At 41.5% G+C, this 1,153,433-nt stretch overlaps 5 protein-coding genes and 3 long non-coding RNA genes across 12 annotated transcripts in view; 4 read left to right on the forward strand and 4 right to left on the reverse strand.

Annotated features, from left to right (window-relative positions):
* Positions 1-4,753: 4,753 nt before the first annotated feature.
* Positions 4,754-9,697, reverse strand: LOC129703956 (uncharacterized). Of its 2 annotated transcripts, XR_008724663.1 has the most exons (3): positions 8,949-9,661; positions 7,194-7,263; positions 4,754-5,443 (listed from the first exon to the last, which is right to left on the reverse strand). It is a non-coding gene; the product is annotated as an uncharacterized LOC129703956 (long non-coding RNA). The 2 variants fall into 2 exon arrangements; XR_008724662.1 differs by lacking the exon at positions 7,194-7,263 and having other exon boundaries at positions 8,949-9,697.
* Positions 9,698-10,566: 869 nt separating this feature from the next.
* Positions 10,567-13,300, reverse strand: foxi1 (forkhead box i1). The gene is made up of 2 exons (XM_055646704.1): positions 12,582-13,300; positions 10,567-11,763 (listed from the first exon to the last, which is right to left on the reverse strand). The coding sequence occupies exons 1-2, from the start codon at positions 13,165-13,167 to the stop codon at positions 11,204-11,206; spliced, it is 1,146 nt and encodes a 381-aa protein (XP_055502679.1). The 5' UTR covers positions 13,168-13,300; the 3' UTR covers positions 10,567-11,203.
* A 452-nt stretch (positions 13,301-13,752) lies between these two features.
* LOC129703959 (uncharacterized) lies at positions 13,753-35,936 on the forward strand. The gene is made up of 3 exons (XR_008724664.1): positions 13,753-14,034; positions 14,575-14,630; positions 34,973-35,936. It is a non-coding gene; the product is annotated as an uncharacterized LOC129703959 (long non-coding RNA).
* Positions 35,937-219,295: 183,359 nt separating this feature from the next.
* Positions 219,296-663,149, reverse strand: dock1 (dedicator of cytokinesis 1). Its single transcript, XM_055646705.1, has 52 exons — positions 662,969-663,149; positions 623,041-623,124; positions 607,198-607,238; positions 603,737-603,792; positions 595,370-595,466; positions 594,349-594,497; positions 591,211-591,346; positions 579,424-579,581; positions 573,058-573,139; positions 570,768-570,903; positions 569,183-569,255; positions 563,687-563,766; positions 561,889-562,014; positions 557,590-557,714; positions 557,335-557,433; positions 557,167-557,239; positions 555,746-555,849; positions 555,449-555,632; positions 552,186-552,283; positions 547,995-548,084; positions 547,460-547,560; positions 544,881-545,015; positions 535,615-535,723; positions 532,501-532,571; positions 531,776-531,882; positions 529,061-529,188; positions 527,592-527,687; positions 438,583-438,684; positions 435,433-435,527; positions 380,462-380,540; positions 363,170-363,270; positions 349,885-349,943; positions 343,819-343,967; positions 336,075-336,160; positions 335,750-335,906; positions 333,048-333,088; positions 331,462-331,552; positions 327,728-327,847; positions 319,508-319,597; positions 319,309-319,413; positions 303,829-303,970; positions 295,628-295,709; positions 279,537-279,621; positions 275,163-275,249; positions 267,584-267,760; positions 265,475-265,558; positions 244,987-245,124; positions 235,743-235,888; positions 230,808-231,006; positions 227,693-227,831; positions 223,867-224,012; positions 219,296-220,244 (listed from the first exon to the last, which is right to left on the reverse strand). The coding sequence occupies exons 1-52, from the start codon at positions 663,009-663,011 to the stop codon at positions 220,152-220,154; spliced, it is 5,574 nt and encodes a 1,857-aa protein (XP_055502680.1). The 5' UTR covers positions 663,012-663,149; the 3' UTR covers positions 219,296-220,151.
* On the forward strand, positions 472,114-517,719 carry LOC129703962 (inhibitory synaptic factor 2A). The gene is made up of 4 exons (XM_055646709.1): positions 472,114-472,818; positions 482,899-484,065; positions 500,034-500,105; positions 510,155-517,719. Exons 2-4 carry the CDS (start codon positions 482,906-482,908, stop codon positions 510,342-510,344), a joined length of 1,422 nt encoding a protein of 473 aa, XP_055502684.1. The 5' UTR covers positions 472,114-472,818; positions 482,899-482,905; the 3' UTR covers positions 510,345-517,719.
* Positions 663,141-944,082, forward strand: LOC129703961 ((E2-independent) E3 ubiquitin-conjugating enzyme FATS-like). Of its 2 annotated transcripts, XM_055646707.1 has the most exons (12): positions 663,141-663,270; positions 678,813-678,886; positions 741,887-741,994; positions 776,929-777,711; positions 780,297-780,387; positions 878,465-878,544; positions 886,895-888,029; positions 905,811-906,016; positions 925,094-925,298; positions 935,126-935,189; positions 942,392-942,491; positions 942,588-944,082. In XM_055646707.1, exons 4-12 carry the CDS (start codon positions 777,094-777,096, stop codon positions 942,618-942,620), a joined length of 2,532 nt encoding a protein of 843 aa, XP_055502682.1. In that variant the 5' UTR covers positions 663,141-663,270; positions 678,813-678,886; positions 741,887-741,994; positions 776,929-777,093; the 3' UTR covers positions 942,621-944,082. The 2 variants fall into 2 exon arrangements, with proteins under 2 accessions (XP_055502682.1, XP_055502683.1); XM_055646708.1 differs by lacking the exons at positions 663,141-663,270; positions 678,813-678,886; positions 741,887-741,994 and adding an exon at positions 776,611-776,786.
* Positions 944,083-953,777: 9,695 nt separating this feature from the next.
* Positions 953,778-963,542, reverse strand: LOC129703963 (uncharacterized). The gene is made up of 2 exons (XR_008724665.1): positions 963,130-963,542; positions 953,778-954,434 (listed from the first exon to the last, which is right to left on the reverse strand). It is a non-coding gene; the product is annotated as an uncharacterized LOC129703963 (long non-coding RNA).
* An 8,450-nt stretch (positions 963,543-971,992) lies between these two features.
* adam12b (ADAM metallopeptidase domain 12b) overlaps positions 971,993-1,153,433 on the forward strand; it is a 328,163-nt gene continuing 146,722 nt past the window's right edge. The window contains exons 1-3 of one of the 3 annotated variants that reach the window (XM_055646711.1): positions 971,993-972,398; positions 1,023,610-1,023,743; positions 1,034,738-1,034,811. In XM_055646711.1, coding sequence (XP_055502686.1) covers positions 972,236-972,398; positions 1,023,610-1,023,743; positions 1,034,738-1,034,811 — 371 coding nt within the window. In that variant the 5' untranslated portion in view covers positions 971,993-972,235. The remainder of the gene's footprint in view (positions 972,399-1,023,609; positions 1,023,744-1,034,737; positions 1,034,812-1,153,433) is intronic. The other 2 variants (XM_055646710.1, XM_055646712.1) reach the window with 2 other exon arrangements.

Here is a 1,153,433-nt window from a genome sequence, read left to right on the forward strand (position 1 = left end):
TGTTTGCAAAGTAGAGAAGGGGAATAATTGGAGAATTGGGATAATGATTTTAATATCTAGTTGCTGAAGAAAAAAAGACAATATAGTCCCTCAGGGACTGGAATAATTGATAAACAAGGTTTTATGTGATGTAAATTTGTTCCATGTAAAGAGGTTTTCGTCCAATTTTGAGACTTGAGGGCAATGAAAAATGTACTAAAATTGCATGAATAAGGATGAATAGAGGGACTGGGTATTTTCTGAAGTGGGTGATTTTGGTGACTGGTCAGATGTTGAAGCTCAGATCAGGGCAGAGCCATCGTCCAAAACTACATACCAGTTAATTGAGAATTAACATGAATATAACATTATGATCATTTTGATTGAGTCAAACCAAAATAAAATAATTAAAGTAAATCAAACAATAATTTCATGCAATATCTATCATTCCATTTGTATTAAGTTGGCTCTCAAGAACATTGTTCAAGCCTCATGCCAGCATTAGAGTGTTCAGTCTGTGTTGATACTCTAATATGGTTCTCAGGAAGAACATACTGTAAGTGGCACATTAGTAACTCTGGTCTAACTATCTGTTGTTCGCCCAACAGCCTGCCTCTTCCATTTCTTCTTTTTCTGTTTTGGTCTGTGTTTACTAGTATGATTTTAGTGTACCATTAGTTTTAGTATGATGTGAGGGTGGGGCATTGTTGGGGGAAACCTTTTTTATCTCTTTCCTCGACGGAGATGCAACTTTTTCATCGTATCTCCGTCTGCACTGTGGCTTTAACCATGGAGCTGGTGGTCCCTTTGTTAGGGATCGACTGCGGGAGCTCCAACCGCAGGAGCTTCGACTGCCCTGATGCGGGAGCTTCGATCGCCCGACTGCGGAAGTTTCGATCACCCCGACTGCGGGAGAAAAGGAGGAAAGAAGGTATAATTTATTTGCCTTCCATCACAATGGGGAATGTGAGGTCGCCGGAAAAACAAGATGGATGTGCTGCCTGCGCTGGTGAGGACTCGGAGGGAGTGCCGTGAGTGCAGTGATCTCGGTGTTTTGCGAGGACATGGCTCCATGAGGACATCCTCATGGGCGAGTGTGGGTGGTTTGCTGACTGTTCAGGCGGACAAGGGACTGCAGAGAGAGTGATAGCGGTCAGTACAACTCTGGTCACATCACAGTGAATGTGCTGTCCCACTGCAGCGACCTAATCTGCGAGTTTAGAAGAGTTTTCCCTTGACTCAAACTCGCAGCATGGTCGACACGTGGTCCTAGGAACTCTCCTTCATGCTCGAGGGAAGTTCCCGCATAATCGCAGCCTCAGCTAGGTCGCGGAAAATTTGTCACCATGTTGAAACATTTTCCGCAAGTAAAAATTGGTCTGCATGGTTCTTTTTAACTCGTAGTGCAGTGGAGTGGGGTCGCTATGTAGTTACAGGCAGTCGAGGACAGCCGTAGGCAATCTCCTTCGCTGACCTGGCATTTTAATTGGCTCATTGAAGTTTTCAGGATCAAGGAAAACCGACCAGTAAGTAAAATGTCCGCTAAACTTTATTGAACTGTCTGACTTCCTAAAAGTGTCTCCACTCCTTCTCCCCCCTTTCTCTTTCTCTCTCCTTCTCTCTCCTTCTCTCCCCCTTCTTCTCTCCCCCCCTCTTCCCTTCTCCCACCCCCCCCCCCTCTCTCCCCCCCCCCCCCCCCCCCCCCCCCCCCCCCCCCCCCCCCCCCCCCCTCACTAAAGCACTACCATACCTGTGCAGCCATATTTTTACCTTCCTCTTCATGTAAATTTCGGACAGCGCTCCCCTGCTTTCCCTGGCCCCCGGTCAATCCAGCTAGCTGTTTCATTGCTGACAGTCGATCCAGCTCAAGATTTTCCAGGCGAGTGGCCCCGACCTTGAAGGTCGAAGCCATTCTTCTTAGCTCGCGGATTAGGTCGCCGCTGTGGGGCAGCCACTTTTAGGAGCGCGTGTGTGTGGCCCTGGACATTGAAATGATGGCTGTGGGTCTCCGGCTTTGCTGTGTGGCCTGAGGATTCTCACATGCCATTGTGGTGGCTGTTTAAGTCTATGTTTAATTTTTATGTGGCTATGTATTTTGGTCCTTTTTTGTAAGACTGTTGGCAAATCAAATTCCTTGTATGTTTGCATACTTGGCTAATAAATTAATTACATAGAAACATAGAAAATAGGTGCAGGAGGAGGCCATTCGGCCCTTCGAGCCAGCACCGCCATTCATTGTGATCATGGCTGATCGTCCCCTATCAATAACCCATGCCTGCCTTCTCCCCATACCCCTTAACTCCACTAGCCCCTAGAGCTCTATCTAACTCTCTCCTAAATCCATCCAGTGATTTGGCCTCCACTGCCCTCTGTGGCAGGGAATTACATAAATTGACAACTCTCTGGGTTAAAAAGTTTTTTCGCACCTCAGTCTTAAATGACCTCCCCTTTATTCTAAGACTGTGGCCCCTGGTTCTGGACTCGCCCAACATTGGGACCATTTTTCCGGCATCTAACTTGCCCAGTCCTTTTATAATTTTATATGTTTTTATAAGATACCCCCTCATCCTTCTAAACTCCAATGAATACAAGCCTAGTCTTTTCAATCTTTCCTCATATGACAGTCCCGCCATCCCAGGGATCAATCTCGTGAACCTGCGCTGCACTGGAATCACAAGGATGTCCTTCCTCAAATTAGGAGACCAAAACTGTACACAATACTCCAGATGTGGTCTCACCAGAGCCCTATACAACTGCAGTAGAACCTCTTTATTCCTATACTGAAATCCTCTTGTTATGAAGGCCAACATTCCATTAGCTTTCTTCACTGCCTGCTGTACCTGCACGCCGACTTTCAGTGACCGGTGTACAAGGACACCCAGGTCTCGAAAGACAAGGGTAAGATAACATCTTGGTATGGACTCAGTTGTTGCTGTTTCTGACAATTAAATAGATTTGCTCCGGTTTCATTTACATATTTATTTCAGTCTTTGATACTTTGCTTTAGTTTAACAAATAATTAATGTAGACTGGGGAAAGACCAGTTGCAAACAGAGCAGACACAGATTATCATGATCTTCCTCATGTGAACAACCCAGTTCAAGCTTGGCTGAATCATATGGGCAATACACATTAACCAGTGGTACAGCCGACTAATATTTTTCAGTGAATTCTATTTGATTTCTGAGTATCTCAGCTGGATGAGAGCAGGTAGCCAGAGCAATCTATAAATATATCCTAGAATGACTTCTGAGAGTGTTCTTGTTCACTTACAGCCCATCTCCACATTTTACTACACTGCAATATCTGACATGCTCCGTTATTGGACAATTTAGGTGAAGTGCGCTGGACTTCCTTTAGCTTTGTCAGCGAAGCAATATAACGTGGTACAATGAAATAACATGAACGATAAATACGATGAGGGACGACATGCCAGTGGCATAATTCAGTCAGGTGGGGTGGGAGATTGCAACCTTCACGTGGTCCACCCTGTTTCGACGAATGCAATCAACCTGGCGTCCACAAATGGAAGATCAAACAGAACAAGTTGTCTTACAAATTTAGCCTGTGCACGCCATACGCAAGAAGATTTAGTCAGGTTATTAAATCTCTTCCTCCCGTGACAACAGCCGCTAACGATGGGTCTTGCAATGCTCTTGGGCTTTCATTTTTGGTACCGAATTCTGATTTATAGAACTGGTGTATGTGACACGTTCCTCTTGTCAAGGTGGATATTGTCGAGGAAAATGCTTCTCCCCCTGTCGAAAATTCGAATATCAGGCTGTGGGAATGCGATTGTTCTCAAGTTTCATGTCTTGTGAACGTCTAGTGCTCGCCCAGAGCAGTTAAAGTTGAAAATAGAAACGTTCAGGACTCGCATTTATGGCGAATGTCATTCTTATAGTCACATGGATAATTAGCACGAACGGCTTATTCAAAGCATTAATTGACTTTGGCTAACTGGCGATTTCTGCAGTTTCAGTTGATCTTTAAGTGCATTCATACAGTAAATTAGAAATGCGCGTTTAACTATTTACTGCTGGTTTGTCTATTGGCTGCTGAAAGAATGAAAGTAAGCCCCGCTGACGATATAAATTGTCGACGCTTCATCTTTTCGTCTTAGAGAGGGATGCTTCTATTCGTTCAGTCAGTCCTTTAGGGTGGACATACTGCACATGCTGTCATGTTTCGTGTTTCCTTACGGCCATGGAGGAAGGGATTCGAGCAGCTGTCAGAACAATCCCATTAATCCCATTCCCCACGTCTCCATATCTGCAAGTCCAATTCACAGTTTGTGTTATGATACAGCAGAAAAAGCACAACTTTGGTACTTTTTCCACCTTTAAATAATTATTTCTTCATATATTTGAGGGAAACGCGTTTTTAAACTTTTTCAATGTTGGCGCTATATGTCACGACAAACACTTTATCTTGATGATACGTAAAGAGACACATCGCAACCTCTCTGCATTGGACGTAATATGTTCTTGCTTACGAGAAAACAAATTGCATGGCAATATTTGAAGGGCTGACTGGACCCTTATTCCTGGTGATTGCATCGGAGGGGGGGGGGGGGGGGGGGGGGGGGGGTGAGTGAGTGTTTAATTCGTTTCGCAGACGAAAGGGAAGGAGTTTTGGCTTGAATCGTTGGAATAACTCCCCGATGCGCGCACTCATGCAGAGATATTCTGTGAGATTGGAACAAACCACGGCCCCGCTCCGTTTCACCCCGCCATACAATATGCTTCTTGAGAGAACGGTCATTCAAACAATCCAGCGTAGAAGCAACTTTATTCGCGTGTAAAGAACAACGTTTGATCGATATAGTTTACAATAGTTGTCCCTCGATTTTTTTGACAACGAGATCGAAAGAATATCTGCATTCTGTGACCGCGAATACTGAAACTGAAAGACTACCCCTCTCTAGAGGCAGAGAGCCCAGGTTGTTCGTTCCGCCGCCCTCGCCGCAAACTTCCAAAAGTAACATGCAGGACGGATAAAACGCCGTTTTAACATGACTTTATTGGGTAACATTTCTTTTAACAGATGATGTGACATGTCTGACATTTCGATGTGTAAACTTGACCCACTTACTTCACAAGGATATTTAAATTAATTAAAACTTTTAACATATAATAACGTCATAATATAAAGCACATTAAAATAATATGGGTCGATTATCAAATCATTACAGAGGTTAGAATAATTTGTCTTCAGACTGCACTTGCTCGATTTCTATTATTTTTCTGCAAATCTCCATAAATTAATCCGTGTCTACTGCCACCACGGTTCCATTTCCAGCGTTTCCCAGTGTGTGAAGATTTGTGTTTGCGCCGAGATGGTTCACATGGACGCTCTGTTTGTTGATCGCTGTCGCTTGTTTTATAATTACTCTGAAACGGCCTCTTAGCCGGCAAGCAAAAAAAAGGGCTGTGTCCTTAATTAGTAGAAGGGATGGCAAGCTCTGAAATGAACCCAAATAATCCAATCAATTTGCAAGAAAACAAAATATGTGTGTATAAAGCATATACATATCGGTAGCCAAGGGTTGAGCTGAACTTTCGAACCGGGCTTTTGAGTTGTCGCTTCGCACCCGCTTTATCCGAAGTGACAAGTAGATAGTACACCAGTGTACTTTCTGTCCTGCAGCGTGCAGCGGACACGTGAGGCCATTGATTCCCTGACTGGGAGAGGTGGGAACAATCGAGACATTAAACGCCACAAGAAGTTTCAAGAGAAATCGTAGTTATCGATTCCAATATTTAGTATCGCCACATATTCCCCCTCGTTTGAAATATTGGGGCATTACCGTTCTGTTATTTTTTTAAGAAATGAAGTGAATCGTAAAATGGCAGTAAGACTTTCATCGCATCTGTCGATGACAACTCATCCATATGAACACAGTAAGTTAAACTCCAAACTGAATGAATCATTACTTAGTTCAATTGAATCATACTCTAAAGTGAAATTCATAAGAACGCATTGAGTGTCAAATACAATAAAGCAAATATGTACTGATAGAATTGTCACTGAGAACCGTGTGTATTATTTTAGATACATGAAATAATATTTTTAAGTGACGAGAATCAATCTGTTTCTGCGAAACGTGTAATTAATGACCCGCGCTGCAGGGGCTCCGATTAGATGAGACGCATGATTAAACTTTTCAAAATGTGTAGCTGAAGGCAGCAGCTGATGTGCTGCCCCAGCAAAAGACCAGTTTCCCCAAAGACGACAATTAACGCCCGAGCACATGCAGGCTGTGTTCCAGCGCACATATGGTACTGCGGATGAAAGACTTACCTGGGCCCTGCACCTTGTCCCACTCCCAGCACTTCTCCAACGCTTCACCTCGCTTCCCTCCGTATACCCACCTCTCTAACCACGCATTGGGTATCTATCCTAATATCTCAATATCCTTAGGTACACAAAAATGCTGGAGAAACTCAGCGGGTGCAGCAGCATCTATGGAGCGAAGGAAATAGGCGACGTTTCGGGCCGAAACCCTTCATATCCTTGCTCGAAGTGAAATGGTAGTTCACGAGGGGCTCAAGAAAGGTTCCGACCCAAATCGCCACCTATTTTTTTTCTCCAGAGATGCTATCCGACCCGCTGAATTGTTCCAGCATTTTCTGTCTATTTTTGGTGGTTGACCGGGTTCACCTGAAGTGTTTAAGAAGGAACTGCAGATGCTGGAAAATCGAAGGTACACAAAAATGCTGGAAAATCTCAGCGGGTGCAGCAGCATCTATGGAGCGAAGGAGATCGGCAACGTTTCGGGCCGAAACATGAAGTTTCTCCAGCATTTTTGTGTACCTTCACCTAAAGTGTGCTGGGCCTTTTTTTAAACTGAAAAGTATCATAAAATGAATTGTGTCTTGTTTTCATTTGTACTTCAGCCGATGGTTGAATAAACCGGGTCCGGTGTGTTTGTTTAGCAAGTTGTCGCTTGCTGGCCCGTGTAATTATCTCTCTGCATCACCGTCTATATCTCCCGTTTCCCTTTCCCCTTGACTCTGGTCTGAAGAAGGGTCTCGACCCGAAACGTCACCCATTCCTTCTCTCCAGAGATGCTGCCAGGCCCGCTGAGTTACGCTGTCCAGCTGGGTTACTCCAGCATTTCGGTATAAACCAGCATCTGCAGTTCCTTCCCACAAATTAAATTAATTGTTTCAATGTACAGTAAACTTCGTCGTTTCATCGAATATATTTACCTGCATCCATTTATGTTCTGTTATATAAAATATAACGTATCACCTTTCATTTCTCGTTATTCATCGGTGTCTATAAGGACTCCGATTAAAATATTGCACATACATTGATAAATAATCCATTGAAATATTATGCATTAATCCGTACAATCAGAACTCATGTCTGTATAATTGAGAATGTGGTAATTCATTTAAAGACTTCAAATCTCTTAAACGCCTCTGTCTGTCTGTCTGTCTGAGGTTGTCTATAATATTCTGATAGATTACACAAATCCAAGTTGTTGGTTTTAGTTTCAGTCATGCATGTAACAAAGTGTGTCCGAAGATAGACTGGAGTAACTCAGCGGGAAGTGAAGAAAGCTAATGGCATGTTGGCCTTCATAACAAGAGGAGTTGAGTATAGGAGCAAAGAGGTCCTTCTGCAGTTGTACCGGGCCCTGGTGAGACCACACCTGGAGTATTGTGTGCAGTTTTGGTCTCCAAATTTGAGCAAGGACATTCTTGCTATTGAGGGAATGCAGCGTAGGTTCACCAGGTTAATTCCCGGGATGGCGGGACTGTCATATGTTGAAATAATGGAGCGGCTGGGCTTATATACACTGGAATTTAGAAGGATGAGAGGGAATCTTATTGAAGCATATAAGATTAATAAGGGATTGGACACGCTAGAGGCAGAAAACATGTTCCCGATGTTGCGGGAGTCCAGAACCAGGGGCCACAGTTTAAGAAACGGAGATGAGGGGAAACTTTTTTCACCCAGAGCGTTGTGAATCTGTGGAATTCTCTGCCTCAGAAGGCAGTGGAAACCAATGCTCTTGACGCTTTCAAGACAGAGTTAGATTGAGCTCTTAATCGTAGCGGAGTCAAGGGATATGGTGAGAAGGCAGCAACGGGGTACTGATTGTGGATGAACAGCCATGATCACAGTGAATGGCGGTGCTGGCATGAAGGACCGAATGACCTACTCCTGCACCTATTATCTATTGTCTATAAACCAGCATCTGTAATTTCTTTGCACACGTTGATAAGTTCTTGATTCGTAAGGGTGTCAAAGATTACGGAGAAAAAGGCAGGACAATGGGGTTAAGAATAATAAATCAGCCTTGATCTCAAGATGGAGCAGAATCGGCTGATTGAATGGCCTTTCTGCTCCCATGTCTTATGAACATGATCTTATAAATGATAGCAGTGGAGGGAAAGAAAATTGCTAGATCTGCGAGTTATAGAAGATTATTAAGGGATTGGACACACTAGAGGCAGGAAACTTGTTTCCGATGTTGGGGGAGTCCAGAACCAGTGGGCCACAGTTTAATAATAAGGGGTATGGCATTTAGAACGGAGATGAGGAAACAATTTTTCACCCAGAGAGTTGTAAATCTGTGGAATTCTCTGCCTCAGAAGGCAGCGGAGGCCGATTCTCTGGATGCTTTCAAGAGAGATAGGGCTCTTAAAGATAGCTGAGTCAATGGATATAGGGGGAGAAGGCAGGAATGGGGTACTGATTGGGGATGATCAGCCATGATCACAACGAATGACGGTGCTGGCTCGAAGGGCCGAATGGCCTAATCCTGCCCCTATTGTCTATTGAATTGGAACAGGTAGCATCTCTGGATAGAAGGAATGGATGAAGTTTCTGGTCAAGGCCCTTCTTCAGACTGATCCGGACTGATTCAGACATTTAACAACAACACTTCGCAAATTGAAACTCGATCAAAGATTAATAAATATTGATCATAAGTAGCGATTCGTCGTATTTACCAAGAAGCCAACGCATGGGTTCCAATATTCGGGACGCGGGTAACTCCAACGCCTTCAAGTATTTAGCCTTTGTCCAAACAGGAGAGGTTAATCTGAGTTTTTCTTCATCTTAAAACGTGTACTTCCACTGCAATTCTAGTTTTATTCGTTCTAAGATACAGGTTGACAACTGTAGCGTCGGTAAAGCGGCGATTACATTTGCGTGAGTCGATGCACAACGCCGCAAGGTGAAAGAAACCCGAAGCTTCTGCTTGTCCTGAGTCGGGCTCTCTCCAAAAGATTCGGTTTCAATTTCTGTTTATTTGCTTCGTCCAAAGTAAACACACCCAGTTCCGGGTAATTTCACCAGACTGATACATCCTCCTTCATCAACCCAAATAACTAATTTAATTGACGATGACGTGATCTGTGGAATTTAACAAATACAACTTGCCACATTTATCACTATTAAATTATTGCACTAATATCAATATTAGACGGGTACAAATAAATATGAGAAATATTATGCAGTCTATGGACAGTGCGAATGTGCCTTGGTTAATCGCTGAGGGACCAGAAAAACGCCAGGCTTACTGTTTGACGGGTCAGATCCCAAAAGGATAAAGGTGGCACAACTTCAAAGCTGTCCCTCCCTCTCCACTTTTAACATTCTCAAACTTCGGGTAGTCTTTCAGTAGGAAATCACCATTCCCGTTTTAGTAATTTGCAGTTAATCCGCTTTCAAGCAACGGAGCATCCCATCTCCCCGGGTCTGTCTCTCGTTCTCACGCTGTGGTTAACCGGCGAACATTCACTGACTGAGAGACGGTGGGTGGTTCGTATAAAGTAAATTATTCTCCTTCGTTGGGCAAGGATACTTCAAAAACAGTTTCTTCTTACTCAATAAAATTACATTTGTGAATCAAACCTATCGTGTCAAAATAGAAACCAATGTTAGGGATTAAAATAATTAAAAACATAAACTGTGTACAAGCATATATATGTTGGCGAGAGTTATCTGTCTATCGTTGTTGCTCAAGAGGTAAATAACTAGATGACCGGCTTCAAGTAATTGTGTCATGTTTCATATGCGAAGAATTCATATCGTGTATATATCCAATTTAACAAAAATAACAACATTTTGCCCACAATAATTACAGATGCTAGAATATTGAGCATAAACAAACAGCGGGGGGGGTTACTGGTCAGCCTGGGTCTGTGAAGGGAAATGGGCAGGAGGGAAAGAAAACGGAGGGCAACATTTTGGCCATGCATATTCCAACGACAAACATAAAGTCTCCCTCCATATCTATAATCAGAAATTTATCACAATCATATCAATTAACTTTGGTCAAAGCCCGAGTATAAACTTGCTGATACCTTTCAGAATTATTACACTATCCAGTCTAGTTCAAGATATATATTTTTGAAACAAGGATTCAGGATTCGTCACGCAACATCTATAACTTCCATATTATAATGTGTAAGAGTCTGAAGAAGGGTCTCGACCCGAAACGTCACCCATTCCTTCTCTCCAGAGATGCTGCCTGCCCCGCCAAGTTACTCCAGCTTTTTCTGTCTATCTTCCATATTTCAATTCAAGTTTCTAAACTGTGTTCGACAGAAAACTACAAGATGCTTGTTTAAATAAGGTAAACTGTTTAATTGGTAAATCGAAAAGAAAAGAATGTGAGCTTCAATACAGTAGATACAAGTGACATGTTGCGACATAACTTTAGCAGGACGGTGTCAAATTATCAGACAAAACAAAATCACAGTGCTAAACATACACAGGTCACTTAAGTTGTTTAGTGAACGCAAGGTCTAATAAGTACATCCGTAAATATTAATTCGGAAAATTAGTATTTCAGCATTAGAAAAAAACAGATGTACCCCTCCGTTAGCGACAATGAGAAGATTTTCGCCCCTAAAATTGTGACTGCCGGAGACATAACGCATTAATCTGCAAAATTAATGTATGTATGTGCTACGGTGCATTTTTTGCCATCCATATGTTTGAAACAGTATTCGCTTGACAATCCAGCCTTTTAAAATCATTCTGCATAGTTTCTTGTGTAAACAAATGATTTGAGACGAAAGGCCAGTTAAAGGTAAACTTAGTTGTATTAATCCTCCACGTTAATAATAAGGGCACTTAACACACGAGAACAATTCATTCGTACCAAACTACACTAACCATCTTAGTTACATGTTATTATAGTCTTTTCGCTGTTTCTATCAAGATTCTCAACGTTATGTATCTCAATTTTTTCGGGTTAAACCTCTGTTCCCTCTCTGCTGTAGATAAGATTATTGACGCTGAAATTGCATAGAGGGGCGCTTAGTCCACTTTGTTGATTTGGAACAGTAGATTGATAGTAATTCAGTCGATTGTGGATGTCGACGGTGTTGTGTATTGAACTCTGCGAAGGTGAATATGAATTGAGTCTGGATAGACTTTGCCTGCCTTGTGATAAGTCTCCCATCAGTCCGCCCGAGGAAACCGGCCTGTTCATCCCATTGCTTCCGCTTATCATGGAACTCATATGAGTCCCAAAGTTGGTGAAGCAGGAATTGGATTGTACGCTTGGTGGAGGAGAGGGTTTGGAATCGCTCGCAGTGCCGGGGGAGTTCTCCAGTCCAGGGGTAGTGCATCCCAAGACACTGACTGTGTCTGAAGGTCCAATGATCCCACCATTGGCGTCGTCAGTCTTATCGCCAGCGACGTGACCACTGGAACCTGTGGGGTCAGATCTGCGTTTCCTCTTCCTCCTGAAATTCCCATTGTCAAACATTTTTTCACAATTGGGATCCAAGGTCCAGTAGTTACCTTTACCTGGAATTACAAACAATGAGAGTCAACGTTTAAACCGTGCGACCTGCTAAGAGGTTGCTGAACATAAAACAAAACTTTCACGCCCGTCCCATCCTTAGTTTCCTGAATGCAGAGGCAGAAATGTAATTTGAACCAAGTTGTGGGGATAAAGGTAAGCGTGAACACTGTAAGATTGCAGCTGATTAGATCAAAGAGTCCCCACTGCCCTCTCCCATTAACACACACACACACACACACACACACCAACTATCCCCACCGCACCCCACTACAGCCCGGGAAGAACAAACTTCATCTAAAATAAGTAAGAAGGGACGGCAGCTGCTGGTTTAAACGGAAATAGGTTTATTTCATCTGAAATAGGTTTTGTTTTGATAAGTAGCTTTTCCAGTTTTTGTAGTACCAGATTTTGTAAAAAAAAAACCCCATCATCATAGCAATCGCAAATCTACCTCGAAATAGTTGTATTAGCTTCACTTCCCTCACCGTATTTGAGGCGCGCTGTAAACGATTGGTGGTAACCCCGCTTTATCCCCTTAAAACAACAAGTGTGTGTGTGTGTGTGTGTGTGTGTGTGTGTATCAAGCATAACAACAGCATATATATATATATACACACACACATATATATATATATACTGTTGTTATTATATATATATATATTGTTATATATATATGATATTGTTATTATATACACACACACACATAATAACAGCATTTAAAACGATAGTTTGTCACGATTCTGTCGGATTGTTGCCGCGTTTTCACTCAATACATTCAGAGTTGAAGAGCCATCCAGTCCAAGCTAGCAGCAGACTGTACCTGGATCATCCTCGTCCCGAGGAACTTTCTTGAAGCAGTCGTTTAAGGAGAGATTGTGGCGGATGGAGTTTTGCCAGCCCGCTTTACTCTTCTTGTAAAAGGGGAAATTCTCAGCCACGTACTGGTAGATCTGACTCAGCGTCAGCTTCTTGTCGCCGGCGTTCTGGATGGCCATGGCGATGAGCGCCGAGTAGGAGTAAGGAGGGCGAACCATTTTGAAAAGCTCTTGCTGGCTTGGCAGGGACAACCAGCCCAGCTCGGCTGTCCCGAACCCAGCGGGGGACGGCAGGAATTGGCGCTGGCCCGTCCCGTACCCGTAAGCCGATCCATGGCTCCCTGGAAGATAAGGAGGAGAGTTAATGGCCGGTCCGTTGAGCCAGAGGTAAGGGTTGGTGGTCGGGGAAGTGTAGTCCGCCAGCCCATAGCCCGATGGGTGGGCAGAGTTTCGCTGAGGATGGTGATGGTGCAGATTTTGCGGGTACATGCTGAAGTTGTCGCAGTACAGAGCCATGTCCAATATCTCCTGTGCGTTGGGGAGCTGGTGGGGGGAAGCATTCGGCGGAGCCTGCTGTCCAAAGGCGTTCATAATCCGCTGGGGACGCTGGCTCGGGCTTTCCAGATTGTTGGACGGGCGTGTTGTTACATCAAACTCTGATCCCTCGCAGCAGAAGACTGGCAGGCAGCGCCAAGTGTGGTATTTAAATAATGACTAGGTGCATCGCCTGCAGTCTCAACTCGAACAGGTATATCAATCTGACTGCTCCTCCCCCTCCCCCTCCCCTCCACTCCCCACAGACCTCACTGTCCCGCACACTTCAGGCCAGCAACTGGAGAGAGAGGGTTTCCCAACAGCAAAAGAGCAGAAACTTCAAAAGTCCCACGGCCTTACAAATGGTCACGTATACAATGCAAACTTTGATGCACTTTTGGCAAAATTCTATTCACATTTAGCTTACAATGATAAACATATTTAGCTAACAATGTAATGTAAGCTAAAAGGGCATTGCAACTTTATTGCTTGACATAGTTATTAGATATTTCATACTTTATGAATTGAAGTCATTTATCACCTGAAGTCACCTTTCCATATGAATTGAATTTAAAATTGAAGCCGATTTACATAGCAGAATAATACACCCTGCTCTTAGTTTAAAGATTTCGTTCGATTTACCTGTGCAACTCCTATTACATAAATACTTCGAAAGTGGGACGGCGGCCTTGCCTCTTCTAAGAGTGCTCCCAGCCAGTCATTCCCCCTCCACAGAATGAGGTGCAGTGAAATGACTTGCAGTGTTTAAATAACGAAATGCGAGCAATCTTTTTTGAAATTACCGTAAACAGAACAGTGTGTGTGTGCAAACTCGGTCTGAGTTGAATTACTTCATAATAAGCAACTGCTGTTGCAGAAATAAACAACACACATTTTGATCAACACACGCCGACAAGGGCCGAAGTAAGTAGGATAGTATGTTACTTTGTATTACCGGAGGCAAAACACTGAGAGCAGCTTTCGGTATTTATCAGCAAACGTCTTAGTGTATGATGTGTGGTGACTTACAGTATTTATAGTAATATTTAAACCATGCATCGTTTTATTAAACATATACAAATATGTCTGTATCAACGAAAAAAAAAAACCCAAAGCACTAAATCCTATAAGCATATTAATGGAAACCTTCAACGAGGACGCATGCCCTTGTTAAAGTCACAGTTTAAAAGTTGCTGATTTTTGTCGCCTGGTTTTAGCTCGTAAGCCAAGTGGCTGCAGGTACCTGTATCGGATGTGCAGGGAAATCGCATGGACATCGATACATGGTCCCGCCGGGATAGATTTCTCTTACTGATCGTACAAATGCCTGAAAAAGACAGCTGTGGCGAGCAGCAGCCGCTGTTACGTAGGCAATAGATGCTTCCCAATACGTTTCCACAACTGGTAATGAGGCAGATGATTAGTTATTGTGAGTTTTCTTTCTTATTTTATATTCAAACACAGGTTGGGGGCATTGCCGGTGTATGAAGCAGTGGTGGTGGTGAAGGCACATATGTGAGGTAAGGAAAATAGACCGGAATAACAGCGAGACAGGCAGCATCTTTGGAGAGCAGGAATGAGTGACGTTTCAGGCCGCGACCTTTCTTTCTCTCGGATGTGAGGTTAGGAGTTTGTAGGTGTAAGCCATGGATGATAGGAGCAATGAGTTCACACTGGTAAAAAAAAAACCCAGCTCTAAGAACTTAAACCGCTGTCCCACGTACGAGTTAATTCCAAAAGATCTCCAGAGTTTGCCCTGATTCGAACTCGGAGATTTACGGTAATGGCCACTCGTCGATACTCGGGGCTCTCGTGGACATTTTTCAACATGTTTAAAAATCTTCACGATTCTTCCCGTGCTTACCTGCCGTTAGCGAGTCTTCCCGAGTACCTGCCGTTAGCGCCAAGAGACGTCCCCGAGCTCTGACGTACCCGTTACGTTCCTTCTTCGTGCTTACCACGAGTTTGATTTTTTTTAAACTCGGGAGAGTTCTTGGAATGAACTCGTACCGTGGGACAAGGCGCCAAGCAGCATCATGGAGTCAAGGGGATGGGTGGTAAATATTTTGGCTTAAAAACCTGCATCAGGACTGAGAGATTAGAGGACAGATAGTCAGTACAAGGAATGAGAGGGAATTTGACGACAGTGTTTGGTAGGTGATTGGTGTGAGGGGTTGGGGGGGGGGGGGGGGGGGGGGGGGTTGATTAGCTAAATGGAGAAGTAGAAGGAAGAGTGTTAAGAAAACTTCTGGAGTTGGAGACATAAAATAAAAATTAAGCAGGCTGAGCCGGGTTGAGTTGGGGAGGGGGGAAAGATAGCAAAAGATTGGGTTGAATACGTAGGAAGTGAAAAACCTGCCCCTACTCCTCCCTGAACACCATCCAGGGACATAACCTGGCCTTCCCAGGTAAGGCAGAGATTCATGTAGCAATGTTACAAAATTGTGAGATTTTAAAAATCAAGTCGGCAATTTTCCCCTTCAGATAAAGCATAAAAAGAAGTAATTTGACACCTAATTCACTTTCATATCTTCAGTATTAAAAAAGTTTGAAAATATTTTTTTTTTTATTGGAGATAGGTACATAATCTATTACATCATTACTGTCTTACATTTTTAAATTGATAATATTGTCGGTTATTATTACATTGTCTCCAATACTTTTTGCCTTTTTCTTCATTTTTTAAAAACTAGATAGAACTAAAGAGATAGATGAAATAGAGGAAGAAAAGAAAGGAAACAAAAACAAAAACAAAAAAAAAAAAAAAAAAAAAAAAAAAAAAGGGGGAAAGAGATAGTTAAAGAAGAATGGAAAAATTTATTCAAAATAAAAAACATCGTTCGAGATATGTTCGTACATTTCAGAGTGTAGCATTTCATCCAATCTTTAGCCCGAGTGCTAGTCAGGTTCCTGTGCTGAACTATTCTGACCCTTTAAGTAATCAATAAAAGGAGACCATGTTCCAACGAATAATTCCTGTTTGTCCAACAGGGAAAATCTGATTCTTTCCACGTTTAAGGTCTCCGTCATTTCTATAATCCACATTTTGATTGTGGGGGCCGTAGGGCCTTTCCAAAATTTTAGAATTAATTTTTTTCCTGTTATTAAACTATAATCAATAAAGTTTCTTTGTGTTATTCTAAATGTTTGATTTACTTCTAAAATTCCGAGTATTATTAATTTTGGATTTGGTTCCAATTGTGTGTTGGTTACTTTGGATATTATACTAAAAATATTTACCCAGAATTTTTTAATTTTTGTACAGTTTGCAAACATATGCGACAATGTAGCTTCTAAATGTTGACATTTATCACATATAGGTGAGATATGTTGAAAAATTTTATGTAATTTTGTTTTTGAATAATGTAACCTATGTATTACTTTAAATTGTATTAGAGAATGTCTGGCGTTTAGTGAACACTGATGTATGTGTTGTAAACTTTCTTCCCAAGTGTCTTTCGTTATTACTTGATTTAATTCTTTTTCCCATGTTTGTCTGTGTAAGTCCGTCGAAGGAATGTCACTGTCTAATAAGATATTATATATATAAGATATTAATTTTTCTGTATTAGGATGTTTGTTCCAACATTCATCAAGGATTTCTGAGTTTCTAATTCAAAAATTTTGAGAATTCGATTTTACATAATCTCTAAGTTGAAGATATCTGAAATAATCATTTCCTCGAAGTCCATAAGTCTGTTGCAACTCCTGAAATGTCAGAAAGGTGCCTTCCTTGTAAAGTTGTCCCATATTTTTAATTCCATAATTCTTCCATTGTGCAAAACCCCCGTCTAACCATGAAGGCTTAAACAAAGGATTATTCACAATTGGAAGAAAAAGTGATACGTTATCTAATTTTAATGTCTTTTTTAATTGTTTCCAAATTCTTATAGCACTAAATATTATAGGGTTTTCCCTATAAATTTTTTTGTTTAATTTAGACGTAGCAAATAATATCGAACCAATATCAAAAGGTAGACAATCTTCCTTTTCCATTTTTAACCAGTCTGGTTGCTGGTCTATTTCTTCCAACCAAAAGTTCATATTTTTAATATTAACTGCCCAGAAATAAAACAAAAAGTTAGGTAAAACCAAGCCTCCATTACTTTTTGATTTACACAGGTGTCTTTTGTTTATCCTGTGATTCTTATAATCCCAGATAAAATCATTAACAATAGAGTCCAATTTAAAAAAAAAGTTTTTTGCCAGGTATATCAGAATCGTCTGAAAAAGGTATAATATTTGCGGTAAAAAAATCATTTTTATGGCATTAATTTTGCCAACCATTGAAATAGGTAGTGTTTTCCAGTATTGGATATTCTTATGTAGTTTATTCAATAATGGGGGGAAATTTGCTTTAAATAATGATGTATATATCTTAGTTACATAGATACCTAGATATTTAAATTTTTCATTTACTACTTTAAATGGAAATTGTTGTATTATCTGTTTGTTATGTTCCCTTATTGGCATAATTTCACTTTTATTCCAATTTATTCTGTATCCTGAAAGTGCACCGAATTGGTTTATTAGCTTTAATAAGTTTGGGATACTAATTTCTGGTTTTGTAATGTATATTAATACGTCATCTGCGTATAGAGAAATTTTATTCACTGTGTCCTTAGTGTTATACCCGTGTATTTCCGGATGCCCCCTAATTCTTTCTGCCAGTGGCTCAATAGCAAGTGCAAATAATAATGGAGATAACGGGCATCCTTGTCTACAACCTCTAGATAGACTAAATTTAGATGACAACCTTTGGCTAGTAAGTATTCTAGCCGTGGGATTTGTATATAACAGTTTTATCCATGTACAAAATTTCTCCCCTAGCTGCATCTTTTCCATCACCGAAAATAAATAAGGCCATTCGACCTGATCAAATGCTTTTTCAGCGTCAAGTGAGATTATTGCTAGATCTTCATTAATAATTCTCTTGGAATATATAATATTAAATAATCTTCTTAGATTATAATATGAATACCGTTTCTGAATAAAACCTGTTTGGTCAGGGTGTATTAATTTATTCATCACTGTACTTAATCTACGCGCTAGTATTTTAGTTAATATTTTCTGATCTGTATTCAGAAGTGCAATTGCTCTGTATGATCCCGGGTCTTCCGGATCTTTATCAGCTTTAGGAATAAGTGTTATTATAGATTCATTTAAAGTGTCTGGAAGTTTCTGTTGAGTATAGATATACTCATACAGTCTTTGTAAGCGTGGGCAAAGCAAATCATAAATTTTTTTGTAAAATTCGGAACCTAAATCATCTGGTCCTACTGCTTTACCATTTTTTAGAGAGCCAATAGACTCCTCAATATCCTTTATCGTAATTTCCCTTTCTAATAGTTCTCTATCGTTTGAATCTAAACCTTTTAGATTACATTTTATTAAAAAATCTGCTATTCCTTCTGATTGTGCTACGGTTTTAGTTGAATAAAGGTTATGATAGTATTGGAGAAATCTATCATTTATATCCTTGGGCATTTTTAATAATTCTCCTGTCTCTGTTCTAATTTTATGAATTATTTTTTCCCCTTCCATTTTTCGTAACTGGCGTGCTAATAATTTTTGTGGTTTGTCTCCAAATTCAAAATGTAATTGTTTAGTTTTTTGATAAAGTTTTATTACTTGTTCTGAATACATTTTATTTAATTTATATTTCAATACAGCAATTTTATTATGTTTTAACGTAGATGGTATTCTCGCATTTTCTATATCTAGTTGCTTGATTTCACTTTCCAGTGCTTGTTGTTTAATCCTGTTTTCTTTATTATAAAATGCTTGGGCGGAAATTAATGTACCTCGAACATACGCTTTGAACGTTTCCCACATAAGAGAAATAGGTGTGTCAGGGTTGTCATTTACCTCAAAAAATATTTGAATCTGTTTAATAATATATTCCTGGCATGATCTTTCGTTCAAAATTTGTGGGTTAAATCTCCAATATGCTTGTTTCTCGGACATTCCATTTAATTTAATCATGAATGTTACCGGTGCGTGATCTGAGATTATAATGTTATGGTATTTTGAATTATAAGTAAATGGGATAAACGTAGAGTCAACTAAAAAATAATCTATTCTTGAGTATGTTTTGTGTACTGGTGAGTAAAATGAATATTCCCGTCCGGTTGGGTTTTCTATTCTCCAGATATCCTTAATATTAGTGGTATTAATAAATGAATTTAAAAATACACTTGATTGAGATGTTGCTTTTTTTTGCCTTGATGATCTATCTAAGTATGTGTCTAATGTACAATTGAAGTCTCCTTCAATTATTAATTTATATTGTGTAAATTCAGGAATTTTATTAAATGTTTTGTTAAAAAAAGTGGGGTTATCGAAATTAGGCCCGTAAACATTAAGAAGGATCACTTTTTCTCCATTTAACTCTCCAACTAATATAATATATCTACCATCAATATCCACTATTGTTGAAGAGATCGTAAAAGGTATTCCTTTACGAATTACTATTGCAACTCCTCTGGACTTGTGGGAAAAAGAGGAATGATATGATTCAGCGATCCACTTAGCTTTAAGTCTATGTTGAGATTCCTTTTTAAGGTGTGTTTCTTGAAGAAATATTATATCTGTTTTGATTAAATTTAGGTGTGCCAAAACTTTACTTCTCTTAATTGGTTCATTGAGTCCCTTGACATTCCAACTACAAAATGTTATTCCCTGACCCCTTCTTGTCATGTTAGCATCTTGCATATTGCTTCTAAGGTGGTCTATAACCGAGCAGAAGGTACAACACATAGAACCTGACCCTGCTCCCGAACCTCAAATAGATGAATTTAAAATCGATTACATCGTTCTTCCGATCACATCTCCTTGTATTAGTCTTATTTTTCCATTCAAACATTAAGTTATAAAAATATTTAAAGTGAGAAAAGTGATAGAGTTGGTTAGTGTAGGGTGAAGGAAAAAGAACTACATCTACAATTAGTGTAGTTAGTGATAGCCACACTAACGTGGCTAGAATTCTAAAGACTTCCGTAGCCTTTGTAAAAAGAAAAAATTCCCAGCTCCGTGCCCGAAGAAGAGAAAAAAAAAGATTATTTCTAACATTCAATCAACTTCTTTGGGAGTAACAAATTTATTTACCTAGCCATACATACACACACACAATATATATACACATATATATATATACATACATATATATATATATATACCCATATGCATACATATATTAACACGTAACCCTGCAGAAAGGTTCAAGAACAGCAAAACAATTTTAAATTGAAAAATAAAGCAAAAAAAAACCGTCAAACTTTATTATGATATAGGTTAATTTACCACTTACATATCTTCCTATATAATATAAGTATGTAATTCATTTCTACGTTAATCGAAGACTATTGATTATTGATCATTGTTATCAATCATATACAATATTAACTTTTTATAAGAAATGTTAATGTTAATAATTTTAGTGGAAATATGGATATTTAATAAGTATTAGTTGTTACCTATATAGTTAGATATGAATATATATATGATACTAATGATTAGTAAACAAAAAAGCCAAAACAAAAAGAGAAAAATTAAAAAAGTTTTAACAGTTAAAAAAGTTATGGCCATTTTCATACTTGGAAATGAGCATCTTGTTCCCTATTGTCTTCGCACAAAAGCTGTGATCGAGGACAGTCAAAAGCCCATAATTTTCTAAAAGATTATGAGAACTGAATGAAATTTTCAGTTATTATAGATTGAAGCATTCTGAAACAAATATACAACATCTTACTTGGATGACCTGAAATTAAAGCATATAATTAGTTAATTACCTAATTGCAGCTAATTACAAAATTGACCGTTGTGACGGAAATAGTAACAGACTGCCTTGAAAATTCAAAAATGTGATATTCTCAAGATCAGAACTTTAATATTATTGTATTATATGCTGTAAGTCCATAACAGATAGGTAAATAAATCACAATTCTAGCAATAGACCAAATCTTTATGTTGAAGATCAGTTGCTAGCTGGTACATTGGCATATCATAATCAGTAGCATCATCATACTCCTCAGATTGTAACCAATAAGCAACTCTGTACACCTTGTTTTTCCTCAACGTTTCAATTTTGGCAATGTAAACTACAAGTTTTTACTCTTCAAACCATGCATCACATGCCTTTCTGCCCACTTCTGCCTTTCCCATTAAGAAAATCCTGTAGATTCCATTTCTTAAGAAAATGATATATTTTTTTAAATAGCCGTTATCCAAATAACAAACTAATCCCACAAACAAGAATTCACTATATAACATGATTTTTAAATCTCACTGTCATGAATTTATATGCCAGATGGAAGGAATTTAATGTTTAATTCCCATAAATTAATCCAGAAACATCCACTCAAAATATAATCAAAATTATTGTTTTTTTGCACAATACATATTTTGCTCAAACTGTTGTGAATATTTAGGTTAAAAATAATGATCATGGAGAAAGAATAAAACAAAATATAGACAATTTAGATGGTTTATGACATGACTGTCCAAAAAAAAGAGAATTTTTATCATCTTGCCAGTGGGTGTTTCCCCCCCCCCCCCCCCCCCCCTCCCTCCTCCCTCCTCGTACTCAGGGTCTGAAGCACGTTCGGGGACCAGACCCAACGGGTCTGCACTTGGTCTAGTATAATATAAAACCGGTTTCCCTTTGGATTGAGTTAAACAACAGGGCCAGAAAGTATTGCTAGGAATTATTTATTGGCCACCACACAGTAATTATAATATTGTGTGCATCATAAATTGGGAAATTACAAAGTGTGCAACAAATATAATATTACAATCCTGGGAGATTTTAATAAACAGACAGACCAGGTCAATTTACCATTAATGATTTGGAATACGTGTTGGTGGAATGTATGTGCGATGGTTTCTTCATTTATTCTTGAGGAACTAACTAGGAAAAGGCTATTTTACATCTTGTTTTATACAACGAGAAAGGGTTAATTGATAATCTTATTGCAAGTGGATCTTTAGGGAAGAGTAACAATAATATGATAGAATTTTACATAGTTTGAAAGTAATGCAGTTCAACCTGAAACTTGATCTTAAATCTAAACAAAGAAAACTGTGGAGGTGTGAGTGGAGTTGTCTGTGGTTGATTGTGAAAATACGTTGAAAGATTTGACAGCAAACAAACAAGAGATCACATTTGAAGAAGTAATGCATAATTAGGAAAAAATATATATGTTAAGGCACAAAAGTTCAACAGGACAAGAAGTCTACTAATTTCTGACAGGAAAAATGAAAGATAGTATTAAATATAAGGAAGAGCCTTATAAAGTTGCCAAATTAGCAGTAGATCTGAGGATCAGAAATATTTTAGAACTCAGCAAGGGAATACCAAGAAATTATTTAAAGAAAGGCAAGATATAATACGAGAACAATTTGTTCAATTTTCTGGACAGGACACATGGATTCCCTGTTTGTTGTTTAATTGTCCATTGGCAGCAGGACTGCATGACTTTGATTTATCATTTGCTTGTGAGATGGCCTGTAGCATGTTTCTTCTGCAGGCTCACAGAAATGCAGTGGAACCTTCACACCTTTTCAAGTAGGTCTTGTGCTGCTGGTGGACTGTTTTTTTCTTACTCTCCTCAATGAACAATTTGCGTGTTGGCCTGATGATAATGGTCTAATGAGAGATATACAATGAGCTCACAAATTGTGGTGGGATACATTTCTTGTGTTCCTAATGGGCCATAGCATTTCCCAATGCCCAGCTCAGAGATGCCAGAAAACACACACACAGTGCCGGAGTAACTCAGCGGGTCAGGCTGCATCCCTGGAGAACATGGATAGGTGATGTTCCGGGTCGTCCTGCCTGGCCCGTTGAGTTACTCCAACACTTTGTGTCTGTTTTTTTGTAAACCAGTATCAGCATCTGCAGGTTCCTTGTTTCTACATTTCAGAGATGCCAGATCTGTTCTGAGTCTATTCCATCCACCACGATGGTAGTTCCACACTGTGTAATGAAGGTGTGGCTTAGGACTTTGTTTCCATAAGAATGCAGCAGTTATTATTACTGCCACTGCCACCATAGGCAGGTGCATTGGCAAAAGTTGTCGAGGTTAAGGTTAAGGTAAAGGTAGGTCTAACCCTTCATTCTTCACCACCTGCTGCAGACTTTGTCTAAACATTTTGGATGGCTTGATTGTAATCATGTGTAGTCTTTTCGCTGACTGGATAGCACGCAACAAAAAAGCATCTCAATGTACCTCGGTACACGTGACAATAGTAAACTAAGCTAATTATTAATGCCATCCAGACTTCAATCAGGATGGCTTTGTCATGCTATCATGCCCATCTTGTCAGTGGGCAATAAAAGTCCCCATTTTCCATACACATCTAGGCTTTTGATCATTTCTTTCAAATAGTGTTCACGGGTGGGATTGCTGATACATCAGCAGTGGGAGGGAAGTAAGTTTCAGCATTAGATTCCTTGGCCATGTCTGCCTTGATGCCATGAAACATCAAGGTCTGGAATCAATTCTAAGAACCATGACTGGTGGATCCGTCAGGACTGTAGCCTGTGCCCGCCAAGAACCAGGGTCATCATCTGAAGGGTGTGGCTCTGTAGGTATCATTGTCAGGACGTTATGTATTTCCTCTGTGGGACAGTTCTCTCAATCATTAGGGCACCATCCCTTAAAAAAGAGTATTAACGAAAATACCAGCACGGATGGCTTCTATTCTCCCTGACCTCAGAAGCAGACTGAGTACTAGAAGGAGATATGCAAAGTCTGAATGAAGGAGAGCCGGCATGAGGTCATCCCTGGCCATAATTGGGAACCTGACCCAGGCAATAGATACTTAACCCATAATCCTTCTTTGTTGCCCACTTTCTGTATCCCTCAACCCCAACCCCTCCAATCATCCACCACCAAATCTGGAGCAATTCTAATTACCCTTCCCAACCTTGCAACCTGACCCTCACCTAACATATCTCCCACACATTGATCAACTTATTCAATTCTACTCCATCCTCGCCCGCCTGCCCCTTGATGGCTCCATCACTGATTACACCCGAAGAATATCCAGTCTCCTCTCTGATCACCAACCCATACTCCAGCATCAAGACCATTGATTCTTCTGCATCAAGACCATTGATCCTTCTGAGCCCAACATCTTCCTGGCAATTGTTTGTACCCTCTGTCTATCTAATCCCTTGGTCACAAAATAACAAAGTGACCAACACATTTCTATTTTAAGTACTGATCACACTCCACAGCCACTGATTACTTCATGTCCATATACTGCTCCGACACTTTGAGGTTCTTAAAATAAACTTCCTTGCACTGATCGACTGCTGTCTGCAATCCAACTTCCTCCAGAAATCCCATATCCCTCCCCTGTGATACTCATGAATCAAGGTGCTTCCTTTGCACATTAACGTAGGATCTAAGAGCCTTACAGCACATAAGCAAGCCGTAAGGCTCAACATGTCCATGCCACTCACTGTACCTCCCTACACTAATCCCATTTTCCCATGCTAGGTCTGTAGCCTTTATGTTTAGGTGATTCAAGTACTTATGTTGAGGGCAATGCTTTTTTTGGAATGGTATGCGCCTGTACGGTGTACCAGTATCTCTAAAAAGTTAAACACCATTACTTTGTTTTCTGGCTACATGACATATATGTTTCTTCATTGTGCATGCCACACCTTTTTGTCAACAAAAAAAATATTGCCCAAGCGTAACTGCCCCCACCACCTCTTCCAGACTTCATACTTTTCCTTGTGTGAAAAAATGTATATAATACTAAAACTCTCATCTTGTTTGTTTGTATGCATGCATGCGTTCATGTGCAAGATATTCCAAAACCCCGCTAAAACAGTCCACGATAGCTTTACAAATTTTGGCCCACCTTACTCACCATTATCTTGGGATGTAAAAGAAACAAGTTATGTTCGGATTTATGTTATATTTTACGAGTTATTGACATTTAAAACTTTACAAAAACTACTTTATAAACCACTTGCCCTGCCCATCAACAACATTCAATGTCACAATGATGTCACAATGGGATCCTGAATCTCATTTACATAGAAAATCGTGATATTCATCAAATTCTTCCGTTTTCATTAAAAGCTAACATTGTGCTTAGGTTATTTTAAATAAAAAACACGATATTCATTGTGGGGGGGTCATTTAAAAACAAATCATGATTTTCATTGTGGGGTGTGGGATGGGGGGAGTTTCATATTTTTTTTAAACATTGTGATTTTCATTGTGAGAGCAGGGGGATAGAGGGAGAGGAGGGGGTGGGGAGTGGAGAGGGGTTATGGAGGGAGGGAATGACAGGGTAGGGGATAGGAGAGGGAGGAAGAGGTGAGGGAGGGAGTGGGGGAGGGGAGGAATGGAGAGGGAGGGGAAAGAAGAGAGAGTGCTGGGGATGAGGGGGAATGGAGGAGGATAGGGGTCAGAAGAGGGATGGCGAGGTGCAGTTCGGGGAGTGTAGCCGTAACTTGCATCACAATGGAGATCACTGGAGTCACAATGGGAACCCTTCAGCCGTGCCTGCGCAGTTGGGGGCTAAGGGTGAGTAGTGGAATATTGCGTTGGCAGAACGGGGCCCAATGGGTCCCACTTGGTCTAGTATATATTCCTAAAACAGTCATCTTGTTGGGTTGTTTGCATGCATGCACGTGAGATTCCAAAACCCTACTGAAACGGTACACGATAGCGCTACAATTTTTGGCCCACCTTACTCAACATTGTCCTGTGATGTAAATCAAACAAGTTTAACATAGATATATTTTACAAATTATTCACATTTTATTCTTGACAAAAATCACTTAACTTCAAATAACAATGACGTCACAATGGGATCCCGTTTTATTCAAATTCTTCCGTTTTCATTAACAGCTGACTGTATTTAGGTTATTTTAAAGAAAAATTGCGATTTTCTTTGTGGGGGGGTGATAGGGGGAGGTTTCATTTTTAAAAATCATCGCAATTTTTATTGTGGGAGTGGGTGAGCAGGGGGATAGAGGGAGAGGAGGGGGGTAGGGAGGGGAACGTGGGGGAGGTGAGGAGTGGTGAGCAGGGGGATAGAGGAGAGGAGGGGGAGGGAGTGGAAAGTGGGGGAGGTGAGGATAGAGAATGGGGGAGGAGAGGGAAAGAGTGAGAGTGGGGGTGGTGGTGAGGGAGGTTGGGAGTGGGGGATAGAGTGAGAGGAGGGCAGTGGGGGAGGCGAGGAGGAAAAGTGGGGGAGTGGGATAGGGGGTGAAGAGTGGGGGAGCAGGAAGATAGAGGGAGAGGAGGGGGGTAGGGAGGCGAGAAGGGTTATGGAGAAAGTTTTCCCTCATCTCCCTTCTAAATAGCATACCCCTCATTCTTAAACTGTGGCCCCTTGTTCCGGACTCCCCCAACATCGGGAATATGTTTCCTGCCTCTAGCATGTCCGATCCCTTAATAATCTTATATGTTTCAATAAGATCCCCTCTCATCGAAATTCCAGTGTATACAAGCCCAGTCGCTCCATTCTTTCAACATATGACAGTCCCACCATCCCAGGAATTCGGTTTATACTGAAGATAGTCAAAAAATGTTGGATTAACTCAGTGGGTCAGGCAGCATCTCAAGAGAAAAAGGATGGTTGATGTTTCGGGTCACTTTAACAATACCCAATGACTTGGCCTCCAGTGTTGTCTGTGGCAATGAATTCCACAGATTCACTGTGGCTAATGAAATTCCTCCTCACCTCCATTCTAAAAGTACATCCTTTTATTCTGAGGCTATCATCCTCTGTTTACAATGCTTCAGATAGACCAGTTGCGATTAACAAGTCTTCACCACCCGCTTTTGGAAGGAGAACAGCTTTTCCATCTACTGGAGTATCATGGTCATTATTTTATTTTAGACATTCCAAACATTCTCTCTGTTCCTCCCTTGTCTCCCACTCCAAATTATTTGTTCTCATTTTTCTAATTCGGGTGAAAGACATTACCCGGAAACATTATCTCTGTTTCTCTTCCCACAGGTGCTGTCTAATCTGTTCATCATTATTTTACAAATCTGTGCAGGTTTTTTTTGCTTTTTAGCGTCATTGAATAATTCGTGTTGCTGTTGTTTGAACAAGAAATGTTACCTGGACATTGGGAGAGAATTTCCTTTTGTTAATTGTTTATTGCTGTTAAAGTTTTACTTCTATCTGATGCAATCTGCTGCATCACCAAGAAAAGCAAGGTTCCGGGCACTGTGTTACAGGAAAGATGGTGTCAAGCTGGAAAGCGTACAGAGAAGATTTACGAGGATGTTGCCAGGACTAGAGGGTCCGAGCTATAGGGAGAGGTTGAGTAGGCTGGGACTATACTTCGGAGTGCAGGAAGATGAGGGGTGATCTTATAGATCTTATAAGATCATGAGAGGAATAGACCGGCTAGATGCACAGAGTCTCACAGATTTAATAGGAATCTGAGGGGTAACTTTTTCACACAAAGGGTGACAGATGTATGGAACAAGCTGCCCGAGGAGGAGTTGAGGCAGGGACTATCCCAACATTTAAGAAACAGTTAGACAGGTACATGGATAGGACAGGTTTGGAGGGATATGGACCAAATGCGGGCAGGCGCGACTATTGTAGCTGGGAAATGTTGACCGGTGTGGGCAAGTTGTCCGATGGGCCTGTTTCCACACTGTATTGGGCCAGTCCCACTTAGGCGACTTTTTAGGCAACTGCAGGAGACTATGCGGTCGCCACATGCTTGCGGGTGGTTGACGGGGAGTCGCCTTTATGGTCGTGAGGAGTTCCCGCATTCTGAGAACTAGTCGCGGCCTCATTATGGTCGTCGCAAAATTTTCAACATGTTGAACAATTAACGGCGACTACAATTAAGCTGACATGGAGAGTAGCGAGAATTCCCGTGCCATCAGTGGGTCTCCAAGAGGTACTAGTGCGTTGCCAGGAGGTCGAAGGTTCTAGTAGGTTGTAGTCGGTGCTGACCAGTGAATTTCATTGGCTCATTGGGAGAAAAAAAATGTAAGCAGTACATTTCAGAACCAAGGATAACCGACTGGTAATGTTAACAGCCATGTATCTCCGGCTTCTTACAAGTTGGCCTCACTCCTACTCCCCACTTCTCCCCACTTCTCCCCCTCTCTCCACTCTCTCCTCCCTCGCCCTCCCCCCCACCCCCCTGTCTTTTAAAGGACTTACGTGACCCTTCCCTTACACTGTGCTTTCACCACCTTAATTATAGCGCCAACCTTCCTGTTCATCGCGGTGTGTGTCTGTATCACATTGGCTTTGCACCGTGTGAATTTCACTCAGACAGCGCTCCCCCTGCTTGCCCTGTCCCCCACCTGCATAACGGCCTGGTGAAGGGATAGAAACATAGAAACATAGAAATTAGGTGCAGGAGTAGGCCATTCGGCCCTTCGAACCTGCACCGCCATTCAATATGATCATGGCTGATCATCCAACTCAGTATCCCGTACCTGCCTTCTCTCCATACCCCCTGATCCCCTTAGCCACAAGGGCCACATCTAACTCCCTCTTAAATATAGCCAATGAACTGGCCTCAACTACCCTCTGTGGCAGAGAGTTCCAGAGATTCACCACTCTCTGTGTGAAAAAAGTTCTTCTCATCTCGGTTTTAAAGGATTTCCCCCTTATCCTTAAGCTGTGACCCCTTGTCCTGGACTTCCCTAACATCGGGAACAATCTTCCTGCATCTAGCCTGTCCAACCCCTTAAGAATTTTGTAAGTTTCTATAAGATCCCCTCTCAATCTCCTAAGTTCTAGAGAGTATAAACCAAGTCTATCCAGTCTTTCTTCATAAGGCGGTCCTGACATCCCAGGAATCAGTCTGGTATGTGTGTGTGTTCCACTCTGACAGTCGCCGGCAGTCGCCTGAAAAATCGCCTAAGTGGGACAGGCCCATTTCACTCTATGATTCTATGACTCTATGTTATAACTCCTATTTTTAAAATATTTTTTTCCTTTAGCTAAGATATGTGAATAGCTGTTTTTGTTAACCGGCTAACATGCAATTGCTGTTTTATTGCTGAATGATTCAGAAAACTTATTCCCAAGATCTAGGGGATCGTACTTTGGATTAATTTAATGCGTTTACCTGATTATTCTGTAAACATTGATTTTATTGGGGCTGTTAGGCTGTGGTAACATTAAAATAAAATTCCCAGTTAGAAAGTAAATCAGTGGTTGGAGCTCAGCAGGAGACCTGGCACATGTGGTTCTGTATTATTTGCCTAAAAAGATATTATCTCAGTTGCAGCAGATTCACAAATATAATCATTGGGTGTTTTTAGGAGATCTTTATAACAATGTGCATGCTTTGAAGACTGTCTGAAGTAGGGCCTTGACCCGAAACATCACCTATTCCTTTTCACCAGAGATGCTGCTTAACCTTCTGAGTTAATCCAGCATTTTGTGTCTATCTTCAGTTTAAATCAGCATCTGCAGATCCTTCCTACACTGCATGCTTTGATGATGGGCTGAATCGTGCTTGCTCTGGCTGATGTCTCCAAAGTGAATCACTGACAATCAGACTTCACGAGTTACAACTGTGAAGCTGAGTCTTGCTGGGATTGATCACAGCGGTTTGATGGGTCAGATCAGGCCACGAATTTGAAATCTCATTCATGTAAATCGGGATTCTCAGCCTGTCATGGGAAAATTAAATTATTATTATAATTTATTTTGCTTTAATGATATAAAAAGTTGGAAGTGCTTTAGTGTCTTCCAATGTAATTTTTAGACTGTTCGAAAGAATTACAGCACGGACGTAGTTCCACTTTGCCCACTAAGTTTACGCTGACCATAAAACACCAGTTAAAACAAAGCCTACCTCAATCTATTTTATTCTCTCCACATTACCATCAATTCCCGCAGATATGAAGCAGCTAAATATGAAGCAGCCAATTAATTTACCATCCTGGGTATTTTATCGGATGTGGGAGGAAACCAAAAGCACCAAGTGGAAGCCCATATATTCATCAAAATTAATGGGTTTTGAATCTGGAATTTCATCTATCATATCTATATACTTTTAAAAGTGTGTGTGTGTGTGTGTGTGTGTGTGTGTGTGTGTGTGTGTGTGTGTGTGTGTGTGTGTGTGTGTGTGTGTGTGTGTGTGTGTGTGTGTGTGTGTGTGTGTGTGTGTGTGTGTGTGTGTGTGTGTGTGTGTGTGTGTGTGTGTGTGTGTGTGTGTGTGTGTGTGTGTGTGTGTGTGTGTGTGTGTGTGTCATTTTGCCTTTGAAACGTATCTCCTCGGATGCAAAAACAGGGAGCTTTTTACATATTTCGGTAAGGATTTACCGTATGATTTCAGAAATCCACTCCTCTCTAAATTTCATCAATTATTTCCCCAGATTTTGAATACAATTTTTCACAAAACTCACTTTTTAAACAATAATCGCCACTTGCCAGCTGCTGATGTCACAATGCCCGCATGCCCGCCAGTTGAGGTCCATCTGCCTCCTGCCCCCCCCCCCCCCCCCCCCCCCCCCCCGCCGCTGTGGATTAATGCAGCTGCTGTCAACGTGCATGCACAGTTTTCCACGAGGTACGTTACTCCATGCACCCTCCGTTCTTCAAAAGGCGCAGAAAGAATGAGAAAGTTCTGCAGCAAAGATCACGCGCTGAAGGAGGTTCTCCTCACTGTCGGCGCAGCTTGTGAGCCCCGCCCCCGCCTCAGCCGCCCGTATCCCTCGAGACCACTCACTCAAGCTCTCGGGCCCTACACCCCCCCCCCCTCCTCTTCTCGCTGAATTCACAGTCCTCTCTCCCTCTTGGTCTCCCGCCACCCAGCACAGGGGACCACCGCCCTTTCGTACCTGTGTCCGCGGCCCAAAACGTCTGTACCCCCCTCCCCACTGCTTTCTCCTCTCAAAGAGCCTATACCCCCACCCCTCCCGCTCTGCACACCCCGCTAACTCTCAGAGATGAAGCCCCCTACACTGAAGCCCTGATCACAGTCGTCTCTGCCCCCCATCCCGCTTCGTCTCTGACCCCACCCCCCCCCCTGCTCCCTCTCTGCAGCCCCCTAACTCTCTGCCCCCTTCTGCCCTCTGCCTCCCCACTTCATCTCTGACCCCCCCCCCCTCTTCCCTCTCTGCCCCCCGCCCCTTCTGCCTCTCTCCCTCTGCCCTCTGCCTCTGCCCTCCTGCCCCTGCCCTCTTCTGCCCCTGCCCTCTTCCCTCTCCCTCTCTAGCTGCGCCTGCGAGTTGTGTGGATAGGACGGGGATGGGGTAAAAGGAGCAAATTATTAATATTATTATAATATCAAGGGGGGTAGAGTGAGTGTGTGTGTGTGTGGGTGTGTGTGTGTGTGTGTGTGTGACGCCGCAGGCCACTGACGCCGCCCCCCTCCCCCCCCCCCCCCCCCCCCCCCCACAACCGCGCATGGAGGGGACGGACCCAACGGGTCCCACTTGATCTAGTATACTTAAAAAACTCTGTTCTTGGATGTGTATCTATTTGTGTGTGTGTTTGTGTGTAATCACATCTTCATGAAAAACAATGCGGTAATGGTAACATTTTTATATATTCCGGTAGACATTTTTTCCCCTGGTCCAAAATCGCCTTACCTGACAATTTCATGTTTTATTTCTCGTGTTATTACTGAAAATGTTCAAAAATCTGACAAAACTTTGATTTTAAAAACGACTGTCTTTCGCTGATGATGTCATAATCGGTGTGCATGCCTTTCTTCCACGCACTGCAAGTGACATCACCCCCCCCCCTCCCCGTTATTCAAAAGACGCAGAAAGAATGAGCAAATTGGGCCCAGTGCTGAAGCCACCAAGTTCTTGGGTCGCTTGGTCGACTCTTCTCTCTCCCCGCCAGGCCTCTCTCACTCAAGACCAGAGCCAATGATGAAGTCCTGAGCTACATTAACTAGATCCCATCAAGGTCCCTTGCACTGAAGTAGGGACTGGGTTACTGCTGCACAATATTCCCACTGTTTGCTTGTGGTTTTCTTTGGTATTACATTCGATATTTGTGAGAAATGTGTTGAATAACAGCTTCAATGAGGGTAAGTTTTCCGCATCTCCCTTGCTGCTCAATGAATGCCTTTTGGTAACTTGCACTGCATCTTCAGCATGACCAATAGGCATTGTTGATCAGCAACAGTTATGCGACAGTGATTGGAACACAAATGCGATTGTTTCAGAAGTAGGAAGTCAATTTATGTATCAAAGATCCACAATCATTCTAGCAGGCAATGCCTCAGCAAGTTTAGTAATCTGTTACAGGATAACTGATGGAGTTCATAATATGATGTGAACTCCACCAATCTCCTGTTAAGCATTAGATGCACTTCAGTGATCGGAACAAAAATGCTATTGTATCAGAAATATAAATTCATGTATTAAGGATCCATCGATCATCGCCTCAGCAAGTTTAGTAATCTGTTACATGACAGCCTGGTATAGATGGCTATGGCTGCAATCCATGTTGCCTTGATAGCAAGTGTAGTTTGGATGGCAGAATCCGAACTCACATTGAATTACTTCTGTCTTGTGGTACAATTGAGGATAAAACCACAGCCATTTGGTGCTGTATTACTGTTGGGTTTGCAGGCTACAACTTTAATACTGGAAAAGATGGGAACTTCCCCATGCTCACAAACATTTCATTCAGGCCTGCCAATAACTCAAGCATCTTGATGTGCATATCCATCAGCCTCTGTCTATAAGTGGTCCTCCTGCAAGTCCTCAAGAGCAAGATGTGCACAACCTCACCCTGAAGGGATCATGCCTCATTGCAAGACTGATACTTCCCCCCCCCCCTCCCCCCGCAGCTAAATAACACTCTAAGTGATATGAAGTCAGCTAGTAGGCCTGGAATGGGAGATGGGATGTGACCAGCAGGATTAGTAATAAAATACCATTATTTTGGATTGAGTGATAAAACACCATTTTTTCAATGGTCTTTCTACCACTGCTGTTCACAAACTCTGTCGCACCGAATATTCTATACTCTGTCTGTCCGGGTGATATGCCTGTCATGTTTGAATGGCTGGGATTGTATATAAACCGATATGTTAACACCACTCACTGCTGGGTCAATGCCATTGTGTGAGTGAAGATGGAGTGACTTATGCAAATATTAGGTATGAATTCTGATCAGTTTAAATTGCTGTTAAGTGATTGATAGGTGCTTATTGCATGGAGAACTGCAAAAGGCTTACTAGGTGGAGTACTTACTAGGAAATGAGTTCTGAAATGTTTAATTATCTCTGGTGTGAGGTTAGTAAACCTTTTTCAGCTTTACATTCAGAACCTGGTATTTATCTTCTAATCATTTTGACCTCGTTAGTTATATAATCTGCCAGTATGGTTTCCAACCCGACTTGGAATTCTTCTTGTGCCTCTATCACAGAGAACATTTTTCCTTCCTGCCTCATCGACTGAGGATCCCCAGGCTGATTCACAAAGTTAAGATGTCTTCCCTCTTGCATTCGTCCATAACTTACTCCATCCATTTCCAAATCTCTGGCAAACAGTGGCACAGATGGTAGACAGGCTGTTTAATCGCACTAGAGTCCCGTGGTTCAGTCGTGGCTTCCAGTGCGATCTGTGCAGTTTGAATGTTCTCATTGGGACTATGTGGGTTCCCTTCAGGTGATCTGGTTTCCTCCCACATCTCAAAGATGTGCAGGTAGGCACAGTATGTTAATTCCCTCTGTAAATTGCTCCCAGTCTGTTGATGAAACTGGGGGGTGATGGGGGCTATTGGGTGGGGGGGGGGGGGGGGGGGGATGGGGGGGGAGGGGTGTTCAGGGGGGGGGGGTGATGCTACAGTTGTGATGAGAAGCCCGAGTGCAAATTTCACAAACCATTGTTCCAGCATACGTTTTCCAGTCCAATTCAATTTCTCCCCAATGTTTTTAGACAGCATTCATTCCTTTTGATGTCTTTTTCAGTCTCACACAAACTAAGACGAGGCACCCTCAATCCTCAGTGGCAGAAAATGATATATTTTCATGCAATTGGAAATCAGATATAGAAATGACCGTGATGAAAAGTGAAGTAATAAATCAAAGTGGTGGAACAATAAATCCTTTTCTTCCACGGAAGTTTAAACAAATTGCAGAAGACAACTTTTTACACTGTAGATAACGCGGAGAGCATCTGACCATGAGCATTTGATTGAACTTACTTTGCAGAACTTTACAGAGACTTTTCTATTTAAATGGCATGCTATAAAATAAAATGTTCTGTTACGGCAAGCATAGAGCCCAAAATTGTAATAGAACCCTTTTTTGTAACTTAGAGATGTACAGCCAGACTTGACGACAACTTATTTTTTTAAACATACCGCATTTCTGTATTTTTATGAAGTCACAATGATGAACACTCATAAGGAATAATCCTAAGACGTAAATCTATAACATTAATAACATTCCTGTGATATATTCCTTTTGCAGCTGATGCAGTACTTTTATTCCATGAATTAACCTCTATCCTAGAACCTTTTTTAAATGCAGCAGTACAATACTGTACACATATCATTCAACTATAACAAATGATATTTTCAGATTTCAAGAATGAATTCATTCAAATATAAATTAGATTTTTAAGACAGCTGCAGTCAATCATGCAGGAATTACAGCAACTTGCAGACTGTAAAAGATCATGAGATATATCTGATTTGTCTCCAGTACAAGACAGTTACATTCCATTTCTTAAATTCCTCAATTGCTCATCTCACTTAAGAAAAATTGAGATCCAATTAAATCCCCAATGACACGGTGCCGACGGTGGGTTTGTGAAGCTGCTTTTTTATGGAAAGCTCATGATTCATTCTACTAATCGAAGACAAATTCTTCACATTCATTTTCTAATGACGACTGCTGTAATTAATTTTTATTTTGAAGATAGACACAAATTGGTGGCGTAACTCAGCGGGACAGGCAGCATCTCTGGAGAGAAGGAATGGGCGACGTTTCGGGTCAATACCCTTCTTCAGACCTTTATTTTGTTTTATTTGGTTTCCTGTATACTCTGACAGTCCCCACGCCAAAAGTTTTTTTTACATTTAGATGGCACCAGTCAGCAGCAAAAAGGTTATCGTGCACATGGTATATAATGCAGGGCAGTGAAAATGAATTTATATTCTGTAGCTAAACACCATACATCTGAGTATGAGTATCTGATTGAATTGGGATGGATGAGTGCAGTTGGATAAGTGCAACTGTAACAACACTCAAAAAGTTGAGCAGTAACTTCGACAAAGAAGTCTGATGATTTATCCTGTATTCACCATCATGAACATTCATCTCCGCCACCGCATTTGCAACTTGAACTGCAGTGTCTTCCATCTAAATGATGCAGAACACAAGCACATCAAGCTAACTTCAGCAGTACCTCCTCATTCTACAACCTCCATCATCTTGAAGCCTCTCGATAGTAGGTGTGTGAGAACACCACTACATCCAAGATCTGTCTGTGTCACACTCCATCCTTAATGCTGATCCTGCTGTGGGGGGGCATTCATGTTAAATTCTATAGTGTGTTGTGTCTTTTCTCTTTTTTATTTTATACGGATGTATGGAAACCTAATTTATTCTATGTAAATCACTTTGGTTTCAACGCGAGTTGATTTAAATGTGCTATATGAACAAAAATTTACTTACTTGTAAACATATAACTGTATTTCCTCATTACTGCCTGGGCAAAATGCTGGTACTCACTTCCAGCACTGTGGCGGGACATTAATCATTTGGCTGGGATAGTTCAACAGAATTTGACTGTCACATTCACAACGACAATTAATAAGTAAAATATGCTAGTAATGCCTACATATCTTTATCTCGTGAATTAATAAACAGAATGATAACATTATTGAGAGAATCGCAGTCTGTAGAAATCTTCTAACAAACCACACTTTTAAGCCGCAACTTAGTTCCTTATGGAAAATTTGCCTCTAGTTATTGTTGTTGTCATCAAACGACTTCTTTTTGATTCCGCATTCTATGACAAAATACTATATTACTCATTGAGCTGCAGCTATTTTGAAGCACAAGATTTTTCACTGAATGAAGGTGCTGCCCTCAAGTGGTTTGTGGAGGATTCCACGACGAGACTGATAAACTGTACACAATTTCTTACCTGGTTCTTCACAAGATTTCAATTAGTCTGAATATAATTATTTTAAATGATACGAGATGTTATTTCAAATATTAGTGCTTTTCTCCAGTTGCCTCGACAACCCCATTGAATCCGTGCTTGCATTTTATAACTCTAATCAATATACTTGATACAGTTTTATATGCAGTATTTTAGATCAATATTTTCTTTTTAAATGTAGAATGACCATCTTATTTGCATAGAATTTACCATGCAAACTTGTAAGAGCCCACACAAAGAACTTCCAAATATCCCAGACATGGGTAAATACATAATGCATTTCTGATTAGGATACCTCCTTGATACAATAATATGAGCTTTATCAACTTCACTGAACCAGGCAAATTCTATATAGAACATAATGCTGAAATACGCAACAGTGGTGAGAAGATAGAATTATTGCTTAATGACAATGACTTTCTCCAGAACCAAGAAAAATAGAAATCAAACAAGTCTTACAATTGAGAGAATGGTGAGGCCAAGAGAATAAAGATGTTGGCTTTATCAAATTGTCACTACCAAAGATTGAATGACATACTGTATGTGGTAGAGATACTGGATGCCAGAGTGTGATGAACAGTAGTTAATTGCAGATCATATGTCTGGAGGCGAAGTAAATAGGTGAAGGAGAGAGAAAGAGAAAGAAAGACACATGACACAGAAAGGCAGTGGTAGAGTTGCAGCCGCACAGTACCAGAGAGCCGGGTTTGTTCCTGACTGCGGGTGCTCTCTGTAACAGAGTTTGTACCTTCTCCCTGTGACTGCACGGGTTTTCTCTGGATGCTCCGGTTTCCTCCCAGACTACAGGTCTGTGGGTTAATTGGCTTCTGTAAAATTGTAAATTGTCCCCAGTGTGTAGGGTAGTGCTAGTGTACGGGGTGATTGCGGACTCAGTGGGCCGAAGGGCCTGTATGCCACGCTGTATATCTAAAGTCAATATCGCTAAAGTTTACAAATGCTGGAACTATATGATACCAAAGCACAAGCAAAAAATGGCGGATGTTGGAAGAGTTCAGCCAGTCAAGCAGAGTCCCCGGAGAGAGAAAATTAGAGGTGATGTGACGGACTGATGATCTTTCAGTAGAAATGGTCAGTTCTCAGAGTCTGCTATAAACTGCAAAAGCTGTCAGCCTAAAATTGTTGAATTTATTTTTAAATCTGAGGATTAAACGTGGCCAGTCAGATGATGGTGTGATGTTCATTGTGCTTACATCTTGCTTAATTGGTAATCAAACACACAGAAGTCGGATTGGGAGAATTAAAGTTACAGACATCTGGAAACTCAGGATTAAGAGAGGTGTTCTGTCAAGATGTCACCCAATTTGCGTTGAGTTTACTCAAGATGGAAGGAAGGATGATAGAGTGCAAGTCCATAGCTCCTTGAAAGTGACAATATAAATAGATAGGGTGGCAAAGAAGGCATATGGCCTTCATTAGTTGAGATTGGAAATGATGGGTATAAAAATCAAGAAGCCATATAGCAGCTATATGAAACTTTGCTTAAGCACATTTGGAATACTGCATGCAGTTCTGGTTGCTGCATTCCGAGGATTGATGAAGAGGTTTTGGAGAAGGTGCAATTAAAATGAGATTAGAGAGTATTACCGACAGTATAAAGAGTGATTGCACAAACGGAGATTGCTTTCTCTAGAGTGACGGAGGCTGCAGTGTGATCTAATAGATATGTATAAAATTATGGAAGGCATAAACAGGTTAGATAGTCAGAGCCTTTCCCCCCTAGGGTGGAAATGGACATAGCTTTTAGGTGAGCAGGGGACAGTTTAAAAGAGATTTATGTGGGAATTTTTACAAAGTGAGCCATGGAACATGCTGCCAGGAGAAGTGATGAAATCACATATGATAGTAACTTTTTAGAGACATTTTGACAGAGAATTGAGGGACAGGAACAGACAAGGAATTGAAGGATATAAACCACATGCAGGCAGATGTGCAGTGTTCGTTTGCATCAAGTTGGAACAGACATCGTGGATGAAAGTGCCTGGTCTTGCAGTTTACTGTTCTATGTAATATGTAGGAGGCCACGTTGTGGGCACTAAAAGCAGTGACTAAATTGGTGCTTCTAGCCCCCACCCTTCATCCCTCTATCTTGATGCCTCCCCTCATCTTGCCCATTCTTTCTCCTCTGCTAACTACCCCATCTCTCTTGGCCCCTACCTCTCCCCAACAGTAGTCAAACAGCCATTTTTTTGACACTTGTGGGATTTGTTCTGCAGAAATATTCCTGTTCAAGTTCAGATCAATTCAGTTTAGCTTATTGTCATGTGTACCGAGTACTTTTGTTGCGTGCTAACCAACCAGCGGAAAGACAATACATGATTACAATCGAGCCATTCGCAGTGTACAGATACTTGATAAGGGAATAATGTTTAGTAGGTTTCGGGCAATTCCTTCCAGCAGTTGCTGGTTAGATCACTCCAGGGTGAGATCCGGTTTATTTTGGGTTGGCAAGTTGGCATTGCTCACTGATGATTAAAGGATGTGCCTGCCGGATGACAACGGAATGGGAAAATAGAGCTATCACTTCTCCTTCTGAAAACTGAATGAAACGTCCCAACCCTAAACATTGCCAATCCATGTCCTCCAATAAGATAAATTCAAACATCAGGCCATTCTTGAGGGGGGATCGCCGTCTGGAGCCCGGAGACCCTGGACCTGCTGCACCACCAACATTTGACGGGTCTCCGTTGTGCGTTTGGGGCTACAACGCGGGCGGCCGCCAACAGGACAGACCGGGGACTCTGGTGCCGACGACTGCCCTCACCGTCGCCTGCGGACTCGGGAGCTGCGGACTCGGTGGTGGAGGCGCCTGATCTGAAGGTCCCGCCGCTGAGGAGGAGGAGGCTGCAACTGTCGGGTCTGGCGGACGGCAGTTCCACCAGCCCGGCGTGAGGGCCTGAACATCGAGCCACCTTTTTCGGGGCTGCGGGCAATCGGAAGGCCCCGACCGCCCGATGAACATGGAGGAAGAGCTGGCTGGAGCTATGGTGCCATCCTCCCCGCGCGGCATTTATGGTGCGGGACTGTGTCGTGCACTTTCTGGGCTCTAACACCTTTTTTTTTTTTTAAAGTCGCACCATTTTTAATTCAATTTCAATTTTATTTTTAATATGTTGCCGCGGGACAATCGCCATCGCCAGCCTGGGATTTTGTTTTTGACTCTGACATCGGGGGGGGGGGAGAGTCTGCAAATTGAGAGATGACAATTTTTTTGGCTTTCCATCACAGCAATGTGATGGTTGTTTATGTAAATTATGTTGTGTCTTGGGTCTATTTATTTGTAATGTATGTCTGCATAAACGGCATTTTGTTTGGACCTCAAGGGTCCAAATGACAATTTGAATCTTGAGTCTTGAATCTTGAATCTTGAATCTTATAGAAACATATAAAATTATAAAAGGACTGGACAAGCTAGATGAAGGAAAAATGCTCCCAATGTTGGGCGAGTCCAGAACCAGGGGCCACAGTCTTAGAATAAATTTAAGACTGAGGTGGGAAAAAACATTTTCACACAGAGAGTTGTGAATTTGTGGAATTCCCTGTCACAGAGGGCAGTGGAGGCCAAGTCACTGGATGGATTTAAGAGAGAGTTACGTAGAGCTCTAGGGGTTAGTGGAATCAAGAGATGTGGGGAGAAGGCAGACACGGGTTATTGATGGGGGGCGATCAGCCATGATCATAATGAATAGCGGTGCTGGTTTGAAGTGCCGAATGGCCTCCTCCTGCACCTATTTTCTATGTTTCTATGAAGAAGGGTCTTGACCCGAAACATCACCCATTCCTTCTTTCCAGAATTGTTGCATGTCCTGCTAAGTTATTCCAGCATTTTGTGTCTATCTTCAATTTAAACCAGCATCTTCAGTTCTTTTCTACACATTTAAAATAAATATTCATTTCATTGATTTCAATTTGTACTTGTACTGTTATTTTCTCACCACAAGAGGATGCAGCTCTTTCATGGCTACGTTCTGAAATTATTTGCAAATGTAAGTTTAAAGCAGCCAAGCAAAGCATGTAGATGAAGTTCTTTAGTAAATTGAAGCATCCAGACAGCGTAGGTGTTTGCAAATCAGTGTAGCTGGATACCAGGCTATCATAAAATAATAAAAATGCTAAATACAAAATATACAAAATACAAGTAAACTGAAGTATGAAGAATATCTTCTCAGGATCCAACTAGATAAATGTATCAGATATGGCGAGAAGAAACAACTTTAATCATTCCCTAGCTAAAGTATAGACTGTCCAAATTAGCCAGTGGTGATACAATCCGACTGTGGGTCTCATTTTTCTATAAAACAAATAGAAACAGTGGGCTTCATACAAGACTTTAAATCTTCAATAAGTTCCCATTACTATCACTTTTTCTGATCAAGATAGGAAAAGCATTACAAGTGTAGTATATGTAATTGTATGACAGATTGTGAACAACTGCAGCAGTGGCAGCTGCATGGACTAACAGCAGAAAATGCCAAGAATATTCAGCAGGTCAGGCAGCATCTGTGGAGAGAGAAACAGATCATCTTCTTCTTCTTGCGTATGGCATGCACAGCCTAAAGTTGCAGGACAACTTGTTCTATTTGATCCTATTTGATTGTGTACACCGGGTTGATTGCATTTGTCGAAACAGGGGGGACTATGTGAAGGTTGCAATCTTCCACCCCAGAGAAACAGATAATTACATTTGATGGAGATTTTACTGAGTAACACAATATTATTGTATGGTTTTTGCCCCAGACGTTCTCCCACACCACATTGCCACTGACCATGCACCAATGAAAAGCATAAAGCTTTTCAATATACCCCAGTATACCTGACTTGGTAAGATTTTACAGTCTATTATTGAATAGGAAATTTCTGAGTATTTAGACAGCTGAGGTCAGCATGGTTTTGTGAAAAGGAGATCTTGCCTGAACAATCTGTAGGGATTCTTGGAGGAAGTAAATAGCAGGAGAGACAAAGGAGTGTCAGAGGATGTTGTTTTCTTGAAATTCCTTTGATAAAGTGCCACTTGCGAGGCTGCTAAACAAGATGAGAGCTCATGGTATTAGAGGGAAGATACTAGAATGGAAAGAAGATTGGCTGAATGGCCGAAGGCAAAGAGGGGGAATGAAAGGGGCTTTTTCTGGCTGGTTGTAATGACTTGTGGTGTTCTGCAGGGCTCGGTGTTGGGCCCGCTTCCTTTTACATTATATAATAATGATTTGAATAATGGTATTAATGGCTTTGTCACCAGGTTTGCAGATGATACAAAGATAAGTGCAGGACAGATAGTATAGAGGAAGCAGGGAGTCTGTGGAAGGACTTGGATAGGTTGGGAGCATAGACAAAGAAGTGGCAGATGGAAGACAGCATAACAAATTCAGCAGTCATGCACTTTGGTAGTAGGAATAAAGGCATAGACTATTTTCTAAGTTTCCATAGAAGGATGAGGGGGACCTCATTGAAACTTGATAAATATTGAAAGGACTGGAGAGAGTGGATGTGGAGAAGATGTTTCCACCAGGGGAGAGTCCATGACCAGGCAGCATAGACGTACCTTTAGAAAGGAGATGAGGAGGAATTCCTTTAGTCAGAGGGTGGTGAATCTGTGGAATTTATTGCCACTGATGGCTGTGGATGCCAAGTCTTTGGGAATTTTTAAAGCGGAGATTGACAGGTTCTTGATTAGTATGCATGTCAAAGGTCATGGGGAGAAATCAGGAGAATTGGGTTGAGAGGGAAAGATAGATTGAATGACCTAATTCTGCTCCTTTGACATATGACATAACCATATTAACCTAAGCCTAAACATCTTCTCACAACCTCGATTCCTGGCCAACACTCTTCAAACTCTAGATCAATCATGTGTGGCCGGGAGATAATCTTGCTTTTGCTGCACCTACTAACCTTGATGGAGTCCTGCTAGAGGTACTGCCTCAAAGTACCAGAGACCTGGATTCAATGCTGATCTCTTTGCTGCTTGTGTGGAGTGTAACGTTCTCCGTAACCATGTGGGTTTCCTCAGAATGCCTCTGTTTCCACCCACAACCTAAAAATGTGCGGGTTTGTAGGTTAACTGGTTTCTGTAAACTGCCTCTAGTGTGTAAGGAGTGGATGCAAAAGAGGTATAATATAGAACTAGATGGGTAATTGATGGTTGGCATGGTCTCACTGGGGCGGATGGCCCGTTTCCTTGCTGTATCTATAAACTAAACTTTGTTTGCTTGTGTGTCAGACAGCGTTCTGCCATCGCTTTGCCACAGCCAGTGCCACATCTGTGCCACTGCCGAGATCGTCCACAGTGCATGCCTCTCAGCTGCAAGTCATTAGGTGGGCCATTGTCTGTGCCTCTCCACAGCTGCACTTGTCAGAGTTCGAGAAGCCCCATTTCGTCAGGTCCCACTCCAGTGTGGAGGTGTTTTAGGGCTTTCCAGGTGGTATAAGGCAGGTGGTGTCCTGGTGCCATCTGTTGTTTGGTTTTGGTGCCTGGAACAGTTGGCTCTTGTTCCATGAAGCTGTTCCGACTCTTCAGGCGTTTCTTGGCATGTTGGTCATTGTGCAAGGGGTGGCGGGGGTCTGTGTCCGCATTGAAGTGTTCTACTGCAGCAGCCCGATCACGTCTTCGAGATGGTTTGTCGATGCCAGCCAGCTCGTACAGATCTAAAGTCAACCTTTGTCGGCTTCAGGCATCCTGTGGATTTCCTGCAGGCAGTGTTCAATGCAGAGTCCACCTTACGTGCATGTTTAGAACGGCTCCAGACGGGGCTTGCATGTTCAGCCACTGAGAAACAGAGAACCAGGGCCACAGTGCGGATTGTTGTTGGGTAACTTCCAAATGAGCTGTTTGCCAATTGTTCCATGACATTGTTCCGGGTGTTAACCTTTGCCTTGGTTTTCTGAACATATTAGAGATATGATAACGTGCGATCGAGGACCAAACCTAGGTATTTTGGGGCTTTACAGTGTTCCAACAGGACATCATTCCATCGCACCTGCAGTTGACGTTCCGCATCCAGGTACCAGAGGTGGAAAGCTGCGCTTTGCGTTTTTGTTGGGTTTGGGCGCAGAGCGTTCTGTTGGTAGTATGTTGTCATATTCTGCAGAGCAGCCTCTAGTACGGTCTCAATCTGGTTGAAGTCTGAGGATTACGTTGCGATGCATAATTCATCAGCATACAGAAGCAACCTAGTTTTCGGGGTGATGGGTTGTTTATTGGTGTATATATTGATCAACGTTGGGGCAAGAACACTGCCCTGAGGTAGACCATACTTTTGGCTTCTCCAATGGCTGGTCTGACCATTCAGGCATATGAAGAAGCAACGGTTCTCCGTCATTTTCATGATGAACTGGACAAGATGAGAGTCCTGTAGTGTTTGTTGCAGTTTGGCTTTCATGGTACTGTGGTTTAGTGTCATATGCTGCAGACAAGTCTACAAATACTGCAACTAAACTAAACTAAACTTCAAATATTGATGTTCTAGTTATTACAAATTTCAGGCTCCGGTGTGTTGCAAAGATTTGATTGTTTGCTGCAATGCAATTTGTAGATCGCACACACAGAAGCCACAGTGCTGTGCTGATGACATGAGTTATTTCTCAGAGTGGAGGACTGGGTATAAACAGAAATGTTGTTTTTTTGTAGATTGTTTTCAGATTATGGAGAGTTTATTGATGTTAGATTCATCCAGGTTAGTAGAAAGAATTTCATCAAACTCTTGAACTACCCTACAGATGGAGGAAGTGCTGGTAGGATTCAGCAATGCACCCGTCCTTTGATCTGCTCTTGTAGGCACAGACTATTGAAGTGACCAGTCTAGTTAGGTTTATGATGAATGATGCCCTCTCGGAAACTTGTCGGTGAAGGTAATATATTGAATGTAACACCTGCAGTATTGCGTACAGTTTTGGTCTCCTAATCTGAGGAAGGACATGCTTGCCATAGAGGGAGTACAGAGAAGGTTCACCAGACTGATTCCTGGGATGTCAGGACTTTCATATGAAGAAAGACTGGATAGACTCAGCTTGTACTCGCTAGAATTTAGAAGATTGAGGGGGGATCTTATAGAAACTTACAACATTCTTAAGGGGTTGGACAGGCTAGATGCAGGAATATTGTTCCCGATGTTGGGGAAGTCCAGAACAAGGGGTCACAGTTTAAGGATAAAGGGGAAATATTTTAGGACTGAGATGAGAAAAAAAAATGTCACGGACAGTGGTGAATCTCTGGAAATCTCTGCCACAGAATGTAGTTGAGGCAAGTTCATTGGCTATATTTAAGAGGGAGTTAGATGTGGCCCTTATGGCTAAAGGGATCAGGGGGTATGGAGAGAAGGCAGGTACAGGATACTGAGTTGGATATTCAGCCATGATCATATTGAATGGCGGTGCAGGCACGAAGGGCCGAATGGCCTACTCTTGCACGTATTTTCTATGTCTCTATGTTTCTATGTAAAGATTGGTGCTTAGAATCTTTCTTATTGAAGATTGTCATGGAATGGAAGTTTTACAATGCAGATGCCATTTGCCTTGTTAGCTATGCTTAAATGTAGCACGTCTTGCTTCATGCAGGCACTAACTGCTTCTTTAATTATGTGGGGAGCTGCAAATGGAAGTGGAAGTTACACAATTATTAATAAATATTTCCAATTCTCACCTTTTGAAAGAGCTGTTTAATTAGTTCATCTTCCATACTTTTGTTTTACAAAAAACACACCCATTTTCTTTACGTCCCATTCTAACACTCATACTCTGTTGAATATTTTGTTGTGTTCTATCTATCTTAAGAAATAATGTATTCTCCTCATCTCGTCTCAAATTATTTTGCTGGCTCAGGTTTGCACCAATGGACAACTTTCTCATTATAAATGCTGTCAAGACATTTGAAAATGGTGAACATTTCTATTAAATATCTTCTTTGCCTTGTCTTCCCTAAAGAGAACAATTTTGTCTTCCCCAATGTCACTTTTTAACTGGCCATTTATTCTTTACAATTCAATCTCTCCTGCATGCTCTCCAAGATTGTGATATGTCTCCTCAGGCAAGTTTTCAAGGTTAGCCTGACCCTTAATTAATAAAGATTTAACATAACTTGCTTTTGAACTCAATATTTTTATTTATTAATACATGAATTTCATGCTCAGTATGAAATGGTATATTTTAATTCAAAAACTGTGTAAACAAACCATTTGTTTCATTTGTCAACACCGTCTTCATGGCTGATCATCTAAAATCAGTACCCCTTTCCAGCTTTTTCCCCATATTCCTTGATTCCTTGATTCCGTTAGCCCTAAGAGCTCTCCCTTGAAAACATCCAGTGAATTAGCCTCCACTGCCCTCTGCGGCAGAAAATTCCACAGATTCACAACTCTCTGGGTGAAGAAGTTTTTCCTATTTCATTCTTAAAATGTGACCCCTGGTTCTGTACTCCCCCAACATCGGGAACATGGTTCCTGCATCTAGCCTGGCCAATCCTTTAAGAATTTTACATGTTTCTATAAGATCCCCTCTCATTCTTCTAAATTCCAGTGCATACAAGCCCAGTCGACCCATTCTTTCCTCATATGTCAGCCCCGCTATCCCAAGAATTAACCCGGTGAACGTACGTTGCTCTCCCTCGATAGCAATAATGTCCTTCCCCAAATTAGGAGACGAAAATTGCACACAATAGTCTCAACAGTGCCCTGTACAATTGCAGTAGGTCTTCCTTGTTCCTAAACTCAAATCCTCCACAATGAAGGCCAACATGCCATTAGCTTTCTTCACTGCCTGCTTACTTTCAAGCACACCCAGGTCTCGTTGCACCTCCACTTTTCCGAATCTGATACGAGTCAGATAATAATCTGCCCTCCTGTTCTTGCCACCAAAGTGGATAACCTCACATTTATCCACATTATACTGCATCTGCCATGCATTTGCCCACTCACCCAACCTAACCATGTCACCCTGCAGCGTCTTAGCATCCTCATCGCAGCTCACACTGCCACCCAGCTTTGTGTCATCCGCAAATTTGGAGATGTCACATTTAATTTCCTTGTCTAAATCATTAATATATATTGTAAATAACTGGGGTCCCAGCATCGAGCCTTGCGGCACCCCGCTAGTCACTGCCTGCCATTCTTAAAAGGACCTGTTAATTCCTACTCTTTAGTTCCTGTCTGCCAACCAGTTCTCTATCCATGTCAATACCCTACCCCCAATACAATATGCTCTAATTTTCCACACGGGGTCAGGGTTGGGGTCGGGGTCAGTTTGGGGTTGGGGTCAAGGTCGGGGTCGGGAGAAACATTTTTTCAATTTCTTACCTTGACGGAGATGCAATTGTTTTCTGGATCGTATCTCCGGTCGCTCTGCAGCCTAACATCATGGAGCTGGAGGCCTTGCTCGAGACAGACTTTGAGCCCCACCGTGGGTCGTTGACTTACCATTGAAGCTGATCCCTTGCCTGGGATCGACGCTCCAACCGCGGCCTGCGGATTTCAACATCGAGGAGCTCGCAGTCTCGGGTAGAGACTGATGTCGGGATGCTCCAAAGTCACAAAAGGTTCGACTAGCCCCGACCTGGGGTCCAATCGCCCGGCGCGAGGGAGCTGAGGTCCCCCCATTGCGGGAGCTTGGCCGCCCCGAAGCGGAGGGCCTGACTGCCTGCTACGGGAGCCACCATCAACAGAAGGTTCGAGTGCCCCGACCGCGGGAGAACAAAGAAGGGAAGAGATTTCACTTTTTTTTTGCCTTCCATTACAGTGAGGAATGTGGAGGAGTAACTGTGGTGGATGTTTATGTTAAAATGTATTTTGTGTGTTCTGTTGCTTTTTATTAATGTGACTGTATGGCAAATCAAATTCCTCGTATGTTGCAAAACATACGGCTAATAAAGTATGATTACTATTATGATTATGATGTAACTAAGTTACAGAGATAGGTTGAATAAGTTAGGTCTTTATTCTTGGGAGCGTTGAAGGTTAAGGGGGGACTTGATAGAGGTCTTTAAAATGATGAGAGGGATAGACAGAGTTGATGTGGACAAGCTTTTCCCTTTCAGAATAGGGAAGATTCAAACAAGAGGACATGACTTCAGAATTAAGGGACAGAAGTTTAGGGGTAATATGAGGGGGAACTTCTTTACTCGGAGAGTGGTAGTGGTGTGGAATGAGCTTCCAGTGGAAGTGGTGGAGGCAGGTTCATTGGTATCATTTAAAAATAAATTGGATAGGCATATGGATGAGAAGGGAATGGAGGGTTATGATATGAGTGCAGGCAGGTGGGACTAAGGGGAAAAAAAGTTGTTCGGCACGGACTTGCAGGGCCGAGATGGCCTGTTTCCGTGCTGTAATTGTTATATGGTTATATGGTTATATGTGCGATTTCACACTTCATGCAAGAGGTACAGAAATCAGGCAACTGAAACATCCTAACAACTAGAGAGCGGTCCTGAGCTACCATCTACCCTATTGGAAACATTCGATCTATCTTTAATTAGACTTTACAGGACTTTATCTTACACTGAACATTATTCCCTTTATCCTGTATCTGAACACTGTGGACGGCTCAAATGTAATCATGTATAGTCTTGCCGCTGACTGGATAACAAGCAACAAAAAGCTTTTCACCGTACCTCGGAACTTGTTAAATTATGGTAAACTAAACTAAAACAAAACTATTTAATGTTATTGAGAGGTCTGGCAAAAGCGCTCTCACCCATGGCTAATATGCCCATTATTTCTGCAAAAATATAAGAACGGCTTAGAACTTGTGGCTTCCTTTGGCCCTTTGAAATAATTGCAAGATTCAAATCTTCAATTTATGTTTCAATGACAGGATCACTCCCAAATCTGACACGTTGGGCCGAAGGGCCTGTTTCAATGCTGTCGAACTCAATAACTCTATCAGTGCTTCCTCCATATCTCTATTTGTGCAACCCTTGAATCTTTGACATGGGGCTATTTTGCCCTTCCTTGCATGCTTTTACATGAGCATTAGTATTTAATTATATTTTCTTTGTTACTATTGGTGCACCTTAGAGTTACTGCCTTACTGCACCAGAGACACAAGTTCGAACCTGACTACAGGTGCTGTCTGTATAGAGTTTGTACATTCTTCCCGTGACCTGCATGGGTTTTCTCCGGTATCTCCGGTTTCCTCCCACACACCAAAGACGTACAGTTGGCTTAGTATAATTGAAAATTGTCCCAAGTGAGTGCGGGATAGTGTTAGCGTGCAGGGATTGCTGGTTGGAGCAGACTCGGTGGGCCAAAGGGTCTGTTTCTGCGTTGTATCTCTAAACTAAACAAAACTAAAATTTTCAAAACAGAGGTGTTCCAAACTATGGCCAGTCAGGTCAAGCAGCTCAAGAGAGCTCAAGAGACACCCCAGGGCAGTGTAGCATTGGCCTTTACATTTGCCAGCTTCTGGAGGCACACATGCACTCATTGTAATGTTATTGGGTAAGTGGGTGGAAGCGTGCCTGTCACTCCACATTTTATGTACTTTTTAGATATTTTTCGCAGGGCCTATGCCTGTTGTCCTACCTTGCAGAAACACAGTTGTACCATTTGCCAGTCCTCATACCTGTACATCTGTAGCCACTATAGAAAATGTGACATTCGTTAGTAAATTATTAGTGGCTGCTAAATCAATGCTCACTTTCTTCTCTCCTCTTCCCAAATACAATAGTATCATTTCATAAATGACTATGAGATGCTTCTTGGAGATTCATTCCAATCACAGGCCAAGGCATTTTTCAATGAAAACGGAGAGAAATCCATTCCAATTTTTTTGGAGAAAACAGAGAGAACCATTCTCACATTATGATAGGCAATGCTTTAGAAACGGCAATCGCAGCTTTTTCCAAATGAATCTGCACAAACTAAGCAATAATTTCCATAATCTCCCAGCACTACGAGTGCTCCCAAATAAGTGGTTCCCTGGCTAGCAGAGATCTCTCAGTGAATGGCAAGATATGGTATAAATGCATGCACCCAATGGCAGACAGTCAATGGGACATTGGCCATTGAAGATGGACACACAGGTAGACATGTTATGATTGAGATTATCAGGAAAAGAGAGGTGGGAAGTACCAGGATGAAAGACAACAACAGAATCATCATGGCAGAATCTTTATTAGCGGTTTCCTTGGTGGCAGTCCTTGAAGAAAGATGTCACCTGGATAAAACCTGATCCTGCAGTTCATTTTGATGTCCTATCCCCAAGGCCAACTTAACTGAGTTCCTCATCGTACATAAGATATATAAGGAGGATTGTGATTTAATGTATGCACATGTGGATCCCCAGGGCCCTATTCCTTTTCTCCAGATATGCTGCCTGTCCCGCTGAGTTACTCCAGCATTTTTGTCTATCTTCTGTGTAAACCAGCATCTGCAGTTCCTTCCTACACACTTTCTCTATAAAGTTTCACTCCATGACTCTTCCACTGATGAAATGCCTACACTGGTTCTCATGAGACTGTGTGCAGAAACATGATTTGAGTGATCTAGTTTAGTTTAGTTTAGTATAAAGATAAGTGCCGGAACAGGCCCTTCAGCCCACCGAGTCCGCATCGACCAGCGGTCCCCGACACATTAACACTACCCTGCTCACACTAGGGACAATTTACATTTATACTGAGCCAATTAACCTACAAACCTGTACGCCTTCGGAGTGTATTAGTATTCTAATATTTATATAGTATTCAATGGTCAAGAGAGAGTCAAGAGTGTTTTATTGTCATAGATATTGAAACGGAACAGTTAAATTATTATCTGCAGCAGCACAGCGGGTTTGTAAACACAGTACTCAATAACCATCAATGGAAATAAGACATTCCAACTTCCCCTTCGTCTTTTTCATAGCAGTCTTTTTCTCATTCTCATTCTCAGGGCGATTCCCTGAAAGATACTTTATTTCTGCCTTTCCTGAGAAGTGTTGTAATTGCAAGTTCTCTCCAAATCACCTTTACCCTTGTACTTGTAATGCAACTGGAATGTTGCTATACGGGGTCAATATATGAGAATGAGCCAATGCTAATGGAAAGAAAAACAGCAAAATGCTATGATGATGTTAAGGGGAATCCTTCAGCAACTGGAAGCAAGAGTTTGCAGTAGATGATGCTGTCACACTGGGCAAGTTCCTTTAAGTCTACCTTGCAAGAAATACGACCAAGACTGAGCATGGAAATTAATTGCATTATTAACAATTCTGTCTGAACCTCAGCAAGCAAGTGATAGATACTCCACCATACACTTGATTTGAGAATTAGCAAACCATTTCATTCATGACCTTGCACTCAAGGGAAAGTCAACTGATGAAACAGTTAAGTGTGATTGGGCGGAGGATAGCTCCCTCAGAAACATGTCCAGTCGTACTGGGGACTAAACGTTGACTGTCCTTCTCCTTATTAGTATGATTCCAAGCATGATTTTCTTTTTGGCATCTATTGATTTCATCTTTATCCTTGCTGCTACATTCTGTCAAATACTGCCTTGATGTTCAAGGCATTTATTTATCCCCTGGCTTTTAGATCTTATGATCAATCCTGGGTCGAGCTCAGAGCATGTTATTAGCAAGCAATTAGTGTTTGATTCCCTTTCATCATTTTGCTCAAAATCGAGAGATGGGCCGTTAGGCCATTAATTGCCTGCTTGGATTCTTTTAACTTTCATGAGCAAGGACATTTGGACAAATGTCCACATTGTTGGATAAATACTAGTGTCATATGGCTCTTTTTGTGGTCTACCCTTTCCAATGCACAGATCTTCAGCATTGTGACCAAAGTTATGTACAGACATAGCTTTTGTCGTGCATAAGAAATGTTGCAACTTCTAAGAATCCCTTGGAATTATCTCACTTGCCTGGGAACTGATATCCATGAATCAGGAGTCCTCAGCAGAAGGCTGAATGGGACTGTTCACTTTGGTCAATTGATGGAAACAAGTTGCAAACAAGAAGAGTCTCGACCAGAAACGTCATCCATTCCTTCAATCCAGAGATGCTATGCGCATGCAGATCCCCAGTGACCTATTCCTTCTCTCCAGAGATACTGCCTGCCCCGCTGAGTTACTCCAGCATTTTGTTTCTATCTTTGGTGTAAACCAGCATCCACAATTCCTTCCTACACTAAGCAAATATTTTAGCTTCTTGTCAAGTCAAGAGTGTTTATTGTCATGTGGCCCAGATAGGACATTGAAATTATCTTGTCTCCTCTCCTCAAATGCTGAGCTTCACCAACATTGAAAATACGTGAATGGAATCTGATCCCCCCACAGGGTTTCCAATTCCCATATTGTTCTTGGATTTTGAGAACCCAAATCCCAAACTCGTGACAGACTTGCACACTTTTTGATTGTGCTTCTTGATTACCGCTCAAGCAACAGCCACTGTTGTTAGTTGATAATTACTTTTTCAGACACATGCTCATTATTTGGCAAAATTATGGAACTGAATTTCACAACATGTGGCACAGTGGCATAGCAGAAGAGTTGCTGCCTTACAGCACTTTCAGCGCCAGAGACCAATGTTCGATCACGACTACGGGTGCTGTCTATACAGAGTTTGTACGTTTTCCCCATGACCTCATAGGTTTTCCCTGACATCTTTGGTTTCCTCCCAAAGACATACAGGTTTGTATGTTAATTGACTTGGTGTATATGTAAATGATCCCCAGTGTGTGCAGGAATCGCTGGTCGGCGTGGACTCGGTGGGCCGAAGGGCCTGTTTCTGTGCTGTATCTCTAAACTAAATTACACTAAATTAAACACCCTGCAGTATAATTTGTAGTTATTATTGTAAGTACCAAAAGTATTATTGGCTTAAATCAGTGCCCTTTATTTACCAAACGACTAAACAGTTAAACACGTATAGTTAAGATAAGGTAATAGGAAATAGATTTTATCTACATATACTTTAAACAAATCTTATAACCTTACAGTAAGTATATTATTGTAAACTGAGAATTTATTAAAATTGAATTAACTGTATTTTTGGAGTCTGCTCTAGTTTTGAAGTGTGTTTACTGTATTGAGTTGCCTCAAATGCAGTTCCCTTCATAGCCTGCCCCATACACTTCATTACCTGCATTTCTGAAAGGCTTCATCACTGATTACAGGTACATCAGATGATGCACGTACATATGAGAAAGAGGAAAGCAAATTACTATCTCACACCATTTCCTACTGTAGAATAAATCATCGAATGGGAAACACTCTGCCACCATTACACACTACATGCCACTAATTGTTAAGAACTTAGCCGATGTCAATAAAATGCTCGGAATAAATTGCAGAGAATTGATTCAGCATTTCTGACACTGCAGTTTCAAGATAATGTAGAATGGAATAATGTGAAAGCTGAACACACAAATATTCATAAATAAACATCACAAAATATAGAACCTTCCAGACTATTCAAATACTTCACCCAAGATTGATGCTTTCTTGCAAATTATACATGCAAGGCAGCATTCAATATATCAAAGCCTATCAACATAATTAAACACGCGGTGCTAGCCCCTGTGAAATGTTTCATGAGTGATTTCACTGGTGACTTCAAGAGGCTTGTAATAATTAAGTTTTACTATGTGTAAAAGCCATGATGGTTAATGGTGCTTTATTGTTACGTGTCACTAAGTACAGCAAAATTATTTGTTTGCATACAGTTTGATGATAAGCCTACTATACATTAGGCACAATCATACTAAGTATAAAAGTGTAAGTTAGTAGATCACACTGATACTACTCCTGGGATGTCCTGAGATGTCAGGATTTTCATATGAAGAAAGACTGGATAGACTTGGTTTGTACTCGTTAGAATTTAGAAAATTGAGGGCGGATCTTATAGAAACTTACAAAATTCTTAAGGTGATGGACAGGCTAAATGCAGGAAGACTGTTCCCGATGTTGGGGAAGTCCAGAACAAGGGGTCACAGTTTAAGAATAAGGGGGAAATCTTTTAGGACTGAGATGAGAAAAACATTTTTCACACAGAGAGTGGTGAATCTCTGGAATTATCTGCCACAGAAGGTAGTTGAGGCCAGTTCATTGGCTATATTTAAGAGGGTGTTAGATGTGGCCCTTGCGGCTAAAGGTATGGAGAGAAGGCAGGTACGGGATTATGAGTTGGATGATCAGCCATGATCATATTGAATGGCGGTGCAGGCTTGAAGGGCCGAATGGCCTACTCCTGCACCTATTTTCTATGTTTCTATGTTTCTACACTGAGTCAGTGCACGTCACCTTGTTTCAGGCAACATCTTTACCCTTCATGTCCGAGTTTTTTTTTAATGTTTGTCTTAACTTGGCCATAAATGCCTGTTGTCTTCACGGTGGCACTGGGTTGGTGTAGCAGGGGTTGCCCTGGACAGGCAGACGTGCCAATGTCCTCGATCATTACTCCATGCCTCTGCAGGCCACGTCCATTCATGTGCTGGGCCACTTGGAGCAGCTCCCAATTTAATGGAGCCCCTGGCTGCTTCAGGGCCTTGAGCGGCCCACTCGACCCCTCCAACACCACCTCAACATCAGTCTGTGAAGGTCATAAGGTCACAAGTGATAGGAGTAGAATTTGGTCATTCGGACCATCGAGCCTACTCCGCCATTCAATCATGGCTGACCAATCTCTCCCCATTGAAGTGGCCTCCTCCCCATGACCCCTGTATGCTCTGTCTGCCACTGATGGCCCAGGGCACCTCCCACAGCTGAGCCAGAGTGCCTCCAAGGGCATGGGAGGTAACCCCCCCCCCACCCCTCACTGGCATCATTTATTTTATCCATCAGTTGCCATCATCTTGAAGGGTTTCATGAGGTACAAGGCGTATGTTTTGTCAACTTCAGGATATATTTGAGAAAATGGCTGTTATGCCATAACATAATGAGTTATCACAGTTCCTTGGAGATTAGTTATTTGTTGTCATACATACAGAGATACAGCGAAATGCCTGCTCTGCTTGCTTTTCAGTCAAATATACTATACATGAGTGCAAAATACCCGCTTCTGCAAAAGCATGCAGAGAGTCGTTTCGTTCCAGCACTATCTTGCAACTTTCAAGTCTCTGAAATGTCTGATCGTGGTTCAGAGATATGCAATGGCTTATTTTCTCACTTTAAGGCTGGTGTTCTGGCATGATGACTGGAACGATGACGTAAGGATTGGCCTGACCTAGTGCAATCTGCTCCTTCCAACATCAATGAGCAGTTGGCGTAGGCTCGTTCCACTCGCTCGCCCAGCTGCTGTGGGAGTGTTGAGAGGGTGCAGGAGGCACGTTAGAAACACAGAAACATAGAAACATGAAAATAGGGTCAGGAGTAGGCCTAGTATTTCTTGGGGTTTCTCGGTCCCCTAGTATTTCTAGAGTTCACGGACCATTCACACCCATTGACTTTCCCATTCACCTTCCACTGCTGTCTTCTTGAAGGAAGTCATAAGGCCATCTGTTCGCTAATCCATTTTGTGCGACTCAGCTGTTGTTGCAGCGTATCTGAACTTCTCCAAGTTTGGATATATAAAGGATGCCACACCTTCTCAATAGCAAGAGGCCATAAATGCCGACTGATATCTACTCCTGGAACCTGGGCTGCTGGGCTTCTGGGGTGCTGGCTATGAAGAACTGGCTTCAGTCCCCATCTTGGTCCCTACACTGCTACAGAATATATTAAAAGGGTAAAATGCAATAATGGACTTTCACCTACACCAAATCCTGTCTAAAGCTGCATGCACTTCAGAAACTACTTGGAATATATAAACAACATCAAAAATTAACCAGGCGTACCACCGTCTTTGGTGCTTACAGTTTATAGTGTACATGAAGGATGTGTATATAAATACTTACTAAAAATATAATTTTCACAATCTATTCATTGTCCACTATCACCAAGTTATTTTGGCTATTGCTGTGTGCTTCAAGCAGATGTCCACTATCTAACATCTGGTCAGGAAAGGTACACTGTCAATGGATTATAACAACAGATGAAAATCACAATGTGTATGAACGGCAGGAGAGGTTTAACAGGTATATTAAGAGTAAAAGAATGACTGGGGAAATAATAGGTAATCTGTCACTGTATAGAACCAAAAGAAATGGGGGTGATATTGAATGAATACTTCTCAATCATTTTACTTAGAAGTTCAAGCTAAGGAATAAAAGCATATGAGTTGTGACACAGTAGATCATTTATGAATTACCAAAGAAGAGGTATTGACAGTTTTAAAGTACATTAAAGTGAATAAATCTCCTGGGCCTGACCAAATGCATTCTTGGTCCTTGTGGGAATCTAGGGAGAAAATTACATAGGCTCTTGTTGAGATATTTCTCGGCTCATAGTCAATAGCCACAGGTGAAGTTCCTGATGACTGGAGGATGACTATTGTTGTACCGCTATTTGAGGAGCAGTAAGGACAAGCCAGGGAATAACAGGCCGGTGAGCCGGACATCAGTGATGGCAAAGTTGTTGGAGAGATTTCTTAGGGACTCGATCTACCGGCATTTGGATAAGCACGGATTATTAGGGATAGTGAGCATTACTTTGTGCATGGGGACATGCATCTCCCAAATCTGACACCGTTTTTTTGAAGGTCACCATGATAACACCACAGGAGTGCAGGGCAGTGGCTGTTTATATATATATATTAGCAAGGACTTTTTTTTCAAAGTAGGTTAGTGTGGAAGGTTACTTTAAATGGAATCCAAGATGAGCCAACCATCGCAATGCAAAATTGGATTGGAGGAGGAACTCAAAGGGTGGGCGTGGAAGGTTGTTTTTCAGATTGAAGACCCCTGGCTAGTAGAGCACCACAGGGATTGGTGCTGGGTCCGTGTTGTCTACATTGACAATTTGGATGAGAATGTAGTTAACATTTGCAGTTGGTACCAACATTGATGGCACAGTGGACAATGAGGGAGGATATCCAAGTTTACAACAGGGTTTAGATCAGTTGGGAAGGCAGGCCAAGGAATGGCAAGTGGAATGTAATTCTGAGGTGTTGCACTGTCGTATGCCAAACCAGGGTAGGAATTATATAGTAAACAATAGAGCCTTGGAGAGTGTTGCAGAACAGAGAGATCTAGAAGTACAAATGCATGGTTCCTTGAAAGTGAAGAATCAGAAAGATTGGGTGGTGAAGATGGCATTTAACATGCTTGCCCTCATTGGAAAGGGTACTTGGTACAAAAGGTGGGGCATCTTGATGCAGCCATTCAAGTCGTGGGCGAGACCACACTTATGTACTGTGTGCAGTCCCTGTCACCTAACTCTAAGAAGTGTCATTAATTTGGAAAAGGCGCAGCAGTGATTCGGGCCTCAACCCGAAATGTCACCCATTCCTTCTCTCCAGAGAAGCTGCCTGTCCCGCTGAGTTACTCCAGCTTTTTGTGTCTATCACCGGGTTGTTACCTGGACTTGCGGGCTTGGGTTACAGGGAGAGGTTGAATTGGCTAGGACCTTCCTTGGAACATCAGATGCTGAAGGCTGACCTTATTGAGATGTACAGGATCATGAGGGATAAAGTAAACACTTAGTTTTTTTCCCAGATAAAGGATTCTGTAGTGCCACAATTCCAAAATTAGAGGCATAGGATTAAGGTGACAAGGGCGAAATTTTAAAGGGACCTCGATGACAACTTTTTCACCCAGAGAGTGGTCCATATCTGGAATAAGCCGCTAGAGAAAGCTGTAGAAGCAACTAATACTTTCAAAGGACATTTGGACAAATGGATTGAAAGGTTTAGATGAATATGGGGCCAAATGCAGGCAAATGGGACTAGCATAGGATGCCAATGTGGCTGGCGTGCACAAGTTGGGCCAAAGGGCCTAACTCCATTCTGTATAACTCTATCTATGACTCTAAGTGGTGGGAGAGTTTCAGAGTCAAGTTCAGGTGACTTACAGAGAACATGAAAGAAAGAGAGAACAGAACAGTTATATGAAGAGAAGGGATGCAGACAAAGAGGATGCTGACTCTTCCTGGACGTAATATGGTTGGATGTTTTTCCAGTTCAGTGGCAGAATTTACTATCTCCATTTTACATGTGTTGATATCTTTTATTAGTCTATTTTGTGCATTTAAATGCAACCTTTCATTGCTTGCAAATTCATCATAATTCAATTATTGGCATCAATGATGCATGTAAAACTCATTTTAATTTGAGGCAAGACAAGAGTGTACGTGTGAGGGGTTATTTTATCATCGTGCTAAGTGTTAGGCAACAAGAGCACACACTTTTTTTAGATTAAGAGGACACTTATTTTACACTGACCATATTGCAAAACATTTCCGAGAAAATACTTTCAGTTAATCTTTGCCTGTTTAAAAGGCATAATATTTTAAAGAAACAGGATATAAAACATGTGCTGTTGTCATTTAATAAGGTCAATTTCCTTTATCTTTTTCAGCTTTGTTCCCAAGTCACAGAAAACTTACCTTCACATGAAATCCTCTCTATTCAGATTCAGATTCAGATTCAATTTAATTGTCATTGTCAGTGTACAGTACAGAGACAACAAAATGCATTGCATCTCCTTGAAGAGCAGAAAACTTACCTTCATTTGAAATCCTCTCTATAATCACTTTGGGGAGGGGGCGTACCTGCAGTCAAATGCTGCCTTGTTGAACAGAATACAGCCGCCGAATCCCGACCTGATTGTTTATTCATCGACAACAATGGTAACGCCTCCCGGATGGTAGGGAGGGTAAACATCTCCAAGAGCATTCCATGCTGAGCGCCCTCCGCAGACAGCGCCTTTGGACAGACTCAATGGAGGGGGAGAAAATGGGCAAACCATACTTGCCTTTTCGGAGACAGAGCACTGCCATTCTACTGTGATGCAGTTGGAGGATGCTTTCCATCACTTTGTCTCCAGCGTACTTAAATGCTGCCTTGTTAACAAATAAAATCCCAGATTGTTTATTCATCGGCAACAATGGTAACATCTCCAAAATAACATCTCCAAAATAAATTCCAGGACATACCAAAGCCCTTTAGAGAAAATAAAATACTTCCTTTTCTGCAGACTCTTCTATGTGATGGAGTTTCCATCAGTCAGTTACAAGCCCAGCCATGGTAGCAGATCAGGCAAAGGTCCTGAACAAGTTTGATTTTCCCACTCCCGTAAGTGGTTTAATGCCAAATACGGAGTCTAATGGTGAAGAGAAGAAATGAGCTTCAATGAGAGAGTGCTTATAAGTAATCCATCCTCCTGAAGATTGTCAGCCATGGAGGAAAATATTTCTACCAACTTTCAAATTGGCAACAGATGGTAGCTGCGGACCAGTGTTTCCAGCAGTGCTACGTAGGATGGGGGTTCCATGACACGTCAAATGGAGCAAGGATGTCCTTTGTGAATGAGGTTCTTTCACCATGATCCTACAAACTCCAACATAGTCAGAATTGGAGATTACCCACAAAGATGATGCCCAAGCCACTGCCAAAATAATATCATTTACACTTTGGGCTTGTTTTCTTGCACATTAATTAATAACAGAAAATGCCGGAAATCCTTAATGTTATTAGCATCCATGGTGTTTGAATCAGGGTTAACATATCGGGCTGATTACTCTTCATCAGAAAGGGTGCCTCTTATGCCCCTGTCCCGCTTAGGAAACCTGAACGGAAACCTCAGCAGACTTTGCGCCCCGCCCAAGGTTTCCGTGTGGTTCCCGGAGGTTGCAGGTGGTTGCCGGAGGTTGCAGGTAGTGGAAGCAGGTAGGGAGACTGATAAAAACCTTCGGGAACCTCCGGGAACCGCACGGAAACCTTGCGTGGGGCACAAAGTCTCCAGAGGTTTCCGTTCAGGATTCCTAAGTGAGACAGGGGCATAAGGAAGCAGACAGGATGCCAAAAGAGGGGCTGTGGGGGAAGATGTGGGAACTCTTCCATGAATGTTTCTACTTAAATCACATGATGGCCAATCATCAGGTTGATTACATTTCACAAGGCTTTGTGATTAGAGGTTATTCACCAAAAATTAACTTGTTTCTCTCTCCATAGATGGTGCCTGACTTGCTGAATATTCCCAGTATTCTCTGCCCATGTCTGCAATTTCCAGCAGTATTTTGGTTTCTTGAGTATTTTTCAGCTTTAGTGTAGTATCAGACTATAACCATATTTTTATTATCACATTGACTATAGTATTTTGTACTCAGTTATACGTTGGCAATGATTTGGTTCTGATAAGGCTTAAAGGACCTGTCCCACTTAGGCGATTTTTTTCGGCGACAGTCGTAGCAGCTCACCAAAAAACAGGCGATTGGCCCCCCTACGCCAATGTCTATGAGAAACCTACCTAGTCGACAATGTCTATGACAACAAACCTAGTCGACGTCAAGCTATGGCAAGCTACCGACAACCGACAATGACCCATTAGGACATCCACCTGTGACCACACCTACGACAACCTACGACCACACGGGCGACAACCTATGACAACCAAAGTCAACCTACGTCCACCCGCGACAAGCTATGACAAGCTACGACCCTGTCAGCGACAACTGAAGACAATTCAGTTGCTGGTACCTGTCGCCGGTTGACATAGGTTGACGTAGGTAGTCGCCAATGTAATTCACCGAAGTCATCGCCCGGCGACCTACATCATCCTGGCGACAACCTACAACAGCACCTACGACAGGAGAAGACAAGCTACGTCAAGCCAACAGTCGCCGAAAGGTTTTGAACATTTCAAAACCCAGCGGCAACAAGAAAAAAGTTACAACTATTTCGACAACTTGAGGAGGCAACTCACAACCATACATGCGTCACCCCACGACCATGTGGCGGCAGCCTAGTCACCGGAAAAAATCGCCTAAATGGGACAGGCCCTTAAGAAACTCATTTGGACACGGAATGTGGTTATTCCTCTCTTTCAAATACACATTGTATTTCAGCTATGAGCAGCTCAAGATAATTAATTAAAATATTTACTAGCACTGTGTAAAGAGAAGAATTGTACCTTACCCTAATTTTAACATGATCGATGACACATTTACTGGTCAGCTAAATCATTGAGAAGAGTTTGTTTTAATGGTGGTATTATAGTTAACAGTAATAGTTTCTTCATTAAGAACTATGTGGTTTTAATACAATTTGGCCTGACAGAGTTCAATCTATCATTAAAAAGCATCAAAATTGTGTTTTTATTTTCCTAATGTTTGTGCTTGAATATCTACATCCCCACTTCTACAAATATTTGATTAAAATGCTGATGTACATGACAAAGATATGTTCAAACTACTTAAAAATCAATTGGCAAACATTAAATGGATTAAGTCATTAAGAAGGTGATAAGGCTATTACAAAAATCAATTGGCAAACTTTAATTAGAACAAACTCATTAGAGAGGTGATGATAATGATTTGCATGGGCTGGCTCTATTTATGGGGAAAAGTAATTATGAGATTGGTGGGTTGTCCTAGAAACCCATCTGTTCCACCACTGACCTTGAACAAATGAAATCTGCTGTTTTTACCTGACCTGGCCCATTGATGACACAGACCCAAGGCAATGCAATCAACATTGTGAGGATAGAAATCAAAGTTTAAATCATGGAACTGGTAACAAATAAAAAGAAAGTACTGAAACCTGAAAGATTTGAAATAAACGTTTATCTGCCTTCTGTAATTCTCTAACAAATCATCAGTAAGCAGCAGGATGCTCACCCCGATGGTGCCTTCATTGTTGCAGAGACTTTAATCAGGTCGACCTACGAGCCGCGCTCTGCAAATTCCACCAGCATGTGCAGTGCCCTACCAGGGGTTCAAACACGCTGGATAAAGTGTACACCAACATCAAGGACGCTTACAGAGCTCTCCCCTGCCCATCCCTGGGACAATTCGATCACCTCTCACTGTTTCTACTGCCTGCATACAAACCCCTCATCCGCAAGACCAAACGTGCAATAAGGACGGTCAAAATAAGGCCCGAGGACGCCACCCTACAACTCCAGGAATGCTTTGATTGCACCGACTGGGACCTGTTTGCACAACAGGCAACCAGTGGTACAGAGGTAGACTTGGAGGAGTACACATCCACTGTGCTCTCCTACATCAACTGCTGTGTGGAGACTGTCACAGTGGACAAGCAAATGAAGATGTTCCCAAACTGGAAACCCTGGATGAACAAGGAGGTTCGGAATCTGCTAAGGGCACACAACAATGCCTTTAAATCCAGGGACACTTCTGCCTACAGTGCGGCCAGGTCGAACCTGAACAAAAGCATAAAAAAGGCCAAAGACATCCACAGGCAAAGAGTGGAAGACCACTTCAATACCGCGGACACCAGAAGCATGTGGCAGGGTGTCAGGGACATCACTGACTACAAGAGCAGCCCAGCCTACCCCTACGGTGATATCACACTGGCCAATGAACTAAATACCTTCTTTGCCTGCTTCGAAACTGGCAACACCACCAGGAGTGGAATAACCCCGGCCATGGCGGGGCCTTAACACTGAGCACTCAGGAGGTACAGTGCGCTCTGCATAGGATTATTCCACGCAAGGCTGCAGGCCCGGATGGAGTCCAGGGAAGGGTACTAAAGGACTGTGCTGTACAGCTGGTGGAGATATTCACGCGAATCTTTAATCTGTCTCTATCTCTGGCAACGGACCCCAAGTGCCTGATAACAGCCACCATAGTGCCGGTGCCGAAAAAGTCTAAAGTCACCAACCTGAATGACTACCGCCCGGTTGCCCTAACTCCAATCCCAATGAAGTGCTTCGAAAGGCTGGTCCTCTCCCACATCAAATCCAGCATCCCTGCCTCACTGGACTCTCATCAATTTGCATACAGGGCAAATAGATCGACAGAGGATGCCATCTCTCTGGCTCTTCACACTGTCCTGACTCACCTGGACAGACAGGGCACATACGTGAGGATGCTCTTCATAGACTATAGCTCTGCATTCAATACGGTCATCCCCACCAAGCTCACCACCAAACTCCACCAGCTAGGCCTCAGCTCGCCGATATGCGATTGGATCCTGAACTTTCTGACGGAGCAACCGCAGGCAGTGAGACTGGGTCCGCACCTGTCCTCCACTATCACCCTGAGCACCGGCACACCACAGGGATGTGTACTAAGCCCCATGCTCTACTCCCTCTTCACTCACGAATGTGTTCCTGCATTCAACACCAACGCCATCGTGAAGTTTGGGCTGATCACCAACGGTGATGAAACAAAATACAGAGCGGAGGTGCAGAACCTGGCGGACTGGTGCGATCGTAACAACTTGTCACTAAACACCTCCAAGACCAAGGAGCTGATTATTGACTTCAGGAGGTCCCATAATGGAGAATACGCCCCAATCTCCATTTACGGGGAAAGTGTGGAGAGAGTGTCCAGCTTTAAGTTTCTGGGCACTCACATTTCAGAGGACCTCACATGGTCCACCAACACCGCTGCGCTGGTCAAGAAGGCACAGCAACGACTGTTCTTCCTGAGGACATTAAAAAAGACTGGTCTGCCCCAACAGCTGCTGACAACGTTCTACCGCTGCACCACAGAGAGCATATTAACGTATGGCATCTCTGTGTGGTATCTCAGCTGCACGGAGGCGGAGAGGAGAGCTCTTCAGCGCGTCATCCACAGAGCGCAGAGGATTATTGGGACACAGCTACCAGCCTTGGAGGGCATCTACCACACACGGTGCCTCAGGAAGGCCGTCAGCATCCATAAAGACTCCTCACACCCTTGTAACGGACTGTTCGAACTACTTCCCTCCGGCAGACGTTACAAGGCCTTCTACGCCCAAACCTCCAGACTCAGAAACAGCTTTATTCCCAGAGCTATAGCGGCTCTGAACCGGCCCTGCTGAGTGCCCCCCATCCCCCCTGGACTGTCTCCCTCAGATGGTCACGTCACACAGCTTATTTATTTATTTTACTTTTCTTTTACATCGGTTGGAAGCTGCATACTAAATCTCGTTGCACTGATGTGCAATGACAATAAAAGATATTATTATATTATTATTATATTATTATTATTATTATTATTATTATTATTATTATTATTATTATTATTATCATCACTTTCTTAAAAGCCAACGGGATAGTATTAACTGGCCACATTACATGAAATAAAAAACTAGTCTGGCAGTTGAATGCAAGAGAACTTTGTTCATGATTCACACAACTTAGGAGACCTCTGCCCTATTGTCTATATGATGCCACACAGAACCATCTCATCAGTCATTCATCCATTCCTTTCCTTATTACCTATTCTCCATCACATGCCCATCAATTCTATACTGATTTTCCTACCACTCATTGATGCCAATAACCTACCAAATAGCGCGTGTTTGGGATGTGGGGGAGAAATTAGTGTATCTGGGGTAACCTGTGCAGTCACAGGGAGAATGAGCAAACTCCATTAAGACATCCCCAGTCAGAATTGAACCCGGGTTGCTGAACTGTGAGGCAGCAACTTTACCTGCTGGTACACTGAGTTGCCCTTTTGATATCAAGCAAAATGGAATGTCTGCGCTTTTTATTTCTGGACCAGTGAAGGTAAACTAGAGCAGAAACCCTGAATAAATGTATTGTGGCAGATCCCAAGGGTCGGGCCATTCCACTATGGAACCCCTCGGCACGAGAATGGACTAGTCCGGGAGCAGCTCTTAGCTACAGGGATAAAGGACAGGGGTTTAGGCACGATCTTTCTCTTGCAGACCCGACAGGACAAGAGAACAACACGTAATAAAAGTCTTCCCGAAATACCTGGCTCCTCGCCTTCACTTCAGGCTTATCGATGCGCCACAATATTATATTCATGAATTCATCAACATTGGCCCTCATATTTTTTCAAACATTTTTGTGAAAGAATAGCCTCCTCAGTGGTCAACACTGTCCCTATTACTGTGCCTGAATATTGTAGTCACCACTGAGCCCAGGATGACTGTGGGCATTATCCTGATGCTAGGAACCTGAAACATACTGGTTCTACATCAGCCTGGATGCAAAAATGGAAAATTATGGATAGTCCAGGGAAGAGGCCTCAGAACTGCTGCCCGAGGGCTTGAACCACTTACAGACTGCTCAACCCTGTGGGACAGGAGCAGCAAAGGTTTGCAGTCATCTGGAGCCATACACTCACAGAGAAATAAATGTACTCAAGGAATAACGCAGGGAGTACATTTACTGCACCATCAATGCCAGCCTCTTCTGCATCTTATCCAATAAAATCATATATTTGCTATAATTCAGAGACTAGAATTATCACAGTCAACCCATTAAACTCTGCGCATTTGATCTTATTCTGCATGATTATACTGAAGGCAAAATACCATGCTTAATGCATTTGGCCAGTTCATAAATAATATCTTGGCAGTTGATTATACATGCAGATAGCCAGTTATCTGAAGCAAACTATGCTTCCCGTTGGCACTTATTCAAACATCTGCAAGCTGTTTTGCATACATTCTTCTTGCAATTTAATGAAAGCAAAATCTGGTTCTTAATTGAACGCCTAATTAAAAATAGCTACTAAATCATTTTGGATTCTCACAGGAACCTATGATTTTAATATTAAACTCCACAATTGTACAGTGTTGCTGAGTTTATACAATTTTTAGCAACGTTCAAATTCTGTCCAAATCTAGAATTAGTCCTCAATAATTAGTCCTCACTGAAATAAAGTGCTAAATGAAACTCTCTGCAGGAGGAGGTGGTTATAGATACAGGTTAGCCCAGAGTATGAATTGATAAATTGGACAAGAACTTGCTGGGTTGAAATGCAGCATTTACCCTCAATAAGTGTCAGCATGGCCAAGATTCTTGCCGAAGCACGGATGATCAATATGTTTTGGCCAGGTTATATTGGCAGGTTTCCGGCTGCTTTTTGATATTGTACACCACATGAAGTCTCGGAGGGGAGTACAAAATTGTTGCCACAGCCCTTGCCCTTGCTTACATCCCTGCCCTTGAGAGCGTATCAGGTGAGGAAGCAACCAGCGTGATCTTTTGAATGGACAAAGAAGATTCAGAATTAACATTTTTGCATTTTGGAGGTGGTGGAGGCAGAGATAATGGTTGCATTTAAGAAGCTTTTGGATGGGCGCATGAATATGCAGGGTTGGAGGGATAAGGATCATGTGCAGACAGAGAGCAGTTTAAGTTGGCATCATGTTTGGCACGGACATAGTGGGCTGAAGGGCCTGTTCCTGTACTCTTCCATTGGGCAGCACTTTGAGATCAATGAGAAAGATAGGACTGGTCCACAAGTTAAGGTCCTAAATAAGAGAAAGGCAACCTTTGGAGGCATGAGGCAGGATTTTGCATGTCAACTGGGTGAGACTGTTTGCAGATAAAGGGAAGTTGGAGGCGTTTAACAGTAAGGCAGCAAGAGTTCGAAGTAACATATTCCTCTTTGAGAAGTCAAACCTTGGTAGGACATTTTTTAATTTTTTTATTTTATATTAGTTATTTATTTCGGACAGAATAAAAGAATAAAAAGCAAATGTGAAACAGCATACAAAAAAACAAAACAAAAATATTTATAAAGTGTCATAAACAATATCTATAAATAAATGAAATCATATGTGTCCGAAAAGGAGCAGGAAGAAGCCAAAGCTTATTAATTCCCACCCCTTATTCAACTGCTTGTAGTTATCTCAGTGAATGTGGGGGACCTGGGAGTGTTTTAGAACAGAGGGTCTTAGGAATACAAGTACATATTTCCCTGAACATGGTGTCAAAGGGTAATTATCTGTACAGGTGCACAACCTTTTATCCGGTGTTCCAGAAACCGAAAACCTCCGAAAACCGGCCATTTTTTCCAGATGTCGTCTGCGCACCAAAGCTCGCGTTTGGCGCCAAACTTGACCCGAAACGACCCACGGTCAACCCAGGTCTGTACTACGGTAGCGGCTGCCTCCTCCCTGGAGACCGGGAGACGCTTAAACATCTGTAAATCATTGCTTAAATGTTAGTCAGTTAGTTTGGAGGGCTTTTATGTGAAGGGGGGTGAAGGGGTAAACTTTAATTCTTAGTCCCCTACCTGGTCGGAGAGGCGGGGAGCGGTCAATGCCTTACCGGGTCGCTGTGCAGTAAGCTCCGCAGCGCTGTGGCCGCGGGCGGCGCCGGTTGTAGCTCCGACCCCGGCAACTCTACCCCTGGCTGCGAGGCGCTCCAAATCCAGCGCCGCCCGCGGCCGGACGCCCCAGCTCCGCGAATGTCGGGAGTCGGCAGCGTCGCAGCGCTGGGATAGCAGCGGGGAGCGGGCAATGCCTTACCGGGTCGCCGTGCGGCAAGCTCCGGAGCGCTGTGGCCGCCGACCCAACATTCGCGGAGCGTCGCTGGATTTGGAGCCGCGCAGCCAGGGGTAGAGTTGCCGGGGTTGTAGCTCCAACCGGCGCCGCCCGCGGCCGGACGGAGCCCCCAGCTCCGCGGCTCCAAATCTAGCGACGCTCCGCGAACGTTGGGTCGGCGGCCACAGCGCTCCGGAGCTTGCCGCACGGCGACCCGGTAAGGCATTGCCCGCTCCCCGCTGGTATCCCAGCGCTGCGATGCCGCCGACTCCCGACATTCTCGGAGCTGGGACGTCTGGCCGCGGGCCGCGCTGGATTTGGAGCGCCTCGCAGCCAGGGGTAGAGTTGCCGGGGTCGGAGCTACAACCGGCGCCGCCCGCGGCCGGACGGAGCCCCCAGCTCCGCGAGGTTGGGAGTCGCCGACCAGGTAGGTAGGGGACTAAGAATTAAAGTTTCCCCCTTCACCCCTACACCACCATCCACCACATAAAATCCCTCCAAACTAACTGACTAACATTTATGCAATGATTCTCCCGGTCTCCGGGGAGGAGGCAGCTGCTCCAGACTTTTCAAGCCGCCCGCGCTACCTACCTAATCTACGCTAAAAATCTTCCATTCTGAAATCCGAAAATGTCCGAAATCCGACAAGTGTCTGGTCCCAAGGCTTTCGGATAAAAGGTTGTGCACCTGTACTAACTTGTTTTTCTCTGCAAGGTCTGCATGGCCCTCATCTGAGATGTAAACCATTTTCTCACTCTCCATAGACGCTACCCGATCTGCTTAGAATTTCCTGCGTTTTCTATTTTTATATTATGTTGCCTCAGTATTTCTTGACTGTTGTTTTGCTTTCCACAGATGCTATCTGATCTGCTAAGATTTTCCAGCATTTTCTATACAGTACTTCCAACAGTCAAAAAACTATGAAGTGACAACATAAAAACAAACTTTAATCATCTAGCCAAGCAGAGAAATGGTAAGCATGTGCTCAATAATTGTGACCTCTGAAGTTTACTGAGAATAAAAAACTAATCTCAGACCCGTAACTCAGGCTCCTTAAACCATTTTAATCACGCACTTTTAATACACCCTTAAAATTGAACATACAGGAAATGTATACAAACTGTAGCCAGAATGCATAAGTCTTATGTAAATATTTCTTTCATCTGATAGTGATAGTTTATTTGTTTTGTTGGAATACATGAGTTAAGAGCAATCTGTACAAACCTTGGTAGGACAGTCACAGTGAATGGGGAGTACCTGGGAGTGTTTTAGAACACAGGGTCTTAGGAATACAAGTACATATTTCCCTGAATATATAACAAATAACCAGATAAATCTTACAACGCCCAATTAATCAATGAGATTAAAATAGAAGACAGCTAGATGATGAATTCATTGTAGACATGTCACTGACACCTTAATTACAAATTTTCACTGGACAAGTTGGAGTTAAAATTGTCCTAGGCTTTTGTGTATCTTTTTGCTTTCCTTCCATATTTTGAACCCACCCTGCTCTTAGTCATGAAAGGGAAAGACTGTTAGATGCAAGAAAGCAATGGAGCTAATACTTACCTCAATTCCCTGCAGCAGGTTTTTCTGAGCCACGTTATTACATTCATAACATTTCCACTAACATAAAATAATTTGTTGTTCACACTGCAAAAGAAGAAATGCATTGTTATTTATAGCGAATACTCTGGTACACTTGGTCTATCGGGATGCCAAAACAATTCTGTCATACAAAGTTCAAAAAGGCTAAGACATAAGCATTTCAGTTAATGTATTACGTTTGCATTAAAGTCCAGAATATCTGAAGACTCCCAGCTCCACTGAGACATACTGCACAGCTGAACATTTTCTAAATTTTTAAAAAGTGAAACTTTGGGCTTATTTCTCGACATTTCCATCAACATTTCCCAAAGGAAAGATAAATGTAAAGATCAAACTGTCTAATCATTTTGAGAGTTGACTCCTTTATCAGGAGGTGAATCTTAGGTGAAACTATTCATACACTGATGATATCTTTATGCTTCACTAAAATCATTCTAATCTCAAGAGAAAACCTTGCGTAGTGGTACATCATGCCGAGGAACTAGACAAATCACAGAGTTTCTTATTAAACCCAGTACAAACAATAAAATTTAAACACAGGCTAGAGACTATTTTTATGCTCTGATCATGTGTATACCCGTGAAATGTTTGGGACCAATAATGAATGCAGTACATACTCTATGTCAGCATGTTGCAGTATCTTCTCCATTCATAAGGAGTTGGCTTCTGCACCTTACAGTATAAAAGCACATTTGGTGAGCACCTGATGAAAATATGTTTTATACTGGAATAAACAATGAAGTTGATATTAATTAAGCATAAAATGAGTAGGAATGTCACAAAGATATGAAAGGATTTAAGTTTTCTTTATGTACAACTAAAACCTGTGTTCCACCCTCCTGTATAACCTGTACATATTATAATTCACTTTAAAACATTGCCGTTCATTTGTACTGAACGGAGAGCCCAATTGTTTTGAATGCAGTAATAAAATGAAGTATAGAAAAAGCAAATGTACGAGCAGTATTCACATCGTGTACTCACATAGAACAATTCAAAAGAGTCATTTGTTTCCATTAGTATGTTCTGTCCATTTGGAGAATTGCGAGCAATTTTGGGCACCATATCTGAGGAAGGATGTGCTGGCTCTGGAAAGGGTCCAGAGGACTGGGCCTGTACTCACTGGAGTTTAGAAGAATGAGGGAGGGCCTCATTGAAACTTATCAAATGGTGAAAGGCTTGGATAGGGTGGATGTGGAGAGGATGTTTCCACTAGCGGGAGATTCTAGGACTAGAGGTCATACCCTCAAAATTAAAGGACATTCCTTTAAGAAGGAGATGAGGAATTTCTTTTGTCAGGGGGTGGTGAATTTGTGGAATTCTTTGCCACAGAAGGCTGTGGAGGCAAGGTCAATTGATGTTTTTAAGGCAGAGATGGATAGATTCTTGATTAGTGCGGGTGTCAGGGGTTATGGGGAGAAGGCAGGAGAATGGGGTTAGGAGGAACAGATAGATCAGCCATGATTGAATGGCGGAGTAGACTGGATGGGCCGAATGGCCTAATTCTGCTCCTATCACATGACCTTATGACCTTTTGACTATAATTATTTTATTTACTTGCAACTTAATTGAGTACACAGCACTTGACTGGTGTAAGTATTATGATCTGATAATTAAATAGGACTACAGTAAAACCTTGAGAAAAATACGTTGCCTCTGTCAGGCTAAAATTAAGGCTTAAAATATGTTCCTTTATTCATATTCCTTGATTTTGCTTAGATGATTCACATACCTCAGGAATGCAGCAAAGAAATTGAAACAAATATTCTACGTTATTAAATAATTTCCTCAAATTAATCAAATTTTGAATTAGAACAGCATTTCAAGGATCCAGACAGGAACATGGAAAATGAAAGATTTAGAGGGATATGGGCCAAACATAGGCAAATGGGACCAGCTCAGATAGAACATCTTGGTCAGCATGAATGAGCTACACCAAAGGGCCTGTTTCTGTTATGTATGCCTTTGACTAGATTGAACGTAAAAACTAGCAGGTTTAAATCAAAAAGAAAACAAATATGTTTTCCATAATTGATAATAAACAGTATTTAAACCAAGCAAATTGTGTATGGTTGATTTAACCTTAAATTTACAAATAACAGAATTTTTATCACGTTATCTCACTGCAAAAATTTGTGATTGCCTTCTCTGCAGTGCTGGCAAATAGCAATATTAAGCAATTATCAAAACCCATTTTGGTAATTTAAATTTTGTCTGAAAGGTAACAATAATAACTTTTTCCTTAACCTTTCAGAACTGGCCTGGTGGCCCTCGTGAATATGGAGGTTTATTTTAAGCGCAATAAAAAGGCCCCACACCACCCACTTCAACTCACCACATCAGAGAGGTCAAACCATGGCTTGTTTTCTATCATCAAAAAACAAAGCAGGTAATTTGAGGGAAAGGCAAAATTTGTTCACCTGAACATATGCGACAGACTGCAAAGCGGTTCTGTGGTTCTCAGATGCTTAAGTGGCATCAGTTGAGGAAATGAATAGAAAAGTTATTTGTCTATTGAGTTTTGTTGATAGGTCACCACTTCTTTGCTGCAGCTTCAGGGCAAGACGTAAAAGCAGAGCGTTTGACAACTCACAACCTCAGGGAAGCAGGTGAAACAACTTATAAAGCACTTTACTGAGCCAGACGGGGCCCAAACATGTGCAAAAAAGAACTCTGTGCACAATGGGAGGCATCCACACTGAAGCAGGCACCGTCTCAGACAGAATGTAACTCTATATTCCCTGTGTCACTATTATTGATGAAACAGGAGCTGAGACTGAGAGCTTTTTAACACTTTGAATAGTTCTGGGCATTCAACCATCCCACATCCTTGCTATCAGACTCCGAGATGGAAGACTGTGATTTTTCCTGTCACATCTTTTGCTGTGAAGATTCTGTTCCCATCTATAAATCACCTACAGTTTTGGATAATAATAGCACCCATTAGGGCTATGTCCAGACCAAGCCATAACTCTTTCCTTTTTTTTCCTTTAAAACAAAGTGCATGATCTTGGGCCTCCATATGTCAGGGCTTCAAGGCTCACTTTGTCAAACTACTTACAATCGCATTTTTATCCGAGTCAAATACCAAGAACAGTGAGCACAGAAGTTAAAATAAAACCTTCAGATAGAAAAAAAAAGAAATTAATCTCCGAATTTGCATTTAGCTGCCTGAAGGCCTCGAGCAATCAAGTGTTCAAAACCTGCCACACAGACTAGAACCTGGCATTCATACTTTCATTACCTAGTTTTAGAATTCATTATTAGCCCCAGAGTTTCTATTTAATGAGAATCATAAAGGCGCTGTCCCACTGCGGCGACCTAATTGCCGAGTTTAGAAGAGTTTAGGAGAGTGTGAAAAAGTGTCATGTTGAAGACCTCCTTCAACTATGTTGAAGACTATCTACAACTACCTTCGACTACCTTTGATTATCTTTGACTACGCTCGATTACCTACGAATAACATGCCGACCCCTACTACGACCTACCTCGACTAAACCTACGAGCACAAAAAATATTGATTTTTTTTCATGGCAACCTTTTTTATTCGCAGGCATTTTTCAGCATGTTGAAAAAAACACCGCGACCTAGCTGAGGCCTCGAGTATGCGGGGACTACTCTCGAGCATAAAGGAGAGTTACAAGGAGCTCTTAGGACGTTGTGTCGACCATGCTGCGAGTATGAGTCGAGGGCAAACTCTTCTAAACTCGCGAATTAGGTCGCCGCAGTGGGACAGGCCCTTAAGTCATATACCATCACCTATCATTCAACCGACAAACTTCCATTACTGAAAATATTACCATCTAGAGAACACGGGAAAAAATAGTAAGATTAAACGAGAACTTACCAGTTCGAAGTTTGATCTGTATTTTATGAGGAGTTATGATGAGGGATTATGTGAAGAACCCGTCCGGCACGCATGCGCGACATGGGTGGCTTATGCCTGAAACTGGGTGAGTTGATAAGTCTGGACTGCTGGGAAAATCATTAGGGTTTTTAAATGACCATGTCGAGGACCACTGGGAACCATGACTGTGGGTTTAGTCGGGTACTATCAAAATACCTGAAGCAGAGGCCATCTGTATTTTGCTTAGTACCCGACTGATGAGGCCGTAGTACCTGACTGATGAGGTAGAAAAGGGGAGAACATAGAGATTAGATTCACCCCCCAGTTCAGCGGGAATGTATCCATTGCCGCTGCCTCAAAGTTTGGTTTCATGCGACATACACCGGTATGTGGTGATTAAATTGGAATACAAGGAAATTGATATCTGGTGTTCCATATTGCTTTGTAATTTCAGCAAATACTTTGGTTTAATATGTCTGTTTACAGTATTTAGCTCACCTGGTAGGTATGTTGCTGATGGTCAAATATGTTTGACGACATACGGTTACCAATTGTTAAATAAATTGTCACATGATATCGATTTTACTTCGGAGTCACGTGAGTGACTACGTGAAGAACCCACCCAGCGCGCAGGCGCGGCATTACGTCAGCAGTGCAACAGCGGCAGCAGCTGGAGCCAGGCTCTCCAGCGGCAGCATAAAGTCAAGACCTCAGGTAAGTGCCTTTTTTGTGTTACAGAGTCGCTCAACGGTGGAGAATTATGGCCACCCGAAAGCGACCAGCCAGAAGGACTGCCTGCCCTACTCCACCCGAGGAGGGGTCCATAGCTGGGCGGCAGCCACTCGTAGCGGAGGAGCCATTTCAACGCTCCCGCTCACCCGACGCCGAGCCGCCCCCTGTGCTGCCGATATCGACGCCCCGCACAGGGAGGAAGGCTACCCATAAAACGGACCGGCCGGTGTCCTCCGATTCGTCGGAGGAACGGGAACGCTCTCCACCGCCGAAACGGGGGGACGCCCGCATCAGCTGCATGAGGCAGCTGTTGGAACAAATGATTGATGAGGAGATGCAGGCTAGGCATCTCCCAGGAGGACGGGCTTTGGCCTCCTCCTTACCATCACCACACCCTTCTGTACCCTCTATGTTCGAGGGCAGTAAGGGAGGCCAGGACTGGGCTGGCCTATCCCAAGGGCAGGCGGACGACAACATCAGTATGCCGGGCGTGCTGGAAGAAGAGCTACTGGGTGTAGTGGGTCGGTACGCTGCGCCCCCAACGACCGGGATGGTACTACCACCTAGACTGGCGGCCAGCATCAATAGGCTTTCCAACAAGCCGCTGCTGGAGAAGGTCGTCCAGCAGGCCCTTGAAACCTATACAGCGCCAGAGAATTGCGAGGCGCTGCGGGTGAAAACAGTCAACGGGCAAATATGGAACCAGCTGGGGCAGCAGATCAGGACTCACGAAGTAAAAATGCAGCGGGTCCTGAAGCTCCACTCTGCAGCCATCACCGCCTTTGCTCAGTCCGTCGGGAACGAAGAGCTTTCCATACCCCAGCAGGATGCACTGGCGTTGATGTGCAACACCACGTACGAGCTCAACAGCCTACGGCGGGATAACATCAGGCCTGCCCTCAATCCAAAATACGCAGGCCTCTGCAAAGCTCCAGCGCCGGAACGGGAGGCGCTGCTATTTGGTGCAGACCTGGCCAAAAAACTAAAAGAGTTGGAAGAGGCGGCCAAACCTGTAGGCCTCATGAGGGCAGCGCCAGGACCGAGCAGGGTGAAGACACCCAGTTGGCAGCACGCCTCAGCATCCACCAGCAGGTACCGAGCTGGTGAAAGCCTGGTGACCGCCTCCCACTACCCCCAGAGCTCTTTTTTAGAGCGGGGCCCAGGGCGGAGCCGTGGGAAGATGCGCCGCCCCACCGCAGCACCAACACGGACAACCTTGGGCCAAACCTATCCGGAAACGCCCCCACAAATAAACATGGAGGTAGGTGGGTCTGGTTCCTGCCAACATGCACAGACAAAGGGTGTTGTATTAACAGGAGGACGTTTGAGGTTCTTCAAGCATGTTTGGTGCTCCCTTACTAACAATAAGTTTATACTCAACAGTATCAGTGGATACAAAATTGAATTCAAACCAGGCATAGAACCACCAGTTCAGCACATGCCCCAAAGGGTATTCCTTCCCTCAGCAGTTGAGAAGGTAGAAGGACAAGCTGAACTAGATCGGCTCGTGTCTAAAGGCATCATAGAAATGACCACACACGAGCCGCAAGAATTTGTATCAAATATTTTTCTCAAATCCAAAAAAGATGGTGGATGTCGCATTATTATTGATCTGACGTCACTTAATCAGTCTGTTGAGTATCAACATTTCAAAATGGAGACATTTGTCACTGCCAGACAACTGATCTCCAAGGGATACTACATGGCAAGCATAGATATCAAGGATGCTTACTATTTAGTACCCATTCATAGGGATTATTACAAATATCTGAAATTTATCTGGATGGGCCAGCTATGGCAGTACAGAGCCTTGCCCAATGGTTTAACGACAGCTCCCAGATTATTTACAAAAATTCTCAAAGTGGCCATGAAAAAATTGAGAGAACAAAAACATTTAGTCGTGGCCTATCTGGACGATGTTCTCATATTAGGGAGAACAAGGGAACTAGCTGTCGCAGGAGTTTTAGCCACTAAACAACTCCTTGAAACTTTGGGATTCATCCTACACCCAGATAAATCAATATTGGAGCCTACTACTAACATGGATTACCTAGGCTTCACTATTGACACTATCCATATGACTGTCACTCTGCCCAGAGACAAAAAAGTTTCACTCATCGAAGCTTGTAACCATTTAATTACTACACCGCAACCAAGGATACGGCACGTAGCCAGAGTTATTGGCTCTATAGTAGCAGCATTCCCGGCTGCCCAACATGGGCCCTTGCATTATCAAAATTTGCAAAGAGCAAGGACTCATGCATTACGTCTTAATAGGGGGCATTATGACCGCAAAATGGAGTTACCCACTGAAGCCAAATCAGAACTTCAGTGGTGGATCGATAATATTTGGCACAGTCACAGTCCTATCGCCGTAACCAATCCTAACATAACCATTACAACGGATGCCAGTGCTTTAGGCTGGGGAGCTACTAACTCCATAGACAGCACAGGTGGCAGATGGACTAACTCAGAGGCATCGCTACTACAATCACTGGGCATTAACTTCTTGGAAATGCTCGCCGCCTTTTATGGGCTAAAAGCATATACATCTGATATGCGGCATGTGCATGTTAGGATTATGATTGACAACACTACGGCGGTATCTTATATCCAGCACATGGGTGGCATAAAATCAGTATCATGCGACAAATTCACTACTATAATCTGGCAATGGTGTGTCGCGAGACATATTTGGCTATCAGCTGCCTATTTACCAGGCAAGCTAAATTTAGTGGCGGACACCAGGTCACGAAAATTCAATGACAACATCGAATGGATGTTGGACCCAAAACTATTTGCTAGAATTGTCAAGCAATATGGTACGCCAGATATAGATTTGTTTGCGTCTAGACTAAATCACCAACTACCCATGTATGTGGCTTGGGAACCAGACCCAGAGGCAGCAGCGGTAGATGCCTTCACGCTGGATTGGGGAAATTTCTTTTTCTATGCTTTCCCTCCCTTCTGCCTCATCAGTCGGGTACTCCAGAAAATTCAGGCAGACTCAGCCTCCGGCATTCTGGTCGTGCCCGACTGGCCTACCCAACCATGGTTCCCAATGTTCCACGACATGGTGGTAGAGACACCTATGGTCCTTCACAACCACCCCCAATTATTGACTCACCCGGTAACTGGCATTAGTCATCCATGCCACCAAAAATTGAACCTCCTGGTTTCCAGATTCTGAACAGACCTTACCGGGGATTGGGGTTATCAGAGAGAACAATCACCACCATGTCGGCATCCCTGCGAGTTTCCACCAAGAAACAGTACCTGACCTACATCAGGAAGTGGGAACAGTACTGTCTGGAAGCAGGGACATCCTACAAGACGGCTTCGATCTCGGATGTGCTGGAGTTCCTGGCCCACCTGCACCATGACCTAAAGATGAGCTACAGTGCCATCAATGCAGCTCGGAGCGCCCTGTCCGCATACCTTATGCCCATAGGACAGCATAGTGTTGGATCCCACCCTCTGGTTATCAAACTCCTTAAAGGGATCTATAACACAAAACCCCCTACACCTAGATACACCCATATGTGGGATGTTAGTGTAGTATTGTCACACCTTCGAGGTTGGCCTCCGGTGGGATCCCTGAGCCTGGAACAGTCCACTTATAAGACCCTCATGCTCATGGCGCTTGTGTCAGCTCAGAGGGTTCAGTCGCTGCATCAGTTAAATCTGGACCACATGGTGACCACCCCAGATACTATTACGTTTACCATGCCGGGGTTGGTCAAACAGAGCAGACCAGGTACATCCAACTCCCCGTTGATCTTCCGGGCATACCCTCCAGAACCTAGGCTGTGTGTGGTGACCCACCTTTATAATTATATAGACACAACCCAAACTCTTAGAGGGGGAGAGAAAGCCTTATGGGTCAGCCATAAAAAGCCTTTTGGACGGGTTACCAGCCAGACAATATCCAGATGGTTGAAACAGGTCCTTAATATGGCAGGGATTAACACAGATGTTTTTAAATCCCATTCAACCAGGGCAGCGTCCACGTCAGCGGCGGATCGGATGCAGGTTCCCCTAGACCACATCCTCAGTGCAGCGGGATGGTCAAGGGAATCGACATTCCAAAAATTCTACCGCAAACCGCTGATGCAGAAGGACGTCTTTGCGGAGAGAATTTTAGAAACCGCAAATTTATAATTTAAAGCCCAGGGGAGCTATTTTTTGTTGTTCTTAATAAACATTTGTTTTTTAAAACTAACAAACTCGTTGGTCTTTAGCTACCACTTCCTCCCTCGATGATCTTTCGGCAGTGAGTGATAAAACTGTTACACGGTTTGAAATCACAGACCTTTGAAGTCTTCACGTAGTCACTCACGTGACTCCGAAGTAAAATAGTGAGATTAAACGAGTACTTACCAGTACGAAGTTTGATCTGTATTTTATGAGGAGTTACGATGAGGGATTACGTGCCCTCCGCTCCCACCCTCATTGTATAGATCAAACTCGGACTGATGTCTCATTAATCTTTACTATCTTTACTTCAATTTGTGTCTATCTGTGATTCCACACCGCTGCTTGGAAGTATGCCGCGCCTGCGCGCTGGGTGGGTTCTTCACGTAATCCCTCATCGTAACTCCTCATAAAATACAGATCAAACTTCGTACTGGTAAGTACTCGTTTAATCTCACTATTTTATTCCACCCAAGTGGTTTGGTATATGCCACCACTGTGATGTTATTAATTTATAAACGAACATGCAAAATGGTGCACTACTGAACAATATGCTTTTACCCAAAGAAACGTACTCAATATTTCCAACTAGGTTTTATGCCCAGTGTCTATAGTGATGACGACTCCAGATTAGTCCATTTGCCACCATGTTCTGGGTATGGGTTATTTTGTTCAAACGCTAGCACCTTAGCTCTAATGGAAAGGTTCAAGTTAAGTAGCTGGTAATGCTGCTACTAATTCCCAATTATTCTTGCCACTTTGTTGAATGGTTGGTTGATTGTTACCATTAATTGTTACAGGTTGTGCCATACGCTGACTCTCCTTATGGCAATGTTATAGATGAGTGGATATAGTTAATTGAATACCAGATAGTCAATAGTTGTGGATGGTGTCAACGTAGATTTATCTGGATTGTATGACAGAGCCCAGGATACAGTTACAAGTTTCCATAAAGTGTGTATACCTGGTGAAAATACTCAAGTGGTTAAGTCAATGATGGTGCGACATTCACCATCTTTGGGTTTTTTGGTACCAAAGGTTCATATTAGACTTCTTTATGACCCCTTTGTATATCTTCTCCAGTTAGCTAGTCCCTCATGTTCTTTTTTAGTGGGAGGGTAGACCCCTTTGGGGTGCATGCTGAACTGGTGGCAAGTTTCATAATTCAATTTTATCCTTGAATACTTTTGGTATATAACTACCAAGTGTGATAGATCTTCATGTTTCCAACCCATGTTTCCCCCCCCCGTTAGTACAAACCCTTCACCTTTTATGTGATGGTAGGAACCATACTTATCTGCCTTCACTGTTGTTTAGTGGTGTGTTCATTTCTTTGGTTTCTGGTTCCTTGTCTGTAGGGATGGTGTTGTTGGGGGGTGGCACATTTTCCATGGGGCCCGCTCTTGACCCTGACCTGAAAAGGGTTACGGGGGCTGGCATGCGGGCCCTGAGCTTTCACCAGTACCATTAAGTAGACGCCTACCGGTGGACACGTGGAGGTACTGCTGTCTGGTTTTGTGTGGTTTGCTCATTCCAGGCCCTGCCCTCTTGATGCCGAATATCTTGGACACTTTGTCCAGTTTTTTAGGCTTGGTTTGGTAACTTTGCCAGATAGCAGGATCTGTGGTTGTGAGGTCGGCGTTCTCACAGTCCTGTGACTTTTTTAGGTTGAGGGCAGGTTTTATGACTTCCTTCGAGAAGTTGCGGAGCATATTGTGTTGAACAGTACGGTTAGGTGTTTTGCCATACTACCCTGCCCCTCTGGAATGAGCATGCGAAAATGATAGCCGACGTCAGGGGTATCAAATACAATTTAAGATATTTGGGTTTTTAAATGCCCTGCTCAATGTACCCCCCAATAATGGTAGGCACTTTGAGTAAATGCAATTTTGGGGAGGTGTGATAAAATCCAACGCCTCATGACTACCTGTATTGGAGAGATTTTTTGGAAAAAACAGGTAGTAAACTGGCCATCAGTTTAGACTGAAAAGGCCATCTCGCTCGTGGTGTAGCCACGTAGCGGCCCACACCCAGCAGCTCTTCCTGATCCTGTACCTCAAGCATACTCCCGTTGTTCAGCCAGTGACCCCTCTTCTTGACCAGCCCAGCCCTGGTCGCCATCGATCCCTCGATAAGGGAGATGGCCAGTGCTGTTAGTGCACTGGAGCGGGAGTGTTTGCTCCCTTGGCGAGCTTGCCCCAGCTCCTGAGGCAAGTCTCGCTGGAGTTTTTTACTTCATGACCTTACTCTAGGCTTGGAGAACAGACACTTACTTGCTCTCGGGCGGTAGTTTGAAGTGCCGGTTCCATCTTCCGTGTCTGTCTCCAGCCCAAGGTTTGGTTGCTGACTTTGCTCTGGAGGCTGCCTGCCGTTTTTGGGCAGCATTTCTGTGGTTCTCTGGCGGCGAGTCTCCTTGTCGGGAGTATGCAGGGATTACCGGCCGGTTTTTCAGTTTTCCTCCAGTCCGCTGCTGTTGGTCAGACAGCTGTTAGCGGACTGGGCATCGGCTCGGTATCCGTGACTGTGGACCGCAGCGTGTGCGGTCCAGGTGCCTCCTCTCCCCCCTCCACTGACGGAACGCTCCTTCCCTGGAGTCGAACGGGGGCCGTTTCCCTCTGTGCTGCTTTGCTCTCTCCAGTTTCCCCTGGAGCAACAAAGAGGAGCAAAGTTTGTAAAATTGAACCTGTGGGTAAGTACTTACCTAACGGTCCGTTCTTTCAGGTTTGTAGCGGGAGCGCCTGTACTCCCGTTCGTCGCTGTTGCATCTGCGTGAACGCTTATGTCGCACATGCATGCTGGACGGGTTCTTCACGTAGTCACTCATGTGACTCCGAAGTAAAATCACTGCTTTTAACAGCTCATTCACAGCTCATTTTATAAATCCAGAGATCCAACATCTGAGAAACAATGTTAAATTTAGCAGTTACAAATTAGACTACCTTTGATGTATGCTGGCACCTTTCATTTCAAATATTGTTCAATAGACCAGTAGGCCATTCGGCCCTTCGAGCCAGCACTTTTGGCCCAATTCATCTCGGCCAACCAAGATGTCTATCTGAGCTAGTCCCATTTACGTGGTCCATACCCCTTTTAACGTTACCTTTCCAAGTACGTGTCCAAATGTCTTTGTAATTGTAGCAATCTCTATTACTTCCTCCGGCAGCTCATTCCATATACCCACCACACTCCATGCAAAACCCTGCCTCTCACACCTTTTTTCAAAACCTTCCCCTCTTACTTAAAACCTATGCTCTCTAGTTTTAGGCTCCCCTACTCTGGGGAATAAAATGTTTACAACCCATCTTACCTATGCTCTTTACGATTTTATAAACCTCTGTAAAGTCATCGTTCAGCTTCCTTCATTCCAGGGAAACTGTCCTAGCCTATCCGTCAGCAGTTGATCATTGATTTTGATGATATCAGTTGCGTAATCAGTTATGTCATCTTTGTTGGGTGAGACTGGGTGTGGCACGAAACCTGGGAATAGAGAGGGCACAGGAAAGACACTGTGGTAGGTGGAGATGGTCTGGCCTTCCTGTGTTCTCTGCCTTTGGTAACCCATCACCTCCTTTCAAAGTTCTTATAGACCATTTGTTCAAAGCACACCAGCCTATATTAGCCTGATAACAAGACTCCAGTTTCCTTGCAGGAATCCCACCTGGTTTGAAGCCATCTTTGTTACAATACTTGCATTGATATCTTGGATATCCCTGTACAGAGTGGATACCGCTGTGCAAGAACTTCATAAAAGGTGCAGGAGTGGCAAATGGGAGCTCTTGTTATGGTGTGTCCAGTGCATCTAAGCCCTCAAGATCATGGCCTCAATGCTGACTGGGCCAGCCCTGTCCAGAACTTGCAACATTTGTAACCTTGTCCTGACATTTCACACCCAAGAGTGACCTGACTTGGAGCACTCGAGCTGCCTGATGTGTTTCCTGTAAAGCATACTGGTTTCACAGCCCTAATACAACTGCTTCATACACTTTGATCTTGCTTCACAGGTGCTTCTGTGGTTCATTATATAAGAGTGCAGGCGACCAAGCAACTGACTGATCTAGCTGAATTAAATTGCCATTTTCTCAGCAAGGCTTCAGAAGAGATGACATTTCCCAGTTATTTGAAGCAATTGAATGTCTTCAGCTAAGTGTCATTGGTGCTTCTACTGAAAGGGCACATCACAGAGCTTGATGCAGGATGGTGCAGGACTCAGTCTTGTTGAGCCTGACTGTAAGGATGACGAACCTTATGTCACAATCTATGTTTTGACCTTCAAGTCATCTATGACAAGTTTGCCAAACAGCAACAGTGCTTCCAAGCTTCTTGGTCCCTGGTTTATGTCTCCTGAGGTCAAAGAGCAAGCTCTTCAGTCTGTATTTTCAAGTATACTCCTCTTTTACAAGGTCATGCTGAGTATTGTTCAGGAGACGTGAAATACAGGTTGAACAGGACTGGAGCAAGTACACAACCCTGTTGCACACATTGGAAATGTCAAATGCTGTTGAAGTACCACGACATGAGAAGCCAAGACCTGCCATACAGTCATGAAAGAGGCGAATGATCCTGATGAATTTCCTGCCCCTAGAGTGCTTCAGTCTTAATGGTGCTGAAAGCCTTTATCAAACTGATGAAGTGTAGAGTTCCTTGCAATCCTAGCGTCAGCTACAAAAATAAGAAATAACATTGTTCCTAGATGAAGGAGCCTTTAAGGACTGGACAGGTAGAATGTAGGGCAGGCCAACAGAGTAAATAGGAAGGGAAAGAGAAATATCCACAGCAGAATATTCCAGAAGCCATTTCCCCAAGATGTTAGGGATTTGCTTCAGCAAGGAAGATACTATTGGAAAAATGCACGACAGCCACACAGCCAGGCCCAAACAATTTCTCAGTGGCAAAGAAGGTGAGGATGGTCATCACTGATGACAAAGTGGTGAGAGCTTCAAGTTCCTTGTCGTTAATTTTACCAACGATCTGTCGTGGACCAACCACATTGATGTGACAGTTAAGAAGGCACATCGACACCTCTACTTCCTGAGGAGACTGAGATAATTTGGCATGTCTCCAATTACTCGTACATACTTCTACAAACGCGGCACTGTTGAACTCGCCTGGGCTCGCCTGCAGTCTGTCTGTTTTTACTTTTTTTTGTTGTTATTTTTGTCTTGTTTAGTTAAATTTTTAGTTATTAGGCTGTGTTATGTGTGTGGGGGTGGGGGGGGGGGGCTGAAACAAGGCTTTCTGTCTCTCCCTTCGGGGGAATGCGACTTTTTCTTGTCGTATCCCCCTTCTCCGCCTCCGTCTGCGCTGAGGCCTAATGGCGGAGCTGGCGGCCTCTAACCTGGGACCGACCTCGAGGCTCCGGAGGCAGAGCCAGCCAGGACTCACCAACGCGAGGCTGGCCGTCTTCGAGCTGTGACGGCGTTCGGGCGCTTCAGTGGCAGCGGCACGGTGCGGCGCTCCGGTGAGGGCGACACGGTGCGGGGCTGGGACGGTGCTGGCTGAGACGCTCCGGAGGCAGCGGCACGACTCGGGGCTGGGACGGCGCTCCCATGAGGGCGGCCCGGCGCGGGGCTGAGACGGTGCTCCAGTGGCTGAGGCGACTTTCTGGCGGCGGCGACCTGTATCCGGGGCTCGGCCGTGGGCCAGTGGACGACATCATCGGGAGCTCGCAGGTCACAGGCTGGTGCCTGTTTTCCGGAGCTCCCGTGGCAACAGCTGCGTCCGCTGGACTGGAGAGTGGCAGCTTCGACCACCCCGAGCCGCGGGACTGATACCGGTGAGCCGCGGGACTGATACCATCGCTCTGTGGGGTATCGTCTCAGCGCAGAGGGAGAATGAGGAGGGAAGAACCCTATGATTTTTGCCTCCATCACAGTGAGGAGGTGCCTGGTGAACTCACTGTGGTGGATGTTAATTTGTGTTTATTGTGTGTTTTGTTGTTTATTATTACATGTATGGCTGCAGGCAACGACATTTCGTTCAGACCAAAAGGTCTGAATGACAAATAAAGTATCTAAGTAAGTCTAAGTCTAAGCATAGAAAAGATAATGTTGGATTGCATCAGTTGGTTTTGGAACAGCTCTGCCCAAGACCATAAGAAATTGTGAGAAAACTATTTTCTGCACTCTGCAGACTGTAGAGTCTGAAGAAGGGTTTCGGCCCAAAACGTTGCCTATTTCTTTCGCTCCATAGATGCTGCTGTACCCGCTGAGTTTCTCCAGCACTTTTGTCTACGCTCTACACTAGCACTATCCAACACACTAGAGACAATTTACAATTTACAGAAGCCAATTAACCCATATGTCTTTGGAGTATGGGAGGAAACTGGAGCACCCAGAGAAAACCCACGTGGTCACAGGGAGAACGAGCAAACTCCGTACAGACAGCACTTGTAGTCAGGATTGAACCCGGGTCTCCGGCGCTGTAATGTGGCAACTCTACCGCTGTGCTGCTGTGCCACCCCAAACTATAAACTATACACAAATGTATTGTATTGTATTGTATTGTATTCAATTTATTGTCATTGTCTCAATTTGAGACAACGAAATGAATTTTCCTTACAGGCAGTATCATTAAAAAAAATCACAAAGAAATTATAAAAATAAATAATAAATAAATAATAAAACATATTAAAAATAAAATTGAAATTGAATTAAAATTTAAAAAAAAAGCACAAATACAGAAGTCCACGACACAACATAACATAAATGGCACCCAGGTGAGGACGGCACCATAGTCCAGCCAGCCTCCCCTCCGTGTTCATCCGTGGACGGGGCCTTCCAAGCACCCGCAGTCGCCGCCCCGGGTGGCCCGATGTTCAGGCCCTCACGCCGGGCTGGTGGAACGCCGACGCCGAACCCCGACGGTGAGCAGCCTCCTCCTCAGCGGCCCGGACCTCCTGATCAGCCGCCTCCCGCTGCCGGAGTCTGCAGCTCCCGAGTCCGCAGGTCGAGCCGGGCAGAGTCGCAGGACCCCGCGTTGATTAGTCAGCGCCGCCCGCGTTGGGAGCTCTGCAAACCGCAGCTCCATGATGTTGGTGCAGCAGGTCCAGCACTCCGGGCTCCAAACGGCGACCCCCGGTAAGGCATCACCAGCCCCGCGATGTTCCAGCGCTGTCCCGCTGCTGCTGGAGCTCCGGTCGATCCCGGCAGGAAAGGCCGCGCCAATCCAGGTAGGTAGGCTGCTGTGGGGAGGGGGGGGGGGGGGGGGGGGAGGACGCGACTCGAAAAATAGTCGCGCCCCTCACCAGGAAGCGGCTAAAGGACGGTATCCCCCGCACCGTGCCCTCTTCCCCCACATAAAAACACCAAAAAAACACAAAAAAACACACTTTTACATAACTAAATAAACAAAAAAACAAAAAGATACCGGGCTGTAGGTGGAGGCTGCTAGCACCAGCGCCACCGGAAATACAATACCGATGTAATCGTCAAAGTCAAGTACAATAGATACAGCAAAGGGGAAGATGCAGAGTGCAGAATATAGTTTTTAGCATTACAGCAGATCAATTCAATAGACAAAGTCCAATATCCACAACTAGGGAGAGGTGAATCGGAAAGTACCCTAACATAGAGAAGCCTGATACAGAGGGAAGAAGCCATTCTTGAGTCTGGTGATTCAAACATCTCCAGATAGGAGCCGGGGTAAGAAGGAACGACCAGGGGTGGGATGTCTTTAATTATGTTGATTGCTTTTCCAAGGTGGTGTGACCTGGATGGAGTAAATGAAGGGAAACCCGGTCTGTGTGATGGACTGGGCTACATCTACCACTCCCTCACAATTTCTCATGGTCTTGGGCAGAGCTGTTCCCAAACCAAGGTGTGATGCAAACCAACGTTATGTTTTCTATGCTGCATCTGTAGAAGTATGTACGAGTAATTGGAGACATGCCAAATTATCTCAGTCTCCTCAGGAAGTATTGTTGTTATGCCTTCTTAACTGTCACATCAATGTGGTTGGTCCACGACAGATCATTGGTAAAATTAACAACAAGGATTGACGTTGCCTATTTCCTTCGCTCCATAGATGCTGCTGCACCCGCTGAGTTTCTCCAGCACTTTAGTGTACCTTCAATTTTCCAGCATCTGCAGTTCCTTCTTAAACACTAGTGTACAGGGTGATAGCTGGTCAGCACGGACTCTGTGGGCCAAACTCTGTTTTACCACGCTGTATTTCTAAAGTATAATGTCTCTATCTGATCTATTTGGATAGCATGTCAACAAAGCTTTTCATTATACCTCGGTTCACATGACAATAAAAGCCTAAGTTTTGTTTCCACAACTGTGTCTTCCCAGGTTTTGGAGGAGAGACAAACAGAATGTCACAAACTACAGCACACTACTGCTTTAGAAGGGACATAAAAGCTCTCTCTGCTGGGAGAGCAGGAAAACATTCATGATTCTGAAATAAATAAAGTGAATCAGTGTATCAAAATAAATTGTTATAGACAATAGCTAAATGGAAAATGAAAGTGCAACAGAACAAATGCATCTGGTAAATGGATCACATGGTCTAAGTGCACAAAAACTGCACTTTGCATAGGTTTAGCGTGACATTTGCCATTTTCAGCGAAAATCCATTTTGTTAGGGAAGTAGACTGGACATTTCCAGGAATAATTTAGTAATGATTTACTGAGCCAGGTTTAGTTCACATCAATGTAATGTTCACATAAAATAAATATAGAGCCACTATAGAAGTTGTAGATTTGAGCAAGGCAGACTTCCATGCAATATGACATTCACTGTTCACAGTTAACTGGAACAATATGCTTTCAGGTAAAATAGCATTGGATCTGTAGAAGATTTCATGAAAGATTTAATGTGTCACCTACAATGGTAACGAGGAGGATGAAGAGCTCTACATGCCGATCAACTAAAGTGGTAACTGACAGTAAAAAAATACAAAATGTCAAAACCTAGCAGAGATCCTGATGATTTGGGGAGATTAAAAATAGGGACGAAATTGACCAAGGTAGACAAAAATGCGTGAGAAACTCAGCGGGTGAGGCAGCATCTATGGAGCGAAGGAAATAGGCAACGTTTTGGCCTGAAACGTTGCCTATTTCCTTCGCTGCATAAATGCTGCCTCACCCGCTGAGTTTCTCACGCATTTTTGTCTACCTTCGATTTTCCGGCATCTGCAGTTCCTTCTTAAACATGAAATTGACCAATGTTGATGGAGATCCAAGTTGGGCTGCATGCATTGGATGCTTATGCTGACTCTCCAAAGAAGGTGCACAAGGATACATAAGTCTCCATAGCAAGTAGGCCTCAAGTAGCATTGCACATGTCCCTGCTCCTCAAATGGCCAAAGGCCTTTGATGGAACCTAATTTTGCGGATAGACCATCTCTTGTCATATCTACACTGCGTTTTTTTTTTAATATATCTGACATATAAAGTCTTTTAAAAACTAATGATGGGAAAGGATTTAAAATAATTCTAACAGTCTTAAAAAAACAAAACATTAAAACACTATGATATAATAGAAAAAGTCATATTGTGTAAAATTAACTAGCCCCCACTATTTTCCAACCCTGGGATCCCCATGCAAATTAATGGTGATTAATTAACTCAATCTGGCATGACCAGAAACATTTTCTGCCCATGTCCTCCTCATCTCCTTCAAAAAAAGAACATCCTTTAATTCTGAGGCAATGACCTCTAGTCCGAGACTCTCCCACTAGTGGAAACATCCTCTCCACATCCACTCTACATCCACTCTTTCACTGTTCTGTACGTTTCAATAAGAACCCCCCTCATTCTTCTAAATTCCAGCGAATACAGGCCCAGTGCCATCAGATGCTGCCTGACCCGCTGGGTTACTCCAGCGTTTTGTGCTTTTCTTAGTAAAGCAGCATCTGCGGTTCCATGTGTCTCCACAGAATGAGAGAAATAGTTTCTCAAGTATGCTGCAAAGACGTGGCGTGCACTCCATCCAACAATCAACATCATCCGGGCATGTACAAGAAATATATTTCTTGGCAAACAGCTGAATTGAGAAGTTCCACTACCAACCGCAGCCTGTGCCACTTGGCTCAGGAGGAACAACAAACTGTGATAAATTGGATAAGAGTGACAAAATATAAGATGACTTGCAGGGGTTATTAAAACCAATTTTATTCCTATTTCTTTTCTCACGGGCAATTAGAGATGAGCAAATGCTGGCTCAGCCTGCAAAGCCCACATCCCTTGAATACATAAAAAGAGACAGCAACATTTTGCAAGGTTCCAACAAAACCATAATGTTGACGTAATCAGCCAAATTAATCCAAGGTGTATCAAAAGTCTAAAAATCCAACTATAAGTGGACAAATATATTTCTCCTAGAATATTATCATAAAAAAGGGTCCTGAAAATTTGTAACCATTTACAATAATTATAATTTACTGCTTTTATGCATTACCTGGTGCACATCATAGATACATTACAGTTCCAGAAGGCTTCTTCACGCAAAAGATAAATAATTTAGTTCAATGCTAATTAAAATGAATGTGTGAATAACTAATGAGCTGAGACAGGATAAAAACAGTCATGTTCCCCAACTATAGTGCCATAATGACTCCTTGAATCTGTGCCTAATATATACTTCATGGATTTACTAATTTTGTAATGGAGTGAAAGAAGTTTGAAGTTAATCAAGCTTCAGCTATCATGGGTCACAAAATGCTGGAGTAACTCAGCGGGACAGGCAGCATCTCTGGATAGGAGTGATGGGTGACGTTTTGGGTCGAGACCCTTCTTCAGACTCTCCAGCATTTTGTGTCTATCTTTGGTTTAAACCAGAATTTGCAGTTCCCTCCCACAACATGGGTCATGGTTAAGGGGCTGTCCCACTGCGGCAACTTAATCCGCAAGTTTAGAAGAGTTTGCTCTGGACTCAAACTCGCAGCATTGTTTGACACGTGGTCCTAGGAGGTCCTATGAGGTCATTGGAACTCTCCTTCGAGGGAAGTTCCCGCATACCCGCGGCCTCAGCTAGGTCGCGGAAAATTTTTCAGCATGTTGAAAAATTTTCCGCGAGTAAAAATTGGTCGGCGTGGTTCTTTTTAACTCATAGTGCAGCGGAGTGGGGTCGCTATTTAGTTACAGGCAGTCGAGGGCAGCCATAGGCAATCTCCTTCGCTGAACGGGCATTTTAATTGGCTCATTGGAGTTTTCAGGACCAAGGAAAACCAACCGGTAGGTTAAATGCCTGCTAAACTTTATTAAACATTGTCTGACTTCTTAAAAGTGTTTCCACTCCTTCTCCCCCCCTTCTCCCCCATCTCTCCACCCCCCCATCCCCCCCCCCCCCCCCCCCCCCGTGCCTCTAAAGGACTTACCGTACCTGTGCAGCCTCTTTTATCATCCTCTTCATCACTGGTGTGAATTTCAGACACTGTCCCCCTGGCCCCGCCTTTTATGTGTGTGTGTGTGTGTCACTGGTGTGAATTTGTGTGACACCGTGTGTGTGTGTGTGTGTGTGTGTGTGTGTGTGTGTGTGTGTGTGTGTGTGTGTGTGTGTGTGTGTGTGTGTGTGTGTGGTGTGTGTGTGTGTGTGTGTGTGTGTGTGTGTGGGTGTGTGTGTGGTGTGTGTGTGTGTGTGTGTGTGTGTGTGTGTGTGTGTGTGTGTGTGTGTGTGTGTGTGTGTGTGTGTGGGGTGTGTGTGTGTGTGTGTGTGTGCGTGCGTGCGTGCGTGCGTGCGTGCGTGCGTGCGTGCGTGCGTGCGTGTGTGATGTGTGTGGTCGGTCGATCCAACTCGCAGTTTCAACGTTGACGGTCAATCCAGCTCGAGGTTTTCCAGGCGAGTGCCCTCGAGCTTGAAGGTCCAAGACACTCTTCTGAACTCGCGGATTAGGTCGCCGCAGTGGGACAGCCCCTTGAGACTCCACTGTGAGCAATTCTTGATGCCACGTCTTCGGAAGAATATTTTGATTTTGGAGGTGGTGCAGCAAAGTAAGGGTAGATTAGACAAGGGTGTAGTATCTGGCATTATAGAGTTAATGGGCAATTTGACTGAGGTTTGCAGTGCATAGAGAAGAATTAGAAGGGTAGATGGGGAGTAATTATTGCCAATTGAGGATAAGAGGGTTAAAAATTAGAACCAGATCTTTCAGGAGTGAAATTTGGAAATACTTACACAGGCAAAGGTTGGTAAACATTTGAAACAGTCTTTTACTGACAGCAACTGATCCAAGATCAATTGTTAAGTTAAACATCTGAAATTATAGGTTTTAGTAACCATTGAAGCACATGGGTCAAAAGATTAACATGTAAATTACAATCACAAATTAGCTTTGATTTCTTTGAATAGTCCCTTTTAGTAGGAGAATGTACAAGGGTGGCACACTTATGCCAAATGAGGCTTTAAAATGTTTGAGATGAGGGGATTGGGATGTGTAAAGGACCATCAGACAGAAGCATAATCTTCAATGGTCTCTGTGATGCTGCTGCACTTCACGTCCAAAAGCCATTACAATAATGGCCAGTACTTTCCACTCAGGGACTGAACTACTGGTGCGGAATTCACTGTTCCTGGTTTGCTGCCAAATCTATTGGGTGCTACTTTCTTCAGGGAACGTATCAGTAAATGTCTTCTCATGTGTCTGCAATGATTACATAATGTCTGCAAGTTGCCAGAAGCGAGTATGAGACTTGAAGTCAAGTGATGTAAAATTTGTGTGGAAAATACGAAGAGCTGAAAGAACTCATTGGTCAGGCAGCATCTGTGGAGAAATGGACGGGGATTTGATTGGCAGACAGCCATCGGGTGGTGCCAGCAATGGCTGCCATGCCAACAGTCTGTCTGTCCCTTCCTTCTTTGTTGTTTGATAGTATGTGTTAAATGTATGTTTTAGTGTTCTTTACCTTGTTTTAAGTGGGGGTTGGGGGAAACATTTTCTGGACTCTTACCTCGACGGAGATGCGATTTTTTTCCGTATCATATCTTCGTTCGCACTGCGGCCTAACATCTAGGAGTTGGCGGCCTCTGGGAGACTGACTTAACATCATGGAGCTGGCAGTCCCTGGTCAGAGACCGGCTTCGTGAGTGCCAATCTGCAGCAGTTTAGACTGCCCCAATCGCGGGAGCTTCAATCGCCCCAACTGCCCCGACCATGGGAGAAGAGGGAGAAGATTAGACTTTATTGCCTTCTATCATGGTGAGGAATGTGGGGAATCTGCTGTGGTGGATATTTATGTTAACGTTTATGTAGTTGTGTGTCTTGTTGCTTTTTTTAAAAGTATGGCTGCATGGTACATCGAATTTCAGTGTACTTTAATTGATACATGTGACAATAAACTGACTTTGAAACTTTGGTACCTTGAATCCTTGAGATGGGTGGAGTAAACAACAAAAGGTAGAGGTGCTAAAAACAAAAGGTGACACATGAAGAGAGAAGGGGTGAAATAAAAAGACAAAGGGAGGAATACAGGTGCAAGGGGCAGAGGGAGAGGACAGATGGGACTCGGCAATGAGATATGATGAGATGAGATGAGATGAGATGAGAAGAAGTGCAAGGAAACAGAATGACTAGGAGGGTGGAAGACAGTGGGATAAATGGGTGCACACCGGGAAGGGAGAGGGGGAAGGATGTCCGATGTGCTACTTTGAAGTCAACAGCAACCAGATGGGTTTTTTTTAACAATTGGTAATTTCCATGACTATGAGTAGCTTTTTAATAAAAATTACACATTGCACAGTTACTGAATGCCAACTTTTCCAACCAGTGGTCTGTAGATCAATTGCCTTGATCTCTGCCTGCTTGCCCAGTAACTTACCCAGTATACTTCCATACTCATTGCTATCGTGATTTGTTACACCATACAAGTGAAGCACTCAGTGGCTAAGCAGTAAAAGCCTTGCTGTTTAAGAGAAATTCACTGCTCGTCTGTGATTTAGTGACTCAAATTGAACCACCTGCAGAGCTGCAGACATATTTTCTGCTTGATTTCAAGGGTTTTCTTGGTTCTAGATAACACTAGACTGTGGGACCTGTTGGGTCCCATGTTCACACGGAAGGCTGGTCCCCCAATGCAATATTCCACCTCTCCACCAATTCCAGTAATAATTCCAGCACAGTCACTCAGACCTGTCAAAGGGCGGATGAGCTCCTAGCGAGCCAACCACACTTCAGTAGAAGTTGCGATCACTGTCGTACATAGCATTGTAAGGAATGATGATAAAGCACATGAACCAAAATCCTGTACTTCCAGCGCCGGAAGTCTGCAGGAACTGGAGGACAGAGATGTGCGGTGTGTCCGTCACCGTTCCCGTCCAAAACCAGCACCACTATGTTGCTAGGTACACAAAATTGCTGGAGAAACTCAGCGGGTGCAGCAGCATCTAGGAGCGAAGGAATAGGCAACGCTTTAGGGCTGCTGCAACCCTTCTTCAGACTAATGGGGGGTACCTTCGGGGGGGGGGCATCTGAAGTTCCTTCTTGAGGACTATGTTGCTAGGAGCCCGAGGATGATGCGGATAGGAGGGTCATTTCTGATAGCTCGAGGCCTAAGGAAGGGGAGGGAATAGCGTGAAGGGCTATAAAATTGGGAGAATTCAATGTTAAAATGCCATCCTACTGCCCTTTCCCCAGCGGAATATGAGGTGCTGTTCCTCCAATTTCCGCTGTTGCTCACTCTGGCAATGGAGGAGACCCAGGACAGAGAAGTTGGATTGGGAATGGGAGGGGGAGTTGAAGTGCTGAGCCACCGGGAGTTCAGGTAGGTTATTGCGGACTGAGCGGAGGCGTTCGGCGAAACGATCGCCCAACCTCCGCTTAGTCTCCCCGATATAAATCAGCTGACACCTAGAGCAGAGGATGCAGTAGATGAGGTTGGAGGAGATGCAGGTGAACCTTTGTCGCACCTGTTAGACCCAAGCAATCGTTCCAGGTGCGACAAAGGTTCACCTGCATCTCCTCCAACCTCATCCCCTTTTCCTTCCTTCTTTCCCACCCCCCCCCCACACCCCCATCAGTCTGAAGAAGGGTTTCGGCCCGAAACGTTGCCTATTTCCTTCGCTCCTAGATGCTGCTGCACCCGCTGAGTTTCTCCAACAATTTTGTGTACCTTCGATTTTCCAGCATCTGCAGTTCCTTCTTGAACACCACTATGTTGCTAATGTTTTCAACGATGATGAATGAATGAATCATTTCTGATAGACATGGCCTATGCTAACATAATAAAAATAGCGTGATGCATCGAATATAAGAGTTAAAATGTTAAGAGTTAAAATGAAATAATTACCTACTCCCTTTCTGTCAGAGGAAACGCAAGTGTCAACTACAAGTGTCATCTTAACCTGAATCTCAGAGGAATAGCAGATAAAGTCAGAAAAGATGCAGGAATATTCAATTTATGTTTATTTTGATATTTAGCTGTATGTTACCACTTGTCTCTTCAACCTGGCAGTATTTCAACCTATGTGTCAACTAACTAACAAATTGAAGCATAAGGCAATAAAACTTTATTTCCCAGAAGTGGAGGTTATTGATTACAATCAATTGAATTGGTTGGGTGATTGCCTGAGGCCATCGGAAACAATTAACCTGCCATAACTTTCAGTGTATATTGAGAGAGTATTTTCAGATGGGTTAATAGTTTTCATAATGTTCACTTTGTTTTTACTTCAACAAAAAATTAAATATAACAGTTAGGCACTTGAAGTACATCTTATAAAATTATAATATTATTCCCAGAACAGCCTGAACATAACCACCAACTATCATTTATGATAGCTTCAGTTTATCAAAAGCATTTTTAGATGTTTATTTGAAATGTTCCTGGTAAATTGGCATCATGAAACTTCAGAAGATTTGGAAGGAGTTTATTGAAAAACATATAGGAAACTACTGGTCCCAAGTGAAATATTTGATTGATTTTGCCATCTTGCCTTGAATCCAACAAATTATTTCTCTTTACAGTTGATAAATTTGATGAGGTCTTATAGTTGTTTGCCACAGTGTTTAGAATGAAGTAGGGTATCTATGCAATTAATATTTTCTGATTTTGAGACAGGCTGTAATAGAAGGACAAGCCATGGCAGAAGAACTCAGTCAGATTGGGCACTCACCCTGTGCAACGTGGGAACCCAGAGCCAACCTATGTCTGAGGCTAAATGTGTGCATACAATATGTCTCAGCTACAGCAGCTGGAGGTCCACCATTTGGAGTGGATGGAATGGCAGAAATCAATACGGAGTTCTGACTGAGCTCATCATGCATGGTATGTTTTGAGAGGTTGTCATATTCCAGATTAAGACTGCGCACCAGTAGAACAGGAATAGCTGACAATCATGAGGAGACAATTAGTAATAGAGTCACCTGGGGACACCCCCTTGAGCAGGTACACCCATTTTGATACAATTGGAGGAGACAGCTTTTTAGGGGTAGAATCAAGAGCGCGGCACCTCAACTGCATAGGAATGGAGGCGAAAGAATGGAAATAGCTACAGTGAAAAGAGATTTAGTAGCAAAGGGAAGAGACAGGCAATACTGCAGCCACAATAATGACTCCAAGATGCTGTGCTGTTATCCTGGTAGCATGGTCAACGATACCATGAACTGGCTGTGACAATCTGAAGGGGCGGATAAACTTCTAGTGATCATTGTACTATTAGCACCAGTTACATAAGTTTAGAAAGATAGGGCATTCAAGGTGAAAAGGGAGTTGGAAGGCAAATTGGAAATTTGGAGAGTGTGGTTTTACTGAACTTGAGGCCCTTAATGTGGTTTGAAAATGAAAATGTGGTTGGCTTGAAATAAAGCACAGCAAATGGTTGGTGGTGGTTGGTTTGAAATGGCAAATGATTTAAAGTCTAAACTTGACAACTTCCTGTTTGCACTCTATATTGATTTTTGATAAAATGCTACCAGTTAATGCTATGATTTTTGGCCATCTTACTCAGTCCCCCTCCGCTCATCAGGTGCAGAGAATTCTTCCCATCAATGAAAAATAAAAGTGTTATTAGCATTTAAAAAATGTTGAGAATCTCTCTCCTGTCAATCACGCCATGAAGGCCACGCACCTTCTGATGGGAGAGGGGAGGGATTATAAAACCTGGATGTGGCTCAGTCTCTGTAAGATGGGGGACGGAGAGGTCATGACAGTCTGAGTTGTGAATCAACTAAACACACTGAATGTCTACTGAACTGTGAGTGTGGTGTTAATGAGGTGTTTTGTAGTGTTTTGTGTGATTTAATGGTGGTTTTATGGTGGTTTCACCCTGCATGAAATGGTATGTAACTGCATTTGAATTTGGTGTCCTTGCACCCAGCTTGAAATGGTATGAAACTGCATTTAAATGTGGTAGCCTTGCACCCTGCTTGAAATGGTATGAAACTGCACTTGAGTTTGGTGGCCTTGCACCCTGCTTGAAGTGGCATGATACTACACTTGAATTTGGTGGCCTTGCCCCCTGCTTGAAATGGTATGAAACTGCACTTGAATTTGGTGGCCTTGCACCCTGCTTGAAATGGTATGAAACTGCACTTGAATTTGTTGGCCTTGCACCTTGCCTGAAGTGGTAGGAAACTGCACTTGAATTCAGTGGCCTTGCACTCTGCTTGAAATGGTAGAAAACTGCATTTTGTAGGAAACTGCACTTGAATTCGGTGGCCCTGCACCCTGCTTGAAGTGGCAGGAAACTGCACTTGAATTTGATGGCCTTGCACCCTGCTTGAAATGGTAGGAAACTGCATTTGGTAGGAAACTGCACTTGAATTTGGTGGCCTTGCACCCTGCTTGATATTGAAGTGGTAGGAAACTGCACTTGAATTTAGTGGCCTTGCACCCTGCTTGAAATGGTAGGAAACTGCATTTGAATTAGGTAGCCTTGCACCCTGCTTGAAATGGAATTTCAAGGAATAGCCATGTCAACTGCCAGCACACCAGCCGTGAGTGAGCTGCCAGCACATCAGGCTTGAGTGACTGAGCTGTCACCCCAAGAATCCATTCAGCCCACAATGTCCATACTGTCCATGGAAACCAGTCACTTCAGCCCACAACACCCATACTAGTGCTCCAGAAAGCCCCCCCCCCACACGCACACATTGGCCACCAATATTGGAATTGGTGGAAAGGTGGAATATTGCATTGGGGGACCAGCCCTCCCTTGTGAACATGGGACCCAACGGGTCCCACTTAGTCTAGTATGTTACTAAAACTATCTTGTCTGTGAGTGAGTGAATTTGTGTGTTTTCTTGCATGCATTTCATCGCATGAACTATGCCAAAATGGTACACGATAGCGCTGCAATATTTGCACCACCTTACTCACCACTGTCCTGTGGTGTGGTGTGTCAAGTTTTGTTCAGATTTATGTTATAGTTTACAAGTTATTCACATTTTGAGAACAATTTCTTCCCTCTGCACCGGCAGTTACAGCTATGGCATCACAATGAGATTGTCGCCCTATCCGCTACAATGTTGCAATCCTAGGACACTAAAACCTGGCAGCCCTAGCAAGAGCAATTGCATTTTTTTTTTCATTTAAAATGAAGGAGGGGAATAAGGGGAAATGAGCAGCCCCTGCGCACTTTGGGGGCTTTGGGTGAATGGTGGAATATTGCGTTGGGGAATGGGTTACATTGGGGAAACGGGTGAGTGGTGGAATATTGCGTTGGGTAACAGATTGCGTTGGGGGCCAGGCCTCCTGTGGGGGTTATGGTTGAGTGGTCGAATATCGCGTTGGGGGAATGGGTTGTGTTGGGGGACCAGGCCTCCCATGTGACAGGGACCCAACCAGTCCCACTTGGTCTAGTAGTCGATAAAATTAGTATAGAGTAGCTATAAAAAACATAATTGCCTAGGAGTCTATTTGAGTGGAAATAAAAATATCAATTGAAAGAAGACAGTGGTAGGAATGGTATATTAGCCCTTGGACTTTAATCTGCATATAGATTGGGTCAATAAAATTGAAAATGGAAGCCATGGGAATGAATTCAGATGCATTCCAGATATTTTCCTAAAGCAATATGTTATTAAACCTAACAGGGAGCAGGCTATTTTCGATCTGGCAATGTGTAATAAGACAAGTTTAATAAATGATTTCAGAGTTGAGTTTATTGTCACTAAAGTTTATTGTACTAAGTCACATTGAATGAGGCTAGGGAAGTAGTTACATTATGAGAAACAAGATAATGGCAGAGGAGTTTGTTTTTTTAAAGAGCCTTTTAGATTATTTTATTTTAAAGATACAGCATGGAAACAGGCCCTTCAGCCCAAGTCCATGCTGACCATCGATCACCCACACACTAGTTCTCTCCTTCACACAGGGGTCAATTTTACAAAAAACAATTAACCCTACAAACCCGCATGTGCACTTGCAATATAAATGATTTGTTAGCCCTTAATGAAAATGAAATTAGTTGTTTGGCCTGTCCTGTGCTTGAAACTGCAAAGTGAGCTGTTTGGCCTGCCTTATGCTTGAAACTGCAGTGGAAATGAAATGAAAATGCAATGAGCTGTTTGGCCTGCCCTGTGCTTGAAACTGCAATGGAAATGGAAATGAAATGAAAATGCAATGAGCTATTTGGCCTGCCCTGTGCTTGAAGCTGCAAAATGAGCTGTTTGGCCTTCCCAGTGCTTGAAACTGCAATGGAAATGGAAATGAAATGAAAATGCAATGAGCTGTTTGGGCATGCCCTGTGCTTGAAACTGCAGTAGAAATAGAAATTAAATGGAAATGAAATGAAAATGCAATGAGCTGTTTGGCCTGCCCTGTGCTTGAAATTGCAGTGGAAATGGAAATGAAATGAAAATGCAATGAGCTGTTTGACCTGCCCTGTGCTTGAAACTGCAATGGAAATGGAAATGAAAATGAAAATGCAATGAGCTGTTTGGCCTGCCCTGTGCTTGAAACTGCAATGGAAATGGAAAAGAAATGAAATGAAAATGCAATAAGCTGTTTGGCCTGCCCTGTGCTTGGAACTGCATTGGAAATGGAAATGAAATGAAAATGCAATGAGCTGTTTGGCCTGCCCTGCGCTTGAAATTGCAATGGAAATGGAAATGCAATGAAAATGGAAATGGAAATGAAATGAGCAATGAGCTGTTTGGTGTGCCCTGTGCTTGAAACTGCAATGGAAATGGAACTGAAATGAAAAGAAAATGGAATGAGTTGTTTGGCCTGCCATGTGCTTGAAACTCCAATGGAAATGAAATGAAAAGAAAATGGAGTTGTTTGGCCTGCCCTGTGCTTGATACTGAAATGGAAATGAAATTAGTTGTTTGTGCTTGAAATTGAAATGAAATGCGTTGTTTGGCCTGCCCTGTGCTTGAAATTGAAAGGGAAATGGAATTAGAAATGGAAATTAAATTAGTTCTTTGGCCTGCCCTATGCTTGAAATTGAAATGGAAATATAATGAAATGAGTTGTTTGGCCTGCCTGAAACCACTAATTTCGGCCCACAAGGCCCCTATTAGCCGAGAAACCAGTTCCTTTTGCCCAAAATGCCCGTATTAGCCCAGGAGGAGCATTTTGGCACAAAAGGCCCATGCCAGGCCAGGAAAAGTCCACAAAAAGTGCCTTTCTCTGAGATTTCACTGACATTTTTTTTTTAAAAGAGACCCTTCGGCGCATCATGCCTGTACTAGCCCAGGAGGAGTCCATTTGGCTTATCAGTAAGTATTCCCCTGCAAGTATTAAACCTCGCCTCAGTATTTTTCTCCGTCCCTTCATTGGCTCCCTGTGAGATCCAGGCCAGGATAGACTTTCCTATTTCATTGCTGTGATCTGCAGAAAAAGATGAAAAATGTAAAAAAAATGATTCTCCACCCTCTCCCCTTTCTCTCTCACAGTCTCTCACCTGTTTTGGGCAGAATTTCCTGCAGTTTCTGAGCTGCCAGCCTACCAGCCTGAGCTGCCAGCCCTGAGTGACACCAGCCCACCAGCCCTGAGTGACTGCCAGCCCACCAGGCCTGAGTGACTGAGCTGCCAGCCCACCAGGCCTGAGTGACTGTGCTGCCAGCGCACCAGGCCTGAGTGACTGAGCTGCCAGCTCACCAGGCCTGAGTGACTGAGCTTCGAGCCCAGCAGGCCTGAGTGACTAAGCTGCCAGCCCACCAGGCCTGAGTGACTGAGCTGCCAGTCCACCAGGCCTGAGTGACTGAGCAGTCAGCCCAAGTATCCATTCGGCCCACAATGTCCATACTAGCCCTCTGGAAATCTATCCCTTCAGCCCACAGCACCGATATTTGCGCACAAGAAAGCTTTCCCACCCACTGGCCACCAATATTGGAATTGGTGGAGAGGTGGAATATTGCTTTGGGGGACCAGCCCTCCCGTGTGTACATGGGACCCAACGGGTCCTACTTAGTCAAGTATCTCATAAAATTCCCTTCACTAGTATGAGTGAATCATGTCATGGTCATAAGGAACATTAAGAACAGGTTTTCAGTCCATTTCACAAAACTTCGGCAGAAGCACCAATGGACCAATTTTAATCTTGTCCCTATGGTGTAATCAAGCATACTTGATTTGGCACCACTGTATGTTGCAGTTCAGCCGGAATAGCTATTGATGCATAGGAGCATATGTGCTTTATGCATCACACCAAGATCTTGGGCAAGAAGCGAAGAGTGAGACTGAATGATTGAAATATTGTCAAAATAAACATCTTGTTAAAAACAAAAATGCACCGAAAAATAATTTAGCACACTGGAATGTATTAACAGGATATATTGATAAATACAGGTTAGAAATAAGAATATTAAAATATCTTACAGGGGCTCAAAGGTATTGTGTCATCACAATCATTAAAAAGATAAATACTTTAAGGAATGAGCCCAAGGACATACACAACTTATTATTTTACCTTTTGGAATCTCAATTTAATTTTAGCCATTTGATTGTTATCGATTGGAATTTTCAGGATTGTACAAGGTTGAGAGAGTGAGGTAGACAATTTATAAATGAAATTGCACCATAAAAACCATTGTCAAAATATGAAAATAGGCATAAATCACTAATACAAACATAAACAACATTCAATCGTAACATTAATTTGGAAGTTGCACATTGAATTAATTGAAGAAAAACAAATTCTACTATCCTTGTTCGACTTTACGCTTCCTCTGATACTTGATTATTAACAGTAGAATATTCTTTGTTATTTGTGGAATTCCCTGCCACAGAGGGCAGTGGAGGCCAAGTCACTGGATGGAATTAAGAGAGAGTTAGATGGAGCTCTAGTGGAATCAAGGGATATGGGGAGAAGGCAGGCACGGGTTATTGATTGGGGATGATCAACCATGATCACAATTAATGGCGGTGCTGGCTTGAAGGGACAAATGGCCTCCTCCTGCACCTATTTTCTATGTTTCCATCTGTGAGTGTGAGGGGAAATGAACATTTAACGATTTTTCAATGCAAATACCATCTGCCCAAGCTATTTACAATTTGAAGATGAGCTCAAAGGTGAAAAGCAACTATCTCCAGCAAGTTGTGAAATGTGTGCAGAAAATTCTATTTACCATTTAAACAAACCATAGAATTGATTTTGAAGGTTAATATCACACAATTCATTATCCCCTTAATATGTTAGCTAAGATCCTCTTAAATATTACTACTTTGGATGCATGCACCATGCATCTTTCTAATTTAAAGTTTGTAACCATATCCTCAACGTTTAGTATTGGTGATGATTTCAAACTTACTTTTGGTGCTCTGTGTGTCTCTTCCCTAATGAACCGTAAACATTCGCATGTTTTGATTCGTGTCTTCACCTGTCTACGATTCCCAGGTATGAACACTCACATATTTGATTAACACAGCTCATTTATTTTGACAAATTCAGACATTGCTCACATATTCAGGGAATGTGATCAGCCAGATGGATGGATAATTAAAGTTAATGCATGCTATCTGCTCCCATGGTGTGCATCACCCTATCGGGCAGCGCACACTGAGGTGACTCAGGCTGCAACAGGGGGGTTATGAAGAGCACGTGAACAGCTGCTCGGGCAAATCTGACAGCATATTTCCAAACTAATGCTCAGAATTATTATGTTTAAGAAGGAACTGCAGATGCTGGAAAATTGAAGGTAGACAAAAATGCTGGAGAAACTTAACGGGTGAGGCAGCATCTATGGAGTGAAGGGAATAGGCAACGTTTCGGGTCAAAACCTTTCGAGGTGGAGCAAGTGGGCTGAGGGAAATGTTGTGCCTGAAGAATCTGTGCTAATGTACAACAGTTTGATAAACGGTTGCTCTCACTCATCTTGCATATCACAGCATAATGGCCCCCTTCTGTGTACTGAGAACTGGAGATAAAGTTATTTACAAAAAATCAAAGTGCATATGTTACAAATTCAAATATTTGAATGTTAATGTTAAAATAATGTCATTTTATAGTTCAAAAATATAACTAATTTAATTCATTTTTTTGGCTTTGTTATAAAAAATATTGCTCTTAATTTTGTGTTGAGACTTTATAATGGAAGAATACAAACATATTTCAACAACATTGAATACATTTTGGAAGTTCAATGATTATTTAGTGGTGTAAGAATACATTCTGGCATTTTTCAAAAATGTAGCATTTAGAATGAAATTGACTACCAGTATTCACATCTTTAAACGTGGAGGCAACATTTTAATCACTCTCTGCTAACTCACCCTTGAGTAACAAGAGATAGAGTTGATGACAGAGGTAGCAGGGTCAACCCACCAGAAAGGGCAGCACTAAGACATGCAGGCAAGAGGAGAGGTTTCATTATTGGCCTAAATCCTTGAAATCTCGTTACATCAGGGCAAATAAATCTCCTGCTGATTCTGCTTAGGTAGCCTATAGACCAACGGTATAAACAATTAATTCTCCAATTTTAAGTAACTGACCTCCCCCTCTTTCCCTGCCCTCTCTCTCTCACACCTCACTCCTCCCTTTCCCCCCCCCCCCCTTTCCCCCCTTCTCCCCCCCTCTCTCCCCCCCCCTGTCTCCACCCCCCTCTCTCCCCCTCTCGTTTCCCTCTACTCTCCCCCCCTCTCTCCCCCCTCTCTCCTCCCCCCCTCTCTCTCTCTCTCTCTCCACCGCTCCCTCTCCCCTCTCTCTCTCTCCCCCTCCCTCTCTGCCCCCCCCTTCCTCCCCCCCCCTCTCTCTCCTGCCCCCACGCCTCCCGTGGGGGCTACGGGTAGGGGACGGGTACGTTGGGGGAGCAGATCCAACGGGTCTGCACTTGGTCTAGTATATAGATATCTGACCTATATATACAGTGGCTTGCAAAAGTTTTCATACCCCTTGAACGTAGGGGGCACAATGGGCCAAGGTTCGGCTGGCGGGTGCGTTGGGGGAGCAGATCCAACTTGGGTGTCTGTCGTTGTGTCCTGGGCAAGATACTTCACCCACCTTTGCCTGTAATGGAATGTTACGGCGGCAGGCGCGGGCACACCGCGACGCCCTGTGTCTCCCTTTCAAGGGAGATGCTAAAAATGCATTTCGTTGTCTCTGTACTGTACACTGACAATGACAATAAATTGAATCATTTCATTTTTTTTCATTTCAACTTTTCCACATTTTGTCACGTTACAACCACAAACGCAAATGTATTTGATTGGGATTTTATGTGATAGATCAACACAAAGTGGCGCATAATTGTGAAGTGGAAGGAAAATGATACATGGTTTTCAAATTTTTTTACAAATAAAAAACTGAAAAGTTTGGTGTGCAAAAGTATTCAGCCCCCTTTACTCTGATACCCCTAAATAAAATCCAGTGCAACCAATTGCCTTCAAAAGTCACCTAATTAGTAAATAGAGTCCACTTGTGTGTAATCTAATCTCAGTATAAATACTGCTGTTCTGTGAAGGCCTCAGAGGTTTGTTAGAGAACATTAGTGAACAAACAGCATCATGAAGCCCAAGGAACACACCAGACAGGTCAGGGATAAAGTTGTGGAGAAGTTTAAAGCAGGGTTAGGTTATAAAAAAATATCCCATGCTTATGTGCCTGCTTAATGAGTCTGTAGTATAAGACTTCAGGGGGAGGTGGTGTACAACCTTGGTGAATGGGCAAGGACACAACAGATGAAATATAACATGTAAGATCATTAATTTTGGTAGGAAGAAATAAAATTAGAGTACATTTTTTAATTAAAGATATTGGTGTTAGGAGGAACCTGGTTGACCTTGAACATGAATCATTGTAAGTTTTCATGGAAGTACATAAAGCAGTTATTAAAACAAGTACGTTAACTTTTCTTCCAAAATGGTTTTCAAGAACACTGGACAGACTGGGAAGCAATCTCATTAAAAATATACAGTTCTTGAGGGATTTGACAGGTTAGAAGCAGAGTTAATATTTCATCAGTGTCTAGAACAAAGAGCCATTGTCTCAATGTAAAGGGCCTGTCCCACTGTACGAGGTAATTCAAGAGTTCTCCCAAGTTTTCCCCTGATTCAAACTCGGAGAATGTCCGTAGCGGGTCCGTAGGAGTTCGTGGATGTCTCATAGTGGCTCATACGAGTAACGGTAGGTACTCGGGAAATCTGGTAAACCCGTGACGTTTTTTCAACATTGTGAAAAATGTCCACGAGTGAAGAAATACTCGTCATGAAAATTTCTTTTACTTTTTACTCGTACGAGCCACTACGAGACATCCACAAACTCCTATAGGCTCGCTACGGACATTATCCGAGTTCGAATCAGGGGAAAACTCGGGAGAACTCTTGAATTACCTCGTGGGACAAGCCCTTTAGGGGCTAGTGGCTCAGGATAGAGGTAGCCAATCATTAACATTTTCCAGAGGTAGCCAATCATTAAAATTTACCACCCAGCAAAGTCATAAAGCCTCGGTCATTCAGCACATCCAAAGCAGACGGATTTTTAGGTATTAAGGGACTCAAAGGATGTAGGGTTAGTACACAGAAGTGGCAGGCGTAAATAAATGGCTTTCTTCTGCTATATTCTTAAATTCTTAAATACACATGGAGATGATAGAAGGAGAGAAGATGAGGCAATAGAACCCATTTTACTGTAGCTTTTATAGAATCACTACATCAAATAAATCAGTGATGCTACTCCCTTATCATCAATAATCCCACAGCCCTTGCATCTATTCTTACAACAACCATTTAATTACTTTCCTGCACTCCAAACGTATTGCCCTCTCTTAATTAAGAAGACAATCATAAACATCAAATCCTGAGTAAACAATATACCTAAAAGCAAGATAGAGCTTCACATCTAAATAATGCAAGCTTTTTATTGGGATTTACAGCAGTCAGTAAGTCAATGAATACTTGATTAGATTTATGTACTTTCAACATCGGTTCGTGCAATCTTCACAAATAAAATTAGTTTTACGTGTCTATTTGAAATATGAATAGTCCTGGCTTAATATTTTAAAAACTTGCAAAAGTTATGGTTATTGAAGATATGAGTTTACACAGTAACCCCTTCATAGTAATTTTCCAAATCCGGTGCCTTCCAGTTGAATCCTCAGTGGCTATAATGTTGAAGTTGAAAGCTTTTTAGTATTTTCTAAGGACTCAGTGTATGAAGATTATTCTGAGTTGTCCGAATTTACGGGGGCAAGGTGTAGACTACAGCATTTCTCCGTGACCTGTAGTCTAGAACTTCCTGCCTAACAACATTGTGGAGGTATCTACAACAGAAAAATAGCAGCATTTCAAAAATGTGGATCATCATTACATTATTGTGGATAGTTTGCAACAGGCAATACATTTTGGCCAGGCTGGTAACACACACATTGCACAATAAATAAGGGGGAAAACAAGAGCAGTGTTGGAAATCGTTAGCAACTGAATCATTGGATTACCAAAAACAACAAAAGCTTTTCACTGTACCTCAGTACACGTGACAATAAAGCAAACTAAACTAAACTAAACTAAACTAAAAAAATGCTCCTGCAGCCCAGGTTTAGGTGGAAATTTGCCAAAAAAAACCCCACATTGTGATGTAAAAAATTGCATTAATGCTAAGTATGATTTAATGCAAGTTTTTGGTGTCTTAGTGATAGTTAACTCTGACAGCATGAACATAGAATACTGGAAATGGGAGCATGAGAGCTATTCAGCCACATAAGCCTGCTCCGCCATTCAGCAAAATAGAAACATAGAAACATAGAATTAGGTGCAGGAGTAGGCCATTCGGCCCTTCGAGCCTGCACCGCCATTTAATATGATCATGGCTGATCATCCAACTCAGTATCCGGTACCTGCCTTCTCTCCATACCCTCTGATCCCCTTGGCCACAAGGGCCACATCTAACTCCCTCTTAAATATAGCCAATGAACTGGCCTCAACTACCCTCTGTGGCAGAGAGTTCCAGAGATTCACCACTCTCTGTGTGAAAAAAGTTCTCCTCATCTCGGTTTTAAAGGATTTCCCCCTTATCCTTAAGCTGTGACCCCTTGTCCTGGACTTCCCCAACATCGGGAACAATCTTCCTGCATCTAGCCTGTCCAACCCCTTAAGAATTTTGTAAGTTTCTATAAGATCCCCTCTCAATCTCCTAAATTCTAGAGAGTATAAACCAAGTCTATCCAGTCTTTCTTCATAAGACAGTCCTGACATCCCAGGAATCAGTCTGGTGAACCTTCTCTGCACTCCCTCTATGGCAATAATGTCCTTCCTCAGATTTGGAGACCAAAACTGCACGCAATACTCCAGGTGTGGTCTCACCAAGACCCTATACAACTGCAGTAGAACCTCCCTGCTCCTATACTCAAATCCTCTTGCTATGAAAGCCAACATGCCATTCGCTTTCTTTACTGCCTGCTGCACCTGCATGCCTACCTTCAATGACTGGTGTACCATGACACCCAGGTCTCGCTGCATCTCCCCCTTTCCCAATCGGCCACCGTTTAGATAATAATCTGCTTTCCCGTTTTTGCCACCAAAATGGATAACCTCACATTTATCCACATTAAACTGCATCTGCCAAACATTTGCCCACTCACCCAGCCTATCCAAGTCACCTTGCAGTCTCCTAGCATCCTCCTCACACCTAACACTGCCCCCCAGCTTAGTGTCATCCGCAAACTTGGAGATATTGCCTTCAATTCCCTCATCCAGATCATTAATATATATTGTAAATAGCTGGGGTCCCAGTACTGAGCCTTGCGGTACCCCACTAGTCACTGCCTGCCATTGTGAAAAGGACCCGTTTACTCCTACTCTTTGCTTCCTGTTTGCCAGCCAGTTCTCTATCCACATCAATACTGAACCCCCAATGCCATGTGCTTTAAGTTTGTATACTAATCTCTTATGTGGGACCTTGTCGAAAGCCTTCTGGAAGTCCAGATACACCACATCCACTGGTTCTCCCCTATCCACGCTACTAGTTACATCCTCGAAAAATTCTATAAGATTCGTCAGACATGATTTACCTTTCGTAAATCCATGCTGACTTTGTCCAATGATTTCACCACTTTCCAAATGTGCTGCTATCCCATCTTTAATAACTGACTCTAGCAGTTTCCCCACTACCGATGTTAGGCTAACTGGTCTGTAATTCCCCGTTTTCTCTCTCCCTCCCTTCTTAAAAAGTGGGGTTACGTTTGCTACCCGCCAATCCTCTGGAACTACTCCAGAATCTAAAGAGTTAGCTGATCTTTTGCCTCAATGCTTTCTATTCCTTTTCTAATCTCCAGAAATTTGTCGGTCTCTGTTTGAACGAACTCCGTGACTAAGCCGCCCCTTATTTTGAGATTGACTCCTAGTTCTAGACTCTTCAGCCAGTGGTAACATTCTCCATGTGTCTATCTTGTAGATCCTGCAAATAGTTTTTTTAATATTTATGGCCACCTGTAACTCTTCTAAGTTTCAGAGTTTAGAAGCCTCGTCTGTTCAGTTTCTTCATGTGACAAACCAGCTATTCCTGTTACCAGTTTGGAATCAGTGCTGCAATCCTTTATATCTTGTTTCAGTAAAGGGAACAACATTGTATATGCACTCCAGGTATAGTTTCACTAAGCCTTTACTTAAATGTACTTAGAAATCTTTACTTTTGCACTTAAATCCAATACAATAAAAGCCAACATGCCATTTGCCTTCCTGATTGCTTATGACACTTGCATATTTGTTTTAGTGATTAGCATACAACAGCATGTTGGTATGAAATTAAACAATCTTTCCCATTCCAAAAAATAGCTCTGCCTATTGTACAAAATGGATAACCCAACATTTGTCCAGATCATGCTCCATCTGCCAATTTCCTGTGTTGAGCCTTATCAAAGGATTTATGAAATTCCAAGAAATCACTGGTTTCTGCTTTATCTACTATCCTCAAATAATTCAGTAAGATTGATTAAACCTTCACATTCTTCTATAAATCCATGTTGACTTTGCTCAATCATATTATTTTAAGTGTGTCGATATCACATTTTTAATATAGACTAAAATATTCCCCCATTATCAAAGTCAGGCTAATAAAGTCGGTGTCCTCTTTTGTTTTCCTCACCCTCACCATCTAAGGTGCACTCCAAGAATTCATCCTCTACATTGTTAATGTTAAATTGCCTGGGCTATAGGTAGATTCATGCCCCTGTAATTAGTGTATTATCCTTGTTACATGCACCTTTAATTTTCTAATTTATGCCGTGTTCTACATCTCAGCTGCTATATAAACAACTCCCACTCATGTTATGTAGCTGCATTCAAAATGATTCTAATTCTAAACCACAATCTGCTGAGCTGAGATTGTTTCTAATTACTCTACCAATGTTATCCCTTGTCAAAAGCGCTAATTTTTCATTTTGTTTTGCCTGTTCAAGAATCAAGTCATAAGTCGTGTCAAGTGATATGAGCAGAATTAGGCCATTCGGCCCATCAAGTCTACTCCATCATTCAATCATGGCTGATCTATCTTTCCCTCCTAACCCCATTCTCCTGCCTTCTCCCCATATTCCCTGACACCCACACTAATCAAGAATCTAGCTATCTCTGCATTAAAAATATCGATTGATTTGGCCTCCACATCGCCTGTGGCAAATAATTCAGGGTGGTTCCGGCTGGAGGCCGCCGCCGGCTCCACGATGTTAGGCCCAACGACATCGGAGATGCGACAAAGTCAGGGAAAAAGTCAGGTCCCTGTACAGGGAAGAGATTAATGGTTTCCCCCACAGTCCCACCCCCACCTATACACAGCTAAAAAAATAATAAAAAATAGACTCAAGACATACATTTAACAAGACAAAAAAAAATACAGATGGACTGTAGTCGAGCCGCTGCCGATAGGCGCTGCCGCACTATCATGAGCGTGTGGCCAGGGTGGTGTCGATCCCTGATGATGCTGGCTGCCTTTATGAGACAGCAACTCTTGACGATCCCTTTGATCTTGGGGAGGTCAGTATCCGTGATGGACTGGGCAGTGTTCACCACTTTATGCAATCTTCTTTATTCTTGGCTGTTCGAGTTGTCGAACCAGGCTATGATCTGTTTAGTATAATCTGTTAATATGCTCTCTACTGCACACTTCTAGATGTTCAAGAGAGAATTAATTGACATACCAAATCTCCTCAATATTCTAAGGAAGTAGAGGTGTTGAAGGGCTTTCTTTAACATTGCATCAATGTGCTGGGTCCAGCACAGACCTTCAGAGATGTGCAAGTCCAGGAATTTGACATTTTCACTCTCCCCGCCACCGTCCCGTTGATGAAGACAGGTTTGTGGATCCTCGGCCTTCCTGTCTGAAGCCAACAGTCAGTTCCTTGGTTTACTGATCTAAATCTAAATCTTAAAACATACATTATGTCCTCACATGCACTGAAATTTGCAAATAAACTGCACTCTCTTGTATTCGATACAACATAAATTTGCACATGGAACCCAGCAACACTTTTTTTAAATGGCTCTTTTGAGTATTGCTAACATTTAGGAGCTTTTTAGGATTAGTACGACATCTATCAAAGGTTTAGCACCAAATAAACAGTGCATATTAATTAATAGGCTTGTTTATTTAACAGAAGAAATAATACTTAAACTCACAACCTTTTTGTTCCATGGCAAGAATATAACCAGCTGATCACCTGTAACATTCATTCCAATTATTCCACAGACACTTGTATATAAAATAAACTGGGGGAATTTGCATAGAATTTGAATTTTATTCCATACATCTGTGGAAGAGTTTATTAACACTTTTTGATCAGGAACATAAAGATTGATTTCACAATAATATATTCTGGACTCTTAGCAGTTTAGCATATATCATGAGGCATGATTAGTCTGCATTTCAGTCTCTATTTCTGAGGGAATATTCCTTTGCAAATGTCATTGTTTTTGGGATTAACTTTGTCATTGTCATGCTACACCATTGTGCGTTTGACTCACTGGGTATTGACTGATTGGAAATTTACTGACTTCATCAAAACAAAATGATTCAAAACACATCTCTCTTTTCTGACACTACCAACAGAAAGGTGTTTGTTTCATCTAAATTACCACAGATGGAATAGCATGCAAACAATCTATTTTCACATCACATTGTACATCACTTGCATTGACTTTTCACCTCTTTCTAGAAAATATTTTATCACTCCATGTGAAAATTAAATTGGAAAAAATGTTATTGACTGAATAATAAAAATACAAGAGATGCTTAACACATCTGAAATATATAGTATACCAGAATATAAGAATACCAGAACTCTGTAGTTGCAATAATAATGAGTGAATATATGTACCTATTATTAGTCATCACTAAAGAGATCTTTAGAAAGTAAATCATGGTAATTCATTGCATTAAACTTACTTCAACATTTAAAATGTCAGGAAATTGTGCAGCCATCCACCAAAATATACTATAATGCTTTAACGTAACACTTTAGTACTATCTTTAATATCACTTAGCTGTGCCTCGTCTGGAAGTAACCAGAGAAAAATGTGGAGAAAAGTGGATATGATGTGGAATCATGACAGTGAGAAGATGGCTGTGTGATGAATGTTTAATGTAATGTGCACTGTCTGTAAACTATTCACACAAAAACCATTTACAACGTAATGACTCAGAACCAGTAATATGGCCGTAACTACGTGAAATTTGAAGGGCTTTTGTTACTTTCACTATAGCTACATACTTTCTATCATTTGGCTTTTTAAATTTCCATTGTGGGTTATACTGAACACAAATGGATACATTTGATGAAATTGGGCACCAATATCATTTCATAAAAGCCAGGCATTACAGTTTTTCAATGTATTATTATAGTCCAGAAATATTATTCCAATTGACATGTTTGATTTGCAAGTAATCTTAATATTGACCCTGAACATATTAAGTATACTTTTAACCTATTGTTGATATATTATTGGTGTATAATTGAGGGTTAATTAGTTGCTAATAATTGCTACGACATATTGAATTTTAGTTTTAATAAAAAATAAAATTCATTTTGGGCTAAATGTCCTGCTCAGTAGAGCCCCACAGAATATGTTGAAGTTTTAAAACATAGCTAACAGTTCATTGGCAATGCACTCACTGAGTGTTTAGATAGAGGTTTCTCTCATGGTTTCTGGATGCAAAAAATTACAATTTCAACTATGACATCTGGATGAAGCACTGAATGTTTGCTAGATGTCTTTCTTTGAGAAAAGATAAGTTGGATAGTGCATCACCTGGGGTACTTGGAACTGTTCTTGGTGGCATGTTTAGAGGCAACATTGCTGAAAAGTTTGGGTCACGTGTTCATCAATAAACTACTTCATGAAACAATGGATTAATGAGAATGGATTAAAAATTAAAAGAATAATTATCAAATGAAGTATATTAAAAAAAATCTGACATTACTCTCTTTGCAGAAGATGTTATTTTCTGTAACGATTCCTATGAGCGTTCCTGAAGTGAACAACTTCTCACTCATAAAATAAAAACAGTATAATATTTCAATGTTTTTAAGTATAATTGTACAAATTGAGACTACCATTTTTCGATCTGAACCGAGCTGAGTTTAAATAGAGGTTATTCTGTAAAATATCAACATTTATAAACATTGACTTCAGATCTGCATTGGATCCATCATTAGTTTTATATTTGCTAAGACTGAAGTTGGCTTATGTTGAAAATATGCATCTCATCAAATTTCCAGTGGTTCCCTAGTTTTAAAGTGAAATCTTAAACATATTCACTGATATCATTTTTAAAACGATGCATTAACCCAATAGTCAATGGTACCCACAGTCCACTGAATTTCAAACTTGGATCAAAAGAGACTTTTACATTAATTATTTATCTGGTAGGACATTCTTGATGATATGGCTCTTCTAAACAAGCTACTTGAATTATGTATTTAGTAACGGTTTTAGACTGAAAATGGTATTGTGCTTGAAATGGTTCATTAAAACAATGCCGTGCAGAGTGCTGAACCAGCTTTGTTTGATGGCCCGAGCATTGAGAGAGCATTTCATCCAACAAGATCTTTCTTGGTGGCGACTATGGAGAAAATTAGTTAAGTAGTGGATTGGGGGCAATATAGGTGGCAGGCAGAGGCTTGGAGATGCAGAGAGGATGGAAGTTTCAAATATCACAGAGAGTTTGATCGAGTATGGTGAGTGACTGGGAACGATTAAAGAATCGGGGTGTTGCGATTGTAAACTGGGGGATGACGTATAAAGGATCAGGAAATTGTAAATTGGGGAGGGGGGAGCTGGAGAGGATTGGGAATAGAGATGGTTAGCATGGGTAAAGAGAATAAGAGAGGGTCGGGTTTTATTGAGTGGAAGAGTAAAGAGAGGCAGTAGTTTGAGAGGGGGAGAGATAATGGCAGTTGATAAAATGGTCAGAAAGTTTGGACAAGAGTGCAGAGGTTAAAGGAAGATCATGGAGAGAGATGCTCTGGGCTAATATTATCAAGTTGTTTGGGATGGCGACTGGGACCTTAGGATATCAATCCTAACGTAATGGTGATGTAATGGAGAAAAAGTCTCAGTTCTCAAATGTGCCATACAGTTTTGTACAAGTAATATAATATATTGCATGGCTTCTCAATGTTTTGAACATGCCCAGCAGTCTTTCTCTGTATGGGAATTATTTAATGGAAAGAAAGTTTACGTGAACTAACAGCATTACAATGATTAGAGTTGTGATGAAATGTCATCATAGTGAACATATGCAATGTGGTATCCAATATCTTTCCATTATAAGTAGCATCATCATAATTAGTAACTAGTTCTTCATTTTGATAAGACTGGGCTGTCAATAGTATACATCAAACAATGTATATTTTTCACACTGAAGTCTGGCTCAGCCAATGGCACCTAGGAATAGTCTGGGTGACAACCAAGAATAGTTTGGTGACTACTGGAGAGATAGGTGACGGCACGGAAAGACAGCACCCGGGAACGGCTGGGTTAGCACCCCAGTCTGTGTCTTTCGTGAGAAAGTCACCCAATAAAGCTACGGAAAGGCCTAATGAACCACCATGGTCTAAAAATCCATCAAGCGAGAATGAAATGCTCGTAGAAGGTGAAAGAGGTGAAGCGCACAGGCCTTGAACCTGGTGAGACACAGGAGGAGCCCAGCCAGGACTCACCCCACAGAGCCCAGTCCCTCCACGCATTAGAATCTCCCAACCCCTGCAGAGTAGTTATTAAGATGGCTGATCCGTGGGCGGTTGCTGCTGGAACGCTTATTAAGATGGCTGATCCGTGGGCGGATGCTGCTGGGACGCAAGTCGGGGCCTGATCAACCCCGGCTGGGTCGCCTGGGCGAGGGTGTCTGATGTTGTGAGACCCGAAACACCCAATGACCCCAGATCACATCACTGAGGATGCGTCCCAGCGCATCTAGAAGGTATATTTTTCACACTTTCAAACAACCTTGATGTTATATTTCTTTTGTTATATTTCTCGCTAGTGATTAGTAAAATCCGAAAAGCATTAACTGGCTGCTAATAAATTATGGCTAAGTCTATCAAACCCAATGTTTGAAAGCATATAAACTTCATTAGCTCAAGATCAATATGAAAACTTGCCAAATTATATTCTAAAGTTTTCATTGTATATCTATGTTTTTTTTTAATGTTTCTCTCTGTGCTATTTATGATTTGTTTCTCTCTGCAATCTCAATGTTCCAAATTGGTTAAAGGGCTTTTTGTGCAGCAGTCATTCATTTCTACTGCAAGTTCAGACCAGCTGTACATGGTTCATCCTTGCAGGATTTCCCAATTTATTAGTCTTTGTGAGTACTAAAGGTGCAGCTTTGAGCCCACATGTAATTACTGAGTTTTCTTGGTGTCCATGTGGAGTCATATTGGTGTGTGAAGGTGCATATAGGATGCACCAGGTATTATTTGCTGTGTGCCCTGTGGAGCAGGTCATGGGAGTTTCTTCTTCAGGCAGGGAAGGTATTGCATGGTATTTTTGACCATCATCATCATTTGTCATGAGAAAAGACCTGACATAATTAGAAAGGGTGTCTGGCAGATTTTCAGTTCTGGATTGTAATTGAGAATCATGATGGCAAAGCTTTATCAGTTCAGTCCATTATTATCTGCGACTTGTCAGATGACATAATTAATGGGCATTGCCATTGCCTCTAACTTCTCTAACCCAAATAGAGTGGGTTTTTTCCAGATCCCAACATCTTATCAAGCGTAACAATGGAAAATCATCCATCGTGTTCCACGCTCGTGTCATAACCTGGAAATTAATTGATGCCAGTCCATGCACAGGGAAACCTGCAATGCTTTGACCTGTTCCTCAACTCTTCCTATGAACTGCCATGCTTTCACACCTGCTCTAAGTCTAAAGAAGGATTCCAACCCAAAACATCACAAATCTATGTTCTCCAGGGATGCTACATGACCTGCTGACTTGCTGTCTTTCCTTGATGCCAGGACAAATTGGCAATTCATGTACTCAATAATTCAAGCAACATCCATGTGAGAGAAACTAAGTTCTGGGTCAATGATGGTTCATTCACAAGGAGTAAAAAGGAGTCGGTGAGAAAGGGAAAATGACACTGAGGCCAAGATTGGATCAGCGAGGAGGAGTACGTTGAAGGGAATGACCAGATAGTCATAGGTACCAAAGTGCGACATAGTTCTTTGTTAGCATGAAGCTCATTGAGTAAACAGTATATAACAGAATGATAAGCACAACAATAGATACAAATCCAAAAGAACAGAATGGTGCAAAGATTATCAGGTAATCTGAGGTTTTACAGTAAAAACTAAATTGCAGTTTCACAATAACCGAATGAGGTAGAGTTAAGGGCCCGTCCCACTTGGCCGTCATTTGCACATCACGCAGATGGTGCGCAAAGATTTTATACATCAAAAATCCTGGGACGCCGAGCGCGGCTGCACGTCACTGCCTATGTCACCACACACCATGCGTGCATCACGTGCATGTCACGACACGTAATTGATGTTGCGTAAATTATACCAAGTGGGACAGGCCCTTTAAGATAAATAAATACGGGGTAGCACCTCTGGAAAGGGGGTGTGAACCGGTGATTGGTTCAGGAGTCCGATAGTTGTGGGGGACAAACTGTTAAGACTGGCCATCTGGGCTTTCAGGCACCTATATCTTCTCCCAGTAGATAGGTGAGCAAAGGGAAAAGCCAGGGTACAGGCATCCTTGACTATATTCCCAGCCTTCCTGATACAACGCACTGTGGAAATAGGCTGGATGGAAGGAAGGGGGTGTTACCCACTATCTGCAGGTAGAGACAGTCAAGAACAAGTAGTTGCCATAGCTGGCTGAGATGCTTCCCGTCAGAATACGATCTATACTACATTTGTTAGAAAGAATCATTGTACACATGCCTAATCTTCTCCGATGCTTTGAAAAGTAAATACGCTGCTGACTTTCTTGATCATACATCAGTGTGAAGGGTTAGATTGCTGGTGAAATTGATGCCTAGGAAAAAGAAGCTGTTGACTATCTTTACAGCAGCGTTTCTGGTGATGAGGACAGAATTGTGTTTAAACTCCCACACTCCACAACTTTCTTAAGTCAACAGCCAACTCTTTCATCTTGTTGACTTTAACAGCTGAGTTGTTGATACCATGACTCGAGATTCATTCTCTTTCCTGTACTCCGTCTCATCATGGTTGTGAATCCAACTGATAACAGTGATATAATTCAACCAACTTCAATACCGAGTTGGCGCTGTGCTTGGCCACATAGGCATGATGTAGGAGGATGTTGCTGGGGACCGTGCATGCAACCTTGAGGATGACCAGTGTTGAGGGGTAGGGTGGAGGAAATTTAATGACCAAATGTAAAGCAGCCAGCCACTTTCTGAAAGTTCACCTTTGTGAAAGCATCCAGGCGTATGCGACTGAGCCAGTTGGAAATACGGGGATGTATCTTGATGGAACATTATTTGCCTATGTAATGCGTGCACAGTGCAGAATTATCTTCCTGAAAGCTGTGGACTTCAACAGAGAATGAATCTGTTCATCCAAGGTGTCTGGTTAGGTTAGATCCTAATTATTTTTGTCAAAACATCGTTGCCAATCCATATTTTGATGAAACCGGTGATGAGCGAGGTAAACTCATTCAGGTTGGATGAACATGCCCTCATCTACCTACTCAAGGCTCCACAGACCAGTGCTGTGTTCATTTTCTCATTGGCGTTTCGCACTTCAATGTCTGTAAGCCATTAGGTATGGAGCGATAGGCATCTTTGATGGTGGTGTACCAGTGGCCTAGTATGTTTACCTTCCCCCCTTGCCCGATTGCTTGGGGCTAGAGACATGCTGATGTTATTATAGAGATTGAGCTGGTGTAGGCTGACTAGTATATTCCTGGCTGGTCGAACCACCCCAATCTTTCCGTAATCTCCCTTGATGTAGAAGTCCGCGACAGCGATGGTCTGGAATCGCGTATGTGCCAGATTAGGACAGGTTTTAAGAGTTCCCACATCAAGGGGTATTGGGCGATTCTGTTACATATATTATTGCAGGATTATTTAATTGCTAAATTTCAAACCACATCTCCAAATCAGTAATCGGGGACTCTTGATTCTTTAGTAATAATAATAATAACTACAGGAAATGCTGGAAATACTCACGTGCATGTCACGACGCGTAATTGATGTTGCGTAAATTATACCAAGTGGGACAGGCCCTTTAAGAGAAATAAATACGGGGTAGCACCTCTGGAAAGGGGGTGTGAACCGGTGATTGGTTCAGGACTCCGATAGTTGTGGGGGACAAACTGTTAAGACTGGCCATCTGGGCTTTCAGGCACCTATATCTTCTCCCAGTAAATAGGTGAGCAAATGTAAAAGCCAGGGTGCAGGCATCCTTGACTATATTCCCAGCCTTCCTGATACAACGCACTGTGGAAATAGGCTGGATGGAAGGAAGGGGGTGTTACCCACTCTCTGCAGGTAGAGACAGTCAAGAACAAGTAGTTGCCATAGCTGGCTGAGATGCTTCCCGTCAGAATACGATCTATACTACATTTGTTAGAAAGAATCATTGTACACATGCCTAATCTTCTCCGATGCTTTGAAAAGTAAATACGCTGCTGACTTTCTTGATCATACATCAGTGTGAAGGGTTAGATTGCTGGTGAAATTGATGCCTAGGAAAAAGAAGCTGTTGACTATCTTTACAGCAGCGTTTCTGGTGATGAGGACAGAATTGTGTTTAAACTCCCACACTCCACAACTTTCTTAAGTCAACAGCCAACTCTTTCATCTTGTTGACTCTAACAGCTGAGTTGTTGATACCATGACTCGAGATTCATTCTCTTTCCTGTACTCCGTCTCATCATGGTTGTGAATCCAACAGATAACAGTGATATAATTCAACAAACTTCAATATCGAGTTGGCGCCGTGCTTGGCCACATAGGCATGATGTAGGAGGATGTTGCTGGGGACCGTGCATGCAACCTTGAGGATGACCAGTGTTGAGGGGTAGGGTGGAGGAAATTTAATGACCAAATGTAAAGCAGCCAGCCACTTTCTGAAAGTTCACCTTTGTGAAAGCATCCAGGCGTATGCGACTGAGCCAGTTGGACATACGGGGATGTATCTTGATGGAACATTATTTGCCTATGTAATTCGTGCACAGTGCAGAATTATCTTCCTGAAAGCTGTGGACTTCAGCAGAGAATGAATCTCCCTGTTCATCCAATGTGTCTGGTTAGGTTAGATCCTAATTATTTTTGTCAAAACATCATTGCCAATCCATATTTTGATGAAACCGGTGATGAGTGAGGTATACTCATTCAGGCTGGATGAACATGCTCTCATCTACCTACTCAAGGCTCCACAGACCAGTGCTGTGTTCATTTTCTCATTGGCGTTTCGCACTTCAATGTCTGTAAGCCATTAGATATGGAGCGATAGGCATCTTTGATGGTGGTGTACCAGTGGCCTAGTATGTTTACCTTCCCCCTTGCCCAATTGCTTGGGGCTAGAGACATGCTGATGTTATTATAGAGATTGAGCTGGTGTAGGGTGACTGGTATATTCCTGGCTGGTCAAACCACCCCAATCTTTCCGTAATCTCCCTTGATGTAGAAGTCCGCGACAGCGATGGTCTGGAATCACGTATGTGCCAGATTAGGACAGGTTTTAAGAGTTCCCACATCAAGGGATATTGGGCGATTCTGTTACATATATTATTGCAGGATTATTTAATTGCTAAATTTCAAACCACATCTCCAAATCAGTAATCGGGGACTCTTGATTCTTTAGTAATAATAATAATAACTACAGGAAATGCTGGAAATACTGTGGAGATGAGGCAACATCTGTGGAAAGAGAAACAGTTAATGTTTGAGACTGAAGGCACTTCATCAGTCGCATCCTTTTCATTTAATAATAATAATAATAATAATGTTTATTTATATAGCACTTTTCAACAAAACCAGTATTTGAACCAAAGTGCTTTACAGAGATTGATTAAATTAATTGAACAGATCAATGCAATAAATCCATACAAATCAAAAAAAGAGAAAAAGAAAAAAGACACAGAAACAGTACACTATAGAAATCAACATGAAACGTCCCCCCCACAGCAGAATTCACTGTGAGGGAAGGCACTAAAAATATCCAGTTCTCCCCTTCATAGTCCACCCGAGGTCGGGGCCTATATCTGGCCTCCTCAGCCAACCCGGTGTTTTCAGGCCCTCTTGCCGCGAAGCTGGATCATCGGCATCGGTGAACTTTAACCACAATGCTGCTGTACCCAATAGATTCATCTGACAGATGGTATTTGTGTTTCTGATAACATGCCATTGATTTTAATTGCAAGTATAGACCTTTATTAATAAGATGACATTTTGTTAGCACTGTGATATTGAATGTATGCTTCAAATAATAACAAAATATTTATTGGACTACAGAAAAATGATAGCAATTATTTCCTATTGAGCAAATTTCTGTGACATTTTAGAAGTGTTTCATCGCTTCCCGGTTTCTATGGAATAATGTAGAAGTGTAAATCTACAGGGATATTGTAGCATACAGTGATAAGAGTGGGTTGCCTGCCAAGATGCTGAATTCATTTAATAATTTATCGCTATCTTCTGCATTGACAATCACCTAAATTATTAAATGCATTGATATTATTAACGTGCCACATGCATCAAGCAAGAAAAATAATTTGCTATTAAACCCTGTGGTTTAGAAGTCACATTTTTAATTACAAAGCAATGTTCCGGTGTTAATAAATTGTTTTGAATTTTCTGAGCAACTCGTCAACCTTTTAATTTTCAAAACTCAGAAGGGTTCTTCCATATGTTTTGCAAATACATTAAAACAACTGAACCTTTGCCAAACATGATGTTAATTCCAATAAATATCTCCGACAGATTCCGTAACACAGGCTTTAATTAAGGTACTATAGATCATCGTTATCAAGCGGTAGATTCCAATGGGAATTGTTTTTCTCTTCATGATATAGTGGGTAATTCAAATTGTCAACCAATTGGTGGCAGTATTTTCAAGAGTAAAATTTATTTCTCGATCAGATTGTAATCTGCAACCATCGCAGCGTTTTGTTTGTGAAGTATGCATGTGTTTAATTGGAGATAAAGAGGTTCCTTCAAAATTAAAAATGTGATAGCTCGAGCATCATATTCAAATTTTCAGCATTATATTATCTACCATTGTGTGTTCTGCAACAACTCACACATGAAATGGAAACTCGTTTAAAAAAAAACAGTACGGTGATCAGTGAGAGATGCAATCTACCAAATTCTTACACAAGCTCTATTCTATTCTTTTAATTTCTCTTTCTCTGTGGAATTGGTTCTGACAATCCCATCTTTCATTCCCAATCTTCCAACACGGCTTTCTTCTTTCTCAAACAAGGATTCCCCTGCACTGTGGTTGACAGAGCTGTACCCCTCTCTCCTAAAACCTCAGTAGGATACCATTTATCCTAGCTTTCCCGCTCCACCCTAATGCCATCTCATCTGTGTGTTACTACCACTAAGTACATATTATCTACTCTCATCTTTCAGTATTCCGAATAAACTATTTCCAAGGTTACAACTTCAATAACTCCTAAAATATTCTCATGATATACAACAGCTGCCCTTTTAAAATACTCTCTTCACGCCATAGAATACCATAAAGATCCTTCCGGATTAAACTATGATTTGGGAAAGCCAAGTTCAGATGGGGGATCAGCCTCTCAAAGCCCTTTGACTTTACTTTAGACTTTAGGGATATAAAGTGGAAACAGGCCCTTTGGCCGACCGAGTCGGCGCCAACCAGTGGTCACCCCGTACACTAGCACTATCCTACATACTAGGGCAATTTACAATTTACAGAAGCCAAATAACCTACAAACCTGTACATCTTTGGAGTGTAGGAGGAAACCAGAGCACCTGCAGAAACCCCACGTGGTCACAGGGAGAACGTACAAATTCCATAAAGGCAGCGCCCATAGTCAGGATCGAACCTGAGTTTTGGGTGCTGTAAGGCAGCAACTCTACAGCTGCGCCACTGTGCCACACCATCACTTCATGACGGTGGATGTTAGAGCCACTGGGTGATAGCCAATAAGGCATGTTACTTTATTTATTTTGAACCTCAATTCTTGGTCTCATTACAGATAAGAGCCATTTATAGAAATTCTGCTACTACTATTTATAATTCTAGACACATCTTTTGACTTTTTTTTTGTCCTTTATGTCTCCTTTTACCTTGCACCATCATCATCTTTATCATTTAGATTCTTATCTTCCACCATTTCCTGGCCTTTAACAGAATCTTCACTTCATGAAAATCCAATCACATGAAGTGGAGGCATAAGGTCAATACAAATCCTAACCATGAAACTGCTGTAAACAACCTTTATTTAATTTAGTTTTAGTTTATAGTTTAGAGATACAGCGCAGAAACAGGTACTTCGGCCCACCGAGTCCGCGCTGACCAGTGATTAACACTATCCTACACATTAACACTATCCTACACATTAACACTATCCTACACACACTCGGGACAATTTACACATACATCAAGCCAATTAACCGACACACTAGTATATCTTTGGAGTGTGGGAGGAAACCGAAGATCTTGGAGAAAACCCACGCAGTCACAGGGAGAACGTACAAACTTCGTACAGACATCACCCGTATTCGGGATCGAACCTGGGTCTCCGGCACTGCAAGCACTGTAAAGCAATAACTCTACCATCATGCCACCTGGGCTGCACGGAGAAGCCTGGGAGCTACAGGCCAGTGAACCTTGCATCAGTGGTGGGCGAGTTAGTGGAGGGGATTCTGAGGGGCAGGATTGACCAGCATTTTTGATAGGTGTAGCCTGATTGGGGATAGTCAGCGTAGCTTTGTGCGTTGGTAATCATATCTCACAAATTTGGTGGAACTTTTTGAAGAGGTCACCAAGAGGATCGACAAAGGCGAGGCTGTGGACATTTTCTGTAAGGACATTATCACGGATGGTGACAAGGTCCCTCCCACAAGGTTAGACCACGTGGGATCGAGAATGAGCTAGCCAATGGATTCAAAGTTGGCTTGGTGGAAGAAGTCAGAGGATGGTCATAGATGGTGGATTTTTTTCAGATTGGGGGCCAGTGATCATTGCTGTGCAACAGGGACCTGCGCTGTGCCACTGTGTTTATTGTGTATATTGATGGCAATGTTTTCATGTAGTGAGTAAATTTACAGATGATATTAAAGTTGGTGGAATAGGGGACAGTGAGGAAGGCTATCCAAGGATTTGGATCAACTAAGGAAGTACGCCAGGGAATGATGGCAGATGGAATTTAATCCAGACAAGTGTAAGGAAATAGCAGAATAGCATTTACACAATAAATGGTAGAGCCTCGGAGAGCGTTGGAGAACAGAGCGACAGAGAGGTACAGTTTCCTGAACGACATGACACAAGTGAACAGGGTGGTGAAGAAGGATTTCACATGTTGTTTTTATCAGTAAGGTATTGACTGCAGGAGTTGGGATGTCATGCTACAGCTGTACAAGACTTTGATGAGACCGTATTTGGAATACTATGTGGAGCTCTGGTTGCCCGGTTATAAGGAGGAGGTCTTTCAGCTGGAAATGATGCAGAAAATATTCACCGGGATGTTACCAAGTCAGAGAGCTTAAGTTAGAAGGATAGGCTGGAACCTTTTTCCATGGAGTGTAGGAGACTGAGGCCTAAGCTTGCATACTGTAGTAAAGGCAATTGGTCACAATCGTTTGTACAGAATGGAGGAGTACAGAATTAAAGGGCATAGATTTAAGGTGAGAGGGGAAAGTTGACCAGCTTTTTATAACTGAGCTAGTCCCACTGGTCTGTGTTTGGTCCATGTCTCGCTAAAGGACCTGTCCCACTTTCCCGACCTAATTCACGACCTTTTTTACTCGTGGACATTTTTCACCATGTTGAAAAAACGCCCCGACCTACTTGATGCCACGAGTACCTACAACTAGCATCACAAACCTGCTACGACCTACCTACGACCTCCTACGACCTCCTACGACCTACCTACGACCTACCCTACCTACGACCTCCTACGACCTACCTACAACCTCGTGACGACCAAATGCTGAGGCAACACTTGGAGTATTGTGTTCTGATCACCCTAGTATTGGAAGGATGTCATTAAGCTGGAAAGAGTGCAGAGAACATTTACGAGATGTTGAGAGGCTGATCTAAAGGGCAAGGTTGGGCAAGCTAGGACTTTATTCCTTGGAGTGCAGGAAGCGGATGAGTGATCATACAGAGGTGTATAAAATAATATAAAATCAAAGGGGAATAGATGGAGTAAATACACAGTCTTTTATCCATGGTAGGGGAATCAAAACCAGAGGACATGGGTTTAAGATGAGAGGGGTAATATTTATTAGGAACCTGTGGAGCAACATTTTGTAGGGTATATGGCATGAGCTGCCAGATGAGGTAGTTGAGGCAGGAATTATAAACAGTATTTAAAAGATACTAGGACAGGTACATGGATAGAAGAGGTTTAGAGGAACTTGGGCTAAACGCTTGCAAATGGACTAGCACAGATGGGGCATCTTGGTCGGGCATCTTGGTCGTTGCTGTGGAGTTGCCACTGTTCCCCTCTCTGCTGTTAGTTGTCATGTAGAGTCTAGTAAGGGGGTGCCTTCGGAAAATGTTGGTCATCGGCTGCCAGCAAATTCAGGACTTCTATCTTTGTATAAACATTATTGGAAATTTCGAACGTTATCTCTTCCACGAGCAAATTCTGCACAACATCCACCCTGTTAATTATCTTTCCCTTCCTGGAGTTATATTTGTCCTGTGGAATATTTCCAGAACGTTTTGTTTTTAATTTGGATTCCTACATATGCTTCTGTATTATTTGCACGATTTGCTATTCCATATTTAAAACAAAAAATGATTGTTTCATCAGTGCTTTCCAATGCAAAAACAGGACGAGGCAGAAAGGTCAGAAAGATTTAGTGAAAAGGCTAGTAAAGCATAGGCACAGAATACAGAGGGTAAACCTACACTATTGAACTGCACACAGAAAGCCTTCATAGTCAAGCTGCTCAGTGGATTCCAAATTCAAAACACATCCGATGCAAGCAAGAAGTAAAATTATGCAAGATTAGTTCCAATTAATTCTAATCAGTTAGCTCAGCACTATATCTCATTAAAGCCTTGGTCTGAACATGGCCAAAAGAGTTGAATTTCTGAGTTGAGGTGACAGTGCCTGTCCTTGACATGAAGGCTGCACTTGGTTGAAAGTGGCATCAAAGAATCCTTGTAAAACTGAAGCTCATTAGAACCAAGGGGGGGAATGCACATTGGCTTCCAAACCCAGCAAAAAGGCAGTTGTGGCAACTGAATATCAATCATCACAAAGGTCTGAAGGGGCAAACTGAACAGATGATTGCATAATAGTTAATTTCATTTGTAGTTCATCCTGTACATAATAAGGTGTGGACTGCAGTCAGGCATGTAGCAAGTGACATTCACAGTGTACACGCTGGTGTTAGACAATGCCTATTTCCAACAAGAGTAACCGCAATCACCTTTGCATGTTATGTAATGACATTACATACTTACAACGCTTTAGTACTTGGGGCAGTGGGGAAGCATTTCCACCTCTGTCTGTTTCTGGCTAGTCCTTCAATAAGTTAGCTCCATAGATTTTCAGCATACTTTTTTCTGACCTTTTTATGAGGATGTTGCCAGAGCTACAGGGAAACCTTGGGCAGGCTGGGGCATTATTCCGTGGAGCACAGCACTAGGTTGAAGGGCGAACTTAGAGATGTGTAAAATCATGAGGGGAATAGATGGAGTGAATGCACAGACTATTTTTCCCAGGGTAGCCGAATCAAAAACCAGAGAACATAGGTGTCAGGTGAGAGGGGCAAAATTTAAGAGGAACCTGAGGGGCAAATCTTTCAAGGGGTGATGGGCATATGGGACAAACTGCCCAAGGAGATCATTAAGGCAAGTACTATAAACAACATTTACAAGATACTTGGGCAGATACATGCTTAGGAAAGGTTTAGAGGGATATGGTCCAAACACAAGCAAATGGAACTAGCTTAAATGGGCCATTTTGGTAGTATGGATGTGTTGCACAAAGGGATCTATTTCTGTTCTGTATGACTGTGACTCTATAAGCTCTTACTGATGTTAATTATTGGAAAGGGATTCCTAATTGTTCAACAGGGTGGCACCGAGACACAGTGGTTAGCACTGGTGCCTCTCAGCTCACAATCAGTGGATTTTACTTATTTTTCTGTCACAACATGGGTTACCTCAGTACTTCAGCTCGCTACACACCTTTGCTCAGTCCGCCTAAACCTACCTGATCTTCCGGTTGTTGAACACTTTAACCCCCCTCCCATTCCCATACTGACCTTTCTGCCCTGGACTTTCTATCCTGTCCACTGTCCACTGCACCTCATATTTCACTTGGGCAGCTTACACCCCAGCGGTATGAATATTGACTTCTCTAACTTTAAGTAACCTTTGCTTTCCCTCTCTCTCCATCCCTCCTCCTTCCTGGTTCTCCGACCAGTCTGACTGCCCCACTGATTAAATTTTATCTCTGTATACTTCATTGTCACCATCTCTTGGTTAACAATGAAGTATTCTACATTTTCCTTGAACTGCATTCCCTTTGATGTCTCATTTTCACACCTTACACTTCCTTATCCCTGTGTCTCACACTCCCCTGACTCTCAGTTTGAAGAAGGGTCTCAACCCGAAACATCACCCATTCATTCCTTCCTTCCTAAATTCCACTGGTTTACTCCAGCAATTTGTGTCAATCTTTGGTGCAAACCAGCATCTGCGGCTCCTCCCTATACAGTAATTATATCCCTTTCTTCGGTACTCTGGCTTCCTCTCACATGCCAAAGACATGTTGGTAAATTAATTGATTATTGTAAATTACCCCTCTTTGGCAAAAATAATAAGTTACAGAATAGAGACAGGAGGAATGTGAAATGCCTCTGCTCGGAACTAGCAGCAATCTAATGGGCTGAGTGGTATATTTCTGTAACATGAAAAATGAGTTGGGTAATCAAATCAATGATTGAACTTGTGAGTGCTGTCAAAGTATATCACGAACTCTTTGGATTCTATGTATAGTTGCTGTTGTCATTTCTGGGAATTGTCCTTTTATGCTTCGTCAAGTAAAAACCTAATCTATGCATCACCTTACTTTCAGAAAGCCGGCTTACTCCTTACTGAGAAGGCTTTCAGCTGCCGTTGATTTATACTGCACTGTGATCTTACAGCTGCCTTGCCAGGCACTAATAAAAATGTAATATCACAACAGCTTTAAAAGCAATGAGTGTTCCTTTCTTGGGTATCTTCACCATAACCCTTTTGGTCCACGATGTTTTCTCTTATCGTAAACTGATCTGGGCCAGAATAAATGTTGCAAGCTCAGTATTTTCTTGAACAACACGGCATTGAAGTTGTCCTTGCCAGGAGCCTTGCTTTTTTTTGTAAGGGTTCGCTAGCTTGGAAGATCTGTTCCTTTGTTGAATGTAAATGTGTTGATATCAAGAACTTGTTCCATCTCTTAGATGTTTGCTTCCATTTCAGGTGATGTTCTGTTCAGTAAGTCTTTGAAGTGCTCTACCCAAAAAATGTCTTGTTCTTTTCTCTGTTGTCAGTCGATGATTTTGCTTGTCTTTGAGTATATGTGCTGATGTCTGCCATTTGCCACTGATGAGTCGCATCACATTATAGACGGTTCCTTGTTTGCCACAGGCAGCTGTAACTTCTGCTTCTGTTACCAGTGCATCAATATAATATATCTTGCCTACTCCTGCAACTTGCCCCCTGTTATACTGCTCATGGTTATTCTTCTTTAATCTTTGAGATCTTTTATCTAAACTATTTTTCTTCACAACTCCGTGTACTGTGTGTACAAAATGGTAGGTACTGCTGCCTCGCGAATTTGGGGACCTAAGTTTAATCCTGACCTCAGGCGTTGTAGCCTGTCTGATGTCCGTTGTAGCCATCTGACAGGCTAGATGCAGGAAGATTATTCCCCATGTTGGGGAAGTCCAGAACTAGGGGTCACAGTTTAAGGATAAGAGGGAAATCTTTTAGGACCGAGATGAGAAAATCATTTTTTACACAGAGAGTGGTGAATCTGTGGAATTCTCTGCCACAGAAGGTAGTTGAGGCCAGTTCATTGGCTATATTTAAGAGGGAGTTAGATGTGGCCCTTGTGGCTAAAGGGATCAGGGGGTATGGAGAGAAGGCAGGGATGGGATACTGAGTTGGATGATCAGCCATATCATATCGAATGGCGGTGCAGGCTCGAAGGGCCGAATGGCCTACTCCTGCACCTATTTTCTATGTTTCTATGTTGTCTGAACTGAATTAGTCTGTTCTCACCGTGACGTGAGTTTTTCCAATAGCTCCGGATTGTGCCCACATACCAGAGACACACTGGTCTGTGAATTTACCCATTGTGCAGGGTAAGGATTGGAGTTGTGGGAGGGATCTAAGAAAGAGCTTTTCCATCAGTGGGTGGTTGGAATCTGGAGCACTATCTGAGTGGGTGGTGGAGCCTCAGGCCCTCAGAACATTTAAGATGTAAATAGGAGAGTCATAGTCATACGGCGTGGAAACAGGCCCTTCAGCCCGACTAGTTCGTGCTCGGACCACTGTCTGGTGCGAGTGGACTTTAATCCAGCGCGCACACGGGCTGGGTCCACATACTGGCACTTTAATAGCTGGCTGCTGGAGGATTGGTGTGTCTGGGAATCATTCAGTCGGTTTTGGGTGAAGTGGAGAGAGAGGCAGTGGAACTTCCCTTCCCTTAGGCAGTGGTGGGATGTGGGAAAGGCTCACATCCGTCTCTTTTGTCAGGAATACTCGTGGGGGTCGACGGGAAGGCGTGACTCGGCAGTCGAGAGGCTCGAGAGGGAGTTACTCGACACAGAGTCTCACCTGGGTCGGATTGGTGAGGACTCCTGTGAGTGGGGAGAATATCAGGAAAGGAAGGAAGCTTTGAGGAACCTGCTGCTTGAGCGGTCCCAAGGCATTTACGCGAGGTCACGGGTCCAGATGCTGCACAATCTGGACTGTGCATCACCTTTTTGTTCTCTCTGGAGAAAGGGCGGGGAGCCCGCAAACAGCTCGTTGAGCTGCTCGTGGACGATGGCTCTTCTGTCACAGAGAGGATCAGTGCTTTATGGGTCCCTGTTCTCCGCAGATGGATTCAGCGGGTCCTGTGGGAGGGTGTACCGACTGTTGATAGAGAGGTGTCCGAACTTCTTGATGACCCATTATCATTGGAGGAGTTGACTTGTGCCCTGCACCAGCTCAGGAGGGGCAAGTCCCCTGGGCTGGATGGGTTGACAGTAGAGTTTGTTAGAGCCTTCTGGGATATCCTGGGGGGTGACTACATGAAGGTTCTGGGGGAGAGCCTGGTGACCGGGGAGATGCCCCTCTCGTGGCGTAGGGCAGTCGTTGTCCTGCTGTCGAAGAAGGGCGAACGCCTGTTGAAGAACTGGCGCCCAGTCTCTCTCCTATGTACAGAGCATAAAGTTTTTGCTCCGTGCTGTCCCAACTAATCCACCCGGACCAGTCCTATACAGTCCCTGGCCGGTCCATTCAGGTAAACATCCACCTGTTTAGGGACCTGATTCCTCTATCTCAGAGTATTGGTCAGTCAGCTGCTTTTCTGTCCCTTGATCAGGAGAAGGCTTTTGACAGGGATAGCGTTTGGATTTGGACCGCATTTTGTGGTCAGGGTCCAGCTTTTATACGCTGCAGTGGAATGTTTCATGAAGGTTTATTGGTGTGTTCTAGGCTCCCATTCACTTTGGGAGGGGGGTTTGGCAATGTTGCCCTATGTCTGGTCAGTTGTACTCGGTCTGTGTGGAGCCGTTACTGTGTCTTCTTCGGAGGCGGTTGACAGGTCTGGCTCTACCAGGTCCGGGGGTGGAGGTGGTTCTTTCGGAGTATGCCAATGATGTACTTACGTACACTGACCCTGGTGACCTGCGGAGGAAGCGTGATTGCCAGCAGGCTGCATCATCCGCCAGGATTAACTGGATTAAGTGTTCTTGACTTTTAATGGGTCAGTGGCAGATAGACTCCCTGCTGGACGAGATGGCATTGTATGTGTGGAGAACCACGCACCTCCTCTGTCTGTGGTTTACCCGAGTCCCACTGAGGATGCTTGCCCAGACAACTTGAGTCGCCTTTCCGAGATGCCCAGCTTGCCGTTTTGTGATGCGAGGGGACCCATACTCTACAGGATGCTCCTTCACATTCTGCACCTCCTTGCCTTCATCTTCCATCCGGACACGCCTTGGCGCTCCGTGTTACCAGCTGAAGGCGGGGGCGGTCCCTAGTGGAGGTCTCTCTACAAGGGAGTTGTCACCCGGTGGCGGGAAATAAACTTTTGAATCGGTTCACGGGCTCGCTGGCCGCCTATATTTTCTGTGTTGAGGAAGAGACTGTGATCCACGCGTATATGGAGTGTGTGAGGTTGCTGCCCCTGTACCAATATCTGAAGGGGTTGTTCCTCAAGTTTTGGTTGCATTTTACTCCCACGATTCTAGTGTTTGGGCACAGGGCAGGGAGTAAGTAGAGCCGATCGGGAGGGTGCATGGAGTCCGTTCGGGTTTGTATCCTTTCGGCGTCGTGTCTTTTCGGTTATTTGGCTTTTCAGCGTAATTTCCATTCGGTATCTTGGCTTCCACTTCTTCGCTTTGGCTTCTCGTCCTTCAACGTCCCATCCGCACATGTAGACTTTGTAGGCTAAATGGTCTGTTACTGTGCCACATTACTCTGACCACATATTCAAATAGCGCATTGAAAGTGTGTGAAGAAGTCTTGACTCCTATAAGACCTTGGTCTGAGATGTCTTCTAGATGGTTAGGCCGCTAGCTAACAGCCAGATTACAATAGATTAATGGGAAATTATTTAGGAGTGCGTGTGATTTTAGACAAAGTGTCTTTATTTTGTGTATGTGTCACTGCTATATTATCATTAAATTAATAGAAGCATAAAGAGGAGGGAGTGGCTGATTACCCAGACCCAATATAAAGTACTAGACTAAGTGAGACCCGTTGGGTCCCATGTTCACACGGGAGGGCTGGTCCCCCAACGCAATATTCCACCTCTCCACCAATTCCAATATTGGTAGCCAGTGGGAGGGCTTTCTGGAGTGCTGGTATGGGTTCTCGAGGAGGCAGGTCAGTCCCTCAAGCCTCTCCCTCTGCTGGCAGCTCACTCACGGCTGGTGGGCTGGCAGTTGACTCATGACTATTCCTTGAAATTCCATTTCAAGCAGTGTGCAAGGCCATCAAATTCAAGTGCAGTTTCTTATCACTATGAGCAGGGTGCAAGGCCACCGAATTCAAGTGCAGTTTCCAACCACTTCAAGCAGGGTGCAAGGACACAAAATTCAAGTGCAGTTTCATACCACTTTCAGCAGGGTGCAAGGCCACCAAATTCAAATGCAGCTTCATACCATTTCGTGCAGGGTGAAACCACCATAAAACCACACAAAACAACCATTTGCAGGCTGTGCCTTTTTACTTCAATGAAACCATATTTTCATTTTCAAACCACATTAAGGGTACTCACAGTTGTGTAGACATTTGTTCAGTGTTATTCAGAGTTCATAGAGACGTGACCCATGGCTTCATCCACCTTGCAGAGACTGTGAGGCACACCACTTCCTGGTTTTATAGTCCCTCGCCCGCCCTCCAGCAGGGGCAGCAGAGAGAATGGTGATTTTTTTAAAAACATTAATATCTTTCTGATTTGTCATCAATGGGAAAAATCCTCCACACCCGTAAAGCGGAGGGTGGCTCTGAGCGAGGTAGCCAAAAATGACGGCCGTAGGTGGCACCGTCCTGTCGGAAATCGCAGCACAGTGGGCCAAAAGCGGTCAAGATCAGAGATTTAGTAATATAGATAGATTACAGCTCTATATCAATGGATTGAAGTTTTATTTGCAGTGAGATTTGTACACTGCCTTGTAATCATTTGTGTAAGATTAATTTAACATATTAGAGAGTGGCATGTGGTATATCTTTTGAGTTTGTCACTATCCACATTCTATGCCCTGTGTACAGTTATAAATGGCTGAACCATTATGACTAATGACACTATAACTTCCTTCATGCCTGATGGGGAATCAACACTTGGATCTTATGCCATGTTATACCTACCACAAGATCAGCAACGTATTTGATTTGAATGGAGTTTCTAGAAGTGGATTAGGAGGCAAAGAAATGTATGTTTGTTAAAAATTATTTGCCATTAGTTTAACGCTTGGGACATTTGACCTATTTAAAAAGTCAATCACAGCTTTTGAAACCAGAGGCACGGCCTTGTTGAATTTAAATATTTTTGGTGCGGGTGGGGTTGGGGGGGGGGGGGGGGGGGGGGATGATTTGAAACCAGAGGCAGGCTTTTCTCACTATTCCATAGGTCAGGCCATATTGCTGTAATACTCAATGTATCCAGACAACTTGGTTTTCAAAAAAACAAAGTGCTGGAGGAACTCAGCATGCCAGGCAGCATCTATGGAGGGGAATGGACATATGAGATTTTGGGTCACGAGTCTTCTTCGGGGTGGGTTTGGGACCGAAACAGGTGCTACTTGACCTGCTTTGTTCCTCCAGCACTGTCTTTTTGCTTATGGTTCCACTATCTGCAGTCTCTTGTGTCTTCATATGTTGGTTTTGACATGGGAGAGGAGGGGGGAGGGGGGGGGTGCAGGTGGTGATTCATGGTAGGGTGGCCATCAGGTCAGCGAGATCTGGTCTATTGCTTATGGTAACTCACCTGTCTGTGCTACAAATTTCCATATAAATGTTGCAGTAAATGTTAAGAAAATGGCCTTCCAAATTTGTTTTCAATTTATAAACCTCCATAACACATCTTAAAAGCAATTTCTTCTGCAGCTGAAAAAGAAAAGTAGAAATTGGTTTGTGATGTATCTTTCTGATTGTGATGTAATGCATCGTTACTGTTGTATGGCTCTGAGGGATCAATGAGCAGCAATTACCTTATCCCAATGTCAGATGAGATTCTTCAGTTAAAGTGTTCCACAGACTGATCACGGCAGCAGGTACCAGATGGCTAAGAATCACTGAGGCTTAAAAGTGACAGTGGACCAATGTCAAATGAGATTTTATACTCTTTATCATGATGTTTTATACACTTTATCCCACAAACCAATATCCGACTAAAATAAAAATTGTACCAAGAGAAAGTGACATAAATCTTTTGATTGATCGGGATTTTGCAATTGATCAATTAAGCGGCTACTAGAGCCCACAATACACAAACGGTCATCTTATTATGTAAAATCCGTAGTATAATTATCACGAGCAGCAAAAATTGCTTCAAGAACAATTCTCGTGCGTGGCTGTATTTCGTGTTATATCCAACAAATAAAGAGATTTTCATTCTATTGATCAGAGCTGAATTCCGATCCTAGTCACAGAAGTAAATCGAGAATGCATGCTGCCAAAAGGTCATCAATCAAATCCTTAGAGGGCTTGGATGACAGAGTCAGCTGTTTGGTATTCATGATCTTTTCTTGTCCTTTCATTCTTATGTCAGGATTAATTTTGGTGTGATCTTAAGTAGTTCTTTTTAAAGGACAAAGTGTGCTGGGCAGAATTGCATTATACTCTAAGTACTACTGTATATCAAACTCATTGTTTTAAATTTACTTGCTTCGTGTAAGATGCTGCGGGAGATCTGTTTTTTCCTTTTGTCAGCATCACGAAAAAAATAGTTACGGCCGATTAACTGAATAATTGGTGGAATTATACTAAAGTGCCAATGAAAACTAAGAAGAAAATGAATATGTGAAACATTAAATAAGGTTAGCAAATGATATAGTGTCAGGAAAAGATGCAGTTTAAATAATAGAGCATGACTATTTTTACAGACTATGCTATGTTTTCTTATTTTGCTCAATCCATACAATATTTTGGTTGTTTTCATGAAAATGTGCTGCTCCCTCACCAGCTGTTTCTTAGCAAACCACAGATGCACTGCACTGATGCAATTACATTCTGTCATTTTGCGTCTATATCATTAATCAATATGTAGGTTAATCTGTATCTGTGTCTTTTTAATTTATATAGATAAGTAAATTCAGAAATTATTTTCATTCAGTTCCTTTTAGAATAATGAAAACTTCTTTATCTTCACTGATTAAAATATGTATATTAAGTATTTAAGTTTTAATTATGAAACATCAGGACTTATTAAGATAGTGCAATAATCACTCTATAGTTCACTATCATCAAGATAAGTTGCCTGACATTGGTATATGCAAAGTCCAAGGGGTTGGCAAAGGCACAGGTGGTACTGGAAGCTCATGCATAAAACATCAATGATGCCTGAGGTCTAACTTCTGCTGTCCTGCTGTGGCCTGGTATATACGTGACTCCAGTTCCACATCAATGTTGTTGATTCTTACCTACGCTCGGAAATGCCCACTGAAAAGAAACAATTCAATAATTCCAAACCATTCCAATGAATTGCTAACGTTGAAGTAGACCGACTCAACCACCTTGTCTGCAATCACCTCTAAACTATTTTTTCTGCCTCCTGTAATCCTGTTAGCTCCCCATTAAAAATTATTTACTTCTTGTTGTCTCTTGTATCCCCTTTACCAACAAGATACGGGGCATCAATTTGTTTCTACCTGCTTAGTTTGGTTTAGTTTAGAGATACAGCGCAGAAATATGCCCTTCGGGCAACCGAGTCCACGCCAACGAGCGATCCCCGCACACTTACACTATCCTATACACACTGGGGACAATTTACAATTATACCAAGCCAATTAACCTACAAACTAGTATGCCTTTGCTTTAAGAATGCCTTTGTTAACAATAAAGCAATCAAAATACGTGTTAGCTAATCACAAAATATTTGGCAAAGAGTTGAAAAGACATCTAGGAATGAATGTGGAATATTTTAAAAATCTAGAATAGATAGCAATTAGCTGACATAAAACAGCTGCCTGAAATATTTGAGGATGAATAGTGGCTATAATTAAGTTAAAGAGTTAAATTAATTTAATTCTCAATGACTAGAAATGTTTAGGATATTGGTGTAATGTAATCAAATTGGTAAACCAAGATGTGCAAAGTGATTGATATATTCTGCCCTGATCAATTGAGATAAATGACTCAGCTCCCTTTAAGGAAAACTTAAATACATATAAAGAGACCTATGATAATGGGGATAGATAAAATAAGGTGGGAGCAGTCTCTTGTGGACCATAACTGTTAACACAAACCATTTAGGCCAATTAACCCGATTCTCTGCTGTATATTTTATGTCTTTCTATATAATTTAAGAAAGGCTCATTTAGGGCAAGCTCTAATGCAAAATAACTGGCAGCAGACTTCCACTGCATGCAAAATAAGCAGTTGTAAAGACCGAGTTAAGGGACATGACACCACTTGTCCTTTCTTAGCTCATCTGTTATTCATATATTCAGCTTCAATTAGTTATTAAATTACTCATTATTTATCTTGTTTGTGAATAAGCCTTCTGGAAATACATTATTTCCATTAAGTAATCACTTGTGGCCACAACTCATAATTACTGCAATACTGTTTAGGATCCTACTTGTGACATTTATTTGGAAGAAGTTGATTAACCCTCCTATTGTGTTGGACTTATTTTTTTGTTTGTTTGAGATGACATCCTCTTCTGCTAAATAGGTTTTGCAAAACAATTATTTTACAGATCCATATTTTTTCTCATAATGGTGGGATTCTAAAAAGCACACTCTGCTGCCTCGAGTGCGAATTAACTTTTTTTTGTCAGAACCTTAGTTTAACGTTTCAATCAAAAAAATCTATCCTTATCGAAGAATCACTCTCTCAATACTGCACTGGAGGTTAAAAAAAAATGTTGCTCAATTTTCTGGAGTGGGTCATGATTGCACATTTTTCTTGACGACTGGAGTGCAAACAATTGAACCATAGCTGACTGCACACTAGGCAAGTGGAATAGGAACAGGGAAATACTAGGGGACCATTTGGTACGAACCTGCTCCTATTTTAGACACTTATATGTAATAAGGAAGGTGTTAAAACAATGACCCAGATATTCCATTGTGGAATATGTCAATGATCTATGGTTTTATTTCATATTGCTCCAATATTCAAGGTACAGTGTAATATATTGCACATATAAAATACAGCTAAACGATGGCAAGCTAATAAGAGTAAGGTCAAATCAAGGGGACTTTAAGAATCAATGCAAACTGAAAAACAAAGCTGAATGTACACTGATATTGATGTGATTCTAGTCAAGTGAGAACATTGGAAAATGATCCTGGGATCACAATGACATCATAACCAATTTTAAATATACATGTTTTTATTATCCCATGAAAATAATTGTATCCATAGATGGTTGAAAGTCAAAAACTAGATATTCAGAAGAACTGCTTAACATAACAGTTAGATTATTGAGTTAAATATCCTTTAACTCGCTCTGATTATGTTCCATGGAGAATCAAGCAAGTTGCCAAAATCAATAAAAATGTAATGTAGAAGCACTATTTTTATTTTACAAATAACCCTTTTTTGAATAAAAAACCCAAAGATTTATTTCATTTTATTTATTTTTTTCCGTCAGGCCAGATATTTTATTCAGAGATGACATCCACCAAAAAAAAATCCAACTGAGAAATGTGGACTTTCTGAATAAATCAATTATCTACAATAATTTGCACCTGGATATGATTGGAAGTGCACTGGTACCTGGAACATGGTGAATTAGAGCTATATTTATTACATCCTCCTTGACTACAGCATCTGTATGTCCCGGATTTATAGAGGACAACTCATACGTGTACATAAATATTGATTTTCAATTTAAATTTAGCTGTTGTCCTTGTGAAGCCCAGCAAACATTAACAGAACCCTCTCTGGAAACTGTGAAACTGAAACTGCTATGTTCCTACCTACATTTATTATTAAGTGTCTGCTCCAAAGTCAATTAAACAGCGTTGTGTTGTTTTTGGTTCTCCTGATTTAATTAGTAAATCACAATTCCATATTTTTAGTGCCACTTGAAATACTTGTAATGTTGAATAGGAGCAGGGTTTTTTGCTATTATTGTCCAATTGATTATTCAAGGACACGTTCCCTGATGTTCAGAGTACCTGTTTTAGACATGATCTTTGTATTAAAATCAAGACATAATGTTATTCTGTTCCATGTCAAACTTATCAGTCCAACATACAAATCCAGATGTTAGCAACCAACACTGGGTGGTTATACAGTATATAAAACGAATGAAAGACTTTCTTAAACGTCTGGTATGGAAGGCCTTCCAAATGCCACGAAGGACGATCCTGAGTTATTTCGGCTCCAGATAGTTTGGATTGCACCATTTCAGAGCATATACCTGCAGTCTGGGCTTGCTGGTCGACAGACCATAAAAAGTGTACCAGTGAAGCATATGTATAGGATTACAAATGCTGTCATCTTGAGTAGAAAATCACTTGTACTCCAATGGTTTAGGTTCATAATTGCACCAGTGAAACACTTTGCTTTGCATGCTATCCAAACAGATCAGATATTCCAGACATAAACACAATTTGGTCAAACCCAAATATAATAGAAAGAGCAAAGGAGAAGGCATAGAGTGCAGAGTATAGTTCTCAGCATTGTAGTGCAGCAGTGCCACAGACAAATGACAATGTCCACAATACACAATACAATTTATTTGTCACTTGAACCTCATAGAGGCTCAAATGAAATGTTGTTTCTACAGTCATACACACAAGAAAAAAAGACCCAAGACACAACACAATTTACACAGGCATCCATCACAGCGCATCTCCTCCTCGCTGTGATGGAAGGCAAAAAAACTTATCTCAATAGGGTAGAGATGAATCGGTCAGTACACTTAGCTTATGAAAAGACTATTCAAAAGCCTGATAACAGAGGAGAAGAACCTGTTTCTGAGTCTGTAAGTGAATGCTTTCCAGCTTCTGCCGGGTTGGAATAACCGGGGTGGGAGAGGTTTTTGATTATGTTGGCTGCTTTTCCAAAGCAGTGTGATGTGTAGAGAGAGTCAATGGTGGGAAATCTGGTCTGTGTGATAGACTGGGCTACATGGACAACTCTCTGTAATTTCTTGCAGTCTTGAGCAGAGCTATTCCCAAACCCAAGCAGTGATGCAACCAGACGTGCTTTCTTTGCAGCATCTGTAGTACAACGCATTGTGTCTCCTCCAGACAGCAACTCCGCATCCATTGTGATCCTGAAAGAAGGATCATTGGAGTGTCACGTTATCAAGCCATTTGTGTATTACATCGTTTCTGCCTGCAATACAACATAAGAAGAAACTTTGACTTGTTGTGTCTATCTTCGGTGTAAACCAGCATCTGCCATTCCTTCCTACACATTAAATGCTGTAAAATGGTTGAGTTCACAACAATGAGATTGGCCATCATTTTCATTTTGACAAAGAAGAGTTGCAAGCTCTGGACATTCCCCTTTGCAATAATTGAGCTGGGATACCCCAGGCTGCTGAACATGTAGGATTCAAGACCCTTCTAATACCCCTTGCATCTCTTGCGACTCCATCTTTTATCTATTATTTGGCCCATCACAGTCCTCATCAGCATCTTTCAGAGCTGAATTTGTGCACGACTTCACTCCCTAGAGCTGTCGGATCTGAGCTACCCTTCACCTTTATGATTGTGGGTACAGATTGAGTGATGGACAGTCGTCTTCAATCACTGTGACTCAGTAGCTGAGGACTGGATTGGAGTGATGTTGTTGACTACAAGAAAGAAACAAATGTAAGTGATCACAAACAGGAGGAAGCAGGTAAGAAATGTAAATGCATCTCTTTATACCGGCTACCTCTCCTCTATATTCTCGGTCCTGATGCAGGGTCTCAACCCAATACTTCAACCATCCCTCTACCTGGTCATTTGTCTGATGTCCTCAGCAGCTATTTTTGTCTCTTCCTCTGCTCTTTGGATTATTGCTTAAATCAGCAGTTTAAATTAGAAAAGAAAACTTTAGCTCGAAATTCATATTTAAAAATATCTACACAAAAGTAATTTCAAAAGGATTTTGAATTATTTGTGGTTTATGAATAATTCACATAAATTAAACTACTTAAACCATGGATCTTTTACCAATCTTGTCAGCAAATGTGGAGGTGTTTGGATGAAAGTTTAATCATGTACAATAGACCAGCTGATCTGTCAGTTAACAGTCATTGTGAAGTTATCACAGATTCTTTGCACCACATGCATTTGTCAAAGTCCGTGTGAAACTGTTTAAAAATAACTTGAAGTGGAAATTTTAGTTGCTGCATGAAATTTGTTGTGAAAATTCACACATAGTCATTGAAGCATTATGTGATTGGACTAAGAGCTCACAACATGATAATTAATATTGGTGACACTGCCATTAATGCTGATTTTTTTTTCTGACTAAAGAAATTCTTAATGCCTGAAATATGTATTTGAGATTACACTCCTGATCATGTCTTTGACTACTAACCTATCATTATAACTTTTTTTATTTTTTATTTTTTAACATTCATCAAGACAGGGATATAATTACTGGGTAGGAAGGAACTGCAGATGCTGGGTTACACCAAAGATAGACACAAATTGCTGGAGTAACTCAGCAGGACAGGCATCATCTCTGGATAGAAGGAATGGGTGACGTTTCGGGTCGAGATCCTTCTTCTGTCTGAAGAGTCAGAAGAAGGGTCTCATCCCGAAACATTACCCATTCCTTCTATCCAGAGATGCTGTCTGTCCTGCTGAGTTACTCCAGCAATTTGTGCCTATATGATTACTGGGGATCTGAATACCATCAGGCACAGAGTGTTAACATCTAACACCTACTTATTGCATGCCAGATGTAGGATAAAACTCACATTGTAGTGTTCCAAAATGACATTGTTCCAACATCAGAAGATAACACCCATGTGCACCTTTGTGTCATTTTTGTCCATTTTCATCTTAAAATGATACTGAGAATACATGCAAATGTGTTTTATTTAAACGTATGATTGGAAATGTGATATTTGGCACATTTTGTGCTATGGGCCTACAGGGATCTGAACTGAAATTGCCTCAAGTTCACTCATTGTTTTTTTTAGTCAAAAGGTAAATTTTATCCTCTCACTTAGGATTACAATCTTTGAAACTGACTACCAAACCACTCAGATCCCTTCAAATATCCTTTACCTTCAACTCTTTGAGAACCACAGCAGCATTAAATAGCACATTTCAAAATGCTCAGGAACCTCTAATGTGCAAGCCCTGACGTTTCTTCCTTGCAAATACAAGAAGTTGCAACGTAAACAACATGCCAAAGGTTGGCCTAATTTTGCTGATATCAAGCTCTGTCTAATTGTCTTCAGTCCCATTACAGTGCATCTTAAATTAACATGGGTATAAATAAGTATATACAATTAGGATCCAAAGAAAACTCTGGAGTATTATTTGCCCTCAGTCGGCGGGGCTAGCAGGTAATGAAGCAATGCTGAGTTTTTCATGTTATTTCATTCCATTGAAGTCAAAGAAACAAATTTAAAAGCAGTAGAGTACAACATGTGTTGTGCTATATAACATGTTTGACATTGATAGAGGTCAAATTTCACCTAGCATTCCTCAATCTTTACTATCATCTTGCTTATGGTCCAGGCACAGTATTTATAATGTATTTAATAACCTACAACCCAGAAATGATTTTAATTTTTAACCTTAATTTAATTTTTAACCTTAACAAAAATAACATATTTTAAACAGAAAATATGCGATGCTAGCTTCAAGTAGAATACTGCTGCAAATAAATGTCCAGAAAAATAAAACAATAATGGGATTTAACTGAACTAGAGCATTTGGAACACACCTTCTCTACAGACATATGTACCGAGATACATGGAATTGAAGATTCAGGGTTAGCCCAATTTTGAAAACAGGGAATTTGACAAATGGATATTAAGGATGAAGGAGATTTGGGTGCAATGGATGGTTCCCTTGTTTACTATTTCAGAAGGTTATATGTTCAAATCCCATTAGAGCGCTTAGGGCAAATATCTTGGCTGGTACACTGGTACGGTATTGAAGGAATGTTGTACCGTGACCTGTCTGTTTTGTCATGGTAGAAGCAAAGGGCCCTTTAACTTTCTTCTGAAAAATATCAGAGAGAGATCGTAATATCTTGAAAATGTACATCCCTTGATGAGTGGTATTCTTACACAGCTACTTGTTAAATGCATTTCAACAGTGAATGTACATCATTGGCTGCAGTGCCAAGGGCATCCAGACATTGTGGGAGATGCCTCCTAAATGAAAATGTAAGTGAAAAATGTACATCTATTTGCAAACGTTGAAGAAAATACTGGACTATTAGCTGGTAAAATTGCTGAAATGGGTTCTAATAAACTCCCAAGGTAGACACAAAATGCTGGAGTAACTCAGCGGTATCTCTGGAACAAAGAAATGGGTGACGTTTCCGGTCAAGACCCTTCTTCAAACAGACTCCCCACTGAATGTCCAGTTCAGACCAACTTTATCATTATGGCAATACATTGTGGGTTTGTCTGGGGACGTGGAAAGCTTTCTAATAATATGTTTACTTTCCTGGCTCTTGTTAGAAAATATCTTATAAAGTCTTTGTATAGCTGTTTTGTTCATATTCTTACCAATACATTGAATTCAAGAGACTTCCATCTGACTGGCTGATGTTTTAATCATGTGCAAATTCCTTATCAGGGAGAAATTAAACAAATTAAATATACCATTATTATTTTTCCTTCTTCAATTTTCTTCCCCACGCATTTAATTAGCACTCGGAACCTGATATCTAATGTAATATTAACATTTAAAAGTTACACATTTCACGCTAAAATGATTAGATCACCCATAGAATTGTCTTTTGTTTCAATGAGTAGCTTGAATAATATTTATACCCGGGGGCATGGGCCTCTCTCAAAACTTGAAACTGGAGTTGATCCTCCCAGAGCTTCCAAACAAATGGAAGTTTAAGGGACTGTGAGGCAGCAATTGCCAGACACTGCAGTCTGAGCCAGGTATGATTCTCATTGTGGGATTAGATGATCATTTTCCACAGGTCTCACAATTTGAGTCTGTTCACAATCAACATGGAAAATACACACTTTTTACCATGAGGAAATGTTTTACTTAAAAGCAACAAGAAGCTGCTTTATTTTTTCACTTCATTGTAAAATAGAGAATTGCACATAAAATGATAAAGGGAAGGAAAGAAATATTGAATAGTATATTTTATATGCGGATTTTTTCTAATGCAGATGAAGTGGGTGGAGGAAATATTGGGTTCTCTCTGTTTTTGATAGCAAATGTTGGCCTTTGCCTGTTTAACCGAGCAGAGGTATGGGGCTTCTGAGCAAAGGTGAAAATCCCAAATTTCTACTCAGCTGACAAATGCATTATGCTGTTGAACTCCTCATGAGGAACAGCAAGGGGCCATAAGCTTTTGTGTATTTCGCAAAACCAAATGTGCAAACCATTCACTGAACTGAGGCAGAATGTTCAGTTGGGGCAGAATTAAAAAGTCAAGGCAAAATCCTTTTTTCCCCATTTAAATATTAATTTAAATGGATGTTTATAAAAATTGTTTCCAATTGTCATTAGTATGTCACAAAGTCACAAATAAAGGACATGAAGGAATCTGCTGCCAGACTTAGTCAGGTAAAATGCCAGGACCTGATTAGCATGTGATGGAAAAACATAAGGTGCATTGTCTGTATCTGGATTAGCAAATGTGTAGTTATATGATCTTTACACTTTTAATTCAAAGAATATATTCCATTTAATAATTAGGCAGGTTTTACGAAGTCAGCAGAATTCCATTCACATTTGTGTAAAATGCAGATGATCGACATTTATGTTAATATATGTAAAATGCATTTCTGTCTGAATATTACATTTCATCTTTGAATATCTACACTTCACTGAATAAATAAGTGCTGGAAATCTTGAAGTTTTACTGATGTACAATTCCGGCTCCAAAATAATTTGTTTGCATTTTGCTTATTAACTCAAATATTATCTAATAAAATGCAATATCGCATTTCATGTATTCTGCGTTTGATTTACAGAATTTGGACAAGAATAAATTAAGTTTTAGAAGCTCAGCTTAATATAAAATATCCCCAGTTTAACAACATCTAACCTACAGCCTTTCGTCTGAGGTTCTGTGCTTGCAGCTGAGAAGGAGTCAGCCTTTTTATAGCCTCCATCGTACCACATTAGTAAAGCGTCGTTAAAACTCAGATGAATTGCAGAGCTGATGGAAACCATGGACTTATGAAAGGTGACTGAGATTTATTCTTATAATGCATTTTAGCTGTAAACTTTATAATTTGCATGTTCACAAACCCAGATGGAATTAAATTAAGAAATGCATGAAAGAATTATGCATCTAGGAAATAAATCTTATTAATTTCATTACATGAGGCATGTTCCTAATCTATATTCCGACAGCTGATTTGTATTTTCCACTTCTTCAGTTTTCTGTCTGGGGAGGTTCATCTGATTAAGAATTAGTTGCCGTGATATCATTAAATTGATTTTAACCTTCTTTCTTGTACTAATCCGTCAGGAAGAAGTAGGTAAAGAGATGCTGGGTAATGCTCAGAACTTTTGAGCCAAACACCACATGATAAGAATAAAAGATTGAAAGAAGGTCATTTTTAAATATGTAGCTCAGGACTGGATGACATACCTAATGAGCAGATGCCAAGCCTAGGAGAATCCCAGTAAATCCAACCCTGGGTATTGTGTGGATAGTAATAGTGAGGTGGTGAGCAGTCACAATTACAAAATAATGTTAAATCAAAACATTGGGGATTCTGAAGATGGGACTGAAGAAGGGTCTCGACCCCGAAACCTCACCTATTCATTTTCTCTAGAGATGCCGTCTTACCCTCTGAGTTACTCCAGCTTTTTGTGTCTATGTTCGGGGATTCATGCAGTTAAATGTAAAAACTCTGGGAGCTGTTATGTGAGGTATCCATTTATTTCAAAGGAGATACTATAACAATCCTTCTGATAAACTAGTTAAAACCAGCAGCATGGGAGTACTGGGCTTGACCATTGGTTTCCTTGGGAAAATGCCACCTGAAAAATTAGGGGTCTTATTTTCAATAGTTAGTGAAATATCATACGGCTGTAAAGTGTTAACTAGTGTCGTGTGCAGAAACTAATTACGATTTTTTTCTCCTCATCCCATCTCTACTTCCCAATATTTATTTCATTTTTGTACTTGCTTTGTATCTCTGTAACAGCGATATGGACATGATAAGCCAAATAACCTACTCCTGTGCAGGAACCATTCTATAATTTTCTGATTTATATTATCTGTTTTAGATTCCTTATTTGTTTGAAGATACACAGTGTTTTTGTGTCATGCTTTCCATTTTCTAGCTGCTTATAAATGGCAACACACTGGATTAGACACAGCTTTAGAACATTCAGATTCAGATGAGTTTATTGTCTTGTACACCAGATGGGAATGGGATTCATTGTACACATGAAGCATGAAACTCACAGAGCAAACAATATACATGGTAATGATAGATATAACAATGAATGCAATGGCAAATGCAAAACAACAGAATGATACAAAGGATTGTTGTGCAATCTGAAATAGTGACAACAGAAAATGAATGCGATCACAGAATAACCAAATGAGGTAGAGTTAAGATTACGGGTACGTGACAACACCTTTTGGAAGGTGGTGTTAAAGAGGGGATTGGTTCAGTGGAAAGTTCTCAAGTCAGGCTTTCAAGCTCCTGTGTCTTTTCCCGGAGGATAGAAAAAAGAAAAGGAAATGGCTAGTGGCAGGCGTCCTTGACGATACTTCCAGTCTTCCTGATGCAATGCACAATGGGCTGAATGGAAGGAAGTGACAAGCCCATGATGGTCTGTTTCTGCTCAAAGATCTGCAAGGTAAACTTGCTATTGTAACGGGTATAGCTTGGACCCAATAGCAGCACAGAATCAGGCAGGTATAATTGGTCATGAACTTTATTACGATACTGTAACACAGAGTAGTAACACAGGAATGGGTACACCGTACTCACACAGAGGCTCAGGATTGAGCGAGGGTTCCGAAGAGGGGCAGGCAGGAAACGTAGTCGGGGTAGCGGAAGGTCCGGTAACCAGGAGATCCAACACACGATGCAAACAAACCAGCGAGGGACAGACGAAAGGAGAGTCGAAGCCAGGCAGGAAGTCGAGGAGCCGTTGCAGGGATACAGCAAACAGCCCAGGAGAGAGGCAGACAGAAACCAGGAGGTACGGGACGAAGGCCGTGGACAGAAGGCTGAGTTGATATCCGGGAAGACGACAGGACGGAATGGTCAGGGGCAGGCAGGTTCGAATCCGTGTAGTCAGTCGGGAAATCGCTGGAGAGTCTTGCATGAATGCTGAGAACAATCTGGCACTGTGTGAACGGTGAAGAGAGTCTATATACCGGGTTAATTGGTGATCAGAGGCAATGGAGTGCAACATGTGAGGAGAGTTGGGCTGATGAGAGGAGAGTGGCAGGCAGGCAGTTGAGGAGAAGGAGGGACCGGTGGAAAAGTACTGGGAGGTGAAGTGGATGAGAATGAGGAGAGGGCAGACTGTGACAGCTATAGTGTTTCCTCACATCTAGTACCAACATCCAGGTGTCCTGTCATGGTCCTCCAGGATGATTCCATGCAACAATCCCTTGACTCGGGCGATGTTCCGCTGGATTGGAGGAAGGCTAACATCACTCCTCTCTTTAAGAAGGGTTCAACCACCAACCCAGCAAATTATCGTCCTATTTCACTAACAAGTACTTGCTGCAAATTGCTGGAGCATATCATTGATAGTGATCTGATGCGTCACGTGAGAAAACATAATATTCTTGCCGACAACCAACATGCATTTAGGAGGCATAGATCATGCGAGTCTCAGCTTATCCTGACGACAAATGACCTGGCCAAGCACCTTGACAGTAACGTCATCATGGATTTAGTTGTGCTGGACTTTTCTAAAGCATTTGATGTCATCCCACACCAGAGACTGCTTCTAAAGCTTGACTTCTATGGTATTCGTTCCAACACGAAACGATGGATTTCCAGTTTCCTGACAAAACGTCTTCAGCGTGTGTGTGTGAATGGAAAGTGCTCCAATTGGCATCCAGTGTTGAGTGGTACACCACAGGGCACAGTACTTGGCCCACACCTATTTTTGCTTTACATAAATGACATCCATGAAAAAGTCGCAAGTACGACCAGACTATTCGCTGATGATTGTTTGCTGTACCGTCCAATTAAGTCAACTGATGATGAAGATGCTCTCCAAAAGGATCTCGATACTATGGTCGAGTGGTCACAACAATGGGGCATGCAATTCACCCCTTTCCAAATGTGAAACCATGCATGTCACCACAAAGAGGAATCCAGGCGTCACATCCTACAACATGGTGTCACCCTTGAAGAATCCAAACAAACCAAGTATCTTGGCATCAAATTGCAGAATGATCTGCGTTGGAATGGTCAGACTCATCATGCAACAGTGAAAGCAAAAGGTGTCCTAAACTTCCTGAGGCACAACTTTCATCATTGTTCAGCTTCTGTCAAGGAGAAGCTGTATTTCACCCTCGTTAGACCTCATTTGGACTACGCAGTTGCAGCTTGGGACCCATACACAGATAAAAACATTTCATCCATCGAATGTGTCCAAAGACAGGCCGCTCGATTTGTTACTAACACCTATGAGAGAGAAGCGAGTGTCACCAAACTTCTGAATTCTCTGGGGTGGACCTGTTTGACCTGTTTGACCTGTTTTTACAAAATGTTAAATGGTCAGCTAGACATAGATCACAAGACCTACACCAACCCCAAACCAATTAGGAGCAGACGAGGGCATTTGATCCAATTTGTGATCCCAGCTACAAAGACAGATGTGTACAGCAATTCGTTCTTCCCACGCACAATTAAAGCATGGAATAATCTCCACCAAACTATAGTTACCCAACCAGATGCAACTAAATTTAAAGTAGCACTTTCTTCCCAATAACCCTTTCTGGCTTAATCCCTCCCTTCACCACCTCCAGTTTAAATTCCAGTTGGAATATTTTGGAGGACCAAGTAACCAAGAACCAAGAACCAAGAACCCAGTTTTAACAATGGCAGTTCAATTCCTGTCAGCAAACATTTTTGTTAAGAATTCAGAAAGTGTCCATTTCATAAGGGTCGTCCATTAAAATCACCCCATTGTTCCCACATCTGGATAGACCAAACACATGTTCTACCACGTCATTTAAGATCCTCTCTTCATACCTTAATCCGCAATGATAATGGTCCATTATTCAAGTGTCCTTTGAAGGAGTTTGGGTCAATTCTACCATAAAGTTTAATTACTATATAATTGGGCAAAAATTGGACTAATTTAAATTATTTCAGATAAAAAATGAAAATGAAACGATTGATTAAAATCAGATATTAACACTCACTCTCTTATAAAATTGAAAGATTGATTGAAAGATGCAACATGGAAATAGACTATTCAGTCCACCGTGTCAAACCATCGATCACCGGTACACACTAGTTTTATGCTATCCCACTTTAGCATCCAATCCCTCCGCTCTCGTGGCAATTGGTAGAGGCCAATCCACCGATAAACCTACATATCTTTGGAATGTGGGAGGGAACCGGACCACCTAGAGGAAACCCACACGGGGGGGGGGGGGGGGGGGGGGGGGAAACATGTAAACTCCATGTAGACAGAACCCAAGGTCAGGATCGCACCTGGGTCTCTGGCGCTGTGAGGCAGCAGCTCTACCAGCTGCCCCACTGTGTTGCCCTAAGTTATGTAACTTTGCTCATAATTGCACGAATATTCGGTGGAAGGTCACAAAATCTTTCTTCATCAAGAATAATTTTATGTACTACCATAACAGTTTTAGTCAGAACAGTAATAGCCCTTACAGTTTTGAATGGCAAATGAGATTGTCATATCAGTACCAATTAGTCCTGACGTATAGACACTTTTATGTGGCTCCGTGTCTATTAAGCACTGGATGGATACAATCCAAATCTAATTAATAATTGCCTCATGAATGAATGTAAGAAAAGATTTTCCTCCTGTTAATTTGAGATAGGTTCAATTCTAATTTCAGTTCTGAAATACAGAATTGACTCATATCTAAATATTTCTTAATTTGACTGATTATAGTTCAAAAGCCATTTCCACTGATGACTATGATTTATTATCATATCTGTTCCATACTTAAGTATAACTGTTGTATATTTCATAATAGTGGTGTTTCTATTCTTGACATTGGAAGACGCATTTAATTGGAAGACAAGTTTATGTCTTTTTTTTCTCCTTTTTTTTCACTTGCCATTTGATTTACTTCATCAGAAGCGAAGGACATTTTCTATGTCTCAAATGTCTTTGGAATTTCTACAGAACCACATGGAAAGCGTCCTATCAAGATGCATCACGACTTGATTTGGGAAATGTTCTGCTGAAGACCATGAGAAATGGCAGAGTTGTCGACCATGCAAACCAATCTCCTCCCCGTTGAGTCCATCAATTCTTCATGCTGCCTCGAGAAAGCAGCCAAGAGAATCAAGCACCACTCACACTCATTCCCTCTTCACTCAACTCCCTTTGGGCAGAAGATACTAAAGCTTGAAAGCACATAACACCCGGATTCAAAAATAGCCTTTTCACTGCTTATCCCCATTGTTGTCAGACTCTTGAATGGGCCTCTCATAATGTAAGGATGTTTTCCAGGTCTCGCAATCTAGCTCGTTGTGACCCTTGCACCTTTTTTATCTGCACTTTCTCTGTAGCTGTAACATTAATATTGCATGCTGTTTGCTCTCTCTATCTGCATGAGGTGTTGTACTCGTGTATGGTTCGGTTATATTCATGTACAGTATGACTTGTCTGGATAGCCCGCAAAACAATGTTTTTTACTGTATCTTAGTACAGGTGACAATAATAAATAAATGCCCGTGATTGCAAAATGTATTTAGTTCCTTAGTAGTCAATAAAGCATGCACATAAAGCAAGCTTATACGTGGTAATCAAAGAAATTCTTCACTGAAGATTTCTATTCCTCCACAGTCTCTACTATGGGAACAGCCGATCGTTCTCCATCACCACCCACGCTGTCACCAGCAAAGCAATAGATGACTCACTGGAAGGAAATCCCAAATTCATCTTCATTCAGGATATTTCTTGTGGAATGGATCCAAGTATTTACTTCAGAACTATTAAGAGAATTTTCATTTTATTGATGTTCTTTGCATCCTATGATTTTGGATGGTGCTTTGTTCCCATAAAGAATTAAATATCAATTGTAAATAATGTCAAGGATCAAGCTCACCTGCAGCCCAGAGAGAAACAGCCAACCAACTGCAGTTTAAGGTTCTGCTCATCTCAAATTCCAGCATATGTTTTGTCAAATGCGAGTGTCCCAGCTACTGACTTCCCTGTCCATCACTCGATTCACCACTGAGTATTATAAGCTGAGCTTTACGCCGACTCTGTCTGGTGTGAGGAGGAAGATGACTGATCTTTATTACCTTCCATCACAGTGAGGAATGTTGATTCCACTGTGGTGGATGTTTTTGTTAAATTTATTGTGTATGACTGTATGGTAACTCAAATATCACTGTATCTTATTGGTGCGCGTGATAATAAATGTGAACTTGAACTTGAACGTGAACTTGAACCCCATTCGTTTGGATAGGATCACATAGTCTGTGAAAAGGCCTATGGACAAAGTACCCTCAGAATGACGTTCCACATGGGGGGAGGGGGAGGGGGGGGGGAGGTGTCCATTATTGCCGATTGTTCACTATAACCGTGTGAGGGGGGTAAAGTTTAACCCAAGGCTGGGAGGGAGGGCAGAAATGTGGCATTTGGGGAGATATACAGGGGGGGGAATTCACAGGCCGGGGAGCTGCACAGCTTCTGACCCCACATGTGGTGCTCACTCTCTCCACCACCACAATCGGAAACACGCCACGGTGATGCCAGCTCAATGGGTAACTGGCAGAAGTTGGGGAGTAGGGGGTGTAGTGCTATGGGAACCTCGATCCACTGTAAGGGAAATCCATTACAAAGAGGTCAATATTATGAGGGTTCACTATATGTTCATCATTTACTTTATTCTAATATTTTCCATAATGCTGTCACTTTAACATGTTGCTAATGGTTTTCTATAAATTCTCTTTATATTAATTTTATCTTTTCTGGGACATCGTTGGGATTGGGTCAAAATGGATCACAGGGATCCAATACCAGATGTCTGCCTAAAGTACTGAGCCCTCCTCTCCTAACAAGCTACCTTTCAAGTTCAGAGCAAAATATAGTGTTGGGGGATCTCAATTGGTCAGGCAACCTCTGTTGAGGGAATGAACAGACGACATTTCAGGTTGAGACCCTTCTTCAGACCCAAAATGTTGTCTATCCATTCCCTCCAATGATGCTGCCTGACCCTCCAGCACTTTGTGTTATGCTCAAGATTCCAGATCTTTTCTCATGTCTCAAGATTACCTTGACCACCTCTCTGTGTCAGGAACATATTAACGAGGGATTACCGAGTAATACTATCCTGTAGGTGGAGGGTTTGCACAAATATCAGATCCAGAATAATCCAACCCATTGTTCTCACAGCATAACATCATAAGCAGAAAGCAAAAACAGAAACATTTTAAACTTATAAATGTCCAAAAATATTTCATCTGGCAGGGCAGCAATTTTAAATTGGGAAGCTTATTACAGTGATTAATTTTACATCTCTCACTGCTCTATATATTAGTGACAGAAGGTTTGAGGTTAATAATTTAAATTGTGCTTTTTTAGAAAAGTGGTTCTTGATTAATTATTGGGAATAGTGAAGACCTGGCTGCGGGTAGGCAGGTTGGCTCTTCTGCATTTGACTCACATATAGTTGCCCTCATTAATAATTTTCCAATTTTCATTCTTGCATAATTCATTTCATACAGTCTCTTATTCTAATTAGTAGATTAGCAGGCAGCAGCTATATAATCAATATGCTCGCAACAACTTGGAAACTGGCAATGTGAAAAAAAGCTAATAGGTAGTGTTTGTGGGCCAAACAACTGAACTGTGATACTGAAAAATTAGCTGCTTGAAATCGCAGAGGAGACGACAGGGTTGAGCAAAGTGTTTATCTTGGAATTAATTTCCTTCAATATTATTCTGTTACCTCAGCCATATGTAAAAGTATTAAGCACAGTAGTTGGTTAGTGAGATGAACCATGCAAACAAGCCCTCTGGACATATTAAATTTGTATCCATTAAAAAACTTAATACATTCCTCATTTCATGCAAAACCAGCAAAAGTTATTGATTTCAAAAACTGTTTAAAAATATTTGCAATGTATTTTCATTTTCATTGTATGTTAAATGAAAATGGTAGAAATATGTATGAAACAAACTAAAGATATGGTTACATAAATCTCACACATTAGAATAACTACTTTCAACATGTTTGATACTTGAAATACTTGAATGTTCATAGTATGAAATGTGGCTTTTTAAATTTACAAGAGCAATTGATTCTGTCGTTTTGGAAACTCATTTTTGCAATTAGGATTTAACATGGTGACTCCTTCATCACTGAAGTAGACGTTCCTATATTAAGAAGTAGCAAGTAAAATAAAATGAACTCAGAGGAAATCTACAATGTTGTAAAATGTCCCAAGGTCCTTCACAGAAGCAATTATCAATTGATGTTTAACAATGTCACAAAAAGGAATATTGTTAAAGTTAATAGAACTGTTGGTTTTCAGCAGTAACATAAACATGGGAAGATAGAGATGCTGCAATCTAAACAAAAAAATGCTGGGAAGGTTCAACACATCAAGCAGAAACTGATCAGAGAGAAAAAATGAGATGAAAAATGACCTGTGCAATACCAATAAAATGTTTTGATGAAAACACTGGTTCTTCCATGAGATGTAGTAAATGAGAATTTAAATCAAGGGCGAGAACAGTCAAACACGGTGAGATATTAAAAAGCCAAAAGCAGCTAGCAATACGACAGGTGTGGGGGGGGAGAGAGGAGAGAGCAGGGGGTGGATTGTTATAAGGCAGCAGTACTCAGAACTGTTAAAGTGCTGGAATGTATCAGCAAGTGGGAACATTTCAGTAAAGGGAAAGTTGTCATCACTTACAGTAAGTTTGCATTAAACCTTCTTCCATATTATTGCTCGTGGATGGTGCACAATTTGCTCGAGTGACTTGATATTCTGGTGAAAGATGAGGATAAGGGTAATGATAATTAATCCAGTGGCAAAGACCAGACAACAGGGACCTGCATAGGTGAATGACAGAGGAAGCTGATAAGTCTACCTTCCAGCTGAATGGGAATGCAAACAGAGAATAGGGTAAAGCAGTTGAGATTGTTTGTTGTAAGGAGGCAGCGTGTGGCTTTTGGACAGAAGGAAATAGTCATCTAAATTAACAGATTCTGTAATCCGGCCAGAATTTCAGGTTTGACTATGTTCACTAAAATTCAAGAAATCTCAGATAGTGAAGTGAGACATGTACAACATCCAATCATATACTGAAAAATGGCAGCTAATGTTCACCAAATCAAATGTTTAATGTTCACCATTAATCCCTTTGAGTCTATTCAATCAAGGCTGATCTATCTTTCCATCTCAACCCTGGACTACTGCCTTTTCCCTGTAACACTTGACACCCATACTAATCAAGAATCTGTCAATCTCCGCTGTAATAGTACCCAATGGCTTGGCTTGCACAGCCGTCCATGGCAATGAATTCCGCAGATTCACCACCCTCGGGCTAAAGAAATTCCTCCTCATCTCCTTTCTATGGGCACGTCATTTTATTCTGAGGCTGTGCCCTCGGGTTCCAGACTCTTCTACTCGTGGAAACATCAGGAAAACGTGGAAAATAACAATTTTCAACAAAAGAATTTAACAATTAGCAGAATTACCTCAAATTCCCTGCCATCATAATCCTGGGAAGCCGGAGGGGGGAGTAGCCTTCATTTGCCAACATACTAGCTTGATGTGGATGAATGCAGCTTCAACAATACACATTCAAGCCAACGCATCTTGATTAATAGGTACCCATTCTACCAAACATCGAGTCTTTTATTGTCATATGTACCAAAATTGAACAATTAAATTCAGCAGAGCAGGTTTGTAAAAAAAAAGTTTAATAAATAGAAAAAATACCAATTTAGTGCAAAAAAAACAAAACAAAGCTCAAAGTCCTTTGTGCAACCAAAGCATTTTGTAGTTTTGTTGGAGTTTGTAATGTTTAATAGCTGCTGGGAAGAAGCTACTCCTGAACCTGGGCATTACAGTTTTCAGACTGCTATCCCTTCTTCCCAATGGCAAGAGTGAAATGAGAGCGTGGCCAGGGTGATGTAGGCCCTTGATGATGCAAGCTGCCTTTTTGAGAAAAGTCTTTGCACCACCTACAGATCCCTTTAATGGTAAGGAGATCATTACCCATTATGGAACGGGCAGTGTTCACCACTGTGAGTCACCTCCTTTGTTCCTGGGTGTTTGAGTTGCCGAACCAGGCCATGATGCAGCTTATGATATAATTCGTCGAAGAACGGTGGTGTTGTTAACAAATTTAAAGATGGCATTGGAATGGTGACTGGCTACATAGTTTTAGGTATACAGTGAGTGTAGAAGAGGACTGAGCACACAGCCCAATTTGTTGTGTTTTCCCAATTTGGACCACTTGTGTTTTGTCGATGAGCAAGTCGAGGATCCAGTTGCAAAAGGATGCACAGAGATCCAGTTCCTTGAGCTTGGTAACAGATTTGCGGGGACGATGGTGTTGAATGCTGAGCTGCAGTCTATGAACAACAGCCTGAAGTACGTGTTTTTATTGTGCAGGTGGTCCAGTGCAGGGTGGAGATCTGGCAAGATTGCATCATAACTAACTTCACAAAGCACTTCATCAGGGCAGATGTTAGTGCCACCGATTGCTAGTCACTTTACTCTTCTTGGGTACCAGTATTATTGAGGGCCATTGTGTTAAAGTCCAATTTGCTTCAAACAGAAAACAATACAAAAGTTAGTAATACAGTAATGTCTTTATTTTGCCAGGCGGGTGTGGGAGGACAGCTCTCACAGTATGTAAACAAAGACTACAGACCCTCTTTCTCCACACACAGAGGTAATGTTCAATGAGATATATGTATACCATAATAACCAGCAATTCAGCAATTCTTTATCTTACAATGCATTGTACAGCCTCTTGCCTTGTCCATATATGGTTAAAATCAGAGGATTGACAGGTTCTTCCGATAGAGGAAAGATTAGTCCCTATATGGTTATGCTGAACGAGCTATTCTTTGCAGATTCAAGCACTCTTGGTTTTTTGACCTTGTTGATTAATTGTTTGTACATTACAATCTGTAGAGCATAGGGTATGAACCAAGTTGTCTGAACATTTTGCTGATTGTTTATATCATAGAGCAAACTATCGAGTGTTATTGTGCTGAAATCTCACTTGTGCAAGAGAAGAAAGGAAAAAGACTCATGTTATTCTGTTGTAATCTCACTAGTGTTTATATTATAGGACAAGACACTTAGTGTTTTTGCAGAACTCTCTCTAGTGTAGTAGGAAAAAAGGTTAGGCATTAATTTTCTAACTTTTAAATCTACAGCAGAATCCATTTTGTAACTTCTAAATCTTTAAACGTTTTCAATTGCACTTGGCAACTCTGGAAAACCTATGCCAGTGTGCACTTTCCATAAGAACCAATGGAGCAACGCATTAAGACTTCTGCCAATACTTTCCTAACCTGTAACCTTGGAAGGCTTGGGAAGCAGTAAATTGAGATCAGTATTACCTCCAAGTTCCCCTTCAATATATAACCCATCCTGACTTGGAAATACATTATACTTCATTGCTAATGGGTCAACATTTTGGAATTTACCCTTGAGCAGTGTTGCTCAAGTATTCACAGACATGAGATTAAGACAATTTGGAATTGGCTTTGCGTTGCTTGTCAGTGCTGCCCCATCCCACAAACTAGTAAAAAAAACAAGGAAGTTTATATAAAAATACAATTCTACTCCTCTGTTTTTCTTTCAAATTTGATTAACCAGTTGCTTCAAAGCAGATTATTTTATTACCATACCACGTGGTGCTTTGTGCGAAACTATTTACTGACAATTTTATTCCTACTCAATAGCATTAAATATGGCTCACAGTTATGCCTGCACATTGATCCCAACCTTTGAAATTCAATTCCATTGACTTCCATTTATTGCCACCAACTAGGGATTAATTTTGAGATACATGTCTATTTGATGTAAAATCTATTGTTCAACAGCTCTGCCAAGTCCAGAATGTGCACAACTTCATTGCTTGCAGTAGATGAAACTAATACATGAATGTGTAACTCTCTGCACTGTTATAAACCTGTGATTCAATGCTGGATGAGGTCATAAAAGAGTACTTTGACAACAGCAAACGTCTGATGCTCCGATTGTAAATGATATATTATAATATTAATTATGTTAGAGCTAAAGGAGATGCAATTATTTCTCCATTTGGCTGTCAAATCAACTCTACATTGATGGGTGGCATAGGTTATAAGGGATTTACAGAACAAAAAAATGTCTAAAGGTGTCCAGAGCTTCATGACACATTTTTCCCAAGCTCATACATGAAGAATAGTCATTTCATTTCACGGAATAGAATAATCAAGGAACAATGGAGGACCCGGCATGGGGAAACCGCCATGAGGGAGGAGGGAGGGTGAGGGGGGAGAACAAAGGGGGACCAGGCGCAGGGGTACTTTGTAACTTTGTAAGTGCCCTCTGTGGCAACTATTTGCATACCTTGAGTATGCAAGCAAAGAATTTCACTGTGACCTGTCACATGTGACTGTAAAGTATTCATTCATTCATTGAATTGGATGATGCGTGTTCCGTGGAACTTTTTCCGAGTGCGTTCCCTGCCTGCAGGACAGAGTAGAAGAAAATAGGAAAGATATATTTCATTTCACTCTGTTCTTCAAATATATATTTCATTTAACTCTCTTCAAATAAATCACTGAAGCAACAAAACAGCTCTGAGCATGAAATAGAATAATTTCATCATTAATCACGGTAATGATAGTCATCTATAGAAAGGTAAGGTTGTGAGTTTTGCTTTCTATATTTTGATGCAAGAGAGATCATGAGATTCATATTTACATTCGAAAAGTATAAATTCCCTTATTTGGATGTCTTCCATTAACATTCCTCCATGGGGTGCATTCAGTGACAAAAGGTAGTAGATTATATTTGACACAGATCAATGCATCCCTTCTAAATGATGCCTCCGGTTAGTTAATCATGAAGGAGTAATATTTTCAATGAAGGAGTCTGTAACTTTAAGATGTATCCCAGCATCAGGAAATCATGACATGGTTGTAGTAAAGCACAAGTAAGGAACAACCTCAAAATTAAATAGGAGAGAAATATAAAGGCAAATAAAAATGGCACTGCTTTAGTGAACAAAAAACAGAAAATTAGTGTGCAGTGTGTATTCAACATATGTTGCAGGGCACCGGTACTTGTTCATTGTATGATATACGCTAGGAATATCAATTATATGATGGCCTGAGTAAAGAGGTCTGTGTAAGAATAAACCTTTTGCCAGGAAGGTAATTGAACAACTTGTTCAGTTATTACATCAGAGTCTCCCGTCAAGGAGGTTGGTTCACACTTTCCCAGTGTCAATGAGAGTGACTTTCAGTGTCAATGAGAGTGACTTTCAGACGGAACTTTTATGGTGCAGTCTCATTGCAGATAGCCATGAGGGATTTCTGAAATATCAGAATACTGCAGCTGGGCAAGTATTTGTCAGGCAACTAATGTTCTTTCAGGAAGACAAAGAAGTCATTACCTTTGAAAAATATATTCCATTGAACTACACTCTTCAAATAAATCTATGAAGCATCATAGCATTGCAGGGACACAAGCTTCACAAGACCGTAGCTTGCCAGGTTCCAATGGGCAATCAATCGAATCTATTTTGCTTTATCAGCTCCTTTTCAACTTCTTCAACCAGAAGTGCTTAAATTTGCATAATGTGCAGAATATGCAAAGGATCAGACAAGCTGAAAGTTGTCACAATCGATCCTCTGGAATTCTAACTGCTCTGATTTTCTTTAGGAAGAGATACAATTGCCGTGAAGCATAGCTTTGCAGTAACAAACTTCACTCCCTGCTTCCCCAAAATAACCAAAAATCATCACTTTAATGAAGAAGGGTCCTGATCAGAAACATTGTCTGTCCATTTCCCTCCATAGATGCTGCCTGATCCACTGAATTCCTCCACACTTTGTTCTTTGCTAAAGAACAAACACCAACACCTTCTGCACCATCATCGCAACCAATTTCATCTCCAAACTCCTGGACCTAGGAATCAGCATACCCTCTGCCACTGGATCTTTGACTTCCTGAATCGGAGACCACAAACAACGATGATAGGTGACAAAACATTTCCCACAATCATTGTCAACACCAGTGCCTCGCAAGGATGCGATCTCAGCCCCTTACTATTCTCCCCATACACTCATGACTGTGCGGCCAAATTCTGTTCTAATTCTATTCACACGTTTGAAGATGATACCACTGTACTGAGCTGTATCTCAAACAATAATAAGACGGAGAACGAGAAGGAGATAAAGAGCTTAATGACATAGTGTCAAGACAACAACCTGTCCCTCAATGTCAGCAAGGTTAAGACATTAGTTATTGACTTAAGGATGCAAGGTGAAGTACATGCCCCAGTCAGCATCTCCAGTGATAATGTAGAGATGGTCGAGAGTTTTGAGGCATAAATAGTGAAGATATGGCCAGGAAAGCACACCAACACCTCTACTTCCTAGGAGGAGTAAGGAAGTTTGGTATGTCTCCAACGACACTTACCAACTTCTACATGCACCGTGAAAAGCATATTATTGGGATACATTATAACTTGGTTTTGCCACAGCCCTGCCCAAGACCAATTCATGACACAAACCAGCCTTCCCGTCATCAATTTAATCTACGCTTTATACTGCCTTGGGAAAGCAGCCAACTTTTTCACCCCTCTTTCGTTTCCTCTTCTCCCCTCTCCTGTTGAGCAGAAGATACAATAGCTTGAAAGCTACCACTAGATTAGGGAATCGCTTCTTCCCAACTGTTATCAGACTACTGAACAGTCCTCCCATAAGGTAAGATGTAGGCCCAATCTTCCAACATACCTCATTGCAGACCTCAAACTTTTTCTCTCTAACATTATACTGCTGTAACACTAGAACACTGTAACACTATTTTCTGCATTCAGGTATATTTCTCTTTGCACTACTTTTATGTGGCTTGGTTGTACTCATGTACAGTATAATTTGATTTGACTGAATAGCATGCAAATAAATCTTTTCATTGTATCTCGGCAGAATAATGAACCAATATCAACACTATCAATTATCTAACATATTCACAAAGACTCTGCAATGTGCTTCAGATCACATCATAATTAGTTGTAGCTTGCACTACAGTGCACACATTCATCATTCAAAACTCACTGCACTTCAAAACAGCTGAAAGATTAATGCAAGCTTTATTGGAGCCAGAAATACATAGAGAAACTTTTGGGAGGAATCACTTCAAAACCATCAGTACTTTTAAGAGCACTAAAGGAAATCTGCAAGGTCAGAAAACCGCACCTCCAGACTGTGACATGACTTTTGTCATTTGCCCCGAATTTCAAATAAAGGAACATTCTCCAACTGAAAGATGTGCTTGGTTTGTTAATCGATTGAAATCTTGGAATTTACCAGTGAGCAGTGTTGCTCAAGTATTCACAGACATGAGATTAAGACAATTTGGAATTGGCTTTGCGGTGCTTGTCAGTGCTGCCCCAATCCCACAAACTAGTAAAAAATAGAAAGTTGAATAAAAATTAAATTGTATTCCTCTGTTTTACTTTCAAATTTGATTAACCAGTTGCTTCGAAGCAGATTATATTATTATCATATCACATGGTGTTTTGTGAGAAACTTACTCACAATTGTATTCCTACTCAATAGCATTAAACATGGCTCACAGTAATGTCTGCATATTGATCTCTGCCTCTGAGATTCAATTCCAAATTGTCTTGATGTCATGTCTGTGAATACTTGAGCAATGCTGCTCATGGGTAAATTCCAAGATTTTGACCCATTAACAATGAAGTACAATGTGTTTCCAAGTCAGGATGGGTTTTATATTGAAGGGGAACTTGGAGGTAATACTGATCTCAATTTACTGCTTCCCAAGCCTTTTAAAGTTTAAAAGCTTAAATGCAAAAGAGGAAGAGCTGACTAAGGGAAAAAACTTCATAGTTTTGAAGTTTTCAGAAGTTAGACAACCATGGTGAGCGTGATGGGAGTTTGCAATCAGCAGTGCAGAATGCAAACTGTGATTTTCATCTTAGAAATTCTAGTAAGTCTCAGATTTCAAAGAGAGTACTGCTGGAAACAGAAATCCCAGACCCACTGAGTGGCAGATGATGCTGCAGCTGTCTCCATCCTCTCAGCTGCACCACATAAAGATTCCAATGGTGGTTTCAGTTCACTGGAAGTTCTCAGAACTAGTCTAGGAATCACCTCTCCAATCTTTAGATTCAGATATCCCATTCATTTCAGTAAAGAAATCAGACCTGCGGTTCAGGAGATATTGCATCTGAAACCTAAATACATTTCAGATCCAACCTTCACTGAAGCCAAGTTAGCAGTTCATATACCACAGTAGAGTAGCTCAAATCAATTAGTAAGGTTAGGTGACATGGCACCATTTATTGTCCATACTATAACTTGTTAACACAATGCAATAATAGGTGCATTTAAATCAGTTGACTCAAGTGGCGATTACAGTTAAATTTTTCTAGGCTCTGATGTCCTGTTAGAGTTTATTTACATTCATGTATACTGACCTTTGCTTTCCCGTGAATGTATAGCTCCATTTATCTTATCAATCAATATTTTCCCATTATAAATAGCATTTTGCAGCCACACCACATTAACCCATCTTGCTTCTTTCCTTGGAGACTCAAGAGTGAATAAAGAAGGGTCCATACCTGATACATTGTCTATTTCCCTCCACAGATGTTGCCTGGCTTTCTGAATTTTTCCAGCCGTTTGTTTACTCTTATTTTAGGACATTTGAAGTGGAGTCTCCTTGTTTCTTTGTCTCAAAGTCTGGAGATGTCTAAAGGGCCTGTCCCACTTTCACGACCTAATTCACGACCTCTGCCGAGTTTGCCTTTGGCTCATACTCGCAGCATGGTCATCACAAAGTCGTAGGAGGTCGTAGGTAGGTCGTAGGAGGTCGATGGTAGGTCGTAGCAGGTTGTGATGCTAGTCGTAGGTACTTGTGGCATCAAGTAGGTCGGGCGTTTTTTCAACATGATGAAAAATGTCCACGATAAAAAAGGTCGTGAATTAGGTCGTGAAAGTGAGACAGGCCCTTAACTTTTCTGATGTGAGAGTGTTCACATAATTCCTCACCATCAATTGCCTGGGAATAATTTCAGACATCTGGTTGCATGATGGTTTGGGCTGCGTCCACAATTCCCTGCAATTTATTGAGGTCTTGGATGGAGCTGTTCTAAAACCATGCTGTGATGCATATTGATAAAATGGTTTCCACGGCAGATCTGTAAAGGTTGGTGGGAGTTGTAGGGGACCGTCCGAACTTCCTAAGCCTGCTAAGGAAGAGGAGACATGGGTGTGCTTTCCTGACCAATGCTTTGATATGGATGGTCCAGGACAAGTTGCAGGTGAAATTTTCTCCCAGGAACTTGAAGCTTTCAACCATCTCCACTTTGGTGCCATCGATGTAAACCAGGGTATGTGTACCACTTCACTTCTTGACGTCGATCACAATCTCCATTATCTTGCTGAATTTCAGGGTAAGGTTTCATACTGCCACTTCATGAAGATGAATAAATCTGAAAGCTGATCTGGGGTTGATTGTATAGAGGAAGGAGTCATTGGTGCTGGTGAAGAATTGTACATGTATTGGGAACAATCCAGTCTGAAAAAGGGTCTCGACCCGAAAGGTCACCCATTCCTTCTCTCCAGTGATGCTGCCCATCTCGATAGGTTACTCCAACATTTTGAGTCCACCTTCTATTGGGAACAATCTCTGCCTAAGAATGAGATGTGTATATCACATACACATTGCAGAACAATTAGAATGTTAGGTCGTAATAATTATTTATGAATTACATTTTAAATTTGCTAAGCGAAATTAGGCAGGATGTTGCAGCAGGCAAATTATAACAAGAGAAGAATGAACATTAATGAAACATATTTTAATTACACTTAACATAGGGTCTTATTGAACTGTCTTTTACTCACTGATTCTTAACGTAAGTTGCATTTTTCTTCTGTGAGATTGCCCCTGAGGTCTAAAATCTTAATTAGCTTATGCTTACACCAATCATCACTGATCCTTTTTCATTGCGGAGGCATTAAAATTATTAAGATCAGTGCTGAAAGGGATGAAAACTCTGAACATTGTCAGATTTGGATTCTTAAGTTATCATCTCTAATCGCAATGATCAACCTCGAGGCTTTCTCCATATACTGTCCAAAATGAATGACTCTGCCCTGAGGTCAGCAGCCTTGAAGCTTACTGGCACATTGACTCATATTGATGCTGTTAATCTGATCACTGTTACTCCCATAACACAATGTGCATACATCATAATTATTGCCTCAGACCTGAGTTCCCGGTCCATTTTACCTGCAGTATTTTGCTTTACCGCAACTCCCTCTTCTCCCTTTCTCTCTCTGCCTTGCTGATCAATATCTTAACACCAATACCACTCTCCATCTCAGATCCATCAGCAACTGCTGAGGCGGCATGGTGGCGCAGCAGTAGAGTTGCTGCCTTACAGTGCCAGAAACCCGGGACCCTGACTACGGATGCTGTTTGTACGGTGTTTCTAAATTCTCCCCGTGACCTGTGTGGGTTTTCCCCAGGTGCTCAGGTTTTCTCCCACACTCCAAAGACGTACAGGGTTGCAGGTTAATCGGCTTGGTAAAATTGTAAATTGTCCCTAGTGTGTGTAGAATAGTGTTAATGTGTGGGGATTGCTGATTGGCAGACTCGGTGGGCCAAATGGCTTGTTTCCGCACTGTATCTCTAAATTAAACTTAACTACTTCCTCCAGCCTGTTGGGTTAATTACATTGAAATATGCTGCATGGCCCACCTGCTCTTTGACCTCTTCCTGCATTACAATGAATATTCATTCACCCTCACACCCCATCATCTTTTCAATTTGCAGTACCCTGCAATGTGTCAAATCTCACAAAAGACACCTGCCTAACATGATTTGACTTGGCCTGAATGAATCAGTTCCATATACCCGTCTCAATTTTACTGCTTCTCTGAGAAGTCTCCTCAACCTATGCCTTCTTTAAAAAAGTTCTCCTCGCAGTCTGAAGTTGGGTCCCAACCCAAAACACCACTTATCCATGTTCTCCAGAGATGCTGCCTGACCTGTTGAGTTAATCCAGCACTTTGTGTCTTTTAGTAATCAGCATCTGCAGATCCTTGTCTCTATCTCTCACTGTCTTCATATACAACCTTTCTTCCTCATTCCCTGCTCAATTCCACATTGCTCCATTTTCCTGCCTAAACTGTATCACAAAGCAACAGGCCCACATTGTCCTTGCTGAACATGATGCCAATTGAATTCTCCTCTGCCTGCATGTGATCCATATCCCGCCAATCCCTACACATTCATGTGGCCATCCAAACGTCTCTTGAAGGCCGCTATCGTATCTGGCTCCACCGCCACTCTGGCAGAACATTCCAGGCACCCACCACTTGTGTAATAAAACTTGCACCGCACATCTCCTTTAAATGTAGCCCCTCTCACCTTAAACCCAGGCCCTCTAGTCATTGACATTTTCACCTTGGGTAAAATGTTTGGCCTTTCAACCCTACCGATGCCCCTCATGATTTAATATATGTCTATTAGGTCTCCCATCAGCCTTCAGCATTCCAGAGAAAGCAATTCAAGTTTGTCCAATCTCCCCTTATAGTCAATACTCTCTAATCCAGGCAGTGTACTAGTAATCCTCTTCTGCGCCTTCTGCTAAGCCCCCATATCCTTCATGTTATAGGGTGACCAGAAGTGTGCACAATATTCTAAAGGCAGCCTAACCAAAGTCCTATAAGGCTTCAATATAACTTCCTGACTCTTATACTCAATTTCATTCAAGTATGTTATAAGCCAACAATATTTTTTCAGTCTGCAGTCTGAAATACTCCCAAATCCCCATATCGTGATTTCTCCAGCAGTCAGTAATTTATCAGTCACTACCTAGATAGTATTTTTCTATGTGCGTTGACATCCTTTTCTTCCATGCATCAATAAATCATATTCTTGGCAATGCTCTTTCCAGAGACAAAACCACACTATGGACAATAAACTAGGTAAGTCTGACCAACCATTTTATAATAGAGATATACATCAGGAACGCTGACAATTCAAAAATGACCCAGGCACAGCCATTCTTCACAGAGTCACAGAGACACACAGCAACTTCAAGCAACTGTTGTGTTGTGCATCTCACATTTCCAGTTTTTGGTTAACTTTTTACTGTCCCCATTGACCTCCCTATATGTATACTGTCATGCATATCAGCTGAGATTAACATATCCATTACTCTCTCCCCCAATGATTTGTGGCAGGTATCCAAACTTAGTCAGTACCCCCTCAGACATTCCCTCTGCTCTCTCGATCTCTTCCCCCACTCCATACTCTGCAACTTATGATGCACTTGTTATCTCTGTTCTCCAGTTCCAATGGGACACCATTAACCTGAAATGTTAAACTTTGAATCTTTCTCCACCAGATGCTGCCAGACCTACTGCGAATCTCCAACATTATGTGTGTGTGTATTTTTATTGAAGTTGCAGCATAAGTAGTTTTTTTACTTTACAATTTATTTTTAAATGGATGTGCAAGGAGTATGTTATTTAGTGCAGCCAATATAACGCATTGAGAGCTGGGAAGGTTTTGGCAGATAGGTTGAAAACTATTGGAATAGCATTTAAAATACCAGCAGCTCTCATCCTATTTCCATTATTTCTAGGCTTGGGATTTCTTCAGCTGCACTTGCAAAATGCCAAGGAAATTGTGACAATTGGAGCCTTCAAGACTGATAAAAACAGGTTTTGTTAAGTGAAATCCTAAGGTTACGAAGCTTGCACAGGTTGATGGAATTGAAGCAAATACAACTATAAGATAATTAAGTTGTTAATCAAGCTCAAGGGGCTGAATAAACTTCTGCTGTCTTCACAGAAGCCATTTGTTCATCATAAGACATTTTCACCCTGCATGTGTGCATCCAGAAGTTAGAGAAAGTAGTATCTAATTGACTGCCTCTGCAGGCTTGCAAAACTGCCCTTCAAATTATCTACGCTATTCATATTGATTGCAAAGAAAGTAGCTGATATTTCCGTGAAGAAACTGTCACGTGTGCTAAAATGTTGCTGGTCAGCATTTTAACATAACAACTGGCAGAAAATCCTTGATCTCATCATATGCAACGTTGGTGCAGATTTTCCGAGTGTGCAGTCCTTGCAAATACTTGAAAGCTTGGGAAATGCCAAATGCAGTTCTCTCCATTAGTGTGCATCAAGCAAAAGTAATTTCAGTAGTTCTGGAGCATCAGTCGAGACGGACTTGTGCTAATTCACATCCTGTCTGCATCTCTTTAAGGCTGAGATGAGCCTTGAATCAAGTAGCAGATGAAAGTCTCTATAGGTTTGGAAGGTGGTTAGCGAAGGATGGCAGCACAAATGATCCCTGTGCTGTCTGCTACCATGCTGCTGAGGTCCTAATTGAGGGAAGAATATCTAGAGAGAGATCCTGCCTACAGGGGTTCCAAGGCTTCAAAATGGCAGTGGTGAAGACCAAGGAGAGGATGAGCAGGCTGTTGGTTTGCCTTCTGTCCCCTAGGAGGCACTCTGGGGGGTTCTGAGCTCAGCTGCAGGCAGTACTCAGTTGCATGGTGGTGCGGCAATGGCTACAGGGGGTGAGGGGACAACCCATTCAGTGGTCGAGGAGTCGGCAGAGTGGGCTGCTGGAGGCCTTGCAGCAGTCAGGAAATCACATGGATCGGGCACCACTGGGGACTACACAGAGGCCACCCATGTAGATCAGATGCGGCTTGTTGTGGCACACCCAATGGAGCAGCCATGGAGAACATTAATGGCAACTTGTGTCAGGTCAAACATTGCAACACTGACTTAATGCTGCCATTAGGACAATGGGTCTTTAAGGCCAAGATTTGAGAAATGGAATCATAAAAGTGTTATAACCATAAGCATTGTACTTATATACAGTATGATCATACTGCATTGTATACACAACAAACACTTTTACTGTACCTTGGTACATATGACTATAAAGTACCATCAAACTATCGATTGGAATCTATCAACAGCTGAAATGAAGTTTCACTGGGAGGAAGTGACTGTGGGGGGATTTGTGTGGTTGGCCTGCTCGCTGAATCTGGCTTTCACCAGTCACACTCTTAACTATTCAGGCTTTGACACAGTATATTCAGGGAGAGGGTTTGATTATAATTGAGGACAAAAAGCGATGGAGTAACTCGGCGGGTCATGCAGCATCTCTGGAGAACATGGATGGGTTACATTTCAGATGGTGACCGTTTTTCAAACTGATTGCGGTGGGGGGGGGGCAGAGAAAAGAGAGGCAGAAAGAAGCATGGCAGGTAGTAGGTGAACACAGGCCAGGGGGATTTGATAGGCAGATGGTTGGACAAAGGCCAGAGATTAGAATAGAAGGTGAGGGATGAACGGATGGAAGAATTGCAATTTGTGAAACAAGGGGATAGGTGGGGGTGGGGTGGGGGCTGGAGAGGGAGGTCTGAGGAGAAAGGGGAGAGAGGGGGAGAGAGGGGTTGTTAGAAGTTACCTAAAATTGGAGAATTCATTGTTTAGATTGTAAGGTTGCATGCTACTACCCAAGTAGAATATTAGATGCTGTTCCTCCAGTTTGCATGTGGCCTAACTGTGGCAATGGAAGATGCCTACGCCAGAACCGTAAGTATGGGAATAGGAAGGGGAGTTAAAATGGTTAGCAACTGGAAGATCCACTTGGCCATGGAGGACCCAGCACAAATGTTCAGCGAAGCAATCATTGAGTCTTTGCCTGGTCTATACAGGAGGCCACATTGGGAACACTGGATGAGGTAGATGAGGTTGGAGGAAGTGCATGCATACCTGTGTCTCACCTGGAAGAATTTCTGGGATCTCTGGATGGAGGCGATGGAGGTTACATCTCCTGCAGCTGCAAGGCAAAGTACCTGGGGAAGGGTTGATTTGGGTGGGAAGGGATGAGTAAACCATGGCGTTGTGGAGGGAATGGTGTTTGCAGAATGCAGAAAGGGGTGGAGATGGGAAGATGTGGCTGGTGGTGGGATCACATTGGAGGTGGTGGAAATATCAGATGTGTTGGATGTGGAGGCTGATGGGGTGAAAGGTGAGGACCTGGGGTACTCTCTCCTTGTTCTGTCTGGGTAGAGGGGGAGCGAGAGCAGAACCAAGGGACCCGGAGATGTAGGTGAGAGATCCATCTACGACAGAAAGACTATAACAAAACAAAAAACTAAAAAACTAAAACTAAAAAAAGAGGACATCTCGGATAGTCCTTGAATGGAAAGCCTTGTCTTGGGAGCAGATGTGGCAGAGACAAAGAAATTGAGAGCAAGAACATTTTACCGACTCAAACAATTCCAGCAATTTGTAGTATTCATGATACAATGGTTTAATGTGGATTTTACCTTTTTTATGATAATTCACCAGTAACCGTCTTTTCTTTGTAGTCTTTGATCATTGTTTTGATCTTTGCCGGGAGTTGCTTCCATTTGTCTCACAGTTCGTTCATGTATTCCTTTCCCTAACGGTCAATTTCCCCATTTGCTCTCTAAATGGATTTATGATTTACAGCCAAGTCTTGCCACTCCACTACTCTTATGATCAATTCTACTGCACTCAGCCTGATTTACAAACACGTTATGTTTGTTTTTTGCTCCAGCTAGCTATGCCTTGCAATATAAACACTTCCCTAATTTGATTACGGCCTCTTCTAACATGATCTTTAAGTTACCTTCACTATTACCTTCACTAATCTTTCATCTTTTTATCTAAGGCTCTTAGGTTAACCATATTATAATATTGCAAAATGTTCATAATTTCTAGAAATCTCTTCATCAGCAAGGAATAGTGTGAATGGTGTCAGAAGTGATTCCCCAAGGAGCATGAGCTGGAAAATGTTCACTGTTTTCACCTGTGTTTAAGAAGGAACTGCAGATGCTGGAAAATCGAAGGTACTCAAAAATGCTGGAGAAACTCAGCGGATGCAGCAGCATCTATGGAGCGAAGGAAACTGTTTTCACCTGTCTGTTGAAAGTAATTGAAAACTGCACCAAACCTCATCTGCAATGAACCACATTATGACGAAGAAGAAGAATTGAAAAACACCACCTCACTGCATCTGACTCATGCCCATGTACCTCAGGTCCTGGCACCTGGTGGGCAGTAGAGTTTAATTAGGACACATGTTCTGCACATGGTGACTCATCTAGAATGAATCAATTTCCGCTAAACCAGGGAAAAAGAGCAGTGTATGTTGTCATCTCCTTAGAACACAAGGCACATACCAGTTCTACCCAAGAGGTGAGAACTACAACGTCCATTATTGAAGACTGATGAATATAAACTTGGAGGTGCTTAAACATCATGCTTATTTGCACTATTATTAAAGCACGTTTTTGACTTCACTATTCAGATGAGGTTTCTTGTTTGTGGTATATCTTATATGGATATTCCAATATTTGTATCAATTTCAGAGTGAAGGCACTGTGCAGGGATTGACATCATCCTAGTGATCTGAGTGCTTCATCTATGGGCACAAGAACTGTATAAATGAAACTTGTATTTTGAGCTATGAATCTTATGAGGTCTCAGGCATGTTTTGACAATTGATTTTATGATACACTGAAATCACAGAGCACACTAAAAATGTTCCACATAATTGAATTTCTCGGCCAAAGTCTCCAAAAATTGTTTCTCTTCAAGTGATCTACGAGAAAACAGTGAGCAATTTTTGAGTTTAAAACACAGAAATATGGGAGTTCCTCGTGGACCACTTGTATCCCACTCAATTTACCTTCTCATCGACTATCTCTAAAAGAGGTTTCAATACATTTTCATTTGCGGCAAAAGCCTATTCAATGCTTTACTCAAGTGAAAACAAGTATTGACAAGGTACATAACCACAGGGGAGATACAAACCAACTTTTGCCCTGTTCTCCTGCTTCACGCACGAGTAGCGTGAAGCAGAGGAAACTAAATATCAATCATGGGCAGGATCATCGAGCTGTGCTTAACCGAACAATCCTAACAGCAGGTGCAATTCTCCCACTTGATATTACTTTTATTGCCTGTTTTTTTCTGACGCTGACTTTGTCATTTTATCTTTGGCTCACTGTGATTCCAAGATTTGTGGCTAATTTAGAGCAATTTTTCAGCGTAACCCTTGGATGTTAAAATTGAAGAAAATGTAATTTACTTATTTGGAATAAAGTTTTCTCCAACTCCTGAGTCCAAGATTGTTATTTCTGCCCTATTTTAGGAACACAGCAGGAGAAGACATTTATTCATGCTAGAAATCTTGCAGCATTCAGCCAACAGTCCCATTTGCTTGGGCACAATGCAGAGTTTTTTTGGACTTGCTCGATCTTTGTTGCAGCTAATTGTGATTATGTGAAGCCATAACTGAAGCTGTCAAAGGGAAGGCGGTCATCAACTGGGGCCACTGTTGGATATTATTGTGTTGTGCAGAGGGTGGTAGGTATATGAAATGAGCTGCCAAAGGAGATAGTTAAGGCAGGTACTATAACAGCATTTAGAAGACACTTCGAAGGTAGATGGTTAGGAAAGGTTTAGATGCAGGCAAATGGGACTAGCTTAGATGGGGCATCTTAGTCGACATGGATGAGTTGGGCCAAAGGGCCTATTTCCGTATGGCTTTATGAAGGTGCTTTCAAATTTAAATCAAGTAAGGACCAGAACTAGCACTTAGATTTTGCTATGTTTTTAAAGCTTTATTTATGAGGTGGGAAGACATGTTTTACAGCTGGGGACTCAGAAAAGCATTTTCATCATGAAAAACCATTGACAAAAGGTGATAAAGTACCAAGGATGCAATGCCAGAAAATATTTAATGACCCCACAAGGTTATTGAACATGTCAGTAAATTCCAGCTCACAATAACTACATTGCAAGCTTGACATTAATCTATACCATACAACTCCAGCAGTCATCTAATCACAATCCTCATTCAACGCAACCTCCACTTAATATTTGTATACATACCAAACAGTCCTCAGATCCTGGTGAACTTCTACCGCTGCACCATCGAGAGCATCCTTACCAACTGCATCACAGTATGGTATGGCAACTGCTCTGTCTCCGACCGGAAGGCATTGCAGAGGGTGGTGAAAATTGCCCAACGCATCACCGGTTCCACGCTCCCCTCCATTGAGTCTGTCCAAAGCAAGCGCTGTCTGCGGAGGGCGCTCAGCATCGCCAAGGACTGCTCTCACCCCCCCCCCACTTATTATTATTATTATTACCCCCCCCCCGGACACTTATTATTATTTATTCAAATCGTTTGCTATGTCGCTCTTCCAGGGAGATGCTAAATGCATTTCGTTGTCTCTGTACTGTCCACTGACAATGACAATTAAAATTGAATCTGAATCTGAATCTGAATCTGACATAATCTGTAGTTCAGGCTGTATCTGTGGAGAGAGATTTGGGGTCAGCTAGATATTGGAACTATCAGCAACTAAGGGAAACGGAGATGGGACCACTAGCATAATAGTGGATTCTTCTTCCCTTATGGTTGTTATAACACTCATGGGAGTATGGGTATTGTATGCAGGTCGCCATTTAGAAACATAGAAACATAGAAACATAGAACATAGAAAATAGGTGCAGGAGTAGGCCATTCGGCCCTTCGAGCCTGCACCGCCATTCAATATGATCATGGCTGATCATCCAACTCAGTATCCTGAACCAGCCTTCTCTCCATACCCCCTGATCCCTTTAGCCACAAGGGCCACATCTAACTCCCTCTTAAATATAGCCAATGAACTGGCCTCAACTACCTTCTGCGGGAGAGAATTCCAGAGATTCACCACTCTCTGTGTGTTAATGATGCCATCTAACTTTCCATGGGGAAATAGTGAGAATGGATTTCTCGTCCATCTGTTGTGATTGTGGTGATGTTACAAGGAATGCAATGTTAGGTAGATCGTCAAGTATTCCAAATCTGGTGCAGCTGTATTTATTTTAAATAATGATAGTGTGCAATTTGTTGGGTAACTTTCAGATAATAGTGGATAGTTATTGTTGTTCTTCCAGATGGTGGAATATATGGGGTTTCCAGGTGTTGATGAGGAAAATTTGGTGAATTGCTGACAACCATTTTGTAGATGGTACACACGGCAGGCACAGTGCATTAGCACCGTTGGTGAAGGTGCCAATTGAATGTACTGCTTTACACCATTGTCAAACTTCCTAAGTTTGATTTTAGCTGCATTCATCCAGCCAAAGGAAAATGCTTTTCAGTGTTGGTTGAAACCTGAATGCAACTAGGAGCTTTAAACTGGGACATAGTGTTTCTGCTATAGCGCTCTCAAATGAACCAGAGGTCAAGAATTTTATGGCTAGGAAGGAACTGTAGATGCAAGTTTACACTGAAGATAGGCACTAAATGCTGGAGTAGCTCAGGCAGCATCTCTGGAGAGAAGGAACGGGTGACATTTTGGGTCAAAGGATACAAAGGATACAAAGGAGATGTATTATCACATACACCAAATGGTGTAGTGAAATTTGACGCCAATGCAGCACACGAATAAAGATAATACACAACATTAAAGAATTTAACAATAAACATAAAAATATCCCCCCCACAATGGTTCACACTGTGGGGAAAGGCAGCAAAGTCCAGTCCCATCAAGACCCTTTTTCAGAATGTTATGGTCACCTTCATGCCTACAGACAGAACAGTCCAGAGGGGCGACATTTTTTCCGTCTGTATGGGGATCTATGGGGGGGGGGGGGGGGGGGGGGGGGGGGGGGGGGGGGGGGGGGGCTCCATCTTAAGTGGAAAAGTGTGTCAGTGTTTACTCCACATCTTACCCACCACACACCTCTGTGAGAAGGATATATGACCATCATTTTCAAATGATCATGGAGGATAGATATGTGTTTTTCAACAGAGACCTTTTTTCCCTTGTCCTTTGACTTTCTCCAGAAGCAAGCATTCAGAATGTTTCATTACCTTGCGCTCACCCTCAATTTCTGATGTATTTGTTTCTTTAATGATTAATCGCAGGCTCAGCTACTATTGATTTTTTTCTCTTTTCTGCTTGATGCCACTTAGCAGGTTTCTGGATCCCCTCCCTATTGATCCCTGGCCTTTTTCTCTGCAGGATTTGTAAAGGTTACTTTCTCTCTTCATATCAACTTAAATTTATGAAACAATTTTGGGTCACATTTGTTTTTAGTCTGTACTTATTGACTTATGGGTACGTATTTATCCTGCATATTCAGCATGATGCCTTGAAACTCCACTGGTCTTCCACTGAGTCCAGGACCAGGGGCCACAGTCAAATAACTCATCAATTATAAAGGGCTGACGAGGAGAAATTCCAGACAGTAGTGAATCCTTCATCAGGAACAACACTTGAATCCAAAATATCAAAAAAGGAGAAAGTTGCAGGTTACAATTATCCTAAAGCAACGGATATGGGAGAAAGTGGGAACAGGGTACTGAATTTAGATGATCAGCCAGGAATGAGGGACTGAATGGCCTCCTCCTGCTGCTGTTCCATGTTTCTATATTAAACACGATCGCTGATAATGGCTTGTTCTACTAATAAAAAAATAATGACTTTTGCTTTTCTATTAACATATGCATACCTTCTGGTCCTGAATACATTTGATTCCTAAACCATAAAACTTATTAAAATATTATCACTTTTTGCCATGCATTCCCTGCAGATTATCTGGAGCATCTGCAAGAGGATACTAGAGGAGTATCTTTGATCTGAATCTTGTTTCCTTGCCCCTAAAGTACAAGGGATTTAAATGTTTGGTGGAATGAAGTATAGCAATCATTCTTTTCATTTTTTTTAAAAAAGAGGTCTAATTATCATGTTCCCTTGAAGCCAAAGTAGATTTTCATGCAGAGTTGTGAATTTAGAATTAAACATGTTTAAAAGGACCGTCAAACAAATAATAAACAATTGTGATTAATTGCACAATTTAAAGGGGGAAAAAAACGAATTGTGAATTAATTGCATTTTAATCACATTGTTGAACAACCCTTGAATACCAATATTTTTGTCTGGTCCAAACGAAAATTGGCTTTATATTCTCGAATTAAGTGTTGATAAAAGTTTGAAAATCGCCGTTTCAGGTCGCTCGCTCAAAGTGTTGAGTGCCACACCCGTCAGCAGGTGATGTGTAAACTCTGCTGAAGATCATCCCTCGTTTAAAAAAAAAAAAAAATCCTATCTACATTAAAATTTTACGCAGCCATCAAATACCACATTAATATTTCATGTAAAATAGTTTGAGATGTTTAGTGCCGGTAGCCTCCGGTGATGTGTTGGATTTGACTCAACCACTTGAGGATCAGGTGGAGTTTAAGACCCAGCAGGGGAGGGGGGATCCGGCACATGTCGGTATCTGCTGCTGAAGCCGAGGTGGCGACCAGGTGAGTGGCGATGGGACTTTAAGTCCTAAAAAAAAATGCGTGACGTTATTTTCCAGTGCCGACTGGTGTGTTAGTCGCGACTGTTAGCTGCGGTTGAGTGGCTTCCCCCGACTACGCCCTGGACTTTGTCTCAGGCTCATTCATGTGGAATCCCCTGGAAACTAACCGCCCCTCTCCTGCCCAGCGCCACACTGACCTTACCTGTAGCTGAATGGAAAGCGCTTGCAGGGCTAAGTATGGGCAAAGGGCTGTATGGAGGTGGGATGGGGTGGTTTGGATCTGCATGGAGTCGGGATGGGCTGGTTTGGATTTGCACTGAGTTGGGCTGGGCTGGTTTGGACCTGCATGTAGTCGGGATGGATTCGCAGTAAAATGGAGCAGTAGTGCCCACCTGCCATTTGCCACTTTTTGCCTCAGCCCCACCTCAGCCTTCTTCTCCCCCTTACTCCATCGGTTTTTAAGAAAGGTCTCGATCTGAAATGTCATCTCCCCATTCCCCTCCATGGATGCTGCCTGACCCGCTGAGTTCCTCCAGCAGTGTGTTTATTTATCTGGATCTGGGATGGGCTTGATGGGCTGAATGGCCTCCTGTGCTGCCACCATTATGTGGTTGACCAGATCCGACTGTACTTTCAGTGTAACTGCTTATCCGAATGTGAAACTTGGGCACAACTGATAGGGTTCATGCTCTTGCTGAACATAATTTCTATTTCCAGGTTCTGCCAACAACACAATTATGCTGATATCCTGTTTTACAGGTTGGCAGCTTAATTTTTATTGCATGTATCACTGGCAGTGGCCTTGAAGTCCTAAAAGCTGGTGAATTTAGAATGTAATCAGTTTGGAAATATTTTAAATTCAAGCCATTTTTACCTTTACTAATTGAATTGCTTTTTCTGGCTGGCCGCTCCACAGATGGTTCTTCAGATCACTAACTCTGGCTGGCCATTCTGGAGTATTTTGAGCCAAGCAGGAGATGAGCCAGGCCAAGTGTTGCTTAGCAGGGAGTGGAGGAGGTGGTTCGTAAGGTGAATACTGATTTATATTTAGGCAATGCCTGGGGTTTGGTCCAGGGGAGGAGGAGGGAAATTTGGTAAAGCAGCCCAGAGTGAGTGGGGAGCCTAAGTTGAGTGTGCTTTGGATTTGGGCCTCTGGCCCTCCGGCAAAAGAACTATCAAAGGCAACCTGTGCGTTATCCTCATTTATCCAGGGCCAGCGTGATCCTGAAGAACAAAACTGCCTGCAGATGCTGGAATCTGGCACAAAAACAGGAAAGCGTGGAAGAACTCAGACAATCGGCAGCATCTGCGGAAGGACAAACCAGTCAATATAGCAGGTCAGAGATCCTTCATCAAATGAAGTTGGCACATGAATTTAAAATATTTTAAGATGAATTACAACAGCCTGGAATTGTCAGCTTTTGGGTAACATGCCCTTCTAGGTCTTTGCTGGCAACAGATTGAATGAATATTAGGCTGCCATTCCATAATACAAGATTAGTTCAGGAGATGTTTGTGCTGCAGCCTGCACTGAATAAGCCATGCCAAAGTCATTCTAGATGATGACTATGCCCGAGCCAAAGTAAGAGTCATATTAAGATGGATGGCAAAGCAACATATGGGATCATAGTGTGGCAGAACAAAATGTTGGCTCCAATCTCTTTGCCTTCACGTCCATGTTTCCTTACAACATAGAAGGGAGTAATTTGCCATATACGGTCAGTGCTGGCTGTAAAGAGTAATCTCAACAATCCAATTCCTCCATTATTTCCCCAGATCATGTTCTCTGACACATGCCCATATACTACCCCTTGATTCTCCCACCAGCACCTCTATGTGTATCACCAATTGAATCACCAACGAGCTTGTGTTTGGGATGTGAGAGGAACTTGAGCACTCATGGGAAATCCAGCTGTTTGCAAGGAGAATATGTAAATTCCACACAGATGGCTGTGGGAAGGGGAATGAACCTGGGTTGCTGCAGCAATAGGATAGCTGTCCTACCTGCTGTGTCTCAGTTTCACTGTTTATGTGTGCAGTGTGATGGTCCCATTTGCTACTTCCCCACAGCCATCAGGCTATTAAACCTGGCTCGGACAAAACTCTGATTATTAATAACCACTTTCTGCTATTTGCACTTTATCAGTTTATTTATTCATGTGTGTATATATTTATATCATGGTATATGGACACATTTATCTGTTTTGTAGTAAATGCGTACTATTTTCTGTGTGCTTAAGCAAAGCAATAATTTCATTGTCCTATACAGGGACACATGACAATAAACTCACTTGACTTGACTTGACTTGCTAGATGACTTTAGATTTTTACTAAATCATGATAATGGTGTTGGCAGTAAAGCATTGAGATTGAGAGTATTGGATTATATTTGATTCACGTTTGCAAGGTAATGTAAGCCAGTGTGCGTTTGTGTGTATTTCTGGACCACTTTATATATGGTGAGTTTTGACATTACCTCTTCAAAAATTACAATTGGTTTCACAATGTCACTTCCATTGACATAAGAAGATGCAATTTAAAAGAATAGATGTAAGTTTGAGCAATTAGAGATCCACTGGTTTGACCAGCCTAAGGTGAAGGATTTATCTTGAGCACGAGTCTTTGTAATGTTGGTTGTGGATACAGTTTTAGCTGGGAATCACCTGACCCTGGGAATTAATCACCGTCTCTTATATAAGTCAGTGGAGGCCTTGGGTTGTGCTTAGCACGATTCATGTATTTCAAGAGAATTCTTGAGTCACCTTGAAACAAAAGTGCCTTTAAAGCACACTGGCTTCAAAACTTGGAATTTTTGATGACTTTGTATTTGAATTTACCTTTAGCGTTCTCTTTGTAGAATGAAAATGTAAGATATGAAAGCATCCAGCCTATGCTCAGCAGGTTCAAAATAAAATGTTCACCAAAAATCAATGGGAGAAAGAAAGAATATTTCATAGTGAATAATGGAAATCTGCAACTTTGCTTTTTGAAAATCCTGACGCACTTTTCCTTTGTAGATTGAAATGTTTGAGTTGATACCTGCACCTTAAAAACATTTTATGAAGATGACTTATTTTGCTGTTTCATTTCTTGCCTGGATGCTTATTTAATTCTTGGGAATCTGGTAGAAATGCGATTTCCTACATCTATTGGGATTGTTCGATGCCCAGAATGCTCTCACATTGTAGTTAATTAGTTTTGAATCTCATTCATGTCTTTAGTTATCAAATGCTGCCAGTTGTTTGGTTATTTTGCCACTTGCTTAACTGATGGATAATTCATGGTAACCACTTAACTGACCATCATGTCTCTAGGATTTGTGAGGAAAGTAGAGCATCCAGTTGAGATCCTAGAATTCCCAGATTTCAACTGGATTTCACGGATATCCGCCGGATATCCATTGGCAAGATGGCGCCTGCCTGCGGCGACTTTTGCGGAGCTCCGGAAAATAAAAGGCTCAACTACAACTTCCAACAACTTACCTAGATCAGAGAAACGGCAGAAATCGGTGCCGTTTCGGACAAGCTGCTGAAGCACCTCAAGGCTCTCGCAATTTTGCGATCTCCCGCAACTGCGGGAAATCCGGACTTTAAATTTTCCCACGCTGGCTGTGGAACTCCCGACCCGACTGCGGATCACAGGTACTGTACCTTGAAACCCCGGGATGACCCCCAGAGCCGACGGGCTGGATCTTCCAGGAACAACGGAGCTGGAGCTGCCGTCTGTGAGGGAACCCCCAATCGTAACGGAGCTGGAGCTCCCCGTTCCAGCGCAGGTCTGCAGAAACAGCCGGTACAGCAAGCACAGTACCTGGGAACAAAGGGGAAGCCTCCATTGTGTCCGGAAACGTGGCCGTCGGGCAGGACTTCAGGTCAGAATGAAGCACAGGGGCCTTTGGCCCCCTCTCCCTCTATCCTACTGGCTAATGTACAGTCTCTTGAAAATAAAGTGGAGGACTTAAGGGCAAGACTGCTTTATCAAAGGGAGCTGAAGAACAACTACAGGACTATTTGGAGTCTGTAGACTGGGCAATGTTCAAGGACTCGGCAACGGACTTGAACGAATACGCCACAGTCGTTACAGACTTCATAAATAAATGTGTGGAGGACTGCATCCCTACAAAAACCTTCCGAGTGTTTCCCAATCAGAAACCTTGGATGAACTTTGAGATCCACAGTCTCCTGAAGTCCAGACACAGGGCATTCACCTCCAATGATACAGTGGCCTACATGAAGACCAGATACGACCTTGGTAAGGCCATCAAAAAGGCCAAAAGGGACTTCTGCTCCAAACTGGAGGATGAGACAGATGTTCGGCAGCTGTGGCGGGGCCTGAATGCAATCACCTCCTACAAGGCAAAACCAGGAGGCAGCTCGAATGTCGGTAAAACATCACTCCCTGACGAGCTCAATGCGTTTTACGCACGCTTTGACAGGGAGAATACTGATGTGCCTTCCCGATCCCCCATTCGCTGTGATGGCATTTCAGTCTCAGTCACAGAGGCCGATGTCAGGAAATCCTTCAGAGGGGTGAACCCCCGAAAAGCACCTGGTCCTGATGGTATACCCGGTCGTGTTCTAAAAACCTGTGCGGACCAACTGGCGGGAGTTTTTACGGACATTTTCAACCTCTCACTTCTGAGGTCTGAGGTCCCCACCTGCTTTAAAAGGGCATCAATTATACCGGTGCCCAAGAAGAGTAAGGTGACGTGCCTCAATGACTATCGACCAGTGGCACTAACGCCAGTGGTGATGAAGTGCTTTGAGAGGTTGATCATGGAGCAAATCAACTCCTACCTCGACAAAAACCTGGACCCACTGCAGTTCGCGTACCGCCACAACAGATCAACGGTGGATGCGATCTCGCTGGCCCTCCACTCCGCACTGGACCACTTGGACAACAAAAACTCATATGTCAGGCTGTTATTCATTGATTACAGCTCGGCATTTAACACAATCATCCCCTCCAAACTGGTTACCAAACTCGCAGAACTGGGTCTCTGCGCATCCCTCTGCAACTGGATCCTCGACTTCCTCGTCCACAGACCACAGTCTGTTCGTATTGGTGGAAATGTGTCAGCCTCGATAACAATCAGCACGGGAGCACCTCAAGGCTGCGTGCTCAGCCCCCTGCTGTACTCACTCTATACCCATGACTGCGTAGCGAACCACAGTGCGAACTCCATCATCAAGTTCGCTGACGACACCACTATTGTGGGGCGTATCACTGATGGGGATGAGTCAGAGTACAGAAGAGAGATCGAGCAACTGTCCATATGGTGCCAGCGCAATAACCTGGCCCTCAACACCAGCAAAACCAAGGAACTGATTGTGGACTTTGGAAGGAGTAGGAGGGGGACCCACAGCCCCATTTATATCAACGGGTCGATGGTTGAAAGGGTCAAGAACTTCAAATTCCTGGGCGTGCACATCTCTGAAGATCTTTCCTGGTCCGAGAACACTAACACAATTATCAAAAAAGCTCATCAGCGCCTCTACTTCCTGAGAAGATTACGGAGAGTCGGATTGTCAAGGAAGACTCTCTCTAACTTCTACAGGTGCACAGTCGAGAGCATGCTGACCGGTTGCATCGTGGCTTGGTTCGGCAATTTGAGCGCCCTGGAGAGGAAAAGACTACAAAAAGTAGTAAACACTGCCCAGTCCATCATCGGCTCTGACCTTCCTTCCATCGAGGGGATTTATCGCAGTCGCTGCCTCAAAAAGGCTGGCAGTATCATCAAAGACCCACACCATCCTGGCCACACACTCATCTCCCTGCTACCTTCAGGTAGAAGGTACAGGAGCCTGAAGACTGCAACAACCAGGTTCAGGAATAGCTACTTCCCCACAGCCATCAGGCTATTAAACCTGGCTCGGACAAAACTCTGATTATTAATAACCACTTTCTGTTATTTGCACTTTACCAGTTATTTATTCATGTGTGTATATATTTAGATCAGGGTACATGGACACATTTATCTGTTTTGTAGTAAATGCCTACTATTTTCTGTGTGCTTAAGCAAAGCAAGAATTTCATTGTCCTATACAGGGACACATGACAATAAACTCACTTGAACTTGATATCAAACAATGATGAGACGGAGTAGAGGAAGGGGATTGAGAACCTGGTGTCGAGACAACAACCTTTCGCTTAATGTCAGCAAGACAAAGGAGATAGTGATCGAATTCAGAAAGTAACGCAGTACACATACCCTGGTTTGCCTCATTGTCAGAGTGAGGCCCAGCATAAAATTGGCGGATCTGCACCTCATATTTCGCTTGGGTAGCTTGCACCCCAGTGGTTTGAGGCCTCCTCATCATCAGAGTGAGGCCTAGTGCAAATTGGCGGATCTGCACCTCATATTTCGCTTACACCCCAGCGCTATGAACATTGATTTCTCCAACTTCAAATAGCTATATACCACAATGACATGCAGAAAAATTACAATACAGTATCTCATCTCTTTCGTGTTGCAATTAATGCAATTTCTGTTGTGTCTTTCCACTTCCAAACAAAAATCTAGTTGGATTATTCAGCGTATGATCAACCTCGGTGAGACCAAGTGTAGGCTTGGCGATCGCTTCGCACAACACCTCCAGTTAGTTTGCAATAACCAACCTGATCTCCTGGTGGCTCAGCACTTCAACTCCCCCTCCGAATCCGACCGTTCCGTCCTGTGCCTCCTCCATGGCCAGTGTGACGCCCACTGCAAATTGGAGGAACAGCACTTCCTAGTTCGCTTGGGTACTTTACACCCCAGCGGTTTGAACATTGGCTTCTCCAATTTCAGGTAGTCCCTGCTTTCTCCCTCCTTTCCCTCCCATTCCCAGTTCTCCCACAGCCTACTGTCTCCGCCTCTTCCTTTTTCCCCACCCTTTTGTATTTGTTGTTAACTGTTATTCATTCATTGACAATGGTATCATTGGTGAATTTAAGCATGCCTTTGGAGCCATGGCTGGCAATACAGTCACGGGTTTAGAATAGAACTTGGCCCTCAGGTTCTTATTAAATCTACCCCCTCTCATTTCTGTTTCTTGATTTCCCGCTATCTATTCTCATGATTTAATGCACCTTTTAAGATCACCACTCTGCCTCCTGTGCTCCAAGGAATAAAATCCTTGTCTGCCCAACCTTTGTACCTCAGGCTCTCGAGTCCTGTCAACATCGTCCTAATTCTGCTCTACCCTCAGCTTGATGGCATCCTTCCAAAAGAAGGGTGATTAAAACTGAACACAGTACACCAAATGCAGCCTCGCTAACATCTTGTACAACAATAACATCATGTCCCAACTGCTATACTCAATATCTTTGACTGATGAAGGCCAATATACCAAAAGCCTTCCTTTATCACCGTTTCTACCTGTGACACCACTTTCGGGAAACTATGTACCTGTACTTCCAGTGGCTCAGTGCTTCAACTCCCCCTCCCATTCTGAATCTGTCCTAGGCCTCCTCCATGGCCAGAGTGAGTCCCACCGCAAATCGGAGGAGCAGCACTTTATATTTCGCTTGGGTAGTTTATACAATAGCGGTAAGAACATTGACTTCTCCAATTTTAGGTAGTCCTTGCTTTCTCCCTCCTTCCCCTTCCCTGTTCTCTCACAGCCTCCCTCCCACCGCATCAGCCTGAAGCATGGGCCGCGGAACCGGGGGGCTTTAGCCCCCCCCCACTTTTTTGGCTAGACATGTTTCAATGTCTCCGGCTTTGGATGAGGTGCTGCTGTGCTCTGAGCAACCTGGTCGTGGGGGTTGGAGAGCCGGGGTGGAGGGAGGGATGGAAGCAGAAGCAGTGGCGGGAGTAGAGGTAGACGGTGAGCCGGGGCTGGTGAGTGTTTGCCGGGCTGCCGGGCGAGTTGCTCGTTCCAGCTCCAGTCATGGAGCAGCCTCAGTGCAAGAGTCGCGGGCCGTCGGAGGCACGGCACATCCTGGAGGACAACCGGTGGCTGCTGGAAGTAGGTACCAAACACTGGGTTGAAGCGGTGGAAGATAGTGACCTTCAAATGGGGGTGGTTGGAGAAAGCGTCCTGCTTGCCTGCTAGATTTTCACTTGCTGTAACTGCAGGAAAAATATTCCTGATGTTGGTGGAGTTCAGAACCTGGGGTCACAGTTTAAGAATAAGGGGTAGACCATTTAGGACTGAGATGAGGACAAACTTTCTTCACCCAGAGAGTCGTGAATCTGGAATTCTCTGCCACAGAAGACAGTGGAGGCCAATTCACTGGATGTTTTCAGGAGAGTTACATTGAGCTCGGGGCTAGTGAAATCAAGGGATATGGGGGGGAAAAAACAGGAAAGGGGTACTGATTTTAGATGAACAACCGTAATCATATTGAATGGCAGTGCTGGCTCAAAGGGTCGAATGGCCTATTCCTGCACCTATTTTCTATGTTTCTATGCTTGAGTATATGGCAATAAAACTAGATCACTTGATTTTGAAGCATTCATTCATGGTGGAGGTATAATGTAGTCATAGAGTGATACAGTGTGAAAACAGGCCCTTCGGCCCAACTTGCCACACACCCGCCAACATGTCCCAGCTACACTACCTGCTTTTGGTCCATATCCCTCCAAACCTGTCCAATCCATGTATCAGTCTAACTGTTTCTTAAATCTTGGGATAGTCCCTGCCTCAACTACCTCCTCTGGCAGCTTGTTCCATACACCCACCACCCTTTGTGTGGAAAATGTTACTCCTCAGATTCCTATGAAATCTTTTCCCCTTCACCTTAAATGTGTCCTCTGGTCCTCAATTCACCAACTCTGGTATATTTCTAATGCATTTTAGATTTCTCGAAATTCTTACTTTAAAAAAAGATCATTTCCACAAACATTTACCCCCGTTATTAATGTCATGATTTGATGTTTCTAAATTCAAAATGAAATATACGTCAAAAGGAGAATGCACACCCCCCCCCCCCCCCCCCCCCCCCCCCCCCCCCCCCCCCCCCCCCGGACAGTGATCAGTCGATCGCTCAGCCCCCCCTCCCTCAAAAAGGCTCCGTGGCCCCTGTGATAAAGGATCTCAACCCAATACGTCGCCTATTCCTTCACTCCATAGATGCTGCCTCATCCGCTGAGTTTCTCCAACATTTTTGTCTACCTGTACTCCAAGCTCTCTCTGGTCTAAAATGTTCCCTCGGGCGCTCCCATTCAGGGTGAATGTCCTGCCCTGGTTTGACTTCCCAAAATACAACATCTCGTATGTATTGCATTAAACTCCATTAGCCATCCCTCAGTCCATTTGCCCAGCTGATCAAGATCCTGCTGTAATGTTTGATAATCATCGTCATTGTATACAATATCACCTGCAGTATAACCATAAAACAATTACTGCACGGAAAACAGGCCATCTCGGCCCATCAAGTCCGTGCCGAACACGTATTCTCCCCTAGTCCCATCTACCCGCACTCAGACCATAACCCTCCATTCCTTTCCCAATTTATTTTTTAATGAGAAAATCGAACCTGCCTCCACCACTTCCACTGGAAGCTCATTCCACACAGCTACCACTCTCTGAGTAAAGAAATCCCCCCTCATGTTACCCCTAAACTTCCATCCCTTAATTCTCGTCATGTCCTCTTGTTTGAATCTTCCCTACTCTTAATGGGGGAAAAGCTTATCCACGTCAAATCTGTCTATCCCTCTCATCAATTTAAAGACCTCTATCAAGTCCCCCCTTAACCTTCGGCGCTCCAAAGAATAAAGACCTAACTTGTACTTTAGTGTCAACTAAAAACTTACTAATCATGCCTTGTACATTACCATCCAAATCATGGATATAAACTACAATGGACTCGGAACAGATTCCTGATGTACACCACATGTCACAGGCCTCCAGTCTAAAAAACGACATTCCATTACTAACCTCTGCTTCTTTCCATGAAGCCAATTCTGTATCCATTTTGTTGACTCTCCCTGGATCCCAGGCAACAGTTAATTCTGTTTATTCCCGCTGAGTGTTTCTAACACTTTCTGTTTTATTCGTGTGTAACTGATACATGTGCTCAATTCACCCACTGTGCATTAGGCTGAAAATAAGCTGCAATGTTCAGTAAGACGTCACGTGAAATAGATAAATAAAACCACATTGCGTCATAGAGGATCTGGTAATTTAGCTTGGGTTAAATTATAGTAAATATTTGAGTTGCTTCACATGTTTGCAGCTGTGGTAACGTACTTTGCCATTTTTTTTAAAAAACATTTCTGGTGAATCTAATTTGACAGTTTTCTCATACAATTTATAATATTTTGCGCTGCCATTTAAAACATGATTTTATGGCAAAGTTGAGGGATTTGTGTAAACCTTCATAGCTAAATTATACAGGTTGAAACCTTCTTATCTAGCACCTTCGTGTGACTGGTGCCTACCCACAAAAAAAATCCTGATCATAGAAACGGCCCTTTGATGATGGTCTTCAGGGCAGGAGAACTGTTTTGTTTTAAGCTTGGATGCTCTTGATTAAAGTTAGGGAAAACTGTCTGAAAACTGTCCGTAACTCATTGTCTGTGTCCCTAAGTTGGAAACGCTGTGGGCTGAAATTGCAAAGGTTATTCTAGTAGGTTAATTAATTGAAAGGTTAGTATGGAGTTTGGTTAATTTTGCATTGTAATTAGATCTTAATTAGAATTAGTTGGTATAGATCTGAGCTGCAGATTCAAAACGTGTTGGACCAGGGGAGTTACCGAAGCATAATGTCAGACTGGAATATTTCATCGTGTACTTCCATTATTGGAATGCAGTTCAGTGCATAGGACTCTTTTTAAAAAAAAAAAAAATTTTACCCTCCAATTCTTGACAGTTAATTTCCACAGTGTGACATTAATTTTAGTGTATAAATAAAAATTAATGTATAGTTTCACTATAATATTCTTCTTTGGTGGCCCAGGATCCCACTTTCCTTGTTTTATTAATCCCGGCAGAGCAGCCGATGTACAAATACTGTTGTGGTTTCATACTTAAATAAATGAAATGAAAACTAAGGAAAGTCTCAATCCAACATTTTGAATCGACTTCAACTACAGGTTCATTTATTGCAAAGGTCAGTAGAGGGCTTGTTGACACTTCAGAACACTTCATTGAGTTATTTACTGTAACCGGTGAAAGTTGGTGCTGTGGAGAGGTGAGCTGGAGGTTTGGGTCTCCTATAGGTGAACAGGTCAGCAAATTTAATAATAATAATAATCTTATTTATATAGCACATTGACCCCAAAGTGCTTCACATAATTACATTACATTTACACAGAGGCAAAGGTGGGTGAAGTGTCTTGCCCCAAGGACACAACGCCAGTATGCACTCCAAGCGGGATTTGAACCGGCTACCTTCCGGTCGCCAGCCGAACACTTAGCCCATTGCGCCATCTGTCGTCCCATTAAAGGGGAATTATTTGAAATGGGATCTTGGACTAGTAACTAGTCACAGAGATCCCCTTTAAATTGCCTGCTTGTAGGGCTATGCATTCAACAATCATGCATGTGGTTTGCAACCATATGAGTTAACTTGTCTTTGCTATGGTGTTCTATGTATTTGAAGACCTGCACCATAGAATCAATGCTGCGTCCATTTACCCTTCCTGAATAATCCAGCTCTACTGCAGATTCCAGGTCCTAGCTTCCAGCTTTTCATTTTGTTTCACATCTCCTTGCTGCACTCCTCGTTCCAGCCACACTAACGACATCGTACCCTGCAAATTAATATTTAGAAACAATGTGTTAAGCTGAAGGGGTATTCAGTCCATTCTTCCACCTTTTCAAGTGTCCTTTAAACACTCCCTGTGAGAATTGTTAGCCCTATTCCAACCAAATAATTAATTACATTTCCCATTTTTAGTTTTTATAATCCTTTAAGTTTTTGATTAATGATGGAATCAAGGGAGAGAAAACCGCAGGTAATAATAATAATAATAATAATGTTTATTTATATAGCACTTTTCAACAAAACTAGTATTTGAACCAAAGTGCTTTACAGAGATTGATTAAATTAATTGAACAGATCAATTGCAATAAATCCATACAAAACAAAAAAGAGAAAAAGAAAAAAAAAAGACACAGAACCGTACAATACATCATTCATTTATGACTCTTTCTCTGCTGAAGCCAGTACTTGTCAATACAGCAGCATGGATATAGACAAGGTCAGTTGTGTATAAATATGACTGAAATTGTAAAACATACGTGAGCTGGTGGATGATTGCACGCTTCCTTGAGAAGTCCAGAGCCATAAGGGCAATGAAAATTCTGATTAAAGTTAGAGTGAATTTCCTCTGATTGCATTTCAAAAATCAACTTGAAGTGGAAAAAACTCAAATTAACTATTCCGAAAAAGAGCAGTGAGAGTTCTCTTGATGCTTTGGTCAATGTCTTACTCATGAATTCCTTAAATAGATTGCCAGAAAGCAGGATCATAAGATCACAAGTGGTAGGAGTAGAATTAGGCCATTCGGCCCATCAAGTCCACTCCTCCATTCAATCATGGCTGATTTATCTCTCCCTCCTAACCCCATTCTCCCCATAAACTCTGACACCTGTACTAATCAAGAATCTATCTATCTCTGCCTTAAAAAATATCCGCTGACTTTACCTCCACAGCCTTCTGTGGCAAAGAATTCTACAGATTCACCACTCGTGAATTAAAGAAATTCCCCCTCGTCACCTTCCTAAAAGAACGTCCTTTAATTCTGAGGCAATGACCTGTAGTCCTGGACTCTCCCACTAGTGGAAACATCCTGTCCACATTCACTCTATCCAAGCCTTTCACTATTCTGTATGTTTCAATGAGGCCCCCCTTCATTCTTCTAAACGCCAGCAAGCATAGACCCAGTGCTGTCAAATGCTCATATGTTAACCCATTCATTCCTGGGATAATTCTTGTAAACCTCCACTGGACCCTCTTCAGAGCCAGAATATTCTGCTTTGCTCATTTCTTGTGCAATCCTGTAATATTGGCAAATAGTGATAGTCTTGAAATATCTCTATCAATGCCTCCACAATCTCTGATGCCATCTCCTTCAGAACCCTAGGGTGCAGTCCATCTATCTACCTTCAGCCCTTTCAGCTTCCCAAGTACCTTCTCCCTAGTAATAGCCACTTCATTAACTTCCAACCGCTGGCTCTCTTGAATTTCTACTAATCTTTGCAATGTTATATGCCTTCTCTTTTAGTTTTATACTGTCCTTGACTTTGCTTGTCAGCCATGGTCACCTCATTCTCCCCCTGGATTCTTTCTTCCTCTTTGGAATGAAAAAATCTTGCATCTTACAAATTGTACTCAGAAATTCCTGCCATTGCTGTTCCACCATCATCCCTGCCAGGGTCCCTTTCCAAACAACTTTGGCCAGCTCCTCCATCATACCTCTGTGTGCTCAGCTTCAATACCGACACATCCAATTTCACCTACTCCCCCTCAAATTGCAGATTAAAACTTACTATGTTGTGGTCGCTGCCTCACATTGGTTTGTTTACCTTAAGTTCCCTTATCAATCCAGTTCATTACAATGCATTACATTACATTACAATTGGTTAACAAAAATTATCTGGTCTATTGCTGACTATTTGAATGTCAAATCCAGGAGCCGTGTTTACATCCTCAGACAATCCAAATGACTCCATGTATGAATCAATCAATGTTCCACCCTCAGCGGCAATGTTAGTACCTGCCACTGCCTAGTGATTAGAAATGTTGCCTGGGTCTTGAAATTGCTCATCGTCCTATTGGCAATCAATTAAAAGCACCAGGCAATTAATAATATTTATTTGATCTTAACCAGACCTATCGAAAAAGTGACAGTGTAATAGCGTATTTTTACAACAGTCCTTTGTTAATTTGATATACAGCACTCTCCATAATGTTTGGGGCAAAGACCCATTATTTATTTATTTGCCACTGTATTCCACAATTTGAGATTTGTAATAGAAAAAAAATCAAGTGGTTAAAGTGCACATTGGCAGATTTTTATAAAGGGTATTTCTATACATTTTGGTTTCACTATGTAGAAATTACAACTGTGTTCATAAATAGTCCCCCGATTTCAGGGCACCATAATGTTTGGGACACATGGCTTCACAGGTGTTTGTAATTGCTCGGGTGTGTTTAATTCCCTCCTGAATGCAGATATAAGAGAGCTCTCAGCGCCTAGTCTTTCCTCCAGTCTTTCCATCACCTTTGGAAACTTTTATTGCTGTTTATCAACATGAGGACCAAAGTTGTGCCAATGAAAGTCAAATAAGCCATTATTAGACTGAGAAACAAGAATAAACCTGTTAGAGACATCAGCCAAACCATAGGTTTACCAAAATCAACTGTTTGGAACATCATTAAGAAGAAAGAGAGCACTGGTGAGCGTGCTAATGGCAAAGGGACTGGCAGGAAAACCTGCACATCTAATGACAGAAAAATTATCTCAATAATAAAGAAAAATCCCCAAACACCTGTCCGACAGATCAGAAACACTCTTCAGGAGCCGCGTGTGGATTTGTCAATGACCACTGTCTGCAGAAGACTTCATAAACAGAAATACAGAGGCTACACTGCAAGATGCAAACCACTGGTTAGCTGCAAAAATAGGATGGCCAGGTTACAGTTTGCAAAGAAGTGCTTAAAAGAGCAACCACAATTCTGGAAAAAGGTCTTGTGGACAGATGAGACGGAGATTAACTTGTATCAGAGTGATGGCAAGAGCAAAGTATGGAGGAGAGAAGGAACTGCCCAAGATCCAAAACATACCACCTCATCTGTGAAGCACAGTGGTGGGGGTGTTATGGCCTGGGCATGTATGGCTGCTGAAGGTACTGGCTCACTTATCTTCATTGATGATACAACTACTGATGGTAGTAGCATAATGAATTCTGAAGTGCATAGACACAGCCTATCTGCTCAAGTTCAAACAAATGCCTCAATACTCATTGGCCAGCGGTTCATTCCACAGCAAGCCAATGATCCCAAACGCACTGCTAAAGCAACAAAGGAGTTTTTCAAAGCTAAAAATGGTCAATTCTTGAGTGGCCAAATCAATCACCCGATCTGAACTCAATTGAGCAGGCCTTTTATATGCTGAAGAGAAAACTGAAGGGGGCTAGCCCCCAAAACAAGCATAAGCTAAATATGGCTGCAATACAGGCCTGGCAGAGCATCACCAGAGAAGACACCCAGCAACTGGTGATGTCCATGAATCGCAGACTTCAAGCAATCATTGCATGCAAAGGATATGCAACAAAATACTAAACAGGACTACTTTCATTTACATGCCATTGCTGTGTCCCAAACATTATGGTGCCCTGGAATGGGGGAACTATGTGTAACTGCTATGTATTTCTACATGGTGAAACTAAAATTTCAAACATGGCCTGTTAAAACCAAAATGTCCCAACAATATGGCCTTCAATTTTCAAAAATCTCAACAAATAATGTCCCAGTAAACAATAGTTTTGCGAGGGCACTGTACATAAAGAAAAACGTCAAAGGGGTATATCAGGAAATGAATGATTAAACAAAGGGGACGGAGGAACCAGAGAAATCTATTGTCAGGACTCCGAGTTCAGCAGAGTTCAAACAATATGGAGGGCACTGTACATTTTAACGTCAAAGGTATAATGTTCTCCAGTGAAACCAAGGTTGGACAATCTAGCTGTCAATTTCTTCATGCTTATATTTATATATTTATTATATTCACTTCTAAACATCTTTTCCAAGATGAAAATCTTTTCTATATATTAATACCACAGATTTACCCAAGCTAATTTATAGGTCCTCAGTGACTTCTGCTCTTTGGTAAGCCTTTGCGAATACTAGTATACAGTTTTAAGGAAACATATCTTTAATAATGAATGTACACTACAGTATTTTATTGTTTTCAATGTTTTAGCAATTGTATTAGTGGCTATTTCATTAATGTTCAACATTTTACAGCCACTAGCAGAAGGAACAAGTAGTTACAAGAACCTAATATGAATAGTTCAGGCTCGCAGAACAAGAGGGTGTCAGTTTTGACTATGAAATGGCCTTTCTTTAGAAATACAGAGCCACTGCTTTGCGGCATCAGAGACCCATATTTGATCCTGACTACAGCAGCTTGTCTGTACGGAGTTTGTACGTTCTACCCGTGACCAGCATGGATTTTTGCCGAGATCTTCGGTTTCCTCCCACACTCCAAAGACGTACAGGTTTGTGGGTTAATTGGCTTGGTATGAATATAAAATTGTCCCTAGTGTGTGTTGGGTAGTGTTAATGTGCGGGGATCGCTGGTCGGTGTGGACTCGGTGGGCCGAAGGGCCTGTTTCTGCGCTTTTTCCTCTAAAACTAAAAAAAAAACAAAAATAAACCTAGCTATCTCCTATCTCTACAGTAGTTTCATTAATGTGGACAGGATAGTTTTCACCACATCCTCCCACCTCGCCATGTTTCCTTTGGTCAACAACCAAATAAAATTATCCTCTGCTGAATTAATTGTGATACCAGCCATGCCATGTTTAAAAGAAAAAACGGTTCTAGTATTAAATCAATACCTTTATTGATTTAGTGAAGGACATACTGAGTATTAGGAAAAACATAACAGGATAAAATGCTGCAACTTTTGCAGATCTGTTTGTTTTGTTCTGGTCAAATCCATATGATTTAGTTCATGAAACCATGAAACTTCAGCATCTGAACATATGAACTTAATTTTAATGATCCTTAGAATTTACATCAACACCTCGATTATTTTTGTTTTTAGTGAACCTTGAAATTAATGTTATTATATGTAGTACATTATATGTAGTACATAATGGGAGAGAAAAAAAAGGCCAACCTCCAGAGTGTTTTACCAAAATACCATCAGTATGTCTCCTTCCCAACCAGAGGCCCAAACACCCGTGATTACTGCTGCACACCAAAGATGCCTCCCACTCTATCCCCCGACTGCACTTCCTGTGAACCTGACCACCTGGCTGTGTTTCTACTCCCTAGTTACAAGCAGAAATTGAAAAAGGATCCAGTACAGAACGTCATGCAGAGCTGGTCTGAGGCAAAAGATGAGATCTTTCACGACTGCTTTGAGTCGGTGTATGGCCCATATTCAAGGTCTCTGTGGCTAATCTAATTGTGAATGCCACTGCTGCCACAGACTACAACAGTAAGTGTGTACAGGACGGTGTGCCAAAGACGACGATATATGCCCCCCCCCCCCCCCCCCCCCCCCCCCCCACCACAAGAAACCATGGATGAATTGGGAGGTCGACACACAGGTGAAGTCCAAGACTGCAGCGTACAAGTCAAATGACTGAGCATTAAATCCATGACTTTTGCGTAGCCATTAAGGATGTCAAGAGGGAATTAAATGCAAGAGGTAGAGTGAAGCTGTTCCCAAAGGCCATAGGTTACTTTGTTTCAATACTTGTAGTGGCAGTGTGTAGTTCCCTAAGTGCAAGCTTAGCATCAGCATGGGGTGGGATTTAGACTGCTGACAGGATTTCGGCAACAGGTAGTAGGGACGACACTTCACTGTAGGATCTTCTTCTTAATTTGTGTGGCGTGCACTGCCTGAAGTTGTAGGACAACTTGGTCTATTTGATCTTGCGTTTGTGCACGTCGAGTTGATTGCATTAGTCGAAACTGGGCGGACCACTTGAAGGTTGCAATCTTCCACCCCGTAGGTTATTCCAGGTGTGGGGAGCAGGAATTTGCTGGGACTGTTATGTCCAAGCACCACATGGATCAATTAGGAAGCAGCCCCTCCACCTTTAACCTTGCCCAAAGATGTTGTGGGTCCATTGATTGATTGATACTTTATTGTCGCGTGTAATTGGTACAGTCGGATTTGTTGTTTGCATACAGTACTGGTTGCAAGAGTTGACATGTAAAGAGCAGCGACTGAGTTACAAAAGAATGCAATATAGTCCCTCTTCCTTCTAGTTTCCCCCCCCCCCCCCCCCCCCCCCCTTCTCAGCACCCTCCCCCCACACCTAGTCCCTTCTTGTTCTCATGTACTGATGAAGTCTGTGGCAGCAGTGGTGCGTTCTCCACCGACCTCCGGGCCTCACGTGGGCGATGACTCTCCACTCTCACCAAGGGTCCTGCTCGCTAGCCAACAACCCTCTCGCTCCCCGACATCTCTCCTCACTCTGCCGGTGGCTGGGCCTGGTCCTGGTCAGCTCCGCGCCGGCGGGTCCATCTGGTTTAGCAAGAAGCCCTTGGGTTGTATGGCACTGTGAGGTGAGGCAGGGGTGAGCCATGTCTCTGTGATCACACAGATCAGTTCTCTAAGGTAGCTCAGTCTAACTTTATGTTCATCCAGTTTGTTGCCAATAGCTTGGACATTTACCAGCAGTAAGTTGAGGAGGGAGGGCTTGAAGCCCCACTGTTTCAGTCTCGCCTGCAGGCCCAGCATTTCTTCCCCATTTCCTAGGTGGGTGGCTGCTCCTCGTCAGGCCCAGGAGTTGGTGTGTGGAGCACTATAGTCACTGTGGTAGGTGGATGTATTCAGTGGGGTCTGGGTGTCTTGTTACGGCACCAACCATTCTAAATTGAATTTTTATGCTTATTATGATTATATCATTTTTCAAATAGGAGAACACTGAGGAAATGTGCAAAGGTGCATTTATGTGTCAAGTATAACTTATGCAGTAGGTAATTACAATATTTGAGTCATTTGGTTTATCCATCCTGAAATGCACTACAGTACCTGATTGTTTCTTACATGTATTGAAGATCTACTCCTACACCATTGCATGGGATGGTATTAAGAATCTGTAAATGACCTAATATAGAAGACATCAAGAATAGCTGAAGAGTATCAGTGCTTTTGCCAATATTGTCCATTATCGAATTTGGCCACAGGATTATCACATGCAAGCTATAGGAAATCATGTATTCCTTTGTGAAATAACGTCAGGTTGAAAATCCCATCAACTAGAAGTTTCCTTGACGCACTGATTTATGGCATTTCCCCATATTTTCTCTGACACCTGAATGCTTCTGTATATTTTGATAACTATAATGTGACTTAGCACTCGCAGTGCGATCTGACCAATGCATTGTACAATTTGATAATGATTCCCTCTGACGTATTCAAATGGATGGACTATGCAGTTCAGCATTTTATTGGCTCTAGAGAGACATAAAATGCTGAAGTAACTGAGCGGGACAGGCAGTATCTCTGGAGAGAAGGAATGGGTGATGTTTCGTGTCGAGACCCTGCTTCAAACTTCTCTCCAAAGATGCTGCCTATCCCGCTTAGTTACTCCAATATTTTATGTATATGGTTTAAACCAGCATCTGCAGTTCCTTCCTACACATTCTATTGGCTGTGTTGATAGCTGCTCCACATTATTTAAACATGTTTAGTGTTAAATCGACTTAGATTTCCTGGTCTCTTTGTGTCATTTACAGTTATTTCAGCATTTAAACATGCAAGAAGAAAAAAAATGATATCGGACAGCGAGAGACAGAATGGGTGATGTTTAGGGTTGTGACCCTTCTTCAGTCTGAAACATTACCCATTTGTTCTCTCCAGAGATGTTGCCTGACTCGCTGAGTTACTCCAGCATTTTCACAAGTTATAGGAGTAGAATTAGGACATTCGGCCCATCGAGTCTACTCTGCCATACGATCATGGCTGATCGCGGCCTCCTAATCCCATTTTCCTTCCTTCTCCCCATATCTTTGACAGCCGTTCTAATAAAGAATTTGTTTATCTCTTAAAAATATCCACAGTTCCTTCCTATACATGTTATCCAGCAAGATTGCTTCATGTTATATTAACTTGGGAAACAATTGACTTTTCTCACCAACGTTCCTATAAAGATAGAGCATAGGACAGAATTAAAAAAAAACACATAACTTATGGAATGAACATGGAAAATTTCTCTAAACTCTCATAATCAATTGCAATCTCAGCAGGAGACCATATTGAACAATGTTCTACAAATATATGATTTCTTAAATTTGAGGAATATTAAATTGGATGTATAATTCTGGCTGTTTTCAAGGAGAAAACTAACAGTTCTGTCACCTCAAGAGTATGCCTTTTCATCGCTCAGAATCTTAATGCAATTATGTGGCTGAAATCAGCAGTTCATCTATCTAGAAAATCATTCGGACAATAATTACATTGAGAAACTGAGATAGCCCATCGTAATTCATGCTTAAATGACCATTTAGACCACTGATTAATTGTTGCTTCAATGATTATAGGATTTCAATTTCTACTGTCTGGAAGTCTATTACATATGTTGATTACTTTATATAAGAAAATCTTCCTCATGATTGGCCCTAAATTCACATTTACTATTGCATGAAATGAAAATAAGATTAGGTTAAACTGTGAATCATGCCTACACTTCCAACATGAATACATTAAGTCTTATTGTTGGTCTTATTGATGATCTAGGAGTACAAGTGAATGGTTCCTTGAAGGTCGAGTAGCAGGTAGATAAGGTGGCCACTTTGGCCTTCATTAGTCAGAGTATTGAGTTTAGAAGTTGGGAGGTCATATTGTATATGTATAAGACGTTGGTGAGACTGCATGTAGAATATTGTGTTCAGTTCTGGGCACCATGTTATAGGAAAGACATTGTCAAGCTTGACATGGTTCAGAAAAGATTTATGAGGATGTTGCCAGGACTAGAGGGTGTGAGCTATAGGGAGAGGTTGAATAGGCTAGGACTCTATTCCATGGAGTGCAGGAGGATGAGTGGGGATCATATAGAGGTGGATAAAATCATGGGAGGAATAGATCGGGTAGATGGACAGGATCTCTTTCCCAGAGTTGGGGAATCGAGGACCAGAAGACATAGGTTCACTGAGAAGGGGAAACTATTTAATAGGAATCTGAGGAGTAACTTTTTCACACAAAGGGTGGTGGGCGTATGGAACAAACTGCCAGATGAGGTAGTTGAGGCTGGGAATATCCCATTGTTTAAGAAACAGCTAGACGGGTACATGGATCGGGCTGGTTTGGAGGGATATGGACCAAGCGCAGGCAAGTAGGACTAGTATAGCTGAGACATTGTTGGCTGGTGTCGGCAAGTTGGGCCGAAGGGCCTGTTTCTACACTGTTTCACTCCGACTATGACTTAAAAATAAATCATAAAGATTTGCCCATCAATTTGTATGGTTTGATAGTGTGTAAAACCAATATTTTTGTCTGCTGAGGATCGAATGGTTGATCAGAAAGAGGGAGAAACATAGAACTCACCGTTTACTTTGTATGTCAACGAAATTCCACGCTAAATGCTGCTGAAAGTAAAAACAGTGTCAATCCCAAATTCAGCATTTTTGCCCAAAAGGAAGCATGATATAACCTAAGACAAAACTGTTCATTCGAGTAATCGTGCAGTCTTTCCTGATTGTTGATTTCCATATTTGTAGAGTCGGGAATCTATTATATATCCAGGTGGCACCCTACTTCATGTGGGAATCTACATTGAATTTTTTGTTTTGGTTTGGGCCATCTCTTCATATTAAACTGTAATGTTGCAGAGCAGGTTTCCCAAATTAGATTTCTATCGATACAGAGATTGCACAAGGATGAACGGTAAAAATACAAACAATAATTGGAGGATTGATTTTTTTCAACACTTCTGCATGAGGCTACCATTTTCCAACATCAATTATGTTGTTTGAGCATTTCCCTGTATATGTCAGGGTTGTGGACTTTCCAGCTAAGGACCAGTGGCCATTGTGCAACTGTACCTCATTGCTGGACACTGCTTGTAGCTCAGTGATAGAACACAAGTTTGCTGATGTGCTGTATTTCCTCAATGCTTCTATTGTTATACCTTCTGGGGAAGCTAATTATAATAATTTCCAACTATATGTAAAGATGTTACTCTTGCTCTTAATTCTAAATCTCTTAGTTAATCTCACAGCTGAGGCAACATGTTCTAGACTCCTCATGTTGATTGCATGCTCATTCTTGCATAAGGCTAATAATTAATTTTGTGTTTGCCAATTCAGCCTATTCCAGTTCATTACATTCAATGCAAGACTGGGATAAAAGGAGGGCAGATCATTAATTACCTTATCACAGGGTGATCATGAGTATTTAAACGTAGAGGTGGCACTTATGGCCATTCACCCCATGTGACCACTTAATATAATACAAGCCAAAAGTCATTTATCTGCTTAATGTTCAATTAAAGTGTAATTATAGACATGGTCTTGTGCATTTTGATGCTCAGCTTTCAGGGAATCTCTGTAGTTCATTCATCCTGTAGTCATTTCTATCTCTATTCAGAATTAAATATGCAGAGCTGGCTACTTTTATGGAGGCACTGGGTTCGGGATCTCCTGTAACTCTTTCCTAAGTTACTGGGTCGCATGATAATTTACGCTGTGAAAGACCATAAACACATTAATCCTGAGAGATGCAAGCAACGCCATTGTAAAATCCAATTGTTTCTCAAATGATTGTGAGGATTTTGTGCTTGAGAAAATAATTCTTGTGGCTTTCAAGCGCAGCTGGTTTATTTGCTAACTGTTGGAGAACTAATTTCTCTTCTTCATTGAGAAATTGATTTTTCAAAGGGCATACGTGCCATTCAGAAGTCTCTCTGGGGATAAAAACCTGAAGTTACAAGTCTGTGGAATTCTCTGCCTCAGAGGGCGGTGGAGGCTGGTTATCTGGATGCTTTCAAGAGAGAGCCAGATAGGGCTCTTAAAGATAGCGGAGTCAGGGGATACGGGGAGAAGGCAGGAACGGGGTACTGATTGGGGATGATCAGCCATGATCACATTGAATGGCGGTGCTGGCTTGAAGGGCCGAATGACCTACTCCTGCATCTATTATCTTGTTTATTTAAGTGCCAATTAAATATATTGCTTATTAAACAAAAGCTCTAGTCGTGGTGTTGTCCTACAGCCCTGGGAACCTGGGTTTAAAACTGGTGTTTTGTGCTGTGTGTGAACTGTGTGTGTTCTCCCTCTCGCTCTCTCTCGCTCTCTCTCGCTCTCTGACTATGGATTTTATATGTGGGCTCCAATTTTCGCAAGTATCTAACTAGTTGGTAGACTAATGGTATAGGTTATCTTGGGTGTTTTATTGTACGTTGTCCTGTAAATTGTATAACTTGAGGGCAAAAAAGGGAATTTAATGACCATGTGTGAGAGAGAATCGGTGGAACTAAGGAGAGGAGAAATGGGCCCACAGGTTTGTTCTCCCGAGAGCTGGCGTTTACATGATGTGCTGATTGTGTTACAACGTGTGTGTGGAGGTGGCGTCAAAGGACGAGATACTGAATCGAAGAAGTGGAAGCCAAATAACCAAACGGAAACAACGCCAAAAAGCCAAATAACCAAAAGGAAGCGAGGCCGAAAAGCCAACTAACAGAAAGGGCGGATCGCTGAAAAGCCAACTCACCGAACATATGCATCACCGAAAACACAAATAGCGGACATGATGTCGTCGGGGGGCAGGACTTGTCAGCGATTGGTCCAGACCCCCGCCAGTTCCGCGGCCCCTGACTCGTATCACTGAACCGACTCGGAGCTAAGATATACCTTAAAAAAAGTATTTTTTTCGACTGGTTCTCGATTCACACACAAAAGAACCACTGGTCTTCACGATGCACAGTAGTGTATGTAAATGTATTGTGGTAATCAAAATATAATTGTTGCAGTTGGTGTAAATATCTATGGAACCAATTTAGAATATTATTTTGTTGAATCAACCGAAAGTTCCAATCACATGGGGTTTTATTTTATATTCAGGAACGTCCAAATGCAGCGAAGGAAAATTAAAAATGACCCCCACCCTCCCATCTCCCCCGGCCACTGATGTGATGGACTTGGGGGTCTGGACCACTCGCTGAGGATTCCCGCCCCCCTGGCAAAGTCATGTCCGTTATATGTGTTTTCGGCGATGTGTCCGTTTGGCGAGTTGGCTTTTCGGCGATCCGCCCTTTCGGTTAGTTGGCTTTATGGCGTTGTTTCCATTCGGTTATTTGGCTTCCATTTCTTCATTTCGGCATCTTGTCCTTCGATGCCACGTCGGGATCTGTTATAACATATGCGTTATATTTTCCCCCTATGTTTCCACGTGCTCTTAACACGTTTCAGTAACGGTAATCTCCACTGAATGCCACTTCTGTTATCATGATGCTATTTACTGATTCTGAGTTATGAAGTGTTGGCTGTCTCTCAGGGATACTGTGCTTCAAAGGGATGAGTGCAGATTTCAATAGGGAGGCGCAGTCACAGTTACATGATCTCTCATTACTAATCAATTATTTTGAGCATCTGTTGAATAGGACGCCGACTACAACCCTTGAGAGTGGCAAATGCTGAGCACCAGGACATGCAAGATATTTAGCATATGCCACTAATTGATTGGAGAAAGGACCAAATGGTTTTATTCAAACTGAATATTCATTACTAGTGCTTCAATTGATGGTATGCTTACAGACTTCACATCAATACTTTGAGCCGTCCTCGTGCAAGCAGAAGTTGCTGATTAAATATAATTTATTGAGATCCCTGAATGTCCTCTGGGAAAACCCAACCTGTTTGAGGTAAGCAACAGCAAAGGGAAATTCTCCACTGATGCAGGCAGTGGATTTCTTCAGACAACCAAGTAGCTTAAGCATTCCTTGAAACACAGTATTAGCATTTATTTAGCAGGGCCCGTGACATTTGTGTGTAGAAGTATCTCATTGATCAAAAAATGGTCTTGCAGCTTTCAAGATCATAAGAAACAAGGAGCAGAAGAAGGAACGCTGGTCCCTCAAGACTCTCCTCTCACTTAATATGATCATGGCTGACACGTGCTGGCCTCGACTCCTCTTCTGTGTTGGTTCCCCATGACCCTTGGTTCCTTTCAAATATTTATCTATCTTGCCTAAAATATATTGAATGATCTGGCTTCACCATCCTCGGGACAAAGAATTCCAGTGATTCACTACCCTCTTGACTGGAAATTTGGAGCTGTTTGGAAGTCTCGATCATCCTATTTAAGCTTCAAGCATGTCTTCAATTACTCAGCAGCACCTTACCAGCTGCTGCCAAAGGCAAATTCAGCCAATAATTAGCAAGTGATCAGTGGGATTACACTTATCCTCTTGTCCAACCACCAGAATCATGACTCTGTTCATTGGCGGACACCTGGCGTTGCACTGAGATTTGTGGGAAAGAGCTGTTTATCTGACTTTATCCAAAAATAGTGCCAATAGAACAGAACTAGGTACATTTCTTGTGCATTTTGCCTCTGCCTTGGAACAAGGAAAACATTCCTGTTTCAAAAGAAACTAAATGGAGCTTATTGCCATATACAGCAAGGGGCATTGAAATTCCTTGTTTGCATGAAGCTCAGAGTATACAAGATAATGATAGATACAGATAGATTTAATGGCGGCACTGTGGCACAGCAGTGGAGTTGCAGCCTTGCAGTGCTTTCAGTGCCGGAGACCTGGGTTCAATCCCGACTATGGGTTCTGTCTATAGGGAGTTTGTACGTTCTCCCCGTGACCGCTTGGGTTTTCTCCGAGATCTTCAGTTTCCTCTCACACTCCAAAGACGTACAGGTAAGGCGGTAAATTGGCTTGGTAAATGTAAAAGATTGTCCCTAGTGTGTGTAGGATAGTGTTAATATGCGGGGATTGCTGGTCAGTGTGCGACCTGGGTGGGCCACAGGGCCTGTTTCCGCACTGAATCTCTAAACTAAGCAACAATGAATGCTAAACTGCAGATTGGTGCAGAAGTTATGGTACATTCTGAAGTAGTGCAACTACTAAAGCACAGTGTGGAATAAATAAATGTGGTAGAGTTGAGAGTAAGATTACATGGCTGCATCTCCGGGAGGGAGAGGGAGGGGAGGGGGGGGGGGGGGGGGGGGATACAAGAGATGATTGGTTAAGAACTCCGTCACAAAGCACAGAAACAGGCCCTTCACGCTGACCAGATGCTCCATCTAAGCTAGTCCCATTTGCCCACATTTGGTTTAAAACCTTCTAAGCCATTCTTATCCACGTACCTGTCCAAGTTTAACACCCGCTGTAAGTTCAAACACCGCTGTAATGCCTACATGGTGAAACCAAAATGTATAGAAATACCCTTTAATAAAATCTGACAAAGTGCACTTGAACCACATGTGATTTTTATTTTTTTTATTTTTTATATTACACATCTCAAATTGTGGAGTACAGAGGCAAATAAATAAATGATGGGTCTTTGTCCCAAACATTATTTGTCCCAAACATCCCAACTTCTATCGTCAATATGAAATAAAAAGGAACTGCATATGCTAGTTTATACTTACAATGAAAACAAATTGCTGTTTGAAGATGATGTCTGAACCGCTGAGTTACTCCAGCATTTGGTCTAGCTCTTGTTAATATTTGATAAGCCCCCACATAGGAGATTAGTGGGCAAAGTTAGGGCACATGGTATTGGGGGTAGAATGCTGACATGGATAGAAAACTGGTTGGCAGATAGGAAACAAAGAGTAGGGATTAATGGGTCCCTTTCAGAATGGCAGGCAGCGACTAGTGGGGTACCACAAGGCTCGGTGCTGGGACCGCAGCTATTTGCAATATATATTAATAATAATAATAATATAATAATAATCTTATTTATATAGCACATTTTCAGTCAACTTGCATTGACCCCAAAGTGCTTCACATAATTACATTACATTACACACAGGCAAAGGTGGGTGAAGTGTCTTGCCCCAAGGACACAACGACAGTATGCACTCCAAGCGGGATTCGAACCGGCTACCTTCCGGTCGCCAGCCGAACACTTAGCCCATTGTGCCATCTGTCGTAAGGGATTACGTAACATTAGTAAATTTGCAGATGACACAAAGCTGGGTGGCAGTGTAAACTGGGAGGAGGATGCTATGAGAATGCAGGGTGACTTGGACATGTTGGATGAGTGGGCACATGCATGGCAGATACAGTTTAATGTGGATAAATGTGAGGTTATCCACTTTTTGGTAGCAAAACCAGGAAGGAAGATTATCATCGAAATGGTGTCAAGTTGGGAAAAGGGGATGTACAACGGGATCCGGGGGTCCTTGTTCATCAGTCAATGAAATTAAGCATGCAGGTACAGCAGGCAGTGAAGAAAGTGAATAACAAGAGGAGTTGAGTGTAGGAGCAAAGGGGTCCTTCTGCAGTTGGACAGGGCCCTATTCAGACCACACCTGGAGTATTGTGTGCAGTTTTGGTCTCCAAATTTGAGGGACATTCTTGCTATTGAGGGAGTGCAGCGTAGATTTACAAGGTTAATTCCCGGGATGGCGGAACTATCATATGCTGAGAGAATGGAGCGGCTGGGCTTGTATACTCTGGAATTTAGAAGGGTGAGAGGGATCTTATATGAGATCATTAAGGGTTTGGACATGCTAGAGGCAGGAAACATGTTCCCGATGTTGGGGAAGTCCAGAACCAGGGGCCACAGTTTAAGAATAAGTGGTAAGCCATTTACAACGGAGATGAGGAAACATTTTTTCACACGGAGAGTTGTGATTCCATGGAAGCCGGTTCTCTGGATACTTTCAAGAGAGCTAGATAAGGCTCTTAGATATGGGGAGAAGGCAGGAACGGGGTACAGATTGTGGATGATGAGCCATGATCACATTGAATGGCGATGCTGGCTCGAAGGGCCGAATGGCCTACTCCTGCACCTATTGTCTATTGATTGATGAAGACCAACATACCAAAAGCCTTTTTTTTAACCACCCTATCCACCTGTGCCACCATTTTCTGGGAACTATATACCTGTATTCCTTGGTCCCTCTGCTCCACAACACCCCCCATGACATTCCCATTCACTGTGAAGGTCCTGCCCTGGTTTGAGTTCCCCAATGAAACACCTCACAGTTATCTGCGTTAAACTCCATTAGCTATTCCTCAGTTCACTGACCTGAGCAAGAGCCTGCTGTAATTTTTGAAAACCATCTATTTTAGTGTCATCTGCAAAGTTATTAATTGTGGCTTGTATATTCTCACCTAAATTGGTGATATAAAACCACAACAACAATGGGCCCAGCACAGATCATTGAGACACACCACTCTCCACATACCTGTAGTCTGAAATGCACCCTTGCACTTCCACCCTCTGCTTTCTTTCATGAAGTAATTCTGTATCTAGTTAGCTGGCGCTCCCTAGAAGCCATGCAATCCAACCTTCCAGAGCAGTCCACTATGCGAAGCTTATCAAAGGACATGCTGAAACCCAAGTAGACAATGTGTTCTCGTCCTCGTCCTCAACCAATTCGCAGTAGAGAAGAAGCTACAGTATTAATTCTGGATGTCGACGATTTCAGGCTCCTGTATCTTGTGGTAGAAGGGAGAAAAGGGAATGGCCAGGGTGGCGGGCATCGTCAGAATGCTTCCAGCTATGATACAACACACCGTGAAGATGGAGGAAGTGATGAATGTTTGAACGTGGCTGTGCTCACCACTCTCGGGTTCAGGCAGTCGGGAGCAGAGCCATGCTAGGCGGAGATGCATCCCATCCAAATACTGTAACAGATGTGCATAGGTTTGAGGAGAACCCTTGTAGACATGTCGAAATGTCTCAGATGTAAAGAAACTCGGTACACGGATGCACTTTCTTTATCACTACACTGGTCGAGGTGGTGGGGATGCTAAGGAACTTGAAACTATCGACAATCTCTACAGTAGTTTCATTAATGAGGACAGGATGGTTTTCACGATGTTCTCCCGCCCCTCCATGTTTCCTGTGGTCAACTACCAATGCTTTCATCTTAGGTACACAAAAATGCTGGAGAAACTCGGCGGGTGCAGCAGCATCTATGGAGCGAAGGAAATAGGCAACGTTTCGGGCCGAAACCCTTCTTCAGATGCTTTCATCTTGCTAGTGTTAAGGGCTAGGCACTTTGCCAGACGCAAGGTTCCTGATTAATACAATTTTTGCAAATATAAAACAGTTGAATGCATAAGTTAACTTTCTTGTAAGTTTCTTAATCTAATTTGATTGAACAACTGATAAAAGACTTGCATGCTAAATGTTCGCTGTTGCAAATCTATTTTCACAGGAAACTAGTTTGAGAACAGATTAACTTTGTTTCATCAAGCATTTGATTTGTGGAAGAAGTCTAGTAAATTAACTAAATTATTGAGTGAGTGTGGCACTGTTCCCTTTCCAGAGGTTTCACACAGTCTTGTGTTGCTTTCAGTGTGTCATAAAAGATGTTGAGGCGCGATTTTGTTAAAATCTCTATCAATGTTATGAAAACAAAATGGTTAAAAATTCAATTGCCCTTTAAAAACATGTGGCATTATGTTGCAGTCCCGGGCACCAGTGACAGTTTGTACTACAATTATTAGCACCTGATTTGCATGTACGTGGGTTATACAAGGACTTTAGTAATTGGGTGGTGCCAACTGTGTAGTTCTCTCTATTGACGTAGGTGGACGTGCAAGTCATTTCAGGAGACACACACCAGACCAGACTGGTGCAATCCATTGTGCATCTTGAGAAGTACTGAAAAGGAAACTGGCATCCCATCTAATTGGAGTAGTTATGGTTGTCCTGTTCAAGGGCTGGATAGTGGGAAAGACAATCCGGTGTCCCAGAAATTCATGCAACTAATATGAAGTGACACTGGGAAGATGTGACACTACCAAGGGCTTGCTGACTACCATAAATCATCATCTGTGTAGATAGATGGCAGGGGAATGGGAAGGGGAGTTAAAATAGTTAGCAACTGCGAGATCCAACAGGTCTGGAAGACTGTTTCACTGAACATTTGTGTTTGGTCTGCCAAGGTCTGCTGGACCTTGCATGTAAGAAGGAACTGTAGATGCCCATATTGACCTTTCTGTTCTGGGCCATCTCAATTGCCTGAGTGAGTCCACAAGCAAACTAGAAGAATGGCACCTCGCATTCAACTTGGGTACCTTACAGACTGGTTGAATTGTCCAATTTTAGGTAACCTTGCCTCTCTCCTGTCACCTCAAAAGTAAGGATAAATGTTTGATGCTTCTGTTGACCATTCCCAATGAACTCTGATGAATTAATTCCCAACAAACATGCAAGAAATTGATGATCTCTTTAAACAGCACACACGCAGGGCTTCTTCCTGCATTTCAGCCTCATGTTTTCCTCTGTGTGGCAATTGCCTACTTCACAGCGAGGTTTCAGTTGTGTTGTGGACAAGGAGTTATTTCATCCCTTCGAGCTCAGTGTGCTTCCGTGTGCAATACATGCAAGGAAATGCATTATATAAATTCTCATTTTTCCTTGTAAATTCCCAATCATGTTTACTGATCATTTTTATACCACAGTTTAGTCTGGTGATGCTTAAACAAATTATATAAAATTTTGAGTCAATATTTGGTAATTACCAATGCACCGTTTGTAAAATGTTTCTCTGTAGAAATTGATTTCCTTACAGTCTACACCATATAACTTTTCAGATTCAATTAAATATGAAGAGTTTGAGTTTCCTGAGGTCATGAACAGCACTAAAACAAAGTTCTTGCTTTTTCACACATTTTCCATTAAATAATTACATTTCTATTTTAAACCAATAAAGTTGCTGAGGGTTAGTATCTGCTCAGTAAATTGGATTTACCTTTCTCAAAAGTCTCTACTTATTTGTAGTTTGGAATTAAAAAAAATAATTTCTGATACCGCGCATTGTGTAAATTCATGGGGTTACACAGCATGGAAACAGGCCCTTCAGCCCAACCCATCCATGTTGACTATGGTGCCCATCTACCCTATTTCCATTTGCCTGTTGGCCGTTGGCCCATATCCCTCTAAACATTAGCTATCATGTTCTTGCACTTGTCTCTACCACCTTCTCTGATAGCTCGTTCCATATACCCAGCACTATCTTTATGAGTGACTTCCCCTTGAGAACCCCTTTCCTCCTCTCACCATGAATATGTGCCCTCCAGTTTTAGACTTCCCTACCCTGGGAAAAATACTGTGACTATCTACCCTATCTATGCCTTTAATCATGTTAGAAACGTCTATATGGAGGCTTCAGCCTTCTTCACTGCAGGGCAGTGACAACCTATCCAATATCTCCATGTAGCTCAGGATACTTTCCTGTGAATCTTTTCTACGCCTTTTTTGGCTTGATCAAATTTTTTCCACCAATTTTTTCTATTGCACACAATATTCCAAGTGCGGTCTATCCAATGACTTGTACAAACATAGCATTATGTCCCTACTCCTACGCCTAATACTTCAGCCAGTGAAGATGAGCATGCCTTCATCACCGTTCCTTGAACGTACCGTCACAAAGTCTCACTGTTCAATAACAATTCCCAGGGCCTGACATTCACTGTATATTGTCTTGGCCTGTTTTAACTTCCCAAAATGCATCACTTCTTCAGACTCGCCCAAGTTAAATTTTATCAGCCAGTCCCTCGCTTGCTTTTACAGTTGAACCAGAGTCTGTGGTAACCAAGGCGAGATGGCGAATTGGATACAAAATTAGCCTGCAGTAGAAGGGATTGCTTTCCAGTATTGTGGCTATGGGGAAACATGCATGTACCAGTACCAGTATTGTACCACCTATGGGCAATACCAATCCCCCTACATTCCCCCCCCCCCCCCCTCACCCCATATTTTCCCCCCCCCCCCCCCCCCATAATGTCGAAACATAACTTAAGCCTGTTCTATGGCCCCTTTAGTGCTCCCACCCACCACGGAAGGAAGCTAACGCTACTCTCTTCCCAATTAAGCCAGTGCTAACTGTAATTACCGTATCATGCTAACGTACATACATGCGCGTGCATCAGGGGTCTCCAAACTATGGCCTATGGGCCACACCCAGCCCGCAACGAGATTTTATCCGGCCCGTGGGAAGCTCAGCGCAGGACGGAGCGCGTGTCAGTTAGGCGTCGAGTCAATTCGAGTTGGGGAGCATGGCGGCCCGGAGCTGCTCTTAGTGTTGTTACCGGGTAGGTCCCTCGAAATGTCTGAGCCGAGCCGTCTTCTGGGCTGCCATGTAGAAGGGTGCAATGTTGGGGGGGGCGGGATTGTTTGGCAACGGCCGAAATGAGTCGGCGGCGGAGGGGCTGTGTTCGGTGGCGGCAGCTGTCAGAATGGGTCGATGGCGCGTTATAACGTGCGATCGCCCCTCTCTGCCATCTCTCTCTCTCCCCTCTACGCCCTCTCTCTTTGTGTCCCCCCCCCCATGTTTTAAAAGCAATTTCCACCCATGCCGTAGCACGATACTGGTTACGTGGTTCCAATCTGAAAAGCAACCCACCTACTGCAAGCTAATTTTGTATCCAATCTGCTATCTCACCTTGGATCCTATGTATTCTAACCCAGATTATTCGGCCATGCGGGACATATCTAAAATCCAGTCTTGCCCTGGCCAATCCACTTGGTGCCTCAGAAAAATATCTCTCACAAATCTGCAAGCATTACATAATCTTCTGTAAGATTTTGGAGCTTTCTGCAATCCATATTGTATTACTTGTCATTTTAAGATGTCAGTGCCAAAATACCATGTTTTTGTAGGTTCCACTTGAAAGGCTAATTGGCACAATTCCAATTTCGGATAGCCAACCTATATGCAAGAAAAGCACATTTGATAATTGAAAAGGCCAGGAGGAGAAGGTGGCATAGAACTCATTTGGTTTGTTTCCAGCAACATATTAAATGGCCTGAGTTTGGAACCAAATTCGATAACCTCTGAGAAAGGGTGTGGGGATTGTGAGACGTGATTAGCCTGCACCCATTGGATGCCAGCATGTAATGTCTGCTGAGAGTATCCACTCTGTGTATTGTATTGATCACCAGGGGTCAATATCGGGAGTGAAAGGCTGTTGACAGATGGAGTGGCTGGGCTTGTACACGCTGGAATTTAGAGGGATCTTATTGAAACGTATAAGATTATTAAGGGTTTGGACACGCTAGAGGCAGGAAACATGTTCCAGATGTTGGAGGAGTCCAGAACCATGGGCCACAGTTTAAGAATACGGGTTAAGTCATTTAGAATGGAGATGAGGAAATACTTTTTCACACAGAGAGTTGTGAGTCTGTGGAATTCTCTGCCACAGAGGCAGTGGAGGCCAATTCACTGGATGTTTTCAAGAGAGAGTTAGATTTAGCTCTTGGGGCTAACAGAATCAATGGATATGGGGAGAAAGCAGAAATGGGGTACTGATTTTGGATGACCAGCCATGATCATATTGAATGGCGGCGCTGGCTCAAAGGACTGAATGGCCTACTCCTGCACCTAGTTTCAATGTTTGTATGCTCCAGTTAAAGCTCATCAATGCTACTTATTGCTGGCCTGAAGATCTTAAAAGGGAGGTACATCGAGGCTGGTGCGGGAAGTGAATCTGACCCAGGAAACATTGAAGAATCAAATAATATGGAAAAGATTAGCTCCAAGGTCTTTAGGTGCTACTTTATAGACGCCGTGCATTCAGAAAGTATTCAGACCCCTTCACTTTTCCCACATTTTGTTACGTTACAACCTTTTTCTAAAATGGATTAAATTTGTTCTTTTTTTATCGTCAATCAACACACAATACCCCATTTTTTTTAAAAAAGCGAAAACAGGTATTTGGAAATTTTTGCAAAGTAATTACAAAAAAATAACTGAAATATCACATTTACATAAGTATTCAGACCCTTAACTCAGTACTTTGTTGAGGCACCTTTGGCAGCGATTACAGCCTCAAGTCTTCTTGGGTGTGATGCTACAAGCTTGGCACACCTGTATTTGGGTAATTGCTCCCATTCTTCTCTGCAGATCCTCTCAAGCTCTGTCAGGTTGGATGGGGATCGTCGATGCACAGCTATTTTCAGGTCCCTCCAGAGATGTTCGATCGTGTTCAAGTTCGGGCTCTGGCTGGGCCATTCAAGGACATTCACAGAATTGTCATGAAGCCACTCCTGCATTGTCTTGGCTGTGTGCTTAGGGTCGTTGTCCTGTTTGGAAGGTGAACCTCCGCCCCAGTCTGAGGTCCAGAACGCTCTGGAGCAGGTTTTCATCAAATATCTCTCTGTACTTTGCTCCGTTCATCTTTCCCCTCGATCCTGACTAGTCTCCCAGTTCCTGCGGCTGAAAAACATCCACACAGCATGATGCTGCCACCACCATGCTTCACCGTAGGTATGGTATTGGCCAGGTGATGAACGATGCCTGGTTTCTTCCAGATGTGACGCTTGGCATTCAGGCCAAAGAGTTCAATCTTGGTTTCATCAGACCAGAGCACCAGAGAAAGCAACCCTTTTGGCAAACTCCAAGCGGGCTGTCATGTGCCTTTTACTGGGGAGTGGCTTCCATCCGGCCACTCTACCATAAAGGCTTGATTGGTGGAGTGCCACAGATATAGTTGTCCATCTGGAAGTTTCTTCCATCTTCACAGAGGAACTCTGGAGCACTGTCCGAGTGACCATATGGTTCTTGGTCACCTCCCTGACCAAGGCCCTTCTCCCCCGATTGCTCAGTTTGGCCGGGCGGCCAGCTCTATGAAGAGACCTGGTGGTTCCAAAGTTCTTCCATTGATGAATGACGGAGGCCACTGTGCTCTTTGGGACCTGCAATGCTGCAGAAATTGTTTTATACCCTTCCCCAGATCTGTGTCTCAACACAATCCTGTCTCGGAGGTCTGCAGACAATTCCTTTGTCTTGATTTTTGCTCTGATGTACTGTCAACTGTGGGACCTTATATAGACAGGTGTGTGCCTTTCCAAATCATGCCCAGTCAATTTAATTTACCACTGGTGGACTCCAATCAGGTTGTAGAACCATCATAAGGATAATCAATGGAAACAGGATGAACCTAAGCTCAATTTTTAGTGTCATAGCAAAGGGTCTGAATATTTATGTAAATGTGATATTTCAGTTATTTTTAATTACTTTGCAAAAATTTCTAAACGCCTGCTTTTGATCTTCATTCTGGGCTATTGTGTGTAGCTTGATGATTAAAAAAAAATGTAATCCATATTAAAATAAGGCTGTAACGTAACAAAATGTGGAAGAAGTGAAAGGGTCTGATTACTTTCTGAATGCAAAACAAGGAGGATGTCCAATGTACACAGCAAGGTTCTGAGACCCTGCAGAGATACATTTGGAGGGGAGAGTTCCACATGGTCAATGGGATTGTGATCAGAGAACTCTCTCTTTTTGCAATGGGGGCACTCTAACATAACAAATGAGCCAGAGTACAGCACAGGAGAGGGTTATTGTCTGTGAATGTGTGGCTTGGCGTCCACTTTGCAGGAATTAGCATTTTCAGCATCCATCTTCACCTGAAGAAAATGTATTAATCGCATGATTCACTGCCATTTCCACTGCAGTAGCAACATTCTTGCCTTTTCAGCAATAAGATCTGAAGCATCGAAGAACTCTCTGTTCGTACATCAGTTACAATCTGCATGCTAATCTAACCCTCAACATTCGGTCCAAGAACCTCTTGAAATCAGGATGCACTTGCAGGTTTCCTCCTCTGCTGTGGTCATTATCTGATTCCACAATGTCTTTAAATCTCAAGTTCCCAATGCAATCACTGATTGTATCCTCATGTATCTAATTACATGTACAAAAATTGAAGCCTTGAAATATTTTACTTGCTGCTGATCTGACTTTAATTTTGAACACCTCATCAAATAGAACGTCAGCCACACAGGTATTCATTGTGACAATAAATTAGCGAACATTGTCTAAGTATTTGAGTTTGCATCAAATTTATTTATTTATTTGCTTGCAGATCATTGCATTTTGTTCCTTGGCAATTTTCTTTGTAACTTCTATAAGGCTATTGGCTTTGAAAGGCCTAGCCAGTCATTCTGAAAGGCCTAGCCAGTGCCAGATGGCCGTTGCATTTTGTCCTGTGTACTAAGTTTCTCCTGGTAACACATTTTGAATTGGAGAGATAGATGGAACTGCAAATGCTGGTTTAGAAAAAAAAAAGTCACAGAGTGCTGAGGTAACTCAACGGGCCAGGCAGCATCTCTGGAGAACATGAATAGGTAATGTTTCGGGTTGAGACCTTTCTTCAGACTGATTTTGCGGGGTGAGAGGCAAAAAGGTCAGAAGAGAGGGGCAGGACAAAGCCTTGCAGGTAATGAGTTGATGCAGGTGGAGGGGACATGGAAATGCTGGATAAAGGCCAGAGATGAAAAGACACATGTGAGACAAAAGCATTGAGTTGTGAATTGTAACGCAATTGGGACCCTCCTTCCCCCACCCCCATCCCTCCCCCAATCTTACCCCACCTGGACTTGCACCTATTTCCCCCACATTAATTCCTCCAGCTTTACAATTCTCAACTCTTCACTCCTTTTATTTCGTGCATTCTGTTTTTTTTTCATTTCTGGCCTTTGTCTATCAAATATCCCATCCGTATCAATCTATTACTTGCCAGTCTTTTTCTTGCCACTCCTCTCTCTCTCTCAGTTTTCTCCGCCCCCACTACAAACAATATGAAGAAGATAGGTCAAATGACACCTATCCATGTACTCGAGAAATGCTGCCTGACCCGTTGAGTTGCTCCAGCACTTTGAGTCCATCTCCAATCATTCCCGCCTTCTTACCTTGAGCCATGCTGCTGTTTCAATACGAGCAAAGCTTGTGTTATGGGTATTCAGGTAATGCATATTTGTCCTTACAAAATTCACAAATCGCAACATAAAAATTTGAACTACGGAATAAAATTAACTCTCTCAGAATTCATGTGGTAAAATAAAGTAATCAGTTTCTTTGTTCAGTTGATGTGGTTTTGCATGATGGTAAATCTCAATGTGGACTTTTTTCAGGGAATGTAATCTCCATGTAACACGCTGGTCACCCATGACTTGATTTTGCTGCACTTTCTTTAAGTCATAGTTTCAGCACTCACGTCACCAGTGCAGTGTTTTGGAGTCTTTCAATTGTGTTACGGGTATAAAGTAATCTAATTGACTTTGCCTTTTATTATTGTTGTTGATTCTTTAAATTGAACTGAAATATTGTTGCATAATTCTGATAAATTAATCACGTGGCCATGTGCCTTGTTAATAGCAACCTCACCAACTTTGACAGTAAAATACACTGCAAATGCACAAAGATGTTGACAAAAATATCATTGTAAGGCCAGTTCTGCATTCCCACCTTCCCCTGATAATTCCTCATTCTTGGTATGGCAAGAATCTATATATCTTTGCTTCATGTCTGACTTAAATGGTTAACCTCTTGCTTTTAAATACTGATTCCTAGCTCTAGGAATCCAAAAGGAATAATCCCCACTACATCCACAAGACAACTCCGAATCCTACATATTTCAACCGTTATCTCTCTCTCTTTAATAACTAATGCCCATTGCAGGTATGCAGTTGGCCGTAGACAGACACTGGTGTAGTACAGTACAAACTAACTTGCTGCCTTTTATCCCATAGTCTGCGGTTGTGTCCAAATACAGTGTTCTCGGGGGAACCACGGGGCTGTAAAGTTGCTTGGAGAGCGGGACAGGCAGCATCCAGAGGAACGGGTGGCGTTTCCTCGAGAGCCTCCTCCTGAAAGTTCCTCCAAGATAAAATGACTGATGTGAGACAGTCTTTGTCCCAAAATAAAAAGACGACCCATATTGAAAAGGTGTCACACCCATTCCTTCTCTCCAGAGATGTGTGCCTGTCCTGCTGAGTTACTCCGGGAGCGGACTTTTGTGTCTATGCAGAGTTCGGTTTACCTCCCGCTAACCAGCACTTGCAGTTCACTTCCTACACATACTGGTTCCTTAACCTGGCAGGGGAGAGACCGTGATCACAAAGGCAGTTCTCCCAGGACCAGTCTATCTCTTTGCCCTTCGGGTGTGCTGACGGGTGCCATGCCCCCCAATGCGGGATATTTGACTACAAAATCTGTGGGAGTGGGGGACAGCATTTGTGCTAAAAAAATTTGGGCGGCAGAGACCCGGATTCCATCCCGATTACGGGTGCTGTCTGTACGGAGTTTGTACGTTCTCCCTATGACAGCGTGGGTTTTATCCGATATCTTCGGCTTCCTCCAACACCACAAAGACAAGCAGGTTTGTAGGTTAATTGGTTTGGTAAATTGTCCCTAGAGTGTGTAGGATAGAGTTAATATGCAGGAATGGCTGGTCGATGCGGACTCGGTGGGCCGAAGGGCCTATTTCCACGCTGTGTCTCTCAACTAAACTAAAGGCCTCTGCTCTCATTATGGAAGAAAGTAACGTTAAATCTTCAGGTTGATGACCTCGCATCAGAAAGGAAGGGGTGGAAAAGATAAATGTATATTGGTATAACACTAATGATGTTGGTGCTGGCAGGGAAGGTAATGAAAGCTTGTTAATGGCAGATGGCTGGAGGGGATATAAATAGGGGATGAAAGGAAACAGGAAAATGAAATTGAAAAACATGTTGGAACTGATATGCAAAACATTGCAACTGGAAAACTGGTATAAAAACAGAATTATGGAAATATTAAGTAGATAAGGTCATCATGGTGGGGGGGGGGGAGAAAGAGAGAGATCAGCATGCAGAATATGATGTAATTATTCTAATTTCCTCTGCCTGCATGTCATCCATATTCCTCCATTCCCTGTATATCCATGTGCCTATGTAAACACATCTTAAATGCCCTTATCATCTACCTCCAGCACCACCACTGGCAGCACAGTGCAGGCGCCCACTACTCTCTGTGTAAAACAAAATGTTGCCATGCACATCTCCTTTAAACTTTGCCCCTCTCACATTTCCACTGTGAGGGGGAAATAAGTTCTGATTACCCTGTAAATGACTTTTATAATTTAGTATATCTCTACTAGCTTTCCTCTCAGCCTCCAAAGCTGCAGAAAATAACAACCCAAGTTTGTCCAACCCATCCATACTTCTAAACAAATTCCCATCAAACTCTTCAGGTGTGGCTTTGTCAATGACCACTGTCCGCAGAAGACTTCATGAACAGAAATACGGAGACTACACTGCAAGATGCAAATCACTGGTTAGTCGCAAAAATAGGATGGCCAGGTTACAGTTTGCCAAAAAGTACTTAAAAGAGCAACCACAGTTCTGGAAAAAGATATTGTGGACAGATGAGACGAAGATTAACGTACATGAGAGTGATGGCAAGAGCACAGTATGGAGGAGAGAAGGAACTGCCCACGACCCAAAGTGTACCGCTTCATCTGTGAAACACGGTGGTGGGGGTGTTATGGCCTGGGCATGTATGGTTGCTGAAGGTACTGGCTCACTTAACTTCATTGATGATACAACTGCTGATGGTAGTAGCATAATGAATTCTGAAGTGTATAGACACATCCTATCTGCTCAAGTTCAAACAAATGCCTCAAAACATTGGCTGGCGGTTTATTCTACAGCAAGATAATGATCCCAAACATACTGCTAAAGCAACAAAGGAGTTTTACAAAGCTAAAAAATGCTCAATTCTTGAGTGGCCAAATCAATCACCCGATCTGAACCCAATTGAGCATGCCTTTTAAATGCTGAAGAGAAAGCTGAAAGGGACTAGCCCCCCCAAAACAAGCATAAGCTAAAGATGGCTGCAATACAGGCCTGGCAGAGCATCACCAGAGAAGACACCCGGCAACTGGTGATGTCAATGAATCGCAGACTTCAAGCAGTCATTGCATGCAAAGGATATGCAACAAAATACTAAACATGACTACTTTAATTTACATGACATTGCTGTGTTCCAAACATTATGGTTCCCTGAAATGGGGGGACTATGCATAAACACTGCTGTAATTTCTACATGGTGAAACGAAAATGTATAGAAATGGCCTTTGTTAAAATCTGTCAAGGTGCACTTTAACCATGTGATTTTTTTCTATTACGAATCTCAAATTGTGGAGTACAGAGGCAAATAAATAGATGATGGGTCTTTGTCCCAAACATTATGGAGGGCACTGTATAAGGAAGACGGCAGTCATCTCAGGAGCCCTGATGTAAAACGTGTTGTTATCAGAACTACGTGACCCATTCTGGTGTTACTGCTGCAAACTCTTAAACAATGCAAACAGTAGCATGTCATTCTCCACGGAGCTTTTTGTGTGGTTCATGGTTCATAAGGGCCAGGAGAACAGACTGGCGTCAATCAGCAAGGATAGGAGCTACATTGCTCTCCTTGCAAATCCAACACAACAACTGAAAATGGGTAGGCACGGCAGACTGCCTTAGGATAGGTCTTGAAGTCCTGAAGGAGTTGAGCATAACGATTTATAATTGGGACTTGGACAAAATGCATACTTTCAGGGAATGACACTCCATGTAATTAGTTGCAAGCTCTGAGCCTGGAGCACCACCTTTTCCTGAATCTTTGGCAATTCTGCTGTCCTGAAAGCTGTTGTTCACTCTTTAAGCAGAAGTAGCAGTTCCCTGGCACGCAGGGCAACAATGACATCCTGCAGACTGGGGTAAACATCAAACTGTGAACTGTGGCATAAATCACCAGCCACATCCTGGGATGGTCCAGGTGCAAAAAGGTTAAAGTGACAGTAACTTCCACTTGCATAGGTGGAGCCATCAATGGCATTTTCATTTTTCACATCATCTTTTCTGAAAGCTGATATTTCTGAGATCTGTGCCAATTACTTTCAAGTGTGGAAGCAATTTAGTTTAGTGTGATTGCAGCAGGAGAACTGGGAATGTGCAAATTATTTTTTTAAAAGCTGCTCTAATAATTGCCAGAAAGAGATCTATTATCCAGCTGGGAACTTTGCTCCCCACAGACAAAGGATAATGTTCACGCACTGCACCACCTACTCCCTGAAATTATTGATCATAAGCTGTTACTTGTACCTTGCACCACCTCATAGCAGGAGCTCTGCCTTCAGAAGTTGGCAGACATCTCCCACTCTCACCACTGCCATGGAAAACCTTTTATATTTGAATGTATTGCTTTGTAAAAGGTAGTTGGTTGGTGTAAGGGTAGCCAGCAGTGCAACACAAAATGCTGCTTTGTAGGGCCAGGATTTGATACTGGTCTCAAGTGCTGTCTGTGAGGAGTTTGCGTTTTCTCGGTGACTGCCTGCATTTCACCCAGGTGCACAGGTTTCTTTCCAACATCCCAAGGATGTGCAAATAAATGTAAAGTTATCCTGGGTGGAGATAAGTGGCAGAAGAGTTGGGAGAATTGATGGGCATGCGAGAGAGAATAAGCTGCAGAGAAACACGTATGAGGATGGGACTGATAGGAATGCTCTGAGCTGGTTATTTCTGGTCGCCGTTTATTTTACTATAGCTTGGGGATAAAGCATGGAAACAGGCCCTTCGGCCCACTGAATCCTCGTCGACCAGCGATTACCCCTACGCTCCTTCTATCTTGCACACTAGGGACAATTTACGGAAGCCAACTAACCTACAAACTGCACGTCATTGGAACGTGGGAGGGAACCCACGCGGTCACAGGGAGAACGTACAAACTCGGTACTGACAGCACCCGTGGTCAGGATCGAACCCTGGTCTCTGGCGCTGTAAGGCAGCAACTCTACTGTTGCACCACCAAGCTGCCCGTTATCTCGTAAGAAGGTATGAGAAATAATAATGAGAAACCGGACACCTGGAAGAGACTTGGTGGGTCAATGCCTTTGCTCGGGTCGTCTGTCTTGCTTCTTTCGTCACCTCTGGCAAGTTCTCTTTAGCTCTTCCCCTATTCCTCTTCAAAATGTCCAGTAAGACTGCTGTGCTGTCCCAGATTCCCACAGTCTTCAGTCCTGTTGTCCTCCAGATCAATCCCAAACAAACACACAAGTAATTACACAATATTGTACAGGCATAGATATGCCCCTCCACCCACCCTCCTCCTCACTCCTGGCAACCTACAATCCTGCATTTGGAGCACACTGGATTCTAATTGTATATTTGTGATTTAACATCACAGGGGAATCACCCGTTGTATGTTCCACCAACATTGTTGTCACCACTGCATGCTCAATATAAATTGTGTAGGTGTGTCAAAAAGAGTAAAACTTGTAGCTGGAAGCCCTTGAGAATTTCACTCTCCTCCCTACAATTGCATTTTGAGATTGGTTTTCCACCCGTAATCTATTGAGCAACAGTTTTGCTTTGTGATTGAATTCCTCAGTCATTACGTTTGATGAATAGAACAAGTGCATTCAGACACAAATGGACAATTTGTCCATGAAGTTTGATACTTTGTGTACTCCCTCAATTTGTTGTAGAGTTGACTAACTGCATGGCAAATTACACAAATGGTAAACTTTAAAAATTCCCCTTTGTTATTGAGCAAATTCCAGATATCCATTCAGATCCCATCTGAAGGAAGTAGTCAGCACCACTGTGACTAGGTTGCCGTTTATATATCCACTGTTTCAAAGGGAGGAATAAGAAAATGAGCTATAAACATTTTATTTTTTCATTTCAAATATGATTTTGGTTTGTTAAATTTTATACTTCTATGCGCTCAGTCTCAAATAGCGCAGAATAAATAACCTGCTTATTTCTATGTTAATATCTGTCAGCGTGTTAAATGCTCAGATCACAATCTGCCCACGATTTATTTAAATAAAAAGCATTCAGAATTACTTTCATGTTTACTTATAATCAGACTACCTTTTTTTCCATTTGAATGAACTAAAGAAAATGTACAATCTGGGTGCTTTTTGCATGTGAATGCAAGCTGCTGCACCAATATTTTACATTTCAAGTCTATTATAATTGTTACAATACATTGGCAAAATCACATTCAGTGCGTTGCAAACATGGTTAAATATAATTGTAAGGTTGTAGAACTGATGGAGCGTTACTGATGGTTACCCAACTGCAAACACTGGTGACTGATTTTGAGTAATAGCATATATATTGAGTACTGCTGTGCTTGTTCACTGCTCCAGCCTCTAATGAGGTTTGGTGCAGCAGCACAGCACTGATAGTTATTTTGTTAAACTTGTTCATGTTCTGCAGTCCTGCACCGGTCAAGCTTCGGCTGTGGATCTGTCAAATGGTTCAGACTTTAATGATACTCACTTTCTTGAGGCCACATCAGCAGTGGGTTCATCAACACAGCAGGTGGCTTATAAGGATGCTGTATATTGATTAGATTTGATTTTCTATTTGTTGCTGATAATGAATGGAACCTCTCCTGCTTCTTGATGCCTTTGAATGCCAATGCAAAGTGTTTCTTCTTGTTGGCAATGGGCATTGGCAGATGCAACGGAAACTTCTCGCTAATCATTACATTGCTGATTGTTGGCTAAGCCTTGCATTGCCTGCTGTCTCTGTCACAGAAGGAGATCCATATCAGTCGCTGAAGAGAGAACCACCAGCAAGTGCAAAACATAAAAGATCGGCTCTACTTACAAAAGATGGAACCTTTCCCTCGTATGATCTCTTAGTGATGAAATAAATATTCTGTCATCTTGTTTTGGTGATCCAGTCTGGCAGGAGAAGCATCACGTTAGTGTTGCTGACAGTTGATATTCTGCAGGTATTAATGCATTTTGCACAGAAATGCAGTTGGAAATGCAGTTCAAAACTGCAGTTGGAAAGATATTGAGATAAAGAAGTTGGGGGGTCTTTTGCTACTTTCATTATTGCAGGCACGAAGGTGCCAGCTGTTACATAAAATTGTGACCTTTTTTGCAGTCTCTTTGCAACTCTAGAACGCCTAAGGTGGAGGACTCTCCATGTCATTTAAAGACTTGATCAGGACAAGTCAAATGGACAGGATAAGTTTGCTGTGTTTGTTCATCTCCTGGCATGTATTACATCAGTTACATTTCTGGTAGAGCCTCAGCCGTTGGTGCTCTTCCCCCACTTGCAGTTGGAACGATGTCTCTGCTTGGTAGAAGCATAAGATCCAGATCCTTACAGGGTAGATGTGGAAAGTATGTTGTATCTCATTGGAGAATCTGCTTACCACCACTCTTTAAAAATAATGGGTTACCTCCCTGAGTGTCATGATTTTTTATTTTGGAACAACGTTCCTCAAAGGATGGAGCAAGCAGAATTTTTAATATTTTCAAGTCAGAATTAGAAACTTCCTAAGGAGGGGGAAGGATGGGAATGTAGAACAGAGGTTACAGTCAGATCATCGTGTTCTTATTAAATGCCAGAGCGGTCCCAATAGCCAGTCGGTTCATTTTTGCTCTAATTTCATATCTTCAAAATGTTTTCCTTGTAAAATGAAGATGTGCAAATTGACAATGTTTTGCAAATTCAACAGACTATACTGAATGAGGCTCTCTTATTGGCCCTTGCATCTGAAGTAGTCTTTAAATGACATGGTTTCCCCATTGATGCCTCTGGAAGATGAAGAGGCCTAGTAGTTAAAATTGTATCTGGCTGGCTCACGGAAAGTATTCAAGTACTCTGTTTTTGGCCTTGATTTTTAAACATTCATCTTGATACTTGAGTTTCTAAAGTAAATAGCGGTGAACCTTCTTTTAAAAAAAAGAACAGCAGCAGCTTCTAAAATATAAACATGTGCCTGAAAGCAGAGGCAGGAGTAATTCTTCTCCATAAGTGTAGCAGGTTACTTTGACTATTGAGTTATGTGCTTGGTATAGATTTTCATCAATCCACACTTGAAATGTTCAGAAATAAAAAGCGTTCTGCAAGGTAACAGCATCTGAAGTTGGATTAATGGCATATAAATGTATTGAGGTGCAGAACCACTAGAATAGTGTTGATTTTACTGGCCAATTGTTTTTTCAGTGCATTGGATTTATTGGAAATTCCTTAGGTTTTACAACCAAAGTCTGAGGATTGCATATGCTACAATCACGTGCTATAATCAGCATTTTACTGGAGGATCCCGATGGCATTGAATGCAAAGAAAATGAAAATATCGATTAAAATATAAAATATACATAAGCGAGTTTGGTATTCTGAAAAACGCAAGGAATCATTGGATTTGTCAAAGGTCACAAGCGATTAAAACTCTTGGCAGCCGTGCCGTGGCAAGGACCCAGACCTGCCCCTCATCTGCAGCCAGGATCGATCCCGGTTCTCCGTCGCCACAATTGCTGCCGAACCGCCACTGGACCATCCCCGTCCCCCCACTTGGGAGGGACGAGGAGACGGGGATGGTCCAGTGGTGGTTCGGCAGCGATTGCAGAGCTATGACCTGTGACCTGGGCATACGCAGTCGGAATACCGAACTTGCTTATTGTGGATCTGTCCTTATGGGAAATTGAATGTGTATTTTGCAATAAAATGGAGGAATTGTAATTGTCAGCATTATTATTGGCACATTTTATGCATTACTGAAATAAAGGAGACAGTGCAAAAAGTAAAGTGAAATGAAAAACAGACAAAAATTAAATTTTATAAGAAAACTTATTATGTTGGAAAGTACTAAATTATTATTCATGAGCAAGAAGAATTAAAAAAAAAAGAAATATGAATATGCAACTGCAAATAATGTGTAATTATATTTTAAGTGTATTCAGTGTAATGGAATGGGCTATTTTGGCATGGACAGCAGAGAAATTATTTTTCATATCGAAGAATATTTGTATCTTAAGCAATGCTTGGAATGAAAAGTTAAGGGGAAATGATGAAAGATTAGAGAGAATGGAATGAAGGAAGGTGGGGGGATGACCTGATAGTGTTAAATGTGAATAAATAAGTGTGAATATTATATAGTCATAAACTTAAATTATTGCAAAGATGACTTTTGATATTGTGGATATCTTTGCGAAACATTTTGTAATAGTCATGAGCAGATATAATTTGCAGTACTTGATCGTGAATTGAAATGTTTATATAATGTTGCACCAAAGCTTGTTAATTTAGCATATTTCTGTCATTCTATCTTCTTTCGAAGGTCAGTGGCAATGATCATTACCACATGCCTATTAGCTTTGGTATCTATGTGCTCACATTTCCTGAATGTTGAGCAAACTGAACGTAAGTTGTGGGCAGTTAAATCTGTTGACAGTTGTAGGGCTATTGATGTTCTAATAAATGAATGGTGTTGCACAGCTGGATATTTGATAGAAGTTTTGAAATAATCATCATTAAATTGATTCTCGTTGCTCTAGACAAGAACTTCTGAAAATATTGAATTGGTCATTTCTATGCAATCAAAGAATCAAGAAAAATTCTAACTGTTTCATGATGAGAAATCCAAGAATTTTGACAATAGTTATTCAGGTTTTATATACGCTCGTACCAATTTACAGCGTTAAATATTACATTGGTGACTATTGGCTTTCCAACTAGAATATTTGATATATTTTCTACGGATGTAATTATCTATATTAAGTGGAGAGTAAAATAAAATTCTGTAGGATTTTTCTACTTTCAATTTTGTTTCATTTAAGAAAAACACTCCAATAAGCCAAGCCACTTGAGTAGGCAAAATGAATGCACAGCTGGAGGTCAAAAGCAGACAGTGAGGTGTGATTACAAAATGGGGACAAGTTCAGAGCCTTGGTGGTCGTTAGAGGTGATCCAGGTTACTCTGAGTTGATCGATATGGAAATTTATAAATCATTTCATAGGAAAGGTGTTAAAATTAGATGGCAGGATAAGCACCAAGCAGAACTAAAACTGCATCCTGCTGAAATTGGAACAGCTTCAACAAAATTAGCATTCCCGAGACAAAGCTAAGCAGTTCCACAAGGAACAGATCCAGTTAAAGCTTTTACTGCATGAATGGATGTTGGATAATTAAGAATCTAATCAGAGGAGGAAATGACTTAAAGAACATGTTCATGCTTGTTATTGGAAGTGCCCAGCATGTTTATTTATGTACAACCATGTTTAGAAGTTCTCGCAGAATGATGCACCTACCTCCACTTGAGATTACCCTACTGCAACAGAAACTGGCCCTTAGCCAATTAACTTCACTTGCACACGGTATCAAGAGAAGGCTGTTAGCAGTGGATACAGTAAAACTATGGGACCGGCTGCAGAGGCATTAGGTTGCCTTCTTGACTGTCACATCAATATGGTTGGTCCATGACCGGTAATATTAACACCAAGGAACTTGAAACACACAATCACTTCCACTTTGGCATCACTGAAGCCGATTGGGGTGTGTACTCTACCATGTGTACTTCCTGAAGTCGATAACTAGCCCTCTCATCTTACTGACCATTGAGCAAAAGGTTGTTGTCCTGACACCATGTTACTAAGGTTATTATCTCCTTCCTGTACTCCACCTTGTCATTTGTACATGACCCGGCTCGCCTCAGTTGTGTCATCTGTAAACCTGTAGATAGAATTGGAGCAGAATTTGGCTGCACAGTTGTAAATGTATATGAAGTATATATAGTAGGGGACAGAGTGCATCCTGTAGGGCACTAGTGTTGGGAATTATTGTAGAGGGGGTGTTGTCATCTATCCTTGCTGATTGGGGACTGTGGTCAGGGAGACAAAGATCCAGTGGCAGACTGGGTTGCTTGATGGTATTACAATGTTGAAGGTGGAGCTATAGTTGATAGATAGGCGTATAATGAAAGAGCCTTGTCATCTAGGTGTCCTAGAGATGAGTTTAGGGCCAAGGAGATGGTGACTGCTGTGTACCTGTTGTGATGGTATACAAACTGCAGTGGATCATGACTGGCTAGAGTTAATGTCCACCATGACTTCATGATAGTGCAGTGAGAGGTTAAATATGTCTGTGAATACTTCTGCCAGCTAATCTGCACAGTACTGAGGATGGAGCCAGTGACTCCATGCGGGCCTCTTGCTTTCCATAGATTTTTTTTCTCAGGAAGACCGCTTTTTCTTTCATACTGCTGGGCTGGGGGACATTCCTCCACTGACTATCTATTCAAAGCAGGCATAGAATGCATTGAGGGACCCACTGTTGGCAGTGATACTGCCTGCCTTCACTTTATAGCCCATTTGTAGCATGCAAGTCTTTCCATAATCTAAGGGTATCTGTATCGTTGCCTCGGAATTCCAGCTTGGTGCAGAATTTCCTTTTGACATCTTTAATGGTTTTGCAAAGATGATAACTGTATTTCTTGCACTGCTCTAGATTTTTTTTTTACTTAAATGCCACGATCTTTGACTTCACGTGGGAGTGAACCGAGGCATTCATCCATGGTTTCTGGTTGGGAAACACGCGTATCATTTTGTTTAGTACACAGTCCTCGACGCATTTGCTGATGAAGTCTGTGACGGCAGTGGCATATTCATCTAGGTTAGCCGCAGTCAAAAAGGATCCCATCTGTTTCCTTGGACCAGCACTGCACGACTTTCTGTACCGGATTCTCCCACTTCAGTTCCTGCCTGGAAGCAATGTGTAAACGCACAGCCAGGTGATCAGATTCACCAAAGTTCGGTCGGGGAATGGAGCAGTGTGCATTTTTGGCAATGGTCGAGGATGTTTGTGCTTCTGGTTGGGCAGGAAATGTGCTTATAATATTTTGGCACCACGCTGTTGAGGTGTGATTGAAGATCCTTGCTATTATAAACGAGGGCTTGGGGTGCTTTTTGAAGGCTATTGGGGAGGGTGTGTAGCTCTTCAAGTGCAACCTAATCATCAGCCTAGGCTATAGATTGCTGTGTGGATAGCCAAAGTGAATTCCTGCAGCCGTTAGTTGGGGGACACTTCATTGTATAATAGACCAGGCCTGGGGAGCAGGGGCTTTCTAGGACTGCCAAGTACGAGCACCAAGTGAAGTTAACAGATAGCAGACCCTTCACATTGAGGGAGAAATCCAGGGATCATTGTGAATATTATACATTTGCAAAGAGGCTGAGATGAATTGTCTTACGATTCACAATTTTTACCGCAATACTCTTTCATATATGATTGCTTCACCAGAGAATCATGGCCTTTGGCTGCTTAGGAAGACGGATTAAGACATTTTCCACAATTTTGTTATATCTTGTATTCAAAGTATTGTCAGATTGGACATGATATTCCAAAACCTTGATCATTCCACACTATTGTCGAAGCTTCTTTGTGTTACTTCCTTTATCAGCTTTTCATTTTCAATTTCGTCGGGTTCCAGATGCCATGGCACTACTCTCAGCAATCTATCCTGCCACTATTAACCATACATAATTCTAAAATCCTGGAGAAGTTACCTTTTATCTTTAACTCCTGTGATTTTTGTCACAATGTTTTAGCAAATTTGCCTGCCTTTCATTCTGCAGGTTTGACTGATCAATAGTTCTATGAAACATTGCTTTGGACATTGCTCAGTAATGTTGTAAAGATTCACAACCCTGCAGCATTTCTTGCTACTATATTTTCTTGATAACTGTTTTTGTAAATTTTGTAAATTTTGAACATCTGTTGAAACATCTCGTTGTCTCAGCACCAAATTTATGTAAAAATCAAAACAACTTTCCTCCATTTCTGCCTCATTCCACCATTCCATACTTTTTGTCTCATTTGATATAATTTTTACATGCTAACTGCAATTTAGCAAATAATTTGTCGAAATACTGAACTAGATACTGATTTACAAAGTCCAGTGGTGCTGGCCCACTGAGATACTCCACCACTTTGTGACTTCATCTGAGGTAATAATTTGAAATTTTCACCTTTGCCTTTTATGAAATAGTTGGGTCAAGTTGTGCGGTAACTGCTTTTTTCCAATGGATTGGAATGAATGAGTGGATCCATGTAATCTTGAATTCCTCCCTAATCTTTAATATTATTTATAATTTGCAGTTACACGTGTACAGTATATCAGTAAAGCTGGCTTTGGAATTGAGAAAAAATCATTTTGTCAATATATTTGTAAGTGAACAATGATAAAACTGCAGGTACCCAGACCCAATGACAAAACTGCAAACATTTTATATTTGGATTTTCAAATTGTAAGTTTTTCTAGTTTGCAAGTAACAGTGATACTTATTTTACCGCTTAATACATAAATATTGTCTACTTAATAAATAAATATTTCACTCAAGCTATTACAATTTTTGTTTTTATTTATCAGTTGTGAGTTATGAATAATCTACATTCATGGATATCATGATTACAGAAAATGTTAAAATGTTTCAGAAATGACAAAATTATTTAAAAAAAAACTGTAGTTAGTTGATATATTCCATTTCCCATGTTTGACCCTATTAAATAAATCTAAAACATGATCTTTAGCAAAAAAGTAACCAATAGTTTACAATCAGTAAGCCTTAATATATCTAAAAGCAATTAGTATAAGTAATTCATTTGCAGAATTATACTAAGCCAATGTAATAAAAGCTGACACCATAGAACAAGTTTTAAAATTTTCAGCATCATATATATATACAAACTTCTGTACATAATGATTACACCCCATAAACAAAGCTGCAATTTGATTCAAAGATCACTTTACCCGTCTTATTTGGAAGTAAGCAAAGTATCTGAGAATGAAGTAACTGTCAAAAAGCTATTTAAACTGAAAGCAAGAAAAGTAATATATTCATGTGCTTCTAATACAAGAGTGATTTTAAATCAGTCTCCAAACAAGTGGCAGGAATTTCATCCACTTGGCAACCTTCTCAATCATTTACTCCACAAAAGCAGTTTAGCATTTATAAGCCCACTCTACTTATGAATTAATATTTTATACTACAGCAGAATCTGCTGGCTAAGTAACTGTTTTTGTCTCCTTGTTGCAGTAAAGAGGATTATTCAGATGCTGACATTGTATGTGTAAATGAGGTAAATCATTTAGTATCATATCATGGATGGAAAGGAAAAATAATGAAACTGACGGAAATCTCTGCCTTTTGGAAGGAAACTGCATGGACCAGAATTGGTAGTGGATACAGTGTCAGAACATCACTGTACAATCCCGGAATCCACCGATGCTTGCCTTCGAGCTGTCTTTGGAGGAGGAGGCGGCGGTGTCTTGCTCGGCAAAGGCGGAGGAGCCTATTGGGGGAAAAAAATAATAATTTTGGTGAGTTACTATTTCTGTGTCATGTTGAATTTCCAGCAGCGACCTAGGGTCTTAAATTGAATCATGACCGGTGAATGGACTAACATACACTTAATGCCGGCAAAACAGATTATTAATAATTATTTCTAAATCATTAATTGCTCTTTTACAATGGACCAGAATTTGTTGTGAAAGTAAAGAGTTATTTATATACAAACGTTACCACAACTACAGGCCCTGAGAGGATGGACTTAAATGTACAGATCCAAAAAATGCTTTCTGAATTATGCTGCACATGGAATTGTCAAAAGCAGCATTGTGCTCTTTATCTCATCATTCAAACTGGTAGCACTAATCCTGCTATGTATTACTTGTGGAGACAAACTAACAGCTGCCATTCTGTCAGTGAGTCAATGATTAGAGTTTCATTCCCATACATTTAAAAAATGTGACGTTTTTAAGATACCTATTCCTTTCTTCTCTGAATTCAGTCTTTCAATTCTCCTCCTTGTACCTGATTTGGCACAATTTTGCCAGAATCTTTGCTTTGTTTTATTTGCATTATTTCATTTTCTTGGTTTAGCAGGATATATACAATTGCTGGTATTCACTCAAGTCCCAGACTTGAGCTAATTGGAAATCAGGAATATAACCATATAACAATTACAGCACGGAAACAGGCCATCTCGGCCCTACAAGTCCATGCCGAACAAATTTTTTTCCCTTTAGTCCCACCTGCCTGCACTCATACCATAACCCTCCATTCCCTTCTCATCCATATGCCTATCCAATTTATTTTTAAATGATACCAATGAACCTGCCTCCACCACTTCCACTGGGAGCTCATTCCACACCGCTACCACTCTCTGCGTAAATGTTTAAAATCTTAACGTTTAATGATTGGCAGGCAAACTTTGATATTCTGCTTTTGTTAGATACTATTTTGGAAGGATAGTGGTAACACTACAGATTAATCGACTGAATGGTTTTGCTACTTTTCTCATGTCGTTCAATCATACAGTAATTGAGCACTGAAACGGGACCTTTGGCCAACTACAGTGGTCCCATCTGCATGCATTTGACACACATTGCTCTCAATCTTTCATATTCATGTACTTGTCCAAATGACTTCTAAAATGATGCTTTTATACCTGTCCCAATCTCAAGCAGTTCCTTTGTACCATTCTGTGAAAACATTGCCTCTCAGATCGCTATTACTGAAGCAACCCCAAGTCTCGATGAGTATATGGACACTGTATCATCATATGTCAGCGTTTGCGAGGACAGTTGCATTCCAACTATGACTCGGTCATGGTTCAACAACAACAAGCCCTGGTTCACCGCAGAACTCGGACAGCTCTGACGGTCTAAAGAGGAGGGAGAGGAGGCCTACAGGAGCGGGGATTCAGACCTCCACAGGCAGGCCAAGTACATGCTGAGAAGAGGAATCAGAGCTACCAAGGAAAGGTACTCTGAGAAGTTGAGGAGCAAGTTCTTAGCTAGTGACTCTTCTTCAGTTTGGAAGGGCTTGCAAGAAATTACCAGCTACAAGAGGAAAGCCCCCCGCTCTTTGGACAATCGTCAGCTGACCAACGACCTGAATGAGTTTTACTGCAGGTTTGAAAATCCCCCCCCTCCCCAAACAACACAGCCAGACCCCAGTCTACAAAGAATGGACCCTGCACCCTCTCCTTCCCATTCACCACTTCACACCCACTTAAGGCAAGGCTCCAGTATGAAAAGACTGGACCATTTCCCACCCCAGCCAACACTTCACACCCACTCACAGCCTGACCTCAGTCTGCAAAGACTGGGCCCTTCTACACCCACCCCCCTCCAATCACCACTTCATACCCAATCACCTATACCCTCTGTGCTGCACAACATCACTTATCCAAGATATCAAGATCAACAATTAATTGTCAGGTTGGACCCCTTGAGGTCCAAACGAAATGCCGTTTCTGCAGCCATACATTACAAACAAATAGACCCAAGACACAACATAATGTACATAAACATCCATCACATCGCTGTGATGGAAGGCCAAAAAAACTTATCTCTCCACTGCACTCTCCCCCCCCCCCCCCCCCCCCCCCGATGTCAAAGTCAAGCCTCCGGCTGGCGATGGCGATTGTCCCGCGGCCATTAAAGCCACGCCGGGTGGTGCGAGGCCGCACACCGGGTCTTGATGTTAGAGCCCCCGGCGTGCGCTCGCAGAGTCCCGCGGCCATTCCAAGTCGCGCGGGGTGGTGCTGTAGGCCCCGCTCCAGGAGCTCTTCGACCCCGCAACTCGTGCGGGAGAAGCCGCCGTTGCGAGAGCCCTGAAAAGCGGTCTCCCTCCAGGGACCCGCGGGCTCCCGGTGCCGCCGTCCGTAGACCCGCAGTTGCAGCCTCCGAATCTCCGGAGGTCGGGCCGCAGCAGCAGCAGCGCTCCACCACCGCTCCACCCGCTCTGGACTCGGCCAGCTCCGCGACGGTGAGGTGAGTCGTCGGCACCAGAGTCCCCGGTCTTCTCCTGTTGGAGGCCGCTCCTCGTTGCAGCCCCAACGACAATGGAGACCCGACAAGAAAAGGTCGGGTCTCCCGTGCAGGGAGAGATTTAAAAGTTCCTGATAAACAGGAAGCAGCATGTGAGGCTGGGAAAGCACATCTCGAACCCACAAACACTCAGCATAGGAGCACCGCAAGGCTGCGTACTCACTCCTCTCCTCTACTCTCTCTACATCAACGACTTCTCAAGTTTGCGGACGACCCAACCCTGATTGGACTGATCCAGGATGGGAAGGAATCTGCCGACAGACAGGAAGTGTCACAGCTGCCGTCCTGGTGCCGTCGCAACAACCTAGAGCTCAATGCTCTTAAGACAGTGGAATTGATTCTAGACTTTAGGAGAGCTCCCCCTCTCCTCACCCCACTCACCATCAAAACACCACAGTCACATCTGTGGAGTATTTTAAGTTCCTGGGAACCATCATCTCCAAGGACCTTAAGAGGGGGGGCTTTGCATTCTTTGTATTCACACCACCTATCTCCCTCATGTTTCACTTCCATAAGAGCACTTCTCAGTCCATGCTTCAAGGACTAAAGTCCTATCCTGCCCAACCTGTCCTCGCAATGAAGTCCCTTGAGTCCTAGCAATATCCTCATCAATCTTTTCTGTTCTCCTGCCAGCTTAATGGCATATTTTGTGTTGCAGGTGACCAAATTGAACACATTACTCTGTGCAACATTATCACCTCAAGTACAACTGTAACATATCATCTCAACTTCTATACTCAATGCCAGCATGTAAAATGCTTTCTTTATACCATGTCTACCTGTGTCACCACTTTCAGGGATTGTTGCACTTGTATTCCTAAATCGCTCTGTTCTACAACACTCCCCTGGGCCCTATCCTATCTTAGGTAACCCACTCCTATTTTATTGTGTAAAGTTAGTTTGGAATGTTCAGTTATTTTGCATCAGTTTACTGGGAAAGGTGGGAGGAGCGCCGAAAGCTGTCAATGTGTTTAAAATAACCAGCTGAAAACTTACCAGAAAGTATTCAATTCCTATACAAAGACTATAATTATGAAAGAGAAAAATCTTGTGAGTTAACTTTAGGCATACAATTACCCTGAATTGATGAGGGAGTGATGTGGTGGGAACGCCGGATTCTTGGTTGTCAGGCAGAATTCCATAATCACCAGTGTTGCCTTTAATAGGAAGAGGAGGTGGTATTCCGGTCAGCTCAGAAGTAACAGCACCATTCAGCTCCATTGCTAGAAATGGATAGATTGGAATAATGGTGGAATTTTATCAGGGTGCATTCAATTTATAACATTTTGTGCTATATGTTGAAATGTATTGTAAAACAAAACTTGGGTGAAGTTTCTTGTCTTTAAGCAGAAAACTGACATTTATAAATGGCATTCGCAATGACAATACATCGATCAACCAAGATAGTGCAGTATTCTGTGAAAATGTTAGTTACAATAGAGAATCAATATAATAATTAAATATTCCTTATATCTTTCTGCAATTGATAAATTGCTAATCTTGTCAGCCAAACCCTGGTCTGCATGCATGGTGTTCTGCATCTAATAACCTCAGAGCTGGGAGAAATTATTTTAATCAAAATGTTCAGATTGTCTTAATTTGATTAATTATGACATTCATTTTACGTGGATGATTATACTGAGTATATAACAAAATAATCTTGTTTTGCTTTACACAACAAAAATTACCATTTGCAGTCGCTTGGAATTTTACTTTTCTTATCACATAAAATTAAAGAAACATTCTTCTGCACATGTTTGACATGTGTAGCTGAAAAATAAACCTATATTGAATCCACTTGTTATCTTACCATAAAAAGAATAGTATAGCCATTTTTCGTTGTATTGGCTCCAGCTATGAAGATACTCCAAATGGAAATAATTTCCAATAAATGCAAGCAGATTATATTTCTTAATAGCAGGTGAGCCAGCAAAGGATCATCCAGATGTTTTGAGAACAGGGCCTGTCCCACTTGGCAGTCATTTGCGCACCATTTACACGGCCTGCACGTGGGTAGCACGGGACGGGCGCATGGAGTGGTGTGGAGGAGTGTGGAGTGGTGTGGAGGAGTGTGGACTTCATCCTGCACTAAATCTTCGCGCGCCACCGGCCTGTCGCGTAACTGACGACCAAAGTGGGACAGGCCCAAGACCCTGGCGCGGCGCAACGTCTCACCTCCAACAGCAGCAGAAGCAGGCAAACAATCGCCGAGCTCGGCCTGGGGCTCACGGCCGTTGCGGATCCGGATCCGCCCCCACTCCTACTCCCAGAGTGGGGCCAAGACGATTGAAGATAGACACAAAATGCAGGAGTAACTCAGTGGGACCGGCAGCATCTCTGGAGAGAAGCAATGGGTGATGTTTCGGGTCGAGACCCTTCTTCAGACTGAAGAAGAGTCTCGACCCGTCGCTCGTCAGTCACTACCGGCCTTTCGCGTAAATGACGGCCAAGTGGGACAGGCCCTTTAGGATCCACTGCTCGAGGCCTAGTCACCACTACCTTGGATAAAAATGTCATGGCATCTATACCTCCAAGACAAATGTTAACAATTGGCCACAAAGTGAGGCTGTGAAGTATTGCAGGGAATGGTTGTGGTGGGACATATTGAGCACAATCTAATGGATTTATGATTTTCAAGTTAAATTCCAAACACACAAATAATACACTTATTGGTAAAATAGTAAGGAAATAACATACTTATTATCATAACTGACTAACATTTCCATCAAATGCTAATTCTAGCTACCCAATGAACAAAACTCAAACATAATAGTATCAGTGACATATAGATAGCAAAGACATCAAGACATCAATTTTGCGACTGTAAAAATTGTGTTATAATAGATTCTGCTGCATTTGCTTTATTCAAGGAACGGCTACACAATTTTAACGTTAAAAATAGCTTTTACTGACTTTTTGTTTTGGGGTTTTGATAAGGTTAGGCTCAAATTTCTTCCTAAATGTACTACTCATAATTCTAAATGCTACTCTGTTCCAGTGAACATATCCCTGGTTTCTCCAGTCACTTTATATGACGGGTTTCTCATCACTCATGTAATTTTAATTAAATGATTTAGCTATCCAGTGGATAGCCTTGACTACTTTCTAAAACAGGGTGCACATAATGGAAAACATTAACTGTACTGGATTAACATTTACCTCTTCTTTCGTACATGCTGTCCCCTCCTCAATCTTCAACTGTGTTATTTAAAAACATGTACCTTTACTCATAATTATGGAGGAGGATGATCAAATTATTTTATCTATCCAGAGAAATCCTAAATAGTTTATATTTTGATATTTATATATGTCGATGTTTCCGTTGTTGACCTAGAAATGTTGTTATGTTCCAATGGATGCACAAGATAGTCATGAGAATGGTGTGGCTAAAACTATTTCAGTCAAACGTCAGTTGAGTCTGGGGATACTTAACAAATGATTATTGCAGCATTTCAGGGTCAAATCTGCACCACTGGATGAGCTGGCAGCATGAGAGTCAAGAGTTGGAGATGCTTTCAAGTTGACAATTATGAATGGGACCTTTTGGGGTATGGAGGGTCAGTACCTTTGGGGCTTTAAGGAGGGAAATTATGTATTGGACTCACCATTGTGGGATACCGTTTTAAGATAAAGCTAGGAAAATCTCAGAGCATATAAGGATGGTTACAGAGGTAGTACAGAGAAGGTTCACCAGACTGATTCCTGGGATGTCAGGAATTTCATATGAAGAAAGACTGGATAGACTCGGTTTGTACTCGCTAGAATTTAGAAGATTGAGGGGGGATCTTATAGAAACTTACAAAATTCTTAAGGGGTTGGACAGGCTAGATGTAGGAAGATTGTTTCCGATGTTGGGGAAGACCAGAACAAGGGGTCACAGGTTAAGGATAAGGGGGAAATCTTTTAGGACCGAGATGAGGAAAACATTTTTCACACAGAGAGTGGTGAATCTCTGGAATTCTCTGCCACAGAAGGTAGTTGAGGCCAGTTTGTTGGCTATATTTAAGAGGGAGTTAGATGTGGCCCTTGTGGCTAAAGGGATCAGGGGGTATGGAGAGAAGGCAGGTACAGGATACTGAGCTGGATGATCAGCCATGATCATGTAGAATGGTGGTGCAGGCTCGAAGGGCCGAATGGCCCACTTCTGCACCTATTTTCCATGTTTCTATGTTACTTCTCAGATGCCATGGTCTAATTTCATGTCAGATGTGCAGGCACAATAGATGTTAGAATGTAACCTGGATATAACTTCCAAAGGGATGAAAAAGGATTAGGAAACTGATATTATCATGTTAAATTCCATGGTAAGTACAATTTCAATAATCGCACTGAATTAAATACTCCACACAATATATGTAGGAAAGAACTGTAGATGCTGGTTTAAATCGAAGGTAGACACAAAATGCTGGAGTAACTCAGTGGGTCAGGCATCATCTCTACAAATGCTGCCTGAACGCTGAGTTACTCCAACATTTTGTGCCTACCTCCACACAATGTAGTTTTGGATGGTTGCCTCCACTCTCTTCCTAGAAGTATATGATACATTGAATATTCCAAAGAAAAAATAATCATATAGGACATAAATAGGCCCTTCTGCTCTCCATGACTACAACTACCTGTTTGCCCATCACATTTGTTAAATTAAGATTATCTTTCTATGCCTTGCCACCTCAAGTGTCTGCATAAATGTCTCTTAAATATAATAATTGTATCTAATTCTCTCATCTCTGTCAATGTATTCCAGGTGTCGATAATTCTGTGTAAAAATACTTACTCCTCAGATTCCCTTAAACTCCTTCCACTCACTTTAAACCTATGATCTCTTGCTTTTGATATCCATACTATTGGAAGAAACAAATACTTTTTTATAATAATTCCTTCCCTGCTATATTAAAGTACTTACTCAGGCCAGGCTGTAAGGAAAATGATAATTTAGCTCTGGGAGTTGTTGGATTTGATGCCGATGATGCAGAAAAGCGTCTATCACCTCCCATTATATTAATCACTTGGCTCTTTGGTCTTTGTGGTCGTAATGGACTGATCTGGAAACAACAGATAATTTGTGCCATCATTAAAAGAATCAAAGCTTTAGTAGAATTAGTAGAAGATTTGATAGCTAATTATTTTTTTATGCAGTAATAACTAGGTATTATGATTCCCAATGCATATAAATAAACCATTGGTTGAGCAGTTGTGTGAGGAATGATTTAAAAGGAACCCGAGCGGCAGCTGCTTCACACAAAAGGTGGTGTGTCCATGGAACAAGCTGCCCAAGGAAATGGCAGATGCAGGTGCAATCACCACCGTAATGGCCGCCTCGCCAACAGTCTGTCTTGTCCCTTCGCTGTTTTAATTATTTTAAGTACGCCTTGAATATTTGTTTTAATGGCTCTTGGTATGTTTTATGTGGGGGGATCGGGGGAAACATTTTTCAGTCACTTACCACGACGGAGATGCAATTTTTCTCTGTGTCGCATCTCCGCCCCCCCCCCGCCCCCTTTGCGGCCTTTCCTGGAAACCAGCCCGGAGCTTCAAGCCGCGGGTGTGGCACGGACTTACCATCGCAGAGCCTGGGATAATTTCCTGAGGTTTGCCAGTGTTGGAGCTCTGACCGCGGGGCCTGTGGACTTTAACACCATGAAGCAGGGGGTAAGAATGGGCCGACTCGGGAGCTCCATGCTGCAGAATGTTCCGATCATCCTGATGAGAGGGTTTGAACAGCGGACCGTCGGCAACGCCCCCGACCACGGGTGACCAAATGAGGAAGATGATTGAACTTTATTGCCTTCCATTAGTGAGGAATGTTGATTCCACTCTGGTGGATGTTTATGTTCAACTTTATTTTATGTGCTGTGTGTATTTTTGCTTTTACTTAGTATGGCTGTATGGTAACTCAAATTTCACTGTACCTTAATTGGTACATGTGACAATTAAATTGAATCTTGAAGCGGCAGATTCAGAAACTCCCAAGCGGCGAGTGTGTTCCTCCATTCTGACGCCAGAGATTCGATCTTCCCCGCGAGAGGGCTTGTACATCGGGCCGTCCGTACCAGTGACAGCGGAGGGATTAAAGGCCCCGACCACGGGTGAACAAAGAGGAAGATGACTGAACTTTATTGCCTTCCATCACAGTGGGAAAAGTTGATTCCGATGTGGTGGATGTTCATGTTAAACTCTATCGTGTATTGTGTTCTTTTTATTTGTATGGCTGTATAGTAACTCAAATTTCACTGTACCATTATTGGTGCATGTGACAATAAATGTGAACGAGCTTGAATAATACAATTTATAGGGCATTTGGAGAGATACATGGACAGGACAGGTTTATAGAGATAACTAGACCAAGTGCAGACCCGTTGGGTCTGTTTCCCCAAAGTGTGGTTGCGGGGGAGGGGGCATGCGGCGTCACACACACTAACTATTCCCCCCCAGATATATTATTATTAATTTGCTCCTTTTACCCCATAACCGCCCTATCCACTGACGCATAGCCCCCAAATTGCAGGCACGTCTAGAGGGAGATTCGGAGGCTGCTACTGCGGGTCTGGCGGACAGCGGCACCGGGAGCCCGCGGGTCCCTGGAGGGAGACCGCTTTTCAGGGCCCCGACCGACGTCTGACCCGAGTTGCGGGGTGGAAGAGGAGCGGGGCCTCACAGCATGACACGTGGCTTGGAATGACGCTTTTATTGCCGGGGGCTCCAACACCAAGACCCGGTGTGCGACCTTGAGGATGCTTTAATCGCCACGGGACAATCGCCATCGCCAGTGGGGGCTTTACTTTGACTTCAACGGGGGGGGGGGTTATGTGCTGTTTATGTAAATTATGTTGTGTCTTGGGTCTATTTGTTTGTAATGTATTTTTGCTCAAGGGGGTCCAAATTTTCTTGACTTAGTATGGAATCTGTATGGGAAATGAACTCAAATTTCACTGTACCCCCCCCCCCCCCCATGTTTTAAATGCGATTTCTACTCCTCTCGAGTTTAATTTTACTGTTTCAATGGGAGTGGTAGAAGGAATACTCTAATTGCTCTTCATGCATGCCCCAGGACTGGCTGCAGTTCCCGAAAACGAATTGAAAAAAAGAATCCGGCATGGGCCGTAAAATCCTGTCCTCGATGTCAGGCCTCAAAAACTGTTTCAATGGGAGTGGTAGAAGGACTACTCTAATTGCTCTTCATATTCCAATGTAGAGAAGGTAAAAAAAAAAACCTAAGATTTTCAGTTGGTAAGATTGGACAGAATATTGATTGTAACTGAATCAATAGTAATTTAATCCATACAATTTACTACCTTCATGGTTTCAATTACTGCAAAAGATAAATACAACAATTATTTCTAGCAATAAATTAATTATTCAAATAGTTGAATGGGACATTGAATAACTTGATGAGTGAAATTTAATTCAGCTAGATCAAGCTGAAAATAACTTTTTAGTGCTTTACAAAGATCTTTATAATTAGGTGCCCATCAAAAGACATCTTAAAGGTTAAATACCCTGCACTAGAATCTCCTTTACTTCTTTGTGATTTGTTTTTTCATCCATTTTCTTTGTGTTTTTTAAACTTAATGGAAGATCATTTTCCAAGCTTTTCTAGCCGACTTCGCAGGAATTTTCTTTTAACTATTGAACCTCTTTATTAACGATCTTAGACTATTTGGGAACAATACATTGCTGTTAACATTGAATGTAAATTTGACAATCTGATATGAGGATAGTGCTGCTGCAGTTCACTGCTCAGGAAAAAAACATGTAGAGGGAGATTTAAAAAGAATATAATTTTCCATAGCAATTGCATTATATATTTTAATGGAAACTGCTTAGATTTTTTATGCTATATTGACTCGTGTGTACTCCTGAATTGTGCAATGTTAAATGTTACTTGGAGTCATTGAAAGAGTAGCTCCTAATTATTTAGTACCTCACAGTTCCTGCATTTTAAATAGTCAGGTAGAATGCAGAATATTTAGACAAGTAAATGACAGAAACACTTAGTGCACAAATTATCATGTAATTACCGTTTCAGAGAGGATTACTGCCTCTTGAGACGGGCTGGGTATATCAGCTGTTTTAAATTCTTTGTCAAACATTTCTTGGTGTCTGCTGTTCCTCTTTTCTTTCTTTTTCTCTCTCTTGTCTTTGTCAAAATCATCCTTATCCAATTTGTCCTGAGATCTTGAATGCATCTTCTTTGGGAGAAGGGGCTCCAGAATAAATCTAAAATAAATAATATTGAACAAAATAAACGAAAATCAAACTTGTTTAAGACACAAACACAATCTTTGTTTTTATTCAAATGAATTTCTATGGAATTGGATATATCTCCAATGCTGCATTTACTGTCCAAAGATTTTTGACAGACATTTTGGGGATTTTAATGTTAAATACCTAAACTCGTCCTTGCTGCACTGAAAATGCAGAAGTAAAACTCAACAAGGTCAATACTTTATGCAAGGTCAATACTTTGTTTGAATTTCCCGGTTCACATTATTTTAATGGTTTCAGTCATTTTTCTTGCAGCTAATAATGGCCAGAATTTGCCCACAAGCTTGTTGTTTATCCATCTGCGAAATCCACGACTCCCTTGAATGGATCTCCTTGCAAGAGCTATCCAGATTCTCATTATCAATGGTTTCCTGACATAAACCGCATCGGGTAGTGATGCCAGAATATGACTACAAAAGAAATGCCAAGAACAAATTTTACAGCCTGCTAGTCCATGACCCCTGTAAATCAAAAATGATTTTGGGTAAGTTTTCAATAGTTTGATAACATTTCTTTTGATAACTTAAAGCCAATTAGAAACGTTTAAATAAAGTAAATTCATCTGTTCTTGGATCTACTGCAATGTCCCTTGCCATGTAACTTAATATATTTGCTGTCTCTGCACCAAGTATAATGAGCAGATCATCTGGTTCAAATCAGGAAGTATCCCCTCTGAGGTTAGACTTTCAAATGGCAGGGGGAGTTCAGGACTTTCACATTTGCTTCAGAATCTTGAACTTGTGCAGTTAAAGTATTTGGTAAATTAATCACAATATTTCATCTCTGAAAACTATGAGTATATTGTAATGCATTTTAAAATGCTTGATGAGCATGTACCAGACAGGAATATCCAAATATTCACTGATACTTTCACAAATTTAACACAAAAAAAGTCACCGTTTTTTTATTCATCTCCCACAACTCGATTATGTAACATGAACATGGGATTTTTGTTTAAGCTGCAGAATGATTCTGCCTGATTATATTTTATATGGATTGAAACATAAAGGCTATCTAAATTAGATATTGCTTTATTAGTTAGTTATAAACCATTATACATTATTTCATTAGTAATAGACACAAAATCTATTTCTGTACTACTAAATGTTTTTATTTGTAACACAAGCCTGACAATGAATCTTTACATATAATTCATGGCTTATAACACTTTTGAAAATGATAGTTTGTTAATTTTGGTTGAGAATTTTTCAAGTCTGTTTTGTTGTTGACATGAGACTTCAGATGATGGAAGTTTGAGCAAAAAATAAACTGCTGCAGGAACTGAAGGCCAGTCCGTATCTGTGGATGGAAACGGACAGATGACTTTTCAGATTTGGACCCTTTTTCATCTTCTCCATCAGTCTGAAGAAGGGTCTTGACCCAGGCTTTATCCATTTGCCACTACAGATACTGCTTGGCCCCGAGTTCCTCCGGCAGCATCTCTGGATAGGAATGGGTGATGTTTTGGGTCGAGACCCTTCTTCAGACTGGCAGATATCTATTTATTTATTTATTTATATTTTGCTTATTTTATTAGAAGTTAATACTGCACAAAACAGTACAGTGGAACTTAATTTTAGGTGCCAACTATGTAATACCGTAATCCATTCTATGTACAACCTCTAGTTTTATGTTATGAGAAGGAAGTAAGCAAGACAAGAAAAAGAAAACAATAGAAATAGGAAAAAGTGGAAAAATAGATGGTAGAGAGTAGAAAAACGTGAAGTGTGTATATAAAAAATAAAAAAAGGAAGAGAGAAAGTGGAAAGTAGAAATAGAAGAGAAGGCCCCTTAAAAGAGAATTTTTCAAATCTGTATTCGGAGATGTAGATCTATCCGCGTCATGAACTGAAATCAGCGATCTTTACGGTAACGCTGCATCACATGATTCCAAAAAGTCGATGAAAGGAGACCAACTCCTTAAGAATTGGTCATATTTATCTATTAGTCGGAGTCTCATTTCTTCAAGGCGTGCTATGTCCATCATATTCCTAATCCACATTTTAACAGTTGGTGTGATTGTATTTTTTCAAAATTTAAGTATCAATTTCTTTCCAATTATTAACCCATAATTAAAAAAAAAATTTTGATCATTATTTAAATTGGTATCTTCTCCTATTATTCCAAATATAATCCATTCCGTTTTGGGTTCTATTCTTGACTTGAAAAGCTTTGTAAATATATCAAATATATCACTCCAAAATTTATTCAACTTTGTACATCCTACAAATGAATGTGTTATATTAGCGTTTTGAAACAAACATTTATCGCATCTGGGAGAGACGTTTGGATAAAATTTATTCAACCTCGTTTTTGAATAATATAGTCTATGTAATAATTTGAATTGAATTAAATTATGTCTTGCATTAATAGAACAGTTATGTGTATTCATCAAATACTTTTCCCATCTATCCTTCGAGATCTTTATCATTAGCTCATGTTCCCAATCTTCCCTTAATGCTTCTGTTGAGGGTGATTCTCTATTTAATATATTATTATAAAAGTATGATATTAATTTTTGTGAATCAGCCTTAATATTCATTGCTTCTTCTAAAGGATCTAAAAATATAGTTTGAAATCTATGTGTATATTTCTTCATAAAGTCACATACCTGTATATATTTAAAATATTGATTATCCTTCAATTTAAATTTTAATTTTAATTGTTGAAATGATAACAGTTTGCCCACTTCATACATATCCCCTACTTTCCTAATCCCCAGTCTATCCCATTGTTGATATGCGTTGTCGATGAGAGAAGGTTTGAATGCGGGGTTGTTCAATAGTGGGGTTAGTACTGATAAATTATTTAATTTCAAGGATACTTTTATTTGTTTCCAAATTCTTATTATATTGTGAATAATTGGGTTCTTCTTATATATTATACTATTCAATTTTATCGGTGAGAGCAGGATCGTTCCTATATCGTGCGGATAGCACTCCTCTTTCTCCATTCTTATCCACTCCAACTGCTGAGTGGAGCTATCCAGCCAGTACATTATGTTCTTAATATGCACTGCCCAGTAGTAATACATAAAGTTAGGTAATGATAAACCCCCAACTTCTTTAGATTTGCACAAATGCTTTCGTTGAATTCTATGTGTTCTGTAGTCCCATATAAAATTAGTGATAGTGGAATCTAGTTTTTTGAAAAAATATTTTGTAATATATATTGGGATCAATATGAAACAAATATATTAATTGTGGTAAGAAAGTCATTTTTATAGCGTTACTTCTATAGCGTTAATTCTACCTATCAATGAGAGCAGAAGCGTTTTCCAAAATTTAATCGTATCATTCAGTTTATTTAATAGTGGTATAAAATTGGCACTAAATAATGATTTGTGTCTTCTCGTAATTTGAATACCCAGATACTTGAATTTTTCTGTTGCAATTTTGAAGGGGAATTTTAGTAAGCGTCTCGAATCCTGTGGTTTTAAAGACATAATTTAGCTTTTATTCCAATTTATTCTATATCCTGAAAAAGAGCCGAATTCCTCAATTAGTGTTAATAAGGTGGGTATACTCGTTTGTGCATTAGTAATATATAAAAGGATATCATCAGACTGGCAGATGTTTAATTGACTAATAAAGAAGGGATATGCCTTTACCTACAAACAATTTCAATCAATTGACCTATGCAAATTTCTGCCTAAAGCCGATAAAATTGGCTTCGCCCTAATTTAGGATCATAACTCGTGGATCAGTCCTTTCTTTCTCCAAAACTATTTTTAAAACTAATAGTATTACGGTCCATAATAACATGGTAATGTATATAGAGAAATGTCTGAAGAAGGGTCCCAAAACCTCATCTATCTATTTTCTTCAGAAATGCTGCCTGACCCGCTAGGTTACTGCACATGTTGTGTCTATCTCTGGTATAAAGCAGCATCTGCAGTTCATTTGTATTACATTATGTACTGAGAAGTGAGTTGGGGATGTGGGGTGTTGCAGTAAAAGATCAGCCATGAGCTTATTGAAACAACCACACTTGTTCCTATTTATGTTTCTATTGGCTCATTATTCTCATTGTCTGCATATCTTTACCAAACAGTCATATATTCTTGCTACATTTTAGAAATGGACATTTAATCCATACATCATTTGATAATTCTGCTGCAGCTACTATCTGATTTGTGTTGTTGTTGTGATGTTAATTACTCTTTATCCCATATCTTATCCATTTAATTCTTACGTGTAATGGTCTGGTTATTCGCTTTTCAGGTTGTTTTAAAGGGATCAGTTCTAAGACCATAGCAGTTCATGGTATTAGGACATATTTGTATAATCAGGTTAAGATTACAGAGGAAAAGCGTAATGGTAAGTAACATCAGGCTTTGTTACCTCACAATTCATGGATGGAGCAACATGTCTATCTGCAACAATACCAGTCAGATATTGGTGGGGTAGAAGGGATCATTCGCAACCTCTTCTCCCACATTTATGTTCACAGAATTTGCAGATGTTGACGATGAGTCCTCATATCAGCTTGACCAAAAGCAGACCCAAACAATAATTCAAAATATTTACTGTTCCTCATTATTATTATGTTCCTCCCTACTTTTCAAGCACAAGATCCTGATGAGGGTTCGCTTCCAATGGACATGCATGTCCATTAGCTAAATTATCCTAGTTCCAACTTTGAGAAATTTGACAATTATAAGTAATCACATTAACTGTAAAACATACCCATCAGAACCAGGCCTGGACGGGGTACTGTCAGATGAAATGGAGGAGACTGATGCAACAGACAGAGGTCTTGGAGTTGACGGCATTGTAAAGGAACGGACCATCGAACGAGGCCGACTTCCTCTGCGTTCATCCAGAGTTGAAGCCTGAGAGGAATAAGAACGACACAGTATAGGCAAATCTGCCTTTTGACTACTTAAATGTAATGCTAATTGTGTTACAAAAATAAATTTGATCATGTTACATGCAGCTATTTAAAATATCTTGAATCTGAACATGATTCAGTAACATGGGAAATGTCAATATTAATCTATCTTTAATTAGCAAGACTAGGTATTTCTTTTAATATCATAAATAATTCCCTTAATGATCTAGAAATAGTATTTGTAAGGAATTCTGGTCTAGGAAGGTTAGCTGGGAATGAAGATATGCTGACAAAATCAAGATTCCGTGAATTGAGTTGTCGGAGAGGCAGATAGTTTTTGCTTGCACTCCAGGAACGATCACAATTCAATGGACATACTGGTCTAAACTTTACTGAATTCAAGTTGCTATCCATTCTGATGAATCACTGTTTCTCTATGTTGGGTAAACTCTAGAAAAACCAAAGAAAGCATCAAAGCCATAGAATGTTTTCTTGGTGGGTGACGTCAATGTCTCTTTAAAAGTTGTTTGCAGGTCAAATCCTAAAGTACACCAGGTTGAAGTGGGCCTGGAATATGTTGTGGATGATATTACCACATGGAATAAATCTACTTGACCTCATCCTTGCTAGTCTGTGCCATAGTGACCACTGCTGACACCTTGATGATATTTAAAGATTTTGACAAAGTGTTCATTCAGTAAAAGAGCAGAAAAAAAATGACCTTATCCAAATATTTTAAAAATTGTTTTATTGCCATTTCACTGTTTATAAGCAGGGGTAGGGAAGGAGGGGGGCGGGGGGCGCAGAGAGAGAATATGAACTGTACCACTCTAGCAGAGACTAACAGGGGCATTATCTTTTTTGCAGGTTTCATTGACCATACTAAATTTAATTTAGATGGGCATTCTAAAATTAGTCTGCACATAATATGTGCTCAGTATACTTGAAGAAGGGGGAAAATGGGAAATTTGCAGGATATGCAATAAAAATAGCTTTTAGCAAAGGTGAGAAACAAGGTACCTCTTATTTACTAAGTGGTCTTCAAAAGTAAAAGTATAACATTTTCTGATTTAAACAATCACTGTGTCATCTTAGAAACATAGAAACATAGAAATTAGGTGCAGGAGTAGGCCATTCGGCCCTTCGAGCCTGCACCGCCATTCAATATGATCATGGCTGATCATCCAACTCAGTATCCCGTACCTGCCCTCTCTCCGTACCCCCCGATCCCCCCAGCCACAAGGGCCACATCTAACTCCCTCCCAAATATAGCCAATGAACTGGCCTCAACTACCCTCTGTGGCAGAGAGTTCCAGAGATTCACCACTCTCTTGTTCCGTTATTTTAATAAGATGAACATCTACATGAAAATTCTCGATCTTTTAAATCGGACGTTTAAACTGAACAATGAATGGAATCAATCATTGGTAAAATGTGACTATTATTAGGGGGTAGACAAAAATGTTGGAGAAATTCAGCGGATGAGGCAGCATCTATGGAGCGAAGGAATATGTGATGTTTCGGATTGAGACCCTTCTTCAGACTTATTATTAGGGGGGCTGTTTATGAAAGAACTGCAGATGCAGGAAAAATCGAAGGTAGACAAAAATGCTGGAGAAACTCAGCGGGTGAGGCAGCATCTATGGAGTGAAGGAATAGGTGATGTTTCAGGCCGAGACCCTTCTTCAGACTTATGTGGTGGTGGAAGAAGAAAGGAAGAGGTGGAGACAGTGAGCAAGCTGGGAAGGAGGGAGAAAGCAAGGACTACCTGAAATTGGAGAAGTCAATGTTCATACAGCTGGGGTGTAAACTACCCAAGCAAAATATGAGGTGCTGCTCCTCCAATTTGCAGTGGGACTCTGGCCATGGAGGAGGCCCAGGACAGAAAGGTTGGATTCGGAATTGGAGGGGGAGTTGAAGTGCTGAGCCACCAGGAGATCGGGTTCGTTAATGCGAACTGTGCGGATGTGTTGGTCGAAGCAATCGCCAAGCCTGCGCTTGGTCTCACTGATGTAGAGCAGTTGATACCTAGAGCAGCGGATGCAATAGATGAGGTTGGAGGAGGTGCAGGTGAACCTCCGCCTCACCTGGAAAGACTGCTTGGATGGAGTCGAGGGGGGGAGGTAAAGTGACATGTGTAGCATTTTCTGCGGTTGCAAGGGAAAGTACCAGGGGAGGGGGTGGTTTGGGTGGGAAGGGACAAATTGACCAGGGAGTTGCGGAGGGAGTGGTACATTTCTTTGCTACCGCAGGAAATGCTACACTTGTCGCTTTACCTCCATCCATGATTATCTACTACCTCTGATTCATATTTTAAAACCCATTATTTACAGCAATGTGTTCACTTCTGCTCATTTATCAAAAATCTTCTTTAGAAAATAGTCTAAATATACCATGAATCACGACATTTCCCACATGAATTAAACCCCCCCCCAAAATCTCTGATATATAAACTGCAACGATATTATTCCATGCTGAAATTACATAACTCTCAATTTTCACTTGACAACCATTAATTTATAATGATTAATATTTATAAACAGAACACAAGGTAGAACTGCTATTATATTGCAGAAGGCAATGATCCACATTTGTATACTAATCATATTTAATTATCTTACAATGTAGAGAATTCTTAGCTCAACCATGCATATTTTTTTCATTTCATTGATGTGTTTCCAAGCATCAATGAAAACCTGGTTTCATTTGAAGACTGGAAAAAAAAAGGTTCAATTTCTTGTTCCAATGATGTACTTGCATATTTAAGACCAAGGAGTGATGGAACTCAGATGCCCATCATGTTTGCATAGCTCTTTGGAAGAGTTATGCATAAAATCCCTCTCCTGCTCCTTTGCAAGACATATTAATATTTCCTTTTCAAGAACATCTCAATTTCCTTTTGAATGTTGAAAATAAATCTGTTTCCAGCTTCCTATGAGACAAGGCATTCCAGATTGTTACAAATCAGTGAATAAAAACATTAGTTTTGCTCCATTGTCGTGATTTATCTGGTTGCTGCCTTATCCAGTGGAATAGTGCCAGTGGAAACGAAAGGAAGATTATATTGTTAGAAACAAGGAAATATTACTAAATAGGAGCATCACCTGAAACTGTTGTTCAATAAGTAGCAATGCAGTTTAAACTTTCCATGGTATTGCCTACGTAGAGCCGCATGTAGTCATTATTATTTATGTTTTCATGCTGTAGTCTAAACATATCAAAAGGTAACTAATGCAAATGCAGTTAGTTGAGAGCTAGGGCATTGGGTATCAAACCGGGAGTGGGATGAGTTGAGAAGGGGCAGAGATGGTGGTGGCAAACAGACCTGAGGGAGCACATTATATTTGTTGTATCACATATTTACTGAAGCCATAATTCACAATATAAAAACATTAAATGTCAAACCAAAACATAAACCCTGAAATGATTTGTCATCAACAATGGTACTTTAATCAGTTGGTGTACAGCGAGTTAATGACCACTTTGAAATTGGACTCATAACTTGAACATACACTAATATCTGCAGTGCAACATATAGGACTCCTAAATTTGCATCACATAATGTGTAGGGGACGACACAGGGTTGAACGTGTGATTACACTGACATTCACAGTTGGGCGAAGTCATGTAATGTGGTTTATTGAAAGTGACACAACGGTTCAGGTCCATGCGGGGGTGCTGTCCCTTGTCAGCAGTGCGCATTTGAGGAGGCACTAGCATTCCCAGGCTTATCCCAGAAGCTCAGTCCTGGTCTCGAAGGAGACTACACGGCGATCTCAGAGGAGGAGCTTCGAGAGGAGGTGCTGGCAGTCTCAGGCTTGTCTTCAAGTCAAGACTTGTCAAGAGAGTTTATTGTCATGTGTCCCAGATAGGACAATGAAATTCTTGCTTGCTGCAGTTCAGTGTGTCTATTTAGCATAGACCATATATATACACACACATAAATAAACAGATAAAGTGCAATAGGCTGTTATAGTTCAAAGTTAGTTTGATGGCGAGTTTAATAGCATGATGACTGTGGGGAAGAAGCTGTTCATGAACTTGGATGTACCAGATTTCAGGCTCCTGTACTTTCTACCTGATGGCAGCGGATATGTGGGGCCAGTATGGTGTGGGTCCTTGATGATGCTGGCAGCCTTTTTAAGGCAGCGACTACAATAGATCCCTTTGATGGTGGGGAGGTCAGAGCCGATGATGGACTGGGCAGTGGTCACAACTTTCTGCATTTTCTGCTCCTGGATGCTCAAGTTGCCGAACCAGGCCACGATGCAACCAGTCAGCATGCTCTCTGCTGTGCACCTGTAAAAGTTTGAGAGTCCTCTTTGACATACCGACTCTCCGTAATATTTTCAGGAAGTAGAGGCGCTGATGTGCTTTCTTTATAATTGCATCAGTGTGCTGGGACCAGGAACAATCTTGGGAAATATGCCCACCCAGGAATTTGACCCTTTCCATCATCGTCCCGTTGATATAAACGGGATTGTGCGTCCCTATCCTACCCCTTCCAAAGTCCATAATCAGTTCCTTTGGTTTTGCTGGTGTTGAGAGCCAGGTTATTGTGCTCGCACCATTTGGTCAATCGGTCAATCTCACTTCTATACTCTGACTCATCTCCATCAGTGATTAGTCCCAACCAGTGGTGTCGTCGGCAAACTTGATGATGGAGTTCGCACTATGTCCGGCTACGCAGTCATGAGTATAGAGTGAGTATAGCAGGGGGCTGAGCACGCAGCCTTGAGATGCTCCCATGCTGATTGTTATCAAGGGTGATACATTTCCATCAATACGGACAGACTGTGGTCTGTGGATGAGGAAGTCGAGGATCCAATTGCAGAGGGATGCGCAGACCCAGATCTGAGAGTTTGGTAACCAGCTTGGAGGGGATGATCGTACTAATCGCCGAGCTGTAGTCAATGAATAACAGCCTGACATATGAGTTTTTGTTCTCCAAGTGGTCCAGAGCAGAGTGGCGAGCCAGTGTGATCGCTTCCACCGTTGATTTGTTGAGGCGTTAAGCGAATTGCAGTGGGTCGAGGTAGGAGTTGATATGCGCCATATCAACCTCTCAAAGCACTTCACCCCCACAGACCTTAGTGCCACTGGTCGATAATCATTGAGGCACGACACCTTGCTCTTCTTGGGCACTGGTATTATTTGATGCCTTTTTAAAGCAGGTAGGAACCTCTGACCTCAGAAGTGAGAGGTTGAAAATGTCCGTAAAAACTCAGTCAGTTGGTCCGCACAGGTTTTTAGAACACGACTGGGTATACCATCAGGTCCAGGCGCTTTACGAGGGTTCACCCCCCTGAAGGATCTTCTGATGTCGGCCTCTGTGACTGTGACTGAAATACCATCACGGCGAATGGGGGCTCGGGAAGGCACATCAGTGTTCTCCCTATCAAAGCGTGTGTAGAACGCATTGAGCTCGTCAGGAAGTGATGTTTCGCTGACGATTGAGCTGCCTCCTTATTTCGCCTTGTAGGAGGCGATGTCATTCAAGCCCTGCCAGAGTTGCCGAACATCCGTCTCATCCTCCAGCTTGGAGCAGATGTCCCTTTTGGCCTTTTTGATGGCCTTACCAAGGTCATATCTGGACTTCTTGTAGACCTCTGTATCTCCAGACCTGAATGCCTGGGATCGGGAGTTCAGAAGAATGCGGATCTCATAGTTAATCCAAGGCTTCTGGTTGGGAAACACTTGGAAGGTTTTTGTTGGGATGCAGTCCTCCACACATGTGTTAATGAAGACTGTAACAACTGAGGCGTAGCGCTCCTCAACTGCTGAAGCGCTCTCTCTCTCTCTCTCTCTCTCTTATGAGCTTATTGGACACAGCTGGCAATGGTGCTGAAGTTTGGCCTCCTGGCCTTTCTACCAGTGAGGGGGATCAGAGCGGCATACGAGGGAAAGAATCGCAATAATTAAACTAACACACCCAAAACAACAAATGAGTTATGTCCAGTCATGCTGTTTCAAGGGAGGTGGGCCAAGGCCAGGTCACAGATTGGTCCCTGAAGGATTGTGGGTGATCTAAGAGGAGTCCTGGATTGAATGGCGGGGAGGGTGGATTGACAAATCGGTGGGTGCGAGAGGTTGTTAAAAGACATGAAAATTCTGAACAATTGGGGGTTTGTAGTTCTTTGTTGGAACGGAGATGTGATGGGTGTGAGGAAATGCACTAATTTTAAACTATTACATTACCAGAGTTGTGTTTCTAGGCTGAGACGGCCCCATTAAATCATGCTGCTTGAGATCCAGTAGTACTATTAAATTTGATTGTTCTGAGAAAGCCTAACAATCGATACACCACAGAACAATATGATTTAATTACCCAGGTGTGCATGAAGAAAAATATCATTAGCTGCATATCTGACATGGAAAATGCATCATCACTGCATGTGTAATTTGCCACCCAAATGCTCGACTAATTCTCAGAGTGGTGCTACTCAACTTGAAAATGATCATAATCACATTCTACTCTGGAAAACAATTGATATATGTTTTCAAATTATAAACCACAGGATGAGGTCTTACTGCCACTTCATATAATTTTATTATTCCATCCCCAAGACGTAGGAATTAAGAGTTTATTTTACCCTTTGAAACCCTTGCTGATTTCAAAACTGCTTCCAATCCCCAGCCCTTATGCTTTTCTGTCATGTTTATATGCTTCCTTTTCAGATCTAATAATTTCCCAAATTTCCTTTGTATGCCACAGTTGGATCATCTTTCCCGACTATGCTAGGTTATTTATGCTAGGTACACAAAAATGCTGGAGAAACTCAGCGGGTGCAGCAGCATCTATGGAGCGAAGGAGATCGGGCCAAAATAAGAAATGCAATTCACATACCCATTCCTTAAATATTAAAAATTGCTCATCCACCATCACATAAGGACCCAATTATCATAGCCAATTCATGCCTCGCACTGTTACATGGTCATTCCCTCTTCTCCCTCTCCCATAGGACATAAGATACAAAAGCTTGAAAGCCCATACCACCAGATTTAGGAACAGCGACTTCCCCTCTGTTAACAGACTACTGAACTCAATCTTCCAACCGGCCTTTATTGCAGACACTGGACTGCTTCTCTGTAACTGTTTCAGCATTGTAGCATTAGAACATTGGATTTGTTACAGAGAAAGAGTCCAGTATTTGAAATAAAGGCAGGTTGGAAGATCGGGACTGCCTAAATTCTGCACTCTGGTCCACAAATAAAGGCTTTCACTGTATCCCGGCACACGTGACGATAATGAAACAATACCAATCCTTTGTGGAGATTCAGGGTCCTGGTTTCTGATTTTACTACTTAACTGAGCACCTTAATGAGAATTATCCAATATTATTGATGTTGTTCTCAAACACCATACACCAAAGATGTTCAATTATTCCTTTCTTGTTACAAGATCCCCATGTAGGATGGCCTGCTCAACAGAAAGTTTTAAAACATTTTTGCTCTCAATGGAACACTCGGAATTGCTCCTTTACAGTATTGTAAATTTGATTTGATCAATCTATATGTAAATTCAAGACACGCGTGATCACAATTGTAGCCTTCTTGCAGTAATCTCCACGTTTCTATTTAAATTCATCACTATCATCAATACTGTGTGGGAATCTATGGATAACCCTCACTAGCCAGCCTTTGCTTCTGTGTGTGTGGGCACAGTCCCTCATTGTCTGTGGGCAGGAAGAGGTTCCAGCATCTCAGTCTTAGCCTCAGTAGAGGCGCTGGGTGTCTAGGGTTTCTTCCTGGCTACCTAGTCTTGACCACACAGTGGCGCTGGTGGTCCCAGCTTTGTCCCAGTGGCTCAGTCTTCCTCGAATCTTTTGGGGGAGCACACAGCTAGCAGAGAGGGGTCTCACTTTAACTTCCACCTCTACCCTTCTGGCTAGAATGCCTGACTTTTATATGGAGTAGGCTGAAGGTTAAAATGGCCATCCAATATTAGCTAATTGGACCCAGCAGTTACCACTGATGCTGGGGAGTGGCTTCTTCTGTTTTTTTTGGCCAGTTAAAGGGATCAGAGCGGCATCCAAGGGACTGGGCGCCATCACAATACATATTTTTCACTATTCATTTATCAACTTCATTGTGAAGGTTCCACATTTAAGGCACAACGCCCTTAGACGTCTTTTTAATATTATTTTAGTGTTATTAAAGTATTCTTAATTAGTATTCTTAGCTTTTTCTAACTTTATGGCATTTGTTTCTTGCCCTTTTTTTTTCTGTTTTCCACTTCTGGTTGAACTTCATTTCCTCTATTTCTTGCAGCTATGATAGAAAAAATGGGTTCTGGTTTGACAAAAAGCAATTACAATAGCTTTGTTTTAGAAATAGGCTGATTATGGCTTGGTCAAGCAAACAAAACTAAGTCCAATGTTTGAATTATTAGTTGTTTAAAACCAGAAAGAACAATCGGCTGGAAAAATCAAAGGTAGACAAAAATGCTGGAGAAACTCAGCAGGTGAGGCAGCATCTATGGAGCAAAGGAATAGGTGACGCTTCAGGTCGAGACCCTTCTTCAGATTATTAGTTGTGTGAGTTTTTGATTTGTGATCGATAGCAGCTTTTGACAACCAAGCAGGCCTAATGTCTTTTTGCACTCCCACCTACTTTGCTACATCCCATGCTATTCTCAATTAGAATAGCAGCCACATGTTATTTTCTTAAGCACACTAAGAATAAAATGTTGCCAAAAAAAAGCATTTATTTTGCTGTCCAACAAAGTTTAGTTGAACATCAATGATAAGGTACATTTCCCTCTTAATACGTTAATATAAGTATGTGGCAATGAAGCTGCACACAATGAATTCCACAGCATCAGCCTCATTCTAGCGACATTTTGAAAAATTATCTATTTTCCCACAAAAGTGAGTCACTGAGCAAATTGATACGTTATGTTATTCCTTAGGCTGACATTAAGTATCAAGACTTGTGTCACCAACATTTACTCTGACATGCATAAAGGTTCCTGGAGTGAATATAACAAATTCCTCACAACTATGAAAATATTTGATATGGGACAATAAACCATTACGATTCTGTTTTCTCTATTGAGAACAAGTAGTGAAAAGAGGTTCAATAACAGAAGATTTTTACCAAAGTTCTGACTCCATACTGCTTTTCCACTTTTTCTTTCAACTGTTTGAAACAGGATTCCATCCTCTCATGGAAAGGCCGCAATGCCTCGGTTACCTTCTCACCATGAATTCGGACTCCCTCATTCAAGAATGGGATCTAGAAAATGAACAAGAAGAGCAATGTTCCATATCAGCGATTCACACAAATGAAGAAGAGAAGTTGTTTTGTTGATTAAGGGGAAAATCACGACAGTAGTCCAAAATGGCATTACCAAAGAATCGTCCAGTGAGGCTATATAGTGGAGCGGGGAAATAGAAGAAAGGATGATCACGTTGATAGGTTTTTACTATAGGCCCCAAGTAGTCAACGGGAATTAGTGGCACATCCTGACACATGGCTGCAAGACTAATAGGGTTATCATAGATGGATTTAAATATGGTAATGGATTTTTCCTTTCCCAATAAAGATTGGGTTGACCTCGTGCCACAGACTTAGATGAAGTGGAATTTGTTGTGCTTTCAAGACAGTTTCAAGGTCAGTTTATTGTCTCATGTACCAATTAAGGTACAGTGAAATTTGAATTACCATACCGCCATACTAAAAAAAAAGCAACAAGACAAATTAGCATAAACATCCACCACAGCGGATCCCCCACATTCCTCACTGATGGAAGGCAATAAAGTCCAATCTCCTTCCTCAGGCAATATGTAGAAGGACTTACAAGACAAAGGGAAAAGCTTGTCCTACTCTTTTGAAATCGGGCAGGACTAAGTCAGTAGGCAGCTTTGAGACCAGCAATCAGTTCCATTAGCTTTTAAATAGTTATGGATAAGGAGAGGGCCGGTCTACGAGTTAATGTCTAAATTGGGGCAAGGCCAACTTTGATTGTTTTATTCAGGAACTTTCAAAAGTTGATTGGAGAAGTTTGTTGACAGGCAATGGGATGTCTGGAAAGTGGGATGCTTTTAAATGTCCGATAGTGCATGTTCCTGTTAGAGTGAAGGGCAAGGCAGATAGGAGTATGGAATCCAGGGTGACAAAGGAAATTGAGACCATGGTCAGGAAAGTAGAACCATTAGTCAGGTATAGGCAGCTAGTATCAAGTGTATTCCTGGAGGTACATAAGGGATTGAGGAGCATACTTAAAAAGGGAATCAGGAAGGCAAATAGGGGGCATAAAATAGCTCTGGTAGATAAGATTAAGGAGAATAGAGAGATTTTATTACATTAAGGAAAAATAGGTAACCAAAGAGAGAATGTGGCTCCTCAGAAATCTAAGTGGTCATCCATGTGTGGAGCATTAGGAAATAGGCAAGGTCCTCAATGAACATATCTCCTCTGTTTTAACGTGAAGTAAGACGCGAAGACTAGGGAACTCGGGTGAGTTAATGGTGACAATCTGTATTACAGTCAAGGAAGGGCTGGATATATTAAACTGTATGAAGGTAGATCCAATTCCTGAGCCTCATCGGGTATAGAGAGGAACACTGGGAAGCTGGAGAAGAAATTGCAGGGCATATGAATCATTGTTAGATAGAGGTGAGATGTCGAAAGGATGGCGGGTGGCTGTTTTTGTGCCTCTCCTTAAGCTGGGCTGCAGAAAGAAACATGAGAACTAGATATGGAGAGGATTCTGAGGGATAAGATATACCTGGATTTGGAAAGATATGGGATAGTCAGCATAGTTCTATGCATGGGAGATTGTGTCTCACAAATTTGGTTGAGTTTTTTGAAATTAGCTTCCACAAATGCGCAGAACACGATAACATCCTTTGCAGCAAATATTTCCTAATGTAGCAACTAGCATGGGTCCTGGTGGGTCTATTCAGTCTCATGGCATTCTATACATCGGTCAGCTCTTAAGGGCACATTCTCCTTGGCAGCTAGTTCGTAAGAGTCAAGAATGGTTTATTGTCATATGACACAAAACGGAACAATGAAATTCTTATGGGGCTGTCCCACTGTACGAGCTAATTCAAGAGTTCTCCCGAATTACCTCTGATTCGAAGTTGTAGAATTACGGTAATAGCCGCTCGTAGGTACTCGGGGCTCTTGTGGACATTTTTCAACATGTTGAAAAATCTTCACGAGTCTTCCCGAGCTTACCTCGTTTCCCGAGTACCTGCCGTTAGTGTTACGAGCCACTACGAGACGTACCCGCTACGTACATTCTACGTTCGTCCACGAGTTTGATTTTTTTTTTAAACTCGTGAGAGTTCTTGAATTAGCTCTTACAGTGGAGCAGCCCCATTACTTGCAGCAGCACAACAGATATGTAAATATAGTAGTCTGTACACACATACATACATAACGGCTGCCATGGGATATAGAGAAAGATTGTCCTGGCCATTAAACATTTGAATTTTGATGATACAACATGTACAGACTCATTGGTCCACTGAGTTTACGCCGACCATTGATCACCTGTTCACATTAGTTCTATTTTATCACACTTTCTAAACACTGGCTTTATCCTACTTTCTATCCACTCCCAACACACAGGGTGAATTTACATAAACCACAAATCCACGTCTTTGTGATGGGGATGGGGGAAGAAACCAGAGCACCCAGAGGAAACCCACTCAGTCATGAATGAACATGGGTCTCTGGTGCTCTGAGGCAGCAGCTCTACCAGCTGTGCCATGAAGTAGATACACTAAAAATGTAGGAATTATGTGAGGTTCCAGAAAATGTGGCACTGACAATGAGAATATTTATTTCACCATTGGTGACCATTTATTATTTAGCACATTAGTACTCCAGCGTTGCAGCTTAACTGGGCAGGCACCTCATATATTTAAATACAGTATGCCTGGTGCTGCTTCTGACAACCCCTCTGCACTTCCCATTCATCTCCCAGCTTGATATTAGTAGAGTGAGGAATATGTTGAGCTACGAAGTTTCATATATGGTAGAAATCATGATGCTATTACTGATGGTCTAAAGTAGCTGATGGATGCCTAGTTCTGAACTACCAAATCTATCACTAGACCATCCCATTTAACACAACATGCTGGAGTAACTTAGCGGGACAGGCAGCATTTCTGGAGAGAAGGAATGGGTGACGTTTTGGGTCGAGACTCTTCAGACTTGACCCGAAACGTCACCCATCTTTTCTCTCCAGAGATGCTGCCTGTCCCACTGATTTACTCCAGCATTTTGTGTCAATCTTCAAAGTAAACCAGCATCTGCAGTTCCTTGCTACACGTTTCCCATTTAACACATTCGCACATGATGAAAGGTGTTGTCAGTGTAAAGTCAAGAATTTGGCTCCACAAAGATTGTGAGCCACAACAGAAGTTGCTTCAACCAGACAGTGCAGTAGCTTCTCTAAAGTATGATTATCTCAGGCCGACACTTCGCTAGTCTGTGCGACAATGTTCCCAATTTAGACACAACTGCTTAGCTGTTTGTGAGGGGGATTTTGAACGGTCCTTTAGCCTACAGTACTTGAATTCAGTGCCTAGGTCAATGCCTGTTAGGCCAACTAATTTTATTCTTTCACTGTTTAAATGTAATGGTATTTGGTACAATTCCGTGGCTAGCTAGACCATTACAGGGAGCATTTCAGAGACAAACATTGGGATGTGTCTGGAGTCACAGGTCAGTTTATTCTGACTATAGACAATAGGTGCAGGCGTAGGCCATTCGGCCCTTCGAGCCAGCACCACCATTCAATATGATCATGGCTGATCATCCCCAATCAGTACCCCATTCCTGCCTTCTCCCCATATCCCCTGACTCCACTATCTTCAAGAGCCCTATCCAGCTCTCTCTTGAAAGCATCCAGAGAACCTGCCTCCACCGCCCTCTGAGGCAGAGAATTCCAGACTCACTACACTCTGTGAGAAAAAGTGTTTCCTCGTCTCCGTTCTAAATGGCTTACTCTTTATTCTTATACTGTGGTCCTTGGTTCTAGACTCCCCCAACATCAGTCTACCCATTTCCTGCCTAATGTGGATTTCCTGCAGTTCCTCCATCACCCCAGATCCTCTGGCCACTGTATCAGGAAGATTGTTTGTGTCCTCCTTAGTGAAGACGGATCCAAAGTACCTGTTCAACTCATCTGCTATTTCCTTGTTCCCCAAATAAATTCACTTTTTTCGGTCTTCAAAGATCCAACTTTGGTCTTAACTAATTTTTTCCTCTTCACATACCTAAAGTACTCTACACATACTCTGCTGAAAGTTATTAGTGAATCAGATTAGTTTTTTATGATAATCCGGTAATTTTTCATGGTCATCGTTACTCAGACTTGTTGGCTTTCTTTCCTTGCTCAAATTATCGATTATTAACTGAATTTAAATTCCACACTGCTGTGTTGGGATTTGAGTTTAGTCCAGGTCTCCGTTTAACTTGTCTGGTAATTTATCTGTGTGCTACATGAATTTATGCATGAATACAAATACTGTGAATTTGATGCGATTTTACTCAACAATGATCACTGATATGACTTACTGGGTTAAATCAATTTTTAAATGGCATTGCAGAAAATAACTGCCATCCAATTTTTAACATATAACTTTGACTTTGGTACAAAGTTGCTCCACACTAATATGTCATATTTCCAAACACCAGCTAAAGTTGTGACAAAGAATACTTCGTCTTTCATCACACATCAGTATATATACATTGAGGTTCACTTCTGCTCTTGCTAGTCCTTAATGGTGTCATTGAAAAAGGCAGACCAGTGGGGATAAGTTATATACCAGAAATCACAACGCAAATTTCCAGCACATCTGCATGAAGCAGGCATATTTACTGAATTAATGTAGCATTAGAAATCAAATATGCAGCAATTATGCCATCAGGAAGCTGTCAAAAGGAACATTATTTTTTTTAATACTAAGATGTTCTGTTTGTTCATCCTACCCTGGCAAGGCAGAGATGACAACGTGGATATGGATAAAAGTGTTCTTTATAGCAAACTAAAATCAGTGAATTTGGAACAGAGAAGACAAGGGGAACTGATATGGAGATTAAAGTCATGGAAGAAAAGCAGCTGAAGGAAGACCGCAGGTGTGATATCCTCATTCCATTCGAATACTCTACATTTCATCTGAATTTCCTTACTCGATCACAGTATTACCTCTCAGACTGCATCTAGAATATCCCTTGGAATACAATTTCTCTTTGTTCAAATGCTTCTTGGCAAAATAATTAAAAATTGTGGCCATTGAGTCTTGTACAGCTCCGAAACAGGCCCTCCGGCTCACTATTTCCTTGCTCACCATTGACTATTTGTCTATCATGATCCCGTATACTAGCACCTAGTCTGTAGTCATCTATGCCTTGGCGATTCAAGTTATTGTCTAGACATTCCTTAAATGACATGAGTACCTATCTCCACCACTCATTCAAGTGGGGTCCAGATTCCACCATCCTCTAAGTGAAGAAATTCCTCTGAGGAGGTCCTTCAGACCTCTTACCCACCCTCCTACAACTATGTCATCCAGTTTCAGATAACTCTGCTGTGGGGAAAATATTCCTACAATCTACCCTGCTTATGCCCTTCATGATTTTGTGTGACTTTATCAGGAACCCCTCTGCTTCTTCTGCCCTAAGGAATGTAGGCCATCCTCTCCAGTCTCTCCTCATAATTGAAACACTCCAAACAGGCAATACCCTATTGAATCTTCTCTCACTCTTTCCAGTGCAGTCACATCTTTTCTATACTGTGATACCAGAACTGCTGGCCATGCTGGATCAGTGAGTAAAGAGTTTAAAAAGTCTCCGTTTGCCCTGGAGTTTAGATTTAAGAGGGTTTCCCTGTCATACTTTGTTAGTACTAGGGAGTTAGAACTTAGAAATAAGTTAAAAAGGAACATAAAAGTTAAAAACACACACAATTTTCGCGGAGCTGCCACAACGGCGACTGGACAGGGCCGCGCCATTTTTTTTTTTTTTTTTTTTTTTGATGACGAGAAGGCCTACCGGGAGGAGGTGGCTGGTCTAGCACTCTGGTGCCAGGAGAACAGCCTCCTCTTGAACATCAAAAAAACGAAGGAGCTGATCATGGACTTTAGGAGGGCACATCATCCGAGGACGTACACTCCACTGAGTATAAATGGGGATCCTGTGGATAGGGTGAACTGTTTTAAATATCTGGGAGTCCACATCTCTGAGGATATGACATGGTCATCACACGCCTCAGCACTGGTGAGTAAGGCAAGGCAGCGCCTTTACCACCTCAGGCAATTGAGGAAATTCAGAGTGTTTCCGAGGATCCTCCAGTGCTTCTACGCAGCGGTGGTGGAAAGCATCTTGTCCGGGAACATTACCATCTGGTTCGGGAATTGCTCTGCCAAGGACAAGAAGGCTCTGCAGAGAGTAGTGCGTTCGGCCGAACGCACTATGGGAACTTCACTCACCCCCCCTGCAGGAACTATACAACAGGAGGTGCAACTCCAGAGCAAACAAAATCATGAGAGACCTCTTCCACCCCTGCAAGGGACTGTTCCAGCCGCTACGGTCAGGCAAACGCCTCCGTTGCCACGCAGTGAGAACGGAGAGGTTGAGAAGGAGTTTCTTCCCAGAGGCAATTCGGACTGTAAACGCCTTTCTCACCAGGGACTAACTGTACAGAACGTTTTTCCTTCTATTATTTGTTATGTAAAATAATATGTGTGTTATGATTGTGTTTATAATATGTTTGGTTGTTTTGTTGTTCCGCGAGCATTGCCACTTTCATTTCACTGCACATCTCGTATGTGTATGTGACAAATAAACTTGACTTGACTTGACTTGACTTGAACTGTGTACAATATTTCAGCTGTGCCTTAGTAGTCTTTTATAAAGTTATACCATAACCTTCCTGCTCTTACTGGACAGGGTGAAAAAGGATCTATAAGGATGTCGACACAAAATGCTGGAGTAACTCAGCGGGACGGGCAGTATCGCTGGAGAGAAGGATTGGGTGTTGTTTCAAACTGAAGGAGGGTCTCGACCCGAAACGTCACCCATTCCTTCCTTCTCTCCAGAGATACCGCCCGTCTCGCTGAGTTACTCCAGTATTTTGTGTCTACTTTCGATTTAAACCAGCATTTGCAGTTCTTTCCAACACATTCTACGAGGATGGCATTGGGTTTGGAGGGTTTGAGCTATGAGAGGCTGGATAGGCTGTGTCCTTTCCCTGGATTATAGAAGCAGAGGGGTGACCATATAAAGGTATATAAAGTAATAAGGGATAGCCACAGTTTATTTCCCCCAGCGAGGAGAGTCTGAAACTAGAGAGCATAGATTTAAAGTGAGAGGGGAAGAATTTAAAAGGGATCTGAGAGGCAACCTTTTACTCAGGTTGGTGAATCGCACCATTAAAAATCTGAGGGTGGTGCGTACATGGATAGACCTGTTAGAGGTTGTACAGGTAGGCGCAATCATAACATTGTTGGAAAGGCTGAGTTGGACGAAAGGGCCTTTTTCCATGCAGTGTAGTTCTGCACGGTTAATAAAGGAGAGTATCTCATGTGCCTATCTGTGCTGGCATCTTCATGGATTCTTGGACTTGTATGTTGTGATCCCTCTGTTCCTTTAAGGGCCTGTCCGACTTGGGCGATTTTTCAGCGGACTGCCGGCGACTGTCAAGTTGCCGGCAGTCGCCAGAAAAACCGGCAACTTGAACGGCGACTGTCAGAGAGAGAAACAAACAAAAAAACACACACACACACACACAATTGGTTATCCTTGGTTCTGAAAACCACTGCTTATCTTTTTTTCCCCCAATGAGCCAATGATATTCACCGGTCAGCACCGGCTACAACCTACGAGAACCTTCGACCTCCTGGCAACCCACTAGGCCCACCTGGCGACCCACCTACGGCAAGAGAATTCTCGCTACTCTCCATGGCGGCTTCATTCTAATCACCGCTAATTTTTCAACATGTTGAAAAATTTGCGACGACCATAATGAGTCCGCGACCGGTCCCCAGAATGCAGGAACTCCTCGCCACCATGACGGTGACTCCCCGGCAACCACCCGTGAACATGTGGCGACTGCATAGTCTCCTGCAGTCGCCTAAAATGTCACCTAAGTGGGACAGGCCCATTATACTACTTTAGGCCCCACATTCATAATGTATGTCCATCCTTTATTCACCCTCCTAAAGGGCATCACCTTACACCAATGAAGTATAAATATTAATCTGCCTTTGCTCCGCCCATTTTATCAGCATCAATGTCATCATGTAGCATATCCTCAGAATCAACTATTTATATTTGTCCGCTGAAATCTTGCTAATCTCACCTGCCAACATACATCATCACATGCGTGCTGGCAACAACTAGACTGCCTCTCGACCTTGTCTTGACCTACATACTCTCAAATTGCTTGTTTCACATCCATCATTTGTTTTCAGAAGAATTGGGAGATCAGAAAGGCCAGGAGAATGCATGATTACTGAGGGTGAATTGGATATAGGAATGCATGATTACTGAGACAAAGGTGAATTGGATATAGGAGCAAACTGAAATCATTCCCAATAACCGCTAGATAACTGATTTCCCAGGCCAAGTATATTCAGCTGTACAATGTCATATTTAAAGTGGTGGTTATTTCTGACACACTCATAAATTGTAATATTTGTGCTAAACCTATTTACCTTGTTAGTTGACACCAAGATTTTAAAATAGGAAATGGATGGTTTGCAGTGGAGTTTTGGAAATTAAATCCAAGACACTCATTTCAAGCTGCTGTCACCATTGGGCCTGGCTATTTCCCTTCCTTTGCTCTTTCTTCAATTTCCCCAGTCTGCACACGATAACTCTTCCAAAAAGTTTTGGCACGGTTCAAAGTCTGCACCACCACTCTCTAGCCCTTTCGAAATTACATTGGCTGCCAGTATTTATTCCTGAATTAAGATTTGTAAAATTTGATCAAAGGATGTGGCTCATCCAGGTAAAGTCGATACATTCCCATGAAGGAAAAGGGAAGCTAAATTACAGCCTGGCCTCCCTGGATGACTAATGAAAAATAGAGAGTAAAATAGAAAAGAGGGGACAAAGAACAAATGCTCAATACAAGTGCAAATTAAGCTTATTACAGAATATTCAAAGGCAAAGAGAAAAGGGGAACAAGGGAAGCAAAGAATGATCTTGAGAAAAGATTGGACTAGCAGCAAAATAACAGAAAATCCCAAAATCAATATGCATATTAAAAGGAAAAAGAGTTGTTAAATCAGACCAAACAAAATATACTCATGAAAACAGAGAGCATGCTGAGTGAGATTCAAAACAATTGTTTCACATCATCCTTCACAAAAGGCTGTAGCTTGACTCAGCAAAACATGTAGCTGGACTCTCAGCTACACCTTTTGCTGGGAGTCTCGATTTTTTCAAAATAAATAAAGGAGCTAAATAGGCTTGTGCATGTAAAGTGAATGACCTAATTGGTCCATGTGTGATACATCGTAGGTTGCTGAGAGAAGAAAGATAATTGCAGAGGTTACAAACCTCTGCAAATTCTGAAGTGGTGCTGGGGACTTTAAATAAATTTGCTCCCTCATTAAAATAGGGTGAAAGGATAAATCAATGAACTACACACCAGTCATGATAACCTCGACGATGGTGAAGTTTTAGAAACGTTAATCAAGGACATAATTATTGCGTTGGACAGATGTAAACTGTTGAGAGAAACCAGCAACGACCCTTTAAAGATGAATAGTGTTAACTATATAAAAAAGTTTTCTGCGGGTCATGTTTTTTTGGGCGGCGCAGTCGTGCAGCGTTAGAGTTACAGCGCCAGAGACCTGTGTTCAATCCTGACTATGGGTGCTGCTTGTACAAAGTTTCTAAGTTCTCTCTGTGACCGTGTTGGTTTCCTCCCACACTCCACAGACGTACAGATTTGTAGGTTAATTAGCTTTAGTTAAATTGTCTCCAGTGTGTAGGATAGTGCTAGTGCATGAGGGTGATCGCTGGTCAGTGTGAACTCGGTGGGCCAAAGAGCATGTCTACACGCCGTATCTCTAAAATCTAAGGTAAAGTCTACAGTTTGTGAGGTAAATGTAGTTGAGGCAATATACATAGATTTCCAAAAAACATTTTACAAGGTGCCATATAATAGGCTTAAAGCCCTGTCCCACGGTACGAGTTCATTCCAAGAGTTCTCCCAAGTTTGCCCTGATTCGAACTCGGAGATTTACGGTAATGGCCACTCGTCGGTACTCGGGGCTCTCGTGGACATTTTTCATCATGTTGAAAAATCTTCACGAGTCTTTCCGTGCTTACCTGCCTTTAGCGAGTTTTCCCGAGTACCTGCCGTTAGCGCTAAGAGACTTCCCCGAGCTCCGACGTACCCGCTACGTTCATTCTCCGTGCTTACCACGAGTTTGATTTTTTTTAAACTCGGGAGAGCTCTTGGAATGAACTCACACCGTGGGACAGGGCTATTAATGTCAAGATCAATGATCATGGTAAAAAAGTAAGTGCTGCAGCATGGATAGAAATCAAAAGCACAGAAAGAAACAGTGAAAGGTTGTTTTTCAGACTGGAGAAAATGATACAGTGGAGACCCCAGGGGTCACTATGGTAAATATTACTTCTTGTAGAATTTTTTATTACCTCTGTATGACCTTTTATAACTTCTTGCTTCTGCAGAGTCCTGGCTTTCTCTACACTACCTGTTCCTCCACCTATCTGTGGTGAGCCCTGTCAACTGACCTCAGTCAGGCGAACGATAACCGAGACAGCAGCAGCGCCGCAGCTTGGCACCAACCCGGAGAATGCGCCCTTTTTAGGGCGGGCACCTACGGATGTCGAACCGGATGTCATCACCCTGCTGCAGACTTCTGCTGCCTCAAACACTAGAAGAAGAAGAAGATCTGCAAACTTGGCCACAAAGCCTTCAAGTGAAATGTCATGAGAAAATCAGATTGACTAAAAAAGATTAATGAAAAAAATTCCAGCAATTGGTTATGTGGATAGACTGCAGGAGTTTTGAAACAGGGATGGTTGCAAGGGGAGTTTTTGGAGGCATCTAAAATCATGTAGATTACAAACAGATCAGACAGAGATGTAAGATTATGGTCATCACCTCGGCAATTACCTTTCTTCCCTCTGCAACATATGATGCATCACGCATATCTTCATTGGCAGAAGATATAGGGGACAAAGAATGAAGATGTTTGTCAAAATAATCAAAAGTAACATGAAGAATGTCTCTTTTAAGCACAGGAGGTGGTTAAAATTTGAAATGCACTACCAAGGATAGGGTTGCAGACAGATTGAATTGAAAGAATCAAAAGTATCTGAAAGAAATTAATTTGCAGAGCTATGGGCTTTGGATTCAGTTGGCCAAATGATTCAATGGGGAACAGGGCAATAAAGTAGCGTCGCGATAGAGTTGCTGCCTTACAGTGCCAGACACCCAGGTTCGATCCTGACAACGGGTGCTTGTCCGTACGGAGTTTGTACGTTTTCCCTGTGACCTGCATGGGTTTTCTCCGGGATCTTGTTTCCTCCCATACTCCATAGACGTACAGATTTTTAGATTAATTGGCTTGGAAAAATTGTGAAATTGTCCCATGTATGTGTAGGATAGTGTAAGTGTGCGGGGATCGCTGGTTGACGCTGACTCAGTGGGCCGAAGGGCCTGTTTCCGCACTGCATCCCTAAACTAAACTAAAAATTCAGCATTTACTGTTTATCTACAATCGCTTCCTATGATGAATGATGAATCACCTTGAACCATGGCAGTCTGTGGAATGAAGGTAATCCTAAAATATGTTACATTTGTTTTTATAATTTAGTGAGTTGCTGAGTCAGTTTAAGGAATAAGAAAAAAAATCTGCCACGTTGCTGCAGGTCTGAATTCATTTTGTTGGCAGATTTTTGTGGAAAACGGATTGGTAGTAATTGGACTGCTGTGCCCCTTAGCCTTCACTTGTGCAACTGAGGGTATGTGTGGGAAGGTAGTGATCAGGTGAGATATAAATCAGAGAAAGAAGATTTTAAGGATTTGTACAACTGCAAGAATAAAATAAACATTTTAAAACATGCACCTAAAGTCAGAGAGTCACCCACGCATTAAAAAAGATTGAATACTTTTCAGTAAGAACAATGTTCTTGAGGATAGATTTTGTCCCTGAAATTGTTTTTGCATTCAGATGGTGGCATGTGCAAAAATGCTGGATAATCCCATTATCTCTGTTACAACAGTAATGATTCTATGCTTAGTAGCTGATACAGATCATTATGCACCGTACAATTCAATTTGCAAAGGATGTAAGCTCCCTTTTTTGAAATAAAAACAGAAAATCCTAGAAATACGTAGCAGCTCAGCCAGGTTGATAACCTTTCATGAGAAAGCCATGAACCTGAAACATCAACTCTGTTCCTCTCTCCAGTCTCTGCCTAACTTACCTACTCAGTATTTCCAGCACTGTCTCTTTTTATTCAAATATCCAGCACTTAATGTTCATTACTTTGTGAATGTTCTTATTTGTTTGACTGTAGGTAAGCAGATACATACTAGGGTTTGATTTTGGTATTGATTTTACCTGCATTCTGTAAGCAGCTAACAAATCAATGTGATAAGGGAAATGCATTTGCCTGTTCCACCTTAAGTGCCATGAGAGCAGATTGCTTTTCATTTTAACTGCTTCATTTAGTGGAATGTAGATGGACAGGGAATTACATTTCAGCTGTAGACGTTAACTCTAGATTTTTACCTGAGTATGGGCAAATGCAATTTTAATATGTGGGCAGGAAAAACATTACCCTCTTTAAAATGCAGATAGGGGTAGAATAAATGGTTGGTCACAATGAATGCTGAGGTACAGAAATGGTAGTTAGCTGAGTGGCAGCCACATGTTACCATCTTAAACTGAATAAAGGAGCAGTAGTGGGTTTATCAATGGTTTAATAAACTTGGGGAATGGGTGTCAGCATCAGGATTTTTGGCTTTGTCATAGCATTTCTGTGGTCCTAATAGTTTAGAATGCAGTGTGCTGCTTGTAGCATGTAATTATCTCTATTTGCGCTTATCTTAATATTGTTAATCATAGCCCTAACGAGGCAATCATCCAGCTCTTTTTGCAAATGTTAATTGACACAGCAGTAACCGATCGTCTCATCTCAGTTTCAGCTATTCCGTGGAGAAAATTAAGTCTTTCCAATTCCAGTTTGCTACCATTTGTATGCGTTGCCTGTTCACACTTTAAACACATTCAAGTGCCTTAACCGTTTCAGTTCTGGACCATTCAGAGACATTTTGATCTCTCTGGGCTGGAACAGTTGTTGGGTTGGAATCGAAATTCTTTCTGTCAATCAAATAAAAAAAAATAAAATCCTTGGATGCTGGAAATTTTATGCAAAAACAACAAGTATGGTGGAAATACTCAGCACCTCTCATTTTCTGGGTGCTTAAATATTGGTGACAACTGATACTTTTAGCTGCCATAGGTGAGTTTGCTGCACGTTCTGATATCTTTTCCATTTAGCTTGCATGTCAATCCTTTCATCATCTGATTATTTCTGATTTTAAAAAAAAGAATGCATATCTACTCCTTCATCTCTGTCTTCCCCCTGCCACAATCCATGCTTAAAACCTTTTTTTGCAAATCTGATGAAAGTATTCAACCTGAAGCTATTTATTTCTTCATAAAATAAAAATTGAAGGAAACAAAACCTGCCTAATGCTGGAAATCCAAAATTAAAAGATACTGAAATTACTGGTAGTATTCAGCAGCCCAGGCTGCATCTGTTGGCTAATGTTTCAGGTCAAACACCCTTAGTTAGGACTATGGAGATTTCTTTTTGAATTAAACTGCTGTGATTATAAGGGAGGGGGGATGTCTCTGTTAGGGTTAACTGTACGCAAAGTTATCTGGTCAATAAGTGAATGGGAGAAATAAAGAGAATGGGAACTTAGACAAAAGAATGTTGGAGTTACAAAATGGAGAACAGGAAGACATGCCCAACAGGTCAGGTTGGGCATGTCCTCTACATCCAGAGAGGGAGTTGCAAAGGGAACTGTTTCTGAAAAAAAAAGTTGAAAGGGGAGGAGAAAGGTGCGCCCAGTTGAGAAATCTTGTTGAAGTTGGCGGAAATTGGAGAGAATGATTTGTTAAATCGTACTCGCCAATCACCCCACTTCTTACGGCGCCTTCACTTGCAACTGCAGGCAATGCAACAGTTGTCCATTCACCTCTTCTCCCATCATCTAAGGATACAAATAGTCTTTCCAGGTGAAGTAGTGATTCACTTGCACTTCTTGCAATATAGTCAGCGGAGCAGCAGATCTGCCACTGCCTGTGTGTGCAATTCCGGAGGCTTGGGGGGGGTGCGGGATTAAATTGCAGGTTTGTATTTGTTGTCAGAGAGGGATTTCCTCGGGCTGCTAGCTGATGAAGAACAATTGTTTGCGCTTCCGTTCCCGTTTAAAAAAAAAAAAAATTTGCTGGACGATTGCATCGCTGGATTGAAGTTAAACGCGATTTCTAACGCCTTCAACATCACAGATTGCATATCAGGCCAAAGCAAAAGGTATGCCGTGTATTTAACATGTTATCTTGCTTTTTGGTGTGGCTTCATTTTAATTTTATGATTTGAAAAATGTTATTTAGGCACCCATATGAATCTGCCATGTCTTGCCTGCCGATATGGGCTTAAAATTTATGGCAACGGGAACATTCCAATCAATCACAATCCAGAAACATCCACTCAAGATAATCAAATTCATTCTTTTTTTGCACAATCATGTCATGAGAAGATCTAAATCATCTATATTTTGTGTTATTGTCTATCAATGATCAATATTTTCATACTAAACATCCACGGTACAGCTATATTTAAGAGGGAGTTAGATGTGGCCCTTGTGGCTAAAGGGATCAGGGGGTATGGAGAGAAGGCAGGTACAGGATACTGAGTTGGATGATCAGCCATGATCATATTGAATGGCGGTGCAGGCTCGAAGGGCCGAATGGCCTACTCCTGCACCTAATTTCTACGTTAGTCAGATGTATTGTGCAAAAATAATTATTTTGATTATCTTGAGAGTGGATGTTTCTGGATTAATTTATGGGAATTAAACATTAAATTCATTCAATTTGGCATATAAATTCATGACAAAGTAAGATTTAAAAATCATGTTACATTGTGAGTTCTTGTGTGAATGGGATCAGTTTGTTATTTGTTACTTGGATACTTAGGCTATTTAAAAAAAAATGCCTTTTCTTAAGAAATGGATAGATGTTTAGATCTAGTAATTGAATTTAGATGAATTTAATTGATTTGATGAATGATGAATATGATTTTTTTGTTGGGTATTTACTATTTGTTTTAGCGTTTAACTTTATCATTTCTACCTTTTTTTCTAAAACTGCAAATAATAACGTATCGGTTAATGCTGTTCAGTGTTTTGTTTTCTTTATATTTTAAACAGATGTCTCCGAAGAAGAAATGCAAAATTGTCAACCCAAAAGCCAAGCCAAGCATAACTAGAGTTCACCTTGAAGTGTATTTCTCTGACATGCCCGAGTCTAAGAGGGATCTTAAAAATGGACACATCTTGTACGTATACCTTGTTTGGAAAAAGTCTGTCAGAAACTGGGAAATCGCTGAGTTCACATTTCACTTTGTTGGATGCAGAAGGCTATTCGTTTGTTGCTGTTAACTCAAGGGTGAGGACTCTCGTTAACTGGACTTTGCTGAAGTTTAAAAAACTCAGCAACCCCAAGGAACTTGGAGCATTTATGAAAATCTGTGATGAAACTTAATTTCCAGAAGGCAGTCAACACATTTCTTTAGATGACATTCCACCGCCTGGTGCTCAAGATCCTAAATCCTTGACATCAGCTGAAAGCCAAGTGCCCATATTTCAAGACACTGAGGACATGGGTGCTGACAGTCAGTCTGCATCCTCCACTGAATCTAGCAACGCCAGCTGCTGCCTCACTGGAACCAATGCCATCGACATCTAGTGTTTCAAGAAAAGGTAGCAGAGAATTTCTAAGTCTTTCACCAAGGAAACAGAAAATGAAGAAAAGACTAAACTTTCTGTCCACATCCAAGGTTGCTCTTGCACTAAAATATTGCACAACGATCAGTGAACTTAGGGCACAGTTGAAACCTCCTAAACGTGTAGTTAATCAAGCCTTAAAGAGAAAGCAAAACCAAATAGATTTAAAGGACAGAAAAATTGAGGAACTCAAAACCCATGAGAGCTTGCTGAAACCAAGGCAGAGTTTTTGAGACTTAAAAAAGCACACAAACAATTGCTCAAGTTTTGTGGCAGTAAGAAAAAGAGGAAAACTGTTTCAATTCATCAGTGCAGAAAAGTTCATGAAAAACTAAAGGACAGGGAAGAGGGTGTGAGACACCTCGAGTTTGACAATCTTGTCCTCAAAGAAACAATCGAAATTCTGGAGGCTGCCAGTATTGTCAAATCAAAGGTGGACCAGAAGACTTCTCAACAGCAAGGATGCATGTGTTGACTGTATTGTAAACAAAATTCCCACAGCAAATATTCCAATCCTGATAAGCCAGTTCTACAAGCGGAGTGGACTTAATCTGGATCATGTTCCTCGATGCACTGCAGTTGAACTTATGGCCCGAGAATTGGGAGCTATTGCTGAGTTGCAGACGGTAGAGATGATCCTAGCAACAAAGGATTTGACTGTGGGTTTTGATGCAACCACCCAAGAAGAGACCCATATTAACACTTCACCACCACAAATGTATTTCTGCAGTAGTCGATGAATTGGCTGGTGGGGCTGCTGAGGACTATGCGCAACATATTTGCGATACTGTTGACAATTTGCGTAAAACTAACACTTATTTCAATGAGCAAGCAGATTCCCAAGACACCAGGCAAAAAATAATAGACAACAATTCAAATACACTGAGTGACAGGTGTGCAGCTAATCATGCTGCTTTTAGGATTGTGAACAGTGAGTGGGGTAAATCTTTGAATGAGGTCTACTGCCACTTGCATCCTCTTGACTCCATCGCAACATCAGCCCTCAAAATGCATAAACAATCCAGAGGAAAATTCTTGTTTGGGATAGACTCTAGCAGGAAATATCATACTGCAGATGAACAAACTTTGGTACAAGAATGCAAAAGGGGACGCAAAAGGATTTGTTGCATTTTTTACATGAAAGGAACACCCCCCGAGGTGTCCTCCCACGGTACCTGCGTGACGAGCAAATGACGCTCAAATGGGACAGGCCCTTACATATACTTTTCCATATTAGTGGCAAGCTCATAGAACATTATGACGACTTTGTTGCCCTGCTGAATAGCAGAACATCCTATGGGGAGTTGAGAAGTGCCATCCTCCATGACTTCTCCCAGGCTGAAGCAAAAGTAGAACTTCAGATATTGGGCTTACTTAGCAAATATCTGACTGGGCCTTGGATGAAGCGCTTCTACACTTCAAGCCAGAATCAGATCAACCATGTTGATGGCATCAAAGTAGTTAAAGGGGGTGGTTGCTGCTCTAAAGGAAGCCACAGAAAATCCAGAGAACATGATATTGGCAAGGGAAGATTTCTTCGGTGAGGAGGTGCACCTTGATGCCACGTTGACAAAACTTCGGGAGCTACCAGTATATCCACAGTTCAGTTCAAAGATGAGGAGCTGTCTTTAAGCTGTCATCACTGTGTTGGAAAGACAGTATAGTAAATACTTTGAACTTGTAACTAAGAAACTGAAGGAGGAGACTGCATCAGAAAGATCACAAAACATTGATGCGGAGGAGATAATGGGGATGTTTAGCTCATCGAAACAGAAATCTCCCAATGCCACCATGTGTTATTTGTCATGTAGGATGCGGGCCTGCAAGAGTAGAACAGTCAATTACCTTGATAATCTCGAGGAGCAACGTAGGGATGAGGTGTTCTGTAAGGCAGTGACATGGGGGAGAGTGCAGAGGAACAGACGGAAGAAAAAACAGAAGGAATTGAGAGCAGAAATCATCAAGCGACAGAATGACAAGGAGCATGCTCGGGACACGAATGAGAGGAAAAAACTAAGAAAAAAATTGAAAGAGACTGATTTAAACAGCATTCGCAGAGATTACTACTCCAAATGTGATGATCTACAGGACATTCGTAATGGGAAAGAAGTGTGCAGAAAGGCATGTCATGCATGGCTTGAAGAGCAAAAACTTGTAGTTTACAATGCCAAAATTGAAAAGTTGAGGAAAAACAAAGTGTACAGTTGCTTATTGGTTGCAATCTGAGGAGTATGATGATGCTACTGATTATGATATGCCAATGTACCAGCTAGCAACTGATCTTCTCCATAAAGACTTGGTCTTTTGCTAGAAATTGCGATTTCTTTACATGTCTGTTACGGACTTACAGCATATAATACAATAATATTAAAGTTCTGATCTTGAGAAAATCACATTTTTGAATTTTCAAGGCAGTCTGGATGATTATTACTATTTCCGTCACAACGGTCAATTTTGTAACTAGCTACAGTTAGGTAACTAACTAATTATATGCTTTAATTTCAGGTCATCCAAGTAAGATGTTTCATATTTGTTTCAGAATGCTTCAATCTATATTAACTGAAAATGTCATTCAGTTCTTTTAATTTTTAAGAAAGTTATGGGCTTTTGACTGTCCTCGATCACAGCTTTTGTGTTAAGTCAATGGAAAAGCAATAGGGACCAAGATGCTAATTTCTGAGTATGTAACTGACCATAACTTTTTTTAATACTGAAGATATGAAAGTGAATTAGGTATCAAATTAAAGTTATTTTTATGCTTTATCTGATGGGATAAATTACAGGCTTGATTTTTTTAAATCTCAAAATGTTGTAACAATCCTACTTCAGGCTGACACAAATCGAAACATAGAAACATAGAAAATAGGTGCAGGAGGAGGCCATTTGGCCCTTCGAGCCAGCACCGCCATTCATTGTGATCATGGCTGATCGTTCGCTATCAATAACCCATGCCTGCCTTCTCCCCATATCCCTGGACTCCATTAGCCCCAAGAGCTCTATCTAACTCTCTATTAAATCCTTCCAGTGACTTGGCCTCCACTGCCCTCTGTGGCAGGGAATTCCATAAATTCACAACTCTCTGGGTGAAAACGATTTTTCACACCTCGGTCTTAAATGACCTCCCCTTTATTCTAAGACTGTGGCCCCTGGTTCTGGACTCGCCCCACATTGGGAACATTTTCCCTTCATCTAGCTAGTCCAGTCCTTCTATAATTTTAAATGTTTCTATAAGATCCCCACTCATCACTTCTAAACTCCAGTGAATACAAACTTAATTTAGTTTACAAAAGTCAAATACTATATCTTAAGGAATTCAAATCACACTTGTCACTCAATTGGTTTATTATTCAAAAAGCTTGCATTTTCTATTCTATGACAATATGTTGTTTTACTTCTACCAGCATAGAAAATATCACCTCCACTAATCACCTCCCTAACATATGGATATATATTTCACTCAGACCAATAATCTAACAAACAGAACAAAGAGTACACATAATTCACTGATATATCAATTCTTTCAACAGTCAGACCTCGGTTTAAGATAATATTTTTTTACTTCTCACAAAGATATAATTAGCAGGTGTTATATCCCTGTACATAAACAATCCCAAATAAAGATTTTTTTTGCATTTAGTAACCTGGTATACTAATGAAATAAAGTGCAAAAAAAAAACTGAGAATGTATTTTGCTTTGGTTGAAGCCAGATACTTTGGGCACAGTGACAATATAGGCAGACAACTGGCTCAGTAAACCTCAAAGATGGATACCCGTAAAGTAAGCTTCTGTTATTCTTGGAAATGGGCCCATCTTCAATTGCCTACATGTCACTGATGAAGCATTAGCTGATTTTAAAAAATCCCTGAGAGTTGCTTTACCACTGAAATACAGCTAAATGATAGCTCTCCTTTCTTTATGAGCAACATACTATCTAGAATAAAAATAATTAGTTATTTTCTCTTGTACACCTTTTGAAATGTATAGTTTTTTATAATACATGAAATAATCCTCCATCTTTCAGCAGCGATGTAATATGTTGACAAATATAGAATCCTGGGTGGAAAATTTTATGAATTCCTATCATGGATTTTACTGAGGATGTCAATGAGGCACAGAGACTTTAAGATTTTGCCTTCCACCACAGTGAAGAGGTGTTTGGTGAACTCACTGTGGTGGATGTTAAACTTGTGTTGATTGTGTGTTTTTGTTATTTTTTAAATTATATGTATGACTGCAGGGAAACAAAATTTCGTTCAGACCGAAAGGTCTGAATGACAATAAACGAATCTAATCTAATGAAGACAAGATACAATATGGGGAAATATACATTGACATAAAAAAATTCACTATGTTGTTTGGTTCCATGCAGGTTATCTACTGTCATTTCTGTGGCACAATCGGTACTTGTGATCTTGTGACATTCATTTTGTCAGATGAAATGACAGATTGCTTTTCACCCGAATAATTGCTGAACTTATTTTCTGTTTCAGATGAAGCACATTTATTCACTTCAATGTGTTCAGCATCTCAAGCACTTAAATAGGTTTTACCTGCCAGGCTATGAGGTCTTTGAGCTTTTCAATCTTTTCATGGTCCTCGACGTGTTCCTGCATGTATTTTTCAGTGAAAAATGCCTAATTTTGAAAAGAAGCAAACAAGCAATTTTATTAAAAGCAACTAAAATCAATTTTTAAGCAATATTTCACAATAGAGACAGCATGTCTGGAAATGATACGATAATGATTGGGAATGTGTTGGGAATTGGGAATCAAACGTATTAGCATAACTGCAAGCATAAGTAAACACCCGTGAACTAACTTTCAAAGAGAATTAGGTACAAAGGAATAAGCACAGATTTGGTTAAGAATTGATTTATCCAAACCCGCTCTAAAATGGCATGCATGGTTAAAACAACAGAATTTTTTTTTTTATTGATAGGTATTTTGTGGTGGTGGTATTAAGGTTGAATTACTGATGAAGTATACGGAAGCCTAGTCTCCTATTGCAGCTGGTGCAATTTAAATCCAGATAATATTAGTAACAAAAATTATCTGATGAAAATCTCACCCAATTTACTAATGTCCTCAACTGGTTTGGGCTGTGAGCTACTGTAGAACCAGAAGTGTAACTGATTCTAAACTCAGAATGGTTAATAAGGACAATTATGGATAGATACGCTGGTGATGTTCATAGTGCATGAACAAAATACGTTTAACCCCCCCCCCCCCCCCGCCGTTTTCCCCAATTTAAAAAAAGTTTAGGAAAGGCAAAGTGGTTAAATTACCAGCCTAATAATCCAGAAGCTGGAGTTCAAATTCCACTAAAGCAGTTGTGGAATTTAAATACGTTGGTAATCTTGAATTTATTTTTCAAAAGACATGATAATTACAAAACCACCAAATTGTTATAAAAACATACAGGTGCACAACCTTTTATCCGGAGTTCCGGAAACCGAAAAACTCAGAAAACCGGCCATTTTTTCCAGGATGTCGTCTACACACCAAAGCTCGCGTTTGGTGCCAAATTTGACCCGAAACGACCCACGGTCAACCCAGGTCTGTACTACTGTAGCGGCTGCCTCCTCCCCGGAGATCGGGGAGACACTTAAACATCTGTAAATCATTGCTTAAATGTTAGTCAGTTAGTTTGGAGGGCTTTTATGTGAAGGGGGAGGGGAGGGGGGAGGGGAGGGGGGGGTGAGGTGAGGGGGGTGAAGGGGTAAACTTTAATTCTTAGTCCCCTACCTGGTCGGAGAGGCGGGGAGCGGTCAATGCCTTACCGGGTCGCCGTGCAGTAAGCTCCGCAGCGCTGTGGCCGCCAACTCCCAGCTGGGGCTGCGGGCGTCTGGCCGCGGGCGGCGCCGGTTGTAGCTCCGACCCCGGCAACTCTACCCCTGGCTGCGAGGCGCTCCAAATCCAGCGCCGCCCGCGGCCGGACGCCCGCAGCCCCAGCTCCGCGAATGTTGGGAGTCGGCGGCGTCGCAGTGCTGGGATACCAGCGGGGAGTGGGCAGTGCCTTACCGGGTCGCCGTGCAGTAAGCTCCGGAGCGCTGTGGCCGCCGACTCCCAACATTCGCGGAGCTGGGACTGCGGGCGTCCGGCCGCGGGCGGCGCTGGATTTGGAGCGCCTCGCAGCCAGGGGTAGAGTTGCCGGCAAAGATATAGCTATAGCTATAGGATCTTTGGTTGCCTGGGTCGGAGCTCCAACCGGCGCCGCCTGCGGCCCGGAGCCCCCAGCTCCGCGATGTTGGGAGTCGCCGACCAGGTAGGGGACTAAGAATTAAAGTTTCCCCCTTCACCCCCACCCCACCACCACCACCACATAAAATCCCTCCAAACTAACTGACTAACATTTATGCAATGATTTACAATGATTCCCCGGTCTCTGGGGAGGAGGTAGCCGCTCCAGACTTTTCAAGCTACCTACCTAATCTACGCTAAAAATCTTCCATTCGGAAATCCGAAAATGTCTGAAATCCGACAAGTGTCTGGTCCCAAGGCTTTCGGATAAAAGGTTGTGCACCTGTATTTGGTTCATTAACAACATTCTGACTAATATATGATTCTAATTGGTCTAGCAAAGATGATTAAGAAGTAACAAACGTTAACTCTGCATTTGGGTAAGAAAACAAATAAACACAGAAAACGTATTAAACAAACCTTTTCATAATTAGTGAAACCACCCATTACTGCAGGGTCCACAATTCCATTCAGCATCATGGAGAGTGGATTAATAGGTAAATTTGGATCGTTCATGTGCTGTTGAACCATGTTATTAATCTTCTCATTCGTTAACTGCATTGTTTCTATCGCATTCTCCAAAGGACTTATCTCAATCTGCAAGACAGAGAGTACATAACCACTACCCAATATATTCTGCTTTAAATAAGTATTTTCTTTAAAAGTTCTAAATGGAGACATAAGGCCACATTTGAAGTACTGCTGGTTGTCCTGCCGTACAAAGGATGTCAGGAACAGGAAAGAGTGTAACAAATATTTGAAAGGATGTTATTGGGTCTGGAGAGTTTGATGAGGAGAGATTGAATAGGCTGAGGGGTGACTTTATAGGTACATAAAATTATGAGGGGTTCAGACAATGCAAACTGCTGCAGTCTTTTTCCCATGGTAGGAGAGTTAAAAAAACTAGTGGACATAGTTTAGGCTGAGAGTGAGAAGATTAAAAGATACCTGAGGGGCAAATATTTTCCACATACATGGGATATGTGATGTGGGATTAACTTGGTTATGTAACATGGTTGACATGAACAAGTTGGGCTAAAAGGCCTACTTCTGTGACGGAGAGCTCTATGACTCCACAAATTCTCATATTGTACTATAAGGATCATTCTAAATATTTATGATTTCTTTAGGCAAGATATTTTTTGGTCATGTCTTTATCTTCTATCATGATTACAATTTACAAACTGGATACAAATGACTTCCAAACAAATGCCAGAAATGTTCTGTAATGTAATGAGATACAACAGTTTCAAACTATGTCAGTTCCAGAGGGTTATTTTCCTCAAAATAATTTTCTCTTAGAAGTTACCAAGCTAAGATTTGTGCCTGAAGGTATAATCAAGTGAGTTACATAACATTAAGCACATTAAAATGACTTAGTTTGCTTGAAGCAATGTTACAATATTGTTCCTTGAACCAATGAAAGTCATGCCATGGATAATCTAGGTTTTTGGATCTTAGGGTTATTCAACTCCACAATCAGGTTGCAACTGTTAAGATGCATCATACAAATCTCTAATTCTTCACCATAATCACATCATTAAATATTCCAGTGCGTACTGAATGAATAATAATACCATATTTATACTTCTCACAGAAACTTTGTGGGCTTGTGAGTGATGTTGAAGGCAGTAAGAGTTTGAAAAAGTGCAGAACCCTTCACTGAAAGTCCAAGGCTTCCGAATAGGACACATAATTAAGTATTGCAAAGGTAAATGTAGCATCTTTGATTTCTATCAGAAACTATTATTCAGTTACCAAGTCCATTTTCTCTCCAAGGCAACTCTCCAAAACTCTCTATGCAACCTTGGTGTAATTTATGATGCCCATTTGCGTTTTGGACCTCATGGCTGCGCTGTCTCATTGACTAATCAAGTCAACCTTTGTAATAACACCCAAATCCTTCTGAAGTTCTCATCCATGCTTTTAGCAATTCCAAATGTGATATTTTCAATGCACTATTTTAGCTGGACTCTCTATGAACACTATATGATCAAAATCACTGCTGGACATGCCCTAACCTGTACCAATCTGTCTGTCTGCTTACTGATCTAAATGATCTTAATAAACACTTTGTTTTTTTTAATTATCGTTTTTGCTTTTGAATACCTTCCATGACCTCCCTTTCCCTTAATATTTTTCAGCCGAGCAACTCTCTAAGATACGTGCAGCCCTCTAAATCTAGCATTTTGTTCATTTCCAAATATAATTAATCTGCTTTCCACACAGATTTAAACTCTGGAATTTCTTCCCTAAACCTTTTCACCTCTTTTCTTTCCTTCTTTAAAATACTTCTTAAAATGTACACTTTTGTCCAAATTTTTGTCATCTCTACAATGTGTGATATTCATCTTCGACATGAAAATGCAAGTGAATTTCCTTCTATACTTTGCTACATAAAAGGAAGGTGGTGTTGTTATACCTTGTTAACCAATAGCTAAACATTGGGGGTAGCTCCCATACATTCCGCATCAATACCTCCCGAGTTACAGTGAAAAGTCTCTGCAAGACACCATCACCAGCCTACTCAGAATGAATTGCTGCTGTCCACACCAGTCCAGTAGCACACTAGTGCAGCATCCTGCAGAACAAGATTCTGGCCCTCTTGAAGTAAAGGGAATATATCTTTGAGCCGAGTGATTACTGAACTTGAAATTTCAATCTTTCCATGCAACTAATCTCTAGTTACTCGCTGTTGAGAAAACACCGTTATTTCTATTCAGGGTCAAAGTGGACATAACCTTTCTACATTGAACACCATTTTCTCATTTTTTGTTCCTATTGAAACTTATTGCTCCCACCTGTACTATTTAGTTTGGCACCTAACAATCAACAAATCACGATACAGGTAGTTCTCCTATAACATGATAGTTGCATTCATGAGAAATCTTGTGCTATAGAAATACTGTAATAAAAACAATTGCGTCAATGGGGAAAAAGTGAAAAGTGAAACTGTTAGAGAGCTTCAGACAGAATTTTCAAAAATAAATGTATTTTTGTTATTGCAAACTAAAAATACTGATGGGTGTCAGTTACATTGTATAAGTATTGCATACGTGTCAAAGGTGATTTCTTGTCAATTTCAATGGCCGTCTTTGGTGAAAAAGACAGACTGTGTTCTTAAGAGACAATGGTACTTGAATACTGCAGGGAGGTTAAATGTATGTTTCTTTTCCCTTGTTGGCTTTTTTTTATATCAAGGTAGCTTTATTATCATGCTTGTCAATTTCCAAAGTTACTTTTCAGTAGTTCTCTAGTTCCCAATTAATATTGTGTTATAACCAATTCAGCCCGTGCAATACAAAGAGTGTTTCCTGATTCGTCAATCATATTATATCCAATTAGTTTTATGGAAATGCGCTATAGCGGAACTATCTGTATAGAGTTCCCAATATTCCTTGGTCATTTTAAAATATAATGAAAGTGTAGTTAAGACCTTGGATAACACCACGTCACAGTCTGCCAATATTTCTATATATTTGTAAGCAGACGTATATTTCTACTGTCTTCTATTCAATCATGAACAAAGCCAATAAATTGTCAGTAATTCCAAGCATTCAATTCCCACTGTTATTACTAATTTCTATTCTAATGTTCGGACATCTATATATTTAACATTCGGATTCCCTTAAATACAAGATTTACCTATTTTCAGACTCACCTGCTGATTCATCACCATTTAAAAAAAAAAATACTGAATCTAGCTGGTTTCATTACCAAGCTGGTATTTTTAAATTTTATTTCATTCATATCCTTTATTGTAAAGGCCAATACAAGATATCTGTACTTTCTTAAAATCCAATAACAATATCAAAGATATTGCTGAACGATGCTAATATTTGTAACATTTGAGAGTTGTATATAGTAGAGCACTATCATGAAGAGTCTGGGGTAAGCACAATAATTAGAGATTTGGGCGTGAAGTTATTGGTCATGGTTAGACAGATGGTGAGATTCTCACATGCCAATTTTAAATGTTACTGAGAAACTGACGATAGCAAGTCACATATTGCATTTGCAAAACTAGCTTGAAGTGTTTACAGATGGCTGACAAGATAGGAAAGTATAACATAATATTAGCCTCCTGCAAATGAGTCAACTGAAAAATGATGTCAAAAATGTTATCCTCACATATTGTTTAGTTAATTTAACCTTTTTTCTAACAAAAAAGTCTATCCATTTATCTATGCTGTTCTGCTCAAATTATGAATTGAAATGAGTACCAAGCGTAAGATTTTATTTCATTCAAGCGGCCAATCTCATAGCAATTTTTTTTAATACAATATCAAAGATATGCTGAACGATGCTAATATTTGTAACATTTGAGAGTTGTATATAGTAGAGCACTATCATGAAGAGTCTGGGGTAAGCACAATAATTAAAGATTTGGGCGTGAAGTTATTGGTCATGGTTAGACAGATGGTGAGATTCTCACATACCAATTTTAAATGTTACTGAGAAACTGACGATAGCAAGTCACATATTGCATTTGCAAAACTAGCTTGAAGTGTTTACAGATGGCTGACAAGATAGGAAAGTATAACATAATATTAGCCTCTTGCAAATGAGTCAACTGAAAAATGATGTCAAAAATGTTATCGTCACATATTGTTTAGTTAATTTAACCTTTTTTCTAACAAAAAAGTCTATCCATTTATCTATGCTGTTCTGCTCAAAAATATGTTTTAGTGTCTCATGTGGTGACTTGTCCTAAGTTCATAATTAGATGATCTCTATTATAACTACAAGCAAAAAACCAAAGACAAATTATATGAGAGGGATCCTTCTACTCAATAAATGAAATCAATGAGAGGGAGGACAAAAGGCCGGAAGCAAACAAATAATTCTTAGTCAAATCCATTCACACATACAGTACTATTAATGGTTACTGACATTTTACCACTGTGCAGTTGGCATTCCTATTTTCACTCTGAGCTGTCAACATCAGACAGGATTCACAGGTACAAACTGTTTAGATGCTAAAGTAAAATATTGCTATATCTGAGATTGAACTCCATTATATTATAACTCAAAAGAAAATGTTAACCCCTCCTTAATAAGTTCCTATCCTTTCATTATTTTTCCAATTACATATAAGAATATTTTTGTGGCATCAACAAGGTTCTCCAAAAAAGCTTTTGACCAATGGATTTAAACAGGGTAAGACAATGAACTGATTAATCATAGTTGCAAATTAATGAATTTTATTAATCCATCTCAAAGAAATCGTTCACAAAAATGGATCCCACAGAAACAAAAAAAAATATTCAACTACACTTTAATATCTAATATTTCAGTTAGCAGACCATTATAATGCTAAATATTAATTTGTGATTAGAAAGTGATCTCAACTTGTTCTTTAGCTTGGAGACACAGTGAGCTGCAGATGCTGGTTAACAAAAAAACACACCAACTGCTGAAGTACCTCAGTGGATCAGGCAGCATCTGTGGAGAACGGATGGGCGACATTTGGGGTTTGATGAAGTGTCCTGACCTGAAACGTCACTTATCCATGTTCCCCAGGGATGCTGCCTGGTCCACGGAGGTACTCTAGCCTATATATAAATACATCCTAAATACATCCCATATTGATCTTGTGTAAACCATGAACATGAAGAAGAGCATTTCAATAACTACAAGTATCAATAATCCAAAGATCAATCATCTCAGCTCCATTTTTGTTTCAAATGTCTTTTACGTCCATTTGCTCCATTACTACAGCTACCAGTCTGTTCAGCCATTCTCATATCTCTATTGTGGAAGCCTTATCTCCATTATAACCTTATGAACATACGAATAGACACATGGGCTAGGAGCAAGAGTTGGCCACAGCCTTTTAAGTCTGCTCTGCCATTCAATTATTTGACAGAGTGATACAGTGTGGAAACCGACCCTTCAGCCCAACTTGCCCATACCTGCCAACATATCCCGGCTATACTGGTCCCACCTGCCAGCATTTGGTCCATATCCCTTCAAACCTGTCCTATCCATGTACCCGTCTAACTGTTTCTTAAATGTTCCCTGCCTCAACTACCTCCTCTGGCAGCTTGTTCCATACATCCACCAGTTCCTTCCATATGCCTCATCTGTCTTAAATCAGTCACCATTTATTTTCATATAGTGATTATTAGTTCCAGATTTTCTCACAAGAGAAAACAATCTCTCCAAGACCACTCTGTCAAGTCTCTGTCTCTGAGCTTTAGTGCATCCTTTTGCATTAATTCCTGCAGTCTAGAACATGCTCGGTGGCACCGAGGAACTTCAATCCATTTATTAAACTGGAAGACCAAATATTCTGGGTAGACTAAAGTCAGTTTTCACCGTTAATGGTCTTCCACAGCACCACAGTCCCAGAACAGACTTGATCCAATTGCCAGCGATCTTAAACAGGATTGCCACTTCCCATTGTCTATACTAACCCCCCTTCGGATTGTCGATGATGGCGATGATACCTTGCGTCATGTATTCTGACATTCTGCCAACAGGAAGGATAGTGATACGCATCCAGGCCTACAGATCCTCAAAAAATCTAGCCAGTAAGCTGTTGTTATCAGGTGTTCTGTTCGTTTCGAGACATGGATAGAGCCTGGCAACTCCTCCATGGTCTGTGGCTGGCCTAGAACCTCTTGCGCCTTCATGAGAGAGGACACTCAGTCGTGGGATATTGTGCTGTCTGGGGCCTTTCTGTTATTCAGATGGATAGTTGCTACTGAACCATCTTTTGTAAGCCTATGGATCATGGAGCCAGCTCCCCGTGTAAACCCTTTAAAAAAGAAGCACAAGCATTTCTCATCTTGCTCCACAGAGCGGATACTGGATCCGAGGATAATCTTGGACAAAACAAAGGCGATAAGCAAAGCTTGCTCTCCCTTCAGTTCTTAGCATTCCTTCCTCACATATAACACCCTATATTATGTAAGGAGAAGATTCTACTAATTTGCCTGGTGTTGATGCAATTTCCACTAGTTCAGTCTTGCTTTCTACACACCTTTTAGCATGAAGACTCTCAATGTTCTCCCACCAATGCATCAGGGAGTCAAAGAGGGGCTTTGCAGCTCTCTAAGCTGTGTAATCTCTTTTTAGTTCCTTGGTGTTATCTGGGGTCAGCAGCTTGATTGACGTTCATTGCAGCCTAAAGGGCCTGTCCCACTTGGGCGTCATTTGGCGTCACGCAGATAGCACATGAAGATTTTGTACATCCCAAAATCCTAGGGCATCGCTCGCGACACTGCCAACGTCACCACGCACCATGCGCGCATAATGCGTACCACACGCGCATCACGTGCGCGGCATGATACGCGCGTCATGCATCGTGATGCATAAATGACGTTGTGTAAATTATGTGCAAATGACGCCCAAGTGGGACAGGCCCTTAGGTTTCTTTGGAACACTTTTAGCATCACTAAGGCCTCAGGTTGATATGCTGGACATATTTTGTTCATGCTGCCCCCATTGAGGTGAAAACAACACTTTGAATGTTATTTCCTTAACCTTTAATGATTGTTTTCAATTGAATTAAACTCTTTTGTTATATTAACCTTTTGTTACAATTAATCCATATACAATTGGTTCAATACCATGCATGACAATTAATTTAGATTGTTTAAATTTAAATTTGATGTAAAAAACAGAAAGCAATCTTAAAACTGCAGAAACTCTGGAATTATCACTGCAAAATGAGTACACAGACTTTTTTAATAGTCTAATTTAACAGACAAGTCCAAAAAAACCGGCAAAATAAATTCAATTAAATTAGCAATCAGCTCTGTCAGTTTTAGGTAATAATATCCATTCAAAATAAATTACTAATCATTGTAATACAGTTGTGTCCTGAGCAATCTTAAACAAGATGTTAAACAACATGATTTTGCATGCGTCATACTCATATATATCTGTTGACCAAACTGTCTATAAAGGTTGTAGAGAACAATTATATTCATTTTATCTGCAGGTTCAATTTGGAAGATAATTGATTATGGATATTATCAATCATGCTTACCATTGAGTCAGATTTCACTTCAAACCATCGCAGAATGCCAGGTAATTTATATGCTGTCACATAAGTGGTCCTTTCAATCCACATATTCTATGGAAACAATTTCAAGCAATTAGCCCATGCTCTGGAAAAACAAATCTTCTGAGACTCACTCGTCGACTTCTACATTTAAATCTATTCTATGCCAAACTGCACTAAACAACAGCACAATTTAAAAATATACTTGACTCTTGTTAATCATTATTCATAAACTCAAAAAAATGTACTTGCTGTATTAGTTTCTTTAGTGTCATGGTTGTCAGGATTTACAATGGTAGCAAGTTTTACTATTTGCAAACCACCACCATTGATATGCGTGCAAACGACTGTAAAGCCTTTTTTAACAAACACGATATTGCCAATGATTTGCGTAAAAATCTGGGCTGAACTGTACAAATTTTCTAGACTACGGAACACTTAAATAAACAAATATAACTAGAAAACTAATAGATGTTAAGTTGATTTAAAAATGCATCTAGGATAGGCGAAGCTTGCGTTATACTTGCGTTAAATACTGCAGTAAACAACAAATTTTGCCATTCATTTCATAATTTCTGACAGGTCTTCCCCGGGTTGCAACAAAGTTCCGTTCTCGAGAACAGTTCGTAATCTGAACAGCTCACGTCATAAATGCAGCGGTCCGGTAATATAATTAAATAAAAACAATGAGCAACCTAAACATAGAAACATAGAAATTAGGTGCAGGAGTAGGCCATTCGGCCCTTCGAGCCTGCACCGCCATTTAATATGATCATGGCTGATCATCCAACTCAGTATCCCGTACCTGCCTTCTCTCCATACCCTCTGATCCCCTTGGCCACAAGGGCCACATCTAACTCCCTCTTAAATATAGCCAATGAACTGGCCTCAACTACCCTCTGTGGCAGAGAGTTCCAGAGATTCACCACTCTCTGTGTGAAAAAAGTTCTCCTCATCTCGGTTTTAAAGGATTTCCCCCTTATCCTTAAGCTGTGACCCCTTGTCCTGGACTTCCCCAACATCGGGAACAATCTTCGTGCATCTAGCCTGTCCAACACCTTAAGAATTTTGTAAGTTTCTATAAGATCCCCTCTCAATCTCCTAAATTCTAGAGAGTATAAACCAAGTCTATCCAGTCTTTCTTCATAAGACAGTCCTGACATCCCAGGAATCAGTCTGGTGAACCTTCTCTGCACTCCCTCTATGGCAATAATGTCCTTCCTCAGATTTGGAGACCAAAACTGCACGCAATACTCCAGGTGTGGTCTCACCAAGACCCTGTAAGCCACAGGTAATTAAAGCAGCATGTTTTACTCAACCATTCAGATATTGCCATGATCTGAGTTCCTACAGGCAGAAGATGCCTGCAGCCCCAAATCTGCAGACAAATCTGCCGGTCTTGTAAACATTTATTGGACTACGGGCTATGCCATAGACATATGTGTTCTTAACAATCTTCTAAAGTTCTACACTGCTAACTTACAGTAGTATGGAAAATTAAATGAGACTTCACGGAAAATGAATAAGTTCTGAAGAACCGTAAATCAGAATGAAATTCATCAAACAACAATAATAGTAACACATTCCTTTTTCAGCTGAGGAATACATGCTAATACTGAAAACAAAATTAGAAAATTACCATTCCTTGGTATAGTTACATTGTTATTAAGTAAAGATTTTCTACAGCTGCAGTGCTCCTTTTTTGATTACATACATTTTGCCTTCTCTATTTAATATTTTCTCTGCTATTTAAAAAAAAGTTCTTCATATTGAGTACAGAAAGGATAAAACCAAGGATAAAGGTGTGAATTCAAGGATAAAGAGGGGAAACCAAGGATAAAGCAGGGAATTCAAGGATAAAAGAAGGAATTTATGCTTGAAGTTAGATGATGTGAGTGAGGTACTAAACAAGTACTTTGTATCTATATTCTGGAGCAGCATAAGGAGGACAGTGAGATCAGTGTGTGAAAGTACTAGTATGCTAAGGCAGTTTGAGATCAAGAAGGTGACAGTTTTGGGGATCTCGAAGACCATTAAGGTGGATAAATTCACAGGCTTGACAGGATGTATCCCAAGTTATAATGAGAGGCAACTTGGGCAACTTGGAGAGGGAAATTGCCTGGGGATTGATGAAGATCTTTTTATCTTCTCTAGCCAGAGGTAAGGTGCCGGAGGACTGAGAATATTGTTCCAATATTTAAGAAGGGAAGTAAAGACAATCCAGGAAATTATAAGCTGGTGAGTTTCACATCAGTGGCAGGGAAGTTTTTGGAGTGGATGCTTTTGGATAGTATTTACTCACATTTGGGAAAGAATGGGCTAATTAGGGAAAGTTAGTATGGCTTTTTAAGTGGCAAATCATGTCTTACAAACTTTTTTGAGGAGATAACAAAGGTGATCAATGCGATAAGACAGCGGATGTTGTGTACATGGATCTTAGTATTCATTTGATAAAGTTCTTTGTGTTAGGCTGATAGAGAAGATTAACATGCATGAGATATACAACATGCAAACTGGCCCTTCAGCTCATCGAGTCCACGCTGACCATCGATCACCTGTTCACAGTAGTCCTGATGTCTCATTTTCTCATCCACTTATTCGGGGCAATTTTACAGATGTTCAGTGACCTATGTCTAGGGTGTGGGAGGAAACTGCAGCACCCGGAGAAAGCTCCCGTGGTCACAGGGAGAACATGCAAACTCCACACAGGCAGCGCCCAAGGTCAGGGCCCAGTCTGGTGTTGTGAGGTAGCAGCTGCACCACTGTGCCGCACGGTGACCTGGGTCATTTGGATTCAGAACTGATTTACTCATGAAAAGACAGGGTTGTGGTGGAAGGGGGTTATTCCCAAAGGAGTTGGGACATATATACGATGGACATAAATGGGTTGTTTAGTAAATTTGCAGAAGATAACAAATTGGTGGAGTTGCAGATTGAGAGGCTGTCAACGTATACAGTATGGTACAGATCATACAGAAATGGGCAGAGAAATTGCAGATGGGGTTTAATCCAAGCAGGTGTGAGGCGCTGCCCTTTGGGAGGTCAAATGCAAGGGGAAGTTATATGGTTCATGGCAAGACCCTTAATAGCATTGATGTACAGAGGAATCTTATGGTCCAAGTCCACAGCTCCCTCAAAGTGGCAACACAAGTAGATAGAGTGGTAAATAATGCTGTGCTTGCCTTCATCAGTCGGGGCATTGAGTACAAGATTCAGGATGTCATATTGCATATTAAAGTACATTGGTTATGCTGCATTTGGAGTATTGTGTGTGGTTTTAGTCACCATTACAGGAATGATGTGGAGGCTTTGGAAAGGCTGCAGAAGAGGTTTACCAGAATGTGTCTGTTTTAGAGGGCATTATCCATATGGACAGGTTGGACAAACTTCGATTGTTTTTTTCTGGAACGTTGGAGGTTGAGGGGAGACCTGATAGAAGTATATTAAAATAATGAGAAGCATAGATAGGGTAAACAGTCAAAACCTTTTTTTTCTGGGTGGAAATATCAAATACTGGAGGACAAGTTTCAGTTAAGAGGGGCAACGTTTAAGAATTGTGGGGCAAGTATTTTACGCAGACACTGAATGGTGCCTGGAATGTACTACCAGAGGTGGTGGTGGAGTACTACCAGACGTGGCGATAGGAGCATTGAAGAGGCTTTTTCATAGGCACATGGATATGCAGGGGATGGAGGAATATGGATCACTTTCAGGCAGAGATTAGTTTAACTTGGCATCATGTTCTGCACGGACAGTGTGGACCGAAGGGCCTGTTCCTGTGCTTTACTATTTTACATTCTATGAAAGCAACCAGATGAGGCCAGAATTTAATTAAATCAGAAGACGCATTTGGTAATGAAGCTGCATTAGAATGGAAAGTGGTTGGTAGCAAAGAATAGCAATTAGTGCAATATCCTGGGGATTAGTGCTAAGGCTATTATTGTTTACATTGTACATAAAAGCTTTATCAGATTCATGATTTTGAAAAGTAGAGACAAAATTAACTCCAAATCAATAAGTGGAATGCAAATTCATTAAAAGCAAGACAGGTATTGGCTTCAACTCTTTTAAAAGAAGACAGTAAAATAAATTGTAGGCTTAGAAAGTAGCATGTTTTACTTTTCATTTCTGGTACCAGTTGAATAGACTACACGTCTTTACCAACCCTATTCACACAAATGTACTTTCCTTTCATTAACGCGAACATTAGATGAGAGTTCACTAAATTATTTTACCAATTAAGAGGAAACAAATTTAGGAAATGATTTTTATCCTGTACACACCACAGCTGGATAAGAAATTGATGGCAAATGCAATTATTATCAAGAAAGGGTCCAATTAAAAACCATAATACATTACAGAAAATTCATTGTCTGGATCTTTCTCTCCTTTCCTGACTGGTCTTGAATACTGGAATCGTTGCACTTCATTAACAGTGTAAAAACTGAAAAACAAAATCACAAAACATAGTACTAAAACATGTACATGAACCAAAATAACACAGACAAAGTTGAACCTGTCAAATTATTTGACAAATTTTGAGTACTCCCATGATTGGTATATTGGAAGTACGTTATAAGTACATAATATTTTCTGTGAAATATATTTAACATTGTATAGACAAAAATGCTGGAGAAACTCAGTGGGTGAGGCAGCATCTATGGAGCGAAGGAAATAAGCAACGTTATACATTATATTGTATACACTGATGTTGATATGCAGGTAAAACTGGCAAACAATTATTCCTTTTTGTGCAAATTGCAAAAATACGGTAAGATGTGCAACGCAAAACAACAGAGAATGTAATTGAAACCTACAGAAGAAATTACAGCTTTCACATCACCCATGATACCTACTCACAAACTCTTAGGTAATCATTTTAGTTTCTTGGGATCTGACAATGACAGATGCTTCATTTTATACAACCAGAAGAGCCACCGCCTCAATGTGGAACATCAACATCAAATGTTCCAATCAAATCTTAGAAATGCATGGATCATAATTTAGAATTTAGTTTCAGGCATTTTCCCGATGGTAACAGCAATTGCCATCCAACCATAAATGTATGACTCGCTTGAACATTCACCAGTTGGACCCATTAGTTTTTGCTGATTCCCAACATGTCTCCATAGTTCAGCTTTTCAATAGCAAACAATAATGTTATAACAGATCCACGAATTATTTATGAACTTATGGAGCTTTCCAAAATAGTCATACACCCCACCACTTTCCCTATAATATTGCAAATTATTCCTCTTCAAGAACATGTCACGGGTCCCAGATGAGAAATTACAGGGCATTCAAAGACTCAGTCCAAGAAAATAAAGTATATTTAACATAATTTGACACTCGGTCCAAAAGAAAGGAAAGGGCAGAGGAGGTGATTTGTGTCAATTGAAGATTCTCTAAGGAGTCTTCAGTGGAGAGGACAGTTTTTAGCACAATGCAAGAAATAATTGGAGGCAATTTTACAAATTATATCTATATTTCTCCTATACAGCCGAGTCTTAATTTCAATAGTTTTGAAACACAGCACAATGAACAACATTAGCAGAATAATACCTGTTCACAGTGAGGCAGTTTTTAAAGAACATCCTCAATTAGCTTAGACCTTTGATTATAAATTGGGCCAGATAAGATAGGATCCCATTGATCTGTTATTCTAATTATCTGACTGGGAACGAGCAGAAAATACATTCAAGAGATAAGTGAAATGGTTTCTCAGGACTCAAAGGAGTGTATTTGCATGACTGTCCTTATTAATGGCTGCCCTTTCATTGCACACCGAGGCAGAAAAATAAAGCTAAATCTTTAAAACTGCCTACTGGCAATCCCACATCAGAAATGTGTTTTAGAGACTGGTCTCCCAAGGAAGAAAAGGACAAATACAGGAAAGAGGAGACAAAGGACAGGAGGGACAGAGAGGACAAGTGAAGCGAAGCACCACCAGCATGTTAAGTTTCATGAAGACTATTGATTTTTCTGGTGCCTTAATGACATTGTTGTGGTTCCATCACCACCCTTCACCTGGGAGTACAGATATAGCAGCTCTTTAATTAATCAATACAAGCATGCAAGGGAGAATCTTTACCAAAGTCAGTTCATCAGAGTACACAGGTTTTAAACATATTTACATATAAATCAAATATATAGTGTTAGGGGATAGAGGGAGGAGGCAGGATATTGGGGTTGAGAGGGAAACCTCAGATCAACCTTGATTTGAATGGCAGAGTAGACTTGATGGGCCGAATCGCTTATGACCTTTCACTTATGTCCTATCACTTATGACCATTTTAGCTCATCCCACACGTCACCAATGTTGCTCATAACCCTTGTTCAAGACAGAAGGTCTTTGTTTTTCAATTGGATTTCATCATTTGAGACATCCGTGAAGATCATTGAAGAGAGTCCATGTAACAGAAGAGGAGGTGCTGGAAGTCTTAAACTAAATTACAATAGATATATCCCCAGGATCTCATAAAGCTAAGGAAGAAATTGCAAGGCCACTGGCAGAGATATTTGTATCAATAGTCATGGCTGAGGTACTGGAAGACTGGAGGACAGCTAATGTTGTGCCTCTATTTAAGGAAGGCTGAAAGAAAAAGCCTATGAACTACAGACTGGTGAGCCTTACATTAGTGGTAAGTTATTGGAGGGAATTCTGGCAGTCAGGATGTACGTGCATTGGGAAAGACAAGGACTGATTAGAGATAACCAGCATGGCTTTGTGCATGGTAACTTTTGTCTCTCCAATGAAAGTTGTGGAGATGACCAACAAAATTCATAATTCATGAGGGTGGTGTGGTAGACATTATCTGTATTGCCTTTAGCAGGGTACATATGGTAGGCTGGTCTGGAATGTGATGAGAAAATGTGGGATTCGATAGAACTTTATTTATCCCAGGAGAGAAATTGATCTGCCAACATAAAAACACTAAATACATGAAACATGAAATTATAGTGACATGGTGGAAAGGATTGGGGATGTGCAAAGATTGGGGAGCGGGAGGGGGTGTTGGGGAAGGGGAGTCACTCAGTCTACCCCACGACAGAAGGGGAGGAGTTGTACAGTTTGATAACCACAGGCAAGAAGGATCTCCTGTGGCGTTCTGTGCTGCCACTTGGTGGAACCAGTCTGTTGCTGAAGGTACTCTTCAGGTTGACCAGTGTATCATGGAGGGGGTGAGCTGTATTGTCCAGGATGCTCCACAGTTTGAGGAGCATCCTCCCCTCCACGACCACCTCCCATGAATCTGCCCCCAGGACAGAGCCAGCCTTCCTGATGAGTTTGTTAATCCTATTGGCGTCTGCGGTCTTCGCCCTGCCGCACACGGCAGTGAAGAAGATGTCACTGGCTACCACCGGTTGGTAGCACATCTGCAGCATCGTACTGCAGACATTGAAGGAGTGGCCCCTTCTCAAAAAGTACAGCCAGCTCTGTCCTTTCTTGTACAGGGCCTCAGCTTTCCTGGACCTGTCATTTACTGTCCAGGTACACTCCAAGGTATTTGTACTCCCTGGTAAACTGCACATCCACACCATTGATGGAGACAGGGGATAGGGGTGTTCCTCTTCTTCTAAAGTCCACCGTTAATTCCTTTGTCTTGTCGATGACTACACATCTGTATTCAGCTTCCCTCCAATAATTCCTTTGTCTTGTCGATGACTACACATCTGTATTCAGCTTCCCTCCCCTCACTGATGCAGCCTACAATTGCAGTCATCTGAAAGCTTCTGCAGGTGGCAGGAGTCCGAGTTATATCTGAAGTCCGAGATGTAGATGGTGAACAGGAAGGGAGAGAGGACCGTCACCTGAGGGGCCCCTATGTTGCTCACTACCATGTCCGAGACACAGTTCTGTAGCCTGACATATTGTGGTCGTCCAGTCAGGTAGTTGGTGATCCAGGGCACCAATGGAGCATCCACCTGCATCTTTGCAGTTTGCTCCCTAGCAGTGCAGGCCGGATGATGTTAAAAGCACTCGAGAAGTAAAAAAACACGACTCTCACAATGTTTCTGGCTTATCCAAGTGAGCATAGGAACAATGGAGCAGGTTGGTGTTATAGCTGGCCATCATGCACCTGCTACATTGTTCCTATGCTCACCTGGATAAGCCAGGAAGCATTGTGCGAGTCATGATTTCTTGATCCCTGGGTTCAGGGTAAGCTACCCCATTAGATACAAAACTGGCTTGAAGGTAGGAAACGGTGGTAGTAGAGGGTTGTTTATCAGATTAGAGGCCTTTGTGTGCCACAGTGAGCTATGCTGAGTCCACTGTAGTTTGTTACTTATATTACTGATTTGGATGTGAATGTAGATGGTATGTTAAGCAATTTGTTGATGTAATGATATAAACAGGTTTCAAGGATTCAGATCAATGATGTAGAAAGAACACTTCAACAATATAAAACTTTAAGAAAAAAATAAAATATTCCTTGAAATAACAATGGCTGGCACAATGGCGCAGCAGTAGATGCCTTAGAGCGTCAGAGATCCAGGTTTAATCCTGACCACGGGTGCTGCCTGCATCGAGTTTGTATGTTCTCCCCCGTGACTGCATGGGTTTTCTACGGGTGCTCCGGTTTCCTCCCACACCCCATCGATGGACAGGTTTACAGGTTAATTGGCTTCGGTAAAAATTGCAAATTCTCCTTAGTGTGTTGGATAGCATTAGCATAAGGTGACCGCTGGTTATCGCGGACTCTGTATGATGAAGGGCTTGTTCCACACTGTATCTCTAAACTAAACAATAAAACAGAGGGTACCACACCTTCCCTATGCACGTGGGGATTCTTTGGACAGCAGTGTGGTCTAGAAACTTGAGGCTCCTGGCATCTCTCTGGATCCCGGTTCAAGGAGGTCCACTGAGCTCTCCCGCAGCATGCATTCATATAATCAATAAGCCAGCACTTCTTTCCTAATCTAAAAACAGCAGATGCCAGCTACATTCAAAAATAGTTTGCGTCTCTCACACAAAAATTATGGTAGTTATGATACAGCTATTTACTGTAGTAGGCACCAAGCTAGTCCAAACCACCTTCTTTGATAAACAAGTTTGTCTCATCCCACTACTTTACTTCATGTTTTACAGCTGCAGGTCTCAACGCTTCATTATTTACTTGTTTTTTTCTAAAGCTTGCTCAGACTGGGTAGTTAGCTGACAACTTCATTTCAATCACAGAGATGTTATAACCCATACTTTACTACAGATGACACCCACATTGGTGATATAAGGGGCAATGAAGAAGGTTATATATGATTACAATGGGATCTTGATCAACTAGGCCACAACGGGTACATATTTTCATGAAGCGGTCAACACAACTGAACAGGATGGTGAAAAATGTTTGGCACACTTGCTTTCATCAGTCTGGTTATTGAATACAAGAATTGGAATGTCATGTTATAGCTGTACAAGTCATTGGTAGGGCAACATTTGGCTTACTGTGAACAGATTTGGTCGCCACGCTATAGGATGTTAAGGGTGCAAAAACAATTATCTGAATGTTACTAAGGGTTTGAGATATAAGGAGTCTTTTTCCACTGGGGCGTAGGAGGCTGAGGGGTGACCTTATAGAAGTATATAAACTTATGAGGGGCATAGATAATCTGAAGAGCCACTTTCTTTTTCCCAGGGTAGGGGAGCCGAGAACTAGAAAGCATAGGTTTAAGCTGAGACTGGAAATATTTAAGAGGGAACTGAGGAGCAAATGTTTTACATGGTGGATGGTGCGTACAGGGAATGAGCTGTGAGAGGAAGTGGTAGAGGGGAGTAAAGCTACACATTTAAAAGACACTTAGATACTATAGGTACAGGCAGACAAAAATGCTGGAGAAACTCAGTGGGTGAGGCAGCATCTATGGAGCGAAGGAAATAGGCAGATTTCCGAGTGGAGAACCTTCTTCAGACTGATGAGTGTGGGGGGGGGGGGGGGGGGGGGGGGGGGGGGGGGGGGGGGGGGGGGGGGGGGGGGGAAGAAAGGAAGTAAAAAAGAGGTGGAGGCAGTGTGTTGAGGGAGAGCTGAGAAGGGGAGAAGAAAGTAGAGACTACCTGAAATTAGAGAAGTCAATGTTCATACTGCCAGGGTGCAAACTGGCCAAGCAAAATATGAGGTGTTGCTCCTCCAATTTACGGTGATCCTCACTCTGGCCATGGAGGAGGCCCAGGATAGAAGGGTCGGATTCGGAATGGGAGGGGGAGTTGAAGTGCTGATCCACCGGGAGATCAGGTTGGTTATTGCGAACCAAGCGGAGGTGTTGGACGAAGCGATTGCCAAGCCTACACTTGGTCTCACCAATGTAGAGCAGCTGACATCTAGAGCAGCGAATGCAATAGATGAGCTAGTGGGATTTCCTTGGGACCACATTTGTTTTTGGTTGTATAGCTTTAAGAATCTATAACTCGACCTTTAAATTAACCAAGTATACCCCTGTTGTCGGCCGGATCCAGAACAATGATGAGATGACGTAAAGAGATTGGGAAAACATCCTAGCTGGAGTAACACAGTGAGTCAGGAAGCACCTCCAAAGAGCATGGATAGGCGACATTTTGGGTCGGGGCCTTTCTTCCGACTATGGTGGGCGGGAGACAGCTAGAAGAGAGGAGGGGCAGCACAATGCCTGACCAGTAAAAGATGGATACATCTGAAGGTGTTTTTTTTAAATGCAGATGGTTGGACGAAGGCTGGAGATGAAAGACATAAGGTATGATGAGATAAGGATAGAAATACGAATTATGAAGCCCGAGGAAGGAGTATAAGTGTAAAGGGAGGGGGAGGGCGTGAAATGTTTTTTTAGTTTTTTTACCTAAATGACAGCGTCAGGTTTCTGCCTATCCATATCACCCGCAATATAACATGGTCCCTTCATAGTGATCAAGAAAACACATCAGATTATTTACTTTCTTTGGCATCTGAAAAGATTGAGCATTTTGATGAAGATTCTCTCGAACTTCTGCAGATGCACTGTAGAAAATATGCTAACATGATGCATCTGTGCCGAGTAAGGCAACTGCTCTTGACCACCTGTTCCTGCAGAGAGTGCTGAGCACAGCCCAATCCATCCCAGGGTTGCTACTATCTTCCATCTCGTCCATCTAGTTCATTTTCACTTCTAGTTCATACTTCTACTTCATGAAGACTAGAAGTATTGACAAGGATGCTTAGCACCCTGTCCATTCCCTTTCCTCTCATCTAACTTTTGGGAGAAGGTACAGAAACATGAAAGCTTGGACATCCAGCCTGTCTTCAATGCTATCAGACTCCTTGACCTATCATTGCCTTTACGCCCCCTTCTTGAAAGTGCTGCCTTCCACTCTTATGCTTCGCTAAATCATTCAATTCTTACACTTCAGCATTTTGTTTTGCATTACTTCAGATTGCAAAACAATCTTCGCAACATTCTACTGTTTTGTCATTATATTTATTCCATGTCTACTGCTTACTCTATGGGCTTCATGCGAAGAAGGGATATGGCATTAAAATACTTTGAAACCGAATCAATAAATCACTTTTTCAACTGCAATCTTCACTTCTTCTGCTTTCCAAATCCATTCCCATTCAATGCAAAGAAAGTTGATGATTACCGTATTCTATGGGACCAGGCCTATTGGAAATGTTGTCAATTTGGGGATATGGTGTTCAGCAGATTGGCTCCCAGGATGGAAGGTCAGATAAGTGTGAGGCGGTCTTGTTATTACTGAAGGATTCCAATGGTGGCAATGCAGTTCAGTGCAAAATGCGGTAGAGTAGGAAAGAAGAATCTGTGATGATGGACTAATCAATTATTAGCGGAGCAAGGTTAAACCCATGATGGAGAATTCACCCATTCCTTCTCTCCAGAGATCCTGCCTGAGTTACTCCAGCATTTTGTGTCTACCTTCGATTTAAACCAGTATCTGCAGTTCTTTCCTACGCATGGAGAATTATTCGTCTTATATTACTGACATTTCAGAGGTATTGAAATGTTTCATGAAAATGGGGCCCAAGAGTGGAAGATATAAACGAGAGTTAATTGTTGAAATGCTGCTCAGCGAAGAGGGTGAACCTATATAAAACTATTGTTAAAGACATTGGTCCATAGGACCAATAAATTAAAATGGTTCTTTATAAGGGAATTCTACAAATCATTTGAAAGGATTTGACGAGGTAAAATCCGACATGCTTATTGGAAATGGCAATAGAATACCGGTAAGAAAGGCATTAAACATTTGTGACGTTACAAACGGCAAAAAATTAAAGGCATAATGAAAATTACACTGGGCCATAAACTAAATAGCACCACAGTGTATCCAAAGCACAAAGGTCTCTACTATATATTGATTTTCTGTCCTTCTCATATTTCCTCATGACATTGGAGGTGGCCAGTTGGGCAAACGAGTCAACACTGGTGCCCAGTGCAATCCATCAACAACATTTACTCACTTATTGTGCCAGTTCGCTCTCATGTGCCTGTTAACTCCATCCTGATTCTCCTTCACCCACCTAATTTAGTTCAGTAAACCTTTGTCATAAAGGCATGGGGGGGGGGGGGGGGGGGGGGGGGGGGGGGGGGGGGGGGGGGGGGGGGGGGGGGGGTGGGGGGGGGGGGGGGGGGGGGGGGGGGGGGGGGAGGAATGGCGGTGTTCGTTCGTTATTGCCGATTGTACGCTATAACCGAGTAAGGGATTACGGAGTAATGGAGTATCGTTGTATAAGTGAGTAGTAGAAACAAAGAATTGCAGATGCTGGTTATACACAAGATACAAAGTGCTGGAGTAATTCAGCTGGTCAGGCGACATCTCTGGACCATGTTAGTTGATGGTCCTGACTTGCTGGTGGCCGAGGGAGAGGCGAGGATCAACAAAATCATTGGTTGCGGCCCGGCGGGCGGCTGGAGTGCAGGTAAGTGTTGGCGGTGGTGGTGGCGGCAAGGGGTGGCGGTGGTGGTGTGTGGGCCGGCAATGGCAGCAGTCGATCTGGCCTGGAAGCAGCCGGGGAGGATCTGTAGGCCAGCACAACAGTCTGGCCTGGCAGAGAAGTTCGGCAGCCTGGCCTGGAGGTAGCCAGGGAGGCAATGTAGGCCAGGAGTGGCATCAGACACCCAGCCTGTCAGTGGAGTTCAGTAAGTCAGGCCAGGATGTGTCCAGAGAGGCGGTGTGGGCCGCCATGGCATTGGCAGCCAGGCCTGGAAGTGGCCAGGGAGGCAGTGCAGGCTGGTGGTGACACCGGCAGCACAGCCTGATGATAAGTGTGACCAGGAAGTGGCTGAGGTGGTGGCGCGGTTAATAATAATAATGAATAATGGATGGGATTTATATAGCGCCTTTCTAGATATTCAAGGCGCTTTACATCGCATTATTCATTCACTCCTTAGTCACACTCGGTGGTGGTGAGCTACTTCTGTAGCCACAGCTGCTCTGTGGCAGACTGACGGAAGCGTGGCTGCTAATCTGCGCCTACGGCCCCTCCGACCACCACCAATCACTCACACACATTCACACACAGGCAAAGGTGGGTGAAGTGTCTTGCCCAAGGACACAACGACAGTATGCACTCCAAGCGGGATTCGAACCGGCTACCTTCCGGTCGCCAGCCGAACACTTAGCCCATTGCGCCATCTGACGCCCTAGCAGCAGCTTCGGTGGTCCCGGCCTCGGAGAGATCAGGGAGGCGGTGAATGTTGGCGTCTCCCTGCGCCACTGAGGGTCTCAGCCTCCAGGTGGTTGAGTGCGCGGTGAGATCCAGCAATGGGTCTTGACCGGAAACGTAACCCATCCATGCTCTCCAGAGATGCTACCTGACCTTCTGAGTTACTTCAGTATACTTTGTGTCGTTCATCCTTGCACGAATGTGGATCGAAGCAATTGCTTGTCAATTTCAATAGTCTCTGCAGCATAACTTGCAGACTGTGTTCTTAAAGAGACAAAGGTATCTGATTACTGTTGGGGACGGTCTGGCTGAGAGCAATTTGACTATTTTTGAGGATTTTTTCAAATTTGTATTTGAATACTGGAATGTTTTGAAACTTCCTTTACAAATGAAATTGTATTTAATAATTTTAATTATAAAGCTTTATTGGATGTGTGGGAAATATCTGCAGATGCTGGTTTAAATTTAATTATTTTTATTTTTTGTTGTTTATTATTAAATCGTTGAAAACATTAGCGACACAGTGGTGCTGGTTTCTGACGGGCATTCCGAAGATAGACAAAATGCTGGAATAACACAGCGGGACAGACAGCTTCGCTGGAGAGAAGGAATGGGTGACGTTTTGGGTCAAGACCCTTCTTCAGACATTGAAAGGTGGTAGGATGCACAGTGCAATTGGTAGTGCTGCTGCCTCACAGTTCCAGAGACTCGGGTTCAATCCTGATCTCCGGTGCTCTCAGATTTTCCATGTTCTCCGTGTAACCCAGGTAGATTTCATCCAGATACTTTGATTCCCTCCTAAATACCAAAGACCAGTGCGTCAGTGGATTAATGGACATGTAAATTGCCCCGAGTGTGCAGGAAAAATAGGAAAACTAGGGAGGAATGGGATCACTCTGTGGACTTGATGGAGCAAAAATTGTTTCCTTTTCTGTCATAAGAAAATATGGAAACCAAGTGCAGAATATTGGAACTGCAAAATAAAGTTAAATGCATACTTAGCAAATTTACGGGTGAATTAATAGAGGATGAAATATTACAAACACAACACATGACAGCAGCAATTTAAAAATCCCATACATCGTTAAACTACACCAGCCAAACCAATGAAAAACACAATCAGGCAAAAGCTATGAAGATGGCAATTATTAACCTTTTGGTTGTGGATTCTTCATCAAAACTAATTAATCCATTCCCTCTATTATAAATAACTAAACTGAAAATATTCTGCAATTATCTGCTTTAATTTAAATTTTCAATATATACAGTTCATATGCTTTTGAATAAAATAAAGTTAGAGGATATCATTAATAAGGCAACAACATTGAACTTTCTGCCTAGCTCTGATTGTTAATAAACAAACCAATAATTAAATGCTGGAGGCAATGCACAGGAAAGCCACAAAGTTTTACATTATTTGAGAAAATATTGAAGATGTGGATTTAGGAATATATATATCCATGTCAGACAGGGCCACAGTTTTCTTATACATTAATGCATGAAATTAACAATAAAATAGTGGCTCCATCTTTTACTCTATTAACTTTAGCCTTTAGAGATACAGCACGGAAACAGGCCCTTCGGCTCACCAAGTGTTTTAGTGAACAAACGATCACCCCGTACACTAGCACTATATTACACATTAGAGATGATTTTACAATTTTACCAAAGCCAATTAACCTACAAGCCAGTATGTCTGGAGTAATGCAGGAAACTGGTGTACCCAAAGAAAGCCCACATGGTCACAGGAAGAACATACAAACTCCATATAGACAGCACATCAATCAGGATCGAAGCCGCGTCTCTGATGCTGTAAGGCAGCAATTCTTCCTCTTGCTATTCTGTTGTCACTGCTTTTTTGTGTTTTCTGAACATATTTTGGTAGTTTTTACAACATTTAGAAATAAACTGGAAAATGACCTCAGTTATTTAAATATATGTAAGATACTAAATGAAGCAGAAGAGAGCAATTTGAAATACTAGTTCAAGTCGTGATAGTGAGGGTTCATTGGGCAACAAACCTTAGGACATTTTTTGAAAACATAGAAAAATAAGTGCAGGAGAAGTCCAGTCGGCCCTTCGAGCCATTCAATATGATCATGGCTGATCATCTAAAATCAGTACGCCGTTCCTGCTTTCCCCATATCCCTTGATTCCTTTAGCCCGAAGAGCTAAATCCAAGTCTCTCTTCATAACATCCAATGAATTGGCCTCCACTGCCTTCTGTGGCAGGGAATTCCACAGATTCACAACTCTCTGGGTGAAAAAGTTTTTCCTCATCTCAGTCCTAAATGGCCGACTCCTTATTCTTTAACTGTGACCCCCTGGGCTCTAGACTCCCCCAACAACGGGAATATTTTCCCTGACAATCCTTTAAGAATTTTATATGTTTCTATAAGATCCCCTCATCCTTCTAAATCCCAGTGAATACTTGCCCAGTCAACCCATTCATTCATCATATGTCAGTCCCGCCATCACGGAAATTAACCTGGTGAACCTACTCTGAACTCCCTCAATAATGAATAATGTCCTTCCTCAAATTAGGAGACCAAAATTGCACACAATACTCCAGGTGCGGTCTCACCAGGGACCTGTACAACTGCAGTAGGACATCCTTGCTCCTAAACTTAAATCCTCTCACAATGAAGGCCAACATCCCATTAGCTTTCTTCACTGCCTGCTGTACCTGCATGCTTACTTTCAGTGACTGATGTGCAAGCACACCCAGGTCACATTGCACCTCCCCATTTCATAATCTGACACCATTCAGCTAATAATCTGCCTTCCTGTCCTGGCCACCAAAGTGGATAACCTCACATTTATCCACATTATACTGCATCAGCCATGCATCTGCCCACTCACCCAACCTATCTAAGTCACCCTGCAGCCTCATAACATCCTCCTCACAGCTCACACTGCCACCCAGCTTTGTGTCATCCGCAAACTTGGAGATGTTACATTTAATTCCGTCATCTAAATCGTTTATAATGTAAATAACTGGGGTCCCAGCGCTGAGCCTAGCGACACCCCACTAGTCACCGCCTGCCATTCTGAAAAGGACGAGTTAATTCCTACTCTTTGGTTCCTGTCTGCCAACCAGTTCTCTATCCATGTCAGTAACCTCCCCCCAATACCATGTGTTCTAATATTGCCCACTAATCGCTTGTGTGGGACCTTGTCAAAGGCTTTTTGAAAGTCCAGATACAACACATCCACTGGTTCTCCCTTATCCATTCTACTTGTTACATCCTCAAAAAATTCCAGAACATTAGTCAAGCATGATTTCCCCTTCATAAATCCATGCTGACATAGACCAATCCTGTCATTGTTTTCCAAATGCGCTGCTATTACAACTTTAATAATTGACACAAGGATCTTCCCCACTACTGATGAAAGGTCTATAATTCCCTGTTTTCTCTCTCCCTCCTTTCTTAAAAAAAGGGGGGGGGGGCAGGGGGAGAAGAAAGGAAAAAGGAGGAGGAGCCCGATGGCTGAGGTAGGAAGGGGAGGAGACAGCAAGGGTTAACAGAATTGTGAGAAATCAATGTTCATGCCCCCAGGATGCAGATTCCCCAAGCCAATTATGAGGTGCTGTTCCTCCAATTTCCGGTATTGCTCACTCTGGCCGTGGAGGAGGCCCAGGACAGAGAGGTCGGATACGGAATGGGAGGGGGAGTTGAAGTGCTGAGCCACCGGGAGGTTAGGTTGGTTAGTGCGGACCGAGCGGAGATGTTAGGCGAAACGATCGGCAAGCCTACGCTTGGTCTCACCGATATAGATCAGCTGACATCTAGAGCAGCGGATGCAATAGATGCGGTTGGAGGAGGTGCAGGTGAACCTCTGTCGCACCTGGAACGACTGCTTGGGTCCTTGAATGGAATCAAGGGGGGAGGTAAAGCGACAAGTGTAGCATCTCTTGCGGTTGCAAGGGAAAGTGCCCGGGGAAGGGGTGGAGCGGGAGGGAAGGGAAGAATTGACAAGGGAGTTGCGGAGGGAGCGGTCTTTGCGGAAGGCAGACGGGGGGGGGGGGGAGATGGGAAGATGTGGCGAGTGGTGGGGTCACGTTGGAGGTGGCAAAACTGACGGAGGACTATTTGTTGTATGTGCCGGCTGGTGGGGTGAAAGGTGAGGACCAGGGGGACTTTGCCCTTGTTGCGAGTGGGGGGGATGGGGAGAGAGATCAGTGTTACGGGGTATGATGGAGACCCTGGTGCGAGCCTCATCTATAGTAGGGAAGGGGAACCCCCGTTCCCTGAAGAATGAGGACATTTGCGATGCCCTGGTGTGGAACACCTCATCCTGGGAGCATGCGGCATAGACGGAGGAATTGGGAATAGGGGATGGAGTCCTTACAGGAAGTAGGGTGGGAGGAATAGTAGTCAAGATAGCCGTGGAAGTCAGTGGGTTTATAGTGGATGTCGGTCAGAAGTCTATCACCTGCGATGGAGATAGTGAGGTCAAGGAATGGTTGGGAAGTGTCAGAAATGGTCCAGGAAAATCACCAATGCATCCACGATTTCTAGGGCTACCTCCTTCATTACTCTGGGATGCAGACCATCAGGCCCTTGGGATTTATCTGCTTTCAGTTTTTACATATCTAAAGCTTTTACAGTCAGTTTTTATATTCCCCGCAAGTTTTCTTTCATGCTCTTTTCCCTCCCTCTTAATTAACCCCTTTGTCCTCCTCTGTTGAATTCTAAATTTCTCCCAGTCCTCTGGTTTGCTGCTTCCTTTGCCAATTTACATGCCTTTTCCTTGGATTTAACACTATCCCTAATTTCCCTGGTCAGCCACGGTTAAGCCGCCTTTCCATTTTTTATTTTTTCGCCGGACAGGGGTCAACAATTTTTGGAGTTCATCCATGCAATCTTTAAATCTTTTCCATTGCATCTCCACCGTCAACCCTTTAAGTATAATTTGCCAGTCTATCCTAGCTAATTCCCATTTCATACCTTCAAAGTCTCCTTTCTTTAAGTTCAGGACCCTAGTCTCTGAATTAACCATGTTACTCTCCATCCTAATGCAGAATTCCACCATATTATAGTCATTGTTGCCCAAGGGGCTTTGCACAATAAGATCGCTAACTAATCCTTCCTCATTATACAATACCCAGTCTAGGATGGCCTGCCCTCCAGTCGGTGCCTCCACATATAGGCTTAAAAAACCACCCTGTATACATTCCAGGAAATCCTCCTTGTCCTCAGCGCTGTTACCAATTTGGTTGACTCAATCTATATGTAGATTAAAGTCACCCATGATAACAGTTGTACCTTTGCTACACGCATCCTTCATTTCCTGCTTGATGCTATCCCCAACCTCCCTACTGCTGTTTGGTGGTCTGTATACAACTCCAACAAGTGTTTTCTGCCCTTGGTTATTTCGCAGTTCTACCCAAACAGCATCCAAGCTAATGTCTCTCCTTACTATTACATTAATCTCCTCTTTAACCAGCAATGCCACCCCACCTCCTCGTCCTTTCTGTTCATCCATCCTGAATATTTAATACCCTTACATATTTAGCTCACAGCCTTGGTCACCCAGGAGCCATGTCTCCATAATCCCAACTATATCAGATAGACACAAAATGCTGTAGCAACTCAGAGGGACGGGCAGCATCTCTGGAGAGAATGGGTGATGTTTCGGGTCGAGACCCTTCTTCAGACTATATCATATCGGTTAACTACTAACTGCGCATTCAATTCATCCACCTTATTACGAATGCTCCTCGCATAAGGCACAAAGCTTTCAGGCTTGTTTTTCTTTTCTCCCTTTTACCTTTTGCTTCTGTCATTTTATGGCCCTCTCTCCCTGCATTAGTTCCCATCCCCCTGCCCTATTAGTTTAAATGTAACCTTACCTACATTCTTTTTCCCGTTAACTGCACGCATACACTTCCACGTCGTTGGCCCCACCTCCTCCACTATTTAGTTTAAACCCACCTGTGTAGCAGTAGCAAACCTGCCTGCCAGAATGTCGGTCTCCGTCCAATTAATGTGCAACCCGCCCCTTTTGTACAGGTCACCCCTGCCCCAGAAGAGATCCCAGTGGTCTAGAAATCTAAATCCCTGCCCCCTTCACCAACTTCTCAGCCACACATTCAGATCCCCTAACTCCCTGTTCCTACCCTCACTAGCACGAGGTACTGGAAGCAACCCAGAGATAACCACCTTAAGGGTCCTGTTTTTCAGCCTCTATACTCAGGTTGCAGAACCTCCTTCCTCTTCTTACCCACGTTATTTGTGCCTACGTGCACAAAATGATTACAAAAAACATAATGGCTATCAGGGAAGAATGATGGAAGCAAAGTTTTGAAAAGATTTAAGAGAAAATTAAAAGTTCAGCTAAAGATGCAGAGGGGTGGGGTAAAGCTTCATTTATTTTATTTATGGTGGGTTAATTATACTAGGGAAAATGACAAGGCTGGCGAACATTTATAGTCCAACCAATTGGCCTTTAAGAAGACATTAAAAACATTAGCATATTAGCTGATCTTCTTCTGATGGTCTGGTAATTTTATGCAGTAATTTTTCAAAACCTTAAACCATTTGTTTTTTTCCCCAAATTCTAAACTGCTAATCTGATTTTAAGACTAGAGACGGAAATTAGCTACTGATTGGCTACAATCTCGCATATTTACATGCAAATGTTAATTAATATGCACTGTCCCTATAAGCAAAACATTATTATTATTATTATTATTATTATTAATTCCATAGCTATTCAAGTGGGATTTGAACCCAGGTTTTTGGATTACTTGTTGGGTGTCTAAACCATTACATCACCACCAGACGCAGTGCCCCACTAAAATGGAGAAACCCTTACCTTAAAATTTGCTCTAAGACAGACTTGTTCCTGAACTTTGGTGGTAATTCACGGATGGTTTTCACGGTGAAACACTGAATATCTGCAAGAGTTTGTTAAGGCATTTTAGGGATTAATATACATGAGTAGCATTTGAAAGAGGTCTGGTAACTTGACATGATTTCATGCATATTCAAGGTTTAAACTAAAATTCACTTACTACTTACTTAACTTTCAAGAATCTTGCAGCACCCTCATTTCAATGTTTATATTAATTCACCAATTATCCACTTACTTAACTACGGTCTTGCCTCCAACTTTGATTCTCTTGTTCATATTGAAACATTTATTCGTTTCATGTTGCACTATTTTCCTAATATGGTCATCTATCTTGCAAATTCAGGGGGTAAGAAGCTCTGTATTTGTAGCAACAGCGGTTTGGCCATGGAACCAAAGATCATAAGGTCATAAGGAATAGTAGAATTAGGCCATTCAACCCATCAAGTCTCTCTGCCATTCAATCATGGCTGATCTATCTCTCCCTCCTAACCCTATTCTCCTGCCTTCTCCCATAACCTCTGACACCTGTACTAATCAGTAATCTATCTATCCCTGCCAAAAATATCTACTGACTTGGCCTCCACAGCCTTCTGTGGCAAAGAATTCCACAGATTCACCACCCTATGACTATAGACCTTATCTCCTTCCTAACATAACATCCTTTAATTCTGAGGCTATGACCTCTAGTCCTTTCCACATCCACTCTATCCAAGCATTTCACTATTCTGTATGCTTCAATGAGGTCCCCCCTCATTCTTATAAACTCCAGCAAGTACAGGCCCAGTGCAGACAAACGCTCATCATAGGCTAACCTACTCATTCCTGGGGTCATTCTTGTAAACCTCCTCTGGAGCCTCTCCAGAGCCAGCACATCCTTCCTCAGATATGGTGCCCAAAATTGATCGCAGCATTCCAAGTGCGGCCTTACCAGTGCCTTATAGAGCCTCCACATTACATCCGTTTTTTTATACGAGCCCTCTTATGGATTAAGTTTGCTTTTTTTTTTCATTACCGACCCAGTCAATGGCCAAACCACTGTCTACCTGCTAGTCCAAGTTCATCCTGGAGAATGATGATAATTCCAGTTTATTTATGCAAAATCTAATCATCTTTGTAAAACGCTGTTCTTTGCACTCACTACCCAGCCTCCAGAATAAAATGCTCATGAAATTTTGGTAAAACTGAATTCATTTGTTTTGGACCATTGCTGTTATCTGCATCCTGCTTCTTATCAGGTCAAACCTTGTCCCAAGCTTTATTTTGACTGACTTTGTTTTAATGCTATATCCTCCGTTTCTCATGCACCTCCCCCCACTCCATCCTGTCTGACAAAATGCATTTAAAATGATTTCCATGATTGTTTATCCATTCTTTGAACCTGAAACTCTATAATAAGCCAAGGCTCAATTCCTTTCTACATGGGCTTATATTGTTATGGTCACTGCATTTGAAAATATGTGATGAGGCATCCAATGGCATTTTGTCACTTGTGCTTTTCAGTTGTATGATATCTAGTCTAGTCTTGGATATGCTATAATGACCACCATGACCATATGCTGAAAAATCATACGGGATCATCGATGGCACACTTAATAGATTCTGCACCTGTTCCACTGAATATAGGTATGTTTGCAATCTTAAACTGTGTTCCTGACTCAACACTTTCTCCATCACAAATATTACCCATTTCTACCTCCTTAACATCATCCATCTCAGTTAATTTGCTATTAATATGCCATCCAAGAATTTATCCTCTCCAAATTCAAATATCACTATGATCTCCTGTTCAGCATTCTGTCCTCAGTGCTCTGAAAAATAAAGCACATCCGTGGTACGCAATCCACATATTAAATTATAAATCTTATATTCATTGTTTGCCTCCTCCCGTCTCTGGTCTTGTGTATTCCTTCACCAGCAATCTTACGTTCACACATCTAGTCACGACTTGAAAATGTTATGCAGAACCTCTCCCTTAAAATACATAGCAGTTCAAGCTTTGTTGGCTCCTTTCCACTTTCATTCGCTTTGACTCAACATCATCTATGATTGATTAACACACACCTCCTGGGATATGTGTGTGTTCAAAGCTCGGTGTAAATGTAACATGTCTTTGTTTCACTTTAAAATGTTCAAGTAATAATGCAGTTCTATTATAAGATCCACTTCCTATCTTCATCATTGCTGTCTTTACTAAATGATGCGAAGGTTTCATTACGGTATTTGAAATATTTCAGACTGAAATAATTATTTTAATCTCATTGGAAAATACGACAAATCTAGCTATAAACATACTGTAAAATAATTAAATAGTTAATACAGTTGTAAATACAAATTCTGATATTTCACAATGCTTCAAAAGAGATTGACTTGCAACATTTATAATATTCATTGCTCCAAATAAGTTATGCTGCAGATGAAAGAGAAATTGTTTCATTATGGAACATGGCTTGGGAATAGCTTCTCTCGATATTATACATACAAGCAATTGGACTGTGTCTATAAAAATAACATAACGTACCCAGTTTATATGAGATCATAAATGTGCGTAAAATGCAATTTCATTGCAAAGAAATTGAAATAAGTAATATATATCAAAGAAAAACAGAACATACTGGAAATACTTAGCAGGTCAGGCCGCATTCGTGGTAATTGTTTCAGGTTGGATAACTGATAAGACGACAAAAGAAGCTTTTAAAGCTGCAGGGAATTCAGGGAAGAAGGGATGTCTCAAACCAGGGTGACTGTGTGGATAAGCTTAAAAAAAGGTTATTTGGTCAAAGAGTGAATGGGTGCAGTTACATAGTGACAACATAGACAAAGTAGCATTGATGAAAGAACGTGGGAAATACTAAAAATGTAGAGGAAGATGATAAGCCCAGTAGGGCAGACTGGGCATATCCACTACCAGAGGGAAAAAAGCTGCTAATATCACAGATGCAGATTACTATAGACCAGTGGCACAGCAGTAGAATGCTGCCTCACAGCGTCAGAGATACGGGTTTGATCCTGACTATGGATGCTGTCTGTGCGAAGTTTATACGTTTTCCCTGTGATCGTATGGGTTTTCTCTGGGTGTCCGGTTTCCTCCCACATTCCAAAGACCTGTATGTTTGTAGGTAAATTGGCTGCTGTAAATTGCCCCCAGGTGTGTGGGATATGAAAGTGGGATAACATAGAACTAGTATTCAGGTGATCGATGGTCGGTGTGGATTTGGTGGACCAAAGGGATTGTTTCCACACTGTATCTCAAAATTTAAAATGCTAAAACTAAACCAAGAAAGCAAACTACCTAAAGTTGTAACGTTTAGTATTGAGTCTAGAGGCTACAATGGGCACAGATGAAAAATAAGGTACAGTTCCTCAGCTTGCATTGGGCCTCACTGTGATACCATAGAGTGAAATGTCAAAGTGGGACAGGGTATGTAGGGTAGGTAGGGAGAAGTTTACGGTTGTCCCATGTGGACCGTACATTAGTGCTCGTAAAACTATCATCCAATTTGTGTTTTGTTTCTCCAATATAGTGGAGACCTCATTGGAAATACAAAATGTAATGCACTAGGTTGGTAGAAGTACCAATGAATCACTGCTTCACTCAGGCTGTTTAGGTCCCTGGATGGTGGTATGGGAAGAGGTGAAAGAGCAAGTGTTGTACTTCCGGTGGCGCTGGTGCCAGCACCATCTTTTTGTTTTTTTGTTTTTTTAGTTATGTTAAAGTGTGTTTTTTATGTTTTTTTAAATGTCTTTATGTGGGGGAAGAGGGCACGGTGCGGGGGATACCGTCGTTCGGTCGCTTCCTGGAGAGGACGCGACTATTATTCGAGTCGCGTCCTCACCCCCCCAGCGGCCTACCTACCTGGATTGGCGCGGCCTTTCCTGCCGGGATCGACCAGAGCTCCAGCAGCGGCGGGACAGCGCTGTAACATCGCGGGGCTGGCGATGCCTTACCGGGGATCGCCGTCTGGAGCCCGGAGTGCTGGACCTGCTGCACCGACATCATGGAGCTGCGGTTTGCGGAGCTCCCAACGCGGGCGGCGCTGATCAACAACGCGGGGTCCTGCGACTCCGCCCGGCTCGGCCTGCGGACTCGGGAGCTGCGGACTCCGGCTGCGGGAGGTGGCTGATCAGGAGGTCCGGGCCGCTGAGGAGGAGGATGTTCACCGTCGGGGATCGGCGTCGGCGTTCCACCAGCCCGGCGTGAGGGCCTGAACATCGGGCCGCCCGGTGCGGCGACTGCGGGTGCTCGGAAGGCCCAGACCACGGATGAACATCTGGGAAGATCGGAGGGGAGGCTGGCTGGACTATGGTGCCTTCCTCACCTTGGTGCCACTGTGTTGTGTTGTGTCGTGGACTTTCTGTGTTTGTGCTTTTCTTTTATTTAATTTAATTCAATTTTATTTTTAATATGTTTTATTATTTATTATTTATTTATTTTTATGATACTGCCTGTAACGAAAATTCATTTTGTTGTCTCTAATTGAGACAATGACAATAAATTTGAATACAATACAATACGATACAAAGTGCATCGCCTGTCGACTAAAAGGAAAGTGTTGTAAGAAGTGGTTGGTTGGTGGGAACAGTAGAGACGATCAGGAAGTCACAAAGGGAATGGTTCATGTAAAGTGCTGAAAAGGGAAGAAAGGTTAAGATGTGTTTGGTGGCGGAATCTCTTTGAAGTTGGCAGAAATTACAGGTAATAATCTGTTGAATGCGGAGGCTTGTGGGGTGGAAGGTGAACTGACACCTTATTCTATCCCAAAGGAGAGGTGATGAGAGCAGAGGCACGAAAAATGAATGGGATGCAGTCAAAAGATTTCGTAACCGTGGAAGAGAAGAAGACAGTTCAGAAAGAAAAACGACATTTCAGACATACCCTTAAGGAAAGTTTCATCTTTGGAGCAAAAAACAAGTACACCTTGAGTTATGAACACTATTCTTATGGACAGTCCGTACATACGAATGAGCATTTTTGAGTTCGGCAGGATGGATAAGGTTGGATTTACCAGCTGCTTTGAGACTATAGGTGGGAATAAGGCATTACCACATGCATTCTCCATCATGGTGCAACAATTACGCTGATTCATTCACTCACTCACTGAGTCAGTGAGGATGACTGATGGCTGTTCTCCCCGCACCTGCTTCCTCCGTTTCTGTGATTCCCTCCCAAACACTGTTTTTGTTCACTACCATTTACAAACAGTTTCCAGAGGCAGAACCTGTCGCAATTGGGGATGGAGGAACCATGAGAATGGAACAGAGTCCTTACAGTAGGAAGCAGGAGTTGAAGATTAGTCAAAACACAGTGCCCTCCATAATGTTTGGGACAAAGGCCCAAATTATATATTTGCCTCTGTACTCCACAATTTGAGATTTGTATTAGAAAAAAATCACGTGGTTAAAGTCTACCTTAGGCTTAGGCTTACCAAAATCAACTGCTTGGGACATCATTAAGAAGAAAGAGGGCAATGGTGAGCTTACTAATCGCAAAGGGACTGCCAGGCCAAGGAAGACCTCCACAGCTGATGACAGAAGAATTCTCTCTAGAATTAAGAAAAATTCACAAACAACTGTCCGACAGATCAGAAACACCCTTCTATAGTCAGGTGTGGATTTGTCAATGACCACTGTCCGCAGAAGACTTCATGAACAGAAATACAGAGTCTACACTGCAAGATGCAAACCACTGGTTTGCCACAAAAATAGAATGGTCAGGTTACAATTTGCCAAGAAGTACTTAAAAGAGCAACCACGGTTCTGGAAAAAGGTCTTGTGGATAGATGAGATGAAGATTAATTTATATCAGAGTGATGGCATGAGCAAAGTATGGAGGAGAAAAGGAACTGCCCAAGATCCAAAGAATACCACCTCACCTGTGAAACACAGTGGTGGGGGTGTTATGGCCTGGTCTTGTATGGTGCTGAAGATACTGGCTCATTTATCTTCATTGATGATACAACTGCTGATGGAAGTAGCATGATGAATTCTGAAAAGTATAGACACATCCTATCTGCTCAAGTTCAAACAAATGCCGGTGGTTCATTCTACAGCAAGACAATGATTCAAAACATACTGCTAAAGAAACAAAGGATTTTTTCAATGCTAAAAAATGGTCATTTCTTGAGTGGCCAAGTCAATCACCTCATCTGAACCCAATTGAGCATGCCCATTATATGTTGAAGAGAAAACTGAAGGAGACGAGCTCCCAAAACAAGCATAAGCTAAAGACGGCTGCAATACAGGCCAGGCAGAGCATCACCAGAGAAGACACCCAGCAACTGGTGATGTCCATGAATCGCAGACTTCAAGCAGTCATTGCATGGAAAGGATATGCAACAAAATACTAAACATGACTACTTTCATTTACATGACATTGCTGTGTCCCAAACATTATGGTGCCCTGAAATGGGGGGGGGGGGGGGGGGGGGAGAATATGTATAAACACTGCTGTAATTTGGACATGGTGAAACCAAAATGTATAAAAATGGCCTTTATTAAAATCTGACACCATCCTGTCTGCACACTCATCTCTCCACTGCCATCAGGTAGAAGGTACAGGAGCCTAAAATCTGGTAATCCAGATTTAGGAACAGCTTATTCCCCACAGCCATCAGGCTATTAAACTCGCCATCAAACAAACTCTGAACTACATCAGCCTTTTGCACTTTATCTGTTTATTTATGTGTGTATATATATGGTCTATGCTATATAAACACATTGAACTGTTCTGTATTTATGCTTACAATGCCCTGTTGTGTTGCAGCAATGCAAGAATTTCATTGTCCTATCTGGGACACATGGCAATACACTCTCTTGACTTGACAATGTGCACTTTAACCACATGTGATTGTTTCTATTACAAATCTCAAATTGTGGAGTACAGAGGCAAATAAATAAATGATTGGTCTTTGTCCCAAACATTATGGAGGGCACAGTAGATGTGGAAGTTGTTAGGTTTGTTATATATGTTAATAGCTAGCCTATCTCCCGAGATGGAGACAGGCATCCATAAAAGGAGGGGGAGAGTCAGAGAAAGCCATCTGAAGGTGAGGGCAGGTGGAAACTGGCAGTAAAAGTAATTAATTGGTGAGTTTTTCATAAATGTAGAAGACAGCACCAATGCGGTCAAAATATATATTCCTCAAATGTGTCTTCAACTGTAGCAACTGTTTGTCAATCTAACCACCAGAATTTTATTCTGATGCAAATATGCTTTCAGTAAGATTAAGGATTGCTGTATTGTGAAAACCATACAAAAATAATCGAACAAGTTGTTATATTATGATGTCTGGGACAACACCATCTAAACATAATAGTGCTGTCATCAGAATTTATGTACAGCACAATTGGTTGTTAAAAATGTCACTAAGCTTCAGTAATCCCTCAGCCATAGAAATGTAAATTCTATTCTTTTATGTTTTAGCCGTATCAATTATTTTTAGTTATGTAAACATTTAGAATGATGTGTTATTGTGAACAATAATATTAGTTCCAATGGTTCCAGTTGAAGCAATTTGACATCATGAATTAAATGTGATCGAGATACTAAGCAGGGCATCCTGAGGCCTGACAGCCAGCTCCACCAGTTTAATGTATCTGAGATATGGATAGTCAGCTTATATCCAGAATATCTCTATATCGTAATGATATTATGGTAATGGGAGGAATAGGGAGCATGGAACAGCAAGTTCATGGAGCACCCCAGATTTAGGACAATTCATGCCAATATGATAACATCACCACCAGCATGTATTTTCTTTAAATAGATTATAAAAAATACTTAAAATAGAACACATACGGAAAACAATAAGAAAAGAGCTAAACCATTGACCCTGATGTTTAATATGATCATGGCTGATCTATCATCAGCCTCCACGCCTTCACTATTACCCATATCTCTTAATTTCTCTAGCTCCACTTCAAATAAATCCCATGACGTAGCTTCCACAATTTCCTAGGATATAGAATTCTGGAGATTCATCACTGTCTGTAAGACAACATTTCTCGGTACCTGTTTAAAATGAGAAGCCCCCTTTTCTGAAATAAAGAGGCACACATTAGTATCTAATGCTTCAATAAAGTCACCCCTTAATATAAAACTCTTAGTTCAGAAAAGTAACATATTCTCTCCAAAACGTACACGTCCGAGCACATACTAAGGATACACTGTGTAGATGAGTTTTTTATGTCATCACTTGGAGGAGATGTCGTCTTCATTTTTTCCGCATTGGGAAAAATGGTGAAAAGTCTTGCTTCAAATTCTTCACGTCGCTCATACTCTTTTCCTCTGTAAATGAACATCTTGTTCTGGGGAAAAATAATACAGAGCTGAAATGTTCCCAGTTTAGTACAAAGTAGACACAAGAAACTGCAGATGCTGATCCATAAAAAAAGACACAAAGTGCTGGAATAACTGTAATGGTCAGGCACTTCGCTTTTTGCCATGTTTCCTGCTGCAAATATGACATGTTTGCAGGCTATCTTCACCAATGAGAACATGCTCAACCTAGTGGCTCATTAATTACTTGCAAGCTATCAATACAACATCACTGCAGGGAGATGCATTCTTGTTGATAGAGATTTTTTATGTACAGCAAATCGTTACATTTTGAAAGCCACTTGCATTCAAATTGTTAGGTTAGAAACAAGGAGAAAATTGATGCACCCCATTTGCAATCAAATGACAAGTAGCTCTGTATCAGTTTTTTTGATGATTTCTGCCTAATTCATTTCTAAGAAATTGATTAAAGACATTTTAGATACGACTGTTACGGCAAAAATTGATTGCAGCTGACATTTAAGAAATTTGCTACAGAATCGCAGTTATTTGCACGATGATTTTCAATGTTGCTTGCTTTTCCAATTTAATTCTATTTAACATCCACAATGTTTAGACACATGTAACTATAGCGACAGTTAGCAAGAAAATATATAAAGTGCTGGAGTTACTCCACAGGCCAGGCAGCATCTCTGGAGAACATTGATAGGCAACATTTCGGGTCAGACCCCTTCTTCAGACTGATTGTGTTTGGAGGGAGAAAGCTGGAAGAGAGTTGGAACAAAGGCTTACTTGCACCTCCTCTAACCTCCTTTACATCGGCGGGTCCAAATGTGGACTAGGCAACTGTTTTGCCTAACTCTTGTGCTCGGTCCACCAAAGCCTTGTTTTCACTCACCAAACAGCTAACAATGGCCTGTTTCCTCCATCATCATTACTTTATTGCATATCTTTCATCCATTGTTCTTTATCTCTCTACATCATCGTCTATATTATTGTTTCCATAATCCCTAACCAGTCTGAAGAAGGGTCTCGACCCGGAATGTCACCCATTCCTTCTCTCCAGCGATGCTGTCTGTCCCGCTGATTTACTCCAGCTTTTTGTGCCTACTGTCTCCTAATTGTTAACCATTTTAAATGTCTTCCCATCCCCATACTGGCCTTTCTGTTCTGGGTAACTAACCTACTTGCCAGGTTTGCCCTGATCCCACCTCTGTTCCAGCTTCCACCCCCTCCCCGCCTCACCATGCCACCACAATCAGTGTTAAGCAGGGTAGCAACCCAAAATGTTATATATCTATGTTCTCCAGAGATGTTGCTTGACCCGCTGAGCTACTCTAGCACTTTGTGTCTTTTTTTGTAGAAATTCTGGCTCCTTTCCAAATGCTTCCCTGGCTTTATTCCTCCCTTTTATGAAGTAACTGTGTCGTTGATTCCTTCTTGCTTTGTGTTCTAATCATCAGTCAATATGAAGCTTTACACTTCCGCCAATCTCCATTACCAGGATTTTCTGCAACTATTCCTATATTCCTCTGTCCCTCAAAACAAGAAGACATCCCCTGAGCACTACTAATGCCTTTATGAGGCACATTCTCTGCCCTCTTTCCCCACTGAGCCCATTTGCCCACAGAGGTGGACAAATGGCAGATTGTTGATCAAGGGAGCGTTCATCATCCAGTAACTTCTAATCTACGCCTCAGTCAAAAATAAATTTTAATGAAAACTAAAATGAAAATTGCTCCATTATATTCGCACTATTCATTAGGTGCTCTGGAATTTCTACTGCAGTCTTTAAACCTGAAATGTGAAGGTAGACACAAAATGCTGGAGTAACTCAGCAGAACAGGCTGGAGAGAAGGAATGGGTGACGTTTCGGGTCGAGACCTTTCTTGGTTTATATTACCAATTATTTATTGTGTCAATTTATTGAATTGTCCTTTACAGAGACGTTAACTGAACTAGAATAAATCAAATCAATACAAGTGCTCAAGCCCTTTGAAAATCATGAGCACCCATTCTGTGAAGCTTAAACAGATTTGGATTTCTCCTGGATTTTTACTTGAAAATAAAAAGCATATTCTTTCTTTCACTCTACTTCTAATAAGCAACACCATCTCAGTAAGAGATGTCATTGTCATTTTGTCCAAGAAATATCCATTTCTTTATAAGGATGACCAAAGAGAGAAACGGGCCTGTCCCACTTAGCGATTTTTTAGGTGACTGTCCATGTTACCTATTCTCCCTCACATGCCCATTAGCTCCAACTTTGGGTGGCCATAGTTCTTCATCAATACTGTGCAACAGTAGATCTGCAAAACTTTGTACTGGACTGACAAAGTACTGGAGTAACTCAGTGGCAAAGGCAGCATTTCTAGAGAACATGGATAGGTGATGTTTTGGGTGGAGAACTTTCTTCAGATCAAGTGTAGTAGGGGGGGAGAAAGCTGGATGAGAGAGGTGGGTGCAGGAATGTGACGTGTAGGAAGGAACAGCAGATGGCTGGTTTGAACCGAAGATAGACACAAAAAGCTGGAGTATCTCAACGGGTCAGACATAATTTCTGGAGAAAAGGTCGAGATCCTTCTTCAGACTGTGAGCCCCCTGACTCCCCAGAATCCCGCTGAATTACTCCAGCTTTTTGTGTCTATCCTGGAAAGTGATAGGTGGGTATAGGTGAGGCTTGATTAGCAGATGGGCAAAGGCCAGAATTGGGAAGACAAAAGGTTGTGAGATAAGGAGATTAAGGACAGTGGAGGAGCAAAATGCATAGTCAGAGGAAGGTATACAGATGGAAGGGGACAAGGGGAAGGGGAAAGGGTTGTTGTTGATTAGCTACCTAAAATTGGAGAAAATCGAAAGGTAGGGTCAATTTTGCAGATGAATATACACAATTTACAGAGGCATATGAAAACAAAAATAATGGCTGTAAAGTAACAGCATGTCACATGAAGAAATAAGCAAATTTAAACATCTACAGATTTCGGTCCTCCTGTTGAGGGGCAGACAGGCAACTGTTAGATTTTATTTTGGTAAGTGCATTCTTGTTTTTCTCGGAAAAGTGTGTGCTTTTAATGTTGCATGAAGGGAACAAGACTGAACATGACATCAGGGACATGAATAAACTAATTGTGATTATCAGTTCTTAAAACAATCAGATAAGGATACAGTGAAATAAATAACATGATGAGTGGAAGAAAGAGTGAATTAGAAACACGAGTTCAAAAGAAATGTAGAATAAGGGAAAATAGAGAGAACGATCAATTTTAAAAAGTAATTTATTTACACTTTAGGATGTCCAATAACAATTAAACTTCAAGGAACTTCAAGAATCGAGTGTGTTTAATTGTGATATGAAGCAAAACGGAACAATTATATGCTTTCTTTCTTGTAATAATTAATCATCATTGCCAGAGGTTTATTGGCAATAATAAACATCTAGCACATTTTGTGTATTTGTAGTAAAATAATCATTTTATTAAGACGTTTGATTTGTAATCATTGCAAAAGAATACATTAATGATATTTAGTTTGTTAATGGTGAGATGTTACTTTTGTGAAATAATAGTGAAAATACACATTTTGGATATATATGCAGTTCTTTATTCATCTGCAAATCTACTTCATGTACATGATTACTGCTTTTTGCTACTCCCTAATTCTGACAGTTTGTGTTTATTTTTTTAAAGTACGCTAATTCGCAATGTGGCTTGAATTGGAAGTGGATAAAATTCCTGACTGGATCAAGGTTGTTTAAACAGTTCTACTGGTTTAGCTACATCTGGAACATTGTGTCCAATTCTGAGACCTCGTGATGTAATGGCTTTCACGATGACCATATGCAGTGTAGGTTTAAAGAAACTATTTACCCTTATCAATGAACTACCTGACGCAGAATTCACATGACTGAAAGAAGTTAGACAAGGAATTTTTTTTTCCATGGTGAGTGCTTAGGGACTGGAATACACTGTCAAAGTAATAAAAGGGGTGGTGATTCAATTGTAGAACTCTAAAAAGAGCTGGAAAAGTATTTGAAAGGAAATAATTTTACAAGGCTGAGGAGAGATGCTTGCAGCTTGCTGCATCACTTGTACATAGACATGGTATAAACTGGACATTATCTCCTCCCCTGTTCTGTAATCTGAAGATGACTGGAATCATATGACAAAAATGAATCTACAAATAATTACTGAAAAACTAGTTTGCTTGAACAAGGATGGCCAAATTGTACAGACACATTTACTAACTTGGATAGTCTAAAAATGCATCTACAAATAATTACTGAAAAACGAGTTAACATTTGCTTGAATAAGTGTGGCCGAATTGTACAGACACAGTTACTAACTTGGGTAGTCTTGTGTGCAAGAACTGCCTTGTGCGATAAGCACATTGCTACGATGTAGGCAACACAGTAATATCAAGCTGCCAACTCATTGACATGATTATTGAATGTAATCGGCGTTAACCAGGCTGTTTTGTAGGCTTTTTGCCCTTGAACGATGATCTTGACGTGACATTAGTTAAAGCCAATCTGCAACTCCTACATGAAAGGTGTACTGAGGCTACATGAAAGACAGCAGTCTATACAAATTAACAATAATGCAAAACTAGCTCGATGAAAGGCGAGTTGAGACTACACTCTGCAGCAACCCTGATATTATAATCAAACCCGCCGACAAGGGAGGTGCTGTGGTAGTCTGGCGTGCTGACCTCACCGGGCTCCTACTTATCCTTGGAACATGATCACACAGACCAGCACCAGGCCTTAATCTCACACACCATTTCGGATTTTATCATTTCTGGCAGTCTGCCCTACACAACCTCCATCCTTATCGTTTCCCATCTCCGCACAGCCCGGATTTACCTTTGCCCCAAAATCCATAGACACAACTGCCCTGGCAGAACCATTTCTGCCTGTTCCTGTCCAACGGAAATTATTTCCACTTACCTCGACCAATCTCTCCCGACGTATATGTCCAAGATACCTCACATGCTCTTCATCTCTTTAATGATTTCTGCTTTCCGAGCCTCCACTCCCTCATCTTTACTATGGACATTCAGTCACTCTACACCTCCATCCCCCACCAGGAAGGCCTTAAAGCCCACCGTTTCTTCATCAACCACAGAACCATCTAATTTCCCTCTACTAACACTCTAATCCGCCTAGCAGAGCTGGTCCTCACCCTCAACATCTTCTCCTTGGAGTCCTCCCACTTCCTCCAAGTCCAAGGAGTAGTTATGGGCACCCACATGGGCCCCAGCTCTGCCTGCCTATTTATAGGGTACGTTGAACAATCTCTGTTGCAGGCATACACTGATCCTATCCCCAAACTCTATCTTTGTTACATTGATGACTGCATCGGTGCTACCTCCTGCACCCATGCAGAACTGCAGAAGGGTTTTGGCCAAAAACTTTGCCTATTTCCTTCGCTCCATAGATGCTGCTGCACCAGCTGAGTTTCTCCAGCACTTTTGTCTACCTTCGATTTTCCAGCATCTGCAGTTCCTTCTTAAACACTTTAATTCTCTTTCCTATTCCTACACAGTCTGAAGAAGGGTTTCGTCCCCGAAACGCTACCTATTTCCTTCGCTCCATAGATGCTGCTGCACCCGCTGGGTTTCTCCAGCATTTTTGTGTATCTACACAGACCTTTCTGTCCTAGGTCTCCTCCATTGTTAAGAGTGAGGCTAAACGCAAATTGGAGGAACAGCATCTCATATTTCGCTTGGGCAGTTTACAGCCCAGAGGAATGAATATTGAATTCTCTCACTTCAGGTAGCCCTGGCATTCCCTCTCTCTCTCCATCCCTCCCTCCACCCAAGTCACACTAGCTTCTCATTTTCACCCTACAAACAACTAACAATGGCCTGTATCATCTTTACTTTTTTGCATATCTTTAATTAATTGTTCTTTATTTCTGCACATCACTGTCTATATCTCTCATTTCCCTTATCCCCAAATCGTCTGAAGAAGGGTCTCAAACCGAAACGTCACCCATTCCTTCGCTCTAGAAATGCTGCCTGTCCCGTTGAGTTACTCCAGATTTTTTTATCTATCTACATGAAAAACAGCAGTCTATACAAATTAACAATCATGCAAAGTCAGCTTTGGCAAATATTTACAGTAGGGTATTTGTTACTGAACAGAGCTTGGAAGCCTTTCAACTCACTCACTCACACATGTGCATAGAAACAAAGGGACAAGGAAACTTAAATAAGCAGCAAGAGACAAATTCAATCGATCATGATGTAGCTGGGCAAGAGGTTTAAGGACCACATGTTTCTGGTCAAGATTTTCCTTTGCAGGATAAGGAAAACTTGCCAAATGTACTGAGAAGACTACTATCTACTACCCATGCTGAATTGCGTAATTATGAGTTATAGACATATGAGTAAGTCACAGTCTTGAACCATAGTGGTTCATTTGGTGAAAGTATTCCCACAGTATCACTGGGGAGGGAATTCTTAGATATAAACTCAGTGACAATGAAGGAACAGCAATGCACTTCCAATCTGACTGGTGTGTGACTAGCAATGAAACTGGCAGGTGGTGAATTTTATATGCACTCGTCATCTTTGGTTAATGGTAACTCCCAAAATGCTAATATGGAGGAATCAATGACTATAATGTTACTGAATATTGAAGAGTAGAGACCATTCCCTGCATGAATATTGCTTTCCACGTACCAGCCGGTACCTGCATGTCGCGTAAGTCTTGCCACAAAGAGGCACAGAACTGAATTTTCTGCGATCTTCAAAAATCGATGCATCTGAGAAGGATGTGCGGAGAGTCATCAATGAAGCGGCTGTAGATAGCTGAGGCTATTACACTGACCTAAGGAAGTTCTGCAGTTATACCCTGGGGCTAAGAATGAATGATTGCCAACCATTTCCGTTGTGCCTTACATAATTCTAGTCAGTGGAAAGTTTCCTCCTTAATCAAGCGTAATCTTGATATCAAGGGCAGTTATTTTCACCTCATATGAGGCTACGTGAGGGTAAGCATGTCATTGACTGGAGCAAATTCGAGTCTCATTTTGCTCAATACTATGAGGTTCCTCTCGTGATTTGCTCTTTAAGATTTCATATGAACGCCTAGCATTTATTCACACAAGTTATCTAGATATGCAAGGGCAGGGCACAAGGTTCAAAATTTATGTCATTAACATATACTCTTTGTCGTCCAAAAACTAACCTTTGATTTGACATGGTGTCTTAAACACATGTGGCACTGATGACTACTGCAGAATGATGATAAGATGAAAGTTATTAGAATGCATGGCACTAACTTAGATGCAGCAATGCCACATTATATTTGGAACCAGCAAAAGTGAAATTCCACTTGGTTGGGGAATTGGAGGACTGCAATGCATTTGATTGGTTTAAGGCTAAGGTTTTGTCAAGGTTGAAATGAGATCTCTGTAAATTAAGCAAGTGCATCCAATCAATGTGATCCTGCACTGCGGAAAGCAAAAATCCAAGCAACACCATATGTTTGCTCCAACAATGTATTAATGAAATATAGTCAGCTCTGTTCAGTCTGAACTTAAACTGAGAAAAATCTTAAAAGTATGGAAAAAGTAAAACATTAAATCAGCATGGGGATTTAATGTGGAGGGAAAAGGAGAAATTGTTTGGCGACTCCAATATCTGTGATGGTTTACGTAAAGATGCAAGTACTTAAATGTTTATTGTGTTTAATGCAAGCAAATGTGCCATTTTCAAAAGCTTAATACAGAATGAAAGTTAGAAATGAATATTAAGCAACTTTTCATTGTTATGCTGATGATAGCCAACTATATATGCCGCTGAGGAAGGAAGATGCCTTTTCTGTCAAATCACTTCTGTCTTGTCTTGAGGACATTAAGTCCTGGATGGCCCTAAACTTTCTAGGATTTAATGAAAAGAAGACAGAGGTGATATTGTTTAGTCCCAATGGCTGCCGTGAACCTCCCCCCTGTTGACTTCGGTCCCCTGGCACAGTATGTCAAGCCAACAGTTTTAGGCCTGGGTTTTAGGATGGACAGTGATTTTAAATTAGATCATCAAATAGGCGCGGTGGTAAAGTCCAGCTTCTTTCACCTAAGGCAGCTGGCAAAGGAAGCCCATTCTTGAGCGGCAGCATTTTGAAACAGTAATCCATGCCTTTATCACATCTAGGCTGGATTACTGTAATGCACTCTATTTTGGAGTTGCTAGATCTTCCCTGGCTCATCCCCAGTTGGTTCAAAATGCTGCCGCTCGCCTTTTAACTGGAACTCGAAAGAGGGAGCACATAACGCCAACTCTGGCCTCCCTCCATTGGCTCCCGGTGTACTTTCGAGTTCATTTTAAAATTATTTTATTTGTTTTTAAATCTTTAAATGGGCTCGCCCCACCTTACCTCTCTGAGCTGCTTCATCCATACGCTCCTGCCCGGTGCCTCAGGTCAGCTGATCAGCTGCTCCTGGAGGTGCCGAGGTCTAAGCGGAAGCTCAGAGGGGATAGAGCCTTCTCTGTTGCTGCTCCGGTGCTATGGAACACTCTGCCATTGCACATCAGACAGGCCCCCTCACTGTCCATCTTCAAAACCAGTATTAAAACACATTTATATTCCTTGGCTTTTGACCCTGCTTGAGACTTTGCTCCTGTATTAGTGCTTTTAATGTTTTTAATTTTATTGTTTTTACTTTCTCTTCTAGTGTTTTTATTGTCGTGTAATAATTTTTTTGTCCATGATTAGTCATGTACAGCACTTTGTGGCAACAGTGGTTGTTTTTAAAGTGCTCTATAAATAAAGTTATTATTATTATTATTATTATTAATACATTAATCAGTTGAAAACAAATTTAAATTGAGTGAATAAAAACAATTAATTTTGCAGATTTTTTTAATATAAAAGTTGCAAGGCAAGTAATGTCTCATTGATACAGCATTTCAGAGTTGGAATTGATCAGAGAGCCCAAGAAATGTACCTTTAGTAAATATCTACACATTGAATAATTAAAATGAGACCATGGGGACAATGGACTACTTCCCATATTTTTGAACCAATTTCTCTATAACAGCAGAAATCAATGATGAAGCTCATCCTTTGAGCACCAGAGCAGGTTCTGGCCATCTGAAGTAAAGACTGTTTAAAGAACAAGGCCTCAGACCTGGCACAAGCTCAGACTACAAACAGCAGTGATTCTTGTCTGACTGTGTGGTTCTGATAAATGGGGTACCTACTGCAGTCACATATGTGCCTTGAAGTGATACCACCAATGCTATCTCTGACAAATCTTCCAAATTCATCTTCAGGTTAAGTGAATCAAAGTCTGCACCCTTTCCTAGACCAACATCACGAACATTGAGGAACTAATTACACTCAGTGAACTCTGATGGTCTATGTCTTGATATTAGTCGCAAAGTTAAATGGGTGCATTTACATGGGTGTAGAGGCAGGTTTGCTAATGTAGGTAGGAATTTTACTTTAGTTCTCATTGTAAGGGGGTCTCCATAATCTTTGGGACAAAGACCCATCATTTATTTATTTGCCTCTGTACTGCACAATTTGAGATATGTAATAGAAGAAAAATCACATGTGGTTAAAGTGCACATTGTCAGATTTTAATAAAGGCCATTTTTATGCATTTTGGTTTCACCATGTAGAATTTACAGCAGTGTTTATACATAGTCCCCCCATTTCAGGGCACCATAATGTTTAGGACACAGCAATGTCATGTAAATAAAAGTAGTCATGTTTAGGTGTTTTTTTTGCATATCATTTGCATGCAATGACTACTTGAAGTCTGCGATTCATGGACATCACCAGTTGCTGGGTGTCTTCTCTGGTGATGCTCTGCAGGGTCTATATTGCAGCCATCTTTAGTTTATGCTAGTTTTGGGGGTTAGTCCCTTTCAGTTGTTTCTTCATCATATAAAAGGCATGCTCAATACGGTTCAGATCAGGTGATTGACTTGGTCACTCAAGAATTGACCATTTTTCAGCTTCTTTGTTGCTTTAGCAGTATGTTTGGGATCATTGTCTTGCTGTGGAATGAACTGCCTGCCAATGAATTTTGAGGCATTTGTTTGAACTTGAGCAGATAGGATCTGTCAGTACACTTCAGAATTCCTTATGCTACTACCATCAGCAGTTGTATCATCAATGAAGATAAGTAAGCCAGTACCTTCCGCAGCCATACATGCCCAGGCCTTAACACCCCCACCACCGTGTTTCACAGATGAGGTGGTATGCTTTGGATCTTTGGCAGTTCCTTCTCTCCTCCATACTTTGTTCTTGCCATCACTCTGATATAAGTTAATCTTCATCTCATCTGTCCACAAGAGCTGTCCACAAGAGCCTGCCAGTCCCTTTGCAATTAGTAAGCTCACCAATGCTCTCTTTCTTCTTAATGATGTTCCAAACAGCTGATTTTGGTAATTTTCAGGTTTGGCTGATGTCTCTAACAGTTTTATTCTTGTTTCCCAGTCTTATAATTGACTTTCATTGGCACAATTTCGGTCCTCGTGTTGATTAACAGCAATAAAAGTTTCCAAAGGTGATGGAAAGATTAGAGGAAAGATTAGGTGTTGAGAGCTCTCTTATACCTGCATTAAGGAGGCAATTAAACACACCCGAGCAATCACAAAGACCTGTGAAGCCATGTGTCCCAAACATTATGGTGCCCTGAAATGGGGGGGGGGGACTATGAAAAACACAGCGGTAATTTCCACATGGTGAAATCAAAATGTATAAAAATGGCCTTTAATAAAATTTGACAATGTGCACCTTTACCACATGTGATTTTTTATATTACAAATCTCAAATTGTGTAGTACAGAGGCAAATAAATAAATGACGGGTCTTCGTCCCAAACATTATGGAGGGCACTGCGTATGCAATGCCTTTTCTTCTCTCTCTCTCATCTTAGTATTTATTCTTCTTATGCCAATGGAAGTGCTTCTCAATGCCCTCTTCTCTTCAGTTATTGTGCAGAACCATCAAAGCAATGAGGAAGTTATCTCACCCCCTGCCAGAAGTTTAAAGAGATCATTATCTACTTCTAGTTTTCTTGGTGTTGATTTCTACTATTACCTCTCTAGTTCTGCAATTGTTCTTAAAGATCTGAAGTACCATAGGAGTTGTGCGTTTGGTGCTGAAATACATGCAAGGCACACTTCGCAGTTTGCATACAACAATACACATCTGTAGCAATGTCAAATAGGGTACAACGTGTTTGACAGCAACTGGATAGAACTTATCTGAACATGCAAGGCCCATAAAAGATGTAAACAGATTTAAGCACAGGACTGAAACTGATTGACAAATACCACTCAGAATCAACAGCAAGAAACCTAAATGGAGATGATCCCTTTAACAGCATTGTTGGAGGGTGGGTTAGAGTCATACAGTATGAAAATGGCCCTTTGGCCAATGCCAACCAATACGCCCCATCTATACTAATCCCACCTGCCTAAGTTTGGCCCATATCCTTCTAAACCTATCCTGTCCATGTACTCGTTGGGTACTTTTTCCAGCCAACGACCCTCCACTATATTCTCTTCAATTGATTTTCTCATTAATCTCCACAATTTGGAAGAGGAAGGATATATTTTCCTTTGTAAAAGTCAAAGATATCAGGAATATTTGAATTGCTCCTTCAGTAGTTCAGGGTTTGTAGAATCATGCACATTGCTTCAGTGTTTTGTAGCTTTAATGGTGTATGAGTTAAGCTGGGTCAAATGTGCTTGCTCATCTGTACTTGGCAAAATTAAGTGTCAATCCCTTTCTAATGTGAAAAGGAATTAGAATACTCACATTTATTAGAACCCCTAAACTACTGATAAAGATCATATTTTACTGGTATGCCAGAGGCAAGAAAGCCATGGTTTAAAGTAAACAACATATTTTGCCTTCATTGCTTAAGTATTACACCTGGAGTATCTTGAAAATGTGACTGAATAGAAGAAGAGAGAAATTCAAGTTGATAACAGGTATTTTAGCACTTCAGCATTTTCACATGCTTTCCGTCATTTTAATTAAAGCATTATTAGGTTTCTCTGAGATTCAAGTTAGCAGTTCATATCTTCCAACATTTGAATGAAAACATTTCCCAATGAGAGCTGGCAAAAAAAAAAAAAACCCAAATGGAAAATTGTGTTTGACTGACAAGCTGCCTGAATAAGAAGATGGTATCAGATAATTTCACCCCCAGAATACTTGTTTCTTATGTCAAAAAGCATGTGTTTTCAGTCATCAGCATTTTCTAGCTTTCCAGTTTGGCATGTATGATTATGTTGCAGCATATGCATTAACTCAGTCTATATATAAAGTTAAGGATTAAATATGCATAAACATATTTTGAAAATTACAACAATGTTTTGAATAAACAGAATGAACGTAGATTACAATATGAGACTTTTACGGGGGGGGGGGGGGGGGGCGGGGAATTGAACGGTGATGTGTAAAACCAGTTTAAATTAAAGGAAAATTACAGAAAATTCTGACTTACTATAGATGTTGTCATTAAATATTTCAATGTTATTGTACGGATATTAAAGTGAAAATCTACAAATAAAATAAAATTTTCTGTAATTCTTTAGAAATATCTAAACTAGCGATGGTACAATTTTACATAAGTAATCTTTGCATAAAATGCTTTTTTTAAGATGAATCAAAATGATTGAAGATATGTTATTTGAATCTTCTAAACTTATTGTCGTGGAATGAATATTTGCTAATGTTTCAACTGAAGAATGGCATGTAAATACAAATCAAAATGTATAATTTTCATTTAATAATGTAAAAATAACAGCCACATATGAAGTATGGGACTTTGAATTACTAATGTGCCTTCCTGCAAACATGCACAGAAAAATTGATGCCCGTTTTCAAATTGAAAGGTATTCTACTCAAAGCAATCTAGAATATTTTCTGAATGTCATCATACTATGATATTATAACATCATTTATATATTCAAAACAACATCTTCTATTTTTTTCATATGATCCTAGTTTGATCTAAGGATATATTGGACTTTAATAGACAATTTACAATCAGGACATACACAATTAATAGTAATCCTTTGCACTATAAGTGACCTCGAAAGTATTCCACATGTCACTTTACACTTATGATTTAAAAGTCAGTGAAGAATACATGGTTTGATAGTTAACATCAACATTTTCTTTTATCATGTACCTTGATAAGCAATATGTTTTTTGCAATTCCTTGTTATAAGGATTTATATGTTTTTTTTTGTTTTTTAACTAATGGAACTAAATAAGTTTGAAAAATAAATTTAAGTTTTACACAAGGATTGCACCTCTACAAATATAGATCTACTATTAAATATGAACAGCAGAAAAAATGCCGAGAAGAATTTGAAATATCTAAAAATATCAGTGCTGGAGATCAACATTTACTGCAGATATTCATAAACTTTGCTATGGTGACAAAATCATTAACATACTGTAAAGGTAAAGCATCACAAATATAAGCCTTCTTCTTTCTACTGATAATTTTTAATCGATCCTCAATGCTTGCAGAATAATTAATACTGAATAATTACACAGGAACAGGTACTTCCATTCCTGTATAACATACATTAATGCCGGTTCAGTCAGAACTGTTGGGCAAGCTGATTGCCTAGTATACCAATGTTCCAGTCATAAAATTCTAATCCTTAAGTCTGGGTACTCGCATGGAAAAAATGTTTCTACCTCTGTAGTCTCTTACAGTATACAGCTCTCTAAAAACAAAACCATCCACCATCTATGGCCAAAAGTGCTTTCTGCACTCTTCTTGTTCTGACTACTGGTAGTTATGTTCTCAGCCATATATGCTGGAATTCTCTATGTATACCCGTCGCTGTTTTTCTTTAAGATCCTGCTCAAAAATCTCTCTTTGACCCAAATGCCTAAAAGCTCATTGTTGGAGTCAGTATGTTTTATACTTGAACATATTTGTTTTGCTTTGTGATGTTTTTCTCCATTAAAACTGTCAGATGAGCACAATCGTTTGTACTACCTTCATCCACAATAATGCATAAATGTATAAATATGCTTTATTGGTGATAAATCTCTATATAACTTATTTACTTTTGTTCAAATTGTTAACAATTTTTTAAAATACAAAAATAATTAGAACATGTTTTAATATACAGTGCCCTCTATAATGTTTGGGACAGACCCATCATTTATTTATTTGCCTCTGTACTCCACAATCTGAGATTTGTAAAAGAAAAATTCATATGTGGTTAAAATGTACATTGTCAGATTTTATTAAATGATATTTTTTATACATTTTGGTTTCACCATGTAGAAATTGCAGCTGTGTTTATACATAGTTCCCCCATTTCAGGGCACCATAATGTTTTGGACACATGGCTTCACAGGTATTTGTAATTGCTCAGGTGTGTTTAATTGCCTCCTTAATGCAGGTATACGAGAGCTCTCAGCACCTAGTCTTTCCTCCAGTCTTTCCATCATCTTTGGAAACTTTTATTGCTGTTTATCAACAAGTTGTGCCAATAAAAGTCAAAGAAGCCGTTATGAGACCGAGAAACAAGAATATAACTGTTAGAGACATCAGCCAAACCTTGAGCTTACCAAAATCAATTGTTTGGAACATCATTAAGAAGAAAGAGAGCACTGGTGAGCTTACTAATCACAAAGGGACTGGCAGGCCAAGGAAAACCTCCACAGCTGATGACAGAAGAATTCTCTCTCTAATAAAGAAAAATCCCCAAACACCTGGCTGACTAGCCCCCAAAACAAGCATAAGCTAAAGATGGCTGCAATACAGGCCTGGATGAGCATCACCAGAGAAGACATCACGCAACTGGTGATGTTCATGAATCACAGACTACAAGCAATTATTGGATGCAAAGGATATACAAAAAAAAACTAAACATGTCTACTTTCATTCACAAGACATTGCTGTGTCCCAAACATTATGGTGCCCTGAAATGGGGGGACTATGTATAAACACTGCTGTAATCTCGACACGGTGAAACCAGAGTATATAAAAATTGCCCTTATTAAAATCTGACAATGTGCACTTTAACCACATGTGATTTTCTTCCTATTACAAATCTCAAATTGTGGAGCACAGAGGCAAATAAATAATGATGGGTCTTTGTCCCAAACGTTATGGACGGCACTGTATAGTTTAATATTCATGAGGTTATTGATATCACACTCCAGTTAGTTATTCAAAGCACAATACATCTTCCCAATCATATTTCTTTCCATAATATTTCCAAATTTTGATATTTTAAGAAAGATAGATATGGCTAGACTCCTGCTATCTCTTATTTAATTAAATAAATACATTTTTTTATTTTTTTAAATAGTCAAAATCACATACTGTGTTAAAAAATAAATATGAACGTGTTCTTACCCGAATAAATGAAGGAAAACCTTGACCATAATATCCAACTGCAAAGTAATCTGGTTTTGCTCGTATAACTCTGACAATGTTCTCATAGAATTGAGCTTGTTTTTGCTGCAAAATTAGTACAATATGTTGAATGATTAACATCTCAAGCAAGTAACATGAATTATCAATATTTGGCATTTGGCATTTTGATGCATCTTACCAGCAATTCACTGAGTTGCTCATAATCAAACAATTCATTTTCATATTGTTCTGCTAGTTCTTTGCCTAAAGAAATGGCCTCTTCCCACATCTGATAAGAAAGAAGGGAAAATGGAATACAGAGCAAAATATTAATGCCGAACAATTACCTACTAATAAATAATCAGTACTGTCCAATGAACTTCGAAGTCATATATAATCAGTACATTCCATTCCAACAATTCTCTCTGCTGGTAAAGATTCAAATTATGGACACAAAATCGACACGTAAAGGGCCTGTCCCACTTTCACGACCTTTTTTACTCGTGGACATTTTTCATCAGACTAGAAAAACGCCCCGACCTACTTGATGCCACGAGTACCTACGACTAGCTTCACGACCTACCTACGACCTCCTGCGACCTTGTGACGGCCATGCTGCGAGTACGAGTCAAGGGCAAACTCGGCAGAGGTCGTGAATTAGGTCGTGAAAGTGGGACAGGCCCTTAACTCAGCGAGACAGGCAGCATTTCTGGAGAGAAAAGAATCAGTGATGTTTCATTTCTGCCCCACCTGAAAGGACTGTCGAGGCCCTTGGACAGGGTCGAGGAAGGAGGTATAGGGACAGTTGTTGCATCCACTGCAGTTGCAGGGGAAAGTACCTGGGAACGGGATGGTTTGGGTGGGAAGGGACGAGTTAACTAGGGAGTTGCGGAGAGAACTTTCTCTGCGTAAAGCGGAAAGGGATGGAGATGGGAAGATGTGGCTAGTGGTAGGATCCCGTTGCCCAAAGAGTCAGATTATGTGTCCCAGGAATAGTGCCATCTTTTACTTTACTTTAAAATCATGTCATTCTGTATATCACTTGAATACTTTCTACACCAAATCATTCTACACCAAAAATAATTTGATTTCAATTCACCCTATTTTTGGCAGTGAAGCACCATGCTTCACATATGCTCTGAACTTGAAATGGGCTAATTAACAAAAGAAAAGGCATTTGGTTCAGAAGGTACGAATCCAGGCTAGGAGATTGGAGGAATGCTTTCACATTCAAAAAAACAATCTAATTATCTTCCTTCCTACCTTAGGTACAGAAATCAAACCCGAATGTCATGTCTCAGGTTCTGTTTCACTAAAGCCCTGTACAGCTGTAGCAAGTCTTTTATACTCCAATGCCCTTTTGCGAAGGCCGAAATACCATGTAGACGCAAAGAACTACAGATGCTCTGTTACCAATACAGACACAAAGTGCCTAGAGTAACTCAGCGGCTCATGCAGTATCGCTGGAGGACCTGGATATGGGGAGGTCTGGATGTGAAGAAGGGTCCTGACCCGAAACGCATATATCAATGTTCTCCAGAGACGCTGTCTGACACGCTGAGTTACTCCATCAGTTTGTGTCTTTGTTTCAACATACCATATAATCTTTCTTGCCTTAAAAGTAGCTGCAGATAAAGATTTAGAAGATCCGGGCTCATATAGAGCTATATCACTTTTAAATACAGATCAGAAAATCTTAGCAAAGACTTTAGCAAGAAGATTAAGCAAATATATTAGTAAATTGATAAATCCTGATCAAATGGGGTTTATACCCAAAAGATACTCATTTAATAATTTGAGACGCCTGTTTAATATAATGTACTTGCATAAAGTAGAGGAAAAAGATATATCAATTATTTCTTTGGATGCAGAGAAAGCATTTGATCAGGTAGAGTGGCAATACTTATATAAAGTACTGCAAAAATTTAATATGGGAGAGAATTTTATAACATAGTTAAAATTATTGTATGATAAACCGATGGCAAGAATTTTTACTAACAACATGTTATCTCAAAAATTTCAACTATCAAGGGGTAATAGGCAGGGATGTGCATTATCACCCCTGCTATTTGCCCTTATGATAGAACCCCTGGCTGAAAGTATAAGAATTCATCCGAATATTCAGGGCTATAATACCAGGGACAAAGAATAAAATCTCATTATATGCAGACGATCTACTTTTATATATTACAAAGTCACAAACGAGCATACCAAATTTATTAAATTTAATAGAGGAATTTAGGTATTTTTCTGGATATAGAATAAACTGGAATAAAAGTGAAATCATGACATTAAAACCTCAAGAACCTACACATTTATTGAAGTTCCCCATTAAAACCGCAACAGAAAATTTTAAATATTTGGGTATTCAGATTACTAGAAAATATAAAGCATTATTCAACGCTAATTTTATACCTTTACTAAATAAACTTAATACGCTGATTACATTTTGGAAAACACTTCATTATTATTATTTATTTATCATTATTAGGTAGAATAAATGCAATAAAAATGATCTTCCTACCACAATTACTATACCTATTTCAGTCAATACTGGTATATATACTAAAATATATATTTTTAAAATTAGACTCTAATATTACTGTGTGGAGGGGCTATGTTGGATAGGACAGGGAGCCAGGGGAGTGGTGTTGAGCGGATTGTTCCTGTGATGATCCTAATTGTTGAGTTCAATTGGGCGTCCACATGGTGTGTGTGGGATGACCTGGACCAAACAGGGGCACAATATTTGGCTGAAGAAAATGCAAGAGCTAGTGCTGAAATGCACAGTGTGGGGGCTGCTGCCCCCCACTTTGAGCCAGCAAGCTTACTGAGGAGATTGTTTCTGGACTTCACCTTAGCTGCTGTTCTTTTGAGATGTTCCTTGAAGGATAGGGTCTTGTCAAGGGTCACTCCAAGGTAGGTTGGAGTGGGGGCATACTTCAGTTTGGTCCTGCTCAGATAGATGTTTGGTTCTCTTGTGGCTTCTGCATTATGGAGGTGGAACACACTGGAGACCAGATACATTAGATGAGATATACGTTAGATGAGACTTGCTAAGAATGGCCCGCTGTTCTGAAAACTTTAAACTTTCTATATGCTTAGCAAAACACGATCCATAGACAATAAGGCCATGCATGGAAATTGGGCCAAAAATAAGTCTCCTCCATAAATCAGTTGGAGAATATCCTTCTTCTTCTTTTAGGTCGTATGTCAATTAGACCTGCAGCTCCAATTGAGGTGAGATAGGCCAACGTGTCATCGTCGAAGTCAATCAGACCTCGTTCACCATTCGGTGGCCGGTGTTTGGGGCAGCTGGTGACAATGTGCTCCACTGTCTGTGTTGGGTCCCCACACTCGCAGGAGGCGTTGTCCACGAGGCCTCTTCATCGCTACTCCATAGCGTCTGATGCCTGTCCTCAAGCGGTTGAGGGTTGTCCACTGCTTTTGGGGCAGGTCCTGGCCAGGGACGTCCATGGGTCATTGATGTACTGGTGTAGCCTAGATGGTTCCGCTGACTTCCACTGGTCACTCCATCTCGTCTTGACCCAGCCGGCCTTAGAAGAGTCAGCCGGTGTTGTGCAGAGCAGCTCTTGGGCTTGCGTGGCAAAGGGGTGCTGTTACTTGAGGCACACTCATCGTGGTGTCTCTGTGATGATCTGATGGAGGAGGTGGGATTCACTGGTCTGTGCCTTTCGAGAGAGGGCCAGTGTGGCTGCTTCTCGTCTGATGTTGGCTCGTAGACATCCGGAGACAGTCCGCAGGGCGCTGTTGAGGGCACAATCCAGCTTCGTGGCGTGATGGCTACGGCACCAGACCGGGGCGCAGTACTCGGCGGCTGAGAACACCAGGGCCACTGTGGACATGCGCAGTGTCTTCGTCGTGGCTTCCCATGTGGTGCCGGCTAGGCGGCGTATCAGTGCGGCACGGGAGCTTGTCTTTGCCTTGGCACCTTTCAGGTGTCGTTTGAATGACAACGTTCTGTCGAGCTTCACACCGAGTCAATCGTGGGCACGGGCTGGGACCGTAACCGGGCGTTATTCACCATGACGTTCTTCTCACGGGTCGCTTCCCTGTTGTTGAGGTGGAACATTGAAGATGTTGTCTTACCCATGCTGAGCTTAAAGGCGCCAGTTCCTCAGGTATGAAGACAGGATGTTCATGTCTTCAGAGAGGCCCTCTTCTGCTGCTTCCCAGGATGGCTTGCTGAGTAGGATGGCCAGGTCATCAGCATAGCCATACTTATTTGACTGGGTTGCAGGCAGGTCATGGATGTAGATGTTGAACAGCATTGATGCCAGCACTGAGCCCTGAGCGATGCTGTTCTTACGTTTCCTCACCCTGCTGCATTGCCCGTTGCTGGTGTATAGCCTGAAGCTGCAGCTGCTCAGCATCTCCATGATGAAGCTCACCATGTGCTTGTCTTCTCCCCTGCCTGGAAGCTGTCCTCTATGTCTTGGCACAGGAGGGTCACCTTGGTCCGCCGTTGACCTACCGCTTCGGAAGCCAGCCTGTTCTTTAGGCAGCTGGGGGTTGATCACTGGATTGAGACGTGTGTGGAGGAGACGTTCCAGAAGCTTATATGGAACACACAGCAGTGAGATGGGTCGATATCCCTTGGGGTCATCGCTAGGCTTGTTTGGCTTCGGCAGAGTGATCACCATGGCACGGCACCAGAACTTTGGCTGCTTCAGGCAGCGGAAACACATGGAGAGGAAGGAGTACAGCCAGTCAGTTGCCTTCTTGCCTTGGTGTTTTATGTATTCCGGATGGATGCCGTCGGTTCCTGGTGCCTTACCGGTTTTCAGCCGTTGGATGGCCTGCTCGATTTCTTGTGTTGTGAAATCGTGGGATAGGTTGGAGTTGCATCTCAGGGCCCTGTGTAGCTCATGGAATCTCGTCGATGTTGTTCTGGTGAAATCCTTGTCTGCGTTGGGGAAGCGGCCGTTGCTCAGCCGTAGCGACGCAATGGAATTTGTAGTGATGGGACACTGTGCTGAGGTTGTCGACCTGCCCATCAACTTGTTCATGGTCTGCCACGCCTGACGGCTGGAGTGTGTGAAATCAATTGATTCCACTGTCTCCGTCCATCTTTGCCTGCGTTTCTCATCTAGTCTGCAGATTAGGTCGTTCGTTGCTTTGTCCCCATCTTTGCTGGTTTGTGATTCTGTGTGGGCGTGAAGTAGATCTTCACATTCGTCATCCCAGCAGGGAACATAGGCTTTACGTACACCGCGGGGGATGTTCTTCTTGGCGTGGAGGAGACAAAGACAGCCTCTACGCGGCTTCCTCCACGAGTAGCTTACAAGCTCATAAGCCCACAAAACAAAACTAATGTCTTTACCGCATCTGCAGACCGCTAAATGCCGCCAACTGTCGAGGTTTAGCGCTACTGCAGCTCAATGTTGAAGGCCTTACCACCGCCAAGGTCAACGTCATCGAACAGAGAATATCCTTGTTTCTACAGTACATCTGGAAAATGTATTTGATGGCTGGCATTGCTAACCCCTTGGCTTTGCTGTTTGTCAAAGCCATTGCTGTGTGACACCTGCTAATCAAATATCAACTAAACAATTACAAACTTTTAAATATATATTCAAAGTTTTATAAAGTGCAATAATTAAAAATATTTCAAATATGATTAAAAATCATTTGCTTAAAGAAATGTAACTTACTTTTTCCTCAGAGTCTACTTGTCTAATCAAATGTAGCACGTTTTTGCAGACAGATTTCCCAGCTTTTGTGCTGGAAAATTCAGCCAGTTCACACCCTCATATTATATTTTATCCAATATGCAACAGTGGTGTGCAATGGAGAAAAATTGCCAGCAGAGCTTGACCAGAGGTTCTAGACTTCTGAGTTCATTTGAGTCTTGGACATGGCGTTGTTTACATGATTAAATGTCAGAAGTTCAAGCTGGCTGTAGTGCAATGGATATTTGCTTTAGAATTAACGGCAACCTCCCAGTAAAGCAATAAGGCAAACAGCCATCAAGCGTTGTCTACAAAAAGTAGTTTTACTCTAACCAATTACTTTCTGATGAATTTATTGTCAACTGCCAATAAAGTGAAGGATGATACTATAAAGAGTGTTATCAAGCAACATGTATTCATCAATAACTTGCTTAAAGATTCTCTCTGCATTCTACCAGAGATGCTCACCTTGATCCAAGGAAGGACAAAAGTATTTAAATCTAGGAGGTGACATCAAGGTAGCAAATCACTAAATATGGCATCATGCAACCCTAGTAAAATTGAATTCAATTCTACACCTTTCAAGAACGGAAGAAAATCTGGGAGAGTTTACAACCAATTAACCCACTATTTCTGCAGCCATCACCTTTACAATCTGAGAATATTAAGTATCAAAAATGGAAATTTCTTCAATTTAATCCCATTATTATCTCCAGTATTTTATCTTAGCTATTTATTATCTAAGATCCTTACTCTTATTAAATCCCTGACTTCCTGGTATTTTAAATATGTATTTCCACACTATAATGATAAATGCAAAGCAAAGTAATTGTTTGAAGACTGAGCTATTTCCTTCCTTAAAATGTAGGCTTGGGGAATAATAAGGGAATTGTCACCATGTTGTGGATGAAAAAAAGGATGAAAGGGTAATAGTAAATGTTGGGGTGTCTGTGGAGGCAGGTAGAAACGTTTATAATTAAAACAAAGTAACAGTCAAAATCACAAATGAATTTGAATAGCTCATGGCCCCATTGTTAAGGAACTTCTTAACTACATGAGCCAGAGTGTTTAATGCAATATTTAAAATATGCAAAGTCAGTGTACAGTTAACAAGCACATTATTCTCACATGAATGTTAGGAATCTGAAATTTTTTTATCGTAAGTAGAGTGCATCTAAAAATAGAAAATGTGACCTTTTAACACATAAATTGTTCGTGTCATTTTGCAATCAATGAAAAATTGTGTGATTATGATTATGTTACTGTTGGCAATTCAAAAAATGAGGCAGTTAAAAAACTCTGATCCAGTTCAAAATTGCGTGGGAAGAATGTGAGCATTACATTTAGCATAATTTTACTCCTTGAAACCAGAAAACCTTCAGTTCCCCAAGCTTAAGGAACCTTGTATCAATGGGATGCCGTTTGAAATAATATCAATTTTAAAGTTATTCAATTGGCAGATATTATTAATTAACAAAGTATATTGCATTTAAACATATATAATTATTGTTTCAGAATATATTGTTTCCATGAATACAGGGTAATACCAATGTAATCTCGAATGGGCTAATTTTCTTGAAATTTGTTTCCATTGGGATTATTAATGTTTAAGTTTTAATTAGATGAAATGAGGTGGATTAAGCTAGTTATCTGAGAAAATTGAATTTAAGTACATCATGCTGTTTAAGGTATGGAACGATTACAGAATGGTATCTGGTTCTCAGATGACAATATGTTTATTATGTTTGGTTTATTACTACTAACATCTTCTGCTAAGAACTCCGTTATGTTTTCCGTTGCATGCAATCTTTCATCACATGAATGTACATCTCTGCAGTGAAAATCTATCCATTTTTTGACATTACGATGGTAAATAAAAGCAAAAGAAATGCTAGAAATATTTGTTTAATTGTTTTAATTATTTTAAATCAGATATCCAGCATCTGCTCTTTCTTGTTTGAGATAGCTTATCTTTATAATAATTATTATTATATATTTGATAATCATAATAATTTTATGGCCTATTTTAACTAATCTACTATGGTAGACAGAAACTTTCTCCCAGGGTAGACATTTTAAACACTATAGGACAGAGGGGGGAATAGTTTAAAGGGTTTCTGCTGCACATTTTTTTTTACACAGAGAGCGATGGGTGCCTGAAACACACTGCCAGGGGTGGTGGTGGAAGCAGATACGATAGTGCCGTTTAAGAGGCTTTAAGATAGGCACGTATTTGCATGTGCAGGCAGAACAGGTTAGATAAACTTAGCTTTGAAGTTTATCTAACCACACTCATAGTGGGCCAAAAGGCCTGTTCTTGTGCCGTGTTCTGATTGATAATGGTAGTTTGAAATATTTAAATGGCTTAATAGCTATACAGTCAACACATGTGGTACAGATCAAAGCAGCAAATACAACTTTGGGATTATTGTATCAGAGTAACACAATTTTCGAGTTTCTGATAAGATAAATTCCGACTTTTACGTATGGGATGCAAAGAATTTTGATTTTCAGCATACGTATATGTAATAACTATACTTTAACTTGTTAAATATTGATGTAATGAAATAATTATTTATGCATAGATTATTTTTTTACTGAAATGGAGGCTCCGCAGTATTATATTAAATCTACAAACTGGGCAAACAATATGAGTACTACAATTGAAAACCATGTATTTGTCATTCCATTATACATATTGATACAACTTAACTAATTCAATTTACCTTTCCTTTATCAAAGTAATGAATAATTTCCTGATAAAGCTGCTCCTTCAACTGTCCTTGAGTTTGTGCTTGATATCCGTCTCTCTGATTCAGGTGAGCTGCACATGGCTCTTCAGACCACTTAAAAAATGAGCAACAAAGGAATATATTTTACCATTGAATATAATTGTGGACATGGACACGCAACTATATTGGTCAACATCTATCCAGCCAGCACTATCAACAGATTAAGTTATGTGTGGAAGAGAAATGCAGATTTAAGAAGAAAAATACAGCAGTGAGATTAGTTATGAACAGGTATTGGATGTAAGAGTATACTTAAGAAGGAAATTAGAAGGGCAAAGGAGCCATGAGATATCCCTGGCAAAAAGGTGATATATTAAGAACAAAAGTTTAATTAGGTAGAGAGTAGATCTGCTGAAGAATCTGTGTGGTAATCTATGTGTGCAGCCGTAGAAGATGGGCATGACTTTGAATTAAAACTTCTCGTCCGTTACCGTGGATAAGGACATGGGAATTAGTGATTTCAGGAAACATGATGGTGAGCAGGTGTTGTCAGTCTTGAAGCATATAAAGGGGGGTTATTTCAGTGTCTGACTAGGCATATCCTAGGACATTGTGAGATGCAAAGGATGAAATTCTTGATACCCTGGAAAGGACTTCTGTATCTTTGTTAGCTGTGGGTAAGGTGTTGGAAGTCTAAAGGATAGATAATATTGTGCCTTTATTTAACCTGGGCTGCAAGCTGGGGAAATGCAGGTCAGTATGCTGTACATCAGTGGTGGGAAAGTTATTCGAAGGGTTTCTGAGAGACAGGATTTATTTGCATTTAGAAAGGGAAGGACCTATTAGGGAGAGTCAGCATGACTTTGTGCATGGGAAATCATGTTTCATGAATTTGATTGAGTATGAAGAGGTGACCAAGAGGATTCACAAGGGCAGAGCAGTTGACATTATCTACATAGACTTTAACAGGGCCTTTGACAAGATCTACTGCATGGTTGGCTGGTCGATAGGTTTTGAACAGTCCAGAGTGAGCTAGCCAACTGGATGCAAAATTGAGACACAATGAACTGCAAATGCTGGAATCTTGAGCAAAAAAAAATGTTCTGGAAATACTCTGGCATCTGTGGAGTGAAATGGACATAACATTTTGGGTCGGGACCCTTCAGACTGCTTGGAATAGGGAGGAGAATGTTGGAAAAGAGAGTTGGGAATGGGAAAGTATATACAATTAAAGGCAAAACCCTTTACCAAAGTGATGTACAGAATGACCTTGGGGGTCCAAGTCCATTACTTGATGAGAGGGCCAACGTTTAAAGGAGTTGTGTGGAACAATTCTTTTCACACAGAAGATAGTGAGTGCCAGAAACACGCTCCCAGGGATGGTGGTGGAGGCAGATACCATCATGGCATTTAAGATAAGTTGGATAGGCATGTGGATTGACAGGAAATGGAGGGATAAGGGCCGACTGGTGTCAGATAAGAGTTGGTCTTGGCATTAAGTTTGGCACAGACATTGTGGGCCAAAGGGTCTCATCCTGTGCTGTACTGTTCTACATTCTATAAGTAATAGGTGAATTGATTTCCATGACTTTACTTTACCCTTATCGCACAGAAACAGGTCATTTTGCCTTTTGCCTACTGAATCTACACCGATCAGCAAACACCTGGTAGACTAACAATATCCTACATGTTAGGGGTGATTTTTAGAATTTCAGAAGCAAATCAACCTGCAAACCTGTACGTCTTTGGAGCACGAGAGGAAACCGAAGCACCCGGAGAAAACCCAAGGAGAACGTTTAAACTTCATACAGACAGCACCCATAGTCAAGGTCAGAGATTTGGAGTGTAACTTGGGAAATACACAAAGTGATACTAAATAAACGGCGATTAGATGCGCAAGCAGTAGAGGTAAACCACTTAGGACATTGAAAGTAATGCCAGAGCAGTTTGAGTGAAACATGTGGCAAATTGGTTAAGTTGGAAAAGTAAGTTACTGTTAACTTTAAGATAATTTTATGTTGGGGCTAGGGTACTAACATTTAATCACTACAAGATTGTGAGGAGTGGGAATCTTGTTTGCCATAAAATTAACAATTTTCAAGATATGCGTAGATTTAAAGAGGAATAATTTGTTCAGAATCTCTTACAGAGTAGACATTCATATCTATAGATGTCATAATATGTGCAGCATTAGTGAAAATAAAGACATTTGCATTCTTCCAGGAAAGTCATTGATGATTACAGAAGTTAGGTCATTGTTACAGTTGTACAAGACTTTGGTGAGGTTACACTTGGAGTATTGTGTTCAGTTCTGGTCACCCAGAATCTTAGAGAAATAGATAAAATTAAGAGGGGAATATCTAGGGGGAAGGCAGAGTCTTTTTCCCAGATATAGGAATCAAGAACTAGAGTACAAAGATTTAAAGTAAGAAGGTAATGATTTAAATAGGTAGTAGGTTTCATAAAGAGGGTCGTAGTTATTATAGAATGAGCTGCCAGAGAAAGCAGTCGAGGCATTTACAATAACAACATTTATAGACATTTTAACAGGTGTGTGAATAGGACAGGCTTAGAGGGATATGGGGGAAAGACGAATGCATGGGACCAGCTTAGATGCGGCATCTTGATCGGCAAGGGCCTGTTTCTGTGCTATATGCTATATTTCTGGCTATGATGTCTAGCCTTAACCAGATTGAGGAAAATCATGTTTCGACTCACCACAAAAGGACAGTTACATAGGTAGAAAGCTAGAATAAGAAACAGGCATGGAGAAATCAAAACTCAACTAATTGACAGATCTGTTCACAGACTGTTTGCAACAACAGGCTGGGGAAAACTTTATAAATGGTAATTATGCAGAAGAGTGAATTAGGTTTCATAATACAATCTCAATTTACTTGCAAGCAGGTAGATGGCAACTCACTAATATTAAAATTGCAATCTGAAAACCACGCTTGTGGGATACCGTGGCCAGGAATGTTTTGTATTCACACCATTTATTTGGAATGCAAAAACATTCAATTCCCACAACATCAGCTACATTAATAGGGAAGCAAGATATCTCTCTACGTCCACCTAACATCCATGTTGAGGAAAAAAGAAACTTAACCCGTGTAGTGCTTTAGATCGGAAGTTGAGACTGCTAATAGCAACAGTAATTAGAGCTGATGCTGGGCCAGCACTTTTTTCAGTCGCATTAACAGATTTTCTATGACTCAGTTCCTGATCTGAACTGAGAAGTATTGCCACCGGAATTCTAACTACTTCAAAACTGCCAGCAACTCATGGGACAATAACTCGGAAGAAGTCAATAAAGTCACTTGACAGCAAAACCAGGAAAATTGAGAACTAGAAAAGGGATAACATTTTTCATTTGATCACTAACATAATATATAGCATAATGGCAAGATTTTTAACCATCATTTTATAAGCAATTAATAGGCTTATTCTGACTTCTTGCAGTGATTTAACAAAAAAAATAAAGCTGATATAATTATAACTTGCAACATATAAGCTGATTAAGGCTTTCAAATATTTGAAGCAAGGTTGATATTTGGAAAGCAAGGTTAATTTCTTAAATACAATAAGCAGAACCAAACTGAAGGTCCAAGACTAAACCTATTACAAACTTTATTATGTTTTCTTTTCATTATTACTAATCCCAACATCATATTAACAGTTTTCAAAAGTTTTGAAAAATAATTTGATACAGTGCATTGAAATATTACCTTCAGGAGCTTTGCATTGAGTAGCAATGTGTAGGCAGCTTCGGTGTAGTTATCACACTCTTTATGCAGGTCACACAACTTGTACAGATATCTGAGAAAGCAACATTACCAGTTTTGAAGAGATATCCAGCATGCACTCATATACCATGTCTTGTATGTCCAAATGTATCAAATACTAAGTTTATTCTTAAAGCAAAAGAAATTCGCAGAGAATTGCAAAGTACTGCCGTTAGATTTCCAGAAGCCATTTGATAAATTGTTGAGTCAAAGGATAGTGTAAAAAGGAAGGAAAGGAAAGGTATAAACAGAAGATCACCATCCTAACAGGAAAGATAAAGGAAGTATAAAGGGAGGTTTTCTGGTTTGAGACCAGTGCTAGGGCCTCAACATTGTACAATTTATATAAATGATTTGGAAGAAAGAATCATACATTTAACCTTATGCCTACTGGCAATGGCAATTTGCAGAATCAGAAGACACAATAAAAGTCAACATTTGGATGCTGACTAATTCTTAATCTTGTATTGGAAATAAATCCTGTTTTAGTAACTTCTTTCTTCCTCAGAAATGACTTGGATCTGCTTCAATTTGACTATTGCCACAACAGACCAACAGCCGATGGGAACTCACTGGTTCTATGCTGTGCTGACTCTCTGGACAATGGGAGCACACATGTCAGGCTGATGTTCATTGACTACAGCATTGCATTCAAAATTATCACCCCCTCCAAACTATCCCTAATCTTCAAGACCTGGACCTTTATACCTCTCTTTGCGTATGGATTATTAACTTCCTCATCAACAGACCCAATCATTGCAGATTGGTAACACCACCTTCTCCTCACTAATCATCAAAACAGGTGTCGTCTATAAATTTGCCACTGACATCACTGATGTTGGCCGAATCAAAGATGGCGTAGAGTTTGCGTAAAACAGAGAGATAAAATACCTGATTGAGTGGTTCCGCAACAAACACCGCTCACTCAAACATTGACTTTAGAATGAGGACTTTGGGAGGTCATGTGCCAGTTTTCAATGATGAGTTGGTATTGAGAGTTAGTAGTTACAAATTCCTGGGCATTAACATCTCAGATGAGCTGGCCTATGCCCAGCACATAGCTGTAATCTCGAAGAAAGCATGCCTGTGCCTCTTCTTGCTTTGTATGTTAAAGAGATTCAGCATTTCACTGAATACTCAATCAAATATCTACAGATTCACGGTAGGAAGTATCCTGACGGGTGGCCTCATGGTTTGCTGTGGTAATTCCAAAGCACAAGAACACAAGAGGTTGCAGAGACTAGTAAACAATCCTAATCAAACCTCAGTAAAGGAACTCAACATACCACCTTTTATACCACCATTGAATTTGTTTCAAATTGTGTCATTTTGCCTTTTTTTGTAGTCATATAGAATATATGTGTAATTTATGATTTTGCACATTGTCTGAGTCGTGTAATGCTGCTGCAAGCAAGTTTTTCATTGTAGCTCTACCACACCATACAGGTGTATATGACAATAAACTCAACTTGATTGACTTGGTACTCAAAATTTCAACTTTAATTGTATTGTGAAAATATCTTGCATACCTGATGTACATTTCTTCTCTTTCGATTTCTTTGTAAAAGTTCTGAAATGCAGATGAAAGTTTTCTAACACACATCGGTTTTTCAATGGAAACAAACAGTACTTAAAAATAATAGCATACATTCCTGAAGCTTTGCTCCACTGGCAGAAATATATCATGATTTCAATCTGTCTCTGAATTTAACCAGCCCCTACATTTGAGGTCAATTTCAAAACGGTTGTTCACTACACCAGGGACGTTCCCGTTCTGTAAAGAAGTGGGAATTGAAAAACTAGTGGCAATCCATCAGGGTTCCAACCAGTTAAATGGAAACACTGAATATGCATACTTTTCAAGTTCTAATTACAAGTTGCAATGCTTCCTTAAGAGCAACTGATTTAACGGATGAATTTCTATTGGATGTCATTAAGGGTCTTCTTTGTGGTTGCTACAGACCAGAAATATCTCCTTCGTTTCCACAATCAAAATTTCTGAGAATTAATTTGATAATTAATCCTTTAAGTGTATTGATGTCAGATTGAAGTTTCATAAAAGCAACTGTATCATATTGTGAATCACCACAGTATAATGCTTATTAAACAGGTAAGTCATTTTATTTTTTAAAAAAAATGAAGTTTAGCGATGACTTGGGGGAGAACAGACAAAAGGTGTAGGAATGTATACATAAATTATCAGCTTCCAAACAGCCAGTGGAATTTCACATGGTGCAAATGGCAGCATAATTTGTCCTTTCCAATTATAAAAAATCACCTTTTTTTTAATATGAACGTGGAAACAAAGACACTTTCCAAAGTGCTGGGCACTTTTTGGAGCACTAAGTGTCTTTAATGAGCCCATTTCTTCTTAATGATTACCAACACTAATGATCCAGTATTTGAAAAATCAATTTGATGCATTAGAATAGGCTGGTTAATCATCTTAACAAGGTTATTCAGGAGAGAAAGTGTGGAATATATCTTCATGTAGTGAATATAGGATATATTTCCACTAAAGCAACAAAAGGTAGCTCTTTTTGCCCCCTCCCCTCCCCCCATTCGCACCAGGGACAGAGTCCCCCTTGTCCTCACATTCCACCCCATCAGCCGTCGCATACAGCATATAATCCTCCAACATTATCGCCTTCTCCAACGGGATCCCACTACTGGCCGTCACCTTCCCATCTCCACCCCTTTCTGCTTTCCACAGAGACCATTCCCTCCGCAACTCCCTGGTCAACTCGTCCCTTCCCACCCAAACCACCCCCTCCCCAGGTACTTTCCTCTGCAACCGCAGGAGATGCAACACCTGTCCCAGTACCTCCACCCTCGACTTCATCCAATGACCCCAAAATCTTTTCAGGTGAGGCAGAGATTCACTTGCACGTCCTCCAACCTCATCTACTGTATCCGCTGTTCCAGGTGTCAACTTCTGTACATCGGCGAGACCAAGCGCAGGCTCGGCGATCGTTTCGCTGAACACCTCCGCCCAGTCCGCCTTAGCCTATCTGATCTCCTGGTTGCTCAGCACTTTAACTCCCCCTCCCATTCCCAATCTGACCTTTCTCCTGGGCCTCCATTGTCAGAGTGAGGCCAAGCGCAAATTGGAGGAACAGCACCTCATATTTTGCTTGGGTAGCTTACACCCCAGCGGTATGAACATTGACTTCTCTAACTTCAAACAGCCCTTGCTTTCCCTCTCTCTCCATCCCATGCTCCTTCCCAGATCTCCCACCAGTCTTACTGTCTCCAACTACATTCTATCTCTGTCCTGCCCACTCCCCTGACATCAGTCTGAAGAAGGGTCTCGACCCGAAACGTCACCCATTCCTTATCTCCAGAGATGCTGCCTGTCCTGCTGAGTTACTCCAGCATTTTGTGTCAACCTTCAATTTAAACCAGCATCTGCAGTTCTTTCCTACACAAAAAGTAACGCAATTATATTTAAACATTGAAATCAATTGGGGTTCTTACAAGGAATATATGATGAATATAATGGATGAAAGAATTCTATACACTTAATTTCTCAGCTCTGTTAATCAATATCAATAACACATCCTAAACTAATCCAACAAACTATTTATAGTTCACCTGTGGTATTTCTGAAGTATATGCACTTACCTCGTTATCAAATTGGGAAATTATTATTCAAGAGTGCAATTCTTCAAAGGCCATTACGAACTCAAGCAAATTCAAGAATTTGTCCTTTATTTCTAAGTATATTTCAGGTGTTCTATGTAATGTTTCTAATACTATCGTTCACACTCATCAGCATTTTATCTTAAACAGCCAAATGAATCTCATTGTAACCTTTGCCCAAACAGAACAATTAAAAATCTTACCACAGCAGAAACCAAAGGTGTAAAAATGCCATGTATGAAACAGACCAAAAACTGCTGTGATAAAACGTATATATTTTCTAAAATAAAAGTTATTGGATTACTTTTTGCTAATATACATTTTATCATAAAAGACTCACTGTATAAAGTTCTCAGGATTAGAACAAATTATTCAAACATTAGAAAATTATTAGAACAGAATATTAGAACAATATTTTCCAGAAAGAAAAGAATTTAGATCACCATTGGTGTCCCAAGTACACACTGGTGTTTTTACTTTGTAATGCCGCACGGCAATATTTGGCAACCAAATGATTACTAATGTAGCAATGTGAACAACACATTCCTGAAGATGACAGCAATCATAAAAATATAACAAATATTCTTACCAGTACATTAACTGTACAACTCATCCGGTTTTCTTTGTTTTCATCGTGCATGATTGTTCTGTAATCCAAAAGCCTCTCCATAAGCCTGACAACCAGCATGACGAAAGTTTCTCCACTCTTAGCAAGATACTTGTGCTTTCTACAGTGTTCCAAAAGGCTGAATAAAATAGCAAATAGTGTAGTTCATTTTAGTCATACAGAAAAATTACAAACAAAATTAAAGTAATAGGAAGCCAATTTCACAAGAGCTTCCCAATACTATAGTTACAGACATTAATTGTTACAAAATCTAAACATACTGTTATTATTTTCAATTGAAACTTACATCTTCTCAAACAGCACTTTGTACTGCTCATCCCCTCTGCCTCCTTCCACTTCATGATCTAATTTGGTGATGATCTCGTTTTCAAACTATAATTAAATAGTGAATGTGAATAATAAGCAGAACATAATGTTGTAGTTCAATGCAAATATTTCAATTATTGCCAGTTATTTCAATGTTTAAATGAAGAAGCACATGACAACTATCCATTCGTTAACAATTGTAGTGCACTTGTGGACACTGGTAGTCAGTGAATTTGTAAGTATAAACTTTTGTCTGTAAATTTAAGAATGTATTACTCATCTTGATAAATAAAGTTAGGCATGACATATACATAAACATGTTGATAATCTAAAAGTTTTCTGTGATTAACAATTTTGAAAACTTGATGAATTGAATAAACCAACTTTTTGAATATAAACAATATTGGAAGAAATATATATTTCTCCAAGAAAATAAACACTCACGACCAGACATATATGTAGCTATATCTTCACAGATCATTATTTGACCATCATAATTATTTGACCTCTTCACCATTCACATCTCAGAGAAATTAGGCCCCATGCATTTTACACTCTTGGCATCATCACAATAAATTAATGTTTTGAATATTGAACACAACATTAAATAATTTGCCTCAAACGGATCCTTGTTAATCGTCACATATGCCTGCGACAGAGGCAAGCGACCAAGAATAAGCAATATAAAAAATATAAAGTGACAAAAGTGATAGGAGCAGAATTAGGCCATTCAGCCCATCAAGTCTATCATATCTATGCCATTCAATCATGGCTGATCTATCTCTTCGTCCTAACCCCATTCTCCTGCCTTCTCCCCATGACCTCGGACACCCGTATGGATGGATGTTACACACACAACTTTTGGCAAAAACAGTTGGTTAATCTTCAACTGGTGCCAAGGTGGGGCCACCACTTCTTATATTCTACATGGTTACCCTATCTTAAGAGATAGTGTTGATTACCCTGTGCTACTTACTAAAGAGCCTTCAATAAAATTTGGAATTCTGTTGTTTTAAAATATGTGTCCAATGAAGAGCTTATGCAAAGCAATTTGATTACTCTTTATTTCAGTACTACATAAAAGGACAATTCCTGAAGTGAACTTGGGGGCCACTTTGCATCACTAAAGAAATCTTGAGTATTTCCTGGTGTGAATCAATCCTATGGATTCAGCGGGGAAATCAGATCATGTTATTCTCAGAAGCTAATAATTTTGGCGTATCATGGAACAAACAAGGTGCTGAACTGGATAAGGACCCTATCAATGCAAGTCTCATTGCCTATCTACCCACCTTCTGTCATTTGGGATCAGAACTTACCATTTCTCCTTTGTTACATACCATTTCAACATTGACTGCCAACTTCTCATTCTCTCATCCTCACTAATCTCGCGAATGGACCCATCCCTCATTCCCAATCGCCCTGGCCAGATCCCCCTTGTCACTCCTGGCACGATGCATGATCAACATGACTGTCTAATTATTATAGATGGCCCTGAACTCCAGGATCTAAATTTTTTTATCCAACCACTAGGTTTGTTTATTATAATTATACATACAAGCTATACTTCAGCAAAAGCACTTCAAACAAAATAGAAGCTGTTGCACCTGTATTAACAAGGAGTCTCCTATGAATGAAAGAGTCTCGGACAAGGCTGTTAAGAGTGAAGTGCAAGGCCAGCAGGAGTAAGGAATCCTAGATGTCAAGAGATACTGAGGCTCCGGTCATAAAAAAAAAAGGGCATGGGTCATGTACAGCAGCTGGGATCAAGTGAATGTTTGAAAGAGTATACGGAATTGTGGAACATACTTAAGGAACTCAAAACGTGGCAGGTGATAGCTTTCAAGAAATTCAGAGATTTTATAAGGAATTAAGGGAAAAGAGTAACTAGGGTGAATAGGACTCCTGACCAAAGTCCTTGAGGATATGAGAAGGATATTGAGGACTGTCTTATGAGAAAGACTGGATAGACTTGGTTTTACTCTCTAGAATTTAGGAATTGAGAGGGGATCTTATAGAAACATACAAAATTCTTAAGGGGTTGGATAGGCTAGATGTAGGAAGATTGTTCCCGATGTTGGGGAATCCAGGACAAGGGGTCACAGCTTAAGGGTAAGGGGGAAATCCTTTAAAAAGAAGAAACTTTTTTCACACAGAGAGTGGTGAATCTCTGGAACTCTCTGCCACAGAGGGTAGTTGAGGCCAGTTCATTGGCTATTTAAGAGGGAGTTAGATGTGGCCCTTGTGCAAGGGGATCAGGGGGTATGGAGAGAAGGCAGGTACGGGATACTGAGGTTGGATGATCTGCCTCTGTTTTTGCATGCTCGAAGGGGAGCCTATGAAATTCTGGACAGTTAATGGGGATGTCATGGGCTAGTCTGCAATACAGTAGGGAGAGTGCTTGACGTCCTGAAATGCATGAAGGTAGATAAATGTTCAAGGCCTTATCAGGTATATCTAAGAACAATGTGAAAGGCAAGAGAAGACATTGCAGGACCTCTGGCTGAGATACATGCATCATTGTTATCTGTGGGTGAGGTTCCGGAAGACTAAATGATGGCTAATGTTGTGTCTCAATTTAAGATATGCTGCAAAGAAAAGACCAGTAAGCCCAACATCTGGGTATGTTAGTGAAGATGGATTCTGAGGAATAAGATATTTGTAATTGGAAAGACAGGGGTCGATTACGAATAGTCAGTACGGCTTTTTTTTTGCTTGGGAGATCGTTCTCACAACTTTGATTGAGGATTTGTGACCAAGAAGGAAGAAGAGGGCAGTTTGGTAGGTGTAGTCTATATGGATTTCAACAAGGTTTTTGATAAGGCTTTGCAGGTTAGGTTACTCTGGAAAGTGAGATTTCCAGGGAGAGCTAGCTAATTGAATATATAATTGGCTTCATGTTAGGAAGCTGCCGACTTACCCTGTAAATTAAACTTTTGGGAATTTTGTAAAAGTACTCACAAGTCCCTTTGCACCTTCGATTTCTGAATCCTCACCCCCTTTAGAAAATAGTCTGCACCTTAATTCCTTCTATCAAAGTGCATGAACATACACTTTGCTATGTTGTGTTCCATCCACCACTTCTTTGCCCACTCTTCAAACATGTCCAAGTCTTTCTGCAAACTCTGTTTCCTCAACACTACCTGCACCTCCAACAATTTTAATATCACCTGCAAACTTGGCCACAAATTCATCAATCCCATCATCCAGATCATTAACATATAACATGAAAAGTAGCAGACCCAACACCAATCCCTGCACTAGTCACCGGCCACCAACCAGAAAAGACCCCCTTTAATCTCATACTTTGCCTTCTGCCAGTCAGCCAATCTTCCATCCACGCTAGTACCTTGCCTCTAATACCATAGGCTCTTATCTTGTATAGCAGCATGTGCAGCAACTTATCAAAGGTCTGAAAATCCAAGTATACAACATCCAGTGACTTTCCTTTGTCTACCTTGCTTGCTACTTCCTCAAAGAATTCCCTTAACAAAACCATTCTGACATTGGCCTGTTTTATCATGTGCTTCCAAATACCCCGAAGCCTCATCCTTAATAATAGACTTTAAAATCTTACCAACCACTGAAGTCAAGCTAATCGGACTATAATTTATTACCTTTTGCCTCATTCCCTTCTTAAACAGTGTAGTTACGTTTGCTACTTTCCAGTCCTCTGGCACCATTCCTGACTCGTTATTCTTGAAGGATCACTATAAATGCCTTCCCATCTCTACCACAACCTTTCAGATCCCACGAAGCATCTGAATATTTAGAAATAAAACTTCCATTCCCTACTTGATCTTTTACTTCACATCTATGATCTCTGATTATTATGCATAGTTCTTCTATAATGTGTTTCCACAATGCATATTGGTTGTTACGTGATTTTGATCAGGAACAACGTAAAATTTACTTTGAAAATTGACAAGCAAAAAACTGCCTGGAAGAAGAAAATAGTTTCATATAAGCTCCCCACAGTAATCAGGAACCAGTCTCTTAAGTGTATCAGTATCACCGCAGGTGGCCATTAAAATTGACAAGCAATTATTTCCAATGACACATGTGCAATGATGCTCTTTAAACAATGTAACACACAGTCCTTAGTAATTTTCGTTTGCAATAACAAAAATAAACTAATGGCTTATAAATCAAACTATATATTTGAAAATATTGCAGGAAAAAAAAGTGATTGCAGGAAAAAAAAGTTGCAAATCTGAAAGCGTTAACCCCGTTCTTCCCTAGTGTCACAATTGTTATTATTATGTAAATATTTATCGTGATCATGAAAGATTTTTTTTGGCTCATCTCTTAACCTGATGTATTTCAAGAAGAGCAGTCCTCCATAATGAAGTACTTCATCCTTGGTGAATTCCTCCTAAACCTTCTCGACATGCATTTTAAAGGATTTACATCTGAAATATGATGCTTAAAATTGGCTGAGGTCATACCACTGATTTATAATAGGCTAGCATTATCATTTTCTTTTTTATAACCCATATTGATAAAAAGAAGTAACTCATATCCTTTTTAATCACCACAACATATTGCTATGCCATACAGTGGCCTCTCTGCTCATCTACAATTTTTTAACTGTGTTATTTATGGTGAATTGATTTTTCCATATTTGTCTTGCTAAAGTTAGTTAATTCTTCTCTGCCTTGAGTTAATAATTTTGTCAATTTTATTCTGGAGCTGATTTTCCTTCTGTAAGTTACTGGGTCATGCAGAATCATATACTTATTAAAAGTGTGTGTGCGTGCGTGCGATTTCCCCTTTGATTCACCTCCTCCAAAACCTGACGCTGAAACGGTGAAATTTTTGAATATTCTGGTAGAGATTTACCTCTCAAAAATCCCCTCATCTGTAAATTTGGTAAATTATATATTTCCCAAGTTTTTCACTAAAATTGTTCACAAGTCTGACTTTTTTTTCCAAATCTAACCGCTGGCCAGCTGGTGACGTCACAATGCCTTTGCCCATGGCCCACCTGGCTCGTGGCCCAGCCCCGCTCAGGATTGAAGCAGCTGTTGTCAACGCGCAGGCGCACTGTTTTCCACAAATTACATCACCACCCTCCCCCGCCGTTCTTCAAAAGGCGCAGAAAGAACGAGCAAGTTCTGCAGATCCCGAGGTCAGCGGAAGTCAGCGGAGGTCACCGAAGGTCTCCAGCGCTCACAAGCTTTTGAAGAACTTTCTCCACGAAGCCTGCGCAGTGAGTGAAGTGACGCCCATCCCCCGCCCCCTCCCACTGCTAACCGCTCCTATCCTGCTCTTCTTCCCCCCTGCTGCTACCCGCTCCGGATTTACAGTTTTGTCGGGCCCTGTACTTTCTCTCTTTCCCTGAGCTATCTCCCCACTTTTCGCAGCCCCCACTCACCCCGGCATGCCTCCACCTCTCCTCCTCCTCCCCTCCCCTTCTCAACCCGTCCTCTCTCCCCCCACCTCTCTCCCCCCTCTCCCCCCCTACCCTCCTCTCTCTCCCCCCTTCTCTCTCTCTCTCTCCTCCCCTCCCCCCCCCTACTCTCCTCCTCCTCTCTCCCCTCCCCCACTCCCCCCTCCCCCTCACTCCCCACTCTACCCCCCCCCCCCCGCCCCTCCTCCAGCCCTCCCCTTCTCTCCTCCCCTCCTCCCCTCTCCCCGTCATCTCTCCCTCCGCCCCTCTCACCCACCTCCATGTGTGGGGGGTGGTTAGTGTGTGTGTGATGCCGCAGGCTCCCCTCCCCCCCCCCCCCCCCCCCCAAATCCATGCGGTGAGGGGACGGGCCTCAACGGGTCCCCCTTGATCCAGTAACAACTAAAGTATAACTGAATTCAAGTACAATTAATATAGTATCGAACAAAACTTAAATTCTTAATGTTACTGCTGTTTTTATAACTTTATGTTGGCAAACACAATGTCAAATCTTTTGCTGGGCTTGGGAATTAAACCATGTTATTAAAATAGACATTATTTGCTTATCTCCAACTACCATGACACGCAATGTTTGTGGCATTGCTCATGCCCAACATGTAATGCCCCCAATAATAACGTTTCTTAACAAAACTATGGAAAATGCCAACTGCAAAATGCCATCAAAGCCCTTGGTTAATAACGAAAAAGGGCTTTTTAAAACCTGGATTAAACCTCATGCCCTCTGAGCACGTGATTTACCATATGCTGAACTACCTGCAGTTGACAGTGGAAAAATACTGTCTGTAAGTGCTGCAAAGATCTCCAAATTCACTGGAAGGACAAGCAAATCGATGTCAGTGCCCTTTCACAGGCCCATAATTCCCAAGCTGAAGACCTGCTCACACTCAGTTGACCACAATGGGCAGAATGCACAGTTGACGTGCTGAACACCAGAAGTAGTCACTTTTTCCTAAGCTTTGTCAAGGGAAGAAATCACTGGACAAAACAGGGCAAAAGATCGAAGAGTGTGCCGAAAAGCTCTTTAAAGAAATGCTGCATCCTAAAAGACACCTAGGAATCTCTGACCCAAGTGAAGGGGCATTTAGATTGGTACTGAGAACTTCAAAGCCATGCACTGGATGCACAGACGTTGCTGACCACCTGGCAAGCCAGCCACCTAATAGTCCTATTTGGGCACCTCCAACCCTATCTGTGGAATTGTCTGCAGTTTCAACATTGGCTTCATCAGCTATCTCAGAATTTGGATTGCAAGTATGCAATCGTTGATCCTGATGACTGCCTAAAAAGGAACAATGCCTGCTATTCAGTCATCTAACCATTGGTATTACTGAGTACAGGGTATTGTATAACTTTTTATTTTTGCTGAATGCTTCATTTGTCTTAATGTTCTTCTATATCATTAAAAATGTAAGACTTTTGCCTGCAAATCAGGTCATGCACATCATTAAAAAGCACAAACACAAGCACACATTCCAATACATTCAACAACCAATATTGACCACATCAAACACCACCAAACATAAATATTCCTTTATCAAACATCTACAAACATTTCGTAATGCGACAACACAAATTGCAGCAAAATCCATGCATCACACAACAAAGAAAAAGACAAACATTTTATACAACACAATAGGTGCAAATATTTGTGGTATTGACAACTCACTGTAAGCAATTCCACAGGACATCTGTCATTTTTTGCAAGCTTTACATATAATAATTCTTGTGTGAGATTTACTTGCTGTAATACTTGATTAATAACATCTCTTTTAGCTTTACAATAACTTGTTTCCACCACTCGCTATAGTTACAGATATCAAATTTATTTTAAAATGCATTCAGCTGGACATTCATATTTTTACTTTATTAGAATTTACCTTTTTGAAATATCTAATTTATGAGCACCACCTGTGAGAAAAATAAATCTATCAAAAATGAAAGATGAAGCACCATCTGTTTCTTCTATATTTTATCTTGATTATTCAATTCATATTTTAAAACCACAGAATACACCATGTAGAACCAGAGAGACATCTGTGCCAGTGGAACATAATGCATAAGGAGGATTTGTACTCCACTCGAATGCGTGTGTGACTTCACTGGAGCACTACACACACTTCATAAATATGTCACTGCATCAGGGTGAAAAAAATCAATATTATTCTGAAAACAACATTAATTTATAACAAATAAATGACTTATTTATTTACTTGCTAACACGGTTCTTTGCATTTGTGAATTTTAATCACAAATATGTAAAGTAATTAAATTACAGTTGTGAGAATTTCAACACGGCTTTAAATTCACTTACCATCTGGAAACTTCTTGTTGAGTGAAATTCACATTGCATCATGTCAAAAAAGATTGCAATTGTAGCTTTTCTCAGTTCAGTTTCTGGAATAAGGGTCATCTCCAGGATTGGACCCACCATTTCTGGGATAAATTTGATTTTGTGTTGACCTTTTAAGGAAATAATTGCTCTTAAGTTTCTTTTTGGACAACAAAATAAATTACAGCCACACAATGCACAAAATGAGGTCTGCATGATTATAACAACCACCTTCTCAAATAATATCTAAACTGTATGACAGCATTCTGCATGAGTGGTTGGATAAGTATCCAAGGTTCTGATGCTGCCATGGCAGCTGAAATTTAATTCAAATAATTAAATTAAACTGATATAAACAGTACTAACAAATATCATCATGAAACAACTGGATTGTTGTAAAAAAATAATGTGATTCACTAGTGACTTGCAGAAGGGCAAATTTGGTTCCACATTGGGACTGTCAGATCCACATCAGTGTTGCTAACCCCCAATTGTGAATATAGCTGATCAGGAAGAGCAAGGCCATGCTCTTTGGCAACTGGCTCGACCGATCTTCCGCCCCTTCACCATCAAGCCTGACTTCTTGAAGGTGCTGGGAATCAGGTTCGGGGGGGGCGGGGGGTGGGGGGCATGAGGCTTGGGACAAGAATTGGCTGGAGCAGATAACCAAGGTGGGGAAGAAGCTGGAGCTGTGGAAGCAACGCTCCCGGGGCTGCTGTACTTGGCACAAGTGTGGCCCGCCCTCCCCTCCTACGCCACAGGATCACCCGGGCTGTCTTCCACTTCATCTGGGGATCGAGGATGGACCTGGTATGATGGGCCACAATGCACAAGTCAGCAGATAATGGGGGTAAAAGCGTGCCCAACGGCGCCCTTACCCTGATGGCCACCCTGTGCGGCTGCGTCAGGCGGAGCGTAGAGCCGAGGCACGTGGGCACCAAGTGTCACTACCTGCTGAGATTCAACCTGTCCCCGGTGTTGTGAAGCATAGGCCTGGCGCAGATGCCAAGCAATGTGCCAGTCAGCTGGACATTGCTGCACCATCTGTCATTCGTGGAAAGGTTCTTCCGAACCAACACTTTTGACCACGTCCATCAGGCAGAGGTCAGCACGGAACGTCCTGCAGGCACTGCAGGGAAATGATTCCATGGATCCTGTGGCGTGGTTCGCAGAGCAGACTACCCAGCTTGTCTGGCGAAATGCATCATCACCAGAACTCACCAACAAGCACCAAGACCCGGCTTGGCTGGCGGTGAGGAGAGTCCTCCCAGTCAGGTCCTTCCTGCACCGTCGGGACCTCATTACCAGCGCACGCTGCCCTCGGGACAGTTGCCCACCTCTTTGCAGAGTGTGGATTTGCAAAGTGTCTGGAGAGGTTTGCAATGGTCCCTTTCACTATTTATTCCAAACATCTCCGTCCCAGAGGACTCTGTGATTTACTGAGTGTTCCCAGGGACGCATTCAGACTGACATCGAGTGCTGCTGGAACGTCATCAACTCAGTGAAAGACACTCTTTGGTCTGCCCGAGCATTGTTGACCTCCCAGCAGAGCGAGATGTCCATCGGGGAATATTGCTGACTGGCCCTCTGCAGACTGCAGGAGTACGTGCTGAGGGATGCACTGAAGCTCGGTGCAGCCAACCCCAAGGCTCTGTGGGGGAGCACCACAGTCTAGGGTCCTTCTGCTGCTGGACATGGGGGGTAGGGCGTGGTGGAGACGCCCCTCAAAATAAGGGGCATGATTCCACGCCAGTGGGCCATGAGTGGCAAGGGGGGGGGGGGGGGGGGGGGGAAATGTCATGGAAGGAGTCACAAGAAGGAAACATAATACCATTTAACATTATAAAAAGCTTGATGACACGTGACCATTTTAAAATTACATATTTTAATTTATTTTAAAGTATCTGATTTTTTAAGTTAGTTTTTAGATTTAAATATTAACGTAAAGGACAAATAGAGGTTAATGTTTCACTTGTGTTTCAGAAACAAGATATTGGCCATTATATAATACTTAAAAGCAAACTCAAAACAAAGAGTATCTTCACAATTTTCACTAATTGCAATGCTACCTGGAACATGACATAAAAGATCAAAATAAAGCCTTTTGGCAGTTTCTTCGATCGATGGTTTTTGAAAAGTAACTAATGAGCACTGCATGCCAAATTTGGTTACATAACAGTAGTTTCAACTGCTAGAAAGTGATATTGACATGTTTTTGCCGTTTATATTTCTGAAAAACTTGCACTAGATAAAAACATGTAAGTATTCAAAATCACCACATATCACAAAGAACTTCATGTCAAGTACTCAGTCAATTACTTTAGATTTAAACAATAAATCTTCTTTTTAATGGAATAGGATTTCATAAAGCATAACATCGAAACAGTTCATATACAGTGCCCTCAATAATGTTTGGGACAAAGATCCATCATTTATTTATTTGCCTCCATACTCCACAATTTCAGATTTGTAATGGAAAATAATCACGTGGTTAAAGAGCACATTGTCAGGTTTTAATAAAGGCAATTTTTATACATTTTAGTTTCACCATGTAGATATTACAGTAGTGTTTATACATAGTTTCTCAATCTCAGGGCACCATAATGTTTGGGACACAGCAAAGTCATGTAAATGAAAGTAGTCATATTTAGCATTGTATTGCATATCCTTTGCATGCAATGACTGCTTGAAGTATGTGATACATGGATATTACCAGTTGCTGGGTGTCTTTTCTGGTGATGCTCTGCCAGGTCTGTATTGCAGCCATCTTTAGCTTATGCTTGTTTTGGGGGCTAGTCATCGTCAGTTTTCTCTTCAGCATATAAAAGGCACGCTCATTTGGGTTCAGATCAGTTGATGGACTTGGCTACTCAAGAATTGACCATTTTTTAGTTTTGAAAAACTCCTTTGTTGCTTTAGCAGTATGTTTGGGATCATTGTCTTGCTGTAGAATGAACTACCGGCCAATGAGTATTGAGGCATTTGTTTGAACTTGAGCAGATAGGATGTGTCTATACGCTTCAGAATTCATTATGCTACCACCATCAGTAGTTGTATCATCAATGAAGATAAGCGAGCCAGTACTGACAGCAGCCATACATGCCCATGCCATAACACCCCCACCGCCATGTTTCAGATGAGGTGGTATGCTTTGGATCTTGGGCAGTTCCTTCTCTCCTCCATACTTTGCTCTTGCCATCACTCTGATATGTTAATCTTCGTCTCATCTGTCCACAAGCCTCTGTATTTCTGTTCATGAAATCATCTGCGGATGATAGTCATTGACAAATCCATACCTGACTCCTGAAGAGTGTTTCTGATCTGTCGGACAGATGTTTGGGGATTTTTCTTTATTGCAGAGAGAATTCTTCTGAGATCAGCTGTGGAGGTTTTCCTTGGCCTGCCAGTCACTTTGTGACTAGTAAGGTCACCAGCGTTCTCTTTCTTCTTAATGATGTTCCAAACAGTTGCTTTTGACAAGCCTAACGTTTGGTTAATGTCTCAAACATTATGGTGCCCTGAACTATGTATAAACATAGCTATATTATAATTTTAATATTGTTACATTAAGAAGTAGATGGATGTGGTCATGGACAAATGGAATGTTCCTCAAATAGGATATAAAATTAACCTACAAGTAAAATTTGACTTTTAAGGTACAAATCTGGAGTATTCCCCACCATACTATAATCATTCTAACACCTTTTCATCTATTCAAGGTTGAGCTTTGCAATATGAATGAAGGTTTTGGGTGCTGTGTCTGCTTGCAATGCTAATATGTACCTAATATAATATTTTAGGTTTAGGTCAGGTTTTCTTAGGTTATATCTTAGGTTTTGGGTGCTTTGTCTATTGCAATGCTAATACGTACTTACATTATAATGTTGCATTAACTTTCTTTCAATGGCTTTCTCGATGTGCACTAATTTTATGAGTAGATAAGGCACTGAGCCAAAGTTGCTGAGAAGACTACGTGCTAGAACAAATATGACAAAACAGCTTCATTCCAGGATTTAGAAAGAGATTTGGTGAAAATAGAGACCACTTCATCGAAAATAAAATGATAGCTTTATGCATCCTTCCATTAAATGCCTTCCAAGCAAATCCCTAAGCTGGAGACAAGACTTTGGCTGATGCCTAACATCACAAGTCAAGAGTCAAGAGTGTTTTATTGTCATATGTCCCAGAGAGAACAATTAAATTCTTACTTGCTGCAGCACAACAGAAAATGTAAACATAGTACACTGTAAACAATATGATAAACGAGAGGGAAAAAAAAGTTCAGTGTGTATATATATATATAGACACATGCTCACACGTACACACACACTATATATATATATATATATATATACACACACACACATACTCAAAAAACAATAGTAGTGCAATAATAATAATAATAATAATAATGTTTATTGTAGTTCAGAGCTTATTTGAGTTTGTAGTGTTTAATAGCCTGATGGCTGTAGGGAAAAAGCTGTTCCTGAACCTGGACGTTACAGTTTTCAGGCTCATGTACCTTCTTCCCGATGGCAGTGGTGAAATGAGTGTGTGGCCATGATGGTGTGGGTCTCCGAAGATGCTTGCTGCCTTTTTGAGGCAGCGACTCCGATAAATCCCTACGATGGTGGGGAGGTCAGAGCCGGTGATGGACTGGGTAGTGTTCACAACTTTTTGCAGTCTTTTCTGCTCTTGGACGTTCAAGTTGCCAAAACAGGCCATGATACAACCAGTTAATATGCTCTTAACTGTACACCTGTAGAAGTTCAAGTTCTTTGACATACCGAATCTCCGTAATCTTCTCAGGAAGTAGAGGTGTTGATGTGCATTATTTATAATTGCATCAGTGTGCTGGGTCCAGGAAGGATCTTCAGAAATATGCACGCCCAGGAAAGTTTTTGACTCCTCCACCATAATCCCGTTGATATAAACATGTGGGTCCTTATCCTTCCTCTTCCAAAGTCCATAATCAGTTCATTAGTTTTACTTATATTGAGACCCAGGTTGTTGTGTTGACACCATTTGGTCAATCTCACTTCTGTACTCTGACTCATCATCATCTGTAATTCGTCCAACAACGGCGGTGTTGTCGGCGAACCTGATGATGGAGTTTGCACTACATCCGGCTATACAGTCATGAGTATAGATTGAGTAGAGCAGGGGGCTGAGCACGCAGCCTTGAGTTGCTCCCATTCTTAACGAGGAAAAAATATTTCTGCTAATTTGAACAGACTGTGGTCTGTGGATGAGGAAGTCGAGGATCCAATTACAGAGGGATGCGCAGAGGCCCAGTTCCGTGAGCTTGGTAACCAGCTTGGAGGGGATGACCGTATTACTTAGTCCCTCATAACATCAGAAATCTCTTTTCTACACGGTGAAAATTAGTCACGTTACATTGTGTATTTCTGTTTGTTCTCAAAAGGAAATACCCTGGAATGAAATGAGGTAGGTACCATTCTTAGCTCCATTTCCAACACTCCAGAAATTTAGCTGACTATTTTTCAGTCTCTCTCAATTTATATGCCTTAAGTGCAACATGTAAATTCCCATACAATCCTCTTGTTGAAGAACTGCAGGGGAAATTAGAGTTGTTTGGCTTGTAATAATCCCAATAGGGGCTCTCTTTACTTTGACAGGGGTTTATGCATGATTAGGGGATGCTATATTATTATGCTTGTTATTTTCCAAAGAAGAATGGGGAAGCCTCTTGGTAAACTCCAGAATTTATCCCTCAACTACCAACAACAAACAAATTACTTGGCCATTAACTTCACTGCTATTTTCAGAACATTACTTCCATAATAAATAACTAATTTGAAAACATACATGTCTAGATGTAAAGCATTTAGCATATCGTGAGAATGGGTTTGTTAATTAAAAACATTCATTCTTTAATTATGACCACATTTACTTTGTCTTCCCTTTAGAGATGATGTGGAATTGTATTAACTGGTCAGGTGACAAGAAGGAAAACCTGGGAAAGTACATCCTTTTCTTCATTAAAAAAAAATTAATTTTACATTATTATTTAAAGACCCAACTTACCAAGGTTATACCACATATCTCTGATCTCAAATCCAATTTGTCTCCTCATGTCACCGTATCTAAGGAAAAAGTAAAATTATTAATAGAAAATGTAATAGAAATTAACATTCTTTCTCTCTCCAGAGATGCTGACTGACCTGCCAAGCGTTCCGAGCAACTTTTTTTTGCCTTCAGGTTTGAAAATCACTATGGAAAGATACATGGGCTTTTTTTATTTAAAAAAAAAGGAATATGTATTAAAATAAATATGACTACCAAATAAAAATGGCTGAAATTTAGATAATTGGGGGAAGACACAATGGATTTGACAATGGTCAAACCCTATTGGTACCAGAGTTCCAGGCAAAAAGAGATGTAATTAAGTATCTTGTTCACATGCAACAAAAAATTGTAGGTGAAAATTATGTTTGCAATGTCTGAGCACATTCCCTTGGCTATTCGTAGGTGTGCTTAAAGATTAAACATTACGAGACCAAGGGGGACCCATTGGGTCCCTTCCCCTCAATGTGTGGTTGCGAGGGGGGTAGAGAGGGATGGGGAAGGGGAGGGGAGAGGGGAAGAGGGGGACGTGGGAGAAGAGTCAAAGAATGGGAGAGAGGGGTGGGAAGGGGGGAGAGGGGAGATGGGGAGAGTGGGAGATGGGGAGGGGGGAGAGGGGAGGGGGAGGAGGAGAGGAGAGAGGGGGATGAGGTAGGGGAGGGGTGGAGTGGAGGAAGGAGAAGGAGGAGGAGGGAGGGAGGAGGGGGGAGAGGAGAGGAGAGGGAGAAAGAGGGGGCAGGGGAGAGGTGGAGAGAGAGTGGTGGAGGTGGAGAGAGTGGAGGTGGAGAGAGTGGAGGGGAGATAGTGGAGGGGGGAGAGAGTGGAGGGGGAGAGAGAGAGAGGGAGAGAGGAGAGAGGAGAGAGAGAGAGAGAGGAGGGAGAGAGAGAAGAGGGAGAGAGAGAGGGGGAGAGAGGAGGAGGGAGGGAGAGAGAGGAGAGAGAAGGGGGGAGTAGGGGAAAGGCACGGGGGTGGGAGCGAGGGAGGGAGGGAGGGGGCTGAGATCTCCCACCCCTGTCCCATTGTGATATCTGTGAGATGGCGCTGTGACTCATGCAGCAGTTTCATTTTAGTGGAACCACATGAAGGTTCCAATCTCCCACACCTGTCTCATTGTGATGGCACATATGTAAATGAGATCCATTGTGATCGGACATCTGTGAGGTAGCACCGTGACTCATGCAGCAGTTTGATTTTAATTTGTTTTTAATGTTTTGTGAACAATTTTATTCAAAATCTGGGCGGGCGGGAGTCGAGCTGCAGGAGGCGTGGCGCGAGCGTACTTGGCATGGTGCGGGCAGCGGGGGTGGAGGAGAGCCGGGCTGCCAAATGAAGAGAGCATTGTGACGTCAGCAGCTCGTGTCCCGTTTAGATTTTTAAATTGGGGGGGGGACGACGAAGGATTCCATGACAACATATGTACATAACAATGTCCAAACGTAATGAGGGGTTTCAGCATGTGGTTCTGGCGGACCGAGGCGTCAGAGAGCTCACACACACACACACAGTTTTAATATATAGATAGACTAGATAGATATGCAGCAGCAAGCAGTATGAAGGAGCTAGTACAGTAATATTATTGAGTAGACAAAAAATGCTGGAGAAACTCAGCAGGTGAGGCAGCATCTATGGAGAGAAGGAATTGTCGACTTTCCTGAAGAAGGGTCTCGATCCGAAACGTCACCAATGCCTCTCCATAGATGCTGCCTAATTTGCAGAGTTTCTCCAGCATTTTTGTCTACCTTTGATTTTTCCAGCATCTGCAGTTCTTTCTTAAACATTATTGGGTATATTGGAGGAAGGTTTCACTCTGCAATTAATTATTATATTTTGTATGGAGATGGTTGATTTTTGGTATGTGAAATGGAAATGGTGCGTTTCCTGGTTGATCAGCACAACACAAGGTATTAAAAATGTCAAAATTAATCTCTGAAAGATAAACAGTTATTTGATAGCATGGATTACAAAAAATAAGCCTTTGGATATGACCTTTGAATCATTTGGAGATTTGCTCGATATCAAGTTCTGAATTTTAATTAACCAGCAGCTAATGCCAATCTTCTTTTTGTAATCTCAATGTATTATGATTGCATGTATATTCATTCGAATCAGTTTCAGTATTTTGCTTCTCTATCATAAATGTTTACTTATTCAGCAAGCACACAGATTAATTGCAAAGAAATATAAAATACAATGTTTCAGTTCAAAAACTTTAAGGAGATTTTTTTTAAAAAAGCTTTCAAATACTGCTTCAAGTTTCATCATCATTCAATGTGACTGTGATAGTTTATGGAACTCTGGTTAACTTTTGTAAATGTTACAAAAATATTTAGCATGCATTACCAGCTAATATTATAAATGAATAAAGAAATCTCCTGGAAGCTCAAAATTTTTAAAGCAAACATTTAAAAAAAAATGCCTGGGCTTTCAAATATTTCTTATCAGGCAAAATAACTTTTCACATGTATACTGATAACCCAGTTCCCAATTCTAACTCACTCCTCAGCGCCGTAGGTGGCTGCTATTTGTATACATTGTGTATGCAAGCAAAGAATCTCACTGTGCCTAGTCACATGTGATAATAAAGCATTTCTATTTCACTACTACCACGTCTTCTGATCTCTACAATGCTTTAATAAGTTGCCTGGAATTGAGTGGTGGGTGGGGAAAATCTCTTCAACCAAATGCAAATAAGACTAAAGCCTTCAGTCCCTTCAACCAAATGCAAATAAGACTAAAGCCTTCAGTCCCAATCAAAACCTCTGTTCCCTATCTCGCTCTCTCTCTCTCTGTCTCTCTCTCTGTCTCTGTCTCTCTCTCTCTCTCTCTCTCTCTCTCTCTCTGGAAACTGAGGTTGAAGCAGAGGTTTATGATATTTGGTTAATATTAGCCTACAAAATAAGTATCCAATCAAATATCTGTGCCACTCTTCTATAACAGTTCTATTATTGCACCAAACACCCTCTGGGTGAAAACATTTTCTTTAGCTCCTTTTCAATGTATCTACCAATTTATTTGAGTCTTTACCCTCTGCTTCCTGATCTAAATGCTAAGGGAAACACACCCTATTTACACTATCTTACCCTCATCATTTTATACACCTGAATTAATTTTCCTCTCTGTCTCCTCTGTTTCAATGTGATCAATTTCATGTGAATCTTTCTTCATACTATAATTTTCCAGTTCTGACCATTTTCCAGTTCTGACAACATTCTTGTCTTGTCTCCTCTGTAATGACCAAAATACAATGCAATGCTAGTATCTGTTATAACATAGGCTCCATACCTCTGTATTCCAGGCCTTAGCTAATAAAGCATCTTAGTATGTTTTTTAATCACCTAATTGATCTGTCATGCTGCCATTAAGGATCAATGGATGTACATTTCAAGGTCTGTTTGTACCTCCATTTTACTTCATATCTCGACATTTACCCCCTGCATGGTCCAACTATACAGGCCATCTACAACATCCTGAGGTCTTAAGCTATCCTTATATTCATCAATAACATGGAGATTTTTTGTATCTCTGCCAATTTCTTTATCACGTCTCCTATATTTGGGTTCAAATCATTTATATTACAAAAAACAATGTAATGAGTACCAGCATGTAAAACCTTATTGGTGCAGCACTCCATTTAAAAAGCACCCAGTCAAATTCAGTCAAGTTAGTCAGAGATATATTTTCTGTAATAAATCCTCGCTAACTACAAAATGTTATGCTGTTTCCTAAAATAGATTCCAATAACTTGCACATCAAAGAAGTTTAACTAACCGCTGTAATCCCCACCTCCCTTTATTATACAGGCCACTCTCATGGGCACCATTCCTGAAGACAGGGAGGATTGAAAGATTGCAAATTGAGTCTTTGTAATTTCTTCCCCTGCTTCTTATATATCTGAGATGTAGTTCAATTATGACTGACAATTAATCTTTTTCAAAGAGGTTAAATGCCTTAATATGTCTTCTTTAGCTTTGTATGATTATTCCAACACGACCCTTTGTGGCCTCCCAAGTCCTACCCACACCAAATTGATAATCTAAAATAATTTCATAGAAGTTCCAACTCACATCAGGTTCTGCTAATCCAACCCTCCTGCCTGCTGAACTATACTAATTCTTGATTAAATAATACCACGGTTCTGGAATTCTGATTCTTGGCCACTGTTCTGGAATTCTCATTCTTATTATCAGCTCATTCCCTTGTTTCCCTCCTGCTGCTCATCTTTGTAACTTCTTCCATCCCTACAGATTTCTGAGACCACTTCATACTTCCAGTTCTAGTCTCTTCATAATCTTGACTTTAAATATTTCACCCTTCTGGAAATGTTTCCAAAATCCATTCTGTACATCTCTCCTTCTCTAAAACATGTCATAAAGGTTCCTGGGAGATAGTTTCAGACATGTTTCTATGTCTAAGGTGCCTTCAGTATACCATTTGCAGTTCTTGCTGTCAATTACTCAAATTGACATCTAGCATGCTTTTATGTGCCATAATTATGTTACATTTGTTCTTGTGCAGTAAAATATATTTTCCACACACTAATATTTTACATGTACATCAATATAAATAATCTTTGCACTGTTCATAAGAAAACATTTCCATCAGCTCATTACTATTACAACATCCACTGTTAAACAATGGCCAGAAAATAATGCTTGTTGTATGTTTTTGAAATAGAAAGGCACTAAGCTGGGCCTCTATCTATTCAACAGCAATCTACTTATGAGTTATACCCACACACAGCATCTTGAATTTTTTTTTTTAATATTGCATTCCTTGGTGCAAATGTAACTGGGTTTTTAGGGTTGACAAGTAACCTTTGATATTACAGGAGACCAAATTTTCAGAGCCAAACCTAAATTCTTTTGAAATCCAGAAATCATAGCATTTTCTGTTCAATGGTACCTTTGGATTGGAATTATTTTCTGGCAGTTCCATGCCTCTGAAAACGTGACATTTCACCCCTATTCTGATCCCTGGATCCCTCTACCTTTCAGGAATTTTCAGTAATATGAAATAGCACAGACTATTGAAAAGACTTCTTTGCTCTTCTTTCCTAATATTTGACCCCTAAAGGCAATATATAATTTTATTTTACGATAAGTTAATGTTTGAAATTTGCAGTGTAACACACACTTCACATTCACTATTACTTCAGCCAGCCAAAGATTAAACTAAACCCCACGTGGTGACAATAGACAATTAAGAAAAAGCTGATAAGAAGAAGCAATGAAAATATATTAAGGCCTGGAATGAATGAAGGTGATACATAATTTAATTTACCCCAGAGATCTCATAAAGATTTATTGTTCACTGGCAAAGAAATACACAGTGTACAGATCACGCTTGACTATCAAACTGCAGGATATGTAATTCATACTGCTGCATAGGCATAGATTTTAAGCCTCCTGATATTGAAGACATAACAATTGAGCATCTTTCATTTACATATTTGCATGTGTGGGCTCTTCTGCCCTACACCTGGAGCAGCCACAATGGAATGAATGTTATTCCTGGCTTCAAGCTTCTGCAGTATATTGTCACTAACATGCATGATGCCACTGACGGCAGGTTCAAGTGAAAATTTGAAGCGGTCAATTCAAATGGATCAATGGGGGGGGGGGGGGGGGGTGGGGGCTACTTATCCTAATGAAAAGATATTATTCTGAAACATTAACTGAATTTCTATCTCTGTCAATGCTTCATATTAGGCTTTACCAATGTGTATTCTTGTACATTGCCAGTTGACGTCTTTACCCTAAGACTCACACTCACCAGAATTAAAATTAGAATGTCAGTAAGTACTTGAGCGTGAGAAACATCAGAAACAAGATTAATTATATACTCAGTTGTTTTCCATTTTCAGCGCATGATGTGACCACGTCTGAATTTCCTCCCTTTACACTTGAAGGAGCATGGCCAGTTGCTCACTCCAACCAAGTTTCACTAAAATTTGGAGGCAGGTTGGAACAATCCAACTTTGTCACGATAATTTAATACACAAATCTCGTACTGGTTTCACTTATTTAAAACCAAAGTGTTGCAGGGCATAAAAGATAGACTGCTCCCTTCTAAATTGTATTTCACACATGGAGGAATTAAAGGCATTAAATACATGCTGTTGTTTTATTAACACCCAATATGTAATACATTCTTACAGAAGAACTGCCTGGGTTTCTTCCCTTTCTTATTAAGGAAATCGATTTGGAGAGATATAACACAACTTAATCAGAAGATACAAAGTTCAGTCGATTTATAGAGTAAATCATTTTTCTGGACAGGAAACTATGGAAGTTGATTAAACACATTTCATCTCCGTTGACCTAATTTTTTGTATATATATGTTGACAGCTCTTGCCTTCTGCTGTTCAGTGATGGACCATTGTACTCTTCATCCACAAATTATGTCTCATTAAGCTTAGAAGGATATCTATTTTCTTTGTCTGACATCTTCTAATAGGTTAAAAATTGATTTTTGTCAATGTGCAAACGAAAGGCCGAAACACTTTAGTAACTGAAGAAGTTCATGTCCTTTAAAGTACTGTGCCACAATGGCTGACTGAGCTATGTCACAACCAATTAATACATCAAGGTTCATTGTTTTTTGAACATACAGGTCCTACATTTTATTAAGATAAGAACTTTAGCATATTACTCAAATATCTGCATTCTAGCCCTGATGGAACCAGGTACTGTACAAGAATTGAAGAATTTCTGTTGCATCTTACTTGTAAAATAAATCAACAGCAGCATAGTTGTTTTTAATTTAAGCTAATCTTTTCCTTGATTGTATTTAATGATACTTATGTGCTTCCAAAACCCTACTGTTTTGGCAGAATGTTTAATATTTGGAAATTAGTGTACCTTCTGGGAAATTAACCGGATAAAGATACCAGTCTACAAATGTTATCATAAACAACTGTTTTATTTTCAGTGCTATATACATAAAAATCATTTTTGTTTTTAGAATGGAACCCGATTATAGTAGAATCATACCATTCTGGGAAATCAACAGCAATTCCGGCCATAAATAAACTTCAGACTGATAAAGCATTTTCCCTTACAGTGTTCCCGGGAGAAATTTGTCAATGTGATTCTGCAGTATGCCTGTCATTGGGCACTTTCAGCTGAGTTAGATTTTAAGAGGGAGTGTTACTAATTTAGCACTTCAATTAAAAGAGGGCTTCCTTGTGCAAATTCTTACCAAAGCAATCTGATTCAGGTAGGTTTCCTTTCATTTATTTACATACATGCTTGCCGACATATCCCCTATTCTCTCTCACCAATTCACTGCTTTCCACTCAACAGCTCAGCAATCATCATTGCCTTTGAATAAAGATTGAAGAAAGTATAAATAAGAAGAGGAATAAAATCCTTGTTACCAGGAGGGAAAAAAGACATGGAATTCAGGGATATGGAATAGTTGAATTAGCTGAAATTGGTTCATTCAATATCCTGGCGGGGAGATTTGCTAGATATACGCAGGAGGGTTTGAATGACAGCCTGGCAACCAATGAAGCAATGAGGCAGATGAGAAGGTTGAGGCAAATGCAGAAGTTAAAGAAAGCAAGTTCAGTTGATAGGACAGGCAGGAGCATGGCAAGGAGCGAGGGAAGTCTGATGGTTCAAACTGTATTTATTTCAATGCAATAAGGCTAACAGGCAATGCAGATGAACTCAGGGCATGGATAAAGACATGAGACTGGGTTATTACAGAAAAGTGGTTGAGGGAGCAACAGGACTGATGGCTGAATGTTCTGGGGTACAAATGTTTCAGGACAGTTGTATTTTTGATGAGGGAGAACATCCTAGAGGTTTCGTAAAAGAAGATAGTCCTGGTGTCCAGTGAGGCTATATGGGTGGAAATGAGAAAAAGGAAGTGATCATTTTGATGAGATTGAACTCTAGACTCCATAATACCTAAAGGACATTTAGACATGGATAGGAAAGACTGGGGTGGTATATTGGCCATGCGCAGGCAAGTGGGACAAGCTCAATTAAACAATTTGGTCGGCATGGACAAGTTGGGCTGAAGGGCTTGATTCTTTGCTATATGGCTCCAAGGCTCTATGAGGGTGTTATTTATTGAATCTGATTTCCGGTGTTGCTCACCAAGCAGTCCCTTTTTCCTTCCTTCTCCCCCCCACCCCCCATCACTCTGAAGAAGGGTTTCGGCCTGAAACGTCGCCTATTTCCTTCGCTCCATAGATGCTGCTGCATCCGCTGAGTTTCTCCAGCATTTTTGTGTACCTTCGATCTTCCAGCATCTGCAGTTCCTTCTTGAACACATTAAAGAGACCAAAGTGGTCCGGGTGGAGTTGAAAGTTTCCCAGATTTGGGCTGCCTTTGTCCTTACAGACGTCACAGTTTGGGAGATGCATTGGAAGAAGCTCTCAAGAGTTACTACACTGTATCTTGGTGAATAACACATATTGTGGAATATTGGACTAATGGTAGATGGATTGAAAGGGTGCAAGTTAAATGGACTATTATACTGCTTGGTGTTAGAGCTTTAGTTATCCTGGCAACCAGAGACGGTTCCATCGCATTCCCGACGTGCTTCATGGATGGCAAAAAAGCAATTAAAGTATAATAGCCAAACTCCATCCTGAGAGATATGTTAATGGTTATTAATGCTTTTCAGCCACTGCTGGAAAGGTCTTTCTACTCCTTCTTGTCAGAGATGGACATTACTAACATTGTATGTGATCAATGTTACTTATCAATTATCATAAATTTTGTGCAGGTCTTCGTGCATGAGGGCATATGCTGCTTCATTAGCTCAAGAGTTGTGAATGGAACACTGAGCAATAAACAGAAAACTTTCACGTGGTTAGCTATTAAATAGAGGCACTGATGAAGAAAATGAAGGCAGTTCTGTTCTGATGAAAAAATGACCTGCCTCATTCACTGTATGACCCCTCTGGACCGCTGTAATAAAACAGCTTGGCTGCAGACACATTTAGTTCTGAAGCATAATTGCATAGTCAATGGTGAATGCTGTATCTGGTGTACTCAGCTATTTTCTAGGCAAGAGATCAATTGGATTCTGTGCCTAATGGAACTCCAGTAGGAGGTTGAGATGGTCCATTCATTTAATACTACAGGGAGAGAAGCTTGTGAAATCTTTGTGTACGAAGGAACTGCAGATGCTGGTTTAAACTGAAGATAGACACAAAAAGTTGGAATAATTCAGCGGGTCAGACAGCAACTCTGGAGAAAAGAAACAGAAACCTTTGGGTCTGAAAGGTCTAAAGAAGGGTCTCGACTCAAAACGTCACCTATTCCTTTTCTCCAGAGATGCTGTCTGACCCGCTGAGTTACTCCACCTTGTCTATCTTGTGAAATATTTGGCTGCTTTAATTTGCACTCATTTGTTGGGCTCCGTTGTTATTGAGAAAGGGCTAATCATAGAGCTTTCTCCAGCTAATATTTAATTTTCACTTCTATTAAAATACTGCAGAGCTCTGGTGTAATATATTAGTTGTGAAATTAGCTCTATCTACATCAAAGCTTATGAGCATGCACATGCTTTTCAGTTATGGTTTTAACTGATTGATGTCTATTTTTCAGATTCACCTGGTGCTCTTCACAGCATGTTCTTCTTAATGAATTTGATTGAAGATCGTTTTAATGGTAGAAACGATTTGCAATGCCACATTGATTAAAGATTTGAGTGAAATACAATGCCATTGCTATTCTTGATTCACAAGTTGGCGCTGCTGGATTCATTCTGAATGTGTCCAATTTAATGAAGTGTACAACACAGTCACATTCTTAGTGTGGAAAAGAGTTGCTATTTACTAAGAACGTGTGGTGGACACTCCTCCATCATTCTACCAGGTTGCATTCAACATGGAGGAGTGCTGGTTCATCGGCTGAGATAGAAAAGTAGACAGTGAGCTGCAAGAATTTTCTTTATCATGTCAGAAAGCATACAAGGCAATGAATTAATGCCACAATAATGTACTGACATTTCCAAGTGTGCCACAGTTTTTGGAAGGGTTAGTACTAACCAGGGTGATAACACAGCGTAGTGTAACAATTTGCTTCAGCTAGGTATCTGCTATTCCTCACTATGCAATGGTTTTGAAACAAAAGCATGTTTTGGATATCATGTGAAGGTCATGACTGGATAGACTCGGCTTGTACTCGCTAAAATTTAGATTGAGGGGGGATCTTATAGAAACTTACAAAATTCTTAAGGGGATGGACAGGCTAGATGCAGGAATATTGTTCCCGATGTTGGGAAAGTCCAGAACAAGGGGTCACAGTTTAAGGATAAGGGGGGAAATATTTTAGGACTGAGATGAGAAAAACATTTTTTACACAGAGAGTGGTGAATCTGTGGAATTCTCTGCCACAGAAGGTAGTTGAGGCCAGTTAATTGGCTATATTTAAAAGTGAGTTAGATGTGGCCCTTGTGGCCAAAGGGATCAGGGGGTATGGAGAGAAAGCAGGTACAGGATACTGAGTTGGATGACCAGCCATAATCAAATTGAATGGCGGTGCAGGCTCGAAGGGCCGAATGGCCTACTCCTGCACCTATTTTCTATGTTTCTATGTTTCTATGATATGAATAACCAGACGAAAGACTCTCAAGACCTAAATTATTTGCATTTCAATTTGGTTTTCTGGCTTTAGTTTAGGTTTTTGACTGCAAAAATAAAGTCACAAAAGTATTTCATCCTTTGCAAATACAATACTCCTATCTCAGAGCATGGCTTGTTTTGCTTAACTTTGTTGTGGCCCTTGGGAATAGTGCATTCATATGCAGATGTGTTGCTAGTTGAATGACTGACTGTCATTCTCAGGTCCTCTAGTAATAATTTCTCAATTTCTAGCAGAATTTTTCCCTGCCTGATGATTTATGTAGTCACGACACGTCAACATTTATTTTGCCCCCTTTATGACTGCCAACAATGCACGCATATAGTAATCACATATACCAGCTTATTTTTCTGTGGTTGCTAGCTCCCTCACATTTGCTCTCAAGCCAAGATGCAAGATCACTTATCTGAGCTCAATTGTTGATTCAAGGCAAGTGTAACACCAATCTCATTTCTATGTTTAATGAGAGACAAAATCAGGCTACGTGTGAGGGCATGCACTTGGATAAGAGGAATCCAAAGGCAGATCGTTATCTGAAATGAACAGGATCCAGGTATTCCTGTCCACAAACTGCAAAACGTTTGCAAGCACGTGCAGCAGGTGCAAGAAGGTTAGATATTAGAAATAGGCATGTATCATTACAATAGCGCAGGGTACTAACGACACAAGAGACTGCAGATGCTGGAATCAGGAGCAACCATATATTGGATGTATTCAGTGGAACAAACAGCATCTGTGGGTGGCAAGGGGGGAAAGTAATTATCCATGTTTCAGGTCAAAACCCTGCATCGGGACTGAGAGTGGTGCGATTCTCATTGAAACCCACCGAATAATGAAAGGCCAAGATAGAATTTACGTGGAGAGGATATTTCTGGTAAAGGGAGCGCTGAGGGCCAGAGGGATAACATCAGAATAAAAATACATATATTTAGAATGGGGATGAGGAGACATTTTTGAGCCGGAGGATGGTGAATGTGTGGAATTCATTGCCACACATGCTGTGGAGACCGTCATTGGGTATTTTTAAAGTGGAGATTTATAGAATCTTGATTAGTAAGGGCGTCAAATGTTACGGGGAGAAGACAGGACAATGGGGTTGAGAGAGAAAAAATAGACCAATCATGATCGAATGGCAAAACTGGGAATGACTCGATGGGTCAAATTATTTAATTTGGTTCCTATGTTTTATCGTCATGGAATGGAGAGGGGAGGGAACTAGTATAAAGAGCGGGGGAACTGGTGAGACTGGAGCTGGTGATTGGTGGAGAAGGAGGGATGAAGGATGATAGACAGATGCAGCCATGTAGGGAAGCTGGAGCAATAGAGTTGGGATAGAGGGGCAGGTGAATAATAGATGGAGGCTGGCTTATGAAAAGAGGCATTTGGAACAAAGTGGGGATGAAGGTGGACACAATTGGTGGAGGGTGAGGGTGATAAGTAGGAACAAAAAGGAATCAAAACCAAATGGTGCAGGGAGGAAGACTGGGGTAAATAAAAGTGTACGGTGGATTGAACCAGGATGGGGAGGGGATAAAAATGGGTCGTGGGAGGGAGTGGATATCGAAAAGGTGACGGCTGAGGAATGGAAGGAGAGAGAGAGGGAGTGGAGGAGGAAAACACACTAAAGGTGAGCGTTACCTAAAACTGGAAATGTCAGTGTTTACACTACTGTTTCATAGTTTGTGTTGGGCCTCACTGGCCGTGAAAGCCATGGATGGGTAAGTTGGCATGTGAATGTAAAGAGAGTTGGCAAAGGAATGGCATGCAACTAAGAGTTTGGGAAGGCCTTTGTCGACAGAACGCAGGTGTCTGCAAATTGGTCACCCAGTTTGGGCCTGGTCTCACCGATGCAGAGAGTATTGGTTAATCAATGCTTGGAGTACTGTGCACAGATTGGTTCCCTCACAAAAGGTTATACTGGAAATGGAGGCATTTCAAAAGGGATTCAGTTAGATATGGCTGTCTTATGGGTAATATTGCTGCAATGCTACGGATATTGGCCAAATAAATTAGACCAATATTCTTTGGAGATTTGACGAAAAAGCGGTGATCTTCACTTAAAATACTTCGAAGGAACAAGTGGGTGGACGCTGTTATGTTCCCACAGTGGAAACATTATGAACAAGGGGATACAGTTTAAAAAAAAATTAGAGGGCTGTCATTTAAAATTGGGATATATAGGAACTTCTCGTTTCAAAGGGTGACGAAATTCAATAATTCATTGTCCCAGAGGGTTGAGGAGGCGAGATCTTTGGGAGTATTTAAATAGGAAATATAACCTTTGGGGAATTGGTACAGAAGAGGACTGGAAGGCTGGGCATATCACACCATGTTTGTATTGAATGTGGGTGGGATAGAGGGTCTAGATAACCTACCTTTCTTTCTATTTTGTGCTAATGCTGAGTTTTCAAGCACGTTAATTTTTTCAATTAAGTAATTTTTCTTTTCTATTTCACAATTTTGTAATCATTTTTCTCTGCTTGGTAACTTAGTTTAGTAATTTCAAGCTTACATTTCAAATTTAATGAGTAGAAAATTACAGTGAAAGAGTAGTTGAAATTATACATGGAAAAACAGAAATAAGGAGAGGGGTTTCTTTAAAAAAAAAAAAACACTATATCACATGCTTGGACTTACTTGCTGATAATTTTGGCACGTTTTGCACTTGAGAAGTTCTCCACCTGAAGTGATTCTTGAGTGAGAAAAGCAACAGCCAGATGAAAGTAGTTGTTCCATAACTGTAAATTAGATAGAGGAAAGTTAGACACAAATAAACAAAGTATGGAATTATGGCAAATAGTTTATGGTTTTATAGATTACTGCCTGCAGATTTGGTTTTATATTTCCCCAGGTTTTACAGTAGAAATAATGGTTTCAATGTCACTGCTTACCATCATTAAATAACAAATACTAAGAATAGCATGCACAGGCAACTGCATAAATCTGTAAGTTGCTATCTAATTGTCCATACTCTCATGGAAGTTTCGAGACTTGACAGTGAAACACACATAATGTGTAATATTGCTGCAATGCTATTGATACCTGCCAAATTTGTTAGGAAAGTTAAATGTTAAAAAAAAATTGTAGCAAGATAATCATTAAATTATATAAATTTACAGCACAAAAGGGGGGCACTTAGCCCATCATGTGTATATTATCACATAACAGAGGAAATTAATAACTAGAATGCAACCAACTATGTTCAACTGCTAATATCGTATATGACAAAGCATGGAATGAACTGTTTCAGGAATGTGATGGGCAAGCATGTGACCAATGTTTCCTTCCTGTCAAAGCTAAATTAGTATAATGATAGTCTCAAGGGTAGGTACATTGGTCTGGGAGAGGCTTTGATGTTATATTCCTTAACTTGACACTGAATTTGGAGCATTTGGGGGGGGGGGGGGGGGGGGGTGGTGATTGGCAGGTCAACGAGGTACGTTGGTTAGTAGAGTGACAGCCGCCGGAAAGAAGCTGTTCCTCGAACTGCTGGTTCGGCAACGGAGAGACCTGTAGCGCCTCCCGGATGGTAGGAGGGTAAACAGTCCATGGTTGGGGTGAGAGCAGTCCTTGGCGATGCTGAGCGCCCTCCGCAGACAGCGCTTGCTTTGGACAGACTCAATGGAGGGGAGCGTGGAACCGGTGATGCGTTGGGCAATTTTCACCACCCTCTGCAATGCCTTCCGGTCGGAGACAGAGCAGTTGCCATACCATACTGTGATGCAGTTGGTAAGGATGCTCTCGATGGTGCAGCGGTAGAAGTTCACCAGGATCTGAGGAGACAGATGGACCTTCTTCAGTCTCCTCAGGAAGAAGAGACGCTGATGAGCCTTCTGATCAGAGTAGAGGTTATTGTGGGTCCAAGAGAGGTCATCGGAGATGTTGACTCCAGGAACCTGAAGCTAGAAACACGTTCCACCTCCGTCCCGTTAATGTGGATGGGGGGTGTGCGTGCCAGCTCTGACGGGACTTCCTGAAGTCTACAATGAGCTCCTTGGTCTTCTTGGAGTTAAGGGCCAGGTTGTTGTCAGCGCACCATGCTGCTAAGTGCTGGACCTCCTCCCTGTAGGCCAGCTCATCGTTGTTGTGATGAGGCCAATCACCGTTGTATCATCTGCATACTTGATGATGGTGTTAGTACCATGTACAGGTGTGCAGTCATAGGTGAAGAGGGAGAGTAGAGGAGGGGGGCTCAGCACACAGCCCTGAGGAACGCGGGTGTTCAGGGTGAGGGTTGAAGAGGTGTGCTTGTCTAACCTCACAGACTGGGGTCTGTTGGTTAGAAAGTCCAGTATCCAGTTGCAGAGGGAGGGGTCGATGCCCAGGTTACCGAGTTTGGTGATCAGTTTTGATGGAATAATGGTGTTGAATGCTGAGCTGTAATCGATGAACAGCATTCTTACATAAGTGTCTCTGTTGTCAAGGTGGGAGAGGGCGGAGTGAAGTGCCGTTGAGATGGCATCCTCCGTACTCCTGTTCTTGCGGTAGGCAAACTGATAGGGATCCAGTGTGGGGGGTAGGCAGCTTTTGAGGTGTGCCAGGACCAGCCTCTCGAAGCACTTGGTGATGATGGGGGTAAGTGCAACTGGGCGGAAGTCGTTGAGGCTTGCCGCAGTGGAGGGTTTTGGCACTGGCACGATGGATGTGGTTGTAAGGCTAGTGGGGACAACTGCTTGGGCAAGTGATAGGTTGAAGATGTCAGTCCAGACGTCTGTCAGCTGCGCAGCACAGGCACTGAGCACGCGCCAGGGGATGCCGTCAGGGCCAGCAGCCTTACGTGCATTAGTCCTACTCAGTGCCACGTACAAGTCGTAGGGGGAGAGTGAGAGGGGTTGGTGATCGGCAGGTAGCACAGCCTTGATGGCTGTCTCTGGATTGTCCGTGGCGAAGCGGCCATAGAAGTGATTAAGCTCCTCAAGGAAGGAGGCGTCGCTGGATGTGGGGGTGATGTTGGAGGGTCTGTAGTCCGTGATGGCCGGGATGCCTTGCCACATGCGTCGGGGGTCGGAGTTTGTTGTGTTGAAGTGCTCCTCAATCCTGAGCTTATGGCAGTGCTTGGTATTCTGATGCCCCTCTTCAGGTTAGCCCTGGATGAACTGTAGGCTCGAGCATCGCCTGACCTGAAAGCGGTTGTCCCGTGCTTTCAGCAGTAGCCGACCTCGCGTTCATCCATGGCTTCTGATTCGGGTATATGGTCACCTGTTTGAGGGAGGTGACACTATTGATGGTGGAGTTTATAAAGTCCAGAACAGAGGATGTATAGGAATCAATGTCCGTGTGAGAGTCAAGGGTGGCCTGGGCTGCAAACGCCTTCCAGTCAGTGTTTCCAAAACACTGCTGAAGTGTGAAGTCCGCTTCCTCTGACCAGACTTTAACTCTCCTTACAGTTGGTTTAACCCGTCTGATGAGTGGGGAGTACTTAGGGAGCAGGAACAATGAGACGTGATCAGACTGACCAAGGTGGGGGAGGGGGATGGCTTTGTAAGCTTCAGCCATATTGGTGTAGACTTTGTCCAGTGTCTTGTCTACTCTAGTGGGGAAGGATACATGTTGGTGGATATTTTATACAATTATATTTTATACATTTTGCATTGATATCTCATCTGTATTTTACGTGACTATTGTAGCCAGTCTGCATCTCAAAAGAATACAGATGGGTGGTGATCAGTGCCACCTGGTAGAACTTGTGCTGGATATGAGATATTGATATCTCTCAGTGTGCCAGCATTGCCTTTGCCAATCTGCTGTGAGCAAAGGCTATGCTGGCACATTGAAGGTGACAGTGAATTTCAATACTGATGACTGCCTTTGTTGAGAGGTGTTGCTAAGACATGGGAAGTAGTCCATATTTTCCTCAAGTCTAATCGTGGACAAAATCAAAGGAATCAATCCATGACCAGAAAGGGGAATTTGGAAGACCATGTTATAGTGACAGATTTTTATATCGTTTCAAGGAATCTTTCCTTTAGCCACTATGATTGACGACAGGGGTTCATGAGATAATCGAAACGCACTCACTAGCTCTCCACGAGCTTTCAATGCCGTCAAAAGATAAATCTTCCAAACACAGTCTCCTAATTAATAGTTTCTTTATTGTAGTAGTAAAAACTGTAAGATATTCATCCAAATCTCTTCTTGTATAAGTACATTTTGATCTTACTCGTGGTCAAACTCTTGCATGGTCGAAAGCTGTGACCTCTTCCCCATGCTTCTTCAAACTAAACTAACTACTAGAGAGTCTGCACGAGAATCCCAGCCGCAAACATGCCTCGGACTACGTATAAATCCCCCCCCCACATAATTACAGGCAGATATAATTGAAAGGTAACTGGTTGTAGTTATAACATACTGAGTTAAGCTAAATGACTACTACACATATGTTCGTTTCCATTGGTAGGTTGGCAGTGGAGTGAGTTAACAGCTTCAAATTCCTGGGGGTTAACATTTTGGATGACTTGTCCTGGATCCAGCACAGAGATGTAATCATAGTGTATGCATATCGTGTAGCAAAGTGTGGAGTCATGCATTTTGGTTGTGGGAATGCAGTCGTAGATTATTTTCTAAATGGAGAGAAAATCCAGAAATTGCAAAGGGATGTGGATAAATGTGAGGTTATCCAAATTGGTAGCAAAAGCAGGAAGGCAGATTACTATCTAAATGGTGTCAAGTTGGGAAAAGGGGAAGTACAACTCGATCTGGGGGTCCTTATTCATCAATCAATAAAAGTAAGCATGCAGGTACAGCAGGCAGTGAAGAAAGCGAATGGCATGTTAGCATTTATAACAAGAGTTGAATATAGGAGCAAAGAGGTCCATCTGGAGTTGTATAGGGCCCTAGTGAGACCACACCTGGAGTATTGTGTGCAGTTTTGGTCCCCTAATTTGAGGAAGGACATTTTTGCTATTGAGGTAGTGCAGTGTAGGTTTACAAGGTCAATTCCCAGCATGGCGGAACTGTCAAATGCTGAGAGAATGGAACGGCTGGGCTTGTATACTCTGGAGTTTAGAAGGATGAGAGGGCATCTTATTGAAACATATAAGATTATTAAGGGTTTGGACATGCTAGAGGCAAGAAACATGTTCCCGATGTTGGGGGAGTCCAGAACCAGGGGACACAGTTTAAGAGTAAGGGGTAAGCCATTTAGAACGGAGACGAGGAAACACTTTTTTTCACAGATTGTTTTGAGTCTGTGGAATTCTCTGCCTCAGAGTGTGGTGGAGGCTGGTTCTCTGGATACTTTCAAGAGAGAGCTAGATAGGGCTCTTAAAGATAGCAGAGACAGGGGATATGGGGAGAAGGCAGGAATGGGGTACTGATTGGGGATGATCAGCCATGATCACACTGAATGGCGGTGTTGGCTCGAAGGGTCGAATGGCCTACTCCTCCACCTATTGTCTATTGACTTGGTAGTGCTGGTGCAAGGTTCCCAAAAAGTTAATCTGCAAGTCAAATCAGTTGTAAAGAAAGCAAATGCAGTGCTAGCATTTATTTCAAGAGGGCTTGTACACAAAAACGCATATGTAATGCTGAGGCTCTATAAGGCACTGATCAGGCAGCATTTGGAATATTGTGAGCAATTTTGGGCACCATATCTGAGGAAAGATGTGCTGGCTCAGGAGGGTCCAGAGGAGGTTTACAAGAATGATCCTAGGAATGAATAGGTTATCATATGATGAGCGTTTGACGGCATTTGGCCTGTACTCGCTGGAGTTTAGAAGAATGAGGGGGGACCTCATTGAAATGTACAGAATAGTGAAAGTCTTGGATAGAGTGGATGTGGAGAGGATGTTTCCACTAGTGGGAGAGTGTAGGACTAGAGGTCATAGCCTCAGAATTAAAGGAAATTCTTATAGGTGAATCTGTGGAATCACGGACAAAGCTGTGTATTACACATTTTAAGTATCTTCATTGTTCTGATATTCGATGCACCAACCAAACAAAATGGAATCTCATTTATCTTCTTAACCATCACTTTGATCTCTTTTGCTACCTTTAGGGTTCTGGATTACTTCTACATTTCCCATATTCGTACTATTCCTCTGCCTTTGTCTGTCCTTTCCAGATCCATTAACTTGCAGTACTCTAATTATTTCTGCCATTGTCTACCCAGTGCCTTCCTGTGGTCAACTGCTTTTTCAATCATTGAAAAGTAGGACCTTCACGGTAGTATCTGTGCTGAAATTCTAAAATTAGTGAAGAGCTCAATTCCATTACATTGCCACCCACATCTAGGAAGGGGAGGAAATTGGACATCACGTGACCATCTGCAAACGTATTTTGCAGTCAGTCTGAAGAAGAGACCCACCCGAAAAGTCACCTGTCCTTGTTCTCCAGAGAGGCTGCCTGAGCCACTGAGTTACTCCGGCACTTTATGTCTTTTTTTTTATAAACCAGCATCAGCAGTTCCTTGTTTCTGCTTAATACATTTCCTTATCGTGCTAAGCCTTGTCAAATACCATGAGAGTAATCTTCTCATCACTAAAACACTCCTTAGTTATCATACTCTCTTCCTGCTACTGCCAAAATTAAATCAAACTTTTAAAAAAGAGTACAGATGCTGGAAATCTGAAAGTGTTACATTCAGCTTCACAGTCTCCCTTTGGATCCTGTTGACTGTTAGTGTTCTGATCAGACTTCCATTTGGAACCTTGTCAAACAACTTACTAAAATCCATGTACTACATTTCAAATGCCCTGCACTCACCAATTCTTGTTAACTTCACAAAAAATGCAATTATTAATCTGAAACAACCTTCCTTCAATAAATACCTGATTAATGTGTGCCTTCATAAGTTATAATTTATAGTATTCCTTAGAATGCTTCCAATAATTTGACTATCAGCATTGCTTGACTGACTGGCTTATAATTACTGTTCAAGAAGGAACTGCAGATGCTGGAAAATCGAAGGTGGACAAACTCACCAGGTGAGGCAGCATCTATGGAGCGTAGGAATTAGGCAACGTTTCGGGTCGAAACCCTTCGAAACGTTGCCTATTTTCATCACTCCATAGATGCTGCCTCACCCGCTGAGTTTCTCCAGCATTTTTGTCTACCCTGGTTTATAATTACTTAGTTTATCCATTTCCACTAACTAATAATGTAAGTTACCACTGTAAAAGCTTGACAGGCTTCTGGTACCCTGTCGAAGGCCAGTGATTTGGGAAAACAAATTGCCAGGGTATCCTGCATTTCTTCCCTCATTTCTCAACCTGCAATTTATTTTCTCTGGACATGGAAAAACCGTCTGTTCTTTTAATACTCAAAATCAAACATTTCATATTCCACCTCAAGTATCATGTCTACATCTTACTCTATATTTGTAATGGTAGAATTCAAAGTATCCAATCTATGCATTCCATTTCTACACACAAACTTTGTTTTTGGTCTCTATTTGGTCCTATTATTTTCTTTATTATTATCCCCTTTCCTCAAGTGTATTATAGTGCTGCTTTCTTGGAGTTTTTCAAGAAAACTCTTCCATTTTCTTGGAGTTGTCATACAGGAAATATCTTGAAACTATGTGTCAGATGGACAGAATTCATTCAGCGATTCAAGGTGCAGCTCTTCAACTACTTGGAGAATGTGGGTGAGGAGATCCTGCCGATGATTTTAACTGTGTGGGCAGCAATTAGACTTGATTCCGACCTTGATGATGCTAATGATAGATCATCTCCAAGGTCCACAAGAATCTCCTCTCCTTCCCAGATGTGAGCGATGAAGTAATCAAATTGAGCTCTTCACCAATTTTAGAATTTCAGCATAGATACTATCTATTCTGAAGGCCCTACCTTTCAATTGGGAATAAGGTATTTTTCACTTGTTGGTTGTCAGGAGTGACGACAAGTCCTAAGTGGATGGAAGCAGTAAGTTCTTCATGCTTTGTACATTTCACCAAATCAGTCTTGCTTCTTCTTATTAGAGGAGCCCTGTCCTCCCACCATTAATACTGGTGCAGAATGATGCAGACACATTTGTAGTTCCTTGATTAGGTGATGGCGTGATCTAACAGGGACTAATGTCTTGCTCAGGTCTCTCTTAAACAGTGGAAGAGTTATGATGAGTTTGTGCATCAATTTGTCCCGAGAAGAACGTGGTTAGAGTTATGTGTTCTGACTTGTTCCTTGTTAATAATGCCTTGCCACAGGATTGTGTCCTTTCTGCCTCTGGCACTGAAGTTATTAGAAGGATCAGTTTGTCTCCCTTTGGATGCAGACTGGGGTTTTGCAATGTCACAGTAGACATTCTCGTTGACCTCGCCAGCTTTAAAAGTTAGGATTTGTACACTGATGACCATAGGATAAACCAGCCCGGATGTAGGGTGTAAGTTGCAGCAGGCGTTAAAACTGGCATGTAAACAAAGGTAATGCCACTGTGGTGATGGAGGATTTCAATATGCAGGTAATCTGGGAAAATCAGGTTGGTTCAGGACCCTAAGAAAGAGAGTTGTAGAATGCCTCCGAGATGGATTCTTAGAGCAGCTTGTAATGGAGCCAATCAGAGAAACGGCAATTCTGGATTTAGTGGTCTAATAAACCAGATTTGATAAGAGAACTCGAGGTAAAGGAACCACTTGGAGGTAGTGGTCATAATATGATTAGTTTTAATCTGCAATTTGAGAAGGAGAAGGTTGAATCGGAAGTGTCAGTGATGCAGTTGAACAAAGGGGACTATGAAGGCATGAGAGAGGAGCTGGCCAAAGTAGACTGGAAAGGGATCCTAGCAGGAATGACGGTGGAACAGCAATGGCAGGAATTTCGGGGCATAGTCCGGAAGACACAGGATCATTTCATTCCAAAAAAGGAAGAAAGATTCTAAGGGGAGTAGGAGGCAACCGTGGCTGACAAGTGAAGTTAGGGATAGAATAAAACTAAAAGAAAAGATGTATAACACAGCAAAGAGTAGCCGAAAGCCAGAGGATTGAGAAACTTTCATAGGACAACAGAAGGAAACAAAATGGGCAATACGGGCTGAAAAGGTGAAGTACAAGGGGAAGCTGGCCAGGAATATAAAGAAGGACAGTAAAAGCCTCTTTAGATATGTTAAGGGAAAAAGAGTAGCAAAGACAAATGTGGGTCCCTTGAAGGCAGACACAGGTGAAATTATTATGGGTAACAAGGAAATGGCAGAAGAGTTGAACAGGTACTTCGGATCTGTCTTCACTAAGGAAGACACAAATAATCTCCCAAATGAACTGGAGGACAGAGGATCTAAGGGGGTAGAGGAACTGAAATAAATTTTCATTAGGCGAGAAATAGTATTGGGTAGGCTAATGGGACTGAAGGATGATAAATCCCCTGGGCCGGATGGTCTGCATCCCAGGGTCCTCAGGGAGGTGGATCTAGAAATAGTGGATGCATTGGTGATCATTTTCCAATGTTCAATAGATTCAGGATCAGTTCCTGTGGATTGGAGGATGGCTAATGTTATCCCACTTTTCAAGAAAGGAGCGAGAGAGAAAACAGGGAATTACAGACCAGTTAGCCTGACTTTGGTGGTGGGAAAGATGCTGGAGTCAATTTTTAAAGAGGTAATATTGGGGCATTTGGATAGCAGAAAAGGATTAGTCCAAGTCAACATGGATTTATGAAAGGGAAATCATGCTTGACTAATCTTCTGGAATTTTTTGAGGATGTGACAAGTAAACCGGATGAAGGGGAACCAGTGGATGTAGTGTATCTAGACTTACAGAAAGCCTTTGATAAGGTCCCGCACGGGAGACTGGTGACTAAAATTAGAGCACATGGTATTGGGGGTAGGGTGTTGACATGGATAGAAAATTGGTTGGCAGACAGGAAGCAAAGAGTAGGAGTGAACGGGTCCTTTTCACAATGGCAGGCAGTGGCGAATGGAGTGCCGCAAGGCTCGGTGTTGGGGCCGCAACTGTTTACCATATATATTAATGATTTGGAAGAGGGAATTAGGAGTAACACCAGCAAGTTTGCGGATGACACAAAGCTGGGTGGCAGAGTGAGCTGTGAAGAGGATGTTAGGAGGTTGCAGGGTGACCTGGACAGGTTGAGTGAGTGGGCAGATGCGTGGCAGATGCAGTATAATATAGATAAATGTGAGGTTATCCACTTTGGCGACAAAAACAAGGGGGAAAAACATTGGGAACATGAGTTCCCATGTTCCCAATGTTGGGCGAGTCCAGAACCAGGGGCCACAGTCTTAGAATAAAGGGGAAGTCATTTAAGACTGAGGTGAGAAAAAACGTTTTCACCCAGAGAGTTGTGAATTTGTGGAATTCCCTGCCACAGAGTGCAGTGGAGGCCAAGTCACTGGATGGATTTAAGAGAGAGTTAGATAGAGCTCTAGGGGCTAGTGGAATCAAGGGATATGGGGAGAAGGCAGGCACGGGTTATTGATTGGGGACAATCAGCCATGATCACAATGAATGGTGGTGCTGGCTCGAAGGGCAAAATGGCCTCCTCCTGCACCTATTTTCTATTTCTATGACCTCACCACAGAAAACCCACCTCAAATCTGGTTGTCCACCACTATCCAATTACATTACATGATGGTTTTGGACGCCACCAAGAAGAAATGTATGATATATTAATTTTACACGGAGAGTCATAGGTGCCTGGAACATCATGCAATGGAAGGTGGTAGTAGCTAATGTGATAGCAGTGTTTAAGAGTCATTTCGACACACATGAACAGGCTGAAATAGAGGGATACAGACTATGTGCCAGCTGATGGGATTAGTTAAATTAACATCATGGTTAGTGAGGGTGTGGTGGTCCAAAGGGCCCGTTCCTATGTGTGCTCTGTTCAATGCTTGTTCCATGATGACCTTTAAGTTGTAACATTAACTGAGGGGTCTACCACAGATTCAGAACTCACTTACTCGTAGAAGGTAGAGGATGGAAATAGAGCTGGCTTACCGATGGAAGCAGAGGAGTGTGGTGGAAAGACAATATTCACTCTGGAGGTCTGTAACCAGAGGAGTTCCTCAGGGATCTGTGCTGGGACGACCTCTGTTGTTTTTGATATATGTAAATTACGTAAATAAACGAAGATGGGTTGGCTAATAAGTTTGCAGATTACATAAAGATTGCTGGGGTTGTGAGGAAGGCTGTCAAAGTATACAGTGGTAGACACAAAATGCTGGAATAGCTCTGCTGGACAGGTAGCATCTCAAGAGAGAAGGAATGACTGACATTTCAGGTCTCAACCCGAAACTTCACCCATTACTTCTCTCCAGAGATGCTGCCTGTCCCGCTGAGTTACTCATCATTTTGTGTCTACCTTCGATTTAAACCAGCATCTGCAGTTATTTCCTACACAAAGTATACAATGGGATATAGATCAGCTATAGAAATGGGCAAAAAAGTGGCAGGTTGAGTTTAATTTGAGCAGTGTGTGGTGGTGCAGGTTGGGAAATCGAATGTAAGGGGAAAATATAGAATGAATATACAGCATTGATGTACAAAGAGATCTTGGGATCGATGTCCATAGCTCCTTGAAAGTGGAAACACTAGTAGATAGTGAGGTAAAGAAGGTATATGGTGATAGTATGGGAGTGAAGCTGACTGGGGATGAAGAACTCTAGGTTTTGGTACAATGAAATGTTGATCTGCTCAGGAACTCAATTTCTCAGCAGAAGAATCTGGTTGCTGGTTATTTATTCCACATTTAAAACTGGTCAGGGAAAACAAGTAGTCATATTAGTGACTTTACACAATCATCTGTTTAAGAAAGAACTGCAGATGCTGGAAAAATCGAAGGTAGACAAAAATGCTGGAGAAACTCAGCGGGTGAGGCAGCATATATGGAGCGAAGGAATAGGCGACGTTTCGGGTCGAGACCGTTCTTCAGACACAATCCTCTGTCGTGAAGCTCATTTACCAATGCATTAGCAAAAAACATGAAACACAATCCTTCAATAAAATTGCAATTTGACTTGTTCAGTTACAATAAATAACTGTCCCTCATATAATGTTCTACTGATCAAAATCATCATGAATGGTCATTTTACAGAAATTACTCCAGAAATTTCATTGGAAGTGCACAATAATGTATACGGGAAATGCATACAAGGCCAACTTTTATGATGAAGTATTTGTTTTACCTGATGGTGCAATCATCTCTTCCCTTTTTTTATATTGCTTAATGTGTTGATTTTTTTAAACTTCACATCCAACATATATTATCAAATCAAGATATGGCAGGGGTAAATAAATATATGGGTCATGTAGGCCTGTGGCCTACAATATCTGTGCTGAACATGATGCCAAGTAAAACTAATCTTCTCTACCTGCATGTAATCCATATCCCTGCATATCCATGTCCATCTAAAAGCCTCTTAAAAGCCACTATCATGTCTGCATTTAAGAGATATATATATATATATATATATATATATATATATAGATATAGATATAGATATATATATAATCTTTATATATATATATATATATATATATATATATATATATATATTATATGCTGTATATTACAACCTAACCTCTGCCTTTCAAGAGTAAGGCTCCATCCAAAATATCAACACATGATGGATTACATGCATCTTAATCTTCTGGATCAGCCTACCATGAGACTTTATCAAATTTCTTAGTAAAATCCACATGGGCAATATCCACTGCCTTACCCTCATTCGTCACCTTTGTCATCTCCTCAAAAACTTAAATCAAGTTCGTAGGGCATGACCTACTGCGGACAAAGTCATGTTGACTGTCCCCAATTAGCCCATTTTCTTCCAAATTAGAGTAAATCGTATTCCGAAGAATCCTTTCCAATAGTTTCCCTACCATTGACATCAGGTTTACTGGCCTATAATTCCGTGGGCTATCTCTACTTTAACAAAAGAACAATATTGCCAATGTCTGAAGAAGGGTTTCAGCCCGAAACGTTGCCTATTTCCTTCGCTCCATAGATGCTGCTGCACCCGCTGAGTTTCTCCAGCTTTTTTGTGTACCTTCGATTCTCCAGCATCTGCAGTTCCTTCTTAAACAATATTGCCAATGCTCCAGTCATCTGGGACCTCGCCAGTGGACGCCACAAACATTTTCATTAAGGTCTCTGCAATATCCTCAATTGCCTCTCTCAAATAAGCTGGAAATGATCTCATCATGCCCTTGAGATTTATGCACCTTAATACTTTTCAAGAGATCCAATACCACTTTATCCTTGATCTCAAACTGCCCTGTCACATTAGTATACCTCACACTGATCTCATTACCCTCCATGTCCTTCTCAAATTTGGTTCATATCTTTTATCACTTTACAATAAATTGGCAAATATGTAATGGATGCTTGCTTTCACAAGTATGTTTATAGAAATTATTGATTTTTTTGTAATGCTGAACCATGTTTTGCAATATTTATTATATATTGACATTTGTTTATATGCTTGTAAACATGCAATCATTTAGTCAATTTTCTCTGCTGTTTCCCTCCACTTTTCTGAACTTTCAACTCCCTTTAGTTTCTTTCCTATGTCTCCTCATGATCTTTACAAGCCCATCTTATTCATTAGGACCAATTCCCACCACCAACATTATTCTCACAAAACCGCTGACCACGCAACTCCCCATGGATTACTAAAGTACTGATAGTTCAGTTATAACATGTGTTTCCATACCACAAATTGGATATAATGTGTTCATGAATTGGAGAACACTCTTTCTATTATGCAGGCCAAATTGGTAATGTTGATTTCAATTGGGAAATAGGGAACTACTTAAAAGTGACCTTGAAAAATGACAAGCAGAATAAAGCCTATTTTACAAACAACAACCTGGGTTTCCATGGGACCTATGTAATCAGACACCATTGTCACTGAAGGTACACAAAAATTCTGGAGAAACCCAGCGGGTGCAGCAGCATCTATGGAGCGAAGAAAATAGACGATGTTTCAGGCCGAAACGTCGCCTATTTCCTTCGCTCCATAGATGCTGCCTCACCAGCTGAGTTTCTCCAGCATTTTTGTCTACCACTCTCTCTTAAGATTAGTCTTTCATTTTCACTGTGGGAGGCCATTGAAATTCACAATCGATCGCTTTTATTGATATGTGCAATGATGCTCTATTAAATAATGTAACATACAGCCTTTAGCATTTTTAGCTTGCAGTAACAAAAATGAACAAACCTATTAAAAAGACCTTTATTTTTGGCAAATTTCTAATTCTGAGCACTATATTTCACAAAGGCTGTGATTACCTTAGTGTAGTTATATTGAATATTTACAAGCATGATTTCAAGGATGAGTGGCTCCAGTTCAAGGAATAGCCAGAAAAGCTTGGGTTGCTGTGCTTAGAGTACAGAAAGTTTATCTCACCTCCATCTTCTTTACAATACCCTCCCCCCAACCCACCATTACTCACTTTCTTTACTCTTCCCTGCTAATTTGATCTAACCATCACCCCTTCTTTATCTGGATCCACTTATAGCTTCTTCATTTATGAAGATTCCAGAATGTGACGCTCTTTGTTATCTCTACTTATCACCTCCATCTCCCCCCACCCCCCACCAACCGGGCTCCATCTGTCCATCAATACTCTACTCACCAGGTTCCACCTATTGTCTACCAGCTCCTGTGTCATCCCTCACTCTACCCTCTTTATATTGGCTACCCACCACACCCCAACCCTGCATTTGTAATCCTAATGCAGGGCCTCGACCCAAAGCATCAACTATACCTCTCTCTCTCCCCAGATGCTGTCTAATCCATTGAGATCCTCCAGCTGTTTGATGTTTGCTTCTACCTTCAGCATAACTTACAATGTGATTACTGACAATACTTTATGTGACTATTTCAGTATGCAGTACTAGCTATAAATCAGTGTATAGTGTAATAGACATAGACATAAATTCCTTGATCATTAAAAATTAAATATGGCTCAAAGAAAAGTGCTATTTTTGCAATTAACACAATATTCTGCTATATTTCATTTCATACACAGATTTCATTTGTCTCTGCTACACAAAGTTAAGTTCATTATTTATAACCAATCTAATGTATTAATAAGCAAACAATTTGAAGATCAATAGATGAAATCATTAATCACCTGCATATCTTTCATAAATACACTAAAAAATGGATAATCTTAATCAAATGAATCCAGGTATATAATTTCTATGAAGACTGAATATACGTGAAACATATTCTAATGCTCCTGACTTTTACATCAATATAATTTATTATACATCAAGTGAATATTAAACTGCAGCTTAAGCTTTTGAAATAACACCATCATTTTTTATTATTGGTGAGACACAAAAATAACCTCAACATTTCTAAAATTTGTAGTTAACGTTTCATATTCTTGAATTACATTGAACTTAAAGACACAATCAGGCTATATTTTCTGGGCTAGAGTTAGTTCAGAATTTCTTGACGCAGCTGAACATTGTGAAAGCTTGGAAGTCTCAATCAGCAAATTATTTTACAGACTGGTTTATGAAATTGTACTGCTTAAAGAAATAAAATTGCATATTGAGATATTCAAAATGAATTTTCTCAGTTAAATAGTTTTCATTATATTGGAGAGGAAAGTTATTTCAACTGCCTTCTTTAAACCACCTTCTCCTGCCCCTCCATCCTTATTTCCAACAATGCACATGAACATCTTTCTCACCAAGATTAATACCACCAGTCAAAATATTCTACCTTTAAGTCCTTTTGAAAAATGAATACTGGAAACAATATCAGTGCACAAAGGAAATAAGTCAAATATAATCCTAACCAACAGCAGCTAAATAAACATTTGGCTATTTGTAAGATTTTTATTTGTTCAAATATGTTGATCAGCCTGCTTATGTCACATTCCAAAGTTAATCTACTGCCAGTGACCAATCTGAATATTAAGCAATTATGAAACTCATTTAAAACTATAGTTTACATATTTATTTTTCCTTTTCCAAATCCATCCCCAAGAAACTGGCCAAGCCTCCAATGATAGAATTCAAAGCATTCAAAATAAGAAATTAATCCCTTAAAACAAAGAATCGTGATGTTATATCAAAACCCATGTGTTTCAAATGAACAGGAGAAATCGGCTACCAGAAGAGCGGTAGCTAATGATTTGTATTGATTTAATTAAGACAGTTGAAATGTTTTAAATAATTTTAAGTGCGTCTTATTAGTATTTTAATTTTTTTAAATAATTTTAGTTTAGAGTCATAGAGTCATGGAGTTGATACAGTGTTGAAACAGGCCCTTTGGCCCACACCGGCCAACATGTCCCAGATGCACTGGTCCTATCTGCCTGCGCTTGGTCCAAATCCCTCCAAACCTGTCCTATCCATGTACCTGTCTAACTGTTTCTTAAACGTTGGGATAGTCCCAGCCTCAACTACTTCCTCTGGCAGCTTGTTCCACACACCCACCATCCTTTGTGTGAAAAAGTTACCACTCAGATTCCTATTAAATCTTTTCGCCTTCGCCTAGAACCTAGGTCCTCTGGTCCTCGATTCCCCTACCCTGGGTAAGAGACCCTGTGCATCTACCCGATCTATTCATCTCATGATTTTATACATCCCTATAAGATCACCCCTCATCCTCCTATGCTCCAAGGAATAGAGACCCAGCCTACTCAACCTCTCCCTATAGCTCACACCCTCTAGTCCTGGCAAACATCCTCGTAAATCTTCTCTCTGAACCTGCTTCTTCCTGCATACAGGCGGCAACTGAGGAGTGCACCCCCAGAGGTGAGGACTGCACAGAGATGGTCTGGGGAGGCAGAGGAACAATTAAAGGACTGCTTGGAGTGAGTCGACGGGCAATGTTCAAGGACTCGCAACAGACCTGAATGAATTTGCCACAGTTGTTACAGACTTCATAAGGAAATGTGTGGAGGACTGCATCCCAACAAAACCTTTCCGAGTGTTTCCTAACCAGAAGCCTTGGATGAATCAGAAGATCCGCATCCACATCCGCCCTTGTTAAACATCCCAAAATGCAACACCTCACACTTCTCTGTATTAAATTCCATCAACCATTCCTCAACCCATCTGCCATTTGATCCAGATCCTGCTGCAATCTTTCACAACCGTCTTAATTATCTGCCAAACCACCCACTGTCCTGTATGTTCTTATCCAATCAATCATCCAAATTCTCAACCAAATCCTTTTAACATGACATTTTTCTGAATAGATTCCATGTAAATTTGCATGTAGGTAATGTTAAGACTTTGAAAGTTTGGGGTCAGTACCTCCTGCTGTCAAAAAAATTCTCTCAGGTCTGTTCAAATGAGTGTCTCTGTGCAGCACTATGTTGGACCGGGATTTACCAAATCAACTAAGAGATGGAAGAAACAGCTTGATACAGGTGTTGGTGGTTAACAATTTCAGAACCACTGAAAGAGTTGCCTTATTACTACAAATTGTAATTGCATCGTGGAAATCTGAATTGGCAATATTTTCACCACTGCATTTGAGTTCCTAATTTATGGGTAAATTCACAATGATGTCTATGAGTAACTGATATATCTGAATAGTTGCCAAATTTATAATAATGTGCCCCTAAATTTCAACAAACAATGAGGTTCAGCAAAATGTAATAAAATCACATACTGTATTGTTTGGATTTATTTATTTCCCTTTCTTTCCATGAGAAAAATATTAATTCCAAAATGCTACTTAAAAATCCACTTAGGAAAATACATTGGTTTCAATGCAGGAGACACTTGCAAAATTATGTAAGCCTTTTGGCTCACATAATTCACAAATCACTACTCAAAAATTAGAGATATGCAATAAAATTAATGTCTCTTGACAAATATGCCGATAGCATGGTTTTGTTTTAATGAAGATTGTGAAATAACCAGTTTTCTTGGAATGCAACCCTCCTTCCCCTATATTGAGACTGTCACCCGCATGCATTTTATTTTAAACTATCTTTGAATTTCCAACAAAACAGCAAAATACAACCCCAACATTTCAAATAGTTGGTTTTAATTTGTATACCTGTAGTTCAAAGTTTGCTTGATCAAGAAATTTCTTGTTCAACATATCTGCATACTGATTTATTGCTCGCAAGAAGACTCTGAAAGACAAAAGAAAAGAAACACATTGAACCACAATCCAAAATGCAACAATGATAAACGTACACAAAAGTTTAAAGTTGTACATTGGGAAAAAAAAGACAATTTCATGGTAAATATAGCATTATCAATCTTGTAGGATCAGGAACAAACATTTCTTTCAAGAAATTATTTCGGAAACGGGCAAATCATACCGTGGTGGAGGAACTCAGCAGGTCGGGTAGTATCTGTGGAGGGATTGGACAGACCACGTTTCCAGTCAGGACTCTTCTACAGAATGAGGGTCCCATAGCAGAAGTGTCCACGTTGCGGGGCTGGAAACTGAGCTAATTCTGCTACCACCATCATCTATTGTAACAAGTGGTGGCTCCCACTGATTGTCACCAGAAGCTTGCATCCTTTTCAGGACGGACGATGATAGCAATGTCAACATTTGTAACAAGATAGACTCGAAAGAAGGGTCAGACTGACCATTTCTTCCCCATATGCTACCTGACCTGTTTAGTTCCACCAGCATTTTGTGTTTTGCTCAAGATTCCAGCATCTGCGACTCCATCTGTCTCCATTTCTGAAATGGGGTTTGTGTAGGATTAGTGTACTTGGTGCATGAAGGCCAGTGTGGACCTGATGGGCCAATGGGCCAGTCTCCCTTCTGTAGAACCATATCAAATCTTGTTGAAGCATATGAACAATAAAACGTAACAATGAACGGCTTTTTTTTTTGGAAGATTAAATATTCCCGAATGCAAAGAGGTGCAAGATGAGGGAGGAACTCTCAATTTCTTCATCCTTTATGTGATACCTCATTCATCCATATAGTAACAATATACATTGTGAAAAATATCAATTTCATCTGTGAGGTTCATTCATGTTGTTACTACTTATTCCTTTTCTCTAGAATATAAAGTACAATTGTTTCCAGGAAATGATGGTTCAATGGACGATAATAGCAGTTACATAGCAGCCGCATGCCCTGCACAACAATCACTGCAGGGATTACCGAATGCAAATATTAGAGAGTAAGTTATGCATGTCTGTTTGTGATGATACACTCAGCATGAGTAATCAACATAAGGCAAGAAACAACCCAGAAAGCTGCTTAACAGAAGTGGAACCACACTCTCAGTTCTTGGGAAGGTAGAGAAGTGAATGTCAGAAGCTTAAATTATGGAAATTATAAGTGCTTACCGAAGACAAGCACTTATTTCAAGTAGTGGCAGGCTTTTAACATAATGACTGAAATTAATGAGTCCATTTCCTGCTATGCAGTCATTTTATTTGGCATGCCCATACTGCAGTTTGCTACATGCATGCCCATTTTCAGGTATTGCTGCAGCTGGGCTTTCATATCAGGAGTCAAAGTTACCAACCTTTACAGTTTTGTGGGAGGTTAAATAACTGGCATTGATTCTGCAAACTGATATGGAAAAACATCAGGGAAAAGAAGCATCAACTTAGCAATATATAAATATTGTAAAAATTGTCAGCATTTGTTAATGCGTGATTACAGACAACAGTACTAATTAATGGAAATGACAATGCAGATTATTTAGCCATCTGTGCCTTTTCTCGTGTTAATTCTGCAACTGAAGTAACATTTTCCTAACATGTCTTTTTGATCTGTTTATCCAATTTCCTTTCAAATTATGTAATAATTAACTCAAATATTCATCTTTGTAAAATGTTCCTGTGTCGATATAATAGATACAGAAATTTGCAGTGGACTCAAAACCTCGGTGCAATAAACAATAGAGAGGATATTATTGCCAGAGTTGAAATTTAACACGGAGAAATGCAGTGTTACTGTTTGGAAAGAAGAATGAAAGACCAAATAATCTAAAAACTGTGCAATTCCAAAGAGACTACAGGAACAGAGAAATTGGGGTATAAATCTTTAATAGGTTGAAAAGTTTAAGAAAAGCATCCATAAAACTAGATTTTGTAAACAAAGTCAGAGAACACAAAAACAAGAAATACTAAGACAAAATGAAATCTGATGACAAGTGTTCAACAAAATATTAACTCTGTCCTTTTTCCACTGATTATGAGTGACCTGCTGTTTCTAATATTTCCTGTTGATAATTTTTTATGTTACTGATTTGACTCTCACTGGAATATTTTGTCCAGTTCTGGACAATAAAATTTATGAAGTATGTGATGACCATTGAGTAGCTATGGTGAACATTTATTAACATGATTTAAAAAATGAGGGTCTCCAGTTCAATTAATAGATCAAGAAGCAGGGGTTGTTTGACTTAGCATAAAAAACACTAAGATGAATTTTCACGTAAGTGTTCAAGTTCATGAAGAGAACAAAAAAGTAAATGCAGGTGACATCCGTGATATAGGAGGGGCTGTGTTTCTAAAACTATCTGCAACATGATTTTCTGCAAGACAAACATACTTCTCCCATTGAAGCACATGTTGTAAATGGAGCTATGTTCCTATGGAATATTCTTCTCTTGTTATTTTATTGCTGTTATTTAACAGCTGAGGCCAACATTGGAGTCAGGGATTGAACAAGGCTCATGGATTCGGAAAATGTTTAGGAAGTTGGAATATCAGGGAGATGGGATTCGAGGATCTGAGTTATACAGTTATAGAGTGGGGAAATAAGCCCTTTAGCCAACTTGCCTATGCCGACCAACATCCTAGATCCATCTGCTCTACCACACCTCCCAGAACCCTGCCATTCACTGCGTAGGTCCTGGCCTGGTTGGACTTCCCAAAATGCAACACCTCGCACTTCTCTGTATTAAACTAAATTAACCATTCCTCAGCCCACCTGCCCAACTGATCAAGATCCTGCTGCAATTTTCGACACCTACATTATCACCCACTTTAGTGCCATCTGCAAACTTATTAATCGTGCCATGTACATTCTCATCCAAATAATTGATATAGACGACAAACAGCAATGGACCCATCACCAAATCCTGAGGCCCACCGCTAGTCACAGGCCTCCAGTCCAAAAACAATCTTCCACCATCACCCTCTACTTCCTTCCATAAAGCCAATTTTCTATTTAGTCAGCTAGCTCTCCTTGGATCGCATGCAATCTAACCTGAGTTCATGGGAGAAAGGTGTTGTAGTAAGGGTTCAGGGGAGCAATGTTTCTAGCGGAAGTAGAATAAAGACTGAGGGATTACTTGCAGATCAATGAAAATGCCTCACAGATGAAGAAACGTCTGTTGACATGGACTGGAGAGGGCACGGTAAAGGAATAATTTAGCCATGACTTTCAACCCAATCAACATTGTCCCACAGTATTGGGAAACTAAACATAAAAACTGACATTTGTTTTTTTTTTGCATTTTGTATTTATTCCCCCCACCACATAAATTCTGTAGAAATTAATTTTATTTTGTGCCTCATATTTTTGGGTAGTGATATGTGAAGGCAAATTTCTGTTACCCAAACCGTCCGAACATGGGGGTAAAGAAGAAAAGTTATCTTGTTTGAAAAGGTGCAGAATCACAAGGAAGAAATGAATGTTCTGCAAAAATGCCCATGCTTTATCACAAAATGAGGATATATGATCGGCAAAAACACAACCTTAAAAGAGAGGCTCAACCACCTCTCCATTTTGAAATGGCTCTTCCCCATCATGTTTGTCTGTACCTGAATACCTATTCTTCATGGTCCTTTTTGGTTCTGTGCTTGAATGTGTTTCTTCCAGCATATTCCCCATTATCCGTTTTTATATTTACTTAAATTCCCATTTATAATTAGCCCTTTTCATGAAACTTCTATTAAGTTGTCTGGGAAAAATGCAAAGGCTCAAATTCAGTGAATCATACTTAAAACATTTTTAAACACATGTAATCAGGAAGAATTTTGCGCTAGAACTAGCCAATGGACATTGGTGTTACTCAAGAGAGTTGATTGGTGTTTGTTTGGGGTTGCTGGAAGGTTAGTGTGCCTTTGCATAAATAACCTCTCATGGTAGGGTTTAATCAGGGTGGGATGTTCACTTCTTCTTCCCTTGTAGATGCTGACTGACCCATTATTTATAAGGTTGTCGGTCTGTGCTCTATATCGGCTGTGGGCCGAGCATCGAAAATGTCTCTAGAATTTACCTTTCGTGACCCATGTCTGGGAACTACTTGAAATTTTGCACAGATTTATATAAAATATAATTGAGGTGATAACTCATCAGTGCCAAAAGTTGCATATTAGTTAATTAAGCTAATTAGTCTGAAGAAGGGTTTCGGCCCGAAACGTCGCCTATTTCCTTCGCTCCATAGATGCTGCCGCACCCGCTGAGTTTCTCTAGCAATTTTGTCTACCTAAGCTAATTAGAAAATGAGATCGAAAAAGTAAGCGCCATCAATGCTCATATTACTCCATGGGGAGCCGAATTCCTGCTGCTGTCTATTTAAACCATATATTATTTACCATACATATATATATGACATGAATATGACTAATTATATATAATTATATATAATTAATGATTAATTATATGATATAAAAATAATATGATTAATATAATTGTGAGCTATTTTGAATCAGACTGCCGCAGAGGTCCGGCTCCTGAACCCGCCTAATTAGTGGGTGAGGGCAGTTCCTGTGGGTTCCCCCGTCTACTGAACCCCACTGACTGCCAGTGTGCAGAGTGGGTGTCTTGGCCATAGTGGGACTGGGGCAGTGCCAGGCTGGGGGAAGACTAAGGCTAAAGCAGGAAAATGCCTAACCCTAATGCTAACTCGCCCCCCTCCCAGAGCTGCTTCCAAAGCTACTCACGGCTGGAGCTGGAGCCGCTTTGGGACCGGCTGCGGGCTCCGTACGTGTGGCCCGCCCCGCAACGCGCCCACACCCCGGCCAGCATGCTCTTCTGGATGTGGGGAGTAGCAATGCCCCATGCACGGCCGCCCGGGCCGCCTTCAGCACCACTATAGCGCCGGCTCGTCAGTCTGCCCGCTCGTTCGCTGCAACACTGGCCTGCCGACAGCCCGACCGACCACTCGCAGCACACACCGGCAGCCCTGCTGCCCGACCGATCCTTCACAGCACTCACTGGCCTACCGATAGCCCAACCGATCCTTCACTGGATCCACCGGCCTACCGACAGTCCGTCTGACCCTTCACAGCATCCACCAGCCTACTGGCAGCTCGACCAACAGACTGATCGACTGACCGACTGACTGATTGACTCTGACTGACTGACTGACTGACCTTAATCCTAATCCTAACCCTAGCTCTACATTTGTCATTCATCATTTTTATTTAACAGTTCACATCATAACTTTACAAAGATAAATCAATTGTAAAACAAAATTATCAGCAAGGTTAGCATTACCTTTATTCCTTGGAAACCTTGCTATTGTTTTGATGTAATTAGGAGGCAGCCATGATCCCAGTGTGCTCGCTGCCTAGCTACCATGAAATAAAGCTTGTGATTGAGGTCGGACGCCAATTGACCAATGTCAAACGAGCATTGATTGGACAATTACTACTCGGAAAATTGGAGGTTTTCTCATATTTTAAAAATATGTGCAGGTTTTGTTCTTGACGAGTTTCAGGTATGATTTGTATAATATTTCTACACAAAATGTTACAAATTTAGGTAGTTACGTGATTTGGGTCACAAATTTAAACAAAAAAGCCCACAGCCTAAGATGCAATTTTTTTTTTGCTTTTCCCAGAGTAGATTTGTAGATTTAAATTTTAAACATACTTCCTTTCTAATTAGTCCCAGTCATGAAGAGGGATGGAGATGAAACATTAATTGTGTTTCTCTCTCCACAGATACTACCTGACCTGCAGAGAACTTCCAACATTTTCTGTTTTCATTTTAATGCAAGTAATTCACTTCTGTGGAACAGATTTTTCAATTATTTACTTTAAGGCCATGTCATATCCATTCTGCAATTGCTCAATGAACATTTGGAACAAAGCCAATTATTTAATAAAGCAGTTACCTTGAGACAAACATTATTCTCCCATAAGAGCAGCATGGTTATGCTGAAAACTGATTCTGTTGAACCTGTTGCAAGGAACAGATAATAACTACAATGTTTCCAACAAGTTTTGTATTGGGTACTCTGAACATTAACATTCGCTTTAGCTGGGATATAATGCCTTTTAGAGTCATGGAGCCATGCAGAAATTCAGCACGTAAACATGCCTCTCGGCCCATTGAGTCATCACTAACCATCAACCACCCATATACAGTAATTCTATATTAATCACACTTTTTATTCTATCCACATTCTCATCAACTAGATTCTACAGGCTGGGAGCAATTTACAATGGCCAATCTACAGGTCTCAGTTTAAACATTGAAAACGCTCATTACCTATGTTCAACAAGAAATCACACACCAAAGAAGAATGAAGACATTAAAAACACTGGATTTAATTCACTTAATTTTGTTATGTTGCTGACTGCGTCCAGAAATACCAAGGCATTTACTATCCATCCCTAAATGCCCTTGAATTGAGCACTCAGTTATGTTTGGAGTTCAGACTAGGCATGGATGGTTGGTTGCCTTTCTAAAAGGCTATTAATGCACCATATGGTTTTTAACGACAAAACAGCAGCTTCACGGTCACCATCATTGACAGTAGCTTTATATCCCAAATTTACTTAATTAATTAATTGAAATAAAATTCCCCAGCTGTCATGGTGAGATCCAAACATATGTCTCTGGATCATTAGTGCTGGCCTCAGGATTAATTATCCAGTAATTTAACCATAATGCCAGTGTATCACATGTAGTGAATCAGAAGACAAAAAATAAACTTCCCTGTTAGGTTGGAGTTAAGTAACAATTACACACACATAAATACTTCAACTTCAGGGAATTTGAAACCACGCTTTAATTGCATGCAATCACCTTTTGGTGATGTGTTATCCATCAGTTCCACACATTTCTGTGATTGCAGTGGATACTGCTTTAAAGTGACCATAGTTTGAGCCAGGGAATTAAGAGGGTCTCGGTCAACCAACTTTGAGAAAAAAAGCACAACTGTTAGCAATTGTAAACCTCTGTGTGCTTGTTACAGCTACTGAATATCAAGGAGTCACACCTCTATATCTGATACAATTTTTGAGGGAGACAAACTTAAAAGATATAACTCCTTCTTTCTTAAATCGATAAAAAGTCAAGACCTTCGGCTGAAACATTAGCTGCATTTATCTTTCCATAGATGCAGCAGGATCTGTTTAATGTTTCCTGCATTTCCAAGTAATTAACACCATCTAAATGGCTTAATTTAAGGGGATTTCAGTTGTACTAACGGCCTAACTACTAATGTTCGGCAACGCTTTTCTGACAAAATCAGTGACTTCAATCATCTGAAGAATCAAGTTTAATTGAAAATGTTCAAAAGGTTACCTACTCTTTCTCCAAAAAGTGTGCAAGTACAGCCTTTGCCAAGTCAGTTAACACAAAATCATTCATTTGCTGTAAACTTCAACTCTTCACTCATTAATGACTGAGAAAAATCACCACACCTCCACTGTGTCCTAACGTGTCCTACGCTAATTTTATTTATGTGGAGTTAAAGCAAAATAGCCACGAGGGGCTAAATCAGTGTACACAAGAACTCAACGTCAGGCAGCAGCTGCGGAGGAAAATGGACAGACAATGGAACCTTTATCAGACAGATCTGTAGATGATTCCATAATTAGAAACATGGAAACATAGAAATTAGGTGCAGGAGTAGGCCATTCGGCCCTTCGAGCCTGCACTGCCATTCAATATGATCATGGCTGATCATCCAACTCAGTATCCCGTACCTGCCTTCTCTCTATACCCCCTGATCCCCTTAGCCACAAGGGCCACATCTCTCCCTCTTAAATATAGCCAATGAACTGGCCTCAACTACCCTCTGTGGCAGAAAGTCCCAGAGATTCATCACTCTGTGTGAAAAAAGTTCTTCTCATCTCGGTTTTAAAGGATTTCCCCCTTATCCTTAAGCTGTGACCCCTTGTCCTGGACTTCCCTAACATCGGGAACAATCTTCTTGCATCTAGCCTGTCCAACCCCTTAAGAATTTTGTAAGTTTTTCTATAAGATCCCCTCTCAATCTCCTAAATTCTAGAGAGTATAAACCAAGTCTATCCAGTCTTTCTTCATAAGACAGTCCTGACATCCCAGGAATCAGTCTGGTGAACCGTCTCTGCACTCCCTCTAGGGCAATAATGTCCTTCCTCAGATTTGGAGACCAAAACTGTACGCAATACTCCAGGTGTGGTCTCACCAAGACCCTGTACAACTGCAGTAGAAACTCCCTGCTCCTATACTCAAATCCTTTTGCAATGAAAGCTAACATACCATTCGCTTTCTTTACTGCCTGCTGCACCTGCATGCCTACCTTCAATGACTGGTGTACCATGACACCCAGGTCTCGCTGCATCTCCCCCTTTCCCAATCGGCCACCATTTAGATAATAGCCTGCTTTCCCGTTTTTGCCACCAAAATGGATAACCTCACATTTATCCACATTATACTGCATCTGCCAAACATTTGCCCACTCACCCAGCCTATCCAAGTCACCTTGCAGTCTCCTAGCATCCTCCTCATAGCTAACACTGCCCCCCAGCTTAGTGTCATCCGCAAACTTGGAGATATTACCTTCAATTCCCTCATCCAGATCATTAATATATATTGTAAATAGCTGGGGTCCCAGCACTGAGCTTTGCGGTACCCCACTAGTCACTGCCTGCCATTGAAAAGGACGCCGTTTATTCCTACTCTTTGCTTCCTGTTTGCCAGCCAGTTCTCTATCCACATCAATACTGAACCCCCAATGCCCGTGTGCTTTAAGTTTGTATACTATTGTATAATTGGTAGTTTCTTGTGTCTCCATTTATATATGTAGAGTTTAATTCTTTCACAATAGTCATTTCAAAATTTGATGGGCATTAAAATGACAAATTCATGATCTGTTAATTTCTTATGATAATAATCTAGAATAATCAACGTTTATGTCCACATCTTTTATTTAATTCTCTGAAATTGTAGTAAAAATTGGAAATGCTTACTGTCACCTTTGCTATGTGTTAGTTTTTTCAATCCAATTAGCTACTCAGCCAACTCAATGATATCAATATTGCTGGAAACCACAGGTCCTCTCTGTGCAAAGTGCCCCGACCGCAATTTAGATCAGAAAAATGCAAATCAAGATTAAAACAACTTTGAAAATCAATATTTTTCAATATATTTTTGAAAAACAATATTATTGAGAACAATATTTTCCTGATTATATAGACAGACTGAGAAATGTCCTATTTACTCTTTCATCTAATTCTGCATTTCCGAAAACAGAAGTTTGTTACCACCTGTTAAAAAATCTTGTTATACCAAATGAAAATTACCAAGACTGGATTTTTGGAAATAATGCAGACACATCAGCAAACTCCATATGTTTTGCCATTTCAGGGGTCACTTCATTGGCTTCTCTGATCATTTCTTCAATTAGTAACGAGGCCAACTTTATTTTTTGATGATCATGAGTAAAGTCACCTTAGAGAGATCACTGTCCAATTTCATATATACTGTTCCAAATAATATTTATTTTAAAATTGTGTTGATTTTTTTTTTTCAAACATAATACTCTTATAACCAATGAAGTTCATGGCTAAAATCATCAAATATTTAATTATTTAAAGACACAGAGGAAGATTATATGACCCATTCATGACTGAATCTAAATGAGCATTGTAAATTATTACGATGATTTGTCAGAGTGACTTTAGCATTTTGTCCACAGCAATTTCATATATGTGCCTCAAGTTTTCTATTTTCAAGTAAACAATAGCCAAAATACCATTATGTACCAACCTTTTCTAAATACAATGCTAAATAGTCTTAACAAACAAATAAAACGATATAGCTATGAAGAGAGTGAAATAACTAAATATAGTATATGATTCGATTTTTAATTAATCAATTCTGAAAATAGACTTAACTTTCAGATTAACTCCCCCCCCTCTTCCCTCCCCCCTCTCTATCTCCCCTCTTTTTCTCCCCCCCCCTCCTCCTTTCCCCTCCCCCACCACCCCTCCCCTAAACCTCCTCCCCTCCACACACCCCTACCCCCTACCCCTCCCTCCCCCTCCCAGCACACCCTCTCTCTCCCTCCTCCTCCCCCCCTCCCCCTCTCTCTCTCTCTCTCTCTCTCTCTCTCTCTCTCTCTCTCTCTCCCTCACTCTCTCCCCTCTCTCTCTCTTTCACTATCTCTCTCTCTTTCTCTCTCTCGCTCCCTCCCTCTATCCCTCTGTCTTTCTCTCCACCTCTCTTTCACTCTTCTCCCTCTCTCTGTCTCTCTCTCTGTCTCTCTCCCCTTTCCGCTCTGCCCTCTCTCTCTCTACCCCCCTCTAGATCTGACTGCAAGTTGGGGGCTATGCGTCAGTAGTTACGGTGGTTATGGAGTAAAAGGAGCAAATTAATAATATTAATATTATATCAAGGGGGGTGGTAATTAGCGTGAGTGCGGGGGGGGGGGGGGGGGGGTTAGTTAGTGTGTGTGACGATGCATGCTGCCTCCCCCTCCCCACAACCGCACGTTGGGGGAACAGACCCACGGGTCTGCACTTGGGTCTAGTATATTACTAAAACTCTCATCTTGTTTGTTTGGATGTCTGCGTGTGAGTGATTGAGTGATTAAGTGAGATCCTGAAATTGAGCCAAAACCGTACACGATAACGCCACAAATTTTTGCACCACCTTACTCACAATTGTCTAATGTGTGTTTTTTTTTAAATCAAGTTTCGTTCAGATTGATGTTGTATTTTACAAGTTATTCACATTTTTAACTTTACAAAATCCCATTTTAAGAAAAATGCACTGGCACCATGGTGACTGACTCAGTCACCATGGGGCTCCCTTCCCTCCCACCTGCTGCTGCTTCTTCCTGTCAGCTGTTGCTTTGTCCGCTCCCTCCTCGCCCTCCCATCACTGAGTCCCTCCTCTTCTCCTCAACCTCCTCCGCCTTCCTCCACTGCCACCTCTTTCTCCTGATCCTCCGGAGCTGCCGACATATTCCACCTTGGAAGTGAAAATAGGTGAGACAGCCTGAAGAAAGCGCTGTCCCCAGGGCCACAATGTGAGCCGCAACAACAGCTGTGTCAACAGGACTGTGCACTAGGTGAAGAAGGGCTCGTCAACCGGATGTGCGCCAGCCGATAAAGAAGGCCTCACTCGTGCAAACCAGCAGCATCGGCGCCTAGTTTTAAGGTGAAATGACACAAAGTGCTGGAGTAACTCAGCAGACTGAATCAGTCTGAAGAAGGCTCAACGTCACCTATCCATATTCTCCAGCAATGCTGCCTGACCTGCTGAATAACTCCAGCACTTTATGTCCTTTTGTGTATTAACCATAATCTGCACTTCTTTGTTTCAACTGCATACAATGATAACACCTTACTAAATTAAAACGGACACTTGCCAATTACAGATCCCCCCCCCATGGTCCATTATAACAAGACTTTACTGGACTTCAAAATATTGTAGGGTTATGAGTATGAGCAATGGAGATGGACTAATTGAAAGTCTATTCAAAGAATTGTATGCAGGAACCATGATTTAGGGTTGCAGATAACACCAAAATTGGCAGAGTACTTAAAAACGAGTAAGAAAGTTGCAGGCTTTAGGAAAATTAACATCGAATTTGGTTCAGCAAGACGTTGGCAAATGGAATTTGATTTAAAGTTCTGAGGTAAATAATTTGAAGGGCAAGTAAGAAAGTCCCCATTTTGCTAACACTTGACTTACATACAGCTTATACATATAAACAAGGATTTGGTAGACAGGTGGTATGGATTTTGATGCCTGCTACTGCACTACACACGACTGTTCTTGACACTAGCTGGAATTGTGCCACGTCAAACCCAAGAATATATTCCAGGCAACACTTTGATATTCACTTTATAAATCCTATCTAGAAACATGCCATCCAGGCTACCCGTGGTGATCTTTTTGAAACAATCCAAAGCACTTAAAACGTCATCAGTAAAATCTTAAGTTATATAATTATTTGCCCAAGATATGGTCTGGCTGTCAGTTCACAGTGGATGGACACAGTTGATTTGGAAACTGACACGGCAATGTCTTCTATTAATACTTAAGTCATAGAGTCTCAGTCGTACAGCACTTAAACAAGCGCTTCAGCCCAACTTGCCCATGCCGACCCAGAGGTCCCATTTACACTACTCCCACCTGGCCATGTTTGTCCTATATCCCACTAAACTTTTTCCAGTAGAGTTCTTGTATAATCATACTTTATTAAACAATATAACATTCATTTCTAGTTAATTGAGATAACAACTCTTTCACTTCCATCAACAATTCGATCAGAAGTCCTGTGCCTATTGCCCAAGCAGGGCAGAACTGTTGAGGAACAATTTTGCTTAGGAAATCTTTTCCACATATACCATTGGGTTCAATGGGAAAAAATAGTTTGGATCACAGACAATCGCAATGCAGAGAGTTTGCGAGGAATGCAACCATCCTGTAACATGGGGGGCACGGCATATTTTTCCAGTGTCATGAGGTATCTCCTCAGGATAGTTCAGATCTCGGAAACAGTTAGGGAGGTGAGGTTTACTGTTGTCTGTTACACCAGGTTTTGCATCAGGTTTGAGGTTTTGATCTTCAAACATAGTTTTCCTCAGGTAGCTGAACGTCTAGTTTTAAAAGCTACCTGGATGAACATATGAGATTCAATGCTGTGGACCAAGAGTCGAAACCTGGCATTAGCTTTTAGGGTCAGCGTGCATACAATGAGCTGAATTGCCTCCTGTCCTGTGCAATTCCACAATTAAATGATATGTTATGCAAATTTATGCGTCTGTGATGCTGCTGCTGCTGCTGCAAGAAAGATATTAATTCCATCTGGACCTCACTTTTCTTGTATTCATGACAATAAACTTGACGTGATTTGACGATCTTTTTCTGATTACTTAAAACTCTTCTGCCTCAAATAGTCAAGCAATGTTAGGCAGCACAGTGATGCAGGCTTTCTCCCACAACCATAAGATATACTGATTGGTAGTACCCCTAGTGTAGATTTGTGTTCAGAGAATCAGGTGTAATTGATGTGCATTTAGGAGAGAATACCTTATAGGGAAATAAGTACAGGAATAGGATTACTCTGAGAAATGGCATGGATTCAATGGGTTGAATGGTTTTCGTCTATATTGTAAGAACATATAAAATGAGGATTACAATTTTTGTGCTGCTATTGTGCACAACATATGCTCCATACTCCTTTTCTGCCTTTTTGCTCTCCTTACTCACAAGCTTAATGGAAATACCTAAACCCCTTATCACAAACCTCCATTTGGTTCAACTAATCCTGTACATTAACTTGATGGTCACTTTCGGATCCTTCCTTCCCAATGTAATATTTTCCAACTTCAAATCTTACTCTTCTGATTCTGATCTACTAGCTGTTGCACCATTCTAAGACATTAATTTATTTGCAAAAGGCTTCACAACTTCATAGTTTAATCCAAAATAAAGATAGCTTTTTATCTTAACTATTAATACTAATTTATTAATACAATAGATTTCTATTGATGGAAATCTTGACTAGAACCTTTTTTCAGGGTAAACCATAGATTTATCTAAACATTTATTATGATGCACAGCAAGTTGCTACTCTTGATGTTTTTTAAGTAACCAGCTGCTTTGCAGGTCAGACAATTACATCAAAAAGTCACATCTGCCACAAATGCATTTCAGTTAAGTCAACAAATGTCATTAAAATAAGTTAAAAAGTAGTAATTAGCTTTTAAAACGATCATCTTTATTATAAGTTTTGAGAGTGCTTGTGCATATAATTTACAATTTAAATTAATTCTCTATCAAACTTCTATCATCATTATTTCTGCTGAATAAGATCTAATGGGTTATAAATCAGTTAACTTCCCCTGAGCATTAGGGGAATGAGATAATATATGCTGCTACTGCAATGAAGCTTGACACTTTGTTTCAGGTCAACTGGAGCATTAAATAGCTTAGAGATCATAATGTTGTCTCTTGCACTCTGTATGGCTACCACATTGGATTCCTAAATCTCATATGCAGCATGGAAATATCATTTGGCAAGATAGTACATTATCTTTTGCAAGCAGGACAGATTTATAATAAACCTGTGTTAACTGGAATGCTTAAATAAATTTATACAAAATGTTTTCTTTTGTCAATCAAGACTAGCAATTTTAAAATTACACAAAATATCAAGCTTATTAACTTTAGATAACCTTGTAGTTTTTCTATTAATTTTCTATCCCTGAAGACAAACATATATTCAACGTGAAACTTGAGTATCAACTAGTAATAGGACGATTCCCATAACAAAAATACAAACAAATGCTAATAGGAAATATTCCAGAGTAAATCGGGAAGACTAACAAAGCAATATGTAATGTTCAGCAGACATTAAATTATATTTTTTAAACACAGATTTCATTACTATGATTTCCATGAAGAATTATTTTTGTGGAATGACAGCTTAAAGGAACTTTAACGCACGTATATATATTCAATATAGTCCTCCCGTGTGACGCTATATTCAATATAGCCCTCCCGTGTGTACCTTTAACAGGGAAAACCCTTCGATTCTCTAATTAAAGTGCTGTTGTTTAATTTTATACAAATTCCATTATTAAATTAATTTAAGATTATTTTAAAATCAATTGTTCTAGCCAAATGACAAACAATTAGCAATTTAATTCATACCAATTTGAATTTTATGATTACGAATACAATCCCATTTTAAAACTGCCACAAATGCCGTAGGTATTCATAAGATGACTACAAAGAAAATAGATTTCTAATAAAATACATCTAAAATTACATCAGCTATTTGGTAAAATGTTATAATTTAAACAATGAACAGCATACAACTGACAGCAAACATCAAGGATTCTTACTTTGAAATCAATCATCTTACATATGATGTCAGATTTCTGTTTTTGTGAAAATAATTTACATGCGTAATTATGAAGGCAGGAGAACCCACCATAGCCCCGATGGCATTGTAATCTCTGTCATTGAGATCAACATCACAAGATCTTTCATGAGGGGGAACCCTTAAAAAGCATCTGGACCTTGTGGTATACCACAACGTGTTCTCAAAAGCTGCACGGACCCAACTGGCTGGAGTTTTAGTGTACATCTTTAACCTCACATTACTGAGGTCCCCACCTGCTTCAATAATGCTGGTGCACAAGAAGAGTAAGATGACATGCCTCAATGACTACCAAAAGGTGGCACTAACGCTCATGGTGATGATGTGGTTTGAGAATTTGGTTATAGCGTATATCGACTCCTACCTCAGCAAGAACCTGGACCCACTACAATTTGCCTACTGCCACAGTAGATCAACAGGTGATGCAATCTCGCTGGCTTTCCACTCCAAACCACCAAATTTCAGGTTATTTGTTCATAGACTACAGGTCAGCATCCAATACCATCAACCCCAGAGTTATCAAGCTCTGTGAGCTGTCGCAGCGCATCTCAATGCAACTCGATTCTTGACTTCCTCATCAACAGACCATAATCAGTGCAAAATAGCAACAACACTTACTCCTCAATAACCATCAGCACAGGAGCACCTCATGGTTGTGTGCCTAGTCCACTGTTCTATTCATTCTATACTCATGGCTGTGTCACCAGATGCAGTTCCAACTCAATCTTTAAATTCACTGATGACACCACTCGATCGTCTGATTGAATGTTGTCAGAACAACAATATTGCTCTCAACATCAGTAAGACCAGGGAGCTGATTGTTGACTCTTCTAGAGGGAAGCTGATGATCCACAAACCTGTCATCATCGATAGGTCGACAGTTGAGAGTGTCAACACCTTCAAGTTCCTAGGGGTGCATATCTCTGAAGAACTGTCCTGTGCCCAGCTGTCCTGTGCGAGACTGAGGAGATATGGTATATCGACGAATAGTCTCTTGAACTACTGCGGGAGCATGGTAGAGAGCATATTGACGACCGGGTTCAGCCATTCCAATGCCCAGGTACGAGGAAGATTGTAAAGAGTGTGATCACTGCCCAGTCCGTCATGGGTATTGACCTCCCCACAATTGAAGGAATCTATAGAAGGTACTGCCTTAAAAAGGCAACCAGCATAATCTAAAACCCACATTACACCGTCCATGCTCTCATTTCACTCGTGCCATCGGGAAGAAGGTATAAAAGTTTGAAAACCGTGACCTTCAGGTTCAAGAACAGTTTCTTCCAAACAACCATCATGTTTTTGAACATGACAAATACCAGCTAACTATGAACTATGCACTGTCTTAGTTGCACTCAGAATTTTGGTGCTATTTTGTTAGGCTATTTAATTTATTGATTTTCTAAATATATTTCTGTTTTCAGTATATATGTCAATATTGAGAGCGAGTTTCTTTTCTAACTACAGCATTTAATCAAAATCACCAATATCGTGTTTCTACTATTCTGACATATGGTCCATCAGATTTTCTTTTTACTCAGTTAATGTGTGTGTCCAAATGCTAAAAACGTAAATCATTTTGCGTGTTGCATTTGAAATTCATTTTAAATTTGAGCATTTCGATATGTATGCATAGTAGTTATATGTTTACCTAATTGCTTTTTTTCTCGAACATTTAAACTCCTGCCAAAATCTTCCTCTCTGAATAAAATCAGAGTGCAAGATTCTGGCAGGAATCATGTTTGCAGTGGTGTATAAGCTTTACTAGTGGCTATATCAAATGTTTTATGACTATGAATGATTTCCTAAAGAATACTGCATTGCTTTAAGATTTCTTAATGGGTGATTTGACGAGAATAAAAATCTTGTGGTATGACTATGAGGATATTTTTTATTTGTGTATTTATTTTGTGGTATGTCTTTTGGTGCACATTGTAATCTGCAGCTCTAAAACTGCTCCAGAAACAATTAGATATTGTTAAAAATTAATTGTTGAAAAGGCTCAAATGGTTTGCACATTAAAGAAATGTGAACCAAGTTTAGTGAAACTGTGATGGCACCAGCCATCCCACTGTGAAGTTGTTAGATTAATCATTCTTGCACAGTGTGAAGAAGGGTTTCAGCCTGAAACGTTGCCTATTTCCTTCGCTCCATAGATGCTGCTGCACCCACTGAGTTTCTCCAACACTTTTGTCTACCTTCGATTTTCCAGCATCTGCAGTTCCTTCTTAAACACTTGCACAAATCCCATTGCTCCCTTCATAAATGACAGGTTATTCGCTATCATTAGAACTGTAATAAGGCTTCTTTGAATAATTATTTTTTCACCAAATTAAATGCTTAGCTAGCACTTTGTAAACTGGGGTGAATTTAATCAGTAATCAGTATGTTTGTCGTGATGGACTCTAGATTTAAAAAAAAAGGAAATCCACATAGTCTCTTTATGAAACATTATTTCTTATGGTGATTTATGCAATGGGACAGGTTGGTAGAGGACTGCTGAGTAGCTGATGTTTAATATAACTTTAATTCTCTCAGATTTAAAAACAATTAAAATTGAAGCTGGTCATCTGATGTTCAGACGGATCTGGGAGTCCCCGTACACATATTATTTGAAGGTTAATGGGCAATTTGAAAGACAATTGGTATGTAGAGTTCTATTGAAAGAGGATTTGAATTGGGACCAAAAGCAGGGTCTTGACTGGCAATACCAGCCATCCCTCTACCTTCACAGATGCCGCCTGACCGCTCCTTAGTCCCACATGCTGTTTGTTTTTTCTCCTGTCAATTCCTATGATTTCTTTTTTTGTTTATGTTGTCTGTTATTTACAAACCTATTGTGCTGCTGCAAGTAAGTATTTTGTTGTTCCTTTTCGGTACATTTGACAATTAAACACTCTTAACTCTTGTATTTAATCCTATCACTATTGCCCCACTGGGTCCTAACGTCACAATCTACATTGTGGATAGTGCACTTAGATTGAGTTTAGATCGTTTATCCTATCCTTATTTTCATATAATTTATCCATTATTAATCATAAAATAACAACCCAAACATTAATGTGGGAGGTAGGTAAGTACTTGAATGCAGCACAGGAACCTCTCTATTATACAGGTTGAGGGATTGGAAGTTATATAACTGATGTATTAAGAACACCACATTCGTTGGCAGGTGTAATTATAGCACTACAAGCTTACATAGGCGGTTGCATTATAAATGCAGTCAGAGGAATTTATAATGTGAAAATCTGACAGGAAGTGAATGAAGGTTTTTAATATATGATTAGAGAGCATAATAATGTTCATTACTTATTTCCATCAGGCAATATTTGTTGAACATCAGTAAAGTTAATCAGAATGATCACGAAACGTGCAAAATTGTAACACAATATGATGGAAAGCAAATTCTTCAATATTATATATAAAGCTCGACAGAAATAAGTAATAAAATATCATAATCCTCCATTGTATTAAATGACTGCATCACTTTAAAAATTATCCAGAAAAAAACATATAAGAAGCATCAATTTGTTTCTACTTGACATAAATATTTAAATGTTTTAGTTGTGGCACGCCAACTTGCAAATAAAACTTTTATCATTGTCATTATACTGCAGGAGTATAAAATGCTACCCGATAAATACATTTTGAAAACAACTTGACATCTAAATTAGTATTGAGATATATAAATATTATGATAAAGCAATATTCTATATATTTGAGTTTTATTTTATTACTGATTTTGCAAGAACTGTGCAAAAGCCTACATTTATTCCTTGTCTGCAGTAATAATAATTTACTTATGCAGGTGAGATATTCTGGTTGACATCAATTTCCATTATAAGTACACTGGCGTATTGACATAATGATTGACATCTGTGTTGTGGTTAATGACTATAATCAATCTGTGACTACTCTTACTGAGAGCAAGTTTAGTAAACAAATACACAATGCAGCATTGAGCAAAGTGCAGCAATTCTGAAAAAAGAGAAAATTCTGGAAATGCTCAGTTGGTCTGGCAGCATCCATGAAGAGAGATATAAAGGTTGAGAAATTGATTGTACATGCTGAGAATTTTATTTGGAACTTACATTTAGACACTGACAAATTTGGGACTTCAGCACCTCCTTACGTTGAAGTTGCTCACATTCTGAACAGCACACAATCTGTCACCACACTCCACTGCATGGAATCCATCAGTGGAGAACAAACTTGCTGGAATGCCTCAGCACTAAGACTAAAACATTTGCTCCTGTATCTTGTGCCAGATTGGAGTAATGACAGGATTAGTCTTTCCACTAATTTGAATGCAGATTTTATGGCTATATTAAAGTTAGGGTAAAGTTGCAATTTTGTAATTATTTCAAGTTATTTCAAATGGTTCAATTTAAATTTTCCATATGGCTTTAAATTAAACAGACATTCAGAAGCATTGAAAAATCTTGATGGCTGGCCATCTGTCAAAGGCTTTCTAAATTATTTTATGGGCGATACTTGTTTTTGCATGCCCACGTTGATTCTCACCATTTAGAATATGGAGTTACTTTTCAGTAACAAATAGAGACTACCTGTGTAACAATCCAACTATAACATACCTCAGCAGCTTCCATAGGTGACCAACTGCAGCCAGCAAAATCTAGGCCAATGTTAACCTTTCAGGCCAATGATTTTTATAACCATAAAATGTTAGATACAAAACAGACATACATACAGTGCCCTCCATAATGTTTGGGACAGAGACCCATTATTTGCCTGTACTCCACAATTTGAGATTTGTAATAGAAAAAGTCACGTCGTTTAGTGCGCATTGTCAGATTTTAATAAAGGGTATTTTTATACATTTTGGTTTCACCATGTAGAAATTACTAGACTAAGTGGGACCCGTTGGGTCCAGCATCAAACGGGAGGGCTGCTCCCCCAACGCAATATTCCACCTCCACCCATTCCAATATTGTTGACCAGTGGTGGGGGGGGGGGGGGGGGGGGGGGGGACGACTGGTTTCCAGAGGGCTAGTATGGACATTGTGGGCCGAATGGATTCTTGGGCAAGTAGCTCAGTCACTCAAGCCAGTTGTGCTGGCAGCTCACTCACTCAAGGCAGTTGACTCACGGCTAGTCCTCCATCTTGCAGAGACTGAGCCATGCCCACACTTCTGGGTTTTATAGTCCCTTCCCCTCCCACGAGAAGGGGCGTGACCTTCATGGCGTGATTGACAGGAGAGAGAATCTCACCATTTTTTAAACACTAATAATTCTTTTATTTTTCATCGATGGGACAATTCCTCAGCACCTGATGAGCGGAGGGGGACTCTGAGTAAGATGACCAAAAATCACAGCCGTACGTGGTAGTGTTTTTTTCTAAAATCAATATAAAGCGCAAACAGGAAGTGGTCAAGATTAGACTTTTAATTATATAGAAGGCAAGGCAACGTTAATAAGGCAAGGCAACTTTAATTAGGCAACACAGCTTTAGCATTTCCAAACCAAAGGCAACACAGCTTTAGCATTTCCAAACCAAAGGCAACAGAGATTTAGCATTTCCAAACCAAAGGAAACACACCTTTAGCATTTCCAAACCAAAGGAAACACACCTTTAGCATTTCCAAACCAAAGGCAACACAGCTTTAGCATTTCCAAACCAAAATTTCAAACCACATTAATGGCACTGACAGGTCGGTCAAACCACTCACAGTTTAGTAGACATGTGCTCAGTGTTATTCACAGCTCAGACTGAGAGGCATGACCCTCTCGCTCCCTCATCTTGCAAAGACTGACCGAGGCACCCAGCACTTCTGGGATTTATAGTCCCTCTGGAACGGGCGTGGCCTTCAGGAGAGAGAATCTCAACATTTTTAAACACTAATAACTCTTTTATTTTTCATCGATGGGAAAAAATCCTCTTGTCCGGCGCAGCGGAGGGGGACTCAGAGTAAGATGGCCAAAAATCACAGCAGTAAGTGGCACCGTTTTTTCTAAAATCAATATACGGAAGAACAGGAAGTGGTCATGATCAGACTTTTAGTAATATAGACAGCAGTGTTTATACATAGTCCCCACATTTTAGGGCACCATCATGTTTGGGGCACAGCAATGTCATGTGAATCAAAGTAGTTATGTTTAGTATTTTGTTGCATATTCTTTGCATGCAATGATTGCTTGAAGTCTGCGATTCATGGACATCACCGTTGCTGGCAGCCTTCTCTGATGGTGCTCTGCTAGGCCTGTATTGCAGCCATCTTTAGCCTATGCTTGTTTTGGGGGTTAGTCCCCTTCAGTTTTCTCTTCAGCATATAAAAGGCATGCTCAATTGGGTTCAGATCGGGTGATTGACATTGTCACTCAAGTATTTTTTTAGCTTTGAAAAATACCTTTGTTGCTTTAGCAGTATGTTTGGGATCATTGTCTTACTGTAGAATGAACCGCCGGCCAATGAGTTTTGAGGCATTTGTTTGAACTTGAGCAGATAGGATGTGTCTATACACTTCAGAATTCATTATGTTACTACCATTAGCAGTTGTATCATCAATGAAGATAAGTGAGCCAGTACCTTCAGCAGCCATATAGCCCATAACACCCCCACCACCGTGTTTCACAGATGAGGTGGTATGCTTTGGATCTTGGGCAATTCAAGATTCAAGATTCAAGAGAGTTTATTGTCATGTGCCCCTGTCTTTGCTTCAGCACAACAGAACATAGTAGGCATGACTACAGAACAGATCAGTGTGTCCATATACCATTATATAAATATATACAAACATGAATAAATAAACTGATCAAGTGCAAATAACAGATAAAGGGCTATTAATGTTCAGAGTTTTGTTTGAGTTGAGTTTAATAGCCTGATGGCTGTGGGGAAGCAGCTATTCCTGAACCTGGTTGTTGCAGTCTTCAGGCTCCTGTACAGTTTACCTGAAAGTAGCGGGGAGATGAATCTGTGGGTCCTTGATCATACTGATGATACTGCCAGCCTTCTTGAGGCAGCGACTGCGATAGATCCCCTTGATGGAAGGGAGGTCTGATGATGGACTGGGCAGTGTTTACTACTTTTTGTAGTCTTTTCCTCTCCAGGGCGCTCAAGTTGCCGAACCAAGCCACGATGCAACCGGTCAGCATGCTCTCTACTGTGCATCTGTAGAAGTTAGTGAGAGTCCTCCTTGACAAACCGACTCTGCGTAATCTTCTCAGGAAGTAGAGGCGCTGATGTGCTTTTTTAATATTTTCTCGGACCAGGAAAGATCTTCAGAGATGTGCATACCCAGGAATTTGAAGCTCTTGACCCTTTCAACCATCGACCCATTGATATAAACGGGACTGTGGGTCCCCATCCTACTCCTTCCAAAGACCACAATCAGTTCCTTGGTTTTGCTGGTGTTGAGGGCCAGGTTATTGTGCTGGCACCATATGGACAGTCGCTCGATCTCTCTTCTATACTTTGATTCATCCCCATCAGTGATACGTCCCACAACAGTGGTGTCATCAGCGAACTTGATGATGGACTTCGCACTATGATCGGCTACGCAGTCATGAGTATAGAGTGAGTACAGCAGGGGGCTGAGCACGCAGCCTTGAGGTGCTCCCGTGCTGATTGTTATCCAGGTTGACACATTTCCACCAATACGAACAGACTGTGGCCTGTGAATGAGGAAGTCTAGGATCCAATTGCAGAGGGATGCGCAGAGACCCAGTTCTGCAAGTTTGGTAACCAGCCTGGAGGGGATGATTGTGTTAAATGCTGAGCTGTAATCGATGAATAACAGCCTGACATATGAGTTTTTGTTGTCCAAGTGGTCCAGAGCGGAGTGGAGGGCCAGCGAGATCGCATCCACCGTTGATCTGTTATGGCGTTAAGCGAACTGCAGTGGGTCCAGGTTTTTGTCGAGGTAGGGGTTGATTTGCGTCATGATCAACCTCTCAAAGCACTTCATCACCACAGACGTTAGTGCCACTGGTTGATAGTCATTGAGGCACGTCACCTTACTCTTCTTGGGCACCGGTATAATTGATGCCCTTTTAAAGCAGATGGCGACCGTTCAGACCTCAGAAGTGAGAGGTTGAAAATGTCCATAAAAACCCCAGCCATTTGGTCCGCACAGGTTTTTAGAACACGACTGGGTATCCCATCAGGTCCAGGCACTTTTCAAGGGTTCACCCCTCTGAAGGATTTCCTGACGTCGGCCTCTGTGACTGAGACTGAAATACCATCACAGTGAATGGTAGCTCAGGAAGGCACAACAGTATTCTCCCTATCAAAGCGTGCAATAAACGCATTGAGCTCGTCAGGGAGTGATTTTTCGCCGACATTCGAGCTGCATCCTGATTTCGCCTTGTAGGAGGTGATTGCATTCAGGCCTCGCCGCAACTGCCGAACATCTGTCTCATCCTGCAGTTTGGAGCAGAAGTCCCTTTTGGCCTATTTGATGGCCTTACCAAGGTCGTATCTGGACTTCTTGTAGACCACTGTATCATCAGACATGAATGCCCGGTGTCTGGTCTTCAGAAGAGTGCGGATCTCAAAGTTCATCCAAGGTTTCTGATTGGGAAACACTCGGCAGGTTTTTGTAGGGTTGCAGTCCTCCACACATTTCTTTATGAAGTCTGTAACGACTGGCGTATTCGTTCAAGTCCGTTGCCGAGTCCTTGAACATTGCCCAGTCTACAGACTCCAAACAGTTGATCCTCTGCCCCCCCCCCCCCCTACCTTCAATGACTGGTGTACCATGACACCCAGGTCTCGCTGCATCTCCCCCTTTCCCAATCGGCCACCATTTAGATAATAGCCTGCTTTCCCGTTTTTGCCACCAAAATGGATAACCTCACATTTATCCACATTATACTGCATCTGCCAAACATTTGCCCACTCACCCAGCCTATCCAAGTCACCTTGCAGTCTCCTAGCATCCTCCTCATAGCTAACACTGCCCCCAGCTTAGTGTCATCCGCAAACTTGGAGATATTACCTTCAATTCCCTCATCCAGATCATTAATATATATTGTAAATAGCTGGGGTCCCAGCACTGAGCCTTGCGGTACCCCACTAGTCACTGCCTGCCATTGTGAAAAGGACCCGTTTATTCCTACTCTTTGCTTCCTGTTTGCCAGCCAGTTCTCTATCCACATCAATACTGAACCCCCAATGCCGTGTGCTTTAAGTTTGTATACTAATTGTATAATTGGTAGTTTCTTGTGTCTCCATTTATATATGTAGAGTTTAATTCTTTCACAATAGTCATTTCAAAATTTGATGGGCATTAAAATGACAAATTCATGATCTGTTAATTTCTTATGATAATAATCTAGAATAATCAACGTTTATGTCCACATCTTTTATTTAATTCTCTGAAATTGTAGTAAAAATTGGAAATGCTTACTGTCACCTTTGCTATGTGTTAGTTTTTCAATCCAATTAGCTACTCAGCCAACTCAATGATATCAATATTGCTGGAAACCACAGGTCCTCTGTGCAAAGTGCCCGACCGCAATTTAGATCAGAAAAATGCAAATCAAGATTAAAACAACTTTGAAAATCAATATTTTTCAATATATTTTTGAAAAACAATATTATTGAGAACAATATTTTCCTGATTATATAGACAGACCTGAGAAATGTCCTATTTACTCTTTCATCTAATTCTGCATTTCCGAAAACAGAAGTTTGTTACACCTGTTAAAAATCTTGTTATACCAAATGAAAATTACCAAGACTGGATTTTTGGAAATAATGCAGACACATCAGCAAACTCCATATGTTTGCCATTTCAGGGGTCACTTCATTGGCTTCTCTGATCATTTCTTCAATTAGTAACGAGGCCAACTTTATTTTTTGATGATCATGAGTAAAGTCACCTTAGAGAGATCACTGTCCAATTTCATATATACTGTTCCAAATAATATTTATTTTAAAATTGTGTTGATTTTTTTTTCAAACATAATACTCTTATAACCAATGAAGTTCATGGCTAAAATCATCAAATATTTAATTATTTAAAGACACAGAGGAAGATTATATGACCCAATTCATGACTGAATCTAAATGAGCATTGTAAATTATTACGATGATTTGTCAGAGTGACTTTAGCATTTTGTCCACAGCAATTTCATATATGTGCCTCAAGTTCTATTTTCAAGTAAACAATAGCCAAAATACCATTATGTACCAACCTTTTCTAAATACAATGCTAAATAGTCTTAACAAACAAATAAAACGATATAGCTATGAAGAGTTGAAATATAGTATATGATTCGATTTTTAATTAATCAATTCTGAAAATAGACTTAACTTTCAGATTAACTCCCCCCCCTCTTCCCTCCCCCCTCTCTATCTCCCCTCTTTTTCTCCCCCCCCTCCTCCTTCCCCTCCCCCACCACCCCTCCCCTAAACCTCCTCCCCTCCACACACCCCTACCCCCTACCCTCCCTCCCCCTCCCCAGCACACCCTCCTCTCTCCCCTCCTCCTCCCCCCTCCCCCCTCTCTCTCTCTCCTCCCCTCCATCCCCTCCCCCCCCCTCCCTCCCCTCCACACCCCCTACCCTCTTCCCTCCACCCTACCTCCCCTTCCCTGCCCCCCACCTCTCAGCACCCCCCTCTCTCCCCCTCACTCTCCTCCCCTCCTCCCCCACCTTTCCCCCCTCACCCACCCACCCTCCCTCTTCTCCTCTCCACCCCTCTCTCCCTCTTGCCCCTCTCTCTGTCTCTCTCTCTGCCTCTTCTCTATCTGCCCTCACTCTCTACCCCCCCCCCCCCCTCTAGATGTGACTGCAAGTTGGGGGCTATGCGTCAGTAGATAGGGTGTTTATGGGGTAAAAGGAGCAAATTAATAATATTAATATTATATCAAGGGGGGTAATTAGCGTGAGTGCGGGGGGGGGGGGGGGGACAGTTAGTGCGTGTGACGCTGCATGCCACCTCCCCCCCCCACAACCGCACGTTGGGGGAACAGACCCAACGGGTCTGCACTTGGTCTAGTATATTACTAAAACTCTCATCTTGTTTGTTTGGATGTCTGCGTGTGAGTGATTGAGTGATTAAGTGAGATCCTGAAATTGAGCCAAAACCGTACACGATAACGCCACAATTTTTGCACCACCTTACTCACAATTGTCTAATGGTGTGTTTTTTTTAAATCAAGTTTCGTTCAGATTGATGTTGTATTTTACAAGTTATTCACATTTTTAACTTTACAAAATCCCATTTTAAGAAAAATGCACTGGCACCATGGTGACTGACTCAGTCACCATGGGGCTCCCTTCCCTCCCACCTGCTGCTGCTTCTTCCTGTCAGCTGTTGCTTTGTCCGCTCCCTCCTCGCCCTCCCATCACTGAGTCCCTCCTCTTCTCCTCAACCTCCTCCGCCTTCCTCCACTGCCACCTCTTTCTCCTGATCCTCCGGAGCTGCCGACATATTCCACCTTGGAAGTGAAAATAGGTGAGACAGCCTGAAGAAAGCGCTGTCCCCAGGGCCACAATGTGAGCCGCAACAACAGCTGTGTCAACAGGACTGTGCACTAGGTGAAGAAGGGCTCGTCAACCGGATGTGCGCCAGCCGATAAAGAAGGCCTCACTCGTGCAAACCAGCAGCATCGGCGCCTAGTTTTAAGGTGAAATGACACAAAGTGCTGGAGTAACTCAGCAGACTGAATCAGTCTGAAGAAGGCTCAACGTCACCTATCCATATTCTCCAGCAATGCTGCCTGACCTGCTGAATAACTCCAGCACTTTATGTCCTTTTGTGTATTAACCATAATCTGCACTTCTTTGTTTCAACTGCATACAATGATAACACCTTATTAAATTAAAACGGACACTTGCCAATTACAGATCCCCCCCCCCCATGGTCCATTATAACAAGACTTTACTGGACTTCAAAATATTGTAGGGTTATGAGTATGAGCAATGGAGATGGACTAATTGAAAGTCTATTCAAAGAATTGTATGCAGGAACCATGATTTAGGGTTGCAGATAACACCAAAATTGGCAGAGTACTTAAAAACGAGTAAGAAAGTTGCAGGCTTTAGGAAAGTTAACATCGAATTTGGTTCAGCAAGACGTTGGCAAATGGAATTTGATTTAAAGTTGTGAGGTAAATAATTTGAAGGGCAAGTAAGAAAGTCCCCATTTTGCTAACACTTGACTTACATACAGCTTATACATATAAACAAGGATTTGGTAGACAGGTGGTATGGATTTTGATGCCTGCTACTGCACTACACACGACTGTTCTTGACACTAGCTGGAATTGTGCCACGTCAAACCCAAGAATATATTCCAGACAACACTTTGATATTCACTTTATAAATCCTATCTAGAAACATGCCATCCAGGCTACCCGTGGTGATCTTTTTGAAACAATCCAAAGCACTTAAAACGTCATCAGTAAAATCTTAAGTTATATAATTATTTGCCCAAGATATGGTCTGGCTGTCAGTTCACAGTGGATGGACACAGTTGATTTGGAAACTGACACGGCAATGTCTTCTATTAATACTTAAGTCATAGAGTCTCAGTCGTACAGCACTTAAACAAGCGCTTCAGCCCAACTTGCCCATGCCGACCCAGAGGTCCCATTTACACTACTCCCACCTGGCCATGTTTGTCCTATATCCCTCTAAACTTTTTCCAGTAGAGCTCTTGTATAATCATACTTTATTAAACAATATAACATTCATTTCTAGTTAATTGAGATAACAACTCTTTCACTTCCATCCACAATTCGATCAGAAGGCCTGTGCCTATTGCCCAAGCAGGGCAGAACTGTTGAGGAACAATTTTGCTTAGGAAATCTTTTCCACATATACCATTGGGTTCAATGGGAAAAAATAGTTTGGATCACAGACAATCGCAATGCAGAGAGTTTGCGAGGAATGCAACCATCCTGTAATATGGGGGGCACGGCATATTTTTCCAGTGTCATGAGGTATCTCCTCAGGGTAGTTCAGATCTCGGAAACAGTTAGGGAGGTGAGGTTTACTGCTGTCTGTTACACCAGGTTTTGCATCAGGTTTGAGGTTTTGATCTTCAAACATAGTTTTCCTCAGGTAGCTGAACGTCTAGTTTTAAAAGCTACCTGGATGAACATATGAGATTCAATGCTGTGGACCAAGAGTCGAAACCTGGCATTAGCTTTTAGGGTCAGCGTGCATACAATGAGCTGAATTGCCTCCTGTCCTGTGCAATTCCACAATTAAATGATATGTTATGCAAATTTATGCGTCTGTGATGCTGCTGCTGCTGCTGCAAGAAAGATATTAATTCCATCTGGACCTCACTTTTCTTGTATTCATGACAATAAACTTGACGGGATTTGACGATCTTTTTCTGATTACTTAAAACCCTTCTGCCTCAAATAGTCAAGCAATGTTAGGCAGCACAGTGATGCAGGCTTCCTCCCACAACCATAAGATATACTGATTGGTAGTACCCCTAGTGTAGATTTGTGTTCAGAGAATCAGGTGTAATTGATGTGCATTTAGGAGAGAATACCTTATAGGGAAATAAGTACAGGAATAGGATTACTCTGAGAAATGGCATGGATTCAATGGGTTGAATGGTTTTCGTCTATATTGTAAGAACATATAAAATGAGGATTACAATTTTTGTGCTGCTATTGTGCACAACATATGCTCCATACTCCTTTTCTGCCTTTTTGCTCTCCTTACTCACAAGCTTAATGGAAATCCCTAAACCCCTTATCACAAACCTCCATTTGGTTCAACTAATCCTGTACATTAACTTGATGGTCACTTTCGGATCCTTCCTTCCCAATGTAATATTTTCCAACTTCAAATCTTACTCTTCTGATTCTGATCTACTAGCTGTTGCACCATTCTAAGACATTAATTTATTTGCAAAAGGCTTCACAACTTCATAGTTTAATCCAAAATAAAGATAGCTTTTTATCTTAACTATTAATACTAATTTATTAATACAATAGATTTCTATTGATGGAAATCTTGACTAGAACCTTTTTTCAGGGTAAACCATAGATTTATCTAAACATTTATTATGATGCACAGCAAGTTGCTACTCTTGATGTTTTTTAAGTAACCAGCTGCTTTGCAGGTCAGACAATTACATCAAAAAGTCACATCTGCCACAAATGCATTTCAGTTAAGTCAACAAATGTCATTAAAATAAGTTAAAAAGTAGTAATTAGCTTTTAAAAAGATCATCTTTATTATAAGTTTTGAGAGTGCTTGTGCATATAATTTACAATTTAAATTAATTCTCTATCAAACTTCTATCATCATTATTTCTGCTGAATAAGATCTAATGGGTTATAAATCAGTTAACTTCCCCTGAGCATTAGGGGAATGAGATAATATATGCTGCTACTGCAATGAAGCTTGACACTTTGTTTCAGGTCAACTGGAGCATTAAATAGCTTAGAGATCATAATGTTGTCTCTTGCACTCTGTATGGCTACCACATTGGATTCCTAAATCTCATATGCAGCATGGAAATATCATTTGGCAAGATAGTACATTATCTTTTGCAAGCAGGACAGATTTATAATAAACCTGTGTTAACTGGAATGCTTAAATAAATTTATACAAAATGTTTTCTTTTGTCAATCAAGACTAGCAATTTTAAAATTACACAAAATATCAAGCTTATTAACTTTAGATAACCTTGTAGTTTTTCTATTAATTTTCTATCCCTGAAGACAAACATATATTCAACGTGAAACTTGAGTATCAACTAGTAATAGGACGATTCCCATAACAAAAATACAAACAAATGCTAATAGGAAATATTCCAGAGTAAATCGGGAAGACTAACAAAGCAATATGTAATGTTCAGCAGACATTAAATTATATTTTTTAAACACAGATTTCATTACTATGATTTCCATGAAGAATTATTTTTGTGGAATGACAGCTTAAAGGAACTTTAACGCACGTATATATATTCAATATAGCCCTCCCGTGTGACGCTATATTCAATATAGCCCTCCCGTGTGTACCTTTAACAGGGAAAACCCTTCGATTCTCTAATTAAAGTGCTGTTGTTTAATTTTATACAAATTCCATTATTAAATTAATTTAAGATTATTTTAAAATCAATTGTTCTAGCCAAATGACAAACAATTAGCAATTTAATTCATACCAATTTGAATTTTATGATTACGGATACAATCCCATTTTAAAACTGCCACAAATGCCGTAGGTATTCATAAGATGACTACAAAGAAAATAGATTTCTAATAAAATACATCTAAAATTACATCAGCTATTTGGTCAAATGTTATAATTTAAACAATGAACAGCATACAACTGACAGCAAACATCAAGGATTCTTACTTTGAAATCAATCATCTTACATATGATGTCAGATTTCTGTTTTTGTGAAAATAATTTACATGCGTAATTATGAAGGCAGGAGAACCCACCATAGCCCCGATGGCATTGTAATCTCTGTCATTGAGATCAACATCACAAGATCTTTCATGAGGGAGAACCCTTAAAAAGTATCTGGACCTTGTGACCTGCGCGGACCCAACTGGCTGGAGTTTTAGTGTACATCTTTAACCTCACATTACTGAGGTCCCCACCTGCTTCAAAAGGGCATCAATAATGCTGGTGCACAAGAAGAGTAAGCTGACATGCCTCAATGACTACCAAAAGGTGGCACTAACGCTCATGGTGATGATGTGGTTTGAGAATTTGGTTATAGCGTATATCAACTCCTACCTCAGCAAGAACCTGGACCCACTACAATTTGCCTACTGCCACAATAGATCAACAGGTGATGCAATCTCGCTGGCTTTCCACTCCAAACCACCAAATTTCAGGTTATTTGTTCATAGACTACAGGTCAGCATCCAATACCATCAACCCCAGAGTTATTAAGGTCTGTGAGCTGTCTCTGCGCATCTCTATGCAACTCGATTCTTGACTTCCTCATCAACAGACCATAATCAGTGCAAAATAGCAACAACACTTACTCCTCAATAACCATCAGCACAGGAGCACCTCATGGCTGTGTGCCAGGTGCCTAGTCCACTGTTCTATTCATTCTATACTCATGGCTGTGTCACCAGATGCAGTTCCAACTCAATCTTTAAATTCACTGATGACACCACTCGATCGTCTGATTGAATGTTGTCAGAACAACAATATTGCTCTCAACGTCAGTAAGATCAGGGAGCTGATTGTTGACTCTTCTAGAGGGAAGCTGATGATCCACAAACCTGTCATCATCGAAAGGTCGACAGTTGAGAGTGTCAACACCTTCAAGTTCCTAGGGGTGCATATCTCTGAAGAACTGTCCTGTGCCCAGCTGTCCTGTGCGAGACTGAGGAGATATGGTATATCGACGAATAGTCTCTTGAACTTCTGCGGGTGCATGGTAGAGAGCGTATCGACGACCGGGTTCAGCCATTCCAATGCCCAGGTACGAGGAAGATTATAAAGAGTGTGATCACTGTCCAGTCCATCATGGGTATTGACCTCCGCACAATTGAAGAAATCTATAGATGGTACTGCCTTAAAAAGGCAACCAGCATAATCTAAAACCCACATTACACCGTCTATGCTCTCATTTCACTCGTGCCATCGGGAAGAAGGTATAAAAGTTTGAAAACCGTGACCTTCAGGTTCAAGAACAGTTTCTTCCAAACAACCATCATGTTTTTGAACATGACAAATACCAGCTAACTATGAACTATGCACTGTCTTAGTTGCACTCAGAATTTTGGTGCTATTTTGTTAGGCTATTTAATTTATTGATTTTCTAAATATATTTCTGTTTTCAGTATATATGTCAATATTGAGAGTGAGTTTCTTTTCTAACTACAGCATTTAATCAAAATCACCAATATCGTGTTTCTACTATTCTGACATATGGTCCATCAGATTTTCTTTTTACTCAGTTAATGTGTGTGTCCAAATGCTAAAAACGTAAATCATTTTGCATGTTGCATTTGAAATTCATTTTAAATTTGAGCATTTCGATATGTATGCATAGTAGTTATATGTTTACCTAATTGCTTTTTTTCTCGAACATTTAAACTCCTGCCAAAATCTTCCTCTCTGAATAAAATCAGAGTGCAAGATTCTGGCAGGAATCATGTTTGCAGTGGTGTATAAGCTTTACTAGTGGCTATATCAAATGTTTTATGACTATGAATGATTTCCTAAAGAATACTGCATTGCTTTAAGATTTCTTAATGGGTGATTTGACGAGAATAAAAATCTTGTGGTATGACTATGAGGATATTTTTTATTTGTGTATTTATTTTGTGGTATGTCTTTTGGTGCACATTGTAATCTGCAGCTCTAAAACTGCTCCAGAAACAATTAGATATTGTTAAAATTAATTGTTGAAAAGGCTCAAATGGTTTGCACATTAAAGAAATGTGAACCAAGTTTAGTGAAACTGTGATGGCACCAGCCATCCCACTGTGAAGTTGTTAGATTAATCATTCTTGCACAGTGTGAAGAAGGGTTTCAGCCCGAAACGTTGCCTATTTCCTTCGCTCCATAGATGCTGCTGCACCCACTGAGTTTCTCCAACACTTTTGTCTACCTTCGATTTTCCAGCATCTGCAGTTCCTTCTTAAACACTTGCACAAATCCCATTGTTCCCTTCATAAATGACAGGTTATTCGCTATCATTAGAACTGTAATAAGGCTTCTTTGAATAATTATTTTTTCACCAAATTAAATGCTTAGCTAGCACTTTGTAAACTGGGGTGAATTTAATCAGTAATCAGTATGTTTGTCGTGATGGACTCTAGATTAAAAAAAAAAGGAAATCCACATAGTCTCTTTATGAAACATTATTTCTTATGGTGATTTATGCAATGGGACAGGTTGGTAGAGGACTGCTGAGTAGCTGATGTTTAATATAACTTTAATTCTCTCAGATTTAAAAACAATTAAAATTGAAGCTGGTCATCTGATGTTCAGACGGATCTGGGAGTCCCCGTACACATATTATTTGAAGGTTAATGGGCAATTTGAAAGACAATTGGTATGTAGAGTTCTATTGAAAGAGGATTTGAATTGGGACCAAAAGCAGGGTCTTGACTGGCAATACCAGCCATCCCTCTACCTTCACAGATGCCGCCTGACCGCCCCTTAGTCCCACATGCTGTTTGTTTTTTCTCCTGTCAATTCCTATGATTTCTTTTTTTGTTTATGTTGTCTGTTATTTACAAACCTATTGTGCTGCTGCAAGTAAGTATTTTGTTGTTCCTTTTCGGTACATTTGACAATTAAACACTCTTAACTCTTGTATTTAATCCTATCACTATTGCCCCACTGGGTCCTAACGTCACAATCTACATTGTGGATAGTGCACTTAGATTGAGTTTAGATCGTTTATCCTATCCTTATTTTCATATAATTTATCCATTATTAATCATAAAATAACAACCCAAACATTAATGTGGGAGGTAGGTAAGTACTTGAATGCAGCACAGGAACCTCTCTATTATACAGGTTGAGGGATTGGAAGTTATATAACTGATGTATTAAGAACACCACATTCGTTGGCAGGTGTAATTATAGCACTACAAGCTTACATAGGCGGTTGCATTATAAATGCAGTCAGAGGAATTTATAATGTGAAAATCTGACAGGAAGTGAATGAAGGTTTTTAATATATGATTAGAGAGCATAATAATGTTCATTACTTATTTCCATCAGGCAATATTTGTTGAACATCAGTAAAGTTAATCAGAATGATCACGAAACGTGCAAAATTGTAACACAATATGATGGAAAGCAAATTCTTCAATATTTATATATAAAGCTCGACAGAAATAAGTAATAAAATATCATAATCCTCCATTGTATTAAATGACTGCATCACTTTAAAAATTATCCAGAAAAAAACATATAAGAAGCATCAATTTGTTTCTACTTGACATAAATATTTAAATGTTTTAGTTGTGGCACGCCAACTTGCAAATAAAACTTTTATCATTGTCATTATACTGCAGGAGTATAAAATGCTACCCGATAAATACATTTTGAAAACAACTTGACATCTAAATTAGTATTGAGATATATAAATATTATGATAAAGCAATATTCTATATATTTGAGTTTTATTTTATTACTGATTTTGCAAGAACTGTGCAAAAGCCTACATTTATTCCTTGTCTGCAGTAATAATAATTTACTTATGCAGGTGAGATATTCTGGTTGACATCAATTTCCATTATAAGTACACTGGCGTATTGACATAATGATTGACATCTGTGTTGTGGTTAATGACTATAATCAATCTGTGACTACTCTTACTGAGAGCAAGTTTAGTAAACAAATACACAATGCAGCATTGAGCAAAGTGCAGCAATTCTGAAAAAGAGAAAATTCTGGAAATGCTCAGTTGGTCTGGCAGCATCCATGAAGAGAGATATAAAGGTTGAGAAATTGATTGTACATGCTGAGAATTTTATTTGGAACTTACATTTAGACACTGACAAATTTGGGACTTCAGCACCTCCTTACGTTGAAGTTGCTCACATTCTGAACAGCACACAATCTGTCACCACACTCCACTGCATGGAATCCAACAGTGGAGAACAAACTTGCTGGAATGCCTCAGCACTAAGACTAAAACATTTGCTCCTGTATCTTGTGCCAGATTGGAGTAATGACAGGATTAGTCTTTCCACTAATTTGAATGCAGATTTTATGGCTATATTAAAGTTAGGGTAAAGTTGCAATTTTGTAATTATTTCAAGTTATTTCAAATGGTTCAATTTAAATTTTCCATATGGCTTTAAATTAAACAGACATTCAGAAGCATTGAAAAATCTTGATGGCTGGCCATCTGTCAAAGGCTTTCTAAATTATTTTATGGGCGATACTTGTTTTTGCATGCCCACGTTGATTCTCACCATTTAGAATATGTAGTTACTTTTCAGTAACAAATAGAGACTACCTGTGTAACAATCCAACTATAACATACCTCAGCAGCTTCCATAGGTGACCAACTGCAGCCAGCAAAATCTAGGCCAATGTTAACCTTTCAGCCAATGACTTTTATAACCATAAAATGTTAGATACAAAACAGACATACATACAGTGCCCTCCATAATGTTTGGGACAAAGACCCATTATTTGCCTGTACTCCACAATTTGAGATTTGTAATAGAAAAAATCACGTCGTTTAGTGCACATTGTCAGATTTTAATAAAGGGTATTTTTATACATTTTGGTTTCACCATGTAGACTAAGTGGGACCCGTTGGGTCCAGCATCACACGGGAGGGCTGCTCCCCCAACGCAATATTCCACCTCCACCAATTCCAATATTGGTGACCAGTGGGGTGGGGGGCGACTGGTTTCCAGAGGGCTAGTATGGACATTGTGGGCCGAATGGATTCTTGGGCAAGTAGCTCAGTCACTCAAGCCAGTTGTGCTGACAGCTCACTCACTCGCAGCAGTTGACTCACGGCTATGCCTTGAAATTCCATTTCAAGCAGGTTGCAAGGCCACCAAATTCAAGTGTAGATTCTTACCACTTCAAGCAGGGTGCAAGGCCAGCAAATTCAAGTGCAGTTTCATACCACTTCAAGCAGGGTGCAAGGCCACCAAATTCAAGTGCAGTTTCATACCATGTCAAGCAGGGTGCAAGGCCACTAAAGACAGCGACAGGGTGCAAGGCCACTCCCTCCTCCATCTTGCAGAGACTGAGCCATGCCCACACTTCTGGGTTTTATAGTCCCTCCCCCTCCCAAGAGAAGGGACGTGACCTTCATGGCGTGATTGACAGGATAGAGAATCTCACCATTTTTTAAACACTAATAATTCTTTTACTTTTCATCGATGGGACAATTCCTCAACACCTAATGAGCGGAGGGGGACTCTGAGTAAGATGACCAAAAATCACAGCCGTACGTGGTAGTGTTTTTTTCTAAAATCAATATAAAGCGCAAACAGGAAGTGGTCAAGATTAGACTTTTAATTATATAGAAGGCAAGGCAACGTTAATTAGGCAAGGCAATAAGGCAAGGCAACTTTAATTAGGCAACACAGCTTTAGCATTTCCAAACCAAAGGCAACACAGCTTTAGCATTTCCAAACCAAAGGCAACACAGCTTTAGCATTTCCAAACCAAAATTTCAAACCACATTAATGGCACTGCCAGGTCAGTCAAACCACTCACAGTTTAGTAGACATGTGCTCGCTCCCTCATCTTGCAGAGACTGACCGAGGCACCCAGCACTTCTGGGATTTATAGTCCCTCTGGAACGGGCGTGGCCTTCAGGAGAGAGAATCTCAACATTTTTAAACACTAATAACTCTTTTATTCTTCATCGATGGGAAAAAATCGTCTTGTCCGGCGCAGCGGAGGGGGACTCAGAGTAAGATGGCCAAAAATCACAGCAGTAAGTGGCACCGTTTTTTCTAAAATCAATATACGGAAGAACAGGAAGTGGTCATGATCAGACTTTTAGTAATATAGACAGCAGTGTTTATACATAGTCCCCACATTTTAGGGTACCATCATGTTTGGGGCACAGCAATGTCATGTGAATCAAAGTAGTCATGTTTCGTATTTTGTTGCATATTCTTTGCATGCAATGATTGCTTGAAGTCTGCGATTCATGGACATCACCGTTGCTGGCAGCCTTCTCTGATGATGCTCTGCTAGGCCTGTATTGCAGCCATCTTTAGCCTATGCTTGTTTTGGGGGTTAGTCCCCTTCAGTTTTCTCTTCAGCATATAAAAGGCATGCTCAATTGGGTTCAGATCGGGTGATAGACATTGTCACTCAAGTATTTTTTTAGCTTTGAAAAATACCTTTGTTGCTTTAGCAGTATGTTTGGGATCATTGTCTTACTGTGGAATGAACCGCCGGCCAATGAGTTTTGAGGCATTTGTTTGAACTTGAGCAGATAGGATGTGTCTATACACTTCAGAATTCATTATGCTACTACCATTAGCAGTTGTATCATCAATGAAGATAAGTGAGCCAGTACCTTCAGCAGCCATATAGCCCAGGCCATAACACCCTCACCACCGTGTTTCACAGATGAGGTGGTATGCTTTGGATCTTGGGCAGTTCAAGATTCAAGATTCAAGAGAGTTTATTGTCATGTGCCCCTGTCTTTGCTTCAGCACAACAGAACATAGTAGGCATGACTACAGAACAGATCAGTGTGTCCATATACCATTATATAAATATATACAAACATGAATAAATAAACTGATCAAGTGCAAATAACAGATAAAGGGCTATTAATGTTCAGAGTTTTGTTTGAGTTGAGTTTAATAGCCTGATGGCTGTGGGGTAGCAGCTATTCCTGAACCTGGTCGTTGCAGTCTTCAGGCTCCTGTACAGTTTACCTGAAAGTAGCGGGGAGATGAATCTGTGGGTCCTTGATCATACTGATGATACTGCCAGCCTTCTTGAGGCAGCGACTGCGATAGATCCCCTTGATGGAAGGGAGGTCTGATGATGGACTGGGCAGTGTTTACTACTTTTTGTAGTCTTTTCCTCTCCAGGGCGCTCAAGTTGCCGAACCAAGCCACGATGCAACCGGTCAGCATGCTCTCTACTGTGCATCTGTAGAAGTTAGTGAGAGTCCTCCTTGACAAACCGACTCTGCGTAATCTTCTCAGGAAGTAGAGGCGCTGATGTGCTTTTTTAATAATTCCATCAGTGTTCTCGAACCAGGAAAGATCTTCAGAGATGTGCACGCCCAGGAATTTGAAGCTCTTGACTCTTTCAACCATCGACCCATTGATATAAACGGGACTGTGGGTCCCCATCCTACTCCTTCCAAAGTCCACAATCAGTTCCTTGGTTTTGCTGGTGTTGAGGGCCAGGTTATTGTGCTGGCACCATATGGACAGTCGCTCGATCTCCCTTCTATACTTTGATTCATCCCCATCAGTGATACGTCCCACAACAGTGGTGTCATCAGCGAACTTGATGATGGACTTCGCACTATGATCGGCTACGCAGTCATTGGGTATAGAGTGAGTACAGCAGGGGGCTGAGCACGCAGCCTTGAGGTGCTCCCGTGCTGATTGTTATCCAGGTTGACACATTTCCACCAATACGAACAGACTGTGGCCTGTGAATGAGGAAGTCTAGGTTACAATTGCAGAGGGATGCGCAGAGACCCAGTTCTGCAAGTTTGGTAACCAGCTTGGAGGGGATGATTGTGTTAAATGCTGAGCTGTAATCGATGAATAACAGCCTGACATATGAGTTTTTGTTGTCCAAGTGGTCCAGAGCGGAGTGGAGGGCCAACGAAATTGCATCCACCGTTGATCTGTTATGGCGTTAAGCGAACTGCAGTGGGTCCAGGTTTTTGTCGAGGTAGGGGTTGATTTGCGTCATGATCAACCTCTCAAAGCACTTCATCACCACAGACGTTAGTGCCACTGGTTGATAGTCATTGAGGCACGTCACCTTACTCTCCTTGGGCACCGGTATAATTGATGCCCTTTTAAAGCAGATGGCGACCGTTCAGACCTCAGAAGTGAGAGGTTGAAAATGTCCATAAAAACCCCAGCCATTTGGTCCGCACAAGTTTTTAGAACACGACTGGGTATCCCATCAGATCCAGGCACTTTTCAAGGGTTCACCCCTCTGAAGGATTTCCTGACGTCGGCCTCTGTGACTGAGACTGAAATACCATCACAGTGAATGGTAGCACGGGAAGGCACAACAGTATTCTCCCTATCAAAGCGTGCAATAAACGCATTGAGCTCGTCAGGGAGTGATTTTTCGCCGACATTCGAGCTGCATCCTGATTCCGCCTTGTAGGAGGTGATTGCATTCAGGCCTCGCCACAACTGCCGAACATCTGTCTCATCCTGCAGTTTGGAGCAGAAGTCCCTTTTGGCCGTTTTGATGGCCTTACCAAGGTTGTATCTGGACTTCTTGTAGACCACTGTATCATCAGACATGAATGCCCTGTGTCTGGTCTTCAGAAGAGTGCGGATCTCAAAGTTCATCCAAGGTTTCTGATTGGGAAACACTCGGCAGGTTTTTGTAGGGTTGCAGTCCTCCACACATTTCTTTATGAAGTCTGTAACGACTGTGGCGTATTCGTTCGTCCGTTGCCGAGTCCTTGAACATTGCCCAGTCTACAGACTCCAAACAGTTGATCCTCTGCCCCCCCCCCCCCCCCCCGACCAGTTCTGTACTGTCCTCATCTCTGGGGGTGCACACTCTTTAATTGCTGCCTGTAGGCAGAAAGAAGCAGCACTGCGGTATGGTCGGATTTACTGAAGTGAGGGCGAGGGATAGAACGATAGGCATTCTTAATGGTGGTGTAGCAGTGGTCGAGGGTGTTAGGTCCTCTGGTGCAGCAGGAGACATGTTGGTGGAAGTTAGGGAGTGATTTCTTGAGGTTTGCCTTATTGAAGTCCCCAGCAATGGTGGTAAATGCCTCGGGGTAAGACGTCCGGTGTTTGTTGACCACGGCATGCAGCTCCTCCAGTGCCAGACGGACGGCTGCCTGGGGTGGGATGTAGACCGCGGTCAGGATGATGGAGGTGAATTCCCTTGGGAGGTAGAAGGGGCGGCACTTCACCGCCAGATGTTCGACGTGTGGAGAGCAGGAGTTGGACAGGTCTGCCACATCTGTGCACCACGCAGAGTTGACCATGAGGTAGACGCCCCCTCCTCTCCCTTTCCCAGATGCCAGTGTACGGTCCATACGGTGGATGGAGAACTCTTCAGGCTGGACCGCTGAGTCTGGGGAGTTGGGGGTGAGCCATGTCTCTGTGAAACAGAACACAGAGCATTCCCATAGCTCGCTTTGATAAAGCAGCCTTGCCCTTAAGTCCTCCACTTTATTTTCAAGGAATTTTCAATTCCTTCTCTCCTCCATACTTTGCTCTTGCCATCACTCTGATATAAGTTAATCTTCGTCTCATCTGTCCACAAGACCTTTTTGTCCAGGACTGTGGTTGCTCTTTTAAGTACTTATTGGCAAACTGTAACCTGGCCATCCTATTTTTCCAGCTAACCAGTGGCTTACATCTTGCAGTGTAGCCTCTGCATTTCTGTTTGTGAAGTCATCTGAGGACAGTGGTCATGGACAAATCCATACCTGACTCATGAAGAGTGTTTCTGATCTGTCGCACAGGTGTTTGGGCATTTTTCTTTATTATAGAGAGAATTCTTCTGTCATCAGCTGTGGAGGTCTTCCTTGGCCTGCCAGCCCCTTTGCGATTAGTAAGCTCACCAGTGCTCTCTTTCTTCCTAATGATGTTCCAAACAGTTGATTTTGGTAATCCTAAGGTTTGGCTGATGTCTCTAACAGTTTTATTCTTGTTTCTCAGTCTCATAATGGCTTATTAAACTATCATTGGCACAACTTTGTTCCTCATGTTGATAAACAGCAATAAAAGTTTCCAAATGTGACGGAAAGACTGGCGTAAAGACTAGGTGCTGAGAGCTCTCTTATACCTGCGTTAAGGAGGCATTTAAACACACCTGAGCAATTACAAAGGCCTGTGAAGCCATGTGTCCCAAAGATTAAGATGCCCTGAAATGAGGGGGACTATGTATAAACACAGCTGTAATTTCTACATGGTGAAACTAAAATGTATGAAAATGCTCTTTAATAAAATCTGACAATGTGCACTTTAACCACATGTGACTTTTTCTATTACAAATCTCAAATTGTGGAGTACAGAGGCAAATAAATAAATGATAGGTCTTTGTCCCAAACATTATGGAGGGCACTGTATGTCATTGGCACAATGTGTTAATATTATTCTCCATTTCCTGCAGAAATCTCCTGATCTACTGAGCAGTTCTACAGCTTTAGCTTCCACTTTAAGATGCAGAGAACATTGGAGGGTCGCTGAGGATAGAATGAAGGGAGAGGTCTGTGACCAAAACAAAGAAAATATTTGAGACGGGAAGGAAGATAAGAGAGATTAAACAGCAACGGGTTGATGGTGCAGGGAAAAGAGTGCAGGCAGCAACAGATAAAGCAACAAAACAATTCACAGACAGCATCTTGATTATTTTCCTCAGTCTAGTGGAGACTACAACAATGGCAAGAATTATTTTTTTAAAGTAGGTTGTAGCTGTTGGTAGTTATGCCAGCAATTGTTCCCGTTCTTAATTTCTCTTTGGACCAAGTAGCTTGCTTGACCATTTCAGAGATTAGTTAGGTTTACTAATTATTACTGGTAAACCTTAATTTTACTTCCGAACTTTCAAATTAGGAATTTAAATGATTGCCAAACTTTGCAATATTTTGCCATTCAAAAATATATAAAGACTAATTTGACAGTAACTTTTCCATATTGCCACTTAGCCCATGAATTTACTATCAACATTCTTAAGAAGGTCTGTCTATGTCTATTTTAAAAATATTGAAAGCCTGTTTCAACCACTTTTTGAGAAAAAGGGCTCCAAAGACTCTCAATTGGCACATCCCTATCATATATAGGCAGACCTTTCTTTTCAAACAGTGATCCTTAGTAAACAGTGCTTCTCCCACAAAATAAAGATCTTCTCTGCATCAACCCTTTCCAGAACCTCCAGGGCCTTAACTGCTGCAATAAAACTATCTCTTACTTTTCTAAACAACAGCTGATACAAGGTTCTCTAACTTTTCTCCCCAAGGCATAAAAAAAAAATAGAATACTGATAGTCTAAAGACAAAATAGAACAAATCAATCAACAAGCCATAATGAAAACTCTTGATGGATACAAATCGTTGCTCAGTGGAGCCAAATTAGATCTCCTTTCTTTCACACCACATTCACTTGAGATTGATATATTCCAATAACTTCCAAAATATCCTTCCATAGGTCTATTGCAACAAAGTAATATTGCTGAGGTCTTGATTTATGTGACTGATGTATTTTAAATGTGATGTACTTCACCTTCCAGAATTAGGAAATAATTTATTTTATGGTATCAGAACATGATCCTGTAATAGCCTCATAGCATTGTCAGTTAAGTTACAATGGTTATAACTTGAGTTAAAACTCTGTTCTCCACAGCTTCCTTTGGTGACCAAAACTGTTTTGCCTGACTGCTTAAAGAGGAGAAAGTGTGCAAGAACAGATTTAGGCCATTGAGTTTGACAGTTAGTCATGCTTGTAATATGTTAATATGTTATTTTTAGACATTTACTTCATAAAGCTGAGTTTTTAAGTGAAAAACATACACTATTTCTACTAAATAAGGATACTGCCTCATGGCTGCTAACAGGATAAACAATAGAAAAATGTTCTTCATCTATAATAGTGACTGAACTCTAACATGACATATCTTTAGACAAAGTTAAGATAAATTAGAGCATGGTATAAATTTAAGTGTTTTAGCTTCTGTCTTATTTTTAGAGCATAGAGTACATATTTCAAAATTTAGCAATATTGTTCCAACACCAGAATTGAGCCCGTTATGCACAGTATCAAGGAAACCTCTTGAAATCAGCTAAAAGGGTTCTTTTGTGATGGACTAGCAAATCTGATGAAACAAATATGCAGCAATCTTTTGGAATGGGTTTCATGTGTGCAAAGCTTATGAACAGAGCAGCTGTTGTGTTAAAAATTAATTCACAGATGCAGCTCTTGGGAACAACATGACAGATGTGATGTTAGACAGAGAAAGGCTTGTGATATGCAAGATCAAAAACAGAACAGGGGTACATTAAACTGTAACGTGCATTAAAAATGCCAGTTAGTTCAATATTTGATGTAAAACCAACATATTAATCCCTTTCAAAGACCTGATTCGCTCAAAATCTACCTGTCCAGGTTCTTCACCAAGGAATTCAACTTTGTGTTTTCAAAAGGCAACCATCTTATGACAATATCACGTTGACCTTGCCACCTCAACTTGCCATTCACCAATTACAACACAGTATCATTTTCATGACTCTACAAAACAGTACATTTAGCAATATATATTTGTCGAAAATTGCAGCAAGTTCTTGATCAGATGGTCGTGTGCTGGAGAATGGCGAATGGAGTTTAATGTACGTAAATGCAAGGTGTTGCTTTTTGAGAAGGGAAAACTCAGGGCAAGACAACAGTGTATGGCAGGGCCTAGTGAGCGTTGTAGAGGGATCTAGGAGCACAGATAAATAATTCCCTCAAAGCAGTGTCACAGGTGCATAGGGTGGTCAAGAAGGATTTTGGCATGTTGGCCATGAGTCAGGATACTGAGTATAGAATGTTACGGGATGTTACGTTGCAGTTGTAGAAGATGTTGGTGAGGCCACACTTGGAGTACAGTGCTCCGGTTTGGTCACCCTGCTATAAAGTATGCCATTAAGCTGGAAAGAGTGTAGAGAAGATTCATGACAATATTGCCAGGACTTGAGGGGATGAGTATGGGCAGTGGTTGGGCAGGTCAGGACTTTATTCCTTGGAGCGCAGTAGTCGGAGAGGTGATCTGATAAAGGTCTAGAAAATCATGAGAATAGAGTGAATCCAGAGTCTATTACCTCAGGAAAGGGAATCAAAGACAAGAGGATACAGGTTTAAGATGAGGGGGACAAAATTTAATACAAACCTGAGGGACAACTGTTTCACTCAGAGGGCAGTGGGTATATGGAAAGAGCTCCCAGAGAAGGTAGTTGAGGGAGATACTATAATAGCATTTAAAAGACACTTGGACAGGTACATGGATAGGAAAGATTCATAGAGAAATGGGCCAGATCCGGGCAAATGGGACAAGCTTAGATTGGGAATCAGCATGGATGAGTTGGGCTGAAGGGCCTATTTCTGTATGGCATGACTGATTCTAGCTGATTTAATGCTAATGCCACAATCAATAAAATACTAGCTTACTGTGAAGACTGAAATATTAAACAGTAATATGTATTCCCCATTCATGAACTAATTGTCAGATGCAGTTGGATAAATACCATACTGCCACATCAAGTGTTTTGTAGATATACAAAATATATACTTTAACATGTCTATTATTTTATTATAATTCAGTATTCTTATTTCATATTTTTTTTAATGCTTTATCTGCCAAATAGCAAAGGCTGCTGAACACCACTAGAAGGACTGCACTGTATCATTTTGAGGGCAATTGTGGCCTTGCCTGTAACACCTATGTTTCAAAATGTAAATAATAATAAAATAAACTAGCATCAGTAGAATAAGCCTAAGGAAAAATATATATTATTTGGGAACTTTAGCAACAGCGAGTATCTCTTATATCTAATAACTAACATTTTAGTGAAACAAATTCCCCTGCATGTAGCGTTTACTTGCAAAATATTGAAACCTATTACTTTCTATCTTTTACATAATCTAGGTATGTTACAAACCCTACCTGAATCGTGGCTGAGCATCTGCCCTACCCTGTGTGCGCGATTTTGGCGCTGTTTAGAGGGGGCGGGTTTAAAACGCGATTTTTACTAGGCTGTTCCAATCGAAAATGTTCAGCCTAGTAAATCATTAACGGAAAATCGCTGAAAGACCCCGTCGCAAAAGGTATTATTAGTTTTTATGGCCTTGTATAATATTTATAGTAGTTTAAAAATCACTCTCTAAACTCGCAACCTCTTGCAGCCCCAGGGTTTTATAAAGCAAACAATTAAAGGTATGTACCTTATTTTTACATTAAATGGGGCTTGTATATAACCCTGTCATTAAAGTTTTCTATAGCGAGTAGTTCATTTTGGGCTCTTTATATCCCGCAGTATTTTTCTGGGCATTTGAGGGCACAAATCCAGCGCAATGTGAACGTTCTAAACCAGCGCGTTCACAGGAACCCACTAGAAAGACGATTTAAATTGACTTTAATTTACAGCAATTGAACACTAAATTCCTTCCATTTGGCCTATAAATTGATGTAAATGAGATTTAAAAATCATGTATTATTGTGAATTATTGGTGAATATTATTTGGACACTTGGGCTATTTAAAAATGTTAATCATTTATTAAGAAATGGATAGATGTTTAGATCTAGTAATTGAAGTTTGAAATTAGCTACAATTGGGTAACTAACTAATTATATGCTTTAATTTCAGGTCATCCAAGTAAGATTATTTTATATTTGTTTCAGAATGCTTCAATCTATGATAACTGAAAATTTCATTAAGTTCTCTTAATTTTTAAGAAGGTTATGGGCTTTTGACTGTCCACGATCACAGCTTTTTTGTTATGTCCATAGAAAATCAATAGGGAACAAGATGCTAATTTCTGAGTATGAAAATGGCCATAACTTTTTTATTACTTGAGATATGAAAGTGAATTAGGTGTCAAATTAAACTTATTGTTATGCTTTGTCTGATGGGATAAATTGCAGACTTGATTTTTTAAATCTCAAAATTTTGTAACATTGCTACATAATCCTCACATAAATTATAATTTCCTAAACATGACAGTTAGGGAGCCCATTCATTTTAGTTAGCTACACTTCTGTTAAACTACTCGCTTACCTTTTTCTAAGCTTTCATGCACACAAATACCAGAGATTTTTCTGTAATAATACCACGTGAATTGACAAAAGTGATCTCTTACTTGTTAACGTTTATTGCAATTTCAAATTCAGTCTCCTCTTTTTTTGCCTCTTTCTCACTCCCTAATAATCTTTTTTGCTATTTTCTGTTTTTTCTACTTTTGAAAGATGTTATCTGGCAAGAAAATTTGCTGCTATGTCTTGTGGGAAATGGGCAATTGGCGAAAGCAGCTTTTTGGCACTGGCCATGTTATTTATTAGATATAGATATGCCATTTATTGTCACTATACATATACAGTGAAACTGAAAGCTGCTCATACTCAGTGCATACATACAATTTAGCACAAAAAACAAGAAACAGAAAAAACAAAAAACAGAAGGGAGATGGGGGGGGGGGGGGGGGAATAGGTGCACAAATTCTGCGGCGCTACATACATATATACATATATACAGATGGAAGTCCGTGTTGGGCGGTGTAGTCAGTGCATGTGTGAATTTGAATTTATAGTAGTTATAATTCTCGGAAAGCAACTATTCCTGAGTCTGTTTGTCCTGGATTAAGGGGTTTCCAGCCTAAAAGGATCCCACTCCTCCTTTTTTTCCTTTTAACTTTCTTTCCTTTTTAAGGAACTGCTTACCTCTTTGACCGAGCTGTGATCACCACTGACTTCACTGAGTCAGCATTATTTTATGTTGCCCATCTTTATGACAATGTCTTGAAAGGTTTTGCTTTGTTAACGTTGCTTCATAAATGGAACATTATAACTGCTCTATTTTTTTTAGTTCCAATTCCAAGTATTTTACATAAATACAATTTAACTAGATGATTGATTTTATATTTGAGAGGCAAATAAGGGAAATCGTTTGGAAGCTTCTTCCAGCACTGGAGATTTACCACAGGAGAATACTAATAGTCAGAGGCATACAGAAACACTGGAAAAACACGACACTTTTGAAAAATATCCGGACATGGATTTACAGTCTGTCAACGGAATTCTCAGAAGTTTTTGTGCACGAGACATTTAACTAAAAGTCGTGGCTGAATTTGCCCAGGCTATTTTCTTTCAGGAAGTTTGTATCAATGCATACGCATCAGATATTTTCTGGATAATTTAATATCCAAGTAGCAAATAGGGCACGGAGGCCACTCAGCATAATCCAGGGCAGAGAACTACTTCAATTAATATTTTACCTTTTATGAATTCAATATGCAAAAGTGTAGCCACATTAACAGCAATAGCAGTAAGATCTAGATTCATTCCAGGGAAAGTGGTAAATTACACTGTGAAAGATTTTTCTCAAGGGAGGGGAGAAGAGCAGGGATGGTGAAGGGGAGACAGTAGGGGAAGGGGGTGATAGAGGGGGTAAGGGTGGGTGGGGGGTAGAGAGGGTGGGGTAAAGGGAGGGGGAGAGAAGAGGGGAAGGCGGGGAGATGGGAGAAGAGGGGAGGAGGGGGGAGGGGGGAGGGGGGGGGAGAGAGAGAGGGGAGGGGAGAGGTGGACAGAGTGGAGGGGAACAGAGAGGAGAGGGAGAGAGTGGAGGGGGCGAGAGAGGAGGGAGAGAGAGAGAAGGGGATAGAGAGAGAAAGGGGAGGGAGAGAGGAAGGGGGGGAGAGAGAGAAAATGGGGGAGTGGGGGAAAGGCACAGGGGTGGAAGGGAGGGAGGAAGGGGAGAGATCTCCCACCCCTGTCTCTTTGTGATATCTGTGAGATGGCGCTGTGACTCATGCAGCAGTTTGATTTTAGTGGGACCACGTGAAGGTTCCAATCTCCCTCACCTGTCCCATTATGATGGCATATGTAAATGAGATCCATTGTGATTGGACATCTGTGAGGTGGTACTGTGGCTCATGCAGCAGTTTGATTTTTTAACATTTTTGATGTTTTGTGAACAATTTTATTCAAAATCTGGGAAAATAATTGACGAAATCTAGAGAGGAGTGGATTTCTGAACTCATAAATTAAATCCCAACCGAAATTGTAAAAATCTCTGCGTTTTTGCGTCTGGTTTTCGAGGAGATACGTTTCACATGCAAAATAACACACACATCTACACACACACACACACACACACACACACACACAGAGTTTTAATAAATACTAGAACAAGTGCAGACCCGTTGGGTCTGTTCCCCCATCGTGCGGTTGAGGGGGGGGGGGATGCGTCGTCACACACATTAACCACCCCCACACACACACTAACTACCACGCGGCACACACGCTAACTACCCCCTTGTTAATATATTAATATTATTAATTTGCTCCTTTTACCCCATAATCGCACTATCTACTGTCGCAGAGCCCCAACTCGCAGGTGCGTCTAGAGAGGGGGGGGGGGGGGGGGGTAGGAGGAGTGGGAGGGCAGAGAGTGAATGGGGAGAGAGGGAGTGGGAGGACAGAGAGAGAAGAGGGGGGAGGGAGAGGGAGGGAGAGAGAGAGACAGTGATAGAGAGAATGTGATAGAGAGAGAGAGGGGGAGAGAGGAGGAGGGGGAGGGGGGAGAGAGAGAGGGGGGGGGAAGGGAGAGAGAGGGGGTTGAGGCAGGGGAGGGGAGGAGGAAGGGAGGAGGGGGGGGAGGGACAGAGGAGGGGGGGAGGAGGGGAGGAGGGTGGGGGGGAGAGTAGAGAGAGGGAGGGAGAGGGGAGGGGAGAGAGAGGGAGGAGGAGGAGGAGGGAAGAGAGAGGGGAGAGGGGGAGAGGGAGAGAGGAGAGAGAGGATGAGGAGAGAGAGAGGGGAGGAGAGAGAGAGGGGTGGAGAGAGGGGAGAGAGAGAGAGAGACAGAGGAGGGAGAGAGAAAGAGAAGGGGAGAGGGAGAGAGACGAGGAGAGCGAGGGAGCGAGGCAGAGAGAGGGAGAGAGAAGTGGTAGAGAGGGGGAGAGAGGGAGGGAGGAGAGAGATGACCCCTGTCTCTTTGTGGATCTGAGAGAGAGGAGAGAGAGGGAGAGGAGAGGAGAGAGAGAGGCGAGAGGACCTGAGAGACGAGGAGAGAGAGGAGAGAGAGGGGGGTGAGGAGAGACTGTGGGATGAAGAGGGAGAGAGAGGAGGAGGAGAGAGAGAGAGGGAGTGGGAGAGGGAGAAGAGAGAGAGAGGAAGAGAGAGAGGGACAAACGCGCACACACCCAACCACACACACCGGGGAGGAGGGGGGGAGGAGAGAGGGAGAGGGCGGACCATTGAACTTGATGAGCGGGCAGCTCTGACTGGGCCGACCTTGGGCGACGTGGAGAGCCTCGGCAGCTCTCGCGTGACCCTGCGATCCCCGTGTCCCTGCGATCAACGGAGGAATTTCAGGTTTCCAAGAGGGAGTATTGCCCCACGCGACAATAACTGCCGCCGCCATGTTCATGCCGGCTGTGACCTCCGGGTCTGCAAAGCATTTTGAGAACGGGGGGGGGGGGGTTGGAGGGTGGGGGCGGATGGGGTAGTCCAGCTGCGGGGGGCGTGGCACGAGCGTAATTGTGCTGGGCGCGGGGCTTTAATCCATAGCAGCGGGGCGACGGCGCCTGGAAGCAAGTGGGCCTGGATTGGTTGGAATGTGGGCATTGTGACGTCCGCAGCTGCTGAGCGCCGTTTAAATTTAAAAAATTGAGTTTTGTGATCAATTTTATTCAAAATCTGGGGAAATAATTGACCAAGGAGTGGATTTCTGAACTTAATGGTAAAAATCTCCGTGTTTTTGCGTCTGGTTTTCGAGGAGATACGTTTCACATGCAAAATAACACACACACACACACACACACAGAGTTTTAATAGATAACTAGACCAAGTGCAAGTTGGGTCTGTTTCCCCAATGGTGTTTTTGCGGGGGGGGGGGGTGAGAAGAAGAGAGGGAGGGAGGGGAGGGAGGGGAGAGGAGGAGGAGGAAACGGGGATCGATTTGGGAGGGAAAGGAGAGTGGGGTAGGCGGGTGAGAAAGATGTGTGGGGAGAGAGGGATGGGGGGGGAGGAGGGGAGGAGGAGAGGGGGGGGTAGAGGGTAGAGAGTGGAAAGAGTGGGGAGGGAGAGTGGAGGGGAAGGGGGGAGAGAAGTGGAAGAGTGGGGAGGGAGGAGGAGAGGGGGGTAGGGGGAGTGATGGAACAGGGATAGGGGGGGGAAGGGGGCGGGGGGGAGAGAGGGAACGGGGTGGGGTAGAGAGGGAAGGGGGGTGGGGGAGAGAGGGATGGGAGAGGGAGAGGGGTGAGGAGATGGAGGGGGAGGAGAGAAGGGGGAGAGAGGTGGAAGAGTGGGGAGGGAGGGGTAGAGGGGGGCGGGAGTGGTGGAAGAGGGACGGGGGGAGTGGTGGAAGAGCGACAGAGGGGTAGGGGAAGGGGGGAGGAGAGAGAAGAGGGAAGGGAGAGGGGTGGGGGGGGGAGAGGGTGGGGTAAGGGGATAGAAGTGGAAGAGTAGGGAGGGGTAGGGGGAGTGGTGGGAAGAGGGACAGAGGGGTGGGGGAAGGAGGTGGTGGTAGAGAGGGAAGGGGGTGGGGAGAGAGGGAGAGGGGTGAGGAGAGGGAAACATAGAAATTAAGTGCAGGATTAGGCCAATCGGCCCTTCGAGCTTGAACCACCATTCAATATGATCATGGCTGATCATCCAACTCAGTATCCTGTACATGCCTTCTCTCCATACCCCCTGATCCCTTTAGCCACAAGGGCCATATCTAACTCCCTCTTAAATATAGCCAATGAACTGGCCTCAGCTACCTTCTGTGCCAGTGAATTCCAGAGATTCACCACGCTCTGTGTGAATTTTTTTTTCTCATCTCGGTCCTAAAAGATTTACCCCTTATCCTTAAACTGTGACCCCTTGTTCTGGACTTCCCCAACATCTGGAACAATCTTCCTGCATCTAGCCTGTCCAACCCCTTAAGAATTTTGTAAGTTTCTATAAGATACACCCTCAATCTTCTAAAATCTAGCGAGTACAAGCCGAGTCTATCCAGTCTTTCTTCATATGCAAGTCCTGACATCCCAGGAATCAGTCTGGTGAACCTTCTCTGTACTCCCTCTATGGCAACAATGCCTTTGAGCATTGGGCATTGTAACATCACACAATGGAATGTTGACCAGGTGCTGGGGCTCCCGCAAAGGCATATGTAAATGAATCCATTCCGATTGGACATATGTGAACATTGGGCATTGTGACATCACACAATGGAACGTTCATCAGGGGCTGGGGCTGGTGCTGCTTCTATGGGTGAGATGCCAGTTTATTTTTGAAATATTGGGGTTGGGGGGTGGGGAAGAATTTAATTAAAATCGTGTACTTAAACACGACAAAATGTAATGAGGAGCGGATACTTAGAAAGAAAAGCAAAATCTCTACCGAAATGGAAAAGATGTCGGCGATTCTGCGTCTGGTTTCGGAGTTGCAGGGAATCAAAGGAAGAAACGCGGCCGGAAGCCATACATGCAAATGGATCCATTCCGATTGGACGTCTGCGAGCGTCGGGCATCGCGATTGGACGTCTGCGAGCATCGGGCATTGTGACATCGCACGGCGGGAACGAATCGAAAGGCAGGGAAGGGCGCCGGACGGCAGGCGGTCGGATGGGACGAGAGTTTTATATATATATATAGATAGATATGATATGATGTTTATAGCATTCATGAACCTACTATGAAGGTAGTTAAATTGGCAATAATTTGATGCATTTCATGAGTAAAGTCGCAGAAAAAACAATGAAGTATCCATTATAATAATCCAAATGCAATACATTTTAGATGCTGGAAATGTGAAATAAAAAAGAATGAAAATTGTATAAATATTCAGTACATCAAGTTAAATCTATGCAGAGAGAAAAACGATTACCATTTCAGTTCAATGACCTACATCAGAAATGGTAAAATTGAAACGTAAACAAATTTCAAGTTACCGAGAAAGAGGAATGATAACAGGGGATGCGGTGGAACAGCACAAGTGAGGCTGTGTCTGATAAACGACGGTAATACAAGCTACTGAATAATGGAAGATATATCTGGAGGAGGTGTGAGAAGGTGACGAGTGAAATCTGTAAAAGACAGGCGAGTCTAAAACACAGAATACTGGGAATCATGAACAAACTGTAGATGATGTACTTCTGCAAAACAAAATTAGCAAATGCTGGAACAGTCAGTAAGTCTGAAAGTCGCAGTGGAGAGAGAAAATCATTTTAGTTTTACCAAACACTGGTAGTCTGAACACAACACCAGCTGGAGATCTCCGTTTCTAGTCATTTTAATTATCCTTCCTATTCCCATACTACCAGTCTGTCCTCGCTATCCTTCACTCCACTACAGGAATGAGACCAGACGCAAACTAGAAGAACAGCACCTCCTTTTCCATATGGGTGGCCTACAACTCATACAACCTGAACACTTAATTCTCCAATTTTAGTTACACCCCCCCCAACCCCCCTCGTCTACACAACATTCTCTCTCCCCACCTGCGTACACATTTCTTTCTACTCTCTCCGTACTAAGTACCCAGTCCTTTTCCCCTTCTCCACCTCTTACATTCGCTCAACTCCCAGACCACCCTGCCACAGGTTCTCCCCACACCACATTCCCTTCTACGCATCAGCCCCTCTTCCAATTTTCGCTCCTCAACTTCCTTTCTTATGCCCCTGTCCCACTTAGGAAACCTGAACGGAAATCTCTGGTGACCTTGTGCCCCACCCAAGGTTTCCATGAGTCGCCAAAGGTTTCAGTCACTCGCCTGGAAAGCCGAAGCGTGAGCTGCATCTACCGACCAAAGATCCTACTGGATCTTCGCTACCGACCGACACACACACACACACACACACACACACACACACACACACACACACACACACACACACACACACACACACACACACACACACACACACACACACACACACACACACACACACACACACACACACACACACACACACACACACACACACACACACACACACACACACACACACACACACACACACATCGCGAAGGTGGGGGCCAGGGACAGCAGAGGAGCACTGTCTGCGCGATGAAGAGGAAGGTAAACGGCTGACACAGAGTACGAAAAGGCCTTTAGAGAGAGCGGGAGGGGGGGAGAGAAGGGGAGAGAGAGAGAGAGAGAAGGGGGGAGAGAGAGAAGGGGAGAGAGAAGGGAGAGAGAAGGAGAGAAAGAAGGGGATAGAGAAGGGGGGAGAAGGGGAGAGAGAAGGGAGGGGGAGAAGGAGTAGAGACAGTTTTAAGAAGATTAATAAAGTTTAGCGGGCATTTTACCTTCCGACAGATCTTCTAGGTCCTGAAAACTCCAATGAGCCAATCAAAATGGCCGGTCAGCGAAGGAGATTGCCTGTAAGTAAATAACGACCCTGCTCCACTGGCTTCGACCATACGGGAACCTATTTTTAGTCGAGGCCGGATTTGATTTTGTTGAAATAATCGAAGGAACATAGAAAAAGCCTCGACCATGCGGAACCCACTTTCGACCATTAGGGAGAGTGGCCTAAACCTCCGGGAACCTCATGGAAATCTCGGGTGGGGCGCATGGTCACCAGAGGTTTCCGTTCAGGTTTCCTATGTGGGACAGGGGCATTATATTCCAGCATTTTCATCCTTTTTGTTTCTCCACCTTCAGCCTTAATTACTCTCTCTGCCCCTCTCTTCCCCCCACCTGTCTCATCTGCTAATCAACCCCTCATCTGGATCTGCTAATCACTTGCCTGTTTGTGCCACAGCCCTTCCCGTTACCTCTTTCTACCAGCGTTCTCATCTCTTCTCCATCAGTCTAAATACTGTAAGTCCTAATCTGAAATACTGTCTGTCCATTTCCTCCACAGAAACTACCTGACTCCTTGAGTTCCTGTAGCAGTTTGTTTATTGCTCAAGATTCCAGCATCTGCAAACTCTTTATTTTAGGTTGATGGCTCTCTGTCAAAAATAAGAAAAGCTCATACATTATTGTTTAAAATTATAGAGAATGTACAGCGATAGTGAGAACACAGAAAGTTTCTGTGATTTGGTGGAGTTGCAAATTGAGAGAGTTTGTTGAAGGCTTATTACTTGAAGATTGTCTGGAGAAAATGCAAATAGAAGATGATGAATGAGGGGAGTGAAGAATAAAGTCCTGGAATAATGAAATGCAGAAATTGCAGCTGCTAGAAATTTAAACGTTAATTCTGGAAATATCCAAATGCACAGACTTGCACATAACCATTTTATCTTTATTTCCTCCTACACTGCTTTCTGTAATGACTCCATGCTATCCTCCCAATTCCTCCAGTTCTTTTGTATCTGATGATAGTAATGCTTCCAATATGCAAAGCTTCCCCGCCATGATAGTTGACATGACTCTCAATTATGCCTATTCCATCAGTCCAATTTTTGCTCTTAGCATATTTTCCACCAGCCTCCAGTTAACTGATCATCGACTGTGACTTCCACCTGCCACATCCAATTCTTTCTCCTACCTTTCAGCATTTCAAAGAGGCCAATCCTTCTGCGATTATTTGGTATACTTATCTGTCCTTGTCCAGCACCCACTACTCTTCCTATTCAACCACAGGAGATACCTTGGGCCTCATACAATGTCCATTTCTGATGAAAGGTCATCAACCTGTAATGTTCACCCATCTTCTATGTCTCCATGGATACTGCCTGACCAGATATTACCAGAATTATGCTTTATTTTACATTTCCATTACCTACAGTGTATTTTATGTTCATTCATCCCTTTCTAACTATATGTCCTACAAACATTTCATCTGCTATTAAGACTGCTTTCACCACAGCCGATTGCATCATCTTTTGTTTGACACACATCATGGAGATTCCTTTTGGTCTGTCTATCCCACCCGCTTCTCTGTAACTTAAAACATTCCTGTTTTCTAACTGTTTCTAGTCTGATTAAAGGTCATGAATCTGAAATATTAACTGCTTCTCTCTCCATTTAGAACTGAAATGAGAATATCTTCACTGTGAAGGCTCAGTCGTTGATTACATTCAAAACAGAGATATGATCAATTTCTGGAGCAAGCAATGTGATGATAATGCAGGTAATTCCACTGAGCGAGAAGGTCAGCCGTGATCTTGATGAATAGTGGTTCAGGTTCAAAGATTCCTGGTTATGTGGAAGGTCTTCTTGTGGTTTAAAAAAATCTTCATTTAACATGGAAAAATCCTCCTCAATATTTTAGTTTGAATATAAACCCAAACAAATGTTAAAATGCATATATTCCATCAAGTTCAGCTATCGCACCCTCGTTCTTCAATTTGATTTTGATCTCTTTTTTCTTTCGATAGAGTAATTGAACAACTTAATATTTGTGCCTAGGTTTCCATTTATCACAAGACTTTTCTTCTTGTTCTCTCTTCCCCTCTCCACTTTCTCTGTAACTTAAAACATGGTTTATTTCTAACTCTTTCTGATTCTGATGAAAGATCATTAACCTGGACTGTTAACTGTTTCTCTTTACAGACAGAAACTCAAAGGATACCAAACTCGGATTTTTTGCTTGAAATCTTGTATTTCCAAAATGATCTGCTATAAATCCTATATCAAACTAGATTCTGATATGTTAAACCAATTTGCTATTTTAGTAAAAGCACAATTTTCAATCAAACGTAGACATATCTCAATAAAATCAGTAGCTCTGTTAATACTTACTTATTCTGCATCATGTTCATTATAACCCAGTCAGCAAGATAGACATTCTTTCCAATGAGATCTTTGAACATGATGAATGTCTCCATCAGGAAGTCCTGAAACAGACCACAATTGCTAAAGTTTTACAAAGAACAATTACATATCATAAGGTGGATTATAGCAAATTTCACATAAAACTATTTTTTTCCTTGTAATAAATTTTAAATTTTAAATGAATTTTGTTTAATCTTCCACCTTCATTTCAATTATTGAAAAATCCGTTTTAAATATCCCAATGTTATTGAAAAATCCATTTAAAATGTTCATAACAATTTGCATCAAGCAGTTAATTGCATTATTAGAATACAGTAAACCCTCATTTCAATTGACCCCTTTATAACTGATTTTGGTTAGTGGACGGACCAGCTGACGCCAGGCTCCCTCCCCTCTGACCAGCTACCTCATCTTTCTGTTGGCCATCGCTTTGGCCACCTGGCCTTTCTCCTCCTCCACATTCTCCCGTTGTTTTGTCTACTCTGCCGCTCTCTTCTCCACCGCATCCTCCTTGTACTCCCAATGCTCTATCCACTTGGCTTCTCTCCCCCTCCACCGTCTCCGCCTCCTTCTGCTCTGAATTCACCGACATAGTCCAACAGGGAAGATATCGATGATTGCGGTGGTAAAAGGGGAGGAGGCAGCGGGGGAGCGGACAAAGGACAGGTGAGAAGAGGGTAACCCCACGGTGACAGAGGGCGTCCTGTTGATTGAGGCGGCCTGAAGAAAGCCCATCCTATTGGGGGCTACAATGTGAGCCGCAACAACAGCATCAACCTGTGAAGAAGGGCTCGCTGGTGCAGACCAGTGGTATCGGCGCCTATCTTTAAGATGAAATGACACAATGTCCTAGAGTAACTCAGCAGACTCAATCAGTCTGAAGAAGGGTCCCAACGTCACCTACTCATATTCTCCAGAGATGCTGACTGTCCTGCTGAGTTACTCCAGCACCATGTGTCTTTTTGTGCATAAACCAACTTATGTATTTCTTTGTTTCAACTACATACAATAATACCTTACGAGGTAATAGCAGACTATCGGCAATAATGGACACCATTCTCCCCCCCCCCCCAATGCTCTGTTGTAATGAGGTTTTGCTATATGGAGCTAAAACACATTTGTTTTAACTGTGTATTCAATAATGATCTACCCGATGTACTATGGGGTCTTTATTAATACCTGTAGTACTCTGCAGATAAGTCCGGCATGCATCATACGGAAGATGCCTCACTTCTGAATCGAGGATGGCATGAGTTATGGCTCATAGATAACACTCTCTCCTTTGAGATGACTGTTTACTCAATTCTTACTCTGGAAACTACAGAGACTGGTACTTCAGTGTAATAGAGAAGGAATTTTTGAATTGCTGTTATTTCTATTACTTTTTGCAATTAATTTTCTTCATGTTAACAAGTTATTTTGCTACAGAATAGATTCTATTTTCAAACAAGATTGTATCATCTTACCATTGCAGTCTAGCTGTTAGGATGATTCACTGATCAAAATGCTCAGGTCACATTTTAATAGCATTTTTTCCACTAAACGAAGTTGCAACAATTCAAAGTTCAAGGGAATTTTTCATATCTTTACAATAAAAAAATAATCTACAGTTTTTTTTTGGTATATTTTTTTTTAGATTTGACCTTGTGCTAGACTAAGACTATTTGATATATTTGCCCACTATTTTCACTGAGCTGAAATTGTATTGTGCAGTCTGAGATGTACTTAATCATTCAGACTGCATCAATATTTTTTTGTCAAGTCTACCAATGCGATATTTTTCTTCAGGTTCTACCACTTTCGTAGATGAGATTTTCATCAACTAATTTTGAAACAGAGACATTTTTCAAGCATTATGAAGCAAAAACATGCTTCATGAGCATGCTTTTCATTTAACCTTAGAGGCTATATCAATTAAATAAAACAATGGGACAGACCTGCTGTCTCAATACCAGAGCTAATGTTGTACTAAACTGGGTATACTTGCAGAAAGACTTGTTTCTGGTGTTAATGTTGGCCTCAATTGTGGTCTCTTCTGCCCCATCTTTGCTTGCTTGATTGTTTATGCTGTTCCTCATGAAGTCCAACAGGATAACACCATTGTGCTTAAGCATCACTGCACTCAGACTGGCAAACTTGTCTGCTGAATCTGTACCCCCCCCCCCCCCCCCAAGTTTAACTTGCGCAAGCACATCAATTTAGTTTCAATGAATTTACTGGACTTTTGATGTGTGTACTAGTTTTTTAACCTTTTTAAATGCATGGGTTGATTTAGGTCCTGAGCATTGTTGAATGCTTTTGAATGTTTAATGGTCTTGATCACTGCGGCAGCCTGAGAGGACAAGGCTTTTTTGACTGACTTTGTGCTTCTGAGAGCCAAATGGCTTCCTGTGCTGACACAAACTCCATGTTGAACTGGCCATACAGAAGTGTCAGAAGCTGGGCTTCCAACACAAAACTGTCAAACATATTCTGGAATGAATGGGAGTGACATAGGAGTCATCAACCAGAGAATAAAAGAATCTGTCCCAATGTATTGATGTTACAGCCACAATAACTTTTGCTTTTTTATCCAATGCATTGTAAGAAGTGCAGTAGTGAAAAGTAGGTAGGAAAGGTATTGTTAGGAAGCCTCTGAGCTGTTTTTACTTATGGGAGGCAAGTGGGATGAGAGACAACATAAAAGTAATTAAGCAGTAAGTGAGTGGTAATCAAGCAGTCAGTAAGATTGATAGAGTGCTGCATGGGAAGTTCAATGGGGAAGGGAAGGATAAAGTCACAGGGCAGGGAAATATTAGAAGAGAAACAAAGTAGGGAATTGGAGAAGGTTCCATATATGATGAAAGGCATGGTGTATCAAGCCTGAATGATTGATGACTGCAATCAAGCAATCAAGAAACAATTTATGGGAACCAATGCTTAGTTCTCAAAAGATTGGAAATATTCTCTATATAATAAATCTGAAATGCATTCCAGTATGTGAAGCACATTCACAGTTCATCACTACATTTTGGCACAAATGTGTTTCAAATACGTCTGTGCACCTGTTAGTCATCCATGCATCTTGATTCCGAAAACCAAATGAACAAATATGTGAAGGATGTCATTTCCACTTACCACAACATCTGATCGCATATTCCCATAGGTCGTGATTAAATGGGCATAATGATAATCTTCCATCTGCCTTAGGATGGCAGTCATACAAGCAACAAAGTTCCCCTGAAATAAAAATAAGGTCCAGAGTTGCTATTGTCTGAATGCAAAACATCAATACTGCACATCATACAATGTATCATCAATAATATTTTCACCTGGAATTATCCTTTTTAGTATTTCTGTAAAATCTCTTAAATTACATCTACTGAGTAAGTTCTCCATTAATACAATGTGATTTTGGTTTTACAGATGCCTAATCGGCAATGCAAATTCAACCTCAAGAGCCATCTTGTGTTCTCAATGAGGCATGGAGTCCCTGGTGCTCATATTCTCATAACACATTTAATTTGACTTAGTTAGAAATAAATTGAAAGGTTTGCCAGATTCCCTAATGCATTAAGTCACAACTAGGACTTTTGTTCTCAATTCTAACCCCAAAACAAGAGCTACTTTACAAAATGACAAACTCATTGCGGCTTATCTTAAAGAGAAAGCAACTAGTAAAATGTATAAATGAAAAAATGTTAAGTGTAAATGACCTATCCTTTATATTTTAGTTGGGTTCTATTACAACAAGATATATCACAATAAAGAACATGTTTCTGCAGTGTTTCTGCAAGAAGAAATATCACATGTATTTAATGGTACTCATTGGTTACCATTAATAGCATATTCGGTATAGAATATAGTACGTCCTCTTTTTAACGGTTCCCGTTTATAACGGATTTCAGCTATAGCGGAAGGGACCTGCCGACCCACCCCTGGCTTGCATGGTCTCCCCAGTTCCGGCATCCGATGCTACCCCCAGCTCACAAGGTGCACCAGAGAGCTCTTCTTCACCTATCGCACAATCCAGTTGTTGCCCGCCTTGTATTGCATGGGGACAGTGCTTTCTTCAGGTTGCTGCTGCCAGCAGGACGCACTTGGTTACCATGGGGCTCCCTCTCCTCACCAGCTGCAGCTTCTTCCTTCACTTTCTCTGCCCCCCGCTCTACTGCCGCCTCCTCCTCTGCCCATCCTAGCCACATTTCTAAATTTCCTGTCAGCAGTCAGAATTCCAGGCAATCAGAACTCAGTTGGAAATACAATCATTTTTAATCTTGTAATCATTTCATAGAGTCATAGTCATAGAGCGATACAGTGTCGAAACAGGCCCTTCGGCCCAACTCGGCCACACTGGCCAACAATGACCCAGCTACACTAATCCCACTTTCTTGTGCTTGGTCCATATCAGATACACTATAGCATAAACCATAGTTTTGGTTTCCCAATTGGAGTAGTCTTAGATGTCTATGAATGGGTCCCAGCTTCCTCATATTAAGGATCCAAATTTAATTTCAGCCTTCTTGATTTTTCTTCAATAGCAACCATTCTATCCAACTCCCTGTAGAACTTTTAGTGTTCAAAACTTATGTTCATATCTTCTTGTGCTGCAACGCTATTGTCATAGATAGTGAAATATAATGGCCAAATATGAGGGAAAGGCAAGAGAAAGGGAAAAAGATTTACAGGAAAAGTGAGGAATGGAATCGAAAAAAGAGTAACGATGAGATTAAATTCAGTAATAAAAATGGGATTAAAAAACAACACCAATGAAGATATTAAAAACAGCAAGAAGGGAGGGAAACAATTAAAGAGTCAAGGTAAAACCAAGAAAGTAGGAACAGAATTGCAATTGTGACAAATAGCTTTAGACCTGAAATGTTAACTGTTTCTCTTCCCAGACAGACTGCATAAGCATTTCTATTATTTTTTATTTCCAACATTTACCTTTTGTTCACTTTGCATACACCCATTACCTCCAATTGCAAACAACAGCCATAGATTATACAGCATGGAAACAGATTATTTGGCCCAACTCATCCATGACAACCACGATGTTTATTTGAACTAATCCCTATGCCTGTGTTTGGCCCTTATCCCTCAAAACCCTTTTCATCCACGTACTTATCCAAATTTCTATTAAACAAAGGAATTGTATCCACCTTTACAGATTCCTCTGACAGCTTGATCTGTGTACATACAACTCCTGTGTGAAAAGATTGCCCCCAGGTCCTTTTTTCAATCTTTCCTCTCTCACTGTGAACTAATAGCCTCTGGTTTTACACACCCTCAAACCGGAAAAAAGACAATGACCATCCAAGACCATTGCATCATCCCCCCCCCCCCCCCCCCCCCCCCCCCCCCCCCCCCCCCCTCAAACACACTGAAGAAGGGTCTCAACCCGAAACGTCGCCTATTTCCTTCGCTCCATAGATGCTGCCTCACCCGCTGAGTTTCTCCAGTATTTTTGTATCCATGTTATCTATGCCCCTCTCAATTGTATATACCTCTATATGGTCTCATTTTAACATCCTCCTATCCAAGGAAAAAGTTCTAGCTTCAGAAATGATTGGACTCTGCATCTCTTTGTTCAATATTCAGATTCTCAAAACAGTCAATTTTTAACAACCAGAAGCTGTAAAATGACCTAACTTGCACATTTAATGGATAGAACCTAACCCAATAAATCCACTCCATTCAGTTTGAATGTGATTATGTTTCTTACTGGCCCATCCCATTTTAATTGTGCGCGCCGGCAAATTTGACATTTCTTATACATGTATTACTTTGCAATTTAAATTTTCAATCAGCACATCAAGATTCACTGGTATGTAAAGCTTGAGATATAATTAGAACATTAATGAACTTCGTACAAACTTCCTAAGTAACCCTGAAACATTCAAATGTTCAAAGGATTCTCCTTTGCAGTACAAAATATCACCATTAAACAACTGCCCAAGTATTCAACTCATTTTAAGGAGAGATTATTCCTCCGACATATTCACATTCATTTTGACGTGGAATTATGGAATATGTCAACGAAAGAAAGAACCAATGTGAACAGGGGAAAAAAGATCTAATATTTGATGAGAATATATTAAATGTAAAATATTGAAACATGCACAGTGCAAATGAAACAATGCTCTTCAAGTTAAAAATGTAAACCTAAATAGAATGTATGAAACATTCAATAATCCAAGGCAAATATTACCCATTTATCATTAGTCCTGAACAAAACACACTAATGGGCCTGCCTCACTTTTTGGTCGGCATTGTTAGTTTTCATGTTGAAAACTAGCGGCAATCATTTTGGAATGAAAAATTAGCGCAAAGGAATGAAGCCGCCATGGGGAATAGCGAGAATTCTCGTGCCGTAGGAGGGTCCTAGTTGGTTGCCAGGAGGTCGAAGGTTCTCGTAGGTTCTTGTATTCTTGTAGGTTGTGGCCAGTGCTGACTGGTGAATTTCATTGGCTCATTGGGAAAAAAAACATAAGAAGTAGTTTTCAGAACCAAGGATAACCGACCGGTAATGTTACATGTCCACCGAACTTCACAGCCGTGTATCTCAGGCTTCTTAAAAGTTGTCTGGCTTCTTAAAAGTTGTCGCCTCTCCATCTCCCTCCTTCTCCCACCCCCCCCCCCCCTCTTTTAAGGACTTACCGTACACTGTGCTTTAGCTGTCTTACTTACAACGCGAACCTTCCTGTTCATCGCGGTGTGTGTCTGTATCACCTTGGCTTTGCACCATGTGGCAGTCGCCTGATAAATTGCGTAAGTGGGACAGGCCCATAAGAATTAAGGGCCTGCCGGCATCATTGACTGATGTATCAGGTCACCGAAAAATTAACGGCGTGATGACGTATGACGCGCGGTGTTTTTTCAAGTGTCGCAACATTTTTTTTGTCGCCACTGGATTTTGAAATGTTCAAAATCTTTTGGCGACACTGATATGACACCGGCAGTCGCCGAAAAAAATCGCCAAGTGGGACAGGCCCTTTAGAAGCAGATCAACATCTCCAGATGGTAATGTTCCATCAGGACGTCATGACTTAGAGGATGAGGTAAATGTAACATTGTAACAATTGCACCCAAAGCAATGTATTATTTAGAAAACATAAAGACATAAGAAAGAGGAGCAGTAGTCATATAGGCCGAAAAGATTAAGGCTGGTTTAGTTGTTTTCCTAGTTTTCTTTTGTCAAAATTATGCAACTGAAAATGAATGAGAAAAGTGTGGCAATGGCCATATTTTGGGGATTTCACATCAACCTTGAAATCCGACCGGGTAGTTCCTGGCATCAGTCACGTTTGTGGCCCTATCAAGATTTTCTAATAGAGGTACATGCATGCCATCATTCCTTTGTAATATACCTTTCAGAGTACTGCAAGAGAACTTGATGATATTGTCATGGGAACATCCAAGTTCTTCCAGGACATGATTTTACTTGTATAGTGCTGGATTGGGGCATAATTTAGTATCTTCATTATTCGATACACCCTCCCTGAATCTTATAGGCCTGCATGGCTACACCTACTTTTTAATTAAATGCCGTGCCTTTTTTTCCCCATTCTATCCACTTTCAATGAGCGAAGGACTTTTATTGTATACTTTCCTTTCAAAGTAACTGACCTCCAAAACGCATTACCTCACTTCTCCCAATCCAACTACAACTGCCATTCCTCTGTCCAGATTTCCAGCTGATCTGTATACTGCTGTGTCCTTTGAGAAACATTCCTTTCAACTTCACCAATTTCCATGTAGCCTGCAAACTTACTGATCGGACCACCTACATTATTATCCAGATCATTTTTATATAAGTTGCAAGCAACAGAGGTCCCAGCACTGATCCTCATGGAACAGCACCAGTCCTCTCCACCACTATCCTCTCTGACCAAGCCAATTTTGTATCAACTTATCAACTCATCATGGATCCCATGTGAACTAATCTTCTGGACCAGCCTACCATGATGGACCTTGTCCAATGGTTTACTAATGGTCATGTGGACAACATCCACTGCCCTACATTCATCAATCATTTTTGTCACACCATCAAAATAACTCAACTAAGTTTGTGAGACAGTATCTCTATTGGTATAATTATGTGATAATTACTGAATAAGCTATTGCTTTACTAACCTGAGACAGTTTTATCAATTTTAGCATAAGTATGCAAAGCTCAGAAAGGATAATTTTGGCAAGATCAACAAGTGTGCCTGCCTTGTCCAAATTTGATGCTATTGTCAATGCCACATAATCAGTCTGGGTTTAGTTAAATTATATAATGGCTTGGTTTAACTGAATGACTGCCAAGGTCATCTCATAGGACACTATCATATATGTGAGACTCTCTAGATTTACGCTTGGTTAGATCATGTCTGAATTACACCTTTCCTTCCCTAAAGGTTGCGCATGAAGCAAATATGTTTTGGTCAGATAGATTGGTTGTATAGTTTAATGTTTTGATAACAAAATTCCATGCAATTAAATAATGAAGAAAAGTTTCTAGCAATGTCATATAGTGGGGATTTCACACAAAATGAAATCCGACCGGGCAGTTCAGTGGGACAGGCAGCATTTGTGGAAAAAAAGGAATGGGTTTTCGTTTCAGGTCGAGACCCTTCATCATTCCTTTGAAGAAAGGTATTGTCATGGGACATCCAAGTTCTTCCAGGAAAACGTCACCTATTCTGGATTTCTCTCCAGAGATACAGCCTGTAGGCCCCCGCTGACTTTTAGTCCAGCCTTTTTTTCCCCATGTCTATGAGTCTTTATTGTATACTTTCCTTTAAACCAAGTCAAAAGTCATTAAGTCAAGTTTATTTCCCAATCCAATACACATACGAGATGTGCAGTGAAATGTAAAGTGCAATGTCCTCGCGGAACAACAAAACAACTTCAACCAATTTCCATGTAGCCTGCAAATTATAACACCACCTACATTATTTTTACATTTTAAATAAATAGCAAGCAAAAAAGGTCCCAGCAGTTAGTCCTGGTGAGAAAGGCGTTCCCCAGTCCGAATTGCCTCTGGGACCAAGCCAACTTTGTATCAACCTCTCCGTTCATCATGGATCCCATGTGAACGGAGGCGTTTGCCTGACTGTAGCGGCTGGAACAGTCCGTTGCAGGGGTGGAAGAGGTCTCTCATGATTTTGTTTGCTCTGGAGTTCCACCTCCTGTTGTATAGTTCCTGCAGGGGGGTGAGTGAAGTTCCCATTGTTCGTTCGGCCGAACGCACTACTCTCTGCAGAGCCTTCTTGTCCTTGGCAGAGCAATTCCCGAACCAGATGGTAATGTTCCCGGACAAGATGCTTTCCACCGCCGCTGCGTAGAAGCACTGGAGGATCCTCGGAGACACTTTTATGAATTTCCTCAATTGCCTGAGGTGGTAAAGGATAATTGCCTTGCCTTACTCACCGGTGCTGCCTTGTCCAAATTTGTGATATTGTCATGTCATATCCTCAGAGATGTGGACTCCCATTATATAATGGCAGTTTAACTGAATGATGCCACAGGATCCCCATTTATACTCAATGGAGTGTACGTCCTCGGATTTGACTTGTGATCCTGTCTGAAGTCCATGATCAGCTCCCTTCGTTTTTTTGATGTTCAAGAGGAGGCTGTTCTTGGCACCAGAGTGCTAGATCAGCCATGTCCTCCCTTTATTCCCTGTCATCATTGTCTGAGATCATTTAACCTACCACAGTGTCATCACACAAAATGCTGGAGTTATTGAATTGGGCTGGCAGCATTAGCCACACAGTCATGGGTGACGTTTACAGGGACCCTTCTTCAGTCTGAAGAAGGTCTCGACAACGTCAAGGGGGCTGAGGACGCAACCCTATTCTTTCTCTCCTGTGCTGTCCCGCTGGTTGAGGGACTTTTGTGTCTATTTAAACCCATCTGCAGTTCCTTTTGACACATTGTGGGAATTAAACTAATTTCTCTGGACACTAGCACTGGTCTTTACATTATCTGTCTGGTAGTATGACACATTGCTCAAATTCCTTAACTTAAGGCGTAAATAGTTAATAGCATGGCCACCAGTTGTAAAGTTCCCTTGTATACATGATTAGTATGTGAATGTTAGCTCCTATGCTCAGTAGAATCATTTTTTACAGTATGGGAATCCTGTAAGTTGGAAACTGAAGAAATGTTCAACCCCAGCCACAAATTGCTGAGCTGTTCATAGGTCTAAATAATTGGTATTGAAACAAATTCAAAATATTCGAAACGCTTGAAATCTCGAAAAGTCATTTCTATCATTTTTTGTTTTGCGGTGATATTCAGCAGCAAAATACATTGACCCTGGAGATATTTGTAAAATCAAGATCAAAATGTAACTAAATGCTTCAGAATATTTAAATATTAAGTCATATCTGAAGGACATGACCGAAAAAAAATTAAAAGCATAGAAATAGCTAATTTACAAAACAAAGGTAACATCAGACAAAGATGAATTCTAAACAGGTCTCATTAGACATTAAAGAAGTCTGATGGTGAAATAAAATATTACTTAACACGCTGACAAGTATCATGATTTAATCAATCTGGACAAATCTTGATCAGATACTACTACAAAATAAATATTAAGAAATGTAACATGTTCTAGATAATATGTTCAAGGTCTTATTACAGCAAGGTAAAATATATTTAACTGTATTCTGTCACCACTCCAAAGAAAACACATTAATGTGAATTTCCAGTCACATCACATTGCTGCTCTCATCCATCAACTTGTGGTCTGAAAGTACCTATCCATATAAAAATATGTATGAAAGCAGCATAAAATTATTCTGTATGCATGCAGTAGTTAGTTGGCTCCCTAGATGCACAAAAACATTTCCTACTAACAGGTTTTTGTGCCTCAGAAAGGATAGATGGTTCAAATGTACCTCATCAGTTGTGAAGTCTCAGATTTAAACTAAATTTAATATTTTTGTTTCTCAAACATAGTTGAAATTACATTACATAAACTTGGACATTGGTATAAATTACACACAAGAATGGAAGAATTGCTATCTACAACAAGGTCTAGCAGCAAGTTTTGATCCCGATTTGCATTTTTAAATCTAACAAAGCAATTGCTATCTCAAATATAATGATCCATTTGAATCTTGCACCAACAACAAAAATCTCATTCAATTTCCTAGCACTGCCTGACAGCATAGCTGAAAAAAGTGTATACATTGAAGATGTGCTCATCAGTATTCTGCAACTAAATACGGTTCATATTACTCACAAAATATTAGATTTAAGCAACTTAGCCCATTTTTGCCGAGGATATAGAAATGACACTTGTAATGATAAAACTAAAGCAAAAAAAGTGTAGCATCTCGCACAGATTTTACAACAGCCAGAGTGATAGAATTTTCTAATGGCTGGTAATCATTAAGGAATGTTCAAATATTGAATTTCATCAGTACATATTATTGAGTTAATCTTATTTTTTGCAGCATTGTTGCTATTCTGCTACATTGAATAGCCTGCATTATGAAATAAGTTTGAATAATTCTATGCTTTCTGATATAAAATTAAAGAAGCTGATAATGAGATTAATGTTACACCGACAATCACAATTCTTGGCTTTTTATTAAAATGCTCCATGAGGCAATTAATTCATTTGTTTTTGGAGCTATATAATCTCACCAGCGTTTGTAAAAGTATAAAAGGTAATCAAGATGTCAATGAATTTATTGGTGATAAATATGAATGCATATTAATCTCTGCAAAAAAAGCTACTGTTGCCTGATATGACCATTGGATAATAAATGTGAGATAGATAATAGCTATAATACATTTTATAAAATGACATTGATCATCTCAAGCTGCAAATCTTAAACAATTACAATTGTATAAAATAAGAACTCTAGAAAATGATGATCCTTGCTTAACCTCAGGATTAATTAATCTTTGTGGTTGCACAGACTTCCTCAATGCAATCCTCAATACTACTTATTTATGATCAAGGCTTCCTCAAATGTTTCTGTGTTTTGTCTCTATAATTGTCACTCTATGCCATGCCTTCTTTACCACACTATAAATTTGTGTTATCACTTTCTGCAATACGTACAATAGAACATCTGTCAAAATTCTGAAATGCAATCCGTAAATCACCACTAAGACTGAAATAAATGTATTTTCATCGTGACTTGCTTAGTCAATTTAAATCAATAGGCTAATGTTACAGATATACCTGTACAAGGAAATGCAGTACAAGGAAATGCAGTTCCTGCAGTCTCATGAAGAGTCTGAAGAGACCTGACCCATAATGTAGGTATGTTACAAAACCTACCTGAATCGTGGCTGAGCATCTGTCCCAGCCCCGTATGCGTGATTTTGGCGCTGTTTAGAGGGGGCGGGTTTAAAACGCGATTTTTACTAGGCTGTTCCAATCAAAAATGTTCAGTCTAGTAAATCATTAACGGAAAATCGCTGAAAGACCCCGTCGCAAAAGGTATTATTAGTTTTTATGGCCTTGTATAATATTTATAGTAGTTTAAAAATCACTCTCTCACTCCGCAACCTCTCGCAGCCCCAGGGTTTTATAAAGCAAACAATTAAAGGTATGTACCTTATTTTTACATTAAATGGGGCTTGTATATAACCCTGTATTAAAGTTTTCTATAGCGAGTAGTTCATTTTGGGCTCTTTATATCCCGCAGTATTTTTCTGGGCACTTGAGGGCACAAATCCAGCGCAATGTGAACGTTCTAAACCAGCGCGTTCACAGGAACCCACTAGAAAGCTGATTTAAATTGACTTTAATTTACAGCAAATGAACACTAAATTCCTTCCATTTGGCCTATAAATTGATGTAAATGAGATTTAAAAATCATGTTTTATTGTGAATTATTTGTGAATATTATTTGGACACGGGCTATTTAAAAATGTTAATCATTTATTAAGAAATGGATAGATGTTTAGATTCAGTAATTGAAGTTTGAAATTAGCTACAATTGGGTAACTAACTAATTATATGCTTTAATTTCAGGTCATCCAAGTGAGATTATTTTATATTTGTTTCAGAATGCTTCAATCTATGATAACTGAAAATTTCATTCAGTTCTCTTAATTTTTAAGAAGGTTATGGGCTTTTGACTGTCCACGATCACAGCTTTTTTGTTATGTCCATAGAAAATCAATAGGGAACAAGATGCTAATTTCCAAATATGAAAATGGCCATAACTTTTTTATTACTTGAGATATGAAAGTGAATTAGGTGTCAAATTAAACTTATTGTTATGCTTTATCTGATGGGATAAATTGCAGACTTGATTTTTTAAATCTCAAAATTTTGTAACATTGCTACATAATGTCACCTATCTACACCCTCCTCAGATGCTGCCTGACCTTCAGAGTTAGGTACTTCAGTGCTTAGTGTTTTGCTGAGGCTCATGTTATTTCCTCGGTTCTGGGTCATTGGTGCATTTCTGATTATGTACATGGTGAGGGGAGGTGAAATGTATGGGCCAGACTGCATAGGGATCTGACAGGATAAGTAATGTTTGCAACATTAAGTGTATCTTGGTATGAATAGTTTCAGAGTTTTACACCCTAAGTTTCTTATTTTGTGGTTTCGACATCAAACCACGTACAATGGTGACAATTTCTAACTATCCACCAAACAGTTTATTAGTTTACAAAATTCAGCACACTGACTTTTTTCTTTGAGGAAGGGACTGAAATTAAGTTGGAGATATATGGGAAAACACCCCAGCAAAGGGTTTGTAGTAGCAAATAATACTGTGGAATATTTTATGTCCATTTGAGAAAGTGAATGAACTTTGTTTTAATGACTCAAATGAAGTTTGCTATTTCCAACAATTATATCAATAGGAGTAAATAACAGGCAGTGCAAATTAATTCTGATGTGCAAGAGGCACAGATTAAATAAATAATCCCTACTAGCATTACCAAGCAAATAGTTGGGGCAGATCTGAAATTCTTTATCATGAGATTTAAATAGTTTCTTTCAAAGGACACCCAAGGTAGGCTGTCAATGAACACAGACGTTTTACACGTGAATGTAAATTGACACACAATCAATTACATTTCCAAGAAAACAAAAACTGGAGCAAATTTCTGCTCCTGAGAGCATTGGTCATTTGTTTTGTTTTCTCCTTTAGGCCCTTTAGATCCTGATTGATTTACTCCCAATGTGGCTGTTAGTTATCTGATAATGCCAATATAGCAACTGCAGATTTTTGCACAGATAGTGCTGGAGATACAAGACAGAGCTGGTAGGAAGGTAACTTGTATCAGGTCATAAGTCATAGGAGTAGAATTAGGCCATTCGGCCCATCATGCCTACTCCACCATTCAATCATGGCTGATCTAACTCTCCTTCCTAATCCCATTCTCCTGCCTTCTCCCCATAACCTCCGACACCTTTACTAATCAAAAAACTCTATCGCTGCCTTATGAGGTGTTGTGCTCCTTCCACTGCTTACACATGGCTTCTGTGTACTCCCCAATGCATGGACTGAAGATTTCTTGATGAAGATAGCAGTCCTCTTCCAGTTTGCCCTTCCATAAGATATAATTCTTTAAATTGGCCGTCTCCGGTTCTTCCGGTTCGGTTGATTCCTGTGATAAGACAGCATAGTGTTGCAAACACTGCTGTGAATATCTATGTAGCATGGACATACCAGTTTCTGAACATCATCAATCAATCAATCAACCTTTATTGTCATCTTGCAAGCAACAGTTGTACAGTGCAAAATGAAAAGACGTTTCCCAGGGAATAGCGGAGCATCGTACATAAAATTTAAAACGTTTCACACATAATAACACTAAATACAATCCAGTCCCTGATGGAACAGTATAAATAAATAGTTAAAAGCAGGTAAAACACAACGTTAAAATACAATAAACCAATCATAAGAATGTCCTGGGCAGCTGATTTGAGTGTCCGTGCCAGCTGCAGAGTCAAGTGACTGTGAGTACAGAGTGACTGTTTAGCAGCCTCACAGCCTGTGGTAGGAAGCTGTTTAGCAGTCTTGTAGTCCGGGCTTTGATGCTTCGATATCTCTTGCCTGATGGCAGGAGATCCAGGTGTATGTGGAGGGGGTGCAGTTTGTCCTTAGCAATTCTCTGAGCTTTTTTCAGACAGCGGCTCTGGAACAGTTCTTGTACCGAGGGTAGGGAGACGCCAATGATCCTCTCTGCTCCCCTCACTCCCCTCTGCAGAGCCTTCCTGTCCGAGCAGTTGCAGGTGGAGTACCACGTATTTATGCAGTACGTGAGTACAGACTCCACCGTACCCCTGTAGAAAGTCCTGAGGGTGTTTGGTGGGGAGTGAGGCCTGTTTTAGTTTCCTCAGGAAGTGCAGTCGCTGATGGGCCCGTTTGACGGTCCCAGTGGTGTTCCTGGACCAGGTGAGGCTGTCTGTAATTTGCACACCGAGGAACTTTATGCTCTCCACTCTCTCCACTCCAGTGCCACTGATGTTGAGGGGTGTAAGCTTTGGATGCGCCCTCCTGAAGTCGACAAGCATCTCCTTTGTTTTGTCGACATTTAATTCTAGATTATTTTTGCCGCACCAGTCCACTAGTTGTTTTACTTCCTCCCTGTACATTGATTCGTCACCTCCGCTGACGAGTCCCACCACTGTTGTGTCATCCGCGAATTTTATGATCTTATTGTCCCTGAATCTGGCAGCACAGTCATGTGTGAGCAATGTGAACAACAGCGGGCTGAGCACAGCCTTGAGGGGAGCCGGTGCTCAGCGTGATCATATTGTGAAATTGTCAGATGTTGACTGTGCATAGTTTATTTTCATGTGGGGTAGCCATTGCTACTGTATGGGCTTTACAAAGACCTGATGCAAGGAGACCAAGACAACTGATTACTTTTTTTTTTAAATGTTTAAAAGTCTGAAGATGGGTTTCGGCCCGAAACGTCGCCTATTTTCTTCGCACCATAGATGCTGCTGCACCCGCTGAGTTTCTACAGCAATTTTGTGTACTTTTTTTTAAATGTTTATTTTATTAGCAATTGTACAAGAATAAAGCAATCGGCATAGTAATCATACAATTTACGTACAGCTTCATTTTTAACATTTTACTAGACCAAGTGCAGACCCCAATGGTGTGATCCCCCAACCCAATATTCCACCATGCACCTGTCTCCTTTAACGGAACTGAAGCCATTGCCAAATGTAAGATTCCAGCACTCCCCTGCCTCCCTCAGCAGTGGATTGAAAAAAAATTCCAATTGCACCTCCCCTGCCTGCTGCAGCAGTTCCAATTGCAATACCAATTGGCCCTCCCCCTCCTGTTGAAGCACTTGCTGTGATATCCCATTGAGGTGAAAAGTTCAGAGTGTTCCTGTCTTGCAACTTTGTTTTGAAGTGTGTTGGAAGCTGATAGGAAGGAGCAGCGAATCAAAAGGAAGAAAGGCAGCCGGCAGCCCGACGGACGGACGGCAGGCGGCAGCCACAGACTTTTATATAATAGACTAGACCAAGTGCAGACCCGTTGGGTCTGCTCCCCCAATGGTGTGATTATCCCCCAACCCAATATTCCACCATGCACCCGTCTCCTCCAATGGAACTGAAGCCGTTCCCAAAAGTAAGATTCCAGCACTGCCCTGCCTCCTTCAGCAGTGGATTTAAAAAAAATCCAATGGCACCTACCCTGCCTGCTGCAGCAGTGAAAAGCTCAGAATGTTCCTGTCTTGCAACTTTGTTTCGAAGTGTGTTGGAAGCTGGCATGTAAATGGAGAAGCCAGTTTCTTTTTGAAATACTTGGGGGTGGGGGGGGAGAAGGATTTGATTTAAAACGTGTACTTCAACACGACTAAATGAAATGAGGAGCGGATACTTAGAAAGAAAAGCGAAATCTCTACCGAAATGGAAAATATCTCGGAGATTGAGCGTCTGGATTGGGCGTGGCAATGAATCAAAGGAAGAAATGCAGCCGGCAGCCGTACATGCAAATGAATCCATTCCGATTGGACATCTGCGAGCATCAGCCATTCCGATTGGACATCTGCATCGGGCACGAATCGAAAGGCAGGAAAGGCGCCGGTCGGCAGTCGGTCGGATGGCCCCAGAGTTTTATAGATATACTAGACCAAGTGCAGACCCGCTGGGTCTGCTCCCCCAATGGTGTGATCCCCCAACCCAATATTCCACGATGCACCCGTCTCCTCCAATGGAACTGAAGCCATTCTCAAAAGTAAGATTCCAGCACTGCCCTGCCTCTTTAAAAAAAATCCCTGCCTGCTGCAGCAGTGAAAAGTTCAGTGTTCCTGTCTTGCAACATTGTTTCGAAGTGTGTTGGAAGCTGACATGTAAATGGAGAAGCCTGTTTCTTTTTTGAAATACTTGGGGGTGGGTGGGGGGGGGGGGGGGGAGAAGGATTTGAGGAAAAAACATGTACTTCAACACGACAAAATGAAATGAGGAGCGGATACTTAGAAAGAAAAGCGAAATCTCTACCGAAATGGAAAATATCTCGGAGATTGAGCGTCTGGATTGGGCGTGGCAATGAATCAAAGGAAGAAATGCAGCCGGCAGCCGTACATGCAAATGAATCCATTCCGATTGGACATCTGCGAGCATCGGCCATTCCGATTGGACATCTGCATCGGGCACGAATCGAAAGGCAGGAAAGGCGCCGGTCGGCAGTCGGTCGGATGGCCCCAGAGTTTTATAGATATACTAGACCAAGTGCAGACCCGTTGGGTCTGCTCCCCCAATGGTGTGATCCCCCAACCCAATATTTCACCATGCACCCGTCTCCTCCAATGAACTGAAGCCGTTCTCAAAAGTAAGATCCCAGCACTGCCCTGCCTCTTTAAAAAAAATCCCTGCCTGCTGCAGCAGTGAAAAGTTCAGTGTTCCTGTCTTGCAACATTGTTTCGAAGTGTGTTGGAAGCTGAGGAAGGAGCAGCCGTCAACGAATCGAAAGGCAGGAAGGGACCCGTACTGCAGGCGGACTGATTTGAGTTATATATATATATAGATAGATAGATAGATAAATTGATAGATGAATTGGGAAAAAAGTAAAAAGAAAAGAATGAAAAGAAGAAAGATACAAAAATGAGAGAAAAAAAGACCCCTGAACTGCCAAAGAAGTGCGAGAAGAAAAAAAAAGGGAGAAAAAAAAAACGGAGATATGTCCCACTATCCTTCCCGACTCCTTACTTCTTGTTGCATGTGTGCATAAATTCTTTAAAGTGGCAGGAAGTCGAGAAAACAAAACCTGGGCTTAGTAAACAATATGGAACCCTGAGAAGTAGGGAGCAAAAATGTAGGAGTGACTCAGCAGAACAGGCAGCATCTCTGAATAGAAGGAATGGGTGATATTTTGGGTCGAGACCCTTCTTCAGAGAGTCTGGGGAGAGGGAGACACAGAGTTAAGGATGTGTCATTTATTCCTGCATTTTGTGTCCATCTTCGGTGCAAACTAGCATCTGTAGTTCCTTCCTACACAAAAAGGTAGGGGAGTTTTGTTTTATCTTTTTAAAGCGCTGATTAAAATTTACAGGCTGTCTCAAAGCAGAAAGCAAACCGACCACAAAATTCCTTCCCCTCGCCAGCAATGTGTCTGTCGTTTCGACTTTTTTTGTTTTTTAGTATGTCTATGTGTTAATGTCTCTAGGTATGTTTTTATCTGGGGGCTGGGAGAAGGGGGAAACCGTTTTCAAGTTACTCACCTCGGCGGAATGCGACTTTTCTCCTAGTCGCATTTTCGCCATCCCTCGCGGCCGCATAACTTGGATTGGAGCGGCCTTTCCAGGAGACCAGCCCACAGCAGGCACGGTGCAGACTTCCATTGCGGAGCCAGAAGAAAGGTTCCGACTGCCGGCCTGCCGAATTTAACCTCGTGAAGCCGCAGTCTGCGGAGCTTCTTGCAGCAGGCATGGAGCGGACTTTACCATCCCGAAGCCAGGGATCCCTTGCTGGGGATCGCCGGAGAAGAGCACGGACCGCTGGCCTGCCTGCGGCCTATAACATTGAGAAGCCGCGGTCTCCGGTAAGAAAGTGGCCGATTTGGGCCACGGAGTGTGTTCCATCCATCCCGACGTCGGAGCTTCGATCATCCCGACGAGAGGGCTTGTACATCGGGCCGTCCGTAGCGACGATTGCGGAGGGTCAAGGCCCCAAACACGGGTGAACAAAAGGAGGAAGACTGACTGAACTTTATTGCCTTCCATCACAGTGATCACTGGGATGCAAGCAGAAGCCTCCACGTGGCGCATCCCGGGCAATGCTGACGACAGAAACTGTACCACAGTGACTGACTGAAGTGACCAATTCTGCAACCACCAACCGTCAACCGACACTGACCGACCGGAAAAACGTAATATAGAAGATGGCCGGACACGAGGAAGAAGAAAAGTGATCACTATGGTGGATGTTTATGTTAAGTTCAATCGTTCTTTTTAATTGTGTTGTGTTCTTTTAATTGTATGGCTGCATGGTAACTCAAATATCACTGTACCTTAATTGGTGCATGTGACAATAAATGTGAATCTGAATCTGAATCACCTAATTAACATATATAAATTGTTAATTAAGTCATGATAAGAGCCCAATTTACATTTCTCTGAAAACCAATTTGAAAGGAACTTTTATTCTCAGGACAAATCCAATCTAGAACAGACAGCATTCGGATTTCCTCATCCTAAGGATTTTATGAGAAGACCATTAGTACAAGCACAGTGACAGCCAACAGCACAGGTGCCAGCTCTGGGCAGCAGCATTTGCGCTGAGCAATGTGGGTAAGTCCCACTGCAAGTGATTGCACCAGAGCAGGAGAAAAGTTCCATTGCACCAGAATTTTTAAATAGATCAATAAAGTATTTAATAATATCTACCAAAGACAATGTTAAGCCTGGCACATAGTCTTGGAGATCACACATCCATCTCTAGATGCAGGAAGATTATTCCCGATGTTGGGGAAGTCCAGAACTAGGGGTCACAGTTTAAGGATAAGAGGGAAGTCTTTTAGGACCGAGATGAGAAAATCATTTTTTACACAGAGAGTGGTGAATCTGTGGAATTCTCTGCCACAGAAGGTAGTTGAGGCCAGTTCATTGGCTATATTTAAGAGGGAGTTAGATGTGGCCCCTGTGGCTAAAGGGATCAGGGTGTATGGAGAGAAGGCAGGGATGGGATACTAAATTGGATGATCAGCCATGATCATATCGAATGGCGGTGCAGGCTCGAAGGGCCGAATGGCCTACTCCTGCACCTATTTTCTACGTTTCTATGTTTTTATCTCCTATTGCCATCCCAGTTCAGGCTGTTCCAACACCCCCCCCTCATCAAAAAGCACTAAGCTCTGATATCTCACACAACCATTGCATCGAAAACTCATGATAATCTTAAGGTATAGAAATAAAGGCCTTGGTGCTGTGCTGAAGTACAGCAACTATAGATAAATCAGTGTAGTACCTTACTTCTGGTGAATAAGAGTTTAAGAGGAACAGGAAAAGAGAGAAACGAGTGAAAGAGCAAGACCTGAAAGGGAGCAGAGATTGTGAGGGGAAAGAGGGAGCAAGAGTGTGTGATGATTGAATTTATATGGATAAAGGGAGGAAAGAGGGTGAGAGATAGGAAGGAGGAGGGAGAAGGCAGAGCAGGAACATTAGGAGAGTGGAATGGAGGGAGTGGAGATTTGAACTTATTTGAATCAAGAAATAATTAGAGGCTATGATTTTTCAGTTTCTACTTGCTCAGTTTAAACTGTAAACATAAGTAGAAGCATACTTTGCAGTGCTGGCCTGATTTCATCCTTCAAATTGTTGCGGGGTGTCGCTTGTTTTGTCCTGAGTAATCGCCCAGAGTCCTACTTTTTTCTGGTCGCCGCTGGATTGTCAACATTTTGAAAAATTTCAGTGGCCTGCTGCGACTATGGCGGGTGCCGGCAAGTCGCCGAAAAAAATTGCATAAGTGGAACAGGCCCTTTAGTCCACCAATATTATTCTAATTCTATATTCTAATCCGTAGAGTTGAGATAAGTTTCTCGACAGCCTATTGAACACATCCCTGGCTATTGGCACCTCCCCTTTAAAAGTAAGAATTAAAGAATTCTTAAACATATTAAAAACAAACTTTTAAAAAGTAAACTTACCTTACCCTTGCCTTTTGCCTCCAACCCGCACTGAAATCAATTGCCATTTGTCCTGGTCAAACTTAGTGTAACATCTGAGGGTAGTTGCTCCCAAGAAATGTGAAATATCAACACAACTGCGAGATTCCATAGGAACTTGTCTATCACTTAAGTATAAGAACTAGCTGCAGGTTTGAGACATCCTCAATACTATCAGGAATATACAGATAAATGTCAGCAATTTATTGTAGATTCATTTCTGCTTTAATTGGTTTTATGTGCGTTAATCCATTAAAAGAAAAACATCCTGAATGTAAATTAGAAAATAATTATGAGATTAAAATAATTTATTTGAAGTTAATGGCAGTTTTAAATGTCCTATTTTGCAATTTTCCTATGACTAATATTTTTGAACAGCTCAACAGAATGTAATATATTAAATCTGCATGTCACAATAGAAAACATCACTTTTATAACTTCTAATGACACAGTTCATTACTCACCAACCTTAATTACTATGTACTTAACTTGTCTAATGACATACAATTCTTGTTCCCTGAGCTTAGGGAGGTATTTTCAATCATGAAAATCAAATATATACAAATTTACAATGCAAAACAATTGAGAAAAACCAAAAGTAATTGTTAAGTGCAGGTTCTTCTTTGGGAAACTGATCTAAGTTATATTTTCAATGTAGTGAATGACTGGATTAAACGACCACAGGGAAATTGTTCAATCTGGAAAAATTCTATTTGCAAAATAATTTTTTGGGAATCCTGCAACACCACTCCCAAGTCCCTTTGCACCTCTGATTTATGAATCCTCTCCCCATTTAGAAAATAGTCTATACCGTTATTCCTACTACCAAAGTGCATGACTCCACACTTTGCTGCACTGTATTTCATTTGCCACTTCTTAACCCACTCTCCCAATCTGTCCAAATCCTTCTGCAAAGTCCCTGTTTTCTCGACACTACCTGCCCCTTCATTTATCTTTGTATCGTCAGCAAACGTCCACAAAGCCTTCAATTCCCTCATCCAAGGACATTACATAAGTTGAAGATAGACACATAAATCTGGAGTAACTCAGCGGGTCAGACAGCATCTCTGGGAAAAAGGAATCTGTGACATTTTGAGTCGAGAAGTCTGAAGAAGGCTACCGACCCGAAATGTCGCCTATTCCTGTTCATCAGAAATGCTGTCTGACCCGCTGAGTTACTCCAGACTTTTGTATCTATCTTCGGTTTAAACAGCATCTGCGGTTCCATGCTACACATTACTTAAGTTCTTGTTGCTAGGATGCCACCTTTGACATCTGGCTATGTGATAAGCATGTTCCAGCTTTCAATCCCATGCTCCACTACAACCTTCACTGTTTTTCATTCTTTGGCTTTGGGTTCAGCTCTGACTCACTCAAAATGAAAGAGGACAAGCACGGTGCAACAGATAGTTGCACCACATTTGCCAGATTTCTTTTCACTTGCTGCAAACCACAGGATGCCTGATACTGACAAAGGTTGAACACCTGTACCAGCTGGCAGGCATCGACGAACCATCTCGAAGACGTGATCGGGCAGCTGCAGTCGAACTCTTCAATGCGGACACAGACCCCCGCCACCCCTTGCACAATCACCAACATGCCAAGAAGCGCCTGAAGAGTCGGAACAGCTTCAGGGAATTAGAGCCAACCGTTCCAGGCACCAAAACCAAAGAACAGAGGGCACCAGGACACCACCTGTCTTATACTACCTGGAAAGCCCTAAACCGTCTCCGCACTGGAGTGGGACATTGCGGACTCAACCTGAAGAAGTGGGGCCTCTGGAGCTCTTTGACAAGTGCAACTGTGGAGAGTAACAGACAATGGCCCACCTATAGGTCCGGTAGGCGGCGCGGCTCTGGCCAGCAGCGGCCTCTGCAGGGCACCAGGACACCACCTGTCTTATACTACCTGGAAAGCCCTAAACCGTCTCCGCACTGGAGTGGCACGTTGCGGACTCAACCTGAAGAAGTTGGGCCTCTGGAGCTCTTTGACAAGTGCAACTGTGGAGAGGTACAGACAATGGCCCACCTATTGACTTGCGGTGGAGAGGCATGCACTGCATACAATCTCTGCAGAGGCATAGATGTGGCACTGGCTGTGGCAAAGCGATGGCAGAACGTAGTCTGACACACGAGCGAGCGAACTTGCTGCAAGAAACTATGGCTAATGCATAGGGTAGAGTTTCACCAGCGATAAATTACTTTACAGTGATATTCAGTGATATTTTAAAAATATTATATTCAAGGTAAATAAGTTGAAAAAGAATTAGAAAACAATTAAGTCACATCAATATTATCAAAGCAAAACAATTCATTGAAAAATAACACATCTTTCTCTTTGATAGATACAAAATGCTGGAGCAACTCAGCGGGACAGGCAGCATCTCTGGAGAAAAGGAATGGATGACGTTTCAGGTTGAGACCCTTCTTCAGTCTGGAGAAGGGTCTCGACCCAAAATGTCACCCATTCCTTCTCTCCAGAGATACTGCCTGGCCTGCTGAGTTACTCCAGCATTTTGTGTCTATCTTCTGTGTAAACCAGCATCTGTAGTTCCTTCCCACACCTTTCCCTTTGCTCCTTATCCACAGCACAGATGTCCCAATTAAATGAATGTCATTGAAATAAATGGGGTCTCAGTTCTTGTACAAGATATGAATGCGAAACTGAACCCTATGGAAATCTGGGGCTAACAGCTATTCAAACTGAATTTTATAAATACATCTATTTAAAGTGACAGTGTGTATCCAAACTAATTCCCTGTCCTAAATTATCCAACTGTAAAGATAATAGAACAATTTATTTTTAACTAACTCAACATTTCTGAGTCTTTAATTTGGTTGGCATACACATCAGAAGCAAAAATAAAATTCCAATTAATTTCTGTCATTTCCCATGTTTTGGACAGCAACAACTGTCCTTTTGCCGCCTTTTCCTATGCTTTAATATTGCAGTGATCCATATCGTCTTCATTTGCAGCAAAATAAAGCTGCAGCCGCCACATTAGTATGTATTTATATTTCTAATCCAAATGCACAATCTTAATTAATAACCTATTTAATCCTGTTACATATGATAACTATGTTCATTCACTTCATGTTCATCTGGCAGTTAATTCTGCATTTCAATCATTTTTCTTAAATTATTCATTCCTTGAGATCTGTGTGGCTGCCAAGGCCAGCAGCTATTTTTTTTTTGTATCACTGATTGCCTTTGAGAAGATTGAGGTCAACCACTACCATGATACCACATCCCTTTTTAAGAAATATCGATACTTCCTCTATATAGAGAGTTCCAAGATTTAGCAAGCGGGGAAAAGCTAGAAGAAAGGGAGATGGGACAAAATCTGGTAAGTGATCTGGCAAGGCAAATTCATTTCACTTGCACTTTATGTGCAATGTGACGAATAAAACCGTATTATATTGCATTATTGTATTGTTGTATTGGTAGATACAGGTGAGGTGGCAGATGTTTGAACAAATGCCAGAGACGAAAGGACAAAAAGTGTTAGATAAGGACATAAGGATAGAAATGGTGTGAATTGTGAATCCAGAGGAAAGAATATCGGTGGAAGGGGATGAGGGCAGGGAAAGTGGAGAAATGGATGCGAATCAAGGTGTGGTAGAGGGAAGAGAGGGAGCACATGTTCAGTGAAACGGTCACCTAGCTCAGCATTTTGTCACTATTTTTTAAGATCCAAATATTTTATAAAATTTAAGAATTTCTGATGTGTTACAATGTAGGACGTGCTGCAGTTTTTTTTATACAGTTGAATAACTTCCAATCAGCAATATGATAATGATCTGATTTGTTTTTAAGTTTGTTTGATGAAGATGTTGGTCAATACACTGGGGATAACTTCCCAGCTCTTCTGCAAAAGTAAGATCCTTTCATGTTCACCCGAGACTGCATCTTTCTGCACATCATGCATGCGTAGGTGCTTCTGAGAATGCTCTAAAATGTCAATCTTTTTGAAGAGGCAGGAGGTCACCAATGTTTAAATTTTCAATCCATGTTTAATATCCATATTTTCGAACTTATTAAGAAACCACGCAGTGCACTTCTGCCCTGTAGAGCTTTTAAAGTCATTTCCAAGTATTTAAAATCAGGCAATTAAATACCTCGGCATTGATTAAAGAAAGCCTATGTTTCCAATTACACTGATTTTATTCTGCATTCATTCAAATGCATCGCTGTTAAATATGTAAATTAATAATGAAAAAATAGCTGATTGTCCTGGTTCTTGGCTGTTAATACAGGAAAGTGGCATTGAGATAAAAGATCAGCTGAGATCTTAACAAATGGTACAGCAAGCAAAAGAAGTTACCTTTTCCCACATCTATCAGTTATGTTTATATTTAAATTGAAGTGCCTTGATTGTTGAATAGATATTAGGTGAATGTTACTATATAACCATCATAAGAACGAAGAATGGGTTGTGAGGCATATTCAAATATAAAAATGCACTCCCAAATATAATACCGATGGAGAATCCATAATACTAGTCAGACTGCTCTTCAATGCTATTATGGAATGGCGGAGGAGGAGGAGCCATCCTGGGGAACTGCTGCTAACCAGCAGCTGTCGTTCAATTCACTTTTTTAAAATTAGTTTTTAGTGAATTTTGTCCTATGTTTGTTGGGGAATTTGACTTTTTTTACGTGGGGTGGAAGGGGGAAACTATTTTCTAGGTCCCAACCTGGCCGGTGAGGCAGCTTTTTCCCCAGGCTGCACCGTCGACCCGTCCTTGCGGCCTACCAGTGGGAGTGGAGCGACGTTTTCCTGGCGGGGACCGCCCAGCACCTTCAGCTTCGGTGGCGGCACAGCGCTGGAGCGCTATCGCGGAGCGGAACGGTCGATGCCTTGCCTGGGTCGCCGCGCTGGAGCTCCGGTATGCTGAGACTGCCGTGATCAACACCGTCGAGCTGCGGGACTGTGGAGCGGCCAGCCGCGGGCGGCGGCGCCGACTTTAACATCGGGAGCCTCAGAGCACCAACCGACGCGGCCCTGTCGGCTTCGGAAGCCATGGACTCCGATAGGGAATCGGCCGTTCCAGCCGCTGTGAGGACTCTCCCGACGCCAGAGCAACACCACCTGGCGAGAACGGCCAGGAACATCGGGCCTCCGTAGAGGCAACTGTGGAGGCCTCAATAGGCCTGACTATGGGAGAACTGGGGATGGGGACTGGACATTGTGCCTTCCCCCACAGTGGTAACCATTGTGGGGGGATGTTTTTTGTGTGTAAATGATTATTTTTTTCTGTGTCCATGATGGCTGCCGGAAGGGAGGCACTTTAGCTGCCGCTGCTCTCTCTTCACATTGTGTTTTTGATTTTTGTCTTTGGATTGAATTCTGTCTTTAATTTGTGTACTGGTGATGTCTTTACTATTTATTTCATTCCGCTTACATGTTTTTACTCTATTTGCTAAATTTTGTAAGGTGTCCTTGAGACTCTTGAAAGGCGCCCATAAATAAAATGTATTATTATTATTATTATTATTATTATTATTATTATTATTATTTTATTGCAGCCACAAGATGTTTTGTTCAAATGTGGGAATTCTAGCAGTGGAATAAAATTATTTCTGCAACACGCCTCACCCCCGAGTTCCAAACGAATTCACATGTACAAAATTAGATCCTTACAAACAACATAGGGAGCAAAGTAAAAACGTGAAAGAATTGGCATGCATTTGAACATTGCTTCTGTTGTGTTATATTCTAGAGGATTTAATGGGAATTTGGAATACAATAAAAATGAGTGTTATTGTGAAACTGAAACCTGGTGTAGGTGGATTAATTCACATATTATTCGAACTCCTATATCATCTTTGTGCTCACGTATTTATATTTTAATGAACAGAATGCTACCAATTATTCTATTTGTATTTTTTTATTATTATTGTTTTTTTTCTTGTTAAGATATCTTCCTTCTTACTCCAGCATTTACTCCAGCATTTTGTGTCCACAAGAGATGTATCACGATTGTTCTGGATAAATGTCTTGTTTCCATTCGGCTTCTCACTAACAATATTGGGATATTGGTTTGAAAACAACATCATTACAGCTGAGATGCTGTGTGGTTTTCTAGGTTATATCCCACTTTTTTTCAAAGCAGGTTACTTATGAGTAAGTATAGATCTATGACTCATTAAGTGCATTGATTAAACAAAACCACATTCTGCTTGTATGAGGGAGAGTGAAACAGTCATAAGTGATAAAGTAGGACAACTTCTCCACTATCACATCAATGCTTCAACAGGAATTAGCATATTTTTTAACGCTGTTATGAAGCTAAAACTGCATGTAGTTCAGCGACTCTCTTTTTGAAGTAAGATGTTTCAGAACTGCAACCATGTGAATCGTGAATTTATAACCTCTACAAAATAAATGTCCAAGTTGCTTAATTCGAACTGTGATGGCAAGCCTTGCAGCTATAAACAGTTGTCGGCAATAAGATGACTGCATGCACAACCCAGCTATGTGGGTCAGCAAACATTTATTGTTACATCTGAATAATCATGTTAAAAGATAATTGACACATGTTTAAAGATATCTGAATCATGTGAAATATATCTGAATCATAGATTTTATCTGCTGCATATTCCTACAATTATAAACATAGGAATTTAGGAATATTTCTAGATCAATATATTGTAATGTGCTATTTTACAATTCTTCAATAATTCTTCATTGACCAGAATATAGAACACAGTTATAATGTATTCAGTTATCTTATGTTTAATAATGCTGTAATCATGCATTTGACAATTTGGTATTTCTCGACCTGTTCTGCTCTTAAATGTAATGGCTCCTTTGCATTTCTAACATGGTCTTTGCATTATTTACGATTCAATCCCTCAATTTTTTTGGTGAAAATTACATTTCAGTAAGCACTTTAACAAAAAAGAATGGTTACAAGTAAATTCCAATTTGTCAATTTGTTTGTAGAGCCTTATGTTAAGCACACATACTATGACAGGTACATACAGCAAAGATCAATTTGTTTCTTTGATACTTGTCTCGTGCCAAATATATTATGATTGCATTAAAGGTAGACACAAAATGTTGGAGTAACTCAGCGGGTCAGAGAAGGAATGTGTGACGTTTCGGGTAGAGAACCTTCTTCAGATTGCATTATCTCTGTTGAATATAATATAATTTAGGAAGTGGATTAATGATTTAAGAGAAATAATGTGGAGTTTATATAGAACTGAAGCTAAAAGCTAGACATTTGGAAAAGAAGCTTGAAGGTTTTAATTACTTTAAAGCACAATGTATTGGCCCCAGTGTCTCATAACTACCCTGTTTTATATGCCCAGCTGTTAGATCCATCTGTTAATCAGAATCTGCTTTTAAGAAACAAAAACAGAAAATGCTGGACATACTCAGCATGTCATTCAGTATCTGATTTAATGGCAACCAGAATTTAATGGCAACCAGGATCTTTGAACTAATTAAAAATGTGAATATAGAATAAAATGGAGGGGAAAAAAACAACTTAACAAGACGGTATCTATTTAATTAAGGCTGAGGATCCGATTCAAATGAATGGGGTTACTGCATAAGGTCAGCCAGCTGATCCCTCAGGTCAGGACAAACCCAACTTCCACGTTCCAGTATGTGGCTGTAAAAGCAAAGAAATGGTGAGCACTAGAATGCAGATAGGCAGTGGACCCACATTAAATTGTCACCCACATCAGAGATCGATCCTGCCCACCTGATTTCACACATGCTTCAATATACATGCGCTACAAGAAGGTGATTTCACCATCACTTAATTAAAAAATGTGGCTGGTGGCTGTCTTCTTGAAGAAGTACGTAAATGCTGGACTATTATCTAGTGAACATATACACCCTGGCTTTGAAGAACAAATGACCAGCTATCTTGTAACAGCTGCCATTGCTGCTGACATGATCCAGCTGCCCTTTCAGTCCAGTGGCTTCAATTTTATTACCAATGTGGCTCAAAGCCTTGGGATCCCGATGGAAGTAATAAAGGAGGCTGGTGTGCATGAAATCATTGGCCCCCTTACAATATATTTGATTAAGATGGGATGGGCTTGGTCTGGTCCTGAATAGACCCTTACTTTCTTTGCCTTTTGCACTGCCAGTCTGATCCATCCACATCATCCCAACTTGCATCTTTCACCACTGCCTCATATCTGAACATTTTATAGATTATATAAACTATAAAACAATAAAACCCTTATTTGACTCCTGTTACACTGCAGGAAGCACAATGTTCTTCAAGATGAAAAGTTTTGAGAATGCAAGAGAAAGTTAAAGAGAATTCTGCCAATTCTGGAAAAACATGAAGAATCTCCTCTTCCTGCAATTACTGGTAGTAGATATAGAGAAAGAACATTAGGTAGGCTTTTACATCGACACATGCAACTGAGAGAATAGAGTGATATCAATCATGTACAGGCAGATGAGATCAGTTTAACTAGGCTTCATGTTCGGTATGAATATTGTGGCCCAAAGTGCCCCTTCTTGTACTGTCCTATGTCTTATGTTGTCCTATGTAAAGAGCCAGCCAACGTTACACTTTGCTGGAGAGTTCTCCAAAATCATCTTGTAGGAAGGATTCACAGAGAAAGGTGAAACTTTCCAAGGTTTTATCCAAGGACACATGCTCAGACAGCTATTGACTGATGCTGTGAAATAACATTCTCACTGTTTTCCAGTGCAAGAAGATGTCCACAAGCAAATGCTGCTGACATAGGAAAAACACAAAATGTTGGAGTAACTCAGCAGGTCAGACAGTATCTCTGGAGAGTATGGATAGGCAAAATTTCTTGGCAGGACAAAGAAATGTGAAGAAAGGTCCCGTCCCTATTTTCCATGGATACTGTCTGACCCGCTGAGTTACACCAGCATTTTGCGACATTCCTTGGTCAACCAGCATCTGCAGTTTCTCTATTCCACATTTTGGTTGCTGACTTTTAAGGATACATGTTGGGGAATGCATTGATGCCTTGGGCAGCTACTGCAGATTCTATCGGGAAAGACCACAGCCTAGAGACCTGCCAGTAATGGACGCTGAGGAAGGCCTTTCCTATAGAAATTCCTCACAAATGTATCAATGTTCAAGGATAAAAGTGACAATGTTGACAAATTGTCAATGAATATTGAGTTGGTTGGTGCAATGAATGAAGATAATAGTCTTTATTATGTTCTATATACTTTATGAATAAGGTTTATGTTCACACAAAAAAGGGATTGAAGAGTTTGTTCAACCACAAGGACTTTCAGAAAGTAAGAGAAAGTCAGAGAGAATTGCACATCGTCTTGTTGGAACTGACAGTGCCGTGGGAGGACCGTCTGGAGGAGGCCCACGAGAGCAAGCGGAATCTCCAGATTGCCCGCAATGCTCAGGCAAGGGGACGTTGGAACACATCCTGAGCTGTTGCCCAAAGTCTCTTGGGCAGGACCGGTACACATGGCGTCACGACCAGGTTCTCAAATCCATTGCAGAAGCCATCAGCATGGGAGTCAGCAGCTGCAGACGAGAACGCCCCACCACCCAGATGATCACCTGGCGACTGCGCAGGACTGGCAGCTTTCCGTAGACCTGGTGAAACAGCTGAAGTTCCCACAGCACATTGCCACGACCACCCTGAGGCCAGATATCCTCCTGGTCTCAGAGGGGACAAAAAACATTGTCTTGTTGGAACTGACAGTGCTGTGGGAGGACCGTCTGGAGGAGGCCCACGAGAGGAAGATGGCCTAGTATGAAGAACTGGTCATAGACTGCCATAAGCAGGGCTGGAAGGCAAGGTGCATGCCCATCGAGGTTGGCTGCAGAGGTTTTGCAGGGCAATCGCTCTACAAAACCTTGAGTGCACTGGGCATCAACGGAGTGGCAAGGAGAAGGGCCATCAAGAACACCACAGAGGCAGCGGAGAAGGCCTCGAGATGGATCTGGATCAGGAGAGGAGGTCCATGGGGAGGAGCGAATGCCACCTGAACACAAGTTTGGGTCGCCTGGGCGAGGGTGTCTGATGTTAAAAGACCCGAAACACCCAATGACCCCAGGTTACATCACTGATGATGTGTTCAGGAGCATCTATCGATGTATTTGTATCAATCGCCAATTCCAGAAAAACATGTAAAATCTCCTCCGGCTGCAGTGGGTGAAAGTGATTATAGAAAAGGAATTCAATGAGGTAAAAATACCTGCTCCAGGAAAGAATGCAGAATTTTATTCCTCCAATCAATAGGGTGGGTGTGAAGAGGAAATGGTTCAGTAATATTTTCACAGAATGAAGTATTGAGGATCAGTTAATCCTTCTAAGCTGGGCTTTACAAATGGAGATCTTCCATTGGGTTAGACTGATTTGCACCACCTGTCCCTCACACAATACATATCTAGAAGAACACCTCTGATCACAAATCCATTAGTTGTGGTTTACACAAAACATAATTGGATCCCTACAGGAGAAAATCACGGTTGAACCTGAGCAAATTGTCAGTAATCTTGAAAATGCCTCATCAAAGCTTTCAAACAATTACCAAGCCCTTATTTGGATAGTGACAAGAAAGCCCCTCCCCATTGCATCTTTCACATATGGTTGAAATATCACAACATCCCAAACTGTCTTTGTTTGGGAAGAGATGCCAAGGCTGATTTGTCGCTCTTCCTAGCTGTATATCACAAGAAACATGCTCCAGAGGCTGTTCATATAGACACGCAGTGAGACAAATATAAGTTGCTGCCAGGCAATCATCAAATCAGTGAAAGATGCTGTCTGGTCTGCTGTAAATAAAATATATCACGTGGGTTAACTGCACTGCAAGTGTCGGTGTCATCAGTGCAGAACCTGGCGTGATCACTGACACCACACGGGGAAAATGATCAAACGCATTGAATGCTTTCAATTATGATAATACATAAAAGGAACTAGATTGGTCAGATGCCCACATCATGACTAGGGTAGTGTTCAGTTCGTGCAGCAGGCTAACTATTTTTCTAAATGGAGCTTGTCGATTCTGATTCGTAAGTAGCATTCATCATTAAAGTGGAATAATGTACAATATTTACATTTTTGCATCTCGCTAAACTCTCTCTTAATAAACTGGCAAGGCATATAAAAAAAATACACCAAACAGAATTCACTTCATTATTTCAGAAGTTGGAAACTTTAAATGTAACCAAGCAATTTTGAACTTAAAATCATTCTGGTATTTTAAAATATACCAAGGAATACAGGTAATATAATTCAGTGGGCCCTTCAGAAATACCATGGTGCTGTCTGTCATCATCTTAACTTTACCATGGACCTCCACACCGTTCACACCTATATTTTCATAAGGAAGGCCTCGGGCTCCTACGGTTTTATCTTGAACAGAGAGCTACCTCAACTAACAATCTGATCCACAAGGCAGAACTCGTCCTCACCCTTAACAACTTCTCCTTTGACTCTTCTCACGTTCAAGTAAAATGTGCATCAATGGGTACCCACATGAGCCCCAGCTATGCATATATTTTTGTTGGTTACTCCGAACATCCTGTTACAAACAAACATTCCCAACTATTTATCCGCTACATCGATGACTGCATTGGGGATGCCTCCAACACCCTTTCAGAACCCATTGATTTAATCAACTTTACTATGAACTTCCACCCTACATGTTCTATCCTGCACTAAACTCATCATGACATATTTAATTACCAGACTACAGAATATTTTTGACAACTCTTTAAACTTCAAAAGAGTCTCTTGACTTCAAACCCTCATATTCCCAATCATCACCAGCCTTACATTCCACTTCACATTCAGCCATAATTTAGTTTGCAAAGATTTCAAATTAACACACATTCCATTGTGCCCTACATTTTCACATCATAATGATAAAAATATCAGGATCTCTTTATTTCCAATTTTTTCCTAAAACTAGCCTTATTTGCTAATCCTATGTCCCATTAAAATAAACCATTACAAATATCATATCTCTGTACTTATAAAAGTGTGTGTGTGTCGGTAAAATTTTACATATTCCGGTAGAGATTTTTCCCGTGGAGTCCAAAATCACCTTATCTGAAAATGTCATGCTTTATTTCTCGAGTTATTAATGAAAATGTTCAATCATCCGACAAAACTTTGAATTTAAAAACGACTGTCTTTCGCTGGTGACGTCACAATGGGTCTGCCGCGCATGCCTTCTTCCTCCCTTCTCCCCACCGTTATTCAAAAGACTCAGCCAGAGATGAGATTGGGCCATCGACCGAAGACCAAAGATCATACCTGAAAACTGCGACGGCCCAACTCGCGGTCCTTTGGTCGATGCTCGCTCGCTCGCCACCCGCCCCCTCGTGTTGGCGCATGGTGAGGAGGTTGCTGCCGCTCTCTGCCTCTACCCGCTGCCTCTGTCCTCTGCCTCTACCCCTGTACTCTGCCCCTGCCCTCCTCTGCTTTCGCTCTCTCTACCCCCTCCTTCTCCCTCTCTAGCCGAGCCTGTGAGTTGAGGGCTATGCGTGAGTGGATAGGGTGGGGGATGGAGTAAAAGGAACAAATGAATAATATTAATATAATATCAAGGGGGGTGGTTATTGTGTGTGTGTGTTTGTGTGTGTGTGTGTGTGTGTGTGTGTGTGTGTGTGTGTGTGTTATTACATTTTCGTGAAAAAACTATGCGATAATGATAAAATATTTACATATTTCGGTTGCCATTTTGTCGTCGAGTACAAATCACCTTATCTGAAAATTTCATGCATTATTTCTCGACATTACTGAAAATGTTTAAAGATATCCAAAGCTCTCTCTGAAGACATCATAATGCATCTGATCTGCAGTTTTCCACACGCTGCGAATGACATCACCCCCTGACCCCTCCCCCCCCCCCCCCCCCCCCCCCCCCCCCCACACCGTTAATCACAAGACGCCACCGGAGATGAAGTCGGGCCCTGGACTGAAGCGGCCAGACTCGCGGTTCATTGGTCGACGCTCGCTCGACGCCCGCCCGTCGGCCGCCTCGCTCGGGGTCCTCGGGTCAGCGCCTGGTGCAGAGGTTGCTGCTCGGGTCGACGCCCGCCCGTGGCCTCCCTCGAGTCCACGTCCGCCCGCTGCCCTCTCCCTCTGCCCTCTCCCTCTTCCTCCGCCCTCTCTCCCTGTCTCTGCCCCCTCTCTCTCTGCCCACTCCGCCTCTGCTATCTCTCTGCCTCTCTCTCTCTCTCTCTCTCTGCCCTCTCTCTCACTACCTCCTCTCTCACTACCCCCTCTCTCTCTGCCCCCTCTATCTACCCCCCTCCCACTCCCCCTGCCTCTCTAGCCACACCTGCGCAGTTGGGGGCTATGCATGAGTGGATAGGGCGGGGATGGGGGTAAAAGTGTAAAGGGGGGTTGGTGGTTAGTGTGTGTGTGTGACGCTGCACGCCGCCCCCCCCCCCCCCTCCCCCCCCACAACAGCGCGTTGAGGGGCAGGACCCATCGGGTCCCACTTGGTCTAGTTAATTATAAAGTGCAATACAAACCAATTTTTATTTCTATTGATGCCAATATTATAATGAGGACAGATAGTTTTAAAATTGACTGGAAAATTATAAGAGTACTGTCTTGTAAATTCATTGTTCTAAATTTTTATTATGAAATGCACTTGCAACTATAAAGGTACATGGCCTATCCATTGTACAGAATGCCAAATTACTATCTTTAAATCTGACGATGGGAAAACAGTTCTAATTTATTCAATCCCATTTAAGGCCCATCAATGCTCTCTCCTGTCCCAATTATCTCGTCCATTCAGTGCGCTCTCCTATCCCAATGATTGTTAATCTCCATGCTTGAAGATCATTCCACGTAATTTAACTCAATACCACCTTTTTCTGCTTACCATTGTCATACGTATATCAGCAAAGCATCATTGCTTCTTCAAAACAATCCCTATGTGAAGATACATTTTGTGGCTGCTAAGAAGAGAAAGAAGAGCTTTCTTCTGTTTGCAATCTTTACAAATAAACTTTTAAAAGGAACAATACTTGATTCGGCAAATTGTTGAAACTGCAGTCTCTTATTTACAAACTATACAAAGCATCCTGCTTTTATTTTGAAGATGATTGTGGAAAGTGCATTATATATTTGAATGAGGCATTAAACCAGCAACTTCAATGCTTTACAATCCCGTTATTATCGAAAAGTTCTGCCTAAGTTTCCTGGAATTTTCTAATTTCCAAACTTTCCAGTAAATTTTCCAGTTCCATAAAATGTTAAAGGGTTTAGATATTCATATGCATCATTGTATTTATCACCTCAAAGCAGCTGCAAACATTTATTTGAATGTGAAAAGAAAGTAATTCAGCACACTGATTAAAACATGGTATCCAAAAGTATTATGTGTGCAGAAATATGTAATAATCCTGTGGAGGACAAAGTGTATTCAAACTCCTTCAGTACAATATCTGATAACAAGCCTCCCACAGTCCTTTTTACAACTCTCAATCTTTTTTGCTACATGTCAAAGCCTTCTTGAACACATTACCTAAGGAAGTTTTACAACTTCCATGGTCATTAAGGCCTTCAAGAGGGCAATCAATAAGACCCTTACAGAAACAAATCATCAGTAACAATGACAAGCTGAAATGATTCTTGAAGAAAAAGTGTCCAGTCACGGCACTGTAAGTTACATTGATGCATCTATCAAATTACATTTCAATGCACCGCAATAATTATTTTCATACTACTGATATAAATTATAAAACAACTGCAACACAAGTTGCCGTTTAACTCTACTGAACCCTAATAAATTATTTTTAATGAAAAATAATGGAGGTTTCAATTCACACAAATTGGTAATAAATTCTCTTGAAATATCATAGTGAATATTCCATAGGCTGATGTGCATTTAAAATGCCACTTTAAAGAAAATTGAACATGGACTAAAAGGGTTCATATGAGAAAATTGTCCTTGGCAACATTTATAATTTAGCTCACATATGTATGTATGTATGTATATATGTCTGTAAATATATATTGCTTTAGAGGCAAAATATACTAATGAGCAACTGTTCAAATGAAAGGCATCTGCAATTTCCACAAGTTATGATCCCCAATAAGAAAAATCTCCAGTCACATTACATGTCTAAGAGCAGTGACCTATTTAATGTCATTGAATATGCAGCAATATGAAAAGAATTGCTTTTAGCTCACCAACTAATGATCCTAGTGCTCCCAACTGACTAAACTGATGAACGACTTCCAATAGTTCACACTATATGCGTCAACTGATGCAGTCTCTTCACAATTAAAGCTGCTAACTCTCCAGGATGCACAGCTCTCACACGACCCCTAGCTTTTTTTTATTTTATCTTAATGCAAATATGTGGATTTTGTAATTTTACTTAAAGCAAAACTTGAATGCAGCTTTACAGAAAAATATTTTAAAGAAATCTATATGATGTGGCACTATTTGGAATGAGTTGTGCCGTTAAATCACAGAACAAATGACTTAAGACATGAATAACTTATGAAGCTATAGTTAAATTCATAATGTGCAAGAATCCTCATGGTCTAACAGACGAAGACAAAAATATGATAACCAAAGAGGTATGTTTTAGATAATATTTATTTAATTCTTGCTTTTGTATATAATAATATGACCTGGACATCCGATTCAACAAGTTACTCATCAAAATTCAGTTTTATATAGAAAAGGGCTAAAAAGCAGTAATATTCTAACTCTCCTTAGTGGGGAGCCAGCAGCCTGCAATACTACTAGAATTGATTGTTTTCTCTCAAATGTCAGCATGGAACATGTGGGCAGAAAACATCCAATTAAAAAAAACTGCAGCAAAATATCATTTTTCACTTTCAGTTCAAGAAGCCTGGAAATCAGTTTGTGTAATAGCTTGCTGGCATGTATCCACTATAGAAACGTCTCAGCCAAGATGATAAGGAGGCGAGGTCTTGCTTTGCATGCACAGCTTGCCAGTAGCAGCTGATATGAATTGGTCTTCCCCAGCAGCCTGGAGAGCTTGCATACAGCAATCTCAGTAACAGGAAATTTCATAAGTACGTGGCTGCCTCTAGCGAATGCATCGTTGGTCACAGCTGGCTAAATGTCTCAGTATTATAAAGGGAAAGGTGCCGACCAAATGCCACGGAGTAGAGGGAACTTTATTCAATGGCTTAAAATGCAGTCTGGAAAGTAGACTAATACTTCATGTTTTACAGCACTGGATTATTACAGAGAATCTACTTCACATACACATGGATATTCACAACAGAAGCAGCATACAGACATCGCTCTTTCATTTCTGATTTACCTAAAGGTAAGCAATATTTATAGCTAGAACATTTTCTCTTTTGCTGCAACAAATATTTAAATTAATTCTTATTATACCCAATTTAAAATGCAGCTTGCAATCACATATATCAATTATTAGAAATACAAAATATTTAAGTATCTTAAAAGTAAATTGAGGTTTAGATGTACTTTGTGACTGCAATCATTTATAAATTCCAACTTTTAGATTAAAGATAACTGGATTATTTTTGAGTACTTTACAAACCAGACTTTTGTACAAATATTCTACGCAAATGAGCATATTCACCTCAACGCAGCAGCTTTGCTATCATCAAATAATTTATGTGTCTGCTAGACAGAAGTGTCATTTAGAAAAGAGACAAGCAGAAGAAAATCTGCTATGATTCACTGTCCAGTGATATCAAAATGTTAGAGAAGCAGGTGATAATTTGCAATAACTGGAACAATCAAGATACAAGTACTTTGTGTTTTAAGAAATCTAATAGTGCACCATGGTTTTTTTTGTTGTGCATGTTTACCTGGAAATTCCCTATAAAGATGCAGCAAACCAGATATCTCTGCTGCTGGAGGGATGATCAATAATTCTCATTGCCATTAAATCATTCAAAAATATTTCTCAGCCGAAAACTTCACAAAAATAAATATTTTCCCTTGACAAATCAATAATTTCAGAAATAATTTCATAATGTCATTGACCTGATATATTACAAAGGGTGGGGCTGGAGAATAGTGGTCTATTTTACCATTTGGTTTCATATCACTGGTTGGCTGCATGAGAAAAATTACTTCATTTTAACCCCTTCACTTCCTCATTAAAGATTAGCTTCCCACCAACTCTAGTACAATTTAAGATGTGTTTGATCAGGTTTGTAAGTGAGGCTGAAGAAAACGTAATTGTTTCTTCATTTCTAACATTTTAGATCATCCTCTGCATATCAGAGCCTTAAAGTAAATCTAGTAAAGGTGAGTTTTCTCAAAAGCAGCTATTGTAGGCCACCTATAGATATTTTTGTTATGTGTGATTTACTTAAAGTGGTCTGGAAAATGAATCAGAAGATTATGTTGCCAAAGTTAGATTCTACGGAAAAATCTACTCACAAAATATGAAACTTAACAAACCATGGTTAACAGCCTGTTTTACTACATCTAAAACCATCTGATTGTTAAACAAATGTTAATATAAGTAAAGAATGAAATGATAATTTAGTTATAATTTTCTTACAACTGCAAATTGGAAACAAAATGAATTATTTTAGCAAATTTTAAGTGCACAATTTAAAAAGAGGGATCTACTATCTAAGTTTACTGTTAAAAGTTTTAAGAATCAAAATCTTATTGCGAAGTAACATTTCATTAATACCCTCAATTAAATTTTAACAGTAGTTTTGAAGCCTTGAATGTAAACATAAAAATAAAGAAAGTTTTATTTTCCATTAATTCTAAATGTTATATCAAGTCTTTCACATAATTCACTCTCTACAATCTCTATACCAGTGTATCTTAATAAAAAATGTTAATATTTTAAAAGATGCTGTGTTTTTGTTAGTGAATTACGAGATTTTTTTACCGATCAATGCGTAAAATTTATCACAGCAATTTATCCACTGCACGACATTTTCAAACTGGAGCTGACAATGCACATACATTTCTCTGTAAGTAGAATCTAATAAAAATGAACACAGTCCAAATGCTCATCAACAATTTATCAGTTTTAAATGTGTATAACATTTAATAAAATGAAAGATGTAATTAGATCCATAGGTCTATTCTTCATACACAAGGAATAAAGTCAGAAATTAGATCTGCAGCCATACTATCATATTGCACAATCTACTTCAAATATAAGTCACTACCTTTCTGTGTCTTTTTAATAAAGACATTGCATCAAATTCAACAGCAGCATTATATCTAGTTATAGTATCTGAGCAGCTATTTAAAAAGTGCACATTAAACTGGTAAAGTAAAGCAAGATCAATCACAAAATCAAAGTTTGGAACATTAATAAATAATTGCAATTCATCATTGGTATATACTTCAGTATTTATGCATCATTTTATGCTTCAACCGGAAACTTTCATTTACATAATTTATCTGTTAAGAGTAAAATAACTGGGGGAAATCAGGTAGTTCTCAAAATAAATCCCCAAAAATCTGAACCAATTATGCATCAGTTTACAGAAAACACAATTCCTCAAATAAGTTATAAGTACATTGTATGTATATATTTGTAGAGAACCCATTTTTATAATACTTTCAAAACTTTACATTCATTTGATTGTATGTAAACTAATTATAGACACGCTTGTATTTTCCAAAACACACATAGCAATTGTTTTGGAATCAAGCATAATTACAGCAATACCTATCCATTTTATTTTGTTTTATTCATATTTTTGGATCTAGAATCGTTGGCAAGGCTAACTTTAAATGCCTTTTTCTAATTGTCCTTGAGAAAATGGCAGCAGGTTATGATGTATCCATTCCTAAAGATTGTGTATACTCCTTGGTAAGCAATTTCTGAAAATAACAAGTACTTGAAAGGCATTTCTACCTATGACATAGACATTCTAACACTCTGCAAACCTGTATTTCATAATTTAAAAGAGGGGGGAGGGGAAGCTGATGCCAGCAAAATAGCTTAAAAACTTTTTCATCTCAATTTAGTTGTTTCTTAATTCACCATTTTTTTACGATCAACAAGGACACAGGAGATTACACATTTTGTCAGTAACATCTCAGCTGTCAGTGGTCTTAATCTTGAGGCAGGAATAATGGTTCCAACCTGACTTTCCTGTGTATTATGAAGGGAATATCTTTTGGAGATGGCAAAAACCAAGCCTTACCTGTTCTCTCATATGGTAGTACTTCTGAGAAGAAAAGGGAAATTATCTGTCCCGGTTAATATTTACTCTTTATTTCTAAATCACCCCAAAATATTTTAACAACTTTATCAATTGCAATTAGTCGGATAGTACAGTGCACAAATCAATTGCTGCTTTTTCTATAACAGTGCCCTCAATAATGTTTTGGATAAAGACCCATCATTTATTTATTTATTTGCCTCTGCACTCAACAATTTGAGATTTGTAATTTTAAAAAATCACATGTCGTTAAAGTGCACATTGTCAGATTTTAATAAAGGCCATTTCTATCATAACAAGAGATTTCAGTATATGAATAAAGAGGTTCTTCTGCGGTTGTATAGGGCTCTGGTGAGACCACATCTGGAGTATTGTGTACAGTTTTGGTCTCCTAATTTGAGGAAGGACATCCTTGTGATTGAGGCAGTACAGTATAGGTTCACGAGATTGATCCCTGGGATGGCAGGACTGTCTTATGAGGAAAGATTGAAAAGACTAGGCTTGTATTCATTGGAGTTTAGAAGGATGAGGGGGATATTATAGAAACATATAAAATTATAAAAGGACTGGACAAGCTAGATGCAGGAAAAATGTTCCCAATGTTGGGTGAGTCCAGACCCAGGGGCCAAGGTCCCAGGGAATAAAGGGGAGGCCATTTAAGACTGAGGTGAGAAAAAACGTTTTCACCCAGAGAGTTGTGAATTTGCGGAATTCTCTGTCACAAAGGGCAGTGGAGACCAAATCACTGGATGGATTTAAGAGAGAGTTAAGGGCCTGTCCCACTTACGTGTCCTTGGCACGCAAATTACGCGACCTTGTCGTCGCGTTGATGCGCACGGGCATCGTGTGGAGGCGCGAGGCTGGTCCCACTGAGAGGCGCGGAAGGGTATGTAGTTGTGCGGGGCTCCGAAATTTTTGTAGCGATCGAAATCTTCGCGCGCCACCTGCCGGTCGCGTAACTGATGGCCAAAGTGGGACAGGCCCAAGACCCTGGCGCGATGCAACGTCTCACCACCTACAGCAGCAGAAGCAGGCAAACAATCGCCGAGCTCGGCCTGGGGCTCACAGCCGTTGCGGTCCAGATCCGCCCCCACCTCTACTCCCAGAGCGGAGTCAAGACGATTGAAGATAGACACAAAATGCTGGAGTAACTCAGCAGGACCGGCAGCATCTCTGGAGAGAAGGAATGGATGGCGTTTCGGGTCAGGACCCTTCTTTCAGACTTGACCCGAAACATCACCTATTGCTTCTCTCCAGAGATGCTGCCGGTCCCGCTGAGCTACTCCAGCATTTTGTGTTCATCTTCAAATGACGTAAAGCGCTCCAGACGGCTGTGCAGGCGCATGAAATCACGCGGGACCACAAGGTTGCGTAATTAACGTGCCAAGGACACGTAAGTGGGACAGGGGCTTTAGATAGAGCTTTAGATAGGGGCACCTATTTTCTATGTTTCTACATTTTGGTTTCACCATGTAAAAATTACAGCAGTGTTTATACATAGTCCCCCCCCATTTTAGGGCACCGTAATGTTTGGGACACAGCAATGTCATGTAAATGAAAATAGTCATGTTTAGTATTTTGTTGCATATCATTTGCATGCAATGACTGCTTGAAGTCAGCGATTCATGGACATCACCAGTTGCTGGGTGTCTTCTGTGGTGATGCTCTGCCAGGTCTGTATTGCAGCCATCTTTAACTTAAGCTTGTTTTGGGGGCAGGTCCACTTCAGTTTTATCTTCAGCATATAAAAGGTATGCTCAATTGGGTTCAGATCATGTGATTGACTTGGCCACCATTTTTTAGCTTTGAAAAACTCCTTTGTTGCTTTATCAATTTGTTTGGGATCATTGTCTTGCTGTAGAATGAACTGCTGGCCATTGAGTTTTGAGGCATTTGTTTGGACTTGAGCAGATAGGATGTGTCTGTACACTTCAGACTTAATTATGCTACTACCATAAGCAGTTGTATCATCAATGAAGATAAGGGAGCCAGTACTTTCAGCAGCCATACAAGCCAGGACCATAACACCCCCACCACTGTGTTTCACAGATGAGGTGGTATGCCTTGGATCTTGGGCAGTTCCTTCTCTCCTCCATACTTTGCTCTTGCCATCACTCTGATATGTCAATCTTCATCACATCTATCCACAAGACCTTTTCCAGAACTGTGGTTGCTCTTTTAAGTACTTCTTCGCAAACTGTAACTTCGTCATCCTATTTTTGCGACTAACCAGTGGTTTGCATCTTGCAGTGTAGCCTCTGTATTTCTGTTCATAAAGTCTTCTGAGGATAATGGTAATTGACAAATCCACACCTGACTCCTGAAGAGTGTTTCTGATCTGTCGCAAAGGTGTTTGGGATTTCTCTTTATTATAGATAGAATTCTTTGTCATCAGCTGTGGAGGCCTTCCTTGGCCTGCCAGTCCCTTAGCGAATAGTAAGCTCACCAGTGCACTCTTTCTTCTTAATGATGGTTTGGCTGATGTCTCCAACAATTTTATTCCTGTTTCTCATTCTCATAGGTTTTGTCCTCATATTGATAAATAGCAATAAGTTTCCAAAGGTGATGGAAAGGCTGGAGGAAAGACTAGGTGCTGAGAGCTCTCTAATACCTGCATTGAGGAGGCATTTAAGCACACCTGAGCAATTACAAACACCTGTGAAGCTATCTGTCCCAAACATTATGGTGCCCTGAAACGGGGGACAATGTATAAGCACAGCTGCAATTTCTACATGGTGAAACCAAAATGTATAATACCCTTCAATAAAATCTAATAATGTGCACTCTAACCACATGTGATTTTTTTTCTATTACAAATCTCAAATTGGGGAGTACAGAGACAAATAAATAAATGACGGGTCTTTGTCCAAAACATTATGGAGGGCACTGTCCCTCTGTGACTACATTTCTAAAGAATATCATTGGCTACAAAGATTTTTAATATATTAAAGCAACTGTGTCAATCCAAGTCTTCCTTTTTCATTTCAGATGCCGTAAAATGTAGGTAGAAAATAATTAATTGTACATTTATATGGTGAATAACTTTTTGTAAGACCCAAGAAAACCAACCGTGTGAATGCAAACAACATGTGTATTGCTATGATACACATTGTTAAATGGAGTAAAAGAGGTAAAATGTAACCCAGAAATTGAAATCCCATATTGTTATTTTATATAATCCATTTTATTTTATTTATAATCATTTGTAAAAATCAAATCAGTTTTGATACAGTCGATGGGTAATATTGTTTTTCAACTACTGACAAAAAAAAAGCAGCAACTAATTTACATGTCTAAATTAGATAGATGGTTGTGATTTTAACTTTGACATTCTTAATCATTCTTAGTTTAGGTCTTCTTTAAAAATGCATTTTTTTTCATTAGATAATTTGGCAGTATTTCTTTGAACTCCTAGAGAAGCTTGTAAGTGGAAAAGTGAACACATTTTAATAGATTATTTTGACAACTTCATTTTAACAATGGAATACGGTTGCGTGCAAGTTCCAAATTCACCAGTTAGGAGGTGAACATCGCTCGCTGTTCAGCTAACAACATCAGTCTTTGACCCGATCCATTTTCAAGTTTAGATTACGGAAAGCTGCCAATGCCAAGCAAACATTAAATGTGCAGTTTATTGGTTTGGAGAACATGTCAAGAAATATGACATTTCTTTAAAGAAAAACACTAAGATAACAAGTATAACATGAGAAGATTTGAGTGGCTTAAAAAATATATATATATATCCAGGTTTCACAGGCAGTACCACTGAACGGTTTTATGCTTTTGAAGCAGATCCATCACCCCCTTAAAGACCATTCAATGCCATATACTAAGCACCAAGTATGTCAATCTGCAATTCACATTCCATCCATCAATATCTTAAAATTACATCAAGCCCTAATGCTTGCATGCTAAAGTTAATTACATATCTTCACGAAAGGCTCACCTCACCTCCCCACTCTACCTAGAGAGAGAGAAGTATACTTTTAATCATTTCATTTGAGCTAAATGTTTTCATTAAGCAAAGGGTTTGCAGTAAAAATAGTTGCAGGAAGGTTTCACTGGAAGGAATGGAAAGAAAGTCTGAGGCAGGCAAGGAGTACATTTTCCATGTGGGGTTCAGAGAAGTTCTCCTTCTCTTCCTGGCCACAATAACATATATAAAGAGGCTCACAAATGAGATTTATTCAACGAGAACTGATGAAGTATGTATTTTTTTCTAAAGCAAAGTATGTTTTTTTTTCTAATGCAGACAAACTGACAGAACTTGATTTCCTAAGCAGATAAAGGTGTTTCATCTGCTGCGTCTTTGAATGATTTCATCAGCACATGCTTGTGATTAGATTGGGCATTCACCCAATCAAAGATCACATTTTCATTGTAGTAATTCTATCAGTCATTTCTGGTGTTGGTTTCCATTTCAGATATCGACTTACAGCTGTTTAAAAATACTAAGTAATGGAAGATGTGAAATGAAGCATAATCACGAACAATTACTTGGTGTAGTCTGAAATGCACTTTCAGGAAATAAATGCTCAGTCTTCCATTTCAGATAGTTCTCTCTGTTCTTAAATCGAGGTAGCCCTGCTCCAGAGCAATAATAATGATCACCCTTTTCTGTTCGGCAAATACACCAGATTTACAAAATTCTAACATGTCATATAAATTTAAGCAATAATGAAGTCATAAAATGAGAGTTTTTCAGTGAGATGAGTTACTGTGTCATTAGGTTTGGTGGTGGGGGTGGAATAATTTAGTTTAGAGATACAGCAAGCTGAATGAAGTAATTTAAAATTCTATGTATCCGAGAATAAATTTTCAGTTAATAGACACATTTTGTTCTGAAGGTTGAAGGAACTTAGTTGGGAAGATAGATTACTGTCTGTGCGCACACAAATTTACTTATTTTAAACATGTATAATTAGAAATAGTTTTCCTACAATTTTTATTCATTTTCTGAATGCAGCAGTTACTGGTATTAGTCGTTCAAATCTAACTGTCGTTGTGAAGATGGTGGGCAACAAGGTTTTTGAACTGCCAGTCATTTTGGTGAAGATACTCCCATATTGGTATTTGGCAGGGAGTTCCAGGATTTAGCATCATCAACAGGAATGGCAAAACACTTACAAGTTAGTATGGTTTATGATTTGAAAGAGAATTTGTAGGCAATGAGATTCCTATGACCTTGCTCCTATTGTCTCTCTTAGTGGCAGAAGTTGCAGGTTTGGCAGGTGTTGTTGAAGTAGCCTGCACATGTAACTACAGTAGATAGTACATTTTGTAAATGGTGCATACTGCAGCTAAGATTGGACAGGTTACCAATCAAGTGAACAGCTTTGTCCTGTATGTTGCTGAACCTTTTGAACATTGCTGGGAGTTGCACTCATCCAGCTAACCTGGGCAGTATGTTCTTAATTCTATGTCCCTAAGATAGCGGAAACGTTTTTCAGGGTATGAGAATAAGCAGCATGTGAACTTGTAATAACATTATTCATATGATAGGTTCATTTAAGTTTTAGATGCCTAACGGTCCACCTCCAGTATGTTGATGGCGAGGGACTAACTGGTGGTCATGCCAATGACTTGAGATACCACCCAGGAAACTGAAGAACCACTACAACCATTTCCTGTGTTGTAATGATTTATTTTCAACACTTTAACCTGCTATCTTTATGCAGGATATTACTCCAATCATTGAATCATTGACCATTAGCTGGGCTTCTTATCACCTCACTTGATCAAATGCTAAGTTAACATAAAGGGCAATCATTCTCACTTGCTCTCTGAAATCCACCTTTTAGATCCACCTAGGGACAATGGCTGCAATGATATCTGGAGCCAAATGGTTCAGGTAACATTAAACTTCATCTGCGAAGAAGTGCCAGTGAAAACAACATCTTCTGCAACTGCCACTGTTTGAAGGATTTGTCCTACCTTGCATGGACAGGACATCGTGTGCAATTTTTCCATGTTGCCATATAGATGCCAATGTTGTATCAATACTAGACCAATTGGTTGGTGGCAGAGCTAGTTTCGGGAATGCATTACCTTGACACCATCACTGAGTCTGGCTGTACAGCTTTTGTTGTATCCAGAACTCAGAGCAGATTCTAAATGTTGCATGAAATGAATTGGTTTGGCTGAAGACAAGCTTTTGTGTTAGTGGGAATATCAGGAGGATACGGAAATAGATAATTCAACAGTTTTATTGCAAATATGTCAACCTTATCTTCACGTGCTGGCCCCGATCTCTGGTGCGTCTGACCTACCAGTGGGACAATATTTTTAATAAGGATTGTGATGGTGGTCTGGGATTGTTATCAAATTGTTGCTTGATGTGCTATTGGACAATTCTTCTAATTTAAGTGCCAGATGAAGTGAGTATAGCCTATCCCACTGAGTAACTCCAGTTTTTTTGTGTCTATCTGAGTCAAGATTAACTTTGCTGGGAATTACTTTGCCATGTCAATGACAGTTAAGAATCAAGCAGGACTGTGGATCTGAAGTCATACAAAATCCATCAGTGCAAAAGCCATCAACGAATGATAAAGACTTTTACTGCCACCATGATAAAGACCACCTTTATATAAAAAAAAACCTCTAAATTATTTAATTCATAACTAAAGAACTTTCTTCATGAATCTGGGTTGTTTAAATTGGCCTTCAGATTACTAGTCTGATAATATACCTTCATTCCCTCTGCACACCACTACCTTTACTGCTATCATATATATATAATATAGCACCCTCCATAATGTTTGGGACAAAGACCCAGCATTTATTAATTTACCTCTGTACTCCACAATTTGAGATTTGTAATAGAAAAAAAATCACATGTGGTTAAAGTGCACATTGTCAGATTTTATTAAAGGGTATTTTTATACATTTTGGTTTCACCATGTAGAAATTGCAGCTGTGTTTATACATAATACCCCCATTTCAGGGCACCATTATGTTTAAAATCTGACAATGTGCACTTTAACCACATGTGATTTTTTCTATTACAAATCTGAAATTGTGGAGTACAGAGACAAATAAATAAATGATGGGTCTTTATCCAAAACATTGTGGTGGGCACTGTATATAACACAATTTACGTAATGTTGTCTTCATATAAAATGTATTATGGTGCCAATCTAACACTAGTTTTTCATTTAGGACTAAATATGATCAATTTCGACAGTCTTCACTTTGCTGTAAAAATATGGTGTTTTTATTTGTAGGTAAAACATGGTGAGTAAGGAACCAAGTAAATGCCAACTCACAAGTAAGGAAAATGAAACTGAGCAAGAGGCATCACCAGCATTGGAAATGAAATATGCTCTGGATCCAAATAGGCAGATTAGAAAAAGGAATAAAGCATTACAGGTGAGATTTAAAGATATCCGTGAGGCTCAGAATGAACAGGAGAAGAGACTTGCTGCAACACAGCAAATGGACCAAAAAACGATGAAAGCTATTTCTTATAAGGCAGCTTATCGCAAATACATGACAGTGCCTGCACGAAGGTCAATTCCAAATGTTACCAGGAGCACAGGTGTGCAAACATCACCTGACCTCAAGAAACGCTATCAGACATTCCCTTTGGAAAGGAAGAAAGTAAATGTCATTAAAATTGCTCCCACTTTAGAAACATTCAGGCGACAAAACAATGGTTTGGCATTTGAAATTAAAGATAATAACCTCAATAAAGACTTCGGAGCACGTACCATAAGTAGTACAAAGAAAAGCAGTCAGAAGAGTCCGGATACCAGCAAACTGAATGAACAAGCCGGTAGTGTGAGATTGGATGCTTCCAGCAACAAAGACCAAGAAATACACAGTTGCACTGAAGACTCACTTCAAATAGTAAATTTGACAGATTCTAACCCACCTGAGGAAAATTACCAACAGTGCAATATAACAACATATGATCAGGTGTCTTCAAGAAATCAGAAATTTAATCAAACTGAGCTGCAACTAACAGATTTCACTTCCTTCCATTTAACAGAAAGCAACTGTGAACTTACTCAGTCTGATCCCTCAACTCCCTTTACACAGGACTCCTCAGAAAATGTGGCGACCTGTGAAGTGCATGAAAGAACTTTGCACCCAGCCAGTCAGCAACCTAAATCGGTGTATGGTCAACTCTGTTCAGTACAGTCTCCACAAAAGGAAGAGCTCTCCGAATCCACTGTGTCAAACATTGCACCTAGAGATGAAGATCAGTCTAATCAAACAGCAGTATCAGTAATGGAGTCAGATCAACAAATTGTACCTCTTACAGAACCTGTGGATCTGAAAGCTCAGCTGCAAATAATGGAAAATCTGATCAGTTCCAGTCAGGAAACCATTAAGGTGTTGCTTGGGGTCATTCAAGAATTAGAGAAAGGCGAAGCCCTCAGAGAAGGGTAAGACAATACATAATTATTTATAAATGTTAGTTTACAAAAGAATGTCTAAATAATGGAAGTCATGCAGAGATATATTGCAATATTATCTGAGATCCAGTGTAAAAATAATTAACTAATGCATGCTGTATAATACTGATTTCACAAAGTATGAGATTCATCATGATTCTCAAAAGTCTTAAGTTTTATTCATTAAAACAAAGAGAACTAACAAATAACAAATAACAAATAGCAATTATCCTCCTCAGGGCAAGAATTAGCGAATGCAATGCACAGACTGTGATCTGCAGTTACACTGCCAATTGTGCTGCATTACAAAATGTTATGAAGGTCATCGACAAAATAAACTATTATACAAGCTTAAATGCATGGAATTCTGATTATGTAGCACTGAATATTAAATAGGAAAAATCCATATATTCTTAACATTTAAATGATGGGAAAATTGCAGGACATTGCATTGCTGTCAGTGCAAATTGAAAGTGGGATAAGATGATTACTGAAGGAATTATTGCATCTCCAAACTGGAAAATCAGCCCAGACAATAGCACAGGTATAATAATCATTTTAGCTACAGTCAATCGCTTTATTTTCTCCAAATGAAGGAAAAGCTGTTTCAAAAGTTTAGGTGAAAATAATTATCTGTGATTCTATTTTATATATATTTTTAAAGAATTGCATAATCAGTGCTGTTTCCATTTTAAACAACTGCAAAATAAGCACAGGATTCCTGTTCTCACTACCAACCAAATCAATATAGATCGTTAATTTCCAACAGACAGAAAATTCTCCACTTTCCAGTTCTGAAGGTGAAAATGGCCAACACTACATAACTATAAGGTGAGAGGAGGAAAGTTTAATGGAGATATGTGGGGCAAGATTTTTTTTACAGAGTGGTAGGGGCCTGGAATGCATTGCCAACAGGTGGTGGTGGGGGCAGATACAATGGTGGCATTTAAGAAGCTTTTAGATAAGCACATGGAAGTGCAGAGAATAGAGGGATGTGAATCATGCAGGCAGATGCGATCAATTTAACTATGCATCATGTTCAGTGCAAACATTTTGGGGTGAAGGGCCCATTCCTGTGTTGTACTGTTCTATGTTCTATCTATTTACCCCCCCCAAATCTCTTTTTCTCCAATTTAAAATGTCCTTTTTATCTCTCATTCGAAGTTCCAATGAAGGTCCTCTGACATGAAACATCAACTCTTTCTGTCGATGTTTGCTGACCTGCTGTGTTCACAGGATTTTGTGTATTTGTGGCAAATGATGATGCTACTGATGGCTTGTTGGATGGACCTGCAGCTGTGAGTTTCAACAGATTGCAGAGCATGTAGGGTGAGGAAGTATTAGTAGACCGAGTGGTTTGGGAGGAGGAAGAAGGAAATTAGAAAGGTTAAGGGAAATTGGAATGGAATGCTTTATTGTCACATGTGACAAGGCACAGTGAAACGCTTTGCTTGCTTACACAATGTATATAAAATTGGAGCATTAAAGTCTATAAAATTGGAGCATTAAAGCAGAGAAGTACAGCTAAACTGGATCCAACCATCTCTGCTTCCCTTCAGATTACCTTGGCCAAGGGTGCACAAATATATTAATTGGAGCAAATAACAAAGTGCTGGAGGAACACAACGGGCCAGGCAGTATCTATGGAGGGAAATGCATAGATGACGTTTCAGGCCGGGTTCTTACTTCAAATTGCTGTCTCCATACTTTAATTTTTGATTACATCCCAGGCATGAGGCTCGATGCAAGGTTGCAGAACAGCACTTCACCTTTAGTCCAGGCACATTGCAGCATTTTCGACTCAATAATGAATGAAAAAGCTTCATGAGGCTCCTGTTCTCAGAATCAGTAGGAACGTTGATTCACATGTTTTCTCTGTCTATTAGCGGCCCCACTGGCTTTGCATTCCCTGCAGTATACATTTTTCAGCTTTTCCATCATTGATTTGTGTTTCCTCTCTCCCTCATCTCATCTTCCTAATCAAAAACAGAAAAGGCTGGACATACTGTGCATGTCAGGTAGTATCTGTGGGCAGCAAAACCAAAAATGGGCATGTTTAAGAGGAATTTTACATATTTAACAGTTTCATATGGTTTAAACAGCTCAGTTTTGGAAATTAAAATTCGCCATAAGTTTTTAATTGTATTATTTTAAATTCAATTTGTGGACATTATTGTCCATGTCTGGCTGTCCTTGCGAAGATGATCCTTGCTTTGTCACCCATATGGTAAAAATGCAGTTACAATGCAGTGTCAACTTAATAAAGCAGCACTTTTAAGGACAGTTAAGAGTGCCATTACAGTGGAAATGGAATTACCCACATGGCTGGTCAATTAAATGCGACAAGACTCTTTCCATAAAGAACTGTAATTAATTAGATAATGACGGCATTTTAGCGATTTTACAGTCACCATTATCTATATTAGTATCTAATTAATTCAAATTCTGAAACTTCCTTGCCAAGATCTGAAGCCTCGTGGATCAAAAATACCTGATTTATGAAACTACACTAAATAAAGAGCTCTGTTCAAGCTAAATTCAATATTATTTGTCTTATTCATTGGCAATGTTTCGTACAAAACTCAGTGCTACACATCCTAAAGTGCTTCACTTTCATAGTCAACATTGGTTCCTGGTTAAGGACCATTTTCAATGTAAAAATTCTGACACGCTTTCAAATCGCTTTACTCTTATGCCTTTCACTATTCCAGTAATCTATTCCAGTCTAATAATCCCCTGGAGGTCAACACTCCTTTGGTTCTGCCTGTTGATCATTCTCAAATTTAACTGTTCTGCTTTTGTCAGTCGCACATTCGGATAACAACCAAAAAATCTGAAATTCTATCCTTAAACCTCACAGCCTCTTTACATCTTTCCATCTTTAAAATGCACCTTAAAATCTATTGCATAATTCAACGTTTTGGTAGTAAGGGCTTTTAGCGAAGATTTTTTTTGTGACGTGAATGTTGCTGGCAAGGCCTAAATTTATTTCCCTTAGAAGACGATGGCGAGCTACCTTCTTGAAAAGCTGAATTTGTAGTTAGCTTTAGAATTTTGTTCCAGCAATGATAAAGGAACAACAATATCTCCAAGTCAGGATTGTGTCCAACATGAATGATAACCTGCACTTGGTGATATTAGTTTAGAGATACAATGCGGAATAGGCCCTTCAGCCCACCGGGTCCGTGCCAAACAGTGATCCCCGCACACTATCCTACACGCATTAGAGATAATTTACACATACACCAAGCCAATTAACCTACATACCTGTACGTCTTTGGAGTGCGGGAGGAAACCGAAGATCTCGGAGAAACCCACGTGGTCATGGGGAGAACGTACACACTACGTACAGACAGCACCAGTACCTGTTGTCAGGATCAAACCCGTGTCTTTGGCACTGCAAGCACTGTAAGGCAGCAACTCTATCGCTCCGCCATCGTGGCCACGTTAAAGCTGCTGTACCAGAATTTCCAGCAGGTGGCATTAATGTATGTGAACAAAATACAGTCCAGTACAGTGGTCGCCCTAAGAGCACCAAGTGCCCTTGTCCATCTTGTTACGAGAAGTTCAAGCTTTAAGAGGGAGGTTATGCATGGAACTGCAATGCTTTTTGTAGATGGTATATACTGTAGCCAGGGTACCAAAGGGAATGAAAGTTGAGAGTGGTAATTCGTTAGCATTCAGTCCAATTGTATTGTCACAATTGTACAAGCTTCCAAGTGTACTTTGAGTTGCACATCTACACAAGGTGATCGTATTCCATAATACCCCTGACTTGTGCCTTATAAATACTAGAGACCTTATGATGTCAGGGAATGACTTACTCACAGCCAATTTCTGTAGCTACCATATGTACATGTTCCAGTTAGACAATTCTGGTCACTAACGATTCCCACCATGTTGCTGGAGGGGGACTTTGCAATGCCCATTCCATTGAACATTAAGGGTACATATCCGCTTTTGAGCTGCCGGATAAGTTGTGAATAGATATTCACTCAATTTCATATAACTGCAGGTATGCACAACACAGATAAAGGTGTTCTCGGAGTGAAGACGAATCACAAATTGGTGATGGCCACCAAAATCTACCTTGTCCTTATCAATATGTCATCTGTCCCTTGGTATCAATTTTTGTTTGGTTACATCTTTGAAGCGCCTTGTGATGTTTTGGTATGTTAAAGACATGATATAAATTGTTCATGAGTTTGTTTTAGAACTGCAAGTTTAGAATTTAAAAGGTTGCATTTTACATTGACAATTCGTAACAAATACATCTGGACCTTTTTTAATGCTCTTTTTGGACAGGGGAGGAAAGGGAGAAAACCTTGAATTAGATCCACAAATATATGCATACTCAAAGAATGAAATTGTAGAGCATTTAATTAATGTATGCATCCTTTCAATAATGTTACACCAAATTTAAATCAGAAGAACTGTTAGCAATGCAATTGTACATAGCTCTATTAAAGGACAGATGATTGCCCAGTGATATGAGAAAAATCCTACTAGTGCACTCTCATTCTGTCTAATAATCACATCTGATAATTCTTATAATTAAAATGAACAATTTCAAAATAACTACTTGCTAAATACGCCACGCAAAACTTTTTTTTTTAAAGTTAAACAGCTGTGCTCACAGAAATAAAATTCCTGTTCTTTTCAAACAAACAAAATCTGTACTATTGTAACCACTGAGAATATTATTATATTGACAGCCATTTTAAATGCAATAACATTAAGGAGAAATACAAATGTTTGTTTCAAAATATACATTAACACTATCTTTTGTTGCTAGCGATCTTCAATAATTCTAAAATTTAAGTTTCATAGCTGCCTAAGGGGCACTATAAATTGCAAATGCAATATTGCCTACGATATTTCTATTTCTTTGGGGAAATTGTTTTCAACCTCCAACCACAGAAATCTGTTCTATTGAGAAGAGAAAACATGAATATTATAGCTCTGACGAACTAATAATGTCTGACCTTTCGAGTGTGAGAATTATTGTTTTTCCTATAGTTTAGATTCCTTCCTGAAAAAATACATGATGTTTTTCTTTTCTAAGATTTCTTTGTTCAGAATTGTTATCTACCATAAGGCTGTAATTAAATGTGGACAAAAATGACCCATGCAGTGCAGCTATTGTTGCTCATCACTGTTAATACATTCCACGATTTTCCTGAAAATTAAGATTAAGATTTGAGCAGTAATTGATTGAATGGATTTGCCTGGCTTTTAATAGACCACCAGCAATTATTTTGGAGGTGACTGTATTGATTATTGGCTAGATTGCAAAACTACAAAGATTGCAAATCACTCCAAAAATAGCACCACACCCAACCTGTCCAAGTCACCCTGCATCCTCAAAGCATCCTTCTTCACAGTTCACACTGACACCCAGCTTTGTGTCATCTGCAAATTTGCTAATGTTACTTTGAATCCCTTCATCTAAATCATTGATGTATATTTTAAATAGCTGCAGTCCCAGCACCGAGCCTTGTGGTACCTCACTAGTCACTGCCTGCCATTCTGAAAGGGACCCATTAATCCTTACTCTTGGCTTCCTGTCTGCCAACCAATTTTCTATCCATGTCAGTACCCTATCCCCCAATGCCATGTGCTCTAATTTTGCCCACTAATCTCCTATGTAGGACCTTATCAAATGCTTTCTGAAACTCCAGGTACACTACATCCACTGGCTCTCCCTTGTCCATTTTCCTAGTTACATTCTCAAAAAACTCCAGAAGTTTAGTCAAGCATGATTTGCCCTTCGTAAATCCATGCTGATTGGACTGATCCTGTTACTGCTATCCAAATGTGCCGCAATTTCATCTTTTATAATTGACTCCAGCATATTCCCCACCACCAATGTCAGGCTAACTGATCTATATTTTCCTGTTTTCTCTCTCCCGCCTTTCTTAAAAAGTGGGATAACATTAGCTACCCTACAATCCTGATCCTGAATCTATAGAACATGGGAAAATTATCACCAATGCATCCATAATTTCCATAGCCACTTCCTTAAGTACCATGGGATGCAGACCATCAGGCCTTGGGATTTTTCAGCCAATTTCCTGCTGAATGTGAATTACCTTCAGTTCCTCCGTCACCCTAGATCCTCTGGCCACTAGTACATCAGGGAGATTGTTTGTGTCTTCCTTTGTGAAGACAGATCCAAAGTACCTGTTCAATTCGTCTGCCATTTCCTTGTTCCCCATAATAAATTCACCTGTTTCAGTCTTCAAGGGTCCAACTTTGGTTTTAACTATTTTTTTTCTTCTTCACATACCTAAAGAAGCTTTTGCTACCCTCCTTTATATTCTTGATTAGCTTACCTTCGTACCTCATCGTTTTCCCCGTATTGCCCCTTTATCTGTAATTTCCTGTAAAGGATTATTAAAGGTTATTCAATTTAGTTATCTCCTGTTGGTCTTTAAATGTTTCCCAATCCTCTGGCTTCCCGTTCATCTTTGCTATGGTATACTTCTTCTCTTTTATTTGTTTACTGTTCTTGGCTTCCCTTGTCAGCCACTGTCGCCCCTTACTCCCCTTGGAATCTTTCTTTCTCTTTGGAATGAACTGATCCTGCACCTTCTGTATTATTCCGAGAAATACCTGACATTGTTGTTCCACTGTCATCCCTGATCGGGTATCTTTCCAGTCAGCTTTGGCCAGCTCCTCCCTCACGGCTCCATAGTCCCCTTTGTTCAACTATAATACTGACACTTCCAATTTTCCCTTCTCCCTCTCAAGTCAAGTCAAGTATATTCATCAAATACACATATGAGATGTGCAGTGAAATGAAAAGTGGCAATGCACGCGGACTTTGTGCAAAAAGACAAACAAACAAACAACAAAACAAACTACAAACAGAATGGAACAGAATCACATTTTCTTTGTGGGCGGAAAAAAAAGGGGGAAAAAACAGCAATTTAAAAAAAAGCAGTAGAGTGGTACAGTAAAGTTAGTCCCTGGTGAGATAGGAGTTTACAGTCCTAATGGCCTCTGGGAAGAAACTCCTTCTCAACCACTCCGTTCTCACAGCATGGCAACGGAGGTGTTTGCCTGACCGTAGCAGCTGGAACAGTCCGTTGCAGGGGTGGAAGGGGTCTCCCATGATCTTATTGGCTCTGGAGTTGCACCTTCTGATGTATAGTTCCTGCAGAGGGGCGAGTGAAGTACCCATAGTGAGTTTGGCCGAACGCACTGCTCTCTGCCTTCTTGTTCTGGGCAGAGCAATTCCCAAACCAGATTGCAATATTTCCGGACAAGATGCTTTCCAGAGCCGCTGAGTAGAAGCACTGGAGGATCCTCGGAGACACTCTGAATTTCCTCAATTGCCTGTGGTGATAAAAACGCTGCCTTGCCTTACTCACAAGTACTGTGGCGTGTGAAGTCCATGTCATATCCTCAGAGATGTGGACTCCCAGTATTTAAAACAGCTCACCCTATCCACAGTATCCCCATTTATCCTCAATGGTGTGTACTTCCTTGGATGATGTGCCCTCCTAAAGTCCACGATCAGCTCCTTTGTTTTGTTTGATGTTCAAGAGGAGGCTGTTGTCCTGATACTAGAGTGCCAGATCAGCCAACTACTCCCGGTAGGCCTTCTCATCGCTGTCTGAGATCAGGCCCACCACCACAGTGTCACACTCTCAAATTGTTGCTTAAAACTTATCATATTATGGTCACTACCACCTAATGGCTCCTTTACCTCGAGTTCCCTTATCAAATCCGGTTCATTGCACAACACTAAACCAAGAATTGCCTAATCCCTTGGTAGGCTCCAGTACAAGCTGCTCTATGAATCCATCACGGAGGCACAAACTCCCTTTCTTGGGGTCCAACAACAACCTGATTTTCTCTGTCTACCTGCATGTTGATATCTCCCATAACAACCGTAGCATTACCTTTATGACATGCCAATTTTAACTCAATTTGCACGCTATATACAGGCAACTGTTTGGGGGCCTGTAGATAACTCCCATTAGAGTATTTTTTACCGTAACCATTCAATTCTATCCATACTGACTCTACATCTCCTGATCCCTCTCGCAAGGGACTGAATTGCATTCCTCACCAACAGTGTTACCCCACCCCCTCTACCCACCTGTCTGTCTTTTCGATAGGCGTATACCCTTGAATATTCAGTTCCCAGCCCTGGTCCTCTTGCAGCCATGTCTCAACATCATACTTGCCAATTTCTAACTGAGCCTCAAGCTCATCCAGTTTATTTCTTATACTTTATGCATCCATAACTCCCCTCACCCTTCACATTGATTCCTATTTCACTTGGCCATAATCTCCTATCCCTTCCTAAGCTTTCTGCCCAGTTAATTCTGGTGTCTTTCTTAACTTTTCTTATACTAGCTTTCCCTTTAACTCCATCCTTATATGTCCAGTTTGTCTCCTCCCCCCCACTATTTAGTTTAAACCCACCCGTGTAGAAGTGGCAAACCTGCCTGCCAGAATGCTGCCCCCCCCCCCCCCCCCCCCCACCTAAGTCACAGAGTCACACAGCACAGAAACAAGTCCTTTGGCCCGACCAAGATGCTCAGTGTACATGTCCCACCTGCCTGCATTTGGCCCATATACCTCGGAAGTGTTCCTATCAATGTACCAGTCCAAATGCTTTTTAAATATTGTTATGGTACCTGCCTCAACTACCTCCTCTAGCAGCTCGTTCCATGAACCCACCACCCTCGATGTGAAAAACTTTCCACGTAGGATTACATTAAAACTTTCCCCTCTCACCCTAAACCTATGTCCTCTGGTTCTTGATTCGACTACTCTAGGTAAAACACACTGTGCATTCACCCTATCTATTCCCCTCATATTCTTATGCACCTCTATAAGATCATTCTTCATCCTCCTGCACTCCACGGAATGCAGTCCTAACCTGCTCAACCTCTCCCAATATCTCAGGCCCTCACGTCCTGGTAACATCCTTGTAAATTCTATCTGCACTCTTTCCTGCTTACCAACATCCTTTCTATAGCAGGGTGACTAAAACTGAACACAACACTCCACAATTCTCCAAATGCCCCTCACCAGCATCTTGTACAGCTGTAACATAACATCCCAACTTCCATGCTCAATACCCTGACTGATGAAGGCCAATGTGCCGAAAGCCTGCTTCACCTATCACTTTCAAGGAACAATGTACTTGCACTCTTTAATCCGTCTGCTCTACAACACTCCCCAGGGCCCTGCCATTCATTGTAAAGGTCCTGCCCTGGTTTGACTTCCCAAAATGTAACACCCCATTGATCTGCATTCAACTCTATTAACCATTCCTTAGCCCACTTGCCCAACTGCTTTAGATCCTGCTGGAATGCTTGATAATTGCTATCGAGTTAGCAGGCTACACAGCACAGCGTCATGATAGGACAAGAGACTCTGGTAAGAGCAGAGGTGGGGGGCTCTGTGTGTACGTGAATAACACCTGGTGTACAAACACAGTGATTGTGGACAGTCACTGCTCCCCAAACCTGGAGTATGTGACTGTTAAATGCAGGCCCATCTACCTCCCTAGAGAGTTTACTGTTGTCATGATAACTGCTGTGTACATACCACCAGATGCCAATGCTAACTCGGCTATCGGTCATTTGTATGGTAGCATTAGCAGCCAACAGAGCACATATCCTGACGGTGTTCACATCATAGCAGGGGACTTTAACCATGCGGACTTGAAGAAAATGCTGCCCAAATTCTACCAGCATGTTAAATGTGCTACAAGAGGAGCAAACACCCTGGACAAGGTCTACTCCAACATCAAGCTGGGCTATAGGGCTAGACCACTACCACACCTGGGTCAGTCGGACCATATGTCCCTGCTCTTAATTCCTGCATATGCCCCCCTCAGGAAAACCGCTCCTACCATTACAAAGACCATCACAACCTGGCCTGATGGTGCTTCTCAGCAGCTGCAGGACTGTTTCGACAGGACCAACTGGGAGGTGTTTGAACACCGGGACCTGGAGGTGTTCACAGACAGTGTACTGTGCTACATAAAAAACTGCATGGACACGGTCACAGTGGACAAACAGATCCGGGTCTACCCCAACCAGAAGCCCTGGATGACTCGGGAGGTCCAGCGGCTGTTGAAAGAGAGGAACACCGCTTTTAGGTCTGGCGATAGGGCTTTATACAGCACGGCCCGAGCTAACCTGAAGAGAGGCATCAGAGAGGCCAAATCAAATTACAGGAGGAAGATAGAGGACCACCTGGACAGTAATAACAGCAGGCAGGTGTGGCAGGGGATCCAGTATCTCACCAACTATAAGACCATCCTTGGAGCTGTTGAAGGTGACGCCTCGCTGGCAGAGGAGCTGAACCACTTCTTTGCTCGCTTTGAAGTGGAGCCACCCGAGACAGCCACATCACAGCACATGGTCTACAGCAGCCTACCCCTCAAGATAGAGGAGCATGAGGTGAGGCGCACTCTGCGGGCCATCAATCCAAGGAAGGCTACTGGTCCGGACGGCGTCTCTGGACGCGTGTTGAAGGACTGCGCAGACCAGCTGGCTGGAGTCTGGACGAGGATTTTTAACCAGTCTCTGGCCCAGTCCACTGTTCCACCCTGTCTGAAATCCTCCACCATAGTCCCCTTGCCCAAAAAAAACAACATCTCCAGCCTCAACGACTACCGGCCAGTCGCACTCACACCAGTGGTGATGAAGTGTTTTGAAAAACTGGTCCGGGGTCACATCACATCACTTCTGCCCCGAAGCTTTGACCCCCACCAGTTTGCGTACAGAGCGAATAGATCCACAGAGGACGCTGTAGCCACAGCTCTCCATGCTGCACTGTCTCACCTGGAGCAGCGGGGGAGCTACGTGCGGATGCTCTTTGTGGACTACAGCTCTGCTTTTAATACTATCCTTCCCCACAAACTGGTGGACAAACTGGGGGACTTGGGACTTCCACACTCCACCTGTACGTGGATAAATAGCTTCCTGTCGGGTCGAAGCCAGAGAGTCAGAGTGGGCCATCACACATCCACGGCCCTCAGCCTCAGTACCGGCTCTCCACAGGGCTGTGTACTGAGCCCCCTGCTCTACACCATCTACACGCATGACTGCACCCCAGTCCACCACAGCAACACCATTGTCAAATTTGCGGATGACACTACAGTGGTGGGACTCATCTCCGCGGGGGACGAGTACGCCTACCGGGATGAGGTGGAGCAGCTGACAGGGTGGTGCGAAGAAAATAACCTGCTCCTCAACACCTCAAAGACGAAGGAGGTAATAATAGACTTCAGGAAAAACAAAACGGACATGGTACCACTGACCATCAGAGGGGACTGTGTAGAGAGGGTGGCGGATTTCCGCTTCCTGGGAATCCACATTGAGGAGGACCTGACGTGGAGCGTGAACACCACTGCGCTGCTGAAAAAGGTCCAGCAGAGACTGCACTTCCTGCGGGTGCTCAGGAAGAACAACATCACTCAGAGGCTGCTGCTGTCCTTTTATCGGTGCTCCATTGAGAGCATACTAACATACTGTGTATGCGTGTGGTACACCAGCTGCACAGTGGCTCAGAGGAAAGCGTTCCAGAGGGCCATTGACAACGCCCAGAGGATTGTCGGCTGCCCTCTCCTTACCTTGGAGGACCTACACAGTTCCCGCTGCACCAAAAAAACCCAGAATATAATAAAGGACATCTCCCACCCCGGACACTCCCTGTTTGAACTGTTGCCGTCAGGCAGACGGTACAGATCCACAAGGACAAGGACAAATAGACTACAAAACAGTTTTTACCCCACTGCTATAAAAGCACTAAATGTGGCCGCCAAGGAACGCAGGGGCGATACAGACTAAGGGACTGTGGTAACGGTGAAATCGACAGAAGGATGGAGGGTTGGGTGTGTATGCGTGCTTTGTCTGTGTTTTTTATTTATTGCTTATCTTTATTATTTTACCGTGGATGTTTCGTTAGCTTTAGAAATGTTTGAATGCTGCACTGACTGGCTGACATTTTAAATTTCGTTGTACATGGCCCATGTTACAATGACAATAAAGAAACTATTCTAATTCTACGATACCACCCACTTTAATGTAATTAGCAAACTTACTAATCATGTCATGTATATTATCATCCAAATCGTTGATTTAACCACAAGCAGTAATGGGCCAAGCATTGATCGCTGAGGCACACCACGAGTCACTGGCACTTGAGTCCACCATCACCCTCTGCTTCCTTCCATGAAGCCAATTTTCTATCCAGTTGGCTAGCTCCCCCGGGATCCCATGCAAAATAACCTTCCAGAGTAGCCGATCAGATGCCCTGCTAAAGTCTATATAAACAACATCTATGGCTTTGCCCCCTTCAACCTTTTTGGTTACTTTTTCCAAAAACCTTTATCCTATTCATAAGACACAATCTCCCATGCACAAAACCATGCTATCTCCTAATCAGCCCCTATCTACCCAAATGCATAGATATCGTATCCCTCAGAATTCTTTCCATTAACTTGTTAGGCTCAGAGGTCTCTTGTTCCCAGGCTTTTCCTTGCCACCCTTCTTAAACAGAAGCACAACATTAACCACCCTCCGATTTCCGGCACCTCACATTTGTCTAAACGATAATTCCTATATCTCAGCCAGGACTTCTGCAATTTCGTCTCTATCTTCCCAGTGTCCTCGGATATATCTGATCAGACCTAGGAGATTTATCCATCTTCATATGCATTAGGACGTCCCGCATCTCCTCGACCATACTACGGCCAGTCCTCAAGAAATCTTCATTAACTGTCCCAAGTTCCCCAGTCTTCATGTCTTTCTCCATGGTCAGAACAGAGAAGAAATGCTCATTGAGGACTTTGCCCATCTCCTACAGCTCCTCACAGAGATGACCACTTTTGTTTCTGAGGGGCCCTATTCTCTCTCTTTCATGTAGTTTTGCCATGATGATGTACTGATAATGGTAAGACGATACTGCATGTGATAAGACTGCACTTTCATAGCATACCACCTCTGCTTAACACAAGTGAATCTTACGTTTAACTTCACCAGAGTGGTTCTACTCCTGGTGTACTCTTCTGTGTTCCTTGTTGAACTACGGTTGATTGCCTGATTTGAATTAGAGAGAGAGATTCAAGATTCAAGATGGATTTAATTGTCACATGTGCCAGATGGCACAGTGAAATGAATTCCCATACAGCCATACAATAAAAAATAAACAGGACTCAACACACTACAGGTGCACAACCTTTTATCCGGTGTTCCGGAAACCGAAAAACTCCGAAAACCGGCCATTTTTCCCAGGATGTCGTCTGCACACCAAAGCTCGTGTTTGGCGCCAAACTTGACCCGAAACGACCCACGGTCAACTCAGGTCTGTACTACTGTAGCGGCTGCCTCCTCCCCGGAGACCGGGGAGACACTTAAACATCTGTAAATCATTGCTTAAATGTTAGTCAGTTAGTTTGGAGGGCTTTTATGTGAAGGGGGGGTTGAAGGGGTAAACTTTAATTCTTAGTCCCCTACCTGGTCGGAGAGATGGGGAGCGGTCAATGCCTTACCGGGTCGCCGTGCAATAAGCTCCGCAGCGCTGTGGCCGTTGGGGCTGTAGCGGCGCCGGTTGTAGCTCCGACCCCGGCAACTCTACCCCTGGCTGCGAGGCGCTCCAAATCCAGCGCCGCCCGCGGCCGTTCGTCCCCCACCCCAGCTCCGCAAATGTTGGGAGTCGGCGGCGTCGCAGCGCTGGGATACCAGCGGGAAGCGGGCAATGCCTTACCGGGTCGCTGTGCGGTAAGCTCCAGGGCGCGGAGGCCGCCTTCTCCCAACATTCGCGGAGCTGGGGTGGGGGGTGTCCGACCGCGGGCGGCGCTGGATTTGGAGCGCCTCGCAGCCAGGGGTAGAGTTGCCGGGGTCGGAGCTCCAACCGGCACCGCCCGCGGCCGGACAGAGCCTCCAGCTCCGCGATGTTGGGAGTCGCCGACCAGGTAGGGGACTAAGAATTAAAAGTTTCCCCCTTCACCCACCCACCCCACCACCACCACATAAAATCCCTCCAAACTAACTGACTAACATTTATGCAATGATTTACAATGATTCCCCGGTCTCCGGGGAGGAGGCAGTCGCTCCAGACTTTTCAAGCCGCCCGCGCTACCTACCTAATCTACGCTATAAATCTTCCATTCGGACATCCGAAAATGTCCGAAATCCGACAAGTGTCTGGTCCCAAGGCTTTCGGATAAAAGGTTGTGCACCTGTATAGAATTTAACACAAAACATCCCCACACAGCAGAATCAAAGTTTCCCACTGTGTGGGAAGGCATCAAAGTCAGTCTTCTTCCTCCACTGTTCCCCGTGGTCAGGGCCTCCCCAAGCCCTCAGCAGTTGCACCTACGGGCGGCCCGATGTCCAGGACCGCTCGCCGGGATGATACAAGTCCGACGTCGGGGCTGCGGGACGTCCTCAGCGACGTGGACACCAGAGTCGGCCCCCTCCTACCGGAGTCGGCGGCTTCCAATGTCCGTAGGCCGCGCCGGGTGGAGACTGCTGCTGTAGGCCCTCTACAAGGCGCCCCAGGACTCCACGATGGCGTTCAGCGCCGCCCGCGTTGGAAGCTCTCCGCACCAGAGCTCCACGATGTTGGAGCAGCGGCCCAACGCTCCGGAGCTCCAAACGGCGACCCAGGTAGGCATTGCCCGCTCCGCGGTGACTCCAGCGCTGCACCGCCGCTGTAGCAGCCCTGGTCCGGTTCCCGATCCCCGGCAGGAAAGGCCGCTCCGATCCAGCTGGTAGGCCGTGAGGTGGGGGGCGAGGACGCGACTCGGAGAAATAGTCGCCAGGAAGAGACTTGGAGACGGTTTCCCCCTTACCCTGCCCCCCTCCCCCACATAGAAAAGTAAAAGTTTCCCCCCAAAACAGACTTTGGACTAACTAAAAATAAAAAAAAGATATAAATGACATACGTAGGTAGAGGCTGCTGCCAGTGCAGCGCCCCTAGGTCAATTACAATGATAAAGTGAGGATTAAACTGGTCTGCAAGAGCAGAGATTGTGGGCAAATATAATTCTGCTGTTACTAATATTCAAGTTCAAGTTCAAATTTATTTGTCACATGCACCATGAGGTGCAGTGAAATGTAATTTACCCAGCAGCGTTACAATTAAAAAAGGACACAATACACCTCATAATTCAACACAGACATCCACCACAGCATTCCTCACAGATGCCAGGTTTTGAACTGCTAGATTGTTTTGGAATCTATCCCTTTTAGCATGGTGGTAGCACCACAAGTATATTATAGAGCCCTCATTATGCTGAAAGGACCACCTCCACAAATGTATTCAATCAATTACCTCTCCGTAATTTAATCTCAAAGGTCACCCTTACCAATAAATCATGGACAAGTATATTTGTGATATACACGGTGATGAAGATGAGGTCAAGCATGTTCTTTATGTTGATTTTCTCGCATTCTGTCATAGTTCAGAAGAAAAAGGGGCAGTGCTTCCTCCATTTGGAGAATCTAGAAATGGAGAGCAGAGTGCCGGAACAATGCAGTTTCTTGGACTTGGGGGTACAGGATCAACAATGATCCTAATGAGTTGCAGAAGAAGTTTAAGGGTTCCAAGTACCAACTCTAATGTTCCTATTGCTAGATTTAATTTAAATAATTTAATTGAAATAATTAAATTTAACTGACCCAGCTACCAGAGTAAATTTGAACCTAAATCTACATTATTAGTCTAGGATTCTGAATTATTAGTACCTTGAACACTTTAAATAAAAGTATTAGATCTATCATCGGTATTTGTAAAAACTGAAGATTTTTGCTTAATTTAGAGCAGGACAACCAAACTGCAAACATAAAACAAAATATCCATTTTACATTATACCTATTTTACCGGAAATTAATTTTATTTCTAATTATTTTGTAATTTTTCTCTGGAAACTAATTTTAGTCTAGTTTTAGATCATAATGTTCAATTTTACTTTACAGTCTTTCCTACAGAACGGGACAAGATACTGCAAACTGTGACACCTGTCGAAACAGCGCATGCATTATTTATAGGTAAGCTACCGAACAAGGCAAAATAACAATTTCTGACTATGTTTCAAGATAATTACGTATCTACAACTAAACTATATCTCCCTTAATTCTGTGCAAGCGTTTGAGCATATGCACATCACAATGTGCAGATTCAGTTAAAAGTGCTTTATGATTCCTGCATGTAGAAAATATAATGTGTGACATTCTTCTTCTAGACCACTAAATAACAGCTTGCTTCCACTCCAATTTCACGGGATCTGATGAGGCTAAAGTAGGACCACAGAATCTGCCACAGGTGGGGCAAGAGGCACTTGATGTGGCAATGTTGCAGGTTGGGAGACGGTGCACTCCTTCTGCCACTAAAGTGTGTTCCTGAATAAGATTTACAATGCTCAATGCCATTCCAATGTGCTCAATACCATTTTAACAGCTATTTGTGGTCCATGTCATTTTAAAAGCTACTTACTTGTCTGCTTTGAGCAGTGACGGGCCAAGGATTCTTATGTCACTGGGGATGTAACACTTCTTGAAACAAGAGATTAAGAACATCCTTGACCTTTTTTCTTTGTTCATCTGGTAACCTCTTGCTGCATCGGCACAGAATATACTGTTCTGCCATCAGACACATGTAGAATGTGGCCTACAAATTTAATCTAGTGGTGTTCATCTGGAGATGATTTCAGGTTTCAAAATAAACATAAAAATACATGATCTGGACATTATCAGGTTGCTGGTTTTAAGAGCTAGCTGTGCATCACATGGCTACCATGTTTATGTTTATTATATTATAACTGGCCAAATTCATGTGCAAATAATATTTTACCTGTATTTATTTATTCACAAGATGCTGGCTAAAATAACATGTATTGCCCATCCTTAAATCCCTCAGATCTAGGCCTGTAAAGAGTTAATCACATGGCAGTGAGCCTGGGGTCACATACTGGACAGATTGGGAATGGGTGAAAAGAGCATAGATGAACTAGATGGGGGTTTTTAAACAACCCATTAATTTTTTGCTAAAACTACCATTTTAAGCCAGAATAATTGAAGAAACATAATTTAAATTCCCCTGTTACCCGAACAGAATTTGAATTTAAATCCACAGGCCAAAAGTCCTGTAACCAATCCAATAACATATCTATTGTGCATCTTCTGTACATCCGTGAGAACCAAGCGCAGGCTCGGCGTTCGCTGAACACCTCCACTCAGTTCGCCTTAACCTACCTGATCTCCCAGATGCTCAGTACTTTAACTCCTCCTCCCAGTCCCAATCTGACCTTTCTGTTATGGGCCTCCTCCATTGTCATTCCTCATTTCCAGTGAGGCCCAGTGCAAATGGGAGGAACAGCACCTCATGTTTCGCTCGGGTAGCTTACACACCAGCGGTATGAGCATTGACTTCTCTAATTTCAAATAGCCCTTGTTTTCCCTCTCTCTCCATTCTCTGCCTCTTCCCAGTTCTCCCACCAGTCTTATTGTCTCCAACCACATTCTATCTCTGTAATTTGATGCTTCATGAACGCTGGCAATCTCATTTCATTCCACTCGTGCTTGTGTAATTGTCTTATCTATCTATATCTTCTATATATATTACTAAAACTGTCATCTTGTCTGTGTGTGTGTTTGTTTAAGCTTGTGCTTTTCATGGCCTGAACTACGCCAAAATGGTACATGATAGCGCTATAATTTTTGGACCACCTTACTCGCCATTGACCTAGTGGTGCGGTGTATAGTTTCGTTCAGATTGATGTTATATTTTACAAGTTATTCACATTTTTAACTTTACAAAATCCCAATTTGAGAAAAATGTCTTCCTTCTGCACTGGCAATTACAGCTATGATGTCACAATGGGATTGTAGCCCTGTCTGCTACAATGTTGCAATTCCAGGACACTGAGTCCTGCTAGCCCTAGCAAGAGCAATTGCATTTTTTTTAAAGTTTAAAATGAGGGAGGGTGAATAAGGGGAAATGAGCAGCCCCTGTGCAGTTGGGGGGGTATGGGTGAGCAGTGGAATATTGCGTTGGTGGAACGGGTTGCATTGGGGGAGCGGGTGAGTGGTCGAATATTACATTGGGGAATGGGTTACGTTGAGGTACCAGGCCTCCTGTGTGACAGGGGCCCAATGGGTTCCACTTGGTCTAGTATCTTCTATATTACTAAAACTCTGTTCTTGACCAGTTTCGGCTTTCTGTGCTGCGGTTTCCGAGAGTACGCCGCCACCTACGGCCGTCATTTTTGGCCACCTCGCTCAGAGCCCCCCTCCGCCGCGTGTGTGCCGAGGATTTTTCCCGTCGATGAAAATTGAAAGAGATATTAATGTTTTTACAACATTCCCCATTCTCTCTGCTGACCCCGCTGGAGGGAGGGGGAGCGACTATAAAACCAGGAAGTGGTGTGCCTCAATCAGTCTCAGCAAGTGGTGTGCCTAAATCAGTCTCTGCAAGTGGTGTGCCTCAATCAGTCTCTGCAAGTGGTGTGCCTCAATCAGTCTCTGCAAGTGGTGTGCCTCAATCAGTCTCTGCAAGTGGTATGCCTCAATCAGAGCTTTGAATGACACTGACAAATGTCTACAGCACTGTGAGTACCCTTAATTTGGTTTGAAAATGAAAATATGGTTAGATGTAAAAAAGCACTGCCTGCAAATGGTTGTTGGGTTGGTTGATTTAAAAAGGCACACTCTCTCTCTCTCTCTCTCCCTCGCTCTCTCTCCCTCTCTCTCCCTCTCTTTCCCTCTCTTTCCCTCTCTCTCCCCTGAAAGCGAGAGAGAGGAGGAGAGAGGGAGGGAGAGAGTCCCCCCCCCCCCCCCCCCCCCCCCTCCCCCCTCTCTCCCCCTCTCCCCCCCTCCCCTCCCCTCCCCCCCCCTCCCCCCCCCCCCTCCCCTCTCCCCCCTCTCTCCCCCCCCTCTTTTTCCTCCCATCCATCCCCTCCCCCCGTCCCCCTTCCCTAACCCCCTTCCCCTCCACACACCCCTACCTCCTTCGCTCCACCCTCCCCTCCCCCTCCCTGCTCCCCACCTCTCCCTCTCCCTCCCATCTCCCCCCTCTCTCTCCCTCCCCTCATCTCTCCCCCCCTCTCACCCTCCTCCCCCTCCCTTACCCTTCCTCCCTTCCCCTAAACCCCCTCCCCTCCACACACCCCCCTACGCTCTTCCCTCCACCCTCCACCCTCCCCCTCCCTGCTCCCCACCTCACCCCCCTCTCAGCACACCCTCACTCTCACACTCTCCCTCTCCTCCCCCACCTTTCCCCCCTCACCCACCCTCCCTCTTCTCCTCCTCCCCCACCCCCTCTCCCGCTTGCCCCTCTCTCTGTGTCTCTGTCTCTGCCCCTTCTCTCTCTGCCCTCACTCTCTACCCCCCCCCCCCCCTCTCTAGATGTGACTGCAAGTTGGGGGCTATGCGTCAGTAGATGGGGTGGTTATGGGGTAAAAGGAGCAAATTAATAATATTAATATAATATCAAGGGGGGTAATTAGCATGAGTGCGGGGGGGGGGCGGGGGATAGTTAGTGTATGACGCTGCATGCCGTCTTCCCCCCCCCCCCCCCCCCACGACCGCACGTTGGGGGAACAGACCCAAGGGGGCTGCACTTGGTCTAGTAAATTAGTAAAATTCTCATCTTGTTTGTTTCTATGTGTGCGCGCGTGTTTGTGATCTCCGATTCGGTGATATCCTCAAATTACGCCAAAACGGTGTACGATAGCACTACAATTTTTGGACCACCTTACTCACAAGTGTCATGTGGTGGTTTGTATCACCACATTCTGATTTAATTCTGATTGATGTTATATTTTACAAGTTATTCACAATTAAAATTAAAAAAAATTGCCCGTAGGGGGGGCGGAGTGAATGCTGACGCCGCTCCCCCCAAAAAAAACATTGCCGTTTTCATTGTGGGGGTGTGAAATATGATAATAGGGGAAAGTTGGGGGCTATGGGTGAGTGGTGGAATATTGTGTTAGGAGAACAGGTTGCATTGGTGGAACAGGTGAATGGTGGAATATTGCATTAGGGAAACGGGGCCCAACGAGTCCCACGGTCTAGTTTGTAAATAAAGCCTGAGGTTATTCATTGTTGGAAACTGGCAACATTGTATTTACTGTCATTCAGATCAGATTGGAGAGCAATATCGATGTGATGCAAGGATAACTGTTTATTCTTTGGCACGCCATACCATGTCTGGCACATTTAAGAATGCACAATTTGACAGCTAAGTATAAAGATGAACAAGGTACACAAAAAAGCTGGAGAAACTCAGCGGGTGCAGCAGCATCTATGGAGCAAAGGGAAAAGGCAACGTTTCGGGCCGAAACCCTTCTTCAGATGAACACTTTTTAAAATCTCAAAAGTGCTCAACATCCAATCAAGTACTTTTTGAAATTTAGTCAGTTGTAACATAAGAAATGTGCCAACCATGTCATGTGCAGCTATTTCTCAGAAACAACAATGTGATAATATCCAGATCATCTATTTTTATGATGTTTTTTGAGATCAAAATTAGCCCGTGTATGGGAATAACTTCCTGCCCTTGGAAATAGCTTTGTAGAATATTTTATCTCAACTGTGGAGAGCAAAGATGGCCTTGGTTTTATTTGCCATCTGAGAAAAGATGTTGTTGACAATGCTGATACCTTCTCTATCGAACTTGAGCACTCATTTTTATATTTACATTTCTTGAGCCCACAATATTGTTACCTGGAGGTCAGAATAAAACAAACTCAATCATAGAGATTTAGTCTACTTATCAACAAATAACTTTCTTCTCTGAATAGCTCATAACACCTTGTGGAAAAGAAAATGATTTGTAACTAAATGTTAGTTTCAATGTATTGTTTAACAATCAATTAAAATTTCCAAACAACCCTTCCCAAGAGAAAACGTCAAAATACCACAGTATGGAGCATCATATTATATATCACCGTGTCCATTATGTTGCTCAAAAGTCAATTTGTTGCAGGCTACTTAATAGAGACAGATTTGTCAACAATATTATTGTGCAATCATGCAACAATCAGGAAACTGAACCAAATAGAAACCTATTATTCAACAATTAATATTATTTAAGTGATTAGTTAGCACTATTCAAAAATTACTAATTTCTTACCATCTTAAACTCATTAAATATTTGCAGTGTTCTGCCTGTCTTCTACCTTGCCATTGAAAGAGACAGCAAGATTTCAGCAACTGATTGGTTGTAGCCATGCAATATGCTAGTCAAAGTAAAGACCATCTACATATAACCATTCCAAAGACACCTTAGTTTTTACTGCTAGATATAGAAACCCAAAGCCACTTTTTCAAAGAAAATCAAGGAAATGCCCGGTATCCTTCAATTAATCTCATAGTTTGTCAATACTCGTGGGAGCTAACGGTGCCCATTGGTAATATCATTTCCTACATTAAAACATGGAAATAGGTGGAAAAATTAAGTTGTTCATTCATGCTCTTACTGAATAACACAACAGGTTTAATGGGACCAGAAGGCCAGGTATGAGTGATGATGGTAAAAAATGTGGTTAGACATGGGATGAGGGTGAAACAGGGAAAAACTAGTATGTGAAAATTTTAGACAGCACAGGAAGGGCTCAAAGAACATTTAGCTTGATGGACTAAGATACAGTGATCATATAGCTGTCAGAAATAGCTGTTCAAATAACTACAATCCAAATCCCAGTTCCCAAGGTTAATCATGCGTTATCTATACTATACTACGCTATTACTACTGTATTTGCATATAACAGCAATTATGTTCTTGTATGTAATCAAATTTCATAAATTCAGAAACCTATTTCTCATAAAACCTCCACAGATATTTTCTAGAACTTCAGACCAAAATTACAGCCAACACATAAAATAGCTGTATCACCTATTGCCTGTATATGATTACATTTCTATTGGTTATTGTAGACACCATTGAATCATGTATCAAAAGCAAATCTGATCTCATGTTTTCCTTGGTCATCCATTTCAAATCAATCGGTGAAATACACATAATAATTCCATATATCAATGGTGATAGTCATTCTGCCTATTAAGACCACTTCAGCTTTCAAAACAATCTCACCCCCTTAAGGGCCTGTCCCACTTGGGCGTCATTTGCGCGTCACTCAAGTGGCACGCTAAACTAAATTTTGTGAATCCCAAAATCCTGGGGCGCCGCGCGTCACTGCCTACGCTACCATGCGCCATGCGCACATCACGTGCTCGCGTCGTGATGTGTAAATGATGACGCCCAAGTGGGCCAGGCCCTTTACTTATTATCTTTGCAACCTAATCTCTCAGACATGCACTTTAACACCAATCCCTCCCCAATTCACCTACAGTTCACTTACATTAGTGATAATTCCCGCAATAACCAGTTCATCTTTGGTATTTTGGAGGAAAATGGAACACCCAGAGTAAACACTCTGAGTAAACACCCAGAGTAAACCTAGAGCAAAGGAAGAACACGCAAACACCTCATAGACACCACCAGAAATTAGATTTGAACTTGGGTTGATGAAGCTGTGGAAATGCTGCACTACCTGCATAGCAACTTTGCTCACCTAAAGAAATAATATTTACAACAATGTTTACTTTAATCAATTCAATTCAATAGATGTTTAAAAAACTGCCATGAAATAATGCACGGGAGCATAAAAATAAATTTTCACAGATCTTCTTGGTGTAGCTTAGGTACATGCATTCATTCATTGTGTGTTGTGGTCAAAAAGGATTGAAATTCATATTACAGTGCATTCGTCAATTTCTCCATTTGGACAATGAGGATCCATTTATATACCAGCACAGTGAAATAAATTGAATTTTCCCTAATCTCTGCACACATGCCAAGGATAAGGATTTAAATCACGCTTTCAAATAATTCATGACTCGCATAAACTAATCCTCATGTTCCTTATTACAATTTCTATTACTTACATTAATGCCCTCGTATAAACAAAATACTATGATGTCTTCTGGAATCATATTTATTATGTGTTATATTCTAACAAGGTATCTGCTTGTACTTCTATTATGCAATACAACTGGCCTGAATTAGATTACTACATTCATTTCTGGCATTGGATGGTACTGATGTTACTGGAATGGCATCAAAGATGATGAGCTTCTGATCTGAGGATTATTTTCCTCTTGGGGACAGTTACAGTAATGAGGAAAAGCCCCAAATTGTTCCAAAGTATGGAGAAACTGTTTTTTTCCAATGGCAAAAAAATCAATGACCGGAAAACACATTTAAGTGTTAAAAACATCGAGAGTAGAAATATTGAGAAAATAATTATTTGATTGCAAATCCATTGTTGAAATAATGTTGCAAGTAAATTCAATAGTAGCAGTGAAAAGGAAAATGGATGTATCATTGAAAACAGTAAAGCCATGATGATAATGAAAGAGTCAAGGAAAGCAGCAGCGTTATGGATTTAATGGTCTTTTGCTGGTCTGTAGAAAAGTCACATTGTCATGTAGATTATCCCATATTATTAAAAGTAGGGCATTTTGAACGTCTTCAACAAACTGATTTAGCTTAGTAAGCGCACAGTGGTGCAGCGGTAGAGTTGCTGCCTTACAGCACCAGAGACTCGGGTTCGATCCTGACTACAGGCGCTGTCAGTAAGGAATTTGTACGTTCTCCCCGTGACATAGACATAGTGGGTTTTCTCCGGGTGCTCCAGTTTCCTCCCACACTCCAAAGACGTACAGATTGATTGAAGGTTAATTGGCTTGGTAAAAAATGTGTCCCTAATGTGCGTAGGATAGTGTGCAGGGCTCGCTGGTCGGGTCGGACTCTGTGGGGCCGAAGGGCCTGTTTCCTCGCTGTATCTCCAAAAAAAACCCTAGAATTTAAAGACTAGAATATAAAAGCAGGTATGTAATTCTGATGCTGCATAAGACACTGGTCTGACCACATTTGGAGTATTGTGAGCAGTTTTGGACCCCATATCTAAGGAGGGATGTGCAGGCGTTGAAGAAGTTCCAGAGGTGGTTTACGAGAATGATCTCAGGGTTGATTATGTTAACGTATGATGAGCATTTGTTGGCTCTGGGCCTTTACTCACTGTAGTTTAGAAGGAGGGGATGACATTTGAACTTACCTAATAGTGAAAGGCCTGAATGAGGTAGATATTGAGAGGATGTTTCCACTAGTGGGGGAGTCTAGGACCAGAGGGCACAGTCTCTGAATATAAGGACGTACTTTTAGAAAGGAGATGAGGAGGAATTTCTTTAGCCAAAGGGTTAGTGTATCTGTGGAATTCATTGCCACAGACAACTGTGGAGAACGTCATTGGGTATTTTTACAGCAGAGATTGACAGGTTCTTAATTAACAAGGGTGTCAAAGGTTACAGGGAGAAGGAAGGAGAATTGGGTTGAATGGCAAAGATAGATCAACCAAGATTGAATTTTGGAGACGTTTTGATGGCCTAATTCTGCTCCTATGACTTAGGAACTTATGTTTACACTGGCTTCACAGATAATGTGCAGTCTGTAGAAACAGGGGCTTTGAATTTTCAAATGATGTTCGCTAAACAACCATACAAAATTTCCCCTTGTGGGCTCATGAGTTTGAGCACATTGTGTTAGCAGGGATGTAGGATAAACTAAGGATTAGAAAACACTGTAGTGAAAAAGGGGTCATTTTCCTATTTGCATGATGAAGTCATGGGGTGTCTCAATTATTTCTAACTTAGGTCATGGGACAAAGTGAATCATGCCCAGCTTTTGCTGATACAAATTTGGATGAGAAAATAAATTTTGAGTACAGAGAATCTGTAGAGGATAAAGACAGTTTAAATGTGTGGATTAAAAATGTGAAGCACATTCAGGGAAATGTGAGGTATAGTACATTGGTAGGAAAAATAGAAAAGCATAGTAAAAGCACATATTTAAATGCTAGTTTCAACAGCAACAGTGTGTCTTCGTACAGGTTTACAGGGATTTGGCAAGACTACACCTTTGGTCATCATAAGGAATAAAGTGGAAGTGATTTTGGAACAACGAGATGTAATGAAACATTTAATATTCTGAAGGGAATGAAAAGGAAATATGTTGAGTGGATTCACTTGGTGTGGACGTCGAGAACTAGAGAGCATGATAAGGGCATCAGCTACTTCTGCGATGAGGAAGAATTTCTTCTCTCCGAAGCGAGTCTTTGGAATTATCTACTCTCTAATGCTGCAGATGCTCAATCATTCATGACATTCACTGATGAAATTGTTACATTACTGGATTGCAGGGCGATCAAAGCTAAAGGGAATTATGCAGAAAAGTGGAGGTGAGAGGAATGGTCCACTCAGCCATGAACTTACTGTATGGGTCAAACATGTCAATCTTCCTATGCCCTCGCGTCCGGATGGCATTAACATTGAACAGCACCTCATATTCCGCCTGGGGACCTTGCGTCCGGATGGCATTAACATTGAATTCTCCCAATTTTGCTAGCCCTTGCTGTCTCCTCCCCTTCCTTAACCCTCTAGCTGGCTCCTCCCACCCTCCCATCCGCCCGCCCTCGGGCTCCTCCTCCTCCCCTTTTCCTTCCTTCTCCCCCCCCCACCCCCCATCAGTCTGAAGAAGGGTTTCGGCCCAAAACGTCGCCTATTTCCTTCGCTCCATAGATGCTGCTGCACCCGCTGAGTTTCTCCAGCAATTTTGTGTACCTTCCTATGCCCTACTCCTTTCCTAGTTTAAAAAAAAAATCATGTGTTTAATTTCACTATAGCTCGATTGTGTTAGGACATATGTTAAAGCTTCAGATCACTGAGTAACTTGAATAAAATGAGAAGAATTCCCAACCGTTCATATGACAATAATACTGATGGACTATACGTTCACAATAATCATATCAATCTTACAAAAACACCGTAAAAATATCCTAGTTTAAATTGAAAAGGGAACCTAATTTCTAATGTTAGAAATTGAACTTTGTTTTAAATCTTCATTGCACTAATCTAATGTTATGTGAATGAGAATGTTATATTCATTATAGACACATTCTTTACGTCTTATCATGAACAATAAATTACATTAATTAATAATTTACTGTTAATTGATTAAAATTACATTTATTATTTCTTAGTGTTGAACTGGATTTCAAGCAACAAGAAGACAAGTTTCAACCCATTATGAGAAAACTCCATTCTACCGAAGAAACTCAGGTTTCAACCCTGCCTTACACACAAGAATTTTGTTCATCTGCCTATCAAAAGCAAAAACCTAACAAGACTGAATCAAAAAAGCATGGGAAATGGAAACTATGGTTCCTTTAACAAAACCTATTAAGATTTCTAAATGTTAATTTCGTTCATTTGAAGTGATCACTTTTTTTGAGTGGTTTGAAAATTGAGCTGAATATTGAATTACCAGAAGTTTAAAATCAGCATCAGTCAATTCAAGGCATTATTCAGCCCAATCATGCAATGTTGAGAATTTTACTACAATGCATGATAACAAAACTACGTTTTTTTTTTAAAATTATTTACAGTTGAGTTAGAGTTACAAATATGAAGTATCAATTCCAATGTATACATTCAATAATTATTTGTATTAACCAATTAAGTGTTATGGTTTGACCTGTTAACGCCATTTCATGTTCTGCCAGTCAGCAAGATATTCTAATGCCTTCTTCTATTAAATAACACTGCAGAAAATTACAGAAAGCTGTACTTTTACAGGAATTTCATACTTTAAGTTAAAGGCATGAAATTAACACGTTGAAGCTGACGGCAGATTCGGGAGGAAGAGCACAATCTTCAAATAGGTATGCCAGGATAAATATTAACAATGCTTCTCAGAAAGCTTTACATGCCAAAAGATAGCCCAGTAAATCTGCTTCTAAAATAGAATCATACCTAACATTAATACTGCGTAATGTTTTACCAAATCACTTTTATGCACTCTTCATGTAAAACATATGAATTGTACTCTTATGCATAAGCAATGATGCATCTTTAAGCATTTCCATTTGACAGCTCTGGCACAGAGTATATTTTTCTTCATTAAGAATATTTTTATGTAATAGTATTCAAAAACTAAACCAAATGGAAATATCAACCACAAGTAAATGCATTATTTTTAACGGGGCAAGGGAAGAACTAATAGCAACCACAGTAAAGGCTTTTTAAAAAGAACTGTGTTAGGCAATGTACAAGGTAGAAAACAAGCTGTATAAGAATTCTGTGGAATATAATGAGTATCCCGCATATGATATGGATTTTGTTCCTTTACATTATAATACTAAACACCACAAGGAGACTAGAATGTATGAAGTGGCTTTTGTCATATGTAAACATTAGTTTTCACATAAGTACTTTGCACTACAAAAATATTTCATTTTCTTGTACGAGTTGAAAGAATCACTTGGTTAAACATTAACTCAAGTGTATATTTGTAATGCAGCATAAATGAATATGAAATAGTTTAACTGTAAAGACGAAAAATTACTTTCATATTTAGTGCAATCTTATTGGAAAATTATTTTAACATTTAATCTTTGTAAATTATCATAATAAATGCAATTAATTTTACATCAACGTTGCTTCGATCTGTAAATCCAGTTTAAGAAAATCTTGAAAGTAATATTTTAGGGAGCAAATATTTTTAGTATTAGAAAAATCAGTTTAATATTCTTTTAAAAATGCTGTGTCACATGATAATTTTGAAACTCAAATTCAAATGCTGAAGTAAATCAAATAGTTGATTTGTACATTCATGGATAAGATCTATATGCTAGTGAACCTCAAATGCAATGCTTCATTATCCATTATCCTGTTTTTGTTTAATCTGACTTAACTTTTAAAATAATGCAATATTTGCACACTTTTAATTTATTAGAAAATCAGATCAGAAATTCAGAAAATTAGAGTTGAAGGCTACTGCTCCAAAATGGAAGATAGGGAGATCTTATATACTATTTACAACAAAATCTAACATCAATAGTTTAATTCATTAGACTTCCCCAAGTACCAAATGCACACTTGCTTTCCTCCATTAAGAAGGGCAGTTGAAACATGACCCATCTTGATCCTCTTGCACAGTATGCCAAAAAATTGAAACAGAGGTTGAATTTTCTTCTATATTATTGAACATCTTATTCTCCTCAGTTCAAAATTTCAAATCTTAATGTCTTGATTTTACATCTTATTGATTCTTCACTGTCATGCTTCTTTTTTTTTGTGGGGGTCTTTCTGTTTTAGGGAATAGGTAGATGTCCAGTAAAGGAGACTAGATGAAGGAAAGATACTGAACTATTTTTTTTTTAAACAATAAAAGGCTGCAAGGTGTAAAGTAACAATCTGTGGAATATATATTATGTCTATGAAACATAGCGTTATACCATAGTGGAAATTAGATTCTAGGATATATATTTTTGATTCAACTGTTAATGATGATTGGTGAAAATTTTGAATTTGAAAACATTATTATCTTTTTTAATTGCTACAAGTGTCAACAAAGCTCCACAATGAGCACTGTTGCCTGAAGAAGGGTCTCGATCCGAAAGGTCACCCATTCCTTCTCTTCAGAGGTGCTACCTGTCCCGCTTAGTTACTCCAGCTTTTCATGTCTATCTTCCATATAGCTAGAGATCCCAGTTGTGGAGATTGTGCAAATCTACCAAATGCAATGCTGTTGAGGCCAATTAAGTGAAATTGCAGGGAGTGCCCCCAAAAAGCATGCATAGGCAATCTCTGAAAACAAACCCCCAAACCAATATTTATGCTCCAGGCAATGCCCTCTCTTGGCCTTCCAACATCAAATTAGTTTCAGCAGCAATATTTAAAGGGATCATTCACAATTTACAAGTTGGTTGCTGCTTTATTTCATTTGGTTGTTCCAAGATTCTGTAAATGTCAAGCTTTTCCGATCAGCTTTTTTTGCAAATGAATGGCTTTCCCTTTGGAATACAGCATGACTCCAGATCAAGTCAATCAAACTTCTAAAAGATAAATAAGCTGGATAAAAGAATTTGCAGAATGCCATTTAAGTCTACGGCGTTCTGAGAGCAATTCTCCTATTTGACCCTCACAAAGGACCAATGCAAGAGGCACCTGCACTTCAATAAGTGTGCTTGGAACAAAGTATGCCTCTTAATGTAACTATGGTACATGACAAGGCCAACATAACATCTGCCTGATCAGATGATTTAGCATTGAACCGTTATATATATCTCATTCCTTCAATGTTGGAACTGAAGATAATTTCTATATTTCAGTTTTCTGTCAATTATTGTACTGACACTGTCTATTCAAAAAGTGCTAATTCTTGCCAGAGCACAACAGGCAGTGAAAATATGCAGCTTCTACTGGGATTACTAGGAACTCCCCCTGAGACAGAGTGCTATTGAGTACATGCACATCATTTGCAAATGCTTCCGATCAGCTCCACCCAAGTGTGAAAAAGATGCTCCTGATGGCTCATGTGCGACTATGGACAGTTATGCCTCATACTCTGGAAGCAGATTCCATTCAGCCAATGGATCAGCTGCACTTGATCCTCCATGAATAAATCAAGGCAGTGCGCATTGAGAACATAGTTGATGAATTTGGTTTACTGTCCATGTACACACTTGGAAGAAATGCAAATTTAGATAAAGGTAAATCACTGATATCCCCAAATACCTCTTCCTTTCTCTGGATGTTTGAGAAGGACTCAAGAATAATTATCAAAATTTGCAATCATCTGTGACACTCTGTAAATGCCTATCCATCACAAGAGGATCGCCCTAGATGCCAATTTATAGTTTTGATAAGCAGTTGAGGTGGAAGAGGAGGAATTAAAAATTCTGGATACAGTCTAGAAAAACACTTTCCGGCTAAGCCATCCATGAAGAAATCATTAAAAAACAAGTAATTACGACCATCCACCAGCTATCCCAAACCTTACCTTTTCTCCACAATTGAACATCAGTCAAATGCAGAAAATACCAAGGAATAAACCCTACAAAGAAAACTCTAATGAGGTCCTACATTAACCCATCAAAACCCAGTTTAAGCATCAGTGAATGAATTGCTGCAGGTGTAATTTGGCAGCATTGGCCATGATTTTTTTCATCACTCCGTTTTGGGACATATTTGCCCACATTAGATTCATCCTGCTTTGTCAGGGGCAATTTTCTTTTTTGTCAGCTAAACATTAAATGTGCAACTAGATCTGGAACAAATGATCTCAAAATCCTTGCTGTATTTGTTTAGATGCCACGAAGAGTAAATCAAATTGATTTCTGTAATAAAATAAAGAATGTTGTGAAATATTCATTGGCTAAGGCAGCATTAGGTGGAGAGAGAAGAACAAGAGATAACATTGAAGATTGATTGCCTTTCACTCCACAGATGCTGCCATTTTCTATTTTCATTTCTAATTTACCGCATTTGCATTTTTTAGCTTTTGGTTTCCGGCAGGTGGCAGAAAGAGGCCAAGATACAGTGCCCTCCATAACATTTGGAACAAAGACCCATCATTCATTTATTTGCCTCTATATTCCACAATTTGAGATTTGTAATATGAAAAAATCACATGTGGTTAAAGTGCACATTGTCAGATTTTATTAAAGGATATCTTTATACATTTTGGTTTCACCACGTTGAAATTACGGCTGTGTTATACATAGTCCCCCCATTTCAAGGCACCATAATGCTTGGGGCACATGGCTTCACAGGCATTTGTAATTGCTCTTAATTGCCTCCTTAATGCAGGTATAAGAGAGCTCTCAGCACCTAGTCTTTCCTCCAGTCTTTCCATCACCTTTCGAAACTTTTATTGCTGTTTATCAACATGAGGACCAAAGTTGTGCCAATTAAAGTTAAATAAGCCATTATGAGACTGAGAAACAAGAATAAAACAGTTAGAAACATCAGCCAAACCTTAGGCTTACCATAAATCAACTGTTTGGAACATCATTAAGAGAGCACTGGTGAGCTTACAAATTGCAAATGGACTGACAGGCCAAGGAAGACCACAGCTGATGACAGAAGAATTCTCTATATAATAAAGAACAATCCACAAACACCTGTACGACAGATCAGAAACACTCTTCATGAGTCAGGTGTGGATTTGTCAATGACCACTGCCTGCAGAAGAGTACATGAAGAGAAATACAGAGGCGACACTGCAAGATGCAAACTACTGGTTAGCCGCAAAAATAGAATGGCCGGTTTACAGTTTGTCAAGATGTACTTAAAAGAGCAACCACAGTCCTGGAAAAAAGTCTTGCGGACAGATGAGACGAAGATTAACATATCAGAGTGATGGCAAGAGCAAAGTATGGAGGAGAGAAGGAACTGCCCAAGATCCAAGGCATACCACCTCATCTGTGAAACACAGTGGTGGGGGTGTTATGGTCCTGGCTTGTATGGCTGCTGAAGGTACTGGCTCACTAATCTTAATTGATGATACAACAGCTGATGGCAGTAGCATAATGAATTGTGAAATGTAAAGACCCATCCTATCTGCTCGTTCAAACAAATGCCTCAAAACTCATTGGCCGGCGGTTCATTCTACAGCAAGACAATGATCCCAAACACACTGCTAAAGCAACAAGGGAGTTTTTCAAAGCTTAAAAATGGTCAATTCTTGAGTGGCCAAGTCAATCACCCAATCTGAACCCAATTGAGCATGCCTTTTATATGCTGAAGAGAAAAACTGAAGGGGACTAGCCCCCAAAACAAGCATAAGCTAAAGATGGCTGCAATACAGGCCTGGCAGAGCATCACCAGAGAAGACACCCAGCAACTGGTGATGTACATAAATCACAGACTCCAAGCAGTCATTACATGCAAAGGATATGCAACAAAATACTAAACATGACTACTTTCATTTACAAGACATTGCTGTGTCCCAAACATTATAGTGCCCAGAAAAGGACTTAAACACTGCTGTAATTTATACACGGTGAAACCAAAATGTATAAAAATTGCCTTTCTTAAAATCTGACAATGTACATTTAACCACGTGATTTTTTTCTATTACAAATCCCAAATTGTGGAGTGCAGAGGCAAATAAATAAATGATGGGTCTTTGTCCCAAACATTATGGAGGGCACTGTGAATAATGGGCACTGTGGTTTAAAATAGCTGTAAGTAATTCACTTCAGCACACGTCATTAATAAAGTGGATGTCCTTTACCCATTGGGCAAATGTCAGTTTCTGAAGGGCAACCCCATTAGTCTCATTCCACCTTTCTTAACTTCACTGTATTCATGCAACTCACACACCTGCCCATAAACTCCCTTTGACTTTTTTTGCCATGTCTATATGGTGTAATTATTGCAGCCAATTAAGGTGGGAACAAGTCTTTGTCCAGGTAACCGGAGCACCTGGACAAAATTCACACAATCATGGAGAAAAAGTGGAAACAGCACCTGAGATCAGGATCAAACCAAGTCTCTGGACAGTGAAGCAACACTACTAATGACTGTGCCACTACGAGCTCCATTTGGTTTATTTATGAACAAAATAACATTGCTTCATTTTGAGATGAAGATAATTAAAACATTCTGTTGCCGGAATCACAAGTTGATTTTCTTGTAAAATTATTAATAAATGGATAAATTCTCTCAGTATGTCTTTAGAACAAGAGAGTTAAACAGGAGAGATTAAATATGTGTGATATTTGATGAGTTTAAAATGTTCTTTGGTTCTACCATTGTTGTGCTCACTGATCTGGAAAATTCAACCAAGGATTCTCAGTAAAGATGAAAGAGTTTAGGGTGCCCTCAGGGTCACAAAAACATGTAAAACACCCAATTCCACAGCATTTTCTGCCAATGTCCAAATATTTCGTCAGGTTATTATGCCGATTTTTTTTTCTGTCTGGAGATTTTAAGTCTCAGCTGTGAAAAAGCAAATTATTTTTCACATAATCTCCAAGTCATAATGTTGATATAAAACAATTAAAGCTTTTAACATAAAGTGTTCCATTTTAACATTCATGACCAGAAGGTGGCCTACTCGTCAGAAAAATGTGCATGGGTGGGATTATGGGTATGGAAAAGAGAAAACTGATGTACAACAATTAGGAAATAATACTGTGTACTTTTATATCCCTTGTATTAATCCTACAAACGTAGGCATAGTAATCAGTAAAAGACAATTCCTAATGTCGTGACAGATAATGGTGGCAGATTTTGAGTAAGGCAGATTTGAGTGCTTGACAGCCTCTATTAGAGCTATTTCTGTTTTGGTATTTAGTCACATTTGCCTCTATTTACTTTATTTTAAATGGAGGATTCCCAGATTGTTTTTGTAAGCCCATAAAGATCACCATGATTGATAGGAACCAGAGTTGACCATTCCAGCTTGGTTATTATTCAGTACGATTATTCAGTAGGATTCTGACTTTCTCTTAAGAAGGAACTGCAGATGCTGGAACAATCGAAGGTAGACAAAAATGCTGGAGAAACTCAGCAGGTGAGGCAGCATCCATGGAGCAAAGGAATGGGTAACATTTCGGGTTGAGACCCTTCTTCAGACTGATTCAGAACAGGTTGAAACTCATTAGTGATTAGAAGTTGATTAGATTGAAACATATACAATTATCAATGGACTTTCAGGGTAAATGCTGGAAGGATATTTCCTCTTCTGGAAGAGTTCAGGACCTAAAGAACACTCTGAAGAAGGGTCTCGACCCGAAACGTCACCCATTCCTTCGCTCCATAGATGCTGCCTCACCCGCTGAGTTTCTCCAGCATTTTTGTCTACCTGACATGCTCACTTTGCTGCCCTTTTCCCATAGTCCTTAATTCCTTGCTGATTAGAAATCTATTTCAGCCTTATACCCAAACTCAGACAATTCGTCTTTGTCTTAATACTAAATGGCTGCCCCCATATACTGAGGCTATGTCTTTAGGTCCTGAATGTGTAGGAAAGAACTGCAGATACAAAATGCTGGAGTAACTCAGCGGGACAGGCAGCATCTCTGGAGAGAAGGAATGGGTTATGATTCTGATTGAACTTTTTTAACACCTGCTGCAAGTGGCAATGGAGGAAGCCCAGGATGGAAAGATCTACACAAGAATGGGAAAGGGAGTTAAAATGGTTACCAAATGAGAGATCCAACAGGCTTTGGCGGACCTAGCGCATGTGCTTGGCCAAACTGTCACTGGGTCTATGCTTGGTCTAGCACTAGTGTTCAGCAAAATGGTGCCAAAGTGGAAATGGTTGAAAGTTTCAAGTTCCTGAGCATAAATATTACCAGCAATCTGTCCTGCATTAACCACAATTAATCTACATCCATAAAAGCAAAACAACGCCTCGACTTCTTCAGGAGACCAGGGAAATTCACTATGTCTCCCAACTTCTACGGATACATTGCAGAAAGCATATTATCAGGTTGCATCACAACTTGGTTTGGGATTAACTCCCAAAGACAGCAAGAAATTGCAGAGTTGTGGGTGTAGCCCAGTGTATTATACAGACAGCCAGCTCACCATTGACTCTTCTACACTTTTTTTTAAAGTTTGAGATACAGTGTGGAAACAGGCCCTTCAGCCCGCCAAATTTGTGCTGACCAATGATCGCCCATAATTCTAGTTGCATCCTACCACACCCTTTGGACAATTTACAGAAGCCAATTAACCTGCAAATTGGTGTAGCCGGAGAAAACCCATGTGGTCACAGGTAGAACAAATACAGATTCCATACAGAGGGCACCCATAGTCAGGATCAAACCCGGGTCTCTGGCGCTGTAAAGCAGCAGCTCTATTGCAGTGCACTGTGCCGCCCACTTCATGCTGCCTTGAGAAAACTGCTAAGATAATCAAGGATTTTTTTTCTCTCCTGGGTCATTCTCTCTTCTCCCTACTGTCCCATCAGGCAGAAGATATAAAATATTGAAAGCACATATCATCAGACTCAGGAACAGGTTCTTCCCCCTGTTATCAGACTTCTGAACAGTTCTACCATAAGCTGGGTGTCGCCCCAATCTTCCAACCTATCCAATTGCATAGATGAGACATTCTGGAACTGTAACGCAACAATGCTGAAAACTATATTCTGCACTCTTGTTTTTGCTCTTTGGTCTACCTGTATAACTTGATTGTATTCATATGTAGTATTATCTGATTTAAATGGATAGAACGCAAACAATAGCTTTTCACTGTATCTAAGTACACGTGACAATAATAAACCAATACCAATGTCATATATACACTGAAAAAGTGAAGCAATTTAGATTTTACATTTTGTGAGCTGCTTTTTTGATTTTCTATTACTTCTGCTATGTGGAAGAATAAAAATTGTTTAATAAAGTCTTTACAATTTTAGGACATTTTGCTTGATAATAGTACTTAAAGAAATTGTTTGTTTTTTGAATGAAAGCTGCTAAGTCGACTGCATCAAATTTCAGTTACAACATGAGTCCAAAAAATGTTTTGAAAAAATTTGAAAATGTGCTGATCAGCTCTGATCCCCAGGAGTTTGGGAGTTAGTGGTGGAAGACATGGTACCAAAATGTTGGAACAGGTAATTATTAGTATTCTACGGGGAACAAATGGCAATTTTCTATTTGTCACAGAAGGGAGGTACAAGTGCAGAACTTGGATACATCTTCTGTGATGGTGATCAGTGTGGGGGAATATGGTAATGGATTGGAGGGTAGGGATTGTAGATCCTGTCTGAACTAATACTTCCATAGTGGTGCAGGAAAGTGAAGATTGGCACTTATGTGTCTGGGGGGGGTGGAAGCCAGCAGATCAACTGAACTGATGTCATAGAATTTGCTAAAGGTTGGAGAATGGGCGTCAGGGTAGAGGAATATAATTGATAGAAAAGGGTATACTGTATGCAAGTGCCTCACTTCCTCAGAAACCACCCATGTTAGTAGTGCAGAAATCAATCGTAATTGTCCAGAGTGTCCAACAACACACAATCCAACAAGAATGCTTTTCAAGTTCTCCTGCAGTATAGTGAAAGCAGCAATGCTTAAAGGATGTCACTCTAGTTGATCTAAAATATAAAATTGTTTAACATTGAAGTGATATTACTCACCCATCAGATAAAAATCCTGCATTTGCATGACTTTAGTTTGTATGTACGGATGGAAAATACTGAAAGAAAATTAACTATATAGATTTTACTGCATTGCATAACCTGTTATTTTGTGGATCTGACGAAACTAAATTTAAACTAGATTTCCTAGTAGAAAAACCTAAATGAAATGCTGCGGATCTGTGATTTGAGGCATTCTTTTACATAGAAATGAACAGAATTGAGCAAAAGGGTAGAGCATCTTGAAATAGCGTCATACACCGGTCGACTGATGATTCTGTGGGCCATGCTCACATTTCAGATTTAAGAGTGCTATACAACAAATCTCTCTACCTTGCTTATCAACTGTTGGCAAACAGCAACAGAATACAACATGTAATTTAAACACTTAATTGAGTTTATCTTTAATTTTCAGGATAGCTATGAAAAATGGGCTTACATTTATAAACATAGCAACAACTGTAGCCAAATTGTTATCTCAATGAAGATTTAAAGTTTTTGTATTTACATATAAAACACACATTAGGTCGTTTGAAACAATCCAAGTGTTTTTCAGAGAAATAATAAAAATGATAAGATATGTACATTTTATGTGGCAGATGTGGTGAAGACGGAGGAATTGGGAGTCTTTGCAGAAGGCTAGTTGTGAAGAAGTGCAGTCCAGATAGCTGTTCACATCCTTGTATCCCTTTGTTATCACCTCTTCCCCAGCCAACAATGGGCCATTATGGGCTCCACCCTTCCATGGTCATCTTTTGCCACCACTGGAATGTTCTAGCATTTTCTGGCCTCCAGTTCCCACCGCTCTACTTTCTGTGCGAAGAAGGGTCCTGACACAAAACATCATCAATCCTTTTTCTCCAGAAATGCTACCTGACACGTTGATTTATTCCAGCACTTTGTGTCCATATTTGGTTTGCCAGCATCTTCAGTTCCTTTCTACACACCATCGTTGTGGTAACTACTGAGTAGAAATTTAACCCAACCACCCATATACTGTAGCTGTCAATATCAGAGGTGGGTATTCTATAGAAAACGTTTCACATCCTAACATCCTGAAGCCTTTCTATCATCTACAATGCGCAAGTTGTACAATGGAATGCTCTTCACATGCTTGGATGAGTAGAATTCCAAAATTACACAAGATTAAAACCATTCAGGAACACGCTGGCAGCAGGAACTCTGTCCACCCAGTCCATTACCCTAAACATAGATTTCTTCCACTCCCAGTCCACAGTGGTTGCAGCATCTGCAAAACGACCTGATCTCCCGGTGGCTCAACACTTCAACTCCCCCTCCCATTCCGAATCCGACCTTTCTGTCCTGGGCCTCCTCCATGGCCAGAGAGAGGCCCATCGTAAATTGGAGGAGCAGCACCTCATATTTCATTTGGGCAGTTTACACCCCAGCGGTATGAACATTGACTTCTCCAATTTCAGGTAGTCCCTGCTTTCTCCTCCCCTTCTCAGCTCTCCCTCAGCCCACTGTCTCCGCATCTTCCTTTCTTCTTCCCCCCTTCCCCCCCCACCCTCACATCAGTCTGACCCGAAACGTTGCCTGTTTCCTTTGCTCCATAGATGCTGCCTCACCCGCTGCGTTTCTCCAGCATTTTTGTCTACCTTCGAATTTCCAACATCTGCAGTTTCTTCTTAAACATGATTACTCACCTAGGTCACTTTAATACAACAAACTCCAACCAAGGAGGGAAAAGACAACAAGCTCATGGAAATACCACCACATACAGGGTCCCCTACAAATTGCGCAACTTGCAAACTTGTAATTATGTTACCAATTCTTAACCATCACTGGGTCTAAATGACAAAATTCATCCCCCAACAGCATTGTCACAATGTGTTTATTGGAAGGGTTCAAAGTGGTGGCTCTCACCATGTTCTCAAGGGCATTTTGAGCTGAGCAATAAACACTAGCCTTACCAACAATAGCTAGATCCTATTGGAAATGAACAAAAATGTTACTCTCTGCATGGATGCAAACCAATTTGTTAAGCATTCCTTATGTGATAACAAATTTAAATAGAAAATACTTGAAATTAATAAGACTGAACATAACTGGTCAAGATGATCAATGGTGGCATCATTTAGGATTATTAACATCATATCCACACCTAATGCAACAAAATGTTTAATCCACAAATGTTGGCATTATTTTACCCAAAAAGTGGTAAAAATATAATCTCTAAAATTCTTCTTAGTCATGCCCACAAGTAGAGCAAAATTGAAAAAGACTTCCAGTGACAAGAGCATTCAAACCTTAGGCATGGCATACAAAATCATACAGTAATTTGCATTTCTGTTCTAATAAATATCATATTTTTGCATGTAACTGAGATAAGAATACTTCACTTAGGGAACTTTGATATATCTAATTGGTTCTCAAATGGATGAAGAATTAGAAATCACAAAGCAAAATTGTGAAAGTATCCATTTACCCTTCAAAATGGTTTTATTCCCATCTCAATTAAGTTTGACATTATCAACCAAAACATCCTTGCACATTTTCTCATCCTATTCTCTGCTGCACAGCCTTGTTTCCCTTGTGTAAGTTTCTGATGACTAGTTGACTTAACATTTTCCACAACAGCACTAGAATTGTTCTAATGGAATTAAATACTGTGAGATATATGAACAATGTTGAATCAAATTGAAGTTAGCTCTATTTAATTTAAATTTCGTAAATGTATTATTTTTATGGGACTATTACCATATCACACATCAATTAAATTGTTTTCTCCCAATGCAGATTTATTTTAATCTAATTAACTTCACACTAATTTTCTAAGAATTAATATTCTAAATCGTAAATAAGTATTACAAAAAATGCAGAAATGATTTGGTATGTATTTAAAAGCCTGAGCTAACCTTTGCTGGGATACCTCAGAATGTTCCCTTCCTTTATGAATATCAAGTAGTGCAATCAAATGAAAACCAACGATGAGATGCAAGTTGAATCATTGCTCCACAGGGCAGTGACCTAGGCCAGAGCATTCATCAATAAGCGAGTTCGGTATTCTGACTGCGCATGCCCAGGTCACAGGTCATTCATGATAAACATTCTCGGCAACTGTGTTGCTGCATGTATACAGACCTGCGTTTCATCCAGTCATACGGAGAAGAAGTGCTAACTCCAGCTCAACTCTGCCTGTCCCGCCGGGATACCGACAGCCCTGGACTGACGGAACACCAGCCCAGAGCAGTGGAGTTAGCGCTTCTTCTCCTAGCAGGCTGTAAACCTGGGCCGACACTGCTCCGGGCCGGTGTCCCATCACTCCAGGGTCACCCCGGACATCTCCGCCGCCCCCAGACAGAGATGAGACACTCGGGAGGGGACGATGACGGTCCAGTAGCAATTCAACAGCACTTGCTGCGCCAGAGACCCGGGTTCGATCGTGACTACGGATGAAACGCAGGTCTGTTTATCGCGAGTGACATTTGACAAATTCTTCGCATTTTTCGGAATACCAAACTCGCTTATTGCCATTCTTCCAGCATAAGGTTCAAAATGCGGAGGATCACTTGGATCCATAAGAGACAGGGGATGATGATTGTAAATAGGATCAATATGGAATGGATGGTTGGCAGAAGAGACTATTTCTGTGCGAGAGAGAGACCGAGAGAGCGAGGGATTGAGAGAGAGAGAGAGACCGAGAGAGAGATCGAGAGAGAGACCGAGAGAAAGAGACCGAGAAAGAGAGCGAGAGACCGAGAGAGAGACCGAGAGAGAGAGCGTAGACCACCCATATTAATCCAATGCCATCTATAATCTCCACTGGACACATGTGCATGCCACCCTTTACATGGTATTACGGTACTACACAGCTTTACACTAGCAAGGTCAATCGTCTCTCTCTCTCTCTCTCTCTCTCTCTCTCTCTCTTGCTCAAGCCACGCGGAGCTAGATGAGAATGGTCCTGTTTGCCTATGGAATAAAGATTGATCTTCACTATGTGTGTTGCTGTGGATCATTCATAAACATGGTGCCAGGAGTGGGATACAAACCAACGCCTCCAAAGGAGACTGCAAAGTCTCCGTCTGCGGGCTTAGACATCCTAGTGGGACAAACAGCTGCAGACGAAACGCTACAATCGCTGGCCACTGTCATCCGCCGCGGCTGGCCAGACAAACAGCACCACCTGCCGCAAGCCGTCTGCCCTTTCTTCCCTGTCCACGATAAACTGGTCATTCAAGGCGGCATTATAATGCAAGGACATAAGGCAGTCATCCCGACGTCTCTTCACAGCAAGTACTTCGATATTGTCCATGGGAGCCATCCTGCTGCAGAAATAACACTCCAACATGCAAAAGGTATGCTTTTCTGGTCTGACATGGCTGACTACATTCTCGAGAAAGTTGTTGCCTGTCCAATAGCCTGACCCCGCACCAACAGAAACAACCACTTCTCCCGCACCCCAATCCGGACCTACCCTGGTCCACAGTAGCAGCCAACATCTTTGAGTGGCACAGCAAACAATACCTGGCTCTTGTCGATTCCTACTCAGGATGGTTTGAAATCGACCTGCTCTGTAGCTCGACCTCAGCCATGGTCATTCAAAAACTCACTCGCCACTTCTCTGTCCATGGGGCACCCCTAAAGCTCCTCTCAGACAATGAAACTCAATTCTCCCGTCAGCTCTTCAGGGATTTCACGAAATGCTGGGACTTTCACAACACCACCAGTAGCCACGAGTACCCGCAGTCCAACGGCCTGGCCGAGCGCGCGGTAAGAAGTACAAAAGACCTAATGGAACGCTCACGCAGGGCCGGATCCGATGTTTATCTCGACTTACTTAACCTACGGAACATCTTCCGCGGCCCTCTCCTGGGATCTGCAGCCGAGCGGCTTGTGTCACAGCGAACCCGCTCCACCCAGCCTATGGCCAAGCAATTACTAGAACCACAAGTTTGTGCACTGTCGGTGATCCAATCCCAGCTCCAACGCCGCCGCGACATACAAAAAAAACCCAGATAAAACCAGTTCTCCGCTTCAACTGCACAACAAGGGACAAGTTGTTCGCTTACGGTCACTCTGAGGTTACGACCGCCTCAGAGTCATTCTGGGGTCAACTGCAGTCACGCTTGTACTTGGTTAGTATTGACAACGGCATCTATCGGCGAACTTGCCAACACCTCCTCCCGGTTAATGAACCGGCACCTCCGTGTCCTTACCCGGACCAGCCCGCCGGTCTTCCTTCATGCTCTCCGAATGCCACTCCATCGATTCTTCCGTCGGTGCCAGCGCCATCCCTGCCTTCCCCGGTGTCCCCATCTCCTCCCATGTCTTCTCCTCCGCGTTCACCCGATAAGGGACTTGCTCCCTCAGAGAAGGATGAGGGACACGAGGGGTATTACCATACGCGTGCAAGTCGTGTCTGCAAGGCAAACCCGCTGAGTGGAAAATTCACCGGCCACACTTGAACTGTGCATGACCCGTCTTGTTTTATGTGCTCACATTTGCACAAGCATGTACACGTAAAATAATAAATGCCACACCTTATACTGGTGTTTTACAATATGTTCCACAAACCACTCTATTTATGCTTTGCTTCTTAGCTAGACTACACTTATTAATCCATGCCATTTATAATCTCCACTACACACATGTGCATGCCACCCTTTACATGGTATTACGGTACTACACAGCTTTACACTAGCAAGGTCAGTCGGTTTCAATGTTCCCGTTTGCCAATGGAATAAAGATTGATCTTCACTATGTGTGTTGCCGTGGATCATTCATAAACAGAGACCGAGACAGAGAGACCGAGAGAGAGAGAGAGAGCGAGAGAGACTGAGAGAGAGAGAGAGAGTGAGAGAGAGAGAGACCGAGATAGAGACCGAGAGTGAGACCGAGAATGAGACTGAGAATGAGACCGAGAGTGAGACTGACCAGCTGAGTCACAGCAGCACTTTGTGGGGTTTTTTTGTAATCTGCATCTGCAGTCTCTTGTTTCTACAATGAATAAAATGTTTGGCCCATTTAAAGGCAAACCACCATGCTAAGTCAATGCTAACTTGATATCAATTTGTCTGATTTAAGAATAGAAGACATACGCCATACAACATCTTGATTAGATCACAGCTGACCCAGTGCCTTGTTCATTTCCCACTCAATCCAGTTATTCATTTTATGTCAAAAGAGTATTGATCCCAGTCTTGAATATGCTCAACGAATGTGCAACCACAATCTTCTAGGAAGAGATTTCCAAAATGTATTAGTCTCTGAGTCTGGTTCAGCAGCTTGAATGTCCTGGAATATCAAGAAAAAGGTGGACACATTGGTGGTCCACCATGGATACTGACCTCCCCATAATAGAGAGGAGGAACAGCCACAAAAAAGACTGTCAGCATCATCAAATACCCACACCTCCCTTGCCACCCTCTTATTTCACTCCTATCATTAGGAAGAAAGGTAGAGGACCCTGAAAACCATGACTACCAGGTTCCAGAATACTTTCTTCAGAACAACCATCAAGCTCTTGAACAGTACACAATACTAACCAACAAACTATGGACTGTCCTGGGTTGCACTAGGACTTTGGCTTTTTTTGCACTAATATTGTGATTATTATTTTATTGAAATGGTATTGATCATATATTATCTATGCGTATTCTGTTACAGGCCTATTATTGATCAAAGTCTTCAATATGCTCAGTGACTGAGCAACCACAATCTTCTGAGAAAGGATTTCCAACTAGCTTCTGAGTCTTAACTCAAAATGATTTATTCTTTATCTAGAGATTCTGCCTCATAACTTTGGACTTTGTAGCCATTGAAAGAGCTCATCAGCTTCTATGCTGTCAATCCATTTTAGAATCTCACATAAAAGAATCTTGAACAAAAAATAATCTGCTGGAGGAGCTCAGCAGGCAGCATCTGGAGAGGGAAATGGACAGAAGACACTTTGTGTCAGAACATTTCTTCGGACCTGATTTCTAAGTCTAAAGGGTCCCGAACCGAAACACCCTCTGCCCATTTCCCTCTATAGATGCTACCTGATCAACTGAGTTTAGTTTAGTTTGTATTTAGTTTAGAGATACAGCATGGAAACAGACCTTTCGGCCTACCGAGTCTGCACCGAACGGTAATCACCCGTACACTAGTTCACCGTACACATAAGGGACAATTTACAGAAGCCAATTCACTTACAAACCTGTACGTCTTTGGAATGCTTGAGGAAACCGGAGCACCCAAAGAAAACCTATGCGGTCACAGGGAAAATATACAAACTCTTCCAAACAAATGTGTGTTTTTGCATCTTAAAATAATATTTTCAAATAAATCACTTTTAATTTCTCTTAATTCCATTAAGAATAGGCTAATCTAACAATTTTCACTCACAGGACAATCCCCATGCTTGAAATCATCATGTATACCTGTTGCACTTCATCTCCTTCGCAATACACTTGGATCAAGGTTTCAACTATTCTGTATTGCACTGATATGTAATTTTGCCAATATGGCTCAAAATGGTTATTCACAGCTCCATAAAGATTCCAACATTGATTTCAACAGGAACTTACTATTAGATCAGAATCACGTCCCATGGAGATGACAGTCCTGTTTACAGTTCTCAATAGTTTCTCCATTATTAACTGGACATGTCGCTGTGTTGGTCCCTAGGTTAAAAATCAATCAATGGAGTGTATTAATGAGCAATGATAGAAACAACATATTGACTGACGTTTACCATAAAAAGCCATTTTCATTGCAGGAAATCAATTATAATTGAACTTAGATTGAAAGTAATTTTACTAATGTCAATCAGACTTTGCTGCAAAGATATTTTATACCAATCAACGCTTTCAAAGTTAATAACAAAGAACAAAATAATAAGGAAGACACTAAAAAAGCACAGTGTAGGTGCTTATCATTAAGAACACATAAGTGTAATGATCTGGAAAGGCAGAAACAAGTCACACGATCAAGCCTTTGCCCACAAATGAGGCATAAAGGCTATGTACTACCTCCAAATGAACTGTCATCTTACTTCCAGAACCCCATCAATGCACATACCCTGTAGTAGTTGTAAAGTTTTAATCTTTGTTTAATCTTTTCTATTTGAAATTGAAAATGTTAATATTTTTTTTATGTAGTAATTGTTTCTTGGATGGTGGTCTTCACTATCTGAATCAGTTACAACCCGTACCTTGCATTTCTATAGCAGTCTTAAAGGTAAAATATAACCAGATGCTTCACAAAGGTTATTTTATAATTCTAGAGAAAATATATTCTGACAAAATATTTGTATTGTCTTGGGGCATTTCTCCTCTAAGAATGCAATACCTTAAGAGGTTGCAATAAACAGGTACCTATACTGGCAATCAAAAAATATCTATTCTTTAAAAACAAAAATGCTGAAGATGATTAGCAAGTCCAACAGTATTTGCAGACAGCCAACCTGAAACATATTTTTTCTCTCCACAATTGCTGATGACTTGATGAGTATTTCCAGCCCTTTCCAATTTTATCTCAGATAGATTTCAGGGGATTTTTTTGTTTTAGTCCATCCTTTCTGCGTCATATGAACAGGAAAAGCTCAAAGAATGTTAGTTATCCTAGGTTGTGTTGCAATCTGGTGTCATTGTGCTTCAGATCAGCAATTATTCTCAGCAAATCCAGTCACTTAGAGAGAGAGATTTTTCAGAATCGTGGAACAAATCATTTCCTCATTTTTTTCAGTATTTTTTTTTGTCCACAAGGAAGGAACTGAGGAGCCTTTTGGACCATGTTTCTTGTTTACTGCTTTGCAAGGGTCTATAACCTCAGATTCTTTCTATCCTTTTACTAACTTGCCAGTAGTTTCTTGAAGAATTTTAATATTTTGCCAGATAATTTCTGCATTTCTCCTATTTCAGTGTGCTAATTAGATATCTGGTACATGATCAGATTAAGTGTGCCATAAAGAATAAATAATGTAACAGATATAAAAAAGACATAAATGTATACAGACAGTTCAAACATTTGACAAACACTGGATAAATGTACTAACCACATCCTTTCTGTAGAGTACTTCAAGGATATTGCTAAGCAAATGGCAGCAAGCTTCCAGCTCCTCTTGCTTTTCTAAATGATATTTCAGCTGGTCTGTCATCATGGGTAGAAGAATGTCTCTGCATTCTAGACACAATGAACAACAGTATTCAAAATATAAAAACTACTATCTAATAAATAATTTCATTTGTTAGGATTGTTTGTAATCATCAGTGAATTATCCTTGTAATACATGGGAATTCATATACCAACATTAGAAATTTTCAATGTACACAACTTTTGACTTGGAATAGTTTAGAAAGGAATAGCCTCAAGGTCATAGGATTGCAAGCAATATAAGTGAGTTGCTTAAATTGAAAGTGAAAGAGAATTAAAGTCAAAGTACATACACAGCCGAACAAGACATAAAAAGAAAGTTGGTGGGAACTCATAGAAACATAGAAATTAGGTGCAGGAGTAGGCCATTCGGCCCTTCGAGCCTGCACCGCCATTCAATATGATCATGGCTGATCATCCAACTCAGTATCCCGTACCTGCCTTCTCTCCATACCCCCTGATCCCCTTAGCCACAAGGGCCACATCTAACTCCCTCTTAAATATAGCCAATGAACTGGCCTCAACTACCCTCTGTGGCAGAGAGTTCCAGAGATTCACCACTCTCTGTGTGAAAAAAGTTCTTCTCATCTCGGTTTTAAAGGATTTCCCCCTTATCCTTAAGCTGTGACCCCTTGTCCTGGACTTCCCTAACATCGGGAACAATTTTCCTGCATCTAGCCTGTCCAACCCCTTAAGAATTTTGTAAGTTTCTATAATATCCCCTCTCAATCTCCTAAATTCTAGATAGGATTCTAGATAGGATACTATGTTGAGATAAACTCAACATAGTAAGGACTCATGAAGATGCTAGGATGACAGGAAGAAGGAAAGTACAGTAAAGAACATTGATGAAAATACTGGCTGGAAATATCTTGGATAAACTGAAGTTGTTTCACAAATTGCTGAATTGAAAGAAGGAATGTGTAGGTCCAATTAGAAACCACAATTGCATGAGTCCAAAATATAGAAGGTAGACAAAAATGCTGGAGAAACTCAGAAGGGAGGCAGCATCTATGGAGCGAAGGAAAAGGTGACGTATCGGGCCGAGACCCTTCTTCAGCTTTCTGAACCCAAAATATAGAAGATCATTATGGTTATAAGGAAATGTTAGCTAAATATTTTTCTCCCCTTAATACACATATAAAATAAGAGGCTTCCACGAGTTGAAAAGAAAGTGAAATAATGGTGTTTTAATCAATAACTATGGGTCATGAATATAAATTAATTCATGGATTATCGAAGTGTCAAAGATAAAGAATTCATCTAAAAATATTGCGTTGTCTGGCACTTAATGCCTGAAAAGATAGCAAAACAAAAAAAAATGCATGAGTGTGAGCAAGCTCTTGGAGACCTAAAGTTATAAGGTTAACAGTTAAAAGATGAAAGTGGGGGTAATGCACATTGTTCCATTTTTGGCTGACACTCAACGTTCGGAATGGTCTCTTTCTTTTGTAAATTTCTCAAAATCTCTGAATTATACAGGTTATGAGGAAGACCATGAAAACATCTACATAGCTTAGTGTGGGTTAGAGTCATATTGGCCATATATTTCTCTTTTTTTTAAAGTGTACTTCTTTAAAATGGTCTGCTGATAATGTCCCACATCCTTGCTACTAGCAATATGTTACACAAAGAGAAAAGGGCAATCTAATCCTAATGCTCTTTATCTCTCTCTTGGTCTCATTTCAACAGAATTTCTCCGTTTTTCCAGCCACCTCCACTCCGCCCACCTGCTTCATCTGCAGTTGAAAACTAACTTGTTTTCCCTTTCCCAATTCAGATGAAGCAGTCTACACCCAAAATTAGAACATTTACTTTTTTCACAAGCTATGCCTGACCTGTACAGTGTTTCCAGTTTTTGTCTTTTTAATTTCAGGATTTCGAGCATCTGCACTTTTTGATTGTTATGCAAACAGCAAAATTGAATTTAGTAATAATTTGCCCCTAGCACTGCCACAACAAATTTAATTATTAATCTGCATTAAAACACAATTTAATTTAATTGTGTAAGATTCTATTTGGGCATTAACTTTAATCATAAAGTTAAAGACATGATCTCCACCCATAAAATATAAAGCAGTTACATTAAGTGCGTTTGAAAAGCCAGGCAGTTACATTTCTACAGCGATTGACTTGGTAGAGTAAACAGATGCATCTTGATGTAAAAGTTGTTTTGTAGATTAGTCACAATAGAAAATTAAATATTTTCTATGCACTCGAGCAATAGCTTCATCTCCTTATTCCAGATTTAATGAAAACCCCAAAGCAATGATAATTTACATTTTAGTGATTTTGTTATGCGAATTTAAAAGCCATTAAGTAGCTGGATGAAACAAAGCCACTGAAGTGATGCATGTTTAACTCACTTATCTACTCTGGAATTTCTTGAGAATATTTTAAATAACATTTCTGGAATTCTAAGGAATTTATTTGCACAAAGATAAGTTTCCACCAGCAGACATCAGAGGCAAAAAGTGAAATACAGAAAATTGCAGTTCTTGTGGAGTGAATTGATTTAAGCCCCCATAACATTCATAGTAGAAATGTACATTAAAGCCTGGCAAAAACTCCATTGTTACAGAAAATTGTATGTCAATTAGAAGAAAATCTTACTCACCATGCTGTGTGAAGAGGTCACTGTGCACTATTTCAATCAAACAGTAGAGCTTTTGACGCACAAGTCTGCCCGGTGGAACATTATGAATGAAGTCTGTAAACAATTTGCTGTCAGGAAGGTAGTTAGAGGAACCATGAGTAAATTATAATTTAATGAGGGTCCCACACAGATCAAAAACATCACTTTATTGTGTAAGTTCTCTTTTAATAAGGTTTTTCATTTGGGAAGAACATTTTTCTGGACCCTAAATTCCTACTACATGCCTGGATTTCTTCATATTTGATAAAGCTACATGCAGGAAATTTGGCCAACAACATTAAATGCTTGAGGGTTTTTTTTTAAGATCACATCACTTCAACTTGGTCTAAAAGTAATCATTCTTCACTTCTCAGATATGGTCAATGTCAGTATAAAAATGAAAAAAAAATAATAATATTTTAGGATTCGTCTTATGTGACTTGTTATAAGTAACATAGCAAACAACAACAACAATGCTTTTTTCAGAACTATGTGACAGATTTAGTCATTCAATATTTGTACCATCCAGGTCAATAGGTTTCAAGTTGATTAACAACCCACCTGGCTGACTGAATAATCCAATCTGAATGCTTAAACTATATATGTATTAATTCCACATATATTTTACTTTATTCGTGTTTTATTCTGCACACAGGAGAGAACAAATACTTAGCGTTATGAATGATCTGGGAAAGCCCATTCCTTACCTAAGTTCTTTCGGATCAAATACCAGCTTAACGTCATTTACAATTGTTGGGAGGTATTTCAAAGCAGCCCCCTAGAAATAACATAAGTAAATTTAGCTTTGAAGAGAAAATGATAGTTTTAAAATACACAGTGTTTAACAAACAGAATATCTTCACTGCCATTGATATATGTCATCATAAATTATTTGCATAAATACTGAATGATCCTGTATGGTTTTACATATATTCATGCTGAGCTTCCTGTATTAATCTGATTCTTTTCATTAAGAACAGAGAAGCGTAACAAATTTAACAATGTCACATGATTTGCCATGTTAATTTCTCAACCCAATTTATTAATTTTCGTCTTCCTCTGTTGACACTCAAAAATGCCCATTCTTTGTAAGTGAGCAAATAAATTACCATATAAAATGCTTCTCTAAAACACAGAAAAGCATCACAAAACAGGTATTTTGGACACAATGTCTGTGCTGAACATAATGCCAAATTAATCTCACTGACCCGCGCTCCATCCCCTACATATATATCCCTGTGCCTATCCAAAGGCCCTTTAAATGCCACTATCGTATCTGCTTCCACAAGCTCCAGCAACGCATTTCAGGTACCCACCACTGGCCATGTAAAAAAACTTGCTGTGCACAACTCCTTACACTTTTCCCCTCTGACCTTGAAGCTATGCCTCGCCTGTGATAGTCCCACCCTGGAAAATCGTTCTGACTGTCTACCCTATCCAAGCCTCTCAATATTATATGCTTCCATTGTCTTCCTTTATCTCCAACAGGGAAAACAATCCAAATTTGCCAAATTTCTCATTAGGTCATAAGTGATAGGAGCAGAATTAGGCCATTCAGCTCATTGTCTACTCCGCCATTCAATCATGGCTGATCTATCTCTCCCTCCTACCCCATTCTCCTGCCTTCTCCCCATAACCTGACACCCATGCACCTTACAGCTGTAATCCATGCACCATTCTCTTCTGTATTTTCTCCAGAGTTTTCACTTTTTTTCTGTCACGGGGAGATCAGAAATGCATGATATTCCAAATGGCCTAACTAAAGTTTTTTTAAAGAGCTGAAACATGACTTCCTAACTCTTATACTCAAACCTCAACCAAGCATACCATACACCTTCTTCACCTCGCTAACTATTTATGTTGCTATTTTGGGCACCAAGATCCCTCTACTGTTAAATGACATCATTAATGTATACTTTCCTCTTACATTCAACCTACCAAAATGCAACACTTCACGCTTGCTTGGATAAAACTCCATCTGCCATTTCTCCACCCATATCCTTTGGTAGCCTTCCTCACTGTCTGTAACCCCACCAATTCTGATGCTGGCTGCAACGTGCTAACGGACCCATCTGCATTTACAGCTATTCTTTGATATATATCACAGACAAAAGAGGTCCTAGCACAGATCCCTGAGTAATGCCACTAGTCACATATTTCCAGCTTCCACTATTACCTTTGCCTTCGATGGGCAAGCCAGTTCTGAATCCAAACTACGAAGCCACCATGAATATTTATTTTCTGGATCAGCCTGCCATTAGCGATCTTATCAAATGCCTTACTAAAATCCATGCAAACAACATTCTCTGGCCTAAACTGATCAATCTCCCTCGTAATTTCAAGTTGATAATACGTGACCTGCCGCAGACAAAGCCATGCTGACTGTCCTTAATTATCTCTTTCTCTTACAAATGTGAATAATCGGAGTAAATCCACTCCAATATTTTCCCTCCCTACAACACAAGACTCACCAGCTTATCATTTCTTAGTTTGCTTCCCTACTTAAAATATGAGCAACATTGGTTAATCTCCAGCCCTCTGAGACCTCACCTGCAGCTTCCTTAAGAGGATAAAAGATCTTTGTCAAATACCCCAGATTTTTCAATCTTGCCTCTCTCAATAACCTGACATAGATCACGTCAGGCCCTAGGGATTTGTCCACCTTAATGCTTTGCATGACTCAACACTATCTCCTTCTTGATCTCAAACTCCCCAAGCACAATAGTGTACCCTGCACCAATTTCACTATCCTCCATGTTCTTCCCCTTGCTGAATACAGATCCCAAGTACTCTTTGGTATCCCACATACCACCGGGTGGCGCCAACAATGGCTGCCTCGCCAACAGTCTGTCCGTCCTTTCCTGGTTTGTGTTTAAATAGTATGTGTTAAAAGTATGTTTTTAGTGTTCTTTAGCTTGTTTTATGTGGGGGGGTGGGGGTGGGGAGGAAACATTTTCTAATCTCTTACCTCAACGAAGATATGATTTTTTTCTGTGTCGTATCGCCGTCCAAACTACGGCCCAACATCGAGGAGTTGGCGGCCTTTGCGGGAGACCGACTTTTGAGTGCTCCATCGCGGGGAGCTTACGGGACTTTAACATCATGGAGCCCGCTATCCCTTTGCCAGGGATCGACCTTGAAGTTCGACCTTGGGTGCTTGCGGACTTACATCACATGACTCTGGTCAGAGACCGACATCGGGAACTCCAAGCCACGGGAGTTTCGATTACCCCGACCGGGAGCTTTGATCGCCCCAACGATGGATCGATTGCCCGTCCGGGGGTGAAATAAAGAGGAAGAAGATTGGACTTTTTTGCCTTCCATCACAGTGAGGAATGTGGGGAATCTGCTGTGGTGGATGTTTATGTTAACTTTTATGTATTTGTGTGTCTTGTTGCTTGTTTTTTTTTCGTATGGCTGTCTGGTAATTCGCATACCTTCATTGGTACATGTGGCAATATAAGAGTTTGAAACATCTTCTGTCAAGCATAAATTCCCTCCTTTATTCTTGAATGTACACAGAAAAAGCTTGCGATTTTCATTAATATGACTTCCCTATGAAATTCCATAGCCCCTTCGACCAATGGCTGCTTGAGTTCTTTCCTGCTTGCTTTATATTCCTCAATTATCTTGTTAACATTAGTAAAGTATTTATTCTCCTGTTTATATTTACATTTAAATATAAAAGCTATCCATAAGGTACAAGTACATTGCAGTTCTCTTGTTTGTTTCCAAAACACCTCTAGAAACACCTCCACACAAGTTGAGTTTAGACAAAATCTGGAGTAATTTTTATTAACTTAAATCCAAGCAAAAATTACCTTTACTATTACTGTTTGATCTGAAGTGCTGCTCATCATGTCATTAATTGATCTGAACAAATGTCTCAAGGAATCCATAAAGTCACTTTCACCTTTATCTTCATACAATCTTGAAAGAAATGAACAAATATGATCAACATTTTACAATTCTGGTAAGGTTTGTAAAACAATATAGCAATTAATTTGGCAATTAATTATACATATTTTCAATGATAAATTCATTTAAAAAAATCACATTTTACAAAACAAAGAATGGAATGCTTTGTTTTACACAGAAGGGTAGGTGTTTGGAAAATGCTGCAGAGATGGCAGAAGCAAATATACTAGCACAGTTTGAGGGACATTCAGCCAACACAAATTAGATTACTTTACATTGGCATCATGGTCAGTGCCAATGTGTTGGGCCAAAGTCTCTGTCCCTGTGTTGTTCTATGTTCAATGATAAGCAAATTAGTTCACAATATCTACCAGCAAAAAATAACTAGCAGTCAAAATAAAACAGCAGGCAGTGACAAATTAAATTTAGAATAGAAAAAAAGATAGCATTTCAAATAAAAAAGAAATACCAGAAAAATTAGATTAGAAAATAATTTTAAACGAAATTCGATAAGGGCAAGGGACCCTGAAACATTTAGAATTATTTTCAATGCAAAATAACAATGGATCAAATAATCTTTCTCCAATATAATTGACTTGAAAAGTTGCAAGTATTATTTTGTTTAAATTGAGATGCGAGGAACTGCGAAATAGCAAGAATAGGAATCATTAATTGCTAATTGACAGTGATGAGTATATGAGTGATGAGCCAGACTCCATTAATGAGGTTATATCACATTTATAAAGTACTACTTAAATTCCCTAAAGGGTAAATCTCAAAAAGGAGAGATTGGAGATTGCAGGGTAGTGGAATTGGTCTTGCAGTTGGACTGGCTATGTCACATCTAGCATTTGGAAAATGTTGCAGACAGTAAGTTTAGCAAGTTGGTCATTCCATAGATACAAAAAGGAGATGGGTGACCATCATAAATGGCAGTAAGTGCAGACAAATTGTGCAGGAAACAGCTATGGTCATTCCATTTTCAATGGGTATAGCATGTTCGATACTATTGGGGATGGCCTCAGAGGAAAGCAGCAGAAGCAGAGTTTGTGGCACTTTGTTCGCTCTAACGCATAGCAGGGGACGGAAAGTTCAGGTGAGCAATAATGATAGAAATTTGTTAATGAGGGGGACATGCACTTCTCTGTCCAAGAGGTATTTTCCAGCATGGTATGTTGCCTCACTAATGTAATCTCGCTAATCAGAGATGTCTCAGATCCACTGCTGAACATTATGAAGGGGTAGGGCCGGAGATTGTGGTTTCTTAAGTTTGCTCTGAATCCCTTATACTCCACCTGGCATATACCTGATCCCAGCTGCCTATATCTGAACCATACCTCATTCTTTATCATGACCAGAGCCTCAACATACCAGCTGTAGAGCAATAAATATAAAATAAAAAACACAGAACAGAAATTACTGTCTTATCAAAAGGAACATTCGAAAGGAATCCTGACAATATTGCTTAATATTTAAAACAGACAAATCACTCAATTAGACATGATGCTCACCACTAACACATACAGTGCCCTCCATAATGTTTGGAACAAAGACCCATCATTTATTTAATTGCCTCTGTACTCCACAATTTGAGATTTATAATAGAAAAAATCCAATGGTATTAAAGTGCACATTGTCAGATTTTAATAAAGGCCTTTTTTTATACATTTTGGTTTCACAATGTAGAAATTTCAGCTGTGTTTATACATAGTCCATCCATTTCAGGGCACCATAATGTTTGGGACACAGCAGTGTCATGTAAATGAAAGTAGTCATGTTTAATATTTTGTTGCATATCCTTTGCATGCAATGACTGCTTCAAGATTCAAGAGAGTTTATTGTCATGTGTCTTAGATAGGACAATGAAATTATTGCTTTGCTTCACACAACAGAGTATAGTAGGCATAAATGAATACAGAAGAGATCAGTGTGACCATACACATTTGAAAAATATATATATACACACATAAATAAGCAGATAAAGAGCAATGGTCTATTAATGTTCAGAGTTTTGTTCGAGTTGAGTTTAATAGCCGAATAGCTGTGGAGAAGGGCTATTCCTGAACCTGGATGTTGCAGTTTTCAGGCTCCTGTACCGTCTATGTGAAGACAGCAGGGAGATGAGTGAGTGGCCAGGATGGTGTGGATCCTTGATGATGCTGACAGCCTTTTCAAGGCAGCGACTTGAGGTCTGCGATTCATGGACATCACCAGTTGCTGGGTGTCTTCTCTGGTGATGCTCTGCCAGGCCTGTATTGCAGCCATCTTTATTTTCTGCTTGTTTTGGGGGCTAGCCCCCTTCAGTTTTCTCTTCAGCACATAAAAGGAATACTCAATTGGGTTCAGATCAGGTGATTAACTTGGCCACTCAAGAATTGACCATTTTTTAGCCTTTAAAAACTCCTTTGTCACTTTAGCAGTATGTTTGGGATCATTGTCTTGCTGTAGAATGAACAATGAGTTTTGAGGCATTTGTTTGAACTTGAGCAGATAGGATGTATCTATACACTTCAGAATTCATTATGCTAGGCCCATCAGCAGTTGTATCATCAATGAGGATAGGTGAGCCAGTACCTTCAGCAGCCAAATAAGCCCAGGCCATAACACCCTACGACCGTGTTTCACAGATGAGGTGGTATGCTTGGGATCTTGGGCAGTTCCTTCTCTCCTCCGTACTTTGTTCTTGCCATCACTCTGATATAAGTTAATCTTCATCTCATCTGGCCACAAGACCTTTTTCCAGAACTTTGAATGCTCTTTTAAGGCAAACTGTAACCTGGCCATCCTATTTTTATGGCTATCCAGTGGTTTACATCTTACAATGTAGCCTCTGTATTTCTGTTCATGAAGTCTTCTGTGGACGGTGGTCATTGACAAATTCACACCTGACTCCCGAAGAGTGCTTCTGATCTGTTGGACAGGTGTTTGGGGATTTTGCTTTATTATAGAGATAATTTTTCTGTATCCTTCCTTGGCCTGCCAATCCCTTTGCGATTAGTAAGCTCACCAGTGCTCTCTTTCTTCTTAATGATGTTCCAAACAGTTGATTTTAATAAGCCTAAGGTTTGGCTGATGTCTCTAACAGTTTTATTCTAGTTTCTCAGTCTCATATTGGCTTATTTGACTTTCATTGGCACAACTTTGGGCCTCGTGTTGATAAACAGCAATAAAAGTTTCCAAAGATGATGGAAAGACTGGGGGAAAGACCAGGTGCTGAGAGCTCTCTTATGCCTGCATTAAGGAGGCATTTAAACACACCTGAGCAATTACAAATGCCTGTGAAGCCATGTGTCCCAAACATTATGGTGCCCTGAAATGGGGGGACTATGTACAAACACAGCTGTAATTTCTGCATTGTGAAACCAAAATGTATAAAAATGGCCTTTAATAAAAATCTGACAAAGTGCACTTTAACCACATGTGATTATTTTCTATTACAAATCTGAAATTGTGGAGTACAGGGGCAAATAAATAAATGATGGGTCTTTGTCCCAAACATTATGGAGGGCACTGTATACATGAAAAATTGTAGTCAAATTAATTGCCTTCCTACTTCCGCTGTGAATTTAAGTTTTCCTTCTTTAGGTTGTCACTAACGCTCACATCGCAGACCCCACTTCACCAGCACCCCTCCCCCAATCAAACATTTGCTATACATCTAATAATCTACCAAGGATTAACCCTGCACCCTGATGTATGGACGAGACATGAAGTAACATTTCACCATAATTGCCGCACTCTTCAATTATGCTGCTGACAATAGAGGGAAACAAGAGTTTAACTCAACTGTTTCATGTCAAATCTGAGAATTGGTGCAGCTCAAGGTGGAATGCAATCTATAGTTTTTCTGCTGCCTACCAACATCAGCATGTATTTTGACACCAAAATAATTACACTAAGAACCCTTGTGTTGCTGCAGTGATTTGTTTCCAATGGATTATACAAACTACAATGCAATATATTTATCTCTGTATCATGCAAAGACGTAAGAAATTATAAATATTTTAGTTATGAACAGAAATATTTCAAAAAAATATATAATAAAATGGGGTAATATATTCGATCCATTTCCCTTTGTGTGATCCATGGTACAAAGTTTAAATTTGAACATTATCCAACTGATAACATAATTAGTGTTACATAGGTGTAAATTAGAAACTGTTGTCACAAAATTTTATTTTTGTTTAAATATAAATCAAGTTAAATATTCAACACAATAAATGTAGTCATTTATAGTACACAAAGAAAACAAGAAATGCTCCTTCTTCTCTATTAAAAAATTTGCAAGCTTCTGAAATATGTAACCTGAACCTTTCTTTCCTGTTGAATTAAAAAGAGACGAAAGTGTCAGAAGCTTTAACTTTTGAACGGCAGCAATGATCCAGAGAAAATAAGTTAACTTCATATGATGAGGCAATACATTCACAATTCAGCTAACATCAGAGTTGCAAACTAAAACATGAAGTCAAGTGTTTACATTTATTGTGTGTGTGTGTGTGTGTGTGTGTGTGTGTGTGTGTGTGTGTGTGTGTGTGTGTGTGTGTGTGTGTGTGTGTGTGTGTGGGTGTGTGTGTGCGTGTGTGTGCGTGTGCGCGTGCGTGTGTGTGTGTGTGTGCGCGTGCGAATAGGGGATGTGATGAAGATGATTGATGAGGCCAATTTAAAGCTCTCGATAATATTTCCCATGTTAGGCTGATCCAAAAGAAGAACAAACCTCTCAAATGCTAGAGAAATAGAGACTGTTAGGTGTCTAGAACTTGCTGCTGGGGATGTGGTGGAAGCAGATATGATAAGCATTTATAGGGGTATTTAAACAGATATATGAACATATATTAAGGGATACGGCCCATGTGCAGACATCTTGACATCATTGTGGGCCAAAGGCCTGTTCCTGTGTTGTACTGTGGTATATTTTATACACTTCTGATCATAAATCTGACAGAAACCTTAATATAATTTTGTTTGCAAAATTTAACTTTAAATATAGTTTTTCTTATAATTATAGGAATGCCACTTTAAATGCTGTTGTAATTTACAAGCTTGTGGCCAAAATTACAATAAAATTGGAATATACTGATATTAATTCAATATTAGATATTTAAAGGTGCATGGTAGAATAGCCACAGGAAAATAAGTGCATATGTTATCATTATAAATGTACTTGAATGCAATGAATGAAAAATAGATAGGTTGTGATAAACTTTTTCTTAAGTGTGCATCTATCTCAGCTTGGCTTACATGTAAGATGCAGACCTTTTATTTTAGAAAAACATATAAAGTGGATCCAAAAAAGAGTTGGATAAAGTTTAATCAATATAATGTTTCTGGAAATGTTCTGTGCTGAGACAAACAATACTTGACATGTTTTTATACTCCAATAGTTACAACTAACAGAATATGCAGTTTCATAAGCGAATTTCTACAGTACTTAATGTCTCTGTAGCCAAACATAACTGCAGCTATGATATCAAAAAACAGGTGTTGCCAAATCTTAAATGACTCAGGATAACAACAGAGAGACAACAATTAACTAGGGTAGGAAGAGAGGAATAGGAGCATTTTAGAGAACTGTTTTATTGATGTTTATATTTGATTAGCATAATGGCTTGGGAAAGGATAGATGGGGAGTAAACATTTATTTTTTGATACGTTGAAATAAGAAAAAGATTGGACTACATAGTCCAAAGTAAATCACAAATACAACATTTATTTAGATGTAATTTTAAAATCATTATTTGTTCCTCAGATATAAAATATAATTTACATCATAATTTACATAATGTTTATCAATGTGCAAAATGTTGAACTAAAGTTGAGTTAAATTCAACTTTAATCTCATAACAAAAAATACACAATAAACAACCTGTGCATGGAAAAGACAAAAGACAAAACTAATTTGCAGAAATTTACACAAATGCAGTTAATCCTAAAAACAGACCCTGAAGTAAAGGTAATGCCCCTGAAGTAAATACCTTCCCACTTCAAGGTAATGTTGTCAATTGGTATTGGCCTAAAATGAATAGTCATCCAAATCCATGCCCACAGGAGATTGAGTAAGAGTACGTGCCCAGGCTTATTTTTTATATGACATGACTTTATACCAATGAAGAGTAGAGAGATTTATGATGGAGCACGATCATTTCAAGGTCACTAAATATTGGGGAGATAATGTTAAATTTTAAACGATAACAGGTGACCCTTGTTCAAAGATAACAGTGCAGAACTACACATAAATGCAGACAATTCTGTGTAAAATAACAGAATCAACTATCAGCTGAAGATAACTTAGAATTGTAGCTTTACTGCCATCAATATGAATAAGAGAAGCTCTTGACCAACAATACTGGACTAAAGGTGTTACATTTGAATGCATGCAGTATACAGAACAAGGTGGATGGGTGATAAAACTTTGTAGGTAAAACATGTGGGCATGACAGGGATGTGGCTAGATGAGAATCAGAGTGGGAGCTGAACATCGAAGGATATACACCCTGTCAAAAAGACGGGTAGGTGGCAGTGGAGGTGGTGACGGTATTGGCAAGCAATGAAATTTAATCCTTCGCAAGGGATCATACAAGATCAGAAGATGTTGAATTCTTGTTAAGAAAGTGCATGGGTAAAAAGACCCCGATGAGAGTAGCAATGTTACAAAATTTTGAGATTTAAAAAATCAAGTCTGCAATTTATCCCATCAGATAAAGCATAACAAGAAGTTTAATTTGACACATAATTCACTTTCACATCTCAAGTATTTAAAAAGTTATGGCCATTTTCATACTCAGAAATTAGCATCTTGTTCCCTATTGATTTTCTATGGACATAACAAAAAAGCTGTGATCGTGGACAGTCAAAAGCCCATAACTTTCTTAAAAATTAAGAGAACTGAATGAAATTTTCAGTTATCACAGATTGAAGCATTCTGAAACAAATATAAATCAATCTTACTTGGATGACCTGAAATTAAAGCATATAATTAGTTAGTTACCCAATTGGAGCTAATTTCAAACTTCAATTACTAGATCTAAACATCTATCTATTTCTTAATAAATGATTAACATTTTTTAATAGCCTAAGTGTCCAAATAATATTCACAAATAATTCACAATAAAACATGATTTTTAAATCTCATTTACATTAATTTATAGGCCAAATGGAAGGAATTTAGTGTTCAATTGCTGTAAACTAAAGTCAATTTAAATCAGCTTTCTAGTGGGTTCCTGTGAACGCGCTAGTTTAGAACGTTCACATTGCACTAGATTTGTGCCCTCAAATGCCCAGAAAAATATTGCGGGATATAATGGGCCCAAAATGAGCTACTCGCAACTTTAAACTTTGTATAAAGGGATCTTAAGAAGCCCTTTTTAATGTAAAAATAAACAGCCTACCTTCTGTTGTCTGCTGTATGAGACCCTGCCGGTTGCGGGGGTTGCGGGTTTAGAGGTTAATTTTTAAACTACTACAACAATTATATAAAGCCTTTAAAACGAATAATAGCTAAAGCGACGGAATATTCCAGCGATATTCCGTTAATAATTAACTATGCTGAACATCCTCGATTGGAACAGCCTAGGGAAAATCACGTTTTAAACCCGCCCCCTCTAAACGGCGCCAAAATCGCGCACACCCGGAGCGACAGATTTTCAGCAACGCTTCAGGTACGCTTTGCAACATACCTAATGAGAGCTGTACACAGGCCTCCAAACTTTAGCCAGGACGTAGAGTACAAATTACATCAAAAGATTGAATCGGCATATAAGAAAGGCAATATTACAGTGATCATGGGGGATTTCAATATGCAGGTAAACTGGGAAAATCAAGTTGTATTGGATACCAAAAGAAGGATTTTTTAGAGTGCCTACGAGATGGCTTCTTAGTGCAGCTTGTGGTCGAGCTTAGTAGGAAAAAGGCAATTCTGGATTTGGTGTTGTGTAATGAACCAGATTTGATTAGGGAGCCTAAGATGGAACCCCTAGGAGGTACAGTAGTTCCATCCTACATACTGGGGACAATTTACAGAGGCCAATTTATCTATAAACTTGTACATCTTTGGAATGTGAGAGAAAACAGGAGCACCCGGAGAAAACCCACGGGGTCAAAAGAGAGAGGTAAACTCTGTACAGAGACCACCCGTATTCAGGCAGTGATTCTACCGCTGTAGCACTGTGCCGCCCTGTGACGGTGGAATACAGAGTAGCAGTGTACGGTCATGCACTTTGGTAGTAGGAATAAAGGCGCAGTCTATTTTCCAAATGAGAAGTGGATTCTGAAATCGGAGGTGCAAAGGGAGTTGAGACTGCTGGTGTAGGATTCCCAAAAGGTTAATTTGCAGGTTGAATCGGTAGTAAGGAAGGTAAAAACAATGTTAGCATTCATGTCGAGAGGATTAGAATATAAAACCAGGGTTGGAATGCTAAAGCGTTATAGGGCACTGGTCAGACTACATTTGGAGTATTGTGAGCAGTTTTGGGCCCATATGTGAAGAGGACTGTGCTGGCATTGGAGAGGGTCCTGAGGAGACTGATTAAGGTTGGGTTAACGTATGATGGGCATTTGACTGCTCTGGGCCTGTACTCACTGATGTTTGGAAGGACAGGTGTGAGGTCTCATTGAAACTTACCAAGTAACGAAAGGCCTGGATAGAGTGGATGTGGAGAGGATGTTTCCACCAGCGGGAGAGTCTACGGCCAGAGGGAACAGCCTCAGAATAAAATAACCTACTTTTAGAAAGGAGATGAAGAAGAAATTCTTTAGCCGGAGGGTAATGGATCTGTGGAATTCAATACCACAGACGGCCAAGTCATTAGGTTATTTTAAAGCGGAGATTGATAGGTTCTTGATTAGTAAGGATGCCACAGATCAACCCATCACCAACCCATCTATATTTATGTCCAGGTCATTTATATATGACACAAACAGCTGAGGTTCCAGGACAGATCCATGCAGAACTCCACTGGTCACAGATCTCTAGCCCAAATATCATCATTCCACCGCAACTCTCTGTTTTCTATGAATAAGCCACTTCTGAATCCATAGGGCCAAGTCATCATGAATCCTGTACATCCTGTTACTATGAGAGATCGTATCAAAAGCCTTATTATATTAAATAAATGTTCCATGGGCTCTCCAGTACAATGGCAAAACTAGATTTATGAATAAAAAGGATACTTACTGATTAAACAGTATTCTCGAACGAACAATGAATTTGAAAACATATTCTAAAGATTTCATTGCTTTGAAGAGTTGGTCTGTCACGTTAGGCTTTTCTGAGTTGTCCACATAGTTTTTCAATACAGTGGTGAGTTTCCTGAATGAAAATTAAGACTTTGTAAGTTTGAATACCTGTCATTTAATTACATTATGCTCCTTTGAAAATATTTCCATATCAAATTCTTTCTCCAAAAAACAAATGTCCTATCTCTGCTGTTTCCCTAAAGTATGCCATAAGATTTCCCTCATCTGTTAAGTTATATGATGATTAGTAACCAACAATAGACCCCAAAATGTTCTTTCTCCGTATTAGGGCAGAATCTGGCAACACATTTCTCACCAGAATAAAATGCCAGAGAATGATATGTTTATGCAATGTTGTATAGGTATCTATTCTCAACAGAAACTGTGAAAACGTGATGCAGACTTATTTATTAGTCTGATCAATTTACCTTAAACCTAATTTCAATGTTTTTTCCATTTTATAAAGCAGTGCAATAAAGTTAGGTCATAACGATACCTTAAATAATACCAGAACTGAGAAATCAGATATTACCACGATAGATTCAACATCTTGGATCACTCCTCTCAAGGAAAAGACAAAATTGACGAATAAAATCACAGTTTCTTCAGAATGGAAACAGGCCCTTCGGCCCAACTTGACCAAGATGTCCCATATAAACTAATCCCATTTGTCTGTGTTTGGTCCATATCCCTCTAAACCTTTCCTATCCATGTATGTGTCCAAATGGTTTATAAATGGTGTTAGTGTCCTTGCCTCAACTGCGTTCCAGCTTTCCAGCCATCTTTCCAGCTTAATAACATCTTTCCGAGAGCACAGTGACCAAAACAGGCCACAATACACTAAAAATGATCTCACCAGTATCTTGTACAATTGTCCTAACTTCTAAACTCAATTCCCTAACTATTGAAAGCCAGCATGTCAAAAGCGTTATTCACCACTCTATCCACTTGCGACCCCACTTTCAGGGAACTCTGTACTCGTACTCCTAGATCCATCTTCTCTGCAATGTACCCCAGGGCTATACCATTCACTGGGAAGATCCTGGCTTGGCTTCTCAAAATGCAACATCTTACATTTAACATAGAACAAAGAAAAGGACAGGAACATGACTTTTGGCCCAAAATGTCTGTGCTGAATATGAAGCCAAGCTAAATTAACCTCATCAGCCTGCACATCATCAGTATCACTGCATTCCCTGTATATGAGTGTTTCTGTAAATACAGCACTCAGTAGTGAAACTGAAGGTCTCCAAAGTTCCAGGTTATTTTCCTGTTTTTTATGTAATATTCCCATTGTTTCATATCCTGTATTTTAAGTAGTATAGATCATGGTGTATTGCCAAAATAATGAGATGAAGCAAAAATAAATAAATATGTTTTTACAAAGAAAACTATCCCTGTGTTTTCTTGCCTTTATTTGTGACATTTTTTCAAGCAGGATTTCATCAAATCCTTATGCTGATTCATACCAGAAATATTACATTAGTTTTGCAATTAAATAACTATATAAGCCAAATTCCAATTATGCTTATGATTTTTTTTATCATTTATCACCCGATTAGATGGTTTTCTGATGCCCCAAGTTGTTCCAGACACCCACCACCCTGTGTGTAAAATACTTGCCCCACACATCTGCTTTAAATTTTGCTCCTTTCGTCTTAAAATTATGCCTTCTAGACTTTGATTTTTCCATCATTGGAAAAAGGTTCTGACTGTCTACCTCACAATTGTCTCTCACAATTTTATATACTTCCATCATGAAGCCACAGACAACATGCCAACTTCCTGCAGTTACCCAACATCTATGCTGGGAAATCTGCCCACTGAACCAGCACCTGGTTTGACATGACATAAGTTCAGTGATTCCATTCATTTCTGAGGAGAGGAATGGCTGCATGGGGCGCGGCAAGTTTCAATTAAATAGCAATTACTTATGAGAACTTGTTTAAAATGCTTTACTTTTATTTTTTTAATTAAATTTGAAATTGAATAGCATAATTAATGCTTTAATAGTATGACTAACTTTCATTTGAATGTTAAGTAAATTCAAACCATTTGACACCCTGCAAAGTTGGAGCATAGTTTAACATGCTGGCAAAACTTTTATTCTCAGGAAATGTTCAGGCCTTGTCATGAAGTGTTATTTTACTGCAAAAATAGCAAGAACGATCAGAGCCAGTTTCCAGAGCAAAATTGCTATTGATGAACTTGTGTGAACAGGTGATCAATGGCTGGCGTGGGCTCAGTGGACCAGAGCCTGTTTCCATGCCGTACCTCTAAAATAAACAAAATTGCTCCTCCCTGCCATTATTTAATTGATTATGTTTGAACTAAGTGACAACAACTTGACTGCATGAACAAGAGCTAAACATGTTTTGTAGATCATGTAGAAAGAAAAAATATATACATTATTTTCAATAAAAGTCATGAAATATGCTCCAGCCAAAGGCAGAAATGAGACTAATTAGAATGTACTACAATGCAAACATGAAAGATCAGAGTTCTTGAAAAACATACGTGTAAGCCAAGGTTGCGCTAAAGTGCTTTTTGATATAGGTTTCAAGAACAGGGTTGAAATGCTGGAATTTCCTATCAGCAATCAGTCCAATTATAAATACCTGGATTTGGAAGAAAAATATATTGGTTGAAATGAATAGCATTCCTCCCTAGAGACTTCTTCTTAACAAATCTGCATCTAATTACTTGACATGATATGGTCGGTAGATTCATTTGCATTCAATTAGAACAATAAATTTAAAACTCCAAATAACGATGAAAATATGGTAAAATTAAGTTACTGTATGCTGCTTGCATAGTGACAAGTAACTCCAAAGCACAGAAGGCCATAATTAATAACCAATTACCAAGTTACATTTACAAAGCTATTAGCTTTGTATAGTTTCCCCATAGTATTTCACACTAGCACTGTCAATCAAACTCTGAAACTGAGCTACCTCAGAACATTCTTGGATAGTGCCAATAAAGTGCCTTAAAAGAAACTTTAGAGAAAGACAACAAGTAAGGCCCGTATGGTTCCAAAGGTTTAACTTACCAGAGAATCAAAAACTAATGTGTCAAAAGTGTCACTGTCAGAGTTCTCCATCATGATATTAAAAAGTGCATCAAGTGTATCTTGTAAAAACTGAAAGAAAGATTTAGATTTGAATATACACAATCCAAGATAATGTTATCTTTATATTTTAGCTTTCACATTCACAAAATGTCTTGCGATTAAAAACCTAAATGTTTTTGGTCAAGCATCGCAGTAAATAAAACCTGATATTTCATTGCTTTTATAAAAAAACACAGATTTCAATACAGGAAAAGGCCATATCGACTAGTCTGCAGCTGGTGTCAGTCAAACCCCATTTCCCACCCAGGAGTTACAGCTGACCAGTAAATGTCTTAATGCCAAGCATTGAAGGGCAGAATATATTACTTCAGTACCAGATATGGATAGGCAATATAAGCTTTATAAGTAATTTTGTTGGGGAAAAATAGCAAGTACACCAGTCTGAAAGAACAGCGGCACAGCTATGCCTCATAGCGCCAGAGGCACTTCAATACCGGCCTCGTCTGCTTTGTGTGTCTGCGTAGTTTACACGTTCTCTCTGATATCCCATGGCTTTTCTCCAAGTGCTCTGGTTTCTTTCCATGTCCCAAAGACATGCGGGTTTGCAGGTTAATTGGCCTCTGTACATTGCAGCTAATGTGCAGGGAGTGGATGAGAAAGTGGGATAACATTGAAATATTGTGGACGCGTGAACAATGGTCAACATAGACTCACTACATTGACTTGTTGGTCCTAAAACCCGATTCCATGCTGTCCCTTTCAATCAATCAAAAAAACAATCAACGGGGAAAAAGGGAAAGTGTCGGGTGAAAGGGGGTAGAATTCCAAGGGAATGACAGAGGAAGGGATGAAGGAGAGAATGGCCTGATATCTTAGACAATATATCAAACTCCTTAGACGTAGTTAATGGATTTAAGGGCCACACATGATTGGAGTTTCAGTGGAAGAGCATTTTGGGGAGAGTGAACCCAATTCCATGAATTTAATCCAAGAAGATTATTTTGAATATGGATGTCTACACCTTAGGGAATGGTACTAAATTGGTGTAAGGCAAATTACAAAGTAATTACAAAGTGTTGGGGAGAATAAACTGGGAGTAGTTGTTATTTGGTAAGTTCACATCAGACATGTGGGGAAGTTGGTTGAAGGTAAATTGATCATAGTTCAGGATCTGCATGTACCTGTAAGGAGGATAATGGGCCTGTCTCACTTAGGCGATTTTTCAGGCGACTGCCGACGAATGTCAGAGTGAAACACACACACATCGCTTCCATCACCAGCCCGTTATGCAGAGCAAGCGGGGGGAGCGCTGTCTGAGTGAAATTCACACGGTGCAAAGCCAATGTGATACAGACACACACTGCGATGATCAAGTAGGTTGGCGCTGTAATTAAGATGGTGAAGGCACAGTGTATGGGAAGGGTCACGTAGTCCTTTAAAAGAGGGAGGGAGAAGGGGGAAGAATGGGGAAGAAGAGGGAAGAAGAGTGAAGAAGCGCGAAGAAGGAGAAAGAAGAGTTAAGAAGGCGGGAAGAAATGGGAGGGAGAAGGAGTGGAGCCAACTTTTAAGAAGCCAGAGATACACGGCTGTGAAGCTCGGCAGGCATTAACATTACCGGTCAGTTATCCTTGGTTCTGAAAACTACTGCTTACTTTTTTTTCCCCAATGAGCCAATGAAATTCACCAGTCAGCACCGGCTACAACCTATGAGAACCGATGACAACCTTTGACTTCCTGGCAACCCACTATCACTGCATCTACGGCACGCGAATTCTTGCTACTATCCATGGCGGCTTCATTCTGGTTGCCGCTAATTATCAACATGTTGAAAAATTAGTGGCAACCATAATGAAGCCGCGACTAGTTCCCAGCATGCGGGAACGCCTCACGACCATGAAGACGATTACCCAGCAACCACCCACGAACATGTGGCGACCGCATAGTCTCCTGCAGTCGCCTAAAAAGTCGCCTAAGTGGGACAGGCCCGATAAGCATACCAAGATACGGGAATTTTAGATAACCAAAGAGGTTTTAAATTTTGTCATTAAGAAAAAGGGTATTAAGAGAACATCAGGCAGGGCCTTTTAAGGATGTAAAGCAAGTAGGAAAGTAGTAAGCGGGAGAATAGAAGGGCTAAAAGAAATCATGAATGGCTTTGGCGAGTCTGATTCAATATAATTTCACGGCTTTTTATACGTACATTAAAACGAGGATAACCAGGGAGAAGATAGGACTCATCAAGAATAATGGGGAGAATTTGTGTTAGGATGTAGGAGAGCTACTAAACGAGTGCTTTGCATCTGTATTCACCAAGAAAGGCAGAGACAGTGTACAGAATACTGCAAGGACAGTTTAAGATTAATGAGGAAGTCGTGTTGGGGCCATTGAAGAGCATTAAGCTGGATAAATCCCCAGGGGTTGATGGGATCTAAGAGAGGAGAGAGGAGGCTAGAGAGGAGATTGCCATTGCCTTGAAGAAGATCTTTGCATCTTCTCTGGCCACAGGCGAGGTCCCGGTAGACTGGTGTGTAGTCAATGTTGTTCCTTGGTTTAAGGGAAGCATACAGGGAATTATAGGCAGGTGAACCTCACACCAGTGGTAGGGAAGTTATTGGATAGGATTCTTTGGGGTAGGATTTACTCCCATTTGGAAGGGAGTGGGCTAATTTGGGGTAGTCTGCATGTCTCTGTATGCAAAATGTATAGAGCAAGTTTTTTGAGAAGGTGGTGAAGGTTATTGACGAGGGTAGGGTGTTGGATGCTGTCTGCAGTGATTTTTGTAAGTCATTTGATAAAGTCCCACAGTAGGCTGATCCAAAAGATTAAGATGCATGGGATTCATGGTGAGTTGGTTGTGTAGATTCAGGACTGTCTTATTGAGAGAGGACAAGAGGATTATGGTGAATGTAAGGGGAAAGTATCAATATAATGGTAAGACCCTCAGCAGCAATGATGTAGAGAAGAATCTTGGGGTCCAGGTCCATAGTTCCTTGAAAGTGTCAACAACAGTAGATAGAGCAGCAAAGGCAACATGATATGCTTGCCTTCATTGGTCTGGCCATTGTATAAAGCTCAAGAAGTTATGGTGCAGCATTATAGGACTTTGGTTAGGCCGCATTTGGAATATTGCCTATAGATCTGATCATCCTATTGTAGGAAGGATGTGGAGGTTTTGGAGAAGACGCACAATAGGTTTATGAGAATGATGCCTAGATTATAGGGTAGTAGCTATAAGGAGAGGTTGGATAGACTTAAATTGTTTTCTCTGGAATGTCGGAGATTGCAGAGTGACCTGATAGAAGTAGAAAAATTATGAGAGACATCGATAGGATAGCCAGTCAGAACCTTTCCCAAGGTGTAAATATCAAAAACATACCTAAAAGGTGAGAGGTGCAAAGTTTACAGGAGATATGTGGGGCCAGTTTTCTTTTTTGCACACACAGTGGGTGCCTGAAACGCATTGCCAGACAGAACGGCAGATACAATAGTGGAGTTTAAAAGGATTTTAGACAGGCACATGGATATGCAAGGAATGGTGGGGTATGGATTGAATGCAGGCAGATGAGAGTAGTTTATCCTGGCATTTTGTTTGTCACAGACATCGTGGGTCAAAGGGCCTGCTACTGTGCTGCACTGTTCTATTCTTTACTATAGATCACTGATATATATTTTCAAGGATTCAAGAATATAATTATGTAAAGGAAACCAACACGGATATATTTGCATCATTCAAGTGTTATTTCTGACTTGAAAACAAGCCAGTTAAGTAACTTTTCAAAATATAGTCACTCTTACAAAAACAAGGTCTCAGAATAAGTAATGAGATATTATTAGATAATCTATTTCACATCTGGTTTTTGAATGGTAACTCGCGTGGTATCCCACTAACAGTGTTAAGAGATATTTTTACAACCACTTCGCAGTTTTTTTTGTCTCATCTGAAGAAAAGTATTGTACACAGATTCAGATCCAGCTAAGTTATTTCATTTTTAAAGGAAAGCTATACCCACCGTTTAGGTATTAAAATTGATTGCATCTTGACAGGCGAATATCCTAGTTACCTGTCAAATTATTTTCACACATGCATGCACATTTGCTCAGATATGCATAAGCTTTGGAAATTTAACATACGGCATATCTAACTTTATTCAGAAAATGGAAGACAATTACCTTAACAACCTCCTCTCCATCCACCTTCATCAGCTGTCTCAAATTCTGCTGGAGTAAATTTGTGTTTGACCTCCATTTCAAGAGTCCCAAGAGATCCACTGTAAGCAAACCAGGTATGATTTTTTTAAATTAATAACCAAGTAAAAAGGCGATAAAGTTCCAAAGAATAAAAGCAAACAAAAAAAAAGTATTATGCAACTACGGCTTCATCCCGTTGCAATATGCGGCGGTTACAAATAATGTTTTGTCCACAATAATCCTTTGTGGACATCACAAAGCAATTAAAGTGTCATTTTGTTTTATTTCCACGGAGAACAATTAAACAATTTAATTTTGCTACATTTCAAATAAACCCTCATCTTAAGCCATTAAAAAAAAATTCAATTTGTAAGTGCAATTCAGTCTATCCCCTAGCTTTAATGCCAAGGAATAAAACAATTGTAAAATATAAGACGCAAGAAGCCACTTTCTCTTTAGATTTCTACGTTTTTTTTAATATCGCCAGAGAGTACTGCTGAGTTTGGTACTATAGAGAAATCTTTCGGCTGGGAAAGAGTTTTGAAACCAAACAAGGAGAGCAGAAATAGTCTTTTGGTCTGGAGGAGCAAGTGCAACATAATGAACCACCATTCTGCTCGGAAGTGCTAAACAAATTACAAATGTAATTCATTTGTTTAAATATGAAGATTTAATATTCTAAGATTTTATATTTAAGATATACAAAATATTCTCCACGATAATTCCCAACAACACAAGGCCATTTATTCGCCCCATTACTCGGCCCATTACTAAGCTCCCTCGCTATATTTTCACAACTGCACTGCCAAATTCTGCTGTAACTCCATTTCCAAGTATGCAGATGACATGCCCATAGTGTCCTGTATTTCAAACAGTGATGTACAGTAGGGAATCAAGTTTTGCAGCAGGATGTCAAGATAGCAACCTCTCCCTCATTGTCAGCAAAAAAAGGACTGTTTATCAACTTTAGGAAGCGGCGTGGAGTACACGTTCTAGTCAGTCGCTCTATTCTACAGGGCACTTACTGTGCAAGTCCTGCCCTTGATTAGGAAAATGCAACACCTCACACCTTCATGCCAGAATTAAGTTTCATCTGCCGTTCCTTGGCCCACTTCCCCAATTCACCGAGATCGTTATAATCTTCTATAACCTTCTTCATTGTCCTCGACAACACCAATTTTGGTGTCATCCACAAACATACTAACCATGTTAGCAAAATCATCAATGGAGGTGACAAACAATAGTGAACCCAGCACCGATCTCTGCAGCTAGTTACAGGCCTCCAATCTGAATAACCCTCTGCTACCACATTCTGATTCTTTCTACCATGTCAATGTTGTATCCAATTGGTTAACTGACCCTGGATCCAATGTTATCTAACCTTCTAGGTTAGTTTAAAATGCACAATCTTGCCCAAGGCCCTTGCTAAATCCATGTTGACAGCATCTACCACAGTGCCCTCTTATTCATCTATCCAAAAAACTCAAAATCAAATTTGTGAGACACAACTGCCCATACACAAAGTCATGCTGACAAACTTTAATCAGTCCTTGCCTTTCCAAATGCTTAAAGGTTCTACCCCCCAGAATTCCCTCCAGTAACTTATCCTCCAGTGATGTTAGGCTTACCGACCTGAGGTTCTCTAGCTTGTCCTTGCAGCCCTCCTTAAATAGGCACAACATTTGCCACACTGCAATGTCCGGTGCTTCATCCATGGCCAAAGATGATGCAAATATCTTTTGGGCGCTCCTGCAATTTCCTCGGTAGTTTGCTACAATGTTTGAGAATACACTTGACCAGGGATGTATCCACCTTAACATACGTCTTATATATATTCCAATATATCACTATTCATTTTCCTCGATTCTTCCGAAGACATTCCGTATACACAGATAACAAATATTCATTTAATGCCTTGTCCATTTCAGGTCGTTCCACAAAGACAACCTCGTTGATCTTTCAGCTGCCCTATCCTCTCCCTAACTATCCATTTACTCTTAATATAATTAGAACATTTTTCAGGATTCTGCTATCTCACGTCCTCTTTATGCCCTTCCTTTATTTAATCTTTCCCAAAGAATTCAAAAGAAAAACCAGGCTATTTACTGTCTCTGTTTTATTCTGCTATCATTTTATCCCTGAGCATTATATTTTAAGTAGATTATATTGTAATCACGAACTGAATGTTATTTTGTTTAATGACTAAAGAAGAGCATTCATTCAAAATCCAGAAGCACATCATTTAATTGTTCTCTGTGGAAATAAAACAGAATGGCAATTTTATTGCATAGGTTGTGTCCACAATTGATCAATGTACCTACTCAGAACCGGCAGGAAATAGATAACAGCAAAGTAGATATTTATTTTGAACATTCTCCAGTGACATATCTGGTTTTCATACCTAAAAATGAGATTTCTAAACATCATCATAAACAAGAGCTTATAAACAATGAATTTTGTCACCACTGGAGCTCTCCAGTGGTTAGTCACAAGAATATTTATATTGCCATTTCCATCTCCCAAGGACTCTGAGTAGGATTGCTAATTTACCAGACAGTGAAATAAAATCAGTAAATCTCATTTAACAAAGCGCTTCTATGCTCAGAGACAAATAAATCTGAAAATTGATTTGAACTCTAGTATCAGATGTGAAAGAGCAAAGCCTATCACAGGCATACACACACCAGTCTATAACACAGCACATCTAAAATTACTAATCCCTAACATGTTAAGTATGCCATTTTATTTTATAAAATATTCAGCATTATTTTTGCTGGGTTTATTTAGCCTGCTATTGTCATCTTCCAGAATGTAATTGTGTGCAATTCTGAAAGCATCGAATAGTAGATATAACAATGAAGCCACTTGGTGTTTAAAGGAGGCAACTCTACAACCTAAAAAAATTAATCATCAAATCATAAAATTACATGAAAATTAATTTGATGGAAATAGCTGATATCGCAGCATTTACAGTTTACCTGATTTGTTTTTCATCTATTAACTAATGCTCTTCTATTGTAGAGAACCCTTAGATTCTGTGCAGTAATTTTATATGGGCTATTTAAAAATGTGCATAACATGTCATACACAAACATCAATTTTTGTGAGAAAATTCTCATGCAAGATAACTGAATATTTAGGAGCTTTTTTTAATAAAATCTGAAAACAAATAAGTGCAAATATTCTCAAAATCAACTTTCTAAACTGAATCACGCACACTCAAGTCTTTCTTTTTAGTAACTTACCATTCTGTGTAAGTTTTGTTGAACAGACCAAAGTGGAAATCTGAAATGAGTCCTTGCTGATGGCAAAGTTTCCAAAACTGTGCATATTTTTTCCAGTCACTGTGTAGCCTTTCTCCTCAAGTGCTGGTTTAGTTGCTGGTAGATTTAAATGCAGTGATGAATCTTCCAGCTTTTTGGCATCCCACTGTTCAGTAAAAATAAACTTAAAGCATTATATTTCAACATATTAAATTACTTTTATATAAACCTTTTAAATTGCTTAAGATGCCAATTAAAAATAATTGTAAACTAACGTACCTTGTATACAATAAGATCATGTTCTCCATCTCTTAGGGTTGTTCCATCAAACCTCATTAACTTCACAAACGCCAGTGCAAAAATCTTCTCAGATTTGTCTTTGGCTGGACAAAGGAGGAAACAATGCCTTAAATCATCCCTTTCATTTGTGAAACAGTAGCTTCCATTGCTTAGTTTTAAAAAAGTAAACCGTTAAATCAGAACAAATATAAGTTCTATCATTACTGCCGCAATCCATGCCTTCCAAATGCCTCAGAAAGAGCTATTAATTGCCAGTTACAACAAGAGCTCATGCAATTTGATAATGGAATCTGTATTTGATAATGGAATCATACAAACCAAACAGCAACTCTTATATACTTTTGGCAAAATAAATATTTAGATTAATCAAAATGTTCAATTTTATTTTGCTTTTGGAAAGTATCTCCAAGAAAATCTCACCAAAGATCAAAGCAAATAATGGTGAGGATACTGCCTATTCATATTTTTATTTATTTTTCCTTGAGAGTTCTCCCAGCATCACTCCCTATTTATTTCCCAGTCTTTTCTCTACCATATCTACATCAACACCTCCAATTCTCTTGATATACAGCTACACCAGAGAGAAATTACCGGCACCAATTAATTAAACAGCACCAATTAACTTTACAGCACAATTTGGAGTGAGGGAAAATACTGGAGCACAGGGTGAAACCATGAGTTCACAGTGAGAATTTGAAAACATGCAGACAGTACTCAAGGTCAGTATCCAGCCTGGGTTGCTGGCAATGTGCTGTAGCCACTGTGTATTATGTGAAGATTTCTTCGGAAAATTATGGTTAAGTTATTGGAAGTTACTATATGGAAAAATTGAATTACAGAAGATAGAATAACCAAACAAAAAAAAAAATTCTGGTTATCATTTCAGCTGTTTTTATTTTTTTGGAAGCCAATGCACCACTGAGACATTCCATGCAAATTTAGTAATACATTTTTTTCAAAATACACTCATCAGTTGAGTTAAAAACCAGCTAATTAGAGCTTTAAATGAAAATAATACAAATTTGGAAGCTATGGTTTGCCAGTACACTTGTTTTTGAAAAATCTGGTCAAAATAGTTTACCACTTTATCAAAAATGAATATAGGACAAAGGTAGTTGTATTGCTTAGCAAACAGTGGTGTCGGTAAAGTGTTTCCCAGTGATAAGAAGAATTAATACCGCTCATCTAGGCTTTTATATTTCAGACAAAATTATCTCTCTGTGAGAGCAGAAACAGGGGACAGAGGACATTTGTAGTGTAGAATTGTTGCTTTGTTCTGAACGTACAAAACAAAATCAGAAAACCACAGAGCCAGTCTTTGATTTCCTCCTATTGCGAGGAATATCACTTTCTCTTGACCTTCCTTTCGCACCAATATAATAATCACTTTCAGTACTCACATTCCTGGGATGATCTGTGTCGGAAAGTGAACCTTAAATGGCTACGATTTACATCTTCAATAGGGATCGCCACCTAATTTCAAAATAAAACTATTAAAAACTCAAGCAAAGGTTGAAAAATAGAGATGGACATTTTAGCATGTGCAGATCCAGCTAACAAGAACATACCTTTACTGTCTCAAACCATCGGGGTTGTTTTACTTGGTAGTAAATAACAGATTTGTATTCAGAGATACCGTCATCTCCTGCACCAGGAAAAATTACGTTCTTTAAAAAAGAGGGACATATCAATTCAGTTTTTAGAACCACGTTAAAATGTGTTAGGAATTTAAAAGTAAAAGAACATTAAGTTCAATTTAAGTGTTCTAAACATGTGAATCCAAACTGTTTATACCACAGGTTCATCATCCAAAATAGTCATACCTCCAAACGCTTGCCTTCTTCATCGTACACCATCATTGTGACTTCGACATTCTTGGAAGTTGTTTTACTGCCTTTGTCAAATTCTCCCTGTGCCAGCGTAACGTAGATGTCATTACGTACATCACCTTAAAGAAACAAAGATAAACAATCCTAAGCAATATATGATTTTAATACTACCAGAATAATTTTACTACTAAACAACACATATCTTTGACAGTAAAAAATTCATTTGGTTAACAAATGTCATCAGGGTAGTAAATCTGCCATTCTTGTGCGGTGTTGTCCCCAGACACGGCTTTATAATTTTAAATGTTTAAAAATAGGTTCAGCAGCATTGAGTTCCTAAGTCAAATGAGGTAAGTATCCCACCACTATTTTCCAGTCCTTAGTCCATGACAACTGTTACCCATAAAAATAACATTTTCCTTCAACTGAAGAAATACAAGAGTGGTAAAATGTTCATTTCTTGCACTATCTGAAACAATTGAAAATCAAATAATTTGTTTATCATTTAGGAGCCGACTGATCTTAAAAGTAAAATAAAATGTGTCCGTTTCCCAGAAAATTCAAATTACGTAATCATAACTGAATCTTTGATCAATTAATGTCAGTCAGTCAAATCTAGATATCACAGAATTCTTCAAAGTCCACATGGACAATACAGGCATGAATTTCCAAAAGACAAAATGCATGTTGTTGCATAACTAACATCAATACGTAATCTCAACATTTACAGATTACAATGCCTCTTTGATATTATTACATAAATGAGTGACACATGGAGCAACTGGAAGTGAAGTTGTTTGCCAGCTCTGATCCTGACTTCCAATGCCGTTGGATTTGAACTTGCCAAGGACTGCATGTATTTTCCCTAAAAGCTTCATTTCACTCCTAAAGTTGTGCTGGTTGGTAGTTAATTGGTTACTAAAACTCACTGCTACTCTAAGTAGTTGGTGGAAGAATCGGAAAATTGAAGGGCATGAGCGAGAAAATAGGTTACATGATAAGTTGGGATCAGTCTGAAGAGTCTCAACATGAAACGTCGCCCATTCCTTCTCTCCAGAGATGCTGCTTCACCCGCTGTTACTCCAGCATTTTGTGCCTACCTTCATATTAAACCAGCATCTGCTGTTCTTTCTTACACATGATAAGTTGGGAAATGGGACTATTCTGAGAGCCAGCATTCACAAATTGGGTCTAATGGCCTCTTTCTCATCGTAAAATCAATTTTAAAAGTTGAAAAAATGACGCGAAGGAGCATGAAATCCAAAAAATGATCTTCTGCATACAATGGCAGGGGAAGAGGGAAGTTTACTTTGAAGCTGCTGAACCTGACTTCTCTAAATCAGTCAAACAAGCAGTTTAAAAATCAGTAGACAAAAGTGCTGGAGAAACTCTGCGGGTGCAGCAGCACCTATGGAGCGCTGGAGCGAAGTATCTGCAGTTCCTTCTTAAACAATTTAAAAATCAATATTTTTTTTAGATTCCAGTCCGAAGACGGTTCCCAAATCGAAATGTCAACTATCTATTTTCTCCAGAAATGCTGCCTGACCTGCTGAGTTACTCCAGCATTTTGTGTCTATCTTTGGTATAAACCAGCATCTACAGTTCCTTTTTATTACATTTTGTCTGTTCCACTGCAAAATCTCAAGGTATACTTACTTTGAAGAAGTCCTCTTCCTCGCTGTGAAGGGAGTTCTGCAAGTCCCTCTCTCACTGCTCCTCCTCTGCGACTCCTACTGCTCTCCAGCTCTACGACCATGTTTTACCCAGACTCACTACCACAGTCACGTATGTACCTCGGTGCTTGTCTGTGCCTCCATCTTGTGCCTCATAACTTTCAAATCTAGTTCCAGACCTCCTATTTCAGACCCAACCTGTATTTCAGCTACCAACAGTCAATCCGCCACTTCTCACACCAGTTCTCCTGCATTCGACAATAGCTGCTATGCACTAGCACCAGTAGGCACTCGATCCGACTCTCCCACAGCGCTGGTCCTCACTCACCCACACCTGCAATGAATCCCAACTTGACTTCATTCTATGGCACATCCACACCAATAAACGCTTCCGCACCTACCTGGGCTCCACTAAGGATCATATATTTTAGCAGTCTGAAGAAGGGTCCCAACCCAAAATGTCACCTATCCATTTTCTCCAACGTTTTGTGTCTATTCTTAGCTTAAAATCAATTCCAGTCATAAAGATCTCAGTGTTACAATGATGTATGAAGCAGCTGCTAAGTTACATAACTCATAAATGCACTTAGTCAGTTTACTTCCAAATCATTAAATCCACAAATCTCCAATAACTATAACCAATAAATGTAATCAGTATGAAAACATATACACTTACTTTAATGGATGTCACATAAAAATGGCACATTTGTTTTGTTCACAGCCATTTCCTAATTCTCACCTATCACGTAATTGAAAATGTGCAATTCGCTTTGGCACAGGTGCTATTTCTTCGGGGTTTTCCCATGAATGCAGTAATATCAATGTGCATGGCTTACATTTTTGATCTGCTATCAGAGATCGGTTGCCACCTTCAATCTTTGTTATTATTTCATTGTTAGGAAGCAAACTATGCAGCACTGTAAACGACATATTAATTAAAAAATCCTCTGTCATACATAATCAATGTTGATTTCAAGGCATTACCCTTTTGCAGACAGGTGGCACTTGAAAAAAGCAAATGTATGTATCACAACTTGTAAATGTATGTATAGCAAATGTAATATCACAACTTGTCCTCATCATCAGAACTGCTGTAGAGATGGCCAACAGCTTTATGTTCCTTTTTATGCATATCACCACAACCTAATATTGTTCCTTCACACTGATACGATGAACAAGAAAACAATACTTTCTTTGGTATCTGATGAAAATTTGAATGTCCACGAAGACTCCTTCGAATTTATACATATGCAATATAGGAAGTGTTCTGACAAGATGCAACTCAGCTTGGTAAGGCAACTGCTCTATTCTTGACTGAGTGAATATGCAGGGAATGGTGAACACAGATGTGTCTATCACAATGTGTAGGAAAGAACTGCAGATGCAGGTTTAAATGGAAGGTAGACACAAAATGCTGTAGTAAATCAGCAGGACAGGCAGCATGTTTGAAGAGAAGGTATATGAAACGTCACCCATTCCTTCTCTCCAGAGGTGCTGCCTGTCCCACTGAGTTGCTCCAGCATTTTGTGTCTATCATGTCTATCACAAGCTCGTCACTTCCTTCCATCAAGTTCATCTTCACAATGTATTGCATCAGGAAGGCTGGAAGTATTCTCAAGGATACATGCTAATCTGGCCATACCCTTTTGCTCTCTTCTACCTACTTAAGAACAGATTCTTCCCCATGATTATCAGATTCCTGAACCAGTCACCTCTTTTACGGGTGTCAAAGGTTATGGGGAGAAGGCTGGAGAATGAGGTTAGGAGGGAGATAGATCAGCCATGATTGAATGGCGGAGTAGACTTAATGGGCTGAATGGCCTAATTCTACTCCTACCACTTATGATTTTTTGCACCCTCTGCACGGAGCTGCTGCCATGTACTCATATCTCTCTCCCGTTCACATTCTTTTTTCATCACTTCAGATTGCACATGAATCTTTGCATTATTCTGCTATTTAGTTTAGTTTAGAGATACAACGTGGAAACAGGCTCTTCGGCCCACCGGGTCCGCGCCGACCAGCGATCCCCGCACATTAAAACTATCCTACACCCACGGGAGAAAATTTATTTTTTACATTTACCAAGCCAATTAACCTACAAACCTATACATCTTTGGAGTGTGGGAGGAAACTGAAGATCTCGGAGAAAACTCACGCAGGTCACGGGGAGAATGTACAAACTCCGTACAGACAGCAACCGTAATCAGAATCGAACCCGGGTCTCCGGCACTGCATTCGCTGTTAGGCAACAACTCTACCGCTGCGCCACCGTGACCGCCCTGTTGTGCATTTGTTGTTATTTCCATCATTACCATGCTTATTGTTAACTCTATGAATTTAATTGCACCATAATGTATATGGCAAAACAATGTTTTGAAATCTAATGCTAATATAGTTATAATGAACAAGAATATATGGAGCAAAATAGTAAGGCAATCATTCTAAAGAAAGATCCAGACCAAAAACATAATCTGTCCATTACTTCCACAGATGCTGCCTGAATTGCTGCGTTCCCCTTGCACTTTATTTTTTTTTGCTCAGCATCAAAAATTTGTTATGTCTTCAAAAATATATCTACACTTAGACAACAGATATGTTAAATCACATTCACAAACTTACCAGGCATTATTATTTCAGGAAAACCCATTTTCCTGGCAACTGCTGTGGTTCTGTCAACTAGATGGGGAAAATCTTTGCGAATTTGATGAACATCCCCTAAGAGCAGTTTCATTGTAGCCCACAAACCTGGATGAATAAAGTAAGTAAAAGATAATCTCCAAATTTTTGCACGAGATTTATTTAGACAATAGGAGTAGGCCATACGGTCCTTCAAGTCAGCACTGCCATTCAATGTAATCATGGCTGATCATCCACAATCAGTACCCCGTTTCTGCCTTCTCCCCATATCCCCTGACTGCTATCTTCAAGAGCCCTATCTAGCACTCTTTTGAAAGTATCTAAAGAAACGGCCTCCACCGCCCTCTGAGGCAGAGAATTCCACATTCACAACTCTCTGTGTGAAAAAGTGTTTCCCCATCTCTGTTAACGGCTTACCCCTTATTCTTAAACTGTGGCCCCTGGTTCTGGACTCCCCCAACATCGGGAACCTGTTTCCTGCCTCTAGCACGTCCAAACCCTTAATAATCTTATACGTTTCAATAAGATCACCTCTCATCCTTCTAAATTCCAGAGTATACAAGCCCAGCCGCTCCATTCTCTTTATTCAATATTTCAGGGTGAATCTTATGTATTCATCTGCACCTCTCTGGGATGTTTGAGGAAACCGGAGTACCCGGAGGAAACCCATGGGGTCAGTTGGAGAACATGCAAATTCCACTCAGACAACACAGGTCAGGATCAAACCCAGGTCTCTCGCACTGTGAGGCACCAGCTATGCCACCCTTATTGGCAAAGGTGCTGGTAGACATCCTTCCAGACTTCACTGTCCCCAGATCTAATTATGCCACGCCCAACCCAATAGTTCTCTGAAGGACAGTAACGGTTCAAGGAGGGGGCTCACTGCCACCTTTCCATTGCAATTACAAACTGGCAATAAATGTTGCCAATTCCACAACATCCATGCATAGAAAATTAACAAATATAATTTCTATCGGGCACTATTTTTAAAAGTATACATTGAACTCTGTCTAGCTTGAATACTAGTTAAGAAATATCACAACTAAGAGATGGATATTAATTATTGAATTTTCGTGTGTGAAAATTTATCAGCACAAGAAAATTCAACCCAGAGCTATAAAAGGTATATTCAGGATTATTAAGCTCATTCCAACTTCTACCTAACATACCTAAAACTTTTTCACATTTCATAGGAGATATCATTGGATTCATCTGGTCTCTATTTATTCACATAGCAAGCCAATTCCCATATTCCCCCATCAACTATTTTCCCCCACAGGTTCATCAACTCCAGCACCCACACCCAATCCAATTCTCCTATCACCCATGCATACTAAGGGTAATTTACCCTAACAAATTAACCAACCAACCATGTCTTTGGAAGTGGGAGGAAACAGGAACATTCATTGAAACCCAGGCAGTCACAAGGGGGGAAATATAAAATCCACAAAGGTGGCATTGAGGCCAAGATCCAACCCGACAGTAAGATCCGACCTAAGGTCCAACCCAGTCAGTAGAGCTGTAAGCTAGAAACACTACCTGCTGAGTCACTGTGCTGTCCACCATATAAAACCTGCAACTTTGCATCAACCATAAAAGAGCTTACATACAAAATCTGGCATAATAAGATTTTACTAAAATAGGTTATGTTATGAGAATGTCATATGTCATAATTTTGTGCAAAAGTTAATGCAATATTTATAAAGTTGTTGAAAACCATTGTTATGCTTGAGTGGAAGGCATTTTAATAATAGCATAATATTGTTATTTTGTAACTTACCTTGACCCTTGTGATTTATTTCCTTGGCGGTAATGACTTTATTGATCACAGTCTGAAGGAAGTCGTTCTCCCCAGCTACCCTGGATGAAAAACGGGATGATATGTTCAGCTGCTTATGTCGAATGGCGTCATCCAATGCTAGCCTGGAATATGCACATGACGGCCAACACAACAAGAAACGGAAGGGCCATACAAACCAGAAGTCACAGCACAGGGGTTCACAAAATATCATTGCATTAATGCAACAAACAGTTGTCATAAGCCAATGCAGGGGAAAGACAGATGGATAACAAGAAAGACACAGAAAGACAGTTAATCAAGAATATGTTGATTACTCAAGAATAACTGCAAATTGAATTTACAAATAGCTTTATTCACTGCATTAAGTTCGTTTTCAGTAGCATGATGAAAAGAATTACCCAATAAGCATAGAAAAAAGTAAAAAAGTACAAATGCTTTCAAAGTACTTTCTGGTTGCAGTTTTAACATAAAATTCAGCCCATTGTGCCTGCTCTGCCATTCATTATCGGGTGTCACTTCCCTACATTGAAACCATTCTCCTTAATTCATCTAATATCTAATAATCAGTCTCAGTCTTGAATATACTCAGTGATTGAGCCTGCTCAGCATTCTGTTTGAGTGTGGCAATTATCTGAAGACAGAATCTTTTCAAAGTTGACAAGTACAGGCTAGGCAAAATGAAGAATCATAGAAAGCAGCAAATGGTGACTTTAAAATATATTAATTTAAGAGAAAATGGAATATGAGCTGGAAATAAATTTGATTAATAAAAGGGCTTTGACAAGTACATGAAGAGATCCAATGTGGCAGAAGTTAATGTTATTCCTTAGAAGAAGATAGGAAATTAATAACAAGTAAGAAACAGTAGAGATGTTAAATAAATATTTTGTATATGTCTTCTCAGGAAATAAAAAGCAATATTTGGCCATATCTCCATACCCCACAATTCCACATTTCCTAAAGAAAGAGGACCTCTCAGTTCATTCTGGGACATCCAAGATCCTCTTTCTTTAGTAGACATTGTAGATGGATTCCTCATTCGTGTCTCCTCTGTCTCCTGTAGTTCTGTTCTCGCACCCCAGTTCCTAGAATGAACATGGATGGAGTTCCCCTTGATCCTGCCTTTCACCACACCAGCTTCCGTACAAAACATATCATTCTCCAACATTTTTGCCACCTTCCACATCATCCCACCACCAGTCACATCTTCCCATCTCCACTCCTTTCCGATTAATGTGGAGAACATTCCATCTGCAATTCCTTGGTTCGCACATCCCTTCTCACCCATGCCAGCCTCGCCTCAAGTACTTCTCCCTGCAACCGCCAAAGATGTAACACCTGGCCCTACATCTTCTCCCTCACATCCATCCAAAGATCCCATCAGTCCTTCGAGGTGGCACAGAGGTTCACATGCAACCCCATTCCAATACCTGCTGCATTTGATGTGGCCTCCTTTACACTGACGAAAATATTTATAGACTAGACAACCTTTTTACCAGACACATAATCTGTCCGCCAAGCCTTGCTTGATTTCCTGGTTGCTAACAGTTTTAACTCCCTTCCCGTTGCGACATTTCTGGTCTGGGCCTCGTCCATTTCCAGAATGAGGCCACATACAAAGTGTAGGAATAGCACCAGGTATTATACTTGGGTAGATTACAATCCAATGGTATGAACATTGAATTCTTCAATTTTAGGTAACAACCTAACCTTCAACCCGCCTTTCCTTCCCCCTCTCTTCCCTGTGCCCCACCCCCATGCACACCCATTTCTCCTACTATCACATCCCCTTTCCCCTTCCCCATTTGCTTTATATCCCTTCATCTGGCTTCAAATTTCACTCTTCTTCTGTAATTTAAGGGTTAAACAGACTATGTGAGCTAAAATAAAGTTGTCAGCTAAATTAGCAGCACCGTATTTCCAACCCTGCTTAGGAAAACAAGTAGCTGTTTTCCAAGAATGCGTGGGCTAAATCAAACCAGTGGATCATGAGGACACCTGCGATGTCACTAAGATAAGCTTTGCTTTTCTCAGAGACAGCCGAGACTAACTAGGTGTCTGTTAGGACATATAACTCACGCCATTATGGTACCAAGGAGGATAGCTAGTTTGACACATAATCACCTGTTGTTCTCAGAGATAAAAATTATTATATAAATACATGCTTCTACCATGAGAGCATGAGCTTCAACTTCGGGGAGAGAAAAAAGCTTCACCAGGCAGAGAGAGAGAGAGAGAGAGAGAGAGAGAGAGAGAGAAAGAGCTTGGACCTTGGTGTGTCGATGCCTGCCTGTGCAGACAGGAGGCTCGAATACACAGAGGGGCATGAGACATGTTATTGTGTATTGTTTCTTTATTAATAGTTGATCGTTTTTCTGTGTTTTACTTGTATTTTGCTTGAATAATTAGTTATTTGTGCTTTCACCATGTGCTTCCTTAATTCGTTGATCCAAATCCTTGAATCCTGCATATATTTTGTCACACCTTACCTTACAGACATGCGTCTTCTTCTCATCTCTGGCCTTTGTCCATTCATCTGCCAATCAACCCCCCCGCACCTGTAACCACCTTCTAGGCTTTCTTCCGTCCCCATCACTTTTCTTCCCCTCCCCCCCCCCCATTAAACCAGTCTGCAGAAGGGCCCAACCCTAAACACAACCTTTACATGTCTTCCAGAGATGCAGCCTAACCTGCTGAGTTATTCCCACACTTTGTGCCTTTTTAATAAACCAGCATCTTTCGTTCCTTTTGTCTACTGTTTATATCCATTCTTTGCTTTCAGACCAAAAAACTATGCTTAATCCTTTTCAATATGTGAGTCCCAATTCCATGCTCTAATATGCTCTGTTGATCCATGTCTGGTTGGGACCTTTCGGAATACCCTCTGCAAATGCAAATACACCACTCTACACTGACTTCCACCTTCCCCATTCTATGAACTGTATCCTCAAACAACTCCGGGTTAGTCAAACCTGATTTTCCTTTCACAAATCCAGGTACATTCTGCTCAGTCTTAATCAATCAATCAATCAATCAACCTTTATTGTCATCTTGCAAGCAACAGTTGTACAGTGCAAAATGAAAAGACGTTTCCCAGGGAAGAGCGGAGCATCGCACATGAAATTTAAAACGTTTCACACATAATAACACTAAAAACCAATCCAGTCCCTGATGGAACAGTATAAATAAATAGTTAAAAGCAGGTAAAACACAACATTAAAATACAATAAACCAATCATAAAAATGTCCGGGGCAGCTGATTTGAGTGGCCGGTGCCAGTTATTAAAGTGTGCGTGCCAACCGCAGAATCAAGTGACTGTGAGTACAGAGTGACTGTTTAGCAGCCTCACAGCCTGTGGTAGGAAGCTGTTTAGCAGTCTTGTAGTCCGGGCTTTGATGCTTCAATATCTCTTGCCTGATGGCAGGCGATCCAGGTGTATGTGGAGGGGGTGCAGTTTGTCCTTAGCAATTCTCTGAGCTTTTTTCAGACAGCGGCTCTGGAACAGTTCTTGTACCGAGGGTAGGGAGACGCCAATGATCCTCTCTGCTCCCCTCACTCCCCTCTGCAGAGCCTTCCTGTCCGAGCAGTTGCAGGTGGAGTACCACGTATTTATGCAGTACGTGAGTACAGACTCCACCGTACCCCTGTAGAAAGTCCTGAGGGTGTTGGTGGGGAGTGAGGCCTGTTTTAGTTTCCTCAGGAAACTTTATTATAAGGTATTCCACTATTAAATCCTTCATTATAGATGTTAACTGCTACATCTTTCAAAACTCAGATGTGAATCATCAAGCCCTTGCAAATCATTAGCTTTCCAGGTCACTGATTTCTCTAGTGGTACGTTTTGAATAATAATAATTTCCTTCAGTTCCATATTCTCCATAGATCCTAGATGTCCTTATATATCCAGTATGTCCTCGGTAAAGACAGATGCAAAATAATTGCTTAATCCCTCTGCCATTTCTTTATTCTCCATAAAAAATGATGTCTGTAAATTACTAACACTTGCCCTCTACTATTAATTTGCTTATTTTACAGTTGTTTCAGTTTCTAGCCAAAATCACCTCATATTCCACAACATCTTTATCAATTTCTATGTTCACCGAGGTTGAAAGTGCTCCCAATTCTCAGACCTACTGTAACTTTAAAAGCCTATTCCTTAGATATATTACTTTTAATTTATGTTCTCATTTAACTTGTCACCCCAGATGAATCATTAATCCTGGTGATTTTGCCGCTTTAAAATAAATCTTCATGGCCACTTGTATTATTTCTTCAAACGCTAATCATGTATGTGTGTTGTCATGCACAGGCCCTAAAAAAGCAAAAAACTGTGGAAACATGGTTTTATTAAAAAGAGTGTTTAATGTATTTATCAGCCTACTTTGGAAATGTAACCAGCAAGATAGATAAAGGGAGCCCAGTGGCTATTTGTGTTTGGATATGCAAAAAAGTATTTGAAAAAGTGCCACCAAGAAGATAAGAGATGTTGTGTGTTCATGGGGTTGAGGAAAATATATTGAAGCTGATATTCCATCTAATAATCTAGTGGATCTGTCAGCTGGTAATTCCACAACTGGGCTATTTGTGAGTAGAAAGGGAACCACAGCAGAGCTCCAACCACAGGTCACCTCTGCTGCATCAGTCCACTCCAGAGTACCAATTCCAGAAGGAAATCTGTTACTGACAAATAATGGATTCATTGACGTAAAGGGGATAAACTAGCTGAGGAAGAAAGGTGGGGTAAGCTTTTTATTTGGTTTAATTTAGTGTGAATGCTTTCATTTGCATTAAATTTATGTATTTTTATTGGGGGGGGTTTTGACATTTTTTGTTACAAACATATCGAATGCTTTTAAAAATTAGTGCACGTCCAAGTCATTTACAAATATTCAGCCAAAGATCATTAAGTCACGGACCATTATGTTCCATCTGTCAGTGAAGCCAGATCATTAAGCTGAGAAAGGTTCTGGAATGCACTGCACTGTAAAGCCCAGTGCCCCAGGGCCACATCTTTGAATGCTGCACTGGAGAAAACATAGTCCAGCAAAGCAATGACAGTAGAGTAATTGATCTTCACCATAATTACACAGAGATTTGTGTATCTTCATGTAGGGAACATAAAAATCTAACATGCTGGTAAATCAAACCAAAAATTGAATTTTGTGATAAGCCAAATAGTCACAGATACCAAACTAAGATTCAAACACTTCTTTATATCCATTAATAGATTTAATTGGTGTATGGGGAAAAATGCATGTAGAATATGAAGTAGAAAGTCATTCAGGAAAGCTAAATTTGTTTTACAGTAGGATATGCATTTTGCATTGTGCTTCCAAAATTCAATGCTATTGACTTCAGTGGAATCAAATTTCAGAAGCAAATGACCGAAAACAAATTTCTTAAAGCCAAAACAAAATTCTACTGCAGCTTTTCAACTACAAAATTTGGAACAACCAAGCATTACTACTACTTACGGTTGAAATGGAATGAAGTGTTGTTTGTCCTCATCATCTACTTTCCCTGTGATTATGTCAGTGACATCCATAACTGTAATAGTAATAAGAAAACTACATCAGCATTCTTACAAGCAAGTTTCTTTCAAATTTTTAAAAGTTGGGAAATTTGGACAGACTTGGTTATAAATAACAAAATAGTTTAATCACTATCATTTACAAAAACTTACTCGAGCCAAACACTTCATGGATAATATAATCTAGGGATATTTAACAAATCCAAGTAGAAAAAGACACAATCTCAAAAGAGCATTACCTGCATCCAGTCTGATGCAGATCTAATCAATTCCATATTCACTCAAGGTTTGCAAAGCCAATTTCATATTAGTATCTTCAAAGTGTACTTTTGGCTCTGGATAGCGTGTCTGCTATGTACATGTCTTATCACGAATGAGCTCATCGCATAAATCATGCGATGAGCACATTCGTGATAAGACATGTACATAGCAGACACGCAAACAGTCCAATACCCCGCTCGAAATACGCCCCTACTTCCTGGTTCGTGATGAACTAGTGCTTCAGGACGGAATCAGTCAAGGCCCACACCGCACTCAACCCGCAACCACCTGCACCTCTCGCCCACACCTATCCTCCCTTCACTCCCCCCACACCCCCCCCTCGCCCACACTCCACCTCCCCCCTCAACCCCCCCAACCCCCCCCCTCCCACAACCCCCTCGTCGCCCCCCCCACAATCCCCCACCCACAACCCATCCCCCACCCAAACCCCTCCCCCCACACAAGCCACCCTCTCACACACACACCCCTGCCCACCCCCCCCCCCCCCCCCCCCCCCAAGCCCACATATCCCTGCCCCTGCCCACACACCCCTCCCCCCATATAGGCACCTATATAGGCACATTCCACTTTATTGTGAAAATAACTTTCCAAACCTTTCGTAGACTTCTGCAAACAATTGTATATTGTTCACAATTTTTGTAAAAATTAAACATTAATACAATGGAAATAGTTCATTAAGCTAAAAGATAAATTAAGAAATCTGAAATACTTTTAACCATGTTAAAAAAGAAATACAAATATTCAATATAATTAAGTGCAGGATATTTTTTTAATTATTGCATTTAAATACAAAACTGTGTTCTCTGGTTTGCAGAGTGCTTTACATTTACATTTATCCCACCTTCCAGACATATACATTCAGAAATACATATATGTTACAATATACAAATAAGCTATTTTGCCCAACCTGTCCATAGCTTACCACTCATATATACATATATACATATATATATATATATATATATATATATATATATATATATGGTCCTCATCATATCTGCGCGTATTACTCAGATCATCACATTTTTTAACATTCCCCAGTAAAATTAGCTCTTTTTAATGAGTTGCTCATTCACTTTGTCCACTAAAGACTAAGTCCCATGCTGCTTGTGACTGAATGGAAAGTTATATTTATCATACATAAAAACCCTATTGGCTTATTAACGGTTTAAAATTTGAAAGACATACAAGAATTATATCTATTATTATTGCAATATTATGTCCATTATCATATGCTAGGTATTTACCAGCAACTCCAAAAGGTCTTCTCAGCCCCGTGGTAGATTTCTTGGTATTATTGTCCTTCAACTCCATACGACCCACTCTGACAATCTGGCACACAAAGCTAATTTTTTCTCTCTTAAGGTCTTTACTGCCGAGGTCCTGTAAAAATATACAAGTAATAACTCAAATAAAACATTGTCTCTCAAATGAAGCATATATGTGCAAGATATCATAACCTGTTTGCCCCCTTTATAGATACTGACTCACCTGTATATTGCAAAATTATTTTAAACTGTGGGAAGCTAGCATATTCATCTTACCCTGAATAAGCATAGGCTTTTAATTATTTCTAGATTGCCTGATAGATAACAACTTTTTTTCCTATTTTAGCAATTATAGAACTTAATTTGTCTTGGATTAAAATGTTATGGTGAGAACAAGCAGACTAAAGTTATTTTGGTAACTAAACCCTGCACTAGATATATAACGGTTTCAAAATGTCCTTAGTTTTTCCAGTCCAGCCATCTGATCATCATAGCAGAAAAGATGTGTAGGAAAACGGCTTCAAAATTAAATTATGGGCCTGTCCCACTTAGGCGATTTTTCAGTGGACTGCCGGCGACTGTCAAGTTGCAGCAGTCACCTGAAAAACATCGCTTCATTCACCAACCCATTATGCAGGCGGGGGACAGGGTAAGTGGGGGGAACGTTGTCTAAAAAATTCACACGGTGCAAAGCCAAGGTGAAACAGGGGGACCAGCCCTCCCGTGCGATGCTGGGACCCAACGGGTCAGTCTAGTGTGTGTGTGTATATATATTGGAAATATCTTATATCTTACCTCTTTAGACAGATCCTCTAAATATTCTTACTACATAAATTAATGTATTTGATGGATCTTCTGAGGTACAATACTTTCTTTTGTTTTGTTCAGTGGCCTCCTGTTAAGTTTATTTTTTCAATAGTGTATGTAAACTGTTTCATTATTACATGTATATTTACAATAACATAAAATATGAAATATTACAATTGTTTTTTGTTAGGCTCTAACTAATGTTTTACATTTATTATCCTGGTTAAGATTGGCTTTTTACATATCATAATATGACAATGTCTTTAGACTTTTATTTTAAATAAATGTCATATTCTATCCTTTTTAGACTATCAACAATTCAAATAATAAAAAAAAAGACAAGCATCAGCAGATGCTGGAAACTTGAGCAAAAAACAAAGTGCTGGAGGAACAGCAGGCCATGCAGCATCTGTGGAGGGAATGAACAGGCAACAATTCAGGTTGGATATGCAGACTGATGGGAGTAGCTGAGAGAAAGCTAGAAAAGTGAAATACAGTGCTGCAAAAGTGGTTCAGGTGAGAGGGGAATTTATTGGTAGATGGCTGGAGGAAGTGATAAAGACTTGAGGAGAAAAGGAGACAAAAGGGTGTCAGAGAAGGAATAAAGAGGCGGAGTGAAAGTAAAGTGAGAGGGAGGACAAAAGGAGGAAGGGGACCGGGGGGGGAAGAGGGACGATTAAAGGAAAATGTGGGAGTCATGGAGACAAGCAGGCCAGTGACTAGGGTGTTGGGTGATGGTGAGAGAAATGTGTGCAGGGTGGGGGCGGCAGTGGAATGAGTGGGGATACGGGTTTATTACCTGAAATCAGAAAATTCAATGCTCATACTGTTGGGTTGTCGGCTACCCAAGTCGAATATGAGGTTCTTCCAATATGGGGGTGGCCTCACTCTGGTAATGATGGAGGCCATGGACAGAAAGGTCAATGTGGAAATGGTAAGGATTTAAAATGGTAAGCAACCAGCGGGCTTTGGTGGGCAGAAGGCAAGTGTTCAACCAAATGATTGCTTGGTTTTACCTGTGCCAAGGAACCCACACCAGGAACGAGAAATATAACTGACAAGATTGGAATAGGTGCAGGTGTCTCACCTGGAAGGGTTACTGGGGTGAAGTGAGAGAGGAAATGTGAATAGGTGTTACATCGTCTGCAGTTGCGGGGGAATGAACTCGGGGAAAGGCTGGTTTGGGTGTGAAGGGATGAGCAAATCAAGGAGTTGGGGAGAGAGTGGTATGTTAACAGGAAAAGGGTGAGCTACGACACTGTGACTGGTGGTGGGATCAGGTTGAAGGAGTCGGAAATTTTAACCTGATTTCAATGTTTTAATTAATGGCAAAGGATTAACAACATCAGTGTCCCTAGCAATTATGCAACATTACACCAATTCAAAGTAAAAGCTAAATAAATACAAGGCAAATGTAAATAACATAATCAACCATTATTAATAAAATGGGGGAATAACTTACTGTAAATACAGCTCTTAGATTGTTTAGCCGGTCTATGTCTTTAGGAAGGCCTGAACTTGCCCATCGCACCAGGTAGTTTTCACTGTATAAACACGGCAGGGTTGTCAATGTTATTCACAATATGCCCACATGCATTCCTTACAAGTCAATTTATCTTTTCATACATTAGATACATTAATCTAATGTATTAGATGCAAAGTAAAATATGCATTTTTTTAAATTCACTTTAGCAATAAGGTCTTGGCAGCTTCAAAATGCGATATGCTAATTTTTATTCAAAATATGAACTAAAATAGGGAATCATATTAAACCAGGGGTATATGTTTTGAGATAATTAAAGATTTTAAATGTGCTTGCTTTGCCATGTTCAAAATGCATTTACTTTTGAAACTGAACTGGAAAGCAGAACATATGAAGAATAGATAGAATTACCCAGAGATAAAGGATTTTTGATTAAATATATACGAGAAGTGTGCTTTACAGCACAGCACCAGACCATTCTACTCGGGTCCCTGCTCCACACAAGTCTCCTCATGTCCTTCTCAACTAGTTCCAGTAGCAAAAAACAAAAGTTTGGAGAAACTCTGTGGGTCAGGCAACATCTGTGTAGGGCATGGACAGATGAACTCCCAGGACAATACCTTTCTTCCGACTGATTGGACTAAGGGGAGAAATTTGGAAAAGAGAGGTAGGAGTGGGGCAAGTGACAGGTGGATGTAGGTGAAGGGGGTGATTGGCAGATGGATGGAGTAAGTGACAAAGGCTAGAGGTGAAATATAGGCAAAAGGGTGGTTCCATCTCTGTCTTAAAGGTCCCCATTATCACCTTCCTGACATCAAATTCCAGCACCTTTTAAACACTGTGTCCCCACTCATCATACTCAGAATCTGTCTCCACCACCTGCCTCCATCTGCTCATGATCCTTCACTCCTCCTCAGTCCACCCAGGATTTATAGACCACTGTTTCACCACTTCCCCTCTTCTCTTTATACTGGCTATTTTCCCTCTCCAATCAGCCCTGATGCAGGGGCTCAACCTGATGTTGTGTGACCGACTGAGTTCCACCAGCAGTAAAATGGAGACACAAGAATTGCAGATGCCAGAATCTTAACCAAAAACAGTGTGCTGGAGGAACTCAGCGGGACAGGATAGGGTCTGAAGAAGGCTCCCAATCCAAAGCATCATGTGTCCATTCCCTCTACAGATGCTGTCTACCCCACCAAGTTCCTCCATCACTTTGTTTTCTGCTCGAGTTTCTCAGGCAGTTTGCTTTTTGCTCCATCATTCATTTTATCTTCTTTCTCACACTGGCATCCAGGTTTGAATGCATAATAAATGTCAGTTCCCTTAAGAGTTTTTAATTGCAACCGCTACTTTGTCCTTTCTCCATTTCTACCTGCCGAGCATGCACTCATGGACTTTGTATGCTCACATCAAGAACGATAATACCCCTGGATGTTGTTAAGTCAATCTATGATCGCAATCCTTCTGCTCTGTTTTACAGGACATTTAATTACTTTCCAACAAAGGGTTATAAACATATATGCCAGGCTGTTAACAGTTAGTCATCTCAAAGCTTCCCAAATGATTACTGTCCACCATGCCCAAATAATATTTTGGATGAAGGGCCAGAATTTGTATACCTCAGTTTGCAAACTGCAGCAAGAGATAAAATAAGTTCTGCGAATGGGAGCAGAAAATTACATGGATATGTTACATGAGTTGAGCAAAACCAGGTAAGGGAGTAGGCGTCTCCAGTCTGGACCCATAAAAACAAATCAAAATATTTAATGAATTGTGCAGGGAAGAAAACAATGTAAAAGTTCACAGTTCAGGCATATAAATAATTAATGTGGAATTGGTGGGGCGATGGGACTGTTTCCATGCTGTATTCTAAACTAAAATGTAGATTTAGAACTTAATGCTAATGAGGCCAGAATATAAAATGAATGAAGTACAGAATCTTGGTTTCTTCTATACTCTCAAGTACCACATCTCAGGAAGGAAATTTCTGGCCTTGGCTGGTTAGAGCAGTTTCGGCAGAAACATACAAAAAGATCAATACATTAAATTAGAAAGACTAGTTTTCTAAATATAAATTCATAGTCATATATCACACTCATTCTGTACCAACCAACTTGATCATGCCAACCAAGATGCCCTATCTAAGCTAGTCCCATTTGCCTACGTTTGGCGCATACCCCTGTAAACCTTTCCAGTCCATGTTCCTCTGCAGATGTATATTAAATGTTGTTATTGAACCTGACTTAACTCCTTCCTCTGGATATATTTGCGTGTTTTTTTTCGGAAACAGGTCTTATACTCTGCTGACTACAGGTGAAGGAGACATCTAATTAATCTTTAATCGGGTAAACAGAAACTACTTTGTTTAGTGTAAAAAAAAACTAGAACAGAAGCACACGCAAAGGAACATTCGAACATGGCCAACCAGGAAGAAATTAAGGTACCATGTTCCCACGTAATCTTTGAAGAAGTAAATAGCGGGACAGACAAAACAGCATCAGTAGACGTTGTTTACTTAGATGTTCAGAAATCCTGTTATGGTGCCACAAGTGAAGCTGCTAAGGAAGAGCCCAAGGTATCAAAGGGCAGACACTAGTATGAATAGCAGGTTGGCTGGATGGCAAAAGACAAGGAATGGCAATAACGGGGGCTTTTTCTAGATGGCTGCCAGTGACTAGTGGAGTTCCGCAGGGGTTGGTGCTGGGGCCGCTACTCTTCACATTGTATATTAATGATTTAGACAAGGGGATTTGAGGCTTTGTAGACAAGTTTGTGGATGATACGAAAATAGGGCAGGTAGCATAGAGAAATCAGGGACTCTGCAGAAGGGGTTGGGAGAGTGGGCAAAGAAATGGCAGATGGAATATAGTGTAGTCATGCATTAGTGTGGAGTCATGCATTTTGGTGGTAGGAATAAAGGCGAGCCTATTTTCTAAATTGGGAGAGAATCCAGAAATCGGAGGTGCGGACTTGAGAGTGCTGGTGTAGGATTCCTTAAATCTTAATCTGCAAGTCGAATTGGTAGTAAAGAAAGCAAACTCAATGCTAGCATTTATTTCAAGAGAGCTTGTATACAAAAACGGGGATGTAATGCTGAGGCTCTTTAAGGCGCTGGTAAGGCTGCATTTGGAATATTGTGAGCAATTTTGGGCATCAAATCTGAGAAAGATGTGCTGGCTCTGGAGAGGGTCCATAGGAGGTTGACAAGAATGATCCCAGGAATAAGTAGGCTAACCTATGATGAGTGTTTGTCAGCGCTAGTTCTGTACTTGCTGGAGTTTAGAAGAATGAGGGGGAACCTCATTGAAACATACAGAATAGTGAAAGGCCTGGATAGAGTGAATGTGGAGAGGATGTTTTCACTAGTTTGAGAGTCTTGGACAATGAAAAGGTTAAATGCTTTTAAATATATAAGATACACCGTGGAATACTTGACTGTAGGTTGTAGCTTATAATTCCTTCTCAAGCAGGCCTTCTCCAGGTTGATGTATATTGAGACAATGATCGGTGCCGTTGAAATGTGTCTACCAATTGATAAGAGAGACAAGCTCAGGCTCGTCTGGTAGTGATGTATATTGGCTGCATCTTGTGACCTCTTTGGAATGTGATTACGTGATGTGACCATGACTAACATCTTTGGAATGTAATTAAGTGACACACAGTATAAAAAACCGTGTAAATCTTTGTTCTTTGAAGTGAAAGGAAGTCAAGTGTCTGTTGCTTACTTGACTGGAGTATCCCCGTCACTTCTGCGGGCTGATGATCAGTAAAGCTTGAGTTGGCTTACCTTACGTTTTTGCGAGTTGTCTGTTTTTAAACTAGTGAACCTTATCATTAGCATAGTCGGCAGGATCTCGCTGAGACCCTCAACAGATGACTGTGTAAGATGCTACAAAGTGACCGGGATTGGACAGGGAGAAAGCTGAGTTCTAATCGGATCCTTTTAGTCTGGGAACATCTGCGGTCCTTCTTCAGAGGTTGATCGGGTTCCTAGCCGAGGTCCTTAATACAGACTAATTGGGTATGTATTTTGCTACCAAGAGAGTAGTCGGCGATTGGATAGAGCAAACTAAAAAGGTTTGTCGTAAATGTAATACATTTTTGCTACTAGGAAAGTAGTTGGTAAGAGATTTTGATGCTAGGAGAGTAGTTGGTAAGGTATTTTGCTACTGGGAAAGTAGTGGGCAATTGGCTCCGCAAACTAAAAAAGTTTGTCGTTCACAAAGTAGCCAGGCTGAGAAGAGACTCGCGGCTATGGGGAATAGTCTGGATAAAAGTGACGGGAAGCGCCCGCCCAAATATGTGTAATTGGAATCCTAAAAGTAACAAAGACTATAGAATATTAAGTTATATGTTAACCAAAGGTTTGGGAGATGAATCCTGGCCAGTCGGAGGAACATGAAATGTAGAAACTGTTGAAAAGGCAGAAAAGATGAAAAAGGATGGTATACCTAAGAATTGGGATGTGTTACAAGCAGAATGTAATTGGCATGATAAAACAGGAAAAGGCCTGATTGAGTTGCAAATTAAACGACAATTGGTAACAAAAAAAGGGGAAAAAGCTCCAAAACGAAATAACCCCGGGGACTCCTTATCTGACATGGCGACCCTGTGGGGGGGGGGGGGGGAAAGGGGGGCTCCAGCCACAGCTCAGGGAAGAGCACCCCCAGAAGAAAATGATACTGATAGAGACTCTGAGATTGAAAAAGAAGATGAGAAAGGGAAAGGGCTGATGCAGAAGAGGAAGGAAGAGCAGTAATGAATCCAGCAATGAGAGAGTTAAACAATGCAGAGCCAGAGCATCATTGAGACAGGATACTACTGTCACCCCTCGCCTCTGCCAAGGCACCGAATTCTGCACATTGGTCCCCACAGAACCAAAGATTCTAATAGACAGAACGGCCTTGCCAACACATGGGTGATGTAAAGTTAAAACAAAGGGACGCCTCTAACGCGCAACGCGATTTTTGGAAACGAAAGGGCTGCGCCATTGACTCTTTGACGGGCCTCTGGCTCACCCCTCTCGGACAAGTTTCTGTAATTGTTGTTTTTCTGCCCATTCTTTTATATTATATACACTCCCTTACGCATGCTGATAAGGAGGGAAAACAATAGAGATACACCTTACCATTTCAAAACCAAATTGTGATGACCATTTTCCTTTGTGAAAATTCCATGTTAATTCGGTACATCTCGTGTGGAATGGTGGGCAAGCTTATGAGTATATTTGGGTGCATAAAAAGTAGAGAACCTTATCAACGAGTGGTCATAACCTCAGAATTATTGGGACGATCTTTTAGGAAGGAGATGAGGTGAATTTCATTAGTCAGAGGGTGGTGAATCTGTGGAATTCTTTGTCACAGAAGGCAGTAGAGGCCAAGTCAGTGGATATTTTTAAGGAACATATAGATTGATTAGTTCAGGTGTCAGAGGTTACGTGGAGAAGGCAAAATGGAGTTAGGAGGGAGAGATAGATCAGCCATGATTGAATGGCGGAGTAGACTTAAAAGGCCTAATTCTACTCCGATCACATGACCTTATAAAGGACAGCGCAAAATTGAAATGCTCGCACCAATAAATTTCTATTTAAATTTTCAAGACTGAGGTTGAAAATCTTTGCTGAGTAAACATAACAACGGAAAAGAATCAGAAGCAGATGAAGAGAATGGCTGAAAATTGTGCAGGAAGTGAATGGCCTTCTCCCCCTATGTAAATTATTTATCTGCCCAAAGGCAATACAATAAGATTGCACAGGGCTGTTTTGTATTTTCTATTAATCTTAATATAATCTAACTATGTAAAACAGAGTAGGTAGAATAGATCGCAAATAACATTTAAAAACAAGAAGTGCTATTGATGAATATATTTTGACAGGAATAAAAGAAATTTAGATGATGTTTTGTTCTTCGGATTACAAAAAAGCCTGTCTTCAATTACAATAACAGTAATCCCAAAGTACAACAAAACATAACAAATGCAATATTCCACAGCCATCCTATTTTGAAGTGTTATAATAGCAAGATGTTATACAATAATTCAGGATTCAATATTTTTCAAGTGAGCAAGCATAATCCAGATCTTAAACATTGTTAATAGTTTTTAAAATGACATGCTATTACAATGAATTTATGTATATGAAATGATGTATGTTTGTTATGTGTAAATATAAGAGATTGCCCTCTTCTATCTGGATGCCCCTGGTGTGGAATCTATTGATTATTCCATACTCAAAGATAATCAATTATAATTAAAGCATCGTTTTACTTTAATCAGAGAAAGATAACAGAAAAATATTCAGGATGCCTTTAAGTAACCTAATGCAAAAGTAGTCAAAGCACCAACCTGATAAACTTAGACTTAATCGGGTCATATAAAGACATCAAGACTTCAGCATCTTCCCCTATTTTGCAGACAACATTCTTCAGAGTTACAAACAGACTGAAAGAAGGCGTGGCAGCAAACTTCGCTTGTCTGTTTATGTCAATATTATGCTTCTGAGACTGCAAGAAAGATAGGCAGGAAAAGATTATTTTAAAGACCAGGAAAATATCACATACTCCACCAGCCTCCTTCTTCGATTCAGTATTTTATCTGCACATTACAAATAAGTAGCAAACCACATACAACATCAAGGGACAGCAGAAAGAATGATCACTATTCCGTGAAGCCAATTGAAGTACTCAAATATAAAGTTTATTTTTTAAATGAAATTCACTTCAGTGCAGCAGCACATCCCTAGCACTGTTAAGAAAAAGATCAGTTTAACATCAAAACCCCAAATCTGGTACAAAATTCATGGTTTAATATACAATATTGATCCGCAGCTCCATAGATGTTGCCCCACCCTCTGAGTTTCTCCGGCATTTTTGTCCACCTTCGTATTTTCCTGTTGTGCTTTTGGGACCTAGAGAACAAAGACTCCACAGTCAAAAAGGCACAACAGAGGATGTACTTCCTGCGGCAGCAGAGGAAGCACAATCTGCAATGATGGTCCAATTCTACATAGCCATTGTAGAGTCTGTTCTCACCTTCTCCATCATGGTCTGGTTTGGCTCAGCCACCAAGCACAACACCTGGAGGCTGCAGCGAATCGTCCGATCAGCAGAGAAGATTATTGGCTGCAACCTTCCCTCCATTGATGAACTGTACACAGCAAGGGCCAGGAAACGAGCGGACAAGATCATCTCTGACCCCTCTCACCCTGGCCACAAACTCTTTGAATCACTTCCCTCTGGAAGGCGACTCCGGATCGTCAAAGCTGCCACAGCCAGACATAAAAAGTTTTTATCCATGAGTAGTTGCTCTACTCAACAGCCAAAAATCTGTAGCCTCCCTTTGATCTGGTATTTTGTTGGTTCACATGCTTGATCAATGCTGTTTTATTATTAATGTATTATTATTGTTAATGTTTAGTGTTTTCCGAGTCATTCGTAACAGTCACTATATGTCATGTTGTTACTTGTGGGCGGAGCACCAAGGCAAATTCCTTGTATGTGAATACTTGGCCAATAAACTTAATTACTTACAAAAGCAGGTTTTCAAGGTGCTGGAAAAATACCATAAACACAGTCTTCACAAATTCCTCCAAAATGGATAAGCAAACCAATGTCACCATCTTCTCTAAATCTAGTACCTCTAGCATTATGCCCAAGTTGCCTTCTGTCAATCCTCTTGAAATAGATAGAATACAAATGCTGAAGTATTTCAAGTATTTCAGCAGGTCTACATGTTGAAAGAGATACTATTACAAGCTCTTGTTTAAGAAAGAACTGCAGATGCTGGAAAAATTGAAGATAGACAATAATGCTGGAGAAACTCAGTGGGTGATGCAGCATCTATGGAGCGAAGGAATGGACGACGTTTCAGGTCTCAACCCGAAACGTCGCCTATTCCTTCGCTACATATATGCTGCCTCACCCACTGAGTTTCTCCAGCATTTTTGCTACCTATTACAAGCTCTTGATCAGTTGGGCAAGTTGGCTGAGAAATGGTTAATGGAGTATAATGCAGATAAGTGTGAGGTGTACATTTTGGGAAGACAAACCAGAGCTGGACCTTCACAGGGCTTGGAGAGTGTTGTTGACCAGAAGGATCCTGGAGTGCAAGAACATTGTTCGTGTCACTGATAGATAGGGTGGTCAAGAAATATTTCAAGATTTCGGTACATTGGCTTTCATCAGTCAAGGTATTAAGTATTGAATTTGAGATGTTATGTTACAGTTGTACAAAATGAGGCCGTGTTTGGAGTATTGTGTTCAGTTTTGGTCACCCTGCTACAGAAAAGAAGTTGTTAAGCTGGAACGACAGTAGGGAAGATTTTGAAGGATGTTGCCAAGACCTGAGGGCCTGAGCTATAGAGGGAGGTAGGGCAGGCTAGGACTTTATTCCTTGGAGCGGAGGAGGGTGAGGGGTGATCTTATTGAGATGCATAAGACCACGAGGGCAATAGATAGAGTGATTGCAGAGAATCTTTTACCTGGAGTATGAGAATCAAGAACGAGGACATAGGTTTAAGGTGAGAGAGAAAAAAGGAACCCAAGGGGCAACTTTTCAGAAGGATGGGGTATTGGAACGAGAGGAGGTAGGTGAGGTTGGTACTATAACAACATTTAAAATACATTTAGTCAGGTACATGGATAGGAAAAGTTTAGAGGGATATGTGGCAAATGTGGACAGGTGGGATTAGTGTAGATGGGACATCTTGGTTGGCATGGGCAAGCTGGGCCAAGGGACTATTTCCATGTGGTATGGCTCTAATGGCATGACCTTTAACAGCATTGATGTTCAGAGGGATCTTGGGTCCAAGTCCATAACTCCCTGAAAGTGGCAACACAGGTACATAGAGTGGTGAGGAAGGCACAAGGTATGCTTGCTATCATTGGTCGGGAAATTGAGTATAGGAATCAGGAAGTCATGATGCAGCCTTCCAGAAATTGGGTTGGTCCACATTTAGAGTATTACATGCAGTTCTAGTCGCCCCATAACAGAAAGTATGTGGATGCTTTATAAAGGGTACAGAGGAAGTATACCACAATGATGCCTGGATTAGAGGGTATAAACTGCAGGGAGACGTTGTACAGACTTAGGTTGTTTTCTCCAGAACACTGGAAGTTGCAAGGAGACCCAATAGAAGTTTGTAAAATTATGACAGGCCTAGATAGGGTAGATAGTCAGAACCTGTTTCCCAGGATGGAATTATCAAATACCAGAGGGCATAGCTTTAAGGTGAGAGGGTCAAAGTTTAAAGGAAATCTGCAGGGCAATCTTTTTTTACATTGTTGGTGGTGAGTGCTGAATCATGATGCCAAGGAGGGTGGTGGAGACAGATACAATAGTGGCACATGGATATGCAGGGAATGGAGAGATATGAATAATGGGCGAGCAAATAAAGCCTTGGCACCATATTCGCCATAAACGTTGTGGGCCGAAGGACCGGTTCCTCTGCTCTACTGTTCTGTTTTATCTCTTTAAGGTTAAGCAGTCTACGTCCAAGGATTACTAATCAGTGACCATGTTCACTACATCTAAAATAGTCAAGGTATTTATTTTATCATATACAGTGCATTCAGAAAGTATTCAGATCCCTTCACTTTTTCCTCATATTGTTACATTACAGCCTTATTCTAAAATGGATTAAATTACTTTTTTTTAATCATAAATCTACACGCAATACCCCATAATAAAAAAGTGAAAGCAGGTGTTTCAAAATGTTTGCAAAGTAATTTAAAAGAAATAAGTAAGTAAGTTTATTGGCCAAGTATTCACATACAAGGAATTTGCCTTGATGCTCCGCACACAAGTAACAACATGACATACAGTGACGGTTACGAATGACTCAGAAAACACTAAACATTCATAATAAAACATTAATGACAAAACACTCTTGTCAAGCATGTGAAATAACTGAAATATCAAATTTACATAAGTATTCAGACCCTTGTCTATGGTCTATTTACTCAGTACTTTGTTAAGGCACCTTTGGCAGCGATTACAGTCTCAAAAAAAATAGAGAGAGTACAGAGGGGATTTACTAGAATGTTGCCTGGGTTTCAGCAACTAAGTTACAGAGAAAGGTTGAACAAGTTAGGGCTTTATTCTTTGGAGCGCAGAAGGTTAAGGGGGGACTTGATAGAGGTAATTAAAATGATGAGAGGTATAGACAGAGTTGACGTGGATAAGCTTTTCCCACTGATAAGTAGGGAAGATTCAAACAAGGGGACATGACTTGAGAATTAAGGGACTGAAGTTTAGGGGTAACATGAGGGGGAACTTCTTTACTCAGAGAGTGGTGGCTGTGTGGAATGAGCTTCCAGTGAAGGTGGTGGAGGCAGGTTCGTTTTTATCATTTAAAAATAAATTGGATAGTTATATGGACGGGAAAGGAATGGAGCGTTATGGTCTGAGCGCAGGTATATGGGACTAGGGGAGAATACGTGTTCGGCACGGACTAGAAGGGTCGAGATGGCCTGTTTCCGTGCTGTAATTGTTATATGGTTATATGGTTAAGTCTTCTTGGGTATGACGCAACAAGCTTGGCATACCTGTATTAAGGTAATTTCTCCTTCTCTGCAGATCCTCTCAAGCTCTGTCAGGTTGGATGGAGAGTGTCGATGCACAACTATATTCAGGTCCCTCCAGACATGTTCGATTGGGTCCAAGTCCGAGCTCTGGCTGGGCCACTCTAGGACATTCACAAACTTGTCATGAAGCCATTCCTGCATTGTCTTGGCTGTGTGCTTAGGGTCAATGTCCTGTTGGAAGGTGAACCTCCGCCCCAACCTGAGGTCCCGAAATCTCTGGAACAGGTTTTCGTCAAGGATCTCTCTGTACTTTGCTCCGTTCATCTTTCCCTCGATCCTGACTAGTCCCCCAGCTTCTGCCGCTGAAAAAACATCCCCACAGCATGATGCTGCCACCACCACGCTTCACCATAGGTATGGTATTGGCCAGGTGATGAGCGGTGCCTGTTTTCCTCCAGATGAAGCTTTGCATTCAGGCCAAAGAGTTCAATCTTGGTTTCATCAGACCAGAGAATCTTGTTTCTCATGCCTTTTGGCAAACTCCAAGCGGGCTGTCATGTGCCTTTTACTGAGGAGTGGCTTCTGTCTGGCCACTCTTCCATCGAGGCCCGATTGGTGGAGTGCTGCAGATATAGTTGTCCATCTGGAAGATCCTCCCATCTCCACAGAGGAACTCTGGAGCTCTCTCAAAGTGACCATAGGGTTCTTGGTCACCTCCCAGACCAAGGCCTTTCTCCCCCGATTGCTCAGTTTGGCCAGGCGGCCAACTCTGTGAAGAGTCCTGGTGGTTCCAAAGTTCTTCCAATTAAGAATGACAGAGTCCACTATGCTCTTTGGGACCTGCAATGCTGCAGAAATTATTTTATACCCTTCCCCAGATCTGTGTCTCGATACAATCCTGTCTTGGAAGTCTAAGGACAATTCCTTCATGGCTTGATTTTTGCTCTGACATGGATACATTATAGCTTTATTTTAAAATGGATATAATGTAACACAATTTGGAAAAGGTGAAGGGGTCTGAATACTTTCTGAATGCACTGTATATTGATCTTTAGAAATATATTTTCAAATTTTGATTGTAGTTTCTGTTTTACATTGCTTTTTTAAAATCTATTCACGTTGCTGCCTCTGCACAGAAACTTATTTTAACTTATAGAATGGTAAAATCCATAATGTTGAAAAAAGATTGAACGTTTGAGATGAAAAGGCTCTTTGTGATTTAAGTGGCTATAACAGCTGCACTAGCAATAAAAGCAGCTTCTATTTGTATAGCTTCGACACCCTCACAGTACACAAACTGTTTCTTTGCAAACTCATGCATGTTTGTGACCTCAAGTGAGTTTATTGTCATGTGTCCCAGATAGGACAATGAAAAATCGACCTCCAAAGTAACTGCATCCCAGCTCCTAGAAGGATCTCAAACTCTACAGTGCAATCTCAAGATATTTGAGATATGTATCAGTGATTATTATTTTTTTAATGCAAAAAGGAGGTACAGCATGAAATATTTTACAATTTCTATTAACTGTTGCATGGAATGCATTATTTTATCGACTATGATATGAGCCAACCATCATGGTGAAGATTTTCTTAGGGTATTATGCACACAAAAAAAAATCACAAGCAAATGTATCATATTCTTGTTGAGAGGCATATAAATGTATTCAAAATAATGCTGTGAGATACAACAATTCTTCCAGATTCTAGTAACAGGAAAGTTTGAGTTCCAAAGAATGTGTTATATCAGGAGAAATAACAGTATGCCATTTGCTTGATTTTCTCATGGTCGTGTGTGTAATGAAATCATATCCCTCTTCATAAAGAATAGGTTTATAATTTCTCTGCAAATAGAACTTCCTATTGTGTGGTCAATCTGATGCAGCAAAGCACATAAGAGAACCAATTATGAGCATGCAGCTTTCAGAAAACAAATTGATGGTCGCAACTAAATTATGTTCTCAGTCCTGTTCAAAAGATATATCACACATGCAGATGTGTAAACTTCCAATACAACTGGATTCACAAAAAAACATTACAAATTGCAATGCCCTCACAATATTTTCACTGTTGTTATAATGCTTTTTTTTTGCATATTTTTAGCACAACCGGAACCAAGAACTGTTGTGGGAGTGGGGAGAGAAAAACAATATTCAATTTTCGTTTAAAAATCTAACTGTAGTAGGCCCCCCTCAGTCATGACTGACCATGGGTGATGCACCCTAGTTTGCAGGTGAAGCGTGGTCGGATGCAAGCCTGGGCGATGTCATATGGAAGACAGGCTGTTGCCCATGCAGCACGTCCCCCCTCTCCACGTCGCTGATCGATCCAAAGGAACAGCAAGGCCGTTACAGTTTGGCATCAGTGCCGTTGCAGGAGCTGCCAGAGCAAAGGTGTAGACAACAACAAACTGCCTTAGGGGCTCCGAGGTTTACTCCAGAAGCCTTTTCCATGACTGGATATGGCCACAAGGCAGTGGAGGTTTTAAATCAGTGTTCCCTCTCCTAGATGGACTGCCTTCCCAGGCTGACAAGCCCCATCTGCCCGAGACTCGTGGGGGCGGGAGCGTCTGCCTTCCTGTGCTGGTCTATAGCACCTGCCCACTGCCCTAATAACTGTACTACATTTACAACAGATTATCCAACTATGATGCCCAAAATTGTGAATTATTTATGTTTAAAGGTCATTGAATCCAACAAGTGTGGTTATCTGATCAATGGATTAATCATATAATTATCACTGTAATGATTTATATATTTGATCTTGTCTGCAAATCATATTAGATAGCATCATCCCCTATGTAACATCATCCCCTATGTAACATCAAACAACCGAAGTAGCCACTGTTGGATGAAAGTTTAAACAGCATATACAGGAGTGTGTCAATACTTCCAAAAGATTGTTAACCAAGAGCTTCTTGTATTGTACCATTAGACAGCAGGATACACTAGACCGTTTCAAAAATCAATAGGATGTTTAACTGCAGAATTACTCAGCAACAAAGTCCTGAAACCAAGCTTTCAGCCAATTACAATTAAAACCTATTTACTTCCTCTGCAATTTATGTCTGCCAGCAAGGTCATACATTACAACTCTTCAAATAAAACCTGCAAGTAAACTTCAGTAATAAAGCTGCAGCTTATAGGCAAATGAAATGACATTCCTACTGTTTGCTGTTATCAGCAAAATAATAAAGATCGTAAAATGAGCTTTTATTTTGTAAAAACATTCTATTATAATTTCACTGTTGACCGAAGTGATCCTTGGCTCAACAAACAAGACACTGGAACCAATATTTAATCTGACTGCCTTTTTCAAAAGGAAGCCGCTTAAATTATTTTACTTTCCCCCCCCCCAGCATAAAGATTCCATTTTCACAAAACGTTAGAACAGTATCAGTTGCTGAGGGCACATACACTATTTAAATTTCATGACAAAACGTACAAAAAATAGATAGGATAGATTACTACTAATTGCACAAGCAACTGGACAGATCTATGTGAAAAAAATAGAATGCTATACCATACTTGCAAGGGCTTTCTTTTTTTAAGTTTCATTTTAATATACTATCTGACATTATAAAACCAGAAATATTAACAAAAAAACTCAAACTGAAAATGATGAGGCAGCTGGGATTCTACTCTAAAAATGCTTTGATGTCTGATTGGAAATTCAGAACATATAGTAACTTGAAAGCAAAAAACCATGTATCATGAGCAATTTTAAGGTGTAAAATTCTTTAATCTCTACGCCACAATTGTGAAAACTCAAATGCTTTTCAGTATGTTGTTAAGTAGCTGGTGGCATAAATATGCCAGTTTGATAATCTAGATTGAAAGTGATGGCCCATTTTGGATTTCTTTGATCTGAAAATACTAACATGTTTAAGTTGGGAAAAGAATAATAAGCCATATAGTTAATTGTGCCACATACATAAACATAGAAACAAAACTTAACAGGTTCACTGTTGGCTCCCTATCGACCTTATGGAGACAGCATTCATAGTTTTTGGACTGAATTTAAAATCATAAATCATTGGTTTCTAAATCCAACAAAGGGGTTACATACTTACAGGAATGGTGTGTTAATGTATTGTATTCTTTCATGATAAAATATAAATTTGACCACTTTCCACATTAATTCAAAGCAAATTCGTGAATAATATTATGATTATTGATAAAGGTGTAAAATGAGATGCTTCAGTCGTGGAAAAACTTTTAAATTATGTTAAAAAGGTTTCAAGAATTCTTTTTCTATTTTGCAATCTTCCTGGTAATTGCAATTACAATATATCTGTTACATGCTTCTCAAGGCATTTGTTTGAACTTGAGAAGATAGGATGTGTCCATGCACTTCAGAATTTTTGCAGTGTAGCCTCTGTATGTTCATGAAGTCTTTTGCAGACAGTGGTCATTGACAAATCCACACCTGACTCCTTAAAAGTGTTTCTGATCTCTTTCGGACAGGCATTTGGTGATTTTTCGGACAGGTGTTTGGGGATTTTTCTTTAGTATCGAGAGAATTATTTTGTCATCAGCTGTGGAGGTCTTCCTTGTCCTGTCAGTCCCTTTGCGATTAGTAAGCTCACCAGTGCTCTCTTTCTTCTAAATGATGTTCCAAGCAGTTGATTTTGGTAAGCCTAAGGTTTGGCTGATGTCTCTAACAGTTCTATTCTTGTTTCTCAGTCTCATAATGGCTTCTTTGACTTTCATTGGCACAACTTTGTTCCTGATGTTGATAAACAGCAATAAAAGTTTCCAAATGTGATGGAAAGACTGGAGGAAAGACTAGATACTGAGAGCTCTCTTATACCTGCATTAAGGAGGCAATTATTACGCACCTGAGCAAACACAAACACCTGTGAAGCCATGTGTCCAAACATTATTAAAATCTGACAATGTGCACTTTAACCACATGTGATTTTTTTTCTATTATAATTCACAAATTGTGGAGTACAGAGGCAAATAAATAAATGATGGGTCTTTGTCCCAAATGTTATGGAGGGCACATAGTATTGTGCCTCTATTTATGAAGGCCTACAAATAAAAATTTGGGGACTATAAACCAGTAAGCCTAACATCTCTGGAGAGAACACTACTGGAGAGGATTTGAGGAAAAAGATATGTGTATTTAGAAAAACAGGGGTTGGTTTAAGATAGTCAGCATGGTTTTGTGTAAGGGAGGTCGTGCCTCACAAATTTAGAATATAAGGGACGTAAATCTCCCTCCTACGAGTTCAGCAACATCATCTTTCACTGCTCCCCTCTGTGATTCATCCTGCCCTCCGACTCCACGACCACATCTAAACCCAGAGAAAAAACTCCTCGATAACCCGCAGCTTCGCTCTTGCTCCCCCTCTCCCAATTCGTAACAAGGGCAGAGTCCTCCTTGTCCTCACCTTCCACCCCATCAGCCATCGCATAAAGCACATAATCCGCCGACATTTTCACCACCTCCAACGGGATCCCACTACTAGCCACTTCCCATCCATCCCTTTCTGCTTTCCGCAGAGACCGTTCCCTCCGCAACTCCCTGGTCAACTCGTCCCTTCCCACCCAAATCACTCCCTCCCCAGGTTCTTTCCCCTGCAAACGCAGGTGCAACACCTGTCCCCCCTCGACTCTGTCCAAGGACCCCGACAGTCTTTTCAGGTGAGGCAGAGGTTCATTGCACCTCCTCAAACCTCATCTACTGTATCCAATGTCCCAGGTGTCAACTCCAGTATATTGGTGAGACCAAGCGATAGTTTCACTGAACACCTCCGTTCTGTCCGCCTAAACCTACCTAAACTCCCAATTGCTCAGCCCTTTAACTCCCCCTCACATTCCCAAGCTGACCTTTCTGACCTGGGCCTCCTCCATTGTCAGAGTGAGGCTCAACGCAAATTGGAGGAACAGCACCTTATATTTCGCTCGGGTAGCTTACACCCCAGCGGTATGAGCATTGACTTCCCTAACTTCAAATAGCTGTTGCTTTCCATCTTTCCCAATCCCCTCGCAAGCTCTCCCACCAATCTTACTGTCTCCGACTACATTCTATCTCTGTACCACCCTCTCTCGACATCAGTCTGAAGAAGGGTCTCGACCTGAAACGTCACCCATTCCTTCAATCCAGAGAGCTGCCTGTTGCTCCAGCATTTTGTATCTATCATGTCTATCACAAGCTCGTCACTTCCATCCATCTAGTTCATCTTCACAATGTGTTGCATCAGGAAGGCTGGAAGTATTCTCAAGAATATTATTTTGCATTACCAAACTTCTTAAACTATTCATAAACATGCCACACTATTTTCAGATTTAATTGCATCCAATAATGTAGTCAATTCAGTTACTTCATACATGGATACATTCATGCGAGGGGGTGGAAACCATGGGCAACTGGACATGTGTGGAACCCCTGAAATAGTCTTGTTTGATCAGATAAAACAATTATTTAAACCGTTTCCCATATAGATTTATAACGTCTGCATGCAGCTTTCCAAGTACTTTAGACATGGTGCGGTCATTGGAAATATTCTAGTTTTATTTCAGTCAATATTACAATAGCCTGCTCATATAATCTATCTATCTATCTATATTTAAAACTCTGTGACTGCCGCCTGCCGTCCGCCCGGCTGCCTTTCTGCCTTTTGATTCGTTCCATCGTGTGATATCACAATGCCCAATGCTCGCAGATGTCCAATCAGAATGGATCTATTTACATATGCCTTTGCACCACCCCCAGCCCCTGGTGAGCATTCCATCGTGTGAAGTCACAATGCCCAATGCCCAAAGACATTCTTGCCATAGAGGGAGTACAGAGAAGGTTAACCAGACTGATTCCTGGGATGTCAGGACTTTCATATGAAGAAAGACTGGATAGACTCGGTTTGTACTCGCTAGAATTTACAAGATTGAGGGGGGATCTTATAGAATTTTATGTTTCTATGTTTCCCTCTCCTCACCCCTCCCTCTCCCACCCATCCCTCTCTCCCCCCCCCCCCCTTGACTCTCTATCCCACCCCCTTCCCTCTCCCCCCGCCCCCTTCCCCTCTGTCCCTCTTCCAGCACTCCCCCTACCCCTCCTTCCCCACTCTTCCACTTCTCTCCCCCCTTCAACTCTCCCTCCCCACTCTTTCCCTTCTCTCCCCCCACCCCCCCCCCCCCCTCCCCATCCCCCTCCCCCACATCTCTCTCCCCATCCCCCCCTCTCACCCCCCCCCTACCCCGCTCTCCTTTCCCTCCCAAATCTGTCCAGTTTCCTCCTCCTCCTCTCCCCTCCCTCCTCTCTTCTCACCCCCCCCTCCCCCCACCTGTGTGTTTGGGGGGTGGTTAATGTGAGTTTGATGCCACAGCCCCTCCCCTGCAAACGCTGTTGGGGAAACAGACCCAACGGGTCTGCACTTGGTCTAGTTATGATTTAAGAGTAAAATGTGGAAGGCTTAGAGGGCACATGTATATCTTATTTTTCAAAGCAAATCTCAAATTCATCCTGCATTCACTTATGTATCAAAATAAAATATTTGTTCACTGCAAAAACCCTGACACCCAATCACAATGCACAAACAATATATAAAGATTCAAAATATATTCAGAAGAGACCAGTAACTTATCTGTTAATTTGTTTAATTTACCTTTTCCTCCTGGATTCTTTCTTCTATCCTTTTCAATGCCACCTCATGAGCTCTAAACAGACTGATGGTGCTAGATTGGTCAGGGTCTAAAATATTGCCATCTTCATCCCGTACTACCAGATCCAGATCAAGAATTCTAGAATTAATTTGGACAGAATGTCAGTATGGTAAAAATACAATAGTGTTTCTTCTAAAACTACTTAACTCCTGCAAAAGTATAATCCTTAGTGATTTATATAATTCTACTTTTGTATAAAATTCCATTGTAAACAGGTCTGCAAATGATGTGGTAATGCCCAATTGTGTCCACTTCCAAGCAACAGGCATTAGTTCACAAGAACATGGACTTTGATGAAAATATTGCTATATTGCTTGATGTTACACTAACATTAAGTCACTTTTTTATATGTAAATTAGCCCCCAACATATCTTTTGCAGTACCATAGGCTATAATGCAACTGGATATTAAACAATAACACTTATGAATAGTGCTATCAGTGATAATTACATTCCAGGCTGAGCAGAAAATAAAGAAGTTGAATCCTTGCATTTGCTTGATCAGTCTGCCGGTCATGACTTGTAACTTGAATTAATTCCACCACAAATATGTTGTGTAAGAAACTTCCGAAGCCAGTTAAATTTACATTTTACTCTGTGATTTAATTATATCCACAATGCCAAATGATATCAAAGCAAGGTGAATGGTTTGAACAAAAACAGACCTTAGAAATAAATTAATTCCATGATAGATTGACCTTCAGAAGGTCTTTTTCATTTCTTGGGTTAATCATACATTCTATTGTTCTTCACCTGTTGTTCATTAAAATAACAGAGCCAATAATTTTGAAATTATTTCTTTACGAATTGTTATAAATATTAACATGCAAATTTATGCCACATACAGCCAATTATGCAGCTGCACAACGGAATCAGTTTTTGTCATGAAATTATTCATCTGCTTTCTAAATAGTTCTGAAGGTCATCATAGTATTGGGACATGTATCTTTAAAAAATTTAAATAAATTTTCATATGGATTTTAGTAGAACAAATCATTGAGGATAAAGATAACAGTTTCATGTTAATGACATCTATGTTTAGAACTTTGTATCAATACATTCATTACTGAAGTAGAAAATGTAAGTAGCGCATAAATTTACTTAGATTTTGAAGCTTAACTTTAAAGAAAGAGCAAATTATCTAAAGTTGGAGGCTTTGATATTGAATCGTAAAGGCTGAAACATACCCAGATGAAATTGGCCTCATTTAATGACACAGGAGGCCAAAGAATGGAGATCGGAGTAAGAGATTGATTGTGAATTAAAACTGAAGACAAACGGATTCTCAGGATCACCGCAGCAAACTTATGGGGCAGCACAGTGGTGCAGCGATAGAGTTACTGCCTTACAGCACCAGAGATCCAGGTTCAATCCTGACTACGGGTGCTGTCTATGTGGAGTTTGCACAATCTCCCTGTGACCGATGGGTTTTCACCAAGTGCTCCGGTTCCCTCCCACATTCCAAAGATGTGCAGGTCTGTAAGTTAATTGGCTTCAGTGAATTCACCGCAGGAGAGAACTGGTATACGGGTGATTGCTAAATTCGATGGGCCAAAGGGCTTGTTTCTACGCTGTATCTCTAAACTAATCTACATTGAAATAGGTACTCTGCAAAACGACCACCCAGCCACCCAGTCTGTGTTTTGTTTCTCCAATGTAAATAAGGCCAAATGCAACATACTAGATTGCAAAAGATGCAAAGGAACCTCTGCTTCACTTGAAATGACTGCTTAGGTTCCTGCAATTGGGCAGAGAGGTGAAAGAACAGTAACTGCATCTTGAAAAAGTGCTATAAAATGATGAGTGGTTGATGGGACAGTAAAAACATTACAAAGAGAACAAACTCTTTGAAATACTGGACTTTGACTTTGTGTACTTTAGTAGAGCCTTTGCCTGGTCAGCAAGTCTTGAAGATTAGATTATATGGAATCTATGGTGAGCTAACCAATTGGATTCAAAATTGGCTTGGAGGAAGGTATCAAAGGATAGCCGTGGGGGGTTGTTTGCTGATTGGAGGCCTGTGACCAGTAGAATGCCACAGGGTTTGGTGTTGGGTCCACTGTTGTTTGTTATCTACATTAACGATTTGGGTGAAAATGTAGTTAACACTGTTCGTATATTTGCAGATAGCACCAAGATTTGTGGTATAGTGGGCACTTCCTCTGGTGGAAGGATATGCAAGTATACAACAGGAGCTAAATCAATGGGGAAGGTAGCAAAGAAATGGCAAATGGTATTTAGACAATAGACAATAGATGCAGGAGTGGGCCATTCAGCCCTTCGAGCCAGCACCGCCATTCATGGCTGATCATCGCCAATCAGTACCCGTTCCTTCCTTCTCCCCATATCCACTGACTCTGCTATCTTTAAGAGCCCTATCTAGCGCTCTCTTGAAAGTATCCAGAGAACCGGCCTCCCTCCTGAGGCAAAGAATTCCACAGACTCACAAATCTCTGTGAGAAAAAGTGTTCCCTCGTCTCCATACTAAATGTAACTGTCATAAGTGGCAGATGCGACACTTAGTTTTGTCAAACCGGGGCAGAACTTGCACAATAAAAGGTCAGATTGTGGAGATTGTTACAGAATAGGGAGATCTGGGAGGACAGGTGCATGTTTCCATAAAACTGCCTAGTCAAGTGGACATGAAGGTCTTTGGCAGGCTTACCTTCATTGAGTGGGGTGCTGAGTATACAAGTTAGCTATCATGATGCAGCTGTAGATGTCGTTGGTGAGACCACACTTGGGAATCAACATTTCTCTTTAAATAGTCGATTCTTTATCACTTCATAAATTTATCATACAGTGTCCTACTGTGCAATTGTTTTTGCTCAATTTAAATGTATCTTAAACCAGACAAAATTTTTGGTAAACTGAACAAAATTTAAAATGAATACATACACACATCAACTGTCCATCGGAAAAGAATGACTAGCAAGTCGGTTCTGCACTTAAAATGTAATTAAAATTGCAGGTATTGAAATTAATCATTGTATTTAACATTTTCAAAATTTCATTTGTAATAAAATACCAATTTTGCTATATTTTGGGCAATGTTAATTTATCTAGATATATCATGCAGACCTGTTGCCATAATCAATTTTGGCAGTGACTTTCTGCTTCAATTCCTTCAGCTCATCTTGAGGAAGCGTTCCAGAAAGTATCTGTGATCGCCATTCAATAAGATCATACATCATGTTCCTAACTCTGCTGAACATCTCCCGGTTGTTCATCTAAAAGAAGATAAATTTAAGTAGGAAATTAAATGGAACAAACAATTCATTTTGCAAAACAATTCCCAATATCATTTAACATTACAAAATAACATCTTGGTTTAAAAATTGAGCAGCATAGTTCACATTAGATTTTGAGTTTCATATTTTTGTGCTTTTAACGAAATAAGAGCTTTTATATTGGCATATTTCATAGGCACATTATAAAAAAAAGGTACAGAACATTCTGGGCAAAGGAAAAGGTCCATTGTGATCCATGTTGATATGAACATTAGGAGTAAGCGGTTTTGCAGCCAAAGACAATATTAAGTACCACCTCTGGGTAACTTCAGGACAGGTACCAGATAACATAGAAACAGAAGAATATTGTAAATTCATGCTGGATAGTGCATGACAGAGAACATTGGGAACAATTTGCAGCAGGAAGAATAGAGATGCTTAAGATGGATGGACCTACACCTGAACAGAATTGTTGCCAATCCACCTACAGAAGGTTTTATGTGAATATTTAGCCCATTTAGCATAAAGGAAAGCAGAAAGGTGCCCCGGACATTAGAAGATACAATTGCTCTTAATTGCATTAGAGAATTGAGCTGAAATCACGGAACATAGTATATTTATGTTTGGTTTGGAGTGCTTGCCTGTAAATTCACAAATTGTAAATATTAATGTTGCTCTAGGGGCATCAAATAGGAGATTTAACAACTTAATCTTCGGTTTGGGATTCGCAACCTTTAAAACTTCATATATCATAAATTTTAGGAGTCATCATTATTATGTTTCATGAAATGACAGTACCAAAATGCATCATGTAAAATATAAAAAGCACAAACAAAGGTTAAAAAATTATTAACACAATGTTTTTCACTCACAACATACAAATGTCGCCAGATACTTGACCATTCTCGTAGAGTTGTGGTAACTTCCTTAACCAGTGGAAGCTCATTGGGTATAACAGTTTCATGTTGCCTTGAATGAAATACAAAATAGTATGATTATTTTAAATGTCAAATAACTAAAGGTCCACCACCGATTTTCCGGCATCCTTTTTTCCAGAGGCCTTTTGCTTGACCAAGAGGTCACAGACTCCGAGAAGAGTCCACGGTACTGCAGCGGCACACCTAAACAGCCAAGGAGCCGAGATATTCGCCCGCAAAGCTGGCCCTGGAAGTCAGCTATGGGAATGGATCGGCCGGTTCTGGCCGGGCCGGTGTTCCAGAGCCTTGGCCGCAGGGGACAAATTCGACCCGCCAATCGGTGTAGAAGTCCCAATGAGGTCAAGACCGGCTGCCTCACCCATCCTAGGCACCACATTTTTGGTTGATTTCCGTGGGTGATTTCAAGTGAGCGCTTATAATATTGGCCTGATTAAACGATGTGCCGGACCCCCAGTTGCTGGAAAGTCAGTGGTGAACCTGTACTTCAATTTAGGTTTCCTGCTTCCTGCACACTTTTCATTAAAAATGACAAGATATTTTTGTATATGGTATATTTATATCTCATTGTTTTGTAATATTTCATCATAAAATTCACTTCTTGGTATCAAAACTTCTACATATTTTTAAACATCAGATACCGCTGTCAAAATCCTCCCAGGAAGGATTTCAATGTTCTATCTGGGACATATGATAATAAAACACCCTTGACCCATGACCCATAATATCCAACTTCTCAGCTCTCTTTCAACACTACACAGTATTCAACTAAATGTTCACGTCATCCCCTAGCTTTTAATTTCTTTACTACTTATCAAAATGCCAAGACCTCTCAGACCAAAGGCATCATTGACCACTTTTCATGTTAATGAGTCTGAGGAAGGGTCTTGACCCGAAACGTCACCTCTTCCTTTTCTCCTGAGATGCTGTCTGACCCGCTAAGTTATTTCAACTTTTTGTGTCTATCTAATGACTGTTTATTGCCTTTGTACCTGCCCTCTCCATACCCCCTGATCCCTTTAGCCACAAGGGCCACATCTAACTCCTTCTTAAATATAGCCAATGAACTGGCCTCAACTACCTTCTGTGGCAGAGAATTCCAGAGATTCACCACTCCCTGAGTGAAAAATGTTTTTCTCATCTCGGTCCTAAAAGATTTCCCCCTTATTTTTTAAACTGTGACCCCTTGTTTGTTCTGAACAATCTTCCTGCATCTAGCCTGTCCAACCCCTTAAGAATTTTGTAAGTTTCTATAAGATCCCCCTTCAATCTTCTAAATTCTAGCGAGTACAAGCCGAGTCTATCCAGTCTTTCTTCATATGAAAGTCCTGACATCCCAGGAATCAGTCTGGTGAACCTTCTCTGTACTCCATCTATGGCAAGAAAGTCCATGACACCCAGGTTTCGTTGCAACTCCCCTTTTCCTAATCGGCCACCAAAAGAACTGAACAAGATTAATAGCTTAATTCTTTAGAACGACAGTTGCACTTCAGAACATGGCAATTCTTTTTGCCAAAGCATGACCCAAACACTGGGGTTAACTCTGCACTTAATTTGATGAAACTAAGCTGAAACTGCAATATTATAATTAAAAAGGATTTTCAAGCAGTTGTTACGATTCAATGCAAGATCCCAGACTAGACAGAAGGCTAACACTGATGACACTACCCATTTTGTTTGGCGTTAGCAAATAGATTTGTATGCCCATTCAGCTAATGGACATTGAAAATAGTAGTTTGCTCTTTTATCATTTATACTTTATCTGACAAATCACACAATTTTACATTTGCATTTACTTAGAAAATAAACAAAAGATTTAATCAATGTCATCATTATATAGCCATTTTACTTCGGAGTCGCGTGAGTGACTACGTGAAGAACCCGCCTCAGCACGCATGCGCGGCATTACGTTTCAGCAGGCAACAGCGGCAGGCGGGAGTTAGGCTGGGGAAAAAAACAGCATTTGCAGTTCCTTCCCAGCCCTCCCGCTACAACCCTGAAAGGAAGCTAGGTAAGTCTTACCTTCAGGTCAACAGCGACTCGCGTCTGTTTGTTGCTCCAGGAGGAGCAAAACAGCAGAAGAAGCGGCCCCCGTTGGACTCCGGGGAAGGAGTGTTCCGTTCCACAGAAGGGGGAAAGACGCCACCAGGACCGCACACGCTGCGGTCCACGGACAGAGAGCTACGCCGGTTCCAGTCCAGACGCAAGCGACCCCCGTTGACTACAGGTAAGGAGTATTTTTCCGTTAGGAGTATTTCCATTTTACGGAAGGGGGAGAGCGCCATCAGGACCGCACACGCTGCGGTCCACGGACAGGGAGCTGCGCCGGTACCAGTCCAGACGCAAGCGACCCCCGTTGGACTCCAGGTAAGGAGTATTTCCGTTTCATGAAAGGGGGAGAGCGCCACCAGGACCGCACATGCTGCGGTCCACGGACAGGGAGCTGCACCGGTGCCAGCCCGGACGCAAGCGACCCCCGTTGGACTCCGGGGAAGGAGTGTTCCGTTCGCGGAAGGGGGGAAAGATGCCACCAGGACCGCACACGCTGCGGTCCACAGACAGGGAGCTGTGCCGGGTTCCAGTCTAGAAAACACGGGAGTCAGGCGCTCCCGCTAAAGAATGTACTCTGGGGTCGGTTTTAACTGGCAAAGGAGAGTTCTTTGCTTGTTCCAACAGCCAAGAAGTAAGAACAGAACAAGACTCTCCAAGAAACCTGTCCCCAGCTCGGCTCCAGCAGACAGGCGTCTCATCACAGGGGGACAGAGGGCGGTAGGACCGCCAACCCGGCGCTCCGCCATCCCCGACACCGAGCCGAGCCCAGTTCCACTAGCGCCTGAGCAGCGGACTGGATGTCAACAATCCGGCCGGTGGTTCCGATTCGTTGGACGGGGACGTCTCACCGCCCGTTTAGGGCAGAGACAGCCGCCTGAGCCACATGGAACGGCTCGTGGAGCATAAGCTCCAGCGAGACTTGCTTATGGGGAGCAGTTTCGCAGAGGGAGTTCAGGCACTCCCTCCACAGTGCCTCATGCACTGGCCATTGCTCCTTCCTCATATAAGGACAGCTTTGGCGACCAGAGCTGGGCTGGTCAAGAAGAGGGGCACTGGCTGAACAACATCGGGAGTACGCATGAGGTACAGGAACAGGAAGAGCTGCTGGGTGTGGCCGCTATGTGGTTTCACCACAAGCGAAATGGCTTCAGTTTCAACTGATGGCCAGCCTACTACCTGTCTTTTCCAAAAAACCTCTCCAAGACAGGTAGCCATGAGGCGTTGGATTTATCACGCCACCCCTAAATTGCATTTACTCAAAGTTCCCGCCATTATTGGGGGACACATTGAGCAGCGCATTTAACCTAAATGTTTTTTAAACATGCATTTGATACCTGACGTCGGCTATCATGTCCACCTGCTCATTCCAGGAGGGCAGGGTAGTATGGCAAAACACCTGACCCAAATGTTCAACGGTATACCCCATAACTTCTCTAGTGAAGTCACAAATCTGCCCTCAATCTAAAAAATTAACAGGATTATGAGAATGCCGACCTCACAAGCATAGAACCTGCTACCTGGCATTTACCAAACCAGTCCTAAAAAACTGAACAAAGTGTTCAAACTATTCGGCCCAAGAGGGCAGAGTCGGGAATGAGCATCACACAGAATACCAGACAGCAGTACCTCTCCGCGTCCACCAGCGGCGTCTACCCCAAGGTACTGGTGAAAGCTCGGGGCCTGCATGCCAAACCCGTAGGTTTTAGACCACGGCCCAGAGCAGGCCCCAGGGAAAATGTGCCACCCCCAACAAACATCAGCCCTACAAGAATAAGGAACCAGAAACCAAAGAAAACAGCAATAAAGACAGATAAGTATGGTTCCTACCACCACATAAAGGTGAAGGGTTGTACTAACAAGGGGTGGGTGAATCACACCTGGTTAGGAAGCTATCACTTTGGGAGTTATATACAATATCTTGCCAAATGTCGCACCATCATTGATAAACCACTTAAGTATTCACCAGGTATACCCATTCATGGGATTTGTAACTATTACCATGGGACCAAGGATACTTTATGGTAGACATCAACCTTGAAGATGCATACTATTCAGTACCTTCTCATATAAGTTTCGGATATACCGCAATTACCTGGATGAAGTAACCATGATGAGCATGCGGCATTTAAGTCTAAGCTATCCAGTATCAACCAGCCCTGACACTTAAGAAACATCCGTCATGGCATGTTTATATATTAACGACACACTATCCTGTGATACAGCGTTAGTTGCATTAGATACTAATTTATTTAGCAGGCATTGCCATATATCCAGATATTACGTGACCATCCACAACTTGTCATCTGGTATTCATTAAGACTATCAGTTATGGTAACATTAACCACCAATCAACTACGTGGCTAAGTATTGGGTAGTAGCAGCATTACCAGCTACTGAACATTGTACCTTTCCTATGAGCTGAGATACTAGTGTTCAAAACTTATCCACACCTGTGATATGGGGGCATATGGATTAATCTGGAGTGTTATCATGGAATTATCGGCAGGAAGGATTATGGTTGTACTCTTCCACCTGTTTTGAGTAACATCTTATGTGTCCTGATGTGTTACTGAGCATGTAATACTTAGTGCCTAGGCAAATTGACTTAAACATGTTATATATTAACTTACTTAATTCTAGTGAAGCATTTGCTCAGTAACCCACCAAATTTGCATGTTCATTTACAAGTTAACAATATCACAGTGGTGGCATATACCAAACCACTTGGGCAGGGAACATCAATATTAGGTGACAATTTGTAACCGTATGTCGTCAAACATATTTGACCATCAGTAACCTCACCTATCAGGTGAGCTAAATACTGTAAACATACATTTAAACCAAAAATATTTGCTGGAATTACTAAGCAATATGGACACCAGATATCAATTCCTTATATCCAATCAAATCACCACGTATTAACTTACGTCACATGAAACCAATTTCAAGGCGGCGGCTATGGAGACATTCCCACGTATTGAAGGGTGGGGGGGAAATCTAATCTCTAATTTCTCCTTTCCTTCTACCTCTTCAATAGGTACTACGGCTTCATCAGTCGGGTACTACGCAAATTACAGTGGACCAAGTCCATATGCATGGTTCCCAGTGATCCTCGATATGGTCATTAAAAGGATTGCAAAATTGGGAAGACCACTGCTGTGTTTGGATCAGCAGCACTATCAACCTGATGACAGCATTCCGTCACATATCCTAAGGAACATACCTAAGGAACATCAAGAAATGGGACAATGTTTTTCCAAAACAGGAATTACACATTCAACTACAACAAAACTGTACTGGAACGCCTGGCAGGTCTTCACCACAATGAAGGAAATGTTCTGTCAGCCTACTCAACTTGGGTACCGCTCACTGGTGATCAGATACAGGAGAGGTATATTCAGTCCATTCCCCAGAAATAGGTACACCCAAATTGGGGTGTCAGTGAAACCCTGACGTACCTTAGGGGATGATCGCCAGCCAGGTCACTCACCCTGGAACAGCCTACCCTGAAGATGGACATGCTGGTGGCCTTACATCAACACAAAGAGCCAGTTCTCCCATCTACTGCGATGGGACAACATGGTTATGACACCAGGTAGTGTCACATTCCCATTCAAGGGTTGGCCAAACAGAACAGACCAGGAACATCAGGTCCAGTCATTAAATTCCGGGCATACCCACCTGAACCACGTTTTATGTGTCATGACCCACTCAGAGATTTACATCGACACAATAAGGAATACCGAGGGAGAGGAAAAAGCCTTATGGGTCAGCCACAATAAACCTCTTGGTCGGGTGACGAGCTAAACTATCTCTAGTGGCTCAAGCAGGTACTGGGAGTTGCTGGAGAAAATACTAATGTGTATAAGTCTTATTCCACCAGGACAGCTCCCACGTCAGTGACTAGAGAATGGAAGATCCTATGGACCTCATCCTGGCTACTGCAGGTTGGTCCAGGGAGTATACGTTCCAAACAATTTTTAACAAACCACTGACAGAACCTGTATCGTTTGCAGAAAAATAATCTGCAAAAAATATATAATTTAAGCCCGGGGGAGCAATTGATCTTGTTGTTGTTAATAACACCATTATTGTTTTACAAACAGATTCATGGTTGATTACGATAACATACTTCCTCCCTCGAATGACTTCGGCAGCGAGTGAAGTATGAACTGTTACACGGTTTGAAATCACAGAACTTTGAAGTCTTCACGTAGTCACTCACGTGACTCCGAAGTAAAATAGTAAGATTAAACGAGAACTTACCAGTTCGAAGTTTGATCTGTATTTTATGAGGAGTTACGATGAGGGATTACGTGCCCTCCGCTCCCACCCTCATTATGTAGATCAAACTAGCAAACTGATGTCTCCTTGTCTTACTATGTTTACTTCAAATAACTGTGTCTATCTGTGATTCCACACCGCTGCTTTGAAGTATGCCGCGCATGTGTGCTGAGGCGGGTTCTTCACGTAATCCCTCGTCGTAACGCCTCATAAAATACAGATCAAACTTCGAACTGGTAAGTTCTCGTTTAATCTTACTATTTACTGCTACAGCAATCCAAAAGTAATCCCAAGACTAAATAATACCCCATTTTTCAATGGTAGACAAAAATGCTGGAGAAACTCAGCGGGTGAGGCAGCATCTATGGAGCGAAGAAAATAGGCAATGTTTCGGGTGGAGACCCTTCTTCAGACTGATATGAGGGTGAGGGGGGTGGGAAGAAGAAATGAAGAGGAGGAGACAGTTGGCTGAGGGAGAGCTGAGAAAGGGGAGGAGAAAGCAGGAACTACCTGAAATTAGAGGTCAATGTTCATACCGCTGGGGTGCAAACTGCCCAAGCGAAATATGAGGTGCTGCTCCTCCAATTTACGGTGGTCCTCACTCTGGCCATGGAGGAGGACCAGGTCAGAAAGGTCAGATTCGGAATGTGAGGGGGAGTTGCAGTGCTGAGCCACCGGGAGATCAGGTAGGTTAATGCAAACTGAGCGGAGGTGTTGGGCGAAGGTAAAGCGACAAGTGTAGCATTTCCTGCGGTTGCAAGGGAAAGTACCAGGAGAGGTGTGGTTTGGGTGGGAAGGGACAAATTGACCAGGGAGTTACGGAGGGAGCAGTCTCTGCGGAAAGCAGAGATGGGAATATGTGGCCAGTGGTAGAATCCTGTTGGAGGTGGCGAAAATGTCGGAGGATTATATGTTGTATGTGGCGGCTGGTAGGGTGGAAGGTGAGGACAATGGGGACAGCCCTTGTTAAGAGTGGGGGCGGGGGGGGGGATAGGGAGTGAGAGCAGAGTTACGGGGTATAGAAGAGTCCCTGGTAGCCTCATCTATAGGAGAAGAGGGGAACCCCCGTTCCCTGAAGAATGAGGACATCTCCGATATTTACCTCCCCCCTTGACTCCATTCAAGGACCCAAGCAGTCTTTTCAGGTGCAGCAGGTTCACCTGCACCTCCTCCAACCTCATCTATTGCATCCGCTGCTCTAGATGTCAGCTGCTCTACATCGGTGAGACCAAGCGTAGGCCTCACTGTCCCCATTTTTCAATAGCATTTTAGGCACCGACAATCTACAAAAATCAATATCTGTCATTTTCTATGACTTTTTAGAACACAACTCACTACTGGTTCTCTACCCTTTCCCTACTAATCCTAATAAGAAACAAAAGATTTCCTTTGTCATCTTTACTCAATTGTAATGAAATCTAATGTTACTTATTCCTTGATGACTAATGCCATATCTCTGGTGCAAATTGTTGAATTGAGTCTCTGCAAACTCTACAGCTGTAATATTCTTTTAATAGTAGAACATCCACAGCTGCAGTTAACTAGTTTGCAAAATTCATTAAATCAATGGATACGTATAAACCATCAGGAAACCTGAAGGATAATAAAGCAATTGCAGTTCATCCAAAACCTATTACAGCTGAACAATTCAAATGCATTCTTCCAAAAGTAATGTGTTACACGTGTTAAGTAACTTGAACATTTATTTTTATCTGAGCTGTTGTTATGGCATGATGTCTACTGTACATAATTCCCATGTCATTTGCACTTTGTTCCTTCCGTTTTCTTATTCATTACAAAATCATTCCCACTGTGGTTTTAGCACATAGAAAGGCATCATTACTATCCACTGTAGAGAAAATAGATTTATCATATATCAAATGAAAACAATATTTTCCGCACCGTGCAAATTTATTAAAATGCAAAAACATTGTTTGAATAAAAGTCTATTTCAATTCACTAGCTCACCCTTTGCCTTCAACTGTTGCTTCCTTGAGTTGAATATATGAAGCTGGAAAAATACCCTATAAGAAAACATTGTTTAATTAGAAGAGTTGCATTCCATTACCAGAACTGGCATTTTGCTATAATCTATCATATTTTAGAAATTCATGGGATCGATGTATATAAATGTTCACAGCAAACAAGAAAAAAAACACCCAAATAAATCAGTTAATACTGTAGTACATTATCATCATACACTTCTTACAAATGTATTCATTAACACACCAGAGATTAACATTAATCAAATAACATAGTCAATGTTCCAACGTAACCATTTCATTTTGCAAATAACAGCAACTGGGCAAATGTAATATCAGAAACACCACCTCCCCCACCTGCAAAATCAGTCTTAAGATATACCAATGAACCAATGAATCAAAAACTCCCCCATCTATTGTTTTTTTTTTAATTGATCAAAATTCAAGTTGTGTAAGCGAATGGCGCAAAAACAATTACAAGTTGTCAAAGATTTACAGTCAAATAAAAGTTCCTGACTTTTAATATGTGCAACACAAAGCCGTTTTGGGATTACATTTCAAAATGTATGCAAATCATTTTAATATTTCTAACATACTAAAATAAAGTATAACCAGAATTTAAAACTGTGTTTTAATTTATGAAAAGAATGGAAATTTATGCCAGACATATCACTTAACAAAACAAATTCATTTATTATGGGCAAAGACATTTTTTTTTTAAATATTAACCAATTCTGTGATGAACTGAAAGGACACAAATGGTAACCATGTTTGCACTGCACCACGTAATGAGAAAAGTTTAATTTATTTGCGAGTTTAAATCGTTGGAACCCAAAAAATATTATTGGTTACAATTATTTTGAGGTAGGATTTGTTGTAAAAGATCAAGTATCAAGCATTGTACAGTAGTAGAATAGAGCAAATTGAATACTGTCAACAAATTGAATACTGTCAACACATTTGCATACTGTCAACACATCCTATCTAATTATAGTGAAGGATTTAACCAAGGACGCATTAAGCCGAATTATCATGTTTTCACTTGGACCATCTCCACCACCTCCCTCCCCTTTCTTGATCTCAGTCTCCCACAGGAAATAAACAATCGACTGACATCTATTACAAACCCACTGACTCCCACAACTATTGCAACTGCACTTCTCCCCACCCTGCTTCCTGCAAAGACTCTATCCCCTACACCCAATTCCTCCCAATAAAGGCACCTAGAGTCTTTGCAGGAATCTGTACCCAAGATGAGGCGTTCTTTAGGAAACGGGGGTTCCCCTCTCCCATCATAGATGAGGTCATTACTTGTGTTTCCTCGGTACCCCGCAGCTCCGACCTTGCTCGTCCTCCCCCTAGTCGCAACAGAGACAGAGTTCTCCTTGTCCTTACCTTTCACCCCATCAGCCACCGATTACAACATATAATCCTCTGACATTTTCACCACCTCCAACGGGATCCCACCACTCGTCACATCTTCCCATCTCCACCCCTTTACGCCTTCCGCAGATACCGTTGCCTCCAAAACTCCCTGGTTAACATCCCTTCCCGCCCAAACCACCCCCTTCCCAGCGACCTTCCCCTGCAACCGCAGGAGATGCAACACCTGTCCCTATACCTCCTCCCTCGACTCTGTCCAGGGATCCCGACAGTCCTTTCAGGTTAGGCAGAGGACTGAATTGCAGTGCACTGAATTTCTATGAATTCGAGCTTGGGAAATGCATTCAAGTATACCAAGGTGGAAGAATAATGCAGATTTAATTGATACTTTTAATGGCACAAAAGTAAGTGGATTTTAGGTGCTAGAAATTAATACTAGGGAGGAATAAAGCAAAATACTGCGTATGATACACAGAAAGAGAGAACACTTTTAAAAGGGGATAAATCGGTAGTCCTGAAAGAAATATATTCTAAGCTACTTAGAGAAGCTAGGGAGGAAGTAAAACAATGAAAAATTATGATTAAAAACTTTAATTTTCTTTGATTCAGGCACGGTAGAAAGGGATGATCTGATGATGTGTTTTAATAGTTTACTAAAGGAGTAATGAATGGCCTAAGTAACTGCAGATCAGTCAGCTTAATAACCAGGGCAGGCAAGTTTTTAGAAATAATTTTGTTGAACCAATTCAACATTTAAATCGCCACTTGTTATTTTGTCAATGGATGGTTAACTATGATTAACTTGATTCAATATTTTGTTGAGGTAACAAGGAAGCTGCATAAAGTTTAAAAAACATTTATATGCTCAATGGAAGTCAAATGAAAAAAGGGAATGCCCGTGGCACACCAGGATAAGTCACAGATCACATGAGAAATTGGATCAGTGGGAGAAACTACAGACTGATGGCCAACATCAGTTGTGGTAACTAGAAGAGTGTATGTAGTTGGATTCCAATTGGCTCAATACTAGGTTAATGAGTAAGTGTGGCAGTGATACTAAAATTGTCAATGCCACTAATAATAAGGGAGACAGTTGTAAGTCACAAGTAGACAATGACTGGGTTCACAAGGACAGGTGACATTCTGTACAAAAAAGCATAAGTGATTAAGAAGGAACTGCAGATGCTGGAAAATCGAAAGTGGACAAAAGTGCTGGAAAAACTCAACGGGTGGCATGAGATCAAGAAACAAGGCCAAATAAACCATAATAAATATTAGCATGGTTTGTAGGATAACATATTATCGAGTGTATATACATGATTCTCTGAGGACAGCAGCAGAGGTAAACAAGATAGTTAAAAGACATAAGCACTGAATTTCTATGAATTTGAGTTTGAATAATCAGAAAAATTAGTGTCCTGTTGCCACCCCTCACTTACCCAGAATCTACCTATCTACCGATTACCATTACCTCCAGCCTGCCCATTAGAATATGCACAAATTTGCAGCAATTTCACAATTTCGTCCTTCACAATTGATACAGTCTCCCATCATGAGGATCACACAACCAAACCAATAGTTAAAATGCTTCACACATTCCACAGTTCAAACCATTTGTAATTAGGGTCACTGGTTTATGGTGATTAAATCAATTATATTAGTGCATAGGTTTTTGGAATTTTAATAGGCTGAACTGGACAATGTCTTCCATTGTTCTGCAAAAGCAGTAACTTTAGCCAGGAGAGCTGACATCAAAATTAATCTTCAGAAGCATTTTAGTGAGTGAATGGTAAACCTAATGAATAAGCTCCCGAGGGAGGTGGTGAAAGCTGATGGTACTCATTCATTTAAATTAAATTAGTTTACAAATACGAGTACTTTGAGACATGACATATGGTGGGTACAGTAGGCTTGGAAAAAATAAGCGAGTTGATGGCCATCGTCTTATGATGTCTAGTGATTCCTATGTTTTAGCTCATGCATTTGATGTTTCACAACAGATTATAATGTGCAATCAAATAGCTTTCTTAATTGTATACTATATGTTAACTTTATATTGCTCACCTTTCTGGACTTGCGCCTGTGTGTGTATCCTCTATACCACCCTTAAAAGAAAATATATTTAACATGTTAATAATGTGAAATAATAATTTTAGTGATACAATACATCTCAACCAAGTTCAGCTCATCAGAATGAATGGGATCAGTAATATAAAAGCAGAACTCTTAAAATATTGTATCAGTGAAATGTGGAAATTGCAAGAGCAATTTTAATTTTTATGTATACACAAACAAAAACACATACATATATTTAATATATAAATATGCAAACTAAATATATTTTCTTAAGGGGAATGAGGGGAAGAGAAAAGGTTATTCTACATCGAATTAAAATATTTCTTCTGCAATTTAAGTTTTCAAGTTGAAGTATCACCCACCCCCCATATTCAAAGCACACGGCCCTTCAGCACCATCAATCAACCATCTGTACTAATGCCATTTATCAGCCTTGGTTCGTAGCTTTCTATACGCTTTTGCAATTCAAGTGAGAATATTTCAGACTTTTTTAAAAATGAGATACCTACCTCCACCAACTTCTCGGACAATAAATTGCTAATTATAATCGACCTCTAATTAAAAATAATCATCAGATTGTCTCTAGCTCATCACCTTAAACCTATGCTCACTTAATTTAGATGCCTCCATTACAGGGAAAAGTCCATCCTAACCATAACATTCAAGATAATTGTGCACCTTTATTCTCCTCCGCCAAGGAAAAATAACCCCAGCTTATCCACCATCATAACTGAAATGTTCCATCTCTAGCAACATCCTGGCGATTACAAACACAGATCAGATGAGCACTTTGCAGAATACTTCCATCCAGCCCACAAAACCTCAGTCTTCAATTAGTTAGAGTCATAGAATGCTACAGCAAGGAAACAGCCCCTTCGGCCATTTGTGTCCACACCGACCAACATATCCCATTAACATTCCTCTCAACAGCTTGTGTTTAGCCCATATCCCTCTCAACCTATCCTATCCATCTACCGGTCTAAATGTTTCTTAAATGGTGCGATAGTACCTGCATCAACTACCTCCTCCGACAGCTCGTTCCATAGATCGACCACCCTGGGTAAAAGAGTTACCCCTCATATTCCTATTAAATTTTTCCGCCTTCACCTTAAACCTCTGTCCTTTGGTTCATGATTCCCATACTCTGGGCAAGCGACTCTGTGCATTTTACCCGATCCATTCCTCTCATGATTGGTACACCACTATAAGATCACCACTCATCCTCCTGCACTCATTAACATTACAATAGTACCTGCCTCAATCGCCTCCTCTAGCAGCTCGTTCCATACGCCCACCATCCTTTCTGTGAACAAGTTACCCCCCAGGTTCCTATTAAATCTTCCCCAACCTATGTATTTTATTCCCCTACACTGGGCAAGAGACTGTGCTCTAAGATCACCTCTCATCCTCGTAGTCTCTAAGGAAGGGAGTCCAAGCCTGCTTAACCTCTCCCTATAGTTCAGGCCCTTCGAATCCTGGCAAAAATCCTCGTAAATCTTCTCTGCACCCTTTTTGGCTTGACAACATCTTTCCTATAATAAGGTGACCAAAACTGAACACAATACTTAGGTATGTTACAAAACCTACCTGAATCGTCATTGGGAATCTGCCCTCAGCCATGTCCGCGATTTTGGCGCTGTTTGGAGGGGGCGGGTTTAAAACGCGATTTTTACTAGGCTGTACTAATCGCAGATGTTCAGCCTAGTAAATCATTAACGAAAAATCGCTGCAAGACCCGGTCGCAAAAGGTATTATTAGTTTTATAGGCCTCGATAATATAGTTATAATAGTTTTTAAATTACTCTCTGATTCCGCAACCTCTCGCAGCCCCAGGGTTTTATAAAGCAAACAATTAAAGGTATGTACCTTATTTTTACATTAAATGGGGCATATATATAACCCTGTAATTAAAGTTATCTATAGCGAGTAGTTCATTTTGGGCTTTTTATATCCCGCAGTATTTTTCTGGGCATTTGAGGGCACTAATCCAGCGCGATGCGAACGTTCTAAACCAGCGCGTTCACAGAAACCCACTAGAAAGCCGATTTAAATGGGCATTTATTTACAGCAATTGAACACTAAATTCCTTCCATTTGGCCTATAAATTAATGTAAATTAGATATAAAAATCATGTTATATTGTGAATTATTTGTGAATAATCTTTGGACACTTAGGCTATTTAAAAATGTTAATCTTTCCTTAAGAAATGGGCTTTTGACTATCCAAGATCACAGCTTTTTTGTAATGTCCATTGAAAATCAATAGGGAACAAGATGCTAATTTCCGAGTATGAAAATGGCCATAACTTTTTTAATACTTGAGATATGAAAGTGAATTTGGTGTCAAATTAAACTTATTGTTATGCTTTATCTGATGGGATAAATTGCAGACTTGACTTTTAAAATCTCAAAATTTTGTAACATTGCTACAATACTCTAAATGTGTCCTTATCAACATTGTACATAACTGCGACATGACTTTCCAGCTTCTATACTCCATACTCTGACTGATGGTCAATGTGCCAAAAGCCTTTTTGACCACCCTATCCACCTGTGACGCAACTTTCAAGGAACTATGTACCTGCACTTCTAGATCCCTTTGCTCTGCAACACTTTCCAGAGTCCAACCATTCATTGTGTAGGTCCTGCCCACGTTAGACTTCCCAAAATGCAACACTTCTCATTTCTCTGTATTAAATTCCATCAACTATTCCCCAGCCCAAGTGCCCAGGTTTAGTTTAGTTTAGTTTAGAGATACAGGATGGAAACAAGCCCTTCGGTCCACAGTCCACGGTGACCATCGATCACCCACACAGTAGTTCCATTGTAGACACTAGGGGACATTTACAGAGGCCAAACCTACAAACCTGAACATCTTTGGAATGTGTGAGGAAACAAGAGCACCTGGAGAAAATCCACATAGTTACAGGGAAAATGTAGAAAACTCCACAGACATCACTTGTAGTCAGGACCAAACCTGGGTCTCTGGCGCTGTGAGGTAGCAGCTCTATTGCAGCGCCACTGTACAGTTGACCAATACTAATTCTTCACCATACCTCACTCTGACCTGTGCCGTTAGCCTCTTGCACTGTTCCAACAAGATTAGCATTTCATCATCTGGCTGGTCACGTTACAGCTCTCACAACTCAACAATGAATTCAATAATTTCACATAAAGAGGAGCACTCTTATTTACTTTAATTTTCAGCAATTGCAATGTTTGTAATTTTCAAATCCAGCATTATTTAAGTCTCCAACCCCATTAACAAGTAATCAAAGCCTTTGCCAACATGAACACCATTTGCATGTCATTCTCTTCTGGGTTCCATCTGTCACAAATGTTTCCTTTGCTCTCTGCAGCCCTTCCTCTTCTTAGCAACTTAGTTCCGAGTCCTGTGGATAGTTCATTGCCTGAAATGTCAACTGTTTCTACCTCCACAGCTATTGCCTGAAATCTGTGTTTTTTTAGCATTATTTGTTTTATTTCAAATTTCCAACATCTGTATTTTTTTGATGCTTCAATAAATAACAAAATAAATGTTCTTTCAACCTAAAGCTCCATGTGCGCAGTTAAAGGGTTAGCCACCAACTCTGGGTTTATTAAAACAAACTGGCAAGGAAGATTGCGGTAAGGTGGCACAGAAGCAGAGTTTCCACTTTACAGCGTCAGCGACCCAGGTTTGATCCTGATTATGGGTGCTTACCTGTACAGAATACCATATTTCCCGGCAATGAAGACGCTATTTTTTACCCAAAAGTAAGGCACGAAAATTTACCTGCATCTTGGAGGCCAAAGGTTAACTTGTTAGCTAAGAAAGATAGACTTGGCTATCCTTCAGTACAGCAACATCGTTCTTGATGTTCCTGTACTGAGGGATAGCCAAGTCTATCCCCCATTGCTGGCAGCTGATGGGAAGCGGCTATAAAGTGGGAAGCAGCTGTGAAAGGACAGCGCCGCTGAGGGGAAATCTCCTTTCACAGCGTGTGGGGAGTCTTGTCCAAGTCAGCACGCTCAGGAGCATTGAGAAGGAGGGGGTCGGGAATCATGCCAGCAACTCACTCGCCGCTGCCGCGACGCACTGGGTGTGGAGCCACCGCATTGTGGCCGGGGAGGGAAGTAGCTCGGGTGGCTGCGAGTGGCCACCAGGACCGGACAGTGTAACCGGCCACCACCTCAGAGCCTTCTGCCGGCCTGATCACCTCTAGCAGTGTTCTCCGTCTGAACACCTCTCTCCTGCCGCTCGCCGGCCTCGCTCATGTCAGCCGCTTCCCGCAAATCCTTGAATTCCGACTGCAGCCGGGAGCAGGACATGACCTCGCTGCGCTGGGTGACATTGCATGGCGTTCACTGCCCCGGTCCGCGTCTTTCAAGAACAAAGATCATAGAGCAGAGTGGGTCAGCGGGTGATGGATAAAAGGACAGCGGGCGGTGGAGCTTACTCCTGTGTCAGCACGAGTAACCTCAATTGGTCCCTTTAACTAGTATTGTTATTCAATAAGATCACAACTGATTCAACTTGTCCCAGTGTGCTCCCGTTTTTCCCACCATCTCTCCACCTGCCGTCACCCTCCACCCCGCACCCATTCAGTCATTCAGAATGGAGGAGATCTAGAAGCCTTGGGCAAATTGAATTGCCACTCTATTATTTATTTATTTGCCCACCCATTTTTGCTTATTTATTTATTTTTGAGCACGATAAATTCTATGTCCCGCCAGCTTTTCTTCAAAATTTAGCAAATCAAAATGGGGGTGCGTCTTCATTGCCAAGAAATACGGTATGTACATTCTCGCCATAATCTGCATGCGTTGTCTCCTGGATCTCTGATTTCCTCCCACATTCCAAAGACATACAGGTTTATAGCCTAATTATCCTGGTATAATTGTAAATTGTCCCAAGATAGTGTTAATGTGCGGGGATCGTTGGTCAGCACAGACCCGGTGGGCCGAGTCTAAAAACAAATGACACAAAAGACGACATAATCTGGAGCAACAGAACAAATTCACCCTTAGGATTAAGATGCTGATCTGCAAAATCCACATTCGAGTACATTGCTGTATACTGGCAAACTATGAGCTACCTTCAGCTGCCAATAAAGAAAGCTGAACAATTTCCACCTTCAATATTCTTGCCACATGTGGAAGGGAACAATTCCAAAGTCAAAGTCCATCCAGGAACAAAGATGCCATACATTCCAACATTCAACGCATTCATAGGAGGTGCTATATCTGCCAATATCAAATATCCCTATCACCCTATCCACACTCTCATTTCACTTGATTGAAACGGTGGTATAGGAGTCTGAAAACCATGTCCATTACGTTCAAGAATAGCTTCTTCCCAACAACCATCAGGCTCTTGAACACTCCTGATCAAGAAGGCTCATCAGCGTCTCTTCTTCCTGAGGAGACTGAAGAAGGTCCATCTGTCTCCTCAGATCATGGTGAACTTCTACCGCTGCACCATCGAGAGCATCCTTACCAACTGCATCACAGTATGGTATGGCAACTGCTCTGTCTCCGACCGGAAGGCATTGCAGAGGGTGGTGAAAATTGCCCAACGCATCACCGGTTCCACGCTCCCCTCCATTGAGTCTGTCCAAAGCAAGCGCTGTCTGCGGAGGGCGCTCAGCATCGCCAAGGACTGCTCTCACCCCAACCATGGACTGTTACCTCCTCCCCCTACCATGGGAGGCGCTACAGGTCCTCTCTGTACCAGCCTCGAGGAACAGCTCTTCCAGCCGGGACTGCTCTCTCACCCCAACCATGGACTGTTTATCCTCCTACCATCCGGGAGGCGCTACAGGTCTCTCTGTTGCCGAACCAGCAGGTCGAGGAACAGCTTCTTTCCGGCCACTGTCACTCTACTAAACAACGTACCTCGGTGACTGCCAATCCCCCCCCCCCTCCCCCCACCCCCCCCCCCGGGACAGTTATTATTTTTTTTTTTTAATTCAAATCGTTTGCTATGTCGCTCTTCAAGGGAGATGCTAAATGCATTTCGTTGTCTCTGTACTGTACACTGACAATGACAATTAAAATTGAATCTGAATCTGAATCTGAATCTGAATCTGACAAGACAAAATTAACCTCAACAATTAACTTCTATGGACAGTTTGGCTGCACTCAGGATTTTGCGAGTATTTTTGCACTTATATGCATTTTGTTTACTGGCCTGTTACACTGTTGCAAGTAAGAAATTAATTGTTCCATTAACAATTAAACTCTCTTGACTCTTGAAGGCACCTTTGCTAGGTTGGTCATATCCACAGGTTCAAGGATGGCAACATCATATAACCATATAACATATAACAATTACAGCACGGAAACAGGCCATCTCGGCCCTACAAGTCCATGCCGATCAAATTTTTTTTCCCCTTAGTCCCACCTGCCTGCACTCGTACCATAACCCTCCATTCCCTTCTCATCCATATGCCTATCCAATTTATTTTTAAATGATACCAATGAACCTGCCTCCACCACTTCCACTGGGAGCTCATTCCACACCGCCACCACTCTCTGCGTAAAGAAGTTCCCCCTCATATTACCCCTAAACTTCTGTCCCTTAATTCTGAAGTCATGTCCTCATGTTTGAATCTTCCCTATTCTCAAAGGGAAAAGCTTGTCCACATCAACTCTGTCTATCCCGCTCATCATTTTAAAGACCTCTATCAGGTCCCCCCTTAACCTTCTGCGCTCCCAAGAATAAAGCCCTAACTTGTTCAACCTTTCTCTGTATCTTAGTTGCTGAAACCCAGGCAACATTCTAGTAAATCTCCTCTGTACTCTCTCTATTTTGTTGACATCCTTCCTATAATTTGGCGACCAAAATTGTACACCATACTCCAGATTTGGCCTCACCAATGCCTTGTACAATTTTAACATTACATCCCAGCTTCTATACTCAATGCTCTGATTTATAAAGGCTAGCATACCAAAAGCTTTCTTTACCACCTATCTATGAGATTCCACCTTCAAGGAACTATGCACGGTTATACCCAGATCCCTCTGTTCAACTGTATTCTTCAATTCCCTACCATTTACCATGTACGTCCTATTTTGATTTGTCCTGCCAAGGGGTAGCACCTCACATTTATCAGCATTAAACTCCATCTGCCATCTTTCAGCCCATTTTTCCAAATGGCCTAAATCACTCTGTAGACTTTGGAAATCCTCTTCATTATCCACAACACCCCCTATCTTGGTATCATCCGCATACTTACTAATCCAATTTACCACACCTTCATCCAGATCATTGATGTACATGACAAACAACAAAGGACCCAACACAGATCCCTGAGGCACCCCACTAGTCACCTGCCTCCAACCCGATAAACAGCCATCCACCATTACCCTCTGGCTTCTCCCATTCAGCCACTGTTGAATCCATCTTGCTATTCCTGCATTTATACCCAACAGTTGAACCTTCTTAACCAACCTTCCATGAGGAACCTTGTCAAAGGCCTTACTAAAGTCCATATAGACAACATCCACTGCTTTACCCTCGTCAATTTCCCTAGTAACCTCTTCAAAAAATTCAAGAAGATTAGTCAAACATGACCTTCCAGGCACAAATCCATGTTGACTGTTCCTAATCAGACCCTGTTTATCTAGATGCTTATATATATTGTCTCTAAGTATCTTTTCCATTAATTTGCCCACCACTGAAGTCAAACTACAGGTCTATAATTGCTAGGTTTACTCTTAGAACCCTTTTTAAACAATGGAACAACATGCGCAGTACGCCAATCCTCGGGGACTATTCCCGTTTCTAATGACATTTGAAATATTTCTGTCATAGCCCCGGCTATTTCTACACTAACTTCCCTCAATGTCCTAGGGAATATCCTGTAAGGACCTGGAGATTTATCCACTTTTATATTTTTCAAAAGTGTCAGTACTTCTTTTACTTTGAACCTCATAGTATCCATAGCTACTCTACTGGTTTCCCTTACCTCACATAATTCAATATCCTTCTCCTTGGTGAATACCGAAGAAAAGAAATTGTTCAATATCTCCCCCATCTCTTTTGGCTCTGCAGATAGCTGTCCACTCTGTCTCTCCAATGGACCAATTTTATCCCTCCTTATCCTTTTGCTATTAATATAGCTGTAGAAACCCTTTGGATTGACTTTCACCTTACTTGCCAAAGCAACCTCATATCTTCTTTTAGCTTTTCTAATTTCTTTCTTAAGATTCTTTTTACATTCCTTATACTCCTCAAGCACCTCATTTACTTCATGCTGCCTATAATTATTGTAGATCTCCCTCTTTTTCCGAACAAGATGTCCAATTTCCCTTGAAAACCAGGGCTCTTTCCAATTTTTACTGTTTCCTTTCAACCGAACAGGAACATAAAGATTCTGTACTCTTAAAATTTCCCCTTTAAATGTCCTCCATTTCTCTTCTACATCTTTCCCATAAAACAAAATGTCCCAGTTCACTCCTTTTAAATCATCTCGCATTGCATCAAAGTTAGCCTTTCTCCAATCAAAAATCTCAACCCTAGGTCCAGTTCTGACCCTCTCCATAGTTATATTGAAACTAATGGTATTGTGATCACTGGACCCGAAGTGCTCCCCAACGCATACCTCCGCCACCTGTCCAGTCTCATTTCCTAACAGGAGGTCCAGCACTGCCCCTCCTCTAGTAGATACCTCTATGTATTGCTGCAAAAAACTATCCTGCACACATTTTACAAACTCCAACCCATCCAGCCCATTTACAGAATGTGTTTCCCAGTCTATGTGTGGAAAGTTGAAATCTCCCACAATCACTACCTTGTGCTTACTACTAATCTCTGCTATCTCCTTACATATTTGCTCTTCCAGTTCTCGTTCCCCGTTTGGCGGTCTATAATACACCCCTATAAGTGTTGCTACACCTTTCCCACTTCTCAATTCCACCCAAATAGCCTCCCTAGATGAGCCCTCCAATCTATCCTGCCAAAGCACTGCTGTAATATCTTCCCTGACTAGCAATGCAACACCTCCACCTCTTGCCCCTCCAATTCTATCACACCTGAAGCAACGAAATCCTGGAATATTTAGTTTCCAATCACAGCCCTCCTGCAACCACGTTTCACTGATCGCCACAACATCATACTTCCAGGTGTCTATCCAGACTCTAAGCTCATCCACCTTTCTTACAATGCTCCTAGCATTAAAATATGCACATTTAAGAAAACCCCCGTCCCTTATTCTTTGTTTATTTCTTTTTTTTTCCTTTCTCCTCTTGTGTCCGAGTGCTTCCCATTTCTGCTTCCTGCCTCCCATTCTGTCTACTACCTTTCGCTATTTGAGTCCCTCGCCCCAACCATTCTAGTTTAAAGTCTCCCCAGCTGCCTTTGCAAATTTCCCCGCTAGGATATTGGTCCCCCTCGGGTTCAAGTGCAACCCATCCTTTCTGTACAGGTCCCACCTTCCCCAAAAGAAGTCCCAATGATCCAGGAACTTGAATCCCTGCCCTCTGCACCAGTCTTTCAGCCACGCATTTATCCTCCACCTCGCTCCATTCCTACTCTCACTGTCGCGTGGCACAGGCAGTAATCCTGAGATTGTTACCTTTTTGGTCCTTTTTCTTAACTCTCCTCCCAACTCCCTAAATCCTCCCTTCAGGACCTCTTCCCTTTTTTTCCTATGTCATTGGTACCTATATGTACCACGACCTCAGGCTCTTCTCCCTTTGATTTAAGGATATCTTGGATGCGTTGAGACACGTCCGAGACCTTGGCACCAGGGAGGCAGACCACCATCCTGGTCTCCCGACTGCGTCCACAGAATCGCCTATCCGACCCCCTAACAATAGAGTCCCCAATTACTATTCATGAAGGATATAAAACAGAGGGAGGTGTTCTGAAGAACAGTAGGACATTCAAAGTTCTACAAAAGTTCTATTTATAGACTATTCCATAGAAAATATCAGCAAACGTGGTCTCAGAACTATGAATTATCAAACACCATAACACAGTGACATCTTTAGCTGTGTCACTTGTGGTAGATGAGGAGGAATTTCTTTAGCCAGAGGGCAAATCTGTGCAATTCATTACCATCAATGGTTGTGAAGGCCGTCATTGGATATTTTTATAGCGGAGATTGATGTGTTCTTGATTAGCAAAGGCGTCATAGGTAACGGGAAGAAAGATTCTTCCCTCATGGTTAGAATAGATCAGCCATGATCGAATGGTGGAGCAGGCTCGATAGGCTGATTGGACTGATTCCGTTACTATGTCTTATGATGCTTTCTAGAATCAGCTTTGAAATAATCAATGGATATGTAGTTCAATAGTTGTCTGACAAATCATATTGAACAACCCACATAAATAAAGATGTCTGAAGAAGGGTCCCAACATGAAATGTCACCTATCCATGTTCTCCATAGATGCCGCCTGAAACGCTGAGTTACCGCAATACTTTGTGGGGTTTTATTGTAATCCACATAAATAAATGGAAGGCAATCAATTACAGATTATCATGATAGCCCCAGGTAAATTCCAAGAATTTGGATACACAAATTAACATGATAAATGTACATTTTACCAACAAATCTCAATATCTTTAGTCCATTTTCAAAATTATTGTCAACAACTGGATGCACAGTTAAATAAACACACTAAGCATGCCACAATACAATTATCCAGCTACTGGCAATTTATAGCATAACAAATTGATGATAAATAACTCAAGGTAAAATAGGTATAAACCACATAGCTTTTTGTAGAAATAATAATAAATTGTTTTGTGTGCACACTCTCTGTAGGTTACATTATAAATGAGCATTTTCAAATTATTCCAGTATAGGTCAATTCATGTCAGAACAAAATGTTTGTAAATTTAAAATAAAATTAAAACACTTATCTAAACCATAATTCATAGAGGGGGAACAAATTCACTATTAATTTTACATTTATAATACTGCACTCATAATTCAAACATGCATGTTTGTCAACCAAACAACAAAGTAACATGAAATTGAAAAGCTAAAAACTGCAGACAATAAACATTTGAAATAAAAACTAAAAAGGCTGAGGATACAGAACAGGTTAGGTAACATCAGTTGGAAAGGGAAATATTAAGTTAACTCAGTTTTTATTTTAGTCGCATGATAACATATCATTTATAGATACGATTAATTTCTAACGGCTTTCCTACAAAAGAAAATCGTACTCTTGAGGTAAAACAAGTTAATGTTGTTTCAACAATAAAAGGAACAGTACAGCCTTCAGTAAAGTTAGGTATTATCTAAACTGTATTCATCATGAGAGGGAGATAAAGGTGGAGGAGTTGCTCTACTAATCAGGGAGAGTATCACAGCAGCACTCATAGAGGACATTCTGGAGGGCACGTCCACAAAGGTGATATGGGTAGAGCTCAAATATAACAACGGTGCAATCACACTAATGGGGGTGTCTGATAGGCCCTCCAATAACCAGCAGGAGGTAAAGGAACGGATATGTGGATGGATTACAGAAAGATGGAAAAACAACAGGGTTGTCGTAGCGGATGATTTTAATTTTCTCAATAATGAATGGGACTAACAGTGCTAAAGTATATATCAGGGTAGAATTGTTTTGGCGTTTCCAAGAGGGTTCCATGAAAGAATATGTGGATAGTCATTCATTCATTGTCGTTGAAAACATTAGCGACGCAATGGCGCTGGTTTCCAACAGGAAAGGTGACGGACACACCACATATCTCTGTCCTCCAGTTCCTGCGGAAGTATAGGATTTTGATGTGTGTGCTTTATCATCATTCTTTACAATGCTATCTATGACAGTGATCACAACTTCTACTGAAGTGTGGATGGCCGTTGGCCGAAGCTCATCTGCCCTTTGACAGGTCTTGTTTATGGTCCTGCTGGCGATCCACAGCCTCCTCCTCACCTGGCAAACCTGGTGGGGGAGACTGTTAAGTCACCGACTATCCGACCATGGAGCAGGTAGCACGGGATTACATGGTATCCGTGGCGGGGGGAACCCCCCGACCTGACTTAACAGTAGGAAAGCAATGAAACACACAATTAAACACAATTTAACACAAACATCCATCACAGTGAATCTCCTCCAGGCACCTCCTCACTGTGATAGAAGGTAAAAAGTCTTATCTCTTCCTTGCTTCTTCTCCTGTGGTCAGGCAGTCAAACTGCTGCGTCGAGGCGATTGAGGCTCCCGGTGATGAAGCCACCCGCCAAGCGATGGAAGATCCCGCGGCCAATTTTAAGCCGCGCCGGGCGATGAAAGGCCCTGCGAACGGGTCGATTCAAGCCGCACGATTCGGGGCAGACAAAGCTGCTGTTGCTGGAGCTCCCAAAAATCGGTTACGAACCAGGGAACTGCGAGCTCCCGATGTTACAGTCCACAGGGCTCACGGCCGAAGCCTCCGAAGTCGGGTTGCGGCTGCAGCGCCATCACAGACTCCGAAGTCAGCCAGCTCCGAGATGGTAAGTCACAGGCTCTGCGACCGAAGCCCTCAAGGTCGATTCCAGTTGGAGGCCACAGATGTTAGGCCGCAGCGCGAACGGAGATACGACTCGGGAAAAGGTTGCATTTCCGTTGAAGAAAGAGATTAAAAAGTCCCCCCCCCCCCACATAATACACAACTAAACATAGACTATAACATACAACATACATCTAACTTTAACAACAAATCAAAAAAGAAACAAGACAGAGGGACTGGAGGCGAGCCACAGCTGTAACACAGCGCCGCCGCCCGAACCAACGCAAGAAATTACAATATTGGCCCTTGTACTGGTACATGAGCCTGGTGAAGGAGCCTGACCAAGTAGCTGGTGTTTCAATGGGAGAATATTTTGGGAATAGTGATCTCAACTCCATGAGTTTTAAGATAGTTACAAATAATAAGTTTGAAACTTGTGGAAAGTAAAATGAATTAAGGCAGATTCTAGCATTATTTGGCAGGTGCTAGGGAGGGTGAATTTGGAGCAGTTGTTATTGGGTTAAATCCACATCTGACATATGAGAGTAATTTAAAGGCTAGCGTTTAAGGACCATCATGTTCCAGAAAGGAGAAAGGATGGGGATGGCAAGGTAAGGGAATCTGGGATAACCACAGAGGATTAAAACTGGTCAAAAGGAAACACGTGTTAGGTTTAGAAAGATGAAATCAGGCACATCCTTTGAGGAATATAAAGCAAACAGGAAAGATCTCTACTGGGCCATTGGAATGGTTAAAAGGGGCCAATAAATTAAACTGGATTAAAGAAAGCCCCAAAGCTTTTTATACAAATATTAATAACAAGATTGTAGCCAGCGAAAAGGTAGGACAGCTCAAGGATAAACGAGTGAATTTATGCTTGGAGTCAGGGGATGTAGGCGGGGTATCAAACAAGTACTTTGCATCTGTGTTCACCAAGGAGAAAGACATGTTTCGTGAAATCAGTATGGGTGAAATTAATATGCAAAATAGTTTGAGATCAAGAAGGAGGTGGAGTTGTGGCTCCTGAAATGCATTCAAATAGATAAATCCCCAGGGCACGATGGGATCTATCCCAAATTATTGAGAGAGGCGACAGAGGAGATTGTACAGGCATTGGTGAATGTCCTTGTATTTTTTCTAGCTACAGTCTAGATAATTGGAGAGTGGTCAATGTTGTTCCTTTGTTTAAGAAGGGAAGTAGAGATATTCAAGGAAATTATAGGCTGCTGAGCCTCGCATCAGTGATTGGATATGGTTTTTGGGAAGATATTTACACACACCTGGAAGTGAATGGACTAATTAGGTACAGTCAGCATGGCTTTATCCACTGCAGGTCATGTCTCACAAACTTGAATAAGACTTTAGGGAGGTGATGAAGGAGGTCAATAAGGGTAGCGCAGTGGATGTTGTCTACATGGATTTTAGTAAGGCATTTGATAAAGTCCCACATGGTAAACTGATCCAGATAATTAAAATGCATGGAATCCACAGAGACTCAGTAATTTGGAATCAGAACTGGCTTACAGAGAGGGTTGTTGTGGAAGGGTGTAACCAGTGTAGTTCTGCAGAGTTCTGTGCTGAGATGTCTGCTTTTTGTTATATATAGAAACGATCTGAAAGTAAATGTCAATGGGTTGGTTAGTAAGTTTGAAGATTACACCAAATTGGTGGTTGTGGACAGTGATGAATGCTTTTCCTCACATTGCCTGAGGAACTGATTGTTTATAACACTTTAGTTAAGCTGTATTTGGTTGCTAGATCTGGTGACCTAATTACAGGAAGGAAGTGAAAATTTTGGAGTGGGTGCAGAAGAAGTTTATCAAAAATGCTGCCTGGATTACAGGATATTAACTATAAGGACAGACTGGACAACTGCGTTGTTTTTCCTGGAGCAGAGGCTGAGAGGAGACTTAACAGAAGTATATAAAATTATGAGAGGCATAAACAGGATGGCGTTTTCCCAAGTATTTTCCCAAGATAAAAATGTTAAAGACAAGCGAGCATAGCTTTATGGTCAGAGGGGGAGAGTTCAAAGGAGATGTGTCGGGCATGTCTTTTGCACAGAAAGTGATGGGTGTCTGAGTTGCGCTTTCAGGGGGTGTTGCTGGATGCAGATATCATAGGACGTTTAAGAAGTTTTTGGATAGGCATATGGATATGCAGCGAATCATAATCGCCTCTTTTCGTCTAGAAAAATCAGATTCGACCTTTGCAATATCTCCCTAGAAATCAAGCCTTCTAATCCAGCAACATCCTCATTAATCTTTTCTGCACCCTCTCTAGCTTAACTGAACATTTCCGCTGCTATGATAACCAGAACTGCACACAATACTGCAAATGAGGCCTGCACTGTAACAGGACATCCAAGCTCTTGTAAAGATGCTACAGGCACTACTGCCTTACAGCGCCAGAGACCCCGGTTCGATCCTGACTACAGAGTCTGTACGGAGTTTGTATGTTCTCCCCGTGACCTTCATGGGTTTTCTCCGGTTTCCTCCCACACTGATAAAGACATACAGGTTGGTATAAATGTAAAATTGTCCCCAGTAGTGTTAATGTGCAGGGATCATTGATCAGTGCGGACTCAGTGGGCGAAGGGCCTGTTTCCGCACTGTATCTTTAAACTAAACTACAAAGCAATAGTTGCTTTCCTCAGAAACCTCATGGTATAGAAAACTGTTTTATAAAGACAATTGTGTAAATAGGGAAAAAAGGCTAGCGAGTTTCAGACTCGCAAGAACAAAGTTTTTTTAACTACAGGATTTTCAAAAAGAAAGATCTTTTTAATAGGTACAAGGTTATTTTTGTTACTACAAGCTAGAGATACTCGGCTGTATGTTACATTGTTTAATAGAGTATTATTGTACAGTGTCAATAGAATCAATTATTGCCAATTTCAGTAGCCACCTGTGTATTGAAGAGAGAGTGGTATCTGATTTTTTTTTAAATCATTAAACGATAAATATCCAAATACAAAGAAATCCAGTGCCCATTCTTTGACTTTCACTGTACAGATTACATAACATCCTTAATTGACTGGTGATGGATTTGGGCAAACTGTCTTGAAAAACGGAGTTAAATTGAGTTAAATTTGATAAAAGCACATTATTTCATTCATTTCCCATATTTCTCCAACCAAAACATTATGTGGATAAGCAGTATAAGATGTGTAAGGTTTGCCAAGGTGTCATTGCATCTGGGGAGGAGCTTGCCCAGGATTCTAAGTGGGCAATCTCTTGCTTGATCTATTATATTACAAATCATTAACAACATCAGATTAAGAAAGAATGGCTAAACATGAATGTTATCTTTTTACGGTGTCATTATTAACAAAATCACTAAAAAGAATGTTGAAAATAAATGATCCTTTCAATTGGATTCATAAAATATTGGTAACTTACCTTCATAGGTTTCCAGTATGTGCACTGTATCACCAATCTGCAGAGAAAGCTCTGTTTCATCTCTGGAGTCGTAGTTATATATGGCTAAAATGAACAAAGAAATCTGTGAATACTGTGTATTTAAATGTTGATTTGCTTAAATTACATTTTTCACAAAAATAACACGTCAAGATTTAGAGCATGAAAACAGAAATTAAAAGGGGAGAAGAAGGAGAAATAAAAATGACAATGAGCAGGGCTAGGAAAAATTAAAGATTAAACAGAAAGTAATACTACTGTTCAGGTTCAGAGAAAATGACAGATCTTGTACATAAAATTCTTTGGCAATTTTACTTGCTCATTCATCGGAAGAATAAGAACGCAAATCATAAGCTAGTACATTTTCTTTGCAATAGAGCAAAGTACAAATGCATTTTGCTCAATTGAAAAATAATTCTACCGAGCATGTTTCTTATGGGCCTGTCCCACTTAGGTTATTTTTAGGCGACTGCCAACATCTAGGCTGTTGCCACTCGGTCGCCGGGGTGTTGCCTGTATGATCGTGAGTAGTCTCCTCAGTCGCCCAAGCGCTTTTCTGTTCGCCACTGGGTTTTGAAATGTTCAAAACTTTTCGGCGACTGTCGGCGACGTGGGCTTGTCGTAGATTATCTTCTCCTGATGCAAGTGCTGTCGTAAGTTGTCGCCAAGAGAAATCAAGAGGTCATGTAGTGACTTTGGGAAAACACGTGATCATGTAAAAATGAAGTGCGTGGACTTCCTTAATTTGTTGTTGGGAGACCTTGAGCATTGTAAAATGGCTCCAAGGTGAAGGAAGGGACAGCCCAGTGGCAAGGCCAAAACCGCATCCCCACCCACCAGGCAGGTGGAGACCAGGGAGGTGGCCCTTGTCCCCATCACCACTCCACCCCGGATTGGCTGCCCTGTCATGACTACAGATACTGCTGCTGCTGACCCAGACTCTGCTTCAGATTATGGTCAGGACACTGATGCCTCAAGTGAGGTGAAGAAGGACAGGAAGGGACTTTCCTATGAGTTCAGCAGGGAACAAGAATCTGAGCTCGTTGAGTGGTATCAGGCTAACCCCGAGTTGTACAATAGGAACTGCCAACTTTATTGTAACAAGGACAAGAAGTACTCACTAATTGAGACCAAGACGAAGGAGTTCCCTGACTGCACCTGTAAGTACCTACTTACTGGGTTGTTTGTCTGTATTTCTGTTAATATAATTAATATAAAAATATATTTCACGCTGGTCTTCATTTTTTTTTTTACAGATGCACAACTCTAGCAGTGGTTCAAGAGCCAGAGAACCAGATATGGCAAATTGCCTCAGAGTGGGAACGTCAGGGTCTGGTGGCATGAACTTTACCCCGAAGCAGCAGTGGATCTTGGACAAATGGGGCTTCATCAAATCACACATAGTACACGTGGAGAGGAGACAGAGCACCAAGAAGGTAAATATTATAAAATACTTATTGTGACATTGATTATTTGATTGTCATCTTGCTTGCCATGGTTTCGAAAGTTTGCAAAACATATTTATTTTCTTCCAGTTTGACAAAACGAAGCCACTGCCCAGTATGTGCAGTGAAGAGGTGGTTGATCCACTTGAGAGAACCTCTGCATCAACCCCCTCTGCCAGTCAGTAGCATAGCAAGAGCAGCAGGACTCCTGCAGGCTACACTGAGGTTGAGGAGAGAGGCTTGTCAGCTGGAGCTGATCAAGGTAAGGCTTGTCAGCTGGAGCTGATCAGGAGGTAAGGAATTGCTGTCCATCCATCCATCCATCCACATTTTTATCCAAATTTATTGACCTGTTGCAGCTCATGCAACGTGCAACAGAGGCCAGACAGGCCATGACACAGCCCCAGACACCACATGAGCGGGCTGTTGACAACTTCCTGGCATTCTTAAAAGGAAAATAGCCTATGATGGTGGAAAAAACATCGCAGATCCCATTCCAACTGCTGTTAGAAACCTACTCCATTCAGCAGCATTACTGTTGTAATTAGCACTTTAAACTATTTCATGCCGTGAATGCAATATACAAACTGAATTTTAAGTGCTATTATGATGACATCATTGGAATTATGAATCTATCTTCATTCCTAATGAAACCAGTAATACCTCAAAAACAAGCTATATGAATTTGATAAAACCCTTCCTTCAAAAATGAACTTTCTTGGTAATGATACAGTGGGAAACAAATAGGTTCTTAATTTGGAGTGAAAATAAAGCATTTTTTAAACTTTCAAATTAATTTATATCAAATGTAGATGAATAATAACAAGACTATCAATAAATCCTCTGCATCACACCATTTAATTCTTGTTCATTGCCATTCTACAAGGGCATGACTAACAATAACACAGATTATTAGTATTAAAATGTTGCACGTAAAACGTTATCAATTATCTAATTTCAACTTCTAATGCAAAATAAGTTCCCCACTTAATTTCCAAACAGCCAAACATTGAAGACTATTTACTGACATTCACTTATGCTTGGTTAAAAAATATTTAAATATCCCAGCTAGTAGATTACAGTGATCTCCATAGAAACATAGAAAATAGGTGCAGGAGTAGGCCAATTCGGCCCTTCGAGCCTGCACCGCCATTCAATATGATCATGGCTGATCATCCAACTCAGTATCCCATACCTGCCTTCTCTCCATAGCCCCTGATCCCTTTAGCCACAAGGGCCACATCTAACTCCCTCTTAAATATAACCAATGAACTGGCCTCAACTACCTTCTGTGGCAGAGAGTTCCAGAGATTCACCACTCTCTGTGTGAAAAATGTTTTTCTCATCTCGGTCCTAAAGGATTTCCCTTCGATCCTTAAGCTGTGACCCCTTGTCCTGGACTTCACAAACATCGGGAACAATCTTCCTGCATCTAGCCTGTCCAACCGCTTAAGAATTTTGTAGGTTTCTATAAGATCCCCCCACAATTTCCTAAATTCTAGCCGAGTCTATCCAGTCTTTCTTCATATGAAAGTCCTGACATCCCAGGACTCAGTCTGGTCAACCTTCTCTGCACTCCCTCTATGGCAATAATGTCCTTCCTCAGATTTGAAGACCAAAACTGTATGCAATACTCCAGGTGTGGTCTCACCAACACCCTGTACAACTGCAGTAGAACCTCCCTGCTCCTATACTCAAATCCTTTTGCTATGAATGCTAACATACCATTCACTTTCTTCACTGCCTGCTGCACCTGCATGCCTACTTTCAATGACTGGTGTACCATGACACCCAGGTCTCGTTGCATCTCCCCTTTTCCAAATCGGCCACCATTTAGATAATAGTCTACTTTCCTGTTTTTGCCACCAAAGTGGATAACCTCACATTTATCCACATTATACTGCATCTGCCATGCATTTGCCCACTAACCCAGCCTATCCAAGTCACCTTGCAGCCTCCTAGCATCCTCCTCACAGCTAACACTGCCCCCCAGCTTCGTGTCATCCGCAAACTTGGAGATGTTGCATTCAATTCCCTCGTCCAAATCATTAATATATATTGTAAATAGCTGGGGTCCCAACACTGAGCCTTGCGGTACCCCACTAGTCACTGCCTGCCATTCTGAAAAGGACCCGTTTACTCCCACTCTTTGCTTCCTGTTTGCCAACCAGTTCTCTATCCACATCAATACTGAACCCCCAATACCGTGTGCTTTAAGTTTGTATACTAATCTCTTATGTGGGACCTTGTCGAAAGCCTTCTGAAAGTTCAGATATAACACATCCACTGGTTCTCCCTTATCCACTTTTCTAGTTACATCTTCGAAAAATTCTATAAGATTCGTCAGACATGATTTACCTTTCGTAAATCCATGCTGACTTTGTCCAATGATTTCACCACTTTCCAAATGTGCTGCTATCCCATCTTTAATAACTGACTCTAGCAGTTTCCCCACTACCGATGTTAGACTAACTGGTCTGTAATTCACCTTTTTCCCTCTCCCTCCCTTTTTAAATAGTGGGGTTACATTAGCTACCCTCCAATCATCAGGAACTCCTCCAGAATCTAAAGAGTTTTGAAAAATTATTACTAATGCATCCACTATTTCTGGAGCTACTTCCTTAAGTACTCTGGGATGCAGCCTATCTGGCCCTGGGGATTTATCGGCCTTTAATCCATTCAATTTACCTAACACCACTTCCCGGCTAACCTGGATTTCACTCAGTTCCTCCATCTCATTTGACCCGCGGTCCCCTGTTATTTCCGGCAGTTTATTTATGTCTTTCTTAGTGAAGACGGAACCAAAGTAGTTATTTAATTGGTCCACCATGTCCTTGTTCCCCATGATCAATTCACCTGTTTCTGACTGCAAGGGACCTACATTTGTTTTAACTAATCTCTTTCTCTTCACATATCTATAAAAACATTTGCAGTCAGTTTTTATGTTCCCTGCCAGTTTTCTTTCATAATCTATTTTCCCTTTCCTAATTAAGCCCTTTGTCCTCCTCTGCTGGTCTCTGGATTTCTCCCAGTCCTCTGGTAGGCTGTTTATTCTGGCTAATTTGTACACTTCATCTTTTGCTTTGATACGATCCCTGATTTCACTTGTTATCCATGGATGCACTACCTTCCATGTTTTATTCTTTTGCCAAACTGGGATGAACAATTGTTGTAGTTCATCCATGCAGTTTGGGACAAAAATCCATCCATGTTTGGGACAAAGACCCATCATTTATTTATTTGCCTCTGTACTCCACAATTTGATATTTGTAATAGACAAAATCACATGTGGTTAAAGTATACATTGTTAGAGTTTAATAAAGGTCATTTTGGTTTCAACATGTAAAAATTACAGCTGTGTTTAAACATAGTCCCCCCTCCATTTTGGAGCACGATGTTTGGGACACATGGCTTAACGGGCGTTTGTAATTGCTCTGGTGTGTTTAATTGCCTCCTTAATGCAGTATAAGAGAACTCCCAGCACCTAATGTTTCCTCCAGTCTTTCCATCACCTTTGGAAACTTTTATTGCTGTTTATCAACATGAGGACCAAAATAGCACCAATGAAAGTCAAAGAAGCCATTATGAGGCTTCAAGTGGCGAGAGAAGTGGTGCAAGCCAAGGTCCTTCCCCAATAACTGAAATCTGTAATAACAAGGTCTGTTAAAACAAGGGTTTACTGCAATTTGGTTTACCTGTCCAACATGCACCTTTAATATCCACATTTATACTATGTCCTATATCAACATTACTATTCAGAAAGCTTGCATCATTACCTGTCCAACATGCACCTTTAATATCCACATTTATACTATGTCCTATATCAACATTACTATTCAGAAAGCTTGCATCATTATTGAAGAGAAAGTTGCAACAGTTCTCAGGTGCCAATCCAAACTGATCATGAGTTTGAAATGAAGGAAATCATAGTGTAGCAAATGATCACAGAGACTGCTATGACAGAAAAATGCACTGGCTTGGCAAGAGCAGCTACCAGCTGGCCCCAGTGACTCAGCTCTGTTCGGATCAACCTTGCCCCGATTGTTGGTGCTTCAGATGGAGGGATGGGGAAGGCATGGTGAAATCACCCGATCCTATCTGACAGAAGATGCCTGGAGATGCCATCATTGGAGAATATGGATAGGCGACATTTCGGGTTGGGACCCTTCTTCAAACTCACTTACTTTACATACTTTGAAGAAGTTCTCCTTCCATGTCCTGCAAAGATGTTGCCTGGCCCACTGTTCCTCCAGCACTTTGTGTTCAATATAAGATTCCATCATCTTTAATTCCTTGTGTGTACGTACACCTTGTCCTTTACTTTGACCTGTTTTCTGTTTGGCATCGTTCCTGTTGCCTATTCATTCCATACAGAAGCCAGATTTCTACATTACACATGCCTCTATTTCACTCCTTCTTAACTTTCCTCTCAGATACTAATCCTTTTGTCATCTTAATTACTTGATCTCGCTGCACACCAGCAATTCATTTCTTGCAGGAGGATCCTCAGGTCTCCCTATATATAAACAATTAACGGTTTAGGTTTCTTTTTATAAATCTGCTTGTCATTCCTTCCCAACTGAACCGATAACCTCACATTTGTTTGCATTCTTCTTAATTTGCCATGACATTCAAGCTTAAAAATGTCCAATTCACCTGTTTTGTTTCTGTTAACCAATCTTCTATCTAAACTCATATTATACGCTCAACCCCATGATTCCTTGCAGTAACATTTTATGGAGCACCTTATTGAATACATTTTGGAGATCCAAGTATACCAGTTTTATGTTATATCAGGACTATCAATTTTTGGGAAGAAAACACGAGTATTTCCATTTCGAAGGCGCTCCAGAAAATCCTGCACCCACTCATTGCTGGCCTTAGGAGGTGCAGGGCCCAATTGAGAACAATTTTGCTGAGCCCCAGGTTCCCAGCCAAGGTCTGTAGTATCATAGAAACACAAATAAAGTCTATTATAGACTTTATCTCTATGGTAGAATGGAAAGTAATCAAAATGTGCGCTTAAAAAGTGCCTGCGACTTAATGGACCAAACAGATCTAAGCTACATTTTAATATAATATTGCATACTTATAGATATAGATAGATATAGATATGCCATTTATTGTCACTATACATGTACAGTGAAACTGAAAGCTGCTCGTACTCAGTGCATACATACAATTTTACACAAAAAACAAGAAACAGAAAACAAAACAGAAGGGAGATGGGGGGGGGGAATAGGTGCACAAATTCTACGGCGCTACATACATATATACATATATACAGATGGAAGTCCGTGTTGGGCGGTGTAGTCAGTGAATGTGTGGATTTGAATTCATGGTAGATATAATTCTCGGGAAGCAGCTATTCCTGAGTCTGTTTGTCCTGGATTTGATGCACCTATAGCGCCTTCCAGAGGGCAGCAGGTCGAACAGTCCAAACGCAGGATGGGAGCTGTCTTTGGTGATCTTCTTTGCCCTGCTAAGGCAGCGGGAGGTGTAGATGTCCATCAGGGAGGGGAGAGGGCAACCAATGATCCTCTGCGCTGTCCTGGTTACCCTCTGAAGCCTCTCCCTGTCTGCCATGGTGCAGCTGCCATACCATGCTGTAATGCAGTATGTCAGCAGGCTCTCGATGGACGAGCGGTAGAAGGTCAGCAGCAGGTTAGAGTCTAGGTTGTGCTTCCTGAGGACCCTCAGGAAGTGCAGCCGCTGCTGAGCCTTCTTGATGACCGCTGTCGTGTTGTCCGTCCAGGAGATGTCAGCCGCGATATGGACGCCGAGAAACCGGAAGGTGTTGACCCTCTCCACACACTCGCCGTTGATGTGTAGGGGGGCTAAGTCGGTGCTGTGCCTCCTGAAGTCGACAATGAGCTCTTTTGTTTTCCTGGTGTTCAGAGCCAGATTGTTTTCTGAGCACCAGGTTGTCAACTTCAGGACTTCCTCTCTGTAGGCTGCCTCGTCTCCCTTTGAAATAAGTCCGACCACAGTAGTGTCGTCAGCAAATTTGACGATGCGGTTGTTGTTGTGGGCCGGACTACAGTCGTAGGTGTAGAGACAGTATAAGAGGGGGCTTAGCACACAGCCCTGTGGGGAACCGGTACTCAACCTGCGAGTGGAGGAGAGGTGGGGGCCAAGTCTCACAGTCTGGGGCCGGTTTGTGAGGAAATCCTTAATCCAGGCACATGTGACAGTGGGGAGGCCGAGAGTGACCAGTTTACCAATGAGGATGTCCGGGATGATTGTGTTAAAGGCTGAACTAAAATCCACAAAGAGCATCCGGACGTAGCTCTGCCCCTGCTCCAGATGGCTCAGCACAGAGTGGAGAGCTACGGTGATGGCGTCTTCTGTGGATCTGTTTTGGCGATAAGCGAATTGGTGGGGGTCGAAGTCTGGTGGTAGATAGTCCTTGATGTGCTGGAGGACCAATCTCTCGAAGCACTTCGTGATTACCGGAGTGAGGGCAACAGGACGGTAGTCATTAAGGCTGGTGATGGGAGACTTCTTCGGCACAGGGACGATTGTGGCTGATTTTAGGCAGGACGGAATAACTGCCTGGGCCAGGGAGAGATTGAAAATTCTGGTGAAGATGGCAGTGAGCTGGTGGGCGCACGCTTTGAGCACCTTACCAGGGACTCCATCTGGGCCGGTAGCCTTCTTGGGGTTCACTGCCAGGAGCACCCGTCTGACATCGTGTTCCCCGACAGTGAGTGGGGTAGTACAGGAGCCAGGTGAGGGTGGGAACAGGGCTGTAGCAGGTGAGTGCTGCTGTTGTGATGTCTCAAAGCGGGAGAAGAAGCAATTTAGCTTTTCTGCCAGCGGCGCACTCAGGTCTTCTGACTTTGTGGCACAGCCTCTGTAGTTGGTAATGTCTTGTATGCCCCGCCATACCTCCCGTGTATTATTGCTGGACAAGTGGGACTCTATGCTCCTCTTGTGATCCGCCTTGGCCTTTTTAATACCACTTTTCAGGTCGGCTCGAGCAGCCCTGTACAGAGCTCTGTCACCTGACCTGAAGGCAGCATCGCGGGCTCTGAGGAGTGTGCGGACCTGACTGGACATCCAGGGTTTCTGGTTTTGGAAAACCCGTATGTTTTTGTCTACAGTCACATTTCCGATGCAGAACTTGATATAGTCCAGCACCGATTCTGTGAGAGTTTCCAGGTCCTGGTGTTCGAATATGTCCCAGTTTGTCTGGGTAAAGCAGTCCTGTAGATTGGAGAGTGCATTTTCAGGCCAGGTTGTAACAGATTTTATGGTGGGCCTGGCACTGCGTCTGAGGGGGGTGTAGGCTGGAGAGAGCAGGAGGGAGAGATGGTCTGACTGGCCGAGTTGGGGGAGGGGGATGGCTCTATACGCGTGCTTGATATTGGTGTAAACATGATCCAGCGTGTTCACCCCTCTAGTAGAACACTTGACATGTTGGTAGAATTTCGGCAGTACAGTCTTCAAGTTGGCCTTATTAAAGTCCCCTGCGATTATGTGAACACCTTCGGGGTGGTCCCGCTGCTGTTCGTTAATGGTGTTCAGCAGGAGAGAGAGCGCCTTGTTTACATTGGCGTCAGGTGGAATATACACAGCCGTGACAATCACGACTGTTAGTTCTCTCGGTAGAAAAAAAGGCCGGCATCTTACAGACATGTACTCGAGGTCAGGGGAACAATGATTGTCTATGATTGTCCCGTTGTTGCACCAATTCTCATGCACGTATATACAGAGACCCCCTCCCCTGCTCTTACCGGAGTCCATAGTCCTGTCCCCGCGGAGCAGAAAGCGACCTGCTAGCTGCATGCTATGCACTCCAGCGGGATTTGAAAACCGGCTACCTTCCGGTCGCCAGCCGAACTCTTAGCCCATTGTGCTATCTGTCGCCTAAGCGACCTGCTAGCTGCATGCTAGCATCAGGTATCCCCGGGTGAAGCCAGGTTTCGGTGATGATCATAACACAGCAGTCACGAACATACCGATTCCCAGCGAGTTGCACTTCCAGGTCGTCCATTTTGTGAACCAGGGATCTGGCGTTGGAGAGATACAGGCTCGGTAGAGGTGGCTTGTGTGGCCGATTCCTTAGCCTTAGCAAAGCTCCAGACCTGCGGCCTCGCTTCTGCTTCCTCTCCCTCCTCCGTCTGCGCCGCCTCCTAGACCCGACAACAATCCACGGGGACCCCGGTGGTCTTGTTATGTCGCCCGGGATGTTATACTTGCGGTGGAAGGCACCCGAAACCGCAGGCTGACGCTGTACAACGATATCCCCGATATCCACGAGGTTCTGTCGGGTGTAGCGGGTGTTCGCAGAACCGACTGCAAAGACGTACACGGACAACACAACGTACACAAACAACAAAAAAGAGCACCGAGTCCGGGAGCCGTGAGCCGCTGCGACCGTGCGCGCCGCCATCTTGGATCCGATTATATCCTATATATGCTTATATAGGATATAAGCATACAAGTAGCAAACAAAATGTGTACACCTCTAAAAAGTACATAGTTACAATACCACTTGTTTTAGTGACTGTGAAATGAAAAAAAAAACAGATCCTGGAAAACCATGGCGAAAAACCAGTCCAGGCATTAAAATTTGGGCTTCAGCCCCATCCTACCCTTTGCGCTTCTACCCCATCCTAACGTGCGTGCGTGTCCAATTGGCTTAAGGCCAGCACAGCTTTCCTCCCCCCCCGACACGGACACGGAGCGATCGCCGGTCCCTTTATTTTGTTAAACATCTATTTCCTTCGGGTGTTTTTTTTCAATCTCCCCCTTACCATTTCCGTTCTTTTTCGATAGTTGCCATAACGCGTTTGATACATCCTTCGCCCTGCTCCTGGTCTCGGCCCGCATCAATCTGCCGGACATGGTGTGTGTGTGTGTGTGTGTGTGTGTGTGTGTGGTGTGTGTGTGTGTGTGTGTGTGTGTGTGTGTGTGTGTGTGTGTGTGTGTGTGTGTGTGTGTGTGTGTGTGTGTGTGTGTGTGTGTGTGTGTGTGTGTGTCTGGCGGAGTCTGAGGGGAGAAGCGCCTGCACCAAGAGTGAGCGAACGCACTGACAGACGGTCGAAAGCAACGATCATAGAGCGGAATAGGTTACATTTCGTGCCGAGACCCTTCTTTAGACTGACAGTCAGGGGAAAGGGAAACGGGAGATATAGGCATATCTTCCATTCATTTGTCCTTAGTATCTCTTGTTCCTCTTTCCTCTGAAGCAGGGTCTCGACCCGAAATATCACCTATGCCACTCTATGATCGTTGCTTTTGTCCGTCTGTCCGCTCGTTCGCTCGCCTTTGGATTAAGTAGCGCAGGATAAAGCTGCAAATTCATGCACAGGCTGGAAATTGGAAACTGAAAACTAGGGTAACGTAGTCCCCCAGCGTACCCCCCCATTTCCATCACTGATTCATAATCATGTGATCAATCAATCCTGGAGATTCACTCGTTCCTTGATCGTCATTATCAGTCTCTTGCTCATATATATTTAAAACATTTTCAGAGAACTTCACAGACCATTAACCAACTCTTCAAGTAGTCATCTTCAGATGTTGGGTAAAAATGAATAAACGATCACTCTTCTATTATGTGATTGGGGATTTAACCCTCTGACTACCAGTCCCCCTTTTATCCTGGCACTGTGTCTAAAAGGATCATCCTGTAAATGATCTTGCCCTAATTGAGCTTAATGTGTAAACCTCTGGTTTTTGCCTGTATCTCACTTTTTATAATACAAATGGTTCATTCCCATGACATCAAATCCTTGTAATTGTCTAGTTTGTTTTTTATATGGCTCTGCATCCTAACCCAATTATTCCTACAACGTCAGTTTTTATCAGCGTTCAGCAGGCAAGAGGTCCACGTTTACCAGCAAGCTGACAACGTTTCACCTTACTAAAATTTCACACTGTGGAAAAAACAAATAACGAAAATGATGTCCTTCGGTCAATCTTGTTTGTGAACGGAAAATACATTGTCCCTTCCACGTTCAGCTCGCCATTTATAAAAGTTAAGTTTAATTAAATAAACAATGAGATTATTTTAATACTCTTAATTTCCTTAGAATAAATGTTGAACTGATTTTGTATGCTTTGTTGACATTAACCAAGCAGTCACAATGCAAAATGGTGGGCATGGAGGTCTGGCAATTAAAAGATCATTGAGGGTAAAATAGTCTGCACCTGCAATTTCTCAGCATATCCAGTCACACTTTAGGCTGAATTAACAATTCCATATCTTCCTACAGAATGCAGGGTTACAATTTACTCTCTTTCCCAAGCCAATGCTTTCCATTCTCAGCAAGTGATTGCGACAGGTTTATTCTATCAACAAGTTACCCAGCATCATAAATCACACCTTTATAGGCTTCCCTGGAGCTAGCATTTCAATCTGCCTTCGAATTGATCTATCTTTCTAGCTTAGTCTAAAATGGGATCAGTGAGCTTTGTATAAGAGTAGCCTTAAGGAAAAGTTTGAAGAGTATATTCCGTCCGGATAGTTTTTATAGCAATATGTCCAGGAACTAACAAGAACCATGCTCCTTGATAATGCCTCATCAGAATTAAGTTATTATCTCTGCAAAAGAACAATCATATAACAGTGCATAGTTGAATTTCAAATGCAGTTTACAAATGAGAAATTTGTGTCTGAAGTTAATACCCGAAGTATTACTGAACTGTACTGAGAAAAATTATTTAATGAATAAAGTGATAAATCAGAATTGGCAGATATTTAAGAAAATATTTTATAAATGTCCGCAATTATATTTCAGTAAGAAAGTAAAATATTGTAGAGGCACCCATGCTTAACCAAATAAGCTAAAGATTGCATCAAAATACATAATGTAAAGATATTTTTAAAATGTATGATTTTGCTAAAACAGTATTATGCTGGTAGATTGGAAGAGTTTTAGAAAAAATATATAAATAGGGAGAAGATGCTGCATTAAACAGAGATTATGAGCTTCTGGAGATATAAAGAAAACATAGGTCCCTCTGAGTTAATTAATAAGCAGAAAAAGTGCCAGAGTTTATGGATACATAGGATTGTTTTTTTGAGGATGTGACCAAAAATGTCAATGAAGGCAGAGCTGTAAACAGTGCATACTTGGATTTCAGTAAGGCATTCAACAATGTTCCGCATGGCAGGCTGCTCTGGAAGGTTAAATCCCATGGGATTCAAGGAAAGAGCTGAATGGATGGAAAATTGGCTGCACGGTAGGAGGCAGAGGGTGATGATGGAAGGTGCCTTTTGGACTGAAGGCCTGTAATTGGTGGTGTGTGTCAGGGATCGGTGCTGGGCCCATTGTTGTTTGTCATCTATAACAATAATTTGGAAGAATGTACATCGCATAGTTAGCAAATGTCACAAACGTGAATGGTATTGTAGAAAGTGAAGATAGTGGTAAAAAATTGCAGCTGGACCTTGATCAGTTGGACAGGTGGGCTGAGGAATGGTTGATGGAATTTAATTCACAGAAATGTGAGGTATTGCATTTTGGGAGCACTAACAAGAGCATAAGCTGCACAGTGAACAATGGCGCTCTGAGGAGCTTGTAGAGCAGGGGGATCTAGTACAGGTAATATAATTAGTTGAAAGTGGCATCACATAGAGTGGTCAAAACGGCTTTTTTTTGGCACATTGGCCTTCATCAGTCTGAGCATTGAGTATAAACTACGGGAGGTCATGTTGCAATTGTATAGAACGTTGGTGAGGCCGCATTTAGAGTATTACATTAGTTTTGGGCACCAATATACAGGAATATATATTATCAAGCTGGAAAGAGTGCAGAGAAGATTTATGTGGATGTTGCTAGGACTCGAGGGCCTGAGCTATATAGAGAGTTTAAGTGGCCTAGGGCTCTATTATTTGGAGCATAGGAGGATGAGAGGTATTCTTGTAGAGGTGTATAAAATCATGAGAGGAACAGTTCGGGTAGATGCACAGAGTCTCTTGCCCAGAGTAGGGGAATTAAGACCAGAGGACATAGATTTAAGGTGAGGGGGGAAAGATTTAATAGGAACCTGAGGAGTAACTTGTTCACACAAAGGGTGGTAGATGTACGGAATGAACTGCTGGAGGATGTGGTTGAGCCAGGTACTATCGTAATGTTTAATGACAGGTACATGGATAGGACCAGTTTAGAAGAATATGGGCCAAACGCAGGCAGGTGTGAATACTGTAAGTAAGTTTATTTATATAGCACGTTTTAAGTCAACTCACATTGACACCAAAGTGCTTTAAATAAATTAAATAAGTTTCCATACAAACCATAGAAAAAGGTTAAAAAAATAAATAAAATGGACACAACACACATTATAGTTCAACACAAACACCCCCCCCCCCCCCCCCCCCCCCCCCCCCACAGCAGAATCAAAAATTCCCCACTGTGGGGAAAGGCACAAGAAAGTTGAGTCCTCTTCCTCTCTGTGAAACACCCGAGGTCGGGGCCCATTTGTGGCCTTGCAGCCAGTCCGATGATTTTCAGGGCCCTCTTGCCGTGAAGATGGAAATTCGGCGTCGGGTGAAACATTCCTCAGCGGCTTGGAAAGGTCTGGAATGGTTGCTTCCTCCCCAGAGACCGGGCACTCGTAGTCCTCAGGCCGCGCCGGTTGGAGCTCCGACCCTGGCAAACTCGATCCCTGGCACTACGGCGCTCCAAATCCAGCCGCACCATTTTCGATGGTAGGCCGCGAGGACGGGGCGAAGAAGCAGCTTGGAGGGATGCTGCCTCTCCGACCAGGTAGGTGACTAAGGAATAAAGTTTCCCCCTTCCCCACCCCCACCATAGAAGACGTCCACTAACATATTTTAACAGGATTTAAAATAAAATAAAATTTTAAAAAAGGTGTAGGGACGGACTGCAGGCAGGCTGCCATACACAGACGGCGCCCACTCCTGCACGTCCGCCATCTTGGATGGGACATGTTGGCTGGTGTGGGCAAGTTGGACCGAAGAACCTGTTTCTACGCTGTAAGGCGCATGACTATGTGGGAGATGCCCCTGTAATAAAGAAGTGATGAAGAGGGAGGGAGAAACTTAAAACAATATCTATCACCAGAAAAACAAGTAATCAGAAAGGAATATTAGAAAGGGCTATAGAATATAAACAAAGGGAAACCTGTTGCAGCTTGTTATAGTACTGTGTACATTTTTGTCTCCTTTGGAGGCAGTGTAGAGAAGGTTCACCAGATTGATTTCTAAGAAAAAAGCGATGACATATGAATAGAATTCAGCAGGCTGGTCCTACTCAACTTAATAATTAGAGGAAATATTGAAACGCTATGAGATTCGGAGGGGAATAATAGGGTGGATACTGAGAAGATATTCCCTTCATGAGCATGGTTTCAGAATAAAGGGATGGTTACTTAAAATAGAGCAATTTCTTCAAAGATAGACACAAAATGCTAGAGTAACTCAGGGGGACAGGCAACATATCAGGAGAGAAGGGATGGGTGATGGATCATGACCCTTTGGAATCTTTTCCCCAAAACAACTATGAAGATGGAATTGTTGATTTTACAAACTGAGTTAATTTATATTTCAGATTCAGATTCAATTTTATTGTCATTGCACTTTTCAGTGCAACAAAATAGTTTAGCTTGCAGTCATAACATAGAATAAATAACAAAACACACACTCAACACAGTTTAACATCCACCACAGTGAGTCCACTAGGCACCTCCTCACTGTGATGGAAGGCAAAAAGTCTCAGTCATTGTCTCTTCCCTCCTTGCTCTCCCTCTGCGCTGAGGCGATCCAGGCCTCCGATGTCGTGACCCCGCCGAGTGATGGTAAGCAAATCCCGCGGCTGAATCCGAACTCCGCGAACGGGCCGGTTCAAACTCCGCGGCCCGGGGCGGTCGAAGCTGCCGCCCTCCAATCCAGCGGACGCAGCTGTTGTTGCGGGAGCTCCAGAAAAACAGGTCACCAAATTGTGACCTGCGAGTTCCCGACGATGTCGTCCACTGGCCCGCGACCGAGCCTCCGAAGTCGGGTCGGAAGTCGGGTCGCAACACCACCACAGTCCTGGTCGGGTCGGAACGCCACCACAGCCCCAAAGTCGGTAAGTCCTGGCTGGCTCTGCCTCCGGAGCCTCGAGGTCGTTCCCAGTTGGAGGCCGCCAGCTCCGCGATAGGCCTCAGCGCAGACGGAGACGGAGACGGGGGATACGGCAAGAAAGGTCGCATCCCCCCTGAAGGAAGAGTCAAAAAACATGTTTCTCCCACCCCCCCACACATACACAACTAAATAAAACAAAGTAAACTGTAACAAACAAGACAAAAGAAAGCAAAAAAAGAAAAGACAAATTTTATTTATTTACTTCTTTTTTTCCCCCAATCTACTTATTTTTTTATTTTGATTGCTGTTTTCTTACTTTGTTTTATTTATGGTGATGTTGTTGCACTGTTTTGTATATATCTCTTAAAAATCAATAAAAATTTAAGTGAAAAAAGAAAGACAATTGGTCACCTCAGCAATAATATAACAAGGATAAAATAAGAAAAAAATTACATTGTTAAGGTAAAAAAAGACAATAATAAGATAATCAACACAACAACAAAACAATACACGAGTTAACAAAAAGCTAGTGAGCAGATATATGATGTGAAATGTGTTTATGAGTTCAGAAGCCTGATGGTAAAAACTGTTCTTAATCTGGTGGTGCGTGTAGCCATGCTCATGTATGGTCTGCCTGATGGTAACAAGGAAAACAGTCTGCGTGCTGGGTGGCTGTGGTCCTTGATGATGCTGTGTGCCTTCCGCTGTCCTGAATGGCCGGGAGACAGTTGCCAGTGATGTGCTGTGCCGCCTTCACCACTCTCTGTAGTGATTTGTGGCTGTGGGCAGAACAGTTCCCGTACCAGACTGTGATGCAGCCCGTCAGCAGGCCCTCGATGGTGCAACTGTAGAAGTTTGTGAGAATGCTGGCGTTCATGCCAAACTTCCTCAGTCTTCTCAGGAAAAAGAGCCGCTGGCGGGCTTTCTTTGTTATTGTGTCTGTGTGCAGTGTCCAGGAGAGGTCCTCAGTGATGTGCACCGAGGAAATTGAAGCTGCTAACCCATTCAACCTCAGCATCACCAATGTGGATGGGGAGGTGTCCACTCCCTTGCTGTCTCCTGTAGTCCACAATCATCTCTTTAGTTTTGCTGACATTGAGAGAGAGGTTATTTCCCTGGCTCCAGCTGTTTAGTGCCCTTACCTCCTCTCTGTAGGCCGACTCATTTTTGTTTGTGATGAGGCCCTGAATGGTCGGGTCGTCAGCAAACGTTTGGATGATGTTTGAGCTGTGCTTGGCATTACAGTCGTGCATGGACAGGGAGTACAGGAGAGGACTGAGCACACAGCCAGCCCTGTGGTGTGCTTGTGTTGAGGATCAGTGAGGAAGAGGTGTGGCTGCCAATTCTCATCACCTGGGGCCTGCCCGCCGGGAAGTTGAATATCCAGTCGCAGATGGAGGTCTCCAGTCCAAGATCAAGGAGCATGGAGATGAGTTTTGAGGGAATTATGCTGTTGAATGCCGAGCAGTAGTCAATGAAGAGCATTCTCACATATGTATTTACTTTGTCCAGGTGAGTGAGCGCAGTGTGTGTTGGTCCTGTTTGGTCTATACGCAAACTGAAGAGGGTCCACGGTGTCAGTAGGCCGAGCATCAAATATGTGTCTAGAAATCAACTTTCCGTGTATCGGAACTACATGACATTTGGCACAGATTTAGATAAAATATAAGTGTGTGTGTGTGTGTGTGTGTGTGTGTGTGTGTGTGTGTGTGTGTGTGTGTGTGTGTGTGTGTGTGTGTGTGTGTGTGTGTGTGTGTGTGTGTGTGTGTGTGTGTGTGTGTGTGTGTGTGTGTGTGTGTGTGTGTGTGTGTGTGTGTGTGTGTGTGTGTGTGTGTGTGTGTGTGTGGCAGCCCCCCCCCCCCCCCCCCCCCCCCGGCAACTGCGCGTTGAGGGGACAAGACACAACGGGTCCCCCTTGGTCTAGTATATTTTAAAACTTTGATGAGTCAGCCAAAATAATTCTTGGCATGGAATAGTTGAGAATAACAATATTTTTTCCCCCTTCTAACACAAACACTATATTTACTTAAAGCTCCCATTATTCTAAATAACAGCAACTTTAGCACTTTATATAGCAAAATCTATCTTTCAACTATACAAAGCTGCACTATTTTGCAGAGAAAAAGCATGTATCCTGGAAACATTCATAAACTGCCAGTCTGTTCATACACTATGTTCTACTTTGCACAGATTTATTCCTTGTCATTTAATCAGACGCATGATCAGAACAAATTGTATTCATAACTTACAAAATAAGAGGAACATGATCCTTTTGGTAAGAAATACAATACTGCCTCCAATTTTGATAACATGCTATATAACTACTTGGAAGTGGTCCCATAACATTAACTTAATAGAAGTAAACATTAACGTGGCCTGCTATTCCCACCCAAAAATGGTATGTGCGAATGATTATGAAACATGAATACATCACTGGGCAGGTTTAAGCTCGTGTTATTCGAGCATTCCACATCCGAGCATTCCGCATCTATACTTATAATTTGAAGCATGCTATTGAAACAAATGGTTGGTTTGTTGTTTATTTTTACAACTTAAGTAGTTATCTTACAGCATGCAGCAAGGATAGATTTATTTTAATTTAGATTTATATGATAGTTAAAAATACAGAAGATAATTTTATGCATATTAGAACCGAGTATCTAATGAAAAAGTTGGTCTACTCGGGGACCAAAGTAGTAGTGTATGCGGGGAGGAAGTGGATATGAACAGGCCCTGAATGAATATTTTTCATCAGTATTCATCACGAAGGACGGATGCTGATGAGTTAACAGAGGGATATGCTGATATTCAGGAGCTCATGTATATTGGAAAGAAAGGTTAGAAATATTAGTGCACATTAGGGACTAGAGGGTCAGACAGGTTATATACCAGCATGCTAAGGGAAGCAAGGAGGGATATTATTAGGGCTCTGGTAAGATTTATGCATCTCCATTACCTATGCATCAGGTACAAGAAGACTTAAGGCTAATGTTATCCCCTTATTCAAAAAGTACATCAGGGATAAGCCAGTGAGCGAACCATTAGATTAGTGGTAGGGAAGTGGTTGGCGAAGATTTTAAGGAACAGAATTTATGGTTACTTGGAAAGACAGCGATTGATTAGAAGTCAGCATGGTTTTGTGTAGAGGCAATCATGTCTCACAAATATGACTGATTTCTTTTGGGGAGGTAACTATGAAAATGGATCATGTAACACACTAGGTGGTGTGGCTTAGTTTATTATTGTCACGTGTAGTGATGTACAGTTATTATTGTCACATGTACATGTATTATTGTCACATGTATAGTGAAAAGCTTTTTGTGGTGTGCTATCTAGTCAGTGAAAAGACTACACATGATTACAATCCAGTGCACGGATACAGGATAAAGGGTATAACAGTTAGTGCAAAGTAACGTACGATTAAAGTTAGTTCAAACATCTCCAATGAGGTCGATGGGATGTCAGAACCACTGTAGATGTAGAGTCACTAGATGAGTAATCATGTTTAAGAAGGAACTGCAGATGCTGGAAAATCGAAGGTAGACAAAAATGCTGGAGAAACTCAGCGGGTGAGGCAGCATCTATGGAGCAAAGGAAATAAGCCAAGTTTCGGGTCGGGACCCTTCTTCAGACTGTAGATGTAGATGTCAATGTCATTTACATAGACTTCATAAAGACTCTTGACAGGGTCTCACATGGTAGGCTGATCCAGCAGGTTAAGGCACAAGAAATCCTAGGCATGATAGCAAACTGGATCTAAATTGAGGGTATTAAATGACTGTAGATTAGTGGTCGAAAAGGAATTACTAACGGTCGTTTTTGCCTGCAAAAAGTTAAACGATTTCATCTTTGGACGCACAGCTACAGTTGAAACCGACCACCAACCCCTTACGCAAAATTTCCTGTTACCCTGCCTTGGGTTCCCCTGCTCAACGATTATAGTCAAGGCAGACCCGTACCCCGTTGCCCTTCGCAGAACAAACGTTAATCCCACATGTCTTTCCACCTGAGGATATTCAAACCAGGTTACAACAGAAGCGTGACATTCAAAAAAAGTGGTTCGACAAGACAAGCAGGCCTCTGCCGCCGTTGACCAAAGGACAGGTGGTCCGCTTACAGACTGACAAAGGCCATGACTGTGTTGGGGTGATTTCTGGTTTAGCTTTGGAGCCACGCTCGTACATTATTAGAGCCGATGGCAGCACCTACCAACGAAACAGACAACATCTTCTGCCTGTGAAGGAGCCAATCCCTCCTCCTTATTATCCGGATCGTACAAGTTCATTTCAATCTGCATCTGGTGACCCTTGCATGCTCTTGCCAGCACAACAATCCATGCCTGTGACAGTTCCTCTGTCTGTTCCAGTCTCCTGCTTCGACCCCAGAGGCGTTGGTCCACTCCCCCACGGTAGCAAAATCACCAACTCTGTCCCCAGAGAAGAGGAATGGAGATGGCCTCTATCGTACACGTGTCGGTCATGTTAGCAGGCCGGTCGTGAAGCATCCGGACTATGCTTGACTTTAAATATGTCTATCATCGGTTGTGATTTTTGCTTTGCTTAGTTATGGGTATGCAGTGTTATTGATTCTTTAAGGTGGGGGGGGGGGGGATGTAGATTAGTGGCTCATATTATGTCATGCTTTTGTAGTTACGCCCACTAGTTTATTAACGTCGCAGTCTACTGCACTCCGCAGTCTGAAGTGAACTCTCAAGTGAGAACTTGTAGTTGTTTATTTTAAATAAAAAGTGTATAACCTGACATGGTGAGAGGTCTTTATTATTATAAAGACTCCAAACCAATAATGATGTACTGCAGACAGACACAAAAAGCTGGAGTAACTCAGCGGGTCAGACAGCATGAATAGAAAAAAGAAACAGGTGGCGTTTCGGGTCAAGTTCAAGTTCTCATTTATTGTTACATGCACCAATTAAGGTACAGTGATGTTTGAGTTACCATACAGCCATACAAGTAAAAAGAACACAATACACGATAGAGTTTACATAAACATCCATCACAGTGGAATCAGCATTCCTCACTGTGAAGAAAGGCGATAAAGTTCATTCAGTCTTCCTCCTTTGTTCACCCGTGGTCGGGGCCTTGAACAGCGGCCCGATGTACAAGCCCTCTCGTCGGGATGATCAAAACTCCGACATTGGGACAGATACAAAAACACTCTGCGGCTTGGAGTTTCCGAATCAGCCGCTTCTTACTGGAGACTGCGGCTTCACGATGTTAAAGACCACGGGCCAGCGCTCGGAGCACATCTTCTAGCGATCCTCGGCAAAGGATCCCAGGCTCTGCAATGGTAAGTCCGTGCCGCGCCTGCTGCTGAAACTCTGGGCCAGTCTCCAGTCTGGAAAGGCCGCACCAAACCAGTTGTAAGTCCGCGAGGGGAGCGAAGATGCGACAAGGAGAAAAGTCACATCTCCATCGAGGTAAGTGACTGAAAACGGTTTCCCCCTTTTCCCCCCACCACCCCCCACATAAAACATGCCAGGAAACGTTAAATCATACATTTAGATGCACTAAAAATAAAAAAGTCGAAAGGCCAGACAGGCTGCTAACGAGGCTACCGCTCGGGCGCCTCGAGTCCCTTCTTCAGACTGAGAAGTGTTGAGACCCTTCTTCAGACTGAGAGTCACGGAAAAGGGACTATCTCTCTGGACGGTGATATAGAGAGACAGAGAACAAATGTATAAAAGATATGCTAAAACGTAACGATAATAAAGGAGACAGGCCATTGTGGTGTAGTTGTGGTGTAGCTGAAAAAGAGTTACAGACAATGAGACTCAACAAGACGACTTTGAAGCTAACGACCTGGGTGGGGGAGAGGGTTGCAAGGGTTACTCAAAGTTAGAGAAATCAATTATCATACCGCTGGGTTGTAAGCTGCCTCAGCGAAATATGAGGTATCCCTAGTTTGCGTGTTGCCTCACTCTGACAATGGAGGAGGCCCACGATAGAAAGGTCGGCGTGGGAATGGGAAAAATTAAAGTGTTTAGCTACTGGGAGATCAGGTAGGCCCAGGTGGACTGACCAAAGGTGTTCAGCGATGTTTGGTTTCACCGATGTATAAGAGTCCACACGAACAACAGATACAGTAGATGAGGTTGGAGGAGGAACAAGTGAAACTGCCTAACCCGAAAAGACTGTCGAGGTTCCTGGACAGAGTCGAGGGAGGAGGTATAAGGACAGGTTTTGCAACATCGGCAGTCGCAGGGGAAGGTACCTGGGGAGAGAGTGGTTTGGTTGGGAAGGGATGAGTTAGTCAGGGAGTTGCAGAGGGAACAGTCTCCGCAGAAGGCAAAAAGCGGTAGAGATGGGAAGACGTGACTAGTGGTGGGATCCTGTTGGAGGTGGCGAAAATGTCAGGATTATATGTTGTATGTGACTGGTGACGGGGTGAAAGGCATGGACTGGGGGGGGGGGGGGGGAGGCTCTGTCCCTGTTGTGACGAGGGGGAGGGGGAGGGGGAGCAGTAGCAGAGCTGCGGGGTACCAAGGAGACACGAGTGAGGGGCTCGTCTATGACGGAAGAGGGGAACCCACGTTCCCTGAAGAAAGAGGACATCTCGGATGTCCTGGTATGGAACACCTCATCTTGAGCGCAGATATGGTGTAGACAGGGGAATTGGTAATGGGGGATGGAGTCATTGCAAGAAGCAGGGTGGGAAGTGTAGTCTAGATAGTTGTGAGAATCAGTAGGTTTATAATAGATGATAGTCGATAGTCTTTGTCCTGTGATGGAGATGGTGAGTTCAAGAAAAGGGACGGAGGTGCTGTAGAGCTTGCCATTGGGAATTTGGTTGTTTGCTATATGAAATGACTTGGGAATATTAGTGGTCTGATTAGTAAGTTTTGCAAACAACATAAACATTGGTGGAGTTGTATAGAGTGAAGAAGGCGGTCTCTGTTTACAGTGGGACATAGAGCAGCTGGAAGGTTGAGTTTAATGACGGGAGATGGAAAATCCAAACAAGTATGAGATAATGCACGTTGGAAAGTCAAATTCTGGTACGACGTATAGAGTAAATGCAGGGACACTAATGGGCCTGTCCCACTTAGGCAATTCTTCAGACGACTGTTAAGTTGCCGGCAGTTGCCTGAAAAACCAGCAGCCGAACGGCGACTGTCAGAGTGGAACACACATCGCTTCTTCCACCAGCCAGGGGACAGGGCAATCCGCGGGGGGGGGGGGGGGGGGGGGGGGGGGGGGGGGGGGGGGGAGCGCTGCCTAAGCGAAAGTCACACGGTGCAAAGCCAAGGTGATACAGATACACACCACAATGAACAGGAAGGTTGGCGCTGTAATTAATACGGCTAAAGCAGTGTATGCAAAGTCCTTTAAAAGAGGGGGGGAGAAGGGGAGAAGAAGGGGAAGGAGGGAGAAAGAGTGGAGACAACTTTTAAGAAGCCAGAGATACAAGAGTGTGAAGCTCGGCGGACATTTAACATTACCGGTCGGTTATCCTTAGTTCTGAAAACTACTGCTTACGTTTTTTCCCCCCCAATGAGCCAATGAAATTTACTGGTCAGCACCGGCTACAACCTACAAGAACCTTCGACCTCCTGGCATCCCACTAGGACCTCGTGGCGACACACCTACGGCACGCAAATTCTCTCCACATTCTATGGCCGCTTCATTATGGTCGCCGCTAATTTTTCAACACGTTTAAAAATTTGCGGCAACCAAAATGAGGCAACGACTATTTCCCAGATTGCAGGAACTCTTCACGAACATGAAGGCGACTCCCTGGCAACCACCTACGAACATGTGGTTACAGAGTCTCCTGAAGTTGCCTAAAAAGTCGTCTAAGTGAGACAGGCCCATAACGTACAGCTGGACCTTGAGCCCAGAGTCCAAAGATCACTGAAATGTTGCAACGAAGAAGGATAGGGAAACTATGAAGAAATTTAGTATGTTTGTCTTCATTAGTTGTGGCATTAAGTATAAGAGTTGAGGTTACGTTGCAGTTTTACAAAATATTGGTCAGACTGTACTTGGAGTACTGTGTATATTTCTAGTCACTACAGTGCAGAAAAGATGAGGTAACAATAGAGAGACTGTTGAAAAGATTCCTTAGGATGATTCCAGTTATGAAGAGAGATTGAATATTTTGGGTTTACTCTTACTAGAACATAGGAATACTATGGGATAAATTAATAGAGGTTTACAGAATTATGTGGGACATTGATACACAGTCAGGTATTTTCCCCTGGTCAGAGGTACCCAAAAGTAGAACGCAAAGGTGAAAGAGGAGAAATTTAAAAGAGGTGAGGAGTACATTTTTCCCACACAGACAATGGTGGTTATCTGAAACAAACTGCCAGAGGAGCTAGTAGAGGCAGATACAATTACGATGTTTAAAAGGTAATTGGACAAGTACTGAAAAAGGAATAGCATATAAAGGGAAGTGAGCTGGAAACAGGCAAATGGGATAGGCATAAATACGCATCTTGGTCAGCATTGATAAAATGGGCTGAAATGGTCTATGTCTGTGTTGTACTGATTCTATATAGGAAGGCATACAGTGGCTTGCAAAAGCATTCATACCCCTTGAACTTTTCCACATTTTGTCACGTTACAACCACAAACGTAAATGTATTTTATTGGGATTTTATGTGACAGACCAACACAAAGTGGCGCATAATTGTGAAATGGAAGGAAAATGATACATGGTTTTCAATTTTTTTTACCAATAACAAACTGAAAAGTGTGGCGTGCAAAAGTATTCAGCCCCATTTACTCTGATACCCCTAAATAAAATCCAGTGCAACCAATTGCCTTCAGAAGTCACCTAATTAGTAAATAGAGTCCACTTGTGTGTAATCTAATCTCAGTATAAATACAGCTGTTCTGTGAAGGCCTCAGAGGTTTGTTAGAGAACATTAGTGAATAACCAGCATCATGAAGCCCAAGGAACACACCAGACAAGTCAGGGATAAAGTTGTGGAGAAGTTTAAAGCAGGGTTAGGTTATAAAAAAATATCCCAAGCTTTGAACATCTCACGGAGCACTGTTCAATCCATCATCCGAAAATGGAAAGAGTATGGCACAACTGCAAACCTACCAAGACATGGCCGTCCACCTAAACTGACAGGCCGGGCAAGGAGAGCATTGATCAGAGAAGCAGCCCATGGTAACTGGAGGAGCTGCAGAGATCCACAGCTCAGGTGGGAGAATCTGTCCACAGGACAACTATTAGTCGTGCACTCCACAAATCGGGCCTTTATGGAAGAGTGGCAAGAAGAAAGCCGTTGTTGAAAAAAAGCCATAAGAAGTCCCATTTGCAGTTTGCCACAAGCCATGTGGGGGACACAGCAAACATGTGGAGGAAGGTGCTCTGGTCAGATGAGACCAAAATTGACGTGTTTGGCCTAAATGCAAAACGCTATGTGTTGCGGAAAACTAACACTGCACATCAATCACCCTGAACACACCATCCCCACTGTGAAACATGGTGGTGGCAGCATCATGCTGTGGGGATGCTTTTCTTCAGCAGGGACAGGGAAGCTGGTCAGAGTTGATGGGAAGATGGATGGAGCCAAATACAGGGCAATCTTGGAAGAAAACCTGTTAGAGTCTGCAAAAGACTTGAGATTGGGGCGGAGGTTCACCTTCCAGCAGGACAACGACCCTAAACATACAGCCAGAGCTACAATGGAATGGTTTAGATCAAAGCACATTCATGTGTTAGAATGGCCCAGTCAAAGTCCAGACCTAAATCCAATTCAGAATCTCTGGCAAGACTTGAAAATTGCTGTTCACAGATGCACTCCATCCAATCTGACTGAGCTCGAGCTATTTTGCAAAGAAGAATGGGCAAAAATGGCAGTCTCTAGATGTGCAAAGCTGGTAGAGACATTCCCCAAAAGACTTGCAGCTTTAATTGCAGCGAAAGGTGGTTCTACAAAGTATTGACTCAGGGGGGCTGAATACTTTTGCACGCCACACTTTTCAGTTTTTTATTTGTAAAAAAATTTGAAAACCATGTATTATTTTCCTTTCACTTCACAATTATGCACCACTTTGTGTTGGTCTATCACATAAAATCCCAATAAAATACATTTACGTTTGTGGTTGTAACGTGACAAAATGTGGAAAAGTTTGGGTATGAAAACTTTTGCAAGCCACTGTATTTTTTTATTAAACAAAAGTATGGAAGAGCAGAAAATATTTTCTGCAGATCATTGCAAGATCCTTAATCAGATTCTTAATCAGCAAATGACTGATTCTTGCATTTAAACATCTGCAAAAAAATGATGAATCCCCAAATAGCATCAAAGGAATTCCAGTGGCAGAAGGGGAAAGCTCAAATGTATTTTTGCGTTACTGAAACTTTTTGATAATAGTTGTGTTTAAGTTCACACTGTCATCCAAAGTTCAATCTTAACACCAACACAACTTGTTCAACTGTTTTTTGAAATTAAGATTATGCAATATTCCACATTTAAGATAAATTCAGAGAAATGGCAAAATGTGATTTGCCATTATTTGTTACTAAACATCCCACAATTCATACATCAAAATATATGTATTCAACATAATTTTAAAAATTTAAATATTTCCTAAGGATTTACTTACTACATGCCATTAAGTTTATGTAATTATTGCATTATCAGCATAAAAATGAATTAATAATGTGATGCACAACCGGAAGATACAGAACAAACTAGTAGCTTAACCGCACAGATGTTATCTAGCCAAGAGAAAAACCATAATTACTTCTAATTATGCAAAAGCAGTATTAAAAGAAGAACCGTGGATCGTTCCACAGGAAGAAATGTGTTCAAGGAGGACAATTTTTACAATAGTTTAATTAGCTTTTTTTTTTTTTTGCCCTCTTGCCATTCAACTAAATTCAAGCGTATTTTTAGTGTTCAAAATTGCACTTATTTTTAAGCAGCTCATGCTCTTTATTGGTTATCTGAAGTAGTATTTAAGTCCATGACAACAAACCGGTCTTTGATTGGCATTTCCTATTGCCACAGGCAAAAGACAAAATACATGCTAAATGTGGAATTAAACTATCATATATTGTCCAAAAATCATTTGGAAATATTTAGTTTCTGCTCAAGGAAAAATATATTAATCTGGTATCTTCTTTTGTCAAAATTAAATAAAATGATTACCAAATATTCCAATTTGCCACATCATTATCTCCAAAGCAATATCTCAGGTCAGAAGTCAGGATCGACCCTGGGTCTCTGACACTGTGAGGCAGCTGCTCTGCCACCGTGCCACTGTGCCGTCTTGCATTTTGGAAAATATACCAACAATATAAAAAGAGTAAGAAAAAAGTTGGGCCAAAGGAGCTGTTTCACAGATCCATACAGCACGGAAACAGACGCTTCACCCCAACTTGCTTATGCTAACCAAGCTGTTCCATCTACACTAGTTTCACCTGCCCACATTCGTCCCATATGACTTAAAGTCATTCCTGTCCATGTACCAGTCCAAATGTGTTATAAATGTTGTTATTCATTTGCCTCAGCTACATCCTCTAGCAGCTCATTCCACATACCCACAACCCTATGTGTAAACATTTTGTCCCTATGATTCCTATTAAGTCCTTTCCCTCTCTCCGTAACCTTGTGTCCTCTGATTATTGATTCCCCTTCTCTGGGTAAAAGGCTGTGCATCTACTCTATCTATTCCCCTCCTGATCTAAGATACCTGTATAAGATCACCTCTCATTCTAACTGCCTAACCTCTCCCTATTGTTCAGGCCTGCAAGTATGGCAACATCCTTGTAAATCTTCTCTGCACTCTTTCCAGTTTAACAACATATTTCCTATAGCAAGCTGACCAAAATTGAACACAATATCCCAAATATTGCCTCATCAACATGTTGTGCAACTGTAACATGAAATCCTAACTGATGAAGGCCAATGTGCTGAAAGCCTTCTTGACCCTATCTACCTGTGCTGCCATGTTCAAGGAAATATGTACCTGCACTCCTAGATTCCTCTTCTCCACAACACTCCCAAGAGCTATAAATGCTGAACTATTTTCTGTCTCAATAGAAATGTTGACATTATAAAATAGAAATTAAAGGATAAATATTGCCCAGGATACCAAAACTCCATTGCTCTTTAAATTATACTGTTTACCTGAGAATGCTGGTGGGCCTTGGTTTAACTAGAAAACTAAGAAGGGAAAATTGTGAGAGGTATGTTAAAAATAAAATGAGAGGGTGTGGCAAAATTAATCAGAGGTGCTACAGAAGTATGATGTACTGCAAGGTTCAAAGTCTGGTTAGAGTAAAGGCACAAAATAATAGCTATTACACTGCTGGTATGTACCATCATTTCAGAACAGGCAGCAAATTTCAGAAGTTACAATAAAGTAGTAATCAAAATAATCACAAATTACACTACAACAGACAAAAAAAAGGTAAGTTATTCACCTTCGTTGTCTATTGTAGGTAGACCAATAAAGGAAGAAGCACTGCTGGAACAGCTAATGGAATAAAACAGAGCAGTTAGGCTGTGGGCCAAGGAGCTTTATTCCAGTGTTTCGTGACCCAAGTCACAGAACTACATGAAATGTTCACATATTGTGTTAAAAAATATATATAAATCACCCCTGAAACTCGTCATGAACAAGACTTGCACATTTTTATTAAATTAGAGAAAAAACGGAAACATTTTGGGTATTTTTAGTCCAATCAAAGCACGTTTAACATTGAGTTGTATGCCAGTTGGCCAATCATGCGCTTTGTTTCAGGCTAGCACACATAATAGCTGAGAGGGCTTCGCTGATGCCTGTTTTACTGGAGATTCCGATGGTTCTTTGTCGTGGAAACTTGCAGCAGGGTAATTGAATTTAGTGAGAAAAGCATTAAGAAGTCTGAAAAATGTGCAGCTAAGTGGATAGAAGTGGTAGAAAGTCTTGAAAGCAAAGTCCCTGCTGAGATGTTGCAACAGGTCAGACCCAGCAAGTTGTGAAACTTTGTGAATCAACTCAAACTGAAAGGTAAGATCTAAAGTCTGAATTGATTAAAATTAATCTGTATGGACTTTAATTAATTTAATTGCACCCTTTATAATGTGAAAAAATGAGATTTGGAGGCTGTACATTCACTCATTCACTCATTCATCCACTCATTCATTCATTCACTCACTCATTCATTCACTCACTCATTAACCCATTCATTCACTCACTTATTCATTCATTCATGAAGTTGAGGGCCTAAACTATATGTATCAATAACAAGGTAAATTAAACATTTTCACTAATGCGAGCTTGTTGTCGAGTAATAAGTCTTAATCATCTAATCTCGGAGCTACCTGTGATAACTTACCGGGAAAGGGTGCTCCGATCGCGGGGCCTATGTATTTAACATAGTGAAGCCGCGGTCTCAATTAAAAAGCGGCCGATTTGCGAACGCGGAGCCGCGATGTTCTCCGCGGGGGGGGGGGGGGGGGGGGGGGGGGGGGGGGGGGGGGGGGGGGGGGGGGGGGGTATATAGTGCCGTCCGTAGCTATCTGGAATATATGTCTATCTGGAATATATATAGGGATAATAATATATATTAAATATTCCAGATAATATATTATTATACCTATATTACTATCTGGAATATATATAGGTATAATGATATATAGTTTAAATGGACTGCAACACGGAAATAGGCTGCCCATCGTGTAATATGGACATTGGCCACGAGATGGCGCTTACTTACCCGATCTTATTTTCTAATTAGTTTAATTAATTAATGTGCAACTTTCGGCAATGACGAGTTATGACTTCTTTCTCAATTATATTTCATCTAAATCTGTGGAAAATTTCATGTAGTTTGGTGACTTGGGTCACGAAAACTGATTTCTAGACACATTTTTGATGCTCGGCCCACAGCCTAAGTGCAATGGGAGGGCAACTGGATAGTTGCAATTGCAACTGAATAAATGCCTGAAGCTTGAGATTGTCATAAAAAGATATTATCCTTGCTTGCCATTATTGCTCAACATCAACAGGCAACATCAATATCACCTTTTAAAGCCACAATAGTCTTGCTATATACAGCATTAAAGATATTATACCTCACTATACAATGTATACGTTTTTTTTTAATTCAGTAACTCAATTACAACCTGAACAACCTTCTAGCCTTGAAATTCTCTTTATCGAGTATTTTACATCTCATCATATGTGGAGATGGTAGAGCTGAGATATGGTATATAGAGTATTAAAGATGAAGAAAAACTCACAAGAAACTTTTTCAAAAAACTGGTTAGGCTGCAAATGAGTACTACTTTAGTTCAAAAAACTGAAAATAGCAAGGATGTCAACACCCAATGGCCATCACACCACAGGGTTAGGGGAAAGAGATGGATTGCAATACTAAACTAAACAACTCAAACTGCCTTAATTGGCACATTGGGCTAAACAACATACAATCTTCAATTACAGGGGTAAGAATGCTACCACTGAACGACTAACGATCTGAAATGTAAAATATTGTTTTATTAAATATATTATAGAATACTGTAAATAATGTATTTGCACATTCATCAACCGTAACCAAGCTGTTTTTCATTTACTTCCACAAAAAGATTTTCCATCTCTGTTCTGAAAACTTTTTTTATTAGTAAAATTCTCACATCTGAATAACAATTATGCAATTTCAAACACGAATCCACAATTCACATATATCAGTGCTAACTGCAGTAATTAAAATTGAATAATGTATTTTAGGAGGCATCATGGTTCAAATTAAGCATTAGAAGGTCATATGCATATTTCATATGATCATTAAATGGCAATATTGAAATGTTGAACCATGTGAGTCCACTACCAGCATACACCATCATTGGTGTTCAAAATTTGCCAGATTTATTTGACAAAAGTTTACACTTCAATAAGAATCATTGATTGTGAAATAATCAGAATATAAAATAGCAAATAAATTAATGAGAAAAGTACAAATGGATAGTAATCTTGTTAAGCAAATAATGGAAAAGGTTCAGGTAAAGCATAACTGCCTATGGATAGAGTTAATTTTCTTATTTTTATTGTAACTGGATTGAGTTAATTTTGTTGTGCTTATTCAACCTATATTAATCCAAGTTTTTTGCCTCTTACTTTGCCTCTTACTTCTCCTTATTCTTATTCCATAACCTTTCACACATGCAGCATGTTTACCCAAGAATATGTTCCAATTAATATTGACAATACCTTCAGCATCCACAAAGTCAAGATACATCTATTCTTATGACTCAATCTCTAGTCTCACCATGTTTGACCACCTAATTTCTTGAAAACTACGTACTAAAGGTGATATGTCATAGTAAATAAATGACAACTGACTGAAATTTACCTTTTCCGAAGTGTCCTGGTTACCAGTTAATTACAGTTCTGGGAAGAACTACATGGAAGATGTATTTACAAAAATGCATGAGTGAAATATCATGCTGATGAACGACACCAAATCTCCTCTCCAGTTTCCAACATCATAGTTCCCCAACCTTACTATTTCTACCCGTGCTTGTGCCACTGAAATCATCTCTTCATACTTTGACTCTATCTTGTCTCCCCTTGTCCATGTTTCTCCCACCCACATACCTATATCCGGGACTCCCATCACTTTAGCAACTTCCAATTCCTTGGCCCCTACCGCCTCTTCTCCACCATGGACATTTCGTCATGGACATTTCCATTCAGGGCCTCAGAGCCCTCCATTATGTCCTTTCACTGTGACAATAGTAAACCAATACCAATACACCAGAGACCAACCAGTTCACCAACTAATGCTCGCCTCCACCTGGCGGAACGCACAAACGTTCACCCCACCAGCCTCCGCAACTAACATATCATTCTCCGGCATATCGGTTAGCTTCAACATGATCCCACCACTAGTCATCAAACCCCATCCACCTCTTTCTGCTTTCGAAAGACCATGCTCTCCATGTCGCCCTACTGCTCATCTCTCCACACCCAAATCATGCCCCTTCCCAGGCACTTTCCTCAGCAAGTGTATGAGGTGCAATAACTGTGACTGAACCTCCTCCGTCACCTCCATTCAGGAACGTAAACAGCCCTTCCAAGTAAGACAAGGGTTTGTATGTATCTCCACCAATCTTGTCTATTGCATTAGGGGATCTCAATCTGGCCTCCTCTACTTTAGTGACACCAAGCATAAATGAGGAGACCATTTTGCTGAACACTTGCACTCTGGTCACCAGGCCCAGGTGAAGCCCCTGATTGCCAGACACTTTAATTCCTCTTCCATTTCCAACCTGTTTGTTCTCAGCCTCCATCGTTACTAGAGCATGGCCACATGCAAACCATAAGAACTGCATTTCATATTCTGTTTTGGTAGTCTCCAACCCAACAGCATAAATATCAGTCTGAAGAAGGGTCTCGACCCGAAACATCACCCATTCCTTCTCTCCAGAGATGCTGCCTGTCCCGAGATGCTGAGTTACCAGCATTTTGTGTCTACCAGCATAAATATCTAATTTTGCAACTTTAGGTAAACCATCCTCTCTCTCTCTCTTTCTCATTTACCAGGTCCACTCACGGACAACTTTACTTTCACTCCCCCAGCCCCTCCCCCATCTCCATCATCCATTTTGTTTCCCTCCTTCACGTGCTGCTTGTGATCCCTACCTCCTCTGGGGCCACTATTTCTTCCACAGCCCCCGACCTTGCCCATCTAGCCAACATCTCTTTCTCTGACTTTACATTTCACTCCTCACCTTCCTTTCTTTTCAAATTCCACTACCTTCACCCCTTTGTCTCTTCTTGTTTCCTCCAACCTTTGTAACCATCTCAACCCTTCCCTGTCCCCTTTGACTCACCTGTCAATCAATCCTTCCCTAACTGGATCCATCCATCACCTTTTCCCATTATCTCTTTCTAATTATCTCCCTCTACTCCAGATACAAAGAAGAATCCTGACCAGACACGTTGATGTCTGAACCATTAATTCCTCTAGCAGTTTGTTTTGGTTTGAAAAAATGCTTATTTTATTAAGGTGGAAAACGCAACAAAACAATAATGTTACACCACCTAGTTATTTTAATTTGAATCCATTTGAAAATATTTTTGTGTTCCTTAGCAGGACTCTTATTTATCAACACATGTCTCTTGTAGTCATGCAGCACCAACCATGCCTACCAAGACAGCCACAAAAGCTACTTCCATTTGCCCAGAAAGATATTGTTTCTCCATTCTCTCATCATAACTGAACTCTTTATTCCTTCCAACATCCTGATGAATCTCCCCTGCACCCTCTCCAGTGCTATTCGTTCCTTCTATATCTTGGTGACCAATAGTGCATGCAGTACTTTAGCTGAGATCTGACCGAGATTCTATAAAGTTGGAGCCCAGTCTCCCTACATCTGTATTTAATGTCACTATCCCATTTGCCTTCCAACCACATTGTCTTCATGTATTATCTTGTGCGATATAGGACTATGGACTGTTCTGGTTGCACTGCAGACTTCAGAGATTTTTGCACTAGTATTGTGGTGACAAATGTATTGATTTTTTGCTTATTATCTATTATTTATAAAGTGTATTATGTTTGCAGGCCTGTTATGATACTGCAAGTAAGAATTTAATTGCACCATTACCGGTAAATATGACAATTAAACTCACCCGGCTCTGGATCTTCCTTCAAGGTTCGATATTCTCTGAGGTGCTTCTGTTCCTCAAAACTTCCTAAAACCCAAACATTCCCTGTGTATGTTCCCAGCCAATTTAGTTACCCAAACAATGTCACCTCCCATTTGAACTAATTCTGCAAGTTTTCAGCCCATTGCACCAACATCAATATCTCTCTCCAGCCTAAGACTACCTTCCACACTATTAATGATTGTGTTCATCTTTATGCCATCCGTGAAAATATTGATCTTGCCTCCCACATCCAGGTCATTCACATATATTACAAACAACAAGGATCCTACCATTCATTCTTGTGGGAGGCCACTAGTCACAAAACATCCAATTGCAAAAACATCCCTCTATCATCATCCTCTTGTCTCTTATTGCCAAGCTAATTTTAGATCCAGTTCGCCAACTTGTCCTGGATCACACGGGTCCTAACTATTTCAACCAGTCTCCAGTGGAGGACTTTGTCAAAGCCTCTAAAATCCACGTAAATAACATCTAATGCTCCTTCCTCATCGATACTTTGTTACCTCTTCAAACAATTCAAATTAGTCAGACTGGATCTGCTCCTGACAATGTCATGTTGGGTGTAATAATAGGGTCATAAAACCGACTAAGGAATGCAACATTTTAATGCTTGTGAATGGTTTCATTTACATCAATTGAATATCTGTTGATAAAACTTTAGTTCTCATTACAAATGTTTTTCGATACATTGTCAAGATATGTCAAGTGAAAAGTTAATTTAAATTATTTACATTGTTTATGCTCTTAATTCATTAACCAAGATAAGTCAGGCAGTTGTATTAGTGAATTTCTATGGGAGTGTGGCTGCAAAACACACGCACATGCACACGTACAGAAATTGCAAATTATAGTAAGCCACTACAAAAATTATATTATCTCAAATGTGAGACTTGTTGATTCAAAATTCTGTGGTTTCAAGAAAATGTTCCAACATGTTCCCTGAAACAACCTGTTAGTACTGGGTTGGATTATTGCGTTATTATTTGTGGACAAGCACAGATGCCTCGCATATTTCTTTACTCTGGATTCAATGTCAGCACTATTGCTATGTTGCTAGTCAGATCTCTTAAGCAGAGTTATTTGTCAATGAAGGAAGGTATCTTTGGAAAGTTTAATAATCTTTATTGGTCCCTTCACATTTATCTCTTGTACAATTTCACATTTTATTTCGTTGTATTTAGTTTCAAGTGATTTTATTATTTATAACAAAATGTTAATTATATTGTACAAAGTTGCTTATAGAATAACTTGTTGTCATGCAGAGATAATACAAGTTAGACCACAAATAAACACAATTCAAAACTCTGATCAGTGTTTAAGGATAGACGGCTGGTCCTGGGGAGGATGTGAAAGAGATTTAATAGAATTTCTGAGATATATGTTATGCAACATAGTACATAGAACAGTACAGCATAAGAATGGGTCCCTCGGACCATAATGTTAAACTGGCCAAGTTAAACTGATCTCATGCCCGTACATGATCCATATCCCTCAGTTCCCTGCACTACCATGTGCCTTTCAAAAAGTATCTTAAACGCTACTGTCGTATCTGGCAGTGCATTCCAGACCCCCAGCGTAAAAAACTTGTCCACACTCTATTAAACGTTCCCCCTCTCATCTTATGTCCTCTTGTGGTGGACATTTCCACCCTGAGAAAAAAGGTTCTTAGTGTCCACCCTATCCATGCCTCTCATAATGTTATTTCAACCAAGAGATTAAGCCAAATAAGTTGGGAATGTCCTTCTTGGACCAAGACAACTGTGGGAAGGTTCCAACAGATGGGTTCAAAATTATGATTGATTAGATAGGATAAAATGGGGGGGGGGGGGGGGGGGGGGGGTAATGGACAGAAACTGTTCCTAAATGGATAGTTTTAAGACAAAGGATTACAAATTTCAAATTCAAAATTCAAGCCAATGAAGAGGACAGAAGCTGAAGGGGGTGCCGTATGGTGTAATGAGAAATATTGTTATCCAGAGAACTGTTATAATATTAAACTTGTGCCTGCAAATGTGATTTCTGTACAATCATTCAGGGCTTTCGTAAGGAATAGGTACCAGAAAAAAAACTGTAGGGCTACAGAGAAAGATCTAGGGAATGGGTGTAAATATATTGTTTTACAAAGAGTCTGCATAAACTTTATGGGCTGAATGGCCTTGTTTGCTATAAATAAGTTCTAATTTGTCATGCTCTTCTTCCATAGTCCACGCAAATATTTTATTCTGCAAATGCACACTGCTTCAAATTCAGCATGTCTCTTACCAATTTTCACAAATACACCAGAGAATGCACCTTTACAGATGTATCACAGCTTGATATGTGACCCGAATATCACAAAAAATTGCAGAGTTGTGAATGTAACCCTGTCCATCAAAGAAAGCAGCCTCCCCTCCATCGACATTGTCTACACATCCCGCCTGGGGAAAGCAGCAATATAATATACTACACCCCCTGGATATTCTATTTTCTTTCCACTCCAATTGGGTAGAAGATACAAAAACTTGAAAGCATGTGCTACCAGATTGAAGAACAGCTTCTTTCCTGCTGTAATCATACTTTTGAAAAGACCTCTCATGATGAATTCTTGATGTTGTAATGTACCTTGTTGCAACCGTTGCATTTTTTACCTGCACTTTGTCTGCAGCTGAAACACTGCATTCTTTTTTTTCCTTTTTCTCGCAGTACCTTGATGTTCTTATGTACGTTACAACTCGCCTGCAAACAAGGTTTTTCCACTATATCATGGTACACATGATCATAATAAACCTGTAAATCAATTAATTTCTCTTGAAATTAACCACTAAAGAGGCAGATTATCATGATTGTCAATGAGAGCTTATTCCATGCAAATTTACTGTCTTCTTTCCACCTTCACAATTGTTACTGTATTTCAAAAAACACTTAATTATCTCTAAAATGTTCTTTGGATAGCTTGATGGAGACACATAAACTGCTGTATGATTTCAAGTTTTTTATTTATCACATCCCAGTATAGCAGTATCAAAACTGTTTATTTCAGAAAAACACTATTCAAGACTGACAAATTTTTATAAAAGAATTGTTCTACAAAAATTAACTTTTTTATACTAAGCTGTTCCCATACATGGGTCTATTAAAACAATCTGAAAGAGCAACAGAAAATAATTGAAATATTCAAAATGTCAGTGGGCATCTGTGGAAAGAAGTGATTGCCTGAAGGTAGACACAAAATGCTGGAGTAACTTAGCGGGACAGGCAGCATCTCTAGAGAGAAGGAATTGGTGACGTTTCGGGTCGAGATCCTTCTTCAGACATTGTTTCATGACATTCCACGCAGATACTGCCTAGCCTGTTATTTCCTGTTTTTTGGGGGGGGGGGTTCTTCCCTATTAACCTTATCGTCCCTATAGTACCACTAAATTTACATTTAAAAAAAAATAGTTTTACAAGTAGGACAAACATAATTTCATACAATTCTTAGAAAATCTAGCTGACATTTCTCCCTTAAAAATATTTGCTCCCCACCATGAAAATTGTTCATATATATTGCACCAAATTAATCCTGGTAAATAAAATGATAAATTTTACATATTCATTAAGAATTTGGAGACTGATTAAAGCCTTGCGCCATTGTTAGCATAAAAAAATACAAACAATTCAAAAAGAATACATTCATATGTGGAACTAAAACAAAGCTTAAAGTATAGAGATGATTTACAGAGGGGAACAAAAATAAAAACATTGATCAAATGAGCAAGGATCCATGTTAACATAAAGGATATAATAGCTTTGGAGACAGTCCAAAATAGATTCAGATACATGAGAAAATGTGATACCAGAAATTTGTGCAAGACACAAAGTGCTGGAATTACTCAACAGGTTTATAAAAGGGTCCTGACCCAAAACATTGTTCAAAATGTTGCCTGACCTGCTGAGTTCTTCCAGCACTTTACACCAAAAGAGGTCGGAGTCAAGATTTAGTCAATAGTTAAGAGAGTCAAGTGTTTTATTGTCAAATGTCTCAAAACAGAACAATGAAATTGTTACTTGGAGCAGCATAACAGATATGTAAACAGAGTACTATGTAAACATCATAACACCAACAACAAAAGTTCAGTATATATACTGAACAATAGATATATATAATACCCTTAATTCTATGTAGTTCAGAGCTTATGTGGATGTTTTAGTGTTTAATGATTGTAGTTATGATTTGTAGGTAAGAAGCTGCTTCTGAACCTTGATATTAGTTTCCAAGCTCCTATGCCTTCTTCCCGAAGGCAGGAGTGAAATGAGCGTGTGTCCCTGATGATGATAGCTGTTTTTTTGAGGTAACGACTCCTATAGATCCTTCGATTTTGGGGAGGCCAGTACCCGTGAAGGACTGGGCAGTGTTCACGACTTTCTACATTTTTCTTCGTTCCTGGCTATTTGTGTTGCCGAACCGGACCATGATGCAACTAGTCAATATGCTCTCTACTGTACACCTGTTCAAGAGCATTCATTGACATACCAAATCTCCTCAATCTTCTGAGAAGTAGAGGTATTGATGGGCTTTCATTGTGATTACATTAATGTGCTGAGTCCAGGACAGATCGTCAGAGATATGCATGCCAGGAATTTGAAGTTTTTGACTCTCTCCACCACCATCTCGTCGGTTGAGGTTTGTAGAACGACCTTCCTCTTCCAAAGTCAACAATCGGACCTTGGTTTAAATTGACAATGAGTGCAAGGTTATGGTTCTGGCACCATTTTGGTCAGTCGATCAATCTCCCTCCAATACTCAGACGCATCGTCATGTATAATCCATCCAACAAAAGTGATGTCATCGGTGAATTTGAAAATAGAGCTGGAACGGTGTCCAGCTACAGTCATGAGTATAGAGTGAGTAGAGTAGGGTCCAAATATACAGCCTTCAGGTGCTTCTGTGCTGATAGTCATCGAGGAGGAAGTGTTGTTGCCAATTAATTTTGATTGTAATCTGTTGATAAGGAAGTCAAGAATACAGTTGCAGAAAAATGCATAGAGACCCAGTTCCGTGAGCTTCAGAACCGGTTTGGAGGTGGTGATTGTGTTGAACGTCGCTGTAGTCCATGAACAACAGCCAGATTTAAGTGTTTTTATTGTAAACATTCTTTAGAGTTTTGAAAAATGACTGATGATCTTATTAAAGTAAATATGATCCTTAAGGAACAACAAAAAATTGATGTTGAGATGTTTCTACGAAGGTATCTCAAACAAGAGGAAATAATTACAAGATTTGAAAGTGATCATTTAAAACTGAATTGTGTCAATCTTTTTGCAGAGGATGGTGGATCTCTGGATTTTCCTATCCCGGGGGGTTGTAGTTGCATTGTAGTTCAACGTCGGTCATTGTGTATGCTAGCAAAGAATCTCACTGTGCCTAGTCACACGTGACAATAATGTATTCCTATTCCTAAAGCAAGTGTTGTTGGGGACATTTAAGAGGAAGTATTTAAGAAAGAACTGCAATGCTGGAAAAAAATCAAAGGTAGACAAAAATGCTGGAGAAACTCAGCGGATGAGGCAGCATCTATGGAGCAAAGGAATAGGTGACGTTTCGAGTCGAGACCCTTCTTCAGACCGAATAAAGTCTCGACCCAAAACGTCACCTATTCCTCCGCTCCATAGATGCTGCCTCACCAACTGAGTTTCTCCAGCATTTTTGTCTACCTTTAAGAGGAAGTAGCTAATTTCTGAAAGATCAGAGAATTGGGGGTTATGGGGAACAGAAGAGGCCTGTCATGATTATATTCAATAGCAGGGTGTGCATAAGAGGCCAAGTTTCCAATTCCTGTTCCTATTTTCCTGCCATTGTAGACTATTAAGCATTGTCTTTCATCATGACTAATCTGCAAGTAATGGCAAAATCTGTTATAAGAACAGGGATGTGTAATTCTTGAGATTGGCAACTAAGTCACTTTTGTAGAATAGTTCATATGACTGATCTTTTTATTACAGGCACGATTTGTATTATTCAGAATGTCTGCACAATTACAAATTTAAAAAAAATCTTATTCTGATCAGAAGACTAGGCACAATAAGTTAAATTGTCACTAATTCATCGATTCTCAAATATGTAGCAGGTATGTTGAAAAATTCAGTTCATAAACATGACACCACGTTAGTTTTTAAAGTAGCGATCCCAAGGAGACAAACCAATTTGATAAGACAGTATCTTTTTTACTTGTACTGAAACACTTAAAAAAAGAATTTACTGATACAATTTACAAAGTTTATACATCATCAGACCAATATTTATTAACGGCATGGAGAGCAAATAAATAATACTCTATGAAATCTCAGGTGTATGCGATTAGAGGATACGAAAATGGAAATGACAATTGTTTCCGAAATTTACAAGGTAATCCAAACATCTACTTTGAAACATTAAATAAGAATTGTTTTAAACCTGATATGCTGATGTTTAGAAGTTTTACTCAACAACGCCGCTAAATTAAACTTCGTGTGAGAACGGCCTTTGAACCCGGCGCACCTCAAACCTAATGTGTCTCATTTGATAGGAAGGAGACCAGATTCCCAGCATCAATTCACTCATGTCGTTAATTATTCTCAGGGATAAAAAAACAAACACGCTTCCGAAAGGATTCAATGTTCGGGATTGCAGAGCATTGAAAAGGAAACAGAGAAAGACCCGGGTCTGGGATAAGTTGAAAGAGGGAAAGGGAGGGAAAGCAATTAAAAAATGCCTTAAACTACAGGTCTTCAGATTATAAATGCAAATGGTTGGGATTACGTGAGGGAATGCCACTCACCGACTCCATATTTTTCTTTTTTGGTTGGGACCCAACGCGTCATTGTTGTGGTTTAAACTTCCTCAACTTCAGCCGTTTTCCAGCCTTCCTCATTTGTCCTGAAAACTCCAGGCCGCCATTTTCCACGGGAGGAGAAAGAAAGTTCCAGTCATGTGTCTCGAGCGTCACCGGTCGTGCAACTGGCGGCGGCGGACGGGCGAGAGAGAGAGAGAGAGCGCGAGCGAGCGAGCAGCCGGCAAGTTTCCAGAAAAACTTCTCCTGGGCGAAGTCACCGCCTCCCACGACAACATCATCAATTCACAGTACGTTCCCTGCCGCCTGGGAATTGTAACATTTACTTTGTTCCTCTTCAATCACAACAAGCCAACTTCCAGTGGTGGGGCGCTGGCTGCCCGCAGCCACAGCCGAGGGAAGGTTAAGGATCCGATCGGTCTAATGCTGGATTTTTACTTTTTCTTCTTCAGATAGTTCAAATCCCTTTTTTTTGTGATAATCTAGGATGGGATTTAGGTGCGGTTGTTTTATTTAAATTATGAAAAACAGCTGAGTTGAGAAGAATACGAACATTAAAAAATACTCCATTAATTAATGTATTCCTTTCATTAAAGGAAACAGTCGTGTGTACATCATTTCCAGATATTGGAAATCTTCAACAAAACAGAAAATACTGAAAATAGTTAGAAGGTATCAAAGGAGAAACAATTATTATGTCAGTACAGAGGGGGAAAGTTCCTGGGGAAAGTTCAATAACTTTCTTTTATTAAACTTTGTTAGAAAATGATTTTTCAAGTTAATGACAGCTTTGGCCAGATGAGAATTGCAAAAAATACTTTGTTAGTTTCTTTATTTGAAAATAAACAATTAGATCATTCAAATAAGGGTAAACTGTATCATATCACTTGTAAACACTATGGTTGTGATCATTGAAGTCACTTGACTAGGTTTGGTATTTAAGTTATTCATAAGTATGTAATTTTTGAGTGCACCCAGATGAGGGAACAGGAAAAAAACAACCTGCCAGTATTCTGAATGTGATGTGGGTATTTATTTATTTTAAATTTAAATGTTGGTTTCCTCATAATAAACCAATGAATTGCATTGACCAGCTGGTCATGTTGCACGTTGACTCAAGCTTCCTGGATACCGTTGATCCACCACGGGTTGCATACTATTGTGATATGTCCAAAATGGATGGTCTCCGCTTTCATCGCTGGAACATCTAGATAACAAGGACACCTAGATCAAACTCGTATTTATTGACCATAGTTCTGCCTTCAATACCATAATCCAAACTAAACTCATCTCCAAACTCCTGGAACAAGGAATTAGCAACCCGCTCTGCTACTGGATCTTTGACATCCTGACCCATAGACCACAATCAGTGAGGATGGCTGACAAAACATCTTCCATAAAAGTTCTCAACATCAAAGCAATTAAAGGATGCATTCTCAGCCCTTTCCTATATTCCCTATAGTACTGTGTCCAAATTCTGCCATAATTCAATTTTCAAGTTTGTAGATGACACTGTTTTGGTGGACTGGATCTCAAACAATGATAAGACAGAGTATAGGAAGGAGTATGAGAGGTTTGTAACATGGTGTCAAGACGACAACCTCTCCCTCAATGTCATTAAGATGAAGGAGTAGGTGATGACTTCAGGAAGCCAGATGGAGAATGTGCCCAATTAGTAACAAAGGTGCCAAAGTCAAGACGGTCAAGAACTTTAAGCTTCTAGGTGTAAATATTGCCAACCATTTGTCCTGGATCAACATATTGAAGTTACAGTCAAGAAAGCTAGATAAATCCTTTACTTCCTCAGAAGACTAAGAAGGTTTGTCATGTCTCCAACAGCCCATACAACTCCCACAGATGCACCATAGAAAGCATCCAACTGAGATGCATCACAGCTTATTTCGGCAACAGGTCTTCCCAAGAATGCAAGAAATTGAAGACAATGGTTGATGTAGCCCCGTCCATCACACAGTTCAGCCTCCCTACCATCGACTCTACACTTCCTACACTTCATACTGCCCCAGGAAACCAACCAACATAATCAAGGACCTTTCACACACTGGTCATTCCTCTTCTTCCTGCTACTGTCTAGCAGAAGACACAAAAACACAGAAGCAGATTTCTTCTTCCTTACTGTACAATCCTCCCATAAGCCAGGGTGTAGTTTGATGTTCCAACCTGGTCAAGAAGGCTTTCAGCACATTGGCCTTTGTCGGTCAAAATATTAAGTATAAAAGTTGGATTGTTATGTTACAGTGGTACAAGAGGAGTGCACGTTTGAGTTGCCCAATCAGGCTGTGCCGCAATCAGTCAATATGTTATCTACCATACAATGGTTCAATCAATGGATCAATAGTTCGTTATTATCAAGTGTACCAAGGTACAGTGAAATTCTTCTTTTGCATACAGATCAGTAAGATTTCTGCCGTACACAAGTACAGTCGCTGGTTAAGTACAGAATGTATGGAAAGAGCCCACTATATATATTTGCAAGACTCACCAGGTTAGGCGCCATTTCCAAAGGCCCAGATGCGGCTGGTCATAAAGGCCCGTTGCAGTCCTCTCCTCTATTTGGTCATCCCACGAACTGTCACCCATCTCCTTGCCTGGCCATCTTCCAACTTTGTGTCCCGAGACACTCACTTAGCCAAACTTAGTGGGGGGCAAGGGGGAAAGAGAAGGCAAGGCCCAGACTTGTCTTACTGACCCTTTGTCCAATGTTCACGAATGCTGGTGACTCCTTCCACCCTCCTTTCCGGTTCCCTGTCTTTGGTGGAGCAGTGGTCGGGCTCGGCAGCTTCCCTTGCTGGTTCCATGCCGAGCAAGTCCAGCCTGATGTCTGGGTGTTGCTGCATTTTGCCAGGATATTCTGCCGGATGTAGGAATTTAAGAGATTATTCATCATCATACCTAATCTTGTCAATCTTCTAAGGTAGTAAAGGCATTGATTAGTTTTCTATATCATTGCATCAATGTGCTCGGTCCAGGACGCATCTTCAGAGATATGCACACCCAGGATCTTGAAATTGTTAAATTTTGCCACCACCAACCCATCGATGATGACAGGATCCTCGCCTTCCTCTTCTAAAGTCAACAATCAGTCCCTTGGTTTTACTGATGTTGAGATCAAAGTTGTTGTTCTGGTGCCATTTATTCAGAGGATCGATCTCCCTCCTGACTCTTATCAATAATTCATCCAACAATGTGGTGTTGTCTGCGAATTTAAAGATTGATTTGGAACTGTGTCCGGCTACACAATCATGGGTATAGAGTGAGTGGAGCAGGGGGCTGAGCACACAGCCTCAAAGTCCTCTTGTGCTGATGGTTATCAAGGCGGAAGTGTTGTAGCCAATTCGTATCGATTGTTGATGAGGAAAATGTAGTTTCTATTGGAAAAGGATGCACAGAGACCCAATTCCCTGAGTTTAATAACAAGTTTGCAGGGGATGGTGGTGTTGAACACCAAGCTGTAATCAATGAACAATGCAGAATAGAGAGCCAGCAACCTCTGTTGATCTATTGTGGTGATAGGCAAATTACAGTGGGTCCAGGTTCTTGCCGAGGCAGGAGTTGAGATGCACCATAACCAGCCTGTAAAAACGCTTCATCACCACGGATGTTAGTGCCACTGGTCAATAGTCATTGAGGCATGTCACCTTACACTTTTGGGCCCTTATTATTGATGCCGTATTAAAGTAGGTAGGAACCTCAGACCTCAGTAATGAGAGGTTGAATATGTCCACCCAAACTCTATCCAGTTGGTCCGCACAGTTTTTGAAAAAGAGATCAGATATGCCAGCAGGTTCAGTCGCTTTCCGAGGATTCACCATCCTGGAGGATCTTCTGATGCCAGACTCAGTGGGGGGGGGGGGGGGGGGCCATGAGGGACCAATAAGGCGCATCAGTGTCCAAGTTGGTGGGTAATAGGTGGGATTAACAGAAAGGGGAAAAATAGCAGATGGAACGAGGTGGAGACAGTGGCTGTTGTGATGAATGAGACCAGATAAGGGAGGGTTCATGGGCAGACAGCATTGGACAGGAAGGGGATCGGAAAGATGATCCAAGGGAGAAAGAACCCCAGGTAGATAAATATGTTGGTGATGAGCAGATGGAAACATGGTGGAGACCAATGTCTTTTCAAGGGGTTTGGGAGAGAGATGGAAAAATTGAAGAAAGATGAGAAGGGAATGGAGGGTTATGGTATGAGTGCAGGCAGGTGGGACTAAGGGGAAAAAATTTGTTCGGCACGGACTTGTAGGGCCGAGATGGCCTGTTTCCGTTCTGTAATTGGTATATGGTTATATGGTTAAAGGGCGAGAACATAGGTGGACTGGTGGAAATGGGAAATGAACAAGCTCCTAATTTTACTATTTCAGATAATCCATTGTCCATATGTTCCTCTCCCTATCCACCCACGTTCGCTCTGCCTTTGTTCACCTTTCCAATAATGCTGTTGAAAGGCACAGGTAGTGTGACAGCTAGTCATTATTGGTATTTGTTCCATTAATTTGCATTATATATCTGTGGATTATCAATTCAAATAAGGTATTCAGAAGGTTCAGTTTAAAGTTATGGTCATAGGATTTGCATTGTGGGGTCATGGTTTGTGAATTGGCCAACTAGTTTTACCCACAGATACACTCACATTAATTGTTATGAGAATTGTGGGTACAATAAATTGACCACTTCCTCTCCTTTTTCAAATTACCTGCAGCAATACAGTACATGAATCAGATGATGCATGTGTTTAAAAATCAAGATGATACCAGAATTTCTGATGTACAATACCTCAAGCTTTATTTTGAATTGTTGGATTTTAACCATTTTTTGGCTGGATTTCTAAGATTAATATTATATAAACCTGTGAATGCAAGGTCATTATCTATATAACTAAGTCATCTTGACCACTTCCTATCTGCGCTGTATATTGATTTTAGAAAAAATGCTACCATATATCGCTATGATTTTTGGCCATCTTACTCACAGTCCACCTCGATGAAAACTAAAAAAAGTTATGAATGTTTTGAAAAATCTTGATATCAGCTGATTGGTTATCTCTCTTGTCAATCACCACAATGACGGTAACGTCCCTTCCGGCGGGCGGGGTCGGGACTATAAAACCCTGGGTGCCTGGACGCAAGTCAGTCACTCTGGAAGATCGTGAGGGAGAGTCCACAACTGTGATTCTAAGCTGTGAATCAACTGAACTGTGAGTCTGCAATGTACTTGCAATAAATGATTTGTTAGCCCTTAATGACAATGCAATGAGTTCTTTGGCAATTTGGTGGCCTGCACTCTGCTTGAAATTCTATGAAACTGAATGTGGTGGCCTGCATTCTGCTTGAAATGCTATGAAATTGAATGTGGTGGCCTGCACTCTGCTTGAAATGCTATGATATAGAATGTGGTGGCCTGCACTCTGCTTGAAATGGAATTTCAAGGAATAGCCATGAGTGAACAGCCAACCCACCAGCCCTGAGTGACTGATCTGCCAGCCCACCAGCCCTGAGTAACTGATCTGCCAGCCCACCAGCCCTTAGTGACTGAGCTGCCAGCCCACCAACCCTGAGTGACTGAGCTGCCAGCCCACCAGCCCTGAGTGACTGAGCTGCCAGCCCACCAGCCCTGAGTGAATGAGCTGCCAGCCCACCAGCCCTGAGTGATTGTGCTGCCAGCCCACCAGCCCTGAGTGACTGAGCTGCCAGCCCATCAGCCCCAACGGGTCCCACTTAGTCTAGTATGCAAATAAATTTCAATGGTATAGCTGATTGTTAGAATATAATGTGCATAAAGTGATATCTGCGACATGGACTTTGCAGAAGGTAGACACAAAATGCTGGAGTAACTCGGCGGGACAGGCAGCATCTCTGGAGAGAAGGAATGTGTGATGTTTCGAGTCGAGACCCTTTTTCAGACTTTGCAGATCTGGGTAATTGAAATGGGGAACAGGTCTCAGTATGTTCAAGGTCAGTCGCATAATCCCAGTAAATACTGATTTACATTTGAGCCTAGTTCAATAACATTCCATAAAACAGAGAACATAGAACAGTACAGCACAGGAATAGGTACTTTGGCCCACAATGTTTGTGCAGAACTTGACGCCCAAGTCAAACCGATCTCATGATATGATCAATATCCTTCTATTCCTTGCACATATATGTGCCCATCTAGAAACCTCTTAAATGCCACTGTCATATCTGCCTCCCTGGGAATGTTGTCCAGGCCTCCATCACCCACCATTCTTGGCCAATATATTTCCATTAAACCTTCCCCCTCCCACCTTATGGCTATGACTTTTTGTGTTGGACATTTCCAACTATTGAAAAAAGCATTTCTGACTACCTAGCCTATCGATGCCTCTCACCATTTTATTTGGTTTATTAAGTTTCCCTCTCAACCTCTGACGTTCCATAGAAAACAATCCAAGTTTATCTAATGTGTATGAAGGAACTGCAGATGCTGGTTTAAACCAATGATAGACCCAAAATGCTGGAGTAACTTAGCGGGACAAGCAACATTTCTGGAGAGAAGAAATAGGTGATGTTTTGGGTAGAGTCCCTTCTTCTTGAACCGAAACATCACCCATTCTTTCTCCCCAGAGATACTGCCTGTGTTGCTGAGTTACTCCAGCTGTCTGTGTCTATCTCCAAGTTTATCTAAACTTTCCTTGTGGCTGATTCCCTCAGATACAGGCAGCATTCTGGTAAACCTCTGCACCCTCTCCAAAGCCTCCACAGCCTTCCTGTAAAAAAAAAGGGCCACATTACAACATCATTCTATAAGGGCTAAGAATGTTAAAACAAACCTGAAAGCTTTGTGCCTTAATACGAGGAGCATTCATAATAAGGTGGATGAATTGAATACACCGTTAGTTGTTGACGGATATGATATAGTGAGGGTTACGGAGACATGGCTCCAGGGTGACCAAGGCTGGGAGCTCAACATGCAGGGGTATTCAATATTCAGGAAGGATAGACAGAAAGGAAGAGGAGGTGGGGTGACATTGCTGGTTAAAGAGGAGATTACTGCAATGGTAAGGAGAGGCATTAGCTTTGATGCTGTAGAATCTGTATGGGTAGAACTGCAAAATAGCCAAGGGCAGAAAATGCTTGTCGGAGTAGTGTACAGGCAGCAGTAATTAAGTTGTGTATAGCATCAAACAGGAAATTACAGACAGCAGTTATCATGGGTAGCTTCATTCTACATATAGATTGGGCTAACCAAATTGGTAAGGGGGAGGATTTCATGGAGTGTACACGGGATTGTTTTCTAAGCCAAAATGTAGAGGAACCAACTAGAGGGCAGGCCATCCTAGACAAGGTATTGTGAAATAAGGAAGGATTAGTTAGCAATTTTGTTGTGCAAAGACCCTTCGGCAATAGTGACCATAATATGGTAGAAACCTGCATTAAGATGGAGAGTGACACAGTTAATACAAAGATTAGGGGCCTGAACTTAAAGAAAGGTAACTTTAATGGTATGAGACAGGAATTGGCAAGAATAGACTGGCAAATGGTACTTAAAGGGTTGACAGTGGATATGCAATGGCAAAGATTTACAGATCACATGGATGAATTGCAAGAATTGCTCATCCCTGTCTGGCGTAAAAATAAAACAGGGAAGGCGGCTCAACCGTGGCTAACGAGGGAAATTAGGGATTGTGTTAAATACAAGGAAGAGGCATATAAATTGGCCAGAGGAAGCAGCAAACAGGAGGACTGGGAGAAATTTAAAATTCAACAGAGGAGGATGAAGGGGTTAATTAAGAGGGGGGGACAGAGCATAAAAGAAAACTTGCGGGGAATAAGAAAACTGACTAGAAGCTTCTATAGATATGTGAAGAGGAAAAGATTAATGAAGCCAAATGTAGGTTTCCTACAGTCAGACACAGGTGAATTTATAATGGGAAACGGAAATGCAGACCAGTTAAACAAGTACTTTGGTTCTGTCTTTACTAAGGAAGACACAAACAATCTCCCAGAATATTAGGGGATCTATGATCTAGTGGGAGAAACTGAAGGAAATCCACCTTTGTCAGGAAATGGTGTTAGGTAAACTGTTGGGACTGAAGGCAGATAAATCCCCAGGGTCTGGTGGTCTGCATCCTAGAGTACTCAAGGAGGTGGCCCGAGAAATCGTCGATGCATTTGTGATCATTTTCCAAAGTTCTTTTGACTTTGGGTCAGTTCCTGTGGACCGGAAAGGTAGCTAATGTAACCCCACTTTTTAATAAAGGAGGGAGAGATAAAAAAAAAAACAGGGATTATAGACCATTTAGCCTGACTGGTAGTGGGGAAGATGCTTGAGTCGATTATTAAAGATGTAATAGCAGCGCATTTGGAAAGCAGTGACAGAATCGGTCAAAGTCAGCATGGATTTATGAAGGGGAAATCATGCTCGACTAATTTTCTGGAATTTTTTGAGGATGTAACAAGTAGAATGGATAAGGGAGAGACAGTCTATGTGGTGTATCTGGACTTTCAAAAAGCCTTTGGCAAGGTCCCACACAAGAGATTGGTGTGCAAGATTAGAGCACATTGTATTGGGGGTGGGGTATTGACATAGATAGTGAACTGGTTGGCAAAAAAGAGTGGGAATTAACGGGTCCTTTTCTGAATGGCAGACAGTGAATAGTGGGGTGCCGCAAGGCTCAGTGCTGGGACCCCAGTTATTTACTATATATATTGATGATTTAAATGAAGGAATCAAATGTAAAATCTCCAGGTTTGTGGACGACACAAAGCTGGGTGGCAGTGTGAGCAGCGAGGAGGATGCTATGAGGCTGCAGGGTAACTTGGATAGGTTCGGTGAGTGTGGATAAATGTGAGGTTATCCACTTTGGTGGCAAGAACAAGAAGGCAAATTATTATCTGAATTATGTCAGATTTGGAAAAGGGGAGGTGCAACAAGACCTGGGTGTCCTTGTACATCAATCACTGAAAGTAAGCATGCAAGATGGAGCAGGCAGTGAAGAAAGCAAATTGCCTTCATAGCGAGAGCATTTAAGTATAGGAGCAAGGAGGTCCTACTGCAGTTGTACAGGGCCCTGGTGAGACCACACCTGAAGTATTGTGTGCAGTTTTGGTCTCCAAATTTGAGGAAGGACATTCTTGCTATTGAGGGAGTACAGCATAGGTTCAGCAGGTTAATTCCCAGGATGGCGGGACTGACATATTTTGAAAGAATGGATCGTGGGCTTATATTCACTGGAATTTAGAGGGATGAGAGGTTATATTATAGAAACTTATCTGAATCTGTGGAATTCTGCCACAGAAGACAGTGGAGGCCAATTCACTGGATGTTTTCAAGAGAGAGTTAAATATCGCTCTTAGGGCTAACGGAATCAAGGGATATGGGGAGAAAACAGGAACTGATTTTGGATGATCAGCCATGATCATATTGAATGGTGGTGCTGGCTCGAAGGACTGAATAGCGTACTCCTGCACCTATGTTTCTATGGGGAAACCAGAACTGCACGTAATACTCCAAACATGTCCTAAGCAGAGTCTTGTAGAGCTGCATCATGACTTCCTGACTCGTATACTCTATGCCACCAATGAAGAAGGCAAGAATATCATACACCTTCTTTACCACTCTGTCTACAAATGTGGCCATTTTCAATGAGGTATGAGCAGACTCCAAGATCCCTCTGCATATCAATGCTGTTAAGGGTCTTACCATTAACAGTATCCTCTCCCCTTACATTCTCTCAAAGTGCAACACCTCACACTTGCCCGGGTTAAACTCCAACTGTCATTTCTCTGCCCATTTCTGCAGTTGATCTATATCCCATTATATCTGACAGCCTTCTCACTATCTGCAACTCCTCCAATTTTGGTGTTGTTTAGCAAACTTACTCACCAACCCATCTGCATTTACATCCGAGCCGTTTACATATATATAGTATATTTCAAACAGACCCCTGTGAAACTCCACTGCTCAAAGACCTTACTGATACTACCATGCCACCATGAATCCAATGCATCTTAATTTTCTGGATCAGCCTACCATGAGGAGCTTCATCAAAAGCCATACTAAAATCCATGTATATAACATCCACCACCATACCTTCAATAAATCTTCTTTGTCATCTCCTCAAAAAACTCATTCTAGTTAGGATGGCACAATCTGCCATGTACAAAGCCATGCTGGCTATCCCTTGTTCCATTATCTTCCAAATTGTAATAAATTCTATCTTGAAGAATTCCCTCCAAGACCTTCCCTACCACCAACATGAAGCTCACTGGCCTATAGTTCCCTGGATTCTCCCTGCTTCCCTTAAACAAAGGAACAACACTGACCCCTTTCCAATCCTGCAGGACCTTGCCTGCGACTGAAGAAGAAACAAAGATCCTCATCGATGCCCCCGCCATCTCCTCTCTTGCCTCCCTCAATAACTTTGGATAGAACCTGTCAACCCGTGGTGACATATCCACCTTAATGTTCTTCAAGAGCCTCACTACCTCTTTCTTGTTCTCATGCTGCCCTGGCATATTTGCATTCTCCATACTGATCTCGCTGTCCTCCAAGTCCTTATCAGTGAATACAGATGCAAAGTAGTAGCTTATCACCACACCAACATCCTCCGATTCCAAGCACAGATACTCTCCTTTAGCCTTGAGTGGTCCTAACTTCTGCCTGGTCACCCTCTATTTTTAACATATGTATAAAAAGTTGTGAGATTTTCCTTAATTTGAATCGTCAATGACATTTCATGGCCACTTGAATTATTTCCCACTGGTGTTATATTCTATTCATAAGTCCTGTCTGATGCAGCCTTCTTAAACCACACACACGCTTCCTTTTTCTTTTCTATTTTTCTTGGCTAGTTTTTAAATTCTCAGCTTTATATTTATATTCCCGTATGGCTTTCTCTGTAAAATGCACAGGTTATATACATCTCCAACTTTGATCCCTTACAGTCCCACTGTTTTATTCAAATTATCATTTTTGTCATGCCTTCATTCTACCTAACCCTAGGTCTGTAATTCCCTGAATGACATTGCATCTCTCCTCTACTTTAAAATCTCCCTAAAGCCTCTCTGCCATCATGTTTCATTACACAACTAAGTATCAATTTTTATTTGATAATACTGCTGTGAAATACCTTGAGGAATCTCATTGAAGTCACACTAAGCACAAGTTGCTATAGTTCATGCTATCTTGTGCTGTCATTCCTTTTATTCCTGTTCATCAACCAATTCCTCTGGTCAATCCACAATTGCTTCTTAGCTGCTAGGTATCATCTTCTTTGCATCAATGCTTAATTTATTTGTGTTTCTGCATGAAACCATTTTGAACACATATCAAGATACTTAGTACTGTAGTTTGGATCTGTATTCCTTAAAGTTTAGAAGATTGTCGGGTGAACTTATTTAAACATATAAGACCATAAGGGATATGAGATATTAGAATCTGGAGCAAATAAAAAGACTGCTAACACCTTTAAATTATGGTTTCATCAACCGGAATTTTCAAAGCCATTTACATTATATGATATTAACCTTCTTTGGCTAAAATGAATGAAAATTTACCCTGGAAATGCATTCCCATTTTGCCTTCTTCCTTTTATTTTGGAGCAAATTGTACAATTCATTTCCTCCAACGAGTGCTCTCATACAATAGCTGAACTTTTACTAAATTCCATTTATCTACCTTTGGCCTTCAGCACTACTACAAAACCCAAATCTACCGATCTCTAGTCATATAAAATTGAACTGTCCCAGTATCAACCGCCTTCTGGAGAATGAGATTCAATTTCCTAATACTTTTTGCTTTGTATTTTCATTCCTAACTGCCCAACTTCTTGCAATCTTGGAAAATTCTTGGAAAATTCTGCTGGTAGTACACAAGAGTTGTCACGTTTCCAGCGACATTGTGTACCCTTCAAGTTCAAAATAGTTAAAAATGTCAGTTTTAAGGCCCATTATTCTGGTGGCGGCACTGGGTTGGAGTAGAGAGGTCGACCTGGTCAGGCAATGCTATCAATGTCCACCTCTGCTGCTCATGTCACAATCACAACCGATCTGCATGCTGGAGCTCTTAGAGTGGCACCCCATCCAATCGATCCCCAGCTGCTGCCCATCTATCAACAGATTGATCCAGACATGCAAATGAACAGTCCCTCACATCCCACAACCACCGCTCAGCCTCCGTGCCCGGTGCCCCACCCACAGCCGATTTCGGAACACACAGAGCACGTCCGAGGTGTGGAAAGTGAGCCCCAGCTCGCTCATAGGCACCATTCCTTTTCTTCATGATGGACCAGTGATGCCTTTCCAAGCCAGGATGATATGTGACTTGAAGGAAAAATTATGCGATCAATTTCTGTAATAACGTTTCTGTACACCCAGTGTCCTTGTCCTTGATCCTACACACTGGAGGGAATGAACACTTAGGGTGGTTGATGGGACATCAATCAAGTGGGTTGTTTTGTCTTGTGTAGTGCTAAGCTTCTTGACATTTGTTATAACTGCATCGCCCATGCAAGTGGAAAACATTTTTTCATACAACTGACCTATGCTTTGTATCTGGTGGAAAGGCCTAGGAGTGTCCAAAGGTGAGTCACTCAGCAAGAGATAAGCAGCCTCTGACCTGGCTGTCGTAGCCATGATGTTTACCTGTTTGGTCTAGTTGAGTTTCTGGTCAATGGAAAACCAAAATATTCATGGTGTCTCACTCAATGATGGTAATGTCATCCAATGTCAAGACTAGGTGGTTAGATCCTCTTTTCTTGTAATGAGTTTTCTTGTAATGGGTTGACAAGTGGCACAGAAGTACCAGTCAAAACATATTTGACTGGTACTTCTGTGCCACTTGTCAACCCATGTCTGAATGCTGTCTAGGCCTTGCTAAATTCCACGGGGCTCTTCATTTGCTGTGAAGTTGCAAAAAGGATTGCTTCAGGAAGATAAAATGTAGAACAGTACAGCACAAGAACAGGCCATTCAGCCCACAATGTTTGTGCAGAACATGATGCCAGTCAAATTGATGTCATCTGCCTGCACATGATCCATCTATCTATCTATATTACGAAAAGTCTGATCTTGACCGCTTTTGGCTCGCTGTGGTGTGATTTCCGAGAGAATGCCGCCACCTACAGCCGTCATTTTTGGCCACCGCTCAGAGCCCCCCTCCGCCTTCCGGGACCGGAGGATTTTTCCCATCGATGAAAAATCAGAGAGATATTAATGTTTTTTTTTTAAATTGCCATTCTCTCTGCTGCCCCTGCTGGTGGGAGGGGGAGGGACTATAAAACCCGGAAGTGGTGTGCCTCACTCAGTCTCTGCAAGATGGTGGAAGCCAGAGGGTCACGTCGCTGTGAATAACGCTGAACACGTGTCTACTCAACTGTGAGTGCCCTTAATATGGTTCTAAAATGCTTGCAAAAAGTGTCTATTGGTTCTAAAATGCTTGCAAAATGTGTCTCTATTGGTTCTAAAATGGTTGAAATAAGTGTCTATTGGTTCTAAAATGCTTGCAAAAAGTGGCTCTATTGGTTCTAAAATGTTTACAAAAAGTGTCTCTATTGGTTCTAATGCTTGCAAAAAGTATCTCTATTGGTTCTAAAATGCTTGCAAAAAGTGTCTATTGGTTCTAAAATGCTTGCAAAAAGTGTATCTATTGGTTCTAAAATGCTTGCAAAAAGTGTCTATTGGTTCTAAAATGCTTGCAAAAAGTGGGGGAACGGGTGAGTGATGGAATATTGCATTGGGGAATGGGTTGCGTTTTGGGGGACCAGGCCTCCCATGTGACAGGGACCCAATGGGTCCCACTTAGTCCAGTATTCCTCTATTCCCTGCACTTCCCTGTGCCTATCTAAATGCCTCTTAAACACCACTATCATATCTGCCTCCTATGCATTCCAGGCCCTCACCACTCTTTGTGTAAAAGAAATGTGCCTGGCATATCATCATTAAACGTTTCCTCTCTCACCTTATAAATGTGCCCCCTAGTGTTGGACATATCAGGGATTCTGACTGTCTGCCCTATCTATACCTCTTATATACTTCTATCAAGTCTCTCCTCAACCTCCGATGTTCTAGAGAAAACAGTCCAAGTCTATCCAACCTCTCCATGAGGCTGAATCCTCTAATTGTCAACATTCCTCTGCACACTGACTTAAGGGCTTGTCTCACTTAGGCGATTATTTTGGCGACTAGGCTACTGCCACATTATCGCGGGGTGATGCCTGTATGGTTGTGAGTTGTCTCCTCAAGTCGCCTAAAGAGTCGTAACTTTTTTCTTGTCACTGCTGGATTTTGAAATGTTCAAAACCTTTCCATGACTGTGGGCTTGAAGTAGATTGTCTACTCCTGTCGTTGGTGCATTCGTAGGTTGTTGCCAGGATGACGCAGGTTGTCGCCAGGTGGCGTAGGTTGTGGCCGGGTGATGACGATGGTGAATTCCATTGGCAACTACCGATGTCAACCTACATCAACCGGCAACAGGTACCGGCGACTGAATTGTCTTTACTTGTCACCGACAGGATCGTAGCTTGTCGCGGGTGGATGTAGGTTGACTTCGGTTGTTGTAGGTTGTTGCCTGGGTGGTTGTTGGTTGTCGTATATGTTGTCGTAAGTGGAAGTCCTAAGTCGCGAAGAATTGGGTTGCCGGTTGTCATAGCTTGATCTCGACTAGGTGGTAGGTTGCCGTAGATATTGTCGTAGGGGAGGGTCCAGTCGCCGTTTTTTCGGCGACCAGCTACGACTGTGATTGTCGCCGGCAGTCACCGAAAAAATTGCCTAACTGGCACAGGCCCTGTAACCTTCCACAACTTTCCTGTAATGGGGCAACCAGATCTGCGTGCCATACTCCAAATGCAGCCTAACCAAAGTCCTATAGAGCTGCATCATGAATTCTTGACTCTTGTGTTCAATGAAGACAAGCATACGATAAGCATTTCTTTACCACCGTGTTTACGTGCTGCAACCTTTGCTGCTGGAATGCCAACAGAAAGCAGGGGTTTGTGCCAGGGTTCTGGCACAGCAGATAAAAAGGCAGGGTTTTATTGGCATTTCTGTTCCAAGGTACTCATGCTGAATACTAAGTAAGGTGACAGTATATTGCATACATTTAAAACTTATCACAAAAGGTGAAATATTGGTAACATTACTTAAAGTATGAAACATGAATCAACATAACTTGAAACCATGTAACTGGTGAGCTGATTGTGCATAGGTACCAAGGTAGCTTTGGTACACACAGTGTGCAAAATCCATTATGATTCAGTCCCATAGTTATTCTGGACAGGTAGCATTATAAAACCTAAAGCTACTTCAATCTGATTCCAGATATTAGGCAGATGATTACTTTCACAAAAGTAATCCTCCACTTCAATTTGAGAAACATTATTGTACAGATCTTTGAACAACACAAGAAATTGTGTGAATTTTGAGACAATTGATTCATTAACCATTTACACTGAGATTTAGGAATTAGCCAAATGCTTATCTAAAATATTACACCAGAATAGCATACCAAATTGCTTATAAATGTTTTTAAGGTGAATGGGAAACAGAGCAGTCTCAGTTACTTTCTTATTTATGCGAATGTTCATCCCTGATTATGAAAGTTACTTTTGTCTTGTAGCAATGCATTATTTTCAGGTTGGAGTCAGAGCAAGCATGGCAATGGAACAGTAATAGTTGGTGATGCCACTGTGAAGCTCTGGAGCTACAATACACATCTTGGCATATAAATTTGAAAGTATTATTCAAGCTATACTAAATAAATATTTAATGATAATCTCATAATAAACACAAAATTGATAAAGACTCAGTTCCCACTCTTTCAGCAATTTTAAATTGCACATGATCTGTTTATCTTTCAGCTTGATCCCCGGTATTATAAAGATTATAATTCGGTCGAAGGGCACATTAAATCCAGCATTACTATTATTTATCGGTGAGTAAAACATAGGTTATTTATACAAAATAGCTGCAAGATGAAAAAGCAATATATTAATGAAAAGGAGCAATGAATATAACTACCGCTTTAACAAAGCTGGTGAAAATTATGCTGAGAATGACAACAAATATGCTCAATAATTCAAGTTCGTCCACATTTATTGCCACATGCACCAATTAAAGTACAGTGAAATTTAATTTACCATGCAGCCATAGAAACAATAGAATATAACATGAACATCCACCACAGTGGAATCAACATTCTTCACTGTGGTGGAAAGCAATAACTTTGTCAGTCCTCCTATGTTCATCCGTGGTCAGGGCCATGAACCCTCCGCAGTCGCCGCTACGGATGGCCCGATGTACAGGCCCTCTCATCGGGATGCTCGAAACTCCGGCTTGGAGGACCCAAATCGACTGCTTCATACCGAAGACCGGGGCTTCAAAATGTTATAGGCCGGCGGTCGGAGCACTTCTTCTGGCGACCCCCGGAAAGGGCTCACCCACTCCGCGATGGAAAGTCCACGCCGCGCCCACGGCTAGAAGCTCCACAGACCGCGGCTTCAGGATGTCGTAGTCCGCGGGCCAGCGATCGGAGCACTTCGTATGGCGACCCCCGGCAAGGGATCGCCCGGCTCCGCGATGGAAAGTCCGTGCTGCGCCCGCTGCTGAAGCTCTGGGCCAGACTCCGGGAAAGGCCGCTCCAATCCAAGTTGTTAGGCCGCGAGGGAGGGCGAAATGCAACTAGAGGAAAAGTCGCATTCCACCGAGGTAAGTAACTAAAAAAAACAGTTTCCCCCAATTCCCCCCCCCCCCCCCCCCCCCCCCCCCCCCCCCCCCCCCCCCAAAACACACTAAAAACACACTTAAACACAAAAACGATTTTAGACATTCTAAAAACAAACAAAAAAATGGAATGGACGAACAGCTGCTGGCGAGGCTGCCAGCTCGTGGCGCCACCCGTCGAAACATAATTCTAGAGCTGGTAACCATAGTTTTGAGCTTGGGTGCATTGCAGTAACTTTTTTTTCTTAAGTAGTTTCTTGAGACAAGAACGTCACACTACCACTCTAGTTTTTTCGGGTTCTGAGGTGGTTGATGTGGCAGGAAAGCAATGTCAGAAAATATTTTTTAAATTGTTTCAATTAGAATCAGCATCATTGTACTCAATGTACTTTTCTAAACATTAGAAGCACCAAAAACCTGACATAAATTGAAACATTGCTGTATGTAAGTCAAACAGTTGAGATTTAAAATAATTGATTCCGTTTTTAAAGTTTTATATACACAAAAGTCAATTTTTACTCTTTTTTTGTTTCTAGATTTTCATTGAGAGAGGGTGGCAACTTTATCCCTGGCTGCCTACATTGCCTTTTTTAGTTGCCCATAATATGATGGCAAGAACACACAAAATAACACACAATCTTCTCTTGTGTTTTTTCACCATTTCAAATATTGCTGTTGTTATCAACTTGAAGCATCCTCAAACAGTGTAGCTCATAGAACGTAATGTTCCACTAGCAGAGTCCCACACCATGATAATTTATCAGAAAGATACATTTTCATCCTTTGTGATTCATTTTTCATTGACATCCATAAACAATGGACACAAATCGTTGATAACTAATTGCTACATCTAAAGCCACTGTTTGAATTGGGTCTTTACAGTGAAATCCATAAAAGTTGTTTACGTTAATGGATATCTTGTTATGGGCAGATAAAAGAGAAAATATGGGTAGCCTGGGATAAAGTTACCACACTCTCTCAATGCATTGCTGTGGTTGGGCAAACTCAACTTTACATCAAAATTATCTTATCAGGTCTTTTAAAAAATAAATGCTGGTGAAAATTTTCACTTTAATCACAATGATCTGATTTTGTGCAAAATACCTACATTTTTATTGTTATAAATATCATGAATCTTTAAGATTCTTAGTTTGTTACTAGATGAAAATGTAGAGCAGTACCAGAGTGTGATGTTAACTATTCAATACTTAAGGGGTACACAGAGAGCATCTGAATTGTCGTTATTCTGCAGCTTCAGTTGCATATATCGGGCATGCTAATATTTTTTTGTGGTATAATACTTGGTACCTTATGCTATTTATAATGGTTGTTCTATTTTGCATCATTACAGATATATATATAACAATATTTCATCTGAGACAAGATAGTTATCTGTTACCAAAGATGTCATGCATATTTCATGCATTTTCCCTTTCAGATCATTATCCTAATTTTCATTTAAGATTCAGGAACTCCCTGTGTAACAGTATTGAAGGAATTCCTTCACTCCATGATGGTGGACTAATAACTACTTTCTAAAGGTGGTCAAATAAGCTGGAGAAACTCAGCGGGTGAGGCAACATCTATGGAGCGAAGGAATAGGCAACGTTTCAGGTTGAGACCCTTCTTCAGACTAATGTCGGGGGGGGGGGGGGGGGGGCGCAAGAAAAGGAAAGGATGAGGCGGAGACAGTATGCTGTGGGAGAGCTGGGGAAGGAAGGACTACCTGAAATTGGAGAAGTCAATGTTCATATCGTTGGGGTGTAAACTACCCAAGCGAACTATGAGGTGCTGTTCCTCCAATTTGGGTTGGGACTTTTGTGTATATAAAACTTTAAAAACGGAATCAATTATTTTAAATCTCAACTGTTGGGACTCACTCTGCCCATGGAGGAGGCCTAGGACAAAAAGGTCAGATTCAGAATGGGAGGGGGAGTTGAAGTGCTGAGCCACCGGGAGATCAGGTTGGTTATTGCGAACTGAGCGGAGGTGTTGGGCGAAACGATCACCAGATCACCATCGGTGAGATCAAGCGTAGGCTTGGCGATCACTTCGCCCAACACCTCTGCTCGGTTCGCACTAACCAACCTGAATGCAACCTTTCTGTCCTGGGCCTCCTCCATGGTCGGAGTGAGGACCACCGTAAATTGGAGGAGCAGCACCTCATATTTCACTTGGGCAGTTTGCACCCCAGCGGTCTGAACATTGACTTCTCTAATTTCAGGTAGTCCCTACTTTCTCCTCCCCTTCTCAGCTCTCCCTCAGCCCACTGTCTCCACCTCTTCCTTTCATCTTCCCGCCTCCACCCCCCTCCCCCTCCTCCACTACCCTCACATTAGTCTGAAGAAGGGTCTCTAAACGAAACCTTGCCTATTTCATTCGCTCCATAGATGCTGCCTCACCCGCTGAGTTTCTCCAGTATTTTTGTCTACACCAGATTCTAAAGGATCTGATTCTCTCTACATAAATCTACACTAAGGGTAATTTACTTAGTAACCTACCAATCAGCATCTCTAATGGATGTGGGAGGAAAGATGAGCACCAAGAGGAATTCCAAACAGTCAAAGGCAGAACATACAAACTTTACACAGACACAACCAGAAACATGCATTAAGCTGGAGTCACTCAACCTGTGAGGCAACCACACTTATCTGCTGCATCACTGTGCTGCCTCAACCTGCTTTACTTTTTAAGGCAAATGAGTTATTTAGGTTATCTGAAAAAAAGATCACGTCAAATCAGGTCAAGTTTATTGTTATGTGCACAAGAATAGTGAGGTACAGATGCAATTAAGATCTTGCTTGCAGCAACAGCATCACAGGCACATAGATTTGCATAACTTATCTATTAATTGAATGGCATGGGACAGGAGCACATTCAGCTCATTGTATGCATGCTGACCATAAAAGCTAATGCCAGGTTTCGGCTCTTGGTCCACGGTATGGAATCTCATATGTTCATCCAGGTATCTTTTAGAACTAGACATTCAGCTATCTGAGGAAAACTATGTTTGAAGATCGAAACCTCAAACCTGATACAAAACTTGATGTAGCAGACAGCAGTAATCCCCACCTCCCAAACTGTTTCCAAGATCTGAACTACCCTGAGGAGACACCTCATTATACTGGAAAAATACACTGTGCCCCCATTTTACAGGATGGTTGCATTCCTGTTAAACCCTCAAAGTTGCAATTTTCCATGATCCAATTTTTTTCCCCAAGATATATGTGGAGAGGTGTTCGTAAGAGAAATTGTTCTCTCAACATTTATGTCCTGTGTGGGCTATGTACTGCAATTCTGTTTGAATTGTGGTCAGAAGAGAAAAGGTTGTTGTCTTAATTAGCTAGAAATAGATGTTAGGTTGTTTGATAACATATCATTATACAAGAGCTCTATTATGGAAGATTGAGAGGAATACGGGCTAAACAGGGGCAGATGGGATGTGTAGATGGGGCATCTTGATTGGCATGGGTCAAAGGGCCTCATTCCATGCTGTAAGATTCTATTACACTATGACAGTTGATAATAAATGTTGGGTTTGACAATGATGCATGAATATCAGGAATGATATAAAAATGATATTATTTTTATAGAAGTAACCATCTCTCAATTTATGTTCCCAATAGTTGGGAATTCTCTTTGAGAAGCTCATGGAATTGATAATGCTAAGACTTTGCCCCCCTCATGGATATTTATCATTGGGTATCTGCAAAGGCAATATTGTCAATCATTACATTGCTTTCCTACTACTTTATACAACCGCGTACATTTTCTGTCACACTCTCCATGCAAACATCACATTTTTGAACAGGCGTATGAGAGATTTTCACGTTTTGTTTATTGGAAATACTCTCCATTAAGTGAGTGAATCCAAGACACTTTTTCAGGTATGTCTTCCTTTATCCTCAAGCTATCGAAAAACTCACTTTTATTTAGATTTAGTTAAGCTCTTTGCAACAATTGTATCTCCCTAATTTTACAAATATTGAAATATAAAAATATCATGTGTTTGAACTAAAAAGTGCAACTGTGTATAATGTTGTAGCTCAACAATGCATAACAAGTAGTCACTGTATGTTAACCGATATCCAGAATTACGGTAACAGCAAAATTCACCAACTCATGACAAAATGCTTTACCACACCAACTAAAAAGCAGAATTTATAGAAAAGCAACTCTGATTTTCACCAGGCATGGTCCCGTTGTGTTAAGCCAAATGTATTTTTACTAACAATCTCTGAAAGGAGACTAAAATTGCCATTTATCAAAAGTAACAAAGTAGTTAACAATCTTATTGATGTGTATATGGGATATGTTACTTTATCAGAGAAAGCAAAGTCGTCCTTCAGCTGATAGTTTGTGATTTCATGGTACCATTTTTTTTTTAAAAGCAAATTTTACCAATGTCATGGCTGACAACGTTTTAGAATCATTTCTTCATTACAGGTAGTGGGATTATGATGTGCAAAATTGGCTATCATATTTGCATATATTATATCAACTCAAGACTACATTATTCTTGTGATTCTCAGCCAAAGCCTGAGATTGTGAAACTTACATAATTGCATGTTCCCTTTCTCATCAAAATAAAATAATACAGCAGATTATATGTAGCAGATTGTATGATTAAATGTTATTGCTGGCAAGCATTGCAACTGCACCTGAAATGGTGCATTAGTATTCTGGCTGTTTGCTGCACGATTACACTCTGGGCATTCTATCTCATTCTGTCTGTTTGCAGATGGTGACCTTGGATGTGATATATGTGAATGAGCCAAAGCTGCTGATGAGAGACTTGATTGTACAGAAATAACCTTGACAATTCTGTTGATCAAATGTTGTTGCAGTGAACTACTTTAAAGTCATGTCATTGCATTAATTGGCTAGTTAGTAATCAGTTGCATAATCTTATGTTGGTGACAAACAAGCCAAGCAGTCCAAACAAATTCCTTTGCAATCGAAGCAGATAGTGACGTTTTTCAATTAAAAAAGATCGACATTTTTAAAATCTGTAATCTCCTTGAATTTCAGAAAACCATCATGTAAATTTCCACAGCCTTTCACTCTTGGAAATCGAAAGCATCATCTTGAGAGCAGATGCAGCAGAGATGGAAAAAATGGAGAATAATGGGCCTGTCCCACTTAGGCGACTTTTTAGGCGACTGCAGGAAACTATGCAGTCGCCACATGTTCGCGGGTGGTTGTCGGGGATTCGCCTTCATGGTCGTGAGGAGTTCCCGCGTTCTGGGAACTAGTCACGGCCTCATTATGGTCGCCGTGAATTTTTCAACATGTTGAAAAATTAGTGGCGACTAGAATGAAACCGCCATTCAGAATAGCGAGCATTCTCGAGCCGTAGGTGGGTCACCAGGAGGTCCTAGTGGATTGCCAGGAGGTCGAAGGTTCTCGGAGGTTCTCGTAGGTTGGAGCGGTGCTGACCGGTGAATTTCATTGGCTCATTGGGAAAAAAAACGTAAGCAGTAGTTTTCAGAACCAAGGAAAACCGACCTGTAATGTTAAATGTCCGTCGAGCTTCACAGCCATGTATCTCTGGCTTCTTAAAAGTTGTCTCCACTCCTTCTCCCCCTTCTCCCCTCACCCCTTTTAAAGGACTTACCGGACACTGTGCTTTAGCCGTATTTTTACAGCGCCAACCTTCCTGTTCACCGCTGCGTGTGTCTGTATCACCTTGGCTTTGCACCATGTGAATTTTTTAGACAGGGCAAGCGGGGATAGTGCTGTCTATAAAATTCACACGGGCTGGTGAAGGGAGCGATGTGTTTGTGCGTGTGTGTGTGTTCCACTCTGACAGTCTCCGTTCCAGTTCCCGGTTTTTCAGGTGACTGCCGGCAGCTTGACAGTCGCCGGCAGTCCATTGGAAAAATCGCCTAAGTGCGACAGGCCCATAAGGGATGGCATCCTTGTAAAAGGCAGGTGGGAGGATATATATTGATGTAACTGTGGTACTCAATAGGTTGTAGTCGAGTAACCCCTGTGACGGAGATAGAGAAAGGATAGAGTGGTCAGATATTTTGTGTGTATAGCAGCAAATTACAAACACAATGGATTCCATATTAATTATCACTCCTCGCCCATCATTCCCTACAAAGTATGGGAGAGAACAAACCCAAATGGTCCGTTGATAGATCATCAAAGTATTTGTAGGTTTCTTTGGTTAAGTTCACTATCCTTTAGACCAGAGAGACTTGAGAACAGATCACCCTTAACTGAAGGCATTCATTCACAGACAGCAGTATCTGGTACAATATTCATACCACATTGTATTCCCAAAAGCACATATAACCTGAAATGTAACACAATTTCCATATCTACAAAAGGCGCTTGACTTGCAAACGGTAGTTACATAGTCATGGAGAGATTGTTGAGACAACTGTCTGTGCTGACCTTCACCAACCGTTTTACACTAATCCTAACCTTTCCTTTTTTTTTTCACTCATTCCCATCAATTCATCACACCGTAGCCCATCCCTCTGCAAACTCTAATACTCATTTACACATTACACAGAGAAATGTGAGGGGCTGCCTTTTGGAGAGTCTAACATGGGCAGGACCTACACAGTGAATGGTAGGGCTGTGGGAAGCATTGTGGAGCAGAGGTATCTAGGAGGACAGCTACATAATTCCTTGAACGTGGTGTTTCAGGTAGATGGGGGAAGGTCAAAAAGGCTTGTAACACATTGGCCATCAGTCAGTAAGCTGGTAGGTCATGTTGTAGTTATATACAACATTGGTAATGCAGCATTTAGGGAATTGTGTTCACTTTTGGGCACCATGTTATAGAAAGATGTCGTCAAGTTCGAAAGGGTGCAGAGAAAATTTACAAGGATGTTGCCAGGACTCGAGGGTCTGAGCTATAGGGAGAGGTTGAGTAGGCTGGACTATTTCCTGGAGTATACGAGGATGAGGGGTGATCTTAGAGAGCTGTATAAAATCACAAGGAATAGATTGGGTAGACGCACAGTGTCTTGCCAGAGTCAGGAATTATGAACCAGAGCGCATAGGTTTAAGGTCAAGGGGGAAATATTTTATAAAAATCAGAGGGGTAACTTTTTCACACAAAGGGTGATGGGTGTATGGAACGAGCTGCCGAAGGAGGAAAAGACTATCGTGACATTTAAGAGGCAATTAGACAGGTACATGATAGGACAGGTTTAGAGGGATTAGGGTCAATTGCAGGCGTGGGACTAGTGTAGATGGGGCATGTTGGTTGGTGTGGGCAAGTTAGGCTGAATGGCCTGCTTCCACACTGTATGACTCTATTAGGGTAAGCTTAGTGGCTAGTTAATCAAGCAATCATACATTTTGGAATGTGGAAGGAAACCAGAACAAATGACAGAAACACATTGGAAAAGCAACACAAAAACAACATCCTTCACCAAAACTGGCCCCAGATTAGCATGTTTTGTCCCACTGGGAGTTCTGAGGCTGTAGCTCTGTACCACTGTCCTTCACTTGTTTAAGCATATACTGTCTTAAACTGAAAGTGGTCCATTGTCTCAACAATTGTGGTGTGGGGAGAAGAGGAAATTAAAACCTCCATGCTTATACCATCTGCAGTTTCTAAATCAAATGAGATTGAGTTGTAAGGGAGCGAGAAAATAGTATGGGGATATTGGAACCTTCCATGTTTCATTCAGCCACTGGCCACATTCTCAGTCTGAGTGGTTAGGTTGGGAAGAAAAGTTTCAAATAAACATAGTTTAGAATAAAAAGTTCTTCCTTTCTTTGTCTGCTGCTCGTCATCTTCCATTATACAACTATATTATGTGGTACATGATCTTTCATATCCTAAAGAAAAGGACTACAGATGTAAGAATATCATGAGTGTTGCATATTATTGTGAAAAATTGAGGTGACCTTTTCAAACAATTTAGGACTGGTTGATTGATTTGTGCAATAATAATGTGTCTGTCATTTGATTATATTGTGAGGTTTAGACTCCAGCTTTAATTAGCATGTTTTGTCCCACTGGGAAATGACCATGAGTTCTAAGCTGAACATTTGGTAAAACATTAAGTGGTAGATCAATACATCTCTAGAGGCTAAGCTACTTGACAAAAAAACGACACTTCAACAGAAGGTATGAAGCTTGCATGTATTGACTTATTTTTCTCATTTCATTTGGTGAATTATGGCGCATTGTCATAGAAAAATAAAAGAATCCATTGTTATTTGGGCTGGGAACACAACTCCACCGAGGCTTCATTGGGTCAGGCTATTTTAAATGTTAAATATTATACCGCGGTTTCGGACAAGAACGTGTGTTAGGAATCTGACCACAAACAAAAAGAAATTATCTCAATGAGAAGCTCAGAAATGTATTTTCAGGTACCGAAGAAATGGGGTTTTCTCAGTTGGACGAGGAAGAGGAGCTTAACACTGCATATGAAAAAGCTCTATCTCAAGTCAAGTCAAGTCAAGTCAAGTTTATTTGTCACATACACATACGAGATGTGCAGTGAAATGAAAGTGGCAATGCTCGCGGAACAACAAAACAACCAAACAAATTATAAACACAATCATAACACACATATTATTTTACATAATTAATAATAGAAGGAAAAAACGTTCTGTACAGTTAGTCCCTGGTGAGAAAGGCGTTTACAGTCCGAATTGCCTCTGGGAAGAAACTCCTTCTCAACCTCTCCGTTCTCACTGCATGGCAACGGAGGCGTTTGCCTGACCGTAGCGGCTGGAACAGTCTGTTGCAGGGGTGGAAGAGGTCTCTCATGATTTTGTTTGCTCTGGAGTTGCACCTCCTGTTGTATAGTTCCTGCAGGGGGGCGAGTGAAGTTCCCATAGTGCGTTCGGCCGAACGCACTACTCTCTGCAGAGCCTTCTTGTCCTTGGCAGAGCAATTCCCGAACCAGATGGTAATGTTCCCGGACAAGATGCTTTCCACCGCCGCTGCGTAGAAGCACTGGAGGATCCTCGGAGACACTCTGAATTTCCTCAATTGCCTGAGGTGGTAAAGGCGCTGCCTTGCCTTACTCACCAGTGCTGAGGCGTGTGATGACCATGTCATATCCTCAGAGATGTGGACTCCCAGATATTTAAAACAGTTCACCCTATCCACAGGATCCCCATTTATACTCAATGGAGTGTACGTCCTCGGATGATGTGCCCTCCTAAAGTCCATGATCAGCTCCTTCGTTTTTTTGATGTTCAAGAGGAGGCTGTTCTCCTGGCACCAGAGTGCTAGATCAGCCACCTCCTCCCGGTAGGCCCTCTCATCATTGTCTGAGATCAGGCCCACCACCACAGTGTCATCAGCAAACTTAATTATTGAATTTGAGCTGAACCTAGCCACACAGTCATGTGTGTACAGGGAGTACAATAGGGGGCTGAGGACGCAACCCTGGGGCGATCCTGTGCTCAGGGTGAGGGACTTCGATGTATTCCCTCCCATCTTGACTACCTGGGGCCTGGCGGTGATTCTGTATATGTAAATCCTTAAAATTCTGCTGTATTTTAAAGTCAAAATATAAAGGTGTTCACAAGTGTTGAGTCACTAACCCAATAGCTTGTAGGCTAGATAGTACTAGATTGGGCAATGGCACACAGAAAATTAATTTTAGGGGGATGCGTCAGGGTTATTATTAAAGCAATACTTAATAGGGATTTTATTAAACACTAGGTTAAGTGGGACCCGTTGGCTTCCTGTTACACAGGAGGCCAGGTCCCCCAACGCAATCCGTTTCCCCAACGCAATATTCCACCACTCACCCGTAGCCCCCAACTGTGCGGGCGTGGCTCATTTCCCCTCATCCCCCAGTACTCCACCCCCCTCCGCGTCACCCTCCCTCTTCTTTCCACTCTCCTCCCCCAATCCCTCCCTCACCTCTCCCTCCCTCTCCTTTCCCCTACCCTGTCACTCCATCCCTCCCTCCATAACTCCTCTCCCCTCCCTACCACCCTCCTATCCCTCTATTCCCCACCTCCCCCTAACCCCCCCCTCCCCCACTATTCCTCCTCACTGCCCTCCTCTCCCTCTATTCCCCACTCCCCCCCTCCTCTCCCCCCACTCTCCCTCCTCACGTCTCCCTTCCTCTCCTTTCCCCTACCCTCAATCCCTCCCTCCCTCCCTCCCTCCCTCCAGAACTCCTCTCCCCTCCCTACCCCCTCCTCTCCTTCTATCTCCCCCCTCTCCTCCCCCACTTTTAAAATATACCACTGATCAGAACAAAACCTGATGCATTTGCAGCACAGGACAACTGTGAGTAAGGTGGCGAAGAATCGTAGTGCAAATGTAAAAACAACGCTAACCAGAAGATAACAAAATGAGGGTTTTAATTATGTGTAAATAATTTAAATTTATTTATTGGGGACTCTATTATTCGGGGGTCGGATAGGCGATTCTGTGGACGCAGTCGGGAGACCAGGATGGTGGTCTGCCTCCCTGGTGCCAAGGTCTCGGATGTGTCTCAACGCATCCAAGATATCCTTAAATCAGAGGGAGAGGAGCCTGAGGTCGTGGTACATATAGGTACCAATGACATAGGTAAAAAAAGGGAAGAGGTCCTGAAGGGAGGATTTAGGGAGTTGGGAGGAGAGTTAAGAAAAAGGACCAAAAAGGTAACAATCTCAGGATTACTGCCTGTGCCACGCGACAGTGAGAGTAGGAATGGAGCGAGGTGGAGGATAAATGCGTGGCTGAAAGACTGGTGCAGAGGGCAGGGATTCAAGTTCCTGGATCATTGGGATTTCTTTTGGGGACGGTGGGACCTGTACAGAAAGGATGGGTTGAACTTGAACCCGAGGGGGACCAATATCCTTGCGGGGAAATTTGCAAAGGCAGCTGGGGAGACTTTAAACTAGAATGGTTGGGGCGAGGGACTCAAATAGCGACAGGTAGTAGACAGAATGGGAGGCAGGAAGCAGAAATGGGAAGCACTCGGACACAAGAGGAGAAAGAAAAAAAAGGAAATAAACAGAGAATAAGAGACGGGGGGTTTCTTAAATGTGCATATTTTAATGCTAGGAGCATTGTAAGAAAGGTGGATGAGCTTAGAGTCTGGATAGACACCTGGAAGTATGATGTTGTGGCGATCAGTGAAACGTGGTTGCAGGAGGGCTGTGATTGGAAACTAAATATTCCAGGATTTCGCTGCTTCAGGTGTGATAGAATTGGAGGGGCAAGAGGTGGAGGTGTTGCATTGCTAGTCAGGGAAGATATTACAGCAGTGCTTTGGCAGGATAGATTGGAGGGCTCATCTAGGGAGGCTATTTGGGTGGAATTGAGAAGTGGGAAAGGTGTAGCAACTCTTATAGGGGTGTATTATAGACCGCCAAACGGGGAACGAGAATTGGAAGAGCAAATATGTAAGGAGATAGCAGATATTAGTAGTAAGCACAAGGTAGTGATTGTGGGAGATTTCAACTTTCCACACATAGATTGGGAAACACATTCTGTAAATGGGCTGGATGGGTTGGAGTTTGTAAAATGTGTGCAGGATAGTTTTTTGCAGCAATACATAGAGGTACCTACTAGAGGTGGGGCAGTGCTGGACCTCCTGTTAGGAAATGAGACGGGACAGGTGGCGGAGGTATGCGTTGGGGAGCACTTCGGGTCCAGTGATCAGAATACCATTAGTTTCAATATAATTATGGAGAGGGTCAGAACTGGACCTAGGGTTGAGATTTTTGATTGGAGAAAGGCTAACTTTGATGCGATGCGAGATGATTTAAAAGGAGTGAACTGGGACATTTTGTTTTATGGGAAAGATGTAGAAGAGAAATGGAGGACATTTAAAGGGGAAATTTTAAGAGTACAGAATCTTTATGTTCCTGTTCGGTTGAAAGGAAACAGTAAAAATTGGAAAGAGCCCTTGTTTTCAAGGGAAATTGGACATCTTGTTTGGAAAAAGAGGGAGATCTACAATAATTATAGGCAGCATGAAGTAAATGAGGTGCTTGAGGAGTATAAGGAATGTAAAAAGAATCTTAAGACAGAAATTAGAAAAGCTAAAAGAAGATATGAGGTTGCTTTGGCAAGTAAGGTGAAAGTAAATCCAAAGGGTTTCTACAGCTATATTAATAGCAAAAGGATAACGAGGGATAAAATTGGTCCACTGGAGAGATAGAGTGGACAGCTATCTGCAGAGCCAAAAGAGATGGGGGAGATATTGAACAATTTTTTTTCTTCAGTATTCACCAAGGAGAAGGATATTGAATTATGTGAGGTAAGGGAAACTAGTAGAGTAGCTATGGATACTATGAGGTTCAAAGTAAAAGAAGTACTGACACTTTTGAAAAATATAAAAGTGGACAAGTCTCCAGGTCCTGACAGGATATTCCCTAGGACATTGAGGGAAGTTAGTATAGAAATAGCCGGGGCTATGACAGAAATATTTCAAATGTCATTAGAAACGGGAATAGTCCCCGAGGATTGGCGTACTGCGCATGTTGTTCCATTGTTTAAAAAGGGTTCTAAGAGTAAACCTAGCAATTATAGACCTGTTAGTTTGACTTCAGTGGTGGGCAAATTAATGGAAAAGATACTTAGAGATAATATATATAAGCATCTAGATAAACAGGGTCTGATTAGAAACAGTCAACATGGATTTGTGCCTGGAAGGTCATGTTTGACTAATCTTCTTGAATTTTTTGAAGAGGTTACTAGGGAAATTGACGAGGGTAAAGCAGTGGATGGTGTCTATATGGACTTTAGTAAGGTCTTTGACAAGGTTCCTCATGGAAGGTTGGTTAAGAAGGTTAAACTGTTGGGTATAAATGCAGGAATAGAAAGATGGATTCAACAGTGGCTGAATGGGAGAAGCCAGAGGGTAATGGTGGATGGCTGTTTATCGGGTTGGAGGCAGGTGACTAGTGGGGTGCCTCAGGGATCTGTGTTGGGTCCTTTGTTGTTTGTCATGTACATACATGATCTGGATGAAGGTGTGGTAAATTGGATTAGTAAGTATGCAGATGATACCAAGATAGGGGGTGTTGTGGATAATGAAGAGGATTTCCAAAGTCTACAGAGTGATTTAGGCCATTTGGAAAAATGGGCTGAAAGATGGCAGATGGAGTTTTAATGCTGATAAATGTCAGGTGCTACACCTTGGCAGGACAAATCAAAATAGGACGTACATGGTAAATGGTAGGGAATTGAAGAATACAGTTGAACAGAGGGATCTGGGTATAACCGTGCATAGTTCCTTGAAGGTGGAATCTCATATAGATAGGGTGGTAAAGAAAGTTTTTGGTATGCTAGCCTTTATAAATCAGAGCATTGAGTATAGAAGCTGGGATGTAATGTTAAAATTGTACAAGGCATTGGTGAGACCAAATCTGGAGTATGGTGTACAATTATAGGAAGGATGTCAACAAAATAGAGAGAGTACAGAGGAGATTTACTAGAATGTTGCCTGGGTTTCAACAACTAAGTTACAGAGATAGGTTGAATAAGTTAGGTCTTTATTCTCTGGAGCGCAGAAGGTTAAGGGGGGACCTGATAGAGGTCTTTAAAATGATGAGAGGGATAGACAGAGTTGATGTGGACAAGCTTTTCCCTTTGAGAATAGGGAAGATTCAAACAAGAGGACATGACTTCAGAATTAAGGGACAGAAGTTTAGGGGTAATATGAGGGGGAACTTCTTTACTCAGAGAGTGGTAGCGGTGTGGAATGAGCTTCCAGTGGAAGTGGTGGAGGCAGGTTCATTGGTATCATTTAAAAATAAATTGGATAGGCATATGGATGAGAAGGGAATGGAGGGTTATGGTATGAGTGCAGGCAGGTGGGACTAAGGGGAAAAAAAATTATTCGGTACGGACTTGTAGGGCCGAGATGGCCTGTTTCCGTGCTGTAATTGTTATATGGTTATATTTATGTTGCCAGAAAGACAGTAATGTCGTGGTCATTTATGAAGGAAAGATAAATGTTGCTTCACATACGATATTACCCAATGTACATTATATGTGATTTTAAATTGATTAAGTTATTATATCCTAATTTTTGGATTTGCATGTGCAACCTGGAAGTGTGCTCCAGTGAATGTAATTTGCCCACTATCACAAACGTGTGCTTTTAAGACTATAGCTCCCTCAACATTAATCTCCCTCATTCAGTGATTTCAATAGAACAGTTTGAGTGCCATGTACTGATTCAACAATGTGTTTTGTACTATCTACCAGGAATTACCTTTTCAGCAACTGTGTCCCACATATATTAGTCCACATTAAGGGACAGGGCTTTATTTTAGCCCTCCTACTCCTGTTCAGAACTTGATCAGCAGAGAATTAGCCAAAGCCTGCCGGGATACAAAATGCTGATCCACCTGATCTTGAGGTATCTGGTGGAGGGCAGTGATAACACAGCACCAAGTGGGCTTCAGACAAAACAATTGTTAGGCCTAATCCTTGGGTTACCCTGACATTCTATAAAATCATTTTGGCTTTCCTAAAAACCACTGGGGCACCTAAAATATTTTTGATATATTAAAACATTTAAAAAATATTAAGATCACAGTAAATTATTTAAGAAATAATTCAAACTAAAAATAAGATCACATGAAAATTTAGAAACAATTAGAATCATGAAAATAATGCAAATTAACAAAGAAGGTTAATAACAGATCTTACCTTTTCCTTCCTAACCAGGCTTGGAACCTGCACTGAAATAAATGGGCCAGCCTATACAATACTTGAGTAGTGTAGGATTGCAAAATGGACTTGTCAGAGTACTGCTGAGAATTCCAGGAAGTTAGTGTCCTGCTGTCGAACTGCATTGGTAGTTCCACCAGCAGATCTGTCACTTATCCAGTGTCTGATGAAGGGTGCACCCGAAATGTCACCTATTCCTTTTCTCCAGAGATGCTGCCTTAACCGTTGAGCATTTTGTGTCACTTTATCATATCCTGGATTTACAGGTGTATGAGTAAATCTGGATTTAAATATGTGAAAGTGACTAACGGGGAGTGATTTTCTGAAAGATAGCTTTGAAGACAAAATAAAATATTTATTTTATTTGAATTCTTTGATAATTCATTGGTATTTTAATACTTTTAAATAGTTAACATTTGGTTAATCTGACAGATGATTAATTGACATAGATAAATAGTTATTGGAAGCAATTATTCTCTTCATTTACAGCATTTGATCCCTTTTGAGATTTGATGCCTATTAGATTATTGAGGAGTGAAGTTTGAAGGAGTGACATCTACACTCCATGTTTAAAGTATTTCAAGTACTTAATTCTTTGGATGTGCTATATACAACTTTTTCTTGTAAAGATTACATTACCACTTTCAGTTATTATTTGGAATATTTATTTGGACAATGCGAGGATTGATGACTTCCCTAGAAACATAGGGTACCAAGATGAAGAATTTCAATTGACTAGACAATTGCTGTTTTTTTATTGTTATAAGACTGGAAATGTTAACAGTTTTTAGTAAGAACAGATTTTTAAATTGTCGAATGTGATTCTTTTTAGGTATGATAACAATGCTGCTAATCGATTAAAAATAAAATCATAATTTAGATCTCAGATGTTTATTCCTTGAACTGAAATTATGAACAAAAATAAGCTACATGACAGCTATATAAAATGAACTATACAGAAAATACAGGATTATTACATTTTCAGATTTAGCTAATGAATTCTGACCTATTGAACAAGGATTCATACCATGCAGACCTTCATCAATATTTGCAGGCTTTTGATTTGAAGGTCAGTGTAATGGTTGTGCATAGTGAAGTACAGAGCTATAATTTCAACTGTACCATTTAGGTTTTTTTCCATCAACCAAAAGATAAAGAAAACGTAAGAAATTAATTAAACTATAAATGAACAGATGCTCTCAATTTTATTAATGATTTATTCAAGGCCGTTTGGTTTTAACTTAACATTCACAGTGGCGCCAGTTTCTGAATATTGATATCTTTATGTCAAACTCATTCAGGTGGTGCTATTTACGAGCAGGATGTTAGCATACTAAATGCTGTTAAGCACACGAAATGCTTTTAAAAAATATAATTAACTGAAGGAATTGACGCTGGCAATGAAACACAAGCAGCAATATGAAAGTCAGAAACGTCATTAATGAGTAGAATCTGCCTGATATGCTCAAATCACAAAAGTGTGAATTATGTTACCGGCCATCATTACGTAATTCTTCAGCTCAGTGGTCATGAACAAATTTAGTCTGGAAAAAGTACTCGAGGATTTCTGATTTTAAACAAGCTTCTCATAGCAAGGAATTTAGAATTAGTTGGTGGATGTGGTTTAAAACGACAGCAGCTGGTGGCCGAAACTGAGAAGAGCATCAAAGGATAATCTCGGGTGTCACCTTACTGCAGATATTTATCTTTTCCTTTCTCATTTCTATTCCTAGCTTCTTTGCAATTTACTATTGATGATATGGAATCTTTAGAAAAGCATGATGCTTCCCAGATAAAAAATATCCTCATGCAACTGATATAAAATTCCTTTTCTTCTCAAATACTCCTGGTGATAAGCCGTTAAAGAATTTAGTTCTTTGATGCTATTACAACTGAATGTATCCTGATTATAACAGTTTATTTTCCTATAATGTTCCAAATAATACCATCGTGTAAAAAACACATCCAAGGGTAACTAAGGGTAGTAGGCACACACATCCACAAATATATCAATGGAGAGAAGGAATGGGCGACGTTTCGGGTCGAGACCCTTTAGTCTGAAGAAGGGTCTCGATCAGAAACATCGCCCATTCCTTCTCTCCACAGATGCTGCCTCACCCGCTAAGTTACTCCAGCATTTTGTGTCTACCTTCGATTTTACCAGCATCTGCAGTTCTTTCTTACACACAGATGTATCAAGTTAGCTCATCCTTCAGAAAATATCTTAGGGAAAAACATTGCCTCAGTTTTATGCACACATTTATTGGTTGTGTTTTGAACACTGCTCTAAAATTTAGTTACGTTCTCAAAGGTTCTTCAACACAAAATTTCTAACCCACAATCTCTTCTACTTATATGGATAAGCTAACTTCCTGGTTTTACTTAGATTGTATGCTGTTAATCTTTAAATTTTAAGTTTTGCACACTGATTTTGCAACTTTCATTCCAAAACAACTGTTGCATTTAAATAACACCAGTGATGGCCTCAGGCCATCACAATTATTTTGCAGCCAACAAACTTGTCAGAAAATTTGCATGCAGGTTGCTCCCACTGTAAGCAGTGTGATAATTACCAGATAATCTTTTTTGGGTTTGGGGAATAAATATTGATCATAAAATTAAGATTGACTCCCGCATTCTATTCGTGAAAACCTTTAGGTGTGTCCCTGGGTTTAGTCTAGGATTAATTTTGACATCTAATCTGAAAAAGGATACCTGCGATGTACACCATCTTTTCCATACTGAAGTGGTGAATCATCCTGGTTGGTCTCGGGATGGAATTTGAATCCACAACCTTTTAACTCCAAGGCAAGAGTGGAAGTAATTAAGCAATAATCATACTTATTGGGTTCATCTTATCTTTAAACAATTCTGATAAAATCTGCTTGAGCAGATGAGGAAATCAAGAAGGAGGAACTGACTCAGAATGTCAGTGTGAGACAGTTGGAAATAATGCCCAGACCAAGATTGTAGGGCAGCTTCTCAGATTCACTTTAGTTTTGGTACAATGAAATTCCTTGCTCACAGAGTAAACAGTATTACAGTGAACCCTTGTTTTAATGGTCCCCTTTATAATGGATTTCAGTTATAATAGACCCGCTGATCTGCTAGGTGCACCAACGATCCCTTCTTCACCCAGCACATAGTCATACAGCTTGAAAACAGGCACTTTGGCCCAACTTGCCAACACCGGCCAACATATCCCAGCTACACTAGTCCCACCTGCCTGTGCCTGGTCCATATCCGTCCAAACTTGTTCTATCCTTGTACCTGTCTAACTGGTTCTTAAACGTTAGGATAGTCCCAGCCTCAACTACCTCGTCTAGCAGCTTGTCACATACACACACCACCCTTTATGTGAAAAAGTTACCCCTCACTTACCCATTAAATCTTTTCCCCTTCACCTTGAACCTTTGTCCTCTGGTCGTCGATTCCCCTACTCTGGACAAGAGATTCTGTGCATCTACCCGATCTATTCCTCATGATTTTATACACTATAAGATCACCCCTCTTCTTCCTGCTTTCCAAGGAACAGAGACGCGGCTAATCAACCTCTCCCTGTAGCTCAGACCCTCTAGTCCTCTGAACCGTTTCAAGCTTGGCAACATCTTTCCTATAACATGGTGCTCAGAACTGAATACAATACTCCTGCACCTCCCCAATGTCTTATTTCACTGCAACATGACCTCCCAACTTTTATACTGACCAGCTGAGTTATTCTAGCATTTTGTGCCCTTTTATGTATTAACCAGCATCTGCTTATGCATAAAGCTGCGGTTTGATATTACCCCCCCACCCCCACATGACATGGAAAAATCAGAATGGTGCAAAGATTGTAATTTAATCCAAAGTATTATCTCGGAGGCTGTCCATCCATTCTTGGAGGCTATACATATACTCATTAATGTTGTAATATAGTGTTCACTGAAATAACATTATACCCGGCACCTTTGCCACATGTGGCCCCCTCGGGTGATTTCCATACCCACGTTTGAAGGATGTCTCCACCTCACCCCACCCCAAATGTGCAGCAGCAGAAGGACCCTCGACTGTGGTCCTCCCTCACAGAGCTTTGGTATTGGCTGCAAGCACGAAGCTTCAGCGAGTCCCTCAGCAAGCACTCCTGCAGTCTGGAGCTGTCCAGTCAGCAATATTCCCTGACGGACATCTCGCTCTGCTGGGAGGTCAACAAATTTCAGGCACACCAAAGAGCATCTTTCACAGAGTTGATGACCTTCCAGCAGCTCTTGACGTCTATCTCTAAATGTGTTCCTGGGAACGGTCCGTAAAACAGAGCTGTTATGGAGCTGTTTGGGATAAACCCTGACAAGAACCCTTGCATTCCTCTCCAGGTTCTTTTCAAATCCACACTCTGTGAAGAGGTGAGCAACCATCTCTTCTCCGTAGCAGCCGTCCCGGGCGCAGCATGCGCAGGTAGTAAGATTCCAATAGTGCAGGAAGAACCTGACTGCGAGGCCCTTCTCATCGCCAGCCAAGCAAGGTCTTGGTGCTTGTTGGTGCCTTCGGGTGGTGCAGTATTTCACCAGTCAAGCTGGGCAGTCTGCTCAGGGAACCATGCCACAGGATTCATCAAGTCCTTTTTCTGTAGTGCCTGCAGAATGTTTCGTGCTGACTACTGTCTGATGGATATCTGCTCAAAGATGGTGTGGCAATGTCCAACTAATTGACACATTGGGCGACATCTGCGCCAGGACTGGATGTGCACACTGCTGGTTTGCCCTTGCCTGAGGTTTTCTCCATATGATCCAAACCATAGATGGAGAAACCCTCAGGTTGTCAGGGTGAGCCATGATTCAGTAAAACAAGGAACACAACAGACCTTGATCTCCCTTTGAAACATCAGTTTTGCTCGTAGCTCCTCCAGCTTGTTCAAGCTTGGTGATGGGATGTTAGTTCATAAATACTTCTGAGTGATTTGAGAGTGTCCTGATTAACCATTATGTCCCTGCAACCACAAGAAACTACCCAGACCATGCACTTGGACACTTTTTCATTTTGATTTCCCTCAGCACAAGCAAAGTTGATATAATTATTGCGCTTTACGAGCTGAGGCATTAAAGTATTGCTGTTTGCCAATGTCCCAATATTTGCAGACCCACTGAATATTTCCAGCTGTTTCTGTTTATATCTCTGGAAAGATCTAATTGCTAAGAAGCTAATGGGGCTTTCTCACGGGGCGACTTGACGCAAGAGGTAACCAGAGTTGAACATCGTGGGAACCTCGTACGATAACCGTACGGCATTCGTGGACCACCGTGGACCACCGTGGCGCTAACGGCAGGTACTCGTGTAACTTGTTGACTCGGGAGAAAATTCAAGCAAGCTTGAATTTCTCCAAGAGTGACTTGTACACTTGTGGTTGAACATTGAAACATTATATGGACGTAGTGGCCAGTGCGATATCCGTAATAACTCTTGCGTTTACCGTGGGAACTCCTGCGAACGGTGAACCCAGAAGCTGGACAGAGAGGACAGAAGATGAGTAAAAAAGGTGGTCTCAATATCGCCAGTGGAACATGTGTCCATTGAGGACGTCCCACCTCATTGTCATTGTTGGAGAATCTTTTTCACTGGAACACGCAGAGATGGCTCCCGGAAAAGATCAAAGAAAGGGGGTAAAGCATGTCAGAAAGGTTTTTGCCATGCAGGAGAATGAGGAGGAGATGCAGCAAGAGAGACGGGTGGAGAGGCAACAGGAGATGCCACAGATAACACTGCCTGTGGGCTCCTTGGAGCAGGGAGAGGGTGAGCAAGATGGATTTCAGATTGCCTCCCCAGTAGCCGTTGTAGGAATAGCCTCAACAGACGCGTATATAAAGGGAAGATGGCAGATGATAAAGCCATATAACTTCACCAGGGAACAAGAGGGGGAACTTGTAGAATGGTACCAATTCAACGAAATTCTTTACGATAAATCCAGAGAGGATTATAGAAACAGGGAGAAAAAACGGAACCTGCTGGAGACGAAGGCTGCGGAGTATCCCGGGTGCTCATGTGAGTATATATAATGATATATTAGTACATCAACAGGAAAACCATTTAATGTTATCCATTATTTAAAAACATACATTGCTATTGATGTAAAAGTGCTGTTTTTGCAGTTAACTTAAACTTCTCTTATAAGTGTGTCTGTGCCCTGCAGCTGCAAAGTAAAAAAGTCACCGACAGCTTTTACACGCTCTGTGTTTGAAGTTGGAATCATGTCTCCAAGAGACATGAAATTCTGACAAAGTTTGTGAATGCACTTTTATCCTCTTCGCACAGCACATTAAGCAGTTTATCATATTGTCCAAATAGAGGTCTCCGTTGAAAGATGGGCTTCACCCAGTGAGACTTCCTCTTAATTCTCTTTTTAATTAATCTCACCCTTCTGCCTTCACGTAAGCGTCCTCGATTCACATAGAGGGCTGCTGCATACAGCGCGTCAATGAAAAACACCACCATCCTGTACACAAAACTACTTAGTACAGGCATGTCTCCAAATGAGCCAATTCAACCAAGGGGGGATATTTATAGTGTGTGAAAAAAAAAGTGACATCATTTGTGCCACGTGATGATTTAACAACAGTTCACAGTTCACAATGTTCATTCAAGATTTAACGGGAAAGCTCGGGAGACGGACAAGTCACTCACACAAATAACAGAAATGCCGAGTACCCGTGGGAACTCTTTATCTACCCCCCCGTTACATTGTGTGATTATCGTGCTAGACCACGACCATTTCACTCTGGTTACATCTTGCGTCAAGTCGCCCCATGAGAAAGCCCCATAAAGGTGTACCCCTGAGTCTTGGATGCCAGGTTCAATAGCCAACTGATGATGTGTCTGCAAAACATTAAATACTTCCATCACCCAATGTAATATCTAAATTTACCTATGGCAATAGTGTTCATCATATATCAAAATAAACTTATCACAGGTTCATCCTCGATTTGGTTGGTTGGGTTGGTTGGTTGGTTGTCCTATCTAAACCAAGGATAGGACAAAGACTGAGTGTTGCAGCCCTGAGCCAAGCTTCACGCTCTTTTCAGAGCGGGCAGCAGTTTCCGTCAAAGGCAAGGATGCTGGGATACTGCAGCTGAATGTCAAAAGTCTCACCAGTGCAAAGATATCCATCATTGAGCAGCTAGCATACGCCAACAAAGGAGCTGTCATACTACCGCAGGAGACTCACTGCGAAGCAGTGGAGAGACTCGCAATTCCTGAATTCACACTAGCTACTTTCACACCAAGTAGTAAATATGGTCTGACTACTTTCATCAGAGATGGCACAGATTGGGCTATAGAAGGGCAGTCTGCAGAAGACCCAGATCTGGAATGGCTTGCATTGAAGGTCCAGGACGTCACCATCATCAATGTGTACAAGCTTCCCCCAATGCGTCTGGCTACAACATCCATACCAGTGTTCACCCCTCCCTGTGTATACTCAGGTGATTTCAACTGCCACCACACGGAGTGGGGCTACTCAAGATGTAATAGTGTTAGAAATGGCCTCATAGATTGAGCATCTGTCAATGACCTCACGCTGCTGTATGATCCAATGGAGCCAAACAGCTTCCATTCGGCCCCCTGGAACAGTGGTACAAACCCAGACCGAGCCTTTGCCAGTAACACAAAGAACCATCAGCCACCAACACGCCGGGTTCTGGAGAAGTTCCCACGGTCACAACACCGACCATCACTCATCACCACAACACCACTGGTTGCGCCAACATCGAGCAAACCTGTGAAGCAGTGGAACTTTCAGAAGGCTAGGACAAGTTCCAACAACTTACCAACGCAGCTGCCTTAGGCCTTCCTCCCCCAGACAGTACCAATCTGGACTCTTCCTACCAAGCCTACTGCAACATGCTTATCGGTGCAGGCAAGAAAACCATCCCCCGTGGGTAGCAGAGGGATACATGCCATGTTGGGATGATGAGTGTCAACAGCTATACAAAGATCATACTGCTGCTGGCACCAAAGAGGATTCGGAAACCACTACATTGCTCGCGCTTGGATGAGAAACGACAAGAACGCTGGATTGAGACGGTTGAATCGTTCAACTTCACCCACTCTAGCCGTAAAGCATGGCACACAGTCAACCGCCTGATTGGCAGAGCTCCATCCAAACCCGGCAAATGCCCAGTGACCGCCAATGCAATCGCATCTCAACTAGTCAAGATTGGTTGATTCACAAACTCTGACCGTGACTTTTCGCGCGAAGTGAGCAAAGTCATGAAAAACTGACAAGAGTGGATACGGACCTAACAATGGCTTTCACCTCCGAGGAAATGGCCACAGCACGCAAGAGGTTGAAGGCAGGAAAGGCCCCCGGATCTGACAGTATACACCTAGCGTTTCTACTACATTCTGGAGGAGCTGCTACCAACTGGATCTGATAGTAGCTGTCGACCTCCATAGGGAAGTGCAAAATACCAAAGATCTGGCGTTGTGCAACAGTCATTGCCGAAGCCAAACAAGCCAAAGGATGATCCTAAAAGCTACCGCCCCATCTCGCTCCTCTGCATCCCATACAAACTCCTTGAGAGGCTGATCCACAGGCATATCAACCCCATCATAGACCCTCAACTACCCCACGAGCAGGCTGGTTTCTGCGAAGGTCAATCTACTGCGGACCAGGTAACCCTCCTCACCCAAGACACCGAGGACTGCTTTGAGGCAAATAAGAAGGCAGGAGCTGTTCTGATAGACCTGACAGCTGCCTATGACACCATGTGGCACCGGGGATTAACTGCAAAGCTACTTCGGGTGCTGCCAGATAGGCGCATAGTACACTACATCATGGAGCTGATATCAAACCGCAGCTTTATGCATAAGACCAGTGATGGACAGCAGAGTAGGCTACGTAAACTGAAGAATGGCATCCCACAGGGATCCATCTTGGCTCCGCTGCTTTTCAACGTGTACATCCATGACCTCCCAGAGAACATCACTGGAAAAAATGAATATGCTGACGATCTAGCCATCCTGATGAGACAGAGAGTGGAAGACAATCAAAAGCTCCTTGAGTCAAGACATGGGGACTTTGGTAGTATACCGACGACAGTGGCTTCTAAAGCTGACCGAAGGCAAAACAGTGTCAACAGCTAAACAACAAGGAAGCTAAGCCAGAACTAGCTGTCTTCGTTAACAACAGGTGCTTGGACTTCCAACAAACACCCACTTACCTCGGCGTAAAGCTGGACAGGTCGCTTACATTTTGTAAACACCTGGCTGATCTCCACGACAAGGTCATGGAACGTAGCGGCCTCATCCGATGCCTGGCTGGAATAAGTTGGGGAGCCAGTCCATCAACTCTTCGCACCTCTGCCTTAGCTCTTGGGTATGCTCCAGCTGAGTACTGCGCTCTTGTGTATGCCCCGTATGGAGTAGAAGTATTCAAGATTCAAGATTCAAGAGATTTTATTGTCATGTGTCCCAGATAGGACAATGAAATTCTTGCTTTAGCACAACAGAATATAGAAGACATGAATACAGAACAGATCAGTGTGTCCATATACCATTGTATATATATATACACACACACATGAATAAATAAAACAGATAAAGTGTAAATAAACAGATAATGGGCTATTAATGTTCAGAGTTTTGTCCTAGCCGAGTTTAATAGTCTAATGGCTGTGGGGAAGAAACTGTTTCTGAACCTGGACGTTGCCGTCTTCAGGCTCCTGTACCTTCTACCTGAAGGTAGCGGGGAGATGAGTGTGTGGCCAGGATGATGTGGGTCCTTGATGGTGCTGCCAGCCTTTTTGAGGCAGCAACTGCGATAGATCCCCTCGATGGTACGGAGGTCAGAGCCAATGATGGACTGGGCAGTGTTTACTACTTTTTGTAGCCTTTTCCGCTCCTGGGCGCTCAGGTTGCCGAACCAAGCCATGATGCAACCGGTCAGCAACCTCTCTACTGTGCACCTGTAGAGGCTAGAGAGAGTCCTTGACATACTGACTCTCCGTAATCTTCTCGGGAACTAGAGGCGCTGATGTGTACATACTGGCCTGGTAGACACAAGCCTGAACAGCACCATGCGAACCATCTCTTCAACCTACTCCAATTGAGTACTTCCCTATTGTCAGCCAGGATATTGATTATAGAACTTGGGACGTTATGGTACAGTTGTTCAAGACATTGGTGAGACCACATTTGGAGTACTGGGTTCAGGTTTGGTCTCCCTGAAGGATGCCATTAAGCTGAAAATAGTGCGGAAAAGATTTGCAAGGATGTTGCCAGGACCTGGATCCTGAGTCCTGGCAAGGGTAAAGGTTGGTCATAGCTAGGACTTTGTTTCTTGGATTGCTGTGGCCTGGTCATATAGAGTTGTATAGAATCATGAGGGAAGAGATATGGCGATTGCTCTGTCTTTTACCCAGGTTGGGGAATCAAGAACCAGAGGACTTATGTTTAAGGTGAGAGGGGCAAGAACCTGTGGGGCAACTTTTTTTACTAAGATCATGGTGAGTAAATGGAACAAGCTGCCAGAAGAGGTAGTTGAGGTAGGTACCATAATAACATTTAAAAGACACTTGGGCATGGTTTGGAAAGGTTTAGTGGGGTATTGGCAAAACATGGGCAAATGGGACTATCTTTGATAGGGCATCTTTGTCAGCATGGATAACTTTGGCTGAAGGGCCTGTTTCCATGCTGTATGGCTCTATGACTCAAAACCTGCTTGCTCAATGCAGTTAAAACTTTTTCTGAATTCTATTTTTAGTGAAAAACTGCAAGTTCGGCGGTTCTGCTTCATTTGCGAGACAATTAGCGAGATTTGGAAACTATTTTCGCATTACTTGCAGTCCACTACCAGATCTTGTACCTTATTACCTGGGGTTATAAGTTTAATGCTGTGCTTAACATCCATGCATCAGCGCATTCTAATTTCTGCAGAGGACTGTAGCAAATTTATTTAATTGCTGTGTAATGCTCCAGGCAGGCCAAGTATCCTGTCTTTCAACAGCTCAATTAATTTCTCACCTTTTGATGATTGGAGTTAAGCTAAAGGAAAGGGTCTGACCTTTGCAGTTCTAAAGTCCTGGTACAACAGTAAATATTACTGCAATCTGAACATTAGCCTAATGTAGGTTATTTAATTCTTAAAGTATAATTAAAAAACAGAATTCTGAGAACAAGACATGACACACTGGAAGGAAAACCTGCACATGGAACAAAGTCATCATTATTATTATGATTAGGTGCCCTGGCTTTACCAGTGACTATCAGCATCTATTGGGGCTAATAATATTTGCTCTTCCTCATTTGTTATTTCTTGATTCATACATCTTCTTCCAATGGCTGATCTTGCTACTTAATCCAAATTTGGTCCATATACCTGCAGGCCATTTTCGTTCCTGTGAACTCGTCTTCCGCAGTTCCTGCAGAGCTACCTTTCAATCTGTTTTTTATTATTTTGTTTTCTGTTGCTTGCCTCCATTCCCAGTACAGATCTGGAGGTTGGTTGTTGGAGTAGTCAGCATTTTCACCCCATCCTCAACCCTTTCCCCTCTCAACAAAGGTCGCTACCTCCGTAAGTCCTTGGTTCATTCAGATTTTCCCACCCAAATCACCCCTTCCAAAGGTACTTTTCCCTGTAACTGCAGGAGATTCAACACCTATCTCTATATCTCCTCCCTCACATCTATCCAGGGATCCCAGCAATCCTTCCAGATGAGGCAGAGGTTCACATACAGCTCCTCTAACCTCATCTAATATTTTGTATTCATGATGTGGCCTCCTTTGCATCACTAAGACCAAGCGGAGACCAACGCTCGGCCCGCCAAGGCTTGCTGGATGTCCCGGTCACTAATCATTTTAACTTCCCTTTCCATTCCCATACTGACCTTTTTGTCCTGGGCCTCCTCCATTGCCAGAGGGTGGCCACACGCAAACTGGAGGAACAGCACCTCTTATTCTGCTGTGGCAGCTTACAACCTGACGGTCAGAACATTGAATGTCTCCAAGTTTAGGTAACTAATCTATAGACGCCCCCCCCCCCCCCCCCCCCCCCACTTTTAACCCCCTCTCTTCACTGTACCCCACCCTTTTCTCCTGTTCTCCCATCCCCATCTCCTTCCCATATAGTCCTTTATCTGTCTTCACAATTTGCAAATCTTCCATCCTTATCCTTACACTTTCTGTCCTATCATCTCTGGCTTTTGTCCCAACCCACTGCCAATGATCCCCCCCCCCCCCCCCCCCCCCCGCCTGTATCCACCTACCATGTGCCAGATTTTGTCCTGCTCTCACCTCTCTTCCATCTCCCCCCCCCCACCTCACTGCTATTAGTCCGAAAAGGACCCTGACACAAAATGTCACCGATCCATGTTCTCCAGAGATGCTGGCTGACCAGCTGAGTTACTCCAGCACCTTTTTGGTAAATCAGCACCTGCACTTCATTGGGTCATCATTTTCATCTATCCACTTGTGCCAGCTTGTCCTCTACCTGTATCTACTATCTAGGGTATAGTGAGCTCCTCCTTCCCGTTTAAAGCTTTCTACGTGGCTGAGACCCCAAATGAGTTGAATCATTAATCTTTCATTCATTTCCTTGAATTTGCATTAAACCTTGGAGAAATTGTCAACAGGCTCACCTGGTCTTCGCCTTCAGTTTTGGAGCTCATGGGCGTGGATCCATTGATTCAATTTTGACGAAGTTTGCACAGAATTTTTCAAGGGTCTTGTCAATATTCCCCAGTTATCTTCTTTCCGAGCTATTTAAAGGTCCTATCCTTTCTCATCCATCCACAAAATGACATAGTTGACTATGTCTTTGCCACTGGCACCTTTTAGAAAACTATTGGAAGTCAGTTACATTTCTGTCTAAATATTCCTAACACCTCTGCCATGACACTGGCCTTCCATGTCATTATGGGCTATTTTCTTCTTTAGCTTTCTCTTGGAATTATGGAAGACTTGCTTCGTCTTTAGTTTGGTGAGCTCTGAAATGTCTAATATGGGAACTGCAGACTATTACCTAGATTTGGTACAAGATGGCTGATGGGGTGATCAGCTGAATAGTTTGTGAAATGATGTGCTCCTTTCACTGCCAATAAAGGCTTTCTTGTGCTCCTGATGCATGGTCTTGAGGTTCTCAATAACATCCTGAATGCTCCTTCTGCACTTCTTCATGGAAACTCTGAGTAAATCTGTGAAATCTTAAAAGATTTTCTATCTCACCTCAGTCCCTGAATGGAATGTCCTTGATTCCATCCCTCAGCAACCTTTTTGGCACAACCTTGCTGCCACTTCTGAACAGCAGGAAGTCAAGAAGGCCACATTGGTTAACATGCAAACTGATTTTCACTGATCTTGTAGTAAATTTTAGTAATAAACCAATAACATACCAACTTTTTTTTTTAAAAACGTGAAATTTTAAAACATGTTGGTATGATCTTCAGGCACAAATCCACAATCTCACTTTTTATATCTGTATAAAGGAGGATACACTCGACCTCTTAGATACTATATCATTCAAGAAAAGGGACATCCAGCTGTGATAACTACAAAGAGTCTCTTTGCTACCCGCTGCAGGGAAAGCTATCATCACGAATCTCATCAATCTTCACCTCCCTGACGATGTAGTGCTCCTCCCCTAATCACATTGTGGATTCTTCCACCTAAAGGGACACTGGATGTGATCTTCCTAGACTATAACTGTGGAGTCACAGCATTTATCTTTCACACACTGGAATACAAGCGTTAGAATTGATTTATTTTATGAAGCAAATTAAACATTCATGTCATTCATGTGATATTAAATTTTCCTCACCGGATTGCTACCTCGATGTTGCATCTATTTTTCCAGAGCCAGTAACCTACACTTAAAGAATCAAATCTATGGCTTACATCGTATTTATATTCAGACTAGATCTGAAATTGTTTAGCAAGCCACATGTTTCCGGTGGCAATTAAGAATGGACAATGACCACTAGATTGTAATAGATCAATGGTGACATGTTTAATTGGAGTCTAAGTTTATAATCAATTGCAAAAGATCAGGATTTTTTTGGAGGGGTGGAATTGGGGTTGGAGGTAGGGCAGTTAGTATCAGAAGCAGCAGTCTAGTAAGTGCCAAGGGAAGGAAATCAGGGGCAAAGGTTAAGCGACTGGGTGGGGGATAGCATTCTGGATGGGTGGTTGGTTGATCAGGTAAGTAGTTGGAGGAGGTAGGGGCTAAAGACCGTGATCAGGGATGAGGCTAGGGGATAATGATATTCAGTGCATCTGGGAGCCTTTCGGGATCTGAAGGTCAGGTGGTGTAAGACTGGAGGATAATATGAATTATTGATGGGTGGTTTGAAAATGATGGGGCTACTGAGGGTTGAGGATTGGAGCATGGAGGATGGTTGGGGCCTAGACTAATTTGGAGGATGGAGTATTAAAAGTGTAATAAATGGAAGGGCTGGACAGATTGAAGGAATTGAGAAGATCACAGACTGGTCTCTGAGACTGATATCAGAGCATATTAGTGCCTATATCAACTGGGAGAGTACATGTGGTGGTCAGACCTTGTAGGAAATAGGAATTAGGCTGATTGGGAAGATATCAGAGAGTGGAAGGGATTCAAGTTGGGGATAGGGGAGGGTAGTAACTGGGAAGTTTGAGGCCTGTGGGATAATGAGCAGTAATTATGGGACTTACTCTGACCCGACAATAGAGATGCTGCACTGGTTAGCAATCATGGGAGTGCCCAACAGTTGTCATGCCAGAGATAGTATGATCACATTTCTATCTAGTACAACATAGGAATAACAAAGTCACCAAATCTCACATTGGAAAGTGCCAATTGAATTTCCAGGATGGCATGAGATAACCTGGAAATTGTCATTATAATTCTCACTGACGTTTAATTTTTGACAGTTCTATTTTTAGTGATTTTGACTGAGAAAAATATTGAATAGAACACCAAGGAAATCTCATCATTCATTAAGATTATTCCTTTGTTTATTTTCTGTTCATTTGGGAAGGGAAGTAGGATTTCTGTGGAATGTTTTGCATGGATGATGGTATTTCTGATGTGTCGCATTCATTCATTACTGTCCTGGAAATTCCAGCCTAGTTTTTGTTGTTGTTTATGAATGTGTTTTAATTACAGGTGTACTGGGAATTCATTAATCAGGTAGCACATGAGAAACCCAAAAGTTATTGTAATGTAACTGTTAAATCAATTTTTTAATCAGTCATCAACATATTATTTCTGGATTTCTCTGCTAATTAGCACCAGTATATGCGATTGACCAACTAACATATACAGCATATGCTCCAACTTGTTATCAGCACAACCAAAGGAGATAGGTGTGACTGAATCAAAATAGAATGACAGTCAAAGGGAGTATGGAATAGGAGACTTTCAATTTTCATCCATTTTTTCCATCTCAGTGAGTAGTCTACATACAACGAAGGTACACAAAAATGCTGGAGAAACTCAGTGGGTGCAGCAGCATCTATGGAGCGAAGGAGATAGGTAACGTTTTGGGCCGAAACCCTTCTTCAGACTACATACAGCCTTGTGTTATGAATGCGCTCTTGCAAAGAAGTGTGTGGAGCTGTCTTTACGGGGTTCAATATGATGACATTGACCTTGAACAAGGATCTGATCAGACTTTCTTCTCTTTTGCTGAGGCTGAGCAGTAGCATCTCATAGACATGGCAAAGATCAAATGATTGAAGTGAGAAACTGCTGATGCTGGAAATTTGAAACGAAAGCATAAAATACTAGAAGCACTCAGCGGATCAAACAGTGTTGACTTTATCAGGTCAAGGAGCTCATCAGAAATGGAAAAGGAAAAAAAACATGAGGGGGGAGAGGAGGGGAGAGAACAGAGGGATTGTCTGTGATAGGTGACAGTTACTTTAAAAACTGCAAATTAGAGACTGAAGAGAGAGAACAAAATCAGAAATACAGTCAGGACTGTGGGGAAAAAGAGATGATGGAATTGAAATTAAATTTATTAAATTCGGTATTCAATCCGAAGGCCAAAATGTGCCCACTTTGCACTGTTCCTTGAGTATACGTTATGCCTCATTGAAGGAATGTTGGAGCCCAAAGACAGAGATATGAAAATGGGAGAGGGAGAATTAAGTTCCATATTAAATTTAAGGTGTGAAGGGAAAGATTTAATAGCAATCTAAGGGCCAACTTTTTCACACAGAGGGTGGTAGATATATGAATGAATGATTAAGTTTATTGACCAAGTGTTCACATACAAGGAATTTGCCTTGGTGCTCTGCCCGCACGTGACAACATGACATACAGTGACAGTAAGGAATGACACAAAACATTAATAATAAAACATAATTGATTAAACATGTGAAATTAAATAAAATACCAGAGCAAAAGGAGGCTACAGATTATTGAATGAATAGAGCTACTACTGGCTATTGAATAGAGCTGCTACTCGTCGAAAAAAGCTGTTTTTATATCTGGCTGTGGCAGCTGTGACAGTCCGTAGTCACCTTCCAGAGGGAGGATTCAATCTGAATCTGAATTGAGCTACTACTGGCTATTGAATAGAGCTGCTACTTGTGCAAAAAAGCTGTTTTTATATCTGGCTGTGGCAGCTGTGACAGTCCGGAGTCACCTTCCAGAGGGAAGTGATTCAAAGAGTTTGTGGCCAGGGTGAGAGGGGTCAGAGATGATCTTACCCTCTCGTTTCCTGGTCCTTGCAGTGTACAGTTCGTCAATGGAGTGAAGGTTGCAGCCAATAACCTTCTCAGCTGATCGGACGATTTGCTGCAGCCTCCGGATGTCATGCTTGGTGGCTGAGCCAAACCAGACCATGATGGAGAAGGTGAGGACAGACTCTACGATGGCCGTATAGAATTGGACCATCATTGCCTGTGGCAGATTGTGCTTACTCAGCTGCCGCAGGAAGTACATCCTCTGTTGTGCCTTTTTGACTGTGGAGTCGATGGTGGCCCCCCACTTAAGGTCCTTGGAGATGATGGTTCCCAGGAACTTAAAATACTCCACAGATGTGACTGTGGTGTTGTTGATGGTAGGTGGGATGGGGGAGGGGGAGCTCTCCTAAAATCTACAATCAATTCCACTGTCTTAAGAGCATTGAGCTCCAGGTTGTTGCGATGGCACCAGGATGCCAGCTGTGTCACTTCCAGTCTGTAGGCAGATTCCTCCCCATCCTGGATCAGTCAAATCAGGGTTGTGTCGTCCGCAAACTTGAGAAGCTTGACAGAAGAGTCCGTGGAGGTGCAGTCATTGATGTAGAGAGAGGAGGGGAGAGTACGCAGTCTTGCGGTGCTCCTATGCTGAGTGTTTGCAGGTCCGAGATGTGCTTCCCAGCCTCACATGCTGCTTCCTGTCTGTCATGAAGCTGGTGATCCACCGGCAGAGGGGTTCAGGCACTGTCAAATTGGAAAGTTTGGAATGTAGTAGCTCTGGCACAATGGTGTTGAATGCAGATCTAAAATCAACAAACAAAATCCTCGCATAAGTTCCCTGGCGGTCTAGGTGCTGGAGGATGAAGTGCAGACCCAGGTTGACTGCGTCATCCACAGATCTATTGGCCCGATATGCAAACTGCAGAGGGTCCAGCAGGGTTTTGTGATATGATATATATGGAACAAACGTCTAGATGAGCTAGTTAAGGTAGGTACTATAACAACATTTAGAAGACATTTGGACAGGTACATGGATATGAAAGGTTTAGAGGAATATGGGCCAAACAGCGGTTGCTGAGACTAGTGTAGATGGTGTATCTTCATCAGCATGGCCAAGTTGAGCTGAAGGGTTTAGTAAAGGCAACTTTCCGACTCTTCCTGTGTCCAACTTTCCGTTGTCATTACTGCACAGGTAAGTAGGAGTGATTTTATGCAGCACAAATAAAACTGATTTTCCAGTTGTCATTTCCAGAATTGGTTCTTTATTGAAGTAGTTGTATGACAAAGAGATGAACGTACCAGGTTTTCCTTATTCTAGCATACAAGTTTTAGCTAGCTGTTCTCCCCAGTCTGGTGAAAACTATATGCACTCCACCCCTGTGCGTGGTCTGCCCCTCCCTATCCACTATACCCATACATATATCTCTATCTCTATCTCTATCTCATCTCTATCTCTATCTCTAAACCCCCCTCCCTCTGCGCATCTAATGACCGCCCCCCCAAGTGTCCAAAATAATAGTGCAAGATATATTTAGACAAAATAATATAATATGCCAACAGTAGCTAGCCTAAACATAAATGGCTCCTACACACCGGCCCCTAATTGTCTTACAAATTACAATAACAAAACAATTACCAATAAACATTAAAAGGACCTATAAAAACTTTACACATATTCAAAAAATAAGTTATGTACTATGTGTTGGCATCTAATCTTCTTTAGTGATTCTTCAATCTTCTCTTCCTTCTTCATATCCTTATCTTTAGGGCCATCAGACTTTGCTGTACCTAGGTCTTAGCTTCTTGGAACAGACATATCTTAGTTATCGGTCAAAGATGTTGCTCTTAGTCTGGTCGAACTGTGCGCACAAGACCTTGTGCATCTGGTATAGTCTCCAATATTCTGCCCATTAGCCAGGAGCCTTGTGGTACAGTAGAATTAGCCACCACAACTGTATCACCTGGAGCAAAGCTCCTTACCCTTGACCATCGTTGTCGTTCTTGGATTAGAGGCAAGTATTCTTGTGTCCACCGTTTCCAAAAGAGATCTGCCATATATTGCACCTGTCTCCATCTACATTTGATGTACAAGTCTTCCTTCACAAAGAGTCCAGATTGTAGTATTGGCTTGGTTTTGAACAGAAGAACATTTTTTGGTGTAAGTGCTTCCAGGTCCATTGGATCATCAGAACTCTTGGCATTGGGTCAATCATTTTAAATTGTTTCAACTTCACAAATTAAAGTTTGCAATCCTTCATCGTCCAGAACTTGTTGGTTAAGAACAGAAGGCAGCACATTTTGAGCCATGCGGATCAATCGTTTCCAAACATCGCCGTGATGGGATCCTGCTGTGGGGTTAAGGTACCACTTTATGCTTTGCTGAAGCATAGCACTCCGGATCTTATCCTGATTCAAGCCAATGAGTGCTTCTCTCAATTCTCTTTCCACTCTGATAAAATTTGTGCCATTGTCTGATCTTAAAGATGAAACTTGACCTCGTTGACAGATGGGTTCATAATGCTTGGATGCAGGAGTCTGTGTCAAGTGTAGATGCAACTTCAAGATGTACTGCCCTGCTTGCCATGCAGGTGAAAATTACACCATACCTTTTAACAAGACTTCGTCCTCTCTTGATCTCTATAAGACTGAAGTAGTCTACTCCTACATCTGTAAATGGAGGCTTGTCTGGTAGAATCCTCTCCAGGGGCAACTCTGCCATTTTTTGTTCTCCAACTCTTCCCCGCTGTCGTCTACACACGTTTGTTATGACCTATCTTGCAGCGGAGTTAGCTTTGATAATCCAGTATCTTTTACAGAGGCGAGACAGCATATGATTTCTTCCTCCATAGAGTTGCTCATGGATATGTCGCAACAGTGCTGACATGTGAAGGTCCTTCGATAGAATAATAGGATGTTTGGCCTCTTCCCACATCACAAGTATATTCAAGTGACCACCTACTCTCAGATATTCATCATCCAGCACCGGATCTAGCTTGTACAAATTACTGCTTTTGACACCATTTTTACCAGCTTCCAGTACTGATAGCTCTTATTTGAGTCTTTGTCTTTGACTGAGATTACTGCATTTTATGCTTGGAGATCTTCAGGACATAAACACTGCCCACGGAGTGTTGCTTTAAAGACTTACATCTTCTTTTTAAACTTTTCCTTTAGCTTGCCAGGATCTTTTACAAAGTTGCTTGCAGCAGTCTGAATCTCCCTTCTCTTTCGAGTCAACTGCAAGAGTGTTGTCCTTACTTTAACAAACCAAGCTACAGCAGTCTTCAGATTCCTCCATGAGGAGAAATAGGTGATCAGAGAATTTGTGGGGTTCAATGGATCCGTGACAATGACATTCATTGTGATATCTTGCTTGATTTTGGGATCAATAGCAAAGATTGCAGATTCCAAGTTAAGCTTTGGCCATTCTCTATCTGGCTTACGGCAAAACTCTGTACCCCTCGCTTAAGAAGCGGTCTGCTGTTAGTCCTCTAGAAGCTTCATCTGCAGGATTTTCCTTTGTGCGAACATATCTCCATTGTGATACATCAGTAGCATCTCTTACCAAAGGGATCCTGTTTGCTACACATATTTGGAAGCGTTTGGTTTTGTTGTTGATGTACTTAAGCACTGTTGTACTATCGGTCCAGAAGATGGATTTGTCCAGTTGAAGCTGTAATTCCTTTTGCAGCATTGTGCCAACTCTGACAGTTATGATTGCAGCTGTAAGCTCCATTCTGGGAATTGTCATTTGTTTTAATGGCACCACACTGGCCTTTCCCATTATGAATGCAACATGCACCTCTTTGTTATCATATTCCAGTCTTAGTTATGAAACAGTACCATAGCCACCTTTGCTGACATCTGGAAAGTGGTGCATCTGTGCATATCTGATTTGAACAAAGCTTGCGGGCTTCATGCTCCGGTCCACTTTAGATTCCGCCATCTTGTTAGGATTTGCTAACCATCCTGTCCATCGCTGAGAGAAAGTTTGGGATATGTTTTCATCCCATCCATCTTTTTTTACAGAGCTCCTGCATAATCAGCTTGGCTGGCAGAGTAAATGGTGTTAGAAATCCTAAAGGGTCGTATATAGAGCCAACCACGGACAAGATGCCCGTCTTGTGTATGGTCGTTCCTGTACAGCAATTCTGAACTTGAACACATCTGTTTCAACGCAGCAGTGCAATCCCAGTACTCTTTCCATTGGCAGATTGTCCTTGTCCAAGTCCAACTCTCTGATCTCCTTGGTTCCATTTTCTTGTGGAATGGATGCCAATATAGCACGGTTGTTGCTGATCCACTTTGACAGCATGAATCCTCCCATTTGGCAGAGGGAAGTCGGGTCTCTTGCCGTTTTAACTGCGTCCTGTTACAAAAGCATGGAATTTAAACAATCATCTACAATGAAGTTGTTCTTTACTGTGTTTGTCACGTCTGCTGGAAAGTGAGCTTTGTTGTCCTCAGCCGTCTTTCTCAAAGCAAAGTTTACACAACTTGGTGACGACACTGCTCCAAAAAGATGTACCTTCATCCGGTAATCATCAAGATCCTGTTGCACATCACCCTCTGGCCACCACTGGAATCGCAGATAGTCAATATGTTTTCTGATACCTTGACCTGATGAAACATTGCTTTGATATCAGCCATCAAAGCAACCATTTTCTTGTCTGAATCTGATGATAACTCCAATGAGTGAGTTGGTAAGGTCTGGAGCCTGCAGCAGTTGGCAGTTAAGTGATCTTCCTTTGAAGACTGCACCACAGTCAAAGACTACCCTTAAGGTTCCCTTCCTTGAGTGATACACCCCATGGCGAGGGATATACCAGAGCTCTCCATATCTTCTATTCAGCTGGTCCACTGGTACTATTTCAGCATTACCATTATCAATCATTTCTGTGAGGAAAGATGTATATTCATCATGAAATTTCTTATTCTTGCCAAACCTGTGTTTCAGGCTCTGGGTGAGCTGCTCTGCAATGCAACGGTTATTTGGCATGCTCTTTCTTGTTTGAAAGGTAAGTCTAGACAATAGTGTCCATCTATCATCTTTGCTGAGCGATTCATAATATCCAAGAACTTTACATCTTCTCTGGACATTTATTCTGTTTCCGTGCTGCTTCTTTCACTGAAGTCGTGATTGTATTGCTTGACCATTGTTGAATATCCATTGTTATGTTTACAATGGATATTCGATTGACAGCAGCAGCAGGGCAGCCATTTTCATCCCTGCTTTTGTTGTCTCATCTCAAGGGACCATAGATGACCCACCGCAGTAGGATGTTCACAGCGTATGGTCCATCCTCTTAGCTGTTGACCAGCTCCCAAGGTTCCAATACCTTTGAAGCATTTGGCCCTATGAGTAGGTCAATGCCAGAGTCTATTTCAGGAATCGAGATATCCTTCAAGGAAGGCCATTGTAACATATCTTCCTGTCTGGGAATGTTTAGCTGAGAAACAGGCGTGGTCTTGTGTGTGAACACATCAGATAGTTGAATAAAATCGTCTTTGTCCAGACTAAATATTTCCAAACCTGAGATATGATGACTGATCACAGGTTTCATCTGGTTCATGGTACGCAAGAACATTTTTGTCATTTGTCCTGTAATGTTCAGCCTTCTCATCAGGCTTTCTGTGCAAAAGGTAGTTGAACTTCCATGATCCAAAAATGCGTATGTTTGCAACACTGTGTCGCCCTTGTGGCTCTTTACCTGCACTGGTACAATGCAGAAGATGCAGGTGTCTTCACCGGCCCCAATATGCCCACACATATGAGGTGAGGGAACAGCATTACTCACAATTGGCATCTCATTCTGTTCTGTATGCTCCAGCTTCTTCTTACAAGCTTACTCCCTTCTCCTTCAAGAAGTCTATCCTTTCTCTGTGCCCTTTCTTCCTGAGGACACTGCCCCAATGTGTGACCACTTTTATTACAGAAGAAACAAGATCCTTGAGAACTGGTGGTAGATCCATTTCTTCTCATTCCACTTGTTGTCAGATTTCCTTGCACTGCTGCCTCTACAGCTATTACAGTTGTTGCAAAACTGCTTCCTCTTGGTCCTGGCCTTTCCCTTGCCTTTGACACTTGCAATTGGACTAGCATTTTAAATGTTTCCAAAAAGTGGATCGGACAGCATCTTCACTTGTCTCCTCATTAAGTCTACCAGGTCAGAAAATCTAGCTTGCTGTCCAAGGTGTTCCTGTAGCTGACATGCTCTATCCCTCCACTTGTCCCTGAGCTTGTAAGGCAGCTTTAGAAGGATGGTCTTCATATTGGAAGAAACATTCATCTCCTCCATATAGGTGAGATGTTCCATTGCATTGCAATAACCTCTAAGGAACAGTGAGAACGCTTCCAATGCCTCCACATTCTCTGGTCTGATCACTGACCGGGCAAATGCCTTGACCATATATGCAGTGGCAATCTTGTGTTCATTACAAAAAAGTTCTTTAAGCAGATCTTTTGCTGGAGGCAAATGTCAGCAGATGAGGACTAAGTCTTTTGGATGCCCTCTTGTGTATTGCTCTAAAATGTATGCAATCACTCTTAACATTAGTTTTTCTTTCCATTCCTCTCTCAAATGTTGTGATGAAAACTTCATACTGCAAATGATCACCATCATAAACAGGAATGTCTCTTGGTGGAAAGTAGATGAGAGATTCTGTTGAGCCAGAAGAGCAGTGATGTCATTTTGCCTCTGCATTAGGTTCCAGATATCACCTTTGTTTCCATCCTTCAGTACAGTGGGGGTAGTACTAACAAGCACCCCCTTTTTCAAATGAGTCTGTACATTTTGCCGTTGAAGAGATTATTGAGTTAGAAGGGGCTGATCATGAGCTCTAACCGATGTTCTATAAGTTGTTTGTTTTGGTCTAACAATCTGTTGCTAGGAAGAAGATTCAGTTCCCATCAACACATTCTATCTTTGTTGCATTTGATCAGGCAAATATTCATTTGCATGTGGATTTAATTTAGCTGATGCTTCCCTTTGAGCAGTTCTTTTTCTCAAAGAAGTGTTCATACCATCAAATATTCTAGAGCTGTTTCTTGATCCCTTGGCCTCTTGTACATTGATCCTTGCATTGACTGCTGCAAGCTCTGCCTCTAGTTCCAGCTGTTCCATCTCTCTTTTTAACTGTTCCTTTTGTGTCTCAAGCTCAAGCTTGGCATTAGTTGCTGCCAGCTCAGTCTCTCTTTTCAATTGCTCTTTTTCTCTATTCAATTGTTCTTCTTCTCTTCTCAATTGTTCATTTTGTGCCTCAAGTTCAAGCTTGGCATTGGTTGCTGCCAGCTCAGTTTCTCTTTTCAATTGGTCCTTTTGTGCCCCAAGCTTGTGGTTTTTTTTCATGGTAGCAGCCCGTTCCAAGCGAGCAGCCTATCTGCCTGAGCTTTAATATGAGCAGAGGCCGTTGAAGATGCACATGACGAAGAACTAGATTTGTGGCTTAATTTAGGTTTTGAGACATTTGAAACACTGTCATCAGGTCCAATTTCATCTGAGTTTACAACACTGTTGTGTGGCAATTCAGCTATGGAGTGTGTAGTTTGCTGTCCAACATCAGATGACTGCCCCTTTACCTTGTATAAAACCATTAAAAGTTTCCATTCTCTGTTGAAACCACTGATTTTTACCTTTTCGGGCAGTGGTACCTTCACCAATGACTCGTGGCTTTCTCTGACTTCATCAGAGAGCTTGATTAATTGAACCAGGTTAGATTGTACTTCATTTGCATTTTCCTCTGATTTCATGAGCTATTTCAGCATTTCAACGAACTTGTTAATAATAATAATAAGTTTATTTATATAGCACATTTATAGTCAATTTTCATTGACCCCAAAGTGCTTTACATAATTTAAAAATCAGTTCCATACAAAGCATAAAGATGGGTTAACAAAATAATAAAATGCATAAACAGGACACAACATGTAACATAAACATCCTCCACAGTATTCATCACTGTGGTGGAAGGCACAAAAAATTTTGGACGTCCTCCTCCATTTCCCCCCCCCCCCTCCCGTGGACAAGACCAGAGTCCAGTCCAGGATCGGTCTTTCCTCACCGGAGACCGCGGCTTCAAGATTGTGTAGGCCGCAGGCCGGCGGTTGAGATTTAAAGTCCCCGCCGCAGCCAGAAGCACCGTAGACTGCAGGGCTGACGGTCGAAGCTCCCCTCCAGGGGTGATGGTAAGTCCATGCCGGGCCCGCGGTAGAAGTTATCCGCGGGCCGGCAATGGCGGCTTCTTCTTCCCCCGGGTCCCCCACGAGGGATCACGGGCTGTAGACGCCGCAGCAGTTGGAACTGCAGACCGCGGCTTCAGGCTGCGACTTCAGGCTGCCGGCTGCCCCGGGCCAGTGAAACGGAGCACTCCCCTCCGGCGAGCCCCAGCGAGGGCTCACCCGCTCCATGCCGAGTCCACGCTGCGCCTGCCGCTGAAGCCCCGGGCATGTCTCCGGGAAAGACCTCGCCGATCCTTGATGGTAGGCCACGGGGGAGGCGACCTGGAAAAAGTCGCCTCTACATGGAGGAGGCGACCAAAGCGGTTTCCCTCTTACACCCCCCACACCACCCCCCACACAAAACACAAAAAACCCCACTAAATACACACTTTAAAACATACTAAAAATAAAAAATAAAATTGAAAGGCTGACGCGCTGCTGCCATGGCTGCCGCCAGAACAGCGCCCCCTTCACTTGTTAGCTTGTTTACATAACAAGTTTCTTGTCTTCTGACACTTTTCTATGAACAATTCTCAGCCTTTACAGTGTGTTTAATAACTCTTCTTTCCTTTTCAGAATCCTTTCCAACATCGCCATTTTGTGACTGAGCTTTAAACATACTTGTTCACTATCCCTTTGATTCGTTGATGTGAAAGCCATATGCCTGCAGCTGGTATTTCAAACAACTGATATTGCTCTGATTCTCAAGGTCACTTCTCAATTCTCCATTTTAGTAGCCGTTTTCCAATACAGCTTATCATATATAGCTTCTCCAATAAAGCTTAATGCTGTATGTACTCACTCTTACTGTGCATCGGCTTTCAAGGTTTCCAATCTCCATTAGTCAGATTAGCGCAGGTGGTGACCTTGTCCAGTTGATCAGGATTGGCAGCACCAGGCTTGCGAAATAAAACAACCCTTGTTCCCAGGTTTTCACAAGCTCCAGTTTTCACTTAAATGTAACGGCAACTTTCTGACTCTTCCAGTGTCCAACTTTCCGTTGCCATTACTACACAGGTAAGTACGCAGACCAAATAGAACATATTTTCCAGTCATTATTTCCAGTTCTTTATTGAAGTAGTTGTATAAACGAAGACATGAACGTACCAGGTTTTCCTTATTCTGCAAACAAGTTCTAGCTAGCTGTTCTCCCCGGTCTGGTGAAAACTGTATGCTCTCCACCTCTGTGCCTGGTCTGCTCCACCCTGTCCACTATACCCATATATATGCGCCCTTGTATGCATCTAATGACTGTCCCCAAGTGTCCAAAATAATACTGCAAGGTATATCTAGACAAAATAATATAATATGCCAACAGTAGCTAGCGTAAACACAAATGGATCCAACAGGTTTGTTTCCAACTTGCATGATTCTATGACTGGCAGCTCTTCTACGACTGGCAGCTCTTTCTCACTCTTATGGATTGCAGGGAGGCGTTTTAAAAGATTTGTATTGCACAAGGCTGAGTTGCACATTATTAAAATAATTTATTTGTCATATAAATATGATTTTACTTCGGAGTCACGTGAGTGACTACGTGAAGAACCCCGTCAGAACGCATGCGTGTCATATCACTTTCACGCTTGCGAAATGACAGGCGGGGTGGAGCGTTCCCCCGCAGCGGTAAGTTTGAAACCACGACCTGCAGGTAAGTGATTTACTCTGCGGTAGTGTTTGTCCCCGCGCTGTTTTTACACGGGGGGGGGGGGGAGCTGGACAAAATAGTGTCCACAAGTGCTGCGAGTGAACGTGGCTGGGGAGGACCGCGAAGTTGTGGGAGCCAGCAGCAGCTGAAGGCACAAGCCCCGTAAGTGGAATCAGCTGTGCCGACTTTTGGTCCCGCGCCAGCCAGAACACCACGGCTGGGCGGGAGACTATTCAGAATGGGGCCGTCGACTTTGACAAGTCGAAACGGCAGGAGGCGGGGTGGAACGACGTTCCCCCGTAGCGACAGTTTAAACCAGGACCTGCAGATAAGTAAAACTGCGGTCTTTTATTCTCCCCATACTGTTTCACAGGTGGGGAAACATGGAGAGCTGTGCAAATACGGCAGGCGGCAGGCGGAACAGCTGTGCCCGACCTCGCTCCCGCACCGGCCAGATTAAACACCATGGCTGGGCGGGAAGGCAAGAAGAAAACCAAAAGAGCCGAGGACTGATGAGTCTGACTTTGGGCGGCCAGCGACCGTGAGCGCTGGAGCCGGTTGGAGAGGCTTATGGAGCCGAGCTCCAACATGACAGGCTCCGGGAGATGGAGTCTAGTCACTGTGGGCACTATGTAAAACCCACAGCAGCACCTCTTGTAGGGCTGCACAGTGCATCTCCCTCATCAGAGGGGAGTACTGGGGGGGGGGTCAATTCTGGGCTGACCCTGAAGAGGGGTTTTGACGAACAAAACTACAAGTGTGCAGGGGGTGCAGGAAGGCAAAATCTACTGGTCATGGTGTCCAAATACATACAGCCAGACCACGATGGACACCACTGCAAAAATACTTGGACCAGGAAACTGCGCATCCCTGAATGTTCCAGTCGTGGAAATAGCACCTGGAAACATGTCGGAGCAGGACTTAGGAAAGCCCTGGGGCTCATAAAGGCGACAACGTTAAGGATCTCCTACAGCCAAAGACCCTTATGCACCCACCAGCAGAACAAGAGAAGCTGGTGAAAGCTCAAAGGCAATGTATTGCAGGGGGACTGGTGTACAAATAGTTCTTGCTGAAAAGATATCTTGCTTTGGTGACATCAAATCTGAAATTCTCAATACAGTTTTGGTGTTCAAGTCAAGTCAAATTGAGTATTTTGTTATATGCGCAAGTACATTGCGGCATAGGTACAATTACAATTTGGATTCCAGCAGCATCATAGGCACATTGACTCAGCATATATATTATCTACATAAATTCTGAAAGAGATGAAAGAAAAAGACTGTGTAATAAAGCAAGACATTACTGCAAAACTCAATTAGACAAAACCCCAACTCCATGAAAGTGGAGGAGGTGGTCCATTGTGTTCTGTTGCCGAGGTAGAAATACGGTTAGAAGTGGGTCAGTTTAAAAACTGATATCTGTGGGTAAATAACTATTCCTGAACTTGGTGATTTCCAGTTTCTGTACCTCTTGCCAATGGTAGCAGTGAAAGGATGGCCTTACTCAGATGCTGGGGATCCTTGATGATAGATGTCGCCTTCATGAGGCAGTGCCTTTCAATGGTGGGAAGGGCTGTGCCAGTGATGGACTGGAATACATCTGTCAGTCTCTGCAGCCTCTTGTGTTCCTTTGCATTGGAATTTGCCATATCAGGCCACGATGCAACCAATCAAAATACTTTATGGTGAAACTATAAAAGTGTGTTGGTGTATTGGGGACATGCCAAACTTCCTCAGCCTTCCAAGGAAGTACAGGAATTGGTGAGAGCATGATCAAGATGATATTGTCTGCTGTGATGTTAGCTGAATCTTTGAGGCAGAGCCTTCTATACATCTCTTCAATGGTGGTGAGGTCAGTACCCATGTTGGACTGGGCAGTGTCCACCATTTTCTGCAGTGTTCCTTATTCCTGAGCTTTTTCTTGGCTAGTTCTGATGTAATTTTTTTTATTTGCAAATATGCTGCCTGAATAGCTGGACTCTCCTAACATTCTCATTTATCTCAGGTTTTTCAGCATTGGCTGTGTCTTGAATTTCAAAGTTCGAGCAAGATTTTATCTCTTCTCATTTTTATTTAAACCCAAGCCAAATATATTTGCTGTTTGGATTAAGGTGATACCATTGAATGGTTGGCCTTATTAACTCTTTCTCAGTTAATTTAAATCGTTGTCATCCTCTTTTTCTTGGTTTCTACTCTGTCACTGACATTCCTTTATTTCTTTTTATATGTAATAATTTTCTGGACCTAGGTGCTGCTGGTAAGGCCATCATTTATGATTTATCCCTGATTGGTCTTATGGAAGAGGCAATAAGCTGTCTTCTTGAACCATTGGGAGATGATGGAGTGAGTGGGGAAGGTGGGGGGGCGGGGGGGGGGGGGGGGGGGGGGCAGGCAAGGTTTAAACTCAGTGACTATGAAAACTATGAAAGACTGGTAATATATTTCTGCACCAGAAAGGTGTGCGACTGAAGAGATCCTGCTGGTGATAGTTTTTCCATGCACCTTGATCCTTCTTGATGGTAGACGTCCTTTGTTTGGGAGATGCTGTTGAAGTAGCCTCGATGAGTAACAAGTCTGTTCAATACATGGTAAACATCCTAATTAGTGTGCACCCATGATGGAATGATTGATCACGTGGAATGGTTGGTAGGATGTCAATCAAGGGTGTTGCCTTGGATGATGTTGCACTTTTTGACAGTTGTTGGCACTGCAGACATTCAGGCAAGTTCATGGCATCCAGGAATATTCCATCATGTTCTTGACTAAGGCCTTGAAGATGGCGGAAAAGTCTTGCGGTGTCAGGAAGTGTATCATTCATTGCAGGAAACCCAGCTTCTGATCAATTTTGTATCCAAGTTGTTGAAACAGTTGTGTTTCTAGTCAATGGTGGGGGAAGTCAACGAAGGGCATGCCATTGAATGACAAGAGTAAGTAGTTAGACTCTTTCCTGGTGGTGATGGTCATTGCCTGGCACAGTTTGTGGTGCAAATATTACTTGTTACTCATTAACCCTTGCTCATTTCTGCCCACCTATCCTCTTCTCTGCGCCCATAAACATGTTTGGTTTCATAATTTTCAAAACATTTTACATTTGTTCCAGTAAAAGGCCATTATCAAACATGAAATGTTAATTCCGTTTCTCTTTCTACAAATGATACCTGAACTGCCGAGTATTTCCAGCACCTTTATTTCAAATATTTCAGTTTTTATTTTAGAATCTGTAGTTTCACTTTGCTCGGAGGCACTACATATTATTAATGAAGCAAAGGAAATTATCTAACATTGTGATCATTTCCTATGGAGGAACCCTAGCTGGCCACAGAAACAGGAAATAATTTGGTTTACATAAATAGACTGGACACCAGAAATAGTTTTGCAGAAACACATCCACTTAACAAAGCAGCAATAAATATCCTCTGCATTTCTTGTCCATGGATCCTAAAATAACTAAGTTTCTTCTCAACTCTATATCGTCCATTGAAAAGATACAAAACATATATATATATATGATTTGAACATTTTGGGTTTGTACTATTGTACTCTATGCTGCCAGTCATAACCCAGTATAACCTAATGTCTATGTGTTAGAAGGTTATAGTTTTAGGGTTTTGAGCACATACTGTAATCCAGCCTGGCTTTTCAATGTAATATTGATATGCTGCAGTCATTTCTCAATTTAATTCCTTAAGATGGAGGATAAGAGTGGTGACATTTTACATTGTTCCTCTTGAAACAGCCTCCTCTGATAATTTCCCCTTAATTTCCCATTCCGGTGCTGAGAAAGTCTTAGATCTAGCGTTGAGTGTCTCCTGTCAATCATCACTAAATAAAAGCAGCTCTCAAAAGTACTGATTTGTATTAAGCTCGGAACTACTAGCATGGCTGTGAGTAGTAAAAAACCATGGAAGCATAGCAATGGGAAGCAGGGGATCTAGGTGCAGCTAAAACAAAGGGGATATTGTCTCCCCCTCCCAAGCAAACATCTAGTTAATGTTCGATCACTCGAGAACAAACTTGAAGAGATTAGAGCAAGTCTGCTGTTTCAAAGAGAAATCATGGAAAGCTAAGGTAGACAAAAATTCTGGAGAAACTCAGCGGGTGAGGCAGTATCTATGGAGCGAAGGAATAGGCGACGTTTCGGGCCGAGACCCTTCTTCAGACTCACAATTCAGATGAAAAGCTATGCTCTTTGTTTCACTGAAACATGGCTTACCCATGAGTCAACTGACCATGCCATACAACCTGAGGGGTTTTTCATTTATCGTATGGACTGTATAAAATCCTCAGGCAAGGGGAAAGGTGGTGTATAAGCTTCGTGATTACCACATTGATGTGACGGTTATAGCTCAAATCTGCTCCCCTGACTTGGGAATACATCATCATAAAATTGATTCCACTTTATCTACCAAGGGAATTCACCTCTACCATTTTTGTATTCAAATTAATTGAATGAATTAAACTTGGTTGTCACTTATCTTGAGACAACAAACTCTGATGCCCTATTCATTATGAGAGTTTACATTCAAGAAACATTAGGAATGCACTCCCTAAATTCTATCAGTATGTCCTCTGCTTCACATGAATTGTTAACACTCGAGACCACAGCTATGCCACCATTAACTACACTTATTGTTCAATTTTCACCCATTTTAAGGCCAGTCAGATCCTATTGGTGCTGCTTCATCTGGTTTACGGACAGAGATTGAATCGCAAGGCACCAATGATGAGAGTATTGCCACAGTGGTCTGAGAAGGCTGAGGATCTACTTCAGGACTGCCTTGAATCAGTGGACTAGGTCTCAGGGGTTATGGGGAGAAGGCAGGAGAAAGGGGTTGAGAAGGAAAGATAGATCAGCCATGCTTGAATGGCAGAGTAGATTTGATGGGCTGAATGGCCTAATTTGGCTCCTATCATTTAAGAACTGGAACATGTTCATGATCACTTCATCCAGCCTGAATGAAAATACCTCAGTCGTCACTAGTTTCATCAAGAAAGGCATTGTCAACTGCATCCCAACAAAGAATATTAGGAAGACACAGTGCTGGTGTAGCTCAGTGGGTCAGGCAGCATCCCAGGATAAAATGGACAGGTGATGTTTCAGATTAGAACCCATCTTCAGACTGATTGTAGGGGGAGAGAAAGAAAGCTGCAAGAGGGGAGAGGCAAGACAAAACGTAACAGGTAAAAGGCCAACACAGGTGAGGAGGGTTATCTGATAAGTAGATGGTTGGACAAGGGCCAGAGATGAACAGACTGAAAGTATGAGACAAAAGGATTGACAAGTTGCAAATTGTGAAGCCCGAGGAAGGAAAATGGGTGGAAAGAGAGGGGTAAGGGAGAATTAGGTGCGAGTCCAGGTGGGGCATGGGGCCAGAGGGTGGGAAGAAGGTGGTGGGGGGGGGGGGTTCCTTGTTCTTTGCTGCTGATATCAGACTGCTGAACCAATCACCTCATCTGCAACTGCTTCCCAGAGATGCTACTACATGCTCTTGCTCTTAACTCCACCTCATTTGGTTACCCCCTTATTGCACTTTAATCTTTCTTTGCACTTCAAATTTCACTTCAGGATTTGTGTAGGAAGGAACTGCAGATGTTGGTTTAGACCACTAATGATGTCTATTCACCTAGATGTCTATCCACCTATCATTTGCCAGGCGAGTTGTCCTGCTCCCATCTCTTTTCTAGTTTTCTCTCCCCCGTTAAAATCAGTTTGAAGAAGGGCCCTAACTTGTAACATTGCTTATCGTTATCCTCCAGAGATGCTGCCTGACCTGCTGAGTTATTCCAGCACTTTGTGTTTCACATACTATTCCAGCATCTGGAATTTCATATGCCTACAAATTGCTGCCTTATAGCATCAGAGAATGGGATTCGATCTTGACTATGCTGCTGTCTGTATGGAGTTTGTACGTTCTCCCTGTGACCACGTGGGTTTTCTCCGGATGCTCCGGTTTCCTCCCTCGTGTAGGATAGTACTAATGTATGAGGATCACTGGTCGGTGCAGACTCAGTGGGCTAAAGGGCCTATTTTCATGCTGTGTCTCTAAAGTCTAAAGTAAAGTCCAATTCAGTCTCCTGCCATGGATTTCCAACAACAATCTTGATTCAGTTGTCTCTAACAACCCTATCATTGCTCTATTTTACTTATGCCATTTTTCCTCTCTTCTGTATGTCATAATTTATCTTCCATTTTATCATTTATCTTCCATTGTTGTTAATTTTATTTTAGTAACTAACTATTTAACTAACAATGTGCGTCAATATCTTTATCCTTTTGGACTGCTATCAGAGGATAACGATTGAATTCCAATAGTAATTACCATTACTACTGCAGTCCTTGAATATGAACTTATGAATTGTGCTTTATCACTCTAAACCAAACATAGATCTATCATAAGAAAGGCCACAGTGCTAGAGTAACAGCGGGCCAGGCAACATCCCTGGGAGAACATGGATAGGATCCACTTTGCATTTTTTTTTTTGTTGTTTATTGTAGATTGTCATGTTGTATATCTTTTAAATGTGATCAGTTCCTGATTTTTCAGTCTAAAATCCTTAGTAGCCACCGTTTGAAGAGGAAAGAAAAAAAACATTGCTCAAGACTAGTGATTTTACATGGCATACAGTGTGCATCTAACAAAATAAATGGAGGCTAAATAAGGGGCTAAAAAAAATTTCATGTCTATCATGAACAAATGTGTACACTCTACTAAACATGAGTTAGCCAACTTGGTAACAGGCGTTCCGATTTTTGTAGCAGCGTGCACAAAAATATGCACAGTGAGCTCTCTGCTGCACTTGTAAACCCCACTGCATCTGCATTCTTTTTATTGTTTCCATAGATCTATCATGTAATGTATACTTTTGGCAAATGTGATGAAATGCAGAGTAACTAGCTGGGAGCCAGAAAATATTTTTCAGTCTTAAAATCCTTAGTAGCCACTACGTTGAATGGGTGATATTTTTTAAAAGATAGAACAAATCAATTTGCTGCTTTGTTAAAGACTATGATTTTACATGGCATATTTTAAGCTAATCCGCTTCTAACATGTGTGAAGTGGAGGCTATATAAGGGGCTAGATCATGCAAATTAATTTCATGTCTGGCTCATTGACAATTTCTAGTTGCAGTGTGTACTACTCATTATACTCTGATGAGTCTACACAACCCATGACTGATTTTTGTAGCCAGTGCCTCTGGTGAACACTGCCACTCATTATTCAAAAATATGCAAGGGAGACCAACCATCCTTGAGCTCCCTCTGACCCCATTCGATTTTTTCCCCCTAACTTGCAAAGACCCAGACTGAACTAGAAACTCCATTCTTTCTCAGTCTTGCTCAGTAGGAAGCCTCTTCCCAATCAATGATCTGAAACATTTCAGTGGAGCCTGCCAAGTTGAAAGAAGAGGGCACTCATCGAAATACATGCTCAGGGATTAAGCTACTAATGGTATGACGAAGGACTGGAAACGGTTTTGATTCATCAGTGGGTAGTGTCAGGAGATGAGCAGTTCAGAGCTTGCCTGGGGACTTTGCTGATTCAGCCACTTTGCAATCAGAAGTAAAGGTGAGTACTGTCAATTACACCTGTAACTGCTGCATCGCACATCGGAGAATTCAACCAGCATGCTAAGTATAATAAAACTATCAGATCTCCAGCTGTGAAGCTATACAATCGAGTCATATCTGCTGAGGAAATTCAACTAATTGTCTCATAAAGAAGCATGGACAGTCAAAATTTTGGTCTTCTGGACTAAAAATAAGTAACTAGCTTCCATTTGTCTCATAGTTTAAACAAATTGAACATAACAACGTTTGATCACGGTGTGGAAATTTTCTTTCAATGTATCAGTTTTTAAACGGGGGGGGGGGCTACTAAACTCCTATTTTCAACTGTTTATGGAAGTTTTTTTTGAACAATTTATTTTAAATTTGAATATTTTTAATATCCTTGACATGTAACATAATGCACAGAATATAAGTTACAGTGATCAGCTCAGCCATTCAAAGGATACATCCCAGAACCTTTCATCTCCACCGCTGTTAAACATGCCCCAATATTCCAAAATGGATGTGTTTAAATGGTAACTAGCCAGAAGGCAAATAGTACAATCTTCAAACAATTATGTAACCATAAATATAATTCCTGTTTTTAAAATTGGAGTTATACTTAGTAAAGTATATATACAAATCAAAATAATTAATGAAATTTAATTCTTTTGTCACACTTTTTTTTATCACGGATGTCTCTCTGTCTTGTAAAACCCACAAACACATTTTGTGAATAAAATAGCACAAAATGTCAAAATTGCATTTTTTTCAAAGAGTGGAATGCCCTCAGTTAAGTGGAATCTGCTATAAAAAATGTAGTGGGTCAAGCAATATCAGTGAAGACAAAGGGATAGTTGACATTTCAGATGTATCTGCTGCACTCAGTTTCTCATTATAAAATGAATGAGGTTCCAGTGATAAATGTAAACCACTGCAGCCACTAGAAATAAGAAAAGGCTCATCAATCAGCATTCTGAAGAACGTTGTCTAGATGAAATCCTATCACAATGTCTTGACATTCAACTGCTAACTGACACTCGGACAGTCAATGATGGAGTGCAGTGACAGTGTACGTTTCCTCATGGGGTTGTAGGTGAGGCTGCTGTCATCTTACTGGCCTGGAAATTAAATTGGACAAAATTATTTTTGTCAGTCCCTGCCGCTGGTCTCTCTCCCCATGATCTTCCACACCAGCCTGTGGCCCCAGGCTTGCTTGTTTTTCTTTACCTGATCTGAAGTGGCACAGAATATGAAAGGAAGGCATTCTCTCAGATAAGGCAAATTCAACAACAGCCAACACACCAGATTCTGTGTATCACTGAATTCCCAAGTTGGTGGCTCAAGACAAAAACTGTCATCAGAGTGACATTCGATGACAAACTAACACAGCTCCTAATGAGCTGGTGTGGATAATGCTCTTGAAGGAAAATACAGAGAAGGATTTCTGTACGAGCATTTCTTCAAGCTAGCTAACTTTTCTCAGTATTTTGAACTTCTCAAGCATCTTGGACTTCAACCTTGTTGATGGAGACACAGATGACTAGAAGGTAATAACAATATTCATTTTTGCTGCACAATCAGTGCCTGGTTGATGTTACTGCACATGATAATTGATTTCTCTCTTCCAGGATAATGAAGAATAGGAACTGATTTTGCCACAGGATATCAGGCAGAGCAGTCAGACAAAGATGCATGGCTGGAACTCTGTCTGCAGACATATATGTTGGTTCTTCTGGCTTCAGATTCAGAGAAACATCTGACTGTTATTACAGGAATCTGCAGCAAAAAAGAAGAGCATCTGGAAGTACTCAGTAGGTCAGGCAGCATTTGTGGAAGGAAATGGACAGTCAAAATTTTGGTCTTCTGGACTAAAAATAAGTAACTAACAAATAGATTCCATTTGTCTCATAGTTTAGTTTTATTTTAATACTTTAATCTTCCAAATATTTACAAATTGATACAATACAAAAGTTTCATGCCACATTTCATATTTCTTCATGTATTATTTTTAAACAGAAATTAACCTGTGATATCAATAAATAATGTACTCCTACATTAAGTTGTGTTGTTAAAATTTGCTCTGTGGAGTTGATGATAGATTTCAAAGTTACAACAAACTTATAGAGATTTCATTAGTGGATGGTGGGTTAGATCCCTGCTCAGATATGTAATTTGTTTTAATTTAAAAAAAACATCTATTTGAGGGTAAGTGAGAAGGAATAGGTTACAGGGAAATAAATGGGGGAATGGGACTGATGAGACTGCTCTGACAGCTGGCATTGTCAATGGGCAGAATTGATTCTATGTCATGAGAAATATAAGATAAGGGATGTGATTTATCCTGAGAAGTCCAATGTTTATTAACCATGTCTATAGATCACAAGATGATAATGGTGTGTCTCTTTCCTGAACTGGTAGATTTCATGGTGCTGTAACATGGTCTGTGAATTTGATCCAGTGATGATGAAGGAACAGCAGTATCTTTCCAAATGAGGATTGCCCCCGTTGCCTTTGACTTGCCCTTTTTGGTGGTAGATGTGGTTGACTTCCCAGATGCTGTTGCAGTAGCATGGACTAGTAATTGAAATTGGTTTTGCCGATGGTACTAATAGCAGCCACTGTGTATTTGTGGTGCAGGGTACCAATCAAGTAGATCGCTTTGACATCAATAGCATTCAACTTCTTGAAAATTATTGTGTTTCATTTGTCTGGGCATCTGGTGAATGTCCATTACTCTCCTGTTTATTGCTTAAAGATGGTGCAAAGTATTTTTGGTGTGAGGGGGAGATCATTTTCAGTGGAGGTGGAATGTGTTATTTTAATGATACAAGTAACTTTAAGACAACTTGGAGAATAATTTTGCCAATAATTATTTGTTTTGAATACGTTATGTGTATGTCATATATACTTAATGAACTTCACTTCTGAATTTCATTCAATTAAGTGAATGAAAATGAATTTTGGAAATGAAGTACAATGCACATTTGCTTCTATACTGCATCCTTAATATTAAATTATATTTACATAGCTTACTAGGGGGGGGGGGCTTTCTGGAGCATTGGTATGGGTGTTGTGGGCTGAAGGGGCTGGTCTCCAGAGGGCTAGTATGGACATTGTGGGCCAAATGTGCTGGGAGCTCACTCACGCTGGTGGGCTGGCAGTTGACTCACGGCTAATCCTTGAAATTCCATTTCAAGCAGAGTGCAAGGCCACCAAATTCAAGTGCAGTTTCATACCACTTCAAGCAGGGTGCAAGGCACCAAATTCAAATGCAGTTTCAACCATTTCAAACAGGGTACAAGGCCACCGCATTCAAATGCAGTTTCAAACCATTTCAAGCTGGGTGAAACCACCATAAAACCACACAAAACACCACACTCAGTTCAGTAGACATTGAGTGTGTTCAGTTGATTCACAGCTCAGACAGAGTTGTGACCTCTTCCTCCTACATCATGTAGAGACTGAGCCACACCAACACTTCCAGGTTTTATAATCCCTCCCCTCTCCCAACGGAAATGTGTGGTTTTCAGGGCGTGATTGACAGGAGAGACAACCATTTGCAATGCTTTTATTTCACCCCAAAACCCCACCCAACCATTTGCAGTGCTTATATGTCAACCCAAAACCCCACCCAACCATTTGCAGTGCTGTTACGTCAACCCAAAATCCCACCCAACCGTTTGCAGTGCTTTTCCTTCAAACTAACCCCATTTTCATTTTCATTTTCAAACCACATTAAGGGCACTCAAGATTAAGGGCAGCAAAACCACTCTTACGGTTTACTAGACATGTGTTCAGTGTTATTCACAACTCAGACTGAGAGACGTGACCCTCTCACTTCCCCATCTTACAGAGACTGACTGGGGCACAACACTTCCGGGTTTTATAGTCCTTCCCCCCTCCCACCGGCAGGGGCAGCAGAGAGAATGTCAACATTTTTAAAACATTCATAACTCTTTTATGTATCATCGATGGTAGAAATCCTTGTCCTGCGCAGCGGAGGGGAACTCTAAGTAAGCTGGCCGAAAATCCTAGCCGTAAGTGGCAGCGTTTTTTCTAAAATCATGAAACAAAAAAACTGGAAGTGGTCAAGATCTTACTTTTAGTAATATAGATAGGGATAGCATATACTCATCTGTTAGTATTTCGTCGGCATGCTAATTACAGCATATAGCAATTTGCACAGAATCAAAATATTATAAACAGTCCACTGAGATGTAATTCTCAACTTCGTGTCAAAAGCGTGCTTAGCCTGGCACTCAAGTGTAATTGAAATACTGACAAATGCATTGCTATGGAAATTTGGTAAACTGCCCTTTATCCATCCTGTAGAAGCAGAATAAGAGCTCTGACACCACCTCATATATCCCTCTGGAGGATGACATCATCATACACTATTAGGCCTCCAGTCACTTACCCCATTTTCTCTGGAAATGTTCCCTCCTACAGCATCCAACCTTAGGGCCTCCCAAGGTGCACAGCCCACTTATACCTTCTTTCTGGGAAACCCATCATTTCAGCCTATTTTTATCGCACAGAAGTGAATTCCTTGATTCGAGTCTTTCTCCTTTCATCCAGGCTTTCCTACCTTCATCTGCCCCACCAACAGCATATGAAAATAGGTACAGGATTCAGCCACTAGGACCTTCAGACCAGTCCCACCATTATATATGTTCATGGTTGATCTGCCCCAAATGTCACTTCCTCTTCTGTGCCAGTTCTCCACAGCTCTCAATTCCATGATTTTTCAAAAATCTATCTATTTCCTCTTTAAATACTAATGGCATTGTCCATATAAACTCCTGCATTCCTATCATTCAGAAATCATAACATTCTTTTGAAGAATAACTGCAAATTATTTCCAATCCAATACACAATGTTTAGGGCTCCTAATGCGGCCTCCACTACATTGCATATTTGCTGACTATTTTGAACAACATCGCTATTCAATTGGACGCAAAGTGCAGGAGTAACTCAGCATTGCTGGAGAATATGGATAGGTGATGTTTTGAGTCGGTTCCCTTCTTCAAGCATGCTGCCTGACCGGCCCAATTACTCCAACGCTTTGTGACTTTTCCTGTAAACTAGCATCTGCAGTTTCTTGTTTCTACATTATCACTATTCAATTTATAAGAGTAGCTATGAGCTTGCATTGCCTTCATTTTAACTCTCTACTCCATTGTGACCTCTTGTCTTTGATCACGTACACTGCTCCAACAAATGCAAGGTTGCGAACAACATTTCACCTTTGGCATGTTATAGCCATCTCAACGTTAAATTTAAATTATTTGAGGTAATCAGCCATTCCAATCTGTATCTCACAGCTCCAACATTCAGCTTTCTTTTCTCATGTTCTGGTATTTAAGATTTATTTGTCTCCTCCCATTTACGCACTCTTCAGTTAATCGTCTTCTCTTTTTACCACTCACTTCTATCGGCTCATCAACACGTGTGTTATTCAATCCCTCTTGCTCTCAACCCTATTGCTTTACTTTTTATTTTGTCTGCTCCTTGTTCCTTTGAAGGTTGTTTCATTTCTTACTTTCACCTGTTCTGATGTAATAGATTGACCTGAGATATTAATTCTGTTTCTTTCTCTACATATGCTGCTGGTACACTATTTCTAGGAGTTTTTGTTTTATTTTAGATTTCCAACATCAGTATTTTTCTTTTGAACTCATTTTCACGTTAACTCAGACTTTGCTGATAATTATTTGCAGTTCCAAATTAAACTGTTGGTTACTCTTACTGCAGATTTCAAGATGTTCAGAACACCCATATGTGTGAAACCTCTCAAAATCTTGAAAATAGCATAATATCTTCACCATTATTCCTAACCCTACATCATTCAGATTGGAACATAGAAAATAGGTGCAGGAGGAGGCCATTCGGCCCTTTGAGCCAGCACCGCCATTCACTGTGATCATGGCTGATCATCCCAAATGAAATCCTATGCCTGCCTTCTCCCCATATCCCTTGATTCCACTAGCCCCTAGAGCTCTATCCAACTCTCTCTTAAATTCATCCAGTGATTTGGCCTCCACTGCCCTCTGTGGCAGAGAATTCCATAAATTCACAATTCTCTGGGTGAAGAAGTTTTTTTCTCACCTCAGTCTTAAATGGCCTCGCCTTTATTCTAAGAGTGTGTCCCCTGGTTCTGGACTTGCCCAACATTGGGAATATTTTTCCTGCATCTAGCTTGTCCAGTCCTTTTATAATTTTATATGTTTCCATAAGAACCCCCTCATCCTTCTAAACTCCAGTGAATACAAGCCTAGTCTTTTCAATCTTTCCTCATATGACAGTTCCGCCATCCCAGGGATCAATCCCGAGAACCTGCGCTGCACTGCCTCAATCACAAGGATGTCCTTCCTCAAATTAAGAGACCAAAACTGTACACAATACTCCAGATGTGGTCTTAACCGAGCCCTATATATCTGTAGAAGAACCTATACTAAAATCCTCTTGATATGAAGGCCAACATTCCATTAGCTTTCTTCATTGCCTGCTGTACCTGCACGCCAACTTTCAGTGACTGGTGTACAAGGACACCTAGGTCTCGCTGCACCTCCCCCTTACCTAACCTAACCCCTTTGAGATAATAATCTACCCCCTTGTTTATGCCGCCAAAGTGAATAACCTCACATTTGCCCACTCACTCAACCTGTCCAGGTCACCCTGCAACCTCCTAACATCCTCTTCACAGTTCACACTGCCAACCAGCTTTGTGTCATCTGCAAACTTGCTAGTGTTGCTCCTAATTCCCTCTTCAAATCATAAATATATATGGTAAACAGTTGCAGCTCCAACAACGAGCCTTGCGGCACTCCACGCGCCACTGCCTGCCATTCTGAAAAGGACCCGTTCACTCCTACACTTTGCTTCCTGTCTGCCAACCAATTTTCTATCCAAGTCAAGTCAAGTTTATTTGTCACATACACATACGAGATGTGCAGTGAAATGAACGTGGCAATGCTCGCAAACTTTTGTGCAAAAGACAAACAACCAAACAAACTATAAACACAATCATAACACACATATTCTTTTAAATAATAAATAATGGAAGGAAAAACATTCAGTAGAGTTAGTCCCTGGTGAGATAGGCGTTTACAGTCCGAATGGCCTCCGGGAAGAAACTCCTTCTCAACCTCTCTGTTCTCACCGCATGGCAATGGAGGAGTTTGCCTGACCGTAGCATCTGGAACAGTCCGTTGCAGGGGTGGAAGGGGTCTCTCTTGATAGTGTTGGCTCTGGAGTTGCACCTCCTGATGTATAGTTCCTGTAGGGGGGCAAGTGAAGTTCCCATAGTGCGTTCAGCCGAACACACTACTCTCTGCAGAGCCTTCTTGTCCTTGGCAGAGCAATTCCCAAACCAGATGATAATGTTCCCGGACAAGATGCTTTCCACCGCCGCTGCGTAGAAGCACTGGAGGATCCTCGGAGACACTCTGAATTTCCTCAATTGCCTGAGGTGGTAAAGGCGCTGCCTTGCCATACTCAGGAGTGCTGAGGCGTGTGATGCCCATGTCATATCCTCGGAGATGTGGACTCCCAGATATTTAAAACAGTTCACCCTATCCACAGGATCCCCATTTATCCTCAATGGAGTGTACGTCCTTGGATGATGTGCCCTCCTAAAGTCCATGATCAGCACCTTCGTTTTTTTGATGTTCAAGAGGAGGCTGTTATCCTGGCACCAGAGTGCTAGACCAGCCACCTCCTCCCGGTAGGCCTTCTCGTCGTTGTCTGAGATCAGACAACGATCCATGTCAACACCCTATCCTCAATACCATGTGCTCTAATTTCAGTCAACAGTCTCCCGTGCGGGACCTTATCAAAGGCTTTCTGAAAGTCTAGATACACTACATCCACCGGCTCCCCTTCATTCATTTTACTTATCACATCCTCAAAAAATTCCAGAAGATTAGTCGAGCATGATTTCCCTTCCATAAATCCGTTGACTTGGACTAATCCTTCAACTGCTATCCAAATGCCCCATTATTACCTCTTTAATAACTGACTCCAGCACCTTTCCCACCACGAAGTCAGGCTAACTGGTCTGTAATTCCCTGTTTTCTCTCTCGCTTTTTTCTTGAAAAGTGGGATAACATTAGCTGTCCTCCAATCCACAAGAACTGATCCTGAATCAATTGGACATTGGAAAATGATTACCAATGCGTCTACTATTTCTAGAGCCACCTCCCTGAGAACCCTGGGATGCAGACCAGTCCTCTGCCCTCTTAGATCCTCTGTCCTACAGTACATCTGGGAGATTGTTTGTGTCTTGTATTTGTGAAGACAGATCCGAAATACCTGTTCAACTCTTCTGCCATTTCCTTGTTACCCATAATAATTTCACCCGTGTCTGCCTTCGAGGGACCCACATTTGAGTTTGCTACTCTTTTTCCCTTAACAAAAGGTGGTGGCAAAACTTACAGGAAAGCATAAAGTACTTCAAGTTTCTCTGACAGGAGCATCCAATAATTCAATCAACCTACCTGAGCACCCTGTGAAGCATGACTTGTCTCACCTTACCAGAACTTGTGGATCTCATATAGTCATCTCCGAATCTTGAGAACTGTAATTTCACAATGCCATCTGAGAGGCTACCTAAGAAATATGATGGTGCCATAACCAATGGATGGATCAGGCATGTAAGTCATCACTACTTGCAATTCCTCTGGTTAGTTTCCATTAGATGCTAATTGAAACTGGAGAGAGTACACATTCATGGCCTTATCACCAGTAATATCTCAAAAACTTGGATTGTTTCACCTCCATGAAAAAATAGAACTGAAACTGGCTTCTGAGTTGAACCTCAATAGTGGTACAGCAGTAGAGTTGCTGCCTTACAGCACCAGAGACCCAGAGACCCAGATTCAATCCTGACCATGGGTGCTGTCTGTCTGGAGTTTGTACGTTCTCCCTGTGACATGCATGGGTTTTCTCTGGGAGCTCCAGTTTCCTTCTATATTCCAAAGATGTACAGGTTTATGGGTTAATGGGCTTAGTATAATTGTAAATTGTCCCTAGTGTGTGTTGGGTTGTGTTATTGTATGGAGATCATTGGTCAGCGCTGAGTTGGTGGGCTAAAGGGATTTATTCCGTGCTGTATCTCCAAACGATACTAAACTAAGGATCCTAAAATAGTTTTGCAGTTTTACTGGGATAAAATAGAAGCATTGCCTTAATGGTAAAAATACTACAATTCTTTATTTGTTTCCAAATGCACAAGGCAATGGGTCTGTTCATAATGCATCACTTATTTGTGATGTTTTCATGGGCACCACTTTTGTAGCACTTTTGGTTCTTATCCCACAGTAAACAAAACAAGTTTTGTAAACCAGTTTTTGGAAGACAGACAGTTTCTTTGACTTCCTGCTGATTTTTAAATATCCAATTAAACAAGCATAAGCTCTGTAGGATTCAAGTATGTTGCAATTAGCACAAAGTAAAGTAGTAGGAAAAATGATTTATTTATAAAATTAATGTAAGATTATGCTTTTTCAGTGCAGATAATACTGCTATATTTTATGTTCTCATAACTCAAATTGGTTATAACGAATCAGGGAACAGTATTTGCATTACATGTTTATATTGTGATCATGATTGCAGCTTAAATCTATTCTCTCAAGTTAACTACAGCCTCATCTGTGTATTGCGACTTTCAATAACATGAGGTTTATAGTCCGTCCAGGCCGGCATAACTTTTATTCTTGGATTATAAACTGTACAGTTTATTGCAGTTTGCACAACGTTGAGAAGACGATACATGTATTTGGCATAACGCAGCAGGACAGGCAGTATCTCTGGAGAGGAATGGGTGATGTTTCGGGTTGAGACCCTTCTTCAGACCCAAAACGTCACCCATTCCTGACCAAGATACTGCCTGACCTGCTGAGTTACTCCAGCATTTTGTATCACTATCTTCGGTGTAAACCAGTATCTGCAGTTCCTTGTGTATTGTGTGTCAATCTGCAGTTCCTTCCTGCAAGTGATGTCTTTGGTGTGCATTTTGATCTGTCATCTTTAGCTCTTAGGGCTACAGGAATCAGGGGTTATAGGGAAAAAGCAGGAACGGGGTACTGATTTTAGATGGCCTACTCCTGCACCTATTTTTTATGTTTCTTAGGAATGTTACTATCACCTTAAAGCAGAACTACATATACATAGCATCATGCCATGCCAAATTATTTACCAGGAGCAGAGTACAAGTAATTCCAATAGATCTCCAGTTCAAATTTTTTTATTTTTTGTTTTTCTGATTTTTGGATGGAAAAAAGCCAAGTAAAAATATTTGTATTAATATTTACAAAATACCATGTATGTAGATGGTGAGCGGTTCTTTAGGGTATAGTGAAAACCTTACTGGAACAAGTACAATAAAAAAAAAACATTTTTTTCATACCCAATATTTAGTCAATATTTAGTGTCCTGAGAACATAATGTTTACATGAAAATTACTTTGAATGTTTCCAGTGAATACTCAATGCATAATTGGAAACAATTGGTGCACAAAGATTTTTCTCTTTGTGCACCATCTCTTATTTCTTCAATGTTAGTTCTCCATTGCACTCTTTCATCTTAAAATGCATATCCCATAACTACTGTGGACTTAAAGTATGTACATTCTATATGTACTTAAACACATGCTATTATATTTTTTCCATTCACAACTCATCTATATTACTAAATCTCTGTTCTTGACCGCTTTTGGCCTTCTGTGCTGTGATTTCCGAGAGAACGCCGCCACCTACGGCCGTCATTTTTGGCCACCTTGCTCAGAGCTCCCCTCCGCCGCATGTGTGCCGAGGATTTTTCCCGTCGATGAAAAATGACAGAGATATTAATGTTTTTACACAATTCCCCATTCTCTCTGCTGCTCCTGCTGGAGGGAGGGGAGGGACTATAAAACCAGGAAGTGGTGTGCCTCAATCAGCCTCTGCAAGTGGTGTGCCTCAATCACTCTGCAACATGGAAGGCACGCTGAGCTCTGAATGACACTGAACAAATTCACCTGTGAGTAAGTACCCTTAATGTGGTTTGAAAATAAAAATATGGTTAGTTTGAAATAAAAAAGCACTGCCTGCAAATGGTTGTTTGGGGGGGGGGGGGGGTTGGGTTCCTCTCTCTCCCCACCTCTCTCTCTCCCTATCCCTCTCTCTTTCACTCTCTCTCTCCCCCCTCTCTCTCTTCCTTTCTCTCTCTCCCCCCTCCTCTCTCCCCCTCCCCCCCTCCCCTCCCCCCCCCCTCTCCTCTCCCCCCTCTCCTCCTCTCCTCTCCCCCTCTCCTCTCCTCTCCTCCCCTCCCCTCTCATCTCCTCCCCTCTCCCATCTCTCTTCTCTCTCTTCCTTCTCCCCGCCCCTCTCGCTCTCTGTCTCCCCTCCCTCTCTCTCCCCCCCCCCCTCCCTCCCCCCCCTCTCCTCTTTCCCCCCCTCCCCACCCCCTCTCTCGCCTCTCCCCCCCTCTCCTCTCCTCTATATTTCCCTCTCCCACTCCTTTCTCTCTCTCTGTCTCTCTCTCTCCTTTCCTCTCCTCACCTCTCTCCCTCCCTCTCTCCCTCTCTCTCCCCCCTCCCTCCTCGCCCTCCTCCCTCTCTCCTCTCTCCCCCTCCCTCCTCCCCCTCCTCCTCTCCCCCCCCTCCCCCCCCTCCTCTCCCCCTCCTCCCTCCTCTCCCCCTCCCTCCCTCAATCCCCCCCTCTCCTCATCCTCCCTCCCCTCTCCTCTCCCCCCCCCCCCCCCCTCCCCCCCCCCCCCCCCCCCCCTCCTCTCCCCTCCCCCCCCTCCCCTCCCCCCCCCTCCCCCCCCCCCTCCTCCTCTCCCCCCCCTCCTCCTCCCCCCCTCCTCTCCCCCGCCCCCCCCTCCTCTCCCCCCCTGCCCCCTCTCTCCACCCCCCTCCCTCCTCCCCCCCTCCCTCCCCTCACTCCCCCCCTCTCCCTCTCCCTCCCCCCCTCCCTCCCCCCCCCTCCTCCCCCCTCCTCCCCCCCCTCCTCTCCCCCCCCCTCCCCTCCCCCCCCCTCCTCTCCCCCCTCCTCTCCCCCCCTCCTCCCCCCCCTCTCCCCCCTCCCCTCTCCCTCCCCCTCCTTCCCCCCCCCCCCATCTCTCCCCCCTAAACCCCCCTCCCTTCCACACACCCCAATCCCCTTCCCTCCACCCTCCCTCCCCTTCCCTGCTCCCCCACCTCTCCCCCTCCCCCTCACCTCCTCCCCCCCTCTCAGCACACCGTCCTCTCCCCCCCCTCTCTCTCCCCCCTCTCTCCTCCTCCCCTCTCTCCTCCCCCCCTCTCTCTCTCTCCCCCTCCTTCTCTCCCCCTCCTCCCCTCTACTCCCCCTACCCCCCTTCCCTCCCTTCCCCCTCCTACCCCCCCTACCCCTCCCCTCCCCCTCCCCCCTCTCTCTCTCCCCCGTCTCTCTCTCCCCCCTGTCCCCTCCTCCCCTCCCCCTCCATCCCCTCCCCCACTCTCCCTCCCTTAAACCCCCCCCCACACCCCCCTACCCCTATTCCCTCCACCCTCCCTCCCCCCTCCCCCTCCCTGCTCCCCCACCCTCTCAGCCACCCCCCTCTCTCTCCCCCTAACTTTCACCCTCTCTCTCTCCTCCCCTCCTCCCCCACCTTCCCCCCCTCACCCCCCCCCTTCTCTTCTCCTCCTCTCACCCACCCCTCTCCCTCTTGCCCTCTCTGTGTGTTTCTTTCTCTCTCTCTCTGTCTCTGCCCCTTCTCTATCTGCCCTCACTCTCTACCCCTGCCCCCCCACCCCCCTCTCTAGATGTGACTGCAAGTTGGGGGCTATGCATCAGTAGATAGGGTGGTTATGGGGTAAAAGGAGCAAATTAATAATATTAATATAATATCAAGGGGGGTAATTAGCGTGAATGCGGGGGAGGGGGTAGGATAGTTAGTGTGTGTGACGCTGCATGCCGCCTCCCCCCCCCCCACAACCGCACGTTGGGAAAACAGACCCAACGGGTCTGCACTTGGTCTAGTACATTATATTTAGAGAAGATTGTACATTACAGGGAGAAAGGGTAATTGAGAAGCTACCTGTCCACAGGCTCCCATTTGAAAGAAAAAAGATTAAATGCAGAAGAACCATAGAAGTTATGAGCATGGGGAAGTCAAAAGTCAAAGCAATATCTTGAGACAATTTGTTTGTATCAAACTACTACAGCTCTTTTTCTTCATCCCAAATTGACCATCAGCTTCTTGTCATGGAGAATGCTATGATGATAGATTGTTCCGATAGATTCATTGTTTAATAGCTTTTTTCCCATCTCTCATTATTTACTTTTGGTTCTGACATCAGTAACTCACTCTGATAAACCTAATTTATATGTAGTTAAGTGGATTTGAACACGTATTTCTTGATCAATGTCACATCAAATGAAATAAGTAGCTCCTTTAACAAATGCAGAAAATATTCGTACACTTTATGAAATAAATTGAGTCAATTTAACAAACAAAATAACTCAGATGGAGATGCAAGTGTCATTGGTCTGAAGAAGGATCCCAACCTTAAACTGTCTGTCCATTCCCTCTGCAGATGCTGCCTGACCCATGAAGTTCCTCCAGCACTTTGCTTTTTGCTACAAAATACCTCAGATGTTCAGATTGAATCCCAAGTGGAGACAATTGCCAATCTTCTACCTCCGTGAGTTACAAATATTGATAATTTTCAAAATTGTTGTCAACTAATAAACTCATTGCATATTATAGCAAGATGCACAATTGCCTACTTTCATGGTTTGAAAGTAATGTTGTGCAGAGTCTAAATATTTAATGACTTCTACATTTTAAGTATCTAAAAGTACATGTTTAAAATTTTGAATCACCTCTGAGATCAGTAATCTTTAGAGTGTAGTTAATTTACAAGTAAATGATCTCCCTCTCACAAATCTACCCGTAACAGATACATCATTATAGCAATGGTAGAAATGACTAGAACATAATCTGATTATGGACAAAATGCTGTCATCAAACTGAGGACACTCAATTGAGTTGTGAAACATGACAATCATTCCAAATAGAACTAACACAGAATAGATGTGGGAGCTCAAAACTGGGATGCTGTAAACAATCAGCAATAGCAGACTGCTCAACCATGACCCCAGACCTCATCCTTGCTCTATCCTTCATTTTACTCATTCGAACCACAACATTGTTAGGGAATGACCATCTCAAAAAAGAGACTCAAAGCATCTACATTCAGTGGCATTACCTTTGCTGACACAAGAAGCGACAACACAGACACCATTGTATGCAGATGCCGAGACGTGTGTTCAGCTCTGGCTGAACAACTTCTAATCCTGTGTGTGGACTTGATAAGAAGAAGAAGACCTTTGCTGAGGCATGCCTCCACACCATAACACCACAACACCACATCCTGATAGTCACTGATAACTAGGAACACATCTAGACTAGTCATGTATATACTTTGGTACATGAGTAGGTGAGAGGCTGTATCTGGTGGTGACTGCTTCATCTCATGATACCTAAAGGCATATCACCATCTGACATGCACAAGCCAGGAACATGATAAAATGCTTTTCACTAGCCTTGTTGAGTGCAGCTCCAGCACAACTCAAAGAGCTTGACACAGCTTGACTGCTACTCCATTGTTCAATAATAGATGATCAAAGTGCAGCATCAGTATGTTCCAGTAAAGAGGAGGGATAAGAATGGAAAGGTAAGGAAACTGTTGATAACCAATGAGGTTGTAAATTTGGTAAGGAAGAAAAAGGGGATGCTGGTTTAAACCGAAGGTAGACAGAAAAAGCTGGAGTTACTCAGTGGGACAGGAGCATCTCTGGAGTAAAGGAATGGGTGACGTTTTGGGTCGAGTCTGAAGAAGGGTCTCGACTCGAAATGTCACCCATTCCTCTTCAGAGATGCTGCCTGTCCCGCTGAGTTACTCCAGCTTTTTGTGTCCATCTTTGAGAATCATTATTTCTTCTCTAACCACCAGCGAGGTCCCTGAGGACTGGAGAATGGCCAATGATGTTCCTTTGTTTAAGAAAGGAAGTAGAGAGAATCCAGGGAACTATGGCCAGTGAGCCTCACATCAGTGGTAGGGAAACTATGGGAGAGAATTCTTCAAGATAGGATTTACATCCGTTTGGAAGAGAGTGAGTTAATTAGCGGTAGCCAGCATGACTTTGTACCCAACATCAAATGCAGTACTCGCTATCAAAACATGGAGGGGACCGAGGGTCACAATTTTTTGGCGGCCACGCGCGCATGCATACACACACACACACACGCACACATACACACGCGTGCACACACACACACACGCACGCACACGGGAAATGCTGGTGGAGTATTTCAGCGGGTCAGGCAGCACCTCTGGAGAAAAGGAATTGGTGATGTTTCATGTCGAGACTCTTCTTTTTCGGTAGGTGAGTAAGTTTGCTGATGACACCAAAATTGGAGGACAGTGAGGAAGGTTGTCAGCAGATACAGCAGGATATTGATCAGCTGCAGAAATGGGCAGAGAAATGGCAGATGGAGTTTAACCCAAACATCTCTGTGAGATGTTGAACTTTGAGAGGCAAGGAGAGAGGATACAGTTAATGGCAAGACCTTTAACAGTATTGATGTGCAGAGGGTCTAAGTTCATAGTTCACTAAAGGTGGCTACACAAGTAGATAGGGTAGTACAGAGGTATATGGTATGTTTGCCTTCATTGTTAGGGTCATTAAGCACAAGAGACAGGACGTCATGATGCAGCTCTATAGGACGTTGTTTATGCCGAGTTTGGAATATTGTGTACACTTCTGGTTGCCCCTTTATAGGAAAGAAGCTTTGATGTGTGTGCAGAGGAGGTTTACCAGAATGCTGCCCGGATTAGGTTTCAGCTACAGGGAGATGTTGGATAGACTTGGATTGTTTGCTCTGGAACATTGGAGTTTGAGGGGAGACGATAGAAGCATTGTGGGAGACATTAATAGGTGGTGGACAGTCAGAGGATTTTTCCCCAGGGTGGAGATGTTCAACATTAAAGGGCTTAGCTATAAGATGAGAGAGGGAATGTTTAGTGGAGATGTGTGGGGCAAGTTTTTTTATACTTGGGTGGTGGGGGCGCGGAATACATTGCCAGGGATGGTGGTGTACGCAGATATGATAATGGCGTTTAAGAGGCTTTTGGATAGGGACATAGAAATGCAGCAAATAGAGTGATATAGATGATGTGCAAATCGCATCTCCGTCGAGGTAAGAGATTTAAAAAAGTTTCCCCCAACCCCCCCACCCCCAACATAAAACAAGCTAAAGAACACTAAAACATACATTTAACACATACTAAAAAACATCGAAGAAGGAAGGGACGAGACAAACTGTTGGTGAGGCGGCCGTTGCAGGCACTACCCAGTGGTGAAAATGTAGTTTAATGGTTCTGTAAAAATCAGAGATAATATAATTACATTTAAACTAATTAATTGTTTGGCCTGGAGGGGCAGAAGGATGTGATATTACTATTTGCTGAGTCTATTAGAATGGTGGCATATATTTAAATTACTGAAATAGTAACCTTGAGGCTTGGGCTAACAATCTGAAGAGAGTTAAATTGTTTTGATTCATAGAAGAGGATACACATTTGGCTCAGGTAAAAAATACTGCACATCCTTACATTGTCAGTTAAATTGTCACACCAGAGCCAAAGCAAACGTGGCAGGCTGTTCTATAAAGTAAAAGTCCATGGGATCTTTAGGAAAATGGCAAACTGAATAAAAAAATTGGCTCAGTTGCTGGAAACAACAATCTAATGGTTGATTGGTAATTTTGTGACGTGAAATCTGTTACCAATGGAGTTCCGCAGAGCACAGTACATAGTTCTGAAGAAGGGTCTCGACCCGAAACGTCACCTATTCCTTCACTCCATAGATGCTGCCTCACCCGCTGAGTTTCTCCAGCAGTTTTGTTTACGTTCGATTTTTTCAGCATCTGCAGTTCTTTCTTAAACAGTACACAGTCACTGACTTTTTGTATTATACAGTACATCCCTATACTGGTCACATTTAGAAACATAGAAACATAGAAATTAGGTGCAGGAGTAGGCCATTCGGCCCTTCGAGCCTGCGCCGCCATTCAATATGATCATGGCTGATCATCCAACTCAGTATCCCGTACCTGCCTTCTCTCCATACCCCCTGATCCCCTTAGCCACAAGGGCCACATCTAACTCCCTCTTAAATATAACCAATGAACTGGCCTCAACTACCTTCTGTGGCAGAGAGTTCCAGAGATTCACCACTCTCTGTGTGAAAAATGTTTTTCTCATCTCAGTCCTAAAGGATTTCCCTTCTATCCTTAAGCTGTGACCCCTTCTCCTGGACTTCCCCAACATCGGGAACAATCTTCCTGCATCTAGCCTGTCCAACCCCTTAAGAATTTTGTACGTTTCTATAAGATCCCCTCTCAATCTCTTAAATTCTAGAGAGTATAAACCAAGTCTATCCAGTCTATCTTCATAAGACAGTCCTGACATCCCAGGAATCAGTGTGGTGAACCTTCTCTGCACTCCCTCTATGGCAATAATGTCCTTCATCAGATTTGGAGACCAAAACTGTACGCAATACTCCAGGTGTGGTCTCACCAAGACCCTGTACAACTGCAGTAGAACCTCCCTGCTCCTATACTCAAATCCTTTTGCTATGAAAGCCAACATACCATTCGCTTTCTTTACTGCCTGCTGCACCTGCATGCCTACCTTCAATGACTGGTGTACCATGACACCCAGGTCTCGCTGCATCTCCCCCTTTCCCAATCGGCCACCATTTAGATAATAGTCTGCTTTCCCGTTTTTGCCACCAAAATGGATAACCTCACATTTATCCACATTATACTGCATCTGCCAAACATTTGCCCACTCACCCAGCCTATCCAAGTCACCTTGCAGTCTCCTAGCATCCTCCTCACAGCTAACACTGCCCCCCAGCTTAGTGTCATCCGCAAATTTGGTGGCATTTCCCCAGAAAAGGAACCTCATTGCAATTTTTTTTTTTTAATTGAATTTTGTGGTTATATCGTTATTTTTTCCTTACTTAAATCCTGTAAGATTGAAGTTTATTCCGTATCTCAAATTTTTTTATAGAGATTTGTGAATTCCATTCGGGTACATTTTCATTTACCGTATAGCTGTAACTTGAGGGTATTCTGTATATTGATGATTTAGACTTAATCACGGAGCATTATGAAGTTTACAGATGATACAACAATATGTTTAATAAACAGGTGCAAGGAGTAGAGCTTTAGATTCTGGAAAATATAGATGGTATGTTTAGTTGAGAAACAAAATAATTTTCGAGTTTAGATCCAAAGATCTTTAAAGATAGTGGCATGCATAAATAATTTGGCTAAAAATGCATCAAATATGCTTTCCTCTGTTCGGCGAGGCAAAGAAGTACTCGCACTAGAAATGCTAGGACTATATAAAGCAACAGCATCTAAATAAGCATTACATATAATTCTGGTAACCACATTACATAAAGACAGGAATTTCTGTAGTTTTAATGGAGTATGCATGGGAGATTTACAAGGATGTTGCCATTATTGGAAGATGCTTGCGATGAGAAAAGAAAGGAGATCAACATGTAATGTTTATTTTATTTCCTGGTAGCAGCTGCTAATGAGTGATGTGTATTTCCAGAATTTTTAGTTTTTTATGTATAGTTTTTTATGTATAGTTTCAGCTTTTGGAGAAGCTGGGCTATTTTCTTTAGCGCAGGAGAAGCTGACTTAATTGAAGTGTTTAAAATTATGAGGGGCGTAAGTAAGAGAGATCCATTTTCATTACCAGAGGAACATAGAGGTACATTTGGTAGAAACCGTGTCACAGAAGGCACTCTTGATAGAGGACGATGGTGTCTACAGAAAAGAATCATCACAACTGATTAAGCAGGAGGAGTCTTGAAGGACAAACTAGACAGAGTGAGACTGCACCCGGTGAGCTACTTCAACTTGTCCATCTCAAATCTGTCAGGCACAGATGCGTCTGCCTGTGATAGTATTAGCAGGATTATCGAACAGGCCATGAGAGACAAATTGTTACCTTCATACTAGGGACATCTCCCTCATGTGGAACGACTCTAATTTTGTATTAAATGTGATTGATTCTGATCAGATCTGGCAACTCAAAACTAGTTATCCATGAGACAAACTGACACCTGTCATATTCTTCATTCTACGATGACGATCAATCCAGAGGACCAGTCTGTTTCTATTAAGAGTGTAGAAAACTTTGAGAGCAGAAATCAGTACAGTATTTGTAATTGAAGCATCAACCTGAAGAAGCTGCAATGCAGTACCACAAGTAAGTAAGTGGAAAGCAATTTACAGAACCAAGTGATTCTACAAGCGTCAATTGAGATCAAAAGATCTGGAGTTCTGCTACAACTGGCTATGAAAGATTGTGTTTGCTTAAACAGTTAATTTGGGAGGTGACGCAGTGTTTGGGTGACAAATAATTGGCTGCGAGGATTTACAACCATCATCAATCCGAAGTGCAAATGCCTGATTCGTCTTAGCTCCCTCCTCAGATCTTGCATTCGTTTAGATAGAGCTCTTAAAGAATGCGGAGTCATGGGGATATGGCGAGATGGCAGGAACGGGGTGGGGTACTGAGTGTGGATGATCAGCCATGATCATATTGAATGGCAGTGCTGGCTCGAAGGGCCGAATGGCAAACTCCAGCACCTATTGTCTATTGTCTTTTGAAATATCATAGATTACTGAACAGAACAAAGGCTATGAGACCAGACAACATACAGGTAGTATTACTAAAGACACATGCCAGAACTAGTTACATTACCAGTAAAGCTATCCAAGCATAGCTACAACGTTGTCATCTAAACAATGATGTGAAAAATTGCCCAGATGTTTCGTGTGCACAAAAAGTCGGACGTATCCAATCTGGAAAGTTACTCGTCCATCAGTCTACCATCAGTCTTCAGCAAACTGATAGAATACATTGTAATAGTGCTATAAGGTAACATTTACTCACCATTAAGCTATTCAATAGTACTCAGCTGCGATTTTGCCAAGACCATTTAGTTCCAGACTTTATTATAAAGATAAAGGAGGGAATCTATGCTTGGAATCAGAGGATGCAGGTGAGGTACTAAATGAGTACTTTGCACCTTTATTAACCGAGGAGTAGAGACTTGGAGGGCAGCAAAATCAGTGTGGAGAATACTAATATGCTAGGGGAGTTTGAGTTTGAGAAGGGTTATACTGAGGAAATTGAAGAACATTAAGGTAGATAAGTCTCCAGGGCATCATGGGATCTACCCTAGGTTATTGAGGGAGGTAAGAGAGGAGCGTAAATTTATGCTGAGCGTAAATATTCAGCGAAACGATCACCGTCTACGTTTGGTCTCGCAGATATACATGAGGCATTACAGGGAACACTGGATACAGTAGATGAGGTTGGAGGAGGTTCAAGTAAACCCCTGTCTCACCTGAAAGGACTGTCGGGATCTTTGGATGAAGTCGAGAGAGGAAGTATAGGGACGTGTTGCATCTCCTGCGGTTGCAGGAGAAAGTCCCTGGGGAGGGGATGGTTTGGGTGAGAAGGGAGTGGACGAAGGAGTTGTGGAGGGAACAGTCTCTGCAGAAAGCAGAAGGGTGGAGATGGGAAAATGTGATGAGTGGTGGGATGCCTTTGGAAGTGACGAAAATGTTGGAGGATTATGTGCTGTATACAATGGCTGATGGGGTGAAAGCTGAGGACTAGCGTTATTGGCTCTGTTGTGACTGGGGGGGAGGGGAGCAAGAACTGGACTATGGGTTATAGATGAGACACATTTATGATAGAAGGGGGAGGAGGGATCCATATTCCCTAAAGAGTGAGGACATCTTGGATATCATAGCCTGGATTAGAGGGTTTCAGCTACAGGAAAAGGTTGGATAGACTTGGATTGTTTTCTCTGGAATGTCAGAGGTTAAGGGGAGGCTCAATAAATTTATAAAATTATGAAAGACATAAATAGGGAAGACAGTCAGAACATTTTTCCCAGGGTGAAAATATCCAACGTTAGAGGGCATAGCTATAAATTGAGAGTGGGAATGGGGTGGGAGATTACAACCTTCACGTGTCCGCCCTGTTTCGAGGAATGCAATCAACCCGGTGTGCACAATCAAATAAGATCAAATAGAACAAGTTGTCCTACAATTTTAGGCTGTGCACGTCATACGCAAGAAGAAGAGAGTGGGAATGTTCAATGGAAACATGCAGTGCATGTTTTTACTCAGAGAGTGGTGTGGGCCTGGAACACACTGCCAGGGGTGGTGCAGGCAGATACAATAATGGTGTTTAAGAGGCTTTTAGATAGGCAAATGGAAATGCAGGGACTAGAAGATATAAATAGAATAGTGCACAGGCAGATTGGATCAGTTTAACTTGGCATCATGTTTGCTACAAACATTGTGGGATGAAGTCCCGTTCCTATACTGTACTGTTTTATGTTCTATGTATATTGATAAGATCTGAATTACAGAGGCAATGTAACCTAACTGCCCTATTCTCAAGGCTGCCTTCTGTTAGATTCAGCTCCAGGGGGCCCTGATAATGCAGTAAGCAATGGGAATCAAAGGGAAAATTCAGCTGTGGTTGGATTTAACATCACTTTCCATAGACATAATAGCTCTCCTGAAAGATAAAGAACACCAAGTAGAAAATAATTTTCACTTCGTTTTAGAGAAACTTTATTTGCTGAAAGTTTGAGCCTATTAGCAGAAATGGTTTCTGGTCTGTAAGGCATGTTGCATTTGAATTTAATTTATATGATGTCTTTGACGTTGCCAACTCTGAAGAAGTGGAAGAAAATTGGGCGGTGGGACAAGGAGTTCATAATTGTGATTTAAAAAAACAAATTGATCGAAGATGCAGCACTTCCAATGTACCGTCGATCATTTTTACTTTAAATCTACACTTAATTGATTATATACATAAATTCCAGTAAGTATATGTAGATATAGATTGGTATTATATAGATTATCCTGTAAATATTTTACAATAGCCCTCATTCTAAATTTAAAATAATCTGTATTATCAAGGCTTCACCAGCTTGCTTAATTACCCAAGCCATTGAAATCTTGTCTGTGACACCATTGCTGGCACTTCTTGTGACAATAATTCTGAGTATAAAATTCTGGAGTATAATTTTACAAAAAATACTGTGATTTATCAGCAGTTTTCTTCTGTAGATTAAGCAAACTTGTTTCCTATTTTCATGGATTGAAAATACCTGAGCTTCCAGCACCTCAGAATTGCTCCGCTTCTATTCAAAATCATCCATGCATCACCTTAAAACAGTTTTATTGGTGTTAAGGGGCATTGAGAGATCTGCTTTTTCTGTGCCTATTTACAGCAGCATCTGGTAAATTATTTTCATTGATATTGGTAGAAAGGATAGAACTATGTGTTTTCCTTTTATGTGGTTTGAAGGAAAATCATTACTGAGCAGTTTATCTGTACAGTATCACATGGGATTATTGACATTTAAGCAAAAAGAAATGAAAACTTTTTTAATATGTAATATTAAGATATTAAAATCACTTTGTCAGTTCCCTGTTTTTACCCAATTTAATGAAAATGCTTAATTGGAAGGGAAATATTGGATGCTCCGTGTTCATTGAAATAAGTGGTTGGATAATTATGCAGTAATACCGCACCTTAGAATGGCATATATATATATATATATGGCTGGTAACGCCTTTGCCCCTTGTTGTGGTTCTGAGAGCTGTTATGTGTTAACTTAATAAAGAACACTTTGTTTGACAACATGTGTCTCGCTATATTGGTGACCCCGACGGTCCAAAATAGTTATTTTGGATTGCAAAAATGGACGCTGCCAATGCTCAACCGATGCCGCCGATCCGGCCCAACAAAATGCAGTCGCACTTAAGATGCCGGTTTTCTGGACTTCGCAGCCCCAGGCGTGGTTCCAGCAGGTCGAGGCCCAGTTCCACATCTGCCGAAACACAGCCGACGACACTCACTTCTATTACGTGGTCGGCGCGCTTGATCAGGAGACAGCCGGTTACTTGGTTCCTTACCTACACGATCCACCAGCTGCTGATCAGCATCAGTGCCTCAAGGTGCTGCTTCTCTGCACTTTCGAGCTCAGCCGCCTGGATCATGCGGCACGGCTCCTCCACATGGGCGGGCTCGGCGCCATAAAGCCATTGGTCCTCATGAGCAAAATGCTCGCGCTGATGGACGGCCACCGGCTCTCCCTGCTCTTTGAATACGCCTTCCTGGAGCAGTTGCCAGATGACATCCGCCTGCTCCTCTCAGGTGAGAACTTTGACGACCCCCTGCAGCTAGCAGAACGCGCCGACGAGCTGTGGCTGTCCAAGCACCAGGGCAGCGGTTCACTCGATCGGGTGTCGACAGCGCCTTGGAAACCATGGCGAACAGGGGCCGTGCCCACGAGGGCACAGCTGAGTCTTCCTCTCCGGTAAAAACCAATAAGAAGAAGTGGTGCTTCTACCAGCAACACTGGGGTTCCGCGGCCCGCCAATGCCACTCGCTCTGCTCATATCAGGGAAATGCCGGGGCCGGCCGCCAGTAATTACCTCGGCGGTCGGCCAGATACACCGCCTATACGCATGGGACTGGCACTCAGGACAATGATTCCTGGTGGACACAGGAGCGGAAGTCAGCAGTTTGCCCCCCATCAGGAATGGACATTCGTTCTGTGAAGCGGGGGCCCTCGTTAACTGCTGCGAATGGCAATACCAAACGGACTTACGGTGTCTGCTCAATCCCGCTCATCTTTGCCTCTTGCCATTTCACCTGGCCGTTCACCGTTGCCGACATGTCGCAACCGTTGCTGGGTGCTGATTTCCTGCGGACTCAATCACTGTTAGTTGATGTGAGGGGGCAATGCCTCGTTCGTCTTCCCTTTCAGTTCCATGCCTCTGGTTCTGTGGGATGGTCCTGTGGCGGCCCCTGGTGGTTAGCTACTCGTGGTGCGAACCCTCGGAACGGGGGGTTGGGTCATGTGACTTGGTTTGGCGGGAAGGGTGAGTCACGGGTCTCCCCTGGGGTATCTATACGGCTGGTAACGCCTCTGCCCCTTGTTGTGGTTCTGAGAGCTGTTTTATGTTCACTTAATAAAGAACACTTTGATTGACAACACATGTCTCGCTATAACATATTGTTTCAGAAAGCCTATACTCGACAAAGTAGTACAGTATATTTGATTCCATTAGTCTGCATGAAATGTAAGAGTGACAGTGAGAATCTGGGAAGAAAATTGGGCAGTGGACCAAAGTGTTCATAATTGTGATGAAATAGCACACATTACAAAAAAATCCTTGAAGGCATTAAATCCCAAAAGAAAAAATGATTCCATCTATTAAAAAATCAAAAATATTGCATTTTGGAGTTTTAAAATAAAAACAGAAAATGTTGAAACTATTCACCAGTACGGCAATATCTGTGGAATCAATAAAGTTTCAATTCCAGGATTCTTTATCGCATCTTTTCTTGCAGTTTTTTGCGTCTCTATACAAAATATATTTTAGATGAAATATAGAAAAGAGAAGCTGAGACAAAATGAAGACAGAAAGAAAGAAAGAATGAGTATCTAAAGTTGCGGAATTCCACATTCAGTCTGCAGCATTCCCAGGAGAGGTGTTTGTGTTTCTCACACGTGTATTGATTCATCTATGGCTGACAAGAGAAATTAAATACAATATTAAACCAACATTAGAAGCCTATAAATTTACCAGAAACAGCAGTAGAGCTTAGGAATGGGAGCATTTTAGAATGCAGCAAGGGAGGACCAAGAAACACATTGAGAAAAGCAAGTTGGAATATGAGTGGGGACTTATGAGAAACATTAAAACACACTAAGAGGTTTTACAGGTACATAAAAAGGAAATTACCAGTGAGAGCTAATCTGGATAGCCCATCCCGCAGGGCAGGAGATGGCTGAGAAATGAAACTATTATTTTTGCATCGGCCTTAATGGACAAAGATACACAAAATCTGCCAGACATATTAGAGAATCTAGGATCTAGGATGTGCATGGACCAATAACAGCCACATTTATTCAGATATCTTTTGCTTTTCCGTACTCGATTTTGAGGTTCCCACCTGCTTTAAGAAGATCACTATCATTCCGGTGTAAAAGACAAGCAAGGTAGCGGGACTTAATGACTACCATGCAGTGGTTATAACATCCACCAAAAATGTCTCCAAGATTCTATTTATAAATCCATAAATTTCCTACAACATGTGTAGGAAGGAATGCTGATGCTAATTTACACCGAAGATGGACACAAAACTTGACTCTCAGTCTGATGAAGGGTCTCGACCTGAAACATCACCTATTCTTTTTCTCCAGGGATACTGGAGTACTGACCCGCTGAGTTACTCCAGCATTTTGTGTCTAATTTCCAACAACAGATGTTTTATTGTCATTTTTGTAACTTCTGTTTTCCTCTTTTTCTTTTGTCTTATTTAAATACTGAAGATCCTCTAAAGTAAAATTTATGTTGTAAAACTGTGAAAAACATAAAATGTCCTTTGTTTAGCTGTGAAATAAATGATTATGAAATGTTAAAACATGCAAAGTGAACCATTTGAACTAAAAAACATTATTTTCTTTATTTTTACTGAATTACACCAATTACTGAATTCCCTTTCTATATTGCTTTTCATTTAAATAGTGTATAGAACATAGAACAGTTCAGCACAGGAACTGGCCCTTCAGCCCACAAGACCTGTACCGTACATGATGCCAAGACCAACGTCTATCCACCTACTGTTTCAAGAAACTCTCTTAGATAGACCTACCAAATTCTGTTCATATAACCCTTTAGCACTGAGCAAGTCTTAGTCAATTTTGTAGAAGTTAAGGTCACCTGCTGAGACAACTCAGTTGCTTTGGCATCTTTTGGTAATCCGCCTCTGTATCTTTTCCTCTATCTCAAGTTTAAGTCCAATGCTCAAGTGAGCTTATTGTCATGTGTCCCTGTATAGGACAATGAAATTCTTGCTTTGCTTCAGCACACAGAACATAGTAGGCATTTACTACAAAACAGATAAGTGTGTCCATATACCATAATATAAATATATACACACATGAATAAATAAACTCCTGCTGTCTATTGGTGGAAGGAGGGGGAGGGGCATTAGTACAATCTATACAGTATTTGCACCTTTCTTAATTTTTGAGCTGCCTCAGCAGACGAACTGTCCAGTATGTCTTCTCTGAGTGCCACCGTGACATTCTCCCTGATTAGTTGAGCAACTTTTCCACTTCTCCTTCCCCCCCTCCCCCCATTATGCATGAAACATCGAAACCCCGGAATGTTGACCTGCCAGTCGGGTCCCTCTTGCAATTATGTTTGCACAATATCATATTCGCAAAAAGCAATCCGGGCTCTACGTTCAAATGCTTTCCTCACAATGCTCCTTGCATTGAAATACCGTATACACAGTCCATCAGCTTCACCATATTCCTTATCCTGCCTGTCCTTCTTTTGAGACTTAATGTTCCTAACCTCCACTTTTCCACTCCAATTCTATTTGCTCAATGTCTCTTGGCATGTTTTATATGGGGGGTGGTGCTGGGGAGGAATAGGGGAGACCGTTTCCAATTACATACCTCGACGGAGATGCAACTTTTCTCCGTGCCGCATTTTAGCCCCCCTTGCGGCCTAACAGCTGGATTGGTGCGGCCTTTCTGACCGGAGATCGGCCCAGAGCCCAGATCTTCAGCAGCATGCGCAGTGTGGACTTTGACATCGCGGAGCTGCGATCCTTTGTGGATCGCTAGTGTTGGAGTTCCGACAGCGGGGGCCTCCTGACTTTAACACCATGGAGCTTGGTCTGTTCTACCTGGAAGTCTACCTGAGTCTCCCGGTGCGGAGACCGTGGCGAACTGGCAGGAGCTGGAGCTGAAAGTCGTCACCCGGCTGGGGCGCTGGGCGGGTCCCCTCAGAGTGCTTTCCTACCGGGGCAGGGTGTTGGTCATTAACCAACTTGTTGCCTCCTTGCTCTGGTACAGATTGACCATACTGGTCCCATCAGCCACCTTTGCTGGGATCATCCAGAAGAAGTTGGTGGACTTCTTCTGGGGCAATGGAAAGCACTGGGTCTCTGCAGCAGTCCTGAGTCTCCCGATCGAGGAAGGCGGTCAGTCGCTAGTGTGTATTCGCACCAAGTTGGCGGCTCTCCGCCTCTGGGCCTTGCAAAGATACCTATACTCAGGGCATTATCCCAGGTGGCACGTGCTGGCGACGCACTTTTTCCAACGGGGCCGCTGCTTTCAAGGAGGTACGCGGATCCCGATGGTGGGCATCAGCCGTGCAGTCCTGATGGGGATGCTCAGCTTCCACAGGGACATGTTGAGAATCTGGAACCTGGTTGCTGTCGACCGGGTCCCCCTCCGCCAGCGGCGGTGGAAAGCATCTTGTCCGGAAATATTACCATCTGGTTTGGGAATTGCTCTGCCAAGGACAAGAAGGCTCTGCAGAGAGTAGTGCATTCGGCCGAATGCACTATGGGAACTTCACTCGCCCCCCTGCAGGAACTATACAACAGGAGGTGCAACTCCAGAGCAAATAAAATCATGGGGACCCCTTCCACCCCTGCAACGGACTGTTCCAGCTGCCGCGGTCAGGCAAACGCCTCCGTTGCCATGCGGTGAGAATGGAGAGGTTGAGAAGGAGTTTCTTCCCAGAGGCAATTCGGACTGTAAACGCCTATCTCACCAGGGACTAACTCTACAGAACATTTTTCCTTCCATTATTTATTATGTAAAAGAATATGTGTGTTATGATTGTGTTTATAATTTATTTTGGTTGTTTTGTTGTTTATCTTTTGCACAAAAGTCCGCGAGCATTGCCACTTTCATTTCACTGCACATCTCGTATGTGTATGTGACAAATAAACTTGACTTGACTTGACTTGACTTGATGAGAGCAGCCGGTCCTTGTCACGCCCCACCGGGTGTCGGGGGGGGCTCAAACGAGTGGAGTACCTGTGGTTGAGCAAACCCCCGCTAGGCCGGAAGTATTCATCGGACCCAGGCGCCGTAATCCTTCCCGGGAGCCGGTCCCACACAATTTGAGCCGCCTTCCCTCGACACCCTTCATCTCCCTCCGAGACGCATGGAGGTGTGTCCTGTACGGGCTCCTCCTCCACACCCTGCACTTCCTCGCCCTGGTCCACCGTCCGGACACCAAGTGGCGGTCGGTGTTGCCTTTCGGTCGCGAGGTGGGCCCCCGGTGGGAGTCCCTCTACGCAGGGATTCTCCTCCTCTACATTGGGGACCTGGGGTGGAGGGTATTGCACCGAGGTGTTCCCTGCAACCTGTTTCTCTCGTGGTTCACAGACTCGCCGGCCGCCTGCCACTTTTGCGGGCTGGAAGATTCTGTGTACCACGTGTACATGGAGTGCGTGAGGCTGCAGCCACTGTTTGAATACCTAAAGGGGCTGTTCCTTGCCTTCTGGCTACATTTTTCACCCACCATTCTCATCTTTGGACACCCTGTGCATAGGGGAGAGTGTAGGGCTGAAGATGTCCTGGTTGGGTTGCTCCTGGGCCTGGCAAAGCTGGCCATCCGCGAGTCAAGGCGCCAGGCGGTGGAGGGTTCTATCCGAACCGGCTGCCTGCCCCTTTTCCGGGGTTATGTCCATGCCCGGGTGCTGTTAGAAAGGGAATAAGCCCTGTCCACGGGCACCCCGAGGGAGTTCCGGGACCGCTGGGCTCCGCAAGGTGTGGAATGTATCCTCAATAAGGATTGTAACATAGTTGTATTGTGGTTTATTATTGATATATGTTTGTATTGTATTATGGTGGTGGGTTCTGGCTTATTTTATTGTAGCGTAAATATTAATTTTTAATAATTGAATATATTTTTTGATTAAAAAAAAAATGGAGCTTGGTCTGTGGAGCTTCTAGCCGCGGGCGCGGCACGAACTTGAACATCACAGAGCTGCCGGAAGAAGTGCTCCGACCGCAGGGCCTGTGGACATGGCATCATGAAGCCGCGGTCTCCGGTCGGAAGTGGCTGATTCGGAAATTCCAAGTATTCCGATCCGTCCCGAGTCGGAGTCTCAATCATCCCGACGAGACGACCTGTACATCGGGCCATCCGTAGCGGCGACTGCGGAGGGTTCAGGGCCCCGACCACGGGTGAACAGGAGGAAGATTGGACTTTTGTACCTTCCATCAAAGTGGGAAGTGCTGGTTCCACTGTGGTGCATGTTTATGTTGAAATGTTTATGTTGCGTTCTTTCTTTCTTGCTAGGAGAGGACTGCTCATCCACCTAGCTTACTTATGAGTAAAACTGCATCATGATGAATGGCTAGGGTTTCAGCCCCTGATTATACTACATCAATGGAAGAGAATGGCAGATGGCACCACTCAACCCCGAGTTGGAGTGAACGCCATAGATAGATAGATTTGCTTCCCACCCCCCTGACTCTAGTTTAAACACTCATGGAATGAACACATTGAATCAAAGTTTGCTATGATAGATCGTGGATAAGTGATCAAGGACTCAAAAATTCTATTCATTGTTGTAACATGAACCAGACAATTATTGATAAGGTAATGACCTCAATAAGTCATGAATTCATGATTACTGTTAGGTTATTTATCAATGACAAATGACAAAATTTAGGAAATTTAGGCACATATAAGGATAAAAAATGAATGCTTCGACTTTAGAAAATTACATTAAAAAAAAAAATTACTTTCAAAGAATTCCAACAGAAAGCTTAAAATATTTTTTCCACTGCAAATAAGCCTTTCAATGTTAATCATTAAGTGACCCTTAAATGTTATGAATGCATGACTGATTGAACTTAGTCCTCATAACACATTGTGTTCACTGCAAACCTTTTTAAAAGCTTTTCATATGCTTGAATTCTGTCAAGGAAAATGTCTTGCTACAAACAGTTTTTAATGTTTATCAAAATTGAAGACATAAGTTGTTTTTAATTATTGGGAATAAATGAGAAATGCTGGTGTCTTCTTGCAAACATCAGGATAATTATATTTTCATGCCGTCTTAAACGTGGAAAGTTACGGAACAAGACTTTACATGGGTAAGCTACTTTCTAGTGTTAAGGAAGGCATCTAGTGAGTCATGAGTCTACATGTTGGTGTAGTTGATGCCTTGAAATAGTAAGCTTTTTAAAAGCTGTGTTTTTATTTTTAGTGGAATATACTTTCCTTTCTACAATGTATTTCATTTAAATAGTTCATGAAGTACACAGATTGAATCAAAATAGGTTTTATGATAGACTATGGATTAACCAAGCAGTCAAGGACTTTTAAAATAATAATTCAATTTATTGTTATAATTGTATTAGACAATTATTGATAAAGTAATGACATTATTAAGTGCACAATACGTCATTTCTTGAAAATTTAAAGTCCATCCAAAAAGCTACCAGCTCTTATTTATGACTGTTTATAGCTACTGAGCCTAATTACATGCATGTTGAGCAGGTGAATAAAATGGAATGCATCATTGGTTTTATTCCAAAGTTAATTATTTTATAAATGAAATCAAGTTTCATCAGAATATTTCTTGCCTTGGTGTTTTAATATTATTGTGATTGGAAGAGCATGATGGATCTGTTCGGTTCGATGCAGGGTTGAATCTACCAAGTGCCTGATTTCAAATTTGTTGTTATGGTTAACCATCCTTCAGTTCAGATTTTTTGCTGGGGTGGAGGTGAATGAGAGTAACAATTGTATTAGGACACTGCCTGTTTCCAGAGCCAGCTACAACACAACTAGGCAAATTCCTAATTTCATGACTGCCATTTTTACTGTGAGCATGAGTAGAAATACTAAGACTTACTGTTCGTAACACAGCTGATGTTTAGTTTAGTTTACATTAAAGATACAGTGGGGCAATATGTCTTTTCATCCTATGGAGTCCATGCCAACCTTCAATCACCTGTACACTAGTTCTATGCTATCCCATTTGTGCATCCTACAAAGTAGGGGCAATTTACAGGTCAATTAACCTACAAACCTGCACGCCTTTGGAATGTGGGAGGAAACTGAACTACCCAGAGAAATCCTACGTAGTCGCAGGGAGAACATACAAACTTCACAAAGATAGTATTTGTAGTCAAGATCGAAACTTAATCCCTGAGGCAGTAGCTCCACTGCTGTGCCACATGTATTTTTTATTTATATTACAAATCTACCGCTTAAACCCCATCGTTGAATATGGGTCTATAGCTGAATGGTAGAAAATTAAGATTATTTTGTGGTAGAAATTAGGAACTGCAAATGCTGATTTACGAAAAAGGTACAAACTGCTGGAGTAATTCAGTGGGTGAAGCAGCACCTCTGGAGAACATGGATCGGCAAAATTTTGGGTTGGGACCCTTCTTCAGACATTGCGGATGGGGGGGAAAGAAAGCTGAAGCGAGAAGAGGCAAGATAAAGCAGGTAATATTTGGATACAGGCAAAGGGGAGCTTTTGATGGCTGGAACAAAGGCCAGAGATTAGAGCAGAAGGTGTGAGACGTACAGATTGAACTATTGCAAATTGTGAAACCAGAGGAAAGAATGTAGGGGGAGGGAGAGCTGAGAAGTCGATGCCTGGGGAGGCACAGGGAAGGGGGAATATAGTGTTCATAAGGTGGGGATATGTCTTGATTCAAACCAAAGAAGCATGGAAGAAGTTCTATAGCTTAATTTTGTTGCATAGCTTTGTAAATAATTAATTATCTATGGTGTAAAAATAATTTGTGTGGTATTGAAACTCCATGCCAGCTTATTGCATTGCACTTTGTATGAAATGTTAAGCTGAAGCCTGACGGCCTCTGCAGATCACATGAATGAATTCAAAACATTGGCATTCTCCGGTCCCATGTTTATCTTTTAACAATGAACAATTAACGGATCAGATGTAATATTCCATTCCTGTTAACCCAGATTGATTGCCTCAATTTGCCTACACTGGTGACTACAGATCAAAACTATCTCTTCCGTTGTTTTCTAAGTTAATGTTTAAATTAATTTGTTAATAGGTTATTGGCATTTGAGACAATTTCCACTGCTGTCTGTCGAAAACAAGATTCTCGATTCATGTGAAATAATTTGCCTAATTTACAGCAAACAGTAATTTTCTGTATATTCCTGAGTTAAACCACTGCCCACATCTAGCATTTACAGTATCTATTCATCCATATTTATCTTCTCCCGAACACACAAATTCCTGATGATCCTGGTGTTGAACAGCTTTTATGGGATGCTGAAATGGGATGCTTTTTCAAATTTACAACAATGGGATTTTAACTAATAACTCTAATCCTCAGGAAGCACCATTTTGGATCATTACTAATAGAAATTAGGTCACATTGTTCCAAACTCAGCCTATCATTTGGCAATCATTAAACCCTTAGATTTCCACAGAATTGCTTGATTTGTAGCAGCACATTAAAAGCAAAGCTACTTCCACTGAGAGAATCTGTTACTGGCAACTATGGAGTGAGTGCTCAATCTGTTGCACTTGACTGCACAAATCCCTGAGCTTGGCTGCCATTACAGTGCAGTGAAACCTCTTACTTTAGGTGGATCTGTGCTGATCCTGCAAGCTGTGCTCTTGATAGTGAAGGTTTTGTGCTAATAGCTCCCTTGCCCCTACTTCTTTCACCTGGCCATAACCCCATCCCAGTGCACACTCATTTCTCCCACGGCCTCCAAGTCACCCTGATTCTTTCCCCTGCTCCGTAAACATATCTCCCATATCTGAGACCCGTAAACATATCTCCCATATCCGAGACCCGCAGTTCCCTTTTATCCTCCTCTTTCCCATCCCCCTGTTCCCTTCCACCCTTATACCTCCTGCGGCTTTACATTTCACTCCTCCCTTATCTGACATATTTTTGTCTCTTTTTCACCTCTGGCCTTTGTCACTTACTCCTTTAATTTGCCATTCACACTACCCCCTCATCTTTATCCACCTGTCACTTACCTGGCTTTGTCCCACACTCACCTCTCTTTTACAGCTTTCTTCCCCTTACTACAACCAGTCTGAAGAATGGATCATACCCAAAACATTGTCTGTACATAAACCTTCACATATGCTGCCTGATCTGTTGAGTTCCAGCATCTGCACTATCTTGTGTCTCTATATAATTTAGTTTAGAGATACAGCGTGGAAACAGGCCCTTTTCTCCACTGAGACTGCGCCGACCAGTGATCACCCATAGAAGGAACTGCAGATTCTGGTTTAAACCGAAGACAGACACAAAAAGCTGGAGTTACTCAGCGGGTTACTGTCCTGTCCCCCTGTCCCGTTGGGTTACTCCAGCTTTTTGTGTCTATCACCCATAGACTAGTTCAATGTTATAACCATATAACAATTACAGCACGGAAACAGGCCATCTCGACCCTTCTAGTCCGTGCCGAACACATAATCTCCCCTAGTCCCATATACCTGCGCTCAGACCATAACCCTCCATTCCCTTCCCATCCATATAACTATCCAATTTATTTTTAAATGATAAAAACGAACCTGCCTCCACCACCTTCACTGGAAGCTCATTCCACACAGATACCACTCTCTGAGTAAAGAAGTTCCCCCTCATGTTACCCCTAAACTTCAGTCCCTTAATTCTCAAGTCATGTCCCCTTGTTTGAATCTTCCCTACTCTCAGTGGGAAAAGCTTTTCCACGTCAACTCTGTCTATCCCTCTCATCATTTTAAAAACCTCTATCAAGTCCCCCCTTAACCTTCTGCGCTCCAAAGAATAAAGCCCTAACTTGTTCAACCTTTCTCTGTAACTTAGTTGCTGAAACCCAGGCAACATTCTAGTAAATCTCCTCTGTACTCTCTCTATTTTGTTGACATCCTTCCTATAATTAGGCAACCAAAATTGTACACCATACTCCAGAATTGGCCTCACCAATGCCTTGTACAATTTTAACATTACATCCCAACGTCTATACTCAATGCTCTGATTTATAAAGGCCAGCACACCAAAAGCTTTCTTTACCACCCTATCTACATGAGATTCCACTTTCAGGGAACTGTGCACAGTTATTCCCAGATCCCTCTGTTCACCTACATTCTTCAATTCCCTACCATTTACCATGTACGTCCTATTTTGATTTGTCCTGCCAAGATGTAGCACCTCACACTTATCAGCATTAAACTCCATCTGCCATCTTTCAGCCCACTCTTCCAACTGGCATAAATCTCTCTGTAGGCTTTGAAACTCTACTTCATTACCCGCAACCCCACCTATCTTAGTATCATCTGCATACTTACTAATCCAATTTACCACACCATCATCCAGATCATTGATGTACATGACAAACAACAGTGGACCCAACACAGATCCCTGTGACACCCCACTAGTCACTGGCCTCCAACCTGACAAACAACCATCCACCATTACTCTCTGGCATCTCCCATTCAGCCACTGTTGAATCCATCTTGCTACTCCACCATTAATACCCAACCATTGAACCTTCTTAACCAACCTTCCATGAGGAACCTTGTCAAAGGCCTTACTGAAGTCCATATACACAACATCCACTGCTTTACCCTCATCAATTTCCCGAGTAACATCTTCAAAAAATTCAAGAAGATTAGTTAAACATGACCTTCCAGGCACAAATCCATGATGGCTGTTCCTAATCAGACCCTGTTTATCCAGATGCTTATATATATTATCTCTAAGTATTCTTTCCATTAATTTGCCCACCACTTACATCAAACTAACAGGTCTATAATTGCTAGGTTTACTCTTAGACCCCTTTTTAAACAATGGAACAGTTTTGCATCCTACACATTAGGGGCAATTCAAAGAAGCCAATTAACCTACAAACCACCATCCCCACCCCCCCCCCCCCCCCCCCCCCCCCCCCCCCCCCCCCCCCAGCATGTTGGAGGAAATGGGAGGATGCAGAGAAAATCCACAGGGTCCATAGGGAGAACTTAGAGACTCCATGAGTGAGTATCCAGACAGCATGAGTAGTCAGGATCGACCCAGGTCTCTGGTGCTGTAAGGCAACAGCTATACTTCTGTGCCACTATGCTGCCATATATTAACCTTGTTGCTTGAGAAATTTAAGTACAAGAATGGTGGGCCTGTAGCACTTCGACGATTTTTCAGGCGACTGAAAAACTGGCGACTTGAACGGCGACTGTCAGAGTGGAACACATCGCTTCCTTCATCCGCCCATTATGCAGGCAGGGGACAGGGCAATGGAGAAGGAGGGATGGGGGGCAGGAGGGGGTAAGAGGGGGGTGGGGGGGGGAGAGAGGAGTTCAGTCTACATTCACTGAATCCATCCCTGTGAAAAGTTAGAGACGGTGCACACATTCTCGCTGTCCGAGCAAGACGTGAGGAGGGCTCTGACACGGGTGAACCCGAGGAAAGCTGCAGGCCCCGATGGCATCTCGGGGCAAGTACTCAAGTCCTGTGCCACGCAGCTAGCTCACTACAATATTCAACCTCTCCCTGGACAAGTCCATGGTCCCTGCCTGCTTCAAAAGATCCATCATTGTACCGGTACCAAAAAATGCCTCCCCAGCTTGTCTGAATGACTACCGTCCGGTGGCCCTTACCTCGGTAGTCATTACACCGCTCTCTCTCATCTTGACAGCCAGAAGGGGGGCTACGTGAGGATGCTGTTCATAGACTTCAGTTCAGCCTTCAACACGATAGTCCCCACCAGACTGTCCGAGAAGCTACTGGAATTAGGGCTCAACACCCCCCTGTGTGCCTGGGCCCTGGACTTTCTCACCGCCAGGCCCCAGGTAGTCACGATGGGAGGGAATACATCAAAGTCCCTCACCCTGAGCACAGGATCACCCCAAGGTTGCGTCCTCAGCCCCCTAGTGTACTCCCTGTACACACATGACGGTGTGGCTAGGTTCAGCTCCAACTCAATAATCAAGTTTGCTGATTACACTGTGGTGGTGGGCCTGATCTCAGACAACGATGAGAAGGCCTACCGGGTGGGGGTGGCTGACCTGGCACTTTGGTGTCAGGCCAACAGCCTCCTCTTGAACATCAAAAAAATAAGGAGCTGATTGTGGACTTTAGGAGGGCACATCATCCGAGGATGTACACACCATTGAGGATAAATGGGGATACTGTGGATAGGGTGAGCTGTTTTAAATACCTGGGAGTCCACATCTCGGAGGATATAACATGGACATCACACGCCGCAGCACTCGTAGTAAGGCAAGGCAGCGCCTTTACCACCTCAGGCAATTGAGGAAATTCAGAGTGTCTCCGAGGATCCTCCAGTGCTTCTACGCAGCGGCGGTGGAAAGCATCTTGTCCGGGAACATTACCATCTGGTTTGGGAATTGTTCTGCCCAGGACAAGAAGGCTCTGCAGAGAGTAGTGCGTTCGGCCGAATGCACTATGAGAACTTCACTCGCCCCTCTGCAGGAACTATACATCAGAAGGTGCAACTCCAGAGCCAATAAAATCATGGGAGTCCCCTTCCACCCCTGCAACGGACTGTTCCAGCTGCTACGGTCAGGCAAACGCCTCCGTTGCCATGCTGTGAGAACGGAGAGATTGAGAAGGAGTTTCTTCCCAGAGGCCATTCGGACTGTAAACTCCTATCTCACCAGGGACTAACTTTACTGAACGTTTTTCCTTCCGCCCACAATATTTAATATATAAAAGAATATGTGATTCTGTTTGTAGTTTGTTTGGTTGTTTGTTTGTTTGTTTTTTTGCACAAAGTCCGCGATCATTGCCACTTTTCATTTCACTGCACATCTCGTATGTGTATGTGAAGAATAAACTTGACTTGACTTGACTTGACTTGACTTGGTGATTGGATCTGGAAGCGGACCGATACATCTGTAAATAAAACTGAACGACTCAGACATCTTTTCATAATCACAATTGATTTTATTGTATTAATTTTAATATATTAATGTTTGAAATCCATGCATTGAAGGAAGAATATTTTACAGCACATCTGTGGTCCCTAACCCCAACCCTAACCAGGCGTCACCCGTAGGACAGCATATGTCAGCGTATATGATGAAACTCCCAGATGTCGCCCCTGGATTTTGAATATTCCAAAATGCCGGGATGACAGGGAGACACCGTGCGTCACTACATGCGTCACCCGCGTCACGCGGCGTGACGACCCGACCACGACGCGACAACCTCTTTTTCAGGCCAACTCCGAAAATGTCGCCCAAGTGGGACAGGCCCTTTGGTCTCTGCAAATTTGTCTTTCCGTAGTTTTACCACAGTTGCACAGTATAGAGTGGTGTGCAATATGCTCTAAACAGAGGCATCTTCACCACATCTGTGCATGCACCAAACTTACGTAGGAGAATATTAGCCTGTACATCCAGCATACATCGTTGCCTATAAATATCCTCATCATCTGTCATTTGTTCTGTAATAAAATGCCCAAGATATTTTACTTTATTACACTAAGATTATTGTCAGACAATTTAAAATTAGGAAATTGTAGACATTTATCCTCTTTGTTTCTACAGTTCATAACAGCACTCTTATAAGCATTACATTTAATATCATGTTCCACACCATACACACAACATATAATAAGGAACTGCTGGAGACCAGCGCTAGATGGACTGAAGACCACAACATCATCTGCATACATGTGCACTAAAATGTTACCAATCATGCACCCAGTATTACAGGCTTTCAATTGCTTGGACAGATCATCAATATAAAAATTAAAGAGGACTAAAGCTTCCTTAATACACATATAAGTCAAATCTTGGGGGCTAACAGCTATCATCACATCCTCCGCCGGCTCCTAACTCCTGGCTCTTCCCATACAATTCTGCTATTACTTTTTACATTGAAAACTACCATGTTAATTTATTTTAAATGAAATTTTGAAATCTGTACACCTCTTGAACCCCATTACAATATGCACCAAAGAGGTCTTCATATTTTTTTTCAATATTAGCAATATCCTGCATAACAAACCAACTGGAGATCTCAGCCCTTGGTTGAAGGACTATCTCAGGACGAGTACTGGGAATAGCTGCATAATCTCAGGAAGGAGGGGAGAATAAGTCGCATCAGGCATAACGAGAGACACTGCATAATGTTTATGATAGGCACCATAGGAGGAAGCCCTTTCTGGACATGCGGTCATGGTCACTTAACTGAATATATAATTATTGGCAGTGAACAGAACTGCAACCTTTCAGTCTCAATGGATAATCATAATCATACTTTATTAGCCAAGTATGTTTTGCAACATACGAAGAATTTAATTTGCCATACAGTCATACTAATAAAAAGCAACTGAACACACAAAATACATTTTAACATAAATATCCACCACAGTGACTCCTCCACATTCCTCACTGTGAAGGAAGGCGAAAAAAAGTTAATTCTCTTGACTTCTTTGTCCTCCAGCGGTCGGGGGCCTCTAGCCTTCCGTTGACGGGACGATCTTACTCCCGTAGCCGGCGGCGGGCCTCCTTGTCGGGGCGATCAAGCTCCTGCATTGGGGGGGGGGGGGGGGGTGGAATATCAGCTCCCCCGCGCCCTGGCAATCTACCCCGGGTCAGGGCTAGTCAAACGTCGTGCGGTTTTGGAGCTTCCCGACTCGGTCTCTCCCGAGACTACGAGCTCCGTGATGTTAAAGTCCACAGGCTGCGGTTGGAGCATCGATCACAGACAAATAATCTGCTCCAATGGTAAGTCCACAACCTGTGGTGGGGCTCAGTCCCGAGCAAGGCCTCCAGCTCCACCATGTCAGGCCGCAGAGCAACCAGAGATACTACCCGGAAAACAATCGCATCTCCTGCAAGGTAATAATAATAATAATACATTTTATTTGTATAGCGCTTTTCAAGGACTCAAAGTCGCTTAAGATAAGAGATTGAAACATGTTTCCCCTGACCCCCCAGCCCACCTCCCACATAAAACAAACCGGAGAACATTAACACAAACTTTTTAAACACACTAAAATAAAAAACCAAAGACAAAAAGGCCAGACAGACTGTAGGCGGTGCTGCCATCGAAGCGCCACCTGGTGGATAAGGCAGTGTGACAAACTATTCGTGGACATTGGTTAATACTCCTCTCAACTACGGTTGACATAACATACTGAGAAAATAGATGTTTCAGATTACAGAAAGTCGAACATGACCAGCAGGGATTTTAAAAGAAATATCACAAGGCCATTTTATAATTGATCCATAGAATCACCCAGCAAGAACGGAATATTGCCTTGTAGAATTAAATTGTCACCATCAAGAATCTTTTAGCATTACGATCAATTGTTTTAAGTAATTAGCTCTGAGAATCTACTTTGCTGGATGTCTCTGCTGTTATAATTTACCTTTGCAAGTTGCTGCTAATAAGGTGCCACTTGGGATCTCTTCAAAGTAGTTATTTGAGTTAGCACTAGCTATAAACATAATGAGCAACTGTTGATCCAGTTAAATATCTAATCTCTGCTCTGAATACCAATTAGGTGAACTCCGAGTTATTTTTATAAAAGCTTTGAGAACAGGTTCCCCTCTGTTCTAGGTCATGCCTTTGCAGAGCATCATTCAGAAACACTGGCCATCAAATGCCACAACAGTTGAACCGCCTTAAATTTGCAACCCCTTATTTTTCCACAGCAAGTTCTAGATTTTCCCATGAAGGGAAATGTCCTCTGTCCATCTACCCTGTCAAGACTGTACAGGGTCTTAAATATTTTTTAAGTCAGTCTCACTCTTCCAAACTCCAACAGATACAAGCCAAGCAAAGTCCTTCCTTTACAAATGCATAGTTATTAGTTCCTCTCAATCATCTGCACACTCCCATCATAAACAAGTAAAACTGGATTCCTACCATAACATCAACAAAACAAAAGTAATTGCATTTTTTAATAATATATAGATTTTATTTAAAAGAAATCATTGCTATTTTATATTGTAACAAACAGTCGATCACACCGATTAGCCTCCCCATCACCAACTCCATCTAGACCACGCTGCCTTATGAAAGCAGCCAACATAATCAAGGACTATTTTTATCCCAGTCATTCCCTCTTCTCCCCTCTCCTGTTAGGCGGAAGGTACAAAAGTTTGAAAGCACCTACTGCCAGATTCAGGAACACTTCTTCCCAGGCTGTTATCAGATTACTGAATGGTCCCATAAGCTAGGGTGTAGTCTTCCTGTTTACTTCATCGTGGACCTTAGCATTTTTCTCTGTTTGCTATAAAGTTGTAACACCATGTTCAGTACTCTGGTATATTTGGCTTTGCACTGCCTGTTGGACTTGTGCATGGCTTGATAGTAGTCATGTATTGTATAATTAGATTTGACTGGATAGCACACAACAAAAGCTTTTCACTGCATCTCTGTACACGTGACAATAATATGTTTATGAGGAATGATTGAATACTTTGGGCTGAAATAGTTGGATGTTTGGAAGAATGAGTGGTGATCCTACTGAAACGCAAAGGCTTCTGGGAGTGTCTGACAGGGTAGATATGAATTGGATATTTCCATTTATGAGGAGAAGAGTGGGAATTTCTGCTCTCAAACGGTTGTGAAATACACCAGGGATCCGAGGAAGCTTATTCCTTGAATGTATTCAAGGCTGAGATAGCCGCCGGGATTACAGGGAAATCAAGGGTTATGAAGAATAGGCTTGAAATGGAATTTAGGACAAGATCAAATAAAATTATTTACTTATTGAAAAATCTGGTGGTCAAAGGGTTAAAATAACCGTCACAGAATAGAATAATAGACAGTCTACTCAACCTCAATGTACATTTGTCAATGTTGAAGTCACCACCATGGCAGTTAATGGTCTGCAAAGATATCTGAGAATGTGAGAAGATATATGCAAGGAAATTAATTATAAATTAATCAAAGTCACTAGAGACTGCAGATGCTGGAATATGGAGCTAAACCCATCTGCTGGAAGAACTTAAGAGAGTTGAGCAGCATCCGTGGGGGAAAGGGAATGGTCGATGCTTTGAGTTAAAATCAGGATATGACGCTTTGTTTCAGCTTGAGACATCAGCTATTCCATTCCACCTGCATGAATTAATTGAAAGTGTGGATATCCAGGATTGATCACAGGATTTTCTATCAGGAATTTTTCTGAGAAATAAATGTAACTACAGGTTGGATCCAGACTTGTATGTGATTAAGGACAATGTGCTAAGCTTCCATGTCCATTGTACATGAACAGCTAAGCACCAATAACTTGGATGATACACAATTGCGTTAAGTGAAAAATAAAGGAGTTAAAAAAGGACACAATGGCAGCATCTCTGGAGAACATTGATAGGTGAAGTTTCAGGCCGCAACCCTTCTTTAGGATTTCACCTGATTTACAATTTGAAATGTCACCTATCCATGTTCTCCAGGGATTCCGCCTGACACCCATAATCAGCTCAAACTTTCAAAGGGCAAGTATCTGCCTGCTACAAATTGCCACATTTGGCTGCAACTTGGAAATGCAGGCTGTGGTGCAAAGGCAAGTTTATTCCCTAAGAAAAACTTACATCCTGAGAAACCTGACTTTTCTTAATAGGAATAGCAAAGATTCTGCAAATCCCTGCATTGTTAGAAATATAGAAAATAGGTGCAGGAGTAGGCCATTCGGTCCTTCGAGTCCGAACCGCCATTCAATGTGATCATGGCTGATCATCCCAAATCAGTACCCCGTTCCTGCTTTTTCAGCATATCCCTTAATTTTGCTAATCATAAGAGCCAAATCTAACTTCAGTGGGGTCTGACAAGTGGTTGGCAAAATAATAACTCTTTGAATCATTTACACCTGCTTGACAACTATAATAGTTTCATAGGATCCTGAAGTCAAATGGTTTTATTTTGTCCATGTTTTCAATTGAAACTGACCACCTGGGGGCAGCACCTTTGAATGATGTTGGTGAGGTAAACTTCCCAGACTGACCATCTTCACCAGATGCTGTGGTCCACATGCCATGTGAATGCTCCATATCTCATGAAATTACATCCCCAAATGTTGTAAAATATATGGGAGTTGGGAGCAGAGATCCTACAATGCAGCCCTTGTGAACTTTTGGGACATTGGTTCATGGATAAAATTGGCCGCACAGGCCAACTTTTTCCAAACTTGCTTACTTTTAAAATGTCAAAAACCATAGCTATACAAATTGACTGTCAGAATTTGAAGTGCGTTTTTAATCTGTTGAGTATACTCAACTCATATATCACAAAGATTAAGCATAGATGGTGACAAAATGTACTGGTGTTTCAATTGGTAGCCTCATTCAGTTGCAAGATTAATTCTGAGATCGTTGTGACATAATATACATTAGACAGTAGCATTAGCAGTTTCGAATAAAAGTCAGATGGAAATTATAAGCTGGCTACTTTCAAATATAATTCCAGCAAACCGATAACAACTGTGATTCCACCTGGTGGTGCTTCGATGGCAACCTTACCTACATTCTGTCCTTTTCATCTTTTTTTTTGTTATTTTTAGTGTGTTTAAAAAGTATGTGTTAATGTTCTCAGGTTTGTTTTATGTGGGGGGTGGTCGGGGGAAACTTTTTCTCAATCTCTTACCTTGCCGGAGATGCGATTATTTTCCGGGTCGTATCTGCGGTCGTCCTCCCGTCTAACATCGTGGAGCTGGAGGCCTTGCTCAGGACTGACTTTGAGTCACACCGCGGGGCTTGGACTTACCACCGGAGCCGATTCCTTGCCTGGGATCGATGTTCCAACCGCAGCCTGTGGATTTCACCATCGGGAGCTGGAGGACAAAAGAACGGAGAGATTTAACTTTTTTTTCACCTTCCATCACAGTGATGAATGCGGAGGAATCACTGTGGTGGATGTTTATGTTAAAATGTATTTTGTGTGTTTTGTTGCACTTTAGTGGTATGACTATGGCAAATGAAATTCCTCATATGTTGCAAAACATACTTGGCTAATAAAATATGATTATGATGATGATTATGATTATGATTTAGGGGCAGGTTATCACTATTCTTTGACAACTTCTAAATTAAATTCTTGACATAATTAATGCGTTGAATTTGGCTGCAATAATAACATAAGACTGCCACTCACATTACTTGGCATTTATATTTCTCCAGTAAACAAGGAAATCTGGGGGGATTGTTGCCTGAGCTCCATGAGGGATGCACTTTTACATTGCCATCAATAGATGAGGCACTAAGGTAACTGTAATATATGAATTTATGACATGAATCATATTCCGGGCTAAACTTTGCTGAAAAAGTAGGTGCATTCAGATGCAGATATGTTTTAGCGCCATGATAGTCACTGCAGATTGACAATATTGGGGTCTGAAAAATTTACTTTAAGGTGACAGTTCGAGGAAGGGATGTTGATTGAGATGCAATATGGGTTGGGATATGGGGATTCCTGGACTATCAGCTAATAATTTGGTTGATTATTTTAAAAAATCAAAGAAAATTAGTTTTAAAGTTGGTTACTTGTCTTTTTCTTTCATTTAGATTCTGTAAGCACTGATGGTAGTACTGTCATGGTCAGACTAATAATCCAAATGAAAAGATGCAAGTTCAAATCTCACCATGGCATCTAAGGAAATTAAATTCATTTCATTAATATTGAAAAACAAATTGCAGTAACAATGACCAGAAAATCTATTGGATTAAATCATTAAAATCTTATTTGGTTTATTAATGTTTTCAGGGGAGGAAATCTGCATCCCTTATCCTAACTGTTCTTTATATAATTCCAGACTCTTAATTGTCCATCTGAAAATGGCGAAGCAAGCTGCTCAATTTACCATTGCAATTATAATCAATCTATAAAAGAACAAAAATACATTGACCGGGGCCGCAAATTCAGACATGGCACAGTTAATTACAATATATAACGATTTAGACGAGAGATTTAAATATGACACCTCCAAGTTTGCGGATGACACAAAGCTGGGTGGCAATGTGAGCTGCGATGAGGATGCGATGAGGCTGTGAGGTGACTTGGATAGGATGGGTGAGTGGGCAGATGCATGGCAGATGCATTATTATACTGTGGATAAATGTGAGGTTATCCACTTTGGTGGCAAGAACAGGAAGGCAGATTATTATCTGAATGGTGTCAGATTAGGAAAAGGGGAGGTGCAACAAGACCTGGTGTGCGTGTACATCAGTCACTGAAAGTAAGCATGCAGGTACAGCAGGCAATGAAGAAAGCTAATGGCATGTTGGCCTACATTGCGAGAGGATTTGAGTTTAGGAGCAAGGAGGTAACATTGCAGTTGTACAGGGTCCTGGTGAGATCACACCTGGAACATTGTGTGCAATTTTGGTCTCCTAATTTTGGGAAGGACATTATTGCTATTGAGAGAGTGCAGCGTAGGTTCACCAGGTTAATTCCCAGGATGGCGGGATGACATATGATGAAAGAATGGGTCGACTGGGCTTGTATTCACTGGAATTTAGAGGGATGAGAGGGGATCTTATAGAAACATATACGATTCTTAAAGGATTGGACAGGCAAAATGCAGGAAAAATGTTCCCGATGTTGAGGAAGTCTAGAAACGGGGCACATTTTAAGAATAAGGGGTAGGCCATTTAGGACTGAGATGAAGAAACACCTTTTCACCCAGAGAGTTGTGAATCTGTGGAATTCTCCGGCAGTGGAGGCCAATTCATTGGATGTTTTCAAGAGAGAGTTAGATTTAGCTCTTAGCAGGAAAAGGGTGCTAATTTTATATGATCAGCCATGATCATATTGAATGGCGGTGCTAGATCGAAGGGCCGAATGGCCTACTCCTGCACCTATTTTTCTATGTTTCTATGTTTCAAAACCCTCTAGTCCTGGCAACATCCTTGTAAATATTCTCTGAGTCCTTTCAAGCTTGACAATATCTTTCCTATAACATGGTGCCCAGAACTGAACAAAATACTCTAAATGCGGTCTCACCAACATCTTATACAACTGAAACATGACCTCCCAACTTCTATACTCAATAATCTGACTGGTGAAGGTCAATGTGCCAAAATCCTTTTTGACCATCATATCTACCTGCGACTCAACCTACAAGGAACCATACACCTGTACTCCTAGATCCCTCTGCTCCTCAACACTCCCCAGAGGCCTACCATTCAATGTGTAGGTCCTGCCCTTGTTATACGTCCCAAAATGCAACACCTCACATTTCTCTGTATTAAATTCCATCAACCATTCCTCCCCCCACCTGGCCAATCGATCAAGATCCTGCTGCAATTTTTCACAACCATCTTCACTATCTGCAAAACCACTCACTTTTGTATCATCAGCAAACTTGCTAATCTTGCCCTGTATGTTCTCATCTAAATCATAGATGTAGATGACAAACAGTAACGGGCCCCAGTACCGAACCCTAAGGCACACCACTAGTCACAGGTCTAGTCACAAACCTTCTACCATCACCCTTTGATTCCTTCCATGAAGCCAATTTTCTAACCATTCAGCTATCTTTCCTGGGATCCCATGTGAGCTAACCTTCCAGAGCAGCCAACCATGCAGAACCTTGTTGAACGCCTTACTGAAATCCATGTATAAAACATCTACAGCTCTGCCCTCATCGACCTTTTTGGTCTTGTCTTCAAAAAACTCAATCAGATTTGTGAGACATGACCTCCCATGTACAAAACCATGCTGACTATTCCTAATCAGCCTTTGCCCATCCATATGCCTGCATAACCTATCCCTCAGAATACTCTCTAGTAACTTTCCAACTAAAGATGTTAAGCTCACAGGCCTATAGTTCCCAGCATTTTCCCTGCAGCCCTGCTTGAATAGAGGCACAATTGCCACCTTCCAGTCCTCCAGCAACTCTCCAGTTTTTAAGGACAACTCATAAATTTAAACCAGGGTTCCCGCAATTTCCTCTCAAGTTTCCCACAATGTCCTTGGATATCACTATCACAGTCCCTGGATATACTTATCCTTTTAGAGGACAGACTTGCCAGAGGTGGCAGCATAGTAATATTCACGCAGGCGAGATCAAAACATTTACTCCGATCTCCATGAAGTCTCGTGCCATTAGTATGATAAAGAATAAGGAAATTATTTTCTCATTACCGCCAGCCATTCTCAGTCAGTTGATGACTCAGTGCTCCTCCCTGTTAAACAACACTTGGAAGATTTATTGACAGCTGGTTGGGAGACTGTTAATGTCTATGCGATAGTGGTTTGGTAGGAAAACACTGGTTAAGTGCTGAAGGGCACATTGCATGTTTGGGTCTGCTGTTGGTAATGAGTTGGATTAGCTTACTTGACCATTTCCTCATTGATCTACAGATGGCGTCTGCATCTGTCCATGATTAAATTGGTGGAGGGATCAACACTCAGTCCAATCTCGCCAATAAGAACCCTTCCATCATGTTTTGTAGCACTACAATATGCTAAATGAGATAGACTCAGGACAGACTTGGCAACTCAAAACTGCATGTATACCAGCACAATCATGGCCCAGAACATCCATTATTCTTCAATGGTCTCAGGCCAGGTGATCAATGAGGCGCAGTACAGTTTACCTGGAGCAGCACTCGGCAGAAATAACAATGATGAGGTGCCAACGTGTAAGGCTGCTGCAGTGCATCAATACCATCAATAAAAAAAACCATACAATGGCAGAGCAAAGTAATTCTGGTTTGGATTGTAGCTCTGTAGTTCAATCACATCTAACCATGAACTGTTATGGACAGTTAAACAATTAATGGGAAATGATGACTAAGAATATACCCATCATAATCTGCAACAATTATGTGAATGTTGAAGATGTTTAAAGTACATTGACCTTGAATTGCTAAACAGATGATTCACCTCAGCTTCTTCTTGAAATTCTTCCTACATAATAAAAGCCTGGCTTCAACCAATTCAATTTGCTCAGTGGCTGAGAGCAAGGGATTCAGTAAAGGCTATAAGAACAAACAACATTCCAGTGATAATATCAACTACCAGTGCTTCAGGACGAATTGTGCCTTCAGCCAAATTGTTCCAGTACTGTTAGAACATTGGTATCTAGCCAACAATGTAAAATAACCCAAGTGAATTTTGCTTAGAAAATACAGGGCAAACACAAAAGTAAGAGAAAAAGTAAACAAAGCATCTAAATGGCAAGAAAATAAACTGAAAGAGTCATATGAAAAATGGCTGCAAAAGCAGATCTAGGTCTGTTATCCTGCAGTGAGTGACTCCATTCCTGGTACACATAGGCTTTCCATCATTTACAAGACACAAGTCAGGAGTGTGTTGGAGGACTCTCTACTTGCCTGGATGGTGGCAATTCTCAACAATCTCTAGACCATCTAAGTCAAACTAGTCCACTAGATTGTCATTGGTCAACCACCCTAAACATCTTTCCCTTATCTAGGCCCATCCAACAGCATATCCCAAGCCCTTGACACCCATCCTGAAAAGAACAAGGACATCAGAGGATCATAATCTACAGGTCTTATGTCATCCTGACCTGGAAATATATTGCTAACTCCTGCCTTCTCCCCATACTCTTGGTCCATCCCAGTGAAGATTCACCAATCTGGTTGGTTTCATTGTTGCTTGGTTTGCTCATAGGTCCCTCTAAAAGGTCTTGCACTGAAATAGACACCAGGCTAGTAGATATTTCCACTGACAATCCTTCAAAAAGTCTTTGAACAACTGTCAATGAGATGAATATCAAAAGCCTTCCATCAAAATGTCATTGACTTAAAACATGAACTCTCTTTCTTTCTCCAGAGATGCTACCTGTCCTGCTGGATATTTTGTGTTGTTGTATTTTCTTTCCTGCTATGAACAAAATCTAGACCATTGTGAATAGGACATTGTTCTTATTATCTGATTGAATGCAGTGTTCTGAAGAAAGAAGTCTTGTTAAATCAGAAGCAAAACCCTGAAGCAAATTAAATAACTGCACATGGCTGCATTGTTCATTCTTGTTTGTTAAGGGGATGGATAATGAATTTAAAAACAAATCTATTTATAAAATAAAGAAACTGTTTATGTCAAAATCCATATGATTTTGCAAAATAACCATAAAATATACATCATGCTTGAAACAAAAATAACTTAACACAAGACCAAATAAAAAACTAATTCAATCGGAAAAGATAACAGTTCAATTCTGAATGGAACTAGTGTGATCTCTGTCTTGAATTCTAACAGAGCTATCTTTTGTTCACTTTGAGTGGAGACTTTCTCAGTTATTTCACGCATGATTTGAAAATATTCCAATGCTTATAAACGTATGATGAACAAACAAGTTTTAAGTGTGGTCAGAGCTGGAAGATAATTTATATATTGTATTGAAACAACTTGCACAATACTTATGCCGGCTGAACCAGGCTGTAAAGCCTGCAAAGCGTAATCAATCCTGAAGCAAGCAAACAGATTGGGTTACAAAGCTTCATCGTGTTATAAAACATTTATTTGCATCAACTGTTTTCTCAAACAAGAGTAAAAAAAACCCAGCCTGCATTGGAAATTAAGGTATGTGTGTTTATTAGATAGTTGGAACATGGTGATTTAACAGGAAATGATCCGAAGGAATGATCTGTTTTTGTTGAATTTGATAGTATTGTCAAGGCTGGCAATTGTCGATAATAGTATACTGTGTGTTCTCCATACTTAGGTGCTTCAAATGTTGCTGTTCTGTAACTGGATTTGACATGTGAGCTGAGTATCTCCCTGAAAGATTTTACTTCCTGATCAGATCATCAAAAAGCAGAATATGAAAAACTGTAATAGACCTGTGATATTCTAAATCGACTGATATTTATTTAATGAATGTAAAACAATGGAGCTGCCTAATGAACAACTGCCCGCAGTTTACACAAGGGAAGAAAATAAGCTCGACTACTGGGATTATATGATGTCTCAGGTGAAGATTTTGCCATCAAGGCTTTTTGCAGCAAACAGTAGTTTGGAAAACATTTCATTGCAGGCTCAAAAGATACAAAGAAGGGTCACAGGGGACTCTAAAAAAAGAGCTGCTCCACCAGCTTCACGGACTGCATCAATGCCAGAGCTGTCTAGTGAATACATTACACACACAGCAAGCCCGAACAACCAGAATGTAAATGACAGACTTGACTACGGAGAAAGACATAATCAGTATGTTTCAGGTTCTACAAAGTGTATGTCTAACTTGAACCATTTAGATAATCCTTTTACAACATGTGCCCGGAGAACACAAGATTCCCCAGCTTACAGTACAACCAATGTTGAAATTGATTTTGGTGCAAGAACTGAGAAAGTGCAAATAAAAGACTCCTGCATGCATAGGAAGGAGTATGTTATGCTGGTCACATCTGATACTGTAAAATACCACCAATTACCCAAGCGAGGTATTGTTGCAATTTATATCATCAATGAACAACATGATAATGATGCATCAACACTACATTGCATAGAGGTAAGACTGGAAATAAAATACAAGTAGTGATTCAGTGATATTAAAAATAACAATAATACCTTCCTGTAGTCAGTGAATTATTTACAATTTCAGATGATAGTTTGTTCTTTTATGCCATCACACTTATAATTGTGGACATGATTAAAAGTAATTGTTTACTGTAGTGAAGTATTGTCTCCATTTAAATTAAATAGCTGATCTTAAAATAGAATGTAGTTAATCTGTGTTTAGATCCCGGGGAAATGATCAAGATCCTAAATGAATGCTTTTTATCGTATTCACCAGGGAGAGGGATGCAAAAGCTGTCGTGTTAAGGGAAGGCTACACTGACATTTTGGAACATGACAGTGTCTGGAAGGAGGAAGTATTAGAAATATTGGCATGCATTAAATCCTCTATCCCTGGATGCTGAGGAAAGTGAGGGAGGATATTTCTGGAGATCTGATGGATTAGCCATTGGTAAGGTGCCGGAAGACTGGAGGATAACTGATGTTGTTCCAGGTCCTTCAAAAAGTGCCTGGAATCTACAGGCCAGTGAGCCTTGCATCAGATGTTGGAGAAGATTCTGAGGGACAGAATCAATTGTGCTCACTTGGAAAGACAGAGACTGATTAGTAGGAGTCTGCATGGTTTTGTGCATAAATAGTCATGTTTCACAATTCTGATTGAGTTTTTTCAGGAGGTGGTGAAGAAAATGTATGCTGTAGATGTGATTTGCATAAAATTCAGTAAGACATTCACCAGTTTCCCTGAGGTAGGCTAGTCCAGAAGGTTAACACAAAAAGGATATGAGGCATGTTGGCAAATTATGTCCAAAACTGACGGTGATAGGAAGCAAAGGATGGGAGTGGATGCGTATTCTTCTGACTCAGCTGATGATTTTGCCATCCAGGCTTTTTGTGACAACAGTAGTTTGTAAAACATTTAATAGTAGGCTCAAAAGAAGGGTCACAGGGGACTTCAGAAAAAGAGTTGCTGCACTAGCTTCATGCACTGCATCAATGCTATAGCTATCTAATGAATACATTACACAAACAGCATGCATGAACAACCAAAATATTTCAGGTTCTGCAGAGTGTATGCCTAACTTGAACCATTCAAATAAGCCCATTACAACATATGCCCAGAGAACACAAGGCTGGCTTACAGTCCAACCAATGTTGAAATTGATTTTGGTGCAAGACCTAAGAACGTGCAAAAAAAAACCTACTGCATGCATTGGAAGGAGTATATTACACTAGTCACATATGATACTGTAAAATACTATCAATCCAAACATTTGGGGGGGTATGGGACGTCAAATTCTAGTTGGACATAGAGTAAATGGCAGGGACCTTAGGAGCATCAATGTCCAAGGAGTCCAGTGATCCCTACCAATGTTCTTCAAAGGTCAGAATCTCATAAAAAGCCTATTTGGATTTCTATCATCTTTTGGCTCCAGAGGCCCTTTCGTGAAATGGCATCAGCTGACTTCCAAATGTTCAAAAATAGAATTTTCCAAGGAAGTTAATTGAATGCCTTGAACACCCCTTTTCTCTTGGCTATATGCTGACCTTGAAGAAATATGCCTGGGATTGCAATATGGTCATTATGCCCTGCCCCCTTCACTGTGTCCATTGTCAGCTCATTTTTGCAACCTTCCTTTGGGCGTTCGATTTTATTGAGTAGACATTGCACATGCCTTTGTACACTGCAGAGCGCAAAGGAAAAGTCCCATATTAAACTGAGGTCACATTTGGGAGTTTGGGTGGGAGTGATGTGGGGGGAGAATGGGCTGGTGGGCTTTTCATTTGGGACATGGACCAATTAAGGGATCAGAGTGTTGGATTTTGAGATCTTAGGATATCAGGGCTTGAACTGTTTGGTTGTTAGGCAATTAGGGGACAGGATTTGACCAAATGGGGGTTGAGATGAGTGAATAGAGATTGATATCCCAAAAGATAATTGGTAGGTATGGGTCTTAGCGAGTCTGTTCTCAGTATCTGGCTGTACAATGTAAGCATGATCATTCCAAGTGATTAATGATCATTTCTCTCAGAACACAGAATATTAATTTGGTGTCATTGTGTTGCTGATATTGTGCCTGGTGTGCAAATACAACTCACCCTGGAAATGCCTGGCCACAGTTCCAATTATGCAAATTCATATGGAAATGTGCACGATCACATTTCATTTAGAAAGAGAATATTTTCAATGGCATAGATATGCAATAAATAACACAATACTATCTTGTCAAAATATGGTTCAAATGTATAAATGTATCAGAATAGATGAAACATATTGGCTAGTGTGGGCATGTTGGTCTGAAGGGCCTGTTTCCACGCTGTAAGACTCTATGACTCTATAACTAATAATTGACAAGAGGTGGTTCTATCCAAAAGGAAGAATAACATGAATAAAGTAAGAACATAGTAGAGAGCTGCAAGGTTTTACTTTAGTCATAAGAATTTAAAGTACGTGTAATATGTGCATGTTTTGTTTTATTTTAATGTAATAATAGGAGTAAAGCCATAATTAAAATAGAATCAAATTACTTTGTGAATGAACAAAGACGCTGCATTAAGATTCTATTTTTTTTTTAACAGAATGAGAAAATCAATGATCTCTTTGCATCGGTCCCAATTCAAAAAGTGAAAAGTAGATTGATGACCAGGAATGCAGATCAAGTTCTTGAAGGTAATTTGCCCAAACCATGTGTTTAAAAGAAAGGTCTTTGGTGTCAAAAGATTTTGTCGGTTAGTGCAAAAGCCTTGTCAAATAATAATATATTTTGTGACATTTAGGTTATATGCATTTTTTTATTTTAGTCACCTTAAAGAATGATGGGCTGTTTGTAAATGGAGTACGTTTTGACTGCCCTGAAGATTAATTACATGTTTTTATTATCAGACTGGTTAGGAGTATTTGTAATAATATAATGGGCTCATAACTGAGGTATTCCTGCGCCAGCTTTCTAGTTAGTGGAGTGTAGACTAATGGACACTTCCACTACAAGAGTGAACTCCTCATGCTATGAACGTGTGCGTATGCACAGTCTGAGTGCGTGCATGGTTTTTGAATTTCCTGAAATTATTTTAGGATATAACTTTCAGCATTAAAAAAAATCCAGATTCTGAGTAATTCTGAATGTTTGTGAATATATTTAAATTTCAGTGATAGTGACTGGGCGGCACAGTGGTGCAGTGGTAGAGTTGCTGCCTTACTGTGCCAGAGACCTGGGTACGATCCTGCCTACGGGTACTGGGTGTCTGTACAGAATTTTTACATTCTCCCCGTGACATTCGTTTTCTCCAGATGCTCCGGTTTAGAAACATAGAAACATAGAAAATAGGTGCAGGAGTAGGCCATTCGGCCCTTCGAGCCTGCACCGCCATTCAATATGATCATGGCTGATCATCCAACTCAGTATCCTGTACCTGCCTTCTCTCCATACCCCCTGATCCCTTTAGCCACAAGGGCCACATCTAACTCCCTCTTAAATATAGCCAATGAACTGGTCTCAACTACCTTCTGTGGCAGAGAATTCCAGAGATTCACCACTCTCTGTGTGAAAAATGTTTTTCTCATCTCGGTCCTAAAAGATTTCCTCCTTATTCTTAAACTGTGACCCCTTATTCTGGACTTCCCCAACATCGAGAACAATCTTCCTGCATCTAGCCTGTCCTAATGTTTCCTCCCACATTCCGAAGAATACAGGTTTGTAAGTTAATTGGCTTCTGTAACTTGTTCCTAGTGTGTGGGATAGTGTACGGGATGATCGCTGGTCAGCGCAGACTTGGTGGGCCAAAGGGCCTGTTTCCACTCTGAATCTAAAAAAGCTTTGGTATACAGTGTGACGGGATGAGGCCTCAATGACCAGCAATGCAAGTCTGTCAGCATAGGTGGCCACGTGCTGTTCTGCACCATCCTGAGCCACACTGATAGTGTGGGAATGCATTGAACCAGGAGATCTGTGATCTTCAGGAATAGACAATCTGCCCCAAATGTTATATATAATCTCGAAAATAAAACTTAACCAGAAGTTTAAGAATTTGAAAGAAAGTAAATAATAAACTTGCATTTCTATGCCACCTTTTAGTTTTTTTAGTTTAGTTTAGAGATACAGTGCTGAAACAGGCCCTTCGGCCCACTGAGTCCCTGCTCATTAACACAAGCCTACACTCACTGGAGACAATTTTACACTTATACCAAGTATACAAACCCAAGCCAATTAACCTACAAATATGTACGTCTTTGGAGTGTGGGAGGAAACTGAAGATCTCGGAGAAAACCCGCGCGGTCACGAGGAGAACGTACAAACTTCGTACTGACAGCATCTGTAGTTTAGATCGAACCCGGGTCTCTGGCACTGTAAGCGCTGTAATGCAGCAACTCTACCGCTGCGCCACCGTGCCGATCTTTTTGCAATGGTCAAACGTTCCAACGTTTTTGCAGTATATCACACTTTTGAAAATATTTGCACAGACTTGAGACTTGTTTGATGCAAAATAGCATGGTGACTCTTTGTGTATTGTCCCAGAAGAGGATCTACTATTATCCACTCCAACTGTTCCACTCCATACTGTGTATGATTGTACTCATGCACAGTATGATTTGACTAGATAGCATTCAAAACAAAGCTTTTCACTGTAATTCAGTGCACAAGACAATAATAATAAACTATAAACACACAGCATGATCCTACAAATAGGACTATTTCAGCTATTGAATTCAGGTATTAATTTAAGAATATGTGTTATCCAGTGCGCATGGAAAATTAATTTTACTTTCCAAGTACCTCTCAAGAAAGCAAATGAGATTTAATATCTCATTTGAAAGATAACATCTTAGTGCAATGCTCTCCCAGCACTATCAGCCTGCAGCAGATGCTGAATTGGCATTAAGACCAACATGTTATGACTTTGGCAAAAGAGTTATCACAGTCAAGGCTGATACTGAAGACAACAATGTTTCTCGTACAGGCGTCAGCACTGAAATCAACAAATTTGTATAATGAAAATGTTTTAAAAACTCCACATGCTGTAAATCTGATATGAAAATAGAAAATGCTGGAAAGACTCAGCAGGTCAGGCAGCATCTGTGAAAAGAGAAACAGTTAACATTTCAGGACACATCATCAGGACTCAGCTTCTAGCATTTTACTTTCATTTTAATTTTAATTTCAGAAAACTGGTTTCACCAATTTGTTAGGCACGACCAGTTCTGAATCAAATTTCCACCTCCGCAGATGCTACATGATCTGTTGGGTATACCTTTGCTTTTATTTTATATTTCCAGCAACATCGATGCAGGATTCCCAAAAAGTTAATCTGCAAGTCAAATCAGTAGTAAAGAAAGCAAACTCAATGCTAGTATTTATTTCAAGAGGGCTTGTATACAAAAACAGGGATGTAATGCTGAGGCTCTGTAAGACACTGGTAAGACCGCATTTCGAATATTGTGAGCACTTTTGGGCACCATATCTGAGGAAGGATGTGCTGGCTCTGGAGAGGGTCCAGAGGAGGTTTAGAAGAATGATCCCAGGAATGAGCAGGATAACCTATGGTGAGCATTTGTTGGCACTGGGCCTGTACTCCCTGGAGTTTAAAAGAATGAGGGGGGACCTCATTGAAGTGTACAGAATAGTGAATGACTCGGATAGAGTGGATGCAGAGAGGATGTTTCCACTAGTGGGAGAGTCTAGAACTAAAGGTCATAGCCTCAGACTTAATGGACGTTCTTATAGGAAGGAGATGAGGAAAATATATTTAGTCAGTAAGGGGGTGAATCTGTGGAATTCTTTGTCACAGAAGGCTGTGGAGGCCCAGTAAGTGGATATTTTTAAGGCAGAGATAGATAGATTTTTGATCAGTACAGGCGTCAGAGATTATGGGGAGAAGGCAGGAGAATGGGGTTAGCTGAGAGAGATAGATTATCCATGATTGAATGGATGAGTAGACTTGATGGGGCGAATTCTACTCCTATCCCTTATGACCTTATTACAAATCCACAAACTTACACAGCTCTGTTAATTCTACCTCCATCCTTCTTACCTCCGGTAATAAATCCATTCCAATCTCCTAGTTTTCACATCTGTTCTACTGACATCCCTTGCTAACAATTGTCTCCAAGACATCTTTCTTTTTCCTTAACTATGGCTTCAGCTTCCACAGAGTTGAATGGGTTCGCAATGCTCTTGGAGACAGTTTTGGAGACAGAAACTGTCAGTTTTGCTCTTTCATCTTATAACCATATAACCATATAACCTCTTACAGCACGGAAACAGGCCATCTCGGCCCTACAAGTCCACGCCGAACAAATTTTTTTCCCCTTAGTCCCACCTTAGTCATCTTCACCAACAAATCTCTCTGCACATTTCCTTACAATTATAGGATGTGTAGCACCTACCCATTCAACATCTTCCCTTCCCAATATTCAGGAATCCACAGACTCCTTTGCCCTCCTTCAAGTTTAGTACATTGCATTTAGCACCCACCATATTGTTTCCTATTCATTGGAAAATCCTAACTCAGATTGGATGATCGTTCAGTCTACAAATGAGCCTTGAGCCTCTAGTTACCTTTCAGTTCGATTTTCCTTTTACTTCCTGTAGACTAGTGCATGTTCCTTTAACATAGTGACCTCACCACTACTAACCACTCCCCACATCACCAGTATAATTGTAACCTCCCCACCTCTAGATCGCTCTCTAGCTCCGGTGACAGACCACGGACAGCTAGGGCAGTAATGTATCTGAGTATTGTTAATAGTAATAAAACAGTAGTGAAGACATAGTGCGTTTTGACTCGTCTTTACATGGTGTCATAGTAATACCTTGCGCCTCCTGTTTAACGGGTTTTATTTCTTTTTATCGCCCAGTTCCCTACCCTCGAGCGTTTCTCTCCCGTGCCCCTACCATGGCCAACTCTTGTTGCAAGCCTGATATGCTGGTCTTCGACTCCGACATTGCCCATCGGTGGGCTGTCTTCCGACGCGATTTTGAGCACTACATTGCTATTGCCCATCCTAATGCCACCCTTGCAACGCAGTCGCACCAGCTCCTAAACGTGGCTGGCCCGGAGGCCCTGGAACGATCGGAGTCGTTTGAATACGGTGATGGTGAGGATGCTCGGGACCCGGTATGTCTTTTGGCTAAGTTCACCGGTCTGTGAGACATTCCCACCAACTGCATTCTAGAACGATTTTTCACCAGGTGCCAGAACCCCAGTGAACACATGGACACCTACATTGCCGCGCTACGGCATCTGGCACGGCGTTGCCGCCTGGACGCGCTGACCCCCGATCAAATGACCCGGGACGTCCTGGTGTTCGGTCTCCAGGACGAGAAACTGCGGGCTGAACTTCTAAGGAAGCCCGATCTGACTTCGACAGAGGCTCTGCACGCCTCTCACATGGCAGCGGCTGTCGCCTCCGTGGTTTCATCTGCTGCTCAGGACCTTAACGTTGCCGTTGTTGCTGGCCGCCGGCGGATCGATGGCCCGCCACGCCTGCGTGGTTCCCCTGCCCCCTCGAGGGGCAGCCCGCGTCGTTGCCCCAACTGCAACTTTGCATCCCATCAGTTTAATGTTTGCCCAGCGCTGGGGAAGACTTGCAATTTCTGCAAAAAGTTGAACCATTTTTCAGCCGCATGTTGGTCCCGTGGGAATCCGGCTCCTGCCCCCAGGAGAATGTTAAACAACCTTGCGGAGGCTGATAGCACGCTCGTTTCACAGCACTATTCGGATGAATTCTCTGATTCTGATACCAGTTCCTCCCATGATGAATCAAGCGTTTTTTCATTATTGCTTGCACCTGGGCTGATTACAGATCCCTCGGTGCATGTTACTGTGAATGGGTCGACCTTCCCAGCGAAACTTGACACGGGGGCGGTTACAAATGTTATGTCGGTGAGCCTCTTCAATAAGATAAGGTCTGGTGAGAAGGTCACTCCCGACTACTCCCATCTACATGCCTATGGGGGCGGTGTGCTCGTACCAGTCGGGAAGGCAACCCTTATCTGCAAGGTTTTGAAGGCCTCTCGGCCCCTCACTTTTTAGCTGCTGGACACTGAGAACACCATGCTGTTGGGCGCCCGTGCGTGCCAGGACCTCGGATTGGTCTCCTTTCACCGCGATATCCACCTGGTGCGGACCCTCCTGTACCCCCTGCATGAGTACCCTGATCGTTTCGACGACGAGCTGGGCAGGCTACCCTGCAATTACAAGATCGTTGTCGACCCAGGTGTCAAGCCTGTGGTCCGCCCGCCACACCGCGTCTCCTTTGCTATGAAGGACAAGGTAGAGTCGACTCTGCGCCACATGGTGGCCGGGGGCATCCTCAAGGAGGTGAGTGATCCCACCAGGTGGGTCTCCACCATGGTTGTTGCTGCAGAGAAGCATAAGAGTGAGCTTCGCATTTGTATAAACCCTAAGGACCTGAACCTTGCCATCAAGCGCCCACAGTACCCCATGCGGACGGCGGAGGACGTCGCTGCACAGGTTGGCCCGGCCACTGTCTTCTTGGTCCTCGATGCCAAGAGCTCTTTCTGGCAGATACCGCTGGATGAACGTTCCTCCTTCCTGACCACCTTCAGCCCACCCTTCGGCAGGTTCCGTTTCCTTCGTATGCCATTCGGGATCAATTCTGCCAGTGAGGTCTTCCAGCGCACCATGGAGCAGCTGTTTGCCGGTCTGCCGTGTGCTATCATAGTCGACGACATCCTGGTATATGGGAAGGACGTCACTGAGCACGACCTCCACCTCCGCCAAGTCCTGGACAGGGCTCGTGAGATCAACCTTAAGCTTAACCCTAAGAAGTGCCGTTTCCGCGTCCCAGAGGTCACGTACGTGGGCCACGTCTTCACGGCTGAGTGGCTGATGCCTGACCCGCAGAAGACGGCTGCGGTCTCTGGGATGTCTGCACCCGCCGACGTGCCCAGCCTGCAGCGCTTTCTGGGCATGGTGAACTACCTGGGGAAGTTCATTCCCGACCTCAGTGATCTGAGTGCGCCCCTGAGGGAGCTGATCAAACAGGACAATGCCTGGGCTTGGTCCCCGAAGCACCAGAAGGCGTTTGACATCCTGCAATCCAGGCTGGTTAGTACCCCCACTCTCAAGTACTTTGACTTGCGGTGTCCTATTGTCCTCACCTGTGACGCCTCGAAGTTCGGTCTTGGTGCCGCCTGCCTGCAGCTCTACGACGGCCTGCAGCTGCCTGTCTCCTACGCTTCTCGCACCATGACCCCCGCTGAGCAGCGTTATGCCCAGATCGAGAAGGAGCTCCTCGCCGTGGTGTTTGCCTGCTCGAAGTTTAAGGATTACATCCTGGGCAACACCGTCACTATCGAGACCGACCACCAGCCGCTGGTCACGATCCTGTGGTGCCTGCCGCGCTGCGGGACCACTATTTTCAAACCGCCCACAGCGGCCACCCCGGGGCCGAGGCCACTCTGTCCCAGGCACAGAGCCAGATCTATTGGCCCAGCATGGCCCCGGATATCCGGGAGAGGGTCTCCGCCTGCTCCACCTGCAATAGTCTCTCTCCCCTCCAGCAACGGCAGCCGCTTCTACAACAGCCGGCCCCGGGTCTGCCATGGATGGCAGTCGCCACTGACATCTTCGAATGGCGTGGCAAGCACTTCCTGGTCCTTGTGAATTCCTACTCCAGCTGGTTCGAGGTGGACCAGCTGACCTCCCTCACATCTGCTGCTGTCATTGGGAAGCTACGCCGCCACTTCCCATCCTTTGGCTCCCCTGCGAGTTTGCAGTCGGACAATGGTAGCCAGTTTTCAAGTGCGGAGTTCCGCGAATTCGCTGCCACCTGGAAATTTCGTCACTTCACCAGCAGCCCCGAGTACCCGCAGAGCAACGGCCTTGCGGAGCGCGCTGTCCGCAGTGCCAAGGAATTGCTGGAGCACTGCAGACTTTCCCGGTCGGATTTTCACCTGGCCCTCCTCAACCTCCACAACATTTCCCGAGACCCTGCCCTGGGCTCGCCTGCTCAGCGACTCGTGTCTCGCACTAAGCGCCCACCTATCCCTGTGTCCCAGCGGTCCTGGTGCCTTCGGTCCTCCGCCCTGCTGCCGTCCAGGAGCGCATTGCCCAAAAGCAAGATATACAGAAACACTCCCACGACAAGTCCTGCCGTCCTCTTCCGCGGCTGTTCCCTGGTCAGGTCGTCCGGATGCAGTCCCCCTCCGGACACTGCCGACTGGCGGTAGTCGTTGGCTATGCCGGTTCGCCGCGCTCTTACCTCATTGACCATGAGGGTACCATCTATCGCCGCTCCTGCCAGCACCTGCGGCTTGTCAATGAGCCGACTCCACCCCCTTGTGCTCCTTTTGCCCCCCCCAATTTCTTCCTCTCTGCCTACCGCTCCTCGCATGCCCAGAATTCTTTTTTTAATTAAAAAAAAATATATATTTTTATTAGAAGTAGACATATTATAAAGCATAGTTACATATTATAGTAAAAATACTTTTCATATACATCAGTCATACATTATTAAAATTTTCAATTATCAATTACTTTTGCTTTAGTGTTTTTATTTTTTTATAGAAAAAAAGAGAAAGAGAGGGTAGAAAGATACAAATAAAAAATAATTAAAAAAACAGAAAAACAAAGGAGGTGGAATGGATTACCTGTAATACGTCAATGGAGATAGGTTCGTAGATTATAAAGTATAGCTTTTCATCTGATCCTGAGTTCAAGTTTCAGTTGGGTCCTCGTGCTGTGCCAATCTATCCCTTCAGATAGTTAATGAATGGAGCCCAGATTTTATCGAAAAGATCTTGTTTGTCCATTAAGACAAGTCTAATTCTTTCTAAGTCTAGGGTCTCCGACATTTCCGTAATCCACATTTTAATTGTGGGGGTTGTAGGGCCTTTCCAAAATGTTAATATTAATTTTTTCCCGATTATTATACTGTAGTCGAGGAAATTTATTTGGTTTGTTGTGAGTGTTAAACTTTGTTCTGATATTCCAAGTATTATTAATTTTATGTCTGGGTCCAGTTTTGTATTAATAACTTCTGAAGTTATTTCAAAAAGTCCAGAAATGTTTAAGTTTTATACAGTTTGCAAACGTGTGTGTTAAATTAGCCTCTAGATGTAGACATTTATCACAAATAGGAGAGATTTGTGGGAAGATTCTATTTAGTTTTATTTTAGAGTAGTGTAGTCTATGTAAGACCTTGAATTGTATTAAAGTATGTCTGGCATTTAATGAACATTTATGTATTTGTGTAAACTTTCGTGCCACATATCTTTCGTTATAGGGTGACCTATTTCATTTTCTCATTTGTATCTATATGGTTCGGTCGGTGGTACCACGTTGTTTAGTAGGGTGTTATAAATATAAGCTATTAGTTTTTCAGTATTAGGATGCTTGTTCAAACATTCATCAAGAATTTCTGATTCCCTACTCCTGTAGACTTGTGTATTAGATTTAACATAATCTCTAATTTGTAGATATCTGAAGAAATTATTTGAGTGCAGTCCATAATTCTGTTGTAACTCTTGAAATGAAAGAAAAGTGCCTTTCCCATAAAGATGTCCTATATTTTTGATTCCATAATTTTTCCATTGTGTGAAACCTTTGTCCATAAAGGATGATTTGAATAAAGGATTATTTACAATGGGAAGGCATAGTGGTATATTATTCAATTTTAAATCTTTTTTTATTTGTTTCCAAATTCGTATTCCACTATGTATTATGGGGTTTTCTTTATAGGTTTTTTTGTGCAGTTTTGTGGGGGCAAATATGATCGGTCCAATTTCAAAAGGTAGACAGTCTTCCTTTTCCATCATTAACCAATCTGGTTGTTGATCCATTTCTTCCAGCCAGAAATTCATGTTTTTAATATGGACTGCCCAAAAATAAAATAAGAAATTTGGCAAAGCCAAACCTCCATTTATCTTTGACTTACATAAATGTTTTTTACTTATTCTATGATTCTTATAATCCCAGACAAAACTTGTAACAATGGAGTCGACTTTTTTGAAAAAAGTTTTTGGGATATATATCGGAATTAATTGAAGTAGGTACAGCAGTTGCGGTAAAAAAATCATTTTTATAGCATTAATTCTCCCAAGCATAGAAATGGGGAGTGTTTTCCAGTATTGAATATTCTTATGTAGTTTATTCAGTAAGGGTGGGAAATTTAGTTTAAATAAAGAGATATATGTCTTAGTTACATAGATTCCTAAGTATTTAAATTTATCTTTAACTATTTTAAAAGGGGATTGTTGTATTGTATGTAAATTGAATTTTGTTATTGGCATGATTTCGCTTTTATTCCAATTAATTCTATATCCCGAAAACTGACCAAATTGAGTTATTAGATTTAATAGGTTTGGAATACTAATTTCTAACTATGTAATATATATTAGTACATCATCTGCATATAAGGAGATTTTATTCCTTGTGTCTCTAGTATTGTATCCAAATATTCCTGGATGGTTTCTAACGCTTTCTGCTAGGGGTTCGATTGCAAGAGCAAATAATAGTGGGGATAGTGAACATCCTTGTCTACAGCCTCTAGAGAGATTAAATTTAGTTGATAACATTTTGTTTGTTAATATTCTAGCTGTTGGATTAGAATATAACAATTTAACCCATGTACAGTACTTCTCTCCTAGTTGAAAATTTTCCATCACCGAAAATAAATATGGCCATTCTACCTGGTCAAATGCTTTTTCAGCATCTAACGAGATAATTGCTAGATCTGCATTAGGGATTCTATTGGAGTATATAATATTAAATAATCTTCTCAGATTATAAAATGAATACCGTTTGGGGATAAACCCTGTTTGGTCGGGATGTATTAATTTGCTGATCACTAAGCTCAATCTATTAGATAAAATTTTAGTTAATATTTTCTGATCAGTATTTAAGAGGGCTATAGCTCTGTATGAACCTGGGTCTTCAAGATCCTTGTCCGTTTTTGGTATGAGTATGATTATAGATTCATTTAGAGTTTCTGGGCGTTTCTGTTGAGTATAAGCGCATTTGTACATTGTCTGTAGGCGTGGGGAAAGCAAATCATAATTTTTTTAATAAAATTCAGTCCATCGGGGCCTGCAGACTTTCCGTTTTTTAAAGATTTGATGGACTTCGATGTCTTTTATCGTAATTTCAGCCCCTAGCAATTCTCTCTCTTTCTGATCTAGACCCGCAAGCTTACAATTCTGTAAAAATGTTTCCATTCCCGTTGATTGTTCTGTTATTTTAGATGAATACAATTTTTGGTAGTATTGTAGAAATCTATCATTAATATCTTTAGGCAGTGTTAATGTTTCTCCCTTGTCTGTTCTAATTTTGTATATTGTTTTTTCCCCATCCAATTTGCGAAGTTGACGCGCTAATAGTTTTTGTGGTTTATCACCAAATTCAAAATTTAATTGTTTTGTATGTTGATAAAGTTTTATAACTTGGTCTGAATATATCTTGTTTAATTTATATTTCAGTACTGCAATTTTATTATGTTTTATCGTGGATGGTGCTGCTGCATTTTCTGTGTCTAATTGCTTTATTTCCATTTCCAGTTTCTGTTGTTTGGCCCTATTCTCTTTATTAAAAAATGATTGGGGAGAAATTAATGCTCCTCGTACAAATGCTTTAAATGTTTCCCAAAGAAGGGAAGCAGAGATTTCAGGGCTATCGTTAGCCTCAAAAAACATTTAAATCTGTTTTACTAGGTATTCATTACATAACTTATCTTTTAAGATTTGGGGATTAAATCTCCATTGTGACTGTGTCTCTACCATTCCGTTTAGTTTGATCATAAATGTTAATGGAGCGTGGTCTGAGATTATGATGTTATGATATTGCGAGTTATAGGTAAATGGGATAAGTTTTGAATCTACTAAAAAATAGTCTATCCTTGAGTAGGTTTTGTGTACTGGTGAGTAAAATGAATATTCTCGGCCCGATGGATTTTCAATTCTCCAAACGTCCTTAATATTAGTAGTATTAATGTATGAATTAAAAAATTCACTTGATCGAGATTTTAGTTTTCTTTGAGTTGATGATCTATCCAAACAAGCATCCAATGTACAATTTAAATCTCCACCGATTATTAAGTTTTGTTGTGTACATTCTGGGATATTGTTAAGAATTCTCTTAAAAAACAGAGGGCTATCAAAATTTGGTCCATACACATTGAGGAGAGTCACCTTTTTTGAGTATAACTCCCCTATTATTACAATATATCTGCCTTCAATGTCTTCTATCATTGATATATGTTTAAAGGGTATACCTTTACGAATTAATATTGCAACACCTCTAGATTTATGTGAGAATGAAGAGTGGTACACTTTAGCAATCCATTTTGCTTTCAATCTGTGTTGTGCTTCCTTTTTAAGATGTGTCTCCTGGAGTAATATTATATCTGTTTTCAATGATTTTAAATGAGCTAACACTTTGCCTCTCTTGATAGGTTAATTAATTCCCTTAACATTCCAACTACAGAATTTAATTCCCCCAATTTTTATATTCATGTCTTGCATCTTGTGATTAAGTGGTAGAGCAGATGATTCAACACACTCAACCCTACCTTATACTCGAACATCAGGTAGATGAATTTTAGGTCACGTCTGTTTTCCATCTGAACATATCTCCTTAAATAAAATATGCAATTCCATTCCAAATACAAAATACAATATGATATAAGATAAAAAAAAAGTAATAGCAAATTGGGTTAGTAAAGTGTGGAAAGTAAAAAATAAAAGCAACTACAACTACAACTACAATTAGTGCAGTTAATGATAGCCACCCTAATGTGGCTAAGCATCTATGGACTTCCGTAGCTTTTGGTTAATAAAAATACTAGCTCCGTACTTTCCTTGAAAGGAAAGTTTCCAATTTGATGCAAACAATTTGTGGGGGGGAAAGAAATAATGATTATATTCCATTAATAATATAATTAGTAGTCTCAAATTGAAATGTATAGTTTTGTATAATATAAACATTTATCAAAGAATAATCAAAAACAAAAACATCAGAGAGAGAGAGCCACCATACACATTTCATTATAAAATACCTGAATCACACTTTACTTATATTTCATACTTTTAGTTAATTCTTAAATCATCTGAATAATCTTATTATCAATAGTTAGTGTTAGTTAGTATTCTTGATTATTAATAGTTGTTAGAAGTTAGTATGTAAGTATTGTATATCCGTTGCAGTATATTTACCCAATTCTTATTGCGAATTTTAGGCAACTCTTAAATATAATAGTTTAAAGTTTAGAGTTCCATATCTTCTCTGCGATATAGCAGTATCCAGGTAGGTGTTGAGTGTTGAATATTTTTCAATCTTCGATCTTGTCCTCAATGTTCTTGGCAAATTCCAATGCTTCCGTGTGCTTGATGAAGAAGTCTTCCTTCTTCTCGTAACTAACTCTTAGCGTTGCGGGGTATAACAGTCCATATCTCAGATCTTTATGTTCTTCAGTATTCTTCTTGTTTCTGTGAACAATGCTCTTTTCTTAGCAACTTCCACAGGATAATCTCTGAATACGCTAATCTTGTCTCCTTCATATACAAGATTTCTGCTTTTGCCAATTTTCCTCATCATGTCATCTAATACATGGTCATATTGGACCTTTACTATCATTATTTTTGGAGGGTCGCCCACCTTTGGGGGACGTCTCGGCACTCTGTGCGCTCGGGCAAGTAATGGCGCCTGGTCCAGGTTCAAAATTGTTTTCGGTACATCTGCAGCAAATTCACGGGGGTCACGAGTCCCCTCTCTGCCTTCTTGGATGCCCACGATTCTTAAGTTCTGACGCCTCTGTCGTCCCTCCAAGTCTGTACATTTTTCGGTTATTTGACGCAATAACTTTGATAGGCGTTGGTTCTCGGTGATGAGTTGTTTTGTAGTTGCGGTACTTGTCTCAGCAAATTCCTCAAGTTCTTTTACAATACATGGTGTTGGTTTAATGTCTGGAAGATAGGTTCAAGTTTAGAATCAAATCTGGATTCCATCATATTCAGTTTTTCATTTACTTCTTCAACATTTTGAGTCAAATTTCTTTCCATATCTAATTTCCAGTCTTCCAGGACTTTGTGTACCATCTCTGTAACATCGTCTTTAATTTGTTCTTTAATTTCTTTTTTAAAAGATGTCAGCTCTTCTTTAAAATTCAGTCTAAGATTTTTAAGTTCCTCCATTAAATTAGAGATTTCCTGTGTAAGAAACGTTTTTAATTCTTCCATCTCAGTCTTTTTCTTTTTCTTTGAGATGTCTTCTCGGGATGCTGTTAAACCTGAGGCCGAGGCTTCAGTTGGGCCTACCTCTTTCCCGGTCGGATTTTCACCTGGCCCTCCTCAACCTCCGCAACATTTCCCGAGACCCTGCCCTGGGCTCGCCTGCTCAGCGACTCATGTCCCGCACCACGCGCCCACCTATCCCTGTGTCCCAGCAGTCCTTGGTGCCTTCGGTCCTCCGTGCTGCTGCCGTCCAGGAGCGCATTGCCCAAAAGCAAGATATACAGAAACGCTCCCACGACAAGTCCTGCCGTCCCCTTCCGCGGCTGTTCCCTGGTCAGGTCGTCCGGATGCAGTCCCCCTCCGGACACTACCGACAGGCGGTAGTCGTCGGCTCTGCCGGTTCGCCGTGCTCGTACCTCGTTGACCATGAGGATACCATCTATCGCCGCTCCCGCCAGCACCTGCGGCTTGTCAATGAGCCGACTCCACCCCCTTGTGCTCCTTTTGCCTCCCCGATTTCTTCCTCTCTGCCTACCGCTCCTCGCATGCCCAGAACTCTGCCCTCTCAGCTCTTTGTGCCCCACTCCCCTGCTGCCAGTCCGCCATCGCCTATTCGTTTGCCTGCCTCTGTGCCAATTTCCCCTCCCCGGACTCCACTCCTTTCCTCTCCACCCCGGTCTCCGGCCCGTTCTCCCACTCCCGCTCCCGCTTCTGCTCCGGCTCCTGTTCCTGTTGTTCCTGCGGAGGAGGGGGAGGGCGAGTTGCGCACTCGCTCCGGGCGGTTGGTCAAGCCGCCCGTACGTTACGGGGAATTTGTTTAACTGGTGTCTGCCTGTGTGTGCGGTTCACTGCTTGTAGCGTATGAGTCGTGGTTGCCCTGTCACTGCTGTCCTGCTTTGTTTCCAAGGGAAAGGATGTAGACTAGTGCATGTTCCTTTAACATAGTGACCTCACCACTACTAACCACTCCCCACATCACCAGTATAATTGTAACCTCCCCACCTCTAGATCGCTCTCTAGCTCCAGTGACAGACCACGGACAGCTAGGGCAGTAATGAATCTGAGTATTGTTAATAGTAATAAAACAGTAGTGAAGACATAGTGCGTTTTGACTCGTCTTTACACTTCCCACATTAACTTTTCTGTTTAAGAAGGGACTGCAGATGCTGGAAAATCGAAGGTAGACAAAAGTGCTGGAGAAACTCAGCAGGTGCGGCAGCATCTATGGAGCAAAGGAAATAGGCAATGTTTCGGGTCTGAAGAAGGGTTTCGGCCCAAAACGTTGCCTATTTCCTTCGCTCCATAGATGCTGAGTTTCTCCAGCACTTTTGTCTACCTTTAACTTTTCTGTGTTTTGTCTCATTCATCTGTTCTCCTGAAACCTGTTGCAGGTCACAGAGCTTCTACTGATGCATTTTGCAGCCCTCAGTATTCAACACCGAATACAACAATTTCAGGTACAGCCTTCTAGTTTGTGTTTGAACTGGTTTGTTCTGATGAAAGATCATTGGCTTGCAATAATAACGTGTTTTACTCTCTGCATATGCTACAGGATCTGCTGGACATTGCTGGCATTTTCTGCTTTTAATCTCACCTTTCCAGCAATGACAGTTGATCAAGGGTCTCATGAGGAAGTTTGGTGGCAGATATACACAGGATGGTAATATTTCCTAGTGCTGCCAAACTGCTATCAGGAGGATAATCTATTGCAATGTCTTGAGACGGGAGAAAATAAAAGTATAATATCTTGTGAAATAATTGTCTGCTATTTGGCTGCTTGTGTGCATTTCACATGGACCTTCAAGGTTGATGCACATATTTAGTCAGATCTATATAGTACACCTTTTAAAAGTTTAACATTTATAGCATCCTAATGATAAACCCCCAAGATATGTCCATGTTTTCTCTCATTTCAGTAATTTATCAGCTCTTTATGTACTACATAATTCATTTTTATATAATATTATGGCCATTTCCTTGTACAGGGAGTACAATTATTAGGCAATGTATTCCAATATGTGGCATTCAAAAAGAATTGCTTATAGATTTCAAAGCCTTATGGAAATAAATTGCTGAGCCTTGTGATATTCCTAGATCCAAAGAAGGATATATATAACAGACTTAAAATATTTAGCATACAACATTCAAGAATTTTAATTTTATTTAGATCAACTGCATTCTCTCAAAGAGCAAAAAGTACCATACATACATTGAAATAAAAACATAAATGTAGGAAATATGCATGACTTGTGCAGTGTAAATTATGAACTTTGAAAATATTGTGAATAAATATTAAGACGTGTTGAGATATAATTGGTTTCTCAATTGTAAAGTACTGCTGTCAAAGTCTATACGACCATCAAAGTTTTGCAAATTATAAATATTTGGAACAGAGCTAGAGTATTTTTATTCTCTCATCTTTCATTATTTATTGTTTCAGAGATAAATCATACCAAAATCTTTTGCCATCAGTGAAGGTTGAAATATAATATTAAAAGCTATTTGTGAAATAAAATTTTATACTAAGAGTAACTTTTAAAAATTGCTAAGATTTATTCGGGTGTATAAAACCGAGGAATATTTTTGGTCAAATAAATCTTAACATCTCAATTTTTTCAATTTTCTGTTTCCAACTGTGTTCAGAACAGTAGTTCCAGAGATTTTGTTACAAAGGGGCCTTGTAAGGAGGTTACTTGCATGTGGTAGCAAAGCTGTTGAATCTCTACCCATTGTATTCATTTTACATATGATGCCAAGGATTGAATGATACAAATTGGGGACACAAATATCTTTCTACGCCAGATGTTCTTAGCTCTCTTTCTAAATTGAGGCCTAATACTGCACTGGAGACAAATAATAAATAAGATTAATTGTTATTCTATTGGCTTCCATTCACTTGGAGCAAAAATAACGAAGCAACAATTTTCCAACAGTAATAAAATCATTTCAATCCAATTGGTAATCAATGAATACACAATAGATGTTATTTACATTTGATGCCCTGTTCTCCAAGTGTAGCTATAGAAGTCTGTGCTTTTGCAAACATAGCTGTTCATTACAGGAAAATAACACAAATGGGAGCATTTATATGTGGAATTAGTACTGTGTCTGTAATGTAACAGATCTCAGTATAAATGTTGTCTAAATTTAATCACATAACCAATTCAAAGACTATTGATGATCCATGGCACTAGCCAGTGACATTCTACTCTTGGTTACAAAGATGTAATGGGTGGGTTAATTGACTATTGCCAATTATCCCTTAGTGTTGGTGCTGTAAGTGGCAAAGAATCAAAGAGGAGTTGATGGGCATGAGAGTGAATTGCAGGGTTACATAGACATAGGAGGGGTGAATGGAACTAACAGCATTGCTCTATTGGGAGCTGTCATGTGTCCACTGGGCTTAATGGTTTCCTTCTGTGTTGTTGATTTAAGTGGGATAACATAGAACTGGTGTACGGATGATCGATGGTCGACATGGACTCGTTTGGTCAAGTCCTTTTTCTATGCTATATATCTAAATTAAATTAAACTAAAAGTAAGTAAAAGAAAAAAGGCCTGAATGTTAACTAGAAAGGATTAAACAAATCTTGATGTGTAGTCATTGTAGAAAAATGCAAACTGTATCTAAAATATAATTTTGGCTCCCCTGTTCCATCCTGGTTATAGGAAGTGCAGTATTTGCAAAGAGCAAAAATACTGTGGGACAGGGGATGGGGGTTTAGCTAGGAGCCAAAAGAGATGCTCACTGACATCCTTGCCCACCCAACAGAGAAATGTATCTTCAGAATAATGGTGCATAAGGAGGTTACTCTTCTTTCGGCATGTTTTGTATTACTGTTCCATTTGCCACCAGACTGACAAAATACATACTAGAGTTGCCAAAGTGTATTGCAGCCAAAGTGAATACTGCACTTAATTTCTCAGCTTCTGGAAATTAGGAAAAATGTAGAGTATAATTTTGTATGTACTCTGTAGCCAGGCACGTGCCATCAGGGTAAGGTAACCCTGACTAAAATTATAAAATGATAATTATTAAATATAAATAATAAAGGCACGGGAGAAATATGCCTACATAATAGATCGATCTCTTAGGTAGGCATAATTCTCCCGTGTCTTTCATCCACAGTACATGTAATACGCAAAAGTATGTGCAGTTCACATGCTGTCGATGCTGCTTTAAGGCTTCACGACAAGGGGAGCTGAAGGCAGCTGAAATTCTGCCTTTGCACTGTGGACTGCATACTGCGCATGTGCAGCAGTCTACTGCACATGCACAGCACAAGTTTCTTGACGGGTTTTTCAAACATGGATTGTCATTATCTTAAGAGTATCTTAAGAAACAAAGAGAGAAGAATGGAGTTTGTGTACAAATACTGTAGTAGGTAGATTTCTTTAAGCTATATGTTTTTAAATACTGTATTTCCCAGCAATGAAGACGCTATTTTTTACCCAAAAATAAGGCACGAAAAATGTACATGCGTCTTGGAGGCCGCAGGTTAGGTTGTTAGCCAAGGAAGATAGACTTTGCTATCCCTCAGTACCGCAACATCAAGAACGATGTTGCTGTACTGAGGGATAGCCAAGTCTATCCCTCATTGCTGGCAGCTGATGGGAAGCGGCTGTAAAGTGGGAAGTGGCTGTAAAGGGACAGCTGGGTGGGGGAGAGTTCCTTTCACAGCATGTGGGGAGTCTGGCCAGGGAAAAAGTTGCAGGGAGGGCAGGAGCGTTGAGAAGGAGGGGGTCGGGGATCATGCCAGCAACCAGCTCAAGAGCGGGTCAGTGGGCGATGGTTAACAGGACAGTGGGCGGTGTAGCTTACTCCTGTGTCAGCGTGAGTAACCTCAATTGCTCCCTTGTTCGCGCTGACACGGGAGTAAGCTCCAACGCCTGTTGTCCTGTTATCCATCGCCCGTTGACCCGCACCGCTCTATGATCTTTGCTCTTGAGCTGGTCCCCTCACTGCCCAGTCTACATTGAAAGACACGGACCGGGCAGTGAATGCCATGCAGTGTCACCCAGCGCAGCAAGTAAGGCCATGTCCTGCTCCCGGCGGCAATTGGAATTTAAGGATTTGCGGGAAGTGGCTGACATGAGCGAGGCCGGCGAGCGGCAGGAGAGAGGTGTTCAGACAGAGAGCGCTGCCAGAGGTGAGCGGGCCGGTAGAAAGCGCTGAGGTCCCAGCGGCCACTGCCAGCCATCCAAGCTACTTCCCGATGTTGGGGAAGTCCAGAACAAGGGGTCATAGTTTAAGGATAAGGGGGAAATCTTTTAGGACCGAGACGAGGAAAACTTTTTTCACACAGAGAGTGGTGAATCTCTGGAATTCTCTGCCACAGAAGGTAGTTGAGGCCAGTTCATTGGCTATATTTAAGAGGGAGTTAGATGTGGCCCTTGTGGCTAAAGGGATCAGGGGGTATGGAGAGTAGGCAGGAACAGGATACTGAGTTGGATGATCAGCCATGATCATATTGAATGGCGGTGCAGGCTTGAAGGGCCGAATGGCCTACTCCTGCAACTATTTTCTATGTTTCTATGTTTCCCCCCCTGGCCACAATGTGGTGGCCCCGCGCCCAGAGCACCGCGGCAGCGGTGAATGAGTGGGTTACTGGCATGATCCCCGACCCCCTCCTTCTCAACGCTCCTGCCCTCCCCGCAACTTTACCCCTGGCCAGACTCCCCACACGCCGTGAAAGGATCTCTCCCCACAATTGGTCCCTTGAACTAGTATTGTCATTCAAGATCACAACTGATTCAACTTGTCCCGGTGTGCTCCCGTTTTTCCCACCATCTCTCCACCTGCCATCACCCTCCACCCCCTGGCCATTCAGTAATTCAGAATGAAGGAGACTTGGGAGCCTTGGGTAAATTGAAATGTTACTTTCTTTATTTTTATTTTTTGAGGTGAGAAATTCTATGTCCCAACAGCCTTCTTTCAAAATTTAGCAACTCAAAATGGGGGTGCATCTTTGATGTAGGTGCATCTTCATTGCCGGGAAATACGGTACTTTATTAAGAGATATGGTTTTTGAAGACTTTATAAAAATCAACTAACAGCTTACGGAGAGGAGAACAATCTGCGCATGCACGGTTTAAGATTTTTTTTAAAAGCCGACTGACTGCCTACCCTGAGTAAATACTCACGGCACGTGCCTGTCTGTAGCTGATGCCGTGCAAAAGTCAACCAGTACATCCTTTTCTTTATAAACTGCAAGAATCTCAATGTGCAGTTGTTGCATGGTTACTATCAATCTTTCTTAGATCCTTTTGGTTTGTTACTTTTTAATAAATTATTTGTCTGTTTCCCCCAAAGACTTGAGGGGTCAGTATTTGACTACACAAAAAGTAAAAACTGACTGCATGAAGAAGACAAGAGCTACTGTTGTTGCTATCTCTTCAAAATAATATTTTTTTCATTTGCCAAACCTCAGCTCAGCCAGAAATACAATTTGCCTTGGGCATCATTGTGCAGAATGATTGAGAGCATAAACAATGATCTCTCTGGCTGGATAGGTCAGTTGGCTTCCTCCAACAGGTTATCATTTTTTGTTGTAATTTTCTGTGTCATGCACAGTGTGCTGTGAAATGGAAACAACATATGGAAGAGGATTTTCAACCTAAGTGAAGATAATGCAGTTAAGATAAAGGATCACAAAATATATAGTAAGTGAGAGGGTGAGATCATCAGTCTGTAGCACAACTATACAATAACTGGGATGGCCACTCCCCTTTAATACTACATTGTCTGTGTGTGAGCTTGATAGTTGTGAAATACTTAGAGCTAAACATTATCAATGCATGGTTCCAGTTTTGCCTCTCCAAAGGTTACATGTCGACCTTCTTACAATAACATTGATGGAGTGTCTTTTTTTGCAGTATGAGTTTGAACCTGCTGATCTTATAGTTACTCCAGCACCATGTATCTTTTTGATTAAACAAGTATATGCAGCTGCTTGTTTCTTCATTTTACTGTTGTTCCTGTAGTCTCCTTCTTGTTCTTTACCAGCTACCACAGTGAAAAGAATAAGTTAATAAGGAGCTTGTAAACAAAACTGTTACCATGTACGAGTAGACTTAGCAGTGTGTGCATGTTGATGGAAAGAAACAGCTAATGTGTGTAATACCGGGAAATCCATAGATAAAAGGAAGTGCACGTATTGTAAATAATCAAATGGGTTAAAGAAAGCATTGTTGTCCATGTGTTTCTGCAATGCCATTTAAAAAAAAAACCAATCCATTTATCTGTGACACAAATTCTAAACGGGAATTTAGAGGTGCGAACGGACTTCGGAATACTGTTGAAGGATTCCCAAAAAGTTAATATTCTAGTCCCCTTGAAATAAATGCTAGCGTTGTGATTGCCTTCCTTACTACCGATTGGACTTGCAAATTAACTTTATACAAAAACAGGGATGTAATGCTGTGGCTTTATAATGTGCCAGTCAGACCGCATTTGAACTGTTGTGAGCAATTATGGGCCCCATAAATGAGGAAGGATGTGCTAGCACTGGAGACGGTCCAGAGGAGGTTTACGAGAATGATCCCAGGAATTAGTAGATAAATATATGATGAGCATTTGATGGCACTGGGCCTCTACTCGCTGGAGTTTAGAAGGATGAAGGGAGACCTCATTGAAACTTACCGAATAGTGAAAGGCTTGGATAGAGTGATGGTATTATGGAAGAAGTGCTTCTCTGATTGATTTAGTACTTCCCAATCAAGCTATACTATATGCAGGGCCTCTGGACAGTTCCTCCTGTGGCTGAGGCCTGTTTAAAATTGGAAATTTGACGTGGCATAATGGTATTTGAGCAGCCTCTTGAGTTATATGTGCAAGTGTGCCCATGTATTATGATCTCTGTAAATTAATTTGTTTTTTAGATATCACTAGACCAAGTGCAGAACCGTTGGGTCTGTTTCCCCAACGGCGTTTGCGGGGGGGGGGCTGCAGCATCACACTCACATTAACCACCCCCCAAACACACAGGTGGGGTTAGGGGGGGGTGAGAAGAGGGGAGAGGAGGAGGAGGAAATGGGACAGAATTGGGAGGGAAAGGAGAGCCGGGTAGGGGGGGGTGAGAGAGGGGGATGGGGAGAGAGATGGGGGGGGGGGGGAGGGGGAGGTAAAATAGGGGGGATGGAGGGAGGGAGGGGGAGAGGGGTAGGGGGAGAGAGGGGAAAGAGTGGGGAGGGAGAGTGGAGGGGGAAGGGGGGAGAGAAGTGGAAGAGTGGGGAGGGAGGGGTAGGGGGAGTGGTGGAAGAGGGACAGAGAGGGGTAGGGGGAAAGGGGGGGGGGGGAAAGGGAAGGGGGTGGGGTAGAGAGTGAAGGGGGGTGTGGGAGAGAGGGATGGGTGGGAGAGGGAGAGGGGTGAGGAGACGGAAACATAGAAACATAAGATTCTATAAGATCCCCCCTCAATCTTCTAAATTCTAGCGAGTACAAACCGAGTCTATCCAGTCTTTCTTCATATGAAAGTCCTGACATCCCAGGAATCAGTCTGGTTAACCTTCTCTGTACTCCCTCTATGGCAAGAATGTATTTGGGCATTGGGCATTGTGACATCACACGATGGAACGCTCACCAGGGGCTGGGGCTGGGGCTGGTGCAAAGGCATATGTAAATGGTTCCATTCCGATTGGACATCTGCGAGCATTGGGCATTGTGACATCACACGATGGAACGAATCAAAAGGCAGAAAGGCAGCCGGACGGACGCCGGACGGCAGGCGGCAGCCACACAGTTTTAAATATAGATAGATTACAGTACTCTAAAAAATCCACAAAACTAAAAAGAATCAATCTATTGGAGCGATATACCTTGTTTATGGAGATTTTTTAATACAGATATTTAAAATGTACAATGAAAGTACATTTGCAATTGATTGAGAATTTCAACATTTGCTTGCTGTCCATATTTCATCATTAACCTCTTTCCCAAGTTGTTTGGATGCCTATGCAGAAAATTGACCAATTTCTATATCCATTGCACAGTATGCTAAATCATTTCAACTAACAGAATGAAACATTATACCTCTGTTAGATTTCCTTTATATGCGCATAGGATGATGTGTAAAATTCAAACCATTCCTTTTAATAAACATGAAACATACTATTCCTCATTCTGAAGTAGGTTATGGAATCAATCTGAAGTTTTTTTTTAAAGTTAGCACTGCCAGAAATACAATATTTAAAAGAGCTTTTGTGAAAAATAATCTTTCAGCACAGAAACAGCACTGGATACATTCCAGAATGGAATGCCTTATGCGAACAAGATTTGTGATTGAAAATCTGAAATTATTAAAAACATCTATCAAAATGAATGAAAACTACTTTTAAGCCATTATGCTAGACAGAAGCCCTGAAAATAACTTTTTGATGTGGTAGATTTTATTTAGGTGCAACAAGGAAATGGAAGCCACTGCTTAAAATATGATTAGCACATAATGTGAGTATGATTAAATTCCATTCAACTCACACGATCCACATTTAATTCCAGATGTGATGGGAAGTAGGATTTGTATGGAAAGAAGTTTTTAATTGAGTTATGGAAATTATGATAGTGCCATTTTGTCATAAGTTTTCAAACTTTGCCAAGTGATTTGTTCTCTTCAATGTGTTCTGCTGGGAGTAAAGTAGGTAATTGAGATCCTTCTCCCATCTAATATATTGATAACTTAAATTTATTGCAAGAAAAATTTAGGTTTCAAAGTTATTTACAAAATTTTAACTATTGCTGTAGCCTTAAGGGCCTGTCCCACTTGGGCCTCATTTGCGCGTCATTTACTCATCATCCTAAAAATTGGTTGGCCCATCATGACGCGCACAAGGCGCGTGGTGAGGCGTGGTGGCGTATGCAGTGACGCACAGTAACGAGCGGCGCCCCAGGATTTTGGAATGCTCAAAATCTTTGCACGCCACCGGCGTCACATGTCCCTTGCGCACGCTGACGTACTGATGGCGCATGCTGATGTACTGACGGTGTACGTGTAGTGCTTGGTGATGCATGGTTATGCACGGTGACGCACGGACATTGCCGAAGCTAATTTATTATTCGTCACCGTACGTCAACCTCCGTAACCATGCGCCACCCATACGTTGTCGGTGTGCCATTTGCGCTCAATTTGAGCGCCGCACCACGTGACCACCCGGGTATAAAGCGCGCGTAGTTTTGAAAATTTCTCACTGGGAGATCGGACTAAGTATGAACGACATCACAAATGGCTCCCAAAAGAAGCAGGGCCCTCAAGAGCACTTGGCATGTGACTGGCGTACTGTTAAACGATTTTCGCGCGACAGTCGCTCGTCAGTCATGACCGGCCTGTTGCGTAAATGACGCGCAAATGATGCCCAAGTGGAACAGGCCCTTTACAAAGCTTTAATGCTTGTTTTGCCTGACTTTTCCTCGCTTCTTTCCAATATTCTGTCCTACTGGTCCTGGACTCTCTAATATTTTGCAATCTTGACCCACATGGGCCATTTACGATCCCAGAGCACCTGGTCCCAATCTGGGCACTCGGCCATTATGTAATGTTTCTGGACCCTATCCAAGGAGCTTGTGAAGCGACCGGGGTAAGGGTCTGGCGGTTCTGATGTGCAGTCAGGAGGGAGTATGGACAACCTTTGATTCCTTGGTGACTGTCTCACCCGCTAAATTCCCACCCAGTCGCTGTGAGTCACTTCACAGGAGGTTTGCTGAACACCCCTCAAGGCAGACTTGCAGAGTTTACCCTCACACCTGGACAATTTACTACCTCTTTAACAACTTGTACTGTTTCTCAATCCTATCTAAAGAGCTAGGGAGGAGACCGGGGTAATAGTCCAGAGGTTGTGATGTACAGTCAGGAGGGAGTATGGATGACCTTTGAATCCTTAGTGATCGTCTTCCCCACAAAATTCCCGCCCACTCCCTCTGCGACCACTGTTTTGTTCGGCGCGTCTGTGATTCGGGCAGGGTGGGACCACAAAAATTAACCACTCAACCGTGCCCACCCAGGGACGCCAAATTGTTGACCTTATTACCTCTATAAGGTATCAACTGACGTGTCGAACACAAGACTCTGAAACCAAGGTTTAATACAACTTAATCTTTATTAATATTCGAGTAACTTAAACATGTATGCAAACAATTGACTTCTAATAACTTCATTTACTTTACTATCTCAATATCACTTCTTAAACTAAATCACAAAACTCATGACTTGGAGTCAGATATTACCCGTATGAATGAATTGGCCAGATTCATTCTGTTGGTAGGGGGTCGCCTTCTCTAAGCTTCGCTCAGGTTCTTCTTTCCTGCGATGGTTGTTCCCGGGTTTTCGCTCCCGATGTCTCGGACCGCCCTTCTTTTATACTAATTTTCCTACAATCTCCTAAAGGAAGCCTTTGTTCTAACCTAAGGCTCTCACAATTCTAAAGTCGATCATTTTGAGTTGTCACTCATCCAAGTGCCGAATAAACAAAACGCATCTTCATTCTTTATCAGGCTAGGGAGTTCTTAATTATGTTCCCTGTTCATAAATTCATTCTCATCATACAGTTCCTCTGCAAAATGACTGTTCTCAGACACCGTATCTTCTCAAGACCATACTGCCTAGCCATGAAGTTACTTGCAGCTCTGTTCTCACCAGATGCCCATCAAGTGACCATTTTCACAGTGCTTCTTTGATCTCCTGTTTCCAACGTTTCTTTCTAGCCAGCAGCTTACTCCCAAAGCTTGTCGGGATACTTGACATCAAGTCTCCGGCTACAGTCTTAAATTAGCAAAATGCCACGATGGTAGAATTTACGCAATGTATACTGGAGTTAGTTACACATATAAATTTGACTCATGTTGCTCTGAACTTTTGAGTACAGAATAGGAATGTAGTCGGCACTGCTAAATAAATTATAGAAAAGAAAAAAACACTAGAAAAATACATCCAATTGACTGGGTACCCAGGAGACCAAAATAAATATATTTATTTAGAACTGACGATATTTTGGGTTTCCTTTTGTGTAAGTAGTCTTCAGACCATGAATATGTAATATGGTTGATTTAGGGCAAAAATGTTCATATCATTTCTTCCTTGTTTTTACCATTCTCTGTTGAAATTCAACTACCTTTGTAATTAGCTTTTTAAGCTACTTTGCTAGACATTAATCTTTATTTCTCATGGCATTCAAAAATAAAATCCCAGCCAGATCAGATGGCCTAATTCCCATCTGGTACACAGAACAATATAATATAAAGAAGAATTAAGCCAGATTTGATTTGCCCTACCTGAAATTCAGATTTATAAAAGGCCAGGCGTCCTATAATGAAGAAGTGTAGTGGTTTGTGGTATTGTTGAGTGAGGTGGCTAATAACTGAAGTTACATTTTCCAGAATTTTTTTTGGTTTATAATGTTGATAAGAAATGTGATATTATATGTGAACTTTGTGTCTTTTAGTTTTGAATGATAACTTTAGTTTGGAGATACAGCGCTGAAACAGATCCTTCGGGCCACCGAGTCTGCGCTGACCAGGGATTCCCACACACTTACACTATCTTACACACACTAAGGAAAATTTACAATTATACCAAGCCAATGAACCTACAAACCTGTACATCTTTGGAGTGTGGAAGGAAACTGGAGATCCCAGAGAAAACCCCCGCAGAACACGGGGAGAACGTACAAACGCCGTACAGTCAGCACCCGTAATCAGGGTCAAACGTGGGTCTCTGGCGCTGTCAGGCAGCAACTCTACAGTGTGCCACAGTGCTGCCCCAGTATAACTGTATTCATTTTCACTACATATATTTACATATTTTCTCTTCTTTCCCTTCATGGAGATCTGAACTAAGCTGTAAAATCATTGCCTTGATAGAACTTTGTGGGATTGCAAAACTGATTTTAACGCATTTTTGAATTTCAAGAAAGTCAGCAAGTCAGGTAGCATCTATTGAAGGACATCAACTTGAAATTTTAATTTTATTTTTCTCTTTTCGCAGATGTGGCCTCACTGCTGAATAGTTCTTGCATATTCTGGTGGTTTTTTTTAGATTCCCAGTTTTTGCAGTAACTTTCTTGATATTTTGAAATTATTTTAGTTTATCTTCAAGAAACAATGTTGACAGTTCTATTTTCTTCACAGTGGACCAGTAATAATCACTGTAGTATGGATATTTGAACTATATTTTTTATTTATAATTAAATAATTTGTAATTATCTTTACTTAATATCCTGATTGTGTTCAGAATCTGACCGTATTGTCCCCAGAAAAAAAACATTATCGAGAATCTTGCAGTATTTGTTGGCTATTTTTCAATCAGTGCCTGAAAATTTTATCAAGGTACCATCTGTAATGAAATTGTATTTGAATCAGTTTTTTTCCAATAGGAATGCCAGCAGAATGAGATCATTTAATTATGTGAAAGTACTTCAGAAATTCATTTTAAAGCATAGTGGTAGTAAGACTAGATTTATAAACTTGTTGCAAAGGATATTGTATTTGCTACTGCATAAACATATTAAATGACAAAACATATTTGTACCTGTCGTAGGGCAATGCACAGAACAAAAATCCTGCAAAAATATAACCAAACATTTTTAAGAATCAATTTTGTAATTGTTAATTAATAAATTAATCTGTCAGTTTGAATAAAACTGCTTAGTCTAGAAATTCTCTCCTATTGTACTTGCTCTTTTAAGTTCTGCACGATTGAATCAGATTGAAGCATTTGTTTCACATGAACTTGGTGAAATAGAACACGTCACTTTTAATGAGAACTTCTTGCTTGGACTTCAGTGCACTAAATGCCCCAGAACACAAAGCTTGATGGATGTAAATAGTAATGCCACACCTTTTTGAACCTCCCTTCTGGAATTCTATTTCATTAAAGAACAATATGGGCCACCAAAAAAAAATAATGTTTTAACTGTTTCATCAAGCCCTTAACATATGCAGGGTGCAAGGGTAGCAGTTTTTAGTGAAAAATAAAAATAAGTACAGTAGATGATCGATGTTATATTTTCATTAAATCTATTTTCAAAATGAGCATGGCTTCATAGGAAATTTTAAATTAGTTCCTCAGTTATTGTTTGTGGATGATTAAATTCATCATTTGACCAGATCATTGATTTTTAGACAAAGACCATTCCGCTCACTTTAGTGTATTCTTTGGGATTACCTCCATCTCCAAAGTGGTAAACGGAATAACAGTATCATTTCTATTCTGTTACATCCTATTAACATTTTAATTGAATTCAAATTCAGTTTACAAACTATTCCAATTCATTTTTGAAGAGCTACTATTATAAAACTTGTAATCATTAACAGCATAGCACATTTCTCTCCCCCAAAATAAATATGAATGTAGAAATATTTCTTTTTTTTTTAAAGAAGCAGGTCTGGAAATTTTCATTAAGTTCACTGTGAACTGACTCGGGCTAGGGAATTATATTTGATGTCTGGGTTTTGACGGCTCTTGCAAATGTTAAGGTTTTCTGGGAGTTGTCACCATTCCCTGAACACCGAAGAGAAACTAAAATGTTTGGTGTCCTTCCAACTACCAGTGTCATAACTCAAAATCCTCAAATTGATGAAAGAATAAAATTTGATTTATATTAGAGACAGGAATACAATTTTCTGCAGAACCATCACATGGGCTGATTTTAATTGTGGAACCTCTGTCTTTTTCACAAAAGAAATGTGAGGAGGATCATTTAAAACAGGTCAGGCTGTGTTACTCCGACTGAACAAATGAATGGCCACGCTATTCCACCTCAGTTAAATCAATGCCATTATGCCAAGTCCAGTATATACATTGGAGGCACAACCTGGCTTAATCTCATTAAATTCCTGCAGGCACTGGTACCTCACTGTGATAGTCAGTGATAAAGCAGACACTATAATTTTCAACCGATTCAATTGAGAGACACTAACCTGGTACTTATCACCAGATGGTAACCTTTGTTAGTTTCGTGACATGAGAAATTGATCAAACTTGACTGGTGAGATAGATTAAACATCTCTGATTAGTTTCAGGAGAAATGTACAAGAAAAATAGATGTGTTCTCTTGATTGTGTCAGAATGGGCTTCATTATAGTTTGATACAGTGGCACAGTGTGGAGGTGGAGGTTGTCTATAATTCGCACCAGTAGAAAAACTTTTGTGCTTACAAGGAACTGCGGGTCCGGAAGCATCTCTGGAGAACATGGATAGGTGATGTTTCGGGTCGGGACTCTTCTTCAGACTGATCGTGGTGAGGTGGGGCGGAGGGGGGAGGGGGTGAGTTGGAAAAGAGGTTGGTGCAGAGTAAACCGTGAAAGTGATAGGTGGATTAAGGTGGAAGGGGACAGGGGAAGGGGAAAGATGGAAATGGGTGTGCATCCAGATGAGGAAGAGAGGGGGAAAAATGGGGGGGGGGGGGGGCAGTTATTTACCTAAGGCATGAGAATTTAATGTTCATATCTGCTGGCTTGTAAGCTATCCAAGCAGAATATGTGTTGAGTGGCCTCACTCTGGCAATGGAGGTCCCAGGACAGAAAGGTCAGTATGGGAATGGGAAGAGGAGTTAAAATGGTTAGCAACTGAAAGATTCAGCAGGCCTTGACAAAATGGCTGCCTCATCCATACTTAGTCTCACAAAGTCTACATCAAGAGCACTGATTGTGTGGATGAGATTGGAGGAGGTGCACGTGAATCCCTGTATCACCGAGAAGAAATGCTGGTGTCCCTGGATGGATGTATGGGAGGAGGTACAGGGAAGGTGTTACATCTCCAGCAGTTCCAGGAAAAAGTACCTGGGCTGGACATTGTTTGTGTGGGAAGGGATGAATTGAATAAGGAGTTGCAGAGGGAGTGGTCCCTGCGAAAAGTGGAAATGGGTGGGGAAGGGAAGATGTGACTGGTAGTGGGATTATGTTGAAGGTTGTGGAAACGTCAGAAAATGATGTGTTGGATGGAGAGGCTGGTGGGGTGAAAGGTTAGTACAAGGGGAACTCTATCCTTGGTCTATGTGTGGGAAGGGATTTTGAAAGCAGAACTACAGGACACAGAGAACGCAGGAGAGGGATCCATCTATGTCAGCTGGCGGGAAACAATGTTTTCTAAAGACTGAGGACATTTATGACTGAGATGTCCTAGGATGGAAAGCTTTACCTTGGGAGCAGATACGGCGGAGATGGAAACATTTTGAATAGCGGATGGCATCTTTGGCCTAGAGGCATGTCGTAGTCCAGATATCTGTGGTAGTCAGTGGGTGTACAGTAGACATCAGTCAATAGTCTGTCAGAGATAGTCAGAAATAGTGGTACTTTTGTAGTACTTTTGTAATAATTTGGAAGTTTTGATTTGATGGTTTTATTTATGTTATTTTGTTCATACATTAAACTTTCAAAACTTATTGTCATGCTTGGGTTTGGTTGGTCTGACTTCTAATGCACGTCTTTAAAAATAAATTTAAAAATGATATGCTAAGTCTATCCTTGCAGAATGAATTCTATGTGATATGAATTGGCTGAACACAAATTGAAATGTATTATTCATTACATAATAGCCATTTTCCACTGGGTTTCAAAGTATCCTATTTGATAATGTCTTCTCATGCTATTGAAATGTTTCCAGATCAGCATATTTGAAGTCTGGAGATTCCTAATGCTGATACATAGATGTAAAAGTGAGAGGCAATAAATTACCTTAACACATATTGTCATTGTTTCATTCAAAATCCATAGATTATGAAGAAAGGAGGGAGAGAGAAAACAGGGATTTATAGACTGATTAGCCATGCATCGGTAGTGATGAAGATGCGTGAGTCGATTGTTAAAGATGTTAAAACAGTGCATTTGGAAAGCAGTGACAGGATCGATCAGTCAGCATGGATTTACGAAGGGGAAGTCATGCTTGACTAATCTTCTGGAATTTTTTGAGGATGTAACAAGTAGAATTGATAAGGGAGAACCAGTGGATGTGCCGTATCTGGACTTTCAAAAAGCCGTTGACAAGGTCCCACAAAAGAGATTAGTGTGCAAAATTAGAGCACGGTATTGGGGGTAGGGTATAGATATGGATATAGATGTTTGGCAGACAGTGAGCAAAGAGTGGGAATTAACAGGTCCTTCTCAGAATGGCAGGCAGTGTCTAGTGGGGTGCACAAAGCTCGGTGCTGGGACCCCAGTTATTTACAATATATATTAACGATTTAGACGAGGGAATTAAATGTGACATCTCCAAGTTTGCGGATGCCACAAATCTGGGTGGCAGCGTGAGCTGCCATGAGGATGCTATGAGGCTGCAGGGTGACTTGGATAGGTTGGGTGAGTGGGCAGATGCATGGCAAATGCAGTATAATATGGATAAATGTGAGGTTATCCACTTTGGTGGCAAGAACAGGAAGGAAAATTATTATATGAATGGTGTCAGATTAGGAAAAGGGGAGGTGCAACAAGACCTGGGTGTGCTTATACATCAGTCACTGAAAGAAAGCATGCAGGTACAGCAGGCAGTGAAGAAAGCTAATGGCATGTTGGCCTTCATTGCGAGAGGATTTGAGTTTAGGAGCAAGGAGGTCCTACTGCTGTTGTACAGAGCACTGGTGAGACCATTGTGTGCAATTTTGGTCTAATTTGAGGAAGGACATTATTGCTGTTGAGGGAGTGCAGCATAGGTTCACCAGGTTAATTTCCGGGATGGCGGGACTGACATATGATGAAAGAATGGGTCAACTGGGCTTGTATTCACTGGCATTTAGATGGATGTGAGGGGATCTTATAGAAACATATAAAATTCTTAAAGGATTGGACAGGCTAGTTGCTGGGGCGGGCGGGGGGGGGAGGCTGTACATAGTGCCGTCTGTAGCGGTCGTTTTCAGACCCCGATAACGGGAGATAAACGGAGGGATATCGATCGCTATTTACCGCGAGTACTTAGGTCCCGCGGTCGGAGCACTTTTTCCCGGTAAGTTTTCGCAGGCAGATCCGAGATTAGTTGTTAAAGACTTAATACTCTACAACAGGCTGGAATTAGTGACAATGTTTAATTGACTGTGTTATAGTTTAGGCCCTCAATTTCATGAATGAATGTATGAATGAATGTATGTATGAATGTATGAATGAATGATTGAATGATTTGAATGAATGAATGAATGAATGATTGAATGAATGAATGATTGAATGATTGAATGATTGAATGGATGAATGGATGAATGAATGAATGAACGAATGAATGAATGAATGGATGGATGAATGAATGATTGAATGGAGTAAGTGAGCTCCTCGGCCCACAGCCTAAAAATGCTGCTTCACTTTCTGAGTTCCTCCATCATTTGATTTTGTTGCCCTGGATTCCAGCATCTGCAGTCTCTTGTGTCTGACATATTCCATCCTGAGTTCATTATTTCCACACACTGGACCCTGTAAGTAATCTTCAAAGGCCTAACTTCATTTGGGCTCCACTGAATTAATTTACTTTGCTTTTTGGAAATTGTATTTTGAAAAAAAGACTACAAGGAATAAATCAATTGCTGTTTGGTAATAGATCCCCTTTTGCTCCGTTTTGTTAGCCCCTGCTCACCCATATTAGTTTTATAACCTTTTATTGCCAAATCTGACAACTTTTAAGCATCTTAATTAACTGTTCTCTTAAAACTGCTATGATATAAGATGCCATCAGCAGCATCAGATACAAACAACTATCTCCCCTCTGTTGTGAAACGCTGCAGCACTATCAACAGCATTTTCCCAAATAATTGAACAATAATTAAATCACCAGGTCATACTGCTTTATCCTTGGATAGTAGAAATCTTATTTACTAATCTGAATGCAAAGCAAAATCAATAAAAGATTATTTGCTGAAAATATTGGTGAATTGAATTTTCTCATTAGCAATGCTGATGTTGTTTTTAAACATTATCTAAGAAGATATTGATATGATAAATAAAGAATTCTGAACCAGTTCTCCTTCCGTGCCCTGTGGTCTACTCTGGCTATGATGTTCTGGCACCAGCAGGACCTCGCTTTGACTTTCCCGCAACTTCGGGCCTCACTCACCCAGACCTGCAACAAACCCCAACTATACTTCATCCAACGACAGATTCACGTCTTCAACAAACGATTCCTTGCCCACTTGGACTCGCCCGGCTCCAGCCCGCTCCTACCACTGACACTCCGCGTCTCGACCGCTTGCAGGCCCCGGGCCCCAAAGCTAGCCTGCCTGAAAACCACCAGGCCCAGTCCCGCAACGCCATCTTTGCCACAAGGGGCAGTACCAACACTCACCACCTCCCTGACCGATCTCCACCAGGCCCAGACCACCGAAGACACCACCGTCGCCGACCTCCATGTGGCTTCTGTCTCCAACCTTCACTTACTCACTGATGACGCCGAACCACGCTGCCTCCCCGGGACTGCCGACTATCGCCGTCTCATCGGGACCGCCGACCCTCGCCAACTCACCGGCCATCCGCTGACCGGGACTTCTGCACACTGACCTGGACTCCACTCTCTGCGGGCCTCCAACAGTGACTCTACCGACCCTCGCCACTCCACTGCCCACCAGCAGGCCGGAGCCATCGCCTTACCTGAGTCCTAGGCTTAGCACTGGGCCTGAAGTCTCCACACTGCAGACTTTCACACCACGGAGTCTGACTGTGCTGGGTCCTAGTGCTCCCCCCCAACACAGGGAACCTCAGTGGTCCACTGGGTCTTCCCCTTCCCCCTCCAAACATGTGACCCCAGCTCTTCCCCACCCACACTATAGTCCTCATACATCCTTCCTCCCTGACCACCCCCCACCCCCCCACCAGACATCACCTCGGCCTCAGTCCACTCACCTGCCTTCCTCCAGCCTCAACCTCTATCTTGGCAGTGTGTTCACCATCACCCCTGACCTCCTTGGGGACGCCGTCGAGAATGGCTGCCCAGCCTGCAGCTGTCTGTCCTTTTGCCCTTTTTTTTATTTTTTAGTATGTTAAAAAGTTTTGTTTTGGAGGTCTAATCTTTTTTCTGTGGGGGATGGGGTGGGGGGAGGGAGAAACTGCATTTCTCAGTCCCTTCCAGGTCGGAGATGCTACTTTTCTCCGAGCCGTATCTTCGCCCCTTCCTCACGGCCTACCAATGGGACAGGAGCGGCGTTTCCTGCCAGGACTGGCCAGAACTACAGCTTCGGCGGCGGTGCAGTGCTGAAGCACCATCACGGAGCGGGCGATGCCTTACCCAGGGCGCCATGTGATAAGCTCCGGAGTGCTGAGACCGGCAACTCCAACATCGCAGAGCTGTGGTCGAGGAGCATCCAGCTGCGGCAGCGCTGACTTTCAAACACCGTGGAGCCTGGGATCTCTCGCTGAGATTGCCCATGTCAGAGTTCCGACCAGCGCGGCCTGTGGATTTCAGGACCGCAGTCTCTGGCAGCAAATAGCCGGTCCAGACACTCCAATCCGCCGAAGTGTTCTCCCGACGCCGGAGCTCCATCATCTGTCAAGAGGGCCTGAAACATCGGGCGGCCGTTGCGGCGACTGCAGAGGCCTCAAATAGGCCCCGACTATGGGGTGAACAAGAGGAAGATGACTGGACTTTGTTGCCTTCCCTCACAGTGGGAACCATTGTGGGAGATGTTTTTATGTTTTATTGTTAAATTCTTCTTTAATGTGGTGTCTTACTTTTATGGTGTGCTACAAATGGCAACTCAAATTTCACTCCACCGGAAATGGTGTATGTGACAATAAATGTCCTTTGTTCTTTGTCCCCCTCTCTGATACCGAACAGTCTGTCCTCAGCAGAGGCCTCACCTTTGTTCCCCTCCGTCCCCACCTCAATGAGTTCCGTGTCCGCCACGATGTGGAGCTCTTCATCCGTCGCCTCCGCCTCAAAGCGCTCTTCCATGGGAAGGAGTCCTCACCCCCCAGTGATGACCCCTTCTCCCATCTCCAATGGACCCTCTCCTCTTGGACTCCCCCTCATGGCCATCTACCTGCTCTAGACCTTTTTATTTTAAACTGCCGGCGGGACATCAACTGCCTCAACTTCTCCACTCCCCTGTCTAACCTCTCCCCCCCTAAATGTGCAGCCCACCACTCACTCTGCAACAACCCCAACTGGGTGATCAAACCTGCCGACAAGGGAGGTGCCTTGGTAGTCTGGTGAGCTGATTGCTACCGGTCTGAGGCCAGGCGCCAACTCTCGGGCACCTTCTCCTTCTTATCTTTGGACCATGACCCCACAGGCAAGCATTACCCCACAGGCCATTATCTCAAACATCATCACTGGCTTCATCGCTTCCGGCTCCCTGCCCTCCCTAGCCTCCAACCTCATAGTTTCCCAGCCTCGCATGGCCCGATTTTACCCTTTACCCCAAAATCCACAAACCTGACTGTCCTGGCAGACCCATTGTTTCTGCTTGTTCTTGTCCAACCGAACTTATTTCGACATATCTCGACTCCACCCTATCCTATCCCTCCCTACCTATGTCCAAGACACTTCACACGCTCTTCGTCTCCTCCATGACCGGTTTACCAGGCCCCCTCTCCCTCATCTTCACCATTGATGTCCAATCACTCTGCACCTCCATCCCCCATCAGGAGGGTCTTAAAGCCGTCCGTTTCTTCCTCGACCGCAGAACAAACCAATCCCCGTCTACAAATACTCTCCTCCACCTAGCGGAGCTGGTCCTTACCCTCAACAACTTTTCCTTTGACTACTCCCATTTCCTTAAATCCAAGGCGTAGCTATGGGCGCGCACATGGGCCCCAGCTATGCCTGCCTCTTTGTCGGGTACGTTGAACAATCCTTGTTCGAGGCGTACCATGGCCCTATCCCCGAACTCTACCTCCACTACATTGACAACTGCATTGGTGCTATGTCCTGCACCCATGCAGAACTCACTGACTTCATCCATTTCACCACTAACTTCCATCTGGCACTCATATTTACCTGGAGCATTACCGATATCTCCCTATCTGTTCTAGACTCTAACCTCACCATCTCCATCGCAGGTAACAGACTACTGACTGACATCTACTACAAACCCACTGACTCCCATGGCTATCTGGACTATACTTCTTTCCCACCCTGCTTCCTGTAAGGACTCCCTAGCCTCCAACCTCATAGTTTCCCAGCCTCGCATGGCCCGATTTTACCCTTTACCCCAAAATCCACAAACCTGACTGTCCTGGCAGACCCATTGTTTCTGCTTGTTCTTGTCCAACCGAACTTATTTCGACATATCTCGACTCCACCCTATCCTATCCCTCCCTACCTATGTCCAAGACATCCCCTACTCCCAATTCCTCCGTTTACACGGCATCTGCACCCAGGGTGAGGTGTTCCACACCAGGGCATCAGAGATGTCCTCATTCTTCAGGGAATGGGGGATCCCCTCTTCGACTATAGATGAGGTTCTCACCAGGGTCTCCTCTATATCCCGTAGCTGCGCTCTCACTCCCCATCCCCCCACTCGTAAAAAAGGACAGTCCTCCTTGTCCTCACAATCCTCCCTATCCAGAAGCCATGGATGAACAGCGAGGTCAGGCTACTGCTGAAAGCACGGGACACCGCTTTCAGGTCAGGCGATGCTCGAGCCTACAGTTCATCCAGGGCTAACCTGAAGAGGGGCATCAGGAAGGCCAAGCACTGCCATAAGCTCAGGATTGAGGAGCACTTCAACAACAACTCCGACCCCCGACGCATGTGGCAAGGCATCCAGGCCATCACGGACTACAGACCCTCCAACATCACCCCCACATCCAGCGACGCCTCCTTCCTTGAGGAGCTTAATCACTTCTATGGCCGCTTCGACAGGGACAATCTAGAGACAGCCATCACGGCTGTGCTACCTGCCGATCACCAACCCCTCACACTCACCCCCTACGACGTGTACGTGGCACTGAGTAGGACTAATGCACGTAAGGCTGCTGGCCCTGACGGCATCCCCGGGCGCGTGCTCAGTGCCTGTGCTGCGCAGCTGACAGACGTCTGGACTGACATCTTCAACCTGTCACTTGCCCAAGCAGTTGTCCCCACTTGCCTTAAAGCCACCTCCATCGTGCCAGTGCCAAAACACTCCACTGCGGCAAGCCTCAACGACTTCCGCCCAGTTGCACTTACCCCCATCATCACCAAGTGCTTCGAGAGGCTGGTCCTGGCACACCTCAAAAGCTGCCTACCCCCCACACTGGATCCCTATCAGTTTGCCTACCGCAAGAACAGGAGTACGGAGGATGCCATCTCAACGGCACTTCACTCCGCCCTCTCCCACCTTGACAACAGAGACACTTATGTAAGAATGCTGTTCATCGATTACAGCTCAGCATTCAACACCATTATTCCATCAAAACTGATCACCAAACTTGGTAACCTGGGCATCGACCCCTCCCTCTGCAACTGGATACTGGACTTTCTAACCAACAGACCCCAGTCTGTGAGGTTAGACAAGCACACCTCTTCAACCCTCACCCTGAACACCGGCGTTCCTCAGGGCTGTGTGCTGAGCCCCCTCCTCTACTCCCTCTTCACCTATGACTGCACACCTGTACATGGTACTAACACCATCATCAAGTATGCAGATGATACAACGGTGATTGGCCTCATCAGCAACAACGATGAGCTGGCCTACAGGGAGGAGGTCCAGCACTTAGCAGCATGGTGCGCTGACAACAACCTGGCCCTTAACTCCAAGAAGACCAAGGAGCTTATTGTAGACTTCAGGAAGTCCAGAGGCGGCACGCACACCCCCATCCACATTAACGGGACGGAGGTGGAACGTGTTTCTAGCTTCAGGTTCCTGGGAGTCAACATCTCCGATGACCTCTCTTGGACCCACAATACCGCTACTCTGATCAAGAAGGCTCATCAGCGTCTCTTCTTCCTGAGGAGACTGAAGAAGGTCCATCTGTCTCCTCAGATCCTGGTGAACTTCTACCGCTGCACCATCGAGAGCATCCTTACCAACTGCATCACAGTATGGTATGGCAACTGCTCTGTTTCCGACCGGAAGGCATTGCAGAGAGTGGTGAAAATTGCCCAACGCATCACCGGTTCCTCGCTCCCCTCCATTGAGTCTGTCCAAAGCAAGCGCTGTCTGCGGAGGGCGCTCAGCATCGCCAAGGACTGCTCTCACCCCAACCATGGACTGTTTACCCTCCTACCATCTGGGAGGCGCTACAGGTCTCTCCGTTGCCGAACCAGCAGGTCGAGGAACAGCTTCTTTCCGGCGGCTGTCACTCTACTAAACAACGTACCTTGGTGACTGCCAATCACCTGCACCTCCTCCAACCTCATCTATTGCATCCACTGTTCTAGGTGTCAACTGTTCTACATCAATGAGACCAAGCGCAGGCTTGGTGATCGCTTCGCCCAACACCTCTGCTCAGTTCGCATTAATCAACCTGATCTCCCGGTGGCTCAGCATTTCAACTCCCCCTCCCATTCCGAAACCAACCGGCCTCCTCCATGGCCTGAGTGAGTCCCACCGCAAATTGGAGGAGCAGCACCTCATATTTTGTTTGGGTAGTTTACATCCCAGCAGTATGAACATTGATGTACTTCTCCAATTTCAGGTAGTCCCTGCTTGTTCCCTCTTTCCCCTCCCCTTCCCAGCTCTCCCACAACCTACTGTCTCCGCCTCGTCCTTTCTTCTTCCCACCCCTCCTCCCACCTCCCCATCAATCTGAAGAAGGGCCTTGACCCGAAACGTCTCCTATTCCTTTGCTCCATAGATGCTGTCTCACCCGCTGAGTTGCTCCAGCATTTTTGACTACCTTTGATTTTTCCAACATCTGCAGTTCTTTCTTAAACAGTTCATCTGCGTTAGTAATTTGGTTCTTTCACAGACTTATTTGTGGAAGAGTAAAACATTAAAAATGTATGAATGGTGTTTTCTTTTTCCTCAGTACTATCTTTGAAGTTTACCTGCTTACAAAGTAAAACATGATCAGAAACATTGTGTAGGAAGGAACTACAGATGCTGGTTTACACCCAAGATAGACTTAAAATGCTGGAGTAACTCAATGGGACAGGCAGCATCTCTAGATAGAAGGAATCGGTATCTTCAGACGGTAGAAGGATCTCGACCCGAAACGTTACCCATTCCTTCTATCCAGAGTTGCTGCCTGTCCCGCTGAGTTACTCCAGCATTTTGTGTCTATGATCAGAAACATTTCTGGGCTGAATCACACCACTGGCAATGTGACCAGCACATCCCATTCACCCTCTCAAATCTGGCATGATTTCTGCTTCCTCTGTAGTTGCTCATCAATTATGCTGCCTCTTGCCCCTGCTACCTCTCCTTACCAAAATCTTTAAACTTACAGTAGTACCCATAAGGTAAGAGGAGTTCAAACTGACCCCCTGAATTCCATAGGCGGAAATAAGCAATGAGAGAAGGCAAACACGATAGACACAAAATGCTGGAGAAACAAACATGATTCTGTTTTAAATTTGTATAGAGAGCATTGAAATTTAAAATATTTACTATTTAATATTAATTCCCAAGAAAACAATATCATAGCCCAATTGTACAATAAAGATTTGTGCCATTTTAATGGAATTATGAGGTAATCTGATTTATTTGAACAAAAATTAATTTTGAACTATCAGGGGCACACTGTACCTGAAATGAAAGGTATAACTAAGAATGGTTTGAAAAGTGGCAAGTGATTGTCTCCACCAACTTGCAATCATTTGTTAACCTTAACCTGTGGACTGATGCTCATACGTGGAAGCTAGAAACATTTATTTCACATATATTTATTACAAGAAAAGAGTATGCTTTGTCTCAAAATTCTTGTGAGACAGCAGTCATTATTTCACTTTTAAAAGCATAAAATAGAAGGGTAAGAATGAAGAGCAGTGAAATGGGATGGTATGGGCCGGTCCAGCTGCCTGGGTGAATTGGTCGAATGACCTCCTAATATGCTACAAAATCGTAAGTTCTGACCTTTCATTTAGTAGGTAACACAACCATTTTGCTTCAGATTTTCGACAACAAAATACTCTACAATGAATCAGGATATTTGTTAACATATTTTGCTGTTGGAAAATGGATGGAATCTGGTAAACAACATGTTTTGATCTCAGCCCAATATTATTGTGTGCTAATTTAAAAAAAAAAACAAGACTGTCTCAAACCAACAATGTATTCATCTTATCAGTTCCTGATAAGCGAGTCAAAACTTCCTTAGAAGGCTTTGGAAGTTTGGCATGTCCCCTACAATTCTCATCAGCTTCTACAGATGCACCATGGAAAGCATTTTAACATTACAGCCTGGCTTGAGAACAGCTCCATCCATGACTGCAAGAAATTGCAGCGAATTGTGGATGTAGCCCAGACTATCACACAAACTAACTTCCCTTCTATTGACTACATTCATACCTCACGCTGCCTTGGCAAGGCAAGCAACATAATCAAGGATGAGTCGCACCCTGGCCACTCCTTCTTCTCCCTTCTCCCATCAGGCAAAAAGTATAGAAGTGTCAAACTGCACACCACCAGATTCAGGGACAGTTTCTTCTCAGCTGTAATCAGGCAACTGAATCATCCTACCACAACCAGAGGGCAGTGCTGAACTACTATCTACATCATTGATGTCCCTCGGACTATCCTTGACCGGACTTTGCTGGTTTTACCGTGCACTAAACATTCGTCGCTTACACTGTAAATGGTTCGATTATAATCATGTATTGGCTTTCTGCTGACTGGTTAGCATACAACAAAAGCGTTTCACTGTACCTCTGTACATGTGATAATAAATTAAATTGAATTACTGCGTTAAGTCAAATCTTAAAATTCTAAATAACAACTTTATATAACATGGTGCACTTACAATTGTTCAAAATTATAGAACTAATAAGTTGCTTGTAATACTATTAACTTCATGCTGCTAGCTTTGACATTGTGAATGGTGATAAGCTTAATCTTTGGAACTTCAGCTGCTCTTCAGTTAAAAATGGATTTGTTGCTGAGAAATTGCTTGACAATTATATTCAAATAAAGTATAAAAGTAAATGATCAATTAATTTTGATGTGATGCAGTAGAAATAAAAAGGTCAGCAAGTCATTTTCGTGGGAAAGACAATCTTAATTCCTGGAATGGATTTTAATATAGCAGTAGCTTTGAATGGTGGTGGAAGTTTTGACTGAATTCAATTGCAATTTATATTGGAAACTTGTAGTGGCCAAGATGACAAAAAAGAAATAGTGGATTTGTCTGAGAAGTTGGCAGTAATACATTCAGTTTCATTACTTCAGGAAGAGAACTGTTTTTTGGAGGTAGTCATTGAATTTAAATATAGATACACTACAATTGATGCTGACAGTTGCTCAGATAATGTGATTGTCTTTTTAAATCTGTAATAACTTTCTGAAACATTTGATATTAAACTATTTTGTATTATAAGAATCTACATTAACTAGTAATTGATACTCCAACCATATAATACATATATTCCATATTTAAGTAAATACAACTTGACTGTCTTGAATATGATTAATGAAAGACAACAGAAATTTACATAGAAGAGTGGATATATACATATATCAATTGATATGCTATGCATTCACATGAGTGAACTAATTCTGGTTGTTGTTGTGAGACCTTAATTCTGCAACACAGAAACAAGTCTGTCTACCCACCTCATCCATGCTGACCATGATGTCGATCTACATTAATCTCATTAGCCTGCATTAAGTCTGTAGGCTTTGCATTAGGCTTTGCATTTCCTATCTAAGTACTGTCTAAATACATTTTAAATGGTGTAATTGTACCTGGCTCCACCACTTCCTCTGGCAGAGCGATCCAGATATTCACCACTCTCCGTGTGAAAGTTATACCCCTCAGAACTCATTTAAATTCCTCCCTTCTCACCTTAAACCTGCACTCTCAATTTCTAAGAAGGAACTGCAGATGCTGGAAAATCGAAGGTAGGCAAAAGTGCTGGAGAAACTCAGAGGGTGCAACAGCACCTATGGAGCGAAGGAAATAGGCAACGTTTATGCCCGAAACATTGCCTATTTCCTTCGCTCCATAGATGCTGCTGCACCTGCTGAGTTTCTCCAGCACTTTTGTCAACTCTCTATTTCTAGACTCCCTTTCTCTGGGAAGTAGACACTTGACTATCAATCCTGTCTTTCGCCCTCATAATTTTATAACTCTCCACATGGTCACCCTTGAGCCTCCAACATTCCAGTGAGAATAATCCCAGTTTATTTAATTTCTCCTTATAGGTGGTGAAAATGATCTGAAGTGTAAAAAAATATTTAGATGTTTCTTAATAATGGAGGCTCCTCAGATATTCATGGTAGGGGATTCTTGTTGAAAATCATCACGACCTGGCATGAATATTATTTGCTACTTAATAACCCATGCCTGAATTATCGAGCACTTTTACAGTATATGCATATTTTATGATGTAGGGTCAAATTAAAGCATATGAGGGGAGTCCATGCAGTCACAGGGAGAACATGAAGACTCCTCGTCAGAGATTGTGTTTGAATTGGAGCAGTGAGGAGCCATGTTACCTGCTACTGTGCAAGTAGAAGCAGATTCATGGAGACATGCAGCACAGAAATGGGCTCCTCCGCCCGTGGTCTGTTCATCAACCACATATCTATACTAATCTCATTCTTTTTTCTTCCTGCATTTCCATCAATTTCCCCTCCACATGCAATTCTCCTGCTAACTATATATATTCAGAGCAATTCACAGTGTCCAATTAAACTACCAACTTGCATGCTTTTGGGATAATTAATATGTTAAAAACTACACAATCACATACATAAAGGTTAATGTTAGCCAGTGTGGATTTGTTTGGCTTTTTTGTGAACATACGAACCAAACTTAAGAAATAGAAGAACGGGGTAGGCTATTCAATTCATCATGTCTGTCCCGCCAAGCAATAAGATCATACTAATATTCTATCTCTGTGTCACTTTTCTGGACTAACCTCCTATGCCTTGATTTTTTATTATTTATCATTCTGTGTCTTGAATTTATACAGTGTCTGAGTCTCCACAGCCTTCATGGGTCAGGAATTCAAAAGATCCACCTCCTTGAAGTTTCTTCTCATCTTTGTCCTGACTGGCTTATTTTGAAACAATTACAATTGTGGCAGCATTGCAGACACATAGACTCAGAAAATACACAAAAACATAAATTATACTTAAGTTACATATAAATTCAGCAAGACAATAAAAAAAGAGAACAGCCATGCAAATAAGCAAGAGGTTAATGCAAAACACAATAAGAAAAATGAAGTTCATGGTTGTGTAGAAGGGGTCTGTAGTGTTCCCTTGCTGAGAGGATTAAGCCCCTGTCCCAACTCCCAATGAGTTTACCCAAGAGCTCTCCCGAGTTTAAAAAAAAACCAAACTCGTGGTACTTCATCATAAGTACTTTTTTACTCGGACATTTTCACAGTGTTGAAAAAACTTCACGAGTTACCGCGTTTCCTGAGTACCTGCCATTAGCATTACGAGCCGCTCCGAGACATCCACGAGCTCCGACGTAGCCGCTACGTACATTCTACGTACTTACCATGAGATTGATTTTTTTTAAAACTCGGGAGAGTTAGGATTGTGCCTGTCGCTTCAGTAAGTGATAGATGCAGGAAATTAGCTGTTCCTGAACCCGGTGGCGTGAGACTTCAGTTTTCTATCCCTCTTGCCCGATGGTATGGCTTGGAAAGTGGTTATCCTTGAAGATACTGTAAATGCCACCTTCTTGAGGCAGTTGGATGCTTCTGATGGTGGGGTGTGCTGTGCCCAAAATGGATCGAGTTGAATCCACAATCCTAATCTCATTGGTCGGCATTAGGCCTGTAGGCTGTGCATTAGGCTTTGCATTTCCTCTTGCAGCCTCTTGCATTCCTATCTGTTCGAATTACCATAACAGGCCATGATACAAACAGTTAGGGTACTTTCTACAATATATCTATTGAGGAGTGTTAGAGTATTCAGGTACGTCGACTCTCTTTAAACTTCAAAGAAAATAGGGACACCTTCTTCATGAATACATCTACGTGTGGGACCTAGTATAGGTCATCCAAGATGTTAACGCACATGAAATTGATGCAGTTCCCACCCTCTGCCGCTGACCCACCAATGAAAACTGGCACCTGGTCTCTGGACATCCTCTTTATGAAGTCAAGGATCAGTTCCATTTCAGTTAGCATTAAGCGAGAAGCTGTTGTTGCAGCACCACTCAGCCAGGTGTTGTCTCTCTCCCCTTTACACTGGCACTTCACCAATCGTGATATGGCAAACCACAGTGAATGTGGTGAATTTAGCATAGCATATGATGAGCGCTTGACAGCACTGGGCCTCTATTCACTGACGTTTAGAAGGTTGGGGGAGGGGGGACTCATTAAAATTTACAGAATAATGAAAGGCATACTGTAGATAGAGTGGATGTAGAAAGGATGTTTCCGCTGGTGGGAGAGTCTATGACTAGAATTAAAGGGAGCTCTTTTAGAAAGGAGGTGAGGAGGAACTTCTTTAGTTGGAGGGTAGTTAATCTGTGGAACTCATTGCCACAGAGGGTTGTGGAGGCCAAGTCAGTGGGTATTTTAAAGGCAGAGATAAAAAATGTTTTGATTAGAACTGGCGTCAAGGGTGGGGAGATGGCAGAAAATGGGATTAGGAGGCAGAGATCAGCCACCATTGAATGGCGGAGCAGACTCGATGGGCCGAATGGCCTAATTCTACTGCTATAAATTGTGAACTTGTGTATTTATAGACAGCCTTAGACCTGTATTTACAACATGTTAGTGCTTGTGATATTGAGGTAGTATACAGAAATAGATTAAAAATTTATTATTAAATTGAAAGCAGAGAATGTTTCTGATATTAATGTAGATTTTACTCTTGAACTTCTTGGCAAGCGGAGCAGTTAGTTCTGGAGTCTTCACTTTTATATCCAAGATATTTTCAGGATCAGAATTTTTATTTTATTTTATTTTTATTGACAGTTCAGTCACTCAAGCCTGATGTGCTGGCAGCTCACTCATGGCTGGAGGGCTGTCAGTTGACTCACGGCTATTCCTTGAAATTCCATTTCAAGCGGGGTGCAAAGCCACCAAATTCAAATGCTGTTTCCTACCATTTCAAGCACGGTGCAAGTCAAGCAGGGTGCAAGGCCTCCAAATTCAAGTGCAGTTTCATACCACTTAATGCAGGGTGCAAGGCCACTAAATTCAAGTGTTTAGGAAGGAACTGCAGATGCTGGAAAATTCTTCAGACGGGTTTCGGCCTGAAACGTTGCCTATTTCCTTTGCTCCATAGATGCTGCTGCACCCGCTGAGTTTCTCCAGCATTTTTGTGTACCACTAAATTCAAGTGCAGTTTCCTACCACTTCAAGCAGGGTGCAGGGCCACCAAATTCAAGTGCAGATTCATGCCACTTCAAGCAGGGTGCAAGGCCCCCAAATTCAAGTTATTTACTTCAAACCAACCACCATTTGCAGTGCTTTATTTCAAACCAACCACCATTTGCTGTGCTTTATTTCAAACCAGCCACACCAACCATTTGCTGTGCTTTATTTCAAACCAACCACATTTTCATTTTCAAACCACATTAAGGGCATTCAAGGTCAGCAAAAACACACTCACAGTTTAGTAGACATGTGTTCAGTGTTATTCACAGCTGAGACTGAGAGACGTGACCCTTTCATTCCCCGATCATGCAGAGACTGACTGAGGCACTCAACACTTCCGAGTTTTATAGTCCCTCTGGAAGGGGCGTGGCCTTCAGGAGAGAGAACCTCAACATTTTTTAAACAGGAATAACTCTTTTATTTTTCATCGATGGGAAAAATCAACTTGTCCTGCACATTAGGACTCTGAGTAAGATGGCCAAGAAATCACAGCCGTAAATGGCAGCGTTTTTTCTAAAATCAATATACAGAACACCAGGAAGTGGTCAAGATCAGACTTTTAGATAATAGTCTGCTTTCCTGTTTTTGCCATCCATTTTGGTGGCAAAAACAGGAAAGCAGACTATTATCTAAATGGTGGCATTTGCAGCACCTGGGTGTCATGGTACAACCAGTCATTAAGGTAGGCATGCAGGTGCAGCAGGCAGTAAAAAAGCATGTTAGCTTTCATTGCAAAAGGTTTAGTATAGGAGCAGAGTGTTCTAATGCAGTTGTACAGGGTCTTGGTGAGACCACACTGGAGTATTGCGTACAGTTTTGGTCCCTTTCATTATTGCCATAGAGGGAGTGCAGAGACGGTTCACCAGACTGATTCCTGGGATGTCAGGACTGTCTTATGAACACTGGATAGACTTGGTTTTATACTCTCTAGAATTTAGAAGATTGAGAGGGATCTTATAGAAACTTACAAAATTTCAGGGGTTGGACAGGCTAGATGCAGGAACGATGTTTTCCAGGACAAGGGGTCACAGCTTAAGGATAAAGGGGAACTCTTTAAAACCGAGATGAGAAGAACTTTTTTTCATCGCAGAGGGAAAAATCTCTGGAAACTCTCTGCACAGAGGGTAGTTGAGGACTCATTGGCTATATTTAAGAGGGAGTTAGATGTGGCCCTTGTGGCTAAGGGGATCAGAGGGTATGGAGAGAAGGCAGGTACGCGATACTGAGTTGGATGATCAGCCATGATCATATTGAATGGCGGTGCAGGCTCGAAGGCCGAATGGCCTACTCCTGCACCTAATTTCTAGACTTTTAGTAATATAGATCACAAACAACAGAGGTCCCGGCACAGATTCCTGTGGAACTTCAATAACCACATACATTCAGCTTGAATAATGCTTCCACCACGACTGTGTCTTTTATTAATAAGCCAGTTCTGAGACAATACTACCAAGTACTGTGAATCCTGTACACCTTAATTTTCTGGATCAGCCGACTATGGGCGACCATCAAATTCCTTACTAAAATCCATGTAGATAACATCCACTGCCGTACCCTTATCAACAATCTTCATAACTTCCTCAAAAAATTCAATCAACTTAGTAAGACAGGGTTTGGCAGGCACAAATCGATGCCGACTCTCCATGCACTTCCAAATGGGAGTAAATCCTATCTAAAAAAATAATCTTCCTAACCTCCATACTGCTGACGTGAGGCTCACTGGCTACAATTCCCTGGATTATTTCTACAACTCCCTTCTTAAAGAAAGAAATAACATTAGCTACTCTCCAATCCCCCAGGACCTGACCAGTGGCTAGAAAAGATGCAAAGATTTTCATCAAGGTTCCTTTCATCTCCTCTCTAGACTTTCTCAATAACCTGGTATAGATGCTTCAGGATATGGTGATTTATTCACCTTAATGTGAATAAATCCCCAAAATTCACCTATATTCACTATCCATAAAATGCTCTTCCACTGAACATTAGGTACCTGGCCAGGTTTGTTCCCACCACAAGGTCCAGTATGTTCCCTTCTCAAGTTGAACTATCCACATACGGTTTCAAAAAACTCTCTTCGATAGACCTACCAAATTCTGCCCCATATAAGCCTTTAGCACTGAGCAAGTTGAGGCCAATTTTGCAGAAGTTAAGGTCACCCACTGGGATAACTCATCTATTGCATCCGCTGCTCTAGGTGTCAGCTGTACATCGGTGAGACCAAATGTAGGCTTGGTAATCGCTTCACCCAACGCCTCTGCTCAGTTCGCAATAACCAACCTGATCTCCCGGTGGCTCAGCATTTCAACTCCCCCTCCCATTCTGAATCCAACCTTTCTGTCCTGGACCTCCTACATGGCCAGAGTGAGGCCCACCGCAAATTGGAGGAGCAGCACATTATACTTCGCTTGGGTAGTTTACACAGCAGCAGTATGAACATTGACTTCTTCAATTTCAGGTAGTCCTGGCTTTTTCCCTCTTTCCCCTCCCCTTCCCAGCTCTCCCACAGCTCACTGGCTCCGCCGCTTCCTTTCTTCTCCCCCCCCCCCACCCCCACATCAGTTTGAAGAAGGGTCTTGACCCAAAACGTCACCTATTCCTTTGTTCCATAGATGCTGCCTCACCCGCTGAGTTTCTCCAACATTTTTGTCTACCACTCTCTTGCTTTAGCATCTTTACATTGCTACTCTCCAGTCCTCTGGGACCTTGCCTGAGGCTAGCGAAAATGAGAAAATAAAGGAGTCTTTCCCAAGGCTCCTTTAATCTCCTCTCTTGTACTGGGATAGATCCCCTCAGGTCCTGGGGCTTTATCCACCATAATGCTCTTCAATGGCGACAGCATCATCTACTTTATCTCAAACTCCCCTTGCATTATTGTAATCTCCACACTGATCTCACTGTTCTCCTTGGTGAAAACAGATGCAATGTATTTGTTTAGTACCTCGCATATATTCTTTGACTTCAAGCATGAATTCCCTCTTTAACCTTGAGTGGTCCTATCTTCTCTCTGGGTACCTTCTTGTTATTAATGTCGGCATAAAAAGCCTTGGGAGTTTCCTTTGTCCGACTCACCAAAGCCATTTTGTGGCCCCTTTAGCCTCTGATTTCATCTTTATAAACCTTACATGCACTTTTTTTTCTTTTTGACCAAATATAAACCTCTTTGGTCATCCAAGGTTCCCTTACCTTGCCATCCTCATCCCTCTCCTTACTGGAACATGCCAGTCCTGAACTTTGATCAATTAGCCGTTGAAGGACTCCCACATGGCAGAGGCCGATTTACCCAATAACAACTGTTCCTAATTTACTCTCCCAAGCTCCTGCCTAAAAACTTTGTAATCTGCCTTTGCCCATTTAATACCTTCCCCTAAGGTCCAGACCTATCCCTATAGCAAACAATCTTAAAACCTATTGAGTTGTGATCACAATCCCCAAATCCACTGAGACACTGGTCATGAGGTCAGGCTCATTTCCCAACACAAAGTCCAGTACAGTCACTCCTTGGATTGGACTGTCCACATACTGTTTTAGGAAACCCTCTGGGATGCATCTAACAAATTCTGCCCCAATTAATCCTTTTGTACCAAATAGGTGTGGGAGCAAATGGGAATGTGGTGGTAAGTGTAAAGGAGAGCAGAGTTCACATCTATAGAACTAGGGCAGACCAATAGAGCTGTGTGTGATTATTTGAAATAACTAAGGAAAGGGGTTATTAAATTGAAACATTCATTGAGATCATTTGAACATTAATTTAATGCTAATTGGATCCAGGTAGTGAAGCTGTAATTTGTGAGGGATAGAACATGGTCTTAATTAGTACAGATTATTGCATTACCTATCTGGGGAACATTCAACTCTCAAGCACAGCAGAACTATGAAATATAAAGAACCACTAGCTTAGAACTTGGAGGATATTTTCTCACTTGTGAATAGTCAATGCTAATTGTTGACACTTGCCATGGTCAATGATGAACTGCCGTTACTGTGAACGTGTTGATTGTATACCGTTTTTCTCTTAGGATGATTTTCAGTTGCTAAAAGAGCCTGTAGCCAGATTTATAGGTTATTATGACAGATTTTCATTCTTCATGTGTATATGTCAGATTTCTGGGAATTTTTATAGTGTGTCAGATTGGAATCAAGTTATGGTCATCGATTTGGACAGGTCCCAAATGATCCTTATAAACAAATGATCACAACATGTAAGAATAATAGTCTGATAATGTCTTGCTGTCAAATCAAAAGCTGGAGCTTCGAGCAGAGCAGTGCTGAGCTGTGTTAATTCTCAGTAAACAGTGTTATTTAACAGCTGACAAGAGCTGAGAGCAGCATCTTACATTTAACTCTAAATTAATTTTGAAAGCTATGATTTGCCACTAAGCACAAAAAGGGACAACGTTCATGCTTGCTTTATTTGTACTTGCCACCAGATGCATACTTGGTTCATTAAATGCTGTGGGTCTTTGTTTTCTCTGCAATAGTTGAGGAGATTTAAACAGTTTGTTGGCCAACAGCCAAAGCTATGAAGTGCTGCTCAATTTCTTTTTTCTTTTAGGCTACCTCTGGTATTTGAAAACTTGAGCATGGTTTAAAAATATACTAAACAATCAATGGAAAGTTGTTTTAAATCTAATCAATGACTTTTTGATGATCAAGAATTGAGATTCGCAAGCTATTCAATATTTATTTGTTATTAATCAACTGCATAATTAGGTATGTTACAAAACCTACCTGAATCTTCGATGAGAATCTGCCCCACCCCGTGTGCGTGATTTTGGCGCTGTTTAGAGGGGGCGGGTTTAAAACGTGATTTTTACTAGGCTGTTGCAACTCTAGTAATTGAAGTTTGAAATTAGCTACAATCGGGTAACTAACTAATTATATGCTTTAATTTCAGGTCATCCAAGTAAGATTATTTTATATTTGTTTCAGAATGCTTCAATCTATGATAACTGAAAATTTCATTCAGTTCTCTTAATTTTTAAGAAGGTTATGGGTTTTTGACTGTCCATGATCACAGCTTTTTTGTTATGTCCATAGAAAATCAATAGGGAACAAGATGCTAATTTCCGAGTATGAAAGTGGCCATAACCTTTTTATTACTTGAGATATGAAAGTGAATTAGGTGTCAAATTAAACTTATTGTTATGCTTTATCTGATGGGATAAATTGCAGACTTGATTTTTAAATCTCAAAATTTTGTAACATTGCTACTGCATTGTCTTTCATCTTGTTGAAATTATTCCCCGTAAATGTTTGGCTCAATAATATGACACACTGTATTTGGGTAGTATGGACCAGGGTTATATACATTTTAATATTTACTAGACCAAGTGGGACCTGTTGGGTCCCTTTCTGCCAACGCAATATTCCACCACTCATCCATAGCCCCCAACTGTGCAGGCGCAGCTGAGGGGGTTCGCGCTGTGACGGCAGTGATCCTGTTGTGACGCGAGTCACAGCAACCCTCCCCCAACTTTGCCTAGCCATCATGACAACCCTCCCCCAACTGCGCCTCACCATCCCTCTTCCTACCCCTATCCTCCTCCATCCCCCCCTCATCCCCCAGCACTCCCTCCCCCTCCTCATCACCCTCCCTCTTCTTTCCCATGTCCTCCTCTCCTCCCCCACTCCCTCCCTCACCTCTCTCTTCCTCTCCTTTCCACTATCCTCAGTCATTCCCTCCCTCCCTCCCTCCCTCCCACCATAACACCTTTCCCCTCCCTACCCCGTCCTCTCCCTCCCCCCCCCCCCCCCCCCCACTCTCCCTCCTCATCTCCCCCACTTTCCTCCACCTCTCCCTCTCTACCTCCTCCTCTCCCTCAATCCCCCCCAAACTCTCTCCTCAGCTCCGCAGGATCTCGATGTAAACCTGCCGGCCCCGTGTTCTCCAGCAGGGCAGCGATTAAGTTGTACTTGAGGCAGGGGGCTGTCGGGGTGGTGAGCATCCTGGAGCCGGGTGAGCGGGAGGCTTGAGGCAGGGGCTGTGGGGGGGGGGGATGTGGTGAGCGACCTGGAGCCGGAGGAGGAGGAGGGCTTAAGGTGGGGGGTTTCGGGGTGGGGGGGGGGGTGTTCGTGACCATGATAGAGAGGTTCTAGGGAATTATAGGCTGGTGAGCCTCATGTCAGTGGTAAGAAGGTTATCGGAGAGATTATTAAGGTTATGATTTACTCACTTTTAGAAGAGAGTTGTCTAATTAGGGCCACTCAGCAAGGCTTTGTCCAGCGCAACTCATGCTTTACCAACATGATTTAGGTTTTTGTGGAGATGAAGAAGGTAGCTGGAGATGTGCGGGGCAAATATTTTATTATGGATCTATTTATTTACTCATCTATTTATTATGGGCAGTGGGTAGGTGCTATAGACCTGCAAGGGAAGGTAGACGCTCCCGCCCCCACGAGTCTTGGGCAGATGGGGCTCGTCAGCCTAGGTAGTCCATCTAGAAGAGGGGAAACTCTGATTTAAAACCTCCATGGGCTTGTGGCCATACCCAGTCATGGAAAAGGCTCCAGGAGTAAACCTCAAGAAAATCCGGAGTCCCTCAGGCAGTTCGTCTGGCAGCTCCTGCGACAGCGCTGGTGTCAAACTGTAACTGTAACCTGCTGTTCCTTTGCGTTGATCAATGCCGTGGAGAGGGGGGACGTGCTGCATGGGCAACAGCCTGTCCTCCATATGACATCGCCCAGGCTTGCATCCGACAAACTAGGATGCATTACGCATGGACAGTCATGACTGAGGGGGGTCTACTACTATTTATCTATTTATTTATTTATCTATTTATCTATTTATTTATCTATGTATTTATTTATTTATTATTATTTATTATGTATGGAATACGCTGCCAGAGGTGTTGAGGTAACAGATGAGATAGAAGTGTTTATGGAGCTTTTAGATAGACACAGGACTATGGAAAGAATGGAGGAATATGGATCATGTGCAGGTTGAAGGGAGTTTAATTTGGCATCATTTTTGACAGACATCCTAGGCCAAAGGGCCTGTTCATGTTGCACTCTGCTTTGTTCTATGTGTTCTATTATTTTTTTGGTGACTAATTCTTATTGATTACTTCATATATATCATATTGTATAGCTTCTAATTATACAATCATATTGACAGCTTCTAATTATGTTCCTTCCAAGAAATGGAAACAGTTTATCTGTATCCACTGTTAAAATACTTCATAGTTTTTCAAACCTCCATCCAATAACCACTTTCAAGAGAAAAGAGACCATTTACCCTTCAGTGATACGAATTGTCTCTAAAGTTTATCTCAGAAAAGAATTGGCTGTATTTTGATACCTCACCCATTTTCATTTCTGCTTTTATTTTTCTAAATTTTCTCTTCACCTTTCCCAGTGTTTCTATCGTTTTTCTTCAATTTACAAATGTTTAGTTGATGAATTTTCAATATTACAATATTATTCTCTGAAGCTGAGGAGTGGGTATCTTTAATTCATGAAGCTATACTCCATAATAATGATTACTGCACCACTCTCTGAGCAGAGAAATATACTGCATTGAACTACCCACGCTATGATTTGTCCAACCTTATCGATTTACAAAATTTCATTTAATGAAATATTTTCTCAGAACAAATCAATAAATCAAGTCCACAAAAAATTATATATTTGTTAATTAGATCACCTCTCATCCTTTTGATCTCAAGACATCATTGATCCAATCTGCTTAATCTCTCATCTTGGGATGCCCAGGTGAATTTATTCCTTCTAGGAATGAATGTGGTAAACCTTGCACTCCCTCAATGATGATTACATACTTCCTTAGATAGCGTAGCTAGTTGTACACAATATTCCAGGTTCAGTCACACAAGGGGCACATATAATTGTAATATGTAGAGATTTATTTTAATTCCCCATTGGCTTCATTTTTATCAGATCTCCTTGAAGAAATGTCAAAAATTGCAGCAGGATCTTGATTGTTGGGCACGTGGGCTGAGGAATGGTTGATGGAACTTAATATAGAGAAATGCGAGGTGTTGCATTAGGGAAGTTATATGGGCAGGACCTACACAGTGAATGGTAGGTAAGGCTCTGGGGAGTGTTGTGCAGCGGGGGATCTAGGAGTGCAGGTACATAATTTGTTGAAAGTGCCACTACAGGTAGATTGGGTGGTCAAAAAGGCTTTTTGTACATTGGCCTTCATCAGTCAGTGTATTGAGTATAGAAGTTGGGAGGTCATGTTGCAGTTATACAAGACATCGGTGAGGCTGTATTTAGAGTAGTGTGTTCCGTTTTGGGCTCCATGTTGTAGGAAAGATGTTGTGAAGCTAAAAAGGGTGCAGGGAAGATTCACAAGGATGTTGCCAGGACTCGAGGGCCTGACCCATAGGGAAAGGTTAAGCAGGCTAGGACTATTCCTTGGAGCGCAGAAGGATGACGGATGGTCTTATGGAGGTGTACAAAATCATGAGAGGAATTGATCAGGTAGACACACAGAGTCTCTTGCACAAAGTAGGGGATTCAAGAACCAGAGGACATAGGTTTAAGATGAAGGAGGAATGATTTAATAGGAACCTGAGGTGTAACGTTTTCACACAGAGGGTGGCGGGTGTATGGACCGAGTTGCCAGAAGAGGTAGTTGAGGCAGATAGTATCGTGACGTTTAAGAAACATTTGGACAAGTACATGGATAGGGCAGGTTTAGAGGGATGTGAGCCAAATGCAGGCAAGTGGGACTAGTGTAGATGGGACATGTTGGTTGGTGTGAGCAAGTTGGGCTGAAGGGCCTGTTTTCACACTGTATGGCTCAATGACTATGACATACTTGGTCAAATGCTGCCTTGATTTCAAGGGCAATCAGTCTCAAATTTAATTCACATGTTTAATCGATAATTTTTTATTATTAATGTTTAATGTTTTATGTGCTATTCCAAACTGTCACTGAATGTCATGTTGTCACTTGCAGGCGGAGCACCAAGGCAAATTCCTTATATGTGAATACTTGGCCAATAAACAGTCATTCATTCATTCATTCATTCATTCAAATTAAATTATTTGCCCGTATTTTGATTAAAGATATAAATGCCACCTGTACTAAGTTGACCTACTTGATGAGGTAGGTCATCCAGATAATAGAATAAGTTCATAAATTCATAAGTCAGTGGAGCAGAATTAGGGTCCAACCTATTGAGTCTACTCCACCATTTAATCATGGCTGATCTACCTTTCCCTATCCAAACCATTCTCCTGCCTTCTCCCTGTAACCTTTAACACCCATACTAATCAAATTCCTGTCAATATCTATATCTATATAACTAAAAGTCTCATCTTGACCACTTCCTGTCTGCGCTGTATATTGATTTTAGATGCTACCCTATATTACTATTATTTTGGACCATCTTACTCACAGTCCTCCTCCGCTGAGGCAGCCTGAGGATTTTTCCGATCGATGAAAAATAAAAAAGTTATGAGTGTTTAAAAAATCTTAGATCAGCTGATTGGTCCTCTTGCCTGTCAATCACCAGGATGAAGGTAACACCCCTTCTGGGGGGGGGGGGGGGGGGGGGGGGGCAGAATTATAAAACCCTGGATGCCTGGACGTGAGTCAGTCACTCTGGAAGATTGCGAGGGAGAGGCCAGAACTGTGATTCTAAGCTGTGAATCAAATGAAATGCGAGTCTGCAATGTACTTGCAATAAATGATTTGTTAGCCGTTAATGACAATGCCATGAGTTGTATGGCCTGCCCTGTACATGAGACTGCAATGCAAAATGGAAATGAAATGACAATGCCATGAGTTGTTTGGCCTGCCCTGTGCTTGAGACTGCAATGCAAAATGGAAATGAAATGGCAATGCCATAAATTGTTTGGCCTGCCCTGTGCTTGAGACTGCAGTGCAAAATGGAAATGAAATGGCAATGCCATGAAATGTTTGGCCTGCCCTGTGCTTGAGACTGCAATGCAAAATGAAAATGAAATGACAATGCCATGAGTTGTTTGGCCTGCCCTATGCTTGAGACTGCAATGCAAAGTGGAAATGAAATGACAATGCCATGAGTTGTTTGGCCTGCCTTGTGCTTGAGACTGCAATTCAAAATGGAAATGAAATGACAATGCCATGAGTTGTTTGGCCTGCCCTGTGCTTGAAATGGCAATGCAAAAATGGAAATGGAAATGAAATGAAATGAGTTGTTTGGCCTGCCCTGTGCTTGAAATGGAAATGGAATTTAAATGAAAAGAGTTGTTTGGCCTGCCTGAAACAATAAATTTCGGCCCACAAGGCCACAATTAGCCAGGAAACCAGTCCCTTTTGCCCAAAATGCCCGTATTAGCCGTAGGAGCATATTGGCCCAAAAGGCCCTTGCCCGGCCAGGAAAAGTCCAGAAAAATTCACTGAGATTTCACTCAGATTTTGTATAAAGAGCCCCTTCGACCCATGAGGCCTGGACTAGCCCAGGATGAGTCCTTTCACCTCATCAGTAAGTATTCCCCCTGCAAGTATTAAACCTCACCCCAGTATTTTTCTCCCTCCCTTCATTGGCTCCCTGTGAGATCCAGGCCATGATAGACTTTCCTCCTTCATTGTTGTGATCTGCAGAAAAAGATGAAAAATGTCTAAAATTGATTCTGCACCTTCTCCCCCATCTCACTCACAGTCTCTCACCTGTTTTGAGCAGGATTTATGGCCGTTTCTGAGCTGCCAGCCCACCAGGCCTGAGTGACTGAGCTGCCAGCCCACCAGGCCTGAGCTGCCAGCCCAATAATCTATTTGGCCGACAATATCCATACCAGCTCTCTGGTAACCAGTCCCTTTGGCCCACAACACCCATACTAGTACTCTAGAAAGCATGAAGATTGCTTTGGGAGAATGGGTTGCATTGGGGGAACAGGTGAGTGGTGGAATATTGCGTTGGGGAATGGGTTGCTTTGGGGGGAACCAGGCATCCCATGTGACTGGGACCCAACAGATCCCACTTAGTCTAGTCCCCTTTAAAAATACCCAAAGAATTTGCCTTCACAACCATCTGTGACAATGAATTCCACATTCACTACCCTCTGACTAAATAAATTCCTCTTCATCTTCTTTCGAGCAGTTTTATGGTCAAATTCAAAGTTTAATTATTGGATTATTTTGTAATTAGCTGCTTCTAATGACAGGTTTCAAAGCCAATCGAATCTATTGATATCTGCAGATAAAGTGCTCTCAGTGACTCCTGACAGAATATACCATTTTATGTGAGGATATGATTCATTTTTAAAGCCCAATCCTCAAGGTAAGCTCTCAATCTTGAGGCTCAGAAGTCAGGAATGGTTACGTTGGTGAGGGATCAAAATGCAACCAACTCTCTTCTGAGATATACTTCAGAGAGAATTCATAATTTTAGGAATGAAGAAAGGAAGAACAAGGGAAAAAAATTGCCACCATCAAAAACTTTGAAATGAAAATTCTAATGTGACTTTTGGAACTTCAATTGCATAGATTTGATTAACCTGTCATTGGAAGCAACTAATTGCAAAGGAATCCAATAATTAAACCATTAATCTATCCATAAAACTGCTTGAAAGGTGATTTGGTTATCTTCATTATATTCCTGATTTTTAAATTGAATAAAATACATTAGTATTGAAAAGCAGGCTGGTAGGCTGACAACATTTTAGTATTTTATAGTCAACTGCAAATGAATGCAGTTGTTCTCATCAGATTCCAATGAAATAAAAAATATATATTTTCACCATTAGTATTTCCTTTCCATTTATATTATATGTCATGCTTTTTCATTGAATATGAAAGGAAGATTATTTTGAAAATGCATTACTTTTAATACAGATTTAGCATTTTATGGAGACAAATTCTCTCATGTATATCTAAAAAAAATTTAATACTATCTGAGCAGGATTTTTGTCGAAGCATACATTAATTCACCAACTGATCTTAGTGAGTACAGCTCTTTTGTACCTTGGCAGAACATTATAATGTTTGAAATATATTTTATTTCAAGATGGTTTTGCTTCACTTTATGATTATGTTATGATGAGATCACTCAATTTTTGATTTGCTTTGTTCCACATGGCATTTAACAGCTTCACTGTATTGGATACAGTGACATCCATGGACCCTAACATGAATATATGTACGAGAACAAAATATTCTGTTTACCCCATGCCGCTGCCTCCCACCGCTACAAACTGAATTAATCAAGTCCAGTTGTGACACTGAATTAGTCTGCTTGCGTCAAAATTACTAAGTTCTTCCTCTCTAGAAAAAGCAGAGCAAATTAAATTTAAGTATATTACCGACCGGCAGACATTGAAATTAATGCAGAATTTAATTGAGTATTTCTATTGTTAAATTAACAAGCTATGAGTCAATGTTAGCTTGTATTTTATGAATAAGTTCATTTGTTTTGAATTACAGTATGGTATGGCAACTGCTCTGTCTCCGACCGGAAGGCATTGCAGAGAGTGGTGAAAATTGCCCAACGCATCACCGGTTCCACGCTCCCCTCCATTGAGTCTGTCCAAAGCAAGCGCTGTCTGTGGAGGGCGCTCAGCATCGCCAAGGACTGCTCTCACCCCAACCATGGACTGTTTACCCTCCTACCATCCAGGAGGCGCTACAGGTCTCTCCACTGCCGAACCAGCAGGTCGAGGAACAGCTTCTTTCCGGCGGCTGTCACTCTACTCAACAACGTACCTCGGTGACTGCCAATCAACCACCCCCCCCCCCCCGGACCCCCCCACTTAGACACTTATTATTTTTTTTAATTCAAATCGTTTGCTATGTCGCTCTTCAAGGGAGATGCTAAATGCATTTCGTTGTCTCTGTACTGTACACTGACAATGACAATTAAAATTGAATCTGAATCTGAATCTGAATCTGAATCTGAATGTAGGATCAACAAAACCCAGTTGGAGAAGTACATGTATATCTCCAAAGTGGGACTGTTGTTCATTTTGTGATCTTGTCAGTGTGTGGGAAGCCCAGGAAGAGGGGGGAATTTCTGGAATTAGTTTTAGAGAAAGAAGCTGAGCTCATGAAAGACTACCCTGGTGCATGACGGGGATGATAAGGCAAAAAGAGAAAAGGTTATATGAGGCATAGACAGGTTAATGAGCAGCATAACCCTGCCCACAAACACCTCCCACCCACCTAATGCCCACTGTAATTACAGGGGTGGACACTATCGCAGGTGCAGAGCGGGGGAGTCTAAAACTAGAGGGAATAGCTTTAAAGTGCACGCCGAAATCTATATTACTAAAAGTCTGATCTTGACCACTTCCTGTTCTGTATATTGATTTTAGAAAAAACGCTGCCACTTACGGCTGTGATTTTTGGCCATCTTACTCAGTCCCCCTCCGCTGCGCAGGACAAGAGGATTTTTCCCATCGATGAAAATTAAAAGAGTTATTAGTGTTTAAAAAATGTTGAGATTCTCTCTCCTGAAGGCCACGGCCCTTCCTGAAGGACTATAAAACCCAGGTGTTGAGTGCCTCAGTCAGTGTCTGCAGGATGGGGGAGCAAGAGGGTCACGTCTCTCAGTCTGAGCTGTGAATAACGCTGAACACATATCTACTAAACTGTGAGTGTGGTTTTACTGACCTTGAGTGCCCTTAATGTGGTTTGAAAATGAAAATGTGGTTGGCTTGAAAAAGCACAGCAAATGGTTGGTGGTAGTTGGTTTGAAATAAAGCACAGCAAATGGTTGGTTTGCATAACAAATGGTTGGTGGTGGTTGGTTTGAAATGAAGCACAGTAAATGGTTGGTGGTGGTTGGTTTGAAATGGCAAATCATTAAAAGTCTAAACTTGACAACTTCCTGTTTGTACTCTGTTTTGATTTTAGCTAAAATGCTACCACTTATGGCTGTAATTTTTGGCCATCTTACTCAGTCCCCCTCCGCTCATGAGGTGCAGAGGATTCTTCCTATCAATGAAAAATAAAAGTGTTATTACGGTTTAAAAAATGCTGAGAATCTCTCTCCTGTCAATCACACCATGAAGGCCACACCCCTTCTGGTGTGAGGAGGAGGGAGTGTGGGTGTGGCTCAGTCTCTGCAAGATGGGGGAGGGAGAGGTCATGACTGTCTGAGCTGTGAATCAATTGAACACACTGAATGTCTACTGAACGGTGAGTGTGGTGTTTATGTGGTGTTGAGTGGTTTTATTGTGGTTTATGGTGGTTTCACTGCTTGAAATGGTATAAAACTGCAGTTGAGTGTGGTGGCCTTGCAGCCTGCATGAAATTGTATGAAACTATATTTGATTTTTTACTGGCTTTGCACCCTGCTTGAAATGGTATGAAACTGCACTTTAGTTTGGTGGCCTTACACCCTGCTTGAAGTAGTTGGAAACTGCACTTGAATTCTGTGGCCTTGCACCCTGCTTGAAGTGTAGGAAACTGCACTTGAGTTTGGTGGCCTTGCACTCTGCTTGCAGTGGTATGAAACTGCACTTGAATTCGGTGACCTTGGAACCTGCTTGAAATGGCAGGAAACTGCACTTGAATTTGGTGTCCTTGCACCCTGCTTGAAGTGGTAGGAAACTGCACTTGAATTTAGTGGCCTTGCACCCTGCTTGAAATGGTAGGAAACTGCATTTGAATTTGGTGGCCTTGCAGCCTGCTTGAAATGGAATTTTAAGGAATAGCCGTAAGTGAGCTGCCAGCACATCAGGCTTGAGTGACTGAGCTGCCACCCAAAGAATCCATTTGGCCCACAATGTCCAAACTAGTCCTCTGGAAACCAGTCCCTTCAGCCCACAACACCCATACTAGCGCTCCAGAAAGCGCCCCCCCCCCCCCTCACTGGCCACCAATATTGGAATTGGTGGAGAGGTGGAATATTGCGTTGGGGGACCAACCCTCCCGTGTGATCATGGGACCCAATGGATCCCATTTAGTCTAGTGTTTAATAGGAATCTGAGGGATAACTTTTTCACACAGTTGGTGGTAGGTACCTGTAAATGGAACAAGCTATCAGAGAAAGTAGTTGAGGCAACTTTTAAAAGACATTTGGACAGGTACAGGATAGGAAAGGTATAGAGGGATATCAGTCAAAAATGGACAAATAGGGCTGGCTTAGGTGGGGCATTTTGCTCAGCATGGACAAGTTGGGCTGAAGAGCTTGTTTCTGTGCCGTATGAATCTATATATGAAGTACTAATGCATCAGAAGCCTGTAAACGCACACAGAAATACAGAATTGCAATTCAAAACACAAAAAGAGACATAACAATTTACTGACATGAAACATTTTGTAGTTGTCTTTGCAAAAGAGGTCAAGTTGCATGGAAACATAGAAAATAGGTACAGGAGTAGGCCATTCGGCACTTTGACCCCGCACCGCCATTCAATATGATCATGGCTGGTCATCCAACTCAGTGTCCTGTATCTGCCTTCTCTCCATACCCCCTGATCCCCTTAGCCACAACACATCTAACTCCCTCTTAAATATAGCCAATGAACTGGCCTCAACTACCTTCCGTGGCAGAGAATTCCACAGATTCACCACTCTCTGTGGAAAAATATTTTTCTCATCTCGGTCCTAAAAGACTTCCCCCTTATCCTTAAACTGTGACCCCATTTTTCTGGACTTCCCCAACATCGGGAACAATCTTCCTGCATGTAGCCTGTCCACCCCCTTGCAGAAGCTTTAGCGTAGAGGAAGGACATGAAATGCTGGATGGGATGAACAAAATAACAAAATACGTATTTACTGGTTTTAGCATCTTGAAGTAGATAAATCAATAGACCTGGATAACATATATTCGTCTGTTAAGAGGATCAAGAAATAAATTGCAATGCCTTTGACAATCACTTTTCAATCTTCTCTGGCTACTGGAGTTGCTACACACCTATTGTTGCTTTGTTACTTAAGGGAAATTGTGGGATGGGGTAGGGGTAATGCAATGGTTGAGTGGACTATAATGAAACTATGCTATCTCTTCCTTAAGTTGAAGGAAGAGATAGCATAGTTTAATTATAAGAAAGATATGTCTGACTAACTTGTCTAAGTATTTCTGAGGTTGGGGAAGAAAGGATTGATGAGGAAAAGTATATTTGTTATACATTACATGGATTTTAGCGAGGCTGGTTAAAACCTAAATCTAACAAGATCCAGCAGAAAATGGCAGAAAGTAAAGGATTGTCGCTTTTGGGTGTTTTTGTACTGGAAGAGAATTACTAGTGTTGATCCGCAGGGCACAGTACTTGATCTCTTGATTTGTGTAATGTATATTAATTATTTAGTTAAATGTAGGGAACATGATAAAAATGTTTGAGGACGATACAAAAACTGATTGCCAAGGAAGAATGCTTTAGATTACAAAATATTACAGTTCTTCCGCCTGAAGAAGGGTCTCGACCCAAAACATCGCCTATTCCTTCACTCCATAGATGCTGCCTCACCCATTGAGTTTCTCCAGCATTTTTGTCTACCTTTGATTTTTCCAGCATCTGCAGTTCTTTCTTAACCAGAAATATAATCAGTGAGAGGATGTTGAGTGCTGTGAAAGAACAAGGGAACTTGGAATATATATCCATTATAGGTCAAATAAACTGGTTCAAAGACATTGAAGCGCAGGATGTAAGATCTGGCTGGAAAGGCATACTCAAGTTAGACCATGTTTTAAATTTTACACACAATTCTAATCACCTCTTTGCAGGAAATATGCTATGGCAATGCGGATGTTACTGTATAATTTATAGATTATTTATAGATTTGAGGGTGTTGCTAGAACTGTAGAACTTTAATTGTATAGAAAGACTACATATGGATGTGGCTGAAAGGAGAATAAATAGGAAGGATTTGTTTACCATAACAGACAGGATTTTTATACCAGGGAACATAAATTTAAAGCAATTAATAGAGAGATTAGTGGGAACACGAGGGAAAAGATGTTCCACCCACTTGTTAATGCAAGTGTGGAGCTCACTGCCAGAGAGGGAGGTTGTGTTCAAATGCCACATTTGACAAGTATTTTTATGTGTACTTGAAGAGTTGTGATCTGCAGGGCATTGGATCCAGTTGTGGAAGCTGCTGTTGTGTTGTTTGTCAGCAATAACTTAACTGCCAAATTCCCTCCTTCTGTGCAGTTACATTCCCATGATCAAATGTTATAGTGTGGAAGCATTTGTTTCCACACTCTGAATGAAGGAATTTCTCTGTGTCTCAGTCCTAAAAAGCTTATCCCTTAGTTTGATTTTGTGATCCCTGTGTGTAAACTCAGCCTGAGAAAATCATTTCTTTGGATACAATCTGTTGACCACAATACCAATTTTGTTCAAAAGCTTCAAGTGGCACAGCTGGTAGAGCTGCTGCCTCACAGCGCTAGAGACCAAGGTTTGGACAAGACCTCGGGTGCTGTCTGTGAGGAGTTTACCTCTGTGTGACCGCGTGGGTTTCCTCCAGGTGCTCCCGTTTCCTCCCATAACTCAAAGACATGCAGGTCTGTTGGCTAATTGGCCTCTGTAAATTGCTTCCTAGTTTGTAGGGAATGGGATAACAGAACTAGTGTGAACTGGTAGACAAAAATGCTGGAGAAACTCAGCGGCTGAGGCAGCATCTATGGAGCGAAGGAAATAGGCAACGTTTCGGGTCGAGACCCTTCTTCAGACTGATGTGAGGGTGGGGGGGGGGGGAAGAAGAATGGAAGAGGTGGTGACAGTGGGCTGAGGGAGAACTGAGAAGAGGAGGAGAAAGCGGAGACTGCCTGAAATTAGAGAAGTCAATGTTCATAACGCTGGGGTGTAAACTGCCCAAGTGATATATGAGGTGCTGCTCCTCGAATTTACGGTGGGCCTCACTCTGGCCATGGAGGAGGCCCAGGACAGAAAGGTCCAATTCCGAATGGGAGAGGTAATTTAAAGTGCTGAGCCACCGGGAGATCAGGTTGGTTATTGCGAACCGAGGGGAGGTGTTGGGCGAAGCGATCGCCAAGCCTACGCTTGGTCTCACCGATGTAGAGCAGCTGACACCTAGAGCAGCGGATGCAAAATATAGTGTGAATTGGTGATTATGGTTAGTGTGGACTCGGTGGGTTGAAGGGCCTGTTTCCATGCTGTATCTCAAAACTAAACTGAAGATATCCCCTATTTTTCTAAGCTCCAGAGAACTTTATAAGAATGTCTGATTAACAGTAATACTGGAGGCTTGTTCAGAAGCTCTCCAATCACAGTATATTATACTCTCAGACACACGGATGAAAGAAGTTAATCCAGGCTGATGAACACTGTCAAACATATCTTTATTGGTTGTATCCTGGCAACTGTAACCAAACATAATTGCAGCACAAAAAATATTTCCTGTTCACTAACGGTGGGAAATATGAACTCTGGGTCAGCAATCACACAGTCTTGTGCTGGTTGGATTCTCCCAGGAAACTTTGGAATCAATATTTTTGTAACGGTTTTACATTGTACCAATGTTCATTAATAATTCAAAAAATGTGTGTTTTAGACCAGATTCAACAGCAAATTTCAGCTCACTTTCAACCAAGAAAAGGTTCTATTGAGTCAGTGAGAAGCTCACAAATTCCTTCATTGCATATTATTTGGCACGTAACTGTGCCTTTAAAAATACTATTCCTTTAAACCTACAACAAAAATACAATTTCAGTATACTTTAAGAAAACCAAAAATAGTTACTTTTTCAGAAACGATACACATTTTGCTTTAATTTATTCAGAAAATTTCATATGTTCAAAGAACTTTAATTTAGTATTTTACCTTAAAAGAGCCTCAATGTCAGGAATGTGTAGGAAGGAACTAAACCAAAGATAAACAGCGGGTCACACAGCATCTCTAGAGAAAAGGAATAGGTAACATTTCGGGTCAGACCCTCCTTCAGACTGAGAGTCAGGAGAAAGGGAAATATAGACAGTGATATAGAGAGATGTAGACCAAATGAATGAAAGATATGCAAATGTCAGGGAGCCTGGAAGCTTTAATAGAAAGAAGTACTTTGTTTCAGAATATCAAGACATAACATGTTAAGGACTTTCCCTGCTACATTATTCTGTTTGAATTGAACAGTGGCACAGCCAGTAGAGTTGCTATCTTACAGCTTCAGTGACTCGGGTTTAAAATGGGTGGCAAATAGAAAATTTGAGTGAAAATTATAGTAGCAGATTTTTATATCATTCTAGCCACTAAATTGAACTATATGGTTATGGAGAATGTCGTAATACGCATGTGAGCTCTCCGTGAGACCTTCAGAGCTTCTTCACAGATAAATCTTCATAACACAGTCTTTTGATTAATAGTTTCTTTATTGTTGAAGAAAAACAATAAGGTATACATCCGACCTTCTTCCGACTCGTACACTATAATCGTCGTCAAACTCCAGCATATTGCTTTAAACGTTAGAAAACTCCTCGTGTCTCCATTACACTTCACATGGTCAAAGGGTATGCCTTCCTCATGTAAGTCCAAAACTAAGCTAAAAACTAAGCATCTGCGTAAGAAACCGAGCTCCAAACACGCCCTAGAATACGTAATAAATCCCACCCACATAATAACGACGTTATAACATAATTAATGACGCCCAAAACAAGCCAAATGGCCACTACAAAAATGTCTAATATTAGGGGATGATGTTTAAGGTCAGAAGGGGAATGTTTAAAGAAGATGTGCAGAGCAATTTACTTTGTTCTTACATAGAGAGTGATGATGGGTGCCTGAAAGACACTGGCAAGGATGGTGGTGGAAGTAGATGCGACGGTGGTATTTAAGAAGCCTTTGGAAAGGCACATGACTATGAAGGAATAAAGGGATTTGGATAAAGGGATTTGGATAAAGGGATCCAGGCTGAGGAGATTAGTCTAATTTAGCATAATGTTCAGCATTGATATTGTGGGCTAAAGTGCCTGTTTCCATGCGTTCTTGTGCATTCTATGTGTTCTATTTTCTATGTTCAAGACATATTTAGGGTTGGAGACACAAGGGATTGCAGATCGTGGTTTACAAAGTGCTGGAATAACTCAGCGGGTCAGGCAGCATCTCAGGAGAAAATGGATTGGTGAAATTTTGGGCCTATATCCTTTTTCAGACAATTTAAATATACGGTACATAGATGTAGACGGGTTGGTTAGTAAATTTGTGGATGATACCAAAATTGCTGGTGTCCCGGACAGTGAGGATGGCTGTCAGGGTATACAGCTTTATATAGATTAGCTACAGAAATGGGTGGCAAAATGACATATGCAGTTTAATCCAAGCAAGTGTGAGGTATTGCACTTTTGGAAATTGAATGTAAGGGAAAAATATACAGCATTAATGTACAGAGGGATCCTGAGGTCCAAGTCCATAATTCCATCAAAGCGCCAACACAGGTAGAGTGGCAAAGAAGGCATATAATATGCTTGCCTTCATTGGGCAAAGCACTGAGTATAAGAGTCAGGAACTCATAATGCTGCTTTACAGAGCTTTGATTAGACCACATTTGGAGTATTGCATGCTATTCTGGTCACACCATTACAGGAAGGATGTGGAAGCTTTGGAAAGGGTGCAGAGGAGGATTACCAGAGCGTTGCCTAGATTAGAGAGTATTAGCTACAGAGGGAGAGGTTGTATAGATGTGGATTGTTTTCTCTGGAACCCCGGAGGATGTGGGGAGACGTGATAGAAGTACATAAAATGATGAGAGGCATAGATAGGGGAGACAGTCAGAACCTATTCCCAGGATGAAAATATCAAATAATAGAGAGCACACCTTTAAGGTGAGAGGAGCCAAGTTTAAGAGAGATGTGTGGGGCAAGTTTTTTTGTTTTTTTTTACACAGAATGGCGAGTGCCTGGAACATGTTGTCAATTGTGGTGGTGGAGGCGGATACGATAGAAGCATTTAAGAGACTTTTGGATAAGCACATGGAAATGGAGGGATACGGATTATGTGCAGGCAGATAAGGATTGATCTTGGCATCATGTTCAGCGTGGTCCAAAGATCCTACTCCTGTGCTGATCTGTTCTATATTCAAACATTGTCAAAAACACTGCTTTACTGGCTTCCGCATTACAGCACCATCCACTCAAACAGAACTCAATCTATGTAAAACAATATGAATGTTACAACCTACAGAAATGTGCCTTTTAAATGTCCTTGGTACTCCTTTATACTCCTATCTTTAATAAATCAATTGGACCGCATATGGTGGGACTAGTTTAGACAAGGACATCTGTTGTTGGGATAGACGCAAGGAAGCAATTAGTTACCCCAATTAAATTCTCTCTCTCACATGTACCTGAAATGATACCAGCTGTGCAGACACATGACTGATCTAATTAGTGTTCTCTCAATTCACAGTGGAACCTAGTTACTAAAATTGCTATAACTATATTTGTAATGGTGCAGCTTTTAGTTCAACAATGAATATTTTACTTAGCTGCTCTCAATGCACTTGTATTTGTCCCCGTACATTTTTAGCTGACAGATTATTGTCCTATCTAGACTTAGCATCTGTCAAAGTGATGAGAGATAAAGTTTGACAATCATTCTGAGATTTTATGAATCAAAATGTGAAGTAAATGAGTAAAAACATTAACAACATTAATAATTTTAACTCCTTTGAATTTTGCTTAGTTGCATGCCAAAGAGACACATAGTCACCCATTGGATTTAGGGCATTTGTGTATGGGCAAAATAGCTTCTATTACTCCCCGTAATCAACTTTGGACATATTTGGATGATTTTCACATTGGTGATTTAAAACTCATTCGGACAATAGAGGTTCAGTATCTAACTGCTGCATGAATTAATGATTCTAATACAATATTAATTACATAAATGAAGGAAATATAACTAAATGGGTAGAAAACAATAAATCGAGACCACTACTTGAACTTGCGGACAAGGGACAAGTGTATAAAAGTAAATTTAGCACTGATAGCAATCCTTTAAGGAATTTTCCATATTTAGTGTAGATTAGTGAGGAAAAAAAAACCCTGGAATTACTTTGGATATATCTTGGATATATCCTTTTGGAAGTTTTTAAATTAAAGTTGTAGGGTTTCAAAGGTTTCAAAGGTCTTTTATTGTGACATGTACCAATTAAAGTACAGTGATATTTGTATTCGTTTGATGGAAAAGGGACTAAAAACCTTGTTTTAAAATAGTGACATTATACATGCTACTTAATCTTTTAACACTTTGTATATGCGGAATTAAAAACTGCTGGTGTAATAATGGTTAACGTGTTAAACAGATTAATTAAAGGTGGTTCATTAAAATGATATGTTAAGCAACAGGAAGGATTTTTCACATAACAGGACATTGTATAAAAGGTAGGAGATTTTCCACATTGAGAGGACTTCATCTTGTCAATGGTTCTAAGAGTCATAAACAGAGGGGATATGCTTATCTTTGTTGCTAGGAGTCTATATTAGCAGATAGAATGTGGGACTGTTTTGCTTGAAAACTTCTTATTTCTTGGATCAATCTCTTTTCAATGTTGATCTTGAGTGATATTGAGAGCTATTGATGACTGTTGCACTTGCTGGTGTCAGGGGATTCCACTAGTAGTAGAATTATAATGGCAGTTTGCTTTAGTAGGGCAAACTGCATTTTCCTTGGCACGAATTGCTTAATTAAACAACTTTCAAACATATTGATAGGATGACAATCATAGTGTAACAGTGCTTTGCAAAAAATATGTACCATGCAGCTATAATTGTTAAGATGTTTAATAAATAGATCAATTAAATAAAATCTGAGTGCAAAGAATGGGAATTGTGTTTGATTTTGTAATTCTGTTGCTGATATGAAGTATCTTTGATTGCTTTGGAGTAGCTTTGTGGGCTATGCAAATTCCATTTGTGACAGTTCCATTAAAATTGATCTTCAATTGGAAGAACCCAGAACAGGTTGGTAGTTTCCCCTGCAGTTTCATATTCTATCAATCCGTTACAAGTTCTTGCACCTCCCTGCACTTAACCTTGCGGGTGTGAATGCAGCAGTCAGTTCTTAAAGGGATGTGCACCCACCAGCTATGTAATGAATGGATGCCACAATGATGAGAAATGAGGAGAGTGCTTTAAGCGAACAGGCTATTAAAACACAGTGAGGCAGGAGTATTTTGCTGCCATTTTCAAAGTCCATGCTTTAGTTTTTATGACCAGTGCTTGTTCCTGGGAAGTCACAAGGCTGTAGCAGGCCTCCAGCCACCTCGTTCCTTGTACGCGACATCCCTCTCCTCGCCCATTCACCTTTGTTCCCAGCGGGTTCCTTCCGCAGCCGACCATGAGAACCAAGGTCTTAGAGTTTAAATAGAGCACAGAAAAAAACTGGAGGTAGAAACCGGTTGTATTAGAGGTCACTGTGTGAAATAAAACCCAGAGGAATCGGTGCCCAGTGAACATAGATGCCAACCTAACAGGATTTCTGAACAAATGGATAACTGATTATCAGAGTCTTAGTGTACTTTATAAAACCATTAGTTTGCATGCAATATCCAGGAATATCTGAGGACCAGTGGAAAGTTAACTTCTCCTAGCAGCTTGAAAGACCTGCAATCACCCCAAGAATTGTAATTCTATAAAGTTTAGGGCAGAAAAATGGCAAAAACATTCAACTTAATGACATCGCTTTGGAAGCCATGTGAAAAATTATAATTTTTTCAGTTGATGGTTCTCCCGATATTTGATCATTTAGACCAACCAGCAATAAAGTGCAACATAGGTATTATAGATGTAGTTTAAAGAACAAGTGACTGTGCTTCAAACTGAGATATATATTTTCTGTGCTTTGCCTATTACCAGAATAAATGTCCTACGATATTTTACAAGGAAGTTAGAATGATTGGCACTTGAACTACACTTCTATTGAACTTGTAATATGATCACAGAAGCAGGCTCCATTGCACTTTTCCAACTTTTCTTTTTGTTGTGTTACCAATCCAGTGTTGATTAGATAACCCATTTAATACATAAAGCATCAAATAAACGTCATGTACAAGAAACCTAAATATTGCATGTTTACGCATTCCCAAGATGACAAATGGCACTTTGATGACCATATCTCATATATCCCTTTCCAGCATTAAGGGTGATTGCATATTCAGCTGACACTTAGAGCACTGAAGTACTGATGATAAGGACCATATTATTATGCCTGATATGATGGTTGTACATCTTTTATCAAGCGAGTATAGTTAATCATTTATTCATATTGAGGTAATCGTGTCAAAGAGGATAACAAATTCAGTAAAATTTCTGTAACCCATTTGACCAAACTGCAGTTATGTAAATCTAATAGCAGAACAACTGATATGTAATTAATTTAATACTGTATTTTTAAATTACCGCGGCCATTTATTCCTTGAAATAAACATTTCGGAAAATTCCTTGATGCTTTTTGCGTAGTTGAATTAATCATTGCAGTGAAATTTCCCTGAGAAGTAATGGATGTAGCCTTCACTCTGCTTCAATCACTTAAGGAATGCTCGGAGCTACTAAACTCTTATAAAAGAGTTCAAAAGCAATTAGCAACTTCAAGGTACTCACCTCTATCCCAGTGGAGGCAGTTTCAGCACAGACATTTTCACTTTCAGTAAGAATGAAGAAAATCCATAGTGATGCTTCTAAATGGGTCACAAGACAGTTGTACAGGATAGAAATAATCACATTGGATGACCTCTCCAGGATATTCTCTCCAAGTACTGTTGTTATGTTCTCCCCAATCAATAATGTAACTACTACTCCTCTTTTGTATTCCCCCATTGTCACACCTGAAATGTCAATACCCCTGCTCTCAACCAGTTTTATGAATGTAATTTAATTCCAAGCCTTGATCTGTGCCCTAAGCACCTCTGACTTGCCTAAGATACTCCTTGCAGAAAAATAAAATCAGTTGAGCCTGTCAGTCCCCCCCCCCCCATGCTCTCTAACGTGTCTCTGTATGCTAGAGTCATTGGGCTGACTTTATTTATCCTCAACAATTCTCTCCCCATCCCTGTACATCCCACCATCCCAACCTCATGCCAAATTAAGCTAAACCTGCCCAGTAGCATGAGCAAATTCCTATGTAAGGATATTAGAAACATAGAAAATAGGTGCAGTAGTAGGCTATTCAGCCCTTCGAGCCTGCACCGCCATTCAATATGATCATGGCTGATCATCCAACTCAGTATCCTGTACCTGCCTTCTCTCCATACCCCCTGATCCCTCTAGCCACAAGGGCCACATCTAACCCCCTCTTAAATATAGCCAATGAACTGGCCTCAACTACCTTCCGTGGCAGAGAGTTCCAGAGATTCACCACACTCTGCGTGAAAAATGTTTTTCTCATCTCGGTTCTAAAGGATTTCCCCTCTATCCTTAAGCTGTGACCCCCTTGTCCTGGACTTCCCCAACATCGGGAACAATCTTCCTGCATCTAGCCTGTCCAAACCCTTAAGAATTTTGTAAGTTTCTATAAGATATTGGTCGCCTTCTGTTCAGGTGTGGTAGCAAGTCTTTCTTTTACAGATTCCCACGAAATGCAGAGGTTATGCCATGATCCAAGGACCTAACACAGTTTATTGACACCAAAGTCCCTTTCATCGCTCAAGTCCTAAAAGAGGAGCATATCATTGTCATACTCCAAAATTAGCATCTTGTTCCCTATTGATTTTCAATCCCCATTACAAAAAAGCTGTGATCTTGGATAGTCAAAAGCCCATTTCTTAAGGAAAGATTAACATTTTTAAATAGCCTAAGTGTCAAAAAGATGGTTCACAAAACTCTAAACACTTTGAGATTTTTATCTAATTTACATTAAGTCAGCCAAATGGAAAATTTAGTCAATTGCTGAAATGAAATTTCAATCGGCTTTCTAGTAGGTTCATGTGAATCTTCTGCATTGATGTTGACTGTGACGCGTGATTAGTGCCCTCACTGCCGCCCTACTGCGGGATATAAAGCCCCAGTTTGACATTACTCTCTATAGCCCCTTATATACAGGGTTATATCAAGCTCCCAAGATAATGTAAAAATCCCACCCTACCTTTAATTGTTTGCTTTACCACTTATTTAGGTTGCGGAGTTTCACAGTAATTTTAAAATTATTATAACTATTATTCGAGGCCTATAAAACTAATAATACCTTTTGCGACCGGGTCTTGCAGCGATTTTTCGTTAATGATTTACTAGGCTGAACATCTGCGATTAGTACAGCCTAGTAAAAATCGCGTTTTAAACCCGCCCCCTCCAAACAGCGCCAAAATCGCGGACCTGGCTGTGGGCAGATTCCCAATGACGATTCAGGTAGGTTTTGTAGCATACCTAAGTGTAGCAAGTCTTTCTTGTACAGGTCCCACGAAATGCAGAGGTAATGCCAATGATCCAAGGACCTACACAGTTATTGTAAAAGTCCCTGATCGCTCATATCCTGCAAGAGGAGCATATCATTGCCCCCCACCAACATATTCTTTATACCCAGTCCCTTTATCCCCATACAAAGAAAAAGATACTCGGTGTGATATTGACCGGTGCATCTTTTTAAATATTTAATGTCAAATAAATGGTTTACAAAACTCTAAAGCACTTTGAGATGTTTGGGATCATGAAAAGTCAGGAAATAAAATAGTTTCCATTATCTTCTGCATTGATGGGCTGTGACCGTGATTAAGGTCACCACTCGCCCTGCTCACCTGAGCCCACAGTTTGACATTAACCTCATAGCCCCTCGTAAAATGGTCGCTCCCAAGATAACTTCTCCCACCCTACCTTCCTCTTTTTATACCACTTATTTACTGCTGATCTCACAGATACTGCCGGTGCTGCTGCTGCCTCTACATTAACTCACGTCCTTAGTTGATCTCACAGTTACTACCAATTTATCATGAACACTTTCTGAACACTGAAATCTTGTTTGATTCTTCTTTACTGTGGTGTTGCTTTGCCAAAAATGCCATCATACAGAAGAACTGTTGAACTAAAGGATAAGTAACATAGAATTCACCAAAGTGCCTGCCCTCGCAGGTGGATATAAGAGATTACAAGGTGTGTAGGAAGGAACTGCAGATACTGGTTTCAACCGAAAATATACACAAAAAGCTGGAGTAACTCGGCAGGACAGGCAGCATCTCTGGAGAGAAGGAATGGGTGAAGTTTCGGGTCGAGACACTTCTTCAGACTGATTTCATGGTACTTTAACTATTTTTTATTAAGAGTATGTTTTTAGATTGTTTTAGATTGGTTTGTTGTTATTCAGGGAGTTCGGTCTGAACGAAATTCTTTTTGCAGTCATACATTACTTCGAAAAAAATGCAAAATTTTCAACACAAATTTTCCGTCCATCATGAGTTCACCAAATCCCCACTGCGGAAGGCAAAACTTCGTGGAATGGCTCTTCCCCTTTGTTCCTGGAGCGCCGAGTTGACGCTTCGAATCCGCAGGCACAACGCGTACTTACCAGCGTGGGCCGAGCCAGGTCTCCTTTGCCGCTGGGATCAACCGTGAGAAGCTCCAACCGAGGGCAGGTGGACATTATGCCATCGTGCCGCCCGCAGCTCCAGGGCCCCAGTTAGCCGCCGCCACAGCTCCAGGGCCGAGAGGTCTCCGCTGCCCGCCGCCGCCGCCGCCACAGCTCCAGCCCGGTCAGGTCTCCACTGCCGCTGCCGCCGCCGCCACAGCTCCAGGGCCGAGCCAGGTCTCCGCTGCCGCCGCCGCCACAGCTCCAGGGCCGAGCCAGGTCTCCGCCGCCGCCGCCGCCTGCACCACAGCTCCAGCCCGGTCAGGTCTCCGCCGCCGCTACTGCTGCTGCCGTGGGAATTTTACTACTTCAGCACATATTTATCCCCCCCCAACCACAACATTAAAAATGAGATTATCTAGTTATTATCACATCTGTCTATGTGTGTCCTCCCTGCATGTAAATTGACTGCCTTACATTGCAGCAGTGGTTACTCTTCCAAAGTGCATTATTGACACTAAAACACTTTGAGATGTTTGGGATCATGAAAAGGCAGGAAATAAAATAATCTTCATTATTATTCGTACTAGTGTACTGTGTTAAATATTGTCAGAGATTAAGTAACCACACAAAAAAAAATACGCCTTTCTTGTTATGAATTTTAAATGTAAACTATTAATTTGACGTGGCTGCTTCGCCACCAGTCTGTCTGTCCTTTCTTCTGTTTTTGTTATTTTATGTATATGTTAAAGAGTATGTTTTAGTGTTCCTTGGTTTGTTTTATTTGGGGAGATGGGGGAAACTTTTTTCAATCTCTTACTTCGACAGGATGCGATTTGCTTTCCGGGATCTCCGGCAGGGGAGTGCTGGAATGACTTACATTCCTGGAGACCGGTTTCAGCTTCAATTGGCGAGACGGTACTTGCATCGTGGGGAATATCCCTTTGCCGGGGATCACACTGTGAGAGCAGACCCAACCGCGGGCCTGTGGACTTGGTCTAGTTAATATATAAAACTCTCGTGACCGATTCAAGCCGCAGGCTGCCTTTCAACCTTCCCGATTCGGTTGACGGATCACCCTCCTTCCTATCAACTTCGGAACACACTTCGAAACAAAGCTTGCAAGACCCCAACTGCTGATGGTTTCAGCCCTGACCGCGGGAGAATAGGGAGGGAGAAGATTGGATTTTTTTTTCCATCACAGTGAGGAATGTGGGGAGCCACTGTGTTATATTAACTTTTATTTTATGTGGCTGTGTGTCTTGGTGCTTTTCACTTAGTATGGCTGTATGGCAACTCGCATTTCACTGTACCTTAATTGGTACATGTGACAATAAACCTTAAAACATTGAAATATAAAAAGTGTTGCACTTGTCAATACCCCACAACCAGTATCAGTTAATTGAATATCCAATTATAATTAATGACGCATCAACATTACAGGAATGTAACAAGTGCAGCCTGAGAACACCCTGCTCTTTCACATTGCGTTATACCATCATTGACGTCCACCTGAATGAGAAGACTTAATCTCAGTTCAAAGTATTGAACAAATGATTTTGCCTTTAAACTCACAGATTATGTGGTGCATTATGCTCAATCAATGAACACGGCTTTACATTTGTCTGGAGTAAACTCTTTCTTGATTTAGCTGCAACACGTTATAAGGTTTCCAGCTTGTTCTCTGCTCCATTCCGAGGGATTATTGTTGAAAATACAGTTTTTGGATCTAGTTGTTTTGGAGTTTAGATCTATGCACAACCTCATAATATCATCAAAGCCAAATTTTCTTCACAACATGAGATTGATTAGTCAACATCCTCATTATCATCTATTTGCAAATATGGTGTAAAAAATATATAGATGACCTTTGTCGTTTAATCTAGCAGTTTCTAAATTCCCCAAATAGTGCTTTGTTTCTCATTTCCTCATTCTCCTGATGTAATTCTGATTCTCCAAAAAGGAACTGGGTAGAAGCCTAACGATGGATGGCATCATGTTGGGTCTGGCTCACTGAGCAAATATGGCAATTGTGGTGTTTGCCCGCATCCACTAACTTGTTGTGGATATGGAATGACCCTCCATTGTCCAGGTTTGACCCATGAAGTGAACGTAGGTGGTGACTAGATCTCAGGCAGTGAGTCCAGTACCTGACACACCCTTGCCTGATCTTTTTCACCCCTACTATAATCAGTCTGAGGAAGGGTCACGGCCTGAAACATCGCCTCTCTATATCTTCAGAGATTCTGCCTGACCTGCTAAGTTACTCCAGCACTTTGTGTTCTAAGCAGATAACTAGTGTTATAGATATCATAGCGTTATAGAGTGATACAGCATGGAAACAATCCCTTTAGCCCAATTTTCCCACACCGGCCAACATATCCCAGCTACATTAGTAACACCTGCCTGCGTTTTGCCCATATCTCTCCAAATCTGTCCTATCCATGTACCTGTCTAACTGTTTCTTAAATGTAGGGATAGTCCCTGACTCATCTACCTCCTCTGGCAGCTTGCGTCATACCCCCATTACCCTTATTGTGAAAAAGTTACCCCTCAGATTCCTATTAAATCTTTTCCTCTTCATCTTAAACCTGTCCTCCGGTCCTTGATTCATCTACTCTGGACAAGGGCCTGTGAATCTACCTGATCTATTCCTCTCATGATGTTATACACCTCCATAAGACCACCCCTCATCCTCCAGCACTCCAAGGAATAGAATCCCAGCCTACTCAACCTCTCCCTATAGCTTAAACCCTTTAGTCCTGGCAACAGTCCAGCTGGTGTTCTCTATGGTATATCTGGCTAAAGATGAAGTATAATTAGGGCTAATGCTACGAACAGATTACACAACAGATGTAAATAACTTGATGTTCCATCTTGTATAGACAAGGAATTCAAAGCAAAAGTAATTGTAAAATTGTTCAAGAAACTGGAAATGTCAAAGAGTCAGGTAAGAAGGAGATAGAAAATCAGCCAAGCAAGCTTTAAATAATTTATTCCATCTATTGCATAGGGAATTTCATGCTACTTATGTGTGCTTAAGGGGCCTGTAATTAATTTTAAGTAACTCCATAAATTGGATTTATGGTATTATATTACTTCACCTCCATAATTTGCAAGAATAATGTTGGCTGGAATTTCATGGAATGAAGTAGCACAGATGAGACAATTTGGCTCATTGAATGTGGGTTAGCCCTTGTCTCCCTAGCAGGTAACCCACGGTCTGGTATCAAGTCTTTTATGAGTTTGGATCATGTTTGTTAAGCGGTTAGCCTAAATCAGGGGTTCCCAACCTTTTTCGTCCCTGGCAACTTTAATAGCACATAACAATATTATTTTACTTATTTATGAACAACTAACAGAGCTGCAAGCTCTCAAGCATTAAGCGTGAAAATCACGCATTTGGCCCAATTCTCACGCTCTCATGCTGATCACAAATTTCTCAGGCTCTGTCGTGAGAAATTCTGTGATCAACGAGAATTTTAAAACTAATGTAAATTTTAAGAAAGGCGGGAGAGATAAAACAGGGAATTATAGGCCAGTTAGCCTGACATCGGTGGTGGGGAAGATGCTGGACTCAATTATAAAAGATGATAGAGCCGAACATTTGGATAGCAGTAACTGGATCGGTCCGAGTCAGCATGGATTTACGAAGGGGAAATCATGCTCGACTAATCTTCTGGAATGTTTTGAAGATGTAACTAGGGAAAATGGACAAGGGAGAGCCAACGTATATAGTGTACCTGGACTTTCAGAAAGCATTTGATAAGGTCACACATAGGAGATTAGTGGGCAAAGTTAGGGCACATAGTATTGGAGGAAACAAAGAGTAGGGATTAACGGGTCCCTTTCAGAATGGCAGGCAGTGTCTAGTGGGGTACCGCAAGGCTCGGTGCTGGGACCGCAGCTATTTACAATATACATCAATGATTTGTATGAAGGTAACATTAGCAAATTTGCAGATGACACAAAGTTGGGTGGCAGTGTGAACTGTGAGGAGGATGCTATGAGAATGCAGGGTGACTTGGACAGGTTGGGGGAGTGGCAGATGCATGGCAGATTAAGTTTAATGCATATAAATGCTAGGTTATTCACTTTGGTAGCAAAAACAGGAAGGCAGATTACTATCTAAATGGCGCCAAGTTGGGAAAAGGGGAAGTACAATGGGATCTGGGGGTCCTTGTACATCAGTTTATGAAAGTAAGCATGCAGGTACAGCAGGCAGTGAAGAAAGTGAATGGCATGTTGGCCTTTATAACAAGAGGAATCGAGTATAGGAGCAAAGAGGTCCTTCTGCAATTGTACAGAACCCTAGTGAGACCACACCTGAAATATTGTGTGCAGTTTTGATCCCCTAATTTGAGGAAGGACATTCTTGCTATTGAGCGAGTGCAGCGTAGGTTTACAAGGTTAATTCCCAGAATGGCGGGACTATCATATGCTGAGAGAATGGAGCAGCTGGGCTTGTACACTCTGGAGTTTAGAAGGATAGATAGATAGATAGAGAGATAGAGAGACAGATAGATAGATAGATAGATAGATAGATAGATAGATAGATAGATAGATAGATAGATAGATAGCCTTTGTTGTCATTCAGACCGAAGTCTGAACGAAATTTCAGCAGTCATATATAATACAATAAAAACAACAAAAACAAAAATAAACACACATTAACATCCACCACAGTGAGTCCACCCAACATATCCTCACTGTGATGCAGTCAAAAGTCTTAGGTTTGCAGTCTCTTCCCTCCTCTTCTCCCTCTGCGCTGAGGCGATACCCCCCCGGGCGATGTTACAAATCAGTCCCGCGGCTCAAACATCGAAGCTGCTGCCCACCAGTCCTGCAAACGCAGCCGCTGGCCCATGGCCAAACCCCGGACTCAGGCCACCACCGCCAGAACACCGTCCCAGCCACCCTCACGTGAGTACCGTACCGTCTTCAGCCTCGGGCTGGGCCGCCCCGACATAGGCGCCGAACCTCCCCCGGGCCGGGCCGCCCCGACTTGGGCGTCGCTTCTTCCCCGGGACGGGCTGCCCCGACTTGGGCGTCGCTTCTCCCACTGGCCGGGCCACCCCAACTTGGGCGCTGCACCAACCCGAGCTCGGCCGCTCCGACGGGAGCCTCGTTCCACCCTCGTGCTGGCCGCCCTCACGGGAGCGTCACAACCTCTCACGGGAGTACTGTTCCAGCCCCGAGCCAGACCGCCCTCACGGGAGCGAGCTCAGGGCGAGTCCTCACGGGCTCTGCCTCAGGAGCCTCGAGGTCGCCAGCTCCATTAGGTCTCAGCGCAGACGGAGGCAGAGAAGGGGAATACGACCAAAAAGTCGCATATCCCCCGCAGGGAGAGACCGCAAACCCCGTTACAACCCACCCCCCCCCCGCCAAAACACAAACTAAGAACCAAAAACTAGACTAACCAAAACTAAATAAACAACACAAAAAACACAAACTAACGGGACTAGCGGTGAGCCACTGCTGCCAGTGCAGCGCCGCCACTCCGAATAGGAGAGGGTATCGCATTGAACCATATAAGATTGCTAAGCGCTTGGACACGCAAGAGGTGGGAAGCGGCATATGTGGACGGGGAGCCGGGGATGGTGAGTGTTTGCCGGGCTGGTAAGTCGCTCACTGCTGCTCCGGCCATGGAGCAACCTCAGTGCAAGACTCCCAGGCCGTCGGAGGTGTTGGAAGTGTTGCGCCGCTGTCATGAAATGTTATGCCCCTACCCACTTAGGAAACCTGAACGGAAACCTCTGGTGTCCTTGTGCGCCACCCAAGGTTTCCATGAGTCGGCAGAGGTTTTGGTCACTCGGGTGGAAAGCCTCGACCAAAGCATGAGCTGCATCTACTGACCACAGATCCTACAGGATCTTTGCTACCGACCGCACACACACAAACACATTGCAAAGGTGGGGGCCAGGGATAGCGGAGGGGCGCTGAATGTGTGATGAAGAGGAAGGTAAACAGCTGCCACAGAGCATGGTAAGTCCTTTAGAGAGAGTGGGAGGGAGGGAGGGAGGGAGAGAAGAAAAAGAAGGGGAGAAGACAGAGAAGGGGGGAGAGAGAAGGGGGGAGAGAGAAGGGGGGGGGGTGAGAAGGAGTGCAGACAGTTTTAAGAAGTTTAATAAAGTTAGCGGGCATTTTACCTTCCAGCGGATCTTCTAGGTCCTGAAAACCAAAGATCCTATAGGATCTTTGCTGAAAACTCCAATGAGCCAATCAAAATGGCTGGTCAGCAAAGAAGATTGCCTTCGACTGCCTGTAAGTAAGTAGCGACCCCACTCCACTGGCTTCGACCAAACGGCAACCTATTTTTAGTCGAGGCCGTTTGCGATTTTCTTGAAATAATCACAGGAACATAGACGAGACTTCTTCTATGCCGAAACAACTTTCAACCATTAGAGAGAGTGACCCAAACCTCTGGGAACCTCACAGAAGCCCTGGGTGGGGCGCAAGGTCACCAGAGGTTTCCGTTCAGGTTTCCTAAGTGGGACAGGGGCATTACATTTTGCTCTTGGGGCTAGCGAAATCAAGGGATATGGGGAAAAAACAGGAAAGAGGTACTGACTTTAGATGAACAGCCATGATCATATTGAATGGCAGTGCTGACTCGAAGGCCCGAATGGCCTATTCCTGCACCTATTTTCTATGTTTCTATGCTTGAGTACGTGGCAATAAAACTCCACCACTTGATTTTGAAGTATTTATGCTTAGTGGAGGTATAATGTAGTCATAGAGTAATACAGTGTGAAAACAGACCCTTCGGCCCAACTTGCCCACACCCGCCAACATGTCCCAGCTACACTTCCTGCTTTTGGTCCATATCCCTCCAAACCTGTCCTATCCATGTATCAGTCTAACTGTTTCTTAAATGTTGGAATAGTCCCTACTTCAACTACCTCCTCTGGTAGCTTGTTCCATACACCCATCACCCTTTGTGTGGAAAAAGTTACCCCTTAAAAAGTTGCCACTTAAAAATACTTCAAACAAAAAACACTGAAATTATACTTCTACAATGCACTAAAACATGATTTAGTACATCAAGTTTTAAAAAGTTCCTGTCGTAGAAGGGGGTATCCCCTCCCACACCCTCCCCCCACTCAGTCGCTCCACCCTCACTGGGTACCCCCAAGGCCAGTAATCAGTGATCGCTCAACACCCCCACTTTCAAAAACTGTGAGCTGGGAACTGAAGCCAATTGTCCAAGATGCCTGGATCCCAATGCTCAGCGCTTCGTGTTTCGGAGTTGGCTAATGTTATTAATTTGGATTTAGCCTGATTTGACAAAAGGACAGTTGACAAAACCTTAATTTATTAATCCGGAATATCCAGGAGGATGGGATAAGTGTAATATTAAAATGACATGCAAGGTGTCAGGCTGTCTGTCACAACCTATAACCCTGATAACCCATTATTTCCTTCAGTTAAATATTGGGAATGTAGCACTATTGTCATTTCCACCACAAGGAGTGTAATCAGATGGAAACCGATTCAGATGCGATGTTTAAGAGCTTGTTCAAAGGGGAATATTTTATAGGAGTGACAGAGATACTTGAAGGGGAATGTGTGAGGAGGTTATTATTTGTCTTTAGTTTTAGCTTGAACCTGGACATCTGAAGATTCAAAGTTTAATATTGCTGTATTAATATTGCAAAGTAATTGTGCTGATACTGACTCCAACCAACCACGTAATGAATATCATTTATTTTTCTGATGGCATTTAAACCACTTAGATTTCAATGACCAATGTAAAAGTAATTGGGAATGGGGAGCACTGGAACAAAAATTTGCCCTTGGTACATAATATAATGTATGTATGTTGATAAGTGCAATCGAAACAAAGTCCCAGCTGAGGGGAAGACATCAAAATACTGAAAATATTTTGGGTGAAAATGTTTTCAGGACAGTTTGTTAGGAAAATGAAGGAAATGGTAACATAATACTTATACAGCTGAGTGAGTACAATTTTATGGATAAGAAATTGATGACTTCTTTGTAAAGTAACTATCATGTTAGATAACAAGGAAGCCAATGGATGTAGCAACTTTTGTGAAACCAATGTGGTCCGTGAAGTGCCCCATAAAAGATTATCGCATTAGATAATCACCTGTGGACGAACGTAATAGGTTAAGTCCAGGGGGTCAGACATGGGGCTTTATGTGTGACCATATATGTTGGCAGTGCAGAAGGGCTAGGAGCAAGACCTTGTGCATCCAACGTCAAGGTCTGGAATAGTAGTGTGTGCAGTCAAAGCTGGGACAATGGGAGTGTTCAGCACTGAGAACCTAAGCAGGTAGTAAGCAGTTCTGATCAGGGTAGAATAAGGGGCCAGGTGTAAGGCTGGACAGGGTCAGGAATGAGAGAAGGTATGCAACTGGAGTCAGGGTCAAGAGTAGTACCAGGTATGCAGTGAGACCCAGGTTGGTCAATATGGGCCAAGTGCTTGATTATAATCTGATTTCCACACATGAATACACTAAGATCATTCATGGAGGGTAGCTAATGTAACCCCACTTTTTAAAAAGGGAGGGAGAGAGAAAACGGGGAATTACAGACCAGTTAGTCTAACATCGGTAGTGGGAAAACTGCTACAGTCAGTTACTAAAGATGGGATGGCAGCACATTTGCAAAGTGGTGAAATCATTGGACAAAGTCAGCATGGATTTATGAAAGGTAAATCATGTCTGTCGAATCTTATAGAATTTTTCGAGGATATAACTAGTAGAGTGGATAAGGGAGAACCTGTGGATGTGTTATATCTGGACTTTCAGAAGGCTTGCAACAAGGTCCCACATAAGAGATTAGTATACAAACTTAAAGCACACGGTATTGGGGGTTCAGTATTGATTGGGATAGAGAACTGGCTGGCGGACAGGAAGCAAAGAGGGGTAAACGGGTCCTTTTCAGAATGGCAGGCAGTGACTAGTGGGGTATCGCAAGGCTCAGTGCTGGGACCCCAGCTATTTACAATATATATTAATGATTTGGACGAGGGAATTGAATGCAACATCTCCAAGTTTGCAGATGACACGAAGCTGGGGGGCAGTGTTAGCTGTGAGTTGGAGGCTAGGAGGCTGCAAGGTGACTTGGATAGGCTGGGTGAGTGGGCAAATGCATGGCGGATGCAGTATAATGTGGATAAATGTGAGGTTATCCACTTTGGTGGCAAAAACAGGAAAGTAGATTATTATCTGAATGGTGGCCGATTAGGAAAAGGGGAGATGCAACGAGACCTGGGTGTCATGGTACACCAGTCATTGAAAGTAGGCAGCAGCAGGCAGTGAAGAAAGCGAATGCTATGTTAGCATTCATAGCAAAATGATTTGAGTATAGGAGCAGGGAGGTTCTACTGCAGTTGTACAGGGTCTTGGTGAGACCACACCTGGAATATTGCATACAGTTTTGGTCTCCTAATCTGAGGAAGGACATTCTTGCCATAGAGGGAGTACAGAGAAGGTTCACTAGACTGATTCCTGGAATGTCAGGACTATCATTGTACTCGCTATAATTTAGAAGATTGAGGGGGGTTCTTATAGAAACTTACAAAATTCTTAAGGGGTTGCACAGGCTAGATGCAGGAAGATTGTTCCCGATGTTGGGGAATTCCAGAACAACGGGCCACAGTTTAAGGACAAAGGGGAAATCTTTTAGGACTGAGATGAGAAAAACATTTTTTACATTGGTGAGTCTCTGGGATTCTCTGCCATATAATGTAGTTGAGGCCAGTTCATTGGCTATATTTAAGAGGGAGTTAGATGTGGCCCTTGTGGCTAAAGGTATCAGGGGGGTATGGAGAGAAGGCAGGTACAGGATACTGAGTTGGATGATCAGCCATGATCATATTGAATAGCGGTGCAGGCTCGAAGGGCCGAATGGCCTACTCCTTCACCTATTTTCTGTTTCTGTGCTGCACCTGTTGATTAGAGCCTGGCTCTACTGTGGAATGTAATTAGGAATGTAATTTAGCCTAACCCAATTTGCGGAATTCTCCGCCTCAGAGGGTAGTGGAGGGGACTGAGAGGGACAAGACATTGAGGGGATGGGAGGGGGACTGGAAGGGAGGGGGAGGAAGAGCAAATATATAGCGAACAACTGACGTGCATAAGGGGGCCTGTGATTGGATCTCCATTTAAAGGTGCCCTCTCAATTTCGCCATTTATGGGTGCCCTCCCTTAAATCCTCACATTTACTGGTGCCCTCCTCTAAATCCCATTTATAGGTGCCCTCCTCTAATTCACCATTTGAAGGTGCCCTCCTCTAAATCCCATTTCCAGGTGCCCTTCCCTAATTCACCATTTATAAGATGATCACACAAAATATAAATTTGATAATATTATTTTATTGTTCTGACAATAATTATGTCTGATTAGTTGAGATTCGGGTCGAGTGTTCTTCAGACTGACAATCATGGGAGAGATATGAAACATCGCTGTGCACCCTCGCAATTTCTCACTCAACTCTCACCCAATGTGGCAGCCCTGAACTAATGATGAACAAATATCAGTACACCAGAACCAAACACAGTCGGTCAATGAGAAAAAATATGTACAAATCCAGAATTAACTAATTTACCCTCTGGGTAGGCGAAATTTACCCCCTGGGGGTAAATATACCCCAGGTTGGGAACCCGTGGCTTAAATCATTGTCTCCTTGTTAAACTGCTTGATCAGCTCACCATCAAAACACTGCATATTAGGGCATAGCAAATTATTAACTTCTCAGCACACTAATCTGTACACCATAGTTTATACTGGAAACTAACAACTTCTAATCTTGTGTGTGGACTGGACAAGAAGAAGACTGCCCACAATGAACACTGAATCTTCCTTGCATCATTACATCCTTACAATGCCCTTTTGTCTCAGCCTCACATTATTCTCCATGATGAATTGCTTTGTGGATTGCAATGTGGTCACTCTTGCTTCGAAATTCCCAGGAATTTACAGCAATACAAAACAATGTGAATGCAGCGCCAGGGACCAGGGTTCGATCCCGGTTACGGGTGCTGTCTGTACGTTCTCCACGTGACTTGCGTGGGTTTTCTCTGATATCGTCGGTTTCCTCCCACATTCCAATGACGTTCAGATTTGTAGGCTAATTGACTTGGTAAATGTAAAAACACCACCCTAGTGGGTGTAGGATAGTGTTAATGTGTGGGGATCGCTGGTCGGCACGGACCAGGTGGGCCTAAGGGCCTGTTTCCGTGCTGTATCACTAAAGTTAACTAAACTAAAACTATTGGCTCTTGTCACCTTGCATCTGTGAATATATTTGCTATGAATTGCAGTTTGCTAATCATACTGCATTTGAAAGACCATTGATGCTCTCTGATGTGACCACACATCTATTTCCCCACAGCAGCCATTCACTAAAATGCCAGCCTTCATAGATTGCACTCACTGAGATCCTCCTTTCAACCTCTGGACTGGGATGGTTCTCTGTCGCCCTAAACAGTTTCTGCTATCCCCTTGCAGCGAGGTCATCCCTCCTCCAGTTGATGAGATCTATCAGTAAACTTGGGAACATAATGCTTGCCATCAGGAATCACTGCTGCTGCCCCATACAAGTAAATACACTCTCCAGATGCTTCTGGAGTACCCTTGGCACTGTGTGGCTGTGCCTTTAAAAGTTAGTCAATGAGCTACTACTGTAGGTGTTCTCAATTGTGAGAGATTCAACTAGAACCTTTTAGAAACACTCACTGAGCCTTTAATAGTGTGGCTTCAATGTGTCACCCACTGTGACTTTAATGGGAACTTAACTTAATTATGAAAAAAATATTGGCAAAGTGTGCCTGTACCGAAGTCAAGGCTAAGCAAGAGCAGCAAGGCACAGGCTGCAAAATGGAGTTGAAGCCAAGATCAGATCAGTTGTGATTTTTTTAAACAGTGGTGTAGGGTCGAGGGAACATCAGGCATGCTTGTGCTCCTATTTCTTATATTCCTGTGTCTGGTAGCAAGGCTTCACGGCTCACTTGGACACTATCTCGGGCTGGAAAGATGGGAGTTTTTAAAACATGCTACCAATCTCAAGATCAGAGTTCAAAGTCAATGTAGTCAGTCATCAGTTAAACAGCACATACATTAAACAAACATTAAACATAGCAGACACATGATCCAAGTGAGCTTAATGTTATTAGATCAAATCAGACAAAATAGCTGGTGGAAGTATATTTGTGCAAGTTGTGTACTTTGTTCCATTCCCTCTTGATCCCTTGATTCCTCTAGTGAGATCTGCATTATTCAATGGACACTTAGCTTTAGACTAAATATTTATATTCCTTAAAGTTACAGTTCTGCAGGTCACATCCTTCTTTATATTTCTGTTTTTTAATTATGGATATAGACAACTAGACTTTCTAAAACCCCTCTATGCATGCTTGACAGCACAATTATTATAAATTCTCCATGCTTTTAGTACCTACTCTAATCCACAACAACATTTTTATTAACAGTATTTCTCAAGAATGCCTGCAGAAAATCATCCCACTTCTCGTAGGAACTCTGTTTTTTGATCCATTAACGTCTGGGTTCAGATTAAGTATTTCATCAATGGAAATGTTACTAATCTCCTGACTCTTTTCAACATTCCTTCTGATTTATTTATCCTTTCTCTTCACAATGCATGCAAAATTGTTTTATGGTGGAGAAAGAAATGTATTCCTTACACAAAATTAGGTCAATATCGTATGTAAAAATAGATCTGCTTCTTGCCCAGGCTGTCATTTGTGGATCTTTATCTTATTAATAGCTTAAAACTTGGTATCTTCATGTCTCTCTATTTTACTACAAACCTGATGTCCTTAGCTTTGACCTCACTAACCCCCTTTTTTAACACTTTGGTCCAATTTAATTTTCCAATTGAATGTATGATTTCCTATTTATATCAAGGAAACATTTCCTTTATTTCCTTATTCAAACATGTTTCCTCAAAATGTTTACAGATACTATTATCTATAATACAAAATTAATCCTTAGTCACTATGGGTGTTGTCTGTGCGGAGTTTGTACGTTCTTCCTGTGACCTGCAAAGGTTTTCTCCAGGATCTCAGATTTACTCCCACACTCCAAAGAGGTACAGGTGTTGTAGGCTTATTGGTTTTGTATAATTGTAAATTGTCCATAGAGTGTGTAGAATAGTGTAGGGGTGCGGGAATCGCTGGTCGGCATGGACTCAGTGGGCTGAAGGGACTATTTCTGCTCTTCTAAAACTAAAAACTGAAAAATGAATATTTTACTGCATACCTGCCTATGATCCACAATTAATTGCCTATGTTTGCCATTTCAGTGGGAAATGGGCTTGCTCAAACTCTGTATTGAGTAAAAAAAAACTTTTCTTTCTGACTAAAAACAATGAATGAGAATATATATAGCCTTATCCATCCAAAAGTCAGCTAATCAAGGCCCCTTATAGTTTTAAATAATGTAACTTTCTTCTCTGCTCTTCATGGACTGAAACCTCCAAAAACAGGACCGTCAATTTTAAATTAGATTCTCATCTTCTAACGCTTGCAGCAAGTATATAAATATTTATAGTACCTTAACTGAGAGTCACAGCACTTAAAGAACTGCTGATTTGTCAAATATCCTGTCCATGGAGCTGTGATTCCTGTGCAGCTGTCAACACACGTGTAAGAAAGAACTGCAGATGCTGGTTTGAATCAAAGGTAGACACAAAATGCTGGAGTAACTCAGCAGGTGAGGCAACATCTCTGGAGAGAAGGAATGGGCGACGTTTCCTGTGTCATTCAAGACAGAGAATTCAAGACAAAGAAAGGTGAAGTGCACCCCTTAATGTGACCATGACGATCAGGAAGACACATGGATAAAGGCTGATAAATACAAGGTTCATCTCTAAGTTTGTCCATAAGACTATAAAGGGACAATGCAAATAGAAAGTGATGCCCAAACATCACTTCAGGTTAATTGTTAATCCACTCTTGGTTATTCAGTAGCAAGAATAAAACTGTGAAGCATAAATTACAGGTTCAACATCTACTGTAATACATTGAGAGTTATTTTGGAAGATATAATTTATGGCAAGAGTTGATAACCTTATAAATTTATAAAATCTTAAAATCGTGATTTATTAATTAACATTTTTCGCATCAAAATGGTGCGAAAAATTAAGAAAAAATTAAGATAAAAAAAGATGTTAAACCAATGTCTGCATTTGGTCAAATTTACTTTTGAGTAACTCTCTAGTTCTGATCAGTGGCTTCAAGGTTTCATTTTGCTAATTAATGCCATCCTGGAGATCACGGTAATGAGTGGCTTTGTCGCAACAAAAACTCTAAAAGAGTTATTTGCTTTCATTTCTCTTCTAAAGTTATTGTGAATCATGATAGGTTGTTCTGTGCAGTTGTGAATGAACAAGTTTCAATTTTTAAAAAATGGAACATGGGTAAACTACTGGGAAATACACAATAACAACTGCTCATTATTATTGCAGTAATTATTCCAAGTAAAATTCACAATTAGTTGCACTTCCTTCCATTACTTCAGTTTTGAAAATATAATTCAGCATATCTGAAGTATAATTTTCACGTTAAAATAGCTATTTTTGGTTAGTAAAAGCACTGAATTTCTAAATAATATATACGTAACTGCCAGCTGCAATGCTCAAATGCAATTTATGACATTTTAAGCATCTTTCAATTCCACTACCTTATATCCCTTACTCTTATGCACCTAATATTCCATACAGTATATTCCATTTCTCAGCAGAGAGCATCTCTCTGGTATTACCTTGCGTCATAGAAGACTGTTATTGCAGCAATCATGATCTCCTCAGCATGCCTTATAAAAGGCTTCAGCTTTCTGAAAAGTGCTGAGTGAAATGCTGCCCCTGATATTTCACAAAGCTGGGAGCCGAGATGATGGTTGATTACCCGATTACAACTTTCAATTCATCTGGCAGAAATTGCTTCAGGTCCCTGAATATTGCAAGACTGGCATGAAAATAATTCAGTGTAGGTTTGACTACTGGAATGAAACAAATACAGCTTCTTGTACAAATCTCACAACTCATTAATCCTACATCTGGGGAAAACTGCCCTAACTTCCCATTCATCAAATTATTCTTAGTGGATACTTGAGCTATAGATTGATATCCATGAAGTTCACCTGAAGTATTCATAAAATCAGTGGTGTCATTTGAAGTGCAAGTTGAACCTACTGGGAGAGTGTGGACATTACTTTACTTGATTTGATTGAATATTGCACTGCTGTAAAAGACACAAAAATACTGACCGCCCTTTTCAAAATAATTGCAATAGCATATGCCTTATATTGCATCAATTACTTGCTCGCATTGTAGCTGTATACAAAAGGAAATTAGAGTTACATTTCAAACACATGTATTTTCTGCACAGCTATAATAGGTTCACCCCAATATATTTAAAGGTGAATGTTAAGGCATTTCAGAATAGGCCTCAATTCCAGACCTGAAGCATAATTTTGTTTTGATGATTTTCAATATTACGTTCTTCTATGTTGAAATAGCGAGAGTAAAACTATTTTCGAATGATATGATTTCAATTGCAATAGCAGAATTAAATCTTCCATCTGCCAAAGTGTGAAATCTTCATTTGAAACAAAGGAGAAGACCTTGTGGCTGAGCAATTCTTGTTATATGAAGACTACCAAAGCCATTAAAAATGCCTCGTAAATCAGAAGGGAAAGAGTTAATGTGTGAATCATTAGAAATGTGTCTTTTTCTTACTTTGATAAATAACTTTTTCAAATAAAAATTTTCATTGAGAAATCCAGGTGGGGGAATAAGAAAGACATTTACCCAAAGGAAAAAAATGTAAGTGCTGGAAGAAATCAACTAGACAGGCAGCATCTGTGAAGGGAAATGGACAGAAGATGTTTTGGGACAACACTGAAGTAAAAATTCCTCAACTAAAATGGTTGAAGTAGATGAGGAAATGGTGATTTATATAAAAACTATGTTTTGAAAATTGTAGGGATGGCATGATTAGGGCTTCCAGTTTTGATGACATGTAAAAGAGTGATACGTCAGCCATAGATATGGTTAAAAAAGTTGAAATCGAGTATCTTAGACTTAGTCACTGTCCCACTTAAGAGACAACCAGTTACTTAAACAGATTACAATTCCAGAAAAGCACATCATGTAAAGAAATATAGCCGTTAAATCTTAGATTGCAGGTTGTGGTTGCTGGAGATAGACATCCCATTCCCAAGTCATTGTTTCATGAGTTCCTCAGGGCTGTGTTATAGGCTAGCCATCTACAGATGCTTCAGCAAATGACCTGATTACTGATGATGCACAATTCCATGTAAAACTTCATAGTAAATGAACCAGTCAGTTCCTGTTTGCAGCAAGATCTAGCTAAGTGATAAGTAACAAATAACATTTATGGCACACTAGTGCCAGTCACTGACAATCTCCAGGAGGAGAATCGAACTACCAAAGTGTGGCATTAATTGCCATTTTAATTATGCAATCATAAAGCTATATAGGATAGAAGCAGGCCCTTTGCCCCAATTCATCCATACCAACAAAGTTATCTAACTGAACTAGTCCCACTTGCCTGTGCCTGGCCCATATCTCTCCACACCTTTCCTCTCAATGTACCTATCCATGTGTCTTCTGAAAACCATAATAATACCTAAAAAAGTAATACCCCTTTCTCTTATTCCATAAATGTACCACACTCAGGGTGAAAATGGTGTCCCTCTGGTCCCTTTTAAAACTTTCCCCTCTTACATTAAACCTACACCATCTAGTTTTCAGTTTCTCTACCCTGGATAAAAGTCTATGGCTATTCACCTTAACTATGCTCTTCATGATTTAATATACTTCAGCAAGTCACCTGTCAGCATCCTGTGATCTAGGAAAAAAGACCCAGCCTATCAAGCCTCTCCTTAAAACCTTCCAGACCCAGTAATGTTGTCATAAATCCTTTTTGCACCCATTCCAGTTTATCAACATCCTTTCCATAGCAGGAGGACCACGACTATATTCAGCATTCCAAATATGGGCTTACCAATATCTTATACAGCTGGAACATGATGTCCCAACTCCTGTATTCAATACCTTGACTAATAAAGCATGCTAAATGGTTTCTTCATCACCCTGTTGCCATCTTCATGGAACCATGTACCTGCACCCCAAGGTCTCCCACTTCAGTGAAACTCCCAAGAGCCCTACCATTTACTGTGTAAGTCCTGTCCTACCAAAATGCAACACCTGACATTCACCTCCCAACTGCCATATCCTGGCCCATTGGCTGAATTAATCAAGATCTTGTAATTGTAGATGACCTTCACTGACAACCAATACACCAATTTTGGCTTATTCTGCAACTTTCTCACCATTTCACCTAAATTCATATAAAAATCATGAATATAAATAACATCAGCAGTGGCCCCGGCACCAATTCCTGTGGTATATTACATGTTTCGGGCCTCCATCCTCTAACATTATCCATAATTTCCTACCTTCAAATCAATTTTATATCCAATTGGCTATCTCGCCCTGGATCCCATGTGATTTAACCTTCTAAACCAGCCTACCATGCGGTACATTATCAAAGGCCTTTTAAAATTCCATGTAGACAACTTCTGCCCTGCCCTCATCAACGTTCTTGTTCATCTCTTCAAAAAAATTCAGTCAAATTGATTAAACATATTTTCCAGGCACAAAGCCATGCTGGCTATTCCTCATAATTTCTTGCCTTTCCAAATGCCTATAGATCCTGTCTCTCAGAATCCCCTCCAATAACTTACCCACTACTGATATAAGGCTCACTGGATTGTAGTTCCCAAGCTTTTCCTTGCAGCCTTTCTAAAATATAGGCACAAGATCATGAGAGGAATAGATCGGGTGGATGCACAGAGTATCTTGCCCAGAGTAAGGGAATCGGGGACCAGAGGACATAGGTTCAATGTGAAGAGGAAAATATTTAATAGGAATCTGAGGGGTAACATTTTCAAGGGTGGTGGGTGTATAGAACAAGCTGCCAGGGGAGATAGTTGAGGCTGGGACCATCCCATCATTTAAGAAGCAGTTAAACAGGTACATGGATAGGACAGATTTAGAGGGATATGGACCAAGCACAGGCAAGTGGGACTAGTGTAGTTGGGATAATGTTGGACAGTGTGGGCATGTTTCCACACAGTATCACTCTATGACTATTAGTCTTCTGGCACTTCACTTATGTGGCTACTATGGTGGTACCTATGAGATATCATTGATATAAATGATACAAGTATCTCCACAATTTCTCCCCTAACCTCCCACAATGCCCCCAGGATACACTTGATCAGGATGTGGGGTGTTAGCTACCTTAATGCATTTTAAGATCTCCAGCACCTCCTCTTCTGTAATGTGGAGTCCCTTCAAGACTCCACTACTAACTTCCCTGAGTTCCCGAGCATTCACATCTTTCTCCATGGTTGCAGCCAAACGTTGTATTGAAATAGACAACAGACAAGTGTTGAGGTCCTCCCCTCCAATACTGGCCAGAAATTCAACTGGACCAACCACGCAAATACAGAATAGCAAAGTCTGGGTGTCCTGGAGAGAGTGTCTTATTGCCTAACATTTACTATGTCCACAAGGTGTAGGTCAGGAATGTCACCCTTTGAGAGTCCCTGGATATGTTTTTGGCCTTATGATTTTGCTTTCTATACAGTGGACCCTCAGTTTCAGTGGAGTGATTTATCGCTAGTACTTTGTTTAATGGCAACAATTTGTATTATGTATCCATTATGAATACTTTTGTAATGAGCTGTCCAGCTTGATCATTTGCTGTATCACTCACATCTGCCTTTGCACCATCTTTGAAAGAACTATACCTTGATGAGCAGTAATTAACAAACAACTGACAGTATAACCTTTGTCATTTATTATTTAGTTTAGTTTAGTTTAGCGATAGCGCGGAAACAGGCACTTCGGCCCACCAAGTCCCCACCGACCAGCGATCCCCGCACATTAATGCAAGCCTACACACACTAGGGGCAATTTACAGTTCTACCAAGTATACAAACCTAAGCCAATTAACCTACAAACTTGTACGTCTTTGGAGTGTGGGAGGAATCTGAAGATCTCGGAGAGAACCCACGCAGGTCACGGGGAGAATGTACAAACTCCGTACAGACAGCACCCGTAGTCAGGATCGAATGCAAGTCTCCGGCAAAGCAAGCGCTGTAAGACAGCAATTCAACCACTGCACCACTGTGCCACCCGGCTGACTTTATACTGTAGAGTTAAGGGCCTGTCCCACATGGCGATTTTTTTCAGCAAATGCCGACATCATTGACGTATGAGGTTACCAAAAGATTTGCGACGTGATGCGGGGTGACGCGCCATGATAAGGTATTGACGCGCGGTGCTATTTCAAGTGTCGCAACATTTTTTTTGTCGCTGCTGGATTTTGAAATGTTCAAAATCTTTTGGCGACACTGATATGCCGCCTTGCATTCTTGTTTTGCAATTGGCAATCTAAATCACATTATCACAGCTTTCCCATTCACATGATCCCCAATAATGACAACTGACACGATGCAGAAGCAAATGGTGGCCTTAAAATTATAAAATTTGATTTACATTTCTTCTTTTCATTAATATGGAAACAAGCCATGCATATTGTAATTATATAATACCATATCCATCCTTAGGATACTCAACAATTATTATTTTATTTCTGTATCGCCCACTCCCTTGACATCAGTCTGAAGAAGGGTCTCGACCTGAAACATCACCGATTCCTTCTGTCCAGAGATGCTTACTGTCATAGAAACATAGAAATTAGGTGTAGGAGTAGGCCATTCGGCCCTTCGAGCCTGCACCGCCATTCAATATGATCATGGTTGATCATCCAACTCGGTATCCTGTACCTGCCTTCTCTCCATACCCCCTGATCCCTTTAGCCACAAGGGCCACATCTAACTCCCTCTTAAATATAGCCAATTAACTGGCCTCAATTACCTTCTGTGGCAGAGATTCACCACTCTCTGTGTGAAAAATGTTTTCCTCATCTCTGTCCTAAAAGATTTCCCCCTTATCCTTAAATTGTGACCCCTTGTTCTGGACTTTCCCAACATCGGGGACAATCTTCCTGCGTCTAGTCTGTCAAACCCCTTAAGAATTTTGTACGTTTCTATAAGATCCCCCCACAATCTTCTAAATTCTAGCGAGTACAAACAGAGTCTATCCAGTCTTTCTTCATATGAAAGTCCTGACATCCTAGGAATCAGTCTGGTGAACCTTATCTGTACTCCCTCTATGGCAAGAATGCCCTTCCTCAGATTAGGAGACCAAAACTCTATGCAATACTCCAGGTGTGGTCTCACCAAGACCCTGTACAACTGCAGTAGAACCTCCCTGCTCCTATACTCAAATCCTTTTGCTATGAATGCTAACATACCATTCGCCTTCTTCACTGCCTGCTACACCTACCTTTAATGACTGGTGTACCATGACACCCAGGTCTCGTTGCATCTCCCCCTTTCCTAATCGGCCACCATTCAGATAATAGTCTACTTTCCTGTTTTTGCCACCAAAGTGGATAACCTCACATTTATCCACATTATACTGCATCTGCCATGCATTTACCCACTCACCCAGCCTATCCAAGTCACCTTGCAGCCTCCTAGCATCCTCCACACAGCTAACACTGCCCCCCAGCTTTGTGTCATCCGCAAATTTGGAGATGTTGCATTCAATTCCTTCGTCTAAATCATTAATATATATTGTAAATAGCTGGGGTTCCAGCACTGAGCCTTGCAGTATCCCACTAGTCACTGCCTACCATTGTGAAAAGGACCCGTTTACTCCTACTCTTTGCTTCCTGCCTGCCAGCCAGTTCTCTATCCACAACAATACTGAACCCCCAATATCGTGTGCTTTAAGTTTGTATAGTAATCTCTTATGTGGGACCTTGTCGAAAGCCTTCTGAAAGTCTTATGTGGGACCTTGTCGAAAGCCTTCTGAAAGTCTTATGTGGGACCTTGTTGAAAGCCTTCTGAAAGTCCGAAAGCCTTCTGAAAGTCCTGCTGAGTTACTCCAGCATTTTGTGTCTATCAACAATTATTATTGTTGTGTTGCAAAATTATGTTGAGCAATATACATTATTTGATAACGGCAGCATTTTTTAAATTAGTTGCTTGTTTTCGCTTTATGATCACTGCACATTTTCCCCATAAATGTGGTGTTTTTCTTCAGTACAAGTGTAATTAACTCAGGCTGCAGTGGTCTATTATCTTGGCCCTACATCAGTTGTAGTAAATTTGTAGTACAGCAGATGAAAGACTGAGATAGATGGCCAAAACATCCTGAATCAATCATGATTCTACCGCAGTAAAAGCAGTACTGGAAAGTCGTAAGCTTCTTTAATACACAAGATACTCACTATTTTAACTTATAGAACACAAATAAATGGTGCTTTAGATTTATTTTTACAGACAAAACATAAACTACTTTGACATTACTGCACTGCTGAAAAATTTTCACAGAAGATAAAATGATCCAATTAGTACTCCAATGCTGAGTCGAATGAACTTAGAAATGAACTGCAGTCGATGTAATATTATGTTTGTTCAGTAGATATGAAAACACTATAAACAATTATCATGTTTATACTGTAATTTATCATACTTCATTGCTATGAAGCTTCCTTTCTGATGAGATATTCAAATCTCAATTTGCACATACTTTCCTATGGCACTAACTCATTAAGTAATTTGCAACATAACTCAGGAAATGGTATTCTCTTTGGTCTCTATTGCTTGGGTTTGCAAACTGGGTGGCGAGGCCCCAAGTGGTTTTGATAATGTTAGAAGGGAATTCTAATTATAAAATGACCATATGTTCAGAGGTTTTAATTAGAATGGAGAACGATGAGGATGAAAGAGCAGAGAAAACAAACCTTCTTGGGGCGTGGGGAAAATAGTTTCTGAACCTCTGTTCCAGTGGCAGCATAGCTATTCGGAATAGCAAGTTGCTCTCCTGTTCTGGTGATGCAGCCAGATAATGCTCATCTCTATCATTTCCACATTGTCATTATTCTCTATATTGTCCGTGGTGTCTGCATCATTGGGGCATCCTTGAATCAAGAAGTTTGTATGTTTTAATTGCACTCTGGAGACATGAGCACAAATAAAACATGGAAAGAATATTCAGTGCAGCAGTCAGTACTCCAGGGTGTTATCTTTCAGACAAGGTGTAAAACCAAACCCCGATCCATCCACTTGCAAAAGATCAAGTAGCATCATTTTAAAGGGTTTCTTCCCCAGCGCCTATGGTCAAGATGAACCTCTCAATCAACAACATGGCGATTATCAAATTACTTTTCCGTGCAAAGAAGCTGCCACATTCCTACATTTTAGAAGTATTTCTCAAGCCAAGTGCTACAGATGTTGGAATTAAAGCAGATCATTCAACATTTGTGGGGACAGAAACATAGCCAACAAGATGACAATGTGTTTAAATGTATTTCAGTTGCCCCATTGCCTGCACTTGCCAACCCCTCTCCTGGGGTAACTTGGAGCAAATGTGTAGTTCTAGTTGTCAATGGCCTCCTGACCCAGAAATTGGATAATGGCGAGGTCCGGTTAGGCCTCAGTGGTAACTGGGCCTCAGCTATTATACTATTCTTATTTATTTTCTCCACATTCACATCAACTTTCCTCCAAATTTTACCCATCACCTTCATCCTGAGAGATGCACAGTTGTGAATCCTTGAGAGCTGCTGCCACACAGCCTCAGACCAGGTTTAATTCTCACCCCGAGTGCTATCTGTGCGGAGTTTGCATATTTTCTCTTTGATCACATGGGTTTCCTGCAGTGTTCTCAGTTACTCTCACATACCAAAGACATGCGAGTTGGTATTCGCATGTGGGTTTACATTGCATGGGATCCAGGGAGAGCTAGCTAAGTGGATACAGAATTGGAAAGAAGCTGAGGGTGGTGGTAATGGAAAATTATTTGCTCAACTGGAGGGTTGTGACTAATGTACCTCGGGGATCGCTGTTATTTGTAGTTTATATCGATGCTTTGGATGAGAATGTGCAAGGCATGATGAGTAAGTTTGCAGATGATACTTAAGTAGATGCTATCATGGATAGTGAAGATGGTTGATAAAAGTGACAGCAGGATCTTGATCAGCTGGGCAAGTAGGCTGAGGAATAGCTATCCTCCAATCTGCTGGCACCTCACCTGTGATCCACAAAGATGCAAAGATCTCTGCCAGCTGTCTCCTTGTTAGCTTCCCAGAGCAAAGCAGTGCAGATGTCATTGGGCCCTGGAGATTTATCAACACTTATGCTTCCTATGACAGCGAACACTTTCTCCTTGTTCTAATGATCTGCTCCATGTACCCCCCCCCCCCCCCCCCCCCCCCCCCCCCCCCCCCCCCCCCCCCCCCCCCTATCCATTCCAACTCCCCCCTTCCCCTCACCCCCCAATCCTCTGAACTCGCTATCCTTCACATCCTTCTTCTTGGTGAATACAGATGGGAAGTATTCATTTTGGACCTTGCCCACATCACCTGACTCCAGACACAGTTTGTCCCTTTGGTCCCTCCAATTCTTTCCCATGTTATTTCAAAAATATTTCACTTGTTAACCCAACAGTTTATCCAAAAATTGAGAAATGCAAGTGTTTCTCGCATTTAATTAAATCAAATATTACAAAATGTTACATGGCTCTCCCTTATGAATCCCATGTGGCTAATTTTAACTTTGGACTTAATGTATCATATAAATAATATTGGCGTGGCCACTCTCTAAACTGCTCTCTCCTTAAACATTCCATCCATGAACACTCCCTTTTAATAAAATCAACACAAGTAAGATTTTTTTTAGTAGATATTTAGTGAGTGACAGAATTAATATCACTCATTTTATTTTATCACCTGAAGTCAACACTAACTTCAATTAAATAATGGTGAGAAAAGAAAGATTTCTTGCCTGGAGCTCCTGAATGATAGTTTGCAGATCTGTGGTTTATTAAACTAGTTTCAACGTTGTGTTAAACTGATGCTTCCGATGTATGTTCTGAACATTCAAAGCCCATACATTCAAAACATTTTTTTTGATGTTCAATAATGTATTTAAGCCTTCCTTTCTAAAGGCTTATGTTGTCAAACAAGCATACTGCAATTTTGTTCTGAACAAAGCTAGGTTTCATGTTAAGACAGCAAAGTGTGTTTTTTAGTGTGTTTTAAAAAGTATGTGTTAATGTTCTCTGGTTTGTTTTATGTGGGGGCGTGGGCGTGGGGGTGGGGGGGAACTATTTTTCAATTTCTTACCTTGTCGGAGATACAATTATTTTCTGGATTGTATCTCCGGTCACTCTGCGGCCTAACATCATGGAGCTAGAGGCCTTGCTCGAGACTGACTTTGAGCCCCACCGTGGGGGTGTGGACTTATCATTTGAGCCTGCGAACCGCGGCCTGCGGATTTCAACATCGAGGAGCTCGCAGTCTCGGGTAGAGACTGATATCGGGAAGCTCCAAAGTCGCAAGAGGTTCGACTAGCTCTGACCCAGGGTCCGATCGCCCAGCGCAGGGGAGCTGAGATTGCCCCGACGCGGAGGGCCCAACTGCCAGCTACGGGAGCCAAGATTGTCCCGTCAACGGAAGGCTCGAGGTCCCTCAGAACAAAGAAGGGAAGAAGATTGCATTTTTTTTTCCGTCGTCCATCACAGTGAGGAATGTGGAGGAGTCACTGTGGTGGATGTTTATGTTTAAATGTATTTTGTGTGTTTTTTGCTTTTTATTGGTATGACTGTGTGGCAAATCAAATTTCTCGTTTGTTGCAAAACATACATGGCTAATAAAATATAATTATGATTATGATTATGAGAGCAAACAAGTGATCAATTTTGTAGGCAGTCAGTTCAGGAATTCCTTTTATGTAAACTATCTTTTATTTTATGTGCTATTTGCACCATCTGTCTAATACTGTGTCATTATACTCTCTTGCGGTAAATCACAATGACCTCCACCTCTCACCCAATGGAGTTAAATAAAAGATGAGATAATGCTTGATTCTCTCTGCAGTTATCAACCGATTAATGAAGTTGTATCCTGTGAAATCAAATTTTAAAATAATCAGACTTTGAAATGTAATTCGGTCACATATAGAGAACCCTGTACTTTGTGAATATTTGTTTGTCTAAGCTCAAAGCAAGCTAGAATGTAAATTCCATTTGTTTTTGTTTTGTTTTGGAGCTATTTTCAAAGGGGTGAGTGAAAAAAACATCAGTGAACCTCTCTGTATCTTTCCCATTCCATGTTAGGAATATAGACTGAGCTCAGTAGCTCAATATATGGAAAATTAGTGATGCAGATGATGCACCAGTCCATTAACATGCTGCACCAGTATATTACATACTGCACCAGCTAGATACCAGGATGTTACTTCAGAGTATCTAGGGTCTCCATTTTTATGTTTGATTCTTTCTTAGAACTAAACTCGGGCCACTCTGCTACTATCTATGAAATTGTCTGTTCACCCATGAACACAAACACAATATTAAATTATTTATAAGGATGACCTTGTGATCTTTTTTAGTGCATGACTATCATGACGTCAAAACCGTTTTGGAAGTTTAATAGCTCACTGAATATAGAACATTTTTCCCCATCAATCAATGGTCTATGCTCAAACGTAGATGTATGCTGTAAACTTGTTCAATAATTCAAGTCATCTTGGGAAACAAACATGTTCCATACAAGGAAATGCATTTAATTCAAGGCTCATTCCTCTCATTCCCTTTTTCATTTTTCTCTGCAGCTGCAGAATGTTTACATATATTGTGTATTTATGCAGTTCACTTGTTAATAGTTTAGAGTTAAATTAAGCTGTAAAAGATGCACCAAATAAAGTTTGTAATACTATAAACATCTTCAATCTTTCAGGTTTATCTGAAGAATTTGAGAATAATCCGATGCGTTATATTTCTATGAAACATCCTCATTCCAATGCAGCCAAATCTGAGGTAAAGAATGATAAGAAAGTATTAATATAAAAAATACGTGGTACCTTTACAATATAATTTGTGCCATTCTGTTATCTTGCTAGTCTTGCCATTAATTTCACCCATAATACATACAATTATAAAAAACATTGTATTCCATTCTCACATTTCTCTATCTGTATTATATTTCTCTACGAAATAACTTTTCTCAGCGGGTCAGGCAGCATCTCTGGAGAACATGGGTAGGCGATATTATGAGTTGGACCCTTTGTTCAGAGTCTGATATCCATATATCTGTCTCTATATCCATCTAGTCATCAATTTTTAAATTCATCTTGTCATGTATGATGATAAGGTCATGATTTTTGATTTGATGGCAGACATTTTCAGTCATATATAATGGTTAGTGGGTCAAAAATAAAGAAAATGATCTACTTATTCCAAGTTTTACCCAGATTTGAAATGAGTATCCCGCATTCTTGTCAGAAATAATCATAAAACTCATTAATCCTCCAAGATTCAGACGGAATTGCTTCCCCAATGTCTCCCACTGCATAGTACTCTGCTATTTCAAAATAATTCAAGCTGCTCCAGTCTATCAACTATATGAGTCGCTGTGCAGAGACTAAAATACCACATGACCCATGCTTAACATCAATGGAAATGTTCTAAGAGTTATGGTTAGCCTGTTTATCTGCACTAAGTAGTGTCTGATTGAAATATGGATGATGACAACTGTAACCGAAAGTGTGGTAATTAGAGTTCAATCCTGAACTCTGATGCTCTTTGCACAGAACTTGTACCGGTGACTGTGTGACTTGCATCCAGGTGTCCTGTTTCCTTCTATATTGGAGGGTTAAATATTCACTGAGGAGAATAAAATAAATTGGGGTTGGATTAGTGTAAAAATAGATATTTGATGGCCGCTGAGGACATGATGGATCAAAGGGCCTGTTTCCATCTCTGTACCAATGACTCTTTTTTCCATGTGCAATGTCTGCTTTAATAAACAATATTAGACCTGTCATTGTCAAGGGTTGCCATCTGAATTAAGTGATGGAAGATGAATTAAAGCCCACTGTTGTTGGACAAATCACAGGTAATGATGAGTCTGAGTGTGAGAGAGAGATCAATAATCTTCTTGAATGGTGCCAGAAAAACAATCTTGGTTTAATGTTAGGAAGACCAGAAAGCTGATTGTTGAGTTCAGATATAGAAAACTGAGGATCCATGAACCTGTCTTTATTGCCAGGGTGGCCATGGAGGGAGTCCATAGCGTCATGTTCACTGTCGTGTGTATCTCAGATTATCTACCCTGGGCCTAACACATTGATGCAATGACCATGAAAGCTCATCAATGCCTCTACTTCCTCAGATGTTTGAGGATTTGTGCCACATCTCTGAATACTCTGTCGAACTTTGACATGTATTTGGTAGGTTGGTTGCATCAGGATCTGATTTGGTAACTCCACCAACCAAGAATGAAGGAGGCTTCAGAACTTCGTGGACTTTGCCTGGTCCATTGCAAATCGACCTCCCATCCATCAAAGGGATTTACAGGAAGTGCTACTTCAAGAAGGCAGTTAATATCATCAAAGACCCACACGACCCTGGCCATGCTCTCATCTCGCTGCTATTATTGGGAAGAAGGTACAAGAACATGAGAACCATTATGTCCTGGTTCAAGGAAGAGCTTATTTCCATCAACCATCAGGATCTTGATCCACACCACAACACGAACCATAGTCTATCTCAGCAGCCAACTACTAAGGACTTTGCATAGGTTGCATTGCATATTTTGGCTTGCACTTAGATTCAGAACATCTTATATTACTGGTCTGTGCAGGATGAATGGGGGGTCACAACATGATGGATGGGGGATCACTACAGGATGAATGGAGGTATTGTTACAGGATGGATGGGGGATCAGTACAGGATGAATGGGAGGGCCAGTGCTGTGTGGATCGGAAGGGTCTGTGCAGGATGAATGGGAGTCACTACAGGATGAATGGGTGAATCAGTAAAAGATGAATGGGTGGAACAGTACAGTATGGATGGGGGGATTCAGTTTTACGATGAATGAGGGGATCAGTACAGGATGAATGAGGGGGTCAGTACAGGATGAATGGGGGGAGGCAGTGCAGGATGGATAGGAAAGGGGGTGAGTACAGGATGAATTGGGGGACCAGTCTTGGATGAATGGCGGGGGGCGGGTGGGGAGGGAGGAAGGTCTGCGCCCGTCAGGGACGGCATCATCGCCCCGTTGCCATGGCCGTCCCTGTCCACCGCTAAGTGCCGCCGCAAAAGGGAGAGGAGTTTGGGATCTCCTTGCCTTCACAACTCCTCCTCCGCCAGCCGCAAAGGTGCAGGGGAGGCGTTTGGGATCTCCGGCGGAAGGGGGTCTCCCCTCCTCCCTCCCTCCTCCCGCCTCCTCGTGTGGGAGGGTTTCCTCGCCGTTAGCGGATTGGCCAGAGCCGCTAACAGATAGCTTCGGCAGGGGAGCGGGCTATCGCTGCCGCTGTCGCTGCCAAAGATCCTATAGCATCCTATAGGATCTTTGGCCGCTGCTGTGTGGGGCCGTCATTTGCTTCGACCCTCCGTCACCCCACACCCCGTATCTTCGCTCCGCACTATGTCGTCGCCGCCGAAACGAAACGTCACGTTGCTTTTCTCCAGAGATGCTGCCTGACCCACTGAGTTACTCCAGTTTTTTGTGTATCTTCGATATAAACCAGGATCTGCAGTGCAAAGCCGGGCAAAATGACTCGGTATTTACGTTGCCTGGCTGCACTTTGGGTGGTCATTGGCACCCAGGCAACCGCTAATTTCGAGCCCTGGATAAGGTATATAACACATACGGAGGACGCTGAGAAAAAATGTTTTAAGATATGATATATTTGGTTAGGTAAAAGTACCACATGGTTACATCTTGTTGAAATGTAAAAGATAATAACAAATACAGCCAGAGGAACAAGTGAGAGTGGTGTAGAAGGCCACAAAATAGGCGAGGTCTAGATAGGTCAGTTCCAATGTATGTTTCTGTGAGAGCTTGCAACAGGTGGCAACCTCCTTATCCTTATTTCTAGGATAGTCAGCATATTTTCTATCAATAAATTGGAAAAGGCTGATTGATTTGGTTTCTGGATAACAGGCACTGGGAAATTTGAAGTGTCATTTCAGCCTTTAAATACTATCAGAAAACTAATGTTAGAGAAAAAAAAACTGTGGGGATATACATCACATCCAAATTGGAAGTCTGGCATGATCCAAATGGAAGAAAATTACAAAATTCTACTCCAATTCCAGTGCATGTTGGTTTAAGGAAATGTAAATGCAGATGCACAGAGGACCAATTTGTGTTCCTTCTCAGTTATGCTTCTGTGCTTTGTGTATTGGAAATGAATTACAATCTGCAGCAATTGCCAGAATGGTTGTCTCCACTGATCAAGTCAAATTGTCTGTTTGAGTTCTCCAGCCTTCTGACGAAGTGTGGGAAGGATGTTTAGTCTATTTCTCAGTGGTCCCTGATTGCAGTTTCCCCTGCTAGCATGTACAGCATTTCATTTGTCTGTTTTAATAAGCATTTGACACATTCTAATTTTAGGGGCCAATTTCAGCTGATTGAAAAATATTGTGAATCTGCATAGACTGGATGAATCACACCTGGTGTTTTTGGAAAAGACTGAGGAGTGGACCAGATTTCAAGTTCATTCTTTATCTTTTCTGGATCTCTGATTAATTGACTACAAAGCTATCCTTGGACTCGAAGGAAATGATAAAGGGACACGACAGTAGTTTAGAAATGTGATGCAAATTAATCTGATTCCAATAGACTTCTTGGATCAGCTGACTTAAGATTGCATATTAATGCATTATTATGTATTACAACCCGAAAATAAAGTTAAATAATTAGGCCAAATTAAATGCAAACCTATTGGTTCATTTTGAATATCTACACCAAATAATCATTGCCAGCAGTACTGCAGCATAAATCTATTTTAACTGCAGTGATCAATTCCTGGAACTTGGCTCAAAATTAAGTATTTTAATTTTCTACACAGTGATCAGATCACTGTCAAGGGTCTGTTTTATTTTAGTGAAATATTACTAGATCTATTTCAGAAAATCACGGAACATTAGCAACGTAAGTCTGATTTTGTAGCATTTCTCTGTAAAAGTAATCCCATTTTCCCCTCTCCAAACCTCTGCATTGTTTTTTCCATTCAGATACCTATCTAGTTCCCTTTTGAATTGAAGCTACCTCCACTACTTCCCCTAGCAGTCCCCTGGTAGTGCTTTCTGCCTGTGTATAATAGGTTTTCCTCCTTTCATTTTTAATTATTTTACTAATGCCTTAATTCTACATCCTTGGTTCTTAACCCACTGCCAATGGAAACATTGTCTTTCTATCTACTTAGTCTATACCCTCCATGATTTAAAATTGCTTGGTCAGATCCCAGTGCAACCCACATCCGTGGAATCATTTTGGTAAATCTCATCCACACTCTACAAACGGTTAGGATTACCTCGCACAAATCCTTCCTCCCCTCCCCTCCCCCCCACCCCCCCTCCACTGGGCTTTCAAAAGGGTGTGAGGGTAGCATTTAAGTGATATGTATTTGCATGGCTGTGTGTGAAGGACAGGGACATGAATCTGGGCAGCACAAAGGCACAGCTGGTGGAGCCACCTCTCCACAGGTTCAATTCCAACCTTGGCTGCTGTCTTGCACATTCTGCCTGTGAGTTTCCCCTGTGGCTCCAGTTTCCTCCCACACACCAAAGATATGCTACTGTAAATCAATCCTAGCATGTAGTTGACCAGTAGAATCTTGGTAGAATAAAACAGGTTATTGTAGGACGAGCGTGAATGGGTGGCTTACAATCAGCGTAGGCTCAGTGGGCTGAAGGGCCTGTTTCTGTGCTGTACCTTTCCATGACTCAATTAATCTTTCCTGTGGTGTGGTGTGGTGCCAGAAATGAACATAATGCTCCAGTCGTGGTTGAACCAGTGCTTTATACAACTTTATCATCGGTCAGAATTATGCATCTCATCACCTTTTGTTAAATGCTGACCTCTCATGTGCCCTCATCTGTACTTCAATAAAATTCAACTTGAATGCAGATAATAAATTGTCTTATGTATGTTAGATGCAAGCAGTATTTATTTTTGGTTCTCTACAAGCTTGTCAAACTTGATGGGCACTAGCCATAAATGTAAAATGGGGCTTATTTTGCAATACCACAGGGATGGTGTAGAAAGAAACTCAACACACAACCATAACAAACAGCTATAAACTGATACTACTTCTGAGAGGAGACCAAAGACTAAATATAAATATAAATATAAACAAAATAAATGAATTCATAAATTAATTTGACTAATTAATTTTATTGGTCTATAAATCCGGAAGTGGCGGCGCTGCCTTAGCAGCTGCGGCTTGCCTGCAGTCCGTCTGTTCTTTCTTTTGTTGTTGTTTTCTTGTCCTGGTTTAGTTAGTTAATTTGTGTTATTAGGTTGTGTATGTGTGGGGGGGGTGTGGGAGAAACGTGTTTTAGTCTCTTCCTTCGGGGGTGCGACTCTTCTTGTCGTATCCTCCGTCTCCATCTCCGTCTGTGCTGAAGCCTAATGGCGGAGCTGGCGGCCTCCAACTGGGAATAACCTCGAGGCTCCGGAGGCAGAACTAGCCAGGACTTACCAGCGCGAGGCTGGCCGACTTTGGAGCTGAGGCGGCGTTCTGGCGGCGGGGGTCCGACTCGGGGCTGAGGTGGCGGTGGCCCAACTCGGAGCTGAGACGGCGTTCCGGCTTTCGGCGGTGACCCGACTTCGGAGGTTCACAGGTTGGTGACCTGTTTTTCCGGAGCTTCCGCAACAACCGCTTTGTCCGCTGGACTGGAGGGTGGCAGCTTCGGTAGCTTCGACCACCCCAGGCCGCGGAGTTTGAACCAGCCCGTTCGCGGAGCACGGTTGAACCGCGGGACTTACTTACCATCACCCGGTGGGGTCACAACATCGGAAGCTTGGATCGCCTCAGTGCAGAGGGAGAGGAAAGAGGGAAGAGACAAAGACTTTAAGACTTTTGCCTTCCATCACAGTGAGGAGGTGTCTGATGAACTCACTGTGGTGGATGTTCAATTTGTGTTTATTGTGTGTTTTGTTATTTTATTATAATTGCAAGGCAACAAAATTTCGTTCAGACCGAAAGATCTGAATGACAATAAAGGATGCTTTGAATTTGACTTAAAAAAAAAAAAACTTTTCTGAATTCTTAACTGATTTTAGGACTGTTTATTTAAATATTTTACTCAGGTAGGGGAATTGAGGACCAGAGAACATAGGTTGAAGGTAAAGGTAGAGCGGAAAAAATTTAATAGGAATCTGAGGGATAACTTTTTCACACAAAAGGATGATGGATGGATGGAATGAGCCGCCAGAAGGGGTAGTTGAGGCAGGAACTATTGTAATGTTTAAGGAACAATTAGACTGGTACATGGATAGGACAGGTTTAGAGGGATATGGGACAAACGCTGGGATTAATATAACTGGGACATCTTGGCCGGTGTGTCAAGTTGGGCTGTATGGCCTGTTTCCATTCTGCATGACTCTATGACTTGGTAGATTGCAGTGCAGATTTAAAAAAATGGATTTCAGAAGTATAGAGTACACTGAAATATTATAAAATAGCAGGTGGCACAGGTGAATGTCACACCATCCATCTCTTTTATATGAAACCCACTGTTCCTCCTGTTTTCATTCTTTGGTGTTTGAAGTCTGTTGGAGGACATACTCAAAGTTATTTAATTCCTTTCTCTTTGAAAGTGTACTGTTAGGCATAAATATACAACACCAATCAATAATTCAGGAAAATGTATGAGGGAATTAGGAACCCATGAATAAGTTGGATCTGAAGCAACAATTATTTCATTTGCAGTCAACCCGTAATTATGCTAAACGTACCCTTAAGTTATGAGAAATTGCAATTATGAGCAATACAAAATTTTATTCGACAGTGCCAATCAATGCCAAAATTGCATTTCAGGGATAAATGCACCCCAGTATTTGGCTGTCTGAAGTGCTGCATTCCGTCTAGTCCATCTGAGGAATTTTCAGTTTTACAATATTCTGAACAAAATCTCTGGGAGCATTTAAAATTAGATGTCACTGGTATCCTTCTAAAAGATCTCACAAAGATCGGCATTTGTGTTCATTGTTTGATGCAACATATTGCTGTTTCGGTTTGCCAAATTTAAGTGAAAAGCAATCGCAGTGCTGCAATGCAGAAATAGTATTGCTGATGTTGCAATAAAATTAGCATTAGTTCAACAGTGGTGATAGGTCAGGTGCAATCTTTCAGCTGCAATGGAGATCCTTTCTATGACAAAATGGCAACATGTATCATACTAGCCATTCTTTTATTTTTGAATGGTGGTCATGGATTATTTTATGCATCAATCTGGTTGACGATTACTGTGCCCTTCTCCAGATTCTAAGGAATCTAAAACATGATCACTTAACACGTGGAAGCGAACAATTTAAACAATGGACAATTGCTTCATTCCACATTTTCTAAGAGACATAATATCACAAAAAGATATCCTAGTACAAAGCCTGAAACAGAAAGAAAAACACTTAGCTATCTGAAGACATCAGCTTTTCTCAGTTAGTTCCATGTATAAAAAGATCAAACAAATAGCAGGGTAGAAAAAATAGCAAGGTAGAAATAATAGCAATGCACCTTTTGGATATTTGCAATTATAATTCAATGTGTCTGACCTTTCAAAGAAAATACATGTTTAAAATATATGAAGAAAAATTGATGAAGTAGAAATGATTGAACTGTGCTGTGCATATGGTATGAAAATCATGTTTTGATATTTATATTTATTAGCTACTTTCGGGTATATTCCACTATAACAATTTATGCCACAACTATATGGTTTTCTGCATGTAATGAACTCTCTGTTTTTGTGCCACTCCTCCCCTAGAGTAAAATTAATCATTACACAGAATATCGCTCAAATTATATACATTTCGATTCAATTGCAACAATGTAGTACAACATGTAAAAAGGAAATGTCTTGTAATTGAATGCCACCTAGCTGAACCAACATTTCCTCTGCAGCTTTAACAAATGGGAGTTAATATACAATGTACTGAATTCTGTGACTAAAACCAGAGCTTCAGTGTTACATGCATCATGTTTTTTTATTGGAATTAAAGCACTAATAGTCACTTTCTTTCAATTAATAAGAATGAGGAAAGAAAATATTTAATGAATTTATGGCACAGAATACTGAAATAAAAGAACAAAGTAATAGAATTAATTTGTTTTTACAATAATACTGAAAATACATTTACTGTTTTTTGTTTCAGCAACATACGACATCCAACAAATCAAAAGAAAAGGATTCATCATCTTTAATCTCACTGATAATCAGAGCGGAAGCACAAAAAGATTACTGTGCTCTGCCTGTTTGTTTACAGCATGCCAAGGGTGAAAGCTCCCAGGAATCGTTAAAATATCTAAATACATTTCTCAGTAGCACAGCACGCACTACACTGCCGACAGGGTCAGCTGCAGAAAGCATTCTTGTGTCCACTGTTCATGGCAGAAAAGCTAAAATCTCGACTAGGTCCAGGAATGGGTTTTCTTCTATTACTATCACTGCCCGAAGAATGATGAGCCCAGCTAATAAGCTTTCAAAGCCAACTGTCAGTGCTTCTGCAAATGAGAAAAATGCAACTCAACATGAAAGATCTGTGAGTTCTGAAGGTATTGTGCACATTCATTCCCACACAGATAACATCAATGAGTTCCCATACAATGGATATAGTGTTGAAGAGGATAGTTCCCAGTCTCAGTCACTGTTGTTTTCAATAGGAGATAGCGTAAGCTCTTTAAATATTGATCGCAAGCATCATGAAACCTTGCTACCAAGCAACTATGAAGACAAGACCCATCTTCCTTCTCAGCAGTTTCATTCTGTTGTTTCCTTTGTACATTTCATAGTCACACCACGGTGTTTTAGCAGCACTTGCTACTTAGACAAATCACTTTTGATTGATCTTTGCTCTCTTACAAATCGCAATGGATGTGGATTAATACAAAAATCATCTTTGTCCTTAAAACTAAGCTGCACTTCTTCTAAATCATCAGCAGATGGTGGTGATGGCATGTTTAAATTAATTTCATTCATCAGACGCTCAAAACAAGGAGTTGCTTACATTATGATGGATAAGGAATACCCAGATATATCCTCCAGAGCCAGAGACATTATCCCACGACAATCATCAGCTGCCCAGAAAGTTTCTAAAACTGCAAACCAATATAATGGAGATTTAACGTCCAATGGAAAAGAAACTCAAGGCTCACCCAAAAAGTCTGCTTACCTATTTATTTATCTTTCAAACATGAATAAAGGAACAAATTACTTCATAACTGAACATAAATATAAACCAAATCATCGTGAAATGCCTAGTCCTATCTCTGACCTAATTGGGAAATCAGGTATGTACTAAAACATTACTTTCTTATAATTGCAAGAAATTGTATAATTTCAGATTATGTGTTATGAAAAATAATGCAAACTCCAACTTCTGAAAGTTTAAAGTAAGAGCTGAAAATATGAGAAAAAAACAGTGGGTTCATCTCAAGCGGAACAGGTATCAAAAGAAAGACTAGTATTCATGTGCATCTTTAATTCCCTCAAGATTTCCCCAAATGCTTCATAGACAATGGATCCATTACTTTTGATGTGTGTAAGAAGGAACTGCAGATGCTGGTTTAAACCGAAGATAGACACAAAAAGCTGGAGTAACTCAGCGGGACAGGCAGCATCTCTGGAGCACACGGCATTGGGGGTTCAGTATTGATGTGGATAGAGAACTGGCTGGCAAACAGGAAGCAAAGAGTAGGAGTAAACGGGTCCTTTTCACAATGGCAGGCAGTGACTAGTGGGGTACCGCAAGGCTCAGTGCTGGGACCCCAGCTATTTACAATATATATTAATGATCTGGATGAGGGAATTGAAGGCAATATCTCCAAGTTTGCAGATGACACTAAGCTGGGGGGCAGTGTTAGCTGTGAGGAGGATGCTAGGAGACTGCAAGGTGACTTGGATAGGCTGGGTGAGTGGGCAAATGTTTGGCAGATGCAGTATAATGTGGATAAATGTGAGGTTATCCATTTTGGTGGCAAAAACGGGAAAGCAGACTATTATCTAAATGGTGGCCGATTGGGAAAAGGGGGAGATGCAGCGAGACCTGGGTGTCATGGTACACCAGTCATTGAAGGTAGGCATGCAGGTGCAGCAGGCAGTAAAGAAAGCGAATGGTATGTTGGCTTTCATAGCAAAAGGATTTGAGTATAGGAGCAGGGAGGTTCTACTGCAGTTGTACAGGGTCTTGGTGAGACCACACCTGGAGTATTGCGTACAGTTTTGGTCTCCAAATCTGAGGAAGGACATTATTGCCATAGAGGGAGTGCAGAGAAGGTTCACCAGACCGATTCCTGGGATGTCAGGACTGTCTTATGAAGAAAGACTGGATAGACTTGGTTTATACTCTCTAGAATTTAGGAGATTGAGAGGGGATCTTATAGAAACTTACAAAATTCTTAAGGGGTTGGACAGGCTAGATGCAGGAAGATTGTTCCTGATGTTGGGGAAGTCCATGACAAGGGGTCACAGCTTAAGGATAAGGGGGAAATCCTTTAAAACCGAGATGAGAAGAACTTTTTTCACACAGAGAGTGGTGAATCTCTGGAACTCTCTGCCACAGAGGGTAGTTGAGGCCAGTTCATTGGCTATATTTTAGAGTGAGTTAGATGTGGCCCTTGTGGCTAAGGGGATCAGAGGGTATGGAGAGAAGGCAGGTATGGGATACTGAGTTGGATGATCAGCCATGATCATATTGAATGGCGGTGCAGGCTCGAAGGGCCGAATGGCCTACTCCTGCACCTAATTTCTATGTTTCTATGGAGAGAAGAAGGGTTTGAAGTAGGGTCTCAATCTGAAATGTCACCCATTCCTTCTCTCCAGAGACGCTGCCTGACCCGCTGAGTTACTCCAGCTTTTTGTGTCTACTTTTGATGTGTAGCTACTTAGCAATTTGTGGAGAACAAACTCTCACAAACAGCAATGTAGATTGAGGGATTGTTTAAGGCACAGGATATAACTTCTCTGTAGTTTGAAAGGGGATAGTTTATCTTTCTGATAGCTAAAACCTTGTTAACATTTCACCCAATGGAAAGTGGTGCAACTGTGCAGAAATCCATCTGTGCTGGAATATCACTGGCTGCTATGGGTCTTGAGAAACCAGTCCTTTGACCTAAAGTCAAAAGTATCACTTATTGAGCCACAAGTAAAACTAGAGGAAAATAAATTGATAACTGATATTCTGTACATTCTTACATGTAAAATGTAAATACTAGAGTAGATATGAATCTTAATAAATCTTGATCTTAGAAATCAAAATTGAGAACCACTGTTGAATTCGTATCTGAAATGTAAACTGAATTTAAAATTTTAATGCAAAGAATACTGGTTTCAAACATTTGAAACTGAGTCTTTAATATTTTATTGAATTTTGGTGGATTATTCATACTCTAATTTATATTTCAAAGTATTTAATTCAGACTACTTCCTTTTTATCCTTCCATTAGAATCTTGCAAAAATAATTGTTCAGGAACGATAATATTAAAATAAAATGTTCATCTGTATATAATTGTGAGTTAGAATTCTAATTGTGAATGGCATTTGAAATTATCCATCGTCATTGGAAGATTTTGTATGCCTCAAATGAACCTGTAATTCTCACCAGAGGATTTTAGGAATTGGCAATTAGTGAATTGGCAACTGTGAAGTTACTTCATGCAGAATAGAATTGAAAGATTAGATGGATGGTATAGAGTTGGAGGTAAATAACAGGGTGAAAATCAAATGTTTTCTTGGATTTCATGAAGCTTATGACCAGGAAAAAAACCCATAAAGAAAACACAAAGTGGGCCAATAAATAACCAGCGGTGTAAGTGAGTTTTTGATCATTTAGCTTCTTTGCTATTAAGAAATGATGAAAACTTTCAGAGCTTTTGACTCAGCAAGATATTAGTATTGAGATGGTGGTATATTTGTAAATAGTTATTAATAATCTGGATAGTTTGAAGATTATACGAAACTTGGAAATAACGGAAAGAGTGGAGTAGAGTCAAAATGATACGGATAGACCGAAGAAATGACTGGAGACATACTGTAACTGATGCAAGTTAAAGAAAAGAAATGTGAAGTGATATATTTTTTGGAAGAGTAAAGTGGCATATATGGGCAATGTGGTGGGAACAGAAATCAGGAAAAATATTTTCAATTTTTTTTAACATGGCGTGTCAAGTTGATTATCTATACTATTACCAAAACTCTCAGCTTGTCCTCTTCCGGTTTGCTTTTTTAAAAGATTTGCGGGAAAAAGGTACCCTATATCGCTAGGAATTTATTCACCGTTCTCCTCTGCTCAAAGCGCACCAAGATTTGTTCCGATCGGTGGAATATTACATAAGATATGAAGGCCTCCCGTGTGACTAATCCCACTTAGTCTATCTTGCTTAAAAAGAAAACTGACCTGCGGATTTACAAATAAAGTTTTTGTGCACAAAGACTAGGCTGTCGCCACATGGTCGTGGGGTGACGCCTGTATGGTCGTGAGTAGTCTCCTCACATCCCTAAAGAGTCGTAACGTTTTTCTGGTCGCCGCTGGATTTTGAAATGTTCAAAACTTTTTGGTGACTGTGGGCTTGACGTAGCTTGTCTTCTCCTGTCGTTGCTTGTCGCCAGGAGGATGTGGGTTGTCGCCAGATGGCGTTTGATGTCACCGGGGGCTGACTTTGGTGAATTCCATTGGCGACTTGCTACATCAACCTACGTCAACCGGCGACAGGTACCGGCGACTGAATTGTCTTCAATTGTCTTCAGTTTTTGCCGACAGGGTCGTTGCTTCTCGTAGCTTGTCGTGGGTGGACTTGGGTTGACCGGGTGTCGTAGGTTGTCGCCTGTGTGGTCGTAGGTTGTCAAAAGTTAACATCCAAGTAAGGATTGCAGATTTTATATCCTAGAAGAACACTAGTGACCAAATTCGTTTTTTTTTTAAATAACCACCAACAATTTTACTAACACCATTTAAAAGAAAAATTGCATACTGATTCTTAAGTTGGGTTCAAACCCTCAAACTGCTATAATGGAATACAATTTTGTGTTTGTTGGGAGTATTTCAGAAAGTTTAAAAGTAAATGAAAATTTCCAGCAAACAATAATTTTATTAATGTTTCACTTAACAAATGATGTCAATACGCTGACTAATTCTACTTGCAGAGCAAATAAAATATTTGAAGGCGAATGATGACGGGTGATGACTCGCGCGACTGTTGCGTCTCAGTCACTTCCGGCCTGTCGCGTAAATGACGGCCAAGTGGGACAGGCCTTTTAGGTATTAATATTCATAATATATTCTAGCGGCACCTAGTGGTGGCTTGAGGCAATGTGAACCCTCGCTATTGGCTGGCGCCAGCGCGGGTGTGTTTTCGCGGGCTTTTAGTTCCTCAGTTGATCGAGCCCCACCTATGTAACAGGAGCTTCAATATATTTGGCTGACTACTATCTATATCTTAGATAGATCTGCTATCTAAGATGGCGCCTGCCAGCGGCGACTTTTTGCTAACAGCCAAACAGATGAAGATTACTTACAGCAACAAGCAACTTACCTGTATCAGAAAAACGGCAGAACTCGGCACCCTAACAAACAAGCTGAAGGCACTAGCGATTTTGCGATCTCCCTCAGCTGCGGGAGCCTCCGACTGCAAGCGTTCCCTGGACTGCTGGAGAGAACCCGACCCGTCTAGAAATCAAAGGGACTGTACCTGGGAAGCCCTCCGGAGCCAACGAGCAGGATTTCCCGGGAGCAACGGAGCTGGAGCTGCCATCTGTGTGGGAATCCCCAATCGAAACGGAGCTGGTGCTGCCGTCTGCAAGGGAATCCCCGTTCCAGCGCAGGTTCGCAGAAACAGCAGGTACAGTAAGTACAGTACCTGGAAACTACGGGGAGGCCTCCATTGTGTCCAGAAACGTGGCCGACGGGCAGGACTTCAGGACCGACTGAAGCGCAGGGGACTTCGGCCCCCTCTCCTTACTATCCTACTGGCCAACGTACAGTCCCTTGAAAATAAAGTGGAGGACCTAAGGACAAGTTGGATGATCAGCCATGATCATATTGAATGGTGGTGCAGGCTCGAAGGGCCGAATGGCCTACTCCTGCACCTAATTTCTAAGTTTCTATGTTTCTAGAAGACTGCTTTATCAAAGGGAGCTGAGGGAATGCTCTGTGTTTGGTTTCACAGAGACATGGCTCACCCCCAGCGCCCCAGACTCAGCGGTCCAGCCTGAAGGGTTCTCCATCCACCGTATGGGCCGTACCCAGGCATCTGGGAAAGGGAGAGGAGGGGGCATCTGCCTCATGGTCAACTCTGCGTGGTGCACAGACGTGGCAGTCCTGTCCAACTCCTGCTCTCCACACGTCGAACATCTGGCGGTGAAATGCCATCCCTTCTACCTACCAAGGGAATTCACCTCCATCATCCTGACCGCGGTCTACATCCCACCCCAGGCAGATGTCCGCCTGGCAGTGGAGGAGCTGCACGACGTGGTCACCAAACACCAGACGTCTTACCCCGAGGCGTTTACCACCATTGCTGGGAACTTCAATAAGGCAAACCTAAAGAAATCACTCCCTAACTTCCACCAACATGTCTCCTGCTGCACCAGAGGACCAAACACCCACTGCTACACCACCATTAAGAATACCTATCGCTCTATCCCTCGCCCTCACTTCGGTAAATCCGACCATACCGCAGTGCTACAGCAAATGAAGAGCGCACCCCTAGAGGTGAGGACAGTACAGAGCTGGTCGGGGGGTTGGGAGGGGGCTGCAGAGGAACAACTCCAGGTCTGTTTGGAGTCTGTAGACTGGGCAATGTTCAGGGACTCGGCAACGGACCTGAGCAAATACGCCAGTCGTTACAGACTTCATAAAGAAATGTGTGGAGGACTGCAACCCTACAAAAACCTTCCGAGTGTTTCCCAATCAGAAGCCTTGATGAACTTTGAGATCCGCACTCTTCTGAAGACCAGACACCGGGCATTCATGTCTGATGATACAGTGGTCTACAAGATGTCCAGATATGATCTTGGTAAGGCCATCAAAAAGGCCAAAAGGGACTTCTGCTCCAAACTGCAGGATGAGACAGATGTTCAGCAGCTGTGGCAGTGTCTGAATGCAATCACCTCCTCCAAGGCAAAATCAGGAGGCGGCTCGAATGTCGGCGTAACATCACTCCCTGACGAGCTCGATGTGTTTTACGCACGCTTTGATAGGGAGAACACCGATGTCCCCATTTGCTGTAATGGTATTTCTGTCACAGTCACCGAGGCCAGTGTCAGAACCCTTGAAAAGCGCCTGGTCCTGATGGGATACTCGGTGGTGTTCTAAAAACCTGTGCGGACCACCTGGCTGGAGTTTTTACGGACATTTTCAACCTCTCACTTCTGAGGTCTGAGGTTCCCACCTGCTTTAAAAGGGCACCAATTATACCAGTGCCCAAGAAGAGTAAGGTGACGTGCCTCAATGACTATCGACCAGTGGCACTAACGTCGGTGGTGATGAAGTGCTTTGAGAGGTTGAATATGGCGCAAATCAACTCCTACCTCGACAAAAACCTGGACCCACTGCAGTTCGCCTACCGCCACAACAGATCAACAGTGGATGCGATCTCGCTGGCTCTCCATTCTGCTCTGGACCACTTGGACAACAAAAACTCATGTGTCAGGCTGTTATTCATTGATTACAGCTCGGCATTTAATACAATCATCTCCTCCAAGCTGGTTACCAAACTCGCAGAACTGGGTCTCTGTGCATCCCTCTGCATTGGATCCTAGACTTCCTCATTCACAGACCACACTGTTCGAATTGCTGAAAAGGTGTCAGCCTCGATAACTATCAGCACGGGAGCACCTCAAGGCTGCGTGCTCAGCCCCCTGCTGTACTCACTCTATAATCATGACTGCGTAGCCGGTCATAGTGCGAACACCATCATCAAGTTCGCTGACGACACCATTGTCGTGGGACGTATCACTGATGGGGACGAGTCAGAGCATAGAAGAGAGATCGACCAACTGACCAAATGGTGCCAGCACAATAACCTGGCCCTCAACACCAGCAAAACCAAGGAACTGATTGTGGACTTTGGAAGGAGTAGGATGGAGACCCACAGTCCTGTTTATATCAACGGGTCGATGGTGGAAAGGGTCAAGAGCTTCAAATTCTTGGGCGTACACATCTCTGAAGATCTCTCCTAGTCCGAGAACACTGATGTAATTATAAAGAAAGCATATCAGCGCCCCTACTTCCTGAGAAGATTACGGAGAGTCGGTATGTCAAGGAGGACGCTCTCTAACGTCTACAGGTGCACAGTAGAGAGCATGTCCATTATCTGAGCGGTGCAGCCTCAAGTAAGGTTCGCCCACATTGAGGCCCAGTTTGAACACCGCAATATCGTCGCGGATGCCACTCGTTATTTTTACGTGGTTGGGGCGCTCAGTCAGGAGACTGCCACCCGATTGCTGCCTTACCTGCCGAATCCGCCCGCAATCGGCAAATACGATGGCCTCAAGGCGCCACTGCTCTGCACTTCCGGGCTCAGTCTCCGTGATCGCACCACCCGCCTTCTCTATATGGACGGCCTCGGCGATCGTAAGCTGTCCGCGCTGATGAGTGCGATGCCACTAACCCTGCCTGGTTTTCAAACGGGCTTGCTACCGCTGTCTTGCATTGCTACCCATCTGCTAACTGTCGTGGAACGCTTCACGAGGTGGCCAGGGGCAATTCCGCTCACTGACACCTCCACCGCGTCTTGTGCTCGAGCTCTTGTGGCCCACTGGATTGCTCGTTTTGGTGTGCCTGAGGAAATCTTCACCGACCGGGGGGCTCAGCTTACTTCGGCTTTGTGGTTGGCTTTAGCTCAGGTGTATGGGGTGCAATTGCATCACACCACCGCCTATCACCCTCAGACCAACGGGTTGCTGGAACGCTTCCTTCGGTATTTGAAGTTGGGGCTGAAAGCACGGCTCACGGGCCTGGACTGGGTCGACCAGTTGCCTTGGGTGTTGCTGGGTATTTGCACAGCCCCAAAGGCGGATTTGGACACGTCGTCCACTGAACTCGTGTACGGCTCCCCGCTGTGGGTACCCGGGGATTTCATTCCTGTGGCACGAGGGCAGCAGGGGCCCACTTCAACTGTGTTGGCGAACCTTCGGGAGAAAGTGGGCGGCCTGGCCCCCATCCCGACCTCTCGGCATGGGTCTATGTACCGCCGGAGCTTAAGAACTGTTTATTTGTGTTTCTCCCCAGGGACTTGCACCAGACTCCACTGCAGCGGGTTTATGAAGGTCCTTTCCGGGTGTTGCGCCCCGACATCACAACTTTTCTTTTGGATGTCAGGGGTCGGGAGGAGATCGTTTTGGTTGCTTTCCTCAAGCCCGCCCACGTGGATGTTGATAGCCCGGTGGTGGTGGCTCAACCCCGGCGTAGAGGTCGTCTGCTTGTCGTCCCAGTTGCACCTGTTGTGCCTGTTTCCCCTGCGTCTATAACGTTTGCTGGCTCTGTTCCGCCAGTTCTGCCTGTACCGCCGATTGTGCCCCTCGTTTCCTCTCGGTCTGGTCGCCTCATTCAGCTTCCTGCTCAGTTCCTTACCTCAGGTTCTGGGGGTGAGTGGGGGGGGGGGGTCCTGTAGTGGCACCTAGTGGTGGTTTGAGGCAATGCGAACTCTAGCTATTGGCTGGCGCCATCAAGTGATTGCGGGTGTGTTTTCGCGGGCTTTTGGTTCCTAAGTTGTTCGAGCTCCACCTGTGTAACAGGAGCTTCAATATATTTGGCTGAACCAGCACGTTGTTGTGGTATACTTGTCGTTACAAATAAAGATTTATTTTACTCAACCTGCTCGTCTCGCCAAAATACTGACATTTACAAACGTTTAGTTTAAGAAAACGGAATATGAATAGATGATTAATTTTAAAGTCAACGCATTGTTTCTAATGGGGCATTGCACGCGTATGTACCAGGTCATCAGCTCTTCATAATTGGATGAACAAACAAATTACAATCTATACAAGTTTGCCGTTGATACAAAGTTAGATGGGCAAATGAAGTGTAAGAGTATCGATTCTAAAGGGATATCTCTGGTAGTAGAATGACAAATAAAATGGGAAAATCATTTATGAACTCATTTACTTTGGTAAAAAGAATGGAAAACAACACTTTCTAAGTGGCAAGAAAGCACTGGATTTTGATGTACTGGTGAATTTTGGTTCGTCTAATGCAGACTCTGTATTTACAGATACAAAAAGCACTTAGTAATACAAATATTATTTGACCTTTATGGTAAAACAGTTGAAGTACAAAAGTGAGTAAATATTGCTGAAATGGTATAGAGCTTGATGAGATCTCATTTGTGGTCTACTATGCAACTTTAGTCTCTGAATTTCCCATCCTTTGCAGTAAAAATTCTTGTGATTGATCATCCAGTAGAGTCAGACCAAGAATGACAACATTTGCTTCCATGGAGTTTTGGTGAACAATGGTTCGTTCACCTAAAGTTTAGGTGAACAAGGGCGCACATATGTTCAGTCAATGTGAAGAAAAAATGGCAAGGGACTATTTCTTCTCGTTGGAGAATCTGAAACTAGGGCCATAAATGATAAGGGGTGTGGCATTTTAATCTGAAATGAGTACATATGCATATATACAACATATATACGGAGAGCCTCAATTGCTGAATGTGTTTATTTCCAACACATGGGATTTTGGCTCTAAAGAAGATGTAGGCATTGGGAGTAAAAGGCAGCAGGTCAACGGTGTTCTTGTTGAATGGCAGAACATGTCAGAATCAATGCTCACAGTCACTAATCATTAAAGTCTGCCACTGCGTGGTGCTCAAAAAATTCCTGATAGGAAATATTAAGTTTATAATTCTAAAACATTACAACACACTATGCCTGATACCAGCAGGTGAATATTTAAAACGGCTGAATGGGTTTAACCTAATCAGTATTCTAATTGAGGAGATTAGGAGAAATGGGTCAGTGCCTCCATTAAAACAGCAAGAGAGGAATGCCGAACAAGCATGCTGTGTATTCAAATGCAAATGTCACACATTACAATTTGAAAGGCTTTTGAAGGACAACTGAAACTACAACAGAAATGTTGAAATAAAATGCTACTGTTCTGCAAGGGGTTTGGTGTGTGAGAGATTTAAAAAAATCAATGACTTGTAGAGAGCAAAACTGAGATTTGTTTCCCATTTGTTCATGATGATTTCACTGACTTTTCATTTAACCTTAACAATTGAAAAAATTGTATGTCCATATCTCGTTGGAATATAAGGGCGCACATATCAATTAATCTTTAATAGTAAACACCGGTCATTATTTCCAGATGCAAATTGCAATTAAAGTCAAAGTTTATAATCTGAGAACATTGGTATTTAATGCAAGTAAAAAATGTTTGAAAAATGAGTCCAATTTATCGCTCTGTCGCGCTGTTCTGGTTTTGACATATAATGTGGTCAAATCTTCCACATCTGATTATTTGTCTATTTATATATTAGTGCGATTGTAGATAGGTCTTGACATTTATATAATTTTAATTGAAGTTTCAGTGCAGAACCTTTACACATAATAATTCTCATTAATTTTCACTCTCTTTAGACCTCCAGTCTTCAAAAATCCACAGCTGCTGATTAACATCAAGAATTCAGCAGAATAAAATGTGACTGCAAAGTCACAAGTGACCTGGACTTTAATGTCCTCCTGTCCAGCTAGGACTGAAGGTCTATGTAGGGGACAGGTGGTAGGGTCAAGTGGTTGGGTTTAAAAACTAACAAGCCCCAAGATCCCATTATGGTCTTGTGGTATGTTGAGGTCTGAAACACAGAGGCAATGAGTTTGGCTGTGAGTGGCTTTTGAGCCCATACTTTGCATTACCATCTGTTATGCAATGTGTGTGTCAATATGATTTCTTGATTTCAGTAACTTCATTAGTTGAAGCAATTGGAATTGCCATGGACTACCAAACTCATAGTATATGTATGATGTGCTGAAAGTATTACATCAATGGTGCACTGACCGCATCCAAATATAATCAAATAATCGTAAACGTAACAAAACCCAATGCCCATGACAGAGAGATAAATGTTCGTAAATGATAGGAGCAGAATTAGGTCATTCGGCCCATCACGTCTACACCACCATTTCATCTATCTCTCCCTTCTAGCCCCATTCTCCTGCCTTCTCCCAACCCCTGACATCCGTGTTAATCAAAAATCTATCTATCTTTGCCTTAAAAATATCCATTGACTTGGCCTCCATTGACTGTGGAAATGAATTCCATAGCTTTATCACCCTCTGGCTAAAGAAATTCCTACTCATCTCCTTCCTGAAAGAATGTCCTTTAATTCTGAGGTTATGACCTCTGACTCTCCCACTAGCAGAAACATCCTCTCCACATCCACTCTATCCAGGCCTAGACAGGCATGCGTTGAATCTCTGAAGTACCTTCTTTGGGTCAGTAATTGAAATCCCTGGTCACAGAAGACAAATTGGCTGATGTGCCAAAGTTTTGTCAATTGCTGGTGCACAGTTAGTCTGGAAACTTACAATGTCTGCTTACTACCATAACTTTAAAAGATTTTGGTTGTTAAGGATCACTGATGATCAGAAAAACTACAAGACATTGGAACATTTCAGCAGCATCACTCTTCAGGTAGAAAGCACAAAATTATAGCACAAATGTGGATTAAAAAAACTTGTGTTTAGTGAATTATTCTTGTCAGTGGATGTTTGAGGATTAGCTTGGACTTGTTTGGAAAAAAGGTCCTTTTTCCGTGTTAAATATAATACTGCAATTCTGGGATGTATAACGGGAATGCAATTGAACAGAGTGTGTGACAGCATTTAGGTTGAGAAATGACATTTTCTTTTAAGCAAATTATATTTTGGATCATATTTAAAATACCAAAAATGAGCAAAGGAAGTTGATTTGGCTCGTAGACCTGTCAAATGCTTTCTAATGTGGTAGTTTTAAAGAAGCCAAGCATGATATGTTTACTGAAGTATCGAGAGCTGAAATTATAAGGTTGTTTCTTTTGAACATAGCGAAACTTGACAAGTTTGATATACGGAACCAAAAAGCAGGAGAAACTATCAACTACTATACTGTGCAGTTAGGGATTAATCCAGGTATTGCAATGCTGGTGAATTTCTCGGATGTATTTGTATGTAGTTTAAATTATGAGATTCAGTCCTAATTATTAAGCACTCAAAAATCTATGTGAAATGCACAGATTCAGTTCTGCCCAACAGGAAAATACAGAGGGGAAATGTGTGATGCCTTGAAGTCAAATCAGAGTAGAATTAGTTTGAATAAAGCCCATGCTACAAATGGAAATAGCAGGAGCTATCTGGTTTCAGGGTCAATAAAATGAAAGAGAGAAGAATATAGGGACAGCAGAAGATTGTCTATCCTGGATATTGATACTTAAAGCAAGAAATTCAGCCTTCTCCCATTGACAAAAAGTAGATGGAATCTCAAGTTGTACTTGAGTGATCTACTGAAGTTAAGAAATCTCCCAGTGATATCTTTTCTATTTCCATGCTTAGAACAAGTAGCAGCAGCAGGCCATTTGGCCCTTTAAATCTGGTCTGCTTCTGGTCTCACCTACTTTCTGCCTAACCAGAAAAAGGATAGACGACTTATTCTTCTTCTTCTTGCCTTCCACTCCACCAGCATTTACATTCATTTACAATTTCTACCGTCTTCAATGGGATTCCACCACTAGACACATCTTCTTCCCTTTCAATATTACAAAATATTAATTTCCTTTACAATTTGTTGGTACATTCTTCCATCTCCAGCACCTCCACAACCAACTTGCCATCTCCCCTTCCCATTATGCAAAGACCCAAGCATCTTTCTAGATTATGCAAAAATTCACTTACTTTATTTACAAATTAGTATATTGTATTTGGTGTTCACAAACTTGCCCTTCCATACAGATTGGGTGAAAACTCTGCATCGCTCCTATGTTCGGTCTGCAAAGGTGATGCGGAGCTTCCAATCTCATATCATTTCAGTTCTCCAACCACTCTCACTCTGACCTCTATGTCTTTCACCTCCAAAGCTTGGACAACAGTATTTCACCATCTGTCTGGGCACATTGTAAACCTCGGGGCAATATTAATTTTGACAATTTTAAGTAATCACTGGTTTCTTTCTCTCTAACGATGTGGCTTTCATGTTAAAATTTATAAATTTTCTTTCTCTTTTGTCACTAATTGATGATTTTTATAGTAAGTGTTGATTTGGCAACTTGGTCAGTGCCTTATTGCAGACTGTTTGCTCCACCCTTCCCCTTTCTGCAACTTCAATCATTCTTGTCTTCCATTATTGTTCTAACGAAGGATCCTTGACATTGGATTTGATTCTATTGATGCTACTTGACCTTCGGAACAGTTCGGTTTCAGATTTCAAGTATTTGCAGCTTTTTTGCTCAAAGTACTGAAAGTATGAAAGCAAATCAAGTGCCTTATCTGTTGTATTGGTCAATGATTAGAATTGTCGATTGTTGTAGTTAATTGCAAATTCTAACCAACATTGCCAGGAAATGACTGGTTAGGGAAACAAAAAATTAATTGGATGGCTCTGTTTGGCGTCCTTTGTGGATTGTTGAAAGCATCTGGAAATGCTATTACACAAACATGAAGAAATCTTTAATGATACTTTTGGTGGAAAGATTGTCTACAAGACATACAGTGCATTCAGAAAGTATTCAGACCCCTTCACTTTTTCCACATTTTGTTACGTTACAGCCTTATTTTAAAATGGATTAAATTCATTTTTTTAATCATCAAACTACACAGAATACCCCAGAATGAAGAAGCGAAAACAGGTGTTTAGAAATTTTTACAAAGTAATTCAAAATAAATAACTGAAATGTCACAATTACATCAGTATTCAGACCCTTTGCTATGACACTCAAAATGAGCTTAGGTTCATTCTGTTTCCATTGATTATCCTTCAGATGTTTCTACAACTTTGTTGGAGTCCACCAGTGGTAAATTAAATGGATTGGACATGATTTGGAAAGGCACATACCTGTCTGTATAAGGTCCCACAGTTGACAGTGCATGTCAGAGCAAAAACCAAGCCATGAAGACGAAGGAATTGTCCGTAAACCCCCCAGTCAGGATTGTGTCGAGACACAGAACTGGGGAATGGTATAAAACAATTTCTGCAGCATTGCAGGTCCCAAAGAGCACAGTGGCCTCCGTCAATCTTAAATGGAAGAACTTTGGAACCACCAGGACTCTTAATAGAGCTGGCCGCCCAGCCAAACTGAGCAATCAGGGAAGAAGGGCATTGATCAGGGAGGTGACCAAGAACCCAATGGTCACTCTGACACTCCAGAGTTCCTCTGTGGAGATGGGAGAACCTTCCAGAAGGACAACTATATCTGCAGCACTCCAACAATCAGCCCTTTATTGGAGTGGCCAGATGGAAGCCACTCCTCAGTAAAAGACACATGACAGCCCGCTTGGAGTTTGCCAAAAGGTACATAAAGGACTCTCAGACCATGAGAAACAAGATTCTCTGATCTGATGAAACCAAGATTGAACTCTTTGGCCTGAATGCCAGGCGTCACGTCTGGAGGAACCCAGGCACCGCTCATCACCTGGCCAATACCATATCTACGGTGAAACATGGTGGTGGCAGCATCATGCTGTGGGGATGTTTTTCAGCGGCAGGAACTGGGAGACTAGTCTGGATCGAGGGAAAGATGAACGGAACAAAGTGCAGAGAGATCCTTGATGAAAACCTGCTCCAGAGCATTCTGGACCTCAGACTCGGGTGGTGGTTAATCTTCCAACAGGATAACGACCCTAAGCACACAACCAAGTCCCCAAGACATCGCATGTGTGGCTTTGTGACAAGTCTGTGAATGTCCTTGAGTGGCCCAGCCAGAGCCCGGACTTGAACCTGATCGAACATCTCTAGAGGGACCTGAAAATAGCTGTGCATTGACGATCCCCATCCAACCTGACAGAGCTTGAGAGGATCTGCAGAGAAGAATGGGAGAAATTACCCAAATACAGGTGTGCCAAGCTTGTAGCGTCATACCCAAGAAGACTTGAGGCTGTAATCACTGCCAGAGGTGCTTCAACAAAGTACTGAGTAAAGGGTCTGAATACTTGTGTAAATGTGATATTTCGTTATTTATTTTTAGTTACTTTGCAAAAATGTTTAAACACCTGTTTTCACTTTTTTATTATTGGTATTGTGTGTAGATTGATGATAAAAAAAATGAATTTATTCCATTTTAGATTATGGCTGTAACGTAACAAAATATGGATAAAATGAAGGGGTCTGAATACTTTCTGAATGCACTGTACATTTCCTTCAATCTCTATGACGAACCCTTATATTATAAACCTCGACCATGGTCGTACCCAAGGCTTAGCTTGTCTTTGTCCATTCATGGAATTGTTTTTCAATGGAATCCATTCTTTTGTAATTTAACTTTGTTTTCATTTGACCATTTGGTAAATATAGCCTGTGCAAATTTGCCCTTGCGTCAGGACTGGATACTGCACTGCAGGTATCAGGGATTGCACCTCTCCTGTATCACCATCACCTGTAACTAGTGGTGTGCCTTGGGGATTGTTGCTGTGCCAATTGCTTTTTCTGGTTTATATATGTGATTTAGATTGAGAATGTACAAGGCATGATCAGTAAGTTTGCAGATGACCCAAAAGTAGGTGGTATCATAGACTCTGAAGTTGGTTATCAGATGTGAGAGCAGATTTTGATCAGCTACGTAAACTGAGGAATGGCTGATGGAATTTAATGCAAATAAGTGCGAGGTGTTATATTTCAGGAAGCCAAACCAGATCAGCACCTTCATAGTAAATGGTAGTACGGTGCTGGGGAGGGTTGTACAGTAAAGTGATAAAGGAGTACATGTACATAGTTTCCTTAAAGTGGCATCATAGGTGGATAGAGTGGTAACATCGTGGAGCTGGCGGTCTCTTGCTGGGACTTCTAGAGCTCCAAAACTGCGGAGCCTGCGGACTTTAACATCTCGGAGTGGGCGATCACTTTGCCTTTGGTGCTCCAATCTGTGGGAGCTGCAGACTGGTTAGGGACTGAATTTGGGAACTCCAAGCCACAGGAATTCGACAGCCCCGATGGGGGAGCTAAGACCTCCCCGATGAGGGATCTCGATCACCGGTTGCCGATGGTTCGACTACCCTGACCACGGGAGGAAAGAAGATAAGACTTCATTGCCTTCCATCACATTTCGTTATTACTGTATAGCAAACTAAATTCCTCATATGTTGCAAAACATATGGCTAATAAATTATGATTATGATTATGAAAGAAGGCTTTTGGTACATTAGCATTCATCAGGATATTTCATTGTTCTGTTTTGGTACATATGACAATAAAACATTCTTGACTTCTGAGTATAAAAATTGAGACATTATATTACAGATGTACAAAACGTTGGTGAGACAGCATTTAAAAAAATACTATTGTGATCTGCTTTGGTCACCCTGCTAAAGGAAGGATGTCCTTGCTGGAAAGAGTCTGGAAAACATTTATGATGATCTTATCTGCATTGAGGCGATCCAGGCTTCCGATGTTGTGACCCCGCTGGATGATGTTAAATAAATACCGCGTCTGAATCTGAGCACCGCGAACGGGCCGGTTCAAACTCCGTGGCCCGGGGCGGTCGAAGCCGCCATCCTCCAGTCCAGCGGACGAAGCTGTTGTTGCGGGAGCTCTGGAGAACAGGTCACCAACCTGTGACCTCCGAGCTCCCGATGATGTCGTCCACTGGGCACACGACCGAGTCCACTGGGCCCGCGGCCGAGCCTCCGAGGCTCCGAAGTTGGGTCGCCACCGCCGCAACGCCACCACAGCCCTGAAGTCGGCCAGCCTCGTGTTGATAAGTCCTTGCTGGCTCTGCCTCCGGAGCCTCGAGGCCGCCGGCTCCGCCATTAGGCCTCGACGGAGACGGAGACAGGGGATATGAGAAGAAAAAGTTGCATCCCCCCGAAGGAAGAGACTAAAACAAGTTTCTCCCACCCCTCCCACACACCTCACACATACACAACTAAAATTAAAAACAAAAAAAGAGAGGTGATCTTATAGAGGTGCATATGATCATGAGAGGAATTGATGGGGTGAATGGACAGAGTCTTTTACTTGGGGTAGAGGAATCAAGAACCAGAAAATATAATTTTAAGATGAAAGGGGAAAGGTCGACATGAAACATCACCTATTCGTTTTCTCGAGAAATGCTGCCTGACCCGTTGAGTTGCACCAGTTTTTTGGGTCTACAAAATTTAATAGGATCCCGTGCGACAAAGTTTTCACTCAGATGGTGGTGGGTATATAGAATGAGCTGCCAGAAACAGTGGTTGAAATCAGTATTATAACTGCATTAAAAAGATACTTGGATACGATGGATCGGAAAGGTTTGGAGGGATGTGGCCCAAACATGGGCAAATGGGGTTAATTTAGATGGGGCATCTCTTTTAGCATTGACGAGTTGAGCCACCTGGCCTGTTTCTCTGCTGTATGATGCTATGAGAATCAGCTGAAGGCTTCCCATCTGCTCCAGCTGCTTTTTTTCAGCTTCCTTCCCATTTGAATGGAAGCCGTCCCTCTCAATCAGATTGATTTCCAGGCAGTGTTCCTGTTTTTTTTTCATTTCCTGATCTTAAAAACACCAATCCTGCCGAGGCAACGTAGTTCTGCCAAAAATTTGGTAGTCGCTCCTCTGCATTCTCCACTCTTTCCCCCCAACAGAACAACCATGGTTTCCTGAGAGTTTGTTTGATGAGAGAGTCAGCATGTATTTATGTCAGCAAGCATCTGGTAAAGTGTTTTTGGTCCCGTGGTTCATTTTTGCATGTCAATTCATCATATACGTTGCCAGGAAAATGATACAATTTCTAAGTAAACTATTGAAATATATACTTTTTAAAAGGGAGTTGAGTTTCTTTTCCATGACTAAGTGCGCCCTTTGACAGCATACTTCAAGAATGCTGAATATCAAACTGTTTTATGTTCTCCACGCAGTGACTTGACATGACAGAACTTGCATGAATTAATGTGAGATTTTCTTTGCAGCTGATGTGAAATTTTCCAACAGTCATGTTGATTTAATGGGAAAGAGGAAACGCACTTTGAAACAAAGCCGAGAGAAATCCACCCTCAGCATGACGGCAAAGTCTACAGGGTCCTCCACTGAAAATCAAGGGGAAGATACTGAGACCAACCTGTCAGAGCGCACCACTGTGCGTGAGAAAGCCTTGTCAGACATGCTCACACTGCGGGTAAGATGCTACCAATCCTGTAACTGTAATTGGATACAGCAGTAGGAGATGCTTCTGTCGCACACTGTGTCCAGTTCAAAGCCGATGCACAAATATTGGATGTGAAATATTAAATAAATAAAGACGATGGAATTTTGTTGCAAATATTATAAGCAGTTTGTCTAGTTAAAGAAAATAAGCTGAAGGAAGTATTTTATCTCTGAATTATTCTCCAGTCATAAACAGAACATAATTGTTCAGAATTCTTCTTGTCTGCGAGAAGACACACATTAGCCCTTTAGGAAATTACACAATTGGGCCATTAAATACTTTTCACTAGAGTCAAGTCAAGAGTATTTTATTGTCATATTCCAGATAGAACAATGAAATTCTTACTTGCTGCAGCACAACAGAATATGTAAACATAGTACACTGTAAACAATGTTATAAATGAGAGAGACATTTCTTTTTAGTGTGTGTGTGTATGTACACATACTCACAAGTACACATACATACCTGTTTTTAAAGTCAAATGCCTTGACGTTTATGGATCTAGTAAAATTTAATACAGCACAAATAATGTATAAAGCAAGAAATAATTTACTACCAGGTAATATACAAAATATGTTATTTAACAGGGAGGGTGGTTATAATTTGAGAGGAAAGTTTAATTTAAAGAAACTTTGTGTTCGTGCAACTATGAAGAGTATGTGTATCTCAATCTGTGGGGTGAAATTGTGGAGTTATTTGGATGTGGAACTCAAGCAAAGCACAAACATTACTCAGTTTAAGAAGAAGTGCAAAAAATATATTTTCCAGAGGTATAAGAATGAGGACAAAGGACAAATAACATTTATTATCACATACACCAATTGGTGTAGTGAAATTTGACTTGCCATTGCAGCAAACAATAAAGATAAGACACAACATCAAAGAATTTAAACATAAAAACATCCCCCCACAATGGTTCCCACTGTGGGGGATGGCATCAAAAGTCCAGTCCCGTCCCCTGTTTCACCCATAGTCGGGCCTATTGAGGCCTCTGCAGTCGCCACTACGGCAGCCCGATGCTTCAGGCCCTCTCGCCGGATGATGAAGCTCTGGCGTCGGGTGAACCCTCCTCAGCGGCTTGGAATATCTGGAACGGCCGCCTCCTCCCCAGGAGACCGTTGGCCCCCCCCCCCCCACACCCTCTCTTCACCCCCCTCTTGCCCCCCCCCCTTCTCCCCCCTCTCTGCCCCCCCCCCTTCTCTGCCCCCCCCCCTCTCTGCCCCTCCTTCTCCCCCCCCCTCCCCCCCCCTCTATGCCCCCCCCCCCCTACCCCCCTATGCCCCCCCCCTCCTCTCTGCCCCCCCGCCCCCTCTGCCCTCCCCCCCCCCCCCCCCAAACTGCATTTGAATTTGGTGGACGCACCCTGCTTTAAATGGAATTTCAAGGAATAGCCGTGAGTCAACTGCCAGCCCACCAGTCGTGAGTGAGCTGCCAGCACATTAGGCTTGAGTGACTGAGCTGCCACCGCAAGAATCCATTTGGCCCACAATGTCCATACTAGCCCTCTGGAAACCAGTCCCTTCAGCCCACAACACCCATACTAGCGCTCTAGAAAGCCCCCCCCTCTCTGCCCCCCCCCTTTCCCCCCCCCCCCCCTGTCTGCCCCATCTCTGCCCCCCCCCCCCCCCCCTCTCTCTCTCCCCCCCTCTCTGCCCCACCCACTGGCTACCAATATTGGAATTGGTGGAGAGGTGGAATATTGCATTGGGGGACCAGCCCTCCCGTGTGAACATGGGACCCAGGTGTATATATATATATATATATACACCTTTTTGTTTCTATCATTGTGCTGTGGAGTGAATGTTAAATGAGCAATTGAGACATTCAGATTCCAGATTCTTTCTTCCCATGTGGTCAGTTCCTTGATCTCAAGTAAGGGGAAAATACCTTGCTGATGGGTCACAATTATCATTATGACATTAGATTAGTGATCACGATTATTGCTGCTGATTCCAATCAGTGATCCAAGCATCTGTATACCTGAGTGAGCAGCAGTAGGTTATTCTGTGATGTTCTCCACACAATCACAGCCACCAACACCAGTGCCCCACAAGGATGGTTCTCAGCCCCTTACTATACCCCCTTCTATGGGACTCTGCAGCCAAATTCTGCTCAGCTGTTTCTCCATTTACAAGTTTGTAGTGACACCACTGCTTTGGGCCTGTTCTCAAAAAATGACAAGATGGTGTACAGGAAGGCAATAGAGATCTTAGTAGCTTAATGGTTTCAAGACAACAACCTCTTCTTCTATGTAAACAAGATGAGGAAGCTTGGTATTGACTTCAGGAATTAGGGAGGAATACATGCCCCAGTCTGAGGTAGAGTTGGTCAAGAGCTACAAGTTGCAGGGTGTAAATATTGGTCAGGAAAGCACAGCAAATCTCTATATACTCAGAAGACTAAGCAAATTTGGCATGCCTCCAGTGACTCTTATTAATCTCCATATGCACCACGAAAGGCATCCTATCACGATGCATCACAACTTGGTTTGGCAATTGCTCTGCCCATGACAGCAACGAAATCCGGGAAGTTGTGGACGGATCCCAGTCCGCTCATCACTCAAACCCAACCCCCCCCCCCCCCCATCAACTCCATCCACACTACACGCTACCTTGGGAAAGCAGCCAATGTAATCAAGGACTACTTAGACCAAAGTCATTTCCTCTTCTTCCTTCTCCCATTAGGCGGAAGTTACAAAAGCTTGTAAGCACGTACCAACAGATTGAGGAACAGCTTCTTCCCTGCTCTTATCAGACTACCAAATAGACCTCTCATAAGCTAAGGGTATTGTCGAAACTCCCAATATACCTCGTTGCACTCTGGTTATTTTTCTCTTGCATGCTCTGATGTATTTGTGTCTGGCTTGGTGTACTCGCGTATGATTTGGCAACAGTCATTGATGCCTCTCAGCATCAGTTTATGAACTTTAGAGTTGGCTTGCTGCTGTGATATATCTAGCCCTATCTCTTCTTCCCGTTGTACAGCTAGTGCCCCTGACATCTGCTACTCTATATGAGCCACCATACCCTCCCTCATCACTGCCATGGGCTGTCAAAATGCCATGCTTGATTTCCAAATTCTGCACAAAAAATGTAATCACTACATTTATTTGCAGAAAACACAAAATATCCCCACCTCCCCCACTTAATATCACCATCCAACCTCTATGTGTGCATGTTCCTGTTCGAGCAGGAAAACGATATGTAACTGAAGATCAGAGGCACTATTCACATCAACATCTCCTGGAGTATTTCTGAAAGACTGCATTGAACTGGAAGATTTCTCATTATAGGCAGGCCTTTTCCAGAGGTGAGCAAATTGTCTATCTTACTGTTGAATCTGTTCTGGTTCAAATGTGGACCCTGCAGAAATAGAAACTGATTTGCAATAATGTTGCTCCTGCAGACCTACCATCAAAATTGTATGTAATCTTGAGTGGATCAGCCACTCACAAATGATGGGCTATGTCATATCCAAACATGATGCCAATGTGGACATTTATATTTTGTTCACTGGGTCCATGATGCTGCTGACATCACGCAGGAGACAAGTATATTTTGAGTATAAAAGTGAGGGTGACATTTACAGTATGTAGAGATATGGAACTGCAGATGTTAGAATCCTGAGCAAAGCATAAAGTGCTGGAGGAACTCAGCGGGTCAGGCAACATCTGGAGAGGAAAAGGCTGGATGATGTTTCAGGTCTGGACCCTTCTTCGGACATTTACGTGTCTGGCCTTGCTGTGTTTGACCAAATGAGTATATTTCACTGAGCAACACGACCCTTACTAGGTCATCACGAGACCACTCTTTAATAATCAGGACCGAAGTAAACATACTCTTCTGGTCTGTCTTGTTGCTATTTGTTTGGTGTTTCTTCATCTCCTTGAATGCAAACTAGGCAATTTCTTCTGCTTTCTGACATTTACCAAGGATATTGGATATTTGCAATGGTGTCATTATTTGAGCTAGATCCTGAGATTCCAACGTTGTTGCCTGGGAGATATCTGCTTGCAGTTGTAGCCATTATGATTCACACCTATTGAAGATTTGACTTTGGTGTATCCAGAGGAGGATGTGCCAGTTTGTTCAGCAATGGATAGGTTAGTACTGGCTGAAGAAGTCGGCATTGGGATGATTGTCAGTCTAAGGGCACTAATCATGGGTGTATTTGTAGAGTTGGAGGAACAGCATTATACTTCACATGGACAGTTGGAGGTAGATTGTATACAAAGGGAATAGTGCATAGCTTCTGAGCTATTGTATACATCTGGATGATTTTCTGTTGAGGATAATTCTGGATCGACATTGCTAATTGATCTGTTGGCAGGATGATGAAATAATAGTTTAGCAAGATCCTGGAGAGTGCCTTCAAGGAACCTAAGGCTAATGCAAATGTTTCTGTCTTGGTTCTTGGTTCTTGGTTACTTGGTCCTCCAAAATATTCCAACTGGAATTTAAACTGGAAGTGGTGAAGGGAGGGATTAAGCCAGAAAGGGTTATTGGGAAGAAAGTGCTACTTTAAATTTAGTTGCATCTGGTTGGGTAACTATAGTTTGGTGGAGATTATTCCATGCTTTAATTGTGCATGGGAAGAACGAATTGCTGTACACATCTGTCTTTGTAGCTGGGATCACAAATCGGATCGATCTGCTCCTAATTGGTTTGGGGTTGGTGTAGGTCTTGTGATCTATGTCTAGCTGACCATTTAACATTTTGTAAAAACAGATCAAATGGTGAGCTTCACGTCTGTCTTGGAGAGGGTTCCACCCCAGAGAATTCAGAAGTTTGGTGACACTCGCTTATCTCTCATGTGTGTTAGTAACAAATCGAGCGGCCCGTCTTTGGACACGTTCGATGGATTAAATGTTTTTATCTGTGTATGGGTCCCAAGCTGCAACTGCGTAGTCCAAATGAGGTCTAACGAGGGTGAAATACAGCTTCTCCTTGACAGAAGCTGAACAATGATGAACGTTGTGCCTCAGGAAGTTTAGGACACCTGTTGCTTTCACTGTTGCATGATGAGTCTCACCATTCCAACGCAGATCATTCTGCAATTTGATGCCAAGATACTTGGTTTGTTGGGATTCTTCAAGTATGTTGTGACACCTGGATTCCTCTTTCTGGTGACACACATGGTTTCACATTTGGAAGGGTTGAACTACATGCCCCATTGTTGTGACCACTCGACCATAGTATCGAGATCCTTTTGGAGAGCATCTTCACATCAGTTGACTTAATTGGACGGTACAGCAAACAATCATCAGCCAATAGTCTGGTCGTACTTGCGACTTTTTCATGGAGCCTGGGTTAAGGTTAAGAACAAGCCCTATAGCTTAACATGTTGCTCAAATGCAGGGTAACTTGCATGGCTGCATTGAATTTTCCCACTTTGACTATAGATTGCATGTTGTTCATCAGCTCAAGTTTGACCAGCCTCAGCATTGCCCTTCAATATCATTTTCTGACTAACTACTGGAGACTTCTCAATGATCTTTCCAATAGCATGCATGACTTCTTCTAACCCATTCATGACCTCGGGCAGAATTCCATTCACCTCATGCACTCTAACTTTTCCCAGTTGCATTTTCAGTGCCTGTTATAAAGAGAAACTGAGACGTGCAATACTTGACCAATTACACATATGCTTCTCCTCAATTGCTCTGCTGTGTTTATTTCTTATTTCTATGTAAATGGAATTGCACTCTTGATATTTATTCCCCAGCATCAACTTCTTGCCAGGCTCCCAATCATATCCCTTGGATAGACACAAAATGCTGGAGGAACTCAGTGGGTCAGGCAGCATCTTGGAGAAAAGGAATAGTTGATGTTTCGGGTCGAGACCCTTCATCAGTCTGATGACCCACTGAGTTACTCCAGCATTTTGTGTCTATCTTCAGTGTAAACCAGCATCTGTAGTTCCTTCGTGCACATATCCCTTAGGTTTGTTAACAGAGCCTTTTATGTTCTTATAATTTGTTTATATGTTGATGGTGGCTCCGATGTTTGTGGTCAGTTGTGAAGAGCTGGTACTTGCCCTGTGGCCTATCTCATCAGTTCTAGGGGCTCTGAGCATCCAGCAACAGTAGTATCATCAAAGAGGCTAACCATGCAATCACTGAAGAATTCACAAAGGCAACAAACAAGGCTGTAAAAGCTGCAATGTTTACCAAATTTTAAAATATTTTACACAGTATGAAATGATGATTAGAACATCAGCTGATGGTACAAGTGATTAGCAAATTCTAAGACATGTAAATAAGTTTAGTACATTCTATTTGAGAAATATTTATCTGAAGGAATAATACTCATGTTAATAGAACCAGGGAAGTTCCACTTCATACAACTAAATGCAACTTTCTGCATTTTGATGAAATGATACTGTAGCTTCTAAATAATTTTGATTCTGGTAAGTCCACTGACCTGCAGATTTTAATGGAAAAGACTGCAATAAAAACCATGAGAAGGAAGATGTAATTGAAAGTGATTCTTGCATGCTTGCACTCCATTATTTGCTGTTAGACTCCTACAGCTTAATTTTCATTTCTTTCCACAAGCTCAATATCCTTGAAGGAATTTTTAGTAAAGCGGAACCCAGGGTATCACTTTCCCTTCCCCCATCTTGCAAACTGCCTAGTTTCCCCTGGAGCCATCAGGAACTGAATGGCTGTGATCTCCTGCAGCAAAGGCAACACACAAAACCAATAGGGATTCTTTCAACATAAACATGTCTGGTCTCAGGGCTATCATCAGAAACCAAACATCATTTTGACTTAGTGGCGAGCAAGTGAACAGTAATATTTTTTATCCGCTTTCCCTGTAGACTCCAAAGGAGCAGAATTACTCTTTTGGGATATACAATGAAAACTTAGTCCTTGTCTGCTGCAGAAATCCCTACAGACCGGATCACTGCTGGTTATTGGTAACTGAATCCAGAATGCCTAATGTTGCACAGCTTCTTGGTGATGTTCTGCCTGAAGTGAGTTTAGGTGACAGATAAAATTCTCTTGATTACTGGACCAGCAAGGGTACGTTAAATTCGCTTCAATGTTCACTTCCAAAAGCGGCATGAATCAATTTTAGTTTCATCGTATATTTACAACTTACGGCAATAAAACGATGCCGTATTATTAGAAGCTTTTAGTTTTAATATTTCAAGATTTTGAATATAATTTGAGTTTGAGCGTTCATAGTTTTCACTTCCTAATACCAAATGTTTAGTGAGACAAATTTTGATTATTAGTTTCCTCCTTTAAAAAAATAGATTTAGTGGGCACAAATGACAGATTTCCTGTCCTTCTGATCCACTTTTAATCAGTGGTGCTTCTCCCTAATTGCTTCATTCACACCTTTTGAATTTTGCCTAATTAGTAACTCACTGCGTGCTATCAAGTTTCATAATGCTCTTAACTATACCAGTCATAAACTGGTATAAAATGTTTGCTATCGAAGATTTGAGTGCAATTTGGAAGTCCTATTATAAACCCTTGGCCTTTGCACCATCGATCCCACAAAAGGCAATCATCTTTCACACAAAAGGGGATTCAGATTGTTATTTGCTCTCATAATCAGGCCTCCTTGAGGAAATGTAGCGTCCTCATTAATTATTGTCATCTCTAAACCTGAGTTTGATTCTCGATGCCTCAAGATTTTATACTTCAATAAAATAACTCCTCAGTGTCCTACACTGCAAGGAGTGAAATCCTAATCTGCCCAATCTCTACAACTTGGGCCCTGACTACCTTGTAAATCTTATCTGCACTCTTTTCAGCTTAATGGCATCTTAACACAAATGTTGAAGTACAGTTTCGCCAATGGCTTGTACAACTGCAAAGTAACATCCCAACTCTGTACTCAAATCCCTAACTAATGAAGGCCAGAGGCCTTCTAGACCTCCCCTTAACTCTTTGATGCTACTTTCAGAGAATTGCTGTATTTCCTGGCAATTAATACACTATTTTTTTACCCTAAAATAAGGACCAAAAATGTACCTGCGTCCTGGAGGCCGAAGGTTAGATTGTTAGCCAAGAAAGATAGACTTGGCTATCCCTCAGTAGAGCGGCTGTAAAAGGACAGCAATGCTGACGGGAGAATTCCTTCCACAGTGTGTGAAGAGTCTGGCCGGGGTCAGCACGGCTGGGCCACCAGGGGTAAAGTTACGAGGAGGGCAGGAGCGTTGAGAAGGAGGGGGTCGGGGATCATGCCAGCAACTCACTCAGTAGCTCGGGTGGCTGCGAGCAGCCACCGGGACCGGACAGCAGAACTGCAGCTAGGCACGGGGCTCGCAGGCGACCTGGAAACTGCAGCTAGTCCTGGGGTTCACAGGCGACCTGGGAACTACAGAAAACTAATTGAAAAACACGTGAAAACTATGTATTATTAGTATGTATTATTACTAATTTATGTATTATTAGTATGCATTATTACTAATTACTAATTTAGTTAGTATGTATTATTACCTCCATTTATTAACTATGCCGATAGATGTGGCCTGCCATGCTCACAAACATGGGTCCTGGTCCCTATGCAAAAAAGATTGCCGACCCCTGGACTAAACCAAACCCTTGATCCTGTCCCGAGAGCCTTTTTTTCCAAATTTAGCAACTCAAAATGGGGGTACTTCTTCGACGCAGGTGCATCTTCATTGCCGGGAGATACGGTAGTTAATATAAATAACATACAATAATGGGCCCAGCACCAATCCCTGAGGTCCACCACAGTCCAAAAAAACCCTTCCATCATCACCATCAAGCCATTTATATATACCCAATTGTCCATTTCTCCCTGAATTCCAAGTAATGTAACTTCCAGAGTAGCCTACCATAGGGAATCTTATCCAAACGCTTGCTGAAGTCCATAAACACTGTCTACTACCCTGCCCTCATTGACGTTCTTGATTATTTCTTCAAAAAACTCAATCAAATTTCTGTGACCTTATCCTCCGTGTACAAAACCATGCTGACTATTCCTAATCAAGCCCTGACTTTCCAAATGCGTGTATATCTTATCCCTGTAAATAGACACAAAAAGCAGGAGTAACTCAGCGGGTCAGACAGCATCTCTGGAGAAAAGACATAGATGACGTTATGGGTCAAGACCCTTCTTCAGACTGAGAGTTGGGGGTAAGGGAAACATGAGATATAGATGGTGATATAGGGAGATATGTTACTTGTCTCTGACCCACTGAGTTACTCCAGCTTTGTGTCTATCTTCGTTTTAAACCAGCATCTACAGTTCATTCCTACACAGTTCAGCTCATCCCATGAATCCTATCCAGTAACTTACCTGCCCCAGATGTTGTGCTTAGAAGTCTATAGTTCCCAGGTTTTTCTTTGGAGCCTTTCTTAACTAAAGATGCAACATTAGCCACCAATCAATTTGCCAGCACCTCCCCCTTGGCTAAGGATGATTCATGTATCTCATTCAGGGCTTGTGTATTTTCTTCGCTAGATTTACAGTGTTCTTGAATGTACCTGATCAGGATTGGAAAATTTATTTGCCTTTATGCTTTTTCAGACATCCAACACCTACTCTGGTGTAATGTAGATGACCCTCAAGCCATCCCTGTAAAAACCTTTCTGAGTTCCCTAGTCTTTATGGTAGAAAACAGAGGAGAAATATTTAAAGATAGACTCGAAATGCTGGAGTAGCTCGGTGGGTCAGGCAGCATCTGTGGAGAAATATTCACATGGACTCCACTTTAGAATAACAGCACATCTCAGTTTTGATGGAGTTCTCCTGTACTAAACTGGGGAATTGCCATTTGGATACAAGACCCCGATGATTTCCATAAGAGCAATTCAAAGCCTGGAGGCAATCAGATTCTGCATTGAGACATGGACTTCTATGTTTGTATAGAATTACTGGACAATGCAGTACTCTAATGTTTTAAATGAATTGTGTTTTGGTTAACATTAATGGTTTGGTAAATTTAATTGCAAAAAAAACACAAAACTTTTAAACACCCACTAGACTAAGTGGGACCAGTTGGGTCCCAGCTTCATATGGGAGGGCTGGTCCCCCAACGCAATATTCCACCTCTCCACCAATTCCAATATTGCTGGCCGGTGCGGGGGGGGGGGGGGCTTTCTGGAGCGCTAGCATGGTTTTGTGCGCTGAAGGGACTGGTTTCCAGAGGGCCAGTATGGATATTGTGGGCCAAATGGATTCTTGGGCTGGCAGTTCAGTCACTGAGACCACTCACACTCACACGCCATATATATGGCAGTAAACTTTCTTGCATACTCACACAGCTGAGCAAGGCTTCTCCACATTGGGGCTTCCGCAGTCAGCGGCACTTCCGCAATCAGCGTGACCTCTGCACTTACCGGAAATTACGTAATTAGTGCGACCTCTGCACTCACCGGAAATTACGCAATATTCGGCCTGTCCACAAAGCGGAAGTCTCGAAATGAGCGGGACTTTTGAATCAAACACAGTCGGACCTAATAAAGCATTTATTCCTTCCAAACACAGTTGGACCTAATAAAGCATTGCAGTTTCAAGCACAGGCAGGCCAGCAGGCCAAACAACTCATGGCATGGCCATTAAGGGCTAACAAATCATTTATTGCAAGTACATTGCAGACGCACATTTCAGTTTATTCACAGCATAGAATGAGAGTCGTGGCCTCTCGCTCGCGATCTTGCAGAGTGACTGAGTCACATCCAGGCATCCGGGGTTTTATAGTCCTGCCCTCCACTCCCTCTCCCCCCCCCCCCATGGAAGGGGCATTACCTCATTACCTTCATCGCGGTGATTGACAGGCGAGCGGATCTCAATGTTTTTTAAACACTCATAACTTTTTTATTTATCATCGATGGGAAAAATCAAAAATCATAGCGATATATGGTAGCGTTTTTTCTAAAATCAATATACAGCACAAACAGGAAGTTGTCAAGATGAGATTTTTAATTATATAGATGTTGGGAAGATTTAAAACATCGTGCTAGTCCTGCTTTAAAAAGTACAAGTACAGCATTTGCAACTGGCATAGTCTCACTCTCAGCTAGCCTACTATCAAATGTATTCAGTAGGGTTTCAGAGTGAAGGCCTCCCCATTAGTCCGCTGTTGTTGCGCAGACCAGACTACTGCAAAGACAAGAATAGGTGGAGGAGACCGTGGATGGCAATTCCAAGTGGGGGCACTGGCTAGCAACATTTAGATACATAGACAAAATGTACAGGATCAGGCCATTCAGCCCTTCGAGCCAGCAATGCTATTCAATGTGATCGTGGCTGATCATCAGCAATCAGTACCCCGTTCCTGCCTTTTCCCCATATCCCTTGATTCTGCTAGCCCTAAGAGCACTATCTAAATCTCTTTTGAATGCATCCAATGAATCGGCCTCCACTGCCTCTCTGTGTGAAAAAGTTTTTTTCTCATCTCAGTTCTAAATGGCCTACTCCTTATTCCTAAACTGTGGACTTCCCCAGCATTGGAAACATGTTTCCTGCATCTAGCGTGTCCAATCCACTAATAATTTTATGTTCCTATAAGATCCCCTCTGATCCTTCTAAATTCCAGTGAATACAAGCCCAGTCGCTCCATTCTTTCATCGTTTGACTGTCCCGCCATCCTGGGAATTAACCTCGTGAACCTACACTGCACTCCCCCAATAGCAAGAATGTCCTCCTGCACTTGCCACCAAAGTGGATAACCTCACATTTGATCAATGAACTAAGAAATTGTTTTAATTAAAAAGACCATTTGAAGAAACTTGCAGATAATAGCTGAGCAAATGCAAAACATAATTAAATCAAATAATATCTCTTTTTCTTGCCATTATTCATACAACAAATGCAAACATATGAAAATAAAAGTGAAATTTATTCACATCCACTATTAGCGGTTATTAGTCCTGTATTACTTTGTAATGGAGTTTACATTTAACAAAAGCAAATCATATTACGTTTTAGCTACTAAACAAACTTCACACCATTCTGGGAATTTTAGAGAATGAGGAAGAAACTGATAAGTGTGTATTTTGTTGATGCAGATTACATTACATACATACTTTGCAAAAATATATTTTTGTTAGAGAGGCTAGATCAGGTGATTAAATGAAATGGGTGAATGCAATGTGTGTGTTGTTGATTAATGCAATGGAAACATATCAGCATACCAAATAATATTGCTTTGTAGCAACTAAAGAGAATTTCCAAGAATCAAGAAGAAATTGAATAGGGTACAGTATTAATTTCTTCACATCTTGTAGATGCAGATCACGTAAGATAACTGAAGCCACATTTCTGCGACGATATATGTTGGTAGGGAAGGCAGTGAGGTCATTAAATTAAATAAATCAATGAAATGGCTGTTGTTCATGAATACATTTGAATCATATTAGTTCAGCTATTACAAAAATCGATCAGGGCTTGATGAAATTGCAAATTCATGTACATTACTGGACAGCAATTTAAGCTATACTATTAGTTGGCATTCCCAAGAAGCTGCTTTCACTGTTTGCTTTCTTGGTCACCATTGGCATGCATGACATGTAATCTTTTGGGTTGCATGGCAACTTTAAAACTGGTCTCTAAGAGACATGAAAGCTGCCTCGTATGACTCTTTCTATGATTTATTTCCTTCTTTATAAGTGAAGAAGTATCGAGCTTTTATTTTGCACAGAAGTGACATCGTTTTGGTAGAAAATCGGTTTCTGGAATGTGGTGCAAAGAAATCCAGTAGAAGCTTTGAGCAGTGTGTTCAGTCTGCAGTGTGCTGCGTTATTTTCTTTAAGATGAAGAATTATTGGTCACCAATCAAGACAGTACAAATCTTGTACTCTAAGTGCATATTTTCATTGGTTTAATTCAGCAGGTCAGGCAGCATCTCTGGATAACATGGATAGGCATCTTCTTCAGACTGACTGTAGTAGGAGGGAGAAAGCTGGAATAGAGGTAGTGGGTGACAAAGCCTGGCAAGTGATAGGTGTATACAACTGAGGGTGGAGGGGGTTGAATGGTGGATTGGTGGACAAAGGCTAGAGATGAAAAAGAATCAAAAAAGGTGCCAGATAAACAGAGAATTGGAGTGACATGTAAAACCAGAGGGAAGGATATAGGTGGAAGAACATTGGGGAGGGGAGGGGGATTGAAGGGGTGAGATAGTAGAAGAAATGGGTGTACACCAGGGTGGGGGTTGGGCACAGGAAAGAGAAGGGGGTGGGGTAATTAAAATTGTTCCTCCAGTTTGCTCATGGTCTCACTGGCAATGAGGGAGGTACATGACAGAAAGGAGGATATGGGAGAAGAAAGAGAAGTTAAAATGGTTAGTAACCAGGAGATCCAGAAGGCCTTGGTGGACTGAGAGCAAGTGATCAGCGAAGCAGTCATCTGATCTATGGTTAGTCTAGCTGATGTATAGGAGGCAATATTGGGAGCACCACATGCAGTGGATAAAGTGAGAGGAGGAGCATGTTAACCTCTGTCTCACCTGGATGGAGTCCTGGACTCCCTGGATGAGCAGTGAGGGAGGAAGCGTAGGGGCAGGTGTTGCATCACCTGCAGTTGCAGGGGGAGGAACCTGGGGAGGTGGTAGCTTGGGTGGAAAGGGATTTGTGAACCAAAGGGTTGTGAAGAGAGTGGTGTCTACGGAAAACAGAAAGGGGTGGGGATGGGAAGATTTGATTGGTGGTGGGATCACATTAAATCTCAGTCATAAATCCATATTTGTGATCCAGCAAAAGTATCACCACATATAGACCTTTGGAATTCTAATTGCATGCAGAATTTATTTATTACAAAATCCCTTCTAGAAATGGCTTACCCTTTTAACAGTGCAATGAATGAAGTTGAGGAAAATCTGGATGTTTTTATATTGAGAAGAGCAACTACATAGGTAGGCTCTTATGTAGTGAGGAACTGTTAGTTCAGGGAGTGGAACAATTTGCTCACTCATTGTATTCTTGGGGTATATCTGGTCGCATACAATAGTTTGGTATATTTACTGAGTTAATAAGCGAGAGAATTTAAATTTAGAAAATTAAATCAACTGGTATTTGGAAGAAGAAACGGTGCATGCAATGATGGCTATGCAATTTTTTTAGACTAACTAGGAAAATGGACAAGGGAGAGCCAGTGGATGTAGTGTACCTGGATTTTCAGAAAACATTTGATAAGGTCCCACAAAGGAGATTAGTGAGCAAAAATAGGGCACATGGTATTGGCGGTAGAGTGCTGACATGGATAGAAAATTGGTTGGTAGACAGGAAACAAAGTGAGTCCCTTTCAGAATGGCAGGCAGTGACGTGTGGAGTGCTGCAAGGCTCGGTGCTGGGACAGCAGCTATTTACAATATACATTAATTATCTAGATTAAGGGATTAAAAGTGACATTAGCAAATTTGCAGATGACACAAAGCTGGGTGGCAGTGTGAACTGTGAAGAGGATGCTATGAGGATGCAGGGTGACTTGGACAGGTTGGATGAGTGGGCAGATGCATGGCAGATGCAGTTTAATATGGATAAATGTGAGGTTATCCACTTTGGTGGCAAAAACAGGAAGGTAGATTATTGTCAAATTGGTAAAAGGGGAAGTACAATGGGATCTGGGGGTCCTTGGTTATCAGTCACTGAAAGTAAGCATGCAGGTACAGCAGGCAGTGATGAAGGCGAATGGCATGTTGGCCTTCATAACAAGAGTTGAGTATAGGAGCAAAGAGGTCCTTCTGCAGTTGTACAGAGCCCTAGTGACATTCTTTTGATGGAGTGCAGCGTAGGTTCACCAAGTTAATTCCTGGGATGGCGGGACTGTCATATGTTAATAGAATGGAACGGCTGGGCTTGTATAGTCTGGAATTTAGAAGGATGAGAGGGTATCTTATGAAACATATAAGATTATTAAGGGTTTGGACATGCTAGAGGCAGGAAACATGTTCTTGATGTTGGGGGAGTCCAGAACCAGGGGCCACAGTTTAGGAATAAGGGGTAAGACATTTAGAACAGAGATGAGAAAAAACTTTTTCACAGAATTATGAGTGTGCAATTCTCTGCCTCAGAAGGCTGTGAAGGCCGGTTCTCTGGAATCTTTCAAGAGTGAGTTAGATAGAGCTCTTAAAGATAGCGGAGTCGGGGATATGGGGAGAAGGTAGGAACAGGGTTCTGATTGTGGATGATCATCCATTGAATGGCGGTGCTGGCTCAAAGGACCAAATGGCCTACTCCTGCACCTATTGTCTATTGTCTATTGAAATGGTCATGTTATTATTTCAGGGAAGTAAATCCATAGACTTCATATGAAAAGAAATGTGTTGGTTCATAACTTTCATCTGAAATTGCCGAGGAAGTCACTGAATTCCAGAGCAGTTGAGGATGGGGAATAAATGACAGTCTGCATCCCATGTATGAATGAAAGAAAATATGATATGATTCAAGGGAATGGTTCACACCCTGTATCAATTCCTTCTTTACCTCCACCATGATCAAGTATCTGGTAAATCTAAAGTGAGGGATGGAGAGAAAATAAAAATTATTCTAAAATAAAATAATTTGTATCAGAACAGAATGTTCAATGATACACTTAATTCACTTTACAGCCAATTAAGTGCTTTTAATGAAAAGCTACTGTTATAAAGCAAATAAATAATAAAATAATGACAAAGGATTATAATAATAGATTATAAAGGAAAGTTACTTTGGTGCTAATTGTGTTCCCTTGCAGGGGTGTTGATCAGTATTGGGCAATGATGGCAATCTAGTCAGCGGCCAAGTGTCAAATAGCAATGAATAATGGCTCCTTGAGGATCAGATAATGAATATAAAATATGTTTTAAATGATTGCTTTCCTGGTGCTTGATGGACCATTCTACAAGTTACATTGAAATGTTTCCAAATTTTCTTTATTAAATGTTATAATTAGTTTGGAATCATTAGCTGAATTTTCCATGGTCTCTTAATTTACCTGCTGATCTAAAATGATTGGGCTATCTGATTTCACATTGATGCATAAGCAGATGGTGTTGCATATGAAGTAATCATCCTACTTTAAAAAAAAATCCAGCTGAAGCTTGACTATTTAATATTATTGCTGTACAAATGGTTCTGACTTTCACCTTTTCTTCATTAATTTAAGTGGATTCATTTCATGCAACAGGGTAAATAATTCTGTGGGAGTTCCCACTTATCCTGAACACACTACATTGGCGGTGACTCATTTCCCAGATGTAGAAGGAAGGGCGAGATTCATTTCCTTTCAATTAGTCTTTTTAGATTTACTCATTGTATTAATCAGGCAGGGAACAGACTGATGCACTTGTACATGTTAACTGTGAAAGTAATCAATATTGGCTGATTGAAAAATGGCAAGTAACATTTTCTTCAACATTTGAACATAAATTTAAATATAATCATAAAATAATTTTCAAACATTCCTTTTTCTATTCAGTTTTGTTTCATATGATCTAGGCCGACCCTTCAATACATCACTAAGCGTGTGTCACAATGTTAGGGGATCATCTTTTTCCTAAGTTATTAAATTAGTTGGCTAAACAGATGGGCAACTTCCCATCATATTCATATTGGAACCAATGTTCATTAGTTGTGAAAATACTTTGGAAAATCCTAGAATGAAGGTATTATTCGCGTGCTTTTAGTACCACTGTCACAACGGCCAGGCAAAGAAGTACAGGAAAGTAAAAGGAGAAACTAGAAAGATTAATTATGTAAGAAGGACAATGAAGAAAGGCTGACAAGGTGCAACAAGAAATGCAACGATGCATTTATGCCATCAAAATGTTAAAGGTAATCTTATGGAAGGTGAAGGAATGGCAAAAATAATTAGTATTTTACTTTTTGGTGAAAGAGCATATTATGGAAGACTTTGAGGAGAAATTCAACTGACTAGCCAAGGTGGCAACAAGCCAGGTAAGTAATGAAAAATTTGCTGGAGCTCAGTATTCATAAAGCATTAGACCTGACAGACTAAAACATCATTTTCGAATTTGAGGATAAATAGAGGCAAAAAATTATGATCACTAGTTTGTTAGATATTAAAAGAAATCAAGGAACATGGATTAAAGCAGTGCTGAATGAAAAGGTAAGGCATTATCTTATTGCATACTGGAGCAGGTATGGGAGGCTAAATGCCTAATCCTGTCTTCATCTCTTAAAGCTTTGTTAATTGACTACATCTAAAGACTGGATCATCTTGTATCTCTCTTCAGAAACAAAGTAGGGAAAGATCATCCTTGTAACAGTTAACCCAACAACAATAGTGGATAAATTGTAGAATTTATAGTTAAGCAAGATTGAATCATGAATCATCAAAGGTATGGAATTATCAAGGGTTGCCTGAACAGAATTGTGAAAGGTGTCTTGCCTGGCAAATTTAATTGGAGAACTTGGTAAAATATTGAACGATCTGTCCTAAATTCTATTTGCATCTTAAAATTCAAGGCAAAGGACAGTTATTATGAGCATAAACCAGCCTCAGGTATTTACAAAAACAAGTTTTAGACTGGCAAAATAGCCCAATGATCTTGTGTTCCTATTTTCACGTTATTGGAAATGAAATGGGGATTTCTGAAATCTGTCACAGGTGGGGAAGGGGATGCCAGACTGGGCAGGTGGATGAAGAGTACAGGTGCACTCCTTCCACAATTTCTGCTAGGCTTTCATGTGTTGCTCCCGATTCCCAGAGCCATGCTGGAGGCTTCTCCATTTTGAGCATTCGTAGGTCAAAGACTCTTAGCTTTTCTGCTAGCCATGGCTGGCATGTAGAATAACCCATCCATTTAAATGGGTGAACAAAATTGAATGAAAAGGTAAGTGCAGGTAAGGAATGTATTTACGTTTCCTTTAATTTTCTTAATTGTAAAGTTTTTAAAATTATTTATGGAGTTTGTTAAATTCTGGAGATGTTAATTAAAGTCATTATTTTTTTTATTAACTTTCAAAATTAGTGCAGTTTGGAGGCACAAGAAATTGCAAGTACTGGAATCTTGAGGAAGTCACAAATTGCTGAAGGAATTCAGTGAGGCAAACAGAATCTGTGGAGGGAATGGACAGGCGACGTTTCGGGTCGGGAGTTTTCTTCAGACTGATTGGAGGGGAGAAAGCTGGGAAATGTATTTATTACTAGTCACAATTCAATGGCTGTTCATTCTATTTGAGGGTATGGACATAAGGGAATGCTGAAAGAATTGCACCCTCGTGTATGGACTTGTGCTCTGTGCAATATTTTGTTTCTAATTATTCACAAAATTTCAATATTATCCAGAATGTCTGTGTCTGATGGTGCATTTGTTGTAGTACTCGTGAAGCAATTTAAAACAATTTAAATTCATAATCGCACCATGGTGAGTTATGAAAGTAACTAAAATTATGTGCAAATTGCAATATTACAGAGCCCCAAATGTTTCACCCCTGCCTAGCATGTTATTTTTATTTGATTATTATTGCTCTTTGAAGAGGGCCTTGTAGTGTTGGCTGCTTCAAATGAGTCTCATGGTCATAAAATGGGAAAACATAAAAATATATGAAAGGAAAATAGCTCTGAGAATATGTTATGGTGAGAAAATCATTTATTAATGTAATGAAAATTACATAATCGGGCAGATTTCAAATAGGATTTTTCACCTGATTTCACTTATACTGTAATATGAAACGATGATGCAGTTTACCAAAATCTGCTGGCAATAAGTACAAGTAGCAGCACAGAGAAATATATGATAAAGTATAAAAATAGGATTGGTATTTAAATGAAATAATTATTCTCACTATTTAATTTGAGTGCCTCTGCCCTATTATTTTATCCTAACACAAGTTAATCTGCATGAAGAAGGGGCTCAACCTGAAATGTCACCTATTCCTTCTCTCCAGAGATGCTGCCTGTCCCGCTGAGTTACTCCAGCATTTTATGTCTATTTTTATCTGAATTAAGGCATCCGGACTTCTACAGAACTATTATGTGGATTAAGTTGTCTTCATTTTCCCTTATTATATATGGAACAGATGGAGAAAGTTTTCAGTAGAAAGTTTTCATCGTTTCAGTACTATACTGCATCACATGCAAATCATAATGTAATTCTATTTTCTTTCCGCACTAGGAGGCACTGAAACTATACAAGCCAGATTTTATCTTTCGATCACAAAAGCGTTTGCAAGAGCTTGAAATTAAGGCAACGCAGAGGAGAGTTCAGATGCATGAATGCAGACTGCAACAAAGGAAAAGAATGGGACCTCGCGTACAAACTATACCTTTACCTAATCCATTAAAAAAACGTCAATGCACCACACCGCATCCTCTGAGTGGTAGGTTTTTTCTCATTGCAAACCTGACTATTATATTGGAGAGAAAATGCAAAATGTCTTGTGGAAATTGGATTCATTTTAATACTTTCCTCATAAGAGCAAAAATCAATTCATTCTGAGAGGTTTGCTTTTGATTTTTAAACTTTCTCAGTCTCCTTTGGGTTTTCTCCTGCAGGGTAATATGCTTCCATAAAGTTTCTGCACCACTGAATTTAAATTAGAACATTTAAATTTGATGGAAAATTCATACTAACCTCTGCCTAGTAATACACAGCTGACATCCATAATTATATTCCATTCCAGCATGTAAAGAGGTCATTTAAGCTCTCAGAGTAATCTCATTCTCCCACCAATTTTCTCAATGCCCTTTTCTCACCACATTTCCATCAATTGTCTCCTTATTTTACTACTTCCCTTCCAATCACATTAGTGACTAATTAACCCACCAAAGCACCAAGAGGTTTGAGGAAACCCATGTAATCACAAGGAGAATATGCAAACTCTGTGCATTCAGAGGTCAGGTTTAAACCCAGGTCGCTGGAGATGTGTTGCAGCAGCAGCATTCTGTTGCATATCATTTATTCAATTTTGGACCTATGTCCGGGTGCCTTCAAGAGGTAGGCGAAGAATAGCAAGGACACCAGTCTTTGAAATATTTTGGGAATGTTATTTCAGACATCCAATCAAATGAAATTTGTTTTTGTCAAGTTCAAGCCTAATTAACTTGACCTTTAAGTAAGTAAGTAAGTAAGTAAATTTATTGGCCAAGTATTCACATACATGGAATTTGCCTTGGTGCTCCTCCCACAAGTAACAATATGACATACAGTTACGAATGACACAAAACACTAAACATTAATAATAATAAACCATTAATGATAAAACACCATTGATCAAGCATGTGAACCAACAAAATACCAGATCAAAGGGAGGCTACAGATTTTTGGCTGTTGAGTAGAGCAACTGGCTGTGGCAGACATAAAAACAGGAGTCGCCTTCCAGAGGGAAGTGATTCAAAGAGTTTGTGGCCAGGGTGAGAGGGGTCAGAGATGATCTTGCTCACTCACTTCCTGGCCCTTGCAGTGTACAGTTCATCAATGGAGGGAAGGTTGCAGCCAATAACTAATTGCAATAAATAATTACTGAAGGTATTGCTGACAGATAGCAGATAATAGAAACCAATGATCCTTCCTGCTCGTGTTGGAACAAAATAGAGTGGCCGCATGGAGTTGGTGTAGAAAGTAACAGGCGATATATTTAAACTGGTGCATAAGCGGGAGGCCAGGCAGCTAAAGCTGACCTCCCAAGTGTGACTTTGGCGCCGTTTTTATATTCCCAGTTGACAAGATTACACAGAAACTAGAGCAACAGTAAAACTAAGTCTTGCTTACAGAATAAAATGATTATCCACAAGTCTAACTTCGTTGACAGGAGATCCAATTTTCTGTTACAACAATGGGTGCAGACTATAACATAATCAATGAAGTTCCTGAAACATGGCTTTTGTTTATGTCTCATGTCTCTACATTGAGGCTTTGTCAGCAGTTCCCTGGCACCTCATTAGCACAATCCATATCTCTATTTATTTATTATCCCTCACTATTCTTTCCCCTACAACAGTATGTATGCAGTTTGGTGCAATGCAATATAATATTATATGTCCTTGCACTGTCACTGTGGATTGCCACATTCTGGGCATTTGCATTTCACAAATTAAGAAATATCAATTGCATTATTGTTTCCATGGATACTTTCCTATAAATTCGTTGCATTCTCTACCGTTAAAGAGTGATAAAGTTAAAGAGTGATAAAAAATGAGGTGAACTTTAAGATATACTGCATATTTGCATGAGGGGGAGGGGGAAAGCCATTTGTTAGAAGGAAGAGTCTTGATGGCATCAAATTATAATAGTTGCAAATGTGCATCACTGGAGAGCACAATGTGCACAATGAACTCTAGCATTCAATGTGGATCTCAGAAAGCGATCTTGCCTTGCCGGATGCAAACATATCTTCCCGAGGCTTTGACAGAGGTAGGAAACAAATTGATCACACACATTCTGTATTTTTTCAAAGTTGAAACATGTTACATTGGAATCTTTATACTTTCACATTTTGACTGCAACACCTCATTCATTGCAATCTAACATAAATTATCAATGCTCATGCTGCACAATGGACATTTCATAGAATTACCACAATATAAAGTATTGGACAAGGTCATTTGACCTAATCAGTATAGGCTGCTGCATATGCTTCACTTGAACTTCTACCCATTCTTCTTTGTCTAATGGCCCTGTCTCATGGTGCGAGTCCACCCACAAGTGATCCTGAGTTTAAAACAAATCAAACTCGTGGTAATCACGTAGCATTAACATAGCGGGAACGTCGGAACTCGTGGACGCAGCTTAGCAACTGGTAACGCTAATGGCAGGTACTCGGGAACTTGTTAACTCGTGAAAATCTTTCAACATGATTAAGGATTTCCACGAGTCAAATTTACTCTTGAAGTAAAAATTTTAAACTTTTAAACTCATTGTAAGAACATAGTAGCCCGTGAGTTTACTGTAGTGACTCGTGAATCTACCGTGGGCATTCTTTAACTCAGCGGAACAGAAGGATTGAAGGAACGGGTAACGGGATGACGTTTCCAAAATTCTGCTGCGTTTTTGTATTACTCCAGCACTGTGTGTTCACTTTTTGCCAACCAGCATCTGCCCTTTCTTCTGTATGAGATTATTTGCATCCGTGGCAATTGATTGTCGTTCGCTCCAGTTTCCTAGGGGTTCGGGACAGGACTGGAGTTGGGAGGGGGGGGGGGGTGGGGGGGGGGAGGGGGGTGGTGGGGGGGGGGGGGGGGGGGAGGGGGGGGGGGGTGGGTGGGGGGGGGGGAGGGGGGAGAGTGGGGGGAGGAGGGGGGGGTTGAGGGGGGGGAGTTAGTATGGGAGACAAGTATAGGAGATGTGTACTGACTGTGTGGGCAGACACTTTGGTAGTGATTGCCCATGGGGTTCACAGTCGAGGACTTCATAATGCAGAGAGCAATATAAACTGTTGCCGCAAAAAAAGATTTTGTGTGGATCTCGTATATCTGGGTATTGAAGGTGCTTCTGGTCTGTAGTGTGCAATAGTCACCAAAATAAACTGCATCTTTAGAAAGGAAAATTACAAGGGCCTGTTTCCGCGCTATATCTGTAAAACTAAAAACTAAACAGGGAATATGAAGAACAGTGGGGAAATAGGCCCAGAAATTTCAGTAGTGTGAAGAAGGGTCTGGACCCGAAATGTGGGAGACAATAAATAGGAAGAGCGGCGTGCTTTGTAACTTTGTCAGCGCCGTAGGTGACTGCTATTCGTATACATTGTGTATGCAAGCAAATAATTTCACCGTGCCTCGTCACATGTGACGATAAATTAATCCTATTCCTATTCCTACTCCTTTTCTCCAGAGATGCTGCCTGAGTTACTCCGGATTTTTGTGTCTACCTTCAGTGTAAACCGGCCTCTGCAGTTCTTTCCCACACAGCTTCCATACCCGACCGGCTAGAGCACAAGGGCCATTTTGGGATGGGATGAAAGCGTTTGTCTTCCCAGGTAATGGGAAGTGCGGCTGATCCATCACTGGGTTTCCAGCCTCCCAGTATTCCCAACTTGAGATACCGGTGCCAAGGCGGTTAACATAATTATACCTGATATATTCTTGTATCTTCCAGAGACACGCAGTTACAATCAAATGACAAGTTCAAATCCCACCAGGGCGGCGATGGGATGTAAATTGTTATTGGTAATGGGTGTCAACAAAGCTATGACAGATCACTGTAAAAACATCTGGTTTTCTCTTGCTTCTGAGTGCAGGAATCTGACATCCTTGCCCGGTGTGATACACGTGCAACTCCTGGTCGCCCGTAACGTGACCAACTCTGAAATGGGCGAGCAAGCCATTCGGTCAAGGACATTGGCCTTGTCAATAACAGCCAGATCCCAATATATGAATAAATAAAAAAAATTTTGCCAAACACAAAAATGTTGGCGGTCTTCCAGCATTTTATTATTTATTTGTTTGAGATTCCATCTCCTGCAATCTCTTGCTTCTCAATGTCACTAAGTTAGGTGGCGCGGCGGCACAGTGGTAGAGTTGCTGCCCCACAGCGCCTGAGCCCAGGTTTGATCCTGACTTATGACTTTGCCATCAGCCAGGCTTGTGCTGGAGCTGTATCAGGCTGGGGTGACTGTAGGGCTCTGAAAACTTTGTTTCCCAGGGCTGGGAAAGGGGTGTGAAAGGGATGGTTTCTGGGCAGATCTGCCCAATCAGCAATGTTTTGAGCCGCTGCTTTTTATACAGTTAAGTCGCGACGGTGGAACGGCTGCTCTGACGGACATACTGGGTGAGTAGAGAGACACACACTGCTATCCCTCTGGTCTACGGACCTTGCTATCAGGGGAAAAAATAACATTAATGTTCAATTTACCTAATCTTTTTGTTAGACGTTTACCAACGTTTTGATGAGAGATAAATTAAGGGAATAAAACAATCTTACTAGGCACAAAAAGCTGGAGTAACTCAGCCAAGCCGGCAGCATCTCTGGAGAGAAAGGTCGAAACGTTTTTTCAGTCTGAAGAAGGGACTCGACCAGAAACGTCACCCATTCCTTCTCTCCAGAAATGCTGCATGTCCCGCTGAGTTACTCCAGCATTTTGTGTCTATCTTCGGTGTAAACCAGCATCTGCAGTTTCTCCCGACACAAAACAGCCTATGCCTTTCAATGATTGATGCCAGACCTTGAACAAATGCAGTTCAAATGGACTTTTGAATGCAATTTTGGAAGGATTGTTTCTTGAAACAAAATGCTCTAAAAGTTTGAAGGAAGGAATTGCAGATACTAGTTCAAACCAAAGATAGACACAAAATGATGGACTAACTCAGCTGGTCAGGCAGCATCTCTGGAGAAAAGAAATAGGTGATGTTTCGGGTCGAGATCGTTCTTCAGGCTGGGTCTTTTTATAGTGGGGAAAAAAAAACTGCAGACATCATTTTTACCATGTGATGATTTTTCCACACGTCGGTAGTCATTGTTGGCTCAAGAGTAACTCAGGAGAGGAACTTGGTAACTCGGGAGAGGAACTTGGTACATCGCAGAAATGAGAAGTAAATGGCAAACTTAGACATACATGTGGGAACTCGTTTAAACTCGTGAACATAAACTTGGAATCTTGTAGACACCCACGAGTTTAATTTTTTCCTTTCACCCGGGATCACTCGTGGGTGGACTCGCACCGTGAGACAGGGGTTTAGTTCTGTCACGAAATCCTATATTGCCTTTTGTTTCATGTACTTATCTAGCTTCCTTTCAACTGCATCCATAACATTTTCCTCAAGTACTCTCTGTGGTAATGAATCTCACATTCTTATTGTACTCTGTGTTAAGACTTCTGTATTCCATACCAGATATCTGGATGACTATTTTTATGTGCTGTTTACTGATTCTTCCCCAACAGCAGACAGCATTCCTCGTCTTTCCTTTCTCAGCTTCATCTTTCTAAATGCATGTAACCAAGTGTTTCTAATATAATTCTATAAAGCAATAGAAGTGCCCTCTTATTGCCTCCATTTACTTTTTTTAAATAATTTTGAGATTAAACCAATATGGAGTGCAAGTGTGGACTAACCAAGCATGCAAGCTTATTGTCCTTGCTGCAATTTTCATTTCCACGAGGTAGCCATCATCAGTGCTGATTACCTTCAGGAATACCAGTTCAAACATCACTTAAGTATAAAATTAAGTAGGTAATCCTAATCACTTCTGTTCTTGATCTCCTTTGCAAACTCCTATCATGACTCTGATCTCCAGACACTTCAAACCTCCTCCCTTATCTGACAAACTCTGACAAAGTTATTGAATGCCCTCCTCCTAGATAACATTTTTTGAGATCTGTGATCTTCTCACCTCATTCCCAATCCCTGAAAGACTCTCAGGATCAAATGTTCCTTTTCCTGACCGTTGTGATCCAACACAATCACTGCCCTCTGCTGGTGCCCACTGTAGGACCATTTACATTATGTTGAGAGGCAAGGACTTAGAATCATGGGCTCCTAAAACGACACAATTTAAGTTCAGGGTTAGGTTAGGCAAACACATGAGTTACATGACTAAAAATTGATGTTTAAGAATTTCTAAATAGACAAGTTTGTTTCGACTAGCACATTGTCAGTTTATCAATAAAAAATTAAGCACTAACTATTTGGATACTTTAATTCCCACTTAACAGATTTGCAAAGCAAGAAACAAATCAGTATCATTGTTTGTTGTGAAGTTGTTATATAATTACAGAAATCTGGAAAGAAGACGAACCAACAAATTTTTGACAATGTTTCATCACAGATTGTTTTATTCCTAAAGACCAATTAAATATGTGAATATATTTGCTACTAATATTATGTGCAGATTAACCAAGATGCAGAAGAGCTTTGGGTCTCGATACCTCTCACATTCCTTATGAACGCTCAGCTAAGCATACACAGTTCTGGCCAGTACTTGCATGAGATACCACCTTGTAAGACCAGGTGTAGTAGGCTTGTTGCCTGGGGAACAAATTATCCAAATATCATTTTGAATTCAACAAGCATTTCATATGTTAAAAAAGAAATACCAAAGCCCACTTCAAACTAAAATAAACAATAGTGTAATTGGTGGAATCACCACAGATTGTGGCTGTGAGTTTCAGTAAATGGTCCAGCAAAGTTTCAAAATTAATATGCTAAATGTTATGCATTTAAGTCAGCATATGTCTTGCCATTCATTTTAACAGTGTGGAGGCAGTCCTGCACAGCTGACATTACACCATGTATTATGGTTAGCATCTTAACTTCTGTGTATAAAATACGTGATGACTGATTTCAACCAGAATTGAAACTAAATGTGTATTACCCAAAGCTGAATCTTGTTAAATAAAGACAAATGCCAACACCACTATGATGATGACAGGAGAAATCTGCAATTTAGGGTACCACAGAGGATCTATCCTCTTTGATTAACCATTGCAAAGACCTACCCCCTGTTAATTATAGTCTTACAATGTGGCCCAACTTTCCACACCGACCAACATGTCCCATCCACACTAGTCCCACCAGCCTGCATTTGGCCCACATCTCTCTAAACCATCCCTATCCATGTACCTGTCTAAATGTTTCTCAAACATTGTGATAGTCTCTGCCTCAACTACCTCCTCTGGCACCTCGTTCCATGCACCCACCACCCTTTGTGTGAAAAGGTTACTCAGATTCTTACTAAATCTTTTCCCTTCTCCCCTTTATTGTAAACACTATTTTTGTTGATTGTAAAATTTAGGGCCATATTTTATTTGCAAAGTACAAGGCATATGCAATGGGTTCCAATAGTGTGCAGCATATGCCTAGGCATCATTTCCATAACTTCAAAATGTGCATGTGTGACCTGCACAAGGCATCAGCATGCAGAAGTAGACATTCTCTGTGTCTGAAAGAAGAGTTTGCAGATGAATCCCAGCCTAACTCTGGGACATGCCTTTGTTTACCTTGAAGTAATTCATCCATCCATCTCTCCCTGAGACCAAGCATAGGCTTGGCGATCGTTTCGCCAAACACCTCCGCTCGGTCCGCATTAACCAACCTGACCTCCCGGTGGCTCAGCACTTCAACTCCCCCTCCCATTCCGTATCTGACCTCTCTGTCCTGGGCCTCCTCAACGGCCACAGTGAGCAAAACCGGTAATTGGAGGAACAGCACCTCATATTCCGCTTGGGGAGTCTGCATCCTGGTAGCATGAACATTGAATTCTCACAATTCTGTTAGCCCTTGCTGTCTCCTCCACTTCTTAGCTCTCCCTCAGCCCTCGGGCTCATACTCCTCCTTTTTCTTTCTGATCCCCACCTCCCCCCACCCCCCATCAGTCTGAAGAAGGGTTTTGGCCCGAAACGTTGCGTATTTCCTTCGCTCCATAGATGCTGCTGCACCCGCTGACTTTTTTGTGTACCTTCTCACTAAGGCTATATGGTAGCACCTCAATTAGGACAAGTTTGACCAGTTCTCACTCTACCCATTGAACTGCTGTCCCACATGACCATGAATACCCACAAGTGACAATTGCAAGCTGTCCTGGCCAAAGATCTTTGGTAGACAAAAGTGCTGGAGAAACTCAGCGGGTGCGGCAGCATCTATGGAGCGAAGGAAATAGGCAACGTTTTGGCTACCGGAAATTGGAGAAGTCAATGTTCAAGCGCTGGGGTGCAGACTGCCCAAGTGGAATATGCTTGTGCAGTCTTTGGTCTTTGGTCAAAGATCTTTGGTCCTGACATCCAACTGCCAATCACATCCAGCAATTCAACCACTGGCCCCTCCTGATCGCTGATGACCTTGAACAATGCATGTCCCATTCCTCTGCCATTTTCTGGAGGCTGGTAAAGGTCTTGCATCGTGTGAAGACTGTTCAGTAGCTCCAGAAGGTGTGGGCCTTCAGTGCTACTGAATTTCCAAGCAACATGCTCACAAGAAGAACACTATTGACCTGCCACACAGCAACTGTTCCCTTCACCTTTCCAGATCCCAATAAATTTATAAGCTGTAGAACTTCAAAATATAATTAAGCTTTTCGATGCCTACTGCATTTTGATTAGGAGAAGTATTACCAGCGAGAGTACATGGAAGATTTAGTGTTCAATAAACTCTAAGACAGTGAAGTGCAATCACGGGATATCTGGTTAATAATTAATTAGTGCTGACACAGTTGCAGATTGAGATTTTGCTCCCATTTCTAAATTGGAGAGAGGATAGCAGCATCTCAAAATTGGTTGTTGTAAAATAATTTACTGCTTCACTGGTCAATTAATTCACTTAAATATGATAACAACTTTGCCAACTTTCTTATCGTCTTGCTGTTTGAATTTTTTTAGAATCTATTTGTAGTCTTCATTTTAATTTTCTTTTACACTAAACTCTAAAGTCTAAAACTATTTGTTTTCATGCAGACGTAAGCAGTTTACACAGAAGACTGTCATTGTGAATATTAATCATTAGGATATACATTCATTGATCCAAACATTTTTATCTTTATTTGTTTTCTTCACAATGACAGATTGTCTATCTATCCTTAATCCTACTCTGATAGGCAGACAATGTCTTCCGTGATGATCAATAAATGTTTCATGTTTCAGATTCTGCTTCTGAGGCCTTCATAGTCACCACGTGACTCCATTTTCCATCTCTGCTCTTCACCAGGGTTAGGGTTCTGTGGAGGAAGGAACTGCAGATTCTGGTTTAAACCAAATCTTATACTGACTAAACGATTCTCACCAGGACATCAGTGGAACAGTTAGTGCTTATTCAGTAAGATGCTGCTCACAAAATGGCATTGCCTATCAAAGATATGATCCAAAAAATTCATCTTCTTAATAAATTCCTTTTTATGAGACTATTTAAATCTACTTATGCTGCTTCTCTCAGTCCTACAGCCCTATTATATATATAGACATCCGCTTTCTTTCATCTCCTGTGCATCACGCTCCAAGCTTCACTTCATCATTGATGGCCATCTATTATACATCAATCGCATTCCCTAGCTCGAGATCAATGCCTTTTTCACTCCTTTCCAGACTTTAAAAGACTCTTCCATCCTACTTGTTTGCGTGGTACTTTTTGACATTTTCAGATGACATAAGAAGAATTTGTTGTTAAGTGACAAAAAAAACTCTTAGGTCTTAAATAATCGTTGGACAGAAATTGTTCAAATTGTATGTTTGTGCAAAATTTGATTAAACGTGGCATTTTTGTCAAGCATCCATCTCTCCATTTTTAGATAATCTACACAAACCCAAGGGAAGGATTATTCCAGAGAAGGAAATGCAGATGAGGTCCAAAAGGTAATTTGAAATCATTCTTAAAAGGTTTTAAATTTGTAAAGACAACTAGAGCACAATTTATCTGTTATAGCTATCCATCCTGTTTAAGAATAGTTAGGTCTTGACAGGGAATTATTCCTGACAAAGGGTTTTGTTCAATAGAGCTGCAATATGGTGAGTTGGAAACTCAACAATAAATCTGTACATATCTGATTGTGGAGCCATTCATGTTAGTGACTGAAGCCCATGATTCACATAATAAAATCAGTTGCCAGAAACCGCATGATGGTTAAACCGCTTATACCCACTCATCTATACTCCCAGATCTCAAATCAACAAATCATATGAACAAAACTCTGAAGATGCTGTTCACATAAATTAGCTCCAAGGGTTTAGCCTTTGCCTATAAAAAATTAATGTAATAAATTGTCTTATTTTGAGTCTTGTCTTTAATCAAATCCACCACATGCACGGCAATCTAATCTTTTGGAGAATTTATTTATATCTTGAGATTTTTGTTAAAAAATTAGGAACAACTTACACAATGCACGAGACAGTGCATGTCTCATTTGGTTGGAAATTCATTTACATATTTTAAACCATGTGTTCTTTTAAAATGTTGTCCTCGTACTTTATCATTTTATCTGTAAGCTTAATTGGCATAAAATATTATCTGTTTCTTTTCTATCTGCTATATTCCATGCCAGAATGTGACAGAAAGGTTGTAACAATTGATGATAAGAGTGAGAAGCTTTAAGGGGCTGTCCCACTGTATGAGCTAATTCAAAAATTCTCCCGAGTTTCCCTTGATTCGAACTCAGAGAATTACGGTAATAGCCGCTCGTAGGTACTCGAGACTCTCGTGGACATTTTTCAACATGTTAAAAAATCGAGCAAACCATATTTCCTGAGTACCTGCCGATAGCGTTACACAGGAACGGAACTCGCTATCAAAATATGGAGGGGACAGGGGGGACACAATTTTTTGGTGGCCGCGCGCACATGCGCACACTCACACACACACACCCTTCATACATCCACCATCTTTTGTGTGAAAAAGGTATTCCTCAGGTTTCTATTAAATTATTTCCCCCTCACCGTAATCTCTATGCCCTCTGGTTCTTTATTTACCTCCTCTGGGCAAGAGACTCTGTGTATCTACCCAATCTCTTCCTCTCATGATATTGTACACAATATGCACAATTTAATTTGGTAACCCTCACAAGTTCTGGCTTGTACATGGCTAAAAACATATACATGGCTAAAAACTAACCCAAAAGTGCCTGTATTTTTGTATTCAGATTGTTCGCCTAATCAAACACAGCACAGCTGTGGTTCATTAGATTGGCAGGGCAGTCGGTATTAGTTGCTTATTCCTATTTTATGGCAGTGTTGAAATAGGCTCCAACTCTAAAATATTCCTACTTGCTTTTACAACCTTGTTTCATTCTTTTTAAAATGTATAAATCTGAGCTAGATTCAGTATCAGGTCAATATACTGGTTGTTCTTCCTAATGGGGACTTGCTCATACGAAGGGACGATAAAGAACAAGAGTTGTCTATAAATCCTTGCATCTCATTTGTATCCGATTAGTATGCTCCAGAAGTGATATCAGCTCCCTTTCTTATAGTGGAATTCCTGATATAGCTGATCTCTTCAGTAATAGAAATTTGTGATCCTCTTAGCAAAATCCTATAAACCAGTATTGTATTTTGTATAGTCTAAAGCTGTTCAAGCCAGTGGACTGAATAAGCAAAGCTTAGTGTGTCTGAAATGTATCCTTCAGAATGTCAGAAAAAATGTTTGGTCTACGTTTCTGTTCAGTTTCCAGTGATATGTTGTTCTGAGAAGTTGAATATTGGCAAAACTGATCACGGTGGGAGTTATAATTTGTTCAGTCAAAGCTATTTAGCTGAAATAGTTAATGATGGACTAGTATATCATTGTATTGGCAGAACCCATGGGAATATTGTAGAGTAGAGAGATCTAGGAGTGCGGGTACATAGCTCTTTGAAAGAGGCATCATAGGTGGATAGGGTGGTCAAGAAGGCTTTTGGAACATTGGCCTTCATTAGTCAGTCTATTGAATATAGAACTTGGAATGTTTTGTTGCAGTTGTACAAAATATGTTGGTGAGGCCGCGTTTAGAGTATTGTGTTCAGTTTTGGTTACCCTGCTATAGGAAAGATGTTGTTCAACTGAAAAGAGTGCAGAGAAGATTTACCAGGATGTTGCCATGGCTTGAGCTTTAGGGAGAGGCTGGGCAGGCAAGGATTTTATTCCTTGGGAGCAGGAGGCTGATGCGTCCTATTACATGGGTTTATAAGATCATGAGGGGAATAGATAGGGTCTTTTACCCAGAGTAGGGGAATCAAGAACCAGAGGACAGATTTAGAGGGATAGATTGAACAGAAACATGTGGCAGCTTTTTCAGACGGAAGGTGTTAGGTATATGGAATGTGCTGTCAATGGAAGTAGTCGAGGCAGGCACAAAAACAACACTGAAAAGACACAAAATGCTGGAATAACTTAGTGGGTCAGGCAGCAACTTTGGAGGAAAAAGGATGGGTGACCTTTCGTGTCAGGATCCTTCTTCAGTCTGAGGGGTCTTGACCCGAAACATCACACAAAACGTTTTTCTCCGGAGAGGCTGCATGACCCGTTGGGTTACACCAGCACTTTGTGTCTATCTTCAGTATAAACCAGCATCTGCAGTTATTTTCTAAACATTTAAAAGACATTTGGACAGGTACACAAATAGGAAAGGTTTAGCGGGATATGGGTCAAACACAGGCAGGTAGGACATCTATAGATTGGGCATCTTGGTTGGCATGGGCAAATTGGGCCAAAGGCCCTGATTCCATGCTGTATGCTGTATTAATGTTGTGTTACAATTTCTATTGTGAGCATTGTTCATCTGTATGGTGTAAATACTGGAAAGAATTATGGAGGCAGGGTGGAGATCCCTGCTTCTCAGAACCTTGGCACGCTTCAGCAATTAATATTCCTGTAGTGAAATGCATACTCTTGGATATAACTATTTAAATTGCATGACATCAGTAAGACACTACATCAATGTCAACAGTAAAAAGTCAAGACGTATAGCTGAATTTGACTTTCTATTTGATATCCTTAAATTTGTTGTTTCAAAGTCCTGCATCTAAAACCTGAGGCAATCATGTAAAATTGAGGAACGCCTCGAAAACTTATTTACCATATGTAATGTTTTCTAAAAATTCTAAGTCTATGTTAAGGTTTTTCAATCCAATCTTTGAAAGAGCCTTACTATTTCATTTCTCACTTTCACATGCCAAAGCAGTTATTAAGACAACAGTGCAGTAATTTTAACAGCAACTCCACATTCCATCAACTAGTGGTAACCTTTCACATTACTGCTTGTCAAGTATTTATCTACTTCTACCTCAAAAATGTTCGAAGATTTTGCTTCCGTTACCCATGGATTAAGAGTTCCAAAGACCCAACGCAGATGAAAGATTCACCTCATTGATGTTTCAGATAAAACAATTCCCTTTGTTTTTAAACGGTTCTGGATATTCATTCACATCAGAAAACATAATCTGCATGTCCACCATGTCAAACCCCCTCAGGTTTTTTATGTTTCAATTATTCTTTCTCGCTCTTGTAAACTGCACCAGATACAAGCCCAGTCTATCATAAATTCCTCCTGAGGTACCCCCCCCCCCCCCCCCCCCCCCCAATCTCAGTATTAGTTTAGGAAATTCCTGAATCGTTTCAAATGCATTAACATCTTTCCTTAAATAAGGAGATTATGGGGTCTGCGGGAGAGGAGCTGGTGTTGGAGGTTGTATTCCTTGTAAATGGGTCATGTCACAGTTTTACATTGCATGTTGTTAAACAAATATATATATTTGTTTTCTTTCATAAATATTGTGAGAGCAAATGTCATTACATGTCTCAGATTTTGGATGATGATTCGTATATTCTGTCAGAGCAAATTTCCCCAACCCAAACGGCTGCAATGCTGGGGTTGCCTGCACGGTACTCCTGATGTGGCATCCTCAATATTCTGTATCTATGTTACTAAAAGTCTGATCTTGACCACTTCCTGTTGTTCTGTATATTGATTTTAGAAAAAACGCTGCTGCTTACAGCTGTGATTTTTGGCCATCTTTCTCAGAGTCCCCCTCCACTGCGCAGGACAAGAGGATTTTCCCCATTGATGAAAAATAAAAGAGTTATTAGTGTTTAAAAAATATTGAGATTCTCTCTCCTGAAGGCCACCCCCCTTCCGGCGGGACTATAAAACCCGGAAGTGTTGAGTGCCTCAGTCAGTCTCTGCAAGATGGGGGAGCGATTGGGTCACGTCTCTCTGTGCTGTGAATGACACTGAACACATGTCATCGAAACTGTGAGTGGTTTTACTGACCTGTCAGTGCCCTTAATGTGGTTTGAAAATATAGTTTGGAAATGCTAAAGCTGTGTTGCCTTTGGTTTGGAAATGCTAAAGCTGTGTTGCCTTTGGCTTGGAAATGCTAAATCTCTGTTGCCTTTGGTTTGGAAATGCTAAATCTCTGTTGCCTTTGGTTTGGAAATGCTAAAGCTGTGTTGCCTAATTAAAGTTACCTTGCCTAATTAAAGTTGCCTTGCCTAATTTAAGTTGCCTTGCCTTTGATATAATTAAAAGATTAATCTTGACCACTTCCTGTTTGCGCATTATATTGATTTTAGAAAAAAACGTTACCACGTACGGTTGTGATTATTGGCCATCCTACTCAGTCCCCCTCCGCCCATCAGCTGCCAAGGATTTTTCCCATTGATGAAAAATAAAAGTGTTGAGCTTCTCTCTCCTGTCAATCTCACCATGAAGGCCACGCCCCTTCTGGTGGGAGGGGGGAGGGACTATAAAACACAGAAGAGTGGGCGTGGCTCAGTCTCTGCAAGATGGAGGAGGGAAAGATCACGACTCACTGTCTTTAGTGGCCTTGCTCCCTGCTTGAAGTGGTATGAATGCAATTGAATTTGGTGGCCTTGCACACTGCTTGAATTTCAAGGAAGAGCCATGAGTCAACTGCCAGCCCACCAGCCGTGAGTGAGTGAACTACCAGCACAACAGGCTTGAGTGACTAAGCCGCGAGCCCAAGAATCCATTCAGCCCACAATGTCCATACTAGCCCTCTGGAAACCAGTCCGATCCAGCCCACAACACGCATACTAGTGCTCCAGAAAGCCCCCCCCCCTCCACCCCCCCACTGGCCACCAATTTTGGAATTGGTGGAGAGGTGGAATAGGGACCAGGCCTCCCGTGTGATTCTGGGACCCAACAGTTCCCACTTAGTCTCGTAACTGATATAACCGCCTTCTCTTTGTATTAAGTCCTTCTTCCACATACAATTGCATCCTAGAAGTTTTCCAAATGACTCAATGTTGCTGCACATAAACCTTTTACAGATTATTTTGGTCATCCAACTAAACCATCTAGAATTGTGCCAGGCCATAACGAACAACTGTTCGGGATCTCTGTAGTTGTCAATGTAAAGTGCCCCATTCTCTTCCCACCCTTTTGTTGCCAGGAGTTTAAGCATCTTACCCATTGATTGCTCTAGGGAATTGCGTTTTGTTTCATATACTGCAATAACATTATGTATTATGTAGTGTTACTTGAGCAATCCGCAAATTAACCACAGTATGAATGCTGCATTACAATACAGAATAACAAATTGGACTGAAGCAATAGACATTATGGATGGCAGAAAGGTACAAGGTATCAGGAACTGCAAATCAGTTATAAATGTCACCATAATAGCATTAAGAATTATTATTACTTCACTTTACTATTACTTAAATTATTTATTGAAATTATTACCCTTCAAATCACCCAAGGTTTATATTATTTTCTATATAAATTTGAAACCAATCTACATAAATAATTTACATTTCAGATTAATGAAAAAAATAAGTAAATTTAATTTTAAATGATTTGCCAAATATGCAGTTGTTTTAGTAAGGCATTGAAATTAATGTCAGGATATACTCTACTGTTAGAAAATAGCTTCATAATTCACTTGTTGTAATCGATTCCTATATTTCATGTAACAAGTATGATTTTCTTCTTGCTAATATTCTATTTTAATTATCTATCTACCAATCTATTTATTGAATTATTCAGCAAAGAGTTCCTTCAAACAGGGCATCACTATATATATCAAAATATGTTCATGCCTTCACTAACTGGTTTGTTAAGACAATTATAGACATTTCTTCAGTGCCTGTCACGTTCACCCAGACTTTCGTAAGTGGAGCTTAGAATCACCTCATGTTATAGGTCAATATTGTTGGCCAAAGAGCTAGGCCAAAACCATTTAATGCAAAGCCATCAACAAACACCACAGCAACACCACCACCCTCAACCCCTGACCCCTGAAAAGCTATCACTGGCCACCATGTCCTCAGCCCCACCCCAATGAGTCTCATATTTCTAACTTCAATGTTGCTGTTATACCTGGAGTGTCGGCACAGTGATATGTTTTGTTTTAATTACTATCAAGGTTTAAATGTACATATGAACCTATTGTTAGAGCATGATCATGTCAATGCAGAACAAGGAAGATTTTTAATTACATAAAGTCACATAATATCAATTACAATTGTTATGTAAAGTCTGTGAATGCAGCTAATAAATAGCAGGAGTGGGCATACAAAAGAGAGAAAGACGTCATGGGGGGGTAAATAAGCAGGAATTCACAGGCCAGGGAGTGGCAGAGTTCCTGGACCCAAACATCAGTAAAGGGCCCGGTACTCGCGCCAACTTCATGCTGCGTACTCCCTCCACTCACAAAACTGGAAGATGAGTGTTGAATCAGTGTTGATAGACGTACATACAAAGCAGAAGTGTGTTTTAAGGTTGGCTCAGAAGAGAAGCAGGGCAAATGTATCATAGAAGAATCAAAAGCATATTATATTTAAAAAAAAAGTTAAATACTGGAGTGAAGAAAATGTAAATTATGATCGTGACCTCAATAAACTGAGGTTTATTAAGGGCACTCTTACAATCAAATGAAATTGAATTGTATCGTATTATAAATCAATTGCTGCTATGACTCTTAGTCAATTTACTTGCTCTCATTTCCCAGTGACATGTAATTTCTGCCTGTACAACTCATATAGTTTTTTTTATACAATATACAATGCATAAAGATTGATAACTTCTAATGATTGCTTTCATTTCAAAATTCTATGACAGAATTTATAACAAGCTGCCAGAGGTTAAAATGAAAAAGGAGGAAGAGAAAAAGAAAGTTGTTTCTCAAACAAACCGATTACGAGCTATGGTTTATAAAAAGGTACAACCAAGAGAGAATTACTTACCAACATCCATTTAAATATTCATGGTCTCATTTTTTTAGTGTTGTTGATTTTTTTTTCCTCATTCTTCCCAGAAATTGCTTGACCAAGTACGACAGAAACAATAACAATTTTCAGGAAGCATCATGAAGAACTTTACTGAGGCTACCAGAGAAATGGTGTAATTAGCTACTGCAATTAATAAACTGATAATGTCTGAAACCATTTAACTTTTCATGAATTTGCATTGTTTCATGTTTTGACAGGTATTTGTTCATCATTATTGAGAACTTGCACCTAGGTCCATTGACGTACTAGACATAATTACAATTCCATCAGGAACAATGCGTATTTAGCAGCTCAGGAATATCATTGTGTATTGCCTGCAGGAGGTGAGGATTCACTTTTATGGCAAGTTTGCATATTGAGCAAAATATAGACGTCTAGAATCTTTGTGGCATCTCGAACAAACAACTGTACAAACAGGTGAGACATCGTGAGAGGGTAGGGCAACAATTACCATTTTAGCCCATTAAATTACAGTGTTAGGGATGTATTTAAGCTTTTAATCGTAAATAGGTCAGAACAAAATCATTGTAAAATAGAGGAATTATACGAGTTTTACATACTAATCCTTCCAAATCTTTTGGTTTTGTTATACTTACTTTTTGAATAACTACACGCAGCATTGCTATAAAGACAAACTATTTTTAAATTGTGTGTATTTGAGTTCACGTGTTAAGGCAGTGCTGCTATTTTTTAAACTCATTTTGTAATGATATGGTGCAATAATTATTAATAATTATATTTTAAATGGAAATTACTAAAACAAACTATAAAGGATGTTCAAATTTAGTATGCATGTTATGCAATTTTAAACTGCCCGCAGTATATGACTAGGTAGTTTAAAACTGCACAACTAATCAAAATGAATGACCAATTTAGTTATCTATTTGAATGTATCGAATTCAAAGGTTGTCCATTATCAGGACAAATTGTTACATTTTATTAATAATACTAAATAAGAATAAATCTTGAGGAATTTCCAATTTATGTTTGTTTCTTGTGTTTAGATCAGTCACCCGTAATATGAATAGATTGTATTTGTTTTCCATATTTTTCAAATGAAACATTTGTCACAGTATATCGATATTATTTCTGCTGTTGAAAGATGAATTAAAATAATTGTACTAAATGATAAAATGAAGATTGAACTGAATTTGTCAGACGCTTGCATGGCTTATTTAATAATGTCCATTATTGTCCTGGGGTCTGATGGGATTTATCCCAGTTTCTTGAGAGGGGTCGAGATGGGATTGCTAAATCCATGTGTCCTCTAGAGCCACAGGCAATGTTCCAGAAAACTGGGGAATAGGAAACGTTGTTGCTTTGTTCAAGAAGGGGAATAGGGACAAGTAGGAACTGTTAGGCTGGGAGTATTATATCACTGGTAGGGACATTGTTGGAGAAGATTCTTAGGGATAAGATTTACTCACATCTGGAAAGGTATGAACTTATTTGTGATAGTAGGCATGGCTTAATGTGAAGCAGGTCATGTGTTGCAAGCTTGATTGAGCTTTATGAGTAGGTGTCAAAAATGACTGATGAAGATGGGGTAGTGCATGTTTGCTAAAGCATTTGCCAAAATCCAAAAAGATTAGGCGATCCAGATGATTAAGGATTCAGATTCAGATTCAATTTAATTGTCATTGTCAGTGTACAGTACAGAGACAACAAAATGCATTTAGCATCTCCTCTGAAGAGCGATTGGCAGTCACCGAGGTACGTTGTTGAGTAGAGTGACAGCCGCCGGAAAGAAGCTGTTCCTCGACCTGCTGGTTCGGCAACGGAGAGACCTGTAGCACCTCCCGGATGGTAGGAGGGTAAACAGTCCATGGTTGGGGTGAGAGCAGTCCTTGGCGATGCTGAGCGCCCTCCGCAGACAGCGCTTGCTTTGGACAGACTCAATGGAGGGGAGCGTGGAACTGGTGATGCGTTGGGCAATTTTCACCACCCTCTGCAATGCCTTCCAGTCGGAGACAGAGCAGTTGCCATACCATACTGTGATGCAGTTGGTAAGGATGCTCTCGATGGTGCAGCGGTAGAAGTTCACCAGGATCTGAGGAGACAGATGGACCTTCTTCAGTCTCCTCAGGAAGAAGAGACGCTGATGAGCCTTCTTGATCAGAGTAGAGGTATTGTGGGTCCAAGAGAGGTCATCGGAGATGTTGACTCCCAGGAACCTGAAGCTAGAAACACGTTCCACCTCCGTCCCGTTAATGTGGATGGGGGTATGCGTGCCGCCTCTGGACTTCCTGAAGTCTACAATGAGCTCCTTGGTCTTCTTGGAGTTAAGGGCCAGGTTGTTGTCAGCGCACCATGCTGCTAAGTGCTGGACCTCCTCCCTGTAGGCCAGCTCATCGTTGTTGCTGATGAGGCCAATCACCGTTGTATCATCTGCATACTTGATGATGGTGTTAGTACCATGTACAGGTGTGCAGTCATAGGTGAAGAGGGAGTAGAGGAGGGGGCTCAGCACACAGCCCTGAGGAACGCCGGTGTTCAGGGTGAGGGTTGAAGAGGTGTGCTTGCCTAACCTCACAGACTGGGGTCTGTTGGTTAGAAAGTCCAGTATCCAGTTGCAGAGGGAGGGGTCGATGCCCAGGTTACTGAGTTTGGTGATCAGTTTTGATGGAATAATGGTGTTGAATGCTGAGCTGTAATCGATGAACAGCATTCTTACATAAGTGTCTCTGTTGTCAAGGTGGGAGAGGGCGGAGTGAAGTGCCGTTGAGATGGCATCCTCCGTACTCCTGTTCTTGCGGTAGGCAAACTGATAGGGATCCAGTGTGGGGGGTAGGCAGCTTTTGAGGTGTGCCAGGACCAGCCTCTCGAAGCACTTGGTGATGATGGGGGTAAGTGCAACTGGGCGGAAGTCGTTGAGGCTTGCTGCAGTGGAGTGTTTTGGCACTGGCACGATGGAGGTGGCTTTAAGGCAAGTGGGGACAACTGCTTGGGCAAGTGACAGGTTGAAGATGTCAGTCCAGACGTCTGTCAGCTGCGCAGCACAGGCCCTGAGCACGCGCCCGGGGATGCCGTCAGGGCCAGCAGCCTTACGTGCATAAGGCACATGGGACCCATGGAAACTTGATCGAACGGATTCAAAATTGCTTGGCAATAGAGGACAGCCAGTGGTGGAAGGGTGTTTTTCTGACTAGATTCAAGCCCATTGCTCTATGCGTATGGCAAGTAAATAGGATGGTAAAGAATGCGTATGGCATTTCGCTTTTATTGGTTGGGGTATTGAGTATAAAAGTTGGGAATCATATTGCAACTGCATAAAACATTGGTCAGGCCACATTTGAAATATGGCATGCAGTTCTGAATACAGGCCATATTGCAGGAAGGATGTGGAGGCTTTGGATGGGGGTCCAAAAGATTTTCAGCAGGAGTTGCCTGGATTGCAATGTATTGGTTATAAGAAGTTAGACAAACTTGAATTGTTTGCTCTGGAGCATTGGAGGCTGTGAGGTTACCTGCTAGAAATATAGAAAATGATGAGAGGCATAGATAGGGTGGATAGAGCTTTTTTTTTCCACGGGTGAAAATGTCTAATACTAAAGGGTATAAATGTAAGGTGAGAGGGGGAAATTTAAAGATGATTTGCGGTACATGTTTTTTACACAGAGAGCGGTAGGTGCCTGGATAGGACTGCTAGGGAAGGTGGTGGAAACAGATATGATAGTAACATCTAAGTGGCATCAGGCCCATGAACAGGCAGGGGATGGATGGGTAGAGACAATGTGCAGACAGATGGGATTAGTTTAAATTGGCATCATGGTTAGTGCAGCTATCGTGTTCTATGATCTGCAAAATGGTTTGTATTTCATATACCAATTTCATACCAACATAGAAGGAGGCCATTCATCCAACTGAGTCCATCATAACAGCTCTCAGAGCATTCTCATCAGTCCCATTTCTCTATGTATTTCATACATGTGTACGTAAACCTCCAAATGGGAATGTTTCAATCATTGACTTGCCATCGGGCCGCAGGCTGTACTCAAATGTTGATCACCCTAAGGAGGTCACAAAGGAAGCAGATATTTTGGCTGATTGATCAACAATAGGATATGGAATTATCATGGAATTCTGCTTTGATTCTGGGAGGTAACGGGGTATTTTCCTGGTTATTTTAATGGGAGTAAATGGCTGGGTTCCTCAGGCAATGAAGTAGGTAACTAAAAATCGGAAGGATTATTGGTTTGAAAATACTTAAAGTATTTTAATCTCTCCGGCATTCCAGACGTGCGGGTGTCTAGGTTAATCAGCCTCTCCATTTGTCCCTAGTGTGTCATGTACATCGTGACCATTGGTCGGCACAGACTTGGAGGACCCAATCACCTGATTCCACACTGTACCTCTAAACTAAACTAAATGAAACTAAACTATAACCTTTGTTGAATGTTCACTGTTCAAATAGTAGCAAAATTGTGCTATTTATTACTTTGTTTGGGACTTACTCTGGTACCTACAGAGCTCACTGTGGGCTGCTCAAACAGCTTCCAAAGTCTCCAGAACGTGCTACAACTGACAGGGACTCTTTACTCAGTGTTAAGCTGCTGAGAGACTCAGTCCATGAGGGATTCAGCATCGACACCACTGGGAGGAACGTATTACCAGATGCATCTCCATGATAATGATTAGCTGAGGTCATCAGGTCAAATGGCAAAAGCTGGCTCACCTCAAGGCTATTCTGACACGACCTTAAACAACACCACATCCTATCTATGCCTCTTTGATGAACAATGTCTCTCCAGGTTCAGTGATTCCTAGATAATCATCACACTCCTATATACGGAGTTGGCTTTACATGGATGTCAAGCTCATCCTGATTCTTGACTTCTTCACCACAGGTTTTTTTTCCATGAGGTTGGAACAGAAGCTTTTGCTATAAGTTTATGTGATAGGAGCAGTATTGGACCATTCGGCCCATCAATTCTACTCAGCCTTTCAATCATGGCTGATCTATCTCTCCCGCTCAACCCTATTCTCCTACCTTCTCCCCATAACCCCTGACACCCGTACTAATCAAGAATCTGTCTATGTCATATCTCCCAATGTACTGTTCACCTTTGCACTTTACCTGTGGAGGTCCATTACATCTATTTTCGACAAGCTCCTGCTGGGCAGGCTGCACAACAGCTGAGTGGAGTGTGTTGTCAATGCATTGCTGACTGCAAAATAATAGAGCAAATGAACCCTTTTGGTCATTGTGATTCATGGGATTTTTGCACACTCATAAAGTTGTTTCAGTTTCACATCTTTGGAGCAAAGGACTAAAGACATACGTTTATGTTGATGCAAGCAACTGCAGATGCTAGTTTACAAAGAGAGACACAAAATGCTGGAGTCATTCAGGAGGTTATGCAGCAACTGGAGAACATAAATAGTTGACGTTTCTGATTGGAACCATCTTCAGACTGATTGTGGCGGTTGGCAGGGTGGGGGAGGGCAGAGAAAGCTGGCAATGACAAAGCCCAACAAATCAGGTGATAGATGGATACAGGAGAGGCTGGGACTTTGACAGACAGAGGGTTGGTCAAAGGCCATCATTAGTAAACGTGTTTTCTGTCCTGTTGTCTTAGATTGATCCCTCTGTGTCCCGTAGTTCTGTTTCTGCTCTGCCCTCCCCCATAGGCAGAAAAGGATAGAGTTCCCCTGGACCTCACCAGCCTTCACATCCAGCACATCACTCTACGACATTTCCGCCACCTCCATATCGATCCCACCACTTCCTCTTACATCTTCCCATCCCCACCCCTTTTCACAGAGAATGCTCCCTCTGTAACTCCTTGATTCACTCACCCCTTCCCACCCAAACCACTTCCCAAGTACTTACCCCTGCAACCACCTGTCCCTATACCTCCTCCCTCACATTCCCACGGGACCTCAGCAGTCCTTCCAAGTGAGACAGAGATTCATGTGCACCTCCTCTATCCTGATCGCTGGTTCTCCACCGTGCTGGACCACTTGGACAAAAGAACACGTACTGTATGTCTGGCTGTTGTTCATCAACTACAGCTTAGCGTCTAGCACTGTCATCCCTTCCAAACTTGTCGTCACACTCGGGGAACTTGGTCTCTGTCCTCTCTAGGTCATTAGATCCTCGACTTCCTTGTCAACAAATCTCTATCTGCACGGATAGTCATCAATGCCATTTCTGCACTGGCCATCGGCATTGAGGCACCACAAGGCTGCGTGCTCAGTCCCCTGCTTTACCCTCCCACACCCATGCCTGTGGAAATAAAAACATCTCCAATTCATCCTTGAATAATGTTGTCAGTTGGTCTGCACAGGTCTTTAATACTTAACCAGGTGCACTGTCATATTTTGCTTGGGAAGCTTAAAACCCAATGGTATGAATATTGATTTCTCTACCTTGAAGACGCGTCCCCCCCACCCTAGTTTGTCCCCCCCCCCACCTAGTTCTCCTACTAGTTTCACTGTCCCCCTGATTAATGTTATGCCTCGTTGTCACCTCCCCCTCATCCAACATTGAATCATTGTATATTTCCTTGATCTTCGTCTGCTTTGATCTGTTCTTTTCCCACCTTACATGTACTTTGTACCTTTCCATATCTCGTTTCCCTCGCCCCTGACTCAGTCTGAAGAAGGGTCTCGACTCAAAATGTCACCCATACATTCTCTCCAGAGATGCTGCCTGTCGCTGAGTTACTGGGGGGGGATCAGTCTACCCCACAACAGAAGAGGGAGGATTTATATGTTTGATAGCCACATGGAAAAGGGATCTCCTGTGGAGTTCTGTGCTGCACCTTGGTTGATGAAGGTGCATAGGGCATGAATTTGAAGATGAAAAATAATCACAGCAAGAATGGGCAAGGTTCACATGTGTCAAAAACATGACACAGGGGAAAGACACTGATCAACTATGTTTTCCCATGTTCACTGGGTAGAATTCTGACTTACAGCCCTCACCAACCAATTCCCACGGAGAAGCAAATGGGAAAAACAATCATGGCCTCTATTGAATGAGGCAGAGAGAGAAGCAATAAGAATTATTCACAGAAACAGAGGGGAAGACATAACAACCGAATGTTACAGAAACAGATGTGGAAAAGAGCAGCATGAAGAAGATATATTGGTGGCAGCGTCTCCGAATGAAACATTCTGCTTCTGTGCTCAGTAGCCTGTGACTTTCCAGGCACCAAAGTTAATGAACAGAAAATCACAGATTGGCAAGTGGAGAAGTGATAAGCCCCCTGTCTTCACATATCTCATTTACAATGTGCACTGTCATAAGTGATTTGCTCGTGAAATCTTTATTGTACTAAATCACGAACTGAACTTCCGAGACTGCTGAATTACAATAACCATAACTGGATCTGACACATTTTCTTTGTATTATTCAACAATTTAATTCAATGAGAATACAAAAATACATGCACATTAGCAGCGCATGTTATGAAGTGAAATGTCAATATTTAATTAAGTTTATTTCATAATCCCCAGAAACATAATTGGTTCAGTTTTCCATTCTTAGAAATAATTTAAGCCATGATGTGCACTTCTGGCAAGCATTAACCATGAGGTAATTGAATTACATCAGCCTATTGTTTGGCCTGTCAGAGTAATGGAAATTACTATGACAGGGTGAATGAGGTTCAGTTTTAGAAATTGATCCATCCTTCAGTTGATCGGTTGGCGGGGCAGTTTTTTCCCCTAAAATAACCTAACATTTGAAACATATTCCCCATCTCTGGTTTGTCCAATTCAGCAATGAATATTCTGAGTGAGCTCAGAAAATATATTATGTAATAAATGTAATATTTTAAATGTAGAAATGAAACCTTGGTGTCATCGTCAACAGTGTGTGGAGACATTGGAAAATACTTTAAATCCAATCCAACAATGCCAGTAAAGTGAAATAAACCGCCTTGTTGCCCATATAAACATAGGGCTAGGTTTACACGTCTGATTAGTTTTCTGTTAAACAAATATATTTGGTAAAAAATATTGAACTAAACTAACCAGCATAATCCCACGTATTCCCATCTCTCCATTGCATTCTGTTGCTCAGGTAACATATTAGCTGGTACGGCCAAACAATGAGAAATCTTAAGAAGTCTGTCTCATTTCAATAATGTTGGCTCATGTTATAATCTACCCCAGCTGTGCCATAGAGCATAGACTCCTGCATGCCTTTTTAAAGACTGCAATATGGTTTCAGTTACTGGATTTAATTGAATTTGCCTTCTAATAATTGGCTGTTGCTGCTTTAGTCCACCAGCAGTGATCATTCGCTGCAGTGTTAAACTGGAATGTGTGGAGTAGGCATTGCACAGCTTCAACTATCTTTAACACCTATGCCATATTTTTTTAATCTGTCAATATTTGGCAAATTACCATCATTCTGAAAATCTGAGGAAAATAATTATTCAGGAAAATAATGTATATATATTTTTTACATAACAGATCACTACCTGGATTTCAATAAAATAATAAAACTCTTAAGATAGTTAATTTGACTTTGACGTAAGATGTTTGGTTATTGTTCTCCTTCACATAAAATCGAACCTTCTTGAGGTTAACATAAATTTTCCAGCGCGAGAAGTCATTTAAAATTAGAATTTGATTTGTTTCTTTGGCTACGTTATGCAGCAGACTGGTGCATTAAAGCCAATATTTGACTTCCATTGACTTTCCCTCATCCACACTTTTCCAATGTCAGTTTTTTTTTGCTTGCTGTTTTAAATGGATTAGACTGTAGTTCCATTTTTCTGAATTTCACTGCATTTCCAGGAAAAAAACAAACATGGACTTATTTAGACTTTGTAGTTGAGAGAAGGGGGGGAATCAAAAGGTGTAAAAGAGAGATGAGGGTGTGGCAAAGCTTGGCAAGTGTTAAGTGGACACAGATAAAGCCCTAGATGATTGGCATATGTGTGTAGATGGTAAATGCATCAATTATACCGGTGCCCAAGAAGAGTAAGGTGACGTGCCTCAATGACTATCAACCAGTGGCACTAACGCCGGTGGTGATGAAGTGCTTTGAGAGGCTGATCATGGAGCAAATCAACTTCTACCTCGACAAAAACCTGGACCCACTGCAGTTCGCTTATTGCCACAACAGATCATCAGTGGATGCGATCTCGCTGGCCCTCCACTCCGCACTGGGCCACTTGGACAACAAAAACTCATATGTCAGGCTGTTATTCATCGATTACAGCTCGGCATTCAACACAATCATCCCCTCCAAACTGGCTCTACCAAACTCGCAGAACTGGCCTCGACTACCCCTGCTGCAGAACTGTTCCCTCGATTCACCCTCATCCACAGACCACAGTTCTTTCGTATTCGGTGGAAAGGTTTCAGCCTCGATATCAATTAAGCTGGGAGCACCTCTTGGCTGCGTGCTCAGCCCCCTGCTGTACTCACTCTTCCCCATCTAGCCTGCGTCCAACCCCACAGTTTGTAAGTTTCCATCATCCCCTCGCTGACGACTCCACTAATTGTAGGGAGTATCACTGATGTCTATGAGTCAGAATATAGAAGACAGTCCTGAGCAACTGTCCATCATGGAGCCAGCGCAATAACCTGGCCCTCAAACACCAGCAAAACCAAGGAATTTCGCTTTGTGGACTTTGTATCAACGGTGGAGGGGGATCCCGCAGGCCCTCCATTTATATCACTGGGTCCATGGTGGAAAGGGTCAAAAACTTCAAATGTCAGGCTGTTATTCATCTCTTAGATCTTTCCTGGTCATTCAACACACTAACGCCCTCCAAAAAGCTACCAAACTGCCTCTACTTCCTGAGAAGATTACGGAGAGTCGGTTTGTCAAGGAAGACTTTCTCTAACTTCTACAGGTGCACAGTAGAGAGCATGCTGACCGGTTGCATCATGGCTTGATTTGGCAATTTGAGCGCCCTGGAGAGGAAAAGACTACAAAAAGTAGTAAACACTGCCCAGTCCATCATCGGCTCTGACCTTCCTTCCATCGAGGGGATTTATCGCAGTCGCTGCCTCAAAAAGGCTGGCAGTATCATCAAAGACCCACACCATCCTGGCCACACACTCATCTCCCTGCTACCTTCAGGTAGAAGGTACAGGAGCCTGAAGACTGCAACAACCGGGTTCAGGAATAGCTACTTCCCCACAGCCATCAGGCTATTAAACCTGGCTCGGACAAAACTCTGATTATTAACAACCACTTTCTGCTATTTGCACTTTATCAGTTTATTTATTCATGTGTGTATATATTTATATCATGGTATATGGACACATTTATCTGTTTTGTAGTAAATGCCTACTATTTTCTGTGTGCTTAAGCAAAGCAAGAATTTAATTGTCCTATACAGGGACACATGACAAACTCACTTGAACTTGAACTTGACAAAGGCTAGATGTAAAAAGGAGATAAAAAGATTTGATGGAAGGAACTGCAGATACTGGTTTAAACCAAAGATAGACAGAAAAGGCTGGGATAACTCAACGGGACAGGCAGCATCACTGAAGAGAAGGAAAGGGTGACATTTCGGGTCGAGACCCTTCTTCAGTCTGAAGGGTCTTGACCCGAAATGTCATCTTTTCCTTCTCTTCAGAGATGCTGCCTGTCCCGCTGAGTTACCCCAGCTTTTTGTGTCTATCTTCGGAGACAAAAAGATGTCAGAGAAGTAAAGAGGAGAAGTGAAATGTAAAGCTGGATGGAGGGATGTTGGCAGAAGATGGGGATGGAAGGAGAGGGGACAAAAGGGAAATGGGGGTTCAGAGGGGGAGATGGATACCCACACTTCTCTTCCCACCACCCAACCCTCTGAAGCACACACAATTCTCCTACCATCCCTGTCACCCTGTTCCTTTCCAATCATCATTATGCTCATATGCCATCCCATCTAATTCAGTGAGTAGATCGGTTTGCAAGTCACAGGCTCAGTCCCAAGACTGTATTGCTCATTTATTTAAGTAGATTGAGATAGTAATGCCACAGTTATGTTGGTGCTGACACAAGGAACTGCAGATGCTGGTTTACTAAGAAAAGACATAAAGTGCTGAAGTAACTCAGCGGGTCAGGCAACATCTCTGAAGAACATGGATAGGCAACGTATCCGGTCGGGACCCTTCTTCAGACTGATTGTAGTGGAGGAAGAAATCTGGAAGAGAGGTGCGGTGTGGGACAACGCCTGGGAAGTGATAGGTGGATACAGTTGAGGGAGGTTTATCATTGGTAGGTGGTTGGACATAGGCCAGAGATTGGATTGGATTGGATTGGATTCCTTTATTGTCATTCAGACCTTTCGGTCTGAACGAAATTTCGTTGCCTGCAGTCATACATATAATAATAAATAACAAAACATACAATAAACACAAATTAACATCCACCACAGTGAGTTCACCAGGCACCTCCTCACTGTGATGGAGGCAAAAGTCTTAAAGTCTCTGTCTCATCCCTCCTTGTTCTCCCTCTGCGCTGAGGCGATCCAGGCTTCCATTGTTGTGACCTCGCCGGATGATGGTGAGTAAGTCCCGCGGCTCAACTGAGCTCCGCGAACGGGGCCGGTTCAAGCTCCATGGCCTGGGGTGGTAGAAGCTGCCGAAGATGCCGCCCTCCAGTCCAGCGGACGCAGCTGTAGTTGCGGGAGCTCCAGAAAAACATGTCACCAACCTGTGACCTGCGAGCTCTTGACGATGTCGTCCACTGGGCCCGCGGCTGAGCCCCGAATTCAGGTCGCCGCCTCAGCCCCGAAGCCGGGCCTCTGCCACAGGAACGCCGGAACGCCGCATCAGCTCCGAATTCGGCCAGCCTCGCGTTGGTAAGTCCTGGCTGGCTCTGCCTCCGGAGCCTCGAGGTCGGTCGCAGTTGGAGGCTGCCAGCTCCGCCATTAGGCCTCAGCGCAGATGGAGGCTGATGAGAAGTCAAACTGTGAGAAAGGGACATGAAGATAGAAGAGGTGAAAAATGTGAAGCCGGGGGGAAGAATGTAGGTGGAAGGGGATGGGGAGGAAGGGGAAAGGGAGAAATGGGTGTGAATTCAGGTGGGGCACAGGGAAGATAGGGGGAAAGAAATGATGAGGAAAGGGTGGTGGTGTTTGTAGGTTAGTCACCTAAAATTGGAAAATTCAATGTTCATACATTTGGGTGCAAGCTACCCAAATGGAATATGAAGTGCTGTTGCGTCAATTTGTGTGTGGCCTCACTCAGGCAAGAGCAGAGGTCCAGGACACAAAGGTCAGTAAGGGAGTGGGAAGCGAAGTTAAAATAGTTCACAACCAGGAGATCCAGTAGGTTTTGATTGAGCGAATGCGAAACAGTTAGCCAGTCTACACTTGGGTCTCCCCCATATAAAGGAGGCCACATCTCGAGCATTGAATGCACCAAAATTGGTCTCTGGTGTAGATGAAGAAAATCAGTCAGATTTTTATCATTAACTTTCATTGGAATTAAGCCACACGCATTTGTTACATTATGACAAAGTTGTACAGTGTCATGATACACAACAAATAATTAAAATATTGTGGCGGCCCCTGGTGGTGAGCCACACGTAGTGCGAACCTTTGGTTCTGAGGGGGGTGACATGTCGGTGATGGGAGGTGGAGGTCACGGGCTGGTCACGGACTCCCCAGGGAAGTATTTAAGGTGGGGATCGCACTCGCACGGTGTGTTTAGTAGGGAGTCAGTGGAATAGTATTAAAGAATCATTGGTTTGGACAAACTCTGTGTCCCACCTCATTCCTCGCCGGACCCTTCACGTCCCGCTACATTTGGTGACCCCGACGTGATCCGAACACGCAGCTACAATATACATTAACAAAAAACATTTTCAATTGTTAAATGTGCAAAATCACCAATTGGGAAGGTGGAAGGGGAATCTTTAGAAAATAGGTGCCGGAGGAGGCCATTCAGCCCTTCGAGCCAGCACCTGTTTGTTTAGTGATCTGAGAAATAAATTGGCATGAACTGATTCCATCATTTCTGCCCCCATGAATCTGCTCCATTTAATTAAAGACATGCTATTTCTAAAGGTTACTTTTGAGTTTGCTCGTATCAGATTTCAGAGGCTTATATTCCAGATTTAATGGTACCAATTCCTGGTACCTTACGTAAGGTTATGTGACTGAACTCCTGTAGCATCGGTCACTGTGGATTAGAGAGAGGTTGGTAGCAGCTATGTTAAAAGTATTAGCCTGCCAGAAGTATTAGCCTGTCTTCAAGATTCCCAGCCAATTAATCTTGACTTTTATTTCAAGGTTTACTCTGGAATTTGGACTTCTTAAATTCCACATTTATCAGAGCCATGATATACAGTCTGTGAGATCCACTGTTACTATTCTTTAGGTTAGAAGAAAGGTAATATTAGAGGTCATCTGCTTCTGGGTATGTGTGCAAGGAATTTAAACAGCAATGAAAAACTGCTATTGTAGAAGCCTGTATATCAACACAAAATGCATCAAACAGTCGGCAAATTCAGAAGTATATTTGTTTTAGACCTGAAATGTTAACTCTATTCTTCATTCCTATGTTTTGTAACGTTGACTATTTTCAGTGTTCCATATGTTAATCTGTTTTTCTTTCAGATTTCCATCATCTGCAGTTTTTGATTTTCTTTGCAGAATGGTACTTCTTCTAATTTGTTTTTTTTGACAAATACTTAAAAAAAGAATACATCCAAATAAAATTGAAAACCAAACATAGATCATGCAGGTTCCATGTGGCTGCATACGGTATTGGAGATAGGATAAGCCAGAATGGTGAAGAATGGATAATTCCTGATTCCCCTGTCAGCTTGGCAAACTGAAGATAGACACAAAATGCTGGAGTAACTCAGCGGACAAACATCATCTCTGGAGAGAAGGAATGGGTGACGTTTCGGGTCGAGACCCTTCTTCAGTCTGAAGCCAATCAGTTTATCTGCAGTTACATCCCGCAGAGCTTGGCAAACAGGATGGATCACAACATGGTAAACAATGAAATCAAAGTGAAAAGTAAAAATTGTTTGCAGAGTGTGCTGTGACCAATGATGGAGGGTCTGTAATCCATAGGACAAAGAAAGTAAAACAGTGCCAGAGATGAGAGTGTGATGAGATGGAAAGGAGTCTATATATTGGGCTTCACCTTTTAGTAATACTCTGAACTGTATTTTCCTTTTCATATTGAACCAGATCCTTCAATTCACAATGTTAATGACAAAGCATTAAGGTGGTTTAGAGATCAGAGCATCATGCAACATGAGATTAGAGATTACAGCAACATGCCCTTCGGCCCATCGACCATAGTTCATCTTGTAACTAGTTCTATGTTACCCTAGTTTCCCACTCCCTAAATATTATAGGCAACTTACAGAGGCCAAGTAACCTATAAACCCACAGGTCTTTGGGATATGGGAGGAAACCGGAGCACCCAGAGGAAACCCACATTGGTCACAGGGAGAACATGCAAACACCACACAGACGGAACCTAAGGTCAGGATCGAACCCGGGTACCTGGTGCCGTGAGGCAGTAGCTCTATCAGCTGTACTTGCACTGCACCTGGTGGAACCTTTGGTGCAGATGGCAAAAGATTAGCCATCCACAAGTGGCAATAGGATGTTAGAACATTAGCAGCCTGGCCTCAGCAGAACACACATTGGAATTGGTGGATGTTCCGTGGGAGGGAGTTGAAGTGGGCGTTGGGCTCATAGGTTCACACAACGCCAGATTGAAATCCTGGTGCCACGGTGGCAGCATGAAGAGGTCGATGGGGCATGTGTGCAGGATCCCAACCAGGGGCATTATTTGAAGATCATGGCTGGTGTCACCCAGAGTAAATTTGTCCAGGAGTAAGACACCCTGCTGCTAAGAATTACACAGTGTTTTAAAATAGGTTTTAAAAATCCTCATGCTGACATTTATTCACGTGTTCACATTCACAGACCTTATTTCATTGAAATGATGACTCTATCCTTCTCTCCCAAACACCCACTGTATCCTACTGCACCTTCCATGTTCATATCATCATTGACATTCTGCACACCCCACACCTCATGCTCCACACAATGGGCCAGCAAGCAAAGGGACTGTAATGTAATAGTTATTCCATGTCTTTCATCGTGCAGGCAAAGATAGTGAGAACAGTAGTATCAACATTGGTGATTACATGAAGTCGATTATGATTGTCCACCCAATGTGTCCTTTCTGTGTTGTGTCCCTCCAGGTAGATGCGTGTGCGTTATTTCTTTTGACATGGGGAGACTGGTGCACAAACATCCACCACACTGTCCGTTATTGAAATGGATCCGGGTTCAACATATCTAGACTCCACAATGGTTGGGAGTCTCTCACTGCTGCAGCCTTCTTCTGCCTTCTTTGCCATTGAAATGCTTCAAATACTGGTCAACCACCATTCTCAGCCTGTTTCAACTGTGAGTCTTCTTCTAGCATTTTGCTTTGTCAGGAAACTCCTCTGTGACCTGCCCGCCAAGGGCAGCCCTGCCAGAAGCAGCTTCAGATGGTTTAGGTCTCAGGATCTTCGGCACACACAATGTTCCCCGCTATGGCAAGATGGACACATGCGCGGAAAAATAGGAGACTAGGAAGGAGACCATCCATACAAGAGGAGACCATCCTGCAATTAATGGACAGGGGGGCCACTGAACCCCAAACCACCCTAAAAGTAAACTCCAGAACACATACCATTGATGTAATAGCCATCTTCCATCTGCTGGTTTATCAGTATCTCCCCAACAACTGTGCACTGGCAGTATTGCAGTGGAGAAAGCAAGACATTGGGACAAATGAACAGAGGAACTGATCAGATTGGAAGGATTGTAAAATTACCAGAGCACGACTGAGAATGTGGTTTAAATTGAGTAGATGGGTACAATACTGAATCAGGTTTGGGGTATTGAAATAAAATGGGAACATTGGACTCAAAGAGAATTTGGCCCTTTCATCACACCAGTATGTGTAATCCTCTTTTATATGAACTAATCATTTGAGCAAATCTATAAATGTATCTATAAATTGATGCACCCACTTGGCTTGTTTCTTGATTATTCAGAGATGCAAACATGAATATTAATTTGGGACCAGTTAAATGCAAATTAACAAACAATCTGCTGAAGAAGCTCAATGGGCTGAGTAGCATCTATAGATGGAGAATAATTGGCGATGTTTCTGGTTGAGATCTGACATCAGTTTGATGTAGGGTCTTAATCTGAAATGTTGACCATTCATTTCCACTTACAAATGTTGCTCAACCCACAAAGTTTCTTCAGCAGATCATTTGTTGCTCTACAATTCCTTGTAACTGCAGATACAAGTTAAGACAGAAGATAGACAAAATGCTGAAGTAACTCAGCGGGTCAGACAGGATCTCTGGAGAAAAGGAATAGGTGACGTTTCGAGTCGCGGCCCTTCTTCAGTTCTTCACACTGACGAAGGGTCTCAACCTGAAACTTCACCTATTCCTTTTCTCCAGAGATGCTGTCTGACCCGCTGAGTTACTCCAGCTTTTTGTGTCTACCTTTGGTTTAATCCAGCATCTGCAGTTCTTTCTTTTATATGTTAAGACACTTATATTTACATGTACAGGCACCTCACGTTTTACGCGGGTTTGATTTATACGATTATGAAATAATATGCTTGTTCCATTAATACCAAAACTTTATTTACGTGCTGGTGCTTTTTGAATTACAAGCTCAAATTTACCGTCACCAATGTACTTGTCTATATGTTTCATCTGCGCATTTTTGAATTATGCACTGCTTTTCTAGCACGTATCCCCCTAGTAAAAAGACATGTGCCTGTACAGTTTAGAGTTAATACACAAAGTAAATATATAAAGTCTGTGCATGATATAATTGTTAAATATATATTTACCATTTCCTACTTTCAACGTTAGTTCAGAAAATGTCTAGCAGTGCAAGCTTTATATTATTCATGATCTTTTATACAATATATTTTCAATTAGCTTAATAGCATCTCTAACAATGATTACTCTGGGGACTTTTATCTCATTAGCTTCTATAAATACAAAGGAATGCAATATTGGTTAAGCTTAGATCAGCAGATTCAGCAGAAGCTGTGAAAGGAAATTCCTGGTATTAATTATTTTAAAATGTGCACGTTCGAGGTAAATTTCAAACTGAAACTGTGACTTCTAATTTGGTCAGCTTTTCAATTAGACAGCAACTTTCATGTAACGGAAAATGCTAATAGTTATTCACAATGCAGAAATTGCTGTTGCACATGTGATTGTCCGAATTTTCAGGCAAGCCCCATCAACCTTTTGCAATTTATTTCTGTACACATCTTTTTTTCAAATGTTATATGTTTATAGGTATTTTGAAACATTACACTGCAGCTCTGGTAACGTTCTGATCTTGAGTGTTTTTCATTCCTCTTTAATATTTGTTATTTATTAAATTGCCTACCTCACTTACAGGGTAGCAATATGAACATTGAACCAATCATGGAGCAACATTAAGATGTCAAATCATTATGGTTGAGGTACAGTAAAATGTGGCCACATACAATAAGCAAGCTTTATCCTTTGTAATGTTTTCTTGCTATTGTATGTGTCTATTGCTGATGTTCCCTCTGCCCTTTTGTTCTAGCATGAGACCATAATCATAAGCTCATTTACCATCAAACCAAGTGTTCCACAGTCCTAATATATTTGGGGAATCTTAATGTTAGATGCAGTAAAGGATTCTCATTATAGAGTGTGGTTTTGCATCCTCCACTGCCTGTTCACAGATGGAGGAGTGTATCTGCAGTCATCCTCAGAAAAACACCCGACATTTAAGGCATAAAAATAAACATAACTATCATTTCTTCACATTTTTTTCTTGAACATTCATCCATCTTGCCCCTTAATTCTTTCATATCACCATTTGTCTCCACTAATCATAGAAACATAGAAAATAGGTGCAGGAGTAGGCCATTCGGTCCTTCCAGCCAGCACCGCCATTCAATATGATCATGGCTGATCATCCAGAATCATTACCCCGTTCCTGCTTTCTCCCCATATCCCTTGATTCTGTTAGCCCTGAGAGCTATATCTAACTCTCTAGTGAATACATCAAGTGAATTGACCGCCACTGCCTTCTGTGGCAGAGAATTCCACAGATTCACAACTCTCTGGCTGAAAACGTTTTTCCTCCTCTCAGTCCTAAATGGCCTACCTCTTATTCTTAAACTGTGACTGTGTAGCCCCCCACCTCTCCACCCATCTCTCAACCAACTCTATACTACATATCCTTGTACGTGTATTTAAGCTGGCTGTCCCACTCCAATCTTTTCACCCTCCTTTGTCTGAGAACAATAATCATCAATGCTTCTCAGTACATCCCATTGGAATATTGGGAAGAAAGTATGAAGATATGGAAGGAAGCCGAGTGAGGTATATTAGAAAGAAAGCAAGGGGCTGAGAGATAGCAGAAGCATACCCAAACAAAGATAGGCCATATCAAAGGCAAGACTGGTCAGGCTGCAGTTTAGTGGCCTAGTGTTAGGAAAGATAACGCAATATTTCCAAGATGGTGACAGACCACCTTGCTCAATAGTAATGTGGTAATGAGAGGATAAGCCCAAACTAACAAGGTGCTCCAATGCAATTAAAACAGACAATCAGAGAAATCAGTGAAAATTAATGTAAAATATGCCTGCAGGTATATATCCAAGGAAGATAAACTAAATAAAAAATCTAAATATAGTGTACCTGTGGTGCCACCTAGAGGATCAGATGGTAGACTATGAGGGTGTAACAGTGACACCTACTGTTGGGAGGACTAGAAGTGTCATGGCATTTATGCTCTGTGGGAAGGAACAGCAGATGCTGTTTGAACTGAAGATTGGCACAAAAAGCTGGAGTAACTCAGCAGGACAGGCAGCATCTCTGGAGAGAAGGAATGGGTGACGTTTCAGGTTGAGACCCTACTTCAGCCTGAACGGGGTCTTGACCTGAAATGTCACCCATTCCTCCTCTCCAGAGAAGCTGCCTGTCCTGCTGAGTTGCTCCAGCTTTTTATGGCGTTTATACTTCTCAGTGTAAATTCTAGTCACCATGAACATAGGATGACATACAAGTATGATGGGAATTGCAACATGGTTTTCTAATAAACATTGGAATTGTATGTTAATGTTTAATACAATTCACTTTACTTCTACAGAAGAGTTAACTTTGTCAATACTTATTCCAGCTAACATCATAGATGCAAATTATTGATCATTATCGTTCAGTTTGTTGGAGTCTACTGTGGACAATCTGAATGTTTTGTTTCCTGCATTAAAGTTGTGACCAACTTTACTGGTTGTGAAACTCTGGATGACTCAAGCCCACTGAAGGCACTACATGAATGCCCCCTTTTCTTTCCTTTTTGAGCATTTCAGTGATGCCTGAATCCATTGTAAAGTAGGAGAAAAATGACTTTGTACACATTCCTTTCATTACAATTCACGCAGAGTGAAACGATTAAAAAATATCACCCATCCCATATCCATATCCATTGGACTTTGAGATCACGTATCTTACGCTTCAAACTTTACTTGCAATAATGAAAAAGCGTTAAACAAACAACATTGAGATCGGTAATTCTCTGAACTGAGAGATTATATTTATTGAACTGGGTGAGAGCCCTCCTGTCTGAAAGGTAGATGACTATGATGTGAGCTAATATTTCATTTCGTACCCCAATGGGATTAAAAAGTAAAAGCACAGAGATCTTTCCACTTACAGGACACACTAAACCAAAGTTAAACCGTAAATTTGAATGAGTCACTAATAAATCTAATGGAGAATTCTGGGAAATCTCTTTCACCCAGAGAGTGTAGTTTGATATAACAGTTATACTAGGAACAGTGGAAGGGAGCAGCATGGATGTAGATAAGTAAATTAACACATGAGAAAAGAAGTAATGGAAGATTATGTTGACAGCGTTATGTTGAATGCATTGATAAATGTTTTATGACTGTTGGCAGATCAATTTCCCTCCTGGGATAAATAAAGTTGTATCGTATCATATCGTATTGTAGATGAAATGGGATGGAGGCTCATGTGCAGAATGAGCCTTTTTCTGTGATGTGAGTTTTTTCATATCACTGGCAAATTTTTCATGATATTCCATGTAGCAAGTCCAATGCATATTTTATTTTTTCTTTTAATTTTGTCAAAGTGTTAATTCTGTCTATTCCTGCAGATGCAACGGTTCTGACATTCTAGTGCCAGAGTGGAATTACTGTGATATTAAGGTGAGGTGTGCAGAATCCAGATCAGACACGTTTGAATGCATTTTGATTTGCTTTAAGAGGTTGCATGACGTCCTTGTCTATAAAACACATTATCCTCATTTCATTCTAATAGTTACCCGATACATTGACAGTCACTGGCATACAATGCTGAGTGGAAGCTGAGTTTCCAAATTAACAAATGGTGCTTTAAAAATTTTATCTTCTCACTATGATTATTTGCCACAGAAATGATTTCCCTCCGATTAGTTATATCACATAAAGACAAGGTTTCTAAGTGTTGCTGGTGGTGGTCGGTAAGATATATCTGATGACACTTGGTCAAAGAAGGATTGACATATCTTAAAGACATCCAAAAGAAGAAGTAAAAAATAAATTATTTTTTCAAACCTTGCCTGGTCTTAATCCGTTTCTGACGTTGAATTGACGAGAGAAGCACAATCCATTCGTTTCTCAAGCATTCTTGTAAAAAATGTTCTCAGATCCCAATTATATCAATAGGACTTCAAATACATATTTTAAAATAAAGACTGCAAAGATTCAGGGTGACTTCTTTAGCTCTACCTGTTCCGACTAATGGAATGAGTGAAAATAGAATTGTTCTTATACAATTACTTATTTTGAAACTGTAAATAAACTGATTTTACAGGGGAAAAAAATGCTCACAAGGAATGTTGTGTTTAATAAATATTTAAATGAAGAATGTTAAAACTACCAGCACTGAGGCGATGGTTCTCAAACAACAAGAAATGGCCGGTTTGTTGACTATATCCAGCACATTTCCTTCCCCTGACTCTCAGTCTGAAGAAGGGTTACAACTCGAAATATCACACATTTTCTTTCTCCAGAAATGCTGCCTGACCTGTTGAGTTACTCCAGCTTTTTGTGTCCATCTTCAGTTTAAACCAGAATCTGCAGTTTCTTCCGACAGCACTATTCTTATGTGGATTTACAGTGCAATTTTCAGCTATTTGGCAGTTTATTTTATAAATTAGTAAGTCAGCACATTTGCCCTCTTCTATTCTTTCCTATTCACAGATAAGGCTGCATTCATTGTTTATCCCTAATTGTTCTTGAGGAAGTGGATGCCAGCAGATTTTTTTAACCTTAGCAGTCCTAGTGGCAGTATCCACACAAAGTTCTTGGATAGGTAGTTCTAATATTTAAACCCAGTGACAATTAATGAACTGCGATTTATTTCCATGTCCAAATAGTGAGCAGCTATTAGTGGGCAGCGGCAGATTTGCAGCCTAATGTCCCTGTCCCACTTAGGAAACATGAACGGAAACCTCTGGAGACTTTGCGCCCCACCCAAGGTTTCCGTGCAGTTCCTGGAGGTTCCCGGAGGTTTTTGTCAGTCTCCCTACCTGCTTCCACTACCTGCAACCTCCGGCAACCACCTGCAACCTCCAGGAACTGCACGGAAACCTTGGGTGGGGCATAAAGTCTCCAGAGGTTTCTGTTCAGGTTTCCTAAGTGGGACAGCGGCATTACAGTGCTTGCAGAGCCAGAGACCCGGGTTCAATCTCGACTACGGATTTCAGTTTTATCAAAGCTCCTTTATGTCACCCTCATCGTGACTTTATAACAAGGACATGCATGCAACTTCCCAGATGAAACCCAACCCATATTGAGTATTAGTCAGTCGGTTATTTCTGGGTAAGTGCAAGTTGATTACACATTTGATGATGCTGTGTGCCATTTTGATAATGATTGCATGTTATAATTGGATGATAATTAGGAAGAGATCGGATTTGTCCCTCTTTTAGTGCACCACGCATGTCTGGTGAACATCCGACAATGCATGGTTTGTGTCAGCTTTGTCACTTTCGTGTCATAATTTACCTGATGTTCCTAATATTTCTAATGTGATAATGCCTTCCTCATCCACAGGACACAACTAAAACACTCTGCATTAAGTATTTTTCTATCAAACATTTCTGAACAATTATGTCGACTTGGCCACAGATATGGCTATTTAGGATTCTCCAACCACCCGTTTAAATGTGAAAAAGTTTTAATGCAATAAGTTCAAATTGACACATTCTTGAGGTGAAAAATCCCCGCTAATCCTTCTACAAATTAATTTAAATCTACATTCACTCATGATGTTGTTCTCTGCCGAGAAAAAAAAAACAGGTTCTTCCTGTTCATCATATCTATACTTCTCAGAATTTTATGCACCTCAGTTAAACCACCCCCACCCCTTACCATCTCCCTTGTTCAAAGTAAACAACCCTAGATTAGTCAGTTCTCGTTAACTCTAATTCTTAAACTCTGGCAGCTTCCATGTAAGTTTCCTTTGCATTCTCTCTCCTACTATCACATCCTTCCTGCAGTGTGGTGACTAGAACTGAACATAATACTGAAGCTGTGGCTTAACCTCTGTTTGATACTGCTGCAATATGACCTCCCTGCTCTCATATTATATGAATTAGGCTGTAAAAAATCCCTAGTGAGTTTTTAAACACTTTATCTACTGGTCCTTCTACCTGCAGCGACTGTACACACTTGTGCTCCAAAATCCCTCTCTCCCACTACACTATTTTGTAACATTCATCATGTATTTCTTAACTTAAATGTTGTTGCTGTTGCTATCGTAACATAGGAAATGTGGTTGTGATTTCAAGCATAACTAGTCTTCACAAACAGAAATGTGATCAGGAAGAGATAATATGCTTTGGGAGTTGGCTGGTAAATAAATTATCTTCAAAAAGGCAGAGATAACTCTCCTGATATTCACCAAAAGAGACAGTGACCTTTTACATTTGAAAAGGTCAACACATCTGATTGCGTTATCTAGACCTGGAAGTCAAATATCATTAGCAGGCAAAATAATAACACACAGAGACACAAGAAACTGCAGATGCTGAAATCTTGAGAAAAAAAAAAACAAATTGCTGGAGGTACTCAGCGGGTCAGGCAGCATCGGTAGAGAAAACGGACAAATGATTTTTCGGGTCGGGATCTTTCTTCAGATTGATGGAGTAAGGAGGAATGTTAATTAATGGTGTGGTGACACAGAGGGGTCTAGGAGGACATGTGTCCTGCAGCTAGAGGTTAAGCAGATAACGTGTTTAAAAACTCACATGGGGTACTTTACAACTTAAGTAAAAGTATATAAGAGCAGTGACGTCATATTGCAGTGGTATTAAACAATGGCTAGGCTACAGCTTCGGTATTATATATAATTCTGCTCACCACGCTGCAGGAAGGCGCTGGGTGGGTGGGGGGGAGGGATTATAATAGCACAATTTGGGTTTACTCTTTGCTTGGGTCCATAAAGTTATACAACGAGAATTTAATTGGCTCAATATTGGCATCTGTCTGAGAGGGGATTTGCCCAATTCTGACATCTGGCTAAAAACACTTGAAAATATGTATGTACTTTCTCCTTTTATTCATGTGTGGGAAGGAACTGCAGATGCTGGTTTACACCGAAGATAGACACAAAATGCTCAATTCTTGCTTTTCCTCTCTCTCTCCATCCTCCCCCACCCTAGTTCTCCAGTTAGTTTCACTGCCCTTCTGATTAATTTTACGGATTGTATGCCTCCTTGTCACCTTCCCCTCAGCTAATAGTGAACCATTCTTCATTTTCCTAGAGCATCGTCCCCTTTAATCCATTGTTTTCACACCTTACCCTTCCATATCTCTATGTCTCCCTCTCCCATGACTCTCAGTCTAAAGAAGGGTCTTGACCTCGAAAAGTCACCCTTTCCTTCCTTCCCGCTGAGTTACTCCAGCATTTTGTTTATTTTATCTTTTAATCATGTGTTGAGCCGTGACTGGACTGAGGATGGAGATGATCCTTTCTCCTCTGCTCTGTTGCTATTGTTTTCAGCACAATTTTAATGAATGGAGAGCTTTGCTCTGATCTTTTCTCTCTACAGCTGCTAATTGACCAAATCAATGTTCCTGACATTTCCTTTTTCTTTGTTTCTGGACTGTCTGGAGTTTCTTTTTTTAGCTCATTGTCTAGAGTCGACATTTTGTGAAGTTAATATCAGGCTTGTCCAGTGTTGTGACTTCACGGGGTTAGTATAACATTTAAAGTTTTGTTGACACAGCCAGTTTCTCGTTAAGGTGTCGGAAGGAACTGCAGATGCCGGTTTAAACTGAAGAAAGACACAAAATGCAGGAGTAACTCAGCTGGACAGGCAGCATCTCTGGAGAAAAGGAAAGGGTGATGTTTCGGCCCTTCTTCAGACTAGTTTCTTGGTAAAGAAGGAACTGCAGATGCTGGAAAATCGATAGGACACAAAAAAGGTGGAGAAACTGAAGAACCATATTGAGGCTCGCACCAGGGTCTCTTCCATATGAGGCTCACACCAGGGTCTCTTCCATACCCCGTAACACTGCTCTCTCTCCCCATCCCCCCCACTCGCAACAAGGGCAGAGTCCCCCTAGTTCTTACCTTTCACCCCACTCGCCGTCACATACAACAAGTAGTCCTCTGCCAGTTTCGCCACTTCCAACGTGACCCCACAACTCGCCACATCATCCCACCCCCCCCCCCCCCGTCTGCCTTCCGCAAAGACCGTTCCCTCTGTAACTCCCTTGTCAATTCTTCCCTTCCCTCCCGTACCACCACCCCCTCCCCGGGCACTTTCCCTTGCAACTGCAAGAGATGCTACACCTGTCGCTTTACCTCCCCCCTCGACTCTATTCAAGGACCCAAGCAGTCGTTGCAGGTGCGACAGAGGTTCACCTGCATCTCCTCCAACCTCGCTGTCTCCTCCCTTTCCTATCTCTTCCTCAACCCTCGGGCTCCTCCTCCTCCTTTTTCCTTTCTTCTCCCCGCCCCCACCCCCCATCAGTCTGAAGCAGGGTTTTGCCCCAAAACGTTGCCTATTTCCTTCGCTCCATAGATGCTGCTGCACCTGCTGAGTTTCTTCAGCACTTTTGTGTACCTCAGTTTCTTGTTAATATGTGTGAGCTTCAGGTCCATGTCAATGTGGAAGTGGCAGAGTTTCTGAAGCTTTCTTTTCCCTTCACCCCTGCAATCAGTCTGAAGAAGGGTCCTAACCCGAGATTCCACCTATCCATATTCTGTAGGGATGCTGCCTGACGCACTGAGTTATTGCAACATTTTGTGTCTTTCCTTTGTAAACCTTGGAATTTGAAATGGTCCTATAAATTTTTCGTTATACATTTCATGCAGAATGGATTGTGATTCCATGAGTTGTAGTGTGGTTGATACGTAGAAGGGATATTGAGCCATCAGTGAATTTTATAACGTTATTATGATCTAAATTTATCAGGTAAGTTTTGTCACTTTTTCTCTGGTAACATGAATTAATATTTAATTGCGTCTTTGCACATGACCCTCCTAGCGTATGCGACAACCAGTGATGGTGATTGTACGTCACGATACAGATACATTAGTTAGGAAAGTTCGATGCTTGCCTTGTTCTACACATAAACGCTGACACGGATGCAAAGATCAAGTCACAGCTGTGGCAACTCGATGCAAGAGATTTTGATCATTCTGAAATCATTCTTGTAATGATGAAATTAACGAAATTTATGTACCAGTTCAGTCCATCCTTCAGAACTATCTTGAAGCACGTTGTATGAAATGAGTTGAAAACTAGCCTCTGCAGTGAGATGCTGCCTGTCCCGCTGAGTTACTCCAGCATGTTGTGTCTATTTCGGTGTAAATCAGCATCTGCAGTTCCTTCCTACACATGCAGTCGTTGTTGTTGGATAGACTTCTCTGGTGGCAATTTTACCACACACAACGTTGGCCACAATTTAATTTTGGCCATTTATTTTGATTCTGCTGGGAAAATTCTCCCTCTGCTGTGCTTGCGGTGAAAAAGTGTAGAGCAAATATAGTTTTGAGCTGTGCCTCTATTTATAAATTTTTAAATACAGTACTAGCAAAATGCAGTGTATACGTGGACAGATAGAAGCTCCAATGTGCGATAATATTGTACAAACTTCAGTTATATTTATATCCAGGAAATATATGGTTATGCACATTATTTTAATGCAACAACATATTATTGACCCAAAGTCTGTCAGAGATGGAAACTTATTAGGAAGCCCAGGATTAAGATGTGCAATGCATATTGATTTTACCATGGGTATATCACTGAGTCACTGATTTGGATGAAGGGATTCAAAGTAACATTAGCAAATTTGCAGATGACACAAAGCTGGGTGGCAGTGTGAACTGTGAGGAGGATGCTATGAGAATGCAGGGTGACATGGACAGGTTGTGGGAGTGGGCAAATGCATGGCAGATGAAGTTTAATGCAGATAAATGTGAGGTTATCCACTTTGGTAGCAAAAACAGGAAGGCAGATTACTGTCTAAATGGCGTCAAGTTGGGAAAAGGGGAAGTACAGCAGGATCTGGGGGTCCTTGTACATCAGTCTATGAAAGTAAGCATGCAGGTACAGCAGGCAATGAAGAAAGCGAATGGCATGTTGGCCTTTATAACACGAGGAATCAAATATAGGAGCAAAGAGGTCCTTCTGCAGTTGTACAGAGCCCTAGTGAGACCACACCTGGAGTATTGTGTGCAGTTTTGGTCCCCTAATTTGAGGAAGAACATTCTTGCTATTGAGGGAGTGCAGCGTAGGTTTACAAGGTTAATTCCCGGGATGGCGGGACTGTCATATGCTGAGAGCAGCTGGGCTTGTACACTCTGGAGTTTAGAAGGATGAGAGGGTATCCCATTGAAACATATAAGATTGTTAAGGGCTTGGACACTCCAGAGGCAGGAAACATGTTGCTGATGTTGAGGGAGTCCAGAACCAGGGGCCACAGTTTAAGAATATAGAATAAGTAATTTAGAACGGAGACGAGGAAACACTTTTTCTCACAGAGAGTGGTGAGTCTGTGGAATTCTCTGCCTCAGAGGGTGGTGGAGGCAGGTTCTCTGGACGCTTTCAAGAGAGAGCTAGATAGGGCTCTTAAAAATAGCGGAGTCAGGGGATATGGGGAGATGGCAGGAACAGGGTACTGATTGGGGATGATCAGCCATGATCAAATTGAATGATGGTGCTGGCTTGAAGGGCCAAATGGCCTACTCCTGCACTTAGTGTCTATTGTATATTGAGTCCAATTCATCTCTCACTGCTTCTGATTAGTTTCAAAACCAAATTGTTGTACAATGTGGAAGAAATTGTTCTGCTCCTTTCAAACTGTAGGGAATGGAGAGGAACCAAAATGGAGTGTTTCCATTATCCATAGAAACATCAGATTTGCACATACCTTGCTCACCTTGTGAGTGGATTCAACTTTTTGAAGATTCATGTTAGTGGTTGAACTGTTACTGTGCACTGCCCACAGACCTAGGCCACTGAGCATTGTTTCTCTGTTCAATGTGCGGGAAGGAACAGCGGATGCTGGTTTACACCAAAGATAGACACAAAATGCTGGAGTAACTCAGTGGGACAGGCAGCATCTCTGGAGAGAAGCAATGGGCGACGTTTCAGGTCAAGCGCCTTCTTCAGGCTGAGAGTCAGGGGAGAGGGAGACATAGAGATATGGAAGGGTAAGATGTGAAAACACGTTTAATAGGGGACGATGTTCTCGGAAAATATAGAATAGATCATTGTTCTTCGTTCTTGGTTTCTTGGTCCTTCAAAATATTCCAAATGGAATTTAAACTGGAGATGGTGGAGGGAGGACTTAGGCCAGAAAGGGTTTTTGGGAAGAAAGAGCTCCCTTAAATTTAGTTGCATCTGGTTGGGTAACTATGGTAGGGTGAAGATTATTCCATGCTTTAATTGTGTTGGGAAAAACAAATTGCTGTACACATTTGTCTTGGTAGCTGGAATCTCAAATTAGATCGAATGCCCTCGTCTGCTCCCAATTGGTTTGGGTTTGGGGTAGATTTTGTAATCTATGGAGCTGACCATTTAACATTTTATTAACTGAGAGGAAGGTGACAACGAAGCCTACAATTAGTCAAACTTTAATCAGGACAGTGAAACGATTTGGGGTACTAGGATGGGGGAGGGATGGCGAGAGAGGGAAAACAAGGCTTACGTGAAGTTAGAGAAATCAATGTTCATACGGCTGGGTTGGAAGCTGCCCAAGCAAAATATGAGGTGCTGTTTCTCCAATTTCCGTTGGGCATCTCTCTGACAGTGGAGGAGGCCAAGGACAGTATGGGAATGGGAGGGGGAGTTAAAGTGTTTAGCAACCGGGAAATCACGTAAGCCTAGGCGGACTAAGTGGAGTTCAGCAAAACAATAGCTGAGCCTGTGCTTGGTCTTGCCGATATACTGTGTAGTCCACACTTGGAACAGCGGATACAGTAGATGAGGTTGGAGGAAGTGCTAGTTAACCACTGCCTCACCTGAAAGGACTGTCGGGGTCCTTGGACAGAGTCCAGGGGGGAGGTATAGGGCCAAGTGTTGCATCTCCTGCGGTTGCAGAGTACCTGGGGAGGAGTGGTTTGGGTTGGAAGGGACGAGTTGACCAGGAAGTTGCAGAGGGAACGGTCTCTACGGAAAGTGGAAATGGGTGGAGATGGGGAGATCTGGCTAGTGGTGGGATCCCTTTGGAGGTGGCGAAAATGCGGGAGGATTATGTGTTGCATGCGATGGCTGATGGGGGTGAAAGGCGAGGACTGTTGCCACTGAGGGGGGGGGGGGTGGGGGAGAGAGACAGGGTGGAGCTGCAGGGTACCGAGAAGACACGAATGAGGGCCTCGTCTATGATGGGAGAGGGGAACCCCCGTTCCTTAAAGAATTGGGACATTTCGGATGTCGTCTGTTCTCGATTCTCTGTTCAGCCTTGCTGAAATCCCCTGACCTCCTGAAGTTGCTACATGTGAGACCTCGCAAAGCCAGATTATTCCAAAGGACATTGAAGAAGGGTCTCGACCCGAAACATCACCCATCCCTTCTCTCCAGAGATGCTGCCTGTCCCGCTGAGTTACTCCAGCTTTCCAATGTTTATCTTCGGTTTAAACCAGCATCTGCAGTTCCTGCCTGCACTTATTCCAAAAGACAGTCGTGTTGTGCAGCTTCTTCACGCTGGCTCACCTCACCTCAACTCCAAAAGGCCAAGAGACTTTTGGCCGGTGTGCAACCCGCTCCAGGATATGGGAGGGCTCTCTGGTTTTATAATGACGTCAGCAGGATGGCTCCATTCATATTTTCAACGTGAAGCAGAGAGAGAGAGAGAGAGAGAGAGAGGGAGGGCGGGCGCTAGGACCCGGCAGCTGGAGCTGTGCTCGGACACTATTGGGAGAGAGGAGAGAGGAGAGAGGAGTGGGGAGGGGGGTGGGGGGGGGGGATAAGCTGCTAAAGTGGCATTTTACAGCAGCCTTTTCCCGTCTGAGACTTGAGCACATGAACTGGGCACCTGGGCCCTCGCCAGCTTCTCTGGGAACACATGTCGTTAGTGTCTTTGTCCCAAGTGAACTTTGTGAGAGTGCCGAGTGCCTGCCCAGTCTGGGAGGGCTGTATGAGGCGAGTGGCCGAGTGCCGGAAATCTCCCACGTCCTGATCCCGGCTCCCTCTATATTATGCTGCTGATCCCCCTCATCCAGTCTCATGAAAAGACCGCAAAGTTATCTCCCAGCCTACACAAGATGACAAGCGGACTTGGGCGCCGTAGTTTTGCAGCCAGACTGCAAATACTGTATGTTTTTATCAGCATAACCGATGCACTCGGAGCATGGAAAGATGGTGAGAGTTCTTTTTATACTTATTTTGTTTCTTTAAAAGTGCTTTAACTTCTATGTACCCCCCCTCGTATTTCTGGACAATGCAGCCCCTTTGCTATCACGCCGTGCCCGTTGCTGCAAATACTCTTGGCTTTGAGTCATTCATTGGCCGTTACACCATCTGGCTCCCATTTGAATTACTCAAAATACACAGGCATCAAACTTTTCTATTGTGCTGCCGATCAGTTGCACAGTTTACTTGGTATCCCCAGAGAGAGAGAGAGTGAGAGTGAGGGAGATTGAACCGATGTGATCTGCACCCCATATAACTATGAACGAGACTGGTTTTCTACTCTTTTGGTGTATTTCCAGAAGCAGATTATTGACTGAATTTTGCCAATTATTCTGCTCTCCTGTCCTGTCTGCATCGCTTGCAGAGCAAAGCAGTTCTGGTGTGTGCTGAACGTGAAGCGATGGATTGGAAACCTCTTAACCATTGTAAGGGGCTGAGAGTTGGAAAAACTTAGGATTCAGCTTTTTAACGTTTGTCCAGTTAACTCCAGCGCACGAAGCAAAACCTGGGAACTATTCTCTTTTAAAGTAACTGGAAACTTAGCAACAGAGTGACTCCCATTACACTGTTGGATGGAATCGGCGTTTGTATTTGTGGACGAGATTCCGCTAGCGTACTGATTTGGGATCATTGAGTTGGCATGAAACCTCTGCCATTGGCTTTGTGATCCCAGGGACATGTCAACTTGAGATCACCTCTTGCTTAATGAGACCCTTCAAAGTGGGACCAGTGTTGATCCATATTTTGGTTTTAGGGACATATTCCAACTCCTGATTCTCAGCCTTTGTGCTTGTAAAGCAGGGGATCCCACCTTAACCTACATCCACTGAAAATGTGAAGTTAACTTGAAACATCTTCCCTTGTTCTTTGATGATACTTCATTCAACACGATGCATCACTTTATACTTGGCTTGTTCATCATTATTTGTTAGCGGTTAGCTGCAGGAAACTCATGTATTGGATTCTACAGTTTTCATCTTTTTTTAATCAAAAATTAAATCAAAACATTAGTTCTTTCACTGACTTACCGAATCAGTGAAATATTGTCAATGTCATTCCTCAGTTGGGCATATGATGCAGGGCTTATCAGGAATTGGGCATTAAAAAAAATCTAAAACCTTTAATTACATCCCCAGATCAAACAGCTGCTGTAATCAACACTTTTATTTCACTATGCAAAGAAAATGAATGCACATAATAGAATTGGAGATACTTCTATCCAAAAATCGTTCCAATGGACTTCAATAGCAGAATTCTGATCTTTGACAATTTCTAAACTTAAGCAGGCGGACATCCTATTCAAATATATGTTCAATATTTTGCTTAAGAAATAATCGAAGGGAGAATATTGTATACCAATATTCAGTTTCATTTAACTTATACTGTCAGCTGGTTAATTAATAGCGGGAAATGTTGAGTTTAATTTTATAGGTGGTTCAATTATTTTTATTCCACTCTCAGTGAGATTGATACTTAAAAGAAGATGTGGAATGATGCTAATCCAGTCTGCTGTTTTGTAGAGTGAGACCAATTTATTCTCCTGACTGTAAACAAAGAGTCTTCAGCCTTAGTTTTGCTGGTTTGGGAGAGATGCTGATAAGAGGTCAGATATTTCCCCTCAGGGAATAAGCAAAAGGCAGAGAAAGATTCACTAGAGCCTCTGTTGCATCCTGTTTAAATAGAGTCATACATCATACAGCATGGAAACAGCCTTCTGGCCTACAGGCCAGCTATCAAACATCCATTTATACTAGTTCCACACTTTCCCTCTTTTATCTTCCGACATTCTTGTCATCTGCTCCTAGATTCTGTCACCCGTCCACACTCTAGGGCAAATGCCGTGGCCAATTAACCTACCAACTTGTACATCCTTAGGATGGGAGGAAACTGAAGCCCCTTGGGGAAAACCATACAGTAGCAGGCAAAACATCTAAACACCCAGAGAGCATAAGAGAGCGAATTTAACTTGTTTTACTGATGCAGTGAGGTAGCAACTCTACCAGCTGTGTCTGAAGAAGGGTCTCGACCCGAAACGTCGCCCATTCCTTCTCTCCATAGATGCTGCCTCAACCGCTGAGTTACTCCAGCATTTTGTGTCTACCTTCGATTTGACCAACTTCTGCAGTTCTCTCTTACACATTTTGTCCACTGCACTGCTGTTGTTCATTGATGTATGTGAGTGAATGGGCCTCATACTTGACATCCAAAAGATAAAGCTCCACAACTAACCTGGTGCTGCACAATGTCACCTTGCAATGACACGGGATCCTGGGAACTGTGATCTATCTCCCACACCCATGAGATTCAGTGAAGGCATTCATTGACCATGAAATTCATCAACACCTTCTGTGAAAAAGAGCATTTGAAACCCACACCTAACAAAGAGCTCATTGTCTATGAAGTGTTGTGATTCTTTGTTCGCTGTTGTGCCAATGATTACCTGCACTAGATAGACACAAAATACTGAGCTCAGTCTGAAGAAGGGTCTCGAACCGAAACGTCACCCATTCCTTCTCTCCAAAGATGCTGCCTGTCCTGCTGAGTGACTCCAGCATTTCGTGTAAACTCCAGCATTTGCAGTTCCTTCCTACACATTACCTGCACCAGACAACTTGTGGTCCAAGTGAGATACCGCCAAGGATGTATCTGCACAATCGTCCAAATCACTAGCAGGATAATCAAACGGGAAATGCCAGAATCTATAAATTGGATCCATTTATCACACCTCGCATGCTCAAAACATGCACTGCACCAGGTTTTTCTCAATTATATTGTTTTCAGATGAAAGTAGTGTATTGGCTCAGCCAGTTCCTAAGCATGGCCAAAATGTTCCCATGTGTAAGAAGGAACTGCAGATTCTGGTTTAAATCAAAGATAGACCCAAAAAGCTGGAGTAACTCAGCGGGTCAGACAGCATCTCTGGGAAAAAGTTATAGGTGACGTTTCGGGTCGAGACCCTTCTTCGAGACTGAGAGTCAGGGGAAAGCGAATGAGATAGATAAATAGATGGTGATGTAGAGAGATAAAGGACAAATGAATGAAAGATATGCAAAAAAGTAACAATGATAAAGGAAACAGGCTGTGTGCTGGGTGAGAACGAGTACAGACAATGACTTAACAAGATGACTTTGAAGCTGGTACGACTTGGGTAGGGAAGGGATGGAGAGAGAGGGAATGCCGGGGCTACTTGGTTAGAGAAATCAATATTCATACCACTGGGTTGTAAGCTGCCCAATCGAAATATGAGATGCTGTTCCTCTAATTTGCATTTAGCCTCAATCTGACAATGGAGGAGGCCCAGGACAGAAAGGTCTTTGTGGGAATGGGAAGGGGAATTGAAGTGTTCAGCAACCTGGAGATCAGGTAGGTCCAGGCAGACTGAACAAAGGTGTTCAACAAAATGATTGCTCAGTCTACGTTTGGTCTCGCCGATGTATAAGAGTCTACATCTTGAACAACAGTTACAGTAGATGAGATTGGAGGAGGTGCAAGTGAACCTCTGAAGAGATCTGAAGAAGGGTCTCGACCCGAAACGTCACCTATTACTTTTCTCCAGAGACGCTGTCTGGCCCGCTGAGTTACTCCAGCTTTTTGTGTCTATCAATATTTTCCCATGTTGGACAGGCATCTAATGATAACACAAGCCACACGCAGCATCTTTACTAGATTGCCAGCAAGAATTGTAGCCGTTTACTATGATCTACAACCTTTGATGTTCACTCACAAAGAGTTTAGAGCAACTTGCATAGGGATTAGCAATTAAGAGTCAATAAAGGAGTCTGCATTATGATATTGATGTCATGCACATAGCATCTGTCAGCTACAAACCTAATTATCAGGATGATGTCTGTAAAAGTCCCTCGACTGAGTGCAGCCATTTTGCATATAACTTCTGACCTGCTTTATGTAATCACTGACCCCTTGATCAGCTTACATCACACAGCAAAAGCAGGCAGCTCATGGCACCACAGTCAGTCTCAGCAAACCATTAGATAGAGTTTTTCAGATGCACCAGATAATGGTGTCCCTCCACTCACCCATTCAGCCCCATCTTGCCTTTATTTCCTCTTTAACACCCCTTTCTGTAGCTGTTTTATGGGTGTCGGGGAGATTATGTTAACGACACACATCCCAAGGATCAGTGCAATGATGATGGGTGGTTACAATGTCTTTGTGCAGCTTCTGACAGGAACTGGGCAACCAATATCTTAAATGATGATTATGTTTGTAAAATGCCTTAGGACTGCATTTTGCAGGTGATGTGGATAGGAATTCATGCAATGCCCAACAGGTGTTTGCTGCACAAAAAGTATATATGACCCAATCTCTGGACCCAGAAGTCTACGAGAGCTAGTTGGTCTGACTTCCCAATAGTTAATCATGCACTTTTTAAGAAATAGCAAACACTTTCTTTCTGACAATGATATAGATACAATCTGTCAGTGAGGGCAAAGACAGGCAACAGAGAATGTATCCAGTATGGTTTGGAAGAGTATTGTGTCCATTGCTGTACGTTACCATTTGTTTCTATCATATTTGAGCTATTTGAGCTATTCATTCAATAGTTTCCAAATGTAATTACCATCATACAATTTTGTCAGAATGCATCATCAACATTTAAAAAATATTATTAACATTAAGACGCACAGAGGCACTTGAGCAAACTGGTGATATGGCAAAATATAAATTGAAGTGTATTAGAAAAATAAAGATGATTGCCGGCATCCTATTCAGCATTTTATAACAAGTTAATATTAACCTTGAAATTCCTTTTTTTTTTAAATTTTTGAGGATTGTTCTTTAATCAAAATGACAGTAGCACTACTGTAATACTGACTTGCTCATCTTTATTGAGAATATTGAGATCTCTGTTCAACACAGTTTGTTCCTTAAAGTGACAAATTATTGTGGCGAATTGCATAAAGGTGATTACATTCAGAAAATGTTACTCGTTGTATGATTAGCCACAATTGTGACAAAAACAGTGGTGAATTTAAAGGGTACAGGTGTGGCAGTAACATTATTCCCAACCATAATGGCATTTGCTAAGATTCCCGACTTTGTCCTTATTGGCAGATCATATCTGTGCCATTGGCACAACCAAAATGACAACCACTTTATACCACAAGGCATCAGGTGTTTGTTACAATCCAAATATTTTTCAGAAGAGGGCAGTTGACCATCTATGTAATGAGCAGCCAACTCTGCTATGGGACTTAAATCTACAATCTCCAATAACTCTTAAAAATAATTCAAAATTATTTCTTATTGAAATTAAATCCTCCCTATGCTGTTATAGTCATGGTGGCGCAGTGGTAGAGTTGCTGCCTTACAGCAAAATGCAGCGCCGGAGACCCGGGTTCAATCACGACTATGGTCGCTGTCTGTATGGAGTTTGTACGTTCTCCCCGTGACCTGCGTGGATTTTCTCTGAGATCTTCAGTTTCCTCCAACATTCCAAAGGCGTACAGGTTTGTAGGTTAATTGGCTTGATAAATGTAAACATTGTCCAGTATAAAAAAAAATGTCCAACTTCCATGTGGACTCTTTGAAAAGTACAAGGTACAAGATCATTGCCTCCATGAATATATTGGGGCCTAATGAAAGGTGTGCCCTTACGGTTTGTACCCTTTCCACAGTGTAGAGAGGTTGTAGATTTAAGTCCCAGAGCAGGGAATGAAACACAAGCTCTATTTTGATAATCGGTGTGGCAAATATGGAATGCTGCATTGTCACCAGTGCCTTTTCTCAGATACGATCGTATATTACATCCCAATTACTCTCTTAGGTGAGCAGGAAAGTTTGTATAGGAAAGAAATACTGGGAAGATTTTACTTCTCGCATCCTAACCAATATCTGTCAACCTCGGTAATAATAGATTAACTTTATCGTTGTACATAGCAGTTTCCGGGGCAGTGCTGCACAAATTGCCACAGTCTTATAATACAAAGGTGGTGGGTGCCTGGAATGACTGCCAAGGGTGGTGGTGACTGCCAAGGGTGGTGGCAGATATGATAATGGCGTTTAAGTGGATATGGAGAGATATGGATCATGTGCAGGCAGATGAGATTAGTCTATGTTCAGCCAGGACATTGTGGGCCTATATTGTTTTATGTTCCATGATCAATAATTATCAGTTCATTTCAAAAATATTTCTATAGCTGTGAAGCACTTGGGATGTTTAGAGGATGCAAAGTATTTATATTAATGCAAGTCTTTCTTGATCTTCTTTGTAAACACAGTTTGACAACACCGCAGGTATGCTCTCACTGTCAAATCTGAGTGGTTGGTAATTGCACTTCCTTGGAAAGGTGATAATGGGAGCAGGAGAGGGAAGCATGTAACATTTGACACTCAAACCAGGCAAGGACCTGCTTGAAAATTAGATTGTAATTGCTATGCCAATGAGCTGCCAATACAAAATTTTTACTTAAAACTTGGTTAGAAAGTGGAAAATACCACTGTTTTAAGATGCTTTTTCTACATGGGCAATTCCTCAGCATCGAGGATGATTTACGTACACTGAGTCTTTGTGGGTTATGTGGTGACTAACATAGAAACATAGAAAAATAGGTGGAGTAGGCCCTTCGGCCCTTCGAGCCAGTGCCATTCAATATAATATAGGCAGATCATCCAAAATCAGTAACCCATTCCTGCTTTTTCCCCATACCCTTTGATTCCTTTAGACATAAGAGCTAAATCTCTCTCTGTCTTGAAAACATCCAGTGAATTGGCCTCCATTGCCTTCTGTGGCAGATAATTCCACAGATTCACAACTCTCCGGGTGAAAAACATGTTTTCTCATCTCGGTCCTAAATGGCCTATCCTTATTCTTAAATTGTGACCCCTGGTTCTGGACTCTCCCAACATCAGGAACATTTTTCCTGCATCTAACCTGTCCAATCTTTTAAGATTTTTATATGTTTCTATAAGATATCCTCTCATCCTTCTAAATTCCAGTGATTACAAGCCCAATCAACCTATTATTTCATCATATGTCAGTTCCGCCATCCCAGGATTTAACCTGGTGAACCTACGTTGCGCTCCCTCAATAACAATAATGTTCTTCCTCAAATTAGGAGGCCAAAATTGCACTCTATACTGCAGGTGCGGTCTCACCAGTGCCTGTACAACTGCAGTAGGACCTAAACTCAAATCCTCTTGCAATGAAGGCCAACATGCCATTAGCTTTCTTCACTGCCTGCTGTACCTGCATGCTTACTTTCAGTGACTGATGTACAAGCACACCCAGGTCTCGTTAAACCTCCCCTTCTCCTAATCTGACACCATTCAGATAATAATCTGCCTTCCTGTTCTTGCTACCAAAGTGAATAACCTCACATTTATCCACATTATACTGCATCTGCCATGCATCTGCTCACTCACCCATCCTATCCAAGTCACCCTGCAGCCTCATAGCATCCTCATCGCAGCTCATTCTGCTACCCAGCTTTGTGTCTTCTGCAAACTTGGAGATGTCACATTTAATTCCCTCGTCTAAATCGTTAATATCTATTGTAAATAACTGGGGTCCCAGCGCCAATCCTTGCGGCACCCCTCTAGACACTGCCTGACATTCTGACAAGGACCCGTTAAATTCCTATTCTTTGCTTCCTGTCTGCCAACCAGTTCTCTATCCATGCCTATACTCTAGCCCAATACCATGTGGTCTAATTTTGCACACTAATCTCTTGTGTGGGACCTTGTCAAAGATTTTTTGAAAATCCAGACTAATGAGGATAACAATGGGTACATTGTCAGAACAAGTGGTGGGTGAGGGGATGGGCAGCTTGGTGAGGTAGTCCTCTCCTTCCACCACGTAACCGCCTTGAGATTCTCGAAGCCACGTCATATGCATTTAAGTGAAAGCAAGATAAGTGCACATAAGGTAAAATAATAGAAGGTTATGCTGATACAATGGAGAAAAGCAAGGCAAGATGCAGCTCCATGGAGCATAATGTGTACATTGACTGCTTCTGATGCAAGTTGGCTGAGGATGATAGTCGCTTGACTTAAACATTTAAATTGACATTTCTAGATGGGCATCCAAATCCCAATCAGTGAACTGAGGTTGAGTAGAAGAGTTCAAATATTTACAAATCATTAGTTTCCACTGCAAGACAATACAATATTTTATCTTTAAAAGCTATATAATTGCTTTATTAACATGAAATTGGGTGAGAAAAGCATTATTTGTGATGTATACTGATTGGTCATTTTGTTTAAATTAAGGCGTGCATATGGGTTTGTTGCACTGTAAATTATTGTAAAATTGGGAGCATTTTTTATGGTTATTTTTCAAGGCATCCAAATAAAGTTAAAATCGACATTGTGTCAGGCGATAAAGGTTGTGATTGAATGGGCGAGGGAGGTAAATGGGTGGCACAGCGGTGCAGTAGGGAGAGCTGCTGCCTCCCAGCGCCAGGGACCCGTGTCCGATCCTGACGTCTGGTGCTGTCTGTGCAGAGCTTGCACATTCTCCCTGTGACCGCGTGGCTTTCCTAAGGGTTCCCTCCACATCCCAAAAGACGTGCGGGTTTGTTGGTTAATTGGCCTCTGAATTTCTCCCAGCGTGTAAGGAGTGGGGAAGTAGGATAACATAGAACTAGTGTGAGTGAGTGATCATGATGGGCGTGGACTCAGTGGGCGAAAAGGCCCTAATATCTAAAAATGTAAAATTAAACTAAATTGTATACAATGTGTACTAGCTTTCACCAAGTATGCTGTTTGTTTTAGTAATTCTTATGAACAATTGGAATATCATCAATAATTTGTATTTAACAATAAATATTATGCAATAAAAGTATGCTTTAGGTACACATTAGAAGCACATAGAAAATAGGTGCAGGAGTAGGCCATTCGGCCCTTCGAGCCTGCACCACCATTCAATATGATCATGGCTGATCATCCAACTCAGTATCCTGTACCTGCCTTCTCTCCATACCCCCTGATCCCGTTAGCCACAAGGGCCACATCTAACTCCCTCTTAAATATTGCCAATGAACTGGCCTCAACTACATTCTGTGGCAGAGAGTTCCAGAGATTCAACGCTCTCTGTGTGAAAAATGTTTTTCTCATCTCGGTCCTAAAAGATTTCCCCCTTATCCTTAAACTGTGACCCCTTGTTCTGGACTTCCCCAACATCGGGAACAAACTGTCACCACATGACAGTAGGTTATAATAATGGTACTCAAATTTGTAACAGAAAGTGTGTTTTGCAAGGTAGAGGCGATGTAGCAAGGATGACATGTTCTAAAGTAGCATTAAACTTACCCAGTTACTGTGAAACATTTAATCTGCTTTTGAAGTAGCTGTTATGTGGATGAAAGTGTAAAGTACTCGATGGTTTTGTGACTGGCATAACCTAGGATTGTCTCAAATTGCTTGTTTGTAATCTTTCTGTCAACATTCCTATTTGATTACATAAGCGTAGCCAATAAATCATTGACATAGCAATATACAATAGCTCAAAGCAATTCATATCACTATCGATCATTTAGGATTTTCAATGTTATGGCGGCAAACATTTTATTGTACATGATAAATTTGATAGCCATTAAAACAGAATATGCATGCAACAATGAAACATGTGTGCTCTCTCTGGAGATATCACAGCATTACTACAGATTTATACCCATAGTTTAAATAGACTTCATGTTTACATTGTGGAAGCACACAATTACTGGGTAGTCAGTGGGACATCAATATAAACACTGCTGCAACATTTTTTTTGAACAGGGAATTATGTACTCTTGCATTTGTTTGGAAAGATTATAATATACTTCTCAGGATTCATAAATATGTAATGCAACAATGTTAAGCCTGTGGCTTTGTGAGATAGAATGCTTTATGTAAAGGCAGCCCTTCTTAGCTGTAATCTCTCATAAGCTGTCCATCCAAGGAGTCTTCTCGTAACTTAGATCCCTGTAGATTATGTTCAAAGCTCTTGGATCAACTCCAGATGTTAGAATAAAATACCAAAGCTGGCAAGCATATTCTGCAGGCTTTAATCACCTTTTTGAAGAATAATAAATCATCGATATTAGAATTATAGCCCATACCATGAAGCTGAAATGACTGATTCTTTTGCTACCCTTTTCCAAACAGTCTATCAATATTTTATTTGTCACGTTGAATTTTAATTCATTGGATAGTTTGATGACTGATAGCTCTTAAAGAGAAAAATAGTTTGAACATCAGCTACTGTTAATCTTGGAATTCCCAAATGATTACATATCTCATCACAATTAAAGTAGCCTCAAGTTTTTTAATCTTTTTAAGGACCTTGTAATTCTTAACAATTTATATTAATACAATGTGTTCTTATGTGTACAGAATTTTACATTTTAGAACTTTGCGAAATTTTTCTACAACATGACCTTTCGCATTTCCTTGGATGAATGAACCTGAATTTCAATAAAAAAAGTTTTAGATTAATCCACTGTGCCATAACGCATTGATTTTCCATGCTTCTGTTTTCTGTCACTCTATACCCCCTCTCTGCCAACATTCTGTATTTGTTGGGCTGGATCTTGCAAAGGCCCATAGGCACAAAATCTGAATAGACAGTCCTGAAGTATTTTCCTGGGGGTCCAGGTGAATAGTTGAGCCTTTCATAGAGAAGCATTGTATGATGCAAGTAAAATGTTATAACCTCTCGAGCACTCCTTTTCTTCAGCCTTCCCGGTCAGTTCAGTTCAGTTCAGTTTAGTTTATTGTCACTTGTACCGAGGTACAGCGAACAGCTTTTTGCTGCATGCTAACCAGTCAGCAGAAAGACAATACATGGTTACAATCAATCCATTTACAGTGTATAGACCCATGATAAGGGAATGATATTTACTGCAAGGTAAAACCAGCAAAGTCCAGTCAAGGATAGTCCAAGGCACATCAATGAGGTAGATAGTAGTTCAGTGTTTAAGAAGGAACAGCAGATGCTGGAAAATCGAAGGTACACAAAAAAGCTGGAGAAATTCAGTGGGTGCAGCAGCATCTATGGAGCGAAGGAAATAGGCAACGTTTCGGGTCAAAACCCTTCTTCAGACTGCTATCTGGTTGTGGTAGGATGATTCAGTTGCCTGGTAACAGCTGGGAAGAAACTGTCCCTGAATCTGAAGGTGTGCACTTCTATACCTTTTGCCTGATGGGAGAGGGGAGAAGTGGGAGTGGCCAGGGTGCGACTCATCCTTGATTATGCTGCTCGCCTTGCCGAGGCAGTGTGAGGTATAAATGGAATCAATAGAAGGGAGGTTGGTTTGTGTAATAGCCTGGGCTGCGTTTACAATGCGCTGCAATTTCTTACGGTCCTGGATGGAGCTGTACCCAAACCCTACTTTCATCCTTCCTAATGTCAAGCATTCCCAACTTCCAGCCTGCCCAGCTATACCAAAATCTCCTCGCCATCTGTTTAATCTCCAGCCTCGCTCCATCCTACTCCTTCAACTTAAAGGTGGCTCCAGTATGGTCCTGTGCAGTGGAGGGTCTTGCTGCTCAGCTGAGGCATCCATTCTTGTCAAGTGTTTGTGCTTGGAAAACACTGGAGGGAATAGCAGAGTCCAAGTGGCAAGACAGCTCAGGACACTCAATAGTCATCGCAACATCCACTCCTTTGATTCTCTAGAGTAGATGCAGATGCAGGTTTACACCAAAGGACAATGTGCTGGAGTTAGTCAGCGGGTCAGTCAGCATCTCTGGAGACCATGGATGGGAGACCTTTCGGGTTGAGAACATCGCAACCCGACCTGAAATGTCACCTATCCGTGTTCTCCAGAGATACTGCCTGACCCTCTGAGTTAATCCAGCACTTTGTGTTCATTGATTCTCTGCAAGTTTGTAGTTCCAAAGACTTGGGTGTTCTTCAGTGTTTCATCCAATGAACCTATCTTCATGATAATATAAACATGCCCATACATATTTATACGAGGGTATCGTAGTCACACAGACATCTATTCCCATCAAATATTTGCCACAGGTGTTTCCAACAAACATCAGTCGCTGGCAATCAGCCCTGCTATATTTTAGTTTTCCGGCTCCAGACTAGATAGTATCACTTGTAATCCGACATCTCATTCTGATTGGAATCATCTATTGTCACATAGAAGGATCAATGTTCGAATCCTTTGAAGACTGGAATTTCCACACAATTTCTGTCCCATTCTGAATGGAATCAAATCAAATCACGGGTATTTTTAAGCTTAAATATTACATGTACATAACTACAGTTATAAAGCTACCATTATCCCACAGCTTTTCTACTGAATCAGCATTTTCTTCACCTTTAGACTTTACAGATACCGAGCGGATATAGTCTCTTTGGCCCACCGAGTCCACGTCAATCAGTGATTATCCCATATAATCCTACAAACTAGGGGCAATTTTTACCAAAGCCATTTAACCTACAAACCTATGGAGTTTGCACTTTCTCCCCGTGACCCGTGTGGGTTTTCTCTGGGATCTCCGATTTCCGCCCACACTCCAGTCGTACGGGTTTGTTGGTTAATTGGCTTGGTAAACTTTTAAATTGTCCCCAGTTTATGTGCGGGGATCACAGGTCAGCACGGACACGATGGGCTGAAGGGCCTGTTTCTACACTTTATCTCTAAAGCCAAATTAAACTAAACTAAATGTCTTGGGCATGTGGGAGGAAAGTGGAGCACTCGGAGAAAACCCACATGGTCACAGGGAGAACGTACAAACTCCGTACAGACAGCACCCGTAGTCAGGATTGAACGTGGGTCTCTGGCCTTGTAAGGCAGCAACTCTACTGCTGTGCCATCGTGCTGCATGAAGCTGCTCTTGCCAGTAAAACTAGTAAATATGTAGCATACATATGTCCTTATTCCATAGCTTTTATACTGAATCGGCATTTTCTTCACCTTGAGACTTTAGATACAGCATGGGACAGACTTGGGGCAATTTTTACCGAAGCTAATTAACCTACAAATCTGTGGAATTTGTGCGTTCTCCTCGTGATCTGGTGTTTGTCCATTTGTGGTGTACATCACACAGTGTCCAGAACCACTGGCCCATATTAATGACCTAACTACCAGTTAAATGAAGCCACTATGAGGCTGTCTTGCTGTTACAGCGTTTATTTGAGTAACTATGGCTGAGAACATCAATCACTTGACTTGGGTTGTAGCTGCTGTAGACATTTCAATTCGCTAAATGAGGACAAGTGACTAGCAATCAGTTAAAGCCATGAACCTATACTGCAGCGGCAGAAGTAATCAACTCTTACATTTTTATACGACCTCTCTCCAGGCCTCGTTGGCTCTGCACCAATTACAATTTGATAATGTGCAATTGTGCTGCTAAATTGCAGGCCGTTGCTTTCATGTTTGTGGTGATAACTTTCACAAAAACCTGCATAGACAAACTACATTCTTGGTGCATCTTGTTAATTGTAGTGTTGCAGATGCTCCAACTCCTGGATTTCATTGCTTAGATACTGCATCAACGACTTCACCATTAAAGAAAATCTGAGTAAAAATGTTATAATAGCTGTTTTACATCTCTGTTAGAGACTAACTCATTTTACACACGCACGTTTGTCAAAATTCCTCTTTAGACTTTTAAACTTTAGAGATACAGCGTGTAAACTGGCCCTTCGGCCTGCCGAGTCCGTGCCGACCAGCAATCACCCTGCACACTAACACACCATGGACAATTTACAAAAGCAATTAATCTAGCAACCTGTATGTCTTTGGAGTGTGGGAGGAATCTGGAGCACCCGGACAAAACTCACGCAGTCACAGGAGAATGTGCAAACTCTATACTGTGAGGGGGCCCATGGTCAGGATTGAACCCGGGTCTCAGGTGCTGTTAGGCAGCAACTCTACCCCAGTGCCACTGTGCCACCATAAATTAATTTTTGAGTTTTACTCGGCTGATAGATCTAAATCCACAAAGATCTCCGACTTACACAAACATGTAGGCCGACAATTTGCTGCAAAAATCACCCATGTAAATAAGTGGAACATCACTACTCTTGACTAAATGGATTACTAACTGCACCGCACTATTTTTTGTTATGGTGCAAAGCACTTTTGTGGTGATTAAGTACAAGATATCAAGTGATTCTTAAATGCTAAAGTGTGTTGAAAATATTTGTGTTAATTTTCTTCTCAAACAACAGCTTAACTAAATCAACAGACTGTGAGTAGTAATCTCACTGCAGATCTCGAGTGTTTTAGCTTGCTTGAAAGAGTGTGGCATTGTTGGAGATTTCATTCTTTGGCGGAGACATTAAACCATGGCACCTTATTCAGGTACATGTACATGTACGTTCTCCCTGTGACTGTGTGGGTCTTCTCCGAGTGCTCCAGATTCCTCCCACACTCCAAAGGCTTGTAGGTTAATTGGCTATGATAAAAATTGCGATTTGTCCATAGTGTGTAGGATAGTGCTAGTGCTGATCAGTGCGGACTCAGCGCTGGATCTGTAAAGTCTATAGTCTAATGCATTTGCTCATCTGGGGTTAAAGCATCAGAAAGTTGTACAGGGTCTTGGTCTAGTATTGCGTACAGTTTTGGTCTCCAAATCTGAGGAAGGACATTATTGCCATAGAGGGAGTGCAGAGATCACCAGAATTCCTGGGATGTCAGGACTGTCTTTGAAGAAAGACTGGATAGACTGCTAGAATTTAGAAGATTGAGAGGGGATCAGATAGAAACTTACAAAATTCTTAAGGGTTTGGACAGGCTAGATGCAGGAAGATTGTTCCCGATGTTAGGGAAGTCCAGGACAAGGGGTCACAGCTTAAGGATAAAGGGGAAATCCTTTAAAACCGAGATGAGAGAACTTTTTTCACGCAGAGAGTGGTGAATCTCTGGAACTCTCTGCCACAGAGGGTAGTTGAGGCCAGTTCATTGGCTATATTTAAGAGGGAGTTAGATGTGGCCCTTGTGGCTAAGGGGATCAGGGGGTATGGAGAGAAGGCAGGTACGGGATACTGAGTTGGATGATCAGCCATGATCATATTGAATGGCAGTGCAGGCTCGAAGGGCCGAATGGCCTACTCCTGCACCTAATTTCTATGTTTCTATGTTTCTATGTTTCTAAACCAAATCTTTAAACACTGCAGTGGAAGCTCAGACTGCTGCCCTCATGGTTCTGGATTATAATGTGCAAACGTGTTGCTGAGCCACCAGTCTGGTCATCTATCCACCACAGTGATGCCCAGAAGCACTGGGAAGATGGTTAACCAAGCTGTATTTACTGGCCTCACATGCAGTTGAGTTCTCCATGGATATCCCAGGTGGAGAAGAGCTGGGCGACCATTTGAAAAGAAAAACAGAAAATTCTGGTAAAACTCATCAGATCTTGTGGCATATATGGATAGAGAAACAGTAATTGTTTCAGTTTGGTAACTTTTCATCAGAACTAGTTTACTTATTTTCCCTTATACTCCACTGCATGCCATATAGCTGGTGCTGTTAAGATGAAGTCATGCAGATATAGTGCACCATAATGAATCCTTGTCCCTTGGGACAGTGGGCAGGTGCAATAGACCTGCACGGGAAGGTAGACGCTCCCGCCCCCACGAGTCTCGGGTAGATGGTTCTCATCAGCCTGGGAAGGCAGTCCATCTAGGAGAGGGAAAACTCCACTGCCTTGTGGCCATACGCAGTCATGGAAAAGGTTCCTGGAGTAAACCTCAAGAAAATCCGGAGCCCCTAAGGCAGTTTGTTGTTGTCTACAACCTCGCTCTGGCAGCTCCTGGGACGGCGCTGGTGCCAAACTGTAATGGCCCTGCTGTTCCTTTGGATCAATCAACAACGTGGAGAGGGGGGACATGCTGCATGGTCAACAGCCTGTCCTCCATATGACATCACCCAGGATTGCATCCGACCACACATCATTGTAAGCGACGCTGCTTTAGCCGAGGTTTAGAACAAGCAGCCAACAACTAGGATGCATCACCCATGGTCAGTCATGACCGAGGGGGGCCTACGTGCCTACGTGCCTACGAATGAATCTTTACAATTACTCTGCCATGGAGGCCAAATCAGTGGATATTTTTAAGACAGAGATAGATAGATTCTTGATTAGTACAGGTGCCCAAGGTTATGGGGAGAAGGCAGGAGAATGGGGTTAGGAGGAAGAGATAGATCAGCCACGATTAAATGGCAGAGTAGACTTGATTGGCCGAAGTCCCTATGTCCTTATGACATGACCTTATGACTTCTGGTCTGCTGCATCAGATTTGTGTGGCCGCATGGCTTTCATTCAGTGCCTGCGTGTGTGTTGTGGACAGAATCATCAGCCGTGTTGTTTTTCAACAGCTCCTCTTTAGTTTGCTAGTAAAATAGAAAATGCTGGAAAAACTCAGCAGTCAGGCAGCATTTTACGAATGAGAAAGAATCAGAAACACACAAACTGCAAATGCTGGTTTGCAAAAAAAAAAAGACATAAAGTGCTGGAGTAACTCAACAGGTCAGGCAGCATCTCTGGAGAACATGGGTAGGTGAGCCAACCCGAGACATCACCTATCCATGTTCTCCATGGGTGCTGCCTGACCCATTGAGTTGCCCGCCACTGCTCCTCCTCCTCCAAAGCTCCAAGTGTATTGGGCCACAAAAGGTAAGGGTTGGTGCAGGGAAAACATGGAGGATATTTGTGGGTGGTAGAGCATACCCGGATTTTCCTATCTAGTTATGCAATATTTCTACTCCTGTTGTGTTAACGTCATGTATTATCACATGTGTGCCAAACAAAAAGAATAGGAAAGGTGCAACTCTAATATTTCAAACAAGCAGTTTGAACCAGAAAAAACAATATCTGGTGAATTCTATAGATTCCCATGCAACTTATTCCTGGATCAATGCATTAGCCAGATCTAAGAATTGATTTGCAAAGATAATTTGGCCTTCATGCAGATTAACTAATTTCAGAGACAATTGAAGAGATCTTATAATTATTTTAATTTTTCTCTATCGGTTTTGATTGTATTTCAGATACATTGTAGGCTATTTAGATGAAAGGTTTCTTTCCTAGCCATCCCATCTCACGCTGAGTTGAGTTTCTGACTACTGATTGTTCCATAAAGGGCCTGTCCCACTTAGGCGACTCTTTAGGCGACTGCCAGGTACTAATTTTAATAGAATTCACCTATGGCACCCAGCGACAACCTACGACAGCAAAAATTGTCGACACTGTCGCCGAAGTGGGAGAGGCCCTTAACCTAGATTACTTAACTCCATCTCCACTCCAGCTCCTCTCCACCTCTGCTGCAATACACATCAGTACCTCTGCCTCTCCAATGCTTTGCTGGCCTACAGCCTAACGCCCACGCATCATAAACCTGAACTCAGTTACTCAGCTGCAATTCATCCCTTATCCCAAGGGCTTGATGTATTGGCTCCTATTCTGTCAATGCCGTGATTTAATGCTTCTCGGTGTTACTTTCAAATTTCTCCCTGTGACTTTCCACTAACATAATGACATCTCAATGGCTCTCCAAACCAGCCTCCTTCACATTCCGCAACTGACACCGAGCTTTGGCCATAAACCTATCCGCGTTCTTACATTTTAAGATGGTCCTTAAAACATAACGCTCACCTGCCCTTCTATTTTCATGTATGGTTTGATATCAACTATTGTTTGGTCGTATTGAGAGCATCACACCTTAAAATCATTATACAACAATATCAATAAATCAGTGTATTGGACATTGACCTCAGTCTGCTAAATGACTGCCAGGGTTCCCTGCATCACAACAGATTAAATAAAAAAAGCATCTGGTGAGTCATTTTAGATGTGAAGGGTGTTACATGGCTGTGAATCTTTGCTTTCTGTAAAGGAATAACTATTCTCTTACAAAATAAGATACAAGATTAATAAACTTAAATCAACATTCGCAGCAAATTCTAACATATGTTTGGTAAAGAAAATGCGTAAAAGTTCTTAAGCATATATATTTAACTAATTAAAGTAACTAAACTACGCTATAAAATTGTAATTAATTATACACTTCAATGTTTTCCATATGGATGCTATAAAATTACAAATGTAAAATTAAATATGAAATAGTGGAAAGTGAACAGAAATATATAATCAGGAGGAAAATATAAAGGCAAACGAGAGCAAGATGTGATTATTTTCCTTTTAATTAGTGACATTTAATATCCTTGATATTTAAAGACCTTTTGTTTTCCTGTTTTTTTATTTTAAAATAATGCCACATGTGATTCAGATTAGATTATCTAAATTGGGAGATAAAGACCATACTAAGTGACATGGCATAGAAAGTTTCATTTTAGAACAAATAATATTCAACATTATTGTAACATGTTTGCAAAAAACTGTTCAGTTGCCTAATGTAGCTATAATTGTGTGGAGATGTAAATAGTAGCATTGTTGAATGGATTGATAACTCTTTCATGTTGAAGTGAAATGGATATTGATTTGAAACGAGGCCATGTGCTTTAACTTATTGTTCATTCAAAAGATCGCAGTTCAATAGTACTTTATTGTCGTATGTACCTAGATAATGTGAAATTCTTTGTTTTGCGTACATTCCAGTAAAACCATACCATGCATAGGGACAAGAGTGCAATGATTGTAGAGTAATAATGGTAAATATCTTCAGAGGTAGTGCACAAAAGAGTCTCCACATTTCAAGCACCTTCCCAGTAACATGTTCATATAAATATCGAGTCTTAACTTGGCTTTAAAGACACGTTGTCTTGGCGGTGGCACTGGGCCAGTGATTGGAGGTTGGCTTGGCCCACTTATGCCATCAATGTTCTTCGCTGCTCTGTGCCATTGCAGGCCGTGTCTGATCCACACGCTCGTCTGAACACAGTGGGGCCTTCAGTGGCGCCTGATCCACACCATTCCCTGGATGTCTTGGGGATGCCAGCGGCTCACTCCACCAACACCTCGACCCCCTATCCCCTCCAGCGGCCACCCCTCTGTTTTCGTGTGCCAGGACTCCTCATTTAGCTGATCTTGAAACCCTCAGAGAGCTTCTTATGGCACTGGAGGTGAGTCCACAGCCCACTCACTGGCACCGATCTTCTTCCTGCACCACAGCCGCCATCTTGGAAGCTGTTATAGACTATTATAGAAAATATATATCATTATAGAACATTCATAACACAATAGGTGACCATTCAGCCTATCATGTCCATTCTGGTTGATAAAGGGATACATACAATACAATAGAACTTTATTTATCACAGGAGGGAAATTCATCTGCCAACAATCATAAAAGCACAAAAACCATGAAACATGAAATTAAAGTGACGAGTGGAAAGGATTGGAGATGTGCAAAGATTGGGGAGAGAGAAGGGAGGGGGGGAGTCAGACTCAGTCTCAGTCTACCCAACATGAGGGGGAGGAGATGTACAGTGATACTCACAGGGAAGAAGGAACTCCTGTGGCGTTCTGTCCTGCATCTTGGTGGATCCAGTCTGTTGCTGAAGGTATTCCTCAGGTTGACCAGTGTGCCGTGGAGGGGGTGAGCTGTATTGTCCAGGATGCTCTGTAGTTTGAGTAGCATCCTCTCCTCCAAGACCACCTCCCGTGAATCGAACTCCGCCCCCAGGATGGAGCCAGTCTTCCCGATGAGTTTGTTAATTTTATTGGCGTCTGCAGCCTTTGCTCTGCTGTCCCAGCACACGGCAGTGAAGATGGCACTCACTGGTAAAACATCTGCAGCATTGTACTGCAGACTTTGAAGGAGTAGAGCCTTCTCAAAATGTACAGCTGGCTCAGTCCCTTCTTGTACAGGGCCTCAGTGTTCCTGGACCAGTCATTTACTGTCCAGGTACACTCCAAGACATTTGTACTCCCTGGTAAACTGCCTGGCCTATTCCTACATTTCAACAATTGGTCAGTAGTCCCGCAGGTCATAGCTCTGCAAGCACCATTCCAGTCACTTGCTGCCCCCAACTGTGAAACAGTCCTTAATTCCCAAATTGGCCTCACTGGTCACCACAGAGCCCGAGTGGAATTGCGTCATTCTCAAACCCACGAGACTGTGAAAGAAATGTGAATTTGTGGAATTCCCTGCCACAGAGAGCAGTGGAGGCCAAATCACTGGATGGATTTAAGAGAAAGTTAGATAGAGCTATAGGGGTGGTGGAATCAAGGGATATGGGGCGAAGGCAGGCACGGGTCATTGATTGGGGACGATCAGCCATGATCACAATGAGTGGCGGTGCTGGCTCGAAAGGCCGAATGGCCTCCTCCTGCACCTATTTTCTATGTTTCTATGTAAGAAGATACAGTATTCACCGCATGCACTCCCAGGTGTCTCTTTCCTGCCTGGTGCTCAGTATGCAATTTCTCCTGCACTATTACACTTTCCCAAATGCACTGATGCTCAATGTTCTGGACTAACTTCTGTATGGCACTTTTCTGCCAGTAGTGTGTGGCATATTGTACGATGCTTTGCAAATGCTGAGGGTTCACCCTGGCCGGAGTTGGGGGCCAATGCCTTACTAAAGCCAAACATTCCTTTTCAAGGGGAACATCAATATTTCAAAGAGCTCTGGTACTTGGCAACAGGCTCTGTGCCCAAGCAGCAAAGTAGACAAGAAGATATCTCCTTCTGCAAACAGGAACGTTGTCAGAGTAGAAAGGAAATCAGCAGGTTATGTGACGGTGTTTAAAGGAGGGAGCCCACTTTATTGATGGAGGTGAACTTTAGTAAAGCAACATCTCCGGTAGCAACCACTGGAAACAAAAGCTGAGAGTCAGAACACTTTTGAAGCAATCCTTTATGCTTTATTTAGTTTCGGCTTACTTCAGATGCAATGAAAGAGTTTAATGGTCTTCCACGTCATCATTTGCAAGTTATTGGAGTTCTAAGCATTTCTATCCTGATTTTCTATGCACGGTATGCACAGGGCACTAAGCTCATCAACAATATGAGGTTCTGTGCAGCTTCATTGAAGACACCTCAGAGAATATTATTGTCCTTCAGACCAATTTAAGGCCAATGATACTGTTGACATCAACATTAGTTTCATAATCAACGTCTCATTAGTTAAATCCACAGTTAATCATGGATTGTTGTCTGCTGACTGGTTAGCATGTAGCTAAAACTTCTCGCTGTTCCTCGGTACACATGACAATAAACTAAACTCAGTTGTTAGAGCCCACTATCGGAGGCTGTTTTAGTTTTGAAGAATGCTTGTTTATTCGATTTCCATTGCTGTCTATTTGTTTTGTCATTTGTGTCCGTTTACAGAAGGACGGCATCAGGCAAGAGAAAGGAAATGGATGGAAATTATTTTTAGAAATTTATTTCCTGGACATTGAGTACTGTACATGCCATAAATTAAAATTATGTAATTGTGGCTCACCTGTTAAGAACAATGATTCCATGAGAATATATATATATATACATATATATATATATATATATATATATACATATATATATATATATTACCGAGCTGTGATGGTGTAGAGAACAAGCATATTTCATCTGGTAACTTGGCGACCAGAAATGCAACTTAGTGGTGCTGGATGTTTCTCAGCAACCTAAACGCTAGGGGAGTGAAATTGGACCCAGTATTACCAGCTTTTAGCTGACGTTTTAACTTCTATAGGCACTTTGGCATCCATTAATCTTTCCCAATCATCAGCGTGGGAGTACATTACAGCTGGACAACTCAATGATTTGAGAGAAATAGTCACCATGTACAATCAATAATGAGTTTGACAGGGTCAGTCTTCATGCCAGCAGTCTTCAATATACTGACCTCCATCTGACCTTCACAGCCCAGGATAAAGGTGTATATGATATCAAACTAGAATTAGAGGGGCGGGACGATGGCACAGTGGTAGAGTTGCTGTCTTACAGCGCCAGAGACCAGGGTTTGATCCTGACTGCGGGTGCTATCTGTACGGAGTTTGTACGTTCTCCCCGTGACCTGCGTGGGTTTTTTTCTGAAAACTTCGGTTTCCTCCCACCTTCCAAAGACGCACAGGGTTGTAGGTTACTTGGCTTGGTATAAATGTAATAATTGACCCTAGTGTAGGATAGTGTTGATGTGCGGAGTTTGCAGGTTGGTGCGGACTCGATGGGCCGAAGGGCCTGTTTCCACGCTGTATTTCTAAATTAAAATTAACTGATGCTCTATTTTGCCTTGAAGTCATAGCTGACTATTTGCCCAAACACTGGTAAGACTATAACCTCAACATTTCAGAACAATAGCAAAGCACAAAAATGCAGGGCATTCCTCTTACCCATAAACGCAAATATCTCCATATTATATCTCCAATGCCACCAAAATACTGAAGCAAAGGCCAAATCCAGTCAATCGTGTCTGAAACCAAACATGCACAATATAGTGGATATAACTAAAGAGTTTTGCTCATTTTGTGTTCGTCAACCAGTTTGATCTGGTTAGAGAGTTGCCATAAAACTGGTTGATCGGCATCTAAGGGCAGCCAAGGGAACGGTTTAGAGATCTCTGAGGTCCAGCCCACCAGACTAACTTTTTGTATTGCACATCAGACTCCCAGATATCTGCCAAGAGTTAATCTTGCTCAGAGACTATATTAGCTGACAGCAATACTGAGAACAACAGGGGACCTTAGGCACCACCCACAATTGTGATTCGAATCATGTAGATCTTACTGGAATGAAGTCAACATCATCTTCGTACTCAGCTATTCCTCAACTCTGGTGGGACTCTTGATTCACTGCCAATATCTCAAACTGCACTGTGGTGCAGGGTCCAAGTACGGAAGTACTGGGATTATCCTTCCTCGGAAAACCTGGTCCATCTTGAAACCATTATGAATGGGTCAGGGAATATGTGGGCATGTTGCATAGATGGAGAATGAACAAAGATACTGGCATTGATGCTATCCAAGTCAATCAAACTTTCACTTCATTAATTCTCCTGAAACATCCCTTCATGGTGGAATGGGAAAATGTGAGCACTTTACTGTTGATTTTCACAAGAGTTGATTTTCCACTCATTGATTTTAACGGGCTGGAAAGAATAGACGGAAACGTGACAGACTGCTGATGCTAAAATCTGGAGCAAAAAGAACATTGTTGGAGGAACTCAGTAGGTCAGGTTTCATGTGTGTAGACTGGGGATGGTCAATGATTTGGTTTGAGACCTTGCACGGCATTGATGCAGGATCTCGACTCAAGATGTAGACCATCCCTCTGCTTCCACAGATGTAGCCTTACCCACTGGTCTCCCCCAGCAGTTTGTGTTTTGTTCCAGAAAACGATGGACAATGCAATTGTAAATTCCTAATTAATTATGTGTTAAGTGCTATGCTACATTGGATGGTACGCAGTGTCCTGCTATGCATGTTTCTGCACAGTCTCCTCTCTTTGGGGTCCATTATATCACTTCTTCCTCTATCTGCCCCTTCTTTATTGACAGAGTCTTTAACATCCTGACCCAAACATTTTACACTCTTTCTATACCATATAATGTTGCTAACTCTTCCTGCAATTTTATAACTCGTCAAAATCATTTTTTTAACTACATCAAGGCACTTCCTCTGATCATTCAGCTATTGTCGTGTTACATGATGGTTATCAGAGAAGGATTTTTTTCTTAAATCAAAAATATTTATTCAAATATTTAAATAATATATACAGTACAGTAAAAAACAAAATAGAGGGTCCTGGCTTTTACAACCCTGTTAGCCCGGAGACTGATTTTATTTAACTGGAGGCTTACCTGTCCCCCGACACATGCCCGCTGGATCAAGGAGGTGCTCTACAACTTAAAACTTGAAAAACTTAGGTTCTCTCTCAAAGGCTCTACCAAGACATTCCTAGGTACATAGAACCCTTTCCTGGAACTTGTTAACTCTCTTAACTTGTTTCCGGACTCGGAAGAGGACTGAGTGCCCTCTATCACTGCTCTGTCTTATTGCAGCTGCTATCCCCTCAACCCCTCAACCCCTCAACCCCCCCCCCCCCCCCCCCCCCACACTTTTTTTTTTTTTTTTTCCATTTTGTTTATCTTATCGCATTTGTGTGGATGTGTACGTATGTGAGTGTTGTTTGTCCCCGGGTGGCGAGGGTGGGTAAGGGTAAGGGTTTTGAGGGTCGTTTACATACTGTTGTACAATTATGTCCTGACTATCACTGTCTGTTATTATTGTATGTATGCAAATTGCTGTTAAATTCAAAATTCTAATAAAAAGATTTAAATTAAAAAACAAAATAGAACCCACCACTATAATATATGGGAAACGATAAATTATTATACAACTATCTTGCACTCCATGTCAAAGATGCATTCAATCAGGGCGCCTGTGATCAGCGCGTATTCTCTCTCTAACACCACCCAGGCGAGGATGTGACGCCGAAAAAATAGCAGGCAGCCGGCTCGGGCAGAGCCCTCTTCCGCCTGGTGGCCAGCTCGGCCAGGCCCAGGAACAACCTAATCAGGACATCCTCGACCCTACCCTCTCCCCTACGCACAGGGTGGCCGAAGATGAGGATGGTGGGTGAGAAGTGTAGCCAGAAGGCAAGGAGCAGCCCCTTTAAATAATGGACCAGGGGCTGCAACCTCACACACTCCATATACACCTGGTACACAAGAGTAGGAAATCTTGGCTGTTTTTCCGCTCTCTTAACTGGAGATGGTTAGGTCTCCAGTGAAATCTTCACTGCTGCCTAACTCCAAAATAATTCATCCTCCAGATAAGTCATCAGACCAGCACCTTCGCCAGGTTTATACTTGTCAGCATCACATCATTGCTCCACCAGTCACTGAGAGACTACAGTTTATCATTTTCTGGGAATCGTATTATGTTAACACATAACTCATTGAATCAGCAATACATTTAAAAAATATTTTAAAAATGGAAATAAAATCTGAAGCTTTGGCAGTTATAAAAAAATACGTTGTATTTTGCACAAAATCATTATGAATAAATACTAAGATCAAGGAGGGATTGTAATCTGAGCAGCATAGTTTCAGAGTATTAATTAACATACATTTCATGCACAGTAAATAGATGATTATGTAATAGCCTTATGTGTGTAAAATATTGACCGAATTTTTTGATGCAAACCTATTTCAAAACAGGCCATTTCTATAAAACATTTTTACTTTTAATATGAGCCAAACATGCTTACCATGACTGATGAGTACAGATTTCCAGTCATATGCTTTGAATGAAGCCATTTATTAGCTCCAGACTTGAGGTTTTCAATATGCCAAAATTAGAAGCTTAACGTACTCAAACTGCGTAAAGTTAGGTACAGCTGTAGATATGATGCTTCCTTTTTGAGACGATTCTATGAATTTAGAACTATTTCAATATATATTCTCAAAAATATGTATTTTGTAGAGCTGGAAGCTTCTTTTAATGTTATAGGAGTAAATAAAATGGTCTCATTTAGAGACTGAAAGTGCTTGCTTGTACATACAGTCATCTGCTTGAGTTTATCAGGAGATGTTTAGGAATAATTTAAACCATTGCATTATGAATCAACAAAATTATCACATTGACATTACATTTTTAAATCTATGAAAATATTTGCTATCACGTTCCCATTCAGTGATCTGTGTGAGTTCACATTCTTTTTTCCTGAAACCATGAAAAAGGAACAAGAAAGGCCACTCAGTCCCTCCAGCCTGCACCACTTACACCTTTGCTCTGCTAGGATAAACCAAAGATTCTATAGCAAGCAAGATAGTGCACTCGACAAAAAAGACGTCGTATGGTCATGGGTAGGTAATCTTCGGCACCATTTCCGTAACTGGCTTCCATCTCCGCCATCTTTGTTTGCCATAGCGGAACAAAGATACTAGTGCAGAGATGGAAGCCTGTTGCGGAAACATCCTCAAAAAAGTCAACGATCTTTAGTAAAAATCTTCTCCTCATTTTCTCTCAGCCTCTCTGCCCCGTTAAAGAGACTCACTGACGGGGGGGAAAGAGGGCGGGCATGAGATCCGAAGCTGAGACCAGACGGCCCTTCGGTTTCTTCCCCCATCACGCTCGCTGCCCGGCTCCCAAACTCCAGACCGGTCTGCTCTTTTTGCAGAAAAAAGAAACAACTAATTTTGAAAAGACATAGCGGACACATGGATTTGAAGGGTTACACTGCCGTGTGGGCACAACCTCTTTGCCCTCAGTGCCCCCTCCACCCTTGCACAGTCCGATCCCAATCCTGGGGCTTTGAATCCAATACATTAAAAAAGAAAATCAACAGAATAATAATTTATTAACATATTAATCATTAACTAAAAGTAACAGAATTATGAATCATGAATCTAACACTATATCGCACACACAAACTGTTCCCCCGCAACGCTGATTACACTGCGAGAGGGATATACAAAGTCGGGTCGGGTCAGGTTTACTGAAATTGCTGAAGAAAAGGCTGATGTTCCGCTCCGTTGCATACTACACGTCAGCCCATTGGTGTTAGTAGGAGTGCACTATCTTGCTTGCTATAGGATCTTTTTGATAAACGCTTATTTTGTAATTTGCCTACACAACACTACACTTGGTTCACTCAGCAATGGTAGATCAAAAATGCACAAGGTGTTTTCCTTTTAAGTGTTTTTATGTAGGAAACAAGATAGCCAACTTGCACATAATAGACTCTCTCAACAACTTGACGTTAAAGTGACAATAACCAGATAATCTGTTTGTCTGGTACTGACTGTGGACTGAGTACAAAGGAAGCAATTCAGAGTTGCAGTGTTAATGTTGGTTAATGTTGGCCGCATTTGCAGTTGATTCATCGACAAGGGGAAATAGACTTCTCAATACATTGGAATTGACGTGGTATGTGCATGTGATGGTATAATAAACCAAGAGAATTCATCCAATCATCACATAAAGTGAATAAATCCCATATCGTCAGACTCCAGTAAATGACATGCTTGGTACTTTGTTGCGAGTCTAGCCAGATTGTCCTAACCATTGGATGTTATTCATATTAATACTCCAATACACATTTAATTTCCTCATGCTGGATATTATAGAGCAACATAAATGTTTCTGTGTGTCTGGTTGGTTGAAAGAGAGTGCATGAATTGGAAGTTTTCAATGTGTTTAAAGGGAGAGTGGGAATAGCAACACCCTGGTGAGTTTAAAGCAAATGCAGGATCCAAGGCTCTGGTGAGTTGAAGGGGAACGTGAGATCTATTGCCCTGTTGAATTTCAGGGAAGTGCGAAAAGCGAATCATTGGAGTTTTATTGCACCGTCAGGCAAGGGATTAGTCTTAACAAGTGCATTAGATTTTCTCTTTGTTAAAGGTCATTCACAACTATAATCTCATGTACACAGATACTAAGACTATTTTTTCTTGAAACAGGCTCCAAAATATAGCATGGTGTCATTAAATTGATGTTCCTGCAGGGAGTGGGTACATAATGTATTAAAAAAGGAGAAGGTTGAATTGCATAAACAAAGCAGAAAAATGTAGATGCTCTCGGAAAGGTCTGGGTAAATTAATGAATTCCTTCTGCACCTCTATTCCCACAAGTTAGCAATGTCATAAGTTGCACAATAATATATTTCTCCCAATCCATTAATTGCAGTGATTTGGTTTCATCATTAGAAAACTTGTCCTTTGCAGATGGTGGGTAAATGTTAACTTGGTACTGAAGATTGATTCATGGTCACCGCTAAAGGTTTACCTTTTGTGCATTTGGGCACGATTACTGGTTTCCGAGCCCTGGGATCCATCATTCAGTGATCGATGGAAATAATCCTAATAAAATCAAAATGCAACCAACAAGTACAAAATGGAAGAAAAATAAATCCAGTCAAAAATGTGTTTTGCGTACGCCACAGGTATTGCTGTGGAAATATTTAATCTGTCCAAACTCCACCCTCATTTTATGTAACATGTAACGTCATATATTTGCTTATTAGCCTGCATTGTGAAAACCTTACAAAAATCAGCGGGTAGCTTTATTCTCCGAAGGAAGTCATGCCTCGCCTCCTTGGATGTTTTGATCAAGCAAGAGAGTTCATGCTGACTACGCAATTGGAAAACTGACACCGGAGATTAAATACTAAAATACTGCCCTATTTATTTCCCAAATGATTATATTTATGTCTGTGACCTCGCCGACAGTTTGTCTGTCCTTTCTTCTTTGCGTCTGTTTTGTAGGTATTATATGTATGTTTATTAGTGTTAGTGAGCTTGTTTTATGTGGGTGATGGGTGGAGGGAGGGAGTTGGAGGATACTTTTTGTAATCTCTTACCTTGACGGAGATGCGATTTTTTCTGTATTGTATCTCCGTCCACACTGCGGCCTAACATTGTGTAGTCGGCAGCCTTTACTGGAGATCGACAGGGAGCTCCATTGCGGGAGCCTGCAGACTTACCATCACAGAGTTTGCGCTTTCTGTCGAGGGTCGTCCTTGGGCTCCAACTGTGGGAGCATGTGGGACTTTAACATGGTGGAGCCCGCGGCCTCTGGTTAGAGACCGACATCGGCGACTACAAGCCGCAGGAGTTTCGATTGGCCCCGACGCAGGAGTTTCAATCGGCCCGACGCGGGAGTTTCGATTGGACCGACGAGGGAGTTTCGATTGGCCCGACGAGGGAGTTTCGATTGGCCCGACGAGGGAGTTTGGCCCGACGAGGGAGTTTCGATCACCCTGACATTGGAGGCTTCGACCGCCAGTTGCGGGAGCTTCGATCGTCCCGACTGCAGATGGTTTGACTTCTCCGACAGCAGGAGAATAGAGAGGAAGGAGATTGGACCTTATTGCCTTCCATTACAGTGAGGAAGGTGGGGAATCCGCTGTGGTGGATGTTTATGTTAACTTTTATGTAGTTATGTGTCTTGTTGCTCATTTTTAGTATGGCTGTATGGTAATCCGAATTTCACTGTACTTTAATTGGTACATGTGATAATAAACTGACCCTAACCGTGAGACCTTGATCCCTTGTATCCAAAGTGATCTATGATCTTTACACTGTAGTAATGTTGACTGTGGATAGCGAGGAAGGTTGTCTAAGGCTTCATCAGGATATAAGATGGAAAGTGAGGTGGAGTATTGGCAGATGGACTTTCATCACGACAAGTGCAAGATGATGCTCTTTGGAAAGTCAAATAGGGAGAAGACAAATACAGTAAGTGATAGGGCACTAAGGAAAGTTGATGAACAGGTGGACCTGCGGGGACAAGATCATAGTCCCATGAATGTGGTAACGCAGGATTGATAGGGTTGTGAAGGTATATGATAGGCTTGCCTTAATAGGTTGAGGCATGAAATATAAAATTTGTGAGATATTATGTTGCAGCCTCACAGAACACCAATGTAATGAACTTGGAGTATTATGCATAGTTCTAATCACCACACTGCCAGAGGAGATTCACTAAGATATTGCCTGGGTTAGAAGACTTTAGTTACGGGGAGAGATCGGATGGGTTGTGTTTTTTTTCCATGGAATGAAGGAGGCTGAAATCCTGGTGGTTATATCAAATTCTTCGAGGCGCATATAAGATAGGTAGTCAAACTCCCAGTGATCAGGATATCAAAAACGACAGGGCTGGTTTAAAGTGAGAGAAAGGAGTGTTAAAGAAATATGTGTGTGTTCATGATTGTGTTTATAGTTTGTTTGGTTGTTTGTTTGTTTGTCTTTTTGCACAAAGTCCACGAGCATTGCCACTTTTCATTTCACTGCACATCCCGTATGTGTATGTGACGAATAAACTTGACTTGACTTGAATTTGAGGTGCATGTTTTTTACACAGTTGATATCTGAAACTCACCGCCAGAGAAGGTGTGGTGGAGTGAGATATAATCTCTATGAAAACATTACAACCTTTCAAACTTAAAACTCTGGTTGCTAAACCTTGTCTGCGGTTCGGCAAAAAAAAGTAATTGAACCTCATCACTTGTTATGTTGATGATTCTTGGAATTGCTTTGCACTGCCACAACTGACGTCTGCTTTCTGTTCCTTGGTTCCCTGCAAATGTAGATTCAGGTCCCCGGGGATGAGTTCAGTGGCACTGCCACTGGAAGACAAACCATGTGTTCCTTTCATTCTTAGAATCTTCTTTTGAAATGTTCCTTTGTGCATATCTGAATATCGACAAAAATAGTTTGCTGACTGTGGTAGATTACTAAAGTTTAAGCACGCCCATTTTAATTTAACCACACTGTTTTCAGAAACTAAAATACTTGTCACTTAAGCATAAGTGTCTGTACTGTTGCTTTGTGAATAACACATGCAGAAAATTGTTTTGGTTTCCAGATCAAAATATCAGTTCTATGTTTTGTGACAGGATTACACAGCCAATTTGAATTTCATTGATCAGTATCTGAAGAAGGGTCTCAACCCAAAACGTCACCCAGTCATTCTCTCCAGAGATGCTGCCTGTCCCTCTGAGTTACTCCAGCTTTTTTGTGTAGATTGTGTAGGATCTCCAACTGTTTTGTGTTACTGATGGGTTAATCCCCTTGCAATTAATATGTTGGAAAGACTACATTCCTGTTTGCTGTGCAGATGTGATAAATGTTCGTTTAGATACCAAAGGGCTTTGAGTGTGCACAGATTGAGACGTACTGTATCTTAAGCTTTTTGGATCTTTATCAGAAAATGATTTATGTTAAGGGCAATAAAAATCAGGCTTTTGCCACATGAGTTGCCAAAATGCAATAGCTGAAGTTATTATTTGTGTTTAAAAAAAAAAAACGCTTTTAAAAGACAAGCAGTGCTTTTCCAGTAAAATATACTTTTTCGATATTATGTCCCTGAGCCACTTTATTCTGTTTAGATAGGAGTAGAAACTTGTGGTCAGGGTATTGCTGCACAGCTGGATTAATGATATCATAAGTCAAATGTCATTGATCTGTAATCTTCTGACATTATGCATTATGCTCCAAAGACTTTCTTGATTAGATGAGATTCTAATAAGACATGAGGGCAGTGATTTTGAACGAGGATGAATCATTATGCACACAGCAACTCTTAACTCGCCTCTTATCACAACTGAATATATAATTAATGAAGTGGTGTAAAAAACATATTGATTGTGAAATCATCATTTTGGTCAGGATGCCAGGGCTTATGGGGAGAAGGCAGGAGAATGGGGTTAGGGTGAGATATAGATCAGCCATGATTGAATGGCGGAGTAGACGGGCCGAAAGGCCTAATTCTTCTCCTATCACATGACATTAATATTTTATCTACGAACCTGGCATATATTGGATTGTACTCTCTAAAGAAGAAGATTAGATTTTACACATTTTCACATTTCTTTGTTAAAATATCAGCTATTGAAACATATGAATTAGTACATTTTCCTCAGTAAAAAGATTATTTTATTTCCAGCAACCTGTTTTTTTGCGTAACTATTCTCAAATTCCTATATCTTCAAATTTTGATCCTTTTTCATAAACAGTAAGTTCAGAGACGAGATGAGATCTGATGAGATTTATAGATCTCACTAAAGCACTTTTCTTATGATCTTCTCACTTTGGCTATGTGTAAAGATTAATGCATTGGGATTAATTTTCGGTAGATCTGAATCTGATTATTCTCTTGTGTTTTAAGCTTTCATATGGCATCTACCATTCACAATATGACAGAAATTCTGCCATAGAATACAAAATTAAATACAACATTGAATTGAATTGAATTTCCTTTATTGTCATTCAAACAATAGTTTGAACAAAATTGTGTACCTTGCAGTCATGACAGAAAAAAAGCAACAAAACACACAATGAACACAATTTAACACAAACATCCATCCCAGTGAACCTCCAGGCACCTCCTCACTGTGATGGAAGGCAAAATGTCTTATCTCGTCCTTGCTTGTTCTCCCGCTGCGCCAAGGCGATCGAGGCTCTCTATGTTGAAGCCCCCGCCGGGTGATGGTAAATCCCGCGGCCGATTCCAAGCTCCGCGAAAGGGCCGATTCAAACTCCGCGACTCGGGGCAGACGAAGCTGCTGCCCTCCAGTCCAGTGGATCAGATTCAGATTCTGCTGTTGCGGGAGCACCCAAAAATCGGTCACCAACCAGCGTCCTGCGAGCTCCCGATGTTACCATCCACAGGGCTCGCGGCCGAAGCCTCTGGCTCCGAAGTCAGGTCGTAGCCACAGCACCACCACAGCCTCCAAAGTCAGCCAGCTCCACGATGGTGAGTCCACAGGCTCTGCCACCGGAGCTCCCAAGGTTGATTCCCAAGCTAGAGGCCGCCAGCTCCACGATATTAGGCCTCAGCGCAGACGGAGACGGAGATACGACAAGGAAAATTCAGATTCAGATTCAGATTCAATTTTAATTGTCATTGTCAGTGTACAGTACAGAGACAACAAAATGCATTTAGCATCTCCCTGGAAGAGCGACATAGCAAACGATTTGAATAAATAATAATAAGTGTCCGGGAGGGGGGGGTGGTGATTGGCAGTCATCGAGGTACGTTGTTGAGTAGAGTGACAGCTGCCGGAAAAGGTCGCATCCCCATTGAAGGAAGAGATTTAAAAAACGTTTCCCCCACATATACACAACTAAAAATAGACTAAAATATACATCTAACAAGACAAAAGAAAACAAAAAAAGGAGAAGACAGATGGACTGCAGGCGAGCCGCAGTTCTTGGGCAGCACCACACTTCCACATCATGGTGGAGTTTTATTGTTTGCTAAATGAGATAGGGTACTTATATCTACTATGAAGTTTACACCCTTGAAGCTTTCCCACAAGATACTGAACCAACTCTCAATTTCCCTTTTCCTATTCCTACACTTGCTGAAGCCACTTTCCATTCTATTGTGATATATTGATCACTCGTTGGTTCTATATTATCTTACATGCTCATCTGATCCTGACACATTAGATGCATTAAAAAAAAAACAGGGACCAATTATTTGAATTTCACTACCAATTTCATTGGTACACGTGACAATAAACTGACCTTGAAATCTTGAATTAGCCTTCAAATTTGCACGTCTTTGGGATGAAGGGGGAAGCCGGAACACCCAGAGTAAACCTAGGTGGTCACAGGAGAACATGCAATCTCCACAAAGACAGCACCCAAGGTTAGGATCAAACCCAGGTCTCTGGCGCTGTGAGACAGCAGCTGTACCTGCTGTGCCAATATGCTGCCCCGTTAGACCGGACGATTGACTCTACTCACATTGAACATTTGTGAAAATGTTAAGGCAATGATGGAGCTTTGCTTGACACCTTTCTTATGATACGATACGATAGAACTTTATTTATCCCAGGAGGGAAATTGATCTGCCAACTGTTCATAAAAACGCAAAATACAGGAAACATGAAATTAAAGGGATGAGTGGAAAGGCTTGCGGGGTGTGCAAAGATTAGGAAGGGGGGAGGGGAGTCAGTCTACCCCACAACAGAAGGGGGAGGAGTTGTAAAGTTTGATTCCCACGTGGAATAAAGATCTGTGGCACTCAAATTGACTGTTGTAGTCAGATTGGTTAGTTAATATAATGGCAAGCATGCTGTTCTGGAACAAGCATAAGATGGGAACTAATTGAAGTATATGAAAGGATAAGCCTTACACCTAACATCTGTAAGACACCAACCTCCACCGCATTATGCTCACTGATCTGCATGGCCTTTCAATAGTACAGGTTCATGGCGAGACTTGGAAATCATGCTCCACTTCCTATGTCTCGGATGCCACCTTACGGCAAAGGCAGACATTGGTGAGGCCTACCAATTTAAATAAGCTAGAAAATGTTTGGGTGAAAGACGAAAAGAGCATTTGAAGATGGACATAAAAAGCTGGAGTATCTCCGTGGGACAGGCAGCACCTCTGGAGAGAAGAAATGGGTGACGTTTCGGGTCGAGACCCTTCTTCAGATCTGTTAATATAGTTCTGAAGAAGGGTCTCAACTCGAAACGTTCCCCATTCCTCTCTCCAGAGATGCTGCCTATCCTGCTGAGTTATTCCAGCTTTCTGTGTCTATCTTCAGTTTAAACCAGCATTGTAGTTTCTTCTTACACAAGGGCAGTTGAAAGTCTAGTTTATCTACAGCAGGTATCTAAAGGCACTAGAAAAATTAAACCAGTGTTGTTGCTGCAAATTATTCCAAGTTCACTGCAAGGATATGTAAACAAATGTCGATGCTATCTCCCAGGCCAACATCCCAACTCAGCTATATTGAGAAGGTCACATTGGTCACATGCTTGACTGCAGACTCTCTGTTCTGAGCTCTGCAATGGGAAGAGATTACCGAGTGAACAAAGGAGAAGGTTTGTGTAGTTGCTCAAAGCCTACTTGATAAGATGTAACATTCCCACTGATTCCTGCGAATATCTAGCCCAGAATCACTCAAAGTGGAGAAGGAGCATTTGTGATGGTGCTGCTTATCTCAAGGGCATACATCTGCAGCGCTTAAGTGAAGGAAGGGGTGTAGCACATCACAAACTACCAATTGACCTGCCCTGTCAGGCATCTCCTGCTCCATCTGTGGGAGAGTCTTCAGTTCCCACTTTGGGCACTTCTGCTAACTTAGAACCTACAAAACTGGAGTGGAACAAAGTCATCCTCAATCTGAAGTTCCGGGGAATTGCTAAGAAGTGGAATGGTTATGAAACAAGCCACAGGTATGGTGTTTACTTTGAGAAGACATCAAGATGTTCTGTTCTAAAGTCTGTAAACCACGTAAAATGGATAGGAATCATTGTCATCCAGTGAATGGATTCTTACTTAGATAAAAGGACGACTAGTTTTGTTGAATTAAAACAAAAAATGGGGTTCTCTACAAAATATCACACAATGGGCCATAAATCTATCCAAAGTGATAAAGTCCACAACTGGACTGTACAATTCCTGATATTGTATATTCCTGATACAATATCCTCACTCATATTGCAAGATTTCCCACTGGAATGCACACTGGAAAAACAAATTATTTCACCACTGCTCCCACTTGCAGACAGGAGATCCTCAGTGGAATGAGTACTTTATCCAGAGGTCTAAGTACCTGAAGCAAGGTGCTGCTCAGCAGGAATATGGGCATGTTGTAGCAAAATATTTAAGAACAGGGATAAATTCACGTTTGATTAATACATGCAAGTGGACCAGCAGAGCAGTATATGCAGGAATTGTATCCATTATCTGAGCCCCACATTGCTTTATTGCAAAAACTAACAAATGATGGAAATACAAAGTAGGTTAGGCAGCATCCGTGGAGCATCCATGGAGAGCGAAACAGAGTTGGATTATTTGCATACCAGCTGAGCTAATGAATGAAGTGTGGGAAGGTTCATGTGATTTACAGACTTGTGCTTTTACAGGCTGTACAGAAATGACTCTTTTCAGAAATGACTCTTATAGCCTACGGTTCCAATGCTTCATTCTTGTTCTTTCTGTTGGGAGATGCTGCAGGGACATTGCTCAGTAATCACATTCATTTTCATGACCCTGATGTGTCTGCTGCTCTTCAGGCTTTTGCTACCTGGCCCTCAGGCTTTGGGCCTCTTTGCTTCTCTTCCTTTGGCACTGGCTGCGGGAAACTACATCATTGCATATTACACGCTGTACATTCCGGCTGTTTTTGCTTTGCAGGATTGTGCAGCATGTAATATGCAATGATATAGTTCTCCACGTCTGCTTAGCAAGTATTCCAGTGTGCCCCCCGACAGATGCAAGCAACTAAATCTCATCTCGAAGAGACCAATGGCGTTTTCCACTGTTCCCCTGGTACTTCTGTGGCTCCAGCAGTTGGAGAAGGCTCTAGTGCTAGCAGCCATGGAAGTCAGGAGTAGCTCCTGTCCCCCTGGATCCTTTGCTCCAGGCAGTGCTGGCTGCTAAACCTACAAATGTCTGGCAGTCTGGCCTCCCTCAGGATGATGGAACCATGTGTGGTTCCCAGAAACATAGCTTTCACCATGAGGATTTAATTATCGTGATCCACAACAAGCAACATATTGAAGGAATGGAAACCTTTCCTGTTGATGAGAAGTTCTGGGTTCTTAAAGGGAGCCCTCGTGAGAAAATGAATGCTGACATAGGCTGCCTGCACTCATGGAAAGATCGAAATCTTACCATTTGTCAAAGACCTTCCTCAATGTGGATGAAATAATTTCTTTGGAAGTGCAGTGCCTGGGTGTAGAGAAGGCAGCCACTTGGAACGGTCTGTTGTGGCCATTTGGAAAGATCCTCTGGTGAAGAGGTTCAGCATGCTCAAGACCTAGACGGCCACAGGGAGAGCTGTCCATGCATGAGAGCATGACTAAAGATCTTCCACCAGAATGTCACCTATCTCAGCAATTGACCCTTGGAAAACCCAAGCTTAAGAATACATTGTTTAGCAGGGAAATCCAGGTGCGATGTAGGGTGTCTTTTAAAATGTATTTGAAAAGACATTTGGACATGGTTAAGATAGGTTTAGAAGAATATAGGCCAGATGCAGCCAGGTGGGACTCATGTAGATGGGGGATGTTGGCTGGCGTGGGCAAGTTGGGCTGAAGGCCATTTTTCCACGCTGTTTGACTCTTTGACTTGGAGAATTGATTAATTTCTGATGTGCTTGTCTTTGCCTGCTGTTCTGATGTCACTAATCCATCCTAAATGGCCAATTTTGACAAGGCCTCGCATGGGGGACTGTCCAACAGATTAAAGATAAGGAGATTCAAGGCAAATTGTTAAATTGGATACAACATTATCTTGGCACTAGGAGGCAAAGGGCGATGGAGGAGGATTGTTTATGTAATTGGTTGCCAGTTCATGGAATTGTTGGGATTCTTAATGTTTGTTATATGGATTAACAATCTGGATGTGAGTGTAGAAGGTAGGATTGGTAAATTAACAGGTAAAATTTAAAAAAATGGTGGCGATGTTGATTGTGAGCAGGGTAGTCTTAGGCTAAACTATGATATTGATGAGATGGAAAAATGGGCACAACAATGGTATTTAAGTATAATGTGTGCATTTTTCTTGGACTAATGAGGCTAGGACCCACAGAATAAATGGTAGTGCCTGAGGGAGTATTGGGGAAGATAGAGGCATTGTTGTAGAAGTCAAAGATTCCTGAAGGTAATATCATGAGTAAATTCTGTGGTTAAGAAGACATATGGGATACTTACTTTCATTATCTGAGGCATAGTGTAAAACAGCAGGGAGATTATAGTACAACTATGTAAATCACTAGTTATGCCACAGCTGGAGAACTGTGTACGGTGCTGGTTGTCACAATATAGCAGGGATGTGATTAAATAGGAGAGGTTTTGTTTAGTTTAAGTTTAGAGATACAGCACAGAAATAGGCTCTTCGGCCTACCATGTATGATCTTGTAATTTTGAGTACCCCGCTACCTCTTGCACCCAATTAGGAGGTCAAAATTGCTCACAATGCTCCAGGTGTGGTCTCACCAGGGCCCTGTACAACTGAAGTAGGACCTCCTTTCTCCTATACTCAAATCCTCTCGCAATGAAGGCCAACATGCCATTAACTTTCTTCACTGCTTGCTGTACCTGCATGTTTACTTTCAGTGAATGATGTGCAAGCACACCCAGATCTCATTGTCCTCCACTTCTCCTAATCTGACACCATTCCAATAATAATCTGCCTTCCTGTTCTTGCCACCAAAGTTGATAACCTCACATTTATCCACATACTAGAATAAGTGAGACCCGTTGGGTCCCAGTCACACGGGAGGCCTGGTCCCCCAACGCAACCCATTCCCAAACGCAATATTCCACCACTCACCTGTTCCCCCAATGCAACCCGTTCCCCCAAAGCAATATTCCACCACTCACCCATAGCCCCTAACTGTGCAGGCACAGCTCATTTCCCCTCATACCCCAGCACTCCCCCCTCCTCCTCTTGAAGTGTGGGAGGAGAGGAGGCGAGGCGGGTGTGCGGTGGGAGGGGAGGAAGGGAGTAGGGGTGTGTGTGGGCAGGGGGAGAGCATGGAGTGGGGGAGGCGGGGGGGGGGGGTGGTGGGAGGAGAGGTGTGTGTGTGTTGTGTGTTTTGTTGCGTTCTTCAGGCGGGGGCGGGGGGGGAAAGGTGCGTGTGGTGGAGGGGGTGTGTGGGGGAGGGGGTGTGTGTGTGGGGGAGGGGTGTGTGTGGGGTGGGTGGGGGGGGAGGGGGGCGTGGGGGAAGGAGTGTGGGGGAGGCAGGGGTCGGGGAGGGGGTGGGGGGGGGAGAGGTGGGGGTGGGGGGGGGGGGTGTGTGGGGGGATGGTGTGGTGGGGTGGGGGTGTGTGGGGTATGGGAGAGGGGTGTGGGGGAAGGGTGTGGGGGAGGGGGGTGTGAGGGGGTGTGGGGGGGGTGTGGGGGAGAGTGTGTGGGGGGAGGGTGGGGGAAGTGTGGGGGGAGTGTGGGGGGGGGGGGATGGGGGGGGATGGGGTGTCGGGGTTGAGGGGGGGGTGTGGGGGAGGGGGGGGGTATATATTATCCACTATAGGGTACATATTATACATTATAGGTGGCTGCTTTGTGATAAGTAATGATTCAGGAGGCTAAAGGGCTGCTTCCATGCAGTATGACTGTTACTGTAATGATCCATTCAGAAATGGAATTCTGCCAGCAGCTTCATACCAAGGCACCCATGGCAAGAGTGTACTGACAGCAAAATACTGTACAGGAAACACTCTCTGCTAGTTGAAGCACATTCTATGGACTTGGAAGGTGTCTGAGCAGACTGGTTTCTCTATCTAAGCAGGCTGAACCTTTAGTCACAAAAAGGGCTGCAATCTTGTGCCATTTCCGCCAATTAAGCGGTGATAAAGCTCTGAATTATAACTGGCCTGTCAGTGCAAAGTTTTTTTTTTTTGTTAAAATGAATATCCAATAACGAAATGGTATGCTTTTTCTAAGATATGGGTTGCCATCTGAAAAGCACTGGCGATCCTTAGATTTTGAAAGATTTGTAGCATGCTCTTTTTATGGTATTGATTTACTGCTGTCACTTGTACTGAGATACAGTGAACGGCTGTTCGTGACCTATCCAGTCAAATCATAGTATAGATGAGTACAATCAAGCCATACAAAGTACACCGAGGAAAGAGGAAAATATCAGAGTACAGAATATAGTTTGCAGCATTATAGCATAACAGTACAAAAAAAAAAGTGCAAGATCCGCAATGAGGTAGGTTGGAAGATCAGGGCCGCACCATGGCTTATGGGAGGAGGTCCGATAACAGTGTGAATGAAGTTGTTCCTGAATCTGGTGGTGTATGCTTTCAAGCTTTTTATTTCACGTGCTTTTGAATAATATTAATGGTAAAGAGTTATAATTATGGTGACTACAAATTCTCATTGACATAATTCAAACGTTAATTAGGCAAATAGTTGACATAATTTGTATGAAGGGTCATGAACAAAGTAAATTAGAAATATTGTAGTTCTAGCAATTTTTCCAAAACTGCACACCACTATTGTATGAGAAGGCAGTACATGGGTCACCTAGCTTAAAAAAGCCATTAAAATCTAGATGGGTTGGTTATAATGGTGTGGCTGCTTGAGAATCAGAGTTAATTAGAGGGAGTGGAGACACTAAACATTTGGAGATACTCAAGCAAATCAATGCCATTGAGCATGTCATTAAAATTAATTTGGGCTTCATCACCTTTATCGAGTACAATGCAGAAATAATGAAGAGTAGATGAAGGAAATGGTGGAAGGAATTTTCAGAAATATATTTAACAGCGTGGTACAAGCCTAACAATGCAGAAACAATAAAAGATAATATGTCCATGTGATAGATCTGTGGAAGATAGATCTGAAAATTAATTTCAATGTTGTCTTTTCCATGGAAAAGACAACATTGAAATTAATTTTCAGATTGGAAAGTTATAAGGAATGGTGCTCAATTAGAATCCATCTTGGGGCTGCTCTTTGGCTATAGTGATTGAGAATATTAGATTTTTCGGTCAGAAAGATTTTGCTCCATACTTGCTCTTTGAGTGAACTGTCCAATTTGTACCATATTCCAGAACTATTCCCCCCTCCCTCTCCCCCATACCCAGCCCAATTTTTCCTTTTCAATAAAAAGGCTATAATCCAATGGCACATTAATACAGGTTTACCCACTATAAAAATAATAATTTGTCAGTGAACATATCAGAGCGAAAGTTTCAGGATATTGTGCTTCATATTTCATTGCACATTCCACAGTGACTTAATAATTCAGCAATTCACCAGCATCTGAAATTTAACTCTGTAAAATTCTTTATAATTACCAGTGCTGCTTCTTTCTCGGTTTCTAATAAAGGGCCACTTTCACGACCTAATTCACGACCTTTTTTACTCGTGATAGAAAAACGCCCCGACCTACTTGATGCCACGAGTACGTATGACTAGCATCACGACCTACCTACGACCTCTTACGATTTCCTACGACCTCGTGACGACCATGCTGCGAGTTTGAGTCAAGGGCAAACTCGGCAGAGGTCGTGAACAGGCCCTTAACTCTTCTCTTTTAAACTCTGTTGTTATTTGCTACTGAATAACAATGCTGCAGCAGTAAATGCAGAATATTTGTAATATCCCAATAGACAGGGTGTAAGAATGTGAGGATGTGTAAATTGTAGAATATAAATGGACATTTCAACCAGGACAGATCATTAGTGGTGCAGAGCTCTAGTTTAAAAACCGGCAGTCATGTCCGCCTGTAACCATGTATTTGCAATTGAATTCAATCCCAATGACAATTGGTTAGCATGACATGGACAAGATGTAGTTGGCTGACCATACTATGTCAGCATAAGTAACTTGGATTAGGTTTATCTTCAACTTTTCAGTCTATGAATCTTGGATTTAACAAATCTGCATAAACGTAACCCTTATCTTCTCTTTGCTTCTTTGGCATAGTATCTTACACATATGTCCTTATGTTATCAGTCTTTCCAACTCTGGAAACACTTTCACTGGATTTAGTCTATTAAAACACTTCATGATTTGGAATACCTCAGTTACATCCACTTCCTCCATCTTCTTTGGTCTTATATCTCAGAGAAGGTCCTTACTTGTGGTATAATTCTGGCACACCTCTTCCAGGAATTGACATCTGGGACACAAAACTCCAGCTGAGACCCAACCAGTGATTTATAAAGGTTTAACTAAACTTCCTTTGTTTTTTTATGCCATGGCTCTGTGCATAAAATCAAAGATCCCATTTGCTTCTTTAATAGCATGTCTGGGCCATTGGAAACAAGAGAATGTTAAAATTCGTGGACAGTAAGGTAAATTGTAATGAGGATTGTAAAAGACTGCAGGAGGCTATAAATGGCCTCAGGACGGTGGGTAAATAGATTACAGATGCTGCGCATTAAGGGGGGGAAAAATGAAGTTGTACCTTCTGGAAAATCGGGGCAAGGAGAAACAAAGAAAAACTGTAGGATTTACAGATTATGCAGCAATTAATGTGCAGATACACAAATCATTTAGATAACAGGGATGCAAAATAAAAACATTTGTATAGAATCCTTGCTTCATACCTAGTCATACATAAATAAGAGAACATAATATTGAACATCTACTAAATTTAATTAGGAGATTCAGCTGGTGTGTTGTGTGTGGTTTTTGCTTTTTTAGTTATGGAAGTATGTAAAGTTAATACACAGGGTAAGTTCAGTGGGATGTTGTCAGGAATGAAAGGTTCCAGCCATAAAAAGTTTGAACCACTTTGAACAAAATTATGTAAGTTAATGGAAAGGGTTTATAAAGGGTGAATAAATAATAGATTGTTTCCATTCGTTGACAAAGTAATAATGCAGCTGACACGAATGTAAGAAAGAAAGGACTGAAAGGCAAGGATGGAAAATATATTTATAGGAAAGGTGATTGCAATGTTAACCTCATTGTCGTATGGAGTATTTGAATGGGAGCCTATGGTATAGATGGTTGTTTAAAGGCGGGGGTTAACAATCATTAAATTCAAATGTGTTTTAAACCATTCAATTTTATCTTTGTGAATGACATTGATATTGGACTTTAATAATGGTGGAGAGGACAAGGAATAAGAAGGGTCTTGACCCGAAACATCACCCATCCCTTCTCTCCAGAGATGCTGCCTGTCCCGCTGAGTTACTTCAGCTTTTTGTGTCTATCAAGGAATAATGTTATTCTTAATATCAAGGGATTAAGGTTCATATCCTAGCAAAGGAGAAATTAGATTATAAAGCATTATAGATCGATTTAGTCCATTCTAAATTGAGATCTGACTTTAACTTCCCACATTTCTGTCTGGTCAACCCAGTTGTTTAAACTCTCCATGTGTGGCTAATGGTTTGAAAAGACACATTCCTGTGCTAGGATATTAATTGCACCAATTAAAATGTCAAGTAAACAGCTACTTATTGTTTATCTCAGTAGATTAGGAAATGCCTGATTCCTTTAGTGTTATTATCTAGAAATGACTATATAATAAAGATAAGTAGACAGTAATATTCATCCCTGTTAACTAATGTCTTGGAAAAACATGTAACTGTGTTGAAATTTCTTTAAACCGTAACAAGTTTTCTCGATTGGGCCAACACTTAGCCAGGAGTTCTGAAAAATGCTGATGCTCCAATGCAGGTGCATGTGAATTCATCACTGAGACCATTGGCAGAACAATCAGTTGCTAAAGAGAGGATCTGTGCACCCAGCCTCTCTATAACCCCAGGGATGGCTGCTATAAGAGGCACGATACCACTCATTTGACTGGATATGTTGACCAAATGCAAAAAAGTATCTTGTTTTACTTTATTGCAATGTTTAAAATTACTCATTATTTTTAATGTACTTTTTATAATTAACTTTCTATTTTAGTTTCCAAAATGTTTTAAATCTTAATTTAAAAAAAAGTTTAAATTTGTTTGAATATTTGTTTATGTATCTTTCTCGGATAAGAGGAACGTCAAAAGGTAATCGGGGCATTTGTGGAATGGAGTCAGGTTACCACATCTGAGGCCCACCTACTGCACATAGCTTGCTCTGTATTACTGGATGTCCATCAGATATACAGAGGGGGTATTTGCGGATTGGTGGTGCAGCTGATGGTCAGCTCACCTGGACCAGAAAATTGCCAGAAAAAATGCTGGCATGTAGGCAACGTGGGTTGTGAGTCTGGGTCTAGAGTAACCCAACACGGGCGGCACGCACGTTGGCGTACGGGTAGCGCTACTGCCTGATATCACCAGAGGCCCAGGTTTCATTTGGACTATGGTGCTTGTCTGTACGGAGTTTATACCTTTCCTCCCACACTCCAAAATACGTACAGGGTTGTAGGTTAACTGGCTTGGTGTAAATGTAAAAATTGTCCCTAGTGTGTGCAGGGTAGTATTAATGTGTGGAGATCGCTAGTCGGTGCAGGCTAGGTGGGCCGAAGGGCCTGTTTCTGCGCTCTAAACATAAAAACCCACTTTATTTAGAGTGTCATTTACCACACCCTAATTTGTTGATGTATTGTATTGTATATCTTTATTGTCATTTCCTGAGTATTCACATACCCAGAGGAAACAAAAAAACGTTGCTCAACCAGTGTCCATTCAGTGTGCATTAAAAATAAATAGAAATAAAAATACATGTATCATGAACAAATTTAACACTCTACTAAACATTCAACAGGCGTTCCGATCGGCATAATTAGATAATTAGATCAAGGTTTTTACATTCATCTTTATGTTCAAACTTATAAAATGTATATTTCCTGGGAAATACAAGATTTTATACTTCTGTGCAGTGTAATTGTATAATTTCTCCAGTTTAGAAACAGCATGACAGATATTTTATACAACAACTTGTGCATCTGAAGATAGACACAAAAAGCTGGAGTAACTCAGCAGGTAAGGACAGCATCGCTGGAGAAAAGGAATAGCCGATGTTACAGGTTGAGACTCTTCTTCAGTCAGGAAACGTCACCGGATTCCTTTTCTCCAGAGATGCTGTCGTACCCACTGAGTTACTCCAGCTTTTTGTGTCTATCTTCAGTTTAAACCAGCATCTGTAGTTCCTTCCTACACATTGGGCATCTGAAGCCCTGGCTTATCAGGATAATGTTTGCAAATTTCTTCAACTTGTTGTTAGTTGTTTCTAACTAAAGTTAATTGATTTCGATAATGGAATGAAATTGTTTCTATCCAAATTCATTATAGCTATCACAGCAGAAATGTTGAAAAAAATGCCATCTAAATACCGAGTCTCTCTCTCTTTCCTTTCATCAGTTGAAGGTGGATATTGATCCAAGAGATAAAGTGTAGTGCATTCGCCTGGAAGGGATTGAAACGTTTCTCACTAACTAGAAATTAACAAGTTAAGGAAAAATTAAGAAACCAAAACTGCTGATGAAGCCTCATCAACCTGGAACATTAATTATATTTCTCTTGTCACAAATGCTGTTGGATTAGTTGAATGTTTCAAATATTTTCTGTTTTTAGCTTTGGCTTCCAGTCATTTTAAGACTGCTCAATATTTTATAGTCAACTCACCATCTCATCAGATAGAAACATAGAAACATAGAAACATAGAAATTAGGTGCAGGAGTAGGCCATTCGGCCCTTCGAGCCTGCACCGCCATTCAATATGATCATGGCTGATCATCCAACTCAGTATCCCGTACCTGCCTTCTCTCCATACCCCCTGATCCCCTTAGCCACAAGGGCCACATCTAACTCACTCTTAAATATAGCCAATGAACTGGCCTCAACTACCCTCTGTGGCAGAGAATTCCAGAGATTCACCACTCTCTGTGTGAAAAAAGTTCTTCTCATCTCGGTTTTAAAGGATTTCCCCCTTTATCCTTAACTGTGTGTGCGTGTGACCCCTTGTTCTGGACTTCCCCAACATCGGGAACAATCTTCCTGCATCTAGCCTGTCCAACCCCTTAAGATTTTGTAAGTTTCTATAAGATCCCCTCTCAATCTTCTAAATTCTAGCGAGTACAAGCCGAGTCTATCCAGTCTTTCTTCATCAGACAGTCCTGACATCCCAGGAATCAGTCTAGATACCTACCAACATAAAATTTAGAACAATGAAGATTTAAAAATAACGTTCGCCATCATTCATTCTTACAGCTTGCATGTGGTGCCAGCCATTCAACCAAGAGCCATGTATGTGATCCTCAGGTTTTGCACGGCCTTCATTAACACTCAAATCTGGCATCCAAATATTGGCAAAAGTACCTAAATAATGAGTGAGCGAAGACTGGTTGCAATTATCTCAGTGACTGTGATGGGCGACACAGTGATGCAGCAGTAGAGTTGCTGCCTTGCAGCGCCAGAAACCTGATCCTGACTATTGCTGCTGTCTATACAGAGTTTGTACATTCCCCCTGCAACGGCATGTGTTTACTTCGGGTGCTCTGGTTTCCTCCCACAATCCAAATACGTGCAGGTTTCTAGGTTATTTGGCTTCAGTAAAAATGACAAATTTTCCCTAGTATGTAGGACAGTGCGAGTGTACGGAAATCATTTGTTAGCACGGACTCGGTGAGCCGAAGGGTTTGTTTCCACACTGTATCCCTAAAGTCTAACTGCTGAAGTCAGGATTTGTATTGGGCCTGAATTGATAGAATCATCCTTCTCACATTTTATTTCTCCTTCTGCACATGCTGTAGATGGTGTTGGCATGCATGAATTATGATGGCACTTAACTCTTCCCTACTTCCTTGGCTTCAATCCTACTCTTTATACCCTTCTCTTTTTAGATACTCAAAACCTGCAAGCAGTTGGACAATATATGAATGAATGAATGAATAAGTTTATTGGCCAAGTATTCACATAAAAGGAATTTGCCTTGGTCTCTGCCCACAAGTGACATCATGACATACAGTGATGGTTAAGAATGATACATAAAACATTAAACATTAATAATAAGACATTATTGATTAAACGTGAATTAAATATAATACCAGAGCATATGCAATGTATGCAATTTAGAGATTGGCAATTTGGATCTGCAACAACGAATGGTCAACCATTAGGACAGGAGAAATGAATCCCATTTCACGGAGAACTCAGGGGAGCACTTCACTGGGTTACACATGTTCTGGCATGCATTGGATGCCTTATTGTGATTAATCCTAACTCAACAATATGCAAATAAAAAATAAGGATTATGTTGATGAATTTTGCAGCCGTTATCTGCTTGAAATCACTTTGCTTCCAATGCATCCTAATGTGGTCTAATTTATTCTGCTCTTTGTAAACTTGGGTTCTTTCAAAATTTTGTGGCATATATGTCAGAGAAAGTCCCAGTCGTTTATCACACCCTTGCTTGTTCGCCTACATTGGCTCACATTTAAGCAATTCCCAAAGATAAACTTCTCAACTCACATCCCTCTTTGCATTGCCCACCTATTTCTTTGTAACCTCTTCCAGATTATAACTTCTGAGTGATCTACATATCTCTTGAGCATTCCAAAATTGTAATCATTCCAATGTTTGCTATGACTTTGGGGTGCTTTGCTGCATTAGCGATAGAAGGAAGTAATAGAGGTTGCAGTGTTGGACTCCATGGGTAATGCTGGCTACGTGTTACAATATTGCAAATAACCATTGGAAGCACTAGGCATGATTTAATTACATACTATAACTACCTCACCCATTTTCATAGTATAATTACCTAGCCAATTTAGTCCAGTCTACCTTTTGATATTGCTTGAATGTTATTGTGCAGACTGCTGGAAAAATTTCTCTTGAATGTAGAAACAAAAAACTGCAGATGCTGGTTTGTACCAAAGATAGACAAGAAGCACTGGAGTAACTCAGCGGGTTAGGCAGCATCTCTGGAAAAAAGGATAGGTGATGTTTCGGGTCGAGACCCTTCTTTGGACTGCTAATGGCGTGGTGCTCATCTGTGGGATCATGGTCGCGGGCTTCAGCATGTTGGAGGTCAGCCCGACAGACTACAACTACACCTCCCTCGTAGGCAGGTTTGATGTTAACGTTGGGTAGAAACTCAGCGGGTGAGGCAGCATCTATGGAGCAAAGGAAGTAGGCAACGTTTCGGGCCAAAACCCTTCTTCAGACCCTGAAACGTTGCCTACTTCTTTCGCTCCATAGATGCTGCCGCACCCGCTGAGTTTCTCCAGCACTCTTGTCTACTTTCGATTTTCCAGCATCAGCGGTTCCTTCTTGAACATGATAATGTTGGGTTACACAAAAAAGCTGGAGAAACTCAGCGGGTGCAGCAGCATCTATGGAGCGAAGGAAATAGGCAACGTTTCGGGCCGAAACCCTTCTTCATGTTGGGGTTGGGGTTGGTGTTGGGGTTGGTTCAAAGTGAGTGGAGGGCTTGGCATTCAGTGGGGGTGTGATTAGAATAGGTGTTAGGGAGTTGGAAAGTCATGACGGTTGATGTCTCAGCCGCAGTTGGAGATAAAAGGGCCAGAGAAGATATATGGCCGTATGGGGGAGCCCAAGAAGAGGAGGAGAAATGTGGGAATTTCTCCGCTCATCTTGTGAACTTCCATTATGATCTGAGGAAGCAAGTCAAGGTCAGTTTAACATCCCATTGGAAAGATGAAATATTTCCTGCATTCCCTCTGTGTTATTTTTGTGCTCAAATTTCTGGAGTAGGACCTGGATACACCCAACATGTGACCTAGAGGTGATGCTGACGCAGACTGACTCATGACTGACATTGAGTGTTTTTGTCAAAGATTCTGTCAAATATGACCAACAATGTTTTAAATGTGTTTTCTTTGCCTTTTCTGTTTTATGACTTCCCTAAATCATGCGTCTTCTGTTGGTTGGGCAGATGTAATACCAAAAAAAGAAGGGAAACAAAATAGCCTGCACTTGTATAAAACATTTCATGATCGCAAGAACTCCCTAAGCATTTTACAGTCAATTTATTATTTTTGAAGGTTTGACACAATTACAATATAAGAAACCCAGCAACTAGTGTGTTTGTAGTAAAACAAATGACCAGTTAAAGTTCCAGGGGTCTTTTACTTGAAACAAAAACATGCCTTTCGGACGTGTGCTGCTGTTTATAGTCCACATGAGTCTCTTTCCATTCCAGGAACCTCATCTTTTTGCCTTTCAATGTACCTATTTCTTTAAAAAGCATTCCTTCATTTTGAAAGAATTTCTTATTGTTTTTTCTTCAGCCTTTTTCCTTATGGTATGGACTCCACACAAGGGTCTCAATTAAAGATATCAGGCAAAAGACGGTTTTAGGCCATTCAGCATGAAAATGAAAACTAGTGTCTCTGGACTCGGATTTAAAAACATGACCTTCTGCCTTAAATATGAGAGTCCCACCAACGTGCTAAGCCAAATACCGTATTTCCCGGCAGTGAAGGCGCACTCCAATTTAAGTTGTCAAATTTTGAAAAAAATGATGGCGGGACAGGATCCAGGGTCTGGTTTAGTTCAGGGGTCAGCAACATTGCCTGCGTGACCCGGGACTGGCTGCTGTTCCCAGATCCCTCGCGTCCCCAGGACTAACTGCAGTTTCCAGGTCGCCTTCCCTGGGACTAGTAGAGAGAGAGATGATAGTGAGAGCGAGCCGGGACGGAGCAGCCAGCCTTTCGCCCAGTAGCTACCCGCCAACCACCACCTCCACTGATTGCGCCTGTGCGGCAGAAGGCGCTGAGGTTTCGATCTTGACTACAGGTGCTTCCCACCTGAGCCACAATGCAGTGGCTCCGCGCCCGGAGCAACGTGGCAGCAGTGTGTGAGCTGCTTGCATGATCCCCGACAACCTCCTTCTCAATGCTCCTGCCCGTACTGACCCAGACCAGACTCCCCACATGCTGTGAAAGGAACACCTTTCCCCCCCCCCCCCCCCCCCCCCCCCCCCAGCGCGCTGTCCTTTTACAGCCGCTTCCCATCAGCTGCCAGCAATGAGGGATAGACTTGATTATCCCTCAGTACAGCAACATTGTTCTTGATGTTCCTGTACTGAGGGATAGCAAAGTCTCTCTTTCTTGGCAAACAACCTAACCTTCGGCCTCCAAGACGCAGGTAAATTTTCGTGCCTTATTTTTGCATTAAAAATAGCATCTTCATTGCCGGAAATACGGTACCTAAAAGGTATTCCACAATGATGCACTTGAAAGGATTGCAGAATGGTGTTCAGCCCCTAACCTTTGTTTTTCTCTGTGATAAATTGCAGCAAGTCTGCATGGTACATATCTATGTGACAAACTATTTACTGTAAGTTAAAACTGAAAACTGGAAATACTCAACTGGTCAGGCCACATCGTGGAACGAGAAACAAAGTTAGTGTTTAAGGCTGAAGACTCATTGTCAGTTCTTCAACCTGACATGTTAATTCTCTTTCCCTTCCCGCAGTTGCAGCCTGACCCACTTAAACATTTCCTGGATCTTCTGTTTTTACTGTAGATTTCCAGCTTATGCATTTAAAAAAAATTGAATTAGTATAGTACTTCACAATTTTAATGAGCACCTCTGATATAAGAAGCAATGCAGCCTCTTGGTCCAGAAGTAATTCATGACTTTGACCAATTCCAGATAACCAATAACCAATTGTAATGCTTTATTAGTAGAAGCTCCGCCTACTATGCGGTTTATATTATCAGAACTCAGCTCATGCTGTCAGTCGAATAATCAGTACACCAGCTATAACAACATGCTGAAGGGTACTGTAAGTGATCTTTAATAAACATGTTGTACCACATTATGCGAATGACTGGGTCATTTACATGAATTATCTTTAATCGGACGTCATCTTGCAGTAAAATGTTTATCCTTTATCTGTAGATGGTTTGATTGTAATCATGTATATTCTTCTTTGACTGGATAGCAAGCAAGCAAAAACTTTTCTTAAAAAGCTTTTATACAATTGATAACAATAAAATAAAATAAACTCCAAACATTCGGCCCTTTTACCATTGACATACATTGTCTGTGAAGTGTATTCCTTCTCCAAAATGCAGTGCGGTGGCACATCTGTGCTACTCCCTATAGTACCTCCCAAACCCATGACATCTACCATCAAGAAGAGCAAATGTTTAAAATGCATTAGTACACCACCAATTACAGATTCACCTCCATATTACATGCCATACTGATTTAGAAATATGTTGATGATCTTTCATTGTTGCGGGTTCTAAAGTCTGGAATTCCCAGTTCTGGGAGTTACTTCATCGGGAAGACTGAAATGATCCAAGAAGGCAGATCACCATCACCTTCTCCAGGCTAATTTGTGACTGGCAATAAAAAAATGCTAAACCAGCCAGTGATGCCTTGACCAGAAACGTTAATAAATTAAAAAATACATTAACCATGTCAATAAATAATTATTTGTGATGTTGTAATAATTGAAAATACATTTGATGTTGTAGCTTTTCAATAACCAAATTTATGGCCTTGTCCCACTGTACGAGCTAATTCAAGAGTTCTCCCGAGTTTCCCCAAATTCGAACTCGGAGAATTACGGTAATGGCCGCTCGTAGGTACTCGGGGCTCTCGTGGACATTTTTCAACATGTTGAAAAATCTTCATGAGTCTTCCCCAGCTTACCGCGTTTCCCGAGTACCTGCCTTTAGCGCTACGAGCCGCTAAGAGACGACCCGAGCTCCGACGTACCCGCAACGTACATTCTACATGCTTACCATGAGTTTGGGTTTTTTTAAACTTGGGAGAGCTCTTGAATTAGCTCGTACAGTGGGACAGCCCCTTTAGGGAGTTTAAAAACAGATAAAACAGGAGCAGACCCAAACAAGCTCCACAACTCAGTAAGATAACACCTTTTACCTCAACATCACTTTCCTTATCTCCTTAATATCCAAACATTAATCAGTCTCTGTTTTGAATGTACACAGCGACTGAGCACACACAACATTCACGGGCTGAGAATTCTATGGTTCACAACCTTCTGGGTGACCAAATATCATCTTTTCTCAGCTGCCCCCATGTTCTGAGACTGGGACTTCTGGTTCTAGACAACCCATAGGATCGGTGCAGAGTAACATTATCCCTGCAACTACTCTGTCAATCCTACAACATTTTTGTACGGTTCAGTGAGATTGTCTCGCTTCTAAACTATGGAAAGTAAAGGCCTAGTCTGTTTCGTCTCATAGGACAATCCCTCTCTTCCTAAACATCAGTTTAATGACTTGAATTTCAGAAGGGGGGAAAGCTGAAATGTTGTTCATTTGCCTGCAAGCTGGTGAAGATCTCTGATGTAGCAATATTGGAAAGTTTTATATACTGTGCCCACTGCTTCAAAGTATACCTTATATTTTTCCCTCTTGACATATAAATGTATCCGAACAACTTTGCCACATTATAGTACATATGGGAACATGGTCCATTTCCTGATCTTTAATAACAATGATGTACTTACAGGCAATATTTTGTCCAGTAAATTGTCATCGCCTAGGCAACAAGACCATCTAGAGCAGCTGCAACAATATGAGCACGTCGTTCCTTACCTCCTGGATGGAGATCACCGGGAACAATCCAGCAACCTCCATGGAAAGGTCGGCATCTTTATTTTTCCTGTTTCTCACATGGCAAAGCGACCTATGCCTTACGCTTCATAAGTAATTATTAATACTGGTATCAAGTAGACACTATTATTACCATGTGCTTTTTGTATCTTTCTCACATCTTTTACAGTGATTTGCTGGACCTTTAAGATTAGATGTTGATTTACATAAAAAGTATATATTGCTTAGTTGTCCAAAATGAGTCATACCTTTTGGACAAAAACTGAGTGTCAATATATTAATGTTCAATATTAGACACAATCCATTAGGCTGAGTGTGCTAATTTTCACAAGGGAGAACATGAAGCCAAATCTAACCTAAGCAATTTTCATGCTGTTTAATTAAACCATGCATTATATTAATTTGTTGCTTATTTTCCAAGAAATAATGTATTCCTGCCTTTTAAAAAAAAGTTTGCTGATTCTTCCTTAAAAAAAAATCTATCCCTTTTAGAGGTTATGAATGTTATCTCTCCAGCATTAAGGCAACATTGATAAAATGAACGTTTAAAGTCCAGAAGTATTGATATAATTTACTTCTAACAGAATTACATTCAACTAAGGTTAAAGAAGGAACTGAAGATGCTGGAAAATCGAAGGAAGACAAAAGTGCTGGAGAAACTCAGCGGGTGAGGCAACATCTATGGAGCAAAGGAAATAGGTGACGTTTGAAGAAGGGTCTCAACCCGAAATGTTACCTATTTCCTTCGCTCCATAGATGCTGCCTCACCCACTGAGTTTCTCCAGCATTTTTGTCTATCTTCAACTAAGGTTATATTTTTTTGTTGATGAAATAGTTATTTGTGACTAGTGCCTCTTGGAACTGTCCTGGATTGTGCTTGGACTTAATTTGTGGATGACTTAGATTAGGGAACAGGGAACTTATTTTCTCAGTTTGTTGGTGACACTGAATTGGGAGACAAAATGAATAGTTCACGTTGGAGCAAAAGTGCATGGATGGATTGAAGGAGTGGTCGAAGCTGGAAAATGGAGGCCAGTATGCATCATCCACTTTGTAATCAAGTAATGCTGAATGGTGCTAAATGGTGAGGAGTTGCCAACACTCTGAAGTGACTTCGGAGTCCAAATAGAGAAATTGTTAAAGATGATCTGCAGGAACAAATATAAAAGTTAATGATCTGTTAGTTTTTATCTCAAGAGCACAATAATACAAAGGAATGGAAGGTGTTACAGCTGCATAAAGCTCTGGTTAGACTCCATCTGGAAGTGTATGGTCAATTCTGGACATCTTACCTCAGGAAAAAATATATTCACTTAAAGGGAGGTGATTGCAAATTCAATAGGTAATTTAAATGGGGCAATTAAAATGATTAAAGGTTTTAGAGAGTAGATGGGAGCGAAACTGTTTTCCCTTGAGAGAGATCCGGAACAAAGAGGGGGAATAATCTTAGAATTGGGGCTTACTTTTTTCATCAACATTTATAGGCAGCACTTTTTCGTGCATAATGGTTAATATCTGGAACCTTCACTCCAAAAATCTGTTGAACTTAGTTCGGTCAATAGAGAATTTCAAAACTGAGGTCTTATAATAGAGTGAGTTAAACACGGATATTAAGGATAAGGAACCAAGGAAGAGGGGTACATTTGTGATGTAGATAAGCATGATCTAACAGAATACTTAAATAGGATTGTGTGTTTAAAAGGTCTATTCCTGGTCTGTTAGGGTGAATGCCCGTACATGCATACAGTCATATACACTTTGAATTTCAATGGTTTTCTTCAAAGTGGGTGCATATGTTCAATTAACCTGAATTTGAATTCAGACTGAATTTGGGGAAAAAATATGTTAAGTTGGGTGGTGAATCTGGGCAACATGCTGGTATTTGAACAATCTCGCTATATTCATAGTCTTTACACTCATTACAAACTCTGTACCTTAGCCCCTAACTAGACCTTATTAGGAAATCTATCAGTAGCATCCACAAGACTAAATAGGCAGTGTTCTTATGGAAGAGTGTCCCACATTTAGCATTGGGGCTAAATCAATGTGCAGAAATCATAGGAAAACATATTCCAGGCATTAACTCTTTGGCATACAATTGTACAAAACACTGTTCTAACCAGGCAACTATAAGGTCAAAGAACAGTGTAAAAGGCTAAAGACAAGGGATAGAATGGATGTGAGATAGAGGATTAGAATGAATGGCAACTCTAAACTTAGTCACCCAATCTACATTTGTTTTTTGTATTACAACTTCAAGAGCACCGATGCAGTGCACTAAATTGGAAGAAGTATAAGTAAATTGCTACTTTGCCGAGGAATACTTGGGCCCTTGGATAGTGGGTAGGATAGAAGATGTTGAATCTCCTGCAAATGTCATTGATTTCATTTGCTCTTCCCATGAGGTGTCAGGATTCACAATCATTGCAAGAATATCAGATAACCAGATTTTCCTGTATTTGTTGAAACTGACTGGCCAGTTCTGATGAAATGTTATTAACCTGTTATGTTAACTCAGTTTCTCTCCCATCTTCACAGATGCTGGGTAATCAGATGAGTATTCCAGGCATCATCCTTTATTTCAGATTTTCAGCATCTGCAGTGTTTTGTGTTTCACAGGACTTCTTTCTCTTGTCTCTGTTGCCATTTCTCTCCTTACTATTTATATTTCATGCAAGCAGAACAATTGCAAGCAAACAAGCCTTCTAAGTCTCTCATTGATCATTTATTTTCTCTTAGTCTCCACCCTGTTACAGATAATCCCTTTGTTCTGTCCTCATACCTCCCAACTATACAATTTAAAGCATCTTTTGTCACTCTGAAACTGTAACTCTGTTAGTCGAGTGGGAGACAGGGGAGAGACTGGACCGGCGGAGAGGCGGTGGGGGAGAGGGAAGGGGGGTGAAAGACGTGCGTGTTTGCGTTTTGCTCACAGTTGTGTTTAGTTTAACATTCCGCGGGGAGTGCCAGGGTTTGCACATTGGTTGAAGAGGGTGGGCAATGTCCCCCAGTCCCTCCCTCCAGTCTAGGGCGGGGGGGGGGGGGGGGGGGGGGGGGGATTGTCCTTGCGCCGGGGAGTTCTTGTGGAGATGGGGTGTCTGGGACCTGCAGTGAATCAGCGATAGCGAGCCTCTCTTCCCATCCCTCTCCCCCATCCCTCTCTCCCCCCATCCCTCTCCCCATCCCCTCCCCTCCCCCCCCCCATCCCTCTCTTCCCATCTCCCCATCCCCCTCCCCATCCCCCTCCCCCCATCCCCTCCCCCCCATCCCCCTCCCCACCCCTCTCCCCATCCCCAGTCCTCATCCCCCCTCATCCCAGTCCCATCCCCCTCCCCATCCCCCTCCCCACCCCTCTCCCCATCCCAGTCCCCATCCCTCTCCCCATCCCTCTCCCCATCTCTCTCCCCATCTCTCTCCTTTACCTGCGGACAAGGGTCACTCTGTAGGAAGGAACTGCAGATGCTGGTTTACACTGAAGGTAGACACAACGTGTTGGAGTAACTCAGCGGGACAGGCAGCATCTTTGGGGAAAAGGAACAGGTGACGTTTCGGGTCGAGACCCTTCTCCAGAGATGTTGCGTGACCCGCTGAGTTACTGCAGCATTTTGTGGTTCTCGGCTTTTGCCGGCACTGAGGGGTTTAATCGACAGCCCCTGGATAAGGCGAGCAATGCAGCTGACAGTTCCCGGCCCGTCGGGGAACGGGTTCTGCAGGAGTTGGAGCAGAGTTGAGCTGGAGTTAGTGCTTCTTCTCCACGCTGGCTGTAAGCCTGGGGCCGCCACTGCTCCAGGTCAGTGTACCGTTAGTCCAGGGTCACCTCGGGTCATCTCTGGCCGCCCCTGGACACGGATGGGAAACTCGGGAGGGGACGGAGATGGTAGTGAGACTCCGCTCACAAAACTGCTTCCTGAGGTTATGCAGGAGAGGGGTGCGTAGTTCGCCCCTGTATAACCCGGGAGGTGCAGCCCGGGTGAGAATGGAACCCATACACCCAGGTTGAGGGTGACCGGACCATGATTCATTAGATTGCCATTGCTGAGATTTCTGCATGGACCAGTGGAGAAGGGAGAATTAGTGTCACTAACTCCAATAGCAATTCAACAGCGCTTGTAGCGCCGGAGACCCGGTTCGGTCCAATGTTTATCTCCAGTGACCTATGACTTAGGCATACGCAGACGGAAAATCAAACTCGCTTATTAATCCCATCTGCCTGCAGCCCTCCATTCCCTGTCTGTTGATGTGCCTAATTCCATCTCCACCATCATATGGAAATTAAGGATCACACATCGTTTAAATTAAACTAGTGTTACTATTAAAACACTGTAACTTTGCATCGGGCTGTAAAACAAGTTTAACTTGTTCAAGCTTTTGTAGCTTTACATTTCCCAGCTGTGAAATTAATGTGCATCTTTGGAGTCGTAAATCACAATGACTCATCTCTGATCCGAGCCATTTTTCTGGACAATAGGGATGGGGTGTGGCTGACACGTGCCAATGGCCAATATACTGTATTATCTGTTCCAAGGGAAGGGGGAGTAGATTTAATTGCTTCCTGGTGTCAGGGGCGGATTGAATTTTTGCTTCGGCTGTGATATTTATTTGGGTGGAGGATAGTGAGAGAAGCAACAGGAGAGATGGGGTGATGGTGGGATTGGATGATATGGTCCAGATGAGCATTGTGTTCATCCTCTTGCACACTCTTTGTCTGGCGATGTTCTCGGCATCCTTGTCCCCATCTGGAATATGATCTTGCGATCTGTGCTTTGGTTCTTTTTCATCAAATAACTGACAGCCAGTAATCTCTTACGAGCAGACTGTCCTCAGAAAACCTAAAGTGGAAAATTAAAGAATGCTTAATCTGTATATAACTAAAGCTGAAGATAGACACCAAAAGCTGGAGTAACTCAGCGGGACAGGCAGCATCTCTGGAGAGAAGGAATGGGCGATGTTTTGGGTCAAGATCTTTCTTCCGACTGGTTAGGGATAAGGGAAGCGAGAGATATATAGACGGTGATGTGGAGAGATAAAAAACAATGAATGAAAGATATGCAAAATGTAACGATGATAAAGGAAACAGGCCATTGTAAACTGTTTGTAGGGTGAAAATGAGAAGCTGGTGCGACTTTGGTGGGGGGAGGGATAGAGATAGAGGGAATGCCAGGGCTACCTGGGTAGAAAAATCAATATCCAAACCACTGGGCTGTAAGCTGACCAAGCGAAATATGAGAAGCTGTTCCTCCAAATAACATCATCCTTCATCCTCCTGTGCTCCAATGAATAAAGATCTAGCCTGCTCAATCTCATCCTAAAGCTCAGGCCCTTGAAGCCTGGCAACATCCTTGTAAATCTTCTCTGCACCCTTTCCAGTTTAACATCTTTCCTATACCAGGGTGACCACAATTGAACACAATACTCACAAATGTCTTGTACAACTGTACATGACCTCCCAATGTCTATACTCAGGTTCTAGTTTTTTTGACAGTTCATATCTAATGGGTTTTAGTTTTGGCAGTGAAATAATAACAAAGTCAGCATGGGAAAAGTTACCCAGGGAAAATTACAACCAATATTCCATAAGTGTATTTGAAGGAAACACCTCTGCTTTCATAATTTCTGAATTTTGCCTTTTGGTAATTATATTTTGAAGAATTATAATACCCATATATACCAGAAAGTTCATCCAAACTACAAGAACATTTTTTCGTCACTGTGGGATTTACTCTTGAGACAGATGTTCAACTATAATATCATCTGTTTTAGTTTTCAGTATGAACTAAGATTGTAAAAGAAAAAGCAGACTTTGATTCAAGTTTGTGCACCATAGATTTCAGTTAAAAGAACACTTTTTTTCCTGGTTCCACAAGCAAGCAATCGGGATTGCTGTGGTGAAACAAATACTGTACTGGAAAATCGACAGGTCAGTGATTTACTTGGGAGACTGGCCCAGTTTTCTGCTGATCCGATTTGCTGCATATTTTCCTACATCAATCAGTTGAATCCAGGCAATTTCCAGCATCAGAGTTCATTTCTAGGAAAATCTCTGAGCATATTTTAGCTGTATCATGACTTTGGATTAATTTCTTACCAGTGCAAATTCTCCTGTTTAATGAACCAAAGTATGCTGATGCAAAGTAGATTGATCAATTATATTCTCACCGTACTAACCAAAACATATCTTATTTAACCCATGACTAGTCAAGGAATAGAGCAGTAAAAACATATTTGTAGCCAACTTTTTCTGTAAGATTAAAAAAATGTTGAGCTTTTTTTCTTAGACTTTGAAATTATGCTTTGGCAATATTAGGCTGAGAACATTAAACACATTCATATGCATTTCATTAGATACAGGATCACTGATTTATAAACTGATAAATTCATGTTGTAGGAGCAGAATTAGACCATTCAGCCTATCAAGTCTATTTAATCATGGCTGATCTATTTTGTTCTTTCAATCCCATTCTCCTGCCCTCTCCATAATGCCTGACACACTTACTAATCATGAATCTGTCATTCTGCCCCTTAAAAATACCCAATGACTTAGCTTTCACAAACATCTGTGGCAATGAATTGCACAAATTCATCACCCTCTGACGAAAGAAATTCCTCCTCATCTCCTTCCTAAAGGTATGTTTTTTTAAATTCTGAGGCTATGGCCTCTGGTCCTAGACTCTCCCACTAGTAGAAACATCCTCTCTACATCCTCTCTATCCAGGCGTTTCACTATTCGGTAAATTTCAGTGTGTTCATCCATCTGAACTCTAGCGAGTGCAGGCCCAGTGCCTTCAATGCTCATCATATGTTAATCTAATCATTCCTGGGATCATTCTCATAAACCTCCTCCTCTGGACTCACTCCAATGTATGCTATTAAATGAGGGGGGGTGGGAGGTTGCTAAATAAGACTTGATCTGACTCTAGTAAAGATTAGGAATAAGGAAGGCTGCTATACTTATTGCTGCCGCACAATGCGAGAAGGGTAGGTATGTTGAGAAATATAAATAAAGTGGTAAAGATACTTACCAGATGTGCAACATTTGCAGAGAGAAGTGAGGAGTTAGGTTGACGATGTTTTGTGTGGCTGAGGGGCTGGTGCACGGAGCAAGGATTTAGATTTATAGACCACTGGAATCTCTTCTGGGGTAAGGGTGACCTGTACAAAAGGGACAGGCTACACCTTAACTGGAGGGGGACCGATGTTCTGGCAGGCAGATTTGCTAGAGCTACACATGTGGGTTTAAACTAAATAGTGGGGGGGGGATTGACAAATTGGGAGTATAAAGATGGAGTTAAAGGGGAAGTGAGTACAGGAAAAGTTACAAAAGATTCTCAAATTAATGGGAAGGAAAGTTCAAGAAGGGATAAGAGAGTAAGATCAGGGCCAATAGCGAGCGGTGCGAGGGGGGACGTGAATACGGAGGTCAAAGTGTTGTATATGAATGCGCGAAGTATAAGCAATAAAGTGGACGAGCTTGAGGCTCAATTGACAAGTAGAAATTGGCAAGTATGATGTTGTGGGAATTACAGAGACATGGCTACAAGAGGGCCAGGGCTGGGAACTGAATATTCAAGGGTATACCTCCTATTGAAAAGACAGACAGGTGGGCAGAAGGGTGGGGTAGCTCTGTTGGTGAGGAATTAAATTTGGTCCCTTGGGGTGACATTGAAACAGGAGATGTGGAGTCAGGATGGATAGAACTAAGGAATTGTAAGGGTAAAAAGACCCTAATGGGACAACTACAGGCCCCCAAACAGTAGCCTGGACATAGGGTGCAAGTTGAATCAGGAGTTACAATTGGCATGTAGCAAAAGTAATGTTGTGGTTGTTAAGGGAGATTTCAACATGCAGGTGGACTGGGAAAATCAGATTGGTACTGGACCCCAAGAAAGGGACTTTGTAGAGTGCCTTCGTGATGGATTCCTAAAGCAGCTTGTATTGGAGCCTACCAGGGAGAAGGCAATTCTGGATTTAGTGTTATGTAATGAACCTGATTTGATAAAGGAACTTGAGGTTAATGAGCCATTAGGAGGTAGTGACCATTATATGGTCAGGTTTAATCTACAATTGGAGAGGGAGAAGGGTAAATCGGAGGTGTCAGTGTTACAGTTGAATAAAGTTGACTAGAAAGATACACTAGCAGGGATGACAGTGGAACAGCAATGGCAGGTATTTCTAGGAATAATACAGAAGGTGCAGGATCAGTTCATTCCTAGGAAGAAGAAAGATTCCAAGGGGAGTAAGGGGCAACCGTGGCTGACAAGGGACATCAGGGACAGTTAAAGAGAAGAACAAATAAAAGAGAAGAAGTACAATGTAGCAAAGATGAGCGGGAAGCAAGGGGATTGGGTAATGTTTAAAGAGCAACAGAAGATAATTAAAAAGATAATACGGGGAGAAAAGATGAAGTACGAAGGTAAGCTAGCCAAGAATATAAAGCAGGATAGTAAAAGTTTCTTTAGGTATGTGAAGAGGAAAACAATTAGTTAAGACCAAAGTTGGACCCATGAAGACCAAAAAAGGTGAATTTATTATGGGGATCAAGGAAATGGCAGATGAGTTGAACAGGTACTTTGGATCCGTCTTCACTAAGGAGGACACAAACAATCTTCCTGATGTACTAGTGGCCAGAGGATCTGGGGTGACGGAGGAACTGAAGGAAATCCACATTAGGCAGGAAATGTTGTTGGGTAGACAGATGGGACTGAAGGCTGATAAATCCCCAGGGCCTGATGATCTGCATCCCAGGGTACTTAAGGAAGTGGCTCTAGAAATTGAGGATGCATTGGTGATAATTTTCCAATGTTCTATAGACTCAGGATCAGTTTCTGTGGATTAGAGAGTAGCTAATGTGTGATCCCATTTGTTAAGAAAGGCAGGAGAGAGAAAACGGGGAATTATAGACCAGTTAGCCTGATATCGGTGGCAGATTACTATCTAAATAGCGTCAAGTTGGGAAAAGGGGGAGTACAAAGGATCTGGGGGTGCTTGTTCATCAGTCTATGAAAGTAAGCATGCAGGTACAGCAGGCAGTGAAGAAAGCGAAGATCATGTTGGCCTTTATAACAAGAGGAGTCAAGTGTAGGAGCAAAGAGGTCCTTCTGCAATTGTACAGAGCCCTAGTGAGACCACACCTGGAGTATTGTGTGCAGTTTTGGTCCCCTAATTTGAGGAAGGACATTCTTACTATTGAGGTAGTGCAGTGTAGGTTTACAAGGTTAATTCCTGGGATGGCAGGACTGTCATATGCTGAGAGAATGGAGCGGCTGGACTTGTACAGTCTGTGGTTTAGAAGGATGAGAGGGTATCTTATTGAAACATATAAGATTGTTAAGGGTTTGGACACGCTAGAGGCTGGAAACATGTTACCGATGTTGAGGGAGTCCAGAACCAGGGGCCACAGTTTAAGAATAAGGGGTAAGTCATTTAGAACGGAGACGAGGAAACACTTTTTCTCACAGAGAGTGGAGAGTCTGTGGAATTCCCTGCCTCAGAGGGCAGTGGAGATTGGTTCTCTGGATACTTTCAAGAGAGAGCTAAATAGGGCTCTTAAAGGTAGCGGAGTCAGGGGATATGGGGAGAAAGCAGGAATGGGGTACTGATTGGGGATGATCAGCCATGATCACATTGAATGGCGGTGCTGGCTCGAGGGGCCAAAAGGCCTACTCCTGCACCTATTGTCTACTCTATTGTCTATTGTTTTATCAAAACTGGGAAAAATTTGAGATAAATCGGTTTTAAGGTGCAGAAAAATGGGGAAGTTCTGTGACAAGCTGACGTTAGGAGAGATTAAATGGCAAGTGCAGATGATAATGCATAAGCAAATAATACAAAGAAAGAACAAAGGCTTGGCCTGGAGGTTCAGTTCTGAAATGCATTGACCATAATATCGGTAATGTGTTTGCAGCAAGTGAGGAAGTCAAACAAGAATCACCCATCAAATAACAAGATTTTTTCTTCCATATTGCACAATATTTCAAGAGAAATATCACCGACTTTCCCAGGTATAAAATCAGCATTCAAAGTGGACGAATTTGGCTTTTGTGGAAAGTCAGGATTTGTTAAAAGGCAAGCAAGGTTTCCATAGAATTGAGCATTAAAGCAAAATGGCATTTCATACTTTTATTGGGGGCTAGGGGCAATAGTGCAACAGAGAATACCAGTAAATATTTTCAGATTATCCCATCAATACTGCAGGTGATGTATAGGTTCAGGTTGGAAAATTAATGGAGCAAATTTATCTTCAAAGAAAGTAGCGTGATTTCCATTATTCATTGCAGGATCTGACTGAATTCAAGATGTAGCAATTCAACCTTTGCACTGTGAGAAAACCTACAGGTTTGAGGCAATATGATCTGAAATGTCAGTGAAACAAGAATACAAATGGCCTCGTTTCCCACAGTTGCTTTTTTTAACCATTGTTATGTTCATACTTTACAAATATAACCATTGATGTGACACAACCTTTGAACTGGTATTCTCCATTGCTTCAGAGAAATAATACACTGGTATGTTGCAGCCATGTCAATATACACTAGAGTTTTTCGTATCCCTAGAATCGTGATCTGGCCTTTTCTGCCATGGAAGCACTGTTATTGGCTAGGTGGGGTTACTCTCTGACCTATATTGCTAGCTTTTATCAAGATGCATCACAGTTTAGTGATCGCTGGATAGAACCCACAATGACCTACAAGGACACAAAGTGCTGGAGTAACTCAGCAGGTCAGGCAGCATCTCTGGAGAATATGGATAAGTGACGTTTCAGGTCGAGTCTGAGGTCTGACGAAGGGTCTTGACCTGAAACACCATCTGTCCATGTTCTCAAGACATGCTGCATGATCTGCTTCCAGCACTTTGTGTCCTTTTGTATATTAACGAGCAAGTGTAGTTCTTTGGTCCTACAACCACAATCACTTGATGAATAGACTAAGCATTGCCTCAAATAAACCCTGACACACACAAACAACAGTTCTTGTTGTACAGTTTATTTGAAATTCTGTTTCGTAATGAATTATGTATTTTTATCATAGAACTATCCAGCATGGGCCAAATTCCTAATTGAAGCTGAAGGCAAACAGCTGATCATCGAACTTGAAAGAAATAAGTGAGTACCACTAATGTAGTCTGTGCTACAAATTGATGGCATATGTAATGCCTGGGGCAACGAGTGTGTTCTGCTTAATGATGTGCAGCTTCTGGTAAATATATTGTAACTCTAATAGTTCTATTTAAATTCAAATTACTTAACTTAAGTAAGCATTAATCAACAAATTCTAAGATCTTGTGCAACATGTGAGGTGAGATAGGGTATGCATTGACATTATAGATGTACTGTAAGTTCAACCATTGTGAAAAATACAATGACCCGCTGCCTTAATGACACTATTCCTTTTACATTTTTAATTAAAACCTGTAGTCATATTATTTGTCATCACCACACTTCCAACATGACAGAATTTCTATTCCGTGGAAACTTTGTCTTGCCCGAATAAATTTGAACTGCAACATTTCATTAAACATTCTTGCTATGAGTGCAGCTATGCTTGATTGAAAACATCATATTCAATTCTACAGTTCATGATTACAGTTTTGACTTTTTCCTGTCTTATCAGATTTATAAAGTCAGTAGTGTGTAGAATGGAATAAAACTTCATTGCATTATAGAACTGTACTAAAAAGAGACATATTTTACTGTTGACCAGAATGCACACAGAGTGGAGAATGGTAAGTTATTTCAACATTATTTTTTACAGTACCAACAGCTGCCTTTCCAAGAATCCTCCCCATTTCCCTTTGAAATGGACAAATCATAACAGCAGCTAGCTGATGATAGAGAAAAAAATAACTTCAGATGTTTATTCTTATGAGACAGGTACACTTTATACAAAGGATTAGTTGCTGTAGGCTATCACAGTAGCTATCTTAATCAGTGATGACGATTTCATCAAAAATCGATTGATATAGAATTCTCTTGCTGCAGCATGAAACAAAGTCATTGTATTGACACAAAACATTGAATTAGTGTTCCATCCGTTCCCAAATTTGGAAAAATAATAATTTTTAAACATTTCAACAATTACACAACATCTGCATTTTTATTACTGTTCAGAGAGAGTTTAAATGGCAGAAGCTAAAGTACTCACCTTGCACATATCTGTGTTGCAATCTAAGTTTATTTGATTGTAAATTTTTATTTTTTTATTTTTTATGACTGCATTAGAATAATTCAAAAATGATTGCTTTTGAGGGCCACCAACTAAATCTGCAATTATCCAACTATTCTGAACTTTGCTTAATCCTGAAGCATGCCTCCACATTCTAGGCTCTCACATTTTCCTATTAATTATATGCCAGAGAGGCACTATAAAAGTTATTTAATGAGATTTCCAGTGAAACAATAAAAGATAAAGGAAATGCAACTGAATTGATAAAATCATGTTTAAGCAGTTAATTCGATATACTTTAGTCGAGGCAGGATTCATTGTATAAAAACAAGTTATGGCCATTTCCCTCTTGATCAGAAGTGAGCTATGATATTTCTATAGGTGAACTATAACATAATTCCAGAGGTGACTATGGTGGCATCTTGGTTATGGTCAAATATAAATTGTTCATTATTGTATATTTATGTTTTCAGAATAATTTGGGGTGGAAATTCTTTTTCCAATGTACAAAAGCACAAAGTGTATTTGCAATGCTTAAATTATGAGAGCTGAGGCCTTAACATTGGACCTTTATTCTCATATGTATTAAGCTATTTGGCACTCAGGCTATGTGGTATTAGCAATCAGCAGGCAAATAGACGATAAAGTTCTGTCTGAGGGCCATTAATGGCTGCGTGCTTCCATTAACTGTTGCTTCATCAGCTGAATACATGGTCTTGATATTTAGGCTAATTGTTGGCGTGAAAGGACTTTGTGTTGATGGGTACAAGTGATTCAGCTGTCATGGTTCATCATTCTTGGTCCATCAGTCTATGGATAAGCTGTTTTCAGAGCTCATACTGTCAGAAGGCTTTTTTCACTGTCTCCAATTGTTCTTGATGAGATTTCTATAGAAATGTTGAAATACTAAAATTTAATAAAACATTTACTTTACGTAAACTAAATGGTGAAATCATATAAAATCATTCATATAAAATAAAATAAGAAAAACAAACACCTAGCCTCACTTATCTTTTTTAACGAACTTCAGTGACCACATTCTGAAGAATGGTGACACACTAGAAATGACTGGGGTAATGCGGAAGAACTGGAAATTAAATATATACAATCCCTTAGCTTGGTATCAACACGAAAGGTTTATGAGACTGGTCCCAGGACTGATTGGGTTAACCTATAATGAGTGGTTGATGGCATTGGGCCTGTACTTACTTGGATGGGGGAGGGGGGAGGGGACATTGAAACTTAATGGATAGTGAATGGCCTGGATAGAGTGGATGTTGAGAGGATGTTTCCACTAGTGGGAGAGTCTGGGACCAGAGGCCATATCTTTAGAAAGGAGATGAGGAGGAATTTATTTTGTCAGAGGGTGGTGAATCTGTGGAATTCATTGCCATGGTTGGCTGTGGAGACTAAGACATTAGATATTTTTAAGTCGGAGATTGATAGAGCCTTTATTAGTAAGGGTGTCAGGGGTTATAGGGAGAAGGCAGGGGAATGGGGTTGAGAGGGAAAAATAGATCAGCCATGATTGAATAGCGGAGTGGACTATGGGGAAAATTGTTAATAATTTTTGAACATGAACCAGTTCTGAATCCAGCAGCGAGTTCAGGGATGGGGTGGACATCAAATCAGCTGGTATCTGATCTCCAGCACATTCTGTACTCTGTAATGCACATTATAGTCCAGAGTGAACTGCACACAGAGGTTGTTCTCAATAGAACCATGGATCAACATGATCCAGCCCATTTGTGAAGATGCACAATTTAACTAAAATGAGTAATTGCACATAAACTTTGTATTTTCGTTCTCATTTTAATTTATTAATTAGACTTTTATCTCAAATTCACAATAAATCACGACTTTACATGAGATGAGAGTAAGTTGTAAAAATAAATACTTGGGGGAGCTGCATAAAATGTTTGCCTTTTGGACAAAACACAGTTGACAAGCTTGTATCTTGTGGTTTGACCCTTATGCTAGATAATCAAAATAAGCAAAAAAAATGTTTAAGTAAATAAAGAATCAGCCTTACTGGATACAGTTACAACTGCAACATGTCAGTGGAATGTCCATAGTAGTCTGGAGCAGTCGGTTCAATCCCAAATGCCCATGCTAAAGCCTACAGTTGACACTGTTACTAAGCAATCAGCTGGTGATCAAGGAAGTGTTCTACTGAATGGAACATTCATTAAACTGACCCTGCTCCTTCTACAATTAATCATGTACTTGAATTAACAGAATCTTACTAAGAGCATTGACCTTGTCATTCATTATTGCTCAATTCAGCATTACAGAGAGATGCGTTTAAATTAAAACACATTAATATCATATGTCAAATACTCCATAAATCTTTCAAGCCCTCTATCTTCGGGGAGAGCATCCATTGTGTTGGCTGTATGTCTAAACTGTTATAGCCAAAGGTAACCAGAGCTCCCTTAAAAGTACTAAAGTCTTGCAAAATGCTTTTATTCATTATGTTAAATGTTATCACTAATGTCTACTGTTACAGGAAGGAAAGGAATCATTGAGTTAAATAAAATTTGGAAAATATATTCCCTTTGTTCTGAAACTTTTAACTTTCCACTGATATTAACTTTATTATCTTTTTGCTTTTCAATTATCTTTTTGCTTTTCAATTAAATTATTCAAATCGTTAGCAGTCACGTTACCTTCCTACAGTCACCATCCTCTCGCTGTGGATTAAAAGGCTTTATTTCTTATAGCTCAAAAACCTTATTTAGGTTGAGCTGCAGAAGCCAGGAAAATATGGCACAAGTTAGTCAACATCCGTGGTAGACCATGACATTTTCTATAATTAGCCTGTGTTCCAATAAAATGGAGCTAGGATTCATGGACATAAATGTTCTCTGTGAAGCAAAAGCCAAACCACTGGAGGAACTCAATGGGTCAGGTAGCTTTTGTGGAGAGAGAGTGATGATTAACATTTTGGGCTGAAATGTTGCATCAATAACTTGCTTGCTGAACCGCTGAGTTTCTCCAGAAGTTTACTTTTAGCTCCAGATTCGCATCTGCAATCTCTTCTGTCTCCACAGTCTACTGAGCCCCATTGAAAAGGTACATATGTGAATATGGCATAAAGAGAGAATTAGGTCTGGATGTGATGTCCTGATTTTGAATGAGAGATGACAGTCTGAAGAAGGGTCTCGACCCGAAACGTCACCCATTCCTTCTCTCCAGATATAGTGCCTGTCCCGCTGAGTTACTCCAGCATTTTGTGTCTACCTTTGATTTCAACCAGCTTCTGCAGTTCTGCCTTACAAATATTGATTTAATCCAGGTAATGGAAAGCATTTGAAATCCTAGGAACTGTGCCGCAGGAAAGTGTTGATGGCCGAAGAATTTGGGTGTTTGTCTGAATGGTTTGCATGCAATTTCAATCCCTGTACCTTTTTTTGATCAACAAACTATATGCATCTTGTTATTCCTGGTGAGTCATTGCTTAACTGGTACAGGCAAGTGAAAGCAGTTGGACAACAGTTTCCACTGCCATCCTTCAGAGTTCTGTCAGTTCCTTGTTTGCAATGATTAGGCCCTATAAAATTGCTAAAATAGTCCAGTTAATTGCCGCCATTAATGGATTATTTACCCTGCATACATCTCGTTTTTATTATCATTCAGGCAAATGTAATGGTTTTGTAGCTGCTAATTATGATAAATCAGGTCAACACAGCTCGATTAAGTTTATGCATTACATCCCTTCATTGGTTTCATGTACAAATTGTGTTAATTGCTCCGATGAGCATTGACATATTCTGTCAAAATGGAATTTGGTATGTACTTGGAAAGGGCAAGGAACCCATTCCTTCTCACCAGAGATGCTGCCTGTCTTGGTGAGTTACTCCAGCATTTTGTGTCTATCTTAGGGAAAGGAATAATTCTAGTTGTCTTTTGTTTTCATGAATGTCCGCTCCCCTTTTACAGCCCAAGCTAAGTACAACAAATTGAAAATCTTAGTTCATAAATTGTCAGGATGTAGCAAAGAAGATGAAAGCCAAAATGGTGCAGAAATAGCTATATTTTTATTGTAATTACTTACACAGTTTAATGCCAATGACAGAGTTAGAGTTCTTCTAAATTTGAATGTGAAGATACTTTGTCATATTTTTAGGGGTTAGAATTCACAAATTCACAATCAGGGCCAAGAGGCTGCATGTTAGTTATGTAAAATTGGGGATATTTTATTGCTGCAAAAAAAGCATTATTTTCCAATTGGAGAAAATGTGGGTATGTGATATTGTTATATAAAAACAATCCCTTATTTTTTCTAAAATAATCTGTAGACTTGTAGAGGGGCTTTAATTTAGGAAGGCACCTATCTATTGGGCTATGTGATGTTTCACCTTGAGTCTGAATCCATCTACCTTCCCAATCTTTCCCCTCGCATGGATAGGTGGCGCAGCAGTAGAGTTGCTGCCTTACAGCACCAGAGACCCGGGTCTAGAGAATGCAGGGTGACTTGGACAGGTTGGGGGTGTGGGCAGATGAAGTTTAATGTGGATAAATGTGAGCTTATCCACTTTGGTAGCAAAAAGAGAAAGGCAGATTACTATCTAAATGGCGTCAAGTTGGGAAAATGGGAAGTACAACGAGATCTGGGGGTCCTTGTACATCAGTCTATGAAAGTAAACATGCAGGTACAGCAGGCAGTGAAGAAAGCGAATGGTGTGTTGGTCTTTATAACAAGAGGAGTCGGGTATAGGAGCAAAGAGGTCCTTCTGCAGTTGTACAGAGCCCTAATGAGACCACACCTGGAGTATTGTGTGCAGTTTTGGTCTCATAATTTGAGGAAGGACATTCTTGCTATTGATGGAGTGCAGCGTAGGTTTACAAGGTTAATTCCCGGGTTGGCGGGACTGTCATATGCTGAGAGAATGGAGCGGCTGGGCTTGTACACTCTGGAGTTTAGAAGGATGAGAGGAAATCTTATTGAAGCATATAAAATTGTTAAGGGTTTGGACATGCTAGAGGCAGGAAACATGTTCCCAATGTTGGGGGAATCCAGAATCAGGAGCCACAGTTTAAGAATAAGGGTTAGCCATTTAGAACGGAGACGAGGAAACACTTTTCTCTCAGAGGGCTGTGAGTCTCAGAGGGCGGTGGAGGCCAGTTCTCTGGATACTTTCAAGAGAGAGCAAGATAGGGCTCTTAAAAATAACGGGGTCAGGGGATATGGGGAGAAGGCAGGAACGGGTTACTGATTGGGGATGATCAGCCATGATCACATTGAATGGCGGTGCTGGTTCGAAGGGCTGAATGACCTACTCCTGCGTCTATTGTCTATTGTCATGGGTGGGAAGGGGGTTGGCTGCCGGGAGCCCCAATATCAATATGGTTTGATTCATCACTCTGCAGATGGGTCAGAGGAGATAAAATGAGTTCAGAAGGCTCTTGGGGGGGAAACTTTAATATTCTGGATTATAAGAAGAGTTAATACATTAGCTAATATCCATTTTGGGCCACGGTGCATAAATTTGTGTTATTCTAACTCCTGAGTATTTCTAACTTTTTCTACTTTCTGGGTTTATTATCAAACAACATTCATTCTCCTGTTCAAGACCAATTTATAAAACAGTTAAAACAATGTACCAGCAGTTGTTTTGTAGTAACAAAACTTAAATATATTTGCAATAAACTTTAGAATTTCACCTAGTTTTGTTTCAGTGACCCGTGATTTATTATCTCAAGTCTTAACATCGAAAAGTTTTACATCCTTCTTTCCTTTCCTCTTTATGTTTCCCAAATGTCCTCCACAGGATAGAGGGCGAGCATTTAAAAAAACCCTCAACAAATGACATCAGTGTTGCTTCTTGGGCAAATTGCTAAGTATGTCTAAACAGAGGAAGAAAAGATCGGTCTCGAGGTCAATTGCCTCCTGTGCGTTAATCTCTCTCTGGGCACTAGTCCCTCACAGGAAATAAAGAAGCAGGGATCATTGTTATAGACTAAGGAAGTTAGAAGCAGGACATGAGTTAAGATCCAACTTCTTCTTGACATGTTGGTTAGTAAACTTATGGAATATATTCTGCTAAAGCATACAATCTGTGGAAGCTTTCAAGACGGAAATGGCCATGTTGCTGATTAGGGAAGAAGGATATGCACTTGGCACTGATCCAGACTAATCTGTCTTGAACATAAATTCAGAAAAAAAGACTTTGACTGGAGAGAGTTGAATTACCTTTTTTTGTTCCTAAATTTAGTTTTTACATAAAGAGATTTTAGCTTTGCTATCCATTCACTTTCAAATTATTATTCACCACTTTAATTTTCAAATTTCTTATTCAAATTATCAGTAAGTATTCTTGCTGATAGGTTGAGTTAAATATACTACTTATCTGTAAATGCAAATACTGTAGTTCTCTCAACTTAATGCAATTCATCTCTTTGTCTTATTCTGTTTACTTCTTTATTTCTTTTGCTATTTTTTGTATTCAGCCACATCGAATTTTCAGTGTCTGGATTTTGTGTTTTGCATACAATTCTTTCAGAATTACATTATATCAGATATTGCTAGTTGGTAAGCAGAATATGTTACTAAACACATTGCATAAAAAATCACACGGCTGTTTCATGTGTGTGTGTGTCTCTCTCTCTCTCTCTCTCTCTCTCTCTCTCTCTCTCTCTCTCTCTCCCTCTCTCTCTCTCTCTCTCTCTCTCTCTCTCTCTCTCTCTCTCTCTCTCTCTCTCTCTCTCTCTCCCTCCTCCCCTCTCTCTCTCTCTCTCTCCCCCCCCCCTCTCCCTCTCCCTCTCTCTCTCTCTCTCTCTCTCTGCATGTATGTGTGTATATGTGTATGTACGTATATGTGTATGTACATGTGTGCATGTATGTGTATGTACCTATCTGTATATGTGTATGTATGTGTGTGTGTGTATACAGGTATGTATGTGTGTGTGTATGTATCTATGTGTACATGTGTATCAATGTAAATATGTGTGAGTGTGTGTGTATATATAAATATATATATATATACATGTGTACATATATTATACACATGCACACACACACATGTGTGTGTGTGTGTGTGTGTGTGTGTGTGTGTTATAAGAATATTTATATAAAATGCATGGTTTGATAAAAGCAGTTTTAAAAGAAATACTAATTTTATGCATTCGCATGAATCAAAATGGTTGCATTTAGCTGGGCTGATATGGATGTGATAGCTTGCATGACCCCCAGTGTGGGCTTGATGTGATGTGTGATTGGGTCTCGGGTAGCACACTTCTCAGGCCCTTGCCCCAGGCGAGTGGTCCTGACGGGAGGCACAGCTGGCGACAGACTTTTGCCTCTATCAAAGACAGGAGATTTTAAAACATTAAAAAAAAATGTCTCTCATAGGTGGTGTAATAAATAATTGAACTCTAAAGAAATAAAAAAAATGCAAATGCATTGAAAAACTGAGAAATTATATTAAAAAAACATTAATATTGGTAAAATTAAAAACAAATTAACTTTCTCTGCAAATCACAGGCATCTGATGTGATTGGATCAATGAACAAATAATAAACATGATTGGTGTGGATTGGGGGAGGATAAATTCCCCATGGAATGCTGGAAATGCCAGCTGGGAAAGATGATGCTGTCTCACCGTGCAACAGGGGGGAATGGGAGAGATGCCCTCATGTTTCCTGGGACATGCTGAAGGAGAAATGTCTAAACATTGATAGCTTCCTTCAGGACAACCAGATACAGCTATGAAAGTTTGGCCCAGATAACTTCAGTTTGTTTTCTGGGTTTCACACCACAAAAATATTCCATGTCACTTCAAAGGAGAATTATCAAATGAAAAATTAATACCGATACACATAAGCCAATATATGCAGAAGATTGATCAAAGGCTGTGTTTTTAAATCATTTATTAAATAAGGTGGAAAGGCACAGAGATTTATTTTCCTCGTGGGAACTGGAGGCACAATCTGTGTAGTGATTAGTTGTGGGAATGAGGATGGTCAGAGGGCCATCAATAGCTCAGATTGCTGTTGTACTGGAGGAGATTTCAAAGGTTGAAAGGTTTGAGACCAAAGAATGAGAATTAAAAAATAAAAGCATAGTTTATGTAGGCATCAATGTAAACCTGTAACCGTAGGGCTGAGGGTGCACAGGACCAATGTGAGTGAGAAAACAGGATGTGGCTAACAATTTCTTCTGAAAATAGATCAAGGGAAATTAATGTGGTCTTCAATGGAATCATCAAGTTTAGAAACAGCAAAGGCATGAAGGACAGTTTCAGCAGTAGCTGAAGTGCAGTTGGGTGAGGCCACATAGGGGTAAATGGATGTCAACCTGGTCGAGGCATGGGTATGAACCCAAAGCACAACTTTTAATAGTTGTGAAAAAAAAATGACAACCTGCTGGATTAACTGAGTGAGTCAGGCAGCATCTTGGAGAAGTACGGTGTCAGGGGTTATGGCAGGAGAATGGGGTTGAGAGGGAAAGATAGATCAGCTATGATTGAATGGCGCAGTAGGCTTGATGGGTCGAATGCCCTGCTTCTGCTGCTACCACTCATGAACATGAGAATATGGATAGTTTAGTTTTTTGTCATGTGTACAATGAAAAGATTTTACTTCGGAGTCACGTGAGTGACTATGTGAAGACCCCGTCCAGCACACATGCGCGACATAACGTCTCACGCAGTGCACAGCGATGGACGGGAGTACGAGCTCTCCCGCAACAATTTGAAAACGGACCTTCAGGTAAGCAAATCTTACTCTGAGGACATGGTGTTTTCGAAACCCTGTTCTGCTTTATTTTAAATAGGAACAGAACGGGAAAATACCAAGGAAGGTCGTTCCCCGTTGGGCTGAAATGGACCAGGGGGATTCCAGCAGCGGGGGGCGACCGGTGGCACCTGGACCGCACAACGCTGCGGTCCACAGTCACCGACAGCATTCCGAGCCAAGCCCAGCGCCGCTAGCACAGCTCAAGGGAACGTTGGCGACCAACTGCAGCGGGCTGGAGACCGGCACACGGAGGTCGGACCGGCCGGTTCACTCAGCAGAGCCCGGCACGGCAGACTACCGCCCGAGATCGAGAAGGTGACCGTTTCAAGCCTTTTGGAAAGGCTCATGGAGCAAAAATTCCAGCGAGACTTGCTCCGGGAGCTGGGGCAAGCTCGCCAAGGGAGCACAAATACTCCCGCTCCAGTGCACTAACAGCACTGGCCATCGCATCTCCCTCAACAGAGGGGAGCGTTGGCGATCAGGACTGGGCTGGTCAAGAAGAGGGGTCACAGGCTGAACAAAATCGGGAGTATGCTTGAGGTACGGGACCAGGAAGAGCTGCTGGGTGTGCGAACCGCTACGTGGCAACACCGTTACAGCCTAAACTGGTGGCAGCTTACTACCTGTCCTTTAAACCTCTCCAAGACAGGTAGTCATTGAGGTGTTGGACTTTATCACGCCTCCCCAAAATTGCATTTGCTCAATGTGCCTGCCATTACTGGGGGTACATTGTGCAGGGTATTTAAACCCAAAAACTTAAAATTACAAAAAATGTTGATACCCCTGCCGTCGGCTATCACTTCACATGCTCATTCCATGGACAGGGTTGACATGCCAAATCACCCTGGCTCTACTGTGCAACACAGTATGTGATTAACAACCTCCGGAAGGAGGTCATAAGACCTGCCCTCAACCTCAAAAATTCGCAGGACTGTGTAGAACGCCGACCTCAGAACCACAGTTCCTGCTATTTGGCAAAGAATTACCAAATCAAGCATAAAATCTGGACAAAGAATCCAAGGCATCCGGCCTCATGAGGGCAGGACCTGGAATGAGCAAACCACGCAAAACCCAGATGGCAGTACCTCTACGCATCCACCAGTAAGCGTCTACTTCATGGTACTGGTGAAAGCTCGGGCCCGCATACCATCCCCACAGTCTTTCGTCTTTCGGGACAGGGCCCAGAGCGGGCCCCATGGAAAATGTGCCACCCCCCAACAACACGACCCCGACAGACAAGGAACCAGAAACCGAAGAAATGAACACACCACCAAACAACAGTGGAGGTAGGTGGGTCTGGTTCCTACCATCACATAAAAGGTGAGGGGATTGTGCTAACGGGGGGGGGGGGGGGGGAACTACACCTGTTTTTGGAAGCATGAAGAACTATCACACTCGGTAGTTATATACCAAAAGGTATTCAAGGATAAAAATTGAATTTAAGAAAAACTTGCCACCAGTTCAGCATGCACCCCAAAGGGGTTTTACCCTCTTACTAAAGAAAACATGAGGGACAAGCTGAACTGGATATGTTACATACAAAGAGGTCATAAAGAAGTCTAAATATGAACCTTTGAACTTCCATTAAATTTACTAAAACCCAAAAAGATGGTCAATGTCGCATTATCATTGACTTAACCACATTGAATACTTTCGTCAGGAATACACACTTTAATGGAAAACATTGCAACTGTCAAACAATGGATTGCCTAAGGATACTTTATGGTAGGCATCGACTAAAAAGATGTATACTCTTCAGTACCCACTCATAAAGATCATCGGAGATACCTAACAAAATTTACCTGGATTGGGTAACTATGGCAGTACAAATTATAGACTAATGGCCTATATGAGCCAAAACTGTTTTCCAAGATTTTTAAACCAGCCCTGACACTATTAAGGAAACATATTGTCATGGCATATGTCGATGATATTTAACAATAGACAAAACCATGGAATTAGTTAATTCAACAGCATTAGCTACTAAAAACGTATTTAATCTGGGCTTTGTCATACATCCAGATAAATCTACGTTGACACCATCCACAACTATGGACTATCTGGTATTCAATTAACTCAGTCCACATGTCTATAACGTTGCCAAAAGAAAAGTCAGCAGAATTGGCACAAACCTGTAACAAATTAATGGTTAACAATCAACCAACCATTCGACAAAGTGGCAAGAGTAATTGGGAAATTAGTAGCAGCGTTATCAGCTACTTAACTTGGACCTTTGCATTAGAGCAAAGGTGCTAGCGCTTTAAACAACATGCAGGTCACTTTTACTGAACCATGAAATTGTCTATTTCAGACCTATAATGATGGAAAGAGAACATTTGGCATAGTTCCAGTCCCATCATTTATCAATAACCCATATCCAGAACAGGTGGTAGATGGCCTAATCTAGAGTCATCACTACTACAGACACTGCACATAAAACCAAGTTGGAAATGTTGGGTGCGTTCTATGGGTTAAAAGCATATTGTTCAAAAGTGCCTGCATGTTCGTTTACAATTTGACAATATCACAGTGGTGGCCTATACTAACCACATGGGTGGGATAAAATCGATATCATGTGATAATTTGATCAACACAGTCTGGTAATGGTGAGTCGACAAACATATTTGGCTATCAGCAACTTACCTACCAGGTAAGCTAAATACTGTGGCAGACATGTTAAACCCCAAAGTATTTGCTGAAATTACATAGCAATATGGAACACCAGATATCGATTTCTTTGCATCCCGACTGAATCACCACGTACCGATGTATGTTGCTTGGGAACCAGACCTAGAGGCAGCGGCGATGGATACATTCTTGCTGAACTGGGGGGAACTAATCTCTATGTTTACCCCCCCCCCCCTTTCTGCCTCATCAGTCAGGTACTACGCAAAATACAGATGAACTTTGCTTCGGACTTTTTGGTAGTACCCGACTGGCCTGCACAGCCATGGTTCCCAGTGGTCCTAGACAGGGTCATTGAAACCCATGACCGTTCCCAGCAGACCAGATCTACTGATCCACCCTGTATCAGGTGAAAGTCACCCATGCCATAACAGAATAAGCCTACTGGGTTACAGATTCCAAAAATATCTTTTGATGGACCTGGGATTGTCAAATAGGACCATGGAGACGATGACAGCATCTCACCGACTTCCACCAAGAAACAATATCTCTCCAGTAAAGAAAATGGGAAACATATTGCTCGAGAACAGAGACAACCTACTAATCAACCACCATACCTATGTACCAGAGTTCCTGGCCAGCCTTCGCCACGATGAAGGTCTGAACTATAGCACTATCAAATGTGCTAGAAGTGCACTGTCAGCCTATCTAAGACAGGCACCAAGGGAAACAGGCCATAGGGTCTCGTCCACTGGTGGCCAAATTAATGAGAGGTACCTTCTATTCAAAACCCCCAAGACCTAGATATACCAAGATCTGGGATGTCAGCATTGTCCTGACATACCTAAGGGATGGCCACCAGCCAGATCCCTTACTCTGAAAACAGCTACCCTGTATACAGCCATGCTGATGGCTTAGTCTCAGCATAAGGGTCCAGTCTTTTATCTACTCAGACTGGACAATATGGTCGTAACATCAAACCAAATAACATTCACCATTCAGGAGCTGGTAAAACAGAGTAGACCAGGAACTTCAGGACTCGTTATGGAATTCTGGGCGTACCCACCTGACCACCGTTAAATGTCATGACTCACCTTCAATGTATCAACACAACCTAAAATTCCCGAGGGAAACAAAATGGGTGAGTCACAAAAAGTCACTGGGTCAGGGTACCGAGTAAAACCATCTCTAGATGGCTCAAACAGGTATTGGGAGCTGCTGGTGTTGATACCGATATTTACACATCTCACTCCACCAGAGCAGCATCCACATCAGCGGCTAACAGTATGGATGTGCCACTGGACCTAACCTGGTAACAGCGGGGTGGTCCATGGGAAGAACTTTCAAACATTCCACAGCAAGCCATTAAAACCGGTTTCACTTGCAGAGAGAATTTTTTTCTTTGTTATTATTTTCAAATAATACCATTGTTGTTTTACAAACAGATTCAGGTTTGATTACGATAACATACTTCCTCCCTTGGATGACTTCGGCAGCGAGTGAAGTATGGACTGTTACACGGTTTGAAATCACAGAGCTTTAAAATCTTCACGTAGTCACTCACGTGACTCCGAAGTAAAATAGTAAGATTAAACGAGAACTTACCAGTTTGAAGTTTGATCTGTATTTTATGAGGAGTTACGATGAGGGATTACATGCCCTCCGCTCCCATCCTCAATTATAGAGATCAACTGGTATCTTAGTTCTCCTTATCTTTACTATGTTTATTTCAATTATTGTGTTTTCTGTGATTCCACACCGCTGCTTTGAAGTATGTCGCGCATGCGTGCTGGATGGGGTCTTCACGTAATCCCTCATCTGGCCACAATTATGCTGTAAGCTACCCAAGCAGAATATGAGGAGCTGTTCCACCAGTTTATATGTGGCCTCCCTCTGGCGATAGAGGAGGCCAAGTACAGAAAGGTCAGTATGGGAATGGGAAGAGGAGTTAAAATGGTTGGCAACCGGGAGATTTGTTGGCCATGTGGACTGAGCATCAGTGTTCAGTGAAATGGTGGCTGGGTCTAGACTTGGCCATGCCCACATACAGGAGGCCACATTGGGCACACATGATGCGGTAGGTGAGGTTAGAGGAAGTGTGTGTGAACGTCTATCACTGGCAAGGATGGCTGTAGCTGGATGGAGGTGAGGGAGGAGGTACAGGAATAGATGTTACATCTCCTGTGGTTGCAGGGGAAAGTACCTGGGGAGGGGGTTGTTTGTGTGGGAAGGGAAGAGTGAACCAAGACAATGTGGAGGAGGGGTCTCTACGGAAGTCGGAAAGGATGGGGGTGGGGAAGATGTGAGGGAATTGTCGGTGAATGATGTGTTGGATGCAGAGGCTGATGGGGTGAAGCGTGAGGACTAGGGAAAATCTATCCTTGTTCTGCCTGGGGGGGAGGGGGGGGGGAGTAAGAGCAGGACTATGGGGCGCAGAAGAGAAGCGAGTTAGGGTTACATATATGACAATAGGGGGGAGCCATGTTTACTGAAGAAAGAGGACATCTTGGATGTCCTAGGATGTAAAGCCTCATCTTGGGAGCAGATGTGGCAGAGACGGAGAAATTGAGTGTAGGGGATAGTGTCATTGCAAGAGGCAGGTGAGAGGAAGATACCTGTGGGAGTTGGTAGGTGTGTAGTCGACATCAGTCGATAGTCTGTCCCCTGTGATGGAGACAAATGGATCAAGAAAGGGGAGAGAGGTGTCAGAGATAGTTCAAGTAGATTTGAAGGCTGGGTGGAAGTTATTGGTAAAGTTGATTAAATTAATGTGTTCTGCAAGGGTGTAGCGGCAGTCCCGCTGCAGTTGCCGATCGAGCACGGAGAGAGTTGGGGAATGGTGCTATTGTACATTTGAAAGGTGGAGCGTTCGACGTTACCAACAAAAAGGCAGGCATAGCTGAGACCCATGTGAGTGCCCATGGCCACACTCTTAACATGAAGAAAGTGAGAGAAGTCGAAAGAGAAGGGTGAGGACAAGTTCCTCCAGCCGGACGAGAGTGTTAGTGGAGGGAAATTCATTGGGTCCTATAAGGTGAGAGAGAGGTTCACCAACACCTCTTTTAACCTCATCTACTGCATCCCGTGTTCCTGATGCAACCTCTTGTACATTGGCAAGACCAAGGGTAGACTTCGCTGAACACTTGGGCTCGGTCCACCGAGATCTACCGGATCTCCCAGTTGCTAACCATTTTAACCCCTTTACCCAATCCCATGCTGCCTTTCTGTCCAGGCCTCCTCCGTTGCCAGTGTGAGGCCACATGCCAACTGGAGGAACAACATCTCCTATTCCAATTGGGTAGCATTACGAATGTTGAATTCTGCACTTTGAGGTAACTACAATACTCTCTAACCCTCATCCCCTCTTTCTTCCCCTCTCCCCTGTACCATACCTGGACTTGCATCTGTTTTCCCTTCATCCTCACCTTCCACCTAGAATCCTTCCTCTTGCTTCATAATTTATGACTCTGATCCTTTTGTCACGCACCTGTTTTTTTTAAAATCTCTGGCCTTTGTCCAACCATCTGTGTATCAAAAACTCCCCTCACCTGTATCCATCTGTTATCTGCCATTCTTTTTCATGCCCCTCCCCTCTTCCAGCTTTCATTCTCTTCCCCCCATTAGTCCAATCAGTCCAAAGAATAGTCCTGACCCGAAACATCACCTATCCATGTTCTCCAGATATGCTGTCTGACCTGCTCAGCAAGAAGTGTAATTTTTTGTAAACTAGTATCTGCAGTTCCTTGTTTCTATATTTGAATGGTTGTGAACTGCAAGTTGATGAGTAATAGCAAGGAACCAAGGATAAATTCTGGGGAAGAGCACCATGGATAATGATGAGAACTTGCTAAAAGAACTTAAGGGCCTGTCCGACTTGGGCGGCATTTGCGAGTCATTTACGCGACATCCTAAAAATTGGTTGGCGCGTCATGATGCGTGGTGAGGCGTGGTGGTGTATGCAGTGACGCGCGGTAATGCGTGGCGCCCCAGGCTTTTGGCATGCTCAAAATCCTCGCGCGTCACCTGCGTGACCTATCCCTTGCGCACGCTGACGTACTGGTGGCGTACACTGACGTACTGACGGCGTAAGTGTAGCACATGGTGACGCATGGTTACGCACGGTGACGCACGAACATTGCCTATGCTAATTTATTATGCAACACCGTGCATCAACATCCGTAACCATGCGCCGCCCATACGCCATCGTTGCGCCATTTGTGCGTCATTTGAGCGCCGCACCACGTGACCACCCGGGTATAAAGCGTGCGTAGTTTTGAAAATTTCTCACTGGGAGAATCCTTGCCACGGAGATCGGACTAAGTACGAACGACATCGCAAATGGCTCCCAAACGAAGCAGGGCCCTTGGCGCGTGACTGTCGTACTGCTAGACGATGACACGCAAATGACGCCCAAGTGAGACAGGCCCTTTACTCTTGGGGTTTCTTCCACACTGGATAAATACGAATGGAACAAGGAAAGTGCACAGACAAACAGCCAGTGCACAAGTAGATCCAGAGGTATTGGGAAGAATGGACTGTCTGCCATTATCACCTGGGCTTACGATATTGACTTTGATCAAAACCGCTTCAGTACAATGCCAGAGATTAAATATGATTTGTGGTGTTTAAAACAAGAAATTGTAGGTAAGATGGGCACAACTTTATATAACATTCGATGTAAAGAGGAAAGGAGAGGGGAATCTGACAGGTTTCCACAGACTGACTTGAGAAGCCAATTGTATCTCATTAAAGAGACCAAGAAAGAGTGAAGACAGTCATTATTGTCAGTTCATTATTACACAAAGGGTGTTAATAGATGAGTTAGATACAATTTTCATTTGATGTCCACAGCACATGATTTCTAACACTGGTAATAGGGATTGATGTTACAATGGAGAATAAAAACAATTAACCGAGTCTACTTCGGAATCAAATAAATTTGACAATCTGCACTGTCAGATATGACATAGATAACCAGTTACCTGTTCGACTCTGAGTCCAGACATCATGAAAACTGTCTTTAATGAGAACTAAGCCTGAACAGCTGTTAACAATTCAGCAAAAATGGATTATGATTTTCATCATTCATTTCAGACTTTAATATTAATAAGCCCTTTTTAAACAGACATTTACTGCTATCCTTTACTCGACTTCAATAATGATAAAGTCGTTTCCTTTTATAAAAGCAAGGCTTATGTGGCTATTAAGATTATGGCAAATAATAGAACTTTGTCATGACTCATTGTTTGGGAAGACACTTGGCATGAAAGTAAGAAGCCTTGTATTAATACCAGTTGTAAAAACATCACCCATTTCTTTGAAAAAGTATTTTAGAAGCATAAATTTGGAATGTCTGTTTCATCCCCTGCAATAAATGTCAGTTTAAATTTTTTTTATCATGTCCTACAATGCTCTCATTCAAACCTATTCCAATCCAGATCAACGAGGATGATGGTAACAGCAAGATTTGTCTTGCATCGCAGTTTACTTAGTTTACAATGGGTCAAAGTGAGCTGCCCACAATTCTAGCATTCAGCCCCGCCCAGACAGTAACTCCTTGACATATAAGTTCACAAGTTACAGGAGTAGAGGTAGGCCATTTGGCCCATCGAGTCCACTCTGCCACTCAATCATGGCTGATCTCTGCATCCTAATCCCATTTTCCTGCCTTCTCCCTTGACACATAATCCTTGACGCCTGTTTTAATCAAGAATTTTTCTATCTTTGCCATAAAAATATCCACTTGAAGGCCTCCACAGTAATGAGTTCCACAGATTAACTACCCTCTGATTTAAGAAGTCCTCCTCACCTCCTTTCTCAAAAGAGCGCCCTAAAACTTTTGAGGCTATGACCTCTGGTCCTAGACTCTTCCACCAGTGGAAACATCCTTTCCACATCCACTCTATCTGTGCCTTTCATTATTCTGGAAGTTTCAATGAGGCCCCTCCTCAACCTTCTAAACTCCAGCAAGAAGAGGCCCAGTGCTGTGAAGCGCTCATCATATGCTAACCCACTCATTCCTGGAATAATTCTTGTAAACAGACTTATGTGGATCAAGCATAAGACCTGGTGTATGATTAGTTCCCAATCATTTTAATGAGAATATTTGGCCCAGTGGTACTAAGAGCAAAGATTTTTTTTAATTTAATATTTTAATTTATTTTGATGCTTCATTTATTGTTTTCATTAATTTCAATATTTATATCTTTGCTACACGTGGAAAAAGCATGGACATTACCCAGGACCCAGAAGGTCTCTTTTTACTCTACACTTCACCCTAACTGGCTTTTGGCATCACTACTGAATGAGTCCATTGAGTTGTGAAGCACACAGTTGCCTTCATGCCAGCGGGTAAAGAATGAAGCAAGGTGAGGGTTAAACCTGTTTGAAAACATCCTTACCAATCCATTAACTGCAGATGTACATGTCCACAATAACATTAGTAAAAGTTCTCATCAGACTGTTCTTGTTCAGACAAAACAAATTTCTTAACACCAAATATATCCTTCATTTATTCCTCTAGTGATTTAGGACCTGATGTGTTATTATCCTGTTTCACATATTGTCTGTTCATATTTCACAAATAGGATTTGGGGCAGAACTGGAGAAGTATATGATCACCATCAGCTGATCTGGCTCCTCATCATTTCTCACAATGTTTTCATCAGTGTGGGAAAAGGAATTTCATGAGGAAATTATTGCCATGAGTCTCCCAATATGTGGAGCAGAGCTAAGATTTTTAAATCTACTCAGCATCTTTCACATTTAAAACTGATTCTTAAAAGACTCACCATTGAATCTTCTGGTAGGTTTCTTGGCAGTATTATTGTGGTTAACAGGATAAACTCAGAACCTATTATTGTCACATGTATCGAGGTACAGTGAAAAGCGTTTGTTGTGTGCTATCGAGCCATTTACAGTATAGATATATGATAAGGGAATAACGTTTAGTGCAAGGTAAAGACAGCAAAGTTTAAACAAGGATAGTCCGAGGGTCACCAATGAGGTAGATAGTAGTTCAGGACTGCTCTCTGGATGATGCTGTGAACTATCATTGGAAGTACCATTGTATCCTATTGTAATCGCTGTGTGCCTAGTGAATGGTTGTGTACTAAACTGCTTAACATATGTGGCTTTGCGTGCAAGGCATTGAGGTTTCTAGTCAGTGTAAAGATATCATCAACAAATAAATATATCCAAGGCTTCTGTTTTATGGAACTTGCCCTTTTTATATTACAGAGCATGGGTCAGCACCAGAGTAGCAGGCAGATAGCAATGCAAGCATAGCTTGTACATGAACTTGATTTCTGGTCATTGACCCTCTACAACAGCCTGGGAGGTTCCTTCATGCCAGAAAATACATCAAACCAGCACAAGCAGCTTGCATTTGGTCAAGTAATCTGTGGGACATGGTGATCCTTGCACAAGCATTGCCACATGGGAGGTTGTTCCTCTCTGGGGAGATGCCGTCACATATTCTGGTACTTTGCTTGTTTACTGTTATGCGTGATATTTTTGGCCATTTATCAATGGAATGATTAACGTTGAAGCTCACCTCATAATGAAGGTCAGTTAAAGTGAACTCCCAAAGATTTTTAATTTAGCTTGCGGAAGGGAATTTATCACCAAGTCTTATAAAATACCATTTATGTTTAAGAAGGAACTACAGATGCTGGAAAATCGAAGGTAGACAAAAGTGCTGGAGAAACTCAGCGGGTACAGCAACATCTATGGAGCAAAGGAAATAGGCAACGTTTCGGGCCAAAATCCTTCTTCAGACTGATTAGTCTAAATTAAAATGATGACTGGTGACCCCCCCCTCCCCATTGATCTTGGACCTGAGGTGTTATTATCTTGTTTCACAGATAGTATTGTCTGTTTATATTCACAAATAGGATTTGGGGCAGAACTGGAGAAGCATTTGCTCACCATCAGCTGATCTGGCTCCTCAATTTTTTTTCTCAATGTTTCCATCAGTGTGGGAAAAGGACATTTGTAAGGAAATTCCTGCTACCTGTCTCTCAATATGTGGAGCAGAGCTGAGATTTTAACGTCTACTCAGATTTGTTCCAAATTTAAAACTGATTCTTAAAGACTAACCATTGAAACTTCTGGCATGTACCTTCTTCTCCTCCTTAGACAATCCATCAGGGTTAAGGATGACTTGCTCCCAATTATTTCCTGTTGGTTTGGATGTGGATGATGGGCATAGTGTGGGTGTTGTAGACTCTGTCGTAGAGGGTCTTAGGAGGTTCTTGAGGTGGAGGGTGGGTGGGTAGATTAGGTGGAGTTGCACTCCTTCCATTGTTTATATTGGGTTCCTACTTCATCCTAAAGAAGGATGCAGTTTTCTTGACCTAAGTTAAAATTCTCCAATTTTAGATTCTTTATGCTTGTATCAAAATTGGTTAGATCCCCAGTCATCATTTTAAATTAGCGATTCTCTTTCTAATAAATATTCCCATTCTGATGTCCCACAGCCTTGCCGTACCAACACTTTGCTGCTTGTTTAAACAATGTTAAACATTGAACAAAATTGCTTAATTTACTTGTACCTCCATATTATCGCATTTCATAGATTCTCCTAATCTCTCTGCCCGCTGTCTTTCCTACTGAAAAATAACTTGTTTTCTCTCTTTCCCAGTTCTGGTGAAGAGTCTTGGATCTGAAGTGTGAACTGTTTTTCTCCACATATGTAGACGATATGCAAATCTAGCATTTTCTGATTTTATTTTTTGAGTACTATAGCAAAATTATTGAGTTCCGATTTGCTTTGGTAACAAAGGGTGAACAGTTTCTCAAGCAAGAAATAAAGTGGTGGAGAAACATAGAAAATCGGTGCAGGAAGTAGGCCATTCGGCCCTTCCAGCCAGCGCCGCCATTCAATAGGATCATGGCTGATCATCCAAAATCAGTACCCTGGTTTTTTCCACATATCCCTTGATTCCCTTAGCCCCAAGAGCTAAATCTAACTCTCTCTTGTAAACATCCAGTGAATTGGCCTCCACCGCCTTCTGTGGCAGAAAATTCCACAGATTCACAACTCTCTAGGCTAAAAGGTTCTTCCTCATCTCAGTCCTAAATGGCCCACCCTTATTCTTTAACTGTAACCCCTGGTTCTGGACTCTCCCAACATCGGGAACATTTTTCCTCCATCTATCCTGTCCAATCCTCTAAGAATGTTATATGTTTCTATAAGATCCCCACTCATCCTTCTAAATTCCAGTGAATACAAGCCCAGGCGACCTATTATTTCATCATATGACAGTCCTGCATTCCCTGGAATTAATCTGGTGAACCTATGCTGGCTGCACTCCCTCAATAGCAATAATGTGCTTCCTCAAATTCGGAGACCAAAATTGCACACAATAGTCCAGGTGCAGTCTCAGCAGGGCCCTGTACAACTGTAGTAGTACTTCCTTGCTCCTAAACTCAAATCCTCTTGCAATGAAGGCCAACATGCCATGGGTTTGTTCTGCTTGCTGTACTGCCTGCTGTACCTGCATGCTTACTTTCAGTGGCTGATGTACAAGCACACCCACGTCTCATTGCACCACCCCTTGTCCTAATCTGACACCAATCAGGTAATAATCTGCCTTCCTGTTCCTGCCAACAGTGGATAACCTCACATTTATCCACATTATACTGCATCTGCCATGCTTCTGCGCACTCACCCAACATATCCAAGTCACCCTGCAGCCTCGTAGCATCCTCCTCACAGCTCACACTACCACCCAGCTTTGTGTCATCCACAAACTTAGAGATGTTACATCTGAATCGTTAGTATATATTGTAAACAACTGGGGTCTCAGCACCGAGCCTTGCGGCATCCCTCTGGTCATTGCCTGCCATTCTGAAAAGCACCCGTTAATTCCAACTCTTTGCTTCCTGTCTGCCAACCAGTTCTCTATCCATGTCAATAACCTACCACCAATACCATGTGCTCTAATTTTGCCCACTAATTTCTTGTGTGAGACCTTGTCAAAAGCTTTTTGAAAGTCCAGATACACCACATCCACTGGCTCTCCCTTATCCAATCTACTTATTACATCCTCAAAAAATTCCAAAAGATTAGTCAAGCATGATTTCCCCTTCATAAAACCATGCAACTTTGACCGATCCTGTCAAGAAACTCGACAGGTCAGGCAGCATCTGTGAGGGGAAATTAATAGATGGCGTTTTGGGTTGGGAGCCTGTATGGTGAACGGTTTCTCATTCGTCTTGCAGGTTTGCTCCACTTCATCAAACACACTGCATTTTTAGTTTGTGACATGAATAAGTCACAAGATCTTTCCATTGCACAAACTTAAGTTTACCACAAGACAACCAGGCATTGGTGTGTTCTGCTCTTCGCAGAATCAATCCAGAACATCAGTCTGTGAAATAAGATGCTTGTTGAGATTTTGTGTAGAGCTCAAATAGTTATTGAGTTGAAATTGTCATCATTTGACAAATAAGTGTTTATTGCCGTGTGAACGCAGTTTTCGGTGGTAAGATAGGGAAGTGTTCGTATGGCAATTATATCTATCAGAAAATGTAACATCAATGTGAGGTCCATTTCCAACTGAGGATACAATGATATCCCTTTCTAAGGTTGTAGTGTGTGGCGTGGAAGTGTGGTGTGTGCCAAAGTCAAGACAGTTAGTCATTCTTCGCCCAGCCAAATGGATCTTTGTCCTCATTTGTTTATCTCACAGATACTGCCAGATGCTCTAAGTGATTCAGACACTGGTGGTCCTTCTAACAGCACACAAAAAAAATCAAATGGTTGTACTAATTTTATCATAAATCAGTATGTTCATGTATTGAACATTAGTTACGAGTTATTAAAAAGCAACTTGGTTTTTTAAATTATCAAACTTACAAACTGACAAAATAGACTTCTCATCTCCAGTTAACAGATTCTTCAAAAATATATTTTTTCTGTTCAGTTTGGTTTTGAAAGCAGTTTCACTTGCCAGTCTGATGAAGGGTCTTGACCCAAAATGTCACCCATTCCTTCTATCCGGAGATGCTGCCTGTCCCGCTGAGTTACTCCAGCTTTTTGTGTCTATTTACAGCTGATCAAGTTTGTTTACTGTGATGCACAATCCACCAGAAGGCACATACCCCTATAAGCTGGCAGTTGAAACAAAACCCATCCAAATCAGCGTTGAGGGTGATCCCAGTCCTTCAGACGCTTATTTCAAAATAATCAGCTTTCAAGTGTTTCTCTGTGGAAAATTACTGGGAATTATGTCATGTTCAGTAAAGCCCTGGTTATTGCCAGATTTCCATCAGAATATTGAACTGGACTGTTGAAGAGACATGGCACATAACCTGTGGTTTACTTTCAAATTGTTTGTGTGTACATTTAACATGGGGTTGGCCAATGAAGACCAGTTATCACATGGTCTTCGGCTAATAGAAAGAAGGTTCTAGGTAATTGGAAACCAGGCTCTGTACATGCACACACGTGCACACACGCACACAGACACACACGGACGGACACACATGGACAGACACACACACACAGATGGACACACACACACACCATTCATTCCTGGACTAGCAGTCAGAATTCTGTAACATTCATCCCCTCATCTTCCTCAATTCCAGGAAGGCCTCCCCCCTGCCTCTCCCTCTATTCATCCTGTACCTGCTGCACCACACTGACAGTCATGAACACTGGACAAAGATCCGGAATACCCTCTTTGCTCCTTCTAAATCTCTCTTTATTTGTTTAGCTAAACATTTCATCATATGCACTTAGATGGTACTTATCGAGGCTTGGTACTTAAAGCGCAAAACTTGTCGTTGTTGCCTTGTGAAAGTAACAAGGTTGGGCGAGTGGAATCTTTGTGCACTGTTTAATTGGATGCCAAAAATAAAGGTACTGGTGCAGGAATATTTTGGGAATACAGTGTTGGCTCCTATCGCAAGGCATTAGAGTACTATAGTGAGATAGTCTTGCTAAGATTGTATTAGAATCTGTTGGCATCTCACGGGGTTCAGTGGGTGGTTTTGATCTTCCTACATAATTGTTCGCAGTTTCGTAGGGGTTAAGCCATAATTTGCCTATTACTGGTCTTCAAACATATAAGAGGCAGGTCTTTATGTCTGTAAGAATCTTATGTATATAACATACTGTAAGTAACATCTTTGGCTCTTTAAATAACCCCGAATGAAATGTGTAGGACAAACTATCTCAAATCTTAAACTAAAGCTTGCTGCCATCAAGAATGTGGTACGTAAAAAAAAGAAGAAATTTCTATTAAAGAAATGTAGTTACTGCTCCTCACAGGACATTTTACCCTCGCTTTAATCTCTTCTCATTTACATCTGTGACACCGCTGACATCTTTTGCCACTTTGATAGTTTCCACTTTCCTGGTCGCAAGTGGCTCACTTTGGTCTTTGAATCACTGTCCACTTCCACCCACACCAGAATGGCATGAAGGCCCTTCTCCCGTAAACCCAGACAATATCCCTGTATCCTCCTTTGTTTGGCTGAATGTGCCTTCTCAAAGCACAACATCTCCTTTCTCCTAACTCACTTCCTCCAATTCAAAAGTGTAACTATGAGAACTCAGGTGGGTCCAAGCAACACTTGCCTTTTTGTGAGATGCATGGGACAGTTCCTGCTACTGTCCCTTCTGCTGGAGTTGATGGACTCTCGATTAGGTGTATTCCATTTACCCCACTTCAGCTCTCAGCCCCTCTCCTCCCCACCTGTGCTAAGGTACGGTTCCTCTATCTGCACCTTCTGCCTTGCCAGCTTTGACGTTCAATGGTTCCTATTAAATGTCCATCACCTACAATGTAATGCCACAGCAGATGCTCCTTCCGTTCATGTCCAATTTCAGCATTCTGCAGGGCAGGGACAATTCCTTCCACTCCTCCTTGATTCACTTCTCCATCTCCACTAGACCCAGATAAGCCTATCTGCTAACCATTTGCTACATCTGCTAATCATTTGTACTACATCAAAATGGGAATGAAGAGTATTATAAAAAGTCTATTAAAATAATATCCATCTCCACAAACAGTCGCCTCTTACAGCAGTCTCTCAAGCATCTGCTGTGCCCTATTACCTTTATCCCCTCCATCACCCACGGACTCAAACATCTTCCAGGTGAAGGAGCAATTCATCTCTCCTCCAGGCAGATCCGTTGAGATTAACAAGTCTTTACTGCCCACTCTCAACTTGCATTCAGCATTTGTGACATTTAACCTCTCTTGGTTTCCACCTTATTACAAGCATTCCTTTTATTCTCTCTGTACTTCTTCAATTTGAAACATATTTATCGGTACTGTAATTTATTTTCCTTCTCAGTTCCAGTTGTAGGTCATCAACTGAAATGTTTAACTGTTTTGTTTCTCCATGAATGCTGCCCTGCCTGATGAATATTCACAGCATTTAAAAAAGTTACATAATCATTCATTCCTGATGGGACTGGTGTAATCCAGTGAGCGTTAGGATATTTGGTACATTGCTATGTTTTGTACTGACTCTGTTGGGAAATTCAACTTTCCACTAGAAATAATGATAGACGTTCTTAAATGTTATTGAAATTTTCAGATAATATCACCTCAACAAACATTACGCCAATTATGCCAATGTAATTGTATCAAGTATTGTTAATGCAGACAGAATGGGGTTTACATTTTTAAGGTTAATTATGTTATTAGTTTATTGGAGAGTGATTTGTCTCTGCAGTTACCTTATGTCATAACTTTGACAAACCTTTATTTTGCTCTTTGGCTCATTGACAAGTATTACATCATATAACACGCTTTTACTTCAGAAGTGCATCATTGGCAAAATAAATGCACTAAAACATCCAAGTTAGGAAAAACATGATGTAAATGCAAGTACTTTTCAGACAATTACAATTGCCTAAGGGATTACAATTAAGTTAAATCTCCTTCACCTGCGCAGTGCTGGAAGGGTCAGGAGAGCAAGGACTAAGGAGTTGCTCAGCTTCACTTCCAGTTCCTCCCAATACTGTATATGTGGCAGATGGAGAGAGAGTTGACATTTCCCTTTCCATTCATTGGGAAGAGATTTGCACAGAGATGGGCCACCTTACACTGTGCCAAAGGCAGGCATGGTGGATGTGCCACAGCTGACATGGCTCAAATCACAAAACAACCCTGCACTTGGCAACATATAGCTATCAGTCTACATATGAGGGAGAAGCAGCTTGGCTGCTCTCTGTAAATACTCACTGGCTGTTTCTGTCATTAACTCTTGAGTGATTTACCTGATGGATTCCACGTTGAAAAAATAAACAGGAATAATTTTCATAATTTTTTACTTTACTATTTTTGAGTAGTTGGGAGTAAAGCAGGGGAACATTCTGTACTTGTGGAAACGACCACAATTATGTGTGGCCTGTGAAGTATGTAACTGGGTCAGGCTTTATTTTTGCTCTATGCTGGTTTTGAAAATGTAATTTGAAGGCTGCACCAATTACAAAGTTATAACTACACGTTACAATCAAATCTTTTTTTTTCTGGGGGAAGGGGTTATATATGACTAAACGGCACACCACTGTCGAACTGTATTTTATGGGGTTATGTATTTTGAAATGGGATTCTTTTTTTTACTAAGCACTGAATTAACAACACATGTTCTGTGAGACATTACATAGCAATCCCGTATATCCAAACTCACATATTGCTGTTAGGGTTGTATGTTGTGCTCTAGAAATTTCTTCACCCATGTACATTACACACTTAACGTGAAGATTTCACTGCATTTTTTGGCTTGCTTTACTTTGCTTTTGCAGTATACAAACTCACAGCAACGTACTGCTGCTATTTAAGTAAATACTTAAAACATCAAAGATGAAATGTGCACTAGTACAATATTTCTTTGATTCTGCGAGGCTTATGGATTGAGCCAGTTTGATGAGGTTCATAATCAATGGTTTGTCCTGCCATTTGTAAGAGGTCAGCAAATAGCTCATCTGGAACGACTAGTCGGAATTACATTCTGTTGAGGGGTGCAGATGGATGAAGAAAGAGGATTGATGTAATATCGGTGCAGATGTTATTCAACCCTTTGAGAGTCTGGAGGTTAAATATTGTCATAGACTAACATGGATAAATGGGCTATTTTCATGTTGGTTTTTTTTTAAATATGTTCAACTGATGTTATAAAAATAAAAGATTATTAAACTGAGAAATCAGCCCCAGAGTGGGCCATAACGCCAAGAGATGTTTACCTTGGGTTGAGAAAACTCAATTAAGACAGAATGAAATTTAGAATTACAAATTCAGAAAGAATGTCATAATTTTTGGAAGCTTATGTTAACGCTATTGCACATTTACTTAATTATTTAGTTCACTGAGTTACAAATCGGTGGTACATGAGTTACACACAGTGCAGACATATTTGCTTAGAAATTGGATTGAATTTTTTTCTGGTGAGCTGAAATATCGTTGTGCAATAAAAAACCTGAGATAAAATGAAAAGCTCTTACTGAGAAGTATCTCATTGGATGGGAATGCACAAGGCATGTTCAGTAAATTTGCAGATTAGTGAAGTTGGTTATCAAAATCACAGCAGGATCTTGATCAGCTGGGCAAGTGGGCTGAGGAATGGCTAATGGAGTTTAATGCAGATAAATGCGAGTTTTTGCATTTTGGGAAGTCAAACCAGGACAGGACCTTCACAATGAATGGCAGGGGCCTGGGGAGTGGTGTACAGCAGAGGGATTTAGCAGTACTGGTACATTTTCCTGACAGTCCTGAAAGGGAATAGGGTGGTAAAAAAGGCTTCAGTACATTGGCTTTCATCAATCAGGGTATTGAGTGGAGTAGGTCGGATGTTGTGTTCAAATTGTGCAACACCTTGGTGAGGCCGTATTTGGAGTATTGTGTTCAGTTTTGATTACCCTGTTTTAGGACGAATGTCATTAGCTGGAAAGAGTGCAGAGAAGATTTAGTAGGATGTTGCCAGAACTTGAAGGCCTGAGCTTTATGGAAAGGGTTGGGCAGGCTGGGGTTTTATACCTTGGAGCTCAGAAGGCTGAGAATAAACTTATGAAGGTGTATATATCATGAGGTAGAATAGATTGGGCGAATGTCTTTTAATCAGAGTAAGAAAATAAAGAACTAGAGGACGTAGATTTATGGTGAGAGGGGAAAGATTTAAGAGGAACCCGAGGGACAGCTTTTTCACTCAGACAATGGTGAATATATGGAACGCGCTGCCAGAGGTGGTAATTGAAGCAGGTACTTTAACAACATTTAAAATACCTTTGGACATTTACATGGATAGGGCAGGTTTAAAGGGATAGTGACAAAATGTTACAGATGTGACTCACATAGATGGAGCTTCTTGATCAGGATTGAATAAGTTGGGGCAAGGGCCTGTTTCCATGCTGTATGCCTCTATTAGTCTCTGTGGCACCCCCACCTTAGGAGAGCACAGAATAGGTTAACAACAAGCATGCAACTGTGTCAGCATGGTTTCAATATATGAAACAATGTGTGAATCACAATCTAAGCTGGTCCCAGTGGTAGCAGCATTAGTGCTTTTGTAGCACTGAAAAGTTCATCAACCCTTAAAGACATAGTGCCCATTGTAGCCAAGCTCCAGATGAATGCAGGCTGCCAACAGAGGAAGAGAAACTACAGACAAAAGAGCCTTCGGAGTTGGGGATTTCTAGGCCTCTTTCATTCAGCCTGGGACCCTACCAGAATTGCCTGCCTCACACAGCTCCATCCTATGCTAACTGCAGTATGATTCTAGAACCAAACATGATATTATTTTCATGTTAGTTACCTTCTCTGAAAAATACATCCAGCATTCATTTGAGCGCAGACTGAGCACTTTAGAATATGTATGAGCAATGCCTTGTGAGCTTTAAAAGCTCACTCTATCTCCACCATTGTAGACTGTTCTAATAAATCTTAAGTAAAGCAAGAGTATAATGCAGCACACCCCTCATTCTCCTGACAGCCATTACGTACAGTTTTGAATTCCAAATGATGTTCTAAATTGAGTCTAAAGAAAAGTCATGACCTAAAAGACTACCTATCCATGTTCTCCAGAGATACTGTCTGACCCACTGAGCTAGTCCAGCAATTTGTGTCTTATTTTTGTAAACCAGCATTTGCAGTTCCTTGTTTCTACAAATAATATTGATGTAGACTGGAACTTATATTACACACTAGTTGACATTTGAGGATGATGGGTGAAGATTGGTGATGTTGTTGATAGCGAGCAGGGTCATCTTTAGCCACAGAATAATGTGCTGCTTGGTAAAATGGGTGAATAGCAGATGGAACTTAATCTTGAGAAATGTGGTGAAGAATTTTGGGGATACTAAGGAGTCCCTTTCTTCTAGGACATGTACAATGAATAGGAGACTTTACTTTAGAGATACAGAGTGGAAACAGGCTTACCAAGTCCACACTGACACGTACACTATAGTAGCACAATGGGAGGTATTGATGAACAGGCAGACCTTAATGATCCCTGAAGGCAGCAGCACAGGATGAAAAGCTGGTTAAGAAGGCATAAGGGATACTTGCTTTCATTATCCAGGGCAGAGAATATTAGAGCAGAGAGTGTATGGTAAACTATATTCATCACAAATTATGCCACAACAAGAGTACAGAGCAGGTTGAGTGAGGTCCCGATTGAGGTACACAATATTATGGGGAGTATAGATGGGTTGGATAATGAAAACCATTTCCCATGCAAGGGTGGCACTATAGCGCAGGGGTAGAGCTACTGCCTCACAACGTCAGGTTCGATCCTGACTACGGGTGCTGTCTGTACAGAGTTTGTACATTCTCCCCGTGCCCCATGTGGGTTTTCACAAGATTTATGGTTTCCTCCCACGCTCCAAAGACGTATAGCTATGTAGGTTAATTGGCCTGGTATGAATGTAAAATTGTCCCTAGTGTGTGTAGGGTAGTGTTAATGTGCAGCGATCATTGGTCGGTATGGCCTCGGTGGGCTTGTTCCTGTGCTATATCTCTGAAATTAAACTAAATTGGATATCTCTGAAACTAAACTATACTCTGAAACTAAACTAAATTGGATACGAACCACAGTGCGAACTCCATCATCAAGTTCGCTGACGAAACCACTATTGTGGGGCGTATCACTGATGGGGATGAGTCAGAATATAGAAGAGAGATCGAGCAACTGTCCATATGGTGCCAGCGAATAACCTGGCCCTCAACACCAGCAAAACCAAGGAACTGATTGTGGACTTTGGAAGGAGTAGAAGGGGGACCCACAGCCCCATTTATATCAACGGGTCAATGGTTGAAAGGGTCAAGAACTTCAAATTCCTGGGCATGCACATCTCTGAAGATCTTTCCTGGTCTGAGAACACTAACGCAATTATCAAAAAAGCTCATCAGCACCTCTACTTCCTGAGAAGATTACGGAGAGTCGGATTGTCAAGGAAGACTCTCTCTAACTTCTACAGGTGCACAGTAGAGAGCATGCTGACCGGTTGCATCGTGGCTTGGTTCGGCAATTTGAGCGCCCTGGAGAGGAAAAGACTACAAAAAGTAGTAAACACTGCCCAGTCCATCATCGGCTCTGACCTTCCTTCCATCAAGGGGATTTATCGCAGTCGCTGCCTCAAAAAGGCTGGCAGTATCATCAAAGACCCACACCATCCTGGCCACACACTCATCTCCCTGCTACCTTCAGGTAGAAGGTACAGGAGCCTGAAGACTGCAACAACCAGGTTCAGGAATAGCTGCTTCCCCACAGCCATCAGGCTATTAAACCTGGCTCAGACAAAACTCTGATTATTAATAACCACTTTCTGTTATTTGCACTTTACCAGTTTATTTATTCATGTGTGTATATATTTATATCATGGTATATGGACACATTTATCTGTTTTGTAGTAAATGCCTACTATTTTCTGTGTGCTTAAGCAAAGCAAGAATTTCATTGTCCTATACAGGGACACATGACAATAAACTCACTTGAACTTGAACTTAAATGAGCAGATCTGTTTATAACCATAGGGCATTTAAGGTTAGGCAGAGAAACATAGAGAGGACATGAAAGCAATACTTTTCACTGAAGGATGGCTGAAATTTGGAATACAAGCCTAAGCAGGCGGTGGAACCAGGGATTCTCACAATGTTTGTGAAGTATTTAGATAAGCACTTGCAATGCTAAGGCAAGGAAAGGCGGGTACCCAGTGCTAGCACTTGCAATGCTAAGGCAAGGAAAGGCGGGTACCCAGTGCTAGAAACTAGGAGACATATAAATAAGTACAATAACCAGGATGGACCAGTGAACCAAAGTTCCTGTTTTGTGCTATATGACTATGATGCCGTGACTTTATAAGTATTTACTTACCGCTGGGATGTCCAGTATTAAGTGTGGAAATGTGAATCGCGACTGGCAGGACTTGGACTAATTTCACAATTAACACAATATCGCCAGGAAACTATTGTTCATTTGATTTACACTGGGTATAAATCTCTTGGATTTTGTAGCATTGAAAACGAATAACAGCTTCTCAGCTAATATTTCCAAAACTGGATTGGAGTATTTCCAAGCAGAATATATATATTTTATAAATAAATTAACACACAGATGGCTGAATTAGCCGTATTCCCTCATAATTCCTTTTCGTACAAGGATGTGTACATTTGTGCCAAAATGTCACAGCTGGAAACAGTGTCGGAAGGCCAGGTTGTATTCAGGAGAGATTGTTCATGAGAGGCTTTTTTTTTGAGGTTTGGAAATCTGCTTACATAGACGAATAAAATCTGCTAATACCTTCTATTTTTTTTGCACCTTTCTGAGCAAAGTTCTGAGTCCTGTAACAAACAGAAATGACAGTGTGAATATTGTCTTGCGGAGGGCTCCATTACCCTGGTGTTATCCAGTTTCTAACTTGAATCCAAGGAATGAAAGTTTCTGGCATCAATTGAGGAACAACTACGTGTACACCAGCTCTGCATCTTTCACAGACTGGTCTGACATTCCTTTTTCTACTAAGATGGTCTGCAGGGAATATAAGGATTTCAATATATAATAACATCTGGACCGGGCAATTAATGGAATTATAGTTTTTTTCATTCTTTTGCAGATTTTCCCACAAATATTATTTCATATTTTTATGCATGATTGAGGACTGAATTATTTTCTTGCTTGTCAGCTTTGATTTGTAACCCTGTGATAATTTTTATTTTTGCATGTATTAAAAAAAAGTAATTCTGATGTACAAATTTATCTTTGGATGGCATTAGGCAGAAATGTTTCATGAGATTGCATTGTAACCCTTGGCATATTATACTACCTGCTATTATTTTGGAAATTGCCCTTCCTGGTTCAATTATAACATGCCCAGCCTGAGGGCACAGTATTTGAAGGTGGGTACAAGGAAAACTCCTCCTCCTACTCGTTGACAAACAGCTATCCCGGGCAACATGTTGAGATCATAAATCTCATTTCTTGTGTAGCATTCATTGTAATACATCTTTAAATAGCACTGAAATCATTCAGTAATGCAGGGGAGGAATTTTCTTGTATTTTGACCTGGGGGAGTTCCAATTCCCCACATGCATTGGAAACAAATGGGATTACAATTCAGCTCACAGGGATTTCTTTTCCTATGTTTCACTGGGACTTCCAGAAGAGCAGACCATGGGATTGATCTCGAGTAGTCTCAGGTTAACTGAAGGAACTGCAGGATGGGATCTTCTCTTCCTATTTGGCCACTTACTTGACATTGCTTGGAAAGATTTCACTATAACTCAATGCTGCGGTCCGCCCTTGGAAAATCACATTCCTGGGAGCAGGCTAGCAACCTTACATGAGATGTGTCTACAAAGTTATTTTTCAATATCCAATCGGAACCATCTGGCTGGCAGTATTAAGCTGTGTTTCATTTTCCTGCACTGTTCTTTCTGCACCTTCCACTGAGGCTGGGGCCCTCCAAAGCACACAGCTCTCTGCTGTGAATGCAATGTTATTGACCCTGATGTTGATACATGGTAACCCATTGTAATGGAGTAAACCCTACCAGTGTGGAGTTGCGAGTCACAGAACCTAGAGAAGTACAGCACAGGAACTGGCCCTTCGGCCACTATGTCTGTGCTGATCATGATGCAAAGACCAACTCTTATCTGCATGCACATAATCCATATTCCTCCATTCCTGGCAAATCCATGTCCCTATCCAAAAGTCTCTTAAATGCCACTATCATATCTGCCTCTATTGCCACCCCCGGCAGCGTGTTCCAGGCACTCACCACCCTCTGTAAAAAAAACTTGCCCCGCATATTTCCTTTAAACGAAATTGGATAGGCATATGGAGGAGAAGGCAATGGAGGGTTATGGTACGAGTGCAGGCAGGTCTGACTAAGGGGAAAAAAATTTGTTCGGCATGGACTTGTAGGGCCGAGATGGCCTGTTTCTGTGCTGTAATTGTTATATGGTTATATGGTTATAAACTCCTACCCCCCTCATCTTAAAGCTATACCCTCTAATATTTGATATTTCCATCCTAGAAAAAAAGGTTTGACTGTTTATCCCATCTATGCTTCTCATAATATTATAGACTTCGGTCAGGTCTCCTTGCAACTTCTGGCAATCAAGTCTGTCCAACCTATCCCTGTACCTAAAACTCCCAAATCTAGACATCAGGAAGGGTTTAAACTGGTAAAACATATGAAATCTGTGTGTGAATGCTCTGATTTAACAGCACCTGATTTAGGGTGACAGCAAAAGGTACATCATAAAGGAGGGTTTGTGATTCCTTTCTGAGTGAGGCTGCTTTCTTTCCATTTTGAGAACCATTTGTATCTATTGGCTGCAAGTGGTAACTGCCTGATCTAGCGAGTGTTCCCTTTGTCGTAGTGACCAATCCTCTGTCACTGTCTGCCTGCCTCCACATGACTAGTTGGTTACACTGTGATCTTTCGCCTTGCTCCCATGTGAACTGCAGACTCGTACACAACTGCCTCTTCAATCTCACCCTCTCCAGCGCTTCAGAATAAATCATTATCCATCCCCTGTGCCTTGATGTTTTCCAACTGACGGGGCATCTCGACTGGCCCCGGCTGTGGTTCTCTACCCTTGGACATCCTGTCTAGGCAGAAAATGGGCTAAAGGAAAAGTTTTCAGGGCTTCTGCGATGTTGGATTTTCCAGATGTCCCAGCCACAGTCGTTCCCTCCTCCCACTCCCTCCCCTCACTTCCTTCCTCTTTGCAACTAGTGGGGCCGACCAGTCAGAGTAAATCTGATCTGAGTACTTTAGGCTCCCAAGGAACGCCACTGAGGAATATGAGATGTCCTTTTTATCCAGTTCATATTACAACTATTAGTATGCTTGTGGCCAAGCCCAGTAATTCAGCTGAGTTCCCAAGGGTTTTATCACTTTGCCAATCACGACTGATTATTTATTTGTCAACTATAGTATATCAAGATCAAAGCACGGAAACAGACTGAAACAGTGTGATGACTGATTGCAGTGTCAGGTTTAATCAGCCTTCCCTCTTCTCCTGCTGTGACACCTTTTGAGCAGTTTACAGAAATTTGTCAAGAACTGGCCCTGGCTAAAAACTTGAACGATCACTGCCCGCAGCTGTTTATGTAAGGGAAAGATAGACACAAAGTGCTGGAGTAACTTAACGGGTAGGCAGCATCTCTGGAGAAAAATAATAGGTGATGTTTCGGGTCATAACCCTTCTTCAGACTGAATATAGAGGTGTGGGGGTGAGGGATGGACAGTTTATTCCCTTCCCCCCCCCCCAACCTCTGTATTCAATCTGAGGAGGGGTTCCGACCCGAAACGTCACTTATTCCTATTCCACAGAGATGCTGTCTGACCCACTGTTACTCCAGCATTTGTGACTATCTTCAGTATAAACCAGCATCTGCAGTTCTTTCCTACACATGCTTACTAAATGTAAGTAATTAAACAAGGCTCTAGAACCTACATACTCAGGACTAATTCATTTGGTGTAAGGCTCAAAGCCGCTGATTGAATGTGATACCAGGAAGTATGGAGATTAAAGTCTACAATGTTATTTCAAGAAGATTAATATTTTCAGCCAGACAAACTAATGCTAAACAACTGTAACGGAAGGAGTTTGCTTTTGAATATCATCTTTGACATGGCAATCCCGTACCTGCCTCTGGGCACTTTACAGAGGGCATGCCAATGAATGGTCAACTACCCAGTTGAAGAGCAGAGAATTGTAGGATCTCGGTAAAACTTAAAAGCATGGCTGGAACTGAACAATCTTCCTGGATTTCAAAAATTTTGTAGTTTCTATAAGATCCCCTCTCAATGTAGAGAGTATAAACCAAATCCAATAAGAGAGGTCAAGTCTGGTGGCAGAATTGGCAAAAAGATTTGGGAACTGTACGCAGAGCCACCAAGACCCTGTACAACTGAGTAGAACCTCCCTGCAGCTTTTGCTAACTTAAGTCGCTTTCTTTACTGCCTGGTGTAATGGTTAAAGAAGCTAAAGTCAGAGAGAAGTTGAGTTTGATTGTTATGGAGAGGTTTGTAGGGCTGGAGGAGGTTAAGGAGAAATTAAGCTCTTGGTTCGGTTAAGGAGAAATTAAGCTCTCAACAGCAGACTTCAGGGGGGGGAATTGGGTTAACATTTGGAGAAAAGTTTGCATAGAAATGGGGAAAGAGTGGGAAAAGATTGTGATGAGCTGTGTTCCTCGTCAAGAGTTTTGGCAATGAGTCAAAGTGTCAAAGGGTCTCATGGACTGAATGGAGAGATGCCGTGGCATGATTTAAACACAAGGAGAAATGTGGTATTGGGAGCCAATGCATGTCAGGCAAGACGAGGGTGTGGGTTGGAGTATACGAAGCAGAGCTTTGAGAGATCTGGATCCTATGAAGGGTGGAGGGTGGGAGCTGGCCAAGAAAGAAATAGAATAATCACATTTGGATTAATGAGGGCATGCATGAAGGTTTCAACAACAGATGTTAATACAATGTTTTAGAAATTGAAGAATGTTTACTTTGGGAGCTGAAGACAACTTTCCAGGGATTATGTGGCTGTGCTTCACTGTTCCGTATAGGACCTCGTACCCCCTCTGAGCACTTAACTTCAGTTTTGCACTTTTCATGCCTCTGACAGTGTTGCTGTGTTTTGTACACGGTCCAGCTTGACGAGCAGCTGAGTAAAAGGCCCCCTGAATAGTCAGTCTGCTCTATTTCTGTTTGAAATTCAACCTTTCATTGTTCATCCACAATCTAAAATGAGAGAAAAAGTTAAAACAGCCAGTAACGGCTCAGTTCAACTTTAAGTAGTGTCTGAGAAGAGTCGCTGTATCTGCGTTTGGAGGTCTGGGATTGATGAAAAACAGAAGGGAAAGTCTGGCGGAGAAACTAATTACTCTTCCCATTGTTCATTTCAGCCATTATATCCCGACATTAGCACTGTCTTCCAAAAGCACTTTGTTTTCATACCTTTACTCCTACCATGAAAAGCCTCCTGAAACCCTGCGCTGTGGCCATATTTCCAGTCTCCTCATCAAAATAACTAACAGAAAAATGTTGTTGTTGGAAACCTGAAAAGAAGACAGAACATGCTGGGAATACCAATTTGGTAGTTAACAGCTTGTATTTCAGGTTGTTGAGCTTTCAGTTTAGTTTATGGTCATGTGTACCGAGGTACAGTGAAAAGCTTTTGTTGTGTGCTAACCAGTCAGCAGAGAGACAATACATGATTACAATCGATCCATTTATAGTATTTAGATACATGATCAGGGAATAACCTTTAGTGCAAGGTAAAGCCAGCAAATTCCGACCAAGGATAGTCTGATGGTCATCGAAGAGGTAGTTAGTAGTTCAGCCCAGCTCTCTGGTTGTGGAAGGACGATTTAGTTGCCTGATAACAGCTGGGAAGAAACTGTCCCCGAATCTGGTGATATGCCTTTTCACAGTTCTATACCTATTGCCTGATGGTAGAGGGGAGAAGATGCAATGGTCAGGGTGTGACATGTCTTCAGTAGAAGACATTAACTCTCCACGGACTCCTGTGCTGCTGAGTATTTAGACAATTGGTGCAGGAGTAGGCCATTCGGCCCTTCAAGCCAGCACTGCCATTCAATGTGATCATGGCTGATCATCCACAATCAGTACCCCGTTCCTGCCTTCTCCCCATATCACCTGACTCCACTATCTTCTGCGGAAAGCTGACTCCGCTATATTTATTTCTGATTCCTCTTGAATCTCCGTTGCTTCCTGCTTGGTGTTCCTAATAATCCAATTCCAATAACTACTCGCACCAACCAGTCCCCTCTGTCCCCCCAACCCACAACCTCTGAGACCTTGTTTTAAACTCTTAAATGTGTTGGTTTTGTCTTTGAGAATATTGGGAGCAGCAGATTTTCCGTCGTCCTGTTGTTAGTATTACCCAGCGTTCTATCTAAGATAGTGCACTGTAGTTGGTGTATATCTGTAGTTTGTGTACAGTGGACAACCAATACAATTTCTAGTTGGACACATGACTTTTACAAACACATTACAACTAGAAGGTACAGTTTTCAGATGAGAGGGGCAAAAATGAAAGGAGATGTGCAGGGCAAGGTTTCTTCACACAGATTAGTCAGTGGCAGGGATGTACTGCCGGGGCGGTGATGAAGGCACATACAATAGTACCATCTAAAAGGCATTGCATAAGTTCATGATTTCTAGGAGCAGAGGCCCATCGAGTCTACTATGCCATTCAATCATGGCTGATCAATCTTTCCCTCTCAACCCCATTTTCCTGCCTTCTTCCCAGAACCCCTAACATCCTTTAATCACAAAATTGTCAATCCCCTCCTTAAAAATATCCATTGACTTGGCCTCCACAGCTGTGTGTGGCAAGCAATGACTCTCCCACTTGTGGAAACATCCTCTCCACATTCACTCCATCCAGGCCTTTCACTGTTTGGTAAGTTTCAATGAGGTCCCCCAAATATCCATGGATTCGAGGGATATGGGTCACGTGCAGGCAGAGAAGATTAGTTTAATGTGGCATCATGTTCAGCACAGACATCGGGTAACAATGGGCCTGTTCCTGTGTTCTACTGTTCTGTGTTCTGTGACTCACTATTCCTCATTCAAAGTACAATGGGTTTGCTACGCCCACTCACCATGTTTCAACATCAAAGTCAATAACAATGCATTCAAAGCAGAGAGCCGCACCGTGGCGCAGCGGTAGAGTTGCTGCCTTACGGCGCCAGAGACCTGGGTTCGATCCTGACTACGAATGCTGTCTGTATGGAGTTCTTACATTCTTCTTGTGACCTGCATGGGTTCTCTCCAGGAGCTCCGGTTTCCTCCCACACTCCAAAGACCAATTGCTTTATAGGTTCATTGGCTTGGTATAAATGTGAAATGTCCCTAGTGTGTGTAGATAGTGTTAATGTGCGGGGATCGCTGGTCGGCGTGGACTCGGTGGGCCGAGGGGCCTGTTTCCGCGTTGTATCTCTAAACTTAACAAAACTAAACTAAGCCGTGCACTTTGGAGGGCACCAGCCCCACTGGAAGGAGCAGAAAGAATGGTACAGGAAAATAAATCACAGCATAATATGAGCAGCCAATAGATTCTGATTGGATACCTATTATATTCCATGTCCTAACGATAGTAAGAACCGTAATTGTGAAAGGCATGTTTTGCAAGCACCAACAGAAAAATCCAAATTTAATATATAAAATGGCTAACAGTGAGGGCACAGTTTAGCTACATCTATCTACAGCCATTTTATATTTCTCTGGCTGAACAAATGAAGGAAGCAAAGATGTTCCGACAGATTTTTTTTGGATGTGCTTTTGAAGACTGGAAAATAGTTTGCACTTAAATAAACTCTCCTGCACAAGAATAAAGATCTTTTTGCAATAAATAACTTCTAAAAGGTTTGAGTGAGCAAACATTGTCTCAGCCCACACACAATATCTGTTACCATTAATATATTTTTGTACAGCATCACTTTTCCAACAAAAGATAAATCATGGCAGAGAATCACCTGCCCCATGTCTCCTTCCCCAAGTCTAGACAGAGGCTATATTGTGACTGGCCTCGTGGAGTTGAGGGAGAAAGCTAAGGTTACTGAGGTTGTGAAAGAGTCTTGTGCCATTTGTGTGAGGTTGTCTCCATGTGCAGATTTTTATACCAAATGAAAACAGCATCAATGTCCAAAATTCACAATATAAAATAAAACACGAGGTGTCAATGTCAGGTGTTCAGTAATATAAACTGTAACTTGATCTTTGCAGAGTACAGTGCTCCCACAAGCATGGAAATATGAGCTTAAAGGCTCTGTGTATTTCCAGCATTACCCTTTGCTTCTGTCATGTTAATGTTGCCTGCATTCTCATGATTACAATAATGATAAAAAAAGATCCAACTGTGTTTGCATAGCACACAGGAGATGTGGGCCCCATTCTTCCATAATAATGACTAAATCATGATAAGGGGCTGTTTAGAATGCCCTGCCAAAAGCCATTGTATTTAAATTCATATGCACATACCTGACGCACAGCACAAATGAATGTGTGGCTCTTGTGTTGTTTATTTATGATTCTTTAAAGGGATATAAAGCAGTTTATCAACTAAATTAAAGCTAACAATTGTGTGCAGGAAGTGCTTAATTTAATCCATTTGGCAGAAATGTCAATTTGGGATTTGATTTCTTCTACAAAGGAAGAAGTTTTACACAAAAATATATCGTTGGTTTGTTTTGCTGATGTAATGTGACATTTTAAAATTTAGTTTTGCACCAAATCAGGAGTTTGATCCCGACTATGGGTGCTGTCTGTACGGAGTTTGCGCGCTCTCCCTGCGACCGCTCGGATTTTTTCCAGGTGCTCCGGTTTCCTCCCACATTCCAAAGACATGCAGGTTTGGAGGTGAATTGGCTTGGTGTAAATGTCAAATTTAATATACAAAATTAACATTTAATATACAAAATGGCTGCTGTTGTGACAAATGAACATTTCCATCTCAGTTATAGTTCATCTCTATCTCTGCAAGTGGAACAGTGACAGGGGTTGGGTGGGGATTATGGGTGGTGATCTGTTGGCCTTCAACTCTTTCACCCATAAATCTACCTTTCCATCCAGCAACCCCAATTCCCAGCTGATGTGCTGACAATGGTCCCACTCACTTCAATGCAGGCAATGCTCCTCGTGAAAAGAAATAGATTACTTAGTGCAAGAGAGATGATGTACTCAAACGACCAATATTCACTGTACATGATTTGTCTGGAAATAGACACGACATGCTGGAGTAACTCAGCGTGTCCGCGGGAACCCTTCTTCAGACCTTCCTACACAGATTGTGTGGAAGACTGGCACAAATTGGGGTCCATTGCCAGTCCAGTGGCGGATGGGGGTGGGGGTGGGGTGGGGGAAACATCAAATGGAGATATGTTTGCCTGATCAAAATGGGTGTAAAAGGCATTCAGGCAACTTGAACGCCCTGGAGAGGAAAATACTACAAAAAGTAGTAAACACTGCCCAGTCCATCATCGGCTCTGACCTCCCTTCCATCGAGGGGATCTATTGCAGTCGCTGCCTCAAAAAGGCTGGCAATATCATCAAAGACCCACACCATCCTGGCCACAAACTCATCTCCCTGCTACCTTCAGGTAGAAGGTAGAAGAGCCTGAAGACTGCAATGACCAGGTTCAGGAATAGCTACTTCTGTCACAGTCTGCCCTCTCCTCATTCTCATCCACTTCACCTCCCAGTACTTTTCCACCGGTCCCTCCTTCTCCTCACCTGCCTGCCTGCCACTCCCCTCTCATCAGCCTAACTCTCCTCACCTGTTGCACTCAGTTGCCTCTGATCACCTATTAACCCGGTATATAGACTCTCCTCACTGTTCACACAGTGCCAGATTGTTCTCAGCATTCATGCAAGACTCTCCAGTGATTTCACGACTGCCTACACGGATTCGAACCTGCCTGCCCCTGACCATTCCGTCCTGTCGTCTTCCCGGATATCACCTCAGCCTTCTGTCCTCGACCTCCTGGTTTCTGTCTGCCTCTCTCCTGGGCTGTTTGGTGTATCCCTGCAACGGCTCCTCGACTACCTGCCTGGCTTCGACTCTCCTTTCGTCTGTCCCTCGCTGCTTTGTTTGCATCGTGTGTTCCTTCCGCTACCCAGACTACGTCTCCTGCCTGCCCCTCTTCGGAACCCTCGCTCAATCCAGAGCCTCTGTGTGAGTACGGTGTACCCATTCCTGTGTTTCTACTCTGGGTTACGGTAGCGTAATAAAGTTCATTACCAATTATACCTGCCTGATTCTGTGCTGCTATTGGGTCCAAACTATACCCGTTACAACTTCCCCACAGCCATCAGGCTATTAAACTTGGCTCGGACAAAACTCTGAACATTAATAACCCATTATCTGTTATTTGCACTTCATCAGTTTATTTATTCATGTGTGTATTTACATATATAATGGTATATGGACACACTGATCTGTTTTGTAGTCAATGCCTACTATGTTCTGTTGTGCTGAAGCAAAGCAAGAATGTCATTGTCCTGTCAGGGACACATGACAATAAACTCTCTTGACTTGAAGTCTTGACTTGACTTAAGTTCATCCGGTGGAGATGTGCTGTTGCCAGAGATTGCTCCTGGCTTTGGCTTGTAGTTCGCGATGATAATCAGGTCCGGCCACAGTAGACTGGCATCCATGGTTAAATGAAGCCTCCAGCTCGTTTTGTCTTAGTTTAGAACGGAGACGAGGAAACACTTTTTCTCACAGAGAGTGGTGAGTCTGTGGAATTCTCTGCCTCGGAGGGCGGTGGAGGCCGGTTCTCTGAATACTTTCAAGAGAGAGCTAGAAATGGCTCCTAAAGATACCGGAGTCAGGGGATATGGGGAGAAGGCAGGAACGGGGTACTGATTGGGGATGATCAGCCATGATCACATTGAATGGCCTACTCCTGCACCTATTGTCTTTCTTGGAATCAGTGATAGCCTTGTGGAAATCATACTGACTTCTTGTACAGTCTGGGATCATGCTTCTTGAATGCCTTCCATCTGGGCTTTATCAGAGAGTAACCTAACCAGTGCCTTGTAATTGTAGCTCAACTTCAAAAGCGTTATGCCCTAATCCTCTCGCTATAAAGCTCAGCATTCCATTAATGTTTTTGAATAGTTTCGATATCGTTCCATAATATTTAGGGATCTATATTTGTGGATCTCTGAGTCTCCTTGAATTTATACTATATTTTTTTACATTTAGCAAGTATTCCTTCCATATCTGGTGAACAATACCATGTTTGCCCCCATTAAATTTTATTTGGCATAATTTTAATATCTTGTTATAACTTCGCAATTGAATGCATCCATCTGGGCTGCTGGTTTTGTGTTGAAAGGCTTGGCAATATGGCTTTCTAATCTCATCTCGGTAGTTAAAAATGCAGGCAATAGTTGAGGCCGCAAGCCTAGACGTCTGAACATCATTCAATTTCAGGAAACCGTCTCCTGTGAGGAACTTTATCAGATGTCCATATAAAAGTCATCCTTAGACAGTCCCTGTCCACTTTAGCTATATCATCAAAACATCAATCAGGATTGTCAAGTATAAGTTATCCTTTCCAAAACTATTCACAATGTCTCTGATCAGCTGAAAACTTCTCAGCCTTAATTTATGCTCCATTGTGTCACAGAGCGATTCTGTACTGATTCGCATCCTTCAGGGCACAGACTCATGCATTTAACAGAAGAAAACTGACAACAATCAGGAGTAAACATTGTCTTGTGTGCAAGTGATGCAGAAATCATGTCAGGCATGCAAGGGTTGATCACTTGAAGAAGTGCCCAGTGGAATTTTCCAAAGTGACACAAATCTACCCAGAAATAGTCTTTATTGCCTTTAGGGCAAAAGATAAGCTATTAAAACAACATCATCTCCAACCCAAGGCAAACTAACCTCAGTCATAGAGCTGAAGTATTTAGATGTTACCAAGGAGTGCACATGTTTGGAGGGCAGACTCCAAGTCATTATTAACTTGTTCATTAAGACGTACAGCAGAGTGGGTGTTGTATTGGTCACCATACAACAAAAATGCTCACCTAACTGTGCAACATAGTCCCTTACAATAAAGGTCCACAAAGAGTCCCTAGAAAACATGAATTAATTGCCATATTTCATGAGCCATTTCTCATTAAAGAAAGACATTGCTAATGAGAGTTATTGAAGGTCAGGACTTCCATTCCAGCACAAAGCCAGAGTCTGTCAGGCAGTTGTGATCCCTATAGACTTTTGAGATGTAGACTCCACAAAACACTGGAGAGATACTATTAATGTTGTCATTGTAAAACCCTGCAATTGCAAGTCAGGTTGGAATTATTGTCATTTGCACAAGCACGGTGAGATACAGCCACAATGAAAATCCTGCTAGCAACAACATCACAGGTGTATAGATTCAGATAACATACAAAACATAAATTATACATAAATCATACACCACTGTCAAAAGAAAAAGAATGTTCAAAAACAAGATATAAAACACAATTAGAAAACAAGTCCATGGTAGTGCAAGAGGTGGCCCATAGTGTTCTTCTGCTAAGAGGATTAGGTGTGTAGGAGGGAACTGCAGATGTTCATTTACACCAAATATAGACAAAAAATGCTGTAGTAACTCAGTGGGATAGGCAGCATCTCTGGGGAGAAGGAATGAGTGATGTTTTGGAATCCGATGGTAACAGTGAGAAGTGGGCTTGGTCCAGATGGTGGGGATCATTGATAAGAGAAGTGCTACCATCTAGAGGCAGTGCTTCATGGAGTCTCCGAGATGGAGATGCGTTCCCATGAAGAACCAGGTTGAGTCCACCACTCTTTTACCCACTGGCCAGATAAGGGAACAATCATCAGCATTCTCTCCCAAGGCAACATTCCTAGCAACAAAGCTCAGGCATCTTACAACCCAGTGGTGTGAATATTGATGTCTCTAACTTCAAGTAACCCTTGCATCCCCGCTCTCTCCCCCAACCTAGTCATTGTACAAGTTTCACTGTCTTCCTGCTGAGTTTCACTGTATCACTTGCTATCAGCTTCCCCACAGTCAACAATGAACCATTGTGGGCTCCACCTTTCCTTGATCATCGTGGCTGGCTTTGATTTGACTTTTTGCATATCTCTCATTTGTTCAATGTACCATTTCATATTTCTCGTTTCCCTCTCCCCTGAGTTACTCTCAGTCAGAAGAAGGGTCTCGACCCGAAACGCACCTATGCCATTTCTCCAGAGATGCTGTCTGACCCGTTGAGTTACTCCAGCTGATTGTGTCGATCTTTAATTGCACTTATTTGGCTGTAAAGGATAAGACATCATTGGCATATGCAGTTTGTTTAAGAAGGAACTGCGGATGCTGGAAAATCTGCCATGTCTCCCATTCTTTCTATCCAGAGATGCTGCCTGTCGCACTGAGTTACTCCAGCATTTTGTCTCTATCTTCGGTATAAACCAGCATCTGCAGTTCCTTCCTACACAAACTCTACATCCCCTCGTTATTATGGACCTCTTTATAATGGATTTCAGTTAGTGGATGGAACCTGGTGTAACTGAGACACATCCGTTTATATCGGGAACAAAGGATCAAGTTTACTGTTTCATGGAGAAACTGTTTAGAATGGACATTGTCTCAGTTCATGTTTACCGTTCCGGTTTATTGTGTGTCGTGTGTAGAGTATGTTTATTGGCTGTTTTTTTTATTCTGTACTTACCGTATTTCCTGGCAATGAAGACGCACCTGCGTCGAAGACACACCCCCATTTCGAGTTGCTAAATTTTGAAAAATGGCTGACGGGACATAGAATCTCCCAGGCTCAAATAAATAAATAAATAAACAAACAAATATAAAATAATGAGAGTAACAATTCAATTTGCCCAAGGCTTCCAGATCTCCTCCATTCTGACTGACTGAATGGGTGAGGGGTGGAGGGTGATGGCAGGTGGAGAGATGGTGGGAAAAACGGGAGCACGCCGGGACAAGTTGAATCAGTTGTGATCTTAATTAATGACAATACTAGTTCAAGGGACCAAATGAGGTTACTCGCCCTGACACAGGAGTAAGCTCCACCGCCCGCTGCCCTGTTATCCATCGCCCGCTGACCCGCTGACCCGCTCCGCTCTATGATCTTTGCTCTTGAGCTGGTCCCCTCACTGTCCGGTCTCCGAGCCAGGTCAAAAATAGAGATAACGAGAATCTCAAAACTAATACCAACTGCTTTTGTGCATGTCTGTTGACAAGGCAGCAGTTCTCCCTGTTATTCTCACTTGACCGACAACCGCCACACACCTCCAAAGTCTGTCCCCATGCAAATTTACATTGAATGACATGAACCAGGCAGTGAATGCCATGCAGTGTCACCCAGCGCAGCAAGTGAGGTCATGTCCTGCTCCCAGCGGCAGTCGGCATTTAAGGATTTGCGGGAAGCGACTGACACGAGCGAGGCTGGTGAGCGGCAGGAGAGAGGTATTCAGACAGAGAGCACTGCCAGAGGTGAGTGGGCCGGCAGAAGGCGCTGAGATGGCGGCTGGTTCTGCTGTTCGCTCGCAGCCACCAGAGCTACTTCCCTCCCTGACCAGAATGCGGTGGCTCCGGGCCTGGAGTGCCGCAGCAGCAGTGAGTGAATGAGTTGCTGGCATGATCCCCGACCCCCTCCTTCTCAACGCTCCTGCCCTCTCCGCCCTCCTGCCCGCTCCGCAACTATAGCCCTGGTGGCCCAGCCAATTTGTGCAGCCCAGACCGTGCTGAACCAGGCCAGGCTCCCCACACATTGTGAAAGGAACTCTTCCCCCCACAGCAGCACTGTCCTTTTACAGCCGCTTCCCACTTTCCATCAGCTGCCAGCAATGAGAGATAGACTTGGCTATCGCTCAGTACAGCAACATCATTCTTGATGTTGCTGTACTGAGGGATAGCCAAGTCTTTCTTTCTTGGCTAACAACCTAACCTTCAGCCTGCAAGACACAGGCAAATTTCCATGCCTTCTTTTTGGGTAAAAATTAGCGTCTTCATTGCCGGAAAATACGGTATATACCTCCTTTACTCAGTTATAGGAGACAATCAGCATTAACTGACACCATTCCCCCCCCCCACCCCCTCACCAACCCTCCCATTGTCCGTTACAATTACGGCTATCTGTACCAACACAAGACTCAGGAAGCAGGCATTCCGTATCCCTATCTAAACAAGAGATTACTGGTGGTTGTACTGGGAAAATGATTCAAGGATGTCATGCGGTTTCCTCAGAATAATGTAATATCCTGACTGACACGTGGGAATCTCTGCCCCAAATCTGCTCAAAATGAAGAAGGATCATCCAGCATGAAGGAACATCCAAAGGAAGGAGAATTTTCATTGTCCCTTCATTGAAGGAAGATCCCAACCCTAAACGCAGATTACTTGTGTCACCTGCCCACCTTGTTATGCATCACCTGGCCCATCTGTGAGAAGCTGTGGAACACATATTGTCTTCATCAGAAACCTTAGAATCTACAACACTACAGCAGACACAGTCCCAGTCGGTCCTCAAGTACTGTCTCGGAAGAAACACATTTGAATTGTTAGTTAAGTAGTGTGGGTTGAGAATTGAAGGAAGATAATATTCAGCACATCTGAAGTCAAAATAAATTGGTGGCTTTCCTTTAAGTCATGAATCCAGAGGAATGCTGTCAGATTTTCCAATAGCATCTGTAGGCAGTTGGCTGTATTTTTCCACTTCTGGACCCCACAGAGTGTACTTACAGTCTGGTCTGTGAGTCAGCTTCCCTGCCTCAGCATAAAATGTTAGCCTTGGGTCAGACTTCCTGCTGTAAGCTTCCCTCAGTAACTTTGTCTTAATCTGCTTGATGTCAGTAGTCTACATGTCAAGAATCATTGCTGAGTACTTAGCGGAAATGTGCTATTTTCTGTGTTCCTTTGGGACCAGCACTCCTCATCACAGGCAATCTGGCATTGTGGTCTATGTGTGCTGGCTGACTTGTGTCGGGCTACCAGCCTGATTTCTCTGAAAGCTTTCAGTAAGTGTCAGGCAGGCTCCAAGTTAATACCTTTCTCTTCCAAACTAGCGTCCAAACTTTTCATTAGTCATAACAAAATGAACTTAGTTTAAATCCAGTGCTTCAACTCCAACTGAAAGCAGTATTGGTTGGTATATTAAATTGAAGTATTTTTAAAAATTTTAGTTTGCTGTTGGAAATCAGAATTTTTCCCTGGTTCATTTTCACTGACTTCCATCATGTTTATGTAGTCAGCAGAGTAACAGGGGATACAAACAATATGGGTGTGGGGTACTAGGACACAATCTCCTCTATGCTAATAAATTGAGCATTATGGATGAAATTATTGGACCTATATGTTAAATTAAGTGATTAAAAAATAAAAATAATCAAAAATCTACACCACAATTTCCTGTCCAGGATTGGAGGAATGTTGTCCTATAGTATTACCATTGTCAGTACCTCATCCTTGTGCACAATGTGGAATAGGTTGGTGCAGCAGATATGCAGAACCAGCAACCCAAGTAGGTGGTGGACTCATTCATTGCTCTACTCATTTTCAAATTAAAGAGAATGACCTTACTGTCCAATTCACCCATGGACAGTGCTCTTTAAGATTGCCATGAGGGAAACAGCCTCAGTTCAGAAAAGATGTTAGTCTTAAGTGTACCTGGGTTAAGAATATCTGACTTATGGACACTTTTGTATACAGATGAATTCCCATTATAATATCAGATTCAAACATCTGATGCATGTACATGCATTCTGTCCTATGGAGGCAGAACTAGTTTCCTCTCTCTCCCCACTTTTCGGAATTCTTCGTCCCTAATGGTCTTCTATGATTTTCATTACAATACCATGGAGGCATGGTTACCACAGCAGTGTTTTTTTGTGTATTTCTGACTTGCGGACACCTTCAAAAACAGAACTCATTCATTACCTGCGGATCGTCTGTGCATTACTGTTTTACTGCCATTTGTGTATTTACATGTTTCCACTTCATTGCTATTGCTGAATAAAGGACGGTGATGAATATTCTGAGAGTTCATGAAAGCTTTGTCAACAAATAAAGCATTGCCATCTGTAATATTTTGCCCAAAAATGATATGATTATTGACGGGCTTTGAATGTTCTGATTGATGTTCCTCCCCCTTTGCAACTTCTGGAGATGGCAAAGTAATTCAGATGAGGCATATTAGACATATGTTTACAGTCTATTACAATCCATCCTCATGCCATCACTGCTCCAGACTCCTCTCTTTGCAGTAGTCTAAAGATTCCCACTAATGCCCAACCTAAGGTTCCCCAGAGGTCATAACAAAATTGTATATGTTCCTACAACAGTCTTGAGAACTGCTTCCAATACAAAGTCAGCTGTCAGCTGTTAATAGCAGTTACAGTTGCAATGAAACTTTGTGTGGGAGATTTTAATCGAGCAATTATAACTGACATTCGTCACATCTCCCAACAATTAGTGCGCAGTTTTTGCTGAGAAGCTATTGAATTGGGATTGCCCAACTGGAAATCCCTAGAGATACTGCGTGGAAACAGGCCCTTCAACCAGCTGAGTCCGCACCAACCATTGATCACCAGTATACTAGTTCTATCCTACACACTAGGGACGATCTATAGAAGCCAATTAACCTATAAACCGGTACATCTTTGGAATGTGAGAGGAAACCAGAGTACCCGGAGAAAACCCATGTAGTCGCAGGGAGATCGTACAAACCCCATAGCCAACTTAGTACAAGCTCCCATAGTCAAACCCGGGTCTCTGGCGCTGTAAGGCAGCAACTACACCACTGCGCCACTGTGCTGCTGGCAACTTTGTCACTGAAAAGCAAAATTGAAGTGAGTGTTTCGAGCTGCAAGAGAGGGGTTGGGGAATGGAGAATTGGTGTTTAATCCCCTCAGCGTTGTTACTGGACCAGTTGGTTTACAATTACCCAGAGTGAGTCCCAGCCTAGTTCTAGGTCCAGCCGCAACTGTAGCTCCAACTCTCTGTGGTTTGCCAAAGTCAGTGAATTAAAACCTTCAAAAGCAGACTCCAACATATTGTTTCTGCCATATGGCAGGTTACCCAAAGCGCGGGGTATAATTAATGCTGCTAATATGGCCATATGCATCCCAACCCAAGACAGTTCTTTCAGGAACAGAAAGGGCTGCTGCTTCAAGAATATATAACTGTTCTCCAGCCACATTGCGCATATGAATGTCATTACCTTGGCAAGTTCAGTGATCCTTTCGTCCAAAAGCCATCAACTCTGCCAGCAATTTTTGAAGGGCTACGAAATCTGCAGGAGTGGCTGCTGGGAGACCAGAAATGAACCATGGCTCCCAAACCCATGGATAATCCAGGGAGAGGAACTGGTGAGGTAAAATGTGGCACCAGACAAAGATTTGATTGATGTTCCCAAGGAGCATTTCAGATGCCTGGAGAGAGCAGAGGTGCTCGACAGTTGGAGGATTTGCCAAGGTTATTACAGGTTGCTGAATAACTTTACACACAGTTATGGCAGGCAGAAGAAGGTCTGTAGCAAGTGGGGAAAGAAGATCACATAAGCAGAGACAGACATGTCAAAGTTAAAGAGTTCAAATATTCACGCAAGTTGTACCTTCTCCATATGTGCTCAGAATGCTAGCCATAAATAGCATTGTCTTCATTGGGTTCATCAGGATTTCATGAATGTCACCCAGATTCACTTCAAGACCTGTGTGATATTAACAAACAGTCAGAAAAGATCACAGTAGGAATTAATCATGACTGGTTCACTTGGCATTTCTAGACATTTTGGGCTGTCCTCCACGAAAAAATGTGCTGATGTTTCTTAATGATAGAAAGCACTAGCGAATGAAGGGACTGGTGAGTCATATTGCATAAACTTAATACACTGAACAGCTGTACTAACAATGTTTTCCACGTTTATAGCAGTCCTGTGGCTCATTGGTGCTTGTTGAGCAGTAAAGAATCATTACTGCAGATGTTTGGTTTTGTTACCACAAAAGAGATCAAATTCTTATGAACCACCTTTTGCAGCCATGATGCTTTAGTAGGTTTAAATTAACATGAAATTTGATAATTCATCCATTTTTCAATGAAAGAAGAAAACAGTATGTTTTCGCAAATGCTACATGGTTTGGCGATGGTATAGACATGAAAATAAAAAAACTGGTCTGCCTTTGGCAAATTATTCTCAGGATAGGAAAGAAATTACAACAAATAAACTGATTTCTGACAGAGGATTGAAGAAGAGGAAGGTGATTTGCAAAGAACCAAATCAGAAAAAAGTAATTTTTACACCATGACTGGTTGGAGTGTAAATCGAACTGCCCTGGGCTACGGTGGAGGCAGATTCAATTATTGCTTGGGAGCTGGATAGCATCTGAAATGAAAAAATAAATATGAGGGAGTAAGGCTGGTACAACTTTTTTTTCATTTTTATTGTATTTCCGTCCAACATAAATGGAAACCTTGTCTTTTATGTATAATATGTGATTTTAAAAGTCTTGGGGGTATTTTTTAGGGACATTTGACATTATAAGTGCATTGGCCACTCATGAAATACATTGATTTCAACAGAATAACAGAAAGCATGTATAAACCAGCAGCTGATGTTTCTGCACGTTTGGTGCTGGCAATCATAAAAGAGTATTTCCCATGTTATTTCCTGGATATTAGGTTTCCAGCATAAAGTAGGATTTGTCATGAGGGAATGGAGAGATCAAAAACCTATGTGGACACTGGTGCAATTATAGCTTCAGGTGGTTTTAAAAATGTAGCCTTTGTAGTGGCCACATGTTCTTGAACCCTACTTAGAAGATTTTGTTCACCCTCTGGACATCTCTGGGAATTTTCAGGATTTATCAAGGTTAAATAACCTTGAAGTACCTTAAATTACTTCAAACATGTAATTCATGCTCTAGCTCAAGTCAGTGGTTTTACTGGTCTCAGGGTTACCTTAATGCCAAAGTTCCCCGACATGCTGGTGGTCTGATTAGCATCATGACATCAAATTAATCGTGTTTGCTTATCAGGCTTTGCAATTATTGTTTATTTACAGACTATACTTTAATCTCTCAGATGATGGTCAATATCATGGTTATTTATATGAAATTTGTTTCAAACAATGTAACTGATGACCAGTTAGATGTTAACCTGGAGAGTGGATTATGAACAAAACGTGACCCTTTTTAATGCATGTAATATATTAGATAATACTTTGGGCATATTTTGATTGTGTTATCATCATCGTGACAGAAAGTAGATCTATAGTTTGCAACTTGCGACCTTTGTACTTAATTCACAGTTTGTTGTGCAGCAGTACATCACACTCAGTAGCAATACTTCTCCATTTGGGATATTACTGTTGTTTTTAAAAATGATCTACTGTAATTCTTATTGATTTAAAATTGTTGCCAGGTGCCCTTGGTTCTGCTCCAGGCTTCTGTGAACTGCTAATTGCCCCATCTTTCCTCCCCTCCACCACCCTATTTTTCCTCTCCATTTCCATTTTCCACCTCTTCTTTACTCAACTTCTTGGCATTTGGATTTGGCATCATGAGCCTTGAACTATCTTTAGCCTTGAACAGACTTTATCTTGCACTAAATGTTGCGCCCTTTATCCTTTATCTGTGCACGAGAACAAACGATTTTCACTGTAACTGGGTACACATGACAATAATAAACTAAACTAAACTAAACTAAAACTAATGATGTCTGTTAATTGTACGTCCATTTGTAGCAATTTTTAAAGGCAGTATGCCAGAATTTTGATTTCATAAAGTAAGTTGTCCACATTTTGTGATTTTGTTTTTCAATGCTATTTTTTGATTTGGCAATATCTGCCCATTTTAGTAAATGTGGGGGAACTTCTGATCCAGAAGATTAGGATGTACAGATTCGAGATGGCTTGGTAGTATGGATTCAGAACTAGCTTTTTCATAGCAGACAGAGGGTTGTGACGGAATGTAGATATTCTGGCTGGAGGACTGTGACAAGTGGAGTTTCGCATTAATCTATTTTGGGTGAAAGTTTAATGGAGATGTGTGAGGCATGAGTTTAGGGAGCTTGGAACACAAGTGGAGGCAGATACAGTTGTGGCATTTAAAAAGCTATTAGATAGGAACATGTAATTGCAGGGAATAGATGGATATGGATCTCATACAGGCAGATGGGATTAAGTTCTTAACATTACGTTCGGCACAAACATTGCGGGCAAAACTATGCTGTATTGTTCTATGTTCTATGTTCAATTACTAGGCAGTTACTTTTAATAACTTACTTGCATTTACCTTTAAAAGAGAATTGAAAAAACACAAATCCTTTCTTCATCACTGATTGTAGTCATCTTTTTGGTAGTTACCCAAAAAGCCAAGAGTGATCTCAGAAAGCTGCCTATTATATTATCTAGCACTGAGATTTTATCAGCTTTTATTTTGTTGTTTGCTGTTTTATTATTTCACTGTTAATGCTCAAGAATCAGGTGTGACTGAACCGTTTAATTGCTTGGGTGGGGATGGAAGTTCATTAACATGAGAATTTATTACCATGTAGAGATTAAATAAAAATAGTAGAACTTGAGAAAGTGGTAACTGACACGCCTTAGAATTTTATTGTTGGCCCCAAGAAATCACTCTTGAATAGGAACTGGCATCTGAGCCATGAATTGAAATAAATACATTCTGATCCATTTGCCAAGAAAATCTCCCATCCAGGAAGATTTTACAGTTTCATTTGAAGAATGAGCAGTTGCATTGCGTCTGGTTCACAAAACAGCTGCAGCAATACAGTTGCAGTTTAATACCTAAAGGGCCTGTCCCACTTGGGCGACCTAATCTGCAAGTTCTGGCGAGTTTGCCCTTGACTCATACTCACAGCATGGTCGACACGAGGTCGTAGGAGGTCTTCGTAACTCTCCTTCATGCTTGAGAGTGGTCTCCTCATACTCGAGGCCTCAGTTAGGTCGCGGCGATTTTTTCAATATGTTAAAAAATGCCCGCAAGTAAAAAAAGGTCGCCATGGGAAAAATCTATACTTTTTTTACTTGTAGGTTTAGTCGTAGTAGGTTGGCATGTTAGTCGTAGGCAATCGAGGGTAGTCGAAGGTAGTTGAAGGTAGTCGTAGATAGTCTTCATCGTAGTCAAAGGGAGGTCGAGGTCGAAGGAGATCGAAGGAGGTCGTCTATTACTCTCCACTATTCGGTGTCCAATTTTCTCGATGTTAGTCGTAGCTAGTCGAAGCTGGTTTTCAACATAGTCAAAGGAGGTCTTCTACATAGTCGAAGGAGGTCTTCAACATGTCATTTTTTCAAACTCTTCTAAACTCGCCAATTAGGTCGCCCAAGTGGGACAGCCCCTTAACTCACCAACATGACAACTTGTGGGGGAATATTGTATTGCTCTTTAGCTGCTCCTTTTCTATTGTTGGAAAAGCTAGACATAGTATCTGATATTTAACTGTTGGGGGAGAAATTTTGTACAATCTTAAATACATTTTAAAATCATTTCATGGGATCTTTCCTGAGCAGGTGAAGAGAACCTCATTTTAGCGTTGTATCCTGAAGAAATTATTCGGACAGCACTGCAGTGAAGTGCATCCTAAAGGTTAAACCGGTGATAATCTATTGAGAAACGAGCATTTTGTAAACTAACCCAAGCTAGCACTTTGGGAATTGAGCTAATTCTCATATTAAAAGAGTAATAAAACTCATGATGAGGTTAATAAATGGTAGTGCTCTTCTGTAAAGGCTGGGTTCTTTTTTCTATTGCTGCATTCAGCAGTCATACACAGGATTCTCCACCCATTGTACCATCTGTTGTAGAAAAATACTCGAGTTCGACCAATATTCCCTCTTGGCCACTTCTGCCCAAGCCCTGATAATATCGGTCAAAGAAAATATATTTCTCTTAAAATTTGATGATAGTACGAATTAACCACAACTTGGATATTATGTAAACCATGGACAATTGTTGCTATTCAACGAGGTGAATTTGTGGTGAATTACCCAAATTTGTCGATTTTTAATCCTGGTTTATTTTTCCTGCTGAAAAAAAAGTGCACTTCTGTCTTATTTATTATTTCCAGGAGGAATTTACAGAATTATCAGTCAGTGCTATTTTTCTGGCATCAGTACATCTTACAGTTAAGTGCCACATTCACAGTTTTAATGCATAAGGAAATTCCTCTTAAAATCTTTATTTGATCTGGCTGTGTTGAATTTATGCCCTCGGCTCTTATACAAAAGGAGATGCATCCACTTTGTCAACCCATATCACAATTTTAAAACTTTAAATTGGGTCCCCCAAAAAGAGGAATGAACTGATCTATCGTTACTGATAGTGGTGTATGTTGAATTCTGATAATACCCTTGAAACCATTCTGCACCATGTCTCGTTACTCTCATTTTCTTTAGCAATCATTCTTGCCCCTTTAAAAGCTGGACCAGGGTATTGAATTTGAATTGCAGTCTGCAGAAGGGTCTCAACCCAAAACATCACCCATTGCTTCTCTCCAGAGATGCTGCCTGTCCCGCTGAGTTACTCCAACAATTTGTGTCTATATTGAATTTGGATGATCTGCCATGGCAGAATATTGAATGGCAGAGTTGACTCAAAGTATTGAATGGCTCACTCTTGTCCTGTTTTCTATTTCTGTATTTCCTACTGGACTAGGAATGAAGAACCAATTTGCTTGAGATATCAATAACAATAGGTTTAGGTTTCTATTCACCTGCTGTGCACATTTTAGCTTCCTTTGTCGACAAGCATCTTATTGCCCACTCAGGCTTAATGCAGGAAAAAAATCCATTGCAAAATAAACATTTCAAATAGTTTAATGAATTGAATAATGCCAATATATATATCAAATAAACCAATCATTCTTTTTTCATTCCCTTAGTGCCTTGAGTTCCTTTACTAGTGCACCTGTGGTATCACAAATCTCAGAGAACCATTTTATTTTGGCTACCCATCAGTTTCCTTCTCTTGTGTAGGAAGGAACTGCAGATGCTGGTTTAAATCCAAGATACTGTAGACACAAAATGCTGGAGTAACTCAGCAGAACAGGCAGCATCTCTGGAGAGAAGGAACTGATGATGTTTCGGGTCGAGCACTTCTTCTGAAAAAGTACTCAATATAAGATTGCCAGCATGATGTATCTTCACCCTGAGCTTTCTAAGTATGTCCCTGGACCCTTTCCAAATCCAGAACACCTCTTCTTTCCACCTCCATCAAGGCCTCCAGCATAGAACCCAAGACACTCTCATGCTGTGTCAATCCTCACTGTTTCTCAGACCAGACTGGATTATGCAACAATCAGTATATGCTCCAGTCACTCTTCATCTACACTTTAAAGTCCAGAATATCTTTATAGGATTCAGTAATAAAAAGGAACTGCTGGTTTATACCAAATATAGACACAAAAGTGCTGGAATAACTCAGCAGGCCATGCAGCTTCTCTGGAGAAAATGGATAAGTGATGTTTCAGGTTAGTACCTTTGTTCAGACATCTTGTTTTAACTGCTATTATTATCATTTTAAATGCTCTACTCGTGCATGTAACTAATCTACATTTGTTGGAAAATGTTACATGTGTAAGTTGCAATAATGGGCAGGCAACATGGAAAAGTGATGTTGTTTTTGTTGTAGTATCTGTAATTGTGCTTGCCAACTATTCGACTTAACATGCTGAATATATACCCTACAACTCTGCAACTAATGTTCAGTTATATGGTCTATCATTTCCTAGATTAATAATGTCTCCCATTTTGAAGACATGAATTGTTTGTGCTGTTTGCCATCCTCAGGTTGTTTCCCATTGTACAATGAATTTCATTTATACATGTTGGTGGCACCAGTGACATAGGTAAGAGAAAGGATGAGGTCCTGCAACATAGAAACATAGAAATTAGGTGCAGGAGTAGACAATTTGGCCCTTCGAGCCTGCACCGCCATTCAATATGATCATGGCTGATCATCCAACTCAGTATCCTGTACCTGCCTTCTCTCCATACACCCTGATCTCCTTAGCCACAAGGGCCACATCTTAAATATAGCCAATGAACTGGCCTCAACTTCCTTCTGTGGCAGAGAATCCCAGAGATTCACCACTCTCTGTGTTAAAAATGTTTTTCTCATCTTGGTCCTAAAAGATTTCCCCCTTATCCTTAAACTGTGACCCCTTGTTCTGGACTTCCCCAACATTGAGAACAACCTTCCTGCATCTAGCCTGTTCAACCCCTTAAGAATTTTGTAAGTTTCAATAAGATTCCCCCTCAATCTTCTAAATTCTAGCGAGTATAAGCCGAGTCTATCCAGTCTTTCTTCATATGAAAGTCCTGACATCCCAGGAATCAGTCTGGTAAACCTTCTCTGTACGTGAGCTTTGGGAGTTATAAAATCATTTAAAGAGCAAGGCCTCCAGGATTGTAACCTGTGGACCGATTCCAATGCCACAATTAACAAGTATAGGAATGGAAGGATAGGTCAGATGAATGCATGGCTGAAGGGGCAGTGCAGTGGAATGGACTTAAGGTTCCTCAATCATTGGTATAATTTCTAGAGAAGGTGGGATTCATACAAGGAGGATATACCATTACCAGAATAGGACCAATATTCTGTAGGGAGGTTTGTTGGTGCAATTGGGGTAGGTTTAAAGTAAGTTGGCAGGAGAATGGGGCTCAGTGCATGTGTTAGTCTGGAGAAGACAATCTTCTAAAGGAGAAATAGTTTAAAAACCTCAGAGCAAGCGGGTGAGTGCACATTGGTGGAATTCAAAGCTAAGTTGCATTTGTTATAACGCAAGAAGTGCAACAAGTGAGGTGGATGATCTCAAAACAGTAATTTATTTTGGAAGTATGATATTGCTGCAATTATTGGGACTTTATTGAATGAGGATCAGGACTGGCAATTTATTATCCTAGAGTATAAAGTATTCAGATGAGAAAGAGGGGGCATTGTACTATTAATCAATGATTGCATAGCTTCAATGCTGAGAGACAATATCTGAGAAGGCTCCTCAAAGGAGGTCATGGGGTAGAGATATGGAACAGAAAGGTTGGGTCACTCTGCTGGGGGTGCATTGCAGACCTCCTGCAGCCAACAAGAGATGGAGGAACAGATGCACATGTGAATATTGTACACTCCTTGATTCAGTGACTCCTCTTTGACAGATGGGAAAACCTTGTCTCCAGCTTTGTCAACTGATGAAGTCATCGGGTTTTTCAATTGCGCTGAGCAGGGAATTAGGTAGACAAAAATAGGCAACGTTTCGGGTCGTGACCCTTCTTTAGACTGATGTGAGGGTGGGGGAGCGGGAAGAAGAAAGGAAGCGAAGGCAGTGGGCTGAGGGACAGCTGGGAATGGGAGGAGAAAGCCGGGAACACCTGAATTGGAGAAGTCAATGTTCATACCGCTGGGGTGTAAACTGCCCAAGCGAAATATGAGGTGCTGCTCCTCCAATTTATGGTGGGCCTCACTCTGGCCATAGAGGAGGCCCAGGACAGAAAGGTTGGATTCGGAATGGGAGGGGAGATGAAGTGCTGAGCCACCGAGAGATCAGATAGGTTATTGCGAACCCAACAGAGGTGTTGGGCGAAGCGATCGCCAAGCCTACGCTTGGTTTCACCGATGAAGAGCAGCTGACACCTAGAGCAGCGGTTGCAATAGATGAGGTTGGAGGAGGTGCAGGTAAACCTCTGCCCCAACTGGAAAGACTGCTTGGGTCCTTGAATGGTGTCAAGGGGGGAGTTAAAGCGACAAGTGTAGCATTTCCTGCGGTTGCAAGGGAAAGTGCCAGGAGAGCGGGTGGTTTGAGTGGGAAGGGGCGAATTGACCAGGGAGTTACGGAGGGAGCGGTCTCTGTGGAAAGCAGACAGGGGAGGAGATGGGAAGATGTGGCCAGTGGTGGGATTCCTTTGGAGGTGGCGAAAATGTCGGAGGATTATTTGTTGTATGTGACGGCTGGTAGGTGGAAGGTGAGGACTAGGGGTCTCTGCCCTTGTTACGAGTGGGGGGATGGGGAGTGAGAGCAGAGTTACGGGGTAAAGAAGGTGAGAGCCTCATCTATAATAGGGGAGGGGAACCCCTGTTCCCTGAAGAATGAGGACATCTCCGATGCCCTGGTGTGGAACACCTCATCCTGGGTGCAGATGCGGCGCAGACGGAGGAATTGGGAGTAGGGAATGGAGTCCTTACAGGAACCAGGGTGGGAAGAAGTGCTTAAGAAGGAACTGCAGATGCTGGAAAATCAAAGGTACACAAAAATGCTAGAGAAACTCAGTGGATGCAGCAGCATCTATGGAGTGGAGGAGGAGGAGCCCGAAAGCTGAGGGATGGGAGGAGACAGCCCAAGGGCTGAGGAAGGGGAGGAGACAGCAGGGGCTAACAAAATTGGGAGAATTCAATGTTCATGCCCCCAGGATGCAGACTCCCCAAGCGAAATATGAGGTACTGCTCCTCCAATCTCCAGTGTTGCTCTCTCTGGCCATGGAGGAGACCCAGGACAGAGAGGTCGGATACAGAATGGGAGGGGGACTTGAAGTGCTGAGCCACCGGGAGGAAGAAGTGTTGTCCAGATAGCCATGGGAGTCAGTGGGTTTATAGTAGTCTATCCCTTGCGATGGAGATAGTGAGGTCTAGAAATGTTAGGGAAATGTTGGAGATGGTCCAGGTGTATTTGAGTGCCTGATGGAAGTTAGTGGTGAAATGGATGAAGTCAGTGTGTTGTGTGTGGGTGCAGGAGGTAGCACCAATGCAGTTGTCGATGTAGCGGAGGTAGAGGTCGGGGATAGGGCCATAGGACGCCTCGAACAAAGATTGTTTGATGCACCCTACAAAGAGGCAGGCATAGCTTGGGCCCCATGCGTGTGCCCATAGCTACGCCTTGTATTTGGAGGAAATGGGAGGAGTCAAATGAAAAGTTGGTTCTGCGGTCGAGGAAGAAACAGAGGGCTTTAAGACCCTCCTGGTGGGGGATGGAGGTGTAGTGACTGGATATCCATGGTGAAGATGAGGGAATGGGGAGTGCTGGAGAAACTCAGTGGGTGCATGCAGCATCTATGGAGCGAAGGAAATAGTCAACGTTTCGGGCCAAACCCCTTCTTCAGACTGGAAATTAGACCTCGCTCTAATACTATTAAAGATGAAGTAAACAGTTAGAACAATTTGAAAAGATTTCAAAAAGATGAACCAAAATAATTAAAAACATTAAGTTACACAAACACTTAAAATAGCGTAGCTTCTTTTATTCTTATCATTCTTTCTCAAAGCATTAAAATCCCCTTTCAAATAAATTGGCTTGCGCATGATGCGTTACCTGTGGAACAGGTTCCTGGGGAGGATGCCCCAGTTTAAGTGCTGGAGGGAGCAGTGCAGCAAGCTCCTTCTCCACTGTTGGATTCCATGCAATGTCCATATTGAGACATTGGCGGGAATCAGCCGCAGTGGAAATCATGGAAGTTGCAGATATTTATGTTGGTCAATGCCATGATGTGACAATGGGTAAAACGTGCTCCTTCCGCCAGCACGGTTGTGGTCGTTTGTGATCCACCGTTGACTAGGCGTACAAATTTGTGGTTTATACTGGATAGTCCAAAAACCTCACCACCACGAGGCATCTTCCTTTACTATCACCAGGACAGAGAGTGGCAGAAGGATGTGGGGAAAGGGAATCTACTTAATAATCCTGTTACTATCTCACGTACGCTGAATGAGTTGATAAAAAAAAATGTGTTAAAAACTGAATCTGTGGCAGCCAGATAACCAAGACATGAAAAAATATCCCAGCGGCCAAGACATTTGACATATCAGTGCATTCGTAGACCTAACTGCAAAATGACTGACACCTGTTAAAACATTAAACAAGAGACACAGAGACAGAAGGCAAGCCAAATTATGTTCAAATGAACAGGAAATTGCTCAGCGATTTGGAAATGTACCAGTATCATATGTGTATTTCATTTCATGCAAACTAGCAGTCATCATTCCTCTGCCATTCCTCAATTGTGGCTGGGATATGGTAAACAGCATTAAGTATATACAACTCACATTGACCTCTGTGCATGTTACATAGGAAAATAGGGGTATTTAATCACAGGGTGATTTGAATTGGTGCCTATTATGCATTTGTTTTTTAAGAGTTACCGTAAACAGTGACTGTTGGTTTGAAATTGTTTCAGCAGGAATCTCTTATACTGGTACAGTTGACCTTGAGTAGTGTAAATAGAAGTCAGTGGGTACTGTGCATTAGTGGATATGTACCTACATCAAGAAGCACCAAATGAGAGTTAATATATATAATTCTATAATATAATATACCAAATTATGAGTATTATTTGTTTGCTGATCCTTCTTCAAGACATTTTTTTCCTAAAACATTAAGTAAAATCACAGCTATCTGCTGACTTTGAATTCTCCCGACTCCGAGGAAGGGTTACCATTTTTAAACCCTAGATCAGACACAAATCCTCTGGGATTCCACAGCAACTGCTCGTGATTTAATTTGCTTATGACCCTGGAAAGTTAAGCACATGTATCTCATCCTAGAAGTTCCAAAGACAGAGGTAGTGGCTCTCTATTTGACCTTCCTAAATGATTAAATGAAGTGTTTCCTTATGGCTTGGACTGTGTTAAAAATGAACAACATTGAAAAGATTTTGAAATTGTGCTTGCTTTGTTTTCCTGCATAAACTACTAATCTCAAATTGTATTGTAAAATGTGGAAACAATTTTGGTAAAATGATTGTTATTCCATTACAACAATACAGTATGGCCTAAATTAAGAGCCTAGAGTGCAGCTGCATGTGTTGTAAACTCACAGGGTTTAAAAGGGACCCAAAATAGCAGGCAAAACGCACACTGCATTGGTAGAAGAGATGGCACCTGCATCAGAGGTGCACATGGGTGGATTTGTAAATTGGGAATAATCTAAGTCGATGAGGGACCACATTTTGTATCATGTAGGCCTTCACCTGCCGCATGTTGAGCTCATACTGCTCAACTTGACACTGAAGGGACTGTCCCACTTAGGCTATGTTTAGGCGACTGTCGTAGTCGTAGCAGGTGGCCGAAAAACTGGCAACTGGACCCCGCCTTCGACATAAAATTAGAAATAGAATCATTACTTTAACAAAAAAAAAAAACAAAGTCAGCACCGGCGACAACCTACGTCACCTGGCGACAACTACGACACCACCTTCGTCAGGAGAAGTCAAGCTACCCTCATTGGCGTCAAATCCATTGTCGCCGATTGTCTCAGAAAATTTTTCAACGTGTTGAAAATCCAGCGGGGACCAGAAAGACGCTACGACTCTTTGGGCAACGGAGGAGACTAATCACGACCATACAGGTAACACCCCGACGACCATGTGGCGACAGCCTAATCGCTTAAAAAATAGCCTGTGGGACAGGCCCTTAACTAACATAAAACCCACTTCCCAATTATGTTTCATCAAATCATGCCATATTTACATACTATTTTCTGGTTCACTATCTCTGTGTTTAATTTCCAAATGTACCTTGAAATCGACATTGTCTGATGCTTCTGCTGATGATGCGGTTTACTTGTGACACTTTATCTCACAAATTGTTTGGCTGCCTACTCCAAGTGTGATGAAAATGAGTTAAGGAATGGGGGACCATTAGACGCAGCAAGAAATACAAGGGGAGGCAGGGGGTATTGTCGGATGAGGAGGAAGAAAAGTCTATAGGAGAGGTCATAGGCACAGTGTGTTTTCAGCAGGAATGTCTTAACCCAACTAAAATGAGGAGTAATTAGTAAAGTGCCTGTTTCATCAAGAATGTGAATTCTATTGCGTGAGCCTCATATTCATAGAATACGGAAATGGGGATTTTGCCCCAACTTGTCCATGCCGACCAAAAGGCCCCAAAGAAGCTAGTCTTTGGTCCATATCCTTCTACACCTTTTCTTTCTGCCTATCCATGCAAATGTCTTTTAAATGCTGTTATTGTATCTGACTCGGTTATATCCTCTGGCAGCTCGTTCCCTCACCAAACGATTGGACTATGTCCACTATTTAAGCAACTGTAAGTATTCATTGTTTCTACTCGAGCCTGCTCTTACAATTTTATTCCAAATTGTAAGCTGACAATTGAAGTGTGAGCCTGAAGGCACTGTTAAAAAACAGAATTCTGCAGGTAACTCATTGGGTTAGGCAGCATCTATAGAGGGAAATGGATTGATGATTTTTCAAGATGGTACTCTTTTTCAGACTGAAGGGACCAATGCTGAAGAAGGGTCCCAACCTAAAATGTTGTCTGTCCATTCCCCTCCACAGATGCTGCCTGACCTGCTGCGTTCCGCTCGCATTATGTTTTTTGCCCAAGCTTCTAGCATCTGCTGCCTCTCGAGTCTCAAAGACACTCTTAAGATGGAGGCATATTCCCTCCTCAGCCAAAGCCAATAAATACACTTAGAGCGCAGATGTTTGCTATCAGAATCCATGTTCAGTGTTGGATATCTTAACATTTCCTCTTAATTTCATGTAGAGGTGTAGACAGATTTGTTAGTCGATTTGAAATAAAATCCAATATGGTTCTGAATGAGAAGTGCTGCCCTCAAAAACATGAAATTGTCTTCCCAAAAAAAATCACTGTAAAACCAGTTCTATGTTTATTTTTACTTGATGTTGGTATTTCTCATTTATTTATAGGAAATAAGTAAAATATTCATTTCATTTCTCTGTAGGTCAGACACCAAAATACTGAACGTTTATAGTCAAATACTCTTAGATTCTTGCAACCGTTAAGTGCTTAGTATGTATTTTATATCGGTAATTAACCTTTCAGCAGTTTGACTAAATCAGCAAAAACAATAAAAGTGAATATTGCAGATATACAAACCATAAGCAGTAGTTTGCAAGAGAATTAACTGAACAGAAGAAGTAAAACAAAAGGGAACAGTCGCTCATCATCCTGTCCAGATTTGTTTTATTAGTGGGCTTAGAAAAGTGATTTACTTTAAAGTATAACTTTTACATACTTGCAAAAATTATCAGAAAATCCTGGAACATATTATTCTTTTTCAATATATTTTAATGACATTAAAATTAAGACAGCTTTATTAACCACCAGGATAAAAAACACTTAGCCTGTGATCTAATTAATCTAATTAATCATTTACTGACTAAGTATTTTGTTTATTTTTCAAATAATCGTAAAAGCATACCGAAAAAACCCTGAAATGTCGAATTAACCTTCCTCTTTACTGCTTATCTGTATATTACTAAAACTCACATCTTGTTTGTTTGCGTGTGGGTTTGTCCTCGAAACTACGGGAAAACGGTACAGAATAGCGCTACAATTTTTGGCCCACCTGACTCACCATTGTCCTGCGATGTAAACTAGCAAGTTTCATTCAGATTGATGGTATATTTTACAATTTTTTAACATTTTAAACTTTAAAAACACCACTTTTCCACTTCCCCTGCCCATCAGCCGCGTTCAATGTCACAATGACATCACAATGGGATCCTAACGGGTCCGCCAACTGCACAGGGGATGTGGATTTTGCCACTTTTGCCATTTTACCACCACCATTTTGCAATCGGCTTTCACATTGCAATGGTTTTTTTTTCGCGTCTACTTGCCTGACGTCATAACAGAGATCCAACGGCTCCACGGGTAAGTTTAAGTCTACTTTACAAGTGCCCCCATGGGTCCTCTATTCATTTTATTAACTTTAACTTAATTTCAGCAGGCAGTGCGGGTTCGTCAGCTGCGCATGCGCAGTTTGGTGGAATATTGCGTTGGGGAAGCTGGGCCAATGGGTCCACACTTGGTCTAGTAATATCTAAAATTGTCGGTGTTGTTATGTGCAATCCTTGATCAGAACAAAGAAATGTTATTTTGCCACCTAATCAACATCCCCCATCAAAATCCAAACTCCCGAACATTAAGATTTATATCCATAAATTTCACTGAACGTGAAAAAATAAAAGTATATATTGCAAACACATAATTGAGTCTGAAGATGGGTCACAACCTGAAACGCCACCCAATCCTTCTCTCCAGAGATGCTGCCTGTCCTGCTGAGTTACTCCAGCATTTTGTGTCTATCTTTGGTGTAAACCAGCTTCTGCAGTTCCTTCCTACACATTGAAAAGATGCAATTACATGATGACCGAATGCATTCCTGTTGATTATTATACACACTGTGGTTTCTGAGTTCTGCTTTTCTCTCTACAGATGCCCGTCTGGCATCTCCAATCTCCAATTTGTTAATGTTGAGATGACTGTAACTTGATCAAAGAGTTTTCAGACAATTTTGTTGATGGGAATATTCTGCAAGTAGTTATGTTGTATGACTATGCTATTTGTCACGGAAAGTCCATATTGGAATAGATTTTCATATCTGGCATTGTGAAAGCATTTTAAGCTGTTTCTCATAAAGGCTCAAGCAATATAACAAATTTTGCAATATTGCATGAAATCAGCAACAAACCACTTTAGTACATCTGTTATGTGAAGTAATCCTCAGCTTTATATTCTTGCTTCCTGAGAATGTAGAAATCTAGGAAATTTTGGTTTTAAAATTTGAGATTCAAATGTCACGAGGATATACATAATAATTTCTGGCACAGCCTGAGAGCTATCCAGTTCCCAAGTACAACATTCTCCAAGTTTAATGATATGTTGAAGATTAACATAATGAATGGTGTCAGCTGTTCAAATTATCTTTACTTAATTCACAGACAGCTCTTCTGTACAAAATCAAGGCAATAATCTTTACATGCAGTATGCTACATAACTCAGAAAATTCACCCAGACTAAATATTTTCAGTTGAGACATAGCATAGATCAAAAGCTACAGAAGGCAACGTCTCTATATTTTGGTCATTACATTTGTTTATTCAAATACATTTTGAAATATTTATTCCATCTCGGCAATTAGTCCAATGATGAATGCTGGCAATTCTTTCTCAATGTGCATGCTGTCCTGCCTTAATAAGGACGATACCTTTCATTGCTAAAATCAAAGTGGTGATATCCTCATCAGGACATAATAAGATTGGAAAACAATTTCAGAGAAGTGTAGTCGCTATGACGAAAAGATTCAACATATTGTACATCACAAGGCAAGAATAAATTCAGAGCCACTTACTTGCGGTCAGTAGATGGGTCAGTGCACTGAGAACAGAAACTACGAGACTTATGAGGATAATGTTTACATTAAATGGAGCATTTGATTGAGTGTTAATATTTGATTGAGTGTTAATGAAAGGGAACCCGGTGGGGTGAGGGGGGGTGGGGGCACCGAAAACGAAGTGGGACCCAACGAGGGAGGAGTGGAAAGTTACTGCTATGTGCGGCAACTGGCAGTAGACAGGACTGTTCAGTGAACTTTTGTAACTGTTGCCGCCAAAATGTGGTGACTCTTGTGTGCTGCCTTGATGAGATCCGCAACATCATTTTACCTGGTTGAACGCAAAACAAAGCATTTCAGCTTTGATATGGTACATGTGACAATAAAGTATCATTGAATAATAGATTGTGAGGGGAAGTGTGTGTAAAATAAATAGCATTCACTTCAGAAGTGAAGATGGAGGCACAGAGATTGTGAGAGAATGACATTGTCAAATGCAAAAAAAAATCACATGGAATGCAAAATAAATGTCGAATTTGCTAATGCCAATTGCCTCGTGACAGTTAACATTAATATTAAAAGTTAAAAGTGATTAAATTGAACTTTGAATATTATGGATCAGCTACATCTGGATATTTCAAGTTACATATTCAGCAAGTTATCATGTACATTTCTAAACACGTGCACATTATCTTCATTGGAGGGCTGGTTGAACATCTGATAGTGATGTTGAGTGTCTGATGTCTGTGCCCAAAGTTCAGTTGTGGCATGGTGCAGGGAGGCATCTATGATGATAAGTGTACACTAATTTGATGACAGGTTTCTTGATGACATGGTATTTTGTGAAATTCGTCCTAGCTCCAATATTTTTCTTTACTTCCTTTGTTCTAGTGATCCTGATTTCATAAGTGCGAAAAGTTTGCTTATTTGCTGCTCACAATGAAAAGATGCTCCAACTGTTTCTGCCAGGAAAAACAGCTCGAGAAATGAAATGCGTTGTAACATCCAAGGTCTCAACACAAATTAACTGGATCCTTTAGCTGAAAAGTAAGCTGAGAAATTGCTATTTGTAATGTTACTGGATGAAGATTTAATTTGCTATTCCTCTGCTACTTTATCATAGACATTTAAATTATTTTACATCTCTGCTGAAGTACTAGCCGGGGAGTACCAAATTTACATACTAAATAGTTATCCAACAATAATATGTAATTTACAATAATTTATCAGCAATTCTCTTAAACAAAGGAATGAATAATTGATGGGTGAGATTTCTATAACTAGATTGTCAAGAGAAAGAAAATCAATTGAAAGGCAGTAGAGGTCAACACATATTTCAAAATAGAACAAACCTTCTGAGTTTCAACCCGAAAACTTCACATTCCTTTGCTGCCTCATCCGCTGAGTTTCTCCAGCATTTTTGTCTACCTTCGATTTTTCCAGCATCTGCAGTTCTTTCTTAAACCTTCTGAGTTGGAAGTTTATGGGTTCTGGTCAAATGTTTGTTGCTCCATTGCTCATAGAGCAGTACAGCATGGAAACATGCCCTTTGGCCACCTTGTCCATGCCAAACAAGTTGCTGTACTGGGCTGGTCACATTTGCCTGCATTTGACATATAGCCCTCTAAATCCTTCCTATTTTAATGATTGTCCAAATGGCCTTTAGAAAGATGGCAAATTTAAAGTCCTGCCCATGCGCCTGAGCCACTGCACAGACAGCTCTGGTGACTGGAGGCAAGGGTTATGTGCTCAGAATACTGAGATGATATTCTAGGAACTCGCTTCTGCAAAATGAAGCTGCCAACCCTGTTGTATTGAGGTACTTTCCCAGGTTAAGCTAATGACATGTTCTCAAACTAGAGCACTTTTCAAACGGACAAAAACTGCGGAAGAAATAAATTGTCTATTCTGCTGTTAAGAGAATAAGATGTGTAAGCCTAATACGAAAGTCTCCTTCACTTTCAGCAATAGGCAGCAGAACTGAGATTTCTCAATCCTGCCAGGATCTCTTTGATTTTATCACTCTGCTGTATAGATGATGAAGCCTGACATCTGTAGCATCAAGTGGCTATTCAGAATGATGCTCTACGGAATCTCAGAACAATTGCTGCCAGCTTTCTGATACTACCCTGTGGATTTTGATGACTTTGACAGTCATTAAATTAAACACATGCTGCATGGCCTTGGCATTGAAATGAATCATCATCTGTTTACTCATCAAAAAATTCTTATGTTAACCAGATAGCATCACTTTGCCAGAAAATAATTATCACAGACCAAACCTACTGATCCAAATCTGTAGGAAGGAACCACAGATGCTGCTTTAAACCGAAGATAGACACAAAAAGCTGGAGTAACTCAGCGGGACAGCCAGCATCCCTGGAGAGAAGGAATGGGTGACGTTTCGGGTCGCGACCCTTCTAGTCTGAAGAAGGGTCTCGACCCGAAACGTCACCCATTCCTTCTTTCCAGAGATGTTGCCTGTCCCGCTGAGTTACTCCAGCTTTTTGTGGCTATCTACTGATCTAAATATCAAGTCTGCAAATGCTGGTGTTTCTGCCCATGCTGCTGTGTAACAATGCCAGGAAGCATTTAGCCACAGCTGACTCTACTCCCATCTCTTGCTTCTGTTAACTATCTGTGATAGTGACACAAACAGAGCAGTATGTCAATATGATCAGTAATTGTTGCAAGCTATACCTATTCTGCAGGGGGCTTGTGCATGAGCACAGTAACGCACAATGATGTTGTCTTATTGGATTCTGGTCTCGTTAATTATATCCTCAGGACTAATTGCCATTTTTTCTCTTTCTGTTTGCAATATGAACCCAGGACAATTATTTCAAGTCAAGTATTTATTGCTGTAAGTTTAAGTATGGTGATATATAGGTACAATGAAATAATTTAATGCTGCAGCATCACAGTTACATGGACATAGACAACACACAGAAATATAAATTGTACATCAATTATGCATATGATTTAGATGGTAGAGAAAAGAAAAAGACAGTGCAAAACACGAGGCATTCATGTAAAAACACAATTAGAAAACACGACTGTAGTGGTGTCAGAAGTGGTCTGCAATGTTCCATTGCTGAGATTATGGATTTTGCGGGTTAGTTCAAGAACCTGCTGGTTGTAGGAATATAGCTGCTCCTGAACCTGGTGGTGTGGAACTTCAAGCTTCTGCACTTCCTGCCCGTTGGTAGCAGTGAGAAGAGGCCGTGGCGCGAAATGATGAGGATTTCTGATGATTGATGTCCCATTCATGTAGGTGCATTTGATGTGTGTGTGGGGGGGGGGGGGGGGGGGGGGGGGGGGGGGGACAATGCCTGTGATGTACTAGGCTGAGTACCACTCTCTGCAGCCTCTTGTGTTCCTGTGTGAGTGGAATTACCAAGGGTGTTACAACCAGTCAGAATACTTACCAACATCAATGGTTGGTTTGTTAGAGTAATTGGTGACATGCCAAATCACTTGGGTAGACAAAAATGCTGGAGAAACTCAGCGGGTGAAGCAGCATCTACGGAACGAAGAAACGTTTGGGTCGAGACCCTTCTTCAGACTGATGGGGGGGGGGGGGGGGGGGGGGGGGTAGAAGAAAGGAAGAGGCAGCAGAGACAGTGAGGTGTGGGAGAGCTGGGAAGGGGAGGGGACGGAGGGAGAATCCAAGGACTTCCTGAAATTGGAGAAGTCAATGTTCATACCGCTGGAGTGTAAACTACCCAGGCAAAATATGAGGTGCTGCTCCTCCAATTTGCTCTGGCCATGGAGGAGGCCCAGGACAGAAAGGCCAGATTCGGAATGGGAGGGGGAGTTGAAGTGCTGAGCCACGGGGGATCAGGTTGGTTATTGCGAACTGAGCGGAGGTGTTGGGTAAAGCGATCGCTAAGCCTTTGCTTGGTCTCATCGATGTAGAGCAGTTGGCACCTAGAACAGCAGATGCAATAGATGAGGTTGGAGGAGGTGCGGGTAAACCTCTGCCTAACCTGGAAAGACTGCTTGGGTCCTTGGATGGCGTCCAGGGGAGAGGTAAAGCGACAAGTGTAGCGTTTCCTGTGGTTGCAAGGGAAAGTACCAGGGGAGGGGGTGGTTTGGGTGGGAAGGGATGAAATGACCAGGGAGTTATGGAGAGAGCGGTTTCCGCGGAAAGCCGAAAGGGGAGGAGATGGGAAGATGTGGCCAGTGGTCCCGTTGGAGGTGGCGAAAATGTCGGAGGATTATCTGTTGTACGTGACGGCTGATAGGGTGGAAGGTGAGGACATAGGGGAATCTGTCCTTGTTATGAGTGGGGGGGATGGGGAGTGAGAGCAGAGCTACGGGATATAGAGGAGATCCTGGTTAGAGCCTCATCTATAGTCGAAGAGGGGAATCCCCGTTCCCTAAAGAATGAGGACATCTCCAAAGCCCTGGTTTGGAACACCTCATCCTGGGTGCAGATGCGGCGTAGACGGAGGAATTGGGAGTAGGGGATAGAGTCCTTACAGGAAGCGGGGGGGGGGGGGGGGAAAGAAGTGTAGTCTAGATTGCCATGGGAGTCGGTGGTTTGTAGTAGATGTCGGTCAGTAGTCTGTTACCTGCGATGGAGATAGTGAGGTCTAGAAACGGTAGGGAGATGTCAGAAATGGTGCAGGTGAATTTGAGTGCTGGATGGAAGTTAGTGGTGAAATGGATGAAGTCAGTGAGTTACGACCGTGAGTCATGAGGTAGCACCAATGCAGGACGGGTTAATAACCAGTAATTTAAAGTTGCTGAATCTCTCCAGAATGAAAACTGGAATGTGGTCTCCCAGATTCGTTTTTTCAGAAGTCAACATTAAATTCCTTGTTGGCTTCGACCAAGTGCTGGTTGTTGCTTTTCTATGTTGTTGTTGCGGCACCACTCAACATGTTTTCCATCTCTCTCCTATACGCTAATTCATATGCACGAGTGATTTCGCCAACAACAGTGATGTCATCCGCAGAGTTGTCGATGACTTTGAAGCTGTTCATAGCCACACAGTCATGGGTGTAACGAGAGTGGAGCAAGGGGTTAGGCATGCAGTCCTGAGGTGGGCCTGTGTTGATGGTCAGTGAGGAGGAGATGTTATTTCTGATCTGCACCACTTTAGGTCTACCAACAAGGAAGTCATGGATCCAGTTGCAAGTTGTGGATCAGGCCACATATAAAAATAGTTTTGTTTACTGAAATTAATGGACACCCAGCTGGCACCAGACTTTCTCAGGACATTTTGGGAAATGAAACATACTTTGGGGACCACAGTGAAGTGATTGACTTCCAATGGTTCCTAACTGAACCACTGCTGGCCAGCTATTTGGATCAAAGCACATCTTCGGTTTAACATGCTCTTGATGAAATGTGGAAATCTGAGATGGGGAAGGGGGGAAGATCAGATGCCAGTGCACCTGGCGTCTATCTTCACCAGTGGACTTACCAGTTAGCCCAGCAGCAGTGCCAGAGAGAAGAACTGGGTGCATTTTACAACCAACAGCTCAGCTTAATGCCAGCGGCATCTCCATTCATTTGAGTGCCCACTTTCATGGGAAAAAGTTAAATGCTTGCTTTAATTCACTTTAGTTCAATAAATAAATTTCTACCATTTAAAAAAATGTTTTTATTTGATGTACTTACTTTTATTAGAATAGTTTTACATGGTTCCCAATCACCATGAACAGTTAAAAACTGTTCAAAAGCCTTTTACCGCCAGTTCCACCACACCAATACCTGAGGGTTATGGAAGGCAGGTAGATCTTTTGGTGTATTTGGTTTCATAGTTTTAAATGTATTTACTTACTGTTAGTGTTTTAAAGGAGTAATTTTTGAATATACTTTCCAGGGGCTTGTGAATGTAAAACAAAGTTGGTGACCCTGAGTGTCAGACGAGGGGTGATTTGGTAGGAAGTGGAGTCTCTTAGAGCCTAGGTGTCCACATTTGGTTGAAGAGACCTTACACTGTACTTGGCCATGCCCCATGCCCATGATCTAGATCCCAGATTCCCAATGGAAGGCTCCACCAAGGGGCATGCTGTGAAACATCATACTTCAGGGACATGTGGATGACAATCTCATAGATGGCAGAAGATTTGCTCTGTGTAACAGCTAATGAAAATATGGATTACTTTTTATCACGTACTCTGTTGGACAACCACTCTGAATTTATATTCAGTTACTAACAGTTACAGTATTCCTGTTTGTCTTCATTTAAAGCCACATATTCATAATGTTGTCCTGGTTTTGCATAATGAACAGTCTAACTAGCAGTTCAAAGGATTCTGCCCCCCCCCCCCCCACCCCCCCCCCCCCTCCTCCCTGCCCAGATGAAAACTGCATTGTAGAAATACATGGGCCACAATTTGCATGTGATTAATGAATGGGTGTGGAAAACAAGCTGTAAGTTGTTTTCCAATGCCATAAATAATGCAATATTTTGTACAATCATGATATATGCTTTTAATTTATTTTACATTGATAAAGAAGTTATTGAGAGTCTGGATCAAGCCACTATGTTAACCATTGAGAGTGTATCTAAGAACAACAAAGATGTGGTAATCCTTGCTAAGCCACGGTCTACTAATTTGAAAAATTTGCCAGCCAGAATTTGCTTTATAAGACCATCAAACAGGTAATACTGCAGCGCAGTTGAACTTCCTCCTCTTTGTGTAATAATTGTTTGGTGAACATGAAGCCTGAAAATTCCATACATCACCTACCATTAGGGGCCACACATATTTTAAGGATATTTACTTTTCCAGTTTGACACCAAATTTATTTCCCATTAGTAAAGATCATAAGGTTAGAATAGGTTACATTACATAATTATGTATGAAACCACAAAGTGAAGAAAGTTAATAGATCTACATTAGACGTGCTCAAATTGTAAATACACTTTAAACTTTGATTGACACTAATTCTAATTAGGTCTTCCATTAGAACCCTGAAGTGCTAGTACCTAGGTCACATGAAAATAAATTAGCACCATTTTTATGGAAGTGTGGCACTTAAGCTTGGAAATTAGATTGCATGCGTTTTTTCAAGTACTGTCAATCCAATATTGATTTTCACTCCAATTAGATTGATTATCATGTTGGGCTGAGATCACGTCAATTCTATTCACATGCATGTTACTGTGGCAACATCTTGGGGCTGTAAAGCAGCCACCATACCAACATGAACTGGACCTTAAAGCTTCACCCAATAAGCTTTGTGGAATGGTTTCAATTAAACTTGGACCAGCAGTCCAGGTTTAATTGAAACTATTCCACAAAACCTATTGAGTTAAGCTTTAAAGGGCCTGTCCCACTTCGCCATCATTCGCGCACCATTTACGCGACCTGCTAGCGTGTGGGTAGCGTGTGGGTAGCACGTGGGTAGCGCGAGACGGGCGCAAGGAGTGGTGTGGAGGAGTGTGGAGTGGCGTGGAGGAGTGTGGACTTCGTCCTGCACTAAATCTTCGCGCTCCACCGGCCTGTCACGTAACTGACGGCCAAAGTGGGACAGGCCCAAGACCCTGGCGCGGCGCAACGTCTCACCTCCAACAGCAGCAGAAGCAGGCAAACAATCGCCGAGCTCGGCCTGGGGCTCACAGCCGTTGCTGATCCGGATCCGCCCCCACTCCTACTTCCAGAGCGGGGCCAAGACGATTGGAAATAGACACAAAATGCTGGAGTAACTCAGCGGGACCGGCAGCATCTCTGGAGAGAAGCAATGGGTGACTTTTTGGGTCGAGACCCCTCTTCAGACTGAAGAAGAGTCTCGACCCGAAACATCATCCAATCCTTCTCTCCAGAGATGCTGCCGGTCCCACTGTTACTCCTGCATTTTGTGTCTATCTTCAAATGACGTCACACGCTCCAGACGGCTGTGCGGACGCATGAAGACGTGCGCGACCGTTGTGCGTCAGTTCCTACCGGTCTGTCGCGTAAATGGCGGCCAAGTGGGACAGGCCCTTCAGGTGTCAAACTTTTACTCTCTTCTTCCAACAGTAAGAGACCTGAATGGTTAGCCTGTGAAATGCAGGCAGGCTGACTTTAGAGATTTAGACTTTAGAGATACAGCATGAAAACAGGCCCTTTAGCCCACCGAGTGTGTCAACCAGCAATCACCCTAAATACTAGGGATCATCACCCCAAAAAAACACCAGGGACAATTTACAATTTTTTACCGAAGCCAATGAACCTACAAACCTGTACATCTTTGGAGTGTGGGAGGAAACCAGAACAATCGGGGAAAGCCTTACAGGGAGAACTTACAAATTTGGTACAGATAGCACCCTTAGTCAGGATCGAACCGGGGTCTCTGGCACTGTAAGGTAGCAACTCTACCACTGCTCCACTGAGCCACCCTGATGCAACAGCTTCTAAAACCCACAGGGTATATTACAACTACGGGGGATTTTTTTCTCCATAAATTGGTTTGCGGACATCTTTATTAATGGATGCCTCAGTACCATTTTTCCTGGTGGGCATCCATTGCAGGAACCACAGGCATAGCATGCAGGACCACTCAGATATTGGAACACATGTGGGCAAAGAGCAAATACATGCCCGTCTGTACAGAACCGATTCCCATAGAGGTGTCAGACATGGTAACTGGACCTGTCTGAAGAGTAATATATTCACAGGCTCAGGACTTCAAAGTCTATCAGAACAGAGCAACATGGCATTGTATGACCTTCAGACATACTGTTATGCTTGGATTTATCTGTCGTGTTAATAGTGACTCAATTCCCTGACCATTGTATCATTCGACACATCGGTGGTGGATTTGGGCCATATTTTTAAATTTTGTTGCTCAGCAGTCACCAAGCATCTCTACTCATGAAGGAAGAGTCTCATCTTTTTATGATGTAATTGAAGAAACAATGGCTCTGCAATTTGTCAACATGGCTGACGTGCTGAATGTAAGAGTGTAAACAGGCATTGAGGGACTCATCTTCCATTAAGGCCTTAGATTACAAATGCAGGCCTTTACATCAATGGATGCTCTTCATAAGGAGAGTACAAATATATAGTTTGTAAAGCAGAGCATGTAACTCTCTCCATGATCGCACCATGACCAGCAGCAAGCTCATCTGTGATCAGGCAGAAGAGATGACCTGATGCGCAATGTTACTTCATATGCTTCTGTGTGTCAGTCCCTGCTCCAATACTGAAATAGCCTGCCACTGTGTCTCTGCAGCTCTTGATGGATGGAAGAACTCTGACCTTTGCACAGGGCCTCTCCACTCTGAAGGTCTAAACAATGGTCAAATGCTTAAATATATGGGCCCAGTGTTCAATATTGATGCTGGCTATTCACCATTATATGTTATGCAGTTAAGATTGATGCACATCATTTTGTATTGAGCAATTTGACATGCAATGGGTGGAAGAAATTGTAACCATTTCATGTATGAGAACTCCAGTCAATCTGCAATAAAAAAACAACGTTTGTACCAAATGACTATTTCAAGTTATGCAATGGGGAAGAACCGAAGAATCAGTGACAGGCGCTGTAAGTTCTACTCAGCTCACAATTTGATGTGATCAATGTAGGATGTCGCAAGTAATAATGTTTGAGTACCACTTTCTCATCTCTCCTTTCATCTTTAAATCTCCATGTAGCAGCTGTGGCATCAATGAAACTTTTTCAGTTACGTGCTCTGCTGTGGTGCCACGATCATTTTGATGGTAAAGCGTCATCCAATGTCCAGTAGCAAACAGGATTTTCCTCAAGTATTCACATTATATTAGCAGCCCTTCTTAGTGAGGCATCATGTGATATGTTGCAATGGCAGTTGTTACCACAATGTGTCTGTTTGTGTATCTCTGCACGTGGAGCAACTTCTTTAGTGGTATCTTGTTCCTAATGAGCAAATGCAACTTTTTTTTGGCATTGCTTCATATTGGACTCTTCTCAATAGAGAAAACTATTTGAGCGACCCCTTGCCAGGTTATTCCTCTTTTCCCAGGGAAACAACCAGGTTCTCTTAAAGCTCAGGGTCTTCCTAGTAGCATTTATCTTACCAATGAACATTTCTTTGACCTACTGTCTGGGATCTCATTTCATTTCTCCTCTATCTTTCCCCTGCAGTCTCCCTCTCCTTAGTGTCTGCTGCTGAGGGCTGCCAACAGTGGGATTGCCGAGGTCTGTCTTTAGGAGCTGAAGCTTTTCTCTCATGGGTACGCAGCAATTTTTCAACACCAGCACCAAAATTAATATAGTTTCACCAAGAACCTAACAAGTTGCTTTTGAACCCTTGTGTAAAAAATACTCTAATGCTGCTGCAAACTAGTTTTATGATTTTTATGTAAGGGTGTCATGGAAGTCCTGTTGTACAGAAAGAAGCCAAAACATCATCCACCCGTTTTCACCAGAGTTGCTGCCTGACCCGCTGAGTTACACCATTACTTTGTGTCTACCTTTGTCCCAACATGCCCATGCCGACCATCTCCCAAGATATCCCTCTAAACCTTTCCTACCATATATGTCCAAACATCTTTTAATTTAGTGCATCAAAATTTAGATTTTTGAGTCCCATCATTTATCGCATCTAAAATAGGTGCAATGGCATTCTAGGATGTTGAGTTTAGAATTCAGATTTGCCAGGAACATTACTGGAGATTTGCTGGAGAAAATGATTTCAAATAGTTATTTTTACATGTTCCAAAATATGTATATCAAGAAAGCAATCTTCAATAGACACAAAATGCTGGAGTAACTCAGAGGGACAGGCAGCATTTCTGGAGAGATGGAATGGGTGACGTTTTGGGCCGAGACCCTTCTTCACTCATTCCTTCTCTCCAGAGATGCTGCCTGTCCCGTTGAGTTACTCCAGCATTTTGTGTCTACCATCAGTTTAAACCAGCATCTGCAGCTCCTTCCTTCACAAACAATTGTCAATATTGAATAAGCTCTTGGTGATTATGATCAGACCTTTCTGTGCCGACGTTATTGTAGGCAGAGCTCTGGGTGTGACTTTAGATAGATATAGATATAGATATGCCATTTATTGTCACTATACATGTACAATGAGATTAAAAGCAGCTCGTACTCAGTGCATACATATAATTTAGTACAAAAAACAAGAAACAGAAAACAAAAACAAAAGGGAGAGGGGGGGGGATAGGTGCACAATTCTGCGGCGTTATATACATATCTACAAAGGCAAAATGGTGAAGGATGAATAGGTAGTATTCTTAGGCAGATGTTTAAAGATTATATTAAATATTAAAAATGTTTTAAAAAAATATTAAATATTACAGTTAAAATACACATTACAGTTCCAAATTTCAGTACGTGGATAGAATAGATGGAAGTCCGGGTGTTGGGCTGTGAAGTCAGTGCATGTGTGAATTAAGAGTAGTTATGACTTTTGGAAAACAACTATTCCTGAGTCTATTTGTCCTAGATTTGACGCACCTATAGCGCCTTCCAATACATTGTATTTACTACTGCACATACAGAACATGTGATAACACTGAACTGTGGGTTTCACATGGAAAATTACACGTGCTTCTTCCTGGTGCTCATGCCACATTCAATATCCTACACAAGCTCATAGAAGATAAAACTTCCATCGACCTACAAAAAAAACCCACACTGTAAATTCAGGGCCACACTATTGCAGAAAAATAATTTGTTGAGACTTTTTGAGAGAGTCAAAATAAATGTTGCATTTGAGACATTTCACAGCCTAACATGATTTGGCCCATTACTTGCAGACAGACGAATCCAATTTATTTTTTACAACTGCTCATGACTTGGTCTCAGAAATTGAATTATCTTTATGGAAGGATGTGTTTGCTTAAATATTACAAAACCATCGCTAACTGTCCATAATATATTTTATGTTACCAGAAGAAATTTACTTTGAGATCTATGCAACATAGAATCACAGAGTACAAACTAAATCTTCCAGAAACACCAGATGACCTGGCAGAGAGTTCGTTCTAAGTCAGACATGGTTCTGCGAACCAGATCATTCATGCCAAATACGAGCATTACCCATCTTCCAGATACTCCCTCAGTATGTTCTGTCAACTTTATGAGAGCAGACCACTGGGCACCAATAGATTTGTTAAACTCTAGGTTTTCAATGTTCTTAATCTAATCATTCAGTAAAAGAAAGGTTGTGGAAAGCCTTCTGCCTCAGATCACTGTTTGGAATGTAGGGAAGGGAGGAAGAGATGATCTGCTTGGGGATGGGGACAGGGGAGTCGACAAAATGCTTTGAGAAGAGAGGTGGATGTTAGTCCTTTGTGGAGAGGATGAAAGAGAGCTAACAATAGCATATGGGAATTGTTATGAGGAATTTTGATAGATTGCTGAATCCACTCACGATACAGGAAGGATGGGGCACAATTGCTGGAGAATATTAGAAATGTGGGAAATTAGTTAGTTTGAAGAGTTATGACTCCAGAGGAGGCAATCCTGCTTTTTACTGGTGTACACGCAATGTTCTGGCCTACTTTCAATCGCTTGATTACTCAGCCTGGGAAACTTGAATGAAGATGTTATATTGAACAAATAGCTAAATTCTGAGCCAAGAAACCTCACCGTACCAGTTACATTTGATGCTGGCTTTCTGGCCAGGATACTCAATAAGTAAGGGAGTGATTGTGTAAATATGTAAGGGAAGAAATTAAATTAAGAGACACAAAGTGCTGCAGTAACTCAATGAATTAGGCAGCATCTCCGGAAAACATTGATAGGTGACATCTTAGGTTGGAACCCTTCTTCAGACTCAAAACATTGCCAATCCATGCTTAACCCCCTGAGTTATTCTGGTACTTTTTTTGTAAAGACTTCTGCAGTTTGTTATCTCCAGAAAAAATGAAGAGGATGGTGTTGATGCAGAACTCCAGTTCGTTTGGAGACTCCAGATTCAGAGTTCAAGGAGATCTCCTCATTGGATTAGTGAAGATTCACCATTGAGTGCAGTCCTCCCTCAAGCTTACCTTCTTTTACTTGCAGTGATTTTCCTTCAGATGGTAACAAAACAAGACAGAGCCCATTTCTAGTGTCTCTATCTGGCCGATAAATTGGCAGAACACATTGGATATCCGTTAGAGAAACTGGCTGGTTTTTATTCCATTGATTTATAACAAATAATGTAAAATCGTTATTCTGTTATCACTGAACTTAATTACTAATTCCAAGGTTGAAAAATGCCTGCAGAGCATCAGAAGCAAAGTGAAAATAGACAAGAAGTACAGAGTTTGGTTTGCTGAGCTGTCTGGAATGTTTTGCCTCACATTATCAGTGCTGAGATCCTAATAGTTCTTGGATCCCGTTTCACTTAATTGGAAAAAAAGGAAACTATACAAGATATATTTCTGGTTGTTGTTAATCTTTACCCCTTGCTGTGCAGATCATGCAAAGCTCTGCCTATTAAGCACAAAAGCAAAGACTGTACATATGCGGCACAATTAAAGGGTCTTGCCTTGCAAAATATCTGTCATGCTGGATGCTAATTAATGGCCAGTCAGCTGCAGTCAAAAGTGCACGTTTTTTATTTTTGAGAAAAGTGATTTTTTAACAGTTTTGGAGGTATGTGTTTTTATTCTAGAAGTCAATGATGCAGCCTGCAAGGGGGGCATTCCGCTCATATTCTTTACAAATTATCCTACTCTCTGATCTTTTCCCAGTACCATGCAAATTTCTTTCCTCTTCAAATATTTATCCAGTTCCATTTTGAAGGTTATTGGACCCTGACCCATTACCCTTTCAACTTGCAGTTTAACTTTTATTTTTCCTCATGTTGTTTCTGGTTTTTAAGTCTGTGCTTCACAAATCATCTGTCATTGCAAGCAGTTTTTACATGTTCCCCATCAAAACTGTTTGACTTTGAACAAAACTTCCAAATCAGTCCTTAATATATTCTGTCCAACAAGAGCCACCTTAGTTATTCTAGTCTATCCATGACCCATTGTCTTTCATCCCTGCTGCTGCTCTCATAAATGTAACTGTGCAATACCTTGACATCATTCGCAAACTATGGCCATATAGTCCAGCTGGAGCCTAACTAGTCTTTCATAAAATGTATGCATCGTTTTCTTTTGTTCTTTTTGTCGCTATAAAACTAGAAACCAGTCTGCTATTTTAACAGCTAAATCAACTTCTGTTGTCATTTTTTTTCTGTTCCGTCATAGTCTTTAGAATTTTGGGATTGAATATACAATAACTTTAGTTATGTTGTGTTCGGACTTTAAAATTTCCCATTGATGGTCTTGTCTCAGTTTATTGACCATTAATGTCCTGAGTGACTAGTGCCATACTGTAACAGCCTGCTGGGACTACAGTGTGTACAGCTCTGCTGAGATTTGCAGTGTTTTTTTTTAAAGCCTGATGTCTTCCCCTGAACGCTGTGCCCAGAAGTGTTTCCAGCTCTACTAAATTAGGCAAATCCTCATCTGAGATGTGTTGGCTGGTTTTAGCGCATGTTGTCAAGTGCAAATCGGAATTGGACTGTTGCTAAAATAATTTTGGCCATGATTGCGGATGAAAGGATTGGGAATTAACACTCTTTCCAACACATGTTTTCTGCAGAATTTAATAAAGTCTAATTTCCACGAATATACACCTCCCTACAGTCTAAAAATCAGCTAATCATTTTCCTCTTTGATTAATGTTCCTTAGATCAAAATCTAAATTTGATTAGATTTTAGATCAAATCTAAAGCTATTGATTTAGCTTGCATACATATGCACGCAAGCATGGCCCATGAATCTAGTTTTTAGATTTTTAATTTTAGTTTGAAAGTTTCGATGACAGTCTTTCTATTGAGAGGTTAGATCCTGCTAGGTTAAGCTGGCGGCCTCAATGATATCTCCTTTCTATTATTTACAGAATTGGCTGTTGTACATCAGTGATCCTTAAGGCCCTGTCCCACTTACGTGTCCTTGGCAGGCAAATTCCACGATAGGATCTTTGACACTCATCGCGTTTCTTGCCACGGATTGAGGGCCTGTTCAGCAATGATAGTTTCAGGACCTATCTCAACACAATTAAGTAGAGTTTTGAACATCAATTTTATCATGTAGGATAGATCTTGCTAGCTAACACAAGTACTTCTGCAAGGAACTTGCCACAACCATTCAAAAAGCTGGAGGTCCAACATATATCCCCTCCACGGAAATCCTAAACTCAATGACTGATTTGGAATATTGAATGTAGAAACAAGGAAAAAAGAAAAAAAAGCTAGACAGGTCATACTCAGCATTGTTTCTCCCTAAGGAAACACCATCAAAAAATGATTAACTGTTCATCCATCTCATTGCTTTCTATGTGTAATAAGAAACTGCAGATGCTGGTTTAAAATGAAGATAGACACAAAAAGCTGGAGTAACTCAGCGGGTCAGGCAGCATCTCTGGAGAAAAGGCATTGGTGACGTTTCGGGTCGTGACCCTTCTTTTGTTTCTTGTTGTTTTGTATCTGTAACTCTTCCATGATGATAATGGAATAGCAGCCAGCAACCCCCATTATATGCGTAAACGACGTCACGGGCTGTGTGACGCATGGAGATGCGCAAAGGTCGCGCGACCGCTGCCTCCGGCCAGTTTCGCCAATCACACACAAGTGGGACAGGCCCTTTACTCCTTTGTTGCTGCCTCTACCAGTCCATGCTGGTGAAGATACACACACAACACTGTTTAAAGGTCTTGTAAGCAACTGAGAAAGCTGGAAGGTATTTCATTGTCAACATGAAGTTTCATGAAGATTGACAAAACTGAACGCAAATAAGAGCTCCAGAATACCTTTTTTCTTCTTTCTGCAGGTATCATTATAAACACTGGTGATTTTAAAAGCAAATCTTTCACAATATTTGTAATTGTAGTTTCAAGTCAACCATTTCTGAATATTCAATAATTTAAAAAAAAATCCAAATTCTGAAAACCTGAAGCTACGACAAAGGTTTATTTAGAATATCTTTTTCAAATTACTATAAAAGTCTTTTATTGTGCTGCAGATGCAGTAACCTTAATGGATTTTTAGCATCCTGTGGTTTTAAATTTTATTTCTATGCTTTAAAGATGATGCATATTTTGGATGCATATTTTGATATGTGGACTAGATTGGACAGCATTGGAAAGCAGCTGTGGTTCTCCTATACAATGTGTAGTTGACCTGGTTGCAGCACCCAGCCAGCATAACCAAAGTGTCCAGCACAAAAGCACCAATTTCCATATTCACAAGTGACCAACCAATGCTACCCACATAACTTCAGCCCATCTGCAGATCTTGCTCGGAATTGGTGGAACTGTACATGGAGACACATTCAACTTACCCAACTTGATGACAGACGACACAGAAGAGAGTGCATATCCCACTCGTCAGATGGTGTAATCTGAATCTTAGAGGAAGAGGCATACAGGAGGGCATCTGAATATTGAGGAACCAGGCAACATGAGGGCAAGGGTTGGTGTTTAAGAATACAAAGCCCAGTAGCAAACCCTGAGCATACAAGTGCGGTGCTGAATTCACATGAGGGCATCTGAATATTGTCAGAGTCAAAGTCAAAGCCCCCGGCTGGCGATGGCGATTGTCCCGCGGCCATTAAAACATGGCAAGGTCGCAACCGGGTCTTGGTGTAGAGCCCCCGGCGTTAAGAATACAAAGCCGCGCGGGGCGGTGATGTAGGCCCAAAGGAGCTCTTTCGACCCTGCAACTCGGGCGGGAGAATGCAGGAGTGCTCCAGGGACCGCGGCTCCCGGTTCAGACCCGCAATAGAGCCTCTAACTCAGGTCGGCCGCAGCAGCAGCAGCCAAGCTCCACCACGCTCCACCCGCTCCGGAATCGGCCAGATTCACGACGGTTAGTAGAGTCAGTCTTCTTCAGGCCGCACCTCATTGCAGCCCCCAACGGGAGACCTGACAAAAAGGTGTTGAGATTTAAAAGTTGCCCCCGTCCCCACCCCACCCCCACCCCCACCCCCCCACACAACATCAACATAAAATAACAAAAACTACATATAAACATAGACTAAAAATAATAAAAATAATAAAAAATTGTTGAGTTCATCGTCAGCATAAATCACCTATCCCAAAAGATTCTTATCGAAGAATATGCATATTGTTCACCTCAACCTCATGCACTTTAAGCATGAACTACAACCATTATATGACATTAATATACTTTCCTCTTTTTTGGAGGAAACGTTAGCAGATTATTATGTGCAGTGGCAACTAACTGGCAGGTGTCAGTTTAACTGAATTCTTCGATTCTTCTACCTGTATTCTGCTTTCCTATTTGAAAGAAAATTGCAATCCTTTATTGGAGTGGGTGTGACTTGAGTCAAGATGGAAACATTAAAATTGAATCTATTCTTCGACCTAATAAACTTTATTTTAAAACATGCTTTTCATCCTGCAATACCTTCTGATTTACAGACTGCAGCTCGTGCAGTAGGTGCTTCTTATGTTCTTTGCCCTCGTTCACCGAATCCCTAACCATGTATCGTCGGCCCTTCACATGACTTGGGACTGCAGCCTAAGCAGCTGGTGATAGAAGAGTCAGAAGACAATGTAAAAGATGATGAGCACTAGCCAAGACTAGTGGACTAAGCTTAGGACTCTAAGAATCAAACTACTTTCAATAACATCAATTTAAATATTAGCCATTGACTGTCTTGTTCATTGCTCATCATTGTTGCACATTGTCAAGGCTTATATGATGTTTCTTATTCATCCTACTTCAATTTGCCATCAACAAAACAGAGGCTTCCACATTCCATATAATATTGTGCATTGTGGGCGTTATACCTATGAAAATGTATTACTTTATTTAGTTACACTAATGGTCGAATTGAATTGGATCAACTAGGATTTTTCATGAAACAGCAGTTTCCCTGTTGACATCTTTTGAATCATACCCAGAAGACAGCTCTGATTTACAACGTGGAGATGACAGATTGTGGATCATAGCTTCTGGTGGGATAAAGAAAGCATCTGTCATTCTGATTTTGCGAATAGACTTCACGTGAGTGAATCTCAATTGAAGTTCAAACAGAGAAGCATCTCTGTATCCTGGATGGTCTTCCAGGTGGTTATCAAGAGGTCTGTAAAGTGTCACCAACAATTTCATAGGATTTTATTCATGTTTGATGTTGGCAGAATAGAAGCAGAAAGAGCTCAGGGCTAAAGACAATTTGAGATGCATAGTGCGACAGTCCTTTAAAGATCTGTCATTTCCTAATGCTGATATACAGTGTGTGGCATTTCTGAATTAACAGTCCGACTTGGTGCTTGATCAGCCATTAAAGTAGACTGAAGGAAAGGAATTAAACTGAAACATATCTGGGCTCAGCTGAGATCAATGAACACTTTGGAAAATGTGCATGCCAAATGATCCCGAGATGGGTGGAGTGGAAAATCAACGGTTTATTATTTTCTTACGGCACTGCTGAGATACCAAATGTTGTTACTAACCTTATGTGATATGTGCCGGTCAATTGAAATATATTCTTCTCTTGTTTGTAACGATACAACACGATTGTCTAAACATACTGTTATTTTTCTATTTTCTCTCATCCCTGAGAGGTTGAGTAATACAAGACCCATACAGAACAAAAGCTGAGTTTAGTTTAGTGTAGAGATACGGCACAGAAACAGTGCCCCTTGTCCCACCGAGTCCAAGCCAACCGTCCATCAACGTAAATAAGTTCTATGTTATCCCACTTTCTCATCCTACACACAGGGTCATTTTACAGAAGCCAATTAACCTACAAACCTGCATGCCTTTGGAATGTGGGAGGAAACCAGAGCACCCAGAGAAAACATATGTAGTCAGCCTAAGGACGTGCAAACTCCCCACAGACAGCACCCCAGGTCAGGATCAAACCCGGGCCTCTGGTGCTGTGATACAATACCATACGATAGAACTTTATTTATCCCAGGAGGGAAATTGGCAACAGTCATAAAACACAAAATACATGAAACATGAAATTAAAATGACGAGTGGAAAGGATTGGGGATGTGCAAAGATATTGGGCGGGGTCAGTCTAACCCACGACAGATGGGGGAGGAGTTGCACAGTTTGATAGCCACAGGGAAGAAAGATCTTCTGTGGCGTTCTGTACTGCATCTTGGTGAGTCAGTAGTTTTACCGCTGTGCTGCCCCTATAGCTTGATAGTCCCATGAGAGTGTCCATTTAGTAAGGGCCACACGGGCAGCAAGTCCGATCGAGCAGAGCCTGACCCTTACCACACACTACCGATGGCCGGCAACAAGTCATTCAGTGAATAATAAGGTTTCTGCAATTTAGATAGGGTGTCACTGCCTTGCAGCTATCCTGCTGAGAGATGAGGCATAACAGTTTTATAATTGTATTAATCTGAGACTTTTAATGTTAATTACAGGCCGACTAATTCTGTAATTTAACTAAAAATTATTATTTTTACATCTAATTGGCAGAAATTCAAGGAGGTTACTTCACTTCAATCACTGAATCATCCAATTTCTTTTAAAAAATCCTGAGAACTTAATGTTTTTGTCTTTTCAAGTGAGACAAAACTAATTACTTTTGATATTTCTTGAAAGATGGAAAAAGCTCTGCAGCCCACCGAGTCCATGCTTACTAGCGATCATCCATTCACGCTAGTACTATAGAATCCACTTTTGCATCCATTTCCTACACACTAGGGGCAATTTACAGAGGCCAATTAACCTATAAACCCGCATGTCTTTAGGATATGGGAGGAAACAGCAGCACTTGGCGAAAATCCACACAGTCACAGGGAGAACGTGCAAACTCTACATAGAGAGCCACTGAGTACAGGATCCGGGCACGTGAGGCAGCTGCTCTACCAGCTGCGCCACTGTGCCACCCTCTTTATTTCAAAAGAGAGCTGTTGTTTACCTATCTGTATATATTTCTTTCTACTTAAGAAATTAAATTGCAAAGATAGGACAAGTTTTGAACAAACGCAGGCAGGTGGGACTAGTGTAGCTAGAACATGTTGGCCGGTGTGGGCATGTTGGACTAAAGGCCCTGTTTCCACACTGTATCACTCTATGACTCTAAGTAGATGAGTCTAAGTAGTTGAAGATGATTTGCTTCCATTCCAGTTCCTTGGCCTCTGTGGTGGTCGATGCAAATGTTGAATCTGCTGTCTCTGCCATTGATGAGATAGAAGGTGCTTGTTGGGGTGGGCAGATGGAGTCGTTGGGGAAGTAGTGCTACTACACCACCATTTATAATAGGTCTCATAGATTTGAACCTCTATCACCTGTACCATTTCTCTCTTATGAGCAGTCAAATATCAGGGTTTCCCATAAATCAGTGAAGATTTTCCATTATTTTCAAGGTTGCTTTGAGAATATTCTTGAGTATTTTCCACCATCCACCTTCCATGAATTGTCTTCCGTGAATGGAATAGAGTGTCCATTTTGGGAGTCTGGTGAAGTCTTGGAGCTCGGTCTCTGAAGTGTTTATATTCAATTGTCACCAGTTTACTGCAATTCGATGGGTGATCTTGATGCAGGAGTGGAAGTCATGCAAGTTGAACAGTTCCACAATTCCCATGTAGGTTAGTTCTGTCCCAGCAGGAAGCTTGTTGGACGTAATGTTGTGCAATGCAGCAAGAAAGATGGAAAAAGTGTTAGAGGAATGAAACTACTCAGCATGACACCAATCTACAGGCACTGGGACTCTGAAGGACCTGTTCATTATGGTCACAAGTTGTAAGCCATCAAGAAACCGATATATATTGCTGCTTTGAACTTGGCAGTTTAGTTTTTCTGGTCAAGTTTCTGTCTGGAATTCTCTGCGTCAGAGGGCAGTGGAGGCAGGTTCTCTGGATGCTTTCAAGAGAGAGCTAGATGAGGCTCTTAAAAATAGCAGAGTCAGGGGATGTGGAGAGAAGGCAGGAATGGGGTACTGATTGGGGATGATCAGCCATGATCATATTGAATGGTGGTGCTGGCTCGAAGGGCCGAATGGCCTACTCCTGCACCTATTGTCTATTGTGTATTGTCTATTAATGGCCTGTAATCATTATTTTTTAAGTTACACTTTGAAGATGCAGTGTAAATCTTTTCTAGAAGTCTAGAGACAACAAATTAACCATTGGCGTATCTAATATCTGCTTTCCTATTTACTTTCATTCAGCGGAGCTCACTTTAGCTCAGAGGAATCTTAGGCTTGTCTGTGCTATTCTGGCTTTTATATTGGTCTCAGGAAACAGTATCTGGAAAAGAACAAATCATAACAGTTGTCTTGACGTCTGCAGGGTATGAATGTGGACGGTAGGAAAGGTATATCAAAACCACGTGAAACGGTACCATTTCTATCATTCTTTGTTGCACCAAATGTATTATTCCTGCTGTTTTAACCTTTGCTGCTCTTCCTGCAAACCTACTATCCTAGCTGATCTGAGCTGGGGACAAGTGTCTGATTTTGCCCAGCCTAAAGGATCCATGAGGTGGTCGTGGGAGTAGTCTGCAGCATTCAGTTTCAGGGGCAGTCCTTGGGAAGAGGTAGGTTTTCCTTCTTTGGTAGCTGATTTCCCAAGTGACCTATGAAAGCTGTCACCGCAAATCCTTCAAGCAAAACAGTGTTTTTGCAAGCTTTGTATTCAGTTGCTGTCTTTATATTAAAGAGGGGTGCTGTCTGCATCCTATTCCAAAGTCTGAAACCACCTGATTGTTTTGGCTCATAGATTTTTTTAAGTTAAGTTTAGGTTGTGACATTGGCAGAAGCGTTTTCTCCAAAAAACTGTCAATGTAATATCCTCTCACTCCATCTGACTGAAATTTAACAATAGTTATATTTCAGGGCAGAATAGTTATATTTCAGAAGCAGAATGTATCTTGAAACAGATCCATCTGCAGACTTTAGTGAAAGCACATATGGTGTAACAAATTCAAGATATAAACCATTTAAACCTCTGAATATTTTTTTCAGTAATGACCCTATTATAGTGAGAATTCCCTTGGAAGTTTTACCATAACTCATAGAACAATGTCCTTTTTGGAAATGGATGAAAACTAATTCAGTGACTGACCCTTCACCCACTTAAATTTACCCTGCTTACATTTTCATAGAGAGCATTTGTAATATCAGGGTGCTTTAATACATAGTGTCTATTCACCACTCATTCTGAGGGCTTAAAATAGTGAACAACTGAGATATTATTTTAAGAGCAGAGTTATGCAGCAGCTGATGGGACATGTTGAATAACATCTGTTTGACCAACTGTTCGCAGATTAGAATTCCATGGCTGCATATTTTGCTCTCTTTAGGAGGTAACCCATGGTATTGATTGATGAACATCCCAAATGATGGAATTTTGATCCGTGTTGGGCCAGGGAGCAGTTTATAGAACGTAAATGGATGGTTTCACTCAGTTCCTGATGGTTGTCTACATGATCAATTGTCCTGATCTCCAGCAAGTGGGCACGGTGGAGCAGGAGGTAGCGCATAGCAGGATCGACATGAGTTCTATCCTGAACTCTGGTGATGTCTGCGTGAAGTTTACACATTCTCCTCGTGACCGCGTGGGTTTCCCTTGGAAGCCCTGGTCTCTTGCCACATCCCAAAGTGGGGTGGCGAATTGGCTATTTTGAATTATCCCTGGTGTAAGTGGGCAATGGGAGAAACTGGAGGGAGCTGATGGCTGTGTGAGAGAGAATGTGCTGCAGAAAATAACCGAAAGGACTGGGATTGGTGGGATTGATCCCAGGGGTGGAATGGCCTCCAAAGCCATGAGAAAATTAAAAAATATGTGTTTCTTCGTGGTAAAAATGGACGCGAAACTGAGAACCAGAAGATGCTAACACTATGACTGTAAGTATTTTGTAATTAACTGATCCAGTTCATGAGAATAGTTTTTTTGTTCGCAGAATTGGAAAATTACCACATTGCATCAGTTGAGTTCTTTCCAATTCTTTAGACATCCAGAATAGTGCAGCTTTGTGAGCAATACCAATAAAATTCTCAGCTCCGTTTGGATTCATCCTGCCTTTTTTTTGCTAACACCCCAATGGCTTATAATTTGTTACAGCGATCTGGCTCCTAATCTGCAATCACCCTATTCCCCCTCCCCTCCCATTTCATAACGCAGGCATATTTTAGTTCCTTGGACTAGAAATCTCCCCAATGAACAAGCTTTACTGAGTAGAAATCTAATTTCCCATTTATTAAATTATGAAGATTCACAAAAACTGAAGATTATAGTTAATTGATTCCTTTGTTTCAATTTTATTTATATTTTACTTAAAATCTGGTTTTAGTTATACTGAATGATATGGCTTGACTGGTAAACCAAAATAAAAATAAATGCTTCAGAGGATTAAATAAATGTTGCTGCCACAACGATAGCGTTAATTAATCTTCAGAAATGACATTTTTGCTTTAAGAATTTCTAACCATCTTATGTATTTGAAAAATATAGAACATTAACACATTACAACACTGAAGAAATGCCACCTGATAGTTAAATACCACAGGATGGCACAGGGCCACAATTATTAGCACTGTTCCCTCACACCTACAGAAACCAGGCTTTAATCTTGAGCTTCGATCCTGTTTACACACTCACCCTCCCGCTGCTTGGGTTTGTCCCAGTTTATTCCCACATCCCAAAGGCATGGTTGTTGGTAAGTTAATTGGCTACTGCAAATTACCCCTAGTGCAGGTGGGCCACAAGAGAATAGGTACTGGGGTGCGGAGCAGTTCATGGGGATGTGAGAGGGAAAATACAATACAATACAATACGGTTTTATTCATCACATTGCACATAAAGTGCAAGTGAAATTAATTTAAATTGAAAATGGACTTAGTGTAGATGAGAGCTTGAATGTCAGCTTGGACATGGTGAGATGAAGGTCCCATGGTTGTACCTTATGACCGTGTAATGTATGTTTACAAAGATGACATGCTGTGGATGTATATGTTGAGCTTTACATACTTAGTTACTTTTTCTGACTGGCAACTTGAAGTCATCTTTGTAAACATATTAAGCATAACTGGTACATTGCTTATAATTCCATTGTTATGGGGATGAGAATGTAATTTGAATCTCTGTAATTTGTCCTCCTTCTCTGCAATCATATTGTCCAGTCAGTTGATATATTCCTTGTATGCAAGATCACTGTTTTTGCAATGTATGCATGAAAAATATATGAATAGATGAGTTTATTTGCAAGTCTAAACCCAAAATGAAATATGTTTCTGAATCGTGTTGAAGTGAGCAGGGAAATGTCAATGTTTTGTTTTCCTCTTTTCCCTCTTCCACGTGATTATAATCTTTCTTTCCCTCTTTTATTTTGCTTTTCTATGATTTGGCATTCAATTACTCACATCCCTCTGCCTACCTCAGTCTAAATTCATCAAACTTATTAGTTGGGAGAAAGACAATTGTTTGTCATGTTCCCAAAGGTTCCAAATCCCCTGTGGTGAATCCTTCAATGTGCTGGATGTCCTGTCACCACAGTGTTCCAATTGAAAAGTTCACCATAAACCAAAAGGTTACAAATAATTCACAAGAATGGGACCCTGCCACAATCTGGGAATGACCTGTACAAGTTAACCAAGATCAAGGGTGCAATATCCAGGCATGTTTCCTCCCCCTTCCCAGTACTCCGACCAGTCTGACTGTCTCCGAGTACATTTTATCTCTGTTTGTTTTGTTATTACCTTCTCCCAGCTAACATTGATCTACTCTATATTATCCTTGATCTGCATCTTCGTTGACCTCTGTTGACATCTTACACTTCCTTATCTATGTATCTCCCTCTCCCCTGACATCAGTCTGAAGAAAGGTCTCGACCTGAAATGTCACCCATTCCTTCTCTCCAAAGATGCTGCGTGTCCCGCTGAGTTACTCCAGCATTTTGTGTCTATCTTATGCTTTGTGAACTGTTGGACGTTACTGCACAAGTCTGGCCTCCTCCATCTGTTGGTGCTTCAGAGACCCAGAAGGAAAAATTCAGACTTCATAAAAGTCCTTGATTTTCCTTTGCATATTCCACTTATTGAAATTGAATTGTATAGCCTATAAAAACATTGAGTTACGTTAGACACAAAGTGCTGGAGTAACTCAGCGGGTTGGGCAGCATCTCTGGAGAAAGGATCGGAAAATGTTCAGACTGAGATAGAGGGGGGGAACTGGTAGGAAAAAGACAGAACAAATCAGGGCTGGCAACAGATGCCCAAGGAGGGGTGGTGTCCATAAAGGCCCATTGTTGGCTGGGGAAGAGGTGATAACGAGAGGGGTACAGGAATGCTAACAATGGAACTGGTAGGATGATTGGGTGAAGAACTGGGGGAGAGAGAGGAAATGTAGGGGTTACTTGAAATTAGAATAATCGATGACCATACCACTGGGTTGCAAGCTGCCCAAGTGAAATATGATCCTCCAATTTGCATGTGGCTTCACTGACAGTGGAGAAGGCCCAGAACAGAAAGGTCAGTATGGGAATGGGAAGGGAAGTTAAAATGTTTGGCAACCTGGAGGTTGCATAGGCCAAGGCAGACTGAGCATAAATGTTCAGCGAAATGATCGCCCAGTCTGAGCTTGGTCTCGCCGATATATGGGAGCCCACACCAAGAACAATGGATAAAGTAGGTGAGGTCGGAGGAAGTGCAAGTCGGGGTCCCTGGATGGAGTTGAGGGAGTAGGTATAGGGGCAGGAGTTGCATCTTCTACGGTTGCAGGGGAAGGTTCCTGGGGAGGGAGTGGTTTGGGTGGGAAGGGACAAGTGGACCAGGGAATTGCAGAGGGAATGTCTCTGCGGAAAGCAGAAAGGGGTGGAGATGCGAAGATGTGACATGTGGTGGGATCCTGATGGAGGTGACGAAAATGTTGAAGGATTACGTGTTGATGGGTGGAAGGTAAGGACCAGGGGGATACTGTCCCTGTTGAGACTGGGGTGAGGGGGAGCAAGAGCGGAACTTTGGGATACAGAGGAGACTTGTATGAAGGCCTCATCTATGAGAAAAGAGGGGAACCCTTGGTCCCTAAAGAATGAGGACATCTCCAATGTCCTGGTATGGAACACCTCATCTTGGGAGCAGATGCAGTGGAGACGGGGGGGATTGGGAGTAGGGGATAGAGTCATAGAAACATAGAAAATAGGTGCAGGAGTAGGCCATTCGGCCCTTCGAGCCTGCACTGCCATTCAATATGATCATGGCTGATCATCCAACTCAGTCTTTGCAGGAGGCAGTGTGGGAAGATGTGTAGTCCAGATAGCAGTGGGAGTCGGTAGGTATGTATTAGATGTCAGTCGATAGTTTATCTTCTGTGATGGAGATGGCGAGACTAAGAAAGGGGAGGGAGGTGTCGGAGATGGTCCACGTGAATTTGAGTGCGGGGTGGAAGTTAGTGGTGAAATGAATAACGTCCATGGGTTCTGCATGGGTGCAGGAGGGAGCCCCAATGCAGTCATCAGTGTAGCGGAGATAGAGTTCAGAGATGGGGCCAATGTACAGCTGGAACAGGGTTTGTTCAACGTCCCCTACAAAGAGGCAGGCATAGCTGGGGCCCATGCAGGTGCCCATGGCTTCGCCTTCAATTAGGTGGAAGTGGGAGGAGTTAAAGGAGAAGTTGTTAAGGGTGAAGATCAGCTCTGCAAGGCAGAGGAGAGGGTTCATAAAGGGAAATTGGCTTGGTAAGCAGCCAGGGAAGAAACAGAGAGCTTTGTGGCATTCCTGGTGGGGGATGGGCATGTAGAGCAACTGGACGTCCATAGTAAAGATGCTGGAACAGGGGCCTGGAAACCGAAAGTCAGTAAAGAGTCGAAGGACGGTGAGGTGTTTTGGATATAGGTAGGAAGGGATTGCTACAAGTTGTCAAGATCTACGAGAAGAAAATGTTATATGGCACTGCTGCAGTCCCCACACTATTTATGCAGCCACATTATATAGTTGCAAATGAAAGGACAATTAAACTTTAATCTTAAACTAATGGCATTTTTGTTTTTTAAAACAGCACTATATGATATCTGAAAGAAGAAAGGAAGAGGCGGAGAATTGGCTGTGGGAGAGCTGGGAAAGGGAGGGGAAAGAAGGAGAAAGTAGGGACTACCTAAAATTGGAAAAGTCAATGTTCATACTGCTGGGGTGTAAACTACCCAAGCGAAATATGAGGTGTTGCTCCTCCAATTTACGGTGGGCCTCACTCTGGCCATGGAGGAAACCCAGGACCGAAAGGTCCTCCTACTCCCAATTCCTCTGCCTACACCGCATCTGCACCCAGGATGAGGTGTTCCTAACCAGGGCATCGGAGATGTCCTCATTCTTTATGGAACGGGGGTTCCCCTCTTCTACTATAGATGAGGCTCTCACCAGGGTCTCTTCTATACCCCGTAACTCTGCTCTCACTCCCCATCCCCCCACTCATAACAAGGGCAGAGTCCCCCTTGTCCTCACCTTCCACCCTACCAGCCGTCACATACAACAAATAATCCTCCAACACTTTCGCCACCTCCAACGGGATCCCACCACTGGCCACATCTTCCCATCTCCTCCCCTTTCAGCTTTCCACAGAGACCGCTCCCTCCGTAACTCCCTGGTCAATTCGTCCCTTCCCACCCAAACCACCCCCTCCCCTGGTACTTTCCCTTGCAACCGCAGGAAATGCTACACTTGCCGCTTTACCTCCCCTCTTGACTCCATCTAAGGACCCAAGCAGTCTTTACAGGTGCGGCAGAGGTTCACCTGCACCTCCTCCAACCTCATCTATTGCATCCGCTGCTCTAGGTGTCAGCTGCTCTACATCGGCGAGACCAACACCTCCGCCCAACATCTCCACTCGGTTCGCAATAACCAACCTGATCTCCTGGTGGCTCAGCACTTCAACTCCCCCTCCCATTCCAAATCTAACCTTTCTGTCCTGGGCCTCCTCCATGGCCAGAGTGAGGCCCACCGTGAATTGGAGGAGCAGCTCCTCATATTTTGCTTGGGTAGTTTACACCCCAGCGGTATGAACACATTGACTTTTCCAATTTTAGGTAGTCCCTACCTTCTCCTTCTTTCCTCTCCCCTTCCCTGCTCTCCCACAGCCCACTGTCTCCGCATCTTCCTTTCTAATTCCCACCCCCCCCCCCCCCCCCCCTCTCCACAGTCTGAAGAAGGATCTCGACCCGAAACGTCGCCTATTTTTTTCGCTCCATAGATGCTGCCTCATCCGCTGAGTTTCTACAGCTTTTTTGTCTACCTTCGATTTTCCAGCATCTGCAGTTCCTTCTTAAACATGATATCTGAAAGTACACAAAAAAGCTGGAGAAACTCAGCGGGTGCAGCAGCATCTATGGAGCGAAGGAAAAAGGCAACGTTTCGGGCCGAAACCCTTCTTCAGACAGAATGATATCTGAAAGGATCATTTAACGTATATTCCTTCAGCTGCATATGGTATGTTTGAGATTTATGAAGGGTACCATTCATTAGGCTTCATACTTCTTTGAAGTGGATCTAACTTAAAGTCAATTAAATGCTAAATAGAAATATAAAATGTTTTTCTCATTTAAGAGGGAATAAAAGTGGACAATTTACACATACATCATGAAGCAGTTTAAGGCAAATTTACAGATTTTAACAAATTGAGCTCTTTATTGTCGATTAGTGATGCGTTTCTTCTTTTTATGTTTAAAGCCCCAACTTTCTTGTTCTATGGAATATTACAGTTATCATATGTAATCGGTGGTTTAATCGTATCTTAACAAAGTTAATTAAAAACTGCAAACCCTATGGCCTTGGTGGTAACTTTTATCCTTCATGTTGAAATTCAGTCAGCTGAATAAATCATTGGAGATTTTGCGATTTGCCTACTTGTATGCCAGAGCATCAAACATTCAATTGCAAAGGGCTATTGTTCCTTGGAATGTGTTTTCTTCAAAGCCTTAGAAACAATATGTTAATAGAAGAAATTTAACACAAAGAATATATTCATAGCAAACATTCTGAATGAGATAATTTTTATATACCTCTGTAGTCCTTCAACATCTCATCAAGATTTTTAATGTTATATTGATAGTTAATTTTTGTTTGGTCTTGCATGTGCAATATTGCTGAAGTGACTTGTCATGTATTCAGGCGATAGGAACTAACCAGCAGAGCAATTAATATGTGACAATGTGTCAGGAAGTAGCAGGGCACGAGTTTCCATTGCAGAATGTTCCTGAATCAGTGCAACATTGCAGATGTTGTGGCGGCACATTGTGCACAAATCTGGGTGCTGGCCATAATGATAGAGACTGTCATGCAGACAATGCTGTCCTGTGTTTACTGGTAGAAAAATCCTGCCGAGTCTGCAGAGATACTACAGTTATCCCATACATAAAACAAGGCAAAGAAAGTTTGCTCCTCTGCTTTCTTAAAGGCACACAGCCATTATGTAAATCCTGTATGATCAGCCATTGCAGATAAGAAGTGACACATCAATACAGTCCGCTTGAATTAATAGACTTTGCCAGTGTGACATTCATTTATTTTTGCTGTTCCATTTAGACTTTCCAGATATTTAAATATGTAGCAGCAACAGCTTTGAGTGGCTTGATTGTGCTGTGTGAGGTTAACAAACTATAGATCGAGTGTACAGCTTTCACCCTCTTAATTTTCTCGACATTCTGGCACTGTAAATTAGGTAAAGCTAGAACCTCTGGCTTGGATCGATGTAGTCATCATTACATTTTCATCAGGTTTTATCAAGCACCAATCTGGGTGGGTGCAACATTACAGTCCATCACTAATTCAGATGCAACATAAGGCAACGAAAGTAGTTTGAAAACGAAAACTGAACAGAATTATTTCCTGACTCATGAATGCTGGTCTTTATTTCAATACTGGCTTCTTATTAATGTCGTACTTTGCCATTTCCATTTCACTTTCTTCTCGAAAGGCTGAGTCTAAACATTAAGACTGGATGAATTAAATTTGTTCATAGTTTTATTGAAGCAAGATGTTAAATCCCATTTTCTGTGGTGGATTTAAGCCGAAGTGGAATTGATGAAAGGCCAGTGCTTTGAATGAAACTTGCCCCTCAGTCTACATTTCATTATATATCAATCAGAGGTAAGTGTGCTGTAAATTGCATCGAACAAAAGGAACGCATTGCACTTTTGTACATTTTAGTGTCCATCGCCATCACACCATGGAAGAGACAATTCTGTGGATATTCTATCATGATACTACAATTCTGTCATCAGGTTAAAGGATTCCAGTTAATAAAGAAAATGCATTTTGGTAGCTTAGAGATATCAATGTCACACACCCTTGACACCAGAAGTACCTAACACACAAGTATTAAACAAGCATCATTATGGACCTCCACGGAGGAATATTTCCTAGGATTGAAGCATTGAAAGTGAACTAGTTGCTTTGCAGGAAGATGTTTATGAAACAGTTGAATTGATAATAATTTAGAAACTTTACAAGATGCAAGGAAATAAATGAAGACAGTATGCTAAAAATAAAACAAAATGGTAAAAAAAAAAGTGAGTTCAAAACAAAGCAGCAATTGGCTTGGTCCAAGTAACTAAATTCGTCAGCTGGACATCAGGAAAAATTCGAAGTAACAATGAATGCGTTTACCTCCTGCAGGATGTTAATCAAATCTACAAAGCAACTGACCTAGAAGCTGAACCAAAGAGAGGTTCCCTGTAATTAGGTCGATTAACATAGTTCCTTTCCCATTAATTTAAAGGTTCCAGACATCAAAAGTAGATATTAGATTTTATTTCTGAATGTTTTTTAATTTCAAAGATTTTGTGGCATTGGAGCTCATCTTTCAAATCTCTTTAATATTTTTGACACTCTTCAATTTGTGTAAGCCGTTAAGTTCAGAAGGAACGCTGGATCAGAATGTGGTGCGTCTATATTGAATGTCAGCATTTGCAGAGCTAATCTCCAAATTGGGTTGTAGATTATTCTTCCACTTGTGTGCAAACTTCTTGTTTTGGTGATAACTTTCAGTGAAGAAAGCTGCTTCTTGGAAAGAAATATGAGCAAGGAGCAGTAAATGCTAAATGTATTAAGCATAATAGCTCTGTGCTTCTGGTCATTGGAAACAGCAGCGAGGGTATCGAGGTAATGACTAAACAAGTAAACCACCCCTACTTTGTGGATTCATTTGGAGCAGAGACTTGTTTATTTTTAATAGCAGTTTGCAATCTTGAAAATTGTTCTTTGTCAATGGTTGGATGAATGTATGATTCACAAATTCAAGGAAAATATGAAGATCATTCATTGAAAATAACCAGAGTGTTTCACTAATCACGAGAATTAAAAGAAAAGGACTAGAAGTTGCACTTCTAAGAACATTTAATGAAATTACTGCAACTGGGTTTTATCTATGGATTCTCAAACCTCATTAAATAGATTGAAATTGTTAATGTTTTAATTTTACCAAAAGGACAAGAATCATGATCATAGCAATTTAATATTTAGAGCTTATTGAAATTTGTGTGTTGTGGGCACACTAGTTATCATGGTTTGGGAATGGGTGGGAATTGCAATTGAGGTTGAACAGAACAACTTTATTCTCCTGCATTGTGTGGTAAAATTGGGTGATCCATTGGCAAAATATTAAGTAATAAGGAGAATGATAATAGTTACAAAAGGACAGTTGCAACCAGTTTAGTACCTAGAACAGCCTCACTTATCCTGTAATTCACTGTTGGAAAGAAAAAAATATCAAATTCAAACTGACTCAGAATAAATAACTACATAGATGAAGAAACAAGGAACTGCAGATGCTGGTTTACCAAGGAAAGACACAAAATGCTGGAGTAACTCATCGGGTCAGGCAACATCCATAGAGAACATGGATAGGTGATGTTTCAGGTCAGGACCCTTCTTCAGACTGAAGAAATCTGAAGAAGGACCCCAACCCAATATCTATGTTCTACAGCTATGTTGCCTGACCTGCTGAGTAACTCCAGCATCTATGTACATAGATGGCTTCACAAAGATGACAAGATATGTGCTAATCAAACAGTTTAGATCTGGTATATTGAGATAGCAATTTGTGCAAAAGTATTAACAAAACTATTCACTCGAATACTACCATCTTTCAAAGAAACCTATCTAAACGTATTCAAACTAAACAATAGTAAAGGCATTATCACCAAAATGATATAGACTTATTTAAGGATGAAAGCAATTGGAACTAAAGAAATTCTACACGTAACCTTTATAAGCAAAAAGAAAGTTAAATTTGCAAACTCTAAAAACAATTAAAACAAGTTATCTACTGTGATGTAAGGTAGAATAACATGCTTGCTCTGGGAGTCTAGTGTCATGCATGTGAAGACTGTCATTAAAGCTGGTTGAGTGTGATCAGAGCTATGATGCTGGTATATTGCCCTGGGTGATCAAGAGTAATTGGAAGCAAAAAACCAAATTAATTTTCTTGCCGTTTTTCAACGCGTAATGGAATTTCAGTGGCACTCTAAAACTTAATCATCATCCTTTGGGAACTAAATTTAGGATGCCATCAATGGTTTGTTGCCTGGAGAAAATGATTAAAAAAAAACATGAACAATAGATCACTATTATCATCTCTCCTGAAAGGTGTGGCAGACAGAATGTTCCTATTGATGAAAGAGAAGAATTGTATTTGGCCTTGTGACACAAATTAAATGTCAGCTCGAAGTCCAACCAGAGCTGGCTCCAGCCACGTTAAAAGTTTTGTCTTTGAAACTAGATATTTTGGAACCCACGTGTGGGAGGTTCGGAAGTAATTACTGCATCAGGCTTGTCTGTTTTCCTAAATGTGTTCATGATTACAATGTCTCTAAGATCTCCCAGCATGGTCTCCTCTTCCCTGATGTAAGAAGGTCATGATTTTGTGCTAGAATTATTTCAATGGCAGGTTTTAACAATTCAGTAGGCGTTGTGCCTGCTTCAGACTCCCTGGTGTTTTTCAGCCAACAAATGGCTGTGCAAACTCTTTTTCAAGCTGGATTAATGGCAGTGGGTTGGTGAATAGTGTCCATGGGGAATGCCATCAAGGACACAGAATCTCAGTTGAGGAAGACCTTTGCACTGTCCCTATTATTGCTTTCGATACTAATTAAGATAAGTTTCCTTGCAGAGTGGTGGTATTGAGAGTGATTCTGGTAAAGGTTTTGCAGGAACTACCATCTTGATAAGTCGAATCTCTGGAGATCTTTGCAATATACCTCCTAGCATCGCTGATTGCCTCACTTGCTGACCAGGGTAGGTTCTTAAATTGTCAAAACATAATTGGACCTTGACAGCACTGAAGAATCTAAACATGTTCTAGTTGTCCACTAGTTGCTGGATTTACTGCATTCTTTCCACTCAGCACTGGTGGTTCAGGTTTCAAACATTTTGTCGGACGTCAGCTTCCCACAGCTTATAGATCTGTTCCATCACTCCTTGAGTTGCAATAGCGTTTCCAGCCCATGACAGCTTTGGGCTTACAATTGATTCACTTCCGCACATTCTCCTTAACCCAGCCTCTGTTTTTTGATAGGGAGATGGAGAATGACTTTATAAGTGTGAGCAATGGTGTAGTTCAAGAAAGACTGGCACTGTGCATTCTAGTCCAGGTTCGTAGAAATGGCAGAGTTGATTTATGGTTTAAGTGATCAGTTCCTGCCCCAGCATGGGTGGTACCGACATCACATTGACATTATAAATGGGTGGTTGATGGCTTTCACAGGCTTGGTGGTACAAAGAGCCTAGTTCTGTGTTGCATTTCTCTAGGACTCCATGATTCCCAAAATGGTTTGCCAGTAATTTAATCTGAGTCAATTGCCATCATCACCAAACAAACCCAGAATGATAATCACAATGAGCACTTAGATTAGGATACAGGCAGCACTGCACTCATCAGCACTAACATACTATTTAAGGTTAATCTGCCTAGTTAAACATTCCCTGCCTCTCTTAAAGAGGAAAAGCACTGAGGTCAACAACACTTGTTGGCATTTTGCAGATGAAGACAACATGGAAAACTGGAAAATAGCTCAACAGAGCGAGTGGTCTCTGTTATAATCAGATGCTCACTAGGGCCCATGATGAGCAGTTATAAAAGGAGGAGATATGTGGTTGAACAACAGGAGGCATTTTAGAAACAAGCTAAGAAGACAGTTAACTTTGGTCTTCAGTGCCAGTACTCAGAAGTCAAGAACATGGATACAATACCAGAGGCACTCATCATGAGCAGTTATGGTCTGTAAATGCCATGTGTATAATTCTCAGGTATAATGCATACAAACACATATTGTTGGAATATATATGGAATATAAGTGTGGTGTTGAAACGTCCAATGTAAAACCAGTGGTATATTCAATTTCCCACCATTTTTGATAAGTCGCTTAAGACTTATCAAAAATGGTGGGACATCAATTACTCACCAAAATCATTTTCTTCTTTTCTGCTCACTCTACTTCTCAATTCTAATCACCAGTGTTATCTACACCATTCACATTTCTCATAGCCATTGTACCAAAATAACTAAAATGACCTGCCTGTGTATAAATGTAGCATTAACTGGACAAGAATTACATATTGTGTTGAAAAGCGATTGATGAAATGTATACTAATTATTATAGATGATGATTAAGTAATCAATGTTCAGACCTTTGAATATTTCCAACAAAAGACAAAAAAGAAAAACATTTTCTCACCACAGCAAGAGAAACACCATAATTATGACGAGATAAGTTTTATCCAACGTCTATGTCTGATTTGTGCCGCATTCTTCAGCTTGATTAAAAAAAGATTTGAGGAGTTCATGAACTTGACTCCAACTAAAAATTTGTGATTGGATAACTTTGAAAGAGAAATGTTACACATTTGAAGGAACACAATTACATTAATGGATTTGCTTGATGATTACTGGCATTAAACATTGTTGCTCATACAGTGGGAAAATGAATTGATGTGCTCTTTTCCCATTCTGTGCATCATTAGTAGGCAGATGTTCCATTGTCAGGTTGCCAGATGTAAAGTTTTGACCTCAAAAAAGCAACCACAATCATTACATTATGAGATCTATTATTGTGACTTACAATGAATACTTTTTGGTTAAAATGTTTACATCTGCTGAACAAACTACATATATTGGGATGTACAATTTTAACAGATTTTGGATTTCATTAGTGGGGAAAAAAAATTCACACGCTTCCGGGTTTTAGACACAGAAACATACAACTTATATCCTTGATTCTAAGATGTATGCTTATATTTGTATTTTATAATCTACGTGTAAAAATCGAAATAAATAAATTGCAAATTTCTTGTTTGGAAAGAAGCTCAAAATATAATTGTAGATCAAGTCGTCAAGTTTATTTGTCACATACACATACGAGATGTGCAGTGAGATGAAAGTGGCAATGCTCGCGGACTTTTGTGCAAAAGACAAACAACCAAACAAACTATAAACACAATCATAACACACATATTTTACATAATAAATAATGGAAGGAAAAACGTTCAGTAGAGTTAGATATAAATGGGGATGAAAAAATCTGCTGTTTAAGACTAGTTTTATTATGGATAGGTTGTTTGTAATAGCCCCTTTAGTCTATTGCAACACATGGCTATGTGTCAACTTCCCCAGCAGCACAATTGGCACTTTAATCCATTTCTGTTGCCCACAGCTGATGATTCAGACTGGACCTTGTGGCTTTTAATCAGAGGTTCTGAGGCAATAGTTTGGGAGGGAATAAATGAGTTGGTTTATTAATAAGACGATATATTAAGTTATATTTAATGGTTGCTGGTCTTCGTGACTAAGAACTGAATAATAATCAAATGTAAAGGAAAGGGCACATGAAAACTGAGTTTGCAGTAATCAGAGAAATAAGTAAACAATGTATGCAAATAGTCTGATTTGCTCTCAAGGATTACACACTCCAATCCAGACAACACTGTGTACAATTTTGGTCGCCCAATTATAGGAAAGATGTCAACAAAATAGAGAGAGTACAGAGGAGATTTACTAGAATGTTGCCTGGGTTTCAACAACTAAGTTACAGAGATAGGTTGAATAAGTTAGGTCTTTATTATCTGGAGCGCAGAAGGTTAAGGGGGGACCTGATGGAGGTCTTTCAAATGATGAGAGGGATAGACAGAGTTGATGTGGACAAGCTTTTCCCTTTGAGAATAGGGAAGATTCAAACAAGAGGACATGACTTCAGAATTAGGGACAGAAGTTTAGGGGTAATATGAGGGGGAACTTCTTTACTCAGAGAGTGGTAGCGGTGTGGAATGAGCTTCCAGTGGAAGTGGTGGAGGCAGGTTCATTGGTATCATTTAAAAATAAATTGGATAGGCATATGGATGAGAAGGGAATGGAGGGTTATGGTATGAGTGCAGGCAGGTGGGACTAAGGGGAAAAAAAAAAAATTGTTCGGCTCGGACTTGTAGGGCCGAGATGGCCTGTTTCCGTGCTGTAATTGTTATATGGTTATATGGTTATATGGAAATGTAGAAACAAGGAACTGCAGGTGCTTATTAAAAAAAAAAAAGAATTAAAGTGCTGGAGTAATTGGAGAACATGGATGGTCTCCAGAGCAGCTGCTTGACTCGCTGAGTTACATCAGCACTTTGTGTCCTTTTTTAACATTGGGGTGAAACCCTGTTGCTCCCTCCCAAATTAATTCTATGAATTTGTGCTTGGTGATAGTTAGAATTAATAGTTATGAAATATAGCAGTGTTTACTAGCTCCTGCACCATATTTTCACAATGCCATTATATCAGGCAAAGTTCCTTACCTAGTAGACAGCTTTTATTCATTTTATTTTTAATGGTTAAAGTAGTGTACCACAAGGTCAGGAGTAAACAGGTAATAACAAACATCTGTGTTGGTGAATGGACATATGTCAGGCTCAGTGACAGTTAGTTAAACGTGGTGCTGTTAAGATGGAACCTCAATACAATCTTAGTGCTTTATTCATTACATTCTGGGATTTATACTGAATTCAATCAATATGTTTATATGCACTGCTGATAAACAGGTGTATGAAATTAAAGGACATAAGTAAATACTGGACTTTTCAATTGGAGGAGCATCACCTCATACGGGCAGTTTACACCCCAGCGGTATGAACATTGACTTCTCCAATTTCAGGTAGTCCCTGCTTTCTCCTCCCCTTCCCTGCTCTCCCTCAGCCCACTGTCTCTTTTTTTCTTCTTTCCCCCCCCCCCCCCCCCCTCACATCACTGAAGAAGGGTCTCGACCGAAACGTCGCCTATTTCCTTCGCTCCATAGATGCTGCTTCACCCGCTAAGTTTCTCCAGCATTTTTGTCTAACCACAAGATTTATTCAGGGCATTATTTTAATGGCATTTGAAATATAATGGAATAATGGAACAGCTAGAAGCTAGAAGGTGAGATCTGGCGGAGTCCCCCCCCCCCCCCCCCCCCCCACGGGTACCATGTAATCCCGTGCTATCTGCGCCATGGTCGGATAGTTGGTGACGAAACCATCTCCCCCACCTAGTTTGTCAGGTGAGGAGGGGGTTGTGGACCCCCAGCAGGAGCAAAAACAAGACCTATCAAAGGTCGGATGAGCTTCTAGCCAACGGCCATCCACACTTCAGTGGAAGCTACGATCACTGTCATACATAGCATTGTAAGGAATGATGCTACAGCACACACACCAAAATCCTATATGTCCAGCGGCAGAAAACCGCAGGAACTGGAGGACAGAGATGAGTGGTACGTCTGTCACCGTTCCTGTCAGAGACCAGCACCACTGTATCGCTAATGTTATCAACGATGATGAATGAATAGAAGCAAACTTGGCTTATTCGCACTTTGGTTATAAAGTCACTGACAGGTAAATTCTTCAAGTGTCCTCCTTGGGCTTTTCACAAAGCAGGAAAATTAATGTGATTCCCTGAGAGCAGCAACAGAGCAGTAGCTTCAATCAGTTTCAATATAGAAGTCTCATCTCATTTGAGTAGAATGAATGCTGTGTATAACATTACTCATGAAAGAGCAGAAGAAATGAAGTTTACTGAAGGTGCATCAAGTGTTGGATTGATATTTATAGGCCCTCTCGCAGTTCCATCGCTTCTGATTTATCTCAGTGTATAATCCTCTCTGGACCTGCTAACAGAGTTACCTACAACATGTGACCTGGGACCAATCATTTGTCTCAATATATTCTCTAGGCTAAGGCAAGGGCAATGGGATTCCACTTGGATAACCCAGAGAAAGAAACACAAGGGAGAATTTCAGAAAACTCATTATTCCGTCAGGCTCATTTTCTTTTAAAATGCTTCTCACTGTTTACATGTGCAGGGCTTAAAGAAGTGACCTCTGTGACTACCAGTGATAATGCAGTGTGGATGATTGATTAGTTGTCCCTGCAGATCACCAGAGATCCTGACCTTCTGTCTGAGACTCATCCTGCAGTGTTTCCGATTAGAATTCAGATCTGTGACATTCATGACTGCCATGTCCTCTAGTTACATCTCACGGTGTTGCTGTCATATGATTAAACATCATACATCACCTATTATGCAATATCAGATTTAATCTACTGAAAATAATATATTTTCTAGTCAAATTTTCACAGCAAATCTCAGGTTGGGAACGTAGCTCTAAGTAATGATAATAAGGAATGAAATGTCAGTCACCCATTTTTTTTGGCATTGGTCACCTGATTTAGCTTTTTGCCACTTAAATTGGGACAATTGTACTATTTAATGATCCCAAGTTTCCAAAGAAAGCATGGCCAGTTCTTTATTTCAGTGGAGCAGAGTCCTGCGGTGATCTTCCTTTGTGATCAGCTTGTTGCAATTTGAGTAAATAAAAATAAGGCTGTTGAGTTGTGGGAGGTCAAGCTATGAACATTGCACATCCAAGGTCTTCATCAAATGCAACACAATTAACCTTCTCACGAAATATGGCAGATGCTAATACAGCATTTCAGAAAGTGACCTTGAGCAAGTCAGTACTACGACAACTGTGTTGCCTGATATTGTGAGAGCATTAAATAGAACCAATTAATTATTCTTCATTGTTCCAAAGCAAATTAAGTGGTAAACGTGACAATTTTCTTGATGAAGGCAGCACACTTTTAATTTAGCTTCAAGGCAACAACATTTCCATAACATTCAATCTATTTAGGATTAGAAGTATTGGAATTTATGAAAGAAGAATAAAGTTACAATGTTGTACATTCCTTGAAATTGCCCTGTGTCCTGTAACACACAGCAATGCAATCAAGGAATAGATCAGACCTAATTAGAACAATAAGCAAATTAAAAAGAGCATGGAAAAATTCACTGCACAACTGATTAAGATGATAAATGCAGCCTACGGCTTTTTGAATGATCGTTAATTCATTATGCTTTCTGTGGAGATAAGTGATGTTAATAAGCAAACAGTTTTTTTTCCCTGTGTTTAGTCATACAGTTTTCGTAAACGATGAAACCAAGAACAAGCAGTCCCTCTGCAACTCTAAATATAAGAGGTCTGGAAATTTAGAAGCAACGCTTCCAGATAAATAATAATTAGGGTTTTAAACATTACAATCAAATTTCAGCAGCTTTGAAATGTATAGGTCAGTTTAGTTCACCTAATGCTGAAAAATAAATAAATATTTTCTTTGATAAAGTTAGATTTTGAATTAGTTAAAATTCAGGATCCTGAGCCCTTGAGCATGATTAATACAATATTATTTATATTGAACAAATATGTATAATAACAGCATAAATAATCCACACATTACCTCCTTTTTCTGGAAGTTCAACCGCCCAGTACTGCAAGATATTTTGTTTAGGTTTAGTTTGGTTTATTATTATCAGGTGTATCGAGATCCAGTGAAAAGCTTTTGTTAAATGCTATCCAGTCAAAGAAAAGACGATACATGATAACAATTAAGCCATCCACAGTGTGTAGATAAAAGATAAAGGGTACAACATTTGGTGCAAGATAAAGATAGTTCACAGATCTCCAAGGAGGATGGCTTGGTTTCCTGATTGGAGTTCAGGACTGCATTATAGCTTTCAAAAGGGTGGTCTGGTTGCCTGATAACAGCTGGGAAGAAACTGTCTTTGAATCTGGAGGTAAGCATTTTCAAACTTCTGTACCTCTTGCTTGATGGAAGAGGGGGAGAAGAGGGAGTGACCGGGTGAGAATGCTCCTTGATAATGCTGGTGGCTTTGGTGAAGCAGCATCAAATGGAGATGGAGTCAGCGAAAGGGAGGTTGGTTTGCGTGATGGTCTATAATGAACCTCTTTCATGAACTTATTTGTGGTGTGCTCAAGTTTAAATGCAGCAGCAACAGATCCCAGCTAATTGCAGCTACCAATATATGTTACGATGCATACAATTGCCATTACTTCAAAGCTCAGCACAAAATGCTGGAGTAACTCAAGAGATTCAAGATTCAAGCATGACTCAGCGGGTCAGGCAGAATCTCTGGAGAAAATGCAAAGGTCGGACCAGTCTTCAGTCTGATGGAGTGGGGGGGGGGGGGGGGGGGGGGGGGGGGGGGGGGGGTAGGGGGGGGGGGGGGTGGGGGGGGGTGGTGGTGGTGGGGGGTGAACTGGAAGCAAGGAAAGACTAGGACAAACCAGGGCTGGCAACAGATGACCTATGGCAGTGTGGTTCTCTGAAAGGCAAATTGTTGGCTGGGGACAGTATGATCCCAGTGATGCATTTTTGCAAACTGTACGGGAAGTGGGAGCGGTGTGTATGTTTAAAGTTACCGAAAATAATAGAATTCAGCATTCATACTGCTGGGTTGTAGGCACCAAGCGAAATATGAGGTGCTGTTCTTCTAGATGTTCCTCCAGATGAAGTATGCCATTACTTCAACACCGTTTCATTTATCTTTACGTTTAAAGACATGTTAAAACTGGCAGCAGAATTCAACAATCTTAGATAATCAGCTTCTGCTTTTGTCATGACTGACTAGTTTTGATGCAAGGTCCTCCATCTGTAAAGTTTTCCTCTCTCCACAAATGCTGTCTGAGGATTTTGAGCATTCGCTTTCTCTATTCAATGTTGTGGTTCTTCTCCACATCAGACCCAACAATGTGGCAAGACATTAATGTTCCTTTTAAATAGGGCAGGTGCAATGCTTATCCCTGTGTGGACATCTGATTTTCTCTGTGGAGTCCACAATCGTGTTGGTTAGATATCTGAGAAACAATTTTGCAGAAAAGTTATCAATTGACTGAACATTGCACAAGGATTGACATCACCTGTTAACTTAATGTGTTTTCTGTGTGGGTATGGAATTGTTAAATCAATTGATGTAAATTATGTAATGGAAAATTTAAATAGGAAATATGGAATGCATTACAGTCAATGTTGCACCTAAGTTCATTTACACAGCACAGTAAGAAAATCATGAGTTACTGAATTTCAACTTCCTTCAGAACATGGGCTTCATACTCTGTGTTGCTAGCATCATTTGCATGTGTATCAAACACAGCAAATGCTGTGCATTAATTAGGAAGGAACTGCAGATGCAGATTTACACCGAACATAGACACAAAATGCTGGAGTAACTCGGCAGGACAGGCAGCATCTCTGGAGAGAAGGAATGGGTGACATTTCAGATCTAGACCCTTCTTCAGACTGCAAAAGGCAGAGATACTGCCTGGCCCGCTGGGTTACTCCAGCATGTTTTATCTATCTTCTCTGCAATGATTAAGCAGATTCTATACTGAATAAATAAGGGAATGGGGGAGATAAGGGAAAAGTGCTTGAAGTACTGAGCAGCCTGGTAGTGAAAAATAGTATACAACACTGGGATGTTAGGACGTAATGGAAGGAGGAAAGGGAGGAGAAAAGGGAAGGGTTGTGACAAGGCTGATAACAGTAGGTTTTGAATGAGAACGGGGAAAATGGAACTAGGTAAAGAAGATGGTAAATAATTAAAGCTGGCTTGGAAGAGGTGTAAATAGAAAGTGAATACATTCAGAAACTGAAGTGAGAGTATGAATGAACCATTTGGTACTTAACGCATGCTGTGTCATGTAATATTCAGCAGCTTGATCCTTCTTTCTCACCCCTGATCTCTTTAGCCGTTAGGACTATATGGAACTTCATCTTGAATATATTTAATGTTTAATGATTTGGCCTCAATTGCCAAATGTGGAGAATACCACAGATTTCCCCATTCTAGGTGAAATTTCTCATCTCGATTCTAAATGCATAGTCCACAGTTTAATGCTATGATTGTTGGGTACATGACTCAATGCACTTTGAACAATGTGCCTTTAAATCTATGCAATGAAGATGGCGGACTGCGGGGGTGATGCGCCGTTGTGTATGGCTGCTCCTCCTGCAGTCCGTCCTTTCTCCCTTTTTTATTTTTATTTTTAGTCCTGTCCGTGGGAAATTTTAATTGGAAGTCTTCTTTATGTGGTGGGGGGGGGGGGGGGGGGGAAGGGGGAAACTTTTTAAATCCCAGTCCTACCTGGGGGGAAGGGGGGGGGGCGGTTCTTGGAACCGCTTCTTCGTCCTCGCGGCTGTGCGGCCTCCATCGAGCTTGCGCTTCAGGGGATGAACGGGGGCCGGGTTCATGCGGGTCCTCTCAACACAACCTACAACGGCGGAGCAGGGTGCATAAGCTATACCAATTGAAAACTGCCTTCTCTCCTGCCTCTGAAGACTTGGGAAACTTCCATCTGCGGCTTGAAGCGGCGGGGAATGAATGCTTCCAGCCGCGGGCGGGAGCAGTCCTTCCACCAACTAGCATCTCGACAGTGCTGCGGTGCAGAGCTGGGATCCAACACCAACGCGGAGCGGGCGATGACTTTACCATCGCCTTCGGGTAAGCTCCAGCACTGGGAACATCGCTGAGCTGCGGCTGCAGAGCGTCCAGCCGCGGGCGGGCGGCACTGGATTTCAACACCGCGGGGCCTGGTGTCCGAGTTCGCCAGTGTCAGAGGTCCGGCCAGCGCGGCCTGAGAACTTTGGACATTGCAGTCTTCAGGGAGGAGGCGGCCGCTTCAGTCCAGGCCGCTGAAGAATCGTTCACCCGACGCCGATGATCCAGCTTCGCGGCAGAGGGCCTGAGAACGTCGAGTTGGCTGAGGAGGCCACATATAGACCCCGACCTCGGGTGGACTATGAGGGGGAGAGCTGGATATTTTTAGTGCCTTCCCTCACAGTGAATTCTGCTGTGGGGGGACGTTTCTTGTTGATTTCTATAGTGTACTGTTCTGTGTCTTTTTTCTTTTTTCTCTTTTTTTGTTTTTATGGATTTATTGACATTTGATCTGTTCAATTAATTTAATCAATCTCTGTAAAGCACTTTGGTTCAAATACTGGTTTTGTTGAAAAGTGCTATATAAATAAAGATTATTATTATTATTATTATTATGAAAGCGTAATCATCGTCCTTCAAAAGTGCAGAACTGGCCAGTCTGAGATGTATGCACCAAAACAAAAGCAACAGGCATAACGCTGCATAGTCCAGTAAAGTTATCACCAAGTTATGTAGCCTGAAGACTTTGCACGTCAGAAATGCGGCCGCAAAATTAGTTCCCCAGTAGATGACTACAGTCTCGACGAAGTCTGCAAAGCTATCCCTCCAGTCTCCCAAATGCTCATTCGTATGTACTGGCTGTACATAAGATGGGCTTTCATAACTGTAATACTAATTAACACATGTGGAGGCCATGCTTCAAACAATCGGCTATGACAGGTTGCTATCTAAATTGTAAGATGATAAAGAAGTTTAAAGCTGAGAGACCAGGCATATTTATGACTGACGATGAAAACTCCTGTATTTCTAAAGTTCTGTTCAGTTCTGCTTGAAGTTTCAAAGGGGGCAAATTGTGTTGAGCATTACAACCTCCCCAGCTCAGCACTAGCAATTGTTTTGAACAAGCTTCACTTTCGCTATCACGTCAGGCATCGGTTCCCCTTTCTTTTCTCCATTTCCCATTGTTGTGACTAAATTTGTGCTTGATGAATTAGTGTTGCATTGACCGCAGAGTCAGATACTCTATGGGCACAACTGATCTTGCCCATCGAATTAATTCACACACACGTTCACTTCACTGAAATGGATAAATTCATTCCAAACTTACTCCCGAGTATGCTCCAATTAAGGAAGTCAAATGTTGAACCAGAAGTAAGCCAAGACCCAGTCAACACTGCATATTGATGGCACTGCAAAACCAAATGTGGACCTGATGTTTTAAATGTGTGAGCATGCTGAGACTGAATTATCCTGCTGATCCAAATACATTGTGCTCCACTAAAAAAAAAGTTATTGACATCGTCATGTTAACTTAAATAAACAAGGGAGGTTTAGCAAACTATTTTGGAAGTATTCTTCCCGTGTAAGGCAGACCAAAATGCTTTGTTTCCTGTCATAAATCCCGAACAGCGATCCAATGTTTTTTCACTTAGCGTGCATCTTGCGGTTGCCTCCATTGTCTGGCACAGTTCACAGGTCCACAACAGCTTCTCCATTATCTCAATAGAAGAAGTGAAAGTCAAGTTAAGTTCAACCGCAAATATATTTATTTGTTATGTAGATCAAATAACTAAATCATTGCACCTTTGTCAAAAAGCAATGGTGGTTCATGTGAACTTAAGAAACAAAAGAAACAATTTAAGGAACAAAAGGAGCAAAGCCATAATGAATTCTATTTTTTCCTTAATTGTGGTCATCCATTGATGTTTCATGATTGTTGCTTAGCATATATATATATAAAGTAACATTGTGGGCTGTTAATGATAAATAGGCATTTTGAAGATGAGTCAACTGTGCTGTAGACTTAACTTATTATATGTAATCTGCTATAATGTGTACTTTTGAATTTCACAGTAAATGACCATTCCTGTCAGGGTTTTACTTTTGTTTGCCTTTGCAGAATATGTTTTTAGTTTGTGAGTACAAGTCAGAAGTGTGGTTTATGGGATTTTGTACTTTTTTTTCACAATTATGTTCTATTCAACACAATTCATTTATTTTGTGGGGCTTAGATGAATAAGGCCCCAGTTTTCATTTTGACCATTTGATAGTTAGTGAAGGCATGTAAAAAACCCTCACAAGTGCTGACATTGAAATGAGTCATTGACCTGAAATGTAAACTCTCTGTCTATCTCCACAGAAGCTACACGGTCTGCTGAGAATGTCCAGCACTTTAGGTTTTCATATTGGATTTCTAGCATATGCAGGTTTTTACTTCTTGAAATGAGTTACAACTGTGTAGATTGAGATGAACTCTGTCGGCTGGAAACAGTACCAGGCCAAGTGTGACTCAGAAATATTATTCATGTTCGGCTTTTCCTTTTTGCTTGAGCCATTAAATTATGCCAAAGACCATTTTGATCAAAGTGATTTAGAGAATTGTGACCAGATTTATGAACAAGGAATGCGAACAAAAGGAAAAATTGTCAGTCTTTTCCTAAAGATCCTGGCTTAAGCAACATCTTGATTTCCTTCAAGATTTTTCTTCAAAAGTATGTTTGGGTAGCTCTTTTATACATGGCTGTTTGACCGAATTTCTAAACAAAAATACTATAGCTGCAGGCAGTGATGCTTTTTTGTCAAATGTTTTCATAACTTCCCAGTGACCCACGTAGTAATAAGATCAGTTTATTTCCCATGTGAACGTAGCTTAGTCCTATTTGCATTTATCATTTTATAAATCTGTGTCTGCATTTTTGCATTTTTAGATGTTATAGTGCTGATACAACAGCTGGGAAGCTCACTTTTTATATAATCATACATTTGTTCGTAATGTAGTTAGTTACACTGGCCTGTACCTTTGAATCATTGATACATATGGATATATGGATCATAATTGGGCTGGGGCAAATGTATGCATCCAGCAAAATTAACTCAACTTCTCTACCCTCTTCTTTGGTCCGTGCTTTGAAGTTTACACTGGAAAGTTGACAAATTATTTAGAAATGTCGCAAAGTGCTTCACAAGGCATGACATCACAGGTGATTGCATAAACTTTAAAATAACTCATCCGCAGTACAATTGGTGCTTTGTCGTGGGTGCTACTGATGAGATACCTTAAAGTTTAACGTTTCATTAGGAATCTAAATATATAGGCAAAAATTAGGTAAATGCCAGCTTAAGCAATATGGCATCCATTGTCGTATTATCTTTATGCAGTTAAAGTTTGGATTACAAGATAGACAGCTGGAAGACCTAGGGGAAGCTGACAGTACTTGTGAAAGCAAAGAGATGCTGTGTCTGGAGTGCAGATAGAGGGAAGGTATACTATAGAGATGAGAGGAAGGGGTGAGAGAGACTGGTAGAGGCTGACAGTGGCACAGCTGGTAGAGCTGCTGCCTCATAGCACCAGAGATCCAGGTTTGACCCTGACCTTGGGTATTGTCTGTGAGGAATGTGCATGTTCTCCTTGTGACCACGTTGTTTTCCTCTGGGTGTTCTGGTTTCCTCCCACATCCCAAACGTTCGGGTTTGTAGGATAATTGAACTCTGTAAATTGCCGCTGGTGTGTACGATGCGAATGTAAAGGAGAGATAACATAGAACTAGTGTGAACAGGTGATCGATGGTCGGCTGGGCTCAGTGGGCCGAAGAGCTTGTTTCCATGCTGTATACTTAAACTAAACTAAAGAAAGTAGAACCAGATGGGGGATGGGCAGATGTAACCAGGTGGAAGAAGGGAGGGAAATGGGAGCCAAGGGAGAAGAAAATTAGGTTGATAGGTACGTGGGTGATGGGCACATGGCATTTTGCCCAATGGTAGTGGGTGGTAGTGATAATGATGGCAATAAGGGGGGGGGGGGGGGGGGGGGGGGGGGGGGGGGGGGGGGGGGGGGAAAGGGGGAGGGGGGGGGGAGGGGGGAGGGGAGATCGGAAAGAGAAAAGGTGAACAAAGGGAGAGAAACACTGGATGAATGTGTAGGAATGGGGAGGGAACTAGGGGGAGTGGATTACCTGAAATTGCAAAATTCAATGTTTATACCATTGGGACCTAAATGGAATATGAGATGAGGTTCTTGTAATAGGCTGAAGATCTATTACAAGAGGTTGATGTGAGAGAGGGACTAGGGAGTGGATAGAAGAATGGGAAGGAAAATCTTTCCACACTTTACCTTTTGCTCCAGATTCCAACATCTGCAGTCTCTCATCTCTCCAAAGCTTTGGGCCAGAAAGTTCTTATCTTTGCAACCTTCCACTGAAGTGATAAAAAATATTGAGACAAACATATTTGAATCCAGCTGTGCAGAACTGCATTCACTCATGCAGGACTGTTGGTGGGAAGGTTAGCAAAGGATACCATAAATTATGTCCATTGAGATTACCACATGCCATCCACAAATCTATGGGTTAGAAATATATGTAAATGTACGTGAGAGATGTGCTTGATGAAGTCAGATGGAAAATGAAAAAACAATATTTCAGTAATAAAGTTTCGGATCAGAGTGGTAATAATAAGTAATGCCAGAATTAGTGGTGATTTGAATTTATTAATATCCAGTTGAGGAAGGCTTAAGGCAGTAAATTGAAATATTCTGGCAGAACCTCCACACATCATGTAAGGAATGAAATTCAGTCAATTTTAGAAATTGTAACCTGATTTAATATGTAATCCTGATAACAATTGTTAGAAAACCCAGTGAAGCTGAAAATAGGTAGGTCTCGGCTTCAGTAGAAGTGCCAACATTGTGCAAACTGATGTCCTCAAATTGCCTGGCTGAGGTCATTACCAAATATATTAAAGAAATTCAATTTACCAAGGGAGCCAAAACAGGGCACTGATGTGGACTAATGCTAAAGAATTACAGTTAGTTAAATAATAGGACAATTCTTCCATCTGGGCACCAGCATGTCTATTGGGATTTCACCTTCATTAACCAGTTGGAGTCCCCAGGTTTAACATGGGTGTGGACGTAAGCAGACGGCAGCTGATTCCCCTTTGTACAAACTCTACCTGTGGAGTCCTTCAACAGTCCAATTGAGCAGTGGGACTTTGCACAGATATCCGAGCTGTCATGTTGACAATCTATGTGTTGAGCAAGCTGCAAATAATGCAGCAGCATAAAATGAATGATTTATGAGATAACTACTCTTTACAACTTTGAATAGTTTTAATATAATCAACTGGAGATATTTAAAAAAATCAAGATAAGTACATTTCCAAATGCAAAATGTTATTCTTGTATTGGTAGTGTTGAGAAAATGCCAGATATTATGAGAATAAATTATAAAACATTCTTGCTAGAGCCCTCCTCAAGTCAATCAGTCAGTTGGCCTGCACACCCAGGGCTGAATAGTTTGCTCAGAATCTTTACTCTAGGACACTCCACAGATGTGCAGGTTTGTAGGTAACTTGATTTGGTATAAGTGCAAATTGTCCCTAGTGTGTGTAGGATAGTGTTAATGTGCGGGGATTCGCTGGTCGATGCGGGCTCAGTGGGTGAAAGAGTCTGTTTCCGCGTTGTATCTCACAACTAAACTAAAACTAAAAATTAGAGCTTTATTTAACGTTAGAATTTCAATATTCATGGAGGTCTCCAATGTAAATTGAAGAAATCAGATTAGCAGCAACAATATTGTACATTTATGCATGAAATCTATGGGATTTTATTTTTTTGGTATGTTAATGGGCCTGTCCCACTTAGGCGATTTTTTAGGCAACTACAGGCGCGTAGTTGGTCGCCACATGTTCGCCGGTGGTCACCGGGAGTAGTGTCCTCAGTCGCGCAAAAAGTGTTAGCGTCTTTCTGGTCGCCGCTAAATTTTCAACATGTTGAACATTTTTTGGCAACAGTGGGTTTGACGCCAATGAGCGTAGCTTGACTTCTCCTGATGTAGGTGCAGTCGTAGGTTGTTGCCAGGATGAAGTAGGTTGTCACCGGTTTTTCGGCGACATGCTACGACTATGACAGTCACCGACAGTTGCCTAAAAAACCGCCAAGGGGGACAGGCCCACAAGGAACCGATGAGAAGCAAAAGACTGCAGATGCTGGAAATCTGAACTAAAAACAGAAAATGATTTTTTTTTAAAACAGAAAATATGGTTTTGATGAAAAATATCTAAACTAAAATTCTGTTGCTGTCTCTGGAAAAGCTACCTGACCTGATGAGCAAGCTAGCATGTTTATGTTTCAATAAGGATATGGGCATTATGAGAAAGGATTGACACAAAATGCTGGAGCCAGCATCTCTAGAGAGAAGGAATGAGTGACGTTTCAGGTTGAGACCCTTCTTCAGTCACGACCCAAAACGTCACCCATTCCACTCTCCAGAGATGCTGCTTGTTCGGCTGAGTTACTCCTGCTTTTTGTGTCTATCTTAGGTTTATATCAGCATCTGCAGTTCCTTCCTACACATTATGAGAAAGGATTAGTCATTGATAGGGGCTTTTAGGAAAACGTAAATTATGGCATTTTACATAAAGATGGATTGATTTAGTTTCATCTGAACCCAAGGCGTAACATTTAGAGTCAAAGGAGAAATGACACCGTAGAATAAGAAAATGTCAGATTAATTAAAAAACCTATTTGTGCCCATCAATGTGACACAAGGTATAGGTATGATCTGTGATGTTAGGAGGAAACAAAGGAACCCCATGTAATCACGGGGGACCATGCAAACTCCACACAGACAGCACCCTAGATTGGATTCAAACATGAGCCACTTGAGTAACCTTGCACAAACCTTCTACTTGGCTTCTCCTTATCAACCAGTGAACTCCCAGTTAGAAGTCTGAAAAAGGGTCTTTCAGATGACAGTCTGAAGAAGGATCTTGACCCGAAACATCACCCACTCCTTCTCTCCAGAGATGCTGCGTGTCCCGCTGAGTTACTCCAGATTTTTGTACCTATGTCTGTTACAAGTTGTGAGAATGCAGTAATTGAACTTCAGATGATCAATCCTGTTTCTAAAAACAGGTGGCCCATGCAACCTTGCACGGTGTTCAAAGGATTTACAAATTAGTCTTTCTATCTTCCTAAAGACAATCTGAAAGCAACGTCCTAATATTTTGAGAGTAACTAACCAGAATAAAGTAATCAATTGTTTATGTTTGGGGATGGCTTTTACAAATTTCACCTTGTATTTTTCCTCGAGAAAGAGATGGCAGTGAATTATCACATTTCCTTCCTATATGTCCATTAATAAATGTGTCCATTGAAAACTTTGACAAGTACAGGAAAAAGGAGCAATTTACAAGAAAAACGTGATCATGATCCTGGACGAGTTACAAGTTTGAAACTTGATTGAGAGATTCAGATAGCATGATAAACCACAAGAGACCACGCTCGAGGGGATCCCTGCTCAACTGAACCAAGAACGTGTGTTCTAAACTCACACTCCAAATCATTATTTGTTTTTACAATAGGTTGATTTATTTAGAACGTCTTCTGTTTTTGGAGGTTTATTATTGGAGCTTGTTGGGGCTAACTTCAATAGTTTCTGACAATGGGCCAGAGGATTGCAATGCATGGTTAACCCATACCCATTGCTTCCGATACAGTCAGCACATCAACTTTGCATGATTGGTGCGTGCAGCCAGCATTAACTACACTCTCCATTGGCTGCATGCCTCAGCGGGGAACCAATGTCAAGTAGTTCAACCAAAAGTAGTTTAGGCTGCTTAAAGCTAGCTTGTGTGAATTAAAGCCAGTCTCCACCTTATAAGAGGGAGGTGAATTTTAGATGCAGGAGATGCCTGAATTGTGAATCTTTGAGCAATGGCACCTCCCATGAGAGAACAGCGTGCTGGATTTACAGAAGGCATACTAGTGGGCTTGATGCAAAGGTTGGAGAGAAATCATCTAACTGCAGATCAATGATCAATGTCCGCCAGCCATACTTTACCGAGGCAAAAGTGCTGGAGAAACTCAGCGGGTGAGACAGCATCTACGGAGCGAAGGAAATGGGCAACGTTTCGGGATGAAAACGTTGCCTATTTCCTTCGCTCCATAGATGCTGCCTCACCTGCTGAGTTTCTCCAGCACTTTTGTCTACCTTCAATTTTCCAGCATCTGCAGTTCCTTCTTAAAAACTTTAGAGAGGCAGTGGGAACAGGCAGCTGTGACAATCAAACTGTGGGTCTGGTGCTGCAGGCAGTATCAGAGTCATAGAGTTATACAGCACGGAAACAGGCCCTTCAGCCCAGCTCATCCATGCCCCCCATGATACCCCATCTTAACTAGTTCCATTCACCAGGATTTGGCCTATATCCTTTGTTAGCCATTCCTAGCTAAGTATTCGTCTAAAGGTCTTTAAAATGTTGTCATAGCACCTGCCTCTGGCAGCTTCCATAGACCCCCACCACCCTCTGTGTGAAAAAGGTCGCCCCACAGGATCCTATTCATTCTTTCCCCTCTCACCTTAAACCTGTACCTTTTAGTTCTTGATTCCCTGCCCTGGGAAAAAGGCTCTGTAGATTCCGTGATCTCCCATCAGCGATGACCTTAGCAATTGCACCAACAGCCTCAAACTCCATCAGACAACTATCAATAATCTGTATCCGCGTGGATTTTTATCAAACATAATTCTCACACATTGTGCCTTGCATATCAGAGCCAACATTGTGCCTTGCATCTCAGAGCCAACATTCATCATCGTTGAAAACATTAGCGAAGCAGTGGTGCTGGTTTCCAATGGGAATGGTGACGGTCGCACCACACACCTCTGTCCTTCAGTTCCTGCAGCTTCCACCGCTGGAAGTATAGAATTTTGGTGTGTGTGCTTTATCATCGTTCCTTACAATGCTATGTACGACAGTGATCGCAACTTCTACTGAAGTATGGATGGCCATTGGTTCGCTAGAAACTCATCTACTCTTTGACAGGTCTTGTTTTTGATATTGCTGGGGGTCCACAGCCCTCTCCTCTCCTGGCAAACCAGGTGGGGGAGACGGTTTAGTCGCCGACTATCCAACCATGGAGAAGTTAGCACAGGATTACATGGTACCCGTGGTGGTGGGAACTCTCCCCGACCTGACCTGACCTGACCTGACCTGACCAGCCAACATCCAGGTTGTAACTGCACAATTCTTACCTCGAGTAATCATCCTTTAGTTTGTTGTGGTGATGAGCCAATTGCAGATGGCTGGATGAATTGCCAATGAATGGAGGCACTGTGACTGCTGCTCAAATGCTAGGCACTGATCTACATGATCCATTCCTGAGTATCACACGCCAGAGAATTCTGCACTTCATTATGCCTGCTGAAATTATGGATGGTTCAACAGGAGCAGATCCAAGGCTCCAAACCTTCTCCACTTGCGTTTCTTTGCATGAGATAATATCTAGACTGTTTTAAAGTGCGTGCCAGCACAAAAAGATGATCAATCGCTGTACAGGTAAAAATGGAGTCAGGTATTTGTTGATATATTTAATTGGCTCCTTGGTTAAAAGCAAGAATGAAGCCTCACTTTTTGTGATCGGTTTACCCAATTCATAAAGATGAAGGGAAAACTTTTCCTCTTGGCTTCAGTGTTCAGCAATATCATAAACATAATAGCAACCTTTTTCAAAATCTTTTGGAACATATTTACAATTTTGCGGGATTATTTCGCTACTATGTGTATATTACAAAAGTACACAGAGGAAGTAGACTGCTTTGCTTGTTTATGTTTGCATCATAGACTCTTGATCCTTCATGTTAAAACTAAACCAAACAGGGTTAATAATGTTTTAAAATGTATGAGGAAGTGTTTTATAAATGCACTGGCTCGATTATCCCCATCATCAATTATGTAAAAATTATTGCAAAGTGATCTCATGCGTACAATTCCTGTTAATGAATGTACAGCAGTTCAATTCACTGCATCAAGAAAACAGAAGTTTGTGAGCTGTTTCTTGAACAAATCTTACATCCTGAGTTGCCACAGTAATGGAACTTGCATTGCAATTGTCCGTAGAGTTTTTTAAAATTCCCTCTGGATAGATTTCTTACACCATTTTATACATTAAGAAATAGCTGTATGTAGTTGCAATGCGTTTGCCAAGCTACATGGAAGTGACTGAGTAAATTACCTGCAAATGAAATGCGGTGACTGCACTGCCTGAGATTGCTTTACTGCACATCATTTATATTTAACATATCCTCTCTTCACTTGATTCTTGTGTAGATATTATTTAGCCTTTATTGCACTTTCTGTCTTCTGCACCCTCTAAGAAGCCTCCATATCCTTAATGGTGTAATGGCGTGACTGGAACTATGCACGATTTTCAAAAATGTTGCCCAACTAAAGTTTTATAAAGCTGTGAGATGACAACCCAACTCTTATACTCAAA

Source organism: Leucoraja erinacea, chromosome 15 (assembly GCF_028641065.1).
Source record: "Leucoraja erinacea ecotype New England chromosome 15, Leri_hhj_1, whole genome shotgun sequence".
NCBI classification, from domain to species: Eukaryota; Metazoa; Chordata; class Chondrichthyes; order Rajiformes; family Rajidae; genus Leucoraja; species Leucoraja erinaceus.

What these genes read in the sequence shown, in the direction of transcription:
- foxi1 (XM_055646704.1), bottom strand. Translation starts at nt 13,167, where the DNA reads ATGAACGCCTTTGGACAGCAGGCTCCGCCGAATGCTTCCCCCCACCAG. An exon ending in TCGGGACGAGGATGATCCAG is followed by an intron (nt 11,764 to 12,581) that starts GTACAGTCTGCT and finishes TTGTAATTCCAG; the next exon opens with GTAAAGGTAACTACTGGACC.
- LOC129703962 (XM_055646709.1), top strand. Translation starts at nt 482,906, where the DNA reads ATGGTGAGTAAGGAACCAAGTAAATGCCAACTCACAAGTAAGGAAAAT. An exon ending in GGCGAAGCCCTCAGAGAAGG is followed by an intron (nt 484,066 to 500,033) that starts GTAAGACAATAC and finishes TTTACTTTACAG; the next exon opens with TCTTTCCTACAGAACGGGAC. An exon ending in AGCGCATGCATTATTTATAG is followed by an intron (nt 500,106 to 510,154) that starts GTAAGCTACCGA and finishes ATTATTTCTTAG; the next exon opens with TGTTGAACTGGATTTCAAGC.
- dock1 (XM_055646705.1), bottom strand. Translation starts at nt 663,011, where the DNA reads ATGACGCGTTGGGTCCCAACCAAAAAAGAAAAATATGGAGTCG. An exon ending in AGCGCAACCTTGGCTTACAC is followed by an intron (nt 545,016 to 547,459) that starts GTATGTTTTTCA and finishes ATTTTCATTCAG; the next exon opens with GAAACTCACCACTGTATTGA. An exon ending in GACGTGATTCTGATCTAATA is followed by an intron (nt 438,685 to 527,591) that starts GTAAGTTCCTGT and finishes TTTTTATTTCAG; the next exon opens with GGGAACTTTGTTGCTTGTAT.
- LOC129703961 (XM_055646707.1), top strand. Translation starts at nt 777,094, where the DNA reads ATGGAGCTGCCTAATGAACAACTGCCCGCAGTTTACACAAGGGAAGAA. An exon ending in CCAATGCAGCCAAATCTGAG is followed by an intron (nt 878,545 to 886,894) that starts GTAAAGAATGAT and finishes TTTTTGTTTCAG; the next exon opens with CAACATACGACATCCAACAA. An exon ending in CAGACATGCTCACACTGCGG is followed by an intron (nt 906,017 to 925,093) that starts GTAAGATGCTAC and finishes TTTCCGCACTAG; the next exon opens with GAGGCACTGAAACTATACAA.